This window comes from Rhinoderma darwinii, chromosome 6, assembly GCF_050947455.1.
Source record: "Rhinoderma darwinii isolate aRhiDar2 chromosome 6, aRhiDar2.hap1, whole genome shotgun sequence".
In the NCBI taxonomy this organism is placed as follows: Eukaryota; Metazoa; Chordata; class Amphibia; order Anura; family Rhinodermatidae; genus Rhinoderma; species Rhinoderma darwinii.
The window spans coordinates 77,444,243-78,339,242 of record NC_134692.1 but is presented as its reverse complement, the minus strand read 5'-3'; the positions used below and the strand labels follow the sequence as shown (position 1 = coordinate 78,339,242).

Below are 895,000 nucleotides of genomic sequence, written 5' to 3'. Positions count from 1 at the left end.
ATTACACAGCCGCAGCCCCGCTGGCGGAGATCAGAGAAACATCTCATCTCTGCCGCCATTCCCGTGAATGCTGCGATCACAGCGGACTGCAGCATTCAGGGGAAAATGAGAAGGGGATGTCCCTTGGATCGCGTCACAGGGAATTCCTGTGACGAGATTGAGGGACATACCATATATGGGCAGACAGCCCAGGGTCCATTGAAGGACACCAGGGCTGTCCTACCATATTTCCAGTTGTTAAGGCATACTTAGGTATGTCCTAACTGCCTGCCTGTGTACTATACGTACACAGGCTAATGTACTGTAATATAGATATATGCCTGTGTACTATCAGTATATAGATATATGCCAGTACATTAAGGTTTAAAAAATAAAGTAAAAACATAAAGTAATGTTAAATTAAAAAAAAATACACATGCACCTTTTTTACAATAAACATTAAAATAAGTCTCAATACATAAAATATACACATATTCGGTATTGGCGCGGCCGTAATAACCTGCACAACATTTTTTTTGCATCATTTATGATGTGTACGCTGTAAAAAAAAACAAAAAAAAACTGCTTTCTATCACTTATTGTGGGGCACGAGGTGCGATGATGAATTTAACCTCCATGTGCCTCACATTAATAGTAATTAACCCCATCATGTACCTTACACATTAACCCATTATGACTGAGAAACATGATGGGGTTAATTACTATTAATGTGAGGCACGTGGAGGTTAAATTCATCATCGCACCTTGCGCCTCACATCACAAAATGGAAGAACTATTTTTTTTTTTTATTACTGTTGGCAAAGTATCGAATTGGTATCGAAATCGCAATACTAAACGAAGTATTGGTATCGAAGTCCAAATTCTGGTATTGTGAAATCCCTACTCAGGGCATAGGGTCGGCTCCCATCCCTACTTTCCTATCTCCTGCTATTTTAGCTTTGAAATGTGCTCTGCGGCATGTACGGTTCACAGGGACCCACAGCGACCCTCGCTTCTAGGGGGAAGACGGGCGCCATTTTATCTAAGAGCGACAGCCACTGCAGTCATCACAGGAGTTGTCTGTCAATTGAAATGAATTGCCAGGCCCTGCCTGCTGTGAATGCAGGACCGCCCGTCAATTTATTTGAATTGCCGCCTCCTCCTGCCCCACACCCTTACCTAACACTTCACTGTGACTGCTAGTAACCCCGGTCACATAGCTAATACAGGGACTCTTCTGTCACTTTAGGAGTACCTGCATTAGCATTTTCTGGTGCACGGGACCTCCCAGATGCGTCAGAAATATTAATAACGATTAACATTTCTGCTGGATCTCTAGGTCCCGGGTGGCACAATAGGAAGTACAGTTCATTGACCTCTAGTTTCTATTGCAGCGCAGGGGAGGAGACAGAAGACAGAAGACTGCAGTAGGTGAGTAGAAGTATTATTATTTTTCATACTGGTTATGTTTTGTTTTTTGTTTTGCAGGTTCCGCTGGACCATTTGGACAACGTCGTAGATTCGTTGGATTACTTTGATGATCTACATTTTTTTTAAATAAAATGGTCAGAGGGTTATGTGAGGGAGTTTTTATTTCAATTAAAAAAATAGTATGTCTTTTTTTTATACTTTATTACCGTCTTCGTAATAGCCGCTGTCTGACAGCATCCATTACTAAGGTGGGGCTTAGTGTTAACCAGTTAAAAGGCTAGCACCAACTTCCCATTATTACCCCAGCACCCACCGATATCAGGGGTACCAGGAAGAGCCAGGTATGATCCAGGACCCAACCATCTGAAGGGATGACGGTGCCCGGCCGTCGCTTCATACGTTCAGGTATTGGATTGTACCCGGTTCTTCCAGGTACCCCTGGCGGCGTTAGGTACCGCGGTAATAATGGGAGGTTGGTGCTAGCATTTTTACTGGTTAACAGTAAGCCCCAGCCTTAGTAATGGATGCTGTCAATCAGATAGCGGCCATTACCCTGGCGGTAATAATATATAAAAAAAAACACATGGACATAAGAAACATTTTTTAATTTAAATAAAAACTCCCTCACACAACCCGCTTTCACCATTTTATTTAAAAAAATAAAAAAAAACATAGATCATCAAAGTAGTCAAATAAATCTACGGCGTAGTCCAAACGGTCCATTGGAACCAATCGGGAAAAAAAAAAAGTATGAAAAATAAAAAAATATACACTTTCCTTCTCCCCTGCAATGCACTAGAATCTAGAGGTAAAAAAAAATAATAATAATTCCCCTTCAGACTCTGCTACCTGTCAACTGAAAAGTCTTTCGCCAGAGGGACATTTTTTCCAAATTGCAGAGTACCAGGTCCCAGGCTCGGGTGAAGCTTTCTTTTATTCCACCATTGGGAAACATTTTTTCCTGTGGTGGAAGATTTTTCCATTGACATGTAGCAGTTTATAGCGGTGGTGTTAGGGAGGACAAACTCAACAATTTCTCAATGCCCCCAAAATGGGCCGCTACTCTTGGGAAAGTGCTGTGTGCCTCCAGGTTAAAATGTGCCAGCCAGCCCTGGGCCGTTGGCTCCCTGCCCCACCATTTTCTCTCGTAGACCACAGCCTTGTTTAGGCCTGCGGTCTACAACAGTCCAAGAGCACGCTATTGACGTCAGCGGCCTAGCGCGATTACGTCACTGCATCATGCCATCCGCGCTGGGCCGCTGAACTCAGCAGAAAGTCAGAACGTCCAGCTGTGGTTACTTGAATAGATTTGTGGGGGGGGGCGCCTTTCTATAGTTCGCCTCAGGCAGCAAAGGGGCTAGGTTCACCCCTGCCCTCTGATGCCCATCGGCCCCACACGATGCGATCGTGTGGAGCCGATAGTTTTCGTGGCAGCCTGGGGGCCTAATGCATCCGAATAGGGGTGGACATAGCTTTCGGGAGTTCTGGTCAATAGTAGGTCAGTACTAATTATTTCTTGATACTAGGCATATGGCCAGCCCTTATTCCATTCTATTCACACTTGTCACCGACCCCTTATTTGCAGGACATTAATGCACAGCTCTTTTGGGGTTTATGCACTGGCAGCATTACACAGTAAACTTTAATTTATAAACATGTGTTTTTGACATGCCATGCAATCATTCTTGTATGTATAATGTTAGGAAACGTCCGTACCTTTAAGGTTGCTATGACTACTAGTCTAGCTCCTGGGTGGCTCTGGTTTCGTTCTGTCTTCTTTGCTTGTGATTCTCTTAGTTTGCATGTGTTTGATCAAGCTCCTGATTATACCCTGTACCTTTCACTATTTGAACTTTTTTTTTTACTGGACCTCGGCTTGTCTCTGGATTTACCCCTGGCTTACTGATCTGGACATTCTGCTGCAGGCTGGCTTTGACCTCTGCACTTCCTAATATCCTCTAGCTTTGTGATTTGGACTTTCTGTTTACCCTCAGGCTGTCTTGTTATCTGCTCTGGTATTGCCTGCATTGCACCTCTTGTCCAACACTGAACTCTGTCAAAGCATCCTGGGTTCTAGAAGCCAAATCCAACCTGCATTGCGGTGGGCTCTGGTGAAGACCATGGAGTAGCCTTAGACTCTGCTGATCAGAGTTGTGACGGATTTGCGGTAGCGGATTTACTTGCAGGCTTATTCCAGACAGTCTCCAGATGCCTTTGGGGAATCGCTCACATAGCAATCTCATCAACTTTCACTCTTGGAATTGCTCAACTAGTCATTCCATAACATAATCACAAGCCCTTTAATATATCTTTTTTCACTATGGAACCTATGCATGCCCTGGTGGAACAGATGTTCGATCGGACTCACCTGGTACAAGATCTGGCCGAAAGGGTTCGCCATCATGAAACTGCACCAAACAGGTCCAAGCAGTTGTTCCAGTCGCAACTCCGGTAGAACCTAAAGTGAACTTACCTGATGTTTTTTCTGGTGATTGTAAATCTTTTATTTATTTACGGGAGAGTTGTAAGTTGTATTTTCGACTAAGACCTTTTTCCTCTGGAACTGAGCAGCAGCGAGTTGGTCTCGTCATGTCACATTTGCAGGGGGTTCCTCAAACCTGGGCCTTTTCGTTGAGACCTGATGCCCCTAATCTTTTTTTTTGCAGAGACCTTCTTTGAGGCCCTAAGTGTAGTATATGAAGAACCAGACATCACTACAGTGGCTGAGGCCAATCTGTTATCTCTCCAGCAGGGACGGCGTCCTGAAGAAGATTATTGTTAGGAATTTAGACAGAGGTCCGTCTCTTCAGACATTGATGCAGCACTTCAATGTCAATTCCACCGATGCCTTTCTAAAACCTTGAAAGTTCTTCTAATAAATTACCCACCGCCCTTGACTTTAGAGGATACCATGACTCTTGTTATGCATCTTGACTGACGACTACGAGAGCGCAAAAATGAAAGATCAGCAATGGCCTCTCCCCTTCCCTGCGCTGAGGTCTCTTCATCTGATGCACAAGACAAGACCCCATTGGGCTCCACTATGTCTCCTCAATAACGGAGACTTTTTTGGAAATGCAGGGGGCTGTGTTTCTATTGCGGGGGCGCTGGTCATACAGATGTAGCCAGGTTAAGCTTGGAGCATGATATCCCACAACAACAGCCATTGAAAAAGTCAAGTTAAAGTTTCTTGCCACTGTGTATTTAATGCGTTAAAAGTCAAGTTAACTATGGTCACATCTGTATGCTCAAGAACTGTTCCAAAACTTCCAGAACATCCAGCTTCGGAAAACTTCAGAGCCTAGATGGTCCCCGGGAATGCCATCTGGGCAGCCAGGTTTTTCCAACATTTTCTTAAAAAAAATCATTTTGCCTGTTAATGTATGGTTTAATAATGTTTGTATTTCTGGTCAAGCTTTTGTAGATTGTGGTTCTGCGGCTAATTTCTCTGATTTTTAGGTTGCAAAATGATTGGCTATCCCCTTGTTCAGCTGAGCACCCCGATCAAAGTATCTGCTATAGATAATACCCCACTCTCTCAGGGGTCGGTCAAGTTCTCTACTCCACCTGTTACTTTGCAAGTGGGTACCTTGCATAACGAACTTATCTCTCTCTTTATTCTAGAAAATTTTCCTTCTGAGATAATATTGGGTATTCCATGGTTGCAGACACATAATCCTGTTATTGATTGGGTAAAAGCAGATCTGAATAAGTGGAATTCTAAATGTTTTGATTCTTGCATGTCTTTGTCTACTACTAATGTATCTTGCAACGCACCATTATTGCCTGAGTGTATTCAAAATTTTGAGGATGTCTTTTCTGAAATCAGTTGTGAATCTCTCCCTCCTCATAGGCCGTATGACTGTCCCATTGTACTTCTCCCTAATGCTAGTTGCCTAAAGAGCATATTTATAATCTTTCTGCTCCGGAAAAACAGGCAATGAAAGATTATATTAACCCCTTCCCGCTGTGGCCACTTTTGACCTTCCTGCCAGAGCCTCATTTTTCAAATCTGACATGTTTCACTTTATGTGGTAATACCTCCGGAATGCTTTTACCTATCCAAGCGATTCTGGGATTTTTTTCTCGTGACACATTGGACTTTATGTTACTGGAAAAATTTGCCCGATACATTCAGTATTTAATTGTGAAAAACACCAAAATTTAGCGAAAAATGTCAAAAATTAGCATTTTTCTCAATTTAAATGTATTTGCTTGTAAGACAGGCAGTTATGCCACACAAAATTGTTGCTAATTAACATTCCCCATATGTCTATTTTAGTTTGGCATAATTTTTTGAACATCCCTCTATTTTTCTAGGACGTTACAAGGCTTTGAACTTTAGCAGCAATTTCTCACATTTTCAAGAAAATTTAAAAATGCTATTTTTACAGGGGGCAGTTCAGTTGTGAAGTGGCTTTGAGGTCCTTAGATATTAGAAACCCCCAATAAGTCACCCCATTTTGAAAACTGCACCCCTCAAAGTATTCAAAACAGCATTTAGAAAGTTTCTTAACCCTTTAGACATTGCGCAGGAATTAAGGCAACGTAGAGGTGAAATTTACAAAGTTCATTATTTTTTTCCAGAAATTCATTTTGAATCCATTTTTTTTGTACCACAGAAGGTATTACCAGAGAAATGCAACTCAATATTTATTGCCCAGGTTCTGCAGTTTTAGGAAATATCCCACATTTGGCTCTAGTATGCTACTGGACTGAAGCACTGGCCTCCGAAGCAAAAGTAGCACCTAGTGGATTTTGGGCCTCCTTTTTATTAGAATATATTTTAGGTACCATGTCAGCTTTGAAGAGGTCTTCTGGAACTAAAACAGTGGAAAACCACCAAAAGTGACCCCATTTGGAAAACTACACCCCTCGAGGAATTTATTTAGGGGTGTAGCAAGCATTTTGACCCGCCAGTTTTTTTGCAAAAAATTTTGGAACAAGGCCATGAAAATTAAAATCTACATTTTTTCAAATAAAATGTAGGTTTAGCTATTTTTTTTTTTCATTTCCACAAGGACTAAAGGAGAAAAAGCACCATAAAATTTGTAAAGAAATTTCTCCTGAGTAAAACAGTACCCCACATGTGGTAATAAACGGCTGTTTGGACACACGACAGGGCTTAAAAGGGAAAGAGCGCCATTTGGCTTTTGGAACTCAAATTGAGCAGGAATGGTTTGCGGTGGCCATGTCGCAATTGCAAAGCCCCTGAGGGGACAAAACAGTGGAAACCGCCAACAAGTGACCCCATTTTGGAAACTACACCCCTTGAGAAAATTATCTAGGAGTATAGTGAGCATTTTGACCACACAGGTTTTTTGCAGAAATTTTTGGAAGTGGGCTGTGAAAATGAAAATCTACATTTTTTCAAATAAAATGTAGGTTTAGCTAATTTTATTTAATTTCCACAAGGACTATAGAAGAAAAAGCACCATAAAATTTGTAAAGACATTTCTCCCGAGTAAAACAATACCCCACATGTGGTCATAAACATCTGTTTGGACACACGGTAGGGCTCAGAATGGAAGGAGCACCATTTGGTTTTGGAATGGTTTCTGGGCGCCATGTCACATTTGCTGAGCCCCTGTAGTACTAGTACAGTGGAAACACCCCCAAAAGTGACTCCATTTGGGTAACTGCATCCCCGAGGAATCATCTAGGAGTATAGTGAAAATTTTGATCCCAAAGGTTTTTTGCTGAATTAATTTGAATTAAGCCATGAAAATGAAAAATATTTTTTTTTTCCAACAAGATGTAGTTTTAGATCAACATTTTTCATTTTTACAAGGAATAGAGAAGAAAAAGCACGCCAATATTTGTAAAGAAATTTCTCCCGAGTACGGTAACACCCCATATGTGGTTATAATCGGCTTCTTACATATATGGGAGCATTCAGAAGAAAAGGAGCGGTATTTATCTTTTGGAGCGTAGATTTTGCTGGAATGGTTTGCGGACGCCATGTTGCATTTGCAAAACCACTGATGTACCAAACAAAAGTGACCCCGTTTTAGAAACTACACCCCTAAAGGCATTTATCAAGGGATATAGTGAGAATTTAGACTCCACAGGTGTTTTTCTGAAATGAATACGCAGTGGATGGTGCAAAGTGAAAATTGAATTTTTTCCACTGATCTGCCTATTCACCGCACAATATGTTGTGCCCCTAGAGAATCTTACACCATAAATTGTTAAGCGGGTTCTCCCGGGTATGGTAATGCCTTACTTGTGGCCATAAATTGCTGTTTGGGCACACTGTAGGGCTAAGAAGGGAAAGACCGCCATTTTGAGCATGGATTTTGCTTGGTAGTAGTTCTGTTTGGGGTTTTGCTGGTATTTCAGTTTATAATGTGGGGGCATATGTAATCTGTGCGGAGTACATCAGCACATAATAAGAGGGTATAATAATGGGGTAAATAATACAATTATCCATAGAAGTGTGTTACGATGTGAAGCGATCCGTTATGCGCAGGCCGTTGTCACACTGATAAACGGTTTTCTTTCTTATCCTCCTTTTGTAACGCTCTGCACCTTTTGGGGATTTTTTCTCCTTCGTAGTTTGGGAAATATTGCTGGGAAAGTTTTGCTCTGGTATAATACGGGCACCCTCAGTTCCAGCGGATGTGCTATGTCCCTTACCTTCCTAGTTCCTCAATACTAGGGCCCTGAAACTGAAGGAATGTTCCCCTCCAGCCTGCGCATTGAGATGTTTTTTCATCACCGCATTACTAGTGGCATAACTTTCTTATTTTTAAGTTGATTGAGCGGTGTGCGGGCTTGTTTTTTGCGAGACGGGCTGTAGATTTTATTGGTACCATTTTAGAACACGTACGACTTTTTGATCACTTTTTATTTCATTTTTTGGTAAAGGAAATTATCAAAAACAAGCAATTCTGGAATAGTTTTTTTCGGCATCCACAGTGCGCCATAAATTACATGTTAGCTTTATTCTGCGGGTCGATTCTGGTAATACCAAATTTATATAGTTTCTGTTATGTATTGCAGCTTTTGCACAATAAAATCACTTTTTTTATAAAATCATTTGTTTTCTGTGTCGCCATATTCTAAGACCCATAACTTTTTTTATTTTTGCGTGGACAAAGTTGTGTCAGGGATTATTTTTTTGCGGCACAGATTGTAGTTTTTATTGATACTATTTTGGAGTAAATGTGACTTTTTGATCATTTTTTATAGCATTTTTTGGGAGGAGATGTGACCTAAAAACAAAGATTCTGGCGTACGTAGTGCAGTGTATTAGCGCTGTCAGTTATTCACTGACAGCAAGCCTTTGAGGACACGCCGCAGGCGGGTCCTCATCGGCTCCTGTACAAGGCGGACTCGGACGCCATTTTTTGGCGTCCGATTGCCATAGCAACCCAGCGATTGCGTCGCTAGGTTGCCGGTCGGGTTAAAACCCATCAGATGCTGCGCTCTATTGAGAGCAGCATCTGAGGGGTTAATCAGCTGGATCGGAGAATAGCTCCGGTCCTGGCAGTTACAGGAGGGTGCCAGCTGTATAATACAGCTGTCACCCCGCAGTGATGGTGCCGGCTCTGCTTCTGAGCCCGCACCATCACTGCGACGTAACTGTACTGCGGTTTGCGGGAACACCTTCCCGGCAGCGCCGTATATATACGCCGGATGTCGGGCAGGGGTTAAAGACAGTCTTCGTAAGGGTTATATTCGTCCATCTACTTCTGGGTGCAGGTTTTTTCTTTGTTGAAAAGAAAGATGGCGGTTTAAGACCCTGTATCGACTACCATGAATCAATTATATCGATTACCGTTAAGAATCAATATCCTTTTCTACTCATCCTGGACCTGTTTAATCAGATCTCAGGAGCCATGTGGTTCTCTAAACTAGATTTACACGGGGCCTACAATTTGGTTCATATCCGCGATGGGGATGAGTGAAAGACAGCATTTAATACTACAGATAATATGCCTTTTGGTTTAATCCCTTAAGGACACGGACAAATTTGGCCTTGAGGACGGAACAATTTTTCGATATTTCCCTCTTTGCATCCCGTTGCTCATAACATTTTTATTTTTTGTAGGATGTAGTTGTATGAGACTTTGTTTTTTGCAGAACGAGTTGTACTTTATGTAGGGTAAACAAAACAGAAACAATTAATTTTTATCCAGCTCACCAACCAAGTAGAATCAGTAGATCAGGCCTGAAACTGGCCAGCTTCTGTTCTGTGTTGTCCCTGATTTTATGGAACCTAAATAAAAGACACATTTTGTTCAAGATATTGATGCTGGAACCTTCTTGCCTATTCTGGTACTTTATGTAGGTACCATTTTTTTGTACAAATACATAAATTTTAATTTTGGCGAAAATGCAGAAAAAAAGCAGTTCCATTACAGTTTTAATTATTTTTTTTTTACACCATACATCGATCATCATAAATAATGTTATACATTTGTTTTACTGGTTGTTACGGTCGTGGCGATATAAATATGCCTATATTATTTCATGTTTTGGGACTTATATTTGAAAAAGTGTATTCATTGTAAAAAAAAATGTGTTTCTGTGTATTTTTTTTATTTAGCATAAAAAAAAAAAAAATGAATGTAACTTTTTTTTTACTCCCACAGAGGGATTTTTCATTTTTATTTTTTAACTGTAATGTACTGGCATTTATCTATATGCTAGTACACTAGACGGTGTACTGATTGTACACAGGCAGTTGTTAGGGCATGCCTCAGTATGCCCTAACAACAGGAAATATGGTCAGACAGTCAAGGGGGCCTTCAATGGACCCTGGGCTGTCTGGCCATACAAGTTATGGGCCTTGATCGCATCACAATGATTTTCTGTGGTGTGAGCAAATGGCAGTCCCCCCTTCTCTTATTTACTTTGAATGCCGCGATCAGCTTTGATTGTGGCATTCAAGGGGTTAACGGGGAGAGAAGAGGTTTCTCTTCCCTCCGCTGTTAGAATGGGGCTGTGCCTGCGTATTACAGCCGTTGCCCCACTGCTGATCGCGCACGGACACTGGCTGTCACACAGGGCGAGGATGCTCGTCCTAATGCGCGAAGCACCCACCGCTCAGGACGAGTATTCTCGTCCCGTGTCGGCAACTAGTTAAGTAATGCTCCAGCGGTTTTTCAGAACCTGGTTAATGATATTTTCAGAAATTTTATTGGACGCGTTGTGGTTGTGTATCTGGACGTTATTTTTGTGTTTTCTTCCGATTTGTCCACTCATGTTCAACATTTAAGATCCGTCCTTCAAGGGAAAATTGTCTTCACGATAAATTTGAAAAGGGTCTTTTTGGAGTACAGGAAGTTAATTTCTTGGGGTATGTTCTGTCTCCTCATGATTTACGTATGAACTCAGCTAAGATTCAGGCAATTTTTGATTGGACCCAACCCACTTCACTAAAAGCTCTTCAAAGGTTCCTTTGGTTTTGCTAATTATTACCGAAAATGTATTCATCATTTTTCCTCCATTGCCAAACGTTTGACGTATCTTACGAAAGTGGGTTCTGACCTTGTAAATTGGAAACCTAGTGCGGTCTCTGCCTTTGAAACCTTAAAACAGTGTTTTATGGAAGCGCCTGTACTTGTTCATCCTGACCCTTCTAGCCCCTTTATTGTTGAGGTTGATGCCTCAGAAATAGGTGTGGCGGCTTGTTGTTTCAAGGATCTTCTGTATTGACTAATTTGCGTCCCTGTGCTCTTTGTCTCGCAAATTTTCTGTTACTGAGAAGAATTATGATATAGGTAATTGTGAGCTTCTTGCTATTAAGTGGGCTATTAAAGAGTGGTGCCACTTTCTAGATCGGACTAGACATCAAATTACTGTACTGAATGAACATAAAAACCTGACTTTTTTCAACCAGACAAAAGATCCCAGACAGGCTAGGTGGGCCTTGTTCTTTACCAGATTTGACTTTATTGTAACCTGTAGAACCAAGTCTAAAAATTTCGGGGCCTACGCATTATCTCGAAGTTTCTGTTCCTCACAGGTCCCCGATATTCATCCTGAACCTATTTTATCTAAGGGGATAGTGATTTCTGCAACATCGCCTGCTCTTGCAACTGAAATGAACCCCTTAACGACATGTCACGTACATGTGACATGTCACGTACACGTTAAGGGGAAGTATGGAGCGGGCTCACGGGCTCAGCTCGCTCCATAGACAGCGGGTGACGGCTGTGTTACACAGCCGACACCTCACTGCAATGGGAGGAATCAAAGATCACTTTGATTCCGCCCTTTTAACACCTTAAATGCCGCGGTCAATCGCGACCACGGAATTTAAATTGTTAGAATCAAGGGGGCACCCCCTCAAATACGCCATTGTGCCCCCCGTGGCAAGATCCGCCTTTTACAGTGGTTTTTATGGGAATCTGGGGGCCTAATAAAGGCCCCCAGGTTCACCATCTTTGTACTCCTTTGAAGCCCTGCTCTGCCAAAGTAGACTGTCAGAATCACGATATACAGTAATACATTAGTATTGCAGTATATCATGCAAGCAATCCAATGATCGCTATCTCAAGTCCCCTAGGGGGACTAATAAAAAAACAGTAAAAAACTGTTAAATAAAGATTTTCATAATGTTCCAAAAAAAAAAAAATATTGAAAGCTCAAAAAACCCCCCTTTTCCCATTTTTAAAAATAACAGTTAACATATCTGGTATCGCCGCGTACGTAAAAGTCTGAACTATCACAATATAGTGTTATTTAATCCGCTTGGTGAACGGCGTAAAACAATAAATATATAATTTATAAACTGCTGTTGTTTGGTCACCTTAGCTCTCCAAAAAAAAGGAATAGAAACCTCACACCTCTAAATTGATGGAAAAAGTTATGGCTCTCAGAATATGGTGACACATAACATTTTCTTTTTTAGCAAATAGTTGTATTTTTTTTAAAAGTGGTAAAACATAAAACAAAACATATAAATTTGGTATTGCCGTAATTGTATCAACCTGTAGAATAAGGTGAATATGTCGTTTGTACCGCCTGGTGGACGGCGTAAAAACAAAACCCACCAAAAATGGTGCATTCGCAGTTTTGTGCCGATTTCACCCCACAAATATTTTTTTTTAAGATTCCCAGTATATTGTGGTACAATAAATGATGCCATGAAAAACTACAACTTGTCCTGCAAAAAACAAGACCTCATATGGCTATATCGACGAAGAAATAGAAAAGTTATGGCTAATGCCAGCAACTCGTTCTGCAAACCATTTCTACTGGCAGCTTGTTTGTACCTCCTCAGTTCAGATTTCATTTACTCAATGAGGGACATGATTCTGTGTTTTCTGACCATCCGGGGATAACTGGTACTAAAAAACTAGTCTCGCGGATCTACTGGTGTCCGTCTTTGTCTCGTGATATGAGTTTGTATGTCTCTGCTTGTGATGTCTGCGCTCGCACTAAGACTACTCGAACTCGTCCTATGGGTGAAATACTTCCACTGTCTGCTCCACAGAAACCTTGGTCTCATCTGTCTATGGATTTTATCACAGATTTTATTGCCTCCTTCTAAAGGGAAAACTGACATTTGGGTTGTGGTGGACCTGTTCAGTAAAATGTTGCATTTCATTCCTTTGCTTCAACTTCCTGATTACAAAACTCTGTCTAAATTATGTAATGATCAGATAGTTCGTCTGCATGGTATTCCGGAAAATATTGTCTCTGATAGAGGTATACAATTTGTGGCTAACGTCTGGAGAGCTCTCTGTAAGTGTAACGTCCGTGGTCGCTGACCACGAACTCCTTCCATGCACGCCTTTCTCTCCAGAGATGTCTGCACATATGGCCGTCCTGTTCCACAGTACCAGGGTGCGCTCGCGAGCTCAGTCCAGACTTAAGAAGCCAAAGCGCACACAGGTGGGAGACTGAGCTGATTGCTCCAAGAGCACCCAGGGCTATAAGAAGGGCCCAGCCCTTTCCACCCATGCCTGAGCGTTGTTGTCATACCCAAAGTTTGCCTACGCAAATGGTTTCCTAGTGTTTTCCAGTTCCCACTGTTCCCTGTACCTGTATCCTGTATCCTGTATCCCGTACTATCCTGGTTTCTAGTGCCATGCTGAGCTGTAGTCGTGCTGTGCTATATTCCACGCCTGTCCTGCTACTTCATGCCTGACGTCTACCTTCATGCCTAGTCCCAGCCGAGACTGCCTTGCGACTGTCCGAGCTGCCACAGGTGCACTATACGACTATAGACTGTGACCTGCGCCCTATTGGCCAGCTGCCATACCATCAAGGCGGTACGGCCCAGTGGGTCTACGAACCCAACGTGACAGTACGCTCAGGCCATGGACCCCGCTGGTTGATCCAAGACCAAGATGACGTCACAAGAGATGCAGACGGATATGCTAGACCTCCGGTCTCAACAGAACTCTTCCAGGCCTTGAACATTATCGCACATCGGCAGGAGGCGCTAGCTGCCACTCCTCCTACTACACCTCCTGGCAGTGTTGATCCTCAGACTAAACCTCCTGGCAGTGTTAATCCCAGTTTGTCTTTGTCACTTCCTGACCGCTATGATGGAGATGCAGGGACCCTTTCGTGTATTTTTGAACCAGTGCCACATCCACTTCTGCCTGTATTCAAGGGCATTTTCGTCTGATGGCGCAAGGCTCGCTTTCATCGTCTCTCTTCTTACTGGCAAGGCTCTTGCATGGGCAAACCCTATCTGGGAGAGACAAGGATCAGAAACCCGTGACTTCCAGGGGTTCCTCCGGACATTTTGCACGGTGTTTGAGGGGCCTGGACGAGTGTTCTCTGCTGGGCTTCCTTGCTGAATCTACACCAAGGAGACATCTCTTTGGGCGAGTACGCCATCCACTTCCGCACCTTGGCGGGAGAACTGTTGTGAAACAATGAGTCCCTGGTGGCTACATTCTGGCATGGACTGTCTCCTAAAATTAAAGACGAACTTGCCGCTCGATTTCTGCCCTCTACCCTGGATGACCTCATCCTTCAGTCCACTAGGATTGATATTAGGATCAGAGAACGGCTCCAAGAAGCTCGTTGAGAGGTAGGCCTCCCAAGTCCGGTCTCTACCTTGCAGCGACCCCTGCTGTCCTCTGATGCCGACCCTCCTAAGGAGCTTGTGAGGATGGACCAGTAAAAGCTTTCTACCCAGGAGAGACAACGCAGACGCACTTCGGGACTCTGGCTATATTGCGGCCTCGGAGGCCATCTTGTGCATCTGTGTCCCCAAAAGCCCCAAAGCCTAGGGTTGGTAGGAGACATAACCTTGGGTAAAGAGGGACTTCCGTCTAAATTATCCATCCCCGTGACCATAGTGTTCGGCGAGAAAACACATCGGGTCTCTGCGTATCTGGACACTGGATCCGCTGCTAATTTCATTCGTAGAGACCTGGTGGATCGTCTCCAATTGCCCACTACCCCTCTGAAGGGGCCATTGGTGGTTGCATCTGTGAATGGACTACCTCTGCCAGACCCAGTTATAGCTGAGACCAAACCGCTGAGGTTCCAAGTAGGAGCTCTCCACTCTGAGCTCCTCTCGTTCTTTGTCTTGTCCAAAGCCATTAACCCTGTGCTGCTGGTCCTGCCTTGGCACCGACTACATGCCCCAGTCCTGGATTGGAACTCTGGAGAGGTTCTCCAGTGGAGCCTCGAGTGTCACAGTCATTGCCTGGTACGGATTCGTTCGGCTCAGCCTCCCCTGTCTCGGTCATTGGCGGGATTGCCTGGTCATTATGCTGCATTTTTGGACGTGTTCAGCAAGAGGGAGGCGGAGACTCTGCCCCCACACCGGAGGTATGACTGTCCTATCGAACTGATTGCTGGTGCATCCCATCCCCGTGGTAGGGTATATCCTCTCTCCTTGCCAGAGACTCTGTCCATGTCCGCCTATGTGAAAGAGAACTTGGAGGGGGCTTCATATGGAAGTCTTCCTCCCCGGCAAGAGCTGGGTTCTACTTTGTCAAGGAAAAGATTGGTTCCCTGCGTCCTTGTATCGACTACAGGGGTCTTAACCAGATCACAGTGAAAAATGAGTATCCATTGCCATTAATCTCAGAACTGTTTGATCATATACGTGGTGCCAAGATTTTTTTCAAACTAGACCTGCGTGGGGCTTACAACCTAATCCGGATTCACCGGGGTGACGAATGGAAGACTGCATTTAACACAGGTGACAGACACAATGAATATCTAGTAATGCCCTTTGGCCTGTGTAATGCTCCTGCGGTCTTCCAGGAGTTCGTTAATGACATCTTCTGTGACCTCCTCTATGTTTGTGTAGTAGTCTATCTTGATGACATCTTGATTTTTTCTCCAGATCCTATGACTCATCAGAGACATGTTCGTCAAGTTTTGCTGCGGTTAAAGGAGAATCGTTAAGTAGGAGAAGTGCGTGTTTGAGGAAGATGCTCTACCCTTCCTGGGCTACATCGTCTCGAATCGAGGTCTCGAGATGGATCCTGAAAAGGTAAAGTCCGTCCTGGAATGGCCACGCCCTCAAGGCTTGAGGGCCATACAGGGCTTTCTGGGATTTGCCAATTTTTACAGACAGTTCATCCCAAACTTCTCCTATCTCTAACCTCACCAAGAAGGGCATGAATGCCAAGGTGTGGACTCCTCAGTCAGAGTCCGCATTCAATAGCCTGAAGAGTGCCTTCACGTCAGCCTCTATCCTCCATCATCCAGATGTTTCTCTATAGTTCTCGTTGGAGGTGGACAGCTCCACTGTCGGCGCTGGTGCAGTCTTCTTCCAGAGAAGTTCCAAGGGCAAGTCAATGGTATGTGGATATTTCTCTAAGCTCTTCTCTTCCGCAGAACGCAAATACTCGATTGGGGATCGGGAGTTACTGGCCATCAAATTGGTTCTGGAGGAGTGGAGACATCTACTAGAGCGCGCAGCTCATCCCATTCAAATTTTTACAGACCACAAGAATCTCATCTATCTCCAGATGGCCCAATGGCTGAATCTTCGTCAGGCAAGGTGGTTGCTGTTCTTTACCAGTTTCCCGTTTGAGCTCCATTATCACCCGGCTGACAAGAATGTGAGGGCCGATGCCTTGTCCAGATCTTTCGAGACAGAGGACACCATGGAGATTCCACAGAATATTATTGACCCATCTTGCATGGTCTCTGTCAACCCCCTGCAAGTTGGGGACATTCCTCCAGGGAGGACCTTTGTGCGCATGGCTGACAGAAGGAGAATCCTCCGCTGGGGACACTACTCTAGACTGGCAGGTCACGCGGGGTCCCGTAAAAAGAGATACCTGATTGCCCATCATTTCTGGTGGCCCACGCTGCCCAAAGACCTTATGGACTTTGTTTCTTCCTGCTCAGTGTGTGCATTTAACAAGGTCGCTCACTCCAGACCTGCTGGTCTGCTCCAGCCATTGCCTGTGCCTGATGCTCCCTGGCAGCATATAGCTGTAGACTTTTTACAGACCTGCCTCCCTCTGCGGGATGCAGTACTGTCTGGGTGGTGGTGGACCGATTTTCGAAGATGGCCCACTTCGTTCCGCTGACCGGTCTTCCGTCTGCTCCTCAACTGGCCAACCTTTTCGTCCAACACAGCTTCCGCCTGCACGGCTTAGTGTGTCTGATCGGGGGTTCAGTTCACCTCGAAGTTCTGGAGAGCCCTCTGCAGACTCCTCAGGTTCACTCTCCCCCTGATGGCCTCAGCCATGAGTCGGCGAGCGCTGGCCCCAGTCTCCTCCTCAGGGGGACGCCAGCGCTCACTTCCATCCACCTTGGCCGGGTTCCGTAGGGTGCTCGCGCATGCTCGTGCCCGCTCTTAAAGGGGCAGCGTGCGCATGGGACTTTAATGTTTTAATTAGCCCATGAGTGCCCTGGACTATAAGAGGGGCCCAGCCCCTTGCTTCTAAGTCTGAGCGTTTTTTGTAATATCCTAGTTTGTCTAGCAAATGGTCTCCTAGTGTTTTACAGTTCCAGTGTTCCCTGTTCCTGTATCCCGTATCCTGTATCCCATGCTATCCTGTTCTAGTGCCATGCTGTGCTGTACCTATGCCTGTCCTGCTGCTCCACGCCTGACGTCTACCCGCTGCCTAGTCCCAGCCGGGCCTGCCTTGCTACTGTCCGAGCTGCCACAGGTACCTTATACGAACTGTGAACTGTGACCTGCACCCTGTTGCCCAGCTGCCATACCGCCAAGGCGGTACGGCCCAGTGGGTCCACGAACCCAATGTGACACAGAGTGCTCTAAAACACTAATGAATATTCTAATAGAGGATGATTATATTCTAGATAATATCGAACAAGACATTAAGAGGATAGTTAAAACATTGTAGGAGAATATAAGCAGTCCAGATAAAATTGAGAGCAAAATAAAAGATAAAAATAAACAGAAATTAGAGATCAGAAAGATTATAAACAAGGTACAATTTATAACTGGGGACAAAAATCAGGCACATGGAACAAAAATAAGAGCAAGAAGTTCAGATATAAGTGAGTCGGATGGGACAGACTCGTCTTGAGCAGAGACGTACCAGGAGACTAAAAGGCCAAGGAACCCTCCTAATCAAGAAGAGAGACCCATATTTACAAATAATGCCCAGTACCAACACCCAACCTTTTTAAGGGAGAGGCAAACCGAACTAAGTAGAGTGGAGACGTTAAACACTTTGCAAATTATTAACCAGTCTAAACACACTCTAACTGGAGCACAAACCACTATTTTGAAACGTGGATTCAATTGTTGTCTCACTACAAGCTTTAATACATTTGAGTTCATTAAAGATCTCTATCTTTTGGGAAAAAATTGATTATCAAAAAAATGTTTAGTCACAAACAAAAGTAGAGTCCACGATATATCATCATCTCACTTTTACTTAGAAGAAATACATGTTCTGCAAATTTTAGAGGATCTATTAGAAGAAAATAATGAAAATTATGAGCAAAATTATAGAGATTTGAGAATAGAAGAGGACAAAGAAAGAGCAACAAAAAGTAAATCCTCTAAATTAAAACTTAAGCAAAAAAAAACTCTTAACTTATGTCCACAAGTAAAAATATTTGTGGAATCCATCACTCAGTACAAATTAAAATTATCTGACACATGTCTGGTAGAAAATCAGTCCAGAAGAAAAAGATAGCTGTGGAGGAATTAAAATCGATGACTGATGTAGTCTTCAAGAAATAAAAAAAAAAAAGGAGGCAATGCAATGTTTTGGACAAATGATATGCATATCCAAGAGGCAAGACATCAACTGCATAATAAATTGTGTTACAAAACACTCTGGAGTGACCCCACTTCTCCGTTTCTTAGAGAATATGGGAAACTGATTGGTCAGGGTTTGAGGGAAGGAGCGATCACAAAAAATGAGGCGTTCTACTCTGCCCGGCATCCAAGGATGGCCATATTCACATATATGTTACCAAAGTCCATTAATTTATTTTCAAAAATAAGTAGTTTTAGATTAAAATTAAAGCCCCCAACATTTGTAAAACAATTTCTCCCGAGTATGGCAATACCCCATATGTGGTCATAAACTGCTGTAGGGCTCAGAAGGAAAGGAGCGCCATTTGTCATTTGGAGCACATTTTGCTGGAATGTTTTGCATTTGTAAAACTCCTGATATACTGAAACCCATTGTAACCCCTTAAGGCATTCATCTAGGGGTGGAGTGAGCATGTTGACCCCACATGTGTAAATTAGTGCACAGTGGATGTTGCAGAGTGAAAATGGCAATTTTTCAATAGAGATGCCATTTCAGTGCCCAATATGTTGTGCCCAGGACATATGACAGGACTCAGGACTGAAGGAGTACCATGTGCATTGGATGCTTAATTTGGCGATTTACACAGCATTGGTTTACAGTTGCAGAGACTCTGATGTGAAATAATAAAAGAAATCCCCTGAGAAGTGACCCCACTTTGGAAACTACACCCCTAAAGGAATTTATCAAGGGGTATAGTGAGCTTTTTTACTCCATAGGTGTTTTTCAGATATGAATGCGCAGTGGATGATGCAAAGTAAAAATTGCAAGTTTTCCACTGATATGCCATTTCAGTGCGTAAGTTGTTGTGCTACACTTGTGCCACTGGAGACTTATACCCAATAGATTGTTAAGCAAGTTCTCCTCGGTATGGCAATGCCATATATAAGGACATAAACTGCTGTTTAAGCACTCTGTAGGGCTTAAAAGGGAAGGTGCACCATCTGGCTTTCGGAGCGCAGATTTTAGTTAGTAGTGTTTTTGTTTGGGGTTTTACTGGTATTTCAGTTTATAATGTGAGGTCATCAGGGCAAAATAAGGTGGTGCAATAATGACATAAAAGTGAAAATGAATAATCCAATGTGAGGTATGCTTTGAAGCAATCCTTTATGCACAGGCCAGTGTCGCACTGATAGAGGGTGTCCATTCTTATCATTTTTATCTAGCTTTTGAAACACAATCTGCACATATTTGGAACCCCCGTCTTTGTAGTTTAGGAAACTTTTCTGGAAAAGTGTTGCCCTGGTACAATGTAGGTGCCTTTGCTTTCAGCAGATGTGCTTGGGCCCTCACCTTTTCAATTCCCAAAAATTAGGTCCGTGATGAAACTGAAGTACCGTAATGTTCTCCTCTGGCCTGCACATCAGGATGTTTTTTCATTCCCACCTTACTGGAGCCATAACTTTTTGGGAGTATTTCCCGTGTATATTTTTTGTAGTTTTTATTGGTACCATTTTGGAGTACATGCTACTTTTAGATTAGTTTTTGCTCCATTTTTTGGGAGGCAAGATGACCAAAAAACAGCAATACTGGCATTGTTTTCTATTAAATATTTTACGTTGTTAACCGAGCAGGAAAAATGACATGTTAACTTCATTTGGCGGGTCATTACGATTACGGCACTACAAAATTTATATTTTTGGTGTTTTACTACAGGAGAAATGTTTGCCTCTGGCCTGCACATCAGGAGGTTTTTTCATATTCGCCTTACTAGAACCATAACTTTTTTAGTTTTTGGTCTATAAAACTGTGTGAGGGCTTGTTTACAGTGGGACAAGCTGTAGACTTTATGGTCTCATTTTTGGACACGCGCAACTTTTTGATGACTTTTTATTTAATTTTTTTGGAAGAGGAAATTACCAAAAAACAGCAATTCTGTAAATTTTTTTTTGTTTTCTTTTCAGCATTTACCGTGCGCACAAATTACATATTAACTTTATTTTGCAGGTTTATACGATTATGGAAACACCTAATTGATATCGTTTTTTTTATGTACAGCGTTTCACAATAAAATCACTTTTTTAATAAAATCATTTGTTTTGTGTGTCGCTATATTCTGAAAACCATAATTTTAATTTTTTTGCCGACAATACTATTTGAGGGCTTGCTTTTTGTGGGACAGGCAGTCGTTTTCAATGGTGCTATTTTGGCATAAATGCGACTTTTTTCTAATTTTTTTATTCCATTATTTTGGAGGAGATGTGACAAAAAAACAGCAATTCTGGCCTTGTTTTTCATAATATATTTTGTATAGTTTTCCTTCATTGTTTCCCAATAATAAAAGGCTTATTATAGAAAAAAAATACTGTAAACTGTCGCTACAAGTATGTCGTCGTTTTACAGTATGGAGCAGTGAAAGGAAAGAAGAGAAAACAGATCTTGCACGAGCACCATGACCCCTGCAAACAGTTAATTGGAGGGGTGCCAATAGTTGGATCCCCAGCTATCAGATATTTATGGCCAGTGGTGGATTAACTAGACTATAGGCCCTGGGCTGTTACCCAAACTTGGGCCCCCTTCTCCCCCGCCGTGCCGTTTTATGCAAGAATTAACAAATGGGTGTCACGATTCCCCTAGTCAAAAGGGCTGTGTCCCTACATACTGACAGTCTCCAACCATCGCTGACAGTATCACACTGTGCAGGGACACATCCTCCTGACAAGGGGAATAGTAACACACATTTGTCTATCAGTCCTGGACTGCACAAAGACTTTTTGTGAAACACAAGGATTTCCTATAATAAACATGTCAGGAGAGGTGACAGATTCTCTATAAATCTAGTGACTCACAGATGACAACTTCTCAGATTCTGGTAACTTTTTTCCTCTTTTCTTCTACATCCGGTCCAGATTTCATGACGACTTCTCCCGCAGAATTTGCCACTTAGATGTCTTCTGTTTCTCACTTTTCCAACATTTCTACACCTATAAACGAAAATAAAATTATCATGGTGCCACACACTGTGCCTCTAAATATAATAGCACCATACACTGCGCCCCTGAATATAATTGTGTCAAACACTGTATAGTAAAGCACCACGTGCACAAAGGCCCCTGTAGATAGTGCCAGACACAGCCCCTGTAGATAGCGTCACACCCATCCCTCTGTAGATGGCGTCACACACACAGCCCCTGTAGATAGCGTCACACACACAGCCCCCTGTAGATACCGCCACACACAGCGCCTGTAGATAGCGTCACACACACAGCCCCTGTAGATAGCGTCACACACATCCCCCTGTAGATAGCATCACACACACAGCCCCTGTAGATAGCGTCACACACATCCCTCTGTAGATAGCGTCACACACACAGCCCCTGTAGATAGTGTCACACACACACAGCCCCTGTAGATAGCATCACACACACGCCATTTTCTTGTGGACTGGAAGTCGCGGCCGGACAGTAAGATTACTACTTCCGGTCGCGGCTTCCGGACTTGTGCACTTGTAGCGGAGGTAGCAGACGGAGCGGACGGACCGGAGGGAGCGGCGGCGGTAGGAGCAGGTAAGTTAGGTCTGTGTATGTACGTGTTTTACTGTGTGTTTACCACTGTATGTTAACCTACTACACTGTGTGTTAGCTCAAAAAATGGCAACACACAGTGTAGGAGGTTTGACCGTTCAATCCCCTCGTTTCTCCCGGCACGAGCCAGGATAAAGGAGGGGGGATTCTGAGAGCTCACTAGAGCGAGTGAGTTTTCTCAAATTTTGCAGCATAAAGCAATGTGGTTGCTTTACCACATGCAATGCTGCAATTTTGGGAATTGCTCCATCTAGTGACCAGCGCTGGGAAATATTATAAATCAGAATCTAATTTATAATATTTCCTGACTCGTGAAAAAATGTAAAAAATTAGAACAATGTTTAATCACCTATACACTAACTGTTTAACTAAAAAAAATAATAATAATTTCTAGCGACACATTGCCTTTAAGGGGGATTAGTTTCCCAAGTTGAGTCACTTCTGAAGGGTTTACACTGTACTGGTACCTCATGGGCTCTGCAAATGTGGCATGTCGCCCAGAAACCAATCCAGCAAAATCTTTGCTCCAAAACCCAAATAGTGCTCCTTCACTCCTGTGCCCTGCCATGTGTCCAAACCAGTTTATATTCACATATTAGGTGTCAACTTGGGAGAAATTGCTTTACAAATGTTGAGGGACTTTTTCTACTTTATTTGTTGTGAAAATTAAAACATTTCAGCTAAACTTCATCTTGTTGGAGAAATGTAATTTTTCATTTTCATGGCCCAATTCTAATAAAATCTAAGAAACACCTGTGGGGCCAAAATGTTCACTGTACCCCTGATGAATTTCTTGGAGGTATAGTTTCCAAAATGGGGTCGTTTAGGAGGAGTGTCTTATGTTTTGGCACCTCAAGGTAATACATTTTGAGTTGCGTTTTTTTGTTAATACTTGCTGAAAAAAGGATTAAAATGTAATATCTGCAAAAATATATATATATATATTTATTTTCACCTACACTTTGCTATCATTCCTGTGAAACACCTAAATGGTTAATTTAACTTGCACTGTTTTAAATACTTTCAAGGGTACAATTTATAAATTAAGTGAATTATAGGAGATTTCTGGAATTAAGACCCCACAAAGCAACTGCAGAACTGAACTGGTCCCTTAAAAAGTAGTTTTTTTTAAATGTTTTTGTAAATGTGAGAATGTAAATTGCTGCTAAAGTTATAAGCCTTGTAATGTCCTAGGAAAATAAAGGGACCTTAAATAAATGATGCCAACATAAAGTTGACATCTGGAAAATGTTAATTAGTAACTATTTTGTGTGGTTTTACTATCTGCCTAACAAGCAGATAAATTAAAATTGAGAAAAATGCTAATTATTCTAAATTTACCCAAAATGTTGGTGTTTTTTTTTTACAAATAAATACTAAATGTATTGACCAAATTTCACCATTAACATAAATTACAATGCATCTGGGTAGCAACAATCTGCTGCATCATATGTACCAGAGGGAGCTATACTGGGAGAGTCACTTGTTGAGAAGGATCTGTGTGTACTTGTAGATCATATAGAAAATAAAAGCATACAATGTCAATCAGCTGCTTCTAAAGGCCAGCAAGATATTGTCATGCATTAAAAGAGGCATGGACTCGCGGGACAGGGATATAATATTACCACTTTACAAAGTATTAATGCGGCCTTATCTAGAATATGCAGTTCAGTTCTGGGCTCCAGTTCATAGAAAGGATGCCCCGGAGTTGGAAAAAAAACAAAAGCAGAGCAACTAAACTAATAAGGGGCATGGAGAATCTAAGTTATGAGGAAAGTTTAAAAGAATTAAACCTATTTAGCCTTGAAAAGAGACGACTAAGGCGGGACATGATAAACTTAGATAAATATATGAATGGCCCATATAAGAAATATAGTGAAAACCTGTTCCATGTAAAACCCCCTCAAAAGACAAGGGGCATCTTCCTCTGTCTGGACAAAAAAGGTTCAATTTGCAGAGGCGACAAGCCTTCTTTACTGTGAGAAGTGAACTGTTAATCTATGGAATAGCCTACCGCAGGAGCTGGTCACAGCAGCTACAGTAGATGGCTTTACAAAAAAAATATCAGCTCCTAAGTCAATGTGTAGAATTTTTGTTTCATTCCTTCCCTTCCTTTCTCCCATCCCTTGGTTGAACTTGATGGACATGTGTCTTTTTTCAACCATACTAATTATGTAAGTATGTAACTATCACGACAAAACAATCTCAGAATTGCTTAGATAAGTAAAAGCATGCCAAATTATTACCACTTAAAGTGATACATGTCAGATTTTAAAAATGATGCTCTGTCAGGTAGGTACAAATTATCTGAAGCAGTAAAAAGGACTCGTTGCGGCCATGGGTCATAAAAAAAGATCAAGCAATCTCAGAAGTGGATCTGGTAAAATGTTGTTATATACTATAAGCTTCAACCTGGTTCACAAAAGCCTGCATTGGCACTGCCTATGTGCTGTGATATCTATAACTATGTGGGGCATTAGGATGTACAAACCTATCACATCTGCTAGGTATATCAGAATTTTCTAAATAATGTTGCTTCACACAAGTTAACATGATTTTTATAGGACTGTAAGTTCTGATTGTGTTTTGTATTACTGTGAAATTGGAGATTAAAGTATAGTTGTCCTGTAATATTATTCAGCAGAACTGTTGTGCATAGATTTGCATGGAATTTGCTAGGAATCAGACAAGAAACCATTACACTTCTTTAGCCCATGTTTTTGTAATAATTGGTATTCAAACATTCTTAAAATTATTATGAAAAAGAAAAAAGATACACTGAAATACTCTAAATGTTAGTTTATTATTTGATATAATTAAACATACAGCTGCTATTGTTGCTTTTCAAAATCTAAAAGAAAGCTTTGCAGATCCTGACCAGTCTAATTACAAGAACAGTAAAGCTATTATTAAACACCAAGTTACGTTTTCAGTTTACCTTACTGTAATCCTTTTTATTGCAATCCTAAAATACTTTTAGAAGGGTTGGAGTACCAGTTAAAGGGTAACAAAACTTTTAAAAAACCTTTGACATGTCATAGTGACATGTCATAAGTTTTGATCTGTGGAGTTCGATCACTGAGACCCTCACTGATCGCTAAAACAAAGCGGCAGAAGTGCTACGATGAGCACTTGTGCGGCTTCCTTTCTGATCGGCTTTCCTCGGAAAGCAGAGCGAACGGTGAACAGACTCAAAAACTTTCTATTGAGCCCGTACACTGCCCCGAGGAAAGCAGAGAAAAGTCAATCAGAAACGAAGTAGCAGAGCGCTTTAGCTGCTTAGTTTTAGCAATCAGTGGGGGTCTCAGAGCTTGGACCGCCACCGATCAAAACTTCTGGCATGTCAATATGACAAGTCAAAAGTTTTTAAAAAATTAAGTTACACTTTAAGTAGGGGCATCTACATGATACCCTGTAAATTGCTATACAGTTCCAGCTCATGAGGCTGTATAAAGCTGAAATGGATAGTTGGAAACTACAACATAGAGCCTCTCCTTCATCCTCCAATGACTTGCATACTGCCATTTCTGTCAAGTGACAAGATGATAGTAGAATAAGGGCACAGCACATGGGAGTTGGGTAGAGTCTTAATATAACCTAAAATTACCGCTCCTTTTGAGGCTGTAAACATAGGGTGCTGTCAGAGAAAAGAGGTAGAAGGGGCATAATTCTGCAAAGAGTATCTTCAACTGTAGCAGTATGTGCATCCTCTGCTGTGACTATGTGCTCCACAATATATAACGCTAAAAGTGAAAGATAGCACCATTGGCCTTGACGGGTGGCATAAGGACTTGTAACTGTTCTGGGCCTTTCATACAAAAAATATAGAATGTTTTTTATACATGACATTATGCCATAACAGAAATCATTAGTTACCATAGTAAAAGACCCTATATCTACTGTCACTGCTGAGAAATTAAGTTTAGTCTTTTAAAAGGTAATCTGTACCACATTGCTATGGATCCAGAACACTGAAAACGAATCTCAAGCATTCAAATACCAATAGCTCATTCTCATTTCTGAGTGTTTATTATTTTAACAAATACATTAAAAAGGAAAAAACTATATTAAGTGATATAAATAGTTTATTTACATTACAGAAAAACATCAAGACAATGTATACTATTTCAAATATATCCATACATATTCAAATATATCTGTAGTACATGTTTTCATTGGTGTAGATTACCACAAATGCAAGGCAACGTGTGTAGTTCTTTTGTCCTTGTCTTGACTAATATTAATCTAGTCCAAGGTCTCCTCTGGAAGTTTTGCCATTGTGGAAACATGCTTCAAATTAGCCGTGTCGAAGCTCTTGTCGTGTTATCTGAACTGTAGTGGCCTGTGTTTTGCTTTTGCCTGTGGATCCGATTGCTTCTTGGACATTTTCTGCAAGGAACAGTAAACACTTAAATACTTAGTGTTGAGCTAAGACAATTTGCAATGTGTGTGAACATGCATTAAATATAAATATCTATCACACTATCTGTTATTATTTTACTTTATACTTATTTCTTCATATATATATATATATATATATATATATATATATAAAAGCACATTATTAACAATGTAGAAAAACACTAAGGGCCTGTTCACATCAGCGTTGGCTTTCCGTTCAGGGGTTCCGTCTGAGGTTTCCGTCGTAGAACCCTGCAACAGAGAGTCAAATGGAAACCACAGCTTCCGTTTGCATCACCATTGATATCAATGGTGACGGAAACATTGCTAATGTTCGACTGTGCTATTGATTCCGTCTAAAAAACAGAAACCTGCCGCAACGGTGACAAACGGAAACCATTAGCAATGTTTCCGTCACCATTGATATCAATGGTGATGCAAACGGAAGCCCTCAACGGAAAGCGAACGCTGATGTGAACCGGCCCTTAAGAAAAAAATTGCAATAGGTTACAGCAGTGAGGGTCTGCAAATAAATGTAGGTCAAAACATATGGCAAGAAGTTTAAATTCGGAATCTAGATATAACTGTGAGCCAGCAAAAGGAAAGGGGAATAGGTAAGCACCTGAAAGAGAAAAGAGGGAGAACTGAAATTGTAGTTGAGGCAAAGATTAGGGTCTCATCTGTTGGTATTGGAATTGGAGTTCATAATCCGAGGTTACTAAACTCAAGCACAGATTTAGAACAGGTAAAGCTGGAAGTCATAGTCATTTAAATAAGAGGTTCACCAGAGAAGAAATTCTAGGCATTTGTTATATTTATCTAAATTTAACAAGAGACACCATTTCTACTATGTAGTAGTGTATTTATATACTTCTTCAGGTTTTGTAGGCTCTAGGTTCTTTATTCTTTCGGAATTGGAAACTTTAGTGAATCAGCCATTTAAAATTGGTGTGGTTAATATATTCCAAAATCCAATATGTAGTGTCTGAAAAATCAATTGTATCTGATAAAATTCATTATAGTACTATGAAAAAAAACAAAGAAAAAAAACACCATAAGACTGGGCATTGTCATCTAACTTCACTAAACTGGAGGGTACAACTGCAAAGCGGACCGTCAGACTTAGTACTTGATTAAATCTGTACTGTATGTGGTTTCTGTTTTGCTTACACTGTAGTTCTTACAATTTTTTGTATGTATTTGTTTTTGTTGCTTTCCCTCTTTTTTTACTCTTGGGTATTAGGCTCCTATCAATTATTGTTTTACTTTTATTGTATTTGGTACAATTTTCAATTAGTCTCAGAATTTATTTCTTTACCTTCTTCCACAGATTTGAGTACAGGTAGCCTTGTCTATATTGTCTATCTGAAGTATATATATATATATATATATATATATATATATATATATATATATATATATACACACACACAGACAGGAAAAACAGTCCAGGGCAGCACAATATGGAAAATAAGTGGGTGGGTGCAAGCCTAAGGATAAAGGCTATATCCTATATATTACTATGCAACAAGTAGGCAGCACACCTGGATATCAAAGTGAAAGAATTGTGAACTTCAATCCATAAGTGACGTTTCGGCAGATGGTTTAACAAAGATGGCTTGAGAAAGGGAGTTGCATCTGCCAAAATGTCGCTTATGTATTAAAGTTCACCATTTTTTTTCACCTTGATATCCAGGAGTGCTGCCTATTTTTTGCATAATACACAGATATATACATATATTTAACCATTTTAAACACAGCCTCCATGGACGCAAACATAATAAGTCATTAAAAAAATCTAAACTATGTAAAGTAAGGCTGTACACAGGTTTACAGTGGGTAAGATCAAAACATACTCATTTATGGTAATATGGCGTGCCATATAGTGTAACATGCTGAAGAAAAAATAACAAACCTGCAAAAAGGGTCAGAGAATAAAATCTAAACCCGAAGGCTACATTCACGCATTACGAGCGATTTTGCCATACGGATTTCACTGCAGGAAATCCATAGCGTAATACAATATCAGCAAAGCAAATAACATTAATAGTAACCTAATCTAAACGTTAAAGAATTGTTAAACACCTGAATTGACCTGCGGTGTGTATTTTAATATCTGCAGCATGTCAATTAATCTTGCATTTCCGTATCAGAATTGTATCTGACAAGTTTATAAAAAAAAACGCACTAAAATAGCCAGCATAAAAACCGCATCTATTTTTGCATCAAAATGTAAAACCACACCTAAAAACGCATGAGAAAATGCACCATTAAAGGGCCCCTGAAACCAGCATTTCACCTAATAAACCAGCAATAACTGGTGGAAGTGGGTGAAAAATCATTTTTATGTAACCTATAATTATCTTCTAATTCGGCTCTGTACATTTACCATTCCGTTTTTTTGTGTTCCCGCACCGTATGCTAATGAGCATACAGTATAACAGTCATATCTTCGTTTGAAAAGCATCATGCCTTCATTCATCATCATCCCTGTATAAACCAGCCATCCTCCCTGTTTATAACCCCCATCTTACCTGTATATACTAGCCAGGCTGGTATATACAGGGATGATAGGGGTTATATACAGGGATGATGGCTGGTATATACAGGGATGATGGGGGTTATATACAGGGATGATGGGGGTTATATACAGGGGTGATGGCTGGTATATACAGGACTGATGACAGGTATATACAGGAATGATGGGGGTTTTATGGTCTTTCATTAACTTTAAGAGAGGTCTGCAACACATTCTAATGCAAATTCCTCTGAGAGAAAAGATGAAACTTTATTAAGAATGAATAATATAGCGGTATTCTTGCTCATTCAGAATGATGACCACTTTAATTAGAATGTACTTCTTCAGTTCTAGCATGCATTGGGGGGCCCACATGGTTGGGGCCCACTCAGATATGTTTCGCCCCCTTGTGTTAAATCCCTACGTAGCTACGCCTCAGACCCTTTGCTATGACACTTGAAATTTAGCTCTGGAGGCCTCCCATTTCTGTAGTTCATCTTTGAAATGTTTCTACACCTTGATTGAAGTCCACCTGTGGTAAATTAATTTGATTGGACATGATTTGGAAAGACACACCCTTGTCTATATAAGATCTCACAGCTGAAAATGCATATCAGAGCAAAAACCAAGCCATGAGGAGGAAAAAACTGCCTGTAGAGCTCAGCGACAGGATTGTGTGGAGGCACAGATCTGGAGAAGGGTACAAAAAAAATTCTGTGGCGTTGAAAGTTTTCAGGAGCACAATGGCTTTCATAATTCTTAAATGGAAGTTGTTTGGAACAACCAGGACTCTTCCTAGAGCTGGCTGCCCCACCAAACTAAATAATCGGAGGAGAAGGCCTTGGTAAGAGAGGTGACCAAGAAACAAGTGGCCACTCTGACTGAGCGTCAAAGATCCAGTGTGCAGATAGGAGAAACTTCCAGAAGGCCAACCATCACCGCAGCACTCCACCAATCTGGATTTTATGGCAGAGTGGCCAGAAAGAAGACTCTCGTCAGTAAAATACACATGAAAGCCCGTCTGGAGTTTGCAAAAAAACACCTAAAGGACACTCAGACTGTGAGAAATAAGATTCTATTGTCTGATGAAACCAAGATTGAACTTTTTGGCGTCAATTCTAAGTGTCGTGTCTGGAGGAAGCCGGGCACTGCTCATCACTTGCCCAGTACCATACTTACAGTGAAGCATGATGGTGGCAGAATCATGCTGTGGGGGTGTTTTTAAGCTGCTGGCGCAGGGAGACTTGTCAGGGTTGAGGGAAAGATGAAGGGAGCAAAGTATAGAGATATTTTTTATGAAAACCTGATCCAGAGTGCTCTGGACCTCAGACTGGGCCGTACATTCACCTTCTAACAAGACAATGACACTGAGTACACAGCAAAGACAACACAAGAGTGGCTTAGGGACAACTCTGTGAATGTCCCTGAGTGGCCCAGCCTCAGCCCGGATTTGAACCCAATCGAACATCTCTGGAGAGTCCTGAAAATGGCTGTCCATCGACGGTCCCCATCCAACCTGACCGAGCTTGAGAGTATATGCAGAGAAGAATGGCAGAAAATCCCCAAATCCAGGTGTGCAAACCCTGTGGTTTGCAAGAAGACTGGAGGCTGTTATCGTTGCCAAAGGTGCTTCAACTAAGTCCTAAGTAAAGAGTCTGAATACTTATGTCAATGCAATATTTTAGTTTTTCTTTTTCAATAAATTAGCAAAGATTACTAACATTCTGTTTTCACTTTTTCATTATGGTATTATTTTAGTACAAGGTCTCAACAGAACAAAATGTGAAGAAATTGAAAGGGTCTGAAGACATTCCGAATGCATTTTATATATTATATATTTTGTTAAAAATTAAACGTAAACATTGTTATATATAGAGATTCTCTAGTGACTGGTATAGTGCCAAGGGACTGGCGCAGAGCAAATATGGTGCCTATTTTCAAAAAGGGCTCAAGGTCTTTCCCGGGTAATTACAGACCAGCAAGCTTAACATCCATTGTAGGAAAAATGTTTGAGGGTTCTCTTAACCCCTTCCCGCACCTTGGCGTAAATGCACGTCCAGGTGAGCAGTAGCTTCGCGCACATGGGCGTGCAGTTACGTCCGCGCTTTAACAGTTAACCGCCGCGCGGCGCTACACCGCAGCGGCTGTTAACTGTGCAGGGTGTCAGCCCTGCTCTCCCCGTTGCCGTTCAGCGGCCTTTCGCCGCTGAAATCGGCAATTAACCCCTTAGATGCGGTGGTCGATTGCGATCACCACATCGAAGAGGTTTACAGCGGATTGGCAGCCCCCCACATGTATTTGCGGGGGCTGGCGATCCTTATCATGGCAACCAGAGGCCAGACAATGACGTCCAGGTTGCCATGTACGGAAGCCTTGGAGGATCAGCCTCTGGCCGGTCCTCCGATGCTTCCTGTCAGTGTGACTGTCACGTCACAATGACAGTTAGAACACATTACACTACGTGTGTAGTGTAATGTGTTCCAGCAGCGATCAGAGCTACAAGTCTAAGTGTCCCCTAGTGGGACAAGTAAAAAAAGTAAAAAAAAGATAATAAAAATGTTTTTAAAAAGTGTAAAAATAAAAGTTATAAGTGACATAAACAAAGAATGCTTCTTTTCCTATAATAAGTCTTTTATTATAGGAAAAAAATTAACACGTTAAAAAAAGTACACATATTTGGTATCGCCGCGTTCGTAACGACCCCAACTATAAAACTGTAATATTATTTTTCCCGCACGGTGAACACCGCAAAAAAAATAAACGAAAAACAGTGCCCGAATCACAATTTTTTGGTTACCAACCCTCCCAAAATATACAATAAAAAGTGATCCAAAAGTCGCATGTACGCCTAAATGGTACCAATACAAACTACATCCCGTCCCGCAAAAAACAAGCCCTTACACCGCTTTTTTGACTGAAAAATAAAAACGTTATGGCTCTCAGAATATGGTGACACAAAAATGCTGCAAAACATAAAAAAATTATATACATATGGTATCGCTGTAATCGTATCGACCCGCAGAATAAAGTATAATGGTCATTTATAGCCCAGGGTGAAGGCCATAAAAAAACGAATAAAAAACATTGTCAGAATTGATGGTTTTTGGACACCTTGCTTGCCAAAAAATGGAATAAAACGTGATCAAAAAAATTTCTGGTACCCCAAAATGGTACCAATGAAAACGACAGATTGTCCCGCAAAGAATAAACCCTCACACGGCTCCGGTGGAGAAAAAATAAAACAGTTCTGGCTCTCAGAATATGGCGATGCAAAATGTGCAGTGTTCCAAAAGCAGATAAGATCGGGCGCCATTTATCGGTGCGACGCCGGCCACATATCTGCGGATTATTATTTATTTACTGCATTATTATACCCTCTTATTATGCCCTGATGTATCCCGCACAGATTACATACGCCCCCACATTATAAACTGAAACACCAGTAAAACCCCAAACAGAACAACTACCAAGCTACATCTGCGCCCCAAAAGCCAAATGGCGTCCCTCCCTTCTGAGCCCTGCAGTGTACCTAAACACCAATTTACGTCCACAGATATGGCATCGCCATACCCCGGAGAACCCGGTTAATATTTTATGAGGTATTTGTCTTCAGTGGCACAAACTGGGCACAACATATAGTGCACTAAAATGGCATATGAGTGGAAAATTTTAATTTTCACTCCGCACCATGCGCTGCGCATTAACCCCTTCGTGCACCACAACATAGCATGTCTTAGTGTGGGGGGTGATGTATGGAGCGTCTCACGTGAAAAATAAAGAATTTAAAATGGCAAAATCGATGTTTTTTTGGTCACCTTGGCTCTACCTAAAAATGTAATAAAAAGTGCTCAAAAAGTTGTATGTACCAAAAAATGGTACCAATAAAAACGAACGCTCGTCCCCCAATAAATAAGCCCTCACACCGCTCTATTGACTGAAAAATAAAAAAGTTGTGGCTCTTGGAACGCAGGGAGGAAAAAACTAAAAAGGAAAAGAAAAAAATGGATCAGTCCAGAAAGGGTTAATTACTTTCTAATGAAAAAAACATTTATGACCACACGTGGGGTATAGCCATACTCGGGAGAAATTGCTTTACAAATGTTGGGCAGCTTTTTCCCCCTTTATCCTGAAAAAAATGCAACAATTTAGTGGAAGAAATGTTGATATTCATTTTCACGGCCTAATTCTAATAAATCCTGCAAAAGACATGTGGGGTCTAAATGCCCACTATATCCCTAGATAGATTCTTTAAGTGGTGTAATTTCCACTTTTGGGGGGTTTCCACTGTTTTCGCCTCTCAGGGGCTTTGCAAATGCGACATGGCACCCAAAAACTATTTCAGCTCAATTTGAGCTCCAAAAGCCAAATAGCGCTCCTTCCCTTCTAAGCCTTGCTGTGGGTCCAAACAGAAGTTTATTACCACATATGGCATATTTCCGTAATCGGGAGAAATTGTTTTACAAATGTTGGGGTGCTTTTTCTCCTTTATTCCTTGTAAAAATTAAAAATCGATGTTTACCTTTACAGAATAATTCCAATGAATTCAGCAAAACAACCGTGGGGTCAAAATGCTAACTTTACCCCTAGAAAAATTCCTTCCTTCCAAAATGGGGTCACTTTCCGGGGGTTTCCACTATTTTGTTCCCTCCAGTGCATTTCAAACGCGACATGGCACTGAAAACTATTCCAGCAAAATTAGAATTTCAAAATCCAAATGGTGCTCCTTCCCTTCTGAGTCCTGCTGTGGGTCCAAACAGCAGTTTATTACCACATATGGGGTATTGCTATAATCAGGAGAAATTGCTTTACATATGTTGGGGTGTTTTTTCTCTTTTATTCCTTGAAAAAATTAACAATTTCTACGTTTTTTCAGAAAAAAAGTAGATTTTCATCTTCACAAACTAATTCAAATAAATTTAGCAAAAAAACTGTGGGTTCAAAATGCTAACTATACCCCTAGATAAATTCCCTGAGGGGTGTAGTTTCCAAAATGATGTTACTTGTGGGGGTCTTTATTGTTTTGGCCCCACAAGACCTCTTCAAACCTGACATGGTACCTAAAATATATGCAAAAAAAAGGAGGCCCCAAAATCCACTAGGTGCTCCTTTGCTACTGAGGCCTGTGTTTCAGTCCATGACCGCACTAGGGCCACATGTGGGGTATTTCTAAAAACTGCAGAATCTGGGCAATAAATAATAAGTTACATTTCTCGGGTAAAACCTTCTGTGATATAGAAAAAAATGTATTACAAATAAATTTTGTAAAAAAAAAAAAATGAAATTTGTAACTTTCACCTCTACATTGCTTTAATTCCTGTGAAACGCCTAAAGGGTTAATACACTTTCTGAATGCTGTTTTGAATACTTTGAGGGGTTTTCAAAATGGGGTGATTTATGGGGACTTTCTAATATATAAGGCTCTCAAAGCCACTTCAGAACTGAACTGGTCCTTGTAAAAATCGCCTTTTGAAATTTTCTTGAAAATATGAGAAATCGCTGCTAAAGTTCTAAGTCTTGTAACGTCCTAGAAAAATAAAAGAATGTTCAAAAAACGATGCCAAACTAAAAGTAGACATATGGGAAATGTTAACTAGTAACTATTTTGTGTGGTATTACTATCTGTTTTACAAGCAGATACATTTAAATTTAGAAAAATGCTAATTTTTGCTAATTTTCTCCAAATCTTGGTGTTTTTTTACAAATAAATATTGAATTTATCAACCAAATTTTTTCACTAACATAAAGTACAATATGTCATGAGAAAACAATCTCAGAATCGCTTGGATAGGTAAAAGCATTCCGGAGTTATTACCACATAAAGTGACACATGTCAGATTTGAAAAATCGGCTTCGTCCTGAAGGCCAAAACAGGCTCAGTCCTGAAGGGGTTAAGGGACTATGTACAGGAGTATGTGACAAAAAAATTGTATTATAAAAGTGACAGCCAGCACAGATTTACTAAGGACAGATGTTTTCAAACCAAACAGGTTTGTTTTTATAACGAGGTGAGTAGAAGTCTGGGCAAAGGGACCGATGTTGATATACTGTTTTTGGACTTTGCATAGGCATTTGACACTGTTCCTCGACTAATGGATAAATTAAAGTCTATAGGTTTAGAAAATTTAGTTTTTAATTGGATTGAAAATTGGCTCAAGGACTGTATCCAGAGAATTGTGGTCAATGATTCCTACACTGAATACCCCAGGGTTCAGTGCTGGGACCACTATTATTCAACTTATTAATGATATAGAGGATGGGATTACTAGCACCGTTTCTATTTTTGCAGATGACACCAAGCTGTGTAGCATAGTTTAGTCTATGGAAAATATTCATAAAATACAAGCCGATTTGGACACACTGAGGGTTTGGACATCCGCCTGGCGAATGAGGTTTAATGGGAATAAATGTAAGGTATGCATCTGGGTACTAATAATCTGCATGCATCTTATGTCCTTGGGGGGCTAAACTGGAAAAGTCACTGGTTGAGAAGGATCTGGGTGTACTTGTAGATCACGGACTAAATAACAGCATGCAATGTCTATTAGCTGCTTCTAAGGCCAGCAAGATATTGTCGTGTATTAAAACAGGCATGGACTCGCAGAACAGGGACGTAATATTATCAATTTACAAAGCAATAGTACGATCTCATCTAGAACATGCAGTTCAGTTTTGGGCTTCAGTTTATAGAAAGGATACCCTGGAGTTTAAAAAATACAAAGCAGAACAACTAATCTAATAAGGGGCATGGAGAATCCTAGTTATGAGGAAAGATTAAAAGAATTAACCCTGTTTAGCCTTGAAAAAAGACGACTAAGGGGGGACAAGATTAACTTGTATAAAGATCTCAATGGCCAATACAAAAAATATGGTGATAAATTGGCTCCCTGTAAAATCCCCTCAAATGGTAAGGGACCACATCCTCTGTCTGGTGGAAAAAAGGTTCAATCTTTAGAGGCAGCAAACCTTGTTTGTCATAGGAACTGTGAGTCTGTGGAAAAGCTATCAGCGCCTATGTCAATGTATAGAATACTTATTTGAATATTGATCCAGTTGGATAGCCACTTGGGAACAGGAGGTAATTTTTACTTTTTAGGGAAGATTGGTTAATTCCTTATGGGTAATTTTAATATTTAATAACTTTTTTTTTTTTAAACCTTCCTCTTGATCAATAGGGTTAAAACAAAGTTCTATAATTTCTCCCATACCTTCCCTTTCTCCCGTTCCTTGTTGAACTTTGCCATTGCCTTAAGATCAAGTCAAGCAAACTTAGATAAGTAAGGTATCGAGGCATTAAGAACTCTAATAGTTTTTTTAAAAATTATTATTGTCAAAAAATGACAATACAAATCATCCTACATAACAATTCTTTCCCTCCTAATCCCAAAGCACCGCTCCCCTTACAACTAACAATCCAACCATTATAGCCTGCAAGGGAAAACAAGAAGAACAAAAAAGTATAATTTCCAATTAATCATTCCCATCATCATCCCTTCTAAATAGTAATTTTTGTTCCTGATAGGTTATTCAATCATGGATCCTGCTCTGTTCTTTTAGGATTAAAGAGTTTTGTGATTGTTACACCACAACTGGATTTTAGGTCCAAATTATGTTTTTAAATTTTTTTTAAATCAGACATTGGATAGGGAACTGCATTGCATAGATTGTTAAAGAAAATATCAGCTTGTGATAGAGCATCTTCTGCAGCTTCAGAATATGTATAGGTTTAAGGGAAAAGTCCTCACTGGGCCTTTCGTTATTGCCTTAGTGGTTACTTAAATATGTAGTGATTGTTTTTTAATTGAACATATTTAAAAAAAATATATTTTGAGGTCTGTGTCTGTTAAATTTTGGTTAAAAAATCACATATTTGGTATCCGTATGCTTGCAAGAATTTTGCCTTTTACATATGGTACAAAAGGTTTGACTAGTTTTGGGACTTGCTGTTATTGCAAGCAAAATTATAAAAACAACCTGTTTATCTATACTCTAGATATAAAGATAGATATATGTGTGACCTGAACAAGTTCAGCACTTAAAATGTTGGTATTGAAAGGGTTGTATTATGATCCCGGACCACCAATGATTTCCAGAACAATAGGTCTATATAGAAAGTTTCTAACTGTTTATTCCAGCTCATACTGATTTAAATAGCCCTTTGCTTAGAATGTTGTGTTAGATTCTAAGTAACAAATGTATATGCAGTGCCAAAGGGGTTTAAGTGCTCTATAGATCCCTTTTGTTCAGGAAATTAGTGGGGTCTGAGATCTCAGATTTCAACAATGTCATACACAAGTATCTTTGACAATTCCGAAAATCATTTTGTTTGTATTTCCCCTTTTCAAATCAACTTTTGTAATACTGATTAAAAACAAATTCAGAAAAGTAGACATTAACTAGACTTTAACAATAAATCCATAAGCATTATTTAATAATCAGAATCATGAAATACAACCAATGGGTTGCATATACAGTATTCATTAAAAATGTATTGGGTTTAAGAATTGCCATACAGTATATCGGCATATCCTTCATTACAACTTAAGACCTCTGCATGCCTTATCTGCCTCCGATGTGATTTAACAAATTTACTATCAATGCATGGGTGACAAACATTATTTCTCATCAAACAACAAAATGTTTTGAAAAACCCATGATCATAATTTCAACGATCACTGATTTCCTCCACTCTTACTTGACCGTGGGATCAGATAATTTATTCATGCCAAAATCTGTCAGTCTAAAGCAGTCTAGCAAAATAGTTCATGTGATAGGACATTTCTTTAATAAGTTAAACAGTGTACTCACTGCAGTATGTGAGTATACTCACTAATATACATTCCGGTCCCTCGTCGTGCTGATTCTGAGATTTTCATACATTTTTATAGCGCAGCCGGGGGACCAGAAGTCTAGCTGTGCAGCCTAATTTAACTATAAGACTCTTTATCATGTGACCGGCTGTACACTATGGACAAGCAAGAGCAGTAGTACAGCGAGTACATGGAGTACATCAGGATCGGTCACATGACAAAGAGATTTTAAGGGCAAAAATGTTTTAAATTAAGAATAAGGAAAATTTTTTGTATACTATCCATGTCGTGTCTCTCATTGTTCCTAAACATAGACCCATACCCGCCCCTTGTTGGGACTCCTATTGGTAAATAACTTCTTGCATTTGTGCCACTATCCACATACACAAATAAGGTACCATACACATTCCTCTTTGTATAAAATATTTTTTAGCATAACTTGAAATGTGTCTATTTTGTATTTCTTTATAAGCCTTGATCATGGGCATATTACTTGTTCTCTCACAAATGTAAGCAATACATGCTACTTTCTCACTTGCCATGGAGTCAAATCTTATCATAAATATAGTACATAATAAAAAAAATATTTTGTTTTTTTTTCCATTATTTGATGTTGCAGAAAATATCTTAATATTCTTGTAATATCCATCTTAATATTTGTGTTGAGAAAAAAACCAAAATGTTTCATAAGGACATTAAAGTATATTGTATCTCTGCACACTAAGAAATGAAAGAAACAGACGGGCCATAATGGTAAAATATTAATGGCTTTCTGAGGGTTTATATACTGTACATTAATCCATATACTTTCTTTTCTTCTTAATCCATTATGCAGTGTTCAACCAACCAAGCCTCATCAATGTTCACTGCTGAATAGCTACAAACCTATGATGACAGGGAACATTTTATGAGTAATATACCTTTCTATTGTTTCTAGATGACTGAATTTTATACTTCACTTGACAAACTTCCCCACTGCATCGGAATGCTTTGTAATGTCTCTTTCATTTGCTTTAGGCATATCCCATCTTGCAACTTATCCCCAGTGGCGCTTTTAGTGACATACAATTCTGTCTTAAATTTTCCAAAAGCAAGACTATGTGTCAGCTGTATAGGGAAGGCATGTGGACACTAGCTTGTCAAAACTAAAAACATTAGTACGTGTTATTATTTTAAGCACTTGGATCTACAGTCAAATCAATAACACTTGTGAATCTATTGCCAATAAGTCTGCAGATCATTGCTGTTATAATTTACAAAACTGTTCTAAGTAAATTGATGTTCTATGAGAAAAATAGGAGAAAAAAAAACTACATCACAGTTCAGAATATACTTTCTGGTGTTTTTTTTTTAAAGAATTAATTCACATTAGGTAAGTTATAAAAATGTTCCTCCTGAGGAGAACAATAGATGATATCGTGATGGATGGAATATAAATACAGAATCTGAAAGAAGCTGCTTTTATATTACTGTTCATAAATGTCCTGATGAATGATATTTTATTCTAAAACTACAAACTGGATCAAACTGCAGACACTATGACAGGCTATATATGGTAAAATGTATCATGTAAACGGAGAATTACATTTATGGAGGATCTGGCCAAGCTTATATATGAATTATGTCCAGTTGGGAATTAAAATCACCCAAAGGCCAGGATCTTTACTTGTGAGATATAGAAATGTCCAAACTCTTGTTGCTTCACTGTGTAATACACACGGGGTTTATGAGCCATCTTACAAGAAGATAGTCATTTGTACACAACATGGAAAAGGACTAAATGTCCAATCTCTGGCATTTACCTGAAGCCCATACCCAGCTGCTCAGCTCATAATTTACATTAGCTTAGGTAAATGTGAATGAGTGCTCTCTTTTTATCATACTCTACATGCTTTTCAGAATGAATTCCATTGATAGACTTAAGATGGCCATCAATATTAACGCAGTCTAATACTTATGAAACCTGGCAGATACTTGACTAAGTGTGACTAATGGATGTAACAGGAATCTAATAGAATGGATTTATTTTATTTTTTTTCCACAGATAAGTGGTGTCTGGAAGGCATCAATCTACCCTGTCAGCAAAAAGGTTGATAAACTGAGGCCTCATGCAGACGACCGTAGCCGTGTGCACGGCCCGTGATTACGGCACGGCCGGCCGCGGAGTGTAATCCTCGGGCCATCCGCAAGTCACGGACCGTGCACACATTGATTTAAATTAGCCCGGACCACAAATCCGGACTGTATAATGACTTGTCCTATTTTTTGCGGTCCAGGCTCCCGACCAATGCACGGACTGTGGAAACCATGGTTGTGTGCATGGGCCCATAGAAACTAATGGGTCCAAAATGTATCCGGATTTTTGCGGATGAATTGCGGACGCAAAAACACGTTCTTGTGCACGAGGCCTGAGAGTTTATGTCCCTGGTTAACTTACATGTAAATAGGAAGTCTACTCAATGTACAAAATAAATCCCTGATAATTACCACTTGGTCTAAAACATATACTAAAGAATAAACCTGTCATCTGCAACAATTTTTTTATTTTTAATAAAAGTAAAGCTGCATTTCCAGTTATTGATGGAATATCAATATAATATGCTATCAATATGTGATTAGTGGAGAATCAATGCTTGGGACTCCCCTATGTCTGGTATTGGATTCATTTGAATAAGGCTGCACTCCAATACCAAACACACCATTCAGATAAAGTTGGCGCTGAGTTTGGCATAAGCCAAAGAGGTAGTGGCATTTCGCAGCGGACCTTTCTTTTTCAGTTGTGAGGAGGCTAGTAGTTGGACATGCACCAATCACAAATTGATGGTATATTCTAGAAAATAGCTATGAGTTCAGAAAATATTTAAGCATTATGTTGGCAGATTGCATTATCAGTATGAAATAGTGATGGTTGGCCTCTTTAAGCAACTCAATAATTTCTTGCTCATAAATAGAGTATTTTTTTTAATAACAGATAAACTATATAGACAAAAGTATTGGGATCACCTCATAATAATTGAATTTGTGTGTTCCATTTACTCATTTTCACAGGTGTATAAATTCCAGTACCTAGCCATGCAGTCTGCCTTAAGAATGGGTAATTTGAAAGAGCTCACTCAATTTGAGCATGGTGCTGTAATAGGATGCCACCATTGCAATAAGTCAGTTTGTGAACGCTCTTCCCTCCTATATATTCCACAATCAACTGTGAGTGATATTATTACAAATTGAAAGAGTTTAGGAATCACAAAAACTCAGCCACGAAGAGGCAGACCACATAAAGTTACAGAGTGGGGTTACCAAGTGTTGGGGGGCATAGTGCATAAAAGTCGCCAACTCTCTGCTTAGTCAATAACTGTAAAGTTCCAAAAATCTTCTGGCATTAACATCAGCACAAAAACTGTGCCCCGGGAGCAGCTGCATGCAAAACTAACATCACTAAGAACAATGCCAAGCGCCTGATTGAGTGGTGCAAAGCACGCTGTTACTAGACTCTGGAGTCGTGGAAACGTGTTCTGTGGAGTAATGAATCATACTTCTCTATCTGGCAGTCCGAAAGACAAGTCTGGGTTTGCCAACTTCCAGCAGAACATTACCTGCCTTACCACATTAAGTCAACTGTAAAGTATGATGTAGGAGAGATAATGCTATTGGGTTATTTTTCAGGGGTTGGCCTAAACACCCCTTAGTTCCAGTGAACATAAATCTTCATGATTCAACATACCAAGACATTTTGGACAACTTTATGTTTCCAACTTTGAGTGCTTTTTCTATTCCGGCATGTCCCCCAGTGCATAAGGCAAGGTCCATAAGGCATGTGTTAAGGATCTGCCAGGCACAGCTTCTGTATCCACGCCCATAGGTAATCAGTCTGCACCTGCTTCTATGTCTGTGAGACTGACTCCATCTTCCACCACTCAGGATGGCAGGTTTAGGAGTGGGAGAGCCTATCACAGCCTGGCCAGACGGAGCTAGCTCCCGCCCTCTGTCTATTTATACCTGCCTTTCCTGTTCCTCCTTGCTTGTGATTCTTCTCTGTTGGTTTCCTGTCCCTGCTGCAGCTTCTTGAACTACTTGTCCCTGCTTCGTATTTAACCTGGCTTACTGACTATTCTTCTGCTCTGTGTTTTGCACCTCGTACTCTCCTGGTTTGACTCAGCTCGTTTACTACTCTTGTTGCTCAAGGTGTTGCCGTGGGCAACTGCCCCATTTCCCTTTGTTCTGTGTTTCCTTGTCTGGTTGTCTGTCGTGCACTTACTGAGTGTAGGGACCGTCGCCCAGTTGTACCCCGTCGCCTAGGGCGGGTCGTTGCAAGTAGGCAGGGACTGAGTGGCGGGTAGATTAGGGCTCACTTGTCTGTTTCCCTATCCCTGTCATTACAGCATGATTGGGTGAGTTTGTTGTGGAAGGGCTTGACTAGCCCGCACAGAGCGCTAACTTCAACTCCATCTTTGGGATGAACTAGGGTGGAGATTGCAAGTCTGCCCTCTCATCCAATACCAGTGTCTGACCTAAAAAATGCTCTTCTGGATGAGTGGGCAAAAAGTCCCACAGACACTCCAAAATCTTGTAGGAAGCCTTCCCAGTAGAGTAGTTTTAGCTGCAAAAGGGGGACCGACTCTTTATATTTTTTTAAATTCTTTATTTTATTTCTCAGTTATATAGGACCATAAAGCCCATCTAGACAATCATTAAATATGAAAAGAAAGAGGGGAAAAGAAGAGGAGAGGGAAAAAAAAAAGAATTATATCACTACAAAACAGTATACATCCACCTCTTCTGGTATCGCTGGCCCTATCTGCCTTGATCTTTAGAATCTCGCAAGTGCATTTGGTAATCATTTGAGTTCTAAAATTCCAACCAAGGAGACCATATCTTATGAAATCTATCATATGCATTGTTCATAGAAAAGGTTAGGTTTGCATAATGTCGTTGACTTTGTATACCCATAAAGAAAGTAAGAGAGGTACCGTTTTTTCCACAATAATGGAATACACATTCTCACTGGCATAATTAAAAAACATAGCAGCGAGTGTTTAAAGGACGGGTGTCGCGAAAAAAAATTTTTTTTATATCAAGTTGGTTTTAGTGTTTTATTAAAATAAATTGTATTTATTTGTGTGTTTGTGTTTTACTTTTTTTTTCTAACTTTTATTTCACTGTGGGGGCTGCCATTTTTTTTTAAATCTCTGTATGTGTCGATTAACGACACATACAGAGATGGAATACGGCACATACATCCCCATGGAGAATGCGAACGGGAGCTGTTCACGTTCACTATGGTGTACGCCGTCTGTGTGGGAACGGCACATGGAAGGTCTTCGGCCGAGCGACATCCGGCGCCATTTTGTTGTGGACCGGAAGCCGCGGCCGGACAGTAAGATGACTACTTCCGGTCGCGGCTTCAGGACATGTGTTCAGGAGGGAGCGGATGGACCGGAGGGAGTGGCGGCAGCGGCGGCGGCAGGAGCAGGTAAGTTATGTCTGTGTATGTTCGTGTTTTAGTGTGTGATTACCACTGTATGTAAGCCTACTACACTGTGTATTCGCTCAAAAAATGGCAGCACACAGTGTAGGAGGTTTGAACATTCAATCCCCTCCTTTCTCCTGCCACTAGCCAGGATAAAGGAGGGGGGATTGTTTGAGGACGCTAGAGCGAGTGTGTCTTCTCAAATTTTGCAGCATAAAGCAATGTGGTTGCTTTACCACATGCCAATGCTGCAATTTTGGGCATTGCTCCCTCTAGTGACCAGCACAGGGAAATGTTATAAATTAGAATCTAATTTATAATATTTCCTGACTTGTGAAAAAATTATAACAATGTCTAATCATGTATATACTAACTGTTTAACTAGCGACACATTCCCTTTAAGAGAGGTGACTGCAGTCTCAAAGTGACATAGAAGAAACAATGCTGGTTTTGGTCTAGACCAACCCCAGGGACTCTAATGATGGTGCCCCTTATTCCCTCCCAAAAGGTAGATAGTGGATGACAGGACCAGAAAATATTGTTCACTTTGCCAATTTCACTTCTATATCTCCAACATGTTGGATCAACAGTTGGAATAAAACTATTAAGTTGTGATGGCACCCTGTACCATCTGGAAAGTAGTTTATAACTGGCTTCCTGGAAGCGTGGGCTAAAGGAGGATTTGTGTGTCAGATTAAAAATCCTTTGTCTCTGACCAGAGGTAAATGAGATATTAAGAACAGCTTCCCATTGAAGCATAAAAGATGGAGGTGTTTGACCGGGAGGGTTCTGTAGAAGGGCATGGACCAGAGACAATGTGTGCCTAATCAGGCACGCCCCCAGACACCACATCTCAAATGGAGTTTTATATTGTGTATAAGAGTTTGGTGGAGGCAAAAAATGTCTTAGTTGCATTGATCTGCAAGGCCCCAATGAGTTGAAATCCGACAGTCCCATCAGAGTGTCTAAAGAGGGCCATTGATTATCTATTTGAAGATTAATCACTCTGAATTTGCCAGAGGTCACCCAGTGGCGGAAGATCGAGTTGTCTACTCCAGGGGATAAACGAGGAGAACTCAAAATAGGATATTGGGCAGAGTTACATGGGAAAAGAAAAGAGCGCACTTCGGATGAGAGCATCATTGTAGTGTCGTGCCTATGGTTGGGTGATTGTGCAGGGAGGATAGATGGGGAGGCTCCAGCCATGGGAACACAGCCAATGAGACACGAGAAAAGCACTGTTCAATTTGGACCCATGGTTTAAAGGGTCCATGTTGACACCAATCAATAGCACGAGTCAGATGTGTTGCCAGATAGTATGCCTTAAAACTGTGAAAGTAAGACCATCTTTTGGTCGACACAACAATATCCGCTTAACCCATGTCTGGTACGTCATGACTGCAGGTAACTTAGTGCAATCCGACGTACCAGGCACGTCCTGAAGATGAAGCAGGCTCAGGAGCTATGCTCGATTCATCTTCAGTGGGAAATACAGCTGACAACCCACTGCAATGGCGGCGATAGCAGTTACCTCCGATCGCCACAATTTAACCCCTTCAATGCGGCGGTCAATAGTGAGTTTTTTACAGGGTGCCACTACCTACATGGGGCTGTGTGGCACTACCTACAGGGGGCTGTGTAGCACAACCTCCAGGGGTCTTTGTGGCATTATAGGGGGCTGTGTGGCATTACAGGGGGCTGTGTGGCATTACCTACATGGGGCTGTGTGGCATTACCTACAGGGAGCTGTGTGGCATTACCTACAGGGGGCTGTGTGGCACTACCTACAGGGGGGCTGTGGCAGTATTTACAGAGGGCAGTGTGAAGCATTATCTAGGGAAGTTTGTGGCAAAAATGTACAAATTAAATTCATCCGATTTTAAAACAGACAGGGAAAAAAAACTGATGCAAAGTGGGTCAAAATCGGCAGTTAAAAACGGCAACACGGCCCGGAGCGGAATCGGAACGGATGCAAAACGGATGCAAACCGGCCAGGAAAAACGGCCCAAAACTGACGATTTTATCGGCCGACACTCGGACCCTGTCGTGTGAATAAGGCCTAAGTGTAAGAAAAAAAAGAAATGCAAGGAAAACAAAAATGTTTAAGAAAAATAAATAAATAAAAGTTTTATGTAATAAAAACAATAATCGCCCTGTTTCCCTGATCAAGTCCTTTAGGCTATGGTCACACAAAGTTTTTTACATGCAGAAAATTCTGATCTGCTTGCACGGCGTTTGCTGCGTTTTTTGCGGCATTTTTCGCCTACGGCCATTGAGCGCAGCAGGCAAAAAACGCTCAGAAATACGCTTTCTTTGCCTCACATTGATGTCAATAACGTAAACGCCCGAAGATGGGAGGCATTTTTGGACGTTTTTTGCTGCGTTTTCCGACTGGCCCTTTATAGTTGGAGAAAAATGGAAAAAAATACATACATAATAGGTATTGCCATGTTTCGGAACTATAAAAATATCGTGTTATTTTTACCGCACGGTGAACAACAGAAAATAAATTAAACAAAAACCTATGACAGAATTTCTTTTTTTGGTCACCTTGTCTAAAAATAATGTAATAAAAAATGAGCAAAAGGTCGCAGGTACCCCAAAAAATTACAGTTTGTCACGCAAAAAACAAGCTCTCCCACAGTGATATCAACTGAAAAATAACAAAGTTATGGCTGTCAGAAAATAGCGACACTAAAACATGATTGTTTTTTAGAAAAGAGTATTTTTATTGCGGGAAAGCAGTAAATCATAAAAAACACTATAAATTTGTTATCACTGTAATCGGATCAACCCACAGAATAAAGTTTAACATGTTGTTTATACTGCACGGTGAACACTGCAAAAAATAAAAAAACAAAACAGTGCTAGAATAACTGTTTTTTGGTTTCCTCGTATCCCAAAAAATTTAATAAATAGTAATAAAAAAAAAAAATCGCATGCACCCCAAAATGGAACCAATAAAAATTACAGCTCGTTATACAAATACCAAGCCCTCACACAGCTCCGTCAATGGAAAAATAAGCTGTTATGACTCTCAAAACGCAATGATGCAAAATTATGCTAAATGACGGCCAAGACTAGTTTTTTAGGTCCAGTAGTTTTTCACTAAAAACCCCACATCATTATTTGCTAGACCCCACAGGTGGAACCCGTAGATGCAGCAAAAATGAGGACACTTTAGGGCCTTGCGTTGCTTATAGGTTAGTGAAGAAGTCAAAGATTATGCAATACTGGAGCGCAGATATTTTGTACAATACCCCAAAAACCTGGCCTGTGCATAAAGGATTGGTTCAAAGCATACCATACCAATCCATGGATTGTTAATTTTATTATTCATTGACCCAATTATTACATCATCCTATTATGCGCTGATGTACTCCGCCCAGCTTACATATACCCTGATGTATTCCGCCCAGCTTACATATGCCCCCACATTATAAGCTGAAATACCAGTAAAACTCAAAACAAAACTACCACCAAGCAAAATCGGTGCTCCAAGAGCCAAATGGCGGTATTTCTGAGCCTGGCAGTGTGTCCAAACAGCAGTTTATTACCACATATGGGGTATTACTCTACTCTGGAGGACCCGCTTAGCAATTTATGGGGTGTGTGTCTCCAGTGACACAAGTTGGGCACCATATATTGGGCACTGAAGTGGAAAAATGGCAATTTTCAATCTGCAACATCCACTGTGCACTAATTTCTGCAAAACAGTTGCAGGGTCAAAAGGCTCACAATACTGCTAGATGAATTCCTTGAGGGATGTAGTTTCCAAAATAGGGTAATTTTTGGGGGGTTTCCACTATACTGGTACCTTAGGTCAATGCAACATGATGTCCAAAAACTAATCTTGTAAAATCTCCACTCCAAAAACCAAATTGTGCTCCTTCCCTTTAGAGCCTTGCTGTGTGTCCAAATAGCAGTTTACGACCACATTTGTGGTATTGTCTTACTCAGGAGAAATTGTGTAACAAATTTTGGGGTGCCTTTTCTCCTGTAGTCCTTGTAAAAATTTTAAATGTTGAGCTAAAACTACATATTATTAGAAAAAATGTAGATATTAATTTTCACGGCACAGTTCTAATAAAATTTATAAGAGACATGTGGGGTTACAATGCTCACTACACCCCTAATTTAATTTCTTGATAGGTAAAGTCTCGAAAATGGGGTCACATCTGGGGAATCTCTACTGTACTGGTTCCTAAGGAAGCTCTGCAAATGCGTCATGGCGTGCAGAAACCAATTTAGCAAAATATGCACTCAAAAAGCCTAAAGGCGCTGCTTCCCTTCTGGGCCCTGCCGTGTGTCCAAACAGCAGTTTGCGATCGCATATGGGGTATTGATGTACTCGAGAGATAATACTTTACGAACATTGAGGTGCTTTTCTCCTATAGTCCTTGTGAAAATGAAAAATTTTGAGCTAGAACTACATCTTATTGGAAAAAACATTTTATTTTTTATTTTTTTCACGTCCCAATTCTAATAAATTCTGCAAAAACTTCTGTGTTCAAAATCCTCACTATACTCCTAATTTAATTCCTCAAGGAGTGTAGTTTACCAAATGGAATCACCTTTCAGTGTTTTTCACTGTACTGTTACCTCAGGGGCCCTGTAAATGCAACATTGCACCCAGGAATCAATCCAGCAAAATCTGCGCTCCAAAAGCCAAATGGCGCTTCTTCCCTTCTGAGCACTGCCGTGTGCCCAGGCAATGACCAAATGTTGTGTTGCTTTTTCTCCTTTATATGTTAAGAGAATTATTTTTTTCTTAGCTAAAACTACTTCTTATTGGAAAAAATATCAATTATAATAAAATAGATTACATTTTTTCGTTGCGTTTTTTTGCTGCGGCCATTGAGCGCCGCAGGGAAAAAAATGCAGAAAGACACTTTCTTTGCTTCCCATTGATGTCAATGGGAGGTCAGAGATGGAAACGCCCGAATATAGTTCATGTCACTTTTTTTCCCCGCGAGCAGGAAAGAAACACCTCCACCTCACATTGACATCAATGAGAGGCGATTTTGGGCCAACGCCGTTTCCGCATCAGAATACTTCATGTGTACACCCCCTAAAGGTTAAGAAACTTTCTGAATGCTGTTTTGAATACTTTGATGGGCACATTTTTTAAAATGGGGTGATTTTTTGGGACTTTATTACATATAAGGCCCTCAAAGCCAATTCAAAACTGAACTGGTCCCTGAAAAAATAGCCTTTTGGAATTCTCTAGAAAATGTGAGAAATTGCTGCTAAAGTTCTAAGCCTTGTAGCGTCCTAGAAAAATAAAAGGCCACCTAAAAAACATAAAGTAGACATATGGTAAATGTTAACTAGTAACTATTTTGTGTGGTATTACTATCTGTCTTACAAGCATATACAATTATATTTATAAAAATGCTAATTTTGGTTAAACTTCTCAAAATGTTGGTGTTTTTTACAAATAAATACTGAATTTATTAACCAAATTATTTCACTAACAAAGTACAATATGTCACGAGAAAACAAACTCAGAATCGCTTGGATAGGTAAAAGAATTCCAAAGTTATTACCACATAAAGTAACACGTCAGATTTGAAAAAAAATCATCTGTGTACTGAAGGCCAAAACAGGCTGTTTCTTGAAGCGGTTAATTCTTGCTTTTTTTTCCTGCCCATATAAATTTTATTTGGATGGAGTCAGTAGTTTTAAAAAAAGAACTTGGAATTTTAATCAGTAAGGATTGCATAATATATAGAACACTGTGTAATAAATTCATTTTAAATATTGTACATCGCCGTAGCCAGCTAAAGTTCCCCTTGGTCCATCTCATACAGTCTTCACGTATAGTACGTATAAGTGGGGGGGGGGGGGATTAGACTGATAAAGGTCGTCTGAGATTGAAGTAATATTTACTCCCAGATATTTAAACGGGGTGATAGTCCACCGAAAATCAAAAGATTGTTTGAGAGACTGTGTCAGTTCAGAGGTCAAAGTAATGTCTATCGCTTCTGATGTCAATAGGTTGATTTTAAAATTGGAAAGTTCTGAATACAATTTAAATTCATGCATCAAGTTAGGGAGGGAGATGACTGGTTTGGCAAAAAAATAAAAAAAAGACAGTCTGCATAGGCGGCTATTTTATATTTGAAGCCCTGGAGGGGCATATAGGGATGAGCTTCCAGTTTCCGACGGAACAGCTCTAAAGTAAGAATAAAGATAAGTGGGGATAGCGGGCATCCCTCTCGTGTGCCATTTCAAATCTGAAAGTCTTCCGAGAGTATATAATTTACTTGAACCCTCGCCGAGGGAGCAGAGTATTGGGTCATAATCCGCTGTATCATATTAGCGCCCAGACCAATTCTATGTAGAGTCTCCTCCATAAAGATCCAATTTACTTGATCAAAGGCTTTCTCTGCATCCATAGAGAGTAACATCAGAGGTTTATTATCAAGCCTAGCTTTGTAAATAAGGTTTATTGCTTTTGTAGTACTATGTCTAGCCTCCCTTCCTGTCATAAAGCCTGCCTGGTCTGGATGGATCATAGGTTTCATCAAAGACATTAATCTAATTGCAAGAATTTTTGCGAAGATTTTAATATCCACATTAAGCAGCAAGATTGGTCTAAAGCTGGAGCACTGTAAAGGGTCTTTACCAGATTTAGCGATCACCACTATATTGGCCCTCAATGAGTCCCTTTCTGGGGGATTAGAAGTTGAGAGAGCATTGACAAACCACAGAAAAAAAAGGTCCAATACCATCCTGCATTGTCTTATAATAATCAAGAGAAAATCCACTCAGAGCTTTTTTTCTTTCATTTCCTCCTCTGTAATTAGAGCCCCCAGAACCTTTCATTCAGAGTCCGTTAAAGATGGAAGGTTGGAACCCGCAATATATTCTCTGACATGTAAATACCTGAGGCAAAATACGCCCCTTAACCGGAAGCATTCTGCCTGCATCGTCAGTGCGAGACTCCATAAACTCCCATGGAAGTTGAATAAGGATATGGACTAGGTAAAAATAAAAATATAATTCATGGAGAGGAAAAAAAACAGGGTAGAGAAAAAAAGGAAAGAAACGAGAGGGCAACAAGGGCCTCAGGCACCAGGAGAAAGTAATAATTCCATAGAAAAATAGAGGACAGGAGAAAAAGAAATAAAAAGGACCGGATTAAGGGATTATATTCTCTTTAACTGGTTGCCGTCACAGGAGGAGAATACTCATCCTGAGCGGTGGGTGCTTGGTGCATTAGGACGAGTATTCTTGTCCTGTGTGACAGCCAGTATCCATGCGCCATGATGAGCAGGGCAACGGCTGTAATGGCTGTAATACAGACTGTGGGACTGTGATGTGCTGCTATTTCTCTTTTTCTATAGAAGCTTGAAAGTTTGCACTCACCTACAATGGACATAAGCAACGGTATGTTACAAACGACTTCACGTAATACCTTTTCCTATAGCAATGGTGACATTTCACATATTTTGAGTGAAGCCACGGGGGATAGTAGCTTTTTAAGTAAACCAACTGTGGATGTGGTCTGTCGAAAATGGGAGTATGAAAAGAAACAACTAATTACATATGAACTTAATTTATCCACATTATGTGAATATTATAAAGCTCAAAGAATACTATGAGGACTTCATTCACATTTGAGAGCAATCCTATTTTCTAACAACACTACAATTTGTGAAAAATGTCAACATATTTCCAAAATATACTAAATATGGAATTCCTACAGAAAGAAATCTCAGAAAGTATGACGGGAATTGAGACACAAGAAAAACAATTGAAAACTATGATGCCCACCTCAAGATTATTCAAATCTCTATGAAAAGGTATTGGGGAGTCTGGTTAAACATCGTTCTAATATTGAACTAATGAAAATATAAAAGTGGTATAGAGACCTGGAAGGTTATACTAAAGTCTATGTATATAATTGGCAATCTTCTTTTGAAAAGCAGGGGGTCGCCTGACTAAGAGAACTCAACGGAAAGAAAAAAAAAAAGTGGTCCAATTATTAATTTTACTGAGACAGAATCATCAGTTGAACCGTGGAAGCTTCTCTTTTTTAGGCCAGAGACCGGCACCAAAGAAGAAGCATATAAATGTAACAGGCGGGGAGGACATAAGCACCACATATGGCGAAAGAAACAGATTAACCAGGTCAAGGAAATTACCTACGGGAATGGACTTACAAATGAGAATAGATCCGGAGAGGAGGGGAACCGACACAAAAGAGGAATTCCCAAGAACAATTAATGGTAAATATTTAATCTTCTGTATTATCCCCTACAGATATTAGTTTATTGAATAGAGGTCTGTCCTTTTGGCCAGGGGTTAACATTGATTGGTTCAAATGTGAAAATTATTTATATGCCTTCTTTAGGAGATTGCAACTTAGGGCACATTTTGAAAGTAAAAAATATGATGTGGATATAGCTTGCACTGCTAAACATTGTGGATCCAATATGATGACATTAAAAAATGTTGGTTTATATAAAAAAAAGTGTTTTTCAGCCTCAAACTACATGTAGTGTGGTAGAGACCTATATATCCTTGGTTAAAAAGGATGTAGCAGAGCTTAAACGCAAGACATCGAGATGTTCATTTAGAGCTAATCTCTTGGGGGTGGAAGTTAAATCTCTTAAGAAACCATGTGATAAACCTGATCTAGTGATTAAACCCGCGGATAAAGGGGGAGCTATTGTTATTATGGATACTGTTAAATATATTTCTGAGATAGAAACACAATTAAATTATGTTGACGTTTATGAGAGGGTATACGTTGATCCTAAATATGATATCATGCGGAGAATTAAACTGCTGGCTGAAGATGCACTTGCCGTGTATATAATAGATACTACACAACATGAATATTTTATATCTACGTGCCCCATAACTCCCATGCTATATATTTTGCCTAAAATTCACAAAGATATGAGAGATCCGCTGGGTTGTCCGATAGTATCGGGGGTAGGCTCTGTGTTTACTTCACTAGCTACATTCTTGGATAGAATATTTAGGGATTTCGCTATGGGGGCTCAATCATACATCAGGGATACAACTGATTTTATTTTGAAATTACAGGCTTTGAATATTCAAGATCAAAATGAGTGTCTGTTGGCCTTATTTGATGTTGTGAGCCTTTATACAAGTATAGACCACGATAAAGGTATAGATTCTGTTAGACGCATGTTGTCAGAATCTTCTTTTGAAGAGGATGGTAGTAATTTTCTACTGTCGTTACATTAATTGGTATTACGTGGAAATTACTTTATGTTTCAAGACAGATTTTACATTCAATGTAGGGGAACTGCAATGGGGTCAAATGTGGCCCCTACATATGCAAATATTTTTATGAGATTATTTGAACAAGATTTGAACAACCGGCCCTTTTCATTTTGTATTGGGCTGGATGAGATACATTGATGATATATTCTTTGTGAGGTCAGAGTCTGAAGAATGCCTCAAGGAGTGGTTAAAGCAATTAAATAGCATCTATGGAGAATTACAATTTACTTTGGTCTATTCGAAGGAATGTATACAGTTTTGGCACAGTAAGCCATAAATACTAAACGGTTGTTTAATTACCGATCTTTATGTAAATCGACCAATAGGAATAGTACTTTACGATATGAGAGTCAACTTCCCAGATGTATGATTGAGTCCTTACCCTTCAGTCAGCTACTGAGAGTGAGAAGAATAGTAGCTGAGGAAGACAAGATTGATGAAAGCCTAAACGGAATGTGTAGATGTTTTGTGGAACGTGGTTACCTGAAGAATTTGATAAATAGGCACAAGGGAAAGGTAAAATCATATAAAAGAGAGGAGACATTATGTAGGAGGTCTAATATTGATTGTGACCCTAGAAATCCCTTTGTGTCTACTTTTTCAGACGTGAGTAAAAACATGGGTAGGATTCTTAATAAAAATTGATCTATTTTATCTCGAACATTTTCTGAGATTATAGAGTTTAATTCTCCACCTTTATTGTCGTTTAGGAGGTTGAGGAAATTAAAAGATCGTCTGGTTAAGACGAATGTTATGGGCCCACAAATAATGACTCATAAGAAAAATAGGCTGGTTCCCATGCTAGAGTTGCTGTAATTTCAACAGCATGCACAATGGAAAAAGCTTTGTACATCTCAGAACCGGTAAACGTTATTTAATTAAACAGCATTTCACATGTAAATCTGAGTATATCATATACTTAAAGGAACAGTGTCATCACAAATTATTTTTTTATATGTTAAAGATGTTAGTGCTTTATTAAAAACGTTTATATTCATTTGTGTGTTTGTGTTTTACTTTTTCTTATTTTTACACTTTTTCTTCCCTATGGGGGCTGCCATTTTTTGTTCCATTTCTGTCTGTGTCGATTAACGACACATACAGACATGGAATACGGCAGCCACAGTCCCATAGGGACTGCGAACGGCTCCCGTCCCATTGACTTCAGTGTACGGCGTCTGTGTGGGAACTGCGCATGCGCCGCTCCCACACAGTCCAATTCGAAATTGGCGCCGTCCGGCGCCATTTTCCTGTGGACCGGAAGTCGCGGCCGGACAGTAATATTACTACTTCCGGTCGCGGCTTCCGGATTTGTGCACTTGGACCAGCGGCAGCAAACGGAGCGGACGGGCCGGAGGGAGCCGCGGCGGCAGGAGCAGGTAAGAGATTTCAATGTATGTTCGTGTTTGTGTGTGTTTACTACTGTATGTAAACCTACTACACTGTGTGTTAGCTCAAAAAATGGCGACACACAGCGTAGGAGGTTACACCGTTCAAACCCCTCGTTTATCCCGGCACTAGCCAGGATAAAGGAGGGGGGGATGCTGAGAGCTCACTAGAGCGAGGGCTTTTAACCCATTGTTGCAATGCTGCAATTTTGGGAATAGCTCCATCTAGTGACCAAAAATGGGTAGTATTATAAATTAGAATTAATTTATAATATTTCCTGACTATTTCCTGACTCGTGAAAAAAATAAAAAAAATTTGAACAATGTTTAATCACCCACACACTAAATGTTTAATTTTTTAAAAAAAACCATGTTTTTCTGGCAACACATTCCCTTTAATACAGTGCCCCTGTGGGCTATTGTATGTAGGTGAGGCCACCAAAGAATGTAGGAACAGGTTAAAGCAGCATAAATATAACATTCGTAAGCAGAAATTAGAATTACCTATTCCACAACACTTTGACAGTCCCGGCATAATATTTCACAATTAAGATTTAGGATTATTGATGGGATTCCTTTATTAACCCCTTAATGACCAAGCTAGTTTGGACCTTAATGACCAAGCCAGATTTGTCAAATCTGGTATGTCCGACTTTATCAGAGAATAACTGTGAAAGTTTTGAATATCCAAGTAATTCTAACAATGTTTTTTCGTCACATGTTGTACTTTATTTTAGTGGTAAAAGTAGACTGATACAATTTGCGGAAATTAATTAAAAAAATTGAAAAATGGAAGACATTTTGTAAAAATTTACTTTTTTCCTATTTTTAACTGCAATATGTCACATATGTACACACATACTGTACAATTTTTTTAATGAAATATATATTTCCATCTCTTTACTCTATTTTGGCAGCACTTTTGAAAAATATAAAATTAATTTTCAGCAATTTAGAGGACTTACAAATTGAATAATAATTTTATACATTTTGAAGTACATTTTGTTTTCCTGCACTAAGCCAGGTTTTCAGAGGTTCATAGGTCTCAGAGTGATGGAAACCCCCACAAATGACGCCATTTAGAAACTAGACCCCTTAAGGTATTTTTGCTTGAAAATATTTTAGGCCCTACTGTACATTTGAAGAAGCTTTGAGCTGCTAGAACCATAGAAACTCCCCATAAACAACCCCACTTAGAAAACTAGACCCCTTAAGGTATTTATCTAGGGGTATAGTAAGTATTTTGACACCACAGTTTTTTGCTAAATTTATTGCATAGCAGGTGAAAAAAAAATTATTTAACTTTTTTCATAAAAGTATCAGTTTGAAGACCGATTACTTTGTAAAGCGAACATGAAAATGGAGAAACACACAACAAAATCTATCACTGTGTTTCTCCTGTTTTCAAAAATACTCCCATTGTTGTCCCAATCTGCTTATTAGAGGTGTGGCTGGGCAAAAAAGAGATTGAATAAATTCTAGGCCCAATATCATGCATTTAGAGGAATTGAGAAGCCTGAACAAAAAAAAAAAAAAAACACGCAGAAATGACCCCATTTTAAAAACTAAACCCCTAAATGTATTCATCTAGTGGTGTAGTGAGCATGTGGACCAAAAATGTTTTAAAGGAGGAAATAATGGGTATTATTTTAGACACTATGCGTATATAATGTTCTCTTTAAATTATTTTTACATTTCCAGATAAAATAGAGGAGACGTGGTAGAAGGTTATTTTGTTAGAAATATGCCACATTAATAAATTTGTCCGGCATACAGAATAGACGTGAAGCCGTGTATTCATAACGGATGCATGTTGCTATAGACGTATTTGCCTGTACTTATGACTGTCTTGCTGAAGAAGCAGTTGTCCCGCATCTGTGCCATCATGATGTAATTGTGGACAGAATTCTGTCCTAATATAAAATCAGTCAGAGAGGAAAAAATAAACTGTACTGGAGTGACGCGCAATATCTTCAAACAAATTGAGGAAAATGTATCCAACTAATTTGCAAACTCGAGTTTGTTTACTAGATTAAAGAACACCTGCAGGGCTGTCATGACAAGCTTTTTTTTTTTGAGTGACTGGTTGTACAACGTCTCTTTAGCTCCATCAATCACTATATGAGGGTCGAACGTACCAAGTGACGCGGTAGGCCCCTGCCCGGCAAGGTAGGAACCGCTATGTGCACAAAACAACCAATCACCTACAGAATATATAAAGGGGCAGTGTCCAAAACCATCCATAGGAACAGTAAAGGATCACTAATCCCCAAAATGATGTCAGTATTTCCAGAAGAACTGTAACAAAGCCCGTGGTGTATTGATAAGGAAAAGCTAAATTATTAGATTATTAAAAATATCATGCCTATATCACGGTACAGACTTAGGAATGTAACAGCCGTATGTGGCAGGACATAGTCATAAGAAAAAGGGAATACATCCTCAATTTATTCTTTTAATCATTGCTAAAATGCACGACTTCCACTAATTCAGGGGCGGCTTAGGTGTTGGATTTATCTGCTAATAAATGCAATGCCCACATTTATTTTTTGTTTCAAGAACACTTGTGGGGGTCCATGTTCTAAATAGACAGATGTGGGCTCCTGCACAATAAACAGTATTTATTTGTGAGTGATCATGTCCAGGATTTAACCCCTTAAGGACGCAGCCTAGTTTGGGCCTTAAGGCTCAGAGCCCATTTTTCAAATCTGACATATTTCACTTTATGTGATAATAACGTCGGAATGCTTAAACCTATCCAAGCGATTCTGAGATTGTTTTCTCGTGACACTTTGGGCTTCATGTTCGTGGTAAAATTTGGTCGATATATTCAGTCTTTATTTGTGAAAAATTGCAAAATTTAGAGAAAATTTACAAAAAATAGCATTTTTCAGAATTTAAATGCATCTGCTTGAAAAACAGACGGTTATACCACCCAAAATAGTTACTAGTTCACATTTCCCATATGTCTACTTAAGATTGGCATCGTTTTTTGAACATTATTTTATTTTTCTTGGACGTTGCAAGGCTTAGAACATAAACAGCAATTTCTCATATTCTTAAGAAAATTTCAAAAGCCTTTTTTTGAAGGTACCGGTTCAGTTCTGAAGTGGATTTGAGGGGCCTATGTATTAGAAACCCCCATAAAACACCCCATTTTAAAAACTAGACCCCTCAAAGTATTCAAAACAGCATATAGAAAGTTTTTTAACCCTTCAGGCATTTCACAGGAATTAAAGCAAAGTGGAAATGAAATTTGCAAATTTCATTTTTTCTGCTGAATTTCAAATTTATTAATTTTTTTTCTGTAACACAGAAGGTTTTACCAGAGAAATACTACTAAATATGTATTGTCCAAATTCTGCAGTTTTTATAAATGTCCCACATGTGGCCCTACTGCGCTCGTGGACTAAAACACAAGCCCTAGAAGCAAAGAAGCACCTAGTGCATTTTAAGGCCTCTTTTTTATTAGAATATATTTTAGGCAGCATGCCAGGTTTGAAGAGGTGTTGAGGTATCAAAACAATGGAAACCCACCAGAAGTGACCCCATTTTGGAAATTACACCCCTCAAGGAATTCATTTATGGTTTTTGTTATCATTTTGACCGCACAGTTTTTTCACAGCACCTATTTGAATTGGGCTGTGAAATGAAAAAAATGATATTTTTTCCAATAAGATGTAATTTTTGATCAAAATTTCTTATTTTCACAGGGAACAACATACCCCATTTTGTTGCCCAATTTGTCCTTAGTGCGGCAATACCCCATTTGTGGTGATAAACTGCCGTTTGGGCCCATGGGAGGGCTCAGAAGGAAAGGAGCGCTATGTGTTTGTTGGAGTCCAGATTTTGCTGGATTGGTTTTCGGGTGCCATGTCGCATTTGCAGAGCCCCAGAGGTATCAAAGCAATGGAAACCCACCAGAAGTGACCCCATTTTGGAAACTACACCCCTCAAGGAATTCATTTATGGTTTTTGTTATCATTTTGACCGCACAGTTTTTTCACAGCACCTATTTGAATTGGGCTGTGAAATGAAAAAAAAGATATTTTTTCCAATAAGATGTAATTTTTGATCAAAATTTCTTATTTTCACAGGGAACAACATACCCCATTTTGTTGCCCAATTTGTCCTTAGTGCGGCAATACCCCATTTGTGGTGATAAACTGCCGTTTGGGCCCATGGGAGGGCTCAGAAGGAAAGGAGCGCTATGTGTTTGTTGGAGTCCAGATTTTGCTGGATTGGTTTTCGGGTGCCATGTCGCATTTACAGAGCCCCAGAGGTATCAAAGCAATGGAAACCCACCAGAAGTGACCCCATTTTGGAAACTACACCCCTCAAGGAATTCATTTATGGTTTTTGTTATCATTTTGACCGCACAGTTTTTTTACAGCACCTATTTGAATTGGGATGTGAAATGAAAAAAATGATATTTTTTCCAATAAGATGTCATTTTTGATCAAAATTTCTTATTTTCACAAGGAACAACATACCCCATTTTGTTGCCCAATTTGTCCTTAGTGCGGCAATACCCCATTTGTGGTGATAAACTGCCGTTTGGGCCCATGGGAGGGCTCAGAAGGAAAGGACCACCATTTGGCCTACTGGAGCTTTTCTGGTGCTAAGTCATGTATGCAGAAGCCCCTGAGGTACCAGTAGAGTTGAAACCCCCGAGAAGTGACCCCATTTTAAAAACTACACCTCTTAAGACATTCATCTAGAGGTGTAGTGAGCATTTTGACCCCACAGGTACTGTGTAAAAGATAATGCGCAGCAGATGGTGCAGAGTGAGATTTGCAATTTTATATATATATATGGCATGTCAGTGTCCGATATAGTGTGCCCAGCATGCGCCACCGGAGATATACACCCCTTAAATTGTAATGTGGGTTCTCCTGGGTACGGCAATACCCTACATGTGGCTGTTATCAGCTGCCTGGGCACACAGCAGGGCTCAGAAGGGAAAGATGAGGGGGGTAAGCTGTGCGGAGTGCATCACGGTAAATTAAAAATCAAGGGATGTATGATACATTTTAAAACAATCTTTTATACAGAGCCCTGGTTTTTCGGGACACGTGTCACATTGGTATATTGTGTTCTTCCTTATCCCCCTCTTATAGCAGACTCTGCACCTCTTTTGACTCTTTCCCTTTCCACCGGTTTGGGGAACTTCTCTTGGAAAGTGTTGCCCTGGTACGATGCGTGTGGCCTCGCTTCCAGAAGTACTGGGTGCCCCCCCTTCCTGGTCCCTAAAGATTAGATCTTGAAATTCCAGGAAAGTTCCCCTCTGGCCTGCACATCGACGTAGCACGTACGCATTGTACAAAGCCATCTGTATGATGTGCCCGGCCAGCTTCTTATACCACACCGCATGGCACTGTAGGGCTTCAGGACTTGATTTGACAAGTCCTTCCCTCCCATGTACCTATTGTAGTCCAGGATGCAGTCTGGTTTGGGGGTGGCCTTTCCTTCATATATCCTAAACCTGTAGGTATACCCTGATGCACTCTCACAGCTTATACATCTTCACGCCATACCTTGCCCTCTTACCCGGCAGGTACTGGCGGAATTGAACCCTCCCTTTAAAATGTACCAGGGACTCATCAATAGAAATACACTTCTCGGGGGTGTATGCTTGGGAAAACCGGGCACTGAAACGGTCTAATAGGGGTCTCCGTTTATACAAACGGTCAAAATGGGGTCATCTCGGGGTGGGCACGACTCATTATCAGTATAATGTGAGAAGCGAAGTATTGCCACATTTATTTATTTTTTTAGGTTCCAGTTCAGTTCTGAAGTTGCTTTGAGGGGCCCATATATTAGAAACCCCTATCAAACACCCCATTTTAGAAACTAGACCCCTCAAAGTATTCACAACAGCATGTAGAAAGTTTATGAACCCTTTAGGTGTTTCACAGAAATTTAGAGCAAAGTAGAGGTGACATTTACTTTTTTTTTTTTTGTCAGAAAATCCTCTTTATACCATTTTTTTTATAACACAAAAGGATTTATCAGAGAAACGCAACTTAATACGTATTGCCCAGATTCTGCAGTTTAGAGAAATATCCCACACGTGGCCCTAGTGCGGTAATGGACTGAAACACCGGCCTCCGAAGCAAAGGAGCACCTAGTGGATTTTGAGCCCTCTTTTTTATTAGGCACCATGTCCGGTTTGAAGAGGTCTTGTGGTGCCAAAACAGTGGAAAACCCCCAAAAGTGACCCCAATTTGGAAACTAGACCCCTTGAGGAATCCATTGCAGTTTTCATGTCATGCATGCGACTTTTTGATCAGTCTTTATTCTATTTTTATGTGGCGCGGTGACTAAAAAACCGCAATTCTACTATTGTTTTTTTGTTCTATTTTTTTCACAGCGTTCACCGTGCGCTATAAATGACACATTCACTTCATTCTGCGGGGTGATACGATTACGGCGATACCAGATGTTTATAGTTTTTTTATGTCTTATGGCGTTTGCACAATAAAATACGTTTTGTAAACAATCATTCACTTTTTGTGTTCCCTTATTCTAAGAGCCAGAACGTTTTTATTTTTCCTTCAAAAAAGCCGTGCGAGGACTTATTTTTTGCGTAACGAACTGCAGTTTCGATCAGTACCATTTTTCGGTACATGCGACTTTTTGATCTCTTTTTATTCCATTTTTTGGGAGGTGAAGTGACCAAAGAATTGTGATTGTGGTGCGGTTTATTATTTATTTTTTTTACGGCGTTCACCGCGCGGGATAAATAACGAAATAATTTTGTAGTTCAGGCCGTTACGGACGCGGCGATACCAATTATGTATAGTTTATTTGTTTATTTATTTTAATAATAAAGACTGACAAGGGAAAAAGGGGGATTTTTACTTTTATTACTTTTAAAACTTTTATTTTCTTATTTTTACACAACTTTTTTTAACTTTTTTTTTACTTTTTTACTTTGTCCCATTAGGGGACATGAGGGCAGGAGGCTCTGATCGCTATTCTAATACACTGCACTACATGCGTAGTGCAGTGTATTAGAACTGTCAGCTACTCACTGACAGCAAGCATAGTGGGTCCTGACTCTGTCAGGACCCACTAGGCTTCCGTCTATGACATAGCCGGACGCCATTTTTTGGTGTCCGGTTGCCATAGTCACCATCGCCGGCCGCTATCGTGTAGCAGGCCGGCGATGGCGGATTAACCCCTAAGAAGCCGCGATCGCTATTGAACGCGGCTTCTGAGGGGTTAAATCTGCGGGGACCACCGCGATCGGTCCCGGCACATTGAGCAGTGATAGTCTGCTGTCGGAAACAGCAGCTATCACAGCTCATGCACGCGCCCCGCGCGAACGGCGTCGTGTTTACTCCATGACATACTATTATGTCATGGAGCGCGAACGATGCACTTACCATGACATAATAGTATGTCCTGGAGCGTTAAGGGGTTAATTGTCCAAGAAATGTATAAAAATTCAAAAAGGGGAAAATTCGTTTTACAGTCTGAAATAAATACACTTTACTACCTCCCCTTGAGAATCCCTCCCTCCCTTGGAAAGCCCAGAAACTAAACAAAAAATATGAATAAATTAAATTGACTCCCTAAAATGAATCCCCCTCCCCACCCTTTTTGGTGTTCCCTAAATTATATATAAAATCAATAATTAGAAACGGTGTGATAGGTCTCAAAACAGGGGAAGTTGCACAGGCCTGGATTTGAAGGACACATGGGGCAGTAAAACCAGGTATCCCTCCTCCTTTCATGTTTACTATACACCCGGCATCTCCTTTGGGGCTATTCCTTATTCTCAGTGGCAGGGACGGGGTGAAGGAAGTGGCGCTCAGTGAGCCTTTTGACTTCCTCTGACTCAAAGTATTCTCCAGGTGCGGGGGAGTCAAACAGGAGGTGCTCTATAATGTTTTCCTGATATTGGAGGAAACTGAGCGTTCCCTGGGTCTTGTAGAGCACATAGCTGTTATACGTAGCCATCTGGATTAGGTAGATCGATACCTTTTTATACCAGGCCCTAGTTTTGTGCTTGACCAGGTACGGTTGTAGGACCTGGTCAGATAGATCGACTCCACCCATGAACTTATTATAGTCCACCACGCAGACCAGTTTCCTCTTATCAGAGGTAGCACCCCTCTCTCTCTCACTGCCACTGTGGTGTCCTCATGAACGGTGGGGAGCATGTAAACCTCCTTTTTATCACTCCATTTGACAGCGAGCAACTGGTTGCTTGCAAATGAGAGTGTCGCACCCCTTTCTATTCGCCTGGACACCAGTTTTTGAGGGAAGCCGACTATAATTTTGCGTACCGTCCCACAGGCCCCTGTATTAGCAGCATGGAGGGACTTATACAGGGGAACACTGGTGTAATAATTGTCGGTCTACACATGGTACCCTTTCTGTAGGAATGACACCATGAGTTCCCAGACAATTTTCCCACCAATGCCAACATCCTCTGGGCATCCTGGGGGACTAAGGTGGCGGTCCCTGCCCTCATATATAAAAAAAGCCACAGGTGTAGCCCGTTGTGCACTCGCACACCTTATAAAGTTTCACACCGTATCGGGCTCTTTTGGAGGGGATGTATTGGCGAAACGATAGACGGCCCTTGAAGGACATAAGAGACTAGTCTACCTCTATTTTTGGCCTGAGGTGTACAAATTTACAAATGACTCAGATAGGAGGGAGATAAGAGGTCTTAACTTGTTGAGGCGATCATGGCCTGGGTCACTTCTTGGGGGGATTTGGGAGTTGTCTGAGAAGTGCATGAAACGCATTAGAGTCTCATAGCATGTTTGGGCCATGACAGCAGCAAATACAGGGGTGCTGTGGATAGCGCTGGTAGCCCAGTAGGAGCGGATAGAAGGTCTTTTTTACTATCCCCATGTTTAGGGTAATTCCCCAATTTTTTTTTATCTCATAGGCGGTTGTGGGGATCTATCCTCTGGCATAGTAAGACCTGAGATTTTGGGTGACAAATTGCCTGGCGCATAAATTTGTCTGCTGGACAATTAGTTCCAGAACCTGATCGCAATTAAAAAATTAAAAAAACTTATAGGGGGTAAAATTTGCAACATCAGCGTTAATGCTTGGAGTCGCTGTAAATGGCCAAATTTGGGGGGAGAAAGAAACTACAGGATCCCACATTGCGGGAGGGACTGCATTACTAGGCCCTGCTCCTGACCCTTCACCGGTGACAGCTGCGTCCACCACCATAGGGCTGGGGGGTCCAGTGGCAGAAGCAGAACTTGTGTCGCTTTCTGAGCCAAGTTCTGCTTCTGACACAGTATCCGTACCGCTGCCGGAACTGCTAGTGCACAGCATGGCGTACGCCTGCTCTGCAGAGAACATTTTGCGGCTTCTGCAATTCATTTTTTGTAACAATAAACTAACAAATTTGTTTTTTTTTGTTTTTGTATATATATATATATATATATATATATATATATATATACACACAACACTAACAAAAAAAATATAAAAAAATACGGTAAACCGCAGTTAATAAAAGCAACTAAAACTAAATCAGCGAAAAAAAAAAGAATTACAGAGATCGCAAGTAATTACAAGTAATCTGGGGTGATTACGGGTAATCTGGGATGTGATTACGGGTAATATAGGAGCGTGAATTTATGGTGTGTTTTTCACAGTAAAATAGCACAAGATTTATATAGTATTTCTCTCTCTCCTCTCACAGATCAACTACAGTGAGAGGAGGGAGGGAAAGAGCACAAATCCTGTGCTGTATTTTGTAAATATGGGACTATGGTCACTGTGATAGGAATATCACAGTGACCATCTGATCAGGGACCAATTATAAGGGTCCCTGATCAGTTTCTATTTACAGGCAGAATATCTGCCTCAGACGCGTGCGCCATTTTTCTTTTTTCCCCCGGCAGTTAGGGGTGGAGGGGCACGGGGGGAGGACGTGGGGGCACGATCGGTGGCAGCGGGGGCCTAACAAGTAGTTTTTTTTTATCTTCTCTCCCCTAAAATACATGGTGAGAGGAGATAAAAAAAACTAATTTACATTGGCACATACATTGTAACGGCGGTCGCCGGTATTCGTTGAATACCGGCAATCGCCAGTATGGGGACCGCAAACAGCGGTCCCCAGTCACTGCTCCAAGCCCTCAGCTACCTCCGGTAGCTGAGAGCAGGGAGCTAACCCCCCCCCCGGGTGGCGGTACTTTATTCCGATGCAGTGATGTAGAAAGTCTATTGCATCGGAATAAAGCCTGTTAGTGACTGACGTAAAAACACTATGGGGCGGTCACTAACGGGTTAAGGAGAGGAGTCGATAGGAAAGCCATGATGCAAAGGCTAGAACTACGCAGGATCTATGAGTTGAATTGTTTCGAACCTAAAGGGTTAAATCGTAAGTTTAAGATAGGCTCTCTCTTTTAGGAATTTATTCCGAGTTCGTGTGTGTGTCATATTGCTATAGATTTTAGTTTAAACATAATTGTCTTGCAATTAAGTTTTGTACTTAGCGGGTCATCCTTTATTGGATTGGACTGCTATGATGTTTGATCTATATGTATAATCTGTCTGATAAAACTGATATTTGTTTATTTTTTTTCATAGGGTATTTGTATATGCCGATACGGGTCCCTACATTGGAAAATCTGTGAAGATGGAATCCCGGACTATATTTCATTGTATTTCTTGCTATTGATGATCAATATCTCTCTGCCTTATGCTTCCGGTTAAGGGATGAATGTAAACACCGGAGGCAAAATACACCCCTTAACTGGAAGCATTCTGCCTGCATCGTCAGAGCGAGACACCATAAACTCCCATGGGAGAGAACAAGAGATTAATATACTCGTACCCTTAGAATATGAATCGGGTGTAAAACTATGGTATGCTGTAGGGAACCATATACTAGATAACTAAAAGGCCTATGAGTACAGAGATGGGTCTTCTGTAGAAACGCCACATGCAAATGGTGACGTTTTAAGAGAAGTATTGAAAGTGAGTGTTTCTCTGGACCATGTAGTCCCTTTACATTTAATGAACCCACTATCATTCTGATTGAGAGAGAGGCGGCATATTGTTAGTCAGAAAATCATGCAAATGGTGACGTTTTAAGAAACACATTAAAATTTAGCGTTTCTCTGGACTATGAAGTCCCTTTACATTTATCAATTCTTATTGAGAGGGAGGAGGCAAATTGTTAAGCAGAAAATAAGGGGGAGGGAGATAAGAGTTCTCGGGTATTCTTCCCAAGAATAACAACTCCCTAGAAAAAGGAAAAAAACTCCCTAGAAAAAGGAAAAAAAAGGAAGTTGAATAAGGATATGGACTAGGTAAAAATAAAAATATAATTCAGGGAGAGGAAATAAATCAAGTGGAGAAAAAAAAAAGGAAAGAAACGAGAGGGCAACAAGGGCCCGAGGCACCAGGAGAAAGTAATTTTTATTACTGTTTTATTGCATAATATATTTTGTTACTTTATTAACTGGTGTCTGTTTGTTCGTTTAAATCTTATTGCGTTCTGTTCACAAGACAACTCGTCCCACAAAAAAACAAAGTCTCATACAGCTACGTACGTCAGACAAAAAAAGGTATGAGTGCCGGGATGCAAAGAGGGAAATATAAAAAAATAGTTCTGTCCTCAAGGCCAAAATTGGCCCTGCCCTTAAGGGGTTAAAGTAATATCAAAAGAGGACATTGAATAGCCCAGCTGAACTCCACTGGTAAAATTTCTGCTTAGCTGGAGTTTTCCTAGAGCAGGTATCTGGTGGTAAATAATCCCGCCGGATGCAGTGTATCAGGTAGAGAAGGAAGGGAGAAAATGCCCCATCTCCACACTTCAATCCCTATTCAAACAGTGGACGATAAGTATCGCATAGCTCTTGGGAGAAGGAAAAAAAAAACACCAAAAAAAAACCTCCGCTCCCCAATAACAGCCACAAGTCATTGATATATAGAATATTTGTGAATAAGTCATCCATTACATTTCTGTTGGCAGGTTTTCCACTGTATCTCGGGTTGGAAGATCACGAGGTGGCAGTTCAGAAGCAGGATGCCGACAACGTAGTGGCGGAGTTGATGACTTATCAACTACCAACCAGTTCGGGATATAGACTGGGGTTAATGATCAGAAATCAAACAAATCTGCAAGACCCTCATAGCGACAAAAATGGAATGTTAGAGTAATTCTCTTAACAATTAGGTGGAAAGGGTGGCCTCGTCGATATGCGCCCCCGGAGTCACATATTTTAGCTAGCACTGGTTGGAGAATGCGACTCATATGAAGAATATGGGCAGATACATCAGGAAATAATTTCACTGCAGAGCTTACTAACTGGATTAAACCATGGATCCAAGCCTCTCTGAGGATCTGTTCTTTATCTGAAAAATAATGCAAGCGACAAAGAACATCCCGGGGGTTAGTTTGGTCAGAAGAGTTCATCCTTGAAACACGATGGACTCTGTCCATCATAAATGTAGCATCTATTGGTTTTTGTGTCACAGTTTAGAAAATGGTAGCAACCTGGTGCAAAAGGGCTTCCTGTGGCCCAAATTCCAGTAGTATATTGTTCCTATGGTCTCTGTTATTCTGATCGTGCACCTGAAGGGACAAATTTTGGAACTGAAGGCGAGAGGTAGCAGCTTCACTTTCCAGAGCCAAGACCCATTAATCTAATGTAGCAAGAGTGTTTTCAGCAGCAATAGTTCTGTTAGCTAGTTGGTCCACTTCACCCTTGATTTAAGATATTACCTCCTGCTGAGCCTAAGTCACTCTTAGATGGCAGTGCTTGTATTAATTCTCTAAGCAATTGCAGCTCTATATTAAGAGTCAGTTGGAACAGAGGTCAATAAATAGTAGTTACTGCCTGTGGACCCATGTATACATTTGTGAGGGGTTGGTCCCTTAGCGCTTGAGGTATAGAGGTCGTACAAAGAGAGCTGGGGCTTCCACTGCCAAAGCTGAAACATTTGTTAGGACATTGCCCCTCTCTAGCAGGTCCATCTCTCTAGGCCCTAGAGCTTGACCCTTCCATTCCTGAAATGGCAATAGTGTTATTAGTGCTAGTAATAGCAGCCACCGGAAGGTTCCCTGTTGAGAGGTATCTGTCTAGACCTTGAGTGCGGCTATGGGATGATGATATGTTAGATGAATGAGGAGGTCGAGATGGGGCACCCCTGTGTCTCCTGGACATTTCACTCTCTTACTGCACAAAGCTTACTTTAGCGTGTGCCAAGCAAGGGGTCAAAAAAGCTAGAACTGGCAACTAATATGTTGCGTATAGAGCTGGTAAATCAAAGGGTAGCGCATACTCATGCACGCAGATCAATGATGTCAGCAAATGCTGGAATGCTTAAATAATTATAATATTGTAGCTAATAACATTTATTTTTGCTTGATTATTTTCGCTTCTGTACTTTTTACAGCAGCATACTCAGCGTACTCTGATTGATAGAGTTTTTGCTCTGTTTACTAAAGTTGATCAGTATCATTCACCTAATTTAACTCACAGACACATAGCATTTTTGCGTTTATTTCTGGAGGAGGCTCAGTGGGGGTCGAGTGGAGAACAGGTGTGGATCAAATCGATTTAAAGTTAGTTAGAAATAGTGAAGTTCGGGGGTTATTTCACAGATTTACCAGCTGTTGTTTAGTAAATTTTTGGATAAATACCCCCTGATGGCTTCTAGAAAATGGGAAAGAGATATGGGTCCAATTTCTGAAGAACAATGGATAGATATTATGGAAGCTGTTCCGAATATCTCTCTTAGTGAGGCTGGGCGTCTCTCCCAATTGTATATTATCCATAGAGTATACAGGACTCCTAAATTTCTTTTTCATATTTTGGTACGGAGTGATTCGAAATGTCCCAAATGCGTGGAAGAGGGGGCTGATCATATGCATATGTTGTGGTCCTGCCCACAGGTAATCACGTACTGGACGGATGTAATGAAGGTGATTCAGGATGCCTATGGACCTATGCTGCAGGGGACTCCTTTGGAATGGGTTTTGGGGTGTATTATGGACACCAAGTTCTCTATCCTGGAGCGGGTGGCTATTGAAAGGCTGCTATATATAGCTAGAAAATGAATTGCATTACACTCGATACAAAGCGCCCCGCCGACAAGGAGCGAATTTATCGCTAAAGCGAATAAAATGATCATATTGGAAAAGGCTGTCTATGCAAAGCGTAAAACGCTAAAAAAAATTGAATCTATATGGGGACCATGGGTAGGTGTAATGAAACCTGTATTATAAAATGTATTCAGGGACTCTGTATGATAGGTAATCTCTATACGGTATGGGGATGATATATATATAGTTTTGGGATAAGGAGAAGGGGGGAACTAGAGAGGATTATATAGTTGCTTTACTTCTGTTCTGTATTGTATATGCTTGTAGATGATCAAATTACCTGATATTAGAAATATGATTTATCCCATGTATCCTGCATTTTGTGTTTAATGCTCTCGATATCTGGAACAAGTTCTACCTCATATACTATGTAATTTAGTATTTTGTGATGGTGCCTGGGGGGGGAAGGGGTAGGGAAAAAGTTTGTTTAATGTGTTTTGTATTATAAAAGTTTGAAACTTCAATAAAAATTATCTGATTTAAAAAAAGAAATAGTGAAGTTCAGTTAAGTCCAGTTCAGAGTCAAATTCGGTAGTGCAGTGAGCTCAGTGTGTTTAAAGGATTCAGAGACATACCGCTGAGTAGGGTCACAATAGATGTCTCAGACCACAGCCTTTAGGAGCTTATAATAGCTCTATGGCTTTCTTCCAGTCGCGTGTTGTAAATACATCCACACCAGCATTCAGTGTCTAGTGTCTAGCTTTTAGAGTGCTTATGCTTGACAAACAGCTTCCGGGCTGTAAACAAATATGTTCAAGGATTAAGAATCTGCGGTATATAATCTGTGGTCTCCGGTCTGCAGACTGTAATCTATGCTCTGCACTCTTCATGCCGCATTCAGCGGTCCAGGATAGTGGTAAAAACTCTATGATAGTGATAATAATTGAAGCCTGGGTCAGTGACCAATGTCCAGTAGCCAGTGTTTGTTGGTACTTGTTAGTGCTTTCAGCATAGCATAGCATTGTAATAATAGCATATAAGTAGCAAATAAGCAGCATATAAGTAGCAGCATATAGGTAGCAGCAAGTAGATAGCATCTAGTTATAAGCGGGTTACAAGAGTGACATTTCATCAACAACCACTGTAGATAAGAGGTCCATAGGTCAGCGGTCAGCAGCTTCAGCGGTCAGGTTGAATGAACAACCCTATTCAAGTCAAATCCAAATCAAAAAGCGCTATACTTAGCGTTGCAGCGGTCAGCGTTCGGCTCCCCAGCTTCCCAGTATGTGTCCAGCGTGCCCAGTATGTCTCCAAACGTGCCCAGGTTATATAATTAGTTGCATGCTGCGGTTCATGGTGTGGTTTAGTCACATGGTTTTCAGTGTCTTGGCGTCCGCATCAGTGTCTCAGTGTCTGCATCAGCTGTTGAGGACCAGGTGCTTGGAGTCTCGGAAGTCCTGCCTCCGTCTCGTCACATGCCTATGTCATCCCGCTCCCCGACCAACTCCATATTAATGCCTATGGATTTAGAATGGGACGTCATAAAAGCTCCTATAGGTGTAATTTCTAGGTGTCCCAATACATTTGTCCATATACTGCATACAGTTTATGAGAGAATTGCTAAAAATGCAGTTCTCTAAAACTTTGTTTAAGTGGCTCAATGGTGGAGCTTCACTATATTTGATCTTACAAATGTTAAATAAAGCTTGTAATGTATGTTTCCTTGTTCGGTCCATTTAAAATTGCATAAAATTTAGGAAAGTAAGTTATTTTATGTTGATTATTATTTCCTTTTTATGTCCGTATTAGGACTGCTGTATAAGAACATATTACAGATAATAAACACTTTCTTTTGTTGGCTTGACTAAATATATTTAAAATAAGTATAATAAATATAATTTGAATAAACCAGAAATCATGACCTCAAATTTTGCAATTGTTTAATTCTGAATGATTTAATCTTCCTTTCACTCTGCGGCGTAATAGTATATTTTGGTGAGCGGGTTATTCCTGCAAACTGTCATATCACTTGTAGGTGCAAGCTATATTATCCAGCTGACATCCTGCTCTAATCGCTGGGATCAGAGATAACTCCTATCCCAGCTGTCAAACCCCTTAAATGCCGGGGGTCCAATAGCAACTGCAGCACTTAGGTGGTTTTAAAGACGGAGGAGGCTCCCTCTGTTAGCCCATTGGCACCCCCTGCAACGCGATTGCGGGGTGCAAATGGTTTGCCATAGCAGGCAGAGGCCTAATAATTGGCCCACAGGTCTGCAAAGGTTTGCCATGCATGAAAGCCTATTAGGACCTACAGAAACAAAAAAAATGCTTTATAATGGGAAAGACAAAACAAAATAAAATAAAACACAGATTTGGTATTACCAAGTCTATAACGACCGGTACTATAAACAGAAAATTTTAGTTATGCCGCACGGTAAAAACAAAAAAAGCTTATAAAGCAACTCGTCTACCAAAAAAAGTAATAATTAGTAGGTCAGAAGTCACATGTACTCCAAAATGGTACCAATAAATACTACAAATCACCCAGCAAAGAATAAGCCTCTATACAGCTCCGGTGATGATAAAAAAAATAAGGTTATGACTCTCGGAATGGTGTCACAAAAACAAATAATTAAAAGAAAGGCAAAAGTAGTAAAAAAAAACTAATAATTTATAAATATTTATTTGATATTACTGTAATCATAACAACCCGCAGTATAAAAGTAACATGTGATTTATACAGCACGATGAACGCTGCAAAAAACTAAGCGGAATAAAAGACAATGACAGGATATCTGTTTTTTTCCATTACACCCAAAATAATTAATAAAAGTTGCTCTGTATATTAAATTATCATAAAATGGTGCGATTAAAAAAATACATCTCATCCCGCAACAAATAAGCCCTGATACGGCTGCAAGGACAGAAAAAAAGAAGTTATGGAATGCGGAGAAAAAGGCTGCATCCTTTACAAACAACTCTGCTTTAATTCTGCTTTTTCTGAGCCATCAAGGTGTGAACTGATCATTGTGTTTCCACACTAACCAGCTATCGCAACATCTGCACGATTGTGTCTACAAATTTGACAGCCTCAAAGCTGAAAACAAGAAAAGTAGCTGATGGCATCTTAATCGTTTGCCTGAATAAACCTGTTCACTCAGTAAGTGAGTTTAGTATCTGATAAATGGCTGCACCCTCAATTTATTGACTGTCACACAATATAAGTATTTCTAACACGATCCATACAGATTGTCATCCATCACATTAAATAAAGCACTCTTTACTATGATGTACTATGCAGTCTTACAACACATTCCTCTAAAAATTAAACTGTCAAATCAATTGTATGAATAAAAAGAGTTAAAATTGCTGAGACCCCAGGGATCGATCTACACATATCACCATGTGAAGAACGGGCACAATATATTTGTGTAATGGACATTAATCATAGCATAAAAATTAGGGATCATTATAGACTTCAGTCTAGATTGAATATGTACTGCATAGTTACTTACTATAACATTTCATTCATTGTTGTTTGTAACTAGATTTTTATTCTTAGTTTTGGTCGATTTGATTGACTTACATAGTGCTTAACATCTAAAAGATTTCAGATACAGTACAACCAAAATCAATATGTCATTAAAAGAAGATTCTTTAACATTTTAGCACATGCCTCTTATGAATTCATTTTTTTTTTAAAGTGTTTTCTTGCAAGGAAATCAAGTCCAATTTAGTTTTAGTGTGCAAACAGAATGTGCTTCTTAAGAATACATTTATTACTAAGATTAATTGAAAAGATATAATGAATAAATCAATGTCCATGTTATGTTAGCTAAGCACAGAAGGTGTGATGTTTCATGTTAATACGAAGAGCCTGAAGGCATTTATGTACAAAGTTATCAAGTGTCAGCAAGTTAAGGTTCCCTCACATTAATGTGAAAGTCTAAGCCAGTGATTTTCAATCTTAATAGAGAATGTTCACACAGTTTGGATACGCTGCGTAAAAGTACACATCGTATCCGACCTAGAACACGTAAGAAATTCCGGCCGAAAACCGCAATAAAACAGAGAAAAGTCAATACTTACCTTCACTAGCGGTGCCATAACGATGCCTGCCTCTAGTCTCTGTGCAGCTCAGCCACCTATGATGATGCTTTAGCCCCTGTGACCACTACTGTCTGTGATTGGCTGCAGCAGTCACATGAGATGAAATGCAACATTTGCTTTTTCTTACGTCTTTAAAGGGGTTTTCCCGGTAAAAGAAATATTTTTGGGGTATTTAAATGACAAACAAGGACTACTTACTTATAGTTGGATGCTATGTAGGTTAAATGTCCCATCCCACCGTTTTCTACCGGTTTCAGTTGTGGTGACGTGACCACAGAACTCTGGTCTTCAGTTTTTGGCCAATGAAGTGGGCAAGTCACTAAGAGTTTTATTTTTATTTTCCTAAACCTCTCCTCTACATTCATGCAGCCGGAACCTCTCCTACTCCCCTCTATCCATGAATCCCAAACCTCTCCTCCTGCTTTTTTCTCACTGCATGTGTCAGGACTGCATAGACACATCAGCCCTTTTTTTTTTACTGCGGTGTGACTGTGTCTAAGCAAATATTAACAGACACAGTGTTCTCACTTACATTATGGAAGTGAGATCACTGCAGAGGTTCGGGATGCAAGGATAGAGAGAAGTTGTCGGAGGGTTCGGGCTACGTGAATGTAGACTGCACAGGGAGACCGCAAGGAGGCGGCACATGCTGCTGTGACACCATGCTATGACCAGCAGGTAGTGGACCCACTGGGCTACTCCACTGGTTTGGCTTAGGGCCACCTCTAAGGGCGTTATCTAAGTAGCTTCTTTAGTCTTCACCATTTAACACCTTGACAGGAATCTGGTGTTTGCTGCGGAGGGACTACCAGGTCGCTACCTCTTGAGGTGGTCCCGGTAGAGTAAATGCTGGCCAAACAGACTAGAAACAGACACTGGCAGATGGTACCTTGAAGGATGGAAGCTGATAGCAGGTCACAGGTGGATAGCGGATAGCTGGACACAAGCAGGCAGCGGGTAACTGGACATAGGCAGATAGCGGGTAGCTGGACACAGGCAGGTTTTGTGTAGCCTAACACCGGCAGACAGCAGATCTAAATAGCGGACTGGATACAGGCTGGTAGTTGATAACCGGATACAGGTTCACCACAGATAGCAATAGCGGAATGGATACAGGCTAGTAATGGATAACCAGATACAGGTTGACCACATATATCACTAGCATACTGGACACAGGCTGGTAAAGGATAACTGGATACTGGCTGACAACAGATCGCAATAGCGGGCTGGAATCGGATGCAAACAGGAACCTTCCTAGGATAATACTAGGTTGTTCCAATGTTGCTCAGGCACCAGGTGGATAGTGGACATGCCTTATATAGACCTGGGGGCAATAGGGATTGTAAGGATATGTTCACACGCAGTGGTTTCAGACGTAATTCGGATGTTTTACGCCTCGAATTATGCCTGAAAAAACGCCCCTAATACGCCTACAAATATCTGCCCATTGCATTCAATGGGAATTATGATGTTCTGTTCCCACGAGCCTTTATTTTACACTTCGCTGTCAAAAAATGGAGAGTAAAAATACGCTCCGCAAAAAGAAGTAGCATGTCACTTCTTGAGGCGTTTTTTGGATCTGATTTTCCATTGAATACTATGAAAACGCCTCAAAAAACGTCTGAAAAGAAGCCTCAAAAGAAGCTCCAAATTTCCTTCTCAGCTTCAAAAACGCCCGAAAATCAGAGATTGTTTTCTCTGAAGTCAGCTCCGTATTTTTCAGACGTTTTATGCGTGTGAACACGGCAGCATCCGTAACGGCTGAAATTACGGGGATGTTTTCAGGAGAAAACATCCCCGTAATTTCAGCCGTAACGGCATGTGCAGGCGCTTGAACGCTGCGTCCATTACGGACGTAATTGGCGCAGCTTTTCATTGGAGTCAATGAATAACGGCTCCAATTACGCCCCAAGAAGTGACAGGTCACTTTTTTGACGCGGGCGTCTATTTACGCGCCATCTTTTGACAGCGGCGCGTAAATATACGCCTCGTGTGAACAGACAAACGTCAGCCCATTGCTTTCAATGGGCAGATGTTTGTCAACGCTATCGAGGCACATTTTTGGACGTAATTCGGGTGTTAATACGCCCGAATTACGTCCGTAAATAGGCCGTGTGAACATACCCTAAGAGTGTTTTTTTTTAAATTAGCAATGACTGGCCCTTAAAGAGACACCCAGCGCGTGCACTACAGTGAGGACGTGAGCGGACGACAACAGAAGATGCTGCGGGGCCTGGGAGAGAGGCAGGCCACTGGAGTAGGGCATGAGACCCGGCAGCAGGGACAGCCGATAGGAGCGAGACCCATTGCCGGTGCGCCAACCACCGGGGGAATTTTTAGCCCTAGTTAACAGGTGGTCGTAATCACTGACTACCAATGAACTGCGGGCACTGACGTGGTGATGTGGCTGGTGCTTAACACACCGGTACAGCGCTTCTGACCGACACAGCGTCCATCTATAAGTAAGTTGTCATCCCTTGTCATTTAAGCACTGTTAATACAATTTTTACATGGAAAACCCCTTTAACCCCTTCCCGCCGCAGCCCTTTTTCAGATTTTCATTTTAGTTTCTTCCTCCCCACATTCCAAAAGCCATAACGTCTTTATTTTTCCATCGATATAGTACTATGAGGGCTTGATTTTTGTGGGACGAGTTGTAGTTTTTTGTAGCACCATTTATTTTGCCATATAATGTACTAGGAAACGGGAAAAAAATTATTTGTGGGGTAGAAAATGGAAAAAACTGCGATTCCTCCAAGTGTAAAAAAGAAAATTTATTTTGTGTCGCCAAATTCCGAGAGCCATAACTTTTTTATTTTTCCGTCAATTAAGTGGTATGAGGGTTTATTTTTTGTGGGAGAAGCTGTAGTTTTTAATAATACTATTTTGGTGTACATGCGACTGTTTGATCACTTTTTATTTAATTTTTTTGTGGGAGATTAGGTGACCAAAAAATAGAGATTCTGGCGTTTACAGGTTTTTTTTTACGGCGTTCACCGTGTGGGTTAAATAATGATATATTATAATAGTTCAGAATTTTACGGACGCAAAAAAACAACTTTATTCAACTCATTTTTACTTTTTTTATTAGTCCCCCTAGGAGACTTCAACCAGCGATCATTAGATCTCTTGCACGATATACTGCAATACGAATGTATTGGTTTCTGACAGGCAACTATTAAGGCCTGCCGGAGGCAGCCATAGCAACCATCGCCCCCCCCCCCCCCGCAATTGCGTTGCGGGGGGTGCGATGAGCTGTTAGAGGTGGTCGCCCCCCTCTTTCTAACCATTGAAATGCTGCGGTCGTTATTGACCGCAGCATTTAGCTAGTTAAACGAGCAGGATCGCGCTCGAGCACGATGCCGCTCGTTACTCTGAAGGGTCGACTGTAACAAACAGCCGACACCCGCATCGTAGCATCGTGAGCCCACTCCATATTTCCCCTACCTGACTTTGGCGTATGGATACGTCAAATGTCGGGAAGGGGTTAACCTTCCCATTGAACTTAATGTGAAAAAACTGCAACAAAAATGCAACGACTCCACAGCATACGTAAATTGACATGCTCCGCATTTAAAAAACTGCACTGCTGGTCAATTTATGCACATTTTCTCAGGGGTTTTTTCACGGCATGTGGATGAGATATGTTCAAATCGTATTCACTTTGCTGCTACTGTAAGGGCATAATCAGACGTGGCAGAATTTTTCCCCTGCAAATGTTATTGTAAATTTTTACAGCAATTACACAATGAATCTGCATCCACATTTGCATATTTGACAGGTAATTCAGGTGTTGCGGACATCACAGTGGACTTGCCGCAGATTTCAGCCTCAAAAATGTCTAAGGCAGGCACTGCATTTAAGCTGCCACATACCCTGTGAAACACAGTAACTCGAAACCAAAGAATGGGTATGTATAAGGCAAAAACCAATAAGTCATGGAATAGCTATGTGAATATCCAAAATATATTTTATTTGATTAGAACTCTGTATGCTATGCAGAGGTTAAAAACATTTAAAAACGGCATAGAGAATGCCATGTACAAGTCAATGGGTAGGGGAGACAGACCACCATGATAAGTGGCAAACAAAGTAGTAACTCCCACTCACTCACCTAAACCCCTAGAGCAGACGTTCGAATGCCAAAGATAAAGGAACAAGGACAAAAATGTTGCATCAAAATTAGCATGAGATCAGCATGTCCTGTGTGAGAACCGTTTTAAGGGAGAGGGAGGAAAAGAAAGAGCCCCACGCGTATCGCCAACAAGTGGCTTCCTCAGGGGTTAGTTAATAACTGAGCATGTACTGCCAGATATATAGACGGATAATAGGATATTAGTTAGTGCACAGGTGTGCACTCTAGGTCGCATGGACCCTCCCTCCTGATTAGAGCAAAAAAATGCAATGAACAAACAGTCCTCCGTTCGTGCGCAGTGTGCACGCGCCAGAGCCGACACTATGTGCACCTGGCGGCGGCACGCACAGTGCGCACGGAGGGATGGTCAGCGCCATTGAAATCAATGGCAAAAGATCACTGCTAAGGCGCACGCGTCGGGACCGCGACCATGGCAACATGACGTGGAAACCCGCGCGTGCGCAGAACCAGCTCAAACTGAGCTCTGCATTGCAAAGGCTGAAATCTGCAGTGAAAATTCTCTGCTTCTCCGCCAGCGTATTTTCCGCAACGGCTCTTTCCGCAATGTCTGCACTAAGTTACCTAAAAAAGTATAGAAACCAATAGCTGCTGTGGTTTCTAACTGTGGACTGTTCGCAGCGGAATTCAACAGCAATTTCACCACGTCTGAACATGCCCTAATACACTGCAGATTTTCTGCAATTAAATTTGTGGTGGAAAATCCACCAAATGTACACATACGCTTGCTATGAGTGAACCCTTTGAAAAAATTCACTTTTAGGAATCCCCTCTTCCATTTACGCCTCAAAAAAACCTTGGTATAGTTTCAAGCATAAAGCATTCTATTATCTAAGATTTGTTTACTGCTTTGTTAATAATTTTGCCATCTCTACTTTAAGGGTAAAATCGCACACAGAGTTTTGATGCAGTTTTTTGGTGCAGTTTTTTGGTGCAGTTTTTTTTACCAAAGCCAGAAGTGGATCTAAAGGAAGTAAAAGGTGTATAGAATTCTTTGTTGTCCACTCCTGTGTTTGTCTCAAAAAATTTAGCCAAAGATTGCATCAAAACTCTGTGTGTGTTCCTGGCCTAAAGAGAATGTGTCATCAGAAATTAGCTTATTGTTAAAATCAAGTTTTTATGTTGCAGTTTTCACACTGGCCACTGAGTCTTACAATAGACTGCCACTTCCTGTTCTATAGAGATCACTTCTCAGCAGTCATCTCCCCTGCAGGATGGATGACAATAGTTACATAGTTGATAAGGTTGAAAAAGAAACATGTCCATCAAGTCCAACCTATAATCCTACCGTGTTAATCCAGAGGAAGGCAAATCCCCCATGAGGTTGATGCCAATTTCCTCATTAGGGGATACTCTAAATATGGATATCAGAATAAATCTCTGGATCAACATCCCATCTTCAGAATCTTGTACTCCTGTAATATTATATTTTTAAGAAAGGCATCAAGTCCCTTCTAGAACTTGTTCAAAGAATCACCAATCACAACATCCTGTGGCAGAGAGTTCCACAGTCTCGCTGCTCTCACAGTAAAGAATCCCCATCTGCGATGTTGATGAAACTTTTTCTCCTCTAGACGTATAAAAGGTTTAACCTATATATAGATAACACATAATCCACCCTTGAGAAAAGATGATGGACACAGTTCCCCTCCTATCCATTCGTGCACAATGACCTCTGCACAGGTCAAAGAGCATGCATAGAAATGTCTCCTATAGAAATCAATGGTCCAGACTATTGTCTCTTAGGGTCCATGTGACTGCTGTAAAGCTTTTAACAGCAATTTTGGCAAGATGGTTGCCCCCCATAATCATGAACAGGAAATAGAATTAAAAAAATCTACAATAAGTTGTCATCACTTGTCATTTAAGCACTGTTAATAAAATTTTTACACAGAAAACCCCTTTAACCTTCCCATTGAACTCAATGGGGAAAAACCGCAACAAAAATGCAACAGCATAAATTGACATTAGAATTTTACTAGAATTTTTTTTCAGGACTAGATCCTTAAGAGAGAAGTGTAATTTAAACCTTCTGCCAGGCTTAGACTATTGAAAATTCGCTGTAATATCCACATCAAAACTGCTTGTTATAAATCCGTTATAAATCCGCAGCAGATTAGAACATGTTTTAGATTTACGAATCTGCACCATGCTCTCAAACCCATCAGAATGAGATTTCATCCACATGCCTTGTACTGTAATTTCTTTTTACATTTTTATTTTTTTAAAAATCTTTTTATTCATAGAAAAAGAAGCAAACAAATAAAACAATGTACAATGGAAAGTGATAAGTAGTCTTGTGTGCAGACTATCAATCCGGAATCTAATACAGACTATGCAAAGACATTATAACATAAAAGCATTAATACAATATAATAAAAACAGTGGGGAATGAAGGTGAATAAGGGAAAAAGGTGGGATTGGTGGGGAAGAGGTCCAGTGGAAGAGTGGTAAGGTCGTATGTGTGAGGTTAAGAACCTATCCATAGAGTCAGGTCAGTCCAATAAATAATACAAGTCGTCAGTCAGATGAAATGCGTGTGAAAGAGCATGGCATGGCATTTGTCTAAGGTAAGGTAGAGCCAGGCAGTTCTTAGTTGGAGTTCGGAGTCAAAGAGCGGAAATCTCTCCAATGTTGCCATAGTGTAAGTAATTTCTCATGGGTGCCTAATTCCCAACTGGCAACCAGTTCTTCCAGACAATATAGTTGTTCTACCTTATCAAACCACATGGCCATTGAGTGGGCTTCTGTGAATTTCTAATTTATTGGAGTGAGCAGTTTAGCTGCTGTGAGGAGTTAGGTAACCAAGTCATTACTTTTTGGGAAGAATGGAGGAGAAGGGGACCAGAGGAGAATCAGGGCTTGTGTGAAGTTGAGCATTTTCCCGCAGATCTCACAGATTGTTAGATCGATATCCGACCAAAATGATTGGATCTGAGAACATGGCAACCAGATATGGGAACGCATGCCTGGTTGTGATTGACAGCGCCATAAGGTATTATCAGAAAAAAGTCCATGTTTAAACAAGAACACTTGAGGTCTTTACAAGAGAAGAGTTTAAAGGAGTTCTCCTGTCTCCTCACACAACAAAATAATCCATGAGAGTGGGACATGAAGTAGGAAGATTCTTGCTGAATGAAGGTGGTCTACAATTCCTTTTCCCATTCTAGGAGGCATTTAGGTTTATCTGGTGTTTCTACAGATAAAAGAGAGTTATGGGATCTGTAGAGGAGTTTAGATGGCAGTTTTGGAAGAAGAGACATTTCCAACTCTTGCGCGCCGCGGAAGGTAGGAGATTTGCTACTGAACCTAAGACAGATGGCAGAGAAATCTTGCAAGTGCATAGCCGGCATCCTTGAAGCTGCCAACAAATCTGCATTGGTGTGAAACAAAGGATAATCTGGGTGGTAGATATTTTATACAGGTCTCTAAAAGGCATATATGAGGGGGTCGAATGAATTTATTTTCCAAAAAACTGGTATAAAGCTGATTGACATTAAAGAAGGAAAACTGAGCTTGTCTGTCTGCTTGCTGAGCAGGGCAAGAATGTGGACAGTTGCGGTCATGAGCGGGCTCAATTTATTAGAGGGGGTAGGTGGTACATCAGATTTTCAGAGAAGGATACGATTATCTAAGCCAAGTAGCTACAATTTAATTTCTATGTGAGGTGGCAGTTGAGAGTGGGTATTAGAGACCAGACTACCCTTTTTTTCTAGGTGATTTGCTTTATAGTATTTGTCTAGATCAGGAAGGGAGAATCAGACTTAGGCTATTTTGCATTTTAGTTGTTGGTAGGAGATATTGGCTGCTTTACTATTTTAGAGGAATTTGGTGAAAAGTCTTTTAATTTTATGAAAAAGACCAATGGTACATCTACGGGCATGAACTGGTATGGTCTGCAATAGATTTAGGAATCGGGGAACTACTTAGGTTTTAACATAATTTGTCCTGTTAATCCAAGAGACAAAGGGGAGAAAGATTTTGGTCAGAAAATAACAAGCTTTGGAGAATTGGGGAGCATAATTTTTCTCACACAGTGAGTTCAGGACTGGTGTAATATATGTTCCAAAGTATTTGATCGTGTCCACCATCCATAAGAAAGGGGAGTCCATATGCTGAGATGTTGATGACCTCTGATTTGTTAGTTTATTTTAAAATCTGACACTTGACCATATTGGTTAAATATATAGAGTAATTTCTGCATTTCTTTTTAGATTTTTGATGTAGACTTTGCAGAACGGAAATGATGATTTTCTGCACCATTTTTGCAGCGTTACTGCAGCATAATCTGCACATGTTTTGTATGGATTTTGCTGCAAGTTTCACCTCTACTACATTGAAAAGGATGAAATCTGCAGCCTGCTCTGATTTTCGTCCACAAAATGAGCCGCATCATGTTAATGAGATTTGTTCAAATCTTATCCACATGGCTGGGACTGTAATCTGCTGCGGATTTTCTGAACAGATATTCTACATGGAAAACCCTCAGCATTTCTTTCTATGCACACTGCTTAAAAAAAAACAAAAAAACATATAATGGGTTTAGTTTTGAAAGTTCACTTTGTTATAGGATTTTTTCCAGGCTGTATCAGTGACACTGTATAGGCTTAAGATGTTAAAATGATAAAAACACCTTATCGTTTTTCGTCTTTGGTTTAAAGAGGCTCTGTCACCAGCTTTTGCAACCCCTATCTCCTATTGCAGCAGATCGGCGCTGCAATGTAGATAAGAGTAAAGTTTTTTTTTTTTAGATCACGCTGTGACGTCACTTCCCCAGGTCCTGCATCGTGTCGGACGAGCGAGGACACATCGGCACCAGAGGCTACATTTGATTCTGCAGCAGCATCAGCGTTTGCAGGTAAGTCGATGTAGCTACTTACCTGCAAACGCTGATGCTGCTGCTGAATCAACTGTAGCATCTGGTGCCGATGTGTCCTCGCTCGTCCGACACGATGCAGGACCTGGGGCAGGAAGTGAGTGACGACACAGCGTGATCTCTCGAGAACACGCTGTGTCTGTGCACTGCCAGAAGCTGGGCGTTGTGAAGAGAAGTGGATGATGCCGATTCGTCAGCATCATACACTTCTATTCACAACGCCCAGCTAGTAAAATAAGTAAAAACGCCTAGATGTACACACACAATACACGCCCACTTGTACATAACTTTAAACACGCCCAGTTGTACTTTAGAAAGCCTCATTTGCATAAATATAAAAATGGTCATAACTTGGCCAAAAATGCTCGTTTATAGAAAAAAAAAACTTTACTTTTATATACATTGCAGCGCCGATCTGCTGCAATAGGAGATAGGGGTTGCAAAATCTGGTGACAGAGCCTCTTTAAAGAAAAATGCGACAGGTTGACCCCAGAAGAAAACAGCTGTCCGTCCTGGCGACATTTTATTCAACGAAGACTGGACCGCAGAATCTGTGTAGCTTGGACAACATGTTAATTTCAAAACAAAGGAACCGAGATCCAAGAATGCAGCAGAATCAGTAAGATGAGTTTATTGAAATTCTTACTATTTTCACATTTTTAGCCTATACAGCCTCATTATAGCAACAAACACAATCCATTTAATACTGAAGAGTGATTTGCAGTCTTTATATATATCACAAATGATCTCTTTTGCCTTTTATCCACATCATCACCTGGAGCATGGCAGTGAAAATGGTGGCCATATGGGAATATTTCTGTGATTTATATTTATTTTTTAACAAGCCTTTTTCGCTTCATATACTATAGTAAACCTTTTTCAGATTATTCATTTAATGTAACCAGCTGAACCATTCCTTGCTCTTAGATTTCCTTTTGGAATGAGTACTCAGAGCTTCTTCTTGCTTAAACAGTTTTATAGCAATTTTGTTCCTATTCATAGAAGAACACTAATAAAAGACATTTATAGTATAATATAATGAAGGTTAAACCCATAAAGCATGGGTAAACGCATGGCATTTAAGACCTTTCGCATTAAAAATATTTATGCTGCTCTTTTTTCAAAATCCAGCCACATTAGTAACAAAAGACATAGCGTTCACCAATAAGACTGCAATGCCACCTACTTGCTGAGGGCTGATGTGTGGAATTGCAATCTCAAAATTATCAGCTTCCAAAAGAGACACATTGTTAGATAACTGCCTCTACTTAAAGCACACATATAACCCAGAGACAGAAAGAGAGAAAGGGATGCTACAAATAGACATAAACAATGCAAAATTACAATTTAGTGACTAGTATACAATAAACACAAGACCTTTGATTTTGGCAAAAAAAATTAATATATATATATTTTTTTCTGCATCTATGTGTAAAACTCTCCAGCTTATCTGTACCTGCACTCTTAACTAGCCATACATCCCAATTCACCTAGACTTTATTAAACCATACAAAGAGCCTCTCTATCTCTCTAGAGGTCCCAGCGTGTCTGTGCATTACATGGATTTCAACGGGCACCATATTAAACTTAATTTCCCCTGTGGTGGTGATGTAGGGGAAACATTAACACTTGCTGCCAGGTTCACCCACAAATTACAGTTGATTGCTGGAGGCTCCAGCAGCATGAAAAACTTTTGGGAAAATCTAACTAAAAGGATTCTGCAAAGTGGACAACCCCTTTAATGTCATAAGCTATGCATGAATGTATTTAGGAATATTCTCTGAATAACACCCACTTAAAGGGAGTCTGTCACCAGGAATGTACCTATCAAACTAGCATCAGGGAATTATAGAGAAGGCTAACGTTTATTACCTTTTCCACATGGGTGCCTCCTTTGCAGAGAAAATTGTTTTATTCAGTATATGCAAATGAGCATTTTGGAGCAACGAGGGCATCACCGTTGCTCCAAAATGTTAAAGAGGCTCTGTCACCAGATTTTGCAGCCCCTATCTGCTATTGCAGCAGATCGGCGCTGCAATGTAGATTACAGTAACGTTTTTATTTTTAAAAAACGAGCATTTTTGGCCAAGATATGACCATTTTCGTATTTATGCAAATGAGGCTTGCAAAAGTACAACTGGGCGTGTTGAAAAGTAAAAGTACAACTGGGCGTGTATTATGTGCGTACATCGGGGCGTGTTTACTACTTTTACTAGCTGGGCTTTCTGATGAGAAGTATCATCCACTTCTCTTCAGAACGCCCAGCTTCTGGCAGTGCAGATCTGTGACGTCACTCACAGGTCCTGCATCGTGTCGGCACCAGAGGCTACAGTTGATTCTACAGCAGCATCAGCGTTTGCAGGTAAGTAGCTACATCGACTTACCTGCAAACGCCGATGCTGCTGCAGAATCATCTGTAGCCTCTGGTGCCGACACGATGCAGGACCTGTGAGTGACGTCACAGATCTGCACTGCCAGAAGCTGGGCGTTGTGAAGAGAAGTGGATGATACTTCTATACACAACGCCCAGCTAGTAAAAGTAGTAAACACGCCCCGATGTACGCACATAATACACGCCCAGTTGTACTTTTACTTTTCAACACGCCCAGTTGTACTTTTGCAAGCCTCATTTGCATAAATACGAAAATGGTCATAACTTGGCCAAAAATGCTCGTTTTTTAAAAATAAAAACGTTACTGTAATCTACATTGCAGCGCCTATCTGCTGCAATAGCAGATAGGGGCTGCAAAATCTGGTGACAGAGCCTCTTTAAGTCTTCTTTTCCCAGTACAACCCCTCCCCCTTCTTTCATTGATTGACAGGGGCCAGGCAGTCTAATAGACTAATTCACGCCTGGCCCCATAATCTCCTGATCGCGCGCGGATCTGCTTCATAATCAGTGCATGCGCATTACACCCTTGACGTATCACTGGCCTAATCGGCAGTACTGCACATGCTATGAAGACTATGAAGCAGAGCTACATGTGTGTTCAGGAGACTACACAGTCATGCATGACCCCGTAGCACCGCAGCCCAGTGGTTAGCACTGTTGCCTTGCAGCACTGTAGTCCTGGGCTCAAATCCAACCAAGGACACAAATCTGCATGGAGTTTGTTGTATTTTCTCCCCATGTTTGCATGGGTTTCCTCCCACAACCACATACCAAGAGGGAATTTAGAATGTGAGCCCTAATGGGGACAGTAAGTGTGGAGCTCTGTACAGCGCTGCAGAATATGTTGGCACTATATAAGCAACAGAAATAAATAAACAATTAGAGACCTGATAGAAGGTAATATAACTGCAGAATCAGGCTACACGAGGCTTGCTTTTTCCTGTTACCATGGAGATGCATACGTTTACATAGGAGCTGCAGAGACCAAACAATAGGAAATGTTTGATTAATAACTTTTTGCACAGTTGCTTCTATTTTTAATGTTAGATGCAATGGAGCAATTAAAAAAAAAATTTGGTTTTCAAAGCTGGTCCTAGATTTTAACACCAACTATTGCCATTTTATTGCCATATGTAAGGAAATGGCCGGACACAACATGGAATGGTTGGGGGAGGCAGACATGACCAGGGTTGCAGTCAAGGAAGGAAGGGGTCAAAAGTTCAGGTGTAGAGAGGGAGGAGGGAAAAGGGGGTGGCCTTGAGGGGGCGAGGTTATGGAGGGCATATAAGGGGTGAGCTCCGGGTTTGCGCCATTCCTATGGGAAAAAACGGCTATCCCTTGTCCCGCCCTCCCTCCCTTATGTTATGTATTATGTTTTTCACTTTATGGATTTCGGTATTGCTGGTGTTTTTTCTTTTACAGGGGACGGCTGTTGGTGACCTGTAAAGGTGGAGTCACGGTGGCGTTGTGGCGGATTGGGGGCCCTTGGAGTTGGTGGTAATTTGAAGTGGGGGATTCATTAGAGGTATGGCCCCTAACAAGTAGATAATTGCTCATGGGTATGGGCGTATTCTGGCCTCCTGCTGGGTGGTGTCCCGGGGAGTGGTTTTTCATACTTGGCAAGCCAACTGCTGATTAGAAAAGTGCCCCTGAGCCTGTGGGAGACGGCTGGGGGTAAGTAGCTATACAGGTGGGCAGTTTGGCGCCAAAGTTTTGTAGCTCCAAGGACTTTCCTTTCCTAGTGATGTTATTTATAAAGATCTGTTGTATGTTCATGTAAATATGTTAATAAAATGGCTGCTGTGGCCGAATTTTTCCAACCCACTGTCTCGTGTGTTTTACTTGGAGGGGTAATGGAATAAGGTGGGGCCATGGGGTTAAATGGGGTTTGACCAAAAAAAAGGAGGAGGTTAGGTAGAAAGTAGTTTAGAAGTGAACGAGCTCTGTAATCCCGTGGTCATGTGCTTCTCCCATTTTTTGTCATGATATTAGTGCAATCAAAATATTACTAACCTTGTTATGCAAAGAACTACAACGCAGATTATGGCAATCTGAATGGTACCAATCACTGCTGCTATTAAGACATACTGGAAACGTACAGGGCCTGGAACTACGTATAATACATTAAAGTCCTTCTTTTCACACTTCGATCCACTGTATCCTGCATCACATCTACAAAGAAAAACACAACTATTAGCAAATACATTCATACTATTCACAGGAAATATGCTTTGTTATTTATAATACAAACATACAATGATATTTGTTTTTATTTATTTGCAGGATTAATAGCTGGACTGTTTGTAATAATTTAGGAAATTGCTTTTAAAATATTTTTTATTGTAAGGGTATGTTCACACGCAGTGTTGAAAACGTCTAAGACGTTTTTTGTGCCACTCGCAATTTTCGCTGCATTTTTTACGGCCGTTTTTGGAGCTTTTTTTCAATGGAGTCTATGGAAAATGGTTCCAAAAACGTCCTGCATATCTTTTTCGCGGCCGTTTATTTACGCGTAAAAAAAACGCAGTGAAAAACGCTCCGTCGGAACAGAACGCCGTTTTCCCATTGAAATCAATGGACAGATGTTTGGAGGCATTCTGCTTCCGATTTTTCGGCCCTTTTTTCGGGCATTTACTGCAAATAGGCCGTGTGAACATACCCTAAGGCTTTTGGGATAGGTGTCATTCTATAATCATGACCTATATGAAAATATAAAAAGATGCTGCATACTGTAGCGACCTTTAGAAAAAAAAAAGTGATCATGTTCAGTTTGCATTCAGAGAGCATTGAGCACCTGATTTAAGGAGCTTGTCAAGGATTCTGGACAGATCATGTTATAGCCTGTAAACTGCAGCATATGAACAGTCGACCCAGGGGCATAGCTAGGAAAGACTAGAAAACTTATGACTGGGCTCCCCCTCTCCCACTAGATAGTACCACACACCCACCTCTTTGTAGATAGTGCCACACACCCACCCCCTTGTAGATAGTGCCACAAACCAACCCCCTTGTAGATAGTGCCACACAACCCTCGTTATAGATTGTGCCATACAGACCCCCTTTGCAGATAGTGTCACACACCCCCTCCTTGCACATGGTGCCACACAGCCCCCTTGTAGATAGTTCTCCCAAACAAAAATAAAAAAAATTGTACTTACCTCGTTTCGTTCTCACGACGAACAGAGCTTGACCACAGCCTCCTCAGCAGCCTATGAGATGCCGAGATGGAATCCTTGCATAGGCCAGTACAATCCAGTAATGTCATTGCGCCGACCTGCGCAAGGATACTGTCCCAGCGCCTTGTAGGCTGCAGACTTAACGTGGCCTCTAGCCTAGTGCGTGGAAGTGCAGGGAGCTATCTCCCTGCTCCGTCAAAGTATTCAATTGCATCTGCGTCCTAAGGTTGCAGATACAAGTGAATGTGGCAGTCGCCCGGGGCTCCAGATGGCTTGTGCTAGCGGCTCATAAATGTTATGAACCAGGCCGGGCGGCACGGGCCTTCTCATGCCGCGGGCCCCATAGCAGCCGCTATGGCTGCTATAGCGGTAGTTCCGCCACCGAGGGACCTAATGTTACCATGGACTGCTGGACGCAATATCTTCATCAAGTCAAACAGGTTTGCTGCAGGGGTAAATCAATGAGTAAGTCTCTTCTATTGTCAGTTGCTGTTATTTTATTTTATTCATGTGATCCCAGAAAGTAAAGCTGTTGGGACTCCTTGGTTCAGCTCAATGGATCTCAACTGATCAATGATTTTTTAAGGATGCTGTTGCTGTTGGTACAGTAGAGATCTAAGGGATTCCCTTCTATCTCTTCAGTGAGAAATTGGGTCAAAATGAAGTAGACCATATAGTATAATTATTATTATTATCATTATTAGCAACTTGATTTTTAGAAGTTATACAGAACTAATAAAGCTTTCCATTTAATTGTATTGAATTTTGTTCTATATAATATTTGTTTGGATCATAGTTTCACAAATAAACAAGGATAAGTGCAATACACTCAGTAGAATAATGCAAATGTTAATTCTGTAGTTTTAACCTTACTGTATGCTTTTGTTTCATGAAGTAGATTTCATAGCAGTAATTAAATTATATCCATATTTGCTTTCCTCCTTCAATTATTAAGAAAACACAAGATCAGTTTGAAAGGATCTTTTCTATAAAAACTTACTGCCCTTGAAACTGCCAAAACAGAAATGACATTGATTGGATGTCATAATGGCAGCCAAGTTCCTGTGCATTGTGAGACATTACCACAGATATAGAAAAGCCTAAGGTTTTTAATCTTCCTGAATGCAATCTGCCTGAAACAAATGGAGGCATCATAAATCATTTTTGTTAATTTGAACATTTAATTTCCCAGCTGGGAAATTGAAGGTAGGAGGGCATAGGAGTCTTATTTGTTTTTAACTTGGTTTTCACATTTTAATGAAAAAAATTCTATCCAGCTATAGTGTATTAAGACGAGTGACTATGTACTAAACGCACATGATGTATATAAGCTAAACAGATAGAGAAACATGGGTCCTGAATGTAGAAAATTTCATATTGAGAAGAAATTTAAACCTGCAAATGCTTAGCGTTGTGAAACAAAATGAAATTTAAAAAAATGTGGAAATGTTTTACTTTTTTTCTTTTTTTTTTAAATAAATCATAATGGTGCACTTGCAAAATTCCACATCAAGATTTATACAAAGAAAAAAATAGCATATATATGCTATACACAATACAACTAAGTAATTTACACACCAAACCCAACCTACCCACCCACCCTTATCCCATATGACAGCAGCGTCCAGGGAGACAGGGCGGAAGGGAGCGCAAGAAAGTAAAATAAAAACAGCTAAAAAACAGTATCCCATTACTAGTCTATCCCATATTTTAGCATAATCATCAAAGAGTCATTATCCACTTGGTTAATCCAAGGATTCCAAATTTTAAAAAAGGGCTATAATTTGCGCCTATGGATGTATGTCAATTTTTAAGGCCAGGCAGTCAATAGCGTTTTTCCAGGCTGCAAAGGAGAGGGTCAATACGTTCTTCCAGTAACTAGTCAGTAATTTCCTTGAAGCAAATAAGATTCTAGAAATCACAATTTTTAGAAAGAAATCGGAGATATCAAGATAAAATCCATAACTAATTCCCAGTATCTTTGTAGTCTAGAGCAACGCCAGAACAGATGAGTGAAACCCCCATATGACAGACCGCACTTATAGCATGTATCTTTTTCATAAAATCCAATTTTATAAAATATACTGGGAGTAGGCTAGGCTTGGTAAAGAAGAACATCTTGTATTTTTCTATCAGATTGACTCAGAGAGGTACAGATGTGGCCAAGTTTATCTTGACTGTGATAACTTGCTGGAGCGTGATATCACACAACAAAAGCCATTGAAAAAGTCAACTTAATGCTTCTTTCCACTGTGTATTTAATGCGTTAAAAGTCGAGATAAAGATGGCTATATCTGTAAGCCTAGTATTGTTTTTTTTAACTTCAGACCACTCGTCAATAGATAGATCAACATCCTGTTTAGGCCACTTGGCATGACGACAATTAGTGTAGATTTTCTCTAAAGGCATCAAAACTTTATAAATGCTAGATATACATTTCCTAGGTGGTAGAGTTACAAGGACATTCTCAAGAATCAATCAGTCATGAGATGTACTCCGTTGTATAAGTTCCTAAAGTTCACACTGCGGTGCACGTCTAAGTTGTAAAGATTTGTAAAAATTCCTTTTGGGAATATAAATTCCTTCTGAATACTCTCAAAAACCCTTCAGCCCAGTAGAGGAAAACATCTAATAAAATATATTGCAGCCCATTAATTACCCATCTACCAGGATTACATAGTTTTTTTTTTAGCTCTTTGTAGCTTTTATTATCAAAGATTGGGGAGAATTTTGAAAAACCTTTTAGGCCTGTGATCTTCCTCTTTTCATCTCACTCCATATAAAATAAATAAAGTGTTGAAAGTAACATTTGCATTGAGAAGATAGCCAGGTATTTCCCCTCCTGATCCTATGCCTCAAGAACAGACCAAAGCTACCCCCTTTCTTACATCTCTCATAATCAATAATCTGGCATAATTGGGTGCAGAAAGAGTAATACTTGAAGTGGGGTACACCAAGACCACCCCAGTCTGATCTGGAATAAAGCTTATCAATTTTTATTCCTATTTTATGGCTATGCCATAGAAGTCCAATAAAAAATAATTCTAAGAGTTTTTAACCATATAGGAGCGTTTTGAAAATAAATACAGAAGTTGAGGTAGAACAACCATTTTTAATAAACTTATATGCCCCATAGCCGAAAGTGAAAGACTCTTCCAGATGTTGATTTTGGTTACATAGGTTGAAAAAAGAGACAGGTATATCAAGTTCAACCTTTCTTTATAAATTACCCTTCATTCATTAGTTGATTAATTATAACCCTCAATCCCATTTGTCAGTAAATAATCATCTAGCTTTTTTTAAATGCTGACATAGTATCTACCATCACTACCACTTGGGGTAGGGCATTCCATAGCTTCACCACTCTAACTGTAAAGAACCCTTTTCTATATTGATGTCTGAAATGTCTTTCTTCCACACGCAATGGATGTCTCTTGGTCCTTTGTAGGCAACTTCTTTATATAAGGCATTAGATTGAGTGATATAAATTCTTCAGGATAGGGAGAAATCACAACACCCAGGTATATAAGGGAGACCAGCCTAAGACCATAACTGTTTTCAATCAGTTGGTTATTCATGGGTAGTATGTTAGATTTCAGCCAGTTTACCGAGACGCTAGAGAAGACTTCTAAAGATCAAGAGGTATACACCATGAATAGGAGCAGGTCATCAGCGTATAATAAAATAAATTCAGAGAAACCTTCCCACTCAAAACCAGATATGTGAGAATTGCGCCTTATCAAAAGAGATAAATTACTAAATTAGGCAAAAGGGGAGATAGTGGACAGCCCTGCCCCTTTCCCCCTCTCTAAACAGAAAAGTGATGACCTGGTCCCATTCACAGAAACGCATGCTAATGTGTTTTTTTTGCAGAATCCTAATCCTTTTAATAAAGGATGGGCCAAAGCCAACCCAAGCCAAACTCTGGAACATAAACTCCTATTTGACGCGTTCATCTTCTATTGATAGAATAGGAAAGTTGATAGAGTCTAAGAATTGATCAAGTTCAGAAGCTGAGTAATCTCGATTCTGCATATAACGTGAACTATATCTACAAAAAATATCTAGAATATTGTCGATATCAGTCTTAATATTTCCTGGCACATCCCTAATTCAAAAAAACACAAAACATCCCTAATTCCCAAGATTTCAGTCTTAGGGCCCTATTACACAGCCCAACGAGGGCCGTGTAAACGAGCGCCGCGCTCGTTTGCTTCTTTCACAAGGAGCTATTATCAGTAATGTATGGCGACAAACACTCATTACTCTAATCGCTCGTCTCCATAAATTTATATAATGTCGTCAGCATGTCTCCCTATTTACACAGGGAGATGTGCTGCCAACAACGAAAATATTTTAGGTTGCATAAACGATACAATCACCGATAAACAAGCATTTGCTCGTTCATCGGATGATTGTTGTCCTGTTTACACAGGGCAATTATCGGGAGTGAGCATTTTATGAACGCTTGTTTGACTGATAATTGGCTGGTGTAAAAGGGCCCTTAGTCTGACTTCTCAGCAACCGGGCAAGGAATCTACCATGTTCTAACCATGATACAGGTCCAATATTATATCCTAAAACCTTGCTCTATGCTCCAAAAATTATTTGTATGTTAAATCAACTGATTGAAATATAGACAGATTATTACCAGAGGGATTAGAGATATAATCAAGCTCACTCTGGGCTAGAAGGTCTAAGGGAGCATTCTCATTTTTACATACAGACATTTTAAGACAAATATTGAAGCGAATAAAACGTCCCCTCACATAAATATTTGTTACATTTACACATTGTATAGAATTAAGGGAATAAAAACATATAATTGGCAAATATATTGTTATTCCTAATCATAAATAAAATCTGACTCATCTAAAATATTTGTAATAACTCAAATGAATTTGACTATGAATGTAAAATGGATTTGAATATGAACCCCCCCTTAGAGGAAACAGATGAATAAGCTAGAGAGGCTGTAGCGTCCATGGCCACGGGCCGTCGGGTTTACTCACCTCCCAACGCTCACAGCCATGGATCTGTGAGCGCTGGTCCCCATCTCCTTCCTAGGAGATGCCAGCGCTCACTTCCGCTCCGGTCTGCTGTGTCCCGCAGGATGTGTGTGCACGCTCTTGCCCAGCCTTAAAGGGCCAGCGCACACACAAAGGAAATCGTCATCATCATCAACTGCCACGATTTCCTGGTCTATAAGAAGGCTCCAGGCCTTCTGATCCTTGCCTGAATGTTGTTAGTTTTCCCAGTCTGTCTTGCAAATGGTCACTTAGTGTTTCCCATTCCAGTTGTTACCCGTGCCTGTATCCTGTGCTGTTCTTGTTCCTGTGCCTATTAGTGTCAGAGTCGCCACATCCTGTGTCATCTGCCACGTCCGGAGGAATTTGCCACATCTGGTGCAACCTGCGGCACCTGTGTCATCCGCCACGTTTGGCGTTACCTGCTGCACCCATCTCCATCTGTACCAGAGCTGCGGCCACTGTCTGGACTATCCAGGTACCCTTGTGCGGGACATTGTATTGCTGGTGTTTCCTGTTGTTTGGCCTGCTGCCTCCCCGCTACGGCGGTATGGCCTAGTTGGTCCACTAACCCGCTACGTGACAGAGGCTGATTTTTAGACCATTTTCTTAAAAGATGTGCTATTTGCCAGGATAATAAAAATTTAAGTTATTGTAAGTCAATATACTGTATGTGTATTCCCTGCACACATGATTTAAGAATCTCCAGTCTATAGTGCTACTTTTCAAACTAGATATTTTATCAAATTTGTTATTAAGAACAGAATTGAGATCTCCAGGTATAATTTCCAACTACGCAATCAAGCATTTCCTGGAAAATATCCCATTGGGATTCATATTATATTCAAAAAAATTTCAATACAGATAACTTGATGTTTAAATGGGGTTTTCTAAAACCACTTATTTCCATATTCCCTATTAGGGAATATTAACGTTATAGAGGGGGTCCCCCTCTCAGTACCCCTCTCTAACAGCCAGAATGGAAAACCACCAACAAGAAAACTTCTAGTACTCAGACATACCTGACCTGTATTTAAATGGCTGACATGTAACACTACATTTTCCCTGCAGAGGCTGATAAAAATGTATGTCTGGCTGCAACCTCAAAAGTCTTACCCTTTTGAAGAAGGGCTCTTATAGTGGGACAACCCCTCTAATGATCTTTTAACAAAAATCATAAAACCCAACTTTTTCATGTGTGGTTTGTAAACTAAAATCCATTCTTACCCAGCATCTTTTTAATTCATTTAGCTCTGAATTTGATAAATCTGAGGTCTGAAGGGGCGCTAAATTAGTCTTGATACTCTTTTAAATGTTTTAGGATTGTATATGTACACATAGGATTTAAAATACCTCTAACTTTCCACAGTGTCGCCTTAAATGAGATTAAACTCACCAAGGTATTAAAAAAAATGTTAAAATTGTGTTGCATGCTTTTCAATGTTCGCTCTTGGAGATCCATATATATATATATATATATATATATATATGTATATATATATATGTATATATATATGGATAGTGACACCAGGGGCTCCTCCAGGAGCGGAATCACCGGTAGAGCATCAGCAAATTTTTTTTAGCTAAAGCTATGTCTTATTGGAAAAAAATAACATTTTTCATTTTCACTTCCCAATTCTAATAAAAACTATGGAACACCTGTGGGGTCAAAATGTTCACAACACCCCTAGATTAATTCCTTGTGGGCGCAGTTTACAAAATGGGGTATTTTTGAGGTGTTTCCTTGGTTTTGGTATCACAAGACCTCTTCTAACCTAACAAGGAGCCTAAAATATATTCTAATAAAAAGAAGGCCCCAAAATCCACTTTGCTTTTGAGGCCCGTATTTCAGTCCATTACCACACTAGGGCCACATCTGGGATATTTCTAAAACCTGCAGAATCTGTGCAAAACGAAAAACATCCGAAAAATCGGAAGCAGAACGCCTCCAAACATCTGCCCATTGATTTCAATGGGAAATACGGCGTTCTGTTCCGACGGGCCTTTTTTTTATACGCCCGTTTTTAATAACAGCCGCGTAAAAAAAATGCCCGCGAAAAAGAAGTGCATGTCATTGACTCTATAGAAAAACAGCTCCAAAAAAGACCGTAAAAAACGCAGTGAAAAACGAGAGTTTGCTTAAAAAATGGCTGAAAATCAGGAGCTATTTTCCCTTGAAAACAGCTCCATATTTTCAGACATTTTTTGCTAAGCGTGTGAACATACACTTAGGGGTGTTCCGAATGGGAGTTTTTTTATGCCTCATTTTCCAAAAACGGCACGTAAGAAGACGCCTGCGAAAAAGAAGTGCATGTCACTTCTTGGGATGTTTTTGGAGCCGTTTTTCATTGACTCTATAGAAAAAAACAATCGCGAGTGGCTTAAAAAACATCTGAAAATCAGGAGCTGTTTTCCCTTGAAAACAGCTCCGTATTTTGAGACTTTTTGATTTTGTGTGTGCGCATACCCAAAGTGACACGTCAGATTTGAAAAATGGGGCTCTGTCAGTATGTCCAAAAGTGTCTGTGGAGGGAAGGGATTAAAGAAAAAGTTAGTGGCGAACTCCCTCTGATCGCTTTACAGGGTGTCCCTGTGATATGATCGGTTCATACCTTTTATGGAAGGACAGTCCAGGGTCCATTAAAGGGCCACAGGGCTGTCTGAACATATTTCCTGTTGTTAGGGCATATTTAGATAACCAGGCTAATGTACTAGCATATGGACACAGTTTATGCCACTAATGTTAAAAAAAAATAAAAAAATGTTTTTACATTAAATAATCTTTATTAAATATAAGTCTCAAAACATAAAATAATAAACACATATTTGGTATGTCACACCCTAACAACCTGCACAATAAATGTATTGTATCCATTATGATAATCAGTGTATGCTGTTAAAATATGTAGTGAAAGTGCTTTTTCTTCTGCATTTTTGCAACAAAAAAAAAATATGGATAGAAATTAAACGCTAATGTACCATTGTATGCACTAAAATATGACACATACATAAAGTACAACTTGTCCCGCAAATAACGTTTCATACAGCTATGTTGAACATAAGAGGATGCAAAGAGGAAAAATTAAAAATTGTTCTGCTTCTAAGGGTAGGAACACACAGCGTCTTCAGGGCGGATATGCTGCGTCAAGCTGTACAGCATATCCGCCCTGAAAACCGCAGGGAATGCCATCCGAAAAAATGCACCACATTGTGGTTAGTTTTTCCAACTGAATTTCCACAGCGTAAAGCAGAACCTGAAAAATTAAAAATAAATTTCATACTTACCCCCTCCCTCTTCTCTGTGCATAATCCAGCCTCCTGAGATGACATTGCAGGCCGAACTGGAGAAGAAGCAAGGGACTCTGGGTAAGTGGAAACACTTTTCACTTTTTTTTTCGTACTTGCGATATTAGCGACGGAATTGCGGTGATTCCGCTGCAAATGTCGCAACAGCACCTCATGATTTCAATGCGGAAAACCCGCAATAGAAGAGCTGCGATTCCACAGATTTAATTGACATGCCGCGGCTGAAGAAACCACACCACAGGTCAACTTATGTGTGTTTTTATCAGCCGCTTTTTTCCTCTGTGTGGGGACGAGTGTTGTTAAAGTCTCACACACACTGCTGCTACTGTAATACGCTGCAGATTTTCAGCAATTAATCTGTTGCGGTGTGTTCCTACCCTTCGGGCACAGTTTTTCTGCTCCTTAAGGGATTAATAAGCCTATGTCTGCGCAGAGGGGTTAGTTCCCGCATCCAGACGTACTATTGCGGAGTAGTTCCCGGAGCACACTGTCCTAACAGCTGATACTCCAGCCTTGCCGGTCAGCGGACCATCGCCGCTGATTTCGGCAATTAACCCCATAAATGCGGCGACGGATTGCGGTCGCCGCATTTAAGTGGTTTGAAGCACATCGGCAGCCCCCACGAAGTGATCGTGGGGGCTACCGATGCTTGTCGTGGCAATCGGAGGTCAGACAATGACCTCCGGGTTGCCATGTACGGAAGCCTCGGAGGAGCAGCCTCCTGCCGCTCCTCCGAGACTTCCTGTCAGTGTGACTGTCACGTCACAATGACAGTTGGAGTGCATTACACTACGTGTGTAGTGTAATGTACTCCAGCAGCGATCAAAGCTGCAAGTCTAAGTGTCCCCTAGTGGGACAAGTGAAAAAAGTAAAAAAAAAGATAATAAAAATGTTTTAAAAAAGTGTAAAAATAAAAGTTAGAAGTTATATAAACAAACACTTCATTTTTTTCCTATAATAAGACTTTCATTATAGGAAAAAAATTAACACGTTAAAAAAAGTACACATATCTGGTATTACCGCATTCGTAACGACCCCAACTATAAAACTATAATATTATTTTTCCCGCACGATGGACACGCCAAAAAAAATCAATAAAAAACGACACCAGAATCGCTATTTTTTGGTCACCACCCCTCCAAAAATAGAGAATAAAAAGTGATCAAAAAGTCGCATGTACCCGAAAATAATACCGATAAAAACTACAACCCGTCCCGCAAAAAACAAGCCCTTACACCGCTTTTTTGACTGAAAAATAAAAAAGTTACGGCTCTCAGAATATGGTGACAGAAAATAAATTATTTTATAAAAAAGAGATTTTATTGCGCAAATGCTGCAAAACATAAAAAAAAACTATATACATATGGTATCGCCGTAATCGTACCGACCCGCAGAATAAAATATAATGGTCATTTATAGTGCACGGTGAACGCCGCAAAAATTAAAACTAAAAAACATTGTCAGAAGTGATGGTTTTTGGTCACCTTGCTTGCAAAAAAATTTAATAAAAAGTGATCCAAAAAATTGCATGTACCCCAAAATGGTACCAATGAAAAGTACAGATTGTCCCGCAACAAATAAGCCCTCACCCAGCTCCAGGGGTGAAAAAATAAAGAAGTTCTGGCTCTCAGAATATGGCGATGCAAAATGTGCAGTGTTTTCTAAAAGCGGGTAACATCAGACACCATTTATCAGTGCGACATCGGCCACATATCTATGAATTATTATTTATTTACCCCATTTTTATACCCTCTTATTATGCCCTGATGTTCTCCGCACAGATTACACATGCCCCCACATTATAAACTGAAATACCAGCAAAACCCCAAACAGAAAAACTACCAAGCAAAATCTGCGCTCCAAAAGCAAAATGGCGCTCCCTCCCTTCTGAGCCTTGCAGCGCCCCCAAACAGCAGTTTGTGCCCACATATATGGCATTGCCATAACCGGGAGAACCCACTTAACGTTTTATGAGGTATGTCTTCAGTGGCACAAACTGGGCACAACATATTATGTACTAAAATGGCACATCAGTGCAAAATTGTAATATTCACACCATCCGCTGTGCATTAACCCCTTTGAGCACTATGACTTAATAGCACGTCATGGTGCATGGGTGATGTATGGAGCGGGCTCACGTGCTGAGCCCGCTACATACGCTCCGGGCGTCGGCAGTGCATTACAGCTGACACCCAGGACTAACGGACAGGAACAGCGATCATGCGGTTACAGAAGCCTGTAAGAATAACAATATACTGCAATACATTAGTATCGCAGCATATTGTACCCGCGATCCAATGATCGCTGGTACAAGTCCCCTAAGGGGTCTAATAAAATGTGTAGAAGAATTTAAGTTATTAGTAGTGAGAAAGAAAAAAAAGTAAAAAAAAAACCTTTTTCCATTTTTCTTCAAAAGTAATGTAAAAAAATTAAACAGAATTGATATTGCTACGTCCGTAAAAGGCCGAACTATTACAATATACCATTATGTAACTCGCACGGTGAACACCGTAAAAAACTGAAATAATTTAAACCGCCAAAATCGCTGTAGTTTTCGTTTTTACCGCACGGCGAAAGCTGTAAAAACGAAAACCCCAAAAAATGGAATCAGATTTTTTTCCTATATTCCTATATTTTCCTATTTTTTTTCAGTTTCCCAGTACTTTTTATGGCACTTTAAATGGTCTCAATAGAAACTACAATTCCTCCCGCAAGAAATAAGCTCTCTACTGACGGAAAAAGAAAAAAGTTATGGCTCTTGGAAGGCGGGCAGTGAAAAACGAAAATAGGAAAGCAAAAAATGGATCAGTCCTGAAAGGGTTAATTCATTTCTAATGAAAAAAATGTATGACCACATGTGGGGTATTTCCGTACCCGGGAGAAATAGCTTTACAAAAATTGGTTGTTTATTTCTCCTTTATCCCTTGTGAAAATGAGAAAATTCAACATTTTAGTGGAAAAAAAATGTGATATTAATTTTCTCCGCCTAATTCTAATAAATTCTGCAAAAGACCCGTGGAGTCTAAATGCTCACTGTACCCCTAGAAAAATTCCTTGAGGGGGGTTTCCAAAATGGGGTAACTTGGGGGGCTTCCACTGTTTTGGTCTCTCCAGGGCGTTGCAAAGGCGGCACCGAAAAACCATCCAGCAAAATCCGTGCTCCAAAATCCAAATGGCGCTACTTCCCTTCTGAGCGCTGCCATGGGTCCAATCAACAGTTTATTACCACATATGGGGTATTGCCGTAATCAGGAGAAAATGCTTTACAAATGTTGTGGTTCTTTTTTTCCTTTATTCCTTGTAAAAATTTAAAATTTCTATGCTTTTTCAGAAAAAAAGTTGATTTTCATTTTCACTGCCTAAATCCACAAAATTCTGCAAAAAAATCTGTGTGGTCAAAATGCTAACTATACCCCTAGATAAATTCCTTGAGAGGTGTAGTTTCCAAAATGGGGTCACTTTTGGGGGGTTTCCCCTGTTTTGGTGTCTCCAGGGCGTTGCAAACGCGACATGGAACCGAAAACCAATCCAGCAAAATCCGTGCTCCAAAATCCAAATAGCGCTCCTTCCCTTCTGAGCCCTGCTGTGGGTCCAATCAGCAGTTTATTACCACATATAGGATATTGCTGTAAACAGGAGACATTGCTTTACAAATGTCGGGGTGATTTTCTTCATTATTCCTCGTAAATATTAAAAATTTCTATGTTTTTTTCAGAAAAAAAGTAGATTTTAATTTTTACAGACTAATTCCAATATATTTAGCGAAAAACCTGTGTGGTCAAAATGCTAACTATACCCCTAGAAAAAATCCTTGATAGGTGTGGTTTCCAAACTTGGCTCACTTTTGGAGGGTTTCCCCTGTTTTGGTCCCTCCAGGGGGTTGCAATCGCGACATGGAACCGAAAACCAATCCAGCAAAATCCATGCTCCAAAATCCAAATGGCGCTCCTTCCCTTCTGAGCCTTGCTGTGGCTCCAATCAGTAGTTTATTACCACATATGGGATATTACCGTAATCGGGAGACATTGGTTTACATATGTTGGGGTGCATTTTCTTTATTATTTCTTGTAAATATTACAAATTTCTATTTTTTTTTCAGAAAAAAGTAGATTGTCATTTTTACAGACTAATTCTAATAAATTTAGCGAAAAACCTGTGTGGTTAAAATGCTAACTATACACCTAGATAAATTCCTTGAGGGGTGTAGTTTCCAAAATGGGGTAACTTTTGCGTTGTTTCCACTGTGTTGGCACCACAAGACCTCTTCAAACCTGACAAGGTGCCTAAAATATAGTCTAAAAAAAAGGAGGCCCAAAATCCACTAGGTGCTCCTTTGCTTCTGAGGCCGGTGCTTCAGTCCATTAGCGCACTAGGGCCACATGTGGGATATTTCTAAAAACTGCAGAATCTGGGCAATAAATATAGAGTTGCATTTCTCTGGTAAAACCTTCTTTATTACAAAAAAAAAAATGTATTAGAAATTAATTTATGCAAAAAAAATAAAATTTGTAAATTTCACCTCTACTTTGTTTTCATTCCTATGAAACGCCTAAAGGGTTAAAACACTTTGTGAATGCTGATTCGAATACTTTGAGGTGTGCAGTTTTCAAAATGGGTCGACTTCTGGGTATTTTCTAATATATAAGGCCCTCAAAGCCACCTCAGACTGAACAGGTCCCTGAAAAAATAGCCTTTTGAAATTTTCTTTAAAATAAGAGAAATTGCTGCTAAAGTTCGAAGCCTTGTAACGTCCTAGAAGAATAAAAGGACGTCCAAAAAACGATGCAAACATAAAGTAGACATATGGGAAATGTTAACTAGTAACTATTTTGTGTGGTATTACTATCTGTTTTACAAGCAGATACGTTTAAATTTAGAAAAATGCAAATTTTTGCTAATTTTTTCTAAATTGTGGTGTTTTTCAGAAATAAATACCAAAATTATCGACAACATTTTTTCACTAACATAAAGTACAACATGTCACGAGAAAACAATCTCAGAATCGCTTGGATAGGTAAAAGCATTCCAACGTTATTACCACATAAAGTAACACATGTCAGATTTGAAAAACAATCGGCTGGGTCCTGAAGGCCAAAACAGGCTGGGTCCTGAAGGGGTTAAGGCTTATGCTTGAGGCAGAAAAATAGATGCTGATTTCAAGAGAAAAGAGCATCTGAATTCATACATTTCTGGAGCAGATTTTTGCAGTTTTTGAAGTTTATTTTGAAGCATTTTTCTAGCGTATATTGAGGCGTATTTTCAAAGAACTTTTTGTAGTGTCAATGTTAAATCAGCTTGTTAATGCTTCAAGAAGTGACACATCCCATCTTTTTTAAGGGGGAAATATTTTTACAACTCATTTTTTTAATTCAGCAGCTTAAAACTATGAACAAACACTGTGTATTTCCCATTTAAATCAATGGGAAACTGTTTGCCAGGCATATTTCAAGTCTATTTTGGAGCATAATAAAAGCATTTTTATGCTCCAACTATGTCTGAAAATAAGGTGTGTGAACATAACCTAAGACTTGATTCACGTATCGCATATTTCATGCAAATTTTGGTGCATAGGGATGGTTGCAAAGCATTGAGATTGTAACACAGTAAGTAAGCTGCATAAAATGACAAAGCATAACCGCCCTGGTCCCTGCAGGGAATTCCAGACAAAAATTGTGGTGCATTTTTTCAGTCAAAATGTCCGCTGTGCGATTTCACGCAGCATATTCGCCCTGTGTGAACATAGCCTTAAAAGCTGATATGAGCTATCTGTGTGGATTTCCGTTGCAGATTGTACCCATTGAAAACCCTGGTATAAATAAATGCACATAAAAATAATGATTGCAATTTTTCATAAAAGCTGTTCTAGAAATATCATCGTGCCCAAACTGTAAAAGAAATTTTAATAAAGTAGATTTAACTGACTTTGTCTTGTCTTGTGTAAGCCTCATGTATGAAGAATTTTAGCAAAAAGTGTCAGTGGTGCCCATATAAACCTATCAAAAGATCAAAGATGAAATGGCTGGGTGAGATATTCCTACTTCCCAGGACGCAGCGTTTTGCGTGCGCAAAAGGCACTTAACAGCTGCGTGTGTCATCAGCGTATGATGCGCGGCTGCGAGATTTTCTCGCAGCCGCCATCATTATGACACTCCGTTTGGATGTTTGTAAACAGAAAAGCACGTGGTGCTTTTCTGTTTACATTCAGAGTTTGACAGCTGTTGCACGAATCACGCAGTTCGCACGGAAGTGCTTCTGTGCGGCATGCGTGGTTTTCACGCACCCATTGACTTCAATGGGTGCGTGATGCGCGAACAGCGCACAAAGATAGGACATGTCGTGAGTTTTTTTCAGCGGACTCACGCTGAGCAAAACTCACGGACTGTCTGCATGCCCCCATAGACTAATATAGGTGCGTACGACGCGCGTCGCACGCACGTATATCACGCTCGTGTAAACGAGGCCTCAGGGTGAGGACTCAGAAGGAGCGTTCCTGTCGCCTTTCATATCTGGCTCCTGTCTTTAATAATCCACCAGCGCCTTCTGCATTCACCCTGCTACCTAAGGTGGCTTAACTGCCTAAGGGTATGGTCACACGCACTAATTACGGACGTAATTCGGGCGTTTTTGCCCCAAATTACGTCCGAAAATAGCGCCTCAATAGCGTTGACAAACATCTGCCCATTGAAAGCAATGGGCAGACGTTTGTCTGTTCACACGAGGCGTATATTTACGCGCCGCTGTCAAATGACGCCGCGTAAATAGACGCCCGCGTCAAAGAAGTGACCTGTCACTTCTTTGGCCGTAATTGGAGCCGTTATTCATTGACTCCAATGAATAGCAGCGCCAATTACGTCCGTAATGACGCGGCGTTCAAGCGCCTGCACATGCCGTTACGGCTGAAATTACGGGGATGTTTTCAGGCTGAAACATCCCTGTAATTTCAGCCGTTACGGACGCTGTCGTGTGAACATGCCCTAAAGCCTTTGATGCACTATTCATGTCATTGTGTGTTAAGTGGTCGAAGTGGTACTAAAGTTGCACTTTCAAATTTAGAAATTTCTTTTAATACTATAAAATGGACCAAACATTAAATATTATCCCGTAACATGTCAATATATTTTACTAAACATACGTGAAATGTCCAGTTACAAACATTAGTCTTAACTTGTAGTTCATAAACATTATACTAACACAATTTACCGTAGATACTAGTCTTAGGGTGAGTTCGCACAGAGTTTTTTTGCAGTAAGAAAATCTGCCTCACAATTTAGTTTTCTGCCTGCACGCCGATTTTCGCTGCGTTTTTCGCAGCGTTTTTCACGGCGTTTTTCGCCCGAGGGCATTGAGCGCCGCGGGCATAAAACGCTGCGAAATATGCTTTCTCTGCCTCCCATTGATGTCACTGAGAGCTCAGAGGCTTAAACGCCCGAAGATAGGGCATGTCCCTTCTTTTTCCCGCGGGAAAAAACGCCTCCGCCTCCCATTGAAATCAATGGGAGGCATTTTCGGCCGTTTTTTGACACGTTTTGCGGCACGGTTCCACATAAAAAAACTCATCAAAAAACTCTGTGTGAATTCCCCCTTAAAATCATGCAGTTTTAACACCTAATGACTGAACTACTGAAAAATATTAAGTTTTGGGACTAATTCACAAAGCAGAAATTACTGAACCATAATTTCAATCATCCTGTATTGTAAACCACAAGAGTTTCAGCCTCTTACGGTAATTAAGTTGAAGCTGCTAACAATTTATTAGGCCTCCACAACTTAGTACTTCATACCTGCAATAAGGCTCCAGCATGTTATTAGAATGCTCACATTTGCCATGTTTGCAGAAGCCTTCATATACATCAGAACAGGAAAAATGTACCCCTCTAGCATTTTCTTCTAATTTATTTGCATTCTCTGAAAACAAAAATAGCAGCATTAGCAGGGAGATCATAACATCATAAAAAGACCAACATATTCAATTGTACACTCTTATTGTTAATGTAATCACTACAATTTTACATATGCATACAATATAAAATTAGAAAAGACAGGCATACAGCGGATCCCAGATATTATTTTTATATTTTAACATTATTTATGCTACTTATTGCGGATGCTTTTATGCACAACCGGCCAAGGAGGAGCTGCAGCCTGTCCTAAACTGCTGAAATGATCCATACAGTACTACACTTGTATGGATCATGTACGGTGGCACAATGAATCTCCACAGCTCTCTGTGTGCCACCATATGGCGCCTCTATATTGCACTGTATTATGGATATATTATCCCCTGAAAGCAATGCAGTAGCATCGCTAGGACCTCCATATTATGAAATCCAATGCAGCATGCCACAATTCTTCTTCTGTCAGATTTGTCAGCAACGTATGCAGCTGTAATACACCTGTGTGCATGAGGTCTTGTTGTGTATCCACTAGTCCCAAGGTTTTCACACCAAGGGCTTGTCCACGCGTAACGGAATTGCTGCAGAAAATTTCTGCAGCAATTCCGCAGCAATTCAGTCCACTTTCCGCAGTAGGAATTGACAAGCTGCGATCTGAAAAATACACACCGCAGGTCAATTTCTGGTTAGAAATTTTACGCAGTGTGTGGATGAGATTTGTTAAATCTCACCCACTTTGCGGTTACTGTATTCTGTCCGTATTTTCCATCCGCAATTCCGGACGGGAAATACGCAGCAATTCCGCTACGTGTGGATAAACCCAAAGGCTAAACATTTTTGGATATTAATCCCTTAATGCATTGTCTCATATATGTGCGTGACAAGCATTAAGGAAAAGTATGGAGCACGCTCATGGACTGAGCGCGCTCCATACTGAGTGGGTATCGGCTGTGTGTTACAGCCAACACCTCACTGCAATGGGCGGAATCAAAGATCACTTTGATTCCGCCTGTTTAACCCCTTAGATGCCGTGGTCAATAGCAGCCACGGCATCCAAGGAGTTAGAATGAGGGGGCGGCCCACTCCAACAGCCCATTGCCCCCTCTGGCGACGCGATCGCAGTGTGCCCATGGTTGTTATGGCAACCTGAGGGACTAATGAAGGCCCCCCAGGTCTGCCATCTTTGTGATCCTATGAAGCCCGGCCAGAGGCAGGACTTAATAGCAGCCTGTCACAATCATGATATACTGTAATTCTCTTGGAATAAAGAGAAACCTTTTGCAAATGGTGAGTGCCGTGCTGTCTTCTTTTCTACATGTTGTCATTTGCTGAAACTAACTTCAATACGCACTGAGCACCGCCAGACAAAGGCTGTCGAACCACAGGTCCCAGCGAGCTGAAGCACAGAGTCTGTGACATTGCAAGCTAAGGGCATGCCCCCACGTGGCGGATTTCCTCCGCAACTGTCCGCATCAATGCCGCACCTAATCCGGGTTGCGGATTACGGCTGCGGATCTGCCCAAAATGTGCAGTAAATTGATGGGACTAGCTGCTGCGGACTGCGGAAAAAGTGCTTCCCTTCTCTCTATCAGTGCAGGATAGAGAGAAGGGACAGCACTTTCCCTAGTGAAAGTAAACGAATTTCATACTTACCGGCCGTTGTCTTGGTGACGCGTCCCTCTTTCGGCATCCAGCCCGACCTCCCTGGATGACGCGGCAGTCCATGTGACCGCTGCAGCCTGTGATTGGCTGCAGCCGTCACTTAGACTGAAACGTCATCCTGGGAAGCTGGACTGGAGACAGAAGCAGGGAGTTCTCGGTAAGTATGAACTTCTATTTTTTTACAGGTTGCTGTATATTGGGATCGGTAGTCACTGTCCAGGGTGCAGAAACAGTTACTGCCGATCGCTTAACTCTTTCAGCACCCTGGACAGTGACTATTTACTGACGTCTCCTAGCAACGCTCCCGTAATTCCGAGAGCCCCATTGACTTCCTCAGTCTGGCTGTAGACCTAGAAATACATAGGTCCAGCCAGAATGAAGAAATGTCATGTTAAAAAAGCAAGACGCATCCGCAGCACACATAACATGTGCATGACAGCTGCGGACTTCATTGCGGAATTTAGAATCTCCATTGAAGTCAATGGAGAAATTCCGCCATGAGTCCGCAACCAGTCCGCCACTGCTCCGCAACAGACAGAGCATGCTGTGGACACCAAATTCCGCTCCGCAGCCTATGCTCCACAGCGGAATTTTACGCATCGTCTAAACGAACACTTCTAAATTTAAGTGGAAGTCAATGGAGAAACGGCTCCGCTGCGGATTAACGCTGCGGAGTGTCCGCAGCGGAATTCAAGTGAAATTCCGCCACGTGTGAACCCAGCCTAAGGCAGTGCCAACCATTTTTCATTTCCACATGTTGCACAATATACTGTAATACATTACTATTGCAACATATAGTCCGATGATCGCTGGTTCAAGTTCCCTATGGGCACTTATAAAAATAACTAAAACACAGTTAAATAAAAAAAAATAATGTGCAAAAAAAATGAAAATAAATGAAAAGTAAAAAAAATCAGTAAAGGATCAGTAAAATTCCAAATTATTGCAATATAATGTTATTTAACCCACACAGTGAACGCTGTAAAAAAATAAAATATGTTTTTAGATCACCATAGCTTCCCAAAAGAATGGAATAAAAAGTTACCAAAAAGTCGCATGTGCCCCAAAATGGTACCAATAACAACTACAGCTTACCCCGCAAAGAATAAGCCCTCAAATTGCTTGCCAAAAAAAATAACTTATGGCTCTCAAATTTTTTTTTAATAAATCTTTTTTTCTTTGTAAAAGTGGTAAAAAGAAAATATATACATTTTGGATTGCTGTAATCATATAAACCCGTAGATTAAAGTTGACATGTCATTTTTTACCGCACACTGAACGCCGTAAAAATGAAACACAAAAAATGGAAGAATTGCTTTTTTTCACATTTCACCACACAAATAATTTTTTTCAGTTTCCCAGTACATTATATGGTACAATAAATTGTGCCATGAAAAACTACAACTCATCCTGCAAAAAACAAGCCCTCATATGGCTGTGTCGACGGAAAAATATAAAAATGATGGCTTTTGGAAGGTGGGAAGGAAAATTTGCCTGGTTATTAAAGGGTAACCAAACTTTCATAGTGACATGCCAGAAGTTTTGAACGGTAGGGCATTGAACACTGAGACCCCCACCGATCGCTTAAAAGAAGCGGTAGAAGCGCTCGGGTTAGCACTGAGCCGCTTAGTTTCTCATCACCTTTTTTCGGGAAAGCTTTTCAGTTGGTGTACATGCTCAAAGACTATTGAGTCCGTAAACCGTTACCTCGGCTTTCCGAGAAAAGCTGATCAGAAACCAAGCGGCTCAGCACTCACTTGAGTTCTTCTGCCAATTCGTTTTAGAAATCGGTGGGGTTCTCAGTGCTCAGAGCCCTAACGATCAAAACTTCTGATATGACATGTTAGAAGTTTTTTGAAAGTTTAGTTACACTTTAAGGCAAGGATCGGGAACATCCGGCACGCGGGCCGTATAAGGCCGGCGAGATCATTTGTTCCAGCCCGACTTAACTCAGGCCGCGCAGCCGCCGCGTCATTCGCTACTTGGTGAGAGACGGAGACAAGTATCGCGGCAGTGGCGGTCTGAGTGAGATCGGTTCATGCCGGCCCAAGAGTGGAACAGTCCGTCACCTGATCTGAGTCAGTGACGTGAGGTCAGATGACTGGACTGATCCACTCTTAAGCTGGCACGCACTGACCTCCTCACTCAGACCGCCGTGAATGACAGTACTTGGCTCCATCTGCCCTCCTCCTGCTCCTGACCTAAAATTTAGAAACTTGGCTGAGGCCTAAATGTAGAAATTTAGCTGTAATGTAGACATAGGATAGGACCTATCTTAGGGGGGATTCACACGAACGTGATTTGCGTCCGTGCAGCCCGCATGGTTTTCACGCGGGTCGCACAGACCTATGCAAGTCTATGGGGCAGTGCAGACTGTCCGTGAGTTTTGCGCAGCGTTAGTCCGCTGCGTAAAAGTCGCGACATGTTCGTTATTTTGCGTTTTTCGCGCATCACGCACCCATTGAAGACAATGGGTGCGTGAAAATCACGCATGCCCCACGGAAGCACTTCCGTGGGACGCGCGTTATTCGCGCAACACCAGTAAAAGAATGAACGTAAACAGAAAAGCACCACGTGCTTTTCTGTTTACAAACATCCAAACGGAGTGTCATATTGATGGCGGCTGCACGAAAAGCACGCAGCCGCGCATCCATATGAACAGGGCACACGGAGCTGTCAAGTGCCTTTTGCGCACGCAAAACGCAGCATATTTTGCGCGCGCAAAAACGTCACGTTCGTCTGAATCAGCCCTTAAAAGAATGAAATGAGTTCAGATGACTTAAAGTTTTTTTTTTCATCAAGGACATTTATGAAATATCCATAGGATATGTCATAAATGTCATATAGATGCGAGTCCCACCTCTGGGACCCGCACCTATCTTCAGAACGGAACCCCCCGGGTCTACCTTTTTGTGCTCCGGCTGACTCGTGTGATTTCCGACCATGAAAAATAAAACATTATAATATTAACTAGATGAGGGCATTGACTGCACCATTGCAGACTCTTCACTTTTTATTCCTAAGGAAACCCAATATTACTATTGCCATCTGTATAGAATGTTTGTTCTGCGCTTTTGTCCACATTTTATCTTTTGTTTTCACATATTCCTTCTATTTCCCCAAACGGTCATGCCCCTTTCTGCAGAAAAGCAGCCCCACAGCATAAAGCTAGCACTGCAACAGGCCTTATTCACACGAACGTGTTATACGTCCGTGCTACGCGCGTGAAAATGAATGGGGCCGTTCAGACTGTCAGTGAATTTCACGCAGCGTATGTGCGCTGCGTGAAACTCATGACATGTCCTATATTTGGCCGTGTTTCGCACAGCACGCCCCATTGAAGTCAATGGGTGCGTGCAATTCGCAATGCGCGCTCCAGTAGTAAAATAAATTAATGAAAACAGAAAAGTACCACATGCTTTGTAAACATAAAACCAAAGTGTCATCATGTTATCACGCAGCCGCGCACCATATGCTGATGACACACGGAACTTTTGCGCGCGAAAAATGCTGCGTTTTTTGTGCACGCAAAACGGACATGTCCGTGTGAATAAGGCCTCACTGTAAGGCCTTACTCACACTAACGTGTCCGTTTTTCACACATAAAACACGAAGCGTTTTTCTTGCTTTGCAGTCCCATGTGACATCCATGTATGGTGCGCGTCTGCGTTTCTTACACGCGTATGTCATCCGTATGTCACACGTTTTTTTTACGTCAGCTAAAAAAACTGAAGGAGGTGTTTTTTTCCCCCCTCATCATTTCTTCAGCAACTGTTGCATGAATCACGAACAGCACACGGATTGACGCCCGGGTGCCGTCCATTTTTTCACGCACTTATTGACTTCAATGGGCTGCGTGGTGCATACAAACGCACAAAAATAGGACATGCAGTGAGTTTCACGCAATGGACACAACGCATGTCTTAATAGCCCCATTGATTTTCATAGGTCCGTGTGGTATCCGTGAAATAAACAGCACACGGACGTGGGATACGCTCGTGTGAAAATGGCCTCAGTATTGTAAATTTGAGATGCAGAGAGTGTTTTGATTTGTGCCAAATCTATTTCCTAGAACGTATGGCAGGAAGTCTTGTCCTGATCTTTTCTGACCAACAAACCTTTTCCCACATGGCAAAGGCGTCACTTTCATGCTTTTTACCAATCTAAGAAGTGCTTTGATATGATTGCGTTTTTTTTAATAATGGCTTCTTTTCACCTTCTCATAGAGGCCTGCGTTATGCAGAGCTTTTGATATGATTGACTTTATTATTAGCTACCGAACTTTGTTGCTGCTTCAAAGTAGTTGTTAGCCTCTCAGTGACCCTCACAAGGCTCCCACATGATTGTACATAGAGTTTTGGGAGACAGTACATTTGATCTGATGTAGCTTCCAAATTACTTCAACAACAGTGCCTGATGGACACAATCTAAACACTTGGAAACGTAATTCTCTTTTTCTAATTCCTCTTGTGAATTGTTCTCTAGTTTGATATGTGCAGTCAATACAATGTAAACAATGGAAAAAAAATTCTTCTGGCTGCTATGGCTACGTCCAATGAAATATATATGTGTGTGTGTGTGTGTGTGTGTGTGTGTGTGTGTGTGTATATACACATTATACAGTATATTTATTATTAATACTTTTTATGTAGGGTACCTAACCAGTTAGGGATAGTAACCCTGATTGCTGGGGGCTGTGTTATGGCCATAACATTGTTTTGGGCACCTGAGAACCTTCAATTAAGTAATGACCCCCCTTTTTCTCTTTATCTGCACCCCTGTTTTTTACATATGGTTTAGCCTCTCTACCCAGCCTTTCAGGAAATTGACCCCTCCCATACTTGGTGAGGTCCAGGAGGCTTTGTTGTTCCACCCGTCCCATTTTTGTATGTTCTCGCTAACATGGGTTTTCAATGGGAATTGGCTTTGTACTTTTTTCTTCCCTATTTGCTGTTATTTACTGATTTGCCTTGATCCTTTTTAAGTCACAGTTGCCATTAAATCTTTGGTCTACGCATAGTGAAGCTTGGAAACGGATTTGTTTGCTGGGAGTTCAGCGACCAGCATACCGCTTCCAAGTTTGAAGAATTTTGAGTATGCATATATTGAAGCTCTTTGAAAAATATTGATGGTTGAATTCTGATGGTAAAATAAAGCTGTGACTGACCCCACCCTCCCTCCCAGCCTATTTCAGGAGTAGGCCAAAGGTGCAAAAGTTAGTTTACCATAGGATGGTTACTTCTCACAAAAGTCTAGGAAAATGTGTAGGCTTCATGAAAGTAATATATTCTATGTGTATATTAACCCCTTCCAACTTTGGCTACTTTTGACCTTCCTGACAGAGCCTCATTTTTTAAATCTGACATGTTTCACTATATGTGGTAATAACTACAGAATGTTTTTACCTATCCAAGCGATTCTGAGATTGTTTTCTTGTGACACATTGAATTTTAGGGTACTGGCAAAATATGATCAATACATTCAGTATTTAATTGTGAAAAACACCAACATTTTGCGAAAAATTGCAAAACTTTTTTCTAAATTTAAGGGTATGTTCACACGAGGGCGTCCGTAACGGCTGAAATTACGGGGATGTTTCAGCCTGAAAACATCCCCGTAATTTCAGCCGTACCGGCATGTGCAGGCGCTTGAACGCCGCGTCAATTACGGCCGTAATTAGCGCTGCTATTCATTGGAGTCAATGAATAGCGGCTCCAATTACGGCCAAAGAAGTGACAGGTCACTTCTTCTACGCGGGCGTCTATTTACGCGCCGTCATTTGACAGCGGCGCGTAAATATACGCCTCGTGTGAACAGACAAACGTCTGCCCATTGCTTTCAATGGGCAGATGTTTGTCAGCGCTATTGAGGCGCTATTTTCGGGCGTAATTCGGGGCAAAAACGCCCGATTTACGTCCGTAAATAGGCCGTGTGAACATACCCTAAATGTATCTGCTTGCAAGACAGGCAGTTATACCACACAAAATTGTTGCTAATTAACACCCCGCATATGCCTACTTTAGATTGGCATAGTTTTTTGAACATCCTTTTAATTTTTCTAGGACGTTTCAAAGCTTAGAACTTTAACAGCAATTTCTCACATTTTCAAGAAAATTTCAAAAGGGGCCAGTTCAGTTGTGAAGTGGCTTTGAGGGCCTTATATATTAGAAACCCCCAATAAGTCACCCCATTTTAAAAACTTTACCCCTCAAAGTAGTCAAAACAGCATTTAGAAAGTTTCTTAACCATTTCAACATTTCACAGGAATGAAAGCAAAGTAGAGGTATTCATTTTTAATCCATTTTTTTTTTTTGCACACAGAACGTTTTACCAGAGAAAAGCAACTCAATATTTATTGGTAAGTTTCTGCAGTTTTAAAAAATATCACACATGTGGCCCTAGTGTGCTTATGAACTGAAGCAGAGGGCCTCAGAGGCAACACTACACCCCACAAGGAAATTATCTAGGGGTATAGTGAACATTTTGACCCCACAGGTTTATTGCAAAAATTATTGGAATTAGGCCATGAAAATTAAAATCTACATTTTTTAAACTCAAATGTTAGTTTAGCTAATTTTTTCTAATTTCCACAAGGACTGAAGGAGAAAAATCACTGCAACATTTGTAAAGCAATTTCTCCCGAGTAACATAATACCCCACATGTGGTCATAAATAGATGTTTGGACACACAGTAGGGCTCAGAAGGGAAGGAGTGATATTTGGCTTTTGGAGTGCAGATTTCGCTGGATTGGTTTCTGGGCGCTATGTCGCATTTGCAAAGCCACTGTGGGACCAAAACAATGGAAAACCCCCAGAAGTGACACCATTTTGGAAAATACATCCCTGAAGGTATTCACCTTGGGGTGTAGTGAGCATGTTAACCCCGCAGGTGTTTTAAAGAAATTAGTGTGCACTCGATGTTGCAGAGTGAAAATGGGATTTTTTTACCATAGATATGCCAATATGTGGTGCCCAGCTTGTGCCACCATAGCAGGACAGCTCTCTAATTATTATGCTGTGTTTCCCGGTTTTAGAATCACCCTACATGTGGCCCTAAGCTTTTGCCTGGACGATCGATAGGGATCAGGATTGCAAGAGTACCATGCAAAATTGAGGCCTAATTTGGCGATTTATAAAGTATTGGTTCACAATTGCAGAGGCTCTGATGTGAAATAAACCCCTGAGAAGTGACCCCATTATGGAAACTGCACCCCTCAAGGCATTTATTAAGCGGTGTAGTGAGCATTTTCATCCCGCAGGTCTTTTCCATAAATGATTGCAGTGCGGATGGTGCAAAGTAAAAATTAAAATTTTTCCCTAGATATGCCCTTTCAGTGGCAAATATGATGTGCCCAGCTTGTACCACTGGAGACACACACCCCAAAAGTTGTTAAAAGGGTTCTCTCGGGCATGGCGATGCCATATATGTGGAAGTAAACAGCTGTTTGGGCACAGTGTAGGGCTCAGAATTGAGGGAGCTTTTGGAGCGTGGATTTTGCTTGGTAGTAGTTTTGTTTGGAGTTTTACTGGTATTTCAGCTTATAATGTGGGGGTACATCAGGTGGTATGATAATAAGGGGAAAAAAACAAATAAAATAATCCATAGATGTGTGTTAGGGTATGTTCACACAGGCTATTTTCAGCCGTTTTTTGGGCCGTAAACTCCACAAAAAATGGCAAAAAATGCAGGGGCTGATCGCCTCTAAACATCTGCCCATTGATTTCAACAATAAAACAGTGTTCCGCTCCCACAGGGCGCTTTTTAAAAATGGCCACGTAAAAACAAACGACTCATAAAATGAAGTACATGTCACTTCTTGAGCCGTTTTTGGAACCGTCATTAGAAAACAGCTCCAGAAACAGCCGTAAAAAACGCAGAAAAACACTAGTTGCTTAAAGAGGCTCTGTCACCATATTTTGCAACCCCTATCTGCTATTGCAGCAGATAGGCGCTGCAATGTAGATTACAGTAACGTTTTTATTTTTAAAAAACGAGCATTTTTGGCCAAGTTATGACCATTTTCGTATTTATGCAAATGAGGCTTGCAAAAGTACAACTGGGCGTGTTGAAAAGTAAAAGTACAACTGGGCGTGTATTATGTGCGTACATCGGGGCGTGTTTACTACTTTTACTAGCTGGGCGTTGTGTATAGAAGTATCATCCACTTCTCTTCACAACGCCCAGCTTCTGGCAGTGCAGCACTGTGACGTCACTCACAGGTCCTGCATCGTGTCGGCACCAGAGGCTACAGATGATTCTGCAGCAGCATCGGCGTTTGCAGGTAAGTCGATGTAGCTACTTACCTGCAAATGCTGATGCTGCTGCAGAATCAAGTGTAGCCTCTGGTGCCGACACGATGCAGGACCTGTGAGTGACGTCACAGTGCTGCACTGCCAGAAGCTGGGCGTTGTGAAGAGAAGTGGATGATACTTCTATACACAACGCCCAGCTAGTAATAGTAGTAAACACGCCCCGATGTACGCACATAATACACGCCCAGTTGTACTTTTACTTTTCAACACGCCCAGTTGTACTTTTGCAAGCCTCATTTGCATAAATACGAAAATGGTCATAACTTGGCCAAAAATGCTGGTTTTTTAAAAATAAAAACGTTACTGTAATCTACATTGCAGCGCCTATCTGCTGCAATAGCAGATAGGGGCTGCAAAATCTGGTGACAGAGCCTCTTTAAAAATTGCTGAAAAGAAGGAGCTGTTTTCCCTTGAAAAAAGCTCCATTTTTTCCAGACGTTTTTTGTTAAGCGTGTGAACATAGACCAGCTCTGTCACCAGTTTATAAGCGCCCTATCTCCTACCTAATCTGCTAGGCGCTGTAATGTAGTTAACAACAGTGTTTTTTATTTTGATAAATGATAATTTTTGAGCAAGTTATGAACAATTTTAGATCTATGCTAATTAGTTCTTAATAATCAACTGGGCGTTTTTTTTACTTTTTACCAAGTGGGCGTTGTAAAGAGAAGTGTATGACGATGACTAATCAGTGTCATAAACCCTCTCCATATTCATGTTTAGCTTGTGCCACTGCACAGCATGATCTCGCAATGGAAGAGTCAACAGACATCACCTCAAGCCGTGCCAGTACGTTTTTCCGAATCTGCAGAGGCTCAAGGCGATGTCTGTTGACTCTTCCATCGCTCCGGTGAATGACCTGTGGAAGGAAGTCCCGTCACTGCGTGATCTGGGACATGAATGAAGAGAAGTGTATGATGCTGATTGGTCAGTCAAACAAAAATGGACAAGGAGGCAGCACTTCCAAAAATATAATAGCCTTTAATCACCCATGCAACGTTTCAGTCCACCAGGACTTTTCTCAAGCATAGTGAACACATCAAAATACAAGTATTTATGGACTCACAGAGTCAATTAACAATAAAGCAGTGATCAAGTAAAAAACATTAAATACGTGTATAAAATATTACAAATAGTTCAATCTCAAGTTACAGACATGAATAAGGATGAGAAATGTGTGTATACATACAATTTAATCAGGGACTGGTACAGACAATAGGCAGTCCAAATGTAAACAGTGGATTAACTGTTGATTAATCACCCAGGTGTATGTATTAAAAATAATTACGTACTGTCATCTGTAGAAAGCGGAAGGACGTACTCCTTGTGTGGTTTTGGCGTCCCTGTATCTAAACTGCGTATGTCCCACATGTGAGTGAGAGACATGTCTAATCAGTCAGTGTATGCCGAATCCCCGCAAGATTACTCTATGTAATTCCCGCGCATGCGCAGTCGGTCACTAACTCTCGCGGCGGCCATCTTGGAAGATGGCAAGAGGATAATCAAAGTGTTGGCAACTCATTATCCCTGATTGGCTACAAAGCCACAACCAAGGAAAACACACTAAAGGGTCAATTTCACACTATAAAGTAAAAGAGGAGGGGGATACAGGGAAGGAAAGAACAATGGGAACATAAATAAGTCCCACCACTGCACTATATGACTGTAAATCAAAAGATGCTGCATATAATCTGATGTGTTAACATCCAGGTAGATGCACCGATTAATGTGAAAATCTAATCATATCCTTATGTATCAATATAATATAGAAATATTGTCCCCAAATACTTTTTTGTTAATAAATAACAATAGAATAGTATAAATACACGTGTATCCAAAATACTGTCCCACTTTCAAGAGGAAAAACACACGAGTTATGGACCAAGCAGTGAATATACTCTGCATGGATAGATGTATCAAGGCACCCGAAAACCGAGGAGATAGCCCAATCCTTTCCATGTCCTTTCTTATCCTCATTTTGGTCCACACTCCACACCTTTGCAGTTTGGGGAATTTTGCTGGGTAAGGGCACGTTCAGACGTGGCGGAATTGATCACTTTTTATCCTATATTTTGGGAGGCAAGATAACCAAAAACAGCAATTCTGGCATAGGTTTTTTTTGTTTTTTTTACAGCGTTCAGCATGTGTTATAAACTATATGTTAACTTTACTCTGCTGGTCAGTACAATTCCGGTGATACCTAATTTATAGCACTTTTTTATGTTTTACAACTTTTTGCACAATAAAATAACTTTTGTAAAAAGCATGTATTTTTTCTGTCGCCATGCTGTGAGAACCATAACTGTTGAATTTTTTCGTAGATGGAGCTGTATGAGTGTTTGTTTTTTGCGAGACGAGATATCGTTTTTATAGGTACCATTTTTAGATACATGCGACTTTTTGATCACTTTTATTCCAATTTTTATAGGGCAAAGTGACCAAAAAAACAGAAATTCTGGCATTGTTTTTTAACGACGTTCACCACGTGAAATAAATAACATCATATTTTTATAGTTCAGGCTGTTACGGACGCAGCGATACCAAATATGTATGGTTTATTTATTTATTTATTTCAATTATAAAGGACTTGATAAGGGAAAAAAGGGTGATTTATTTTATTACTTGAAACGTTTATTATATTTTTTAGAACTTTTTTTTCACTTTATTTTACACTTTTCTTTAGTACCACTAGGGGACTTGAAGGTCCAATTGTCAGATTTTTTTTTCTAATACATTGCACTACCTATTTAGTGCATTATATTAGATCTGTCAGTCATTCACTGACAGCAAACCGATTAGGATTCGCCTTCGGGCGGGGTCTAATCGGCTTCCATAACGGCAGAGCAGGAGGCCATTGTTAGGCCTCTTGTTGCCATAGCAGCAGTCAGCAGCCCTGCTATTGCATGGCAGGGCTGGAGATCTGCTACCAACCTCTAAGATGCAGCGATCGCTTTAGATCGCTACATCTTAGGAGTTAATGGCAGGAATTGGAGCTAGCTCCGATTCCTGGTGTTACAGGTGGATGTCAGCTGTAACATACAGCTGACATCCACCACCGATGATGCCGGCTCAGTTCCTGAGCCGGCACCATATTGCCGACAGCTACGGAAGCCTCCGGACGGGGCCTTAAAGGCTTCCGTTCTAGGCATACTGGGAGGCTAGTGTTAGGTGCCTTTGTAGCCACCGGCTCACTGGCAAATTCATTGCTGGGATGCCAATGAAATGTAAACCCCTTAAATGCAGCGATCGCTTTGACCACTGCATTTAAGGGGTTAATCGGAGCAAACTTCGGTCCCCTCCATTACCCCAGGGTGAAAGGCTGTAACATGTAGTGGACACCAGGGGATGGTGGCACTGACACAGCTACTGAGCCGGTGTCCACCATTTGTCGTATGGATACGCCAAAATGCGGGAAGCACTAGCTTTCCATGACGTATCCTTACGACAAATGACGGGAAGGCGTTAAGGACAGACTAGAAGAGAAAACATACTTAGACCTGGCAACTAGAAAGAACATCCATTGTTTTAAGTGCTAACTGCATGCAGGCATCTGGAAAATAGTGCACAATAAAAAGTAATAAGACCCTATTTTCATAGGTGTCCTTCAGATTCAACCTCTTAACGGATCCAGTCATTGGTCTTCTTTCTTTTTCAAGACACAACATACACCGTTCAGCGATAACATAAAAACCTCCTGCCTAATATTGTATAGCTAATCGGCTCTGACCCGTTAAGGCATGAACTCCACAAGACCTCTGAAGGTGGCAGCAAGAAAATAACAAGAGATCCTTTAATTTCTGTCAGTTGTGAGGTGGGGTCTTCATGGATCAGATTTGCTATTCTAGCACATCCTAGAGATGCTCGATCAGAGTGAGATCTGGGGAATTTGGAGGCCAACAGTGGCTCCAACATAAAGGAGAAGTATAGTTTTTTCCTTTAAAACTGCACTGTAGCCTTATAGGCACATTCAAGTTTTTGGATTACTGTATATCAACCCCTGTGTACACTGTAATATCCGCCACAATTGTCACAATTGTAAATCCAACTTTTTGCAATCCTAGATATTTTGTTATATGCAGGTATTATTATATAGTAAAATCTACAGTTGTTTCACAAAGACAATCTTTATTAAATATAAGCCGGGCTGCTCTAATCCTCAGCAACAAGCTGTCATCACCTGTGATTTAATATGAGTGTAGGAATCGGCTAGAGTCTCCTAACACAATATGCCGCATTACCTCTTAGGGTATGTTCACACGCAGTAGCAAAATACGTCTGAAATTATGAAGCTGTTTTCGCCTGAAAACAACTCCTGATTTTCAGTTGTTTTTGTAACTACTTGCGTTTTTCGCGGCGTATTTTACGGACGTTATTGGAGCTGTTTTTCAATGGAGTCAATGAAAAACGGCTCCAAAAACGTCCCAAGAAGTGAGATGCACTTCTTTGATGCGGGCGTCTTTTTACGCGCCATATTTTGACAGCGACGTGTAAAATGACACCTAGTTGCAGGACGGCAGAGGGATACGTTGCCATGGCTACATAAGTATCAAACTTTTTTCTACGTGCAGTTTCCGCAGTAGACATACCAACTGAAAAACTGCACCACAATTCCCTGCGGCGCAAAAGGCGGATACGCTGTGTGCTTTTATGCAGCGTATCCGCCCTGTGTGAACATAGCCTAATTGTGAAGAGACCTTTTTCTTACATTGAACATGGGTTTATGAGCAGAATACGTTAGGACTCAGAACTGCTTTCATACATATACATGGAACACAAGGGCTGTTTTTGCGCTTTGCACAGTTTATAAAATTATGAACAAATTTGTGTTCCACATAATTTGCTTTCATTTCCAACCTTCCTTTGGCTTTCAATTTATAAATATTGTATATAGATATAATTAAATATTCAGAATATTATGGAATATTTATTTGTAGGGCACACAATACATGGTCTCCCTTTTAGCACTAGCAGTGTCGTGTACACATCCCAGCAGTACTATTCCCTGGTGACTTCAAATGCTGTATCTGGCAAAAGTAGAAAACCAGTCATGTTAATAAAAGCTGCTAGGTGATATTTGTAACAAGATACCACTGTAGTTTGCTCCAAGGCACAAAACACAGGATAACAAAAAAAATAAAAAAGTAAGTGGAAGACATTTATATGATGTAACCAATTAGAAGAACTTATTTGTGGTTGGTATGATAGTTACAAGCTGCAGCAGTGGAAATCTTGAATAAACTTAGAATCAAATGTTCTCCCTATTTCAGGTTTATTTAATATTAGGCTTTGTTCACATCACGCTGGTTTACATTTGACCCGGGGCGTAACTAGGAAAGACTGGGCCCCATAACAAACTTTTGACTGGGCCCCCCCCCCCTCCCGTAAGTGTCACACACCCCCCCCTCCCTTGTAGATAGTGCCTTTTTTACAGCCAACCCTGTAGATAACACCATACAGCCCCCCCTGTAGACTGTATGGCGTTATCTACAGGGGGGGCTGTATGACACTATCTACAGGAGGGGGCTGTATGGCGTTATCTACAGGAGGGGGGCTGTATGGCGTTATCTACAGGAGGGGGCTGTATGACGCTATCTACAGGAGGGGGGCTGTATGGCGTTATCTACAGGGGGGACTGTATGGCGTTATCTACAGGGGGACTGTATGGCGTTATCTACAGGGGGGACTGTGTGGCGTTATCTATAGGGCGGACTGTGTGGCGTTATCTACAGGGGGGACTGTGTGGCGTTATCTACAGGGGGACTGTATGGCGTTATCTACAGGGGGACTGTATGGCGTTCTCTACAGAGGGGGCTGTATGGCGCTGTAGAGAACGCCATACAGCCCCCCCTGTAGGGAACGTCATACAGCGCCCCCCCCCTTCAGGGAACGCCATACAGCGCCCCCCCCTGCAGGGAATGCCATACAGCGCCCGCCCCCTGCAGGGAACGCCATACAGCGCCCCCCCTGCAGGGATCGCCATACAGCCCCCCTCTGCAGGGAACGCCATACAGCGCCCCCCCCTGCAGGGAACGCCATACAGCTCCCCCCTGCAGGGAACGCCATACAGCCCCCCCTGCAGGGAACGCCATACAGCGCCCCCCCCTGCAGGGAACGCGTTACAGCCCCCCCAGAGGTATCTCCCCGCTCTGCCATTAAACAAAAGACATGTATGATAGGGGATACATGTGTGATCGCTGGCAGCGATAGGGAGAACGGGGGACTAAAAGTCCCCTGAAGTTCTCCATGACTAACCTCTGACTTCCGGCGTCTGTGTCGGCAACTCAATAAAAATGAAAGGAGCGCTGGTCACGCATGCGCACAAGCGCGACCGGCGCTACATTCATTTCTACGGAGCTGCCGACACAGACGCCGGAAGTCCGAGGTTTGTGATGGAGAACTTCAGGGGACTTTCTGTCCCCCGTTCTCCCTATCGCTGCCATAGCGGCTGTTAGCGGAGCCTGCGGCCATGGTGGGGGCCCGTGCCGGCGGGCGACACGGGCCCCCTCATGCCGCCGGCCCCATAGCAGCCGCTACAGCTGCTATAGCGGTAGTTACGTCAACTGCATTTGACTTATATGCCAGGAAATTCCCAGCACATACGGCGAACACAGCCATTCGTACCAATTGACCTGGCGTTTGCTAAAAGTATGGCATAAAGTTGCATATGTCGAGACTTTACGTTCACTGCACATGCATACTGTATAGACAGTAGAGAGACTGTCACAATGCGCAGCAGTACATCGCAACAACTACACTCCATTTACATACTGTAAGGGCATGTGCACACACAAACTCAAAAACGTCTGAAAATACAGAGCTGTTTTCAAGGGAAAACAGCACCTGATTTTCAGCCGTTTTTTGCAACGTTTTTTACCTGCCGTTTTTGGAGCTGTTTTTCTATGGAGTCAATGATAAACGGCTCCAAAAACGGCTCAAGAAGTTACATGCACGTCTGAGAAAAATGTCCCGTCGGAACATAACGCCGTATTTTACATTGAAATCAATGGGCAGATGTTTGTAGGAGCTCTGATTACGATTTTTCAGCCGTTTTTCGGGACATTTACGGCCCGAAAAACGGCTGAAAATACTATGTGTGCACATACCCTCACTCTTATGTCTAAACTTGTAACAGATACATGTAACATGATTGTAGTAATTTTCTGTGGGACTTCTCTTCAGTTCCAATGATGTCCTACTTCCTGTGTCATTGACCAGAAATCTAGTCTCAGACCTAACTGTTGTGGTCACAGACAATAATTCTAATAGGTTATGACTCCCAGTCCTTTGCTAAGCTGGGAGGACACATGCTTGAACTAGGGGATGAAATGTAGATAAATAAATAAAAGGTGGCAGTATGGTGGCGCAGTACTTAGCACTGTTGCCTTGCAGCACTGGAATCCCAGGTTTTAATCCTACCAATATTTGCATGGCCTGTTTGTCTGCACTGGATTCCCCTAGGTAGTCCAGTTTCCTCCTACACTCCAATTAGCCACCCTTTGAATTTGGTATTAGGCCTTGTGCATATTTGCACATTATTTTAAATTATATAGCATATCCATAGCACTACAACCCTATAGCTATGGAAAGGATTAGATACAGCGACTCAGCAGACAGTATCACACATGATAGGATTAGATATAGGACCCAGCTCGCTGACATTGCAGCTCCAGCGCTGGACCCAGGAAAGGTAAGTATAAGAATTGTTTTGCTTTTTTATGTGTTACAAATTATTTTTGTGTGTTTGTGTATTTTTACAAGTTCGGTTGTTGGATTACTTCAGATTTGAGTTCTACTTTGATAATGGCATTTTTTTATTCTCAATAAAATGGTTAATGAGGGTTGTTTGTGGGATTTTTATTTAAATAAAATACTTTTTCTATGTCTTTGTATTTTTTTAAACTTTACTGCTACCGCCTTAGTAATAGCTGCTGGCTGATTGACAACGTCCATAACTATGGTCGGCTTAGTGTTAGACATGAAGAGGCTAACACAAACCCCCATTATTACCCCAGTACCCACCGCCAACAGGGGTACCTTGAAGAGCCGTGTAGATCCAGTACCCGACCATCTGTAGTGACGGATGGGCACTGGCGCGGCCGCAGGCTGTTATTATCAGGCTGGGAAAGTCCAAAAACATTGACCTTTCCCACCCTGGTAATGCTAGCCTGCTGCTGATGTGTTGTATCTTGTTGGTTATAAAAATGGGGGAACCCCACATATCATCTTTCCGAATATTTATTTATTTTTTTAAAAATAACGTGGGGTTCCTCCATTTTTCAGAGCCAGCCAGATACAACACAGCAGCAGCAGGCTAGCATTACCGGGGTGGGAAGGGCCATTGTGTTTGGCCTTTCCCAGCCTGCAGCCGCCCCAGTACCCGACCTTCACTACAGATCGTCGGGTACTGGATCGTACCTGGCTCTTCCCGGCACCCCTGGTCGCGGTGGGTACCACAGTAATAATGGTGGTTCGTGTTGGCTAATTTACCGGCTAACACTACGCCACGCCTTAGTAATGGACGCTGTCAGTCAGCGGCCATTACTAAGGCAGTAGCGATAAAGTTTTTTAAAAATACAAAGACATAGAAAAAATAGGTATATTGAAATAAAAACTCACATAACCCTCGTTAACCATTTTATTGAGAATAAAAATGGCCGTCATCGAAGTAGTTCTCGAATCCTACGTATTCCAACGACCAAACCTGTAAAAAAAACACAAACACAAAAAAAACACATTATTAAGGGTCTGTTCACATCACCGCAGCCCTTCCGTTGAGGGGTTATGTTGGAGGTTTCCGTCGATAACCCCTCAACAGAAAGGCAAACTGAAACCTCAGTTTCCGTTTCCCTCACCAGTGATCTCAATGGTGACGGAAACATTGCTAAAGGATTCAGTTTGTCACCATGGTGACAGGGTTCCATTGTTTTGCATTGTCGAGTGAACTATTGATTCCGCCAAAACAACCAAACCCGTTCACAACGGTGACAAACGGAAACCATTAGCAAAGTTTGCATTACCATTGAGATCAATGGTGATGCAAACGGAAGCTAAAATTTCTCTTTGCCTTTCCGTTGAGGGGTTAACCCGATAGAAACCTCAGATGGAACCCTTCAACGGAAGGGCAACGCTGATGTGAACAGGGCCTTAGATACAGGGTCCATGTGCATGTGTGATACTGTTTTTTGCACCATGTATCTAAGCCTAAGGTAGGCTTAGATACAGGGTCCAACAGACAGTAATCTCATAGAGTATAAGATTACTGTCTGCTGGGGCCCTGTATCTAAGCCTAACACATGGTAGGCTTAAAAGGGGTTGTCCAGTTCCTAAACATTGATGGCCTATCCTCAGGATAGGCCATCAATAGCTGATGGGTCAGGGTCAGACTCCCGGGACCCTTGCCAATCGGCCGCTTTGAAGGGGGTGCAACTTAATTTCCTTTACTTGCTCACACTGTGAATCGCTGACATGTCCGTGTCTGTGATTCACAGTGTGAGAAAGTGACCGGAATGAAGGGAAAGTAGCGCTCGCGCAAGCGCTGCACTCCCTTCAAAACAGCTGATTGGCGGGGGTCCCGGGAGTCAGACCACGACCCATCTGCTTCAGCAGACAGTAATATTAAACTTACCCTCCTCTTCAGCCGCAGCGGAGGCCCTGACTCCATACAGGGTCGGGATGTTGTGCGCAGTGCATAGCGTCGTCACTGTCAGTTACTATAGTAACAGGAGCCCGTGTACTTTATTACATAGGCCCCAGTTACTATAGTAACTTTTCATTGATGTGGTGCTGGGGGCCACAGACCCACCTGGCTTTGGGGCCCGGTCGCAATTGTGACCGCTGCGACCCCTATAGTTACACCACTATTGTGATTTAATTGCAACATCGTCTATGGGTGACATTATTTTTTTTGATCCTTATACATAAAATACAATTACAACACAGGAAACACACCATGCTATATTGAGCACATAGGACATCAACACGTCCAATATCATTTCAGCCCAGCTAATTTTAAGAAGAAGAAAAAGAATAGGAGAAAGAGAAAATATATATATATATTTATAATAGATTATACTGTATAAGGTTTGGAATATCAATTCCCATTAGTTTTGAAGAGAATCGATCACAACAGGAGATTAATCTTCCCCACCCAGGAAGCCCTTTTCTCATTTATGTTAAATACTTTAGAGACCCCCAATTCATTCATTGTTACTTCGTATGTATGATATTCTTTTACTTTATGTATCACGTTGTTAAATCTAGGTGTAATATCCGATTTCCAATTAGAGGTCACTTTAGTTCTAGCAGATACACAAATCATATTAATCACCCATCTACATATCAGAGGGAGATCTTCACAGACCAAGCCTAACAAAACAAGTTCTGGTGTCAGCTGAATCTTAGTTTCACATATCTTAGAGATTACGTTTGCAACGTCCTGCCAGATTCACTGAAGTTATAAATGAGTAAAATGTATAACTTTTATTTCATAGCTATCTAAAAAAAGGGGTACAATCACCACTGTGAAAAGCCCAACCGTGTATTTTAAAAACGTATTAAACAAATACTCCAAGTACTAATTCGTTTGCGAACCCTCTATGACTGGGTATATAAACAGAGATAACAATTATGGAATCAGCGTTTGAACATTGGTGTAACAGTGGTTTAGACCCTAAAACACACCGGAGCCTGCAGTTAACCGCACCTAGATCTCCTGATGTTAAGGATACACAACAATGCCACTGCCCCCTACGCAAAATTCCCTCACTTAACCCGACCCTACGCGTTTCTATACTTATCATCAGGGGTCTGTAGCTTGGTCAGTCTGGCCAGGATGCCAGCGATATTTCTTCAGCAGCAGATATTCTACTGCACAACACGGAAGCATGCACGCATAGATGTCAGCGGCATGCTTCACTACGGGACTCTGAGTTACGATGAACTGGATACTCCTCCCCTTAGCTCCTGCCAGAAACTGACTATTTTAGACCACCCCCACCATAGGTGGACCAGGTCACTTCTGGCATTGCAGTGGCGCCAACATCTATCAGAGTATTCCGGGAAAGACCTAGCAAGTCTTGCCGGAGTTAGGTACCAGCGCATTTGAAGTTTCTTAGAGCTTCCATATGGTTGATACAGCACATAGTTTTGCTCGACCATCTCATAGCCCTATGCCAGGAATGGATTAAAAAGTTTTTCTTTAGATCCCTTTCCCATTTTGGCATATATACCATTTTATTTTGACATTTCCTATTCATTACTTCTTTATAGATAATAGCAATTCCCCCTTCTAATGTACCCTCCCTAAAGAATTTACCAAGGTTGAGAACTATTCAGAGAGAACCCATCTATCTCTTTTATCAGATTCAATCTATTAACAAAGGTTTTAACCCGTAAGCATAAAAAATATGAAGTCTGGAGAAGATAAAATTTATCAGATAGCTCTGAAAAGGCCACAAGCTAAGGTCCTGTTCACACAGCGTGTATGTGACGCGTTTTTCGGTGTGTGCAACGCACCGAAGAACACATAAAAAAATACATAATTTAAGCTTCCCATTGACATTATTGTGCATATGATGCATAAAAAAAGAAGCGTCAGGTCAATTATTTGGCGTCAAATCCACGCCTGATTCCCATAGACAATGGGAGTCCTAATTACATGCTAAAAAATTTGATGAAAGCATGCACAAAAATACACGAGTGGTTTAACAACCGCTTTACAAAAACGCTGGTGTTTTTGACAAGCTGACACATTGTTTTTTTAGCGCCAGGTGAACAAGGCCTGAGATCCTTCAGGAAACTGTGACAGTGTTTTCAAATCAGAATTGTTCCAAACCCAAAGATCTAAATCTGGGATCAGTCCACTTAAATATTCCAAATAAAACGCCCCTGTGATAACTCCAATACCTCGAGAAGACTGGACATATGTATCCCATGCACTAAGGGCATTCTTAGTAGAGTCCAACAGGGTTTTTTGGCTAGTTAGCTTAACCAAACGGCTTGTTACTAGCCACTTTAAGGATTTTACATCACCAAAAGCCTTCTTGTGGTTCTCTCTAATATGATTTTATTGTTTCTAGTAAGGCAGCATTTTGAAATTTACTTAAATCAGGTACTCCCATACCTCCCACATGCGGCAAATTGAATAGAAATTGCTTAGCTATTCTGAATACCCAAGTAGCTAAAATTGTTATCTACTTTATTATAGGGGAGTAAAGACTTAAGTGTGGAAGTTAGCTTAGAATTGCAATTGATAAGGAGTAGTTGACATTTATTATCATTTGAATACTCAGTCACATACACAAGACCACTATATCATCGGCATATAAGTTGATCGTATGTTCTGGAGACCCAAATTTGATACAGCGTCATACACTTCTCTCCATTCATGTTCATTTGTACTCAGCACAGCTTGATCATGCTGTGCTGTCACATACACCCACATTAACTTTACTGAAGTGTCTTGAGAGTGAATAGATATCACATCCAGCCAGGACGCGATGTCTATTCACACTCCCGACACTTCGGTAAACTTTGTGTGGGACTTAATCACAGCACTGCGTGACCTCCCGAGATCACGTTGTGAATGACAGCACAGCGTGATCTCGCTGTGCTGTGTGAGTAAGTCCCACATAAACTTTACCGAAGTGTCGGGAGTGTGAATAGACATCGCGTCCTAGCTGGAGGTGATGTCTGGAGGTGATGTCTATTCATTGTCAAGACACTTCAGTAAAGTTAATGTGGGTGTATGTGACAGCACAGCGTGATCTTGTGAGATCACGCTGTGCTGAGTACAAATGGACATGAATGGAGAGAAGTGTATGACGCTGATTGGTCAGCGTCATACACTTCTCTTTACAACGCCCACTTGGTCAAAAGTTAAAAAACGCCTAGCTAGGCATTAAGATACGAATTAGCATAAATCTAAAATTGCTCATAACTTGCTCAAAAATTATAGTTTTTCAAAATAAAAACCACTGTTGTTACCTACATTACAGCGCCAATCAGATTATGTAGGAGATAGGGCACTTATAATGTGGTGACAGAGCCTCTTTAATATGAAAAAAGTACACCCTTGCAATTTCATCCCTTGGAGCGAACACCGCAGCGTTCTTTGCCTTATTTATACTATGGGTCCTATCTAACATCAGATCTGTATCTGTAGCTTCAGGCAGGACTGCTGGCATTATGTCCAAGATATATTGTAGTAGCTTGTTGTTCGTAACTGAATAAGGGATCCCTCTTAATCGGACATTATTTTGTCTGGACTTGTTTTCAAGATCCACCAATTTTCCCGCCTGTGTCTCGTGCTGCGGAATTAGAGCTTTATTTGTATCAATTAACGCATTATGCATTCTCACAAAATCGGATGTACATGTTTCTACTTTTGACGTACGGGCTAATAGCTCAGCCATATCAGATTGAATTTATTTTGCGACAGAGACAAAATCTGCATGTATGCTCCCTTTAAGTCTGTCCAACATATGTTGGAATGAGGCTTCAGTTATCATAACAGCATCTCCCGCTTTGTTTTGACCAGTCTAAGGCTAGATTTACACGAGCGTTGCGCATCTCGGATGTGAAAAACTGTCCACCCGTGCTTTTCCCTGTGGGATACATTATCACGCATCCCCCATAGACTAGAGTCTATGGAGATATGGAGAGATGCGTGAAGAGCAAAAAAATAGGACATGTCCTATTTGCTCACGGACGGATAACATGTTCATGTGAATAAGGTCTTAGGTAGACTCAAGCGTTCATCAAACAAAGAATCTTTTGATTCCACAGAGAGGTTTAGTGTGTCAGAGTTCACCGCTGAGATGGAGGTGCCCGAGGGTACCCCTAACTGCACTTTCAGATGTATTTGTGGATTGCTTAGCAGGAAAGTATTTAGTTAAATTGGCAGACTTGGCTAGCTGCTTCTTAGTGCAGCCCATCTTGCAAGATTATAAATTCAGCGATTCCCTGCCAAAATTATTGAGAGCTTGCAAAGGGGTATAGTTAGTACATTTTTCTAATAGAAGAAATAATTTGTTAATTTGTCTCCCATCGATGAATTCTAGATAACAAGCAGTTACTTATATTTCTCACTACTTAGCCCACTAAGGCACAATTCTTTGCCAAAGCTATTATGAGCGTGCAAGAGGTGTAGTTTGTGCAGTTTTCCAATAGAGAAAATAGTTTACTGCGTCCCCCAGCGGTGAATGTTAGATAGACAGACACTTATATTTCTAACTGCTTCATTTACTGAGACAGAATTCTTTGCCTAAACTTTTATGAGCCAGCCAAGGGGTGTAGTTAGTACAAATTTTAAGGAGAAAAAAAAAATAGTCTGCTGGGCTGCCCAGCGGTAAATGATAGAAAACAAGCGGTTACTGCAGATGATAAATTGCATGCAGTCACTTATATTTCTCACTACTTAGTCTTCTGAGACACTATTTTTTGCCAACACTATTATGGCTTGCAATAGATGTTGTTAGTGCAGTTTTACAATAGAAAAAATAGACGCTGCGTCCCCCAGTGGTAAATGATAGATAACAAACAATCACTTATATTTCCCACTGCTTATCTCACTGAGACACAGATCTTTGCCCAACCTATTAGGAGCCTGTTAAGCTGCGTAATTAATACAATTTTCAAGAGAAAAAAAAATAGTTTGCCGAGTCCCCCAGTGGTAAATGATAGATAACAAGTGGTCACTGATATTTCTCACTGCTTAGCCCACTGAGACACAATTCTTTACAAAAAAAAACTGTTACATGCTTGCCAAAAGGTGTAGCTAGTACGGTTTTTCAGTAGAAGGAATAGTTTGCTGTGTCCCCTAGTGGTTAAAGATAGATAACAAACAGTCACTTATATTTCTCACTGCTTAGCCCATTGAGACACAATTCTTTGCCAAAACTATTGTGAGCTTACCAAGACGTGTAGTAGGTGCAGGTTTCCAATAGTAAAAAACTGTTTGAAGAGTCCTCCAAGTATATATGATAGATAACATGCGGTCACTGATATTTCTCTCTGCTTAGCCACCTGAAGCATAATTCTCTGCCAAAACTGTTATAAGCTAACTAGCTAAGAGGTGGAGTTAATATAATTGTAGACAAAATATTCTCTTGAGTCCCCCGGCGGTGAATGATAGATAACAAACGGTCACTTTTGCATGAAAACAGAAATTACCTTGCAACCAATCTGCCAGCTTTTGTTAAAGCTATATTTTTATATTAGCTCCAAGACACACACATTTCTGCCCTCATTGTCCAAGCAATTCAGAAAGCAAGAGGCATCAGCGCTGGCATACTTTCCTGCTGCTCCCGCACTCAGCGTTTGCTTCTTAGCCCAGCAAACAGCATTTATAGTGTTTAATATTTAGGACCTGAATAGAGGCATAACCTGATCCCTCTGCTCTTCCGCTCCTCCGCTCTCTCCATTTCATCTGTTTGTCCCACTCCCACTACAGCGCACCTACGGTCAAGCTCCTGTCTTCAAGCTAGCCAAGCCTTTGATGCACACCCCTGCCTGTCACTGGCTATCCCCCGGTATCACTGACTGAAGTATGCTATTTGATTTGAAAGCTGTGAGCGACGAGACCATAACAGGGGTGGACTTTTACTGCAGATCTTCCTCATTGATTACACAGCCAATATATTTTAGGGTAACAAAGATGAAGTTTTCTATACAAACACTTTTAGGGACATTTCTTTAACTATTGTCCCAGCACTTGCATGTAAGACCTCAAACAAATGAGAAATGTCCACCATTGAATACCATTATATATATATATATATATATATATATATATATATATACAGTATATAGATATATATATATATATCTATATATTTATATATATATATATATATATCTATATATATACACATACATACAGTGAAGGAAATAAGTATTTGATCCCTTGCTGATTTTGTAAGTTTTCCCACTGTCAAAGACATGAACAGTCTAGAATTTTTAGGCTAGGTTAATTTTACCAGTGAGAGATATATTATATTTAAAAAAAAAAACAGAAAATCACATTGTCAAAATTATATATATGTATTTGCATTGTGCACAGAGAAAAAAGTATTTGATCCCTTTGGCAAACAAGACTTAATACTTGAGGGCAAAACCCTTGTTGGCAAGCACAGCAGTCAGACGTTTTTTGTAGTTGATGATGAGGTTTGCACACATGTTAGATGGAATTTTGGCCCACTCCTCTTTGCAGATCATCTGTAAATCATTAAGATTTCGAGGCTGTCGCTTGGCAACTCGGATCTTCAGCTCCCTCCATAAGTTTTCGATGGGATTAAGGTCTGGAGACTGGCTAGGCCACTCCATGACCTTAATGTGCTTCTTTTTGAGCCACTCCTTTGTTGCCTTGGCTGTATGTTTTGGTCATTGTCGTGCTGGAAGACCCAGCCCTGAGCCATTTTTAATGTCCTGGTGGAGGGAAGGAGGTTTTCACTCAGGATTTGACGGTACATGGCTCCATCCATTCTCCCATTGATGCGGTGAAGTAGTCCTGTGCCCTTAGCAGAGAAACACCCCCAAAACATAATGTTTCCACTTCCATGCTTGACAGTGGGAACGGTGTTCTTTGGGTCATAGGCAGCATTTCTCTTCCTCCAAACACGGCGAGTTGAGTTAATGCCAAAGAGCTCAATTTTAGTCTCATCTGACCACAGCATCTTCTCCCAATCACTCTCAGAATCATCCAGATGTTCATTTGCAAACTTCAGACGGGCCTGTACATGTGCCTTCTTGAGCAGGGGGACCTTGCGGGCACTGCAGGATTTTATTCCATTACGGCGTAATGTGTTACCAATGGTTTTCTTGGTGATTGTGGTCCCAGCTGCCTTGAGATCATTAACAAGTTCCTCCCGTGTAGTTTTCGGCTGAGCTCCCACCTTCCTCAGGATCAAGGATACCCCACGAGGTGAGATTTTGCATGGAGCCCCAGATCGATGTCGATTGACAGTCATTTTGTATGTCTTCCATTTTCTTACTATTGCACCAACAGTTGTCTCCTTCTCACCCAGCATCTTACTTATGGTTTTGTTGCCCATTCCAGCCTTGTGCAGGTCTATGATCTTGTCCCTGACATCCTTAGAAAGCTCTTTGGTCTTGCCCATGTTGTAGAGGTTAGAGTCAGACGGATTAATTGAGTCTGTGGACAGGAGTCTTTTATACAGGTGACCATTTAAGACAGCTGTCTTTAATGCAGGCACCAAGTTGATTTGGAGCGTGTAACTGGTCTGGAGGAGGCTGAACACTTAATGGTTGGTAGGGGATCAAATACTTATTTCTCTGTGCACAATGCAAATATATATATATAATTTTGACTATGTGATTTTCTGTTTTGTTTTTTATATAATCTATCTCTCACTGGTAAAATTAACCTAGCCTAAAAATTCTAGACTGTTCATGTCTTTGACAGTGGGCAAACTTACAAAATCAGCAAGGGATCAAATACTTATTTCCTCCACTGTATATATATATATATATATATATATATATACACACAGATATATACATATATATATATATATCTTTATATATATTTATGTAGGCTTAGTCCCAGTTCTGGGTGTATGTGCAGCGTAGGTTCCCACCTTACAGAGGTCGCCTTGTCGTGGCAGGTGGGCTAACACTTTTTGATCAAAATGTGCACTAAGAACCTCCCTATTTGTAAGTAGATTTAGCTTTAGTGCATATTTATTTATATTTAGTGGTTTAGGTGGCATTAGTGTCGCAGGGTGCTGTCACCATTCTATGTTTGCTGTATATCTGCAGTCATGGGTGTTCTTGCACCTGCATACATTTTGTATCATTTAGTTGGAATGTGCTGTTCAACTTTTTGTTGTGTTTATGTGATCCATATATGTGGGGTTAGTGACTGCCTCCACTTGTTGTTCTTGCACTCCTCCCATTCTGCCCTGGGTGATTTTAATCAGTTCAATGCTGGATCCTACCATCCCCAGGTATATATGTAGGCTTAGTCCCAGTTCTGGGTGTATGTGCAGCGTAGGTTCCCACCTTACAGAGGTCGCCTTGTCGTGGCAGGTGGGCTAACACTTTTTGATCAAAATGTGCACTAAGAACCTCCCTATTTGTAAGTAGATTTAGCTTTAGTGCATATTTATTTATATTTAGTGGTTTAGGTGGCATTAGTGTCGCAGGGTGCTGTCACCATTCTATGTTTGCTGTATATCTGCAGTCATGGGTGTTCTTGCACCTGCATACATTTTGTATCATTTAGTTGGAATGTGCTGTTCAACTTTTTGTTGTGTTTATGTGATCCATATATGTGGGGTTAGTGACTGCCTCCACTTGTTGTTCTTGCACTCCTCCCATTCTGCCCTGGGTGATTTTAATCAGTTCAATGCTGGATCCTACCATCCCCAGGTATATATGTAGGCTTAGTCCCAGTTCTGGGTGTATGTGCAGCGTAGGTTCCCACCTTACAGAGGTCGCCTTGTCGTGGCAGGTGGGCTAACACTTTTTGATCAAAATGTGCACTAAGAACCTCCCTATTTGTAAGTAGATTTAGCTTTAGTGCATATTTATTTATATTTAGTGGTTTAGGTGGCATTAGTGTCGCAGGGTGCTGTCACCATTCTATGTTTGCTGTATATCTGCAGTCATGGGTGTTCTTGCACCTGCATACATTTTGTATCATTTAGTTGGAATGTGCTGTTCAACTTTTTGTTGTGTTTATGTGATCCATATATGTGGGGTTAGTGACTGCCTTCACTTGTTGTTCTTGCACTCCTCCCATTCTGCCCTGGGTGATTTTAATCAGTTCAATGCTGGATCCTACCATCCCCAGGTATATATGTAGGCTTAGTCCCAGTTCTGTGTGTATGTGCAGCGTAGGTTCCCACCTTACAGAGGTCGCCTTGTCGTGGCAGGTGGGCTAACACTTTTTGATCAAAATGTGCACTAAGAACCTCCCTATTTGTAAGTAGATTTAGCTTTAGTGCATATTTATTTATATTTAGTGGTTTAGGTGGCATTAGTGTCGCAGGGTGCTGTCACCATTCTATGTTTGCTGTATATCTGCAGTCATGGGTGTTCTTGCACCTGCATACATTTTGTATCATTTAGTTGGAATGTGCTGTTCAACTTTTTGTTGTGTTTATGTGATCCATATATGTGGGGTTAGTGACTGCCTCCACTTGTTGTTCTTGCACTCCTCCCATTCTGCCCTGGGTGATTTTAATCAGTTCAATGCTGGATCCTACCATCCCCAGGTATATATGTAGGCTTAGTCCCAGTTCTGGGTGTATGTGCAGCGTAGGTTCCCACCTTACAGAGGTCGCCTTGTCGTGGCAGGTGGGCTAACACTTTTTGATCAAAATGTGCACTAAGAACCTCCCTATTTGTAAGTAGATTTAGCTTTAGTGCATATTTATTTATATTTAGTGGTTTAGGTGGCATTAGTGTCGCAGGGTGCTGTCACCATTCTATGTTTGCTGTATATCTGCAGTCATGGGTGTTCTTGCACCTGCATACATTTTGTATTATTTAGTTGGAATGTGCTGTTCAACTTTTTGTTGTGTTTATGTGATCCATATATGTGGGGTTAGTGACTGCCTCCACTTGTTGTTCTTGCACTCCTCCCATTCTGCCCTGGGTGATTTTAATCAGTTCAATGCTGGATCCTACCATCCCCAGGTATATATGTAGGCTTAGTCCCAGTTCTGGGTGTATGTGCAGCGTAGGTTCCCACCTTACAGAGGTCGCCTTGTCGTGGCAGGTGGGCTAACACTTTTTGATCAAAATGTGCACTAAGAACCTCCCTATTTGTAAGTAGATTTAGCTTTAGTGCATATTTATTTATATTTAGTGGTTTAGGTGGCATTAGTGTCGCAGGGTGCTGTCACCATTCTATGTTTGCTATACACATACATATATATATATATATATATATATATATATATATATATACACACAGATATATACATATATATATATATCTTTATATATATTTATATATATATATATATATATATATATATAGATATATATCTATCTATATATATAAAAGTCCAAATACAATGTCAGCCGCGCAGCCTTGTAAATCATAGGTGGGTGCCGACCTGCCCAGGTCAGGGCTAACAGACCTGCTGTAGTAGAATCCAAAAATCAGGCAGCACTCCAAGGTATAAGCAAGGTAAAAAAAGGTGCTTTATTGCTCCATATACACACGACGTTTCAGCTCCACACAGGAGCCTTTCTCAAGTGAGAAAGGCTCCTGTGTTGAGCTGAAACGTCGTGTGTATATGGACCAATAAAGCACCTTTTTCTACCTTGCTTATACCTTGGAGTGCTGCCTGATTTTTGGATTCTATCTATCTATATATATATATATATATATATATATATATATATATATATATATATATATATATAGTTACACTATATGAACAAAAGTAGTTGGACGCCTACACATTACACCTACAGGACCTTTTATAACTGTCACGATCTGTGGGTATGTGAACCCACTGGGCCGTACCGCCGTAGCGGGATACCAACTGGCCAAACAGTGTACCAAGTAAAATCTATAGTCCGAATTCACAAGGCGTTGAACAACCCCCCAGGTCGTCCTATTGTGTCTGGCACAGATTCCATTTTCTGCCACATTGTCATGTTTCTGGATAGAATCCTCAGACCCTATGCCTTAGAGGCTAGTTCATATATCAGGGACACCTCTGATTTTCTGAAAAAATTAGGGGAGGTCTCTTTGCCGACAATGGAAAATATTTTACTTGTGTCCTTTGATGTCACCAGCCTGTACACGGTTATAGATCACACCAGGGGACTGAAAGCTGTCAAAATTTTTGGGGAAATGTCAAATTTTATATCTGATTGTTGCATATTTCTTTTACAGCTCCTGGAAATAATACTGAGACGTAATTATTTTCTGTTGGGGGATGATTACTTTTTGCAATTACAGGGTACTGCGATGGGGTCCAATATTGCCCCTACATATGCGCACTTTGGAGGAGACATTTGTCTATACATCGCGCCATTTTGAGCATGTTTTCAAGTGGTGGCGATATATTGACGATGTCTTTCTAATATGGACCGGTGATCTTGCATTGCTACAGAAGTTTCATACTTACCTGAACTCAATAGATGATAGTGTTAAATTCACCATAGTTCACTCTGATACAGAAATACAATTTCTTGATGTACTGGTTGGGATCAAGGAAGGCATTTTCACTGCTGAGCTCTTTGTTAAACCCACTGACTGCAATAATTTGCTCCCTTTCTCAAGTAGTCACCCACGGAAGATGATAGAGAGTTTACCCATCAGTCAGTTAATGCGGGTCAAAAGAGTTGTCAGTGATAGTGCCACCACAGAAAAATCATTGGACATGATGATCAATCGTTTCAAGAAACGAGGTTAGCCGATGAAACTTTTAAATAAGCATAGATCTATGGTAACGGACCTAGATAGAGAGACACTCCTTGAGTCAGGAAGTCCACGTTCTGGTATACAACGTATACCCTTTGTATCAACGTATACGGAACGCATAGACAACCAATATGTACACAAACAGGAATCGTGTGAACTCCAAAAAAATATATATATCTTTATATGTCTATAAAAGTCAAGGTAACACACATAGTTATATCTATAGACTGAGGAGAACACACATATAACCCAATATGACCTGGTACTCTGACCATAGCATTACTACGAAACCTATAGAGAAAAGAGGTCAAGTACACACAAGATATTGCAATAGAAAAGATTCTTTATTAACAAATTCAAGAAACAGGACAATTTAAAAAATGAGTCATACAATGTAAGTTGGCGTCAGCCCATGTTGTGTATAAATATTGATGGTAACACAATGTCACAAATGAGTAACAAGACCCGGGATCAATACTGTTGTATATTAGACAGTCTTTAGATGCATATGGCTATATGTAACACATCATGAATAGGTGGTGCAGGTGGTGCAGATCCTCAGGTTGAAACCACTATTTGCCTGTTGTATAGAGGTTATAAATATATGTGGCCAATACACATGGATGAAATCATTCATATATAAGGTACACAGTTTACAAATGTTGAAGAATGTAAGTCGTGAGTGTGATTGGTAGCACTAAAGCAAATACAGGTGAAAGTCGAAGATCTGAGTCATAATACCAGCAGATAGCCAGATGCATAGGAAGAAAGTAGTATTACGTACCCGGATTCATATAACCAACATGGGGGAGACGCCAGCTTTAGTGCATATTTATTTATATTTAGTGGTTTAGGTAGCATTAGTGTCGCAGGGTGCTGTCACCATTCTATGTTTGCTGTATATCTGCAGTCATGGGTGTTCTTGCACCTGCATACATTTTGTATCATTTAGTTGGAATGTGCTGTTCAACTTTTTGTTGTGTTTATGTGATCCATATATGTGGGGTTAGTGACTGCCTCCACTTGTTGTTCTTGCACTCCTCCCATTCTGCCCTGGGTGATTTTAATCAGTTCAATGCTGGATCCTACCATCCCCAGGTATATATGTAGGCTTAGTCCCAGTTCTGGGTGTATGTGCAGCGTAGGTTCCCACCTTACAGAGGTCGCCTTGTCGTGGCAGGTGGGCTAACACTTTTTGATCAAAATGTGCACTAAGAACCTCCCTATTTGTAAGTAGATTTAGCTTTAGTGCATATTTATTTATATTTAGTGGTTTAGGTGGCATGGGGAGTAGCCATCTTGCTACCCCCGGCCTGTCGCCGAGTACCTCCGACATCACCCACTGCCACCAATTACGGTCTAATTATGCCCATATTTAAGGGAGGGTCCCGCCGGGAAGACGCCATCCCCGGACGAAGGCATCAGCCGAAACGCGCGTCGGGACTGGCGTCTCCCCCATGTTGGTTATATGAATCCGGGTACGTAATACTACTTTCTTCCTATGCATCTGGCTATCTGCTGGTATTATGACTCAGATCTTCGACTTTCACCTGTATTTGCTTTAGTGCTACCAATCACACTCACGACTTACATTCTTCAACATTTGTAAACTGTGTACCTTATATATGAATGATTTCATCCATGTGTATTGGCCACATATATTTATAACCTCTATACAACAGGCAAATAGTGGTTTCAACCTGAGGATCTGCACCACCTGCACCACCTATTCATGATGTGTTACATATAGCCATATGCATCTAAAGACTGTCTAATATACAACAGTATTGATCCCGGGTCTTGTTACTCATTTGTGACATTGTGTTACCATCAATATTTATACACAACATGGGCTGACGCCAACTTACATTGTATGACTCATTTTTTAAATTGTCCTGTTTCTTGAATTTGTTAATAAAGAATCTTTTCTATTGCAATATCTTGTGTGTACTTGACCTCTTTTCTCTATAGGTTTCGTATACGGAACGCAGTAATGACATTGCCAATGTCATTAGACGTCATTGGCCTATGGTGGGAAATTGTCTCCCTCAAGTTATTGAATTCACTAATCAGCCTTTATTTTCGTACCACAGACCCCCTAGTCTCAAGGACAAATTAGTCAGAGCGGATGTAGGTCCAATTAAAGCAAAAAAACAAACGTATTTGACTAAACCTAGAGTTGGTTGTTTTCCGTGTTTATGCTGTGTCAATTGTAATTTAATGCACAAGGGCCCCTACTTAGAGCACCCCACCACGGGTAGACTGTTCCAGATTAGACATTATCTTACATGCAATAACGATTTTGTTATCTATGTTCTCCAATGTCCCCGCAAATTGCTCTATGTGGGTGAGACCACCTTGGACCTGAAAACTAGACTTAACCCCTTAATGACGCAGCCTAGTTTGGGCCTTAAAGAGGCTCTGTCACCAGATTTTGCAGCCCCTATCTGCTATTGCAGCAGATAGGCGCTGCAATGTAGATTACAGTAACGTTTTTATTTTTAAAAAACGAGCATTTTTGGCCAAGTTATGACCATTTTTGTAGTTATGCAAATGAGGCTTGCGAAAGTCCAAGTGGGTGTGTTTAAAAGTAAAAGTCCAAGTGGGCGTGTATTATGTGCGTACATCGGGGCGTTTTTAATACTTTTACTAGCTGGGCGCTCTGAAGAGAAGTATCATCCACTTCTCTTCAGAACGCCCAGCTTCTGACAGTGCAGATCTGTGACGTCACTCACAGGTCCTGCATCGTGTCGGCCACATCGGCACCAGAGGCTACAGTTGATTCTGCAGCAGCATCAGCGTTTGCAGGTAAGTCGATCTTACCTGCAAACGCTGATGCTGCTGCAGAATCAACTGTAGCCTCTGGTGCCGATGTGGCCGACACGATGCAGGACCTGTGAGTGACGTCACAGATCTGCACTGTCAGAAGCTGGGCGTTCTGAAGAGAAGTGGATGATACTTCTCTTCAGAGCGCCCAGCTAGTAAAAGTATTAAAAACGCCCCGATGTACGCACATAATACACGCCCACTTGGACTTTTACTTTTAAACACACCCACTTGGACTTTTGCAAGCCTCATTTGCATAACTACAAAAATAGTCATAACTTGGCCAAAAATGCTCGTTTTTTAAAAATAAAAACGTTACTGTAATCTACATTGCAGCGCCTATCTGCTGCAATAGCAGATAGGGGTTGCAAAATCTGGTGACAGAGCCTCTTTAAGGCACAGAGCCCATTTTTTAAATCTGACATATTTCACTTTATGTGGTAATAACGTTGGAATGCTTAAACCTATCCGAGCGAATCTGAGATTGTTTTCTCGTGAGACATTGGGCTTTATGCTAGTGGTAAAATTTGGGTGATATATTCAGTGTTTATTTGTGAAAAATTGCAAAATTTAGCGAAAAATTTGAAAAAATAGAATTTTTCAGAATTTAAATGCATCTTCTTGTAAAACAGATGGTTACACCAGCCAAAATAGTTACTAGTTCACATTTCCCATATGTCTACTTTAGATTGGCATCATTTTTTGAGCATTATTTTATTTTTCTTGGACGTTACAAGGCTTAGAACATAAACTGCAATTTCTCATATTTTTAAGAAAATTTCAAAAGCCTTTTTTTTAAGGTACCTGTTCAGTTCTGAAACCCCCATATTAGAAACCCCAATAAAACACCCCATTTTAAAAACTAGACCCCTCAAAGTATTCAAAATAGCATTTAGAAAGTTTTTTTTAACCCTTTAGGCATTTCACAGGAATTAAAGCAAAGTGGAGGTGAAATTTGCAAATTTCATTTTTCTTGCTGAATTTCAATTTTATTCTATTTTTTTTCTGTAACAAAGAAGGTTTTACCAGAGAAACACTACTAATATGTATTGTCCAGATTCTGCAGTTTTTAGAAATGTCCTACATGTGGCTCTAGTGCGCTCGTGGACTAAAACACAAGCCCCAGAAGCAAAGAAGGACCTAGTGCATTTTGGTGCTTCTTTTTTATTAGAATATATTTTAGTCAGCATGCCAGGTTTGGAGAGGTGTTGAGGTACCAAAACAGTAGGAATCCCCAAAAACTGACCCCATTTTGGAAACTGCACCCCTCAAGGAATTCATTTATGGTTATTGTTACCATTTTGACCCCGCAGTTTTTTCACAGCGCGTATTTGAATTGGGCTGTGAAATTAAAAGAATGACAATTTTTCCAATAAGATGTCATTTTTGATCAGAATTTCTTATTTTCACAGGAAACAAAATGCCCCATTTTGTTGCCCAATTTGTCCTGAGTGCGGCAATACCCCATTTGTGGTGATAAACTGCCGTTTGGGTCCATGGGAGGTCTCAGAAGGAAAGGAGCGCTATGTGTTCTTAGGAGTCCATATTTTGCTGGATTGGTTTTCAGGTGCCATGTCACATTTGCAGAGTCTCAGAGGTATCAAAGCAATGGAAAACCACCAAAAGTGACCCCATTTTGGAAACTACACCCCTCAAGGAATTCATTTATGGGTGTTGTGACCATCTAGACTCCACAGTTTTTTCACAGAATTTATTTGAATTGGGCTCTGAATTAAAAAAAATTTCATTTTTTCCAATAAGAGGTAGTTTTGGCTCAAAATTTCTAATTTTCACAAGGAATAAAATACCCCATTTTGTTGCCCAATTTGTCCTGAGTGCAGCAATACCCTATTTGTGGTGATAAACTGCCGTTTGAGCCCATGGGAGGGCTCAGAAGGAAAGGACCACCATTTGGCCTACTGGAGCTTTTCTGGTGCTAAGTATTGTACGCAGAAGCCCCTAAGGTACCGGTACAGTTGAAACCCCCGACAAGTGACCCTGTTTTAAAATCTACACCCCTTTAGGCATTCATCTAGAGGTGTAGTGAGCATTTTGACCCCACAGGTATTGTGTAAAAGATAATGCGCAGCAGTTGGTGCAGAGTGAGATTTGACATTTTCTATACATATATGCCAATTCAGTGTCCGATATATTGTGCCCAGCATGTGCCACCGGAGATATACACCCCATAAACTGTAATGTGGGTTCTCACGGGTACGGCAATACCCTACATGTGGCTGTTATCAGCTGCCTGGGCACGCAGCAGGGCTCAGAGGGGAAAGATGAGAAGGGGTAAGCTGTGCGGAGTGCATCAGGGCGAGTAAAATTGTGGTAAATTAAAAATAAAGGGATGTATGATAAATTTTAAAACACTTTCATACAGAGCTCTGGTTTTTCGGGACACGTGTCACATTGATATATTGTGTCCTTCCTTATCCCCCTCTTATAGCAGACTTTGCACCTCTTTTGACTTTTTCCCTTCTTGCCAGTTTGGGGAACTTCTCCTAAAAAGTGTTGCCCTGGTACGATACGTGTGGCCTCGCTTCCAGAAGTACTGTAGGGCTTCGGTACTTGATTTGACCACCCCTCCCATGTACCTATTATAGTCCAGGATGCAGTCTGGTTTGGGGGTCTCTGTACTGGTACCTCATACAGGTACATGGGTACTGGTGTGGCATCTCTCTTGTCTTGTACTTGACACACAATATGTTGCTGCTAGATTGTGCCCTGCTCTCACCCCTTCTGAGTGTTTGCCCAAGATTGTGCCCTGCTCTCACCCCTTCTGAGTGTTTGCCCAAGCAGAGTCTTAGGGAGGCCTCTCAGATTTATTCTAGCAATGCCGAATGCCGCAGGACTTCTGGAAGCGAGGTAGTTGAAGAGTGAGACGCTGGTATAAAAATTATCCAGGTAGAGTTGGTAACCCTGGTCCTGCGGGGTGCACCAAATCCCACACAATTTTTTTATTAACCCCCAGTAAAGGGGGGCATTCTGGGGGCTGAATACTGGTGTCCTTCCCTTCGTATATCCTAAATTTGTAGGTTTACCCTGATGCACTCTCGCGCAGCTTATACATCTTCACGCCATACCTTGCCCTCTTACCCGGCAGGTACTGGCGGAATTGAAGCCTCCCTTTAAAATGTACCAAGGACTCATCAATAGAAATACACTTCTCGGGGGTGTATGCTTGGGAAAACTGTCACTGAAACGGTCTAATAGGGGTCTCCGTTTATACAAACGGTCAAAACTGGGGTCATCTCGGGGTGGGCACGGCCCATTATCAGTATAATGTAAGAAGCAAAGTATTGCCTCATTTTTATTTACTTTTTAGTTTCCAGCTCAGTTCTGAAGTTGCTTTGAGGGGCCTATATATTAGACACCCCTATCAAACACCCCATTTTAAAAACTAGACCCCTCAAAGTATTCACAACAGCATTTAGAAAGTTTATTAACCTTTTAGGTGTTTCACAGGAATTTAGAGCAAAGTAGAGGTGACATTTAATTAATTTAATTTAATTTAATTTATTAGGCACCATGTCCGGTTCGAAGAGGTCTTGTGGTGCTAAAACAGTGGAAACCCCCCAAAAGTGACCCCATTTTGGAAACTAGAGACCTTGAGGAATTCATTGCAGTTTTCATGGGGTGCATGCAACTTTTTGATCAGTTTTTATTATATTTTTAAGAGGTGTGGTGACTAAAAAACAGCAATTTTACTATTGTTTTTTATTCAATTTTTTTTTTACAGCGTTCACCGTGCGCTATAAATGACATATTCACTTTATTCTGCGGGGCGATACGATTACGGTGATACCAGATGTTTATATTTTTTTATGTCTTACGGCGTTTGCACAATAAAATACATTTTGTAAAATATAATTTATTTTTTGTGTTACCTTATTCTAAGAGTCATAACTCTAGTTTTATTTTTTCATCAGGAAAGCCGTGCAAGGACTTATTTTTAGCGTAACGAACTGTAGTTTCGATCAGTACTATTTTTAGGTACATGCGACTTTTTGATCTCTTTTTATTCCATTTTTTGGGAGATGAAGTGACCAAACCATTGTGATTCTGGTACAGTTTATTATTATTTTCTTTTACGGCGTTCACCGCGCGGGATAAATAACTATATCGTTTTGTAGTTCAGGCCATTACGGACGCGGCGATACCAATTGTGTATAGTTTATTTGTTTATTTATATATTTTTATTAATAATAAAGGACTGATGAGGGGAAAAGGGGGATTTTTACTTTTATCACTTTTAAAACTTTTATTTTCTTATTTTGACACAAGTTTTTTTAACTTTTTTACACTTTTTTTATTTTGTCCCACTAGGGGACTTGAGGGCCGGAGGCCCTGATCGTTATTCTAATACACTGCACTACATGCGTAGTGCAGTGTATTAGAGCTGTCAGCTGTTCGCTGACAGCAATCATAGTGGTTTCTGACTTTGTCAGGACCCACTAGGCTTCCGTTGATGGCGTAGCCAGAGTCCATTGTTAGTACTCTGGTTGCCATAGTAGCGATCGTGGCCCGCTATTGTGTAGCGGGCCTTCGATTGTGGGTTAACCCCTAAGAAGCCACGATCGCTACTGATTGCGGCTTCTAAGGGGTTAATCGGCGGGGACCACCGCGATCGGTCCCTGCACACTGAGCTGTGATAGCCTGCTGTCGGAAACAGCAGGTATCACAGCTCAAACACGCGCCGGGGAAAGATGGCGCCGTGTTAACTCAGGTCAGTACTATTACTGAGCTGAGCGAGAACGATGCGCTCAGCACGACGTAATAGTACTGAGCTGAGCGTGAAGGGGTTAATCAGCATAGGTACACCATTAGGAAGAAGAAATTGGATCTCCCTGTATCTAAACATTTTGCTAAATTGGGTCACACTGAGCAACAAATGAGATTTTGGATCTTAGACCACATCCCGCCACCTAGAAGGGGAGGTGACAGGACCAGACTCCTGAAATTGAGGGAATTACAATGGATAGGGAGGCTCGATACTCTAAAACCTAAGGGTTTGAATGTTGATTTTGCATTGGGTGGATTGGTATAGGTCCCTCTGACACTGGTTCCCATTGGTGATATGGGTTAATATCAATTTCCGTGTATTTGACATGTTGATTATATTGTACTTGATTGATACTAATTGCTTTTTTTTTATTATAGATGATGTCACATCTATTTGGATATCACCCTTGTGGACTCATTGAATCACTGCTCCTTATCCTCTATGTGGCTGGCCACCCTGCTATTGTGTTTTACTGTACTAAATTTTAATTATTTGGATGCTATCTAATCATGAGTGAGTAATGAGTTGGCTAGAGGCATACATAGTCTCTTTTGCCTGGACCCAATGTGACACGTGCTCTCCAACACTGCTTCTTACACACTTATTCGTATGGCAGGGACTTTTGGGAGCGCACTACTACACATATGTGTGGCATCCACACATACAGTGAAGGAAATAGGTATTTGATCCCTTGCTGATTTTGTAAATTTGGCCACTGTCAAAGACATGAACAGTCAAGAATTTTTAGGCTAGGTTAATTTTACCAGTGAGAGATATATTATATTTAAAAAAAACAAACAGAAAATCACATAGTCAAAATTAGATATATTTATTTGCATTCTGCACAGAGAAATAAGTATTTGATCCCCTACCAACCATTAAGAGTTCAGCCTCCTCCAGACCAGTTACACGCTCCAAATAAACTTGGTGCCTGCATTAAAGACAGCTGTCTTAAATGGTCACCTGTATAAAAGACTCCTGTCCACAGACTCAATTAATCAGTCTGACACTAACCTCTACAACATGGGCAAGACCAAAGAGCTTTCTAAGGATGTTAGGGACAAGATCATAGACCTGCACAAGGCTGGAATGGGCTACAAAACCATAAGTAATTTTTGAGAATATCTGTGAGTGTGTCTGTGGGAATTTTTGCCCATTCATCCAGAAGAGCATTTGTGAGATCAGACACAGATATTGGACGAGAGGGCAGGCTCGTAGTCTCTGTTCTATTTCATCCCAAAGGTGTTTGATGGGATTGAGGTCAGGACTCTGTTTGGGCCAGTCAAGTTCTTTCAAACCCAACCATACCTTTATGGCCCTTGCTTTGTGCACTGGGGCACAGTCATGCTGGGCCTTCCCCAAACTGTTCCCACAAAGTTGGAAGCATATAATTTTCCAAAATGTCTTGGTATGCTGAAGCATTAGAATTTCCCTTTACTGAAACTAAGGGGCCAAGGCCAACCCCTAAATAACCCAATTACATTATCCTTCCTCCACCAAACTATACAGTTGACACAATGCAGTCAGACAGGTAATGTTCTCCTGGCATTGCCAAACCCAGACTTGTTAATCAGACTGCCAGATAGAGAAGCACCACTCCATAGAATACATTTCTGCAGCTCCAGAGTCCAGTGACGGCGTGCCCTACACTGCTCTATTCGACGCTCCCAGCACACAGTTTTTGAGCGGATGTTAATGCCAGGGGAAATTTGGAACTCTGCAGTTATTGGGTTAGCAGAGCGTTGGCGACTTTTATGCACTATGCGCCTCAGCCCTCAGCATCTGCGCTCTGTAACTTTACTTGTCTGCCACTTTGTGGATGGGTTGCTGTGGTTCCTAAATGCTTCCACTTTGCAATAATACCAATCACAGTTGATTGTGGAATATCTAGGCGGGAAGAAATTTCACGAACTGACATAATGCAACAGTGGCATCCTATTGCAGTACCACGCTCGAATTTAGTGAGCTCTTCAGAATGAGCCAGTCATTCACAAATGTTTGTAAGGCAGACTGCAGGGCTAGGTGCTTAATTTTTTGCACCTGTGGAAATGGGACTGAATGATATACCTGAATTTAATGATTAAGAGGTGTGTCCCAAGACTTTTGTCCATATAGTGTATATCTATTACTGTGCAAAAGTTTTAGGCAGTTGTATAAAACTGCTGCAAAGTAAGGATACTTTTAAAAATAGAAGTGTTAATATTTTTTTTTATCAATTAACAAACTACAAAGTAAATGAACAGAAGAGAAATCTAAATCATATTAATATTTGGTGTGATCACCCTTTGCCTTCAAAACAGCATCAATTCTTCTAGGTACACTTGCACATAGTCATGGATTTTGTAGGATTATAGTCAGGTGTATGATTAACCAATTGTACCAGACAGATGATAATAATCATCATTTTCATATGCAAGTTGTGATAAATAAAAATTATCATTACAGTTATGCCATATATATGTATACATTTTATATGTTTTATATGTTTCTCCTATTTCTCTGGAATGTCATGAGCTTTTAGTAAGATAAAGAGGGAAGCTTTGCTAATTATGTCTGCTGGTTATCCCTCCTTAGAGGGGGATAGCGGTGGAGGTCATGCTGAGATATTTTCGAGTTTGCTGAAGACTGATTTGATGTTCTGCACAACATGAACTTGTAAATAAGAATGACGTGTTATAAATACACATTTCTGAAGTGGCCAATAAATTGTAAGGCGGTTTCTTGATGGCAGTTAGCCAGAAAAGACCTTTTAAAAAATGCTAATGTAAACTAAAAGGACAGGACTTCTGCCTAAGGCCTCATTTACACGAGCATATCTGATTCACGTGCGTGAAAAACGTGCATGAATCGGGTCTGTGTGTGTTGCGTTATGCAATAGTGCGCTTTGCGAGGGGCATGCGTTATTCGCGGACTTGGAAAGCACATCATTTAAAAAAAAAACATATTTTCAATTGAATTGATGCACAAATCACGCACCGCACGTGCATCCGTGTGCGGTGCATGGTTTTCACGCACCCATTGACTTCAATGGGTGCGCAGGTGCGTGATAACGCACCAATATAGGACATGCAGTGAGTTTCATGCAGCGGACTCTCGCTCCATGAAAAATCACGCATGTGTGAATGGCCCCATTGAAATCAATGGGTCCGTGTGCTGTGCGTTGTTTCAACGCACAGCACACAAACGTGAATGGGGCCTTACTGTTATGAGTATCTCAGAGGTCACAACTTTCTTATCTATTTCTTAACTCTAGCTAGAACTTATAATTGTAACTTCACTTCTAAAAAAAACTTTCCATTTACTTGTCATGAGACAAGAGAGTTTGTTCAAGATTTCCTTATTAGTTGAAACACAGTGATAAACTGTGTCAGAAACGGCTGTGTAAGCAGCTTACAACTTGGTGAGGAATAGCCATCTCTGCTACAAGATGAGATTTTGGATGACCGTTTCATGTCACAGGTCTGCCATGGCAAGACTGAGCTCAGCAACAAGACACAAGGTAGATACACTGCATCAGCAAAGTCTCTCCCAGCCAAAAATTTCAAAGCAGACTGGGGTTTCAAGATGTGCTGTTCATGGTCTTATGAAAAAGCACAAAGAACAGGGTAATGTTGAGGACCATAGACGCAGTGGCCGGCCAAGGAAACTTACTGCAGCAGACCAAAGACACATCATGCTTACTTCCCTTTGAAATCGTAAGACGCCCAGCAGTGCCATCAGCTTAGAACTGGCAGAAACCAGTAGGACCCAGGTATACCCATTTACTATTCTGAGAAGTCTGGTCAGAAGTGGTCTTCATGGAAGAATTGTGGCCAAAAAGCCATACCTTCGACAGGTAAACAAGGCCAAGCGTCTCAAATATGCACAACAACATAGAAACAGGGGTGCAGAAAAATAGCAGCAGGTGCTCTGGACTGATGAGTCAAAATTTTTAATATTTGGCTGTAACAGAAGGCAGTTTGTTCGCCGAAGGGCTGGAGAGCAGTACAATAATGAGTGTCTGAGGCAACCACGAGGCATGGTCAAGGTTCCTTGCAAGTTTGGGGCTGCATTTCAATCCAATTTTTTCAGTGTCTGACAGCCTTTATGATTGTGATAAAAGTAAGGAGGTGACTAAACTGCCTATTCTCCTCATTCTACTTACATTGTGTGACAGAGTAAAAAATCCACACAAAAGGAAGTGACCTTCTGTTCTAGTTGTCCAGACATGGCAACTTTCTTGTACTTTATTATTTACAGACTTACCACTGACTGTCAACCTATAGTAAAGAACAAGTAACTTCCATCTTCAGCATCCTCATTTCCACTGTTTGGTGACTACATTCCTCCACATAGTAGTGTCGAGAAGGAAGACAACCAATGCTTCTCTAAAGAAAAACTGCAGATGTGTAATTCCCCTCCGCCTCAGATTCTCCTATAAAGGCTCATATGATGATTTCATTTCACAGGTCACGTGATTCAGTTTATGTAGTACTTAAAAATGCCAGTTTGCAAGAGAGGGACCATAATTCTTTCCCCTTTCTTTTCCTATTTTAATTGGAGACATTGCAAATAGTGGGCAGGGTGTGAGCCTTCCCTTCTCATTGTAGGGAAAATTTGCTATTTTCTAATTGTAAAACATTTCTCAGTATTTGGACAATTGAAGGAGCCATTGTTTTATACACCGCGTTCCAAATTATTATGCAAATGTTATTTTTAGCTGATTTTCCTAAATAGTCGATGCAAATGACAGTCAGTATAATCTTCAAGCCATCAACCGTTGGAGTATAATGCAAATTTTATTGAACAAATCTCCTAATGATAACAGATTTTTTTTTAGAAGTAAAAAAAACTCAAAATGCACTGTTTCAAATTATTATGCACAACAGAGATCAAAACATTTTAAAGGTTGTAAAGAGAACTAAAATGGTAAGTTGTTGAATTTGCAGCATCAGGAGGTCATATTTACAGAAATCAAAAGCTCTTTCAATAAAAAACAAACTTAGCAGGCCAAGCTACATGTTAACATAGGACCCCTTCTTTGATATCACCTTCACAATTCTTCCATCCATTGAATTTGTGAGTATTTGGATAGTTTCTGCTTGAATATCTTTGCAGGATGTCAGAATAGCCTCCCAGAGCTTCTGTTTTGATATGAACTGCCTCCCACCCTCATAGATATTTTGCTTGAGGATGCTCCAAAGGTTCTCAATAGGGTTGAGATCAGGGGAACATGGGGGCCACACCATGAGTTTCTCTCATTTTATGCCCATAGCAGCCAATGACACAGAGGTATTCTTTGCAGCATGAGATGGTGCATTGTCATGTATGAACATAATTTTGCTACGGAAGGCACGGTTCTTCTTTTTGTACCACGGAAGAAACTGGTCAGTCATAAACTCTACGTACTTTGCAGAGGTCATTTTCACACCGTCAGTGACCCTAAAGGGGCCTACCAGCTCTCTCCCCATGATTACAGCCCAAAACATGACTCCGCCACCTCCTTGCTGATGTCGCAGCCTTGTTGGGACATGGTGGCCATTCACCAACCATCCACTACTCCATCCATCTGGACCATCCAGGGTTGCACGGCACTCATCAGTAAACAACACGGTTTGAAAATTAGTCTTCATGTATTTCTGAGCCCACTGCAACCATTTCTGCTTGTGAGCATTGTTTAGGGTTGGCCGAATAATAGCTTTATGCGCACTTGCAAACCTCTGGAGGATCCTACACCTTGAGGTTCGCGGGACTCCAGAGGCACCAGCGGTTTCAAATACCTGTTTGCTGCTTTGCAATGGCATTTTAGCAGCTGCTCTCCTAATCCTATTAATTTGTCTGGCAGAAACCTTCCTCATTATGCCTTTATCTGAACGAACCCGTCTGTGCTCTGAATCAGCCACAAATCTTTTCACAGTACGATGATCACGCTTACGTTTTCTTGAAATATCCAATGTTTTCATACCTTGTCCAAGGTATTGCACTATTTCACGCTTTTCGGCAGCAGAGAGATCCTTTTTCTTTCCCATATTGCTTGAAACTTGTGGCCTGCTTAATAATGTGGAATGTCCTTCTTAAGTAGTTTTCCTTTGATTGGGCACGCCTGGCAAACTAATTATCACAGGTGTCTGAGATTGATTACAATGATCCAAAGAGCCCTAAGACACAATACCATCCATGAGTTTAATTGAAAAACTAATAATTAAATATTTATGACACTTAAATCCAATGTGCATAATAATTTGGAACATGGTGTAAAGAGAGCAAGGGTTAGGGCTACGCAGCCCAAATACCTTTGTAATCCTAAGGGTATGTGCACATGATAACTGGCTTTTACATCTGAAATTACAGACTGTTTTCAGGAGAAAACAGCTCCGTCGTTTCAGACGTAAATGCTCTTCCTCCCATTTTGCGAGGCGTACTTGACGCCCGTAATCTTGAGCTGTTCTTCATTGTATTCAATGAAAAATGGCTCAAATGATGTTTCAAAGAAGTGTCCTGCACTTCTTTGACGAGGCAGTCATTTTACGCGTCGTCGTTTGACAGCTGTCAAACGACGACGCGTAAATGACAGGTCGTCGGCACAGTACATCGGCAAACACATTCAAATTAATGGGCAGATGTTTGCCGATGTATTGCAGCTGTATTTTCAGGCGTAAATCGAGGCATAATACGCCTCGTTTACGCCTGAAAATAGGTTGTGTGAACACCGCCTTATGGTAACAATCTCAATATAAACCACACACTACTACTTGTAACAACCAAAAACCCAATATCATCAATGAATGCATTGTGTCTATATCTATTGCCACGATGTGCGGTAAAAAGGAAAACAGACCCTCGTACATGGAGGAGAGATAAATCTATTTCTTGTATGTACATGTACTGATATGAGGCAGTTATTGGGAAAGTTGTGCTTATTTCTTAACTGGAAATTATGTATTTTTTTTAGAAGTGAAATCCAATTTTCAATGACAAAGAGTACACTTGCCCTAAAAAAAACATGAAAGTGTTGTCCAGATAAAGCATATAGACAATTTTTATGTAGACTGCAAATTCTCAAGGTTTGAACTGACAAGATTGTAGTGTCCGTTTATAAATATTCACAATAATAAGAGCTGAAATTACTTGAGATTTAAGCCCAGCAATCTCACTGTGGAAGCACAGACAACCTGCCTTATCAAAATAATTCATGATTTAGATGTTTTCCAAAATCCATTACAGATCTGGACTATTTTCTCATCAACATGAAATTCTCTGTGAAAACCTTAGGTTTTATATATTTTACCTATAAAAAGAAACCTGCTACTGCATCATTTTTCTTCAGGTACATAACTTTACGTTAATGTCATGTGCATGTACAATGAAGTAGTGCACACCAGTTAAAGCAGTTGTCTTGTCTATTAAGATATAAATGCAAGATTTATTTTTCGTTTCAAATGTCTTCAGGGAAAATGTAGTATTACCGGCCATGTAATAGATAAATGGACTTGGTCTGCCAGAGCTACTGCTGCCCCAAAAAAATCCAAACATTACTGGCCCGATGACTTTAAAATCAGCCTTTTATCATCATGCCGTTTTAAGGCCAAAATTCTGTGCTGATTAATTTCTCAATATATTTTTACAGTGGTTGAAGCTTTATTTTGCTCCAAATCTCTATCATTGACAGGAATATACAATGCAGGCTAGAGGGAGCAGGGGAGCTTATTGCATATTGTCTTATCATTGAGTTCAACAATATGCAGTTAGCTCCTATGGTTCCTTTAGTGGTGGCTATAGGTAGTCAGCATTTCGTGTTTTAACTTTGTTCCTTGCAGGGGATTTTAATCTCTGTATTAGAAAAATGAAGCTCCAAAAGCTATAAAAATATATTAAGAATTCTGAACTTACATTATATGGCCAAAAGTATGTGGACACCTGAGACTACTGGCGGTTTGCTTTACACTACTCGAGCTGAAGCTTGTCATTGCACATGGTGATCTTAAGCCTGTGTGCAGCTGTTTGGCCATAGTGAGTGATGTAAATGAGGATCATTTTTATGCGCCACATGCTTTAGCATTGGCAGCCCCGCTCTGTCACTTTGCATAGTCTACCACATCACAATAATAGCACTTACCAATTCACCAAGGGAGATCTAGTAGATCTAGAATTTCACAAACTGACTTGTGGCAAAGGAGGCATCCTATGACAGTGCAAAGTCACTAAGCTTTACATTATGACCTATACAACTGCCAATATTTGTCAATGAAGATTGCATGGTTGTGTCCAATGGATGTGCCTTACACACCTGTACTTAATAATTAGGAGGGGTGTCTACATTTGGCTATATAATGTATCCCTGCTTACAATAAGGCATTGATTACACAGTTGTAATTTTAATATACATTTTCACGTCTGTGTATGACAAACTACTATACTATACAAAAAAAGCATCAGTTCTGCAATATGTTCCAGTTAGTAACACATCTGTTACTTGATGGCAGTGGAAGTACCACCTTAATTAAAACTTCTCTAGGAGAAAATAGCAAACAGGAAGTGGAAGTAGTGCTGGTGAATATAAGATGGTAGAAATGTATTTTGTTCACACAAGTATTAAAGGGTTGACCAGTTTCCAATTAATTCAGCTGAAACATCTTAAAATGCAAAGTATACAACCTATTAAATCATTAACTGTGTAATTCTTGAGGCATTCTCACCTTTGCAAAAGATGTGTAATAGATATTAACAATGGGAAGTTCCACTCCACTAAAATAATTGACCCATGATTAACTAAGCTACTTAAAACAGATTTTTAATTCAAATAATAATCTCCTGTGTCTATATATTGCTATTATGTACTTGTTGTGGCGCCCACAGGTGTTCTTTTAATTCCTTTCCCAGAACATCCACCTAATGTGTCTGGTGACTATGGAAACACATGCCCAGTAACTCAGCCCCACCGCCTGGATCCTATTGCACAATGGTTAATGGAGTGATTCCTGCTATTGTGCACACCAGCCAATAAGAATAGGAGCACTAGAAGTGACTTCTTCTTACCAGCAGTGAACAGATTAGTTGGACATTCTGAGAGGGAATCAAAGCATACCTAAGCTTTCAGGTGACTAAATAAGCTGCCCTCTGAGTGTACATAAAAAATAACACTATTTCTTACCATTATATAACTTGTATCCTGTGATCATCTCTGCCATAAAAAGCACACATAGAGAAGAAAACATCCTAGCACACCCTCAGAATCAACAGCAACATGGAGGACATCATACAGCAATTCTGAGCAGTGTGGCTGTGAATCAAGTTACATATAAGTCTTACTAGAAGCAGCAGCAGTGTTTCTGTGTGCCTCTCTGCCTCTCTCTCTCACTCTGCTCTCTCAGACTGCTATGGGTAGCCGATAGCCTATCTTGTCTTGATGAGACAGATTTAGCAGTGAAGTCAGAGTTAGAAGACAGTTAGGAGGGAGGGAGGAGGAAAGGAGCCTGATAAGTGGAGAAAGAGGCATTTTTCTCTTATAAAATATATTATAGAGTTTCTTATATTTACTTGTACTATTGATTTATGCAAAGATTATTAAAAAGTAAGTAACTATTTAAAGAGGCTCTGTCACCACATTATAAGTGTCCTATCTCCTACATACAGTGAAGGAAATAAGTATTTGATCCCTTGCTGATTTTGTAAGTTTGCCCACTGTCAAAGTCATGAACAGTCTAGAATTTTTAGGCTAGGTTTATTTTACCAGTGAGAGATAGATTATATTTAAAAAAAAAAACAGAAAATCACATAGTCAAAATTATATATATTTATTTGCATTGTGCACAGAGAAATAAGTATTTGATCCCCTACCAACCATTAAGAGTTCAGCCTCCTCCAGACCATTTACACTCTCCAAATCAACTTGGTGCCTGCATTTAAGACAGCTGTCTTAAATGGTCACCTGTATAAAAGACTCCTGTCCACAGACTCAATTCATCAGTCTGACTCTAACCTCTACAACATGGGCAAGACCAAAGAGCTTTCTAAGGATGTCAGGGACAAGATCATAGACCTGCACAAGGCTGGAATGGGCTACAAAACCATAAGTAAGACGCTGGGTGAGAAGGATACAACTGTTGGTGCAATAGTAAGAAAATGGAAGACATACAAAATGACTGTCAATCGACATCGATCTGGGGCTCCATGCAAAATCTCACCTCGTGGGGTATCCTTGATCCTGAGGAAGATGAGAGCTCAGCCGAAAACTACACGGGGGGAACTTGTTAATGATCTCAAGGCAGCTGGGACCACAGTCACCAAGAAAACCATTGGTAACACATTACGCCGTAATGGATTAAAATCCTGCAGTGCCCGCAAGGTCCCCATGCTCAAGAAGGCACATGAACAGGCCCGTCTGAAGTTTGCGAATGAACATCTGCAGGATTCTGAGAGTGATTGGGAGAAGGTGCTGTGGTCAGATGAGACTAAAATTTAGCTCTTTGGCATTAACTCAACTCGCCGTGTTTGGAGGAAGAGAACTGCTGCCTATGACCCAAAGAACACAGTCCCCACTGTCAAGCATGGAGGTGGAAACATTATGTTTTGGGGGTGTTTCTCTGCTAAGGGCACAGGACTACTTCACCGCATCAATGGGAGAATGGATGGAGCCATGTACCGTCAAATCCTGAGTGACAACCTCCTTCCCTCCACCAGGACATTAAAAATGGCTCGTGGCTGGGTCTTCCAGCACGACAATGACCCGAAACATACAGCCAAGGCAACAAAGGAGTGGCTCAAAAAGAAGCACATTAAGGTCATGGAGTGGCCTAGCCAGTCTCCAGACCTTAATCCCATCGAAAACTTATGGAGGGAGCTGAAGATCCGAGTTTCCAAGCGACAGCCTCGAAATCTTAATGATTTACAGATGATCTGCAAAGAGGAGTGGGCCAAAATTCCATCTAACATGTGTGCAAACCTCCTCATCAACTACAAAAAATGTCTGACTGCTTTGCTTGCCAACAAGGGTTTTGCCACCAAGTATTAAGTTTTGTTTGCCAAAGGGATCAAATACTTATTTCCTTCACTGTAAGGAGATGGGCGCTATAATGTGGGTGACAATAATGCTTTTTATTTAAAAAACTATCTATTTTCACAACGTTAGGAGCGATTTTGGTTTATGAGCTTTCTTAATGCCCAAGTGGGCGTATTTTTACTTTCGACCAAGTGGGCGTTGTACAGAGGAGTGTATGATGCTGACCAATCGGCATCATGCACTCCTCTCCATTCATTTAGACAGCAGAATCGCGTTCTTACTAGAACATGATCTGCAGCCACATACACAGCGATTCTGCTTGATTAACGTTAATCCAGTGTCCTGATAATGAATACACATGACCATCCAGCCTGGACGTCATGTGTATTCAGAATCCTGACACTTCTGAATCTTTTCTGTGAGATTCCAGCAACGGATACGAAATCTCGCGAGATTACGGAGGTAAACGAGATTTCGTTTCCCTTGCTGTAAATCTCACAGAAAAGATTCAGAAGTGTCAGGATTCTGAATACACATGACGTCCAGGCTGGATGGTCATGTGTATTCATTGTGAGGACACTGGATTAACGTTAATCAAGCAGAATCGCTGTGTATGTGGCTGCAGATCATGTTCTAGTAAGAACGCGATTCTGCTGTCTAAATGAATGGAGAGGAGTGCATGATGCTGATTGGTCAGCGTCATACACTCCTCTGTACAACGCCCACTTGGTCGAAAGTAAAAATACACCCACTTGGGCATTAAGAAACTCATTAACATAAACCAAAATCGCTCCTAACGTTGTGAAAATAGATCGTTTTTTTAAATAAAAAGCATTACTGTCACCTACATTATAGCGCCCATCTCCTTATGTAGGAGATAGGGCACTTATAATGTGGTGACAGAGCCTCTTTAATTACAATTTATCCATTCTTCATTATTAGGAAAACATCCAGCAGGAAAAATTCCACAGACGCCTCGCTACATACTACTATATTATTATTTTTTTTAAATATTTTGTGTCTACATTTTTTTTTTACCGTTTGCATTATTTTTACAAGATTTGTAGAGATATTTTTTCAAGTTTTTTGTAAACACCTTCAAAGTCCAGTCCTAAAGGTGGGGTGCATTTTCTGCTTTTTATGGTTCAAGTAATCCAAAACATACTCAAGGATGTTGAGGTACATGATGATGTATGGGTTTTAGGGTGGCCAGTTCATTACTCTGAGTACACCAGTGGCTCCATCGGTTTGCTCGTGGGTGCTATCTTTCTAGTCATTTTCTAGAGGGTGCTACATGACTAAAAAATGTTGTACTTATCAGATCTCATGATGCCTTCAATCAAAAACAGATCACCATCTTAAGATGTTGTTATATATCCACAAACTTGGACTGATCTCCTACTATGTATGACTAATGGTTGAAAACATGGTTCGAAGAGTCCTTCGCTGCTTCAGTGGTGTACTGTACAGTGAAAGAATGGAGAGAAACACGTGTAGACTTTTCAGATCAGAAGTGTGTGGAGCCTGTTTATCTAATGGTGACAATATTGTGGTCTCCAAGCTCTTGTCATTAGGAATCTTATTTTCTTTGTATCACTCAATCTTTTTTGGAACTCCAGTTTTTGAAACTCATGTTTTCCACTTTTTAACTTTCTGTTGAAAGCTTTTGTAAAATGTTCTGATAAAAAATGTTTTCAGTTTTTTTTGGAAGTGAAATGTTAACAACTGGTACTGTAGTTAACTCCTTAACGCCGAAAGATGGATATATCCGTCCTCAGCAGCTGCTAGTTCGCGCAGGAGGACGGATATATCCGTCCTGTGATGGCGTGGGTACTGAGACTGTACCCACGCGATCAGCGGCAGGAGCACGGCTGTTATACACAGCCTGGCTCCTGCTGCAACTGCCGGAATCGAAGCGCGCTCCGATTCCGGCAGTTTAACCCATTCAATAGTGACAGCGGCATCTAATGTGTTTGACAGAGGGAGGGAGCTCCCTCTGTCACCCGATCGGCGCCCCCGCAAACAAATCGCGGGTCGCCGTCGGGTTTCCATGACAGCCGGGGGTCTAACAAAGACCCCCAGGTCTGTCTTCCGCAACTGCCTGTTAGGCGATGCCGGAGGCATGACCTAACAGGTTGCCTGTCAGTTTTAGGGTATGTTCACACGGCCTATTTACGGACCTAATTCTGGCGTTTTTGCCACGAATTACGTCCGAAAATAGCGCCTCAATAGCGCTGACAAACATCTGCCCGTTGAAAGCAATGGGCAGACGTTTGTCTGTTCACACGAGGCGTAATTTACGCGCCGCTGTCAAATGACGGCGCGTAAATAGACGCCCGCGTCAAAGAAGTGACCTGTCACTTCTTTGGCCGTAATTGGAGCCGTTATTCATTGACTCCAATGAATAGCAGCGCCAATTACGTCTGTAATTGACGCGGCGTTCAAGCGCCTGCACATGCCGTTACGGCTGAAATTACGGGGATGTTTTCAGGCTGAAACATCCCCGTAATTTCAGCCGTTACGGACGACCTCGTGTGAACATACCCTTACACTGACAGGCAATAATGCTTTGGTATACTAAGTATACCAAAAGCATTATATATGCGATCGGCACATCGCATAGTGAAGTCCCCTGGTGGGACTAAAAAAAAATGTCAATCAGTTAAATAAAGTTTGTGGAAAAAAAATATATAATTACAGTCAAAATCAAATAAAACTACTTTTTTTGCCCAAAAAGTGGTTTTATTCAGTAAAAGCGTCAAAACAAATCACACATACACATATAAGGTATCCCCGCGATCGTAACAACTTGACCAATAAAATGAACACATTAATTAAACCGCCGGATGAACGGCGTCCAAAAAAAACGTAAAAAACAACGGCAAAATTCTCTCTTTTCTCCCATTCCCCCCATAAAAAATAAAATAAAAGTTAATCTATAAGTCCTATGTACTCCAAAATAGTACTAATGAAAACTACACATTGGCCCGCAAAAATCAAGCGCACAAACGGCCACATCGACGGAAAAATAAAAAAATGACGGCTCTTGGAATGCGGCGATGCAAAAACAAGTAATTTTTTTCTAAAAGGCTTTTTATTCTGCAAACGTAGGAAAACATATAAAACCTTTACATATTTGGTATCCCCGTAATCGTGCCGACCCATAGAATAAAGTTAACATGTTATTTACGCTGCATAGTAAACGGCGTAAATTTACAACGTGAAAATCAATGTTGGAATAGCTGCTTATTTTCAATTCTCTCCTAAAATAAAGTTAATAAAAGTTAATCAATATATTGTAAGCATCTAAAAATGGTACAATTACAAAATACAACTCGTCCCGCAAAAAACAAGCCCTTATACGGCTATGTCGACGAAATTAAAAAAAAGTTACGACTCTTGGAATGCGACCGTGAAAAAACAAAAAAATAATCCGGTCATTAAGCGGTTAATGGCTCTTTTGACTGAAAATTAAATAAACACCAGGATGGTCTCTCAATTCTATTTAATACTATAAATCTAGAGAGTTATGGTTGCAATTGACACAATTTAAAACAATGATACCTATTACTTAGCTCTCCCAGACAAAAACCCTTATACTTATTTTCTTCCATAAGACTGAATGTCCAATGTCACTCTGAAGGTAATCAATAGTTTCAAAGATTAGTGTGCACCCATAAAAATATCAATACCATTGCTTTTATAAGCCAAATGCACATATACCCTTAAATCATATGAGATCTCCTAATGCATCTTAAAATTATATGACTGTAATATAAAATTGCCATAGATAAATCACAGCTGAAAAGGTTACTTAGAAGAATGTTATATTTAGATCTAGCACTTAATTCTTTCCCTATAAGAATGAGTTCCGGTGGTGTTTATTTAATAGGGTCGGCTTTGTGTCATTTTATAAACCAACGTAATCAGTTTAGAGTGTGCATCAGAAATAAATGTACCATTTTTTAGGGAATTACTTGTACTTAATTTTATGCTTTGTAGCACTGAATTTAGTCAGCGCTCTTACTTTTGATTACTACTGAATAAAGACTGCATAAAGAAGGCCCTAGAAAATGACATTCTGTGGCTAAGTTACACACACAGAGCATAGTAGACAAATAAGCTAAGTCGTGCAACTGAGCTACATATCTGTCCCAGATTTCACCATTCCTCTTTCTTACATTATTTATAGATCCCTACATCCACAATGAGCCAACTGATATATGAAGCAATAAACTATGCTAAAAAATGTATTTGTGAAAATCAAACTTAATACATGGACAATATATTTGTGTATATAAAAATAAATATAAGGGACCATTCCATTCATATATGTCTGTTGTCCCTTTCAGTTTCCCTTCAGCTTGCTGCACAAAAGCCAGAGGGAAACGCATGCTAGAATGGATCCCATAGCTTTCTATCGGATCTGTTCTGGCACATGGTACATAAGTTTTGCCGCATTATGGCACTGGACCTGTGCAGGAGCCGGATCCAAAAACTTTACATGCAACGTTTTTGTGTCCGACTCCCTGGGAGGTCCGGCACTGTATCCTATTTAATATATTGTTCAGCAAGTTCAACGCTGGTGCAGCCGAATCCAAAATTCCGGCAGCACCCGGTAAGGGAATCCCCGGTCAGAGCATTGAAGACGCTCTGGCCAGGGAGCAGGAGCAGAATTTAGTGTCACCTATGCCCCCCCAGTAGATAGCACCACCCCCTGTACATAGTGCTACACCCTGTAGTTAGCGCCACTGTAGCTCGCTGTAGGAGTGGAATCCTTGGACGGAGCGATGCCGACGCTCTGGCAGGGGATTCCACTCCAGGAGTTGCCCCTGACATCACTGTCCATATATGTACAGTGATGTCAGGGGCTCCGACTGGAGGGAATCCCCGGCCAAAGCATTACCGAAGCTGTGGCCGGGGACTCCACTCACTGTCCATATAAGGAGGGGCGGTGGGTGGCACTATCTATAGGCGGGGCATGAGTGTCACTATCTACAGGGGGGACATGAGTGGCACTATCTATAAGAGGGGCATGAATGGCGCTATCGACAGGAGGGGGCATGAGTGGCGCTATCTACATGGGGCTTTAGTGACATTATCTACAGGGTGGGCATGAGTGGCACTTTATACAGGGGGGCATGAGTAGCACTATCAACAAGAGGGGGCATGAGTGGCGCTATCTACATGGGGGCATGAGTGGCGCTATCTACAGGGGGGTATGAGTGCCACTATCAACAGGGGGCATAAGAGGCATTATCTACAGGGGGCATGAGTGGCGCTATCTACACGGGGCTGTGTGGCGCTATATACAGGGGGCTGTGTGGTGCTATCTACAGGGGCTATGTGGCATAATCTACAGGGGGCTGTGTGGTGCAGTTTACAGAGGGCACTGTAGCACTATCTACAAAGGGCACTGTTGTATTATCTACAGAGGGCAATGTGGTATTATCTGCACATGAAATTCAAATGTCAGTCTAAACATGAAGTTTTTAAGATGGGTGGTGAAAGACAGATGCGAAACGAGTCACAATCGGCCTTCAAAAACGGATACATGGACACATAACGGATACAAAACAGATGAAAAACGGACTGACACCTGGACCTTCTCGTGTGAATAGAAAAAACACCAATCCCAGTTGGGTGTGGGGTGGGTAGGAAATGCGGGTGGGATTGGGTAGCTGTAAAGGCACCAAAAACTAGCTACTCCCTGAAGTTAGGGCTAGTGTTTGGCGTCTTTGCTGGTTCACAAGGCAGCTTCGAAGATCTGATCTGAGGTGAGTGGACAGCAGTAGCCTTCAGGGCCTCGGTGCTGCACTGAATATGACACACGTGACATTACAATGTGTGTGTCAGACTTCAGTGTAGAGCTGAGGACAGAGCAGAGACGGAGAGCCCTTATATGCCAGGATCACGTCAGACGTTTTGTGAAATGACAAGTACACAACAAGTATCTAATCTATCATGTATCCAATCTATCACAAACTGTGCTCCACTCCGATAAAATTGCCACATTTTCAGACTCTAGGCGACCTTTTGGGTTTACATTGTGGTAAAAACTGATGTTAAAAAAGGATGGTAAAAACTGATAACAACTGATGGTTTTGTAGTAAAACTTGTGAAAAAGCCTGATGGCAACTGATACATTTTTGTATCAGTTTTTGCATCAGTTGTCATCACTTGAGAGACAAAAGAACTGATGCTGATGTAACTGATATATGTGAACGCACACCCTGAGACAATGTACCTCCTGCTGTAAATTATGAGAATATTAAGTTATCGAGAAGTTATTCCATAGACCGTATAAAAGCGCACATCTGTAGACTTGGTATATTTATTTTGGTCATGGAATTCCTGGGTGACTTCTTATATTCTTTATTATTTATAATAGGGTGCACAGTTTTTTTTCTCATGATACACAGCTCAGCTGCTGTAGAACTTTGTTTTTGAAGAGTATGCAGAGCATTCTTGTCTTGATTGATATGAAAACAGGTCTGCAGCATTTACGTTGTGTGCTATGATGATTTGCAGCAGTTGGGACAGAGTACTTTCTAATGTACACTGCAGCTGCTGTAGAAACTCTTTCTTAATAGAGACAGGGAGCACAAGCACTACAAGCTAGTCAATCAGTCTGCTTCTACAAGAAGAGATGTGCAGCACTTAAAGGAACAGTGTCATCACAAATTATTTTTTTATATGTTAAAGATGTTAGTGCTTTATTAAAAACGTTTATATTCATTTGTGTGTTTGTGTTTTACTTTTTCTTATTTTTACACTTTTTCTTCCCTATGGGGGCTGCCATTTTTTGTTCCATTTCTGTGTGTGTCGATTAACGACACATACAGACATGGAATACGGCAGCCACAGTCCCATAGGGACTGCGAACGGCTCCCGTCCCATTGACTTCAGTGTACGGCGTCTGTGTGGGAACTGCGCATGCGCCGCTCCCACACAGTCCAATTCGAAATTGGCACAGTCCGGCGCCATTTTCCTGTGGACCGGAAGTCGCGGCCGGACAGTAATATTACTACTTCCGGTCGCGGCTTCCGGATTTGTGCACTTGGACCAGCGGCAGCAAACGGAGCGGACGGGCCGGAGGGAGCCGCGGCGGCAGGAGCAGGTAAGAGATTTCAATGTATGTTCGTGTTTGTGTGTGTTTACTACTGTATGTAAACCTACTACGCTGTGTGTTAGCTCAAAAAATGGCGACACACAGTGTAGGAGGTTACACCGTTCAAACCCCTCGTTTATCCCGGCACTAGCCAGGATAAAGGAGGGGGGGGGATGCTGAGAGCTCACTAGAGCGAGGGCTTTTAACCCAATTTTGCAATGCTGCAATTTTGGGAAATAGCTCCATCTAGTGACCAAAAATGGGTAGTATTATAAATTAGAAATAATTTATAATATTTCCTGACTCGTGAAAAAAATAAAAAAAATTTGAACAATGTTTAATCACCCACACACTAAATGTTTAATTAAAAAAAAAAAAAAATGTTTTTCTGGCAACACCATGCCTTTAAGTAGCACCAAGTAGTAATAAAGTAGTAATTAATATTTGTATTATCTGACAAAATCGCTACAAATCTCAAACATGGTTAATCAAGTCGACCATCTCTAGAGAGGAGTGAACGTTCTCAAATTCCCAAATGCTCTTAATTCTCTTCCCCATTGAGGCACTCTATTTCAGAATTGGTGAATAAATTCTCCCATATACATACTGCTTCTGGGAAGGTACTGATTCTCCTTACAGAGATATCGACAGTAGGACGTCTCTAGTCTAGAGCAATGCTCCCTGGGATAAAAGTATGTAAATAACTTTCCTCCAGATGGAAGAGAACTGTCTTTCTATTGCCACCTACAGGTGTCTACCATGTAAGTCAATATCCCACCCTTAAAGGGACACTTCAGCCAAAACAAAACTTTCCCATGTGTACCATTATGGTATTCCATTTGTCAGTCTCTCACATGTTATTTTTATTGCAGCTTCTATCTCTATATATCCGACTGGGATGGTTGCTTAGCAGCAGTGAGAATCAGGCTTAGTGACGTGCTTTCTCTACTTGAGATCTATGTGTCACCCATCATAGGCTTCAGCAGTTCCTGTACCACATTAGTTTTGCACAGGGGGGGATGACAGAAACTTCTATCATAACCCACCATTGATACTTAGATAAGTTCCTGATACACAGGTATAATGTAGAAGAATATTGTGCAGCCTCCCTGTCTGTATATTTATGGTTTCTCAGCTTATTTAGGCAAATATAATGAGAATGAGAATCACAGTGTCCCCCAGCATGCAGAAATGGTATGGTCTTTAGCATTTCATGTGATGCTGTGCTGAAGCATCATGGGATTTATAGCAAAGCAAAGAGGAAGAGAAAGGAGGGGAAATCTAAGAATCAAGATGTAGGCTTTTATATAGCACAGACAAGGCAGCAGTTCAATAAATAAGTACAGGATACATAAAAGAAGTGTAGAGTGTGGTAGACATTCAGGTGGGGAATGCAGACATGGAAAGTTGTGTTTCCACTGGAGGTCTTCTTTAAGAGCCTTGAAACAACACTGGAGGAGGTCTATTTGCATCTATCTATCTATCTATCTATCTATCTATCTATCTATCTATCTATCTATCTATCTATCTATCTATCTATCTCTCCCCACACGTACTGCACTACACTGTAAAATATAGAAATTATAGAATTGCATTCCATGTTTCTTATGAATTAATAAGAGTTGTTCAATGTTTCTCTTTAGATAGCAAACTATTTCTCAGTTTTATATGACCTATTTCTTCTTGGGTTTTTTCTACATTATTTTGTTCCTTTTAATTGGATAACTAAATTTTACTTTATTTCTGGGACGTTACAAATCATCTTATTAATATGGAGATTAAGTAATTTGACATTTATAAATGCCACATATTTGCATATAAAAGTATTTTAATTCTTGCAATGTAAATGCAACATTTAAGGCTTTAAATAGCAAGAATTGTATACAGCTAAATGTTTTTGTTTTTTTTATTAATTACAATTAGGTAGTAATGGGATACAAGCAGAAAATCATAATTTGTGTTTGCCAATACTTTATATATTCATAATACAAATATCAGGGTCATGATAACATTATACAACTTCACTCCACAATGCCCACTTGGTCAAAAAGTAAAACACGCCCAGTTGTCCATTAAGAAAGTAATTAGCATAAAGCTAAAATAGGTCATAACTTTGTCAAAAATTATCATTTTTCTAAATAAAAAACACTGCTGTAATCTACATTACAGCGCCGATCACATTATGTACAAGATAGGCCACTTATAATGTGGAGACAGAGTCTCTTTAATGATTGGTTGCACCGTCTTTACCAGTATAAAGTACAACTAAACATTTCCTATAAATTAATATTAGTCAGAACCTTGTTGGATTACATCTTCACTACCAAGAAAGCAAGGTAGTCACAACAAAATTTGTACAAGAACAATATTTTGTGGATTTGCAAAAGTGATAAGGAAAATTTTGTTTGAATATCACTCTGGAAAGGGTTACAGAGCCTTTTCTAAGGCTCTGGGACTCCATCAAAGTGAGAGCCATTGAAGAATACATGGAACAAGAGAATTAGGCCTGCCAACACTATTCCAAGGGAACTCCGAAGAGCTTTCAAAGAATTGCAAGTCGCTCTAGCCTCATCTAATGTTAGCGCTCATGCACAAACATTGTATTCCTTGGAGAATAGTAATGCATAAATCCCTGTTATCCAAAAGTAGCTTTAAAAAAGCACTGCCAGAAAAACTTTTTTTGCACGAGGGGGTTTGTAATTGTGATTGAAAAACAATAGGGAGGTCAAAAAAAGTACTAAGTTCTATATTCATGCATTTTCTTCGTCCGTTAAGTCCTTCCGTTAAACAACGTGACCCCCGATTTGACTCTCTCCGATTCCCACAGCATCTGCTGTGTGGACCGAAAGTCAGTCAGGGATGAATAGAGAAACTGACCTACTCCACACAGCAAACACTGTGGGAATCGGACACTCAGATCGGGGATGACGTGGTCTAATTGTAGGACTGAACAAAGGATCAAAATACATGAATAAAGTGCTCAGTAATTTTTTTATCCTAGCTATTTTTTTATGCCATCACAGTTACAACCGTGGGGTGGCTACTTTTGTTTTCGGGAGTGATTCCTTAAAAGTGTACTGGGTTTTGAAAATACAAAAATAAAAAAAGACATTTCCATATAGTTACTTTTTTCTTTCAACTACATTTCCCCAACTACCGCTTTACTCTGTTCTGCATAATGATCTGCAGTCCATAGGGACAACTGCGCTATTGATTCCGTCAACACAAGGGACTTCTTTCACAACGGTGACAATCGGAAACCATTAGCAAAGTTTCCGCTCCACCATTGAGATCACTGGTGATGCAAATGGAAGCTAAGTTTTCCATTTGCATTTCCGTTGAGGGGTTCCCCCGATGGAAAGCTCCGATAGAACCCCTCAACGGAAAGACAACGCTAATGTAAACAGGCCCTTTCTTGTACAATGCAAAGGAGTTTGTTTCTGCTTAGTGTATTGGGTAATATCAATGTTATACATGGCTTAGGAGCTTTTATTTATAGCAACTGTAAAATTAAATAGATTAAGTTAAGGGGATTATGAACACATCAGATAGTTACAACACTGTAAACAAGATTAATCTAATCATTGTGAGAACTTCACTACATAGCCAGTGCAAAAAAGAATGGATTGTATTTTCCATTTTATAAGTAAAGCTATTCTGAAAACACCAAAAATATATATGTAATAGATCTTTTACCAGAAACTGAGTTGAACTTGACATATAGACAGAGGATATTAAATAAAATACATGTAAAGATATTTTATGACCTTTCAAGCCTTCATCACCAATCATTAGGTGAGTGAGAATATTTTAGGTAAAAATTAATGCGTGATTTGTATTAATATTAAATTCTCCCCTTCTTTAGGCACCAAATGTGTAAAGTCAAAGTGTTCTCAAAAGCCCTTGCTGGGAAATACAGAACGAAGGAGTATGTCCTAGTCAGGGGCAGAAATATTAAATGTACAACCTGTGCAGCTGCACAGGGGCCCAATAGGTAGGGGGCCCAGTGCAACCTAAAAAGCAGCTTCTTACTTTATACTAAATTGCATTTAACCCCTTAATGACCAGCCTATTTTAAACCTTAATGACCAAGCCATTTTTTAAGTTTTTCCATCGTCGCATTCCAAGAACTATAACCTTTTTATTTTTGCATCGACATAGCTGTATAAGGTCTTGTTTTTTGCGGGACAAGTTCTATTTTTTAATAGAACCATTTTGGGGGTTCATATTATTTATTGATTAACTTTTATTAACTTTTATTTGGGGGGAAATAGAAAAAAACCTGAAATTTTGCCACACTTTTTCGATTCTTAAATCTACGCCGTTTACCGTGTGATATAAATAACACAATAACTTTATTCAGCGGGTTGTTACGATTGCAACGATACCAAATTTGTATAGATTTTGTATGTTTTACTACTTTTACACAGTAAAAACGCTTTTTTTTTCAAAATTATTTGTTTTTGTGTCTCCATATTTGAAGAGCCGTAACGTTTTTATTTTTTCGCCGATGCGGTTGTATGAGGGCTTTTTTTTTGCGGGAAGACTTGTAGTTTTTATTGGTACCATTTTGGAGTAGATGCAACTTTTTGATCACTTTTTATAAAAAAAAATTAAAGTCAGTATTCACAGAAAACAGCAATTTTTCCATAGTTTTTTATTACATTTTTTACGGCGTTCACCGTGCGGGTTAAATAATGTAATAGATTTATAGTCGGGGTCGTTACGGACGCGGCGATACCAAATATGTGTAACTTTTTAACTTTATTTTGTTTTTTTAATAGTAAAGCAGTTTGTAAGGGGAAAAGCTGGGTTTTTCATTTTTTTCACATTTTTTTTTAAATTAACTTTATTAAACTTTTTTTTCACTTTTTTACTAGTCCCACTAGGGGACTTTAATATGCGATTCTGCGATCGCATTTATAATACACTGCAATACTTTTGTATTGCAGTGTATTACTGCCTGTCCGTTTAACACGGACAGGCATCTGCTAGGTTACGCCTCCGGCATGATCTAGCAGGCATTCACTCCAGGCAGACCTGGGGGCCTTTATTAGACCCCAGGCTGCCATTGGAAACACAGACACTCGACGATCGTATCGCCGGGTGTCGGTGGGAGAGAGAGGGAGCTCCCTCCCTCTCTCCAAAACCACTCAGATGCGGTGCACGCTATTGTGCACCGCATCTGAGGGGTTAAACGGGTGAGATCGATACTAATATTGATCTCACCCGGCAGAGCAGGGACGCTCCCAGCCCTCAGCTGCCTCTGGCAGCTGAGAGCAGGGAGATTTGACAGCTCCCTGCTCTGTTTACTTATTCCGATGCCGCGAGGTAAAAAGTCTATGGCATCGGAATAAGGCCCGTTAGTGACCGACGTAGAAACACGATGGGCCAGTCACTAACGGGTTAAGGGACTGAATTAATAACAATGGCTCGATACTTAGAAAGACCTAAAGGGAGTGATTCATGATGAGCTATCCGAGAGCAAGAGCTCATATTCTGTTCTTGCACAGAGCCCTCGGCTGTCTGTGTCCGCTCTGGTCCCAGCCATGGATCAGATATCTGTAAGAACCTCTTTGCAGTGATAATATAATAAGTATTTTATTTATATGTGTTCTGGGAGTTGTTTTACAGTAACTAGTACTAGAGTTAGAAATCAAATTTTGTTTGGTCCCAGGCAGGTGTACGAGCTTTGAATGGCATGATGCACTTGCTGTGTGATTTAAGTTGCTCAACTTTTCTTTCTTAAAGAGGCTCTGTCACCAAATTATAAGTGCCCTATCTCCTAGATAAGGAGATGGGCGCTATAATGTAGGTGACAGTAATGCTTTTTATTTTAAGAAAAACTATCTATTTTTACCACTTTATTTGCGTTCTTTGATTTATGCTAATGAGTTGCTTAATGCCCAAGTGGGCGTATTTTCACTTTAGACCAAGTGGGTGTTGTACAGGGGAGTGTATGATGCTGACCAATCAGCGTCATGCACTCCTCTCCATTCATTTACACAGCGCATAGGGATCCTGTTAGATCGCTATGTGCTGTCTTATACTTACACATTAACAATACTGAAGTGTTTAGACAGTGAATAGACATTCCACGGGATGTCTATTCACAATCTCTGCACTTCGTTACTCTGTCTGTGGTAGTTACAGCAGTAAATGACAGGTTACGAGATTACGCTTCCTCGGCTGTAACTACCATAGAAACAGTAGCGAAGTGCAGAGATTGTGAATAGACATTCCGTGGAATGTCTATTCACTGTCTAAACACTTCAGTATTGTTAATGTGTAAGTATAAGACAACACATAGCGATCTTTCAGGATCCTTATGCGCTGTGTAAATGAATGGAGAGGAGTGCATGACGCTGATTGGTCAGCGTCATACACTCCCCTGTACAACGCCCACTTGGTCTAAAGTGAAAATACGCCCACTTGGGCATTAAGCAACTCATTAGCATAAATCTAAAAACACTAATAAAGTGGTAAAAATAGATCGTTTTTTTAAATAAAAAGCATTACTGTCACCTACATTATAGCGCCCATCTCCTTATCTAGGAGATAGGGCACTTATAATGTGGTGACAGAGCCTCTTTAACCTCTTCCCGCGCTGCTCCGCAATAGTACGTCCTGCAGAGGGGTTAGTTCCCGCATCAGGACGTACAGTTGCGGAGTAGTTCCCGGCGCACACTGTCCTAATGGACAGTGTCCGGGAACCGTCAGGTCAGCTGTCCCAGACAGCTGACACTCCAGCCTTGCCGGTCAGCAGACCAACGCCACTGATTTAGGCAATTAACCCCATAAATGCGGCGACAGATTGCTGTCGCCGCATTTAAGTGCTTTGAAGCACATCAGCAGCCCCCACAAAGTGATTGTGGGGGCTGCCGATGCTTGTCGTGGCAATCAGAGGTCAGACAATGACCTCCGGGTTGCCATGTAGCGAAAGCCTCGGAGGAGCAGCCTCCAGCCGATCCTCCGAGGCTTCCTGTCAGTGTGACTGTCACGTCACAATGACAGTTGGAATGCATTACACTACAGAGCTGCAAGTCTAAGTGTCCCCTAGTGGGACAAGTGAAAAAAGTAAAAAAAGTAATAAAAATGTTTTAAAAAAGTGGAAAAATAAAAGTTATAATTTCTATAAACAAACACTGCATTTTTTTTCCTATAATAAGTCTTTCATTATAGGAAAAAAATTAACATGTTACAAAAAGTACACATATCTGCTATCACCGCGTTCGTAGCGACCCCAACTATAAGGGTATGTTCACACGGCGGGGGTCCGTAACGGCTGAAATTACGGGGATGTTTCAGCCTGAAAACATCCCCGTAATTTCAGCCGTACCGGCATGTGCAGGCGCTTGAACGCCGCGTCAATTACGGCCGTAATTAGCGCTGCTATTCATTGGAGTCAATGAATAGCGGCTCCATTTACGGCCAAAGAAGTGACAGGTCACTTCTTCTACGCGGGCGTCTATTTACGCGACGTCATTTGACAGCGGCGCGTAAATATACGCCTCGTGTGAACAGACAAACGTCTGCCCATTGCTTTCAATGGGCAGATGTTTGTCAGCGCTATTGAGGCGCTATTTTCGGGCGTAATTCGGGGCAAAAACGCCCGATTTACGTCCGTAAATAGGCCGTGTGAACATACCCTTAAACTATAATTTAATATTATTTTTCCCGCACGATGAACAGCCCAAAAAAAATCAATAAAAAACGACACCAGAATTGCTATTTTTTGGTCACCACCCCTCCCAAAATAGAGAATAAAAAGTGATCAATAAGTCGCATGTACCCGAAAATAATACCGATAAAAACTACAACCCGTCCCGCAAAAAACAAGTCCTTACACAGCTTTTTTGACTGAAAAATAAAAAAGTTACGGCTTTCAGAATATGGTGACACAGAAAATAAATTATTTTATAAAAAAGTGATTATACATATGGTATCGCCGTAATCGTATCGACCCGCAGAATAAAGTAAAATTTTAATTTATAGTGCACGGTGAACGCCGCAAAAAAATAAACTAAAAAACATTGTCAGAATTGCTTGTTTTTGGTCACCCGGCTTGCAAAAAAATTTAATAAAAAGTGATAAAAAAAATTGCATATACCCCAAAATGGTACCAATGAAAAGTACAGATTGTCCCGCAACAAATAAGCCCTCACGCAGCTCCGGTGGTGAAAAAAATAAAGACGTTCTGGCTCTCAGAATATGGCGATGCAAAATGTGCAGTGTTTTCTAAAAGCGGATAAGATCGGGCGCCATTTATCAGTGCGACACCGGCCACATATCTACGAATTATTATTTATTTACCGCATTATTATACCCTCTTATTATGCCCTGATGTTCTCCGCACAGATTACATATCCCCCCACATTATAAACTGAAATACCAGCGAAACCCAAAACAGAATAACTACCAAGCAGAATCTGCGTTCCAAAAGCAAAATGGCGCTCCTTCCCTTCTGAGCCCTGCAGCGTGCCCAAACAGCAGTTTGCGTCCACATATATGGCATCGCCATACCCGGGAGAACACGCTTAATGTTTTATGAGGTATTTGTCTTCAGTGGCACAAACTGGGCACAACATATTATGCACTAAAATGGAATATCAGTGGAAAATTGCAATATTCACACCATCCGCTGTGCATTAACCCCTTTGCGCACTATGACTTAATAGCACATCATGGTGCAGGGGTTGATGTATGGAGCGGACTCACGTGCTGAGCCCGCTCCATACGCTGCGGGTGTCGGCTGTGTATTACAGCTGACACCTGGGACTAACGGACAGGAACAGCGATCGCGCTGTTACAGGAGTCTGTAAAAATAACAATGTACAGCAATACATTAGTATTGCAGCATATTGTACCCTAAGGGTACAAGTCCCCTATGGGGACTAATAAAATGTGTAGAAGAATTAAAGTTATTAGTAGTGAGAAAGAAAGAAGTTTAAAGTAAAAAAAAAAAACCTTTTCAGATTTTTCTTCTAAAGTAATGTAAAAAAATAAACAGAATTGATATCGCTACGTCTGTAAAAGGCCGAACTATTACAATATACCATTACTTTAACTTGCACACCGTAAAAAACTGAAATAATTTAAACCGCCAAAATCGCTGTAGTTTTCGTTTTTACCGCACGGCGAAAGCTGTAAAAACGAAAACCCCAAAAATGGAATCAGATATTTTTTTCTATATTACTATATTTTCCTATTTTTTTTCAGTTTCCCAGTACTTTTTATGGCACTTTAAATGGTATCAATATAAACTACAATTCCTCCCGCAAGAAATAAGCTCTCACATCACTCTGACGGAAAAAGAAAAAAGTTATGGCTCTTGGAAGGCGGGTAATGAAAAACGAAAATAAGAAAGCAAAAAATGGATAAGTCCAGAAAGGGTTAATTCATTTCTCATGAAAAAAATGTATGACCACATGTGGGGTATTTCCATACCCGGGAGAAATAGCTTTACAAAAATTGGTTGTTTATTTCTCCTTTATCCCTTGTGAAAATGAGAAAATTCAACATTTTAGTGGAAAAAAATTGTGATATTAATTTTCTCCGCCTAATTCTAATAAATTCTGCAAAAGACCCGTGGAGTCTAAATGCTCACTATACCCCTAGAAAAATTCCTTGAGGGGTGTTTCCAAAATGGGGTAACTTGGGGGGCTTCCACTGTTTTGGTCCTTCCAGGGGGTTGCAAACGCGACATGGAACCGAAAACCAATCCAGCAAAACCCGTGCTCCAAAATCCAAATGGCGCTCCTTCCCTTCTGAGCCTTGCTGTGGGTCCAATCAGCAGTTTATTACCACATATGGGATATTGCCATAATCGGGAGACATTGCTTTACATATGTTGGGGTGCATTTTCTTTATTATTTCTTGTAAATATTAAAAATGTCTATGTTTTTTCAGAAAAAAAGTAGATTTTATTATGCCTCGTTTTAAGTCTGAAAATACGGCTGTCCTTTAAGCGTCGTCGTTTGACAGCTGTCAAACGACGACGCGTAAAATTACTGCCTCGTCAAAGAAGTGCAGGACACTTCTTTGCAACGTAATTTGAGCCGTTTTTCATTGACGTCAATGAAGAACAGCTCAAGATTACGGGCATCAAAGACGCCTCACAAACTACGAGGAGGAGCTTTTACGTCTGAAATGACGCAGCTGTTTTCTCCTGAAAACAGTCTGTCTTTTCAGACGTAAAAGGCAGCTAGCGTGTGCACATACCCTAATTCTAATAAAATTAGCGAAAAACCTGTGTGGTCAAAATGCTAATTATACACCTAGATAAATTCCTTGAGGGGTGTAGTTTCCAAAATGGGGTAACTTTTGGGGTGTTTCCACTGTTTTGGCACCACAAGACCTCTTCAAACCTGACGAGGTGCCTTTTACAAGCAGATACATTTAAATTTAGAAAAATGCTAATTTTGCACATTTTTTCGAAATTGTGGTGTTTTTCAGAAATAAATACCCAAATTATCGACAAAATTTTTTCACTAACATAAAGTACAACATGTTACGAGAAAACAATCTAGGAATCGCTTGGATAGGTAAAAGCATTCCAACGTTATTACCACATAAAGTAACACATGTCAGATTTGAAATAATTGGCTGGGTCCTGAAGGCCAAAACAGGCTGGGTCCTGAAGGGGTTAAGTAAATTTTGATACAAGTGAATAAGAAAAGAGGTACAACAATTGTATGAGTGCCTTGGTCCCCATTCACTTCTATTAAAATGCAACTGGCTTGCCACAGCTGGGCCTTCCTCTTCTCCAAGTTTTGCACCTCATTTAGCACAAAGCTGTGAGCTTTTTTAAGAACACTTAATAGTTAGTCAAGAATCACCTTATTCTGGAATAGGAGACCATGTCCAAATGGACTGTTGCAGGTTTAGGTAAAATCCTGCTAAGGGACATTCTTGAAGAAGATTAACACCCTACTCCTTCGCCCCCTGTGTCATATGTGCTTGTCTTTCCATACAGCTTCAGACCCGTGACTTCCCTACCTCTTCCCACTCTTCCATTCCATTGCATTTGTCTGTTGCTTTGTTTGCTAATGGGTGATGCTTCTTTAACCATGCTAGGGGTGAAAAAGTAGGACACCCAGGTAGGGACAAAGGGAAGGTTACAGAGGGTGCTAGATGATACTTCCACCACTGTTTTTTTATGTTTTGTTTTTTTGCAGAATTGCATTGAAAAGACAGGAGGTGTTGTAGTTTTTAGTGGTACCATTGAATATACCATAAAATATACTAAAAAAAAGTAAAACAAAATATTTGTGTTGTAGAATGGAACAAAACAGCGGATTCCATGGTTCTTTGGGTTTAATTTTTATGGTATTCACTGTGCAGTAAAAAGGACATGTTAACATTCATTCTATGGGTCAATATGATTATGGTAATACCAAATTGATATAGTTTTTTTCATGATGTTCTAATTTTCTAAGAATTGGAAATGTTCTAATTTTCTAAGAAAAAACTATTTGTTAAAAGAACTTTTTTTGTGTTGCCATATTCTGAAATGCCATAACTTTTTATTTTTTCCATCGATAAAGCAGTGTAAGGGCTTGATTTTTGCGAGACAGGCTGTGGTTTTCATTGGTATCATTTTGGAGAACATGCATTGTGATTTATTTTTTTCCTAGGGCGTTCACACAGGCGGGGTAAATAATGTGACATTTTATTTGTTCAGACTTTTGCCAGTGATGTTTATTTTTTTTATTGCTTACATAATTTTTTTGTGAAAAAATGCAAAATGATTTTTTTTCACTTTGTTATTTGACTTTTTTTGAATTTATAAAAATGTTATTACATATTTTTTTACATTTTCTTTCAAGTTTCCCAAGGGGACTTTAGTTTGCGATCGTTAGATTGCTTATATAATACACTGCAATACTTATGAACTGCAGTGTATTGCCTTTAGCTGTGCTCTACTACTAATTCTTAATAGTAGGGCACTGATGACAGACCTGGAGGTCTTCAGTAGGCTTTTGGCTGCCATGGCAACCTACTGACACCTCGTGATTTTGTCGAAGGGAGTCCGATCAGGGGATAGAGGGAGCCTCTGACTGTAACATCTGAGCGGATAAATGAACAGAATCAGAGTTATCTCTGATCCCAGCTGTTGCAGGCGGTTGACAGAGCTCTTTGAAACAGCCGGCACATATGGTGCTGGCTCAGCTTCTGTGCTCGTTCCATGTTGGGGTAGCGCACATTCAATGTACATTTGATGTTTCTAGGGGGTTAAAGTGTCATCATATAATTTTAAAGTCTATGGACACTTTAGTCTTGTAGATATTTATCTACACTCAGATACATTGGAATTTATCAATATTTCTGTGCCAGTTTTCTGTCGAAGAAAAGGTGCAAAAGCTAAAAAGTCACAAATTTTTTGTAAAGAAAATGACTTTTGCGGCATTCACACCGCTCATGCAACTTAAAAAGTCGGTGAAAAAGGGGCGAATTTGGTATAAATTATAGTGCAAATATATTTATATGCTATGAAACACACAGTGTGAGGATTATAAGCATGCATGTTATTTTTCAAAATGATGAATCAGAAATATGAGAGGTCTTTCATCCCATCAACTTCATTTTACCAAAGGAATTTAGATATATTACATCCGCATGTATAGAACGCCTATTCATTTGTCATTATGTTCCACTCTGAAATTTAGCCTGGGCCACAGTGTTTATATAAATAAGCAGACATGCTTTATAAATGTTTGATGAGGACATCGTGTTCAGAAACACAGGTGTTCTCTGCCCCCTTTGAAAAATATATTCTATTTTTCTTTATAATAAACAAGTCAATTTTGAGGAAATTGTAGGTGTGCAAAAATGCTTTAGAGAAAAAAACAGAGGAACTTTGAATATTACAGTTTAAAGAGGATTTTAACCCCTTCCTGCCACAGCCCTTTTTCAGATTTTCATTTTCGTTTTTTCCTTCCCACCTTCCAAAAGCCATAACTTTTTTATTTTTCTGTCGATATAGTCCTATGAGGGCTTGATTTTTGCGGGATGAGTTGTAGTTTTTTGTAGCAAATGGAAATGGGAAAAAAATTATTTGTGGGGTAGAAAATGAAAAAAACAGCGATTCCTCCATTGTTTTTTGCGTGTCGTTTTTATGGAATTCACTGTGCAATTAAAACAACATGTTAACTTTATTCTGTGGGTCAATACGATTACGGTGATACCAAATATATATAGTATTTTCTATATTTTACTACATTTACAAGTAAAAACCTAAGTGTAAAAAAGAAAATTAAATTTGTGTTGCCAAATTCTGAGAGCCATAACTTTTTTATTTTTCCGTCGATTAAGTGGTATGAGGGCTTATTTTTTGCGGGATAAGCTGTGGTTTTTAACGATACCATTTTGGGGTACGTGCGATATTTTGATCACTTTTTATTTCATTTTTTGTGGGAGATGAGGTGACCAAAAAAGAGCGATTCTGGCGTTTAATTTTTTTTTTTTACGGCGTTCACCGTGCGGGTTAAAAAATGATATATTGTAATAGTTCAGACTTTTATGGATGCAGCGATACGAATTATGTTTTTTTTTACTATGCTCTAGGGGGAAAATTGGAAAAGTTTTTTTTTTTAACTTTTAATATTTTAAAAGCCGTTAGAGGGGGTTGCCCCCTCTTTCTAACGATTCAAACACCGCGGTCGCTAATGAGCCAGGAAACTAGCGTAGAAAGGTTTAGAAATTCCCCCTATGTTTCTTTCACACAGATGTAATGCAGCTGCATTTTAGCTCTCGTATTACAATTGCAACATCTGCACCCACAGTGGTTCCACTGAAAGGAGATTGTATCATTATAAAACCCAATGGTGATTTAAGTTTCATTCAGTAGGACTGCAGGGTCCAGGCATTGCGCCATTAATATGTAAGATAACAAAAATTTGTATTATGGCCATATGAGCCCAGCCCTAAATTGATCTCTTAAGGGACTTTTGCTGTAGGGGATATATAGGCAAGTTGCTGTAAGGACTTGATGTGGGGATGTGGGTATAAACTAGCCTCATCTACTACTAGCACTATTACATTATTTCACCTTTGTGTGCACAGCATGTCCATAGACATTGTTGTAGGGATATAGTTGTACAAACAAACAGTCCATGTCCATACAGCTACAATCACCAATTTATTTTGTGGATTAAATAAAACCTAATCTATGGAAAAATGGAGTATCCCTTTAAAATTTTCTGTATAATATTCAAAGCCCCTCTTTCATGGTTTGACACAAGAAACAAAGTGTTTCAGCTGTAACCGATGGATATATGGCAAGGCTGCGTTCACACCTGCCTATACCTGCCAACAGTCCCATTTTTTTGCAGGTCTGTTCCAAGAAAAACTTCAAACAGAAAGTGTATCAGATCAGTTTATTTTTAACCCGGCTCTTAAAAAATATGAAATCTGCCTGGTTGCTATAAGCAACATTGACTCTGCTTCACCATTGAACAACATCAATACAGAGTTTTCCTGTCTGGATTTTCATACAAAGTCTTTCTGATGAAATGACAAAAATAGACAATTCAAGACTTGCCTCATATTGCCCATTATTGAAATATGGTAGGAGTGTAACAATAGTAATCAGCTGACAAAATATTTTAAGAAAGTTAGAATATGTTCACATGTGGCAGCTTTGTTAGGCCCCATGTACACGACCGTAATTTTCCTCCGTAATTACGTCATTCGTAATTACAGATGAAATTGTAGACCCATTCATTTCTATTGACCACACACACCTTTCCGTATATTTACGGATATGTGTGCGGGCCGTAGAAATCATACGCAAAATATCGAACATGTCCTATTCTTGTCCTCAATCGTGGCACAGACTTCTATGGGCGCTCCCACAATTGTGGACGGCTACGGATGTGAACCCGTAGACGTCAGATCAATATTTGCGGACAGGACAATCTATTACAGTGGTGTGCATGAGGCCTTACAGGTATCTGTTTTCAGCAGAAATCCATTCTATATACGTCTGAACCGGCTTTGTAAAAATCCCAAGCATATGCATCAGATACAGGCCCGTTCAGATGTATAGAATAGATCTCTGCTGAAGAGATTTCTGTAGCTAAGCTGCATTGTGTGGACAGATCTTTAGATGAACGTTTTCACCAATGCATCTGAGCTTCATGAAGAAACAATTATCAAATATCATTAAAAACTGAAGCAAAAACAGTGCACATTCATTCCTACATTCAAATCCCAAAATAATCCATTTGCAAGCTCCAACCCTGCTCCATCTGTGGACATAAAAAGACAAGAAATAAAATTTGCATAAACCCAAGCCTTTTGTGGCCTCCTTCCTTCAAGTCTTGCGATACGGAATGTGTCTATATATACACAGTACTGGATTTACATCTAAGATTGTCTGGTGTTTTAGTAGCCATCCATTAATATGGAGTCCAAATTTATACAAAACAATACACAAAGTTAAAACTAATTTCAGTTCACAAGAGCTAAAACAATATAAAAACATCCCTCTCCTTTCTGCAGCTGCTCCATAGCAATAGGCTGCAAACTACCACATTTTTAGTAACGGCATGCGACAATGCAGCAATGTGTCATCTGTTGCTAAGGAGAATCTGACGGAATTACCAAATGTCTTGTGGGAAACAAAAATTATAAATGTATTTAACATTTGAGGATTATTTATTGGACACAGAACCCGTAAAATACTAAAAGTAGAACATGCTCCATAATTGCCGGCACATTTCTACAGCACGGACACCTCTCCGTAGCGATAGGGAAAGGTGTCCGCGGAGAATAGAACTGAACGGGTATTGTGGTCCGCACTTACGGAGATTTTTTACGGTCGTGTTCATGGGGCCATGTACACCTTGGATAGTTTGTAAATTGTCACCTACAAGGTTGTTTGTTTTTTTTAAATGGTGTACTCAAATAGAAAACCGTAAAAATTGACATTTACTAATCCGGCTTGTTAACTGTAACAACTTCCACGATGTGAGGCATTTGGCAGCAGCTAGAGAAAAATACAGTGCCCACTGATTGCATTAAAGTAGAGGGACTTATTTATTGCTCCATAAATCACCTCTTTGGTCTCACAACAAGACATTTTTTTCAAAATCACAAAGATGGAATATAGTGTGTGGAAGACGGGAAGGTGAATTGTCATGATTTTAACTGTAAGGAAGCGATTAACTAGAAAGAGAGCAATGATTTTGCCTTATTAAGGAATTCAATTGATGACATTAGATGGTCACTCCATGTCAAGTGTTGTGGCATCCTGGGGTGAAATTATGGGGTTAAGAAAAGGAAGGTTGTTGAACAATATTTTACAGAAAATGATTAGGATAGATAAATAAATTTGTTATCCCATATACTGTATGTATATTTTTCAAGTAAAAATCTGCTTTCAAATTAAAAATAAGATGGTGGCTTTGAAAACATTATAATGCTTTGTCTTTTGTTAATGTTGTTTCTCAACCATATAAACCCTCCTACACTGGTGTGATATATTGAGGTATTAAAAAATATTAGACAATTTCTGCTAAAACAATTCTTTATACACACACAACGGTGCAAACAATTATAGATATTTACTTAAAGGCTATGTAAACCTATAAAAGCAATTTATTTTATTTTTTTTATATAAAAAAAGGTCAATCAGTGTGTTTTATGCAACTTCATAATTCATTTTGTATTCTGTATACAGAGCAGCTGAATCGTTCACTAAATCCTGTACCCGTCAGGACCGTGGGACTGACGGGTTCAATGTCAGTGGGTCCTGCGTGTCTCTGATCCACTTGTTATCGGATCCTGCATGTCAGAGACACGCAGGACCAGCTGACACTGAACCCGTCAGTCCTGCGTATATGACGGATTTGGGTCTTAGGGTACGATACAGTTGCTCTGTGTACAGAATACAGAGCAGCTGTATCTCAAAAAGTAAAAAGAATTTTAATAAAATCTAATTATAAATTTGCACAAAACACACTGATTGACCTTTTTATTAAAAAAATAATTGCTTTCGAAGGTCTACATAGCCATACTTTTAATAACAATTGTAACCAAGATTAAGATGCATATATACTATAAGTTAAAGGCAATATATCATTACAAAATTACATATTATAAACATTTCTGTTTTATTTTTATTAACCCCTTCCCTCTTTGGCCACTTTTCACCTTCCTTACAGAGCCTCATTTTTTAAATCTGACACTTTATGTGGTAATAACTTCGGAATGCTTTTACCTAGCCAAGCGATTCTGAGATCGTTTTCTCGTGACACATTGGACTTGATGTTACTGGAAAAATTTGCTCAATACATTCAGTATTTAATTTTGAAAAATGACAAAATTTACCGAAAAATTGTAAAAATTTGCATTTTTCTAAATTTAAATGTATCTGCTAGTAAGATAAATAGTGATACCACACAAAATGGTTGCCAATTAACATCCCCATATGTCTACTTTAGATTGTCATAATTTTTTTTAACATCCTTTTATTTTTCTAGGACGTTACAATGCTTAGAATTTTAGCAACAATTTCTGACATTTTCAAGAAAATTTCAAAAGGCATTCAAAATTTCAGTTCAGTTGTGAAGTGGCTTTAAGGGCCTTATATATTAGAAACCCCCAATAAGTCACCCCATTTTAAAAACTTCTCCCCTCAAACTATTCAAAACAGCATTTAGAAAGTTTCTTAACCCTTTAGATGTTTCACAGGAATTAAAGAAAAGTAGAGGTGAAATGTACAAATTTTGCAGAAATTCATTTTCAATTCTTTTTTTTTTTTGTAACACATAAAGATTTACCAGAGAAAAGCAACTCAATATTCACTGCCCAGGTTCTGCAGATTTAGGAAATATCCCACATGTGGCCCTAGTGTGGTAATGTACTGAAGCACAGGCCTGAAAAGCAAAGGAGCACCTAGAGGATTTGGGGGCCTTCTTTTTCTTAGAATATATTTTAGGCACCATGTCAGATTTGATGGGCTCTTGCAGTGCCAAAATAGTGGAAATTCCCCAAAAGTGACCCCATTTGGAAAACGACACACCTCAAGGAACCTCAATGAAATTATCTAGGGGTATAGTGAGCATTTTGACCCCACATGTATTTTGCAGAAATTATTGGAATAAAGCCGTAAAATTTTTAATCTAAATTTCATTTCCACCAGCACAAGGGGAAAAAGCACCATAACATTTGCAAAGCAATTTCTCCCGAGTAAAACAGTCCCCCACATGTGGTCATAAACAGCTGTTTGGACAGACGGCAGGGCTTAGAAGGGAAAATTTGTCTTTTGGAGATCACATTTAGCAGGAATGGTTTGCGGAGGCCATGTCGCTTTTGCAAAGCCCCTGAGGGGACAAAACAGTGGAAACCCCCTAAACGTGATCCCATTTTGGAAACTACACCCCTTGAGGAATTCATCTAGTGGTGTAGTGAGTATTTTGACCCCACAGGTGCTACATAGATTTTATTAGAATTTGGCAGTGGAAATAGAAACAATCCTTCTTCAATAAGATGTAGCTTAACCCCTTAATGACCAGCCTATTTTAGACCTTAATGACCAAGCTATTTTTTACGTTTTTCCATCGTCGCATTCCAAGAGCTATAACGTTTTTATTTTTGTGTCGACATAGCTGCATAAGGTCTTGTTTTTTGCGGGACAAGTTGTATTTTTTAATAGCACCATTTTGAGGTACATATTATTTTTTTATTAACTTTTATTAACTTTTTTTGGGGGGGAACAGAAAAAAATCTGAAATTTTGCCACTCTTTTTTGCGTCCTAAATCTACGCCATTTACCGTGTGGTATAAATAACACAATAACTTTATTCAGCGGGTTATTACGATTGCAACGATACCAAATTTGTATAGATTTTGTATGTTTTACTACTTTTACACAGTAAAAATGCTTTTTTTTCAAAATTATTTGTTTTTGTGTCTCAATATTTGAAGAGCCGTAACGTTTTTATTTTTTTGCCAATGCGGTTATATGAGGGCTTTTTTTATGTGGGAAGACTTGTAGTTTTTATTGGTACCATTTTGGAGTAGATGCGACTTTTTAATCACTTTCTAATCACATTTTTTTAAAGTCAGGATTCACAGAAAACAATTTTTCCGTTGATTTTTATTTAATTTTGTGGGTTTTTCATTTTTTTCACATTTTTTTTAAATTAACTTTATTAAACTTTTTTTTAAAACTTTTTTACTAGTCCCACTAGGGACTTTAATATGCGATTCTCCGATCACTATTATAATACATTGCAATACTTTTGTATTGCAGTGTATTACTGCCTGTCCGTTTAACACGGACAGGCATCTGCTAGGCATGATCTAGCAGGCATTCCCTACAGGCAGACCTGGGGGCCTTTATTAGGCCCCCGGCTGCCATCGCAGATACAGACACTCGGCGATCCTATCGCCGGATGTCAGTGGGATGAGAGGGAGCTCCCTCCCTCTCTCAAAAACCACTCAGATGCGGTGCACGCTATTGAGCACCGCATCTGAAGGGTTAAACGGGTGAGATCGATACTAATATCGATCTCACCCGGCAGAGCAGGGACGCTCCCAGCCCTCAGCTACGTCTGGCAGCTGAGAGCAGGGAGATTTGACAGGTCCCTGCTCTGTTTACATTATTCTGATGCAGTGCCGTGAAAAGGCTTATGCATCAGAATAAAGCCCATTAGTGGCCGCCGTGAAAAGGCGTATTGGCGGTCACTAACGGGTTAAGCTCAAAATTTTTCATTTTCTCAACAAATAAAGGGAAAAAAGAACACCAACATTTGTAAAGCAATTTCTCCCGAGTACGACAATAACCCATATGTGGTTATAAACTGCTGTTTGGGCACACAATAGGGCTCAGAAGGGAAGGAGCGGCATTTGGCTTTTGGAGTGCAGATTTTGTTGGATTGGTTTCTGAGCGCTATGTCGCATTTTCAAAGCCCCTGTGGGGCTAAAACAGTGGAAACCCCCCATAAGTGACCACATTTTGGAAACTACACCCCTCAAGGTATTCACATAGGGGAGTAGTGAGCATATTAACCCCCGCAGGTGTTTTGCAGAAATTAGTGTGCACTCGATCTTGCAGAGTGAAAATGGGATTTTTTTCCATAGATATGCCAATATGTGGTGCCCAGCTTGTGCCACCATAACAAGAAAGCTCTCTAATTATTATGCTGTTTTCCCCGGTTTTAGAAACACCCTACATGTGGCCCTAATCTTTTGCCTGGACATTTGACAGGGCTCAGGAGTAAAAGAGTACCATGTAAAATTGAGGCCTAATTTGGTGATTTACAAAGTATTGGTTCAAAATTGCAGGGCTCTCATGTGAAATAATAAAAGAAACCCCTGAGAAGTGACCCCATTTTGGAAACTGCACCCCTCAAGGAATTTATTAAGGGGTGTAGTGAGCATTTTCACCCTACAGGACTTTTCTATAAATGACTGCGCTGCGGATGCTGCAAAGTATAAATTTTAATTTTTCCCTAGATCTGTTATTTCAGTTGCAAATGTGTCGTGCCCAGCTTGTGCCACTGGAGACATACATCCCAAAAATTGTTAAAAGGGTTCTTCCGTGTATGGCGATGCCATATATGTGGAAGTAAACTGATGTTTGGGCACGTTGTAGGGTTCAGAGGGGAGGGATTGCCGATTTGGCTTTTGGAGCGTGGATTTGATTGGTAGTGGTTTTGTTTGAGTATTGCTGGTGTTTCCGTTTATAATGTGGGCATATCTAAGCTGGGCAGAGTACATCAGGGGCATAGTCAGGTGGTATAATAATTGGGTTATTAAAAAAAGTAAAATAATCCATAGATATGTGTTACGCTGTGACACAATCCTTTCTGTCCAGGCCAGTGTCGCACTGATAAATGTCCTTCCTTATCCCCCTTTTGGTCCACATTCTGCACCTTTGCAGTTTGGGGAATTTTGCTGGGAAGTGTTGACCTGGTATAATGCGGGTGCCCTCGCTTCCAGCAGATATATTTGGGCCCTCCCCTTCCTGGTTCCCTAATTTTAGGGCCTTGATAATTTGGCCCTTGAAACAGAAGAAATGTTCCCCTTGGGCCTGCACAACTGCATATTTTTTATTTCCTGACTTATTGGAGTATTAACTAATTTTATTTTTTTCAAAGACGTAGTGGTATAAAGGGTTGTTTTTTTTTTGCAGGACGAGCTGCAGTTTTTATTGGTACCATTTTGGGGTACATGCGACTTTTTGATCACTTTTTATCCTATTTTTTTGGGAGGCAAGGTGACCAAAATAACAGCAATTCTGGCATCGCTTTTTAGTTTTTTTTATACAGCGTTCATCATGCGTTATAAACTACATGTTAACTTTATTCTGCGGGTCAGTCCGATTCTGGCGATACTCAATTTATATCACTTTTTTTATATTTTACAACTATTTGCACAATAAAATTACTTTTGTAAAAAGAATGTATTTTTTTATGTCGCCAAGTTGTGAGAACCATAACGTTTACATTTTTTCATTGACGGAGCTGTATGAGGGCTTGTTTTTTGCAAGATGAGCTATAGTTTACACTACCGTTCAAAAGTTTGGGGTCACCCAGACAATTTTGTGTTTTCCATGAAAACTCACACTTATATTTATCAAATGAGTTGCAAAATGACTAGAAAATATAGTCAAGACATTGACAAGGTTAGAAATAATGATTTTTATGTGAAATAATAATTTTCTCCTTCAAACTTTGCTTTCGTCAAAGAATGCTCCATTTGCAGCAATTACAGCATTGCAGACCTTTGGCATTCTAGCTGTTAATTTTCTGAGGTAATCGGGAGAAATTTCACGCCATGCTTCCAGAAGCCCCTCCCACAAGTTGGATTGGCTTGATGGGCACTTCTTGCGTACCATACGGTCAAGCTGCTCCCACAACAGCTCTATGGGGTTGAGATCTGGTGACTGCGCTGGCCACTCCATTACAGATAGAATACCAGCTGCCTGCTTCTTCTCTAAATAGTTCTTGCATAATTTAGAGGTGTGCTTTGGGTCATTGTCCTGTTGTAGGATGAAATTGGCTCCAATCAAACGCTGTCCACAGGGTATGGCATGGCGTTGCAAAATGGAGTGATAGCCTTCCTTATTAAAAATCCCTTTTACCTTGTACAAATCTCCCACTTTACCTGCACCAAAGCAACCCCAGACCATCACATTACCTCCACCATGCTTGACAGATGGCGTCAGGCACCCTTCCAGCATCTTTTCAGTTGTTCTGCGTCTCACAAATGTTCTTCTGTGTGATCCAAACACCTCAAACTTCGATTCGTCTGTCCATAACACTTTTTTCCAATCTTCCTCTGTCCAATGTCTGTGTGCTTTTGCCCATATTAATCTTTTCCTTTTATTAACCAGTCTCAGATATGGCTTTTTCTCTGCCACTCTGCCCTGAAGGCCAGCATCCCGGAGTCACCTCTTCACTGTAGACTTTGACACTGGAGTTTTGCGGGTACTATTTAATGAAGCTGCCAGTTGAGGACCTTAAAGGCGTCTATTTCTCAAACTAGAGACTCTAATGTACTTGTCTTGTTGCTCAGTTGTGCAGCGGGGCCTCTCACTACTCTTTCTACTCTGGTTAGAGGCTGTTTGTGCTGTCCTCTGAAGGGAGTAGTACACACCGTTGTAGGAAATCTTCAGTTTCTTGGCAATTTCTCGCATGGAATAGCCTTCATTTCTAAGAACAAGAATAGACTGTCGAGTTTCACATGAAAGCTCTCTTTTTCTAGCCATTTTGAGAGTTTAATCGAACCCACAAATGTAATGCTCCAGATTCTCAACTAGCTCAAAGGAAGGTCAGTTTTATAGCTCCTCTAAACAGCAAAACTGTTTACAGCGGTGCTAACATAATTGCACAAGGGTTTTCAAGTGTTTTCTAATCATCCATTAGCCTTCTAACACAGTTAGCAAACACAATGTACCATTAGAACACTGGAGTGATGGTTGCTGGAAATGGGCCTCTATATACCTATGTAAATATTGCATTAAAAACCAGACGTTTGCAGCTAGAATAGTCATTTAGCACATTAACAATGTATAGAGTGTATTTCTGATTAATTTAATGTTATCTTCATTGAAAAAAACTGTGCTTTTCTTGCAAAAATAAGGAAATTTCTAAGTGACCCTAAACTTTTGAACAGTAGTGTATATAGGTAACATTTTTGGAACCATGCGACTTTTTGATCACTTTTTACTCCAAAATTTGTAGGACAAAGTGACCAAAAAACAGAAATTCTGGTATCGTTTTGTACGTGTTTTTTTACACTGTTCACCGCGTGGAATAAAGAACATCATATTTTTACAGCTCAGGCTGTTACGGTTGCGGCAATATCAAATATGTATGGTTCATTTATTTATTTTCAATAATAAAGAACTTGATAAGGGAAAAGGGGTGATTGTGTTTGATTTTATTACTTGAAACATTTATTATATGTTTTAAAACTTTTTTGTTCACTTTTTTTGACACTTTTTTACACATTTTTTCAAATCACACTAAGGGACTTGAAGGTCCAACTGTCTGATTTTTTTTTCTAATACATTGCACTACCTATATAGTGCAATGTATTAGATCTGTCAGTCATTCACTAACAGCAAGTCGATTAGGCTTCGCCTCCCGGCGGGGGCAAATCGGCTTCCGTAATGCCATAGCTGCAGTCGGCAGCCCTGATTGCATAGCAGGGCTGCCGATCTGCTAGTGACCTCTAAGATGCAGCGATCGCTTTCGATCGGTGCATCTTAGAGGTTAATGGAAGAAATCGAAGCTAGCTCCGGTTCCTGCTGTTACAGGTGTTTTTTAGCTGTAACATACAGCTGACATCCACCGCTGATGACACCGGCTTAGCTCCATCTTGCCACTGGGAGGCCAGTATTATGCCTCCGGTTGCCATTGCAGCCACTAGAACCCCTGAAATTTCATTGCTGGTGTGCTGATGAGCTGCAAACAACTTAAATGCAGCAAACGCTTTTGACCGCTGCATTTAAGGGGTTAATGGCGGGGATTGAAGATAATTTAGGTGCCCGCCATTACAGTCGGATGTCAGCTGTAATACTCCGCTAACATCCGGCGATGATGGCACCGACTCAGCTTCTTTTTTATAAAAAGATAAGGCATGAAAAGAAAGCATATTTTTCCAACTCCATAGGGTGCAGCACATATGTACAAGTCTCTTATCATTTAAATGCTGCAAAAGTCCTTCTAAATAAAAGAGATTATAAATTAACATTGGGAATAGACAGACCTGCAGCCAGTGAGTATTTTTGACATGAATCTAAAAATAGTGAGTTGTGCGTGCAGGATGACACTTTTTTTAATAGCAGATGGATATGAATGACCTGAGTTTTCAGATGGATGTCAGAAATATTGACATGCTGAGCAAGGTACATCATTTTGTAAGCTGACTTGAAGGAGGCATTTTGTATGATTAATGAAGCTGTTTTCTCTTCTTTTTTTTATTCATCTCTAGCGCCAGCAAGGGTAAAATGCATAAATGATTTATACCCTCAAGCAAACTACCCCACTCTCACTAAATCAGCCCGAATGAAAGCAGATATTTTATGCTGTAGATGGTAAAATAAGGCAGGAATGATGCTTCATATTTATTGTCAGAATAGTATAAAATGTTCCTCTTTCAATGTAGACTACTCAGCATAAGGCAGTAACTGTTATTTATTAAAATTAACATGTCTGTTAAGTCTCCAAAAAATAATGACCCATCTAGGAGAGTGAGTTTTTAATTGGCAACCATAAAAATGATGAAATCATCCTACATCTGTTTCAAAACGACATTTTTGTAAACAATATCTTAAGCGATGCCGCATTGAAATCCAAGGCATCTGGTGTCATTTTTTATTTTATTTTATTTTTTTTAACTGGGAATCACAGGTTCTATGGGATGTGCAAATATAATGATTTTTATCTGACAATGACTTGCTTGTCTTGGTTTTAGACAACCCGCAAATTTATAAAAGTACAATATGAAGAATATATAATTAAATGATTCTCAGCCAACAAACATTCAAGTGGCAGTGATTTTGGACATACTGGACAGTATAGCACTGATCCCATTCACAATTCATCAGGCCTCAGGGTATGTAAGTTTCTTTGCCGTATTTAGTTTTTTTTTTGCCTATTATCCCTTGCGATCATTGTCTTATTTTGAACCTACATTTCTATGCCAGGGTACTTACATTTATTGGTCAGTATCGTTCTGACCGTGCATTTGCATTTTCTACGTTACCTACCTTGTACATCATTTTTCCATCTATAGCCCACACATTATTTACTTTCTTTGTGTGTGGGTGTTTATGCAATATTTGCATTACCTACATATTTGGGTTTTTGATTGTTATTATAGTGTCTCTGCTGTATTTGTGAGTGGTTGTACTGTATACCACCTGGAATATCTTCCATCTTGCCCTTGTCGCATCTCTGTCTACATTATGGTCCTTTTTTAAACTGCTATATTATAATGTATTGTATTTTGACTATTATATATTAAAGATTTACTATGCCTGCTATTTTTAGGTTTGTGTGCTCTTTTTGTATTTCCGTATAGGTTGTCGGATGGAAAAGATTTGTTTGATGCAAAGTTGCGTGAAGGTGGTTGTGTGTATAAATGATTAAGTTGTATTTTTATATAAGGTATGGTGTGCAAGCTCAAGAAAATAAAGATTTTGGTAGCATAGTAGCTGTCTGCAATGTGTAGCATACATTTTTAACACATTTGTGGATGAAAGCAAATTATTGTATGGGCTCTGTTTCAGCGTTTTTAAGGAGCAGAAGCTCTTGCTGATTTTTACATTGTTTTAGTGTGGAAATCTCTTATTTATGTGAATTTAAGGCACAAGTGTATATTAGGGCATGTTCACACATGGCGGAATTGCTGTGGAATTTCGCTGTGGACAGTCCGCAGTGGAATTCTCCAGCGGCCGTTTTTTTACATTTATTTCAATACATTTTGAGGCAAGTTAGTTCAGACATTGCGGAAAACTCAGCTGCAGACCATAGGCTGCAGTGCGGAATTTTCCCTCTGCAGCATGCACTGTCTATTGTGGAGAAGAAGCGGAATTTCACTGTGGATTTCAGCCTCTGCAATGCAAAAACTGAAATCTGTGGCAAGTCCGCTCTGTTTTCTGCAACGTCTGAATTACCTGTCAAATATGCAAATGTTGGTGCAGATTCGTTGCGTAATTGCCCCAAATCTGCACCAACATTTGCAGCGGAAAAACTCTGCCACGTCTGGCCGTGCCCTAATAGTGCTTTTTTAAGTACATAATTCCTGTTTGTCACAAAGTTACGTGAAGGTGGACATGACTGCAATCGTCAGGTTGTATGCTTTCAGGAAATATTACGTTTTTGGGGGGTGCACTCAATTTTTATACTGTGTAATCCCTGTATTTGCTACATTTAGGCTGGGTTCACACGTGGCGGAATTTCACTTAAATTCCGCTGCGGACACTCCGCAGCGTTAATCCGCAGCGGTGCCGTTTGTCCATTGACTTACACTTTAATTTAGCAGTGTTCGTTTAGACGAGGCGTAAAATTCCGCTGCGGAGCATAGGCTGCGGAGCGGAATTTGGTGTCCGCAGCATGCTCTGTCTGTTGCGGAGCAGTGGCGGACTCATGGCGGAATTTCTCCATTGACTTCAATGGAGATTCTAATTTCCGCAATGAAGTCCGCAGATCTTATGTGTGCTGCGGAGCGTATTGGTTTTACTACCATGACATTTCTTCATTCTGGCTGGACCTATGTATTTCTAGGTCTACAGCCAGACTGAGGAAGTCAATGGGGCTCCCGTAATGACGGGAGCGTTGCTAGGAGACTTCTGTAAATAGTCACTGTCCAGGGTGCTGAAAGAGTTAAGCGATCGGCAGTAACTGTTTCTGCACCCGGGACAGTGACTACCGATCTCAATATACATGTATCTGTTAAAAAATATATAAGTTCATACTTACCGAGAACTCCCTGCGTCTGTCTCCAGTCCGGCCTCCCAGGATGACGTTTCAGTCTAAGTGACGGCTGCAGCCAATCACAGGCCAAGCACAGGCTGCAGCGGTCACATGGACTGGCGCGTCATCCAGGGAGGTCGGGCTGGATGCCGAAAGAGGGACGCGTCACCAAGACAACGGCCGGTAAGTATGAAAATCGTTTACTTTCACTAGGGAAAGTGCTGTCCCTTCTCTCTATCCTGCACTGATAGGGAGAAGGGAAGCACTTTTCCCGCAGTCCGCAGCAGCTAGTCCGCATCAATGTACTGCACATTTTGTGCAGATCCGCAGCAGAATCTGCAACGCAGATTCTGTGCGGCATTGATGCGGACAGTTGCGGAGGAAATCCGCCACGTGTGGTCATGCCCTTAAAGTGTTTACACATGCATATAGACATAAACATACGTGCATGTAGACATAGGCGTGAATGGTATGTATGAACTCTGCACATATAAAACTTTTATTCATGTGTGGTGCATCTCATCTTCTGCATGGGTCAACTTTTAGTCACAAATATACATTTTTATAAAATTTTTAGGAAAAATTTCACTTTTACACAAAATTGCATAACTGTGCCTATATGTATAAAGTGCTGAGTAGCATTTTGACAATCACCATGTGTCTACTTTCAGTAAAAAATAAAGGTATGAGCGTTTAGTGTATTTTTTTTTATATTGCAAGTTAGGTTTTATTTGTACATGTAAAAAGTGTGAAAATTGTCCTGGCTACCAAAGGTGCAACATTTCCAAAAACTCCTTGGGGAGAAAGGGTTAATTTGTCTATTTAATTAATAATGTTTTAAGGTTTTTCTTTTTAGTTTAGGATCATGCACAAATGAATGTTGGTGGTTGGAAAATGAAATATAATGTTTGGTACGGGTGTATTTATAAGATACATGAAGATGTTAATATTTTCAAATATTTTTACAATCAGCTATACAACATAATTCCCCCGCTTTGTGTTTTTTTGCCACTTTGTTGCATTATGTCTTTGACTTAAAATGGATTTTCGGGGGGATTGGATCATTTGATTTACACAACATGCCTAACACTTTGAAGGTGCGAAATCATTTTTAGGGTATGTGCACACACACTAATTACGGACGTAATTCGGGCGTTTTTACCCCGAATTACGTCTGAAAATAGCGCCTCAATAGCGTTGACAAACATCTGCCCATTGAAAGCAATGGGCAGACGTTTGTCTGTTCACACGAGGCGTATATTTACGCGCCGCTGTCAAATGACGGCGCGTAAATAGACGCCCGCGTCAAAGAAGTGACCTGTCACTTCTTTGGCCGTAATTGGAGCCGTTATTCATTGACTCCAATGAATAGCAGCGCCAATTACGTCCGTAATGGACGCGGCTTTCAAGCGCCTGCACATGCCGTTACGGCTGAAATTACGGGGATGTTTTCAGGCGGAAACATCCGCGTAATTTCAGCCGTTACGGACGCTGTCGTGTGAACATACCCATACTGTGACACAAACTAAGTAAAAAAAAACCTCTAATGAACAGAGAACCTTAATGTGCATAAGTATTCACCCCTTGAAAGTCAATAGTTTGTGGAGCTACCTTCTGCTGCAGTTACAGATGCAAGTCTATGGGGTATGTCTCTATTAGCTTAGCACATCTAGACGCTGGTATTTTTGTCCTTTCCTTCAGGGAAAACTGCTCCAACTCCTTCAATTTAGGGTATGTGCACACACACTAATTACGTCCGTAATTGACGGACGTATTTCGGCCGCAAGTCCCGGACCGAACACAGTGCAGGGAGCCGGGCTCCAAGCATCATACTTATGTACGATGCTAGGAGTCCCTGCCTCTCCGTGGAACTACTGTCCCGTACTGAAAACATGATTACAGTACGGGACAGTTGTCCTGCAGAGAGGCAAGGACTCCTAGCATCGTATATAACTATGATGCTAGGAGCCCGGCTCCCTGCACTGTGTTCGGTCCGGGTCTTCCGGCCGAAATACGTCCGTCAATTACGGACGTAATTAGTGTGTGTGCACATACCCTTAGATGGATTTCTGCCATAGTTTTTGAACCTCTAGCTGCTTTCGTTTGAAACAAATGTGTATATACTGATGTAGCCATCTTTATCTTGACTGTGATAACTTGCTGCAGCGTGATATCACACAACAAAAGCCATTCGAAAAGTCATTAAAACAGTCAAGTTACAGTTTCTTGACACTGTGTATTTAATGCATTAAAAGTCAAGATAAAGACGGCCACTTCTGTAGGGGGATTTAAAAGAGGCAGTCATGTCAAGAAATTAGCATGATATGCTGACGACATTTTATTGTTTCTATCTAACACTACTTACTACTTATCGGGCAAGATCTCAAATAGTTCTCCCAACAACAATCTGATTTTGCTGTACCTTCCAATCACTTTTACAAATATTCACAGTTAAGACATGCTTTTATGACAAAATTGCCTCTCATTCTGTTCAAGTTTTCACCAATACTGCCATTGTGCTGATTAGTAGATCCATTACCTTGTCAGTAATTTCATTGTTGTATAGACACCTATTGGATAAACATTTGCTCAAATGTCCCTTTAATTTAAGTGAAAAATAAAAGGGAGACCCGGGAGTTATAGAGGAGGCACAGCAAGGAAAGGTCTTAGAGCTCATTTCTAAATTGAATCTTAGTGTGACACACAGGCTATTGAACCTATACTTGGTACATGGTGTATACCGCTTTAAATTTGCGGCTCATGACTCCCCTCTATGCAACCGTTGCAAGACTGATAGGGCACATCTCATGCACATGATGTAGCGATATCCAAAATAATTCCATTATTGGAAAAAAGTCTTAGACCTAATTAATTAAATAAGTTCATAATATACCCCTTTCGCCAAATCTTTTTTGTGTGTACTCGACTATCTGGCAGATGTTCTGATTAGTGATGACTGGAAATTTGCAATTTGGCAAATATCATACATGGCTAGGAAAATGATTGCCCAGCACTGGCTTGATGAGAACCCGCCAACCGTTACAAAATTTTTGTCCAATATTAATTGGTTGACAGCTTATGAGAAACACTGTTACACTAAACAAGGTTATCTCACCAAATTTGAAGCCAGGTGGGCGAAATGGTTGGACACACTGGCCTTGGCACCCCTACCATTGATTAGAGACAGTATATTTTTTTTATTGTTTACTATGCTTAGCATTTATTCATGTTGCATGAGGTTGCTTCAATGTGATTCTTTCTGATCAGTTTCCTGTTTAAAATTAGCCATACCAACTTGTTCAGGTTGTTTAAGACTATTTGACTGCTTACCTTTGTATCACGTCTTTTAAAAAATTCTGTATGATTCTGTCTTACAGCTGCTTTAGTGATTGATTCTATTGTGATTCCAATGCCATTCTCTCCTATTTAATTCTGTAACATGCCTCTGTTTGTGGGGGACTGGGGAGGGGGCTTTTAGCATTTTTTTCATGTGATATAGGGCGGGTTCACACATGGCGGATTTTCACTTAAATTCCGCTGCGGACACTCCGCAGCGTTAATCCGCAGCGGAGCCGTTTCTCCATTGACTTTCACTTTAATTTAGCAGTGTTCGTTTACACGATGCGTACAATTCCGCTGCGGAGCATAGGCTGCGGAGCGGAATGTGGTGTCCGCAGCATGCTCTGTCTGTTGCGGAGCAGTGGCGGACTGGTTGCGGACTCATGGCGGAATTTCTCCATTGACTTCAATGGAGATTCTAAGTTCCGCAATGAAGTCCGCAGCTGTCATGCACATGTTATGTGTGGTGCGGAGCGTATTGGTTTTTTAACATGACATTTCGTCATTCTGGCTGGACCTATGTATTTCTAGGTCTACAGCCAGACTGAGGAAGTCAATGGGGCTCCCGTAATGACGGGAGCGTTGCTAGGAGACGTCAGTAAATAGTCACTGTCCAGGGTGCTGAAAGAGTTAAGCGATCGGCAGTAACTGTTTCTGCACCCGGGACAGTGACTACCGATCTCAATATACATGTATCTGTAAAAAAACATATAAGTTCATACTTACCGAGAACTCCCTGTTTCTGTCTCCAGTCCGGCCTCCCAGGATGACGTTTCAGTGTAAGTGACGGCTGCAGCCAATCACAGGCCAAGCACAGGCTGCAGCGGTCACATGGACTGGCGCGTCATCCAGGGAGGTCGGGCTGGATGCCGAAGGAGGGACACGTCATCAAGACAACGGGCGGTAAGTATGAATTTCTTTTACTTTCACTAGGGAAAGTGCTGTCCCTTCTCTCTATCCTGCACTGATAGGGAGAAGGGAAGCACTTTTCCCGCAGTCCGCAGCAGCTAGTCCGCATCAATTTTCTGCACATTTTGTGCAGATCCGCAGCCGTAATCCGCAACCCGGATTAGGTGCGGCATTGATGCGGACAGTTGCGGAGGAATTCCGCCATGTGTGGTCATGCCCTTACAAAGTTTGTTTAAAAAAATGACAATGAAAATTAAGTAAGAGTAAGTTAGATGGGTTGCATTAGTGTACAGCAGTCTTCAAGTCATGCCGATGATTCTGAATTGGATATAGGTTTGGGCTTTGACGTATGTTTAGGGTCATTGTTCTGCTGGAAGGTGAACATCCGTTTAAGTCTCAATCTCGGGCAGACTGAAATAGATCTTCCTGAAAAATTGCCCTATATTTACTGCCATATATCTTTCCTTTAATGAAAACCAGTTTTGCAGTTGATGAAAAGCATCCCCACAGCATGATGTTGCCACCACCATGCTTTACTGTGAGAATAGTGCTCTTGGGGTGATGGGAAGAGTTTGTTTTGCACCACACATAGCGATTCCCATGATGGCCACAAAAGTTAAATTTTAGTCTCATCTGACTAGAGAACCTTCTTCCATGATTTTGGGGAGTCTAGCATATGCTTTTTGGCAAACTCAAAACATGTTTATGTTGTTCTTTAAGCAATGGCTTTTTTCTGGCCTCTCTTCTATAAAGTCCCACTCTGTGTACGGCTTATAGTGGTCCTATGGACTGGTATTATCATCTCCGTGGTGGATCTTTGGAGCTCCTTCTGTGTTATCATTTGTGTCTTTGTTGAATCTCTAATTAATGCCCTCCTTGCCTGGTCTGTGATTTTTGGTGGCCACCCCTCTTTTGTCAGATTTGTAGTTATGCCATATTCTTTCCATTATGTTATAATGGATTTAATGGTGCTCCATGGGTTGTTTCACAATGGAAAGTTTCTGCTCAAATAAACTCCACTTTTGAACAACAATTTACATTGTACAGTTAAAATCTGCATGCAACGATGGATTATCACAAATATCCCTATTGCTTCTGATTCACATGATGTTTTCCGCTCCATTTACATTTAGTTGCTTCCACTCTTTTTTTTTTTTTTTTTTTTTATCAATAATTTTTATTATATTTGTTTCCAAAACACAGGTACAAAAAGTACAAAAAAAATATTTTTTCCGCTCCATTTACATTTAAGGCTAAATTCAAAATTCAGATGTGTTTGTGTTACTAGACTGCAGTGCATTGTGGAAACTTAGATGGGGGTACGTTCCCACTGAGTGGCATCCACATGCGGACAAAATCACTCCCACATGCAGTGGCCAATGCTCACACAAATTTGTCAGTAACACTGTTAGGGCATGACCACACGTGGCGGATTTCCTCCGCAACTGTCCGCATCAATGCCGCACAGAATCTGCGTTGCAGATTCTGCTGCGGATCTGCACAAAATGTGCAGAAAATTGATGCGGACTGGCCGCTGCGGACTGCAGGAAAAGTGCTTCCCTTCTCCCTATCAGTGCAGGATAGAGAGAAGGGACAGCACTTTCCCTAGTGAAAGTCAAAGAAATTCATACTTACCGCCCGTTGTCTTGGTGACGCGTCCCTCTTTCGGCATCCAGCCCGACCTCCCTGGATGACGCTCCAGTCCATGTGACCGCTGCAGCCTGTGCTTGGCCTGTGATTGGCTGCAGCCGTCACTTACACTGAAACGTCATCCTGGGAGGCCGGACTGGAGACAGACGCAGGGAGTTCTCGGTAAGTATGAACTTATATATTTTTTTACAGATACATGTATATTGAGATCGGTAGTCACTGTCCCGGGTGCAGAAACAGTTACTGCCGATCGCGTAACTCTTTCAGCACCCTGGACAGTGACTATTTACAGACGTCTCCTAGCAACGCTCCCGTCATTACGGGAGCCCCATTGACTTCCTCAGTCTGGCTGTAGACCTAGAAATACATAGGTCCAGCCAGAATGAAGAAATGTCATGGTAGTAAAAACAATACGCTCCGCAGCACACATAAGATCTGCGGACTTCATTGCGGAATTTTGACTCTCCATTGAAGTCAATGGAGAAATTCCGCCATGAGTCCGCAACCAGTCCGCCACTGCTCCGCAACAGACAGAGCATGCTGCGGACACCAAATTCCGCTCCGCAGCCTATGCTCCGCAGCGGAATTTTACGCCTAGTCTAAACGAACACTGCTAAATTAAAGTGTAAGTCAATGGACAAACGGCACCGCTGCGGATTAACGCTGCGGAGTGTCCGCAGCGGAATTTCAGTGAAATTCCGCCACGTGTGAACCCGCCCTTAGTGTGGTTTTGTCCACATGCAGACACCGCAACATGGGGATGCACCCTCACACAGGGCTGTTAGGTCACAGACAGCTGGACATAGCTAAATCTCTACCTGTTATTAAGGGTAAACAAGAAAACAAGATAAAATAACTAAAAAAACTAAAGTAAAAATGCCAATGTCAATTTATATTGTGAAAAAAATGGCAAAAATGGCTAAAATAATCATTTGACATGTGAGTTGCTCTCATTCCATATAGTTGCTTCCACTCTTTTCTTTTTTTTTTAATCAAGTACATTTTTATTATATTTTTTTTCCCCAAAAACGTACACACAGGTACAAAAAGTACAAAAAAAATATATGTTTTCCGCTCCATTTACATTTAAAGCTAAGTTCAAAATTCAGATGTGTTTGTATTACTAGACTGCAGTGCATTGTGGAAACTCAGATGAGGGTACATTCCCACTAAGTGGCATCCACATGCAGACAAAATCACTCTCACAGGCAGTGGCCAATGCTCACACAAATTTGGCAGTGACACTGTGGGTGTGCTTTTGTCCACATGCAGACACCGCAACATAGGGATGCACCCTCACACAGGGCTGTTAGGTCACAGACAGCTGAACATAGCTAAATCTCTACCTGTACCTAAGGGCAAACAAGAAAACAAGGTAAAATAACTAAAAAAACTAAAGTAAAAATGCCAATGTCAATTTATATTGTGACATTTTTAGGGGGAAAGGATTTCTGTTTAGCATTATTTGAATTGAATTTTTGTATATTTTCCGGTTATCATTTATCATGCTAAATATTTATGTTTGTATGGTGTTTAAAAATAAATCGAATAAAATATGTGTAAAAATTGTGACATTTTGTAGAAAGTAGAATTAAAAATCTAGCTTAACATCACTTAGACTGTGGTCTGATGAAAGCCTACAGTTGATCTTGCTAAAATGGCAAAAATAATCATATGACATGTAGGTTGCACTCATTTCATATAGTTGCTTCCACTCTTTTCTTTTTTTTTTTATCAAGTAAATTTTTTTTATTATTAGATTTTTTTTCCAAACACGTACACACAGGTACAAAAAATACAAAAGAAGTAATACCCCCTAAATCCCCTCCCCAACCCCTACACCTAAAACATACAATACCCTAAGTAACTAGCTGCAGTCAGCACATGTATCTGTAGTGACGATAAATGATGATGATATTTGTAGCAACATTCAATTAAACCAGCTAAGCAGCAGTATACATCTATGCAGGACATGAGAGTAAGACTCTATCTCTGGTCAGCACTGTAGAGGCTAGGCCCAAACCATCTAGCTAACGAGCCCACATCTCTTCTTATTTTTTCAATGATCCTCTTTTCAGGTATATAGGTTTTTCCATGGCAATAAGTCAATTAATTTTATCAATAAACTCTGTGCATGTAGGGGGAAGTTCCTGTAGCCATCTCTGAGCAATCAGTTTCCTTGCCATATATAACACACGAGCCACAGCTGTTATCATCCACATACCCAAGTATACATACATAAGGCGACATTGTGATATTGGCAGAATATATCGTATTAATAATGTTAACCACCTCTGTCCAAAAGTGCACAAGGTTAGGTAGGGCATGACCACATCATATGTTGAAGTTCTGCACTTTGGGTTTTACATCTATTACACATGGGGGCAGTGGCGGATTAAGAAGACCATGGGCCCTGGGCTGTTACCCAAACTTGGGCCCCCCTTCTCCACCACCACCCTGCCGCGCCGTAACTATTGCTAACACTACCTAAACACTAGTACACAAAGTAGGCACATTATGCACAAAGTACACACAGTACGCACATTATGCACAAAGTACGCACATTATGCACAAAGTACGCACATTATGCACAAAGTACACACAGTACACAAAGTAGGCACATTATGCACAAAGTACGCACATTATGCACATTATGCACAAAGTACGCACAGTACACAAAGTACCACATTATGCACAAAGTACACAAAGTAGGCACATTATGCACAAAGTACGCACAGTACACAAAGTACCACATTATGCACAAAGTACGCAAATTATGCACAAAGTACGCACATTATGCACAAAGTACGCACATTATGCACATTATGCACAAAGTACGCACATTATGCACAAAGTACACAAAGTAGGCACATTATGCACAAAGTACGCACATTATGCACAAAGTACACAAAGTACCACATTATGCACAAAGTACACAAAGTAGGCACATTATGCACAAAGTACGCACAGTACACAAAGTACCATATTATGCACAAAGTACGCACATTATGCACAAAGTAAGGACATTATGCACAAAGTACGCACATTATGCACAAAGTACACAAAGTATGCACATTATGCACAAAGTACGCACATTATGCACAAAGTACACAAAGTACGCACATTATGCACAAAGTAGGCACATTATGCACAAAGTACGCACATTATGCACAAAGTACACAAAGTACGCACATTATGCACAAAGTATGCACAGTACACAAAGTACCACATTATGCACAAAGTACGCACATTATGCACAAAGTACACACATTATGCACAAAGTACACAAAGTACGCACATTATGCACAAAGTACCCACATTATGCACAAAGTAGGCACATTATGCACAAAGTACGCACATTATGCACAAAGTACGCACATTATGCACAAAGTATGCACATTATGCACAAAGTATGCACAGTACACAAAGTACCACATTATGCACAAAGTACGCACATTATGCACAAAGTAGGCACATTATGCACAAAGTACGCACATTATGCACAAAGTACGCACATTATGCACAAAGTAGGCACATTATGCACAAAGTATGCACAGTACACAAAGTACCACATTATGCACAAAGTACGCACATTATGCACAAAGTACGCACAGTACACAAAGTACACACATTATGCACAAAGTACACAAAGTAGGCACATTATACACAAAGTATGCATAGTACACAAAGTACACACGAGTATGCACATTATACACTAAGTAGGCACATTACACACGAGTATGCACATTATACACAAAGTACACCTTGTAAACACATGAATATGGACATTAAACATACATGAATATGGACATTAAACATACATGAATATGGACATTAAACATACATGAATATGGACATTAAACACACATGAATATGGATATTAAACACACATGCACTTACCTTTTATGTCTTCACTGCAGCTCTTCTCCTGCTCACAGCACAGAGCCCGCCGACAGTCTCCCCTCCCCCATGTCCCGACAGCTAGCAGCAGAGATGTTTAGAGCAGGGAAGGGGGGCTGGAGGGGGAGCTTCTAAAGCAGCACAGACCACGGCTGCTAAGTAGAAGCAAAGCTCCCCTCGCCTGACAGGTGCGGTCCTGGCACCGGGGCTCCCTCCGGTGCTAGCGACGCCACTGGGCATGAGGGGGTTCGGGCGGTCATAGGCTCCTTGGGCCCCCTGGCAGTCTTGGGCCCCGGGCGACCGCCCGAAACGCCCTAATGATAATCCGCCACTGCATGGGGGATTCTCTCAGGCCAATAACAAATTAAAAACCTAGGCGTTTTGTATACCCTATGTATCATGTACAGATGTGACAGTCTATTTGCCTCACTAAGAGACAGCCTAAGGGCATATGCCACAATATCCTGCCATGCCTATCCTCAATAGGACCCAGGTCCCTTTCCCATTTTTCTATAATACCAAGGGGAAATTTAGAATGTTCCTTACCTAACAAGTCCTGATATACTGTTGAAATAATCCCTTTAGATTTCTCAGTACAACCTACACTAGTAGTACAAACAAAAATATCCCCTATGTGAACTTATTTTTCTAGTGCATGTCTCATTTGTAAATATTCAAAAAATAGAAGCATTTGGCAAGGCAAACTCCAATTGTAGATCAGAAAACAGTTTCAGAACCTCCCCCTTTATATAATTGTGTCACCCACCAAATACCCTTGTATTTCCATCTACCAAATCCTTCTAGACTAGCAACCTCCGGTAGCCATGGATTATTCCAATAGGGAGTTACCTGAGTACATCCTGTAATCTCTAAAAGGTTCTTCACTTTCCCCCACAATCTATGCATTTAGTATAAAGTGGGTAGTTGTTTAGTATGTGTCTTAAACTTGTTGAGCTCTAGGACTGCAAATAGTTGATAGCACTGCGTGAAATTTTTTAGTATTCCCTGAATTGAGTCTTGTTCTTCTAACCCCCATCCTCTAAAATGCTGCAACTGTCCGCCAAATAATAAATCCCCGGGTTTGGGGCCAGCAGCCCTTCCTCTGTCTTACTTCTCTGCAAGGTATCCAATTTAATACGAACATGTCCCCTCCGCCATATAAGATCACGGAACATCCTATTAATTGTTAGGAAGAACCGTTGGGGTAATCATACTGGTGAATTGTGCAGGGAATACAATAACTGGGGCATCCATACCATCTTTATGGGATTCATGCATCCCACCATAGATAACAGTAAACCGCACCAGGCATCCATTTTACCTCTAATCTTCGCTATCAGAGGGTCTAAATTAAAGCATTCATAATCTGTCAGCACCATTGATATTCAAACTCCTAGATATTCAATAACTATAGCGCATTGTAATGGGATATGCTCCTTATCCAAATCCACCAAAGTTTCATCTAGCGGAAGTAACTCTAAGGCTGGGTTCACACAACCTATTTTCCGACGTAAACGAGGCGTATTATGCCTCGTTTTACGTCTGAAAATAGGGCTACAATACGTCGGCAAACATCTGCCCATTCATTTGAATGGGTTTGCCGACGTACTGTGCAGACGACCTGTTATTTACGCGTCGTCGTTTGACAGCTGTCAAACGACGACGCGTAAAAATACAGCCTCGTCAAAAGAAGTGCAGGACACTTCTTTGGACGTTTTTGGAGCTGTTTTCTCATAGACTTCAATGAAAACAGCTCCAAAAACGGACGTAAAAAACGCAGCGCAAACGGCGCGAAAAACGCAATGAAAAATGCGAGTTGGTCAAAAAATGTCTGAAAAGCAGGGTCTGTTTTCCCTTGAAAACAGCTCTGGATTTTCAGACGTTTTTGGTCACTACGTGTGCACATACCCTGACTATGTCTAATTGATAGACAACCCAGAATAGGTACCATACCGTCTAATGACACACATTACATAGTCTAAAGTTTGTCTTGTATCTTACAGGAATAAAAGCTTGTCGTCTGCATATAATTCTATTCATTCCTCTAGTTCTCCATGACGAAACACCACTTTGCCTGGATGCACTCAAATACATGCCACCAAAGGCTCTATGGCAATCGCGAAGAGCCAAGAAGATAGGGGGCATCCCAGCCGTGTGCCCCTGCCCAGCGCCAACACCTCGGCCAGAGCCCCATTGACCCATACATGTGCCACCGATGCCTCAAATAGAAGTCGGACAGATGTTATGAACCTCTCCCCAAACACCATACATTCTAAGACTTTCCAAAACAATTCCCATTCTATACTGTCGAAGGCCTTGGCCACATTGCAAAGAACACACGGCTCTGCTTCCTGGGTTATCTACCGTAGTAATAATCTTAGATAAACGTATGGCCAAGGCCTTCACTATAATTTTTACATCCACTGTAATAAGGAGATTGTTCTATAGGAATCTGGTACAAGTGAATCTTTCCCAGGCTTCAACAAGAGTACTATAATAGCTTCTTTCATGGTATCTGGGAGGGAGCCTGACAATAAAACCCCTACATATACACTATATGCCAGACAGCCCATCTAGCCCTGGTGCCTTATTGTTAGCTAATGATGCAGAGTCAGTGGGGCCTCTATCAGCCTCCGACAATACCCTCAGAAGTGTGTCAGATCAAAATTGCTATATCTGATCAGGTGTCTCAGTTAGTCTAGAACTATACAAATTCATATAAAAGAGGTGAAACACCTCAAGTATCTGCACTGTCTCCATCACTAGAATTCCCTGAGGTGTACGAATAGATGCCACAGGCCGACCCCCAAACAAAATGATTATACCTATATGCCTAATTAATATTAATTTCAATTTTATTTTATATCACACTCTTTAAAAACTGATTTCAATATTCATCTTAACGTTGCCCAAACTAGCTGGCAATTCAAATGACATTCCACTGATAATCATATACAGTATTTGTACATATTTATAAACTTCTGTACAAAATACTAGCATAGGCTGTTAAACATCTATGTATGGAACAATCATTGCCTCTTAATGCCATTTAGAACGAATGTGTTTATTTCTGCACTCCCACTGATAAGTGACACAACTAGATCTGTATATTCGTGTAGTCAGGATGAACTGGTGACATATGCTTCTGTTTTTATGCTACATAGCATATCAAAGTGTGTTCTTTATAGCTGATATTGCGCATCCCCAAGGCAAATGCAAGATGCAGACACATGTTTGCCTAAATGTAAATCCTAATTAACTCTTAACATCTGTATCACGCAATATTGTCAGAATGCTATATTTCATATTTCCTGAAAGAAAGTGACACAGTCTTCTATAAAACAATGTAAGGACAAGGAGTAATATGTAAGTCTTTAGATTAAATATTTATTTTTGGCAGGTGTTCGCAGATAAGTTGACCCCATAGCAAAATCATTATTGGGGCTCTGCTTGTAGCTTGTTCATGTACTTAAAGGCTCCCTCAAGATCAGCGACACTTGTGGAGCTTTGTAGTATATATTATAGATGGGTTATTTATCAAACCTTTTAAACCTTATTTACAATATGACCCGTACAGGTAATGAAAACAGCAGAGTTTACGATGCAATTTAAAGTCGACATCCACTTGTTCTGGACAGTTAGGAGGCAGACTTTAGAATAATTTTTCCTATTGCGAGTACTGTATGCTAGTACGCACCTCTCTATTTTGCTTCTATCCAAGTAGTTACAGTGCCTATTGATGTTACAATATAGACAAGTAAGTAGCAACTCCTTTTACATCCTCTAGTGTCCTTGTATATCTTTGCCATTTGATATGTATACTACTGCTCACTACTTTCAATACATAACCCAAATCATCAATTTTTGGAAATAAACAAAAGCTAGTTTGTGATGAATATAGATTTACCGTATTTAGGCAAACAAAACATGTTTTGCACTTATTAACATAGTTAAACATATGAATTGAGCCTTGTTTTCCTTAAAATTTTCTCTTATCAAAGTATCCACCCTCAACAGCGATCACAGCAATACAAACTGTCGGTCGACTTGTCTAAAGATTCAGCCTTGATTGCAGCAGAACTTATTTTGTAGCAACTACCAAATGTGATATTGGTCTGTATCTTGCACCTCTGAAAAACCTGTCCAGATGATCCCAAAGGAGATCAATTGGATTGCCATCAGGACTTTGGGGTGACCAAACCATGTTCTTCCACACCTGTTGTCGTTCTTTTGACTGAACATACTTTTTGCAAAGACAGAAAGTATGTTTTGGGTCGTTATCTTGCTGTAGTGTGAAACCACAACCAATCATACGGGGGCTGGAAGGGATGGTGTGACGCACCAGGATGTTGTGGTAGCACTTGGAGTCCATCACTTCTTCGATATTTAGTACGTCAGCAACCCCAGCACCTCTGAAACATTCCTATAATGGAATCTCCTCCATGCTTGACTGTGGACTGAATGCAAGCAGAAACCATGCACTCCCGTGTTGCACGACAAACCTTCCTACACTGACTTGTGGTCCAGCTCCTGTGCTTTTTAGCTACAATAGCCACTTATTTTTATTAATGTGCCTAAGCAATGCTTTTTGGGTTCCAACACATCCCTTCAAGCTTCTGGCTGCAAGGCGTTTGGCAGTCGCGATTAACACACTTTTCTCCCTCATTTCCATCTCAGCAGCACGGATCTGAGGGGCTGTTTTGAATCTGTCCCATTTGGAACACTGATAAATTTGTCTTCCTGTTTTGTGGTCACTCGAGGTTGTCCAGGTCTTGCCCGATCACATACACTCGTATTTCATGAGGGTACACTGCATGTCCCCAAGAGAAACTTTCTCCAGGCAGACAAACTATGCCCTGCATTTCTCAAAGCAACTATGGTATATCGCTTTACGATTGATAACTGCTGCATAAAACAAAAGATAGACTAATTTCTGTGCAAAACACATGTATCACGTTCATCCTTTGCAGAAATGGCGATGAATATGGGGCTGTATTGAAATGAATGAGCAATAGTGCAGGTAATGTATAAATTACTCCCATTTATTTCCTTAACTGCAGAGTTCAGTTTACATTTCTTGCTTAATATTATATGAAAGTTATAAAATTCACTCATAGTATTAGACAAATTGTCATTTGGTGGATACTTTGGTGGTTGTTAAAGGCATCTGGATTACCAAGCTAAGCTAAATATTGTATAATACATTTATTATGTAATGAATAATTAGCATTAAACGTGGACGTTACCTTTTACAACAATACTTATACATTATGTAGACATTATGTAGAAAATACTACATAATAATATGTGTATCCTGAATAACCTGAATGTACAGTGTACTGCTGAAGCAATGAAAAGTACTTTTTTAATTTAGCTGAATACCTTAATGGCTTTTTTATATTCACTTTCCATTACTTAGAATAACAAGAGATGAAAGGTAAGTTAGATCAAATAGATTCATTACTACTCTCATTAGGTTTTAGAGCAAAATCCATGCATGCTGGTAGTCCAGGCATCTTGTTTTATTTGATGAATGCAAATTAAAATTTATGTATATTTTTTCAAAAATAAATATTCAGATCCTGAGAGCCTTGGGCATTTCAAGTTGATTTCCAATTTGATTAGCGTGAATATTATACTTTTCATATATAAAAATAATAGATCTATCATAGACCTTAACTGTATGGTTAAGCTGAAATTAGACACATGTCCATCACGTTTGATCTTTCCAAATGGAGCTGGATCTTTATCATTTGCTTCCATAAACCCTGTGATTTTAGGAAGACCAGAGTTTGTGGTCTAAAGCCCCATTCTGGGAGTTGGATGTAAAATGCAGATCTGGATAGAGATCATAAAATTTAAAGTCAGTGTAGTTCTGTCAGAAAATCTTGGGAAAACTGACTTGAAACTTCTAAGGTCTCTTCTCAATCATGTATGTCTTTTTTTTTTTTCTTTAGAAACTGGTTTTGTGCTAACTTAAAACTAATTGCTAATTTTCCTATAATTATTGATCCCGATCACCAAACCTTACCAGGGAGTATAGAATATGATGTTGTTACTGACAAGCACACTACCAATGAAACACTAATATAATGATAAAATATCATTTGTAATATTTTCAGTATACTGAGTACAATGCATTCTGGTATGAATATTTTAATATTTGCCTTGATAATTTCAGTTCCACTACTCTCTGCACATTATTGGAATTCCTCCTTGAAAATGCTGCCCTGTGCAATTGGCCATCGGGTAGGACAGCAGATCATTACACATCCTAATCAACCACCAAACAATTATATATTTTTGCAGGGTAATTGTACATTTGTCTGTTCTCTTGAAAGAGAATTGTTGGAAAAATCTATTGTGTGACTATAAGCCTGGGCCAAGGCATTTCATTAATGAGCAGCTCAGTTCATATAGAATAGATTATAGCTCCAAACTAATAATTTACAAACCTGTCCTTTATAAAGAACTTAATGAAGGAGACATCCTGCTTTATTACTTTATTAGGCCTTGTTCACATCAGCGTTGGGTTCCGTTTGGGGTTTCCGTTCGTCTATTCCGTAGGAGGAACAGATGAACGGAAAGCCAAATGAAAACCATAGCTTCCCTTTGCCTTACCATTGATTTTAATGGTAATTCTTCCATAGCAAATGGTTTCTGTTTGTTTCCATTCTGTAAGGTTTCCGTTTTTCTTGTGGAAACAATAGCGTAGTCGGAACGGAAACACATGGAAACCATTTGCAATGGATGTATTACAATTGAAATCAATGGTAATGCAAACGGAAACTATGGTTTTCATTTGGCTTTCCATTAATCTTTTCCTCTGACGGAATGGATGAACGGAATCCCAAACAGAACCCGACGCTGATGTGAACGAGGCCTTAGAATCGTAAAATAATAGTCACACTTTTTGAATTATTATATTATTTTAACTACAAATGATGTTTTAGACCCTTCATGATGTGTATATACAGATAGATATAACAGTTTTTCCCTGGTGTGGAATCTCTGACTTGAATGTATATAAAACATATAGTGCAAACATGCACAGTATTAGGATTGTGTGAATATGCTGTATGTGTGAGAAATGTGCATTAATTCACTGACAAAAACATATTACATTATACAGTTCCAGTAGGTAGTCTAGTATATTATGATATTCATTATACGTATATGTCCAAATACGTTTTTTTTTTGTTTTTTTTTAATGAAAAAGAGAAATTCTGTAGAGGAGATTCAAGGTGAAAAGTGTTTCTGTTAAATTCCTTCCCATCTAATAAATGGGTAACCATATTTCTTTATTGTGTTACATACATAGGGTATTTATGTATATTTATAAACATTACCATTAAAATAAATGTGGGGGTATAAATCACTAAGTTCCATTCACCTTGCCACATCATTTTCTATTGCATACTCCTCCATTGTCTGATTTATTGACATATATTTTATTAACCTTGATAAAATTGCCTGCTCAACTCACATGTATTAAAATTCTTAGATATGGACCTATCAGAAATACTGCTCATGTATATCTAGTGAATGAGTAAGATAGCAATGGTTGTAAAAGAGATGTCAATTATCTGAACAGTTTCTTAGACATAGTGGACCATTACAATTACGGATAAGGCTGAAGCACCGTGTATTTATTTGTTGTTACGTATCACACAAAGGCAGATTTATATTCTTTCTTCAAACTTTGTATTCAAATATTCTCTTGAATTTTTAATTAGTTTACAAAGTGGAGGGAGGAGCCCAATGCAAGACTACCCCCACCACCCAGTTCATCTACCATAAACAGCCTGCATAAAACCCCAACTTGCCCCTTTCTCCTGTGCCCGCTCTTTAGGCCTCCTAGTGCTAAGAATGGGCACACCAACAAAAAGCTCCTTGCTCCCTCCCACTGGACCTCATTGGAGAGGCATAACTTAACTCTATTGTAAATATGCCACTGGAAATGTCCATTATAGGATGTTGTCCTGGTAATTCCTTAATTACAACATTGTAATAAATGAACTTTGGTTCCAGTGAGATCTCAGTCAAGACAGTTGCTGTGCTTATTAACAGCTACCCATGTAAACAATCTGCAAAGAAGTTGCCCATAAGAGGAGGTTGTGTAAGGGCCAATGCAGTTGTGTCGCATCAAGCCAGCGTTCATGTCACACCGGGTCACAGCAGGAAAAAACACACTTTTCAACATTAGAGGCAGAGTCTCTCACACAAGGCGGTTCAGGCTGGTGGATGATGGCTTACTCACACTTTTCTCAGACAGATCCAAGGACGCTTCTGCCTGATGCAGGAGCTGGTACGGCAATGTCAGGCCTACTAGGCCACAACTGTAAAGGATCTGCCAGACACAGCTTCTGTGTTGACGCCCGTGGTAGTCAGTCTGCACCTGCTCCTAAGTCTGATCGAGTGACCCCTCCTTCTACCAATCAGGCTGGGAGGCTGAGGAGTGGGAGAGCCTATCACAGCCTGGCCAGACGGAGCTAGCTCCCGCCCTCTGTCTATTTATACCTTCACTTCCTGCTTCTCCTTTGCTTGTGATTCTGTCTGTTTCCTAGCTCTGCTGCTGCTGCTTGTACTTTTGTCCTGTTTGACTCGGCTCGTTCACTACTCTTGTTGCTCACGGTGTTGCCGTGGGCAACTGCCCCGTTCCCCTAGCTTCTGTGTACCCTTGTCTGTTTGTCTGTCGTGCACATAGTGAGCGTAGGGACCGTCGCCCAGTTGTACGCCGTTGCCTAGGACGGGCCGTTGCAAGTAGGCAGGGACTGAGTGGGGGGTAGATTAGGGCTCACCTGTCTGTCTCCCTAGCCCGGCATTACAACAACTGGCTTGATAATTTGCTGAATGCTGTATATGTGCAAAGGCTCCTGCCTATACCCACCCTAATGCTCACACAACTCATGCACACCACAGGGAGACTCTTGCCCTCCACCTGCAACTTGTTCCAGGACCACAGAATCGGGCCCAACCACTCGTGCCTGACGCTTCTCCAGCAGCTTGAGAGCTCACTCTCCTCAGAAGCTCTCTCTATAGCCAGGTTCCTACTCCTGAACCCTGAACAGAGTTTGGCAGGAACACCGCTGTTTAATAGAATAGGCGCAGCCCCCGGCATCCTGAAACTGTTATGGTGCCTCAATACAGTTAAAATGGCACCCAGGCCATACATCCCGGCATCTTTTTACAATATAGTAAATCACTTTATTATTCTACATCACAATTTAGAATAGCCAGCGAGACGCCCATCACTCCGCTTCACCTGCCATAAAAATTTAAAACTTACAATGCAATAAACGGAACAGTAGCACAAATCAAATACACATCGTTACTGGACACATAAATATAACATGTAGGCAGTAGGATGCAGAGACCACTCCTCTGTGAATGGCACCTTGGGGATAAAGACAGCATCAAACAGACAGCGCAACAACACACGTTAAAGGTACAATGCATAAACAGACCATATTTTGGCATATACATAAATATACAATTAAAGTAGCAGAGTTCCCTTTAAGAGTTGGGAATTCTCCCCCACACTCTTGCAAACCCAACACTGTAGCAAAATCTTCCAACCACATCCTTCTAAATCTTAGCTCAGCTTAGCTACTTTTATAGCGTTCATTTAACTGAATTTATTATAGTTATTTATTTTTATCCTTATTTCTGTTTTACAACTTTGTGTTAGGATCATCACTTGTCAAAGTCATGCATATATTTGCACTTTTATGACAACAAACATATCATAATGCCAGCAGACCCAGACAAGTGATTATGATAAGTGACAAATAAGACTGTATAGTAAGTCGTCCAGTTCACAAAAATAAGCCAACCCGAGTTAACATCTGTTGGAAACCATTTGGTCCAGTCTATCCACTGTACATCATGAATACCCTAGACTGGCCATACAGAAATTGTTAAATAAACAAATTACAGACTGTGAACCTTTTATCAAATATAAATAATATGTTCATCCAATTATAGATGTTACACAGCAAAAATAAATACATAATAAAAAAATGGTCATTTAAAAGGGGCTGTCTACTAGTAATTTCCAAACCAAAAGTCCTTAAATGCTGTTAATATCTGATTTAAAGTAATTTGCAGTGATTCTAGCATAAAGTATATATTTTTCATCATTTTTTTGCTTCCATGTGTACTCCTTGGGGCTGCTGCCAATTTGTGCTGCTGTGGGAGAGGCTCTGAGCAGAATCAGTCTCCTTCCCCATTTGGCAGCTCACAATATAGTCTCTTCTTTCTTCCCTGCATAAGGAGTCGTCTCCGGCTACTGCAGAGTCTCAGCTCCTTTCCTGACAAGCAGGACAAAAAGTTATTTTGATTGGCTGCTCTGCAGTGAACAGAGGATCACTGTGCAGAGAACTGGCTGAGGAGAGTGACTGAGCATGCGTGTCAACAAGCACTCAGCTCATTAGGTGGGCATGCACATTTCTATACACTTTGAACACCAGTGGCAACAAACAATGTAAATATATCTCATTACTCTGCTGGATCATTTTGTTTTTACAGTAAATAAATGGCAAACATTGTTTATTTTTAATGATCTATACTATGAATATGATATTTAGTGGCGCAACAACACCTTTAAGCTATAAAATGTACCTCTTATTTATATTAGACCCCTGCCTTGTTTTGGACTCATGGTACAATGTGGCCAGTTCTATCACAGTGGGATGTGTAGGTGTTTTATGGATAATAACAGTCATCTTTAGAAACATAAAAACAATTTCTCGTTTATACTAATTCATATTTTTATAGACGTATACATTTCCAGTGACACTTTTCATCTTGAGTGGTAGGAAAATGAATTTGAGAGCTCTCCATCCTGGTGCCAGGGTTAAATGTTACACATCATTGTCCCAATAATACAGACTGGTATGTTTGTAAAACATATAAAAGATATGCATGCACCTAGAGTCCTGGTATGACATGTTTTCAAATGTATGCTATTTCTGGCCCCAATATTAATTTTCCTACCATATTCACTCTGTGCTCTTTTTTTCTAGATAGTTTCATGAATCCACCTGCTTTCCATTAAGAAAATACTCCCCATATTTCCCCAGAGCCTTCTGTCCTCAAACAACAGAGCATGACTTCATGGGTTAGCATTTTCCTTTCTGAACAATGCACATCATTGCTATATGCTATATCCTATTAAAACACTCAGAGCACTAATTTATTTATGGCCTTCTGCAAAACATATCATGCAGAGCTAAGCATTGCTCTCTAGGTGGGATCTTGGCAATTATAAACATAACAGGAGGAAAATGGATAAGGTTATTACAAAAGTCAATCCAAACATAATTTAAAAAGCTGTAAAATATGGAAAGAAAAATATATTTTCTAATACACATCATGCTACATTGTATTGGGTAACAATTTATGAATTTTAGAAGTATTGTTTTTCACCACTGATTTTATGTTAATTTTTTTCTCTAATAAATTAACAATATTTCAGTGAATGAATCGGAGAAACACAGCAGTTAGTCGGAAATAGAACCTATATTTTTCAGTATTTTGGTGTCCATGTTAAGCAACTGTATTGAAAAGAGTGGAAGCAAGGGGCGTGGCCTGGACCGCGATGTGAGCAGACATACTGATTGAGAGCGCTCCCGTTCGGCACTATATTCTTTACATGTTTATCCTGCTCTAACTATCCTGTCGGTGCATGTTGATATCCTTCTTGTTGAGCATGAGCCAGTAACGCAGCTAGCGGGGGAGCAGGGGGTAGTGGCCTGAGATGGTGGGGCCCACCGCGACCGCCCCTGCCATGAACAGCTGCCGCCACCCCCTTCTTCACTAATTGTATCTGCGTCTATATGACACAGATACAATTACATGCAAAGGCACTGAATGGCGGGGCATAATGACAGCGCCTTTCACCAACACTAGCGCTTCCATTGCTGAAAGGCAATTGATTGGCGGGGGATGTCATTCTGCCCTGCAAATCGCAGCCCCAGCAGACCTGCTCAGAAGAGGGCAGGCCTGCATTGACACAGGATGGCGTGGGGACGGGATCAAGGTGAGTATGTAAAGTTTTGTTTTTTTTTCACTTAAAAGTGTGAGTGGCATTATCTACGGGTGGGAGCTATATGTCGGGCACAAACTACAGGGGAGTCTATATGTAGGGCACTATCTACAGGGGGGATATATGTAGGGCATGATCTACAGGGGGTGCTATATATGGGGCACTATCTACATGGGTGGCTATATGTAGAGCACTAGCGACAGGAGGGGCTAAATGTAGAGTGCTATCTACAGGGGGCTATGTGTGGGGCACTATCAACAGGGGGCTATATGTGGGGCTCTATCTACAGGGGGCTGTATGTGGGTACTATCTACAGGGGGATCTATGGGGGGGCACTATCTACAGGGAGCTCTACATATAGCCCCCCCCTGTAGATAGTGCTCTACATATGTGTGGCACTATATATTAGGAACTATATCCCTATCTACAGGGGGATCTATGGGGGGCACTATCTACAGGTCAATCTACATATAGCCCCCCTGTAGATAGCGCTCTACATATGTGTGGCACTATATACAGGGGGTGCTATATATGGGGCACTATCTACAGGGGGCTATATGTAGAGCGCTATCAACAAGGGGGGCTATATGTAGAGCTATATCTACAATGGGCTATATGTAGAGCACTATCTACAGGGGGCTATATATGGGGCACTATCTACAGGGGGGCTACATGTGGGGCACTATCTACAAGGGGCTGTATGTGGGTAGTATCTACAGGGGGATCTATCGGGGGCACTATATACAGGGATCACTGAGTGTATGTGTGTGGGACACAGTGTATGGGGCTATTATAATCAGGGACACAGTGTATGGTGCTATTATAATTAGAGGTGCAGTGTATGGCACTATTATATTTAGGTGTGTAGTGTGTGGCACCATGAGACTCTTATCTTCATTTATAGGTTCAGAAATGTTTGAAAAGTGAGAAGCTGAAAACAACTGAGCGGCAAACTGCAGAAATGGGCTGTGGCTGGGAGAAGTCATCATAGAAGTCTGGACCGGATGGAGAAGAAAAGAGAAAAAGAACAACTAGAATCTGAAAAGACGTCACTGGTGAGTCACTTAATGTAAATGTTTATTCTGTCTCTAATCAGTACTGTAGTTACGGTATGATCTGCAGCGATATGATGGGTGGTATTATTTTTATTTTTTTAACCAGCAACTCCCAGCATATCCTCACCATTGTTTGGGTTATGCTGGGAGCAGTAGTTTTATGCCATTTAAACCTATAGGGCAGGGGTATCCTGGCTGGTATATACAGGGATGATGGGGTTTATATACAGGAATGATGGTTTTTATATACAGGGATTATGGTTGTTATATACAGGGATTATGGTTTTTATATACAGGGATTATGGTTGTTGTATACATGAATGATGGTTGTTATATACAGGGATGATGAGGGTTATATACAGTGATGATGGGGGTGACATACAGGGATGATGGCTGGTAGATAATTAGAATGCAAACTTCAGTTGCAAACATGCGTTAGGGGGGCCAACTGGGTTAGGGCCCACTCAGATATGTCCCCCCCCCCCTGTAATAAACCCCTAGCTACGATGATGGGAAGTCCAGCCATCATCCCTGTATTAACCCCCATCATCCCTGAGTATGACAGCCATCATCCGCTTATATAACCCCATCATCCCTTTATATAACCCTATCATCCCTGTATATAACAGCCACCATCCCTGTTTATAACCCCCATCTTACCTGTATATACTAGCTAGGCTGGTATATACAGAGAGGATGGTACTTATATATAGGGATGATGGCTGGTATATACAGGGATGATGGGGGTTATATACCATGATGATGGGGGTTATATACAGGGATGATGCTGGTATATACAGGGATGATGGCTTTTATATTCAGGGATGATGGGGGTTATGTACTGTAATGATGGGGGTTATATACATGGATGATGCTGGTATATAATTAGAATGTGCCTCTTCAGTTGTAAACATATGTTAGGGGGGCCCACTGGCTTATGGCCCACACAGATATGTTTTGCCCCCTCCCCCCTGTGCTAAACCTTTAGATGCGCCTCTGGCACACGCTATAGAGACCGTCACGATGATACCGAGCTGTTGGATCTCATGACGAGACACAAGAAATCCCTTACTGAAGGGGGAGACGGAATGGCACAAAATGGCGCCGGCCAGGGTCTGCAAACACCAAGGCAGATGAGACAGGCAGAATAGGCCACGGATGCAGTGGCCAGACTGGAACAGTTTACCATACCCGCTACCTCCTTACCCTGTAAAGATAGAGATATACTTGCAGTAGCTGATATGATAGAAGTTGACGCAGCTGAGACCAGTGAGGAGAGGGAAATGGCGGCGGTAGTCACGGGGATATGCTGAAAGCAGGGGCTGACATGATGATAGCTACTGGTGTTAACTCCATCATATCACAACCAGCTAAGCCACTATTGCGGGTCTGGTAGCCAAGGCGGATGACTTAGAAAACAGGCTCCACAGCCTCCACAGGAATAATGTGCGTATTGTGAGGGGTGCTGGAGAAGGTGGAGGGACCGGACTCTACTGCATATTTTGAATCCTGGCTGCTAACCACCTTTGGAAAAGGGACTTTGTCACCATTGTATACCAAGAAATGAGCACATTGCCGAAACGGCCGCTGCCTGACAGATTCCCTCCCAGAACCGTATTTGCCAAACTGTTACACTATAGGGACCGTGACATTATCCTGAAAAAGGCCAGAGAAATAACGGAAGTTTCTATTAATGGATGTAAGATTACTTTTTATCCTGATTATTCCACTGACATACAGAAAAAGCGGGCAAAGTTTACTGATGTCAAACACCGCCTCAGAAATCTTTAACTACCGTACACCATGCTTTATCCTGCCTGCCTGCATGTGGTTGTTAAGGGATCTACACATATCTTCGAAATCTCCAAAACTCGCCATGGATTGGATGGATCGGTGGTAGAAAAAACTACAACGCAACGATCAAGAAAACAAAGTAAACGCCAAAAAGATTTATACTTATATTTACATGCCCCTTGTTCAACAATATGTAGAGTGTATACGTACACCAAAACGAGTGTTCTAAAACTTCACTAACTGTTGATCTTCCTATTAAAGCCGGGCGGGGGGAATACATCCCCTATGTACACTATGTAGATGTCTTTGCAGTATTGTTTACATGGAGGTCACAAGGTGCAAGGTGGTAACTCCTCAAAATCGGCCATGTATATATTCGAGTAGGTCGGGGCCACATTTGACTCCATGGCCGTGCCACCTATCTGAACATAAAATTGATCTCCAAATCGAAAATAATTACAGCTCAGGATGACCTCTAACAGACCCAATGCAAATTCTTTACATTCCACGCTGATAAACACTCTTAATTTGAGTGCCAGGTTCATTTGAATAATTAACACCTATTTTACAGGTGATATCCACAGTCTAGGGATATAATGTTTTTTGTACTTTTATCCACATGTACCTTTGATCCGTTGTTTATTTGTTATTGGAACACTTTGAACTACTATTATGACAATGTTGTTTGTCTTAAATTTGACATTATGTACTTTATTTTGATCACTATGTTAATTGTTGTTGTAATCCCACCCATAAGGGTGTGTATAAAAGTCTATGCTTCACCTGTATATTGATGCTTGACAAAGGCTGCATTGGGCAGCTGAAACGTTGCACTGTTTACTGCACCGATGGGAGAATAAATTCACTTTTCTGACGACATCTGTTTGGAGTGCTGCCTCTCTTTTCTACTTAATATATGGACAGTGACGTCAAGGGGTTACTCCTGGAGTTGAATTCCTGACCCGCTCTGGCAGGGGATTCTATTCCTGGAGAAGTCCCTGGCGTCACTATCCATATATGGACAGTGACATCTATGGGTTACTCCTGGAGCGGAACCCCGGCCTGCTCAGGCAGGGCATTCCGCTCTCCTGATGTCACTGTTCATAAATGGACAGAGACGTCAGGGGCTCCGTCTATGAGTGGAATCCCCGTCCCGCTCTGGCAGAGGATTCCGCTCTCCTGACGTCACTGTCCATATATGGACAGAGACGTCAGGGGCTCCGTCTATGAGTGGAATCCCCGGTCCGCTCTGGTAAAGGATTCTGGTCCTGACATCACCGTCCATATATATGGACAGAGACGTCAGCGGTTCCGTCTATGAGCGGAATCCCCATCCAGAGGGATTCCGCTCCTACAGTGAGTTACAGTGGACCTATCTACAGTGGAGGTGGATAGTGCTAACTACAGGGGGGTGCTGTATGGGGATATGGCACTGTCTACAGGGGACACTGTGGCGCTATCTATGAGGGCACTGTGGCACTATATGGGGGTGTGGCACTATCTACAGGGGTCACTGTGGCACTATATACAGGGCACACTGGTGCTATATACATGAGCACTGTGTCACTATGTGGGCTCTGGCACTTTGTATGTGGGCACTATGTCACTTTATATGTGGGTACTGTGTCACTATCTGCAGTGGGCACTGTAGCACTACGTGGGCACTGTGGTACTATGTGGGCCCTGGCCCAATATGGGTATTATCTACTGTGGCCACTGTGGCACTATCTACAGGGACATTGCGGCTCTATCTACATGGGCACTGTGGTGTTTTTAGAGGGTTGGTACAAAAAAAACCCTGACAAATGAAATCCATACTTTTTTAACGGCCATGAAAAACGGATGGCCAACGGATGATAAACGGCCATTAAAAACGGATGGACAGACTGGAAATGGATGAAAATTTGGAGACACACTGATGCAAAATGGCCATGAAAAACTGACAGTTGATCTTATGGCCTTAAAAATGTTGCAAATGTATTTTAATTTTCAATCTAGTTAATTGTGTTCTAGTTCCAGGTATCGTAGCCATCCACCGGTTAATTCAGGACCGATAGTACAGGGACAACAGTATGCTATATTTCTCAGTTAGTTTTTTTTTTTAGCAACAGATAGTAGCATTAGTACCCAGATCTAGTCATATATTGCGTTGGCAAAGGTGTGTTTATGCCACGCAGATATCAGTCAACCTAGGTAAAGCTGGAAGTCCAATCAATGAGACCTGTTATTTATGTTTAGTTAAATCCTACTTAGTTCTAATACAAGTGTAGAAATATCATTTATTGAGGCTGGAGGGTACACTTATTTAAATATTAGCACGTTTAATGATGCTTCAGATTTTTACAATTACCTAAAAACATGCACAAACCCACAGAAAATATTTAATTAAAGAATTATATTTAGAACAGAATGTCCCTACCTTAATAAATAAGGAATTCTCCAGATCTTTATTCCATATAATGTTCACTACAAACTGTTTTATTGAAGTTATTAGTAAGATCAAAGGAAAGCAGCACACAAAGCAATAATGCTACTGTCTGGAGTGCTATTTATAGAATGTAAAGTGTTTTTTTCTTCTGGATTTTCACTGTATCTAAGAGACAGATCAATTGCCCGGAGTGGACATAAAAATAAAGCCCTGTTGTTATTGACTGCAAGCTGCTGACTTAAGCATTCAGGACTATCAGTTAAATCCCCAGCAATGTAGCACAATGTCTTATAGCCAATGCTTTGTTCTACTTGAAAGATGACCAGCAAGAGCCTGAAAGCATGGCTAGTATTAAGGATCGCTGCATCAGCACAGAATGCATTTTTTAATGTATGTGTATTTGGACCAGTTTACTTTGGGCTTCCAGGAACAAGCAATTTTTTTAATGTTTTCATGAACGCATTTCAAAAGCTATGACTTTTTTCTTTTTCCATTGACAAAACTGTATGATGGCTTATTTTTTTTGCAGGACAATGATAGGGTGCATATAATTTATTTATTAACTTTTAACTTTTCTTCGGGGAATGGAAAAAAAAAACAGCAACTCTGCTATAGTTTTTTGTGGGGTCATTTTTTCAGCCATGGAGTATGCAGTATAAATAACATATTGACTTTATTCTATGAGTCAGTGCGATTATGGTAATACCAAATTTATATAATTTTTTCTTCTGTTTTACTACTTTTTCTGAAAAAAAGCATATTTTGTGGAAAAAATGAAATGACTTTCAAATTGTTCTGTCAACGTAGTTGTATCGGGGCTTGTTTTTTTTTTTGTACTATTTTGTGGGGCATACAATTTATTGTTTGATTTTTTTAGATTTTTTTTAATGTCAGGAAAAAAACAGCAATTCCTTCATAGTATTTGGCGTTTTCTTTAATATCATGCGCAATGCGGTTTAAATAATAGGTTCTCTTTTTTTCTATTGGTCATTTTAATTATGTCAATAACATATATAAATTGTTTTATTTTTATTTTTTATTTTATTTTTTGGGACTGGCAGGCTTCCTTATTTTATGAAATCTTATTAAACATATATATATATATATAGCTGTTGCACTAGGGGACTAGAATCTGCGATCCACTGATCACTTACATAATGTTCTGGAATAATTAGTACTCCAAAATATTGCCTGTAGTATAAAACTTGCATTGTATAACTGAAAGGCAAAGAAAAAGACACTGCACCTCATTTGCAGAATGCCCTGGAAAAATAATACAGAGTAACTACAGGTGATACACTCACCAGGGTTAGCTGTGCTAAGTACAGGCACACTCTATTCAGTCCGAGGGATGCGGTTCACATTACCGTAAATTAGACAGTTAATTAAAAGAAATATAGGAAGCTTGAGAAGCACTTCAGATTGTCAAAGGCTTGAACAGCTTTAAGGCATACATTTTATTTTGACGTGTTTCGACACTGAAGTGGCGTCTTCATCTGACAGAATAATATCACAACACAAACATAAGAGATTTATGTCGGGAAAAAAATGCCAAAACAAGGCAACAGTAGTGACGTTGTGAATGACAGTAAATGAATCCAATCAGTGGCACACAGGGGATTTAGTGTCAGACCAATGGTAAAATTGACACGTACATATTATGACATCAATGCATCGGACAGTGATGTAAAAGATTAGAGTATACATGACAAATGAGCATACTTAATGCAACCAAAAAGCATGACATAAATACTATAGAGCTGATGTTGCAATGCAGAAACTAGTGAGATCATGGAGGAGCGCAGATAGTGGTGACGTAATAACTGACATTGTCACGGGGCCCGAGCATAGTAAGACTGTTTTGGGGCCTACATCCCATCCAGGGATTTACATGGGGTTCAACCAGGGAGCGGAGTCTAAGGGAACCCCAGGTATTTGGCCTTTAAAACTTATACAGTGATTTGGATGTCGCTGCTGGGGCACCCCTAGAGTAGTCTCTGTTGACAACGGTAACAGACATGCTACAGAAACAGCAGACGTAATGCAAGGTCAGATATAGCATAAGTTAGGGCAAGCGGCAGACTAGCACTCACGGTTGATAGAGCAAAAGGTCACGGCAGGCGACAGAGGTTTATTACAGGTAACAAGCAGAAGGTCAAAGCAGGCTGCAGGCAAAATTAGTCAAAGTGAGGGCGGATTTACCCGAGCGTGTGCGTTTTGCCCACGCAAAAAACGCTGCATTTTGCGTGCGCAAAATGCACTTAACAGCTCCGTGTGCCATCACATAGGATGTGCGGTTGCGTGATTTTCACGCAGCCGCCATCATGATGACACTCTGTTTGGATGTTTGTAAACAGAAAAGCACGTGGTGCTTTTCTGTTTGCAAACATACTTTTGACTGCTGTTGCGCGAATAACGCGCGTCCCACGGAAGTGCTTCCGTGTGGTACGCGTGATTTTCACGCACCCATTGACTTCAATGGGTGCATGATGCGCGAAAAACTCAGAAATATAGGACCTGTCGTGAGTTTTACGCAGCGGACTCACGCTGCGCAAAAATCACTGACAGTCTGCACTGCCCCATAGACTAGCATAGGTCGGTGCGATGCGCGTGAAAAATACGCGCGTTGCACGGACGTATTACACGTTCGTGTAAATCCGCACTGACAGGCAGAGTCAAACACAGGAATTCTAAACAATCAGCAGGATATCACTAGAGACCTAGCAGGAACCAAATTGCTCAGGTAATGATAAAACCAGTGAGAGGTAATTTTATACCCTGAAAAGCTGGGTAGATAATAGGCACATACTGGCCCTTTAAAAGTAGAAGGGTAGAAGTCGCACGCAATAGAGGATAGCCGCAATGGAGGGAGTGGCCAGCCCAGAGTGATAAAGGAACATAGCGGCCAAGAGCCAAAGGACACTGAGGAATGGTAAGTATACAGTAGCCCGGGGAGTGCAGGCCTTTACAAACAGTGTGTGTGCCGATTTCCATCCTTATGTAAAGTGACAACTTCCATGGGAAGTGAAAAGGCAGGAAGTGGTTAGTGGTTAAGTGCTACAATAGGAAGTGGTTAAAAAGGCCTCATAGACTGCAGACACAGATGTGTCATTGCTGACTAATGTCAAACACATTTTATTATTTTTTTTAAAAAGAAGAATTTCAGACAAGCTAATTAAAATATTTTAATTTTCTCAATATGCTCAGTCAGGCATGTCTTCATCAATACTATATAAATAAGTGAATTTATTTACCTGTGCAAAACTTTTCAGTGGCTTTTTACAGCCTTTTTATGCTGAAATCTGGCAAAAACCTGTCATACATTTATGCTGCTCTGTCTGAGGGCAGTATTAGGCCCAGTTCACACAGTGTTTACTGGTGCAGATTTTGATGCGGAAACAGCGTCTGAATCAGCGTCAGAAAACGTCCGAAAACGCCCCCCCCCCCCATTGACTTCAATGGGAGGCAGAGGCGTTTTTCCTCCCAGGCAGCTTTTAGCCGCTCGCGGGAAAAAAAAGGAGCATGCCCTTTCTTGCCGCTATTCAACCTCTGACATTCTATTGAAATCAATGGGAGGCAGAAAAAACATGCGGCGCTTGTTTCCGAGCATTTTTTTGCGTAATTTTTTGTCCGCGGTCCATAATGGCCGTGGGCAAAAAATGCAGCGGGCAAACAATGCCACAGACGCTGCGGCAAAAACGCGCAAGCATGTCAAAATCTGCCTCAAAATTCCTGAAGGAATTTGAACTAGGCCTAAAGAAGTGACAGACATGCTGATTTCAACAGACTAGTTAATGTTGCATAGTTTCTGAGAATATAGAAGTTTTACTTGCCGTGCATGCCCAGCGCTGCCAACTTGAGTCCAAGTATAATTATATAATCATGCTGCCCCCGTTTTCCCGCCCCCCCCAGCTGCTGAGTGACACTTTTCTCCCTATCAGGGTGGGTTCCCACACAGCGTAAATGCTGTGGAATTTCCGCAATGGAATTCTGTGCGGAAATTCTTCAGCATTTACAGTACAAGCAATGTGAATCTCAGCCACATGCTGCGGGGAAAAAAAACGCAGAAAAGTAAAGCGGAAAGTGTTCTGCGGTTTGAATTTTAATTCTGCAGTATGTCAAAATTCAGAACGGGTGCCCGGAAGATTATAAAATATAGGGCAAGCTCCGTTCATTTGTATAGGATAAATGTAGCACCACTGTGTGATCCCCATAGCACCTAATGATCTCATTACCGCTGCAATACTTAATGGAGCCATAATCCTATTGCTCGGAAAAATACATTTCTGTTTTGTATGTCGGTTTGTAAATTAAAATAACATTTGTGATATTCCACTTTTATCAGCTTATTAAAGGCTAAGTTTTATTAACTAATCCTTCATTACTTAAACACAATTTGAGAAATTGGATGGAATAACGGGAACTACCTCGTTGTTTGAATCTGGGAATCTCATTATCATATGCTAGAATATGCAATCACTTATACAAGATGGGAATACCCCTTTAGAAACGTAACAAATTAATTGTTGAATGCAATCTGTGGGTAAAACTATAACTCACAGCACGTCCTTAAGGTCTACTGCTGTCAGGGCATGCTGGAAGTTATAGTTCCCCATGGTGGGAAAGGGGATGACAGGCAATTAAAGTAAATACATTCACAATTTTCTAATAGTGGTAAAATACACACCAAAATAAATTAGACAAACAAACACACACACACACACACACACATTATATATGTGTGTATATATATATATACACACACACACATATACTGTATATTATACATGTATACATAATATACACACATTCACACATAACAAGCACACAATACACAAACTACACACACATACTGTATGGCAATTACACACACACACACACACACACACACACACACACACACACACATATACAAAGTATACACATTGCACAAACATAAACATTAGGCCCCATTCACATAATGTATTGGCCTTCCGACCCCCAATGTATATGGACAGAGACTTCAGGTCCAGTTCTGGAATCCCTGGGCAGAGCACTTGCTGATGATCTGCTCAGGAATTCCAGCGTTAGGAAACTCCTGAAGTCACTGTCCATATATGGACAGTGACGTCAGGAGCTTTCCCAGGGCCGTATTCCCGGGAGAGAGCATCTACTAGCACTCTGCACAGGAACTCTAACACTATGGAAGCTCCTGAAGATACTATCCATATATGGACAGTGACATCAGAAGCAGTGCTGGAGTCCTGGGGCAGAGCGCTAGCTGATGTTACGCTCGAGAACTCCAGCGATAGGAAACTCCTGACGTCCCTGTCCTAATATGGACAGTGACATTAGGAGCAGTGCTGGAGTCCCAGGGCAGAGCGCTAGCTGATGTTATGCCCGAGGACTCCAGCGATAGCAAACTCCTGATGTCACTGTCCACATATGGACAGTGACATCAGGAGCAGTGCTGCAGTCCCGGGGCAGAGCGCCAGCTGATTCTCTGATTCTCTAATTCTCATTTATGGACAGTGACGTCAGGAGCTTTCCCACGGCCAAAGTCCCGGGGCAAAACATCTACTAGCGCTCTTCCCAGGAATTCCAGTGCTGTGGAAGCTCCTGACGTCACTGTCCATATATGGACAGTGACATCAGGAGCTTCCACAGCACTGGAGTCCCCGGGGAGAGCAACAGCTAGCGCTGTGCCCCGATGCTCCAGCACTGCTCCTGAAGTCACTCTACATATATGGACAGTGACATCAGGAGTTTCCTGTTGCTGGAGTCCCCAAGCAGAGAATCAGCTAGCGCTCATTCCAGGGACTAGAGCACTGCTCATGACGACACTATACATATATGGACAGTGATGTTTGGAACTCAATGAGGTATACGTTTAATGTATACCTGTGACGGATGCCATACAGTGGCATCCGTCACCCATAGGCTCCCATGTTACATTTTTTTTGTGGGATCCCTCAGGATGGAATAACGTTATCTTCTACATTATTCCATCCTTCAAAAAAAGGTATATCAAGGTTTACAGCCCGACTGAGGCCAAAAATACACTTATTTGGTCTATGTCAAGGGAATAGAGCCCTATTCACGCATTTATCTTGTACGTCGGGATCTTTTCCGATGTACAAGATAAATGTAAGGCAATAACGTGATGTGAATGGGGCCTTAGACACACATACTGTATGCACATTATACACATATGCAAAGTATATACCTTACACACACATATACAGTATTTATACACACAATTACATAATTTACACACACGTTACACAGACATTTACCTTTTCTGCGGATAGCTGATTTCTGGACCTCTGACATGTAGGAAACAATTACCCACTGTCGCATCCCAGGACAGTGGTTGAAGGGGCCATTAGTAAATCAGAAGCGGGGTTGGCAGAGAACAGGAGCGAGTAGCTAGGGGGAGTAGAGTACAGGAGAGAGCAGCTAGAGGGGGAGCAGAAGATAGGAGAGAGCAGCTGGGGGGCAGGGGACAGGAGCAGGGGCATTGCTAGCTCCGAGCTTCCGGGGCCCAAGCCCCGGATCTTTGGCCTGGTGCCCCAGACCCCAGGGCGACTGCCACATTCAGTGGTGTAGCTACGGGGGTCACAGCTGTCAAAATTGCGATCGGGCCATGGCTCCCCGCACCGCATCTATAAAAATTAAGTATAGTAACTGGGGCCTATTTCATGAATTACACGGGCCCATGTTACTATAGTAATAACGCTATACTTACCCTCTTTCCAGAGCATAGCGGAAGTCCTGATGTCTTCTCTCGTCATGATGTCACAACGCTGTGTGCCACGCATTGCGTCAGACTGCTGGATAGGATCGGGACATCCGGTGCGCCTGAAGCCGAAGAGGGGGGTAAGTGTAACATTACTGCCTGCTGGGGACCTGTATCTAAGCCAGCCTTGTGGTAAGCTTAGACACAGTGCCTAACAGACAATATCCCACATGGACCCTGTATCTAAGCCTACCACATGGCGGGCTTAGATACATGACCATGTATGATACTGTCTGATGGGCCCTGTTTCTAAGCCTACCACATTGTAGGCTTAGATACGGGAACCCAACAGACAGTAATCTTATACTGTATAAGATTAATGTCTGCTGGGGCCCTGTATCTAGGCCTACTTTGTGGTAGCTTTGATACATGGTTTAACAGACAGTATCACACATGGCCTCTGTATCTAAGCCTACCACCTGTGTTGCTAGTGTATTTTTTTTATGTTTCTGTTTTTTTACAGGTTCGGTTGTTGGACTATGTCAGATCCGAGGACTACTTCGATGGCGTTTTTTTTATAACTTTCAATAAAAGGGTTAATGAGGGTTGTGTGTTTTTTTTTAATTTCAATAAAATATTTTTTCTATGTCTTTGTATTTTTTTTTACACTTTATTACTACCGCCTTAGTAATGGCTGCTGGCTGATTGACAGCGTTCATTACCAATGTGGGGCTTAGTGTTTGTGTTTCAACGCACAGCGCACAGACGAGAATCACACTCGTCTGAATGAGCCCTAAGTCTATCATGTGTGATATTGTCTGCTGGGGCCATGTATCTAAGCCTATCATGTATGATACTGCATGCTGAGACAATGCATCCAATTCTATCCAGTGGTGTAGCTGTAAAGGGAAGTGTTCTATATATTTATCAATGTACATGTGAGTGCAGATATTCTTCCAGAGATAGGTGTGTATCTCTACCCTCCGGGGAAGGGGGGATAAGACAGTGGACACATCCAATGCATTCCCATTGCCTGCCCTCCCCTCTCGCCAGGTAATTAGATTTCATGGGGGGAGCCATAAGCAGTCCCTTCCCCCCTTGCACGTGCATGAGCATGTGATGTCATAGAGACGTCCACGGACAAGGTATAAGATTGGCAAACTTCCTACGACCATTACAGAAGCCTGCTCCCCACCACAGACCAACAGATTTCTTTCTGACCAAAGGACCCCATGCACCGCTAAGTATCATCCCCCTCTCTCTCTCCCACTTCTACCCTTCTCCCCCTCCAGCCCTTCTACCACATATAACCCCTACTTCCCATTGTAACCATTTTCAGCTACAACACCCTTTGTCCTTTCTCTTTCCCTACAGCACCTAATTGTGTAGTTACAGGGATAGTTAGAGCCAGGTGGGGGTGGGTCACAGAAGTATGAGTGCACTGTAACTTGTATGTATGTTAGTTAAGTGGTGGATTTTAGTATAGTATTGTAATATATTGTACAGGTACTGTGGCACGCGTAGTATTAGTGTACTTAGTACATATTAAGATTATATGTATTGGGATACACTGATACTATACTGTGATTATTTACTGTGTTATGAGTTTGGTGTATTTTATATCTAAGAGTGATAACTGTTTGTATTAATAAATATTACCTTTATTTACTATACTGTTGTATACACAATTAGCAGCAAAGCGATTAGATTGAAGTTAATACAAGAGAAAGGTAGCGGAAACTAGGCATAACCCTAGTGACCCTGATATAAAGGAGGTAGTAAGAGTGGGTGACACTAGCGAGTGAACCCCACTATTACCCCAGCCCTTTAACAGTAGATATAGGAGCCTTAGGCCTTATTCACATAAATGTGTCCGTTTTGTCTGCAAAAAGCAGGCACGTTTGTCATGCGTTGCAGTTCCGTGTGGTATTCGTGTGTGTTCTGTGTGGCATCAGTTGCTGATGTCTGTTTATGTACACATTTATGTATTTGAAAAAAAAATTATCTTAAATTCAATATGAACTAATGCGTGAATCACGGACAGAACACGGATGTGTGTTCGTGTGCTGTCTGTGATTTTCACGCACCCATTGACTTCAATAGGTGCGTGATGTGCAAAAAACGCACAAGAATCGGACATGCAGTGAGTTTCACGCAAAGGAAACATGCTGTGTGAAAAACACTGCATGTGTGAATGGTCCCATTGAATTGCATAAGTCCGTGTGACGGACGTTGTTTTAATGGCTGTCACACGGACGTATTTAAAGTTTGTGTGTATAAAGCCTTAGTCTTATAGATATGCTATATCCGATATCTATATAAAAATGTATTTATTCTTCAGGGGGGGGGGTAAATATATGTCTCGGGGCATGTGCCCCATAACTTTTAAAACCCTGGCAACACCCCTGGACAGGAGAGATTAGCAATAGGGGGCAGAGGACAGAAGACCCTTGTCATCTTCCTGTACTGCTCTGTGTTAATCTGCAGACTACCCTCCTCCCTCCTGTCCGTGCTGACTACGGAGCAATCTGTATCGTGTTACAGAAAGAAGCTGGCAGACAGGATCCCAATTGGTCCTGCCACTAGTGCAGCACAATGAAGACAGAGCCCTGGCCACAGAAGGTCCAGGGCTTCTATAACTGTTCCCTCTTCTAGAGCTTTGGAGCGTTGTAGTGAGTGCAGAGTGTGTGGCTCCACTGGAAGATCCAGTCTGACACTGGAGGGAGGATACTGGGCTGCCTGCAACTGCACTCGCTGCACTACACAATCAGTGACGGTAGTAGGCAGTGTAGTGCATAGCGTGCACTGTGCACCAGTCAGGGGGAAGATAGTGATAAAGAAGGAAGCAGCCCACTGAGGACACCGGCCCATCTGGCATTCGCCAGAATTGCCAGATGGGCAGTCCGGCCCATCCTTTTATTCTAATCACTGCAAAGTCATGACGTGTTACATTCATGATCCTTGGTTGTGAAAGGGTTAAAGGAAAGGCCTACACTTAGTTTCCAATCCTTATTTTAAATAACTAAAATACACATCTGAACCTGCTTTACGAAGACTGGGAAATAAAAGAGCAGAGCTGAGAGGGCTCACATTACACATTTTGTGGTAGCCCAAAGGCCAGGGCTACACCTAAACGTTTTGTAGTGCTACTGATGTTAACTATTGAGCTACAGCTGCAATAAATACATTGAGTTGCATGCAATCTTGTGGAGTGCAGCTGTCACTCAATAGTTAAAATCAATCTGTAGTACTACAATAAGTCTACGTGTAGTCCTGGCCCAAATGTGTATTTACACAGTGTCGTTTTGCAGAGCAACTAAAAACCAGACCTAAAAACGCATGTGGAACAAATGCATGCCTTTTTCTGGTGCTGTTTTTGACTGCGTGACAAAAAACACGGCAAAACCTCACCATATGAAAAAACCCTAACATGTTAGAAACAGAAAATGTCTGGTTTCTAATTATCGTGGATATTATCATGTTTCTTCTATACGAGACCAATTTAGTGGCCTGCTAGTTCAGCACTGAAAGGGAATCAAGCTTTAAAAGATTAATATATTAAAAACAATAAAAATACTTCTTATACATCATTTCTAGTGATTCTAGTGACTAGGGCAAAAACTAGAAAGAATATGCCTGTGAAAAGACTACCGACAGGCTGTATTTCGATGTTCTGTGAAAAGTGATGAGCTATTGTTACAATATCTACACTGGCAAGCACACATTGTGTCCGTGTCATAGAGAGAGGGATCTTCTGCCCATCATCAACTTACTGCTAGAATAAGAAAATGAAAAAACTCACTGGGAACGTCATACACAGTCATTTATTTTCTGGTCTCAAATAGTTCAGGTAAATTGTTAAGGCCATTGTTGTTTAGTCCTGAGTATAATTTTTTCCTCTGTAAATGCCAGCGCAGGGAGTACAAATTTATGCTCACAATTATAGTTTATTTATTCCATCCAGATTAAATTATTAGACATACAGCAATTTCAATTGAAATGCTTCTTGGCAAACAAGACAGCTATTGTCGCACTTTCATCCACCAGGAAAAAAAAGTCATTCATTATGTAAATGAACTATCCATTCGTCTATAGCCTTCCAATTTCTTAATGAATACAGAAAGAAATAGAGAAGTATGAGACCATTTGAGAGCTAATATGGCTTTAAATTGTCTACCACTGCTTCAGAGAACTTAATCTAAAATTCTAAATAAATCTCCTCTCCGTACAGGTGAATGAAAACTTTAATTTTACATACGCAATACAGAAGAAGATAAGCAATTAAAAAGATATGTATATATATATATATATATATATATATATATATACAGTGAAGGAAATAAGTATTTGATCCCTTGCTGATTTTGTAAGTTTGCCCACTGTCAAAGACATGAACAGTCTAGAATTTTTAGGCTAGGTTAATTTTACCAGTGAGAGATAGATTATATAAAAAAAAAACAACAGAAAATCACATTGTCACAATTATATATACCGTATTTATTTGCATTGTGCACAGAGAAATAAGTATTTGATCCCCTACCAACCATTAAGAGTTCAGCCTCCTCCAGACCAGTTACACGCTCCAAATCAACTTGGTGCCTGCATTAAAGACAGCTGTCTTAAATGGTCACCTGTATAAAAGACTCCTGTCCACAGACTCAATTAATCAGTCTGACTCCAACCTCTACAACATGGGCAAGACCAAAGAGCTTTCTAAGGATGTCAGGGACAAGATCATAGACCTGCACAAGGCTGGAATGGGCTACAAAACCATAAGTAAGACGCTGGGTGAGAAGGAGACAACTGTTGGTGCAATAGTAAGAAAATGGAAGACATAAAAAATGACTGTCAATCGACATCGATCTGGGGCTCCATGCAAAATCTCACCTCGTGGGGTATCCTTGATCCTGAGGAAGGTGGGAGCTCAGCCGAAAACTACACGGGGGGAACTTGTTAATGATCTCAAGGCAGCTGGAACCACAGTCACCAAGAAAACCATCGGTAACACATTACGCCGTAATGGATTAAAATCCTGCAGTGCCTGCAAGGTCCCCCTGCTCAAGAAGGCACATGTACAGGCCCGTCTGAAGTTTGCAAATGAACATCCGGATGATTCTGAGAGTGATTGGGAGAAGTTGCTGTGGTCAGATGAGACTAAAATTTAGCTCTTTGGCATTAACTCAACTCGCCGTGTTTGGAGGAAGAGAAATGCTGCCTATGACCCAAAGAACACCGTCCCCACTGTCAAGCATGGAGGTGGAAACATTATGTTTTGGGGGTGTTTCTCTGCTAAGGGCACAGGACTACTTCACCGCATCAATGGGAGAATGGATGGAGCCATGTACCGTCAAATCCTGAGTGACAACCTCCTTCCCTCCACCAGGACATTAAAAATGGCTCGTGGCTGGGTCTTCCAGCACGACAATGACCCGAAACATACATCCAAGGCAACAAAGGAGTGGCTCAAAAAGAAGCACATTAAGGTCATGGAGTGGCCTAGCCAGTCTCCAGACCTTAATCCCATCGAAAACTTATGGAGGGAGCTGAAGATCCGAGTTGCCAAGCGACAGCCTCGAAATCTTAATGATTTACAGATGATCTGCAAAGAGGAGTGGGCCAAAATTCCATCTAACATGTGTGCAAACCTCATCATCAACTACAAAAAACGTCTGACTGTGGTGCTTGCCAACAAGGGTTTTGCCACCAAGTATTAAGTCTTGTTTGCCAAAGGGATCAAATACTTATTTCTCTGTGCACAATGCAAATAAATATATATAATTTTGACTATGTGATTTTCTGTTTTTTTTTTTAAATATAATCTATCTCTCACTGGTAAAATTAACCTAGCCTAAAAATTCTAGACTGTTCATGTTTCTGACAGTGGGCAAACTTACAAAATCAGCAAGGGATCAAATACTTATATCCTTCACTGTGTATATATATATATATATATATATATATATATATATATATAATCTTTTTGTAGGAGCTTGAAATGATTTTTAGTCAAGTTTATTTAATTCTCTTAGAAATAAATTATTCTTTCAAAAAATGGCAAACAGTTTAACAGATTTTTACTTGTAGAAATGGCACTGTTAGGCTATGTTCACACAGGGCGGATACGCTGCGTAAAAGCACACAGTGTATCCGCCCTGGGAGCTACAGGGAATACCGGCTGAAAGACCGCACCAAATTGTGATTACGTTTTTTTGGTTGGAATGTCCGCTGCGGAAAACTGCATGTAGAAAAAAACAGAATTTGATACTTACGTAGCCATGGCGACGTGTCCCTCTGCTATCCTGCAGGCCGGCCTCCTGGGATGACGTTTAATCCCATGTGACCGCTGTAGCCTGTGATTGGCTGCAGCCGTCACATAGGATTAAACGTCATCCCAGGAGGCTAGCCTGGAGGAAGAACCACAGAATTCTGGGTAAGTATAAGAGTTCTTATTTTTTTCTGAGTTGCGTTTTTTGCGGCAAAATTTCTGCTTTTCCGCTTAAAAAAACGCAACATCTGCTATTTGTTGTGGGTCTTACCTCTCCAGTGAATTCAATGGGGAAAAACCCGCAACAAACAAGCAGCGATTACACAAATACAATTGACATGCTGCACATTAAAAAAACTGCACCGCAGATCAGTTTCTGAACGTTTTTTTCCGCTCAGCATTTACGCAGTGTGTGGATGAGATTTGTTAAAATCGTATCCACTTTGCTGCTACTGTATTATGCTGCGGATTTTCCACAACAATATCCATTGCAGAAAATCCACAGTATTTACGCTACGTGTGAACTCACCCTTATTATGCCAGGATTGCCATTTGCCATTGTGGCTACAATAACCTGTTACAAGCTATGTGCTGGTGAAAAAATCATGGATGTGAATATGGATTTTAATTGTGAGTCCTAATAAGTAGCACGGTGTACATAGACACATACAATACATTAATAGATGCATACTATATACATACATTCCTAGGACAAAAAATATAATAAAGTCAATTGTTACATACACTTTCTATATAAAACAAGTTGTATGCAAAAGTAATGCATAATATATTAGTGCAGAATGATAACCCTTGGGGAAACACTACTTGAATATTCCGGAATTGATTCATTTTACATCACAGATTAGTAAACAATAAATGTCTCTGGTTAAAATATAAGATATACCTGTTAATCTTGATACTCGCCAGAACTGATGGATCCTACACAGGGTCCAGCATCACATCTAACTTAACGGGGCCTTCCCACAAAAACCCATCAAAAGGAATAAGCGTGCTTTGCTATTTCCATATCTCCTATAGACTTGTGTGGAGAAGGCAACTGCTCCATACATCTCTTCCCAGTAGTCAGGTGATCGGATTTGTACTTTTCGTTCTTGTTTTATGAATGGGTTTAGAGCACAATCTTCCCATTGGTAGGATCACATCATGTGACCTCTTTCCTTAATCAGATAGTTTGTAGATCCCTGTTGATAGCTACGTAATTATGCGTATTGTGATCTTGCACTATATATGAATAACAATTTTATTTTTGTTTGGTATATTAATATTTCAATTTATTTGCAACGTATGTACATATGCTTTGGTGATTTTTGGAAATTTGATTTCTGACATTAATAGTGCTATATATTTGTGTATATAATTTTTTTATATATTTTTGTATTTTTTACATGTTTGTTGTTATTTGTATTTATATTATTTATGTAATATTATCAATTTCAATTGTTTGTTTTTATGGCGGCATTTTCAAACTGTTTAAAAGGCACCCGTGATACACATCTTGCATGCCTCGGAAGAAGCCAATACGGCGAAACCCAGGATTGGGCAGAGACTTGGCGCGCCACGTTTTATTTCCTATAGGCTGTTTTTTAAACCTCCTTTTGTGAGTTCCAATAAATCTTGAAACATTTCCGTCTTGCTGGTGGTGCTATTCTATCGTCGACTTTCCTGTATTAGGTTGTTTTGAAGATCTTGAAGAACCCGGGACGGCTGTAGAACTACAAAGCCCAGTTAACGTAACATCTAGTTAATATTCAATAAGCCTGCATATCATATTATTACTTTTCCTCAAGGTTTAGAAAAGATAGGGCGTACATTCTCAGAACGTTGAACTTGTGTTTATGTACTCATTTGGTCGTCAGAGCGGCTAAGTATATATTTTTATTTGCAATTTTGGAGAGAGTTTTGTGAACAACTCTTTACTTAGCATGCTCCGACCTTCTGAAAGGGTGCGTAGTATATATATATTTACTCGCTACTTTTTAACCATATTAGAGGGAATAGAGAAAAGGGTCCTTCCATTCCAGTGATCAGTGGTGGTGGTCCTGCCGGTTTAGAGCCCAAGATATCTAACAATTATCACCTATTTTATGGATAGATGATAAATGTAAATCATTGCAAAACCCGTCTCATGTTAATGCGGGATCTTGTGGTTTCTGAATAAGGATCATTTAAATCAGGCCTAACTAGTCTAGCACTAACCCTTCCTTGAGGTTCTACCTGATATTCCACTTGGTCTCTAACTTTATATGGTGACCATTAAATGACTAACACATTATTTAATCAGGTCTGACTGTTTGTTCTTGGCTTTATCACTAACTAAATGTAAACAGATATTTAGTGGTCAACCTAACGCAATAAGGAAATATATGAAGCCTGTGAATATAGAACTCTCCATTGATGTAGCAACAATATACAGCTTTTAAAAGAGACCAAACAATAATATGTTGCTTCTATGTTGAGATATTAATTATAGCTACAGACCAAAAAGACAGTACGAAATCATTGGTAGATGCTTAGTAACCAGTCTCCCACTGATGAATTCAATAAACTCTTCAACTCCACAGCACTTATATACAGCAACACAATGGCGAAGCTATAGGGGTCGCAGTATAATTGTGAACGGGCCCCCTGAAGCCAGGGGGGCCCACATCCCTCCGTACCACGTGCAGTAACTGAGGCCTATATAGTACTCTACAAGGGCCCCTGTTACTAAGGTAACAGTATACTTACCCTTCTCTCTCCTAAGTAGGGTTCGGGCGCCCTCGGGTCCGGACGCCTTGCAGTGTCATGGCATCACCACTTTGCACTGCTCACAACGTCATGGCGGTGCATGTTGTTAGGACCCGCGTTGCGCCTGGAGCCAAAGAGGACCCTGCTCAGGAGTAGAAGTATAAGAATACTGCTTGCTGGGGCCTTGTATCTATGCCTAATGTATGGTAGGATTAGATACAGGACCCAGCAGATAGTATCACCCATGATGTGATACTGTCTGCTGGGTCCTGTATCTAAGCCTACCATGTGTGATACTGTCTGCTGGGCCCTATATCTGAGCCTACCATGTGTGATACTGTCTGCTGGGCCATGCATCTGAGCCTACCATGTGTGATGCTATCTGCTGGCCCTGTATCTTAGCCTACCATGTGTGATACTGTCTGCTGGACCAGGTATCTAAGCCCACCATGTGTGATACTGTCTTCATTGGCCCTTTATCTGTGACTATCATGTGTGATATTGTCTGCTGGGCCCTGTATCTTAGCCTACCATGTGTGATACTGTCTGCTGGGCCCTGTATCTAAGCTTAGCATGTGTGATACTGTCTGCTGGACCATGTATCTAAGCCCACCATGTGTGATACTGTCTTCATTGGCCCTTTATCTGTGACTACCATGTGTGATACTGTCTGCTGGGCCCTGTATCTACGCTTAGCATGTGTGATACTGTCTGCTGTGCCCTGTATCTATGCCAATGATGTATGATACCATCTGCTGAGCAGCTGTATCTAATCCTATCCAGTGGCATAGCTATAGGGGTCACAGTCCTATAGATATGCTGTCTCAGAATATAGATAGATAGATAGATAGATAGATAGATAGATAGATAGATAGATAGATAGATAGATAGATAGATAGATAGATAGATAGATAGATAGATAGATATTTCTTGTGTGCTATATATATGAATATATATATATTGTGACAGACCATGTGGAGAGGTTGTGGATGGGGTATATATTTCCCCAAGATTTCTGTCTTCTGCTATCTGAAAACAACCAGGGACTAAATTCAGAAGAGAATGTGGTTCTCCCTCTGCAATAGGTTTTATCTAAAACCTGGAAAAGGGCCTGGTTGTTGGAGTGGGGAGAGATGGATGGGTCCCCACTCCATCCTCACAGTCCTGGTCTTGGGCTGTCTAGCTATTAGTCAGGGGTCAGGTGTGATAGCCCTTTAAAAAGGCTGCAGTTCAGTCACACTCTCTCTCAGCCTAGGGAGAGGAGCTTGTGAGAGCAAAACCGACTGCATTCATAACCGGTTGTATGGACTGCATGGTTTATGGTGCCAGGCATTAGGCCTGCACTGTTAGTTAGGATACCTGACTGTATAGTTAGTGCCGGACAGGCATAGAGTTTTCTTGTTGTTTGTTTTCTTTTTATTCATGTACAACTTGTAAACAAAACTGGCTGAGGCCAGTAGTACCACATCTTTGCTGTGCGGACTGAAATTTACTGGTGTGTTTGATACCGAGTGCCCGTCTACCCCAGGAGACGATTATCCCGCTACCTAATTCCCTTACAATATATATATATATATATATATATATATATATATATATATATATATATATATATATATATATATATATATATATATATACATTGGGGGGGACAAAACATATGTATTGGGGTTATTCCCCCTGATGTCTTAAGACCTTAGAAACACCCCTGGCTGCTAGTGATGCATCAATAGGTCACTTAGGAAACCCAGCGATGCAGCTGAAAGTAGTCACAGCACTCCACCAGTAGTAACAGAGGCCCCACAACTTCCCTAATAGTCACAACAAGCCCCCCACATCCCCACTAGTCAAAACAGCCCCCAATTTCCTTTTCTCTAGTGGCTACAGGATGGCCAACCCCCCCTTCCTCTGCAGGAAGCCTCAGCAGAACTCCCCCCGCAATCCCCAGTCCTAGTAATCAAAATAAAGTGACAGTCCCCGGTTTTAGCTAAAGATGTAACGTTCGTTGTGGAGTGCAGAGTATACTTAGCTGGGGCCCTTCATTTAGCTTGTTGTGCCGCTGATCTGCCGATACCCAGGCCCTGTCTTCTGTCATCCAAGATGGCCACCGCGCTTTTCAGATACCCGATGCACACTGTACTTCGGTAGTCCGAAACAATCTTCCCTATCCAATTGGCTAGCGCTGCTCCGGCACTCCTCCCAGTGTTTGTTTACACATTCGGGCACCATTATTTTTATTGAGCATTTATGGGAATTCAATACCAAAATTATGTTTATTATTACATGATATGTATTATGTATTTTCACATGTATTGCATTATGAATTGTGTAAATTATTCTTGATTAGTTCAATTCTGCATATTGTTATATATACCTGACAGTTTCTGTATCACATTGCTTGAGAAAGACCCTGTGAGTCCTGCAACTTCTTCATTTGCTCGATGTCTTGGACCCTGGATCAAGGTCAAGTTCGCCTGGCACCCTCTCTGGTTTTTTTTAAATATAAATACACACGCACACTTTTGCAGGTGATTATAAATTGTGACAATTGCAAGGTTTCTTTATAGTAAGTAAAAAAAATAATATCTCTTAATCCATTAATATCTAGGTGAACCTAACAACAGACAATAAAGAGCAGGTTCCAAAGTTTCTCTTTTTCTGGAATGTAATTCAGCTTGTCTACTGCCTAATGATTGACTTAGTGCCACTGGGCACTCTTGTCATTTATTCTATTTTCTAAGCCTTAATAAAATCAATCAGCCAAGGATATCAACTTAACAGAAAAACATCAATTAGAATAAAGGCATTACATTTGATGCCAACACTGATACACAAATAGGAAGATGTAGTGCTGAAATAAAATAGTTGCCAACAGTCCCGAATTTGTCGGTACTCTCCGTTATTTACAGAGACAGTCCCAGACGTGTCCCGGCAACTCCCTTTTTCGATTGTATCTGCATCCTCAAGACGCAGATACAATTGAATATTATGGCAGAGCAGGAAACTATCCGGCCCCTGCTCTGCCATTCACTTCTCCAGGAGCAGAATCCCCATCCAGATAGTAGCCGACAGTCTTTCTGGGGATTCTGCTCCTAGAGGTAGCCCCTGATGTCACTGTCCATATATGGACAGAAATGTCAGGGGCTCCTCCAGAAGAGGAATCCCCGGCCAGTGCATCGGCAATGCTCTGACTGGGGATTCCACTCCAAGATGAGCCCCTGTCTAGGATCAGAATCCCCGGCCAGAGCGTTGCCGATGAACTGGATGGAGATTCCAATGCTGGAGGAGCTTCGGCAACGTTCTGGCAAGGGATTCCACTCCTAGAGGGATCCCTAATGGAGCTTTCTACAGGAAGGGGCATGTGGCGCTATCTACAGGGGTGTGTGTGTGGCACTACCTACAGGGGGTGTGGATGGAACTCTCTACAAGGGGGTGTGTGTGGCACTATCTACAGAGGGCACTGTGGCATTATCTACAGAGGGCACTGTGGTATTATCTACAGAAGGCACTGTGGCATTATCTACAAAGGGCACTGTTGCATTATCTACAGAGTGCACTATTTACAGTCGGCACTGTTAAATTATCTACAGGAAGCTGTGTGTGGCAATATCTACAGGAAGAAGTGTGTTGAACTATCTACTGGGGGTAGTGTGGAGCACCATCTACAAGGAGCACTGAGTGTGGCACTATCTACACTGGTTTTTACGCTACCAGTAGTGGTCAGCACATATTTCCTAGACATAGTGATAAAGTGAGACATCACCTGCCTGTAAACAACCAGATAACCAGAGAGAGATACCGGCCACCATAGTAGTTGTCAGCCAAACTTGTGCAGAAATTTTTGTTTGTTTATTTGTATGCAGAGAATCTGGGAAGAAAGCCATGCCCCACTAGCCACACCCACCAGATAATCTGTGCCCCAAAAACACACCCACCATAGAAGCCACACCCTAAGTGTCCCTGGAAAAAATGTCAAATGTTGGCAACTATGAATTCACCAGGCTGCTATTCTGCTATGTTAACACAATAAAAGCCCTGAATGAGAAAATATTTGAGCTTCAAAGAAAAGTAATTTATTTTGCTTTTCTTATGTAACTTAAATATATGGAACTTCCATGATATCCTGTACAATAAAGTACAAAACTGAAGTGTACTGACCTGGAAAAAGATCTTATTAGGAACAAAATGGGCTGAAGCTTTCTGTTCAAAGAAAGATTTGAAGTTCTAGTCATAACTTTCTCATCTCTATCAATTATCTGCCAACGTCTCAGTTAACACTTCTTTTCCTTTACACTAGTGTTTTACTAAGAATTGGAATTAAAAACTTCTGCCTGGCCAGGAGCTCCACTTCTCTGTTCACTAGCATATTTACTTACAAACAGGGGGAAGAGGAGTGACAATCTGTAGACATGACACAAAATGGCACCCACGCAAAGCTTATGTAATAGTTAAAAACTGCCTAGTTAACAAAGTGCCTAATTATAGTTAAAGGGGTTTTCCACGTTCTGACAACTGATGACCTATCCACCGGATAAGTTATTAGTATATGACTGGTGCGTATCCGACACCCAAACCCCGCACCGATCCGCCACTCCGGCTGCCTCCGGGCACTGGACAATATTGCCTGAAGCAGATGGCTCCGCTCAAAGACTAGCAGCCGAGCTACAGTAATGGAGCTCTGTTCCAGTACTGCAGCTCTGTTCAAGTGAATAGGCTGCTATGCAGTGGTCAGAGCCATCTGCTTCCGACTCTAACTACTGCATACCATCCAAACATCCGATGCACGGAGGCTGCCGTAGTGGCCTATCGGTGCGGTGTCCAGCTGTTAGACACGCACCGATTACATACTGATGACCTATCCGGTGGATAGGTCATCAGTTATCAGAAAGTGGAGAACCCCTGTAACCCCTTATTGACAGGCCTAAAAAGGCCTTAATGACCAGCTACATTTTTCAGTTTTTACTTCTCTACCCTTCAGAAGCCATAACTTTTTTATTTTTTCATTGACCAGGCTATACGAGGCCTTGATTCAGGTGGGATAAATTATGTTTTCTTTCTGTGTAGTTTGGGGATACAAATACATTATTGTGTAGTTTATGTAATTTATTTTTGAGGCAAAAATGTAGAAAAAAAGTTTTATGCTAAATAACCTGTTAAATTAATTATTCATGGAATTACGGTCGTGTAGATACCTAAAATGTGTAGAGTGTTTTTATGTAATGTATGGGCAAAAAATATATATTTTATACTAAATAATGACTTTTGTGGGCATTTCTTTATTATTTTTTTATGACATGTTTTTTTTTAATCCCATGAAGGGATAACGTTTTAGTAACTTTAATTTTTACTTATAATGATAGGCAGGTTCCTGCATTTTAATACATTACACTGTTCACCATGACACAGGCTGCAGTTAGGACAACACTTTGTGTGCCCTAACTTCAGGCTTACTGAACAGACAGTCCTGAGGTCCTTTCTAGGTCCCCAGGGCTGACTGCAGAGGGATCTCCCAGTGTCAGATCGTGTCACCAGGTTTCTGGGAAGTCCCCTTTGATCATGCCGCGGTCACAAACAAAGGTTTAAACAACTGAGGTGGGCATTTCTTCTGATCCCAGCTGTTTCTAAGAACAGGAGCTGTTAGTAATACTCATACACCTTCTCTACAGAGAAGCCAAAAGACATCACTGTCAATTCCGGACCTGCATCGCCTGCTACCAAAAGACAGTAGGAGGTCGGGAACGAGTTATTTAGCAACTACAGCTGCTCTTTAACCCCTTCAGGATCTAGCCTATTTTGGCTTTCAGGACACAGTCCCTTTTTTCAACTCTTTCAGGTGTCACTTTCTGTGGTTATAACTTTGAAATAAATTTACTTTGTGACACATTGTATTTTATCTTATTTATTTATTTATATAAAAAATATAAAAATGTAAAGAAAATTTGGAAGAACATTTTCTTACGTTTGAAATCCTCTGCTTCTGAAATGGATAATGATACCACACAAATTAGTAAAAAAAAAAAAAAAAGTCTTCTTCATGTAGGCATTCTTTTTTCTAATAATTTTTAAAGGAAGTTATAAGGCTTATAAGTTTACTAGCAGTATTTCAAATATTCAACAGAATTTGAAAAACATATTTATTTAGGCAGCACTTCAGTTTGAAGTGGCTTTGAGGGGGCCTATATATTAGAAGTGCTATTTAATACCTGCACCCTCAAAATATTCACAATAGCATTTTGAAAGTTTAACTCTTTAGGTGTTTCATAGGAATTAATACAAAGTGGATGTGAAATTTACAAAGATTCCTTTTTTTTACAGATATTAAATTTTTAACTATTTATTTCAGCAATGCAACAGGTGTTAACAGAAACACCACTCAATATTTATTACCCTGATTCTGCAGTTTTCAGAAATTTCCCAAATGTGGCCTTAGTGGGCTTCTTGACTTGTGGATTTTGGGTCCCCCTGTTTATTAGGATGCTTTCCGAACACCATTTCATGTTTGAAAAGGCCTTGAGGTGCCATAAGAAAGACTCTGAAAAAGACCCCATTTTGGAAACTACACCTCTCAACAAATTTGCTGTATCTGGGAGTGTAGTGAACATTTTGAACATTTTGACCACACAGGTATTTCATAGAAGTTACAAGAATTAAAAAATTTAAAATATTATTTTTTTTCTAAGAATATGTAATTTTATCTCAATTTTTTTTATTTCCACACGGAATACAGGAGAAAAGGAACACCAGCATTTGTTATGCAATTTCTCCAGAGAATGGCAATACCGTACATGTGGTCATAAACTGCTGTTTGTACGCACGGCAGGGCTCAAAAGAGAAGGAGCGCCATTTGGCTTATGTGAGGAAAAGAGCAAAAACCATGGCGCCACATAGTGCAGGTCAATACGATAGGCAGGTGAAGGAATTAAAAACCATGCTAACCAGATAGCCAAAGGTAATTGGCATTAAAGATCCACAAGTGCTGCTGCCAGATCCGAGCCGGTTTACACAGGTAACCGCTTGATACGATGAAGGGGTGAATGGAAAAATAGGATCTATAATGGCGCTGCTGCGTGGCAATCGAGAAAAAATTCACGAAGAATTGGTTCTTATATTGGTCCTACTAATTTATGTAATTTACTGTAATTCCCTTGATTATGTCCTTCCGTTTTAACAGTAATAATAGTTGTCTACCATCAATTGCTGTTTTTTTCCTTTCACTAAACATTTCCCCGGGAAGTACCTTCCCCTTCAGTAATTCCAGATAATTTTTCCGATAATGTATCTTTACATCACACATATATTCCGCACCCCTTATACCTAATAATACTTACCATTATGCTTCGTCCCTGTGTCTCATCAGTGTAATGCTACGCGATTTCTCGCGTTCTGCGGGTCACCATGCGTTCCATTGCCATTTGGACCTCATCGGCCACCGTAGTGTTTACAATCTCCTTGAATACAGCCGTTATTTATGCTACAGAGATTAGTATCTTCGGTCCAATTAACCACTCGTACCTTAGAAATATATTGTCCATTTAACATTCCCTTGATGTTTTTAGCAACAAACACATAATTTTTACGACTTTTTAAGACTTTTTGCCTTTTATATTTGCACGGAATTTTCGTGCTAATCATGCACATTTCATTTATTTCTCTTATTAGTTTTTAATTTTCAACCAGGCAATTCTCATACTACTTTGGATCATGTTACAACTGTACCATAACTTGTATCATGTTGTTTTTATGTGTGTATATATTTGTTGAACTTCAACCTGCCTGGTTTTGGCGGTTTTTTGGCCAATTGTCCCGTCTGAATTGGCCCAATTAAGACCATCACTGTTGTGTATATATACACATGCCTTTCTTTCTGTTTATGATGCCTGATGAAGACGCCAGTTCGGCGTTGAAACGCGTAGCCACCTTGTACAAATAAAATCCATTGATATAAGAACCAATTCTTCGTGAATTTTTCCTCGATTACCACGCAGCAGCGCCATTATAGATCCTACTTTTCCATTCACCCATTCATTTGGCTTATGTAGCACAGATTTTGCTGGAATGATTTTCTGACCTTATGTCACATTTGCAAAAATCCCTGAGGTACCAATATAGTGGAAACCCTCCAAAAGTGACCCAATGTAGGAAATTACACCCCTCAAGAAATGCATTCCGATCCAAAAATATGTAGTTTTAGTTTATTATTTTTAATATTCACAAGGAATATAGGAGAAAAGAAACCACAAAAATTGTTATGCATTTTACTCATATGTGGTGCTGTTTCGACACACGGCAGGACTCTAAAGGAAAGGATCGCAATTTGTTTTTTAACCCCTTCAGGACTCAGCCTGTTTTGGCCTTCAGGACCCAGCCAATTTTTTTCAAATCTGACATGTGTTACTTTATGTGGTAATAACGTTGGAATGCTTTTACCTATCCAAGCGATTCTGAGATTGTTTTCTCGTGACATGTTGTACTTTATGTTAGTGAAAAAATTTTGTCGATACTTTTGGTATTTATTTCTGAAAAACACCACAATTTAGAAAAAATGTGCAAAAATTTGCATTTTTCTAAATTTAAACGTATTAGCTTGTAAAACAGATAGTAATACCATACAAAATAGTTACTAGTTAACATTTCCCATATGTCTACTTTATGTTTGCATCCTTTTTTGAACGTCCTTTTATTTTTCTAGGACGTTACAAGGCTTAGAACTTTAGCAGCAATTTCTCATATTTGAAATAAAATTTGAAAAGGCTATTTTTTCAGGGACCAGCTCAGTTCTGAGGTGGCTTTGAGGGCCTTATATATTAGAAAATCCCCAGAAGTCACCCCATTTTGAAAACTGCACCCCTCAAGGTATTCGAATCAGCATTCACAAAGTGTTTTAACCCTTTAGGCGTTTCACAGGAATTAAAGGAAAGTAGAGGTGAAATTTACAAATTAAATTTTTTTTGGCGAAATTTATTTCAAATGCATTTTTTTTTTGTAACACAGAAGGTTTTACCAGGGCAATGCAACTCAATATTTTATTTCCCAGATGCTGCAGTTTTTAGAAATATCCCACATGTGGCCTTAGTGTGATAATGGACTGAAGCACTGGCCTCAGAAGCAAAGGAGCACCCAGTGGATTTTGGGCCTCCTTTTTTTTAGAATATATTTTAGGCACCTTGTCAGGTTTGAGAGAGGTCTTGTGGTGCCAAAACAGTGGAAACACCCCAAAAGTTACCCCATTTTGGAAACTACACCCCTCAAGGAATTTATCTAGGTATATAGTTAGCATTTTAACCGCACAGGTTTGTGGTAATAAACTGCTGATTGGACCCACACCAAGTCTCAGAAGGGAAGGAGTGCCATTTAAATTTTGGAGCACGGATTTTACTGGATTGGTTTTCGGTGCCATGTCGCGTTTGCAACGCCCTGGAGAGACCAAAACAGCGGAAACCCCCCAAAAGTGACCCCATTTTGGAAACGACACCTCTCAAGGAATTTATCTAGGGGTATAGTTAGCATTTTGACCACACAGGTTTTTTGCAGAATTTAGTGGAATTAGGCAGTGAAAATGAAAATCAACTTTTTTTCTGAAAAAGCATAGAAATTTTAAATTTTTACAAGGAATAAAGAAAAAAGAACCACCACATTTGTAAAGCATTTTCTCCTGATTATGGCAATACCCCATATGTGGTAATAAACTGCTGATTGGACCCATGGCAGCGCTCAGAAGGGAAGTAGCACCATTGGGATTTTGGAGCTCGGATTTTGCTGGATTGTTTTTCGGTGCCATGCCGCCTTTGCAACGCCCTGGAGGGACCAAAACAGTGGAAGCCCCCCAAGTTACCCCATTTTGGAAACACCCCTCAAGGAATTTTTCTAGGGGTATAGTGAGCATTTAGACTCCACGGGTCTTTTGCAGAATTTATTAGAATTAGGCGGAGAGAATTAATATCACAATTTTTTTCCACTTAAATGTTGCATTTTCTCATTTTCACAAGGGATAAAGAAGAAATAAACAACCAATTTTTGTAAAGCTATTTCTCCCGGGTACGGAAAAACCCCACATGTGGTCATACATTCTTTTCATTAGAAATGAATTAACCCTTTCAGGACTGATCCATTTTTTGCTTTTTTATTTTCGTTTTTCACTACCCGCCTTCCAAGAGCCATAACTTTTTTCTTTTTCAGTAGATTGATGTGAGAGCTTATTTCTTGCGGGAGGAATTGTAGTTTCTATTGATACCATTTAAAGTGCCATAAAAAGTACTGGGAAACTGAAAAAAAATAGGAAAATATAGGAATATAGGAAAAAAATCTGATTCCATTTTTTGGGGTTTTTGTTTTTACAGCTTTCGCCGTGCGGTAAAAACGAAAACTACAGCGATTTTGGTGGTTTAAATTATTTCAGTTTTTTACGGTGTTCACCGTGCGAGTTAAATAATGGTATATTGTAATAGTTCGGCCTTTTACGGACGTAGCTATATCAATTCTGTTTATTTTTTTACATTACTTTTGAAGAAAAATGGGAAAAGGTTGTTTTTTTTTTAACTTTAAACTTTTTTCTTTCTCACTACTAATAACTTTAATTCTTCTACACATTTTATTATTCCCCTTAGGGGACTTGTACCAGCGATCATTGGATCCGCGGGTACAATATGCTGCAATACTAATGTATTGCAGTATATTGTTATTTTTACAGACTCCTGTAACAGCCCGATCGCTGTTCCTGTCCGTTAGTACCGGGTGTCAGCTGTAATACACAGCCGACACCCGCAGCGTACGTGAGCCCGCTCCATACATCAACCCCCGCACCATGACGTGCTATTAAGTCAAAGTGCTCAAAGGGGTTAATGCACAGCGGATGGTGTGAATATTGCAATTTTCCACTGATATGCCATTTTAGTGCATATGTCGTGCCCAGTTTGTGCCCCTGAAGACAAATACCTCGTAAAGCGTTAAGCGGGTTCTCCCGGGTATGGCGATGCCATATATGTGGGCACAAACTGCTGTTTGGGCACGCTGCAGGGCTCAGAAGGGAGGGACGCCATTTTGCTTTTGGAGCGCAGATTTTGCTTGGAAGTTTTTCTGTTTTGGGTTTTGCTGGTATTTCAGTTTATAATGTGGGGGCATATGTAATCTGTGCGGAGAACATCAGGGCATAATAGGAGGTTATAATAATGCGGTAAATAAATAATAATTCATAGATATGTGACCGGTGTCACACTGATAAATGGTGTCGGATGTTATCCGCTTTTAGAAAACACTGCACATTTTGCATCGCCATATTCCTGGGAGCCAGAACTTCTTTCTTTTTTCACCACCGGAGCTGCGTGAGGGCTTATTTGTTGCAAGACAATCTTAACTTTTCATTGGTACCATTTTGGGATACATGCGATTTTTTTGATCACTTTTTATTACATTTTTTTGCAAGCCGGATGACCAAAAACAAGCAATTCTGAATAATGTTTTTTAGTTTATTTTTTGCGGCGTTCACCGTGCACTATAAATGACCATTATATTTTATTCTGCGGGTCGGTACGATTACGGCGATACCATATGTAAATAGGTTTTTTTTTATGTTTTGCAGCGTTTGCGCAATAAAATCACTTTTTTATAAAATAATTTATTTTCTGTGTCACCATATTCTGAGAGCCATAACGTTTTTATTTTTCAGTCAAAAAAGCTGTGTAAGAGCTTGTTTTTTGCGGGACGGGTTGTAGTTTTTATCGGTATTATTTTCGGGTACATGCGACTTTTTGATCACTTTTTATAGATAAGGACTTGGTGACCAAAAAATAGCGATTCTGGTGTCGTTTTTTATTGTTTTTTTTTGGGGTGTTCATCGTGCGGGAAAAATAACATTATAGTTTTATAGTTGGGGTCGTTACGAACGCGGTGATACCAAATATGTGTACTTTTTTTAACATGTTCATTTTTTTCCTATAATGAAAGACTTATTTTAGGAAAAAAATGCAGTGTTTGTTTATATAACTTCTAACTTATTTTTGCACTTTTTTTAAAACATTTTTATTATCTTTTTTTTACTTTTTTCACTGTCCCACTAGGGGACACTTAGACTTGCAGCTCTGATCGCTGCTGGAATACATGACACTACACACGTAGTGTAATCTATTCTAACTGTCATTGTGACGTAACTGTCACACTGACAGGAAGTCTCGGAGGACCGGCCGGAGGCTGCTCCTCCAAGGCTTCCGTACATAGCGACCCAGAGGTCATTGTCTGACCTCCGATTGCCGTGACAAGCATCGGTAGCCCCCACGATCACTTCGTGGGGGCTGCCTCTGTGCTTCAAACCCCTTAAATGCGGCGACGGCAATCCGTCGCCGCATTTATGGGGTTAATTGCCGAAATTAGCGGCGATGGTCCGCTGACCGGCAAGGCTGGCGTGTCAGCTGTCAGGGACAGCTGACCTCCCGGTTCCCGGACACTGTCCGTTAAGATAGTGTGCGCTGGGAACTACTCCGCAATAGTACGTCTGGATGCGGGAACTAACCCCTCTGCAGGATGTACTATTGTGGAGCAGCGCGTGAAGAAGTTAAAGTGCAGATTTTACTGAATTGATTTTCGGATGCCATGATGAATTGTGCTGAGGTTCCAATGAAGTGTAAACCCCAAGAAGTGACCCCATTTTTGAAACTACAGTTCATCCCACAAGAAATTTATCTAGAGGTGTATTGAGCATTTTGACCACACAGGTACTTAGCAGAAATTAGTGCGCAATGAATGTTGCAGAGTGAAAACTGCCATTTTTTCATAGATATGCAATTTCAGTACCCAATATGTTGTACCCAGCTTGTGCCACTGTGAAAACACAGCCCTCTAAATACATAGTTACATAGTTGATAAGGTTGAAAAAATGCACAGGTCCATCAAGTCCCACCTATAATCTTACCTTGTTAATCCAGAGGAAGGCAAAGCCCCATGAGTTTGATGCCAATTAACAAATATTCTTTCTCCCTTTATTATTATGCAGTGTTTTATTATTTTAAAAACACCCTACACGTGGTCCTAATCTTTTGCCTGTATATACGACAGGGCTCGGGAGTGACAGAGAACCATGCACATTTGAGGCCTATTTTTGGTGATTTACACAGCAGTGGTTTACAACTACAAAGGCTCTGAGGTGAAATAATAAAAAATGTCCCAAAGAAGTGACCCAATTTTAAAAACTACACCCGCAAAGCAATAATTTTGTGAAACTTAGTATAATTTTGACAGGACATTTTCACAGTTGTTTTACAGAAATTAGTGCTCAATGGATGTTGGATATTAAAATTATTTTTTTTTCCATAGCTATGCCATTTTAGTGAAAAAATAAGTTGTGCCCAGCTTGTGACACTGGAGAAACACCCATAAATAGTTAAGTGGGCTTTCCTGAGTACTTTAATACCCCCCATATGGTAATAACCTGCTGTTTGCACTGCCAGACTCGGCAGGACCGCCATTTTGCTTTTGGAGCGCAGATTTCTCTTGGTAGTCGTGTTGTTTGGTGTTTTACTGGTATTTTTAATTTATAATGAGGGGGAATATGTAAGCTTTGTGGAGTACATCAGCGTATAATAAGATGGTACAATAATAGGGTAAATAAATAATAAAATGAAAAATCCATGGAGGTTGTGTTTTTAGGTCCTATCCATGTTTGGAGTTTGGGGAACTTCTCCAAGAAAGTGCTGTCCTGGTAGTATACAGGTGGCCTCACTTTCAGCAGAGATGATGACGTTTCGGGACAGATGTACTTGGGCCCTCCCTAGTCATAGCCATCATTTTGCATCATTGCGTTCCGAAAGTCATAAGTATTTAATTTTTCCTTTGACAGTGCCGACATTGTCCGAAGAGCTGTCGTTTTTATTGACAACATTTTGGGGTATATGCAATTTTTTTCAATCACTTTTTAGTCCATTTTTGGGAAACAAGGAGACCAAAAAAAACAAACAGCAATTCTGGCACTGTTTTTCATACATTTTTAATGGCATTCAACACGTGGTATTAGCAATATTTTAAGATTTTTCTGCAGGTCGATACGATTACGGTGGTATCAAAATGATATAGGGTTTTTTTATGTTTTACTACTCTTAAACAATAAACACTCAAATTGAAAAAAAAAATTCTAATCATGATTTAGTGTTGCCATATTCTGAGAGTCATAACTTTTTTATTTTTCCATCTACTCATCTGTGTCAGGGCTTGTTTTGTGCTGGACAAGCTGTAGTTTTTAATGGTATAATTTTGGGGTATATGCAACTTTTCGATCACTTTTTAAACTGTCAGATAGTTAAACGTGATTCGTCACTCCAGAGAACATTTTACTGTTTCCACAGCTCCTGGTTACAGAAGTGGCGTGCTTTAGGCTGGGTTCACACGACCTATTTTCAGACGTAGACGAGGCGTATTATGCCTCGTTTTACTTCTGAAAATAAGGCTACAATACGTCGGCAAACATCTGCCCATTCATTTGAATGGGTTTGCCGACGTACTGTGCAGACAACCTGTCATTTACGCGTCGTCGTTTGACAGCTGTCAAACTACGACGCGTAAAAATACAGCCTCGTCAAAAGAAGTGCAGGACACTTCTTTCAGACGTAATTTGAGCCATTCTTCACTGAACTCAATGAAGCACAGCTCAAAATTTACGGCTGTCAGAGAAGCCTCGCAAAATGCGAGGAGGAGCAATTACGGCTGAAACGAGGCAGCTGTTTTCTCCTTGAAAACAGTCTGTCATTTCAGACGTAAAAGCAAGCTAGTGTGTGCACATACCCTTACACCACTCCAGTCGACGCTTCCCAACGTACAGTCCTTGTGCTGACGTCAGAGGCAGTTTGGAACTCTGTAGTCAACAGAGGGTAGGTGATTTTTACAAGCTTTAGCACTCACTCTGTGAGTGAAATTTCACAAAGTAACTTGTGGTTTTCAGTAAGACCCATACTACTGCTTTAAGGCTCTTCTGTATGACCCATACTACTACCAATGTTTGTCTACAGAGGTTGCATGTCTGTGTGCTTGATTTTATGCACCTGTTTGCAATGAGTGTGGTTGAAACATCTAGACTCAATAATTATGAGGGGTGTCCACATACTTATTGAAGATTAGTGTATATTAAGAAATTAATCAGCACAGAATTTTGGCCCTAAAGGAGGTTTACAAATCGCAGTCAAACAGCTCCATTTTGCAAAAATCACAATGAAAAACACAAATAGGAACCTTCATGGTTCTCATCTTTCCACAAACAAATAAATTAGTATTTATAACTATAAGATATAAAGATAAAAATTATAAGGTGAAGTCAGTGTAACCCTAAGAGATCTTGTGGGAACATTTTAGTAACCAGTAAAAACAATACAAATAACACGAAGGTCTTTAACTGTGAAGATAAAAGCTGCAAGTAAAGTATGAATTATATTCATCCATATCTGTGTGGTATCTGAAGCAGAAAATGCCACCTTTTCTAGATAGATATAATCGAGTGCTATCATGTTCATTGATCTTTTAAGACCTCTCTCACACTGTCAAACAATGACTTTTAACCACCATCATTTATTCTCATGCTGTTAAAATCTCCTTTATTTCTTATGTTATAAAGAATAATTTATGTACTGCATCAAAATAAAGCACAGAATGCAAATGTGCGCTGACACCTGTAATACAATTCATCAGCCGTTACCTTCTGCAGCTGTTTGGGGTCAGAAGTCTATGATTATGGCAGAGAAATTATTGACGTTCACTAACAAGAAAACAACAACCGCAGTCTGAATATGCGCTTAAAATCAACAATGATTTTATAGTACAGTGCAGACAACCTGCTGTCATTATCCATGATTGCTCCCCATGTAACACACAACCATTATAATCTGGAAACCAGCGTATGCATCTTGGTACACTAGATGACCCTTTGCAAAACGACTAAAAAATGATTTTAACATCACCATTAATCACCATTTTCTCTGACATTTGCTTTCTCGTCATTTACTTGGATTTCAGATATAAGGTAATAAATAAATGGAGCTTTGAACATGTTTTGCTTGAATATATTTTTAAGTAATTTTTAAGTACATGTCCTTTTGTCCTTTTAAATTTACTAGTGTCACTCTCCATAAGAAACCAAATCTATAAGTAACAAATAATATACATTTTCTGCAGAAGTAGATTACACTTACCTGCATAGTCTGTCCGTGCATAATGACTGTCCTCCGATTTTGTTGTTGCTGTTGTGTTTTCTGCAAGAATTACATATGAACAAGATTAGTAGCTATATTATTAACAGTTGATATGTCAGCATGTAAACATTTCATTTAAGAAATCAACCTCTGACCGCACATGTGACTTACATATGTTTCTTTTTTGAAATGCATACAGTAATATAATTTGTCTCTGTTCTCGGACAGGATATAAAAAGTACAGGTTGGGTGTCACCTAGGTAATGGTGACCACAACATAATAAGTTTTCATGTATCCTTTATTAGATGTTTGGTAGGGTACCTACAGAAACACCAAACTTCAGAAAGGCCAATTTTCATGGGCTAAGGGATGACATTAAGGCATAAACTGGGAAATTGACCTAAAAAATAAAAACACACAAACTAAATGGGACATTTTTAAAAGTCACTAAGATAGGTCCTGTGAAAAATACATACATTATGGGAATAAACAAGATGAAACCGATATCAAATTAAACAGTAAGGACACGTTCAGACGTGGCAGAATTGCTGTTGAATTCCGCTGAGGACAGTCCGCAGTGGAATTCCGCAGCTGCCGTTTTTTTACATTTGTTTCTTTACATTTTTTAGGAAAGTTAGTTCAGACATTGCGGAAAATAACTGTGTGCAAATTCGACTGTGGTGCAGAATTTTCCCTCCGCAGCATGCACATTATGTTGCGGAGAAGTAGCGGAATTTCACTGCGGATTTCAGCCTTTGTAATGCAAAAACTGAAATATGTGGCAAGTCCGCTGTGATATCTGCAACATCTGAATTACCTGTCAAATATGCAAATGTTGCTGCAGATTCGTTGCGTAATTGCCCTGAATCTGCACCAACATTTAAAGTGGAAAAATTCTGCCACGTGTGAACGTGGCCTAAGGGGGGGCAATAAATGATAAAAAGAAAGCGTTCAAACTACTAAAGCAGGATAGTAGTGACGAGGCATTAGAAAATTACAAAGGAAAACATAAGTTGTGTAAAAGACAAATAAAGGCAGCAAAGATTGAAATAGAGAGATTCATTGCCAAAGAAAGTAGAAATAACCCAAAAATATTTTTTAAATACATAAACAATAAGAAACTGAAAACTGAAAGTGTTGTCCATCTCAAAAATAATCTGGATATAATGGTGGAGGAGGATAAGAAAATACAATCTATTAAACACAAATGTCTCTATTGTATTTACACATGAAAATCCAATGTCAGACGACACGATTAGGGATAAAGCAAATTCCACAGAGGGATCTGGGAAAGCTGAAGTTTTGGGCAGAGAAATGGCAAATGAGGTTTAATGTGGATAAATATAAGGTTATGTACTTTGGATGAGGAAACATATTTTATAATTATGCATTAAATCAGGGGTCTCAAGCACGCGGCCCGCGGGCCGCATGCGGCCCCTGGGGCTGTCATCTGCGGCCCGCGGGACACAGAGCCGCTAGTATCGGCTCTGCTCCGAGACTCTGGAATTCCCTGACATCGCTGTCCACATATGAACAGCGATGTCTGGGGCTTCCCCAGAGTGGAGTACTGGGCAGAGCGCTAGTACAGGCTCTGCTCCGGGACTCTGTGGAATTCCCTGACATCGCTGTCAACATATGGACAGTGTGTCAGGGTCTTCCCCAGAGTGGAGTCCCGGGCAGAGCGCTAGTATCGGCTCTGCTCCGGGACTCTGTGGAATTCCCTGACATCGCTGCCCATATATGGACAGTGTGTCATGGTCTTCCCCAGAGCGGAGTCCCGGGCAGAGCGCTAGTACAGGCTCTGCTCCGGGACTCTGTGGAATTCGCTGACATCGCTGCCAATATATGGACAGTGTGTCAGGGTCTTCCCCAGAGTGGAGTCCCAGGCAGAGCGCTAGTATCGGCTCTGCTCCTGGACGCTGCGGAATTCCCGGACATCGCTGCCCATATATGGACAGTGGCAGGGTCTTCCCCACAGCGGAGTCCCGGGCAGAGCGCTAGTACAGGCTCTGCTCCGGGACTCTGTGGAATTCCCTGACATCGCTGTCAACATATGGACAGTGTGTCAGGGTCTTGCCCAGAGTGGATTCCCGGGCAGAGTGCTAGTACAGGCTCTGCACCGGGACTCTGTGGAATTCCCTGACATCGCTGCCCATATATGGACAGTGTGTCAGGGTCTTCCCCAGATCGGAGTCCCGCGCAGAGCGCTACTATCGGCTCTGCTCCGGGACGCTGGGGAATTCCCTGACATCGCTGCCCATATATTGACAATGTGTCAGGGTCTTCCCCAGAGTGGAGTCCCGGGCAGAGCGCTAGTACAGGCTTTGCTCCGGGACTCTGTGGAATTCCCTGACATCGCTGCCCATATATGGACAGTGTGTCAGGGTCTTCCCCAGAGCGGAGTCCCGGGCAGAGCGCTACTATCGGCTCTGCTCCGGGACGCTGGGGAATTCCCTGACATCGCTGCCCATATATGGACAGTGTGTCAGGGTCTTCCCCAGAGCAGAGTCCCGGGCAGAGCGTTATTATCGGCTCTTCTCCGGGACTCTGGGGAAGCTTCTGACATCGCTGTCCATACATCGACAATGATGTCAGGGGCTTCCCCAGAGCAGGAGTCCCAGTCTACGGTAGGCACTGCTGTGGCGGCATCTATGGGGGACACTGCTGTGGCGGCATCTATGGGGGGCACTGCTGTGGTGGCATCTACGGGGGGCACTGCTGTGGCGGCATCTACGGGGGGCACTGCTGTGGCGGCATCTACGGGGGGCACTGCTGTGGCAGCATCTATGGGGGCACTGCTGTGGCAGCATCTACGGGGGCACTGCTGTGGCGGCATCTATGGGGGGCACTGCTGTGGCGACATCTACGGGGGACACTGCTGTGGCGGCATCAACGGGGGGCACTGCTGTGGCAGCATCTACAGAGGGCAATGCTGTGGCAGCATCTACACAGGGCACTGCTGTTGCAGCATCTACACAGGGCACTGCTGTAGCAGCATCTACATAGGGCTCTGCGGCAGCATCCACCGAGGGCACTGTGGCACTATCTAAAAAGGGGCTGCCCAATTTTGACATGTGTGCTAACTGAGCCGCCGGACTGCATTTAGCGACACTTAAACTGGAAAGCTGGATTGTTGAAATAAGCACGGTGAGAAATATCTCAAATTTTAAACCTACCGGTATTATTGTAGTCACATAGTGTTATAGTAGTTCAAATAACTAATTGATTAACAATAATTTTGTATTGTATCAAATTTGAAAGTAATGCGGCCCGACCACTTCACATTTTTTCTATATGCGGCCCACTTACCCGGCTGAGTTTGAGACCCCTGCATTAAATGGTAAAACTACTACTGAAACAGATATTGGTGGACAGTACATTTACCTTTACCAACCAGTGCCAGGCAGCTGCTGCCAATTCAAATAAACTCATGTGATGCATCAAAAGAGTCATAAATGCTCGTAACAAGAACATAGTTTTGCCTCTATACAAATCACTAGTCAGACCACATATGGAATATTGTGTACAATTTTGGACATGACTGGACTAGAATGGGTGCAAAGAAAGGCGAACATGGTAATTAACCCCTTAGGGACCGGGACAATTTTGGCCTTGAGGACAGAACAATTTTTTTATATTTCCCTCTTTGCATCCTGGCTCATAACTTTATATTTTTTGTACGACGTTGCTGTATGAGACTTCGTTTTTTGCAGGACAAGATGTACTTTATGTAGGTAAAAATGTTTGGTACACTTACATTATTGTTTAATTTATGTACATTTTTATTTTGGCAAAAATGTACACCATACACCGATCATCATAATTAATGTGATATATTTATTGTACAAGTTGTTACGGACGTGGCGATACCAAATATGCATATATTATTTCATGTTTTGGGACTTATATTTAAAAAAAGTTTATTTATTGTAAACAATGTGTATTTCTGTAGGTTTTTTTTTTACTATTTTTTTATTTAACATACATTTTTATTAAGTTTACTTTTTTTTTTTAATCCCAAAGACGGATTTTTCATTTTGATTTTGATTTTTTTAACTTTAATGTGCAGGCATATATCTATATGCCAGTACATTGGCCTGTGTACTGATGGTACACAGGCAGTTGTTAGGGCATACATCAGTATGCCCTAACAACAGGAAATATGGTCAGACAGCCCTGGGGTCCTTCAATGGACCCTGAACTGTCTGCCCAGACTATAGTATAACTATCGATCACGTGACAGGGATTTCCTGTGACACGAACAAAGGGGAGTCCCCTCTTCTCACTATTGCTTTGAATGCCGCGATCAGCTTTGATCACGGCATTCAAGGGGTTAAGGGCGGAGAGAAGAGGTTTCTCTCCGCCGTTAGAGCGGGGCCGTGGCTGTGTATTACAGCTGTTGCCCTGCTCATCATGGTGTGCAGACACTGGCTGTCACACAGGACGAGAATTCTCGTCCTAATGCAGCAAGCACCCGCCGCTCAGGACGAGTATTCTCGTCCTGTGTCGGAACCAATTAAGGGAATGGACGGATTTCAGTACCAAGAAAAGTTATCAAACTTGGGGCTATTCAGTTTAGAAAAAAGACGGTTTAGGGGAGATCTAATTACAATGTACAAATATATAACTGGACAATACAGAGATCTTTCTAATGATCTTTTTACACCTGGGCCTGTAACAAGGACAAGGGGGCATCCTCTACATCTAGAGGAGAAAAAGTTTCACCACCGTCACAGACGGGGATTCTTTACTGTGAGAGCAGTGAGATTATGGTACTCTCTGCCACAGGATGTTGTGTTTGCTGATTATTTGAACAAGTTCAAGAAGGACCTCAATGCCTTTCTTGAAAAATATAATATTACAGGTTATGAGCACAAAATTCTGGAGATGGGACGTTGATCCATGGATTTATTCTGATTTCCATATTAAGATTCAGGGAGAAATGTATCCCCTAATGAGGCAATTGGCATCAACCTCATGGGGGCTTTGCCTTCCTCTGGATTAACAAGGTAGGATTATAGGTTGGACTTGATGGACCTGTGTCTTTTTTCAACCTTATCAACTATGGAACTATATTAGACACCAGTATTCTAAATGGCATATGGCATGTAGAGGCACCATTGCAGATTTTGCATTAGGGTCCAGGAGCTTCAAGTTACGCCTCTTCTGCCCTCAATTGGCCATTTATGGTTCCTGTATTCTGTCAAAAGAGAGAACATTGCAACTGCACTCTCTGGTGATAGAATCACAGGATGGGGTAAGGGATTTGAAATTGCAATGACTAATCTCTCCTATTACTCAAACCATTCCTGTAATTCTGAGTATAATTATTAGTAGGATTAATAAGATAAGTACAGATATAGGAGACTATAGCTGTAAACGATGGGGAATGTTTGATTACATCTTACAAAAGAACTTGGAACACCATATCATCACTCGTTTACTGAATTTTAATAATGTATATTATACAAAATTAACCATGATTTGGCTCCTTAGATTAACCTGAATGCCTTTTTCACACAAACGTATTTCTTGTCCTTGTGCTGTCCGTTTTAACAACAAGTTAATATTGTTATTCACACATCCATTTTATTTAACCCCTTTGCGCACCCTGACATGATATTACGTCCTGGTGTGAGGGGTGATGTACGGCGCTCGCGGGTATCAGCTGTGTTTTACAGCTGACACCCGGGACTAACAGTCAGGAACAGCGATCACGCTGAGGCTTAGATACAGGGTCCATGTGTGATACTGTCTGTTAGACCCTGTATCTAAGCCTACCACATATTAGGCTTAGACACAGGGCCCCAGCAGACAGTAATCTTATACAGTAAAAGATTAATGTCTGCTGGGCCCTCTTTTTAAGCCTGCTATGTGGTAGACGTAGATACAGGGCCCATCAGACAGTATCATACATGACCATATATGTGGTAGGCTTAGATACAGGGTCCATGTGTGATACGGTCTGTTAGACCCGGTATCTAAGCCAACCACATGGTAGGCTTAGATGCAGGACCCCAGCAGACAGTACTGTTACAATTACCCTCCTCTTGAGCTCCGGTGTCAGGAGTTCCGCTGCACTTGGGAAGGAAGAGGGTAGGTATTGTGTCATTTCTATAGTAACAGGGGCTCGTGTATTTTATTACATTGGTCCCAGTTACTATAGTAACTTTTTATAGACATGGTGCGGGGCCAACTGAATGTGGCAGTCACCCGGGAATCCAGGGCACTGGGCCAAAGACCCGGAGCTTGGTCCCCGAAGGCCTGGTGCTAGCGACGCCCCTGTGTAAACGTCTGACGGATGGAAGTGCTAATTATGGGTCCTCTATCGTGAAAATGGGGGTCCCTAAACTTGCCTGGCTACTTCCATAACTCCCATAGTCTTGAATGGAGAGAGTCATACATGCACAGACACTTCTCCATTCTCTGCCTGGACAGGCAGCTTTCGGACACCTGGCTGGCATGCATAGGTGAGGTTACGAAAGGTGGGGCCCCCACCTATCAGAAATTGAAGGCATATCCTGTTTAATGTCTAGAATGGGATGACCCACTTAGTTATTAAAAGTATAGAACCCCTTTAAAATTGTACTCTTATCTGGGAGCTTGTGTTAGTACATTCTATTGAATCAGTTTAAATGCATGTAATAAATTTAGGGAACTTAGAAAATACAAACAATATCACGTTACCATAAATAAGCAATACATGATTAATTCTCAACCGTCTATGCTCCTGTTTGCTGCAGTACTCCGCTTATGAGACAGAACATTGCGTACCATCTATGAAGACACGACAGAAATAACTCTAAATGCGAAGAGCAAAGAAATTATTTGTATTTACTGCTTACCATATGAGTCTCACATAATGTACAAAGCAAGGTCTTTCCAAAGTAGTATATGGCATTTTAAGAATCAAGAACTGCACCTGCTGACTTCATGTAAATTATTAAAGCATCACAACTGCCTGGTAGATTTTGCAGTGCTGAGAGTGGCATTAGAAACTAATAATAATTTCATCCTTGTATTATAGACTGATGGCACTGACAGATTGCGGCTGTATTTACTTCTCCTGTAAACTTCCAATACAATATGACAGTTAAAATACCAGTTAGAAGAAATGCTGCTTAAAATGTGCCCGCTTGCCCTATTGTTAAAAGTTCATTACATACCAAATGTTTCAATGTGTATTACAAATCAGGGTTTTTATTTACTGCACCAGCCCTGTGAAAAAAAAACAACCCAAAAAAACAAATGACCTTTGTTAGAGCCTTTGCCAGGGTTCACTTTACAGTACTGACGTACAAGCCCCATTAAAGATGATATGAGGCATGGTAAATATAAAGGTTATACAGATATAAAGAAAATGCAAATATGTTTATTCTTTTCATGCCTGACTGGACACTATAGAACTAATTGCTATTATTATAATGACAATAGGTGATAATAAAATAGTCAAATTGCAGAATACAATGAAGAATTTTTATCAAATGTATACCTTATGCGCGCAGAATTTTAACTTCTTTTACAGAGCTGTAATGTGGCACATATAGATGTCTATAGGGCAAGACCAGTAATCTAGTAAAATACCAAGAAAGGCAGAGCACCACATTGGACAGTACATTTGTACAAAATGCCCACCTATATTGGTTGTGTGTGACACAACGACCAGAGACAGTTTAGGAATGAATAATCCTCAGGTGTAGCCGATAGATCCAGGTGACCAGAAGGGCTTCAGGATATTCAGGATAAAGTAGATAGAAACGTGGCTCTGTTTATCTGATGAAGAAGTTTACACCTTGAAATGCGTGATATGTTGAGACCTACAATAAATAAATCCTATTTCTGAGATCTACTTCTTCTGGATTATAATTTACTCTACTTGGCCAGTGTCAACTGTCCACGTTTGTATCTACATTATCCTGGAGAAAGAGTCAGCTGTCTTGGCCAGAAAAAATAATATAAGGAATGAATGCCGTGATGATTTACTGCTAAAGGAAGCGTAGCTTTACGATGGATCAGGTGATTAGGTGATCTATTAATTTAGATGTATAGGTAGACACGTAACTTGAAACTCCTTGGCAGCAATGCAAAATCTTTACCAGAGCCATCCCACCTATCGTGTTCCATTTATAATACTACCACTATTCTTAAAGGAAAGGTGTCATAACATGTTTTTTTTAATTTATTTATTTGATGTGTTTTAAGTTATGGGCTTAATTATTTTATTATTGTAATGTGTTCTCTAATGTAATTTTATTTATTTGTGTGTTTTTACTTTTGTGGAGGCAGACATTTTTATTAGCATCTGTGTATGTGTCTCTTAACAACACATACACAGGTGATATACGGCACACACAGGGCATAAGAAAGCAGGAACGGGAGCCGACCCTATCTCCTATGCTGGTGCCGTTCTGACTGTGAACTGCGCATTCTCTGTGGCATGAGCAGTACTCAGCAACCCTCGATTCAAGAGGGAAGGGACACTATTTTATTGAAGAGCGACAGCCCCTGCAGTCATTGCAGGAGCTCCAACTAATTCAAATGAATTCATGAATTGCTGGTAACCAGGACATATTAAACTCTCAATTCATAAGAAATTGGTGGCCTATACTCAGGATAGGCCATCAACATCTGATCAATGGGGCTGCGACTCTCAGCACCTCGTTGATCAGCTGCTTGGAAGGAACAGCGGTCCTCGCATGATTCCTACTTCCTCTTCAGTCCCCCGTTCTTGCTGTTATTCGCCATTATGTTTGTAGCGGTGGTTCACAGTAGTACAGCCTTCAAGCATTTTAGTGAATGGGAGAAGGCTGTACTACAATGAACCGCCGCTACAATGTGATTCACAGTAGGAACGATGAATGAAGGAGCAGCTGTGCATGTGCGCCAGGGTTGCCAACCGTCCGTAAATTTACAGACAGTCCTCAAAAATGGGTGTTATTTTCTGCCGTCCGTAGCGTCCGGCAGAAAAAAACACCATCCAGGATTTTTCCCACATTCTTCGGAACTTTACACTGCGCATGCACTGAAATGTACATATGCAGTGCAAAGGAAGAATTGGCTGCGGCCGGGCATATTTTCAGATTCTGCTTGAATCCGCGGAATCTGGAAATATTCATGCCGCTGCCGAGTGAGGTCGGTGACGGCCAATGTGAGATCAGTGACTGGACCAATCCAGTCACCTGACCTGTCATTTGACCTCACCTCAGCGTCATGAGGTCAGGTGACTGGACTGGTCCACTCCCAGGCCGTCACTGACCCCAGTCAGAAATGGACCTGTCACATCCACTGCTGCACCGCATGACCTCCTCGTCTCCTCCTATGGTGAGTCACGTTAGGCAAAGCGGAGAGTGGTAGCAGTAGGCTACCGCTCCACTCTGCAGTGTGACAATAAGAGCAATGGAGGGGATAGTGGCACTAAGAGCAAGAGGGGTGTTTGGCACTAAGAGCAAGGGGGGATTGGCGCTATTTACAAAGGGGCTGTGTGGCGCTATCTACAAGGGGGGCTCTGTGGCACTATCTACAAGGGAAGCTGTGTGGCTATCTACAAGGGGGAGCTCTGGCGCTATCTACAAGGGGGAGCTGTGTGCCGCTATCTACAAGGGGTTGCTGTGTGGCGCTATCTACAAGGGGGAGCTCTGGTGCTATCTACAAGGGGGAGCTGTGTGGCGCTATCTACAAGAGGAGCTGTGTGGCGCTATCTACAAGGGGGGCTGTGTGGCACTATCTAAAAGGGGAAGCTGTGTGGCTATCTACAAGGGGGAGCTCTGGCGATATCTACAAAGGGGGAGCTGTGTGCCGCTATCTACAAGGGGGAGCTGTGTGCCGCTATCTAGAAGGGGGAGTTGTGTGGCGCTATCTACAAGGGGGGAGCTGTGTGGCGCTATTTACAAGGGGGGAGCTGTGTGGCGCTACCTACAATGGTGGAGCTGTGTGGCGCTATTTACAAGGTATGAGCTGTGTGGCGCTGTATACAAGGGGGGAGCTGTGAGGCGCTATTTGCAAGGGGGAGCTGTGTGGCGCTATTTGCAAGGGGGGAGCTGTGTGGCACTGTCTATAAGGGGGGAGCTGTGTGGCGCTATCTACAATGGGGGGCAGTGTGGCACTATTTGCAAGGGGGAGCTGTGTGGCGCTATTTGCAAGAGGGGAGCTGTGTGGCACTGTCTATAAGGGGGGAGTTGTGGGGTGCCATCTACAATGGGGGAGCTGTGTGGCGCTATTTACAAGGGGGGCTGTGTTTGGTGCTATCTACAGGGGGCACAATTACTGATGGGGAACTTTTATTGTGTCGAGCACTGAGGGATGATTACTAATGTCTGGGACACTGTGGATTACGAGTTTGTTTAGAGGATAGGATATTGGTGGGGAAGGTGCTGAAAAAGTGAGAAACCAACATGTCTGCGTGTCAAATTCTGCAGAGACGAGTCGTGGCTGGAATAAGTCATCACAGTGATCTGGGCCGTATGTGTTAGGGATCTGCCAGGTACTACGTCTAGGTATACTCCTGGGATTAATCAATCCACACCTGAGGCCAGACCTGTTCGACTGACACCATCTCCCACCAACCAGGGTGGCAGGCTCAGGAGTGGGAGAGCCTATCGCGGCCTGGTCAGTCGGAGTTAGCTCCGCCCCTGTCCTTTATTACCTGCCGTGTTCTCTTCCTCAGTGCTTGTAATTCTTCTGGATTCCTGGCCTCACTGCTGCTTGCTCCAGCCTGCTTCTGCCGTGCTTCTGCCTTGCTGCAGTTCCGCTTAACCTGCTTTGCTTTGCCCCTGGCTTGCTTCCTTCTCCGTGCTCACTTTGGTATACTCCACTTCATCCTGGTCCTGACTACTCATTCACCGCTCCGTTTCCTCGCGGCGTTCCGTGGCTACTGCCCCTTCCCTTGCGTGTTCCCTGTTTGTTCTCCCGTGCACTTAGACAGCGTAGGGACCGCCGCCCAGTTGTACCCCGTCGCCTAGGGCGGGTCGTTGCAAGTAGGCAGGGACAGGGCGGTGGGTAGATTAGGGCGCTCTTTCCCTTCACCTCCTTCCTGCTACTACATAATTACAAGCCCATACCTAGTCTACCATTTCTCCTACGCTGACGCTATCATGGACCCCCTTGAGACCCTGACCCAGCAGATGCAGGGCCTCTCCCTACAGGTCCAGGCCCTGGCCCAGAGGGTCAACCAGGGTGACGCTGCCTTAGTAGTACCCCTCACCTCACCTCTAGAACCCGACCTCAAGTTACCTGACCGGTTCTCAGGGGACCGTAAGACGTTTCTCTCCTTCCGGGAGAGTTGCAGACTTTATTTCCGCCTAAAACCCCACTCTTCAGGTTCCGAGAACCAGCGGGTGGGTATCATCATATCCCGACTCCAGGAAGGGCCCCAAGAGTGGGCCTTCTCCTTGGCTCCTGACGCCCCTGAACTTTCCTCTGTTGATCGTTTTTTCTCTGCCCTCTGACTCATTTACGACGAGACTGACAGGACTGCTTTAGCCGAGAGTCAGCTGGTGACCTTACGTCAGGGTAGGAGACCGGTTGAGGAATACTGTTCTGATTTTAGAAAGTGGTGCGTAGCTTCTCGGTGGAACGATCCGGCCCTAAGGTGCCAGTTTAGGTTAGGATTATCTGACGCCCTGAAGGATCTGCTGGTTAGCTACCCCTCTTCTGACTCCCTTGACCACGTTATGGCCCTAGCAGTACGACTTGACCGACGTCTCAGGGAACGTCAGCTTGAACGCTTCAATGTGCTCCCCTCTGACTTTTCTGCGATCCCCCCCGAGGTCCCGTCTCCTCGCCCCTCCACGAAGGACTCGGAGGTACCTATGCAACTCGGGGCCTCCATGTCCCCTCGACAACGTAGGGAGTTTCGCAGAATGAATGGTCTCTGCTTCTACTGTGGGGACGACAAGCATCTACTGAACACCTGTCCCAGGCGCAAGAATAAGAAGCCGGAAAACTAAGTGATCATCGGGGAGGTCACTTGGGCGCACAGGTATTTCCCGTTAATGTGAAACGCAATAAAATTTTGCTTCCCTTTCAGGTCTCGTTTGCTGGCCGGTCTGCCACGGGCAGTGCTTTCGTGGATTCTGGCTCATCTGCTAATATCATGTCTGTGGAATTTGCTATGTCTCTAAAGATGCCTTTTATTGATTTACCTTATCCTATCCCTGTAGTAGGTATCGACTCAACCCCCCTTGCTAATGGTTATTTTACTCAGCATACTCCTGTTTTTGAACTCCTGGTTGGCTCCATGCATTTGGAGCAGTGCTCTGTACTGGTGATGCAGGGATTATTGTCTGATCTGGTATTAGGTCTTCCCTGGTTGCAGTTGCATAATCCCACGTTTGATTGGAATACTGGGGAGCTTACCAAATGGGGTAATGAATGTCTTATGTCATGTCTTTCTGTTAACTCTATTTCTCCCCGGGAGGAGGTAAACACGCTTCCTGAGTTTGTTCAGGACTTCGCCGATGTGTTTTCTAAGAAGGCCTCCGAGGTGTTGCCCCCCCATAGAGATTACGATTGCGCCATCGATTTGGTGCCTGGTGCCAAGCTTCCTAAGGGTAGGATATTTAATCTTTCATGTCCTGAACGTGAAGCTATGAGGGTGTATATCCAAGAATGCCTGGCCAAGGGTTTCATTCGCCCCTCGACTTCTCCTGTAGGTGCTGGCTTCTTCTTCGTGGGGAAGAAGGATGGTGGTCTTAGGCCGTGCATTTATTATCGTAACCTGAATAAGGTCACCGTAAGGAACCAGTACCCACTTCCTTTGATTCCGGATCTTTTTAATCAGGTTCAGGGAGCCCAATGGTTTTCTAAGTTCGATCTACGGGGGGCATATAACCTTATCCGCATCAAAGAGGGGGATGAGTGGAAAACTGCGTTCAACACACCCGAGGGTCATTTCGAATACCTGGTCATGCCCTTTGGGTTGTATAATGCCCCTGCTGTTTTCCAGAATTTTATTAATGAAATCCTGAGAGATTACCTGGGTAATTTTCTTGTTGTGTACCTTGATGAAATACTGGTGTTTTCCAAGGACTGGTCCTCCCACGTGGAGCATGTCAGGAAGGTGCTCCAGGTCCTTCGGGAGAATAATCTGTTTGCTAAGACTGAAAAATGTGTCTTTGGGGTACAGGAGATACCATTTTTAGGGCAAATCCTCACTCCTCATGAATTCCGCATGGACCCTGCCAAGGTTCAGGCTGTGGCGGAATGGGTCCAACCTGCCTCCCTTAAGGCGTTACAGTGTTTTTTAGGGTTCGCCAACTATTACAGGAGATTTATTGCCAACTTCTCGGTCGTCGCTAAGCCTCTTACGGACCTTACTCGCAAGGGTGCTGATGTCCTCCATTGGCCCCCTGAGGCCGTCCAGGCCTTTGAGACCCTCAAGAAGTGCTTTATCTCGGCCCCCGTGCTGATTCAGCCCAACCAAGAGGAGCCATTTATTGTGGAGGTTGACGCATCCGAGGTGGGAGTGGGGGCTGTCTTGTCCCAGGGTACCAGCTCCCTCACCCATCTCCGCCCCTGTGCTTACTTCTCTAGGAAGTTTTCGCCCACGGAGAGTAACTATGATATTGGCAACCGCGAACTTCTAGCCATTAAATGGGCTTTTGAAGAGTGGCGGCACTTCCTGGAGGGGGCCAGACACCAGGTAACGGTCCTTACGGATCACAAGAATCTGGTTTTCCTAGAATCGGCCCGGAGGCTTAATCCTAGACAAGCTCGGTGGGCACTATTCTTTACCAGATTTAATTTCTTGGTTACCTATAGGGCTGGGTCCAAGAATATTAAGGCTGATGCTCTGTCACGTAGTTTCATGGCCAATCCTCCTTCCGAGAAGGATCCTGCTTGTATTTTACCCCCTGGTATAATCGTTTCTGCCACGGATTCTGATTTAGCTTCTGATATCGCGGCTGATCAGGGTGCAGCTCCCGGGAATGTCCCTGGGGACAAACTGTTTGTTCCCCTGCAATACCGGCTAAGGGTACTCAGGGAAAACCATGACTCCGCTCTATCTGGTCATCCTGGCATCTTGGGCACCAAACACCTCATTACCAGAAACTATTGGTGGCCTGGGTTGCCTAAAGACGTTAGGGCTTACGTCGCCGCTTGTGAGGTTTGCGCTAGGTCCAAAACCCCTAGGTTCCGACCTGCGGGCCTACTACGTTCCTTGCCCATTCCCCAGAGACCTTGGACCCATATCTCCATGGATTTTATCACCGATTTGCCTCCATCTCAGGGCAAGTCGGTGGTGTGGGTGGTAGTAGACCGCTTCAGCAAGATGTGCCACTTTGTGCCCCTTAAGAAGCTACCTAACGCCAAGACGTTAGCTTCTTTGTTTGTGAAACACATCCTCCGTCTCCATGGGGCCCCAGTCAATATCGTTTCTGACAGAGGGGTACAATTTGTTTCCTTATTTTGGAGAGGTTTTTTTTAAAAAGTTGGAGATTGATCTGTCCTTCTCCTCCGCCTTCCATCCCGAAACTAATGGCCAAACGGAAAGGACTAACCAATCCCTGGAACAATATTTAAGGTGTTTCATCTCTGACTGTCAATTCGATTGGGTCTCATTCCTTCCCCTTGCTGAATTTTCCCTGAATAACCGGGTCAGTAACTCGTCAGGGGTCTCCCCGTTTTTCTGTAATTTCGGGTTTAACCCAAGGTTCTCCTCCGTTTCCCCTGGTTGTTCCAATAATCCTGAGGTAGAGGATGTTCATCGGGAACTGTGCACTGTCTGGGCCCAGGTTCAGAAGAACCTAGAGGCGTCCCAGAGCGCACAAAAGATTCAGGCGGATAGTAGACGTTCTGCTAACCCCCGGTTTGTCGTCGGGGATTTGGTCTGGTTGTCGTCCAGGAACTTGCGCCTTAAGGTCCCGTCCAGGAAGTTTGCTCCCCGATTTATTGGACCTTATAAGATCATTGAAGTCCTCAACCCTGTATCCTTCCGTCTGGAGCTGCCCCCATCCTTTCGCATACATGACGTCTTCCATGCCTCCCTCCTTAAACGCTGCTCCCCGTCCTGGTCCCCCTCGAGGAAACCTCCTGTTCCCGTTCTCACCCCTGAGGGGGTGGAATTCGAGGTGGCCAAGATTATGGACAGTAGGATGGTCCAGGGCTCCCTCCAGTACCTGGTCCATTGGAGAGGATACGGGCCGGAGGAGAGGACTTGGGTACCTGCCCGTGATGTTCACGCTGGGGTATTGATCAGGAGGTTCCACCTTCTCTTCCCTACTAAACCGGGTCCTCTTAGTAAGGGTCCGGTGGCCCCTCATAAAAGGGGGAGTACTGTTAGGGATCTGCCAGGTACTACGTCTAGGTATACTCCTGGGATTAATCAATCCACACCTGAGGCCAGACCTGTTCGACTCACACCATCTCCCACCAACCAGGGTGGCAGGCTCAGGAGTGGGAGAGCCTATCGCGGCCTGGTCAGTCGGAGTTAGCTCCGCCCCCTGTCCTTTATTACCTGCCGTGTTCTCTTCCTCAGTGCTTGTAATTCTTCTGGATTCCTGGCCTCACTGCTGCTTGCTCCAGCCTGCTTCTGCCGTGCTTCTGCCTTGCTGCAGTTCCGCTTAACCTGCTTTGCTTTGCCCCTGGCTTGCTTCCTTCTCCGTGCTCACTTTGGTATACTCCACTTCATCCTGGTCCTGACTACTCATTCACCGCTCCGTTTCCTCGCGGCGTTCCGTGGCTACTGCCCCTTCCCTTGCGTGTTCCCTGTTTGTTCTCCCGTGCACTTAGACAGCGTAGGAACCGCCGCCCAGTAGTACCCCGTCTCCTAGGGCGGGTCGTTGCAAGTAGGCAGGGACAGGGCGGTGGGTAGATTAGGGCTCACTTTCCCTTCACCTCCTTCCTGCTATTACAGTATGGAGAAATAAAGGGAAAGTGAACGACTAATCAAGAGAAAACATCACCTAAGTTAGCAGGGGTAAGCTACAAGCGGAGCTGTGATTGGTTAGTCACTCCTAACACACTGCACAGGCAACGATTTTGTAATGTGTCCGTACAAATTTTGATCTGTCTGTGATTTTTAGCTCAGTTGTCCAGAAATTTCTGAAGGTTGGCAACCCTGAGGAGCGCCGCTGATCCTTGAAAGCAGCTGATTGGCGGGGGGGGAGCCGGGAGTTGGACCCCACCATCAGATATTGATGGCCTATCCTAAGGATAAAGCTGAATGCAGTAGAACAAAAGGGACCAACGGCGCTGCTAGTAAGGATGTCAAGGTAGAAAAGAGTTGAAATAAACTTATTTATTTGCAAAAGACAGGGCTACGCGTTTCAATGCCGGACCGGCGTCTTCATCAGGCCAATACCAAAAAAACTGAAACAAATTTATAATAAAGAAAAAGTTAAAAAATGTTTAATTTACAATACATTCCCTTTAAGTGGTACAGGGGATTTCGGCCCCACCCAGGCAAGAGGATGTTCCAGGACCCGGGATTGACTGCTACCTCTGCACCCCCTTTAGCTATACCCCTATCTATAGAGGAGATTTATTTTCTACTGTTGTAATATGATGCTAAGTTGTCTTGTGGTAAACTATTGAACATTGGACACATAATAACATGTGTTATATTCACTGGCACAATACTTGGTGTGCATCCATAATGTCTGATGGTCCAATAGAGCCAGTGGGCATGCTGGACCTGTCACCTTATAACAGAGAGGGAACTACAGGCTGACAAGTCATAAAGTTCTTAATTGTTCTATCAATAGAATACCCACAAATATCCGCACAAATCACCGAACTTTGCCATATACATTATAATAAACATGTACCTGAAAGTGGTTGGTTGGAGAGCGTACAATGCTCCTACCTCTTATGAAAACTATCAGAACTTATGGTACTGTTGCACTATATAGAACTATATAGTGTAGAGCCAATCCACCTTTTGCACAATGTAGATATTTCACAGCTTTTAAAAGTTGTACTAAAAAAATGTGTTATTTGGTAGATTTACAAATTGGAATTCATTAAGCCACGTTCGATATATTTTAATATGATAGAATAAAAAGTAACTTATTCCGAAAATCGAAGGAAAAGCCAAGTAGCTGTGTTTTACTTTACAATATCCCTGGTTAACATGGCCTTTTAGATGAGCCGGAATGGATGAGTTTCAAAATGTATTGACTGAACACCACTGTAAGTTTACCATGGAAACATCAACCATTAAAGATTAAAAGGACAATTCATTAAAGTCAGAGGTCACTGAACTGAGCCGTAACAGTCAGAAATCAACAAGAATCTCTGACCTGATAAAACCTGTCTGCTTCAGAGTATGAAATCAGAATTGTATGTGTGTCGGAGAAGATAACTGCCTGAGGGAAGATTTCTTAAAATTATTGTTGCAATATGTGACATTATAAAGCCATGTTCGGGTAATTTCAGCCAGATTTATTTTTAAGCCGTACATAAAATGTTAAAAAATCTTTGATTATTACAATGCATGATGTATATGGACTGGCAGAATGGCAGTGGGGGAGCAGAGTAACGGTGCGCAATGCTAAAGATATTGGACACCATTTCTTATTAGGGTATGTGCACACACACTAATTACGTCCGTAATTGACGGACGTATTTCGGCCGCAAGTAGTGGACCGAACACAGTGCATGGAGCCGGGCTCCTAGCATCATACTTATGTACGATGCTAGGAGTCCCTGCCTCTCCGTGGAACTACTGTCCCGTACTGAAAACATGATTACAGTACGGGACAGTTGTCCTGCAGAGAGGCAGGGATTCCTAGCATCGTACATAACTATGATGCTAGGAGCCCGGCTCCCTGCACTGAGTTCAGTCCGGGACTTGCGGCCGAAATACGTCCGTCAATTACGGACGTAATTAGTGTGTGTGCACATACCCTTAAAGAGGCTCTGTCACCAGATTTTGCAACCCCTATCTGCTATTGCAGCAGATAGGCGCTGCAATGTAGATTACAGTAACGTTTTTATTTTTAAAAAACAAGCATTTTTGGCCAAGTTATGACCATTTTTGTATTTATGCAAATGAGGCTTGCAAAAGTCCAAGTGGGCGTGTTTAAAGTAAAAGTCCAAGTGGGCGTGTATTATGTGCGTACATCGGGGCGTTTTTACTACTTTTAATAGCTGGGCGTTCTGACGAGAAGTATCATCCGCTTCTCTTCAGAACGCCCAGCTTCTGGCAGTGCAGACACAGCCGTGTTCTCAAGAGATCACGCTGTGTCGTCACTCACAGGTCCTGCATCGTGTCGGACGAGCGAGGACACATCGGCACCAGAGGCTACAGTTGATTCTGCAGCAGCATCGGCGTTTGCAGGTAAGTAGCTATATCGACTTACCTGCAAACGCTGATGCTGCTGCAGAATCAACTGTAGCCTCTGGTGCCGATGTGTCCTCGCTCGTCCGACACGATGCAGGACCTGTGAGTGACGTCACAGCGTGATCTCTCGAGAACACGGCTGTGTCTGCACTGCCAGAAGCTGGGCGTTCTGAAGAGAAGTGGCTGATACTTCTCGTCAGAACGCCCAGCTAGTAAAAGTAGTAAAAACGCCCCGATGTACGCACATAATACACGCCCACTTGGACTTTTGCAAGCCTCATTTGCATAAATACAAAAATTGTCATAACTTGGCCAAAAATGCTCGTTTTTTAAAAATAAAAACGTTACTGTAATCTACATTGCAGCGCCTATCTGCTGCAATAGCAGATAGCGGTTGCAAAATCTGGTGACAGAGCCTCTTTAAGTATAGCATATTAAGAAGATGTTCCATATCCTTTATGTTTCTGGTTTCTCATACAAATGCCATGCTAGATATGCCTAAACAATTCAAAGCCTCAATAAATCAGTCATCTAGCTTATACTGTAGGACTATAGCCATATAGCCATGTTACAATTGTTAATTCTTATTGACTGACTTAGTCATCGTTTTTTTCGTATATCGACTAGCCTGATTCCTCAGGCTTTTTATTTTTATTTTTTGCAAATCTTCCTTAAAGGCTATGTTGACCATTGTACTCATTTTGTTTGTTTTTTAAAAAATATATGTTTTAGGTGATTTTACACATTTCTCAAATTGACATGTATTAACAATGTTCTTTTGTTTTTCCAATGCAGCTTTTATGTATCCTCTATACTTAAATGTGATTACTATTAGGCTCAATGCACATGATGCTTATTACGTTTTTCCAAGCTGACTTGTTTGCGGAAAATACGCAGAATAATACAGTACCAGCATAGTCAATGAGATTCCAGGAAATCTCATGTACAGGCTGCAGTATTTTTTGGGACGGAAATTGGCCTTCGGTGTATTTTTTAGAATCCGCAGCATGTCAATTTATCTTGCGTTTCCACAATGTACATGCAAATTGTATCTGCCTAGTGCTGTGGAAAATCGCATCTAAACCCGCAGCATGAAAAAATGCTGAAAAATACATCAAAACATAAAAAACACACCAAAAAAACGCATTAAAAAAAACGCACGATCCGGTGCGTTTTTTACATCCAAATTTCCTACGTATTGCTGTGGTTTTGGTGTGTATTTTCCCCACCAAAATACTCAACATGTGCATGTAGCCTTAGGGTTATCCTGTGTGCTAGAGACACACAGGAGCTGCTCTTAGCCGAGCCATCAGTCCAGCACACCAGATGGCTCTGTTGAAAGCGCTTGATGCAGCTTCTATGTATAGAGGATACATAGAAGCTGCATCGGAAAAACAAAAGAACAGTTTAATAAATATCAAATTGAAAATTTGTAAAATCACCTAAAACATACATTAGATAATAAAAAAATTGTGTGCAATGATAGACATAGCCTTTAATTCACCCAATAAATATTTGCCAGAGATAAAGCTATGAATGTTACAATGACTAACAATCCTTCAAATTGTTAGACTTTTTTTGTTCAATTAAGTCTAGGGATATAAATATTCTGTCATTTTAGCTTATTTGTGCTTTTTGTCCCTTGTTCAAAGCTAGTAGGGGTAATGTAGGTAGCAAAATGGATAAGGATAGCAAATGTCCCCCTTGTATGTCCTTAATGTAAAAAACGGTTGTCATGGTTTTACCAAATATAGCAAATAATAAAAGTGGAGCTCCCTGTTCACAAATTTGTTATTAAAACATTTTTAGAAATCTTTATGACTAGTTATAGATTGAGTTTTGTGCAACATTGTCAGGGACCGCTGGCATATCCCGCCAACGGCCGCGACCACAGGAATGTGAGCTCTTGCCTGCGTCTCCCTCCTGTGCATAGGGTGCGCATGCTCACTCCCAGCCTTATAGGGCTCGCACATGCACCAAGAAAATCGCTATCCTATCCCAGCATACCAGGAACTATAAAAAGGCCCTATTCCTCCTTGCCTGAGCATTGTTGTGTCTGCCCATGTTTGTTATTGCAAATCGTCCCTTAGTTGTATCCTGTGTTCCCATACCCTGTATCCCATAACCCGTATCCAGTAATTGTATTTGTTTCAGCGCAAAGTCAAGTGTCATCTGTGCCAAGTGTCATCTGTTGCAAGTGGCTGCTACACCACGTTTTTGCAAGGTACTCTTGTCCTAGAGACTGTTATTGACTATTGTTTGGCCAGCTGCTACTCCGCTACGGCGGAATGGCCTAGTGGATCCACATACCTCAGAGTCGTGACAATATGTAGCTAGTCATAAGGTACTTCTGCTTCTTCTTATTTCTTCTAGTCATAGTTTTGAACACTGTTTTATCTGATCATGCATGAATATTTCCACTGCATAAAAGGTATTCTACATATCTCTAAGGGAAGAAGTAGTGCTCACCAGAGCATTCTCAGATCAATTTTAACTCCAACACTGATTTTAATTGATATGGGAGATAATATAAAATTATAGCAAATGCTATTTTGTATTTATGACTATTAACTTGCAGTTGTTAATAACTGAAACAATATTGTTTGTTTATTTCACAAAAACATTACTACCTCTTATTAGATTCTGATTTATTATTATCTAAAGAACCACTGTGTTAACAATGGAAAATCCTATTCTTACTTATGGTCATAATTACATGTAAATTGTGAATATAGTTTTAGTAAATTGCAGCAATTTCCAAATCTCCCTAGTATTGTATGTTTTATTTGTATTGCTTCAACACAGTTTCCACTAAAAAGTTGTATACAATAATATGGCTAGGACAACATATGTATGTTTGACTGTATGTCCCATCTATGGCACTTCCCAGCTACAATTTATAACATATTGCATTGCACCCATATAGAGATTCAACAATGCAATGGCATTTGGACTAGTATAGTAAAGAATGTAAGTTGCCATTCACACCTACAGTACTGTACATGTAATAGAATAGTAACCCCTTCTTAGTGTTCTATGCCTTTAATAATCCTAGGGGATGACTAAGGACTCGGCTGACCAGATCCATAACAGTTCAGAACAGTGACATAAAAGTACATCTAATAAAGAATAAAGAGAAAATGCTGTAAGTCTGTTTAAGTGTGATCATAATAGTGGTGTTTTTTTTTTTTCAATCATTCCGACCTACCACTGCTTCCATGAAAAGTTAAAAGACGTTAATAAAAACACTAGGGTGCAGGATAAGATGAAAAGAATTGTTACAGCTATTTAGCTTTAACTCCATACTATGAACTTAACTGAGAGATAACAAAGAAAAAATATGCAGTGTAAAAATTCAATAGACACTGAAAATGACCTAGCATTTCATTCTTCAAAACGACTCATTACCATAATGACCATGGTAACACAATGGGGGTGTATACATATCTTCAAATCTATGCTAAAGCTTTCCGACATACAACAAGACAATTAGAAATTGACTGTGCTATTGAGAATTTAATTTTCATTATATCCATGCTAATGTGTGATATTAACCTTGATAGGAAAATTGTTCAAGATATCCTCTTACATCAAAAGCATTAAAATATCAACATGTTAACAACATGTAAAGCTGCATAACAGAGATGCTGCAGCAGCTTAAATCGTTTATTATATTCTACTTTAATAATAAAACAGACATTTACGGTGGAGATTCTTTTCTGTCACTACAGAAGATCCTCATGCACACAGCTGTATTACAGATCTGTGTTGTAGAGATCCATAACACAGCGCCCATACTGCTCTCCTTGAGCAGCCATTTGGGGGGAGGAGAATAGCATTTATGGAAGCCAAGGTTCTGGATCACAATGAGCAACTGTCAACACTGCGGGTAATTAACAACATGGCATTTGCTCCCACTCACTGGGGCAGATCGGGCAGGGATGGAAGAATGGAGGTTCAGGATGACAAGGTAGCTAGAGGGGTAGAGGGAAGAATGGCAGGGAGATTAATCCTGACCTGGAGCACCCCAATAAGTTTGCCAAGTTGGTAAAAAAGGGGGACATCAGCTCAGGGGTAGCACTGCTGCAGCTAGAAACCTCCTCTAAAACCATGGGAATGACTGTAGGAAAGGCCAGACATGTCCGGGTACTGAGGGACTCAATTATTAGGAGAACAGATAGGGTAACATACCAAACAATGTGTTGTCCTACTGGTGCCTGGGTTCAGCTTATGGTGGATCGGGTTGACAGATTATTAGGAGAGGCTCGTGAAGACCCAGCAATCATGGTGAACATTGGCACCAATAACAAACTTGGTGGTAGGTTTAAAGTACTTAACCCCTTACTGTGATTGGGCATGACTGTACGTCCATGTTAAGCATAGCTTAACGCAAATGAGCGTACAGTCACGTCCTGTAGATGAAGCCTGTGCCTGCGCCATCTGTAAACTCAGTGGGTGTCGGCTGTAATGTACAGCTGACATCAGGGGCGTAACTAGGAAAGACTGGGCCCCATAGCAAACTTTTGACTGGGCCCCCCCCCCCTCTGCTGGGTATCACACAACCCCCCCCCCTTGTAGATAGTGCCTCCCTATAGATTCCACCACACAGCGCCCCCCCTATAGATAGCACCATACACAGCCCCCTGTAGATAACGCCATACAGCCCCCTCTGTAGATAACGCCATACAGACCCCCTCTGTAGATAACACCATACAGCCCCCTCTGTAGATTACGCCATACAGACCCCCCCCCCAAAAAAAAAACGGCCTATAGTTTGTCCTACAAAAGACATGCATCCCCTATCCACAGGATAGGGGATACATGTGTGATCGCTGGCAGCGATAAGGAGAACGGGGGACCGAAAGTCCCCCGAAGTTCTCCATGACAAACCTCGGACTTCCGGCGTCTGCGCAGTTCAATAAAAATGAAAGGAGCGCTGGTCACGCATGCGCACAAGCACGACCGGTACGCAAGTCATTTCCATGGAGCTGCAGACAGACTACGGAAGTCCGAGGTTTGTCATGGAGAACTTAGGGGGGACTTTCGGTCCCCCGTTCTCCTCATCGCTGGGCGTCCCAGCGATCCCACATGTATCCCCTATCCTGTGGTTAGGGGATGCATGTCTTTTGTAGGAACAACCCCTTCAATGGCGTCGCGCTGTAGCAGCCATAGCGGCTGCTAGCGGAGCCTGCGGCCATGGGAGGGGCCGTGCCGGCGGGTGGCACGGGCCCCCTCATGCTGCAGGCCCCGTTGAAGTCGCTACGGCTGCTATAGCGGTAGTTACGCCACTGCGCATAGGTTTGTACGGCGTAAAACTACAGCTCCCAGCATGGCCGAAACAATGATAAGGATATGCTGGGAGATGCGGTTTCACAAAAAAAAATCATATCATAATCATACCACCCATCACATACCACCCATCATCTCGCTGCAGATCATACAGTGACTACAATACTGATTAGAGGCAGAATAAACATTTACATTAAGTGACTCACCGGTGACGTCTCAGATTCTAGTTCTTTTCTTCTCCCTCCGGTTCAGACATCTATGATGGATTTCTCCCGGCCATGACCCATTTCTGCAGTTTTCCGTTTAGATGTCTTCAGCTTCTCACTTTTAAAACATTTCTGCACCTGTAAACAAAGTTAAAATTCTCAACACATCTAAATATAACTGTCACACACACACACACACACACACACACACACACACACACACACACACACCGTGCCCCCTGTAGATAGTGCCCCCTGTAGATAGTGCCCCCTGTAGATGGTGACCTACATAGAAGCCCCTGTAGATAGTGCCCACATATGGACTCCAGAGCTGCAAGGCAATAGTGCTAACCACTGAGCCACCGTGCTGCCCTACATATAGCTTCCCCTATAGTTAGTGCTCCACGTATAGCCCACCTCTGTAGATATTGTCCCACATATAGCCCACCCCTGTAGACTGTGCACTACATATAGCCACCCTGTTGCTAGTGCCCCACAGGTAACCCACCCCTGTATATAGTGTCCCACACATAGCCCACCCCTATAGAAAGTACCCTAAAAAATAGCTCCCCTATAGATAGTGCTCTACATATAGCCCACCCCTGTATAGTGTCTCACATATACTGCCCCACATATAGACCCCCCTGTAGACAGTGGCCCACATCCCCACATACAGACCTCCCCTGTAGCTAGTGCCCCACATATAGACCCCCCCTGTATATAGTGGCCCACATATAGACCCCCCTGTATATAGTGGCCCACACCCCCACATATAGACCCCCCTGTAGCTACTGCCCCACATATAGACCCCCCTGTAGCTACTGCCCCACATATAGACCCCCTATATATAATAGCCCACATAAAGACGACCTCCCCCCCCCTGTAGATAGACCCCCCCACTATAGATAATGCCATTCACATTTTTATGAGGAAAAAAATATATAAAGTTGACATACTCACATTCTCCCGTTCCCACGCTGTCCACTGGCGATGCAGACATGCTCTCTTCTGAGCATGTCTGCAGGAGCTGAATGAGCGTCCTTCAATGACGCTGATTGACGGGGCAGAATGACTTGCCCCGCCAATCAGCACCTTCCAAGCATGGAAGCGGCGCGATGATGTCATTGCGCCGCTAGCCAATCAGTGTCATTGTAAGGCACTGGATGGTCAGGCACGGAACATGCCCGGCCATTCAGTGCTAATACATGTATTTGGCTGCCGCAAGCACCGGGGCCTCCTCCGGTGCTAGCGACACCTACAGGCATGAGAGTGCCTGTGTAAGGCTCGGTGGCGCGGGCCCCACAGTAGCGGTGCTACCCCTGTAGCAGCCATAACAGCTGCTAGCGGCGCCATCGGGCATTTGGGAGGGCGTGTCGGCTGGCGGCACGGGCCCCCTCAAGCCCCGGGCCCCGTAGCAGCCGCTACTGCTGCTACCGCGGTAGTTACGCCACTGGCTGACATTCAATTGCAATGGCGGTGATTGGAGATATCGTCAATTGTCACCTTTTAACACCTTAGATGCCGTGTCCGACAGCGATCGCGGCATTTTAGTGGTTGACAGAGGGAGGGGGCTCCCTATGTACCCCATCGGCTCCCCTGCAAGCGATCGTGGGATGCCGATGGTTGCGGAAACCACGTCCGAATCAGAACCAAAAAACATCAGAAATCGTTTTTTTCCCGGGCTGTTTTTATCATGTCGCGGTTCCGCCTCTGACCTCCCATTCAAATCAATGGGAGGCAGAAATAACCCATGGTGCTTGTTTCCAATCGTTTTTTGCAGCGTTTTTTTGCCCGTGGTCGTTGCATTAGCTTCAGTGGCTGCAAGTGAAAAACGCAGTGAAAGATGCGGGAAAAAAAAGCCCAGGCAGGTCAAAATCTGCCTTAAATCTGAGGCAGATTTTTTCTACCTCCAAAAAACTCTGTGTGAATAGGGCCTTAGAGCTGGAGTTTTGATATTGTATATGGGATCTTTCATCATGGTGTAGTTGGACTGAAACACAAGAATTGCATACAGTGTATTGTCATATTAAAAACGTTTAAGCAAAACATTAGAAAGTTCAAGCTGAACTTTAGAAAATACAAACACAAAACAATAGAACATGTTCAAGGTAAAACTATCAAGGAAGTCCACATTTTACTAGTTTGTATGAGATCTATTATAGAAGTATGAAAATGCATAACACAAATCATAGAAACTTTACAGATTTAAAGCGGCAATAAGTATTGGTGAGCCGGAACTGTGTAATGAACAAAATAACCCAAAGATTTAATGCCAGAAGAAAGATGCTCACAAGGAGACAGCTAGAGATGGTGAAAATGTAGGGAAATCAATAAAAACAGCATTAAACTGTATGCAAAACGTGATGTATTTTGCACATTTTGTGGTCACTATACAGTCATCTGCATTCCAGTGAGCGCATATTTCTGATAGAAAATATGGAATGAAGTCAATTTAATGCAACCTTTAAAAAGTAGTGGCAAGAGACTATAATTTGGCACTTAAAGTAGATGAAGCAGTCAGTATTTTAATTTCCATCTTTAGAAAATGTATACTGTTTTATACTTTCCCTGACGTGATACTCATTTCTAAAGCAATATTCTTAACATTTTTTCAAAATTGGACCATTAAAAAAGTCCTTTTCTGATTTAATTTGCATTGAAAGGTAAGATGTTAATTATTGCCTTGAATGCTATTATAAATGCAAGAGTTGTGTGCCTGGTTTGGAAAATAAATTTTCCCCATCATGGCATTGATACCCTTTTTGGGCATTTTACGCCGCCCATGGCACTTTTAAGGAAAGGGTTGTGGCTTATGAAAGGGGTGGGGCTATCACAGCCTGACTACTAATAATTTATGCCAGTTTTTTTCCATAAACAATTTCACTCTGTGGGGTTTTGCAAGGTAGAGGCCCATTTCCGGACCCGGTCCCTTGCCCCCCCCCCCACCCGATAAGACTAACTTCCCCATCAGACTACCCATCCAGCAGACAATAAAAACAAAAGAATGTATACTTACCTACCCTCTCCTCTTTGCTTATCCCCTTTGGGTCCCCCCTGGCTTCCTCAGCAGACCGCAGGTCATACATGGTACTGACAACAGGCAGCATCAGCACGTTGTGTGATGCTGTACTCTGGATGTTGAGTGCTGCAGCGCACAGAAGGCCCTGATGCTGCTCAGCGTCAGCACCTTGTATAAGCCTGAGGGGACCCAGTCGGGAGAAGCATAGAGGATCGGTGAGGTGAACATACATGTTTTTATTTTATGTCCGATAGCGAAGAAATGAATGGTAAAGGGCCGCGGCGAACAGGCAGCGGAAAGATGCAATAGATTTATTATTACAGGATTCTTAATAAATCTGTTGCATCTTACTCCAGTGGAGCAGAAAGCCAAGACTGCCGTATGAAATGGCAGTCTTAGGGCTGGTTTACATCATGTTATTTTCCTACTGTCAGAGGTTTATGTCGGGAGTAGTCCCGACGTTTACCTCCGATGGAAGGTAGCGATGTATACCATTGTATACAGGGGTGGGATTCAAATATTTAACAACAGGTTCTCTGTTTTGCCGACAAAGACATACGCGCCTGCGGAGGGGGGGTTGCGGTGTATTGCGCCATGGAAAATGATTCTAATAATCAAATAAAACAATTACAAAGCGTACATACCTACCTACCCACACTCATTGTATTACGTACAGACTTATATGCGCACAATCAATATACTAAGCGTGCTCAGCCCATTTAGTTAGACTGTGCATTGTGAAAAGGGTGGAGGTCAGTGCTGCGTGCACAGTAAGCTGTGACAAATCTTCCAGATAATTCACAGATACGGTGCCAGAACCTAGATTAGTACATATATACAGTGCCAGAACTAAGCTCAGTACTAAGTACTAAGTGTTTGGACGTCCACTTGGCAAATTAAGTTTAATGTAGATAAATGTACAGTTATGCACCTGGGTACGAACAACCTGCATGCATCATATGTCCTAGGGGGAGCTACACTGGGGGAGTCACTTGATGAGAAGGATCTGGGTGTAATTGTAAATCATAAACTAAATAACAGCATGCAGTGTCAATCAGCTGCTTCAAAGGCCAGCAAAATATTGTCGTGTATCAAAAGAGGCATGGACTCGCGGGACAGGGATGTAATATTACCACTTTACAAAGCATTAGTGAGGCCTCATCTAGAATATGCCGTTCAGTTCTGGGCTCCAGTTCATAGAAAGGATGCCCTGGAGTTAAAAATAATACAAAGAAGAGCAACGAAGCTAATAAGGGGCATGGAGAATCTAAGTTATGAGGAAAGATTAAAAGAACTAAACCTATTTAGCCTTGAGAAAAGACGACTAAGGGGGGACATGATTAACTTATATAAATATATGAATGGCACATACAAAAAATATGGTGAAATCCTGTTCCATGTAAAACCCCCTCAAAAAACAAGGGGGCACTCCCTCCGTCTGGAAAAAGAAAGGTTCAACCTGCAGAGGCGACAAGCCTTCTTTACTGTGAGAACGGTGAATTTATGGAATAGCCTACCGCAGGAGCTGGTCACAGCAGGGACAGTAGATGGCTTTAAAAAAGGCTTAGATAATTTCCTAGAACAAAAAAATATTAGCTCCTATGTGTAGAAATTTTTTACTTCCCCTTTCCCATCCCACTTCCCCTTTCCCATCCCTTGGTTGAACTTGATGGACATGTGTCTTTTTTCAACCGTACAAACTATGTAACTATGTAATACATAAATACAGCCGCAAGAACCAAGCTCAGTACACATATACAGTACCAGAACAAAGTTCAGTACATATATACAGCACCAGAACCAAGCTCAGTACATATGTACAGCACCTGCAAAGGATCTGCCAGAGACAGCTTCTGCGTCGACGCCCGTGGTTAATCAGTCTGCATCTGTGCCTAGGTCTGATAGAGTGACTCCATCTGCCACCACTCAGGCTGGGAGGATGAGGAGTGGGAGAACCTATCACAGCCTGGCCAGACGGTTCTAGCTCCCGCCCTCGGTCTATTTATACCTTCAGTTGTTGCTTGTCCTTTGCCTGTGATTTTCTTGTTTTTCCTGGCTCTGCTGCTCCTGCTATTATTATTGACCTTGCTTCATTTTGACCCTGGCTTTACTGACTACGCTCCTGCTCTGCATTTGGTACCTCGTACACTCCTGGTTTGACTCGGCTCGTTCACTACTCCTGTTGCTTACGGTGTTGCCATGGGCAACTGCCCCATTTCCCTTAGCTTCTGTGTACCCTTGTCTGTTTGTCTGTCGTGCACATATTGAGCGTAGGTGCCGTCACCCAGTTGTACGCCGTCGCCTAGGATGGGCCGTGCAAGTAGGCAGGGACTGAGTGGCGGGTAGATTAGGGCTCACCTGTCTGTCTCCCTACCCCGTCATTACAGCACCACAACAAAGATTAGTACATAAATACATCACCAAAACCTACTGTAAAGTACCCTGTAGATAGGGCCCTCTGTAGAGTTCCCTGTATATAGGGCCCCTATAGAGTCTCCTGTAGATAGGGCCCCCTATAGCATCCCCTGTAGATAGTGCCCCCTGTAGCGTCCCCTGTAGATAGGACCACTGTAGCATCCCCTGTAGATAGGGACCCCTATAGAGTCCCCTGTAGATAGGGCCCCTGTAGCATCTGCTGTACTTAGTGCTCCCTGTAGCGTCCACTTGTAGATAGGGCCCCTGTAGATAGGGCCCCCAATACAGTCCCCTGTAGATAGTGCCCCCTGTAGTGTCCCCTGTAGAAAGTGCCTCCTGTAGTGTCCTTTGTAGATAGGGCCCCTATATAGTCCCCTGTATATAGGGCACACTGTATAGTCCCCTGAAGCTAGGGCCCCTATATAGTCCCCTGTAGCTAGGGCCCACTTATATAGTCCCCTGTAGCAAGGGCCCCCTATAGGGGATAATGAAAAAAAACTTACATTTTGCTATTCTCTTTTGTGTTTTAAATTTACACTGTTTACCATGTGGTATACATAACATTAACTTTATTTGGCTTTTCATTGCAATTCCGATGACAATAAAAACACTTTTTCTTTAACCCCTTCACGCTTTGGCCACTTTTGACCTTCCTAACAGAGCCTCATTTTTCAAATCTGACATGTTTCACTTTATGTGGTAATAACTTCTGAATGCTTTCACCTATCCAAGCGATTATGAGACTGTTTTCTCGTGACACATTGAACTTTATGTTACTGGCCAAATTTGCTCGATACATTCAGTATTTAATTGTGAAAAACACCAAAATGTAGTGAAAAATTACAAAAGTTTGCATTTTTCTAAATTTAAATGTATCTGCTTGTAAGACAGGCAGTTATACCATGCAAAATTGTTGCTAATTAACATCCCCCATATGTCTACTTTAGATCGGCATCATTTTTTGAATATCGTTTTATTTTTCAAGGACGTTACAAGGCTTAGAACTTTAGCAGCAATTTCTCACATTTTCAAGAAAATTTCAAAAGGCTATTTTTACGGGGGGCAGTTCAGTTGTGAAGTGGCATTGAGGGCTTTATATATTAGAAACCCCGAATAAGTCACCCATTTTAAAAACTTCACCCCTCAAAGTATTCAAAACAGCATTCAGAAAGTTTCTTAACCCTTTAGACGTTTCACAGGAATTAAAGCAAATTAGAGGTGAAATTTACAAATTTCCTTTTTTTTTTTGTTGCAGAAATTCATATTTAAAGGGAACCTGTCACCAGCATTTTAGCTATAAAGCCAGCAATACCTGGTGAAAATGGGTGAAAAATCATTGTCATCTAAGCTATAAATATGTTCTAAGTAAGCTCTGTAGCTTTAGTATACCGTTTTTCAGTGGTCCCACGCCGTATGCAAATGAGCAGAAAATAGTCAAATCTTCATCTGAAAAGAGTCAGATTTTCATTCCTCCAGCATCTCAGAGTGGACTCCACCTCCTTCTTTTTGATTGACAGCTCCTTAGCCAGTCAGGGGCGGACAGGTGGTGGCAGTGGGCGTGGTTAAGAAACTGCATCCCAGAGGGAAAAATAATTACCATAAAAGGCGGGAAAAGTTTAAACGACTATATTTACTGACAGAGGAGGACTTCAGGAAAGAAGAGAACAGGAATGAACTCTGGACAGCTGCGGCCATTGAGGGGTCAGGTGAGTTTAACAGGTAAGATGTTGATGACAGGATCCCTTTAACCCATTTTTTTTGTAACACAGAAGGTTTTACCAGAGAAATGCAAATCAATATTTATTGCCCAGAGCCTGCAGTTTTTATAAATATCCCACATGTGGCCCTAGTGTGCTAATGGACTGAAGCACCGGCCACAGAAGCAAAGGAGCACCTAGTGGATCTTGGGGCCTCCTTTTTATTAGAAAATATTTTAGGCACCATGTCAGGTTTGAAGTGCTCTTGCGGTGACAAAACAGTGGAAATCCACCAAAAGTGACCCCATTTGGGAAACTACACCCCTCAAGGAAATTATCTAGGGGTATAGTGAGCATTTTCTCCGCACATGTTTATTGCAGAAATTATTTTTTTCTCATTTCCACAGGGACTAAATTTCTCACGATTAAAACAACACCCCACATGTAGTCCTAAATGGCTGTTTGGACACATGGCAGGGCAGGGAAGGGAAAGATCGCCATTTGGCTGGGGGAGCTCAAATTTAGCAGGAAGCCCCCGAAGGGACAAAACAGTGGAAACCTCCCACAAGTGACCCCATTTTGGAAACTACACCCCTTGAAGAATTCATCTACAGGTGTAAGGAGCATTTTGACCCCAGAGGGGATTTATAGATTTTATTAGAATTGGGACGTGAAAATGAAAAAAAAAACCTTTTTCTTCAATAAGACGTAGCTTTAGCTCAAAATTTGTAATTTTCTCAATAAATAAAAGAAAAAAAGAACACAACGTTTGTAAAGCAATTTCTCCTTAGTATGGCAATACCCGATATGTGGTCATAAACTGCTGTTTGGGCACATAGTAGGGTTTAGAAGGGAAGGAGTGCCATTTGGCTTTTGGAGTGCAGATTTTATTGGATTGGTTTCTGGCCACTATGTCTCATTTGCAAAGCCCCTGTGGGACCAAAACAGTGGAAACCCCCCACAAGTGACCCCATTTTGGAAACTACACCCCTCAAGGTATTCACCTAGGGGTGTAGCGAACATTTTTAAACCGCAGGTGTTTTGTGAGTATGCAGTCGATGTTGCAGAGTGAAAATTTTATTTTATCCATAGATATGCCAATATGTGGTGCCCAGCTTGTGCCACCATAACAAGACAGCTCTCTAATTATTATGCTGTGTTTCCCAGTTTTAGAAACACCGTACATGTGACCCTAATCTTTTGCCTGGACTATCGACCGGGCTCAGGAGTGAGAGGGTACCATGCAAAATTGAGGCCTGATTTGGCAACTTACACTGTATTGGTTCACAATTGCAGGGGCTCTGATGTGGAATAATAAAAGAAACCACTGAGAAGTGAGCACATTTTGGAAACTGCACCCCTCAAGGCATTAATTAAGGGTTGTAGTGAGCATTTTCACCCCACAGGTCTTTTCCATAAATGATTGCACTGCGGATGGTGCAAAGTAAAAATTAACATTTTCCCTAGATATGACATTTCAGTGGGAAATATGTCGTGCCCAGCTTATGACACTGGAGACACACACCCCAAAAATTGTTAAAAGGTTTCTCCCAGGTATGGCGATGCCATATATGTGGAAGTAAACTGCTGTTTGGGCACGCTGTAGGGCTCAGAAGGAAAAGAGCGCCATTTAGCTTTTGGAGCATGGATTTTGATTGGTAGTAGTTTTGTTTGGAGTTTTACTGGTATTTCAATTCATAATGTGGGGCAGAGTATATTAGGGGCATAGTCAGGTTGTATCATAATGGGGTAAACAATAAAATAATCCATAAATATTTGTTACCCTCTGAAGGAATTCTTTATCCACAGACCAGTGTCGAACTGATAAATGGTGTCCTTACTTATCTCCCATTTGGTCCACACTCCGCACCTTTGCAGTTTTAGGAATTTTGCTGGGAAGTGTTGTCCTGGTATAATATGGGCACCGTCGCTTCCAGCAGATATATTTGAGTCCTCCCCTTCCTGGTACCCTAATTTCAGGGCCTTGATAAATCACCACTTGAAACAGAAGAAAAGTTCCCCTCGGGCCGGCACAAGTGCACATTTTTCTTTCCTGACATATTAGAGCCTTAACAAATTTTATTTTTTCATAGATGTAGTGGTATGAGGGCTGTTTTTTTGCGGGATGAGCTGTAGTTATTATTGGTACCATTTTGGGGTACGTGCAACTTTTTGATCACTTGTTATCCTTCTTTTTGTGAGGCAAGGTAATCAAAAAACAGCAATTTTGCCATAGTTTTTTTAGTTTTTTTTTATACAGAGTTCACCGCGCGTCATAAATTACATGTTACTTTCATTCTGCGGGACAGTACGATTCCGGCAATACCTAGTTTATAGAACTTTTTTGTGTTTTACAACTTTTTACAAAAGAATGTATTTTTTCTGTTGCCGTGTATTGAGAGCCATAACTTTTTAATTTTTTCGTCTACAGAGCTGTATGAGGGCTTGTTTTTTGCGAGATGAGCTATAGTTTTTATAGGTACCATTTTTGGATACATGCGACTTTTTGATCACTTTTTATTTCAATTTTTGGAAGACACAGTGACCAAAAAAAAGCAATTCTGGCATTATTTTTGGGTTGTTTTTTGAGGTGTTCACTGCGAGGGATAAATAACATAATATTTTTATAGTTCAGGTCGTTACAGATGCGGTGATACCGAATATGTATGCTTTTATTATTTTTTTCAATAATAAATGACTTGATAAGGGAAAAAGGGCGATCGTGTTTTATGTTATTACTTGAAACTTTTATTTTATTTTTTACAACTTTTATTTTTACTTTTTTTTTACACTTTTCTTTAGACCCACTAGGGGACTTGAAGGTCCAACTGTTTGATTAATGTTCTAATACATTGCACTACCTATGTAGTGCAATGTATTAGAACTGTCAGTTATTCACTGACAGCAAGCCGATTAGGCTACAGCTCCGGTCAGGGTATAATCGGCTTCCGTAATGGCAGACAGGAGGCAATTGTTAGGCCTCCTGTTGCCATAGTAGCAGTGGCAGGCATCACATGGCAGGCTGCCAATTTGCTACAAACCACTTTGCATTGGATCGCTGCATCGAAGGGGTTAATGGCAGGAATCGGAGCTAGCTCTGGTTCCTTCCGATACATCACGGTGTCCGCTGTAACATACAGCGGACACCCACTGCTGATGACGCCGGCTCAGCTTCTGAGCCGGAAGCTGAGCGAGCATCATCTTGCCGATGGTACCGGAAGCCTTTTAGGCCCAGCCGCCGAGCGGGGCATAGGAGGCTTCCGTTGCTGGCAGACCGGGTGGTAAGTATTAGGCCTCCGATCGACTTTGCAGCCACTGGCAACCCAGCGATCACGTTGCTGGGGGTTCCGGTGGCTAAAAACTCCTCGCATGCTGCGATCTCTATTGAACGCAGCATCTGAGGGGTTAATCGGCTGGACCGTATGGTAGCTCAGGGTGCCAGCTGTAACATACAGCTGGCACCCGGCGGTGATGCTGCGGGCTCAGCTCCTGAGCCCGCACTATCACCGCAACATAATGGTACTGCGCTTTGCGGGAGGCCCTGCCCGACAGCGCCGTATATATTAAAAGTTAAAAGTATTTGTTTTTGTGTCACCATAGCCTAAGAGCCATAACTGTTTTCTTTTTCTGCCGACTTATCTTTATGAGATAACTATGGGATAACTTGTCGCTTTTATTGTTACCGTTTTGTGGTACATACGACTTAGGGCATGACCACACGTGGCGGATTTCCTCCGCAACTGTCCGCATCAATGCCGCACAGAATCTGCGTTGCAGATTCTGCTGCGGATCTGCACAAAATGTGCAGTACATTGATGCGGACTAGCTGCTGCGGACTGCGATAAAAGTACTTCCCTTCTCCCTATCAGTGCAGGATAGAGAGAAGGGACAGCACTTTCCCTAGTGAAAGTAAACGAATTTCATACTTACCGGCCGTTGTCTTGGTGACGCGTCCCTCTTTCGGCATCCAGCCCGACCTCCCTGGATGACGCGCCAGTCCATGTGACCGCTGCAGCCTGTGCTTGGCCTGTGATTGGCTGCAGCCGTCACTTAGACTGAAACGTCATCCTGGGAGGCCGGACTGGAGACAGACGCAGGGAGTTCTCGGTAAGTATGAACTTATATTTTTTTTTAACAGATACATGTATATTGAGATCGGTAGTCACTGTCCCGGGTGCAGAAACAGTTACTGCCGATCGCTTAACTCTTTCAGCACCCTGGACAGTGACTATTTACAGACGTCTCCTAGCAACGCTCCCGTCATTACGGGAGCCCCATTGACTTCCTCAGTCTGGCTGTAGACCTAGAAATACATAGGTCCAGCCAGAATGAAGAAATGTCATGGTAGTAAAACCAATACGCTCCGCAGCACACATAAGATCTGCGGACTTCATTGCGGAATTTTGACTCTCCATTGAAGTCAATGGAGAAATTCCGCCATGAGTCCGCCACTGCTCCGCAACAGACAGAGCATGCTGCGGACACCAAATTCCGCTCCGCAGCCTATGCTCCGCAGCGGAATTTTACGCCTCGTCTAAACGAACACTGCTAAATTAAAGTGTAAGTCAATGGACAAACGGCTCCGCTGCGGATTAACGCTGCGGAGTGTCCGCAGCGGAATTTAAGTGAAATTCCGCCACGTGTGAACCCAGCCTTATGGATTGTTTTTTATTGCATTTTTCGATGGCAGAATGAACAGAAAATAGGAACTCAGGCATTGTTTTTATTTTATATTTTACAGCATTAACCGTGCAGATTAAACAATGTAATAGTTTTTTATTTCTGGTTGTTACGGACGCGGTTATACTAATTATGTGTAGCAATTTTTATTTTTAGTTTTTTATAATAAACCATTTTATTTCTTCATGTATTTATTAACTTTGTTAACCCTTTCAGGATCAACGGTCATCGATGCCTCAATGACCAGGCCTAAATTTAAAGTATTGGCACACATTCTTTTAAACAGTCGTAACTTTTGAGCTACTTTGGATAACTTAACCATTTTTTTTTAGCTAACTGACCTTTTATTTCTGCCTGCCTATTCTAACACTAAGGGAATACAAAGTATACACGTTCTATATACTTTGTAAATGTAAAAAAATAAATTAAAAAAAAATATATATATATACATACAATTTATCTGCAATGTTCGTTGTGTAACGTTGTGTAGCTTCACTTTACTTCTGCCGTTCTCTCAATCAGTCTCCTTCTCTCTGAAACACCTGTGACAGAGTGAAGGAGGCTGGGAGGAGAGGACAAGCATGACAAGTTTGTTTTACAAACAAACTTTTCAGAGGTTACCATGATTCATTAATCAATTGGTTCCGCTATCAGTGATCAGGTTGCTTTGGAGCCCTGGACACTGAAAGTGCCAGTGTTAGAGCGCTCTCCTCAGCGATATGCAGGCACAAACATGAGACTGTAGATTTATGCCCTGGCTGCACGGGGCATAAATCTACTACCTGAATCTACATATTAGAGGCATGAACGGGTTAAAAAAATTACTTTTGTTTTTTTAGTACCATAGGATTGAGCTCTTTTATAATACATTTCATTATCTCTGTATTGCACTGTATTATGTTGTCAGACCTGGAAGTCTTTATTAGGCCCTTGGCTGCCATGGAAACCATCAGCACCCTGCAATCGGATCACATCACAGAGGTGTAGATGGGGTGATAGAGATAGCCCCCTCCCTCTGAAACCACTTAGATGTTACCATGGCTATTGCGTTGAAGTTGGCACAAGACACTCGTGCTGGGCTTATGTCACAGCGCCGTGAAAAGGCGGTGCTGTCACATAATTCCCCTTGAAGATTGCCGTGAAAAGATGTATGGATGGTTGTTAAGGGGTTAAGATTCAGCTTGCAACACTCAGGAGCATTGCCAACCTGGTGAGAAGTTTAGAGCTCATGTGAGGAGGAAGTGGTGGAGGTGGGCAAGCTAAGGACCTAGAGTTCAGTAGTTAGGTAACAGCTACTGTACAATTAAAAGAAGGTACTAGGTAACAGTTAAAAAAATGCCTGGGAGGCTAGACCTCCGAGATAGTGTATTAAGAAATACTATCAATGGGTGCCTTTATGCTGGGGGAAAAAACGGTTAGACTGTTGGAGAAGCTTTTAAACTAGGATCTAGGGGAGGGAGGGTGGAGATAGAAAAAGTGGGGTTGGTTAGAATAGATAGAGGGTGGGATACAGAAGGGTTAATGGGAATTTTGGGGCTGGGTTTAAGAAGCAAAGTAGGGAGGTGGTTAGGAATATATGTGAACCTAATTAAAATAAACGTGTTTGTTAATATCAAATGCATGCTGGCTAATGCAAGAACTCTTGCAAATAAAATGTTAAACAGACACAAATTATGATGTAGAGAACATAAGAGAAATCTGGCTTGAAGAGAGCTATGACTGGATAAACAAATGTGAAGGTATACATGGAATTTGCTGAAGGCTGTTACAGCGTGGAGTCTGTATAGGTAAATATGAATGGAGTGGGCAATAACGGTAAACTACTAATTAGAGATTGGTATAAGCCACCGAACACAGTGAACAGACTGAGGATGAAATGATGCAACAAGTAGAACAGGTAGAAAATAATAATATGGTCCTATCTATGCAAATTTTAACTATCCTGACAATAATTGGGACACAGAATCCACTGGTTGTGTTAACCCCTTAGTGACCACTAATACGCCTTTTTACGTCGGTCACTAATGGGCTTTAGGCTAGGCTGACGCCTTTTCACGTCAGCCTAGTCTAAGTCCTGCACGGGTCTCCCGTGCAGGCAGGAGCCGGGGCTCTGCTGTCTGATGACAGCTGAGCTCCTGCTCCAACGCCCGCGATCGAAGTTTACTTCGATCACGGCCGTTTAACCCGTTAAATGCCGCCGTCAATAGCGACCGCGGCATTTAACTTTGTTTACAGAGGGAGTGCGGTCCCTCTGTCACCCATCGGCGGCCCGCGAATGAAATCGCGGGTCTCCGATGGGGTGTCATGGCAGCCGGGGGCTTGATAAAAGCCCCCAGGTCTGCCCTGGACATATTCCTGTTAGGACGCGCCGGAGGCACGTCCTAACAGATTGCCTGTCAGATTTACACTGACAGGCAATAATGCTCTGGTATACGAAGTATACCAGAGCATTATAGCAGCGATCGGAATATCGCACAGTAAAGTCCCCTAGTGGGACTAATAAAATAAGTCATCAAAGTGAAATAAATATTATTAATAAAAAGTACAGTAAAAAAATAAATAAAACCATTTTTTTTCATAAAAAGTGGTTTTATTTAGTAAAAGTGTCAAAAAAAAAAAAGTACACATATGTGGTATCGCCGCGACCGTAATGACTCCATTAATAAAGTTAATATGTAATTTAAACCGCAAAGTGAACACCGTAAAAAAAAAACGCAAAAAACCATGGCGAAATTGCAATTTTTTTCCATTGGCCCCCAAAAAAGTCATAATAAAAATGAATCAATAAGTCCCATGCACCCCAAAACAGTACCATTCAAAACTACGTCTTGTCCCGCAGAAAACAAGCCCAAAAAATCACTACATTGATGGAAAAATAAAAAAATTACGGCTCTTGGAAAGCGACGATGCAAAAGCAAATAATTTTAGTTCAAAAGTGTTTTTATTGTGCAAAAGTCGTAAAACATAAAAAAACCTCTACATATGTGGTATCACCGTAATCGTACCGACCCATAGAATAAAGGTAACATGTTATTTACGCCGCACAGTGAACGGCGTCAATTTAAAAACGCATAGAACAATGGCGGAATTTGAGGTTTTTTTTATAATCCCCCCCCAAAAAAGTTAATAAAAGTTAATATAAAAATTATATGTACCCAAAAATGGTGCTATTAAAAAGCACAACTAATCCCGCAAAAAACAAGTCCTCATACAGCTATGTAGACGAAAAAATAAAAACGTTATAGCTCTTTGAATGCGACTATAGAAAAACGAATAAAATAGCTTGGTCATTAGGGCCTAAAATGGGCTGGTCACTAAGGGGTTAAAAGCTAAGCTTTTAACCACAATTCAGGACAATTATCTCTCAGTTAGTTGATAAACTAATCACAGGAGGTGCTTTGAATCCGGTTTGGTCTAATAGATCAAATACAATATCAGATATGGAGGTCCTGGAGAACTTGGGCAGCAGTGACCACAATAAAGTACATTTCTGAATAAAATTCAATTAAACAGTGAAAGGGGAGCTACAGAAACATGGAACTTTAGGAAATCAAAATTCAATCAACTAAGGGAACAGCTTAGTCTAGTAGATTGGAATCATGTTATGGTGAATAGGGATACTGAAGCTAAATGGGGAGTTTTCAAAGATACTGTATATTACATGTATCGTGTAGTAAGTTTATACCCTCCGGTAACAAAATGTCTAGGAATAGAAGAAAACCAAAAAGCATTTCAAACATTGAGGGCTCAGAAAAAGCATTCTAGACTTACAAAGATTTCAATAGGAAATGTAAAAATGTTAGCCACTTAAAACAAATTGTTAACAACATTAAAATACACCCCACATTTTTTTTGATAAATATAGAAATGCCAAATAGAAAAAAATCTGATAATATTGGTCCTCTAAAAAAACATTAGGAAATATAGTTGTAGAGGAAAATAGGTGGGCTGAGATATTAAACACATACTTTTATCTGTATATATTGAGGGGGTCAGTAATAAAGGTTCTACACCCAATATTACCTACTTGAGACAGAAGGAAAAACAGCTGCAACTTAGAAAATGTAATATTGATAAATCCACTGGCCCAGACGGCATTCAACCACAATAGAAAATTGAGCTCGGTAAATAACAGACTATTGTATCTCATCTTCTTAGGCCTCATGCACACGACCGTATTTTTTCCCACCCGTAAATACTGGCGTAAATACGGGTTCGGTGTCACACGTATTCCACCCGTTTTGCACCAGTATTTACGAACCCGTGCTCGTAAATATGGGTCCGGTGTCACACGTATTCCACCCGTATTTACGAGCACGTTTTTGGCGACAAAATAGCACTGCACTAATCGGCAGCCCCTTCTCTCTATCAGTGCAGGATAGAGAGAAGGGACAGCCTTTTCTGTAATAAAAGTTAAAGAAATTCATACTTACCCGGCCGTTGTCTTGGTGACGCGTCCCTCTCTTCACATCCAGCCCGACATCCCTGGATGACGCGGCAGTCCATGTGACCGCTGCAGCCTGTGATTGACCTGTGATTGGCTGCAGCAATCACATGGCCTGAAACGTCATCCAGGACGTCGGGCCGGATGTCGAGAGGGACGCGTCACCAAGGCAACGGGCGGGAGACCGGACTGGAGGAAGCAGGAAGTTGCCGGTAAGTATGAACGTCTTTTATTTTTATTTTTTACAGGTTTATACTGATCGGTAGTCACTGTCCAGGGTGCTGAAAGAGTTACTGCCGATCAGTTAACTCTTTCAGCTCCCTGGACAGTGACTATTTACTGACGTCGCTTAGCAACGCTGCCGTAATGACGGGTGCACACATGTAGCCACCCGTTATTACGAGAGCTCCATAGACTTCTATGGACTGTCCGTGCCGTTATTACGGCCAGAAATAGGACATGTTCTATCTTTTTTAACGGAACGGGCACCTTCCCGTGAGAAAACGGGAAGGCACCCGTCGCCAATAGAAGTCTATGAGCCCGTTATTACGGGTCGTGATTACGACCCGTAATAACGGGAGTTTTTACGGTCGTGTGCATGAGGCCTTAGACTGTCTTGTAACAAGATCAGTGACACAGGATTGGAGTGGCTGATGTTGTAACAATATTTAAGAAGAGTAAGAAGATTGAATTGAGTAACTACCGTCCAATAAGTTTTACATTTGTGCCATGTAAAATATTTGAGGTTATTCTAAGAAATGAACTGCAAAAAATTATATAGTAGTGAATATAGTATACATGTATAAATATATGTGTGGTCAATACAAAGAACTGGTGCTTGATTTGTGCTTTTCAAGGACTCTACAAAGGACGTGGGGACATTCATTGCATGTGGAAAAAAGACATTCCAGACACCAATATAGGAAAGGGTTCTTTACAGTTAGAGTAGACAAACTATGTAATGCCGTACCCCAAGAGGTATTAATGGCAGATACTATTTCAGCATTTCAAATTTATAAATTGATGTATAATCGAGAAAGTTTGAACTTGATGGACCTCTGTCTTTTTTCAACCAGTGAAACTATGTAATTACTGTATGTCCAGCGCATGTGCAATTACGGGCCTGAAAACCTCTTACATGTGTCCATACACCAGACAGTAAGGTGTACTTTAGCTGTGCAGAAATAAGCACCCAGCAATAACTGAGGAAATATATATGTGCATTGCCACCATATCACATTTTCAGACATAAGCAGCGGCACATGGCAACAGCACATCTTGAAATACATAGCGGGTGCCAGAAAGAAAACAAAGATCAATTTGTGAGTTGCAGAAATTCACATTTTATGCCCTTTTAGTATGTTTAAAAAAAAAGTACGGCTGCCTGTAGTCTTTTTATGTCTGTTGTATAATAATTAGTCTATGCTATAAAACCTGACACACCTAATTATTTTATTTTATAAATTTGGATAGATATTCGTATTCAGAACTATTTGGAAAACAAAATCTGGGATTATGTTTTTGCAGTGGTTTTGGTATCTGTATTCAGATTTTGCCTTTTCCAGAAGTGGCTTTTTTTAATAGTTTAGGCTTTTTTTTCCAATACTTTTCTTAGATTTAATATTAATAACAGCGTTTTTTACATATAGTATTTGTAGCACTTCCAATATGCTTTGTAGGTTTATTGTGTTCTAGTCACATCGGTGATTGTGTTTTTGGGGCTGTCTCCTAAAAAGCAATATGTGGAGAGAATGTCCCAAGACTCACAGATTTTGAATATGTAAAATGATACTGTCTGATTTACTTTGTGAAAATAATTTAGGTTGCTCTCCCACCTAGGGTTTTTTAACAATTCCCCAATATTGCTCATACCGTGATAGTCTTAATTAAAACAGACCTCGATAATACTAAGCTCTGACAGATTATGATCAATTGTAAACTGTTTAGTACTCTGAAAGATTAAGTAGCGCAAGTGACTTCAGCTGTTTCTATGCCTGCAGAACTGACATGGAACCTCAAGGTGGTCAGAGATTATTTTTGTTGTTGTTGAAAGTTTGACTATATGGCCACAGCTATTTGGACAACTGACCATCACACCTATATGACTCAGTTATACATCTTCCAAAACAATAGGTGTTAATATGCAGTTGGGCCCCTTTTTGAAGTTATAACAACCTCCACTCTTTTGCCAAGGCTTTCCACAAAATTATGGAGTGTGTCTGTGAGAATTTTTGCCCATTCAGCCAAACGAGCATTTGCATTAAGGACCAGGTCTATTTCGGCCTTAAGGACCAAGCATTATTTTTATTTTTTTTCCTCCCCGCCTTCCAAGAGTCATATTTATTTATTTGCATGTCGATATAGCCAAATGAGGCCTTGTCTTTTGCAGGGGTGAGTTATATTTTTCAAATTGCACAATTTTTGGGTGTATATATTATACTTTTTATCTTTTCTATATTTTTTTAGGGAAGGAATTGAAAAAAAACCCAGCTATTCCAGCATTGTTTTTCACATTTCAAATTAATGCCGTTTACTATGCGGTGTAAATAACATGGTAACTTTTTCTATGGGTCAGTACGATTATGGCGATACCAAATATGTATAGGTTTTCTTTATGTTTTACTACTTTTGCACAATTAAAAGACTTTTAAACAAAAATTATTTGTTTTTGCATCGCTGCAGCCATTAGCGCATTCCGCAGTGCATGTACGTTATTCTGTGCCAACGGGTTAATAGGGTTGCAGTCAGGACTCTGTGCGGGCCAGTCAAGTTCTTCCACAGTAAACTCACCCAGCCATGCCTTTATGGACCTTGCTTTGTGCACTGGGGCACAGTCGTGCTGGAACAGTAAAGGGCCTTCCTCAAACTGTTCCCACATAGTTGGAAGCTACAATTGTCTAAAATGTCTTGGTATGCTGAAGCATTAAGATTATTCCTAGCTGGAAATACGGCCTAGCCCTGAAAAATAGCCCTAGACCATTATGCCTCCTCCACCAAATTTTACAGTAGGCACTATGCCTACTGGTAGGCAGCATTCTCCTGACTTTTGTGAATCCCAGATTTGTCCATTAGACTGTCAGATAGTGAAACATGATTCAGCACTCAAGGGAAAACATATCCACTGGTCTTAATGCACACTACTGGAAACACACATTTGTCCCCGACATCCACAGTTTTACCAGTTGCTTGTACACAGTGTCCACACGTTTGCACAATGAAATTTAAAGGCAAAGCGGGCTTTTTTTTTTTAAATCCAGAAATTGCGCCTCCCCCAAAGGTCTCCGCCTAATTTACCTACCCCCATCTTGCCTCTAGCATGAGAACAATAACAATAGGAACTATATGGGCTAAAATAAATGTTGCATGCAAGTTGCAATTAAATTATGTAAGAAATGTCATAAGAAATTTGCTATTGAAGCTGCCACACGCATATTTTGAGACAGCTGTTGTGCTACAAAAAGTTTGCCATAGTCTAACTTATTAAATGCCTTTAAAGGTCAGGGCTACACAGATTTGTTTCTAGCCTCACAGCATCAATTTCAACATTTTTTTTTTACAACAATATTTTGTAGCTGTTCATAAACTGATCCTTGATGAATATTGGAAAAAATAATCGATGTAACATAAATATATCTCAATATTATGACTATAAACTATAAAAGAGAAAACAATACACGGCGCCACATAGTGCAAATTACCCTGGAGATTTAGTAAGGATAGGAGAGAACATGAATTGCGCTCACCTTAGAGTGTTCATACTGGCAGGTATAACACTGGGAAAATACAGATAAAAAACAGGAATAGAGCTGCTGCCTAGTCCATAAAACACATCATAGGTTGTTGCCAAAATACAAGCAAAAAGAGGGAAAAAACAAGGACCAAAAAATGGCGCTGTTTAATAAGAGGAAGTTATAAATGAACGGTGTTCATGAATTTAATAATAATTTACAAGTAAGTCAGCTGCGCGTTTCAACACTGAACAGGCGTCTTCATTAGGCCAATAAAATTGTGACAATTGAACAAAAGTTTAAATACACAGCGAAATACAATGAAGAGGGGAAAAGGTTTTTTATAAAGTTTTTTTTTTTGTTTGTTTTTTTTACTTTTCCCCTCTTGATTGTGTTTCGCTGTGTATTTAAACTGTTGCTCAACTGTCACAATTTTATTGGACTGATGAAGACGCTTGTTCGGCGTTGAAACGCGTAGCTGACTTACTTGTAAATTATTATTAAATTAAATATTATGACTATTCATGTATTTTCTTTAAAAATAGAACAAAAATCTAACTTCTGAACTGTCAGTATTTGGGTGAACTAGGTGGCACGTGTTAGCAGCACCATAGTTTTACATGCCCTGACCATTTTTCTATTATTGGCAGGCTGACACATATGCTCCATTGTGTTCAATCTGAGCGCATATATTTCTATGACAGTGTTTCCTATTTTTTTTAGGGCTTTGGTCAGAAAATGCCTTTTGAAACAATACTGATATAATAAAGTTACATTTTCTAACACCAATTCTGTATAAATATAAATGCTGTTTTACAATTTGTGTTTCTTTATATGTTCTCTTTTGTTCCACTGCTCTGTCCTAACTATGCATAATTTCCCCAATGGAAATTAAGATATTTAAGTTGATGGAAAGATCTTTATGCTGTTCTACATTTGTATGTAGGACAAATGATTATTTCTGGGAAAAGTTCAAACAAGAACAGTCCTGCACATTTACCAAGACAGAGGATTTAAAGAACATGTTTTCATAAAAAGATATTCTTCTGGTAACTTTCAAAAGAATGTTCATCTCAGAAGTGGCTGATGTAAGAATTGTTGGAGCTTTACTTTAAAGAATGTTGGAAATAGCCTTTGTAAATAGCTTTGTTGAAAATGTAAGGGCTGTGAAACAAGGGAACGTTCTCTGGAATCTGCTTTTATTTAACGTATTTTGCCTAAATTACGTTCTGTAAATACACAGATGTATAGAAATGACATTCTAGAAATACACAGATGTATAGAAATGACGTTCTGTAAATACACAGATGTATAGAAATTATGTTCTGTAAATACACAGATGTATGGAAATGACGTTCTGTAAATACACAGATGTATGGAAATGACGTTCTGTAAATACACAGATGTATGGAAATGACATTCTGTAAATACACAGATGTATAGAAATGACGTTCTGTAAATACACAGATGCATAGTTTGAATCATAATGAATGAGCTGACTCACAATCATAATATTTTGAATCCGAATCCCCATGAAAGTGGGGATCATCATTGGATTCATTTATTACAAATAAAATGGTGAAATGGTGTAGTGGGGGAGTCTTTATTTCAATAAAGTTTTTTTTTTAACTGTATAGTTGGAGGTGTCTGACACCTCTCCATTAATATCACTAGAGCTTGGTGTCAGTCAGAGGTGTGCTAGTTCACCTTTGTCTGACACACACCCTCTATACTATCACCCCGCTACCCAACACACCAGGGGTATTGGGAAGAGCTGGGAACCATCAGGAGCGACCCATCTAATGTGATGGGCGATACCTGGGGCGGCCACAGGCTGGTATTTTTAGGATGGGAAGATGGCAATGGACATGGACGTTCCCATACTGATAATATCAGACTGCGGCTGTTGGTTTTCCCTGGCTGGTTATGGAGATAGGGGGGACCCCAAGTGTTTTTTTGAAATTATTGTTTGAAATTATTTATGAAAATTATTAAAATAGGGATTCCACTATGCTGGAACCATTTTTATAAATCAGTAAATCATTAAAAAAACTATGTCATTTACAAAGGTACAGTGATATACTTACCTCCAAAAGATTAGTCCTGACATCCCCGATGCTGTCTTCACACTGATGTGCTGTCAGTGAGGACGATGCTCTAGCTGGAACCAGCAGGGAAAGTGTCAGAAGCGATGGACCAGCACTGACATCCTCAGCGCTGGTCCATCAGGTTGCCGTGGAGGAGGAGGGGGCGTGTCTCATATATGCAACGCTCTATATGCAAGTCTGAGACAATGGCATCCATCTTGGATTGAGGATAACGGGGACCGGAACGATGCAACGGAGCAAGAAGAAAGAAAGAGATGGACACTAGGTACGTTAAATATAATTTTGTTTTGGGGACTGGAGGGTCACTTTAACTGTTTTATATTGAAGAAATGCTAAAACTTCCCCCCTCCTTTTCGCTAAAGGAGGAAGATTGGGAGGCAGCCAACATTGCTGTTACTTTTTTGTTACATTGTCACAACAATGTTGTAGTTCTGTTTTTTTTAAATTCGGACCGCTAGATTGAAACAAATAACTTACATATTATTTCAATTAAATGATGACAAAAATAAATAAAGTGACAAATCAAGTGATATAAATTGGAAGATACAGCTGTATACAAAATATTTCAGTGGATATGTCCTTTAATTTGCCAAGTGCTGTGATGTTTCTTTCTTAAAAAATGTCATCTTAGAGACACACCAAAATCTGAATTTCAGCGGCATTTCACTATTTATATTTCTCCTTTTACTGCATGACACTGTGACAGGAATGCTGTGTGCTCATTTCTGATGTCATGTTCAAAGCGCTAGGTAGAGGACAGGACAACAGCAGCTGACTTTCAACGTCCTCAAAGAAACATTTACTTGAGAGAAAAAAATGCACATTTTACCATTTGCCATTGCCTCAAAGAGGTTAAAAAAAATATGCTCCAGGCAGAAGATGAGCTAAAATAACAAAATAAGTAAAAAGCGCAAGATGGTTGTGGTTGGCACTACTCCACTTTGTGGCAACGACTCTGCAATGTATAAGCTGCTGGGCTCTGTGGTACTTCAGCTGCATGTATGAGCCGTGCTCTGTGCGTGCAAAGTATCACCTCCAATATAGTGTACAAATATAAATAATCCACGCCATTCATGGAACTCACTCAAGGCCTGGAGGACATGAAACAGACATAGGCCGACTGCTATGTGTGTATCTCCCAAAGAGCTGTGATTGATCTTCCACGGTGAATGTCGTGCATTATTTCTATTTTTACACAAAATACGTAATACGCACCCAGTAAATCCACTGCCGCTCCAGCATTGTTGCTCCGGTGGTCTCTGCCAGTCCGTTTACTTTTACAGGAGGCAATGATGTCACGCTCTATCCATGTGATATCTGCAGCCAATCACTGGCATGCCGTTCTTGCGAGCATCACCGCTGAGACCACGGATTAGATGCAGTGGTCACATGGATGAAATAGGACATCATCACTTCCTGTAAAAGTAAATAGACCGGCGGAGAGCACCAGAGCACCATGTTTACTTTAAACATTTAGCACATACCCTGCCTGCAGGGTGCGTTTTAAATGTTCGGAAAACCCCTTTAAAATGTAACATCTTTAAAACAAGGGAAAGATCTCCCCTTTAAACCCTTCCCGCATATGGGCGTTACTGTACATCCTTCTTAGCGGTGCCTTCCCATAAAAGGGCGTACAGCAACGTCCTGTAATCAAACTGTCACCATGCAAACGACATGTTGACTTCACAAACACTGTTGCTTTATGTGACAGCTAACAATCACAGTTGGCGAGCACGGGACCTATCAAAGCGGTCCCGTGTCAGCTAAAGCTGTGGTTGCTCAATCAAATGTTTGATTGACCAATCACAGATGTCAATAATGGCATAGCAACGTTTACCAGCTCTGAGAAGCTCATTTCTGTGTCAGAGCTTCTCAGAGCCGGTCATAAGTAAAGTGGAATGTGTGTCAGAGTGTTTCTGACACAAATTCAATAACTAAAGTTATTAGATCATTCCCAATAGTCACCCTCCATGCCCATCAGCTGATCTCTGTCTACTGTTAGATCTGTGAATGACCCTGCGAGATCTGTGAAGGACCCTGTCAGATCTGAGAAGACCCGGTCAGTGTCCCTGTCTATTTTTCAATAAAGATCTCGTCCACAGATTGCCCCCCAAGTGCCCCAATTCTGCCCTATACTGACCCCTGACGCCAGCTTCTGTCACCTGCTGATCTCTTACACTTGTGTCTCTGTCAACTGCTGACCTTTTACTTTCGGACTTCTGTCCATACCTGTGCGCTCCGTCTTCTCCTGTATTTTTAGGGAGTTTCGTGTTTTTTCCAGTTATTTTAGTTACAAAAATATATATAAAAAATATATTAAAACAATTGTTTTTAGGGAGTATTATTAGGCGTTAGCTTTATAGGTATAACATACTGTACCATACCAATATGGCCCAGAGATTTTATAGTGCAGAGGAGGCGTATGCCATAATATGCTCTGACACAGACACTGCTAGTGATGATGAGATGGAATTTGTTCCTTCATCATCATCTTCATCTAGCAAGTCTGATGAACCCCCCCCCCCCCGACAGCGCGGAAGAGCAGTTGGTACTTTGCAGCCCGATTCAAATGAGGTGATGTGGGTTCCCGCTGTTGATTATACCCTTCAGGTTCTGAACTTCGCCGTCTCCTCAGCGATCCAAGTAGAGACAGCGGGGTTCAGGGAATTAGATTTTTTAAATTAGTTATTCTCAGAAGAACTTGTTTCTGCGTTGGTCCATCAGGCCAATTTGTATTTCCTGCCATCCCGCTTCATATCATGCCAGAGGTCAAAACTGGACCCCCACAGACCCAGTGGAACGTCGAAAATTTTGGGGCTTATTGTTAAACATGGGCCTCATAAAAAAAAAAACATGTATCCGGGACTACTGGTCCTCTGATGTAATGTACAATACACCCCTTTACAGTACAGTAGCATGTTTTGAGGCCCTGATCAAGCTTTTGGATTGCAACGACAAATCCCTTTGCCCATGACCCCAGGAACCCAAGTATGACAGGCTGTATAAGATCAGGCCTGTCATCGACCACTAAAATACAAAATTTTCAGGAAATAACATCACTGAAAAACATATAGCGGTCGATGAATCCCTCGTAAATTTTAATGGCAGGCTGAACTTCAGGCAATACCTTCCAAACAAAAGGTCCGGTACAGAATAGAAATGTACAAGGTGTGTGGGAGCGCCACCGGGTACACACACCGCTTTAAAATTTACGAGGGAAAAGATTAAAAAATTGATCGCCTAGACTGCTAGCCATTTCTTGGTATTAGCGGAAAAATAGTTTGGGAGCTGATACTTCCTTTACTTGGTCAGGGATATCACCTATATGTGGACAATTTTTAAAACAGTATTCACATTGTAATGTCCCTTTCCTCCAGATCCACCATCGCCTGTGGCACCATCCGGAAGAATCAGAATGGCCTCCCCATAACCCTGCTGGGGCAGTAGTTGCAGAAAGGGGAAATTAGTGCTGTCTGCAACGAAAATCTGCTCTTTCTTAAATATAAAGACAAAAGGGACGTGCATATATTGTCCAAAATTCATAATTCTAGCAGCAGACCTGTTATAGTACATGGATCTAGCACCCCAACCACCAAGCCTGCCTGCATCCTGGACTACAATCGCTTCATGGGTGGGGTGGACCTATCTAATCAAGTGATCAAACCATCTATTGCCATGCGTAAGAGCAAAACATGGTACAAAAAGCTGGTCGTCCACCTCACCCAAATTGCATTTTATAATGCATTTGTGGTGTCCAGGTACGCAGGCAATCGTGAAACCTTCCTGCAATTCCAGGAGAAGGTCATCAAGGCCCTTATATTTGGAAACCCATAAGGGGAGAGTGTTGCAAGACCCCCCCCCCCCAAAAAAAATTATTTTTTAGCTTTTGTACAAAAAGAGGGATTAGAAGAGACACCACCTACCAATGTGATACATGCCCCAAGAAACACCGCCTATGCATAAAATAATGCATCAAAATGTATCGCACTTCATTAGAGTTTTAAATAACTTTTTATTTTCAGTGCCCTCTTTCTTCATATCGGCCATTATAAAGTAATTTAATTTATTTTCCAATTTTCTGCCCACTGACTAAAATTTTAATAACCCCAAAAGAAATCTAAAAATTTTCACTATACCCCTAGATGAATGCCTAGAGTGGTGTCGCTTTACAATTGGCTACACAAAATTAGAAAACTGTAAAACCTTAAAACACAAAAAAAATCTCACTATACCCCTAGATGAATACATTGGGGGTTGTCGTTTTTAAATGTTCTATTTTTTTGTTCCTCCTGCTACGATTATGTCCTGTCATATAAAGCTGTTATTTTCATTCTTACTACTGTTTGGCGATACGGGCATATTTATTTTTATCTGGAGAGTATACGAGCTGTTCCTGATCAGTGCAGTATGGGCTTGTTTATGGTTTTGTGCAACTTGTTCTACCCGATAATACTACTGGTAAAGCTGACAAGAATTTGTGGATTAGTGATCCTTTACTGTATTTATACAAAAAATGCTGGACACTGTCCCTTTATGTATTCCACAGGTGATCGGTTGTTTTTCCTACCTTGCCGGGCAGGGATCTGTTATGGTGTGCCAGCGTCACTTGGCATGTCAGCCCCTCATATAGGGATTGATTGTGCTAATGAGACGTTGTACAACCAGTCCCTTTAAAAATATATATGTATAACCTTATGGCTGAACTTTCATTCTGTGAACATGCTCAGTATTTTTTTCCTCAATTTTTCGAATATATTGCCTTTCCCTTTAATGAAGTTTCATATATTTTTTTTTTACATTTTCCCACTCTAACTTACTATATATCAAAGTGAGATGCTGTTCTTAATGCTCTGGACTGATACATTTGTTGGTCATATGTTTTGTCAGCACGACATAGTTATATGTACAGGCAAATGCAATGTTTAGGGACAAAAAAAACAACAAATAACCTAAATAACACCTAAAACTTTGCGATCATCATACCCCCAGATGAATACCATAGGGGGTGTAGTTTTCAAAATGGGTCACTTCTAACGGTATTACATCGTTCTGCCAGCGCAAATACTTTGCAGGCATGGAGTGGGGCCTATAAATTATTCAAGCTAAAATGGTGTCCTAAAATGGCACATTGTGCTCCTTTTGCTTTTGGGCTCCGCCATGTGACCAGGCAGCATATTACCGCCTCGGTGGGGGTATTTCTGAACACAGGAGAAACAGGGTAATAAATGTTGGTGTGCATTTACTTAGTTTTATGCACTTTGCATGAAAAATATGTCCTGTAATTGAGACATTTTGAGAAAAAAAAAGTACAAAATTAAAATTTTCACACCTACATTGTATTAATTCCTGCAAAAAACTATGGGCTCTAAATACTTACTATACCCTTTGTTAACCGCTTCCCGACCGCCCACAGTAAATTCACGTCGGCATTTGTTGGGCTCAGTGCAGCGCCGACGTGAATACACGGTGAGTGTTAAAAGCGCTATCCGGGTGTCTCAGAGTAGCGCTGACACCCGGATCGCGCTGTTAACCTGGTTCGGGTCCCGGTCATGTGATCGCAGGGAAAGTTTGTTGTAGCAACGAACTGGAAAGTTTGTTACTACAACAAACTGGAAAGTTTGTTGCTACAACAAACTTTCCCGGGGACCGATTGCAGGTGCTGCAATCGGTTATAAGGCAGAACCGGAGGCCATACTACGGCCCCCGGGTCTGCCATGCACAGCAGCCTATGAGAACCAGCAGGAGGCCGGTCCTCATAAGCTTCCTGTCAGTGTGACTCTCAGCGTCACACTGACAGTTTATAATACGTTAGACTACCTAGGTAGTGTAATGTATTATAGCAGCGATCAGTGCTGCCAGTCTTCAAGTAAAAAGTAAAAAATAAAGTAATAAAAATGTTTCATAAAAGTGTAAAAACAAGTTATAAAAGTTACAAAAACAAAAAATGCTTTTTTTCCTATTAAGTCTTTTAATATAGGAAAAAAATGAAAATGTTAAAAAAAAGTACACATATTTGGTATGACCGCGTTCACAATGACCCAATCTATAAAACTATAATATTATTTTTCCCGCACGGTGAACAGCGCAAAAAAAATAATTAAAAAACAATGTCAGAATCACTATTTTTTTGGTCATCAACCCTCCAAAAATATAGAATAAAAAGTGGTCAAAAAGTCGCATGTACCCTAAAATTGTACCAATAAAAACTACAACCCGTCCCGCAAAAACAAACCCTTACACAGCTTTTTTGACTGAAAAAAAAAAGTTATGGCTCTCAGAATATGGTGACACAAAAAATAAATAATTTTATCAAAAAGTGATTTTATTGCGCAAATGCCACAAAACATAAAAAAAACTATATACATCTGGTATCGCCGTAATCGTATCGACCCGCAGAATAAAGTAAAATGTCATTTATAGTGCACGGTGAAAAGTGTAAAAAAAAAAGAGACAAAAAACGTTGTCAGAAATTGTTTTTTTGTCACTTTGCTTGCCAAAAAAATCTAATAAAAAGTGATAAAAAAAAAAATCACATGTACCCTTAAATGGTACCAATGAAAACTACAGATTGTCCCGCAGCAAATAAGTCCTTGCACGGCTCCGGTGAAGAAAAAAAAAAAAAGTTCTGGCTCTCAGAATATAGCGACAGAAATTGTGCAGTGTCCAAAAGCTGATAAGATCGGGCGCCATTTATCAGTGCGGCATTGGCCACATATCTGCGGATTATTATTTATTTACCGAATTATTATACCCTCTTATTATGTCCTGATGTACTCTGCCCAATTTACACATACCCCCACATCATAAACTGAAATACCAGCAAAACCCCAAACAGAACAGTTACCAAGCAAACTCTGCGCTCCAAAAGCCAAATGGCGCTCCCTCCCTTCTGAGCCCCACAGCGTGCCAAAACACCAGCTTACGTCCACATATATGATATTTTATATCCGGGAGAACCCGCTCAACATTGTATGAGGTATTTGTCTTCAGTGGCACAAACTGGGCACAACATATTGTGCATTAAAATGGCATATCAGTGGAAAATTGTAATTTTACTTTGCACCATCCGCTGCGCATTAACGCCTTCGCGCACCACGACTTAATATCATGTCATGGTGCGGGGGGTTATATATGGAGCGGGCTCATGCACTGCACCTGCTCCATATTCTGCAGGTGTCCGCTGTGTATTACAGCTGACACCCGGTACTAATGGACAGGAACAGGGATCGCGCTGTTACAGGAGCCTGTAAAAAAGATATAATACTGCAATACATTAGTACTGCAGTGTATTGTACCAGCGACCTAATGATCGCTCGTTCCAGTCCACTAAAGGGACTTTTGGGAGGTTTCCACTGTTTTGGTACCTCAGGGGCTTTGCAAATGCGACATGACACCCGAAAACCATTCCAGCTAAATTTGAGCTCCAAAAGCCAAATATTGTTCCTTCCCTTTTGAGTCTTGCCGTGGGTCCAAACAGCAGTTTATTACCACATATGGCATATTGCTGTAATCAGGACAAATTGCTTTACAAATTATGGGGTGATTTTTCTCCTTTATTCATTGTAAAAATTAAACATTTCTATGTTTTTTCAGAAAAAAGTTGATTTTCATTTTCACGGCCTAATTCCACTAAATTCAGCAAAAAAACTATGGGGTCAAAATGCTATCTATACCCCTAGAAAAATTCCTTGAGGGGTGTAGTCTACAAAATGGGGTCACTTTTGGGGGGTTTCAACCGTTTTGCTCCCTCCAGGGCGTTGCAAACGCGACATGGCACTGAAAACCAATCCAGCAAAATCTGTGCTTCAAAATCCAAATGGCGCTCCTTCCCTTCTGAGCTCTATCGTGGGTCCAAACAGCAGTTTAGTACCACATATGGGGTATTGCTGTAATCGGGAGAAGTAGCTTTACAAGTTTTGGGGTGCTTTTTATTCTTTATTCCTTGCAAATAATATTTTTTTTTATATTTTTTCAGAAATAAAGTCGATTTTCACTTTCACAGGCAAACTCCAATAAATATAGCAGAAGACCTGTGGGGTCAAGATGCTAACTATTCCCCTAGATAAATTCCTTGAGGAGTGCAGTTTCCAAAACCACTGTTTTGGCACTACAAGACCTCTTCAAACTCGACATGGTGCTTAAAATATATTCTAAAAAAAGGAGGCCACAAAATCCTCTAGGTGCTCCTTTGCTTCTGAGGTCGGTATTTCAGTCCATTATCACACTAGGGCCACATGTGGGATATTTCTAAAAACTGCAGAATCAGGGCAATAAATATTGTGTTGCGTTTCTCTGGTAAAACCTTCTGTGTTACAGAAAAAAATGTATTACAAATGAATTGCAGCAAAAAAAAATAAAAAATAGTCAATTTCCCCTCTACATTGCTTTAATTCCTGTGAAACGCCTAAAGGGTTAAGAAACTTGCTGAATGCTGTTTTGAATACTTTGAGGGGTGCAGTTTTTAATATGGGGTGATTTATGTGGTCTATCTGGTACATAAGGCCCTCAAAGCCGCTTTAGATCTGAACTGGTCCCTGTAAAAATCGCCTTTTGAAATTTTCTTGAAAATGTGAGAAATTGCTGGTAAAGTACTAAGCCTTGTAACGCCCTAGAAAAATAAAATAATGTTCAAAAAACGATGCAAATATAAAGTAGACATATGGAATATGTGAAATAGTAACTATTTTGTGTGGTATAACTATCTGTTTTACAAGCAGATACATTTAAAATGAGAAAAATCATAATTTTTGCAAATTTTCTCTACATTTTGGTGTTTTTCACAAATAAGCAATGAATTTATTGACCAAATTTTTCCACTAATATAAAGTACAATATGTCATGAGAAAACAATCTCAGAATCGCTTGGATAGGCAAAAGCATTCCAAAGTTATTACCACATAAAGTGACACATGTCAGATTTGAAAAAATGGGGCTGGTCCTGAAGGCCAAAATGAGCTCGGTCTTGAAAGGGTTAAATACCATGCGGTGTGTAGTTTTCTAAATAGGGTAATTTTGGGGTGTTATGTTCTTGCTTCTCGGAGCCTCTACAAACCTTGCTTGGTGTCTAAAAACAAACTGTACTTCAAAGCTTTCAAAACTTTCAAAATTCCTGTAAAAAATGTTAAGCTTTCTAATATGTCTAAAACCATAAAAGTGCCCCCGGTAGATAATATCACACACCCCTAGATAATGCCACAGAGTCCTCTGTAGATACTGCCACACACTCACCCATAGATAATGCCACAGTGACCTCTGTAGATAATTCCATAGTGCCCTCCGTAGATACTGCCACAGTGCCCTCTGTAGATGCTGCCACAGTGCCCTCTGCAGATGCTGCCCCAGTGCCCTCTGCAGATGCTGCCACAGTGCCCTCTGTAGATAATGCCACACACACCGCTTGTAGATAGCGCCACACACACCCCCAGTAGACAGCTCCATTGGGGCTCCCTCTAGGAGTGGAATCCCCAGCCAGAGCGTTGTCAACGCTTTGGCCAGGGATTCCTCTGCTTGAGGAGCCCCTGACGTCACTGTCCATACACAATGACATCAGGGGATACTCCTGGACCGGAATGTGATGTCAGGGGAAACCTCAGAGCCAGTGTCCCAAAGCGGAGCACTAGTATAGGCTCTGCTCCAGAATTCTGGGGAAGCCACTGACATAAGTGTCCATATATATCAGAGACCAAGAGCAGAGCCGCTTCTAGCACTCTGCCTTGGATTCCAGCTCTGCTCCTGACATCACTGTTCATATATGGACAGAGATGTCAGGGGCAACCCCAGAGCTGGAGTCCCGGGCAGAGTGCTAGTAGCACTCCTACTGGGACACCAGCTGTGCTCCTGACATCACTGTCCAGCTCTGGGGAAGCCCTATAATCGCTGTCCATATGTGGACAGCAATGTCAGGGGATTCCACAGAGTCCCGGAGCAGAGCCTATAGTAGTGCTCTGCCTGGGACCCCGGGTCAGGGGAAGCCCCAGACCTCGCATGTCCATATATGGACAGCGATGTCAGGTTATTCCACAGAGTCCTGGAGCAAAGCCTATACTAACGCTCTGCCCGGGACTCCGGTTCTAGGGAAGCCCCAGACATTGCATGTCCATATATGGACAGCAATGTCAGGGGATTCCACAGAGTCCCGGAGCAGAGCCTATACTAGCGCTCTGCCCGGGACTCTGCTCTGGGAAAGACCCTGACAACACTATGCATATATGGGCAGCAATGTCAGGGAATTCTACAGAGTTCCGGAGCAGAGCCTATACTAGCGGCTCTGTGTCCCACGGGCCACAGATCACAGCCTCAGGGGCCGCATGCGACCCGCGGCCCATGTGCTTGAGACCCCTGGTCTAGTAGGTAAGGGTGAGAATCTATGTAGGGTGGGGGGATAAGGTTTTTGGGTTAATACTGGTTTAGCAGATCCCTTTAATGCCCATGTTATGTATCACCATATTTTTATTATTTTTTTACTAATTAGGGTACAGTCACATGTAACAAAATTTGTTGGAGAAATTTTCTGCAACTGAAAATCAGTTTCATTCATCTCAATGGCTCTTGCAGAAATCAATGCACCTGCTACAGAAACAACCCCATTCAGATGAATAGAACAGAAAATTTCTTCAACAAAATCTGCCACGTGTGACTGAACCCTGAAAAATACTGATAGTGAAACATTCAATATTTTTAAATTGTCATTTGCTGAAAACAAATTCCCTGTTTTGCAATAATTTTATTGTTAACAATGACAAATTCGAGCCACATTATTCCTTTACTGGAGTACTGTATAATGCTGTAACAAGCCATATTATGTAATAGGACACATGAATGATGCATATAATACTGAACACTGACTAAGTGTCCTAAATACAAACTGAAGTTTTAACCAACCAAGCATTTAGCAATACCTTAGCAATTCTGTCTACAGAAATAATGAAAAAGTGTCTTTAAAATGAATTTTGCTGCAGGCATTACCTTGACATCGACCCAAATACTTGACTTCAATTTTCTCCTGTTTCTGGCATGATGCCTCTTTGATTTGACATGGATTATCGTAAGATTTCCCATCGGAAGCACAAACTGGATTGAAACTGATGTGGGAGCAGTCAATGTTACACACACACCTAGGAAATCACAAAAGTAAAGTAGTTTAGAAAACAACCAGCAAGAATCAAATTTATAAAAGTTTGAGCAAACTTTGATTTAGTTTTATTGAACAGAAAGGAAACATTTATTTCTTTATACTTGTTATTATTTTTGTTATTATAGATAACCAATATTTGTGTAGTCCATTGATTCTAGGGAGTTCATCAGACTAACTAAGGCTTCATGCACACGACCGTAAAAACACCCGTTATTACGGGTCGTAATTACGACCCGAAATAACGGGCCCATAGACTTCTGTTGGCCACAGGTACCTTCCCGTTTTCTCACGGGAAGGTGCCCGTGCCGTTGAAAAAGATAGAACATGTTCTATTTTTTTATTTTACGGGCCGTGCTACTATACTTTATAATGGGAGCACGGCTCGGAAAAACAGCCGGCTGCCCGTGGCCGGCCGTGCCCGGCCATGCTCGTAATTACGAGTCGTAATTACGAGCACGGTCGTGTGCATGGGGCCTTAGACACTTCAATATTAGGATACAGTCAGCTGACTATCAATAGGAAAACGTTTACTTCTTGTGTGCTGTAAATACAATTTTCCCTTCACACCTCAGATATTTTTGATGACTATTACAGTACTCTTGGCCTTGTTCACAGAGTTTTCGGTGCTGATTTTGACGTGGAAACCGTGTCGGACTCAGCGCCAACAAACAACCAAAATTACCTCACTGATTTCAGTGAGTGAATGGGAGGCAGAGGCTTTTTTTCCCCCGGGCGGCTTATGACCACTCGTGGGAAAAAAAAGCTGCATTGTCCTTTCTTGCCGCGGTTTCCACCTCTGACCTCCCTTTGAAAACAATGGGAGGCAGAAATAACCTGCAGTGCTAGTTTACAAGCATTTTCCACTGGGTTTTTTGCCCACGGTCCTTGCATTAGCTTCAATGGTCGCAGGCGAAAAACACTGCAAAAAATGTGGAAAAAGAGCACAGGAAGTTCAAAATCTGCCTCAAAATTCCTGAAGGAATTCTGAGGCGGATTTTTTTCTGCCGGAAAGAACTCTGTGTGAACAGGGCCTAAGGGAGCTTTGTTAGCTCCAGGACAAATACAAGGGTTTGTTTTGAAGAAGATGATTGGCTGGATGTAAATTAGCATGTAATTTGTACTGGCAATCACTTTGAGACAACCTGCTGTAAAAGAGGCAAATAGTGCTGCTACATTCAGTTTCTAGATATAGGTGCTGCGGAGCCTCACAGTGTGATGTGCTGGTTAAAATAAAAAACCTAAGAATTCATACACATTACATACATTATTCATCTTTTATGCAGGAGAAAAGTTCACAATCCCTTTAATAGTAATTCATTATTACCTTCTATTTTAACTTTCCAGATTACTTATGAAAAAAATTATATAGATTATATGATATGCATCGTAGAAAAATATTGCTATAGACTGTATTTTAAAACAGTATAACTGAAATATGTAGCTATGTATTTATTCATTTCTTTTCTAAATGTATTTTGTTTTGTGTCCTCTAAAATCCATTATTTTTTTTAATAATTAGTATAGTTCCACTGTTCTTTTGGTGGAATATCACCCCAAACAAATCATGTAACTTCTAAGGCAGTACATTGACACATGCAGGCCTATACTGGAAACTACCATCATGTCCTATAAATACTAGTCCAAGATCTTATGTATAATGGACAAGCTATGTCCATCCCCTATAACCTCTCCTTAGGGCTTATTTACATGAGCGTGTTAAATGTCCGTGGGACGGCCGTTGAAACAGCGGCTGCCCCACGGACCTATGTAATTCAATGTGGCCGTTCACACAGCAGTTGTTTCAACGGACCGTGTGAAGGGTCCGTGGGAAAATAGGACATGTCCGTTCTTTTCATGCATCACGCATCCCTCCATAGACTCTCAACTATGGGGGATGCGTGACATCGCGTCCTGCAGCGCTGAGCACGGATGCACCTAGGATGTGAAAAACTACAGTTTTTCAAGTCCGAGATGAGTGGCGCTCGTGTGAATCAGGCCTTATAATGTATTCTCAGCACTTAAAGGCTCTGAGGGCTTTTATAAAAGTAAGTGATCTGCAAACAATATGATGTGATTAAGGGGGTTGTCCCACTCTTAAATGTTATAGCAATAGAATTTAGCATTAAAAATGTATTTACTTTGTAATTTACCTTATTTCACATAAATGTTCTAGTTGCAATATATTCCCTATACTTCATTATAATGGCGCCCTTGGTGCTCAATCTGTATAGTAATGTGGACGTCCTCCTACTGAGTTGATTGGGGCAGGACGCACATGCTCAGTTCCACTCTCCAACTGCCACCAGCCAAAAGCAAATGCCTTCTCAACTTTTCAGTAAAGAAACAGAGTAGAAGCCTTTATTCAGAAATACAACGTGTCTTCTTTAGTTATATGGGGCTGGGCTCTCCCTCTAAAGAGACATGTAATGGGGGTCATTTGTAAAGGTTTTCCTAGAAAGGAGGCAGAGAAAGTGAAACAGAACGATCTGCCTATACAAGCTATGACAGGGAGTGGGAGGAGTTGAAGCAGAAATGACACGCCCCAGAGCTGCCAGCCTGAATAAAAGTTAGCAATTGGAGCAATGAATGGGGAAATCTCTGGATCCATGTAAGGTATAGTGCTGGTTCTTGCTTTGATAAAAAGAGATTGTCATACACTATATTATTTCAAATGTTCTTTTTTTTCCCATAATTTTGAGACAACCCCATTTAAGCGCTTAGTCTGACAGGAGAGGTTGCTGTAAAACCGAGGGATGAATCTTGTTTGTAGTTTTATTTTCCATATTCATATTGGTCAATAAATATACATTAGTTCCACCTTGTCCTGACTTATTTATCAGATGACTGTGGTTTCTGCCTTAAATTTCTCCTTACTTTGAATCATTCCTATTTAAAACCAATTTGAGATTGAGGGGTTTTGGGGATTTTCCAATAGTGTGAAATCACTGAATATTTTACAAACAGTAAAATGTAACATTAGACCCTTTTCAAAAGAGGAGAGGGCGTTAGGGTCTACAGACCGTAGCAATTGAACTGTATCATTGGAATTTCCCAGTAATGGGGAGTTAGTAAAGCATTCTGCAATTATCATTTCCTTTTTAATGCAAAAAAAATTACATTCTTGCAGGAACCAGTGTTAATTTGTTAATCCACATCCAATAGGATCTCCTTACCTAAAATATGACTCATAGAGGTATTTGACTATTGGATTGGCACAATTTGGTGTTGGAATGGTGAAACTAGTCAAAAATAAGTCAATGTATTGTAGCCACAATGTTGCAAAAGTGCCAATCTGGTAGTTCTAGTTTGCGTGTGGCCAGAAAATGTTCTCCTGTAGCGGAATTGTAGTATTGCATGGCACGTAATTGAATGAATTGGCAACTGTGTTATGAATAGCTACTCCAAGTCCCCTAGCGTAAGATGTCCACTAGCCCTAACAGGCACATGGACAGGGGTTGGCCAGTTTGAACAACCTCTTTAATCATTTGCCAATACACAAAATGGATCAATTTTTGAAAGAAAATTATTAAAAAACTATTTTTATTTTAAATAAAAGATAATACATAACATTTTCTTGCCAAACATGTAAACCTTCCATTTAAATTCAATTTGACATTGCCTTGATGTTATAAGATATATAGCTAAATGTAAAATTGAGTATACAAAAAAACATTAGTGGTAATAAACATTCTCTCCCAGGCCGATTTTACCTGTTGTAACTCTAGTTTAATTATTTTCGGTACACCTTCTCACAAGCCTTAGATTATAGGACTAAATATCTTATCTGTGCTTATATAAAATAATTCATCTTATTAGGCAAGTCATCATGTCACATAAGAGCCCATGGGCAATCTAGCTGAACATGTCAATTCCCTTTAGCGTTTGTCATTTGAAGTATGGTCTTTTTTCTTTAAACCTGCTTTTCTAAAAGATTTTCATAAATTGTAAATCCTTCAATACAACAAGGGGAAAAGGGGGTGGTGTGGTAAATCAGGACATACAATTATACAGGCTTGACAAATACAGACGATTCCGGTGTAATATATAGAGCACAAAAATATAATGGAGTTAGGCTACATTCAGACGAGCGTAGCTAACCATGGGCTATCCTCGGATGTGGAAAACTGCAGTTTTTCACGTGCAAGATGCACTCATGCAGGGTGCGTTGTCACGGATTCCCCCATAGACTAGAGTCTATGGAGGGATGCGTAACACGCAGTAAAATAGCACATATCCTATTTTTTCACAAACCCTTCACACGCTCCGTTGAAACAATGGTCGTGTCAATGGCCCCATTAAAGTACATGAGTCCGTGTGACAGCCGTTGTTTTAACGGCCGTCACACGGACTAAATATATGATCATCTGAATGAGCCCCTACTCGTAGGATAAGTCGTTTCAAACCATGATAGTATAACATCATTACAATTTATGCAAGATATCATTTTAGTCAAAAAGCAGCTTCAATGAGAGAAGGCCAAGACCAGCAATTAGTCAACCATGTGGGGGGGGGGAGGGGGTGTATTCAGGATGAGGACGTGCGAGTCATAAGGTACTGAGCAAATTTTGCTCAAATGAGAGAAGAATAAAGAAGATTGAATACCTGGGTGTTAACAGCACAACCAAAATTGTTCACGTACTTGGTGAGACTCCTGCGATTGTTTGTTTAAGATACCATGTGGTATATTGAAAGCATGTGCAAAGTTTTTGTTTAATTCATTATGTATTTCATGGCCAGCTTGAGCATCCCCTGGTAATAACATCTGATAACCGGAGGCCCTGGCAATAACATCTGATTACCAGAGGCCCTGGCAATAACATCTGATTACCGGAGGCCCTGGCAATATCATCTGATTACCGGAGGCCCTGGCAATAACATCTGATTACCAGAGGCCCTGGCAATAACATCTGATTACCGGAGGTTTATCAACGGATCACTGGGCAGTCTTCAATATAGAAAAGGGTTGTCATGTTGAGACAACCCCTTTAATCAGTTATTCATACATGTATTGGAATACTCTGAACTTTTCATTTTCGATACGTGAGCACATACACATTTTATATTACTATTACTTCTTGAATTAATAAATCAGGTATCCTACATTAGCAAAAAGATATAAAGAGCTATAATAGTACTGAGGAATAGTGTGTAAAAATACTAAAAACTGGTGCAAACAGTCTAATTTCATACAGCTCAAAGACATCCTGTTCTATATTAATAGATGTAGAACAGAAACGGATCCATGCCTGTTCGGAGTCATAAGAATAAAGTCATCAAAGAGATAAAAAATTATTTAATCTTGTATTGGGCCAAATAGGTTTATATCTCCACTTAGTTTAAATAAACAAAGAGACTCTTCTATGAGAATCTCACAAATGAAAAGAGAAATCTGCAGTCTGCACAGTGCAAGATAATTACCATAGCAGCTTCACTTCGCTCATACATAATACACTTTACTACTGGAGACAATTAGTAAATTATTCATAGACTAATTACTCGATAACCATCATTAATATTTGTATGTAGAAGTTTATATGTCAATAAAACTGGAGATTGCACAGTTTCACTGTCTACTTTATACCAAACCATTATACCTCAGGCATGGATCTTTACAATAATACAGACACCATTTTTCTTAGAAGAGAAATAATGAGGTAGTTTGTTAGAAAGCAGATAGGAAATTAAACAAATTTGTAAAAAAAAAGTTTCATAAAATGCACTGTAGCAAATGTAAGTCAAAATCCAAGACTATTGATATCATCACAATGCAAAGAATCAGGTATAATATTTGAAGCATAGGCTTAACCCCTTAATGACACGGCAAATTTGCCTTGAAGACAAAACAATTTTTTTTATATTTACCTCTTTGCATCCTGGCGCTCATAACTTTTTTATTGTTTGTATGACGTAGATGTATGAGACTTTGTTTTTTGCGGGACAAGTTGTACTTTATGTACAATGCATTATCATTTAATTTATATAAATTTTTATTTTGTCAAGAATGCAGAAAAATAGCAGTTTGCTTACACCATACACCGATCCCCATAAATAATGTTATACTTTTGTTGTACAGGTTATTACGGTCGTGGCGATACCAAATATGTGTAAATTATTTCATGTTTTGCGACTTATATTTTGAAAAGTTTATTCATTGTAAAAAAAAAATTGTATTTCTGTGTATTATTTGACAAAAATGTTTTTATTTTGTATTCCTTTCTTTTTAATTAACTTAACTATTTTTTTTAATCCCATAGTGATTTTTCATTTTTATTTTTTTACTCTAATGTACTGAAATATATCTATATGCCAGTACACTAGACTGTGTACTGATTGTACCTAGGCAGTTGTTAGGGCATATCTCAGTATGTCCTAACACCAGGGAATATAGTCAGACAGCCCTGGGGTCCCTCAATGGACCCTGGGCTGTCTAGCCATACAAGGTATGGGCCTCAATCGCGTCACATGGATTTCCTGTGATGTGATCAATGGGGATTTCCCCCTTTTCCTATTCACTTAGAATGCTGTGATAAGCTTTGATTGGGGCATTCAAGGGGTTATTGGCGGAGAGAAGAGGTCTCTCTTCTCTCCGCCGTTAGAGTGGGGCTGCGGCTGTGCATCATAGCCGTTGCCCCGCTCCTGATCGCGCGGACACACTGGCTGTCACACAGGATAAGTATGCTCGTCCTAATGCAGAAAGCATCCGCCGCTCAGGACAAGCATTCTCGTCCTGTGTCGGCAACCAGTTGAAGGTGATTCTTTGGACAGCTTACATTATGCTAAATAACATTACACTTAAATAACATTACACTTAAAAAAAAAATAATCCCAATCAATCTCAAAAAGTGGGTGAAAGCTTTTAACCCCTTAGTGACCAGCCTATGTTAGGCCTTAGTGACGAGCAATATTTTTTGTATTTCCATCGTTGCATTCAAAGACATATAACTGTTTCCCTCAACAAAGCTGTATGAGGACTTGTTTTTTTTTGGGGTACATATAATTATGCTGATGAACTTTTCTTAACATTTTTTGTGTGGGAATAGAAAGAAAAAAATAGTAGAAAAAACCCCCAACAAATTTGCTCTTGTTTTATGCATTTTAAATTTACGTTGTCCACCATACAGCATAAATAATATGTTGCCTTTATTCTATGGGTCGTATGAGTATGGTGATACCAAATATGTATAGTTTTTTTTGTGTTTTACCACTTTGGCACAACTAAAATTATTTGTTATTGCATCGTTGTATTTCAAGTCATAACTTTTTTATTTTCCCATCGATATAGCCATACGGTATGTGGTCTTGTTTTTTTGCAGGACCAGATGTAGTTTCCAAAAGTACAATTTTTGGGTACATGGAAACTTTAATCTTTACTATTATTTTTGAGGGGGCACTAAAAGAAATAGCAATTCTGCCGTTTTTTTGTTCATTTTCTTTTACGGCATTCACATTGCAGTTTAAATAACGAGTTAACTTTATTGTTCTGGTCATTACTATCACAGCGATAATTTTTATTTAACATTAATTTATTATTTTTTTAGCCCCACTAGAGAACTAAATTATGTGATTTTCTTATCACTTACATAATGGTTCGGTATGGTGTAAAACCAACAGGAAATCTATTACGCTATGATTGTTGAATCCTCCCCTAGCCATGACTATAATAGACCTCTTCCTTTTACCCTCCGCAGTACCCCTTGAGAAAGCTGACAGCAAACGCGTGTCAGGGTCCTGAGTTGGTGTGTCCTTCCAGTGTTGTATATTTTTTTGGACACTTGTCCATGTGATAGGTTAGTATTTGGTGCCATCTTATTGATGCCTTTTTGGTCTTTGGATAGCATACCTGTCTATAATATTTTTTTTGTTCATTTTGTGTCCATATTGTAAAGGATCTGCCAGACACAGCTTCTGTGTTAGTCAGTCTGCACCTGCTCCTAAGTCTGATAGAGTGACCCCTCCTTCTACCAATCAGGCTGGGAGGCTGAGGAGTGGGAGAGCCTATCACAGCCTGGCCAGACAGAGCTAGCTCTCGCCCTCTGTCTATTTATACCTTCACTTCCTGCTCCTCCTTTGCCTGTGATTCTCCTGTTTCCTGGCTCTGCTGCTGCTGCTTGAACTATTTGTCCCTGCTTCATATTGACCCTGGCTTACTGACTACTCTCCTTCTCTGCGTTTGGTACCTCGTACACTCCTGGTTTGACTCGACTCGTTCACTACTCTCCTGCTCTGCGTTTGGTACCTCGTACACTCCTGGTTTGGCTCGGCTCGTTCACTTCTCTTGTTGCTCACAGTGTTGCCGTGGGCAACTGCCCCATTTCCCTTAGCTTCTGTGTACCCATGTCTGTTTGTCTGTCGTGCACTTATTGAGCGTAGGGACCGTCGCCCAGTTGTACGCTGTCGCCTAGGATGGGCCGTTGCAAGTAGGCAGGGACTGAGTGGTGGGTAGATTAGGGCTCACCTGTCTGTCTCCCTTCCCCGTCATTACATAATCACAGGCCCATATACCTTTTCTAACCTGGTCCCTGACACAACCATGGACCCCCTTGAGACCCTGGCTCAGCAAATGTAGGGCCTCTCCCTACAGGTCCAAGCCCTGGCTCAGAGGGGCAACCAGCATGATGCTACCGTGGAAGTGCCCCCCACCTCACCACTTGAACCCCACCTAAAGTTGCCTGACCGGTTCTCAGGGGACCGGAAGACCTTTTTCTCCTTTCGGGAGAGTTGTAGGCTCTATTTCCGTTTAAAGCCCCACTCCTCAGGTTCTGAGAGCCAGCGAGTGGGTATAATTATGTCCCGGCTCCAGGACGGGCCTCAAGTATGTGCCTTCTCCTTGGCTCCTGACGCCCCTGAACTTTCCTCTGTTGATCTTTTTTTTTTCTGCTCTCGGGCTCATATATGACGAGACTGACAAGACTGCCTTTGCCGAGAGTCAGCTGGTGACCATACATCAGGGTAAGAGACCCGTTGAGGAGTACTGTTCTGATTTTAGGAAGTGGTGTGTAGCTTCTCGGTGGAATGACCCTGCCTTGAGGTGCCAGTTTAGATTGCGTCTGTCGAACGCCCTGAAAGACCTGTTAGTTAGCTTACCCTCTTCTGACTCCCTAGATCAGGTTATGGCTTTAGCGGTACGTCTTGACGGACGTCTCAGGGAACGACGACTTGAACGTTTTGGTGCCTTCTCCTCTGACCCCCTCATGATGGCTCCCGAGGTTCCGTTGCTTCGTTCTTCCACGGAGAACTCGGATGAACCCATGCAACCCGGGGCCTCCGTGTCTTCCCAACAACGTAGAGAGTTCCGCAGGAAGAATGGTCTCTGCTTCTACTGTGGGGATGACAAGCATCAAGTGAACAACTGTCCTAGGTGTAAGAATAAGCAGCCGGAAAACTTCCGCGCCTAAGTGATCATCGGGTAGGTCACTTGGACGCACAGATATTTCCCGTAAATATGAAACCATTTAAAATCTTGCTTCCCTTTCAGGTCTCTTTTGGTGGTAGGTCTGCTACCGGCAGTGCCTTCGTGGATTCAGGGTCTTCTGCTAATATTATGTCTGTGGAATTTGCTATGTCTCTAGCTATGCCATTGATTGACTTGCCTAAACCTGTCCCGGTAGTGGGTATCGACTCCACTCCTCTTGCTAATGGTTATTTTACGCAGCATACCCATGTTTTTGAACTCCTTGTTGGCTCCATGCATTTGGAGCAGTGCTCTGTACTGGTGATGCAGGGATTATCGTCCGATTTGGTTTTAGGCCTTCCCTGGTTGCAGATGCATAATCCCACGTTTAATTGGAATACTGGGGATCTTACCAAATGGGGTAATGAATGCATGACGTCATGCTTTTCTGTTAATTTAATTTCTATCCCTGAGGAGGTGAACACTCTACCTGAGTTTATTCAGGACTTCGCTGATGTTTTTTCAAAAAAGGACTCCGAAGTGTTACCTCCTCATAGAGAATACGATTGCGCAATCGATTTGGTACCAGGAGCTAAGCTCCCTAAGGGTAGGATATTTAATCTCTCTTGTCCCGAACGTGAGGAAATGAGAGAGTATATCCAGGAAAGCCTGGCCAAGGGTTACATTCGCCCCATCTACTTCTCCTGTAGGTGCCGGCTTCTTCTTTGTAGGGAAGAAGGATGGTGGTCTTAGGCCGTGCATTGACTACCGAAACTTGAATAAGGTCACTGTAAGGAACCAGTATCCCCTTTCTTTGATTCCTGATCTCTTCAATCAGGTTCAGGGGCCCAATGGTTCTCTAAGTTTGATTTACGGGGGGCTTATAACCTTATCCGCATCAAAGAGGGGGATGAGTGGAAGACTGCGTTTAACACGCCCGAAGGTCATTTCGAATACCTCGTCATGCCCTTTGGGTTGTGTAATGCTCCCGCGGTCTTCCAGAATTTTATAAATTAGATTTTAAGAGACTACCTGGGGGTATTTCTTGTAGTGTACCTTGATGACATACTTGTGTTTTCCAAGGACTGGTCCTCCCACATTGAGCATGTCAGGAAGATGCTCCAGGCCCTTCGGGAAAACAAACTCTTTGCTAAAACCGAAAAATGTGTGTTTGGGGTGCAGGAGATACCATTTTTGGGTCAAATCCTCACTCCTCATGAATTTCGCATGGACCCTGCCAAGGTTCAGGCTGTGGCTGAATGGGTCCAACCTGCCTCCCTGAAGGCGTTACAGTGCTTCCTGTGGTTTGCTAATTATTACAGGAGATTTATTGCTAACTTCTCGGTCATCGCTAAGCCTCTTACGGATCTTACTCGCAAAGGTGCTGATCTCCTCCACTGGCCTCCAGAGGCGGTCCAGGCATTTGAGGTCCTTAAGAAGTGCTTTATCTCGGCCCCAGTGCTGATTCAGCCTAACCAAAGGGAGCTATTCATCGTGGAGGTTGACGCCTCCGAGGTGGGAGTGGGTGCTGTCTTGTCCCAGGGTACCAGGTCCCTCACCCATCTCCGTCCCTGTGCCTACTTCTCCAGGTAAGTTCTCGCCCACTGAGAGTAACTATGATATTGGCAACCGCGAACTCTTAGCCATTAAATGGGCATTTGAAGAGTGGCGCCACTTCCTGGAGGGGGCTAGGCACCAGGTAACGGTCCTTACCGACCACAAGAATCTGGTTTTCCTAGAATCTGCCCGGAGGCTTAACCCGAGACAAGCTCGATGGGCGTTATTTTTTACTATATTCAACTTTTTGGTCACCTATAGGGCTGGGTCTAAAAATATTAAGGCTGATGCACTGTCGCGTAGCTTCATGGCCAGCCCTCCTTCGGAGGAAGATCCTGCTTGTGTTTTGCCCCCATGTATTATCATTTCCTCTGTTGATTCTGACCTAGTCTCCGAAATTGCGGCTGATCAAGGTTCAGCTCCCGGGAACCTTCCTGAGAATAAGCTGTTTGTTCCCCTGCAATTCCGGCTAAGGGTACTCAGGGAAAATCATGACTCTGCACTATCTGGCCATCCAGGCATCCTGGGTACCAAGCATCTCATTGCCAGAAACTATTGGTGGTCTGGGTTGCTTAGAGACGTTAATGCCTACGTCGCCGCTTGTGAAATTTGTGCTAGGTCCAAGACTCCCAGGTCCCGACCAGCGGGCTTACTATGTTCTTTGCCCATTCCTCAGAGACCTTGGACCCATATCTCCATGGATTTTATCACCGATTTGCCTCCATCTCAAGGCAAGTCGGTGGTGTGGGTTGTAGTAGACCGCTTCAGTAAGATGTGCCATTTTGTGCCCCTCAAGAAACTACCCAATGCTAAGACGTTAGCTACCTTGTTTGTCAAACACATCCTGCGTCTCCATGGGGTTCCTGTCAATATTGTTTCTGACAGAGGGGTACAATTTGTTTCATTGTTTTGGAGAGCCTTCTGTAAGAAGTTGGAGATTGATCTGTCCTTCTCCTCAGCCTTCCATCCTGAAACTAATGGCCAAACGGAGAGGACTAATCAGTCTCTAGAACAATATTTAAGGTGTTTTATCTCTGACTGTCAATATGATTGTGTCTCCTTCATTTCCCTCGCCGAATTTTCCCTTAATAACCGGGTCAATAACTCGTCAGGGGTCTCCCCCTTTTTCTGTAATTTTGGGTTTAATCCACGGTTCTCCTCCGTTTCACCTGGTGGTTCCAACAATCCTGAGGTAGATGTCGTTTATCGGGAACTGTGCACAGTCTGGGCCCAGGTTCAGAAGAACCTAGAGGCGTCCCAGAGCATACAAAAGACTCAGGCAGATAGAAGACGTTCTGCTAACCCCTTGTTTGTGGTCGGGGATCTGGTGTGGCTGTCTTCAAAAAATTTGCGCCTTAAAAGTCCCGTCCAAAAAGTTTGCTCCCCGGTATATAGGGCCATACAAGGTCATTGAGGTCCTTAACCCTGTCTCCTTCCGACTGGAGTTACCCCCGTCTTTTCGAATACACGACGTGTTTCATGCCTCCCTCCTGAAACGCTGCTCCCCGTACTTGGCTCCCTCGAGGAAACCTCCAGTCCCTGTTCTCACCCCTGAAGGGGTAGAATTTGAGGTGGCCAAGATTGTGGACAGCAGGATTGTCCAAGGCTCTCTCCAGTACCTGGTCCATTGGAGAGGATACGGGCCTGAGGAGAGGACTTGGGTACCCGCCCGGGATGTTCACACTGCAGTATTGCTCAGGAGGTTCCATCTTCAGTTCCCCAATAAGCCAGGTCCACCTAGAATGGGTCCAGTGGCCCCTCATAAAAGGGGGGTACTGTATAGGATCTGCCAGACACAGCTTCTGTGTCGACGCCCGTGGTTAGTCAGTCTGCACCTGCTCCTAAGTCTGATCGAGTGACCCCCTCCTTCTACCAATCAGGCTGGGAGGCTGAGGAGTGGGAGAGCCTATCACAGCCTGGCCAGACGGAGCTAGCTCCCGCCCTCTGTCTAATTATACCTTCACTTCCTGCTCCTCCTTTGCCTGTGATTCTCCTGTTTCCTGGCTCTGCTGCTGCTGCTTGAACTATTTGTCCCTGCTTCATATTGACCCTGGCTTACTGACTACTCTCCTGCTCTGCGTTTGGTACCTCGTACACTCCTGGTTTGACTCGATTCGTTCACTACTCTCCTGCTCTGCGTTTGGTACCTCGTACACTCCTGGTTTGGCTCGGCTCGTTCACTTCTCTTGTTGCTCACGGTGTTGCCGTGGGCAACTGCCCATTTCCCTTAGCTTCTGTGTACCCATGTCTGTTTGTCTGTCGTGCACTTATTGAGCGTAGGGACCGTCGCCCAGTTGTACGCCGTCGCCTAGGATGGGCCGTTGCAAGTAGGCAGGGACTGAGTGGCGGGTAGATTAGGGCTCACCTGTCTGTCTCCCTTCCCCGTCATTACACATATTGTAATTCTTTTTCTACTTGGTTTGTATTAGAATGGTATTTATCTGTAATTTTTCTATAATTCTTTGCTCTATGTGTGCTTTGTGCATATATCTCTGCTGGAGAGTTGACCACCACCTCAGTCTGGTTTTATTTTGACCTTTTTGTTTTTATTCTGAGAGTTTTTGACTTTTATTTTGCAACTTTGAGTAAATATTTATATATTAAATTATGATGTATTCTTTACTTTTTTTTGTGGTATTTAGTAATAGGTATTATTATTGGTGTTGATATACCATGAATTAAACTTTCAATTAGGGACTCTTTCTGGTTCTTTTTTATTTACAATCTATTACGCCATGCCTCTGGCACGGTCCAATAGGCATACAGCCATGGCAGGCTTGGTGCCATTTGCAGGCCACGGATGGGTGATTGAGGGAACCCATCCCTGTGTAAACCCCTTAGATGCCGTGGTCACTATTGACTGTGGCATCTAGGGGTTAAATGGTCGCAAACAAAAGTTTGATCGCGACCATTAGAACAGGAGCCTGGCTGTCATAAGACAGCAAAGCACTTACTCCAGTCCAGATTGGACACCCGTACAGGGCTTAGACTAGGCCGTTGTGAAAAGGCACGTAAGTCCAGTTAGTAACTGCCGTGAAAAGGCACATTGTTGGTCACTAACGGGTAAAAACATAACTTTTTATTCCAATAATATCTAAAAAAAACAATGCTATTGTCAGGTAGGGTTCGTGGACCCACTGGGCCGTACTGCCTTGGCGGTATGGCAGCTGGCCAACAGGGCGCAGGTCAGAGTCTATAGTTTATATAGGGTACCTGTGGCAGCTCAGACAGTAGCAAAGCAGGCTTGGCAAGAACTAAGCAGCAGGTAGACATCAGGCGTGGAGAAGCAGGACAGGTGTGGTATACAGCACAGCACGGCTACAGCTAAGCATGTCACTAGATCAGAATACAGGCTACAGGATACAGGAACAGGGAGCACTGGGAGCAGGAAACACTAGGGGACCATTTGCAAGACAGACTTGGGTGCCCTGGAGCAATTAGCTCAATCACCAACATGCGTGCGCTCTGGCATCTTAAGTCTGGACTGAGCTCGTGAGCGCACCCTGGTGGACACTGTGGAGCAGGACAGCCGTATGTGCAGACATCTCTTGAGAGAAGGGCGTCGACTGGATGGAAGGAGTTCGTGGTCAGCGACCACAGACTTTACAGCTATACACATATCGTAGTGCAGTAGCTATTACAGCCTAGCATTTAGATATTACATCTTGCGCACTTGCAGTACCTTGATGAATCTGGAGCGGTCTTCTGAGGGAACGCGTCGGGACAGGAATGACCTAATATCAGTAAGGGCATGTTGTTATGTTTTTTGTTTTGAGTAAGGAAAAAGGTTCAAAATGAGGTCGTTCCTCTTGAAACAGGTGCCCTGTATTATAGGCAGCATATGGCAACCATAGCCAAACTACTATATAACAAATAGGGAGAGTTGCATCCCATTCTTATTACCTCTAAAGGAATAGGACCCTGTTGGAAATATTCTGCAACTGGCAGGTACTGGTGAGAATATTACAACTTTCTGTGATACCTGAGTACTTGCATGGTCGCCATTATTGCCCAGATACTGGGAGATACTTTTCGTTACCTGCATGGATTACTTTGTGTTTATGTCTACATACTAAACACAATTTGCCTATGAGGCAACTAACCCTATTTTCCACTCTACTAACAGAAGGTATTGAATTGTTCTATTCACATAATTCCTAATAATGAATATAACCTTTATTAAAGGCCTGTAGCCTATATTCTAAAAAGGTTAAAGCATGAAAGAGACTTCCTCTCTCCAGGGCCTCTTACACTGCTTTGACCAAGAAGATTGTTCTTCCTCCATTTTTTTTGAATTCCTCAATATGGATTCCCAAAAAGTTTTTTTCCTCTTTAGAAGCAATAATAAGTGACTTGAAGGCTCTATAAACCTTTGAAAGCAATTTTTTTAAAAAAAAAATAAAAAGGTCAGTCAGTGTTTTTTGTGCAACTTTAAAATATCTTAATTTCTTAATTTTTTTACTGTTTGAGATACAGCTGCTTTGTATTCTGTATACAGAGCAGCTGTATCTTACGCTGAATCCTATACTCATCAGGCCTAACAAGTTTAGTGTCAGCGGGTCATAACTTAGATGTAATCGATTACAGGTGGATCCTGAGTGTCAGAGACCCGCAGGACCCGCTGACACTGAACCTGTCAGTCCCGGGGACCTGACGGATTCAGGTGTTAGCGCACTAATCAGCTGCTCTGCATACAGAATACATAGCAACTGTATCTCAAAAAGTAAAAATATTTTTTAATAAAAACTAATTATAAAGTTGCACAAAACACTCTGGTTTACATAGCCATTAATTTGGAAATTATTCAAATGAAATATAAACAGTTCTGCCTCCCATTAGGAAAAGGAGGTTTTGATTTTCCTAGTGTTTGTGCTTATTACTTATAATGTCAACTCTAGCAATTGGTATATTGGACATTTTCTGCTGTTAATAGATTTTTACTACAACCCCTGGAGTTATATTTGAGGATGTATTTCAGCTTCTGGAATCTGGCTCTTTAACCAAATATCTTTTAAAATACTATACTTTTCATCTATATCGAAAATTATGTAAAGATGTTAAAGGGAACCTGTCACCAGCATTTCAATTATTAAACCAGAAGTACCTGGTGGAAGTGGGTGAAAAATAATTTTTATGTAAACCATAATTATCTTCCAAGTAGGCTCTGTACGTTTGATATTCAGTTTTTTTAGTGTTCCTGCACTGTATGCTAATAAGCATAAAAGAGTGATATTTTCGTAGGAAAAGAGTCATATCTTCATTCCTCAAGCCTTTCAGAGTTAACCCGGGCTCCTTACTTTTGAGTGACAGCTTACTTTTGATAGCATTCAGGGTGGGACACTTTTCAACGGTGGGCGAATATAAGAAGAGGAACGAACGAATAAAAGAACGAACGAACGAACGAACGAACGAACGAACGAACGAACGAACGAACGAACGAACGAACGAACGAACGAGACTTCCGGATTATTACCATAAAAGGCATAAAATGTTTGCAGACCATTATTTGCGGTCAGAGGAAGAGTTTAGGTGAGGTGATAATGGCAATGAACTTTTGACAGCAGTGGCTAGCGAGGGGTGAGTAGAGTTCAATAGGGGAAATGCTGGTGACAGGTTCCCTTTAAATACATGTTTAATCATACTACCTTTTTAAAGGACTCACTAATTTGGCTAAATTCTACCCTTCTGCAATCTAAAAGCTTTCATAGGGAAAAAAACTTGGGGAGAAAAGGGGTATAAGACAATTCTCGCAGCTTATTGACAATGGGATTTAGAAGGAGTTTCTTATCCTTCAAAAAGAGTTTGGTCTACTGAAGGGTAATTTCTTCCAATATGTTCAATTAAAACAACTATGGGAGACTGCGGATGATAAAGATAGATACAAAATCGTTCCATTCTAGATAGTAGATATTATTAAAAAAAGCTAGCAATAGGTAGGGAATAATTTCTAATTTATATAAGCACCTTGTAATTTATGGATTCACTGGTAATAATAGTAAAATACAGGAAAAATGGGCACAGGGAAATTGATCACGATCAGGCCTTAGTTTGGCCAATCCTATTTAAGGGGATGCAAAATGTCTCCCCGAATAGTTTGCACCACTTCTAACAATAGATTTTCATTTTTATACTTTATTAGATTATTGTGCTTCATCCGCTTGTTTAAGATATGAAATGATAGATGTGGATTTAATAAATTTGAATGCCCTGAATTACATTTATACTAGGATGGGATTTATAAATTATTGAATACTATATTTGGAGTGGTTTTTGAGAGGAGAATATCGCTAGCACTTTTGGGAGATTTAAAGAGGCTCTGTCACCACATTATAAGTGGCCTATATTGTACATGATGTGATCGGCGCTTTAATGTAGATTACAGCAATGTTTTTTTATTTAGAAAAACGATCAATTTTGAGTTATGACCTATATTAGCTTTATGCTAATGAGTTTCTCAATGGAGAACTGGGCGTGTTTTACTATATGACCAAGTGGGCGTTGTACAGAGGAGATATGACGCTGACCAATCAGCGTCATACACTTCTTTCCATTCATTTACACTGCAGATAGCGATATAGCTATATCGCTATTTGCAGTCACATAAACACACTATAACGCTACTCATGTGTCATGACAATGAATATACATTACCTCCAGCCAGGACATGTCGTGTATTCATTCTCTTGACCACTTCTGTAGCGTCTGTGTGATTTACAGCACAGCGAGATCTCGCTGTGGATGACAGTTTACAGCGTAATCTCGCGAGACTACGCCTGCTATGCCGTAACTCACAGAGACACTACAGAAGTGGTCAGGAGAATGAATACACATCATGTCCTGGGTGGAGGTAATGTATATTCATTGTCATGACACATGATAAGAATTATAGTGTGTTTATGTGACTGCAAATAGCGATATATCGCTATCTGCAGTGTAAATGAATGGAGAGAAGTGTATGACGCTGATTGGTCAGCGTCATACACTCCTCTGTACAACGCCCACTTGGTCATATAGTAAAACACACCCAGTTGTCCATTGAGAAACTCATTAGCATAAGGCTAATATAGGTCATAACTCTGTCAAAAATTGATCGTTTTTATAAATAAAAAACACTGCTGTAATCTACATTACAGCGCCGATCACATCATGTACAAGATAGGCCACTTATAATGAGGTGACAGAGCCTCTTTAACCTCCATCCTCCCCATTTCCGGACAATACACATACTGAGCAGCTATTACAATTATTTTTCATTGATTGATTGCAAATTCGTAAAAATTGGTTCTCAACTCTCTCCACCACCTAGTCTCCTAGCATAAAAGCTATATAGCTATATAGCTATATAAAAGACAGCCTTTTTCACAAGGAAATGTCAGCCTCTGAAGTTTCAAAAGAAATGGCACAGTTGGATTGACTATTTAGATACCCTTATAAAATCTTAAATTAATTTGAGAGGTTTTTTTTGTTTTGTTTCTCCTGGGGTTTGGGGAAGGGGGTGGTTTCCTCTTTTCCCTTTCTTCTTTTTTCCTTTTGTTTAAAGAGGCTCTGTCACCAGATTATAAGTGCCCTATCTCTTACATAATCTTATCGGCGCTGTAATGTAGATAACAACAGTGGTATTTATTTTGAAAAACGATCATTTTTGAGCAAGTTATGAGCAATTTTAGATTTATGCTAATTAGTTTCTTAATAGACAACTTTTTACCAACTGGGCGTTGTACAGAGGAGTGTATGACGCTGACCAATCAGTGACCAATCAGCGTTATACACTTCTCATTGTTCCAGCCCAGCTTCTTTCACTGCACAATCACACTGTAACAATGGGCTGGAACAATGAGAAGTGTATAACGCTGATTGGTCACTGATTGGTCAGCGTCATACACTTCTCTTCACAACGCCCAGTTGGTAAAAAGTAAAAACACGCCCAGTTGTCTATTAAGAAACTAATTAGCATAAATTTAAAATTGCTCATAACTTGCTCAAACATCATAGTTTTTCAAAATAAAAACCACTGCTATTATCTACATTACAGCGCCAATCAGATTATGTAGGAGATATAATCTGGTGACAGAGCCTCTTTAACTGAAAAAGTGATGAGTTGGAAAGTACTTTTTATAAAAAACGATTTTGATAGGATGCTTTTATGTATTTTTTTTCTTCAGTTCTCTTTTTGTACATTTCTGAAACAAAAAAAAGACAAATAATATATATATATATATATATATATATATATATATATATATACATACATATGTCTATCTATCTATCTATCTATCTATCTATCTATCTATCTATCTATCTATCTATCTATCTATCTATCTATCATCTATCTATCTATCTATCTATCTATCTATCTATCTATCTATCTATCTATCTATCTATCTATCTATCTATCTATCTATCTATCTATTATATTCAGGGGGAAGGCAGCAATCCAGGCATGGTGGCAGATTACCTATACTGGGGATATGACAGATCCTCTTTAAGGTGAATGAAAAGTAAATACTGATAAGATCAATATTTTATGCATCATAATATTTGTCTTAAAATAAGATATACTAGAAAAAAATGTACATAAATTTATCAAATAAAAGGTCCAATCAATAGTGATTAATAGTAATCATCAGAAATACCACCTGCATTGTTGGTGCGTCTATGGACAATGTTAGATATTTAGCCAGAGGACATAAACATGTACATAATTAGATTTAAAAAAAAGTTAAAGTTTATCAGCTGATGTAGTCAGTAGTTGTAAAAGTCTTCATACAGCTGAATAATACATCATTTGTAGCCACATAGTATAATTGTTTGCTAAGTGAAGATAATTTATCTCCATCACATATTAAAAAAAACATAGTCATGTGACCCATCAGTAAACAGAGCAACAATGTCAAAGAAACACAGTTTTGCACAAATGTTTAATCAATGTATGATATGGAGGAGAGATTATAAGGCAAGGAAATCACTGTCTCTATGGTAAGTATAAAGTATTTGATGATATTCTGTAATTTCCATAATTTTACACTACAGTGCAACACCTTCTATAAACATTACCAGCCTACATCCACACTACACAACATTTGCTATCACCTCTGCAAATATTATCTTTTCACAATGACATTCCCATGCAAAGAAAACATTTTATGTAATGTCTCTACCGCCAAGCTCCGCGTTACTCTTCTAGATCTGCCTGTATTTAATATGTGCTTTTTATACTTTTATATACTTCCTACACCTTATACCTTTCTTCGCAATTTATTTATATTGTAGTACATATCTTTCCTTCATTTAGATCTTTAATAATTATTTTGATAGTTAGCAAGTCCAGTGCTTCATCTGTTCTTCAAGAATCCTTGAATCTATCTACACTAAAATGGTTGTTTGTACATTATTAAGCACCATTAAATCTGTTTTTACTTCTGACAACATATGAATAGTGTGTCTCCAGAATCTTATGTTTCCTTTTTCTCAATGTATTAAAAGGGTTTTCTATAGTTAAAGCATTTTACAGATCTGAGCAATCGTCTCGGACCTAAATACAAATCACTCTACTATCCTCTATCCAGAGTTCTTGAAACTGGTGAGGAACTGAAAGACAATAGATCATTTCAGTATAGAATAATTAAGATTTATTTACATAAATTCAGAAAACTCTTTTAACCTCTTCCCGATGTATGACGTATACCTATGCCATTGCTGGGTAACCTACGTATGATGTACTATATACTCTGCTGCCCCCTCTTTACTCTGCTGCCCCTTATATACTCTGCTGCCCCTATATACTCTGCTGCCCCATATATACTCTGCTGCCCCTATATACTCTGCTGCTCCTTATATACTCTGCTGCCCCCAATATACCCTGCTGCCTCTTAAGGGAAAAACACATTTTCATATATGGTAAACTATAAAACTTTAACCAATACATGGCAATTACATGAATTACATAGAAAAAATATTTTTAAAAGTGTATCTCCAGTATATATGTGTGTGTGTGTGTGTGTGTGTGTGTGTGTGTGTGTGTGTGTGTGTGTGTGTCTGTGTGTGTATATGTGCCTGTGTGGGTATAGTTATAAGAGTGTGTTATCTGTGGTGTTACATAGGACTGCAGTTAACATCTACTACATTATCTGTACTGTGTATATATGTGCCTGTGTGGATATAAATGGGTATGTATGTGCATGTGTCTTTGTGTTTGCATATATGTGCCTTTTATGTATTTGCATATGTTCCTGGGCGTGTGTGTATAATATGTATCTGTATGTCTATGTCTTTACCTGTATGTATGTATGTATGTATGTATGTATATATTCCAGAATGTGTGTGTGTGTGTGTGTGTGTGTGTGTGTGTGTGTGTGTGTATGTATATATATATATATATATATATATATACATACATATACAGTGAAGGAAATAAGTATTTGATCCCTTGCTGATTTTGTAAGTTTGCCCACTGTCAGAGACATGAACAGTCTAGAATTTTTAGGCTAGGTTAATTTTACCAGTGAGAGATAGATTATATTAAAAACAAAACAGAAAATCACATAGTCAAAATTATATATATTTATTTGCATTGTGCACAGAGAAATAAGTATTTGATCCCTTTGGCAAACAAGACTTAATACTTGCTGGCAAAACCCTTGTTGGCAAGCACAACAGTCAGACGTTTTTTGTAGTTGATGATGAGGTTTGCACACATTTTAGATGGAATTTTGGCCCACTCCTCTTTGCAGATCATCTGTAAATCATTAAGATTTCGAGGCTGTCGCTTGGCAACTCGGATCTTCAGCTCCCTCCATAAGTTTTCGATGGGATTAAGGTCTGGAGACTGGCTAGGCCACTCCATGACCTTAATGTGCTTCTTTTTGAGCCACTCCTTTGTTGCCTTGGCTGTATGTTTCGGGTCATTGTCGTGCTGGAAGACCCAGCCACGAGCCATTTTTAATGTCCTGGTGGAGGGAAGGAGGTTGTCACTCAGGATTTGACGGTACATGGCTCCATCCATTCTCCCATTGATGCGGTGAAGTAGTCCTGTGCCCTTAGAAGAAACACCCTCAAAACATAATGTTTCCACCTCCATGCTTGACAGTGGGGACGGTGTTCTTTGGGTCATGGGCAGCATTTCTCTTCCTCCAAACACGGCGAGTTGAGTTAATGCCAAAGAGCTCAATTTTAGTCTCATCTGACCACAGCACCTTCTCCCAATCACTCTTAGAATCATCCAGATGTTCATTTGCAAACTTCAGACGGCCCTGTACATGTGCCTTCTTGAGCAGGGGGACCTTGCGGGCACTGCAGGATTTTAATCCATTACGGCGTAATGTGTTACCAATGGTTTTCTTGGTGACTGTGGTCCCAGCTGCCTTGAGATCATTAACAAGTTCCCCCCGTGTAGTTTTCGGCTGAGCTCTCACCTTCCTCAGGATCAAGGATACCCCCACGAGGTGAGATTTTGCATGGAGCCCCAGATCGATGTCGATTGACAGTCATTTTTGATGTCTTCCATTTTCTTACTATTGCACCAACAGTTGTCTCCTTCTCACCCAGCGTCTTACTTATGGTTTTGTAGCCCATTCCAGCCTTGTGCAGGTCTATGATCTTGTCCCTGACATCCTTAGAAAGCTCTTTGGTCTTGCCCATGTTGTAGAGGTTAGAGTCAGACTGATTAATTGAGTCTGTGGACAGGAGTCTTTTATACAGGTGACCATTTAAGACAGCTGTCTTTAATGCAGGCACCAAGTTGATTTGGAGCGTGTAACTGGTCTGGAGGAGGCTGAACTCTTAATGGTTGGTAGGGGAACAAATACTTATTTCTCTGTGCACAATGCAAATAAATATATATAATTTTGACTATGTGATTTTCTGTTTTTTTTTAAATATAATCTATCTCTCACTGGTAAAATTAACCTAGCCTTAAAATTCTAGACTGTTCATGACTTTGACAGTGGGCAAACTTACAAAATCAGCAAGGGATCAAATACTTATCTCCTTCACTGTATATATATATATATATATATATATATATATATATATATATATATATATATACATATATATATACACTACCGTTCAAAAGTTTGGGGTTACTCAGACAATTTTGTGTTTTCCATGAAAACTCACACTTATATTTATCAAATGAGTTGCAAAATGACTAGGAAATATAGTCAAGACATTGACAAGGTTAGAAATAATGATTTATATTTGAAATAATAATTTTCTCCTTCAAACTTTGCTTTCGCCAAAGAATGCTCCATTTGCAGCAATTACAGCATTGCAGACCTTTGGCATTCTAGCTGTTAATTTGCTGAGGTAATCGGGAGAAATTTCACCCCATGCTTCCAGAAGCCCCTCCCACAAGTTGGATTGGCTTGATGGGCACTTCTTGCGTACCATACGGTCAAGCTGCTCCCACAACAGCTCTATGGGGTTGAGATCTGGTGACTGTGCTGGCCACTCCATTACAGATAGAATACCAGCTGCCTGCTTCTTCCCTAAATAGTTCTTGCATAATTTGGAGGTGCGCTTTGGGTCATTGTCCTGTTGTAGGATGAAATTGGCTCCAATCAAGTGCTGTCCACAGGGTATGGCGTGGCGCTGCAAAATGGAGTGATAGCCTTCCTTATTCAAAATCCCTTTTACCTTGTACAAATCTCCCACTTTACCAGCACCAAAGCAACCCCAGACCATCACATTACCTCCACCATGCTTGACAGATGGCGTGAGGCACTCTTCCAGCATCTTTTCAGTTGTTCTGCGTCTCACAAATCTTCTTCTGTGTGATCCAAACACCTCAAACTTCGATTCGTCTGTCCATAACACTTTTTTCCAATCTTCCTCTGTCCAATGTCTGTGTGCTTTTGCCCATATTAATCTTTTCCTTTTATTAGCCAGTCTCCGATATGGGTTTTTCTTTGCCACTCTGCCCTGAAGGCCAGCATCCCGGAGTCGCCTCTTCACGGTAGACGTTGACACTGGCGTTTTGCAGGTACTATTTAATGAAGCTGCCAGTTGAGGACCTGTGAGGCGTCTATTTCTCAAACTAGAGACTCTAATGTACTTGTCTTGTTGCTCAGTTGTGCAGCAGGGCCTCCCACTTCTCTTTCTACTCTGGTTAGAGTCGGTTTGTGCTGTCCTCTGAAGGGAGTGGTACACACCGTTGTAGGAAATCTTCAGTTTCTTGGCAATTTCTCGTATGGAATAGCCTTCATTTCTAAGAACAAGAATAGACTGTCGAGTTTCACATGAAAGCTCTCTTTTTCTAGCCATTTTGAGAGTTTAATCGAACCCACAAATGTAATGCTCCAGATTCTCAACTAGCTCAAAGGAAGGTCAGTTTTATAGCTCTTCTAAACAGCAAAACTGTTTACAGCGGTGCTAACATAATTGCACAAGGGTTTTCAAGTGTTTTCTAATCATCCATTAGCCTTCTAACACAGTTAGCAAACACAATGTACCATTAGAACACTGGAGTGATGGTTGCTGGAAATGGGCCTCTATACACCTATGTAGATATTGCATTAAAAAACAGACGTTTGCAGCTAGAATAGTCATTTAGCACATTAACAATGTATAGAGTGTATTTTTGATTAATTTAATGTTATCTTCATTGAAAAAAACTGTGCTTTTCTTTCAAAAATAAGGAAATTACTAAGTGACCCTAAACTTTTGAACGGTAGTGTATATACATACATATATATATATATATATGTATATATATATATATATATACATATATATATATATATATATGCCTGTTTGTCTAAATATCTGCCTTTATTTATGTTCAGTATTTATGTACAAGTATGTGTGTGTCTATTTATGTGGTTAATCTTTGGTTTGTGGAGGGCAGCAATAGAGAATCCCACACAGGGCGCTATCCAACCTACGGCTAGCCCTGCATGTTCCTTATGTTAATCGTGTGAACAATATTGCAAAAATGGCAAATTATCTGTAGACAATTGCAAGAAGCAATGTACCACATACGACAATATAACAAAGAATTAAACTACGCAATACACACATTCCATCTACCTTCAACAATGCAAAGTTTTTAAAAATGTTGACTTAATGATGTGTTTAATGGAAAGAAGTACAAGCAGCAATATGTAATCTAAATTTACTTGTCCCTTTAAAATTTTACTAAAAGTGTAAATAGTGGTATGTTCAATAAGATTTGTGTTTGTACAGAATATTCAATTAAAGGGTAATGTTTCGTCAACTCCTTAAAAGTGAGCCACCTGCGGGTCTTATTAAAGGACTTAAAGAATAAGGTTAAATATGCAATTAGTGGAAAAATTAAATATTCTGCTCTTTCAGGTCACACAAATGACTCCTGCGGCTTGATGAAAAGGGATGAAAAACTGAGCACCTTTACAGTACATTACATACTGAATTACTTTCAACTAATTTGCACACTTCATTATACAGTACTTACTCATATGGCAGAATCTTAGTTAAAATATTTTGCTAGAGTAAAAGAAACACAGTGGCTTATGCTTGAGATGATATGCATGCAAATGACATCTACATAGAAACCATTTACCTAAATAATGATATAATTGATGAACTTAGTGATCATTTATTGTAGATTAATATCCCCAATATTTAAGCAAACTGTAGTGGGTACAATGCTAAGTATTTGAAAATTACAATTCAATGTTGATTGAAGGATTGGCCTCAATAACATGTCCATGAAGATGTGACTTACAAAAGCAGATATTCGTATTAGATTGTTGTAAGCGACCTAATCGTGATTACTGACATGCAAATTATAAACACGCAGACATGAAAATTAGAAACTACTTAATCATTCAAAATTCTTAATATAATCGCTTGATCAAACGTAGTTCACTGCATTCACACATGTAGTATACTAGATGATAATTGGTAGATTACACCTCTTTAGTAATCTCCCATGTCATTTATTGTTTGAACAATTCATGACTACATATGCCAATGTCATAAAAAACAATGCTAGCTTTTATATTGACAAAAACGACTTTCCGCACAATCGACAAGCGTTTTATTTCTAGACGCAAAGTCGCTTCACCTATTTACATTAAGAGATTATCATGCAGGCTCACCCATTGTTTAAATCTTAATGATTATCAACTTGTATGAATTAGCCTTTAGCCGATACACTCAAAATGAGCAGGAGAAAGGTTCACAAATATGTTGGGGCCCTAATAGCCCTAAAAACCACACCTGGATTGAATGTTCTTTACTAAATACCAATAATTTCAAGACAAATAACCAAGTAATAACCTTGTTATTATTTTCACAAATATTGACATTTTTTTTTCTCTGGTAGTAGTTCCTTGGAATTATTTTAAGAATGCGCTGTTATGGAATTCTAAGTTAAAAAAAGGGTATACTCCATCCAGGATCCAAAGTAGAGAGTGGCTACAATGAGCCTCTCTTGATCTAGAGCAGTGTTCCCAAACTTTCTAAAGCATGGACCCATTATTGGCTGAGAATTTTGTTTGGGATTCCCCACACTCGTACTTAGCCCCATTTCGTCTGACATATGTCAACACCATTTGTAGGTAAATGCCAGTACTTAAATCCATTCAAAAATAAGTCCCTGCAACATCTAAAGCAATGACGTATATATAAAAAATTGGATAGCACTCCTGGTAGAGATGTTGAGGTGCTGTGAGGGTTCGGGTTTGGCAAACCCACAATAGTCATTCAGCAAATAACCCAAGCACTCAAAAGTATGAATGAATAAGATTAATTTAATTCTTGTATTATTTAATTTTCAGTTTGTTCTTCACTGAAATAAAGCTTCACAAAATTTCAGTAATTGCTAACAAGCGATTGTAAATCTTCAGTGATTGCTGACAAGCGATTGTAAATCTCAGTGATTGCTGACAAGCGATTGTAAATCAAGCGATTGTAAATGACGTTTTGGCCAACTCTGGCCTTTTTGAGACAGCACGAGCAGACACACATGCAGAGCGTCTGGTAGACGCCTCGTTACACAGTTTCACAGCTCCATTCAGTTTAAGCGATTTTGAAAAAGGCCAGAGTTGGCCGAAACGTCATTTACAATCGCTTGATTTACAATCGCTTGTCAGCAATCACTGAGATTTACAATCGCTTGTCAGCAATCACTGAAGATTTACAATCGCTTGTTAGCAATTACTGAAATTTTGTGAAGATTTATTTCAGTGAAGAACAAACGTAAAATTAAATAATACAAGAATTAAACGAATCTTATTCATTCATACGTTTGAGTGCTTGGGTTATTTGCTGATCGAAAGCAATGACAATTGTGTGGGTGGGGGATGGGGCTGGCTCAAGTTATACTGCTGCTCTACGTCGCTGAGGCTCGACTATGGCTGCTGATCGTGTGTCATGTGACCGACCTGTCCAACAGCGGCTATCAGAGGCATAGCTAGGGGGTTTAGCACAGGGGGGGGTGAAACACATCTGAGTGGTCCCCAACCCAGTGGGGCCCCACACAGGAAAATTACCCCTTAACGGCCCCCACACAGGGTAATGCCCCTATAGATGCCTCACACAGTATAATGCCCCTATAGTGCCTCCCCACACAGTATAATGCCCCCATAGCTGCCCCATCACAGTATAATGACCCCTTAGTGTCCCCACACACAGTATAATGCCCCTATAGCTGCCCCCACACAGTATAATGCCCCAAATAGCTGCCCCCACACAGTATAATGTCAAAATAGCTGCCTCCACACAGTATAATGCCCCTATAGCTGCCCCCACACAGTATAATTCCCTGATAGCTGTCCCCACACAGTATAATATCCCCATAACCACCACCATAGCTGTCCTCCGCATATAATTAAGACCCACATAGCTGCCACCTCACAGTATAATGTCCACAGCTGCTCCCATGCACATATTATGCCCTCGTAGCTGCCTCCACACTGCCCCAATAGTGCCCAATAAAAATAATAAAAAATACATACCTATGACCATTCCCAGGACGGGTGGAGAAAATCCTTTTGCTCATTCGGTTTGTGCACTATGTGGCTCAGTGCAGACATGCGCAATGATGTCACTACATCGCACCTGCCTGTGCAGAGCCATTCACGGCATAGTTAATGCTGGAGCAAAGAGCCTGAGGATGCAGATAGTTAAAACCGGGACATCAGTGAGTGTCTCGTGACCCCTTCCCAGAGGTATTCACACGACTCCCCACCAGGGGGTGGCGACCCACAGTTTGGGAAACACTGTATAGAGAAACCAGCATGTCCATGCATTATATGAACAAATTCATTTATTTCTGTGGTCACTGTGCATTACCCCTCTTGGTGTCTGGTTTCCTTTACAGCTAATTACTGTTGTTCTCACCAGCAGGACACCTGGTATTCAGTTTGCCATCTACGGGCCCTTCTAACAAAAAAGGATTGTCTTAAGCATGTAATGCCTTTTACCCTTCAAAGGTGTTGTCCAGTTTAGAATTCTGAGCTAACAGATGGGGTTCCCTGTTTATAATTCTTATCGCTTGGCCAGAGTGTAGAGTAGCAACAAAGAGCTTTTCTTGCTTTGGTGGACCTGTCCTGTGCTGCATTACACAGAAAAGCCATTGGTTTAAATGGGCACTGTGTAATGCTAATAATCCCCTGTAGTGGCACTACAGGGAAACAAAATACTTACTGACAGGTTTCGACCCTGATAACAGCTAATCGCTGGGGGTCCCAGCAGGGGAACACTTTGTGATTAGCTTAACATCAAGGGACACTTCTAACAAATAAGGATTGTTCATAGTGGAGAACCCCTTTAAATAGTCACTAACTTTTCAACAAACTTTACATAAATCAATACTACAAGCAAAAATAAGAAACTCTGTATTACATCTAATACAATAAAAATGCCTCTTTCTTCACTTATCAGGGTACTCCCCCTCCTATTTACTCACTTTGAAATTTATATGGACTAACAGCTCACTGAGGGATCAGGGTACAGCTGCACTAAGAAGTCTATGCAAAGGAGAAGGGGCGAAGTTAGCAGGAGAAAATTGTGAGAGAGAGAGGCAGAGAGAGAAACAGATGCTGTAGTGCTAGATTCACAGCTACACTGCTTATTACTGCTGTATAATCTCCTCAATGTCACTGCTTTTATATATGTGATAGATAGACATAAGAGAGCAGGATTCTCCTATTCTCTATATGTGCCAGTGTATAGAAGACATGAGAGCAGCAATTGCACAATTGTTTTTGCACTTTTTTTCCCCGCTGTTTATCTTGGTATGAATACGGCGATGCCAAGTAACTATAGTTTTTGAAGAGAGAAGAAAGTAGGATCCAGCGAGATGAAATGATGTGGGGAAACTCAGTTTCCACTTTATTGGTTTGTGGACAATAAATAATGGACACAGGAACAGAATATTGTGGCAAGGTGGTTAAAAATGGCAGGTATAAAGCAGCCTACGCGTTTCAAGCACGATCTGTGCTCTTATTCATGGCTAGTTCTAGTGTAGGCTCATTTATACCTGCCATTTTTAACCACCTTGCCACAATATTCTGTTCCTGTGTCCGTTATTTATTGTCCACAAACCAATAAAGTGGAAACTGAGTTTCCCCACATTATTTCATCTCGTTGGATCCTACTTTCTTCTTTCTCGTGCTAATTACCGCGGGCCAGCGCGGAGATCCGGGCGAGACTTGAACACACGAACGTGGAGCTGGTGAGCTGGAGGTTTCCTCCTACCCCCTATTTTCCTCTATCAACTCTAGTTTTTGTTATGATTTAGTACTTTTGCAAAATATAAACGTGTTATGAAATAATATATTTCTGTGTCACCACATTCCGAGAGCCATAACTTTTTATTTTTCCTCCGGTGTAGCCATATGAGAGCTTGTTTTTTATTGGATGGTTTGTATTTTTTATTGGAAGAGGAAAAAATTAAAACCCAACATTTTTCATAATTTGTCACTTGATCACTTAAATAAGGGTAAGGCCCCACAAGGCACCATTGACGTTGCTACTATGTGGCTGCAAACCTCACTGGCATACTGTTTGGCGTGGATTTCAAATTGATTGTTAATGGACACACATTGTTGCGAGTAAAACTTCTGTTTATCTGCAAAATTGTGGGCCCATTAATGAATAGATTATGGCAGCATGATTTTGCAGGTAAACAGGACATAAGCACAGTTTACGGACACATCAATGTTGACGGACACAACAATGTTGCGCCTTGGGGCCTTGCCCTTATGTTTTGAAATATATAAGACCCAGTGGATTAGTGCTGGCTGTGACATTTTCCAGATCCTGGCGGAGAATGAATAAAGAGCCTTGGCTCCCTGCATCCTGTTCTGTGGTGAAGAAAGATCAGAGCAATCACTGTTCGACTGTTTCTGTAATTTCCATAGAACATAGTAGAGAGAGCCGTGCGCATGCAAGACTACCTCTCAATTTAGTCTCTGTCTGAAATCAGCAACCTGCGACGGCCTTACCAGGCGGGATGGGAGTAGGTGTCGCCAGTTCTCGATGTAGGTGCGGGCCTGAGAGCTGGGACCTAAATCTATCAGACATTTATGGCATTTCCTGTGAATATGCCTTAAATGTCTGAGATAGGAATAACCATAAGTCATTCCATAATGTGCATGTATGTCAGGGTGCGTTAGACAGTTTTAGACTTTTAAAAGAGTTAGACTTTTACAAGAAATATACCAAAAAGAAAAAAAAACTTAATTAGTGTCCTTAGGAATCCAACTACTGGATTAAAATATGTTTAACTGATTTTATCACTATGTAAAAATTGCTATATATACATAACAGCAAAGATATAATTGAAGCTACACAATCAGATTCCAACCTCTGAGATGACCTATTAACTTATTATTAGTATTATTAGTTATTCAAGTGGATAATTTGTAAATAATAGGTATTTTTCACATGTGTTGTGTTATAGTTTTATTTATTTATAATTATGTTTATATTCTATTAGTATTGATGTTTAACTGTTATTGTTCTGATTTTGTTTGTGTCTGTGCCAACCTAAGAGCAGTTGTGATACTGGCATTTCCCTTCAGGGAAATTTAGCTTATCTTATCTTTATATCAATAAAGGATATGAGGGATTTGTACACATCTCTGAATATATTTTATACAGAGGTCAGAGCTCTAATGAACCACCTATCCCCTGTTCCACAGAATCATACATGTGAAAATATTGGTGCCCAGTAGCTATGACCTGATCAGTATATAGTCTCTTAAATGGACAGTAACTTTTCAACAACTTATACTAATCTAATAGTATGCTTGATATACATCAACTTTGTAATTTACTTACTGTTAGAAATTAGTTGTTTTATCCATGCAAATTCTGTGTGATTTAACTCCCTTCCTGTAATCTGCTGTTCAGCCCCTATTGTTAAGCAAAATTTGTCCCTAATTACAGGGCAGAGGAGATGGACTGCAGGAAGTGGAGGTGTCTCTCTTCACTTCCTGCGGATAGAAGTCTATGGCACCCTGCCCATATAAGTCTATTAAGAGAGGGGAGGGGGGAACAGGAAGAGGGAGGGAGCAGAGAAACAGAGAGGAGTCACAGGCATAGACACTGCTGCCCACACAAGTCTTTGGAGAAGGGAGGGAGGAACCAAAAGGAGGTACATGATGTTAGTAAGCGTTATATGTCCCCCACAGTGCTGGATTCTCAGCTACACTGCTCATTATTGCTGTATAATTTCTGTGCTGCTACAAAAAAGCTACAGTTGAACAAATTGCTGGAAAAGTTCACACTGGCTACATTACTATAGTGTCAGAACACATAGTGCATTGCAGTGTACTGCGTATGTGCCTGCATTACCGGTTAGAGTGCCCATGCTAACCCTGGTCCACCGCCAAATGTGTCTTCAATGGGTACATAAGCATCAGAACTGGACAATGGAGCAATGGAAGAAGGTGGTCTGGTCTGATGAATCACGTTTTTTTAATTGTTTATTACATTATGTGGATGGTTGTATGTGTGTGCGCCACCAATCTGAGGAGAAGATGGCACCAGGATGCACTATAAGAAGATAGCAAGATGGCAGAGGCAATTTGGTGCTCTGGGCAAAATTCTGCTGTCAAATCTTGGGTCCTGACATTCATGTTGATATTGCTTTGTCACGTACCACCTACCTAAACATTTTTGCAGACCAAATTCTCCCCTTCATGGCAAAATTATTCCCTAATGGCAGTGGCCACATTCAGCAGGATAATGCGCCCTGCCACACTGCAAAAGTTGTTCAGGTATGGTTTGAGGAACATGACAAAGAGATAAAGGAGTTGACTTGGCCTCCAAATTCCACAGATCTTAATCCAATTGACCATCTATGGGATGTACTGGAAAAACAGGTCTGCCCCACCTCGCAATTTACAGAACTAAAATATCTGCTGCTAATGTCTTGGTGCCAGATATCACAGCAAACGCTTAGAGCTGTTTCGGCGGCACAAGGTGGACTACACAATATTAGGCACATGTTATTATTAACTTATTGCAAGCATAGCATATTTTGTACATTATGTAAGGACATACAATGCGTAATTTTCAATTTTTTCATTGTTAGAACAGAGAGGTATTTTTAATGATATGGCTAATAGGTGTTTATATGTATATACTAGTCCTTCTCAATGAATTAGAATATCATAAAAAGTTAATTTATTTCAGTAATTCAATTCAAAAAGCGAAACTCACATATTATATAGATTCATTACACACACAGAGTGATGTATTTCCAACATTTTTTTCTTTTAATGTTGATGATTATGGTTAATGAAAACCCAAAATTTAGTCTCTCAGAAAATTAGAATATTGGGGAAAAGTTGAAGATTGTATACTCATGGTGTCACACTCTAATCATCTAATCAACACAAAACACCTGCAAAGGTTTCCTAAGCCTTTATAAGGACTGGTATGTTACTCTGTGGTCCAAAGTCCTGTTCTCAGATTAAAGTAAATTTTTCATTTCATTGGGAAATCAAGGTCCCAGAGTCTGGAGGAAGAGTGGAGAGGCATCAATCCAAGTTACTTGCGGTCCAGTGTGAAGTTTCCACAGTCTGTGATGGTTTGGAGAGCCATGTCATCTGCTGGTGTTGGTCCATTGTGTTATTAAGTCCAGAGTCAACGCAGCCATCTACTTGGAAAGTTTAGAGCATGCTTCCCTCTGCTAATTTCATTTTCATTTTCCAGCAAGATGTGGCACCTGCGCACACTGCCAAATGTACCAATACCTGGTTTAATAACCACAGTATCACTGTGCTTGATTGGACAGCAAACTCGCCTGACCTAAACTCCATAGAGAATATATAGGGTATTGTCAAGAGGAAGATGAGAGACACCAGATCCAACAATGCAGACGAGCTGAAGGCCGTTATCTAAGCAACCTGGGCTTCCATAACACCTCAACAGTGCCACAGGCTGATAGCCTCCATGCCACGCCGCATTGATGAAGTAATTCATGCAAAAGGAGCCCCGACCAAGTATTGAGGGCATATACTGTACATACTTTCAGTAGGCCATCATTTCAGTATTAAAAATAATTTTTGAAATTGGACATATATAATATTCACATTTTTCTGAGGGACTAAATTTGGGGTTTTCATTAACTGTTAGCCATTATGTTTGAATGGAATTACTGGAATAAATTATCTTTTTGATGATATTCTAATTAATTGAGGAGGAATAGTATATACAGATTTTTTGTGTGTGTAAGCCAATAACAAGTAAACCAAATACACTATTACAATATAATAGTAATCCTTCAAGGAGTATGGTTAATTCCCTTCCTCTGAGCCAAGTACTTAGGGTCAAAAGAATAGTTGATGACCTGGATAGGACCAGACAAGTTTGTGTGTAGGGGTTACCTCAATCCATTGTTAAACGCCACCTTTCACAAGTGGAGTAAAAAAATAAGGAGATGGGGGGAGTTAGAATCCATATGGTTAGCATTAATAATCAACGCAGTAACCAGCTAGCGGCTATTATCCGAAAACACTTTGCTGTATTAGCTAACTACTAAAAGTCTGTGCCTGGATTTGATTCCCCTCGATCAATCAACTTAAAAGACAAATTTGTTTGTAGTCAGGGACTACATCTCCTCTTTGATGACTAGAAGAGGATGTTACCCTTGTCTTACATGTGAAAATTGCTATTTCATGCAGAAGGATGAGACATTTGTACATCCCTGCACAGGACAGGAGTTTGACCTTAGGTTTTTCTTCACATGTAATAGTGAACTCATAATTTATGTACTGCGTTGTCCCTGCCCCTGTATTTACATGGGAGAGACAGCTACTACTGCCAAATTGAGGTTGAATAACCCTTGGTCTTACATTTGCATGAACAAATGTGAATTACCTGTCCCTAGACACTTTGTGGATTTCGATCACCTGGTACAGTCTTTGAAATTCATGATCATTGATCATATTCCCCCACCAAAACACGGAGATCGGAATCTGGTCCTCAAACAAAGGGAGGCCAGGTGGATTTATTGTTTGAAAGCACTACATCCTCATGTTTTGTTAGGGCAAGTGTTTTGTAATTTTTTTGTAAGAAATTATTTTTACATTGCTGAGAATGTGGAAATATTAATAACTCTTTCTTTTTTATATAGATCATTTATTGACAGCTGGGCACTCACCTTCTTGGATATTCTTATCTATCTGAACTTGAACATTTCTATTTGGCATAGAAAATTTGAGTTTCATTTCCATTACTGTCTCTGTGTTCTTAAAATATATTTTTTTCATTTTAATATTTTGATGGCAATTTACGTTACTTTTTTTTTACACATGAGCTTTTTCTTTCTGATCTAACGTGTCTGACGTGATATGTACAACAGTAGATATTTAAGAATGCATTTGCCACGTTATGGATATGGTTTTATCATTTTAGCACGTAATTGCACTTTTACACTGTTGGAAGATAGTACATTTGAAACTAATATGGAATCATGGATTTGGTACATTTTGTAACTATCTGTATCTAATGCAGTTTTTTTTATACGTTTATGTATTAATGAGACATGATTAGCAATTACACTTTGTATTGTATAAATGTGTGGTAATTACTGACACTCTTTGCTTGAAAATGCTCATTGAGTGCGTGAAACGTTGCTTATGTGGACACTGAGTGACAAAGTATTTATTGTATTATATCCTAGGAGTGCTGCTTCCGTTCGTGGATTGGAATTATATATATAAAGTTGGAATTGCACTTTTAATTTCTTTTTAACCTATTTCTAAACTGTTCAATTTAGCTTTGATTAATAAAACCGCCCGGCAGATGAATTTCTGACCATTTTTTACGCTTATCATTTACGCAGCGTGCGGATGAGTTTGTTCAAATCTCATCCACTCTGCTGCTATTGTAATATGCTGCATATTTTTCGCAACACACGCCATTGCGGAAAATCCGCAGCATTTTCGCTACGTGTTATCCTGGCCATATAATGGATGGGCAAAAAAATAATACTTTTTTACATCCTGGATAAAAAGACTAGTAGTACTACTCAAAAACTTAAAGTAGTGTTGTGCAGGGAATGTATAGTAATATAATAACAATTTTTATGATACACAAATATATATATATATATGTATATATATATATATATATATATATACATATATATATATATATATATATATACATTATAGTTTTATGGAACTGAATTACAAAAATTTATATATGATAAAATTTGACTTTAAAAACCTCATTTACTTTGCTTTGCACCGTAAACTACTGAAGTTTTTTGCTGTGGAATGTACATGGAAAATTTGCAGCAAATCGGCCTCATGTAAACATAGCCTAAAAGCCGTTTTACATGGACTAATGATTGGGAGAATGAGCGTTCGTACAAACGCTTAATGTTGATCATTGGCTTGTGTAAACAGGGCAGCAATCAGCCGACAATCAAGCAAATGCCGATTTGTCAGCTAATAGCATCTTTTATGCTGCAGAAAATGGTCGCTTGTAGGCAGCACATCTCCCTGTGTAAACATGAGATGTACTGCCAACAAGATGCAAAATGTATGGGGACGAACAATCGTATTAATGATCGATCGTCCTTATATTTGCAATCATTGCTCCATCTGAATGGAGCAAACAAACATCAATCGACATGCTGTTTGCCAATCGGCATTCATTTAACAGGCAGACTATCTTCCCCTGTAATAGGAACTTTAGGCCACATTCACACGTCAGTATTTTTGTGCGAATTTTGCATCAGTATTTAGAAGCCAAAGCTGAAAGTGAAACATGACAGAGAAAAGTATAATGGAAAGACTAATACTTCTTTCCTAATTTCTGACCCACTCCTGGTTTTGGCTTACAAATATTGAAGCAAAATACTGATTTAGAAAGACACACCCCTGTCCATATAAGGTCTCACAGCTGACAATGCATATCAGAGCAAAAACCAAGCCATGAGGAGGAATTGACTGCCTGTACAGCTCAAAGACAATATTGTGTGGAGGCACAGATTTGGAGAAGAGTAAAAAAAAAAATTCTGCTACACTGAAAGTTCTCAAGAGCACAGTGGCCTCCATAATTCCTAAATGGAAAACGTTTGAAACAACTAGGACACTTCCTAGAGCTAGCCGCCCCACCAAACTAAGTAATCGGGAGGAACGTTGTAAGAGAGGTGACCAAGAATGCAATGGTCACTCTGGCTGAGCTCCAAAGATCCTGTGTGCAGATGGGAGAAACTTCCAGAAGGTCAACCATCACTGCAGCACTCCACCAATCTGGGCTTCATGTCAGAGTGGCCAGAAAGAAACCTCTCCCTAGTAAAAGACACATGAAACCCTGCCTGGAATTTGCAAAAAAGCACCTAAAGGACTCTCAGATTGTGAGAAACAAAATTCTGTGGTCTGATGAAACCAAGATTGAACTTTTAGGCCTTAATTCTAAGCGTCGTGTCTGGAGGAAACCAGGCACAGCTCATCCTCTGCCCAATACCATCCCTACAGTGTAGCTTGGTGGTGGCAGCATCATTCTGTCGGGGGGTGTTTTTCAGTGGCTGCGACAGGTAGACTGGTCAGGGTTGTGGTAAAATGAATAGAGAAAAGTACAAAGATATTCTTAATGAAAACCTGATCCAAAGTGCTCTGGACCTCAGACTGGGTCGAGGGTTCACCTTCCAACAAGAAAATGACCCTAAGCACACAGCCAAGAAAACACTGGAGTGACTTAAGGACAACTCTGTGAATGTCCTTGAGTGGCCCAGCCAGAGCCCTGACTTGAACCCAATCGAACATATCTGGAGAGACCTAAAAATGGCTGTCCACCGATGGTCCCCATCCAACCTGACTGAGGTTGAGAGGATCTGCAGAGAAGAACAGCAGAAAATCCCCGAATACCGGTGTGCAAACCTTGTGGCATCATACCCAGGAAGACTGGAGACTGTTTTCGCTGCCAAAGGTGCTTCAACTAAGTACTGAGTAAAGGGTCTGAATACTTATGTGAGTACGATAATTTAATTTTTCCCTTTCAATAAATTAGCAACGATTACTAACATTCTGCTTTCACTTGGTCATTATTGGGTATTAAGTACAGAATGATGGGGAAAAACGTGATTTTTTTCTATTTCAGCACAACGCCTTAACATAACAAAATCTGAAAAAATTAAAAGGGTCCAAAACCTCTTTGAATGCATTGTATATATAGAGCTGCGCAAAAGTTTTAGGCAGTTGTTGAAAAATGCTGCAAAGTAAGAATGCTTTCAAAAATAAAAGTATTACATTTTTTTTAATCAATTAACAAAATTCAAAGTGAATGAACAGAAGAGAAATCTAAATCAAATCATTATTTGGTGTTACCACCCTTTGCATTCAAAGCAGCATCAATTTTTATATGTGCATATGCACACAGTTTTTTAAGTAACTCAGAGGTTGTTCCAAACATCTTGGAGAATTAACCACATATCTTCTGTAGATGTAGGCTTCCTCAAATCCTTCTGTCTCTTCATGTAATCCCAGACAGACTTGATAATGTTGAGATCAGGGCTCTGGGGGGCCAAAATATCACTTCCAGGGCTCCTTGTTCTTCTTTACGCTGAAGATAGTTCTTAAAGGGAATGTGTTGCCAGAAAAACATGTTTTTTTTTTAAAAATTAAACATTTAGTGTGTGGGTGATTAAACATGGTTCAAATTTTTTTTATTTTTTTCACGAGTCAGGAAATAGTCAGGAAATATTATAAATTAATTCTAATTTATAATACTACCCATTTTTGGTCACTAGATGGAGCTAGTTCCCAAAATTGCAGCATTGCAACATTGGGTTAAAAGCCCTCGCTCTAGTGAGCTCTCAGCATCCCCCCCTCCTTTATCCTGGCTAGTGCCGGGATAAACGAGGGGTTTGAAAGGTTTAACCTCCTACACTGTGTGTCGCCATTTTTTGAGGTAACCCACAGTGTAGTAGGTTTACATACAGTAGTAAACACACACAAACACTAACATACATTGAAATCTCTTACCTGCTCCTGCCGCCGCGGCTCCCTCCGGCCCGTCCGCTCCCTTTGCTGCCGCTGTTCCATGTGCACAAGTCCGGAAGCCGCGACCGGAAGTAGTAATATTACTGTCCGGCCGCGACTTCCGGTCCACAGGAAAATGGCGCCGGACGGCGCCAATTTCGAATAGGACTGTGTGGGAGCGGCGCATGCGCAGTTCCCACACAGACGCCGTACACGGCAGTCAATGGGACGGGAGCCGTTCGCAGTCCCTATGGGACTGTGGCTGCCGTACTCCATGTCTGTGTGTGTCGTTAATCGACACACACAGAAATGGAACAAAAAATGGCAGCCCCCATAGGGAAGAAAAAAGTGTAAAAATAAGAAACAGTAAAACACAAACACACAAATGAAAATAAACGTTTTTATTAAAGCACTAACATCTTTAACATATAAAAAAATTATTTGTGATGACACTGTTCCTTTAATGACATTGGCTGTATGTTTGGAGTCATTGTCCTATTGCAGAATACATTTGGAACCAATGATGGTATTGCATGATGGGTAAGTGTCTCCCTGTTTTTCTCAGCATTAAGGATACCATTAAACCTGAACAAATCCCCAAATCCATTTGCTGAAATGCAGCCCCAAATTTGCAAGGAACCTCCACCATACTTCACTGTTATCTGCAGACACTCACTATTGTACCGCTTTCCAGCCCTTCGCCAAACAATCTGCCTTCTGTTACAGCAAAATATTTTAAATTTCTTATCAGTGTCCCCAGTTCCTGTTTTTGTGTATAGTTGAGTCGCTCGGCCTTGTTTCCTAGTCAAATGGATTGCTTTTTGCGGCCAATTCTTCCATGAAGACCACTTTTGGCCAGATTTCTCCGAACAGTAGATTGGTGTAACTAGGTCCCACTGGTTTCTGCCAGTTCTGAGCTAATTGCACTGCTGGACATCTTCCAATTTCGAAGGGAAGTAAACAGGATGTTTCTTTGATCTGCTGCACTAAGATTCCTTGGCAGACCACTGCGTCTATGGTCCTCAACATTGCCTGTTTCTTTGTGTTTCTTCAAAAGAGCTTGAACAGCACATAACATAGCAAGAACATTGCAGGCTAAACCACAACAAGACAATCTAGATAGAAATGAAAGAATAGCCCACAAAACGTTACAGGACATTCATAGGTTAGTAATTAGGTCAGCAGATAAGGGAGGAGGAATGGTAATCCAAGACCAAGAGATATATATCAAGGAAGCACTGAACATATTATCAGATACATCCTATTATCAGGTTTTAGACCTCGACCCTACAACTGAATTCCAAAGTAAATATGAATATTTTATAGAGGAAGCACACCAAAAATGTCTTAATAATAAAAACATTTTATGACAGTCAAAAATCCAGACACTCCCTTTTTTTATCATCTTCCAAAAAACACCTGGGCAACCTATCATCTCGGGCTTAAACTCCCTTACATGTAAACGTTCACACTTTATCGATTTACACCTGCAGTAGTCACAGCAACAGGAACGCCTCCGATCAACCAATCAGCACATAGAGCCCCGTAGTCATACTTGCAAGAAAGCTTTCAGCAGGACAAATGTCAATAAAGAATCAAAAGTGTTGTCTACTTAACAAAGATCGGTCCCTTAGACAACAGGAAGCTTTTTAGGGTATATGTAAGCAGTGTGGAGTACATCAGGGTATATATAAGCAGTGTGGAGTACATCAGGGTATATATAAGCAGTGTGGAGTACATCAGGGTATATGTAAGCTGTGTGGTGTACATCAGGGTATAAGTAAGCTGGGCGGACTACATCACGGTATATGTAAGCTGGGCAGAGTACATCAGGGTATATGTAAGGCGTACATCAGGGTATATGTAATCTGTGAGGAGTTCATCAGGTCATAATAGGATGATGTAATAATGGGGTAAGTTAATAATAAAATTAATTATCCATGGATAGTGACTTACGCTTTGAACCAATCCTTTATGCACAGGTAATTTTTTTGGTGCAGGAGTTGCATTTCTAAAGGGTGTTCGTGGTATTGTACAAAATATCCGCACTCCAGCATTGCCTAATCTTTGACTTCTTCACTAGCCCCATATGTAGCACAGGCCCCAAAATGTCATCGTTTCCGCTGCATTTACAGAGTCTACCAGTGGGGGCTAGCCAGGGCCGCTATTAGTAATTTCAGGGCCCCATACAGCTACATTTTCTGGGCCCCCATACCGTGGCACCACCTGTTAATGGTACTCCGTCCAGCACTATATCATGCTACCCAGGGCCGCAAACAGGAGCGTATTAGGGGTACTGATGTGAGGGGCCCGGCCAAACCTAATTGAAAGGGGGGCCCGGCAACTGGCGCGACTTGCCTTTGGTAGAAAAAAAACAGGCCCCTACAATGGGGCCCGTTTTTTTCACCAAAAGAATGTCGTGAGCTGCGAGCCCCCCCTCTCGTCATGGGGGCCGTCAAACACCGCCCGCCCGTGCGACCAATCGCGAGCACCCGCAAACTCCCGCGCGTGCGCACTCGCGAGCGTCCGCCAGCGCGCACCCGCAACCGCACGCACCCGCGACAACCTGGAACCGCACACCGAATTTTGAGGCAGATTTTGAGGCAGATTTTGACCTGCCCACACTATCTTGCCGCGTTTCTTGCTGCGTTTTTTGCCCACGGCGATTGAGGACAGCAGACAAAACACGCAACGAAAAATGCATTTTCTGCATCCCATTGATTTCGATGGGAGGTCAGAGGCGGAACAGCGGCAAGAAAGGACGTGCTGCTTTTTCTTTTTTCCACGACTGGCTCCCATTGATTTCAGATTAAATCAATGGGAGGCGGTTTTGGAAGTTGTTTGGTGCTGATTCTGACACAGTGTCCGAGTCAATATCAAGGCCCAAAAACTCTGTGAACTGGGCCTTATTGTTAGGGCTTATTCAGACGAACGTGTAATACATCCGTGCAACGCACATGATTTTCACGCACCTCGCACGTACCTATGTTAGTCTATGGGGCCGTTCAGACTGTCATTGATTTTCACGCGACTCGCACGGACCTATGTTACTCTATGGGGCCGTTCAGACTGTCAGTGATTTTCACGCAGATTGTGTCCGCTACGTAAAACTCACGACATGTCCTATATTTGTGCATTGTTCGCGCATCACACACCCATTGAAGTCAATGGGTGCGTGAAAATCACGCCCAGCACTTCCGCAGCAGTATAAATTATGAATGAAAACAGAAAAGCACCACGTGCTACAAACATACAGAGTGTCATAATGGTGGCGGCTGCGTGAAAATCACGCAGCCGCGCATCATACGCTGCTGACACACGGAGCTGTTATGGACCTTTTGCATGCGCAAAACGCCATGTTTTTTGCGCACGCAAAAAGCACACGCTTGTGTAAATCCGGCCTTAGGGTAGGAACACACTAGGCATCAACACTGCGGATTTTATGCAACACATTTTATTGTGGAAAATCCGCAGCGTATTACAGTCGCAGCAGAGTGAATGAGATTTGAACAAATCTCATCCACACGCTGCAAAAAAAAATTGACCTGCAGTGTGGCTTTTTAAGCCGCAGCATGTCAATTTATTCTATGGAATCGCTGCTCCTCTGTTGCGGAAATGCTGCGGTTCTGCCGCAAAAATCACAAATTAGAAAAAAAAATGGCTTTTTTTTAAATTTATAAAAAAGTTTAGACTTGCCCCGGCCGTAGTCCTGGTGACGCGATCCTCTATTCTTAGCGCAGCCCGGCCTCCTGTCATGACGTTTCATCCCATGTGACCATCCCATGATCTACAGCATCATCCCAGGAGGCGGCGCTACGTTCAGAGGAGAGAGATGCGTCACCTAAACTACGGCCGGGGCAAGTCTAAACTTTTTTTTCCCGCAGCGGACATGCCTCACGAAACCTGCGCCACTATTTGGTGCGGTTTTGCTGGCAGAATTCCCTGCGGCTACCGGGGCGGATAAGCTGTGTCGTTTTACTCAGCATATCCGCCTAGTGTGTTCCTACCCTTATGATGAGCTCCTGGAGCTGCTGCCTGTCTCTAAATAGGCAGTTGGTCCAGTAGAATTTGGATTTATTTTTTTTTGTAAACCTGCTTAAAAAAATACAAAACTTTTGTGTTAGGGCCTGTTCACATCACCGTTCGCTTCCGTTCCGGGGTTCCGTCTGAGGTTTCCGTCGGGTGAACCCCGCAATGGAAAGTGAAAGTGACAGCACAGCTTCCGTTCGTCACCATTCCGGCTGGTTTTCGGTTTTCCGACGGAATCAATATTGCAGTCGACTAACACAAAAGTCTTGATATTGACTCGGACACTGCGTCAGAATCAGCACCAAACAACTTCCAAAACCGCCTCCCATTGATTTAATCTGAAATCAATGGGAGCCAGTTGCGGAAAAATGAAAAAGCAGCACGTCCTTTCTTGCCGCTGTTCCACCTCTGACCTGCCATCGAAATCAATGGGAGGCAGAAAATGCATTTTTCGCTGCGTTTTTTGTCTGCTGTCCTCAATCGCCGCGGGCAAAAAACGCAGCACAAAAACGCGGCAGGATAGTGTGGGCAGGTCAAAATCTGCCTCAAAATTCTTTAAGGAATTTTGAGGCAGATTTTTTTCTGCCTGCAAAATACTCTGTGTGAACAGGGCCATACTTAAAGAGCACTTTGAGACACTTTACTCACTGTGTCAGAAGAGCTGCTGGCTCCCACTCCAGTCCTCATTAGGCGATGTCTTCGGTCCAGACGTCCAGTCCTTCACCTCCAGCCAGGCTCCAGGTAAGTTGTGTCCATGTGTGTCCGCGGCTGCGGGTGATCGCAGGTGCGCGCGTGCTATTGCTACTGCGAGCGCCCGGGCTGTCATGGGTGTGCGCGGGCGGTCGCGAGTGCAGGTGTTCGCGGGAGCGCGCTCGCGGACGCTCGCGAGTGCGCACGCGCGGGAGTTTGCGGGTGCGCGCGATCGGTCGCGCGCGCAGTGTTTGCAGGCCCCCTGTTTTTTTCTACCAAAGGCAAGTCGCGGCAGTTGCCGGGCCCCCATTTCAATTAGGTTTGGCCGGGCCCCTCACATCAGTACCCCTAATACCCCCCTGATGGCGGCCCTGGGGCTAGCAAATGATGACGTGGGGTCTTAGGTGAAGAACTGCTGGACATTTAAATTAGTCTGGCCCGTCGTTTTGCATTATTGCGTTCCGAGAGTTATAACTTTTTATTTTTCGTTGCTGAGCTGTGTGAGTGCTTGATTTTCATGGAATGAGCTGTCGTTTTTATTAGTATCATTTTGGGGTACATGCGATTTTTTTGATCAGTGTTTATTGAATTTTTTGGATGAGGAGACCATAAAACAGAAATTCTGTTACTGTTTTTTATAAATTTTTAACGGTGTTCTCTGTGCAGTATACACAACATGTTTACTTCATTCTGCGGTTCGATACGACTATGGCAATACCAAATTTATAACATTTTTAAATGTTTTACTACTTTTACACAATAAAAACACTTTTTACTAAATAAAATAATGTTTTAGTGTCACCATATATTTTTAATTTTTTTGTCCACGTAGCGAAGTGAGGCCTTGATTTTTTTGCATGACAAACTTTAGTTTTTATTGGTACCATTTTGGGGGACTTGCGACTTTTTGATCACTTTTTATTCAATTTTTTTTAGAAACAACGTGACCAAGAAAGGAAATTCTGCCATTGTTTTTTTTTTTTTTTTTTACGGCTTCGGGATAAATAATTTTATAGTTCAGGCCATACGAATGCGGCGATACCTATTATGTATAGTTTTTTTATTTTTTCATTTTTTTTTCGAATTATAAAGGACTTGATCAGGGAAGCAGGGCGATTATTGTTTTTATTTTATAAAACTTTTTTTTTTTACACTTACTTGGGGACTTGAAGATCTGATCTTCTGGTCCCCTGTACAATACACTGCACTACTTATGTAGTGCAGTGTATTGTACCTGTCATTTTACAACAGAAAGTCAGTCTGTTAGGTCCTGCCTTTCACTTAAATGCCGCTGTCGCTATTGACATTGGCATTTAAGGGGTTAAACGACGGCGATGGGAGATAACTGTGATCGCTGCCGTTGCAGAGGGATGTCGGCTGTATTTTACAACTGACTCCCGCTGAATATGAAGCGAGCACAACTCCTGTTTTCTCCATTTGCGGGAAGGGGTTAATGAAAAGCTTTTTCTTTTTTTTTTCACTTGTAGGTCCCTCTCTGATCTCTTCACAGAAATGAGATCAGAGATAGCGACAGGAGCTTTCTCTGACGTCATAGACGGCTGTGATTGGTCAGTCTCTGAAGACTGACCAATCAAAGCAATCGACAGCATAGGGGCATGACGATTGGTCCCCAACCCGGTAACAGAGACGGTCGGCTGGCAATGACAGCTGCCGTCGCTGTGTTATCACTATGTGATTTCTCATAGTGAACGTTTATTCCTGCTCCGCAAGTTGGCTTTTCACTCATGGGTGAGAGATATGTCCCTCCACCACTGTGTTACTGTGTATGGGGGAATACATGAAATGGTAACCTGCTGTAATACTGCTAATCGCTTCCGTGGGGGTATTTGGTTGGAACTTCTTTTCGCTAAGGGTTACTGGACTTGGAAAGTTTGAGAAACCTGGATATACAAAAGCAGATAACCTTGCTCAAGAGAAATGTCCTGCTTTTAAGTGTTCAAATACAGATGTTAAATGTCCAACTAGCTGGACAATCTACTCAAAAGCAAGCCACCCAACAATCAGTTGAATGATGGGGGATTGGCGACTGGCTGCAATCAGCAAATATCTCCAGGGGGAGCTGTAGGTAGTGTCACATTTCGCTGCAAAGGAAATAAGGTTTAACATTGTATCCATCTCATTTTCACATGGAGATACTCTTTCTAGAGTCTTTTTGCTTTGGTTAAAAGAGAGCGAATCCGAACAGCCAGCCCTTTTATGATTTATATATGCCGCTAGTTGGGGAAATATTTTTTAAAGTGGTTATCCCATCACAGAAAGTGATAGCACATGGTTAGCATAAACCTTCACTTTCTGATTGTTGGGGCTCCGACAACACCACTGATTCTGAGAATGACGGGAAGACAGCGCTGGTTTGGCACATCGGTCCCTTTATTGTTTTTCTCTGTACAGTGCCACTACCGGCGACCCATTGAGCAGAGAACTGCAACACAGCTCTTTTCCTTAATGCCAGACACAAGATTGTATCCAGAGATTATAAGATATTTCCATGCGAATGCTGTTATGGAATGTTGTGTTTATGCTGGAGGGCATCATTAGGGGGGCATCATTTTACCGGAAGAAATAACATAGCATGATTGGCTATTTCCTCTGGCATTTTTTCCCGAAACGGCGACGGGTGACCCTGACGGAGCCTCTGACGCAGATATGAACAGAGTCTATTGCAAACATATTTCAGTTTGTATCACTTTGTATCAGCTTAATCAGCATCTGATGTTTACAGATCCCAAAAACTTAGCTTGGACGTGATTTTTGCATCAGTTTTTGTTTTATAAAATTACAGATTAATATAATTTTATTCAGTTGTTTTGGTCAGGGTTAGAAAAAAAACCACAAAAAAATAACTGTTGTGTGCATTGCCCTCAACCTGCATCAGTTCCATCAAGATAATTATTTTTCATGAGGCATCACAGCATGAACAGTAGGTGGCTTTAAAAAAGGCCTGGATAATTTCCTAGAACAAAAAAATATCAGCTCCTATGTCAATGTGTAGAATTTTTATTTGATCTCTTCCCTTTTTCCCATCCCTTGACTGAACTTGATGGACATGTGTGTTTTTTTAACTGTAGTGACTATGTAATTATTAAAATCCAATCCATAAAACGACATCAATCTGCATCAGCTTCAACCTGTTTTTCTTGTGAACAATTACTTTAATGAAGGGGGGAATTGAACAAGATTGGTTGCAACTAATCAAGACAGATGTTACTTTCCTTATTGTCATTAAATGGGCAGAAATATATATACCAGTAAATAATGTTTATGTTGCAGGTGTTTTGATTTTTTTCCAATGTATTGAAAAAAACAGATTGAAAAACTGATGCAAATTGACATGTTTTTAATGACTTGTGCAATTTATTTACATCAGTTGTAGAAAAAAAAAAACAATTTAGACATTTGCGGAAGGGTGAAAGGCTTCAGTGTGGTAAGGTTTCTGCTACAGCGTGTATCTCAGCCAAAGGCAAAAAACCGGCTGAGTCCCATCAGTGATCCGAGGAAAGATAGAACATGTCCTATCTTTACTCGGACCCGAATCACCCGCTAAAGTGCATGGGTCCATGAAGACTATCGGGTGCCACTCAGATAACGTCAAAAATGGCCCAAGTGGCACAACGGTTGTGTGAATGAGTTGTTAGCTGTATTCCTTTCAAAAACATGTTGTATGCATGTTGTTGAACTGAAAGGGTGGAAGAAAAACAAACTAGGTCCCTCCTGTGACACCTATAGAATACTTTTAATCAAAACTTTTACTCTTTTGATTGCTATAGGTAATTTTATTTTTTACTTTAGTATCTATTTAACAGCACCACTATCCCCTGTGTAAACAGATTATGTGCTACTGAAGATTCTTGTTTTGGTGATTGTCACACAACTTTTATATTAACAAATCCCTTATTCTGTATTACCAGCTATACTACATGGTCCATACTACATAGAGTATACAAAAAGTACATCTCCATGAATACTGAGACATACCAAGATGAGAGTGTAGATCATTATTAATATTAGCAATTAAGTAGATTCAAGTTTACAGCCTTACTTCGTAGAAAATATACATACTTGGTTTTGCAAATCTTTCTAGACACAGTAAGTTATCATGCAGTAAGATAGTCAGTTTAATAATGTAGCATTAACATATTTGTAACATTTACACAGAATCCCCTAAGGCCACAAATTTGCATTGCTACGACATTCTATCACTAATCTGTAATCAAAAGTGAAGGGGTTGCTGTAGAGTTGAACTGTGTAAAGAATTTTTCTGCATAGAAAAGCAATACTCAGAATAATATTTCAAATGATGCAATAACTATGCATTAATGGTTCAAACTAAACTGTCAAGAGTCACACTTATGCAAGAAAACAGAATACTGTATCAATTGCTTACAGGGTAGAAACTGTAGGAATCCATTCAAAGAAATCAATTACCAAGACAAAATTTTAGATTATATGTCTCGTGAATGCAGTGGCTACGGCTGGCAAGATGAGGCCAGAAAGTTGTGCTCCAAGTATGGATACGTTGCAGTTCCCCTTCCCTGTGTAAGCACCCTGAACATTCAGCAGGGCTGATACTGTAGCTCACAAGTCCGGATAAGGCTAAGGTCAGGGTTGTTACCTTTATCAGCTGTCACCTATTTCTATTTGGGAACCCCTGAGACCACTTGATAGAACCTTGGGGTTACATGGAACCCAGTGTGAGGTCTCTGACCTGTTTTCTTATCTTCACAAGAAGCCCAAACAGATCTTAACATAACTCTAGACTAGAGTTTTGCTGATACACCACTATAGTATTATATCAAGTACAAAAAACACAAGAACAAGGTTTTTATGCCTCATTTTCCTCTTATCCTACCCACCTGTCATGGGTATGGCATGCTATGCTTTGAAATCTTTACTGTATGTTCCAAATACTATATAATTTTTAAGCGCAACAAGTTAATAACATATTTAAAAATAATTTCATGTTGTTCTCAAATTTGTCTCAACATGGTCCTTGAAATGAAACCCACCCATTTTTTTATTTTATTTGTTTTTCTTTCCCCTTATATACAGTATTTGATACTGTCACTTTTTATAGTTCATTTATGTTTACTCGGCTCAGTTCCTCGAGTATAATATGCACATCATCCTTGTAGTTCTATATGTTTATAGCTGTATCGAATCAATGTCTAGCCCCCTATGTGTATGCCCTTTGCTGTTGTTAATAATAAAAAAATTGCAACAAAACTGTTAAATACTTCCCACACTTGTAACAAAATCAAAGCGTGGAAAAAGCACATAAATCTGTTCAAGAACACCGGGCCTCAGGCACTGACCTGCTGTCTCTCTGATGGTGCAGCAGCACCACTAAAACCAGTCGCCGCCACCCCCTCCTGCACTATAATTCTATAGGACGCAGATACAATTACATGAATACGCGCTGCAAAAGCGCTGACTGGAAGGGCACGTTCCCTGCCAAACAGCGAATTTCAATGATGCAAGCGGCACGATGGCGCTTGCGGCGTTGAAATGCACTGATTGGCAGGGTAGAATGCCGTGCCATGCCATTTATCGCCTTTCAACTATGCAAGCGTTGTTCAGCCGCAGCAGACCTTCACAGAAGAAAGCAGGTCAGCTTTGCAAGAAGACAGCGCAGGAATGGTATCAGGTCAGTATGTAAAGTTTTATTTTTTCTGTTAAAAGTATGTGGGCCACTATCTACAGGGGAGGGGCTAAATGTGGGCCACTATCTACAGGGGGGCTATATGTGGGCCACTATCTACAGGGGAGTAATATGTGGGCCACTATCTACGGGGAAGCTCTATGTGGGTCACTATCTATGGGAGGGCTATATGTGGGGCACTATCTACAGGGGTGTCACAGCGCGGGTGTGAATCCACTGGGCCATAGCATGTAGCGGGGTAGCAGCTGGCCAACTAGGTACAAAACACTGTCTATAGTCCAGAATGTGTACCTGAGGCAATGTAGACAGTAGCGGAGACACAACTTGACTCTCACTGTAGACGGCACAGTAGATGCAGCGGAAGACACAACTTGACTTTCACTGTAGATAGCTAGTAGATGCAGCGGAAGACACGACTTGACTCTCACTGTAAATATGATAGCACGGGATACAGGGTACAGGCAGCAGGAACGGGTAACACTGGGAACTGGAAAACACTGGGAAACCATTTGCAAGACAAACTTAGGTATACAACAACGCTCAGGCAAGGATCAAGTGGGCAGAGCCATTTTTATAGTCCAGCAGCCATTTGGGCTAATTATTGAGTAATGACAGCTGGACGCATACTGGCCTTTAAAGACCGTGAACGCATGGGCGCGCCCGCCCTGCGGGAAACAGTCTCGTCCATTGACGTTACAAGGGGGCTATATGTGGGCCACTATCTCCAGGGGCTGTATGTGGGGCACTATCTACAAGGGGCTCTATGGGGCACTGTCTACAGGGGGAATTATAGGGGCACTATCTACAGGGGACTCTATGGGGCACTATCTACAGGGGGCACTGTGTGTGGGGGGGGTGCAGTGTATGGTGCTATTATAATCAGGGGCATCGTTTGTGGCACCATGAGAATTTTATCTTCGTTTATAGGTGCAGAAATGTTTGAAAAGTGAGAAGCTGAAGGCATGTGAGCTGTAAACTGCAGAAAAGGGTTGTGGTCGGGAGAAGAAATCATAGAGGTCTGTACCCGATGTAGAAGAAAAGTGAAAAAGAACAACTAGAATCTGAGACGTCACTGGTGAGTCACTTAATGTAAATGTTTATTCTGCCTCTAATCAGTACTGTAGTCACTGTATGTTCCGCCGAGATGATGGGTGGTATCATTTTCTGTTTTTTTGGAACAGCAACTCCCAGCATATACTTACCATTGTTCGGGCCATGCTGGGAGCTGTAGTTTTACGACGTACAAACCTTTACGACAGGATTTGCACTAAAATAAGCTGTATTTGTACTGGTGTTTTATATATGTAGTGGGCTTGGTTCAAGTGCTGTTATTTTTGTACTGAGCTTGGTTCTAGTGCTGTATTTATGTACTGAGCTTTGTTCTAGTACTGTACTTATGTACTGAGCTTTGTTCTGGTGTTGTACTTATGTACTGAGCTTGGTTCTAGTGCTGTATTTATGAACTGAGCTTAGTTCTGGTAATGAATGTATGTACTGTGCTTGGTTCTGGTGTTGTATTTATCTATTGAGTTTGATTCTAGTAATGTATTTATGTATTGAGCTTTGTTCTGGTACTGTATTTATGTACTGAGCTTGGTTCTGGTACTGTATAAATGTACTGGACTTGGTTCTGTTGTTATATTTATGGACTGAGCTTGGTTCTGGTTTTGTTTTTATGTACTGAGCTTGGTCCTGGAGCTGTATTTATGTACTGAGCTGGGTTCAGGTGCTGTATTTATGTACTGAGCTTGGTTCTGCTGCTGTATTTATGTACTGAGCTTGGTTCTAGTGCTGTATTTATGTACTGAGTTTAGTTCTGGTACTGTATGTATGCACTAAGCTTGGTTCTGGTGTTGTATTTATGTACTGAGCTTGGTCCTGGAGCTGTATTTATGTACTGAGCTGGGTACTGGTACTGTATATATGTATGAGCTTGGTTCTGGAGTTGTAATTATATAGGATATATTTATGATAACACAATTGCAGGGCAGATGGAATTGTTTTCAGGTAGTTTTAACCCCTTCCCGCCGCAGCCCTTTTTCAGATTTTTATTTTCGTTTTTTCCTCTCCACCTACCAAAAGCCATAACGTCTTTATTTTTCCATCGATATACTACTATGAGTGTTTGATTTTTGCGAGACGAGTTGCAGTTTTTCGTAGCACCATTTATTAAGCTATATAATGTACTAGGAAACGGGAAAAAAATTATTTTACCAAATATATATAGTTTTTTCTATATTTTATTACTTTTACAAGTAAAAACCTAAGTGTAAAAAAGAAAATCGCCAAATTCCGGGAGCCATAACTTTTTTATTTTTCCGTCGATTAAGTGGTATGAGGGCTTATTTTTTGAGGGATAAGCTGTAGTTTTTACTAATTCTATTTTGGTGTACATGCGATGGTTTGATCACTTTTTATTTCATTTTTTGTGGGAGATTAGGTGACCAAAAAATAGAGATTCTTGCATTTAGAATTGTATTTTTTACGCCGTTCACCGTGCGGGTTATATAATGATATATTGTAATAGTTCAGACTTTTACAGACGCGGCAAAACTAATTATGTTTATTTATAAAAAAAAATTACTATGCTCTAGGGGGAAAATGGGAAAAGTTTTTTTTTTAACTTTTAATATTATTATATTTTTTTACACAAAAAAAAACTTTATTTAACTAATTTTTACTTTTTTTATTAGTTTCCCTAGGGGACTTCAACCAGCGATCGTTAGATCGCTTGCACGATATACTGCAATACTAATGTATTGCAGTATATCGTGATTCTAACGATTTTAATGCTGCCTGTCCTTATTGACCGCAGCATTTAACGATGTCGCTCGTTACTCTGAAGTGTCGGCTGTAACAAACAGCCGACACCCGCTTCGTATGGAGTGGGTTCACTCCGTGAGCCTGCTCCATACTTCCCCTACCCGACTTTGGCGTATGGATACATCAAATGTCGGGAAGGGGTTAACCCCTGTCAGGTAGTTTTAACCCCCTTGAATCACCACATACATGACCTGACAATATTTCCAAACATTCCTCTGTATGTTTTTTCAGATGCAGCAAAATAGGTAAAATCAACTTTTAAAACGGCACACACTATATGCTAATTACTCTTTAAAGGGTCATGGGGCGGTGCTGCTATTCTGAAGAGTCACATAGTCCTGCATCCAAACCCACCTTTCCATGCTTGATTGACACCCCCCTGGATTTAATACATCACTACCAGTCTCCTCCAACTTTCCCAGATGCAGCAAGGTTTACTCTGCCCGGCTTCATCGCTGCACCGCGCATGCCAGGGGACTACAAGGCAAAGGTGCATCTGCAAGTGTTGGAGGAGGCTGCTAGTGATGTAGAACAATCAGGGGGATGTCAATCAAGACCTGGGGGGCGGCATTTACATTTTCGCCCCAGTGAGCAGAAAAGCTAGAATTGGCCCTGTAAGAAAATAATCGTAAGACTACATTCAAAAGAAATCATGTCCAATGTTCTTGCAATAAGCCACTCGTCTACAAATAATTTGTTATTCATATGATTTAATTGGAATGGGTTTGTCTCAGTACACATTGCAGTCAGCTCTTATCTACGCTTTTACCTCATGGCCAAAGAGCATTTAAGACTAAGGAGCAATCCAGACAACTGCAGTGAATGGGCTTAAACATTCCACTAAATAACCTAATAATATATAAAATATTGCACATTAAACTAAAATATTCTATCACTTAAATTACATATGTCACTAAAAAGATTTTAAATGCTGCCTTAACTGTATGCAAAATATTTTATTTAACCTATCTAGAAAATATTGTGCCTTCATGTGATATATGGAGAAAACATTACTTAGAATTCAGCCGTGCGAGCATTCTACTCATTTCCACAGTTCAAAGAAATAGAAAATGATGTATATATAATTCATCGCTTAAGATCTGCTCCTCAGCAATGGAGCTGTGAAGCGGCATTTCTCTCTTACTTGTAGTCTCGTAAACTGAAACAATAAATATAATTCTTACTTTTTGATTATACTTTAGATAAATCTCGTTTTATAGCTACAAAACAGAGCATCATCAAGGCAGCAGTTAATTTAGTGCTGTGCTATGATCTGAGCAAATGAAGGATGTCTGCTTGATAAATGGAAACACTTTTTTGCTTTTAAAGTATTTCAAGACAAGCACATTATAGAACAAGGCTCCTGTGCTTAGTGCGATGCCCTGAATTACTGAGGAGATTATGTGCCAATACACATTAAAATTTAATGTGTATTATAGCATTATCCCTAATGTGTGTTTTTTCACCATTTTAAATTGGAAGCTTCTCTATGAGAAGACTATATTCATTAAGGATAAGTCTGCAGAGGAAATGAGTCAAAGTCAGAATATTCTAACAACTGAATAACAATAATCTCCAACCCGTACCAAAAGACTGCTTTATTAGAGGGCAATAAATTGTACTGATGATAGGCTATATGTATCTGTTGGCATCCTTCGAGAAGTATTGGTATACCTTTTATTAGTTTAGCAGATTATGCTTTTCAATGCGGGGCGATTCTACAGCCTACAAACTAAAAACCATATACTTCTTACAACTAAAGTTTTACTACAACATATTCCCTCTAAGCAAGGCCCCCTGCACACGGCCGTAGCTGTGTGTACGGTCTGTGATTCCTATAAGCCCAGATCGCAAATGCAGAACATATAATGAAATGTCCTATTTATGATGCGGTCCGGGCTCCAGGCAATGCATGGACCGTGGAAACCACGATTGTGCGCATTGACCCATAGGAAATCATGCATTTTATACTATGCGCAATCGAGGTTCCGCAATTGCAAATAGTATACGGCCGCAAAACTGCGGTCGTGTGCATGACGCGTAAGGCTGGGTTCACACGTGGCGGAATTTCACTTAAATTCCACTGCGGACACTCCGCAGCGTTAATCCGCAGCGGAGCCGTTTCTCCATTGACTTCCACTTTAATTTAGCAGTGTTCGTTTAGACGATGCGTAAAATTCCGCTGCGGAGCATAGGCTGCGGAGCGGAATTTGGTGTCCGCAGCATGCTCTGTCTGTTGCGGACCAGTGGCGGACTGGTTGCGGACTCATTGCGGAAGTTCTCCATTCACTTCAATGGAGATTCTAAATTCCGCAATGAAGTCCGCAGATGTTATGTGTGGTGCGGATTTCGTGTCTGTTGCGGTGCGTATTTCCTGCCGGAGCAGGATATGACATCATCATTCAGTATAGAAAAGGAAGAAGCCATTTTCGGCTTGCAGCCTGACAGGGATTTTTTAAAAAAAAAACCTGACAACTCTGAACCCAGGCTGCAATGTCCAGATATAGATGCATGGACATGGAGGTTTCGTCCCTCATAAATCTGGTAAGTACATGTATATGTTTGTGTCATGTTGTTTCAAGAGGTCTACTATGTATGGTTTAACACTAGCAGCACCTGCAGAATGTCCATATTCTAAGGCAGATCACCATGTAACAGCTCCACCGTGATTCCAGAGTACCAAGCAAACTGCAATATGCACTGTGTTTTTTTTTTATAGGTGCATAGTAGGCCCGAAATATGAGACACATCTATAGCTGCCTATAGCGACCGCAACGCACGTGACGAGGGATGGACGTTCGTGTGCCGCGGTCTGTACCCCGAGTGGGACGGGATGCTGGAGAGGGAGCAGGGAGTGATTGGTAAGTTTGCATTTAGTTTGTAATGCAGAGAGATAAAAACACTGTTTGCTTAGGTTGTTTAGCATCATTAGCATGCTGCAAAATATCTGCACTAATTTTGCCTTCCCTGCCTAGCTAAACCATACCCCAACTTCTGTCATGTCACTATGGCACGTGCGCAGTTGTTGATCACTTTTTTCCCGACTGTAAGGGTATGTGCACATGGCCTATTGACGGCACTAAATCCTGCGTTAGACACTCCATTTAACGACATAAAGTACGTTTTGCGAGCGTGGACAACCATATGCACATTTAAATGCATGGGCAGATGTTTGCCAGCGTATTGGCGGCGTCGTGGCATGCGGCGTAAAATAGGCGTGAAATGCCTACTTTTGGCATGGCAAGAGGTCGTGGGAACCCAGCCGTAGCCATAACCACTGGCTACTCAAGTTCTGCCCCAATGATGTGGTTGCATTGCTGATATCTCCTCACGACAGGCCATAGGAAGCGATTGATCTGTATACACCTGACTTCATCCCCTATGCCCTAATTTAAAAAACATCCTTCCTTTTACAGAAAATGATGTGCGCAACAGGTGGCGGACAGTCCGCGACCGATTCAGGAAGCAGGTGTCGAAAACACCAGCAAGTGGCTCCTCTCCATCACGGGGCGCAGGGATCACCTACTACGAGGAACTTGCTTTTCTCATTCCCTGCAGGGAGCTAAGAAGGTGAGTCTCTTTGCGCACACACACCTGTGTTAAAAGGGAGCGCATGAACCAATTGAAAGGATTTCTAGTTCCCGTCTTTGACGATTACAGTGGACATGTTTGGTTTGCTTTGGCCAGTGTCGTCACGAAAATGTCCCTTAACCTTACACATTATCAACTATCACTCTGCGTTGCTTATGTAACTCATTCTCTTCATGAAGAGAAAGCCTCTTTAGATTCCCCCCCAAGCTTGGTGTCAGTTCGTGTGTGTGTAGAATGTCCAAAGCCTATGTAAATGAGATTAGCGACTGACAAACAGTCCGCAAAATGTCTTCTCAATCACCAAAGTCAGTGCCTTCTTTTTTCCTTGCAGAACTCAAGGCAATATTCCACCGCGGACGCCGCGCGTGAGTGCCCGTGCCCAGGTGCAGGAGCAGTCCGTCAGAGCCTCGTCTGCAAATGTGCCTGAGGATGATGTCCCCCACGAGGCAACCCCGGCCCCAGCTGTTCCTCCTGCCCACACCTCTCCAGCCCCCCCGGCCGAAAGGTCCCGTTGTCGGCAACGAGTGGGTGGCCGAAAGCGTCTTGCCCCTGAGGATACAAGCGACACCGTCGTGGGCCAAGCGATCAGCATGATTCGGAGGGTGGAGGCGGAGGATGAATATCAGAGCTTTGGCAATGCCGTCGGTGGGCGCTGTCGCGGGATGGAATCGAGTCGCCGGTCAGCATATATGACTTGTGTGTTTGCACTGGCGGATATTTTTGAGGCCCCACAGCCCCTACCCGATGTCGCAGATCTGATTTTTCATATGCGCACCCTAACTGGCCGTAGGCCTGACCCCTCTGCCGCTGTGCCGCACGCCCCACCTCCTGCCTCTGCACCCTCATTGCAGGCCGAAACATTTTTTTCGCCATGGTCACATGGACATCCATCAGGTTCCTCCTACCGTCCCTACCCCAATGTCCCAAACCCTTTTGCCCACCCCATACTCTTCCGCTCTCCCACCACTTCAGATTAATCCTCCCACCTCTGCGGCATACATGCCTTCGACCTCGACCTTCAACTCTGCCCCCTCCTCGTATCCCCCATTGAGCCCCCTTCGCTACCAGACCTTGCATTAGGTTTGGGGTTTGTTTGGTTACCCATTGTACCAGTGAGCGTATTTATGGTCAAAGTTGTTCCCTGAATGTTCTCAGGGCGTCTAATTGAGAGTTGGAGACTTGGATTAAAGTTAAGTTACATTTATGACTCTGCCTTGTGTCTTTGTTTTTTTTTATGTGTGGGCGCCAAAATGGGGAAGGGCATAATGGGAACATCCAACTCACGTTTCCAACATGTGTTTTCGCTAATACACACACTTAAGGGCCAATCACAATATTATTTTTTTTAGGGCCAATGGAAGCACATCCAACAGCCAATTTGGCAATCCATAGGAGTATCATTGCCAGAATAGCCTACTGTGTGGACATGAGACGGATTACTGCTGGGTAGCCTGCACACCAGCAACCAACGAGTATTGCTAAGGCACGGCCCCTTCCTAAGTCACGAAAATAAAAGAGAACATATCTGGAACTGCTACACCACGCCTGGCCTACCCAACCGAACCTCAGGGGCAGTGACCAAGAAATATTCTGTCCCAAATATATACCTTCTTAGTTCCCGAAAAATAAGGGCGAAATTACCTTGGGTTGCTCTTACACCAACCAAAGGGTCAACCCACAGTCGGACACGGCCTCTTTATTTAACCTGCGTGAACAAAAGGAGCAGAAAATTCCTTACTATCTCATTCGCATACAAAAACATATACTTTGTCCTTGGACGTGTGTAGGTGCCCAAATATTACTTACACATTGGCATTGCCAACGAAGGACAATGCTCACTATGGTGCGCAGCCCCCTATTCAAATTTTGCAGACGTCATTGAACTGGTCGCTCCTGAAGTTAAGCCATTGTCCAACACTTTGGACTAGTAGACTTCGCCAGGCAGATTCACTTCTCCTTCGGGCAATGCCCTTATACATGCCATGGGTGTGTCCAGCACGTGCTCCAAGGAAATGACTTCACAAATGAGGTCAGTGCCTAATTGGGAAGACTTGTTTTGTAAATCCGCAACTTAATCTGCAACGCAATCCGCAACGCAATCCGCAGCACTTTGTCAAAAACCGCACCGTAATCCGCAATGCGGATTATGTGCGGCATTGATGCGGACACTTGCGGAGAAAATCCGCCACGTGGGGCCATGCCCTAAACCTTCAGGACGGGAGGGGAATGTTTAATGCTGATGTGCTTATATCACAGAGCATTGCCTAGACTTGATACATTGTAGCAAACCCCTCAACTGTGAGAAGCATTTGCTCCGTACAAGTTTTTAGGGTTGAAAGTAGAAAATACTGTGATTCCTCATTTGTTTTTTGGGATTAGTTTTTACGGCTTTTACCGTGCGGTAAAAAAGACAACTTAACTTTATTCTGTAGCTCCCTACGATTATGGTGATACCAAATATATATAATTTATTTTTTTATATTTGACTATTTTTACAAAGAAAAAACTATTTGTTAGGGTATGTTCACACGGCCTATTTACGGACGTAATTCGGGCGTTTTTGCCCCGAATTACGTCTGAAAATAGCGCCTCAATAGCGCTGACAAACATCTGCCCATTGAAAGCAATGGGCAGACGTTTGTCTGTCAAAAGACGGCGCGTAAATAGACGCCCGCGTCAAAGAAGTGACCTGTCACTTCTTTGGCCGTAATTGGAGCCGTTATTCATTGACTCCAATGAATAGCAGCGCTAATTACGGCCGTAATGGACGCGGCGTTCAAGCGCCTGCACATGCCGTTACGGCTGAAATTACGGGGATGTTTTCAGGCTGAAACATCCCCGTAATTTCAGCCGTAACGGACGCCCTCGTGTGAACATACCCTTAAACAAAATAAATTATTTTGGTTCACCACATTCCGGGAGGCATAATTTAGTTATTTTTTTGCTGACTGAGTGGTGTGAGGGCTTATTATTTGTGCGACGAGCTGTAGTATTTATTGATGGCATCTTTTGGTACATACAACTTTTCAATCACTTTTTATTAAAGTGATTTATAAAACAGTGATTTTGGCGTTTTAATTTTTTTGTTTTTTACGGAGTTCACCGTGTGAGTTAAATAATGTTATATTGTAATAGTTTGGACTTTTACAGATGCGGCAATACCAATTTTATTTTATTTTTTATTTTTTACATTACCTTAGAGGAAAAATGGGAAAATGTGTTTTTTTTAAACTTTTAATATTTAATGATTTTTTTCACTACTAATAACTGTATTTAACTTTTTTTTAAACATTGTATTAGGGCATGCTTTTACGTCATGGTGCGCGAAGGGGTTAACAATTTTGATATATTGATATATTGAAACACAAATTATCGGAAATATTTATAGCTATTAATTATACAATGATTATAGAGGTTGTCTCATGAAGACAATCCCTTTGCATATGCAAAAAATGTATAGAAACAAATGTAAAAAACGGCTGCTGCAGAATTCTACTGGAGGCTGTCAACAGCAATTCCGCCACGTCTGAATGTGCCCTAAGGTACCAGTACAATGAAACTCCTCAAAAGTGACTAAATTTTTTTAAATACATCCCTTGAGGAATTAATCTAGGGGTGTTGTGTGCATTTTGACCCCGCAGGTGTTTAATAGATTTTATTAGATTTGGGCGATCAAGATTAAAAAAAAAAATTTTTTTCAATAAGACAAATCTTTACCTCAAATTTTTTTGCTTTCTCAACAAATGAAGAGGAAAACAAAACAAAAACAACATTTGTAAATCGACTTCTCCAGAGTACGGAAATACCCCATATGTGGTCATAAACTGTTGTCTGATCACACGGCAAGGATCAGAAGGGAAGGAGCGCCATTTGACTTTTGGAGCACTGATTTTGCTGGATTGGTTTCTCGGCACCATGTCACTTTTGCAAAGCCCCTTAGGTACCAGTACAGTGGAAATTCCCCAAAAGTGACTCCATTTGGGAAACTACACCCCTTAAGGAAATCTTCTAGGGATGTAGTGAGCATTTTTATTCCACAGGTTTTTCATAGATTTTATTAGAATTGGGCAGTGAAAATAATAATATTTTTTTTTTTCAATAAGACGTAGCATTAGCTAAAAAAATTAAAATATTTCTTCAACAAATAAAAGGAGAAAAAGAACCCCAATATTTGTAAAGCAATTTCTCTCAAATACGGTAATACTCCATATGTGGTCATAAACTGCTGTTTGGACATACAGCAGGACCCAGAAGGCAAGGTCTGCCATTTTGCTTTTGGAGTGCCGATTTTGCTGGATTGCTTTCTCGGCACCGTGTCACATTTGCAAAGCCCCAGTCGACTGCGCTATTGATTCCGTCAAAAAAACAGAAACCTGACGGCATGGTGACAAACGGAAACCATTAGCAATGTTTCCATTACCATTGATATCAATGGTGATGCAAACGGAAGCTAAGGTTTCTTTTTCACTTTCCGTTGAGGGATTCACCCGACAGAAACCTCAGATGGAACCCCTCAACGGAAAGCCAACGCTAATATGAACCGGCCCTAAATGGAAGATCATTACTCCACAAGCAGGTGGAGTTCCCTGCCTAAATTGCGCCCACAAAAGGAGGCATGGAAGATATATCTGAGACATATAGGAGGTGGTGAAAGTCTAGGACTATGGTCACCAATGCCAACACGGGTGTGAATACCAATCCTTCTTCTCCTTCTGTAACACACCAGATGAAGGAGTTGTTTGAAGACTGCAGTCAGTCTTACTAAGGAAAATGCAGACAGTGACACTAAGAATGAAAGGATTGAACCAGTTAACGGTGTCATTTATTACCAATATCTTAGAACCCATGGGGGAACCAAGAGGGAGAGATAAAAGTACAGAGAAGTTAATTTCAGAAGAAATTAGAACCACCTCGACTGCAGTATTAGCGAGGCAAGCCAAGAAGCATGTTGTTTATAGTTACATAGAATAGAGTCCTTCTAAGCTTAGTTGAATTTGATATGGTTTTTTTTCAAACTGACTAATTATGTAACTGTAACTATGTAACCCTAATAGAAAATTACACTGTATATCATATAGCCTTTCTGGGATGCATAGTGTATCAGGAGCAGTGTGATAAGAGACAGGAAGGAGAGGACGACGGCTGTGTGTGTGTCTGCAACAGCCAAGGACACTCTGTATACTTAACCCCTTAAAGAGGCTCTGTCACCAGATTTTGCAACCCCTATCTGCTATTGCAGCAGATAGGCGCTGCAATGTAGATTACAGTAACGTTTTTATTTTTAAAAAACGAGCATTTTTGGCCAAGTTATGACCATTTTTGTAGTTATGCAAATGAGGCTTGCAAAAGTCCAAGTGGGTGTGTTTAAAAGTAAAAGTCCAAGTGGGCGTGTATTATGTGCGTACATCGGGGCGTTTTTAATACTTGTACTAGCTGGGCGCTGTGAAGAGAAGTAACATCCTCTTCTCTTCAGAACGCCCAGCTTCTGACAGTGCAGACCTGTGACGTCACTCACAGGTCCTGCATCGTGACGGCCACATCGGCACCAGAGGCTACAGTTGATTCTGCAGCAGCATCAGCGTTTGCAGGTAAGTCGATCTTACCTGCAAACGCTGATGCTGCTGCAGAATCAACTGTAGCCTCTGGTGCCGATGTGGCCGTCACGATGCAGGACCTGTGAGTGACGTCACAGGTCTGCACTGTCAGAAGCTGGGCGTTCTGAAGAGAAGAGGATGTTACTTCTCTTCACAGCGCCCAGCTAGTACAAGTATTAAACACGCCCCGATGTACGCACATAATGCACGCCCACTTGGACTTTTACTTTTAAACACACCCACTTGGACTTTTGCAAGCCTCATTTGCATAACTACAAAAATGGTCATAACTTGGCCAAAAATGCTCGTTTTTTAAAAATAAAAACGTTACTGTAATCTACATTGCAGCGCCGATCTGCTGCAATAGCAGATAGGGGTTGCAAAATCTGGTGACAGAGCCTCTTTAACGACGAGCCATTTTTCATGTTTTCGTTTTCGTTTTTCACTCCCAACGTTCCAAGAGCCATAACTTTTTTATTTTTCCGTCAAAGCAGCAGTGTGTGGGCTCATTATTTGTGGGAGGAGTTGTAGTTTCTAATGGCACAATTTAAAGTACCATATAATGTACTGGGAAACTGAAAAAAAATTATTTGCGGGCTGAAATTGGAAAAAACTGTGATTCCTACATAGTTTTTTTGTTATTCATTTTTACAGCTTTCACCATGTGGTAAAAATGACACGTTAACTTTATTCTGCGGCTCAATATAATTACAATGATACCAAATTTATATCGTTTTTTTAAAATATTTTACTACTTTTAAAAAGAAAAAAACTTTTTGTTAAAAAAAAATTGTTTTGTTTCACCACATTCCGAGAGCCATAACCTTTTTATTTTTCCGTGGATTGAGCGGTGTGAGGGCTTATTTTTTGTGGGATGAGCTGTAGTTTTTATTTGTACCATTTTTTGGTATGTACAACTTTTTGATCACCTTTTATTATAGTTTTTTCAGCAACTTGGTGCCATTTTTCGGATGCCATTCCCTGCGGTTTCCAGGGTGGATATGCTGTGTGAACATGGCCTAACAGTATCAGGCAATAATGCTTTGGTATACTGAGTAGACCAAATCATATAAGCGATCAGTAGATTGCATTTTAAAGTCCCCTAGTAGCATTTAAGTAAAAACTAATCACATTTTAATAAAGTTAATTAGGAAAAAATGAGGCGTAAACAGTAAAAACAAAATAAAACAATTTTTTACATAAAAAGCGGTTTTATTTAGCAAAAAATGTAAAACAAAAATAATAGTACACATACATGGTATCGCCGTGACCATAATGACCCGTATAATAAAGTTAACACATTATCTAAACCATATGGTAAAACAATTCATAAAATTCATAAATGTTAATCAATAAATTACATGAAACCAAAATAGTTATATTAAAAAATATGATTCACCCCACAAAAAAACAAGCCCACCTGCAGCGACATTGAGTAAAAAATTTAAAAGTTATGGCTCTTGGAATGCGGTGACATAAAAACTATTTTATTTCCGTGAAACATGCCATTATTGTGCAAAAATAGTAAAACGTATAAAAAACTATACATACACAATATGGACAAAAGCAAAAACATTTCACTAGAGGAGCTTTTTTTTTTTTTTTAAATCAAAACAAATCATACATGAGATTCAGATATACAAGAAACAGTTTATATAAAGTCATGCAGTATTCATGACATAGTTTTAAGATAAAGTAGATGTAACCTTCATCTATGTATGCAAGGCTTTAGTTTCAAAAGGTATTTATTGGTATATAAGAATAAAGAATGGATATATAATCATATCAAAGAAGAAAAAACAAAAAAAACAAAAAGAAAAACAGTCTGCACGCAAGAGGATAGAGTGAGGTGGAGTTGGTGCAAAATGGGGATATGGATATTGAGGAAAAGGGATGTGGAGGGACATAGGACAGGAATACAAAAACCAAACATCAGAGCCATTAAATTAAAATTGACAAAGTAGCCATATAAATCTAGAAAGAACAAAGTATCACTTTATCAAAAGCACACACCACATTGACACAGAGATATAAGGAAACCATATGCTATAATGTAATGGTATATTGAAAGTCAGGCGCATGAGAGGAGGAAAGCTATGGGTCCCACAATGCATGATAAAGGGGAAATTAGTCCATTCTTATAGCCTCTAATTTCTCATAGATAGCTATCCGGTTAATTCTGTTTATAACCGCAGAGAAATCAAGATCTACTGTGTGCCACTTTGAGGCTATATAAATTCAAGCTGCCAGTAATATATATTGGGCAAGTTTAAATTTGGAATTTGACATTCTGGGAGGGATAGCCCCCAATAAGCTCGTGAGTAGTCGTTTCGGGATGGTAAACTGACACACGTTGGAGATTAAAATACAGACTTCTGTCCAGAAAGTTGATACTCGGGGGCAAGATCACCATGTATGATACATAGTACAACCCTCAAGGGTACAGCGTATGCAAGACTTTATATGGATAATAAAGAATGTTTTGGTAAATACGAAATTGATTGCTCTAGTCATTTAGAGTGCTTATTTCAAGTGTAATAAAATGGTGATCATTTTATAGTAAATGCGTATGCTTCTTCTCACTATATCTTAGCAAATAACAGGTCTAGAGTTAGGTAAGGTACACAAACCATATATAAAGATGTAATAGCTGCTCTCATTATATGTAGAAACAGAATAACAAAGGTGTTAACATATTAACTACATAAATCATGACTCCAGTTAAAGTTATAATATCATTGAATAGGTATGCATTTAAAATGTGTAAAATTAACTATCTATCCAGACCTCCCATTTTTTCCAAAATTGTTCATACATATTGTGATTTTGGTTGGTAAACATTTTTTCACACATACATGTGGTATTTAGTTGGGCTATCACCTCTTGAATGTGAGGTTGAGTCCATTTTTTCGAGTATCTGGGGATTATAAGTTTGGTTGACATCAGAAGATTTGCTATTACTATTCTAAAAGTAGGATGAAATGTGTGTAAATCTAAGAACAGTAAGGCCATACCTGGGTTGAGTTGTAAATCAGTATTTATGAGAATGGAAATTATCCTTTTTGTTGCTTGCCATAAGGGTTGTATTTTATTGCAGTCTCATAGAACATGATATAAAGATCCATTGTTTCCACAGTTCCTCCAACATGCTACAGGAGCTTTTATGACATTAAGCATTTTTAATCCATAGACATTAATATGGAGTTGGTCCCCCCTTTGCAGCTAAAACAGCTTCCACTCTTCTGGGAAGGATTTATACAAGATTTTGTAGTGTGTCTATGCTAATTTTTGCCCATCCATCCAGAAAAGCATTTGTGAGGTCGAACAATGATGTTGGACATGAGAGCTAGTTCATCTCAAAGGTGTTCGATGTTGTGGAGGTCAGAGCTCTGTGTGGGCCAGTCAAGTTCTTCCATACTAAACTCGCCCAACCATGCCATTATGGACCTTGCTTTGTGCACTGGGGCACATTCATGCTGGAAAAGAAAAAAGCCTTCCACCAAACTGCTCCCACAAAGTTGTAAGCATACAATTGTCCAAAATGTCTTGGTATGCTGAAGCATTAAGATTTCCCTGCACTGGAACAAAGGGGTCTAGGTCAACCCCTAAAAAACAACCTCGTAGCATTATCTATCCTCCACCAAACTTTGCAGTTGGCACAATGCAGTCAGGCAGGTAACATTCTCCTGGCATTCACCAAACCATGACTCGTCCATCATGCTGCAAGAATAAAGTAGAGGCATGAATTGTCACTCCACAGAAAATGTTTCCACTGCTACAGAGTCCAGAGGCTGCGTGCTTTACACCACTTTATCCAACGGTTGGCATTGTGCTTGATGATGTAAGACTTGCATGCAGATACTCGGCCATGGAAACATATGGCACACTTTTTTAGTGCTGATAATGCCACAGAAGGTTTGGAACTCGGCAGTTATTGAGTCAACAGAGTGTTGGTGACTTTTATGCACTATATGCCTCAGCACTTGGCATCTCCGCTCTATGACTTTACGTGGTCTGCCACTGCGTGGCTGAGTAGCTGTGGTATCTACATTTTTAGACTTTGAAATAATACTACTCACAGTTGATCGTAGAATATCTATGAGGGAATAAATTTCACACATTGACTGCCATGACTTCCTTTAATGTATTTGGTATTGCCAGTAACACATTATTTATGTTGCACGGTGAACAACATACAAACAAAACACAAAAAAAGTGACAATATTTTTTCAATTTCCCCCTAAAACAAATGATAAAAGTTTTTTTTAATACATTACGTATACCTCACAATGATGCCATTAAAAATACAACTATTCTCCCAAAAAAAACAAGCCCTCATATGGCAAAGTCGATGAAAAAATGTAAATGTTATGGCCCTTGGAATGCAGTCATGAAAAAAAAAAAGAAACGCTGCACCCTCAAGGCCAAAAATATCTGCGTCCTGAAGGGGTAAATATATTTTCATAAGAGTTGAAGCTCCGTTTTTCAGATGCATACCTTAATTCTCCTGCTTCCCTTCACGCAGCCATAATTAAATAATAAAATGCTAACTGCCTGCGGACAGCAATAGGGAGGGCTACTTTCCTTGAAGTCAATAACAAAAACTAGGTTGTAGGCAGAAATAATATTAGCTTTTACTTCTATGGTTGAGGATGGCCAATAGCACTACGGGTCCTTTATTTGGATGGAACCATGTGGGCAGTACCACCTGTATTGCCATGATTGTGTCCCTAAGTTTCCACAATTAGATAACATCCATGGTGTAGCAGACTCTTCCCTAAAGTCTACTCTCAGGGGAAACAGAGACTGGATGGTTTATATTTCACCTAATGTTTCCATTGAGATAAGATACATGGTGTCAGAATTGTTTGGCAGTGTCCCTTGTTTTTTTCGTTATTGGGTAAGTCAAGCTGATAAATATTGGTGCAATGATTGTTCATCGGCCAGTTATCGCATGTGTATGGCCACTACCATAGCCTGGAAGTTGAAGATGTTGTTGTGGAATAGTGATGGTACTGGTGAAAGTTAAACATGAAGTCATCTTTATCAACGTTTTTGTAGATAAGAAAATCCAAATCACACAAAGCCAAATGCAGTTCATTCTGAAATGGTATTTTCATCCATGACGGACAGGTTACACGGCTTCACATTTATTATGATTTGTCACAGTCTCAGCAGCAAGATTGGCTGTACAGCTTTAGTGTATAATCTAAGTAGTTCTTAATCATCCCACTGGCTTTCCTAAAATATGATCGTATTGATGGGTTCAGAAGTCCTTAATATTTGTGTTCTTGACATGCAGCGACAATGTCACATTTTAACCCTTTGTGGTTTATCATTTTAGATTTTATTTTACGGTATGTGTTCTAAATATGTATTACTAGTTCGTTGTACATTAAAGTGTAAATCGTCCTGTTAAGTCTAAAACTGATATTATACAGAACCTATGAGCCTTGTATGATTCTTACTTAAATATTCTTGTTTATACTTGTTCAGATTTCTTTCAAATATGGTCTGTTCTGGAGTCTGTATATAAAGTGCATATATATAGACAATGCAGCTTATTCTTTCTTCAAGGTTTCCACATTGAGTGCAGGAGCCTTTTACGTTATGCTTCCATTCATAGTACAAGGAGCTTTACAGGTCCAGTGCTTAGTTTGAGAGCCTTGGAGACAGTGTAAGCCACAGCGATAACGCCAAAAGTGAATAATTAGAAAAAAAATACTTATCAATACATAAAGATTAAACCCCAATCTTCCCTTCGGCAGGTGTAAAAGTATATTACATTTAGTGCAGACAAAAATGGTGTGTCTAGTCTGCACAATTGGGATATTTTTCTGTCTCCTGGTTTCTGAGTCAATCACATGTCTCCCACCCCGTAGTTCCCCCTAGTACAGCATGCAGTCCCACACACATACTAAAGAACAGAGACTGCAGCTGCATCCCCTTCCTCGTTCCTCCTCACTGTCTACTATTTAGTGTATTGCCCAAGACAGATATTTTGAAGACTCAGGAGGTTTCTGTACATTTACAGGGAGCCTGCAGGCAGGAAAAGAGGAAATAAATGCTGCTGGAAGATAACGCATTTTCCCCTAATAAGATATAATACAAAGTTTAATACATTAAGGGTATGTTCACACGGCTTATTTTCGGCCGATTTTTGGGCCGTAAGCGGCCGAAAAACGGCCGTAAAATCGAAGGCAGAGCGCCTCCAAACATCTGCCCATTGATTGCAATGGGAAAACGGCGTTCTGTTCCGATGAGCCGTTTTTTTATGTGGCTGTTTTGAAATACGGCCGCGTAAATAAACGGCCACGAAAAAGAAGTGCAGGTCACTTCTTGGGATGTTTTTGGAGCCGTCTTTCATAGACTCTATAGAAAAACAGCTCCAAAAATGTTCGTAAAAAAACGCAGCGAAAAGCGGTTTTCCCTTTAAAACAGCTATGTATTTTCAGACATTTTTGAGTTTGCGTGTGAACATACCCTAACACATACTACTGATTCATGCAAAAAATTAATACATAAACATATATATGTATTGCAGGACTGAAATGTTGCATTTTTCTTGATGTTGACCGAATAAATTACACTTTTTTTATTGCTTACCGGAGTGCTGCAAGATTTCTCTTTGAAATATATAGATACATATATATATATATATATATATATATATATATATACATATATACATATATAAATATATACATATATATATATATATATATATATATATATATATATATATACACTACTGTTCAAAAATTTGGGGTCACTCAGACAATTTTGTGTTTTCCATGAAAACTCACACTTATATTTATCAAATGAGTTGCAAAATGACTAGAAAATATAGTCAAGACATTGACAAGGTTAGAAATAATGATTTTTATTTCAAATAATAATTTTCTCCTTCAAACTTTGCTTTCGTCAAAGAATGCTCCATTTGCAGCAATTACAGCATTGCAGACCTTTGACATTCTAGCTGTTAATTTGCTGAGGTAATCAGGAGAAATTTCACGCCATGCTTCCAGAAGCCCCTCCCACAAGTTGGATTGGCTTGATGGGCACTTCTTGCGTACCATACGGTCAAGCTGCTCCCACAACAGCTCTATGGGGTTGAGATCTGGTGACTGCGCTGGCCACTCCATTACAGATAGAATACCAGCTGCCTGCTTCTTCCCTAAATAGATCTTGCATAATTTGGAGGTGTGCTTTGTGTCATTGTCCTGTTGTAGGATGAAATTGGCTCCAATCAAGCGCTGTCCACAGGGTATGGCATGGCGTTGCAAAATGGAGTGATAGATTTCCTTATTCAAAATCCCTTTTACCTTGTACAAATCTCCCACTTTACCAGCACCAAAGCAACCCCAGACCATCACATTACCTCCACCATGCTTGACAGATGGCGTCAGTTACTCTTCCAGCATCTTTTCAGTTGTTCTGCGTCTCACAAATGTTCTTCTGTGTGATCCAAACACCTCAAACTTCGATTCGTCTGTCCATAACACTTTTTTCCAATCTTCCTCTGTCCAATGTCTGTGTGCTTTTGCCCATATTAATCTTTTCCTTTTATCAGCCAGTCTCAGATATGGCTTTTTTTTTGCCACTCTGCCCTGAAGGCCAGCATCCCGGAGTCGCCTCTTCACTGTAGACGTTGACACTGGCGTTTTGCGGGTACTATTTAATGAAGCTGCCAGTTGAGGACCTGTGAGGCGTCTATTTCTCAAACTGTAGACTCTAATGTACTTGTCTTGTTGCTCAGTTGTGCAGCAGGGCCTCCCACTTCTCTTTCTACTCTGGTTAGAACCTGTGTGTGCTGTCCTCACACCGTTGTAGGAAATCTTCAGTTTCTTTGCAATTTCTCGCATGGAATAGCCATCATTTCTAAGAACAAGTATTTTCTAATCATCCTTTAGCCTTCTAACACAGTTAGCAAACACAATGTACCATTAGAACACTGGAGTGATGGTTGCTGGAAATGGGCCTCCATACACCTATGTAGATATTGCATTAAAAAACAGACGTTTGCTGCTAGAATAGTCATTTAGCACATTAACAATGTATAGACTGTATTTCTGATTAATTTAACGTTATCTTCATTGAAAAAAACTGTGCTTTTCTTTCAAAAATAAGGAAATTTCTAAGTGACCCTAAACTTTTGAACGGCAGTGTATATATATATATATATATATATATATATATATATATAAAAAGCAGCACTCAAAGATAAATTCCAAAACGGATATGGGTGCCCAGCAGGTAATCCTGATCCAAGGATAACAAATGTATATAGGAAGAAATCCCGCAGCACTCCGGTATGGCAAATAAAGGTGATTTATTTCAAACAGCAAAACAGGATGCAACGTTTCTGTCCAACCTTAGGACCTTTTTCAAGCGGGATTTCTTTATATATATATATATATATATATATATATATATATATATATATATATATATATATATATTATATAATGATAGGTACACTTTAATTTCTGCATTATCAATTTTGTGATACTAAACTGGAGGTACACTTTAATAAAATGTGTTCATGTCTTGAAATAGTACCGCCACTCATGAGGTGCTTCACAGAAAATTATTAACAATACGCAAATTTCCTCTTATTAACTTATTAATTATTGCCCGTCACTGCCATTTTTTGGATTTTCGTTTTCATATTTTCCTCCCCATCATCCAAAAGCCATAACTTTTTTATTTTTCCGTCAATAAAGGCCTTGTTTTTAGCGGAACGAGTTGTCATTTTTCAGAACAGCATTTATTGTACCATGTAATATATTGGGAAACTGGAAAAAAAAATGTTGGGTGGAATAGGAAGAAACAGCGATTCCTCAATCTTTTGAGGGGTTTAGTTTTTTACGGCCTTCACCGTACGGTAAAAATGGCCTGTTAACTTTATTCTACCGGTCAATACAGATCTGGAGATACCAAATTTATATAGTCTTCTTATGTTTTACTACTTTTACAATGAAGAAACTAATTGCTAAAAATAAAATTAGTGATTAGTCGCCATATTCTGATGTAACTTTTTTGTTGAATGAGTGGCATGAGTGCTTATTTTTTGCGGGGCAAGCTGTAGTTTCTATTGGTAGCATTTTCGGCTACATGAGACTTTTTGATTACTTTTTATTACATTTTTTTGTCTGATATGAAGTGACCAAAATATGATTTTGGCATTTTATATGTTTTTTATTTTTACGAGGTTCACCGTGCTCGCTAAATAATGATATATTGTAATAGTTTGGACTTTTATGGATGGAGCGATACTAATTTTGTATATTTTTTTTATTTTGTACATTACTTCAGAGGAAAAATAGGGAATAGGTTATTTTAACTTTAATATTTTTTTTTTTTACATTACTAAAAGCTTTATTCAACTTTTTTTAGCACATTTTATTAGTCCCCCTAGGTGACTTGAACCAGCAATCACTAGATCGCTGGTAAAATACACTGCAATACTAATGTATTGCCGTATATTGTCATTTTTACACGATCCAGAGGCAGGGCTTAACAGGAGATGAAGAAAGGCAGTCATGGGGGCCTTTATTAAGCCCATTGCATTGTGCGGGTACCGATGATCTGTCGGAGGGGGGTTCCCCCATCTTTCTAACGTCTTAGGTAACTGTTTGCAGCATCTAAGGGATTAAAGAGCTAGGAACATCACGATAATTGTTCCTGGCCATTAGTCCCATTCATCAGTGGGTGAGCCCGAACCAAACATCACCCTCCCATGATGTGCTATTACATCGTGGTGCGGGTAGGTGTTAAAGGGTTATTACCATTTAAGACATTTATAGCATATCCACAATATAATTCATCAATGTGATAGATGTGGGTCCCAGCTCTGAAGCCGGCACCTATTTCACAAACCGGGATCACCAGTTAGCTCAGCTGTTTCAGTAACAACAGTGGCGTAGCTATAGGGCTTGCAGCGGTCGCAATTGTGACCGGGTCCTGAAGCCAGTGGGGGGCCCATGGACCCCTACTTGGGCTCCTGTTACTACAGTAATAATATCTCCAGTTCATAGAAAGGATGCCCTGGAGTTGGAAAAAATACAAAGAAGATCAACGAAGCGAATAAGGGGCATGGAGAATCTAAGTTATGAGGAAAGATTAAAAGAATTAAACCTATTTAGCCTTGAAAAGAGACGACTAAGGGGGGACATGATTAACTTATATAAATATATGAATGTCCCATACAAGAAATATAGTGAAAACCTGTTCCATGTAATACCCCCTCAAAAAACAAGGGGGCACTCGGTCCGTCTGGAGAAAAAAAATGTTCCAACTCCAGAGGCGACAAGCCTTCTTTACTGTGAGAACTGTGAATCTGTGGAATAGTCTACCACAGGAGCTGGTCACAGCAGGGACAATAGATGGCTTTAAAAAAGGCTTAGATAATTTCCTAGAATGAAAAAATATTAGCTCCTATGTGTAGAAATGTATCCGATCCCTTGGTTGAACTTGATGGACATGTGTCTTTTTTCAACCATACTAACTGTGTAACTATGTAACTATACTTATCCTTCTCGCTCCTGAGTCAGGTCCGGGCGCTGCGCACAACGTTGTGACGCTGAATGGAGTCAGGACCTGTGTAACGCCTGGACATGAACAGGACCCGGCTCAGGACCCAGGAGGGTAATTATAAGAAAATTGTCAAGGGCCCTGTATCTAATCTTATTATGCATGGTACAGGGTACGAATAGACAGTGTCACACATGAAAGGATTAGATACAGGCTATATCTAATCCTATCATGTATGATGCTGTCTACTGGGGCCATGTATGTAATCCTATAATGTGTGATACAGGACCCAAACAGACAGTATAACACATGATAGGATTAGATACATGCTGTATCTAATCTTATCATGTGTGGTACTGCCTGCTGGGCCCTGTATCTAATCCGAATATGTGCGATACTTTCTGTTGGGCCCTGTATCTAAGCTTTTCATTCATGATACTGTCAGTTGGGCCCTGTACCTAAGCCTATCATGTGTGATACTGTGTGACGGGCCCTGTATCCAAGATTATCATGTGTGATACTGTCTGCTGGGCCCTGTATCTAAGCTTATCATGTGTGAGACTCTCTGCTGGACCCTGTATCTAAGCCTATTATGTGTGATACTGTCTGCTGGGCCCTGTATCTAAGCCTATTATGTGTGATACTGTCTGCCGGGCCCTGTATCTTAGTTTATCATGCATGATACTGTCTGCTGGACCCTGTATCCAATCCAATCCTATAATGTGTCATACTGTCTGCTAAGCCACCGTATCTAATCCAATCTAGTGGCAGAGCTATAGGTGTTGTGGTCTTAAAGATTATATATATAAAATATATATATATATATATATATATATATATATATATATATATATATATATATATATCAAACATTTTGGACAGGGCAAACCATACTGCATGTCTTAGGTTTATTGCCCCTAAAGTCTTAAAGAGGCTCTGTCACCAGATTTTGCAACCCCTATCTGCTATTGCAGCAGATCGGCGCTGCAATGTAGATTACAGTAACGTTTTTATTTAAAAAAAACGAGCATTTTTGGCCAAGTTATGACCATTTTCGTATTTATGCAAATGAGGCTTGCAAAAGTACAACTGGGCGTGTTGAAAAGTAAAAGTACAACTGGGCGTGTATTATGTGCGTACATCGGGGCGTGTTTACTACTTTTACTAGCTGGGCGTTCTGATGAGAAGTATCATCCACTTCTCTTCACAACGCCCAGCTTCTGGCAGTGCAGACACAGCCGTGTTCTCGAGAGATCACGCTGTGACGTCACTCACTTCCTGCCCCAGGTCCTGCATCGTGTCAGACGAGCGAGGACACATCGGCACCAGAGGCTACAGATGATTCTGCAGCAGCATCGGCGTTTGCAGGTAAGTCGATGTAGCTACTTACCTGCAAATGCTGATGCTGCTGCAGAATCAACTGTAGCCTCTGGTGCCGACACGATGCAGGACCTGTGAGTGACGTCACAGATCTGCACTGCCAGAAGCTGGGCGTTCTGAAGAGAAGTGGATGATACTTCTCATCAGAACGCCCAGCTAGTAAAAGTAGTAAACACGCCCCGATGTACGCACATAATACACGCCCAGTTGTACTTTTACTTTTCAACATGCCCAGTTGTACTTTTGCAAGCCTCATTTGCATAAATACGAAAATGGTCATAACTTGGCCAAAAATGCTCGTTTTTTAAAAATAAAAACGTTACTGTAATCTACATTGCAGCGCCTATCTGCTGCAATAGCAGATAGGGGTTGCAAAATCTGGTGACAGAGCCTCTTTAAGACCTTAGCAATGCCTCTGCCTGCTAGTGCTACATTGATTGGTCACTTGGGAGACCCAACAATGTAGCTGAAAGCTGTGGGCCGTCGGCCATAAAGTTAAGATGAGGGGGTGGGGGGGGGGGCAAAGACAAGCTTTTGTACCGGGCCCATAAGACTTTAGCTACGCTCCTACCACAGGAATCAACGGAGAGAGCAACAGACATGCATGGCCACCTCTCCATTGTTTCTCCACCTGGATGCAGTTGCCGGCTGGAGATTATGTAGGTGCTGGTCTTAGAGCATCTATTAAACTTTTATGGCACATCCCGTAGATATGCAATAAATGTCTTAAATGGTAATACCCCTAAATCAGAATATCCACTCCTGGAGGTGAGAGCTTTCAGAAAACATAGCAAAGGAGGGGTCTGGAGAATGTAATTTCCAAGCAGTTGCCTTTAGATCCAGCCATAAAACATGGGCTATGCTTTACTAATGGACTGTTAAGGTAAGGTTCTGATCACTTAATCTGCATGACAGCATTTCTGTTACAGCAGAATATTAGGTGACTGCCTTAGTGCACTTTCATGTCAAGGTAATTTATTCTCAGTAATTACTGAATACACCTGAAAGCAAAAGGTCATGCTCATACTAAATTCTAAAGATGGTTTTGTCACTGTCCTGGTGTTATTTATTACATAAATGTTGGCATTTAATTAGTTAAATATTCCAATATTTTCAAGGCATTTCATAATGATTACTTTCAAATATACTGATTTGCATTAATAGACCTATGATTTACTTGGCATACTGTATATAATGTTGTATTCAGCCTTTTCAGCAAATGCGTATATAAATCCTTCATAATGAATATGTGAAACATGTGAGGGGCATCTACTGAGAGCAAAGCTGAAATTAGAATTTCAAATTGTGTTCCACATCACAAACAATAGGTTTAAAAATACGCTCAAGAAATATTACGACACATTTCATCTTTATTAAATATTTTTATTTTATGTTTATTTTGAATAGTTTGAACTATTTATTTGTAATTATTGAAGCAATTTAATTCCAATTAACTGAGTAGCAGATGTCTTATGGCTCGAATACTTTTAGCAGATATAGTAAATGTAGCCTTAAATGTATGCTAATGTGCCATATGTTGACTTTCATCTTTAACACAACTTAAAAAATATGGGCCTTCATTATGAACTCACAGTCAGAACCTAAGAAAATGCCAGATTGCAAATAGTCAGTTGGGAGATACAGCAGGATATTAAATGAATACAGTGGCTCTGTTCCCTACAGAGGTAGAATGCTTCTTCTATCAAGCACAGTGTTGCAGACCACATAATTATATATCTCCTAAGCTTGGTGCAGAGCTTTGCTTGGGTTTAATTAGGGCCTTTGTTTCTTTCATTGACAAATACACATACCGACAGATGGAACGAAATGATAGATTTTATGACTATTTATTTTCACAGTGGGAGTGGGAAGAAAATTGCATCTTGATTGACCCACATATTGTTTTTTTGTATCAAAACAGCCTTTCATCCTGCTGGTATCTCTGCAAGGTGGATGTGCAGGCTCTCAAAACTTTATATGGGCTAAAATCAGGTCACTCTTTGATTCTGTATCTTCATGTCAGCAGTTAGAGGTTTGTGTTATAGACTTTAGAAAACACAAAAAGATCACTAAAGTCCACTGCTCCCAGACAAACTTCATATGATTATTTCAACAGAACTTTAACGTGATTCGATAAAATAAAATACCTTTAATCTGTTTTTTAATAATCCAGAAATTCTGATAACCTGGTGCTTTATTTTACAACAGAACTTTACAATATCCGAAACAGAAGACTGAACAAAGAGAACCAAGCATAGGACGCTCTCTGATTAAAAAACAAGTGATATTTTGTATCAGCATTTTACTTTGCATTGACTTCCTTTTCAACCCCCAAAAGTAAATTTTATATACTTTTCTATTATAAACATTGAATCAAGATTTACTGACAATCCATCAGCTCCCATTAAGATCATTGTAAGACCCTATGCAAACGATGGGGAAACGCTGCTTTTTTTAACAGCCGTCACACGGCTGCATTAAAATATGTTCACCCGAATGGGGCTATACACAAGGCCGTTTCTTTTGACGGTCCGTTCTACATGGTAGCAAGTAAAAAATAGCAGAGAAAAAGCCAGAAGCTGTGGTATAAGACAACGCTCTCTATACTCTAAAATCAAGAGAAAATGGTGACTGAGTGATGTTTCTGAGGGTGTTTTTAGTGGGTTAAGAACAAAAAAATTGACAAATGAAATTCATTCATTTTTAAAATGGACAGTGAAAAACGGATGCAAAACGGGTCACAATCGGCCATTAAAAACGGAAACTCAGCCGTGAACGTAAATGGAACGAATTCAAAACAGCCAAGAAAAACGGACCAAAACGGCCGCTTTTATCGGCCGACACCCGGACCCTGTAATGTGAATAGAACCTTAGGCTACATTTACACAACAGTGAAAAACGGCTGTGTGATGGCCATTTCGTTAACAACCGTCACCCGGCTATTTTCAGAACAATTACGTTCTGTGGGTATATTCACACGGCCATTTAAAAAAACAAAAAACATGTCCTACTTTTGGCTATTGTCACGGCCCGGCAGCTCCCATAGAACTCAATGGATCAGTTTTTAACAGCCATTTTTCCGAAAACAATCCTTGTGACGGCCGGAAAAAACTGATGCTCGCTGAGGACTCCCTGGTCACAGCTCTACTTTGAGCGCTGAGCCCGGGGAAGCCCTTGACATCCCTGTCCGCATATGGACAGTGACTTTAGGGGCTCCCTCTAGAAGGGGAGTCCCCGGCCAGAGCATTGCAAGATCTCTGCCCGGGGACTCCTGTCTTGGGAAAGCCCTTGAAATCACTATCCATATATGGATATTGACGTTAGGGGCTGCTCCTGGAACAGAATCCCCGACCAGAGCATTGCTGATTCCGCTCATAGATAGCACCACCATACCCCTGTAGATAGCACCCACCCTGTAGATAGCACAACCACCCCCACGTAGATAGCATCACCACTTCTCTGTAGATAACACCACCACTCTGTGGAAACTGATACTCAGGCAATGAGTGATAGATGACCTAACTTGGTTTAAATATCATGCACAGCACACTGACCCATTGATTTCAATGGGGCCATTCACACTTGCAGAAGTTTTCACACAGCGTGTGTGTGTTGCGCGAAACTCACTGCTGGTCCTATATTGGTGCGTTTCTCACCACCTACACGAGCACTGAAATCAATGGGTGCATGAAAATTCCGCACAGCACACGGATGTACAACCGTGTGCTGTGCGTGATTTGCATTTCAATTCCATTGAAAAAAAAAATGTGATTTGCGAGTGCTTGAAAAACATATGGCACTCGCAAAGCACAGATAACGTAACACACACGGACCAGATTTACTCGCATATTTTATGCGCGTCAATGTGTCATGCTCGTGTGAATGTAGCCTTAGACTTTTATTAAACCAAATCTTTTGAAGCTCTTAAGGTTTCATCAACATGTGCTCAGCTTGGCTAACTAGCAAGTCTCTTGTACTCTGGTAGGCACAGGCGCCAAGCAATAATGCCTACAGCAAGGATTCATTTTGATGCCATAGTCCTATACCTATATACCCTGGCCAAGGCAAAGTAGCTTGTTGCCCCCCACCCCTCTGCACTCACAACATTGCCCGCCAGAATCACTGTAGCTACTGTATGCAGGGGCGTAGCTAGGGGGGGCAGGCTGGGCATGTGCCCCGGGTGCAACTTAGAGGGGGGCGCCAGCGCCACCCCCACCTGCACTATAATTGTACCTGCGTCTATAGGACACAGGTACAATTAGAAGCAATGAACGGCCGGATACGTTCCGTGCCCGGCCATTCAGCACCTTTCCACAAGTGAAGCAGCGTGATACTTTGCGCCGCTTGCGTCATTGAAAGGCGCTGACTGACAGGAAAAGTCATTCTGCCCAGCCAATCAGCGCCTTTCATAGACGCTTCGTTCAACCCCAGGAGACCTGCGTAGAAGAGAGCGGGAACGGGATTAAGTTGAGTTTGAATAGTTTGTTACTTTATCGTAATAAAAAAGTGTGTGGCATTATCTACAGGGGGGGCTATATACAGGGGTGGGCTATCTGGAGCACTATATACAGGGGTGGGCTATATCTACAGGGGGGGCTATATACAGGGGTTGGCTATCTGTGGAGCACTATATACAGGGGTGGCTATAACTACAGGGGGGCTATCTGTGGAGCACTATAGGGGGAGCTATTTGTGAGACACTATATACAGGGGTGGACTATATGGGGGCACTATCTACTGGGTGCTCTATGGGGGGCACTATCTACAGGGGCTCTATGGCAGGCACGATCTACAGGGGGCATGGTGTGTGTGTGTGTGTGTGTGTGTGTGTGTGTGTGTGTGTGAGTGTGTGGGACACAGTGCATGGTGTATGATGGTGCTATTATAATTAGAGGTGCGGTGTATGCCGCTATTATATTTATGGGCGTAGTGTGTGGTATAATGAGAGCTTTATCTTTGTTTAAAGGTGTAGAAATGTTGGAAAAGTGAGAAGCTGAAGACATCTGAGCAGCAAACTGCAGAAATGGGCTGTGACCGTGAGAATTCATCATAGAGTCTGGATCGGATGGAGAAAAATAACTAGAATCTGAGACGTCACGGTGAGTCACTTAATGTAAATACACCGAAAAAGGCCATACTTACAAATGGACACAGCCAGGTCAGAAACGCTGATGAAGGCGAGTGAGCAGGTGCCTTAAATAATAATAGCCACTCCCACTAGTCTTGAGGGGAGTGGTGTGTGGTGCATGGGATGTGTAGTAAGAAATAATAAATGAATAGTGTATGTGCAAGTGTAATAATGTAAGTGAAATATAGGGGGCAGTAATGAGTAAAGTGCCTAAAAAATAAATGAATAATGGGATGCAAGTGTGTGAAACATGGAGGGATAGTGTGTAAGTCATGAGGCGCAACGTGTCTAGCCAGGTAGAAGCCTATTTGTGACGCCTTGATAATTCATAGAGCGGGCTACCCTGCTTGCTAGGCCAAACAACAACACACCATGCTCTCCCAGCATCAAAGACCTGGCTGTGTCCAAAAGAAGCGAATATAAGTAATAATGAAAAATACCTGGGGTATTAGTGATCATTTTGGCCAAAAGGACGCAAGCTCGCAATCCACGACAAGGATCCCCAGACTTGCGAGTCCCTAACTGGAGCGAAAAGCTCGTGGATTGCGAGCTTGCGTCCTTTTGGCCAAAATGATCACTAATACCCCAGGTATTTTTCATTATTACTTATATTCGCTTCTTTTGGACACAGCCAGGTCTTTGATGCTGGGAGAGCATGGTGTGTTGTTGTTTGGCCTAGCAAGCAGGGTAGCCCGCTCTATGAATTATCAAGGCGTCACAAATAGGCTTCTACCTGGCTAGACACGTTGCGCCTCATGACTTACACACTATCCCTCCATGTTTCACACACTTGCATCCCATTATTCATTTATTTTTTAGGCACTTTACTCATTACTGCCCCCTATATTTCACTTACATTATTACACTTGCACATACACTATTCATTTATTATTTCTTACTACACATCCCATGCACCACATACCACTCCCCTCAAGACTAGTGGGAGTGGCTATTATTATTTCAAGCACATGCTCACTCGCCTTCATCAGCGTTTCTGACCTGGCTGTGTCCATTTGTAAGTATGGCCTTTTTCTGTGTTTTTGCATAAATGTCCTTGTTTTTATCTGTTTTGTCTGTACATCAGGAGCTTTTCGCTCCAGTTAGGGACTCGCAAGTCTGGGGATCCTTGTCGTGGATTGCGAGCTTGCGTCCTTTTGGCCAAAATGATCACTAATACCCCAGGTATTTTTCATTATTACTTATATTCGCTTCTTTTGGACACAGCCAGGTCTTTGATGCTGGGAGAGCATGGTGTGTTGTTGTTTGGCCTAGCAAGCAGGGTAGCCCGCTCTATGAATTATCAAGGCGTCACAAATAGGCTTCTACCTGGCTAGACACGTTGCGCCTCATGACTTACACACTATCCCTCCATGTTTCACACACTTGCATCCCATTATTCATTTATTTTTTAGGCACTTTACTCATTACTGCCCCCTATATTTCACTTACATTATTACACTTGCACATACACTATTCATTTATTATTTCTTACTACACATCCCATGCACCACATACCACTCCCCTCAAGACTAGTGGGAGTGGCTATTATTATTTCAAGCACCTGCTCACTCGCCTTCATCAGCGTTTCTGACCTGGCTGTGTCAATTTGTAAGTATGGCCTTTTTCGGTGTTTTTGCATAAATGTCCTTGTTTTTATCTGGTTTGTCTGTACATCAGGAGCTTTTCGCTCCAGTTAGGGACTCGCAAGTCTGGGGATCCTTGTCGTGGATTGCGAGCTTGCGTCCTTTTGGCCAAAATGATCACTAATACCCCAGGTATTTTTCATTATTACTTATATTCGCTTCTTTTGGACACAGCCAGGTCTTTGATTCTGGGAGAGCATGGTGTGTTGTTGTTTGGCCTAGCAAGCAGGGTAGCCCGCTCTATGAATTATCAAGGCGTCACAAATAGGCTTCTACCTGGCTAGACACGTTGCGCCTCATGACTTACACACTATCCCTCCATGTTTCACACACTTGCATCCCATTATTCATTTATTTTTTAGGCACTTTACTCATTACTGCCCCCTATATTTCACTTACATTATTACACTTGCACATACACTATTCATTTATTATTTCTTACTACACATCCCATGCACCACATACCACTCCCCTCAAGACTAGTGGGAGTGGCTATTATTATTTCAAGCACCTGCTCACTCGCCTTCATCAGCGTTTCTGACCTGGCTGTGTCCATTTGTAAGTATGGCCTTTTTCGGTGTTTTTGCATAAATGTCCTTGTTTTTATCTGGTTTGTCTGTACATCAGGAGCTTTTCGCTCCAGTTAGGGACTCGCAAGTCTGGGGATCCTTGTCGTGGATTTCGAGCTTGCGTCCTTTTGGCCAAAATGATCACTAATACCCCAGGTATTTTTCCTTATTACTTATATTCGCTTCTTTTGGACACAGCCAGGTCTTTGATGCTGGGAGAGCATGGTGTGTTGTTGTTTGGCCTAGCAAGCAGCGTAGCCCGCTCTATGAATTATCAAGGCGTCACAAATAGGCTTCTACCTGGCTAGACATGTTGCGCCTCATGACTTACACACTATCCCTCCATGTTTCACACACTTGCATCCCATTATTCATTTATTTTTTAGGCACTTTACTCATTACTGCCCCCTATATTTCACTTACATTATTACACTTGCACATACACTATTCATTTATTATTTCTTACTACACATCCCATGCACCACATACCACTCCCCTCAAGACTAGTGGGAGTGGCTATTATTATTTCAAGCACCTGCTCACTCGCCTTCATCAGCGTTTCTGACCTGGCTGTGTCCATTTGTAAGTATGGCCTTTTTCGGTGTTTTTTCACTTAATGTAAATGTTTATTCTGCCTCTAATCAGTACTGTAGTCACTGTATCATCTCCAGCGAGATGATGGGTGGTATGATTATGATATGATTTATTTTTTGTGAAACAGCAACTCCCAGCATATCCTTACCATTGTTCGGGCCATGCTGGGAGCTGGAAACAAATTAGTGCAAACCTATACGGCAGGAGTTTCACTAAATTGAGCTGTATTTGTGCTGGTGTTGTATTTATGTACTGAGCTTGGTTCTGGTGCGGTATATATGTACTGAGCTTTGTTCTGGTGTTGTGTATAGAACTATATTGCTTGTAAAATGTACAAATGTTTTTATGCTCGAGTTACATAAAAAGAAACGTGGAAAAGAAATGACACGTCATTAAATGGTAGAGAAAACAAACATGGCGAGGGGGAAGGAGATGTCGGAAAAGAGGTTGGGGGGCGCCAAACTGAATCTTTGCACCGAGTGCTGGAGAACCTAGCTACGCCTCTGCTGTTCGCCTATACACAGGTGCCACCACATCCACCAAGATTTTTTAAAGAATACTATAGCTAAGTGCAACCTAATAAATATAAGAATAAAAGGTAAAAATGCATATTACTGTCACAGGCGAGTGATATTTACTAGAGAAGGTTTTATTTAATACACTTTCCACTGGTCTCCAATCTGAAATTCATTGCATTGTATAGCTCACGAATGATGAATTTGTTCCTTCCAATTTATGTTTTCTAATGCTCTTTTCTTGTCATATATTGCTTTTTTAACCTTTACCGTTAAACACATAGGTTTCCATTTTTATTCTCTTGATTTTATAAAGAAATAAAGTTAAGATTATATTTACATAAAATGGACTTAGAATTGTCCGATTTTCCTATCTTTGCTGTTTCTGTGTTATTTACTTTCTGAAATGATAACAGCAGGGATATTAACCTTCTTGAAGTATAATGTGTTTGTTATATCAAAATGAATTTCTTTCATTTATAAGTGAGATAATATTACGGTCAGTACTTCACAGGGATATAATGGAGTAATCATATATTTCCTAAATCTGAAAATTACGTAGAGATTTAGATATCTAACACATTCATACAGAATATTTAGAAAGTTATTGAAGAGCCTTTGTGAACCAATTCTGCCAGTCAGCTTCATGGTAAGAACAATTGAATTTAACCCTTTCCCGCAGCAGACATTTTTCAGATTTTCACTTTAGTTTTTTCCTTCCCACCTTCCAAAAACCATAACTTTTTTATTTTTCTATCAATATTGCCGTATGAGGGCTTGTTTTTTGCAGGGTGAGTTGCAGATTTTCACTACACTATTTATTATACCATATAATGTAGTGGGAAGCTGGAAAAAAATATTTGTGGGGTGGAATAGGAAAAAAACAGGCATTCCTCAATCTTTTGGGGATTATGTTTTTACAGCGTTCACAGAGCGGTAAATATTACACGTTAACTTTATTCTGCGGGTTAATACAATTACAGCAATACCAAATTTATATCATTTTTTTATGTTTTACGACTTTTACAAGGAAAAAAAACTTATTATTAAAAGTAAAATTTGAATTTTGTCAGCATATTTTGAGAGCGATACATTTTTTATTTTTCCGTCGATTGAGGGCTTATTTTTCAGGGAGAGTTTCTATTTGTATTATTTTGGGGTACATGAGACTTTTTGATCACTTTTTATTACATTTTTTGTGGGAGATGAAGTGACCAAAAAACAGCGATTCTGGCGTTTTCTACGGTATTGACCGTGCGGAATAAATAATGATATATTGTAGTAGTTCAGACTTTTACGGAAGTGTCAATACCAGTTATGTCAATTTTTTTATTGTGCTTGAGGGAAAATGGGAAAGGTTTTCTGTTTAACTTTGAATATATATATATTTATTTTTATTTATTAAAAAAAACTTTATTTTACTGTTTTGTAATTGTCACCCTAGGGGACTTGAACCAGCAATCGTTGGCTCTCTTGCATGATATACTGCAATACTACTGAGGCAGGGTTTCATAGAAGTACAATGATGGCATACATGAGGGACTTCATCAGGCCCCCAGGCTGCATTGCCAACCAATGGCACTCCGCGATTGCGCTGTTGGGGGGGTTGCAATGTTACAGGGTCCACCTGCTGTTTATGCCATTTAAATGTCGCGGTTGATATTGACCGCAACATTTAACATGTTAAACGAGCGGGATCATACTCAAGCCGGATTCCGCAAAACGCTTGTTCTATGGAGCAGGTTCAGCCCGGGAGCCCGCTCCATATTTCTCAAGGCTTTATTATTTTGGAGATTATGTCACCCATTTTTCTATTCATTATTTCTTTAATAAAAAAAGAGAAGAAAAGAACAACTATGAGTATGTGTAGCAAAATAATAAAAGTCATGTAATCATTTAAACAGTCATATAAATACGACCGAGTCAGAAAAGGTGACTGAATCATTGCATTTCTCAAATTCGAAAACCTCAGGTCTAACTCATTGTCTGGACTAATCTTGGAATTTAGAGGACACCTCTGTATGTAACTGTAAAACAGCTATACACATTAGGAAGCTGTCGGAAAGCTATCTCTCTTCACCTCAACGACCTTGCGTGCATTTTTCTTCAATGGGGAGGGGAATAAGCCACTGCAGACATTTCTGACATCACCTATTTCCTAAAGGAAACAAAAGATTGAGCATGTTGGATTTACTCGGTCATCCAATTTCAGTCATCAGGGGACTGTTGGGATGTCCCGATACTAACTAGATCATTAACCAATCCTACTGAAATCGGAAAGACCGGCATATGTTCAGCTTAACAGGAAGATCTCCATGTTTAAAAAGAATGTGTCATAAGAAAATGACCTATTGTTTAAATCAAGTTTTTATGTTAAACATATTTTTTATGAATTTTTGGTGTTATTTTTTTCTATCTTATATTTAAAAAAAATTCCTAAAACCTTTCAATTTTCACTCTGGTCACGGAACGTCACAATGGACTAACACTTCCTGTTCTGTACAGATCGCTTTGAAGCAGTCATCTTATTGTCTTCACAGGCAGGCTTACAATGAAAGGTTACACCTATATACACATAAGACAGTATTCAGTACGGACAATAGGTGATGGACCCAGCCAGGGCCAGACTAGCCATCTGACAGTTTTGGCAAATGGCAGATGGGCTGGTGCATAGTGGGCTGGTTGGCACAGTTCTTTTTAATTATGGCTGCAGACTGAAACCTATTCACTTAGGTCTCTCATCAAGCGTATCTGTAAGCAGCAGCTGATCAGACACTTAGAGAGATGACAAGGTGAAGAAGAGGGATGAGGTTGGCTGCCCCTGTATAACTGAGCAGCAATCAAGCGGCAGCGAGGAAGCAGTGCTTCCTTTCACCAGAATGAACGAGCCCGCCCACCATCCCAGCATTGGTTAGTTTACTGTTTGGTCCATGACGGCAGATTTCACAGAACTCAGTAGATAAGAGAAAGAGAGCATAAAACTGCTGAGCGACTTGTATATTCTGAGCTAATACGCAGCCACTGGATCTGGCATACAGCAGCTGCTAAGCAGTGCCAGTCTCTCTGTTACTTTCTGTAGTACCAACACACCCAGTAGCTGCAGAGAAGTTAAGTCCAGTTCTCATCTGCATCAGAGCCTCTCACTGTTTCCATCAGATTTTTCCCATCAAAATGACAGACACCATGCCCTAGCCCATTAAACTCAATTGTAAGTCAATGTCCTAAGTTTGAGTCACGCATGTGGCATGTGTTTTAGAATGGCACGTGTCCCAGATTATTCATGTGTTAAGTAAATATGGCAGCATTACTTAAAAGTATAGTATATAGTGGAGTTATTCATGTGTACAGATTATATGGTGGCATTATTCATGTGTATGGTATATGTAGAAACCATATTATATATTAGGGCTGGGCAATTAATCGAAAAATAACCGAAACTGAAATTCAGAGCAATTAATCAACGTCATCTTGTGCATTTTGTTTTTTTCAATAATTTTTATTTTTCCCAGGCATTATACTGTGTGGAGGGCAGCTATAGGGGGCATTATTCTGTGTGGAGGTCAGCTATAGGGGCATTATTCAGTGTGGAGGGCAGCTATAGGGGGCGTTATTCTGTGTGGAGGGCAGCTATAGAGGGCATTATTCTGTGTGGACAGCTATAGGGGGCATTATACAGTGTGGAGGGCAGCTATAGGGGCATTATGCTATGTGGAGGGCAGCTTTAGGGACATTATAATGTGTGGAGGGAAGTTATAGGGGAATTATATTGTGTGGGGGCATCTATGGGGGCATTATACTGTGTGGAGGGCAGTTATGGGGGCATTATACTGTGTGGAGGGCAGTTATGGGGGCATTATACTGCCTGGAGGGCAGTTATGGGGGGCATTATACTATGAAGGGCAGTTATGGGGAGCATTATACTTTGTGGAGGTCAGCTACAGGGGCATTATACTGTGTGGTGAGCACTATGGGGCAGTGTCAGGGGGTATGTTATATACAGTAGCATACAGCAGGCTCGGGCGATAAATATAAATTCAATGGTGTAGCATGCAAATAAGTATGGCGTATGGCCTAAATAATCATTCAGTAATCGTAATCGAGGTTACATGTTCAATTAATCGTGATTTTGATTAAGGTCATTATCGCCCTGCCCTAATATATATATGTATATATATGTATGTGTATATATATATATATATATATATATATATATATATATTAGTGGTGTGATTTATGTGTACAGTATTTATGATGTCAAAATTTATGTTTTTTATGTTTATAATACTTACGATGCAATTACTCGTGTACACTTTATATGACTGCATTGTTGAAGTGTACAGTATATAGAGCCATTACAAAGAATATGATAATTTTGGGCAGTAAGGATCACTAAAATATTAATTTAATCTACCTAATAACTAAATTAATATCTCCCTTTAAGCCGTTTTGTTGCATTTTGCTTGAAAAATATAGGTGATACATTCAATTTAAGTTTTCCACCAGCTATCTCAGAATTATATTTTTCCCTAGAGAAGCTCCTTTCCCAATCATCATATGATTTTAATGTTTCCTTCTTTTAAGGGTAATGGTAAAATACGTTTCCATATCAAATACCAGAAAAACAAAAGTGTTTGTTAAAGGCCAATTTCTGATCCACTTTGTAATTGTCAACACTGAGAAAGTATGAATTGGGGTGCAGCCATTCTCATTAGATTTCTGTTGGCTGAATGATTGTTTGGCTGAAAGCTTCTGACCCCCAACAGCCTAGCATTTCTGTATAATTTGTTCTTATCATTCCTACTAGTTTTCATTTTCCTCCGGCTATTTCAACATCCTTTCCCCTAGGAGTTCCTCTTCCACATTCAGCATACATTTTAATGTTCCCCCGTTGCAAGGTAATTGTGAATGCACATTTCCACATCTATTACTAGGAAAGCAAAAAGAAAGTGCACATGGCCAATTTTCGGCCCCAATGTATATTTTTCAACACTGACAAAATTTGATCAGAAAAGAGACAGTCTCCTTAAATATAAAACAAGTTACTTTCTTGAACGGCACTGTAGTTGTCCACAGCTGTATAATGCTGTAATCCGGATGAGTTGAAAATGATCTCATTTAAGACTGTGACCTATTAAAATGTAATGGCTTAGAAACGCTTTACAAGCTAACAAATATGAATGTATGATATGAATTACATCATTGTAACTTTATTTCTTTCCATATGATATAATAGTAAGTGACAGTCATACAATGCTTCAATGAGCATTCATAAATGTTCGTTAACACTAAAATAGCTTTGACATGTAAAATGCCTTCAGTCTGGCACTGTGAAGATCAAGCATAGATTTATGAAAACAGCAACGTTCAAGCAGGCTGCCTCGGCTACCTGACTGACTTATAATCACACACTGGCAAACTATTAAATGAGCTGCCAACACATGAAGATTAGAGTTTATACCATGTACCTTTACAAACTCAACTTAAAAATAATATTCAATAAAAAACAGAAACTAAAGTGTGGATAAGAGTTGATATGTGTTCTATAGTAAAACATATTTTATTCAGCTTAAAGAGGTATTCTCACTTTAGAATCTAATAACATATCACTAGAAAATGCTGTGACATTATGATCAACCGGGAACTGTCCTCTGGGACCACATCAATCCCGAGAACAAAGGAAACAAGGTGCCATTTACTTTTTCACCCTGTGCAGGGTACTGCAACACTGCTCCATTCAAGTAAATGAAGCAGTGTTGGAATTCCCGGAACATCAGGTGGACGGGGTCAACGCTGTTCAGAGTAAAACTGTAAAGGAGCTGCAACACTTTACTTAGTTCTGCAGGCCCTTGATTCTGAGAATAGGTGGGGTGCTGGCATCTTAGCAATATACCATCATTTCTAATAGTAGGAAAGCTCCTCTAAGTCCAATCACTAGCTATTTTGTATGTCCGCATCAAGCAGTCAAAAATAAATCCGGTCACTATTTCTTGTGATTTACTGTTGAAAGCACAGCTATGCTCAGAATTTGCAAATTCAAATATAACTGTGGTGAGTTCTATCACTATGTGTTGTGTTTCCTTCCCATGCCAGCTAGTTTTCCTCCTTCCCTATTCTTGCTCTTGGTCACGGAAGTATATAAGCTAAGAGCAGCTATGGAAGTGTAATTTTGTCAGAAACACACAAGCTTTATAGAAATGAATTAGCAAAATTCATTGTTCCCTCTGTGGCTACTCCTGGTTTTACACTGAAATCAGTTAAGTGCCAAACTTTAAACTTTTCTAGAAAAGTGTTTCTGGATATACTGTACTCTTGGATAATTCATCTGCTCAAAGAATAGTTCAAGATAGAGATTGTATAGCAAAGCTTATTGTCACAAATGTGGGATAGTTCTCTAATGCCACTATATTTTTGTACTGAACCAATGATGCCACATAAAATATATTATTTTGCTTGTAAAGTAAATCCTGATTACTAGATGTGCTTGTAGGGCCGGCATACTTAGCACCGCCCTGCGTGCTTAGCACCGCCCTGCATGCTTAGCACCGCCCTGCATACTTAGCACCGCCCTGCATAATTAGCATCGCCCTGCATACTTAGCACCTCCCTGCATACTTTGCACCGCTCTGCATACTTAGCATCGCCCTGCATACCTAGCACCTCCCTGCATACTTTGCACCGCTCTGCATACTTAGCATCGCCCTGCATACCTAGCACCGCCCTGCATACTTAGCATTCACCAAAAACCCGGAAGCAAGTTTAAATATTTTTGGCAACCCTTCAATTAGGGTAATTCATAAAGACTGGTGTACCAGCTGAGCAGTAAGCTAATCTGGGAAGCAGGGCAGTAAGTGCTTTATTTCCTAACACTGTACGGATGTGGGTAAATATAGTCCAGCCTAGGTGGGTGAAGATATTCTAACCTGGTATTTTCGTCCGGCTCTTAAAAGAAGAAAATTGGTGTAGAACATGTAGTATATCAGTCGCAATTGTGTAACAGGAAGCCCTCCCTATTTTTACTGGTATTAGTGGAAGCTGAGCTTTGAACATATACCGTTCACGCTATATGTCAGTTTGTTCAATGCAATTGCACTAAATAACTGATATAGTTGAATAATACATGACCTCTACAGTATTTTAAGAAGGAGTAATTACATAGAAAATCTACCAAGGCCATTAAATTATATTTTGTGTCAATGACCAAAAAAATGACAGTTCTCCAAGCGCCAGCATGAAAGAGCCTTTCTCAGTAACAAAAATAAAATAATAAGTTTAATGGAATACTGTAAGTATACTGTTGAAATTGATGGGCATATGAATTTCCCCACATTAAACTCTATCGCATTATAGCTTTGTAAATGTATATGTATCGAACATCAAGGCATTCACTTATCAGTTATCGAGTCCACAACTTGTGTAGATATATTTTATACTTTCAGCCATAATTCTATGACATTTTATATTAAACATGAATAAATGTGATCTTCCATTCTTATTAATATAACAGTACAGGGAAGCGTCCTTGCTAGAATTAGATCATACAACTTTTCACATTACAACAGCAAACTAAAATAAGTATGACATATTGCTTTTTTAGCTAGAGGGTAGAATGAACCTGAATAAATGACTTATAATAACTAATTTGGCCTTCCTCACTGTATGCACACTGTAGATGGTAGCGGAGTATGCCCATGAGACGAATGTGAGAGAAGCAAGGGGCAATGTTTATTTTTAAGATACACTACTTGCTAGAAAAGAACTAGGTCAATGGCAAGGTATACTGACTGCTATAAGCAAGGATGCAGCAGAAGTTTTTATCGATTGACTAATATAGCCTAGTTGTTTTCAATGTAACTTTTGTCTTTTAGTATAAAAGTGCTGTTCCTGGTAAGATTCCCAAAATTGTCATAGAAGTTCATATATTGTAACTTAAAATACAGATTATACTAATGCACCAGCTACATCTGTATTAATATTATTGGGGGAAAAAAATACTGAAGGGAAGCTCACTATTTGGGCGATAATGGTTGTGGTAGTGAGTGAGCTGGTACTTTCCTAAAGTAATAATTCACTGATTTTTAACGATATCTATTGTGCTCCCACAAATATGAACAATTGGAAATTCACTGAAGTGATAATGAGTCAAATATATAACTTTAATTCATAGCTATCTAAAAACAGGGGTACAATCACCACTGTGAAAAGCCCATCCGTGTATTTAAAAACGTATTAAACAAAATACTCCAAATCCTAGTTCATTTGCGAACTCTTCATGACTGGATATATAACAAAGATAACAAATTGTGGAATCAGCGTTTGAACATTGGTGTAGCAGTGGTTTAGATCCTCGTACACACAGGAGCCTGCGTTTACCGTTTACCGGGTCGGGTGAAGTGAAGGAATTTTGCGTAGGGGGCAGTGGCATTATTGTGCATCTGTGCATTGGGAGATTCAGGCGCGGTAAACACAGGCTCCTGTGTGTACGAGGATCTAAACCACTGCTACAACAATGTTCAAACGCTGATTCCACAATTTGTTATCTTTGTTATATATCCAGTCATGAAGGGTTCGCAAATGAACTAGGATTTGGAGTATTTTGTTTAATACGTTTTTAAATACACGGTTGGGCTTTTCACAGTGGTGATTGTACCCCTGTTTTTAGATAGCTATGAATTAAAGTTATATATTTTACTTTCCTAAAGTCCAAGAAAACAGAAACAATTATGAATTAACAAATGTGTGCCGGCACTCTACATATCACTCGGGGAGACTATATTTACATAATATATTTAAAACGTAGTATTATGTGTGCAAAAAGATATGCATTATACGTACCAAATGAATGGTAAAAAATCCTAATAGGGGACAATCTACAAATATTCTGGTAATTAACACCTACAGTTCTCAAAAATTCATAAAGAACGTTTAAGAATGCAAAAAAAATAAAGTAATATATAAAGATATATAAAAAAATAAGCAGCACTTATAAAGTTGAATGTATATCCTGGTCTAGGTATTGAAATAATGTTTACCACAGAACCCTTGCGGTCTCACTAATAGAAACCGACTGGATAGTAGCTAGTGAGTAGCCAAAACTACTGTATTTGTTTTTACATACAATGAATATTCATATATAGGAATTGGTGTAACAGGTATTGATTAGCACATTAGCGCTTCTCACCACCTTGAAGAGCTGCAGTACTGTATGTACAGATGTTTCCAGACACTCGGCTGACACTGTTATCAAGAATATGATGAAGCTACCTGTACAGATTCTCTACAGCAGTGTTGAATAGATGCTGCTACCAAATGCGGTTTAAATAAGTCACAGCCCTTATTTACCTGTTAGTGGCAACTGGTGTAGCAGCCGTAGCAGCGGCTACGGGGCCCCATGCCCTTGCCACCTGCCGACACGCCCCCCATATGCCCGGTGCTAGCGACAGCCACCCCTTCTTGCAGTAATTGTACCTGCGTCTATAGCATGCAGGTACTAATACATGCATTAGCGCTGAATGGCCGGACACGTTCCATGCCCGACCATTCACCGCTTTGCAATGACACTGATTGGCGGGTCAAAATGACTTGCCCCGCCAATCAACGCCTTTCAACGACACTATCGGTGCGATTCGCGCCGCTTCCGTGGTTGAAAGGCACTGATTGACAGGGAAAGTCATTCTGCCCTGCCAATCAGCACCTTTCAACTACCCGTCGATTGCGTCGTTCAGCTCCAGCAGACCTGCTCAGAAGAGAGCAGATCTGCATTGCCACCGGACGACGCGGGAATGGGATCATGTGAGTATGTAAAGTATTTTTTTTCCTCCTAAAACTGTGAGTGGCATTATCTACAGTGATCACATAGTCTTGCCTCAAAACCCACTTTTCCATGTTTGATTGACATCCCCCTGGCTGATACAACTTTCTCGGATGCGCCATTGCCTTGTACTACTTGGGGGACTGTGTGGCACTAAATACAAGGTGGGGCTGCGTGGCACTATACACAAGGGGGCACTGTGTGGCACTATACACATGGGAGAGCTGTGTGGCACTATCTACTAGGGGGGCTGTATGGCACTATTTACAAGGGCAAGGGCTGTGGCTCTGTCTACAGGGGGCTGTGTGTGGTGCAATCTACAGGGGGTTGTGTGTGGCACTATCTACTAAGGGGGAGGCTGAGTGGCACTATATACAAGGGAGGGGGGCTGTATGGCACTATCTACAAGGGGACGGTGGGGGAGCTATCTACAAGTGGGGTGTGACACTGTCTACAGGTGGGGCTGTATAGCACTGTCTACAGGGGGCCTGTATGGCACAATCTACAGGGGGCACTATCTATAAGGGGGGCTGTGTGTGGCACCTGGTGGGGGGCCCCAGTCAAGTGTTTGCTATGGCGCCCAGTCTTTCCTAATTACGCCCCTGTTACTGGTGTTTTTCAAGAATATCTCGAACCAGTTGCGCAGTTCCGGGATGTCAGATCTCCTGCTATGTTGTTGGGCTGCTGAGCAAATAAATAGATACTTTCCAATAGCAGAGAGATTCTGTAGGACTAGAAGTAATGTTATGGTCCACCAGAATAACTGTAGTCCGTGCTTGAATAGATATAACTTGATAAATGCTTTTTGGGTAATCTAGGCTCCTTCCTGAGTAGCATAAAATGTAATGTCACATCAATGTAATCTCTGCCTCTAGTTTGATTTTTGGTCCAGTTCATCCGTATTATTTAGCAAAATATCAATTATGTAGTAAGTGAATGTTTTAGAAGCATAACCGGCTCGAGATGTGATTGATGAAACTGTTTTCATAAAGTCCTCATGAATACAAGTAGTGAAACAATTATTTCTTGGAAGTAAAAGAGAAACTCTATGAGCAGGGTAAACCATGGGAACTCACAGAGCAGATGTTCTACAGAACCTATGGGAATAAATAGAAAAGAAGGAAAACTCTTTGTATGTGGGATTAATGCAGCATTACAAGAACTGTAAGTAACTGGGCATATTTCTTTCTTTCATTTTAGAATAAGTTAATTTACTAACAATGTTTTCCAGTGATACTACAAGCATAATCTTGATGAAATACATGTAGAAAATGGCTTGCTATGGTAATATTAATCCAGCATTCATTCCTACTGTCTTAGTGCTGTCTTTTAAATTTTTTGTTAACACTTTTTGAGCTCGACTTTATTGCTTTAAAAATTTTGGAATCTGCTTGTACACATTAGACTCTAAAGTACTCTTCTACTTATGGCGAGCTGCCAGAAACACTTGAATGTCTGCTTTCAGGAGCAGGTCCATTAGATTTTCATGGTCACTTATTTTGTTTTGGTTTCTTCTCCCAAGGTGTCAAACTTGATATCTCATGGGGCTGCAGCTTTAATAAACACATAGTAACACAGTTTGGGTATGTTGACACGTGTAGACTATGAATATAGCAAATCCAACATGTAATTACTATATGATCCGCAACAGAAATCCAAGGAATTTCTGCTGCGGATGTGTGTTTATCAAAACAAGGATTAGCCCCATTGTCATTCAATAGGTCTAATCCTTGGCTTTTCCACAGGGAAATAAGTATCATGCTACTTATCTCCATGGCTGATTTTTTTCTGTGATGCGGACAAAAGTCTGGTCACCAGTTTTCTGTAACATGTGAAAAGGACTGTGGAAACCCCATTCACATGCATAGGATGTGGACTGTCATCGGATTTTACCCCACAGGTCAAAAAGTTCTATGTATCTGTCCTACAAGCAGATACATTTAAATTTAGAAAAATGCACATTTTTGAAATGTTCTCTAAATTTTGGTGTTTTTCACAATTAAGCACTGAATGTATTGAGAAAATGTTACCACTAACATAATGTTCAATGTGTCATGAGAAAACAATCTCAGGATCGCTTGGATAAATAAAATAATTCCAAAGTTATTACCACATAAAGTGACACATGTCAGATTTTAAAAAAATGGACTGTGTCCACAAGGCCAAATCAGGCTGTGTACTTAAGGGGTTAATTACATGTGATGCAGGCATGGTGACAAAGCGATCCTTGGTCGTGTGAGTTGCCATTTGGCCCTAGCCTTAGGCTACGTACACATGTAGCGGAATTGCTGCAGATTTGCTGCTGATAGCGTTTCAGACATCACTATAGCAAAGGGTTCGTTTTAGTTCGAGTAGTCAAACTATGGAATGCCCTACCCCAAGAGGTAGTGATGGCAGATACTATGTCAGAATTAAAAAAAAATGGCTAGATGCTTATCTAATGATGAATTGCATTGTGAGTTATAACTAATCTAGCAATGAAAGTTGTGTAATTGATTGAGAAAGGTTTCACTTGATGGACATGTGTCTTTTTTCAACCTATGTAACTATTTAACTATCTACTACAGTAGCAGTAAAGTGAATAAGATTCTAACAAATCTGCAGAAAATCACCGTGTAGAAATTGACATGCAGTGCAGATTTAGAAATTTGCAGCATGCTGCGGAATGGGTGCTATCTACAAGGGGGTTGTGTGGAATTATCTACAAGGGGGCTCTGTGGCACTACCTACAGGGGGCTGTGTGGCACTACCTACAGCAAAAAAATCTGCTCCTCCTCACATGCACCTCACATGCACAGAGCAAGAGGCAGTCTGAGGAGTGCTGGTGAAGTGCACACCCCCATGTGAGTCCTGCAGCAGCCCCCTCCTGCTGGACGCCCTAGGCATTGCAACCCCAGTGCCTAGTGGCAAATATGGCCCTGTCTCTGGGTCTCCTTCTTAGATTACAAGCCTGCATAACTATATCAGCATATTCTTTGGATATTCCTTCTTTCTTCATGTTTTTGTGAGTCACTGTGAGTACTTCTCAATTGTCTCTCCTTTCTTCTTCTTACTGGGTGTATTAAAACATTTAGGCCCTGTTCACACGGCGTGCACTTGACACGTATTTTGGCATGATTAAAATCAATTGGAAAGTGCCCCGTTAGTACATCAACATATTTTTTTACGGAAGCGCATTTACAAAATGCATTGAGTAAAAAAAAAGGCATCAGGTCAATTCTTTGGCGTGTAAAACGTGCTGAAAATGCGCCAAAAGTTCCCATAGATATTGGAAGTCCTAACTAAGCACCAAAAAATGTGCCGAAAACGCTTCAATAAGGCACGTATTTTAAAAAGCGCTTTACAAAAACGCTAGCGTATTTGACATATTTACACGTCGTTTTCTTTTTGCGCTGTGTGAACATGCCCCTAAAACTTATCCATATACATAGAGACAAGCAAAGCCCACACTGTGCAGGAATAGCCACTCCGACAAACCAAGTAGTGCTAGGTACTATAGTGGTGTGCGGGTGTCACTGAGGAGAAAGGTCCTTACAATAATCTATCTAGACATTTTATCGTCTCCAAAAATCTGAATATCCATGGAACAAAAGCACCCAAAAACCCAGTTAAGACACATGATTTTTCTAAACAAACATCACTTTTCTCATATACCTTGTAACACATAGCCTTGGTATTTTTATTCTAATTACTGGAAGTCCATTTTATACAACATATAATTTAGTGCTCCCTTGAGCTAGAAAATGTAATTGTTCTGGAACGGCAATTCTAACTTGAAATATTGTAACTTGAAATATTGTAACTTGAAATATTGTAACTTGACAAACTCGTATTTGGATTCAAAGCTTCCAAGATGTCAATCCAAATAAGAAAAATGTGACACTAGAGAAAAATAACCAAAAAGCTCTTATAGATAAAGCAAGTCCTTAAAGTCAGAAAGAGACGCTGGAAGCTAGGGAATCATTTCCTATGATAATAGCAGGAGACATCTTCAGACTTCTGTACAGTGATACCAAAATGGAGCTGCCCTCACGTACTGCATAAAAGCAGCTCCTTCTTGGCACAGATAGCAGTACAGTACATGTAGCACTCTATCATGCCACACAAAGACTCTACTGGACAGCCAAATGCACTTCAGTAATCCAGTGCCCACTGATTAGTTCATTTTGCCCCCAACGTGATACATTGATTGTTTGCTCAATGCTGCCAATCACAGATTCTTTACCAGGAAAATGCACATGTTGATTGGCTTGGATTCATTTGTTTTACAACACAATGTAAAATGTAAACATAGCTAAGGATCCAGAACTCTCTAGACCTACTTTATGGCACACATTTCATCAGCTGGGCTGTAACTTTAAGTTCACAATCTGTTAAAGGAGTTGATTTGTGTACATAACAGGCATTCTTTGACCTATTTTAAGAATTTTATCTTATGAAAAATTCTAGATGATAGAGGCATATGTTTTAAATTTCTGAATTTAGGAAACCCTATAATGAATTTTTAGGTGGATATCAGACATGTGTACCTGCATCTTTATATTACATTTTATGCATTTGGCCAATAGTGTGCTTTTGTTTTAACCTCTTAACGCCGAAGGACGGATATATCCATCCTCTGCAGCTGCTAGTTCGCACAGGAGGACGGATATATCCGTCCTGTGATGGCGCGGGTACTGGCACTGTACCCACGCGATCAGCGGCAGGAGCAACGCTGTTATACACAGCCTGGCTCCTGCTGCAACTGCCGGAATCGAAGCGCGCTCCAATTCCGGCAGTTTAACCCATTAAATGCCGCTGTCAATAGTGACAGCGGCATCTAATGTGTTTGACAGAGGAAGGGAGCTCCCTCTGTCACCCGATCGGCGCCCCCACAAAGAAATAGCGGGTCGCCGTCGGGTTTCCATGGCAGCTGGGGGCCTAACAAAGACCCCCAGGTCTGCCTTCAGCAAATGCCTGTTAGGCGATGCCGGAGGCATGACCTAACAGATTGCCTGTCAGTTTTACACTGACAGGCAATAATGCTTTGGTATACGAAGTATACCAAAGCATTATATATGCGATCGGCAGATCGCATAGTGAAGTCCCCTGGTGGGACTAAAAAAAAAAAATGTAAATCAGTTAAATAAAGTTTGTGAAAAAAAAAAAATCTAATAAATCAAATAGTCAAAATCAAATAAAAAGTGTTTTTATTTAGTAAAATAACACATGCACATATATGGTATCCCCGCGATCGTAACAACTTAAACAATAAAATGAACACATTAATTAAACGGCCGGATGAACGGCGTCCAAAAAAACCGCAAAAAACAACGGCAAAATTCCCTCTTTTCTCCCATTCCCCCCATAAAAAATTAAATAAAAATTAATCTATAAGTCCTATGTACCCCAAAGTAGTACTAATAGTATTTTATTTTACTATATACAGTAAATTATACTGTATTTACAGTGTGATTATACCCTACAGAGCACCGGTGTAGAACTGGCATGTGACTACTGTATGGTAATTATACTCTGCAGAGCGCCAGAGTAGAATTAGTATGTGAACTGGTATGGTCACTCTACGGTGATATTATTGGCTGTATTGGTCTTTGTGGTAGATATATGTGGTCATGGTGTAAAGGTATTATTTGGTAAGTGCATGTCTGTATTATCGAGAAGTAAAATATCATATCTACATTAGCGTTATGAAGGGCAATGTGAAAGTGTAACAGGCAAATTATTTGGGGGCAGAGCTGATGCATTCACGGTTACAGCCAGGGGCGTAACTAGGAAAGACTGGGCCCCATAGCAAACTTTTGACTGGGGCCTCCCATCCCGTGGGTGTCACACAACCCCCCCTCTTGTAGATAGTGCCTTTTTTACAGCCCCCCTGTAGATAACGCCATACAGTCCCCCCTGTAGATAACGCCATACAGCGCCCCCCCGTAGATAACGCCATACAGCCCCCCCTGTAGATAACGCCATACAGCCCCCCCCTGTAGACTGTATGGCGTTATCTACACGGGGGACTGTATGGCGTTATCTACAGAGGGGGACTGTATGGCGTTATCTACAGGTGGGACTGTATGGCGTTATCTACAGAGGGGGACTGTATGGCGTTATCTACAGGGGGGACTGTGTGGCGTTATCTACAGGGGGGACTGTGTGGCATTATCTACAGGGGGAGCTGTGTGGCGTTATCTACAGTGGGGACTGTATGGCGTTATCTACAGGGGGACTGTATGGCGTTATCTACAGGGGGACTGTATGGCGTTATCTACAGGGGGACTGTATGGCGTTATCTACAGGGGGACTGTATGGCGTTATCTTCACTGTAGAGAACGCCATACACCCCCCCTGCAGGGAACGCCATACAGCGCCCCCCCCTGCAGGGAACACCATACAGCGCCCCCCCTGCAGGGAACGCTATACAGCGCCCCCCCCTGCAGGGAACACCATACAGCGCCCCCCCCTGCAGGGAACGCCATACAGCGCCCCCCCCCCTGCAGGGAACGCCATACAGCGCCCCCCCTGCAGGGAACGCCATACAGCGCCCCCCTGTAGGGAACGCCATACAGCCCCCCCCTGCAGGGAACGCCATACAGCGCCCCCCCTGTAGGGAACGCCATACAGCCCCCCCCCCAAAAAAAAATGCGACCTATAGTGTGTCCTACAAATAACATGCATCCCCTATCCACAGGACAGGGGATACATGTGTGATCGCTGGCAGCGATAGGAAGAACGGGGGACTGAAAGTCCCCTGAAGTTCTCCATGACTAACCTCTGACTTCCGGCGTCTGCGCTGCTCAATAAAAATGAAAGGAGCGCTGGTCACGCATGCGCACAAGCGCGACCGGCGCTCCATTCATTTCTACGGAGCTGCCGACACAGACCCCAGAAGTCCGAGGTTTGAGATGGAGAACTTCAGGGGACTTTCAGTACCCCGTTCTCCCTATCGCTGCCAGCCATCACACATGTATCCCCTGTCCTGTGGATAGGGGATACATGTCTTTTGTTTAATGGCAGAGCGGGGAGATACCTTCCTGCTCTGCCGTAGTGTTCAGTGGCGTCCCGCTGTAGCAGCCATAGCGGCTGCTAGCGGAGCCTGCGGCCATGGTGGGGGCCCGTGCCGGCGGGCGACACGAGCCCCCTCATGCCGTGGGCCCTGTAGCAGTCGCTACGGCTGCTACGGCGGTAGTTACGCCACTGATTACAGCTTCCAGGCACCACAATGCTGATTTTCATTATAAAGTAATTTATAGGTACAGTGTACTGATGACAGAGTGTATCTAAGCCTATCATGTATTCTAAAGGTTATCTTATAGCTATACTGTCTTTTGGTGCTGTTCTGATCTGGTGTCAAAGTCTGATAATTTTATGAAGGGAAAATTATTTGGGAGCAGGGCTGATGCATTTACGGATACAGGTTTCAGGCACCACAATACTGATTTTCATTATAAATTAATTTATAGGTACAGTGTACTGATGAGAGACAACTTTATCTTGACTTACAGCTATACTCTCTACCAGAGTTGTTCTGGTCTGGTGTCTAATTCTTTTTTTTGGTCTGGTCTGAGGTCAGATAATTAAATGTAATGAAAGGTTTACATTTTCCATGGAGCTGGGTAATGTTCATGCTTGAGGAGGAGGGGACAGCATTTTCTAGTTACCCCCTGACCCAGGGGCTGCACTTTTTAGAATAAATATCAGTGATGACATCCGTCGGACTTAGTGTTCTGCTGGCAGTTCTTATTGCAGCACAGGGGATAGAGAAAACTCATAGAGATTTCCCTACCTTTGTATGTAAATAGCTGTGAGGTATCCAAATGTGTTCCACGGGCCAATCTGATTGCTATTATTGTTTAATGATAATATAAATCAAAATTGCGGACAGAACATATGCTTATTGGATTTTGTTTTAAGCATTTAAGCTGGTATTACACGGCCTGACCTGGGCCGTGCAAACGAGCGCCGATCAACAAGACAGCTCATTGATCGGTGCTCGTTTTCTCCTTTCACAAGGAGCTAGTATGAGGATGAGCGCTCGTTACTCCGATCGCTCGTCCCCATATATTTTTATCATGTCGGCAGGACGTCTCCCTGTTTACAGAGGGAGATGTGCTGCTGACAACGATAATATTTTGGCCATTTGAAACTATACTATCGGCTGATCGCTGCCCTTCGAACCCTCGTTTGCCTGATAATTGGCAAATGTAAAAGGGCCTTTACTGTCATGATCTACAGCCTATGTCACTTGCACACAAAAAAAAAAAAATACTGTGAATACAACACAGTAAGTTGGGGTCTCACAGCCGAAATCAGCCGTACAAATGAGAAACACAGTGTTGATAGACACAGTGCCCAGTTTCCGACCGTATTTTCCCACACCAATTGGCTGATTTCAGATGTAGTATTTCAGTGTATTTGACCAGCTTTAGATAAGTGTTGACAAACTAATTTACAGTCTCCCACTCCCTACTTTCTCTGTCACTTACACAGTGACAGCTGTTGTGTCAAATTCATATTTCCATAAAATGATTAAAAATGTAAAGCACGTAGTTTGGAGGTTTTCTGTTAATTATCAAATACATTATGTCACAACCATGTCTTTTTAGATCAATATCAAGAAGAGGCAAAACAAACTATTTTGTAATATAATTCTCTAAATCGAATAACTGATTTCTCAATTATTTCAATTCTCTATCAGACTTTTCGAAAAGAGAAAATCCTCACTGAGCTTAAATGACAATAGATTTCCCAAACAGTAGAGCTAGTGTTGGTCTGGCACTTAAAGTAGGAGAAAGGAAAATGGAATTGTCTCTCAAACAGAGCTAACAGAGGATCATGTTCTAGTAAACATGAGCTATGTTAGCTATGGACGAAGTAATTTGGTTCCATGAAGAAAAGTTCTGGCCCACAAGAGAGTTGGGGAAAAAGAGGTATGGCCCATATTAGAGGTGAGGAAGGGATAGTCATAGAAGAAAGGAGGTAATATCCAGTACTCTTCCTAAGATAAGTAGAAACTTTATTTCATATTGGATAAAAAAACAAAAAAAAACAACCTATGCTAAGAACTAAAAACCTCCTTTTCGAAACGCATAAGCTTCCTTCCTAGGAATGTTTTACTTGCTTTTTAAACTAAGATGAAATAGAGGATTTTGTTTTTACTTACCTTGAGACGAGTGCTATATATGAAGAACACAAAGTATCACAGCACTAGATATATAAATAAAGTGGGTGCACTTTATTTATATATCTACTGCTGTGATACTTTTTGTTCTTCGTATTGCTGTCAGTCCCATCACTTTGCACGGAATTAAATGAGCTTCTTTATTTTTGGAACTTAATCATGGATTCAACACCCACAGTGTTCTCTTATTCTGAGAAGGACATTAGTGGAATTTTGCGTGGTATATCTGGAGATGTCTCATTTCGCAGAGTACCACCGGCTGATAACATCAAAAGGAAATGGGAGATGGAGTCTCAAAGAGCCATTACAGTACAATTACATCTGGTCACATTGGGAGAATATTTTAAAGTGGACCATAACCCTAGAGGTATAAGATCTAATCTTACACTTAACTTGTTTCCGACCAATTCTGATTTTTGACAATATTTTTCTCAAATATCCAAGAAATATGCACGAGATATAATTTTGCTCAAAGTTGACTTTTTACAAAGTGAATTACACAACGTAAATACCAGAGTGCAGGAATTGGATGATTTATTAACCAGATGATTATCTGCTGATGAATTACAGTAGTATAAGGAGAGTGCATTGGAATTATTTGTGAAATGTAGGTCCAATTTGGAAAACACTAAACGCCAGAAATGGTTTTGCGATGTGGAGGACTATAGGGATAGTCTAATCTATAATTATCAAAAAGATTCAATGATGGTTAGAAGTCCTATGCATGGAAAAACAGCACAAAAGAGAAAGAGGCGTTCTCAGACACTAGACGTGGATGTATCGGAGACAGCCTGGTCTTTTTTAGAAGTGGATCCAGAGGAGAGGAGGACAGTCAAAAGCCAGGCCAGAGAGAAACAGGAGGCAATGGCAAACCACACGCAACATAGAATGGAAGACCAGCTAGATGATCTGGTGGTAAATATTTTCTATCATCCCTTGTCATGTACGCAAGTGACTGTGTTAAAAGAGTGCTTATCATTTTGCCCGGCATCTAAAATTGACTGGTTTCAATTGGAGTTAGATCTACATGACTTCTTCTGTAGAATCAAGCTTAAGAAAAATGAATTTGGAATGATCTTCCTCTACTGATAGGGTTTCCCCCTGTGAACTCTCATTGGGAAATGTGGGTCTATTTAAAAAGAGTGGGTGGCAAACCTTTATCAATGAACCTGTTCTTGATGCCTTCATATTTGCAGTTAAACAACGTGTGCATGAACTTAAGGATAAGTGGGAGAAGTCCCCTTTGCAACATCCAAATCTAATAAGGGATGAGATGGAAGCCCTTAAAGTTCTTTCTAGTGATATGTCCCTGACGATCAAGCAAGCCGACAAAGGCGGGGCCTTGGTCATCATGGATACATCACTATATTTGGGTAAGATTAGTGAACAAGTAGAGGACGCCAATGTATATGAGAGGGTTGCTAATGATACCAAGTTTCGAATTCAGCATATAATTGGTGATCTATTACAACAGGCTGTCTCTAGTGATATTATCGATAAAGACCTCATTGAATATCTTGATGTGTCTCATCAGGTTACTCCTGTGATCTTTTGCTTCCCCAAAATTCACAAATGTCTTATGAAACCTCTAGGATGACCCATTGTGTCGGGGAGGGGTTCCATATTTGCCCCTATTGCTGTTTTTCTTTATAAGGTACTGAGAACGTACGCCATCTCTGCTGTCTCCTATGTTAAAGACACAACTGATTTCATATTAAAACTTAACGATGTGTCACTGGGGGTAGTATCATCTTGGCATCTTTTGATGTCTGCCGTTTATATACGTCAATCAATCATTCCAGGGGCCTCCGTGTTGTCTATGAGGCCCTGAGTACTTCTACATACTCCGTGGAGAGTATTCAGTTACTTATTGACCTTCTTGAAATTGTTCTCACAGAGAACTATTTCTTGTCCAAAAGAGGGGGACCCCCATAGGCTCTAATGTGGCTCCTACAGCAAAAGGAGAGATTGAAAAAAGTGGCACTCACTCAGAATGACATAAAATTCTTCTTTATTTCGGCACAAGGAAGCTTTCAAGGGAGGACAATGCCGAGAGCTATGAGGTTACAGCCTGTTTTGCGCTGCACAACGCTTCTTCTGACCTTAAAACATCTTGTCAGTAGCGTGCTTAAATAAGCCACCCTACACCATCACTATAGTGATTCACAATCAACAAACTAAAAGCAAGGTACAGCGCCCACTAAATTGACCTATTAACAACAGATCTGACTCCTTGTGTCAGCACGAAAGTCAGCTGATGCAGTGACACGGCGGCGGGGGATGCCCCCATCGTGTATGCGCAGAACGGAATGCCCCACTGCGCAAGCACGGTGACGCGCCCACACCAGTGCGCCACTGCCCAGCCAAGGACATGCCACAGCTAAGTAGCAGTCAGCTGGAACAACTCACAGCAAGAGGGTGAGAAATAGATAGGTGGAGTGTGCCGCCGCATTACCCCCCCCCCCATGTCATCTGTCTCTGTGGGAGGCGCAGCCTCGGGATCACAAAACCCTGCCTCCTCAAATGTCAAGCTGAATATTCAAAACATCCCAAGAAGTGGGTACACACCAGCCAAACTTTTTTACATCCCATACAACAGGGGAGCAAAGATAATACATGCAAATCTCCACTAACATATATAAAACCCCTTATTCAACAATTGTATAATGGATGTTTGCCTCTACAATGGAGAGGGAGGAAACATATAGAGTGATATAATACTTATCATGCAAAAATAGTGGTACAGACTTTTTTCAAAACATTAGGAAGCTGACACTCTAAACAGAGAATTTAAATTATTACTTCTAAAGGAATCCAGCCAGATCGTTTTTATTATTAAGGCCTGCCGGACCCATTGCATTTGTACGAATGATCCAGCCAGCCACTTTTCTCAATAAGATTTTATAACGGTCAGCCCCGTTAGGTTTAGGAGACACTTGTTAGATCCCTGCGAACTTTAGAACCAAAGGATCCCCATTGTGCTCTTTTTGCACATGTTCAATTAAACGCGTGTCTCCTTCACCTGTTGAAATTGATTTACAATGCTCCTTAAAATGTACAAAGAGCTGTCTAATAGTTTTTCCTAGAGAAAAACACCTGTAAGGGCAGAATATGACATAAACTACGTATTTTGTTTTGCAATTAATGAACTGTTGGATCCTATGTGAGGTGCTCCCCAGATTCAGAATTTTTGACTGGAGATTAAATTTACAGTGGTTACAATCCCCACATCGAAAATTTTCTTTCGGAATAGATTTTCTAACCAAGTTTATTTAGGTTCAGGGAACCTACTTCTCACTAGATTATCATTAATTGTTTTACTTCTCCTAAAGGAAACCAAAGGTTTTCTGACAGCAATCTCTCTCAGGATCGGGTCCTCCTCGATAAGGGGCAAATGTCCTGAAATAGCGTTTTTAATTATTTAATCTTGTGAATTTAAATTAATAGTGAAAGTAAATGTGCGTTCTTTGTTCTTTTTATCATGGGATATGCCTTTCTTTGTCTGACATAAAAGGTCTTTCGGATTCTTTTTATGGGTCTTCTCTAGGGCCTTGTCAAGTAGTGGACCTGGATATCCTCTATCAAATAACCTATTTCTTAATTCTGAGGCCTGTTCTAAAAAGATTTCCTCTGAATCATTAATTCTTCTTAGCCTTATAAATTGTATAAAATAGCCTTTTTGACATGGAGGGGGTGGAAATTTTAAAAGTGTAGGTGGAGGTGGGTTTTCTATAACCTTCAGTATGAATTTGACCTCCTTTAACGCAAACCTTTATGTCTAGAAACTCAATTTCCATCGGGCTAATCTTAGATGTGAATTTCATATTCATCTTGTTAACAGTGTTTAAATAATCCACAAAATTTAGAAAACTCTGTTTCGTACCTGACCATATAATAGCCTAATGTGTCTTCTACCTTTGCCAACATGTTCATGGCGGCCCTCGAGGAACACCAAATCTATGTATCCCACCACTTCAGCCATGTGCTGAGGTGGTGGAGATATATTGATTACATTTTTGGGGTCTGTACTGGGACTATGGCACAATTAGATGATTTTTACAAGTCATTGTAAACAGCATTGATGATATTAAATTCACAATGAATTCATCTCTTGAATCCTTGCAATTTCTTGATACATCTGTGTATAGGATCGAAGAAAGGTTGTTCACTGATCGCTTTATTAAATCCAACGACCGCAACAATTTGTTGCGGTTCGATAGCCAATATCCCCGACGCATGATGGAATTCCTTCCTTTTAGCCAAATGCTAAAGGTTAAACCGATTGTTTTCTGAACCAACCATTTGACTATACGACTGGATGAAATGAGCAATAAATTTGTTCAAAGACGTTACTCTCAATCCCTCGAGTAGACAGAGATCCAAAGCTGATGCCATGGCTATGGATAATTTATTGAGTCGCCAGCTAGGGTGTCTTTCGAGTCCACCTGTACTCCAGTTAGTGGCAAAATTTGTAACATCATCCGCAGAGAGTGGCATATTTTGAGCAGTTTATCTGGTTCTACACCTGAATTTAGTGTCCCCAAGGATAGCATATAGACGTCCGAGAAACTGAGAGATCATTTAGTGCATGCTGATGCAAGACTAATACAAAATGTACGCCAGATGACATTAGCCCAACGTAAGGCTGGATGCTTCCCCTGCTTAAATTGTGGAAATTGTGGGAACCTTGTTAAGGGTAATTCTTTTATACACCTGTTAGTGGTAAGGTTTTTAAGATCAAGATTTTTTAACATGCTCTTTGTCTTTTGTAATATATGCGTTACAATGACCCTGCAAACTAATATATTTAGGAGAAACCACTCAGGAATGTAAAATAAGGATAAACAAACACAAATCGACCATATGGACGAAGGGACTGGGAACTCCCAGTCTCTAATAATTTTGTTACTGCTGGCTACTTGGTCAGTGACCTCAAATTTTGGGTCATTGACCATATACCACCACATAGGAGGGGAGCGATAGGATAGACAAACTCAAACATAGGGAACTAAAGTGGATCATCAAATTGAATATGTTGTCCCCCAATGGCCATAATCTTGATTTTAAGGGTGGCCCTGTCGTCTCCTGATGATACATTTGGAGACATTTTGAGCCTTGCCTGATACCATACATTTTCTACCTTTTGTCTGTTTTTCTAATTTTATTAAAACCTAAATGTAGATTCTGTTGCTCGTCTGTGATTTTCAAATATCTGAGTAATTATCTCAATGTCCACTTATTTTTATGCCTTTTATCTCTCTTTTTATGTAGATGAAGATTTATGTGTGGACTGCCTCCTCTGGACTCATGCGTCTTATCTTTTCCACTTTGTGGTCATTATACCTTCTAATATATATGTATTATTTTCAATGTACATGGCTGCTTTGATGACATATTGAGATCGTACTTGGATGCCTTGTATTTACTATTATTCCATATTTCAGCTGAATTTATTTGAGGCAATTCTTGGTCACCATGCATGGAACTTTGTTCAGTTGGTGATCTGGGGTTATACCTAGCCTTATATATCCTTACACCTTTGAAGTGCACAATTGCACCCCCTGCTGTGATATCCATCTGCTCAGGCCTTGGGTATTCCCCGGGCTGAGTATGGTTGGATTCTACCTGTTTTGGGGCCCATTCCACATTATAGATGTAGGTCGGGATTTTTAATGGGTGGGAGTGAGTCTCATGTTCACATTTATTTTCATGGGTGCCTGATTACCTTGTGCTACGAGACTGGCCTTTGGATAAACCCCTTTTTCCATATATATATATATATATATATATATATATATATATATATATATATATGAATTGGTGGACCTTTACTCTTGTCTAGGTCTTTCATACCATTATTTGTTTGCCTCATTATTTTAATTGTTCATATTAAAAATTTAGCTGCTTTAGAGTGTTCCCCACTTCTCTTTAGTCATATTGTGGTCCAATATGGCCCCTCTACACCTATGTACATTATCATATCTTTATTGAATATATTTGTTGGCTTTTGCCCATTTTCAATATGGCGCCCGTTCCCCGCATGACTATTCTAAGCATGCGCAAGTCTGGCCAGAGGTGACTGACTCTGGATGCATACACGTTTTGATGTTCACGCCATTAGCGTATGCGCAGTTAGGGAAACGGTCTCCTTTCTAGTGCATTTGCCCTCGATTATTGTTCTGATATGCGCAGTGGCAGATTTTAAATCTGAGCACCGTCTGGATGGGGAGCATGGGTTTTCAAATGCAGAGTGCATGGTGGACGAACCGTATATCGTTTTTGTATTATTATTCATGAGAGAGGAATTGCCTGGCTACAGGAGAATGTGGGAGTGGGTGGTCTGGACCATAAGACAACTGGGGAAGGACTGGTCTCACTCAAAATAGAGGTGGGGAAGCAATAGACTGGCTACCGATGAGTTTGAGAAGGAGGTGTAATGAGACAGCTTAGAAAGGAGTGATCTGATGACTAGTAATCACATACAGTGTTGGGCTTTATGTTTAAAATGATATTAGTAAAAAAATATATCTTAACTATGAAAACTCATTTTACTGTGTGTACGCTTAAGAAAATCTTTAACTTAATGCATAAATTTGCCAAAATATCACATGTTCTGATAAATGAAACTAATAAGCCTTGAAAAACGTAAGCCTTAATTATAATCCGACTAAAGCAAACTCATATTTTCACAGTTCCGTACGCATTGATAAGTTTAATCGCATTTGAATCACATTTGTTTAATTAGATTACATACCATGTGGTTTTCACAGAACTGCATTAAATTAACTGTGAACAATGTGTAATCACAATCTATAACTAGAAAGAAATTTTGATTATATCAGCATAGTACAACTACTTTGTTGCTTATTTTTTTTTATCCAGAAAACACATATGCCCTGATGCATTTGGGGAATAAGGAAATGACTAGATATGTGACCACCATTCTACTTCGCATATGGCAGAGGTATAAGATAATATCAGATTAGCTACAGCTAATTGTGTTTACGAAAATGTATAAAATGTAGAAACAATTTTTTTTATTGAAATTGTTGAAATCCATTGTGCCCAATCCCTATTTTCCCAGACATCTGCTATCGGGGGATTGTCTAGAGGCCCCCATATACATACGTTTTTCAACAGATTCAACAATGGCTTAGGCGACTTTTATCTTATGTGTAGGGACAACTTTATGTTGTACTAAATGTTAAAAAATGGCAAGCTAAAATCTTGTAATAGCGTTCTCTTAGAAGAATTTATCTTAAAAATTATTCACAAAAAACTTGCTGCCCCAAATGAAGAAAATCTAGAATAGGGATGAGAGGATGTTGCAGGACTTAGTTACTACTAAACGTTTTCCTACTTTGACCACATTTATAGTACATACAGTGTTACAGTTGCAAAACTAAGATCTTGCACAGTTCTAATGAGTGGAACTTAAACCACCACAGGGTTGAAGTGTGACATATGCTCGAATACAGTGAAGACAAATCTCTCTTCAAAGTGATCCACATTTATGTTCGTGTATGAGGCCTGACAAGCCACAAACAGTGTATGCAAGTTGGACTACATGAGAGAAAGGAATGAGTTAACTGAGTCCATCTCTATAATGAGAAATAGACCTTTTATTTTTGGGCTTTGTGCCAAAAGTTGCAAGGAGCAAATACCTATTGGTTTAATAGGAAATGCTGTCCTATTAGGTATGTTCACACAGGGCGGATATGATGCGTAAAAGCACACAGTGTATCCGTCTTGGCAGCCATAGGGAATTCCGGCCTGAAAACTGCACCAATAATACATCTTCATTTACGCACTGTCACATAATGAAAATATACCTTGGATTTATGATAATGAATTTGCTTTACTTCTAGGAATACAGCATGGCTTACATAGTGATTTATATTTAAATTTAATTTTGTTGCTATAATAGGCTGTAGTTTATGCTGGAGAGGGTCATCAATTATGTTGGAAACCAAATGTGTATTTTCTATATCAAAACACCAGACTAACTAAAGGGAAGAAAAAAACTTAATTAACAATCTTTTATTCAGTGACTTGCAAGACTGCTATTACTATTATTCCTTTAATGAGGTGCAGCTTGGTTTTTAGATTTGTTACACTGTTTTGTAAGCTAAATTCATTTTCACAACATTGCCATTGCTGGTTAATTGGGAATAAATCTTCACACTTACTTTAACATCCGCTACTGTCTCTTCCCAGCACCTTGAACTCAGGCCACAACCCCCCATCCCCCTCTACATAATTTTTTTTTTCTATGCTGCTAATAAACTCATGATTCTTTAAAATTAATTAAAGGCTATGTAAATGTTTGAAAGTTGTTGTTTTTTTTATGTATAAAAGCTGATAAGCTTTGTCAATACATTTTATTAAAAAAATATTTTTACTTTTTGAGATACAGCTGCTCTGTATTCTCTATACAGAGCAGCTGTATCTGTTGCTAAATCCTGTACCCATCAGGTCCGTGGGACTGACGGGCTCAGTGTCAGAGGGTACTGCGTGTATCTGATGCGCAGGGTCCACCTGTAATCTATTACATCTAAGTTCATAACTTAGATGTGATAGTTTACAGGTGGATCCTGAGTATCAGAGACACGCAGGACCTGCTGTCACTGAACCCATCAGGTCTGACGGATTCAGTGATTAGCACTAGATACAGCTGCTCTGTATGGAGAATACAGAGCAGCTGTATCTTAAAAAGTAAAAATAATTTTTAATGAAATGTATTTACAAAGCTTATTATCACACTAATACACATTTTTATAAGAAAAAAAAACAAAAAACACTTTCAAACATTTACATAGCCTTCAAGGATCACATTGAGTGTTTACTATGCTCAGGTGCTGTAATATACAATATATGGCAGACATTGTCTAAAAGCCACTACTTCATTTCCTTTATACATACGTATAGTAACCACCTTATTGTCATTCCCATGGCCGCAGGCCGTCAGGCTCACTCACCTACTGACGACCGCAGCCATGGATTTGTGAGTGCTGGTCACCATCTCCTCCTCAGGAGATGCCAGCGCTCACTTCCGCTTTTCCCGGTCGGGTCCCGTAGCCTTGTGCCTACTCTTTAAGGGCCAGTGCGCACACCTGAAATAAAGTACAAAATTAGCCCATGAGCACCCTGGACTATAAGAGGGACCCAGCCCCTTCCTGCATTGCCTGAGCTTTGTTGTCGTTTCCCTAGTCTGTCTATGCAAATGGTCCCCTAGAGTTTTCCAGTTCCCAGTGTTTCCCGTTTCTGCTACCTGTAACCTTTATCCGTGCTATCTTGGTCAGGTGCTGTATTGAGTCGGAGCCGTGCTGTGCTGAGTACATGCCTGTCCTGCTTCTCCACGCCTGGCGCCTGCCTGCTGTCTAGTCCCAGCCGAGCCTGTCTTGCTACTGTCTGAGCTACCACAGGTACACCCATACAAACTATAGACTGTGACCTGTGTCCTGTTGACCAGCTGCCATACCATCAAGGCGGTACAGCCCGGTGGGTCCACGTACACCTCGTGACACTTATGCATCACACATCTGATTACAAAATCAGAGGCACTGATATGTACAGTATAGGTTCATGTTATATTACGAATTTCATGCTACAAATCTGTATAACACGGATCTGTAATACAGCCATGTGCATTAACTCCTACTTTTTCTCTTCAAGCACCATTAACTGCAGTGAGAGAAAAGGAGATGAAAGCCACTGTCATCTGCCAGCTGTTTCATTCTCTGTGACGGAAATAGTCAGCACAAATAAGGTATTGTGGCAGTTCACTCTATGAGGTAAGAAAACTATACCCTCTAGGTCAATGCATTTTTGCTCAGTCTATGTGTGAAATAACAGAAAAATCGACAAGGAGGCAGCACTTCCAAAATGTAGAAAAACCTTTATTCACCCATGCAACGTTTCAATCCCTCAGGATCTTTCTCAAGCATAATAAAACACATCAAAACACCGAGTATTTAAGGACTCACAGAGTCATTAAGCAATAAAGCGGTGATCAAGTAAAACATGTTACTCAAATAAATAAATATTTGTAGATAAAGCAATCATAAAATACAGACATGAATAGGGGTGATAATTACATGTGTGCATACAATTTAATAGGGGACTGGTACAGACAAAGAAGAGTCCAAGTGTAAACAGTTAATAAGTGATTAATACATCACCCAGGTGTACATGTTAAAAAGCAAATTACATACTGTCATTAAGCAGATAGCGGAGGAACCTGCTCCTAATGTGATTACGGCATCCCTGTACAGCAGCTGGGTATATCCCACGTGTAAATACGGAAGTGAATCTAATCTAACAGTAAGAGCCAAACTGGCGATTAGTACAAAGGGGTCCCACGTCAGCATGTACTAGTTGGTCCCGCAAATTTTTATATAGGACCTTTGGGGTATACCACTGTTTCCCCTCTCTGTCCCCATAGATATGCCATCATCCTGTCTTTGTATGGCATGTATTGTTGTTGTAGTTCCCTGCCCTGATGTAGTTCTATAATCTATCTCGGTTTATGAGGTTGCTGGCATCAATTCTAGTGATTTTCCATCTTCCAAGATGGCCGCCGCACAAGTTTTTGAGCTACTGCACATGTGCGAAATTTGGATTGCAGAGTCTCGCGGGATGTCTTCATTGGGAAACCGCCCAGTTTTTCATATGATGGCGGAATTTTGAGCGGACAGAATTGCAAGCCGCCTTGCTGACAAAAAGTAGTGATACATCACTTCTTCACATGGTTCCCGAGGCGTATTCCGTAGAAAAAAACAGCATTGGGTAGCCCCATATAGATTATTTCAATTAAATGGGGCTAATCTGTGTGTAGAACGTGTTTGATTTTACCACAATACTGCGGCAAATCTCCAAGGGTCAACCTCGGAATTCTGCTGCAAATTCTAGGTGGTATTGTACCATTAGAGGTCGGTTTCTCCTTGTTCTTTGTTACAGAGAGTGCGGCAATAAAAGCTGTGAAGTTGAGTGATTTCCCGTAACAAAAGTAACTTTCAAAGTTCAACATATTCCCTAAGGCCTCATTCACATGACTGTAAGGGTTTTTACTTAACGCAATTACGGATCCGATGGCTACGGATACACATCAATTGCAGAAGCACCGATAGACTTCTATGGGCGAGCCATTGCGGACAAGAATAAGACATGTTGTATGATACGGAAAGGTGTCCGTGGCCAATAGAAATGAAAGGGTCCGCAATTTCATCTGTAATTACGGATATTGTGCATGGGGACTAAAACTGGATTGGAGATGATGAAAGACTAAACTTGGAAGTGCCTTTTTAGTTTATCTGGATTCTCATATTTATCTGGAGCAGTGCAAGTCCGTACGTGTATATTGTTTGTATGAGGGAAATGTAACTCCGAACTCTATAAAGAAATGATAAGATTTTCATCAGCACAGTATTTGTTAAGAACTGTACATTAACACTTTTGGTTTTGAGTTATAAGAAGCAGTTCAAAGAAACAACTTCCCCATATTTACAGATCTGCCTTTCTGCCTTTAGTCAATTAGTTAATCAATAAAGCTAAACAACTTGAAAAAAGAAAACACGGAATTATTTGACCGAAAGACTCCAAGATTAAAGCATAGAGAGGAAACAAAATTGTAGGAAATGGTGTATTTATTAACATGGTTTTTATCTGAGCTCTGCAGCCTATTTAATTATACGGATGATTGTGCACGTGTTCTTTGACTGTCATTAACTAAAATCCACTCTTAATCACTGGTCATGGTTGTGCTTAATCTACAAAACTCTGATCCATTTTTTTTTTTTTTGTTTTGTATATTATTAGAAGAGACAAAATTCACACTTCCCCCCATTTTCCCATCAGGGATAATTGTTCAAGGACAAAATCCTGTACATCTATATGAAGTCATATTCATACTATATGGAATGGAGCCCAGAAGATGTCAAAAAAACCACAGGAAAATGAGTCTAGAATTGGATTTCTATAATTTTCACAAATTACTTTTCACTGCAGAAAAAAGAAAGCTAGAAAATATATAAAAGTGTCAATCAATGGTAATCAAGTAACAAGTTAAGGTATTGTTGTTGAGAACCAAAGTCTTTAAGATGCTGCACAATGTTAGTTCAGACTTCTATCTTCACAGTATTATGGTATGCAAATATTTTATGTCAGACACTAATATATATATATACTTCGTTCAAAAGTTTGGGGTTACCCAGACAATTTTGTGTTTTCCATGAAAACTCACACTTATATTTATCAAATGAGTTGCAAAATGACTAGAAAATATAGTCAAGACATTGACAAGGTTAGAAATAATGATTTTTATTTCAAATAATAATTTTCTCCTTCAAAGTTTGCTTTCGTCAAAGAATGCTCCATTTGCAGCAATGACAGCATTGCAGACCTTTGGCATTCTAGCTGTTAATTTGCTGAGGTAATCGGGAGAAATTTCACCCCATGTTTCCAGAAGCCCCTCCCACAAGTTGGATTGGCTTGATGGGCACTTCTTGCGTACCATACGGTCAAGCTGCTCCTGCAACAGCTCTATGGGGTTGAGATCTGGTGACTGCGCTGGCCACTCCATTACAGATAGAATACCAGCTGCATGCTTCTTCCCTAAATAGTTCTTGCATAATTTGGAGGTGTGCTTTTGGTCATTGTCCTGTTGTAGGATGATATTGGCTCCAATCAAGCGCTGTCCACAGGGTATGGCATGGCATTGCAAAATGGAGTGATAGCCTTCCTTATTCAAAATCCCTTTTACCTTGTACAAATCTCCCACTTTACCAGCACCAAAGCAACACCAGACCATCACATTACCTCCACCGTGCTTGACAGATGGCGTCAGGCACTCTTCCAGCATCTTTTCAGTTGTTCTGCATCTCACAAATGTTCTTCTGTGTGATTCAAACACCTCAAACTTCGATTCGTCTGTCCATAACACTTTTTTCCAATCTTCCTCTGTCCAATGTCTGTGTGCTTTTGCCCATATTAATCTTTTCCTTTTATTAGCCAGTCTCAGATATGGCTTTTTCTTTGCCAATCTGCCCTGAAGGCCAGCATCCCGAAGTCGCCTCTTCACTGTAGACTTTGACACTGGCATTTTGTGGGTACTATTTAATGAAGCTGCCAGTTGAGGACCTGTGAGGCGTCTATTTCTCAAACTAGAGACTCTAATGTACTTGTCTTGTTGCTCAGTTGTGCAGCGGGGCCTCCCACTTCTCTTTCTACTCTGGTTAGAGCCTGTTTGTGCTGTCCTCTGAAGGGAGTAGTACACAACATTGTAGGAAATCTTCAGTTTCTTGCCAATTTATCGCATGGAATAGCCTTCATTTCTAAGAACAAGAATAGACTGTCGAGTTTCACTTGAAAGCTCTCTTTTTCTAGCCATTTTGAGTTTTATCAAACACACAAATGTAATGCTCCAGATTCTCAACTAGCTCAAAGGAAGGTCAGTTGTATAGCTCCTCTAAACAGCAAAACAGTTTACAGCGGTGCTAACATAATTGCACAAGGGTTTTCAAGTGTTTTCTAATCATCCATTAGCCTTCTAACACAGTTAGCAAACACAATGTACCATTAGAACACTGGAGCGATGGTTGCTAGAAATGGGCCTCTATACACCTATGTAGATATTGCATTAAAAACCAGACGTTTGCAGCTAGAATAGTCATTTAGCACAATAACAATGTATAGAGTGTATTTCTGATTAATTTAATGTTATCTTCATTGAAAAAAAACTGTGCTTTTCTTGCAAAAATAAGGAAATTTCTAAGTGACCCTAAACTTTTGAACGGTAGTGTATATACATATATATATATATATATATATATATATATATAGGCAAAGGATTGGAGCAGCACTGTGGACAAATGCCTGACTAGGCTGGTGCAAAGCTTCAAAAATAAAGGAGTGACCTCTCCTTATGTGTTAGATATCCAAAAAAGAGAACGTGAAGCAGCACTAAAATAAAGTAAATTTATTCATCCAACATGGAACCACAACGTTTCACCTCCTCTATGCCTTCATAGAGGAGGTGAAACGTTGTGGTTCCATGTTGGATGAATAAATTCACTTTATTTTAGTGCTGCTTCACGTTCTCTTTTTTGGATATATATATATATATATATTATACAGGTTAGAAATATTTTTGTTATTGAATTTATGTCTCATGTAAATATAGTTACCACATAATTTCAGTCCCTTTAGTGCATACTAACCACTATTTTTGGCATTAGAGGCCAGGTAAAATAATTTGCCCCTCTGCATTAGGTTGGTCATAATTTTTACATTTTTTCATCAATATAGCCAGATGAGGTCTTGCTATACTTGTAAATACTTGTACATTTTTCAGAAACCATTTTCAGGGAAAATTTAAATAAATAAAAAAAAAAAAACTAAAATTGCAAAAAAATACATTTCCGCCATTATTTTGTTCCCTACATTCACTGATCATGCAACGTTGCACAGTGTATTGCACAAGTTATTATGGACATTAAGATTTCAGATATATGTATAGCATTTGTGTTGTTTTTTTATATACATTGTTACGTTTTATTTTATGTGTTTTATTAGAGAAGTATAGTAGGCAAAATCAACTATCAGGAATACAAAAGACGTGGACAGAGCAGTTAAGCTGAATGGCGGTCAGAGAACATGAAAGTAGAGTGAAGAGGTGAAGAGGATTGAAGAGGATTGACAGCATTAATATCTACCTATTTTTTACTGCTGTTTTCGTCATCACGTTCTGCAACAATCACAATATATTTGCATTCATAAATAAATCACTACAAAAGTGGTTTTAAGAATTATATCCAAAAACTTAATGGAACCCATTTATGTTAGTACCAATGTAATAAATTCTATCAATTATTAATTAAAAGAAAACAGATTTTATCATGGAAAATATTTATTAATGAAGGAAAATAAATCATAACATTAAAAAAAAGTTTCTTAGGCAAATGATGGAATAATCAATAAACAGGCATTTAGAAAGGCAGTCATCACAATTATGGCTACACAGTTTTTGCCAGTTATTCTCAAGCTGTGAGACAAGCCTCAATGGTGAGGCGACCTCTAGTTTTTGGTGAGGTGCGGCTTGGTAGACAGTTTTGACAGTAAATATATACTGCACAGGCATTTCTCTGGCTGCAGTAATTTCTGGTTTCTGGTCAACAAAATGTCATTTTTTTGCAATTATTTTATTGCAAAGAGCTTGCGAAAATGTTACAAGCGAATTGTGGGGTAATGTCACATTTATTTCAGCAATTTGTGAGGGTAAGAGGTAAGGACAGATTCTCCTAACCCGTTTCCCGAACATCGCTGGAAAATTGACGTCGGCACTTGCTGGGCTTTGTGCAGTGCCGACGTTAATTTATGTTCTGCCTTTTGTCAGCGATCAGGTCCCCAAGAGGGCGTTTAGCACCCGGAATGGGCTGTTGCTATCATCCTGTGGTCCGTGTGCTCTCATAGGGACCGGATTGGTTCAGGTTCTGATCATGTGATCGCTATGATAGCCAATCATAGTGACCACAGGGAAAGGTTGTTGTAGTAACAAACTTTTCCAGGGTCTGAGGTCTATAAAACCTTCTTTCTACCCCTGCCTCCTGTCAGTGTGAGTTTTGAGGGAAGTCATTGTGCATCACAGCTCCAGTTATCCCCACAAATCATAATTATTCCCCTACAAATTCTATAAATGAATTCCAATAATGAATATATTTATATTTAGCTAGGTAGGGTTTAGGTAGGGAAGGTGATTAGGGTATATGGTGTTAGTTAGGATTTAAGCTTTAGCTATTTTATAGTGCAGTGTAGGGTTCATTAACTTATTAATTAATATTTATTAGAAATTAATTAATACAATTTTACATGTCAGTTAATAAATTATTTACATTTTCAATACCATTTATATTCATTTCTGTTGCGTCAGTTACTCCGAATTTTAGTACAAATGTATTCATTTAGGTTTAATACCACTTACGTATAATTCATTTTTTGTACTATATATAATTATATAGGGATTGTCATGTCCATTCATCCCTTATTTAGTTAAATTAATTAATTCAACTCGTTTTAATACAACTTATATAAATTTACTTTTGTTTAACATATAATTCGATATTTTTTTATAGGGAGTGTTTCAACTAATTAGCTACAATTTAAATTGTTCAAATTCCTCATTAATTTCCGTAACATATAATTATTAGTTAATTTTAGTTATTTACTATAAAGTAGATACAATTAAAACAATGGCATGTCCGTTGTACTCTGCAGAGGAGGTGTTTGCTCTGTTATGTTCTAGAGAAGAGAGTATTTCGTCAGAGGGGGATGATGCTTTTGAGGGTTTTTCACTGAGCGACAATGACGACTCAGAAAGTAGCAGTCATTTTGGTCCATCCTCAAAAATGCCAAGGACCAGTACAGTGGAGGCAGAGAGTGGTATTGGAGAAACCTTTCCGAATCAGAGTACAATGCCCAGTACAAGTAGAATCCCATGTACTAGCGAATGGATGCATTCCAGTATACCATTAGATGTGGCATTTTCAAGATGTGAAACTTCTAATTCTGCTACCCCATTGATCCCTGACTTTAATTTCTTCCGAGATATAAATGTAGAGGTGGAAGATTTTGAACCTGTCAATTTTTTCAACCTGCACATCACAGATGATCTATTGCAGCACATCGCCTTACAGAGAAATTTATATGAAGCCCAATTTATCACAAAAAATCCAAGCTCCTATTATGCCAGACAAGACATATATACGCCAACAAATGTTTTGGAGTTTTAAAAATTTCTAGGCCTCACACTTCCCATGGGGCTTGTTAAAAACCCAGTATATGCTCTTACTGGTCCACCCGTCATTTTCTAACCAAAACTGCATTTTCTGCCATTCTTCCAAGAGCACGGTATGAAATTCTGATGAGATTTTGGCATTTCAATGATAACAGCCAGTGTCCCCCTAAAAACGCTTCAGAGTTTGACAGATCATACAAAATTAGGCCCATCTTCAAAAAGCTGTCAGAATTATTTTATACAATTTTTTCCATCTAAGAGGGCAAGGTTTCAATTAAAACTCTATAAAATGTGTGAGAGTCCAACAGGTGACATGTCTTTTTTTTCGTACTTACGAGGAGAAAGACAGCAAAATAAATCAACCAGGATACCCTCCCTATCTATGACAAGTGGAAAAACTGTTTGGGAACCGGTTTTCTCATTCCTACAAAAAGGCTACATCCTGTATGTAGATAACTATTATACCAGAATACCCCTTTTTAAAAGTTTGCTTGAAAATAACACAGGGGCTTGTGGGACCATTCGGAAAAATCGCCGGGGGTTTCCACAATCACTGGTAAATTTAAAGTATAAAAAAAGGGGAATCAGGCGGTGTATGCAGCGGAGAGCTGCTTACACTTAAAGACAAGAATAAAATAGACATTTTCATTCTAAATTCAATCCAGACAGATGTGACAGCAGCTATTGTAGAATGAGGTTCTACTACCCCAAAACAAAAGCCTGTGTCAATCATTGACTACAATAAGTACATGGGGGAGAGGACCTATCAGACCAGGTTTTGCAGCCATACCAGGTATCAAGAATATACTATACTTGGTACAAGAAATTAGTGATCTATCTGTTTCACGTGTAACTCCTTTATTTTTTCTAAAAAAAATAGCCTATTGAGGAACAACACAACCTATTAGAATTAAAATTAAGTAAAAACTTTATTACAAAACATTTACGTTTTGTAATAAAGTTTGTTCTTAATTTTCATGCTAAAAGGTTGTGTTGTTCCTCAATAGGTTTCCTTGAATTTGTTTTACACAAACCGTATATATGGGTCATTCATTAGGAGATTTACATTCCTCGTTTATCAAGAAAAGGTAGTTGAAGATCTATTTTTCACAAATTTTAGGCAATCTTATCCATTAGAATCAGAAGATTTCAGAAGGCTCACAGAGTGACATTTTATTGCAGTAATCCCCTCAACAGAGTCTTGAAGGCACCTCCAACGAAGATGTCGAGTATGTTCTAAAAATAGGAATGAGGCGTTACACACATTATTATTGCCCAGACTGCCCCTTAGGCCTTATTTACACGAGCGTGTGCGTTTTGTGCAAAAAATGTGGCGTTTTGCGTGTGCAAAAGGCACTTAACAGTTGCGTGTGTCATCAGTGTATGATGCACGGCTGCGCGATTTTCGCGCAGCCGCCATCATTATGACACTTCGTTTGGATGTTTGTAAACAGAGAAGCACGTGGTGCTTTTCTGTTTACATTCAGAGTTTGACAGCTGTTGCGCGGTTCATGCAGTTTGCACAGAAGTGCTTCCGTGCGGCATGCGTGGTTTTCACGCACCCATTGACTTCAATGGGTGCGTGATGCGTGAAAACCGGCAAAATATAGAACATGTCGCGAGTTTTACGCAGCGGACTCACGCTGCGCAAAACTCACGGACTGTCTGCACTGCCCCATAGACTAATATAGGTGCGTACGACACGCGTGAAAAGCACGCGCGTCGTACGCGCGTATATTACGCTCGTGTAAATGATGCCTTATTGTCAGGCCTGTGCCTCAATGACTGTTTTAAAAATGTTCACACAGAGCCATGTTTTGGAACAATCTATTAAGTTGTGCCATTTCATACATTGAAGCAGAAAAGTTACTATGTTATTAATATTTCATTATTTATTTATTTTTTTCGGATTTATTGCCAAAAATATATGATGCCTTTATATTTTCAACCTTTCATCCCAAAAAATTAACCTCGGCCTAGCCCCATGAAATTTTTTTTATTCCTTTTACAATCTTCAAAAAATATACATTTATAATATACCTCTCATTGAATACCTCAGGATGCTTGTTATGCAGATATTGCTGAAGTCAAATCTGACAAAGATCCTTACCGTCTTTTTATTTAGTGAATTAAAGTTTTTATTTCTTTGAATAAAAACTATATGAGTGTGAATCTTTTGACAATAAAGCCAGCAGCAGCAGCAGCACATTTGTCAGGAATGACTCTGGGGATATACTCATGCTTTGCCATCGGAGAGTTATAAGTTAGTCTTCAATAAAATGAAGCATGTCAAAACAGCAATATTTGGCCTGGTCACAAAGGCTTAAACTACCAAATGGCGTAATTTCTTGGGGGTTTCTATCGTTCTGGCCAGGGCCAGCTACAGGTTTATAGGGGCCCTTCGGCGACACAGACCTAGTGGGCCACTTTGTGGGGTAACTCACGGTGGCAGTAAAATGGCAGAAAACGTCACTCTGTGCCCCCATATACTAGTTAGGCTGTGATTATTCTTACATATGATCCAAAGAACATTAAAACATGGTTCAATACTCAATATATACATTTTCAACTGAAATCGACCTTGACAGTGTAATATAACCCAGAAAGACAATTATGTGGATATATATATATATATATATATATATATATATATATATATATATATATATATATATATATATATATATATATATATATATATATATATTAAAAGAAGGCACAACGAAAATATAGAAAAATGGAAACAACTTGATGCTGGTAAATACACAATGGAACATGGACTCTGCACACAGGTATATGGGGATATCAATATAAATAGTGTGAAAATTTGAAAATACCTGTGTTTGAGTCCATGTTCCATTGTGTATTTACCAGCTTCAAGTTGTTTCATTTTTATATATTTACAAGCTTCAAGTTGTTTCTATTTTTATATATTTTTCCTTGTGCCTTCTTTAACCCCTTAATACCGAAGGTATTTTAAACCTTAATGACTGAGCAATTTTTTAAGTTTTTCCATCGTTGCATTCAAAGAGCTATAACTTTTTTATTTTTGCGTCAACACAGCTGTATAAGGACTTTTTTTGTGTGGGACAAGTTGTATTTTATAATAGCACTATTTTGGGGTACATATAATTTATTGATTAACGTTTTAATAACTTTTTTTAGTGGGGTACTGGAAAAAAACCAGAAAGTTTTTCCATTTGCTTTGCGTCTTAATTTTACACCGTTTACCGTGTGGTATAAATAACATAATAACTTTATTCAGCGGGTCGTTACTATTGCGGCAATACCAAATTGATATGGATTTGTTTATGTTTGCCTACTTTTACACAGTAAAAACAAATTTTTTTCAAAATTATTTGCTTTTGTGTCGCCATATTTTAAGAGCCATGACTTTTTTATTTTTTGACCGATGCAGCTGTATGAGGGCTTTTTTTGTGGGACGACTTGTAGTTTGTATTGGTACCATTTTGGAGTAGATATTTCGGTTTGATCACTTTTTATCAAATTCTTTTGAAGGCAGGATGAACAGAAAACAGCAATTCTGGCATTGTTTTTGATTATATTTTTTACGGCGTTCACCGTGCGGGTTAAATAATGTAATCATTTTATAGTTGGGTTCATTACGGATGTGGCGATACCAAATATGAGTAACTTTTAACTTTTTTTCATAAAGTCTTTTGTAAGGGGAAAAAGTGTTTTTTTTTTAATTTATTTTTTGTACTCGGGACATTTATTTATTTATTTCAAACTTTATTTAACTTTTATTTTCACTTTATTTTTAGTCCCACTGGGGGACTTTACTGTGCAGACTTCTGATCGCTATTATAATACACTGCAATACTTCTGTATTGCAGTGTATTATTGCCGGCCAGTGTAAAACTGACAGGCACCTGTTAGGTCATGCCTCTGGCATGGTCTAACAGGCAATTACTAAAGGCAGACCTGGGGGCATTTTTTAGGTCCCCAGGCTGCCATAGAACCCATCGGCACCCCGCGATGCACGCGGGGATGCCAGTGGGATGAGAGAGGGTGCCCTGTCCCTCTAAAATCACTCAGATGCGGCACCCGCTATTCAGCACCGCATCTGAGGGGTTAAATATGATCGGAGAACACTGCTAGTGGTCTCCAATCGTTGCCCTGAAGTCCGAGGCTGCTACTAACAGCCCGAGCTTCAGCAGCACCCCGCATTCATCTGAAGTGCCGACGTGGAAACGTGTCGCTTCAGAAGAACTACCCTGAACGGCCGACATAAAAACACAATACGCCGGTCGTTAAGGGGTTAATACATCATTAATTAAAAGTTAATTTTATATCCACATAATTGTCTTTCTGGGTTATATTACTCTGTCAAGGTTGATTTCAGTTGAGGCTCTGATTATGCCCCATGAAGAAGTTAGGTCCCCAGTTTGTACCCCCATAAATTTAGTGCCAACTGTAGATAGTGCCACACAGCTTTCCCCCCAGGTAGTTCCACACAGCCCCCCCTCCCAGGTAGTGCCACACAGCCCCCCTCCCAGGTAGTGCCACACAGCCCCTCCTCCCAGGTAGTGCCACACAGCCCGCGCTTTCAGGTAGTGCCACACAGCCCCCTTTCCAGGTAATGCCACACAGCCCCCTCACTGGTAGTGCCACACAGGCCTCTCCCTGTAGGTAGCGCCTTTGGGGCTCCCTCTTGCAGTGGAATCCCCAACCAGAGCATTGCCGATGCTTTGGCCGGGATTCTGCTTCAGGAGGAGCCCCTGACGTCACTGTACATATATAGACAGTGATGTCAGGGGCAGCACTCTGCCTGGGACTCCGGACATCACTGTCCATATATCAGCACACTGCCTGGGAGACTGTAGCCTAGTAAATGGCAGAGTGGGGAGCTACCTCCCTGCTCTGCCATGGCGTTCAATATTATCTGCCTGTAATTGGCTGCAGCAGTCACATGGGTTGAAACCTCATCCCAGGAGGTTGGCCTGGATGAAGAAGCAAAGAATTATGGGTAAGTATAAGATTTTATTTTTTTTCTGAATTGCGTATTTTGCGGCGGACTCTCGGCTTTTCCGCCACAAAAAAAAACGCAACATCTGCTATTTGTTGCGTGTTTTACTTCCAAATTGAATTCAATGGGGAAAACCTACAACAAAAAAGCAGCGATTACGCAAATACAATTGGCATGCTGCGGATTTAAAAAAATGTACAGCCGGTCAATTTCTGAGTGTTTTTTTTACGCTCATTATAAATGCAGCGTGTGGATGAAATTTTTTCAAATCTCATCCACTCTGCTGCTACTGTATTATGCTGCAGATTTTTTGTAACAAAATCCATTGCGGAAAATCCGCAGTATTTATGCTACGTGTCAACTTACCCTTACAGAGTTATTCTTTGATAAGGTCACACATATCAGATTTGCAAAATCTGCCTTGGTCATTAAGGCCCAAACAGGCTTGGGCATGCAAGGCTTAAGAACACATCCTCCCCTAGAATAGCTCTGTAATATGGGATCCGATAGGAAAGCAAAACAATATTTTAGATTCAGATGGAATGTGACAAAAAAATACTCTGTGTGCCTCCATATGAAATATGAAGTAGAGCCCTATAGAAATCTACGACTATTTTGTAAGGGTCTTGTCTTAATATGCCCACATGCATGAGGCTTAAAAAACAAAAAGTACAATGTGATGTATTAGCAGCTAACTAGTCTGGTTGATCATTTATTGCTTTACTCAAATGATCTAGAATGAGGAAAGAAGTATTCTAGTCAAAGAATTCCACACTGCTGTTACAAAGGAACATTGTTCAAAGCAAACACCCATCAAATTGTGAATAGCAACTGTCAGAGCCTATTCTATTATATAAACTATAATCTGCACAGTCTGTCAATATGTACCAAAAGCTTCTATTGTAAGCACATATGATGCATAAAGCATTGCTAAATCGGCAGTTAAACTGAACACAACCTGTGCTGTAACTATTTTTTTATTTGTTCATTATTGCAATGTTGTTAGAACTATATCACAGTTCCACTAAAGCACAAAATTCAATCATGAGAGCAACATGTGGCCACAGACCCTTTGGCTACAAATGATCTAGGCATGTAGAATTGTATCACCATTATAACAAGTAATGAAATTTTATACTTTCTGACCTTTAGTAGGTTGTCAAGACAACACGTCCACAATTACGGATTGCAGCTACAATCTACTATTTTCCTCTCAACTCTAAGAGATGTTTTTCTTAATTGGTTTGAATAACGACTGTTATCATAGAGCGCTATATATATATATATATATATATATATATATATATATATATATATTCACAGAAATGTGCAAAAGCTTTAGGCAGTTGTGGAAAAATGCTGCAAAGTAAGAATGCTTTCAAAAATAGAACTGTTAATCGGTTTTTTTTAGCAATTAACAAAATACGGTGATCGAACAGAAGAGAAATCTAAATCAAATCAATATTTGGTGTAACTACCCTTTGCCTTCAAAACAGCATCAATTCTTCTGGGTATACGTGCACACAGTTTATGAAGGAACTCGGCAGGGAGGTTGTTTCAAAAATCTTGTAGAACTAAGCACAGATCTTCTGTGGATGTAGGCTTCCTCAAATCCTTCTGTCTCATCATGTAATCCCAGACAGACTCGATGATGTTCAGATCAGGGCTCTGTGGGGGCGATATCATCACTTTCAGGGCGCATTGTTCTTCTTTACACTGTAGAAACTTCTAAATGACATTGGCAGCATGTTTGGGTTCACTGTCCGGCTGCAAAATAAGTTTGGAGCCAATCAGACGCCTCCCTGATGGTATTGCATGATGGATATGTATCTGCCTGTCTCAGCTTTAAGGACCCCATTAATCCTGAACAAATCCCAAACTCCATTTGCTGAAATGCAGCCCCAAACTTGCATGAACCTCCACCATGCTTCACTGTTGCCTGCAGACATCCATTATTGTACCGTTCTCCAGCTCTTTGGCAAACAAACTGCCTTCTGTTACAGCCAAATATTTCTAATTTTTGAAATGCTGCCATATTTCTGCATGCTTGGTCTTGTTTTCACGTCGATGGTAGGACTTTTTGGGCGCAATTCTTCCATGAAAACCACTTTTGGCCAGACTTCTCCAAACAGTAGATGGGTGTACCTGGGTCTCACTGGTTTCTGCCAGTTCTGAACTGATGGCGCTGCTGAACTTCAGATTTTGAAGGAAAGTAAGCATGATGTGTATTTGAACTGCTGCACTAAGTTTCCTTGGCCGACCACTGCATCTACGGTCCTTAACATCACCTGCTTCTTTGCTCTTCTTCAAAAGAGCTTTTACAGCACATCTTGAACCCCCAGTCTGCTTTGAAATCTTTGCCTGGGAGAGACCTTGTGTCTTGTTGCTGTGCTCAGTCTTGCCATGGTGGACCTGTGACATGAAACTGTCTTCCACAACCTCACATTAATAGAAGAATTTGGCTGTTCCTCACCCAGTTTTAAGATTCCTACACAGCTGTTTCTGTTACAGTTAATGACTGTGTTTCAAACTACATATGAAAATGATGATTATTATAACCTGTTTGGCGTAATTGGTTAATCATACACCTGACTATGATCCTACAAAAACCATGACTTTGTTCAAGTGTACCTAGAAGAATTGATGCTGTTTTGAAGGTAAAGTGTGGTCACACCAAATATTGAATTTTATATAGATTTCTGTTCTGTTCATTTACTATGTATGTTTGTTTGTTAATTGATAAAAACCCCAAACTATTAACACTTCTATTTTTGAAAGAATTCTTTCTTTGCATGAGTATTTGCACAGTGCTGCACGTATGTATACACACACACAAACATACACTCACACATTTTTTTTTTGTTTTTGTTTTAGTATTTGTGTAAGTTAGGAACCTACACCATATTGTTTTTTTGTATTTTCTTCTGTTAATAAGGGAAAAAGCTCCCAATGTATTTGTTAAACATAGGCTGTGACGGATGCCTAACAGTGGCATCCGTCACCATACACTTTAATGGTACCTGTTAAATATATACACCATGATCTGTGGTCATGAGAGTTTATGACGTATCCGTGAAAAGAAATACCATTATAGTCTATAGTCTACTACGCTATTCCATGCCTTTTTTTTTTTTTTTTGCAGTATACCAACATATACTGGCCAGACGGAAGCCAAAAGGACACGTACATATGAAACATAGGGCAAAAATATGATGTCAAAATAGCTTGGCTCTATTTACATCTGTGTCAAAAGCTCAATGGATTCCATTGGACGCTTTTGATTTCTGTCATGCGATGGGTCCAGTGCTTCCTTTTTTCTCTTTGTGCTGCTCCTATGACGAGCAGAGCAACGCAAGAGATGCAGAATGCAGATGTGAACAGGGCTGTTCCTGCTTACAAACTTTACAACTTTCTAATGAAATTGCTCTCCATTTACTATATGCTGGCATATTGTATAATTGTTTTATATGTATAACTGTTTTTTTTTATGTAACTTAACTTTTTTTAGTTTATGTAAGAACTCTAAAATAAATGTTTCATCTACTTTAACGATTTCACCCCTTAAGGACGCTGCCTATTTTGGTGCCTTTAGGATGCAGAGGAAGTACTTGCACCCTATGCCATACTATTATGCTGCAGTGCGGGATGGGGTTAACAGGATTCTAAGGCTTTGAATGCAACAGACTTAAGGATAAATATAAAGGTATGTACATAAATATGTGTAGGAATCATCTTTTTTTTACATAGCTGAACATAACTGCTGCAAAAAAAATGAATAAAGGGTTTATGCAGGACGTGATGAGATAAAATAAACACTGGCCTACTTGTTTGTACAGCAGTAGATTACATCACATGGTGTGTAAAATAGAATTTACTCGCTTCTGGAATATTGTTATTTATGCCTGTCAGCTCTTTGTGTCCAAATGCACTAGGTGGGATTGTTGTAAAAGGCTACATAACCTTCTGAAAGGCAAATTATTTTTTTTTTTAATGAAAACATGTATCAGTGTGTGTGTGTTTGGTGCCACTTTACAAATACTTTTTTATTAAAAAAATGTTTTCATTTTGTAGATACTGCTGCTCTCTATGCTATGGAGCTGTATCGTTCGCTAATCACTGAATCCGTCAGTCCCGCTGACCTGACGGTTTCAGTGACAGCATTTCCTGCGTGTCTGTGACACGCAGGATCCACCTGTAAACTATCACATCTAAGTTATGAACTTAGGCGTGATAGTTTACCGGTGGATCCTGCATGTGAAAGACACACAGGACCCATATATGCATATACAGTTCCCTTTAACTGGTGATATCTCTGGTTGTGTCACAACTAGAACTGTGAATCTCATCTCTTATATGCCACCAGAACCACTAATCCAGTTGGTCCACAGCCTGAGATATGACTATTTGAAGCGAGCCCCCTCCCCTCCAGCCTCAGTCCCCCATAATGAGCCTGCATTCCGTCTCGGCATCCTTGCCGCTAAAGACGGGTTTACCTTAACAACAGTGAGTGGACAGCAGATTACATAGAAGGGAGACCCCTAGGGGCAGGCATTAGATTTCAAACAGTTTTTCGGTGGAAAAACAAAGAGATTTGCAATTTGTTCAGGATCATATATACTATGATTTCAGTTGTTCCAAAAGTTAGTGGCCATTCAAAGAAGCATGACATTCACTAAGGATGCCAACAGGATCAAATTGTGTTTTGTTAGTGAAACCAGAGACGCACATCGGTCGTCCAGCAATAGGGCACGTCTGCCATAAGGAAGAGAGATAAGGTTGCTGGAGTATGAAGCAGTGCGTTACCGTACAATCAGCGCTGCTTGTGGCATATACCTGGCTATTGCAGTGTCTCGAACTGTTCAGAAACTCTGCGCTCACTGAAAAATCACATCAAGGCCTCTTTTTACACAAAGCAGAGCTGCAGGTAAAGTGGGGAGGGAGGAAACCTGCCGGAAGACTCACACAATTCCTCTTATGGAGGAGAGCTATTTTTGCCTGCTGAACAGATCATCTTCTAGTAAGTATTAGACTAACACCAGGGCTTTATTGAGAGCAGCACAGCTCAGTCTGTTCAGTGTACATCTTTTGTATGAAGTTATAAATACTCTGTGTATGTGGGATAAGGAGGGTGCCGACAGGCTGCCAGTACAGATGATTTAATTACAATATTGAGTCTATGAGAACATGGGGAGATCACCCATGTCCAGAATCTCTGTTAGGTTACAAAAAGCAGGTACATAATTGTGGGCTATGGGAAGGAATAAATGCTCCTAGGCAGGGGTACATACCATTGGTGCAACCTGTGCAGTAGCACTATGAGCTGCATTCGTAGACTGATATCTTTGTGATCTCAGCGGAGGGAAGGCCTCAACGCTTTTTGCTGACAGAATTGTTCATCAAAACACAGTCAAGCTGTTCTGCCGTACACAAAATGTGTCTCAATGATGGAGTTCATATAGCAGAATAAAGTGGAACAATGCTGTGGAGAGTTCTAACTAATGATGCTAGCTAAGACCGAAAAGGCTTGGAGCCAGTTAAAGAATGTCCATGGTATCAATCCATACCACCGTTTCTTTTCATCCTTTTTTTACAGTCATCAGTTACCCGTATCCATATTATACCATTTTTCTATCAGAAAAAAAAGATCTCAACATATTAGTACTATCAAAGCTTTTCTCTAACCCTGGCTTTTAAATGGGCACCCAACAGGGCCCTGAAAGCAAAAATATATTTCCCCACATGCAACGATATCCAAGTGCACATTACTCCCTGCCACCTTAGACATCTCCCCACCAACAGCTGTTGCGGCCACCACCGTCTGAACCTGACTTGGGGAATTGACTTGCGCAACAGAAACGCTTCCCCAAGGCAGCTGAAAGGTCCTTTCTGGGGCTCCTAATCCGGTGGGCTCTCCTGAGAGCCACTGCAGGGCTCAATCAGTCCTGCAAGCATGTGGGCGAAAAGAGGAGATGGGAGTCTCACTGTCTGCAACAGGCAGGACCAAGTCAGGTTGCTCTTGCATTCATGTAGAACCCCTATCTGCCGCTGCTTACACCATGCAATGCAGGAGCTCAGCGATATTATCAGAGGACAGGGTGCCATCGGAGTTCCTGCTTCTGTTGGTGCTGCTCCTGCCTCTTGGCATTCTGACAGTCATAACTTTTTGGGTTGACGTACCGACAGCTTTACAAGGCAGGGATTCCCTGTGCCACCACAATTGGCATGATGAGTATGCTCTCCAAGATGTAGCTACTGCCTGCCACTCATCACTACCTTACTCATCATTTGTCATCAACCAGGTAAGCCGGAATACCCCTTTATTTTACATTTTCTATTTTTGTATGCTAAAAAAACAAAGATTCCATTTGCACCTCTGGCAATCACCTTTTATAAAAAGGAGAAATTAAAACTCAAGTAATTATGAATATCTTTCCATTTCATTTTAATTCCTATGGACCCCGTTAATGACATGTTAGGGTCAGTTCACACAGAGTATTTTGGTGCTGATTTTGATGTGAAAACAGCATAGAAAAACAATTGAAATTGCCCCCATTGATTTCAATACGAGGCAGAGGCGCTTTATTTCCCGCGTGGCATGAAATCAATGGGAGGCAGAAAAAACCCACAGTGCTCATTTCAGAGGGTTATTTGCAGCGTTTTTTACCCACGGTCCTTGCATTAGCATCAATGGCCGAGGGCGAAAAAGACTGTGAAAAACCCTGCAAAAACCGTGAAAATAATAGCAGGGGGTTGATAAACTGCCTCAAATATCCTGAAGGAATTCTGAGGCAGATTTTGTTTGCCAGCAAAAATTTCTGTGTGTGAATAGGGCCTAAAATTTCAAACCCTGGAGAAAATGAGAACCGGTTTTTATTTGTACTTTTTTAGTTATGAAACAGTTCAGCAGTTCCCTAAATAAGAATGAATAAATGTGCAATGAAAACCGACATTTATTACCCACACAGACAGATCTCTAAAATGATGACCCCTCCCCTGAAGGGCAGTTACATAATCAATTTAAGACACTCTCTACCTTCAAGAAATTTCCTATAAAATTATAAATATAGAAGCAGCCAAAGTATCTTAACACTCATTAGGAAAATCAGCAGAAAGGTGAGACTTTCCCTTAATGGACTAAAATTTGTGTTTACAAATCTCTGCAGTATTCAATTGTAGTATATGTCAACTTTTAGCCTAAACTGAAGATGATTGAGTTTACCGCTTGTCCAGATATTAGTAAATATTCAAACAATTGTATGTGAAATTCATGCAAAACAATTCCGAAACAACAGCTGCTGCCATTTAGATGCCGACTGTTCTATAAAAGCCACCAGAATATTATGTGTGCGGTTATAAATGACGTGCTAGGATTGCTTAAATTCATGTTAGTTCTTTTTTTTTATTTTTTAGAAAAATATATTAAAATTAAGGATGGCTTCCTAGAAACAAAATTACAGAAAATATATAACATTAACCCATCTAGCTTCTGGCTCCTTATTAGTAGTTGTGCTCTCTCTGCTAGCAGCCAAAACATGTAACATTTTTACAGGAAAAAGAATGCATTATTCTCAATTTAATTTATCTGATTTTTGTATTTCCAAAATATTATTCCTACATTCTACTCATAAAAATATAATATTTGTATTATAATTCTATGTAATAGTTCAGAGTACGACCAACAGTTGACATTACAGTTACATGCAAACAAATTTTGCTTGCACCAGTTGCTATCTGTTTTTCAATCCATCACCAATTGATCTTAATCATAACAAAAGGTGAATATGACGGATCTCGATAGAAAACTGGTTAAGACGAAGCTTATGCAAACTGATGGATTTTGGCCTCAGGTTGAGTCCCATAAAATGATCAGAATCTATGGACTCATCCATCATGATCATTTTAAATTTTTAACAAAAGAATATATGGCCCAAAAATTTAAATGTGAACACACTAAACTATTCGTTTATAGAGCATTAGGGTATGTTCACACGCAAACTCAAAAACGTCTGAAAATATGGAACTGTTTTCAAGGGAAAGCAGCTCCTGATTTGCAGACGTTTTTTAAGCCACTCGCGATTTTCGCTGCGTTTTTTACGGCCGTTTTTGGAGCTGTTTTCTATAGAGTCTATGAGTTTTTCAAAACGGCCGCATACAAAAACGGCCCGTCGGAACAGAACGCCGTTTTTCCCATTGAAATCAATGGGCAGATGTTTGGAGGCGTTCTGCTTCCGATTTTTTGGCCACTTTTCGGGCGCTTATGGCCCGAAAAACGGTCGAAAATAGGCCGTGTGAACATACACTTAGGCTAAGTTCATACTTGCATTGTATAATCTGTTATTCTGATCCATTTTAGATCAGAATAAGGATAAAAACAGATAAGTTAATAATCCCACTGAAATTAAAATAATGGATGCAAGCGGTTTACTATCCGTTTGCAACCGTTTTACATTGATACCAATGATAAAAATATCCCATCCGTTACACATCAGTTTTTTTTAACGGAGAAAAAGACCTATATTTTAAACTTCGTCAAAATATTAATGACTAACATAACAGATGCAAACAGATACTAACGGATACAATTGAAAATCCCTTTGATTTCAAGGGGATTTTTAGCAGATTCGTTTTTATCCTTATTCTGATCTAAAAACAGATCAGAGTAAGGGCATGACCAGACGTGGCATAATTCTTCCGCCACTGTCCGCATCAATGGCGCACAAGATCTGCATTGCAGATTCTGTTGCGGCTCTGCCTAAAATGGGCATTAAATTGATGCGGACTAGCCGTTGCGTATTGAGGTGAAAGTACTTCCCTTCTCTCTATCAGTGCAGGATAGAGAGAAGGGACAGCCCTTTCCTTAGTAAAAGTAAAATAAATTCATACTTACCCGGCCGTTGCCTTGGTGACGCGTCCCTCTCTTGACATCCAGCCCGACCTCCCTGGATGACGCGCAAGTCCATGTGACTGCTGCAGCCTGTGATTGGCTGCAGCCGTCACTTGGACTGAAACGTCATCCCGAGAGGCCGGACTGGAGGAAGAAGCAGGGAGTTCTCGGTAAGTAGGAACATCTATTTTTTTTACAGGTTGATGTATATTGTGATCGGAAGTCACTGTCCAGGGTGCTGAAACAGTTACTGACGATCGTTTAACTCTTTCAGCACCGTGGACAGTGGACCGTGGATTGTGACTATTTACTGACATCACCTAGCAACGCTCCCGTAATTACGGGTGCACGCACGTAGTCACCCGTAATTACGGGAGCCCCATTGACTTCTATGGGCCTGCCCGTGCCACAATAACGGCCCGTGATTACGGGCGTTTTTACGTTAGTGTGCATGGGGCCTCAGTAGCTGTAGACCTAGAAATACATAGGTCCAGCCAGAATGAAGAAATGTCATGTTCGTAAAACAAACGTGTACGCTGCGGATTTCCGCAGCGGACTGTCCGCAGCGGAATTCCAGAGCAATTCCGCCACATCTGTGAACTTAGCCTTAGCGTCCTACTGCCATGAAAATGGTATATACGGTACATTAAGTATACTGACTGTAGCTCAGACCAGCCAGTTATAAAATATGGAGGAAGTTACTCATGTGGAGCATACTGGATTAGTGAGATTAGTTGTGTAGTAACATATGATGCTAGAGGAGGAATATTAACCAGATGCTTTGTTGTGTATGTACACACGGCATTGCTGCTTTAGGCTATGTTCACACGGCAAACGAAAAAACCCTGTAAAATACGTAACTGTTTTTAAGGGAAAACAGCCCCTGATTTTCATCCATTTTTTATGCAGCGAGCGTTTTTTGATGCGTTTTTCTCTGCCGTTTTGGGGCTGTTTTTCTATTGAGACAATAAAAAACGGCTTAAAAAATGTCTCAAGAAGTGACATGCATTTCTTTTTTATGGGACGTTTTTTTATATGTGCCATTTTTACAAACAAACGCCCCGTTGGAACAAAACACATTCTTTCCCATTGAAATCAATGGCAGATGTTTGGAGGCGTTCAGCCGTATTTTCAGCCATTTTTCAAGGTGTTTACGGCCCGAAAAACGATTGATAATAAGCTTTGTGAACATACCCTTACTGTATTACATGGCATAAATCAGATCAGTTTGACATGGTAGTAATGCTATTAAGGTCTAAATATCTTACGGTAGCTTTTTCCCAAGCCAGTTTGCTATAAATTAAAAAATATTATCTAATTTTCTATAATATATCCAATAAGGAATAATTTCATTTACTTATGAAAAGATGCGTAAATAAAAAAGGAAATGAGAGGGTAATTGCAGAAAATCTTACCAGACATCTTCCGCATCTTCATCACACTCTGCTCCAAATTGACAGATGTCACAAGTTGATGTCTCCTTTTGACTGGTTTCTCCCGAACCTTCATTTGCTGTAGGATACAAACATGAACATGGTAAATATTGTAGCTGCCAATGGTGGTATGTCTCTCATCTGTATAGATCTATATATTGTAACTGCTATAACTGGATTAGTCATTTACTCTTCACAAAAATGCTCATTTTTGTAAATGTGCTTGAAGTCTAACGTCATGCCTGTGAGATATGTTTCTTTTATTTTCAAAGAGATAAACAGATGTAATTTTTTGTCATATATACACAATTAATGTGGAATGTGTCTGGAAAAGTCTGGAAAATTCACTTGATCAAATATGAGAATGATTACATGAGGATTCTGAAATTAGGTAAAATTATACGGTAGCGCCAAATAGGGACACAAAGTATAAATGTGTTTTCAGAATTTACTTTTATATTATGTGACTATTGTGTCAGTACTTTATATTTTTATCTTCCTATTGTATCAGTGTTTTTCGTGTGTATTTTTATGTGCATTTTTATTAGCATTGCAGAAGCAAATATTAATTTGTCATACGAGTTTGATCATTTTCTTTTGACGGCTTGGACTATAAAGTAATTTCAGCCGTCATATACCTTGTAATAAGGAAACAACAAAACAAATATTTGTGTGAACTGCTGCATTGAATAACATAATACAAACTGCTTGAGAACAACACATCATTGTTTTGCTCTTTGGTCTGGGTATCAGGGCGAGCCCAAGATGGGGGATCCCATTTAGGAAGACTTTTTGCCCTAATTCACACCTGACTGCATGTACAGTATGCATTTATTTAAACTTGGGTCTTTCATGAGCAATCTTCTTCCAGATTTACACATGCAGTTTTCTAAGACAAAGCTGGGAGTGGATACAAAAGGAAAGAAAAGCATAGATTGACGACCCCCTTTTTTATCTACTTTGTGTTAGGCTCGAAAAAACTGCTTCAAAAACTGAACGTGTGAATCTGGCCATGGATTAGTAGTTTTTCATTTAGGGGAGCTGAAATGAACACTTGTTTTATTCTCTTATTACTGTAGTACTCCGACAACTTTTACGGTTATAAGAAACCTCATTTGTAAAGGAAGATTATACACCACATAATATATTGTATACCGAAGGTATCAGTTTGTACTAGTTTCCATTTGGAAAATAAATAGATGTGTGTTCTGTGAATCATATTGACTATAGCGCTGTGTTTATGATTTATGCACTAGTATGCTAGTGTCTACATCAGCTTTAAGAAAGATGTTTATCATGTTTACTAGTAAATGTGTTTTTTGTCACACTGTTCTTGTCACTTTTATTGATATGTAGATAGTGTATAAAATGTTACACCATCTTATTCACACAGACCTGGCTACAAAAGAGGCAATATTATAAAAATAGTAAATCGACCGACAATAATTACAGTTTCATTCCACATGTATCACATCTACTGGAACACAAAATATACAAAGTCCCGTCATACATTTTATGTTGTATGTAAATGTGTATGCACAACTCAAACAAATATTTCTCCATTTCTTTATTTCTTAAAAATTTAAAAATAAGATAAAAGATCAAGAAAATTAAATAAAAAGAGTCTTAATATACATATTTTATTGTGCATCAATTTGTTGAATGTAGCAGGGAAATCTGTCTACTTTTTTTAGTACATTTTCTGCTCTTTACTTTGTTAGGGGAACAGCGACATATATCCTGGCAATATTACAGAACAATTGCCTTAAAGGGGTTATCCAACCACAACAACTTATTACCTATTCACAGGATAGGTGATAAGTGTTTGATCATTAGGGCTTCCACTGGTGGGATCCCCACTGATCGAGAGAACAGGGGGTCTCGAGTTCCCTGAATGAATGGAGCTGCGGTCGCACGCATGTTCGCCTGCCGCTCTGCTCATTCCGGGGACTCGGGACCCTCATTCTTTTGATCGATTGTGGTCCCAGAAATCAAACACGTATTATTTATTTTGCGACTACGTTGTTGGGGTGGGATAACCCTTTTAAACAACCCATTTTTCCTAAATAGCCTGTAGTCTACATTGCAAATTTTAAAACATTCTGAATGTGATGCAACATTCTTGTATGCAATTCATCTCATCTTACATAAACTTAGTCGGAATTAATGTAATCAAAAATTTAGGAAGAGAAAAAGGAAAAATACATGATACAGTATAGTATGCATGTGGTATAAGCAGATGTAAACAAATGAGGTAGACCCATATAATAGTTGTGGGAACTTAAGAGGTCTTTCTCAAGGCCCTTTTAAAGCATATGAATACCAAAGAGTGGGGTCCCACTCAAAATCCCCTTCTATTATACAAAGTGCGGAGCCGCTATGAAAAAGCAGATCCCACTCTGGCAGACTCGGCGAGGCCAAATATTACATGCCTGAACTCTCATACAACATTTTTCCCTAGTAAGTATAGCTGATATCACCAGTTCAGCATTTTACCTAAGGCCAATGCAAATTATTAAAGTAATATACAATATTCTCGGCCAATGAATGATCAATTCGAAATTAATTGTTACTTCTGTCTCATAATATCCTCCCCTTTCAGTAACAGAGTAAAAGTCTGTCATATACTGTAGGTCAATAATACTAAACTAGTCAAGGCTAGACAAGTAAAGAACATGAAAGTCTGTGGCATGTACAGTGCAGATTGCATGTACTGATGATGCTACTGCTCAGTTGTAAAGGATCTGCCAGACACAGCTTCTGTGTCAACACCCGTGGTTAATCAGTCTGCACCTGCTCCTAGGTCTGATAGAGTGACTCGATCTGCTACCACTCAGGCTGGTAGGCTCAGGAGTGGGAGAACCTATCATAGCCTGGCCAGACGGTTCTAGCTCACGCCCTCGGTCTATTTATACCTTCATTTCCTGCTTGTCTTTGCCTGTGATTCTTTCCTGTTTCCTGGCTCTGCTGCTCCTGCTATTATTATTGACCTTGCTTAATTTTGACCCCGGCTTTACTGACTACGCTCCTGCTCTGCGATTGGTACCTCGTACACTCCTGGTTTGACCCGGCTCGTTCACTACTCATGTTGCTCACGGTGTTGCCGTGGGCAACTGCCCCATTTCCCTTAGTTTCTATGTACCCTTGTCTGTTTGTCTGTCGTACACATATTGAGCGTAGGGACCGTCGCCCAGTTGTACGCCGTCGCCTAGGACGGGCCGTGCAAGTAGGCAGGGACTGAGTGGCGGGTAGCTTAGGGCTCACCTGTCTGTCTCCCTACTCCGTCATTACATAATCACAGGCCCATAGACTTTTTCTACCCTGGTCCCTGACACTACTATGGACCCCTTGAGACCCTACAGGTCCAAGCCCTGGCTCAGAGGGGCAACCAGCGTGAAGCTACCCCGGTAGTGCCCCCCACTTCAGCTCTTGAACCCCAACTCAAGTTTCCTGACCGGTTCTCAGGGGACCAGAAGACTTTTTTCTCCTTTCGGGAGAGTTGTAGGCTCTATTTCCGTCTAAGGCCCCACTTCTCAGGTTCTGAGTGGGTATAATTATGTCCCGGCTCCAGGATGGGCCCCAAGAATGGGCCTTCTCCTTGGCTCCTGACGCCCCTGAATTTTCCTCTGTTGATCTTTTTTTTTCTGCTCTTGGGCTCATATATGACGAAACTGACAAGACTGCCTTTGCCGAGAGTCAGCTGGTGACCTTACGTCAGGGTAAGAGACCCGTTGAGGAGTACTGTTCTGACTTTAGGAAGTGGTGTGTAGCTTCTCGGTGGAATGACCCTGCCTTGAGGTGCCAGTTTAGATTGGGTCTGTTGAACGCCCTGAAAGACCTGTTAGTTAGCTATCCCTCTTCAGACTCTCTAGATCAGGTAATGGCTTTAGTGGTACGTCTTGACCGACGTCTCAGGGAACGACGACTTGAACGTTTTTGTGCTTTCTCCTCTGGCTCCCCCATGATGGCTCCCGAGGTTCCGTTGCTTCATTCTTCCACGGAAAACTCGGATGAACCAATGCAACTCGGGGCCTCCGTGTCTCCCCAACAACGTAGAGAGCTCCGCAGGAAGAATGGTCTCTGCTTCTACTGTGAGGATGACAAGCATCAAGTGAACAACTGTCCTAGGCGTAAGAATAAGCAGCTGGAAGAACTTCCGCGCCTAAGTAACCATCAGGGAAGTCACTTGGGCGCACAGGTATTTCCCGTAAATATGAAACCTAATAAGATCTTGCTTCCCTTTCAGGTCTCTTTTGAGTGTAGGTCTGCCACCGGCAGTGCCTTTGTGGATTCAGGGTCTTCTGCTAATATTATGTCTGTGGAATTTGCTATGTCTCTAGCTATGCCATTGATTGATTTGCCTAAACCTGTCCCGGTAGTGGGTATCGACTCCACTCCACTTGCTAATGGTTATTTTACGCAGCATACCCCTGTTTTTTAATTCATTGTTGGCTCCATGCATTTGGAGTAGTGTTCTGTAATGGTGATGCAGGGATTATCGTCCGATTTGGTTTTAGGCCTTCCCTGGTTGCAGATGCATAATCCCACGTTTAACTGGAGTACTGGGGATCTTACTAAATGGAGTAATGAATGCATGACGTCATGTTATTCTGTTAATTTTATTTCTCTCCCTGAGGAGGTGAACACTCTACCTGAATTTATTCAGGACTTCGCTGATGTTTTTTCTAAAAAGGCCTCAGATGTGTTACCTCCTCATAGAGAATACGATTTCGCTATCGATTTGGTACCAGGAGCTAAGCTCCCTAAGGGTAGGATATTTAATCTCTCTTGTCCCGAACGTGAAGCCATGAGAGAGTATATCCAGGAATGCCTGGTCAAGGGTTACATTCGCCCCTCTACTTCTCTGGTAGGTGCTGGCTTCTTCTTCATAAGGAAGAAGGATGGTGGTCTTAGGCCATGCATCGATTACCGAAACTTGAATAAGGTCACTGTAAGGAACCAGTATCCCCTTCCTTTGATTCCTGATCTCTTCAATCAGGTTCGAGGGGCCCAATGGTTCTCTAAGTTTGATCTTCGGGGGGCTTATAACCTTATCCGCATCAGAGAGGGGGGTGAGTGGAAGACTGTGTTTAACACGCCCGAAGGTCATTTTGAATACCTCGTCATGCCCTTTGGGTTCTGTAATGCTCCCGCGGTCTTCCAGAATTTCATAAATGAGATTTTAAGAGACTACCTGTGGGTATTTCTTGTAGTGTACCTTGATGACATACTTGTGTTTTCCAAGGACTGGTCCTCCCACATTGAGCATGTCAGGAAGGTGCTCCAGGCCCTTCGGGAAAACAAACTCTTTACTAAAACCGAAAAATGTGTGTTTGGGGTGCAGGAGATACCATTTTTGGGTCAAATCCTCACTCCTAATGAATTCCGCATGGACCCTGCCAATATTCAGGCTGTGGCTGAATGGGTCCAACCTGCCTCCCTGAAGGCGTTACAGTGCTTCCTGGGGTTTGCTAATTATTACAGGAGATTTATTGCTAACTTCTCGGTCATCGCTAAGCCTCTTACGGATCTTACTCGCAAAGGTGCTGATCTGCTCCACTGGCCTCCGGAGGCGGTCCAGGCTTTTGAGATCCTTAAGAAGTGCTTTATCTCGGCCTCAGTGCTGATTCAGCCTAACCAAATGGAGCCATTTATCGTGGAGGTTGACGCCTCCGAGGTGGGAGTGGGTGCTGTCTTGTCCCAGAGTAACAGGTCCCTCACCCATCTCCGTCCCTGTTCCTACTACTCCAGGAAGTTCTCACCCACTGAGAGTATCTATGACATTGGCACCCGCGAACTCTTTCTAGGTTTTCCTAGAATCTGCAATTCCGACTAAGGGTACTCAGGGAAAATCATGATTCTGCACTATCTGGCCATCCAGGCATCCTGGGTACCAAGCACCTCATTGGCAGAAACTATTGGTGGCCTGGGTTGCCTAAAGACGTTAAGGCCTACATCGCCGCTTGTGAAATTTGTGCTAGGTCCAAGACTCCCAGGTCCCTACCAGCGGGCTTACTATGTTCTTTGCCCATTCCCCAGAGACCTTGGACTCATATCTCCATGGATTTTATCACCGATCTGCCTCCATCTCAAGGCAAATCGTTGGTGTGGGTTGTAGTAGACCGCTTCAGTAAGATGTGCCTCTTTGTGCCCCTCAAGAAACTACCCAATGCTAAGATGTTAGCTACCTTGTTTGTCAAACACATCCTGCATCTCCATGGGGTTCCTGTCAATATTGTTTTTGACAGAGGGGTACAATTTGTTTCATTGTTTTGGAGAGCTTTCTGTAAAAAGTTGGAGATTGATCTATCCTTCTCCTCGGCCTTCCATCCTGAAACTAATAGCCAAACCGAGAGGACTAATCAGTCTCTAGAACAATATTTAAGGTGTTTTATCTCTGACTGTCAATATGATTGGGTCTCCTTCATTTCCCTCGCTGAATTTTCCCTTAATAACTGGGTCAGTAACTCGTCAGAGGTCTCCCCCTTTTTCTGTAATTTTGGGTTTAATCCACAGTTCTCTTCCATTTCACCTGGTGGTTCCAACAATCCCGAGGTTCATCGGGAACTGTGCACAGTCTGGGCCCAGGTTCAGAAGAACCTAGAGGCGTCCCAGAGCATACAAAAGACTCAGGCAGATAGAAGACGTTCTGCTAACCCCTTGTTTGTGGTCGGGGATCTGGTGTGGCTGTCTTCAAAAAATTTGCGCCTTAAAGTCCCGTCCAAAAAATTTGCTCCCCGGTATATAGGGCCATACAAGGTCATTGAGGTCCTTAACCCTGTCTCCTTCCGACTGGAGTTACCCCCGTCTTTTCGAATACACGACGTGTTTCATGCCTCCCTCCTGAAACGCTGCTCCCCGTCCTTGGCTACCTCGAGGAAACCTCCGGTCCCTGTTCTCAGCCCTGAAGGGATAGAATTCGAGGTGGCCAAGATTGTGGACAGCAGGATGGTCCAAGGCTCCCTCCAGTACCTGGTCCATTGGAGAGGATACGGGCCTGAGCAGAGTACTTGGGTACCCGCCCGGGATGTTCACGCTGGGGTATTGCTTAGAAGGTTCCATCTTCGGTTCCCCAATAAGCCAGGTCCACCTAGAAAGGGTCCAGTGGCCCCTCATAAAAGGGGAGGTACTGTAAAGATCTGCCAGACACAGCTTCTGTGTCGATGCCCGTGGTTAATCAGTCTGCACCTGCTCCTAGGTCTGATAGAGTCACTCGATCTGCTACCACTCAGGCTGGTAGGCTCAGGAGTGGGAGAACCTATCACAGCCTGGCCAGACGGTTCTAGCTCCCACCCTCGGTCTATTTATACCTTCATTTCCTGCTTGTCTTTGCCTGTGATTCTTTCCTGTTTCCTGGCTCTGCTGCTGCTACTATTATTATTGACCTTGCTTCATTTTGACCCTGGCTTTACTGACTACGCTCCTGCTCTGCGATTGGTACCTCATACACTCCTGGTTTGACCCGGCTCGTTCACTACTTTTGTTGCTCACGGTGTTGCCGTGGGCAACTGGCCCATTTCCCTTAGCTTCTGTGTACCCTTGTCTGTTTGTCTGTCATACACATATTGAGCATAGGGACCGTCGTCCAGTTGTATGCCGTCGCCGAGGACGGGCCGTGCAAGTAGGCAGGGACTGAGTGGCGGGTAAATTAGGGCTCACCTGTATGTCTCCCTACATCAGTCATGTTCAACACATGAACAGCTACAGTCCATGCAGCTTGTTTACAAACACAAGCCATACTCCCAGGTTATTAGGGTGCAAGTCAACAAGGGCACAATCAAAAATCTCCAATACCACTATCCACAAGTATCAACGAAGACCAACAGCAACGATGCAGTGTAATATATTTTATTCACTAGTCTAGTGTCCTCAGATCCAACACCGTTTAGACTCAAACATTTGGGTCTATCGAGCAGCTGACCGGTGAAAAATCAGTGTATATACACGTAAACATTGACCCCTGAATATGTGGGTACAATTACAATATTCCATTCAAACATATCACGTGTTATCAATGACATTCAATCCATCAAATACAGTATTCTAAATACTACACACAATGTCAAAACTGGAGATATCAGGTCCAGACACATCAAAGTGCACATGTCAAAATTGCCTATCATAAAATTGCTTCCATTATTCTACTATGCATAATAATAGTGCTTTCATTCTACTGACAAAAAATAATCAAATAAAGCAAAACATACAATGCTTGGGTTTTATGGTAGAAGAAAGTAATTCAAGCAGTTCTCCTAGGAAAAGCTTGGACCATTTTTTTTGTCAGACAGTTTTGATAAATGAAGCCCAGTATGTTCAATATTCTGTTCCTGACACACAACATCTGCAGGTTAATAGTCGAGTTCTTGGACTTGAAGATCCAACAAACAGAAGGCCATGTTACAACAGATTTATTCAGAAAGGATACGGCAGCAAACAATCTACTTCATTTCAGCAGCTTTCATCATCAACATGTAAAAACAGGAAAACCTACTGGTCAGTTTCTACGGTTACAACACATCTGTACTTTTCATGATTTCTGTAAAGCAGCTTTGGATTTGACGAATCGCCTGGAAATACGTGGCTACCCCCGTAAGACCATTTCTCGGACTTACGATAGAGCCAAGACTAGTGAAAGGAATGAGTTACTCCTTCCCAAATTTCGACCTTCTAATCAAAAGGTGAGGATAATTACTACTTTTAACAATCAGTGGGGGGAAATCCGCAAAATTTTAGTCACACTGGGCCAATTTCGGACTTGATGCTCGTCTTTCAAGATATGTCCCTGATAAACCACTTTTAGTGGCCAAACGAGCTTAAAGCTTAAAGGATAAATGATCCCAAAGCCACTTTTCACTACCCAATAGGGAATTTGGAAGGAGTTTTTTGACAAAAGTTCCTTTAAGTGTGGTAATTACAATGTTTATTAACACATGACTCCAACTACGACTTTTCAAAACCCACAACATGGGACCAGCTACCCTCTGAAACATTACATCAACTGTAGAACTAATTGTGTGATCTATGTGATAGCTTGCTCTTGTCCCAAACTCTATGTAGGTCAGAGAACTCAGGAATTGTGAAAACGAAGACAAAGACATTTATCTACAATTAATTTGGTGGATAGCGATAGAAGAAAAGGCAAGACACAACTGTAGATGCACACTTTGACAAGTATCATGATGGTAAGTATGGGGATATGAGATTTTTTGGAGCAGATAAAACTTTCTCTAACATTAGGGGTGGCAGCCCAATATCACCACTATTACATATGTAGTCCCGCCCGATTTTTCAATTGCAGACGGTGTCCTCAGCAGGTATTAATGAAGAACTGCTCTTCACGAGCTTCTGTAAAACGTAATAATTAACTATACTTATGTGTTATTATTAATTTAATGGATATAATTATTGTTCATCCCTTCGATATTGTAAAAAATATCTACATTATATATCTTTGCATACAGATGTGATCCCTTACATGGGTTTCCATTAGGTTTTGTGCATAGCTTGGATACACCTAACAGAGTCATGGATGGATGTCTCCTTCTCTCTCACTCTTATCCTGATCAACCTAAAGTCTGAAGCTCAACAGTCTATTAACGTCATAAATCGATGATCTTTAACCTTGATTGCTGAACTCCCTTTTGTCTTGGGAGAATGTCCTTGGCACAATCTTCCATATTGTCTCCTATTATATTGTTTGGATACTCCGGACTTAGTTACGGATGAATGTTGTCCTCCGTTTGATGCCTTTAGTCTTAATTCATTTAAAGGACATTGCATTGCATGGCTTCCTTTAATCCTCAGACATGTGAAAATGACCTCCTCTTTTTGTTAGTGCCTATTTTTTTCTTTTTTTTTTCTAAAAGTCATAGATATTCCTGACTATACCTGATCCTTTATAATTTGATCTTTCTGATGCTCCACGTAAATTTTTAGAACAATATTTTTTTTAATTCTGAATGTCTAAGATCTATACTGCATTTATATATGTCTATGTTCTTATTGTTAATTCATTTTTAAAATGTTGCATTGCTGGATTCAATTTACGCCATGGCGAATCCATATGAGAGAGAGATCGGCGGCATATCACAGTCCCAGAGAGCATTCACAGGGGGCATATAGACAGGAGAAAGTTTCAATCTGTGCAAGCAGTATCGAGTCGTAGCCAATCCAACACCAAAATAGACACAAAAAGGTAGAGAGACCGCAGCACACGCAGTTATCAGGTATCAAAAAAAGGTTTCTTTATTTCACCATAAGTAGCGACCTTTCCACCCAAGTGAGGGTCTTTCTCAAGGCATGAGAAAGACCCTCACTTGGGTCAAAACATCGCTACTTATGGTGAAATAAAGAAACCTTGTTTTGATACCTGGTTAACTGCTTGTGCTGCGGTCTCTATATCTTTTTGAATCCATATGAGATACATTGAGTCATGAACTCACCCTTTGAATTATACCAATTTTGCTCTTACCTATTCTATTTTTGGAATTATGAATGTAGTGGCTTGACCGGTACTGGACAAGACTCCTCTTCCCCCAATTTTTCCATGATTTGACACACCAAATTTGTTCCTCTATTTAATTTTTTTACACAATTTATGCATTATTTGTACTATGAAAGGTGTTTTCTTCTGGATTTCCCCCTTTCTTCCCATTTTTTTTTGTTTGGCAGATATTAATCACATTGTTCTTTGTAACAAGATTTATGGACCCTAATATTTCTCAATATGACACATGGATCATTATTTATTGTCCTTTTAATGTATTATATATTACACTGATGTATTATATTTTGTGGGTAACTATCACGAGTTGGGATACAAAACAGTCTTCATTTCATAGTTACTGTTCATGCTTATATCTATATATGTATATCATTTCACTTAATATGGTTTTCTTTCTTTTTGCATCTTTTTATTTTTTATTTATTTATTTTTTGGGGTTTATTTAAAGAAAGGATATATGCATTCATCCTGGTTGCATTGCATGTGCGCTCTATTCGCCATGTTGCTACTCCTTAAAGCCTCTTTTGGTCACTGCCGGTACCGGAAGCAAGTCCTGGACACGTCACTATTGTAACGTGATGTGGGTTGTCCCTGTAAATTTGACTCCTTATCAGGGCAGGCAACTCATTTGCGCATACTATTTTGCATTATTTACTAGCGCTTGTGCACATCTCATGGTTATTTGACATGTAACGCCACTTCCGGAAGTGGGGCAGTGTGTATTCTGGAAGTGGGGCAGTGTGTATTCCAGAAACCGGAAGTGGGACAGTGTGTATTCTGGAAACCAGAGGTGGGGCCATGTGTATATCAGAAGCCGGAAGTGGGGCAGTGTGTATTCCAGAAACCGGAAGTGGGACAGTGTGTATCCCGGAAATTGGAAGTGGGCAGGGTGTATCATGTGACTGTCTTTAACTTACTGGTTCCTGACTAGATTTAGCACCTAAACTGTGTGTGGCATGGAGAATGATTTTTGTAAACCAGGCATGGAGTCCTTTGTGTGGAGGGGAGTCTTGTCCATGTGCAATACAGCCATCACTAGCTCCAACCCTTTGTCAAGTTTCTGTATCTATTCATTTTTTTGTACCATTAGGGATTTAATATACAGCATTTTGTCCAAAGAGAGTTACCCCTGATGAAGCCGTACCAATGGCGATATGCGTTGTGTTTCAGCCCCACTCTTGCCCTAACAGGACCCGGTCTCTAATTCCACCAGCATGGTGTGGTGATCGCATCTTTTTCTATCTTGCATACTGTCAAATCATTTATTTGCATTGTCTTTGCATTCTATATTTGACATTGCATTTTCAGTCATTCAAATGCAGATTTTTCCGGGTGTCCTTTCTTTTAAGTCAAATTTCTCCTGTTTAAATTATAATAGGGCAATAGTGGGGGTCCCTTTGGCATTTCTATAGACCAGGGATGTGTGCTCTCTTTTTTTCATTTTTAATCGATATTAGATGTTTTTTCCCTTGTGAGTACTGCTGTGCTCATTGTTTGTACGTTTTCATGTATATTGTAATAAAGTAACTTAAATTGTTTTCGATGTGCGACTAGTAGAATTTGTCTTTCCTCTTCTTTTTGTGCAATATTCTATTATGCACATTAAAATCTGCACAGTGTATATACAGTATATAAGATAATTCAATTAAAAGCATTACAGGAATACATTTGTGAGCTTGTCACTCCACAGGATATTTTTTCCCAATAAGAACAATATGTGAGGTTGCAGTCAAACCTCGCATTTGCTTTCAGTATTGTTGCTTTTGTAGGAAGATGCTGGTCGGACTACCTGGCTAAAACTTAGAAAGACAAATAAAAGCATTTTATGGAGAGGATTGAATGCATTCTTAAATAGCTGCTCTGCGAATAATGATTGTACGAGACAACATTTGTGCTTGAAAGAAACAGTCCTTTCACAGAGCTACACAATGCTTCTCATAGCATCTGAGTGTTCAATATGATTAAACCCCTCACATAAGCCAGCACACTTATTTTGGCGCAACAGCAATTTTTTAGATACTTTTTTACATCGTTTTTTACTGCATGACTGCATTGATGACTGTTTTTAACATCCCCCCCCCCTTTCTTTATTTCCATTTTACAGCTGTGGAGATGAGAGTCTTGATAAACACAGATATCTCAGAAAGAGTAATTTTCTCGAAATTTACCAGGGCTTGCAGAGGACGGATGCACAGGATGTTCATTTTCTGCCTTTATTTTAACAACTTGTGTTTCCGTAGGCTTAAAAATTGCAATTTGTAGGTCACAAAAATATTTACTTTAGAAATTAAATATATATTTACTTTGACCATTGGATAGATATAGATAGACAGATAAAATCAGCACATTATCAAGAAAGTTAGACATGGATATAATAATAGTTGAAATGAAAGCCTCACCTTTGGAGGGACATAAAAGAACATATTAGAAAATTGCTAAAACAGAATTCCCTAATATTGTGCTGCAGAGCATTCTTTAAAATAGAGCTTTAAATTCAGCAAGTTATGAACCATTGGCTTTGGTAGATAGATGGCTATAGACTGAAAATGGCAACAAAAAAGGCTAAATTATCTGTCATGAGACTCATGACCAAGAAACTGAAAAACAGTTTTTAATAGTGTGTGACACAATATTGTTTTTATTGTACATACAAAATGCATATTTTTTTACATTGCAGAACCAAGTGGCTCCACGACTCAACTGTTTTCCAGCCAATAATTTAGTCATTGCATGTGAGTTACCTCTCCTTATATAGATATCGATGGGCACAACTAAGCCCCTCCTAGGCTAGAAAAAAAATAAAACTGGCATTTAGAAACGAGGGGGCAGATTTACTAAACTGCCGTTTCATACGCCAGTCTTAGCTATCTGTTCTACTGGAGTAAGTTGCAACAGATTTATTAAAAAAGTGTATATCTCTTAATAAATCTGTTGCATCTTTCTACTGGCCATGACTGCAGTCATGCGTCATAATTGTGGCGCAATGGCTGTGTGCCCTCCATTCTCATATCTCAATCCAACATAGAATAAAACAATTATACTCACCCCACCGATCCTCTTTACTTCTCCCCTCCAGGTCCTCTCAGTATTGCAATGTGGCTCATACAAGCGACCCAGTACTCAACGTCATTAGTGCTGTGTCGCATACAACGAACTGACGCTGCCCGTTGTCAGTACTTTGTATGAGCCACACCGTATGAGCCGCATAATGTTGAGGGGATCTGAAGGGGATAAGAGGAGTGGTGAGGTGAGGGAGAAATGGGGGTCGGGGTAGTCAGGGACCCGGCATGGGCCTTAACCTTGCTATGCCCCACAGAGTGTCGAGGGCGGAGTCCAAAGACCAAAAGTTGCAACTTTTGTGCCCTTTTGGAACTTTTCTACGCCAGAAAACTGGCAAAAGGTTGATAAATTCCCCACAATGTGCCATGGAGCCTAACTAACATAAAAATTACTGATTTATTCATTTTAACAGTTTGCACGCTTCATCGTCACTAGTGTCTTATTATTATACTGCACTGACTAGTAAGTCATCATTGTACAATTATGTTAAGTTGCTTTTGGGTATATTTAACATATTGACTCCCAAGTTGCTCATTACAGCACTGCTCTATTGTTATGGCCAGCTCAGGCTTCAGCTGTTGCCCAGTCGGCAACAGCAGGGATGTATGTATCGGCACCAAGCAGCTAAATTAAACTTTGTACGTTTGTACAGCTCCATAACTATAGTCAAAAGCTAGAATTTTAGGTTTTGCTTTAAGTGGAACTATGATACAGTTTAAATTGAACTCAAAGAGAATTTAATGGAAACCCAACTAGGTACTGAGATATTGCAAGGTACATCCTCAGAAACAGTCGTGTTTAGACATTGTATTCTGCTGTCTTCAGCTATTGGACAAAGTTTTCACACTGAAGCACTCAACAGGGTAAGAAGCTTTTCAGACAACAATATGGTCAATGTTAAGACCCAGCAGACGACTGTAGATAAGGACACAGCAGACTGACTGCTCTGCACTTTCATCATCACTGCCGCATATTCCTGCCCTGGGGATCCGAGCGGTTAAATCCAACCCTTCTTGAAGGGGTCCCTAATTAAGAATGAGAGGATCTCTTAGACACCTTACTTTAGTAAGCTCCAGACTTTTTACAGCCTGAAGGTTACCCTTTCAGGTACATCAGTCCTCATAGCTAGCCACCTTCTAAACTTATCTACAAATATAAAAGTTTCTGGTATCTGATTCTATATGAGTTGCCCATCGTGTCCGTGCAACAATTGCTTTGGTATAGGTGGGCTGTTTTTATGCTTTACATATATTTCTAGCATATACTGACCAATTATCTCTGACGTCATCAAGGCTCCATCTCATGTCTGACCATTACTTCTCATTTTGCTGTTTTACACCACTTCCATGGCTTTCTGTACACTATCTGTTGCACCTTCTGCCTTTCATGTTTTTTTTAAATTATTCTCTACCCATCACTTGTCTATAACTTTTGCACAGTAGTGCATCTCAGACTATTGATAAAAGTATTTCCCATCTTTAGAATATGATTTTATGAATTGATCAAGACAATAAGATGTATTATTGATAGACAGCAATCCGTGGATACTGCAGCTAAAATATAATCCTTCTCCTAAGAGACTGTCTAACAGCTTTTGGGAAAAATGTGCTTCTTATGTTGTCAGCCCTTTTCAGATGACCCAGTGGGGCCCTGTCTATAGAGAAAACATCTTAGGCATCTACATAACAAGAAATTTTGGCAGAAGATTATCAATCATATTGTTTTAACCCTATAGTGAGCAGCCTATTTTGGACTTTAATGACCAAGCGATTTTTTAAATCCATAACTTTTTTTTTCAACTTAAACATTGTCGTGTGAGGGCTTGTGAGGATGAGTTTTAACTTTTGTTGATACCATTTTGGGGTGCATAAAACTTTTTAATCGCTTTTTATTGCATTTTTTGAACGGCAGGATGAACAGAAAACAGCAATTGTTTTTCTTTTTTTAAGATATGCAGGTTAAAAAACATTGTTGTTTTGTAGTTCGGTTTGTTACGGATATAGAAAAACAAATTATGTGCAGCTTTTTTTTTATATAATGAAGCATTTTGTAAGAAATGGGTTTTTAGTTCCTAAAAATAATATTATAAACTTATTTGGTCTATTTTGTTTATTTCTCTTTCTCTTTTATTTCCTACTATTTGATTTCTCTATGCGATCATTTGATTTCTATTATAATGTATTATGCCTGTCAGTGCTTAATAGACATACACTGTTGGCAGACTTGGGGGCCTTTGTTAGGCCCCTGTCTGCCATATAAACCATCAGCACCCCAGGATTGCATCACAGGGGTGCAGAGGTGTTGACAGAAGGAGCCCCTTCTTTCTGAAACTACTAAGAGGCCATGGTGGCTATTGACCATAGCATCTAAAGGATTAAACAGCCAGAAGCCCAGCTGTTATTAGACAGCCTGGAACCCACTCTACCCGACACAAAACACTTGTGGCTTATGGCATATCGCTAAATAGGCAGGGTTGCGGCATGAGTACCCTTAATGACTCCTGTTAAAAGGCGTATTAGCGGTCATTAAAGGGTTCATTTAGTAACCCCTTTTGCCTCACATTAGTAATCCTATTGGGCCTCACTACAGTTACTCTATGTGCCTCAGATATTCCACATGCACCTCACATCATCACCATGGTCCTCGCTGTGTGTCTCACATTAGGCATATTGGGGTTACTAATATGAGTTACATGAGGATACTTACTATTATAATGTGAGGCACATGGGGTTATTAGTTTAGTAATCTGATGTGTCGTACATTGATATTAAGTGACCCCATTTACCTCCTGTTAGGAACCGCAGGCACCCAATTTTTTTCCCATACGCCTAGTTTTAACCCCATGCGCCTTGTTTTAATCCCATGAATTTCACATTAGTAGGACTAATGTCAGGCACATTGGGGTTAATAATACCAGGTACGTGGGTTTACTTACTATCAATGTCAGACACACATGCATACCAGTTTAGTAAACCCATGTGCCTCAAATGTATAGTAAATAACCCCATGTGAGAGACACCACGGTCATGAGGTGTCCAAATGACGGCTAATAATATAGTTCTACAAATTTTGCAAATGTTAAGAAGGCAACATCTGTTGGTATTCAGCTTGGACCTTTATGTGATGGCAAACCAAGGTAAGTGGACCATTAATAAAAGAAGATGACAACCCCTGGTATAAAAGGTGCATATCATACAAGCCAGAAAGATGGCCATTATCTTTCTTTCGGCAAAAAGGTGGAAAACAGCTTTCACCCGATTTCTAACCACAGAGGGGGTTTCAAAAAGGTTGCTGAGACATGTGACGGGGCAAATTCAGTTTAATTTAAAAAGGTTATTATGCTTTTGATGTACCGTTACAACACTACACTCAGTGTTATAAAGTGGAATGTTCCAAATGGCCGTTAATTGAAGCTTCTCTGTTTCATTATTTTTTAAAGTTTGCCCTGATAAAGAGTCCTTTGAGATTTGTAGCTTAATATCTTTCCAGAAAAAGTTTTGAATGCTTTAAATATTTATATACCTGTCAGTTTTTATGCTCTTATGCAAATAGTTCCAGATACCCCACTTCATACATTACGAAAGCTGTCCAAATACTACTGCTTGTGGCAAAAAAGTGCATACTTGAAAAATAGGTTTAACCACAACTCCAGCCATTACATTGACTACTAGGACTAATCATTAAGCTCCTGTATATAAATAAAAAAAAGAGGTGCTATGAAGTAAAAGTAAACTATATGAAAAAATGTATTAGTAAATGGGGACCAATTTTGTCACTGGAAAAGCAGAAAAGTTTTCTTACTTTCATATTTTATTGGACCTCATGGAAGTTAAATTACTGGCCTTTTTTGCTTTTTGTTTGTTTGTTACTCTAGGTATTTTACTGGGTTTGTTGCTCTGTATTGGATAAAAAAAATTATAAATATATAGTTCTGGAAAAAGTGTCATGAATGTTTTTATAGAAACAATATTGATATGACACATGTAAAAACTGTGATCACATTTTTACATACAGTTTTGGAACCTACAATCCTCCACAAATGAAGAGAAAAACTGTGTTGTTTTTTTTTTGGTACATTATGTTGTCTTTGGGTTAAAAAAAACAGAGACAGCACACCATAAAGAGACACTTTGGTGGCATAGTGCGTGTCTACTGAAAAGCTGTGTGGTAACATCCGACCACCATTATACAATACAGAAGCAGCCATGATAAAAAAAAAATAGTCACATTGTAACAACTGCTATTTGCCTGAGCGTCTTTCTAAATTATACTTTCCCCCAATTAAGACTGGTGACAGATTCAACATCAAAATTACTGGGACAATCGTGTGCTTTACTTCCTCTGTTGCTTAGTAGATGTCGTTTCTGCTACAGCACTAGTATAACAATGGTTTTTGTAAGAAAAGAGCTTTGGTATGCACTTATCTGCACTATATCTACGAGTCTGGAATATACCGGAGATTTTAAAAACAGAACAAATGAAGAGGGTAAAAAAACAAAGAAAACACAATGTCTATAATGGAATTTATACTGTGAGTACTATAAAAGTGAGAATATAAGAACAAGTGATGTGCTCCTATTCCCAAGGAAATGTGTTCAACCTTTGTGCTTTGAGTCGCACAGTAAATCTTTGTGCTGTAATCTTTATTTCTGCTGTCCGTATATACTGCATAGCATGAGCTGTTGGAAAATCTTTTCATTACTGCAGGAACACCTCTTAATCACAGTCTTCGAACATCATTATTTTACATTCTGTACTTTAAATTGCTCAGTTACAATATGGATGTGCTAGCTATAAAAGAGAAAAGATCAAAACGCAGGCAGATTCAGCACCTGGGTTTCAGATTTCCTGCTCAGTGCTGTATTTCGCATAGAAAATACTGTATAAAAAGAATAAACTGCCGGTGTATGTGTATCTCTCTCTCTCTCTATATATATATATATATATATATATATATATTTATATACATACTCATAGTACAGTATATATACACGGTGCCATGACAAAGTATCCCAATTTTCTTCTATATTGCATATTTCTCACACTCGAAGACTAGATGCATGTGACGTGTCTGTAAGTCACAGCCCCCAAAGGGGAGTATGGAACGGGCCTTCGGGCTGAGCCTGCATCATACTTAGTGAGTGTTGGCTGTATAGCCATTACCTCACTGCAACAGCAGGGAGCAGTGATAACTCTGATTACATCTATTTAACCACTTAGATGCAGCGGTCAATAGCAACCGCAGCACTCAAGCCACTAGAAAGTGCGGTCGTCCTCCTCAGTCAGCCCATCGGCCCCCGCGACACAATCACATGGTGCCGATGGTTGTTCAAATCCCCTAGGAGGGCTAAAAGACAAAAAGTAAAAACGATTGAATAAAATATTTAATAATGTACAAAAAAAAGTAAAAAAATATCCTTTTCCCATTTTTCCTCCAAAGTATTTGTAAAAATATAAAAAAATAGACGCAATTGGTATCAACCCATCCGAAAAAGTCTGAACTATTAAATTATCATGTTATTTAACCTGTCAGATAAATTACGGAGGAAAAAAAATCGTTATTGAGGGAGTATGCTTTACCTATAATAGCATCTAGGCCATTACTTGTATTGCATTAGGAGTTTTATGCATATATTGCACAGAATGCATGTTGCTTTTTCCTCTAATAAAATATAAGGCTGCATAGGGTCTTAAAAAGTTATATTTCTTTTTTACACATATTGCCCGAAAAACCTTTATATTCAATAGTGAAGTACTGTACTGTACTGTATTTCTCACTTTACATATAAAGAATTCATGCTCAACCAGTTTCTAAGTGCTCTTCTGAGGAGCGGTCTCTCCTGGCTCATCGCCACCTGCACATTTGAGCACATCCTCAAGGTCTAGACTAACTCTTGAAATCTTAGCAAAAATAATATTATATCAAAGCTAAGCATAAAAACATTCTCCACAGGAATATTCTTTTGAGCAGAAACACTTAATTCTAATTGTATTTAATCATTGTTGTGTGAAAATATGAATCATTGGATCAACATATTAATGACCATGCTTGAGCGATGTCTGGTGTTTTCTATTCTTCATCTAACTTTTAAAAATTCCCCTTGAATTTTCCCTTTTTATTCCTAAGTATGGTGGCATTTAATAGCGTATTTCTACCATCTGCCAGCACTAATTAATAGAGATCTCTAAAGAAAGTGTTCCACAATGACCTGGAGTCATCCATGAGACAGGGTAAAATTACAGGAATCACATTGCGATGGTAGCAAGTTCACTTTTCAACTTTCTTCTCATGGTTAAATATTGAAGTCATGGCACAGTGGTAATCCTAGGATTTAACTGCCGCACAGGCAGCACCTGCAGAGCCCCAGCCTAATGCAAAGAAAATGTTGAAGATAATTTTTTTTAACTGCTCATAAAATTATGGTGAGGTTTCTTCTACAGTAGGCTCACATAAGGTACTTAACACTTGCCATTACTTAGGAGTATGATTTTTGTTAGAATAAAAATTATAATGATGAATCAGCCAAGTGCTCATATTAATTTCTATGGAACCAAAACTTTTGCCCCAGAGCATTAGCTTGCATCACTCATAATTAGTTCCATCATGATCTATTTTATTACAAGAGCGGTCATGATAATTTTTTTTTGTTATTGATGTCAATTCGAGACAGATTAAAAATACTGCTTGAAACTAATGCAAAGTGATGTCTGTTTCTCATTCTTTTTTTTATCATTTTAGATCAATTGCAGAGCAAAAAAAACCTCAGGCCTAGTTCACACTTTGAAGTTTCAATGTAGTTTTTTGTCTATGGAATTCTTAGCCAAATGCAGTATTGGTGCCTATAGGAAGGAAAAGAATAATTAAAAGATTTATGAGCCTCCTCTTTTATGTATCAATTCCGCATTTGTGGTTGTAGCCTAAACAGTGATTTTCCTGGTAGAATTTTTTTTAGCAAGTTAAAGAGGCTCTGTCACCAGATTATAAGTGCCCTATCTCCTACATAATGTGATCGGCGCTGGAATGTAGATAACAGCAGTGGTTTTTATTTTGAAAAACAATCAATTTTGAGCAAGTTATGAGCAATTTTAGATTTATGCTAATTACTTTCTTAATAGACAACTGGGTGTGTTTTTACTTTTTTACCAACTGGGCGTTGTACAGACAAGTGTATGACACTGAACTGTATGAACGTTCTCAAAATTGATTGTTTTTCAAAATAATAAACACTGTTGTTATCTACATTACAGCGCTAATCAGATTATGTCGGAAATAGGGCACTGGTGACAGAGCCTCTTTAAAAGGGTTTTCGAGCGACTCAGGGTATGTTCACACGACAGCGTCCGTAACGGCTGAAATTACGGGGATGTTTTCAGGAGAAAATATCCCCGTAATTTCAGCCGTAACGGCGTGTGCAGGCGCTTGAACGGCGCGTCCATTACGGACGTAATTGGCGCTGCTTTTCATTGGAGTCAATGAATAACGGCTCCAATTACGCCCCAAGAAGTGACAGGTCACTTCTTTGACGCGGGCGTCTATTTACGCGCCGTCATTTGACAGCAGCGCGTAAATATACGCCTCATGTGAACAGACAAACGTCAGCCCATTGCTTTCAATGAGCAAATGTTTGTCAACGCTTTCAAGCCGCATTTTTCGGACGTAATTCGGGGCAAAAACGCCCGAATTACGTCCGTAATTAGTGTGTGTGAACATACCCTGAAAATTGAGGATAACTGATCAATAGCTAATGGGTCGGGCTCCAACTCCCAGGACCCCTGCCGATCAGCTGTTTTGAATGGGCCACAGTGCTCATACAAGCGCTGCAGCCCCTTTATAACAGCTGATTAGCAGCGGGTCCCAGGTGTCGGACCCCAACCCATTCAGCTATTGATGGCCTATCCTGACTCCCTGACTCCCTTTTTAGTGGCTGGAAAAACCCTTTAATCCAACATGGCATTGCAGATGTATCCATGACATTTTGTTGTGACTGCACAAAGGTTCTTTTGAGTACTACAGCTGCAACTAAAAGTCAGTATGTAACCTATCAACATTTCCATCACAATACATAGCAACAAATAAGCAAAAACTACTGAGATTTTTTTTTTATATATCCATAGAAAAACATCAGACAAATACAAATACGTAAAGACAAAGAAATAGAATCGGAAATAAATGATAATGATAAAAATTAACTACACGGTAACATGGAAACTGTAAAAATGTACTAGATCTGAAAAATGTTTGAATTTTTCTCCAGTAGTAAAACATTAGTTTAAAAGATGAGAAATGACCTTAAAAAAAATCAATGGACGTGTAGCAGGAATCATAAAAATGCATTGCAATTAAATTGAATTAGATTACCATTGTATGGTTTGCTGGACTGTGACCACAATTTAGTAAGAAAAACTGCTGTGAGATAAGCAATTAGACAGAGATATTCTCAGTGTTGTTTATGGTTTATTAATATGTGAAGCACCTGAGCTGGCCAAGCTCATTTTAGATTTTAGGACACAAAATCAATGCAAATGGTAAGAGCAACTAATAAAGTACAGAAAGAATTTATACGCAAATCTTAATATAAAGAAAGTTGAACACCTCTTAATAAATGTGTTGCATCTTTCGGCCAACTGTGCGCCACAGTTTGGTATTTGATCCAGGGATTTATGACAACTGATTCATAGTGGTTTTTGCCTTCTTCTGGATCAATACTGTAGACTATCCATCTCTCTACCTACCTTAGGGGGGTTGTCCAACATCATGACAACTTAAAAAAAACTGCTTACAATGGTGTAAAACAACAAAAGTAGAAATACTCACCGATCTCTCTGTTCTTCCACCTCCCGCGATGAGGTGTCTAAACAAAATGTGACGGCTGTAGCCAATCACTTGCAGTAACGGTTACCTCAGTATTGTGGACATGTCACCATTACAGAAAGTGATTGGCTTCAGTGATCACATGTTATGTTGACGTCATCGCTGGGGCAGTATTTACTGAGATCAGCTAAGGACTGGGAAAACAGCAGTCCGGTAGCGGCAGGAGACTGATAAGTTGAAAATTACTTCTTTTGTTATTTTACACCATTGTAAGGAGTTTTTTTTTTTTTAATTCATGGAGTTGGAACCCCCTTTAAAAGCTATGGATCTGACAAATTCACTTATCATATAAATAAAGCATGCTCCACTGTGAATCAGGAGCTCCTGCTCTAGCCTCAGGTAAAGGCCAAAATCCTAACATTTTCAGTATCTTTTCCAATGTGGTATGTAAATGACCAACCTCTTTTATGTTAAGAACATTTCTTTAATGCATGAGCCTGTGCAAGGCCAGTAATGTAAGTTTCTTGCATACGTGCAATATATTCATGTACTGTACACACACACACACACACACACACACACACACACACACACACATCATAAACGCTGGATTGAGGGTATACAGTACCGTTATAGCTCAAACTGTTCAATAAAGACAGCATCGGGCATATGGCAGAGGCTTGCTGGTGAAGGTTCTGTCCCATTATATGAGAGTATCCGCTCTTTCTCTCCTCCCCCACAACCAATATCACCTGACCTGCCACACTGCCTCAGCGAATGTGCAAAGTGGTCACCAATTTAAGCCCACCAAGCATGGATCTGAGTATGGAAATGTCTTGCTAGCGCAAAAATGTGGTAATTCAGGATTTATTAGGAAAGGGTGCAATAGATAGAGAATGTGACAAAATGTCCATTATTACAGTGTATGAGGGAAGCAGGGCGGATACACAAACTGTAGATGTCATCTTATTGACTTCTTATTTATCTTTGTGATTTTCATCAGCAGCCACTGCAGGGAAAATGTAGTATTATATGACGGGCCATTCAATTGAATGGCTATCCATGTAACACATGGACAGAGTGGGTACGCCAGAGTGAGAGAAACTATTTGTGCCTCTCTACTTTGCTTAATAGAGGAGGGTCGTGAGCGGGGGATTCCCCTTCTATGATATCTATATGCCCAAATAGGTCATAAAAATGGCGTTGTCATCATGATATAACCCCTTTAACATTCTGCAATAACATGGATTGTGATAAAACGTGTTAAGATGATGAAGTTGACAGAGACAATAACGCATGAAATAGGGTAATTTTCATTACATTATGTTTTCTAAAGCCACCCAAATATACATTAAAATTACTTGCATGTATAGCACAATCTGACAATCTGACAATCTGTTTGTAATACATATCATTTCAGTGCATCGCTGGTTTACAAAATATATTTACAAAAATTTGTTTTCAAGTATCTGTTCCAGGTTAGTAATGTGTTCTGCCTACACACGTTACTAATAGAAAAAATATATCGAGGTAAGCCCATGTTTGACTGAAATTTGATAACCCTTCCCACAGACTGACATTTAGATGCTGCATACTTATCAGTTTTCCTTTGTAGCATTAAGTTTATAAATGTCAAAGAAATAACAACAGCTGCCATCTTCTCCCCAGGCAGCCCTTACTGAAGTTCGGGAGTCAGGAGCTGTCCTGTGATCCAATGATGGATCACAGGACTGGTTGTATATATGCTATATGCTGGTTGTCAGTATGCTATATGGCTCCTTTTAAAAATGAATTCATTTTATAATTCAGATGCAAATTATATTTTATTGTACAATGTTTATCCTTACTATATAAAAACTTTATTGTTATATGTCATTTACAAAAATGACAACCATTAATAGGGACTTCTGTACAAGAAAAATGAGACAAATCTGGCTGTCAGTTTTATTATTCAAACAGGTTTGCTAGACACAAGATTCAAGACCTGTTGAGTACCGTCAACTATATATACACAACGCGGTTTTAAGCTTGCTGCTCGAGTGATTATGCAGCTGAATGTCTGGTTTCCGGTAGTCGGAGACTGCCAGGGACCTTGAAAAAAGACAGAAGCATTTTTTACTGCTTTTGTCTTCTCGGTTGTCACGAGGTTAGCAACAACATTGTTCAGGCACTGAGGAAGTGGGGAGAGATCCTTAAAAAGTCCAGGATGTTCTGGGATAGGCTGGGGCAATATTTCTGGTGCGCGCTGGCTCTTTAGAAACAGGGATGTGCGCACGCACCCTACGGGCACAGGCCAGAGGAGAGAGCAGTACGCATTCCAGAGCAGAGAGATGCCGGCGCAGAGGACGGTGAGGCTGACAGCCGCTGAGGTTAGTGAGACCCGCGGTCACCGGCGCTACACTGGTATTGGTAGGATACCAATCGAAGTTGCACAGACATCAGAGCGGTGTTGGGGACTACTATTGTTCAATAATAGAGAATGATAAACGGGTCTAGTCTTAATATAAGTTCACACGGCAGATTTTGCTTGCCACCTGCATTGGACAGAAAAAGACCAAGATCGTATACCATTCTATATATTACTGGTCAATCTGTACTGAGAGGGAGGATAAATGTACCAGTATACAAATGAATGCTTCATGTCCTCTCTTCTGATGTATAATCCCAAGCAATTTCCCTTGTCTGCTAACAAATTCATGTTGGGTCTGTAGCTGTAGTTTTTTTTAAATCCCTTTCCTTCCATTTACAGTTGACTATAATGTATAATGTAACAAAAAGTCTGATGTTAAGCAGTAGCTTTTATTTGACTTTTAAAGTACTGTCAAGTTTACAACAGTTTTGCAAATTGTAAAAATATGTGTATCAACTAAAGGAAAGTAAATAAAGTGAGAATTTCCAAAAAGCATACTACCTTTCTCTTGCTGGAGTACTGTTGTGCTAAGGATTAAGTGGGCACCTCTAGAAAGATTTTTTTAAAATTAAACAAACACATTTTCCCTTAACTCTCTGTTGTACATTGGAGGGACGCTGAAACAGATAAAAGTAATAGAAGAATGTCTGAAATGAGTGACATTACAAACTTGGCAACGCTACATTGTCTGACTTTACTGTAGAGAGAAAACAAGCATGCGCCAAAGGGTAGACCTCAGATAAAATATAATGCAATGACCTTACTGGGATCGGCTGAAATGCAAGTTTGTTCTAATGGATCTGTTGCCAAAATTATATGTATAGGTATATATATAGTATGATCATATATACAGTATAATATATATGAATATATGTTATTTCCTAGCTAGGCAGAAATCACAATTGCAGCATGACAGGGCATGGACAGCTTTGCAATGAAAAAAAATAAAATCGTCAGTATTTACTTGTTTAATGCTGACAGAGACCTTTCCATACTGCCTCTAGGCTGTAATTGATGCGTCTAATAAACAATGACTTGTAGATCTGAATAGTTATGCATTCAATTATTTTGTGTTTAATAAAGTCTAAGGGGAGTAAATACTTCTACAAGCACTGTATAATACATAATCCGGCTGTAAAATGAGTTGATTCACTTTGGTCTATATCCTATTACCACTTTTGATCGAAATTGATGAAGTAACAAATAATACGCATGGTGTAAAGATGACACTTTAAGCTCCTTGCCCTTAGTTCAATAAATGGTATAGGGGTCGCCTCCTAAGCTTCATCCAATGGCTCTACTAAGCTATAGCTCTGCAAATAGTATTTTCTATTGTGAAATTAACAAAATATGCAATCGCATCACTGCAATACCTTGTTAATATAATATTTATGATTTATTTTGTGTCATAGAAGACTGTGGGACCACATAGACACCGGGACCTAAGTATGACTGCAACCTGTACCATCTAAAGCTATACAAAAAACCATGGCGTGTATAAGCAATCAGGTCACCATCTCTAGGTCTACATGAACAATACAACAAATGTTTCAATACCCGGAAAAAGCACTGCAATATCTATAGCTATGACCCTGGTATGTTGTAAGCATTTTTTTTAGGACCTGTCCTCTCCTAGATAACACAACACATTCATTTAAAGGCTATGTACATCTTTAAAATCGTGTTTTGTTTTTTTTATTAAAAATGTCTATCAGCGTTTTTGGTTCAACTTTTTAAATACTTTTTTTTAAAAAGCATTTTTACTTTGTTATAAACTTAGATGTGATCGATAACAGGTGGATCCTGCGTGTCATGCAGGACCTGCTGTCACTGAAACCCTGAATTGTGGCAAATGCTTTCACATAGGTTTTTACTAGAACCCGAAAATATGATAGAACTATTAAAATCAGTATGGTACAATCATGGAGTAATACTAGTGGGTACATATACACCGCGTAAATAGTCCCCCACAGTTTTAAACAGGGGTAGGGCTGAAAATAAAGCACTTGATCATTCTGCGGAGTCACGTGGTCTGTGAGGAGTTGTGGAGTGTATGTCACTGGAAGCATTTATCTGATGCATCATTTATAGAGGGTACTGCTATAGTGACGGGTTCTCTTTATATATAGAATCAATTATTATACAATTAATTTATCCTGATTTCTTTTTTGTTAGAATTATACAAAAAAAATAGCAAGTTCTTTTGTCCTTTATATGATGGAATTACCATTTCATCTTCCATTGTATTTATATTAATGTCTATTAATTTTATAGAAACTACACATAAATCATATATATTCCTTCATGTCACTGTATGAATTAGGATACAAGCAGGGTCTGCTGTATTTTTACTCATTTTTTATGTTTAGTATATCCCCTGATTGTAAAGTTCTGCTAAATATTTTTTCACAATATAAATAAATTATGATTAGTATTATTCTCACGATTTACATTTATCTATTTTACTATAACAAAGTTGTAAGAAAAATATATTTTCCAAATTGCTGACAGTTTTGTAATATATATATATATATATATATATATATATATATATATATATACATATATGTATATATATATATACACTACCGTTTAAAAGTTTGGGGTCACCCAGACAATTTTGTGTTTTCCATGAAAACTCACACTTATATTTATCAAATGAGCTGCAAAATGACTAGAAAATATAGTCAAGACATTGACAAGGTTAGAAATAATGATTTTTATTTGAAATAATATTTTTCTCCTTCAAACTTTGCTTTCGTCAAAGAATGCTCCATTTGCAGCAATTACAGCATTGCAGACCTTTGGCATTCTAGCTGTTAATTTGCTGAGGTAATCGGGAGAAATTTCACCCCATGCTTCCAGAAGGCCCTCCCACAAGTTGGATTGGCTTGATGGGCACTTCTTGCGTACCATACGGTCAAGCTGCTCCCACAACAGCTCTATGGGGTTGAGATCTGGTGACCGCGCTGGCCACTCCATTACAGATAGAATACCAGCTGCCTGCTTCTTCCCTAAATAGTTATTGCATAATTTGGAGGTGTGCTTTGGGTCATTGTCCTGTTGTAGGATGAAATTGGCTCCAATCAAGCGCTGTCCACAGCTGTCCATGGCGTTGCAAAATGGAGTGATAGCCTTCCTTATTCAAAATCCCTTTTACCTTGTACAAATCTCCCACTTTACCAGCACCAAAGCAACCCCTGACCATCACATTACCTCCACCATGCTTGACAGATGGCGTCAGTTACTCTTCCAGCATCTTTTCAGTTGTTCTGCGTCTCACAAATGTTCTTCTGTATGATCCCAACACCTCAAACTTCGATTCGTCTGTCCATAACACTTTTTTTCAAATCTTCCTCTGTCCAATGTCTGTGTGCTTTTGCCCATATTAATCTTTTCCTTTTATCAGCCAGTCTCAGATATGGCTTTTTCTTTGCCACTCTGCCCTGAAGGCCAGCATCCCAGAGTCACCTCTTCACTGTAGACATTGACACTGGTGTTTTGCGGGTACTATTTAATGAAGCTGCCAGTTGAGGACCTGTGAGGCGTCTATTTCTCAAACTAGAGACTCTAATGTACTTGTCTTGTTGCTCAGTTGTGCAGCGGGGCCTCCCACTTCTCTTTCTACTCTGGTTAGAGCCTGTGTGTGCTGTCCTCTGAAGGGAGTAGTACACACCATTGTAGGAAATCTTCAGTTTCTTGGCAATTTCTCGCATGGAATAGCCGTCATTTCTAAGAACAAGAATAGACTGTCGAGTTTTACATGAAAGCTCTCTTTTTCTAGCCATTTTGAGAGTTTAATTGAACCCACAAATGTAATGCTCCAGATTCTCAACTAGCTCAAATAAAGGTCAGTTTTATAGCTCCTCTAAACAGCAAAACTGTTTACAGCGGTGCTAACATAAGTGCACAAGGGTTTTCAAGTGTTTTCTAATCATCCATTAGCCTTCTAACACAGTTAGCAAACACAATGTACCATTAGAACACTGGAGTGATGGTTGCTGGAAATGGGCCTCTATACACCTATGTAGATATTGCATTAAAAACCAGACATTTGCAGCTAGAATAGTTATTTAGCACATTAACAATGTATAGAGTGTATTTCTGATTAATTTTATGTTATCTTTATTGAAAAAAACTGTGCTTTTCTTTCAAAAATAATGAAATTTCTAAGTGACCCTAAACTTTTGAACGGTAGTGTATATATATATATATATATATATATATATATATATATATATGTATATATATATATATATATATATATATATGTATATATATTATATTTATCTGATGCATGTAGACGCAACATGCAGCAGCAATCACATGGAATGAAACGTCATCACAGGAGGCCGGCCCTCTGACGTCATCCAGGCCGGCCTCCTAGGATAGTAAGTCTAGGGTGCTTTTTTTCTAAGTTGCGATTTTTGTGGTTCAATCGCTGCGATTCCACCGCAAAAGTCGCAGAACTTGACTGTTTGTTGCGGGTTTAGATCCCCTTTGAATTAGATGGGGAAACCACACAACAAAATACCGGCGATTCCACAATCACAATTGACATGCTGCGGCTTAAAAAACAGCACCGCAGGTCAATTTGTGTGCGGGATCTCAATTTGTGTGCATAGATTTCTTGAAATTTCATCCACTCTTCTGCTACTGTATTATGCTGCGGATTTTCCACAACAAAATACGTTGCGGACAAAGCCCTAACTCTAGTTCTTGTCTGCGTTACAATCACTAGCTGCAATGCAGGCATAAATTACTTTTGCAATTAACATGGTGCACAATGGTACCAGGAAAGCTCTGGATACATCTTCCAGATTTTAGAATCATTTTCTGCTACGTTCAATTTGGACATTTCTACAGACGGGAATGAGATGGAAGATTAATTTTACATTTTCTTATTGCTCTGGTGGTATACAGTAGTGGACATTATAATGTCAATTGAAAAAATATTTCATATTTCTAAAATTCCCTATTTTATTTAATGCTGCCTTGACTTAAACTCGGCATACCCTGGCAACCGACGTTCCTACAGGAAAGCATAATATTCAATGCTTTAACATTTAGATGTTGAGAAAAAATTATTTGTTCATGAAAAGATCCAAAATATAGAATTGAATAGGTTTCTTATATTTAAAAAGAGTATGATTCATTTAGACTATGGATTGGCCCAGATGACCCACTAGGGGAGAGTTATGAATAGTGCAGCAGTTGCTCATAGCAGCTAATCAGGTTTTATTTTCTAAAGGATGCTTGGAAAATTAGAACTAAAATATGATTGGTTGCTCCTCTTTCACTTGCGTTCATTTTGATAATGCATCTCGACTGACTAGACACCTTTGCACTTTAACCCTTACCCGACATTTGTCATAAGTATATATCATGGAAAACTAGGGCTTCCCGCAATTTGTCGTATACTTACGGCTCAGAAGCTGTGTCAGTGCTATCAGCCGCTGGTGTCAGCTGTATGTTACAGCTGAAACCCTGCTGTAATTGCAGGGACTGAAGTTAGCTCCGATATCCTCCATTAAACCTTTAAATGCAGCAGTCAACCGCGACTGCTGCATTTGAGGAGTTTGTAGCCAATCAGCACCCCAGCGAAGCGATCGCCAAGGTGCCGAAGGTTGCAATGGCAACCGGAGGCCTAAACCTGGCCTCCCGGTTTGCCGACTACGGAAGCCTTCTAGCACCCCCCCCCCCCCCCCCGGCTTCCCATAGTGACGGGAAGATGGCGTGGGGTCAACTTTTGATTGTATGTTACAGCTGACACCTTGCTATAATGGCAGGACTATCAGATACATCGATCAAAAGCAATCGCTGCATCTTAGTGGTTTGTAGCCAAGTCAACACCCCTGCTGCTAACAATGGCCTCCTGGTCTGCCAATTACAGAAGCCGGTTAGGCCCCGCCCATAGGCGGAACCTAATCGGCTTGCTGTCAGTGAATGACTGCCAGTTCTAACACATTGCACTACATTGGTACTACATTTGGAAACTACACCCCACAAGAAATGAATCTAGGGGTGTAGTGTGCATTTTGATTCCACAGGTGTTTCATATATTATATATTTTTGGGGGGGGTCTTATATTTGTTTTTGTACCACAAGACCTCTTCAAATCTGACATGGTGCCTAAAATATAATATAATAAAAAGAAGACCCCAAAATCTACTAGGGGCAGTTTTGCTTCTGAGGCCTGTATTTCAGACCATTAGCATACTACGGCCACATGTGAGATATTTGCAGTCCGGGAATATGAGAAGCAAATTTTTTTTGATAACCCGTTTAAACCCCTTAACGCATCATGACGACACTATACGTCATGGTGTGGGCGCTGAAGTATGGAGCGGCTCACGTGCTGAGCCCACTCCATACTATGTAGGTGTCAGCTGTGTAGCTGATTGTGGCCGTTTAACCACTTAGATGCCTTGGTCAATAGCGACCGTGGCATCTAAGACATTATAAATAAGGGGATGGCCCCCTTTGATAGCCCATCACCCGCCCCCACGACGTGATCCCGGGGTACCAATGTTTGTCATGGCAGCCTGGGGGCCTTCTTTCTTCTCCTGTTAAGCGCTGCCTCTGGCAGGGCTTAACAGGAGCCTGTAGAAATTACAATACACTGCAAAACATTAGTATTGCAGTGTATTGTACCTGCAATCTGATGATCCCTGGTTCAAATCCCTTAAGGGGACTAATAAAAACTGTAAAAAACCTGTTAAATAAAGTTATCAGTAGTGCACGAAAATTTTAAAAATTGTAAAAGTTCAAAAAAAACAACCTTTTCCAATTTTTTCTCTAATGTAATGTAAAAAATAAAAAAATAAACAAACTTGGCATCACCACATCCGCAAAAGTCTGAACTATTACAATATGACATGATTTAACCCCTTAACGACCGGCGTATAGTGTTTTTATGTTGGCCGTTCAGGGTAGTTCTTCTGAAGCTACGCGTTTCCACATCGGCACCTCAGAAGAACTTTCCCCGCATTGTGCGGTGTGCTGCTGAAGCCTGGGCTGTTAGTAACAGCCTCAGGCTTCAGGGCAACGATCGGAGACCACTAGCAGTGTCCTCCGATCATATTTAACCCCTCAGATGCGGTGCTGAATAGCGGGTGCCGAATCTGAGTGATTTTAGAAGGAGGGGGCTCCCTCACTCATCCCACTGGCATCCCCGCGTGCATCGCAGGGTGCCGATGGGTTCTATGGCAGACTGGGGGCCTAACAAAGGCCCCCAGGTCTGCCTTTAGTAATTGCCTGTTAGACCATGCCAAAGGCATGACCTAACAGGTGCCTGTCAGTTTTACACTGACCGGCAATAATACACTGCAATACCGAAGTATTGGTATTATAATAACGATCAGAAGTCTGCACAGTAAAGGCCCCCAGTGGGACTAAAAATAAAGTTAAAAAAAAAGTTAAATAAAGTTTTAAATAAATAAATAAATGTACCAAGTAAAATAAAAAAAAAACTAAAAAGTTACTCATATTTGGTATCGCCACGTCCTTAACTAACCCAACTATAAAATGATTACATTATTTAACCCGCACGGTGAATGCCATAAAAAATATAATAAAAAACAACACCAGAATTGCTGTTTTCTGTTCATCCTACCTTCAAAAGAATTTGATAAAAAGTGATCAAACCATCGCATCTACTCCAAAATGGTACCAATACAAACTACAAGTCGTCCCGCAAAAAAACCCTCACACAGCGGCATCGCTCAAAAAATAAAAAAGTTATGGCTCTTAAAATATGGCGGCACAAAAGCAAATAATTTTGAAAAAAATTTGTTTTTACTGTGTAAAAGTAGGAAAACATAAACAAATCCATATAATTTTGGTATCGACGCAATCGTAACGACCCGCTGAATAAAGTTATTATGTTATTTATACCACACAGTAAACGGCGTAAAATTAAGACGCAAAACAAATGGCAAAATTTGAGGTTTTTTTCCAGAACCTCACTAAAAAAAGTTATTAAAAAGTTAATCAATAAATGATATGTACCCCAAAATGGTGTTATTATAAAATAGAACTTGTTCCGCAAAAAAAAAGTCCTTCTACAGCTACAGTGAAGGAAATAAGTATTTGATCCCTTGCTGATTTTGTAAGTTTGCCCACTGTCAAAATCATGAACAGTCTAGAATTTTTAGGCTAGGTTAATTTTACCAGTGAGAGATAGATTATATATATAAAAAAAAAAAAAAAAGAAAATCACATTGTCAAAATTAAATATATTTATTTGCATTGTGCACAGAGAAATAAGTATTTGATCCCCTACCAACCATTAAGAGTTCAGCCTCCTCCAGACCAGTTACACACTCCAAATCAACTTGGTGCCTGCATTAAAGACAGCTGTCTTAAATGGTCACCTGTATAAAAGACTCCTGTCCACAGACTCAATTAATCAGTCTGACTCTAACCTCTACAACATGGGCAAGACCAAAGAGCTTTCTAAGGATGTCAGGGACAAGATCATAGACCTGGACAAGGCTGGAATGGGCTACAAAACCATAAGTAAGATGCTGGGTGAGAAGGAGACAACTGTTGGTGCAATAGTAAGAAAATGGAAGACATACAAAATGACTGTCAATCGACATCGATCTGGGGCTCCATGAAAAATCTCACCTCGTGGGGTATCCTTGATCCTGAGGAAGGTGAGAGCTCAGCCGAAAACTACACGGGGGGAACTTGTTAATGATCTCAAGGCAGCTGGGACCACAGTCACCAAGAAAACCATTGGTAACACATTACGCCGTAATGGATTAAAATCCTGCAGTGCCCGCAAGGTCCCCCTGCTCAAGAAGGCACATGTACAGGCCCGTCTGAAGTTTGCAAATGAACATCTGGATGATTCTGAGAGTGATTGGGAGAAGGTGCTGTAGTCAGATAAGACTAAAATTGAGCTCTTTGGCATTAACTCAACTCGCCGTTTTTGGAGGAAGAGAAATGCTGCCTATGACCCAAAGAAACACCGTCCCCACTGTCAAGCATGGAGGTGGAAACATTATGTTTTGGGGGTGTTTCTCTGCTAAGGGCACAGGACTACTTCACCGCATCAATGGGAGAATGGATGGAGCCATGTACCGTCAAATCCTGAGTGACAACCTCCTTCCCTCCACAAGGACATTAAAAATGGCTCGTGGCTGGGTCTTCCAGCATGACAATTACCCAAAACATACAGCCAAGGCAACAAAGGAGTGGCTCAAAAAGAAGCACATTAAGGTCATGGTGTGGCCTAGCCAGTCTCCAGACCTTAATCCCATCAAAAACTTATGGAGGGAGCTGAAGGTCTGAGTTGCCAAGCGACAGCCTCGAAATCTTAATGATTTACAGATGATCTGCAAAGAGGAGTGGGCCAAAATTCCATCTAACATGTGTGCAAACCTCATCATCAACTACTAAAAATGTCTGACTGCTGTGCTTGCCAACAAGGGTTTTGCCACCAAGTATTAAGTCTTGTTTGCCAAAGGGATCAAATAATTATTTCTCTGTGCACAATGCAAATAAATATATATAATTGTGATTTTTTTTTTTTTTTACATAATCTATCTCTCACTGGTAAAATTAACCTAGCTTAAAAATTCTAGACTGTTCATGTCTTTGACAGTGGGCAAACTTACAAAATCAGCAAAGGATCAAATACTTATTTCCTTCACTGTATGTCGACGCAAAAATAAAAAAGTTATTGCTCTTTGAATGCAACGATGGAAAAACGGAAAAAATAGTTCGATCATTAAGGCTAAAAAAACCTTCGGTATTGAGGGGTTAACCTGTAAAAAAAATTTTTTTAAAAAGATTAAAATTGAAATACCAGAATCACTGTTTTTGGTCACCTTAGTGCTAAAGACAAATTTAATCAAAAGTGATCAAAAAGTCGTATGTACCAAAAATGCTATTAATAAAAACTACAGCTCATCCAGCAAAAAATAAGACCTAACACCACTCAATCGGAGAAAAACGAAAAAAGTTATGACTCTCAGAATATGGCAAAACAAAACATTTTTTTTTTTTTAACAAATAGTTTTATCTTTGTAAAAGTAGTAAAAGATAAAAAAAATATATAGCTTTGGTATCGCCGTAATCGCATTGACCAGCAGAATAATGTTAATTGACATTTTTACTGCACGGTGAAAGCCATAAACCCGAAACCCCAAAAACTATGGAGGAATCACAGTTTTTTTTAATTACAACCAACAAAGAATTTTTTTTCCACTTTTGAGCAAGTTATGAACAATTTTAGATTTATGCTAATTAGTTTCTTAATAGACAACTGGGCGTTGTAGAGAGGAGTGTATGACGCTGACCAATCAGCATCATACACTTCTCTCCATTCATTTTTAGCTGTAATCGCATCACAGTGTGATCTCGCGAGATCACGCTGTGCTGTCGCATACTCCCACATTAACTTTACTGAAGTGCCTTGAGAGTGAACAGACATCGCTTTCAGCCAGGATGCGATGTCTATTCGCACTCCCGACACTTCGCTAAAGTTTCTGTGGGACTTACAAAAACAGCGTGATCTCAAGAGATCACGCTGTGCTGTCATTCTTATAATCTGGTGACAGAGCCTCTTTAACCCCTTAATGCACCATGACGTAACTGTACGTCATGGTGAGCGGTAAGTTCGCGCACCTTGACGTACAGTTACGGCAGTGCTTTGACAGTTAACCGCCGCGCGGCGCTACACCGCAGCGGCGGTTAACTGTGCAGGGTGTCAGCCCTGCTCTCCCCGTTGCCGATCAGCGGCCTGTCGCCGCTGATATCGGCAGTTAACCCCTTAATTGCGGCGCTCGATTTTGAACGCCACAATTAAGGTCTTTAGCGCCGATCGGCAGCCCCCATGTGAAATCACGGGGGCTGGCGATGGTACCCATGGCAACCGGACGCCAGACAATGGCTTCCGGGTTGCCATGTACAGAAGCCTATGAGGACCACCCCGAGGGTGGTCGTCGTAGGCTTCCTGTCAGTGTGACTGTCTCGTCACAATGACAGTTGAAATGCATTACACTAGGTGTGTAGTGTAATGTATTCCAGCAGCGATCAGAGCTGCAAGTCTAAGTGTCCCCTAGTGGGACAAGTGAAAAAAGTAAAAAAAAGAATAAAAATGTTTTAAAAAAAAGTGTAAAAATAAAAGTTATAAGTGACATAAACAAGAACTGCTTTTTTTCCTATAATAAGTCTTTCATTATAGGAAAAAAAATGAACACGTAAAAAAAAAGTACACATATTTGGTATCACCGCGTTCGTAACGACCCCAACTATAAAACTATAATATTATTTTTCCCGCACAGTGAACGCCGCAAAAAAAATAAACGAAAAACAATTCCAGAATCACTATTTTTTGGTCACCACCCCTCACAAAATATGTAATAAAAAGTGATCAAAAAGTCGCATGTACGCCAAAATAGTACCGATACAAACTACAACCCGTCCCGCAAAAAACAAGCCCTTACACCGCTTTTTTGACTGAAAAATAAAAAAGTTATGGCTCTCAGAATATGGTGACACAGAAAATACATTATTTTCTAAATAAGTTATTTTATTGCTCAAACGCTGCAAAACATAAAAAAACGTATATACAAATGGTATCGCCGTAATCGTACCGACCTGCAGAATAAAGTATAATAGTCATTTATAGCCCAGGGTAAACACCGTCAAAAATAAATAAAAATCATTGTCAGAATTGATGGTTTTTGGTCACCTGGCTTGCCGAAAAATTGAATAAAAAGTGATCAACAAAATCGCATGTACCCCAAAATGGTACCAATGAAAAATACAGATTGTCCTGCAACAAATAAGCCCTCACACGGCTCCGGTGGTGAAAAAATAAAAAAAGTTCCGGCTCCCAGATTATGGCGATGCAAAATGTGCAGAGTGTTCCAAAAGTGGATAAGATCGGGCACCATTTATCAGTGCGACACCGGCAACAGATATGCGGATTATTATTTATTTACCCCATTATTATACCCTCTTATTATACCCCTGATGTACTCTGCCCAGCCTACATGTGCCCCAACATTATAAACTGAAATACGAGCAAAACGCCAGAGCTACTACCAAGCAAAATATGCGCTCCAAAAGCCAAATGGCGTCCCTCCCTTCTGAGCCCTACAGCGTGCCCAAACAGCCGTTTATGTCCACCGATATGGCATCGTACCAAAAAATGGTACCAATAAAAACGACAGCTCGTCCCGCAAAAAATAAGCCCCCACACCGCTCTATTGACAGAAAAATAAAAAAGTTGTGGCTCTTGGAAAGCGGGGAGGAAAAACGAAAAAGCAAAACATGAATCAGTTCGTAAAGGGTTAATTACTTTCTAATGAAAAAACATTTATGACCACATGTGGGGTATTGCCGTACTCGGGAGAAATTGCTTTACAAACGTTGGGGTGCATTTTCTCCTTTATTCCTTGTGAAATTGAAAAAATTCAACATTTTAGTGGAAATAATGTTGATATTAATTTTCACGGCCTAATTCTAATAAATTCTGCAAAAGACGTGTGGGGCCTAAATGCTCACTATACCCCTAGATAGATTCCTTAAGTGGTGTAGTTTCCCAAATGGGGTTACTTTTGGGGGGCTTCCACTGTTTCTGTCTCTCAGGGGCTTTGCAAATTCGACATGACACCCAAAAACATTCCAGCAAAATTTGAGCTCCAAAAGCCAAATAGCGCTCCTTCCCTTCTAAGCCCCGGTGTGGGTCCAAACAGTAGTTTATTACCACATATGGGGTATTTACATAATCAGGAAAAATTGTTTTACAAATGTTGGGGCGCTTTTTCTCCTTTATTCCTTGTAAAAATTAAAAATGGCTACCTTTTTTCAGAAAAAAAGTAGATTTTCATCTTCACATACTAATTCAAACAAATTTAGCAAAAAAACTGTGGGTTCAAAATGCTAACTATACCCATAGATAAATTCCTTGAGGGGTATAGTTTCCAAAATGGGGTCACTATTGGGGGGTTTCCACGGTTTTCTTCCCTCCAGTGCATTGCAAACGCGACACGGCACTGAAAACTATTCCAGCAAAATCAGAAATCCAAAATCCAAATGGTGCTCCTTCTCTTCTGAGGCCTGCTGTGGGTCCAAACAGCAATTTATTACCACATATGGGGTATTGCTATAATCGGAAGACATTGCTTTACATATGTTGGGGTGTTTTTTCTACTTTATTCCTTGTAAAAATTTAACATTTCCTAATTTTTTCACAAAAAAAGTAGATTTTCACCTTCACATACTAATTCAAATAAATTTAGCAAAAAAACTGTGGGTTCAAAATGCTAACTATACCCATAGATAAATTCCTTGAGGGGTATAGTTTCCAAAATGGGGTCACTTTTGGGGTGTTTCCACTGTTTTGGCAGCACAAGGCCTCCTCACACCTGACATGGTACCTAAAATATATTCTAATAAAATAGAGGCCCAAAATCCACTAGGTGCTCCTTTGCTTCTGAGGCCTGTGTTTCAGTCCATTATCACACTAGGGCCACATGTGGGGTATTTCTAAAAACTGCAGAATCTGGGCAATAAATATTGAGTTGCATTTCTTGGGTAAAACCTTCTGTGGTACAGAAAAAATGTATTACAAATGAATTTTTGAAGAAAAAAAATGAAATTTGTAAATTTCACCTCTACTTTGCTTTAATTCCTGTGAAACGCCTAAAGGGCTAAAATACTTTGTGAATGCTGTTTTGAATACTTTGATGGGTGCAGTTTTCAAAATGGGGTGATTTATGGGGACTTTCTAATATATAAGGCCCTCAAAGCCATTTCAGAACTGAACTGGTCCCTGAAAAAATAGCCTTTTGAAATTTTCTTGAAAATATGAGAAATTGCTGCTAAAGTTCTAAGCGTTGTAACGTCCTAGAAAAATAAAAGAATGTTCAAAAAACGACGCAAACATAAAGTAGACATATGGGAAATATAAACTAGTATGTATTTTGTGTGGTATTACTATCTGTTTTACAAGTAAATACATTAAAATTTAGAAAAATGCTAATTTTTGCTAATTTTCTCTAAATTTTGGCGTTTCTTACAAATAAATATTGAATTTAATGACAAAATTTTTTCAGTATCATAAAGTACAACATGTCACGAGAAAACAATCCCAGAATCGCTTGGATAGGTAAAAGCATTCTGGAGTTATTACCACATAAAGTGACACATGTCAGATTTGCAAAAATGGGGCTGGTCCTGAAGGCCAAAACAGGCTTAGACACTAAGGGGTTAAATGGTGCCAATAAATACTACAACTCTTTCCACAAAAAATAATCATTCGTACCACTCCATTGACGTAAAAATAAAAAAGTTATGGCTCTTGGAAGGCGGGGAGTAAAAAATGAAAACTAAAAATGGCTTGGACTATGGTAATGTTATTTATTAAAAAATATATGTATAAAAATAACATTCTAATTATACAGAGATGAGCAGTGTTACATAGGTACTGATCATTTCCTCCTGCTGAAGTAGTATGTCACAGATCGCTTTTATAGGAAGTTTCGTCTTCTTCTGTTCTAACATCATACCTATGTAGCAGTCTTTAACTTGACTTTTAACGCATTAAATACGCAGTGGAAAGATCCCTTTTCTTTACTTTTTCAATGACGTTTCAATGGCTTTTGTTGTGTGATATCACACTGCAGCAAGTTATCAGAATCAAGTTAAAGATGAATACATCTGTATGCTGCAAATCTTTTTTATGAAATGAATGAGTTGTTACAAATTGATTAGTACTAGACAGGAATCTTCCGCTTACTCTTCAGCAAGAGATTCTGAAGCACTTAACATGTATATTATAAGGAATAACAATAATAATAATCTTATAACCTCATGACAATATCAGTTCAAGTATGGTTGCAAGTGGTGTAAACTCTCAGAATGTTTCTCATTTAACATCAGCTGAAAAATTGAACAGGAAAAGGGACTTTAATGCTGCTTATATTACATACAATATGTAACCCAATCAGGCAAAAGGGAAAAATACAATTAAACAAGAACATATCAGTCCTCTTGAAGCATTTGCTCGGCATGAGATACACTAAATATGAACAATTAAAAAAAAGAAAAGAACATATAATTCCAGAAAGAAAATAAATGGACATGATGCAGAATGGATATCCTGGAAAGAGCAAACTGTTATAATAAGCTGACAATAATATGATCTATTTCAGGGTTAGGAGCTGTTTCTTCAATTGACACTGAAATCAATGCAATGACATATATTTATACAATTAAAGCAATGCAGAATACACTGTTATTTCCACGAGCCAATGCAGAATACACTATTATTTCCATGAGCCAATGCAGAATGCACTGTTATTTCCACGAGCCAATGCAGAATGCACTGTTAGGGCATGCCCAGACATGGCGGAGTTCTTCCGCCACTGTCCGCATCAATGCCGCACAGAATCTGCGTTGCAGATTCTGTTGCGGCTTTGCCTAAAATGGGCATTAAATTGATGCGGACTAGCCGTTGCGTATTGAGGGGAAAGGGCTTCCCTTCTCTCTATCAGTGCAGGATAGAGAGAAGGGACAGCCCTTTCCCTAGTAAAAGTAATAGAAATTCATACTTTTTCGGGCGTTGTCTTGGTGACGCGTCTCTCTTTCGCCATCCAGCCCGACCTCCCTGGATGACGTGGCAGTCTATGTGACCACTGCAGCCTGTGATTGGCTGCAGCCGTCACTTGGACTGAAACGTCATCCTGGGAGACCGGACTGGAGGAAGAAGCAGGGAGTTCTCGGTAAGTAGGAACTTCTATTTTTTTACAGGTTGATGTATATTGTGATCGGAAATCACTGTCCAGGGTGCTGAAACAGTTACTGACGATCACTTAACTTTTTCAGCACCCTGGACAGTGACTATTCACTGACGTCGCCTAGCAACGCTCCCGTAATTACGGGTGCACACACGTAGTCACCCGTAATTATGGGTGCACACACGTAGTCACCCGTAATTATGGGTGCACACATGTAGTCACCCGTAATTACGGGAGCACCATTGACTTCCTCAGTCTGGCTGTAGACCTAGAAATACATAGGTCCAGCTAGAATGAAGAAATGTCATGTTAGTAAAACCAATACGCTCCGCAGCACACATAACATCTGCGGACTTCATTTCGGAATTTTGACTCTCAAATGTTGGTGCAGATTTTGGGCGATTACGCAATGAATCTGCACCAACATTTGCATATTTGACAGGTAATTCAGATGTTGCAGAAAACACAGCGGACTTGCCACAGATTTCAGTTTTTGCATTGCAAAGGCTGAAATCCGCAGTGAAATTCCACTTCTCCGCAACATAATGAGCATGCTGCGGTGGGAAAAATTCTGCACAACAGCCTATTTTCCGCAAAGTTACTTTCCGCAACGTCTGGACTAGGTTTCCTAAGAATGTATATAAACAAATGTAACAAACGGCTGCTGCAGAATTCCACTGCGGACTGTCCACAGCAGAACTCAACAGCAATTCTGCCACGTCTGAATGTGCCCTTATTTCCATGAGCAATGCCCAGTAAAAATGTAACAACCAATTCCAAATAAGGAAAAGTAAGGCCCATTCTCGAGAAGATTACACTGTACAAACAATCAATTTATTTTAAACGTTGTGGCTTTTATTTACTACTTTTAGCCTTTATAAACTTTCATGAAATTTTAAGGACATTGACCTATAAACTGCGGCGGTATTCCTCTGTGAAGCCCATTATTAGATTGTTTGTTTGTTTTTCCCCCTCTATTTGTCAGTTTCCCTTCCATGATTAACCCCTTCCCCCTGCTTGCATTCTGGGCCCTAATGTCCAAGCCATTTTTTACATTTTTACATTGTCACATTCAAAGAGCTATAACTTTTTTATTTTTGCGTCGGCATGGCTGTATAAGGTCTTGTTTTTTGCGGGACGACTTGTAGTTTTTATTGGTACCATTTGAGAGTAGATGCGACTTTTTGATCACTTTTTATCACATTTTTTTAAAGTCAGGATTAACAGAAAACAGCAATTTTTCCATTGTTTTTTATTTTATTTTTTACGGCGTTCACAGTGCGGGTTAAATAATGTAACAGCTTTATAGTCGGGGTCGTTACGGACGCGGCGATACCAAATATGTGTAACTTTTTTGCTTTATTGTATTTTTTTTTAATAGTAAAGCATTTTGTAAGGGGAAAAGCTGGGTTTTTCATTTTTTTTTTTCACTTTTTTTTTCAATTAACTTTATTAAACTTTTTTTACTTTTTTACTAGTCCCACTAGGGGACTTCACTATCCTCCGATCGCTATTATAATACACTGCAATACTTTTGTATTGCAGTGTATTACTGCCTGTCCGTTTAAAACGGACAGGCATCTGCTAGGTCATGCCTGCGGCATGATCTAGCAGGCATTCGCTCCAGGCAGACCTGGGGGTCTTTATTAGACCCCCGGCTGCCATAGAAGACACAGACACTCGGCGATTTTATCGCCGGGTGTCAGTGAGATGAGAGGGAGCTCCCTCCCTCTCTCCAAAACCATTCAGATGCGGTGCTCGCTATTGTGCACCGCATCTGAAGGGTTAAACGGGTGAGATCGATACTAATATCGATCTCACCCGGCAGAGCAGGGACGCCCCCAGCCCTCAGCTGCCTCTGGCAGCTGAGAGCAGGGATATTTCACGGCTCCCTGCTCTGTTTACTGTATTCTACAGCAGCGACGTAGAATAGCGGCGCTCTAGAATAAAGCCCACTAATGACCGCCGTAAAAATACGTATCGGCGGTCATTAAGGGGTTAAGTGCGGGTAATCAATATTATACTATTACGTATTTCTGGAAAGCCCTGGATACCTTTGTCAACCCCCGGGCTGTCTATATATGTAAAACCATCAGACACAGCAATCCCATTACTGGGACTGGCAGGCAACTGACAAAGGGAGCCCCCTTCCTTTGTCAGGAAAGTGGGTAATCAGGGTGATCACAGGACAGTGACCAAGCCTATTTGCATGGTTATTACTGGGAAAACACCAAAACTGACATTGACAGTAAAAAGACAGAAAGAGGAGGGGGGGCCCTTAAACGCTGTGGGAGGAGGAACACAAAGACGGTTATTCAAGTCCTAGGGGAAAGTTGTACAGTCTATTAGGACTTCATAGTCAGTGCTTTGATGGAAATATTTTACAGAATGCTGAAAAATTGCCTAAATATTCAGTATAGTAGGGTTTATAGTTGAAGGGGAATTGGGCTTGCAAATGTGATTCAATAGCATGCGATACTTGAGGGTTTCAGTGGTATTTTCTGTTTTAAAATGCTTATATCCCTAAATGTTGGTATTCTGAAGAATTACCAGGAGACTGAAGTGAAGCAACATCACATATAATGATAAATTATTACATCACAATCACCAGATGATCCATTACAAGGTTGTATGAGAGTAGAGAAAGGTGGCACATGTGCCTAGTATCACTACCATATAAAAAGGTCACAAAAACCAACCAGTTGATCCTGACATGCTGTTGATTCAGTATACAGACCGGAAGTTACCCTACTGACAAAGATTTAACCCCTTCCCGCAATTTCACGTACAGTTATGTGATGGGAGACTGTACGTGAAACAGATGGAGCTGGCTCAGGAACTGAGCCAGCGACATCACCGCCGGGTGACAGCTGTATGTTACGGCTGGCACCCTGAGGTATCGGCCAGAACCGGAGCTAGCCTCCGATCTGACCGATTAACCCCTCACATGTTGCGTTCAATAGAGATCGCGCATGTGAGGAGTTTCTAGCCACCGGCACCACAGTAACGTGATCGCTGGGTTGCCGGTGGCTGCAAAGGTGATCGGAGGGCTAATACTTACCTCCCGGTCTGCCAGTAACGGATTCCTCCTATGCCCGGTCGTCGGCGGGGCCCAGGAGGCTTCTGGTACCATCGGCAAGATGGCGCCGGTTCAGCTTCCGGCTCAGAAGCTGAGCCAGCGTCATCAGCAGTGGGTGTCCGCTGTATGTTACAGCGGACACCCCGATCTATCGTCAGGAACCGGAGCTAGTTCCGATTCCTGCCATTAACCCCTTCAATGCAGCGATTCAATGTAATCGCTGCATCTTAGTGGTTTGTATGAAATCGGCAGCCCTGCCATGCGATGGCAAGGCTGGCGACTGTTACTATGGCAACAGGATGCCTAACAATGGCTTCCTATCTGCCATTACGGAAGTCGATTAGGCCCCGCCCGGAGGCGGAGCCTGATCGGCTTGCTGTCAGTGAACAACTGACAGTTCTAATACATTACACTACAAAGGTAGTGCAATGTATTAGAACATCAAACTACAAAGGTAGTGCAATGTATTAGAACATCAAACAAACAGTTGGAGCTTCAAGTCCTCTAGTGGGACTAAAGAAAAGTGTAAAAAAAAAGTGTAAAAAAAGTAAAAATAAAAGTTTCAAATAATAACACAAAACACAATCGCCCTTTTTCCCTTATCAAGTCATTTATTATTGAAAAAAATAATAAAGCCATACATTTTTGGTATCGCTGCGACCGTAACGACCTTAACAATAAAAATATTATGTTATTTATTCCGCACAGTGAACGCCGTAAAACAAAACTAACAAATACTGACATAATTACTATTTTTTGGTCACTTTCTCTTCCAAAAATGTAAATAAGTCAAAAAGTGATCAAAAAGTCGCATGTACACAAAAATGGTACCTATAAAAACTATAACTCGTCTCGCTAAAAACAAGCCCTCATACAGCTCTGTCGACAAAAAAATTAAAACCGTTATGGCTCTCACAACTTGGCGACAGAAAAAATCTATTCTCTTTACAAAAGTTATTTTATTGTGCAAAAAGTTGTAAAACATAAAAAGTGCTATAAATTAGGTATCACCGGAATTGGACTGATCTGCAGAATAAAGGTAACATGTAATTTATAATGCATGGTGAACGCTGTATAAAAAGAATTAAAAAAATATGCCAGAAATGCTGTTTTTTGGTCACCTTGCCTCCCAAAAAAAAAGGATAACAAGTGATCAAAAAGTCCCATGTACCCCAAAATGGTACCAATAAAAAGTACAGCTCGTCCCGCAAAAAAAACAGCCGTCATACCACTACGTCTGTGAAAAAATTTAATTATTTAAGGATCCAATAAGCTAGGAAATAAAAATATGCAGTTGTGCCGGCCTGAGGGGAACGTTTCTTCTGTTTAAAGTCACGAATTATCAAGGCCCCTTAAAATTAGGGAACCAGGAAGGGGAGGGCCCAAACATATATCCTGGAGGGGTGCCCGTATTATACCAGGACAACACTTCCCAGCAAAATTCCTCAAACTGCAAATATCCCGAGTGTGGACCAAAACGGGAATAAGTAAAGATCATTTATTAGTGCGACACCGGTCTGTGCAGAAAGGAATGTGTCACAGCGTAACACACATCTATGGATTATTTTACTTTATTTTTTTACCCCATTATTATACCACCTGACTATGCCCCTGATGTACTCTGCCCAGTTTACATGTACCCCCACATCAGGGGCGTAGCTAAAGGCTCATGGGCCCCGATGCAAAAATTCTTACTGGGCCCCCCCCCCCGCAAAATTCTCATGGCCGACGGTCCGCAGCTTTTAGCTGCATCGCTGGGTCTCCTAAGTGACCCAACAATGCAGCACTAGCAGCCGGGGGCGTCACTAACGCTGGGTTCACACACCCTATTTACGGATGTAATTCGGGCGTTTTAGCATTGAATTACGTCCGAAAATGCGGCTCAAAAGCGTTGGCAAACATCTGCCCATTCATTTGAATGGGTCTTACGATGTTCTGTGCCGACGGTCATTTTTTTTTTACGCGCCGCTGTCAAAAGGCGGCGCGTAAAAAAGACGCCCGCGTCAAAGAAGTGCCTGTCACTTCTTCAGACATAAATGGAGCCGTTTTCCATGGACTCCATAGAAAAACAGCTCCAATTACGTCCGTAATGGACGCAGAGAAAGACGCCTGCACATGCCATTACGGCTGAAATTACGGTGCTGTTTTTTCCTGAAAACAGCACCGTAATTTCAGCCGTAACAGACGCTGCCGTGTGAACATACCCTCAGGGCTTAAAATGTCAGGGGAAATAGCCCCAATACATATGTGTCCGCCCAAAAAAAAGTGTGTATATGAGACAGCATAGCATATCTATAGCACTACGACCCTATAAACTATGGATAGGATTAGATACAGTGGCTCAGAAGGCAGTATCACACATGATAGGATTAGATACAGTGGCTCAGAAGGCAGTATCACACATGATAGGATTAGATACAGTGGCCCAGCAGACAGTATCTCACATGATTGGATTAGATACAATGGCTCAGCAGACAGTATCACACATGATTGGATTAGATACAGTGCTCAGCTCGCTGACATTGCGTCTCCAGCGCTGGACCCAGGAAAGGTAAGAATAATAATTTTGCTTCTTTATGTGTTACTGATTATTTTTGTGTTTGTGCTTTTTTACAGGTTCGGTTGTTGGACTTCGGATTCGAGGACTTCAATGACGGCGTTTTTTTTATTCTCAATAAAATGGTTAATGAGGGTTGTGTTTTTTTATTTCAATAAAATATTTTTTCTATGTGCTTGTATCTTTTTAAACTTTATTATCACCGCCTTAGTAATGGCCGCTGGCTGATTGACAACCTCCATTACTAAGGCGAGGCTTAATGTTAGCCAGTGCAGAGGCTACACTAACCCCCATTATTACCCCGGTACCCACCGCCACCAGGAGTACTGGGAAGAGCCGGGTACGAACCAGTACCCGACCATCTGTAGTGACGGGAAGGCACCGGGGTGGCCACAGGCTGGTAGTATTAGGCTGGGGAAGGCCAAAAACAGTGGCCCTTCCCACCCTTATAATGCTGCCTGCTGCTGCTGTGTTGTATCTGGCTGGTTATGAAAATTGGGGGGGGGACCCCACATCGTTCTTTCCAATTATGATTATTTTTTTTTTTTTAAATGACGTGGGGTCCCCCCCATTTTTCATAACCAGCCAGATACAATAAAGCAGCAGCAGCCTAGCATCACCAGGGTAGGAAGGGCCACTGTTTTTGGCCTTTCCTCTCCTGATAATACCAGCCTGTGGCCACCCCAGTGGCCGACCATCACTACAGATGGTCAGGTACTGGATTGTACCCGGCTCTTCCCAGCACCCCTGGTGGCGGTGGGTACCGGGGTAATAAAGGGGGTTAGTGTTCGCCTCTTCATCGGCTAACACTAAGCCCCGCCTTAGCAATGGACGCTGTCAATCAGCCGGCAGCCATTACTAAGGCGGTAATAATATAGTTTAAAAAAAAACCACAAAGACATAGAAAAAATATTTTATTGAAATAAAAAAAAACCCACACAACCCTCATTAACCATTTTATTGATAATAAAAAAAAAGCCGTCATCGAAGTAGTCATGGAATCCGACGTAGTCCAACGACCGAACCTGTAAGAAAACACACAAGAAAAATGATTAGTAACACATGTGTTAGGCTTAGATACAGGGCCCATGTGTGATACTGTCTGTGGGACCCTGTATCTAAGCCTACCACAACGTAGGCTTAGATACAGGGTCCAGCAGAAAGTAATCTTATACAGTATAAGATTACTGTGTGCTGGGGCCCTGTATCTAAACCTACAGTGTGGTAGGCTTATATACAGGGCCCATCAGACAGGATCACACATGGGCCATGTATCTAAGCCTACCATGTGATTGGCTTAGATACAGGGCCCAGCAGACAGGATCACGCATGGGCCATGTATCTAAGCCTACCATGTGATTGGATTAGATACAGGGCCCAGCAGACAGGATCACGCATGGGCCATGTATCTAAGCCTACCATGTGATTGGCTTAGATACAGGGCCCAGCAAACAGGATCACACAATTTGTGATCCTGTCTCATGGGCCCCCTAAGCCTGCTACATCGTAGGCTTAGGGGTTGTATAGTCCCTAAACATTGATGGCCTATCCTCAGGATAGGCCATCAATAGCTGATGTGTCTCTCGGGACCCGCAAATCAGCTGTTTTGAAGGGGCCGCAGCACTCGTACGAGAGCTGCTTCCCCTTCATTTCACTACTCGCTCACACTGTTAATCGCCGACACGGATTCACAGTGTGACCGGAATGAAGTGACAGGAATGAAGGGGAGCAGCTCTCGTACGAGTGCTGCGGCCCCTTCAAAACAGCTGATTGGCGGGTCCCGGGAGTCGGACCCCGCCAGTCAGGGCTAACCTTACCTTCCTCTTCGGCCGCGGCGGGAGTTCTGTCGTCTCGATGCTGTGCGTGGCGCATAGAGCTGTGACGTCATGCGCTGTGCACAGCGCTTGACGTAAGAACCTCCGCTGCGATCCGGAACCAGGAAGGTAAGTAAAGTATGTTACTATAGTAACAGGGGCCCGCGGCCCGAGTTACTATAGTAACTTTTTATTGATGTGGTGCGGGGGGCCGTGGGCCCCCCTGGCTTCGGGGCCCGGTCGCAATTGCGACCGCTGCGACCCCTATAGCCACGCCAGTGCCCCACATTATAAACGGAAACACCAGTAAGACTCCAAACAAAACTACTACCAAGCAAAATCCGCGCTCCAAAAGCCAAATGGCGCTACCTCCCTTCTGAACCCTACAGTGTGCCCAAACAGCAAATTACTTCCACATATATGGCATCGCCATACCCGGGAGAACCCTTTTAACAATTTTTGGGGTGTGCGTCTCCAGTGGCACAAGCTGGGCGCCACATATTGGCATATCTATGGAAAAAATCCCATTTTCACTCTGCAACATCGAGTGCACACCAATTTCTGCCAATCACCTGTGGGGTTAATATGCACACTACACCCCTAGGTGAATACCTTGAGGGGTGTAGTTTCCAAAATAGGGTCACTTCTGGGGGGATCCACTGTTTTGGTCCCACAGGGACTTTGCAAATGTGACATAGCTCCCAGAAACCAATCCAGCAAAATCTGTACTCCAAAAGCCAAATGGCGCTCCTTCCCTTCTGAGCCCTACTCTGTGCCCAAACAGCAGTTTATGACCACATATGTGGTATTGCCGTACACAGGAGAAGTTGCTTTACAAGTGTTGGGGTGCTTTTTTCATTTATTTGTTGAGATTTTCAGCTAAAACAACGTCTTATTGAAGAAAAAGGATTTTTTTTATTTTCACTGCCCAATTCTAATAAAATCTATGAAATATCTGTGGGGTCAAAATGCTCAATACACCCCTAGATGAATTCCTCAAGGGGTGCAGTTTCGTGAATTGAGTCACTTTTGGGACTTTTCCACTGTACTGATACCTTTGCAAAAGTGACATGGTGTCAAGAAACCAATCCAGCAAAATCTGTGCTCCAAAAGCCAAATGGCGCTCCTTCTCTTCTGATCCTTGCCGTGTGCCCAAACAGCAGTTTATGACCACAAATGGGGTATTGCCGTACTCCAGAGAAGTTGCTTTACAAATGTTGGGGTTCTTTTATTCCTTTATTTGTTGAGAAAATGACAAATTTTGAGCTAAAGCTACGTCTTATTGGAAAAAAAGGATTTTTTTTTATCTTCACTGCCCAATTCTAATAAAATCTATGAAACCCCTGTGGGTTCAAAATGCTCACTACACCCCTAGATGGATTCTTCAAGGGGTGTAGTTTCCTAAATGGAGTCAATTTTTTGGTGTTTTCACTGTTTTGGTCCTTTAGGGGCTTTGCAAATGCGACGTGGTCTACGCAAACCATTCCTGCTAAATTTGAGCTCCAAAAGCCAAATGGTGTCCAAACAGCCTTTTTGGACCACATGCAGGGTACTATTTTACTCGGGAGAAAATGCTTTACAAAAGTAGTGGTGCATTTTCTCCTTTTAGTCCTTGTGGAAATTAGAAAAAATTAGCTAAACCTACATTTTCTTTGAAAGAATGTAGATTTTCATTTTCACGGCCTACTTCCAGTAATTTCTGCAAAAAACCTGCGGTCGTCAAAATGCTCACTATACCCCTAGATAATTTCCTCAAGGGGTATAGTTTCCAAAATGGGGTCACTTTTGGGGGATTTCCACTGTTTTGGCGCCGCAAGAGCCTTTTAGACCCGACATGGTGCCTAAAATATTTTCTAATAAAAAGGAGGCCCCAAAATCCTCTAGGTGTTCCTTTGTTTCTGAGGCTTGTGCTTCAGTCAATAAGTGCACTAGGGCCACATGTGGGGAATTTCTAAAAACTGCAGAATCTGGGCAATAGATATTGAGTTTCGTTTCTCTGGTAAAACTTTCTGTGTTACAAAAAAACATAGATGAAAAATGAATTTCTGCAAAAAAAAAAAAAGAAATTTGAAAATTTCACATCTAGTTTGCCTTAATTCCTGTGAAACATCTAAAGGGTTAAGAAACTTTCTAAATGCTGTTTTGAATACTTTGAGGGGTGAAGTTTTTAAAATCGGGTGACTTATCAAGTGTTTCTAATGTATAAGGCCCTAAAATCCACTTCACAACTGAACTGGTCCCTGTAAAAATAGCCTTTTGAAATTTTCTTGAAAATGTGAGAAATTGCTGCTAAAGTTCTAAGCCTTATGATGTCATAGAAAAAGAAAAGGATGTTCTAAAAACAATTCCAATCTAAAGTAGACATATGGGTGATGTTAATTAGCAACAATTTTGTGTGGTATTACTATTTGTCTTACAAGCAGATACAAATAAATTTAGAAAAATGCTAATTTTTGCAATTTTTCGCTAAATTTTGGTGTTTTTCACCATTAAATACTTAATGTATCGAGCAAATTTTGCCAGTAACATAAGGTCCAATGTGTCACGAGAAAACAATCTCAGAATCGCTTGGATAGGTAAAAGCATTCCGAAGTTATTACCGTACCACATAAAGTGAAACATGTCAGATTTGAAAAAATTGGCTGTGTCCTGAAGGCCAAAACAGGCTGTGTCCTTAAGGGGTTAAAGGGGATATATCCATCCTCTGATCGCGTGGGTACTGCCAGTGTACCCACGCGATCAGCGGCAGGAGCACGGCTGTTGTAAACAGCCTGGCTCCTGCCGCAACTGCTGAAATCGAAGCGCTCTCGGATTCCGCCAGTTTAACCCATTGGATGCCGCTGTCAATAGCGACAGCGACATCTAATGTGTTTGCCAGATGGAGGGAGCTCCCTCTGTTACCCCATCGACGCCCCCGCAAAGAAAGGCCCCCAGGTCTGCCTTCAGCAACTGCCTATTAGGCCACGCCAGCGTCATGGCCTAATAGATTGCCTGTCAGTTTTACACTGACAGGCAATAATGCTTTGGTATACTAAGTATACCAAAGCATTATATATGCGATCAGGAGATCGCATAGTGAAGTCCCCTGGTGGGAATAAAAAAAAAAAGTAAAGCAATTAAATAAAGTTTGTGGAAAAAAAAAAACATTAACAGTCAAAATAAAATAAAACAATTTTTTTTGCCCAAAAAGTGGTTTTATTTAGTAAAAGTGTCAAAACAAATAGCACATATATGGTATCCCCGCGATTGTAACGACTTGAACAATAAAATTAACACATTAATTAAACCGCCGGATGAACGGCGTCCAAAAAAAACGCAAAAAACTACGGCAAAATTCTCTCTTTTCTCCCATTCCCCCCATAAAATTTTTTATAAAAATGAATCTATAAGTCCTATGTACCCTAAAATAGTACTAATGAAAACGACACATTGACCCACAAAAGTCAAGCCCATATACCGCCACATTGACGGAAAAATAAAAAAGTTACGTCTCTTGGAATGTGGCGATGCAAAAACATGTCATTTTTTTCTAAAAGGGTTTTTATTGTGCAAACATAGGAAAACATATAAAACCGTTACATATTTGGTATCCCCGTAATCGTGCCGGCCCATGGAATAAAGTTGATATGTTATTTACGCTTCGTAGTAAATGGCGTAAATTTATAACGTGAAAATCAATTTGGGAATAGCTGCTTATTTTCAATTCTCTCCTAAAATAAAGTTAATAAAAGTTAATCGATATATTATAAGCATCTAAAAATGGTGCACTTACAAAATACAACTCGTCCCGCAAAAACAAGCCCTTATACGGCTATGTCGACGGAATAAAAAAAAAGTTACGACTCTTGGAATGCGACCGTGAAAAAACAAGAAATAATCCTTGGTCATTAACGTGCAAAATGGCCTGGTCATTAAGGGGTTAAGAGCATAAGGCACAGTTACAATAACAGACACACCCCATAAACAAAAACAAACTTTTTTTTTTTTCTAACCCTGTACCTTTTAATTAAAGTCGTTAACAAAAATCGTGAACATGTTAAGTTATTTGCTGTGGTCAGTAAATTCTCTACGGTAAGTTAGAAAAGTATAACAGTTACGAACTAGTCATCCTTACACGCTGCAGAGTTCAGTATTAGCTCATGTAAAGGAAAGTGCTAAATAAACGGAAGGTTAATTAGCTTTAACTTAATTGTTATTTTAACAGGACATTCTAGAGAAGAGGTTTTATTTAAATAAATTATATTTAAAGAGGCTCTGTCACCACATTATAAGTGTCCTATCTCCTACATAAGGAGATTGGCGCTATAATGTAGGTGACTGCAATGCTATTTATTTAAAAAAACGATCTATTTTCACCACTTTATTAGCAATTTTAGATTTATGCTAATGAGTTTCTCAATGGACAACTGGGCATGTTTTACTATATAACCAAGTAGGCGTTGCACAGAGGAGTGTATGACGCTGACCAATTAGCGTCATGCACTTCTCTCCATTCATTTAATCAGCGCATAGGGATCCTTTTAGATCGCTATGTGCTGTCTCATACTAACACAGTAACGATACTGAAGTGTTTAGACAGTGAATAGACATTCCACGGGATGTCTATTCACAATCCCTGCACTTCGTTACCGTTTCTGTGGTAGTTACAGCAGAGCAAGTGTGATCTCGCTGCAACCTGTCATTTACAGCGTAATATCGCGAGATTACGCTTGCTCTGCTGTAACTACCACAGAAACAGTAACGAAGTGCAGAGATTGTGAATAGACGTCCCGTGGAATGTCTATTCACTGTCTAAACACTTCAGTATCGTTAATGTGTTAGTATAAGACAGCACATAGCGATCTAAAAGGATCCCTATGCGCTGCCTAAATGAATGGAGAGGAATGCATGATGCTGATTGGTCAGCGTCATACACTCCTCTGTACAACGCCCACTTGGTTATCTAGTAAAACACACCCAGTTGTCCATTGAGCAACTCATTAGCATAAATCTAAAATCGCTAATAAAGTGGTGAAAATAGATCGTTTTTTAAATAAAAAACATTACTGTCACCTACATTATAGCGCTGATCTCCTTATCTAGGAGATAGGACACTTATAATGTGGTGACAGAGCCTCTTTAAGTTTAGTAGCCAATATTTTGCAATTTATTGAGTACAAATGGCTGAAAAAAGACTGTAGCCCCTTCATAATATTAAGACATTTTTAAATGAATTTGTAATATATTAAAATCTTGCAACATTATTCTAAGCCCCTGCATATTAATATGTTTGTTGAGTAAATGTCATTCATCCGACAAAGAAAAGCTTTTTTTTTTAATGGAAACTGCAATGGATATTGTTATTTAAATTCTTGTATATGTAATGCATTTGCATAAATCTGTTGTTACAGGTGCAAAGAAGCTATTTATGCATCCGCATTTATACACACTTTAAAGAGTCCTGCTGTGCGCCAGCTATTCCATGGTGCCGTTTCATCTAGCCAACCAGATCTAATTCTGTAGTTATATTTCTCTGCTGCTGCCGCATGCTCAGCACTTTTATTATGTTATTAGGATATGTGGGAGCATTTGACTGGTACCGTGCGAGCATGAAACATCAATAGATAGGGATGGTTATTTAAAGATCAGTTCACAGCAGCAAGGCTAAAAAAATCTATGCTGCTGCTGTGCAGAGTCTTAGGAGCTTCTGCATTCCAGATTTTGAAATCCTGATTTATATTCATGACAATACGATACATTCAGTGAGGTAAAACATATGCAGAATCGTTTTATATAAAAAGCTATGTTTAAAGAATATGCATCTTATCTGTTCTGTATGATGACTATGGCAAGCAGTTGACGAGTATATTCTGTATACTACCGTTTATGTAGTGCTTGTCCTGTTTTAAAGGCGTCAAGATTAATATGATTAACAAAGTATTTTAAAAAAAATGTTTAAAGACAGATATTAAAAACAAAATAAAGAATAGCATAGTAAAACTCATATGATACATAATTGAATTTAGAGTATAAAAATATATATATGAAATTATTCACATACAAAATACTAAAGGTTGAGAGAGATCATTTCAACAGCGAGCTCCACATATTTATTCATATGAACTGTAAAAATTTAGATAATGTAATATCAAACCGTAGGAAATACAGAATCAACAGAAAAGGATTATTATACAGTCAAAACTACAGATGTAGCCGTCTTTATCTTGACTTTTAACGCATTAAATAAACAGTGGCTAGATCTCTTATCTTGACTTTTGTTGTGTGATATCACGCTGCAGAAAGTTATCAGAATCAAGTTAAAGATGACTACATCTGTATGCCAGAGAAAACCCCGCAAATATAGCCATGGTCAAAATGCACTGCAAATTATATACCACAATGACAAAACACACTGAGTGCTAGACCAAAGTTAAATAATTTAAGAAGAGAGACAGTACAGATATGCCAAGAAGTTAGTGGGTGATGCAGGACAATACTTCGAACAATAGTTAACAAGATATTACATAAGGATAACAAGTGTTACTGCATAATCATACATGATACATATTGCTGATAAATTGCATAAAGTAGATACTATATAGTACAGCAGAAAATATATATCAAACACCATAAAATATATAAATAGTAAGGTATAAGTCAAAAGCAAGTGCAAAGTATTGTAAAGACCTGCGTTCACCCCATCCAATATGCGTTTCGCCGATTGCTACACTTCAGATGTTATAGAAACTGACAAGTATTAGTCCATATTATGACATGAATTAGTCCTTACACAGTAAACCGCGTTCCAAATTATTATGCAAATGTTATTTTTCGCTGATTTTCCTAAATAGTCGATGCAAATGACAGTCGGTATAATCTTCAAGCCATCAACCGTTGGAGTATAATGCAAATTTTATTGAACAAATCTCCTAATGATAACAGATTTGTTTTTAGAAGTAAAAACTCAAAATACACTGTTTCAAATTATTATGCACAACAGAGATCAAAACATTTTAAAGGTTGTAAAGAGAACTAAAATTTTAATTTGTTGAATTTGCAGGATCAGGAAGTCATATTTACAGAAATCAAAAGCTCTTTCAATAAAAAAAAAACTTAACAGGCCAAGTTACATGTTAACATAGAACCCCTTCTTTGATATCACCTTCACAATTCTTGCATCCATTGAATTTGTGAGTATTTGGACAGTTTCTGCTTGAATATCTTTGCAGGATGTCAGAATAGCCTCCCAGAGCTTCTGTTTTGATGTGAACTGCCTCCCACCCTCATAGATATTTTGCTTGAGGATGCTCCAAAGGTTCTCAATAGGGTTGAGGTCAGGGGAACATGGGGGCTACACCATGAGTTTCTCTCCTTTTATGCCAATAGCAGCCAATGACACAGATGTATTCTTTGCAGCATGAGATGGTGCAATGTCATGCATGAAGATAATTTAGCTATGGAAGGCACGGTTCTTCTTTTTGTACCAGGGAAGAAAGTGGTCAGTCATAAACTCTACGTACTTTGCAGAGGTAATTTTCACACCGTCAGGGACCCTAAAGGGGCCTACCAGCTCTCTCCCCATGATTCCAGCCAAAAACATGTCTCCACCACCTCCTTGCTTGTTGGGACCTGGTGGCCATTCACCAACCATCCACTACTCCATCCATCTGGACCATCCAGGGTTGCACGGCACTCATCAGTAAACAACACGGTTTGAAAATTAGTCTTCATGTATTTCTTAGCCCACTGCAACCGTTTATGCTTGTGAGCATTGTTTAGGGGTGGCCGAATAATAGCTTTATGCACACTTGCAAACCTCTGGAGGATCCTACACCTTGAAGTTCACGGGACTCCAGAGGCACCAGCGGCTTCAAATACCTACTTTGCAATGGCATTTTAGCAGCTGCTCTCCTAATCCTATTAATTTGTCTGGCAGAAACCTTCCTCATTATGCCTTTATCTGAACGAACCTGTATGTGCTCTGAATCAGCCACAAATCTTTTTACAGTACGATGATCATGCCTAAGTTTTCTTGAAATATCCAATGTTTTCATACCTTGTCCAAGGTATTGCACTATTTCACGCTTTTCGGCAGCAGAGAGATGCTTTTTCTTTCCCATATTGCTTGAAACCTGTGGCCTGCTTAATAATGTGGAACCTCCTTCTTAAGTAGATTTCCTTTGATTGGGCACACCTGGCAAACTAATTATCACAGGTGTCTGAGATTGATTACAATGATCCAAAGAGCCCTAAGACACAATACCATCCATGAGTTTAATTGAAAAACTAATAATTAAATGTTTATGACACTTAAATCCAATGTGCATAATAATTTGGAACACGGTGTAGTTGAAAGATCAGAGGTAAGTGCATTGGTTTGCCAGTATGCATTTCTCTCTAATAATATGAAGAGGTGTATTGATTGCATTGTATACTAGGACAGGGTTTCTCAAAGTGTAAAGTGCGGCATCAAGTAAAGTGCCGCTATGCCGTGGCCTGCGCCTTCCCACACACCTCAAATAGCCAATGTCGCCTCTACTTCTTTTTGTATTTAGGGCAACAGGAGAATAAAAAAGTTCGGAGAAGACACATTGGTGTCAGATAACTGCTACAGCCTGCACAGCCGAAACAAGCCCTGAAAGAGTAGGCTGGGGGGCAACTTCCTTCAGCTCGGTGCTATGGTCCGCATCTTTCCCCCTCGGCCTCCCCCGTCATGTTTTAATTAGCATAGGCTGCCACAGAAAGACCAGAAAGCAGGGAAGGGACAAGGGAGAAACTGAGACGGGAAGTTTGTAATTGAGTGACAAGGGGACTATGATCCTAGGAGGGCAGGTAGCAGCAGACACTCTACACTGTCCATCAATGCAAGTTCTTATCCTTCAGGAATGAAATACATTTTTATATTTATTATTTAATACACCTGTCTGCCCCAAAATTCCTGAGCTGCTTTGTCTGAGTCAGTTAGACATGAGTCCGGGAGGGATATTAGTACTAGGGACTGTGAGTAACTGTTACCCATTAGTATTACCACTACCCTCTCCAACTCCTCTCTAATTCACAGAGGCAGACTAGAAGTACAATGTAGCTGTACTCAATCACCATGAGAGCATGGCTTCATACATTTCCTAATGATTTGGATGGGAAGCAATATCATCATTACAGATGTGTTTTACTTTGACCTAGATACACAGTTTAAACACAATATACTAATTTAGTGTTTGATGCTTTTCTTTTTTTACATGATGTTATATGGCGGATATATAATACATATATAGTCAGCAGCGCTGTCTTCCCCCTCTAACAATCATTGACAGATGTGCGCATGTGCAAATTATGTCTTTGTTGACTTGTGCCGTAGTTCACAGCTATTGCTGTTTCTGACGGTAGTGCAAGCCTAATACACTGCGTTCCAAATTATTATGCAAATGTTCTTTTTCGCTGATTTTCCTAAATAGTCGATGCAAATGACAGTCGGGTATAATCTTCAAGCCATCAACCGTTGGAGTATAATGCAAATTATTATTATTGAACAAATCTCCTAATGATAACAGAATTTTTTTTAGAAGTAAAAAACTCAAAATGCACTGTTTCAAATTATTATTCACAACAGAGATCAAAACATTTTAAAGGTTGTAAAGAGAACTACAATGGTAATTTGTTGAATTTTCAGCATCAGGAGGTCATATTTACAGAAATCAAAAGCTCTTTCAATAAAAAAAAACTTAACAGGCCAAGTTACATGTTAACATAGGACCCCTTCTTTGATATCACCTTCACAATTCCTGCATGCGCGCTCTCATCTCTTCATCTCTTGTGAGAGATCAGGTGTCTGTGTCCACCCAGTGTTTGCGATATAGTGAGTTGCAACCTGTCAATAGTTTTGCTAGCATGTCACAATTTTGTATTAAATTTGTTTAATGAGAAACTGGAGTCCTTAACCAAGTTCCAGCTTACGGTAGGGGTGTAAATATCTGTATTGCATCAGTTTTATTACAACTCTAAGTCATGCTTGCATTACTTTTATTTAAAAAACTAATCCAAGTGATTTGGTGTTGAAAAAGAAGTGATGCGAGCGATGACTGTAATCACGACATGGGTGCTGCATGGTAGTATTAAAGGGGTTGTCCAGGACATGCAAAACATTAGCTGCAGGCAGGGAATGGTCTAAAATAAGAAAACAAGTTATACTCACCTACTAAATCCCCCGCCACTCCAACGTCTGTTTACCACTACAGGAAGTGATGATGTCCCATTCGGCTGCACCCAATCACTGGCCTCAGGCATGATGTGCCGTTCTTGTCAGCGTCACAGCTGAGGCTAGTGATTGGCAGCAGCTGAACAGGACATCATCACTGCCTGTAAAAGTTTGCAAACCGGCGGGGACCACAGAAGAAGCAGCGCAGGAACGGCATGAGAATTTAATATTATGCCTTGTTTTGTTATTTTAGCCCATACTCTGCCTGCAGCCTGTACTGGACAACCCCTTTAATATAATCATTACTGCATGTTTTTTTCCCGCTGGTGAGGCCCCGGCATCACCATGGATTGGCTGGTGAGGCCCGAATAGAAATAGTTTGAGAAGCCCTGCACTAGGATATACATTAGGTTCCACAGTTAACTAACAAAAGGAATTACTACCCATTTTTAACACTGCAATCAGCATTGATCACTGTGTTTTAAGATTAAACATCGGAGATTTAAATTTTCTTCGATCTCGGTCGTTTTTGCAGTTGAAAAGGCAGCACATCTGCTGTTTCCATGTTTTTGACGTAATGTGTAGACAAATTGGTACAATATTAGTTACACTTATGTATCAGTGGAGCTAAAAGATAAACAATTATAAAACCGACTCACTGAATAAACAACACGGAATACAACTTGGGCAGATTAGAGCGAACATTTCTTCCTTTAGTCAAATCATATGCAATTAAACCGAACAGAATTTCACATAAATAACAATACAAGTTTTGTTCTGTGCAGTCCTTAGCAACTGTTGCTGGTAATCTAGTGAGTGTATATCAGCAAAACACAGTGAGAGCTGACGTGTCTGGGCTATTCTACAAACAAATATCATTCTATCTGCTGTGCAGAAATAAAAATCTATCACAAAAGACTGATTGCTGTACTGCCAGCTCACACCTAACTCTCCATCAAAAGCTAGTTATACTGGACATACATAAATTATCAAGGGGAGCAGCAGCCTATGGCATGCACCACATTTGGACTGGTTAAAAGATTTCTGAGGATTTTCTAGACCAAAATGTGTGATTTTCCATTCTAACCAGCTTTTCTATGATTGCTTGTTCATACATTTTCATACAATGGTGACCTATTGAAGTCATTCAATCTTGGACAGCACACCCTCTAGGATTTGCTACTTACAATTACTATTTAAAAATAACTACAGCTATTTGTGCTCATTGTTTTGTGCTGAATAATTTTAGTCGAATGTTAAAGGAATATTTCAGTAGGAATAAATTGATGGCTTGTCCTCAGCGCAACTTTCCCTTCATTCCTTTCCTGATTCAAGTGAATAGGAGAAGGCCGTTATACTGTGAACCGCCGCTACAAGTGTGTCAGCGTTTTACAGTACAGAGCAGTGACAGGAATGAAGGGTAAGCAGCGCATCAATGAGCGTCGTGACACCTTCAAAACAGAGTCGGACTCCCATCGATCAGATCCTTAGGATAGACCATCAATTTCTTCGCACTAGAAAACCCCAATAATATTCTCTTACGGAAATCCCTAAGTTTCTTTAATAGATCTCAAACTAAAGTAGAGGTCACCAACCTTTTTTATGTTGTAGGTTTAGGTGTTGAGCCACAATATTAAAAGAGAAAAACTTTATTAAAGGGGTTGTCCAGATTAGGAAATGTATTTTTATAATTCTGAGTTAATAGAGGGGAGTACCCTGTTCAGGATCCTCATCACTTGGCCAGAGTGGAAAGCAGCTACAAAGAGTGTCTCTCGCTCTTGAGGACCTGTCCTGTGCTGTATTACACAGACAATCCATTGATATGAATGAGAACTGTGTAATGCTTAACTTCCCCTGTGGTGAAGCTGCCAGCTTTCCCCACAGATTGCAGCTGATCGCTGGGGGTTCTAGCAGGGGGACACTTTGTGATCTGCTAATTGGCAAGGAACCCTTGTAACAAGTAGGCAATGTCTAAAGCAGAGTTATATGACTTTTACATAGAATTAACTGCCAGCAATATAGTTAAACCCTGGTACAAACATGGAAATGCTATGACCTTCCTAGAGCAAAACGCAATCTAGAACTGCCAACAGCTGGTGAACCACAGGTTCCAGGGCTAGTGGTTCGGGAACACTAAGCTAGAGGACAGCTTAGTGTGATATTACTGGGCAACAAAACTCATCATATCTGTTCAATAAAATAGTCTTGTAATACGTAAAATATGAGGTTCAAGAAATTTATGCAAGAAAAGTATTTGTATTAAGTGACACATATGAAATCTGTGGCATATTGATGTGCAGTAAGGCTCAACGCAAATTTATTAAAACAAATCCAGAAATGAGGCTTGTGTGCATTAGGACATAAAAAAAGCAATCATTCTGAGATTCCAACTCCATAGTGCCCCCACAGGTTGGGTCGTTCTGACAATTGGTATAATGCTTGTCTTTACCAAGCAGTAAGTTTGTAAGAAAAATCTCTCCCAGAGTGTCCTTATCTTACCTAGCAAGAGATCTGTAAAATATGTTTTTTTTGAAAAAAAAAGTGATTTAAGCACCCAGCTGACTCTTTCACAAAAGCGAAAGAGAATTGTGTCACCGGTCTATGTGGTCACTGTGCAATTAGCAGAATTACAGGCATTATCTCTATTTCATAGACTGATAAAAAACAGGTTTTATTGACAATATCATTGCTGGTAATAAACTGGTAATAAACTCTCCCTGGTGAAATAATAGATATTGTCTCATTTGCAGAATTACCTTGAATTCCCCACTGGATGCACAAGCGATAGTGTGACTACAAAGATGCTTAGTAACTGCTTACATTGGTGGGGTTTGTGTTATTTCAAGTTATGAATAGTTTAAGTTTATGGATCAATTAGATGTTTAGGAGACAACTTTCTCTTGTCACATGCTTAACCGCTCACATAAAGGTGGCTCTAGCTAAATGAAAAAAAAATTAAAATTGTTGTAGCAATTCCATATGCTAGCCACTTAAGTATAATAGGAAATGCATTATTCTAAACAGAATGGAAAAAGTCGATTTCACAAATTTGTTCTTTGTTCTGTTTGCAAGTATATTAGAATAAAGTAATCTATATTATTACAAATGTCATTTCAGTTTTTAAAGAAATTCAGTAAAAACACATTTAGCCTGCCTTTCAATTTTGGTGTTTGCTATGTTCCTTTCTACTATATATACCTGTTTGTATCTATTTTGAATGTGTTTTTTTTTTAGTCAACTTCTAAGTCAAATCAAAAGTTTAATAAAAAGCAGATTAAAGCTAGCCATATACATAAGAAAAAAGTCAACCAAAATGGCTGATTTGGACAATTTTGCCCTCCCCTCAGTGCTTGAAAACTACATGCGAACGATTGCTCATGTTGGTCATCTGCCAAAAATGTGCTCTGACAGGTTGGTTGTTTTCAGTCGTTGTTGGCTGAGACTACACATGTATAGGATGATCAGCCATTTGCGGCCAATCATTTTCCACTTTGCGCTAACCCATTCTGCTTGTTTAATTTTTTTTAAACTATCATCCTGATTGATTTAGTCTGGCATGTTGACGAGTTCATACAAACAATCTGATGTACTATTGATCGTCCACATTCAGGCCGATACGTACCTTATGTATATGGACAACTTTAGGCTAGATTTAGATAGGCATATTACACCAGTATTTAACAGTCCATCCTAAAGACATAAAATCTAGACCACTCAAGGTTATAACTGAACCAATCTTAGATCATTTGAGAACCCTAGTAATGATCTATTTTTGGTTCAGTAGAATCTCAGGTTGTCCAGAATGTTAAGGCAGTAATATGAATGCAAAAATGTGGTTATATGCTGCCTGTGTAAAATCAGTATTAATGGCACATAATTACAATTTTCTGGTAAGGATTCTAAATTTTTTTTTAAATTATATTAAAGGTTAAGATTTTGTTTTCATTCACTAAATTGTTTTATTCACCCAAAAAGTGCACTCAGATTCTGTTTATCATACACCATAGTAGAACCATGGGGGTCCAGCTCTTGAGGCCATATTAAAGCTATCTTAAACTGGCCCTAGGCCCAACTGCTGGTCTAATAACCCAATCTAACAGCATCTTAGATCCCTAGGGGGACAAGAATAGGGGAGCTTCAAGCATTTAGCCCGTAGCTTCAATCACAGATAAAGGGTATGCTAAACAATTACAATTTTAAAGTTCTTCATTAATTGTTAAACATATAATATACAGGGAATTAAAATGAACAACTACGAGGTTAAAGTGGCAATGTTTCCTGATGAACTTTTGGTTTTCTTACATAGTTTAGATAAAGACCTTCATAGAGTTATGAATATTCCTAATAAATATAGCCTTATATTGTGACCTTATATTGATATCATTGTTTTTGTTATTATTAATCTTATTGAAATAAATAAATTAAACATTATTTTTTTTAAATTGTTAAATATAATTGCCTGCTTTTCAGGAACAAAGTTCCTTGTATTCCATGTATTAGTGAGAACTCATATCTTATACCTCTTATCCGTTATATCTCAAAGGTTCAATTTCTGATGTTTTATAAACTCCATATAAGAATAAATTGAAATAAACATGTATTTCCTCTTAAAATATTCCTAGTGGTTCATTTGATTAATGTCTTTGGTTTGAAAGTGAACCTAATATGAACAAGGCTATTTTGCTAACTGTCAGAAGAACTATATTAACATTACATGAAATTCATCAAACATTCATACCTCGGTACATATCGGAAAGAGGAATAATTCCTGTCTTTCCTAGAAATTATAACTATTAATCAGTCATTTTGCAATGTCAAAAACGAGAGCAATTGAAAGCACTGGGCAGGTGTATCCAATTTCTGTAATAGCTATCTTTTCCCTGTTGATAAGTAAGAGGTTAGAGAACAAAATTATTCCATGCTTCCTATAAAGTAATAACTCCAATAAATTAATACCAATATAACATCTCTCAGCTGTCACTGTCACTGAAATAGGGCAGGCTATTTTGTGTATTCTATTTCAGAATATCTATACATCTTGTAAAATACGACCATTTAATGAGAAAAGAGGTATGATGAGCTATGTAATTTGAGTTAGTTCAGAGTATAAGGCCTGGTTATTTTATGTAGTAATTTCATAGATTGAAAAAGCTGAAGCTCAAAGCTAAAAACGGTGCAGCAAAGAATAAATTTAAATAGGGAATCTATACAAGCCATTTTGATTTAATTGTTTATTGTCTGGCCCATTTCTTCTTTCTTATGAAACAGTTTTGACAATGAGAACACTTCCCCCATAAGATACGTCTGCAGTGAAGGATGACCAGCTCTGCTACACCATTCCCTTCCATTTATTATTTTATTGGAAAGTTTTGCAGAGTAAAAAATGGAATGAAGGGGACATCTTTTTTTATTTATTATAATTTTCTTTTTTTTATCTACAAGGGTCACCTTTTAATTTGTTATGCCACTATGTATAGCATACAAATACCAGATAGATCAAAAAAATTATGTAAGGATGATGATAAGCTCGAGATAACATTATGTTTCTAACCACTACTTTTTGTTCAATTAGAGAGAAAATGCATTGGATTTCTGGCTAGGACCTACTATTACACAACAGTGTCAACAGACCTTTTCTAGTAATGATACAATTGTCGGATGGACAAAGTCCCTCTTATGGTTCTATTCTTTTATTATTATTATTATTATTATTATTATTATTATTATTATTATGTTTATTCAATACAATATAAAATTCCATACTAGTAAGGAATAAAAAAAGAAACAATATTACACATATTTTACATTTTCCTCCAACTTCCACCCCCCACCCTTTTAAGGTTTGGACTAAGTTATGTACCCAGAAAAAAAAAATTAAAACATTTCCTTACAGTTCCCCCAAAAAAGTTTTACAATAATGTTTGCCTTGATTATAGAGCTTCTCATATTTCATTAGAATTTTCACCTTATTTATCCAAACATTAACCTCCGATGTGGAGCAAGAGATCTACTTTCTAACTATTAATAGTCTTAGAATAAACAGTAGTTTTAATAGTCTACATTTTTTTTCTTTGGAAATGGTTAACTCCGAATCATCACCCAACAATACCAGTTGAGGTTGAAACACTATATCTGGGTGGATTTTTTCCAAAATTATTTTAAAGATTCTATCCCAGTATTCAACAACCTTAATACAATTCCATATGTGCAAATAGTCGGCTTCCGCCGCACCACATCTTGGGCATTTAGCTGCTTTATTAAGAAAGAGGTTACTCAATAGGACTGGAGCATAGTAGAGCCTGTGTACTAGGTTAAACTGAATTAACTGATGGTTCATATTTATCGATACTTTACAAATGTTTTGGAATATTAATTTCAAGTTAAGATCACAATAGTCATTCAAATCCTTCTCCCGTCTTACAACGCAATTAAATTTGATTTTTCTTGACTTTTTTTCCATCAGGGATTTATATAACCTAGAGAGTGTTTTTTTTTTCAAATTCATATTCTCTTAGTCTTTTGTAAAATCCATCCATATGATCCCTACAGAGAGAATTTTTAACTTTGGTTTTATCAAATGCATGCTTCAATTGTGTATGGGAGAACCTTTCTTTCTCCGTCAATTCAAAATCAACTGATAGTTTTTCCCATGTTTTTATTTTTCCTCCTTCCTTTACATCTAATACATATCTAATCCCCCTAAACTGTAACAATGGTAACTCTGGGAAAGCCTTACATTTTTTATGTTAAGATTATGCCACAAAGTGGAAAAAGATTAAAAAAACACTGCGACCAGTCATATTTCTCAAACTATTCCAGCATCTATGCAGGATTTGTGCCGTTAACACATTTTCCATTTCTTCAGAATTTAATTGGCTAGATTCTAAAACCTCATAAATATCTGAAAAACGGCCTCTGATATTAGTAATCATCCATTGTAGAAACTCGACCGTCTACCATTCCTGTATATACTGTAATTGTGCTGCTAAATAATATACTCTAATATCTAGAAATGCTAATCCTCCTAGTTCTCTTGGATGACATAAATAATCTAGTTTAATCCGAACACTCTTTCTTCTCAAAATCAGGTTATTAAAGATAGTTATGATTTTCTTAAAATATTTATCCTGTATCCATACTGGAGTAACCCCAAAAAAACACATAAAGTTTAGGGATCAACACTGTTTTTATCAAAATAATTCTATTGGCTTTCGATCTAGTTCAATATTTTTTATTTTTTTCCAGTGGAAAAAGATTATAATCAAAAAATGTATTTATATTATTTGAAATTTCTATACCCAAATATCTATAGCTTTCTCCCGAGTAAATGATTCTAATTTTATCCTGTAATACTAGGTCACGATTATCTAGTAACATGCATATGGATTTTTCCCCATTGATACATAGTCCAGTATAAAATCCAAATCTTTGAATTATAGATATAATATAATCCAATTTTTCCACCGGATTCGTCAAAAACAGTAGCAGGTTGTCAGCATATAAAATAATTTTATCCTACACACCATCATAGTCTTATCAGCATTACGGTGTGATGTCGATTATGAATCTGATAGAATCTGGCAATGGGTGGCCAGCTTAATCAAATTATAGAATGGTAAATGGCTAAAAGGAACCATACTCCAGATTGCCATTCAGCTCAGCCAGTGAGAGTATGGTAATTATTGTGGTCATTTCTCACATTGCCCTTAGTGAAAAGACTGAAAGGATTTTTTAGCCGTTGTAAACATGAGGCTCCGTCGCTGCACTGTGCTATGCAATATGGGAGAGAGAACAGTCTTCTAAAGTCTCAGACTTATTAAGAAAATATTAAAAAATGGCGCTCCATAGTGTAGAAAAAAACTCTGGATATGACAGAATTAAAAAACAGAACAATATCTATCTGCCCAGCTGAGCAAGATGTGAAAATGACAGGCACAACTCTGTATAGTAGCTTTGGCAGTTTTTAAACTGCTGCTCCTCCTTGAACTGGTCAAGCATCAAGGCAGCCACTATAGGAACACCAAGTAAGGCAAAAAAACAGGGAATATGTCGGCGCTGCTGGATAGAGGACAGACACTTGGATCCAATATAATTAAGTTTATTAAAAGGCTATGCATTTCGGCACCGAACAGGTGCCTTCCTCAGGCTGAATGTACAACAAACAAGAGATTATATACACAAAAAAGGAGAGGGACCTTTCTGGACTAAAATAGTTGATATGTTACATAAAATCACTCCACAACAGTTCCGTCTCAGTGCTACTCTTGTCTTCCTTTTGGTCCCATCAAGCAATTTCCACCCCAGATCTAACAATTTGGTTACTCACATGATTACAGTAGCCAAATTATTAATTCTGTTTTACTGGAAATCGGAGGAGCCTCCCGCTATTCAAGCTTGGCTAGATAAGATAAATTCCATATGTAGGATGGAGGAGCTTCTGGGCTGGGATCTCAGAAGTCATGATAAATATCTAGTTGTTTGAAAATTTTGGTTAACTTTTCATGCTTCCATTTCCTCCTCCTGATATACTCCTTATCCTCTTCTACACCGGTTTAGTGTTCCTAGAGTCCCCACCATGTTGGGTTTTCAGATGGAGACTGGTATTTCCTGCTCTTAACTCTGACTGACCTCCATAGATATTTCTTAGATATTATCTCATGGATATCAAACTGTTATACTGCTATATGTGTACTTTGTAAATAGTTTTACTATTAGTTAAATTCTATTATTTCATCTTGAAATACTTTATGCATCCACTATTTCGGTCTGCGTGCCATATGATTCCTTTTTTTGTCCTTAGGATCTGTGCATGGATGTTCTCCTGATTTTGTTTTTTTCAATAAAACAAAGATTTGATTAAGAAAAATGGGAGGGAAAATGACATCATAGCGTCAAAAGTAAAATGTTGCATGTCACGGGCTGTAAAAAACTAAATGTAATAAGTATTCAATTTATTATCACATTTTATAAAGGACATTAACCCCTTCGCACACCTTGCCATTAATGCATGTCAAGGTGTGTGGTAACTTCGCGAACGTTGACGGGCAGTTATGTCTGGACTTTGACAGTTAACTGCCGTGCAGCGCGATTTAGGCAATTTACCTTTGGGCTACCATGTACAGAAGCCTATGAGGACCACTACCAGGTACCAGTACCAGGACCAGGTAATAAATACGTTTTATAAAAGTGTAAAAATAAAAGTTATAAGTTACAAAAACAAAAAATGCTTTTTTTCCTATAATAAGTATTTTATTATAGGAAAACAATGAACACTTTAAAAAAAAGTACACATATTTAGTATCATCGCATTCATAACGACCCAAACAATAAAATGATAATATTCTTTTTCCTGCATGGTAAACACCGCAAAAAAAATAAGTAAAAAACTATACCAGAATCACTATTTTTTGGTCACCACCCCTTCCAAAATATAGAATAAAAAGTGATCAAAAATCGCATGTACCCCAAAATAGTACCAATAAAAACTACAACTTGTCCCGCAAAAAACAAGTCCTTACACTGCTTTTTTGACTGAAAAATAAAAAAAGTTATGGCTCTCAGAACATTGTGACGCAAAAAAAAATATTTTATAAAAAAGTGATTTTATTGTGCAAATGCTGAAAAACATGAAAAAAACTATATATATATGGTATCGCCGTAACCATATTAACCTGCAGAATAAAGTTAAATTGTCATTTATAGCGTACGGTGATCGCCGTAAAAAAAAAAGTTTAATAATCATTGTCAGAATTTATGGTTTTTGGTCACCTTGCTTGCCAAAAAATGGAATAAAAAGTAATAAAAAAAATTGCATGTACCCCAAGATGGTACCAATGAAAACTACAGATTGCCCAACAACAAATAAGCTCTCACACAGCTCTGTTAGAGAAAAAAGAAAAACGTTCTGGCTCTCAGAGTATGTCAATGCAAAATGTGCAGTGTTCCAAAAGCGGATAAGATTGAGCACCATTTACCAGTGCAACGCCGGCCACATATCTGCCGATTATTATTTATTTACCCCATTATTATACCCTCTTATTATACCCTGATGTACTCCGCACAGCTTACATATGCCCCCACATTATAAACTGAAATACCAGTAAAACTCCAAACAGAACTACTACCAAGCAAAATCTGCGTTCCAAAAGCCAGATGGAGTTCCCTCAATTCTGAGCCCTACAGCGTGCCCAAATAGCAGTTTACGTCCACATATATGGCACCGCCATACCCAGGAGAACCCAATTAGCATTTTATGAGATATTTGTCTTCAGTTGCAGAAACTGGGCACAACATATTCTGCACTAAAATGGCATATCAGTGGAAAATTTTAATTTTCAATCCGCACCATCTGCTCTCATTAACCCCTTCGCGCACCACGACTTAATAGCATGTCGTGGTGCGGGGGGTAATGAATGGAGTGGGCTCACACGCTGAGCACGTGCCATACTCTACAGCTGACCCCCGGGACTCACTGACAGGAACAGCGATCGCGCTGTTACAGGAGCCTGTAAAAATTACAATACACTGTAATACATTAGTATTTCAGTGTATTGTACCAGCGATCTGAGGGGGACTAATAAAATGTGTAAAAAAAAAAGTAAATAAAGTTATTATTAGTGAAAAAATATATATATATTTTTAAAGTCCAAAAAAAAAACCTTTGCCATTTTTTCTCTACAGTAATGTAAAATATAAAATACACAAAATTGGTTTTACTGCGACCGTAAAAGTCTGAATTATTACAATGTATCGTTATTTAACTCGCACGGTGAACGCCGTAAAAAAATAAATTTCAAACACATTTTTTGGTCACCTTAGCTCAAAAAAAATGTAATAAAAAGTGCTCAAAAAGTTGAATGTACCAAAAAATGGTACCAATAAAAACTACAGCTCATCTCGCAAAAAATAAGCCCTCACACCTTTCAATCAACCAAAAAAAAAAGTTATGCCTCTCGAAATGTGGTGAAACAAAACTATATTTTTTTTTTAACAAACAGTGTTTACTTTGTAAAAGTAGTAAAATAAAAAAAACAATATAAATTTTTGTATCACCGTAATTGTATTGAGTCGCAGAAAGAATTTAGGTTGTCGGTTTTACTGCACAGGGAAAAAAAAAACCAAAAAACAATAGAGGGATCATATTTTTTTTCCAATTTCAGCCTGCAAAGAATTTTGTTTTCAGTTGACCAGTACATTAAATGGTGTCAATAGAAACTACAACTCCTCCCGCAAGAAATAAGTCCTCACACCACTCTACTGATGGAAAAAGAAAAAAGTTATGGCTCTTGGAAAGCGGGGTGGGGAAAACGAAAAAGAAAAAGAAAAAATATGGATCAGTCCGGAAAGGGTTAATTAATTTCTAATAAAAAAAAAAAATGTATGACCACATGTGGGGTATAGCCGTACTCGGGAGAAATTGCTTTACACATGTTGGGGTGCTTTTTCCTTTTTTATTCTTTGTGAAAATGAAAAAATGCAACATTTTAGTGGAAATTATGTTGACATTTATTTTCACAGCCTAACTCTAATAAACTCTGCAACAGACCTGTGGGGTCTAAATTCTCACTATACCTCTAGATAGATTGCTTAAGTGGTGTAGTTTCCCAAATGGGGGGCACTTTGGTGGCTTTTGGTCCCTCAGGGGCTTTGCAAATGCGACATGACACCCGAAAACCATTTCAGCCAAATTTGAGCACCAAAAGCCAAGTATTGCTCCTTCCACCCACTGCTGTGGGTCCAAACAGCAGATTATTACCACATACGGCATATTTACGTAATCGGCAGAAATTGTTTTACAAATGGTGGGGTGCTTTTTCTCCTTTATTCCTTGTAAAAATTAAAAAATTTTAAGTTTTTCAGAAAATCTTCACAGACTAATTCTAATGAATTCAGCAAAAAAACTGTGGGGTCAAAATACTAACTAACAAAATACTAACTATACCCCTAGAAGTTTCGAAAATAGGGTCATTTTTGGGGTGTTTCAACTGTTTTGGTCCCTCCAGTGCATTGCAAATGTGACATGGCACTGAAAACTATTCCAGCAAAAATCAGCGCTCCAAAATCCAAATGGCGCACCTTCTTTTCTGAGCCCTGCTGTGGGTCCAAACAGCAGTTTATTACCACATATGCAGTATTGCCATCATCGGGAGAAATTGCTTTACAAATGCTGGGGTGTTTTTTCTCCTTTATTTCTTGTAAAAATTAAACACTTCTACGTTTTTTCAGAAAAAAAGTAGATTTTCATAATCACAGACAAATTCAAATACATCTAGCAAAAAAAACTGTGGGGTCAATTTGCTAATTTTACCCCTAGATAATTTCCTTGAGGGGTGTAGTGTCCAAAATGGGGTAACTTTTGGCGGGTTTCCACTGTTTTGGCACCACAAGACCTCTTCAAACCTGACATGGTGCCTAAAATATATATTTAAAAAAAAGGAGGCCCTAAAATCCACTAGGTGCTCATTTGCTTCTGAGGCCTGTGCTTCAGTCTATTGACATGCTGTACTGATGTGCACACTAGGGCCACATGTGGGATATTTATAAAAACTGCAGAATCTGGGCAATAAATATTGAGTTGCATTTCTTTGGTAAAACCTTCTGTGTTACAGTTAAAAATGTATTACAATTGAATTTTGGCAAAAAAAAAATGAAATTTGTACATTTCACCACTACGTTGCTTTAATTCCTGAGAAACACCTAAAGGGTTAAAACACTTTCGGAATGCTGTTTTGGATACTTTGAGGGGTGCAGTTTTCAAAATGGGGTGATTTATAGGGACTTTCTAATATATAAGGCCCTCATAACCACTTCAGAACTGAACTTGTCCCTGAAAAAATAGCCATTTGAAATTTCCTTGAAAATATGAGAAATTGCTGCTAAAGTTCTAGGCCTTGTAACGTCCTGGAAAAATAAAAGAATGTTCAAAAAATGATGCAAACAAAAAAAGAAGACATATGGGATATATTAAATAGTAACTATTTAATGTGGTATTACTATCTGTCTTATAAGCAAATACATTTAAATTTAGAAAAATGCTAATTTTTGCACATTTTCTCAAAATTTAGGTGTCTTTCCCAAATAAATATTGAATTTATGAAGCAAATTTTTTTACTAACAAAAAGTACAATATGTCATGAAAAAACAATCTCAGAATCACTTGGATAGGTAAAAGCATTCCCAAGTTATTACCACAAAAAGTAACACATGTCAGATATGAAAAAACCGGCTTTGTTCTCAAGGCCAAAACAGGCTCAGTCTTGAAGGAGTTAACATTGGCAGTAAAAGAATAAACAATAATAAACAGTAATAATAGGGGGAAAGAAAGAATGAACCAATGTTTACTGTATCATTTAAACATAATGAGCGGTGGTGAGATCACTTAATAGAGAAGAGAAAAACATTGGGAGCTTAGGAAAGCAAAAGAGATGCAGTGACGGCGTTAATGAAACATTAATATATAATATAAAATATGCTCCAACAAACAGGAGAACTCTCATGGAAAAAGGAAGTTGAAGAGGGACAAAAGCCGAAGAGGGACAAAAGACGAAGAGTGACAAAAAAAGAAAAAAATTCTGTTCTCATCTGCGCTAGTATTTCCATTACTGGAACAGAATAACTAAAATAAAAGGTAACGGCGGTTCCGTCAAATTACAGACACCAACGGCGCCCGATGGAACCCATTGACTTTAATGGGTTCTGTCCGCATGCTTCACTATTTTATTCTCATTATGATTAAATGATACCGTAAACACCAGTTCATTGTCCCTCTCCCTTATTATTACGGCTTATTATAGTTTCTTTTACATTTGTTGTACATTTGATGATTTGGCCTGAGGAAGGAACCTCATCTGTACCCATATGCGTAGCCTTTTAATATCCAAGTCTCTGTCTTCTTCAAGCAGCGCCCACATGTTCCTTGTTTTTCTGTCTTACTTGATGTTCCAAAAACTAAGGTCACTTTACAATCGATGTCGTACAGATTGAGAATTGACCTAGGTATACTTCTTTTCCATTTTTGTTTTAGGAGTTGTCGTTGGTTGTTTTCTTGAGAACTGTTTCATGAGAATACGTAATCATATGCTTTTAATGGCTGAAAAAGGGATATTGGTGGAGGCTAATTTTAGTTATTTCTTACATGCCCTTCAGCATGAGTAAGGTTGAGGGGAGGCATCATCCTTTCTTAGGTCAGGGGCCCTGCTCCCATGCTACAGTTATATCTTCATTCATCCACTATTTCACAAATCAGAGGAAACTGTTTTTTCAGATAAATCAGCAAATTGGCAGTGGATCAAATGTTTAATTATTCCCTCATCACTCATGCTTAGTAGCCCTTTCCTTCTTTATTTATTAGTCCACATAGCCGTACGAGTTGTACCATATAAAGAACTGGAAAAGTAGAAGAAAAGTGATTGTGGGTTTCGTTTTTATTGTGTTCACCGTGCAGTAACAACATGTTAACTTTATTCTGCAGGTCAGTACAATTATGGCAATACCACATTTTTGTAGGTTTTTTTTATGCTGTCCTACTTATACAAAGAAAAATGATGATCTCTTTGAAAAAAAAATGTTTTTTGTGTTTTCTGAGTCCTATAACTCTTTATTTTATTGTTGATGGAGTGGTGGGAGGGCTTTTTTTTTCCAGAGGTGAGCTGTAGTTTTTATTGGTATCATCTTACTAGCGACTTTTTATTAATTTTTATGAAAACATTTTTAGGTGCTAAACTGATTAAAATACAGCAACTTTAGCATTTTTTTGTAATTTATTTTTTTGTTGGTTAAATAATGATAATTGTAATAGTTCAGACTTTTATGGACGAAGTGATGGCAATTATTTTTTTATTTTTACAGTACTTTAAGGCCCAGTTCAAACTGAGTTTTTTGGCGCTGATTTTGAAGCGGAAACCATGTCGAAAACAGTGCGAAAAAATGGCCGAACCGAGGCATTTTTTTTCCCAAGAGGCTTTTAGCCGCTCGCAGGGGAAAAAAGTAGCATGTCCATTCCGCCTCTGACTTCCCATTGAAATCAATGGGAGGCAGAAAAAGCATTTTTCGCGGCATTTTTTGTCCACGGTGCTCAATGGCTATGGGTGAAAAACGCTGCAAAAAAAGCAGTGGCAAGAAAGTGCAGGAAGGTTAAAATCTGTCTCAAAATTCCTGAATAAACAAGATTGATCCGGAGTGTATTAAAAAATAACTTTTACTTAAATTTCTTTAAAACATAAGCGTTTGCGATATGAGCGCATATATTCAAATCATATGTCACAGTCGTGTACAATTATTCTGTTTTTATCAGTATGCATAATCAGCAATATTGGAGACAGCAAAAATAGTCCACCTTTTTGGTTTCCTAATACTTGTGGTTCAAATAATTCCTTAGTTTCAGAGGTTCTCTCATAAGCACTAGGATGCTCTGTTAATCATGTAGGATATACAAGAAATATATGAGAATTTTTTCGGGCAGTTGCCCTCCTACCCCTTTGTTTATGGGATGGTGGTATTCCTTTCAGGCGTGTTCTGTAAAATCCTGGATTTAGTTGGACCTCTGAAGTAAGGTAATTCTTCTCCCAATTTCTCTCCCAACGCGTTTCCTCTGACCCATTGATTCATCAGGGGAGATAGGTCATGAATGCTGCTTCGTCCTATTCCTTGGGAAGCTGCATGAAAATTAGATATAGCTGTCTTGAAAAAAAATGTAGTTTGCTGTCAGCAAAACATGCTTGCAGTGGCAAGGAAATGGCCTCTCGGTTCGGAGGCAGAGTATCGGCGTCTGGTCCTGACGCCGATACTCTGCCTCCGAACCGAGAGGCCATTTCCTTGCCACTGCAAGCATGTTTTGCTGACAGCAAACTACATTTTTTTTCAAGACAGCTATATCTAATTTTCATGCAGCTTCCCAAGGAATAGGACGAAGCAGCATTCATGACCTATCTCCCCTGATGAATCAATGGGTCAGAGGAAACGCGTTGGGAGAGAAATTGGGAGAAGAATTACCTTACTTCAGAGGTCCAACTAAATCCAGGATTTTACAGAACACGCCTGAAAGGAATACCACCATCCCATAAACAAAGGGGTAGGAGGGCAACTGCCCGAAAAAATTCTCATATATTTCTTGTATATCCTACATGATTAACAGAGCATCCTAGTGCTTATGAGAGAACCTCTGAAACTAAGGAATTATTTGAACCACAAGTATTAGGAAACCAAAAAGGTGGACTATTTTTGCTGTCTCCAATATTGCTGATTATGCATACTGATAAAAACAGAATAATTGTACACGACTGTGACATATGATTTGAATATATGCGCTCATATCGCAAACGCTTATGTTTTAAAGAAATTTAAGTAAAAGTTATTTTTTAATACACTCCGGATCAATCTTGTTTATTTGTCATAATTTACGGAGAATACTTGATAAACCAATATTGTCTAGGTGGTAGACGATACACAATACCACGAATATATACTTCAAAATTCCTGAAGGCAGTTTTTGAAGCTGTTTTTCTATTTACACAATCAAAAATGGCTTGAGAATTGACATGCACTTCTTTTTACGGGGTGTATTTTTACGCGCTGTTTTGTCAAACGGCCGCTTAAAAATGCCCCGTTGAAACGAAATGTTGTTTTTCCCATTGAAATCAATGGGAAGATGTTTTGAGGCGTTCAGCTTCCATTTTTTCAGCCATTTTTTGAGGCGATATGCCCCGAAAAATGTCTGAAAATAAGCCTCATGAACACACCCTTATGGGTAATCACAACTATGTCCGCACAGTATTTTATGAACACAAGTTTAATATAGAATTTTATGAAAGGTTTACAGCTATGTCTATTCTTTTAAATTTCATGAATTACTACACTAAAGTACTATACATTATGTACGGTTAGTTTTTTGTGCTTTGTTTAGCATAAAGCACTTAAAGAGGCTCTGTCACCAGATTTTGCAACCCCTATCTGCTATTGCAGCAGATAGGCGCTGCAATGTAGATTACAGTAACGTTTTTATTTTTAAAAAACGAGCATTTTTGGCCAAGTTATGACCATTTTTGTAGTTATGCAAATGAGGCTTGCAAAAGTCCAAGTGGGTGTGTATTATGTGCGTACATCGGGGCGTTTTTAATACTTTTACTAGCTGGGCGCTCTGATGAGAAGTATCATCCACTTCTCTTCAGAACGCCCAGCTTCTGGCAGTGCAGACACAGCGTGTTCTCGAGAGATCACGCTGTGTCGTCACTCACAGGTCCTGCATCGCGTCAGACGAGCGAAGACACCGGCACCAGAGGCTACAGTTGATTCTGCAGCAGCATCGGCGTTTGCAGGTAAGTAGCTACATCGACTTACCTGCTAACGCCGATGCTGCTGCAGAATCAACTGAAGCCTCTGGTGCCGGTGTCCTCGCTCGTCTGACACGATGCAGGACCTGTGAGTGAAGTCACAGCGTGATCTCTCGAGAACACGGCTGTGTCTGCACTGCCAGAAGCTGGGCGTTCTGAAGAGAAGTGGATGATACTTCTCATCAGAACGCCCAGCTAGTAAAAGTATTAAAAACGCCCCGATGTACGCACATAATACACGCCCACTTGGACTTTTACTTTTAAACACACCCACTTGGACTTTTGCAAGCCTCATTTGCATAACTACAAAAATGGTCATAACTTGGCCAAAAATGCTCGTTTTTTAAAAATAAAAACGTTACTGTAATCTACATTGCAGCGCCTATCTGCTGCAATAGCAGATAGGGGTTGCAAAATCTGGTGACAGAGCCTCTTTAAGCAGTCTACTTCCTTCAGTGCTTAGTTGACCTATTATATATTCACAACATGGTGATCTGTCCTCTAAATGAAAGTTGTGGTAGAATTTATTGTCTGTTATGTGGAATAAAACATGCATTTAAAACCAGATTTACTATATAATGTATTTCAGACTATTATTACTGGCCAGTGACAGTGTCAATTTGTTATATTTAACAAAAGGATACAGTATCCTGATAACAAATATCATACTTCCTATTACAATTCAGAACCCTGCCTAATTCAGGACACAGAATATGTGCATAGAAAATGAATGTTATAATGCACCTGTTTATATAATCATCCAAACAAAACTTTTTTTTTTTTTTTTTTCGCAGGGAAATATTTTACTTTAGGTACACCTAACTAAACCTTTATTTTAGGCTTCGTTCACATCTGCGTCGGGCTTCCATTCATCGGTTCCTCTAGACCTTTCCGTCAGGGGAACCCATGAACGGAAATGAAAAACAAACCATAGCTTTCCGTTTGCATTACCATTGATTTCAATGGTAGAAAAGAGTAAAAGAGACACGGCGCCACATGGTGCAAATAAAAGCAGGGTAACAAGGGAGCAACTGAGTAACCAAAAAGCGCTCAACTTGAACTGTGGACACTGGTAAGTGTCACAGAGGCATGGAAGCTGCTGCCAGGTCCAAAACACAATCAAACAGAGTTTGTTGTTAGAGTGATAGTTGAGTAGAGTAAAAACCCTTAATACTGATGAACTAAGTTTGCTATCTAAAGGGCTGTCCTTCTGCCCTACCTCGTCTCCTGACGGATTTGAACTATTTATGGACCTTAATAAATTTATGTGTAAGCTCACTCTATTGCGTCATTTTGCAATTTCTTCTCCTCCTCTTGTTCCTCCTGTCCAGTCTACATCAGATAGTCCCATGCCTGTTAGGGTTAATGTACAGCCTAAATCCTCATTTTACCCCCTGCACCATCGTGGTCCGGCATTGGAAACTTTCTTCAATCTAGTAAGTAATGACTTTAAAACTATTGAGCAACCTATTCCTACGGTAGATAATCTGAGTAGTTCCCAGCGTAGGGCTTTGAAGGGTTTACAAAAGAATCAGGATATTGTTATACGCTCTGCTGACAAAGGGGGAGGTATTATTGTACAGGATAGAGCAGAATATATTAATGAAGCTCTCAGGCTACTTTCCGATAAATTGTTCTATGAAAAATTGACCTTTAATCCTATCCCCAATTTTGAGATTGAATACAAATCTCTAATAGAATCTGCCTATAATGACAATTTATTGTGTAAGAAAGAAAAAGGTTTTTTAACAGTTCCCTTTCCAACAGTTCCTTTCATGTACCACCTGCCCAAGATCCATAAATCTATGTTGAATCCTCCAGGTCGACCCATTATCTCAGGCATAGGGTCACTAACTAGTAATCTTTCACATTTTATCGATATACATCTTCAGCCGTTTGTTTTAAAACTACCTTCTTTTCTCAAAGACTCCACACAGCTTATTAGGGAACTATTTGAGCTGCAATCTTCTTGCAATATGTGAGACATTCGTTTTCTTACTGCCGACGTGTCTTCCCTATACACTAATATTCCGCATGTACAGGGGTTACAAGCTGTCTCCTCCTTTCTTTTATTAGATTCCCGTTTTATTAATATGCAGCTTAATTTTATTACTGAATGTATTGAATTCATTTTAACACATAATGTTTTTACGTTTGAGTGGAATTTTTACAAACAGATCAAGGGATGTGCGATGGGGTCACGGTTTGCACCCTCCTATGCAGATCTATATATGGGGGCTTTTGAGGAATCCTATATTTTTAGTGAACACAATTTTATAAGTAATATTGTCTTTTATAAGCGATATATTGACGATCTGTTCTTTGTTTGGAGAGGAGATTTAACCACTGCCAATGCCTTTGTTGAACATCTAAATAATAATATTTTTGGTCTTACATTCACTCACACATTTTCAGACACTACGATTGACTTTTTAGATCTAACAATAGGAAAAAAACTGCAATCTTTTTTCAACAAAAACTCATTTTAAGACTGTTGATGTCAACAGTTACCTGGATTTTAAAAGTGCCCATTATGCACCATGGTTAAAAAAAATTCAGTTTGGCCAATTCCGTAGGATAAGGAAAAACTGTTCTGATGATTCTAGTTTTAATAAAGAATGTGAGATCCCCAATAAAAGATTTTCTGATTTGTTTTCCCCTAGAAGTCTTATTAAGGGTGCCGAGTTGAGAGCTAGGGGCATGACTCAAATTGAATGTATTAAAACAATTGCACCGGGTGATGTCCAAAATAACAATAAAACTAAAATAGGTGAATATAAAACAAATTTTATCACTTCTTTTAATAAAGGCAGCAAGCTTATTACTTCCATTTTTAGGAGACATTGGCATATTCTTATAAATGATCCTTTTTTAAAACCAATACTCCCTGTCAGACCTACAATTACTTTTAGGAGAGCTAAAACACTAAGAAATATAATAGCGCCTAGCAAATTACCTACTATTAAAAAGAAGGTACACAATTTATTGCCGGCTAAAAACGTCTCTTTCCGTCGCGGTCATAATAGGTGTCTTTGTTGTGATAATATCACAAACAAATATACCGACTATTCTTCCACAGTGACACGTGAAAAATTCCCTATTAAAAGCCATCTTAATTGTGGTAGTACTTTTGTGGTATATTTGTTACAATGTACGTGTAACCTGCAGTATGTGGGTCGTACTACCCAAACATTGAGGAATCGTATTAACAAGCACCAATTTAACGTTAGGAAAGGATTTTTAAAGCAGAGTGTGTCACGCCATTGTACATTGAAACATGAGTGTAATTTCGATAATGTAACTGTTACCCCGATTGAACAAATCCCATCTGATATATCTGATAGGTTTGTTAGACTTAAACAGAGAGAGAACTTCTGGATATATAAGCTTATGACTTTATATCCTAATGGTCTGAATGACCTTACAGAATCTTCCCTGGAGTAATTATATTCATCTCTATTTACTATTAGTATACTGTTACAATTTGACTAATTATGTGGTGTGTATCACTATATTATATATTTGTCCATCTGCAATGTATTATGAATGTTACGATCTCCACTTTTTCACAATGATATTTCTCTACCGTTTTTCCTCCCCCTTGTTTTCCTCTTGTTTTAAAGTATTTATACTAAATGTTTTTATATTCTTACTATTCTCTCTTTGGCTCTATCATATATTGATGTTAATTACCTGTAATCGTTGATGCATTGGATGTTGCGCTTCAATACTTGGCTCCCCTTTGTGCTGCAATTTTCTTTAATTATTTATTTTCATTTGCGTTCCACCATGCGGTCCATTACCTCTTTTGGCCCTACTCGGCCACCGCAGTCTGACTTTTTGATGTTATCTAGTGACCAGGGACGCTTGTTGAGGACGCCTTAGTACGGTTCGCTATCGTGGCCTCCTTTGATTGCTCCTCTTGCATGGCTAATGTGAGTAACTATTTTTTTCATTTACTATGTAATGTTTTATCCCATCTGTTTATGTTTCCTTCTTTTCGGATGTCATTTTTAGGCTGTTCTTTCTTTTTGGCTGCATCATGTTATTGCTGTGTACTGCCTTCAATGTAATATTCTCAGTGTATTTTACGTAGCATATGTTAATTATTTATTTATTAATTCATCGGCAAACATTGTATGTGTAAATGCATCTTTTACTTTTGACCTCTGACCCGCCCCTTTGGCGTTTTTTTCCCTTTCTGGCAGTTAATTGTTATTCATTCCCCCTTGTGTATTTAAACGTGTGCTTATCGCACAATCTGTATTGGCCTGATGAAGATGCCGGTCCGGCGTTGAAACGCGTAGCCCCCCTGTGTTATTAAATACTTTTGCAACTCATGCCTGTCTAAAGTCTATTGCATCGATGATTTAAGCAGCGCCTTTGGTCCGTTTTTACTCTACTCAACTATTGATTTCAATGGTAATGCTTCTGTTGCAAATAGTTTCCGTTTGCTTCCGTGACGTAAGGTTTCAGATTTTATTTTGGTGGAGACTATTGCGCAGTCGACTATGCTATTGATTCCGCCAAAAGAATTGAAACATTATGGAATGGAGGCAAACGGCAACCATTTGAAATTGAAGCATTAGCTTTGAAATAAATGGTAATGCAAACGGAAAGCTACGGTTTTCATTTGGTTTCCGTTCGCGGGTTTCCCTGATGGAAAGGTCTAACGGAACCCATGAATGGAACCCTGATGCTAATGTGAAAGAAGCCTTATGTTGTACTGTAATGACACTCTATTTCTAAATTTATACATAGACTTTTAATATATTAAAGGGAATCTGTCAGCAGCTTTGAGGCCTCATGGCCAAGAAATTATGTTTGATTTCCCCAGCGCAGCGGTCAAAAGTATCACTTTCTGCTCTGTGTGATAGCAGTAGCGGCCAATGGAGACGTGTAGTGAAGAGAAACTAGGAGCAAATTCCGCGTCAAGTGCTCGTCTTAGTGGCACTTTTGACCGCAGTACCGGAGGAAGTGAACATGGATTTCTTGCAACTTGCATGACTGAGACAAAAAAGCATGTTTACAATGACCTCCCCTTCCCCTTTATTGCTGTGTCAGCAGTTTTGAGGTTTAAAAACTACTGACAGATTCCACTTAATTCCTAAACAACTCTCCATTCACATAATAAAGTTTACATGTGCTCATAAACATTTTTTGTTCTTTTAGTATGCGCAGTATTTGAAACAGAAGTAATTTTTTCCTCGGAAATTCTTATTAAACTATATCTCAGGAAGAGAAGTTGAAACCATTGTTAGCCATTATCGTGGCAATGAAGAACTTTCTTGGTCACGCAGTCACTCAATATGTATAAGTGCATACTTCTCTGCTCTCTTCTCCTTCGTCCCCTCTGTCTATGTGTGTCAGTCTTATGCACAGGTCGAGTTTAACGGAAAATCGGGCCCTCACCAACAAGCAAGTGGTCCCCCGCTTGCCATTTTAGTTGTTTTTTTCGCAATTCAGCCAATATTATATTTCCATATAATTTCAATATAATACTGCCCTGTGTAGAATGCAAAATTCCAACCAACCTACAGTGGCAAAAATATTAAAATATAAAGCCCATATAATATACAGTATAGTTCCATATAGTACCAACATAAAAGTACAATATAATTATTGTAGTATTAACCCCGTACACCACTAAATATTGCTGGGTTCTTTTAATTTGTTCCTAGAGTTTCTGGTTCCGGAGGCATCTAAAAAATTGTGAGCTTTGGGCAATTGCCCATCTTGCCTCCCCTAAAACCACTACTGCTTATGTGTAGGTAACTATCATAGATAATATCATTTGTGCCTGCTTGGTTTAGTACACAATGGAAAGGCATTTCTACAGCAAGGTCAGATTACTAACATGATAATCCACATGCACTTTTGGGAGTTAAGAATACAAATACTTTCTGTTATGCAGGTTACAGTCTGGAACAAAACAGCTATAAAATCAGGTGAAATGCAATTTAAAAAAAACTCTGAGGCACAACTTTGTAAGTTATTTGGAATAAATAACTGGAAATTCACTATAATATATGAAAAGTAAACCTATAAGATTTAACAAGACAATATACTGTATGTTCCAGTAGTATATTGAATTTAACAGATTAATGCAATATTCGAGAGGTTGTATAGAGTAAATATTCCGATAGCAATTACATTCACTATGAACTTCTTCCTGCTATGGATCAGAACATGTGACCTTTGCGCTCTATCAGGTTTATATTTTTTTATCTGTGTGTAGATACAGGTGTGATTGATGCATTACCTTTCAATTGAAATGGCCCTATTTTCTAGCAATACAATACTATTAGATTACATGAATAATGCTAGCTCCAACATGAGCCCTGCAAAGACAAATTACTCTAATGCATTCTATAGTAAAATGGTGTGTGAATATAAATTAAGTAAAACTGAGTCATATCACGATCCAAAAAAATAAATAAATGCTAAACTCAATCAATTATTTCTTTATTACGAAGGCAGAAGCCATGTGCTGCAAACATTATATTGTTTATTTGGTTTGATTGAGATAGGTATAAGCTTTCTTCAGAGGATCTGTTGTGATTTACTGTGAAATACAATATTTGCAATATAATTTATTGCTTCAGCTATATATATACAGTACCGTGCAAAAGTTTTATGTACAGTGCATTCGGAAAGTCTTCAGACTCTTTCACTTATTTCACATTTTGTTATGTTGAGGCCTTGTGCTAAAATAAAAAAAGTGCACGTTTTTCCGCATCATTCTGCACTCAATAATAACAAAGTGAAAACAGAATTTTATATTTTTTTTATCAGATAATTTTTATTGAAGTTTCAAAATTATATAATACAAAACACATTAAACAAACCTTTTCCCTACCCCTCCCCCTCAGGAACCATCACAAAATACCAAATTACATAGTATATGAGGTAGAACTTGTTCCAGATATCGAGAGCATTAAACACAAAATGCAGGATACATGGGATAAATCATATTTCTAATATCAGGTAATTTGATCATCTACAAGCATATACAATACAGAACAGAAGTAGAGCAACTATATAATCCTCTCTAATTCCCCCCTTCACCTTATCCCAAAACTATATATATCATCCCAATACCGTATAGAGATTACCTATCATACGGAGTCCCTGAATAAATTTTATAATACAGGTTTCATTAAACCTACCCATGGTCCCCATATAGATTAATTTTTTTTAGCGTTTTACGCTTTGCATAGACAGCCTTTTCCAATATGATCATTTTATTAGCTTTAGCGATAAATTCGCTCCTAGTCGGCGGGCGCCTTGTATCCAGTGTAATGCAATTCATTTTCTAGCTATATATAGCAGCCTTTCGATAGCCACCCGCTCCAGGATAGAGGATGTGGTGTCCATAATACACCACAAAACACACTCCAAAGGAGTCCCCTGCAGCATAGGTCCATAGGCATCCTGAATCACCTTCAGTACACCCGTCCAGTACGTGATTACCTGTGGGCAGGACCACAACATATGCATATGATCAGCCCCCTCTTCCGCGCATCTGGGACATTTCGAATCACTCCGTACCCCAATATGAAAAAGAAATTTAGGAGTCCTGTATACTCTATGGATAATATATAATTGGGAGAGGTGCCCAGCCTCACTAAGAGAGATATTCGGAACAGCTTCCATAATATCTATCCATTGTTCTTCAGAAATTGGACCCATATCTCTTTCCCATTTTCTAGAAGCCATCAGGGGGTATTTATCCAAAAATGTACTAAACAATAGCTGGTAGATTTGTGAAATAACCCCCGATGTAACACTCCCATTATGGGCATCAAAAGCATGTCTTATCTATCAGTATTGGTAGAAGGAGTTTCGAGGTAATTGAAACTCCTCTTGGATCTGTTGATAAGTTTTAAATACATCCTCCTGGACCAACTGTGAGACATAGAAGATGCCTCTTGCTTTCCAACCTCCAAATCCTTCGAGAGAGAGGAATTCCGGAAGTGCCTTATTCCCCCATAAAGGTGTAAAAGTTGTTCACACCCCCATATCTGTAATAGCTCGAACCTTATCCCATACTTTGCGCATTAGTGTATATGTGGGCATATTCCTACCCACCAGCATAGAGTGTCCTACCTCCAGAACTGAGAGTAGAACAGATGGTCCGAACTGTACCTGTAGGATAGAGCCATTGGATCCTTTTGGTATAGTTTCCCCCCACCCCTTAAAGTGCTGACATTGGGAGGCAAGAAAATATATCCAAGGGTTGGGTAGGGCCAAACCACCATCATGCTTTGCACATAGTAGAATTTCTAATTTTAGTCTTGGGCGACCCTTCCGCCATATTAGGTCCCTAAAAAGTGTATTAATATAATAGAAGTCACGTAATGGAATCCATACGGGGGAATTATGTAAAACACACAATAATTGTGGCATTAGGATCATCTTGATAAGGTTAGCCCTACCCACAACTCTCAGATATAATTTACACCAGGCCGCTATTTTCATTTTGAATTTGACCAGAAGGGGTTGTAAATAGAGAGCAACATATTCAGAAGGATTTGTCGAAATCTTTATCCCTAAATATTTAAAATGTTCGACATATCCTACAGGTACCCCATGTACCCCTGGTGTAGAGCACATTGGATCCACAGGAAGCAGATGGGATTTATCCCAGTTTATTTTAAAGCCAGACAATGCCCCAAATTTCTCAATTAGGGATATTGTTTCTGCCAGAGAGCTACCTACATCCCCCAAGTATAAAAGCATAGTGTCTGCATAAAGCGCTACCTTTTCTTGCATAGAGCCATACAGAAAACCCTTAATATCATCTGACACACGTATGTGCGCTGCCAAGGTCTCTACTGCCACGGCAAACAGGAGGGGCGATAATGGGCATCCCTGTCTAGCTCCTCTTTCAAGAGCATACCTGGCAGACAATCCTCCGTTTGCCTGTATTCTGGCTGTACGGCAAGAATACAGGACCTTGATCCATGATATATAAGTTGGTCCGAAACCCATAGCCTCCAAGGTGCACCTAAGATATTGCCATTCCACGCTATCGAACGCTTTAGCAGCATCCAATGAAAAAATAGCTCTTTCGCCTACATTGTCTGCCCTCAGCTGAAGATTTAAAAATAAACGTCTCAAATTCATGGCTGTCGATAGAGATGAGCGAACTTATGATAAGTTCGGTTCGGCTGGTTCGCCGAATTTCTTGAAAAAGTTCGATTCGGACCGAACTAGTTCGGACCGAACCTGTAATTCAAGAAAGCCCATAATAAATCATGTATGGAGCTCCCGTAATGACGGGTGGCTACATGTGTGCACCCGGCATTACGGCAGCAATGCTAGGCGACGTCAGTAAATAGTCACTGTCCAGGGTGCTGAAAGAGTTAACTGATCGGCAGTAACTCTTTCAGCCCCCTGGACAGTGAATTCCGATCACAATATAGAGCAACCTGTAAAAAAAAAAAAAAAAGACGTTCGTACTTACCGAGAACTTCCTGCTTCTTTCTCCCGGCCGTTGCCTTGGTGACACGTCCCTCTCAACATCCGGCCCGACATCCCTGGATGACGTTTCAGCCAATGTGACCGCTTCAGCCAATCACAGGCCAATCACATGCTGCAGCGGTCACATAGACTGTCGCGTCATCCAGGGATGTCGGGCTGGATGTCAAGAGAGGGACGCGTCACCGTTGCCTTGGTGACGCGTCCCTCTTTCAGCATCCAACCCGACCTCCCTGGATGACGCAGCAGTCCATGTGACCGCTGCAGCCTGGGATTGGCCTGTGATTGGCTGCAGCCTGTGATTGGCCTGTGATTGGCTGCAGCGGTCACTTGGACTGAATCGTCATCCCTGGAGGTCGGACTGGAGGAAGAAGCACAGAGTTATCGGTAAGTAGGAACTTCTATTTTTTTTTACACGTTGATGTATATTGTGTTCGGAAGTCACTGTCCAGGGTGCTGAAACAGTTACTGCCGATCGCTTAACTCTTTCAGCACCCTGGACAGTGACTATCTCCTGACATCGCGTACCGGAAAATCAGTGACTCATAAGCCGGGTTCGGTCAAAATGTGTTCGGCCAAACCCGGTGAAGTTCGGATTCGCTGCGAACCGAACTTTTCACGATGTTCGGACCGAAACCGTGTTCGGTTGTCCGGGTTCGCTCATCTCTAGCTGTCGATCTAGCAGGCATAAAACCAGTCTGATCCGGGTGTATAATGTTAGAGATAACACCATTCAACCGCAGAGCTAATGCCTTTGCCAGAATCTTGACGTCAGTTGTTAATATTGAAATCGGTCGATAAGAATCAGCCAATTGAGGATCTTTACCGGGTTTCGGCAAGACCACAATAATGGCTTCTTTCATGGACGCTGGCAGAGAACCATAGTTCAGTGAATAATTAAACACTTCTAGTAATTTGGGCAGGAGCACCTCAGAGTATTTTTTATAAATTTCAACTGGTAGCCCATTCGCCCCAGGCGCCTTATCATTAGCCATCTGTTTTACCGCTTCTTCCAGTTCCTCCAACGTAAGTGGAGAATCCAAGAGTGCCTTGGCGTCTCCTGACAATTTAGGGAGCTATGCTTTAGCTAGGAATGTATAAATATCACATGTAGATGGATGCACCTTGGAGGTATATAGATCGGAATAAAAGTCTCTCAGAGTTTCTACAACTCCCAAATTCTCTGTAACTAAGTGGCCTTCCGCCGTTTTTAAAGCAGTGATATGCGTTACCCCCTGTTGTGCCTTTGCTACCACTGCTAGCATATGACCAGCCTTTTCTCCTTCTTCAAAAGTGTTCTGCGCAAAAAACTGCTGTTTTCTACTCGCTACTGCTAACAGATGTAAGTTAAGTGCCTCTTGTGTTCTTCGCAAACTCGTTTGCTGTACCACAGTAGGGTTTAAAATAAATGCCGCCTCTGCCTTACTCATTTTTTCATGCAATCTCGCATCCTCCGCCCTGGTAGCTGTTTTATGCCTACTAATTGCCTGCATAAACAGGCCTCTCAAATACGCCTTCATTGCATCACAAACATAGGGAACAGAAGAAAAGCCACAATTAATTTGAAAGTAGTCCTCTAGTCTTTGGGCAATAAAACCTTGCCCATCAACCATAGTCAACCAGAAAGGGTTCAACTTCCAGATTCTCGGGCGTTGGGGACTCTGATTATTGATATCAACCGTGGCCCTGATGGGAGAATGATCTGATAACGTTCTAGGTAGATACTCCACCTGACTAACTAAGGGCATTATACCCTCATTCCCTAAGGCCTAATCTATGCGAGATAGAGAAGAATACGTAGATGAGCAGCAGGAGAACTCCCGTTCACGAGGGTGTTGTAATCTCCATATATCCAGCAATCCTATTTCTTGTACCAATGTACCAAATGGAGTCCTAACCTCCTCTTCACTCCTGTCCCCCTCTCTACATTTATCCCAATTGGAATCGAGAATATTATTATAATCCCCAAGTAGGAGCAGAGGGATTCCTGGTTTATCCGCCACGAAAGACATGGCCTTTAGTAATACTCTATTACAAAAAGGAGGAGGTATGTATATAGATATTATTAGAAACATTTTCTAATATATAGTATAAAGTACACAAATATATCGACTTTCTGCGTCCACCTCCATGTCCAAGCAATTAAATGGAATCTGTTTATGTACTTATAAACTTACTCCCCTAGAATATACTGAATACGTAGAGTGACTACTAAATCCCACCCACCTCCTCTGTAGCTGTTTTAATCTTTCAGTTATCATATGTGTCTCTTGCAGACACACAATCGCCGGCTGGTGGTCACTAATAAGTTGAAAAATGGCTTGGCGCTTTGTGGCATCAGCCATACCCCTAATGTTCCAGCTAATAAATCTGACTGATTCGCCATATTTAAAATAGAACACAGTATTTAGCCATACATATGTCATCTGTAAACAATGGTGTATTTCAGTTTTATACTTATATACAATCCAACTAAGTGCAGATTTTATCCCGAAAAACCCCCCCAAAAGAAAACCCCACATATAAACATAATAAACCTCTCTCACAGAGAGAGTGGGCGTTGAAATTCCTACTGATAAAATGTACAGAACCACAATAAAATGGTGCAGATCGTACGACCATTCTATCTAAACACGTATCCTGCATTTCAATATAACAATAAACTTGAAAACCAAAAAACCCATCAGTGCTGCCTGAGAGACCAGTAAATAGCAACCAATTATATCACATATTCATTACTTTACATTTCATTAATCAAAATACATGACCTGCAAAATAGAATGTATGAATCATATTTCAGGGCGTCTTGACACGTAGTTGCATCTCGTGTCCATCAAGCCATTGCATGGCCACATGCGGATTTTCAAAAAATTGAGTTCCTCCCAAAGCTGCGACACGCAGTTTCGCTGGATATAGCATAGAATACGCCACTTCCAAATTTCTCAGCCTCTTCTTGACATCTAGAAATCGCGCTCTTTTACGCTGTACTTCTGCTGAATAATCCGGGAATATGGAGAGTTTCCCACCATTTATAACCAGATCCGGGCATTCCCTCGCTTTCCGTAAAATAGTATCCCGGTCTTTATAGTGTAGTAACTTAGCCAGTATAGGCATCGGTGGGTGCCCAGGTGGAAATGGACGAGTCGGTACACGATGAGCCCGCTCAATTGCAAATAATGGTGTGAAGGTGTCATCCCCAAAAGAGGTGCGCAGCCATTTTTCCAGATATTCCATGCAATTCAGACCTTCCGATCTTTCTGGTATTCCAATCAGTCTGACATTATTACGACATAACCTATTTTCTATATCGTCGGTTTTGTTAAATAAAACCGCAATTTCTTGTGTCGACTTTTTGGAATCTTTCATGGTTTTAAACATTTTATCTTCCAGGTCTGTGACCCGTCCCTCCACTTCACCTAGTCACTCATTAACTTTTTGCATATCGTGCCTAATAATGGCAATATCTTCCTTCATGGCACCCACTTTCACATTCAAGGTAGACAGTGTGGAGTTGCAGTAGTTAATAGCCAATAAAATGTCTCTTAATGTAGGCTCACCTCCCTCCATTGCCTGCTGCACAGGTATCGGCTCTCTCCTTGATTCACCAGCCGACTCTTCAGCAGCCCTGGAGGCCATAGCAGCCCGGGAGGCCATAGCACTCGCTCCTGCAGTCCCATTGATAACAACAGGATCGGGAATATGCTGCTCCACAGTACACCTTTCCCTGGGCTCATTAGTGGTACGGGCGAAACGCTCCAGTCTGTCTGCCATCGTAACCACCGGCTCCACTGGTCCATGTGCAGCTCAGCCCGCATTTCCTCCCCATCGCCATCTTGTATGTCCTGATCCACAGGTTTCTGATTACATCTTGCCTTACTTCTGGTCATGTTGCGGCTTACCGACCCCGGTCACCGCAGCAAGTGAGAGTCAGCGGCTTTATAGCAGTCCGGGTATGTTTTCACTAAATACAGATCACCTCAGGCAGAGTAGTCGGATAATTTAAGGAGTTCTCAGCAGGAGCTCACTGACGTGCGGCTCTCTACATGTTCAGCAGGTAACGCCTCGTCAGAATTTTAGAAATTTATTAAAAATGAATAACTCAAATTTTGCTTGGACCTAAGTATTCAGACCCTTTTCTATGACACTTGAAATTTTGCTCTAGGGGTCTCCCATTTCTCTACATCATCTTTGAAATGTTTCTACACCTTGATTGGAGTCCACCTGTGGTAAATTCATTTGAATGATTTGGAAAGACACACCCCATCTATATAAGGTCTCACAGCTGACAATGCATATAAGAGCAAAAACCAAGCCACGAGAAGGAAAGAACTGCCTGTAATCATCAGAGACAGGATTGTGTGGAGGCAAAGATCTGGTAAAGGGCCCAAAAAAATGTCTGCTGCACTCAAGGTTCCCAAGAGCACAATGACCTCTATAATTCTTAAATGGAAGAAGTTTGGAACAACCAGGACTCTTCCTAGAGCTGGCTGTGCCACCAAACTAAGTAATCAAGGGAGAAGAACCTTGGTAAGAGAGGTTACCAAGAACCCAATGATCACTCTGGCTGAGCTCCAATGATCCTGTGTGCAGATGGGAGAAACATCCAGAAGGTCAACCATCACTGCTTATCACCTGCCCAATACCATCCCTGAAGCATGGTGGTGGCAGAATCATGCTGTATGTTTTTTTTTTTCAGTGCCTGGGACAGGGAGACTGGTCAGGATTGAGGGAAAGATGAATGGAGCAAAGTACAGATGTTCTTAATGAATACCTGATCCAGAGTGCTCTGGACCTCAGACTGGGCCGTAAGATTCAACCTTCCAACAAGACAATGGCCCTAAGCACACAACCAAGACAACACAGGAGTGGCTTAGGGACAACTCTATCAATGTCCTTGAGTGGCCCAGCCGGAGTCCTGACTTGAACCCAATCGAATATCTCTGGAGAGAACTGGAAAAGGCTGTTCACCGACGGTCCCCATCCAACCAGAAGGAATGTACACTCATCTACTGTTTCGGGGAAGTCTGGCCAGAAGTGGTCTTCATGGAATAATTGCCATACCTTTCACGTGAAAACAAGGCCAAAAGACTCAACTATGCATGAAAACATTGGAACAGGGGTGCAGAAAAATGGCAGCATGTGCTCTGGACTGGTGAGTCAAAGTTTTTCATTTTTGGCTATAACAGAAGGCAGTTTATTTGCTGAAGGGCTGGAGAGTGGTACAATAATAAGTGTCTGCAGGCAACAGTGAAGCATGGTGGAGGTTCCTTGCAAGTTTTGGGCTGCATTTCAGCAAATGAATTTGGTCAGGATTAACCCCTTCCCGCAAAATGACAGGTCTGGTACATCAGCATAGCAAGTAGCTTACCGCAATCCGATGTACCAGACCCGTCATGAAGATGAAGCGGGCACAGGAACTGTACTCACTTGATCTTCAGCGGGTGTCAGCTGTAATATACAGCTGAAGTCCTGCTGCACTGGCGGCGATGGCAGTTACCACTGATCGCCATGTTCTAACCCCTTCAATGTGGTGGTCAATGTCATCCCCGTGAGAGATCGCGTGTGCTGATGGTTGCTATATTGGTTGCCTAGCAACAGCTTCCTGGTGGCCAGGTACAGAAGCCTATTAGGTCCTGCCTTGGGCTTAACTGTCAGGTGAAAAATGACAGTTAGGCCGGGTTAACACGAGTGTGTGCATTTTGCGCACGCAAAAAACGCGGCATTTTGCGTGCGCAAAAGGCACTTAGCAGCTCCGTGTGTCATCCCCGTATGATGCGCGGCTGCGTGATTTTCGCGCAGCCGCCATCATTATGACATTCCGATTGGATGTTTGTAAACAGAAAAGCAAGTGGTGCTTTTCTGTTTACATTCATAGTTTGACAGCTGTTGCACGAATCACGCGTGTCATATGGAAGTGCTTCTGTGTGGCATGCGTGATTTTCACGTACCCATTGACTTCAATGGGTGCGTGATGCGCGAACAACGCACAAATATAGGACATGTCGTGAGTTTTTCACAGCGGACTCACGCTGTGCAAAAATCACGGACTGTCTGCACTGCCCCATAGACTAACATAGGTCCGTACGACACGCGTGAAAATCACGCGCGTTGCACGGACGTAATACACATTTGTGTAAACAAGCACTCAGGCTATGTTCACACGCTTAGCAAAAAAGTCTAAAAATACAGAGCTGTTTTCAAGGAAAAACAGCTCCTGATTTTCAGAAGTTTTTTTAAGCCACTCGAATTTTTTGTGGTGTTTTTTTATGACCGGTTTTGGAGCTGTTTTTCTATAGAGTCAATAAAAAATGGCTCCAAAAACGGCTCAAGAAGTGACATGCACTTCTTTTTCGCGGATGTCTTTTTATGTGCCGTTTTTTTAAAATGAGGCGTAAAAACGCCCCGTCTGAACAGAACGCCGTATTTCCCATTGAAATCAATGGGCAGATGTTTGTAGGCGTTCTACTTCTGGTTTTTTCAGGCGTTTTTCGAGGCGTAAATGCCCCGAAATGCGCCTGAAAACACTACGTATGCACATACCCTTACAATACACTGCAGGACATAAGTAGTGCAGTGTATTGTACTGGGTATCAGAAGATCAGATCTTCAAGTCCCCAGGTAAGCGTAAAAAAAAAAGTAAAAAAAAAATGTTTATGAAAAATAAATAAATAAAAAGTTTTAGGTAATAAAAACAATAATCACCCCGGTTTCGCTGATCAAGTATTTATAATTTTTTTTTTTTTTAAACTATACATAATAAGCAGAAAGAGAGTACTATGCACACCAGATTGGAAATTTTTCCAAATGAACGATTTATTTATAGCCAGTAACAGTGTGTGCGACGTTTCGGTCAATACCATGACCTTCCTCAGGCACTGTGTTAGTACTGGATGCTGTGTGATGGCGCATTCGTATGGGGGCTGATCGCTAGGCCCCCACGCCTGCACACACGTTTAAACCTAGTGCTATCCGAACCTTGCTACAGTATACATAATAAGTATTGCCGCGTTTGGAATGGCCTGAACTATAAAAATATCACGTTATTTTACCGCACGATGAACACCGTAAAAAAATTCAATAAACAACAGAATTTCTTTTTTTGGTCACCTTGTCTCAGAAAAAATGTAATAAAAAGTGATAAAAAAAAGTCGCAAGTACCCCAAAATGGTACCCACAAAATCTACAGTTTGTCATGCAAAAAACAAGCCCTCCCACAGCGATACCAACCGAAAAATAAAAAAAGTTATGGCTGTCAGGATATGGCAACACTAAAACATGTTTTTTTTTGTTTTTTTTTTAAAAAAGAGTATTTTTATTGTAGGAAAGTAGTAAAACGTAAAAAAACAATACAAATTTGGTATTGTTGTAATCGTATCGACCCACATAATGAAGTTAACATGTTGTTAATACTGCATGGTGAACACTGTAAAAAAGAAAAAACAAAACAGTGCTAGAATTGCTATTTTTTGGTTTCCTCATCTCCCAAAAGATTTAGTGATAAAAAAATTGCATGTACCCCAAAATGGAACCAATAACAACTGCAGCTCGTTGCACAAAAAACAAGCCCTCACACAGCTCCGTCAACGGAAAAATAACGTTATGACTCTCAAGACGCAATCATGCAAAATTATGCTAAATAACGGCCTAGACTAATTTTTTAGGTTCAGTAGTTTTTATTAAAAACCCCACATCGTCATTTGCTAGACCCCGCAGGTGAACCCCATAGATGCAGCAGAGATGATGAAACTTTAGGGCCTTGTGCTGCTTATAGGGCTAGTTCAGAAGTCAAAGAGTAGGCAATACTGGAGTGTAGATATTTTGTACAATACCCAAAAAACCCGGCCTGTGCATAAAGGATTGTTTCAAAGTGTACCACATCAATCCATGGATTATTAATCTTATTATTCATTCACCCCATTATTACATCATCCTATTATGCCCTGATGTACTCCGACCAGCATATATATACCCTAAGGTACTCCTCACAGTTTACATATACCCTGATGTACTCGGCACAGATTACATAAACCCTGATGTACTCCGCACATCTTACATATACTCTAATGTACTCCGCACCGCTTACAAATACCCTGAAGTACTCCGCACAGCTAACATATACCTTGATGTACTCTGCACAGCTTACATATACCGTGATGTACTCAGCACAGCTAACATATACCCTGATGTACTCCGCCCAGCTTACATATACCCTGATGTACTCCACACAGCTTACATATACCCTGATGTACTCCGCCCAGCTTACATATACCCTGATGTACTCCACACAGTTTACATATACCCTGATGTACTCCTCACAGTTTACATATACTCTGATGTACTCCGCCCAGCTTAAATATACCCTGATGTACTTCGCCCAGTTTACATATACACTGATATACTCCGCCCAGTTTATATATACCCTGACGTACTCCGCCCAGCTTACATATTCCCTGATGTACTCCGCTCAGCTTACATATGCCCCCACATTATAAGCTGAAATACCAGTAAAACGCCAAACAAAACTACTACCAAGCACAATCTATGCTCCAAAATCCAAATGGCAGTCCTTCTGAGCCTGACAGTGTGCCCAAACAGCAGTTTATGACCACATATGGGGTATTACTGTACTCTGGAGAACCCGAGTAACAATTTATGGGGTGTGTGTCTCCAGTGGCACAAGCTGGGCACAACATATTGGTCACTGAAATGGCTTATCAGTGGAAAAATGTCAATTTTCAATCTGCAACATCCATTGTGCACTAATTTCTGCAAAACACTTTCGGGGTCAAAATGATCACAATACCTCTAGATAAATTTCTTCAGGGATGTATTTTCCAAAATGGGGTAATTTTTTGGGGCTTTCCAATGTACTAGTGCCTTAGCACACTGCAACATGGTGTCCGAAAACGAATTTTGTAAATTCTCCACTCCAAACTGCGCTCCTTCCCTTTAGAGCCTTGTTGTGTGTCCGAATAGCAGGTTATGACCACATGTGGGGTATTACTGTACTCAGGAGAAATTGCTTTACAAATGTTGTGCGGCTTTTTCTCTTTTATTGCTTGTGAAAATGAAAAAATTCCAATAAATTCTGCAAAAGACCTCACCATACCGCTATGTTGATTCCTTAAGGTATGTAGATTCCCAAATGGGGTCACTTTTGGGAGTCTCCCACTGTTTTGGCCCCGCAGGGGCTTCTGAAATGTGACATGGCACCTGAAAACCATTCCAGCTAAATTTGAGCTCCAAATGGTGCTCCTTCCCTTCTGAGCCCTGCGGTGTGGCCAAACAGCCGTTTAAGACCACTTATGAGGTATTACTTTAATCGTGAGAAATTGCTTTTCAAACTTTGGGGTGCTTTTTCTCCTTTATTCCTTGTAAAAAATGAAAATATCCACGTTTTATCTGAAATCATTTAGCTTTTCAATTTCATGGTCTAATTCCACTAAATTCTCCCAAAAACCTGTGGGGTCTCTAAATGCTCCCTATATCCCTAGACAAATTCCTTCAGGGGAGTAGTTTCCCAAAAGGAGTCACTTTTGGGGGTTTCCACTGATTTCGTCCTGCAGGGGCTTTGCAAATGTGACATGGTGCCGCAAACCATCCAAGCAAAATTTGAGCTCCAAAAGCCAAGTGATGCTCCTTCTCTTCTAAGCCCTGCCGTGTGCTCAAACAGCAGTTTATTGCCTCATATGGTGTATTGCTGAGCTCAGAAGAGGTTGCTTTACAAATTTTGGTTGCTTTTTCTTGTATATTTCTTGTAAAAATGGAAAAATCTGAGCTAAAACGAAATTTTATTAGAAAAAACCCCATAGATTTTCAATTTCACGGCCTAATTCCACTAAAGTCAGCAAAAGAACTGTGAGGTCAAAATGCTTACTATACCCCTCGATATATTCCTTGAGGGGTATAGTTTGCCAAATGGGGTCACTTTTGGGGGTTTCCTCTGTTTTGGTCCCACAGGGGCTTTGGAAATGTGACATGGCAGCCGAAAACCATTGCAGCAGAACCTGAGCTCCAAAATCCAAATGCAGCTTACCGTACCTTCTTAGTCCTGCCGTGGGTCCAAACAGCAATTTATTACCACATGCGGGGTATTGCCGTAATCTGGAGAAATTGCTTTACAAATGTTGAGGTGCTTTTTTTCCTTTATTCCTTGTAAAAATTAACAATTTCTACGTTTTTTAAGAAAAAAATCAGATTTTCATTTTGCCAGACTAATTCCAATAAATTTAGCAAAATACCTGTGGGGGTCAAAATGTTAACTATACCACATAAAAAAAAATTCTTGAGGGGTGGGTGTAGTTTCCAAAATAGGGTCACTTTTGGGGGGTTTCCACTGTTTTGGCACCACAAGACCTCTTCAAACCTGACGTGATGCCTAAAATATATTCTAATAAAGAGGGGGCCCCAAAATCTACAAGGTGCTCCTTTGCCTCTGAGGCCTGTGTTTCAGTCCATTAAGACTATGTTTCAGTCCATGTGGAATATTTCTAAAAACTGCAGAATCTAGGTAATAAATATTGAGTGCATTTCTCGGGGAAAACCTTCTGTGGTACAAAAAAAACCATTTATTGAGGAATTTCTTTAAAAAAAATTACATTTGTAAATTTCACCTCTGCTTCGCTTTAGATCCTGTGAAATGCCTAAGGGGTTAAGAAACTTTCTGAATGCTGTTTTGAATACTTTGAGGAGTGCAGTTTTTAAAATGTTGTGCTTTATGGGGATTTTCAAATATATAAGACTAGACTACAGTAGCACTAGTGATGATGTGCATATCCATTTCTGTAAAATTGACAACTTAGAATACTTTGATATAGTTGATGATTTTGCATAGGACAGGTTATTCATAAATTTGTATTTAAATGTAAAATCTGGGCATAGTGACAGCGAGCTGTCTTTAAGACAAATTTTTCAAATTGTGAACAGCATTCAAATATACCTGAAATTATTAAGCACAAGGAAACTGATGATGCAAGAATAGCTGTAAATATCAACTTGATAAATGCCGGAGAGAGAAAAAAGTATTCAATCTGATTACACACTGGAAACTGAAGCAATTAACTTAAGCGTATTATAGCTGACTGCTCAAAATTCTGCTTTGAGGAATACACAAAGCAAAAACAAGTCATTCACTCAATCCTAGGCAATTCGAGCCTAATGACATTAAAAAAAAACATGCAAAATACAGAATAGTCCTCACCATGGGATCTACTAGTTATTCCTTATGAATTGTAAGCTTCTATGTGCAAGCGTCTCTCTACAAATGTACTGGTGTCTATTGAGAACTATGTTTTCATTACACTATAAATGTCATAATATATGTACACAGTGTATTTGGAAAGTCTTCAGACCATTTCACTTTTTTCACAATTTGTTATTTTGAGGCCTTGTGCTAAAAAATATCACGTTTTTCCCATCATTATGCACTCAATAGCCCATAATAACAACGTGAAAACAGAATTTTAGACATTTTTGCAAATTTATTAAAAATTAAAAACTCACATTTTGCATGGACATAAGTATTGAAACCCTTTGCTATGACATTTTAAATTTTGCTCTTGGGGGTCTCCCATTTCTCTAGATCATCTTTGAAATGTTTCTACACTTTGATTGGAGTCCACCTGTGGTAAATTCATTTGATTATACAGGATATGGAAAGAAACACCCCTGTCTAAATAAAATTTCACATCACATAACAGAGCAAAATCCACACCATGAGGAGAAAAGAACTGCCTGCAGAGCACCGAGACAGGATTGTGTGGAGGTACAGAGGAAGGGTACGAAAAAAATCTGCTGCACTGACAGTTCCCAAGAGCACAATGATTTCCATAATTCTTAAATGGAGGAAGTTTAGAACAACCAGGAATCTTCCTAGAGCTGGCCGCTCCACCAAACTAATTAACCGGGGGAGAAGGGCCTTGGTGAGAGAGGTAACCAAAAACCCAATGGTCATTCTGGCTGTGCTCCAAAGATCCTGTGTGCAGATGGGCGAAACTTCCAGGAGGTAAACCATCACTGCAGCACTCCACCAATCTGGGCTTTATGGCAGAGTGGCCAGAAAGTAGCCTCTACCCAGTAATAGACACATTAAAGCCTGTCTGGAGTTTGCAAAAAAGCACCCAAAGGACTCTCAGACTGTGAGAAAGAAGATTCTGTGGTCTGATGAAACCAAGATTGAACTTTTTGGCCTCAATTCGTCATGTCTGGAGGAAACAAGGCACTGCTCATCACCTGCACAATACCATCCCTACAGTGAAGCATGGTGGAGGCAGCATCATGCTGTGGGTGTGTTTTTCAGCGGCTTAGGCAGGGAGACAGGTCAGGGTTGAGGGAATGATGAATGAAGCAAAGTACAGAGATATTCTTAATGAAAACCTGATCCTAATCCAGAGTGCTCTGGACCTCAGACTGGGCCGAAAGAGGGGGAAAGCTCGAAGAGCTTAATAAACGTCCAAACAGGCTAATAAAAGCCCAAAGAGGCAAATAAAAGCCCGAAAAGGCGACAAATATTTTTTTCTAATATTTTTTAAAAATACTTATCCCCATTCCTTTTGCTAGCAAACCAGTGTAAAAAGTTTTCTATACTAGTATATATACTATATACTATACTATATATACTAGTATATATGTGTATGTATGTGTATATACATATATGTGTGTGTGTGTGTGTGTGTGCGTTTGTATATATATATATATATATATATATATATATATATATATAAGAAAACATAGAACACAGTGACGGCACCAGGACTTCAAGTCAGATGAAAGCAAAGTGCATTTATTCACCTCAGAAAAAACAGCAACGTTTCGGTTCAACAGGAACCTTTCTCAAGCCAAGAAAGGTTCCTGTTGAACCGAAACGTTGCTGTTTTTTCTGAGGTGAATAAATCCACCTTGCTTTCATCTGACTTGAAGTCCTGGTGCCGTCACTGTGTTCTATGTTTTCTTCTATTTAAAAAAAAAGGGGGAACTGATTCATCCCCTGGTGACGAGCACCTGGCCTGATTTTTTGCTATTGTGGAGTGCTGTGTTCATCTATTTGCAGGACTGTATATATATATATATATATATATATATATATATATATATATATACACACATACAATATGTGAGAGATCTACTATACTGTACAGAGACAGTTATATGTGTGTGTGGGATATGTAGATGTAAGACAGCACTCCAAACAAACTGAATGTCAGGCCATGTGCTTGTTACCAGAGGATGAATCAGTTCCCAAATTTGATTGTAGACAGAACCATAGAAGAAGGCACAGCACTAGGACTTCAAGTGTAGATGAAAACAAGGTTGTTTAAATTCACCCCAAGGGAGCGACGTTTCGATTCAACAAAAAGCTTGAGAAAGGTTCTGTGTTGAATCGAATCGTAGCTCACTTGGGGTGAAATGAAACAACCTTGTTTTCATCTACACTGAAGTCCTAGTGCTGCGCCTTCTTCTATGGTTCTGTGTGTATATATATATATATATATATATATATATAGTATTCAAAAAATAGGCAGCACTCTGCAATAAATGTGAAAAAAAAGGTACTTTTATTGCACCCTGTGCACAGGGGGCAATAAAAGTACCCTTTTTTTCACATTTATTGCGGAGTGCTGCCTATTTTTTGAATACTATCTAGTTTGGAACGTGGTCTGTTCCTAAGGATTTGCACCCACTGTTCGCCGGTGCTGCTGGATACATTTGTTTACCTATATATATATATATATATATATATATATATATATATATACACATACACTTTTTAGTTTTTTTTGCATAAAAACCGGACTCAAGCATTTGGTCATTTTCTGATGAAAGAGGCACTTTGAGAGTAATAAATGTGGATAAACGAGTTAAGATTTGTTTTCACTGTGACATTAAAGAGTTTTATTCTGTTTATGAGGGGAGATTATGTTTTATAGGCTTTGTATTACTAATTTATATAGAATATACTATGAAGCTCCACTGTTAGAGCTGTTTTAAAGAATATAACGAGAAACTTCTGCAAATAGCTATTCTCTAATATGTTATTATCTGAGTTGCTCCATTTATACATTTTAGAGTTACAGTACAAACCTGCAGTGCTGTGGAAACTATTGGAGGCTGAAAAAAATCTAATTATTACATTTCATTAGTGAGAAACCAAATTTATAGTATTCCTGAATATATTCTTTAAATCAACTTCCAGGATGTGGCATTGCATCAAAAGATGAAGGATATATATTTAACATTATTATATATGCAATCATCTTGTGGGGTACTTCACATTGTAAGATATATGTAGTTAAGGCTCTGATTACGTTAGTCTAGTAACCTCCATTCATAATGGAGCCATGAGAGTTAGGCAGACCTTTTTTAAAACGGTTCTTGATAAATCCTGATGGACTCTATTGATATATAATGGGATCATACAGATTTATGTAGGATTTCTGTTGTTTTTGACAGAGAATAGTGCTGCAGACTGTGCTATTTTTGCTACAATAAATACTGTAAATACGCTAAAGCTCATGTGAATAGAGCCTTACACATACAATGCATTCAGAAAGTCTTCAGACCCTTTACATTTTATCACATTTGGTTATGTTGAGGAGTTGTTCTAAAATAAAAAATTATATATATATATATATATATATATATATATATATATATATAAACACACACACACACACATACACGCACACGCACACGCACACACACACACACACTGTATATACAAACACAGATTTAGCAATCTTTAACTGGACTCTTGAAACATTATTCAACTGTGGCAAGAAACATCAACCTGACTTTTTCAATGGCTTTTCAATAGCGTTTGTTGTGTGATATCACGCTGCAGAAAGTTATTAGAGTCCAGTTGAAGTTTTCCACATATGTACTGTGAGACAGTGACAGGTAAAGTCATTGAGGGAAGGTATATTTCCCCTAGAATCCTGTCATATGTATCCTAGGCTCCAGGGAATGAGTAGTTCTTGCAATAGAAAGCTCTAGTTTTCCAATCTCGGCTTAAGGAAAAGCCGGAAAAAAGGGCCTGGAGTTGGATTGGAGAAGAGCAGGGCGGGTTCCCCAATCCCTAGTCCATCTCTGTTTGTAGGACAAGGCTGCTGCTCAATTAGCTGTACCTGTAGCCTGTGTATAAAAAGGTGCAGACACAGTGTGTGGGAGTTTCACCCCTGACTCAGACTGGAGACTACTAAGGCTGGAGTAGCCTGTATGCTATGTGAGTAAAGACCTGTGTTACTTTGTGTCCAGTGCCTGGTAGGAAGGCACTTGGTATAGTTAGATAATATCTTGTTTAGTTAGTGCTCAGACGAGCAGGATTTATTTTGTATTTTGCCTTGTTGTACAAGAGGCTGTTTCTTTGACAAGAATAAAAACACAGGCAAAGCCCTGTTACGACTTTTAATGCACGGTGTCCCTGTCTCTGGCTACAAAGAAACCGCTGTACCAACCTCTCCTGATGCTAAACCCTCACAGTACACATTATATATATATATATATATATATATATATATATATATATATATATATATATATATATATATACATTGAAGAAAGTCCCACAGCACTCCGTGTTAGTGCAAATAATGGTGGTTTATTAAGCCAGCACAAGCTGCAACGTTTCCGTCCTGCTATAGGACCTTTATCAATAATAATAAATATATATATACTCTAACGTTCAAAAGTTTAGGGTCACTTCAAAATTTCCTTATTTTTGAAAGAAAAGCAGTTTTTTTCAATGAAGATAACATTAAATTAATCAGAAATACACTCTATACATTGTTAATGTGCTAAATGACTATTCTAGATACAAACGTCTGTTTTTTAATGCAATATCTACATAGGTGTATAGAGGCCCATTTCCAGCAACCATCACTCCAGTGTTCTAATGGTACATTGTGTTTGCTAACTGTGTTAGAAGGCTAATGGATGATTAGAAAACACTTGAAAACCCTTGTGCAATTATGTTAGCACCGCTGTAAACAGTTTTGCTGTTTAGAGGAGCTATAAAACTGACCTTCCTTTGAGCTAGTTGAGAATCTGGAGCATTACATTTGTGGGTTCGATTAAACTCTCAAAATGGCTAGAAAAAGAGAGCTTTCAAGTGAAACTCGACAGTCTATTCTTGTTCTTAGAAATTAAGACTATTCCATGCGAGAAATTGCCAAGAAACTGAAGATTTCCTACAACGGTGTGTACTACTCCCTTCAGAGGACAGTACACACAGGTTCTAACCAGAGTAGAAAGAGAAGTGGGAGGCCCTGCTGCACAACTGAGCAACAAGACATTAGAGTCTCTAGTTTGAGAAATAGACGCCTCACAGGTCCTCAACTGGCAGCTTCATTAAATAGTACCCGCAAAATGTCAGTGTCAACGTCTACAGTGAAGAGGCGACTCCGGGATGCTGGCCTTCAGGGCAGAGTGGCAAAGAGAAAGCCATATCTGAGACTGGATAATAAAAGGAAAAGATTAATATGGGCAAAAGCACACAGACATTGGACAGAGGAAGATTGGAAAAAAGTGTTATGGACAGACGAATCGAAGTTTGAGGTGTTTGGATCACACAGAAGAACATTTGTGAGACGCAGAACAACTGAAAAGATGCTGGAAGAGTGCCTGACGCCATCTGTCAAGCATGGTGGAGGTAATGTGATGGTCTGGGGTTGCTTTGGTGCTGGTAAAGTGGGAGATTTGTACAAGGTAAAAGGGATTTTGAATAAGGAAGGCTATCACTCCATTTTGCAACGCCATGCCATACCCTGTGGACAGCGCTTGATTGGAGCCAATTTCATCCTACAACAGGACAATGACTCAAAGCATACCTCCAAATTATGCAAGAACTATTTAGGGAAGAAGCAGGCAGCTGGTATTCTATCTGTAATGGAGTGGCCAGCGCAGTCACCAGATCTCAACCCCACAGAGTTGTTGTGGGAGCAGCTTGACCGTATGGTACGCAAGAAGTGCCCATCAAGCCAATCCAACTTGTGGGAGGGGCTTCTGGAAGCATGGGGTGAAATTTTTCCCGATTACCTCTTTAACCAAATTAACAGCTAGAATGCCAAAGGTCTGCAATGCTGTAATTACTGCAAATAAAGCATTCTTTGACGAAAGCAAAGTTTGAAGGAGAAAATTATTATTTCAAATAAAAGTCATTATTTCTAACCTTGTCAATGTCTTGACTATATTTTCTAGTAATTTTGTAACTCATTTGATAAATATAAGTGTGAGTTTTCATGGAAAACACAAAATTGTCTGGGTGACCCCAAACTTTTGAACGGTAGTGTATATATATATATATATATATATGTATGTATGTATGTATGTATGTATATATATATATGTATGTATGTATGTATGTATATATATATATATATATATATATATATATATATATATATATTTATATATGTAGACAGATGCTTTTTCATTTGACAAGAGCAACTACTTGTCTACTATGCACCCAGTGATATAGAAACATATATTTTGATAGTAGAAAATAACTTGCAGGCTCCTCCAGTCTACCCAGCTTAATCCCGTCCCGATGTGTGATGTATACTTACATCATAGCCAGGGAGGGGAAGTATGTATATGGGTCACAGGCTGAGACTGCTCCATACAGCCAACACTTCACAGTAATGAGTGGTTTAACCCCTTAGATGCCACGGTCAATAGCGACCGCTCCATTTAAAGAGTTAGAGAGGTTAAACCATCGGCCCATCAGCACTCCCGCAACGTTTCTTTTACACGTTTTGTGCGCGCTTTCAGCGTGTTTTTTTAAACACGCGTGTGTGCAAAACAAACTCGTATGCAATAACGGCGTGCTTTCCCATAGATGTCAACTGGAGGCTTAAATCCTGTGTTCTTTAATGTGTTTTTTGGAAATTGCAAAGCACAAAAGTCCAGGACAGGAGGCGTTAATGACTGTTTAGCTGCTGCAGGGTGTGGTTGTGCAATGCACCCGAGTATAGCTGAGGCAAAACAGGTAATGTTTCAGAGCTGACCTTGAAGTCAGGGCCGGCTCCAGGTTTATGTGGGCACTTGGGCGACACAGACTTTGTTGGCCCCTATGCGGGGGAACTCACAGCGGCAGTAAAATGCCAAGAATTGTCACTTTGTGCCCCCATATAGAAGTTAGGCCCTGTTTATGCCCTCATATAGAAGTTAGGCCCCCAGTTTATACCCACATAAATGTATTGCCCTCTGTAGATAGTGCCACACAGCCCCCTCCCTGGAAGTGCCACACAGCCACTGTCATCCCTGTCTGTATATGGACAGTGTTGTCAGGGGCAACTCCAGAGCCATAGTCCCGGGCAGAGCACTACTAGCACTCTGCCTGGGAGTGGTGTAGCTAAAGGCTCATGGGCCCTGGTGCAAGAATTAAGCTTAGGCCCCCTACCCCTCCCCAACACCACCAGACCCTTGCGCATGCCTATGCCCAGCTGCCTTGCCCAACAGACCCCATGAATGCCCCCACAGTATAATGACCCTCCAAAATCTGTCCCCTACATAGTATAATGCCCACCATAGCTGCCCCCACACAGTATAATGCCCTCCATAGCTGACCACCACAGTATAATGCTCCCCATAGCTTTCCCCCACACAGTATAATGCCCCCATAGCTGCCCCCATAGTATGATGCCCTCCATATCTGCCCACACAGTATAAAGTCCCCCATAGCTGTCCCATAGAGTATAATGCCCCCATAGCTGCCCCATACAGTATAATGCCCCCATATAGTATAATGCCCCCCATAGCTCCCCCATACAGTAAAATGCCCCTACAGTATAATGCCCCCATAGCTGCCCCATACAGTATAATGCACCCCATACAGCATAATGCCCCCTATAGCTGCACCATACAGTATAATGCCCCCATAGCTGCCCCATACAGTATAATGCCCCCCATAGCTGCTCCATACAGTATAATGCCCTCCATAGCTGCCCCATACAGTATAATGCCCTCCATAGCTGCCACATACAGTATAATGCACAACACAGTATAATGCCCTCATAGCTGCCCCATACAGGATAATGCCCCCCCATAGATGTCAAATTCAGTATAATGCCCATCATACAGTATAATGCCCACTCAGCAGCTACAATATGACCCCCCTCCCATACCTAGTATAGTGCCCCCATATGTACCTAATAGAAAAATTATAACATAATTACTTAGCTACCCCCGTTCCCAAGAACGTGTGGAGGATCATTTTCCTCCTCTGCACTGTCTTGTGAGTGACTCGTCACTACATCGCACCTGCCTGATCCGAGCTGCTGACGGCATAGTGGATGCTGGAGCGAGGCTCCAGCATTCAACCCAACTGAATCTGCGGACGCAGGCTCAGTTGGAAGTGGGACCAGAGCGGTCAGCGGGCTTAGGGGCCCGGTCGCAGTTGCTAGCTACGCCAGGCTGGGACACTGCTCTGGTCCTGACATCACTGTCCATATATGGACAGCGATGTCAGGGGCTTTCCCATAGATGGAGTCCCAGAGCAGAGCCGCTAGTGCTCTGCCTGGGTCTCCTCTCCTTCTTATATCACTGTCCATGTGTGGACAGTGATGCCTTAACGACGGCAGCATCAGTACCTGGAGGCCAAGTGGGCCCCCCCAAGGGGATTGGGCCCCGGCACTTGCCCGGGTTTGCCGGTAGCTGAAGCCGGCCCTGCTTGAAGTGAACACTTAATCCCACCATGGTCAAAAACGACGTTGCAAGCAGGGAACAGGTGAGCAAGAACGCATTTTGTGACAATAACAAGGCCAGAGCATCTTTTCTTAGAACTCTGTGTTTTGCCGTTCCTCTGTTATTCCTTCTAGAAATTTCTGAATAAATTGAAAACAAAGTGTAACTAGTTTGACACTGTCCAATCAGTTCAGTCTGTGTATGGACACGCCCCTTTGACAATGGAATGGTAACACCGAGTTGTCAATTTAAAAAAAAAAATTTCCATGAGGAGCAACACAGCACAGAGTTCGAGAAAAAGATGCTCCAGCATTGTTATTTCAGGGGGAATGCAAGTATTTAATAAAACAGACATGTCAGGAGAGCTGACAGGTCCTCGTTCAATGTTTCTATCATATCATCCCTGTCCTGTCTTTCCTCTAAGCAGTACAAGTTTAGTTGTTTAAGTCTTTCCTAATATTTTTGTCATGCAGCCCAATAACTATTTTACTTGCCCTCGTCTGAATTTTTTTTCTATTTTATTCACGTGTTTCTTGAGAGAGGGTCTCTAGTACTCTACACAGTATTCAAGGGGAAGTCTTACTAGACCTATAAAGTGGAAATATAACCCTTTTCTCCCTGCTACTAATACATCTTCCTATATAACTAAGTAACTGTCTTTCTCCCCATCTTGACTACAATGCTTGCTTACATTTATATCATCTAAAATGATAACTCCAATGTTATAATTTCTCACATGCATTATACTGATCTATCTCTTTGGTTCATTACACAGGCCGATTATTGTGTAAAAAATTGTTATATCAAGCAAACGCTCCCAAACATTGTGCAGTGTAAACATGTCCAACAATTGCACAATCAGCACTAATTGCCTTGATTGTCATTGATCAAATCTTTTATAATGGCATAAAAATTGTCTTTGGCTGCGTTATATCCCCTTGTGTAAACAGGTTTTAAATAGTTGTTAGCAGAGGATACAGGAGGAAAGACAAGAACTCTAAAAAGCTAATTAAATTACAAAAAATATATGACTATTGTTACATATAAATGTATTTCTTTTGATCGTTAACAACTCGTTATATTGTCGATCATTTTTAAAATTTTATGTTCATGTGTAAATGTAAGTAAAAAAAGTCCACTAGATTTGTTTGACATGATCTCCCAGCAATAAATCCATACTGCCTTAGATATTGTACTGTAAGTTGTTTGAAACTAAATAGTCTACTTTTCCTACTATCACATAGTTACATAGTACAGATAAAAAAGTTCAACCAAGGGATTGGAGAGGATGTAGTTTAACTAGTTGCCGACACAGGACAAGAATACTCGCCCTGAGGTATGCTCTAACAACTGCCTGTGTACAATCAGTACAGATATATGCCAGTACATTACAGTTAAAAAATAAAAGGCAAAATGAAAATCCCTCTAAGGGATTAAAAAAAAAGTAAATTTAATTTAATTTTTTTTTCAATGTTAAAAAAAAAAGAAATAAACAGAAATACGAATTTTTTACAATGAATAAACTTTTTCAAATATAAGTCCCAAAACATGAAATAATATAGTCATGTTTTGTATCACAACGACCGTAACAACCTGTACAACAAATGTATAAAATTATTTATGATGATCGGTGTATGGTGTAAAAAAAGAAAAAATTAAAACTGCATTTTTTAAATTTTTCGGGACCCTCGAACCTGTAAGAGACTGAAATCGGAATATGCCAATGGGAAGATTACATTGGAACTCTCTGTCATTTACAAGCTGCTTGAATTGTGGTTTTTGAAATCGGTGGTCTCTGATTAGACTCTATTTAATAACTTTATATTCATATATATATATTTTTTTGTCTTGTTTGTTTTTGTGTTTTGTGTTTTGTGTGTCTGGAGAAAGTAAAGGGGGAAGGAAGAATCAGGGAAAATGCCAACTAAAAGTAGAAAATCTTTGTGCCCTAGTAAGGAGGGTAAGAATACAAGCAAGATGGACAAATATATGATGTCCCCCCTTGTAGCAGGGGTAACTAGAACAGCAAATAAGACAACTGGGGAGATTTTGAGCGACCAAGCTCTTCCATCATTGACTGAAATTTTAGACGCTATTAATAAAGTATCCTCTCAAGTAGGTAGCATTAGTATAGAAATTGCAATAATAAGAGATGATATGGGTAAAATTAAAGAAAGATATACTGAAGTGGAAAATAGAGTGAGTTCACTTGAAGATGAAGTTACCCAATTGAAAAAGGAGATGAAGGGGTTAGTGGAAGGAAATAGTACATTAAAAAAATAAAATGGTTGACATAGAAGATCGCTCCAGAAGGAGTAACATTAGATTATTGGGTTTTCCAGAAGGGGAAGAAAGGGAAGGTGTTGAAACTTTTGTCCGAAATTGGATCAAATACAAAATAGGAATTGAAAATCTGTCTCCTTTGTTTGGCATAGGGAAAGCTCATAGAGTACCAGCAAGAGTGCCTATCCCTGGTTCTAGACCTAGAGCTAAAATAGCCAAGGTTCTAAACTCCCGGGATATAGATAATATATTGAGAAAGTCAAGGGAGTTACAAAATCTATCCCATAACAATTCAAAAATAGCAATATATCCTGACTATTCATATGACACTCAATTAAAGATACAAGCTTTTGGTCCAGTGAAGAAAAAACTCCAAGAGGCAGGGATTAAATATTTTTTAATGTATCCAGCAAAATTGAGAACAGAATATCAGGGTAAGGTTAATTTTCATTCGTCACAGGAAGAAACATTTAAGTGGTTAGCAAGTTTGAAATCATTATGAATTAATTAATGGTGTATTAGGGGAACATAAGTTGGTTGAGAAACTTGTTAAAAAAAATGACAAGTCAACAGAAGGGAAGGGGAGGGGGGTGGGGCAAGACCGGTCTAGTATTGGAATACATTAAGAATTTTTTCTGAATATGTTATATAAAATTTCTAATATTTTTAATTTTTCATTCTGTTAGAATGCACGGATGAACACTAAAATTGTGGTATGGAATATTAGGAGTATGGGGGAAAAATGTAAATGTTTTTAAAAAAAACCAGTTTCCATCAATTACATGTTTGTTAGAAACACATTTGACACAAGAAACAATCCCAAGATTGGGAAATAGGTGGTGGTCACAACAGTTTCATTCTATACACTCCTCCTATTCCAGGGGAGTAAATGTTCTTATTCACTCGGGAGTGCAATGTGAGATACTTGATAAAAATATAGACAACGAAGGTAGATTCATTTTTATTCACTGTAGATTAAAGGAATTAATTTGTATTTTAGCTTTTGTATACATACCACCTCCGTTTTCATCCGTGGTGTTCAGGAAATTATGTAATTATATTATTAGTAGAAACGATTGTCCTGTAATGGTTTTGGGGGATATGAATTGTGTTATGGACGAGGTAATGGAAAGGGTTAGCTTTAAGGGAAGAAATAAGAGCCCAATTAAAACATTGTTGGCGTGGATAAGTGAAGAAATGGGTCTAGTAGATATATGGAGATTGAAAAACCCTTAAAAGAAAATGTACTCTTGTTATAGTGGTTCACAGCATACCATGTCACGTATTGACTTGGTATTGTGTAGTGAATAACTTGTTACAACTATTGGGAAAATAAAATATGACAACAAAAGCATTTCAGATCATACGCCACTTATTGTGGACATAAAAATAAATGAAAAAAAGGAATTCATTAAGCCTATAAAAATAAATCCACATTGGTTCTCATTATTACAAGACCCTGAAAATATCGAAGTTGAAATTCATAATATTTTGTCACTAAATTGGGAAACGGCCCCAGACTTAATTGTTTGGGAAACATTAAAAGCCTGTATAAGAGGTATCCTTTTTGAAAGAATTATAAGATTAAAAAGAGAATATAATAAGATTGAGCAGGGAAAAGAACTAAGTGCAAATTTGTTGGAGGCAAATTACTTTGAAACCCCTACGGAAGATAGTTTAAAGTTGTGGCTTCAGGCCCAAAAAGAATATAAGGCCTGGTTAATCGAGAAAGCACAAAATAAATTATTTTTTTTGGGGCAGAAAAATTTCTGTGAATCAGGAGCACCAAATAAACTATTAATGAGTATCATTAAAAATCAAAGTCAGAAGAGTAATATTTTGGCAATTCTTGATAAAAGAGGGAATATGATTAAGCAAGATTATGAAATTAGATCAGAATTCTTGAATTATTATTCAGAATTATATTGCTCCGGAAAAAAGTATAATGAAGAACAATTGGAGCTCTTTCTAGATTCAATGTCTTTCTCCCCCTTGTCTGATATTCAGAAAGATGAGTTGGATCGACCAATCTCCCTGGAAGAATTAAGAAATGAATTGACTAGTGTTAAAGGAAATACAGCCCCAGGTTTGGATGGTTTCCCATTTGAACTGTATAGAACATTTGGGGAAGAACTATTACCAGCCCTGTTAAAAACATTGAGTTCGGCAGTGGTAGAGGGCAGATTGCCAAGTTCAATGGTAGAAGCTAATATAGCTTTGATATTGAAACCAGGTAAATGCCCGGAAAGAATGGAATCTTACAGACCTATTTCCCTGTTGAACACGGATACTAAACTTTTCGCCAAAGTATTGGCTGGAAGGTTAGCTAAAGTAATCTCTACTGTAGTACATAGTGATCAGCAGGGATTTATTTCTGGTAGAACGGTCAACCAATGTGTTCGTCGGGTATTTGGGAATATTCAAGTTACACCAGGAGAGGCCCCCGGCTCCATTCTGTCTCTCGATGCAGTTAAAACATTTGACAGAGTGGAGTGGGGCTATTTATGGGCAGTCATGTGAAAGCAAGGTTTTGGAGAATCTTTTATAGGAATGGTTAAATTATTATATAATGGTCCTAGAGCAAACATTAACATAAATGGTGAGAACTCAGAATTTTTAAATTTAAGTAGGGGCACAAGAAAGGGGTTGTCCTCTTTCTCCCCTACTCTTTGCATTGGCAATGGAACCTCTCGCCTGTTTGATCAGAGAGGATGGAAATATTGTGGGCTTTGGAGCTAGGGGGAAGAGGATAAAATTATTTTATATGGTGACGACCTTTTATTTATTTTTTTACGAACCCGGAAGAAAAATTGGATTATGTTATATCTATTATTCAAAGATTTGGGATCTATTCTGGTCTAAAGATCAATTGGGAAAAATGCATATTAATGCCACTAGATAACAGCGATTTAGTACTACAAACAAAAATTCTAATCATATATCCAGGAGAAAGCTTTAGATATTTGGGTATAGAAATTTCAAATAATATAAGAGAATTTTTGGATTATAATTTGCTCCCCCTTATAAAAGAAATGGAAAAAAATCTAAGAATATGGAACGAATTGCCAATATCAAAAGTCGATAAAATTGTCTTGATTAAAACAGTGCTGATCCCCAAACTTTTATGTGTTTTTGGGGTTACCCCGCTGTGGATACAAGATAAATATTTTAAGAAAATCCTAACTATCTTTAATAACCTGATTTGGGGTAGGAAGAGAGTTCGGATTAAGCTAGACTATTTATGTCCTTCAAGAGAACAAGGAGGACTAGCATTTCCAGATATTTGAGTATATTACCTAGCAGCACAATTACAATACATACAAGAATGGGATAAGGCCGAGTTCTTACAATGTTTGATCACTAACATTAAAGGCCGCTTTTCAGATATTTATGAGGTGTTAGAATCTGGTCAATTAAAATCTGGAGTTATGGAAAACGTGTTGACGGCACAACTCCTGCATGAATGCTGGAACAGTTTAAGAAATATGACTGGTCAAAATGTTTTTTTATCCTTTTCCCCGTTATGGCACAATCTTAATATAGAAGAATGTAAGGCTATCCCAGAGTTACCACTGTTAAAACTTAGAGGGCTTAGATATGTACTAGATATAATGGAAGAAGGAAAAATCAAAACATGGGAAAAATTATCAGTTGATTTTGACTTAACGGAGAAGGAAAGATTCTCCTATATCCAATTAAAGCACGTATTTGATACATTTAAAGATAGCAATCCTCTCAATAAAGACCATATGAATGACTTTTACAAAAAACTGAGAAAATACAAATGTGAAAAAAAACCTCTCTCCAGGTTGTATAAATCCCTGATGGAAATAAAGTCAAGGAAAATAAAATGTAATTGTGTTATAAAATGGGAGAAGGAATTGAATAACGATTGTGTTCTTGATTGGAACATATTTCAAAATATTTGTAAAGTATCGATAAGCATGAACCATCAGCTTATTCAGTTCAATTTGATACATAGGCTTTACCGTACGCCAGTCCTTTTGAGTAAGTTCTCTATTAATAAAGCTTCTAACTGCCCCAGATGTGGTGCAGCGGAGGCAAACCATTTGCACATGTTATGGAATTGTATTAAGATTGCTGATTACTGGGATAGAATTTTTAAAAACATTTTGGAAAAAATAGATCCAGATATAGTGTTTCAATCTCAACTGGTATTGCTGGGTGATGATTCCGAATTAAATATTTCTAAGGAAAATAAATGTGGATTAATAAAACTATTATTTATTGCAAAATTACTAATAGTTAGAAAGTGGATATCTCGCTCCCCACCGGAGTTTAATGCTTGGGTAAATAATGGGAAAATTATAATAAAATATGAGAAAATCTCAAGGCAAACACTGTAAAACCTACTGGGGGGAGTGGTAAGAATTTTTGTTCTTTTTGTTTTTTTTCTTTAACCAAGATCGGTCTTGAGAGGGTGGGGGGTGGGAGTAGGAGGAAAATGTAAAAATATGTGTATAATTGGATTTTCTTCATTCCTTACTTGTATGGAATTTTATATTATATTGAATAAACATAAATTTAAAAAAATGCAAAAAAAAAATGAATTTTTGCCAAAATAAAAATTTCTATAAATTAACCAATAATGTATTTGTACCAAAAAATGATACCTACATAAAGTGCAACTCGTCCCACAACTAAACAAAGTCTCATACAACTACATCGTACAAAAAATTAAAAAGTTATGAGCACCAGGATACAAAGAGAGAAATATAAAAAAAATAGTTCTGTCCTCAAGGCCAAAATTGGCCGTGTCCTTAAGGGTTTAAGGGAAATGGAATGGGTAAACTTTAGAACTTTGTTTTACCCCTATTGATCCAGAGGATGGTAAGAAATCCAAAAGACATGAACGATTTCCCCCCTGATTCCAAGTGGCAATGAGACTGGATCAATGGTCAAAACAAGAATTCTACAATTGGCATAAGCATTGATTTTATTTTGTTCCAAGAAATTATCTAAGAATTTTTTGAAACCATCAACTGTTACTGCTGTGACCATCTCCCATGGTAGGCTATTCCACAGATTTACAATTCTTTTTATTTCCCAGACGTTTATTCTCCAGACGAAGGGAGTGCCCCCTTTCACAGGATTTTACACGGAACAAATTTTCACCATATTTTTGGTACAGGCATTTTTCTACTTATAAAAGTTAACCCCTTAATGACAGCCAATTTTTGTTTTTTTATTTTAGTTTTTTTCGTTCCCGCCCAACAAAAGCCCAAACTTTTGGGATTTTTTTTGTCGACATAGCCATATGAGGGCTTGTTTTTGCGGGACAAGTTGTAGTTTTTCATGGCGCCAATTAATGTACCACATAATGTACTGGGAAACTGAAAAAAAAATATTTGTGGGGTGAAATGGGCAAGAAACAGCGATTATGCCATGTCATGGGGGTTTCGCTTTTACAGTATCCATCAGGCGGTAAAAACTACATGTTCACTTTATTCCACGGGTCGATACGATTACGAATACCAAATGTATATTTTTTTTAAGTTTTATTACTTTTGTAAAAAAAATATTTGTTAATATTTGTAAAAAAAAATAGTTTTGTGTCTCCATATTCTGAGAGCCATAACTTTTAAAAAATGTTGTCAATTGAGCAATGTGAGGGCTTATTTTTAGCGGGGACAAACTGTAGTTTTTATTGGTACCATTTTGGGGTATATGAGACTTTTTTTATCACCTTTTTATTCCATTTTTTTGGGGGAGCTAAGGTGACCAAAAAACAGCAATTTGGGTGTTTAATTTTTTTTACGACCTTCAATAACGTTCTGTTGTAAGAGTTCGGACCTTTAGGGGCGTGGCAATATCAGTTTTGTTAACTCTTATTTTTTAAACACTACTTTTAAACATTAACATTGTTCTAATTATTTACATTTTTTCACGAGTCAGGAAATATTATAAATTAGATTCTAATTTCTAACATTTCCCAGTGCTGGTCACTAGATGGAGCAATTCCCAAAATTGCAGCATTGGCATGTGGTAAAGCAACCACATTGCTTTATGCTGCAAAATTTGAGAATACACACTCGCTCTAGTGAGCTCACAGAATCCCCCCTCCTTTATCCTGGCTAGTGCCAGGAGAAAGGAGGGGATTGTAGTAGGTTTACATACAGTAGTAATCACACACTAAAACACGTACATACACAGAAATAACTTACCTGCTCCTGCCGCCGCCGCTCCCTCCGGTCCATCCGCTTAGTCTGCTCCCTCCGCTACGCTCCTTCCGCTTGCTTCAGAACACAAGTCCGGAAGCCGCGACCGGAAGTAGTAATCTTACTGTCCGGCCGCGGCTTCCGGTCCACAAGAAAATGGCGCCGGACGTCGCTCGGCCGAAGACCTTCAATTTGGACTGTGTGGGAGCGTGCGCCGTTCCCACACATACGGCGTACAGCATAGTGGATGGAACAGGTCCCATTCACATTCACTATGGGGCTGTATGTGCCGTATTCCATGTCTGTATGTGTCGTTAATCGACACATACAGAGATGGAAAAAAAAATGGCAGCCCCCATAGACAAGAAAAAGTTAAAAAATAAAAAAAAGTAAAACACACAAATAAATAAAAAATGTTTTATTAAAACACTAAAACCAAATTGATATAAAACATTTTTTTTTTCGCGACACTCGTCCTTTAAGGAAAAAATAGGAAAAGGTTTTTTTTTTTACCTATAAATATATATTTTTTAAACGTTAAATGCACTTTATTTAACACTTTTTTTTTATTAGTCCTCCTAGTGGACTTGAACCAACTATCACTTACATGATATACTGCAATAGATTATAATATATTGTAATGTATTGCTGTATATTTCTTACACTTTTCTATGAAGCCCTGCCGGAAACAGGGCTTCATAGAAGTACAAAGATGGCAGACCTAGAGGCATTCATTAGGCCCCCAGGCTGCCATGACGGGCATCGGCACCCCGCAATGGCATCGGAGGGGGTGCCCCCCTCATTCTAATGCATCTAAGCTGTTAAACGAGCAGAATCAAAGTGATATTTGATTCAGCCCGTTTCATTGAGGTGTCGGCTGTATTACACACCTGAAATCCGCTAAGTATGGAGTGAGCTCAGTCCCTGAGCTCGCTCTAAACATTTCCTTAACGGCTGCCACGTAAATGTTTGTGGCATGTTGTTAAGAGGTTGATTATGTCCAAACCTTAGATTTTTCTTTTTAAAACTAAGTAATGTAAGCATTGTATATCTGTGTAGGTAACCCATATTGTTCTTTAATAGAAAAAATATTCATTTAGGCAGTTTGCAATTTCTTTATCAAAATTCTTTATAAAATGTGTATTAAAGAAACAAACCTAAGGTATTCTGTAAAAAAAAGCAATACATTTAAACTGCATTTAAAATGCTATATTTTATTACATTTTCTTCTAGGATTGTGCTTTTGTAAAGATCATTGCAAAATGAATTATAATTTGAATCAGAATAAAATGTATAATGATCATCTGTAAATATAGTGCCTTGAGCGGTCGTCGTCTTCTGCAAAAATGCCAGTAATCACAGCTCATAGAGATTTCCCATACTAGGTGTTACATAGTATGGTTAAAAAAACACAAATATATATATATATATATATATATATATATATACATGTCCATCAAGTTAAACAAAATTTGGGGTAAATTATATAACTTTGTTTCCCCCTATTGATCCAGAGGAAGGCAACAATAAATCCATTAGGTATTAGGGAATCATTGTGTATGGCTTACCAGGAGTTTGAACCATCATATTCCTAGTAAAGTTAAGTGCCTTCAGATGCTTCATATAATAGGTATAATGGTGTTATTATAATTATTAGTTAAGGATATACTCATAATTCTACTTTTTTCTACTTGGTACAATTTTTATATATCTTACAGTTTGGCCATTGAGTATCAACATAATTCACAAATATTATATATTGTAATGATAACAGGCAAGAAGCCACCAGCAGCAATGTCTAATATATGTTATTTTAAGGCAAAAATTTAACTGCAACATGTTCTTAATAAATTATAAAATCCATATACATGATTAAATAAATTGTCATAGCTACTATTATTCAAGGTCTATAATGGTTTTCGTACGGCAAATGCTATAGGTCATATTATAGTTTACCAATATAACATAATATAATTTACATTATATAGCAATGACTGGGAACATAGGACCTCAATTGAATGAGTACATCCTTAACTCTTAGCTAAGAGATCAGAATGAGATATCAAAACTCAGCTAGGGATTCTGTTTGCCCTATTAAACTACTCCAAAGGCTTTTAATATCATAAACTAGGAGATTTCAGACGTCTTCCTTAAGGCAACTGACAATCAGTATGTGAAACTGCAAACATTGAACTTAATGCAATTCTCAGGCCTGAAAAATATGTGTCTGCAGGAAACAATTGTGATTCCTGATAAAAATGTAATAGCTTAATCTGTAGAAAAATGACTTTGTTAGGACAGGAGCAAGGTAAAATAACACATTTCTGATATAAAGAACAACCCAAGAACTTAATGTTCTGTTAAGATGAATTGTCACTTTAAATAAAATTAGCTTAAAAGATACCTAAAAATAAAATATATAGAATATACAAAAGCTTATTGTCAAGAACTGTGGCAGATTCAGAGTCCAGTGGCTGAAACGAGCAGGCAGGTGGGTGCAAACAGCGAGAGTAATCAAGTAACAGTCCAGGTTCGGTACACACATAAACAACAATAGGTAATTAGGTGAGGCACAGACATGGTCAGAAAACAATGCAAATTCAGTACACAGATAACCAGTAATTGATAGTAACATGAGGCAAAGAGAAACTATACTGCAAGCAGGAAGCTCAATAGTCTGGCAAGGAGGTACTGCAAGGTCCGGGCATATATAGGCCCACAATGGTGAGAACAATCAAGGCAATCAAGGCATGGAATCCAGAGTGGCAAAAACCAAGGAAGGCTAGACATTAACCCCTAGGCGCACCAGGACATAACTGTACGTCCTGGAGGGAATTTACTTTGTGCACCAAGACATACAGTTACTGAAGCGTTTCTGGTACACACTGTGAGTGATAGTGTGCACCGGGAACCGGGAGAGCAGCAGTCCCCGACAGTTAAAACTGTAGAGTCACCGGCAATGGACCCAGAATAGCGGTCCAATACTGGCGAACTATGTGATCGGTGGATCTGTAAAGATCCATCGATCACATTGTATCTATGTTTAAAGTTTTTAAAAAACGCTCCCGGGACTTGTAGTTAAGTACAGGAACGGTTACTATGGTCCCCCCATGCCCCATGTCACCGGCAATGAACCAATAGTAGCAGTCCATTGCCGGCGATTGCTGTGATTGGTGGGTCTGTACAGACCCACCAATCACAGTGCGTTTTCACCCAGGGCGGGTGAAAAATACCTCACACAGGTTCTGATCTCTTTGTTGGTGAAGAGAAGTTGGAGATATCAGAGCCTGTGTCGTGTTGTGTACCCCTCAAAGTGAAAAAAAGAGAGTAAACCCTAATTTTCAGTTCCCCTGTTCCCAGTCTGTGACCCCACCACCTCCCAGTGTATAAGGGAGATATTTTTTTTTCATCATAATTCACAAAAAATTAGTTAGTGATTAGATTTAGTTGTTAGGTAGTTGTCTAGCTCTACAACGCCAATTCATCACGTCAGATGTCAGTTAGTCAACGTCAATCCATCGCGTCTGTTCGTCAGCATCAATCCGTTGTGTCATTTGTCAGTGTCAAACTGTAGCGTCCGTCGCGTCACTGATCAGTTAGTCAGTGTCAATACGTCACATCACTTTTCAGTCAGCGTCAATACGTCACTGTCAGTCGCGTCACTTGTCAATTAGTCAGCGTCAATCCATCACTGTCAATCGCGTCACTTGTCAGTTAGTCAGCATCAGTGTCAGTAAGTTTAATTTAGTAAGTGTCAGTCAGCATCAATAAGTGTCAGTTAGTAAGTGTCGTAAGTGTTACTAAGTCTTATACAAAAATTGTGTTTGTCAGACTTAGTGATTATAAAAAATTAATGTATTAGTGTTAGCAAGCGTAAGTGTTTTTCGTGTTTTATGTGAAAAAAATACCCCAAAAAAATCTTTGTTATACAACTGTTACAGTTCACTGAGCTATGTGTGTGTATAAATAGCACATATTTATATACACACACATTTATAAAGTTGCAGTGAGACGTTACACGGCTGAACAGGTGTATGCCATGATCGTGTCTGATACAGACCCAGCGAGCGGTGAGGAACCAGAGTTCATTATTTCGTCCTCCTCTAGTGACAGTGAGGAATCTCCTCATAGTTGCAGAACTTTTAGTGCCCTGGTTCTTGCCAGCAGTGATTGGTCACCCCCAACCAATTACACCCCACAAATCCCAAAATTTACTGCTGTGGCAGGAATTCACGTGCAGACGGAAGGGCTACCAGTAATCGGCTTTTCCAAATTGTTCTTTACAGACAATTTGATACAGCTTATGGTGGACCAAACCAACTTTTATGCCCACCAATTTATTAATCACAAGATTAAATCACGAAAATAATCAACTCCATCTTGCTTTTCTGAAGGATAATTTTTTTGCATCACGTATGAATTAAAGATTTCTATGTTCTAGCAGTTCTTTATTTCCGATATTATAGTTCTTTTTTTTTTAGATGAGGACATTTGACAAGAAAAATAAGCACAAGAATGCAACAGCTTCTTGTCTCCTGACCACTTGGACAGGGCTTCCCATACTGCAGAATCAGATGCATTAATCTCAACAATGAAAGGTAACTCTGGATTTGGATGAATTAATATGGGTGCTGATGAAAAAAACAAAAAGTCTTTAATTTAATCAAAGCATTCTAAATAGTGATGAGCAAATTCCTATTTTCGGGGCCAATTATATCAAATCAGCCCCGAAATTAGTTTTGGTCAGAAAAAGTAGGATACAGTCCTAGAAGACATTAGAAAGTCAAACAAGGCAATTGCAATTCCACCACTAAAATAAAAAAAATACCATACTTGTAGCCTCCTGAGGTGACGTAGTTTTGCACAATGTGACCACTGCAGCCTGTGATTGGCTGCAGCAGTCACATGGGACAAAACTATGTCATCTAACCTGCCGGCCTTTTGATAGGATGTAGTTTTGTCCCATGTGATCAATGCAGCCTGTTATCGGCAGCAGCGATCACATGGGACAATATGACGTCATCTCAGGAGACCAGCAGGGACGCGTCGCTACAGGAGACCAGGGGAGGTGGAGAGTATATATTTTTTTTTTTACTCTCCTCTTTTCCCCTCATTTTTTCCTGTAACCTCTCCGGCGGCCACCTTTTTGACAATTGATGTGCCACAAACCCCAAATGTTTCAGATTTTGGAAGAATTTTGGGAAATTCAGGCCAAAACTCGATTTGTGTCAAATCGGTTCGCTTATCTCTAATCCTGAGCTGCAAGTGTCTAAGTAAAGCTAACATTCTGCTTTGTGAGTTGAGTGATTGGTGCTATCATCTTGGAGAAGTCTCGAATTAACTTTCTGTAGAAGTTAGCAAAACCAAGAAATCTCTGAGCTTCTTTTTTATTTTTTTTGGTGTGGCCAATCAGCAATAGCCTTGATTTTATTAGGGTCCATACTCAGAGATACCATACAATGTACCCAAAAAGTTTAATTGCAATCTGTCCAAACTCCATTTTCTCAAGTCTAATCTATAAGCAATGTTTTCAAAGTCAAAGTAGTACAGTGAAGACATGCTTCCTTAAGATTGTCTGAAAAAATTAAAATATCATCCAAGTCCATGAAAACATAATTGAAAAGTGGCTGGAGCATTACAAAGTTCAAAATACATTACAAGATACTTAACCCCTTCCTGACATTTGTCGTAAGTATACGATATGGAAAGCCAGTGCTTCCTGCAAAATGTCGTATACTTACGCCAAATGTTTGGCACCGGCACAGAAGCTGAGTCGGTGCCATCATCCCCGGATGTCTGCTGTATCTGACAACTGACATCAGGCTGTAATGGCGGGGACCAAAATTAGCTTTGATCCCCGCCATTAACCCCTTCAATGCAGCGTTCAAACGTGATCGCTACATTTAAGCTGTTTGCAGCTCATCGGAACCCCGGAAATGAAATTTCCGGGGTTCCGGTGGCAGCAATGGCAACCGGAGGCCTAATACTGGCCTCCCGGTCTGCCTAGCACGGAAGCCGGTCAAGAGCCGCCCGGCGGCGGAGCCTGATCGGCTTCCGTAGCCGCCAGCAAGATGGCGCCGGCTCAGGAGCTGATCCGGCGTCATCAGCGGTGGAAGTCAGCTGTATGTTACAGCTGACATCCATCCACCTGTAATAGCAGGAACCGGAGCTAGCTCCGATTCCTGCCATTAACCCCTTCGATACAGCAATAGAAAGCGATTGCTGCATCTTAGCGGTTGCTAGCAGATTGGTAGGTAGGTAGGTAGTGCAATGTATTTGAAAAAAATAAATCTGACAGTTGGACCGTCAAGTCCCCTAGTGGGACTTGAGAAAAAGTGTAAAAAAAAGTATAAAAAAAGTGTAAAAAAAAAGTGAAAAAAATAAAAGTTTGAAAACAATAAGAGTTTCAAGTAATAAAATAAAACACAATCGCCCTTTTTCTCTTATCAAGTCCTTTATTATTGAAAAATAATAATAAACCATACATATGTGGTATCGCCACGACCGTAACGACCTGAAGTATCAAAATATTATATTATTTTGTTGCACGCGGTGAACAGCGTAAAAAAAAACATTAAAAACTTTACCAGAGTTTCTGTTTTTTGGTCACTTTGACCCATAAATATTGGAATAAAAAGTGATCAAAAAGTTGCACGTATCCAAAAATGGTACCTATAAAAACTATAGCTCGTCTCGCAAAAAACAAGCCCTCATACAGCTCCGTCAACAAAAAAGTTAAAAAGTTATGGTTCTCAAAACATGTCATAAAAAAATACATTCTTTTTACAAACCTAATTTTATTGTGCAAAAAGTTGTAAAACATAAAAAAGTGCTATCATTTAGGTATCACCGGAATCGGACTGACCCGCAGAATAAAGTTAACATGTAATTTATAACGCTCGGTGAACGCTGTATAAAAAAAACTATGCCAGAATTGCATTTTTTTGTTTACCTGGCCTCCCAAAAAATAGGATAAAAGGTGATCAAAAAGTCGCATGTACCCCAAAATGGTACCAATAATAACTACAGCTCGTCCCGCAAAAAAAAAAAAACCCTCATACCACTACGTCTATGAAAAAATAAAATTAGTTAAGGCTCCAATAAGTCAGGAAATAAAAAATATGCAGTTGTGCAGACCAGAGGGGAACATTTAGTCTGTTCAAGAGGCGATTTATCAAGGCCCTAAAATTAGGGAACCAGGAACGGAAGGGCCAAAACATATCTGCTGGAAGCGAGGGTGCCCGTATTATGCCAGGACAACACTTTCCCAGCAAAATTCCCCAAATTGCAAAGGTGCGGAGTGTGGACCAAAAGGGGGATAAGAAAGGATTAGGGCCACATGTAGGGTGTTTCTAAAACCGGGAAACACTGCATAATAATTAGAGAGCTGTCTTGTTATGGTGGCACAAGCTGGGCACCACATATTGGCATATTTATGGGAAAAAATCCCATTTTCACTCTGCAACATCGAGTGCACACTAATTTCTACAAAACATCTGCAGGGTTAAAATGCTTACTACACCCCTAGGTAAATGCATTGAGGGGTGTAGTTTCCAAAATTGAGTCACTTCTGGGGGGTGTCCACTGTTTTGGGCCTACAGGCGCCCAGAAACCAATCCAGCAACATCTGCACTCCTAATGGCGCTCCTTCCCTTCTGAGCCCTGCCGTGTGCCCAAACAGCAGTTTATGACCATATATGGGGTATTGCCGTACTCGGGAGAAATTGGTTTACAAATGTTGGGTTCTTTTTTTCCTTTATTTGTTGAGAAAATGAAAAATTTTGCGCTAAAGCTTCGTCTTATTGAAGAAAAAGGATTGTTTTTATTTTCACTGCCCAATTCTAATAAATTCTATGAAACATCTGTGGGGTCAAAATGCTTACTACACCCCTAGATGAATTCCTCAAGGGGTGTGGTTTCCTAAATGGAGTCACTTTTTGGGCGTTTTCATTGTTTTGTCCCCTCAGGAGCTTTGCAAATGCGACATGGCCTCTGCAAACCATTCCTGCTAAATGTGATCTCCAAAAGCCAAATAGCGCTCTTTCCCTTCTAAGCCCTGTCGTGTGTCCAAACAGCCGGTTATTACCACATATGGGGTATTGTTTTACTCGGGAGAAATTGCTTTACAAATTTTGTGGTGCTTTTTCTCCTTCAGTCCTTGTGGAAATGAGAAAAAAATTAGCTAAACCTACATTTTCTTTGAAAAAATGTAGATTTTTATTTTCAGGGCCTACTTTCAATAATTTCTGCAAAAAAACTGTGGGGTCAAAACGCTCATTATACCCCTAGAAATTTTCCTCAATGGGTGTAGTCTCCAAAATTGGGTCACTTGTGGGGGGTTTCCACTGTTTTGTCCCCTCAGGGGCTTTGCAAATGTGGCATGGCCTCCGCAAACCATTCCTGCTAAATTTGAGCTCCAAAAGCCAAATAGAGCTTCATCCCTTCTAAGCCCTGCCGTGTGTCCAAACAGCCATTTATTACCACATGTGGGGTATTCTTTTACTCCGGAGAAATTGCTTTACAATTTTTACAGTGCTTTTCCTCCTTTAGTCCTTGTGGAAATGAGAAAATAAATCGCTAAACCTACATTTTCTATGAAAAAATGTAGATTTAAATTTTCACGGCCTACTTCCAATAATTTCTGTAAAAAACCTGTGCGGTCAAAACTAGATAATTTCCTCAATGGGTGTAGTTTCCAAAATAGGGTCACTTGTGGGGGGTTTCCACTGTTTTGTCCTTTCAGGGGCTTTGTAAATGTGACATGGCCTCCGCAAACCATTCTTCCTAAATATGAGCTCCAAAAGCCAAATAGCGCTCTTTCACTTCTAAGCCCTGCCATGTGTCCAAACATCCGTTTATGACCACATGTGGGGTATTGTTTTTTTTTTTTTAAATCAATAGATTTTTATTGAAATTTTACAACTTATTTAAACAAGAAAACATCAAAATAAGCCCAAAAATACGGACTAACAACAATAGTGCTTCAATACATTGAATATATACCAAGTTGAATCAGTCCATTAGCACCAACTTATAACAGTGAAAATAAGCAAAAATAAACAACAGTGCAGTGTCATATTTTCAGTTACATACATGTCATACTTTATACCGTTATGTATAGTATCTCGAGTCTATCCATATCTACCAATTTTTCAAACATTTATCATGACTGGCAGGAGTATGCAATAAAATCGATTCATAATGGCAAGTATTATTTATTCTACTGTGGGTATTGTTTTACTCATGAGAAATTGCTTTACAAATTTTGTGGTGCTTTTTCTCCTTTAGTCCTTGTGGAAATGAGAAAATAAATCGCTAAACCTACATTTTCTTTGAAAAAATGTAGATTTAAATTTTCACGGCCTACTTCCAATAATTTCTGTAAAAAACCTGTGCGGTCAAAATGCTCACTATACCCCTAGATAATTTCCTTGAGGTGTGTAGTTTTGGCACTGCAAGAGCCCTTCAAACCTGACATGATGCCTAAAATATATTGTAATAAAAATAAGGCCCCAGCTGCTCCTTTGCTTCTGAAGCCGGTGCTTCTTTCCAGTAGCACGCTACGGCCACATGTTGGATATTTCCAAAAATTAAAATGGGGTGACTTATTGGGGGTTTCTAATATATAAGGCCCTCAAAGCCACTTCACAACTGAACTAGCCACTGTAAAAATAGCCTTTTGAAATTTTCTTGAAAATGTGAGAAATTGCTACTAAAGTTCAAAGCCTTGTAACGTCCTAGAAAAATAAAAGGTTTTTCAAAAAACGATGCCAATCTAAAGTAGACATATGTGGGATGTTAATTAGGAACAATTTTGTGTGTTATAACTGCCTGTCTTACAACAAGATACATTTAAATTGAGAAAAATGTTAATTCAAATTTTCAACGAAATTTTGGTGTTTTTCACAATTAATTACTGAACATATCGAGCAAATTTTGCTAGTAACTTAAAGTCCAATGTGTCACGAGAAAACAATCTCAGAATCGCTTGGATAGGTGAAAGCATTCCGAAGTTATTACCACATAAAGTGAAACATGTCAGATTTGAAAAATGAGGCTCTGTCAGGAAGGTCAAAAGTGGCCAAAGAAGGAAGGGGTTAAAGTGTCAATACCATGTCCTGAAGGCAAACTTAAATTAATGGATGGCTTGGGGGTAGAACTGGATTATAACTGGAAACTTTGGAGAAGCAATCAGTTGGAGATAAATAATTTCTTGATGAGAATTTGAAGCTAAATACTCTCATGAGTAACTGGGGTGAGCCATTAACTGCTTTTATGTCTGCTGGTACTAACTCTGTCAACAATTCAGTATTATTATCGTGAGCAAAGGATATGTCCATGAAATTTCCACCAGCTCCAGAGTTAAAAATATCAGAGCAAAAAATCCAATGTGTGCAGATGTGTATTGGCACTATAAAATGAGACTCTGGTACCAACAACTTTTCTTCATGTTGTGCCAGTGAAGAAATTGGACGTATTTTTGAGTTCAACAGATCAGATGTCTCCAGCTTCATCTGTTATTTTATGTTAGTGCCATTATTGCCGTACGGATCTTATGTGGGCAATAAACAGAATAGTGCTCTGAACCACCATAATGAAGGCAAAGAATTTGTGTTCATTGTCTCTGTTTTTCTACTGTATTAGGAGTTTTGGAATAACATTCATTTGTATATGTTTAGATATTGATTCAGTATTTTGCTGAATTTTCAGGATTGATTGACCAAACTAGAAATCAGGATTACATAAAAATGCCCACAGTCTTTTCCTTCTGCTTTCAGTAAGTCTCTGCTCAATTCGAATGCAAAATTAAATCATATCTTTCAAATCCTCTGGGGTTTGCACTCTGGAAAGTTCATCCTTCACTTGCTCTGAAAACCCTCGCTCAAATTGGCTCTTCTGGGCCACTAGATTTCATGTGGCATCAGATAGCCAGCTGCGGCATTCTGCTATATACCGAGTGTTTTCAATGCCACATATTATGTAGTTAAGCTTCAGCTGGGTCACAACTATTAGGTTCATCAAAAACTTAAATCATAGCAGTGATAAAGTCATCCAAATCATTCAGAAGATTATTATCCTTTTCTACATAAGTAGAGGCCCACGCTAGAGCTTCATCTGTCAGAAGTAATAGCAAGAGTAATCAAGTGACAGTCCAGGTTCGGTACACAGATGAACAGCAATAGGTAGTTGCGTGAGGCAGAGATGTGCTCAGGAAACAGTCCTAGTTTGGCACACTGATAAACAACAGTAGTTACATAAGGCAGAGACGTGGTCAAGACGCAGTCCAAGTTCTGTACACAGATGAATAGCGATTTGTAGCAACGTGAAGCCGAGAGGAAGTAGACTGCAAGCATGGAGCTCAATCGTCTGGCAAGAGGGTATGCAAGGTCGAGGCTTATATAGGAGCTACAATGGAGAAACCAATCAAAGCAATCAAGGAATCACAAGAGGCAATAATTAAGAGAACCCAGACATTAAATAGCCATTATGACAACTGTAAGCAGTTCATTTTTTGGCACCATCCTTCCACGGGCCCCACAGCAGCTGCATTCCCTGACTCTATGCAAAGTACACCATTGTAACATGTATACTTCTTGTCCACATTCAATGCCAAAGAAAGTGTGACAAAGCAAACATCTAAAGAGCTGTATTTAGAACTACTGCCTTTAATGAAACAATATTTTACTATTTAAAGTGATTACTTTTTTCTTTCTGTAATGTTTTAAATTATTTTGAAGGTCAAGAACTAAGGATAAAGATTCATCTAAATTTTATATTATTTTACATAGTATTTGTTACACATTTATATTATCATGGGTCACTGCTTTTTAATGTCAGTGCATATGGATGTTCAAACTGCGTTCATGAAAAAATATGATGGAATATTTTTTTTTTAAGAGTTTCAATTATCTTAACCATACTCAACATATGGGTCAACTCTATGCAAATTCAAATATCAAATTTAAAATGTCAACTAAAAGCAAATATAGGTGCATATTTTATTAATTACAGTTTTGTCTTCTGAAAGTCATACAAATCTGTAGCCATAGAGTGGTGTAAAAGGTTAAACTAAGATAAATTGATCTAAACATGATATATAGGATAAATGTGTGTATAATCAACATGTACAGTTAGTTCATGTCCATATTAATACGTGCATATAAAGAATTAAAAGATTACCATTTGTTGTTTTGTGCTATTATTGCATATTAAGCTTTTAACGTTCCATTAGTTGGGTTACTGGTTTCTAATTTGGGATGGAACAATTGAAACATGGACAGTTATATTTAGCCAAGACAAATACAAGGTGATGTGCATGCTAACAAATCGATGTCTGAAGAATAAAAATAACCTAAAATGTAATTTGTCTGTCCTAGACCTTGATGGTCAATCCTCTTGCTACTATGCCAAATATACCGGATAAAGGTTATATTAAACAATACAAATTGAAAACCAAACTGATGAGATCACTTAGAACTATATAAGGTAACTTGTTCAGTAATTTTAAACAATGATCAAACCTACATTACATTTGCTACGCTGATACAATGGGGCAGATTTACTAATGTGATTGCCCAGACCTTGTCTAGACCTTGTCTTAACCCCTTAAGTACCAAGCCTATTTTGGCGTGAAGGCCTACAGGAAGTTTTTTGTTTTGCGTCGCAACATTCTGAAAGCCATAACATTTTTATATTTCCCTCAACAAAGCAGTATGAGGGTTTGTTTTTTTTTGCAGGATGAGTTGTATTTATCAATGACACTTATGGATTCACTTTTATTAAGTCTTTATTTACATGCCGTTCATCCTGCAGGTTAAATAATGTGTTAACTTTATTGTTCTGGTATTATGATCGCGGTGATACCATATTTATGTATTTTTTGTTTACACATTTACAGAAAAAAAAAATTTGTCGATAAAATTGCCTTATTTTCATTTTTTCACTGCACTTTTTTTCTAAAAACATAATTTTTTTAAGTCCCACTTGGGAACTTCACAATGTAATCTTCTGAATGTTGATAGAATGCTTTGGTATACTTAGTATTAGGGATGCACGGTGCATCGAAACTTCGATAATGTTTCGATACTCTGCATCCCCAAACGGTTTGATACCGTTATTTCATGTATTTTGATACTTAGCAGTGCGGCCGCACAGCTCAGTATTGTAACACATGAATGTATGAGAGCGGGGCTGCAGCTGTGTAATACAGCCATTGCGGCACTCCTTAGTCCTGATAACAAGTGCGCGGAGTCAGGATGATGTGATGCGGCCGGCGCTGCTCTAATGAGCTGCGGCACTGAAGACAGGGAACATGGCAGGTGCACTGCAAAACACCCCCATGTTCTGTCTTCAGTGCCTGAACCGCCAGTCATTAGTGCAGCGCTGGCCGCATCTCCTCATGCTGACCGCGCGCACACTTCCTGTCAGGAGCGGGGCAATAACTGTATTACACAGCCGCAGCCCCGCTCTATAACAGCGGAAATCAGAGAAACCTCTCATCTCCGCCTTTATTCCCGTGAATGCTGCGATCACAGCGGACTGCAGCATTCAGAGGAAAATGAGAAGGGGGGATGCCCCTTGGATCGCGTCACAGGGAACTCTTGTGACGCGATTGAGGGACATCCGACATACCATTTGTGGGCAGACAGCCCAGGGTCAATTGAAGGACTCCAGGGCCGTCTCACCATATTTCCTTTTGTTAGGGCATACTTAGGTATGTCCTAACAACTTCCTGTGTACTATCAGTACACAGGCTAATGTACTGTAATATAGATATATGCCAGTACATTAAAATTTAAAAAATAAAGTAAATACAAAGTAATGTTAAATAAATAAAAAAATACACATACACCTTTTTTACAATAAACATTAAAATAAGACTCAGTACATAAAATATACACATTCAGTATTGGTGAGGCCGTAATAACCTGCACGACAATTCTTTTGCATCGTTTATGATGTGTACGCTGTAAAAAACTAAAATAAAAACTGCTTAATCACTTATTGTGGGGCACAAGGTGTGATGAATTTAACCTCCATGTGCCTCACATTAATAGTAATTAACCCCATTATGTACCTTACATATTAACCCATTATGACTGAGAAACATGATGTGGTTAATTACTATTAATGTGAGGCACGTGGAGGTTAAATTCTTCATCACGCCTCGTGTCTCACATCAGAAAATGGAAGAACATTTTTTTTATTATTACTGTTGGCAAAGTATCAAATTGGTATTGAAATCGCAATACTAAACAAAGTATCGGTATCGAAGTCCAAATTCTGGTATTGTGACATCCCTACTTAGTATGCCAAAGCATTACTGCCTATCAGTCTAAAACTGTCAGGCAGTTTATTAGGCCGTGCCTCTGGGCCCCCTCCATCTGTCAAAAAACTTTAATGTTGTGGTTGTTATTGACCGTGGAATATAAGGGGTTAAATAGTTGCAGCGGGAGCCCAGCTGTCAGTTAACACTGGGCTTCTATGGTCAGGCTGGCCTTAGGAGTGTGTTTGTACGTGTATATGTTCCAGTATGTGTGTGTACATGTGCCTGTCTGTGTATATATGTATCTGCATGTGTATATATGTTATTCCAGATTATTCTCATTTCAGTGAATGAGGGAAAAAAAACAGTAAACACTTATCTTTTCCAGAGACTATGTGTGTTTTCACATAAATGGAAAAAGGCATTCTTTAACCCCTTCCCGCCCAATCACGTACAGTTACGTGATTAAAACTGGTGGCTTAACGCCTTTTTTACGTAACTGTACGTGATGGAGATTAAGCTGGCTCAGGAGCTGAGCCAGCGACATGTTACAGCTGTCACCCTGAGGTATCGGCCAGGACCGGAGCTAGCATCCGATCCGGCCGATTAACCCCTCAGATGCTGCGTTCAATAGAGATCGTGAGGAGTTTATCAACGTGATCACTGGGTTGCCGGTGGCTGCAAAGGCGATCGGAGGGCTAATACTTACCTCCCGGACCGCCAGTAACGGAATCCTCCTATGCCCCGTTGTCGGCTGGGCCCAAAAGGCTTCCTGTACCATCGGCAAGATGGCGCCGGCTCAGCTTCCGGCTCAGGAGCTGAGCCGGCATCATCAGCAGTGGGTGTCCGCTGTATGTTACAGCGGACACCCCGATCTATCGCCAGGAACCGGAGCTAGCTCAGATTCCTGGCATTAACCCCTTCGATGCAGCGAGCCATCATGATCGCTGCATCCTAGAGGTTTGTAGCAAATCGGCAGCCTTGCCATGCGCTGGCAAGGCTGGCGACTGCTACTATGGCAACAGGAGCCCTAACAATGGCCTCCTGTCTGCCATTACGTAAGCTGATTAGGCCCCGCCCAGAGGCGGAGCCTGATCGGCTTGCTGTCAGTGAACAACTGACAGTTCCAATACATTGCACTACATAGGTAGTGCAATGTATTAGAACATCAAACAAACAGTTGGACCTTCAAGTCCCTTACTGGGACTAAAAAAAAGTGTAAAAAAAAAACGTGAAAAAAAAGTAAAAATAAAAGTTGTAAAACATACAATAAAAGTTTCAAGTAATAAAATAAAACACAATCGCTCTTTTTCCCTTATCAAGTCATTTATTATTGAAAAAAAATAATAAGCCATACATATTTGGTATCGCTGCGACCGTAACGACCTAAACTATAAAAATATTATGTTATTTATCCAGCGCAGTGAACGCTGTAAAAAAAAACCTCAAAAACACTGCCATAATTACTGTTTTTTGGTCACTGTCTTCCAAAAATTGAAATAAAAAGTGATCAAAAAGTCGCATGTATCCAAAAATGGTACCTATAAAATCTATACGTCATCTCGCAAAAAACAAACCCTCACACAGCTCCATCGACGAAAATTTTTTAAAAATTATGGCTCTCACAACATGGCGACAGAAAAAATACATTCGCTTTCCAAAAGTAATTTTATTGTGCAAAAAGTTATAAAAAAGTTCTATAAATTAGGTATCGCCGGAATCGTACTGACCCACAGAATAAAGGTAACATGTAGTTTATAACGCATGGTGAACGGTGTATATAAAAAAAACAACTAAAAAACTATGGCAGAATTGCTGTTTTTTTGTCACCTTGAATCCCAAAAAAAGGATAACAAGTGATCAAAAAGTTGCATGTACCCCAATATGGTACCGTAAAAAAAGAGCCCTCATACCACTACGTCTATGAAAAAATAAAATAAGTTAAGGCTCCAATAAGTCAGGAAAGAAAAATATCCAGTTGTGCCGGCCCGAAAGGAACATTTCTTCTGTTTCAAAAGGTGATCTATCAAGGCACTAAAATTAGGGAACCAGGAAGGGGCGGGCCCAAACATATCTCCTGGAAGCGAGGGCGCTCGTATTATACCAGGACAACACTTTCCCGGCAAAATTCTCCAAACTGCAAAGGTGCGGAGTGTGGACCAAAAGCGGGATAAGGAAGGACATTTATCAGTGCGACACCGGCCTGTGCAGAAAGGATCGATCACAGCGTAACACACATCTATGACTCATTTTAGTATATTTTTTACCTTATTATTATACTACCTAACTATGCCCCTGATGTACTCTGCCCAGCTCACATACGCCCCACGTTATAAATGGAAACAACAGTGATACTCCAAACAAAACTATTACCAAGCAACTTCCACGCTCCAAATGCCAAATGGCGCTCCCACCCATCTGAGCCCTACAGCGTGCCCAAACAGCTGTTTACTTCCACATATATGGCATCGCCATACCCGGGAGAACCCTTTTAACAATTTTTGAGGTGTGTGTCCCCAGTGGCATAAGCTGGGCACGACATATTTAACAATGAATTGGCATATCTAGGGAAAAATTTTAATTTGTACCTTCTGCAGCGCAATCATTTATGGAAAAGACACGTGGGGTGAAAATGTTCACTACACCCCTTAATAAATGCCTTGACGGGTGCAGTTTCCAAAATAGGGTCACTTCTCAGGGGTTTCTTTTATTATTTCACATCAAAGCCTCTGCAATTGTGAACCAATACTTTATATGTCGCCAAATTAGGCCTCAATTTTATATGGTAGTCTTTCACTAATGAGCCCTGTCGAATGTCCAGGCAAAAGATTAGGGCCACATGTAGGGTGTTTCTAAAATCGGGAAACACTGCATAATAATTTAGAGCTGTCTTGTTATGGTGGCACAAGCTGGGCACCACATATTGGCGTATCTAAGGAAAAATTCCCCTTTTCACTCTCCCACATCGTGTGCACACGAATTTCTGCAAAACACCTGTGGGTTTAACATGCTCACTACACCCCTAGGTGAATACCTTGAGGGTGTTGTTTCCTAAATGGGGTCACTTCTGGGGGGGATCCACTGTTTTGGTCCCACAGGGACTTTGCAAATGCAACATAGCGACCAGAAACCAAAAGCAGCAAAATCTGTACACCAAAAGCAAATGGCGCTCCTTCCCTTCTGAGCCCTGCCGTGTGCCCAAACAGCAGTTTATGACCACGTGTGGAATATTGCCGTACTCCAGAGAAGTTGCTTTACAAATGTTGGGGTTCTTTTTTTCCTTTATTTGTTGAGAAAATTAAAAATTTGAAGCTAAAGCTACGTCTTATTGAAGAAAAATGATTTTTTTTATTTTCACTGCCCAATTCTAATAAAATCTATGAAACACCTGTGGGGTCAAAATGCTCACTACATCCCTAGATGGATTCCTCAAGGGGTGTAGTTTTCTCAATGGAGTCACTTTTTTGGCGTTTTCACTGTTTTGGTCCCTTAGGGGCTTTGCAAATGTGACATGGCCTCCGCAAACCATTCCTGCTAAATTTGAGCTCCAAAAGCCAAATGGTGCTCTTTTCCTTTTAAGCCCTACCGTGTGTCCAAACAGCCATTTATTACCACATGTGGGGTATTGTTTTACTCGGGAAAAATTGCTTTACAAATGTTGTCGTGCTTTTTCTCCTTTAGTCCCTGTGGAAATTAGAAAAAATTAGCTAAATCTACATTTTCTTTGAAAGGATGTAGATTTTCATTTTCACGGCCTACTTCCAATAATTTCTGCAAAAAACCTGCGGGGTCAAAATGCTCACTATACCCCTAGATAATTTCCTCAAGGGGTGTAGTTTCCCAAATGGGGTCACTTTTGGTGGATTTCCACTGTTTTGGCACCGAAAGAGACCTTCAAACCTGACATGGTGCCTAAAATATTTTCTAATAAAAAGGAGGCCCAAAATCCACTATGTGCTCCTTTGCTACTGAGGCCAGTGCTTCAGTCCATTACCACACTAGGGCCACATGTGGGATATTTCTAAAAACTGCATAATCTGGGCAATAAATATTGAGTTGCATTTCTCTGGTAAAAACTTCCGTGTTACAAAAAAAAAATAGATTAAAAATGAATTTCTGCAAAAAAAAAAATGAAATTTGAAAATTTCACCTCTACGTTGATTTAATTCCTGTGAAACGTTTAAGGGGTTAATAAACTTTCTAAATGCTGTTTTGAATACTTTGAGGGGTGAAGTTTTTAAAATGGGTTGACTTTTTGGCGGTTTCTAATATATAAGGCCCTAAAAGCCGCTTCACAACTGAACTGGCCCCTGTAAAAATAGCCTTTTGAAATTTTCTTGAAAATGTGAGAAATTGCTGCTAAAGTTCTAAGCCTATGTGACGTCATAGAAAAATAAAAGTACGTTCATAAAACGATGCCAATCTAAAGTAGACATGTAGGGGATGTTAATTAGCAACAATTTTGTGTGGTATAACTGCCTGTCTTACAAGCAGATACATTTACATTTAGAAAAATGCTAATTTTTGCAATTTTTCACAAAATTTTAGTATTTTTCACTGATAAATATTGAATTTATCGACCAAATTTTTCCACTATCATAAAGTCCAATGTCTCACGAGAAAACAATCTCAGAATCGCTTTGATAGGTAAAAGCATTCCGGAGTTATTACCACATAAAGTGAAATATGTCAGATTTGAAAAAATGGGTCTGGTCCTGAAGGCAAAAATGAGCTTGGTCCTGAAGGGGTTAAAAGACCATATTATCAGTATTGACTGCAAATGTAGGAAATATAGTAGTGGTCTTGTATAAATGGTGTATGTATAATACTTGTACTGCAAACCTTATTGCTTTCTAGACTTCTCAACTTCTTAAAAATAATTCATCCCCTAGTTGCTTTTGAAAATCTAATTAAAAACAGCCCAAATAAATATGTTTGTAGAGAGCTTCTGTAGTCAGTTTACAAAAACATAAATAATTTCTTGCATCTTAAAACTGTGTTAATTAATTCCCTTGTCTTATGCAAATAAAGAAATGTCCGATTTTATATAAAAATAATGGTAAAATGAATCAAGAGTTCGTCCAGACAAAAGATTATCCAAATTCATAAATTATTCATAAGCACTCAGTGCAGAGACTTTAACCCCTTAATGACCAGCCTATTTTGGACCTTAATGACCAAGCTATTTTTTACGTTTTTCCATCGTCGCATTCCAAGAGCTATAACCTTCTTATTTTTGCATCGACATAGCTGTATAAGGTCTTGTTTTTTGCGGGACAAGTTGTATTTTTTAATAGCACCATTTTTAGGCACATATTATTTATTGATTAACTTTTATTAACTTTTTTTTGGGGGGGAATAGAAAAAAATCTGAAATTTCGCCACTCTTTTTTGCGTCCTAAATCTACGCCGTTTACCGTGTGGTATAAATAACACAATAACTTTATTCAGCGGGTTGTTACGATTGCAACGATACCATATTTGTATAGTTTTTGTATGTTTTACTACTTTTACACAGTAAAACGCTTTTTTTTCAAAATGATTTGTTTTTGTGTCTCCATATTTGAAGAGCCGTAACGTTTTTATTGTTCCGCCGATGCGGTTGTATGAGGGCTTTTTTTTTGCGGGGCGACTTGAAGTTTTTATTGGTACCATTTTGGAGTAGATGCGACTTTTTGATCACTTTTTATTACATTTTTTTAAAGTCAGTATTCACAGAAAACAGCAATTTTTCCATAGTTTTTTATTATTTTTTTTACGGCGTTCACCGTGCGGGTTAAATAATGTTATAGATTTATAGTCGGGGTCGTTACAGACGCGGCGATACCAAATATGTGTAACTTTTTAACTTTATTTTGTTTTTTTAATAGCAAAGCAGTTTGTAAGGGGAAAAGCTGGGTTTTTCATTTTTTTCACATTTTTTTTTTAATTAACTTTATTAAACTTTTTTTTCACTTTTTTACTAGTCCCACTAGGGGACTATAATATGCGATTCTCCGATCGCTATTGTAATACACTGCAATACTTTTGTATTGCAGTGTATTACTGCCTGGCCGTTTAACACGGACAGGCATCTGCTAGGTCATGCCTGCGGCATGATCTAACAGGCAGTCGCTCCAGGCAGACCTGGGGGCCTTTATTAGACCCCCGGCTGCCATTAGAGACACAGATACTCGGCGATCGTATCGCCGGGTGTCGGTGAGAGAGAGAGGGAGCTCCCTCCCTCTCTCCAAAACCACTCAGATGCGGTGCTTGCTATTGAGCACCGCATCTGAGGGGTTAAACGTGTGAGATCGATACTAATATCGATCTCACACGGCAGAGCAGGGACGCACCCAGCCCTCAGCTGCCTCTAGCAGCTGAGAGCAGGGAGATCTGACAGTTCCCTGCTCTGTTTACTTATTCCGATGCCGCGACGTAAAAAGTCTATGGCATCGGAATAAGGCCCGTTAGTGACCGACGTAGAAACACGATGGGCCTGTCACTAACGGGTTAATTGCATTTTTATATTGTGGGGGATTTTGGCAAAAAATAGACCAATATTTTTCTATCCTGTATATATCATAAAACTTACAAACATAACTAGCCAATGTCATACAACAAATGCATTAGTATCTAACTTTTAACTGTGGTACAGTGTTCATTCAAAAAGTTGTGGTCACTCTACAATCTTTCTATACATATACACCTATAAACTAATATAATCCTTTTAAGTGTGTTAACTAATAGAGATGAGCGAATTTATTCTACACAAATTGGATTCGGTATGAATTACCATAACGTTTCGGGTTTGGCAAAATCCAAAACTTTTAGGGTATGCGGCACACGAATCGAGGCATTATAAAAAGGATCACATGACCTTAGGTGTGCTTGCCAATAATGCCTTGCAGGCAGCCTTTTAAGCAGTTCGCTGCGGTTATCCCTCCCTCTAGTAGAGCCGATCATGAGTGCTAAGATTTTGGTGAAAATTGGCGCATCTTAAACCACACCCCTTTTCCGCTATGTCCCAAAAACTTGTTGGATGTGTCACAAACATCTGTTTTCAGTGGCACATTTCATTGATAAATTTGTCTAAAATTATTTGCGCCAAAAATAAAGTGCAACTTAGGCTAGAATTCTGGCGCAACATCAATAGTAAATCTTCCCCAATGTGTTTAGAAGTTCTTACATAGTTACATAGGTTGACACAAGACACAGGTCCATCAAGCTCAAACTTTCTCAATCAACTACACATCATACATTGCTTGAAACGTCGCACTCTGTAAGCGGAAATAAATAAGATTGGATTTTTCATTTATTCTGGGAGTTCTTTAAGAATTTCTTTCTAACATTGCTTGATTAATTATAACCCCCAATGTCATTCATCAGTGAATAATCATCTAGCCTTTTCTTAAATGTTGACAGAATCTGCCATTACTATCTCTTGGGTTAGGCCATTCCAAAGTTTGACTACTCTAACTGTAAACCCTTTTTTATATAGATGTCTGAAAAGTCTTTCTTACACACGCAATACATGTGTCCTGGTTTAATTTAATCTAGAAGGGCCATCCCCTGGTTATCTAGGTCTCCTCCACAGGCAGCACCTCTGCTGTCATGCTGAAAATGGGCACTGATGGTGGGGCACGTGACTTGAACCCGTCCGTCAGCATCTATTGTAATGCACTGTGCCTGTGCTAGTTTTCTGGTGTGGAAACACAGATAAAAGCATTATACGAAAAGGAAAACTGATGGGTGGGGTCTTGTCAAGTGCCCCTCCCTAAAAAGCAATTTACGTGATGAGAGCAGGTCGGAGACCGGGATAACCAGGGGGTTGTCCCATTTGGACCATGTCTATATACCACATAACAGCAAATGGTCGACATCAAGGGGGTTATCCCCAGCTTGGAACATCCCTACCTTTATTAGCCAGAGGAAAAATCTGTTACAAAGAGCATTTCCCATTTTGGACACTTCAACGTGACTTTGTATTCAGGAAAAATGTGCAACAGGATTCTCCACTATATTGATTGTCAATTTTGAATTTCTCAGCCATGGACTGTAATTTTCTCATTAACAGTGCATGTTGAGAATATGACCGTTTGTCATCCCTTTCTGACAAGCTACTGCAAAAGTGACAACCACTGTTGTAAAAAAAAATAAAAAATGTAATCTGATTTTTAAATTGAATTAGGTTAGGGTGTTCATTCATATTGTAAATGTAACCATTATCATTCATATCATGATCTTCAAATACACAAGCATATTTTATTTGTATGAGAACAAGTTGGAACTAAAGAAGAAGCAACATTCCACAAAGTATCCGACTGACACATGTTTCCAGAATAGAGAAGAGCATTGCATCATTCAAGCCATTAAAGCTTGCCTCGATATCTACACATTACAATGGGAAACATTTATCAAAACTGGTGCATGGTGCAAAAAAGTAGAGTAGTTGCCTATAGCAACTAATCAAGATGCTGTTTTTGTTTTCCAAAATGCCCCTGAAAAGTTAAAGGTGGCATCTGATTGATTGGTTGCTATAGGCAGCTACTCCACTTTTCCTTTGCACCAGATTTGATAAATCTTCCCCATCGTCTTCCTCAAGTTTCCCATCGGTACACAGATAGAACAGAACTTACAACTTTTCTTGCTCCTGGAAATTTCCCTTTCTGTGTAGAATTCAAAGGCAGTCCCTTGTTTGTCATATATAACAGAGGTCCTGAATTTTTTTTTAGCTTGACAACACTCAACACTCAAATATGACAGGGATCATTCATAAAATAGTCTATCCAAGATATTTTTGATTGCAATGAACAAATTAAATAAATGTTAAAAAGCACCGATCATTTTAAAAAATAAAACATTCACAGTCATTCTTTTGGAAGCTGTATAAGAAATTTTGTGAAGCCAGAAACTGTGTCTAACTTGCTTTTGTGGGGCTATTTTTCAATCCCTCTGCATGCCTAAGCTTAGTGCATAAAGATTTTAGCAGCCGCCATGTGCAAAGGGAGTGAGAGCCACTTACTTGTAAAAATATATATATAGATAATTTCCTCTTTCTCCTTAATTGTACAATGCATTCGGTAAGTCTTCAAACCGTTTCAATTTTTTCACACTTTGTTATGTTGAGGCCTTGTGCTAAGATAAAAAAATATTCACGTTTTTCCCTATCATTCTGCACTCAATACCCCATAATCACAAAGTGAAAACAGAATGTTAGTAATCTTTGCTAATTTATTGAAAAGGAAAAACTAAAATATTGCATTGGCATAAGTATTCAGATCCTTTACTCAGTACTTAGTTCAAACACCTTTGGCAGGGATAACAGCCTCTAGTCTCCTTGGGTATGATGTCACAAGAAGGTTCAAATCAGGGCTCTGGCTGGGCCACTCAAGGACATTCACAAAGTTGTTCCTAAGCCATTCCTGTGTTGTCTTGGCTGTTTGCTTAGGGTCATTGTCTTGTTGGAAGGTGAACCTTCAGACCAGTATGAGTTCCAGAGCTCAATATCTCCGTATTTTGCCCTATTTATCCATGACCAGTCTCCCTTTGCCAGATGCTGAAAAACACCCCCACAGTATGATGCTGCCACCACCATGCTTCACTGTAAGGGATAGTATTGGAAAGGTGATAAGCAGTGCATGGTTTCCTCCAGACATGACGCTTAGAATTGAGGCCAAAAAGTTCAATCTTGGTTTCATTAGACCACAAAATCTTGTTTCTCATAGTCTTATAGGTGTTTTTTTTTTTGTTGCAAACTCCAGGCAGGCTTTCATGTTTCTTTTACTGAGGAGAGGCTTCTTTCTATCCAGTCTGCCATAAAGCCCAGATTGGTGTGTGCTGCAGTGGTGGTTGACCTTCTGTAAGTTTCTCCCGTCTGCACACAGAATCTTTGGCGCTCAGCCAACGTGACCATTGGGTTCTTGGTCACCTCTCTTACCAGAGCCCTTCTCCCCCGACTTTGTTTGCTGGGGTGGCCAGCTCTAGGAAGAGTCCTAGTTGTTCCAAACTTTTTCCATTTAAGAATTATGTAGCCCACTGTGCTCTTGGGAACTTTCAGTGCAACAGAATTTTTTTTGTACCCTTCTTTAGATCTGTGCCTCCACACAATCCTGTCTCTGAGCTCTACAGGCATTTAGTTCCTCCTCATTGCTTGGTTTTTCCTCTGATGTGCATTGTCAGCTGTGATACCTTATATAGACAGGGGTGTGTCTTTCCAAATAATTTCCAATCAAATGAATTTACCACAGGTGGACTCCAATGTGTAGAAATATTTGAAAGATGATCCAGAGAAATGGGAGGCCCTCAGAGCTAAATTTCAAGTGTCATAGCAAGGGGTCTGAATACTTGTGTCCAATGCGAAATTTGAGTTTTATATTTTTAATAAATTTGCAAAAATGTCTAAAATTCTGTTTTCACTTGTCATTATGTGGTATTGAGTGCAGAATGATGGGGAAAAACTTGAATATTTTTTTTCTTTTAGCACAAGGCCTCATCATAACAAAATGTGAATAAAGTGAAAGGGTGTGAACACTTTCCGAATGCACTGTATGTGGCTACATGTAAGTGAAATGGTAGTGGAATTGACTGTTATGGAACCGGAGCTAAGATGCCTGAGAAATACACAAAGAGGTTAAGGAGTGGGTAGAAGTAAATATAGATATTGATTTAATATGTAATTGTAATTCATTAAAGTTTTTAAACTGTGTTTAAAGTCAAGTTTAATGCTGTAAGCGACCTTACAAACATCACAAGAGATCAGACCACGTTGATTCTGTGTTTCCAAGAAATCATACACTTGCAAAAAAACAAGTTCAATATTATATTTATATATTTACCACTGTACAAAAATAAATCTTTATCCCCTTTCCGCCACTGTTAATACTAGATTACACAACAAGTAATACATTGAATTATTTATCTATTACACGCTATGTTACCTTATACGTGACTCTACTGGCTTAGCTTTTCTTTTGTAGCTTTTCTTAGCGCCCATATATAACAGAAGCAATACAGTAGCAGAAGCATTTTGATTATCATTGAATTTTCCTTGCTCTCAGTGAAAGAGAGCACATAATGGCTGCATGCAGTCATCAGAGGATGAGATTGAAGAACTGATATGTGTCAGTATATATTGCCAATTTATCATTTTCAAAGGTATAAAGAGATTTTATTAGTTCCACTTTGCATTTCTTTCTCTGCACATCTGTAACAGAAAGCAATGCAGAGTTTTATACATGCAACCCATAAACTGTGATTTCCACATTATCTGCTGCTTGCTAGGATGCTCCATTTTAAGGTTAAAAATGGTAGCTTTAGTTTAACACTGTGAGGCAGCGAGGCTGATTCCACCTGCTCCTTCTTGCACACATACATTTTCTATATATAAAATTCTTCATTTGTTTTCGTTTTTCTAACTACAATTATCGTATCTCATCTTCTTGAACATAAGACCCTGAAATTCAATTCTCTGTTGACAGTGGCATATGTCATGGTAAAATTCAGTATATGAGAATGAACTGCTCATCATGATTACAGTAAACTTATTTTTGAGGCACACAGATGGTCAGGTACTGTCTAACAAACTGGCAAATTATAAAAGGTCCATTAAATAACATGGACACAGAAATCCCCAGCTGCTGTCTCTGAGATTTGCCTGACTGGATTTATTTTTTTTTTTAATTCATGGTGACAATTTACTGGTTCTTCCATCAATGGAAGGACAGAAAAAAGAAAATTCTGCTGAAACCCTGAAGAAATCAGTTGCACGTATCAGGGAAATATTTTATGTGCAAGAATAAATAGTGAAAAATGCCGTGACCTGTTTCTGAAGATGTGTGCTTCTTATTGCTTTTAGCCCCAGTATTTCTATAAATGCATACAGCGCAAAAAACATTTCCAATGTGACTTGTAAAATGAAAGCAGTATAATACATAAAGGGAAACCTAAATTCATTTTATAGATTTATTAACTATAGTCCAGTGATAAAAAGGACATAGTAAAACTATTATTGTTATAATAACTTTGTAACAAATGACTACATTTTCTATCTTTAGCCTCTGCCATAATGTGAAATGGAACCATTTTGCGCAATCTATATAATTAATACACCTTCAGTTACCCATAAAGAAGCAGTCATATATTGTCCAAAGCCACATTCATAGTATTTAGCCCAAAGTGGTGGTCTAGGTTTATTTATAGTAAGCCATGTCTCCCAAACATTTGCAACCCTATTTGATCCCCGCTTCGATTACGCCAGAAATTACCGAACAGCCCAAAAACGGCCACTTTTGTGAAAATTTGCAAAGGCTCCGTCCACTTTGCGACATGTTCGCAGGACAATCCCGTGAAAGACAGGACAGTTGAGATCTATGTGTGAAGGTATGTGATCTGTAAAAGCTCAAAAACCTCTTCATTCACCAACAGTAAATACCAGACAGAGGAGGTAGAAGCTACATTAGGATGTGGGAGAGGAAGAGGGGTAATGTGACAGTCACTCTGCCTCTGCCTGTGTGTGGGTCTGCATGGAGCACAGAGGCGGGAAACATCTGATTGGCTCAGAGCACAAAACACAGCTCTGACATCATACCAAGAGGAGCCTGTCCACTTATCAAGTATGAAGGAGATATTTACAGAAATCAAGCAAAAGGAAGGAAAAGAGCCAGAATGCAGGTTAGACACAAGATTTCTGGCCGCACTACTTCCAATATATATATGTATATATATATATATATATATATATATATCTATATATACACAGCTGCTTTAGCAGTGATTGTTACTTTTGTTCTGTAATGATACGTACTATATCAGGAAACAGAACCATAGTGCGCACAGGAAGGAGTAATTTAATTATTTCCCCCCAATGAGTCTACATGAAAATTTCTGCGTTGAAAAACATAACTATTAATTATTTTAAATGTCCCAACAGTAAAGCAATAGGTACGGTATGTACACGGAGGATATACTGTGCATTTGTAAAGCAATGTTCACAAGTTGGATTTTTTTTTAGACGGATTGCAATTCCGCCTGCTTAAAATACCGCCCCATGTGAGAAACAGAGTGGTTTCCCATTGAAGACAATGGGAGGTTTTTTACAAGTGGAATTCACACTGATTTTGACTTGGAAAAAGCAGAGATTAGGGCAAGACTTTGAGCCCAATCCCTATTCACTTCCTAGGGGACAATAATTGGAAGTAGCTGATGCAATTCGCATGTCATGTTGTGGGATCCCCGGTGGATAATGCTATACATCCTTTCTGTCCCTTATTTCTTATACTACCTGGCAATTATTTGAAATCTCCTTGCTGTTTCACTGTATACAGTTTCACCTTGGAGGATGGGATCTTCTGCTGAGCTTGGCTCTCGGCACTTTATTACTTGACTACTTCATGTAATATGGATGTGCATTGCTGCATTTTCTTACATTACAGTTTTTTGGTCTCCTGAATAGGGGCTATTAGCCTGTTTACAGCGTAGCCCCTCATGGTAACACAGCACCCCCCCCCTTTTTCCCCTCCTGTTTTCCTTCAGTTCCTTTTATGGTCATTAATGAAAGGTTATTTGGTTTAACTCTCTTTTTCCCCTATTTTTATTTGGTACTTACCTGTATGAGGTCAAGTTCAGGTCAGTGGTGCCCCACCCACTTGGTCTTGGCACGCACAGGTTCTGGAAAATCCCTATGTGGCGGGAAAATCTGGTGTTTTCATTGGTTCCCTTTGGCAAAAAGGTTGGAATTTGGAATATATATTCCAGGTTTCGGAGTGGTCTGCTTCCCGTCCGAGTTGGATGAAGAAGAGGAACATCATCGCCCCGCCCCCCCCTCCCTTTTATTGTCGCGGTATCTTGTTAGTGGGGGGTTAGTCGCCCAAGGTTATGAATTATTGGTATAATATTTATTGGTTTTTAATATTTATTACAATGTTTGGTATTTATTACACGTTTAATATTTATTTATTCTATTTATTATGTAACCCCTTAATAAATACTGCGGCCATTTTATTCCATCTGCATTGTCTCTTGGTCTTTACTTATTAATTACGTTTTTAGTATGTGTGTTTGGAAGGTTGGGTGGCACTTGTGTTACCATGATTAGTCACACTGTTAGGCCGGATTCACGCGAGCGTGTTCAGTCCGTGATATACGGTTCGCAGATCGGCCGCATTTCCCGGACTGAGCACACTGCAGAGAGCTGGGCTCCTAGCATCATCGTTATCTATGTTATCTATGACGCTAGGAGTCGCTGCCTCGCTGCGGGAAAACTGTCCCGTAGTGAAAACATGTTTTCAGTATGGGACAGTAGTTCCGCGGAGAGGCAGGGACTCCTAGCGTCATAGATAACGATGATGCTAGGAGACCAGCTCGTGTGAATCTGGCCTTAGGGTATGTGCACACGCAGTGTTTTCATTCATTTTTCAGGGTGTAAAAATGCCTGAAAAAACGGAAGCTGAACGCCCCAAAACATCTACCCATTGATTTCTAAGGGAAAAAAGGTGTTTCGTTCAGGCAGGGCGTTTTTTACGTGGCCGTTTGAAAAAGCGGTGCGTAAAAAAAGGGGCGTAAAAAGAGGTGCATGTCACTTCTTAAGCCATTTTTTGAGCCGTTTTTCATTGTGTCAATAGAAAAAAAGCTCCAAAGACGTCTCCAAAAAATGCATCAAAAAAACTTTTGATGCTTTAAAAACGGCAGAAAATCAGGGACTGTTTTCCCTTGAAAATGGCTCTGTATTTTACCGCCGTTTTTACTTGTGCGTGTGAACATACTCTTAGGGTATGTGCACACAGCTTATTTTCGGCCATTTTTTAGGCTGTAAATGGCCCATAAACGGCCAAAAAATCAGACGCAGAATGCCTCCAAGCATCTGCCCATTGATTTTAATGGAAAAGATGGCGTTCTGTTCCGACAGGCATTTTTTTACGCGTCCGTTTTGGTTTTCCTGGCCAAAATGCATTACACAAATAAAGTGTTTTATTTGGAAGACCTTTGTTGCTCCAGTAGTCTTCCTCTATATGAAGCAGCGCCGACAATCCTACCAAACCATTTCCACGGTGGCATCTTGTCAGCTATATCCAAGCCCTTAATGCTTTTGTGCATGCAGCACATTACAAAAAGGTTAGCACCTGCAAGCAGGCACATGTTTTTATAAAGAGTTAATGCGCTTTGTAGAGCTCTCTCTCTTTCCTATGGTATCTTGACCACTATAACAAAGGTGAAGAGTAATATGCACTTCCTGATGTTACATTTACAAAAATGGCCATCACAACACAACAGACAAATGACAAAATCTCTGTAAGTAAAACAAATAAAATGACCAAACTTTGACTGATGCGCTAACTTATCTATTGCGGCTCCGCAAAATTTAAACATCTATGAACATGAGGTTCTTTGTTTACATTTTGATAAAATTGTATAAGCTCACTTGCCACTACACGGTGACCTCTTTAAAATGAGTTCAGTATTGCATGGCAGCCAGTACCGCTGCCACACAGCACCTGCTGGGGGAGCAACCCAGGAGACTATCAGCACCCATGCTGCCAGTTTAAGCCACCTTGGCTCTGGGCCAAATCCCCCCACAGACACAGTACTACAGCAACAAAGACCACCGCATAATACCAGAAAAAAGTGAACAGATGGAAAAAGCTCACCTTTTCTTGTAATCTCAGTGGCCATACTGAGAACAAATAGGTGGGAACCCTTATGCAGTCTCCTGGTATTTAAAAATACCTGGGCCTAATGGGTGGAGTGCTGGTACCAGAAAAAGAGAAAGACTATATGTATACACAAATCATTTTTTCTTATGTATTGTAGCTTTCTATTATCTGTTAACATAACACTTGTCTTAACATATTATACTCCTTGCCACCAAGACTCCCAATAAATCTCTCTTTTCCTTATGGTCCATTACACAATATGATAAAGGAAAACACATACCACACAGTCCTTTACTACAGAGTCAAGTCATAATGACCTATTTTAAAAAGGCAAGAGCTAGCCGACTCGTGGTCCATTAGTCAAGAATTCTTTGCTTACAAAGGAATAACTCTTTGGAATAAGAGTTTTTACTTGACATGATTTGGAAATTCACACATTAAATGCTCTTGAAGCTTTGTATCAACCTTTCATAGTTGCCTCATACTGATTCCTCTTTTTCCACTTCGCTGAATTTATTGAACTATATTGCAAATACTATATGAGTTCGTATAAAGTGACAGGATTTCAAATGTTAGGGGACAAGGACCCCCTATTTAGGCAATGTGCAAATCTCCCAGTGCTTTATTAGTGGAAGTGATGATGGAATTTATAGCAATCAAAAATAGATATTCAGAATATTTGGCTTAAGAAAAACTGACTTAAAATATACCACAACAACCTTTCTAGATTCATTCAGGATGTGTTATACTTAAAAAACATAAAATAAACATATATACACACACATATATATATATATATATATATATATATATATAAATATATACATATATATAAATATATATATGTATGTATGTATATATATATATATATATATACACTACCGTTCGAAAGTTTGGGGTCAACCATACAATTTTGTGTTTTCCATGAAAACTCACACTTCTATTTATCAAATGAGTTGCAAAATGACTAGAAAATATAGTCAAGACATTGACAAGGTTAGAAATAATGATTTTTATTTGAAATAATAATTTTCTCCTTCAAACTTTGCTTTCGTCAAAGAATGCTTCATTTGCAGCAATTACAGCATTGCAGACCTTTGGCATTCTAGCTGTTAATTTGCTGAGGTAATCGGGAGAAATTTCCCCCCATGCTTCCAGAAGGCCCTCCCACAAGTTGGATTGGCTTGATGGGCACTTCTTGCGTACTATACGGTCAAGCTGCTCCCACAACAGCTCTATGGGTTTGAGATCTGGTGACTGCGCTGGCCACTCCATTACAGATAGAATATCAGCTGCCTGCTTCTTCCCTAAATAGTTACATAGTTCTTGCATAATTTGGAGGTATGCTTTGGGTCATTGTCCTGTTGTAGGATGAAATTGGCTCCATTCAAGCGCTGTCCACAGGGTATGGCATGGCGTTGCAAAATGGAGTGATAGCCTTCCTTATTCAAAATCCCTTTTACCTTGTACAAATCTCCCACTTTAGCAGCACCAAAGCAACCCCAGACCATCACATTACCTGCACCATGCTTGACAGATGGCGTCAGGCACTCTTCCAGCGTCTCGGAGTCGCCTCTTCACTGTAGACGTTGACACTAGCGTTTTGCGGGTACTATTTAATGAAGCTGCCAGTTGAGGACCTGTGAGGCGTCTATTTCTCAAACTAGAGACTCTAATGTACTTGTCTTGTTGCTCAGTTGTGCAGCGGGGCCTCCCACTTCTCTTTCTACTCTAGTTAGAGCCTGTGTGTGCTGTCCTCTGAAGGGAGTAGTACACACCGTTGTAGGAAATCTTCAGTTTCTTGGCAATTTCTCGCATGGAATAGCCTTCATTTCTAAGAACAAGAATAGACTGTCGAGTTTCACATGAAAGCTCTCTTTTTCTAGCCATTTTGAAAGTTTAATCGAACCCACAAACGTAATGCTCCAGATTCTCAACTAGCTCAAAGGAAGGTCAGTTGTATAGCTCCTCTAAACAGCAAAACTGTTTACACCGGTGCTAACATAATTGCACAAGGGTTTTCAAGTGTTTTCTAATCATCTATTAGCCTTCTAACACAGTTAGCAAACACAATGTACCATTAGAAAACTGGAGTGATGGTTGCTAGAAATGGGCCTCTATACGCCTATGTAGATATTGCATTAAAAACCAGACGTTTGCCGCTAGAATAGTCATTTAGCACACTAACAATGTATAGAGTGTATTTCTGATTAATTTAATGTTATCTTCATTGGAAAAAACTGTGATTTTCTTTCAAAAATAAGGAAATTTCTAAGTGACCCTAAACGATTGAACGGTAGTGTATATATATATCCCTATCCCTTAATTTCTGTTTGTCCTAGGGCAGCACATGCACAGAGGTTAGAGTCTATTGACTGCTGGATAGAAGAGACAAGGTTAATTAGAAGTACATAAAAAAAAACAACAATTAAACAATCAAGCAATCAGCATTCCCCTATAAGGCACCCAGAGACCAAAATAAAGATGCATTTTATTTGTCTCTTGCTGTAGATTGAAGACTATGACCTTCTGTGTTACTTAAAGGCAATGTGTTGCCAGAAAAACATGTTTTTTTTTTTAAATTAAACATTTAGTGTGTGGGTGATTAAACATTGTTCAAATTTTTTTTATTTTTTTCACGAGTCAGGAAATATTATAAATTGGATTCAATTGGATTCAAATTTATAGTATTTACCATTTCTGGTCACTAGATGGAGCCATTCCCAAAAATATGTGGTAAAGCAACCACATAGCTTTTCTGCTGCAAAATTGGGTAAAAAGCCCTCGCTCTAGTGAGCTCTCAGCATTCCCCCTCCTTTATCCTGGCTAGTGCCGGGATAAACGAGGGGTTTGAACGGTGTAACCTCCTACACTGTGTGTCGCCATTTTTTGAGCTAACACACAGTGTAGTAGGTTTACATACAGTAGTAAACACACACAAACACGAACATACATTGAAATCTCTTACCTGCTCCTGCCGCCGTGGCTCCCTCCGGCCCGTCCGCTCCGTCTGCTGCCGCTGGTCCAAGTGCACAAGTCCGGAAGCCGCGACCGGAAGTAGTAATATTACTGTCCGGCCGCGACTTCCGGTCCACAGGAAAATGGCGCCGGACGGCGCCAATTTCAAATTGGACTGTGTGGGAGCGGCGCATGCGCAGTTCCCACACAGATGCCGTACACACAAGTGAATGGGACGGGAGCCGTTCGCAGTCCCTATGGGACTGTGGCTGCCGTATTCCATGTCTGTATGTGTCGTTAATCGACACACACAGAAATGGAACAAAAAATGGCAGCCCCCATAGGGAAGAAAAAGTGTAAAAATAAGAAAAAGTAAAACACAAACACACAAATAAATATAAACGTTTTTAATAAAGCACTAACATCTTGAACATATGAAATTTTTTTTGGTGATGACACTGTTCCTTTAAGGTCCTCTATACAGGGAGAGTTTCTCTGTCCCTAAGGCCTAGGATTCAGGATTGAATGTACCATGTACCCAAACCGTTGTTTTCATGCAATAAATAGCGCAGTCGACTACGCTATTGATTCCGTCAAAAATGATGGAACCCTGTCACAACGGTTACAAACGGAAACCTTTAGCAATGTTTCTGTCACCATTGATATCAACCCGACGGAAGCCTTTAACGGAACCCATCAGCGGAAAAGAACGGTGATGTGAACACAGCCTTAGGCTGTAAAAAAAAAGACCATTGAGTTTTTTAAAGACATTAAAGGGGAAAAAAAAGAGAAGCTTTTTTACTTTCCAGTTTTGAAGGACAAATCTTTTAAATCCCATCTAGTGCTCACAGACTGGTTAAAAAAAAAAAGATTGGGAAAAACCGTAGAAAATAATAATTTCTGCTCACTTCCTTTTCACCCATCATCCCTCTTTGGTACTGAACTGGAAAGCATACTAAAAAGCTTAATGAAGAGAAAGACGTGTCTTTCCCTTCTGCCCCTAGGAGATCATATCTGAGATCCTTTCGTAGCTAAAGGTCACCTAGGACATGGCGCAATTTCCAAAAATAGACAGAGGCATTCCAGAAACAACACAGATACAAACTTCAAGACCAGGAATTTCTCTGACCAGAAAAGTCAGGGCCAATGACGCCAGGCTACTGAATCCGCCTATAAGGGGCAGATGCCAGACCTTTACAACTCAGTGGTCCAAAACTTCATCAGATGCCTAGGTCTCCTCCCCGTCCGGCGAGGGCACGCCCTGAAGTTAAAAACTCGTCCCCCGGATAGGTTCCTGGAACTCCATGGTTCTTCAACTGTTACAGGAATTTATTTAAAAAAGGTCTTTGGTAGAAGTACCACCACTAGAAAGAGGCTAGGGAATGTACTCTCCTATATTCACTGTTACCAAAGCGGAAGGAAGCTGGCGGTTGGTCATAGGTTTGACATATTTGAACACGTTTTTTGTCAAACGGAAATTCAGTATGGTGAACATCCAGTTGGTGATCAACATTCTGCAGCCCAGTGATATGATGGCTACTACCAACCTCATGGATACGTATCTACATACTCCTTTGCATTACAGTTCTTATTCGGGGTAATATTCTTCACTTCCAATTTCCGTACACTGACTTCAGATAACTGCTTGAACTCATTATTAATGTTAATAGCTTATGGAAGTGTGGTGGTCAGTCCTGACAGAAACAAAACCATGTCTTCTGCATATAGTCCAACTCAATCCTCTCTTGATTCTATTTGGGTACCATTATAAGCTGGGTCTTGTCCAATTTTGAGAGCTACAGTTGTGTCTCAATAGCAACAGCAAATAGAGGTGACATGGCACACCCCTGTCTTGTGCCTCTGTGTAGTGAAAAATTTGTAAGAGAGTTCTCCATTAACTAATAGTTTACTACTGGGTGATGCAAAAGCCCACAACTGTCTTTCCATCTGCCCAATTTGTGTTCTCGTTTGGACTCTCCTGATGTTACTGTTGTTATAATCCAAGATATTCTCAAAGCCAAGGCCTTGGCCATTATTTTTGCATCTGAATAGAGTAATAAATTTGATACTCTTGTATCAATGGGTTCTAATATAATTTTAGGATTAAAGTTAATTTCACTTCTGCCATAGAGCTGGGCAGTCTCTCAATGTTATGTGTCTCCAGCAGGGCCGAACTGGCCATCTTGCAGTTCTGGCAAATTCCAGATGGGCTGGTGCACAGTGGGCTGGTTGGCTGTCACCCACAAAGTCCTTTTTAATTAGAGCAACGGACTGACCTCTATTCACACTGGGTGTCTGATGAAGCTTATCTGTAAGCAGCCGCTGATCAGACTTTCAGGTGGCAGGGGGAAGAAGAGGGATGATGTCAGCGGTCTCTGTATAATCGAGCAGCAATCAAGTGGCAGAGAGGAAGCAGTGCTTCCTTTCCCAGAAGGAAAGAGCCCATCCAACAGTCCAGCATTGGTCACTTTACTGTTTGGTCTGTGGGGGTGGGGCCACGCCTGCAGATTTCACAGACGTCATTTGATGAGAAAGAGAATGGCACTGCTGAGTAGCTGCTGTATTCTGAGCCAATAAGCAGCCACTGGAGCTAACATACGGCCGCAGATCAGCAATACTGCTCTCTCTATAACTGTCTACAGTAAACAAACACCCCCAGTAGCTAAAGAGAAGTTAAATTCTGTTCACATCTGCGCCAAAGTCTCTGTCACAGTTTCCGTCAGATTTGTTGCATTATTTTATCCCTCAAAACTACAGATACCACGCTCTAGCCTCATAAACCCCATTATACAGATTTAGTCATCTTTAACTTGACTCCGATAACTTGCTGCAGCGTGATATCACACAACAAAAGCCATTGAAAAGTCATTGAAAAAGTCAAGATAAGAGATCTAGCCATTGTTTATTTAATGCGTTAAAAGTCAAGGTAAAAACAGCTACATCTGTAAGTCAATGTCCTAGGTTTAATGGCGCATGTTTGCATGCGTTCTAGGTTATTCATGTGTACAGTATATACTGCTGTTATTTATATCTACAGTATACATGATGATAATATTCTGGTGTACAGTATATACTGGTGTTATTTATATATACAGTATACATGATGATAATATTCAGGTGTACAGTATATACTGCTGTTATTTATATCTACAATATACATGATGATAATATTCATGTGTACAGTATATACGATATCATTATTCATGTGTACAATACATATGACTGCATTGTTAGTGTGAACAGTATATAGCGCTATTATAAAGAGTATGATAAATTTCGGCAGTAAGGATTACTAAAATATTATATTCATCCACCTATTAAAGAAACATCTCATTTATCCTTACTGACCAAAATGTATTTAATAAAAAAGTTATGGACACGTTATCTAGCCTAATTTTGTATAATGTATTATATTTAGTGTGCACATATATTTTTTATATTTTTTGCAATATTTTATTTTCTTACTAGAAAATAAAATATGATTGGGGAGAGTCAATTTTCAGGTTATCTCACCATCTCCAGTAGGTCCCAATCCAGCTGCCTTCATTCTGTGCTGCTCAAACATTTTATAACATATATATATATATATAGTCACCGTTCCTGTATGCGAGTAGTGACTGGTGTATACATTCAGACCATCACATGCTGCACCCGTTTTTCGTGGGATTTATTGATTTAGGAAATATCTGAATAGCCCAAAGGGAAAGCAGAATTTAAGTAGCTTTAGAAACAATGTGCAATGTTCTTATATATATATGGTGGGTGGACCCGGAACCACGCAAACAGTTTTCATGGACAGCAGGTGGGCCTGTTTGCTTTAAAACGACAGGGCTGATTTTATATCCCAGTCCGGCCCTGGTCTCCAATAGCACTTCATAAATTTATCCAAGGAGAAGCAAATTGTACGGCTTATCAGGACCAGATGCTTTATTATTAGCCTTATGATTTAGGGCTTCTTGAACTTCTTCTACACTAAAGAGAGCCTCAAGGGCCATCTTCTCTTCATCTGACAATATGGGGAGGCTCAGTTTCATTATAAATTGTTGTATTTCATATCTATTGCGTCTGAGCCAGGATGTGTATAGTGCTTTAAAATAATACCCAACTCAGCTTTAATGAGCTCCAGATCATTAACAGTTCTACCCTCTCTTGCACTTATGGCTCCTATTCTGGAACAACTCTCCTGATTTCCAAAATGTCTAGGCATGGCTTTACATGAAATGAAGAAAGACAGTCCTGGGGCCTTCATTAGGCCCCTGGATTGCCACGACAACCATCGCCTTGCAGGGGAGGGGTGAGACTTTGGGCGGGGTGCCCCATGTTTGTAACGTCTTAGATGCAGTGATCGCTGTTCCTGGCTGTTATTCCCGAGTATCAACTGTAAAACGCAGTTGACACCCGCCGCGTACGGAGCAGGCTCAGCGGGTGAGCCTGCTCTGAACATTACATTACCCCCCCCCACCACGACGTAATAGTACGTCATGGCGCGGGGAGAGGTTAACCCCTTAAAGTCAAAGCCATTTTTTAATTTCTCATTTTCGTTTTACACTCCCCGCCTTCAATGAGCCATAACTTTTTTATTTTTCCATCAAATTAGTGGTATGAAGGCTTGGGAGGAGTTGTAGTTTCTATTGGCACCATTTAAAGTACCAATAAAAGAAAAAACTATTTGTTAGAAAGAATAAATATTTTGTTGCCGTATTCTGAAAGCAGTTTTTTTAATATATATGTTTGTCAATTGAGAGGTGTGAGTGCTTATTTTTTGCGGCATGAGTAGGATGCTTGTGCGAAATCCGCACCAAAATTCGCACAGAATCCACAACGTGTAAAGATGGCCTTTTACTAAGGTGGTAAGTGTTCCTAAAAATAGGCAAAATACGTTTTGCTTTGTAATATCTCTCTCTCTCTCTATGTATATATATATATATATATATATACAGTCCAGGGTGGATGAACACAGCACTCCAAATGCAACAAATCAGGCCATGTGCTCGTTACCTGGGGGTGAATCAATTCCCCAATATCCAGATAGAGAGAAATGTAGAGCGTAGTAACGGCACCAGGACTTCAAGATGGATGAAAGCAAAAGTGGATTTATTTCACCTCAACACAGCAACGTTTCGGTTCAACAGGAACCTTTCTCAAGCCATGAGAAACGTTGGCTTGAGAAAGGTTCCTGTTGAACCGAAACGTTGCTGTGTTGAGGTGAAATAAATCCACTTTTGCTTTCATCCATCTTGAAGTCCTGGTGCCGTTACTACGCTCTACATTTCTCTCTATATATATATATATATATATCTATATAAATGAATTTCTGTTGTCTGTTGTATGTTGCATGTTCTTTATGCACGGCCAAACAACTGCACCAAATTTGGCTTATAAGTAAATCATGCACTTCCGAAGGTTTTAGACCTCTAGCTCTCTAGGACCTACCGTTCTCGATATATTCCCAATAGCAAATATGACACCAATGGCTTCCACATTAAGGACTTCCTCCATAACACATCATATGACCTGTATTAGCCAATAGAAACTCGCAGGTACTTGATTCTTAGCCTCACTCATATAGGCACAGTTTTAGACCAGGTTTCCATAACAACCAAGCCCTTTTTCTTTACTCGACATGTTACTCATCGTAAACAAACTGTACCAATACTGGATTTGAGCATTCTCATAAATTGAACCCCTTTCAGATCAGGCATGCCTCCAAAAAGGAACCTGCACTTGGACTTTATTGGATATGTTGGCTTTGTATCAGTAGGAAATTACGTTTTTAACCACACACACAAGCCACAAACTAATGGGCCAGTATGAAGCCGGGGAACTCTGCTGTTCTATATTATAAAAAAGTCAATGTCTGTTTGTCTGTCTCTAGGCATCCAAATGTGTGAACCATTTGACCCCATATTTGACACATAGGTACATCAGTTGTCCGGGAAGGTTTTCGTAAATGTCCCAACCTTGCCGTTGTTCTCTGTTATCAGCCATTATAGCAAATGTCTGTTTGTCGTCCTCTATAGGCATCCAAACACCTGAACTATTTTACCCCAAATTTGGCAAATATGTATATCAGGTGTTCAGGAAGGTTTTCTAATGGTCCCGACCTTGCTATTGTTCTCTGTTTTTAGCTATTATCACATGATCACGATCTAATACTATAAAAACACATGCAGACATTCGTTTTTATAGTAAAGATGTTTTTATCTGGCGGTAGCAGGTAGTGCACTTTACAAGATAATCCTAAATGGGAAGGTACAGGGGAGTGGTAACACATAGCAACCAATCAGATCACTGATGGCCAGGAGGAAAGCTGCATTACAAGCTTAAAGGAACAGTGTCATCACAAATTATTTTTTTATATGTTAAAGATGATAGTGCTTTATTAAAAACGTTTATATTCATTTGTGTGTTTGTGTTTTACTTTTTCTTATTTTTACACTTTTTCTTCCCTATGGGGGCTGCCATTTTTTGTTTCATTTCTGTGTGTGTCGATTAACGACACATACAGACATGGAATACGGCAGCCACAGTCCCATAGGGACTGCGAACGGCTCCCGTCCCATTGACTGCAGTGTACGGCGTCTGTGTGGGAACTGCGCATGCGCCGCTCCCACACAGTCCTATTCGAAATTGGCGCCGTCCGGCGCCATTTTCCTGTGGACCGGAAGTCGCGGCCGGACAGTAATATTACTACTTCCGGTCGCGGCTTCCGGATTTGTGCACTTGCACCAGCGGCAGCAAACGGAGCGGACGGGCCGGAGGGAGCCGCGGCGGCAGGAGCAGGTAAGAGATTTCAATGTATGTTCGTGTTTGTGTGTGTTTACTACTGTATGTAAACCTACTACACTGTGGGTTAGCTCAAAAAATGGCGACACACAGTGTAGGAGGTTACATCGTTCAAACCCCTCGTTTATCCCGGCACTAGCCAGGATAAAGGAGGGGGGGATGCTGAGAGCTCACTAGAGCGAGGGCTTTTAACCCAATGTTGCAATGCTGCAATTTTGGGAACAACTCCATCTAGTGACCAAAAATGGGTAGTATTATAAATTAGAAATAATTTATAATATTTCCTGGACTCGTGCAAAAAAATAAAAAAAATTTGAACAATGTTTAATCACCCACACACTAAATGTTTAATTTTTTAAAAAAAAAAATGTTTTTCTGGCAACACATTCCCTTTAAGAGACTCCTCTTGCCCAACTGCAAGCTGATCAAATGCATCATACTGCTGCTTGAGCTGCTGAAACGCCTCAGCAAACTCGGGCTTTCTCAGCAACAGATCAGACAGGTGGCTTTCAGAAGCACAGAGACTCCTGCCCGAACCCAGGTCAGAAAAGAAGCTGATAGACCATATCATGTTCAGCATGCTAATGAGTGGACTTTCATGCATGATGCTGTTTTCAATTATGATCCAACCACAGTCTATGGCCAATTGGTAATAAAACTGCCAATGTTGTTAATCCACAGGCTCTGTCACAGTCTTATGCCTCCATTTCCTACCAGTTTAGCTGTTAGGTATTTAGGAAGTTAAAATTTAAAAAACAGTGTGTAATTACCGGGGTATATAGGGCTACTAGTGATTTCCCCGTAAACCAAGAAAATTTGAGGGCATGGATTGGCCTCCTGGGTACCCTTGGAACAAATCCAATGAACACACAAACAGACAGACCGACACATTATACACGGGCAGTGCCGGGTACTTTTACTAGTAATATATATATATACTGTATGTATAAATAGGCAAATGATGGCACCTCTCCGGTAGATTCAGTGAAAAAGCAAGTGGATTTTATTCACCTCAGCAACATTTCAGCACAATCAATGGGCTCCATTGAGTTGAGCTGAAACGTTGCAGAGGTGATTAAAGTCCAAATGCTTTTTCACTGAATCTTCCAAAGTGCATTGCTGCAGTGATCATGCGGATGTATGCCACATTATATATATATATATATATATATATATATATATATATATATATATATATATATACATATATAAAATAAATATATTTATATATATATATACAGTATATATATATATATATATATATATATATATATATATATATATATGACGTGGCATACATCCGCATGATCACTGCAGCCATTCACTGGCCCCAGCAGTGATGCTAGCATGTATGGTGTGTGACGTGACCGCTTAGGCCAGTAATTGGCTGCAGCGGTCAGGTGGATTTATAATACTTTATTGCTCTAGAAAAATAAACAAAGACAAACACAGACCGCCAGAACATCAGCGCTGGAGAGGTGAGGAATTTAACAGGTGAGTAACATTTGTTTATTTTTTGGATAACATTTCCTACAGCTTATTTAACTCTCGGACAACCCCTTCAAGCTTTATTTACATAAAACCAAAAAGCCATGGATAATGAACATAACATTTTAAAAGAAAGGTTATAAACATTCTTTTAAGCATTCTTAAAACTGCTGAAAATGCATTCTGATTCACAAACAGCAACTGTTAAATGATATCTTACAGAAATAAATAAGTAGGAAATTAAACATTGTTGTTCATGGAATTTAGCCAGAGAAACTGAGATCACTTTTTATACAATGGGTACCCAACAATGAGCATTAAGAGATATCATCTCACCATTCCTAAAAAAAAACAAGAACAAATAATTCCGCAGATTTCCTATAATTGATGTGATATTCAACAAAGAGGAACAGAAAACAATAGACAGTTACAGTTACAATAAGGCGTTTCATATGCAATATAAGGTACTTTATAGTTTTTCTTCATGACTTAGGCTATGTTCATACCTGTGTCGGTGTGTTCCATTGTTATGCTCCATCAGAGGAGCAGAACAAGGAAATAATGGAAGCAACGGTTCCGTTGCACGACGGACACCGCCGGCAGCTGATAAAACCCCTTGACTTTAGTTGGTCCCGTCGGCTTTCTGTCGGGGTGTCAGTGATTTTACCGGAGACAAGAGCGCAGAATGCTGCACTATTGTCTCCGGTAATCTCGGGCGGATCTGCGACAGACGCCTATAACAGAGCCTTCAACACAGATGTGGACGAAACTTTACAAGTAAAAATTTAACCTAGAGCAATGTAAGAATACCTCACAAATTACTTATTAACCCCTTCCCGACATCCGTCGTATATATACGGAGCACGTCGGTTGGGGGAGTATGGAGCGGGCTCACGGGCTGAGCCTGCTCCATAGAATGAGCATGTTTGCTGCTCGTGTCAGCTGCTCGTTCTCCATAGAACAAGCAGCCGACACTTCAGTGTAACGAGCGGCATCTCGCTCGTTTAACTCCATAGATGCCGCGGCCAATAGTGACCACGGCTTTTAATTAGTTAAAAACAGCGGTGTGGCCCCACCTGTAATGGCATTTCCCCCCCCCCCCCCCGTGGCGATCGCATGATGCCGATGGTTGTCATAACAGCCTGTGGACCTGATGAAAGCCCCCAGGTCTGCCATCTTTGTACTTCTATGAAGTCCTGCTTCTAGCAGGGCTTCGTGTGAGACTGTCAGTATAACGATATAATGATATATCATGCAAGTGATACAACTATCGCTGATTTAACTATTCAAACAAATTGGTACGCAATTTCTCCTAAGAACGGAAATACCCCATGAGTGGGCGTAAATTGTTGTTTGGGCACACAGCAGGACTCAGATTGAAAGGAGCGCCATTTGACTTTTGGAGTGCAGATTTTGTTTGAATGGTTTTCAGGGGCCATGTCGCATTTGCAGAGCCCCTGAGGTACCAGCATAGTGGAAACCCCTGAGAAATGTCCCCATTTTGGAAATTACAATCCTTAAGTTATTGATCTAGAGTGTAGTGAGCATTTTGACTCCACAGGTCCAAAAATTGGTGTGCAATTTTTTCAATGACATGCTAATTCAGTTCCCAATAAGCTGTGCCGAGCTTGTGTCACTGTGAAAATACAGTTTTCTAATTATTATTCTGTTCTTCCTGGTTTGAAAAACACCCTACATGTGGCCCTAATCCTATACATACAACCGGGCTCAGGAATGAAATAGCACCATGAGCAATTGAGACCTAATTTGGTGATTTACACAGCATTGGTCCACAACTGCAGAGGCTCTGAGGTCAAATAGTAAGGAACCCCCAAGAAGTGATCCCATTTTGGAAACTACACCCCTAAAAGAATTTAACAAGAGGTGTAGTGAGCATTTTGAACCCCAAAGGTATTATCCAGAAATTAATGTGCAGCGAATGGTGCAAACTGAAAATTAATATTTTTCCACAGATATTCTATTTCAGTGTCCAATATGCTGTGCCCAAGCTTGTGCCATTGGAGACACACACCCCATAAATTGTTAAGCGGGTTCTCCCAAATATGGCAATGCCATATATATGGAGGTAAACTGCTGTTTGGACACACTGGAAAGCTCAAAATAAAAGGACCGCCATTTGGCTTTTGAAGCATGGATTTTGCTTGGTAGTAGTTTTATTCAGGTTTTACTGGTATTTCAATTTATAATGTGAGGGCATATGTAACCTGTGTGAAGAACACCAATAAGGTGGTATAATAATGTCGGAAATGGATAAATAATTAAATTAATAATCCATAGATGTCTATGCTTTAAAGAAGCCTTTATGCACAGACTAGGTTTATTGGGGAAGGTGTCGCACTGATAAATAGTGTCTATTTTGATTCCCCTTTTGGAACGTACTCTGCCCCTTTGTAGTATGCAGAACTTTGCTGTGAAAGTGTTGCTATGGCACAATACAAAACACTCATTTCCAGCAGATGTCCTTGGGCCATCTCCTTTATAATTCCCAATTATTAGGACCTTGATAACCACCTTTTGAAACTGAAGGAATCTGTCCCACTGGTCTGCACTTTGGGATCTTTTTTCATCCCCACATTACGAGAGCCATAACTTTTTTCGTTTTTATGTCGATGCCTCTGTGTTATAGCATGCTTTTTGCAGAATAAGCTGTATTTTTTATTCATATTAATTTGAGGTACAAGACTTTTTGAACCCTTTTTATCCCATTTTTACTACTTATGTAGTGCACTGTATTATGCCTTTCAGTTTTAGGCTGACAAGCATCCTGTTAGGCCTTTCATCTGACTTGCGTACTAAGCAAAACAGGAGGTCATTGCTAGGCCTCCGCTTGCCTTAGCAACCTACCGATACCCTGTGATTGCGTTGCAGTGGGGGAGATGGGGTTCAAACCACTTAGTTGCAGTGGTCGCTATTGACTGCGGCATCTAAGAGCTTTAAAAGACGGAATCAAAGCTAGCTCCGATCTCAGCCATTAGAGCAGAGTATACAACAGTTGACTCCCACTGCTGATGGTGCGGGTTCAGCTTCTGAATCTGCGCCGTCAATTTGCAATACAGTTATGCCATTTTGCATTAACCCCTTAGGAGCAGAACTGCAGTTCTGCAGGACGGCCGCTATGCAATGTACGGAGCCAACTGCTTCCGACTCCATACATTGCATACTGTGCAATAACTTCCGGTGCAGCTGGAGCAGCTGATCGGTGCAGAGTCCGGAAGTTGGACCCACACTGATCATATGCTGATGACCTATCCGGTGGATAGGTCATCAGTTGTCCGGTAGTGGACAACCGCTTTAAGTTCAACATTAACAGTTCTGAATAGTATACACATTGGAATGGTGTTTCATATTTTGGTTAATACCCAAAAACAAAATAAAAAATGTTAATACAGATTCTTACACAAATATAAAATACTACACAAATATAAAATCTCAAGATATAAAATATGCAAATCTGGAGACAATACAATGTGAACCCCCAGATCACTGACTGCTCTGAATGTTGATGTGTGAATAATAGATGAAGATATAGTCTAACTTATATGACAACCTCTCAGTACAACAACAACAAAAAAATGTATACAAATTAGTATACCCAGTCAGCTTAGAGTGCCTAGTGGAACCTTTAAGCATAAGGCCTGTGCCAAAGTCGAATAAACCAGCTGACTATCATCCAATGTCTGGCCACATTGATCTTCTGAGTTAAGTACAATTTTTAAACTCTGTCATACTTTGTCCAAATTGCCGTTATCTCACTATCTAACAAAAAAAATTCTAAGGTACAAAGAGGGAATAATGCATTCTTAGAAGTGGAATTTAATTAAACTTAATTATCCTATAAAGTGGAATTTAATTCAATGAATCTAGCCATTGGTAATTGGTAAGACTAACAATTAATGTGACGTCATAGAATTTGCAAAGGATATTTCTCTTATTAAAGCACTGAAGAATCAATTTACTTACCCTGGACAGACAGTTTGCTGATGACGCCATAATATTGTGATCTAAATAAAAGGAAAAAAAGGAGCTGCACGGCGCCACATAGTGCAGATAAATCCGAGATAGTTGGACATCTAGGTAGAGAAGGTTATATATGCTCACCTATAGCGGTTGTGCTCAAACAGACACAACTCTGATGTAAATTTAATCAATGGTAAGTCAATGATGTGCTGCTGCCAGGGTCCAGACCGGTAAAAAAGCAAGGTCACCGCAACATATAGAACAATATACAGAAAAAATGGACCATATACGGCACTGCTACATACAAGGTCAAAGTAGTTAGAGATTATGCAAAGTAGAAATGTAATAATTAATTTAATAATAATGACAAAAGGGCTACGCGTTTCGACGCCAGGCAAGCATCTTCCTCAGGCCACCATATTGTGGTCACATTTAATGTGTCTATAACTAGGTGTTTTCGCCAATCCTAAAAAGTATGGGTAACAATTATCACACATAATCAGATCTGCTTTATATTTCAATTTGTCGTGTTGTCATTTCTGATCAAATATATTATAAACTCAGTGCAGAAATCATATTAATTAAAGTTTCTAAGAAATACGGTCTAATTTATCTATACATAAACAAAATGTAATATTAGACTAAGTGAACCACTGGGTTCTTTCACAACAACCTTGGTTATATGCTGTTATCCATGTCTTGTGGAATCTGTGTAGTCTGTACCTCCACCTCTAAAAGCGGTTTGACCATGTCATTTTAACCATCCCATATAACAGTAGTCTAGCTGTGTAGTCTGGACCTTCTCCTCTAACATCAGTCTAGTTGTATAGTCTGGACAACCCACTAGAACAGCACTATGTAGTTTGTACTGTACCTCCACGTATAACATGAGTCTGGCTATGTAGTTCTGGACCACCAACTATTTCAGCACACTGCCTGTGTACTCTGGATTACTCTCTCTAGCAGCAGTCTGGCTGATTATATAGTAACAAGGGCTGACCGTTATAACATCAGCTTGGCTGAGAAGAGAAGTTTGTATCACTCCTTATGACAAATGTCTGGCAGTGTAGACTGGGCCACCCGCTATAACAGCAGTCTGTCTGTATAGTCTGGACCACCCTTATAATAAGTAGCATGACTGTGTGGTCTGAACTGCCACCTGTAACAGCAGTCTGGCTGTGTAATCTGAACCAACCCATGTACCGGTAGTCTAATTGTGTAGTTTGGACCCTATCCTAAATTTGAAGTATTGCTTTGGGGCTGGGCACCTCTCTATTACAGTAAACTACTTTGATAGTCTACACTGACCCCCTAAATCACATTGTGACTGTATATACTCTGCATGGCACCCATGATAGAAGTATTGAGGGCCCATAGTAACAGCTGTTAGGAGCCAATTAGCAGTCCTGACTACATGGCTAGACTGCCGTGCAGCAACTAACATTTTTTTTTATTCCAGCCCTTACTACAAGATGCAGTAGGAGACACACAAAGCTTAACAGATAATTCAAGTATATTACCAATTAGTTTATTTTTAAGTTCAGCAACTATTTAAGACATTTTTAAAGTGAACCTAAATATTAGTTTGTTGTACTGTACAAACGTATTTCTATTTTACACTGCTGCATTTGTTTATCTTTTCCTAAGCCACTAAACATAAATTCAAGCACAATCCAGTGCTGTTATATTGTTATCACCTCGATATTTGAAATAATCCAAATCTATCAATCCCTGAGGAAGCATCACTTTACATGTGATGATGAAACGCGTAGGATTTAGGATTTAGATAGACAATTATTAATGGCAAAGATATAGCGTTATTATACAATAAATAGATAGGTGGTTTCTTTGGGGTGAAGGAGACATTTATCACTCCACACCACCTATCGTGTCGCAATCTCTTGCTTTAGCCTGGTCTGGCATCAACGGCTAGTAGAGCCACAATTTTATGAATTTAACCAATAAACTTACTTTTTAATCGTTCTTCCAGGCGGTGAACCACAATTCAGAAAGGACCAATAAAAACAAAAATATTACATTTCATATTCACAGTGTTAAAGTAAAACCATGTTAAGCTGTAACCCTTAACTTTCATAAAGTATAATAATAATAATAATACTTTTTTTGAATATTCTTAATATGCCAATTTTGTGATTTATTTTCCAAAAACATACCAAGAAAACATTTAATTACAGTAACAGTATGGGGGGGGGGCGTGTTTTGGGCGCCATCGTGAGCAGATGTGCAGAGCCTGAGCTCCACAGCATCTACTCTATATTAGCTGTCATCTCCTGTAGCCTCCGAGAAATCTTCATTCCCATCCTAGGAACACTTTCGGACTTGCGGCCTGAAGATGCGTACCCGCCACACCGCACAATACCACTAGGGGCATCTAGCGACCGACTGATCGACCGCACAAGTGGTTGTTTCCACTAACCAGATCAACGTAGACTCTTCGAAAAGGGCTATATATATATTATAATAATATATAATGATATATAATGAGTACTCACTTACTACACACTCACCCACGTGTGTACAAGGGCTGGTATAATAGCTGGGTTTCACCTACTTGGTCGCCCACTATTACTACCCCCTTTATAATCAGGGTCACTAGGGTTATGCCTAGTTCCCCTACCTTTTCCTTATACTAACGTCTACTTGCTTTGCTTCTACGGAATAGGACCGTACAATAAATACAATTGTATAGTAAATAAAGGGTAATATTTATTACTAACAATAATCACACTTACATATAAAATACACCAAACCAAACACAGAACACAGTAACCGTATAGTATCAGTATACCCCAATACATATAACACGTTAATATATACTGAGTATACTCACACTATACGTAGTACAGTATAAACATGATATCATAATCCTAGTTATACCGCCACCCACTTATCTAAACATACATATGAATACTGTTACGTTACAATCCAATACACGCTACCTAATATCACTTTCCCTATACTCTAAGGGTTCAGCAATGGGTTATCAAGGGGAATGGGTTGCTGTGTAAATGGTGGGAAAGGGTTAAACAGGTACAGCAGGGCTAGCAAGTTACTCAGGGCAGCAAGGGTAAACAGGGACTCAGGGCTACAAGGGTTGAAGTAAGGAGGGGGGAGATCATAACGTGTAGCTGCTGCTACACGTGGATACTTAGCAGTCCATGTGGTCTCTCAGGAAGGGCCATGAGCCAAGAGCAGGCCAGGAGGGAAGAGGACACCTTTCTGGAGGGACAAATACACTACATGTACATAGATATAAATATATAAAACACTTCCCTTTACAACTCTATACTATAATATCCTGCTGCAATAACTACCTTTTAGCCTCCCCATCCTTCTCTCTTCACAGGGTTTAATATGCTATTCTATGTTTACTACATGTCCGACTCAAAGCTTATCTATACATTTGACACTTAGTGCCTTAGCAGGCTTAGTCACTTTTAGTGCTGTAGCCATGTTGCATGGCACTATGTGCCCTGTTAAATTGTTTTGCTACTTGTTACTATTCTTGTATTGTTCACTTCTGTTCCATTTTGCTCACAGAATCACTATATTATCCTCTATGGCCATCCCATGCTTATGGGTATTCACTTTTCTGTCCTCTTTCTTCCCTCTTTTCTTGTGACCGGGAACGTGTCCGCGGGGAGCCACTCGTACTCCAACTTTCTCTACACCAATACTGTTACACCGCCATCATGCCTCTAACTATACTTTTCCACAATGTCCAGGGTTTTAATTCACCCGCTAAACGCACAAAAGCCTTTCGATACTATAGGAGCTGGCGTGCAGAGGTTGTGTGCCTCCAAGAAACACACTTCTCTGCCTCCTCTACTCCACGCTACCTGGTGTCACGATCTGTGGGTGTGTGAACCCACTAGGCCACACCACCGTAGCGGGATATCGGCTGGCCAATCAACAGTGTACCAAGTCAATATATATATAGTCCAAGCAAAAGGATACCTGTGATAGTCCAGACAGTAGTAATAGGCACAGACGGGACCTTGGCAGCAGGTGATGAAAAACGTGGCGGAGGAAACCAGACGTGGTGTAACACAGCAGACGTAATAGACAGCACAACGGGACTCCACACTAGAGATGGCACAGGAACAAATACAGCACAGGATACAGGATATGGGTAGCAGGGCACGGAAACACAGGGAACAGTATACGACTATGGGACCATTTGCAAGACTAACAAAGGAATACAAACAACGCTCAGGCAAGGAGTAAAAGGGCAGAACCCTTCTTATAGTCCAGGGTGATCATGGGCTAACTACTGATGATTTACATGATCGCGCATTGGCCCTTTAAGGCCGGGCACGAGCGTGCGCGCGCACCCTACGGGACACAGCAGAACGGAGCGGAAGTAAGCGCTGGCATCTTCTGGGGGGGAGATGGGGACCAGCGCACACAAGTCCATGGCTGCGGCCGTTGAGAGGTGAGTAATCCCGACGGTCTGCGGCCGTGGATGTAACACTTGGCCTCCTCATACCCCCAGTTTTTTGGCGCTAACACCCCAGACAAGACCAGGGGTGTAGCCATTTGCTCTAAAAGAAGCACTGTTTTTTTTCTACAGATGCTCCCTTGCAGACCCTAATGGTCAATACCTGTTATTGACATCTCGATTCATGATGATTTGGTGACAATAGTCACCTATTATACCCCTATTTCTAGAAAACTCACTTTCCTAGCCCATCTGTTACAATTGGTGGCAGACCATGCAGAGTTTGTGGTGACTCCAATTGTGTGCTTGACCCAAGACTGGACAAATGCACTAGCCCATTCCTAGCTAGTTTCCCCTCTCCACCCTCAGCACTTTCCTCTGCCTTCCGTTTCTACCTCTCGTCTAATCATTAGGTCGACATTTGAAGAAAACTTAATACCACAACTAGTCTACACGTTTTACTCTTCTAGATCACTTATAAACTAGGATAGATCACTTTCTCATCAAGGCCATGTTTTTACTAATAAACAGACTGCCGTCATCCATTCTGTCCCATGGTTGGATCATAATCCTGTGTCCCTCATCTGTTCTTCCCTTCTATTGCCCCACCGCACTATCAACTGGACTCTCAGTAATTCCCTGCTCTCTTATCTGGAAGTATCTCATGCCCTTGAATCCCAAATTAGGGAATGCTTTAATCTTAACTCCTCCTCATCATTTTCCCTATGGGAAGCCCACAAAGTAGTTTTGCGCAGATTCTTCACCCGCGAAGCTGCCCGGAAAAAGAGAGAATGGCTGACACGCTAGTTGGAATCAAGTGTAATCCTTCTTGAGTATCAGTTGAAACAAGCCTTTACCCACTATTGTCAAAAGAACTCAGTTGTGCCTGGTGGGAATTGGACCTCTGTCTTACAGAGAAAGCTGAACGCATGCTCTGATGGTCTAAACAGGGATATTATACCCTTAATAACAAGAACAATTCTCGCCTGGCCCACTGACTCAGATGCCCTGTGTACACATTCTCCCCCATTAAATTACATACCCAGATTGGGCACACATACTCTAACCTGCACAAAATAGTTTGCAAATTTTACCGACATTTATCGTCTTAATATACTGAGGATGTTTCTCCTAATCTGAGTGAGATTGAGGTATTTCTCAAACCACCTCTTTGTCACCCTTGCCCACTGGCTTAGCTAAACTATTGAGTCAAGATATTACCCTCAAGGAGGTCGAATAAATTATCAAGATGCTTTAGCTTAATAAACGGCCTGGCCTTGATGGCTTTATGGCCTTAAATTAGAAGAAATATGCTTGGGTTGTGTCAGCACCCCTCGCCAAATTTTTTAACTCTCTCAGGAACAGCGAACTCCCTAAACACAACATTCTCACAGCCTCCATCTCTATGATTTCAAACCCCAAATGGATCACCTGAGCTAGTCCAATTACCGTTCCATATCCCTATTTAATATTGATATCAAATTACTCGCTAAGATTCTCGGTTAAATACAGATTTGAGTGCCCTGATACATAGAGACCAGGTTGGTTTTCTTTGTAATTGACAAGCTTTGGATAATATACAAAGGGTCTCCCATCTATTACATTGCTGCAAACATAGAGGCATTGAGGCTATGTTCCTTGATATTAGAAAAGCTTTCAAGACTGTCCCCTGGTGGTATTTTTTTGCAGTTCTTGATAGATGGGGATCCCCCTCCTTTTATTGTCTAGCTGAAAACTATTTATAGCTCCCTTAAAGCCTTTGTTAGATACAGCAGCTTTTCCCCAGATTTGTTCAATACTTCTCGCGGCACACATGGGGGCTGTCAAATTTCAATCTTACTGTTTATCCTTGATCTGAAACCCCTAGTGATTCACCTTCACTGCGATCCTAATATTAAAGGTATAGACATAGCCTCAGTAACACATAAGTTGTGTATGTTTGCCTATGATATCTTACTATTATATCCCCCCTTACTACCCTTACCAACCTCCTACATACTTTGTCCAGTTCCGGGTCAAACTGCTGTTAACCAGAGTCTAATGCATTTAATATCTCGCTTCCCTCCCCCATGGTTGGTACCTTACAATCTAATTTTCCCTTCCAGCGGGTGACAGATAAACTGGACTATCTGGATGTTAGCCTCACTGATGATGTTCACAAGATGCGTATGGCAAATTATCCCCCGTTACTTTGAAAACTTTGAACCATGATGGAAGACTAGGGGAAATACCATATTTCATGGCTCTGTTAGGTGCATGCACTGAAAATTATGTTTTTGCCTAAACTACTATATATATTTCAAGTGCTCCCGGTTCCTGTTCCTTTCCATTATCTCCAAATCTTCCAGCGGTTAATCAACAGGTTTGTTTGGTGGAAGGGGGGGGGGATGTATTCCCAGGGTCAACTGCACTACTCCCTACTTACATAGAACAAAAGGTGGATATGGAATGCACTTTTCGCCAGGGACTTGATTTCCCTAGCTTGTTTAATACATGGACTATGGCTGGACTCAGTTCATCAGTTCTGGACGATAGCAGGCATCAAACCTTTCTCCATGTTACTAGAAAAGTTTTCCCTTTCTTTTAGAGAGCTTTTCCACTACTTACAGATTAAGTACTTTGTTTGTTATTTGACATGGAAAGGTCCTACTCCTCTAACTCTAACCCCTTTTGAACAGCGTTTCCGTCAGAACCCGCATTTCCCTGGCACCATCTCTCTGCTATACTCTTGCCTATTCTGATCCCAATCTAGCCATCACCTGAAATATGTACGTAGGTGGGAGGCCGATCTGGGCATGGAACTGTCCGACCCTGAGTGGATACAAATCAGGTGTTCTAGCTCCAGAGCTCTTTTGAATAATCTGATATTGGTTTCAAGCATCAGTCCTTACGAGATGGTACCTGACCCACTTCCATATTGCTAAGGCTGTAATGGGATATTTACCCTTTTGTTTTAGGGGTTGTCAAGTGCCTGGAGACATGTTACATATATGGTGGAGCTATCCTAGAGTATGAAGGCTTTGGGTGCGAGCACACTTTTTGATCCTAACCCTCACTGGTCCTAACTTATTAAAAAACTCTTGAGAAGCCCTCTTCAATAAAATAATTCCAAATGTACCTCTCCGTCCTCGGACACTAATCTCTTTTAGTTTTTTTAACTGTCAAACAAACCATAGCAATGGCCCCGAAAAAGCCTGCTCTTGATTTTTTTGAGGTTAAGAGACGGCTGTCTTGGTACAAATTGACCACTATACTCCAGGATAAAGTGAATACGTTTCAGGTTATTTGATCCCCCTGGGCTGATTATGTTGGCAACACCCCATTTATGCGACCTGTTAAACCCTCCCATATATGATAGGGTCGCTTTTTCTTTACCTATTTGTTTGGGCTTGTCTCAAACGGCCTCTCTGTCCTTTCCCTCATTCTCCCCTCTTCTTTCCTTTCTTCTCCCTCTCTGGTGCTCTTCGGCACACTTGCTCAGTGGCCTCTTTTGCCCAACAAGTTCTGTAGGTGGCCTTGATCTCTAGAATATAACAGCTTAAATGTGCTCAGGTTGCTACTGTCTAATATATTGATTGAATGTATTATTTTAATGCTATCCATTTGATCCCTTCCCTATTGTTGATATACATATGGGCCTTGTCTCAACTTTGACGCTAACTGTTCTAGCATGTGTCCAACTACAATCAGTCTCTTGTTGTGCCTCCTTGTCCTGACTTCTAATCAAATTGTCTCTTGACGGGGTCAAACTATTAGATTTTTTATCCTTTTTAGGTTTTGGATTTGACCTATTTGCAAATTGTTTCATTTGTAATCAGTCAATTGCTTCTTTTTTTTTTAAATCAAATCTTTGTTTATTAGTTTTATAATCATCCATTGCAGAACAATAACAGTCAATTCCAATCATAGAAAATCATAAAACATTACATAACTAAATAATGATTTTATACATCTTCAAACGGTTGTATAATACAGATCGACATATTAGGTCTATTGGTACAGGCTCATTTACAGTAGGAGAAAACTTGTGTTAAATCTTAGAACACCATCACTGACATGTCTAGAACCAATATTGTCTGGGAAAGGAGTTACCAAACCAAAGGGGGATGAATAGTTAGTGTTATTCCTATAAGTAACCTGGGGTAATACCTATTTTACTGGGAAAAGACTATTTGTTCATATAACTGCCATATCCATAAGGATCAGAAATAAAATGAAGCCAATCGAGCCCAATTTTTCAATATTTATCAAAACGTCTCTGCGCCCGGAAACTCAGTTCCTCCATTCTGGAAATCGGAGCTATCTTTTTTAGCAAATGCGGTATAGGAGGGGTCTTTTCCCTACACCAATAAAGGGGGATCATGGCTTTTGCAGCTAATAATAAATGCGACCACAGAGATTTATTAGAGCGGGACAAGGAGTCTGTGGAATAGTTTAAAAACAAGAGGGGAGGAGACGGAGGAGGGGAATGAGGGCAAATATTTTTCAATATTTGCTCCACTTTAGACCAGAAGGGTTTAATTAAATCACACTCCCACCAAATATGGGAGTATGAGCCAACGTGATCATGGCATCTCCAACACACCAAGGGAATGTTGGAGATGTCATGTAGATTTTATGTAGAAGCTCCAGAGGTTTGTACCATCTACTGACTAGCTTATAGCTCGTTTCCTGCAGATTTATACACCGAGAAGGCCCACAGCTAGATCTTTGAATTTGTTGTATCTCTGAAGATTTTAACTTGACATCCAATTCCTTTTCCTACAAAGTAATGTAGGGCAATGGTGTTTCTGCATCTAGAGTATTTAACTTCCTATAAATTAAAGATGTACTTTTGGGAATTGGGTTTGTTAATGAAAGTAATGATTCAAACCTTGTCAGAGGCCTAACAATGGGACCCAACTTCAGCAGGAAGTTATAACTGGACATCATCTGCATATAATATAAGTGGCACAGGTGTACGTGTGGAAACATCAATTGCAGTTGAGCTAGTGGGGGTAGTTTTCCATTCTGCATTACATCCCCTATAATCGTCTCTTTCAGAGCTATGTGTAGGGACGTTTTGGTGTTACAGGCTATCAGATCATCTAGTTTGAACAATGGTGAAGGAGCTGGACAAATGTCTACTTTTTTGTTCAATTCTTTCCATACCTCAATTGGTGCTTTTGTTAATAGATTAGTGTAAGGCACCCAAGCACATGAGGTCATGGTGCGAATCAGAGTTTGAGATAGAGGCATACCACTCATCTCTTCTTTTACAGGAATGTATAGTTTAGAACGGGAGTTTTTATACCAGTCTAGGATCCTAATGAGTTGTATAGCCTGGTAGTACAGTATACTCTTGTGTCTGTAAAGTTGATTCCCCACAGTGACTTTGGGTGAGTTAAAGTGTTATACTCCAATTTATGTCCCTTTTTGTTACATATAAACGACAATAACACACCACAAAGTTTTTGAAAAAACTTTTGAGGGAGAAATATAGGCAAAGCCTCCAATAGATAAGTCATTTTGGGGATAATTATCATCTTTGGTAGATTACACCTCCCTATCCAAGATATATAAGGCATGTTCTAATCACTCAGTATATTTTTAATGTTAGACAGCAAAGGTACATAGTTAAGAGAAAACCAGGAGTCTGGAGAGGAAGATATTTGCAAACCTAAATATTTTATAGTGGTAGAAGACCAGGAATATTGTGACGTCTCCTGGACAGCTGTCAACATCTGTCTAGGGCATGATATGTTGAGCGCAATTGATTTAGTGGGATTTATCTTAAAGTTGGATATACCATTAAAATAATCGAATAGTTTGGGGAGAGCTGAAAAAGATCTATTAGGATTTGTGGTCAGTATAAGCAGATCATCCGCAAAGGCTGCAGTATGGTGTATCTGGTCCCTCACTTTAATCCCCACTATTTGGTCATCTTGACGTATACTCTGTATCAAAGTCTCAATCGTTAGAACAAACAACGGTACAGCAGACAGCCCTGTCTCGTTCCATTAGTTATGTTGAAGCTTGGAGACAAATTACCATTAACTCTTACTCTCGCCGAGGGGCATGTATATAAAAGCCATTATCTGCCCTACAGCGGGTATTCCATATTTCTGAAGAGCAATAAACATAAACATCCAGTCTACCCAGTCAAACGCCTTTTAAGCATCAGTGGATAAGCTAGTGGTATTTTTTTCTTACGGGCGTATTGTACTAAATGTAATACTCTTAGAGTGTTATCCCTTCCTTCTCTCTGTGTTGCAAAACCCCCTTGCTCTGGGTGTATCAAGTCTGGTAAAAGTGTCTTCAATCTATTAGCTATAAGTTTAGCATATAATTTTACATCCACATTTAGGAGCGATATGGGGCGATAGTTGCTACAAAGGGCATGGTCTTTACCGTCCATGGAAAGAATTGAAATATGAGCCTCCAAGGTTTGTTTGGGAAACCCTATAGTACCAGAGAGTGAGTTAAACGTGTGAAGCATATATGGCAATAACTGGTCTTTAAAAATGTTATAATATGCATCCGAGAGGCCATCCTGGCCGGCTTTTCCCCTATGGAGCATCTTTCAGGGCTACTTCTAACTCCGAGAGAGAAAATGGTTGGGTAAACAACTATTGCTGGGTTTTCTTAAGGCAGGATAGTTGCAATTTCTCTAGGAAAGTGTTAATTGAAGTGGTCCTCTGAATAGAGGCCTCTCCAGACTCCTGGCCTCTAAGATTATAGAGGGTTTCATAATATTGTAATGGCAGGAAGGAGGTGAAGGGAAAGTGAGCCCTAATCTACCCACCGCCCTGTCCCTGCCTACTTGCAACGACCCGCCCTAGGCGACGGGGTACAACTGGGCGGCGGTCCCTACGCTGTCTAAGTGCACGGGAGAACAAACAGGGAGCACGCAAGGGAAGGGGCAGTAGCCCACGGAACGCCGCGAGGAAACGGAGTGGTGAATGAGTAGTCCGGACCAGGAAGAAGTGGAGTATACCCAAGTGAGCACGGAGGAGGAAGCAAGCCAGAGACAAAGCAAAGCAGGTTAAGCGGAACTGCAGCAAGGCAGAAGCACAGCAGAAGCAGGCTGGAGCAAGCAGCAGTGGGGCCAGGAATCCAGAAGAATTACAAGCACTGAGGAGGAGAACACGGCAGGTAATAAAGGACAGGGGGCGGAGCTAACTCTGACTGACCAGGCCGCGATAGGCTCTCCCACTCCTGAGCCTGCCACCCTGGTTGGTCGGAGATGGTGTCAGTCAAACAGGTCTGGCCTCAGGTGTGGATTGATTAAACCCAGGAGTATACCTAGACGTAGTACCTGGCAGATCCCTAACAGTACTCCCCCTTTTATGAGGGGCCACCGGACCCTTACTAAGAGGACCCGGTTTAGTAGGGAAGAGAAGGTGGAACCTCCTGATCAATACCCCAGCGTGAACATCACGGGCAGGTTCCCAAGTCCTCTCCTCCGGCCCGTATCCTCTCCAATGGACCAGGTACTGGAGGGAGCCCTGGACCATCCTACTGTCCATAATCTTGGCCACCTCGAATTCCACCCCCTCAGGGGTGAGAACGGGAACAGGAGGTTTCCTCGAGGGGGACCAGGACGGGGAGCAGCGTTTAAGGAGGGAGGCATGGAAGACGTCATGTATGCGAAAGGATGGGGGCAGCTCCAGACGGAAGGATACAGGGTTGAGGACTTCAATGATCTTATAAGGTCCAATAAATTGGGGAGCAAACTTCCTGGACGGGACCTTAAGGCGCAGGTTCCTAGACGACAACCAGACCAAATCCCCGACGACAAACCGGGGGTTAGCAGAACGTCTACTATCCGCCTGAATCTTTTGTGCGCTCTGCGCTTTTGTCAGCGGCATCTATGCGTGCATGCTTCCGTGTTGTGCAGTAGAATATCTGCTGCTGAAGATATATCGCTGGCATCCTGGCCAGACTGACAGACCCCTGATGATAAGTATAGAAACACGTAGGGTCGGGTGAAGTGAGGGAATCTTGCGTAGGGGGCAGTGGCATTGTTGTGCATCTGTACATTGGGAGAATCTGGTGCGGTTAACGCAGGCTCCTGTGTGAACGAGGGTCCAAACCACTGCTTTACCAATGTTATACGCTGATTCCATATTTTGATATCTCTGTTTACATACCCAGTCATTAAGGGTTCGCAAACGAACTAGGACTGGGAGTATTCTGTTTAATACGTTTTTATTACACGGTTGGGCTTTTCACAGTGGTGATTGTACCCCTGTTTTTAGATAGCTATGAAATAAAAATTATACATTTTACTCATTTATCACTTCAGTGAATTTTCAGGACGTGTTACTGCTAACGCGTTTCAAACAAAGTGTTCTTACTCCTTCCCCTGTTATCCTGATCTTCAACTTGACAGCTTTCCAGGGCCATCCTTGTGGAGGACCCATATGCCGAAAGGAAAGCTTGATTCTCTTCCAGTGTGTCTATTCAACCATGCATCTGACTAATTTCTTGTTTAATGTCCTTTAGTTCTTTCATGACAGGTTTAAGTGCATTTTCTATTATCTTTTGCATGACATGTTGTGACAAGTGTATCATGGAACCAGCTCCTCTCGCACCCTCCTCTCCTGAGTTGTCACAAGATTATTCCATGTGTTCTGATTGTTGGGAAGAGGCCGGCGGAGCATTATAAGGGTCTCTCTTTGAGGGAGGGGACCTCTTCCTCATAAATTTGTCTATATCCGATTACCCTTTTTTCTGCTGTTTAGGAGTGCCCCAACCCTCATCTTTGCTACGTTTGACTATTTTGCGTTGAGCAGTGATACACCGCATTCCAAATGATTATGCAAATTTTATTTTTCGCTGATTTTCCTAAATAGTCGATGCAAATATAGTCAGTATAATCTTCAAGCCATCAACCGTTGGCGTATAATGCTAATTTTATTGAACAAATCTCCTAATGATAACAGATTATTTTTTTAGAAGTAAAAAACTCAAAATGCACTGTTTCAAATTATTATGCACAACAGAGATCAAAACATTTTAAAGGTTGTAAAGAGAACTAAAATGGTAATTTGTTGAATTTGCAGCATCAGGAGGTCATATTTACACAAATCAAAAGCTTTTTCAATAAAAAAAACTTAACAGGCCAAGTTACATGTTAACATAGGACCCCTTCTTTGATATCACCTTCACAATTCTTGCATCCATTGAATTTGTGAGTATTTGGACAGTTTCTGCTTGAATATCTTTGCAAGATGTCAGAATAGCCTCCCAGAGCTTCTGTTTTGATGTGAACTGCCTCCCACCCTCATAGGTTCTCAATAGGGTTGAGGTCATGGAAACATGGGGGGCCACATCATAAGTTTCTCTCCTTTTATGCCCATAGCAGCCAATGACACAGAGGTATTCTTTGCAGCATGAGATGGTGCATTATCATGCATGAACATAATTTTGCTACGGAAGGCATGGTTCTTCTTTTTGTACCACGGAAGAAAGTGGTCAGTCATAAACTCTACGTACTTTGCAGAGGTCATTTTCACACCGTCGGGGACCCTAAAGGGGCCTACCAGCTCTCTTCCCATGATTCCAGCCAAAAACATGACTCCACCACCTCCTTGCTTGTTGGGACCAGGTGGCCATTCACCAACCATCCACTACTTCATCCATCTGGACCATCCAGTGTTGCACGGCACTCATCAGTAAACAACACGGTTTGAAAATTAGTCTTCATGTATTTCTGAGCCCACTGCAACCGTTTATGCTTGTGAGCATTGTTTAGGGGTGGCCGAATAATAGCTTTATGTACACTTGCAAACCTCTGGAGAAGATCCTACACCTTGAGGTTCACGGGACTCCAGAGGCACCAGCGGCTTCAAATACCTGCTTGCTGCTTTGCAATGACATTTTAGCAGGTGCTCTCCTAATCCTATTAATTTGTCTGCCAGAAACCTTCCTCATTATGCCTTTATCTGAACGAACCCGTCTGTGCTCTGAGTCAGCCACAAATGTTTTCACAGTACGATGATCACGCTTAAGTTTTCTTGAAATATCCAATGTTTTCATACCTTGTCCAAGGTATTGCACTATTTCACGCTTTTCGGCAGCAGAGAGAAACCTTTTTCTTTCCCATATTGCTTGAAACCTGTGGCCTGCTTAATAATGTGAAACGTCCTTCTTAAGTAGTTTTCCTTTGTTGGGCACACCTGGCAAACTAATTATCACAGGTGTCTGAGATTGATTACAATGATCCAAAGAGCCCTAAGACACAATACCATCCATGAGTTTAATTGAAAAACGAATAATTAAATATTTATGAGACTTAAATTCAATGTGCATAATAATTTGGAACACGGTGTATATATGGAATGTCCTTGCTATATTGCAGAATAGTTGTTAAATGTAGGATATCTGCTATGTCTTACCTCAGTCCATCAGTTCAGTTTATTTTCGGGCCATTGTGCTAGCAGTCGAAGTAAAAATTAGGCCTCAAGCCTCAAAGTAGTGTACGAATTGCACTCGGGATAATCTAAGGTGGTAGAAAGTGTTGGGGCTTCCTGAAAAATTAAAACTATGCTCAGACATTTATATAGAGATTATCTCCGACTATATATTCAGCGGTAAACAATGTGCAGTTCACCACTCACGATTTGCAGATCTTCCTGGGTCCTCCGAACAGATATTGCTAGCGCCACTATGCTAGAACGTGACACATGTTCAGAAATTTAGGCCCCGGCTGCGTAGTAGGCCGTCGCTCAGTCAGCGTTCTCCTCCAAGGTAGAAGCAGTGAGGTAATGCGGTGGTCTCCTCCAAGGTAGAAGCAGTGAAGTAATGCCTGAAGTTCGTCCGGTATACCAGATGAGCAGTAAAAAGCACTAGTGCACCCGATGTCTGTAGTAGAGGGGTAGGGGAGCCAGTTAGCAGAAGAGGAATGCTCCAGAATGATGAAGACCGTGGTGTCCGGGCCCCACACGGTCACCGCTCCGGTGCCACAGCGATGAATATCAGAAAGTGGGCCAGGATGTCTGTGCCTCACATTGGTAGAGAAGCAGGGCTAAAGGGAGCCGTATAAAAGTCAGATTGCTGCAGATAGATTTTGCTCTGGCAGGAGCTCTCTCTCATGCGGCCATCTCTGTCAGTGCGCTAGCCATACCCCAGTCAATTGCTTCTTTTAACAAACGTCTTCTACCCCTTTCTAACTTTGCACTTTAAAAAAAATGTTTTTAAATAAACAAGTTTTTTTTTCAAAAATTCCAGTAACAGTACATTCTAACATTTTAACAGAAGTAACAAAATGATTTGCATAACTGACAAGAAACCTAATTTTTTTTATATAACTTTCAATATATTACCCACAAAGAAAACGATATTAAAAATGTTGTGTGCAATTGCTTCTTCTGCTCCTCATAACGATGCTCCTGTCTAGTAGTATTTACCCTTAAAACTGCGTGCTCGATAAATGCCATGTAATGCTTAATTTCTCTTGCAGTGTCTCAGCAGCAGGACACCCAGTTATACATTAATTGTCTGGGAAAGCAGCCGCTGATCAGAAGTTGTTCATAGTGGATTACTGCGTTAACACATGGGCACTCTGTGTAATTGATGTATAGTAGGTCATTTCATGTATTAAATTTAAACTAGTTTTATATAGTCTATAATAAATATATTATATAAGTGTGTTTACATGCTCTTTAACAGTTTGATATAGTGCATTTCACAACTTGGAAAATTTCTTGGGAAAACCAACTACCAATTGTATTAAATTAGGGGTGAAGAAAAAGGATGCTCTTTTAGGAGAACACTCCATAAAAACACACACTGCTCATTTGATTTCTATATGATATATGATCCCAGGGACTAAGAATTCCGTTAACAATGGAATAGAAAACATGTGTCTGTCTTTTTTCCAAGAAGGCCTAACATAGATTTTTAAAAGTACAATCTGAAAAAACAAATGTTTCATTTTGTAAAATCATAAGAAAGTAAAGCACATGCCTGAATATGTAACTGTTAAAATGAAATGTTTGGTCTGACAACGAAAATTGTTCTGGCAATGCAGTTATTGGAAAAAAATGTAATTAAAGATAAATTGATAACTTAAAGTCCATTTGAAAGGACAAATAATTTGATTCTGATGTTGTCTTTGGCAATGAGAACAGGGATTGTATCTCTACTTATTTACATGGGTAGTGATAACAATATTATATTTGATTGTCATCTTTTTTGGACCCTATAATAGGAAAAATTGTAAACTATCTTATTGGGATTTTTGTTTTTGTCTTTCTTTGGATCAATACAGGAAATATTATGTCATTAACTTACAGGCTGGGTTCACACGACCTATTTTCAGGTGTAAACGAGGCGTATTATGCCTCGTTTTACGCCTGAAAATAGGGCTACAATACGTCGGCAAACATCTACCCATTAATTTGAATGGGTTTGCCGACGTACTGTGCAGACGACCAGTAATTTACGCATCGTCGTTTGCAGGGCACTTCTTTGCAACGTAATTTGAGCCGTTCTTCATTGAACTCAATGAAGAGCAGCTCAAGATTTACGAGCGTCACAGACGCCTCGCATAATACGAGGAGGAGCTTTTACGGCTGAAACGAGGCAGCTGTTTTCTCCTGAAAACAGTTTGTCATTTCAGCCGTAAAAACGCCAGCTAGCGTGTGAACATACCCACAGGGTTGTTTCTACAAAAATGCTTTATGACCGGGGGGAGTCATCATAAAACACTGATCGCTGGAGATCTCACCACTGGGACTTTCGATGAGCAAGACAAAGGTGGACACTGTCATAGGTATACTTAGTCTCTCTATGTTAAAATTAAATAGAGTTCTAAAAAAAAGAAACAGTGTTGAAACTGTGTTTCTATAAAAATGTGAAATAAAATACCATCTGGCAAGTACACAAGTTTGCATATCTGGAGTCAATACCTAGTAACAATGTCTTTGGCAGAAATCACATATTGCATTCCGGGATTTGTTGATATTTACTAGGATCTATTTGCCCCTCTATCCGCACAATATCTCCAGAGTCACTGGCTGCAAGACAATCCAAAAGCATAATACAAACACCCATGCTTCACAGTTGACAAGGTGTACTTTTCCTTTTTTTCTCCAAAATGTTCTATCTGTATCTCATCTGACAGTTTTGGCGTTGAGCTGTGTACTAGACAGGGGTGACCTCTATTGCCGCTTCTTTTTTCTATTTTTATCAAGCCTCTGGCTATTGAAGTCATAGGTGATGATAGAATAACTGGATTTGGTCCGGTTGGTAGCAAGAATAATGTATATTTGTATGTGGACGATATTATACTTTTTCTGGATAACATACCTACTTCTTACCCAGTTATCATGGAGATAATAAACATATTTGACGAAGCAGGTGGCGAAAACACATGTTGGAGGTCAGGGTCCCCCTTTTTTTGTCTGTATTCTGTCCTCATTTTTGTGCATGTCTAGTTCAATTGTTTTCTCTAACTTGACACTTGTCAATATAGGGCTGCTGCATTTATTGTTCAGGCACTTGCACTTTGCTGTATGTACCTGTGCATTTTTTTCTATAGGAGGTTTTTAGTATTTATGTGTGGGTGTTCTCGCATCATGGGTTTTTCATTCCATTTTATATTCTGTATTTTATCCTGTATCCTTTTCCAATGGGGCAGTACATAGCACCTATGTGAAGCCCTTGATAGGCTGTGGCTGATAGTGATTCCGGAAGGGGGTGGAGGCTCCACCTTTATAAGATGGAGCTGACAGCCGCTGATGGCGGCTGGCAATGATATCGACGCCACGAACGATTCTTGTTTAAAACATTTAATACATTGAATAATTCTAGAATGCTAGAAGTTACAACACTCTGACTCTGCAAGCCCCTGATGATTTACATTAGACATATAATTTAGTAAAGAAACATCTAGGGCTGGTAGTTGATAGATAATCAATAGTGCCTGCTTGTATCTGTGCTATATCCCCTGATCCACTTTTCAACATAGGGAAGTGCGAACAGAGTGGAATAGCAAACATATTGACTGCACTAACAAATAATTATTACAATAATAAATAAAAATATAAAATCTTTATAAAAATACAACATAAAAAATAATAAAAAATATAAGAAATAAAAAATAAAAAATATAGGAAAATATTTTGCCTCATACAGGCAGCGCTTGAAATTCATCAACCTATCTTACTACATTTATGGTGTCAATGTAAAGTGCACAGGCACTAGTATTTAAAACATATTGCTGTCATAATTTGTCCATGCATGACAATAAATAAATTAATGAACCATAGTTAGATGGTGATAATAGGATATATCCCTTGTGATATGAAATACAGTGAATTTTAGATTTAAACCCAAGGGAAAACTACATATTAACCAATATTTACAGTGAATTTACTTCAGCTTTTCTCTGAATATGTAACTAAACCTGGATTTAAAGATATACTAGTACATCAGATTGTGGATCTTGGACTACTATCGATCTGTGATTTGATTTTGTTCTTGCATTTCTTTATATGATAATTTCAGCAAATAAACTGTTAGGTACAGTTTTTGGCTCCGTTTTTTTTAGCCGAACACAGAAGTAAGCACAAAAGAAAACAGATGCATCTGTCTTTTCTTTAGACCTTTCCTTACTTTTGGATCCACATCTGGCTTTGGCTCAAAAAAACATAGCCAAAAACTGCAACAAAAACTGCATTAAAACTCCATGTGTGATCCTGACCCCAGGGTAATTTAAGTTTCATTTCCACAGAGATTGTGCTGACTTCAGTTCACAAAATAAATATAACATTCAATTTGACAAGGGGTGGCCAAACTTTTGCATACAACTATAACCATATCTATTAATACCTAACTAACTGTATGTATATGCATATCATATATAATTATATTACATATATATATAATTATATTACATATATATATATATATATATATGTATATATATGTATATATATATATATATATATATATATATATAATATATATATATATATTTATACATACACACATATGTACATACAGACATTCATACACATACAGTACAAGTCAAAAGTTTGGACATACCTTTTTATTCCAAGTTTGTTTTTTTCTACATTGTAGATTCATATTGAAGACATCAAAACTTTGAAAGAACACATATGAAATTAAAGCCCCATTCACATCACGTTTAGACCTTCCATCGGTGGTATATGTCGTGAAGACCCCCGACGTATAGCTCCAACAAAATACCCAAACATATCACACTGTATAGCATACAGTGGGATACTTCGCCCGGGGACCGGCCCTGGGAAAACTCTGGAAGTCACTGTCCATATATGGAGCGCTAGCTGATGCTCTGTTCAGGGACTTGAACGATGAGAAACGCCTAGGGCCAAAGTCCCGAGGCAGAGCATCTACAAGTGCTCTGCTCAGGGACTCCAGAGCTGTGATACCTCCTGGTGTCACTGTCCATATATGGACAGTTACTGCAGGAGCTTCGAAAGTGCTGGAGTCCCCAGCAGAGCAACAGCTAGCACTCTGCCCTGGGACTCCAGCACTGCTCCTGACGTTCCTGTCCATATATGGACAGAGACGTCAGGAGTTTCCTATCGCTGGAGTCCTCGAGCAGAGCATCAGTTAGTGCTCTGCCCCGGGACTCCAGTACTGCTCCTGTCGTAACTCTCCATAAATGGACAGTGATGTCAGGAGTTTCCTATCGCTGGAGTCTGAAAGCAGAGCATCAGTAAGAGCTCTGCCTGGGAACTACAGCACTTTTTCTGATGAGACTATCCATACATGGACAGTCAGGAACAAGAGAGAGAGAGAGGCAGCACTCCAAAATGATTTAAAAAAATCTGGTTTATTCTTCCATAAGTGTAGAAAAATGCACCGTTTCAGCAGAGAATAAACCAGATTTTTTAAATTCATTTTGGAGTGCTGCCTCTCTCTCTTGCTCCTGTTTGTTGTCTCGGGGATCTCCAAGTCGGATTCCTGGAAGCTGCCACCTGTTGTGACCTGGAGGTTTAGTTCTGCTGTGCTGCCCATAACTTCTTCATTTTGCTTCATATATGGACAGTGATGTTGGGATATCTGTGAGGTATGCATTTAACGTATACCTGTGACAGATGCCATACTGTGGCATCCGTCGCACATAGGCTTCCATGTTAAAAAATTTATTTTGTGTGGTATCCTTTTTTTTTGTAGGATCCCTCAGTATGGAATAGCGTAGTCTTCTACGCTATTCCAAAGTTCAAAATCAAGGAATATCATTGGAGCCCGACGGAGACCAAAAGGATACTCTTTTTGTCTCTGTTGGGATAGTGGAGCCCTATGAACACGTTTATCTTGTACGTTGGGAGGTTTCCCAAAGTACAAGATGAAGTTAGGCTCGTTTAACACAATAGCGACTGCAGCATTTAAATTGTTAGAAAGTGGGGGCGACACCCTCTAACAGCTCATCGCGCCCCCCGCAACGCAATCGCGTGTGGGGGGTGGGGTGATGGTTGCTATGGCTGCCTGGGGGCCTAATGAAGGCCCCCAGATTCACCATCTTTGTGCTCCTATTAAGCGCTGCCTCCGGCATGGCTTAATAGAAGCCTGTCAGAATCACGATATACTGCAAAACATTAGTATTGCAGTATATCGTGCAAGCGATCTAATGATCGCTGGTTGAAGTCCCCTAAGGGGACTAATAAAAAAAAGTAAAAATTAGTAAAATAAAGTTGTTTTTTTATGTAAAAAGAAATAAAGAAATTAAAAGTTAAAAAAAAAAACCTTTTCACATTTTCCCCCTAGAGCATAGTAAAAAAAAAAAAAAAATAAACATAATTGGTATCGCCCCATCCGTAAAAGTCTGAACTATTACAATATATAATTATTTAACCCACACAGTGAACGACGTAAAGAAAAATGTAAACGCCAGAATCTCTATTTTTTGGTCACCTCATGTCCCACAAAAAATGAAATAAAAAGTGATAAAAACATTGCATATTCCCAAAAATGGTATCATTAAAAACTACAGCTTATCCCGTAAAAAATAAGCCCTCATATCACTTAATCGAAGGAAAAATTAAAAAGTTATGGCTCTCGGAATTCGGCGACACCAAATAATTTTTCTTTTTTACACTTAGGGCATGGCCCCACGTGGCGTATTTCTTCCGCAACTGTCCGCATCAATGCTGCACAGAATCTGCCTTGCAGATTCTGTTGCGGATCTGCCCAAAATGTGCAGTAAATTAATGCGGACTGGCCGTTGCGTATTGAGGTGAAAGTACTTCCCTTCTCTCTATCAGTGCAGGATAGAGAGAAGGGACAGCACTTTCCCTAGTGAAAGTAAAAGAATTTCATACTTACCGGCCGTTGTCTTGGTGACGCGTCCCTCTTTCGGCATCCAGCCCGACCACCCTGGATGACGCGGCAGTCCATGTGACCGCTGCAGCCTGTGATTGGCTGCAGCCGTCACTTAGACTGAAACGTCATCCTGGGAAGGCGGACTGGAGAAAGAAGCAGGGAGTTCTCGGTAAGTATGAACTTCTATTTTTTTTACAGGTTGATGTATATTGTGATCGGTATTCACTGTCCAGGGTGCTGAAACAGTTACTGCTGATCACACCCTGGACAGTGACTATTTACTGACGTCGCCTAGCAACGCTCACATAATTACGGGTGCACACACGTAGTCACCCGTAATTATGGGTGCACACACGTAGTCACCCGTAATTATGGGTGCACACACACGTAGTCACCCGTAATTACGGGAGCCCCATTGACTTCCTCAGTCTGTCTGTAGACCTAGAAATACATAGGTCCAGCCAGAATGAAGAAATGTCATGTTAAAAAGCCAATACGCTCCGCAGCACACATAACATGTACATGACATCTGCGGACTTCATTGCAGAATTTAGAATCTCCATTGAAGTCAATGTAGAACTTCCGCAATGAGTCCGCAACCAGTCCGCCACACGTCCGAAACAACCATTGTATGCTGCGGACACCAAATTCCGCACTGCAGCTCCGCTCCGCAGCGTAATTTTCCGCATCGTCTAAACGAACCCTACTAAAATGCAGTGGAAGGCAATGGAGAAACGGGTCCGCTGCGGATTAACGCTGCGGAGTGTCCGCAGCGGAATTCCAGAGCAATTCCGCCACGTGGGGCTTTGCCCTTAAGTTTTTACTTGTAAAAGTAGTAAAATATAGAAAAAACTATATATATTTTGTATTGCCATAATCGTATTGACCCACAGAATAAGGTTAACATGTTGTTTTAATTGCACAGTGAATTCCATAAAAACGACGCGCAAAAAATAATGGAGGAATCGCTGTTTTTTTCATTTTCTACCCCACAAGTAAGTTTTTTTCCGATTTCCTAGTACATTATATGGCACAATAAATGGTGCTACAAAAAACTACAACTCGTCTCGCAAATAACAAGCTCTCATAGTACTATATAGACAGAAAGATAAAAAAGGAAAAAACTAAAATAAAAATCTGAAAAAGGGCTGCGGCGGGAAGGGGTTAAACAAACCAAATTTAGTTTTTTTAATTTTATTCATCAAACTAGCCCCCTTTTGCTTTGATGACAGCTTTGCACTCTCTTGGCAAGCTCTCAATCAGCTTCATGAGGTAGTCACCTGGAATGGTTTTCAGTTAACAGGTTTCGTTGAATTTCTTGCCTTCATAATGTGTTAGAGATCGTCAGTTGTGTTGTGCAGAGGTAGGATTGGTACACACTTCCATACAGTGTTTAGCCCTTTTCAGCTACTGTTCTTATCCACATTATGGCAAGAACCACTCAACTAAGTAAAGAGAAGCAGCAGTCCATCATTACATTAAGACATGAAGGTCAGTCAATCTAGAAAATTTCAAGAACATTTAAGGCATCCTCAAGTGCAGTCATGAAAACCATCAAACGCTATGATGCAACTGGCTCTCATGAGGACCGCCCCAGGAAAGGGAGACCGAAAGTTTCTTCTGTTGCAGAGGATAATTTCATTAGGGTTACCAGCCTTAGAAATTGAAAAATAACAGCACTACAGTTTAGAGCCCATATAAATGCTACATAAAGTTACCAGACGCGTCTCAACATCAACTGTTCAGAGGAGACTGCGAGAATCAGGCCTTTATGGTTGAATTGCTGAAAAGAAGCCACTACTGAGGAACAATAAGAAGAATAAGAGAATTGCTTTGGCCAAGAAACACAAGGAATGGACCTTATACCAGTGAAAATCTGTACTTTGGTCTGATGAGTAACAATTTTATATATGGTTCCGACTGCTATGTCTTTGTGAGAAGCAGAAAAGGTGAGCGGATGGTTTCAAATGTGTTGTTCCCACTGTGAAGCATAAAGGAGGAGGTGTGATGGTGTAGGGGTGCATTGCTGGTGACACTGTTGGTGATATATTCAAAATTCAAGGAACACTTAACCAGCACAGCCACCACAGCATTCTGCAACAACATGACATCCCATCTGGTTTGCGCTTAGTGAGACCATCATTTGTTTTTCAAAAGGACAATGACCACAAACACACCTCCAGAATACGTAAGGGCTATTTGACCAAGAAGGAGAGTGCTGGAGTGCTGTGTCAGATGACATGGCCTTCACAATCATCCGGCCTGTATCCAATTGAGATGGTTTGGGGTGAGTTGTACTGCAGAGTGAAGGAAAAGCAGCCAGCAAGTGCTAAGCACCTCTGAGAACTCCTTCAAAACCATTCCAGGTGACTACCACATGAAGCTGAATGCCAAGCGTGTGCAAAGCTGTCATCAAAGCAAAAGCAGGCTACTTTGAAGAAATATGCAACATATTCTGGTTTGTTTAACACTTTTTTGTTTACTACTTAATTCCATATGTGTTCCTTAGTTATCATGTCTTCAGTATAATTCTGCAACGTAGAGAATTAAAAAAAAGAAAAAAGAAAAATTAAAAGGTGTGTCCAAACTTTTAACTGGTAGACATAAGTATTGGGACCCACATACATTACAACTACAGGAGCTTTTATGATGTCCCATTCTAAATCCAGGCATTCAAATAGAGTTAGTTCCCTCTTTGCAGCTAAAACAGCTTACGCTCTTCTGGGAAGGCTTTATCCAAGATTGTGGAATGTGTCTGGGGTAATTTTTGCCCATTCATCCAGAAGAGCATTTGTGAGGTTAGACACTGATGTTGGACAGGAGGGCCTGGCTCACAATCTCTGTTATAGCTCATCCCAAAGGTGTTCAATGGGGTTGAGATCAGAGCTATGTGTGGGCCAGTCAAGTTCTTCCACGCCAAACTCACCAAACATGCTTTCATGGACCTTGCTTTGTTCACTGGGGCACAGTCATGCTGGAACAGATAAGGACCTTCCTCAAACTGTTCCCACAAAGTTGGAGGCATGCAATTGTCCAAAATGTTTTGGTATGCTAAAGCATTGAGATTTCCCTTGACTGGAGCTAAGGGGCCTAGGCCAGCCCCTGAAAAACAACCCCATAGCATTATACCTCTTCAATCAAATGTTACAGTTGGCACAATGCAGTCAGGCAAGTAATGTTCTACTGGCATTCGCCAAACCAAAAATAATTAATCAGACTACCAGATAGAGAAGCATGATTCATCACTCCACAGAACACATTTGCTCTGCCCAAGAGTCCAATGATGGCGTGTTTTAAACCACTTCATCCAGCCATTGGCATTGTGCTTGATAATGTAAGGCCTGCTTGCAGCTGCTCGGCCATTGAAAGCCATGCCATGAAGCTCCCGGTGCACAGTTTTTGTGCTGATGTTAATGCCATAGGTGGTTTGGATCTCTGCAGTTATTGAGTCAGCAGGGTGTTGGCGACTTTTATGCAATATGCACCTTAACACTCAGCAACCCTACTCTGTAATTTTACATAGTTACCTAGCTGATAAGGTTGAAAAAAGACACAACTCCATCAAGTTCAATTTATGATCTTACCTTGTTAATCCAGAGGAAGGCAAACCCCCATGTGGGTGATGCCAATTGCCTCATTAGAGGAAAAATTTCTCCCTGACTCCGAATATGAAAATCAGAATAAATCCCTGGATCAACATCCAACCTCCAGAATCTATTAACCAATAGTAATATATTTTTCAAGAATTTCTAGAACTTGTTCAAAGAATCAATCATAGAGGCAAAATTGTGTTCTTCTCATAAGCATCTATCCCTCTTTTAATGCACCCCATGATTTTATTTGTCTTGGTATTAGCTGCCTGGCACTGGTTGCTAAAGGTAAATGTACTATTCACCAATATCCTCAAATCTTTTTCAGTAGTAGTTTTACCCAGTGTTTTACCATTTAATGCATAATTGTAAAATCTGATTCCTCGGCCCAAGTGCATAATCTTACATTTATCCACATTAAACTTAATTTGCCATTTCTCTGCCCAAACCTCCAGCGTCCCCCGATCCCTCTGTAGTATTACATTATCCTCCTCTGTGTTGATTACTTTCCAGAGCTTAGTACCATATGCAAATACTGAAATTTTACTCTATAAACCCTCTTCAATACTGACCCCTGTGGAACCCCACTGGTAAATGTGGCTCACTCTAATGATGTACCATTAATAACCACCCTCTGTTTTCCATCACTGAGCCAGTTGTTGACCCAATTACACATATTTCCCCCTGTCCCAGCATTTTCATTTTATATACCAACCTTTTATATGGCAGAGTATCAAACGTCTTTGAAAAGTATAGATACATCACATCCACAGCCTCATCCAGGTCCAGTCTAGAACTTACCTCCTCATAGAAGCTAATCAGATTGGTTTGACAAGACCGATCTCTCATAAACCCATGCTGAGGCTGCTTTAACAGTTTATTTGCATTGAGATACTTGAGAATAGCAACTCTTAGAAAACCCTCAAATACTTTACCCACAATAGAGGTTAAACTTACAGGTCTAAAATTTCCCTGCTCACTTTTTGACCCCTCTAAATATTGTCACCACATTTGCTATGCGCCTGTCCTGTGGAACAGACCCAGCCATGATAGAATCCTTAAACATCAGAAATAAGGGTTTGTCTATCACTGTATTTAATTCCTGCAGAACGCGTGGGCGTATATCATCCGGACCCGGTGATTTGTTTATTTTAGTGTTTTTAAGGCGGTGCTGCTCTTCTTGCTGGGTTAAGCAGGTGACATTTCTTAGTATTACTTTATACCTAATCATGTTGTCTGACATTGGATTTTCACGTGTAAATACAGTAGAGAAAAAAGCGCATAGTAGTTTTGACTTTTCCTCATCCTCCTCCACCATTATACCCAGATTATTTTTGAGAGAGCCCACTCAGTTTTGAGTTTCTTATTATTTATGTATAGATGTAGCCATCTTTATCTTGACTTTTAACGCATTAAATACAGTGCCGAAAAACTTTAACTTGACTTTTTTAATGGCTTTTGTTGTGTGATATCACACTGCAGCAAGTTATCAGAACCAAGTTAAAGAGGCTCTGTCACCACATTATAAGTGCCGTATCTCCTACATAAGGAGATAGGCGCTGTAATGTAGGTGACAGTGATAAACGATCTATTTTAAACCACTTTATTAGCCATTTTTAGCTTTATGCTAATGAGTTTCTTAATGCCCAACTGGGCGTGTTTATACTTTCGACCAAGTGGGCATTGTATAGAGGAGTGTATGATGCTGACCAATCAGTGATCAGCCAGCGTCACGCACTCCTCTCCATTCACATGACACACATGACGTCCAGGCTGGAGGTAATGTATATTCATTATCAGGACACTTGATTAACGTTAATGTCTGTGTATGTGGCTGCACATTGTGTTCTAGTAAGAACGCGATGCTGCTGTGTAAATGAATGGAGAGCAGTGTATGACACTGATTGGTCAGCGTCATACACTCCTCTGTACAACGCCCACTTGGTCGAAAGTAAAAACACGCCCACTTGGGCATTAAGAAACTCATTAGCATAAAGCTAAAAATCGCTAATAAAGTGGTTTAAAATAGATCGTTTTTCTAAAGAAAAATAATTACTGTCACCTACATTATAGCGCCGATCTCCTTATGTAGGAGATAGGGCACTTATAATGTGGTGACAGAGCCTCTTTAAACTTGGCTACATCCATATTTGAAAAATATTTTTGGGTTATTTCTACTTTCTTCGGCAATGATTCTGTTTCAATCTTTGCTGCCTTCATTTGTCTTTTACACAACTTATTTTTTCTTTATAATTATATAATGCCTCGTCACTACCGTCTTGCTTTTGTAGTTTGAACGCTTTCTTTTTATCATTTATTGCCCCCCTTACGGTTTTATTTAACTACATCGGTTCCATCCTGTTTCTTGCTTTTTTATACCCAGAAGGTATATATTTTTCACAGGATCTATTTAAGAGGCTTTTAAAAATGTCTCATTCAGTTTGTGTAGTTTTATTTTTGTAAACATTTTCGCAGTTTATGCCCTTATGATCAACCCTTTGCCCATGAAAATTGGCCTTTCTGAAGTTTGGTGTTTCTGTAGGTACTCTACAAAACATCTTAACAACGGATACATTAAAACTTATTATGTTGTGGTCACTCTTACCTAGGTGACACCCAACCTGTACTGTTAATAGCCTCTCCGGCCCATTGGTTAAAATTAGATCTAGAAGTGCTCCCCTCTTGTTGGATCTTGCACCAGTTGTGGAAGGTAATTGTCCTTAATTATTGTCAAAGACCTGTTTCCTTTGTTGGACCCATAGGTATCTGCCTCCCAGTTTATATCAGGGCAGTTAAAGTGCCCCATAATAATGACTTCACTATGGTTTGCCGCCACATCTATTTGCTCTATCAGTTGATTCTCTGCTTCTTCCATTATACTTGGAGACTTATAACAAACCCCTATCAGTATTTTATTATTCTTTCTCCCTCCCCTTATTTCCACCCATAGGGACTCCACATAATCATTTCCCTCATAGATATCAATACCAGGACGGGCTTTAGGCAAGATTTTACATAAAAGCAAACCCCTCCCCCGTTCTTATTAGTATGATCATTTCTAAACAGACTGTAACCCTGCAAATTAACAGCCCAGTCATAGATATCATCCATCCATGTCTCACTTATCCCCACTATGTCACTATTCTCCTCGAGCATCATCAGCTCTAATTCCCCAATCTTCTTATTGAGGCTCTTGGCATTAGTATACATGCGCTTTATATGTTTATCCGTACCACTTTTCTTCTTATTCCTATTAACTGTTCTAACCTATTCCTCTATTCCACCCCATGATCATTTCTCAGCACCAGCTCACTAGCTACGCTGTCCTCCCCTTCTATACAGTAATTACCCTCCCCCATTCCCTAGTTTAAACACTCCTCAAACCTTCTAGCCATATTTTCCCCCAACACAGCTACACCAAATCTTTAGCCACTTGTTCACCTCCCTAATCTCCCACTGTTTCTCTGGTGTGGCACATGGTACAGGTAGTATTTCTGAAAATACTACATTTGAGGTCCTTGCCCTGAGCTTGTTTCCCAAGTCCCTGAAATCATGTATTAGGACCTTCCACCTACCTCCAACTTCGTCATCTGTGCCAATGTGTACCATGACCGCTGGGTCTTCACCAGCCCCTCCAATAAACTGTGAACCTGATCCGATATATTCTGAACCCGAACATCTTTGGGACAGGTTGCCCTCTCTGTTCCCCTCTTTATAGAGTCTACTCTACTACCAGGACCTGTTTAGCATTTCCTTTGCTCCCATTTCCCTCCTTACTGGAGCAGACATTCGCCTGGTTGCTAGAGGACGTGTCTAGCTGCAGCAGTGCTACCCCTGACCTGACGTCCCCCTAATTCGTCAACTTGGCAAACTTTTAGGGGTGTTCCAGATCAGAACTAGTCTGCCTGACACTCTTTACGTTGTCTGCCACTTTAAGGCTGAGTTGCTGTGGTTCCTAAGGGTTTCCACTTTCAAATAATACCACTCACAGTTGATCGTGGAATATCTAGGAGGGAAGTAATACTGAATGCTGTAATTTAGTGAGCTCTTTAGAACAACCCATTCTTTCACAAATGTTTATAAAAGCAGACTGCATGGCTAGGTGCTTTATTTTATACATCTGTGGCAATGGGACTGAATGAAACACCTGCGTTAAATTATTAAGAGGTATGTCCCAATACTTTTGTACTTTTGTGTGTTTGTGCGCACCTTTGGCCTAACTAGTTCTCAACTAGATCATAATTTTTAACGTAAAATTGTCAAAACGTGAGCGAATCTAAAAAAAAAAAGTGACAAAGCCTTTCGAATTTTATATCTGAATGCTCTAGTAAGAAACAAATATTTATTTTACTTTTAACCCCTTAGTGTCTAAGCCTGTTTTGGCCTTGTGGACACAGCCGATTTTTGCAAATCTGACATGTGTTACTTTATGTGGTAATAACTATGGAATGCTTTTGCCTATCCAAGCGATTCTGAGATTGTTTTCTCGTGACATGTTGTACTTTATGATACTGAAATAATTTTGTCGTTAAATTCAATATTTATTTGTAAAAAAAACACCAAAATTTAGAGAAAATTTGCAAAAATCTGCATTTTTCTAAATTGTAATGTATCTGCTTGTAAAACAGATTGTAATACCACACAAAATATTTACTAGTTAACATTTCCTATATGTCTACTTTATGTTTGCATCAGTTTTTAAACGTCCTTTTATTTTTCTAGGACGTTACAAGGCTTAGAACTTTAGCTAGAATTTCTCGCATTTTCAAGAAAATTTCAAAAGGCTATTTTTTCAGGGACCAGTTCAGTTCTGAAGTGGCTAAGAGGGCCTTATATATTAGAAAGTCCCCATAAATCACCCCATTTTAAAAACTGCACACCTCAAAGTATTCAAAATAGCATTCAGAAAGTATTTTAACCCTTTAGGCATTTCACAGGAAATAAAGCAAAGTAGAGGTGAAATTTACAAATTTCAAATTATTTTTATGAAATTCATTTGTAATAATTTTTGTCTGTAACACAGAAGGTTTTACGAGAGAAATGCAACTCAATACTTATTGCTCAGATTCTGCAGTGTTTAGAAATATCCCACATGTGGCTCTAGTGCGGTAATGGACTGAAACACAGGTCTCTGAAGCAAAGGAGCACCTGGTGGATTTTGGGGCCTCTATTTTATTAGAATATATTTTAGGCACCATGTCAGGTTTGAAGAGGTCTTGTGGTGCCATGGAAACCCCCCAAAAGTGACCCCATTTTGGAAACTACACCCCTCAAGGAATTTTTCTAGAGGTATAGTCAGCATTTTTAGCCCACAGGTTTTTTGCTAAATTTATTGGAACTGGTCTGTGAAAATGAAAATCTACTTTTTTTCTGAAAAAACATACGATGTTTTAGTTTTTACAAGGAATAAAGGAGAAAAAGCACCCCAACATTTGTAAAGCAATTTCTCCCGATTACGGCAATACCCCATATGTGGTAATAAACTGCTGTTTGGACCCACGGCAGGGCCATTTGGATTTTGGAGTGCAGATTTTGCTGGAATGGTTTTCGGTGCCATGTCGTGTTTGCAAAGCCCTGGAGGGACCATAACAGTGGAGACTCCCCAAAAGTGACCCCATTTTGGAAACTACACCCCTCAAGGAATTTTTCTAGGGGTATAGTTAGCATTTTGACCATACACGGTTTTTGCTGAATTTATGGGAATTATGCCGTGAAATTGAAAATCTAAATTTTTTCTACTAAAATGTAGTTTTAGCTCAGATTTTTTCATTTTTACAATAGATAAAGGAGAAAAAACACCCCAATATTTGTAAAGCAAACTCTTCTGAGCACATTGGAATTATGCAGTGAAAATGAAAATCGACATTCTTTCCACTAAAATGTTGCATTTTTTTCATTTTCACAAGGAATAAAGGAGAAAAAGCGCCCTAACAATTGTAAACCAATTTCTCCCGAGTACGGTAATACCCCACATGTGGTCATAAACTGCTGCTTGGATACACCACAAGGCTCAGAATGGCAGGAGTGCTACTTGGCATGTAGATTTTGGTTGATTGTTTTTTGGGCGCCATGTCGCATTTGCAGAGCCCCTGAGGTACCCGTACAGTATAAAACCCATTGACTCCACTTTGGAAACTTTACCCCTCAGGGTAATCATCTAGGGGTGTACTGAGCATTTAGCCCCGTGTACCCCTGAGGACGCTACAAGTTAGCGAAACATGTCGGGGGGGCTCTAAGTGTTTTTAATTCCTGCCTAACCGAATCTATTGCCCTACTTTAAGTGTGGCTCGCTGCCTCCTGACTGACTGTCAGCCGGCATTCATTCTTGGCTGTCTAATACCTTGCTGGCTCCTCCAGCTGGTTGCCTTCACTATAACTTCGGTCCTTGGCAGTGATAATTTTAAACTGTTATATGTGGTCTGTTTTGTGCTATACGTAGCTTAATAAAATTTGATAATACAATTTACTCTCTATTAACTTTTGGGTGGTCAGGAAAATGGTTCTGTCTGCCTGCAGGCATTCCTTCTATTGACTACTGAGCATTTTGATCCCACAGGTGTTTCATAGATTGTATTAGAATGAGGCAGTGAAAATTAAAAACATTTTTTTTCCCAAAAATATGTCGTTCTGCACCCAATTTTTTTTCCACAAGGGGTAATAGGAGGAAAAACAGCACAGAATTTGTTACCCAATTTCTCCCGAGTACCGCAATACCCCATGTGTGGCCCTAATCTGCTGTTTGGGCACATGGCAGATCTAAAAATAGAAGGAGTGTCATGTGGCTTTTAGAGCACAGATTTTGCTGGACTGGTGTATGGGCGCCATGTCGCATTTGCAGAGCTCCCTTAGGTACCAGAGTAGAGTGTAAAACCCTGAGAAGTGACCCCATTTTGTAAACTACACCCCTCCAGGCATTTATAATTTGCCTGGACATATGACAGGGCTTAGGAGTGAAAGGCGCATGTGAGACCTATTTTGGTGATTTTCACAGCATTAGCCCACAATGGCAGGGCTCTGGGGTCAAATAGTAAAGCAAACCCCCAAGCAGTGACCCCCATTTTGGAAACTGCACCCCTGAAGGCATTTTATTAACGGGTGTAGTGAGCATTTTGACCACACAGGTTTTTTTTTCTATAATAAATGAATGCTCAGTGGATGGTGCAAAGTGAAAATTGCAAATTTCCACAGGTATATACGCCATTTTAGTGCACAATATTTTGTGCCCAGTTCATGCCACTGAAGACAAATACCTCAAACTGTTAAAGGGGTTCTCCCGGGTATGGAGATGCCATATATGTGGACATAAACTGCCCGTTGGGCACGCTGCAGGGCTCAGAAGGGAGGGAGCGCCATTTGGCTTTTGGAGCGCAGATTTTGCTTAGTGGTAGTTTTGTTTGGGGTTTTGCTGGTATTTCAGTTTATGATGTGGGGCATATGTAAGCTGTGCGGAATACATCAGGGGCATACCACATATGTGTACTTTTTTTTATGTTTTTTTTTGTTTTTCCTATAATAAAAGACTTATTATGGGAAAAAAGGCTGTTATAGTGTTTTTTTAAACTTATTTTTTTCATGAAACTTATTTTTTTTAACTTTTTTACAACATTTTTATTAACTTGTTTTAACTTTTTCTGTGTCCCACTAGGGAACTTGAAGGCATGAAGCCCTGATCGGTATTCTAATACACTGCACTACCTACATAGTGCAGTGTATTAGAGCTGTCAGCTATTCACTGACAGCAAGCCTAATAGGCTTCCGTACTAGGAAGTGATTGTTAGGCTACGGTTGCCATAGCAACCATTGGATCACCCGCGGGTGCCGATGGTTGTCATTAGCATCCATAGCGTGCGATCTAATCACTTAGAGCCTAGCTCCGGTCCTGGCCGTTAGAGCACGTTTGTCACAGCTGACACCCGCCCCCGTGGCAACCATCGTGGTTGCCGACAGGCTACAAGACACTTCGATGCATCGATCGCATTGATCGATGCATCGAAGGAGTTAATCGGCCGGATCGGAGCCTAGGTCCGGTCCTGGCCGTTGCAGAGGGGTGCCGGACAGCTGATTACCGGCGGTGATAGCGCTGGCTCAAGCTGAGCCAGCGCCATCAAATACACCACGTTATGGAGCTGTGATTGGTCAGTCTGCTTTGATTGACCAATCACAGCGATCCCCTGCCGTCTTACTGTGCCGGTCAACTGTCATAAACAGTTGACGGCACAGTTCTGTGACCTTGTCCTTTGACAGGGTGACAGTTTTTAGCCAGGACGCACCGGTACGTCCTGGTGCCTTAAAGCACTTCAATGCAGGACGTACCGGTTCGTCCTGGTGCTGTAAGGGGTTAAAGGCTTCAACATAAGGGTATGTGCACATGGTGAGAGCCTTTTACGGCTGAAATGACAGACTGTTTTCAGGAGAAAACAGCTGCCTCGTTTCAGCCGTAAAAGCTCCTCCTCGTATTATGCGAGGCGTCTGTGACGCTCGTAAATCTTGAGCTGCTCTTCATTGAGTTCAATGAAGAACGGCTCAAATTACGTTGCAAAGAAGTGCCCTGCACTTCTTTGCCGAGGCAGTCAATTTACGCGTCGTCGTTTGACAGCTGTCAAACGACGACGCGTAAATTACAGGTCGTCTGCACAGTACGTCGGCAAACCCATTCAAATTAATGGGCAGATGTTTGCCGACGTATTGTAGCCCTATTTTTAGACGTAAAACGAGGCATAATACGAGGCGTTTACTTCTGAAAATAGGTCGTGTGAACCCAGCCTAAAGGTACTTTTGTTTTCTTTCCCTCTCCTCCTGAGGTAAAACATGAGTCTATTGATGAATACATATCCTGTTTCAGACTTACCTTATCCTGGGCTCTAGTTGGTTGTGGTCACCTGAGCCGTTCTATTCTCTTGCTTACTTAAAACAGAAGTCTAATTAAAAAAATTTAATGGCTGCAGCAGGACACATAAAGTAGAGAAAAAGGTCAATTGGCCTAGCCTCAGAAATTTCCTTTAACCCCTTCCCTCTTTGGCCACTTTTGACCTTCCTGACAGAGCCTCATTTTTCAAATCTGACATGTTTCACTTTATGTGGTAATAACTCCGGAATGCTTTTACCTATCCAAGCCATTCTGAGATTGTTTTCTCGTGACACATTGGACTGTAAGCTACTGGCAAAATTTGCTCGATATGTTCAGTATTTAATTGTGAAAAACACCAAAATGTAGCGAAAAATTGCAAAAATTAGCATTTTTCTCAATTTAAATCTATCTGCATGTAAGACAGGCAGTTTAACAAACCGAACAATACCCCAATTTATACTAGTGGTCCTAGTGACTAATATAACAAAACCAGAAAAAGTAGCAAGTCACGACCAAGTATTTCGAAAAAATACAAACAGTCTTTATTAGAGTCAATTAGACACAGAAAAAGCATATAATAGTTATACATAGTAAAATGCCATGGACCCTCGAACGGAAACAGAATCCGAACATAAAAGCAGAGTGGCCCCCAAGGTGTAAAAATGGTCAAAAACTCCTATATACGGCTAAAGTGCATAAATACATATTATTGAGCAGGTGCTAGGCATGGTACATTTGCACAGATGGACACATATGTATAATGTAAAAAATATATATATATATATATAAAGTGCAGTCCTAGGTACATATGACATGCAGAAAAATATATCTACACCTACATAGTAGAAGATGAATAGGAGATCAGGACTGGGAAAGGGGACCTCTGCTTGACCCGACGCGCGTTTCGCTGGTGCTTCGTCAGGCAGGCAGTCAAGACAGGCAATTATAACACACAAAATTGTTCCTAATTAACATCCCCCATATGTCTACTTTAGATTAGCATCGTTTTTTGAACATCCTTTTATTTTTCCAGGATATTACAAGGCTTTGAACTTTAGCAGCAATTTCTCACATTTTTAAGAAAATGTCAAAAGGCTATTTTTACAGGGGCCTGTTCAGTTGTGAAGTGGCTTTGAGGGCCTTATATATTCGAAACCCCCAAAAAGTCACCCCATTTTAAAAACTTCACCCCTCAAAGTATTCAAAACAGCATTTAGAAAATTACTTAACCCTTTAGACATTTCACAGGATTTAAAGCAAAGTAGAGGCAAAATTTACACATTTCATATTTTTTTGCAGAAATAAATTTTTAATACAATTTCTTTTATAACACAGAAGGTTTTACCAGAGAAATGCAACTCAATATTTATTGCCCAGGTTCCGCAGTTTTAGGAAATATCCCACATTTGGCCGTAGTGTTCTCCTGGAATGAAGCACCGGCCTCAGAAGCAAAGGAGCACCTAGAGGATTTTGGGGCATTATTTTTATTAGAATATATTTTAGGCACCATGTCAGGTTTGAAGGGCTCTTGCGGTGCCAAAACAGTGAAAATCCCCCAAAAGTGACCCCATTTGGGAAACTACACACCTCAAGGAAATTATCTAGGGGTCTAGTGAGCATTTTGACAGCACAGGTTTTTTACAGAAATTATTGGAAGTAGGCAGTGAAAATGCAAATCTACATTTTTTCAAAGAAAATGTAGGTTTAGCGATTTTTTTTCTCATTTCCACAAGGACTAAAGGAGAAAAAGCACCACAAATTCTGAAAAGCAGTTTCTCGCGAGTAAAACAATACCCCACATGTGGTAATAAACGGCTGTTTGGACACATGGCAGGGCTTAGAAGTGAAAGAGCGCTATTTGGCATTTGGAGCTCAAATTTAGCAGGAATAGTTTGTGGAGGCCATGTCACATTTACAATGCCCCTGAGGTGACAAAACAGTGGAAACCCCCCACAAGTGACCCCATTTTGTAAACTGCACCCATTGAGGAAATTATCTAGGGGTATAGTGAGCGTTTTGACCCCACAGGTTTTTTGCAGAAATTATTGGAATTAGGCCCTGAAAATGACAATCTAAATTTTTTCAAAGAAAATGTAGGTTCAGCTAATTTTTTCTCATTTCCACAAGGACTAAAGGAGAAAAAGCAAAATTTGTAAAGCAATTTCTCCCAAGTAAAACAATACCCCACATGTGGTAATAAATGGCTGTTTGGACACACGGCAGGGCTTAGAAGTGAAAGAGCGCTATTTGGCTTTTGGGGCTCAAATTTAGCAGGAATGGTTTGCGGAGGCCAGGTCGCATTTGCAGAGCCCCTGAGGGGACAAAACAATGTAAAAGCCCAAAAAGTGACTCCATTTAAGAAACTACACCTCTTGAGGAATTCATCTAGGGGTGTAGTAAGCATTTTGACCCCACAGATGTTTCATAGAATTTATTAGAATTGGGCAGTGAAAATAAAAACAATCCTTTTTCTTCTATAAGACGTTGCTTTAGCGCAAAATTTTTCATTTTCTCAACAAATAAAGGAAAAAAAGAACCCAACATTTGTAAAGCAATTTCTCCCGAGTACGGCAATACCCCATATATGGTCATAAACTGCTGTTTGGGCACACGGCAGGGCTCAGAAGGGAAGGAGCACCATTAGGAGTGCAGATGTTGCTGGATTGGTTTCTGGGCGCCTGTAGGCCCAAAACAGTGGACACCCCCCAGAAGTGACCCAATTTTGGAAACTACACCCCTCAATGCATTTACCTAGGGGTGTAGTAAGCATTTTAACCCTGCAGATGTTTTGTAGAAATTAGTGTGCACTCGATGTTGCAGAGTGAAAATGGGATTTTTTCCCATAAATATGCCAATATGTGGTGCCCAGCTTGTGCCACCATAACAAGACAGCTCTCTAATTATTATGCGGTGTTTCGCGGTTTTAGAAACACCCTACATGGGGCACTAATCTTTTACCTGGACATTCGACCAGGCTCAGGAGTGAAAGAGCACCATGTAAAATTGAGGCCTAATTTTGCGATTTACAAAGTATTGGTTCACAACTGCAGAGGCTCAGATGTGAAATAATAAAAAGAAACCCCTGAGAAGTGACCCCATTTGGAAACTACACCCCTCAAGGCATTTATTAAGGGGTGTAGTGAGCATTTTCACCCCACAGGTCTTTTCCATAAATGATTGCACTGCAGATGGTGCAAATTTAAAATTTATATTTTTCCCTAGATATGCCATTTCAGTGACAAATATGTCATGCCCAGCTTATGCCACTGGAGACACACACCCCAAAAATTGTTAAAAGGGTTCTCCCGGCTATGGCGATGCCATATATGTGGAAGGAAACTTCTGTTTGGGCACATTGTAGGGTTCAGAGCAGAGGGAGCCTTTTGGAGGGCGGATTTTGCTTGGTAGTAGATTTGTTTGAGTATTGCTGGTGTTTTCGTTTATAATGTGGGGACATATGTAAGCTGGGCAGAGTACATCAGGGGCATAGTCAGGTGGCATAATAATGGGGTAAAAAAAACAATAAAATAATCCATAGATGTGTGTTAGCAGTAACACAATCCTTTCAGCACAGGCAGGTGTCGCACTGATAAATGGTGTCCTATCTTATCCCCCTTTTTTGCAGTTTGGGGAATTTTGCTGGGAAAGTGTTGTCCTGGTATAATACGGGCACCCTCGCTTCCAGCACATATGTTTGGGCCCTCCCCTTCCTGGTTTTATTTTTTTATAGACGTCGTGGTATGAGGGCTTTTTTTTGCGGGACGAGCTGTAGTTATTATTGGTACCCTTTTGGGATACATGCAACTTTTTGATCAGCTTTCATCCTATTTTTTGGGAGGCCAGGCAAAAAAAAACGCAATTCTGCCATCGTTTTTTCAGGTTTTTTTTATACAGTATTCCCCATGTGTTATAAACTACATGTTCACGTTATTCTGCGGGTCAGTACGATTCCGGCGATACCTAATTTATAGCACTTTTTATGTTTCACAACTTTTTGCACAATAAAATTACTTTTGTGAGAACCATAACTTTTTAATTTTTTTGTCGACGGAGCTGTAGGAGGGCTTGTTTTTTGCGAAACGAGCTATAGATTTTATAGGTACCATTTTTGAATACGTGCGACTTTTGGATCACTTTTTATTCCAATATTTGTAGGGCAAAGTGACCAAAAAACAGAAACTCTGGTATCGTTTTTTACGGTTTTTTTTACGCTGTTCTCCGCGTTCAGTAAATAATATAATATTTTGATACCTCAATTTGTTACGGTCACGGCGATACCAAATACGTATGGCTTATTATTTTTTTTCAATAATAAAGGACTTGATAAGGGAAAAAGGGCGATTTTGTTTTATTTTATTACTTGAAACTTTTATTGTTTTCAAACTTTTATTTTTTTCACTTTTTTTTACACTTTTTTATACTTTTTTTTAAACTTTTTTTCAAGTCCCACTAGGGGACTTGAAGTTCCAACTGTCTGATGTTTTTTTTCTAATACATTGCACTACCTACGTAGTGCAATGTATTAGATCTGACTCTTCAAATGAACACTATAGTAACAGACTATGCAGCATATGTTTGATTTGTATTATTTTTTTACATCTTTAAATTTCATCTTCCTACACGTCTTGACTGAGAATGGTATCTTCCTACATGCTGACAGTGAGAAGAGAGAACTGCATATATAAATGCTAACAGTAATAAAAATAATGATCTGACCATTCCTGCTTGCAAAACCATACTAGTAAGCATGCCCTTAGTGAGTGAAATATTGCTTGCTTCATCTAAAGGTCTTGTTATGCGCAGTTCGACTCCATGTCAGTTATTTATATATATATATATACACATATGTGTATATATATATATATATATATATATATATATATAGAAGAAGAATTGACACGCATTACATCATATGGATGCGATCGATGCTCTCTGCTGCTGAATAATGACACACTTCCGCCTCGGGGGATTACACTGATGTGTCAAACTTTAATTACCACGAGGGCTACAGCTGATAGCTGCAATACACTCTTACGAACACATATACCAACGACTAACTAGTTAAATCTGAAGTTCTGATTGGTGAGTGACGATATGACGATAGATTTTACACCACTGCTGCATATATGATTATGATGTAATCAGTTGTTTTTAATGTTTTTGATATTATGTATTGTTACTCACGATGTCACATACACACTTCTGTATTTCCTGTATCATGTTTATTTTTACGATGATACCGTACACCATGTATTATGTATGTTTTTATACACTTTGCACTTTATTGTATTATAATGAGGCCAATTATGTAAAACAGTCTCAACCATATATAAGTTTGTTGAATAGATGTGTCACTAGGCTTGATAAAGATCCTATTGTAGGATTGAAACGTTGCTGCTGTTGTTTTGGATTGAATAAACCACCACTTTTTTCATGTTGGAGTGCTGCAAATTTTCTTCTTCTATATATTATTATACGTCCGAGGATCGGGACGTTTTGCTGGGCACCTGGTCGATTATTCTTATGTGAGTGCTGCTGCCTTCTTGTTTGCTATATCTGGATTCCATTAGCTTGCACCACGTTTTTCAACCAACATTTACTCTTTAAACATGGAGCAGGCTAATATACCTGCTGGGAATGTTTCATCCAACACTGCTGTTTTTACCGAAGAGGACGTTGAGAGAATCCTGAGTGGAGCGGAGGGTGATGTGTCATTTTTAAGTGTTCCTTCTATAACTGACATCAAGAGAAATCTGGAATTCGAGTCACGACGTTTGATTAATGTTGAATTACATCTACTCACATTGGGACAATACTATAGGAACAACATGATCCCACGGGGGATGAGAATCCTACTCAAACCAACTATGCATATGCAACACGAAGAGTTCAGGAGTAAAAATGAACAACTCGCAAGCAAATATGCTTTGGAAACTATATTACTCAATATGGACTTTTTGCAGAGAGATCTGAGATCTTTAAAAGTGAAAGTACAAGATTTGGAGAACACACTCAAAACGTTGATACAAATAGAAGATTTCAATACCCACATGGATAAATTACGTATGACGCTCAACAAAGTAAGGATGGACATAGAAGAAACCAAAAAGAAGAAATGGTTCCGTGATCAAACAGATTATTCAACGGGACGTGTTTATACATGGGACAATTCCCTCAACTATGCTGATGGTGCCTTTAGACGTGACAACAAAAGAAGCAATGAACCGGCTTTCAATAAAGGCGATTCCCGTAATCAAGGATATACTAAGAAATATCTTCCAAAAAATGATCAAGATTTTTTAGATTCCAGTCCATTGGACAAATCAAAAAGAAGAAAACCAGACGAGCAGGTCGCAGGAGAAGTAGAGGAAGGAAGAACCCGTTTTCAAAAATCTACTCATCAGAAAGGGCAGAAACCGGTGCTAGACAGCAACAAGAGGACTCTGCCCAAACAACAGTGGTAAATATCTCCCAGCATCAGTTGTCTCATACACAATTACAATTACTATCAAAAGGATTGTCATTTTGCCCTAACCAACATATTGATTGGTTTCAATTAGAATTGGATATATATAGTTTTGTTAGAGCTATTAAATTGAAGGTATGGTTTGAGACACAACCGGTTAATACAGTAGTTCAGGATACTCTTCCGATACTATCACTTAAAAAATTGGGATTATTTAATAAGAGTGTGTTCCAACCTCCTATAACATCACATGCGATAGAAACCTTTAGAGAACTTGTACAGAAAGACATTGCTTTACTCAGGTCCCAAACATGTGAATTGGGCTTTAAACAGCCTAATATGACTACTCTTGACATGTTGGCATTAGATGAGTTGATCCATAACCACGATCTCATTATAAAACCTGCTGATAAAGGTGGAGCAATCGTGGTTATGGATTCAGATATGTACATGATAGAATGCTATAGACAACTAGCAGATACCAATGTATATAGAGTACTAAAAAATTATCCTAGACAGGATATTACAAAGAGGATTACTTCACTTAATAAGACAGCATTAGAGGAAGGCATAATTGATCAAATGCTATATAAATTCCTCATTATTGAATTTCCTGTTACTCCTTGCCTATATTTATTGCCAAAAATCCACAAAGATTTAATGAACCCTCCAGGTCGCCCAATTGTATCTGGCCGGGGTTCATTAATGAGTAATATCTCTATCTTTGTGGACAAAGTGTTGAGAAATTTTGCTATTAACTCCAAATCTTATATCAGGGACGCCACTGATTTTTTACAAAAATTAAAATCTACAAAACTACCAGAGGGGTCTACTTTAGTCTCCTTTGATGTTACATCTCTTTATACCTCCATTGATCATAACAAGGGGCTTGATGCTGTACGACGTAAATTGATGACTGCAGACTATGACAATGCTACTTGTGAGTTTATTATGTCATTAGTAGAACTTATTTTGACATCCAACTATTTTTTATTTAAAGATAGTTATTACATTCAGTTGAAAGGAACGGCCATGGGATCCAATATGGCTCCCACGTACGCTAATATTTTCATGGACAATATTGAGGAGATGTCGGTCTATGTATCCCACCACTTCTCACATGTTTTGAGGTGGTGGCGATACATAGATGACATCTTCCTCATTTGGACTGACACTGTCACTACATTAACTGATTTTCACCAGTTTCTTAATTCGATAGATGATGATATTCAATTTACTATGATACACTCTATGGATAATATCCAATTTTTGGATGTTACTGTGTCCATTGTTAATAATACAATTATAACTAAAATGTACACTAAAGAGACTGATAGGAACACTTTGCTACGATTTGATAGTTGTCATCCAAGAAGTATGGTAAGGTCCTTGCCATACAGCCAAATGATTAGGGCCAAACGCAATACTGACAGACAGGAGGATCTTGATATATCTTTAGACACCATGATTGATAACTTTTTACTAAGAGGTTACCCTAAAGCACTACTGTGGACACATAGAAAGAAGATTGACAGCATAGCGAGGGACAGTTTACTACAGTCTAAAAAACCGTTAGTATATGGAAAGCGGAAACGCATTCCATTTATCTCAACTTATAATGACAAAAGTGGAGATATTTCCAGGATTATGAATAGACATTGGCCAATAATCAGCAATAGCTTTGGACACATAGATGTATTGAATAATGGTCCACTTATGTCCTATAGACGTTCACAAAATCTTCGAGATAGACTGGTGAAAACCAGAATGCCAGAACATAAGAAAGCGGCACAACCTATTTTTAAACCACTAAAACCGGGCAATATCCCATGTTACAGATGTGTCAATTGTGCCTTGATGTGCAAAGGGGAATTTTTTAGACATCCAGTGACTGGACAACAGTTTAAAATTAAACACAATTTCACCTGTGACTCAGATTGGGTCATATATGTGCTATGGTGTCCCTGTGGCCTCCTATATGTGGGTGAAACCACCTGTGCCTTTAAAACTCGTCTAAACAATCATCGTTTCTCTATACGCAAAAAGAAACTTGACTTACCTGTGGCTAAGCATTTTTCGGAATATGGTCACAATGAAAGGGATCTTACATTCATGATCCTGGACCATGTTCCTCCATCACAATTTGGCGGTGATCGCCATCTGGCCTTACACAAAAAAGAATTGAGATGGATATTTTTATTGAACACCTTAAAACCTTGTGGACTTAATGTAGAATTCGTTGTAGACAGAATAGCCTTATGATGTCCTCATGTTCTTTTTCCTTGGGTCCTTTAGATGTCCTCTTCGGTATGATGATTGTTGACACATTAACATCAATATCTATATTTCTCATTTACTGTCAATGTTTGATAAATACTAAAATTTTATTTTTTGTATTTTTTTAGATTGGAATACCACTCCCAACAGAATTTCGGAATTTCCTTGATTATTATTTTTTTCAAATAGTAATGTTACTGTGCTACGATATCTGACGGGACTGTGTTCAATTCATCAAGTCCTATTATATCAATAAAATATGGTTATTATTTGTTGAATTTTTTCTAGTCTCCTATTTGGTTTTAAAGTGATATAGAGATATTATAGGCCTTTGTAGGAAAGTGAGAGGGATTCTCATATCTTTCTTATTTTATGCCTTATGCCTTATGAGATACTATGTCACTGATGTGAGAAGCTGGGTCCGTTACACGGAGGAGGGTAATGGGACATCCTAGACACGTGAAGACGTGACTATGTGGTCCCATAACTCCGGGAACAAGATCGTTCTGGATACTTGATTGTGAACAGAGATCTTTGCACCCACGTGTGGATCGTATTTTTAAAAAACTGATATAAAGTTACTGTTGGATATCCTTAATATCCCTATCACTTACCATGAGGAGCGCTGATCAATATTCTTGCATTTTTTTGCAATTATTGACTTCTTGACTGACACAGCCTTGTCAATAGGTATCCATGACAGAGTTACAACAGTTGCTTAGCAACCTATGATGCCGTTATATACGGGTCAGTTCAGTGGAACGCATTGACACGCATTACATCATATGGATGCGATCGATGCTCTCTGCTGCTGAATAATGACACACTTCCGCCTCGGGGGATTACACTGATGTGTCAAACTTTAATTACCACGAGGGCTACAGCTGATAGCTGCAATACACTCTTACGAACACATATACCAACGACTAACTAGTTAAATCTGAAGTTCTGATTGGTGAGTGACGATATGACGATAGATTTTACACCACTGCTGCATAAATGATTATGATGTAATCAGTTGTTTTTAATGTTTTTGATATTATGTATTGTTACTCACGATGTCACATACACACTTCTGTATTTCCTGTATCATATTTATTTTTACGATGATACCGTACACCATGTATTATGTATGTTTTTATACACTTTGCACTTTATTGTATTATAATGAGGCCAATTATGTAAAACAGTCTCAACCATATATAAGTTTGTTGAATAGATGTGTCACTAGGCTTGATAAAGATCCTATTGTAGGATTGAAACGTTGCTGCTGTTGTTTTGGATTGAATAAACCACCACTTTTTTCATGTTGGAGTGCTGCAAATTTTCTTCTTCTATATATTATTATACGTCCGAGGATCGGGACGTTTTGCTGGGCACCTGGTCGATTATTCTTATGTGAGTGCTGCTGCCTTCTTGTTTGCTATATATATATATATATATATGTATATATATATATATATATATATATATATATATATATATGAATAACGTGAAGTAAAGTATTTTCCAGTTCATTTGCCAGACGCAGTTGTGTTTATTCAACTTGAAACAAGAAATGATAGATAAGAGTGCAGTTGTGATAAAGAGAGTTTTTGCATCTGCAAATGGAACGTTCCTTGAACTTATCATTTAGACATACTGTAGTTTATAGTTAAATTGGATTGAAAGTCATATTCCTACTGCTATTCCATATAACACACTGATACATTAACATTTAAAATGTAAGCGCTCCAGGTAGGATTCGTATTAGCTTATATGACAGAACTGTAGAGGCAACTCATTATAAACTAGCATTCCAGATGTCATTATCAAGTAACAGTTTGACATTTGAAAGAGAATATAAAAAAATGAAAGGATTTTTCTGAAAAGGGCTTCATTTTATATTCACGAGCAATTAGTAATATTTGTATGAGTATATACTTTAAGGGGTTGTCCAGGAGTATAATATCATATTTATATAATGCCATACTATAATAAAACTGTGCATTAGAAGTAAAAAAAAAAAAACCTCATGATCTGTATTGACCACTGCTGCTTTTTTTATGTTTACGATATATTTATGCTGCAAGTTGTGTGCATTGATCTCTTCCCACCAACAGCAGCAGGGAGTGCACCAACAGGACAACCTTTTATTCCACTCAACTTCCTTGTTTTTTTGTGTTTCCTTGGTAAAAGCACTCCACCATATAATGTACTGAGAAACTGAAAATAATGTATTTGTGGCGTGGAATTGGACAAAACTGCGATTCTTCCAATTTTGGGGTTTCGTTTTTACATCCTTCACCATGCAGAAAAAACAACAACTTAACTTTATTCTGCTGGTCAATATGTTTACGGTGATACCAAATTTATGTAGTTTTTATTATGTTTAACTACTTTTAAAAAGAAAAAGCTATTTGTCACATAAATAATTTGTTATGTCGCCATATTCTAAAAGCCATGACTTTTTATTTTTCCATTGAGTAAGCATTGTGAGGGCTTATTTTTTGCAGGACGAGCTGTAGTTTCTATTTGTAGCATTTTTTGGTACAAGCAACTTTTTGATCACTTTTTATTACATTGTGTTCAGCACTAAGGTGACCAAAAAACTTCTGCCAGTTACAGCACTTAAAATTTTATTTTTACGGTGTTCACCGTGCGAGTTATATCATGTTATAGTGTAATAGTTCAGACTTTTACAGACGTGGCAATACCTACCAATTTTGATATTTTTATTTTATTTTTTACATTACTTTAGTGGAAAATCGGGAAAAGTTTTTTTTAACTTTTAATATTTTTTTTATTTTTTTTGCATACTACTGAAAGCTTTATTTAACTGTTTTAAACACTTATTAGTCCACCTAGGGGGTTTGAAACCAGCGATCGATGGATTGTGGGTACAATAAATTGCAATGCTTATGTATCGCAGTGTATTGTAAATTTTACAGGCTCCTATGATATTTTACAGGCTCCTTATTTATTTTTTTTATCTATGCACAGCTTCTTATTTTCTATGTTAAAGCCCCCTGAATATAGTTTTTTTTTTATTTTTATTTTAGCATTACACTTATATTTTTACATTCAGAGGTTTGTTTACCTCTGTGTGCTCTACCAGTCAATCTTCTCCCGCATTCACCGCTTGTCTACCAGCATGCCATGTGCCGGCAGCGGGGACTAACCACACCTACTACAACCACTGTACACAATCGCTCGTCTCTGTACACAATCACTCCTCTCTGTCGCCAATTTACTGCTCTCAGTAGATCAGTGAGAGCTGAAGAGAACGTTCCAACATACCAGTGCTGCACCAAACACCATTCTCCCATACATAGTAGTAAATAAAACTTAATTTCACCCTAAAATATCTAATTAGTGTTTGTGTCAATTCCACATATATTTATTTATATATATATTTATTTATTTATATTCATCCATTTTTATAAATAATAAAAAAAATTAAATATGTTTTTCTCAGTCTATGTCTCTCTCTCTGTTGATCTATAACATACACACACACACACACACACACACACACACACATACACACACACACACACACACACACACACACACACACACACACACACACACACACACACAGACACATACTCCCATACGCACACATATTTATTATTTCATTATGTATAAAATAAAAATATATTTAATTCTATGTATGCCCTAGCTGTAGCTGCCACCATACAATTTAATGCACCCATAGATGCCAACATACAGTATAATGCCAAAATAGCTGACCCCATACAGTATAATGGCCACACTGATGCCCCAATACAGTATAATGCCCCCACATCTGTCACCATACAGTCTAATGCCCCATATCTGCCCACGTACAGTATATTTCCCACACGGATGCCCCAATAAAGTATAATGCCCCCACAGCTGCCACCATACAGGCTAATGCCCCATATCTGCACCCATACAGTATAAATCCCACACGGATGCCCCAATACAGTATAATGCCCCCACAACTGCCACCATACAGTCTAATGCACCCATATCTTCCCCCATACAGTATATTTCCCATAGAAAATTTCTTATTGAGCTACTTCAATTTGTGAGTCAGTTGAGTGAACGTGAATTTGAATGTCATTCTAACAGGTAAAAAAAATAATTTGAGAAATTGAAAAAATATTTCTGAATTAATTTTTTAGCTCTCTTTGTAGGAAATAATTTTATTTGGTTAGTCAAGCCACATAAAAATGATGAGCGATCTACATGATAGGTTAAGAGCATCTGAAAAAGTGTTGGTCGAAGACACTGACCCCTCACTAATCAGCTTCTATCGGTGACTCCGGTAGAGGTATGTTTGTGATAAAAGTAGATTTTCTTCCGGCGCAGATAATAGCATACAAGCAACATTGCAAATCATAGTTGACTTTACAATAGAATATGACGATAGTTGATTTTATTGAGTTAGTTATCTCCAAAATTAGATTTTTTATTTTTTCAGAAATCTCTTTTTGGCTGATTATCGAAAATATACTAACAAGAGCTACGGTTTTCTTGGAAAGGGTCATAGGGTACCGGTTCAATCTTGCATTGTAAACAAGATTAGTGAAGAATTCCCTGATCAAACGGACGATATACCGATTTTAAATGGTATACCAGTCCCTCTACAGGACAACTACCAGCTAACTTAAATTTCTACAGCTTATGTTCAATAATTTGAAAAACTCTATGTGAAAAATGTAAATTTTTATTGTTATGTTATTAATTCCAAACTTTTTTCATTTATTTACAAAACACTTTTAAAAAAAACGGTTGTAAATTTATTTGAGTAAAATAATGTTTCACTTTGAACAAAATCAAAGTATCTTTTAACATTTGGTAATATATTAATTATCATTATTCTTTTTTTATTAGTTTAGAAGAATATTGTGAAGCAAGGTTTTGAAATTTAGTACAATAGATTTTAATCATGAAAAAAAATTACATGAATAGTTTATTGAAACATAAAAATTACAATATTTAAAAATGTTCCAATTTTAAATAAAAAAAATGTATAATTGAATTTGTTATAAACACTGTTTAAATCTACTTTCATGGAGAGAAGTAATTTTTCGATCAGGCTTCAGAACACTTGCAATGTTGCTTGGATAGTCTCCTCTTCTTGAGCACCATGTTATTTCAAGCTCATTATTTAACATTTTTATGATGTCTTCGGTCAAACATACTTGAGAGGTGGGCTGATAAAGGGCTTTCACTACCCATGCTTTTCTCCCTTTAAAAAAACTCGACTCTATGACGTAATGTGCCGACAGCATCATTTGAGGCATGAGGATTTTTAATCACAGCCTTCACTCTACATTAAGATAGGAAAAAAAGGACCAATAAAGGCGCTGCTAAACCAATGTAGGTATTTATTGAAATGTAGATGATAGGCTACGCGTTTCGACGCAGAAATTGCGTCTTCATCAGGCCATGATGAAGACGCAATTTCTGAGTTGAAACGCGTAGCCTATCATCTACATTTCAATAAATACCTACATTGGTTTAGCAGCGCCTTTATTGGTCCTTTTTTTCCTATCTCCTATCTTATCACCAACGGTGAATTCACGTTCACCGGTTTTGGACCTTGGCAGCAGCTACTCCTCGCACCTGGCTGTACACACCCTGGGTGTGTCTTCTACTCACGGATCCTCTCAGTATCGTGGTTGCTGGAGATCTCTCTATACTGTTCAACAGCGTTGTGCCTGGTCAGCATAACTCGTCCAGGTGAGTGCACATCGCCTTACCTTTGTTGTTTCCCATGACCATTGGATAATTGCACTATGTGGCGCCGTGTGTTTTTTCTCTTTATTTAGTATCTTCACTCTACATTGTTGTTATGATCCAGTGCAGCCAGCTGAGTTTGTGCTAATAGGGCATCTATGTAGTAGTGTATTATTTTAGGCCGATACTTTAGATAGACGCTGTGGTATATTTCTAATTCACCAGTATGACACAAATAATTGATTTGTCGTAAATCTTTAAAGAGGCTCTGTCACCAGCTTTTGCAACCCCTATCTCCTATTGCAGCAGATCGGCGCTGCAATGGAGATAAGAGTAACGTTTTTTTTTTTTAAATACGAGCATTTTTGGCCAAGTTATGACCATTTTAATATTTATGTAAATGAGGCTTTCTAAAGTACAACTGGGCGTGTTTAAAGTAAAAGTACAACTGGGCGTGTATTATGTGCGTACATCTGGGCGTTTTTACTTCTTTTACTAGCTGGGTGTTGTGTATAGAAGTATCATCCACTTCTCTACACAACGCCCAGCTTCTGGCAGTGCACAGACACAGAATGTTCTCGAGAGATCACGCTGTAACGTCACTCACTTCCTGCCCCAGGTCCTGCATCGTGTCGGACCAGCGAGGACACATCGGCACCAGAGGCTACAGTTGATTCTGCAGCAGCATCGGCGTTTGCAGGTAAGTAGCTACATCGACTTACCTGCAAACGCCGATGCTGCTGCAGAATCAAATGTAGCCTCTGGTGCCGATGTGTACTCGCTGGTCCGACACGATGCAGGACCTGGGGCAGGAAGTGAGTGACGTCACAGTGTGATCTCTCTAGAACACGCTGTGTCTGTGCACTGCCAGAAGCTGGGCGTTGTGTAGAGAAGTGGATGATACTTCTATACACAACGCCCAGCTAGTAAAAGAAGTAAAAACGCCCCAATGTAACGAACACAATACACGCCCAGTTGTACTTTTACTTTAAACATGCCCAGTTGTACTTTAGAAAGCCTCATTTACATAAATATAAAAATGGTCATAACTTGGCCAAAAATGCTCGTTTAAAAAAAACAAACTTTACTCTTATCTCCATTGCAGCGCCGATCTGCTGCAATAGGAGATAGGGGTTGCAAAATCTGGTGACAGAGCCTCTTTAAGTAGATTTTTGTTTGACAATTTCCTGAAGTAAATCCAATGCCATAGAATCTTTGAACAACTATTATGTGTTTAAAATCTTTGCTTCTGTTAGTGGTTCGTATAGGCATGCACTATAGCTGCCACTCATAGACCAAAGATGAACATTGGTAACATGATAAAAAATAGATTTCTATCTCAAAACAAGTTCCTCTCCATCCTCTCCACATGAGCGAGAGGCCCACCTCAAATTATTTTTTTACCGATTGAACCCAATCTTTCATTTGGATGCAGTCAGTACCTTGTTTCCAACCGATTTAGCCAAGTGCCATACATCAAACTGATAATAGTTAAAAGGATAATTTTATCTCAATAATTTTCTGATGGATACATGTCTATCACAATGCAAGTAGAGAGAAAAAAGTCGCACTCACTCGGTCTGACGTTGAAAAAAATGTGCGGGGGGAAAACGAATACAGTGTCAGGCAACAGCCGTTTCGCGTACAAAGCTTTCGCATGCCCTCTATGACAGCATGTGTGCATCTAGCTTAAATACCTACACCCACAAGTTGCCATAGGAACACATGAACACAATAAAAATTTAAAGAGACAGGGTCATAAAAAGTGCACATATACAGAATCATAAAAAAACACGCAAATCATTGCAGTCATTAAATCCAACATTACATAAGGCATTTGTTTTAATACTCCACCTAGCCTCTCTCTGCAGCAACAATCTACTGCGATCACCTCCTGCATATGGTAAATCTACTCTTTCTATTCCTGCAAAGGTGAGAACATCTGACCTGCTTCCATGGGTGTTTCTCACATGTTCTATCAACCTGGGAGCACCCCCACCTGTAGTAATATAGTGACAATGTTCACGGATTCTAGTGTGTCAATACTGAATTGTCTTACCAATGTAAAAAAAAGCCACAGGGGCAGGAAATTATATACACTACAAATTTGGTTTTGCAATTAATAAATTGTCGTATCCTAACGTATACACCTCCAATCTTCAGCACTTTTGTTTTACGCAAAAAGCGACAGTGGTGGCAGTGACCCCATTTAAAATTTCCATTTGGTGCAGATTTTTCCAGCCAAGTCTCACTATCCCTTTTCATCATACTGCTAACAAGCACATCTTTCATATTTTTGCTCAAGTCTAAAGCTGATAAGGGTTTTTTTTAGTGGCTATATCTCTTAATTCAGGGTCCCTCTTAATAATATGCCAGTTCTTATTGATGGTTGACCTTATTACTGACTCAATTGGAAGGAAAAAGTAAATCTCTGTTCCCTTACAAATTTGTCAGAATCGTCACTCGTGTTTTTAAAATGTTTATGCCACAAACTAGTCCTGTCCTTACTTAAAGCTCTGTCAAGGGCACTGACTATGGATTCTTTGGAATAGCCTCTCTCCAGAAGGCGTTCCCTTTACTCGAACGCCTGCTGGAGGAAGGTCTGTTCACTGTGGTTAATATGGCTGAGTCTAATGAACTGTCCATTTGGTAGGGCTTCTCTAGTGTGATTATGGTGAAAGCTTCTATTGTGTAGTAATGCATTCGTTGCTGTAGGTTTTCTAAAACCCGATATACTCAATGTATCACCTTTCACTGACACTAGAACATCCAAAAATTCAAGATTTTGCCAATCAATTTTAGTAATGTAAACGTCATGTTCCTACGATTTTCTGAGTTGAGGTATGCTACAAAATTAGTGAAATCTGAACCAATAACAACAGGGATTTCACTTTCTCTTCTTTGTTTCTCAGCATTCCTGGTACGATCAAACAATTTGTGTAAATTCAGTTTCCTAACGGATTAATATAGCTCTATCTCTAATTCAACAGGATCGAACACTTCAAACAGACAAAAATTCAGACCCCCATAAATATTGTTGTTATTGGTTCTTTGGGCTTCAGCAATTCCTGGCTCCTTGTCTGCTTGTCTGAGGAAGAGAAAGAATGTGCTGAGATCTTAGCCAGCCTGTCTGAAGAATCCACTATTTCCAGTTGTATCCATGTGACTGAGGTTAAAGAATTCACTAGTGGTATCAATTCCAGAATCCCCCCCCCCCCCCTGCGTCCAGAGGCTCTCTAGACATTTTCTATAGCCAAATATCACTGTAGGTGAAAAACTAGCCTTAGACAAACGTATTACGGGGTATTAGTATCTAGAGGAGGCCGAAAGGCAACTTAATGATTCATGAGTCTACCAGAAATTACTCAGTGAGCCTACGCGCAGATATCAAACGCAGTTACAAACATTATTACGCACCAATGTAGAGAATGGCACATTGTCTATTAAGCTAGCCGAGAAACTGTACCCTACTCAGCCAAGTAAACCTAATAGGTATTTTTTACCAAAAGTCCATAAGAATAGGGAACGCCCTCCAGGCTGCCCCATTGCTGCTTGTATACAGTCAGTGACTGAACCGCTGTCAAAGTATATTGATTGGCTTTTACGGCCTAATTTGAGGGAGATTCCCTTTTATTTTAAGGATACCAACGACTTTCTTGCGGCTTTGGATGAGTTTGAGTGGTGTGAGGGATATAAACTCGCTTTGATAGACGTAGAAAGTCTCTACACTAGAATACCGCATGATCTAGGTATTATAGCAGCTAGAAAAGTTATTGAGATCAGTGGAAAAAGCCCCAATTACAGTAACTTTAATTGTGACTCCTTAACATTCATCCTCTCACACAATGGCTTTAGTTTCAACAAAAAATGGTACTCTCAAACGTCCAGCACTGCTTTGGGTACTCCAGTGGCATGCACATATGCTAATATTTTTCTTGAATTTTTAGAAGAAACATACATCTTTAGTACATCAAAGAAATTCTCTTGCCATATTAAGCTATACCTGAGATATGTAGATATGTCTCAGAAAATCATATGTTGTATGAACATGAAGTTTACATCTAAAATTGATTTGCGAAATCTTTAATTTTTGCATGTTCTAGTATCAGTGAAAGGTGATACATTGAGTACATCGGGTTTTCAAAAACCTACAGCAACTAATGCATTACTACAAAATAGAAGCTTTCCCCCTAATCACACTAAAGAAGGAGAAAATAAACAGCAGCAAGAAAGCCACAGGTGTGCTCACCGAATATTTGTTCTGAGATCTGTAGTTCCTTAATGGAGTGCAATTGGAAGGGGGCTTGTAGGCAGGCAAGAAATTCAATATTTCAAAGAAGCAAATTTTTTCCTCAGCACATTCGCAAAATATGGTATAAAAAGAGCTTTATTAAGTCATCTTTAAAAAATCCATAGAAAACACAGGTAAGGCATGTCACAGCTTATGCGTTTTAAACAGAAGTGTTTGTAAGAACAGTTTATTAGACTCAGCCGTATTACGAAGTGAACAGACCTTACTCCAGCAGGCGTTCAAGTTAAGGGAACGCCTTCTGGAGAGAGGCTATTCTAAAGAATCGCTATACAGCGCCCTTGACAGAGCTTTAAGTAAGGGCAGGACTAGTTTGTTGCATAAACATTATAAAAACAAGAGTGACAATTCTGACAAATTTGTAAGAGAACAGAGATTTGCTTTTTCCTTCCAATTTAGTCCTCTGGAGTCAGTAATAAGGTCAACCATCAATAAGAACTGGCACATTATTGAAAGGGACACTGAATTAAGAGATATAGCCACTATAAAAAAAAACCTTAACAGCTTTAGACTAGAGCAAAAATATGAAAGATGTGCTTGTTAGCAGTATGATGAAAAGGGATAGTGAGACTTGGCAGGAAAAGTCTGCACCAAATGGAAACTTTAAATGTGGTCACTGCAACCACTGTGGCTTTTTGCGTAAAACAAAAGTGCTGAAGATTGGAGATGTATACGTTAGGATACGACAATTTATTAATTGCAAATCCACATTTGTAGTGTATATAATTTCCTGCCCTTGTGGCATTTTTTACATTGGTAAGACAATTTGCTGTTGACACACCAGATTTTGTGAACATTGTCACTCTATGACTACAAGGGAGGGTGCTCCCAGGTTGATAGAACATGTGGGAAATGCCAATGGAAGCAGGTCAGCTGTTCTCACCTTTGCAGGAATAGAAGGAGTAGATTTACCACATGCAGGAGGTGATCGCAGTAGATTGTTGCTGCAGAGAGAGGCTAGGTGGAGTATTAAAACAAATGCCTTAGGTAATCTTGGATTTAGTGACCGCAATGATTTGAGTGTTGTTTTATGATTCTGTATATGTACACTTTTTATGACCCTGTCTCTTTAAATTTGCATTGTGTTCATGTGTTCCTATGGCAACCTATAGGTGTAGGTATTTAACCCCTTAAGGACACAGACAATTTTGGCCTTGTGGACAGAACAATTTTTTTATATTTAATTCTTTGCATCCCGATGCTCATAACTTTTTTATTTTTTGTACGACGTAGTTGTATGAGACTTTGTTTTTTGCGGGACGAGTTGTACTTTATGTAGGTACCATTTTTTGGTACAAATACATTATAGTTTAATTTATATACATTTGCTGCACAGTTATGCAGCAGTTTTAATATTTTTTTTTACACCATACACCAATCATCACAAATAATGTTATACATTTGTTGTACAGGTTGTTACGGTCGTGGCGATACCAAATATGTCTATATTATTTCATGTTTTGGGACTTATATTTTAAAAAGTTTATTTTTTTATAAAAAAAAGTGTATTTCTGTGTATTTTTTTTACTTTTTATTTATTATTATTTTTTCATTTAACTTTTTTTTTAATCCCATAAAGGGATTTTTCATTTTTATTTTTATTTTTTAACTGTAATGTACTGGCATACATCTATATGCCAGTACATTAGTCTGTGTACTGATTGTACATAGGCAGTTGTTAGGGCATACCTCAGTATGCCTTAACAACAGGAAATATGTTCTGACAGCCTTCACTGGACCCTGGGCTATCTGGCCATACAAGTTATGGGCTTTGATCGCGTCACAGTTATTTTCTGTGATGCAATCAAAGTGCAGTCCCCCCTCCTTGAATGCCGCAATCAGCTTTTATTGTAGCATTCAAGGGGTTAACAGCGGAGAGTGGATGTATCTCTTCTTTCCGCTGTTAGAGCGGGGCCGTGCTGTGTATTACAGCTGTTTCCCCGCTCTCGATCGCACGTACAGACGGCTGTCACACATGACGAGAATGCTCATCCTAATGCGTGATGTACCCGCCTCTCAGGACAAGCATTCTAGTCCTTTGTCGGCAACCAGTTAAGCTACATGCCCAAATGCTGTCATTAGAGGGCTTGAGAAAGCGTTGTACGTGAAACGACTGTTGCCTGACACTGTCTTTGTCTTCCCCACACACCTTTTTACAAGCATTAAAGAATTTTCAACGTCAGACTGGGTGAGTGCGGCTTTTTTCTCTCTACTTGCATTGTGTTACATATGGTCTTACCTATGAAATTCAGCACATCCCTAGACTTATACCGCAGCCCCTGTTGCGCCTTCGTGTGCAGTGTCCTGCCGAATGTCCAGAAGGTCTACTGATCACAGAAGTGCCGACTGATTCTTGTACTTAAATACATGTCTATCAGTCGCAACAATGTGTATTTGTAATCCTTGATCAATTAGGTATCTAATATTTTTTTCAAGAGATGATTTGTTGCTAAAACTTGAACTACTTAAAATGAACATATTTTTTGGAAGAAATATCCATCATTGAATCTCTGCAATATTTTTCAGAAAATCCAGGGCTGTCACACTGCCTGTCACCGATAAGACAAGCAGGTTTTTTTTTTTCATTTCATTCAGGAAATTTTTTTGTTCTTTTTTTCAATAATAGTCTATTACAGAAAATACATCATCTCGCTCCATACACAGCGGGTGATGGCTGTGTTACACAGCCGACACCTCAAGGCAAAGTTCACGTTGATTCTGCCCGTTTAACACCTTAAATGCAGTGGTCAATCGCGATCGCAGCATTTAAATTTTTAGAATCATGGGGGCGCTCCCTCAAACACGCCATCGCTCCCCCCCAGGTGGCGTAATCTCCCATTTACAGTTATGGCAGCCTGGGGGCCTAATAAAGGCCCCCAGGTCGGCCATCCTTGTACTACTTTGAAGCCCTGACATCCGGCAGGGCTTCAATTGAGATTGTCAGAATCACAATATACTGCAATACATTAGGATTGCAGTATATCATGCAATTGATCCAACGATCGCTGCTTCAAGTCCCCTAGGTCGGACTAATAAAAAAAAGTAAAAGACAGTTAAATAAAGATTCTTATAATGTTCCAAAATATATATATATATATATATATATATATATATATATATATATATATATATATATATATATATATATATATATATATGTATATATATATATATAAATATATATATATATATATATATTAAATGCTAAAAAAAAAAACCTTTTCACATTTTTCCCCTAACTTTTTTTCCTTAGCTTTTCCTAATTTGAAAAAAAAAAAAAAAAAAGTTAACACAACTGGTATCGCTGCATCCGTAAAAGTCTGAACTATCACAATATAGCGTTATTTAACCCACCCGGAGAACGACATAAAAAAATATATAAAACATGCAAATTGCTGTTTTTTGGTCACCTTAGCTCTCCAAAAAAAAGGAATAAAAAGTGATCAAAAAGTCGCATGTATCCCAAAATTAAAATGAAAAACGAAAATTAAAAACTCAAATTGGCCTGGTCTTTAAGGCATTATAATATTACAAAAATTCTGTATTTTTAAAAAACGTGATCCACTCAAGTATAACATCAGCTGAAATTAGAACATTTCCAATTGGGTGAAGTCTTTTTTTTTGGTTGACTCTCCCATATCTTCTTTGTATGTCCAGTAGCACATCAAACCACGATACTGATCATGCTACCGACATATTTTTTCTTATACCCGGTTAGTCTAGAATTACAGGACTTCTTGGATTGACAAGGTATTAGAGCTAAAAGCTTCTGCAAAAAGCAATCAAATATAATACATTTAAGGGTCCTGCAGCGGGGGCCGTGGTTGTGCAGCTTCTACTGTGTATTTCCCTAATACGCTGCCCGGATTCTCTGGTGTGCGTATTGAGCATGCGCAGTAGCTCTCAGTCCGGACACCTCACTCCTGCTCTAATGAAAGTGAATAGGACAGCTCCTGGGCTGGCCCTGGAGCCGTCTATGTTTTCTAAACTCCTCACGCAGCTGTAGAGTCCTTGTCAGGGTTGGTTTTTGTGGTTCTTTCTTCAAAGCACTGTTATCTCTATATGTAGATATAGAGATAAGAGTGTTTAGTTTAGAACAAGCACATGTCTCACAGCGTACTGCCCACAAATCTTCACAAGTAGTGTAACGAGCTGCAGGGAAAAGAAGAAGATTGAGGATCAAATCCTCGTAGGAAATCTGAATGGATAAGTTCAATAGGGTTTTTTTTTGTTTTTTTTTAAAAAAGTGGCCAGATGGGAATAACCCTTTAAGTGTGTCTTAAAGGTGTATGATAAGGAAACATACAAAATGTAAGTTACTAAATGTTGGTGAATAATTTAAAAAAGATAGAGAAAAAGCTAATAAAAATATTTATTTAGTATAATATTCTTTATGAAAAATATTCTAAAATTCTAAAAATAAAAAAATACAAATTTGTGTAAATGTCGGGATACATTAAATGTTTTTAAAATATATATAAATAAATTATTACTTCATTATAACAATATTAATAAAATAAAAATATATAAATACATGTTTTATAAATAATACAATTTTTTATATAGTTTTACATAAAAAATAATATGACCATAATGAGTATTAAAAGATCATGCATAGAATTTTTAAGTTACAAATAAATAATTATATAATATCATATAATGCAAAAAAGTGAGTAAAATGTATAATTTTTATTTCATAGCTATCTAAAAACAGGGGTACAATCACCACTGTGAAAAGCCCAACCGTGTATTTAAAAACGTATTAAACAGAATACTCCCAGTCCTAGTTCGTTTGCGAACCCTTTGTGACTGGGTATGTAAACAGAGATATCAAAATATGGAATCAGCGTATAACATTGGTAAAGCAGTGGTTTGGACCCTCGTTGACACAGGAGCCTGCTTTAACCGCACCAGATTCTCCCAATGTACAGATGCACAACAAAGCCACTGCCCCCTACGCAAAATCCCCTCACTTCACCCGACCCTACGTTTCTATACTTATCATCAGGGGTCTGTCAGTCTGGCCAGGATGCCAGCGATATATCTTCAGCAGCAGGTATTCTACTGCACAACACGGAAGCATGCACGCATAGATGTCAGCGGCATGCTTCACTCTGGGACGCTGAGTCACTATGAACTGAAAACTCCGCCCCCTGGCTCCGGCAGCATACATCAAACAGCCAATCACATTGGCCCAGCACATCCATGATGCTCAACCATGTGACTCCCGGCTGTCAGCTGACATACCCGGAAGTAACAATGTAAACAACACAGAGCATGCTGACTCAATGGGAGGCTGTAGAAGTATCTGTTTGCTACACAAAGCCTCATGCTATTCAAGGATGGAGTATAACACTATTAGGTTGGATATATGTTGCGGATCAGCTCAGGACCGCAATTGGACTACCACGATAGGAGCACCTACCCTGAAAATACATAATATATGGATGGAAGAACGACGTAATTGTAAACCTCACTTAAAACATTTGACACACTCCTGGACTCAATTGCCATACCTGCTACTTATTTATTGATTGATATATTACAAGTGACTACACTGGGACTAGGAATGCATTACCATACCCCCACCCAGAGGACCAAAAAAGCCCTATGACTTGATATGGATTGTATATGAAATAAAACAGGTATAATTTGTTTGCTCGTTTAAACCTTCAGGCTGTACGCAAGCCAGTCTGTAGATCCATTGGGCCTCTTCAGTGAATTTTCAAATGTTCATATTTGTGGGAGCACAATATATATCATTAAAATACAGTGAATTATCATATAATGCAAACCTCAAAATGGAGCTTGAAATCCAGTAGAAAAATAAATAAATAATCCTATGGAGCCAGAGAAATGTTTAAAAAATAAACACTCACCCAGTACACAGTAAGAAAATGAAGGATTTTATTGATGGGGGTGGTTCTAAACATTAACACAAGCTGGAAACAATGAACTAAGACTACCACTAGAATAAAAAGGCAAACGGATTGGGTGTGCGTATTAGCTTATGAACAGAAGCTAGGGGCTAGCTGCGCAAGCGCAATGAATTTGCTTTTACTGCGCATGAGTGATTCAAATAAAAAAAACTGAAACGCGCAGGCACCAGTTTAGCAAATGGTTCGGAATAGTCCAATACAGGAACGTCACTAATGACGCAACGATCGTGGAGAAGACAGAAAGGAGAGCTCGTCCGGAAGTAACGAACTAAGAAGACCGGTAGGCACGTCAGCGGAAGGGAAAAGTTCAGATGGTTGTGGAGTCACGTGACACTACTTGCTATTAGAAGATGTCAACAGCTTTGCATCAGTAAGTATATTACAAAGTTAGTTTACTACATATTTAAAATGTGTTGCCAAATACTGTAGTTTTACAATGGTGGAAAACCCCTTTAACAGGAGTAGAAAGAAGGCAGACCTTTCAAAAATGTCTAATTGCCCCCAAATTTTTCTTTACCTGAATGTGATTGTGCTAGGCCGCAACTATAACAATGCTGTCATGGGCCACTTTGGAGTCAGCATAGGAAATGCTACAACTGTCAACTGCATAACGCAATGCAAATATGATTTCTGAGCAGCACGGTCATCAGTCACCCCAGGGGTTTGTACAGGATATAAACTGCCACTACCGGTGACAACATATGTTGTGTCTTTCACATGTACCGACAGGAAAGATACCATCATCCCCAAGACAAATGATGCTGGCCTGGTGATATTTTATTGTCAAGGCAATTAATACTTTTTGGCTGCTGCAGGGAAAATGTTGCATTACATGGCTGGGTCTGCCAGACAGATACAGGTCTATTGTATCTAGTGGTAGATTTATTTACTCTATCTATACATACATTTTAATATTGTCTTTATTTCACATCTCAGCACACTGATATGGATTGGTAAAAAGGGGTTGTCACAACAATATCTTGCTGGCCTTAGAAGCAGCTGATTGACATTGCAAACTGTTCTTTAGTTTATGATTTACAAGTACACTCAGATCCTTCTCAACAAGTGACTCTCCCAGTGTAGCTCCCCCTAGGACATATGATGCATGCAGGTTGTTCGTACCCAGGTGCATAACTTTACATTTATCTACATTAAACCTCATTTGCCAAGCAAATGCCCAAACACTTAGTGTGTCCAAATCAGCTTGTAATTTTCAAACAGCTTCCATAGTCTGAACAATACTACATAGTTTGGTGTCATCTGCAAAATTAGAAATAGTGCTATTAATCCCATCCTCTATATCATTAATACATAAGTTGAATAATAGTGGTCCCAGCACGGAACCCTGGGGTACACCACTTATAACCGGAGACCATTCAGAGTAGGAATCATTGACCACAACTCTCTGGATACGGTCCTTGAGCTAATTTTCAATCCAATTACAAACTATAGTTTCTAAACCTATAGTCCTTAATTTACCCATTAGACGTCTATGAGGGTCAGTGTCAAATGCCTTTGCAAAGTCCAAAAACACTATATCTACAGTGGCCCCTCTGTCTAGGCTTCTGCTCACCTCTTCATAACAACAAATCAGGTTGGTTTGACAACTTCTGTTCTTAGTAAAACCGTGCTGGCTGTCACTTATAAAATACAATTTTTTGTCACATACTCCTGTATATAGTCCCTCAATACCCCTCAAACATTTTTCACACAATGGATGTTAAGCTTATTTGTCTATAATTAACCGGGGAAAACCTAGAGCCCTTTTTGAAAATAGGCACCACATTTGCCCTGCGCCAGTCCCTTGACGCTATACCAGTCACTAAAGAATCTCTGATTATTATGAAGAGGGGGAGAGAAATAACTGAACTAAGCTCTTTAAGACCTCTAGGGTGTAACCCATCTGGTCCCGGAGCCTTGTGCACATTTAATTTATTTAACTTAGCTTGGACCATATCTACATTCAGCCAATTAACGATATTAATCAATGTATTAACAGCACTGGCAATGGATACATCATATTGACTTCCTGGTTAGTACTGCAACTGCATTGAGAATCTGTTAAGGCTGTAAACTTAAAGAGGCTCTGTCACCAGATTATAAGTGCCATATCTCCTACCTAATCTGATAGGTGCTGTAATGTAGATAACAACAGTGGTTTTTATTTTGAAAAACTATCACTTTTGACCAAGTTATAAACAATTTTAGATTTATGCTAATTAGTTTATTTATAGACAACTGGGCGTGTTTTTACTTTTTTTCAACTGGGCGTTGTACAGAGGAGTGACCAATCAGTGTCATACACTTGTCATTGTTCCAGCCCAGTGTGATTGTGAACAATGAGAAGTGTATGATGCTGATTGGTCACTAATTGGTCAGCGTCATACACTTCTCTGTGCAACGCCCAGTTAGTAAAAAGTAAAAACACCCAGTTGTCTATTAAGAAACTAATTAGCATAAATCTAAAATTGCTCATAACTTGCTCAAAAATTATTGTTTTTCAAAATAAAATCCACTGTTGTTATCTACGTTACAGCGCCGATCAGATTATGTAGGAGATAGGGCATTTATAATGTGGTGACAGAGCCTCTTTAAGTACCACCTTGTTAGATGGGGATTGTCACCTTTCATGTTGTTCAACCAAAATAAAGGGTGATGGTCGGAAACTAATATAAATTCTTTGCCCAACAACTAATAACGCAAACTCTCTATGGCCCACTTGATGGGCAAACATTCCTTTTCTATTGTAGAATATTTCTGCTCTCTGGAGAACAATTTTCTACTAATACACAGAATTGGATGTTCTTCTCCATTGTGAACTTGGCATAGAACAGCTCCGATACCTCTTTCTGAGGCATCAACCTGGAATTGAAATGGCAGAGTATAGTTTGGATCACTTAGAACGGGTGAAATACAAAGTTTCTCTTTTAGGTAATGAATGCATTTTCACAATCAGATGTCCACTCAACAAGTTTCCTCTGTGTTTTCTTAGTAAGATCACTCAATGGCGCTGCCAAGATGGAAAAATTTGGAATAAATTGGCGGTAATAGCCAGCCAGTCCTAAAAATTATATTACTTCTTTCTTTGTTTTTGGAAATAGGGCATCCTTTGCTGCTTTGACCTTGGACATTTCTGGTTTAAGTTTACCACCACCTATAATATAGTAAAGATAGGATGGTTCTTTCTGAGCTATTGTGCATTTGGCTAGAATGATTGTAAGTACATCTTTAGCTATGGCAGATATTACATTGTCTAACTGCAAAAGTTGAGACTTCTAATCAGAACTAAAGACAATTACATTGTCATAGGTTACACAGTATGAGCTATGTAGTTTTATTACTGTATCAATTAATCTTCAAAATGTAACAGGGACATTATGAAGCCCAAAAGGCATACATGTAAATTGAAACAAGCCTTGTTGGGCAGCAAAGGCAGTTTTTCTTTACAGGAGTCTCTACCAAGCGGTATTTGCCAATAGCCCTTGGTCAAGTCAAATGTGGAAGTATATTGGTCAAATTTAGAGATCTGATTGAGTTTTCTAAAATCAATGCAGAACCTCATGTCCCCATTTTTATTTGGTACGAAGACAATAGGGGAGCACCAGGGACTACAAGAGGGCTCAATGACACCTAATTTTAGCATATTTTGGACACATCACTGTTTTAAGTTTTTCTTGACCCTGTAGGGTTTTTGACGTATTAGTTTTGCATCACCGGGGTCAAACACATGTTGGAAGAAATTAGTATGTCCAGGTGTAGAAACAAATGTGTATTCATGCTTCTGGAACAAAGGGTCTTTATTCTGAGTCTCAGAATGTTCCTTACCTCTTTTAATTTCTGAGCTTTGTGAACAACTGGGGGACAATATAGAGTAAGCCTGTTCAAGTATATTTTGCTGACATTCTGATAGCATAGTACAGGCTACATTTGGTCTATTAACCCATTTTTAAGTAGATTGGCATGGAAGATTTTCTTATCCTGAATTCTGCCAGGCATACAAATCTTGTTATCTACGGGACCGGTTTAAAGCAAGACTTCAAATGGTCCCTGCCATCTTGCTAGCAATTTGTTATCAGAAATTGTCAGTAACAGTAGAACTTTACCACCTGATGAAAAACATTTCTCCTTTGCAGGTTTGTCATACCATTGTTTCACGCGTGACTGTCTCTGTCTCTCAAGTTAAATTTTCTGTCACCTGGAGCAATATACTGATATTCTGGACATGATTCACAAAAATTGGCCACATTTTCATGTATTTTAGGCCAAAAGAAGCGATTCAGTATCCTTGACAGAGTTTTATTCCTTCCCAGATGTTCTGGATAGTGGTATACAGTGAGCTATATTCATAATTGCTTCTCTATACACAGAGGTCACCACCATTTGCCATACTTGTTCTTTTGTCTTTGGGTGCTCACAGACCCGATATAAGATATTGTTTTTTTATTGCGTAACAAGGATAAAGTTTGGGTTCCTCTGCCTCATCTTTCACTTGAGGGAAGGGTGTTATCTTTTTTTTGATTAACAGAAATATCTTTCCCCTACTTTATGGGATGAAAAGATCCTTTTTCTAAGAGAGAATATTCAGATCGCCATTTTTCAGGGCAAGTCTCTTTTCTCTCCCAGAAAGATTACTTTTTCCCATATCATGGAATACATCAACATCAAATGGAAATATGTTACTTAAAGATTCCACATCAGACAGCTTTTTAGCTTGTGACCTAGTTATAACAGCAGGAACTAAATTGTCATTTTTTTTAGCATACTACAGAAACCAGGTATGTCTTGGCCCAAAACCACAGGATAGGGTAACTCAGGCATTACTCCCATTTCTAATGACATTTGCATATCAGCTATTTGCGCAGGTATCATAGTTTTAGGGTACACCTTTTTATCACCATGCACACATGTCAAAAGTAAATGACCTGTTATATTGGCAGAGTCCACCAAGTCCGATCATATTAGACCGATCAGTATCCATCAAGGCAGTCACATTGTGGGAGTTAACAGTTACAGGCTGCAAATAGACTTTTACAAGACCAACACAATTTGTCGCAGTTCCTTTTGTCTTTTAACCAGTTGTATTTACACAGTCTTTAGCATAATGTCCAGCTTTACCACAGCAAAGCAAATAAGCTCTTTATACTGACTTTTGCATTTTACAGTCTCATGTCTTGTCTTATCAGTAATAGTAGTAAAAGAAGCAGGTCTTACCACACTTGGCCTATGAACCAGTCCTTTTCTTGCAAGCAAATCATTTTCTGCAAGGGTCACTGCTTGCTTGCTCACCACCATCAGGCTGATGTTCCTTTACCCAAATTTGCATTGGCGCCGGAAAGACTTCCAAGAATTTTTCAAGAATAATATTCTTCAGCACCTGTTGAACAGTCTTACTCCTGGAGAAATCCACTTGAAGCCCTATTTGGTCAGCTGGGTGTAGGACTCTCTAGGTCCTTCCTCATCCTGGTATTTGTAGGTCCGGAACTTTTGGCGAAATGATTCTGCATGTACATTGTAGCATCTCAAAATTGCAGTTTTAACTTTTTGATAGTTTTCAGCGCACTCAGTCCACATTTGTATGCCTGTGAGCTTTGCTGGTGAGGAATGGTGCTAGATGAAGGACCCATTGATCTTCAGGCTACTTATGTTGCTCCTCCTCTTTTACTCTTCTCCATTGCGCCTATCCACCATAGAATTTTTCCTCCTCCTCACAGGTGGATCAGTACCATTCCCAACTACAGCGCCCATCTCTGGAATCACAGGTTCTGATGCCTCAGTCTGGGTGCCTTCCATTTTGGATACAGGGGTTGCTTTAGCAGCTGGGTGATGTCCTTCTGCGAGTTTGGGACATGTAGATTCCTTGGTATGATGAGATCATCTAGGAGATTGAGCCCAAATAAATCTCCTGGCACGTCCTCTTCCTGCCATGAACGGAGTAGTCAAATGTACTTAGTACAGTACAAGTGGCATCCCACTTCTGGCACCATCTGTTGGGGTGTGGGTATTTTTAATGTCATAAATAGTCTTCACTAAGGATTTGGCAAACAATGCTTGTATTTATTTTGAGCAAATACATAACAAAAGTAAAACAGCAACAACAAAAAACAAACAAACAGGGAAAGTAGGGGTTAAATTGCAGCTACCTTAGTGTCAAGCAGCAACCCAATCCTCAGCTCATAAAGGCTGAACTGAACCTGTCCCACCCTCCTCTGGTTGCACTTAAACACACAATATTCTACTTCCCAGAATTTTACAGTCTTAAAGGGACACACATATTTGGGTTTAAATTTCAAAACCTACATATTATACATAGACCATACATTATACATATTCCATACTTCCTGTCTCCTTTTAAAATGAAAAGGGGCTTTCAATCTCTATATACATAACCAAATCATACAAACAGAAGATACATATACTTAGTTTGGCTGCAGCTCTGTCTCACCTAGCATTTAGGCCTCATGCACACGGCCATGTGGTAATCACGGTCCGCGATTACAGGCACAGACGGCCGTGGACAGCCACCCGCATTTTCGGCCAATGCTCCCATACAAAGTATGGGAGCACGGTCCATAAAAAGCAAAAGATAGGACATGTCCTAGCTTTTCGGAGGCTTTCTACAGCCCGGACACCTTCCCGCAAAAATATACAGGTAGGTGTCCGTGGTCAGTAGAAGTGAATTGGTCCATAATTGTAGACCATAATTACGGTCAGCAATTACGGACAAATTCTACGGTCGTGTGCATGGGGCTTTATCAAGTGCATCCTATATAAATCCAGCACACCCTCCATTCAGGTTTAGTGACATGCAGGTAAAATGCAGGTAATGCTGTGTATTAGTGGGGAATGCTGAATCAGTTTGTCTGTAGAAATTATAATGGACATAAACAAAAGGTTTGCTGGCCAACATGTGAAGGAGAGCAGAGAGATAAACATATACACAGACAAACAAGCTAATAAATTATTCACCCCTCAATAGCGATACTTGAAAGTTGGGAGATTTGGTTTTAGCAAAGGCAAATACAAGATTAGGGGAACAAAAAAACTTGGCAAATTGTTTCCTGGTATCGCCTATCTTTAGGCACTCCTCTATAAATATTACTGAGGATGCAGTCTGGATTTTAGGAATATAAAACCTGATTTCAATAGTGTTACATTAGATGATTCAGTGATATGGTTTACTCTAAAGAAACTTAATTTAGATTTTCACTCAAACTGTTAACACTCCATGTGTCATGTCTTCTTTTACTCAATAATGATGAAGAGGAAAATCCATATTCCCCCACAATGTACTAGATATCACTAATAAACCAAGATGCTCTGTAGAATAATTAATAACAAATGCTACTTAGAATCTTGACCTTGAGCAAAGACAATTTATTACAATCAGGTTCTTTCAAGGGATAATTATTGTAGCCAATTAGAGATCTTCAGTTCCATTATATTTAGTTTATGCCATATTTCTATTCATTATATATATATAAAATGTATAAACATATAGAAAGAGAGATCCTTATTGTTAATATGTGCAGTAGGTTAGTGATTCAGCCGCTTATAATGACGTGCAACATCAATTGCTCCATATGGGAGAAGCTTTAAGATATTTTAATTGCCAAGTCATTTAGTCTGTTTAACATACAGTATGCTACAATTTAACAAATAACAAGAAAAACAATAAATAAACAGACGGGTTTATAACACAGAATTCCAGAATGGCACCTTTGCTGTACACAGTGCATTCCATATAGCATTTCAAAAAAGAAACACGTATGTCAAGGAAGAAAAACTCTAAGGAAATAATGGAAAACTACAAGTCTAATGCAAGTTTCTCCACATCCAATGTAATTCCAGTCATTTGTCTCTAGGTACACATGTTAAATTAACACCACAGTCTTTTATACTGTATGTTATTCAATTGCCATTCCATGCATTTATGTGTATTCACATGAATGTGAACAGTTAATAACTTTATTATGCATGAGTACATTTTTAAGTTCATATTTAGCTACTACAAAATTCTGTCTAGCTTAGTTAATGCCCTTTTTACTGACGTTGTCAAAATGCTAACACTTCAGATGAGCTGTTTTACTTTCTTGTGACTAACATTTTCTTGCTCTTTAAACAGAATGTCAGAAACTGTTTTAAAAAAATCCTAAAATAAAGAAAAGTAACAACACTTCATAGGGCAAGACATCTGTGAAGACATCTACAAATTTGTTGCTAGGGGTACTTCTCACCTGGCGGTATTATGCTAGGGGCACAACACCTTGTAGCATGTTGTAATGGTCTGCTGCTGCTGGCCCCTCCGGTCACTCTATGAGAAGGCCAATCTTGCATACAAAGACTGCAGTAAGGAATATTATTGACGCTGCAGGTCCAATGAAGCTCAAGAATTGATGAGGCAAATATAAATTTCTAATAAGATCAAAGAAATGATCCAATAAACCTGCCTGTGAGTGCCACATGGCGACATACACTTACCCAAAATCATCCTAGCAGATGCCTGTCCGTTGTAAAAGGACAGGCAGTAATACACTGCAATACAGAAGTATTGCAGTGTATTATAAAAGCGATCGGACATTCGCATAGTGAAGTCCCCTAGTTTGACTAGGGAAAAAGTAAAAATTTAAGTTTAATAAAGTTATTAATAAATAAATAAGTGAAAAAAAATGAAAACCCACTTTTTCCCCTTACAAAATGCTTTATTATGAAAAAAAAAAAGTTAAAAAGTTACACATATTTGGTATTGCCGCATCCGTAACGACCCCAACTATAAAGCTATTATGTTATTTATACTGCGCCGCGAACGCTGTAAAAAAAATCAAATAAAAAACCATGCCAGAATTGCTTTTTTCTGTTCATCCTGCCTTCTAAAAAATGTGATAAAAAGTGATAAAAAAAAGTTGCATGTACTCCAATATGGTACTGCTAGAAACTACATTACTACGTTCCGCAAAAATAAAAAGCCCTCATACAGCTGCAGCGGCGGAAAATTAAAAAAGTTATGGCTCTTCAAATATGGTGATACAAAAACACATAATTTAGAAAAAACTGTATTTTTACTGTGTAAAAGTAGTACAACATAAGAAAACTATATAAATTTGGTATTGCCGCAATCATAACGATCCGCTGAATAAAGTTATTATGTTATTTATACCACACGGTAAATGGTGTAAATTAAAGACGCAAAAAAAGAGTTGCGATATTGTGTGTTTTTTTTTCTATTACGCCCCAAAAAAAGTTAATAAAAGTGAATCAATAAATGATATGTACTCCAAAATGGTGGCATTAAAAAATACAACTTGTCCGGCAAAAAAAAAATCCTTATACAGCTATGTCGACGCAAAAATAAAAAAGTTATAGCTCTTGGAATGGGACGATGGAAAAAAGTAGAAAAAAATAGCTTGGGCATCAGGGATTAAAAAAGGCTGGTCACTAAGGGGTTAACCACTTAAGGGCACGGTCAATTTGAGTTTTTTCATTTTAGATTTTTCCTCCCCGCATTTCAAAAGCCAAAACTTTTTTATTTCTTTGTCAACATAGTCATATGAGGTCTTGTTTTTTGCGGGACAAGTTGTAGTTTTTCATGGCACCATTTGTTGTACTGGGAAGCTGAAAAAAGTTATTTGTGGGGTTAAATTGGCAAAAAGCAGTGATTGCGCCATTTTTTTGGGGGGTTTTGTTTTTACGGAGTCAATCATGCGGTAAAATCGACATATTCACCTTATCTTACAGGTTGACACGATTACGGCAAAACCAAATTGATAGGTTTTGCTTTATGTTCTACCAGTTTTAAAAAAAATAAAACTTGTTAAATTTGCTAAAAAAAAAAATGTTTTGTGTCGCCATATTCTGAGAGCCATAACTTTTTTTATTTTTCCATCAATTTAGTGATGTGAGGGCTTAAATTTTGCGGGGCGAGCTGTAGTTTTTACCAATACCATTTTGGGGTACATGCGAGTTTTTGATCACTTTTTATTGTATTTTTTTGGAGAGCTGAGGTGACCAAAAAACAGCAATTTGCATGTTTTATATATTAATTTCTTTACGGTGTTCACCAAGCAGGTTAAACAATGCTATATTGTGATACGGATGCCGCGATACCAGTTATGTTAACTTTTAGTTTTTTTTAACATTGCTTTAGGGAAAAAATGGGAAAAGGTTGTTTTTTATTTAACTTTTAATACTGTTTTTTTGGAACATAAAAAAAAACTTTATTTAACTGTTTTTTAACTTTTTTTTTTTTAGTCCCCCTAGGGGACTTGAAGCAGTGATCGTTGGACTGCTTGCATGATATACATTGCAGTATTTCGTGATTTTGACAGTCTCTGGCAGAGCTTCAAAGGAGTACAAAGATGGCAGACGTGGGGGCCATCATTAGTCTCCCAGGCTCCCATGACAACTAGCTGATCGCATCGCAGAGACGCGTGATGGCGTGTTGGAGGGGGCGCCCCTCTGATTCTAACAATTTAAATTCCGCAGCATTTAAGGTGGTAAACGGGCGGAATCAAAGTGATCTTTGATTCCGCCCATTGCAGTGAGGTGTCAGCTGTATAACACAGCCGTCACCCGCTGAGTATGGAGCGAGCTCAGCCCGTGAGCTTGCTCCATACTTCCCCTTAATGGCTGTCACGTAATTGTACATGACATGTCGTTAAGGGGTTAACATCTTTTTTTTAAAATTATTATTAATAAAGTCTATCAGTGTGTTTGGTGCAACTTTCTAAATACTTTTTATTAAAAATTATTTTTCCTTTTCAGGATACAGCTGCTTTGCATCCTGTATACAGAGCAGCTGTATCTTGCTCTTAGGCCTCAATCTGTCAGGTCAGTGGGACTGACAGGTTTAGTCACAGCAGGTTATAAACTTAGATGTCATCGATAACAGCTCTATCCTGCGTAAAACAAACTAGTTAAATACGTACAAAGCCTTTAAATTGTCACTGCGTAATGCTTACAGATGTGTCCTACCTATCTTTCCTCTGATCTGAACATACCATGATATGTATGATGTGAGATAACCAGCTTTAAAATAAATAAAAAACATGATTTAGCATTACTCACGAGATGTCTTTGCTATATGTGTCTATGTGTGGCCATCCAATGGTTGTGATGTGAATAGCAGCCTGTCAAGGGTTTTGCAAGCATGTCACGGTATTGTATTGAAATGGTTTTATTAGAAATTGGAGTCTTTACCAAGGTAAGGCTGGGCACATCTGTAGTTTCCCTTTTGGTGGCGCTGCAGGGAAACAGATCACTTACTGTCAGGTTTCCCCACAGATAACACCTGATCTCTGGGGTTCCCAGCAAGGTTTTTGTTCTGATATGATACATCAAAAAAGTGTCTGGTTATTCTCTACTTTGGACAATCCCTACATGTTACAAGGTTGTCTTGACTATAAGCAGATCACAAATTTGTGATCATATCAGAAAAAGTACCTTACAGCAAAATGACACTGAAAATACTAGGCTCATAAGCCAAAAATAGATCAAATACTGGAACTGGTCCATAAAAAATAAATTACAAATGGAGCATTACTTTACATGTTCACATGCTCAAAACCCGTGGCCTACAAATTTATTTCAGACTTGCCTTATAACAAATGTTCTTGTGTTATTAAAGGAAGCAGAACATCATGATTTAGCTATTACCTAGATATCAATTAATACAAATATTGTCTATACATTTCACATGTATATTTTGTAATCAATGATTACACAACTGTCAAATATATGAGGTCTTAGGCATATTACACAGTAAAAAAAAACAAAAAAAAACATGCATTGTAATGATCAGATGGAACTTGAACAGGTCTATAAGCCCAAAAAAAGGAAAAGTCCTTTACTTGTTCACATGACCGCTGATCAGGCATTAGTAAATGTAGCCCTTTCTATTACTTCAAGCAGTTTTACAGGGAGCATTATTATAAACTAATGTTCCGTCACACTTTACTTTGCACAGAAAGGGCTTTAAAAATACTTTTTTCCTGTTCACTTGAGCATCACGGCAGGCATCTCAAAGTCAGTTTGGATTATGTATATTTTCAATTCCAGATCCTTGCCGTAGACGTTGTCAGCTTTGCCATGATAATTGAACAACATGTCTCGAGTACTTATTTCTACGGCTAATCCCCTAGCATGTGTTTAACCTTTCTGATAAATCATGGATTGGAGAAAGAGTGCTTGCAGAACAACATTTGGCCCACACTGTTACCAGGGGAATTATACATTCTGCATCACAATATGTAACTTACAAGAAACAAGGGGTCAGCAGGTTTTTCATTCATTTCCAGAACAAAGAAAAAGAGAAAACGGTATGCAACCTTCCTATTAATAGAAAAAATAAAATGTAAATACCCATCTAGGCAGAGCTGTGTGAATGGTTGCTGCACAGAGGAGTCCCTGCAGCTCTGTACTAACATGTTCGAAAATGAAATGCTGCCTGGAAACAACGTATTCGAGATTTCTATTTTATTAAAATAAGTTTAACATAGGATTATAATAATAGGTGATGACATGACCCAAACTATGATCTAAAAATTTTTTTGGTCCCGACTCCCGAGTCAGCTAGAGCAGGTGTTAAGCTATTTAAACTCGTATTTGCCGCAATCAATAAGGACCATGGCATCTAAGGGGTTTCAGAGGGAGGGGGAACTTACTGTCACCCTATCAACACGCCATGATGCGATTGTGATTTCCATTCCGTGGCAGCCGGGGGCCTAACAATGGCCCGCAGGTCTGCCATCTCCAATTAGGCCCTGCTAGAGGCATAATACACTGACAAGCATAATACACTGCAATATTGCGGTGTATTATAAAAGCAGTCAAACTTTTGCATAGTAAAGTCCCATAGTGGGACTGACAAAAAATCTTTAAAACTAGATCAATCAAGGTTATAAAAAAAAAAAAAAAATAAATAAAAATCCCAAGTAAAGAAAAATTAAAAAACATTTTTTTTCCGTTACAAAATGCTTTATTATGAAAAAATCTGAATAAAAGCTACAAATAATTTGTTTCACCGTGTTTATAACTACCCAAACTATAAAACCATTACTCTATTTAGCCCGCAGAGTGAATGCCATAAAAAATAAAGACAATGGCAGAATTACTGTTTTCTGATCACCCTGCCTTCGAAAAAAATGCAATAAAAAGCTATCAAAAAATTGTATGTACCCCAAAATGGTGCCTTTATAGCAAAAAATACAAAAATGAAAAAATAAAAAAAAAAACAGCCCTCACACGGCTATATCTACGGAAAAATAAAAAAGTTATAACTTTTGAAATGTGAAGATGAAAAAAACCTGAAAAAAAGCTAGGTCAATAAGGCCCAAAACAGGCTGTTCACTAAAGGGTTAAAACATGTAACTAAAAAGTCCAAAGGAGGTCATAAGTTTGGGAAGGGCTGTGAGAGGGTTTGTGGTGATAATGATTAATAAATTATTTGCAAAGGCTGCCGTTCTATATTACTAGGTTGTAAATCTGTTATGGATGAGCTCTTTCGGATGTGTTGGATCAGGGTTTAGATAACTATTATGAATAAGGATGGGCATAAAGGGCATCCTTGCCTGGTTCAATTGTTGATATCGAAGTATTAGGACAAGGTATCGATTACTCGAATATGGGCATACAGATGGGAGTAAAAGGAATAGAATTGCTACTATGAACTGGTTTGGGAAACAAAAATGTTGTAAGGCTTTTGTCATGAAGTGCCAATTAAACGTATCAAAGGCCATCTCGGTGTCAGTGCTAAGGAGAGTGCGGGGGTTCTGTTTTGAGCAGGCACATTAGAGATTAAGTGAATCATTCTATTAAGTGAATCATTCTATTGCTTTCCCTACCCTTAACAAAACCGTTTTGTTCAGGTCCGATTACGCGTGATTGTTAAGGTCTAATTAGTTTGGTTAAAAGTTTGGCCTAGAGCTTTATATCAGTATAAAGCAATGAGATAGGTCAGTAACCGCTGCAAAGTTCAGGATTTGCTTTTTCTAAGTAAGATAGTAACTTTAGAATATATGGACGTTTAAACAAGTTTATATAATCAAAATTTTAAATCTGCATTGCGCCATAATAGTACTTAGGAGCTGTCCCCGTGCCATCTTCAGCTACTCCGATCTTGGCTTTTCAACCCCTCAGATACCGTGATCAATTCTGACCATGGTACATAGGTGGTTTTGCAGAGGGATGGGGCTCCCTCTGGACGTTGGGGTGCCGATGGGCTGCCATGTCCCAGAGCCTAGGAGGCAGGACCTAATAGACTGCCTGTCAGTGTAAAACTGACAGGTGTAATACACTGCAATATAGAAGTAATGCAGTGTCTTGTCTAAATGATCAAAGGATCGCAGGGTCAATTCCTCTAGTGAGACTAAAAAAAATTAACAAAAAGTTAAATAAAGTTTACAGCAAAAATCTTCTAAGTAATAAAAATTAAAAATAAGAAATGAAATAAATTTGGTATCACCATAATTGTAATAAAGTTAACATATTATTTCTAACATGCAGTGAATGCCATAAAAATAAATAAAAAAAAAACAATGGAGGAATTGCTGTGTTTTTACTATTTCCCCCCCAAAAAATTTTACTAATGTTTTTCAATACATTATATATACCCCAAAATGGTGCCTTTAAAAAAATACAACTAATTCTGCAAAAAACAAGCCCTCATACAGCTACTTGGAAAAAGCATACATTTAAAAAAAAAAGAAAAGTGATGTTTTTTTGGAGTACAGACATGAAATAACAAAATAAATTGCTGCATCCTTAAGGTCCAAACTAAGCTGCGTCCTTAGGGGGGTTAAGAATAAAGCCCATTTGATCCCCTGGGAATGTGGCACACCTGTAATGTGGTCTGGAATGAAGATGTCCTGACATTTCCAGATCAAATACATTGTGAAATCTAGTATAAAGTACAGTCTGAACTTAAATGTGACTCTTCTTTTAACACTTCACAGTTTAAATCCACAGAAAAAACTGGAAAACTTTGCAGATACTCTGTTTTACTACTCTCATGTCAGTTTTGAGTTATGTCATGCCAGAAGAAAGATTGTGAAGTTGACAGATATTGGCTAGTTTTACTTACAATTGTATATCCTAACATAGCAACATTAACGTCATGGCAATCTCATGGAGGGGGATCTGCCCTCTATGAGCCAGTGCGTAGAGCCACAAACAATGGCTCTCACTCTAGCAGTCTCAGGCCGTCCATGTATTATATCATCTGAAAGGCCACCACTCAGTATATCAGTAATGTAAATCTTTATATGTGACAATTCACTTGTGAGGATTTACATTACCGATTTGATAATCTCATGTTGTACTCTAAAGGTGGATTCACGTAATATTATGTCACAGATATGTCTGCAATTAATCCACCGCAAAATCTGCATGTTTTACATGCGCATTTGCAGTGGAATTTCTGCAGATATGAACTTTTGCATTGCGGCATAAATGTAGTATTTGCATTGGTACATCAGTATTAGTTCTCTAGCTCTTAATTTCTTTTAATTTCCGTCTGGGGAACACATGAACGGAATCCAAGCTGAAACAAACGGAAACCATAGGTTTCCGTTTGCATCACCATTGATTTCAATGATGATGGATCCGGTGCAAATGGTTTCTGTTTGTCACAATTGTGTAAGCGTTCTGTTGTTTTGATGGAATCAATAGCACAGTCGACTACGGTATTGATTCCATCAAAACAACGGAACCCTTACACAACGGTGACAAACAGAAACCTTTTGAACCGGAGCCATCACCATTGAAATCAATGGTGATGCAAACATAAACCTAAGCTTTCCGTTTGGTCTCCTGACGGAAAGGTCGGACGGAACCCATGAACAGAGTCCCGACGCAGATGTGAATGAAGCCTTATCCAAATAATTCTCAGATTGTTTTCTCGTGACGTATTGTCCTTTAAGTCAGAGGTAAAATTTGGTCGATACATTTATTGCTTATTTGTGAAAATCAGTAAAATAGCGAAAATTTTTCAAAATTTAAATTTTTCAAAATTTAAATGTATCTGCTTGGAAGACAGATAGTTGTACCAAGCAAAAGAGTCACTAATTAACATTTTCCATATGTCTGCTTTATGTTGGCATAGTTTTTGAACATCCTTTTATTTTCATAGGATGTAAAAAGACATAAATTTAGCAGAAATTTCTCGCATTTTCAAGAAAATTTCAAAAGCCTATTTTTTTAGAGACCAGTTCAGTTCTGAAAGTGGCTTTGAGGGGCTATAAATTAGAAACCCCAAAAATCATCCCATTTTAAAAACTGTACCCCTCAAGGTATTCAAAACATAATTTAGACGGTTTCTTAACCCTTTAGGCTTTTCACAGGAATTAAAGCAATGTGGAGGTGAAATTTAGAAATGTAATTTTTTTTTGCAAAAATTCCATATTAATCCATTTTTTTCTATAACACAGAAGGTGTTATCAGAAGAACACAAATCAATATTTATTGTCCAGATTCTGCCGTTTTTAGAGATATCCTACATGTAGGAGCACCTAGTGGATTTTTGGGCCTTCTTTTTATTAGATTATATTTTAGGCATCATGTCAGGATTGAAGAAGTGTTGTGGTGCTAAAACACCCCCCCCAAAAAAAACATTTCGGAAACTACACCCACAGGGAATTCATCTAAAGGTGTAGGGAGTATTTTGACCCCACATGTGTTTCGTATATTTTATTAGAATTTGACAGTGAAAATTAAAAATTAGATTTTTTTCCAATAAGATGTCGTTTTAGCTAAACAAAATAAATTTAGACAAGGAATAAAGAAGAAAGATCCCCCCAACATTTGTAAATCAATTTCTTCTGAGTATGAAAATACCCCATATTTTGTCATAAACTGGTATCTGGGCACACAGTAGGGTCCAGAAGTGAAGGAGCGCCATTTGGCTTTTTGAACACAGATTTTGCTTGATTGGTTTCTCGGTACCAAGTCTCTATTGCAAAGCCCCTAAGGTACCAGCCCAGTGGATACTCCACAAAAGTGACTCCATTTGGGAAACTACACCCCTTAAGGAATTCATCTAGAAGTGTAGTGAGCATTTTGACCCAACAGCTGTTTCATAGATTTTATTAGAATTTGGCAGTGAAAATAAAAATCTAATTATTTGCCAGTAAATGTAGCTTTAGTTAAAAATGTTTAACTTTCTTACCAAATAAGGGAGAAAAAGAACTCCAACATTTGTAATGCAACTTCTACAGAGTACCGAAATACCCCATATGTGGTCATGCACTGCTGTTTGGGCACACGTAGGGTCCAGAAGGTAAAGAGCCCATTTTGGCGTGCAGATCTTGTTGAATTGGTTTCTGGGCGCTGTGTCACATTTGCAAAGTCCCTGTGGGTCCAAAACTGTGGAAACCCCCCAGAAGTGATCTCATTTTGGAAACTACACCCCTCAAGGTATTCACCTAGGGGTGTAGTGAGCATGTTTACCCCACAGGTGTTTTCCAGAAATGTATGTATTCAACTCTTTAATAATTTTGCTGTGTTTCCCGGTTTTGGAAATACCCTACATATGGCTCTTATGTTTTGCCTGGACATTCGGCCAGGCTCAGGAGTGAAAAAGTATCATACAAAATTGAGGCCTAATTTGGCGATTTACAAAGTATTGCTTCACAATTGCAGAGACCCTGATGTGAAATAAAAAAAAGAAATCCCTGAAAAGTGACAACATTTTGGAAACTACACCCCTCAAGGTATGAATTGAGAAGTGTCGTGAGTATTTTGACCCCACAGGTGTATTCCAGAAATGAATGCACTGCGGATGGCGCAAAGTAAAAATTGCAATTCTTCTCCAGATATACCATTTCAGTGGCAAATATGTTGTGCCCAACTTGTGCCACTGGAGACACACAAATCCCAAAAATTGTTAAAAGGGTTTACTCGGGTAAAGTGATGCCATATATGTGGAAGTAAAATGCTGTTTGGGCACAGTGTAGGGCTCAGAAGGGAGGGAGCGCTATTTGGCTTTTGGAGTGCAGATTTTGCTTGGTAGTAGTTTTGTTTGGAGTTTTACTTGAATTTCAGTTTATAATGTGGGGGTACATGTAAGCTGGGCAGAGTACATCAGGGGCATAGCCAGGTGGTATAATAATGGGGTAAAAAAATTATAAAATTATGTTTGTTACTCTTTGAAGCAATCCTTTATGTACATGCCTGTGTCACACTGATAAATGGTGTCCTTTCTTATCCCCTTTTGGTACACACTCTGCACCTTAGTCCTTGTATAATACGGGCACCCTCCCTTCCAGCAGATATGTTTGAGTCCTCCTCTTCCTGTTCCGTGATTTTAGGGCCCGGATAAGCATTTCTTGAAACAGAAGAAATGTTCCCCTCGGGTCTACACAACTGCATAATTTTTCTTTCCTGACTTATGGGAGCCATAAGTTAATTTTTGTTTTTTCATATACGTTGTGGTATGAGAGCTGTTTTTTTTAGGACCAGCTGTAGTTTTTATTGGTAACATTTTCTGGTATGTGTAACTTTTTGATGACTTATTATTCTATTTCTTTTTTTGAGACATTGTGATCACAAAAAATCAGGTTTTTTATTGTTTTTTTAATGGAGCATTTATCGTCCTGTATAAATTACATGTTAAGTTTATTCTGTGGGTCACTACAATTATGGCAATACCAAATTAAAATAGTTTTTATGTCTTACTATTTTTACACAATAACTTTTTTGTTTTTTATCAAGTTGGCGTACAGTCATGGAGGCAAGGTGACCAAAAAACAGTATTTCTGGCATAGTTTATTTTTATACAGTGTTCACTGTGCGTTATAAATGACATGTTAACTTTTTTATGCTTGTCAGTAAGATTCTGGCAAAACTTTTTGCACAATAAAGTTAGTTTTTTGTAAAAATAATATATTTTTTCTTTGACCATGTTCTGGGAGCCATAACGTTTTAATTTTTTTCATCGATGGAACTATATAAGGGCCTGACTTTTGCGGAGACAAGCTGTATTTTTTATCGGTACCATTTTTGTAAACATGCGACTTTTCGATCACTTTTGGTTCCAATTTTTGGAAGGCAAGATGAACAAAAAAAAGCAATTCTGGCATTATTTTTTAGTGTTTTTTTTACGGTGTTTACCGCGCGGGATGAATATTATAATATTTTTAGATTTCAGGCAATCATGGATGAGGCAATACCAATTATGTAATTATGTCTAGCTTACTTTAAAAAAAAAAAAAAAAAAAAAGACTTGATAAGGGAAAAAAGATGATGTTTTTTATTTTATTACTTAAAACTTTGACTATTTTTTTTTTACTATTTTTTAAAGTTTTTTCTTTAGTCCCACTAAGGGACTAAAAGGTCCAACTGTCTGATTACTATTCTAATACATTGCACTACCTATGTAGTGATATGCATTAGAACGGTCAGTCGTTCACTGACAGCAAGCTGATTAGGCTCCGCCTCTTGTCGGGGCCTAATCAGCTTCCATAATTGGCAGACCAAGAGGCCATTGTTAGAAATTCTGTTGCCATAGTAGGCGTCGCCCCCCCTGTGATTGCGTTGCGGTGTGCCGATTTGCTACAAACCAATAATATGCAGCGATTGCTTTTGATTGCTGCATCTAAGGTGTTAATGGAAGGGATTTGAGCTATCTCCGGTCCCTGCCAAAACAGAAGGGTGTCAACTGTAATATACAGCCGACACCCAACGCTGATGAAGCGGGCTCAGAAGCTTCTGAGCCCGCACCATCTACTTGTGGCCACCGGAAGTCTTTTAGACCCTGTTTCTGGGAGGGCCTAGGAGGCTTTGGCCCTTGGCAGACCCGAAGGCCATTGTTAGGCCTCCGGTTGCCATTGAAGCCATCGGTACCCCCACGATTGCGATGCGGTTGTGCCGATTGGTTACAAACCCCTTAAATGCAGCAGTCGCTTTTGACTGCTGCATTTAAGGGGTTAATGGCTGAGAAGGGAGCTAACTTCGGTCTCTGCCATTACAGCAGGGTGTCAGCTGTAACATACAGCTGACACCCACGGCTGATGGTACGTGCTCAGCTTCTACAAATGTCGGGAAGGGATTGAAGGCCCCTGGGGCCAATTACAAGTCACAAAATAAATAAATCACTTGTTTGATAGGTGGCCTAATCTGCTTCCGTAATTGGCAGACCAGGAGTCCATTGTTAGGACTCCTGTTGCCATAGCTGCCCTCGGTGCCGATTTGCTACAAACCACTTAGATGCAGCGATTGCTTTTGATCGCTGCATCTAAGGGGTTAATGGTGGGGATTGGCGTTATCTCCTGACCCTGCCATTACAGCAGGGTGTCAGCTGTAATATACACCGCGGCTGATGGCCTGGGCTCAGCTTCTGAGCCCGCACCATCTTCTTGGCGCACGTATGGTGCTGACAGGAAACCTCCAGTGGTAGGCCTCAGATTGCCATAGCAGCTATCTGCAGCCCTGACACAGATACAATTACATCCATAACTAGTGCTGGCAGGGCACGTTCCGTGCCTTGCCATTCAGCGCCTTTCAATGACGCAAGTGGTGCCATGATATCATCACGCCGTTGCGTCGTTTAAAGGTGCTGAATGGCAGAGCCAGGATGTGCCATTCCCTGCCATTCAGCACCTTTTAATTATGCAAGCAGCGCAATGACATCATCACACCGCTTGTGTCGTTCAGCCCCAGCAAACCTGATCAAAAGAGAGCAGGCCAGCATTGCTAAAGGACAGTACAGGAACGGGATCAGGTGAGTATGTAATGATTTCGTTTTATTAGTTAAGTGTGATTGGTTCTATCTACAGTGGGGGCTCTATCTACAGGGGGCTATATGTGAGGGCACTATCTACAGGGGGCTATATGTGGGGCACTATCTACAGGGGGGCTGTATGTGGGGCACTATCTACAGGGGCCACTATCTACAGAGGGGCTCTAACTATAGGTGGCTATATGTGAGGCACTACCTACTGGGGTCACTATCTACAGGGGCAACTATCTACAGGGGGATCTATGTAGGGCACTATCTCCAGGGGGTCCCTATCTGCAGGGGGCTCTATGGGGGCCACTATCTACAGGGGGATTTATGGGGGCACTCTCTATAGGGGCACTATCTACAATGGGCTCTATTTGGGGGGAGTATCTACAGGAGGCTCTATAGGGGCACTATGTATATGGAACACTGTCTACAGGGGGCTCTATGAGGGGCATAACAAAAAAATAGAAAAAGACCATAGTAGTTGGTGGGTAAAAAACTTTGAATATATAGAAAAATTGATAGAGGCAATAGAAACCCATTTTGTTCCAACTACTTGCTACCTAGTAAAATAGTTAAATGGTAAAAAAATACCTTTATTTAAAACAAGTAGGGACAAACAACATAGAATTTAAAACTACAATGTGTGCCGACCAGTAATAGTATCAAAGTTCCTATGCCATACAAGAGATAAGAATAACCCAATGCAAATCATAAGCACTGAGTAAAAGTGCTAGCTGTAGTCAATAGTATAGATCAGCTATCACTAAGTAAAGGTACTTACTATGGTCAATAGTAAAGATCAGCTGTTAACATTGCTCTAAAATAGGATTAATATAGCCCGCCCCCGACATGTTTCGCTGCAGATGCATCGTCCTCAGGGGTTTTGGGGGCATATAAGCCCATAGGAGCTCCATAGGAGCTGTAGACTTTTTGAAAAAGTTGCTTCTCTTTTCATTTTAGATGCATTGAAACATGTTCAAGAAGCTGTACTTTCCCTTTTAATGAAGTTCCAGCCTTATGCTGCTTTATGAGATGATGCTAGACTGTGCACGAGGCTTGGTGTTAGTGCTCAGATGATATGGCACTTCAAGACACAACACTTCCTGTAATGTGCCTTATGATAGCTCCCATTCTCCTTTGTTTTGGCATCAGGATGAACTTATATGTTACTGCCGTTAGGTAGACCCATGTATAATCATATTCTTCTTCCTGCCCCTATACACTAATGGTATGTGCACATACAAACACAAAAACTCAAAAACTTTTGAAAATACGGAGCTGTTTTCAAGGGAAAACAGATCCTAATTTTTAGACGTTTTTTAAGTCACTCGTGATTTTCGCTGTGTTTTTTACAGCCGTTTTTGGAGCTGTTTTCTATAGAGTCTATGAAAAACGGCTCTAAAAATGACATGCACTTTTTTTTCGCGGCAGTTCTTTTACTTAACCGTTTTAAAAAACGGCCATGAAAAAACGGCCTGTCGGAGCAGAACGCCATTTTTCCCATTGAAATCAACAGCCAGATGTTTGGAGGCGTTCTGCTTCCGATTTTTCAGCCGTTTCTCGGGATGTTTACGGCCCTGAAAAACGGCTGAAAACACTATGTGTGCACATACCCTGAGCCTTCAGTCCCTTATCTAACAGATAAAATAGGGGCTGAACACAGAGAAAAAAAAAACATTTAGCGAAAACATTATTTAACTTTACATTTCAAATTAACTATGCCCAAACATAGTGTTTAAATGTAATACACATACATATAAATCATTCTGATGATCTATAGTATTGTTTTTCCCCTTACATACAATAGAAGCATTCATAATGTATACATAAATAAGATTATTGGTAACTACTCTCATTTAAATGCTATGTAAACCTTTGATGGGCATATTTTTTTTAAACAACAGGTCAATCATTGTATTTGGTGTAACTTTTTAATTAGTCTTTATTAAAAATTAGTTTTACTTTTTTAGATACAGCTGCTTTGTATTTTCTATACAGGGCAGCTGTATGTAGTGCTAAATACTGCTCCCGTCAGGTCCACGGGACTGACCGGTTCAGTGATAGAGGGTCCTGTGTGCCACTGATACGCAGGATCCACAAATAATCTATCACATCTTAGTTCATAACTTAAATGTGATTGATTACAGGTGGATCCCGCGTGTCAGAGACACGCAGGACCCACTGACACTGAACCCATAAGGTCTGCGGGACAGACCGGTTCAGTAATAGCGGGTCCTGTGTGCAACTGATACGCAGGATCCACCAATAATCTATCACATCTTAGTTCATAACTTAAATGTGATTGATTACAGGTGGATCCCGCGTGTCAGAGACACGCAGGACCCACTGACACTGAACCCGTTACTTCCACGGGACTGACGGATTCAGGTCAGAATGAAAAATACAGCTGCTGTTGTGTATAGAGAATACAGAGTAGCTGTATCTCAAAAAGTAAAAATAATTTCTAATAAAGACTAATTATAAAGTTACACCAAACACACTGACTGTACTGTAAAAATGCCCCAAAAATGCCCCTTATATAGCCTTTACGCCTCAGCCTTGAAATTTGCTTTTTATCATGATTTTCTGAGGTAAAATCCAGGCTTCTATCTGGAAAATAACAGAACATTTTCCCTCAGCATTTTCCCTTCAAAAACCAAGAGAAAAGTACTTGTGAGTCATAGATTTTATGATATTACAAATGAATAAAGCAGAATCAAAAGCTTAATACAAGAACTGATGGCAAGCTAGCCCTTGTCATCGTATTAAGGGAAATTTGTTCTATTTTGGTTTCATGTAATCCTCTCAGTACCATTAACGCTGGAGATTTTCAGTATGCAATTGAAATCATTCATCGTTACAGCTTCCAGTTATTTTAATTATAATTTGCTAGCATGGAAAAATAAGATTGTGCAGGGAGATTTTTGCCTATTTTGCAGAATTTTAAAGGCACAACTTAGGAATTGCCAGGAAACCAGCTCTTGCTTTGTGTTTTGTGCTGTTCCATATGAAGACTGACCTATCAATCAATTCTGTAATAAAGTGGAGATGCACTGCATAACTGACAGCTGTTGCCTGCGTTTAACATTTAAACAAAAAGCACAGGCGTATAAACAGATCTAATTAAGTTACTGGTCAATGGCTAATGAAAAAAGATGGCACTCTAAGTTAATTAACATGCTATTATTTAGCAAGACACATGCTATGATTTCTACATAATATGCGGTCAATGACTGGACTATTTACTAGTACAATATATTGTGCATAAGGTAACAAAACCATGAGGGTATGTCACACACAGTTTTTTCAGGCGTATTTCTGAGCGTAAACGCATTGAAATACGCCTGGAAAAACACTAGCTAAACACCTACAAACAGCTGCCCATTGAATTCAATGAGAAATACAGTTTGCTATTCACATGTGGTGTATTGCTGAACTAAAAAAATGCCTCATAAAAACAAGTCTCGTAAAAAAAAAAGCATGTCACTTCTTGAGGCGTTTTTGGAGCTGATTTTCCATTAACACTATAAAAAAAACACCTAAAAAAAGGCCTCAAAAAACGCATCAAAGAAGCTTTGAATGAAAAACAGCTTTATTTTTAGCTTCAAAAAACACCTTGAAATCAGAGGCTGTTTTCCCTTCAAAACAGCTCCATAATTTTCAGCCACTTCTTTTTTTACGTGTGAGGGTATGTTCACACGCTAGACTAAAAAACGGCTGCAAAATACGGAGCTATTTTCAAGGGAAAACAGCCTCTGATTTACAGCCGTTTTCTATGCATCAGGCGTTTTTTGATGCGTATTTTTACGGCCGTTTTTGGAGCTGTTTTTCTATTGAGAAAATGAAAAACGACTGCAAAAACGGCTCAATAAGGCTGGGTTCACACGAGCACATTAACGTCCGTAATGGACGGACGTATTTTGGCCGCAAGTCCCGGACCGAACTCAGTGCAGGGAGCAGGGCTCCTAGCATCATAGTTATGTACGATGCTAGGAGTCCCTGCCTCTCTGCAGGACAACTGTCCCGTACTGTAATCATGTTTTCAGTACGGGACAGTAGTTCCACGGAGAGGCAGGGACTCCTAGCATTGTACATAACTACGATGCTAGGAGCCCGGCTCCCTGCACTGAGTTCAGTCTGGGACTTCCGGCCGAAATACGTCCGTCCATTACGGACGTTAATGTGCTCGTGTGAACCCAGCCTAAGTGACATGCACTTCTTTTTTACAGGGTGTTTTTTATGCGCCGTTTTTAAAAAAAGGGCACGTGAATAAACACCCTGTGGGTACGAAACGCCATTTTACCCATTGAAATCAATGGGCAGATGTTTAGAGGCGTTACGGCCCCGTATTTTCAGCCTTATTTAGGGGTGTTTACGGTCTGAGAAAAGGCCGAAAATAGGCCGTGTGAACATACCCTTACTCTGCCTCCTCGTCATGTCAAAATGTCTATAGACCAGAGGCCACCAAAAGATTATAAGCGCTTACATTACTGTTCACCTTTATTTTCACACTAATGAGTATCTATTCTCCAACATAAAGCAATAAAATAGTATTATTAAATAAACAAAAGTAAAATAAAATGACTGAACAGAAGTAAAATAAAATTACTTACATTTTAAAAACAACACTGCTGCTAGTGACAATATATCAGATTATTTCTGATATAAATACAGCAGACTTATCATATTAGTTAATACCTTAATCAGATTTAATGATTTTAGTTAATAACTTAAGCTCTTTTATAAGAATAAATTATATTAGCCAATAACGTGATTACTGGCTACAAACGGCTCAATAAGTGACAAGCACTTCTTTTTTACGGGGTGTTTTTTATGCGCCATTTTTTACAAATGGCACATGAAAAAACGCCCTGTGGGTACGAAACACCATTTTACCCATTGAAATCAATGGGCAGAAGTTTAGAGGTGTTAAGGCCCCGTATTTTCAGCCTTATTTAGGAGTGTTTACGGTCTGAGAAAAGGCTGAAAATAGGCCGTGTGAACATACCCTTAGGGCATGCCCAGACGTGGCGGAATTCTTCCGCTACTGTCCGCATCAATGCCGCACAGAATCTGCGTTGCAGATTCTGTTGCGGATCTGCCCAAAATGGGCATTAAATTGATGCTGACTAGCCGTTGCGTATTGAGGTGAAAGTACTTCCCTTCTCTCTATCAGTGCAGGATAGAGAGAAGGGACAGCACTTTCCCTAGTGAAAGTAAAAGAATTTCATACTTACCGGCCGTTGTCTTGGTGACACGTCCCTCTTTCGGCATCCAGCCCGACCTCCCTGGATGACGCGGCAGTCCATGTGACCGCTACAGCCTGTGATTGGCTGCAGCCATCGCTTAAACTGAAACGTCATCCTGGGAAGCCGGACTGGAGGAGGAAGCAGGGGGTTCTCGGTAAGTATGAACTTCTATTTTTTTTACAGGTTGATGTATATTGTGATCGGTAGTCACTGTCCAGGGTGCAGAAACAGTTACTGCCGATCGCTTAACTCTTTCAGCACCCTGGACAGTGACTATTTACTGACGTCGCCTAGCAACGCTCCCGTAATTACGGGTGCACACGCCCGTAATTATGGGTGCACACACGTAGTCACCCGTAATTATGGGAGCCCCATTGACTTCCTCAGTCTGGCTGTAGACCTAGAAATACATAGGTCCAGCCAGAATGAAGAAATGTCATGTTAAAAAAACCAATACGCTCCGCAGCACACATAACATCTACATAACATCTGCGGACTTCATTGCGGAATTTTGAATCTCCATTGAAGTCGATGGAGAAATTCCGCAATGAGTCCGCAACCAGTCCGCCACACGTCCGCAACAACCATTGTATGCTGCGGACACCAAATTCCGCACCGCAGCCTATGCTCCGCAGCGGAATTCCAGAGCAATTCCACCACGTCTCGCCATGCCCTTACTCTGCCTCCTCGTCATGTCAAAATGTCTATAGACCAGAGGCCACCAAAAGATTGTAAGCGCTTACATTACTGTTCACCTTTATTTTCACACTAATGAGTATCTATTCTCCAACATAAAGCAATAAAATAGTATTATTAAATAAACAAAAGTAAAATAAAATGACTGAACAGAAGTAAAATAAAATTACCTACACTTTAAAAACAACACTGCTGCTAGTGACAATATATCAGATTATTTCTTATATAAATACAGCAGACTTATCATACCTTAACCCCTTCAGGACCCAGCCTGTTTTGGCCTTCAGGACCCAGCCAATTTTTTAAAATCTGACATGTGTTACTTTATGTGGTAATAACGTTGGAATGCCTTTACCTATCCAAGCGATTCTGAGATTGTTTTCTCGTGACATGTTGTACTTTATGTTAGTGAAAATATTTTGTCGATAATTTTGGTATTTATTTCTGAAAAACACCACCATTTAGAAAATATTTGCAAAAATGTGCATTTTTCTAAATTTAAACGTATCTGCTTGTAAAACAGATAGTAATACCACACAAAATAGTTACTAGTTAACATTTTCCATATGTCTACTTTATGTCTGCATCGTTTTTTGAACGTCCTTTTATTTTTCTAGGACGTTACAAGGCTTAGAACTTTAGCAGCAATTTCTCATATTTTAAAGAAAATTTCAAAATGCTATTTTTTCAGGGACCAGTTCAGTTCTGAGGTGGCTTTGAGGGCCTTATATATTAAAAAATCCCCAGAAGTCACCCCACTTTGAAAACTGCTCCCCTCAAGGTATTCGAATCAGCATTCACAAAGTGTTTTAACCCTTTAGGCGTCTCACATGAATTAAAGCAAAGTAGAGGTGAAATTTACAAATTTTATTTTTTTTGCCGAAATTCATTTCTAATACATTTTTTTTTGTAACACAGAAGGTATTACCAGAGAAATACAACTCAATATTTATTACCCAGATTCTGCAGTTTTTAGAAATATCCCACATGTGGCCCTAGTATGATAAAGGACTGAAGCACCGGCCTCCGAAGCAAAGGAGCACCTAGTGGATTTTGGGCCTCCTTTTTTTTTTAGAATATATTTTAGACACCTTGTCAGGTTTGAAGAGGTCTTGTGGTGCCAAAACAGTGGAAACACCCCAAAAGTTACCCCATTTTGGAAACTACACCCCTCATGGGATTTATCTAGGTGTATAGTTAGCATTTTGACCGCACAGGTTTTTCGCTAAACTTATCAGAATTAGTCTGTAAAAATGAAAATCTACTTTTTTCTGAAAAGACATAGACATTTTTAATATTTACAAGAGATAATAAAGAAAATGCACCACAACATATGTAAAGCAATGTCTCCCGATTAAGGCAATATCCCATATGTGGTAATAAACTACTGATTGGACCCACAGCAAGGCTCAGAAGGGAAGGAGCGCCATTTGGATTTTGGAGCATGGATTTTGCTGGATTGGTTTTCGGTTCCATGTCGAGTTTGCAACACCCTGGAGAGACCAAAACAGGGGAAACCCTCCAAAAGTGACCTCATTTTGGAAACTACACCTATCAAGGAATTTATCTTGGGGTATAGTTAGAATTTTGACCACACAGGTTTTTCGCTAAATATATTGGAATTAGTCTGTAAAAATGAAAATCTACTTTTTTTCTGAAAAAACATAGACATTTGTAATATTTACGAGGAATAATGAAGAAAACCACCCCAACATTTGTAAAGCAATGTCTCCTGATTACAGCAATATCCCATATGTGGTAATAAACTGCTGTTTGGACCCACAGCAGGGCTCAGAAGGGAAGGAGTGCCATTTGGATTTTGGAGCACGGATTTTGCTGGATTGATTTTCGGTGCCATGTCGCGTTTGCAACACCCTGGAGAGACCAAAACAGGGGAACCCCCCCAAAAGTGACCCCATTTTGGAAACTACACCTCTCAAGGAATTTATCTAGGGGTATAGTTAGCATTTTGACCACACAGGTTTTTTGCAGAATTTAGTGGAATTAGGCAGTGAAAATGAAAATCAACTTTGTTTCTGAAAAAGCATAGAAATGTAACATTTTTATAAGGTATAAAGGAAAAAAAAAACCACAACATTTGTAAAGCATTTTCTCCTGATTACGGCAATACCCCATATGTGGTAATAAACTGCTGATTGGACCCATGGCAAGGCTTAGAAGGGAAGTAGCGCCATTTGGATTTTGGAGCACGGATTTTGCTGGATTGTTTTTCGGTGCCATGCCGCCTTTGCAAGGCCCTGGAGGGACCAAAACAGTGGAAGCCCCCCAAGTTACCCCATTTTGGAAACACCCCTCAAGGAATTTTTCTAGGGGTATAGTGAGCATTTAGACTCCACGGGTCTTTTGCAGAATTTATTAGAATTAGGCGGAGAAAATTAATATCACAATTTTTTTCCACTAAAATGTTGAATTTTCTCATTTTCACAAGGGATAAAGGAGAAATAAACAACCAATTTTTGTAAAGCTATTTCTCCCGGGTACGGAAATACCCCACATGTGGTCATACATTTTTTTCATTAGAAATGAATTAACCCTTTCAGGACTGATCCATTTTTTGCTTTCTTATTTTCGTTTTTCACTACCCGCCTTCCAAGAGCAATAACTTTTTTCTTTTTCCGTCAGTAGAGTGATGTGAGGGCTTATTTCTTTGATAGCATAAAAAGTACTGGGAAACTGAAAAAAAAAATAGGAAAATATAGGAATATAGGAAAAAAATCTGATTCCATTTTTTGTGGTTTTCGTTTTTACAGCTTTCGCCGTGCCGTAAAAACGAAAACTACAGCGATTTTGGCGGTTTAAATTATTTATCTTTTTTACGGTGTTCACCGTGCGAGTTAAATAATGGTATATTGTAATAGTTCGGCCTTTTACGGACGTAGCGATATCAGTTCTGTTTATTTTTTTACATTACTTTTGAAGAAAAATGGGAAAAGGTTTTTTTTTTTTAACTTTAAACTTTTTTCATTCTCACTACTAATAACTTTAATTCTTCTACACCTTTTATTAGTCCCCTTTGGGGACTTGTACCAGCGATCATTGGATCCGCGGGTACAATATGCTGCAATACTAATGTATTGCAGTGTATTGTTATTTTTACAGACTCCTGTAACAGCGAGATCGCTGTTCCTGTCCGTTAGTCCCGGGTGTCAGCTGTAATACACAGCTGACACCCGCAGCGTATGGATCGGGCTCAGCACGTGAGCCCGCTCCATACATCACCCCCGCACCATGATGTGCTGTTAAGTCATAGTGCTCAAAGGGGTTAATGCACAGCGGATGGTGTGAATATTGCAATTTTCCACTGATATGCCATTTTAGTGCATAATATGTTGTGCCCAGTTTGTGCCCCTGAAGACAAATACCTCAAAAAGCATTAAGCGGGTATGGCGATGCCATATATGTGGGCACAAACTGCTGTTTGGGCACTCTGCAGGGCTCAGAAGGGAGGGACGCCATTTTGCTTTTGGAGCACAGATTTAGCTTGGAAGTTTTTCTGTTTTGGGTTTCACTGGTATTTTAGTTTATAATGTGGGGGCATATGTAATCTGTGCGGAGAACATCAGGGCATAATAAGAGGGTATAAAAATGCGGTAAATAAATAATAATTCATAGATATGTGGCCGGTGTCGCACTGATAAATGGTGTTGGATCTTATCCGCTTTTAGAAAACACTGCACATTTTGCATCGCCATATTCCTGGGAGCCAGAACGTCTTTATTTTTTTATCACCGGAGCTGCGTGAGGGCTTATTTGTTGCAGGACAATCTGTACTTTTCATTGGTACCATTTTGGGATACATGCGATTTTTTTGATCACTTTTTATTACATTTTTTTGCAAGCCGGGTGACCAAAAACAAGCAATTCTGACAATGGTTTTTAGTTTATTTTTTGCGGCGTTCACCGTGCACTATAGATGACCATTATATTTTATTCTGCGGGTCGGTACGATTACGGCGATACCATATGTATATAGTTTTTTTATGTTTTGCAGCGTTTGCGCAATAAAATCACTTTTTTATAAAATAATTTATTTTCTGTGTCACCATATTCTGAGAGCCGTAACTTTTTTTTATTTTTCAGTCAAAAAAGCTGTGTAAGAGCTTGTTTTTGCGGGATGGGTTGTAGTTTTTATCGGTATTATTTTCGGGTACATGCGACTTTTTGATCACTATTTATTCTCTATTTTGGGAGGGGTGGTGACCAAAAAATGGCGATTCTGGTGTAGTTTTTTATTGATTTTTTTTGGGGTGTTCATCGTGCGGGAAAAATAATATTACAGTTTTATAGTTGGGGTCGTTACGAACGCGGTGATACCAGATATGTGTACTTTTTTTAACGTGTTCATTTTTTTCCTATAATGAAAGACTTATTATAGGAAAAAAATGAAGTGTTTGTTTATATAACTTATAATTTTTATTTTTACACTTTTTTTAAAACATTTTTATTATCTTTTTTTTACTTTTTTCACTTGTCCCACTAGGGGACACTTAGACTTGCAGCTTTGATCGCTGCTAGAGTACATTACACTACACACGTAGTGTAATGTACTCTAACTGTCATTGTGACGTGCCAGTCACACTGACAGGAAGCCTCGGAGGACCAGCTGGAGGCTGCTCCTCCGAGGCTTCCGCTACATGGCAACCCGGAGGTCATTGTCTGACCTCCGATTGCCGTGACAAGCATCGGTAGCCCCCACGATCACTTCGTGGGGGCTGCCGATGTGCTTCAAACCACTTAAATGCGGCGACGGCAATCCGTCGCCGCATTTATGGGGTTAATTGCCGAAATCAGCGGCGATGGTCCACTGACCGGCAAGACTGGAGTGTCAGCTGTCGGGGACAGCTGACCTCCCGGTTCCCGGACACTGTCCGTTAGGACAGTGTGCGCCGGGAACTACTCCGCAATAGTACAACTGGATGCGGGAACTAACCCCTCTGCAGGACATACTATTGCGGAGCAGCGCGTGAAGAGGTTAATCAGATTTAATGATTTTAGTTAATAACTTAAACTCTTTTAGAAGAATAAATTATATTAGCCAATAACGTGATTACTGTCATAAGTCTTCTTTCAAGTTTACAGTTTTCAGTCATTTTAACCCCTTAATGACCAGCCTATTTTAGACCTTACAAGCTATTTTTTACGTTTTTCCATCAACTCAAAGAGCTATAACTTTTTATTTTTTGCGTCGACATAGCTGTATAAGATCTTGTAGTTTTTAACAGCACCGTTTTGGGGTACATATAATTTATTGATTAACTTTTATAAAAAAAAATTGGGGGGAGAAGAATAAAATCAACTTTTGTTTGACTGGAAGAACATTTTCATTGAATTAGTCAAGTAAGGCTTCTCAAGGGCATTTATTAATAGTAAATCCAGTTACTACTTTAATGAGTCTGTATATTTTAGTCCAGAAGTTTTCTACTATGAGAGATTCCCACCATACATGATACATATTACCAGGTGAAGTACAACCTCTGAAACAATTAGGTACTACATGGGCAATACTCGTAGGGACTATGTGCCATGAAAGTAAAATGTTAGATGAGGATTCCAATAATAATTCATTAATAGAGCTCTTTGCTGTACTTTCCCATATTTGTTTCCATTGACTCATAATTTTGCTCCAATATCATATTCCCATTTAGTTATACATGGAGGGGGGGGGGTATTATTTACCCGTTTTTTATGGCAAGAATATAAGAAGGATATAAGACCTGGAGCATGAGGAGCACGGCAACATCTGTATTCAAAGAAGGTGAGAGTGTCTGATAATTCTTATGTGAAAATCTGAACTCCTGGACCCCACCAGTGTTATCTTAGAACATGTCTCAAAACAAACTATAATGTAGATGAGAAGAAGAAATATGTGCGCGAGGGGTAAGTATCTGTTAATGGATTTATAGGTGGCAACCCCATAAAAGCTCTAATGGCAAACTATGCAGGCTGACACATGAACTTTGGATGGCTACAGTCAACTATTATATGTAGGAAGGGAAACATTATTTCACATGGTATGCAGAACTCTTGATTTATCTTAAAATATATATTTTTGGGGTAGATGTCTACTACAGTCATCAGTTTAAGGGGCATGGTGGGGCTGTCTCTTCACTTCCCATGCAGAAATGTATGGCAAAGGGAGAGTCTAAAGCTGTTTGAATATGACACTTTGCTAAGTAGAGTCATGGTCATGGGTAAATCCCAATATGGGGCAAATGTAGATGGCATTTAGGGGCACCAATAAAACTGCACTTTACTCATTACATCCCTGTATAAATAGTATTACAGTAGAAATGCTGTTTAAAATATACAAGCTTAATGCAGAAGTCAAGAGATTATTCTTTGCAAATTCCCTACCTTTAAAAGTGTGTATGAAATACAACTACCACTTTTCAAAGCCACAAAAAGATGCATTAAAAAACAGTTTACGTAAGAGTTCTTCACAAGTTTATGTAAGCAATCACAAGAATTGCATACATAATTAAAATCCCAGAAGGGTTGATTTACACGATTCTTACTGCATTGCAAATTAAGAAGGAGAAGCCTACAAATCACTTAATTCCGTTCTTCCTTTGCAGGACTCAATACTAAAAATAATTCTGAGCACCTCGGATGCAGTGTGAGAATCAGTGTCTTACCACATACTTGGCTTACATCATAATGACATCTGTAACTGTTGTTGACCCACTTCTACAATACATATCTCTGGTCTCCAAGAACAGAGTCTGGTATAGGAAAGGGGCTTCCCTGAGTCATTCGATTTTGTAAAGGACACAGCAGAACCAGGCTCACATGATCTCAATGAATCACTCTTACATTGTACTATAACTCTACTGGACACAGTGCAAATTTATTTCAGCTACTAAATGTGTTCAAATTTAAAAAAAGCAATGTATGTAACATAAATAGATACATTTTTAATTACGGCCACCAAAATTTATTTTTTATGGTCCAGAAATGTGGGATGGATAGATCTCCCTTCTGGATATTTGTTCTTTCTCAGTTTTGAGTGAGTGTAGCGGCAGTGACAACTGTTTTAAGTGTTAAAGCGAGCCTCTCACATTCAGTTTAAACTGGACGTTATAGAGCAGGAGATTGATATATAGTTTTGTGGAAAAAAAATCCCTGCTCATTCTGGATTTTGTGTAGCCATATTTGCTTTGTATAGCAAAATTCAGACACCCATAACTGGAACCTTTCTTGTTATTCTATTTTTTGGAAGGTGGCCAAAAAAACAGCACATCTGGCGTTGTTAATTTTTTCCCTACAGCGTTCACCGTGAGTATATAACGTGATATTTTTATAATGTAGACTTTACAGATGCAGCCATACCAATTATTTTTTACTATTATTGTTTACATTTTGTATGTAAAAAATGGGAAAGGAGGTGTTGACCATTTATTATTTATTTTTATTATATTTTTTATTTAAATTTGATTAAAATTTTTCTACTTCGCCATGCAATCGGTGGATCGCTCATACAATACACTGAAATACAGATGTGTCCACACTTTGCTTGAATTCGGTTAACAGCTCCAATTTCACATTAAACAAATTCAATAAAATATTGTGACATTCTAGCATAACCATTGACAGCCTGGAATTCACATCACAACCACTTGGTGACCATACACAGACATATAAAGCATATGAATCTCGTGATCATGCTTTTTTCAAAGCTGGTCATCTCCTGCCACACATGTCAGGATATTTTGAGATAAGGGAAATGTTAAGCAAGGACACATCTGTCCTTCTGTATTGTGGTGTATTGACGTTTTCTGTGCTCTCACATTAAGGGCCCGCTATTTACCGCAACATCTGAGGGGTTAAATAGCCAATACAGGTGGGTGTCAACTGTATAAAACAGCCACGTATGGTGCTGACTCAGCTCCTGAACGTGCGTCAACTATTATTGCGCACATCCACCGTACATGTATGGCAGGTGTCACTAAGGGGTTAAATAAATAAAGTACAAGTTATACTGAAACTTTTCTCACAAAAGTATATATCAATTTTCTTAGCTCCTGCTCTATAACTTGCTGCCTGCAGTTTGGACTGTCCTTTCAACGTGACAAGATCCCTTTAAAAAATTTGATCCCAGAAACTTTTCATAGAAAATTAGATCTATACTATAGTTAAGAAATTCACATTCACACTTCATGAACTGCAGCAATCGTAGAGTGGGTTATGTAGTGTGAGTTTTGTGATATGGTGGAACTGGTCTTTATAAAATAAGATAGCAGATTGTGAAACCTTTACAATATGAAATTAAAAAAGCATGATCTCTTACCTCCATCACCAGAGCCTGAACCTCCCTCTGTAGGAAAAAAAGAACACACATCTTAAATAAATGATGAGGGATATGATTTGATATTACATTTACATTACAGACAAAAAGAAGAATTACATAATTGCTTGAAAACATTGATATTTTATGTCTGCCTACTTAGTTGTGTTATATTTTGCCTTTTTGTACTGAACAACATGTTCATGGTTAGTCCTGTGTTATGGAGGTATTGTCAGAGAAACAGAAAGCCCTTGATAATAAGAATCATGTTCATTTTAGTCATTGAGTTTAACCTTTTTCCACACTTTGAGACATGCTTTTTATACGAGACTAAGAGCCAATCGTGAACACAGACAAACTCTACAATAGGTTAAACAGTTTGATACATAACTTCAAGGCTTACCACAGAATTTGTACTGCATCTTGTATTATCCTCCTGACACAAAAGAAATCCGGCTCTGATTTACTCATCCCTGTTCACCCTTCGCCCTTTTGTGTTAGGAGATGACAACTTTTTTTTGGTGGTGATGCAGATATTTATCTTTAATTGGCTACCACAGCCAAAATTGATAGTAGGGATTGTTACCCATTACATTAAGTGGATGATGTAACTGAAATTATGTTATACTTTAGTTTGTATTTATCTAATTTATTAATTAAAAGATACAGTGCCTTTCAGAAGTATTCACCAACTCCACCCTTTGGTGTTTTTAATGTTTTGACGCATTACTACCGGAAATTAATATAGATTTGAAATTTGATTTTATGCAATGGACATGACAAAATAGTCCAAATTAATACAGCGGAGTGAACAAAAATATCTGTTTAAAATAAAATTACAAAAAACTGAAGAGTTGCGAGTGCATATGCATTCACCCCCTTCACCCCCTTTGCTATCAAACCAGAGGTCACATCATTAGTGGAATAAGGTCCCCGTGGGTGTAATCAAAGTGTCACATGATCAGTCACATGATGTCAGTATAAATACACTTGCTCTGAAAGGCCCCTGAGTCTACAGCACCACTAAGCAAACAATATGAAGACCAAGGAGCTCTACAAACAGGTCAGAGACAAAGTTCTGGGGGAGTCTAGATCAGGATTGGGTTATGAAAAATATACCAAACTTTGAACATCCCACTGAGCAACATTAAATCCATTATAACAAAATTGAAATAATATGGCACAATTACGCACCTGACAATAGAAGGCCGCCCACAAAAACTCACAGACCAGGCAAGGAGGGCACTTATCATTCATAGCGGAGATAGAAGTATCTGTCTATAGGACAACTTTAGGCCGTACACTGCACAGAGTTGGGCTTTATGGAAGAGTGGCCAGAAAAAACGTTGTTGCTTAAAAAACCCGATAAGAAAACAGCATGTAAACGACTCCCCAGCATATGGAAGAAGGTTCTCTGGTCGGATGAGACTAAAATTGAACTTTTTGCCCATCATGGAAAACACTATGTGTAATGCAACCCAACACTTCCCATCACTTCAAGAACACTATTGCCACAGTGAAGCATGGTGGTGGCCGCATCATACTGTGGGGATGCTTTTACTCGGCAGGGACTGAAAAACTGATCAGGATTGAAGGAGAGATGGATGGCAGTAAATACAGGGCAATTCTTAAGGAATGAACTGTTTCAGTCTGCCAGAGATTTGAGACTGGGATGGTGGTTCACCTTCCAGCAGGACAGTGACTCTAAACTTACTGCCAAAGCCACACCAGAGGGGTTTAAGGGGAAACATTTAAATGTCCTTGAATTGCTTAGTCTCAATCCAACTGCGAATCTGTTGCATGACTTGGAGACTGCTGTACACCATCACAACCCATCTAATTAAAAGGAGTTGGAGCAGTTTTGCCTGTAAGAAAGGGCCAAAATCCAAGTATCTAGATGTGCTAAGCTATTAGAGACATACCACAAGAGACTTGCATCTGAAATTGCAGCAAAAAGTGGCTCCACAAAGTATAGACTTTCAGGGGGTGAATACTTATGCACATTCATTTTCTTTTTTTTTTTTTCTTAATTATTGTGTGTGTCACAGTAAATATTATTGCACCTTCAAAGTTACATAATTACATAGTACGGGTGAAAAAATACATATGTCCATCAAGTTCAACCAAGGAATGGGAGAAAGGAAGAGATGGGAGAAACGATAGTACATTTTTTTACCCCTATTAATCCAGAGGAAGGTTTAACAAAACAAAAAAAGTAAACAAATATAAAAAATACCCATAAGGCATTAACCAATCTCCCCTAAAAAGGAAAAAATCCCTTCTGATCACTAGTGGCAATCCAACAGGATCCATATTTAAACAAGAATTCTATACATTGACATAGGCGATTAATTTTTTTTTGTTCTAAGAAAATATCTAAACCTTTTTTTAAAGCCATCTACTGTTCCTGCTGTGACCAGCTCCTGTAGAAGGCTATTCCACAGATTCCAAAGTATATGCTACAGATTATCTATAAAGAAGTCAAAGAATTCCAGTGCTACCACATTGACACTTAACAATAACTAGGAAAACTGGTTTGCCTGTCACACAATATGTACTATTTAGTCAAAAGTATGTGGAGAACTGACCATCACACCTATATGAGCTCGCTTTGGAAGTTAATATGAAGTTGGCTTCCTTTTTTCAGCTGTAAGAGACCATTATTTTTAGAAAGCTTTTGAAGTGTGTCTGTAGGAATATGCACCATTTTAGTTAGGCCCCATGCACAAAACAGTATTTTCATCTATTCCGAAATACTGTCAGTAAATACGGATGAGTAGGCATCAGTATTTCATCCGTATTTACGGACGGTTGTTTATAAATACGGTCCGTATTGCATCTGTATTTCATCCGTATATACGGATCCGTACAAAAAAGGGAGGTTGCAAATGATGTCATCAACATGTTGCCTAGAAATGCTTCTGTAAATACGGAGGTTTACGGATGCACATTCGTAGCCGTCGTAGTTACGGAACCTCCCATAGACTTCTATGGGAGAGTTCTTGCCGTAATTACTGACAAGAATAGGACAGGTTCTATAATTTTTTCAGCATGGACACCCATCAGTAAAAATACTGAAAGGTGTCCGTGGCCAATAGAAATTAATGGGTCTATAATTACTGTCAGTAATTGCTGTCCATAATTACTGATGAAAAATACTGTCGTGTGCATGGGGCCTTAACCCCTTCCCGCTCCTGGATGTACTATTAGGTCATGGCAGCTGTATCGTTCGCGCTCCATGACCTAATAGTACGTCTCGGGAGTAACGGCCGAAACTCCCGACACATACAGGAGCTGTGACAGCTGCTGTCTCGTACAGCAGCTGTCACAGCTCCTACAGTGGGGACCGATCGCTGGGTTAAGGGGTTAAGCTGCCATCGCCGGCCTGCTACACGAGAGCGGCCGGCGATGGTGACTATGGCAACCGGACACCAAACAATGGCGTCCGGCTATGCCATAGACGAAAGCCTAGTGGGTCCTGACAAAGTCAGGACCCACTATGCTTGCTGTCAGTGAGTAGCTGACAGTTCTAATACACTGCACTACGCATGTATTGTGTATTAGAATAGCGATCAGGGCCTCCTGCCCTCAAGTCCCCTAGTGGGACAAAGTAATAAAGTAAAAAAAAAGTAAAAAAAAGATGTGTAAAAATAAGAAAATAAAAGTTTTAAAAGTATTAAAAGTAAAAATCCCCCTTTTTACCTTATCAGTCATTTATTATTAATAAAAATATATAAACAAACAAATAAACTATACATAATTGGTATCGCCGCGTCCGTAACGACCTGAACTACAAAATTATTTCGTTATTTATCCCGCACGGTGAACGCCGTAAAAGAAAATAATAATAAACCGTTCCACAATCTTAATTGTTTGGTCACTTCACCTCCAAAAAAATGGAATAAAAAGAGATCAAAAAGTCGCATGTACCTAAAAATGGTACTGAACGAAACTACAGTTCGTTACGCAAAAAATAAGTCCTCGCACGGCTTTATTGATTGAAAAATAAAAAAGTTCTCGCGTTTAGAATAAGGTAACACAAAAAGTGAATGATTTTTTACAAAACGTATTTTATTGTGCAATGTCATTTATAGCGCACGGTGAACGCTGTAAAAAAAATAGAATAAAAAAACAATAGTAGAATTGCTGTTTTTTAGTCACCACGCCACCTAAAAATAGAATAAAAACTGATCAAAAAGCCGAATGCACCCCAAGAAAACTACAATGGATTCCTCAAGGGGTCTAGTTTCCAAATTGGGGTCACTTTTGGGGGGTTTCCACTGTTTTGGCACCACAAGACCTCTTCAAACCGGACATGGTGCCTAATAAAAAAGAGGCCTCAAAATCCACTAGGTGCTCTTTTGCTTCGGAGGCCGGTGCTTCAGTCCATTACCGCACTGGGGCCACATGTGGGAAATTTCTCAAAACTGCAGAATCTGGGCAATAAGTATTAAGTTGCGTTTCTCTGATAAATCCTTTTGTATTATAAAAAAAATGGTATAAAGAGGATTTTCGGACAAAAAAAAAATGTCAATTTCACCTCTACTTTGCTCTAAATTTCTGTGAAACACCTAAAAAAGGGTTCATAAACTTTCTAAATGCTGTTGTGAATACTTTGAGGGGTCTAGTTTCTAAAATGGGGTGTTTGATAGGGGTTTCCAATATATGAGCCCCTCAAAGCAACTTCAGAACTGAACTGTAACCTAAAAAAATAAATAAATGAGGCAATACTTCGCTTCTTACATTATACTGATAATGAGCCGTGCCCACCCCGAGATTACCCCAGTTTTTACCGTTTGTATAAACGGAGACCCCTATTAGACCGTTTCAGTGCCCAGTTTTCCCAAGCATACACCCCCGAGAAGTGTATTTCTATTGATGAGTCCCTGGTACATTTTAAAGGGAGGGTTCAATTACGCCAGTACCTGCCGGGTAAGAGGGCAAGGTATGGCATGAAGATGTATAAGCTGTGTGAGAGTGCATCAGGGTATACCTACAGACTTAGGATATATGAAGGAAAGGCCACCCCCAAACCAGACTGCATCCTGGACTACAATAGGTACATGGGAGGGATGGACTTGTCAGATCAAGTCCTGAAGCCCTACAGCGCCATGCGGTGTGGTATAAGAAGCTGGCCGTGCACATCATACAGATGGCATTGTACAATGCGTACGTGCTACATCGATGTGCAGGCCAGAGGGGAACTTTCCTGGAATTTCAAGAGGTGATTATCAAGAACCTAATCTTTAGGGACCAAGAAGGAGGGGGGCACCCAGTGCCACACGCATCGTACCAGGGCAGCAACACTTTCCAGGAGAAGTTCCCCAAACTGGCAAGAAGGGAAAAAGTTAAAAGAGGTGCAAAGTCTGCTATAAGAGGGCGATAATGGATGACACAATATATCAATGTGACACGTGTCCCAGAGCTCTGTATGAAAGAGTGTTTTAAAATTTATCATACATCCCTTGGTTTATAATTTACCCCAATTTTACATACTCTGATGCACTCCGCAAAGCTTATCCCCCCTCATCTTTCCCCTCTGGGCCCTGCTGTGTGCCCAGGCAGCTGATAACAGCTGCATGTAGGGTATTGCCATACCCGGGAGAACCCACATTACAGTTTATGGGGTGTAGGTCTCCGGTCAAAAGGCTCACTACACCTCTAGATGAATGCCTTAAGGGTGTCGTTTTTAACACGGGGTCACTTCTTGCGGGTTTCAACTGTACTGGTACCTCAGGGGCTTCTGCATACATGACTTCGCACTAGAAAATCCCCAGTAGGCCAAATGGTGGTCCTTTCCTTCTGAGCCCTCCCATGGGCCCAAACGGCAGTTTATCACCACAAATGGGCTATTGCGGCGCTCAGAACAAATTGCGCAACAGAATGGGGTATTTTGTTTCTTGTGAAAATAAGAAATTTTCAGCCAAAACTACTTTTGTTTTAATTCCCAGCCCAATTCAAATAAGTTCTGTGAAAAAACTATGGGGTCAAAATGGTCACAACACCCATAAATGAATTCCTTGAGGGGTTTAGTTTCCAAAAGGGGTCATTTGTGGTTGGTTTCTATTGCTTTGATATCTCTGGGGCTCTGCAAATGCGACATGGCACCCGAAAACCAATCCAGCAAAATCTGGACTCCAAAGAACAAATAGCGCTCCTTTCTTTCTGAGCCCTCCCATGGGCCAAAACGGCAGTTTATTACCACAAATGGGGTATTGCTGCACTCAGGAGAAATTGGGCAACAAAATGGGGTATTTTGTTCCCTGTGAAAATAAGACATTTTGATAAAAAATGACATCTTATTGGAAAAAATTTAATTTTTTTCATTTCACAGCCCAATTCAAATATGGGCTGTGAAAAAACTGTGCGGTCAAAATGGTAACAACAACCATAAATTAATTCCTTGAGGGGTGTAGTTTCCAAAATGGGGTCACTATTGGGGGATTCCTACTGTTTTGGCACTTCAACACCTTTTCAAACCTGGCATGCTGCCTAAAATATATTCTAATAAAAAAAGAGGCCTCAAAATGCACTAGGTGCTTCTTTGCTTCTAGGGCTTGTGTTTTATTCCACGAGCGCAGTAGAGCCACATGTGGGACATTTCTAAAAACTGCAAAATCTGGACAATACATATTTATTAGTGTTTCTCTGGTAAAACCTTCTGTGTTACAGAAAAAAAAATTGAATAAAATTGAAATTCAGCAAGAAAAATGAAATTTGCAAATTTCACCTCCACTTTGCTTTAATTCCTGTGAAATGCCTGAAGGGTTAAAAAAAACTTTCTAAATGCTGTTTTGAATACTTTGAGGGGTCTAGTTTTTAAAATGGGGTGTTTTATCAGGGTTTCTAATACATAGGCCCCTCAAAGCCACTTCAGAACTCAAGAGGTACCTTAAAAAAAAGGCTTTTGAAATTTTCTTAAAAATATGAGAAATTGCTGTTTATGTTCTAAGCCTTGTAATGTCCAAGAAAAATAAAAGAATGTTCAAAAAACAATGCCAATCTAAAGTAGACATATGGGAAATGTGAACTAGTAACTATTTTGGGTGGTATAACCGTCTGTTTTACAAGCAGATGCATTTAAATTCTGAAAAATTCTATTTTTTCAAAATTTTCTCTAAATTTTGCAATTTTTCACCAATAAACACTGAATATATCGACCAAATTTTACCACGAACATGAAGCCCAATGTGTCACGAGAAAACAATCCCAGAATCGCTTGGATAGGTTTAAGCATTCCGACGTTATTACCACATAAAGTGAAATATGTCAGATTTGAAAAATGGGCTCTGAGCCTTAAGGCCAAAACTAGGCTGCATCCTTAAGGGGTTAAAGCATTTGTCAGATAAAACACTGATTTTAGACAAAAATGTCTACTTGCGATTAGCATTCTAATTCATCCCAAAGATATTTAATGTGGTTGAGTCTGTCAGGGCTCTGTACAGGCCACTCAAGTTTCTCCACACCAAACTCATCAAACCATTTCTTTATGGCCTTTGCTAATTGTGACCATGGGCATTGTAATGGTGTCTAATTGTTGCCACAAAGTTAGAAGCATGCAATCTTCGAAGATGTCTTTGTATTCTAAAACAGTAACATTACCCTTTATTGAAAATAAGGGGTTTAGCCCAAACCCTGAAAAACAGCCTCAGACAATTATCCACAGTACACACTATAAGTACTGGCATCTGGCAAACCCAGATTTGTCCATTAGACTGCCAGATAGTGAGACATAAATCATCACTCCAGAGAACAAGTTCCCACTGCTCCATATTCCAGTGATGGCGTGCTTTACACTACTCCAGCCAACGCTTGGCATTGTGCACGGTGAAATAAGGCTTGTGTTTAGCTCGCCAATGAAAACCCATGCACACCACCAGATGCAGTTTGAAACTCTGTTGTGTACTGCAAGAGAGAAAAGAAAATGTTTACTCAGTTCAGGTTCACTGTTTGCTACACAGCAGAGATTTATCGCTTGGGAGATAATATCTCTCCTTGCAGCGAACTCCAGTGGTTTCACAGAGATCACTGAGGTGCCGGTCTTTGCGGTGCTGCAGAAAGTGGGAAACTGGCAATTTAATCTTCACCAACTGACCTGCAGGAGTAGAGAAAGACAATATTGCACGTCCGCTTCTCATTCCATCCTGTCGGCATTTACGGCCCTGCAGAGAGCGGGAAGCTGGCAATTCCAATCTAGCAAGCTGACCTGCTCAGAGAGGAGGAAACCGAGATATTACGGTGTATCCGCTCTTGTAAGGAGAAGGGTGAATAACCACCTCCAACCAAGCAGAAAGTATCTTGCTTCCGGACAGTGAGCCATTCAATAGTGTTGTAAGTGAGCTACAAAAGTGTGACAAACCTTGCAACATTGTAGTTGACACTGTAAGTACACAGCACTTTAAACAATGTACAAGGATCTGTATAACACGCAATCTGTACTAGTTATCTGTTTGCGTATGTGAAATTTAACTTCTAATAGACAACACTTTGAGTGAACTGCTTCAATGTATTGAACCTGAATTAACCGTCTCCTCTTTCTATAAAGTGTACAATCTAAAAGTTTTGGTCAGCCCAACAGGCTGAATTAAAATAAAATACTAAAATATACAGAGTGGCTCAAAAAGGATGGTGCAAAATTATAGCCTCGGTTTTCATAACTGAGATAACATAACAGAAATGTATTAACATGAAAAGATACAATATCTATCCAAGTTTTATCTATACATTACAAATGTTCAAAGTGATTTCCAGTGGTGACACGGCAGATGTCGAGGCGGTAGTCCAGTTCTGTCATAAGCTATTGCTTTAACATGTCCAGGTAGGAGTGGCCAGTGACTGTATCCTCGGCAAGAAAGAAGGGACCATAGATTTTGTGCCTGCTCATTGTACAGAACACATTTACCTTGGGTTACATGGAGTCCCTTATATGCTTGATAAGGACACGTGGTTTAACTGAGCCCCAAATTCTAACGTTGTGGTGATTGACTTTCTCACTGAGGTGAAGGGTAGATTTATCACTGAACACCAGCCTGTCTGCGAATTCGTCCTCTTCCAATCGGCCTCGCAATTCAATGCAAAATTCACAGAATTTCGGTTTGTCGTCTAGTTTCAGTTCATGAAGTAAATGAACTCTGTATGGCTTACAACGCAGACGTTTTCATAATATACGCCATACCGTGGTTTGTGGCACATGTAGTTCCATACTAGTCAGCATGGTCGACTTTCTTGGACTACGCTCGTACACGGCTCAAATCATGTTCACTGTCTCTTCCGAAGTCTTTGGGTGGCCCGGACTTTTCCCATGACAATGACCCAGTGGTTTCGAAGCGCTGCACCCAACGTGAAATGCAGTTTCTATGCGGAGCACATTTACCAAACGTATTCTAAAAGCTTCACTGTATTGTCACAACAGACCCCATTCTTGCAAATTCCAACATGCAAAAAGGGAATTGCATTATCAGGAATGCCGCAGTTATTATTAATGTTATTATCAGCAGAGTGCTGGGCAGACCCTGCTGTTTACCTGAATGATCTGTTTACATCAGCGTGTATTCTGTCAATGTAGTCAGCAGAGATAATGTCACGATGCTCATCAACACACCGTCACAGCTTCTATAATCACTCACTTACATTTTATAACTGCTTTGTCCACATTACATTACAGTTTTGGGCCCATTTAAGAGAACCATATGTCCGGACTTAGGGTGCATTTACGACTGAAACAATCAGATCCCACATGGTTTTCCTGAACCAAAAATGTGGCCATATTATAGACATCTGAAATGGACCCTAATCTTTGCTGTTTATTTACTAATGTTATGTAAAACACTAATATTAAAACATTTAATTGGAAGGTTGTAGGAAATAAACTAACAGCTATATTTGACAAAACATACATTTTTAAGACTAGATCATGATAAACTTGTTATGTATAAAGAACAAGAGGAATTGTACAGTGGAAATTGCTGATACCGAAAATGTACACATATTTTTAAAAGCAGTAGTTTCCAAGGACAAGCTTGTAAAACTCAGGACTCAAGCCTTGGATTTAGGAATTGCTGAATGGCATTTCACAAAATATTTATTTATTTAAAGGGATTGTCCTAAGGTCAATATTTATCACCTATCCACAGGGTAAATGTCCACTACTGTCCCGAGACTTTGTATGGAGCAATGGTTAGGTATGTGTGGTGATGCTCTATTCAATGTGCATGGGGCTGAAGGAAACAGCTGATTACTGTGCTCTACAGTCCCAAAGACTTTAAGGTCAAACATTTAAGTAAAAAAAAAAAGGACGCAAAAACTACCTGCAATAAAGGTGGCCCCATATTTTCCGGTTGGAAGGTTATACTCTGTAAATATCCTATATTTTACAGATCCTTTAACCCCTTCCCATCATCTGCTGTATATATACGGTGCAAGTTGGGTGGGGGAATATTGAGCAGGCTCACGAGCTCCATAGAATGAGCGTCCCACTCGTACGCAATCTCACTCGTTTAACCTATTAAATACCTATGTCTATAGCTATCCCAGCATTTAAATGACTGAAAACAGGGGGCGGCACCCCAGATGCGATTGCGGGGTGTCTTTGGTTGGCATGGCAACCTGGGGGCCTTATGAAGTTTCCCAGGTCTGCCACCTTTGGCAGGGCTTCATAGGAGAGTGAGAGTATCACGATATACTGCAATACATTAGTATTGCAGTATAGCATGCAAAATCAAGTCACTGGTTTAAGTCCCCTAGAGGGACGAGTAAAAAAAAAAAAAAAATAGTTAAATAAATCTTAATTATAAATTAAAAAAAATAAAAATTTATTTCGTTTTTTTTGGTCACTTCATCTCCCACAAAAAAATGGAATGAAAAGTGATCAAAAAGTCTCATGTACCCCAAAATGGTACCAATAGAAACTACAGCTCGCCCTTCAAAAAATAAACCCTCATACCACTCAATCGATGGAAAAATAAAAAAAGTTATGGCTCTCAGAATATGGAAACAAAACTCAAATTTTCTTTTTAACAATCAGTTTTCGCCTTGTAAAAGTAGTAATGCATTAAAATTTTTTATCAATTTGGTATCACCGTAATCATATTGACCCGCAGAATGAAGTTGACATGCCAAGCCACCCCCCGTTAAAATATTATATTAACTGCAAAGTGAATGGTATAAAAAAAACACGCAAAAAAACTATGGCGGAATTGCAATTTTTTTAATTCCCTCCAAAAAAATAACAATAAAAGTTAATCAATAAGTCCTATGTACCCCAAAATGATACTAATGAAAACTACATTTTGGCTTGCAAAAAAAAAAACAAGCCCTCATATGGCTACATCGAAGGAAAATAAAAAAGTTATGACTCTTGGAATGCGACGATGCAAAAACAAAGATACATATTGATGTTTTTTTCCCATTCCAGTACGATGTAAACCTCTCCTTGCCTAATGTAACTTTACCGTCAAACATTTGAGCGTCACTAGTCCGGCTGCTCTAAACTACAGCCAGTCTCTCATTGTTAGGTTTGCAAATGAAAAGGTAGCCATGTTTACATGGTTGCGCCAAGCCCTCTTTCCAGCAGCTCTCTGCTCTGGCTCTTAGAAGTATGGACCTTAGTGGGGGACCCACCTCTATAATGTCCACAACAACTAATAGGGCATTTGGGATTGAAACAACCTCTTTGAACTTCCAGAGCAAAGTAGGCTCCGATAGATTAAACTAAAGTATGCAACATATATATGGAGTATCTCTATTTATGAACTAGCTTAACGAGAATGTTTGACTATTTTCTAAAGTATTAAACATTACAGTGTACTGTGGTTATTGTGCATAATTATATGGAACTTTACCAATTATAATACGATAGTAACAGGAATTAGGTAATTTGGTGAAAAACTCTCAGCAAACAAAATATTCTCTGTTTGGATGGAATAAGGCGTCATCTCATTTAGTAATCTAATTTACCATGAGCTAGAAATGATGACTATACTTGACATTTCCATAAAAGTGCTAAGCAATAACTAAATTATGTTCCAGTAATGTTAGAAAAGTAGAAACCCCATGTCTGTTTAGTGCTACAGACCTGCTGTAGTCTACATTTGCTGGTAGTTAAATTTGCTAAAATAAGGCAAAGTAAGTTTGTTAAAGGGAACAAAAATTGGTTAATTATTCATTGTAATCTAATGTCTGATGGGGACACAATATTTAAAGACAAAATACTCTCTGTTGATACTGTATGTTAATGTACAGTATGCATTTCAGAAAGTAAGACCTCCATAAATCCCTCAACCCCTTTAACCCCTTAGTGATCAACCTATCAAGCAATTTTTTACGTTTTTCCATCATCGCTTTCAAAGAGTTATAACTTTTTCTGTCGCTATAGCTGTATAAGGACTGATTTTTTTTGCGGGACAAGTATTTTTAATAGTACCATTTTGTAGTAAAAATAACTTGATCAAAGGGAGTCTGTCAACAGAATGTCCGAGTTAAACTAGTAACAGTGTATTGTGGAGGAGACTAACCTGTTTCTAGTGTTTATTTTAATTTTGTGCTTTGTCGAAAAATATGTTTTATTAAGTTTCTGCTAATGAGCATTTAGGTGCAATGAGGGTGTTACCATTGCACCTAAATGCTCTTACTTCGCTCCCCAGTTCAACCCCCTCCCGCCTTTTGTTGATTGACAGGGGCTAGGCAGCATAATTGGCGCGTTCATGCCTAGCACCCGATGCACACGCAGCACGATATTTCTGCTCAACATTATAATCGGCAGTATTGCATATGGGCAGCGTCCCTGCTTTTTATTCGGCACATGCTCAGTACTGCCAATTGGAACGTCGAGCAGAATGATCGTACTGCGCATGCGCCGGGTGAAGAGCAGGGACGCACGCGTTACAGATAGTACGGGGCCAGGCATGAACGTGCCGATTATGCTGCTGGCCCCTGTCAATCAACGTAAGAAGAGAGGGAGGGGGGTTGAACTGGGGAGCGAAGTAAGAGCATTTAGGTGCAATGGTAACGCCCTCATTGCACCTAAATGTTCATTAGCATAAACTTAATAATATGTATTTCTCGACAAAGGATGAAGTAAGCACAAAATTAAAATAAACACTAGAAACAGGTTAGTCTCCCCCACAATACCCTGTTACTAGTTTAATTCAGACATTCTGGTGACAGACTTCCTTTAACTTATATTAACTTTTTAGGGGGTTAATGGATAAAAAACTGAAATTTTGTCATTCTTTTTCACATCTTAAATATACACCGTTTAGCGTGTGGTATGAATAACATAATAACTTTATTCAGCGGGTTGTTACGATTGCGGAAATAGCAAATTGATATAGTTTTTTTTATGTTTTATGTGTGCAGTAACTTCGCGCATCTCGACGTGCAGTTACGTCACTGCTTTGACAGTTAAGCGCCGCTCGGCGCTACACCGCAGCGGCAGGTAACTGTGCAGGGTGTCTGCCCTGCATTCCCTGTTGCCGATCAGCGGCCCATCGCCGCTGATTTTTGCAGTTAACCCCTTAAATGCGGCATACGATCGCCACATTTAAGGTGTTTAGCGCAGATCGGCAGCCCCCACGTGAAATCACGGGGGCTGGCGATGGGACCCATGGCAACCGGACGCCAGATATTGGCTTCTGGGCTGCCATGTGCAGAAGCCTATGAGGACCAGCCTCTGGCTGGTCCTCATAGGCTTCGTATCAGAGTGACTGTCACGTCACAATGACAGTTGGAATGCATTACACTACAATGCCAGAATCACTATTTTTTGGTCACCACCCCTCCCAAAATATACAATAAAAAGTGATGAAAAAGTCGCATGTACGCCAAAATGGTACCAATACAAACTATTACAATATACCATTATTTAACCCGCACGGTGAACGCCGTGAAAAATACAGAATTTAAAACGGCAAAATCGATGTTTTTTGGTCACCTTGGCTCTAAAAAACAATGTAATAAAAAGTGCTCAAAAAGTTGTATGTACCAAAAAATGGTACCAATAAAAACTACAGCTCGTCCCGCAAAAAATAAGCCCTTACACCGCTCAATCTACGGAAAAATAAAAAAGTTATGGCTCTCGGAATGCGGGGAGAAAAAAATGAAAAAGAAAAAGCAAAACATGGATCAGTTCGGAAAGGGTTAATTACTTTCTAATGAAAAAACATTTATGACCACATGTTTGGTATAGCCGTACTCGGGAGAAATTTCTTTACAATTGTTGTGGCGTTTTTTCTCCTTTATCCTTTGTGAAATTGAAAAAAATCCACATTTTAGTGGAAATAATGTTGATATTAATTTTCACGGCCAAATTCTAATAAATTCTGCAAAAGACCTGTGGGGTCTAAATGCTCACTATACCCCTAGATAGATTCCTTAAGTGGTGTCGTTTCCCAAATGGGGTCACTTTTGGGGGGCTACCACTGTTTTGGTCCCTCGGGGGCTCTGCAAATGCGACATGACACCTGAAAACCATTTCAGCTAAATTTGAGCTCAAAAAGCCAAATAGCGCTCCTTCCCTTCTAAGCCCCGCTGTGGGTCCAAACAGCAGTTTATTAACACATATGACGTATTTACGTAATCGGGAGAAATTGTTTTACAAATGTTGTGGTGCTTTTTCTCCTTTATTCCTTGTAAAAATAAAAAATGTCTTTTCAGCAAAAAAGTAGATTAGCGCACTAGTGCCACATGTGGGATATTTCTAAAAACTGCTGAATCTGGGCAATAAGTATTGAGTTGCGTTTCTCGGGTAAAACCTTCTGTGGTACAGAAAAAAATGTATTACAAATGAATTTTGGCAAAAAAAAATGAAATTTGTACATTTCACCTCTACTTTGCTTTAATTCTTGTGAAACGTTTAAAGGGTTAAAACACTTTCTGAATGCTGTTTTGAATACTTTGAGGGCGGCAGTTTTCAAAATGGGGTGATTTATGGGGATTTTCTAATATATAAGGCCCTGAAATCCACCTCAGAACTGAATTGGTCCCTGAAAAAATAGGCTTTTGAAATTTTCTTGAAAACATGAGAAATTGCTGCTAAAGTTCTAAGCCTTGTAACGTCCTAGAAAAATAAAAGAATGTTCAAAAAAACTATGCAAACATAAAGTAGACATATGGGAAATATAAACTAGTAAGTATTTTGTGTGGTATTACTATCTTTTTTACAAGTAGATACATTTAAATTTAGAAAATGCAAATTTTTGAAAATTTTCTCTAAATCTTGGTGTTTTTTACAAATAAATATTGAATTTATCAATTTTTTTCACTATCATAAAGTACAATATGTCACGAGAAAGCATTCCAGCGTTATTAGCACATAAAGTGACACATGTCAGATTTGAAAAATTGGCTTCGTCCAAAACAGGCTCAGTCCAGAAGGGGTTAATTTCAAAATTATTTGTTTTTTTGTCGCCATATTCTAAGAGCCATAACTTTTTCGTTTTTCTGCTGACATAGCTGTAAAAGGTGTTATTTTTGAAGGAAAACTTGTACATTTTATTGGTATCAGTTTGGAGTTCTAACAACTTTCTGATTGCTTTTTATCAATTTTTTTTTGAAGGCAGAATGAACATAAAACAGTTATTCTGGCATTGTATTTCATTTTATTTTTACAGCGTTCACCGTGCAGGTTAAATAATGTAATAGTTTTATAGTTGGGGTCGTTACGGCCACGGTAATACTAAATATGTGTTAATTTTTAACTTTTTTTTTGTCTTTTCATAATAAAGCATTTTGTAATGGGAAAAAGCGGGTATAATGTCCTCTGGGAATGGGGACCCACTGGGCTACTAGCTGCAGGTCAAACAAGTATAGGACAGTCAATGGTATCACACACCTTGATAGCAGACTGGTGCCAGATTACTGGAAGCAGACTGGTGCCAGATTACTGTAAGCAGGCTTGTGCTGGATAACTGGAAGCAGGCATGTGCAGGATAGCTGGAAGCAGGCTGGTGCCGGATTACTGGAAGCAGGCTGGCACCAGATTATTGGAAGCAGGCTTGTGCTAGATAGCTGGAAGCTGGCTTGTGCAGAATAGCTGGAAGCAGGCTGGTGCTGGATTACTGGAAGCAGTCTGGTGCCGTATTATCGGAAGCTGGCTTGTACTGGTTTTCTGGAAACAGGACTGGTCACGAACAGGTATTTGTTTTTGACAGTGATCTCATTTAGACCATGATAGTCAATGCAGGGCCGGAGGGATCCATCTTTTTTCCCTACATAGAAAAATCAGGCTCCGGCTGGAAACATTGACTTCCTAATAAACCCCCTCTCAAGGTTCTCCTTGACTTATGCCAACATGGCTTGGGTCTCAGGCAGAGAGAGAGGATATACCAGTCCACAAGGAGGTGAAGTCCTAGGAAGTACCTCTATTTGGACAGTTGTATGGGAGATGCGGCGGCAAGTTCTCAGCATCCTTCTTGCTGAACACGTCTGCATAGAAGGCATATTGCGGAGGTAGACCAGGGAGAGACTGAGGCATCAGACATTTGACAGGATGAACCTGAGGCAGACAGCCACGCAGACATCAGGATTCCCACTGCAGAATTTCTCCGGTATTCCAGTCGAGGACATGAGCGTTTTTTGGCGAAGCCATGCAGTCCCAGCAGGATTGGATTAATAGTCTTAGGCAGCATATAGAAGGCTATTTGTTCCGAGTGTAGAACACCCACTTGTAACCTCAAAGGTTCAGTGATTGTGAGAATTCGATCCGGCAATGACCATTCGTGGAAGCTACCGCTAGATGTTTCTCCAGAGAAGTTGTCGGCAAGTGGAGACAGTTTACTAAGGCCTGATGAATGAAGTTTGCAGCCGGTCCAGATTCCAGATAAGCAGAAACAGAATGAGATTTTTGCAGAAGGGTAGGGTATTCTCTCCTACCAACCCTAGGTGCTGGAGTTTCCTGGCTTCCGGAGACATTGGCACACAAAATTACGCTTGCAGCCACAGTACATACATAAGTTCGCAGAACATCTGTGTTGCCGATGCTGGTTAGACAGCATGACTGTCCACCTAAATAGGCTCTACAGGGACGACAGCAGAAGAAGGTAGGCTCTGAAAATTAGGTTCCAGTCTGTAGAACCTTTTCTGACAAATAACTTCCTGGGAGCACTCTAAGAACCTCATGTCAATGCAAGTAGCCAGAAGAATCAGGGCATCCAGGGTAGAAGATAGATCATGACCCGCCAGTCATCTTTGACTCTACTGGCTAATCCCTGCCAGAAGGTTGCCACCAAGGCTTTGTTGCTCCAAGAGAGCACTGCTGCCAAAGTAGGGAACTGGATGTCGGATTACTGGAAGCAGGCTGGTGCTGGATTACTGGAAGCAGACTTTGGCTGGGTAGCTGGAAGCAGGCTTGTGCAAGATAGCTGGGAGCAGGCTGGTGCCAGTTTACTGGAAGCAGGCTGGTGCCGGATTACTGGAAGCCTGCTGGTTGCTGGATGAGTGGAAGCAGGCTTGTGCTGGGTAGCTGGACACAGGCTTGTGCAGGATTACTGGAAGTAGGCTGGTGCCAGATTACTGGAAGCAGGCTGGTGCCAGATTATAGGAAGCTGGTTTGTACTGGATTGCTGGAACCAGAACTGGTCACGGACACTGGACTCAGGATTGGACATAGGTTAGGCAGAATTCCTTAAATGGTCCAAGGTGTGCTGGTATAGGCTGGGGAAAATATTCCTGGTGTGCGCGCTGGCCAGGGCGCATCAGGAGAGGCCAGGGGAGGAGAACAGAGCAAAGCGTGCCAGCATCCCTGGGCAGGGAGATGCCGGTGATGCGGATAAGTAAGCTGGTGGCCGTCGGGGTGAGTGAGACCTGCGGCCAACGGTACTACAGCGGGTTTGTAATTTTTTTATGTGGGATTTTTTTTGATTTATTATAAGCATAATGTAACTTTTTTTAACTTAATTTTTGTCCCACTAGGGGACTTTACTATGCGATCATTTGATCGCTTTTATAACGGCACACCTACGATCGCATAATAATAAATGTATTACACTGTAATAAATTTATGGACTTAACTCACGGTTGCAAGATCTTTTTCGCTCATGTGAGTTGACAGCTAAGAGGGACAGCGCCAGGAACAGATTTCCTTTCCTTCTTTTCTTGCTTCATCTTCACAATGGAACCCTGGTGTTCCCCGTATGAATTCCAGGCTGCAGTCCCTATCATATAGACACATGCTTCAGGGTGCTGTGCTCCCAACATAATGTCACCAGGTGAGCATATCCCAAGCACCCCTACTCTTTCTCCAGAAGTCCTTTGGATGATGCACTATGTATTTTTTTAAATTTCTTTCAAGCATATATGTATAGTGACGCCAGGGGCCCCCTCCAGGAGCGGAATCCCTGGCGAGAGAGTTGGCAACCCTCTGGTCAGGGATTCCGCTCCTGGAGGAGCCCCTGATGTCACTTTCCATAATAGCATATCTGTGGAAAAATGGCAATTTTCAATCTGCAATATCCATTATGTACTCATTTCTGCAAAACATGTGCGGGGTCAAAATGCTCACTACATCTCATGATAAATTCCTTAAAGGGGTATAGTTTCCCAAATGGGGTCATTTCTCTGGGATTTTCATTGTACTGGTACCTCAGCACAATGCAACATGGCATCAAAAAACAATTTTATGATATCTTCACTCCAAAAACTAAATTGTGCTCTATCCCTTTAGAGCCTTGCTGTATGTCACAACAGCAGTAAACGACCACATATGGGCCATTTTCTTTCTCAGGAGAAATTGTGTATCAATTTTTGGGGTGCCTTTTCTCCTGTATTCCTTGTAAAAATTAAAAATTTCGAGCTACAGTTAAATTTTATTGGAAATAATAAAATTTTTCATTTTCACGGCCCAGTTCTAATAATGTAATGAGGGGTCAAAATGCTCATTACGCCCCTAATTTAACCCCTTGAGTACCCAGCTCATTTTGGCCTTGAGGACCAGACCCATTTTTTCAAATCTGACATGTATCACTTTATGTGGTAATAACTCCGGAATGCTTTTACCTATCCAATTGATTCTGAGATTGTTTTCTCGTGACACATTGGACTTTAGTTTAGTGCAAAAATTTGGTCGATAAATTCATTCCTTATTTGTGAAAAACACCAACATTTAGCGAAAATATGAAGAAATTATGATTTTTCCCATTTTAAATGTATCTGCTTGTAAAACAGATGGTAATACCATACAAAATAGTTACCAATTAACATATCCCATATGTCTACTTTATGTTTGCATCGTTTTTTGAACATTCTTTTATTTTTCTATGACCTCACAAGGCTTAGAACTTTAGCAGCAATTTCTCATATTTTTAAGAAAATTTCAAAAAGCGATTTTTTCAGGGACGAGTTTAGTTCTGAAGTGGTTTTGAGTGCCCTATATATTAGAAACCCCCATAAAACACCCCATTTTGAAAACTGCACCCCTCAAAGTATCTAAAACAGCATTCAGAAAGTGTTTCAACTCTTTAGGCGTTTTACAGGAATTGAAGGAAAGTAGAGCTGAAATTTTCAAATTTCATTTTTTTTTACAAAATTCATATGTAATACATTTTCTTCTGTACCACAGAAGGTTTTACCTGAGAAACGCAACTCAATATTTATTGCCCAGATTCTGCAGTTTTTAGAAATATCCCACATGTGGCCCTAGTGCGCTAATGGACTGAAACACAGGCCTCAGAAGCAAAGGAGCACCTCTTGGATTTTGGGGCCTCCTTTTTTCAGAATATATTTTAGGCACCATGTCAGGTTTGAAGAGGTCTTGTGGTGCCAAAACAGTGGAAACCCCCGAAAGTGACCCCCATTTTTTAAACTACACACCTCAGGGAATTTATCTAGGGGTATAGTTAGCATTTTGACACCACAGGTATTTTGCTATATTTTCTGGAGTTAGTCTGTGAAAATGAAAATCTACTTTTTTTCTGGAAAAACGTAAAAATTTCTAATTTTTGCAAGAAATAAAGGAGAGAAAGCACCCCAACATTTGTAAAGCAATTTCTCGCGATTACGGAAATACCCCATATGTGGTAATAAACTGCTGTTTGGACCCACAGCAGGGCTCAGAAGGGAGGGAGCGCCATTTGGATTTTGGAGCTCTGATTTTACTGGAATGGTTTTCAGTGCCGTGTCACGTTTGCAACGCCCTGCAGGGACCTAAACAGTGGAATCCCCCCAAAAGTGACCCCATTTTGGAAACTATACCCCTCAAGGAATTTTTCTAGTGGTATAGTTATCATTTTGACCCCACAGGTTTTTTGCTGAATTTATTGGAATTAGTCTGTGAAGATGAAAAGAGACTTTTTTTTGGAAAAAACACAGAATTTTCTAATTTTTATAAGGAATAAAGGAGAAAAAGCACCTCAACATTTGTAAAGCAATTTCTCCTGATTACGGAAATACCCCATATGTGGTAATAAACTGCTGTTTGGACCCATGGCAGGGCTCAGAAGGGACGGAGCACCATTTGGATTTTGCAGCTCAGATTTTGCTGAATTGGTTTCTGGGGGCCATGTCGCGAGTCCCTGAAGTACCAGTACAGTAGAAATTCCCCAGATGTGATCCCAATTTGGAGACTATACCCCTGAAAGAATTAAATTAGAGGTGTAGTGAGCATTTTGAGCCCTCAGGTGTTTTATAGATTTTATTAGAATTGGTCCGTGAAATATAACCTGTAGCTTTAGCTCAGAATTTTTCATTTCCACAAGGAATACAGGAGAAAAGACACCCCAAAATTTGTTACACAATTTCTCCTGATTACGGAAATACCCCATATGTGGTTGTAAACGGCTATTTGGACATACGGCAAGAGTCTAAACGGAAAAAGTGAAATTTCGTTTTTGGAGTGGAGATTTTACAAAATTTGTTTTTGACGCCATGTTGCATTGCGCTGAGGTACCAGTACAGTGAAAACTCCCGAGAAGTGACCCCATTTAGGAAACTACACCCCTCAAGGAATTCATCTAGAAGTGTAGTGAGCATTTTGACCCCCAAAGGTTTTGCAGAAATTAGTGCACAGTGGATGTTGCAGATTGAAAATTGACATTTTCCACATATATGCTATTTCAGTGCCCAATGCGTTGGGCCCAGCTTGTACCACTGGAGACATACGCCCCATAAATTGTTAAGCGTTTCTCCAGAGTACGGTAATACCCCATATGTGGTCATAAACCGCTGTTTGGGCACACTGCCAGGCCCAGAAGGAGCGCCATTTGGCTTTTGGAGCGCAGATTTTGCTTGGTAGTAGTTTTGTTTAGTGTTTTACTGGTGTTTCAGTTTATAATGTGGGGGCATATGTAATCTGTGCGGAGTACATACATTTTTTGCGTGACACACTGTCGTTTTTATTGGTACCATGTTTGGCTACGCGCGACTTTTTGATCACTTTTTATTCCATTTTTTTGGAAACAACGTGACCAAAAAAGGAAATTCTGCCATTGTTTTTTATGGTATTTTTTTTACGGTGTTCACCGTGCGGGATAAATAATATGATATTTTTTTAGGTCAGGCCGATACGAACGCGGCGATACCTATTATGTCTAGTTTTTGTCTTTTTTTTCATTTTTTTTCTAATTATAAAGGGCTTGATCAGAGAAACAAGGCGATTATTGTTTTTATTACGTAAAACTTGTATTTATTTATTTATCGAAAACTTTTTTTTTACTTTTTTTTCACTTTTTATTTTACACATACTAGGGGACTGGAAGATCTGATCTTCTGATCCCCTGCACAATACACTGCACTACTTCTGTATGTACTGATGTAGTGCAGTGTATTGTAACTGTCACTTTACAACTGACAGTTGAGCCTATTACGTCCTGCCTTGGGCAGGACCTAATAGGGTCCCGTACCTGGCAACCAGGAAGCCGTTGCTAGGCTTCCTGGTTGCCATTGCAACCATCAGAACCCCGCGATTTTTCGCGGGGGGGGCAATGGGGTGCAGAGGGAGCCCCCTCCCTCTGTATCAATCACTTAAATGCCGCTGTCGCTATTGACAGCGGCATTTAAGGGGTTAAACTACAGCGATCGGAGAGGACAGTGATCGCTGTAGTTGCAGTGGGATGTCGGCTGTATATTACAGCCGACATCCGATGAAGATGGAGCGAGCACAGCTCCTGTGCCCGCTTCATTCTCAGGGCGTTACTATACGCCCATTTTCGGGAAGGGGTTAATAAAAAGTGTTTGTTTTTTTTTTACACTGCTTTCTCTGATCTCCTCACGGATCTCACAGAAATGAGGAGATCAGAGAAAGTGACAGGAGCTTTCTCCTGCAGACGACGTCACAGACGGCTGTGATTGGTCAGTCTTCAGAGACTGACCAATCACAGCAATCGCCGGCATTGGGGACTGCTAATTGGTCCCCAGGCCGGTAGCAGAGACGGTTAGCTGTCAATGACAGCTGCCGCCGCTGTTCTGTCACTATGTGATTTCACATAGTGACAGTTTATTCCTGCGCCGTAATAGTACGTCGAAGGTACGCTGGCATAAGTGGCCAGCGACGTACTATTACGTCAAAGGTACGCAAGGGGTTAATTAGTTGAGGAGTATAGTCTCCAAAATGGGATCACACTTGGGGAATTTTTACTATGCTGGTACTTCAGGGGCTCTGCATATGCAACATGGCCCCCAGAAACCAATTCAGCAAAATCTGACTGCAAAAAACAAATGGCGCTCCTTCCCTTCTGAGCTCTGCCGTGTGCCAAAACAGCAGTTTATGACCACATATGGGTAATTGTTGTACTCAGCAGAAAATGCTCTACAAACTTTGGGGTGTTTTTTCTCCTATTGTCCTTGTGAAAATGAAAATTATTAGCTAAAACTGCATATTATTGGCAAAAAAATATAATTTTAAATTTTTACAGTCCAAACCAAATAAATTTGCTGAAAAACCTGTGGGGAAAAAATGCTCACTACACCCCCAGGTGCGTTCCTTAACCCCTTGCCAAATGCCTTAACTTTACAGCTGACACCCGCTCGGTATGGAGCACACTGAGCCCGCTCCATACTTCCCCTTGGCGACTGTCACGTATATGTACCTGACATGTCGCCAATGGGTTATGGAGTGTAGTTTCCTAAATAGGGCCACTTTTTGTGGCTTTCCACTGGACTAGTACCTCAGGGGCTTTGTAAATGCAAGATGGCATCAGAAAACTATTCCAGCAATATCAGCGCTCCAAAAGCTAAAAGGCACCCCTTCTCTTCTGAACGCTGCCATGTGCCCAAACAGTAGTTTATGACCACATATGAGGTATTGCCATGCTCATCAGACATTTGCTAACAATTTTTGGTGTGCTTTTTCACCTGAATTACTTGTGGGAATGAATTTAAAGTACCATATAATGTACTGGGAAACTGAAAAAGAATTATATGTGGGGTGGAATTGTAAAAAACTGTAAATTCTCTATTTTCTTTTGGGTTTAGTTTTTACGTCTTTCACCATGCAGCAAAAATTACAAATTAACTTTATTCTGCTGGTCAATACGATTACGGCGATACCAGATTTACGTAGGTTTTTTAATGTTTTACTTCTTTTACAAAGAAAAAATTATTTGTTAGAAAAAATAATAATTTTGTTGCTATATTCTGTAAGCCATAACTTTTTTATTTCTTTGTCGATTAAGCAGTGTGATTCCTTTTTCTTTATAGCAAGAGCTGTGATTTTAATTAGTAGAATTTTTTGGGTACATACGACTTTTTGATCACTTTTTGTTAAAAAACAGCGATTCTGGTGTTTTATATATATATATATATATATATATATATATATATATACAGTGAAGGAAGTAAGTATTTGATCCCTTGCTGATTTTGTAAGTTTGCCCACTGTCAAAGACGTGAACAGTCTAGAATTTTTAGGCTAGGTTAATTTTACCAGTGAGACATAGATTATATTAAAAAAAAAAAAGAAAATCACATAGTCAAAATTATATATATTTATTTGCATTGTGCACAGAGAAATAAGTATTTGATCCCCTACCAACCATTAAGAGTTCAGCCTCCTCCAGACCAGTTACATGCTCCAAATCAACTTGGTGCCTGCATTAAAGACAGCTGTCTTAAATGGTCACCTGTATAAAAGACTCCTGTCCACAGACTCAATTAATCAGTCTGACTCTAACCTCTACAACATGGGCAAGACCAAAGAGCTTTCTAAGGATGTCAGGGACAAGATCATAGACCTGCACAAGGCTGGAATGGGCTACAAAACCATAAGTAAGATGCTGGGTGAGAAGGAGACAACTGTTGGTGCAATAGTAAGAAAATGGAAGACATACAAAATGACTGTCAATCGACATCGATCTGGGGCTCCATGAAAAATCTCACCTCGTGGGGTATTCTTGAAAACTACACGGGGGGAACTTGTTAATGATCTCAAGGCAGCTGGGACCACAGTCACCAAGAAAACCATTGGTAACACATTACGCCGTAATGGATTAAAATCCTGCAGTGCCCGCAAGGTCCCCCTGCTCAAGAAGGCACATGAACAGGCCCGTCTGAAGTTTGCAAATGAACATCTGCAGGATTCTGAGAGTGATTGGGAGAAGGTGCTGTGGTCAGATGAGACTAAAATTTAGCTCTTTGGCATTAACTCAACTCGCCGTGTTTGGAGGAAGATAAATGCTGCCTATGACCCAAAGAACACCGTCCCCACTGTCAAGCATGGAGGTGGAAACATTATGTTTTGGGGGTGTTTCTCTGCTAAGGGCACAGGACTACTTCACCACATCAATGGGAGAATGGATGGAGCCATGTACCGTCAAATCCTGAGTGACAACCTCCTTCCCTCCACCAGGACATTAAAAATGGCTCGTGGCTGGGTCTTCCAGCATGACAATGACCCGAAACATACAGCCAAGGCAACAAAGGAGTGGCTCAAAAAGAAGCACATTAAGGTCATGGAGTGGCCTAGCCAGTCTCCAGACCTTAATCCCATCGAAAACTTATGGAGGGAGCTGAAGATCCGAGTTGCCAAGCGACAGCCTCGAAATCTTAATGATTTAGAGATGATCTGCAAATAGGAGTCGGACAAAATTCCATCTAACATGTGTGCAAACCTCATCATCAACTACAAAAAAGTCTGACTGCTGTGCTTGCCAACAAGGGTTTTGCCACCAAGTATTAAGTCTTGTTTGCCAAAGGGATCAAATACTTATTTCTCTGTGCAAAATGCAAATAAATATATATAATTTTGACAATGTGATTTTCTTTTTTTTTTTTTATATATATATAATCTATCTCTCACTGGTAAAATTAACGTAGCCTAAAAATTCTAGACTGTTCATGTCTTTGACAGTGGGCAAACTTACAAAATCAGCAAGGGATCAAATACTTATTTCCTTCACTGTATATATATTTTTTTTTTGCGTCTTTCACCATGCACGTCAAAGACAACCTTTCACCTCCCCATACATGTGCAGCTGAGTGCACTATGTAATGGGGAGTGCTGCACAAACCCTGGGGCACTTTACATTTTTTTCTACCTCCCTCCGTTATTAAGATATCAGTACCGTTATATTTGGCGCCCAATATTTAAATAACCCCCCTGAACTGTCAATAGGGCTTGTACAGGCAGGGGGACGTGTTACTATGGCTGTGACACCGTCCAATCAGATATGGACAGTGTTACAGCAAGCGCGAGGATAGAGGAGAGAGTGTGCGCGAGCGCGCACACGCTCTCTCTTTATCTTTCAAGATCAGTCTTCTGCCGAACTGGCAAGGGGGCGTGACATTGCTACGGACAGTGTAAGAGCTGTGGAGAGGAGAGCGCGCATGCGCGCTCTCATCTCTTCAGCTCTTGTGAGAGATCAGTCTTGTACATTGTCTGCCGAACTGGCAAGGGTTCGTGTCTCTGCTACGGACAGTGCAAGCGCTCCCCAGCTGTTATACTGTCCATAGCAGTGACACGCCCCCTTGCCAGTTCGGCAGACAAAGTACAAGACTGATCTTTCACAGGTGCTGAAGAGATGAGAGCACGCATGCGCGTTCTCCTCTCCACAGCTCTTACACTGTTCATAGCAGTGACACGCCCCATTGCCATTTCGGCAGAAAACTGATCTTGAAAGCTGAAGAGTGAGAGGGTGTGCGTGTGCACACTCTCTTTCCTCGCTCTTGCTGTAACACGGTCCATATCTGATTGGACAGTGTCACAGCCATAGTAACACGCCCCCTTGCCAGTACACGCCTCGTTGACAGTTCAGGGGGTTATTTAAATATCGGGCGCCAAATATAACGCCACCGATATCTAAATAACGGAGGGAGGTAGAAAGAAATGCAAAGTGCCCCAGGGTTTGTGCAGCCCTCCCCATTACATGCTGCACTCAGCTACACATTTATGAGGACGTGAAAGGTTCTCTTCACATAATGCTATATTGTGGAAAATGGGTTTTGATTGAATCACTTACTACAACTCCTTCTTCACTCTGGGCACAGATATGGTCCGCTGAATTGAAATCTCACATATCTAATATTAGCAATAAAATTGTCAAACACTCTTTCACTCTTTGGCTTACATGCCGAGAAATATTAAAGCTTATATCAAACCCGTCCTCTTTACAACCACTTTTACTAAATGCTGATTTTTCACCCAGGTTACAACCAGAAAATTTCCAGTGGTGGACCACATTAAGACTCAATTCCTTACTTAAATGATGCAAAGAAGGTATACTTCAGGGAACACTATCGTTACCTTCAAATACATAATTTCCTTTCCACATGAACTTTTATACAGCAAGACTCCAATTAACATTTTACGAAGTCACCTGTCGTGACTCACCCAGGGAAAAGGGGCTTATCTAAGCCCTATACTCACAATTTTGAAGTTCAACATACACTGGTCGTACCCCATATATCCTGGCTTGGGAGAGAGAACTGTAAACTTTACCTGACACGACGTCCTGGCAACAAATTTTTGACAGATCAGCCACAGTCTCCTTATCAAACAACATTAAGGAAACTTCTTATAAAATACTAACAAGATGGTATCTCATACCTGACAGATTAGCCAAATATTTCCCAGGAAGTCCCAATACATGCTTCAGAAACTGTGGAAAAAGAGGCACTATTGCCCAAATATGGTGGTCATGTCCAATGGCACAAGCTAACTGAAAAAGAGTAGAACGCCTCATTAACTCTAAACTACACTTACAAATTCAACTAACTCCTTGGTCAGCATTATTGAATGTGGACATCTCTAATGTACCCAAGAATAATAGAAAACTAATTTCACCCTTTCTATTTGCCGTTAAATGGACCATAGCAATAAGTTGAAAATCCATATCTATTACATTTTTGAGGACTATACCTAAAATTAAAGAGATCCAACAGTTTGAGAAAAAAGTTAGTATCCTTGAGAATAAGCTTCCAAAATAAAACACTCTATGATCAGTTGGTCAGTCTGGATCTAACACTGACCACCGTAGGAAGCCTATTTCCCATATATTGAACACCCACTCATAATAGAAAACACAAATCTTTATTAAGTAAGCTGCACTAAGTTTAGAATGTTTTCCTTTTAAGTTGCATTCAAGTTTGTTATCTTCTTCTATTACAGACATAATTATCTAATAATATAATTATTATTTCAGTGTTGTAACAAAATGGTCATGACATAAATTTCTCATGTTATTTTGACGACATATCTATGTCTATTTATGCTTATACTATAACACTATAAGTATTACGTATCTTTAATTCTCATCTTGTTCCACATTAAATTGTTTACTGCTAATATTGGCAATATAGCACTGCGTAGCTATACATAATCCCGATTTGTGGGAATGTGCACTTTTGTATCATGCCTTTTTACTAACAAATACAGAGTTTGAAAAAAATAATTCTATATTGTAATAGTTTGGACTATTACGGATGCAGCAATACCAATTTTATTTTTTTGTTTATTTTCTTTTTCACTATTAAAAACTTTATTTAAAGAGGCTCTGTCACCAGATTATAAGTGCCCTGTCTCCTACATAATCTGATCGGCGCTGCAATGTAGATAACAACAGTGGTTTTTATTTTGAAACACAATCATTTTTGAGCAAGTTATGAGCAATTTTAGATTTATGCTAATTTGTTTCTTAACCCCTTCCCCCTGCTTGCATTCTGGGCCCTAATGTCCAAGCCATTTTTTAGATTTTTCCATTGTCACATTCGAAGAGCTGTAACTTTTTTATTTTTGCATCGGCATAGCTGTATAAGGTCTTGTTTTTTGCGGGACGACTTGCAGTTTTTATTGGTACCATTTGAGAGTAGATGCGACTTTTTAATCACTTTTTATCACATTTTTTTAAAGTCAGGATTAACAGAAAACAGCAATTTTTCCATTGTTTTTTATTTTATTTTTTACGGCGTTCACAGTGCGGGTTAAATAATGTAACAGCTTTATAGTCGGGGTCGTTACGGACGCGGCGATACCAAATATGTGTAACTTTTTTGCTTTATTGTAGTTTTTTTTTAATAGTAAAGCAGTTTGTAAGGGGAAAAGCTGGGTTTTTCATTTTTTTTTTTTTCACTTTTTTTTTTTATTAACTTTATTAAACTTTTTTTACTTTTTTACTAGTCCCACTAGGGGACTTCCCTATCCTCCGATCGCTATTATAATACACTGCAATACTTTTGTATTGCAGTGTATTACTGCCTGTCCGTTTAAAACGGACAGGCATCTGCTAGGTCATGCCTGCGGCATGATCTAGCAGGCATTCGCTCCAGGCAGACCTGGGGGTCTTTATTAGACCCCCGGCTGCCATAGAAGACACAGACACTCGGCGATTTTATCGCCGGGTGTCAGTGAGATGAGAGGGAGCTCCCTCCCTCTCTCCAAAACCATTCAGATGCGGTGCACGCTATTGTGCACCGCATCTGAAGGGTTAAACAGGTGAGATCGATACTAATATCGATCTCACCCGGCAGAGCAGGGACGCCCCCAGCCCTCAGCTGCTTCTGGCAGCTGAGAGCAGGGAGATTTCACGGCTCCCTGCTCTGTTTACTTTATTCTACAGCAGCGACGTAGTTTGTCGGCGCTCTAGAATAAAGCCCACTAATGACCGCCGTAAAAAGACGTATCGGCGGTCATTAAGGGGTTAATGACGAACTTGGCGTGTTTACTATTTACCAACCGGGTGTTGTACAGAGGAGTGTATGATGCAGACCAATCAGTGACCAATCAGCATCATACGCTTCTCATTGTTCCAGCCCATTGTTACAGCGTGATTGTGCAGTGAAAGAAGCTGGGCTGGAACAATGAGAAGTGTATGATGATTGGTCTGATTGGTCACTGATTGGTCAGCGTCATACACTCATCTGTACAACTCCCAGTTGGTAAAAAGTAAAAACACGCCCAGTTGGTCATTAAGAAACGAACTAGCATAAATCTAAAATTGCTTATAAGTTGCTCAAAAATGATCGTTTTTTCAAAATAAAAACCACTGTTGTTATCTACATTACAGCGCCAATCAGATTATGTAGGAGATAGGGCACTTATAATGTGGTGACAGAGCCTCTTTAACTTTTCTTTACACATTTTATTAGTCCCCCTAGGGGACTTGAAAACCAGCAATCGTTAGATCACTGGTACAGTACACTGATGATTTGTATGGCAGCCCAGGGGCCTCATAAACGACCCCAGGTCTGCCTTCATTCTGCCTCTGTTAAGCTATGCTTCTGGCAGGGCTTAACAAGCCTGTAAAATTACATTATACTGCAATACGTTATACTGCAATACGTTAGTATTGCAGTATAATGTAATTTTACAGGCTTGTTAAGCCCTGCCAGAAGCATAGCTTAACAGAGGCAGAATGAAGGCAGACCTGGGGTCGTTTATGAGGCCCCTGGGCTGCCATACAAACCATCAGCATCCCACAATTGCATAATTGGGGGGCCGATGAGCTGCCGGAGGGGTCTCTCCCCCTCTTTATAATGCCTCAGATGCTGTGGTAGCGATTGACAGCTGCATTTGAGGAGTTAAACTGCCAGGAACAGCGTCATCGCTGTTCCTATATGTTAGTCCCCGATTTCAGCTCAAGTACACAGCTGACACCTGCAGCGTATGGAGCGCGTGAGTGGGTTCAGTTATGTGTGGTGTGTTAAGGGGTTAATAAATATTGAGTTTTGTTTTTCTTTAACCCCTTAATGACCGCCGATATGCCTTTTCACGGTGGTTATTAATGGGCTTTATTCTAGGCTGCCGCCTTTTCACAGCGGCTTAATCAACGTCCTGCACGGGTCCCCTGTGCAGGCTGGAGCCGGGGCTTGGCTGTCTGATGACAGCCGGGCTCCTGCTCCAATGGTAGTGATTGAAGTTTACTTTGATCGCGGCTGTTTAACCCCTCAAATGCCACAGTCATTATCAACCGTTGCATTTGAGTTAACAGAGGGAGTCAGCTCCCTCTGTCACCCATCAGCGGCCCGCAAATGCAACGATGATTGCGGGCATCTGATGGGGTGACATGGCAGCCGGGGGCCTAACAAAGGCCGCCAGGTCTGCCCTGGCTATGTACCTATTAGGACGTGCCTGAAGCACATCCTAATAGATGCCTGTCCATTCTTTATGGACAGGCAATAATGCTCTGGTATACGAAGTATACCAAAGCATTATATGTGCGATCTAAAGATCACATAGTGAAGTCTCCTAGTGAGACTGAAAAAATAATTAATGTGAAATAAAAATTAATAAGGTATACATTAAATAAACATAAAACCATTTTTAACAAAATGGTTTTATTTAGTACGTGTAAAAATAAAAACTACACATATGATATCTCCGCAATCGTAATGACCCAAAAAATAAAGTTATCATATTATTTAAACCGCAAGGCGAACATTGCTATTTTTTCCCCATTTCCTCCCAAAATAATAATAAGAAAAGGTTAATCATTATGTCCCATGTACCCCAAAATGGTAGCAAAGAAATCCCGCAAAAAACAAGCCCTCATATGGCGACATTAACGGAAAAATAAAAAAGTTATGGCTCTTGGAATACGGCGATGCAAAATATAATTATTTTAGTTCAAAAGTGTTTTTATGCTGCAAAACTAGTACAACATTAAAAAAAATATGCAAATTTGATATCGACGTAATCGTACCGACCCAAAGAATAAAGGTAGCATGTTATTTAAGGCTTAAATGTAAAACGCATAGAACAATGGCTAAATTGCTGGAGGGTTTTTATGTCCCCCCCAAAAAAAAAAGTTAATAAAAAAATTCTACATACCCCAAAACGGTGTCATTGAAAAATACAACTCATCCCAAAAAAAAACAAGTCCTCATACAGCCATGTTCACATGAAAATAAAAGTTATAGCTCTCCTTGAATGTGATGATGGAAAAACTAAAATAATTGCGTGGTCATTAGGCCCCAAATGCATGCAGGGGGAAAGGGTTAAAATCCTGCTGTGTTACTGAACTAAATGGATTAAATAGAAAATCTGACAAAAAAAATTACATTTGTAAATTTTACCTCCACGTTGCTTTAATTCCTGTGAAACACCTAAAGGGTTAACAAACACAACCTTTAGCAGTCAGGAGGAGCATGACAACTCCATTAAGAAGGGAATAGGAATAATTAAAGGTCAAACAGGTGGTGGTGGTAAGGAACTCAATTATTAGGGGTAGAGATGAGCGAACTTATGAAAAGTTCGGTTCGGCTGGTTCGCCGAATTTCATGAAAAAGTTTGATTCGGACCGAACTAGTTCTGACCGAACCTGTGATACAAGAAAGCCCCTAAAAATCGTGTATAACACTGTTTAAAAGCCCTAGAAGCCCTGTATAACACTCTTAGGTCACCCATGAGTGTATCCAAGTACTTTAGAGCTGTCTTTAAGGCAAAGTTAGTGTCAAAGTTACGCCAACATGTATGGCGACACGGTGATAACTAACAGAAACCACTGCACTTGTGCATGTTGTATGCTTAATGCATTGTTAAAAAAGGTACAAAAATGAACCATATTTGGCGGCAGATGCCTGCCAGGGTTCATACATATAAGGTGGTAAAAGAAGAAGCAATGGCTTTTGACAAGCCCTCAAAAAATGTACCCTTTATGGTGGCAGATGCCTGCCGGGTTTTTTTTCCTTATGATGTATAATAATTGTTCTCTGTGTATATCTGAGGTGACAGCGCTATATAATTTCATGTAAACAGAGATAACTCATCTATATATGTTATTTTCATATTATTATTTTACATTTGTTCATACTGTATTTTTGTAAATTTTATTGCCACCTTTGTAAAAGCATTTTATTCTTTACCATTTTAGCGACCGTGACAAAGGCCGAGGTTCGGCCGAAACGTCTTTACCAAGTCGCTTACTACCTCAACTTTACCAACTTTTGTTGCAATAAAACTTAAATTTGTTTGCATCTGGATCTCTTGTGTACCTCTGTGTGTGCTGGGGTTATATATTTCCAATATTGTGGGATTCTCGTCCCTACCTTACTAGCACCACGCCAACAGATTGAGGAGTGCATCCCAATATCTATTTTTGGTTCATCCATACATGGATGTAAAAGCAACAAGCAATGGCTTTTCACAAGCCCTCCAAAAATGTACCCTTTTTATTGGCAGATGCCTGCCGGGGTTCATCCATACATGGATGTAATGTAAAAGCAACAAGCAATGGCTTTTGACAAGCCCTCCAAAAATTTACCCTTTTTATTGGCAGATGCCTGCCGGGGTTCATCCATACATGGATGTAAAAGCAACAAGCAATGGCTTTTGACAAGCCCTCCAAAAATTTACCCTTTTTATTTGCAGATGCCTGCCGGGTTCATCCATACATGGATGTAAAAGCAACAAGCAATGGTTTTTCACAAGCCCTCCAGGCCTGCTTGTAGCAGACGGCAGTGGAGGTATATTGGTGGTAGTAGAGGTAGCCAACAGACAGCAAGGGTGGTGGTAGTAGTAGTAGTAGCAGCAGCAGCACATTAAAAGACACAGACAGTCACAGGACAAAGCCCTGTGGTGGGGCAGGCCTGCTTGTAGCAAACGGCAGTGGAGGTGTATTGGTGGTAGTAGAGGTAGCCAACTGACAGCAAGGTAGTAGTAGTAGCAGCACATTAAAGTACACTGGACAGTCACAGGACAAAGCCTTGTGGTGGGGCAGGCCTCAGGCCTGCTTGTAGCAGACGGCAATGGAGGTGTATTGGTGGTAGTAGAGGTAGCCAACAGACAGCAAGGGTGGTAGTAGTAGTAGTAGTAGCAGCACATTGAAAGACACTGGACAGTCACAGGACAAAGCCCTGTGGTGGGGAAGGCCTGCTTGTAGCAGACGGCAGTGGAGGTGTATTGGTGGTAGTAGAGGTAGCCAACAGACAGCAAGGGTGGTAGTAGTAGTAGCAGCACATTTGTTAGAGACTGGACAGTCACAGGACAAAGCCCTGTAGTGGGGCAGGCCTCAGGCCTGCTTGTAGCATACGGCAGTGGAGGTGTATTGGTGGTAGTAGAGGAAGCCAACAGACAGCACGGGTGGTGGTAGTAGTAGTAGTAGTGGCAGCACATTAAAAGAAAATGGACAGTCACAGGACAAAGCCCTGTGGTGGGGTAGGCCTCAGGTCTGCTTGTAGCAGACGGCAGTGGAGGTTTATTGGTGGTAGTAGAGGTAGCCAACAGACAGCAAGGGTGGTAGTAGTAGTAGCAGCACATTAAAAGACACTGGACAGTCAAAGGACAAAGCCCTGTGGTGGGGCAGGCCTGCTTGTAGCAGACGGCAGTGCAGGTGTATTGGTGGTAGTAGAGGTAGCCAACAGACAGCAAAGGTGGTAGTAGTAGTAGCAGCACATTAAAAGAGACTGGACAGTCACAGGACAAAGCCCTGTGGTGGGGCAGGCCTGCTTGTAGCAGACGGCAGTGGAGGTGTATTGGTGGTAGTAGAGGTAGCCAACAGACAGCAAGGGTGGTAGTAGTAGTAGCAGCACATTTGTTAGAGACTGGACAGTCACAGGACAAAGCCCTGTAGTGGGGCAGGCCTCAGGCCTGCTTGTAGCATACGGCAGTGGAGGTGTATTGGTGGTAGTAGAGGAAGCCAACAGACAGCACGGGTGGTGGTAGTAGTAGTAGTAGTAGTGGCAGCACATTAAAAGAAAATGGACAGTCACAGGACAAAGCCCTGTGGTGGGGTAGGCCTCAGGTCTGCTTGTAGCAGACGGCAGTGGAGGTTTATTGGTGGTAGTAGAGGTAGCCAACAGACAGCAAGGGTGGTAGTAGTAGTAGCAGCACATTAAAAGACACTGGACAGTCAAAGGACAAAGCCCTGTGGTGGGGCAGGCCTGCTTGTAGCAGACGGCAGTGCAGGTGTATTGGTGGTAGTAGAGGTAGCCAACAGACAGCAAGGGTGGTAGTAGTAGTAGCAGCACATTAAAAGAGACTGGACAGTCACAGGACAAAGCCCTGTGGTGGGGCAGGCCTGCTTGTAGCAGACGGCAGTGGAGGTGTATTGGTGGTAGTAGAGGTAGCCAACAGACAGCAAGGGTGGTAGTAGTAGTAGCAGCACATTTGTTAGAGACTGGACAGTAACAGGACAAAGCCCTGTGGTGGGGCAGGCCTCAGGCCTGCTTGTAGCAGATGGCAGTGGAGTTGTATTGGTGGTAGTAGAGGTAGCCAATAGACAGCAAGGGTGGTAGTAGTAGTAGCAGCACATTAAAAGACACTGGACAGTCACAGGACAAAGCCCTGTGGTGGGGCAGGCCTCAGGCCTGCTTGTAGCAGACGGCAGTGGAGGTGTATTGGTGGTAGTAGAGGTAGCCAACGGACAGCAAGGGTGGTGGTAGTAGTAGTAGCAGCACATTAAAAGACACTGGACAGTCACAGGACAAAGCCCTGTGGTGGGGCAGGCCTGCTTGTAGCAGACGGCACTGGGGGTGGATTGGTGGTAGAAGTAGTAGCAGCACCAACAGCGGCACATTAAAAAAAGAGTGGACAGGACAGAATCCCGTAGTAGCAGGCGGCAGTAGCAGGCGGCAGCAGCAATGTCAGATCTAATCAGTGGCATCAGGCACAGGGGTTTTAAAATCCTCACCAATCCACGCTTGATTCATTTTAAGAAACGTGAGACTTTCCAAGCTGTTGGCGGACAATCTTGTTCGCTTAGGGGTGACGAAGCCCCTTGCCGCGCTGAATACCCTCTCTGACGCTACACTGGAGGGTGGACAAGACAGTACACCCATGGCAAACTGGGCCAGTTCTTGCCAATGATCCAATCTGCTGACCCAGAAGTCCATGGGGTCTGGGATCAGGATTTCTGACGGAGAAAGTGCACAGTCCAGGTACGAGTGAACCTGGTTGATTAGGTGCTGGACATGGTGATGGTGAACATCCCTTTGGTGACTACGATGTGTGTCAGGTCGGGGTATTGGATGTAAAAATGTTGTCATCATATTTTCCAAACTCAATTGGCTGCTGCTGCTGCTGCTGCTGCCGCCTGTTGCAGAGGTAGCTCTGCCAGAGGCAGTGGAACGATGAGACAGTGGGGAGCGGAGAGTGGCCCCCCGGTCAGACATGCTTGCAGCAGGTGTTTGCCGTTTAAAAGCCGTGACAAGCTGGCTGCATAGCTTCTCTTGATAATAAGCCAATTTTGCCTCCCTCTCGGAAGGCGCAAAAAACTCCCCCATTCTGGCTTTATACCGAGGGTCTAAAAGTGTGGCTATCCAGTACTCATCTCTTTGCTTCATGCTAACAATACGACAGTCAGCGCGCAAGTAACGAAGATTACAGCTCGCCATCCTGGCCAGCGTTTCAGAGGGCCCGGTTGGTTCCATCTCCGCCCCATACTGCCATGGTTGTCCATCATCAAGGTCGTCGTCAGACTCGTCATCACCATCACTGTCATGTTGTGCGGCTGCCTCGTCCCCTATCCCTTCCTGTGATTCCATCTCCAAATCCAGCTCCTCTTCAGGTCCTGTTTCCTCCTCCTCCTCCTCCTCCTCAACATCCATAGCCAGATGTGATCCTTCCTCCATCCTTTGCTGAATCATCACTGTGAGCGTTTGCTCCATAATGAATATCAGCGGCATAACATCGTTCATTCCGCTAGCGTCACGGCTCACAAATCGTGTGGCCTCTTCAAAGGGCTTCAAAACGCGACATGCGTCTCTAACCAGCTGCCAGTACCTGAGCTCGAAATTACACTGGCTTGAAACGCTGCCCGTCTGCTGCATCAGGAAATCATTCACGGCTTTCCGCTGTTCGTACAGACGGTCCAACATGTGCAGGGTGGAGTTCCAGCGTGTTGGAACGTCGCAAATCAGGCTGTGTTCTGGGAGATTGTTTTGACGCTGCAAGTCCAGGAGGGCGTGCTTAAATGCATACCAACGTCTAAAGCGAACACAAACCCTCCTGGACATGGCCAGCACACCCTTCAAACCAACATATGACTTTAAGAAGCGTGTTATGAACAGATTGATCACATGTGCCATGCAAGGAGCATGTGTCAGGTGACCTAGACGCAGTGCAGCCACAACGTTCTTTCCGTTATCAGAGACAACATTGCCCAGTGTGAGTTTCAGAGGAGACAGCCAGCGTGCAATTTCCTCCTTGATGCACAGCAGCAGCTCCTGCCCTGTGTGGCTTTTCTCGCCCAGGCTCAGCAGGTGTAAGACAGCGTTGTGGCGCTTCACCTTGCACCTATGAAAAGAGGAGGGAGGAGGAGTGGAAGATACGCTGTGTCCTGTCGGGGACGGGAAGACCTCCATTGAGGAGGGCAAGGAGGAGGAGGAGGAGTAGGAGGAGGAGGATGGTAGGCGCCTGGTGTCCGGAGTTGAACCAGAAAGATACAAGCGTGGAGGTGGTAATGCCTGGCATTGCTGCGGTGGTGCATCGGACTGCAAAATATTGACCCAGTGGGCCGTGAAAGACATGTACTGTCCCTGCCCATAGTTGCTGCTCCACGTGTCGACGGTGGCATGTACCCTGCTGCACACGGATAATTGCAAGGACTGGCCCACCTTTTCCTCCACGTGCTTGTGCAAGGCAGGGACAGCTGTTTTGGAGAAGTAATGTCGGCTAGGTATTCGCCACCTAGGCTGAGCGCACGCCATCAATTGCTTGAAGCCGACGGAGTCGACCAGGTGGTACGGCAGCGATTGCACCACCAACAACAACACCAGGTGTGAATTAAGCCGCACAACAAGTGGATGACTGGGTATATATTGTTGCTTATTGGACAACGATTCCGTAATGGATAACTGACGGGACGTAGGAGGAGCACTAGATGACAGTGATGATGATGATGACAACGTCATGGTGGATAAGGCCTGGCTACTACTTAGATGACAGGGATTCGGAGCAGCAGCAGCGGCAGAGGGGTCTTCATTAGATGTACATGATGGTGGGGCATGTCGATTGTCCCACATGGCCTTGTGATGCCGCTCCATGTGTTTACGTAGAGCGGTAGTTCCTACATTGCTGCCCTGCCCACACCTTACTTTCTGCTTGCAGATACGGCACTGTGCCATGTTTTCGTCCTCCGGGAAGGTACAGAAAAATGGACACATGGCAGAGTACCGTAAAGAGGTAGTACCACGTCCACCACCACCACCACCACCACCACCACCCGAGCTTGCCCCTTGTCTGGCAGGCTTTTTTCGGGAGCCTACACCAGTAGCATCAGTGTCGCTGTCACCGGCTCCTGAGCTGACCCTACCGCTGCAACGTTTTGCAGATTGACTTCTGCCCCTACCTCGGCTTGGCTGTTTATCACTGCCAGTGCCGCCACTACTACCCTCCTCCTCTGACGCCGTCATCACCTCGTCACCTGGTTCCCACGTCCTGTCTAAAACAACATCATCATAGCCCTCCTCATCATCCCCGCAACTTCTGGCACTGTGTTGTGAATGTGATGTGACATCATGGCGGGCTCCATGCCCCTCCTCTAAACTGCGTCTGCCAGCACGGCTACCAGCAACACCACCACTACCACAGCTATGCGTCTCGGACACCGCTTCCACCTCCACAACCGCCGCAACACACTCCGTTGGCTGACTCGCAGAAAACAAATCATCATCACTATGTTGTTCAGTATCTTCCTTCGCACCCGAGGAGATGTCTCTTAGGACTTTCAGGAATGATGGCTTCCCGCTAGGAAGGGGGAGTGAAGACATAGATGATGGAATGGAAACGCTAGAAATGCCCATATTACTACTGTCACTGTGCCAAGGAACTGTGGAGGATCTGGAATCCAACGAAACCTGGCTTGAAGCCAGATCGTCAGAGTCTTCCTGCTGAGATAACCGCAAGCCAGCCAACCAGTCCACAATGGCCGTATTGTCTAAAGTAACCCGCCCACCGGAGGAGATGGACAAGTCTGGCTTGCTGATACTGCTACTACTACCAGCAGGCACATGGCTGCTGCTACTAGTGGAACTGGGCACATGTCTTGTGCCACAAATGCTGGTACTGGGTCTGGCACCAACAGATCAAACATTTGGACTGGAAGAGGACACGGCATGGGTGTTTTTTCCTCTACCCCGTCCTTTCACAACCTTTTTTGTACCAGACATTTCACTGCTGGAGTGCAGAAAGTTGAATCAAAACCCCGGGGATGAGCCCCTTCTAAAAGCGTATTCACACACTGGCTTGTCAAATGGCAATGAATGAGAATTTCTATCAGCCACTGCACTGACTCAGGGAATGCTGGGCGTTGTAGTACTACAAAGGCTGCCTCAGCTGCCTGTATTGCAAATTGGATGCAACGGCCGTGGATGAGCCCCTTCTAAAAGCGTATTCACACACTGGCTCGGCAAATGGCAATGAATGAGAATTTCTATCAGCCCCTGCACTGACTCAGGGAATGCTGGGCGTTGTAGTACTACAAAGGCTGCCTGTATTGCAAGTTGGATTGTTATGTTAACGGTAACGGGGATGAGCCCCTTCTAAAAGCGTATTCACACACTGGCTTGGCAAATAGCAATGAATGAGAATTTCTATCAGCCACTGCACTGACTCAGGGAATGCTGGGCATTGTAGTACTACAAAGGCTGCCTCAGCTGCCTGTATTGCAAATTGGATGCAACGGCCGGGGATGTGCCCCTTCTAAAAGCGTATTCACACACTGGCTTGGCAAATGGCAATGAATGAGAATTTCTATCAGCCACGCCGCGGTGCACTCAGGGAATGCTGGGCGTTGTAGTACTACAAAGGCTGCCTGTATTGCAAGTTGTATTGTTATGTTAACGGTAACGGGGATGAGCCCCTTCTAAAAGGGTATTCACACACTGGCTTGGCAAATGGCAATGAATGAGAATTTCTATTAGCCACGCCGCGGTGCACTCAGGGAATGCTGGGCGTTGTAGTACTACAAAGGCTGCCTGTATTGCAAGTTGGATTGTTATGTTAACGGTAACTGGGATGAGCCCCTTCTAAAAGCGTATTCACACACTGACTTGGCAAATGGCAATGAATGAGAATTTCTATCAGCCACTGCACTGACTCAGGGAATGCTGGGTGTTGTAGTACTACAAAGGCTGCCTCAGCTGCCTGTATTGCAAGTTGGATGCAACGGCCCGGGATGAGCCCCTTCTAAAAGCTTATTCACACACTGGCTTGGCAAATGGAGAATTTGTATTGCAATTTGGATGTTGAGAGTAGACTCCCGCTGTAGTGGATGAGCCCCTTCGATTGCTGGATTCCTAAAGCTTTCCCTAACTGCACAGAGATGCTATCCCTACAGCTCCTGTCTGTAAAATGGCCGCTGGGCTCCGTGCATAGACTTTTATTGCAGGCTTGAGTCCGCCCCTATGCTGCCTCCCGATTGGCTAGGAGAGCCGTTTGCAAGGCATTATGGGGTAGCCTGATGTCAGGTGATATTGTGAAATCCTCCATTTTACATCTAACATGTGGCAGGCGCCAAAATGTAGCCGGGTTTGGTCAAAACGGGTTCAGCCGAACCCGGTGAAGTTCGGATTCGCTGCGAACCGAACTTTTCACGATGTTCGGACCGAAACCGGGTTCGGTTGTCCCGGTTCGCTCATCTCTAATTAGGGTATGTTCACACGTAGTCAACAAAAACGTCTGAAAATCCAGAGCTGTTTTCAAGGGAAAACAGACCCTGCTTTTCAGACGTTTTTTTACCAACTCGCATTTTTCGCGGCGTTTTTCGCACCGTTTTCGCTGCGTTTTTTACGTCCGTTTTTGGAGCTGTTTTCATTGGAGTCTATGAGAAAACAGCTCCAAAAACGTCCAAAGAAGTGTCCTGCACTTCTTTGGACGAGGCTGTATTTTTACGGGTCGTCGTTTGACAGCTGTCAAACGACGACGCGTAAATAACAGGTCGTCTGCACAGTACGTCGGCAAACCCATTCAAATGAATGGGCAGATGTTTGCCGACGTATTGGAGCCGTATTTTCAGACGTAAAACGAGGCATAATACGCCTCGTATACGTCTGAAATTTGGCCGTGTGAACATACCCTGAGGGGACAGATATGGTATCTATATGGTCATTTTTTTTTCAGATTCTCTCCACAAAGTTTGAGTTCGGCATATCACAACTCCGGTGAACTTATTATTCCCTTACGTCCTACAGCAGCAAAATAATGCAGTATTTCTGCCCCTGTTATAGTGGGACAGATGGTATTTTTAATTTAATCTAATTAAACACTAATTAAGTAGAGTCCCTTCCTTACATATGGACATCTAGCCCCTCCCACCTTGTGTTTTTTTCTGTCTTGTGGACTTGGACAAGATGGGATTTCACTGGTTGTTTGCTTTGCATTGTGTTACTGTTTTTATTTGTTATGCCGGACTTCCTAAAATCCTGGGAGGTATGCAACCCTTTGTAATTTGGAAGCTGCTGCTGAAGCCAGCTATTCATGTTTTAGCTGTTTGTTGCAGTAATGCACCTTAACCTTTTCCTCCCTCTAGGTAGCCTAAGTCAGTGTCCCTTGGGACGCTCCACGTGTTGGGGCGTAAGCGCCCCGAGAGTTCAGCATTTCTCAGATACGCTTCTTCTTTTGTTTCATGTCTGCATTTAAACTGGCCATAGTGATGCACTGGCTCATTGAGTGCAGCTATTAATTGGTTTTATACTTATTTTCTGTGAAACCAGATATGTATGAATTTATAATTAATCTATTTCTTAGTTGTCTTCAGCAGGTACTGGCGACAGAGGTTGGAAGACAGTCCAGGCTTCAAGAAGTCCCCTCTATAGCTCTATGTCTTTAATTCTAAAGGAACTCAAAGATATATTATATCATCTGCAAGTCCAGGGGAAAGCAGTCCGTGTAAAGTCAGACATCATAACATCAGGCAGGGTGGCACCCGATTAGAACCCCTTCTCAGGTAAGTGGGAAATATCTTGATATGGACAGAGTTGAACCTACCCATCTGTCTACTGTACATGGTCAAGGCTCCCTCAACATTATTGCTGACCGACTGAGCCAAAGTCTAACAGTCCTGGGAGCAATGTCTCTGAATCTAGAGATCTTCAAGCAGATCACCAGGATGTGTGTAGTACCAGAGATCGATCTCATGGCAAACAGGTTCAGCACCAAGGTGGAAACATTTCTCTCACTTTATCAGGGGGATAATCACTTGACAGTGGATGCTCTGTCCATCCCTAGGAGGTTCAGGCTGGCCTACGTTTTCCCTTCGGTTTCCCTGATACCCAGTGTATTGATGAAAATCAGGCAAGACCAGGCCACAGTAAAAGCCATCATACTGTTCTGGCCACATAGGTCATTGTATTCCCAACTCATTCAAATGAGTTGAGCGTGTTACTGGAGAACTACCCCAGTGCAGATCTTGATGTCTCAGCGCACTCAAATCTGCCAGGACCTGAAGAGTTTCAACCTTATAGCCTGAAGGTTGACCAGCCCCTTTTATAATCTAAAGGGTTCTCCAATGAATTTATAAAGACCTGCTGCTCACAGTCCAGATCTGGTTCTACCAAGAAGGCTTACACATGGGTTGAATGGATTTTTTCAGCTTTGTATTCCACTCAAGGAGTGGATAGTTCCAACCCGTGGATTAACAACATACCCGACTTCCAGCAGGAAGGATTTGGAAAAGGACTGAGTCTAATGACCTGGAAAGTCCAAATTTAGTCCAGGTCTGCTTCTTGGGTAATATCCTTGTCACAAAAGCCCTTGGTGAAACGGTCTGCTAGAATGAGACCTACTATCCTCAGACCTATGGCAAAATGAGACTTTGCTTTAGTCCTAAGAGGTTTATGATCACCTACCTTTGACTTGTGCCAGATAATCAGAAGATGTGTTGTGCTGGACAATCGGAAGCTGGTTTGTCTCAGATACAGGACACATATACTGAAGTCATCTCTGACACTGTACTTGGCACAGACACTGGACTTGGAACGGACACCGGACGCAGTATTTGGCACAGACACTGGACTTGACACTGACACAGGACACTGGACTTGACACCAACACAGTACTTTGCACCTGACACCAGACACTGGACTTGTCACAGACACCAGACACTGGACTTGGCACCAGCAGTGGACTTGGTACCGACTACGGCCTTGGCACTGACACCGGACACTAGCCTTGGCACCAACAACAGACTTTGCACGGACACCAGACAGGAGTAGTACAGTCACCTCGAACACTCGACTTCGCTAGGACACCTGGCAGGAGTAGGGCGTTCGTCATGGACACTCGCCTTGGCAAAGGCACTGGACACAGATGGTGAAGCCATCATGGACACTCAACTTGGCAAAGACACTGAACACAGATACTGGATACGGAATTCGGGATACAGGATACAGCTAGGAACCATTGCAAGACAAACTTAGGGAAGACACAACTTTGCTCAGGCACTGGGGCAGAGGGCAGGTCAAACTATATAGCCCAGGGTGTACAGGGATATGCTGGGGAAACTTTTAGTGGTGCACGGCTGACCCTTTCAGAGACCACCAGAGCACATGCGCGCACCCTATGGGAGCTTTGGCCATGAAGTAGTATGCGCTGGCATCCCCGGGGTTTAGGAGGGAGACGCCGGCATTGAGAGAGGGTAAGCTGATGGTCACCGGGTGAGGGGAGATGGTGGTGGCCAGTGGCTGTCAGCGCTACATCTAGTAGCCTACTCTACTCAACCTACTCTACTAGCCCCCTTGGGCAGAATAAAGTCTGATCCAGCTGCATCAGAGTTGCTCTGTAGCTTGGACTTAATATTTTTTCAACCAATATAGGCTGAATTTTTGGTTCTCCAAGGAAACGGCTCTTGAGCATTCAATTTTGAGTTCCACCAGACACGTGGGTCCTCCTTAAATCCCCATTATTGTCCTGCTGGTAGGATGTAAGGGAAGTGTTAGATTTCTAATCTGTTTTCCCTTAGTCCTAACAGCAGCACAATCTTCCCGCCCTAGTACAAAGGGGCAGAAATACCCCATTATTGTGATGCTGTAGGACATAAGGGAATAATCTGTTAATCGGAGATGTTATATACCGAACTCAAACTTTGGGGAGAGAATCTGAAAAAAAAATTACATATACATACCATATCTATCCCCTATTAATTGTGCTGCTGTAAGGACTAAGAGAAAATAGATTAACGTTAGAAAACTACACTTAAGATGCACTGGTGTAGATTCAGCCAGTCTTTGTAAAGGATCTGCAAGACACAACTTCTGTGTCGACGCCCATAGGTAATCAGTCTGCACCTGCTTCTATGTCTGTGAGACTGACTCCATCTTCCACCACCCAGGATGGCAGGCTTAGGAGTGGGAGAGCCTTTCACAGCCTGGCCAGACGGATCTCCCGCCCTCTGTCTATTTATACCTGCCTTTCCTGTTCCTCCTTTGCTTGTGATTCTTCTCTGTATGTTTCCTGGCCCTGCTGCAGCTTCTTGAACTACTGATCCTCTGCTTGTGATTGACCTTGGCTTACCGACCACAAGAATCTGGTTTTCCTAGAATCTGCCCGGAGGCTAAACCCAAGACAAGCTCGATGGGCATTATTTTTTACCAGATTCAACTTTTTAGTCACCTATAGGGCTGGGTCTAAAAATATTAAGGCTGATGCACTGTCGCGTAGCTTCATGGCCAGCCCTCCTTCGGAGGAAGATCCTGCTTGTGTTTTGCCTTCAGGTATAATAATTTCCTCTATTGATTCTGATTTAGTCTCTGAAATTGCGGCTGATCAAGGTTCAGCTCCCAGGAACATTCCTGAGAACAAGCTGTTTGTTCCCCTGCAATTCCGGCTAAGGGTACTTAGGGAAAATCATGACTCTGCACTATCTGGCCATCCAGGCATCCTGGGTACCAAGCACCTCATTGCCAGAAACTATTGGTAGCCTGGGTTGCTCAAAGACGTTAAGGCCTACGTCGCCGCTTGTGAAGTTTGTGCTAGGTCCAAGACTCCCAGGTCCCGACCAGCAGGCTTACTATGTTCTTTGCCCATTCCCCAGAGACCTTGGACCCATATCTCCATGGATTTCATCACCGATTTGCCTCCATCTAAAGGCAAGTCGGTGGTGTGGGTTTGTGGTAGACCGCTTCAGTAAGATGTGCCACTTTGTGCCCCTCAAGAAACTACCCAATGCTAAGATGTTAGCTACCTTGTTTGTCAAACACATTCTGCGTCTCCATGGGGTCCCTGTCAATATTGTTTCTGACAGAGGGGTACAATTTGTTTCATTGTTTTAGAGAGCCTTCTGTAAAAAGTTGGAGATTGATCTGTCCTTCTCCTCTGCCTTCCATCCTGAAACTAATGGCCAAACTGAGAGGACTAATCAGTCTCTAGAACAATATTTAAGGTGTTTTATTTCTGACTGTCAATATGATTGGGTCTCATTCATTCCCCTCGCCGAATTTTCCCTTAATAACCGGGTCAGTAACTCATCAGGGGTCTCCCCCTTTTTCTGTAATTTTGGGTTTAATCCACGGTTCTCCTCCGTTTCACCTGGTAGTTCCAACAATCCCGAGGTAGATGTCGTCCATCAGGAACTGTGCACAGTCTGGGCCCAGGTTCATAAGAACCTAGAGGCGTCCCAGAGCATACAAAAGACTCATGCAGATAGAAGACGTTCTGCTAACCCCTTGTTTGTGGTCGGGGATCTGGTGTGGCTATCGTCAAAAAATTTGCACCTTAAAGTTCCGTCCAAGAAGTTTGCTCCCCGGTTTATAGCGCCATACAAGGTCATTGAAGTCCTTAACCCTGTCTCCTTCCGACTGGAGTTGCCCCCGTCTTTTCGAGCACACGACGTGTTTCATGCCTCCCTCCTTAAACGCTGCTTCCCATCCTTGGCTCCCTCGAGGAAACCTCCGGTCCATGTTCTCACCCCTGAGGGGGTAGAATTCGAGGTGGCCAAGATTGTGGACAGCAGGATGGTCCAAGGCTCCCTCCAGTACCTGGTCCATTGGAGGGGATACGGGCCTGAGGAGAGGACTTGGGTACCCGCCCGGGATGTTCACGCTGGGGTATTGCTCAGGAGGTTCCACCTTCATTTCCCCAATAAACCAGGTCCACCTAGAAAGGGTCCGGTGGCCCCTCATAAAAGGGGGGGTACTGTAAAGGATCTGCCAGACACAACTTCTGTGTCGACGCCCATAGTTAATCAGTCTGCACCTGCTTCTATGTCTGTGAGACTGACTCCATCTTCCACCACCCAGGATGGCAGGCTTAGGAGTGGGAGAGCCTATCACAGCCTGGCCAGACGGAGCTAGCTCCCGCCCTCTGTCTATTTATATCTGCCTTTCCTGTTCCTCCTTTGCTTGTGATTCTTCTCTGCTGGTTTCCAGGCCCTGCTGCAGCTTCTTGAACTACTGATCCTCTGCTTGTGATTGACCTTGGCTTTACTGACCACTCTTCTGCTCTGCGTTTTTGTACCTCGCTCATCTCCTTATTTGACTCGGCTCGTTCACTTCGCTTGTTGCTCACGGTGTCCCCGTGGGCAACTTCCCCATTTCCCTGGCTTCTTTGTACCCTTGTCTGTTTGTCTGTCGTGCACCTATTGAGTGTAGGGACCGTCGCCCAGTTGTATCCCGTCGCCTAGGGCGGGTCGTTGCAAGTAGGCAGGGACTGAGTGGCGGGTAGATTAGGGCTCACCTGTCTGTCTCCCTACCCCGACATTACAGTCTTGCTGTAAAAAGGATTAAGTACAAGTTCCTTAAATAGTTTTAGGGATTTAGGCTGCTTTAGGGACATAGGGCACCACTAAGGTAGTATTTTCCGTTTTTTACCCCAGTACTATGAACTAAAAGAGGCAGCAGGAGATTATAAAGGTTAGGAATGTAAGCAAGCCTCATTTTGCAATGTTACTTTGCTAGCATGAACCGTTTTTAATAGAAGAAAATCACAATGTTCAAATATGCATAGCTGACAAGAGTCTGTCTTTACTGAATACTAAGGCCCCACGCACCCGACCGTAGATTTTGTCCGTAATTGCGGACCCATTCATTTCTATTGACTACGGACACCTTTCCGTATATTTGCAGGAAGATGTCCGAGCCATAGAAAGCTTCGACAAAACATGTCCTATATTTTGCTTTTTACAGACCGTGCTCACATACTTTATATGGGAGCAAGGGCCGTAAATACGGATGGCTGTCCACGGTCGCTAGCGGCCTGCCATTCCCGTAATCACGAACCGTGATTGGGGGATGTCCAGACTACATACCTAGATTGCTGTTATAGGAGTATTCCGGAGTATAAAAGATGTCAGTGTAGCAACTATCTGATTTTTTATTTAAACTTTAACCAGCTGTGAATAAAATAAAAGACAATAGAAGATCAAGCTTATGAGTATAGTACAAAATGGCTTTGTTTTAGGTTTGCCAAATCTTTTCTAACTGCAATTCAGTTTTATGTGTACTTATAGTCTGAAAACAAATGTAACACGACTACTATTTTAGATTCTAATGACATGGGTACAATTTATAGTAATTAAAAATATACAAGAAAAATTGGTCCGCTCACCACTCATTCAAAGTAAAGACGCCACATTCCATGATTATTCGGTGCACGGGCAAGAGAGCTACGCCGGGAGTAGGTAGAAATCCAAGGAATAATGTTAGAGGTCCAGCACACGATATGATGTGAAAAAATATGATTGAGAACTGAAAAGTTCGAAACGCGTAGGCGTTCTCTCCCGGGATTTTTTAATTTTTTGTTTTAATTTTGACTTAAACAGTTTTGTATTTTTTCACATCAAATCGTGTGCTGGACCTCTAACTTTTTTCCTACAATTTATAGTATATTATAAAAAATTAAGGAAAATTTGAAATAAGTCTATGTACCAAATAAAAGTATTTTTTTTTATCATATTTTTTCACTTTTGCATGAAATCAGAGACCAACAAATAAAAAAATTATGATTGTATCTATTTTTGTACTATGGCCTACTTTTAACACTCCTAAATCTTAAGGAAACAACATTAACCAGTATGAAGGAAATTAGGCCAAATATGATAGTGTATTAGTCTTACCAGTAATTCATTTTCAATTAATCCTTCATGCCAGCACCACTATAATGACTAGACAGAGTAAAATATTACATTACATTGAGAACCATCTCCATTGAAATAAGGAGTTCATAGAAATGTATTTAGAAATATGAAAAATTCACTTTTTCTACGTCATACAGCACAAACTTAAGAGAAATATTTTAGAAGATCTAAAAACAGTGTATTGGCTAATATGGAGATCCAAGTAATACTATACTCCAGTAACGATGCTCTATGAATTAGCTTGACTAAGGAGGTCAAGATGGCTATGGTAGGGATCAAGTTGGCTATGGTGTAAAGAGATATGAAGCCAGAAAAAATATGACATTATATTTTTTTAATTAAACAATTTAGAATGGATTATCCCTGACAATGTCTAACATTACAGTGGAAACTCCAAACAAAACTAAACTTTCCCACGTGTTCCATTAAGAAAGTTCATGTGTTAGTCTCTTACGAATTCTTTTCCTTGCTGCTTATAGCAGTAAGTATCACACCTGGAGCATTGTAAAGTAACAGTTTGAATCGGGCTTTGGTAACACTTTTTTCTACTTGAGTTTATGAGATTTAGCCTGTGTCACTCAAACAAGCACCAGAACTTCCTGTGTGATGAACTTACATGGACTGTTCCACACAAGTTCTGCACAGTGGTGGACACAAACTCCTATAACAGTCACAGGCTCCTGTCACACAGTTATAATGAATCACACCATCCTACCTGTACTAGCTCTAGCTGTTCATGGGATGCTGTGCTGAGGTATTATGGAACTGATAGCAAAGCACAAAGGAAGACAAAGCAAGGTAAAATCTAAAGAAGCAAACAGTAGGATGGACTAGAGGAAAGTAAGTACAGTACACATAAAAGAAGAGCAGAGTAAGATAGGTAGGGGGTGCATTGATGGAAAGTTATGTTTCCACAGGAGGTCTTCTTTAAGCATGAGCTGAGATTATTCTGGAAAGCCATTACTAGAAATGAACGTATTTCCCAAAATTGTTTTGGGTCCAATTCGGTGGAATTGGCCATCGGATTCGATACATTCACTGCAAAACATAAATGGCCCAATTACCCTGAAAACTTTTGTCTGACTCTCTGATGTTGTCTAGAACTATATCCAAGTTAAAGCCAACTCCTTTCAAGCTCTTTAACGCTAAGCCAACATGTAATGCCAAAGTGAAAGCAACATATGTGGGTAGAGGGAGGGATAACCGCAGTGTATTTTGGGAAGGCTGCCTCTAAAGCATTCAGGGAAGGCCCGTCCCAGGTCATGGGATCCTTTTTATAATCTGTAAAATTTGGCCCGGGGCTGGCCAGTGGCCACAATTTTGTCATGATTTCTGTATTTGCTAAACACTAATCTATTGGAAAATTCAGATGGAACTCATCTTGTGTAGAATTAATTTCATCATCTCTAGCCATCACTAATAAAGTCCCTCACTTTATTTAGTATAGGGAAAGAAAGACATTATATAAGCGCAATAGCATAATGACAAAGTAATAATTACTTAATAATAACTATTCCTCTTTGGCAAGCCAACAACACGTTTTTACATTCTTTATCATTTTGTCAGTGTTTCTAAAAATAAAAAATAAAAATTCTGAATTAGATTCCACAAATGACTTTTCTTGTGATTAGATTCAAGTCATAAAAGTTTTCATTATAATTAGCGATTTTTACCTTATGTACCGGTCAAGGAATGACAAATGGTTTGCAAACAAGTATAGAGAAATTTAAATGGGTTTGCCCATGATTAAATATTTAACAAAACATTACAAATTTAAATTGGAATAATTTTTAAAAAAATGTACATGTCTCTAGATATTGCTGTTACATACTTGTTATAGTGCCCCAAGTGTTCTTCTTTTAGAATTTTAGAATATCCACCTAATATGTACAGTACTGGTAAGAAGCAGATGGTACTAGTGTGCTGATTCCTTTTGGCTAGCGTGCACAATGTCAGGAATCACTCCACCACCCAGGAACAAAAGGAGCCAGGTGCTGGGACTGAGCTACTGAGCATGTGTGGACATTCTGAGAGGGAATCAAAAGAACAGCAAGGGGGCCATAACATGTAAGTAACAGCAATATCTAGACAGACACAGGAGCATTGATTTTTAAATGATTCCAATCAAAACAATTGTTATGTTTTGTGTGATCTAACAGAGAAATGTGATATTTTATCGTGGGACAACGCTTCAATAATTTAGGAATTAGAGATATTTGCTATTCTGCATATAGTATGGTGAAAAAAGACACATGTCCATCAGGTTCAACCAAGGGATGGGAAAAAGGGAAGGGATGAAACAAAAATTCTACACATCCACGTAGGAGCTGATATTTTTTTGTTCTAGGAAATTATCTAAGCCTTTTTTAAAGCTATCTACTGTCCCTTCTGTGACCAGCTCCTATCTATTCCATAGATTCACAGTTCTCACAGTAAAGAAGGCTTGTCGCCTCTGCAGGTTGAACCTTTTTTTATCTAGACGGAGGGAGTGCTCCCTTGTCTTTTGAGGGGGTTTTATATGGAAGAGGTTTTCACTATATTTCTTGTATGGGCCATTCATATATTTATATAAGTTAATCATGTCCACCCCTTAGTCGTCTCTTTTCAAGGCTAAATAGGTTTAATTATTTTAATTTTTCCTCAGAACTTAGATTCTCCATCCCACTTATTAGTTTAGTTGCTCTTCTTTGTATTTTTTCCAAATCCAGGGCATCCCAGCGGTGGACATACCATTGGTGCACCCTTTGCATCTGCACAGGGGCCCAGTAGGTAAGGGGCCCACTGTCACCGTAAATAATTTGTCTGTCTATTAGATTTCATGTAAATGCCTGAGCTAATTGATTTTATAGCTAACAATTACTCATAGATTGTAAGAGATATATAAGAGGGTTATATATGATGAGATATTAAAGAGCAAGGGGCCCATATACTGTACTTGCACAGGGACCCTCAGCTGTCTGTGTCTGCCACTGGGGCATCCTTTCTATGAACTGGAGCCCAGAACTGAACTGCATATTCTAGATGAGACTGCACTAATGCTTTGTAAAGTGGTAATATTATATCCCTGTACCGCGAGTCCATGCTTCTTTTAATACACTACAATATCTTGCTGGCCTTAGAAGCAGCTGATTGACATTGCATGCTGTTAATTTGTTTATGACCTAAAAGTACCCCCAGATCCTTCTCAACAAGTCACTCTCCCAGTATAGCTCCCTCTAGGACATATGATGCATGCAGATTGTTGGTACCCAGATGCATAACTTTACATTTATCTACATTAAACCTCATTTGAAAAGTAGATGACCAAACACTTAGTGTGTCCAAATTAGCTTGCAAATTACGAACACCTTCCATAGACTGAACAATACTACATAACGTGGTTTCATCTGCAAAAATTGAAATAGTGCTATTAATCCCATCCTCTATATCATTAATAAATAATTTGAATAATAGTGGTCCCAGCACTGAACCCTGGGGTACACCACTTGTAACCGGGGACCATTCAGAGTAGGAATCATTGACCACAACTCTCTGGATACAGTCCTTGAGCCAATTCTCAATCCAATTACAAACTATACTTTCTAAACCTATAGCCCTTAATTTATACATTAGATGTCTATGAGGGACAATGTCAAATGCCTTTGCAAAGTCCCAAAACACTATATCCACAATGAACCCTCTGTCTAGGCTTCTGCTTACCTCTTCATAAAAATAAATTAGGTTGGTTTGACAACTTCTGTCCTTAGTAAAACCGTGCTGGCCTTCACTTGAAATACAATTTTTTTGTCACATACTCCTGTATATAGTCCCTCAATAGCCCTCCAAACATTTTTCCCACAAAGGATGTTAAGCTTACTGGTCTATACTTTTTGAAAATATGCACCACATTTGCCCTGCGCTAGTCCCTTGGCACTGTACCAGTCACTAGAGAATCTCTGAATATTATGAAGAGGGGACAGAAATAACTGAACTAAGTTCTTTAAGAACTCTGGGGTGTAACCCATCTAGTCCCGGAGCCTTGTGCACATTTATTTTATTTAACTTAGCTTGGACCATATCTACATTCTGCCATTGCAGTATATTCAGTATATTAATTGATGTATTAACAGCAATGACACCGGCTACACCAGCTGTTCTTTCTTCTGTTGTATATACAGAGCTAAAGAACCCATTTAGTAACTCTGCCTTCTCTTGATTCCCTCTGACTAACTCCCAATTACTACTATTTAGGGGTCCTACATGTTCAGAACTTGGCTTTTTGCATTTGTATACTTGAAGAATTTTTTGGGATTTGTTTAACTTTCCTTGACTACCTGCCTTTCATTTCATATTTTGATGTTTGTTTAGTTTTATTAGTTTATTAGTTTTAGTTTATTAGTTTATTGGTTTTAATTTTGTTAGCTCTTCATAATTTACTAAGACTAAAGCTGTACCATCAGATTTGCATTTTTTAATGCCCTTTTTTTTGTCATATATTGTCCTTTCTACAGAAGGCCTAAGCCATGTGTAATGACAGGAAGGAGGTGAAGGGAAAGTGAGCCCTAATCTACCCACCGCCCTGTCCCTGCCTACTTGCAACGACCCGCCCTAGGCGACGAGGTACAACTGGGCGGCGGTCCCTACGCTGGCTAAGTGCACTGGAAGACAAACGGGGAACACGCAAGGGAAGGGGCAGTAGCCACGGAACGCCACGAGGAAACGGGGCGGCGAACGAATAGTCAGGACCAGGACGAAGTGAGTACACCCGAGCGGGCACGGAGACAGAAGCAAGCCAGGGCAAGCAAAGCAGGTCAAGCAGAACTGCAGCAAGGCAGAAGCACGGCAGAAGCAGGCTGGAGCAAGCAGCAGTGGGGCCAGGAATCCAAAAGAATTACAAGCACTGAGGGAGAGCACAGGGCAGGTAATAAAGGGCAGGGGGGGGAGCTAACTCCGAGAGACCAGGCCGCGATAGGCTCTCCCACTCCTGAGCCTGCCACCCTGGTTGGTGGGAGATGGTGTCAGTCGAACAGGTCTGGCCTCAGGTGTGGATTGATTAATCCCAGGAGTATAGCTAGATGAAGTACCTGGCAGATCCCTAACAGTACTCCCCCTTTTATGAGGGGCCACCGGACCCTTACTAAGGGGACCCGGTTTAGTGGGGAAGAGGAGGTGGAACCTCCTGATCAATACCCCAGCGTGAACATCACGGGCAGGTACCCAAGTCCTCTCCTCCGGCCCGTATCCTTTCCAATGGACCAGGTACTGGAGGGAGCCCTGGACCATCCTACTGTCCATAATCTTGGCCACCTCGAATTCCACCCCCTCAGGGGTGAGAACGGGAACAGGAGGTATCCTCGAGGGGGACCAGGACGGGGAGCAGCGTTTAAGGAGGGAGGCATGGAAGACGTCATGTATGCGAAAGGATGGGGGGAGCTCCAGACGGAAGGATACAGGGTTGAGGACTTCAATGATCTTATAAGGTCCAATGAATCGGGGAGCAAACTTCCTGGACGGGACCTTAAGGCGCAAGTTCCTGGACGACAACCAGACCAAATCCCCGACGACAAACCGGGGGTTAGCAGAACGTCTACTATCCGCCTGAATCTTTTGTGCGCTCTGGGACGCCTCTAGGTTCTTCTGAACCTGGGCCCAGACAGTGCACAGTTCCCGATGAACCTCCTCTACCTCAGGATTATTGGAACAACCAGGGGAGACGGAGGAGAACCTTGGGTTAAACCCGAAATTACAGAAAAACGGGGAGACCCCTGACGAGTTACTGACCCGGTTATTCAGGGAAAATTCAGCAAGGGGAAGGAATGAGACCCAATCGAATTGACAGTCCGAGATGAAACACCTTAAATATTGTTCCAGGGATTGGTTGGTCCTTTCCGTTTGGCCATTAGTTTCGGGATGGAAGGCGGAGGAGAAGGACAGATCAATCTCCAACTTTTTACAAAAAGCTCTCCAAAATAAGGAAACAAATTGTACCCCTCTGTCAGAAACTATATTGACTGGGGCCCCATGGAGACGCAGGATGTGTTTCACGAACAAAGAAGCTAACGTCTTGGCGTTAGGTAGCTTCTTAAGGGGCACAAAGTGGCACATCTTGCTGAAGCGGTCGACTACCACCCACACCACCGACTTGCCCTGAGATGGAGGCAAATCGGTGATAAAATCCATGGAGATATGGGTCCAAGGTCTCTGGGGAATGGGCAAGGAACGTAGTAGGCCCGCAGGTCGGGACCTAGGGGTTTTGGACCTAGCGCAAACCTCACAAGCGGCGACGTAAGCCCTAACATCTTTAGGCAACCCAGGCCACCAATAGTTTCTGGTAATGAGGTGTTTGGTGCCCAAGATGCCAGGATGACCAGATAGAGCGGAGTCATGGTTTTCCCTGAGTACCCTCAGCCGGTATTGCAGGGGAACAAACAGTTTGTCCCCAGGGACGTTCCCGGGAGCTGCACCCTGATCAGCCGCGATATCAGAAGCTAAATCAGAATCCGTGGCAGAGACGATTATACCAGGGGGTAAAATACAAGCGGGATCCTTCTCGGAAGGAGGATTGGCCATGAAACTACGTGACAGAGCGTCAGCCTTAATATTCTTGGACCCAGCCCTATAGGTAACCAAGAAATTAAATCTGGTAAAGAATAGTGCCCACCGAGCTTGTCTAGGATTAAGCCTCCGGGCCGATTCTAGGAAAACCAGATTCTTGTGATCCGTAAGGACCGTTACCTGGTGTCTGGCCCCCTCCAGGAAGTGCCGCCACTCCTCAAACGCCCATTTAATGGCTAGAAGTTCGCGGTTGCCAATATCATAGTTACTCTCCGTGGGCGAAAACTTCCTAGAGAAGTAAGCACAGGGGCGGAGATGGGTGAGGGAGCTGGTACCCTGGGACAAGACGGCCCCCACTCCCACCTCGGAAGCGTCAACCTCCACAATAAATGGCTCCTCTTGGTTGGGCTGAATCAGCACGGGGGCCGAGATAAAGCACTTCTTGAGAGTCTCAAAGGCCTGGACGGCCTCAGGGGGCCAATGGAGGACATCGGCACCCTTGCGGGTGAGGTCCGTAAGAGGCTTAGCGACGACCGAGAAGTTGGCAATAAATCTCCTGTAATAGTTGGCGAACCCTAAAAAACACTGTAACGCCTTAAGGGAGGCAGGCTGGACCCATTCCGCCACAGCTTGAACCTTGGCAGGGTCCATGCGGAATTCATGAGGAGTGAGGATTTGCCCTAAAAATGGTATCTCCTGTACCCCAAAGACACATTTTTCAGTCTTAGCAAACAGATTATTCTCCCGAAGGACCTGGAGCACCTTCCTGACATGCTCCACGTGGGAGGACCAGTCCTTGGAAAACACCAGTATGTCATCAAGGTACACAACAAGAAATATCCCCAGGTAATCTCTCAGGATTTCATTAATAAAATTCTGGAAGACAGCAGGGGCATTACACAACCCAAAGGGCATGACCAGGTATTCGAAATGACCCTCGGGTGTGTTGAACGCAGTTTTCCACTCATCCCCCTCTTTGATGCGGATAAGGTTATATGCCCCCCGTAGATCGAACTTAGAAAACCACTGGGCTCCCTGAACCTGATTAAAAAGATCCGGAATCAAAGGAAGTGGGTACTGGTTCCTTACGGTGACCTTATTCAGGTTACGATAATCAATGCACGGCCTAAGACCACCATCCTTCTTCCCCACGAAGAAGAAGCCAGCACCTACAGGAGAAGTCGAGGGGCGAATGAAACCCTTGGCCAGGCATTCTTGGATATACACCCTCATAGCTTCACGTTCAGGACATGAAAGATTAAATATCCTACCCTTAGGAAGCTTGGCACCAGGCACCAAATCGATGGCGCAATCGTAATCTCTATGGGGGGGCAACACCTCAGAGGCCTCCTTGGAAAACACATCGGCGAAGTCCTGAACAAACTCAGGAAGCGTGTTTACCTCCTCCCGGGGAGAAATAGAGTTAACAGAAAGACATCACATCAGACATTCATTACCCCATTTGGTGAGATCCCCAGTATTCCAATCAAACGTGGGATTATGCAACTGTAACCAGGGAAGACCTAATACCAGATCAGACGATAATCCCTGCATCACCAGTACAGAGCACTGCTCCAAATGCATGGAGCCAACCAGGAGTTCAAAAACAGGGGTATGCTGAGTAAAATAACCATTAGCAAGGGGGGTTGAGTCGATTCCTACTACAGGGATAGGATAAGGTAAATCAATACAAGGCATCTTTAGAGACATAGCAAATTCCACAGACATGATATTAGCAGATGAGCCAGAATCCACGAAAGCACTGCCCGTGGCAGACCGGCCAGCAAACGAGACCTGAAAGGGAAGCAAAATTTTATTGCGTTTCACATTAACGGGAAATACCTGTGCGCCCAAGTGACCTCCCCGATGATCACTTAGGCGCGGAAGTTTTCCGGCTTCTTATTCTTGCGCCTGGGACAGGTGTTCAGTAGATGCTTGTCGTCCCCACAGTAGAAGCAGAGACCATTCATTCTGCGAAACTCCCTACGTTGTCGAGGGGACATGGAGGCCCCGAGTTGCATAGGTACCTCCGAGTCCTCCGTGGAGGGGCGAGGAGACGGGACCTCGGGGGGAATCGCAGAAAAGTCAGAGGGGAGCACACTGAAGCGTTCTAGCTGACGTTCCCTGAGACGTCGGTCAAGTCGTACTGCTAGGGCCATAACCTGGTCAAGGGAGTCAGGCGAGGGGTAGCTAACCAGCAGGTCCTTCAGGGCGTCAGATAATCCTAACCTAAACTGGCACCTTAGGGCCGGATCGTTCCACTGAGAAGCTACGCACCACTTCCTAAAATCAGAACAGTATTCCTCAACCGGTCTCCTACCCTGACGTAAGGTCACCAGCTGACTCTCGGCTAAAGCAGTCCTGTCAGTCTCGTCGTAAATGAGTCCGAGGGCAGAGAAAAAACGATCAACAGAGGAAAGTTCAGGGGCGTCAGGAGCCAAGGAGAAGGCCCACTCTTGGGGCCCTTCCTGGAGTCGGGCTATGATGATACCCACCCGCTGGTTCTCGGAACCTGAGGAGTGGGGCTTTAGGCGGAAATACAGTCTGCAACTCTCCCGGAAGGAGAGAAACGTCTTACGGTCCCCTGAAAACCGGTCAGGTAACTTGAGGTCGGGTTCTAGAGGTGAGGTGAGGGGTACTACTAAAGCAGCGTCACCCTGATTGACCCTTTGGGCCAGGGCCTGGACCTGTAGGGAGAGGCCCTGCATCTGCTGGGTCAGGGTCTCAAGGGGGTCCATGATAGCGTCAGCGTAGGAGAAAGGGTAGACTAGGTAAGGGCTTGTAATTATGTAATGACAGGAAGGAGGTGAAGGGAAAGTGAGCCCTAATCTACCCACCGCCCTGTCCCTGCCTACTTGCAACGACCCGCCCTAGGCGACGAGGTACAACTGGGCGGCGGTCCCTACGCTGGCTAAGTGCACTGGAAGACAAATGGGGAACACGCAAGGGAAGGGGCAGTAGCCACGGAACGCCACGAGGAAACGGGGCGGCGAACGAATAGTCAGGACCAGGACGAAGTGAGTACACCCGAGCGGGCACGGAGACAGAAGCAAGCCAGGGCAAGCAAAGCAGGTCAAGCAGAACTGCAGCAAGGCAGAAGCACGGCAGAAGCAGGCTGGAGCAAGCAGCAGTGGGGCCAGGAATCCAAAAGAATTACAAGCACTGAGGGAGAGCACAGGGCAGGTAATAAAGGGCAGGGGGCGGAGCTAACTCCGAGAGACCAGGCCGCGATAGGCTCTCCCACTCCTGAGCCTGCCACCCTGGTTGGTGGGAGATGGTGCCAGTCGAACAGGTCTGGCCTCAGGTGTGGATTGATTAATCCCAGGAGTATAGCTAGATGAAGTACCTGGCAGATCCCTAACACCATGTGGGGTTTAATTTTAGTTGTTCATACTTGTTTTGTAATAAAAAGATTTCCTTACCATGTTGCCTAGTCCTCTCCCCAGAGTCTATTTTTCCTCCCACCAATATAGTCTGACCCCTCTCTAACCTAATTACCCCTTTATTTTCTACATTGACTTTCCTCCTCAGCCCTAGTTTAAATACTCCGCCACCCCTGCTAGAATTCTCTCTCCCAGCACAGCGGACACCCTGCAAATCATCTGCAGAATACAGAGTGTACGCCAATGGAAAGTCAGCCCAGTGCTCTAGGAACCCAAAGTCTACTCCTCTACACCAAGACTTAAGCCATGCATTTAACTCCCTGAGCTCCAGCTGTCTTTCCTGTGATGCTCATGGCACAGGCAGTATTCCTGAGAATACTACCTTGGAGGTCCTTCTCTTGAGCTTGTAGCCTAGTTCTTTAAAATTATTCTCAAGGCTCCGTCACCTACCATGTATTCTGTCGTTGGTTCCCACATGGACCATGACAGCTGGATCACCTATCCCACCCAGTAATTTATCCACCCGTTCCACCACATGCCGAACCCTAGCTCTAGGTAGACAGCAAGGCGGTCTTGGCGAGAAATTATTCTATCCGTCTTGCTTATTATGGAATCCCCTACAACTACTAATTGTCTTGGCCTACCCGCATTACCATCTTGTCGACAACTAATTGGGATGTTCTCCCGGCTGTTAGGGAGATCAGTATCCACTAGGGCTGCCATTTCTGAGGCCGACACCCTCGCATCATCACCCAACTTGGAAATTTTGCTTGGAATAAGAGAAACAGGAGTGGCCTTTCTATTCTTGGACCCCTTTCTACTGCCCTTAACTACATTAACCCAGCTACTTGCCTGGTCCTGCTGACCCATGTTTTCACCCTCCAGATCTACCCCACTAACTGCGTGCTCAGTTAGCAGCATGCTCCGCTCAAGATTGTCTATCGCCCTCAGTGTTGTATTATGCTCCTCCAGATCTCTAATGCGAGCTCCCAAGTGAACAACATGCTCACATCTGCCACAGACTAATTTACCCTGTAACTCTGGCTCCAGTCATGCATACATATGGCAAACTGTGCACTGAAGAAAACCTCCAACCTTGCTATCCATTATCCCTGTTACAAAAAAAAAAACAGTAAACAATTGATAAAAAGAAGAGTACTTACAGGGGCTTTAACTCCTCTTTTCAACTCCTGTTTAATAACTCCACTTATATCACAAGCCACTTAGTCAACCAAACCCAATGACGAGCAAGCTCAAAAGTGAGTCCTACAGGTTAATTTTTATCAGCTGAGAGCAATTAACCCCTCCCCCTTATTAGCTGCACAGCAGAAAAGAGCTGAAAAAAAAGTGGGTTTTAAATTGTGTCGGTTTTGCTAACTTTTATTTGCAAGCACGCAATTTGTTTACAGAAACACATACAGCAACACACTCTAGTTTAATAACTCCACTTATTACACAAGCCACTTAGTCAGAGAGAGAGACTGAGGCCGTAGGGAAAGGGGATCACTTAAAATAGCCATATCTCAGGCTGTGGACCACCAAGATCAATGGTTCTGGTGGCATATGAAAGATGAGATTCTTAGCTGACACACAACTGGAGGTATCACCAGTTGAAAGCACAGTCGGGAATGGAAGCTGTATACTATATGCATATATAGTTGCCATTCCCGACTGTCTTTTTCTAGTGATACCTCCAGTTCTAGGTGGTCCACAGCCAGAGATATCGCTATTTTAAGTGATCCTCTTCCCTCCAGCCTCAGTCTCTCACACTGTGTCTGAAGAAGCTACTTGCTGATAGGACAGCGTCAGAGGCTGTGACGTAGCTCCACCTCAGGAGAATCACTGGTGTTGACGCCTTTGTCTAGTATAGCCTCATTTACATATTTAGAAAAAAGCTCATAACTTTTAAAATAATAAATGCTTTGGGACACGATTTTCACTAGCATTATCAGTGCTACTGTGCCTATTAGATTAGCTAGGAGATTGGGCATTATTAAACTAGTGACAAATGCTCCTTAAGAATACAGCCTGTCTTGGCATTAAAGACCAGGTCAATTTTTTTCAAATCTGACATGTGTCATTTTATGTGGTAATAACTTTGTAATGTTTTTATTTTTTAATGCGATTCTGACTTTTTTTTCTTGTGACACATGTTACTTTATGTTAGTGGTAAAATTTGGTCGATACATTCTGTGTTTATTTGTGAAAAACACCAACATTTTAAGAGAATTAGCAAAAATATGTATCTGCTTGAAAAGCAGATAGTAACACCACACAAAATAGTTCCTAGTTAACAATTACCATATGTCTACTTCTATTTTGGCATCGTCTTCTTAAAATCCTTTTATTTTTCTAGGACATTAGAAGCCTTATAACTTTAGCAGCAATTTCACACATTTTCAAGAAAATTTCCAAAACCTATTTTTTTTTAGGGACCAGTTCAGTTCTGAAGTGGCTTTGAGGGCTCCATATATTAGAAACGACCCATAAATCACCCCATTTTAAAAAAGAGTCACCTTTCTTGGTATTAAAAATAGCAGTTATACCGTTTCTTAACACTTTAGGCTTTTCACAAGAATTAAAGCAAAGTGGATGTGACATTTACAAATTATTATTTTTTTGCCGAAATTTCAATTTTAACACTTTTTTCTGTAACACGGAAGGTTTTACCAGAGAAACACAACTCAATATTTATTGCCCAGATTCTGCAGTTTTTATAAATATCCCACATGTGTGCCAATGGACTGAAGCACAGGCCTCATAAGCAAAGGAGTACCTAGTGGATTTTGGGGCCTCCTTTTTATTAGAATATATTTTAGGCACCATGTCAGGTTTGAAAAGGTCTTGTGGTGCCAAAGCAGTAGAAACACCCCCAAAAATACACCATTTAGCAAAATACAACCCTCAAGTAATTTATCGAGGGGTATAGTGAGCATTTTGACCCCACAGGTTTTTTGCTGAATTTTTCAACATTTGAAAAGCAATTTCTCTAGAGTATGGAAATACCCCATATGTAGTCATAAACTGCTGTTTGGGAACACAGCAATGCTCAGAAGGGAAGGAGCGCCATTTGACTTTTGGAGCTTAATTTTTGCTGGATTGGTTTTTGGGTGCCATGTCACATTTGCAAAGCCCCTGAGGGACCACAACAGTGGAAACCCCCCAGAAGTGACCCCATTTGGGAAAATACACCCCTCAAGGAATTTATCTAGGGGTATATTGAGTGTTTTGACCCCACAGGTTTTTTGCTGAATTTATTGTTATTAGGCCATGAAAATGAAAATCAAATGTTTTTCTAATATAATGTTTTAGCTAAGATTTTTTTCATTTTCATAATAGATAAAGGAGAAAAATCACCCAAACGTTTGTAAAGCAAACTTTTCTGTACACGGAAATACCCCATATGTGGTAATAAACTGCTGTTTGGACACACAGCAGGGCTTACAAAGGAAGGATCACAATTTGACTTTTGGAGATCAAATTTTGCTGGAATGGTTTGCGGCGCCATGTCATATTTCAAACTCCCTGAGGGACCAAAACAGTGGAAAACCCCCAAAAGTGACACCATTTGGGAAACGACACCCCTGAAGGAATTTATCTGGCAGTATAGTGAGCATTTTGCTGAATTTATTGGAATTTGGCAGTGCAAATGAAAACTAACATTTGTTCCACTAAAATGTTAAATTTTTTATTTTTCACAAGGAATAAAGGAGAAAAATCACCCCAACACTAGTAAAGCAATTTCTCCCGAGTACGGCAATACCCCTTATGTGGTCATAAACTGCTGTTTGGATAGACAGTAGGGCTCAGGATGGCAGAAGCACTATTTGGCAATCAGACTTCGCATGATTGTTTTCTGGGTGCCATGTCGCATTTGGAGAGCCCCTGAGGTACCAGTACAGGTGAAACCCCCTGCAAAGTGACTCCATTTCTATTTTGGAAACTACACCCCTCAAGGCATTCATCTAGGGGTGTACACCGCGTTCCAAATTATTATGCAAATGTTATTTTTCGCTGATTTTCCTAAATAGTCGATGCAAATGACAGTCAGTATAATCTTCAAGCCATCAACCGTTGGAGTATAATGCGAATTTTATTGAACAAATCTCCTAATGATAACAGATTTTTTTTTTAGGTTGTAAACAGAACTAAAATTGTAATTTGTTGAATTTGCAGCATCAGGAGGTCATATTTACAGAAATCAAAAGCTCTTTCAATAAAAAAAAAACATAACAGGCAAAGTTACACGTTAACATAGGACCCCTTCTTTGATATCACCCTCACAATTCTTGCATCCATTGAATTTGTGAGTATTTGGACAGTTTCTGCTTGAATATCTTTGCAGGCTGTCAGAATAGCCTCCCAGAGCTTGTTTTGATGTGAACTGCCTCCCACCCTCATAGATATTTTGCTTGAGGATGCTCCAAAGGTTCTCAATAGGGTTGAGGTCAGGGGAACATGGGGCCACACCATGAGTTTCTCTCCTTTTATGCCCATAGCAGCCAATGACACAGAGGTATTCTTTGCAGCATGAGATGGTGCATTGTCATGCATGAAGATAATTTTGCTACGGAAGGCACGGTTCTTCTTTTTGTACCACGGAAGAAAGTGGTCGGTCATTAACTCTACGTACTTTGCAGAGGTCATTTTCAAACCGTCAGGGACCCTAAAGGGGCCTACCAGCTCTCTCCCCATGATTCCAGCCCAAAACATGACTCCACCACCTCCTTGCTGATGTCGCAGCCTTGTTGGGACATGGTGGCCATTCACCAACCATCCACTACTCCATCCATCTGGACCATCCAGGGTTGCACGGCACTCATCAGTAAACAACACGGTTTGAAAATTAGTCTTCATGTATTTCTGAGCTCACTGCAACCGTTTCTGCTTGTGAGCATTGTTTAGGGGTGGCCGAATAATAGCTTTATGCACACTTGCAAACCTCTGGAGGATCCTACACCTTGAGGTTCGCGGGACTCCAGAGGCACCAGCGGCTTCAAATACCTGTTTGCTGCTTTGCAATGGCATTTTAGCAGCTGCTCTCCTAATCCTATTAATTTGTCTGGCAGAAACCTTCCTCATTATGCCTTTATCTGAACAAACCCGTCTGTGCCCTGAGTCAGCCACAAATCTTTTCACAGTACGATGATCACGCTTAAGTTTTCTTGAAATATCCAATGTTTTCATACCTTGTCCAAGGTATTGCACTATTTCACGCTTTTCGGCAGCAGAGATATCCTTTTTCTTTCCCATATTGCTTGAAACCTGTGGCCTGCTTAATAATGTGGAACGTCCTTCTTAAAGAGGCTCTGTCACCAGATTTTCAAACCCCTATCTCGTATTGCAGCAGATCAGCGCTGAAATGTAGATTACAGTAACGTTTTTTTTTTTTCAAAAACGAGCATTTTTGGCCAAGTTATGACCATTTTTATATTTATGCAAATGAGCCTTTCTTAAGTACAACTGGGCGTGTTTTAAAGTTAAGTCCAAGTGGGCGTGTATTGTGTGTGTACATCTGGGCGTTTTTACTTGTTTTACTAGCTGGGCGTTGTGAATAGAAGTGTATGATGCTGACGAATCAGTATCATCCACTTCTCTTCGTTAACACCCAGCTTCTGGCAGTGCACAGACACACAGCGTGTTCTCGAGAGATCACGCTGTGATGTCACTTCCTGCCCCAGGTCCTGCATCGTGTGGGACGAGCGAGGACACATCGGCACCAGGCGACAGAGGCTACAGTTGATTCTGCAGCAGCATCGGCGTTTGCAGGTAAGTCGATGTAGCCTCTGTCGCCTGGTGCCGATGTGTCCTCGCTCGTCCGACACGATGCAGTACCTGGGGCAGGAAGTGACGTCACAGCGTGATCTCTCGTGTGTCTGTGCACTGCCAGAAGCTGGGTGTTAACGAAGAGAAGTGGATGATGCTGATTTGTCATACACTTCTATTCACAACGCCCAGCTAGTAAAACAAGTAAAAACGCCCAGATGTACACACACAATACACGCCCACTTGGACTTAACTTTAAACACGCCCAGTTGTACTTAAGAAAGGCACATTTGCATAAATATAAAAATGCTCATAACTTTGAAAAAAAAAACGTTACTGTAATCTACATTGCAGCGCCGATCTGCTGCAATACGAGATAGGGGTTTGAAAATCTGGTGACAAAGCCTCTTTAAGTAGTTTTCCTTTGATTGGGCACACCTGGCAAACTAATTATCACAGGTGTCTGAGATTGATTACAATGATCCAAAGAGCCCTAAGACACAATACCATCCATGAGTTTAATTGAAAAACCATGAGTTTATGACACTTAAATCCAATGTGCATAATAATTTGGAACACGGTGTAGTGAGAATCTTGATTCCCCAAGTGTTTTATAGATTTTCTCCACAAGGGGTAATAGGAGAAAAATCACCACACAATTCGTTACTCAATTTTTTCCCAAATATGGCAATATCCCATATATGGCCCTAAACTGGAAGGAACACCATTTGGCTTTTAGAGCGCAGATTTTGCGAAATTTTGGCACCTTGTCACATTAGGTGCCAGAGTACAGTGGAAAACCCTGAGAAGTGACCCCATTTTAAAAACTGTACCCCTCACGGCATTTATTATTTATCATTTGCCTGTGCATGTGGCAGGGCTTAGTAGTGAAAGAACAATGCGCATTTGAGGCCTATTTTGGTGATTTTGGCAGCATTGGCCCAGAATTGCAGGGCTCTGAGGTCTAATAGTAAAACAAACCCCCAAGTAGTGACCCCCATTTTGGAAACTGCACCCCTCAAGACATTTTTTAAGGGGTGTAGTGAGCATTTTGACCCCACAGGGATTTTTTTTAATTAAAAATTTTCATGCAGCGAATGGTGCAAAGTGAAAATTGAAATGTTCTACTGATATGCCATTTTAGTGCACAATATGTGGTGCCCAGTTTGTGCCACTGCAGACAAATACCTCATAAACTGTAAAGCGGGTTCTCCCAGGTATGGGAATGCCCTATATGTGGAAGTAAACTGCTAATTCGGCACGCTGTAGGGCTCAGAAGAGGGGAAGCACCATTTGACTTTTGAAGCGTGGATTTTGCTTGGAATTTGGAATTTTATTGGTATTTCAGTTTATAATGTGGGGGCACATGTAAGCTGTGCGGAGTACATCAGGGCATATGTAAGCTGTGCGGAGCACATCAGGGCATAATAAGGTGCTATAATAATGGGGTAAATAAATAATAATTCATAGATATGTGGCCAGTGTCGCACTGATTAATGGTGCCCAATCTTATCTCCCTTTTGGAACACTCTGCACCGTTTGTGTCGCCATCTTCTGAAAGCCATAACTTTTTATTTTTCCGGAAAAAAAACGGAGCTGTGTGAGGCCTTATTTTTTGCGGAACAATCTGTAGTTTCCCATTACATGCAACATTTTGATCACTTTTTATAAATTTTTGAGCAAGTTGAAAAAAAACTAGCAATTCTGCTATTGTTTTTTATTCTTTTTTTTGCAGTCTTTACCGTGCGGGATACATTTTATTTATTAGTTTTTTTTATGTTTTGCAGCGTTTACACAATAAAAATCACTTTTTTTCAAATCATTTATTTATTTTGTGTCATCATATTCTGAGAGCCATACCTTTTTTATTTTTCCGTAAAAAAATAAGTTTTGTAAAGGCTTGTTTTTTCCGGGACGGACTGTAAGTTTCATTGATACAAATTTCGGGTACATGCCACTTTTTGATCACCTTTATTCTATGTTTTGGGAGAGAGGGTGACCAAAAAATAGCGATTCTGGAATTGTTTTTAAAATTTTTTTTTACAGTGTTCACCGTGTTGGAAAAATAGCATGATATTTTTACACTTTGGGTCATTATGGATGTGGTGATACCAAATATGTGTGCGTTTTTTAATGTTTTCTGCTTTTTACTATAATAAAAGTCTTATGGGAAAAAAGGTGGTTATTGTTTTTTTAACTTGAAATTTTTATTTTTATACTTTTTTACAACGTTTTTTTTTACTTCTTTCAACTTTTGTTTTGTCCCACCAGGGGACTTGAAGGCATGAAGCCTTCATCGCTATTCTAATACACTCCACTACCTACATAGTGCAGTGTATTAGAGCTGTCAGTTATACACTGACAGAAAGCCTATTAGGCTCTACCTCCGGGTGGGGCCTTATAGGCTTTCATACTTGGCCATTGTAACGCCTTCGGTTGCCATAGCAAACGGCGGCACCTCTGTGATCATGTCGCAGCGGTGCCGATGTGCTAGAAACCACCTAGATTTAGCAATCACTTTTGATCAATGCATCTCAGGGGTTAATCGGCCAGCTCTGGTCCTGGACATTACAGTAGGGTGTCGGCTGTAACATATAGCTGACTTTAATGGCTGATGGCGCCGGCCCTGCTTCTGAGCCTGCGCCCTCTTCTTGGCCCCGACAGCAAACCTTGTAGGACCGCCTCTAGATGGGGCCTATAAGGCTTCCATACTTGGCAGGCCAGGTGGCCATTGTTAGGCCCCCTTGTTGCCAAAGCCACCATCGGCACACCCGCAATCTTGGTGATGTGCTAAAAACCACCAAGACGCAGCTATTGCTTTTGATCGCTGCATCTAAGGGGTCAATTGGCCAAGTCGTAGGCTAGCTACGGTCCTGGCCTTACAGCAGGGTGTCAGCTGTAATATACAGCTCACACCTGCTGGTGATGGAGCTGGCTCAGCTTCTGAGTCCGCTCCATCACTGCCATCAGTAACGGCAGCGACATAACTGTACCTGGCATGTTGTTAAGGGGTTAAAGGTTTATAATCTATGTGTATTATCTTAATGCGGAATACTTTTGTAATTAGATATAGCAAATATGATAATTAAACAGTTCCTCTGGTTTAATCTGAGAGTAGCTGTTGAATGACATTGTATAGACTGCTTCATTAAGAACAAGAGTATGAATGCAGATCTGACAGCTACAAGAAAGCTATATCCCGTATTTTGTCTTCAGCATTCAATCTAGTGAAATCTAGTATGAATACAAACTATTCCCTAACATTAAGGATGCAGCCTATTGTGGACTTCAGGATGCAGCCCAATTTTTTAAATCTGACATGTCACTTTATGTAGTCATTTTTTTGGAATGTGTTAACTTATCCAAGTGATTCTGAGATTGTTTTTTCGTGACATATTGGGGCAGATTTACTCATACTATCTAAAATTTAGAACTCTTAGAATTCGACTAGATGTTGCTTATGCTGGATGGTAAATGGGGCACACTTTTAGACACTTCTGTCTGCAATTTGGCGCATTTAAAACCTTGCCCCATTTTCCACTAAGCCATGCCCATTGTGGGGCGAGTCTCAAACATTTGATAAGTTGTCTTAACTTATTTATGCCTAACAGAAAGTGCAACGTAGGCCAGCATTCTACCGCAACCTTAATAGTAAATATGCCCATTAAACTTCGGTGTTAAATTTGGTCAATATGTTTTGTGTTTACAAATTTGCAGAATATTTTGAAAAACAAGCAGTTTTAAATATTGTAACTTCTCTCATTGTAATACAGATAGTCATATCATACAAATTAATTAAAAAATAACATATGTCTACTCTAGACTGGCATATTTTTGTAAAATTTGTTTATTTTTATAAAATTTGTTTATTTATTCCTTAGTACATTATAAGGCTTAGGGTCACTTCACACTGAGTTTTTTTACACGTTTTTTGACACGGAAATCGCGTCGGAAAACGCGCCAAAAAACGGCTGAAAATGCCACCCATTGATTTCAATGGGAGGCGGAGACGTTTTTTTCCCGCGAGCGAAAAAAGCGACTCACAGGAAAAAGAAGGGACATGCCCTATCTACAGACGTTCACGTCTCTGACCTCCCATTGGCATCTATGGGAGGCAGAGAAAGCATATTTCGCTGCGTTTTTTGCCCGCGGCGCTCAATGGCCTAGGGCGAAAAACGCCGTGAAAATCAGCGTGCAGGCAGAGCAAAACCTGCCTCAAAATTCCAAATGGAGTTTTGAGGCAGATTTTCTGCCTGCAAAAAGCTCTGTGTGAACCCAGCCTTATACATTTAGCAGCAATTTTTCAAATTTTCAAGAATATTTCCAAATAATTTTATTTTAGGGACCAATTCAGTTTATTAAGTGGCTTTGAGAGGCCTCTATGGTAGATACCCCCCATAAATCACCCCATTTCACCCCTTGTGAATTTTGGGGCCTTATTTTTATTAGGATATTTTCCAGGCATCATTACAGGTTTGCAGAGGTCTTGAGGTATCAAGACACAAAAAACCTTTTCGGAACTACTCCCCTCATTGAATACATCTAGGTATATAGTTAGCATTTTCACCCCAGGAAAATGTATTAGAATCGAGCCGTGATAATTAAAAAAAATTTTTTTTTTTCAATAAAATGTAGTTTTAGCCCTAAATTTTCACTAGGAAAAAAGCACCCCAAATTTTTATACACAATTTCTCTTGAATAAGGCAATACCCAATATGTGGTTGTAAACCGCTATTTGAACACATTACAGAGCTCAATAGGAGAAGTGCGGAAATTTGCTTTCGGAGCGCAGACTTGGTTTTTCGACTGCATGTTGCGTTTGAAGAGCCCCTGAGGTACCAATGCTGTAAAAACTCCAGAAAATGTATCCTATTTTGAAAACTAAACCCTTCAAGGAATTTAATCTTTGGGTGTAATTATCATTTTGACGCCACAGGTGTTTCCTAGAATTTATTTAAATTGAGCTGTAAAGATGAAAAATCATATTTTAATATTTTTAAGATTATGTAGTTTTAATTCCATATATATATATATATATATATATATATATATATATATATATATATATATATATATATATTTTTTTTTTTTTACAAAGAATAGAGGAGAGGAAACACCCAACAATTCATTTTAGAACTTCTTCCGAGTACAGTAATAATGTTAATTTGCAGACTTTATGGTGGTCCTATTGTGATTCCTATTCCCTCACAATGCTTTAATAAAGAAATTATCATAGTTAGCTTTGGAAAATACTTTTAAATTACCAATACATTCTTCAACCTGATTTCAAAGAAGATTTTAAAAGGATTGCCCATAACAGAGCATTTAACGGATCCTATGTGTTTTATATAACGAAAAATAACCAAACCCTCAAACTTTATGACTTGGTTAATACACAAAACACACAAAAATAAAACACCAGTATAAAATTGGACAAATAATCACTAGAGTTTTATGAACTGTGGAATCAACTTTAGATTTCATTAAATGAATAAGAAACAAGCATGGCAATAATAAACACAAAAGCATACAAATCAAGCTCGATGACACAAGAAACAGCAGAAGTTGCAAAGTAGAGAAGAGATCAAAGTCAAAAAGGATAAATATCTTTTAAAGAAAAGAATGTAAATTCCAGAAACCTGCCAAGATGTAAAACCAATATTAATATATCTTCCAGAAGAGGTAAGTCAATATTACAAATATATCTGGAAAAAAAAGTTAAGAAAGGAAATAAGAAAAACAATGATTGTTTTAAAGAATAACTGTAGAATAAAAAAAATCTTTTTAAGATTAAATGCTAAAAGAAGCGGAAGAAATACAAACAAAGCAAAAATGCAAAATAAAATTTAAGGGACCTTTACGGAAATGCAATTAATATACAAGACTATTTTAATAATCCAAACTACAGTGAAAACCTGTTGGTGGTTGAAAGTGAAATCAGATTAACCATAAAAAAACAGAGGTTACTGCCAAAAAAGAAAGGCCAAGGGAATCAATGGCGTTGCAACAGAAATATTACAAAAAACTGGAGCATTTTCAATGAAAGTGTTTACCAAGTTATGTCAACATCCCTGGAATCCAGTCAAGGGCCATTAGGTCAGAATAGTAAAGTAAGAATGACTTAAAAGTATGTGAAAACTATCTTAAAATTCATCTTAAAGTAAACTATATAAGTAAAATAATGCTACAGATCTTCCAATACAGACCAAAAATGAAAATTATTTGATTAATTTTGAAATGTATATTTTTCCACAGAACTAATGCTACTGGATACTGTTTTTGGGCACTATTCTCTGTAAAACATAATGGCTGTTATGAGTGAAAATCCCAGCAGTTCAGCACAATTCAGAGTAAGGCATGATGCACACGACCGTGTTCGGTACCTTGATATACGGGCCGCATGTCGGCCGAATTTCCTGGACCGAACACACTTCAGGGATATCATATCACATCATAGTTATGTATGACGCTAGGTGTCCCTGCCGCCCTGTGGGAATAGTGTCCCGTACGGAAACATGTTTTCAGCACGGGACAGCAGTCCCGTGGGGAGGCAGGGACACACAGCGCCATACATAACTGTAATGCTAGGAGACCTGCTCCCTGAACTGTGTTCGGTCCGGGAAATGCGGCCGACATGCAGTCCGTATACCACGGACAGAAACACGGTCGTGTGCACGAGGCCGAAGGCTCTTTTCTATTTTTAATGGAGCCATAACCAGTATCACAATTTATTTTTAAATGGATCCCAACGTTCCGGGTTTCGGTGTTTGTGATGACAAGGATAGCGCTACAGACTACATTATCCTTGTCATCAAAAACACTAGAACCCTGATGGAGTGGAAAAAAAATGCCATTGAGAACAGAGCAATACTCAAATCACCCTATCTGGGACAATCATTTTACAAAAAAAAATCTCTTAGATCACATTAAAATTCTATTCTGGGGTTTGGACTGAGCAACCTCTTGACTATGTCTACATGCTTTTATACATTGTGTTGCTGCTAAATGATTGACTGATTAGATATTTACATTAAGTAGCATGTGTGCCTCAATAGTAAATACTGAGTATATGCTCTGCCATGTGGCACTTGTGTGGCATAGCTGCAGTCTTGGCTTGTAGTACAATAGCTAGAAATGTTAAGATTATTTTTAGACAGAATTACATCGTTACTGTAGCGTCCATGGCCGCAGGCCGTCGGGTTTACTCACCTCCCGACGCCCGCAGCCATGGATCCGTGAGCGCTGGTCCCCATCTCCTTCCTAGGAGACGCCAGCGCTCACTTCCGCTCTGTTCTGCTGTGTCCCGTAGGGTGCGCACGCATGCTCGTGCCCGGCCTTAAAGAGCCAGCGCGTGCACGAAAGAAATTGTCATCATCATCAACTGCCATGATTTCGTGGTCTATAAGAAGGCCCCAGGCCTTCTGATCCTTGCCTGAGCAATGTTACTTAATCCCAGTCTGTCTTGCAAATGGTCTCTTAGTGTTTCCCGTACCAGTTGTTACCCGTGCCCTGTTTCCTGTTCCTGTGTCCCGTACTGTTCTTGTTCCTGTGCATACCAGTGTTGGAGTCGTGTCTACTGCACCTGCTGTCGTTTGCCACGTCCAGTGTCTTCTGCCACATCCAGTGTCTTCTGCCACGTCCAGTGTCTTCTGCCACGTCCAGTGTCTTCTGCCACGTCCAGTGTCTTCTGCCACATTGGATACTGCCCGCCACGTCTGGCACTACCTGCTGGACCGACCTCCATCCATGCTGAAGCCACAGCCACTGTCTGGACTAGTTGAGGTACCCAAGCATTACTATTGACTTTCATATAGACTGTGACCTGGTCAGCTGCCTCTCCGCTACGGCGGAGCGGCCTAGTGGGTTCACATACCCTGTGACAGTATGCTCAGGCCATGGAACCTGCTGGCCAGCCCAAGACCGCAGTCCAGAAGATACAGACGGAGATGCATGACCTACGCACACGTCAGGATCAACTCCTTGAGGCTGTGAATTCTATCCTGGTCCGTATGGATCTACTCACTGTTCCACCTCCGGTTCAACAGTGAGTAGCAACAAAACTAATAAGGGGCATGGAGAATCTAAGTTATGAGGAAAGATTAAAAGAATTAAACCTATTTAGCCTTGAAAAAAGAAGACTAAGGGGGGTATGATTAACTTATATAAAGATATTAATGGCACATACAAAAAATATGGTGAAATCCTGTTCCATGTAAAACCCCCTCAAAAAACAAGTTTTCTTGTTCTAACTAAGTTTAAGGCCTCATGTACAAGGCAAATCTGTGTAAAGGGGAGCCTGTATGGCAATGTTTGGGGTCCCTGTGGCTCGTTTTTACATACATGCCACAAATATGTGATTAAAAAAAATGGAAGGAGTAAAGGTAAGATCCAGCGAAGTTAGGTAGGTAAAAGGAAATCCCTGTTTCCACATTATTGAACAATCAGATATGAAATATAAAACACGGGAGGGAGAACGCAATGTAGGTGGTCTCAAAAAGCAAGATATAGAAGCCTACGCGTTTCGAATACAAACAGTATTCTTAATCATGGCTGATATCAAGCCTTCTTTACTGTGAGAACTGTGAATCTATGGAATAGTCTACCGCAGGAGCTGGTCACAGCAGGGACAGTAGATGGCTTTAAAAAAGGGTTAGATAATGTGATATTGTCAATGTGTAGAAATTTTTCCCTTACCTTTTCCCATCCCTTGGTTGGACTTCATGGACTTGGTTGGACTTGATGTGTCTTTTTTCAACCGTACTAACTATCTAAGGCCCCATGCACACGACCGAAAAACTGCGGACCGTACTACGGTCCGCGGTTTTATAGACCCATTCAGTTCTATTGGCCACGGACACCTTTCCTTAGCGCTACTGATGGGTGTCTGTCCCATAGAACCGTGTCGCCAATTATGGAGCATGTCCTATTTTTCATATTTTACGGGCCATGCTCCCATACTTTGTATGTATTCAGGGCCTGAAAATGCTGACGGCCGCCCGTGCCCGCAATCGTGGGCTTTGACTACAGGCACGGCTGTGTGCATTGGCCCCAAATACGTAACTATGTAACCCACTGTCAACAGTCTACCCAGTTTTGCTTTTTTACCTTGCACACTCAATACTCTCTTTATACTGTAATAATTATCCCAGACAGGACATATTTGTTATAATATTATTTAAATGAAAAAAAATTATCCAATACAAAAAACTGGTTTACCAGATAAAGTTAATTGTAAATTTGTGAATTTTTTAAGTGATAGCTTATGAGTGAAAGTTGATAAATCTATGCAATAAAACAAATTCAGCAACCATATCATACACATAATGTGCTGCACATATCATATTGTAAGTATGAGACATACCTGTTACACATGAACCTTCAGACACCACAAGTATTTCACTTTGCTGTTTGCAGGCAGCTCCTCGTAAGTAGCATTCATTTCGGTAAGTGACTCCATTTGAACCACACACAGGGATGTAATCATGCTGACACTGAAAGAAACATAAATTTATTATTCTGCATCGTTTTCCATCCTTTCATTTTCAATGTGTCTTATGTGTGCATATTGTGATTGTTTTATTTACTGAAAACAGCCCTCACTATGCTTTCACTATATACTGTGTATGACCATATCTGTGCTAAACCAGCAGTTCAGGATGCATAGTTGGCCTACTGGGAAAACAGAAGAAACTATTTGCATATCTCTGTCATCAGGTTCTTAAATGAGAATTAGGTCCCCAATATTTCAGTTTTGCAAAGCAGTGCAATTTCACAGTAGAGACTTAGATATCTTGTATCTTAATAAAAATGTTATTACTATCATTTATTCACAGCAGAGAATTTTCTTAGTTACTTTAAGCCAATATATCCAAATCTTAAAAACGTCCATTTATTTCCTTAAAAACAGATTGTTGCGTCCTCATTTATGTTTTATCACAATTGTAAGGGTATAATTACAATTACAAGATTAGAATTGTGATCCGAATCAATAATGTCTTTACTAAAATGTTTTAAATAATATTCAGAAATTAAAGGAATTGTCCACAACGGGACAACTGCTGACCTATACACCGGATAGGCCTTTAGTTTATGATCGGTCCGGTTGTCGGGCCCGCATTGATCACTTACTGATAACCTATCCTGTGGAAACATCATCAGTTGTCCGGTCGTGGACAGCCCCTTTAAGGTGTTTTTTCAGTCTGAATAAAGCTCAATTTATATTTAATACCAATGTAACTTGCTAATGTACTTGCTGTCAGTTAATGGAAACATTGCATTCAAGCCTAATGATTGCTTTGTGAGCTAAATACAACAGAATCACATATCTATCTCCTTTCATATATGTATTAGGTCTGTACAGGTTTTCAGAAATTAGATGTAAACAGGAATGTTTATATTTACTGGTAGCAAGCAAGGATATGGGAACTAGCGAGAAATTGAAACACCCAGTATATGAGAAGTTTGCAGAACTTTACAATAAACGATCATTGAGCTGGTTGCCGATACAGGACGAGAATGCTCGTCCTGAGCGGTGGGTACTTGGCGTATTAGCACGAGCATTCTCGTCCTGTGTGACAGCCGTCTGTGCGCGCGATTGAGAGCGGGGCAATGGCTGTAATACGCAGCCACGGCCCTGCTCTGACAGCGGAGAGAAGAGAAACATCCTCTCTCTGCCTTTAACCCTTTGAATGCCACAATGAAAGCTGATCGCGGCGTTCAAGGAGGGGGGACTGCTCTTTGATTGCGTCACAGAAAATAACTGTGACGCGATCAAAGCCCATAACTTGTACGACCAGATAGTTATACTTAGGTATGCCCTAACAACTGCCTAGGTACAATCAGTACACAGGCTAATGTACTAGCATATAGATTTATGCCAGTACATTACAGTTACAAAATCAAAATCATAAATCCCTTTATGGGATTTAAAAAAAAAAGTTAAATGAATGTAAAAAAAATGAATGATAAATAAATAAAAAGTTAAAAAAAATACACAGAAACAATTTTTTTTTATAATAAATAAACATTTTAAAATATAAGTCCCAAATCATGAAATAATATAGACATATTTGGTATCCAATCGAAGATAGGAACTGCAGCATGTGCAACGTTTCAACCCATCAGTGGGTCTTTATCAAACATGCTTGATAAAGACCAATTGATGGGTTGAAACGTTGCAAGTGTTTTTATGCTTGGTGAATAAATAAAATACACTTCTTTGGATTATCTTGAGTGCTGCAGTTCCTTTCTTCGATTACATATTGATTGTCTCACTTGGACCTGGGATTGTTTGCTGCGTGCACCACCCATGTTTGGGGAGTTCTCCTTTCACTCTAAAGAATTGTTTGTGGCTGTGCTGCTGTTTTCCTGAATATCTACTGACATATTTGTTGTCGCCACGACAGTAACAACCTGTATAACAAATGTATAACATTATTTATGATCGGTGTATGGTGTAAAAAAAAAATATATTAAAACTGCTGCAGAACTGATTTTTGTCAGCATTTTTGCCAAAATAAAAATGTATAGAAATTAAATGATAATGTATTTGTACCAACAAATGGTACCTACATAAAGTACAACTCGTCCAGCAAAAAACAAAATCTCATACAACTACGTCGTACAAAAAATAAAAGAGTTATGAGCATCGGGATGCAAAGAGGGAAATATAGAAAAATTGTTCTGTCCTCAAGGCCAAAATTAGCCGTGTCCTTAAGGGGTTAATGAACAGAAAAGCAAAAAGCACGGCGCCACATAGTGCCGGTCAATGAGGTTTAAATGGAATATTGAACGTGGTCTACTATGCTCACCACAATAGTGCTTGGAAAAGGCAATGAAAAAGTCCACAGGTGCTGCTGCCAGGATCCAAACCGGTAAACCAGATGGTCACCGCTAGTTAGAACGTAAAGAGGTAGTGGGAAAAGGGAGGATCCTGTAAGGCGCTTTCATTTTATCATATCACATATATTTATTTATATCATTTTGTTTACCATCGCTGAGTTCCTTCAACAGCCACGCAGCAGCGCCTTACAGGATCCTCCCTTTTCCCACTACCTCTTTACGTTCTTAAGGGGTTAAAGAAGAATGGACAACAAGTGAAAAAACACAGTGGGGAGGAATATATTAACCCCTTCCCGAAATTTGCCGTAAATGTACGTCATGGAAAGCATTGACTTCCCGCAAAATGCTGTACATTTACGGCAAATGTTTGGCACCGACTCAGAAGCTGAGTTGGTGCCATCATCGTCGGATCTCAGCTGTATCTTACAGCTGAGATCCGACTGTAACGGCGGGGACCGAAATTAGCTTCGATCCCCGCCATTAACCCCTTAAGTGCAGCGCTCAAACGCGATCGCTGCACTTAAGGTGTTTGCAGCTCATCGGAGCCCCAGCAATGAAATTGCCGGGGTTCCGGTGGCTGCAATGGCAACCGGAGGCCTAATACTGGCCTCCCGGTCTGCCTAGCACCGAAGCCGGTCAAGATCCGCCCGGCGGCGGAGCCTGATCGGCTTCCGTAGCTGCCGGCAAGATGGCGCCGGGTCAGGAGCTGATCCGGCGTCATCAGCGGTGGAAGTCAGCTGTACTGTACAGCTGACATCCACCTGTAACAGCAGGAACCGGAGCTAGCTCCGATCCCTGCCATTAACCCCTTCGATGCAGCAATCGAAAGCGATTGCTGCATCGTAGCGGTTACTAGCAGATCGCCAGCCCTGACAGGCAATCGGGACTGGCGACTGCTGTTATGGCAACAGGAGGAGACACAATGGTCTCCTTCTCTGCCATTACGGATGCCGATTAGGCCCCGCCGGGAGGCGAAGCCTAATCGGCTTGCTGTCAGTGAATGACTGACAGATCTAATACATTGCACTACATAGGTAGTGCAATGTATTAGAAAAAAAAAAATCTGACCGTTGGACCTTCAAGTCCCCTAGTGGGACTTGAAGAAAAGTGTAAAAAAAGTATAAAAAAGTGTAAAAAAAAGTGCAAAAAATAAAAGTTTGAAAACAATAAAAGTTTCAAGTAATCAAATAAAACACAATCACCCTTTTACTCTTATCAAGTCCTTTATTATTGAAAAATAATAATAAACCATATGTATTTGGTATCGCCACGACCGTAACGATCTGAGGTATCAAAATATTATATTATTTATTGCACACGGTGAACAGCATAAAAAAAAAACGGAAAAAACTATACCAGAGTTTCTGTTTTTTGGTCACTTTGCCCTACAAATATTAGAATAAAAAGTGATCAAAAAGTCGCACGTATCCAAAAATGGTACCTATAAAAACGATAGCTCGTCCCGCAAAAAACAAGCCCTCATACACCTCCGTCGACAAAAAAATTAAAAAGTTATGGTTCTAACAACTTGGCGACAGAAAAAATACATTCTTTTTACAAAAGTAATTTTATTGTGCAAAAAGTTGTAAAACATAAAAAAGTGCTATAAATTAGGTATCGGCAGAATCGTACTGACCCACAGAATAAAGTTAACATGTAGTTTATAACGCATGGTGAACGCTGTATAAAAAAAAACGAAAAAAGCTGTGCCAGAATTGTGTTTTTTTGTTTACCTGGCATCCCAAAAAATAGGATAAAAGGTGATCAAAAAGTCACATGTACCCCAAAATGGTACCAATAATAACTACAGCTCGTCCCGCAACAAACCAGCCCTCATCCTGCTACGTCTATGAAAAATAAAATTAGTTATGGCTCCAATAAGTCAGGAAATAAAAAAATATGCAGTTGTACCCGAGGGGAACATTTCTTCTGTTTCAAGAGGCGATTTATCAAGGACCTAAAATTAGGGAACCAGGAAGGGGAGAGCCCAAACATATCCGCTGGAAGCGACGGTGCCCGTATTATACCAGGACAACACGTTCCCAGCAAAATTCCCCAAACTACAAAAGGTGCGGAGTGTGGAACAAAAGGGGGATAAGACATGACACCATTTATCAGTGCGACACTGGCCTGTGCGGAAAGGATTTCTTCACAGCGTAACACACATCTATGGATTATTTTTTTTTTATATACCACCTGACTATGCCCCTTATATACTCCGCCCCGCTTACATGTACCCCCACATTATAAATGGAAACACCAGCAATACTCAAACAAATATAGTACCAAGCAAAATCCGCTCTCCAAAAGCCAAATAGTGCTCCCTCGGCTCTGAACCCTACAGCGTGCCCAAACAGCAGTTTCCTTCAACATATATGGTATCATCATACCCGGGAGAACCCTTTTAACAATTTTTGGGGTGTGTGTCTCCAGCGTCATAAGCTTGGCATGACATATTTGCCATTGAATGGCATATCTAGGGAAAAATATAAATTTTTAATTTGCACCATCCGCAGCGCATTCATTTATGGAAAAGACCTGTGGGGTGAAAATGCTCACTACACCCCTTAATAAATGCCTTGAGGGGTGCAGTTTCCATAATGGGGGTCACTTCTCAGGGGTTTCTTTTTATTATTTCACATCTGAGCCTCTGCAGTTGTGAACCAATACTTGGTAAATCGCCAAATTAGGCCTCCACTCCGCATGGTACTCTTCACTCCTGAGCCCTGTCATATGTCCAGGCAAAAGATTAGGGCCACATGTAGGGTGTTTCTAAAACCGGGAAACACCACATAATAATTAGAGAGCTGTCTTGTTATGGTGGCACAAGCCAGGCACCACATATTGGCATATCTATGAAAAAAATCCCATTTTCACTCTGCAACATCGAGTGAACACTAATTTCTACAAAACACCTGCAGGGTTAAAATGCTTACTACACCCCTTGGTAAATGCATTGAGGGGTTTAGGTTCCAAAATGGGGTCACTTCTGAGCGGTTTCCACTATTTTGGGCCCACAGGCGCCCAGAAACCAATCCAGCAACATCTGCACTCCAAATGGCGGTCCTTCCCTTCTGAGCCCTGCCGTTTGCCCAAACAGCAGTTTATGACCACATATGGGGTATTGCCGTACTCGGGAGAAATTGCTTTACAAATGTTGGGTTCTTTTTTTCCTTTATTTGTTGAGAAAATGAAAAAATTTGCGCTAAAGCTACGTCTTATTGAAGAAAAAGGACTGTTTTTATTTTCACTGCCAAATTCTAATAAATTCTATGAAACATTTGTGGGGTCAAAATGCTCACTACACCCCTAGATGAATTCCTCAAGAGGTGTAGTTTCCTAAATAGAGTCCCTTTTTGGGCGTTTTCATTGTTTTGTCCCCTCAGGGGCTTTGCAAATGTGACCTGGCCTCCGCAAACCATTCCTGCTAAATGTGATCTCAAAAAGCCAAATAGTGCTCTTTCCCTTCTAAGCCCTGCCGTGTGTCTAAACAGCCGTTTATTACCACATGTGCGGTATTGTTTTACTCGGGAGAAATTGCTTTACAAATTTTGTGGTGCTTTTTCTCCTTCAGTCCTTCTGGAAATGAGAAAAAATTATCTAAACCTAGATTGTTTTTGAAAAAATGTAGGTTATTATTTTCAGGGCCTACTTCCAATAATTTCTGCAAAAAAACTGTGGGGTCAAATCGCTCACTATACCCCTAGATAATTTCCTCAATGGGTGTAGTCTCCAAAATGGGGTCTCTTGTGGGGTGTTTCCACTGTTTTGTCCCCTCAGGGGCTTCGTAAATGTGACATAGCCTCCGCAAACCATTCCTGCTAAATGTGGACTCCAAAAGCCAAATGGCACTCCATCCCTTCTAAGCCCTGCCGTGTGTCCAAATATCCGTTTATTACCACATGTGGGGTATTGTTTTACTCGGAAGAAATTGCTTTACAAATTTTGCGGTGCTTTTTCTCCTTCAGTCCTTGTGGAAATTAGAAAAAATTAACTAAACCTTCATTTTCTTTGAAAAAATTTAGATTATCATTTTCACAGCCTACTTCCAATAATTTATGCAAAAAACCTGTGGGGTCAAAACGCTCACTATACCCCTAGATAATTTCCTTGAGGTGTCTAGTTTCCCAGATGGGTTCATTTTTGGGGGATTTTTACTGTTTTGTCACTGCAAGAGCCCTTCAAACCTGACATGGTGCCTAAAATATATTCTAACAAAAATAAGGCCCCAAAATCCCCTAGGTGTTCCTTTGCTTCTGAGGCCGGTACTTCATTCCAGTAGCACGCTACGGCCACGTGTGGGATATTTCCTAAAACTGCAGAAACTGGGCAACAAATATTGAGGTGCATTTCTCTGGTAAAACCTTCTGTGTTATAAAAATAATAGTATTAAAAATATATTTCTGCAAAAAAACATGAAATTTGTACATTTCACCTCTACTTTGCTTTCATTCCTGTGAAATGTGTAAAGGGTTAAGACATTTTCTAAATGCTGTTTTGAATACTTTGAGGGGTGAAGTTTTTAAAATGGGTTGACTTTTTGGGGGTTTCTAATATATAAGGCCCTCAAAACCACTTCACAACTGAACTGGTCCCTGTAAAAATGGCCTTTTGAAATTATCTTGAAAATGTGAGAAATTGCTGCTAAAGTTCTAAGCCTTGTGAGGTCATAGAAAAATAAAAGGATGTTCAAAAAACTATGCCAATCTAAAGTAGACATATGGGTGATGTTAATTAGCAACAATTTTGTGTGGTATAACTGCCTGTCTTACAAGCAGATACATTTAAATTGAGAAAAATTCAAATTTTTGAAATTTTTCGCTAATTTTTGGTGTTTTTCACAATTAAATACTGAACATATTGAGCAAATTTTGCTAGTAACTTAAAGTGCAATGTGTCACGAGAAAACAATCTCAGAATCACTTGGATAGGTGAAAGCATTCCGGAGTTATTACCTCACAAAGTGACACATGTCAGATTTGAAAAATGAGGCTCTGTCTGGAAGGTCAAAAGTGGCTAAAGAGGGAAGGGGTTAAAAGGGTTTTCTGAGATAAATTGACTATGTGTTAATGCTTGAAATGTATTAATGTAAATACATTTGTAATATACTTACATTTTACAAATTGGCCCCGTTTCCAGATGCTGCCATGGGGTACTTGATGGGTGAGGTCACTCTCTGGCCGCTGTGTTGATCTTCAATTCTTTTCTGTGACGTGCCGTGTATGGGCTGTTCTGTTGTACAACCAGTAACACGCATGCGCGGTCCCTGCTGTTATCGAGAAAACAGCAGGGACCACGAGAACAGCAGCATACAGCCCATACACGACAAGTGTCGTATACCCGAAAAATAATTGAAGATCAACACAGGGGCCAGAGAGTGACATCACCCGTCAGCATCTGGAAATGGGGCCAATTTGGAAAATGTAAGTATATTACAAATGTATTTACATTAATAAATTCCAAGCATTAACACATAGTCATTTTTATCTCAGAAAACCCCTTTAAGACTGGTGTTTCATACGCTAGTCTTAGACTAAACGATATTGGTGTGAAACACACCAAATTTATAAAAGGGACTTTGGCTGTTCGTGCGCCAGAAACTCAAATCTAAGCTATGAACAGGCGTAGATTTGCGCTATGGTTTCCGCCATTTTCTGGCATAAATTATAGCTTATGTGTCAGACCAATGGTGGCCCCGCCCCCTCATACATAATCTTGTATAGAAAGTCGTAAATTTTAGTGCAAATATTGCGTATTCCAAAATGTATGCGTTTTATAGCCACAAAAGTGGCGTAAAGCCTTTAATAAATCCCCCCCCCCATTGTGCAAATCTTTCATAAACAGTGTAGTGTGATATACAGTCCATTACTAGTTCAGCCTTGTTATATCCAGTGCAGGGAGAGCTCTTTCTCCTATGTGTGTAGTACAGAGCCCTGCTATTTGGCTCATTTTAAAAGAGCTTTGCAGCAGAGGATCCAATGTACGTAATATGTCTTTAGGTCTTTGTCGCAATATCTATTAAACAACATATCAACTAGCGATCAAGAACATAAAAAAAGGTCGAGGAAAAGTACTAGTATATCTTCCACAGTGAATAACCAATCATCTCAGTATAATATATTTTGGGGTGGATGCTCAGTCTTCAGCTCAAGAGACACTAATGTATATTGTATATACTGACTTGTGACAGTCTATTGTTTCTTGATTTGAAGAACGTGTATACACCAAGGATCACCTTATCCTGAGACAATATAAAGAATATTTGGTCAAGTCATCTTGTCCTAGTTGAAAAACTCCAATTCACTGCATTACGACTGTAAAATGCAAACTGTAATGCAAACTGTAATGCAAACTGTAACGCTGACTGTAACAGGAGTTTTCCGGTTACAGACTCAGAGATTTATAGCTCCCCAAGTTAACATACGAAGGAGGATATTTTATATTTAGACTTCTACTCCAGGAAATGTTAGAAATTCTGCATGCCAATAGTCACAAAACTATTATATACTAAGATATATTGTCTGTAGAAAATAGCAAACATGGAGTTGCGTTTCATACAAAGTTAGAAAAAGTATGCCATAACTGGTGAACTAAAGTGCCAATATGATATATATATATATGGTAATAAAATAATATTAAGGTGCACAAGACCATATCTGTTGCTGAAAATAAGGTCCATAGAGAGCCCACCAATGTATTTAATTTATTTTCTGTTCATTCACTTTGCTTTTTGTTAATTGGTAAAAAAAAAAACAATCTAAGACTGGCAAGTAATAAAATGCCACCTATATGTAATAACCCAAATATAGAAATCTTTAAGAGACTAGTGGAGAAGGATCTGAGGGGCCATGAAGGCCATGAACCCAGTCACAGAAATATAGAATGTAGTTGTTATGGACACTGGCCCTTACCTGGACATGTGTAATAAAATCCTCCCTGATTCAACAATTTACCATTGATTAAAAGGAAATCATCTTGGGATATTCCAGGGAGAACTTCAAAAATGGCCTGATTAGCAAAACTGAATTTTTATTCCTATTCCCAGATAATCCCAAGATAGCTACATTTTATACAACCCCAAAAATCAATAAAGGGGTCAATCCACCAAAGGGGATACCTATTGTCTCTGGGATGGACGGCCTAAACTAAAATATAGGAATTTATATAGATAAAATTCTGCATCCATTAGTTCTGAGTCTTCCATCTCACATCAGAGATACTACGGACTTGCTACTTAAATTAGAGGGTATAGTTTTGGAGAAAAGCATGATTCTGTCCTCTATTGATGTGGGAGCATTATATAGCTCAAATGAGCATCAATTTGGGCTATAATCTGTAGCACAATTTTTGAAGACAAGTGGAAACCATCTAACTGCACACAATGCTTTTGTGATGGAATTGCTTGACCATTACTTCCACCAGCTCAGAGGCACTGCTATGGGGAGCCAATGTGCCCCTTCCTATGCTAATTTGTTCCTGGGCTGGTGGGAGTCCAATATAGTCTTTGCAGATGCCAATAGCAAATGGCATGACTCAATAGGTCTATGGCTCAGATTTTTCAACGATATTTTTATCCTATCGTAACTGAGTTAAAAATCAACCAGATAGGACTCAGGTTCACCTCAGAAAGTGATCGAGATAAGTTGGTATTCTTGGATGTAAAAATCTCAAGGGGAGAGAAGGGTAGAATTTTGGCAGATGTTTTCAGAAAACCAACTGCTACCAACAGCTTCCTGAAGTGGGAGAGTGCCGATCCATATGACCTGAAAAAGGGTATACCAAAGGGACAATACCTCCGCCTCAGGAGGAACTGTTCCAATATGAAAACCTACAAGTTACAAGCAAGAGATCTGAAAAACAGATACCCAGATAAAATTCTTAAAGACGCATTTAATAATGCAGTGGTACAGAAGAGAAGTGATCTCCTAACACCCAACAAAAGGGTAGATCTCAAAGGGAATACTATATGCATCATAGGTATGATGGGTCCCATATGGAAGTAAGGGACATAATAAATAAGCACTGGGGAATTCTAATGGAGGATGAAGACCTCAGACTTACTCTCAGTGATAGACCACAGATCACGTTCAGACAAAACAAAAGCCTGAAGGACAAATTAGTACATAGTCATTTTGTTTATGAATCCCCTGAAACATGCTGGTTAAACAGAAAACATCTGGGGACCTACAGATGTGGAAGTTATCTTGCATGTGATTCGATTCTATTCTCTAAAACATTCAACAGTGCTATGACAGGTAAGGAATATCTTAATAAACACTTTATTAATTGCAAGTCTAGGTGGGTGATATATTTGGCAAAAGACTACATAGGGAAGACCAAAAGAGAGTTTAGAAGATGAATTAGAGACCACTACAATGACATCATAAATAAAAGGGACACTACAATATCAAGACATATGTGGCAGACACATGGGGGAGACCCCAAAGCCATCAAATTCCAGGGCGTTCAACAGATTGAACCCAGCCCAAGAGGGGGTGAATGGGACAAACTGTTACTGCAGACAGAGTTGAGATCGATATATAAAATGAGGTCAGTTACCCCAGAAGGTATTAACGATAGTGTAAACTTTGCATGTTTCCTGTAGGGTTATCAAATGACTATGTACGAAAGATTATAAGTGATGGTCATACTTTAGATGTGAGCACTATTATAACAACTGCTGAGAGAGTACAACTGAATCGGTGAGATGGATAAGTGTGATCAAGAATTGGAGTGATAGAGAAATATACGTGAAAACTTATTCATGATATAGAACGGATGATAGGTAAAGTTAACATATGAGTTACATAATATGACACTCCTACATATAGCAGATATAGAACTCAGAAACCTTTGAGACCCATCCTAACTATGTCTGAGTTTACTCAGGGAAGATGGGAGAGAAATATCCTCATACACCACCTCTCTGCAAACTATAGTTGCTTGTCACAATAAATCTTAATTAAATAAGTAACACCCTTATGTATAAGCAGTAAAGGACTTGAAGAATCTGTGATATAAGTGGGCTTTCCAGGTACCACTTTATAAAAGAGGAGAAAACCTACTTTAAAACAACAATACCGGAGAACAGTTGTTCAGAATAGGCACAATGATTGATGTAGTTACAAGCCAATAAGGGAGATGCATAAACAACCCATTAATGACGCTAAGAGAATCGGGCCAATGAAGTGCTGGTAATGGGGAAGGGGATGACGTAAGTAAACCTACCTGCGGATTGGCTGTTGGATGGCCGAGCCTCTGGATGGAAAGGGTGTAACTGACACATAAAAAGACGCGAAAATGTAGCGTTCGCTGCCACTGCCAAACACCAATGAGTCAGACCATATAAACTTCTGTCGTCTCCCTGATGAACCTGAAATAGGGTGAAACTCGTAGGAGGAGGAGGAGTTGCTTACTGCACTCAGATAATATTTATGCATATTAGGGAATTCCGGCTCTGAGAAGGTTTATCTGGTCTGAATGCAGACCTGATAATAGACAAGACAGGGCACGAACGGTAGTGAACAATTGCACTACATAACAGAGTATGCTATGACCTAACACTAGCTACAGAGCACAGGAATCTATACAGATGCCTCTTTGACATCTATATGTTGTGTATGTCAGTGTATGTCTCGTAATGAACGTGTGATGTTCCATGTTTTAACCAAGCTTAATAAAAGCTGTTTTATAAATAAATCCTTCTTCTGAATAAGATCACTGTAAAAAATAAGTACCCCTTGCCACTGATCTCCGAGCACTTTGATAGAATCTGTTGAGCCAAGATTTTCACTAAACTGGATCTACGTGGGGATTATAACTTGATTTGTATCCGTAAAGGTGATGAGTGGAAAACCACATTCAACACCAGAGATGGTCACTACGATTATGTAATGCTCGAGCTGTGTTCCAGGAATTTGTGAATGACATATTCTGGGATCTATTGTATGTTTGTGTGATGGTGTATCTGGACGATATCTTGATCTACTCACCTGATCTGACAACACACCGGAAGCATGTTCGGCAAGTCCTGTCGCGGTTAAGGGGGAACAACCTGTACGCCAAATTGGAAAAGTGCATATTCGAAAATAAATCCTTGCCCTTCCTGGGGTATATCATGGACTCTAGATGTATCCTGAAAAAGTAAAGTCTATCCTAGATTGGCGTCGTCCCCAAGGTCTCCGTGCTATACAGAGGTTCCTAGGATTTGCACATTTCTATTGTCAGTTTATCCATAATTTCTCATCACTAACTGCTCCTATCTCTGCCCTCACCAAAATGGGGGCAAACGCAAAAAGTTGGACCCCTGAAGCAGAATCTGCATTCATTAACCCATTCCCGCCGCAGCCATTTTTCAGATTTTCATTTTTTCCTTCTCACCTTCCAAAAGCCATAACTTTTTTATTTTTCCATCGATATAGTCCTATGAAGGCTTGATTTTTGCGAGCTGAATTGTAGGTTTTCAAAGCACCATTTATTGTGCCATATAATATACTAGAAAACGAGGAAAAAAATATTTGTGGGGTAGAAAATTAAAAAAAACAGCGGTTCCTCCATTGTTTTTTGCGCTTGGTTTTTACGAAATTCACTGTGCAATTAAAACAACATGTTAAATTTATTCTGTGGGTCAATAAGATTATTGCGATACCAAATATATATAGTTTTTCTATATTATACTACTTTTAGAAGGAAAAACCTAAGTGTAAAAAGTTAAATTTATTTTGTGTTGCCAAATTCTGAGAGCCATAACTTTTTTATTTTTCCGTCGATTAAGTGGTATGAGGGCTTATTTTTTGCAGGATAAGCTGTAGTTTTTAATGAATCCAATTTGGGGTACATGCAACGTTTTGATCACTTTTTATTAGATTTTTTTGTGGGAGATGAGGTGACCAAAAAATACAGATTCTGGCATATAAATGTTTTTGTTTTTTTTACGGTGTACACCATGTAGGTTAAATAATAATATATTGTAATACTTCAGACTTTTACGGATGCGGCGATACCAATTATGTTTATTTATTACATTTTCTACTATGCTCTAGGGGGAAAATGTAGGTAATGTAGGTAAATATGGTCGCATTCCGACCCGCAGTTTGCCACGACTGCGACATGAAAAAATTTGTATTTCTTGCGGCAACTTTCGGGTCACAATGCGGCCACAGTCACTTACATTACTACAATGTACGCTGCTCAATAAAGAAATCTTTGGTCGCCATTAGTCCTAGCGTTAGGCTCTTCACTCTGATGCACACTGATTTATGTATTTAGGCTGCTAGCTGGCTAAAGTTACTCAAACCTCATGATTTTTGCAGTGTCTATGGATTGGCAACAATTTAATCAAAATTCACCAAATTTTATTTCTATTTAACAACATTGTTAGTATTACAAGTCCTAACATAGATTAAATGCCTGAAATTATCCAGCTACTTGTACCAAAACAATAGAAATTGTGAACTGGACGAACATTATTTGCATATTGATGGTGAATTCAGACAATGTAGAAGGAAGGAAGGAACTTTATTGAGATCTTAAAGACCTTGTTTGTCAAATCAAAAATAGATGAAGACGGCACTCAAGATTAGGATTTTCAAATGCTCATAAATGTATTTTGATTACTTTGAATGCCTGTTAAAGCCGCCCACTGCATACTAGATGTGCAACATTTCGGGCAATCACAAACCCTTCCTGATTCAGTAAGATAATGTGTACAAAAATATTAAATCAAAACATCTATACTATAAAAGTGAATGTCCGTTTGTCCTCTTTAGTCATCCAAACGTCTGAACCGTTTGACCCCAGATTTGGCACATAGGTACATTGGTTGTCCGGGAAGGTATTCATAAAGTTCCCGACCTTGCCGTTCTTCTCTCTTATCAGTCCTTATCAGTGGATCACAATCCAATAGTATAAAAGCGAATACAGAAATTTGATTTTATAATATAGATGTTTTATCTGGCAGTAGCTGGCAGTGCACTTTACAAGATAATCCTAGATGGGAACTTACAGTGTAGTGGTTGCCCATAGAAAATTATTTGATGACTACTTTAATTTTCAAAGAGAGCTGGAATCTGATTGGTTGCTTTTCTTTTACACCAGCTTAGATAAATAATTTCCCATTGTATCTTATTCTTTTTTGCCACATAATAAAGTTTTCAGAGGGCAGCAACTGACAGTTGATCTTTCCGACTTCAGTGGGTTCCTTTGGACTCACTAAGAAGTTTTTTTTGTTTTTTTTAAATAGCCCAGTGGAGGCTTAAAGCTACTCTAACCATGTCATTTTGATTTCACATTTCTAAAGTGTATTTCACTTAGCTTCTAAGCCAGCCACTACACCTTCAGGTACTAAACTTAGCAAAATTGAAATCAACTAACGGTTAACTTCAATTTGCAAAATGCCGCCAAAGAGTTGCAGGAAGTCTCAATTGGCAGGAAGTCTCCAATGGCCAGAAGGAAAGCTGCATCACAAGCTGTAGAGACTCCTCAGCAAACTCTAGCCCGACTGCAAGCTGATCAAATGCGTCATACTGCTGCTCGTGCTGCTGAAACTTCTCAGCAAACTCTGACCCAGCTTTCTCAGCAACAGATCAGACAGGTGGCACCCAGAAGCGCAGAGAATCTTTCACAAAACCAGGCCAGAAAGCAAGCAGAAACAATTCACCACAACCCAGACAGTGGTACATCCAGCAGAAGGGGGAAGATCTGTAATAAAGCCATGACAATATGTTGCCATGGACTATCAGGAACAGGCAGAGGTTGGAGTAGATCTGCAGGCTTGGAACGCGTATCTTTGTTTTGGGCACAGTTGGTACATGAGGAGACATAGTTCACAACATCTTTGGGCAACATAGGCCACCAGTAGTGGCAAGATATAAATTCCCGAGTCTTGTGAATATTTGAATAACCAGCCAGCTTGGAATTATGACCCCAGATGAGAATGTTCTTCCTGACAATAGGATAACAAAAATTTTCCCAGGTGGAATGTCTTTAATCTGCAGAGGAGTAACAGAAATAATACTGGAAGGGTCAATAATATGCTGAGGATCCTCTTCAGCGTCATCTGTCTCAAACGGACAACACAGTGCATCAGCCTTGACATTTTTATGAGCAGGACGGAAATGGAGTAGGAATTTGAATCTGGCAAAGAAAAGTGATCATCTTGCTTGACGAGGGCTCAGGCGTTGTACAGACTGTAAGTAAGTCATATTCTTGTGATCAGTGTAGATAATAATTTGATGAGCATACCCCTATAGCAAATGCCTCCACTCTTCTAAGGCTAAGGCTTGGTTCGTAAATGCTGACTCTGCTTCAAGAGTCCAGACTTTAGCATTCACGCCCTTCTTGGTGAGAGCAGAGATAGGGGCGGTAAGTGAAGACAAGTTTGGGATAAACTGGCAATAGAAATTTGCTAAGCCTAGAAATCTTTGTATGACACAGAGACCTTGAGGACATGGCCACTCTAGATTACACTTTTTCCGGATCCATGTGGAGTCCATGATCGAAAACTATATAGCCCAGAAAGGGCAAGGATTTCCTTTTGAATACACACCTATCTAGATTGGCGTAGAGATTATTCCACCTTAACCACGACAGGACATGCTTCCGATGAGTAGTCAGATCTGGTGAGTAGATCAAGATATCCTCCAGATACACCATTACACAAACATACAGTAGATCCCGGAATATGTTGTTCACAAATTGCTGGAACACAGCTGGAGCATTACATAAATAAAAGGGCATCACAAGATATTCATAGAGTTTTGCATTCGTCACTTTTGCAGATACGGATCACGTTATAAACCCCGCGTAGATCCAGCTTTGTGAAAAGGGGTACTTGTTTTTAACAATTGTTTCAAACCATGATAATCGATACAAGGCCGGAGCGATCCGTCTATTTTTCCACAAAGAAGAATCTGGCTCCGGTTGGAGAACTAAATTTCCTGATAAACCCCCCCTCAAGGTTCTCCTTGACTTATGCCGACATGACTTGGGCTTCAGGCAGAGAGAGAGGATAAACCCGTCCATGAGGAGGTGAAGTCTCAGGAAGCAACTCAATCAGACAGTCGCAAGAACAATTGGGAGGCAGAACCTCAGCCTCCTTCTTGCTGAAGACATCCGCATAACAGGCATACTTCGGAGGCAGACACAGGAAGTGACTGAGGCACCAGAGATTTAACAGGGTGATCGTGCATCAGAAAGCGGTCTAGACATCGGATACCTCACTGGAGAATTTGATCAGAATTCCAGTAGAGGAATGGAGCGTGTTGGCGAAAACCATGGTAGTCCCAGCAGGATTGGGTTAATAGCTTTAGGCAGAACATAGAAGGCTATTTGTTCTGAGTGTAGAACACCCACTTGTAACCTCAAAGGTTCTGTGATGGAGACAATTGGGTCTGGCAATGGTTGACTATTAACAGAAGCTACTACTAGGGGTTTCTCCAGAGGAGTCGTGCGCAAGTGGAGACTGTCTACTAAGGCCTGATGAATTAAGTTTGCAGCTGCTCCGGAGTCCAGATAAGCAAAAACAGAGTGTGATTCTTCACCTGAGGAGATTGTTACATGAATAGAAATTTTAGGAGAGAATTTTGCAGAAGGCATCGGTCCACCTAGGGTAGTCTCTCCTATCAAACATAGGTGCTGGAGTTTCCTGCATTTGGGGAAATTGGCACACAAATTGACCCTTGCAGACACAGTACAAACATAGGCCAGGGGAACGTCTGCGCTGCCGCGCCTTTTCAGACTGTCTGACTCTGTTCACTTGCATAGGCTCTTTAGGGCAACAACCAAAGGAGGGTAGCAGGGGTCTGTGAATCTTAGGCACCAGTCTGTAGACCTTCTTTCTTGATGAAATTCCTGGGCACATTCTCAAAACCTCATGTCGATATATGTAGCCAGAAGAATCAGGGCATCCAAGGTAGAAGGGAGATCACGACCCCCCAGTTCATCTTTGATTTTACTGGCTAATACCTGCCAGAAAGTTGGCACCAAGGCCTCACTGTTCCAGGCAAGCTCCACTGCCAAAGTACTGAACTGTATGGCGTACTCTCCTACCATCGATTCCCCCTGGCGGAGAGTCAGAAGCAAAGCACTGGCGGAAGACGTTCGACCCGGTTCCACAAACACAGTGCGACAAGTCTCTACACCGTGTTCCAAATTATTATGCACATTGGATTTAAGTGTCATAAACATTTAATTATTAGTTTTTCAATTAAACTCATTGATGGTATTGTGTCTTAGGGCTCTTTGGATCATTGTAATCAACCTCAGACAGACACCTGTGATAATTAGTTTGCCAGGTGTGCCCAATCAAAGGAAAACTACTTAAGAAGGACGTTCCACATTATTAAGCAGGACACAGGTTTCAAGCAATATGGGAAAGAAAAAGGATCTCTCTGCTGCCGAAAAGCGTGAAATAGTGCAATACCTTGGACAAGGTATGAAAACATTGGATATTTCAAGAAAACTTAAGCGGTCAGCAAGGAGGTGGCGGAGTCATGTTTTGGGCTGGAATAATGGGGAGAGAGATGGTAGGCCCTTTAGGGTCCCTGACGGTGTGAAAATGACCTCTGCAAAGTACGTAGAGTTTATGACTGACCACTTCCTTCCGTGGTACAAAAAGAAGAACCGTGCCTTCCGTAGCAAAATTATCTTCATGCATGACAATGCACCATCTCATGCTGCAAAGAATACCTCTGTGTCATTGGCTGCTATGGGCATAAAAGGAGAGAAACTCATGGTGTGGCCCCATGTTCCCCTGACCTCAACCCTATTGAGAACCTTTGGAGCATCCTCAAGCAAAATATCTATGAGGGTGGGAGGCAGTTCACATCAAACCAGAAGGTCTGGGAGGCTATTTTGACATCCTGCAAAGATATTCAAGCAGAAACTGTCCAAATACTCACAAATTCAATGGATGCAAGAATTGTGAAGGTGATATCAAAGAAGGGGTCCTATGTTAACATGTAACTTGGCCTGTTAAGTTTTTTTTTATTGAAAGAGCTTTGATTTCTGTAAATATGACCTCCTGATTATGCAAATTCAACAAATTACAATTTTAGTTCTCTTTACAACCTTTAAAATGTTTTGATCTCTGTTGTGTATAATAATTTGAAACACTGCATTTTGGGTTTTTTACTTCTAAAAAAAAATCTGTTATCAGTAGGAGATTTGTTCAATAAAATTTGCATTATACTCCAACGGTCGATGGCTTGAAGATTATACTGACTGTCATTGGCATCGACTATTTAGGAAAATCAGCGAAAAATAACATTTGCATAATAATTTGGAACGCGGTGTAAGAACAACTGCAGGTTGGAAAACTCCTGCCCCTCATGTTCCCAGATAGGGTTCGTCCATGCCAGAGTTTTGCCAAACTGTAGGGAGACGATAAAGCCAACTTTGGTCAGATCAGAAGGGAACAGGTGTGCTTGCAGATGTAAATGGATCTTTCACTGATTGAGGATGCCTAGACAAGTTCATCCATCTCATTTGTAACGAGATGGAAGTGGAAAATAAATTTTGGCCCCAGAACTGACTGGAGTTATGAAGGGTTAAGGAATAGGTGGAGCAGCAACTTGAGAGATAGTCGGGGGAACAACAGAAGCAAGGTCGAGGCTTGTGGCAATGGAATTGACCGCTTGCAGAAACTGATCCTAGTGAGACCGGAGAGCTCACATGTCCGCTTGCATTGCTTGGACGGCCGACTTGGGTTGACCAGTGGGATTCATGGCCTGAGCAAACTGTCACAGCTCTGGGGAATGTAGACCCACTGGACCACTCCACCGTAACAGAGTAGCAGCTGGCCAAACAAATGTCAGTAACAGTCACTAGGACGAGAGTACCTGGATAGCTGGTTTGTGTCGGATGATCGGAAGCTGGCTTGTGCTGGATAATCGGAAACAGGCTTGTGCTAGATAATCGGAGGCTGGCTTGTGCTGGATAATCGGATTTGCCTCGTATACTGGACTTGACAAGGACACCAGACAAGGATACTGAAGTCGTCACGGACACTGGACTTGACACGGACACCGGACACGGATACTAAAGTCGTCACGGACACTGGATACAGCAACAGACTATGGTACCTTTTCAGACTAACACACAGTTAGAAACAACATTGCTCAAGCACTGAGGAAGTAGGCAGAGTTCCTTTTGAAGTCCAGGGTGTGCTGGGATTGGTTTGGAGCAATATTCCTGGTGCGCGCTGGCCCTTTAAGACAGGGGAAGAGCACGCACACTCTATGGGTACAGGCTGGAGGAGAGAGCAGAACGCGCCGGTGTCCCTAGGGAAGGAGACGCCGGTGGGGATCCAGAGTCATGTGCTCGCGGCTGTCGGTAAGCGGGGAATGGTTGCGGTCAGCGACCATGGGCATACACAACCATTCCTTCAGATGTAGTACATGGGTGACGATAGAGGCTATTGCCCGCCATGTAAATGACCCAGCAGCCAAGCAGGAAACAATACTTAAATTATAGGAGATGCTACATTAGCATAATCCTTATGTCAAATTGTTTAAAGCAGCAATTGAAAAAATGCCCTCAGACAATCATAAGGTTGTTAGCAGGGCAGATAAGCCATCTCCTGGACAACATCCAGTCAGGGTCAATGCTGCCAACCATTAATAAAGTTGCCAAGGACATTAATACATTATTCAAAAGTGGTGTTTTTTCACTGACTCCTCAAAACTTAATCTCAAATCTGTGTTTCTTTATAAAAATAAAAAAATACCCTTTGGCAAAGGCGTTAATACAGGACCCCCACATAATTCATAGGGCTGTAAAACCTTTGTAGCATCGTACATTGCTTCATAATACTGCTGTACATATCCCACGTAATACCACCAACACAGCCTGCATAATATCATTATACACACGGACATACACACAAATACACACTATAGAGAGGATAAATAATGCAATCATACAAAGCTCAAGTGTGAGAGTTTGTATATATACATTTTGAGGGAACTGATTGGCTGGATCATCAGTGCAAATTCATGTCATGTAACAATATAATATTTGTGAAAACTTAAAACTGATTGCCGATTGAATGGGCATGTTGAAGTCCAACATGCTAGATCCTTCATTCCACCGACATTTGCCGTTGTAAGAGGGTCGGATGGCCCCCATACAATTTAGAACCGAATGGGTTTGGCCAAGTTTTGTCTAATGTGTATGGGAACTTTAAAATATATAAAAGCAAAGCGATATTGTTTGATTGATTACTATTGTCGAATTATGGTGAATTGTTCAAAGCGATAGTTAGTCCTTTATTTTTTTCTTTTGTTTAATTTTTCAGTACATATTTTTTTGCTACAATTGATATAAATGGATAAAAACTGATGATAAATTTATATGTTTGCATCAGTTTGTTTTTTGTAATTCATCATCGACCTTGGATCCTGAAAAAAACAGGATGAACAGGAAATAGCCTAGTGTAAAGTGTAGTATATGATTAGTGACACAGAAAAACATAAAGAAAAGGTGGCCAAAAATGTTATAAAATGATGCTTAACATAACAACTTGATTTAAACAGTAGATAATTTTCTGACATTTTAAAATCAATTCAAGATCCCTAAAAATTTATAGAATCTGCCAACAGATCCGTCATAAGTTTTTTATTTTTAAAAACAAAAAAGAAAAGAGGGACAAAAAAGCACTCAAATAAAACTTTGTAACAAAGATGTACAAATACATTTTTAACTAGCTGCTATGCTTTGATGAAAGCACTTACAAGCCGATCTAGGTTGCCAACTATATGTCAATTCATAACTGCCAATAGCAGATAGTGAAGAAAACCTTCAAATCAAACACTAGACCTGATGCAAAAGAAAGCCATACTGTTTGCTAAACTGCTCAGAAAAATGGATCAAGGACTGTGACATTATCGAGACAGTTTTTAAAGGGAATGTGTTGCCAGAAAAACATGTTTTTTTAAAAAAAATTAAACATTTAGTGTGTGGGTGATTAAACATTGTTCACATTTTTTTTATTTTTTTCACGAGTCAGGAAATATTATAAATTAATTCTAATTTATAATACTACCCATTTTTGGTCACTAGATGGAGCTATTCCCAAAATTGCAGCATTGCAACATTGGGTTAAAAGCCCTCGCTCTAGTGAGCTCTCAGCATCCCCCCTCCTTTATCCTGGCTAGTGCCGGGATAAACTAGGGGTTTGAACGGTGTAACCTCCTACACTGTGTGTCGCCATTTTTTGAGCTAACACACAGTGTAGTAGGTTTACATACAGTAGTAAACACACACAAACACGAACATACATTGAAATCTCTTACCTGCTCCTGCCGCCGCGGCTCCCTCCGGCCCGTCCGCTCCGTTTGCTGCCGCTGGTCCAAGTGCACAAATCCGGAAGCCGCGACCGGAAGTAGTAATATTACTGTCCGGCCGCGACTTCTGGTCCACAGGAAAATGGCGCCGGACGGCGCCAATTTCGAATTGGACTGTGTGGGAGCGGCGCATGCGCAGTTCCCACACAGACGCCGTACACTGAAGTCAATGGGACGGGAGCCGTTCGCAGTCCCTATGGGACTGTGGCTGCCGTATTCCATGTCTGTATGTGTCGTTAATCGACACAGACAGAAATGGAACAAAAAATGGCAGCCCCCATAGGGAAGAAAAAGTGTAAAAATAAGAAAAAGTAAAACACAAACACACAAATGAATATAAACGTTTTTAATAAAGCACTAACATCTTTAACATATAAAAAAATAATTTGTGATGACACTGTTCCTTTAATTCAGGAGGCAATTGTCTACGTGTACAGGAGAACATCTGCAGCACGATCATTAACCTGGTAAGGCAGCTACACAGTATGAAGGGACCTTTCACAAGGATCCAGGTTGTGTGCCAGAGTTGGGGTGGCGGGTTAGGCATCACTGGTTTTGGACAATACTAATGTAACTTTTTATTTTGTAACATAAAACTGAGACTCTAGACCAATGGTGGTCAACCTGACAATGTTGGGGCCTCAAATGTGGTCCTTGATTTAACAAACACAACCACACATTACATTCGGTTAGGGCTGGGACAAAAAGTAAGCACACTTGCACATGACTGAGATCTGTTCTTGTTTTTAGCAAAGTAAATATTGAAGTGACACAGATTACGAGTATATAAAAAGTCCACACAGATACTTAAACATACACTCAACATAACCTTTCATGTCTATAAGGTCCCTGGGCCACAAGATGGACGTCACTACCCGACTAATTGCATTTACTATGCCTTGCTATGATCCTAGCAAATATTCAGGCAATGTTTACAGCACACTTTGTAAAGTCTTCTACAACATACAGATGTCTCTGTGGAACGCATGCATGCTACCTAAGTCTATCCATCCACTTAACTGAGAACGCACTGAAAATCAAAACCTACAGGACAGAAAATTCTGTGTCAGGATATAAATTCCCACAAGCAACATTAAATCTGATCGTTCGACTTGCAACTTAATAACCAAGTTTTTAAATAAAACTGTATCCTTGCACCTTATGTATTTCAGTCTCTTGTGCATTTACATATAATTCCAAGGAGACTTTACAAAGCCAATAAACGACAGCATAAATTAATATCATAAACAATAGAAAATACATTGTCCTACAGTATTTTCATGACACACAGGTAATTCTGATTACTAACTGCCTCCATTTTACACACATATATATATATATATATATATATATATATATATATATATATATATATATATATATATATATACACAGTATATATATATATATATATATATATATTATTTCAGACTGCAACCTTACATCAGGACCACTCTCCAATATGTTGTATAGATTTTCATGAATCGTTATAAAAACTTAATCGTCAACATTATACTTTGGGATTGCTCTACAAATGTGGAATTTTAATCTATATATATATATATGCTTATGGTGCTTTCTTCTTTTTTTTTCATTTGTGGCTTATGGTGTCATGATATATGTACAGTTCTACATAGTTCTCTACATTTACTTCTCGATGAATGATTTCAGCATCGAGCTGTTATATAGTAAGCTCTGCAGGTCCGTTACACATTGTGGTTTTAGTGGTTGGTACCATGTCCACGAAAGTAGTTCATGGGAGTCCCACGCACCCGGATTGAGGGTCGTATTGACCACATATATGTGGACATCGTTCCCCGTATCCACGTGTGGACCATAATTTTTCTGTACTGTTCTCTAAATATATGATATATTGGAACACCCAACATATACAATACTGGTATTTATCCTATATCTACGCATTTTGCCATTTTTGAACCTTTAGTCTTGTGGGAATATTTTCCCGTTATATTTCCCTTTGTAGATTGTCCGAACATAATACGTTATCTGGCTCTCTTATTGGTAGATTCACAAACCAGGTTTGTTTCTCTACTAACACTTTAACAACTACGAGGATCCTGTTGCTAGACAACAGGAGATATTACCGGGCTGCATTAGCCCACATTAGGACTTTTTTCAAGCATGGTGATACATACACAATCCAAGGTTTATAAAGCATGTGCAAAAAAACAAGGCAATCAATCTCATTAGAATAATTAAAATAATTAAATAAATAAATATATAAAGCATGTAGCTAAGTGTAAAATCATGTTTAGGGTATCAAAACATTCCAACATTGATACAAAAGTGTAAAGTGACATATTCAACAATTAAAATAATAATAAATATGAGGAAAAGACATAATACAGACATATTTATATGATAATCAGATATTAAAAAAGCTGCGTCGTAAATTAACCATGTAGGAACATTAACCATTTGACATCATGGTAGGTAATTCATATATTTAAATAGTGCTCACTTTTCACGGCGTCCATGTCCCTCAAGCGCGTACTGAGCCGGCTGACGAAAACCGGAAGTGATAAGTGTAATCAGTCATTAGGATACCTAATGCTGGTACACAAGCGTCACCAACCCTCAGCACGTATGCGCCGAGCGGACGAGAGCCGAAAGCGGCATCAACTAATCGTTGCCAGGCTACAAGCAACGAGAAATACATCATTAGTGTTTACAAACTGAGTATATATAGATTGTGAACAAGCACAATCTGATTGAACCCTCATAGGATAGAAGAATGAAATAAAAAGGCCCTAATACGGGTATGTATAATATATATATATATATATATATATATATATATATATATATTCAAGAATGTCCTGGATCCATATCAAAGAAGGTAAATAAACCTATAAAAATTAATGAATGTAAAAGTGAGAAGCAGCAAAAGACCAAAAGAATATCATCTAAATACATTAAGTTAATATTTATGGAGAACCAGTTTTTAAAAATATATATTTTTTTAATTTTTTTTTTATTCTAATGAGGCTGATGATGCCAATGTAACACTTGTATATATATTGCCACACAATTTTTGGATCAATATGCTTGAGAAAGGTCCTATTGCAGGACTGAAATGTTGCCCCTTTTTGTGATGTGGACTGAATAAATTATGCTCTTTTATTGCTTATTGGAGTGCTGCAAGATCTTTTTTTGAAAATTGTATTTAGTCCAAAGGATCAGGACTACTTGCTGGGCACGTCTGCTGCTGCTTTTCTTTTTTGTCTATATTAATACCTGAATCCATCAGATCAGCGGGACCGATTGGTTCAGTGTCAGCGGGTCCTTCATGTCTCTGGCAGGATCGAGCTGTTATCATTAATTTCTAAGTTATGTACTTAGATGTGATCAGTAAAAGATCGAACTCGCGTTTCAGAGACACGCTGGACCAGCAGTCACTGAACCCACCAGTGTTGGCTGATCTGACAGATACAGATTTCAGCACTAGATACAGCCGCTTTGTATACAAGATACAAAGCAGCGGTATCTGAAAATGTTAAAATAGTTTTTAATATAAAGAAATTACAAAATTGCACCAATCACACCAATACACTGTTTATTTTATTTTTTTCAAAAAAGCTAATAGTTTTCAAAGTTGTACAATTAGGGTAAGGCCACACGGAGCGGCCCTGACACGGTCGCAACGCGGCCAACAACCGCTCTGGCACTATGTTGTCACAGGTGTCAATTACCTTGTTAAAGGGTATTCCACTTACATGCTCATGCGCACTGCCGCTCCATTCATTCTCTATGGGAGTGCCGGAGATAGTCGAGTGCAGTGTTCGGCTTTTTCCGGCGCTGCCGTAGAGAATGAATAGGGGGTAACTTGTTGCAACTAGCAGAATCGTGTGGCCATAAAGGGTGTATTAATTCATGGTCGCACGATTTTGCAGATAAAGGGACGGTTTACCCTCATTAACGTACGGCCACTAACAGGCTATTTCACAGCTTCGCCGAACATGGTGTCAGAGCGGCTGTTGGCCGCGTCGGGAGTGTGTCAGGGCCACTCCGTGTGGCCTTACCCTAAGCTTTTAAGCCTGACTGGACTTATTGAATAATTAACTTTTTCATGCTTTAACTCTTCCTACAAACCACATGTGGTAATTGCAAAACATTATTTGCAAATTAGCATTCTATTAAAGGTAAATTAACTATGTGTACGCTGCAACTGCAATGACATGCAAAGCCCATGGACAGGAATGGCGCTGTTTCTGGAAGAAAGCAGACCTATTCTTCTATTCTCAGACAACTACTTGAATGAAATATAAATATACATTCTTGAATAAAGGTGGCGAAAGCAATACTTTCAAATCATCAGGTAAGTTTAATTGTCCAAGAATTCCAAAAGATGCAATTTTAGACTTATTTCTTTCCATGTTGTCTTATTCTGTTGCAGCTACCAGAAAGAACATCGGAATCACTAATGTAACGCTATATTAAGAAATAACATCTGCAATAACATAGATCGAGGTATTGTACAGTATCACAATGAATATTTATAGAAGGTAGAACTTTAAGGGCCTTGACAAAGCGAGTGTAGCGCGAAACGGTCGTAGGTTTTTTTCCACACCAAACAGACCAAGATCGTTATCAATAAATAAGTTTTATTGCCACAAACGGTGAGTGCCTCGAATTTCTACCTTCTATATATATTATCAAGCATGCTGTTTCTGTTGATGAGCACCCGTGGGCAACAAATAGAAAGCTTATTCCATTGTTTTATGCTGGAAAGGATCTCTATGCAGAGGCAGCATTGTGTGTGAATTAGGGCAGTGCCAGCCCTCTTTTTCCTCTTTCCATTTGAAATCACAATGAATATTGTTTCACCTTCATGACTTCTTCTGATGCACATATTGATATCAAGAAGCAAAATGAATTCCATATCTTAACACATAAACACAGTACACATAAAGAGGACTTTATTCCTTTATTCCACCAGCAGTAAGTGCGCAAAATAACTTCCAAACTAGCATTCTATTAATTTTGGATATTTTTTTTTATATGCTCCTGCATGAGTTCTCAACTTTTTTCTACTGGGGACACACCATCCATTTTCCTGTAGATCCCTGAGCTTCGCCAGTATTCAAAGTCCATGGCAACATATGAAATTCATCTCGGCTTATCTTTCCGTATTATAAACTCAGTATAATATTAAAATAAGCACAAAATAAAGTATGTTGCTCAACCAGAAATTGGTGCATCCAGAGAAAGGCTAGAACTGATAAGCATAGGATCACGTTTGTCAAAAATGGCCCCAACCACACCATCCACAAAGGGGTACCCCACACTCTGAAAAGTACTGCTCTACTGTACCATTTATTGTTATTTCTGCTAAAAGTGATTATACCAAGTTTTCCACTTTGAATACTCTATACACAAGTATGTTTTCAGACATAAATAAATCAATATGGCATAACAGTTTAGTATTAATGGGTATATGATTAAATACATTTTCTTCTCATAATATAAGTATGTTATGAAAAATACAGAATTTGAATATGTTGGTGCTATATAAGCAACATGACATGCTTGTTTTTTTTGCCTTTTTAAAAAATAAATTTTAGTCTAGGTACCTCCAAGCAGGACTGATACTTACATTACACGATTGAGACATTTGAAAAAATTCAATATTGGGAATTCAATAAAAATGTGGATTAAATTATTACTAATCATGACGTGACAATTTGACATGTAAGTTAAAGTGTATGTTCACAAATACAAGAAGTCTAGCAAGCAAAATGGGGGAGCTAGAGGCCTTGGTACTGGAGGAACATATAGATATAGTTGGTGTTGCTGAAACATGGCTTGTAAGGAGGTTGAAACCATGTAAGTGGAATTACAAAGGGAGGTAGACACTGAAAAAAAATCACTTTTGGTGTAATCAATAGACCGCCCAATATAACTGAGGAGATGGAAGGTCAGCTATTTAAACAGATGGAGCGGGCAGCACAGGGGGGGGGTGGTAGAGTGGTGATAATGGGAGATTTTAATTACTGGGATATTAATTGGTGTCATGGTTCAGCTACAGCAGCCAAGGGGAGAAATTTCCTCGACCTGTTGCAGGAAAATTTTATGGGCTAGTTTGTGGAAGACCCGACTAGAGGTGACGCTCTTTTGGATCCGGACATTTCAAACAATGCAGAGCTTGTTGGGAATGTCAATGTTCATGTTTGTATAAATATAATGCAAAATGTATTCCTATAGGTAACAAGTATAAACAACTAAAATGAAACCCCAAATGGCTTACACCTTCTGTAAAAAGGGCAATATATGACAAAAAAAAAAGGGCATTTGAAAAATAAAAATCTGAGGGTACAGCTGTAGCCTTTGTAAATTATAAAGAGCATAATAAAATCTGTAAAATGGTAATAAAATCAGCAAAAATACAAAATGAAAGGCAGGTGGCCAAGGATAGTAAAACAAATCCCAAAAATTATTCGAGTATATAAATGCAAAAAAGCCAAAGTCTGAACATGTAGGACCCCTAAATAGGGGTAATGGGGAGATGGTCACAGGGGATCAAGAGAAGGCAGAGCTACTAAATGGGTTCTGTAGCTCGGTATATACAAAAGAAGAAAGATCAGCTGATGTAGCCGGTGCCAGTGCTGTTAAAACATCGATTAATATAGTTAATTGGGTGAATGTAGATATGGTCCAAGCTAAGTTACATAAAATAAATGTCCACAAGGCTCCGAGACCAGATGGGTTACACCCTAGAGTTCTTAAAGAACTTAGTTCAGTTATTTCTGTCCCCCTCTTCATAATATTTAGATTCTCTAGTAACTGGTATAGTGCCAAGGGACTGGCGCAGGGCAAATGTGGTGCCTATTTTCAAAAAGGGCTCTAGGTATTCCACGGTTAATTATAGACCAGTAAGCTTAACATCCAGCATGGGAAAATGTTTGAGGGGCTATTGAGGGACTATTTACAGTATTATGTAACAAAAAATAGTGTTACAAGTGACAGCCAGCACGGTTTTACTAAGGACAGAAGTTGTCAAACTAACCTGATTTGTTTTTACGAAGAGGTGAGTAGAAGCCTAGACAGAGGGGCCACTGTGGATATAGTGTTTTTGGACTTTGCAAAGACATTTGACACTGTCCCTCATAGACGTCTAATGGGTAAATTAAGGCCTATAGGTTTAGAAAGTAATGTTTGGAATTGGATTGAAAATTGGCTCAAGGGGGGGGGCGTGACTTGCCGTGGACCAGAGCGGCCGCATCCCAGCAGAGCTCCAGATTATGCCGAGTGCAGACCGGGGATCTCGCTCCACTGCTCGCTGCAAGCTACTCTCCGGTAGGAACATCTCTCCCCCCGCACGGCCACGCTCAATTTGAGACCTTACCGGCCTCGCTAGGCCGCCGGACATCTTGCGGCCTAGCGGCACGAGTGAAGCCGCGGCCTCGAGTACTAGAGGCGCGGCGGCCGCACATCTGAGACTCTCGCCCGACGCACTCCCCGGAGCTCACCTTGGTCCGCCTGTCATCCCTCCACCCTTGTCCTGGTGTGGGGCAAGCAGAGAAGGCTGCTCTACAGCCCTTGTCCTAGCCGTGTCCCGCCTCGGGACTTGCGGCCTACAGCGGGAGGAGAAGCCCCGGCCTCGATTTGGGCCTCCCCGCTCGCGGACGAGACCTCCCCAGCCCCCAGATACCGGTCACCTCGCTGAAGGGGGAAGCCTGAGCACCGGTGGTTGAATTGAACTGAACTGACCTGGAGGTGAGAGGGAGAGGGGGCCAGAATCACTCCAAACACCATCCTTCCGGCCTACTTACACCTTACACCCTGCACCTGGCTGGGGGGATAGCTGCTGCTGCCAACGTACCCACACAGATCAGGCCCTTAACTATCATCCCTGGGCCAGAATGGCAAGCACAAGGAGCATCTCACGCACCTGCATCCTACTCCACCTATATTACACTGGAATATCCTTGCAGTTCCCCAGCACATTGCCATCTTGAACCATATTGCTATTGTCACTATACTACTATATGGACGAGCCTGGCTCTAATTTCTGAGGAAGACCTCTTGCCCGCAGATTTGCACCTCCTGAGTGGGGGACAAACTTCCGTATCTATGTTGCATTAATTTGGCCACTCTTCTCGGATCGACATCCAAAAGCTTTGCCGTCAGCAATGAAACCTTCATAACCTTACACATGGTCTAACTACCTGATTCTACTTACCCGCAGACCTAGCTGCTTGTATGATGGTCAAGATTGGGCAACAAAAAGCAAGAGACGCTACTGTACAGTCTAAAGCCACCAGTCTGGATAACTTCGTTAAAAAGCCTCAGCCCCCAAACGTCAGGGATCACCTCTCCACTACCACTAGACACGAGAAAGACATGTCTGTTAAGGCCCAGGCTGCGCCCGTAGCAGATGCTGACAGCGACATGGAGGATACCGTGCCTACCAGGGACTTGCCCGTATCCAGATCCTTTATTAGCAGGGTCCTGAACAAGGCACTAGAACCGGTCGTCAAAGAGCTAGGTGACATCAAACAAGAAGTCCGTCAGATTGGCAACTGAGTTGAGCAGCTGGAGTCTACACAAGCCCACCTAATCCATCACGCTGAAGCTTCCACATACTCTTTTATCGCCTGTCAGACCCACCTGAACTCGGTCATGGACTGGCTGGAAGACCAAGATAACAGAGGGCGCCGTAATAACTTGCGCTTGAAGGGCGTATCTGAATCAATTCCGGACGAATCCTTGTATACCTCGATCAAACAAATTTTCGTCCAAATACTTGGCGATAACTACCGAGACGAAATCAGCATGGAAAGGGTTCACAGGGCTTTGAGAGCCAAACCTAAGCCCCAAGAGCCTCCACGCGACGTTATTTGCCGCCTTTTTAGCTCAAAGGTCCGAGATGACATCTTGAAGCATTCGAGACTTTGTGATTCCCTCTTGTGGGAGGGTTCGAGGGTTTCAGTCTACCAAGATCTGTCAAGAGCCACGTTATCCAAACGCCAGATTCTGAAACCCTTCACGGAGTCCCTCCGGCGCAACAATATTGCATACAGATGGCTTTTCCCCTTCGGCATCTCCTTCATGATCGAAGGTAAAAGATTCATGGTTCGTAAGCATGCGGACCTGGAGGCCGCACTGGTGGCCTTGAGAATTCCTGACCTGGACGTTCCGGACTGGGCTGCGGTTCAGAACCTGTCCGATCTGCCGCCATTGCCCCCTCACACGCCCTGGGAAACCGCCAATCCGCATAAGATGACCAGGAATCGTAAAAGATCTGGGAAATCGGCGCCTGGCAGAGTCTCCGTGGACACTACTTGAATCCCTGGATCTCCGGGAGCACCAGCGGCTCCGCATATCCTTTTTCATATTAAAGCTCTTGTTTCCTTATATACCCAGTTACGCACCGCCACTTTTTTGTAACCTCGTTATATGCAACCTGCGGGTTCACGCCCTCTCCAGATTGCTTTATAATGTTAGACCACTACATACTTAGCTTTAATGTTATCTTGAATGTTATCATTGCATAGCACTTTCTCAAACCTCCTATTTTGGTTTGTCGATCTGAAATGTACTGTCATTATGGTACATACTTTGCCTATCCCCAGGCTTTTGTTTTGTTTTGTTACATCATTTTGTTTTGTGATACCAGTTTTAACCATGTCTCTCCCAAATTTCGAGATGTTTTTTGTACCCGCTGAGATACTGAAACTTCCATATAAGAATGTGATGCCTCTATTCGCTGTCCTCCAACTGTCTCTTTCTCACCGCTATGTCACTTGGTCACCTGGTGGCGCTACCCCCTGTCTCCACCACCTATGTTTATCTATGACTAGTTCAGATATCTGTGTAACCTCCCTCAACACCAAAGGCCTGAATGACCCCAGGAAAAGGAGTCAAATTTTAGCGCTCCTGAAAAAGGAGAGGGCTGATGTCATTCTTTTACAGGAAACCCACTTTAAACCCCAAAAGCTGCCCACTCTCTCACACTACCATTACACAACATGGTTCCATAGCACTCATCCTTCCTCCTCCTCCAAAGGGGTTAGCATAGCTTTTAAGAAGAATGTACCCTACATCCACTTAGTGTCTAAATCTGACCCAGAAGGCAGATTCCTTTTCATTAAGGGAACTCTTGCTGGCTCGCCCATCTCCTTTGCTAATTTATATGCTCCTAATCAGGGACAGCCTCAATGGTTAATTAAAACATTAAAGTTATTTAAGGAATTTGCAGAAGGACTTTTGGTGGTGGGGGGAGATTTTAATGTTGCACTAGATCCCCTGCTAGATACGTCCTCCGCCAGGCCACCCATTGCGCACTCCTCCCTCAAGAGAATTAGAAGCTGCCTCCAACACCTGAATCTGATAGATGTCTGGCGACTTCATTTCCCTACTACTAAAGATTATTCCTTTTATTCTCATACCCATGGGACCCACCATAGGATCGATTATCTCTTTATTTCTAGTAGACACCTACCTATGGCGACTGTCCCTCGCATAGGCTCGATAACCCTATCTGACCACTCCCCCATCTCTCTTAACCTCAACATGGAAAACCTGCCCCCCAGGGCGTGGACTTGGTCCCTGAATGAAACCCTTTTGGATGATCCCCGCAATGTAACCTCCCTGTCTGCCCATCTTGTCGACTTCTTTCAGAGAAACGAAGCTCCTGATATCTCAACACCAATTGTGTGGGAAACGCACAAAGCCTTCATCAGAGGAGAGCTCATTGCTCTTGGTGCTTATTTAAAAAAACAAAGAGAGAAGGAGCTCAACTGCATACTCTCGCAGATTTCTGCACTTGAGAGAGTGGGTAAACGCTCACAAGCGCTTGAGATACAGGGGAAGTTGAGTGACTTACGGAAGAAGTTGAAGGATTTACTTAATATTAAGTCAGCTAAAATTTATCAGCGTAGCTCTTTCAAATTTTATGCGCACGGGGATAGAGGCTCCAAAGTCATGACCAAACTTCTTAAAAAACGTACGGAACAATCCTTTATCAAAGAGATTAAGACCCCCTCAGGTTCTCTATCTTCTGATATTGGAGATATAACAAGGGAGTTCTTGCAATACTATACATCCCTATACAACTTGCCCGAACCTTCGGACTCGCACACTCTCACTGAACAATTTCTCCAACGTATAAACCTCCCCTCCCTCACGGACGTAGATAGAGACGCTCTCACTCAGCCCTTTACATTAGACGAACTGTCCAAGGTTCTCTCATCCATACCCAATGGTAAAAGTCCTGGACCTGATGGCTTCCCCATTAGCTACTATAAAAAGTTTAAACGAGTATTGTTACCCAAATTTCTTAATGTATGCAATAGTCTTTTGGAGGGCTCTACTCTACCTCCGCAGGCTCTGGAAGCACACATTACCCTGTTGCACAAAGAGGGTAAAGATAGTGCAGAATGTGGAAGCTATAGGCCCATCTCCCTCCTTAACACGGATCTCAAATGGTGGGCAAAACTTCTGGCCAACAGACTCAATCCTCTCCTCACCCGACTGATCAATCCCGAACAAGTGGGGTTTGTGCCCGAGAGGGAAGGCAAGCATAACACCACCAGACTTCTTAACATAATTCACCATGCCACACAGAAGGGGATCCCTTTAGTCTTACTAGGGACCGATGCCGAGAAGGCTTTTGATAGGGTCAGGTGGTCCTTTATGCTTGCCACTCTACATAAATTTGGTTTTCCTGACAAGTTTATATCTGCAGTTTTCTCTCTATACACTACACCCAAGGCTAATCTACGCTTGAACGGCACAATCTCACCCTCCTTTAGCATAAATAACGGAACAAGGCAGGGCTGCCCCCTCTCCCCAGCCTTATTCATCCTCACCTTAGAAACACTCATTCAGAAACTCATACAGACTACTGATATCTCAGGCATACAACTGGGAAACCACATCCACAAGACAGCTGCTTTTGCAGATGACCTCCTGCTGCTGGTCACTAACCCTAAGCAAGCCTTCCCCTTAATACTGCAAGCTTTTAACTCCTTCGGATATGTGTCAAACTTCAAAATTAATTACTCCAAGTCAGAAGTCCTTAATATTTCAGCGCCGCTGGCGGATATATGCGACGTACAACAACTGGCCCCGTTCCAATGGCCGCAACATAGCATCAAATATCTGGGCGTCCAGCTTACTAAAAAATCCTCCCAACTCTATGCTGCCAATTTCGTCCCCTTACTAAACAAGATTAAAACCCAGTTACATTCCCTGCGGATCCCCTTCCTATCCTGGGTGGGCAGGAAAAACTACCTGAAGACTTACATTCTCCCTCAAATCCTATACGTGCTTCAAACCATGCCCATTTACCTACCTAATACTTTCTTTAACTCCATCAAATCTCTATTCTCCAAATTTCTCTGGAACTCTAAAAAGCCGCGACTAGCACATAGACACCTGATTCTCAAACCCAGCTCCGGGGGTATGGGCCTTCCAGACATTCTAACCTATTATAAAGCCATACACCTTGGTAGGTGGGTTTCCTTGAACAGGACGAGAGACATGTCTCCAACCCTAGTTGCGGAAAGAGCTCTGCTTCCTCCAGGTTTACAAGCTCGACTATGGTGCCCTTTTTTAAAAACGGGACTTACAAACTCCATAAGCCCTACAATTAAAGGCACCGTTTTAGTATCTCAGAAATTCTTCTGCGACTGCACTCCGAGGAAAAAAACACTAGCGCTTACACCCCTACACCTTCTCCCAGTACTCACTAATTGCACAGCTGACCCGGATACCTTCTGGTCTTCTTTACAATACAATACTGTAGTTGATACTTTTGGAGATGGGCATGTCCCCACCTTGCAATCCCTTTTGCCTGCAGATACACACCTGCCCATCCCTTTCTTACACTCCTTAGGTTTCAAAGAAACAAGCAACCTCTTCCTGAAGATGTTTCCGGATATCTCAGAACCCTCCTGGTTGGAGACATATTTGCTACTACCTGCTCTTCCTAAGGGCCTTGTCTCTAAAATATACTCTGGCCTGGTTTTAGATGGCTCTCCTGCCAAACCTAGTTTTCTTCTGGCCTGGGAGAAGGAACTGGAAGTTACCTTCAGTAGGGAAGATACGTCTTTTATTCTAAAGCACGTATTTGGCTTCTCTAGATGCGTTAAAATTCAGGAGAACTCCTTTAAAACCACAACCAGGTGGTACAGAACTCCCGATTTTTTGTACAAAATCAGTCTGATTCCATCCAACCAGTGTTGGAGGTGTAATGCTGGTGTGGGTAGCATATCGCATATCTGGTGGGGCTGCCCCTCGATCAAGCCCTTCTGGGACAAAGTGTCTGACACAATTCAGAAAGTTACAAAACAAACGCTCCCCCTCGGGGCTCCTCTAGTTCTCCTATGGGCTCCATCTCAAAATTTCCGCCCGAAACGTAATGATCTGATAACTCAAATGATTACAGTGGCTAAACTACTGATCCCACTCCACTGGAAATCGTCCGCACCCCCGACTTTCAGTGAGTGGTTAGACAAGATGGACTCTATTGGCAGGATGGAGGAGCTCTTGAGCTGGGAACTCAGAAAGCATGAGGACTATTTGAAGGTGTGGACTCCGTGGCTGACTTTTTGTGCCTCTCATTCCCTCCCAAACCAGCTTCCCCTTACCCCTTAAACCTTGCATGACATCGGTTTTCTCTCTCTGTATCTCTATCTTATCTCATTTTTTCTCACGTTCTGACATGGGTACTCAGTTTATTGTTCTACTTTAATGTTTACTGTTTCTCATCCTGCATGGTCATTATTGAACAGAACTTCGGCCTGCGTGCCGTAAGATTTATATGCCCGTGATCTGTGTACGGATGCTTTTCTTTCTGTTTATCTTGTCGTATATTTTCAATAAAACAAAGATTTGATAAAAAAAAGAAAATTGGCTCAAGGGAGAGTTGTGGTCAATGATTCCTACTCTGAATGGTCCCCGGTTATAAGTGGTGTACCCCAGGGTTCAGTGCTGGGACCACTATTATTCAACTTATTTATTAATGATATAGTGGATGGGATTAATAGCACCATTTCTTTTTTTGCAGATGACACAAAACTATTTAGTATAGTTCAGTCTATAGAACATGTTCGTAAGTTTCAAGCTGATTTGGACACACTAAGTGTTTGGACATCCACTTGGCAAATAAGTTTTAATATAGATAAATGTAAGTTATGCATCTTGGTACCAACAAGCTGCATGCATCATATGTCCTAGGGGGAGATACACTGGGGGGGAGTCACTTGTTGAGAAGGATCTGGGTGTACTTGTAAATCATAAACTAAATAACAGCATGCAATGTCAATCAGCTGCTACAAAGGCCAGCAAGATATTGTCGTGTATTAAAAGCGGCATGGACTCGCGGGGCAGGGATATAATATTACCACTTTACAAAGCATTCGTGATGCCTCATCTGGAAGATGCAGTTCAGTTCTGGGCTCCAGTTCATAGAAAGGATGCACTGGAGTTGGAAAAAAATACAAAGAAGAGCAACTAAACTAATAAGGAGCATGGAGAATCTAAGTTCCATTCCTACAAAAAGGCTACATCCTTTATGTAGATAACTGTTATACCAGAATACCCCTTTTTAAAAGTTTACTTGAAAATAACACAGGGGCTTTTGGGACCATTCGGAAAAATTGCCAGGGGGTTTCTACAATCACTGGTAAATTCAAAGTATTAAAAAGTGGAATCAGGCCGTGTTCGTAGCAGAGGGCGCCAAATATAACGGCACCGATAGGTAAATAACGGAGGAAGTTAGAAAAGTAATTTTGCGCGAGACAGTGTTTGTGAAGCCCCGCCTATTACATGCTGCACTCGGCTTGAAAGTTTCTCTTTAAATACAAGTCTCTTTAGGGTAAAATATATATTTTCATTCTAAGTTTAATCCAGACAGATGTGACAGCAGCTATTGTAGAACGAGGTTCTACTACCCCAAAACAAAAGCCTGTGTCAATCATTGACTGCAATAAGTACATGGGGAGTGGTTTGCAGGCAAACCAGATATCAAGAAAATCCTATACTTAGTACAAGAAATTAGTGATCTATCTGTTTCAAGTGGCCACATTTAACTCTTTTATTTTATATTAAAAAATCAAGGCAATCAGATACATTCCTTGATTACCAGGAAAAGGTAATTGAGGATCTCCTTTCACAAATTTTGGGCCATCTTATCCATTAGAATCAGAAGATATCAGAAGGCTCACAGAGTGACATTTTTATTGCAGTAATCCCCTCAACAGAGTCTAGAAGGTTCCCCCAACGAAGATGTCGGGTATGTTCTAAAAGAGGAATGAGTCGTGAGACACGTTATTATTGCGCGTCGACTGCCCTTCATTGCCAGGCCTGTGCCTCAATGACTGTTTTAAAAATTTTCACACAGAGCCATATTTTTGAAGTCTTTCAAATTCTGCAATTTCAGATATTCAAGCAGAAAATTTACTTTATTTTTAATATTTCATTATTTTCATTTTTTTTCTGTATTCATTACCCAAAATATATGATGCATTCTGAGATTAAAGATTTTCAACCTTTCATCCCAAACAATTAACCTTGGCTATTCCATGAAAAAATTCCTTCCTTTTACACCATCTTCAAATTTACAATATACCCCTCATTGAATACCTTGGGGTGCTTATTATGCTGAAATGGCTGAAGTCAAATCTGACAAAGAACCTTACCGAGATTGAAATGGAACTTTTTATAGTGAAATAAAGCTTTTATTTCTTTGGATAAAAAGTATATGAGTGTCAATCTTTTGACAAGTCAGCAGCAGCACATTTGTCAATAATGACTCTTTAGGGATATACTTATGTTTTGCCATCAGAGGATTAGAAGTTAGTCTTCAATAAACTGAAGCATGCCAAAACAGCAATATTTTGCCTGGTAATGAAGGCTTAAACTACCAAATTGGGTCATTTCTTGGGGATTTATATCGCTCTGGCAAACTCAATGCTTCTACAAGCATGGGATGGTGCCTTGAATTTATTCAATTTTGCTCTAAAAGCTGAAGAGTGCTCCATCCATTTTAGGCCCAGCCCTATGTCCAGTAAGCAGTTTGGGGCCACATTGGGCATATATCGGAACACAGGAGAAACAGGGTCAAATATTCGTTGTGCATGTCTTCATTTTTATGTGCGCTTTTAAAAAAAAAAAACACTTCTCTCTGGGCCCTGCTGTGTGGAGTCAGTGCATTAGGTCTACAACGGGGATATTTTTGAACACAGAATAAACAGATTGTTACATTTTGAGGTGTGTTTTATCATTCTCATATTTGCTTTACAATATTTGTCTTTAAAAATACACATTTGTGAAAATAAGTAAAATTTACACTTTTTTCACCTGCTCTGCATCAATTCCTGCAAAAACTGTGAAGTCACAATCCTGACTACACCCCTAAATGAATACCTCAAAGGGTCTAGTTTTCAAAATGGGGTCATTTATTGGGGTTTTCTATCGTTCTGACTGCTCAATGCCTGTAGAAATGTGTAATGGGGCCCGAAAACCTTTTCAAGCAAAATTTGTGTCTTGGAAGCCACCGGGTGCTCCCTTCTTTTTGGGCCCTGTCCTGTGTCCAGGCAGTGCATTAGGGCCACAATGGGATATTTTTGAACACAGGGCAAACAGGTTGATAAATTTTGAGGTGTGGTTTTTTTTTTCTCATGTTTGCATTAAGAAATAATCTGTCTAAAAGATGACACATTTGTTAAAAAAATTACATTTCATTTTTTTTCACCTGGATTACTCTGATTCCTGAAAATTAAATGCATGGTCAAAATACTTACGACACCACTCAATGAATACCTTAAGGGGTGTAATTTTCAAAATTGTGTAATTTATGGGGTGGTTCAATTATTTTAACACCTATGAACCTCTGCAAACTTGGTTTGGTGAAGGAAAACATAATGTACTTCAAAGTTTAAAAAAATATTGTTAAACCACAAAAACATACCAATGGGGAATTTAGATTGTGAGCTCCAATGAGGACAGTAAGTGAGGACCTCTGCACAGGGCTACGGAATATGTTGGCGCTATAGAAGTAACAGAAATAAATACATTTGTAAGTCTCCTAAATTGCTCAGAAATGTAAAAAGTTTTTCAAAAGTGCTGCCAAAATCAAGTAAAGCGAGGGAAATATATATTTGATAAAATATTTGTATGAGATGTACAGATATTGCCATCTTTACCTTGACTTTTGACTCATTGTCAAAAGTGTCAAGCAGCTTTAACTTGACTTTTTCAATGGATTTTGTTGTGTGATATCACATTGCAGCAAGTTATCAGAGTCAAGATAAAGATGGCTACATTCATATTTACATATGTGACATATTGCAGTTGAAAATACGAGACAAAAAAATAAAATTTTTACACATTTTCATCCATTATCATTTAATCAAAGTACAACATGTGACGAAAAATTACTTGGATGTGCAAATCAATTGCAGACTAATTCTTTGATAAAGTCACACATACCAGATTTCCAAAATCTGGCTTGGTCATTAAGGCCCAAACAGACTTGGTCATGAAAGGGTTAACAGAAAAAGATAAACAAAATGTAAAATTACAACAACTAGACTGTAAGGCTAAATTTACATTGGTGTTTAATCTGTTACTCTGATCCGTTTTTAGATCAGAATAAGGATAAAAATCCCATTGAAATCAAAATAACGGATGGAAACAGATTATAATCCGGTTGTTTACATTGACAACAATGATAAAAAATAACCCATCCGTTAGACATCCTTTTTTTGAGCGGAGAAAAAGTCCTATAATCTGCACTATAAAACTTCGTAAAAAAAAACGGATGACTAACATAAAGGATGCCACGAATGCTAAGGGAATTAAACATTTTATTGATTTCAATGTGATTTTTAACGGATCCGTTTTTATGCTTATTTTGATCTAAAAACGGATCAGAGTAAAGGATTATACCATGAAAGTGTGAATTTAGCCTAAAGCTGTACGTTTTCTTGATATCAATTTATAATGTATCTCTTTTAACTTAGGTTAAATGCACAAATAGCACAAAACTATAAATCTTTTTCATGTATTTAAAAAAAGATATTGTAATGTATATTTTATAATTGACTTTCTTCATAAAAGTTTCCGCTAAATATTTAGTATATCTTTATTTATACACTACCGTTCAAAAGTTTGGGGTCACCCAGACAATTTTGTGTTTTCCATGAAAACTCACACTTATATTAATCAAATGAGTTGCAAAATGACTAGAAAATATAGTCAAGACATTGACAAGGTTAGAAATAATGATTTTTATTTGAAATAATAATTTTCTCCTTCAAACTTTGCTTTCGCCAAAGGATGCTCCAATTGCAGCAATTACAGCATTGCAGACATTTGGCATTCTAGCTGTTAATTTGCTGAGGTAATCGGGAGAAATTTCACCCCATGCTTCCAGAAGGCTCTCCCACAAGTTGGATTGGCTTGATGGACACTTCTTGCGTACCATACGGTCAAGCTGCTCCCACACCAGCTCTATGGGGTTGAGATCTGGTGACTGCACTGGCCACTCCATTACAGATAGAATACCAGCTGCCTGCTTCTTCCCTAAATAGTTCTTGCATAATTTGGAGGTGTGCTTTGGGTCATTGTCCTGTTGTAGGATGAAATTGGCTCCAATAGAGCTCTGTCCACAGGGTATGGCATGGAATTGCAAAATGGAGTGATAGCCTTCCTTATTCAAAATCCCTTTTACCTTGTACAAATCTCCCACTTTACCAGCACCAAAGCAACCCCAGACCATCACATTACCTCCACCATGCTTGACAGATGGCGTCAGGCACTCTTCCAGCATCTTTTCAGTTGTTCTGCATCTCACAAATGTTCTTCTGTGTGATCCAAACACCTCAAACTTCGATTCGTCTGTCCATAACACTTTTTTCTAATCTTCCTCTGTCCAATGTCTGTGTGCTTTTGCCCATATTAATCTTTTCCTTTTATTAGCCAGTCTCAGATATGGTTTTTTCTTTGCCACTCTGCCCTCAAGGCCAGCATCCCGGAGTCGCCTCTTCACTATAGACGTTGACACTGGCGTTTTGTGGGTACTATTTAATGAAGCTGCCAGTTGAGGACCTGTGAGGCGTCTATTTCTCAAACTAGAGACTCTAATGTACTTGTCTTGTTGCTCAGTTGTGCAGCGGGGCCTCCAACTTCTCTTTCTACTCTGGTTAGAGCCTGTGTGTGCTGTCCTCTGAAGGGAGTAGTACACACCGTTGTAGGAAATCTGCAGTTTCTTGGCAATTTCTTGCATGGAATAGCCTTCATTTCTAAAAACAAGAATAGACTGTCGAGTTTCACATGAAAGCTCTCTTTTTCTAGCCATTTTGAGAGTTTAATCGAACCCACAAATGTAATGCTCCAGATTCTCAACTAGCTCAAAGGAAGGTCAGTTTTATAGCGCCTCTAAACAGCAAAACTGTTTACAGCGGTGCTAACATAATTGCACAAGGGTTTTCAAGTGTTTTCTAATCATCCATTAGCCTTCTAACACAGTTAGCAAACACAATGTACCATTAGAACACTGGAGTGATGGTTGCTGGAAATGGGCCTCTATACACCTATGTAGATATTGCATCGAAAACCAGACGTTTGCAGCTAGAATAGTCATTTAGCACATTAACCATGTATAGAGTGTATTTCTGATTAATTTAATGTTATCTTCATTGAAAAAAACTGTACTTTTCTTTAAAAAATAAGGACATTTCTAAGTGACCCTAAACTTTTGAACGGCAGTGTATTTTGTATGGTGTTCTTTAAATCCCTGTGTGATCAAGAAAATCACCTACAGGGGGGGTGTGGCTCTCAGTGAGTGAGGTCGACATGTGAGGTCTGAGCTCCTGCTTCCAGACGACCAGAGGGAGAGAGGGGGAGAGAGACAGCATGGTGAGAGGTCGGAAAAGAAAGAGCCCTCTGAAGCTCACAAGCTTCTTTCCAGCTTCAGACTCACTCCAAGATGACGCTGAGACCCGAGGACAGGAAGATAAATCACCTTTTCAAAGGTACCGGAGGACTGTACAAGCAGAGGGGGATCCCCTCTTACCTGAAGCCTTATTGGACCCGGCTCGGAGTACGACTTTGGGCCCCCCTGCACGTCCAGGATTGTTGGCTGAGATGAAGTGTGGGACTGCTGCTGCTGCTACTGCTGTCGCACATGGTCGCTCATGTGCTCAGGTATCCTCTGTCTCTGCTTTGCCTATAACTATGGGGGATGATAGTTCAAGCTCTCCTTCCTGCCCATTACAGTATAATACAGACCCTGGTTCAGATGATCTTGTCACTGTAGCCACTATGAAAAATGTATTGGCAGATCTGCATAAATCACTGCACACTGATCTATTTAACCCCTTAGTGACCACTAATACGCCTTTTTACGTCGGTCACTAATGGGCCTTAGGCTAGGCTGACGCCTTTTCACGTCAGCCTAGTCTAAGTCCTGCACGGGTCTCCCGTGCAGGCAGGAGCCGGGGCTCTGCTGTCTGATGACAGCTGAGCTCCTGCTCCAATGCTTGCGATCGAAGTTTACTTCGATCGCGGCCGTTTAACCCGTTAAATGCTGCCGTCAATAGCGACCGCGGCATTTAACTTTGTTTAAAGAGGGAGTGCGCTCCCTCTGTCACCCATCGGCGGCCCGCGAATGCAATCGCGGGTCTCCGATGGGGTGTCATGGCAGCCGGGGCCCTGATAAAAGCCCCCAGGTCTGCCCTGGACATATGCCTGTTAGGACGCGCCGGAGGCACGTCCTAACAGATTGCCTGTCAGATTTACACTGACAGGCAATAATGCTCTGGTATACGAAGTATACCAGAGCATTATAGCAGCGATCGGAATATCACACAGTAAAGTCCCCTAGTGGGACTAATAAAATAAGTAATCAAAGTGAAATAAAGATTAATAATAAAAAGTACAGTAAAAAAATAAATAAAACAATTTTTTTCCATAAAAAGTGGTTTTATTTAGTAAAAGTGTAAAAAAAAAAAAAAAAGTACACATATGTGGTATCGCCGCGACCGTAATGACTCCATTAATAAAGTTAATATGTAATTTAAACCGCAAAGTGAACACAGTAAAAAAAAACGCAAAAAACCTTGGCGAAATTGCCATTTTTTTCCATTGCCCCCCAAAAAAGTCATAATAAAAATGAATCAATAAGTCCCATGCACCCCAAAACAACACCAATCAAAACTACGTCTCGTCCTGCAGAAAACAAGCCCAAAAAATCACTACATTGATGGAAAAATAAAAAAATTACGGCTCTTGGAAAGCGACGAGGCAAGAACAAATAATTTTAGTTCAAAAGTGTTTTTATTGTGCAAAAGTCGTCAAACATAAAAAACCTCTACATATGTAGTATCGCCGTAATCGTACAAAACCATAGAATAAAGGTAACATGTTATTTACGTCGCATAGTGAACGGCGTCAATTTAAAAACGCATAGAACCATGGCGGAATTTCAGTTTTTTTTTATAATCCCCCCAAAAAGGTTAATAAAAGTGAATAAAAAAATTATATGTACCCAAAAATGGTGCTATTAAAAAGCACAACTAATCCCACAAAAAACAAGTCCTCATACAGCTATGTAGACGAAAAAATAAAAAAGTTATAGCTCTTTGAATGCGACTATAGAAAAACGAATAAAATAGCTTGGTCATTAGGGCCTAAAATGGGCTGGTCACTAAGGGGTTAAAGCTACGGGGAAACTTCAAACTGAGGTCACTTCAATAGGAGAACGGACTTCCCATATAGAGTATAAAATGTCTGAGCTTACTACAGCCCATAATGATCTTGTGGATGCATCTATTGCTATGGAAAAGGAACTTGAATTTATTAAAGCAAAACTTGCTGATATCGAGGATCGTTCCAGGAGGAACAACCTGAGGTTCAGAGGTATTTCTGAGCAAATTAAGGCAGATCAGTTGGTAGAATTTATGGTGGATGTCTTAAAAAATTTACTACCGCTTGCCTCTCCCACTGATTTAACCATTGCTAGAGCTCATCGCTTACCAAAGCCTAAAAGCTTGCCTGCCACAGTTCCGAGGGACGTCATAGTACGTATTCACTTTTTCCATATTAAAGAAAAGTTGGTGGAGGCATCACGCTCTGAACCTACCCTGCCTGCAAAATTCCATCTGATTTCTATATTTGCGGATCTATCTGCAGCCACCTTGGCTAAGAGGAGAACGTTTGTTCACAGTACTAAGATTCTACGAGATCAAGGTATATCGTATAAATGGGGATTTCCGGTTAAACTTGTCATTTCAAAAAATGGAACAAAAATTGTGGCTACATCTTCAAGGGATGCCGATCGTCTATGTCAAGAATGGGGGTTAATGAGCAGCCCCGGATCTTCTCCTAAAAGAACTGGGTCAGCTCTTTTTACTTTACCTAAGGAGTGGGAGACTGTAGATCGTAATGTCAAGATGACTCCTTAAACCAATGTTGCTTATTCTGAATCATTCTGAATCATATTTGTAGATGTCTATTTTTTTTTTTTTTAGATCTGTATAAATCTGTATAAAGTCACGAAGCTAAAAGCCGTGAATGCCATATTATATATTTTTTCTTTCCAGGTATGTTATACTTGGACCTCACTTTAGAACGTAACCCTATATGTAGGGACTCTTGGTGTGGGAACGCTAAGAACCCCGTTTATTATTTATTTATTTATTTATTTTTTCTCATATTTTGTTATTATTTTTTTATTTTTTTCTCTGTTGTTATGTTGTAGTATGTGGTCCTTCTGTTCATGGATAATATTCTATCTTATTTCTGGGAAATGTGTAAACATTGTATACGAAATTAGAACTGGGTCTGCTGTGGAGATTTCTCCTTCTTTAAGAGCTAGGTGCTTAATAAGGGGTAAACAACCCTTTTTTGTTAGGAATGGTATTCAAAATTGTTTCACATAATGTTAAGGGGTTAAATTCCCCATTTAAACGTTCAAAATTATGGTCTGAGGCCTCACTTTCACAAGCGGATGTGTTATGTATTCAAGAAACACACCTTAATAAAGAAGACGCCTGCAGACTTAAACATAAAAAATGTCCACATATATTTTCAGCACCAGCGGTAGGCAAGAAATGTGGGGTTTCCATTGCAATAAGGGACTCGGTTGCATTTCATTTGCAAAATCAAATTGTGGATGAAAATGGTTGTTACGTTTTGTTAAATTGTCTTCTGAACAATATTCAGTACACTATCCTATCGGTATATGCCCCTAATTGTAAACAAGACAGGTTTCTGCGAAAGATAATTAAATTAGCAAATCAATACAAAAAGGGCTCAATGATACTAGTGGGTGACTTTAATTTGACATTATGGCCTACTATGGATTCAACATCTACTGTAAAATGTAAGGAACCTACGTCGGCTTTTTCTTTATTACACAAACATGGCCTTTTTGACATTTGGAGAGTGCATCACTATAGTGACCGTGACTACACCTTTTTTTCGAATCCTCATAAAATATACACGAGGATTGACTTTTTTCTTATAAATAGGGATCTTTTAGACCATATCCACTCTGTCTCGATAGGATGTTTAGATTGGTCCGACCATGCCCCAATATCACTGTCTATACAAGAGCAGTTCAGTCGGCCGCAGGACTCTGTATGGAGACTAAATAATTTTGTCCTCAGTCATCCTAAATATGCCTCTCAATCTAGATCTCAGTTAGAAGAATACTTCCTTTATAATGATAATGGTCAAGTCAAAGATACTACTGTGTGGTGTGCCCATAAGGCAACTATTAGAGGCCACTTTATCAAAATAGCCTCACATATTAAAAAATCTACAAAAAATACTGAAAGTCAGCTACTTCTTAGGCTAAGCACTTTACATAGATTAAATACAAATTCTTACTCAGTAGCACAGGCAGCCGAAATTTCAGAGCTTACTCATCACTTACATGAGCTGAATATTTATAAATATGACTTGGCCTTACGAAAATTAAAAATGACATTCTATTGGAGTGGCAATAAAGCTGGGGCATTATTGGCTAGGCAACTTAAAACAAGGGATGTAAAATCTCGAATCCCCTTTATGTATAATGCGGAAAAAAACCGTATAATGGATCCTAGGGGGATAGCTAACACTTTGGCAGAATATTATGAATCACTTTATAATTTAAGAAATGACCCTCTTACTGTGCAGCCTCAACTAGATAATATTAAGAGTTTTTTAGCTCAAATAGATCTCCCTTCTATTTCTCAGACCCAATTACAAAGCCTCTCTATACCTATAACGGAGGGAGAGATTCTTAAAGCTATAATATCACTTAAAGCCCATAAATCCTCTGGGCCTGATGGGCTAACTGGTGAATATTTTAAACTTTATAAAACGATCTTAGCCCCCTATATGTTTAAAACTTTTAATGAGGCAATTAAAAATGAAGCATTTCCCTCTGAAATGTTAAAGGCCCTTGTGGTCCCCATACCTAAGCCGGGTAAACCCTCGGACGTCCCCTCTAATTTTCGACCTATTTCTTTGCTAAATACAGATCTAAAAATCTATGCAAAGATTTTGTCCTGTAGACTGGCAGATATTCTTCCCCAGCTGATCAGTCCTGATCAAGTGGGATTTGTAAAAGGGAGACAAACTGTGGATAGTACCAGATGGTTTATAAATATTATTTCTGAGGTTGAGGTTAGGCGGATGCCTTCTCTGCTTCTTATCTTGGATGCGGAGAAGGCATTCGATCGGGTTCATTGGGGGTACTTAAGGGAGGTATTGGGGAAGTTTGGGATCCGAAATTCTTTTTTATCTGCCATTATGGCCATGTATACCTTTCCCTCGGCTCAGGTTTATAGCACAGGCGCGTTATCAAGTCCCTTTTTTATAACCAATGGTACAAGACAGGGATGCCTTTATCGCCCATGATATTTACATAGGCGATGGAGCCCTTTGCTGCGGCGGTCAAAATATCATCCCGTATTAGAGGAGTCTCCATAGGACACACTGAACATCGTATAGGTCTCTTTGCGGATGACGTTATATTGTGTTTGTCCTTTCCTGGAGACACTTTGCCTTATATACTCCGACTCATCCAGGAATTTGGGGAGATCAGTTATTATAAAATCAATACATCAAAATCTTTAATTTTAAACATGGGCATTCCAAAATATACACAGTTGCAATTACAAAACCAATTTCCCTTTAAATGGGCTGAAGGAAATATTCCTTATTTAGGGATTTCTCTTACCTACCCATGTGTAAAGTTGATGTCGGTTAACTATAACACTTTACTGCAGGTTTTGAATAAGGACATCATATCCTACTCTAGATTTCCTTTATTCTGGATGGGCCGTATTGCAGCCTCTAAAATGCTATTTCTCCCAAAAGTGTTATATTACTTTCGAAACCTCCCAATCCCAATTCCCAAATCTATTCTAAACGTATTCAAATGGTGTTTACAAGATTCATTTGGAATGGGAAGAAGCCAAGGGTTGTAGCAAAAATACTGAATTTGTCTGTAGCTAAAGGAGGTCTGTGATATCCGAATATTGTTGCTTACTATAATGCGGCTATTCTGGACCAATTAAAACATTGGTGGTTATATGATAAAAATAGGCGTTGGGTGGAGTTAGAAGCGCATATATTACACAGTTCAGACTTAAAGGATGTATTGGGCTCTGTGAGGATGGGGGAATGCATATTGGGTAAACTATCCCCTACAATTAACCCGTTAGTGACCGGCGCATCGTGTTTCTACGTCGGTCACTAACGGGCCTTATTCCGATGCCATAGACTTTTTACGTCGCGGCATAGGAATACGTTTACAGAGCAGGGAGCTGTCAAATCTCCCTGCTCTCAGCTGCTAGAGGCAGCTGAGGGCTGGGAGCGTCCCTGCTCTGCCGGGTGAGATCGATATTAGTATCGATCTCACCCGTTTAACCCCTCAGATGTGGTGCGCAATAGCGAGCACCGCATCTGAGTGGTTTTGGAGAGAGGGAGGGAGCTCCCTCTCTCCCCCAACGACTCCCGGCGATACGGTCGCCGAGTGTCTGTGCCTCCAATGGCAGCCGGGGGTCTAATAAAGGCCCCCAGGTCTGCCTGGAGTGAATGCCTGCTAGATCATGCCGCAGGCATGACCTAGCAGATGCCTGTCCGTGTTAAACGGACAGGCAGTAATACACTGCAATACAAAAGTATTGCAGTGTATTATAAATGCGATCGCAGAATCACATATTATAGTCCCCTAGTGGGACTAGTAAAAAAGTTAAAAAAAAGTTTAATAAAGTTAATTTAAAAAAAAATGTGAAAAAAATGAAAAACCCAGCTTTTCCCCTATTATAAAAACAAAATAAAGTTAAAAAGTTACACATATTTGGTATCGCCGCGTCCGTAACGACCCCGACTATAAATCTATTACATTATTTAACCCGCACAGTGAACGCCGTAAAAAAATGTAATAAAAAACTATGGAAAAATTGCTGTTTTCTGTGAATACTGACTTTAAAAAAATGTGATAAAAAGTGATCAAAAAGTCGCATCTACTCCAAAATGGTACCAATAAAAACTACAAGTCTTCCCGCAAAAAAAAAGCCCTCATACAACCGCATCGGCGAAAAAATAAAAACGTTACGGCTCTTCAAATATGGAGACACAAAAACAAATAATTTTGAAAAAAAAGGGTTTTTACTGTGTAAAAGTAGTAAAACATACAAAAACTATACAAATTTGGTATCGTTGCAATCGTAACAACCCGCTGAATAAAGTTATTGTGTTATTTATATGACACGGTAAACGGCGTAGATTTAAGACGCGAAAAAGAGTAGCGAAATTTCAGGTTTTTTTCTATTTCCCCCCAAATAAAAGTTAATAAAAGTTAATCAATAAATAATATGTCCAACAAAATGGTGCTATTGAAAAGTACAACTTGTCCCGCAAAAAACAAGACCTTATACAGCTATGTCGACGCAAAAATAAAAACGTTATAGCTCTTGGAATGCGACGATGGAAAAACGTAAAAAATGGCCTGGTCATTAAGGTCCAAAATAGGCTGGTCATTAAGAGGTTAAAGCATCTATTCAGATTTGGAAGGGTGTGTCCTATAATGCCTCTATTCTTCCTCTTAGACGTAGTATGGCTTCCTTAGCTATGGTGCAACGTTGTATACCTAATTCTAATTTTTCAGAATGGACTACTAAAGGTATTAGTTCATTGGAATTATTATACGATAACAATTTATTGTTACCCTATTCTATAATCTCATCTAAATATGATCTAAACCCTAAGGATTTTTATAAATATTTTCAGTTGAGACATTTTCTTTCCACTGTTAAGTTTACAGTCAATGCGCCCACTTCTAATTATGAAAAATATTTTTATAACCCTAAGTTGATAACTAAAGGAATATCTAAAGCCTATGAGGCAATTCATCAGGGTGAATCTTCTTTGCCTACACTTAATTTTATACAAAAATGGGAATTGGAGTTGGGAGGTACATATAGTATGTAATAGTGGGAGGCGGCTTTTAAAATCTGTTCTAAGTCTTCCCACTGTGTAAATCATCTAGAAGCCTCTCGAAAATTGCTTTATAGATGGTACATGACTCCATACCGCCTATCCAAAATGTTTCCTATGGTGTCCTATATCTGTTGGCGATGCAACGCTTCTGTTGGCTCATTATTACATATTTGGTGGAGTTGAGATGTCATCGCTCCGTTTTGGGTAGAGATACAACGAATGTTAACCAGCATAATCGGTTTTCCAGTTCCTTGGGGACCAGAAGTAGCACTGCTTTCTTTCTAATTAGAGGATATAGGCATTGAGAATAGTACGGTTATGGTACATGTGCTAACTGTAGCGAGAACAAGTATTGCTCAGAGATGGAAAAGCTCTTCTATTCCGTCTAAGTTATAAATCTTGCACAAGGTTCAGTACAATTGTATTATGGAACATTTAATTTCCACAAGACTACATAAGACACAGGAATTTGTTTTGCAAATGGTCTAAATGGCTTGCTTTTAATGGCTCACAGCTTCCTTTATAGAAAGACCTCATAAAGGTGTATTAGGGTCCTTATGTATATTCTAAATCCTAGAGCAGGGACTTTATGTTTGTCTGTATGTTTTTATGTTTATTTATTATTTTTCTTTTTTTTTTTACATTTGAAAGGTGTAAAATAGTAAAATTTAAACTTATGGAAGTTCAACTCTGGTTACATTATTAATTAACGACACTATGATTATCTTATTATGTACCCAGTATGTTTCTAATACATGTATGTGTATACTGACTATTAGATTAACTTTAAAACTTTATGCTTTTTGCGATCTCATAAATTTGTAAAAAAAAAAATAATATTTCCAATGTTAATGTCTTGTTTATTTTTGTATAACTTTGAAAAACCTTTAATAAAAATTGTGTTAAATCCCTGTGTGATGCAACGCCCCCTAGAGTTCTGCACTAGTCCTAACACAGTATCAGTTTTAACTGGAGTTTTATATTAAGAACTGTATGTAGTCCTTGCACGGCAATATAATATGACATTAGTAAAATTACTGGATATGTCCAGGGGACAATAAAATGTAGTCAGTAATGCTGAAGCAAATTATCTTTTACAAAGGGATCGTTCTGTATCATTCCTTTACCATGGTTGACTATGCATTACCTATGACTAAAAATGTAACATAATATACATTTCTCTAATGTCTTATAACATGTATATTTTTTAAGGAAAGTGCGTGATAACAACACAAATGTTGCGTGCATGAATGGGTAACAGCAATGTTCTGGTTTATTAAATGAAGCAGAAAATATTTTGAAAATTTGTGAACAGGTCCCCTTTGTGATATGCCACTCCTCATCACACTCATTCCTTGTTCAAAGATCTTAACTGGAATTCTAAACTCTCAGGTACGCCGAGGAGAATGATGTTTAAGTAATACTCCAATGGGCACCATGGCTACAGGAGGGCATTGTTTGTTTAAATATACTTACTATTCCAAGATGTAAGATTCTTAGTTAATTAGAGTTCTATTCCTATTACAGGCATGTTGTAGGACCCCCCACTCCCACACATTTGCAAAAGCGCATGCGGTGCAAAGGGGTTTTATGCACTTTAGAGAAGGATGGGAGTAGACCTACGAATAGTGGTCCATAGAAAACACTAATATTCATTACAGTTCATTCTACAAAAGTAAAATATTTTAGGGAGAACTAGGATAGCCCTCATTGTAGCAGCTTTAATTTATCAATTTAAATCAACAGAGATTATAATGATAATTTTAAAATCTTTGAATTACATTTGGATAATGTCCATTTGCACCTTGTGTACATAAAATGATTCTTTAGGTGGATGGATGTTAATGACTATGGTTGACTGACAATTTAAGCTTTTTGCACGCTTCCTTCCATTTATTCCTTCTAATGAGTTTGTGCCCTGAGAAACAACATGAAACAACATGCAAAGGGACTTTAAAATGACTTTTAAATAAGCTTTTTGCTTAAGAGGATTAAATGTAGCCTTATTAAAAATAGTAATTCATCCACCCAGAAATTATTAATGTCTATGCTGTCCATACATGATGAAATATGTATTTTAGGGTAAAAAAATTTTTTAATACATATAGTTATGGTAAGGGGACTTGAAAACAGAATCTTTCATAACACTAATACAGTCTCCTTCCATGTGCTCTTTTGTTTTCCTGGTTAAAATGTAAATCTTATTACATTAGTAGAATTAATGAAAATAAAATAAAAATATAACTTTTAAAAATTATATTTGTTAGAATCATCATAGAAATAAATAAATAAATGTAAATGTATTGTAAAAATTAATTATTAATTGTATAAAAGAATCAGAAATGATAATAAAACATAATGATGCTGAAGAAACACTATTTACTACAAAAATTTTAAATTATAACAGCCAGGTTTGAGCATAATAATGCTAAAAATTTTATATTTTGAAGCAAAGAAATTACAGACTTAAGCTTAACTGTGTTAATTTACTCCCACAGTAAAGTTGAAAGATGTGACAGTAGCACTGAACTTTTAATACAAGGAAATTAAAAGAAATGTCATCAATATATCTCCGATATGTTCCGCAGGATTGGTTTAGGTTTCTTTGTGAGCTACTGGATTAATAAACTGTGGATGTTAAATATGTTGTTCTTTCTTTATATCTTAAAAAATAGTAGATTTGTTCTGTGTAACCTACTGTAATCTTTCATTTGCTCAGTGCTTATAATTGAATTTATGATTTGGCTCATTTAGCTATAGTCTGGTGCAGAAATTTTAATTTCGATAAAGAAACATGACAGGTAATAAACTGTGTCATAATATGTCTAACTAGATGTTCTTGTTTTCATAATGGCAATGTCAATAGTATACAAGTGGCACAAGTCCCTTATCTAATACACTTCATTCTTTTTACATGTTTTGATATTTTAAAACATGTACTGTACTCCATAAAATACATTTCTATGACCCAAAACTAACACAGTGGCAGTCAGCCATTGCTATTGGTGGATGACATCAGTGTACAGTTGCTAAAATTAAAATCTAAAGGTTAGGGTAAGTTCCAAATTAGTTTAGAAGTAGTTCGATGAGACGTGCCTCCAAATTATACTCAATTGACCTATCTGAATGGACCGTTAGAAACTCACAATGCCATGCTTGTATTCTCTAGTTTTCTTATCCAATGTTATCTACATAGATTTATAGATATTATCCCTACTAAATAGTCACACATACTGTACAGATTATATTGTTATTTGCACCTCTTTAAAGTATACTAGGCAGTCTCTTATGTGACCCCCATTTTTTTATATTTTCTTTACTTCTCTTTCCCAAACTTAGTAATTTTTTCCTCTCCAGTCTCTGATCTTCTCTTTCTTTTCTGTTTTTTTCTACTGTACACTGGAGTGGAGTTTGACATTAAACCTATATATTTAGAGTCTGTTACCCTTCAGTTGCAATATGAAGGAAACGGCTCTGTACACACTTGTGCAATGGCTTACAAGTACAGTGATGGATGTAACGACCAGCAGGTTTGGGGAACCACTGGGCTACTCCGCTGGATTGGCGTAGGGCCACCTCTAAGGGCATTGTCTAAGCAGCCTCCACGGTCTTCACTCTATAACCCCTCTACAGGGATCTGGTCTTTGTTGCAGGATGACTGCCAGGTAGCTACCTCTTGAGGTGGTCCCGGCAGAGTAGTGGCTATCCAAACAGAAGATAGGCAGAGACAGGCTTGGTGGCAGTAGACAGGAGCTGGATTACTTGAACCAGGCTGGTGCCGGATTGCTGGAAGCAGGTTGTGCCGGATTGCTGGAAGCAAACTGGTGCTGGATTGCTGGAAGCATACTGGTGCCAGATTGCTGGAAGCATACTGGTGCCAGATTGCTTGAAGCATGCTGGTGCCGGATTGCTGGAAGCACGCTTGTGCAGATTGCTGGAAGCATGCAGAGGGCATGAGATACTGATAGGTAACAGACTCAAGACACAGGATACAAACAGGTAACAGACTCAGAATACAGGACACCAACAGGTAACAGACTCGGGATACAGGATACTAACAGGTAACGGACGCAGGATACAGGTTACAAAAACTTTGCAGGATAACACTGGGTTTGTCCAACTTTGCTCAGGCACTGGGTCAGCAGGACCAGAGTGTGCAGGGATAGGCTGGGGACATTTTTACTTGCGCGTGCGCCGGCCCTTTAAGAACTGGCATGAGCGTGTGCACCATATGAGCACAGTCCAGGAGAGGAGGTAGAGAGCAGACGCGTGCACCTTGGAAAGGAGACGCTGGCGAGGATGCACAGTCCTGCGGTCGCAGCTGCCGATAAGAGGGGAATGCCGGCGGTCAGCGGCCATGGGCATTACAGTACCCCCCTTACGTCCCCTCATCTTAGGTCCAGAGCATAGGAGGAACTTCTTGATGAGAGCTGGGGCATCAATATTCTCTTCAGGTTACCAAGAGCTCTCCTCAGGACCAAAACCATTTCTTGTAGTCCAAAATCTACTTGACCTTGAAGACATCTAAAGAACCACTGGGAGCAGTTGCAGAGTTAGAGGACCTGCTGTACCGGTTGAGAACTACTGGTTTCAGGAGAAACACTTGGAAGGAGTTGGGAATTTTGAGGGTAGGAGGCAGACGTAATTTGTAGGACACAGGATTTATTTGTCTTAAGACTTCAAAGAGACCAATAAATCTAGAAGCAAATTTGTAGGAAGGAACCTTTAAAGAGAATCTGTCACTAGTTTATTAGTGCCCTATCTCCTAACTAATCTAATAGGCGCTATGATTCTGAAAACTACAGTGTATTTTATTTTCGAAAACGTTTATTATTTGCAAAGTTATGTGCTTTTTTTCTAAATATGCTAATTTGGCTATACTTGCCAAATGGCAGGTTACTCTTTCTTTTCACTCTGGGCAGTGTAATGTTTTTTGTATGTTGCTGTCCAATCAGCATCATACAGTTCTCCTCTTCCCATCCCAGAAACACAGCATGATCATATAGTATATACCTTCCATTCCCGACTGTGTTTTCAACTGGTGATACCTCCAGTCATTTCACAGCTAGATCCTGGTGCCATATGAAAGATTAGAATCTCATCTTTCATATGTCATCAGAACCACTGTTTTGAGGTGGTCCACAGCCGGAGGTATGGCTATTTGAAGTGATCCCCCTTCCCTCTAGCCTCAGTCTCTCAGACTGTGTAAAGCAGCTACATACTGATATGACAGCATCAGAGGCCGGGAGGTAGCTACACCTCAGAAGAATTGCTGGTCTTGACACCCACTTGTCTAATATAGACTCATTTGCATATTTAGAAAAAAGCTCAGAACTTTTAAAATAATTAACTTTTTGGGACACAATTTTCACTAGCATTATAAGTGTGACAGTACCTATTAGATTATCTAGGAGATTGGGCATTACTAAGCTTGTGACAGAACCTGTTTAAGAGATTATTCTTAGAGAACAACCAGACTTTAGCTCCGGGGGGAACTGAGGAGGTGGCCTTCTCTTCCTATCAGCGTATTTCTTCATCCACGCCACCGCCTGCATGATCGCTGACTTGGTTTGTTGCCAGATCTGTTGAAAGCTTCCGTAGGAAACATTCTCTGCAGGAGCTTTGGAGGTAGCAGGCACAGGGAGAGGCACACGAGGACGTTGGCTGTAAACTATGAAAAACAGAGAAGTAGCAGTGGATTCACTTGTATGCTTATTATACGAGAATTCGGCCCACGGAACGAGAGGTACCCAGTTGTCATGTTGAGCTGATACGAAATGGAGGAGATAGTTTTCGAGCACTTGTCTAATTCGTTCAACTTGGCCATTGGATTGTGGATAGTACACCTGGCAAAGAAAAGCGACCACCTGGCTTGACGTGGATTTAAACATTGTGCCGACTGTAAGTAGGTAAAGTTCTTGTGGTCAGTGTAAATGACAACTGGATGAGCAGAACCTTCCAACAGATGTGTCCATTATTCTAGGGCCAACTTTATGACTAGGAGCTCACGATCTCCAATGGTATAGTTCCTTTCCGCTGCTGAGAAGAGTTTAGAGAAAAAACACAGGAGACAACTTTGCCCTTTGAGTTTTTTTGTAAGAGGAGTGCTCCAGCACCAATGGGAGAGGCGTCAACCTCCAACGAGAACTGACGAGAGACATCTGGATGGTGTAGAACAGAGGCAGAAGTGAAGTACCTTTTAACCCCTTCAGGACATAGCCTGTTTTGGCCTTGTGGACACAGTCGATTTTTTCAAATCTGACATGTATTACTTTATGTGGTAATAACTTTGTAGTGCTTTTACCTATACAAGTAATTTTTTTTATAGTGTTTTATCATGACATATTGTTCTTTATGTTAGTGGAAAAATTTGGTCGACAAATTCTGTATTTATTTGTGAAAAACATAGAAATTTAGAGAAAATTAGCAAAAATTAGGATTTTTCTAAATTTAAATGTAGTTAATAATTCCCATATGACTACTTCTATGTTGGTATCATTTTTTGAACTTCCTTTTTTTTTTCAGGACATTTAAAACACAAGGCTGAGAACTTTAGCAGCAATTTCTCACATTTTCATGAAAGTTTCCAAAACATATTTTTTTAGGGACCAGTTCACATCTGAACTGGCTTTGAGAGCCTTATATATTTGAAACCCCCCATAAGTCACCCAAATTTAAAAACATCAGCCCTCAAAGTATTCAAACAGCATTTAGAGAGTTTCTTAACCCTTTAGGTGTTTCACAGGAATTAAAAGCAAAGTGGAGGTAAAAGTTATACATTTATTTTATTTTTTAGAAAATCTATTTTAATCCATTTTTTTCTGGAACACAGAAGGTTTTACCAGAGAAACACAACATAATATTCATTGCCCAGATTCTGCAGTTTTTAGAAATATCCCACATGTGGCCCTAGTGTGATAATGGACTGAAACACCAGCCTCAGTAGCAAAGGAGTACCTAGTGGATTTTGGGGCCTCCTTTAATATTAGAATATATTTTAGTCACCATGTCAGGTTTAAAGAGGTCTTCCAAAACAGTGGAAACACCCCCAAAAATACACCATTTGGAAAACTACACCCCTCAAAGAATTTATAGAGGGGTATAGTGAGCATTTTGACCCCACATGGTTTTTGTAGAACTTAGTGGAATTGGACCGTGACAATGAAAATCTACAATTTTTCCAATAGAACTTTGAAGTGATCCATTGTTACAAGGCATAAAGGAGAAAAAGAACCCCAACATTTGAAAAGCAATTTCTCCTGATTACCGGAATACCCCATATTAGATAGGATTAGACACATGGCAAATTAGACAGTATTACGCATGATAGGCTTAGACACAGGGCCCAGGATACCTCTAAGGCCTCCTGCTCACGGCCGTATCTGTGTGCACAGTCCGTGATTACGGCATGGATGGGCTGCGGAGTGTCATCCGTGGGCCGTCCGCAATCACGGACTGTGCACACACAAGATGTGCATTCATTTCAATGTGTGCGTACTGTGTAATGAACAATTTTTTTTGTGGTCCGGACTGTGGGCAATGCTTGGACCGTGGAAACCACGGTCGTGTGCATTGACCCATTGGAAAGCGTGTGTTTTCTACTATCCGCAATTGCTGTTCCGCAATTGTGGATAGTATACGGCCGCAAAACTGCGGTCGTATGTATGATGCCTTAGATGATAGACTTAGATACAGAGCCCAGCAGACACCAAGACACATGATGGGCTTAGACACAGAGCCCAGCAGACACTATCACACATAATAAGCTTAGATAGACTGGCTAGCAGACAGTATCTCTACATGATAGGCTTAGATACATGGCTCAGCAGACAGTATCACACATTTTAGGATTGGATACAGAGCCCAGTAGATAGTATAACACATTATAGGATTAGATACAGGGCCCACCAGACAGTATCACACATTATAAGATTAGATACAGGGCCTAATAGACAATATCACACATTATAGGATTAGATCCAGAGAACACAAGACAGTATTTTGATACTTATCCTCCTCGCTCCTGAATCAGGTCCTCTTCATCACCGGATGGACCGTGGGTCCTGACGTGATGCACATAACGTTGTGATGCTGAAAGTTGTCAGGACTCAGCACTGCACCCGGACCTGACTCTGGAGCGCGGTGGGTAAGTTTACTGTTATTGTAGTACTAAAGTAACTGTGGTGCGGGGGACCATAGGTCCCCCTGGCTTTGATGCCGGCTTCAATTGCAACCACTATAGTAACGCCACTGATAAATAATAATAAATGTGATTTGGAAAGTTGCTTAAACACAAACAATACATTAACAAAAATTGCTTACAAAGTTGTACATTGCCTTTAAATGTCTGCCTTTTATAAAATATCAAAATGCATCAATTGCTGTGAAATATGTTTGTCAGTCGGTCTTAGGAAGACTAAATGGACCTGTTCCTGATTAGGTCATCCCTTGTAAGGACCAAATGTAATAATGGAAGCATTTTTATGGCTCAGTGCTTCCTTAGCCGAGTGGTGTTAATAGAAAAAACATGCACATCACATTACTTAGTCGGTTTGCAATCAATAATGTCTAAAATTTGACTGTGAAACAATTTAGAAGTGGTCTGTGATCAGTCCTTTGTGACCAAACCTGAACTATCAGGAAAAAAAACATTTTAATTGAATAGGTGGACGACGACTAAATGATAAAAAAAAAATCACATTTTTTTTGTTGACCTTATTGGGATCACATACACATTTATATATTAAACCTTTATGTAATATATAACTTGCCATATTACTGCAAGATAGTACTATAAGTCTTTCTAGTGAGTGTTTAAAACAATTTTTTGAAACAATTTTTTTAAAATATTTTTATTCTGTGCCAAGTTATTAGTGTCTCCATGACAACACTCCCTCCCCCTCTGCTATGGCAGTTCAGTGTTATCATAGAAACACTGGGCCTCATGTGAACCAATCAGAATCCAGCCGCCATTTTTGTTGCACCAATTAGAATTTAGTCTTCTTTAAGCACAGGTTTAAAAAAAAGTGTTGTTTTAATCGAATACTTTAATAATAATCAAAAACTTTTTTTTTTTTCGCATCAGCATTTTACAAATATTACCAGTGAATACAATATACAAGTAATAACATTTTAAAAATGTAATTCTTATTTAAAAATAACACTAGCGCTACTCCATACCATGTAGCCTCTATACTTCCATGCTGCTGCAAAGTATTTGGCAGTGTCAAGTTTCAAGGAAAGCACAGTGCTAATTATTCCCCGTCCAGAACAGCGACTATAGCGCCAACTTATAAATAAAAGAAAATAATAATAATGTTTTCAAACAACTGTATATTTAATGATTTCTAATTACCTTTCTAAAGCACCATATGTCTGTTTATGCCATTTTTACTGGCTCTTTCAATCAACTAAAGGGATGTGCCATAAAATGAATGCTTAAATTTGTTCCCATCTGCAATATTGCATGAAATGCAGTAGGGATTTTTATTTTAATGGTTTTATGTTAGTTGGTCCCAGATGAGTTATATGAAAATGACCCTTACAAATTGCAAAAAACATTTACGCCAATGCAATTTTCTAATTATACTACATAAAAGACACTTTAAAATGAAGAGCTCACTGTTATGCCATTGTTGCTTTAGCTATAATTATAATTTATACAGTTATAATTTAGCATTTTAAGCTAACGTGAAATATTAATGTTTTGTTAAAAGTGTATTTCCATCTTAAAATATTAGGAAATGCCATAATATTATGATCGGGGGAGCGTGGTATCTGACCTCTGGGATCTGTGCTGATCCTGAGAACAAAGGGACCAAGGCCCCTTCAGCTGGGCTCTTGTCTGCCTCAAACAAATGGGGCTGTGTTTTAGTTCCCTGTACAAGTAGAAGAGAGAACTGATATATTGTTACAAAGCTGTGGAGCAGGGCACATTTATCAATAGTGTCATAAGAACTACACTTTATAATAAAATAAAAAAATCCTTTCAGTTTGACGCAAATTTCTCCAAATTTGTCAAAAATACGCATGCTATGTAATGTATTTGATACAACTCATGACATACTACACACACTTGGCTGTTGTACATAAACACCAATATTTTGCACCAAGAAATGGTGTCAGTCAATAATAAATATTTCAAGTTGTGTACCACTCCCCTTTGGTGTACCTTTTTTCAAAACTGTCATACGTGTAGATTAAAGATGTGCAAGTCTTTCATAAATATGGGGCACCACAATATTTCAACACTATTGTTCATAGGGCTTAGCATTGCTATCATTGCAGTCAGTGGCGGATCATCATTAGGGCGGTTCGGGCAGCCGCCCGGGGCCCAAGGCTCCCGGGATGCCCATGGCCGCCCAAATCGCACATAACCGTACATGCCCCCTCATGCCAGTGGCTTCACTAGCACCGGAGAGGCCCCTGGGAAAGTGACAGCCACATTCACTTGTATCTGAGTCCTCACGACACAGATACAAATGAATATTATAGGCTGAAGGCCACGTTAGGACTGCAGCCTATAAGGCGCTGTGGAGACTCCCTGCACAGGCTGGCATGATGATGTACTGCATCACACTAGTCTGCGCATGCGTCCGGCCCGGAGTATGCGCATGCATCCGGCCGTCGCGGGAACGGGGCAAGTTAAGTACAATATATATTTTTTTTTTACTGGGGTGTAGCACTGTGTGGCCCTATATAGAAAGGGGGAGCGATGTGTGGCCCTATATACGAGGGGGAGCTCTGTGTGGCCCTACATACAAGATAGGGGAGCACTGTGTGGCCCTATATACAAAGGGGAGAGCGCTGTGTGCACTATATACAAGGGGAGAGGGGAGTGCTTTGTGGCCCTATATACAAGGGGGGAGCGCTGTGTGCACTATATACAAGGGGGGAAGGGAGCGCTGTGTGGCCCTATATACAAGGGGGGAGCACTGTGTGGCCGTATATACAAAGGGGCGAGCGCTGTGTGACACTATATACAAGGGGGTAGAGCGCTGTGTGGCCCTATATACAAAGGGGGAGCACTGTGTGACACTATATACAAGGGGGAGAGTGCTGTGTTGCCCTATATACAAAAGGGAGCTCTGTGTGACACTATATACAAGGAGAAGCGCTGTGTGGCCCTATATGCAAGGGGGGAGCGCTGTGAGGCCCTATATAGAAGGGGGCTATGTGGCACTATATACAAGGGGGTGTGCACTGTGGTACTATAAACAAGGGGGGCTGTATGGTACTATATTCAAGGGGGGATGTCTGGCACTATTTACAAATGGAGGAGGGCTGTGTGGTGCTCTATACAGGTGCGACTGTGTGGTGCTATTTATAAGGGGCAGTGTGTGGCGCTCTTTACAGGGGTCTGTGTGGCGCTATCTATAGGGGGCTGTGTGTGGCGCTATCTATGGGGGATGTGTGTGGTGCTAGTTATAGGGGGATGTGTGATATCTACAGGGGGGCTGTGTGAGACGCTCTCTACAGGGGGTCTGTGTGGTGCCAGCTATAGGAGGCTGTGTGTAACGCTGTCTGCGGGGGGATGTGTGTGGTGCTAGCTATAGGGGGATGTGTGATATCTACAGGGGCTGTGTGTGGCTCTATGTACAGGGGGCACTGTGTATGTGGTGCATTACTTTACAGTGTGTGACACAATTATAATCAGTGGCACAGTGTTGTGTACTATTTTATTCAGGGGTGCAGTGTATGGTGCTATTATATTTAAGGGCACAGTGTGTGGCACTATGACAATTTAATTTTTGGTTATAGGTGTGGAAATGTTGGAAAAGTGAGGAGCCGAAGACATCTGAGGGGCAAATTCTGCAGAAATGGGTCATGGCCGGGAGAAGACATCATGAACTCTGGACTGGAGGGAGAAAAAAAGAGGAAAAAAAATACTAGAATCTGAGAAATCGTCACCTGTGAGTCACTAGATTTATAGAAAATCTGTCACCTCTCCTGACATGTTTATTATAGGAAATCCTTGTATTTCACAAAAAGTCTTTCTGCAGTCCAGGACTGATAGACAATTCCCCTTGTCAGGAGGACGTGTCCCTGCACAGTGTGATACTGTCAGTATGTAGGCACACAGCCCTGTGACAAAGGGAATCGTAACACCCATTTGTTAATGCTTGCACAAAAAGGTAGTGTCAACAATAGTTACTGCGTGGCAGGACGGTGGTGCGGAAGGGGGGCCCAAGTTTGGGCAACAACTTAGGGCCTATTGTCTACTTAATCCACCACTGTAAAACTCTAATTTTACGTCTCACTGCCAACTATTGAAAAACTGCAAGCCGGCGCAGATCATTTGGTCAGCTGTGCATCTCATTATTAGTAACAAAAACAAAAAAAACACTAGATAAGCTCATATACTTTTTCACTGTTTTGAAAGACTACCAGTAAAGGGCTTGTCCAAACGTAGCGGAATTGCTGCGTATTTTCCATCCGGAATTGCGGACGGAAAGTTCGCAGCAGATTAAAGTAGTAGAAACGTGGGTGAGATTTAACAAATCTCATAAACACGCTGCGTAAAAGTTCAGAGCAGAAATTGACCTGCGGCGCATATTTTTCGGACCGCAGAAAGTCAATTCCTGCTGCGGAAAGTGGACAGAATTGCTGCGTTTTTCAGAGGAGATGTCACCACCTCCTAGCATTGTGAAAAACGCAGCAAAATCCACACCATTTTCTGCAGTAAAAAACGTAGATAATGGTGCGTTTTTGCCGCAGCGGAAAGTCTGATATGTTCAACGAAATTGCTGCAGAAATTTTCTATAGCAATTGCGTTACATGTGGGCAAGCCCTAACACTATGCTACCAAGTTCTGTAGCTAATTTATATCTAAATATAATTAGATATTATTTAGGTGCCACGCCTGAATTGCTCTCTATGAGCCAGAGTGGAGATTCGCTAGCAAGTAGAGAAAAAAATTATTAGTTGAAGACAATTTTGGAAGCTTATTTGCATTCAGGGTCTCGAGAATAGCATCTCTTAGAAAACCCTCAAATATTTTACCCAAAATAGAGGACAGATTTACAGATCCATAGTTTCCGGGTTCACTTTTTGACCCCTTTTTAAATATTGGCACCACATTTGCTATGTTCCAGTCTTGTGGAACATACCCAGTCATGATAGAATCATTAAACATCAGAAATAATGGTCTGTCTATCACAGTACTTAATTCCTGCAGAACGCAGGGGTGTATATTATCCGGATCCGGTTATTTGTCTATTTTAGTGTTTTTAAGGCGGTGCTGCACTCCTTGCTGGGTTAAGCAGGTGACATTTAATGGATAATTTACTTTATCCCTAATCATGTCGTCTGACATTGGATTTTAATGTGTAAATATGGTAGAGGAAAGAGGCGTTTAATATATTGGACTTTTCCTCATCCTCCTCCACCATTATACCCAGATTATTTTTGAGAGGGCCAACAATTTCCGACTTGAGTTTCTTATTATTTAGGTATTTTAAAAATATTTTGGGGTTATTTCTACTTTCTTTGGCAAAGAGTCCCTCTATGTCAATCTTTGCTGCCTTTATTTGTCTTTTACACATGACTAAACCTAAACTGTATATTTTCAAAACCACCCTTTATCATGAAGTTCTCATAAATGTAAGGTTTAGGGTGTGTGCACACGAGAAGTGCCTTTTACGTCTGAAAAGACAGACTGTTTTCAGGAGAAAACAGCTGCCTCGTTTCAGACGTAAAAGCTCCTCCTTGCATTATGCGAGGCGTCTTTGACGCTCGTAAATCTTAAACTGCTCTTCATTGACTTCAATGAAGAACGGCTCAAATTACGTTGCAAAGAAGTGTCCTGCACTTCTTTGCCGAGGCAGTCAATTTACGCGTCGGCGTTTGACAGCTGTCAAACGACGACGCGTAAATTACAGGTCGTCTGCACAGTACGTCGGCAAACCCATTTAAATGAATGGGCAGATATTTGCCGACGTATTGTAGCCCTATTTTCAGACGTAAAACGAGGCATAATACGCCTCGTTTACGTCTGAAAATAGGTCGTGTGAACCCAGCCTTAAAGTTAGAGTGACTTTTCATTCAATTAAATTTCATGCATAGATTTCTTCAGAGAAAACATTGAATGTGATTTATCACATGGGATTAATTGTTCTCAAGAAATGGTTAAGAAATACTGTATTTCCAGCAATCTCTTCCTGTTCAGATGAACATCTCTTGACATGAATGATTAATTAACTACCCTATTAAACTCTGTAAATGATACAAATTTCCTGAAATTCATCCATTATAGCTTTGAGTATTTGGAGATTATTGCACTAGTCAACGGTTAAATATATGTTATATAGCTGTTATTGAATCACCATTTGAGTAATTCCCAGGGTGGAAGTTTATGGACTTGCTAGGTGAGCGATTCCCCAAAGGCTACTGGAGACTGTCAGGAATGAACGGGCAAATAAATCCACAACCCCAAATTCGTCACAACTCTGATCAACAGAATCTAAGACTACTCTATGGCTTTCGCCAGAGCTCACTGCAAGGTAGGTTGGACTTTGCAGCATAGAACCCAGGTTGTTTTAACAGAGTTCGGTGTTGAATAAGAGGTGCAGTGCAGGCAATACCAGAACAGGTAACAAGACAGTACAAGGGTAAACAGAAAGTCCAAATCACAAAGCTAGTGGATATCAGGGTTTGCAGAGGTCAAAACCAGCTGGGAGCAGCAACTCCAAATCAGTAAGCAAAAGTTAATCCAGAGATAAGCCGTGGTCCAGTTCCAAAAGCTTGATCAAACACATGGAGACAAGTAAAATGATAAGCAAAGAAAACAAAACCAACCCAGATTTAAATACTCCACTCGTCAATCTGATAGGAAAAAGGACAGAGAAGTGGAATAGGCTCAACAACTAAAACCAGAACCGACCAGAAGCTAGACTCGTATCATGGTAATCTTAAAGGGACAGACATTTCCTAACAATAGCAAGGTCAGTCTAAACAGCTACAAAATAATTGTTAATCAACCCACACCAACATCGAGAACGGGAGTCATCCGATCCTCATTTTGCCTGGTGCGGCTGCTGCAAACTGTCAATCCTAGACGGGGACTAGTGAAGAGGGGGCTGCGGCTCTGTCCATTCTGTTGTATGGGAGTTATGGAAACAGCTGAAAAGCGCTTGGCTGTTTCCGTTACTACCATTGAAACTAATGAAGAGAGCCGCGCACATGTGCGGCTCACTCTCCACAAGTCTCCCCTTTCGACGTCAGTTTGCAGCAGCCGCACCTGGCTATACGAGAGTTGAGTGACCCCCATTCTTGATATAGGTGCGGGTACCAGAGAAGGAACCCGCACTTATCAGACATTTATGGCATATCATGCGGATATCGTGTTGGGAGTACCCGTTTAACCCCTTTCAAACAGAGGGAATATATCCAACTCAGGCAGATGCATGATATATCTGTCACTGGGATCTGCCCAGTTTAACTGATATGAGGCCATGGTCAATAGGACCCCAATCTCTATCGGGTTTGACAGAGGGTCCCAGGTCGGCCATAAGTACAGTATGTGCCTATTAGCGATTTTTTTGAAACCTATCTTATGTTCAGATGCTAGAAATTCTGAAAACAAATATGCATACACTTTACTGGAAGTACTGTAAGAATTATTTTAATCTGGCACTAATAGGATCCCGATAGGTAGCAGATTCTCAAATATTCTAAACTAATGGAAAAATTAAAAAAAACTTCAGGGCAGAAAGACTTGAGGAAGCCAAGCTATAATACAAGACAGGCTAAAATAGACAGCCAAAGTGCCTCTATTAAATGGGGTTGTCTTATGAAGACAACCCCTGTTCATATGCTCTGTTTGGAAAAAGGCTGCCATGTAACACTACATTTCTGATTAGACAAGGAGCCAGACCCATGGCAATCAGCTGATCATTGTAGGAGCTGCAATCAGAAACACAGTCAGTTGAGACAACACCATTAAAATCTCCATCACAGATAAAAAATTGTCATGTGAACGACATACGGGAGCTCGACTCTATTTTTCACCATTGGAAGTAAACAGTGAAGGTTCTTCTTGAATGACAAGGAAAGATCAAGCAAACTGTAAAAAATTGATACAGAATGTATATCGGAATATTGTAAAACTTTCCATTATACAAAAAATAACAAACTGAAACCAAAATACATTACAACATTTGTTTCCTAAAAGATTATGGTGGAAGGGAAAACTAATTTTAAAGCAGCTCATTCAACATTTTTATTCTTATTTAATCACTTTATTCTTCACATTTATATGTTCATATATGTTTGCACCAGTTTATTACCTTTGCTAGATGCATATCCAATACGGTTTTACCATCTACTTTCCAATTTTTCTTGTTATTTTTACATATTAGTGTTCCATGCATTCTAGACAAAGAATATATTTAGAGGACTTAGAGAAAAAAGGAAGTCATTACGCCACAAGTATAGTAAAAAATTAACAAATTTTATTAGGGACATACAAACAAAGTACAAATATGTAAAATACAAAGAAGGATCCGAATAAAAGAAGGAACGCAGTGTGATGGCTTCAAGAAAACGGCCACTACCCCCTGAGGAAGCCAGATTGGCGAAACGCGCGTCGGGGCGCAACCTTTTCAGGCTGCAGTGTGGGGCAGTTATAACGGTCACTCTCATGGGTAAGCCTCCCTTCATTCACTTCTAATGTTCGGTGTAGACTCTTCTTGATCTACACTGGCTATGTATATCTGACGTTTTTTCCTGGCAACCACAGCCTTGCTATGAGGCTTCCGGCTTTGGTCTATCCTTATATGTAAAACTTATGGTAACTAACTCTTTACACTTCAGCTAGTCTAGATACATGTGGTCTTTGCGGGATTTTTCTCCCCATGTTAACCGTGTTGTTAAGATTAACTCTGCTGTTATGATTCACTCATAGTTATGCATTTTACCATTTAGACCATACCACCTATGATCTATATTTGATAGTGAATTTGTGCCAGGGAACTCCTGTTGTGGAGGGCTTTATACCCTTACTACTACTTTTTCTTGAAGCCATCACACTGCGTTCCTTCTTTTATTCGGATCCTTCTTTGTATTTTACATATTTGTACTTTGTTTGTATGTCCCTAATAAAATTTGTTAATTTTTTACTATACTTGTGGCGTAATGACTTCCTTTTTTCTCTAAGTCTTCTATTATGTAATGAAGTCTGCTATATTACTCAAATACAATGAGGCGCTCGGACATTTGTCATTGGCGCCTAACTCCTTACTGAACCTGGTAAGTCCTTGAACTTAAAGAATATATTTAGGCCAGGCTCACACAGGGCAGTTTGTGATGTTTTGTTGTATCCAAAAGCCAGGAGACCATCTGGACAAAGTGCCCTATCTGTACAATATCTTTCCATGTACCTAATAGGGCATATGATCGTCATCGGGAAAGTCCCACCTCTATGAGCTAATGCTAATAATGGGAATAACAACTGCTAACAGGTGGACTTGAAGAAACTATGTATTACATGGTTAAGCATTTATTTGAGTTTACCTGCTGCAGAGGGAGTTCAGAGTACTTCCCTAACAGTTAAACATTAAACAGTTGATCGCCTGTCGGACCTGTGGCGATCAGATGATCGCCGGGCGGCTTTAATCTAACAATGGTTTGTCCTGAGGAATTTGTGCTTAGAACAGTCAGAATCTGGTACCTATTATAATCATCTCTAAGCTGAGTCACTAAAGAGATAATTGAAGTACAAAATTTACACGCTATATTGTATACTGAATTTTATCCTTTATCCAAATCTCTAGAGTCCTAAAATCTCAGAGTATAAAGGCAGACGATGATGCAGAAGCAATATGATAAACTATAAAGCACAGCACGTCTAAGAACAATCTCCCATGTCTGGATTAATTGCAGCCATATGCCTTAATACAATAGAGGCAGAAGGTTAGAAAATCTAGATAATATGGACTTAATCAGAGTGTAATGCTAACATGAATCTGGAACTGAAAACCAATTGCCGAAATGGTCGTACATTACATAAAGGAGAAGCAGACTAGGGTATGCAAGACCATTTTTCTTGCTGACTCAGAAACCCTGTAGATTATAATAAAAGAGTTGTGTAGCGTAGCAATATAACACTGAGTTATTCTGAAATTTGTAAAGCCAGGATTTATTTATTAGCCCTTCGTAAGGGTCCATGAAGGTCCATACTATGGGCCTGTAGCCACTAAGGAACATCATGGCTCTGTGACACACCATATTCAGTTTGTGAATAATACTGTCAATGTGATATTAATTTAGGGGCCACTTCTTCCTATTTTGAAGGCTACATTGACATTGAAAAACGATGGCCGTTTTCAGAACAATGAAGTTCTATGAGTGTATTCACACAGCCGTTTTTTTTAAAACCTGTGAATACTGGCTGTCAAAAAATAGAACATATTCTATTTTTGGCTGCTTTCACGGTCCAATGGCCCCCATAGAACTCAAGGATCAGTTTTTAACTGACATTTTTTAAGAACAATTCCTGCGACGGCCGTTAAAAACTGATCCTGAGCCTGATCACAAGAGGACTCCCCGGGCATCAGCTCTTGACGTCACTGTCCATATATGGACAGTGATGTCAGGGCTTTCAACTATGGAGTCCAAAGCTCTCTGGCTGGGTACTCCTGTCTTGGATAAACTCTTGACGTCACTACCCATATATGGACAGTGACGTTAGGGGCTCCTCCAAGTGCGGAATCCCCGGCCAGAGTGTTTGCGAAAATCAGGCTGGGGATTCTGCTCCAGGCGGAGGCCTCTGATGGTACTGTCCATATATGGACAGTGACATCAGTGGCTCCTCCAGGAGTGGAATTCCCAGCCAGAGCGGGAATCCCCTCATGGATATGCTAAGTTTGCAAAGAGATGATAGAGAAGCAAATAAAATATTAAATAATTAATGGTATCAGATCTGCTGGTTTTGAGATGCTGAAAATAGTTCAAAACTCAAGTTTAATCCAGAATCCCCCAATAGTCCAGAGTAGCTTTAAAAAAATCTATAGAGGGGCCTAAAATGACCTGTGAAAGCCTTATGTGGAGGTAACGCTTGACGAGCATATGACTGGACTGACTGGAAACATCCACATCACTGTTGAATCTGCTAGTCCAGATGATCTGAATTTTAATGTACTAAATTCAGAATCCCTCTCTTAGTAAAGGGTGTTAAAAAATTGCTCTGTTTAATTTTTTTAACATACATGCCTTGTATAGTAATGTAGACATCCTCCCTGAATCACAGAAAGAAGGATTCAATGTCTCCTATAGAACAATATACAGTGCATTCAGAAAGTCTTCAGACCCTTTCACTTTTTTTTTACAATGTGTTATGTTGAGGCCTTGTGCTAAAATAAAAATAAAAAAAATTACGTTTTTCCCCATCATTCTGCACTCAATACCCCATAATGACAAAGTGAAAACAGAATGTTAGTAATCTATGCTAATTTATTGAAAAGGAAAAACTAAAATATTGCATTAACATAAGTATTCAGACCCTTTACTCAGTACTTAGTTGAAGCCCCTTTGGCAGCGATAACAGACTCCAGTCTTCTTGGGTATGATGCCACAAAGTTTGCACACCTGGATTTGGGGATTTTCTACAATTCTTCTCTGCAGATCCTCTCAAGCTCTGTCAGGTTGGATGGGGACCATGGGTAGACAGCCATTTTTAGGTCTCTCCAGAGATGTTCGATTGGGTTCAAGTCAGGGCTCTGGCTGGGCCACTCAATGACATTCATAAAGTTGTCCCTAACCACTCCTGTGTTGTCTTGGCTGTGTGCTTAGGGTCATAAGTCTTGTTGGAAGGTGAACTTTCGGCCCAGTCTGAGGTCCAGAGCACTCTGGAACAGGTTTTCATTCAGAATATCTCTGTACTTTGCTCCATTCATCTTTTCCTCAACCCTGACCAGTCTCCCTGTCCCAGCCACTGAAAATCATCCCCACAGAATGATGCTGCCACCCCCATGCTTCACTGTAGGGATGGTATTTTGCAGGTGATGAGCAGTGCCTTGTTTCCTCCAAACATGACGCTTAGAATTGTGCCCAAAAAGTTGAATCTTGGTTTCATCAGACCACAGAATCTTGTTTCTCACAGTCTGAGAGTCCTTCAGGTGCTTTTTTGCAAACTCCAGATGGGCTTTCATGTGTCTTTTACAGAGGAGAGGCTTCTTTCTAGCCACTCTACCATACAGTCCAGATTGGTGGAGTGCTGCAGTGATGGTTGATCTTCTGGAAGTTTCTCCTATCAGCACATGGGATCATTGGAGCCCTGCCAAAGTGACCATTGGGTTCTTGGTCACCTATTACCAAGGCCCTTCTCCACCGATTACTTAGTTTGGTGGGGTGGCCAGCTCTAGGAAGAGTTCTGGTTGTTCCAATCTTCTTCCATTTAAGAATTATTGAGGCCACTGTGCTCTCTTCTCAGATCTGTGCCTTTGCACAATCTTGTCTCCGAGCTCCTCCTCATGGCTTGGTTTTTGCTCTGATATGCATTGTCAGCTGTGAGACCTCATAAAGAAATGGGTGTGTCTTTCCAAATCATGTCCAATCAAATGAATTTACCACAGGTGAACTCCAATCAGGGTGTAGACACATTTCAAAGATGGGAGGCCCCTATAGCTAAATTTCAAGTGTCATAATAAATGGTCTGAATACTTATGTCCATGCGAAATTTGAGTTTATCATTCTTTAAAAATTTGCAAAAATGTCTAAAACTCTGTTTTCACTTTGTCATTATGGGGTATTGAGTGCAGAATGATGGGGAGAAACTTGATTTTTATTTTTGCACAAGTCCTCAACATAGCAAAATGTTACAAAAGTGAAAAGGTCTGAAGACTTTCCGAATGCAGTGTAACTGATTGTTCTCCAGTATAAGGCAGAAGATTTTTGTATAAAAGTGATGCTGATATTTTCTGTGTTTGTTGCAGTCAATGATAAACCTGAGTTGCAAATATTCTTCAGGGAAAGTAGAGAAAGAAAAAAACTGTAGTCAGTACTAAACCTGAGGTTAATATCCACAACACTATTGAGTTTTTGAAATGTTAAAGCATAGAGTAAGGTGTCTTAGGACCTGATGGCACATAAATAGATGAAGGCAGATAAGAAGTAACATTCTGCTATGTCACAGAGACCCCTGAAACATTGTATATCACAATGTAATATTACTGCAATAAAAACAACAATGTTACAACTATTAAAACAGAAGACTGTAAATCCTGTGTAAATGACCAGTATCTTTCATATTAACATATTTTATTTTCTATACACGGTATTAATATTTGAAGATGATGATGATAATAATAATAACAACAACAATAGTAATAATAATAATAATAATAATAATAATAATAATAATAATAATAATAATATAATATGCATAGAGCAGCTTGAAGATCTAACATGTTCAGGTCAGTGAGTTTCTTACACGGAAACAGTGACATTTTCCAGAACAAAACAAAATTATAAGATAAGTATTTGAAAATGTTTTTTTATTTTTTTTGAACTGTAATGTTAATGTGTTACGTTACTGAATTTCTCCTTTACAGCTTTAGATGTGCTAATAAAATAGCTGCATATATGTAGGGATACAAATTATAAAATTTTAATAATATTAGAAGCAACAAATTTGTCTGTATCAAACAGTAATGACTACCATAATATACTAATACCATTATTGTCACAACCATTTTTTTTTTCTGGTACAACACAGACTCTATGAAAAACATACTACTACTACTACTACTACTACTACTACTACTACTACTACTACTACTACTACTACTACTAGTAATAATAATATTATAAATTTTTAGTTAAACATCATATACCCTAAAAAGTAAAGTGTCTTTATAAAGTATATACATGAAGTATGACTGTTACAGGCACTAAACATTGGTCGGATTGTGTTTGTGCGGCCATTAACCAGCCTTCTGACATTATTTCCATAATTCAACCCATGAGTTCATTACTTTACCTTAAATTGTCACCAGTTGCTTATATTATCACCATATCAAAGTAAATGTGTTGCTGTTACATATGTAACCTACCAGATTAATATAGCAATCCTATCACAAGAACAGAGAGGTGCACAGACCACTCACAGGCCAATCACCATGCTTCTAATGCATCAGACAGAGAACCAGTAATAGACCCATAAATGATGTAAAGGAAAGTAATAGCAGATTTACAATGACCCATTTTACTTATTTAAATGCACTTGAAATCTGTAGCTATTCTTGATTTAATTCTTATACTTTTACATTTCCACAGATCCATACACCACAGATTCACCTAAGAACTGCAAATCCCTTTGCCGAATGCCTACACTGCAAATGCCTAAAAATCCAGTGTAATATAGAACTTCTTAATGCTAAAGTATGAAAGACAGTTACTAATGAATTTATAGCACTGCAATAAAGCTTCCTTTTCTGTAGCATGCATACTTTTTGGATTTTAAAGCATACAATAAATGTATAGTACTATAAACGTGACACATATCACAATTATATCTGATTGCAGACTAGTGTTTCTGTGTACATTACATATACAAAGACATATTTTATTACAAACTAATCACATCAAATCTGCTGACCATGCAAAAATCAGGATCCATTCCACCACACATAATGTAGCACTACTTTATGTCTGGTTACTGTAAATAGCACCACTATCCTTTTTTTATTATTAAGGTCAATGGCCGTGGATTAGAACAACTGATACGAAAAATAACAGGGCACCTTTGTAATGGTGGATAAACTAGCTCACAATGGATCAATCCTTTCAGTACAAAAAAATATAGTTTTAAGGAGTAGTTTGTTTACACCAGTACTAAGACAGATACATGTCATGTGTTATACAGAAAAACAAGAAAAACCCAAGTGTGAGCCCAGTCAGATGGAACTATAAATATTCAGCGTTGCTTATATTTGTGGCTGGTACATTTAATAGCTAAAATTCTTTAATATACAAGTCAGTATAAAATGTTATAACCATAACATGACACATACAGATGTAGAGACAAAGGCCACAAGAGGAAAATATAGACCTTCTTTGTTTCTATCTATATCTCACAGGGCTCGTTCCGAGTGGGGATCACTAGATTGTCAATATATTTCCTGAAAAGCCTTTGTATTTCGACACTACATGTTTATTTTGGCAATTTTTCCCCTGGTACCATTTCTGCTTTCAACTTTACCGCCTGTAGAAAAACAAATAGCTCGGAGAAAGATGGTGAAAGTAGGTTCCCTTTTTATGCCCACATTAGTCAATTTGATAAATGAGATACCAAGCTCCTTACCTTGAACTGACAATCGCAGGTCACGCTGTCTCCAATTCTTAAACACTGTCCATCAAATTTACAGGTATTGGTGTCACATAGAAAAAGATCATTTTCTCTGTCATCAAAACCTCAAATGCAAAAAGGAAAAAATAAAACTCAGTTTGGAAAAGTCGAAGTACAGATTGGCTTTATTAGAAAATGATTTATTGAAATACTTGATTCATTTCATCTTTTATTAGGCAGATAGTTCTATTTTCAGAAGATTGAATTGCTACATGTATTATGCACACAATATGCATTGGATGGAGAAGGAATATATTTTGGTGCATACTGCGAAATCAATCTTTGGAATGTATCCAGGCAATAATGAACGTGGCACTTTATAACAAAGTGAAGAGATAATAAACAAGCGTTGTTTTTTTTCTGTGGCTGAGTGAAGGCTGATCACCTTTAAATGCTTCAATGTTAAGAAAAAAAGATGTCACATTATTTATACTGACTTAAAGTAAAACAACATCTGTCTTGGATTGGCCATACTAAGACACTAGGTGTGGGGGAGGGGTGCTCAGAAATATCAGAGTTCAGCTTGTCTGCAACCTGATCAATCAACTCTACAGAAAGATACAATATTAAACAGAATATATACATTAGACTTCAGATCCATTAAGATTTAGCCGTATTGATTCTTTCATTACATTCCTCTGTTTGAGACCACATCCTCATATTAAAAATGAAAGAAGAGTCAGCAGGACAATAGCTCTTAACGTATTTATACTGTAGCTGCTGTGTCCTTCCAGGCAAGAGGGATGCGTTCTTCTAACCTAATATAAGAAAAGACTGCATGCATAGGGTGCAGCCATGTGAAATGTATACAATAAGCTACACCAGATAACAGCCATCCCTTATGGTATGCACTTTAGATATATATTACAAGGCTAATAATCCAGAACCAATCTCCCACTGCTTTCCCAAATGATACTATTAATTCAATATAGACATCAGTGGCTTCTTATTGACAAGACAGAAAGAGGGTAATGTTTCTGGCAGGGTCCTAAAAGCCTAAAAAAAAACACATGATCACCCAATTATCTTATTAAATAGGCTTCAGCCACAAAGATGATTTACAAGTGCAGTAAGTCCATGGCTCATCCTTCCTTATTTCATTAGTATATTTCACAACTTGGCAGTCACTAGTATATTTCACAACACCAGTCATGACCTGATACTGCAACTGAGATCAGGTTATTACAGCTAAGTTGATGGCTTTTTTTGGTATTTTGTCCTAAATGTAACCTTTTTTCCCTACGAATGGGGAAGTCTGGTTAGGGCTATATTATAATATCATTACAAGGATCTAAAGATGATTAACTCTATCCATCCCAGTAAATCTGACTCCTCAGACAACCATGAGAAATGAAGCATCTCTGTTCACTCACCATTAAACAAATGAACTGATTTTTATATGATGTTCACATTGCAAAGCCAGGGCCAAATATCATGTTTCAGGTTTTGGCAAAGTAAATACTTAGAATTAATTAGATTTCATATAGCGTTCTTCTAATAAAAGTGGTACATTGGTATGGCTGACACTTTATTTTCATGGCCAAGTTTTTCTATAATAACATACACATACAAGTCACAATATCTCTCTCTTCTCCTTCTGTCATCTCTCTCTTCTCCCTGTCTCTTCTCTCTCTCTCTTATCTCTCTCTCTCATCTCTCTCTTCTCTCTCTCTTCTCCCTCTTTCTCTCACTCTCTTCTCTCTCTTCTCCCTTTCTCTTCTCTCTCTCTTCTCCCTTTCTCTCTTCAGTCTCTTCTCTTGTCTTCTCTCTCTTTCTTCTCTCTCTCTCTCATCTCAAAGCTTTACATCACTCAGCAGTTTAGAAATGATACCAGAGAATAGAAAACATTTGCTAGGATATTAGCCAGACCACATTACATTTAATTCCAGGCTGCTAACAACCAATTGTAAGCTTTGAGGTTACATGACATATAACTGCCACAGGTTATTTTATGAATGTATCTTATTGTTTTATCCCATATGCCAAGACTCATATAAACATACAGTTCTAGCTTTCCGACTGCAGCAATAACTATAGGAACTGAAACCCTGGCATGCGGAGCTCTATATACAAAACACAAAGATCAAGCAGCAGCCACAATATACTAAATACATCTTCTATATCTAAATAGTATTGTCAGTAATTCACTGATCAAGGGGTTTATTTCAGTTACCAGAGATGTCAATAGACTTTACCACCCATCAACTAAGGAAATAATAATAATATTCATAATAATAATAATAATGCCGGTAATAATGTGCAGCAGTAACATGACCCTGGGAAGCAGGTCATTCATTTCTATATAAATTGACAAGTGTATATCAAGGCTGCGTCTTACCAGAACAGTTCCAGCCTGTAGGGGTTTGGCAGTCACTTAGGGAGGTAGGAAAAGCTGCAAGTTTCCCTGGCCGGGCTACGATCAGTAACAGAGAAGGTAATAGCAGCGAGCACAGGCAATCACAAAGTGTCCAGCACGGTCTGTGAGATTCTGCCACCACCATGTCTATAGAGACAGTGACTCCCAGATGTCAATGGATGAGCAGGGACTTAGCATGACGGGAACCCCAGCAGCAGCAGCAGCAGCAGCATCCCAGTAAGTGCAATCACAACAATTCCAGACGACTGAGTGAGAGGAGAGAGCAGTGCTGAGGATGGAGGGGCAGCACAGAGGGAGGGGGGAGGGAGGAGTGATGGGCGGAGAGAGCAGCTATACATATATACTACACAGAGAAGCCTCTCAGTGCACTGCTCACTGTCTGTGCCTGTGCCACTGGGATACAATCTATGCTTCATTCACTCCTCAATACATTCTTATGCCAATTGAAAGATCTCCACTATTTATTAGATAACAATGGGTGAAGAAGCATGTCTATACCTTTTAATGAGAGAACATTAAGCGCTCACACTGTCACTCACTGTACCAGATTTGTCATCATGCTGATCTTACATGTGTTCATCCATAGATGTGGATCTGAATTTATATGGACAAGTATTGGTAAACAGACAATGCACCCACTGCTGCCTTAGGCTATGTTCTCATTCACACTTCTTTTTCTCTTTATGTCTTTTTGTGTTACCTGTTTGTTTGTCTCAACTGGATAATTGAACGTAGCAGAAAATCTCAACCATTAGATATTGTTAGAGAAGATGCGGTCGACCACACATTTACCCCCTGGTGTTTAATAAAGGGGATGCCTTCCGACAGACTGGGAAACTGATAAAAGTTCCATCTTTTGGCTAATCTGCTTTTCACCTTAAGGGTAGGAACACACACAGCATGTTCAAGGCGGATATGCTGTGTCAAGCTGCGCAGCGTAGCCGCCCTGAACCCCGCAAGGAATGCCGTCTGAAGAACCGCACCAGTGCATTATCCCAGCGGAATTTGTGCTGCGTATAGCAGCGCCGGAAAAATAAAAAAAACATTAATACTTATCCCCTCCCACTTCTCTGCGCTTAGTCCGGCCTCCTGGGATGATGTTGCAGGCCGTGTGACTGGTGCAGGCTGCAGTGGTCACATGGGATGAAACGTCATACCAGGAAGCTGGACTGGAGAAGAAGCAGTGAACTCTGGTAAGTATAACTTTTCGTACTTGCGATATTTGCAGCAGAATCGCTGTGATTTCGCTGCAAATGTCGCAACACACACTACTTTGTTGCGCATTTAAGCACCCCATTAAATTCAATGGTTAAAACCTGCAACAGAAGAGATGCGATTCTGCAGCATTAATTGACATGCTACAGCTTAAGAAACCGCACCGCAGGTCAATTTATGTGTGTCTTTTTCCGCTGTGTATGGATGAGATTTGTTGAAATGCAGGGAAAATGTAGTACTGCATGGCAACCATTTAGATGGAAATGCCATCCTCCTGTAGAAATGCTAGATGTATAGTTTTGTTCTATATATGGTCTAATGGCTCAATATCACTGGTGCCAGCAGTAACTTTTGTGCCTATTCTCATATTAAATATTTATAATTACGGCATATTTGCAATATTAAAGCCATGCCATGTTTCCTCTTCTTTGTATATTTTTCAATTAAATTAATGATTCCCCTCTTTACCTTCTTCAGGGCAGATCACAGTGAGGTGACTACTACTACTGGCCTTTATCTACAGGTACAATGCATTCGGAAAGTCTTCAGACCCTTTACATTTTTTCACATTTTGTTATGTTGAGGCCTGGTGCTAAAATAAAAATCAAGTTATTTTCATCATTCTGCACCCAATACCCCATAAGGACAAAGTGAAAACAAAATGTTAGTAATCTTTGCTAATTTATTGAAAAGGAAAAATGAAAATATTGCCTTGACTTAAGTATTCAGACCCTTTACTCTGTATTTAGTTTAAAGAGGCTCTGTCACCAGATTCTCAAATCCCTATCTCCTATTGCATGTGATCGGCGCTGCAATGTAGATAACAGTAACGCGTTTGTTTGTTTTTTTTAAATGTTCATTTTTGGCCAAGTTATGAGCTATTTTATATATATGCAAATGAGCTTTGAAATGGACAACTGGGTGTGTTTTTTTTCGTATGTCCAACTGGGCGTGTATTGTGTTTTTAACTGGGCGTGTTTACTTGTTTTACTAACTGGGCGTTGTGAATAGAAGTGTATGATGCTGACGAATCAGTGACCAGTCAGCATCATGCACTCCTCTCCATTCATTTACACAGCAGCATCACGTTCTTACTAGAACGATGTGCAGCCACATACACAAGTGTCCTGATAATGAATACACATGACCTGACGTCATGTGTAGTCAGAATCCTGACACTTCTGAATCTTTTCTGTGAGATTCCAGCAAGCCACGCGCAAGCTCGCGGGATTACGAGGTAAACGAGATTTTGTTTCCCTTGCTGGAAATCTCACAGAAAAGATTCAGAAGTGTCAGGATTCTGACTACACATGACGTCCAGGCTGGTGACAGAGCCTCTTTAAGCACCTTTGGCAGAGATAACAGCCTCCAGTCTTCTTGTGTTTGATGCAGGGCCGCCCCATCCATGAGACGACATGGGCTTCTCGCCTCAGGCGGCGGCCTGCTGCCTCTCTGTGGGGGCTGTGGCGCCACTGATACCAGCCGCCGCCACCCTCTGCTGCACTAATTGTACCTGCATCTATAGGACGCAGATACAATTACATGCATAAGCGCTGAATGTTCGGGCAATTTCCGACCATTCAGCACCTAACAATGATGCTGATTGGCAGGGAACTTGGTTGAACAAGCAAAGATCTGAGAGAGGCGAGTCCTTAAATAGGAAGTCTTAGGATTTTGACACACGCCGACCCTATAAGAAGGGAAGAGTCAGCGCGTGCGCCCTCTAGTGGTTGCAGCCGCACATAGTGGATGATGGCCGTGGAGGGAGGTGAGAGATGCAGTTACCTGACGATGCCCAGATCTTGCAGAGCGTCCGGATCGGGTGAGTGGAGCTCGGGACAAGCATGAGGGAATGGAGGGTGCAGGAACCGGAGCAGAGGCCATTGAAGCAGCGGGGAATGACGCGACAGCCGTTACAGTACCCGCCCTTTACACCCCCTCTTTTTTGGCTTGCTTGGGAACCTTCGTTCAAAGTCCTTGATGAGAGCTCGAGTGTTGACATTTTCCACGGGCTCCCATGATCTCTCCTCAGGACCATAATCCTTCCAGTTCACCAGGTACCACAATCTCCCCCGTGTTCTTTTGACATCAAGGATCTCTTTAATCTCAAACTCAGCATCAGCCGCAGGAGCAGGATGGACAGGAACTTTTTGGAAAAACGGTTGAATATCGTAGGTTTCAGCAGAGAAATGTGGAAGGAATTAGAGATTTTCAGAGACTGGGGATGGCGGAGTCTGAAAGTTACTGGATTAATCTGTTCTGTTATCTCATAAAGACCCAGAAAACGAGGAGCGAGTTTGTAACAAGGGGTTTTCAGTCATATGTATCGGGTGGAGAGCCAGACTTTATCCCCAGGAAAGAGCTGTGGCGGTATCCTGCGTTTTTTATCTGCCTTTCTCTTGAACCTGCCTACGGCTTTGTGGATGGAGTCCTTGGCCTCCTGCCATATACTGTATGTACAAAGTCACGGTGGACCATGTTAGCAGCTGGAACCTCAGAAGGTACAGAAACTGGTAGAGGTATTCCTGGGTGCTGGCCATAAGCACCAAGAAGAAAGGAGAAGAGCGGGTAGATTCCCCCGTATGGTTGTTGTAGGCAAATTCGGCCCATGGAAGTAGACTTGCCCAGATCTTCTTGTCGTGGAGACACAAAATTCCTGAGGAAACTTTCAAGTATTTGATTTTTCCGCTCTACTTGACCATTGGATTGAGGATGGTAAGCGGAAGAGAAGTCAAGTTTGACCTCCAACAGTTTGCACAAGGCTGTACTCCTCTGTCAGAAACAATATGTTTAGGAGGACCATGAATGCGAAAGATGTGCTTGATAAACTGCGTTGCCAGTCGGGAAGATAACGGAAGGCCTGAAAGGGGTACAAAATGCTCCATTTTGGAAAAGCGATCAACGACTACCCAGATCACGGTACACCCAGCAGAACTTGGCAGATCAGTAATGAAGTCCATGGCAATGTGCGACCAGGGAGAGTCAGGCACGGGTAGAGGATGCAAAAGCCCTGCAGGTCTTAAATGGGAGACTTTATTCTGAGAGCAGGTGGAGCAGGCTGAAACAAAGTCTTTAGTATCTTGTAACATGGAAGGCCACTGTAACGTCTATGGCCGGGGGTCGTCGTTCAGACTTACCCCTTGACGGCCCCGGCCATGGATAACTCTCTTCACGGCGTCAGCTCCCTCCAAGGATCTCTTCACTCACTTCCGGGTCCTTGGACTGATTCCCGCAGGGTGCGCACGACACCGCGTGCACATCCTTAAAGGGCCAGTATGCGTCCAGCTATCACCCATCAATTATTAGCCCAAATGGCTGCTGGACTATAAAAGGGGCTCTACCCACTGGTTCCTTGCCTGAGCGTTGTTGTATACCTAAGTTTGTCTTACAAATGGTCTCCCAGTGTTTTTAAGTTCCCAGTGTTACCCGTTCCTGCTGCCTGTACCCTGTATCCCGTGCTATCGTATCTACTGTGAAAGTCAAGTCGAGTCTTCCGCTGCATCCACGGTGCTTACCTGCTGTGAAAGTCAAGTCCTGCTTCCGCTACTGTCTACATTGCCTCAGGTACCCGTTCCGAACTATAGACATTGTTTTGTACCTTGTTGGCCAGCTGCTACCCCGCTATGCGGTACGGCCCAGTGGGTCCACACCCCGCGCTGTGACAGTACGCTCAGGCCATGGACCCTGCTGGCCAAGTCAAGAGCCTGCCATCCTCCCAAGCCATGCAGGCGGACCTGCAGGATCTGCAAGCACGACAGGACCAACTCTTTGTGGCAGTAGACTCCATGGCACAGCAGCTAGGTGCGCTAGTTACTTCCGTCACCACTCCTATTCAAGCTCCTCCGATCGACCCTCCTGCTACACCTCCTGGCAGCCACAGTTCGGACCCTCGGTTCTCGCTGCCATTGCCACCTCGGTTCCATGGAGATGCAAGTTCGTGCAGAGGGTTTCTGAATCAATGCCAAATCCGCTTCACTCTGCATGCCCGAGCATTTCTTTCGGACGGAGCCAGGATCGCCTTCATTATATCCCTACTCGCCGGCAAGGCCCTGGCATGGGCGAATCCAATCTGGGAACAACAGGGACCCGAGACCTGAGACTTCCAGGGGTTCGTGCGTTTGTTCCGTTCCGTATTTGAGGAGCCTGGACGAGCTTCGTTGGCAGCCACTGCTATCTTGAACCTGCGTCAGGAGGACGCCTCTGTGGGCGAATACGCCATCCAGTTCCGGACTCTGACAGGAGAATTGTCCTGGAACAATGAGGCCTTGGTAGCATCCTTCTGGCATGGCCTATCGCCTGAGATCAAGGACAAACTGGCTGCTCAAGATCTCCCAGCTGCCCTGGATGACCTGATTCTACTGGCTACCCATGTGGACATAAGGCTCAGAGAGAGATGTCAAGAGATTCTACAGGAGAAACGGCTTCTTAGACTGGCGCCCAACTTCCAGCAACCCCTCTTGCCTTTGTTCTTCTGCTGCGCCCGAGGTTCCGATGCAGGTGGATCGGCTTAAACTGTCCATTCAAGAAAAACACTGCAGGCGCACCTCTGGACTCTGTCTGTATTGCGGCCTCACTGGCCATGTCGTGCGTCTGTGTCCCCAGAGGCCTAAGAAACCCCAACGCCTGGGATTGGTTGGAGAGACAACCCTGGGCGCTACTGCACTTAAAAGAGAACTCTCGTCCAAACAGTTTATTCCTGAGACCATCGTCGCTGGCGAGAGACCTGATCCAGTCTCTGCCTACCTGGACTCTGGCTCCGCAGCCAATTTTATCTGCCAAGACCTTGTGGATCTTCTTCAATTGCCTACTGTTTCACTGGAGAGACCGTTGATCGTTGCCTCGGTAGATGGACTGCCTTTGCCTGACCCAGTATTATCTGTGACCAAGCCATTAAGACTTCAAGTGGGAGCTCTTCATTATGAGCTCATTTCCCTGTATGTCCTGTCCAAGGCCGTCAACCCCGTGCTGATGTGTTTGCCTTGGCTACGTCTTCACGCCCCAGTCCTGGATTAGAACTCTGGAGAGGTTCTCCAGTGGGGTCCCAAGTGTCTCGGCCGCTGTCTGGGGCATGTCCATCCATCCCAGTTTTCTACACATCAGTCATTGGCAGGGATGCCTCCTTGTTACTCTCAGTTCGCTGATGTCTTCAACAAAAAGGAGGCAGAGACATTGCCACCACATCGAGAATACGATTGTCCTATCGACTTGGTTCCTGACTCGTCCCCTCCTCACGGTAGAGTATACCCTCTCTCCTTGCCAGAGACCCAGTCTATGTCGGCCTACATTAAAGAGAATCTGGAGAGGGGCTTCATACAAAAGTCTTCATCCCCGGGTTTTTCTTTGTCAAAAAGAAGGATGGATCCCTTCGACCCTGCATTGACTACCGAGGCCTCCACCAGATCACGGTGAAGAACAGGTACCCTTTGCCGTTGATTTTGGAACTCTTTGATCGTATACGAGGGGTGAAAATTTTTTCCAAGCTTGATCTGCGGGGGACTTACAATCTAATCCGGATCCGTCAGTGGAAGACTGCATTTAACACACGTGATGGACACTACGAATATTTGGTCATGCCCTTCGGCCTGTGTAGCGCTCCCGCAGTATTTCAACAATTTGTGAATTACGTTTTTCGTGTTCACTTCTATGTCTGTGTTGTGGTGTATCTCGATGATATCTTGATTTTTTCCCCAGATCTTGTGACTCATCAGGGCCATGTCCGCCAGGTGTTGCTTAGATTAAGGGAGAATCATCTTTACGCCAAGTTGGAGAAGTGCGTGTTCCAAGAGAAATCTCTACCCTTCCTGGCCTATATCATCTCTGATCAGGGTCTCAAGATGGACCCTAAAAAGGTCAAGGCTGTCCTGGAGTGGCCACGTCCCCAAGGCTTAAGGGCCATACAACGCTTCCTGGGATTTGCCAACTTCTACAGACTATTCATTGCCAACTTCTCTTCTTTGACAGCCCCCATCTCCACCCTCACTAAAAAGGAAATGAATGTCAAGGTATAGACTCAAGAGGCGGAAGTCACATTTAAAACCTTAAAAAAGGCCTTCACGTCAGCCTCTATTCTTCATCACCCTGATGTGTCTCTACAGTTTTCATTAGAGGTGGACGCCTCCTCTGTTGGTGCTGGTGCACTAATGTTCCAGAGAGGTTCGAAAGGCAAGACGGTGGTATGTGGTTACTATTCCAAGCTGTTTTCTTCCGCAGAGCGCAACTACTCGATTGGAGATCGGGAGTTACTGGCCATCAAGCTGGCTCTGCAGGAGCGGAGACACCTACTGGAAGGCGTAGCTCATCCTATCCTGGTCTTTCCGGACCACAAGAACTTGACCTACCTACAGACGGCTCAACGGCTGAATACTCGTCAAGCCAGGTTGTCATTGTTTTTTGCACGGTTCCGGTTCGAACTCCACCACCGACCTGCCGACAAGAATGTGAGGGCCGATGCCTTGTCTAGGTCATTTGAGACAGAGGACATTGGAGTCCCCACAGAATATTATCGATCCTTCTTGCATCTACTCTGTTAACTCTCTGCAGGTTAGAGACATACCTCCGGGAAAAACTTTTGTATGTCTGGCAGACAGAGGAAGAATCCTTCGCTGGGGTCACAGTTCCAAGCTGGCAAGTCACGCGGGTGCCCATAAGACCCGAGAACTAATTGCCCGTCAGTTCTGGTGGCTCACGCTGCCCAAAGACGTCATGGACTTTGTCTCCTCCTGTAAGGTGTGTGCAGCAAACAAAGTTGCCCACTCCAGACCAGCCGGTCTGTTCCAACCACTGCCTGTGCCCGATGCCCCCTGGCGGCATATTGCTATGGACTTTGTCACAGATCTGCCTGGCTCTGCGGGATGCAGTGTGATCTGGGTGGTGGTGGATCGTTTTTCTAAAATGGCTCATTTTGTTCCTCTGACTGGCATGCCTTCTGCTGCTCGACTGGCTGATCTCTTCATGCAACACATCTTCCGTCTGCACGGATTACCCCAGCATATTGTCTCGGATCGTTGGGTCCAGTTCACCTCAATGTTCTGGAGAGCACTCTGTGGCCTATTTAGTGTAAAGTTGGACTTCTCCTCAGCTTACCATCCTCAGTCCAATGGACAAGTTGAAAGGGTTAACCAAATTATGGAGAACTATCTGCGGCACTTGGTCTCCAGACGACATGATGACTGGGTGCAGCTGCTCCCGTGGGCGGAGTTCTCTTATAATAACCATACCAGTGAGTCCACCACCTCCAGCCCGTTCTTCATAGTCTACAGCCAACATCCTCGAATACCCCTGCCTGGCTCTACTATGTCCCAGGTGCCTGCAGCCGACTCTACCTTCATGAACTTTCTGCAGATATGGCAGCAGACACGATCTTCTATTCTGCTGACGGTGGACCACATGAAGATAATGGCAGACACTAGAAGACGAGAACCTCCCCAGTTTCTTCCAGGTACAAAGGTCTGGCTGTCTTCCAGGAATATCCGGCTGAGGGTGCCATCTTGCAAGTTTGCTCCCAGGTTCCTTGGAACCTTCGAGATTCTACTACAGATCAATCCTGTGTCGTACAAGTTTCAACTGCCTCCTACCTCAAGATCCCTAACTCCTTCCACCTCTCTTTGCTAAAACCTGTGGTCCTGAACCACTACTCCAGGACTCCTAGTTCCGCAGTGTCTCCTGGCGGTTCATCCGGAACTTTCGAAGTGAGGGAGATCCTGGCCACCAAGAAAGTAGGAGGAGGGACGTTTTATTTGGTGGATTGGAGGGGATTTGGTCCAGAGGAGAGGTCTTGGGAGCCAGAGGAGAACATCGATGCTCCTGTCGTCGTGAAGAAATTTCTTTCCCGCTCTGACACCAAGAGGAGGGGGCGTAAGAGGGGGGATACTGTAACGACTATGGCCGGGGTCCGTCGTGCAGACTTACCCCTTGACGGCCCCCGGCCATGTACATCTCTCTTCACGGCGTCAGCTCTCTCCAGGGAGACGCCGGCACTCACTTCCGGGTTCTTGGACTGATTCCCGCAGGGCATGCGCGCTCGCGCGCACGGCCTTAAAGTGCCAGTATGCGTCCAGCTGTTACCCATCAATTATTAGCCCAAATGGCTGCTGGACTATAAAAAGGGTCTCTGCCCACTGGTTCTTTGCCTGAGCGTTGTTATATACCTAAGTTTGTCTTGCAAATGGTCTCCCAGTGTTTTCCAGTTCCCAGTTTTACCCGTTCCTGCTGCCTGTACCCTGTATCCCGTGCTATCGTATCTACTGTGAAAGTAAAGTCGAGTCTTCCGCTGCATCCACGGTGCTGCCTGCTGAGAAAGTCAAGTCTTGCCTTCCGCTGAACCCACGGTGCCATCTGCTGTAAAAGTCAAGTCCTACTTCCGCTACTGTCTACATTGCCTCAAGTACCCGTTCCGAACTATAGACATTTTTTTGTACCTTGTTAGTCAGCTGCTACGCGGTACGGCCCACTGGGTCCACACCCCTTTGCCGTGACAGCTGCCAGTACTGACGTCTAATCAAATTGAGAATCTTTTTGATGCCAGGGTGCCCAGAAACCCTGGAGGCATGACCCCAGCGAAGAACACAATCCCTTTGTTTAGGGGGTAAATAAGTCTTCCCTCGGGGAATGTGTACCACTTCAGCCGGGGCAGCGATCATAATGCGTTCTGGATCTATAATGAACTGGGGACTGGGCTCTTGATCTGTGGGGTTAAAAGAGCGATATAAGGCATCAGCCTTGGTATTCTTCCCAGCGGGCCTGTAGTGAAGATGGAAATCAAATCTGGAGAAGAATAATGCCCACTGTGCTTGGCGAGGATTTAGGCGTTGAGCAGATTGCAGGTAAATGAGGTTTTTATGATCTGTGTAGATGATGATAGGATGCTGTGCACCCTCTAGCAAATGTGTCCACTCCTCCAGGGCCAATTTATTAGGCAAAAGTTCTTTATCTCCAATACCATAAATTTTTTCTGCAGGTGTTAAGGATCTGCCATCTGTATCCACGCCCATAGGTAATCAGTCTGCACCTGCTTCTATGTCTGTGAGACTGACTCCATCTTCCACCACTCAGGATGGCAGGCTTAGGAGTGGGAGAGCCTATCACAGCCTGGCCAGACGGAGCTAGCTAGCTCCCGCCCTCTGTCTATTTATACCTGCCTTTCCTGTTCCTCCTTGCTTGTGATTCTTCTCTGTTGGTTTCCTGGCCCTGCTGCAGCTTCTTGAACTACTTGTCCCTGCTTCGTATTGACCCTGGCTTACTGACTACTCTTCTGCTCTGCGTTTGGTACCTCATACACTCCTGGTTTGACTCGGCTTGTTCACTACTCTCCTGCTCTGCGTTTGGCACCTCGTACTCTCCTGGTTTGACTCGGCTCGTTTACTACTCTTGTTGCTCACGGTGTTGCCGTGGGCAACTGCCCCATTTCCCTTTGTTCTGTGTTTCCTTGTCTGGTTGTCTGGCATGCACTTACTGAGTGTAGGGACCGTCGCCCAGTTGTACCCCGTCGCCTAGGGCAGGTCGTTGCAAGTAGGCAGGGACTGAGTGGCGGATAGATTAGGGCTCACTTGTCTGTTTCCCTATCCCTGTCATTATAGCAGGTGTAAATGATTTGGATAAAAAGCCACAGGCCACATGTTTCCCTCTACAACTCTTTTGTGAAAGATTAGCTCCGACTCCCAAAGATGAAGCATCGACCTCCAGAACAAAGGGTTATCCGGTCTATGTAGGACTGAAGCAGAAGAGAAGGCAATTTTATGAGCTTGGAATGCGACTTCGGCCTCCGTGGTCCAGTCTTTGGCATTAACCCCTTTTTTGGTCAGTGCAGAAATAAGAGCTGTCATAGAGGAGAAGTGAGGAATAAACTGGCGGTAATAATTTCCGAACCCCAGCAGGCGTTGGACAGCTTTGAGTCCTTGCGGACGAGGCCAGTTGAGAATTGAGGACAGCTTGGCTGGATTCATTTGAAGTCCCTGGTTGGAAATGACATACCCCAGGAAAGGCAGGCTGGTTTTCTCGAAGAGGCATTTCTCCAGTTTAGCAAACAGAGAGTTCTGTCGCAGATGCTGTAACACTTGGCGCACATGCACACGATTAGTCTGAATATCAGGAGAAAAGATTAAAATGTCATCTAGGTATACCACCACACAGCTGTACAACAGATCTCGAAAAATTTCATTAACAAAGGCCTGGAAAACAGCAGGAGCATTACAAAGTCCAAAGGGCATGACGAGGTATTCAAAATGCCCATCATGAGTGTTGAAAGCGGTTTTCCATTCATCTCCTTTGCGGATACGAATCAGGTTATAAGCCCCACGAAGGTCTAGTTTGGTGAAAATTCTCACTCCCTGTAAGCGGTCAAAGAGTTCAGAGATCAATGGTAAAGGGTACTTGTTTTTTAACGTGATATTATACAACCCACGAAAATCAATGCAAGGACGCAGGGAGCCATCTTTTTTCCCCACAAAGAAAAACCCTGCGCCAGCAGGAGAGGCGGACTTACGGATGAATCCTCTCTCCAGATTCTCTTGGATATACCGAGACATGGCCTCCGTCTCGGGCAAAGACAGGGGGTAGACTCTTCCCTGGGAGGCGTGGCATTGGGGACCAGGTCTATGGCACAGCCGTATGGCCTGTGAGGCGGCAGCGACTCAGCTTTTTGTTTACAGAAAACATCAGATAAACTTTTATATGAAGTAGGTAGTCCTGCTGAGTTAGGTTCTGTAGGCTGAGGCATGGATGGGCGAATAGTTTGTAGACAATGTTGGTGACAGTTGTCACTCCAGCGGGTAATTTGAACTCCAGTCCAGTCAATAACAGGAGAGTGCTTCTGCAACCATGGTAGACCCAGTAGCAAAGGGTTCAGAGAGTTCTTTAAAACGTAGAAGATACGTTCCTGGTGCAGTGCCCCTGTTAACATGAAAATGGGCTCTATGACAAGATAGATAGTCTCCTGTAGAAGCCTTCCATCCACAGAAGCAATGGACAAAGGTTGGGTTAGTTCTTGAACTGGGATTTTGTCGTGATTAACCAGGGACTGGCACAGGAAATTCCCAGCGGATCCGGAATCTAGAAAGGCTTGCACGCAGAAAGTGGTTCCTGCAAAGGACAGTTTTGCCGGTATGGTCATCTTTTGGGAGGGTGGTACTCCACCTAGGGGAGCCTCTCCTACTTGCACTAGGCGTTGGAGTTTTCCGGCCTCACTGGACAGTGCGTTTTACCATCACAATACAAACATAAATTCAACTTGCATCTATTCTGGCGCTCCTCAGGCGTGAGTCTTGTTCTCTCCACCTGCATGGGTTCATCCAACCAAGAGGAAGAAGTGACCTTTGGAAGGTTGGTGCCAACCGTGATGTCCGATTGCCTCGAGCAGATTTTTGTTGTCTCTCGCAGAAACGTATATCAATCTGATTGGCAAGAGTGATCAAGTCATCCAAGGATGGTGGAAGGTCTCAGCCAGCAAGTTCATCCTTGATTCGGCCCGCCAGACCCTCCCAGAAGGTAGATACCAAAGCTTCATTATTCCACTGGAGTTCTGTAGCCAGAGTGCGAAATTGAATGGCGTATTGGCCTACAGTGGAGGTTCCCTGCTGGAGCTTGAGAAGAGAGGAAGCTTCTGAAGACGCTCGAACTGGTTCTTCAAACACCTTTTTAAATGTGAAGAGAAAGTTCTTAATATCATACATTATGGGGTCGTTTCTCTCCGACAAGGGCGATGCCAAAGCCAGCGCTTCGGCGTAAAGCAGAGACTGGATGTAGGCCACCTTAGCTCGGTCTGAGGAAAAATGATGCGCCATGACCTCAAAATGGATGGTGCATTGATTAATAAATCCCCTGCAGGTTTTGGGGTTACCCTCATAGCGTACAGGCGTAGGTAAATGTAGTCCTGGACTGTAGACATGAGCTTGCGGTGGTGGTGGCTGTATCGGAGACGCCGGAGGCGTTAGTTCGTTCAAACGAGTGGACACATTTTGCAGGAACTGGAAAAGCTGGTATTGGCGTCCTCGTTTTCTTGAAAGTTCCTGAGCCATATCAGCCGCATCAGGCAGAGCTGTGTCAAGGGGATCCATGGCTTGTTCAAACTATCACGGTTCTCACCGGTTTGTTTGTGGATCCTCTGTGTCGTCTGGGAGATGGTGCTTGTAACCCAGGGCAACGCTTGGCTCAGCAGGTTTAGAGGCAGTCAGATGAATAGGCCAGAAGTCTGGACAGGCAGCAGACGTCTTTACCGGTATGGATAGCAATAGGTCAAGGCAGGAGGCAGGCAAGGATAGTACAAGTTCAGGCAGAGGTCACAATGGGAAATCCAGACAAAGGCAGAAGGCAAGGTAATAGGGAAAACTGGGTGCAGGGAAGCTCACAGGAATAACTTGGTTGAACAAGCAAAGATCTGAGGGAGGTGGGTCCTTAAATAGGAAGTCTTAGGATTTTGACACACGCCGGCCCTATAAGAAGGGAAGAGTCAGCGCGTGCGCCCTCTAGTCATTGCAGCCGCACATAGTGGATGATGGCCGTGGAGGGAGGTGAGAGATGCAGTTACCTGACGACGCCCAGAGCATGCAGAGCATCTGGATCGGGGGAGCGGAGCTCGGGACGAGCATGAGGGAATGGAGGGTGCAGGAACCGGAGCAGAGACCATGGAAGCAGCGGGGAACGGCGCGACAGCCGTTACACCTTTGTTGAAAAGCGCTGATTGGCGGGGCAAGACATTCTTTTCTACCAATCAGTGCCTTTAAACTACGGTAGCGGTGCAATGATGTCATTGAGCCGCTTCTGTTGAAAGGTGCTGATTGGTGGGGAAAGTCATTCTGCCCTGCCAATCAGCGCCTTTCAACTACGCAAGCGGAGCAATGATGTAATCACGCCGCTTGCCTCGTTCAGCCCCAGCAGACCTGCTCAGAAGAGAACTATATGTGGGGCACAATCTACAGGGGGGAGCTATAGGTAGTGCACTATTGACAGGGGGGCTATATGTGGGGAACTATCTACAGGGAGATCTATATGTGGGGCATTATATACAGGGGTGGGCTATATGTGAGGCACTATCTACAGGGGGACTATTGTAGAGTGCTATCTACAGGGGGGCTAAATGTAGAGCCCTATCTACAGGGGCTATATGTAGGGCACTATATATAGGGGGCTATATGTAAGGTACTATCTACAGGGGGCTATATGTGGGGCACTGGAAGCTATTTGTGGGGCACTATTTACAGGGGGCTGTATGTGGAACACTATGTACAGGAGATCTCTGTTGGGCACTATCTACAGGGAGATTTATGTAGGGTGCTATCTACAGGGGGCTCTATGGGGGGCACTATCTACAGGAGGCTCTATGGGGGTGCTATCTACATGGAGCAGTATGTGTGTGGGGGACACAGTGTATGATGCTATTATAATCAGGGACACAGTGTATGCTTCTATTGTATTTAGGGCGTAGTATGTGGCACCATGAGAATTTTATCTTCGTTTATAGGTGCAGAAATGTTTGAAAAGTGAGAAGCTGAAGACATCTGAGCGGCAAACTGCAGAAATGGGCTGTGGCCGGGAGAAGTCATCATAGAGGTCTGGACCGGATGGAGAAGAAAAGAGGAAAAGAACAATTAAAATCTGAAAAGACGTCACCAGTGAGTCACTTAATGTAAATATTTATTCTACCTCTAATCAGTACTGTATTCACTATATGATCTGCAGCGAAATGATGGGTGGTATGATTTATTTTTTAAACAGAAACTCCCAGCATATCCTTACCATTGTTCGGGCCATGCTGGGAGCTGTAGTTTTACGCCGTACAAACCTATACGGCAGAGGTTGCACTAAATTGAATTTTATTTGTGCTGGTTCTGTATTTATGGGCTGAGCTTGGTTCTAGTACTGAATATATGTACTGAGCTTGGTTCTGGAGCTGTATATATGTACTGAGCTTGGTTCTGTTGTTGTATTTATGTGCTGAGCTTGGTTCTAGTGCTGTATTTATGTACTAAGCTTGGTTCTGGTGCTGTAATGTGCTTTGTTTTGGAGTTGTATATATGTACTGAGCTTGGTTCTTGTGTTGTATATATGTAGTGAGCTTGGTTCTGATGTTGTATTTATGTGCTGAGCTTTGTTCTGGAGTTGTATATATGTAGTGAGCTTTGTTCTGATGCTGTATATATGTAATGAGCTTTGTTCTGGTGCTGTATATATGTACTGAGCTTTGTCCTAGTGCTGTATAAATGTACTGAGCTTTGTTCTGGTGCTGTACTTATGTACTGAGCTTGGTTCTGTATACACTACCGTTCAAAAGTTTAGGGTTACTTAGAAATTTCCTTATTTTTGAAAGAAAAGCACAGTTTTTTTCAATGAAGATAACATTAAATTAATTAGAAATCCACTCTATACATTGTTAATGTGCTAAATGACTATTCTAGCTGCAAACGTCTGGTTTTTAATGCAATGTCTACATAGGTGTATGGAGGTCCATTTCCAGCAACCATCACTCCAGTGTTCTAATGGTACATTGTGTTTGCTAACTGTGTTAGAAGGCTAATGGATGATTAGAAAACCCTTGTGCAATTATGTTAGCACCGCTATAAACAGTTTTGCTGTTTAGAGGAGCTATAAAACTGACTTTCCTTTGAGCTAGTTGAGAATCTGGAGCATTACATTTGTGGGTTCGATTAAACTCTCAAAATGGTTAGAAAAAGAGAGCTTTCATGTGAAACTTGACAGTCTATTCTTGTTCTTAGAAATGAAGGCTATTCCATGCGAGAAATTGCCAAGAAACTGAAGATTTCCTACAACGGTGTGTACTACTCTCTTCAGAGGACAGCACAAACAGGCTACAGAGTAGAAAGAGAAGTGGTAGGCCCCGCTGCACCACTGAGCAACAAGACAAGTACATTAGAGTCTCTAGTTTGAGAAATAGACGCCTCACAGGTCCTCAACTGGCAGCTTCATTAAATAGTACCCGCAAAACACCAGTGTCAACGTGTGCAGTGAAGAGGCGACTCCGGAATGCTGGCCTTCAGGGCAGAGTGGCAAAGAAAAAGCCATATCTGAGACTGGCTAATAAAAGGAAAAGATTAATATGGGCAAAAGCACACAGACATTGGACAGAGGAAGATTGGAAAAAAGTGTCATGGACAGACAAATCGAAGTTTGAGGTGTTTGGATCACACAGAAGAACATTTGTGAGACGCAGAACAACTGAAAAGATGCTGGAAGAGTGCCTGACACCATCTGTCAAGCATGGTGGAGGTAATGTGATGGTCTGGGGTTGCTTTGGTGCTGGTAAAGTGGGAGATTTGTACAAGGTAAAAGGGATTTTGAATAAGGAAGGCTATCACTCCATTTTGCAATGCCATGCCATACCCTGTGGACAGCACTTGATTGGAGCCAAATTCATCCTACAACAGGACAATGAACCAAAGCACACCTCCAAATTATGCAAGAACTATTTAGGGAAGAAGCAGGCAGCTGGTATTCTATCTGTAATGGAGTGGCCAGCGCAGTCACCAGATCTCAACCCCATAGAGCTGTTGTGTGAGCAGCTTGACCGTATGGTACGCAAGAAGTGCCCATCAAGCCAATCCAACTTGTGGGAGGGGCTTCTGGAAGCATGGGGTGAAATTTCTCCCTTTTACCTCAGCAAATTAACAGCTAGAATGCCAAAGGTCTGCAATGATGTAATTGCTGCAAATGGAGCATTCCTTGACGAAAGCAAAGTTTGAACGAGAAAATTATTATTTCAAATAAAAATCATTATTTCTAACCTTGTCAATGTCTTGACTATATTTTATAGTCATTTTGCAACTCATTTGATAAATATAATTGTGAGTTTTCATGGAAAACACAAAATTGTCTGGGTGACCCCAAACTTTTGAACGGTAGTGTGTACTGAGTACTGAGTTTTGTTCTGGTGCTGTATATATGTAGTGAGCTTGGTTCTGGTGCTGTATATATGTACTGAGCTTGGTCCTAGTGCTGTATAAATGGACTTAGCTTTATTCTGGTGCTGTATATATGTACTTAGCTTTGTTCTGGTGCTGTATATATGTTCTGAATTTGGTTCTGGCTGTATATATGTACTTAGCTTTGTTCTGGTGCTGTATATATGTTCTGAGCTTTGTCCTAGTGCTGTAAAAATGTGCTGAGCTTTGTTCTGGTGCTGTATATATGTACTGAGCTTGGTTCTAGTGCTGTATATATGTTCTGAGTTTGGTTCTGGTGCTGTATATATGTCAGAGCTTGTTTCTGATGCTGTAATTATGTAGGATATATAATTATAATACAAGATTGAACAGCAGATGGAATTGTTTAAAGTTGTTGTATATTTAATGGGAACCTGTCTGGTAGTTTTAACCCCTTTTTTTCAGATGCAGCACAATCTATAAAATTAACTTGCACACTATATGCTAATTACTCATTAAAGTGTCAGCCAAATTTGATTGCTCGATTGACATCCCCCTTGCTGATATACATCACTACCAGTCTCCTCCAACTTTCTCAGATGTGCCATTGCCTTGGGCACGCACAGTGGCGGATTAAGTAGAACATAGGCCCTGGGCTGTTACCCAAACTTGTTACCCCCTTCTCCACTGCCGCCCTGTAACTATTGTTAACACTTCCTTTTTGTCCAGACCTTAACAAATGGGTGTTACTACTCCCCTTGTCAAAAGGCTGTGTCCCCCACATACTGACAGTCTCCAACCATCGCTGACAGTATCGCACCATGTAGGAACACATTCTCCTGACAAGGGGAATAGTAACACTTATTTGTCTATTAGTCCTGGTCTGCACAAAGACTGTGAAATACAAGGATTTCCTATAATAAACATGTCAGTAGAGATGACAGATTGTCTATAAATCTAGTGACTCACAGGTGACGACGTAGTTTTTTTCCTCTTTTCTTCTCCATCCAGTCCAGACTTCATGATGACTTTTCCCGGCCATGACCCATTTCTGCAGAATTTGCCACTCAGATGTCTTTGGCTTCTCACTTTTCCAACATTTCCACACATATAAACAAAGATAATATTATCATGGTGCCACACACTGTGCCCCTAAATATAATAGCACCAAACACTGCGCCCTTGAATAAAATAGTACCAAAGTCTGGGCCCGTAAATATTATAGCACCATAGACTACGCCCCTGAATATAATTGTGTCAAACACTGTAGATAGCACCACACACAGCCCCCTGTAGATAGCGCTACACACTGACCCCTGTAAATAGCGCTATACAGTCCTCCCCCTCTGTAAATAGCGTCACATAGCCCTCCCCCTCTTGTATATAGTGCTACATAGAAATCCCCCTTAGATATAGTGATACACAGCGCTCCCTTCTATATAGTGCTATACAACAATCCCCCTTGTATATAGTGCTACACAGCGTCTCCCCCCTTGGACCTGCAGCTCTCGTAATTGCTCAGTATAATGTCCCCCATAGCTGCCCCCACATTATATTGCCACCCATAGCTGCCCCATACAGTATAATGCCCTCCATAGCTGCCTCTACACAGTATAATTTTCCCCTTAGCTGACCCTACACAGTTTAATACCCCCATAGCTACGACACAGTATAATACCCCCATAGCTGCGACACAGTATAATGCCCCATAGCTGTGACACAGTATAATGCCCCCATAGCTGCTACACAGTATAATGCCCCCATAGCTGCGACACAGTATAATGCCTCCATAGCTGTCCTACACAGTATAATGCCTCCATAGCTGTCCTACACAGTATAATGTTCCCCATAGCTGTCCTATACACAGTAAAATGCCTCCATAGCTGCTACACAGTATAATGCCTCCATAGCTGCGACACAGTATAATGCCCCCACAGCTGCGACACAGTATAATGCCTCCATAGCTGCAACACAGTATAATGCCTCCATAGCTGCTACACAGTATAATGCCTCCATAGCTGCTGCACAGTATAATGCCCTCCATAGCTGCCTCTACACAGTATAATGTTCCCCTTAGCTGTCCTACACAGTATAATGCCTCCATAGCTGCGACACAGTATAATGCCTCCATAGATGTGACACAGTATAATGCCTCCATATTTGCGACACAGTATAATGCCCCCATAGCTGCGACACAGTATAATGCCTCCATAGCTGCTACACAGTATAATGCCTCCATAGCTGCTACACAGTATAATGCCCCCAAAGCTGCGACACAGTATAATGCCTCCATAGCTGCGACACAGTATAATGCCTCCATAGCTGCTACACAGTATAATGCCCCATAGCTGCAACACAGTATAATACCCCCATAGCTGCGACACAGTATAATGCCCCCAAATCTGCGACACAGTATAATGCCTCCATAGCTGCGACACAGTATAATACCCCCATAGCTGCGACACAGTATAATGCCTCCATAGCTGTGACACAGTATAATGCCTCCATAGCTGCGACACAGTATAATGCCCCCACAGCATCCGACACAGTATAATGCCTCCATAGCTGCTACACAGTATAATGCCTCCATAGCTGCTACACAGTATAATGCCCCCATAGCTGCTACACAGTATAATGCCCCCATAGCTGCTACAGAGTATAATGCCCCCATAGCTGCTACACAGTATAATGCCCCATAGCTGCTACACAGTATAATGCCCCCATAGCTGCGACACAGTATAATGCCTCCATAGCTGCTACACAGTATAATGCCTCCATAGCTGCTACACAGTATAATGCCCCCATAGCTGCTACACAGTATAATGCCCCCATAGCTGCTACACAGTATAATGCCCCCATAGCTGCGACACAGTATAATGCCCCCATAGCTGCTACACAGTATAATGCCCCCATAGCTGCCACACAGTATAATGCCCCCATAGCTGCGACACAGTATAATGCCTCCATAGCTGCGACACAGTATAATGCCCCCACAGCTGCGACACAGTATAATGCCTCCATAGCTGCAACACAGTATAATGCCCCCATAGCTGCTACACAGTATAATACCCCCATAGCTGTGACACAGTATAATGCCTCCATAGCTGCGACACAGTATAATGCCCCCACAGCTGCGACACAGTATAATGCCTCCATAGCTGCTACACAGTATAATGCCTCCATAGCTGCGACACAGTATAATACACCCATAGCTGCGACACAGTATAATGCCCCCATAGCCGCGACACAGTATAATACCCCCATAGCTGCGACACAGTATAATGCCTTCATAGCTGCTACACAGTATAATGCCTCCATAGCTGCTACACAGTATAATGCCTCCATAGCTGTTACACAGTATAATGCCCCCATAGCTGCGACACAGTATAATACCCCCATAGCTACGACACAGTATAATGCCTCCATAGCTGCTACACAGTATAATGCCTCCATAGCTGCTACACAGTATAATGCCTTCATAGCTGCTACACAGTATAATGCCTCCATAGCTGTCCTACACAGTATAATGCCTCCATATGTACGTACCTAATTTAAAAAAACAACATAATTACTTACCTATGCCGGTTCCCACCACGGTGGGGGATGTTTCTCCTCCTCTGCACTGTCCCATGAGTGACTCCGTCCAGACAGGCGCGATGACGTCACTACATCGCGCCTGCCTGCGCCGAGCCGCTCACGGCAGAGTGAATGCTGGAGCGAGGCTCCAGCATTCAACCCAATTGAATCTGCGTCCTGCGGAAAGCGGGACAGCGCGGCAGTTAGCAGCGCTAGAGCGCTGCATAGTTTTTTAAGATTGTGTGCGGTTGTGTGCGCCCATATGATAATCCGCCATTGGGTACGCACCACGCAGTGAGGCGTACTCTACCCGGCTGCACCGCACATGCCAGTACAAGGCAACGGCATTTCCGCAAGTGTTGGAGGAGGCTGCTAGTGATGTAGAACAGCCAGGGGGATGTCAATCAATATCTGGGGGGCCCCATTTCAATTTCGCATCAGGCAGCAGAAAAGCTACAATCGGCCCTGGTATGATGCCACAAGGTTTGCAGACCTGCATTTGGGGTTTTTCTGTCATTCTTCTCTGCAGATCCACCCAGTTCTGTCAGGTTGAATGGGGATCGTCGGTGGACAGACTTTTTCAGATCTCTCCAGAGATGTTCGGTTGGGTTCAAGTCAGGGATCTGGCTGGGCCACTCAAGGACATGAGTGGTCAGGCCCATTCTAAGTTTTGTTACGGGGTCCTATGATTTCTGTGTACGCCCCTGCCCTTGCACACTGTAAAGACTGAGCTGATGCCAAAGAATTGTGCTCATTACAAACTATGACTATACCATTAAGCAACACAAAATACAGTAATACAAAATGCAGTCATAGCGTGGTCAGTACCTGAAAGAAATATATTTACTACACAAAATGTGCAGTCATGCCCAGTTCTCTGGGGAATCTACTGGTGACATAGAAATCAACACAGCGGCCACATAGGAGGTAATGTTTGATACACGAGCTAAGGCATATACATATTTTAGATATTTTATCTGTTTTCATTAAACACATAAACATATTAATGATATATTGGAGCTCCTTTTATCTTCAAGTTGCAGAATAAAGAAGATACAGTGTTTGGCTGATTAGAGGAAAGGCCTTTTTTTTTCAGAAACAGCCGTCCCTGCACATAGGTTGTGTTTGGTATTGCAGCTCTGTTAGCTTAAGGGTTATTCCCATCACAGAAAGTGATGGCATATCGCTAGGATAGTGAATGAGCCCTATTGCAGTTCCCTGTGCAGAAAAAAAACAGTGCAGGGGGCGCTGTGCTAAGACAACACTGCAGGCCCTTCATTCTTAGGATCATGGGAGTCCTGGCAGTTGAAAATAACCCTTTAAATGCAAAACAATAAGCTGCAAAACAAATTAACCAATTAAATTTAAAACTCCTTTAAAGGGAATGTGTTGCCAGAAAAACATGTTTTTGTTTTTTTAGTTAAACAATTAGTGTGTAGGTGATTAAACATTGTTCTAATTTTTTTTATTTTTTCCACGAGTCAGGAAATATTATAAATTGGATTCAATTTATAATATTTCCCAGCACTGGTCACTAGATGGAGCAATTCCCAAAATTGCAGCATTGCATGTGGTAAAGCAACCACATTGCTTTATGCTGCAAAATTGGGAAAAAATCCCTCGCTCTAGTGAGCTCTCAGAATCCCCCCTCCTTTATCCTGGCTAGTGCCGGGAGAAACGAGTGGTTTGAACGGTCTAACCTCCTACACTGAGTGTTGCCATTTTTTGAGCTAACACACAGTGTAGAAGGTTTACATACACTAGTAAAACACACTGAAATACGCACATACATAGAAATCACTTACCTGCTCCAGTCGCCGCCGCTCTCTCCGGTCCGTCCGCTCCGTCTGCTGCCGCTGCTCCATGTGCACAAGTCCGGCAGCCGCGACCGGAAGTAGTAATCTTACTGCCCGGCCGCGACTTCCGGTCCACAGGAAAATGGCGCCGGACGGCGCGCATTTCAAATCGGACTGTGTGGGAGCGGCGCATGCGCCGTTCCCACACACACGGCGTACACCAAAGTGGATGGAACGGGCCCCGTTCGCAGTCCCTATGGGACTGGAGCTGCCGTATTCCATGTCTGTATATGTCGTTAATCGACACATACAGAAATGGAAAAAAAAATGGCAGCCCCCATAGGGAAGAAAAAGTGTAAAAATAGAAAAAAGTAACACACAAACACACAAATAAATACAAACGTTTTTAATAAAACCCTAAAATAAAACTGATATTAAAAAAAATATTTTGGTGACACTGTTCTTTTAACCCCTTGGTCACATCTGCAATTTATGTGGCTCTGCAGGAAGCAGAGTACTGCACGGGGATGGTGCGGGAATTAATAATTTTTTTTCAATAAGTTATATGTACTCCAATGGTGCCATTAGAAAATACAACATGTCCTGCCGAAAATAATCACGCATACGACTATATCGACGGAAACATTTTTAAAGTTATGGCAGTCGGAATGCAGTGATGAAAAAAACAAAAAATGTATGTTTCATCAAGGCCCAAAATAGCGGTGTCTTAAGGGCTCACATAATGTATGCAGACCAAGGGCACGTTCCGATGTCACAAAATTTCCACTGCAGATTTTGCCACAAATTTGCGGCAATTACACAACCAATCTGCATCAAAATTTACATACACTACCGTTCAAAAGCTTGGGGTCACCCAGACAATCTTGTGTTTTCCATGAAAACTCACACTTAAATTTATCAAATGAGTTGCAAAATGACTAGAAAATATAGTCAAGACATTGACAAGGTTAGAAATAATGATTTTCTCCTTCAAACTTTGCTTTCGTCAAAGAATGCTCCATTTGCAGCAATTACAGCATTGCAGACCTTTGGCATTCTAGCTGTTAATTTGCTGAGGTAATCGGGAGAAATTTCACCCCATGCTTCCATAAGCCCCTCCCACAAGTTGGATTAACTTGATGGACACTTCTTGCGTACCATACGGTCAAGCTGCTCCCACAACAGCTCTATGGGGTTGAGATCTGGTGACTGCGCTGGCCACTCCATTACAGATAGAATACCAGCTGCCTGCTTCTTCCCTAAATAGTTTTTGCATAATTTGTAGGTGTGCTTTGGGTCATTGTCCTGTTGTAGGATGAAATTGGCTCCAATCAAGCGCTGTCCACAGGGTATGGCATGGCGTTGCAAAATGGAGTGATAGCCTTCCTTATTCAAGATCCCTTTTACCTTGTACAAATCTCCCACTTTACCAGCACCAAAACAACCCCAGACCATCACATTACCTCCACCATGCTTGACAGATGGCATCAGGCACTCTTCCAGCATCTTTTCAGTTGTTCTGTGTCTCCCAAATGTTCTTCTGTGTGATCCAAACACCTCAAACTTCGATTTGTCTGTCCATAACACTTTTTTCCAATCTTCCTCTGTCCAATGTCTGTGTGCTTTTGCCCATATTAATCTTTTTCCTTTTATTAGCCAGTCTTAGATATGGCTTTTTCTTTGCCACTCTGCCCTGAAGGCCAGCATCCCGGAGTCGCCTCTTCACTGTAGATGTTGACACTGGCGTTTTGCGGGTACTATTTAATGAAGCTGCCAGTTGAGGACCTTTGAGACGTCTATTTCTCAAACTAGAGACTCTAATGTACTTGTCTTGCTGCTCAGCTGTGCAGCGGGGCCTCCCACTTCTCTTTCTACTCTGGTTAGAGCCTGTTTGTGTTGTCCTCTGAAGGGAGTAGTACACACCGTTGTAGGAAATCTTCAGTTTCTTGGCAATTTCTCACATGGAACAACCTTCATTTCTAAGAACAAGAATAGACTGTCGAGTTTCACATGAAAGCTCTCTTTTTCTAGCTATTTTGAGAGTTTAATCGAACCCACAAATGTAATGCTCAAGATTCTCAACTAGCTCAAAAGAAGGTCAGTTTTATAGCTCCTCTAAACAGCAAAACTGTTTACAGCGGTGCTAACATAATTGCACAAGGTTTTTCACGTGTTTTCTAATCATCCATTAGCCTTCTAACACAGTTAGCAAACACAATGTACCATTAGAACACTGGAGTGATGGTTACTGGAAATGGGCCTCTATACACCTATGTAGATATTGCATTAAAAACCAGACGTTTGCAGCTAGAATAGTCATTTAGCACATTAACAATGTATAGAGTGTATTTCTAATTAATTTAATGTTATCTTCATTGAAAAAAACTGTGCTTTTCTTGCAAAAATAAGGAAATTTCTAAGTGACCCTAAACTTTTGAACGGTAGTGTATTTGACAATTAATCCAGACGTGATGGATTTCACAGAGGACTTGTTGCAGATTTCAGCTTTTGCATTGCAAAGGCTTCAATCCGCAGTGAAAATCCGATACCTTTCCGCAACAGACTGTGCATGCTGCGGAATGTAAATTCTGCACTGCAAGCTAGTCTCCATACTGTGATTTTCCGCAACATCAGCATTAAGTTACCTAAAAAGCAATAGAAACCAAAAGGTAAAAAAGTCTGCTGCGGATTTCCACTGCGGCCTGTCCACAACGGAATTCCAAAGCAAATTTGCCACATATGAACGTGCCTTAAGGGTCCTTTCACACATAAATATAAATTGGTAAAAAGGAGCGCCAGTCGACGATATAGCGAATCAACGTTTAAAAGACATGCACTTATACTGTACGTTACAATAATCATGTTTTTTCATAACTTTGATAGCTTTTCAGCTTTCCTCCTGTTTCCACTGCCAGTGACTAGCAGATGCTTGTTTACACTAAGGGTATGTTCACACAACCTATTTTCAGGCCGCAAACACCCAGAAAAACGGCAAAAAATACGGGGGCTGAACGCCTGCAAACATCTGCTCAATGATTTGGGAAAAACAGCGTTCCGTTCCCATGGAGCAATTTTTTATGCGCCGTTTTTACAAACGGTGCGTAAAAAAACACCCCATAAAAAGAAGTGCATGTCACTTCTTGAGACGTTTTTGGAGCCATTTTTCAAAGACTCAATTGAAAATCAGCTTAAAAAAACGGCGGGAAAGAGCACAAGTTACTTAAAAAACGGCTGAAAATCAGGGGCTGTGTTCCCTTGAAAACAGCTCCGTATTTTCAGCCGTTTTTAGTTTAGCGTGCGAACATACCCTTAGGGTATGTTCACATGTCAAATGAAAAACTGCTGTGGAACGGAACGCCATTTTTCCCATTAAAATCAATGGGCAGATGTTTGGAGATGTACAGCCCCCTTTTTTCAGCCAGTTTTCGGGACGTTTACGGCCCGAAAAACGGCTGAAGATAAGCTGTGTGAACATACCCTTAGACCATCATAACAGACAATTTCTCACTGATTACGCAATTACATAGTGCAAAGCCCTGCAGGACTCTGAACCATCGCCGGCGTCTCCTTCCCCAGGGATGCCTGCTCGCACTGCTTTCTCCTCCATCCTGTGCACCAGTAGTATCGCTCTAACCAATACCAGCACTCCCTGGACTTTAAAAGGAACTCTGTCGCCTTCCTCATTGCCTGAGCAATGTTGTGTCTAACCCTGTGTTAGGCAGCAGAGGTTCCATAGCGTTATCCTATATCCGGTGTCCGTGCCAAGTCCAGTGTCTGTGTCGACTTCTGTATCCATGTCCAGTGCCCGTGCCAAGTCTAGAATCCGTGACGACTTCAGTATCGTGTCCATTGTCCGTGTCAAGTCCTGTGTCTGTGATGACTTCAGTATCCATGTCCAGTATACGTGCCAAGTCCAGTGTCCGTGACAACTTCAGTATCTGTGTCCGGTGTCCGTGCAAAGTCCAGTGTCCATTTCGATTTCAGCATCCGTGTCCTGAGTCCATTTCAAGTCCAGTGTCCATGACGACTTCAGTATCCGTGTCCGGTGTCCGTGTCAAGTCTAGTGTCCGTGACGACATCTGTATCCATGTCTGGTATCCGTGTAAAGTTCAGTGTCCATGATGACTTCTGTATCCGTGTCCGCTGATCGTGCCAAGTCCAGTGTCCGTGGCGACTTCGGTATCCATGTCTGTGTCAAGTCCTGTGTTCGTGACGACTTCAGTTTCCGTGTCCTGTATCCAAGATAAGTCTAATTGTCCAGCACAAGCCAGCTTCCGATCGTCCGGCTCAAGCCAGCTTCCGATAGTCCAGCATAAGCCTGCTTCCGATAGTCCGGCATAAACCTGCTTCCGATAGTCCGGCACAAGCCAGCTTCCGTTTATCCAGCACAAGCCAGCTTTCGATTATCCAGCACAAGCCAGATTCCGATAAAAGAGCACAAACCAGCTATCCAGGTACTCTCGTCCTAGTGACAGTTATTGACATTTGTTTGGCCAGCTGCTACTCCGTTACGGCGGAGTGGCCCAGTGGGTCCACATTCCCCATAGCCGAGTTACATAGTTACATCGGTTGAAGAAAGACACAGCTTCGTCAAGTTCAACCTTTCTCAATAAATTACACATCATTCATTGCTTGATAAGGTAAAAAAATCATCGAGCCCTTTTTTAAATGCTTATATATTACCTCCCATTACTACCTCTTGGGTAATTGCTGAACATATTTACACTAGCCAATGAAAGTGAACGTTTACTTGATATTACGATATTTTACATGATAATCGTCCCATGTAAAATAAAAGTAGAATAAGAATGCAGGTTATTCTATGAGAGTATAGAATACGACTATAGTCCTTAACCTTACAAAAGTTTGTGAGTTGAAAAGCCTACAAGGCTGTGATCAGTTTTACAATCATGTTTATTTAGGATCAGAGGGGTACAGTAGATTACAGAGGATTATGGCAGAGATGGACGCTGCAGACATCTGTAAAAGGAACACCTCTGACCTTATTATGGAACAAGATTGCATTGTCCTGAAAGGCGTTCATGCCAACTGAAATAATTTTAGCTATACTATCAAATTCAATTTGAAGAAAATGGCTCTGAATGTATAGATATATACATGCAAAAATAAAAGAGAATAAAAAATGTCATATCTGGTCCTATTTAAAATATTATTAGAAAATATCTTCAGGATACATAAATAAAATAGACAAGAATGTTAAGAAAAACTCAAGTAAGGCTTCATTCACATCTGGATCGGGGTTACGTTCGTGGGTTCCGTCAGACCTTTCCATCAGGGGAACCCACGAACGGAAACCAAACGGAAACCATATCTTTCCGTTAGCATTACCATTGATTTCAATGGTAACGCTTTCGTTGCTAATGGTTTCCGTTTGTCTCCGATCTGAAGATGTGAACAAGGCCTGATTGGAAAAAAACTGCACCGGTTTAAAAAGCTTGTCCAGCATTATGGTAACTAACCTGAATCACCTTATATTTAAGTGTTGTGCAACTTTCTAATATGCATTGCATTTCAATTCTTAATTGTTTTCAAAAATCTCTGTTTGATGTCTGTGAGTGGAAATATTTATTGTTTACATTCAGAGGCTGAAACCTAAGGCTATGTTCACACGGAGTATTTTGGGGGAGGAATATCTGTCTCAAAATTCAGTTTGGAACTTTGAGGCAGATATTCCTCTCCCTGCACGCCGATTTTCGCGGCGATTATCGCGCCGTTTTTCGCCCGCGGCCATTGAGCGCCGCGGGCATAAAACAGCGAGAAATACGCTTTCTCCTGCCTCCCATTGAAGTCAATGGGAGGTCAGAGGCGGAAGCGCCCGAAGATAGGGCATGTCGCTTCTTTTTCCCGCGAGGCAGTTTTACTGCTCGCGGGAAAAAGACTCCGACGCCTCCCATTGAAATCAATGGGAGGCGTTCTCGGGCCGTTTCTGCCGAGTTTTGCGACGCGGTTTCCGCGTCAAAAAAACTCGGCAAAATACCCCGTGTGAACATAGCCTTATATGTCTTACAGCTGGTAGTTTACTATAAAAATGTATTTACACGGTGCAGCTTTGCCAGATTTGTAGAAAAAATGCATGCGTTCTTACCGCGATTTTTCAAATCACGCATGAGTTTTTAAGTTCCGGTTTTAGGCCGCATTAAATAACAAATAAATGATTTTTCAGTATGTTGTGCATACAAATACATAGTAGGAATTTATTCATATTTCTGTCCCAGTTTTCTGGCGTAGAAAAGTCACAAATGCATCAAAAGCTTGAATTTGCACAAAAAAATGGTGCCTTTTGTGGCATTTGGGCCACTCATTGCACTTTACTAAAAAATGGGCAGGGTTGCCGCAAATTATAGCGCAAATCTATTCCAGTTTTTAGCACACACACTTCCAAAGATGCACCTTATTTATTAAGAGGATAACACATCTTATTAAATTAGGCGCATCTTTCACATCAGTGTTCGCTTTTCGTTGATTGTTTCTTTGACGGAAAGCTCAGACGGAACCCATAAACGGAAACCTTAGCTTCCGTTTGCATTAGCATTTATTTCAATGGTAATGCTTCCATTGCTAATGGTTTCTCTTTGTCTCCGTTCCGTAACGGTTCCGTGTTTCAACGGAAATCAATAGCGCTGTCGACTACGCTATTGAGTCCACAAAAAAACCTGAAACCTTAGGGAATGAAGACAAACAGAAACCATTAGCAACGGAAGCATTACCATTGAAATGGTAATCAAACGTAAGCTAAGGTTTCTGTTTGCCTGTCCGTTGATGGGTTCCTCAGACGGAAACCTCAGACGGAATCCACCAACGGAAAGCGAACGCTGATGTGAACGAGCCCTTACTCCGGTGTCCTTAATAATAAATAAATACATTTTCCTCCTATAGATATTAAACAAAGATTGTGACTACAAATAAGAGTTAATTATACTTTAGTTTTTACTGCAATATGTGCAAATTCCCATCTTCTTGTATCTAATGTTGTGCATGTGAATACTCCTTTTCCCTCTTCTGATCAATTATTGCGTTTTCCCCATACAGACACTTACAATTACAGGTACTGGCCAGGAAAAATAAGGTTTTATTTTATGTTTCTTATCTTTTGATGCATTTATTCCGGTGATAAATAAAGCAGTTAAACATTATAAGAGAGTGGTAGAATTCCTAATAACTATGAGCTGATTTCCAGGGTGATTGTTAATGCTTATAACCTATATGTATATGGACATTGCTGCGCATGCTTGTGGCAATATTAAAGGGAGTAAAAAAAGGCTTTGTGCTTGTAATGAAGGAAGCAGGAGGTCAGAACATAAAGGCTCTGACTTATGAGATAGAAAAAGAATACATTTTGCAGACCGAGTCAGTTTGAGTGATAATATCAGGGATTGACAGTGACCGCAACAAAAAGAAAAGGAAGAGAAAATGTCTCTGTGACTGGAATTGGAAAGAAGTAAAGGAAAGGTAATCACACGCTAGATCTGCTTTTCTGGTGTTAAATTGACTGCCAAATCCAAGACCCACCCTTCAAAACTGAAGTCATTTTAATTCACAACCACAATCTGAACCTATGGGCTCATCAATCCCCAAATAAAGAGGCAGATGCTGCATCATCCACCATTAGAGTGAGACGGGTGAGCAGTGTTGCATATATAATCTTTCAGCAGAATATAGTATCGCAGACATGCAGCCAATGGGCATTAATCAAAGTCAAATAACATTGGTCACATAAACCCATTCTGAAAAACAACTGGCAAAAAGAGCGAGACAAAGATTGTACAGTAGATACCATACATTTTTATCAAATATTTCATTTTTAAACTGTCAATCAAGGGTACAAATAGCTCAGTATAACACAGTTGTCAGCAAGTTGTACAATATCATGAACTGCAAAAGAAAAGAAACTTTGGTCAAATGGCCTGGTATGGATGTAAATGTAGAACAAGCTCATAGAAAAGCTTGGGCTCAGCATAGATTCAGGGAGGGTAAGTTTACACGGCTTATTTTCAGCAGTTTTTTGGCCCATAAAGCCCTGAAAAACGGCTGTAAATACGGAGGTTGAACCAGTGGCGGATTAAGTACACCATAGGCCCTGTACTGTTACCCAAACTTGTGCCCCCCTTCCGCACCACCGCCCTGCCGCGTCGTAACTACTTTTAACACTACCTTTTTGGGCAAGCATTAACAAGTGGGTGTTACGATTCCCTTTGTCACAGAGCTGTGTGCCTACATACTGACAGTATCACACTGTGCAGGGACACATCCTCCTGACAAGGGGAATTGTCTATCAGTCCTGGACTGCAGAAAGACTTTTTGTGAAATACAAGGATTTCCTATAATAAACATGTCAGGAGAGGTGACAGATTCTCTATAAATCTAGTGAATCACAGGTGACGACGTCTCAGATTCTAGTAGTTTTTTCCTCTTTTCTTCTCCATCCGGTCCAGAGCTCATGACGACTTCTCCCGGCCATGACCCATTTCTGCAGAATTTGCCACTCAGATGTCTTCGGCTCCTCAATTTTCCAACATTTCCACACCTATAAACAAAAATAAAATGATCATGGTGCCACATACTGTGCCCCTAAATATAATAGCACCAAACACTGTGCCTCTGAATAAAATAGTACCAAACACTGTGCCCCTGAATATAATAATACCATACACTGTAAAACACCACATACACACAGCCCCCTATACATAGTGCCACACACAGCACCTGTAGATATTACACCCCCCCCATAGATAGCGCGACACACAGCCCCCTGTAGATATCACACATCCCCCTATAGCTAGCACCACACACCCCCCCCCCCCGTAGAGAGCGTTACACACAGCCCTCTACAGATAGAGCCCTACAGCCCCCCTGTAGAGAGCGCCACACAGCCCTCCCCCTCTTGTAAATAGCGCCACAGAGCCCCCACTGTAAAGAAAGCCACACACATACTGCTGTGGATAGCGCTATACAGCCCCCCTTGTATATAGTGCTAGACAGCCCTCCCCTTTTGTACATAGTGTCACACAGTGCTTCGCCTTTGTATATAGGGCCACACAGCGCTCCTTCCTTGCATATAGGGCCACTTAGCGCTCTCCCGTGTATATAGGGCCACATAGCACTCCCCCTTGTATATAGTGCACACAGCGCTCCCCCTTTTGTATATAGTGCCACACAGTGCTCACCTCCCCCTTGTATATAGGGTCACACAACACTCCCCCCCTTGTATATAGTTTAACGGAGAACTCCCCCCCCTTGTATGTAGTGTCACAGAGCACTCTCCCCTTGTATATAATGTCACAGAGCACTTCCCTTTGTATATAGTGTCACACAGCACTCCCCTCCCCCTTGAATATAGGCCCACACAGCGCTACCCTCCCTCTTGTATATAGGGCCACCCAGCACTTCCCCCTTGTATATAGTGCAACATAGAACTCCGCCCCTTGTATATAGTATCACGGAGCACTCCCCCCCAGCTCGAATATATACACAGCGCTACCCCCACCTAAAAAAATTAATATATTTTACTTACCTCGCTCCGTTCCCGCGGCGTCTGCTCCATCTGGACGCATGTGAATACTCCAGACTAGATGCATGCGCAGACCGGCGTGATGCAGTACCTCATCACGCTGGCCTGTGCAGGGAGTCTTCCCAGCGCCTTATAGGCTGCAGGCCTAAAGTGGCCTGCAGCCTATAATATTCATTTGTATCTGAGTACTGAGGAATGTGGCTGCCGCTAGCACCTGGGGCCCCTCCGGTGCTAGCGACGCCACCGGGCATGAGTGGGCCCGTGCGGTCATGTGCAGTTCGGGTGGCCATGGGCCCCCTGGGAGCCTTGGGCCCCAGGCAGCCGCCCGAACCGCCCTAATGATTATCCGCCACTGGGTTGAACGCCTCCAAACATCTGCCCCCAACGGCGTTTCGTTACCACGGGGCGTTTTTTTTGGGAGCGTTTTGAGCCGTTTTTCATTGTCTCAATAGAAAAACAGCTCCAAAAACGGCCGTAAAAAACTCATCAGAAAAAGCCTGATGCCGAAAAAAAGCTGGAAATCTAAGGCTGTTTTCCCTTGAAAGCAGCTCTGTATTTTACAGCCATTTTTACTTTAGCGTGTGAACATACCCTAAGGGTATAATCACACTCAGTGTTTTCAGGCGTTTTTTGGGGGGGAAAAGCCTTGAAAAGTGCCTGGGAGAATGGAATCTTAACGCCTACAAACATCTGCCCATTGAATTCAATAAGAAAAACTGCATTTAGTTCATACGGGGCATCTTTTTACGCTGATGTTTTAAAAAACGGAGCGTAAAAAGACGCTCCGTAAAAAGAAGTAGCATGTCCCTTCTTGAGCCGTTTTTTGGTGCTGATTTTCCATTGAACACAATGAAAAACGCCACAAAAGAAGCCTCAAAACATGCCTCAAAAGAAGCTTCAAATTATGGCTATGTTCACACAGCCTATTTTCAGCCGTTTTTTGGGCCGTAAACCCCCCCGAAAAATGGCTAAAAATACGGTGGATGAACGTCTCCAAATATCTGGCCATTAATTTCAATGGGAAAAACGGCATTCCATTCCCACGAGGCATTTTTTACGTGGCCGTTTTTAAAGACGGCGCGTAAAAAAAGCCCCACTACAAAAGAAGCGCATGTCATGTCTTGAGCCATTTATGGCGCTGTTTTTTATTGTGTCAATAGAAAAACAGGTCCAAAAACGGCCGCTAAGAATGCATAAAAAAACACTTGATTCTTATGAAAAGGCTGAAAATCAGAGGCTGTTTTCCCTTGAAAACCGTTTCGTATTTTACAGACGTTTTTTGTTAGCCATGTCAACATACCCTAAAAGAAGCTTCATTTTCAGCTTCAAAAACGGCTGAAAAAACAGCAGCGTAATTTTCAGCCGTTTTTACTTGTGCGTGTGAACATATCCTAAGGGTATGTTCCAGTGGCGGATTAAGTAGACCATAGGCCCTGGGCTGTTCCCCAAACTTGGGCCCCCTTCCCCACCGCTACTCTGCCGTGTCTATAGTGAACACCACCTTTTTATGCGAGCATTGACAAATAGGTATTACGATTCCCCTTGTCAAAGGGCTGTGTCCCTACATACTGACAGTCTCCAACCATCGCTGACAGTATGACATTTCCTCTTGACAATGGGAATGGTAATACGCATTTATCTATTAGTCCTGGGTAGACAAGTATATGCAGAATACAAGGATTTTCTACAACAGACATGTCAGGAGAGGGGACAGATCCTCTATAGATCCAGTGACTCACAGGTGATGTCTTCTCTGATGAGAGTAATTTTCTTTTCTTTTCCACCTGACGCAGACCGTTATGGCGACTTCTCCTGATGAGACATCTTTGCCCATCACTTCTGCAGCCATTTCCAGCCTCTATAGAAACGTACACATTTAGACACCAAGGCCCAGAACCATACGGGGTTGTCCGGGCACAGACCGTTTTTCATACTGATGACCTATCGATGTGCCTGGACAACCCCTTTTACTCAGACTAATAAATTTGGACCCCAGACTAGATCATAGAATACATACAGACCCAGACCTTCTAAACTATTGCAGTCCCCAGACCAGGCCCCCCTAAACAAATACAGACCCCAGAACAAGCACCTTAAATAAATACAGACCTCAGACCGGACCCCTAAAAACAGATCCCAGACCCGACCCTCTACACTAATAATGACCCCAAACCTAACTCCCTTAATACAGACCCCAAACCAGACTCCCTAAATTAATACAGACCCCTAAATAAAGACCCCTAAATACCCCACTAATAATGACCCCAGACCTGACTCCCTTAAGTAATCCAGACCCCAGACCAGACCCCCTAATATAATACAGACCCCAGACCAGACCCCTAAATACAGACCCCTAAATAAAGACCCCTAAACTAATACATACCCTAGACCAGGCCCCCTAAATACAGAACCCATGAACTAATACAGACCCCAGATCCCTAAATACAGACCCCAGACCTCAAACTAATACAGACCTCCTAAATACAGACCCCATACCTGACCCCCTACACTAATGACCACAGACCTGACTCCCTTAAGTAATACAGACCGCAGACCAGGCCCCCAATCTAATACAGACCCCAGACCAGACCCCTAAATACAGACCCCTAGAATAAATACCCCTAAACTAATACAGACTCTAGAACAGGCCCCCTAAATAGACCCCATAAACTAATACAGAACCCAAATGTCAAACTAATACAGACCCCTTAAATACAGACCCCAGACCACTTAAACTAACACGGACCCCTAAATATACAGACCCGAAACCCCTTAAAGAGGCTCTTTCACCACATTATAAGTGGCCTATCTCCTACATAAGGAGATGGGCGCTATAATGTAGGTGACAGCAGTGCTTTTTATTTAGAAAAACGATTTATTTTTACCACGTTAGGAGCGATTCTAGCTTTATACTAATTACTTTCTTAATGCCCTACTGGGCCTGTTTTTACTTTAGACCAAGTGGGCGTTGTACAGAGGAGTGTATGACGCTGACCAATCAGCGTCATTCACTTCTCTCCATTCATTTAGTCAGCGCATAGTGACACTGCGTTGTTCGCTATGTGCTGTCTTATACTGACATATTAACGTTACTGAAGTATTTAGACCGTGAATAGACATTCCTTCCATTCAGGACGGGATGTCTATTCACAATCCCGACACTTCCGTAACGTTTCTGTGGTACTTACAGCAGAGCGAAGCGTAATCTCGCTGTAACCTGTCATTTACAGCGTGATCTCGCGAGATTACGCTAGCTCTGCTGTAAGTACCACAGAAATGATAACAAAGTGTCGGGATTGTGAATAGACATCCCGTCCTGGCTGGAAGGAATGTCTATTCACGGTCTAAACACTTCAGTAATGTTAATATGTCAGTATAAGACAGCACATAGTGAACAACGCAGTGTCACTATGCGCTGACAATGAATTCGGGAGAAGTTAATGACGCTGATTGGTCAGCGTCATACACTCTTCTGTACAACGCCCACTTGGTCTAAAGTAAAAACACTTGGTCTAAACGTGGATTATTTTCGGCCGTTTTTCGGCCCGTAAACGTCCGAAAAACGCCCAAAGAATCGGAAACAGAACGCTTCCAAACATCTGCTCATTGATTTCAATGGGAAAACGGCGCTCTGTTCCGAAGGGCCGGTTTTTTAATTGACTCTATAGAAAAACAGCTCCAAAAACGGCCGTAAAAAACGTAGCGATAAACGCGAGTTGCTTAAAAATCTTCTGAAAATCAGGAGCTGTTTTCCCTTGAAAATAGCTCCGTATTGTCAGACGTTTTTGGTTAAGAGTGTGAAAATACCCTTATACTTACATAGCAGCTCTCCTCAGTCTTCTCTGTGGAGTCTTGCTGCTGCTCATGGACCTGAGGTCATGTGACCAGCTGGTCTCTAAACAGTAGCAAGAACTTTAGAGATGAGGTAATGTGACCTTATGTCTAAAGATCCTTTTTCAGGACATACGCAATGCCGTTTCGGTTTTTGCCCTGATTCGCGGCAAAATCTCAGCAATAACGCGATAAAAAAAACTACATTGTATTTTGGCGGGCCATGGGAGCCTTGGGCCCCGGGTGGACTCCCAAACCGCCCTATGATGATCCGCCATTGGTTCACACGCTTAGCAAAAAACATCTGAAAATACAGAGCTGTTTTCAAGGGAAAACAGCTCCTGATTTTCAGACATTTTTTAATTAACTAGCGCTTTTTGCGACATTATTTACGGCCGTTTTTGGAGATGTTTTTCTATAGAGTTGATGAATAACGGCTCCAAAAACGGCTCAAGATGTGACATCCACTTCTCTTTACAAGGCGTTTTTCTTTACGCAGCCGTTCTTCAAAACTGTTCGTCGGAACAGAACGCCATTTTTCCCATTAAAGCCAATGGGCAGATATTTGTGGCGTTCTGCTTCTGATTTTTCGTCCGTTTTTCGTTCGTTTACGGCCTGAAAAACGGGCGAAAATAAGCCGTGTGAACATACCCTCAATGTTAAAAGGGTATTCTGGTTTCAGCAAATTAGGATAATTCCACACAGAGCGTTACTGACCCGGCTGCAAATTGCCTGTTATTTGCCACATGTTGTTGCGGAAAAACGTCCCTTTACCTGCAACAAAGTGCAGCCATTAACAGGCAATTTTACACGCGCGCCGAACATGGCTTTACCCTTGAGGTAATTAATTGTATATTGAAACTTTATACAATTTTCCAATCAGTTTGCTGAAACTGGAATGCCCCTTTAAGTTAACTGTCTGTATTCTGGATGTAATGGCTGAACTCCTTGTAGTTCTACTGAACTGAATTTACGGCACCATATGGATCTACGGTGCAGAACATTCAGAATACATACGATCAGCGCACAATAAAGCTGTTGACAATGATGCATTCTCTTTTATCAAGAGGGAAAGTTGCACACTACAGCACACCTGCAAATAACAGTGTGCTAGTTTGGATTATTTCTTTTGTAGGGTATAGTAGCTATATATAGCGATCGTGTTATGCCATTTCTACCGAACCAAGAAGAAAATGCTGCAGAAAAAGCACATAAATAAATACAGTTTTCTCTGTGATTATTGGGGTTGCTTGCTCTAAGAAGCAATTCCAGTAAGTGCAATGCACCTAGTAATGAATGTCACTATGTAAGGTGGCTGCCACGATGGATGACCCTATTCAACGGCTGCAGGGCACTATCACTGCTGCACATTTTGACCAGAGGCAACTAAAGTCATTTTTTAGATCTGTACAAATCATCACACTATAAGCAGAGAATGAGTACTTATTAACCACTTCCTGACTAGAAGCTTTACCCCCCCCTTCCTGACCAGACCCATTCTCACGTTTCCGCCATGTGCCAATTTAAAAGCAAATTCTTCTTCTATTACTCTTCCAACCTGCATGTGTGTGATCTTGTTTTTCTAAGAATATATTGGGCTTCCATATTGTGTAAAAACAATTAACCCCTTCCCGACATTTGACGTATCCATACGACATAGCCGGGTAGGGGAAGTATGGAACGGGCTCACAGAGTGAACCTGCTCCATACGATGCGGGTATTGGCTGTATGTTACAGCCGACACTTCTCAGTAACGAGCGGGATCGCGACCGCTGCATTTAAATCGTTAGAAAGAAGGGGGCGACCCCCTCTATCAGTTCATCGCGCCCCCCGCAATGCAATCGCGGGGTGGTGATGGCTGCTATGGCTATTGCTAGGTCCGCCATCTTTGTGCTCCTACGAAGCCTTGCCTCTGCCTTAATAGAAGCCTGTCAGAAAGACGATATACTAAAATACATTAGTATTGCAGTATATAGTGCAAGCGATCCAATGATCACTGGTTGAAGTCCCCTTGGGGGACTATTAAAAAAAGCTATATATCATTATTTAACCCGCATGGTGTACGCTGTAAAATAAGAAAAAATTAAAACGCCAGAATCGCTATTTTTTAGTCACCTAATCTCCCAAAAAGTGATCAAAACGTTGCATGTACCCCAAAATGGTATCATTAAAAACTAAGGCCCCATGCACACGACCGTATCTGCAAATACTGACTGTAAATACGGTTCCGTATTGCTTTATAGTCATCAGCAAATCATCAGCAACATACCCATTTCTGCTGAATGGTATCCGCAAATACGGTCCATAGTGCATCCGTATTACATCCGTATATACGGATCCGCAAATAAAATGAGGTCTGGTTGATGGGAAATCCCCTTTTTGTCGCTTAGCAACACTTCTGTATTTGCAGATGTCTATCCGTATTTGCCTTAGGCCCCATGCACACGACCGTAAAAAACCTCAGTTTTTGCGGACCGCAATTGCGGATTGCAAAAATGGACCCATTCACTTTCATTGAACGTGGACACCTTTCCTTAGCGCTACGGATGGGTGTCCGTGCCGTAGAACCGTGCCGGGAATTATGGAGCATGTCCTATTTTTCGTATTTTACGGGCCGTGCTCATATACGGGAAGGGGTTAAGTGATGTATATTTAACTTTTTTAAAAATATGGAAGGAAAATAGGAAAAAAAAGATTAAAAAAATGTGAATGTAGTTTTTGGTGATGTTTTTTTACATCTGGTGCATGCCACTGGGTAAACACACCTGAATACATATCTGGCAACTTCTGACGATTTCAGCGATACTAAATTTCTGTGTATTTCTTACACTCTGAATGGTGCGTAAAAACTGGCTTTTGAAGAGCAAATTTTTACAAAGCTGGTTTGCTGACACCATACGACCATCGCACCATCGCAGAAGTTGTGAAGTACGAGAACACTGTGAACATCCCCAAAATGACTCTTTTTGTGATATTAGACCCCGCCCCCAATGTACTCTTTTAGCGACATATCAAAGATTTGAAAATCTGCAGTGTAAAAAGTCTGCAGCATGTGGATGAGATTTGTAAAATCTCATGTATTTGCTTTGTACTATAATCTGCTGCGGTCTTTATCTGCGCAAATCCGCAGGTAACATCAGCAGCTATTCCGCCACATGGAAAATCTCCCTAAGGCTGGGGCTACATAGTGACTTTCGCCGCGACATAGATCGCTTTGTCCCAATAGCCTATACTGCAAATAATGGAAGTCAATGTGGTCACATACTACTTGTAATGTAGGCTACGAGACAAAGCAAACTCTTTGGGCATGTGATGGCCAAAGTTGTGAAGCCCCAGTGTAAAACTGTATAATACATATATATATATATGATAGGAGATAGATAGATAGATAGATAGATAGATAGATAGATAGATAGATAGATAGATAGATAGATAGATAGATAGATAGATAGATAGATAGATAGATAGATAGATAGATAGATAGATAGATAGATAGATAGATAGACAGATAGATATAATAAACTTTATTTGTATGACACATAAAATCTGATAGATTTATAAAGATATTATTATAATCCTGATCTCTCTAAATGCAGATTTTTTGTGTCACACAAATCAAGATTATTAATATCTATCTAATATCTATCTATCCCATACATATTGAAATATAGTATAGTTTTAGGCTGGGGCTACACAGTGATTTTTGCCACGACACAGGTCACATGGCCAAAAACCGCTTTGTCCCATAGCCTACATCGCAAGTAAAATTACTGCAACGCGACGACATTGACTGTCATTACTTGCAATGTAGACTACAGGACAAAGGGAACTTTGGCCAGGCAACCTATGTCGTGGCCAAAATCCCTGTGTAGCCCCAGCCTAAAACTATACTATATATCGATATATGAGATAGATAGATAGATAGATAGATAGATAGATAGATAGATAGATAGATAGATAGATAGATAGATAGATAGATAGATAGATAGATAGATAGATAGATAGATAGATAGATAGATAGATAGATAAATGATAGATAGATAGATAGATAGATAGATAGATAGATAGATAGATAGATAGATAGATAGATAGATAGATAGATAGATAGATAGATAGATAGATAGATATGAGATATAACGTTAGATATAAAGTTAGATGGGAGAAAGATAGCAAAATATACAGGACTGTGCAAAATGTGTTAGGCAGTTGTGGAAAAAGGCTGCAAAGTAAGAATGCTTTAAAAAATATAAGAGTTAATAGTTGTTTTTTAATTAATTAGCAAAATGCAAAGTGAATGAACAGCAGAGAAATCTAAATCAAATCAATATTTGGTGTGACCTCCCTTTGCCTTCAAACCAGCATCAATTCTTCTAGGTATACTTGAACAAAGTCATAGATTTTGGAGGATTATAGTCAGGTGTATGATTAACCAATTACACCAAACAGGTTGTTATAATAATCATCATTTTAATCTGTAGGTTGAAATACAGTCATTAACTGTAACAGAAGCATCTGTGCAGGAGGCTTAAATCTGAGTGAGGAACAGCCAAATTCTGCAACAAAGGTGAGGTTTTGGAAGGCAGTTTTATATCACAGGTCTACCATGGCAAGACTGAGTGCAGCAACAAAACAAAAGGTAGTTATACTGCATCAGCAAGGTCGTTCTCAGGCAAAGATTTTAAAGCAGAATGGAAATTGGAAGATGTCCAACAGTGCCATCAGCTCAGAACTGGCAGAAAACAGTGGGACCCAGGTACACCCATCTACTGTTTCATGAAGTCTGACCAGAAGTGGTCTTCATGGAAAAATTGTGTCCAAAAAGCCATACCTTAGGTGTGGAAACAAGCTCAAGAGACTAAATTATACACAAAAACATAGGACCTTGGGTTCAGAAAAATGGCAGCATGTGTTCTGGACTGATCAGTCAAAATGTGAAATATTTAGCTGTTGCAGAAGGCAGTTTGTCCACTGATGAGCTGGAGAGCGGTACAATAATAAATGTCTGCAGGCAACAGTGAAGCATGGTGGAAGTTTCTTGCAAATGTGGGGCTGCATTGTAGCAAATGTAGTTGGGCATTTAGTCAGGATTAATTGTGTCCTCAATAATGAGAAATACAGGCAGATACTTATCCATCATGCAATACCATCAGATAGGCGTCTGATTGGCTCCAAATTTATTCCTCAGCAGGACAGTGACACCAAACATGCTGCCAATGCCATTAAGAACTATTTTTAGCATAAAGAAGAACAAGGAGCCCTGGAAGTTATGATGGCCCCCACAGATCCCTGATCTCAACATCATCAAGTCTGTCTGGGATTACATGAAGAGACTTGATTTGAGGAAGCCTACATCCACAGAAAATCTGTGGTTAGTTCTCCAAGTTGTTTGGAACAACCTCCCTGCTGAGTTCCATCAAAAACTATGTGCAAGTGTACCTAGAAGAATATATATACTATATTGAAGGCAAAGGGTGGTCACACCAAGTATTAGATTTCTCTTCTGTTCATTCACTTTGCATTTTGTTAATTGATAAAAAAAAAACTATTAGCACTTCTATTTTTTAAGAATTTTTATTTTGCAGCATTTTCCCACAACTGCCTAAGCCCTAATGTACACAATCATGTGTGCCGCCCAAGTCACGTCCAAATCTCTATCTTTTTTTTTTCTGATTCCTTGTTCCGCCATATGAGGCAGCAAGTGAACAGTGGTACTGGCTCTCATTATTCAAGTATATGGGAAAAAGACATGCAGATATGCCATAGATGTCTAAAATAACAGGGCTTTTGTGCATAGGATTTTTTTTTTACGGCAAATATGAAGAAAAAGGTTACGCGGTAACCTTTTTATTTCTAGCTAAAGAATCATTGGATGATGCGATCATGCAATCACACCACATGGCAGCTGGTACATAATCAGGCTATAGTGTTTAGATACACCGGGGACATATATCCAAACTGGTGCAAAGGAAAAGTGGAGTAGTTGCCCATGGCAACCAGTCAGGGTGCTGCTTTCATTTTTCGTAGGCCTTTTTAAAAATGAAAGGAATCTGATTGGTTGTTATGGGCAACTAATCCATTTTTCATTTGCGATATATATTTTCCACTGTATTACCAAGGAGGGACCATCCTCAATTTTTTTATATTATCTAGAGGCAGAGCTAGGGGGGCTGACTGGACATGGGTGCCTTGTGTTGAGTGCAAGGGAAGTTGCCAACAAGTCACTCTGCCTTGGTCAGGGTATTTAAATACAGGTCTATGGCAGTGAAGTGAATCTTTTCCCGTGGTTAAGGAAATTCTATTCTAAGTTAAGGATTCTTTGCATTTGGAGCACTTTTCTATTGGAATAAAAAACAATCTTAAAGGGGCATTGTTATGACTTTTGTTTCTAGGGGGGCACTAATGTGCTTTTACTATAATGTTTTTTAAATGCACTTACATTTTGTATTTCGCCGCGTCCTTTTCTTTGTAACTGTGATGTCACGCACATTAGTCACATGGCCTTCCCATATTGATGCCACTACCCCAAGGTACACCTCGTAATTAATTACATGGCGTGCATGCAGCAGGGCTATCTTCCAGAGCTACTGCTCTTGCGCTGGTTCAATAGAGTAAAACTAGGAAGTGTATGGGTCATGTATTGACTGAAAAGGGAGGTGTAGTGGGTGATTATTGAAGGTTCAAGGTGGTATAGTAGGCGGGCTGACATGGTGGAATCGAAATAGTGTAATGGACTTTGGGAATTAAAGTTAGCTGCACTGCTGACATGCCCATAATATGGAAGTGCCGATGGGAAGCAAGTGGTGCATTCTGGGAATAACGGGACCTGAAAACATAACAAGAAAAAGGATTTTGGCATAATCCTTATTCAACATAAAAACGAATTTCTAGAACAATTTTGAAAATTTGCTAGTCCGGGAAAACCCCTCTAACCCTTTCCCGCCACAACAATTTTTCAAATTTTAAATTTTTCCTCCCCACCTTTATTTTTCCATCGATATAGCCCTATGATGCCTTGATTTTTTTGAGTCAAGTTGTAGTTTTTCATGGCACCATTTATTGTACCATATAATGTATTAGAAAACGGGAAAAAATTTGATGTGGGGTGGAAAATGCAAAAAAAAAACAGCGATTCCTCATTGTTTCTTGCGCTTTGTTTTGACAAAATCATGAAAAATGTTTTTCCATAACCAGCCAGATACAACACAGAAGCAGCAGGCTAGAATTACCAGGGTGGGATGGCCCACTGTTTTTGGGCTTTCCCAGCTTAGTATTACCAGCCTGCGGCTAACCTAGTACCTGACTGCCACTACAGATTGTCGGCAGCTGGATCATACCCGGCTCTTCCCGACACCCCTGGAGGCGGCGGGTACCGGGGTAATAATGGGAGTTAGTGTTAGCCTTTTCACTGGCTAACACTAAGCCGCTAACCCGGACAATCAGCTAGCGGCCATTACTAAGGCGGTAGTAATAAAGTTTAAAAAAAAAATACAAAGGCATAGAAAAAAATATTTAATTGAAATAAAAAACCCACATACAACCCTCATTAACCATTTGATTGAAAATAAAAAAAAAGCCGTCATTGAAGTAGTCCTCAAATCCGACGTAGTCCAACAGCCGAAACTGTAAAAAAAAGCACAAATACAAAAAACCCCATTAGTAACACATGTGGATGGCTTAAGTAATCTTATACTGTAACAGATTACTGTCTGCTGGGGCCCTGTATCTAAACCTAACATGTGGTTGGCTTAGATACAGAGCCCATGTATGAAACTGTATGTTGGACCCCGTATCTAAGCCTACCATATGTTAGGTTTAGATACAGGGCCCCAGCAGACAGTAATATGTTACAGTATAAAAATACTGTCTGCTGGGGCCCTGTTTCTAAGCCTACTATGTGGTAGGCTTAGATACAGGGCCCATCAGACGGGATCACACATGGGCCATGTATCTAAGAATACCACATATTAGGCTTAGATACAGGGCCCCAGAAAACAGTAATCTTATACAGTATAAGATTACTGCCTGCTGGGGCCCTGTATCTAAGCCTACTATGTGGTAGGCTTAGATACAGGACCCATGTGTAATACTCTCTGTTAGACCCTGTATCAAAGCCTACCCCAAGGTGGGCTTTGATACAGGACCCCAGCAGACAGTAACATTATACTTACCCTCCTCTTCAACTCCATATGTAGTGGAGGTCCTGAAGCCATCCAATGTCGCAACATTGTGCGCGGCGCACAGCGTTGTGACGTCATGACGTGAAAAGACGTCAGGATCGCCGCTGCGCTCGGGAACGAGGAGGGTTAGTAAATTATTATTACTATAGTAACAGGGGCCCGTGTTTATTACATAGGCCCCAGTTACTATAGTAACTTTTTATAGATGTGGTGCGGTGGGCAATTGCGATCGCTGCGACCCCTATGGCTAATGTGGCAGTCGCTCTGGGATCAGGCCAAAAGTCCAGGGCTTGGGCCCCAAAAGTCCGGTGCTAGCGACGCCACTGCTTGTAGTTCTATGTTTCTGACAGAGAGCTTCAAATCACATGCATACAGATTAAAGGGTTATTCCCAAATTGAGTCAAAAAAATTTTTAGGCATTCTAAGCTGAAATTAAATAAAAAATAATTTGCTGTTAAAATGTTTTAAAAATTCATTTACTAACTACCTTTTTTTAAGACTTGATAACTCAGCTAGTGCTGGGTATATTTTATAAAAAGGGGCATGAGCTGTAGTTCTTGCAGCATCAGTAGAATGTTCGTCTCAACCAGGCATGGTAAGCCTGGTTGAGACGAACACACCGTGAATTGCAACACCACGGCACCCTTCACACATATACTCACATACACTGGCGTAGCTATAGGGGTCGCAGCGGTCGCAATTGCGACCGGGCCCCGAAGCCAGGGGGGCCCACGGCCCCCCGCACCACATCAATAAAAAGTTACTATAGTAACTCGGGCCGCGGGCCCCTGTTACTATAGTAACATACTTTACTTACCTTCCTGGTTCCGGATCGCAGCGGAGGTCCTGACGTCAAGCGCTGTGCGCAGCGCATGACGTCACAGCGCTATGCCGCCGCGCACAGCATCGAGTCTACAGAACTCCCGCCGCGGCCGAAGAGGAAGGTAAGGTTAGCCCTGACTGGCGGGGTCCGACTCCCGGGACCCGCCAATCAGCTGTTTTGAAGGGGCCGCAGCACCCGTACGAGAGCTGCTCCCCTTCATACCTGTCACTTCATTCCGGTCACACTGTGAATCGGTGTCGGCGATTCACAGTGTGAGCGAGTAGTGAAATGAAGGGGAAGCAGCTCTCGTACGAGTGCTGCGGCCCCTTCAAAACAGCTGATTGGCGGGTCCCGGGCGACACATCAGCTATTGATGGCCTATCCTGTGGATAGGCCATCAATGTTTAGGGACTGCACAACCCCTAAGCCTACGATGTAGCAGGCTTAGGGGGCCCATGAGACAGGATCACAGATTGTGTGATCCTGTCTGCTGGGCCCTGTATCTAAGCCAATCACATGGTAGGCTTAGATACATGGCCCATTCGTGATCCTGTCTGCTGGGCCCTGTATCTAAGCCTACCACACTGTAGGTTTAGATACAGGGCCCCGATGCTAGGAGTCCCTGACTCGCTGCAGGACAACTGTCCCATACTGTAAACATGTTTTCAGTACGGGACAGTTGTCCTGCAGCGAGGCAGGGACTCCTAGCGTCGTACATAAGTATGATGCTAGGAGCCCGGCTCCCTGCACTGTGTTCGGTCCGGTACTTGCGGCCGAAATACGTCCGTCAATTACGGACATAATTAGTGTGTGTGCACATACCCTAACACATGTGTTACTAATCATTTTTTGTGTGTTTTCTTACAGGTTCGGTCGTTGGACTACGGCGGATTCCAGGACTACTTCGATGACAGCTTTTTTTTTATTAATAAAATGGTTAATGAGGGTTGTGTGGGTTTTTTTTTTATTTCAATAAAATATTTTTTCTATGTCTGTGTGGTTTTTTTTTAAACTATATTACTACCGCCTTAGTAATGGCCGCCGGCTGAGTGACAGCATCCATTGCTAAGGCGGGGCTTAGTGTTAGCCGATGCAGAGGCTAACACTAACCCCCTTTATTAGCCCGGTACCCACCGCCACCAGGGGTGCTGGGAAGAGCCGGGTACGATCCAGTACCTGACCATCTGTAGTGATGGTTGGCCACTGGGGTGGCCGCAGGCTGGTATTATCAGGAGGGGAAAGGCCAAAAACAGTGGCCCTTCCCATCCTGGTAATGCTGCCTGCTGCTGCTTTATTGTATCTGGCTGGTTATGAAAATGGGGGGGACCCCACGTCATTTAAAAAAAAAAAATAATTGGAAAGAACGATGTCGGGTCCCCCCCAATTTTCATAACCAGCCAGATACAACACAGCAGCAGCAGGCAGCATTACAAGGGTGGGAAGGGCCACTGTTTTTGGCCTTCCCCAGCCTAATACTACCAGCCTGCGGCCACCCCGGTGCCTGGCCGTCACTACAGATGGTCGGGTACTGGTTCGTACCCGGCTCTTCCCAGTACTCCTGGTGGCGGTGGGTACCGGGGTAATAATGGTGGTTAGTGTAGCCTCTGCACCGGCTAACATTAAGCCTCGCCTTAGTAATGGAGGTTGTCAATCAGCCAGCGGCAATTACTAAGGCGGTGATAATAAAGTTTAAAAAGATACAAGCACATAGAAAAAATATTTTATTGAAATAAAAAAACACAACCCTCATTAACCATTTTATTGAGAATAAAAAAAACGCCGTCATTGAAGTCCTCGTATCCGAAGTCCAACAACCGAACCTGTAAAAAAAACACAAACACACAAAAATAATCAGTAACACATAAAGAAGCAAAATTATTATTCTTACCTATCCTGGGTCCAGCGCTGGAGCCGCAATGTCAGCGAGCTGGGCCCTGTATCTAATCCTATCATGTGTGATACAGTCTGCTGAGCTGTGTATCTAATCCAATCATGTATGATACTGTCTGCTGGGCCCTATATCTAATCCGATCATGTGTGATACTGTCTGCTGAGCCACTGTATCTAATCCTATCATGTGTGATACTGTCTGCTGAGCCACTGTATCTAATCCTATCATGTGTGGTACTGTCTGCTGAGCCACTGTATCTAATCCTATCATGTGTGATACTGTCTGCTGAGCCACTGTATCTAATCCTATCATGTGTGGTACTGTCTGCTGAGCCACTGTATCTAATCCTATCATGTGTGGTACTGTCTGCTGAGCCACTGTATCTAATCCTATCATGTGTGGTACTGTCTGCTGGGCCACTGTATCTAATCCTATCATGTGTGATACTGTCTGCTGAGCTGTGTATCTAATCCTATCATGTGTGATACTGCCTTCTGAGCCACTATCTAATCCTATCATGTGTGATACTGTCTGCTCAGCCACTGTATCTAATCCTATCCATAGTTTATAGGGTCGTAGTGCTATAGATATGCTGTCTCATATACACACATTTTTTTGGGGCGGACACATATGTATTGGGGCTATTTCCCGGACATTTTAAGCCCTGAGGGTATGTTCACACGGCAGCCTCCGTTACGGCTGAAATTACTGTGCTGTTTTCAGGAGAAAACAGCACCGTAATTTCAGCCGTAATGGCATGTGCAGGCGTCTTTTGCTGCGTCCATTACGGAAGTAATTGAAGCTGGTTTTCCATGGAGTCCATGGAAAACGGCTCCAATTAGATCTCAAGAAGTGACAGGCACTTTTTTACGCGCCGCCTTTTGACAGCGATGCGTAAAAAAAAATGACCGTCGGCACAGAACATCGTAAGACCCATTCAAATGAATGGGCAGATGTTTGCCGACGCTTTTGAGCCGCATTTTCGGACGTAATTCAATGCTAAAACGCCCGAATTACGTCCGTAAATAGTGTGTGTAAACCCAGCCTTAGTGACGCCCCCGGCTGCTAGTGCTGCATTGTTGGGTCACTTAGGAGACCCAGCGATGCAGCTGAAAGCGGACCGTCGGCCATGAGAAGTTTGCGGGGGGGGGGGGGGCCCAGTAAGAATTTTTGCATCGGGGCCCATGAGCCTCTAGCTACGCCCCTGCTCACATATGCACATATACACACAGACAAACACAAAGACACACACACACGTTACATGTAGTACCTTGAGTGGACCGCTGACTTCTCCTCACGACTGGTGGCCGGGCCGGCATCTAATTCGCATGCACCGATATGCGCGTTCATGCTAGAAATGACATCCTCTCCTAAGGACGGAGAGGATATCATTGCGCATGCGCGGCTACCGCTAAAGGTAAATAGTGGTGGCCGGATCCCTAGATAACGAGCTACAAAGAAAAGAGGGACGGACTGCGAGGAGAAGAAAGAATATCCAGAAAACTACATCGCTGGGATAAAGAAAAGTAAATACAAAAATTTTTATCTTTAGAATGGTGAGCTTAATAGATAGATTTTTGTAGATGGGAATAACCCTTTAATTCAAAACATAACATGCTGGCTACCTACAACTGCCACTAGGGGGAGATTAGGAGCAAACTGTATACTGTTATTCATTGAACATTCATAGCTCCAACCACTATAAATATATATTAAGAAATAAATCAGCACACAATTTTGGGCCTAAAAACGTCAAAATAAGATTTACTTTAAGCCAAATAATAAGTAAAAAAGGAACCTTAGAAGGACTCTTTTTTTTTTTTTTTTGTACCAAAAGGTTCTAATGTAATGAATACAGAGAAATGAATAGGAAGTTTTGGACCAAATACATGTAAAGAAAACATGAAAATCTCTAGTGTATCAGGATAGGCCAAAATTATACAGAAACCTATTCCTATGTTTACCCCTAAAAAAGTGTGTAGTGTCCTAGTCAGGGGCGTAACTAGGAAAGACTGGGCCCCATAGCAAACTTTTGACTGGGGCCCCCCCTCCCCTGGGTGTCACACAACCCCCCCTTGTAGATAGTGCCTTTTTTACAGCCCCCCCGTAGAGAACGCCATAGAGCCCCCCTGTAGATAACGCCATACAGCCCCCCTGTAGATAACGCCATACAGCCCCTTCTGTAGGGGGATGTATGGCGCTATCTACAGGGGGGCTGTATGGCGTTATCTACAGAGGGGGCTGTATGGCGTTATCTACACAGGGGGCTGTATGGCGTTATCTACAGGGGGGCTGTGTGGGGTTATCTACAGAGGGGGCTGTATAGCGTTCCCTACAGGGGGGGCTCTAGGCGTTCTCTACAGTGGGGGCTGTATGGCGTTATCTACAGAGGGGGCTGTATGGCGTTATCTACAGAGGGGGCTGTATGGCGTTATCTACAGAGGGGGCTGTATGGCGTTATCTACAGAGGGGGCTGTATGGCCTTATCTACAGGGGGGCTGTATGGCGTTATCTACAGAGGGGGCTGTATGGCGTTATTTACAGAGGGCTGTATGGCGTTATCTACAAGGGGGCTGTATGGCGTTATCTACAGAGGGGGCTGTATGGCGTTATCTACAGAGGGGGCTGTATGGCGTTATCTACAGAGGGGGCTGTATGGCGTTATCTACAGAGGGAGCCGTATGGCGTTATTTACAGGGGGCTGTATGGCGTTATCTACAGGGGGGCTGTATGGCATTATCTAAAGGAGGCTGTATGGCGTTCTCTACAGGGGGGCTGTATGGCATTATCTACAGGGGGCTGTATGGCGTTCTCTACAGGGGGGGGCTGTATGGCGTTCTCTACAGGGGGGGGCTGTATGACGCTAACGCCATACAGCCCCCCCTGTAGAGAACGCCATACAGCCCCCCCTGTAGAGAACGCCATACAGCCCCCCCTGTAGAGAACACCATACAGCCCCCCCCTCTGTAGGGAACGGCATACAGCCCCCCCTGTAGGGAACACCATACAGCCCCCCTTGTAGGGAACGCCGTACACCCCCCCTGTAGGGAACGCCATACTGCCCCCCCTGTAGGGAACGCCATACAGCCACCCCCCCTGTAGGGAACGCAGTACAGCCCCGCCCCCTGTAGGGAATGCCATACAGCCACCCCCCCTGTAGGGAACACCGTACAGCACCCCCTGTAGGGAACGCCATACAGCCCCCCCTGTAGGGAACGCCGTATATCCCCCCCCTGTAGGGAACGCCATATAGCCCACCCCTGTAGGGAATGCCATACAGCGTCCCCCCTCCCAAAAAAATGCGACCTACAGTGTGTCCTACAAAAGACATGTATCCCCTATCCACAGGATAGGGGGACACATGTGTGATCGCTGGCATTGATAGGGAGAACGGGGGACTGAAAGTCCCCCCGAAGTTCTCCATGACTAACCTCTGACTTCCGGCGTCAGCGCAGCTCAATAAAAATGAAAGGAGCGCTGGTCACGCATGCGCACAAGCGCGACCAGCGCTCCATTCACTTCTACGGAGCTGCCGACACAGACCCCGGAAGTCCGAGGTTTGTGATGGAGAACTTCAGGGGACTTTCAGTCCCCCGTTCTCCCTATCAATGCCAGCGATCACACATGTATCCCCTATCCTGTGGATAGGGGATACCTGTCTTTTGTTTAATGGCAAAGCGGGGAGATACCTCCCTGCTCTGCCGTAGTGTTAAGTGCTAGCAGAGCCTCCGGCCATGGTGGGGGCCCGTGCCGGTGGGCGACACAGGCCCCCTCATGCCGCGGGCCCCGTAGCAGCCGCTACGACTGCTACAGCGGTAGTTACGCCACTGGTCCTAGTTATACCTAACATGCCATTTCCTCTTGTTACTGTTATATAATACATTTGGTTGACTGTACATTAATATTTCATGTACATTTCTATGATCATATACAATTTTGGGCCTAAAAACGTCAAAATAAGATTTACTTTAAACCAAATAATAAGTAAAAAAGGAACCTTAGAAGGACTCTTTTTTTTTTTTGTACCAAAAGGTTCTAATGTAATGAAAACAGAGAAATGAATAGGACGTTTTGGACCAAATACATGTAAAGAAAACATGAAAATCTCTAGTGTATCAGGATAGGCCAAAATTATACAGAAACCTATTCCTATGTTTACCCCTAAAAAAGTGTGTAGTGTCCTAGTCAGGGGCGTAACTAGGAAAGACTGGGCCCCATAGCAAACTTTTGACTGGGGCCCCCCCTTCCATGGGTGTCACACAACCCCCCTTGTAGATAGTGCCTTTTTTACAGCCCCCCCCTGTAGAGAACGCCATAGAGCCCCCCTGTAGATAACGCCATACAGCCCCCCTGTAGATAACGCCATACAGCCCCCTCTGTAGAGAACACCATGCAGCCCCCTTTGTAGATATCTACAGAGGGGACTGTATGGCGTTATCTACAGGGGGATGTATGGCGCTATCTACAGGGGGGCTGTATGGCGTTATCTACAGAGGGGGCTGTATGGCATTATCTACAGAGGGGGCTGTATGGCATTATCTACAGGGGGGCTGTATGGGGTTATCTACAGAGGGGGCTGTGTAGCGTTCCCTACAGGGGGGGCTCTAGGCGTTCTCTACAGTGGGGGCTGTATGGCGTTATCTACAGAGGGGGCTGTATGGCGTTATCTACAGAGGGGGCTGTATGGCGTTATCTACAGAGGGGGCTGTATGGCCTTATCTACAGGTAGGGCTGTATGGCGTTATCTACAGAGAGGGCTGTATGGCGTTACCTACAGAGGGGGCTGTATGGCCTTATCTACAGGGGGGCTGTATGGCGTTATCTACGGAGGGGGCTGTATGGCGTTATTTACAGAGGGCTGTATGGCGTTATCTACAAGGGGGCTGTATGGCGTTATCTGCAGAGGGGGCTGTATGGCGTTATCTACAGAGGGGGCTGTATGGCGTTATCTACAGAGGGGGCTGTATGGCGTTATCTACAGAGGGAGCCGTATGGCGTTATTTACAGGGGGCTGTATGGCGTTATCTACAGGGGGGCTGTATGGCATTATCTAAAGGAGGCTGTATGGCGTTATCTACAAGGGGGCTGTATGGCGTTATCTACCGAGGGGGCTGTATGGCGTTATCTACAGAGGGGGCTGTATGGCGTTATCTACAGAGGGGGCTGTATGGCGTTATCTACAGAGGGGACTGTATGGCGTTATCAATGCCAGCGATCACACATGTATCCCCTATCCTGTGGATATCCTGTGGATATCCTGTGGATAGGGGATACATGTCTTTTGTTTAATGGCAAAGCGGGGAGATACCTCCCTGCTCTGCCGTAGTGTTAAGTGCTAGCAGAGCCTCCGGCCATGGTGGGGGCCCGTGCCGGTGGGCGACACAGGCCCCCTCATGCCGCGGGCCCCGTAGCAGCCGCTACGGCTGCTACAGCGGTAGTTACGCCACTGGTCCTAGTTATACCTAACATGCCATTTCCTCTTGTTACTGTTATATAATACATTTGGTTGACTGTACATTAATATTTCATGTACATTTCTATGATCATATACAATTTTGGGCCTAAAAACGTCAAAATAAGATTTACTTTAAACCAAATAATAAGTAAAAAAGGAACCTTAGAAGGACTCTTTTTTTTTTTGTACCAAAAGGTTCTAATGTAATGAAAACAGAGAAATGAATAGGACGTTTTGGACCAAATACATGTAAAGAAAACATGAAAATCTCTAGTGTATCAGGATAGGCCAAAATTATACAGAAACCTATTCCTATGTTTACCCCTAAAAAAGTGTGTAGTGTCCTAGTCAGGGGCGTAACTAGGAAAGACTGGGCCCCATAGCAAACTTTTGACTGGGGCCCCCCCTTCCATGGGTGTCGCACAACCCCCCTTGTAGATAGTGCCTTTTTTACAGCCCCCCCCTGTAGAGAACGCCATAGAGCCCCCCTGTAGATAACGCCATACAGCCCCCCTGTAGATAACGCCATACAGCCCCCTCTGTAGAGAACACCATACAGCCCCCTTGTAGATAATGCCATACAGCCCCCTCTGTAGATAATGCCATACAGCCCCCTCTGTAGATAACGCCATACAGCCCCCCTGTAGATAACGCCATACAGCCCCCTCTGTAGAGAACACCATACAGCCCCCTTTGTAGATATCTATCTATCTATAAATATGAGCTGGCTGTTTGATTATTATGATCCCTCCTGTATAGAGATGTTTATTATAAATATGAGCTGGCTGTTTTATCATTATGATCCCTCCTGTATATAGAGGTTTATTATAAATATGAGCTGGCTGTTTTATCATTATGATCCCTCCTGTATAGAGATGTTTATTATAAATATGAGCTGTCTGGCTCTCACATGGCACAGAGATAACATACAGTCATTCTCTATTATCTGGAGCACATTACAGTAATGATGATATCAGGAAGGGGTCAGCGCTTTAAGAATTTATTTACACTGTTTATCCTTTTGATCTCTGTTACTAACTAAGCCTGATCTCTCATCTAAGGACAAAAAGCCAGGACAATAGAGCTGTAGATCACTTCATGTGGGCTGGGGCACCTCACTCCTTCTTTAAAGAGACTCCATTAGGAACGATCGATTGGCTGAGACGATAGGAGCATCAGAGAATCAGTTTCACTTTCTAGACAGAGCTGCTAAATCTCCTAAGAAATAGCCATTAGCTGTAACTATCATCCCATAAGCGCCGCACCAGCACATCAAAGGCACATGAGGCCGCGGTCAGCAGCTGCCATTCATCCCACTAGAAGAGCAATAGAGTCGCGTTACATCCATCAATATTCCAACAGATCTCAACTATATCACATGTGGCTTATCAGTGTTTAATATTCTGTATGTAAAAATCTATCATCTATCTATCTATCTATCTATCTATCTATCTATCTATCTATCTATCTATCTATCTATCTATCTATCTATCTATCTATCTATCTATCTATCTATCTATCTATCTATCTATCTATCTATCTATCTATCTATCATCTAATATATATCATCTATCTATCTATCTATCTATCTATCTATCTATCTATCTATCTATCTATCTATCTATCTATCTATCTATCTATCTATCTATCTATCTATCTATCTATCTATCTATCTATCTATCATCATCTAATATATATCATTTATCTATCTATCTATCTATCTATCTATCTATCTATCTATCTATCTATCTATCTATCTATCTATCTATCTATCTATCTATCTATCTATCTATCTATCTATCTATCTATCTATCTATCTATCTATCCATCTATTTATCATCATCTCATATCTATCATTTATCTATCTATCTATCTATCTATCTATCTATCTATCTATCTATCTATCTATCTATCTATCTATCTATCTATCTATCTATCTATCTATCTATCTATCTATCTATCATCTAATATATATAATCTATCTATCTATCTATCTATCTATCTATCTATCTATCTATCTATCTATCTATCTATCTATCTATCTATCTATCCATCTATCTATCATCTATCTATCCATCCATCCATCCATCCATCCATCTATCTATCTATCTATCTATCTATCATCTATCTATCTATCTATCTATCTATCTATCTATCTATCTATCTATCTATCTATCTATCTATCTATCTATCTATCTATCTATCTATCTAATCTATCTATCTATCATCAATATATAATCTAATATATATCATCTATCTATCTATCTATCTATCTATCTATCTATCTATCTATCTATCTATCTATCTATCTATCTATCTATCTATCTATCTATCTATCTATCTATCTATCTATCTATCCATTTATCATCATCTCATATCTATCATTTATCTATCTATCTATCTATCTATCTATCTATCTATCTATCTATCTATCTATCTATCTATCTATCTATCTATCTATCTATCCATCTATTTATCATCATCTCATATCTATCATTTATCTATCTATCTATCTATCTATCTATCTATCTATCTATCTATCTATCTATCTATCTATCTATCTATCTATCTATCATCTATCTATCATCTATCTATCTATCTATCTATCTATCTATCTATCTATCTATCTATCTATCTATCTATCTATCTATCATCTATCTATCTATCTATCTATCTATCTATCTATCTATCTATCTATCTATCTATCTATCTATCTATCCATCTATTTATCATCATCTCATATCTATCATTTATCTATCTATCTATCTATCTATCTATCTATCTATCTATCTATCTATCTATCTATCTATCTATCTATCTATCTATCTATCTATCTATCTATCTATCCATCTATTTATCATCATCTCATATCTATCATTTATCTATCTATCTATCTATCTATCTATCTATCTATCTATCTATCTATCTATCTATCTATCTATCTATCTATCTATCTATCTATCTATCCATCTATTTATCATCATCTCATATCTATCATTTATCTATCTATCTATCTATCTATCTATCTATCTATCTATCTATCTATCTATCTATCTATCTATCTATCTATCTATCTATCTATCTATCTATCTATCTATCATCTAATATATATTTTCTATCTATCTATCTATCTATCTATCTATCTATCTATCTATCTATCTATCTATCTATCTATCTATCTATCTATCTATCTATCTATCTATCTATCTATCTATCTATCTATCTATCTATCTAATCTATCTATCTATCATCAATATATAATCTAATATATATCATCTATCTATCTATCTATCTATCTATCTATCTATCTATCTATCTATCTATCTATCTATCTATCTATCTATCTATCTATCTATCTATCTATCTATCCATTTATCATCATCTCATATCTATCATTTATCTATCTATCTATCTATCTATCTATCTATCTATCTATCTATCTATCTATCTATCTATCTATCTATCTATCTATCTATCTATCTATCTATCTATCCATCTATTTATCATCATCTCATATCTATCATTTATCTATCTATCTATCTATCTATCTATCTATCTATCTATCTATCTATCTATCTATCTATCTATCTATCTATCTATCTATCTATCTATCTATCATCTATCTATCTATCATCTATCTATCTATCTATCTATCTATCTATCTATCATCTATCTATCTATCTATCTATCTATCTATCTATCTATCTATCTATCTATCCATCTATTTATCATCATCTCATATCTATCATTTATCTATCTATCTATCTATCTATCTATCTATCTATCTATCTATCTATCTATCTATCTATCTATCATTTATCTATCTATCTATCTATCTATCTATCTATCTATCTATCTATCTATCTATCTATCTATCTATCTATCTATCTATCTATCTATCTATCCATCTATTTATCATCATCTCATATCTATCATTTATCTATCTATCTATCTATCTATCTATCTATCTATCTATCTATCTATCTATCTATCTATCTATCTATCTATCTATCTATCTATCATCTATCTATCATCTATCTATCTATCTATCTATCTATCTATCTATCTATCATCTATCTATCTATCTATCTATCTATCTATCTATCTATCTATCTATCTATCTATCTATCTATCTATCCATCTATTTATCATCATCTCATATCTATCATTTATCTATCTATCTATCTATCTATCTATCTATCTATCTATCTATCTATCTATCTATCTATCTATCTATCTATCTATCTATCTATCCATCTATTTATCATCATCTCATATCTATCATTTATCTATCTATCTATCTATCTATCTATCTATCTATCTATCTATCTATCTATCTATCTATCTATCTATCTATCTATCTATCTATCTATCTATCTATCCATCTATTTATCATCATCTCATATCTATCATTTATCTATCTATCTATCTATCTATCTATCTATCTATCTATCTATCTATCTATCTATCTATCTATCTATCTATCATCTAATATATATTTTCTATCTATCTATCTATCTATCTATCTATCTATCTATCTATCTATCTATCTATCTATCTATCTATCTATCTATCTATCTATCTATCTATCTAATCTATCTATCTATCATCAATATATAATCTAATATATATCATCTATCTATCTATCTATCTATCTATCTATCTATCTATCTATCTATCTATCTATCTATCTATCTATCTATCTATCTATCTATCTATCTATCTATCTATCCATTTATCATCATCTCATATCTATCATTTATCTATCTATCTATCTATCTATCTATCTATCTATCTATCTATCTATCTATCTATCTATCTATCTATCTATCTATCTATCTATCTATCCATCTATTTATCATCATCTCATATCTATCATTTATCTATCTATCTATCTATCTATCTATCTATCTATCTATCTATCTATCTATCTATCTATCTATCTATCTATCATCTATCTATCTATCATCTATCTATCTATCTATCTATCTATCTATCATCTATCTATCTATCTATCTATCTATCTATCTATCTATCTATCTATCTATCTATCTATCATCTATCCATCTATTTATCATCATCTCATATCTATCATTTATCTATCTATCTATCTATCTATCTATCTATCTATCTATCTATCTATCTATCTATCTATCTATCTATCTATCTATCTATCTATCTATCATCATCTAATATATATCATTTATCTATCTATCTATCTATCTATCTATCTATCTATCTATCTATCTATCTATCTATCTATCTATCTATCTATCTATCATCATCTAATATATATATCATTTATCTATCTATCTATCTATCTATCTATCTATCTATCTATCTATCTATCTATCTATCTATCTATCTATCTATCTATCCATCTATTTATCATCATCTCATATCTATCATTTATCTATCTATCTATCTATCTATCTATCTATCTATCTATCTATCTATCTATCTATCTATCTATCTATCTATCTATCTATCTATCTATCTATCTATCATCTAATATATATCATCTATCTATCTATCTATCTATCTATCTATCTATCTATCTATCTATCTATCTATCTATCTATCTATCTATCTATCTCTATCTATCTATCTATCTATCTATCTATCTATCTATCTATCTATCTATCTATCTATCTATCTATCTATCTATCTATCTATCTATCTATCTATCTATCTATCTATCTATCTATCTATCTATCTATCTATCTATCTATCTCTATCTATCTATCTATCTATCTATCTATCTATCTATCTATCTATCTATCTATCTATCTATCTATCTATCTATCTACCTATCTATCTATCATCTATCTATCTATCTATCTATCTATCTATCTATCTATCTATCTATCTATCTATCTATCTATCTATCTATCTATCTATCTATCCATCTATTTATCATCATCTCATATCTATCATTTATCTATCTATCTATCTATCTATCTATCTATCTATCTATCTATCTATCTATCTATCTATCTATCTATCTATCTATCTATCTATTATCTAATATATATAATCTATCTATCTATCTATCTATCTATCTATCTATCTATCTATCTATCTATCTATCTATCTATCTATCTATCTATCTATCATCTATCTATCTATCTATCTATCTATCCATCCATCCATCCATCCATCCATCCATCCATCCATCCATCCATCTATCTATCTATCTATCTATCTATCTATCTATCTATCTATCTATCTATCTATCTATCTATCTAATCTATCTATCTATCATCAATATATAATCTAATATATATCATCTATCTATCTATCTATCTATCTATCTATCTATCTATCTATCTATCTATCTATCTATCTATCTATCTATCTATCTATCTATCTATCTATCCATTTATCATCATCTCATATCTATCATTTATCTATCTATCTATCTATCTATCTATCTATCTATCTATCTATCTATCTATCTATCTATCTATCTATCTATCTATCTATCTATCTATCTATCTATCTATCCATCTATTTATCATCATCTCATATCTATCATTTATCTATCTATCTATCTATCTATCTATCTATCTATCTATCTATCTATCTATCTATCTATCTATCTATCTATCTATCATCTATCTATCATCTATCTATCTATCTATCTATCTATCTATCTATCTATCTATCTATCTATCTATCATCTATCTATCTATCTATCTATCTATCTATCTATCTATCTATCTATCTATCTATCTATCTATCTATCTATCCATCTATTTATCATCATCTCATATCTATCATTTATCTATCTATCTATCTATCTATCTATCTATCTATCTATCTATCTATCTATCTATCTATCTATCTATCTATCTATCTATCTATCCATCTATTTATCATCATCTCATATCTATCATTTATCTATCTATCTATCTATCTATCTATCTATCTATCTATCTATCTATCTATCTATCTATCTATCTATCTATCTATCCATTTATCATCATCTCATATCTATCTATCTATCTATCTATCTATCTATCTATCTATCTATCTATCTATCTATCTATCTATCTATCTATCTATCTATCCATCTATTTATCATCATCTCATATCTATCATTTATCTATCTATCTATCTATCTATCTATCTATCTATCTATCTATCTATCTATCTATCTATCTATCTATCTATCTATCTATCTATCTATCTATCATCTATCTATCATCTATCTATCTATCTATCTATCTATCTATCTATCTATCTATCTATCTATCTATCTATCTATCATCTATCTATCTATCTATCTATCTATCTATCTATCTATCTATCTATCTATCTATCTATCTATCCATCTATTTATCATCATCTCATATCTATCATTTATCTATCTATCTATCTATCTATCTATCTATCTATCTATCTATCTATCTATCTATCTATCTATCTATCTATCTATCATCATCTCATATCTATCATTTATCTATCTATCTATCTATCTATCTATCTATCTATCTATCTATCTATCTATCTATCTATCTATCTATCTATCATCTATCTATCATCTAATATATATAATCTATCTATCTATCTATCTATCTATCTATCTATCTATCTATCTATCTATCTATCTATCTATCTATCTATCTATCTATCTATCTATCTATCTATCTATCTCTCTATCTATCCATCCATCCATCCATCCATCCATCCATCCATCCATCCATCCATCCATCCATCCATCTATCTATCTATCTATCTATCTATCTATCTATCTATCTATCTATCTGTCTAATCTATCTATCATCTATATATCATCTAATATATATCATCTATCTATCTATCTATCTATCTATCTATCTATCTATCTATCTATCTATCTATCTATCTATCTATCTCTATCTATCTATCTATCTATCTATCTATCTATCATCTATCTATCTATCTATCTATCTATCTATCTATCTATCTATCTATCTATCTACCTATCTATCTATCATCTATCTATCTATCTATCTATCTATCTATCTATCTATCTATCTATCTATCTATCTATCTATCTATCTATCTATCTATCTATCTATCCATCTATTTATCATCATCTCATATCTATCATTTATCTATCTAT

At 40.5% G+C, this 895,000-nt stretch overlaps 1 protein-coding gene across 2 annotated transcripts; it reads right to left on the bottom strand.

Annotated features, from left to right (window-relative positions):
• Positions 1–24,937: 24,937 nt before the first annotated feature.
• Positions 24,938–834,987, bottom strand: TMEFF2 (transmembrane protein with EGF like and two follistatin like domains 2). 2 transcript variants are annotated; one of them, XM_075831277.1, is made up of 11 exons: positions 834,690–834,987; positions 832,307–832,416; positions 759,714–759,843; positions 687,310–687,336; positions 435,194–435,290; positions 302,813–302,961; positions 245,978–246,037; positions 102,831–102,954; positions 85,554–85,712; positions 84,428–84,515; positions 26,422–26,509 (listed from the first exon to the last, which is right to left on the bottom strand). In XM_075831277.1, the coding sequence occupies exons 1-10, from the start codon at positions 834,850–834,852 to the stop codon at positions 84,455–84,457; spliced, it is 1,080 nt and encodes a 359-aa protein (XP_075687392.1). In that variant the 5' UTR covers positions 834,853–834,987; the 3' UTR covers positions 26,422–26,509; positions 84,428–84,454. The 2 variants fall into 2 exon arrangements, with proteins under 2 accessions (XP_075687391.1, XP_075687392.1); XM_075831276.1 differs by lacking the exon at positions 84,428–84,515 and having other exon boundaries at positions 24,938–26,509.
• Between the last annotated feature and the right edge of the window lie 60,013 nt (positions 834,988–895,000).

Excerpts from the sequence above, each read along its gene's own strand:
- TMEFF2 (XM_075831276.1), bottom strand. The coding sequence starts at position 834,852 with ATGGTGGTGGCAGAATCTCACAGACCGTGCTGGACACTTTGTGATTGC. Across the intron at positions 687,337-759,713 it reads TGAAGGTTCATGTGTAACAG|AGGGAGGTTCAGGCTCTGGT; the intron begins GTATGTCTCATA and ends TTTTTCCTACAG. Across the intron at positions 246,038-302,812 it reads GTATTTGGGTCGATGTCAAG|AAAACACAACAGCAACAACA; the intron begins GTAATGCCTGCA and ends TAATTCTTGCAG.